General features: G+C 36.5%; 1 protein-coding gene, 1 long non-coding RNA gene and 2 pseudogenes across 14 annotated transcripts; 1 reads left to right on the top strand and 3 right to left on the bottom strand.

Annotated features, from left to right (window-relative positions):
* Positions 1–28732: 28732 nt before the first annotated feature.
* On the bottom strand, positions 28733–30591 carry LOC139356478 (tigger transposable element-derived protein 1-like; annotated as a pseudogene).
* Positions 30592–143185: 112594 nt separating this feature from the next.
* Positions 143186–1042765, top strand: LOC105473314 (neuron navigator 3). Of its 13 annotated transcripts, none has more exons than XM_071070568.1 (41): positions 143187–143470; positions 400402–400809; positions 689283–689344; positions 766335–766452; positions 767100–767152; positions 790462–790534; positions 792761–792944; positions 825923–825991; positions 829927–830066; positions 840868–841891; positions 855933–856048; positions 884072–884180; positions 884850–885233; positions 893709–893828; positions 946715–946844; positions 947985–948255; positions 949193–949901; positions 951901–952389; positions 957124–957165; positions 958679–958839; positions 967414–967602; positions 970524–970576; positions 976577–976600; positions 979028–979105; positions 989620–989703; positions 999402–999513; positions 1005906–1006027; positions 1007055–1007075; positions 1007756–1007928; positions 1010123–1010276; positions 1011457–1011631; positions 1016200–1016297; positions 1018807–1018902; positions 1019162–1019330; positions 1020917–1021152; positions 1028129–1028283; positions 1030150–1030221; positions 1030856–1031052; positions 1031989–1032107; positions 1036818–1037021; positions 1042303–1042765. In XM_071070568.1, the coding sequence occupies exons 5-41, from the start codon at positions 767150–767152 to the stop codon at positions 1042420–1042422; spliced, it is 6675 nt and encodes a 2224-aa protein (XP_070926669.1). In that variant the 5' UTR covers positions 143187–143470; positions 400402–400809; positions 689283–689344; positions 766335–766452; positions 767100–767149; the 3' UTR covers positions 1042423–1042765. The 13 variants fall into 13 exon arrangements, with proteins under 13 accessions (XP_011725370.2, XP_070926669.1, XP_070926666.1 ...); XM_071070565.1 differs by lacking the exons at positions 143187–143470; positions 689283–689344 and adding exons at positions 258405–259535; positions 260071–260146; XM_011727068.3 differs by lacking the exon at positions 689283–689344 and having other exon boundaries at positions 143186–143470.
* LOC139356471 (peroxiredoxin-like 2A pseudogene) lies at positions 960197–960870 on the bottom strand (annotated as a pseudogene).
* Positions 1042766–1059151: 16386 nt separating the features above from the next.
* Positions 1059152–1060130, bottom strand: LOC105473316 (uncharacterized). Its single transcript, XR_982164.2, has 3 exons — positions 1059831–1060130; positions 1059675–1059706; positions 1059152–1059592 (listed from the first exon to the last, which is right to left on the bottom strand). It is a non-coding gene; the product is annotated as an uncharacterized lncRNA (long non-coding RNA).
* Positions 1060131–1075488: the final 15358 nt, after the last annotated feature.

Below are 1075488 nucleotides of genomic sequence, written 5' to 3'. Positions count from 1 at the left end.
CTACAAGTAATTAGACAACAAAATCATTCCATTTAGGTTTTTCATGGAAGACAAAAACTGAATTCTCCACAAAAGTGACTTGTCTAATTTTGAAAAGAATTTTAGGTTAGCTTTTCTCCGTGATTTTTCAAGTGGACCTCTTTCTTTTGAAAGATAATGAAATGAAAATACTGTCCTGACATTTTAGTATCTGTGACATGTATATCAGTTATCTCTTGCTGTTTAAAAAAATCATTCCAAAATGTGTTCACCTAGGACAATAACCATTTATTCAGCCCATGGGTCTGAGAGTTGCCTGGGAGACTCTGCAGATAGGCTAGGCTCAGGTCTTCCCAGCAGGGCTGGCTGGTGGAACTGTGAGCAGTTGTCCCATTGACCATGGGCCAGCTGACCCAGGATGGCCTCAACTGGGGACAGCTCCTTCCTGCTCTATAAACTTTCTCATGGTTTCCAAGAGGGGTAGACTCATGCAAGGGTCTCTTGAGGCCTAGGTCAGAACTGTCACAGCATTATGTCTGACATGCTTTGCTGGTATGAGGAAGTCACAAGATCAGCCCAGATTCTAGGAGTGAAGAAATGTATGTCTTGACAAGAAAAGCTGAAAATTCAAATTGGAAAGAAGCATGGATACAGGGAAGGAGAAAACTGGTCATTTTTGCCATTTACCATAGCATGTTACACACTGGCAAGTGCTCTCATACACAGTATCCTTTATGATCCTCCCAAATAACCCGGTGAGATAAGTAGTACAGGTATTATCATTCCCTTTTTACATAGGTGCAAATTGAGATCAGTGATAAAGAGAGATTTTCAGTGGGTCACACATTCTGGAAGTGGCATGAGCTCAAATCCGTTTTGAAAAGCATACAAGTGAAGAGAGATATTAGTATCATCAAAGGGAGGTTAATTAATGGTTTTTAATGCTTTGCCCCATGCAGACTCATTGAGCTTTACTTAAATAACTTTTGGGAATTGAGGCAGTAGGCAATTGAATGTTGATTTTTTTTTTTCTAAATACTGTCTTTCAATACTGAAGTGAGAGTGTAAGTCCAAATAGAGGAGCTTCTTGAAGTCTAGTTAGTGTGGGGGATGTTGTGGAATTTCAAGGTCCTTTGGCCAATCCACTTTATTTCTAACTGTAATATTTTTACAATCTCCTCTCTTGAGCTGTGTGAAAAAAACACTTGAAATAAAACCACTCACTAGATTGTACCTAAGCTGTATCATTCTGCTAAAGATTGGTATGGAAGTTATAATGGAGTCAGAAGTCAAAAGTAAAGAAAACCTCCAGGTCTTTTTTTTTTTTTCTTAGAAGCAGCTAAATTCTACCTGTAGATACTTATTCTTTTCCATTTGCTTTCATATTTAGGAACGACACTCTCTGGACAACCATCAAGGACCAAATTCCATGTGATATGGTTTTACAAAAAATACAAGTTTTCAAGGAACTGAAACCTAAATTCTTGTTTGTAGGTTCTTGATATCTTAGTTATCAAGGGACACAGGAATGTCATAAAGTGGCCCAAGTTTCTGGACACATAAACTAAAGTGTTACCTATAGAAATTTATTCTTTTTTGAGTAATGAAATAATTTACATGAAACTCCTCAATATACTTCCTGATTCATGTAAAAACTTTTTAGTTATAAAGCAAATGACTCAGGGAAAGTTAATTTCTCAAAACATTTTTAACTTAAATTTTCTCATTGACTACCATATTTGAGGCATGATATTCAGATATCACATTTAATTTTCACAATGCCTTCCTGAGAGGTGTATTACCTTAGTTTTATGAAAGAATAAATTGGACTTGGAACCCCCTTGAGACACATTTTTGTCCCAAACTCAATTCCAAGCTTTGGGTCAAAGCGCTAGGAAAGAAAACCCAATCTGAGAAATTCAGAGGCAGATGGCAACAGAGGTTAAAAGGCACATCGCCGGTGAGCATGGACTCCTTATCATAAGCCAAAGGCTAAGGTGAAGCTGTGGAATTAAGTCCTCCTCCAACAAGGGAGAGAAAAGGATGTCTTGTGACACACCAGGATAACTGGTAGTTATGCTTGCTAGGATTTGCGTGCATGGTGTTTGGCTTTGGTTAACCCCCTTGTTCTTACTTTCTCAAAAGGAAACTTCCAAGTCATGGGCATTTTATTTATTCTCATCACCTGGCAGGATTTTCAGGATAATTGCTCAGAACTAGAATATTGATCCAGGATTTTATATTACCCATCCCTCTTGTTCTTTCTGAACTGCAGTCAGGTATTGCTGGTTGGTTTACAGGAACAAGCAGGGTTAGTCTAAAATGTAGGCAAAACTTAAAAAAGACTAGGGAGTCTGGAATTTAATGACAAATATATGATAAGCTTTGGAACATGATTTATCTCTCTCGAGTCTTCATGTTTGTTAAAAAACAAATTGTCATAGGACTGAGTGGTTTGCAAAATAGACTTTAGTCTTATACTTGGCCTGATTATTTACATAAAATGCAGCAGCAATAATTATTTCTACTTAGGCCTTTTGGATTGGCTTTGATGAAAGTGTGTTCCACAAGGAATCACAGATAAGACCTTTTAAAGCCCAGCCTAGCCATGGGTTTGCATCCTCAAATGCCTGTGAGTTGGGTGATTCTTTCCTCTTAAGGTCTCAATACAAACTTGGAGCTCCTGAACCTGTAAGAAAGTGACATTCTTTACTGACCACAGGTCAGGAACCTTGTACAGGGACTGCATAGACAAGGGAATGAGGCCAGTTTTTGCACTGGGCTTTTATTGGCTCTGCAAGTTGAGCTTGACTCCTTAAAGGGAAGCATACCCTTCCAGTCAAAGCCTTGGTAAAATACCCAGTTTTTCCAATTGCATCTTGTTGCAAAAGAAAAAATGGATTCTTATTGAACAGATGCAAACAGCTGTATTACCATAAGTTAAGAATACTCACGGATAGTTTCCAAATTCTAGAGGAACTAGGAAGAGAGAAACAAACATGCTCCAAACTTTGATCCCAGGAGTATACCCTACTTAATTATTAAAGGCCATAAATAGTTCAAAATAAGTTTCATTGACTCTGAAAAACGAAACAAGGATAAGCAATATTCCAAGCAAAAGTCAAAAGGTTCCTTCAGCTTTCTGAGTTCTGTCCATTTGGTTAACTCTGGTTTTGCTTGATATTTGTAAACATTTCAGCTCTTCATGAATCTTGTACATTTTCCTTTATTCTAATATTACCATCTCCAAAGTTATCAGAAGCCTGTATTTGGGAGTACCTGTTAAAGTTCTATAGCTTATTATAAACCATCTTTTGAAGAGAATTAAGACAACAATTTTCTGTGAATAACAAAATGTCCAGGGTGGGTACAGTTAGAAACACAATTGACATTTTCTTTATCCATTCATTTGTTGATGAACACTTAAGTTGCTTCTAAATCTTGTCTATTGTGAAGAGTGCTGCAATAAATGTGGGAGTGCAGATATCTCTTCAATATACTGATTTTCTTTCTTCAGGTTGTATACTAAGCATGGGATTACTGGATCATGTCGTAGTTCTGTTTTTAGTTTTTTGAGAAACCTCCGAACTGTTCTCCATACTGGTTGTACTAATTGGCAATCCTACCAACCATGTACAAGGGTTCCCCCTTCTCCACATCATCCTGGCCAGCATTTGTTATTGATTGTCTTTTTAATTTTAACTGGGGTGATATGTGTATTAGTCTGCTTTCATGCTGCTGATAAAGACATATCTGATACTGGACAATTTACAAAAGAAAGAGGTTTAATGGACTTACAGTTCCACGTGGCTGGGGAGGACTCACAATCATGGTGGAGGGTGAAAGGCATGTCTCACATGGCAGCAGACAAGAGAAGAGAGCTTGTACAGGGAAACTCCCTGTTATATAATCATCAGATCTCATGAGACTTACTCACTATCACGAGAACAGCACAGGAAAGACCCACCCCCATGATTCAATTGCCTCTCACTGGGTCCCTCCCACAACACATGAGAATTCACATAAGATTTGGGTGGTGACACAGTCAAACCATATCAGGGCTACTATGAAACAAACTGCTATGAACTTTCTTATACAAGTCTTTTTGTGGACATTGGGTATACATTTTTATTTCTCCTGGAAAAATACTTGGGCAAGGGAGTAGGTATATTTTTAACAGTTTAAGAAACTGCCAAACTACTTTCTGAAGGAGTTATACCATTTTATAACGTTACCAGCAATATACGAGCATTCCAGTTGCTCCACATCATCAGTAGCCTTTGGTGTTGTCAGTATTTTCTGTTTTAGAATTCTCATGTGTAGTATGTACCCATTTGACTTATTTTGCATTTGCCTAATGTCTAATGGTATTGAACAAAATTCTCTTTCTTATTGTCATTTTTATATCCTATTTGTGAGGTGTCTATTTAAGTCTTTTGATCATTTTTATTGGATTATTTGTGTCTTATTGAATTGTAGAAGTCTCTGATATGTTCTGGATACATATACTTCGTTATATGTAAGTATTGTGCATAGTTTTTCCTAGTCTGTGGCTTATTTATTCATTTACTTAAATGAGATCTTTTGATGAACAGTAGTTTTAAGTTTTGGTAAAGACCAATTTTCCAATTTTTAATTTCATGATTAATGCTTTGTAAAAAAATATTTGTTTGCCTTGATGTTGTGGAAATATTCTTCTATGTTTTCTTGTAGAAGCTTTATAATTTTAGCTGAAAAGTTCAAGCCTATTATTTATTCTAAATTATTATTTTTATATAATAATACAAATGATCATCTTGAACATAATGACCAAGATTCATCGTTTTTTTTCCTATGAATATACATTTATTTCAGCTCTATTTGTTGAAAATGCTTTTCTTTCTTCCATTGAATTGATTTTTGCCTTTGTCAGAAATCTTTTGAACATACATGGGTGAGTCCATTCTGGACTTTCATTCTGTCCCAATGCATTATTTTTCTATTCTTACACCAATAACATGCTGTCTTGAATATTGTAGCTTTGTAGAAAATCTTGTACTTAGTGTTAATACTCCAAATTTGTTATTTTTCTCATTGTTTGAGCTTTTTCAGTCCTTGGACTAGTCATATAAATATTAGAAATAGCTTGTCAATTGCCATAAAACAGTCAGACCTTTCTTAATCAGCAAATTTTTCCGTTTTCATTGCTTTGAATATTTATATTTTTTCTTTCTGGAATTTCCTATTAATCAGAGGTTGAAGTACCAGGATCTATCTCTGTCTCTCTTCTTTCTGTTCATAGTTTAAATTATTTAGGGCTTTCATGAGAATTCTGGGTGTCTTTCTCAAAATTATTTTTTAGTTTACTGATTTCATTTTCTGTATTTTTAATTGCTTCTATTGTGGCTTTAATTTGGTTTTTATTTTCAACTAATTCTTAATTTTAGATTTACCCCTCTTATTTATTTATATTTCTCAACTATAAATCAACTCAATGTTCCCTGGAATCTTTCTGACACACTGATTAGTTATTTTTAAAGATTATTTGATTCTGGTAACAAATAAAAAGAAGGAAGAAAGTCAGGGTTGCTTTATTTTCTCTTTTTAACCTAACACAGTGCCTGACACATGGTAGTTGCTCAAAAAGTTCCTGTTGAGTCACAGGATAAGTGTAATTTTTCTAAGTGCTTCCCTTTATTTATACTCCCCCAATTTTTAAGTGTATCATGATTTTTAAGTGTTCTTTTTCTTCCAGAAGGTTGCCTCTGCTTGCCAACCTTTGTAGGAGTTGAGTGGGTTCTGTTAGAAACTGGTATGCTTCTTGTTCTCCCTGAATGTTCCACAGAGGTCCTTCAGTCTAGACAGAGGGAAGCACAGAAGAGCAAACAACCAACTCAACAAAAATCTCACAGTGTGTCACCTATATAAGAGGATCAGGGAGGGAGCAGGTGCAGGTCATCGTGGCCGGGAGATATGTCACTGCACTACATTGTGGATTAATTTTCTCCCATATTCCCACTTCTTGCTTGCATTGGCTCTATCTGTGCTGGAAGAAAACCATGAAGCCTTCCAATGTTGGCTGCCAGGTCCTGTGCTGTCAGTCTGGAAAGACAGGAAAGCAGGAATCAACCCATGATCATGTTTCCTGCCTCTGGTTCTGGATGGTCCCTGTAGTGAATAAGGGTTGGTTGAAGTATCCTCTTACTTATTGCCTAATGTTTTGATTCCCACAGGACGTTTCCATCCTTTCCAACTTCTGGTATGGAGAGCTGGAGCATCCTTCTAGTGTCTGATGCTAAGGCAGTTTTCCATTTGAATATTCCACTGGTCACTTCAGTAGGAATTTGGGAAGAAAGCTAGACAAATATGCTCATGGTAGCTACCTTTTGTAGAAGTCACACAGACTCTAAATGCCCTACTGTAGTATAACATATCATTTAATAGCTTGAAATGAATGTCCAGTTTCAACTTCCTTTGTGTCCCCAGCTGTTCCAGAATAATTGAGAGGTTTCCTCTGTTCCAGACCTAAAAGTATTATTCTCCTAATGATAGGGCCTATGTTTTCAACCAAGTATTGTCTGAGCTCATAGTTTGAAATGTCCCCTACCAAATGTTTTTTTTTTTCTTCCACAAACTATTATTTTAAATCTGAAAACACAGATATAGATAAATCAGTGACCTCTGCCACAGACCTGTACATTTAGTGACATTTGTCTGATATACTGGGAAAAGAAATAGCATCATCCTTTGCTAGGTTTCTTCAGTCAAGAAAGATTGAATGTCAGTACGTTGGAGTTCTTGCTGGTTTTTTTTTTTTTTTTTTTTTTTTTTTTTACTTTTTGGCTCTCTTAGTACATCTGTGCTTAATGCAGTAGGAGTAGCAGCAAAAAAATAAAATGACTGTGCTTTGCAAAGAAGGAAAATGCCCTGTACAGCTTCATCATAGAGCACAATAGATGGGTTGCCTTGTAAATACTTTTAGCTAGAAAGGGTTCTGGCTCTGGGCTGCTACAGAACTGCTCTGCTCATGAGTTGTGTACCTGAAATGCACTTTATTATCAGTTTCTAGCACCAACAAATTTAAACAATTAGAACTTAAGCTTGGCAATTTAATTACTTGACAGCTAAAGAAGATTGCATATTGCAGAGAGAGCAATAGATATATTTTATGTGGCAAGTGGATGGTCTCACTCGCCATGATTCACTTACCTGCTGTTTTGTGTGAATAGTCTTTGTCAAAATGATGGGTGACACAAAATGCTGAGCTAACACCAAACAGATATGACTATTTTAACACAATATTCAGAGGCAATCTTTTTGCTTTGTATATACAAACTTTCATGCAGATAAAGATCAATTAACAAGTATTTATTGAACCTCCTAGGTTATGTTCGGTACCTTGCTAGATTCAGCAGAGGATAAAACTATGCATAAAATAGGTTGCTTATAGGAAAGTTAGAGACAAAATCATTCATAGAAGAAATCTGTATAGCGTTATCTGTTCTAACATATCTTAATAAGTTAAGTTCAAGTGTCGGTTAGAATTCCTTTTATGTAGGCCTTTTAAAAAACCCATAGTTAGGGTTGGGCATGATGGCTCACGCCCATAATCCCAGCATTTTGGGAGGCCAAAGCAGGGAGGATTGCTGCTTGAGCCCAGAGGTTGAAGACCAGCCTGAGCAACATAGTAAGACCCCATCTCTGCAAAAGAAAGAAAGAAAGAAATACAGAAAGAGAGAGAGAGAGAGAGAAAGAAAAGAAAGAAAGGAAAGAAGGAAGGAAGGAAGGAAGCACGGACGGAAGGAAGGAAGGAAGGAAGGAAGGAAGGAAGGAAGGAAGGAAAGAAGGAATAAAAGAATTAGCCGGGTGTTGTGGCACATGCCTATAGTCCCAGCCACTCTAAAGTCCCAGCTACTTGGGAGGCTGAGGTGAGACACTTGTTCGAGCCCAGGAAATAGAGGTGGCAGTGAGCCATGATGGCATCTCTGCACTCCAGCCTGGGTGACAGAGCAAGATCCCCATCTCTAAAAGGAAAAAGAAGCCAACAGTGTTTGAAAAAAATAGAGTTGGACTTTTGCATTGAATAAATAGAACTGATTTTACTCAGTTGTACTAGATAAGAAATCCCTACACTTCAGTGGATTCTATTTTAGTGAGTGAAACAAGTAAATGAATAATTGCAGTGTGGTTAGTAGTTTAAGAGAGGTCTGTATAGTTTTTAATGGGCATATTGCCTTATCTTAGTTTTGATTATTTGGAAAGATTCCTCAGAAGCAGGGATATTTGAGCTCTGTCTTCAAAGTTGAGAAAGCTATGCTCAGGATTCCATCATTTGCCACCCACTCATGAACCTCAAACATTTGAACAAACTCTAGTCTTTTCTATCTTAAGAGAAACCACCCAAGTCCTCCCAGGGTCCTCTAAGACCTTCCAGCTGTTGCCCAGCAGGCTCCTTCACTTCAAAGCCAGGCTTCCTCTGCTCCCACTGACTTCATTTCAGCACAATCTGCTTCCACCCATACCACTTCCCTGATTGGCTCTTGTCAAGACCACCAAGGATCTAAAGACTTCAAAGGACAATATTCAGTTCCCCCCTTACTTGAACTCTCTTTGTATGTTTTATCAGCTCTTCCTTCTTGATAAACATGCTTCTTCCTTGCCTTCCATGAAATTAACATTTTCTGATTTTTCTATCACTTTGGCTACTTTTCTTCATTTTCCAAAAGTGATTTCTCCTTTCTAATCTTTAGGTGCTGATGCTTCTTATGGCCACATCCTAGGACCCTCTTCTTTTGCCTCCCTGGGCAATTCCATTCCACCCCAAGGACCATACATATTATGTGTGTTTTAAAGACTCTATCCCAGACTTATCTCCTGAGAACCTCTCGTAAATGTAGAAGTACTCACTTTGCATCTCTATTTGGATGTCATACAGGCAACTCAGATTAAATTGTTCAAAACTGAATGCATGATCTTCCCCTTGAAATCTATTCTTCCTTCAGGTTTTTGCTTAAATCAGTTTCTCAAATATGAAACTTTGGATTAATTTTCAGTATCTCCTCCCTTACTCCACACAAACATCAAGTCTTAAGGACTTTGCATCTAAAACATATTTTGAATCCATCTTCTATTTTCTAGTTCTCTACCTTGAATTTAAGTTCTTTTTCCGCTTCCTATGTTGTCCTCATAAAGGAAGTATGATATTTTAAGAAGATCTCAAAAGAAGATCTTTTAAGAAGACAAATCAGATCATGCAACTTACTTGCACAAAGTGCTTCTATGGATTCTCATTGGGTATGGGTCTTGCATGATCTGGATTTGTTCCTGGTCCTGCTCTCTCTGTGGTGTCAAAAAATCTAGGTAACTATCTCAAAATATCATGAAAATATCTATCATCCAGATTTTAATATACATAACCAGCAAATAGTTAGATTGAGGTTTTGAGGAATATCCTCTGAATTTACATTTTGGCAATACTAAGGGGGTGCTCACCATGTGGTTTCATATTCCCATATATTTTATTACTATTTCCTCCGCCAGGAACCTCCCTCCTTTGCCTGGCATTTTCTCCCGGGGATTGTTCCTATAACATTCATATATGGCAAAATTTCTCACTTTTGTCTGTTCAAAAACTCTATGCAATTAAAAAAATCATCATAACTCACAGTTATTGAGTATTAACTCTATACCAGGGGTCATTCTAGGTGATTTAAATATATCTTCTTACTTAATCTTCACCACAGACCTGTTAGTCAAGTACAATTATCATTTCTATTTTACAGATGAAGAAAATGAGGAAGTTGGAATTTAAGTAACATGAAATTATGTGATGGAGTTAGAATTTGAACTCAGACTTTCAGACTTTTACTACCTACCTGTCTGCTAACCACTGTGCTTTTTATACAATCTTAGGGGTTGTAGTCACCACTAGACTGTAAGCTTGCAGACTTAAGGAACTCTCTTATACACTGCTGTATCCTTATCACCTACATGAATGTCTGGCATATAGAAAGTACTCTGTAAATAGTTTTTTAAACAAATTGAATCAATTGGCTGTCTTGATATTGTATAGACAGAATTTCATTTCTCTTCTTGGCTTAGAGCTCAGTGGGTATTTAGTGCTAATGGAATTCATAACCATTATGGAATGTATGTGGTAGAAAAAAACCCAGCATCCAAAGATCACGAGTTCTTTGTGAAATATTATCCATTTGGCTGTGGTTTGCTTAGTCGTGTTCAAAGGTCTGTGATTAGTCTCTTTGCTCATCTTTTAGGCCGCCTTAGGCTGATGTTACAAGGGCTTTAAAGCAATCATCTTTGGCAGCTGAGCTCTTAGCTGGTAATCATCATACTATTAAGAAACACTTGGCTTGATAAGTATCAGAACAGAGGGAAGAAGTTATCAGATCTCTTGGCTCTCTAATACATATGAGAGGAAATTGATATGGTTCAAGAAGATGACTCTATGATATGTCATATGTATGTCTTTTAAAAAAAAAAACAGTTTCGACTGTACTTAAAGTTCTCTAGTATTTGGGGTAGGTAAAGAAAATTAACAGTGATAGTAATTTTAGTGCTTATAATTACTGACTCATTCCCACTTCCTGGGAACAGTAAAGTTTTACATTTTTGCAACAATGCAGAAATAGGATTTGTTTTTCCTTAGCTATAGATCGTGAGCCACAGATGGGGAAAGATTTCAGGTTTTTCTTTTTACTCCAAAGAAAGCAGAGATTTTAGCACAGAGAACACACTTTATGAAGCACGTTGGGTTAAACGAAGGCTCCAACATACCCAGTAATTTATTGCAGGCAGCGTGTTTCATTCTATGTGAATGTGATTGCAGTCCCATAGCATCAATGGCGTAATGGTTTCTCTGCATACCAAAATGTTTAGCAAAACCACTTGTTTCCCTATCCTTTTATCTTATGCACATGGGATTGGTCAACTGTGAGCTGAGAAAAGAAAGACAGATTTTCATAACTAAATTGCATTTGACTTTGTTAACTTTAATTTATGAAATAGAGATTATGTTTAATTGGAAAAAGAGATCTAGTTTTGGAACATTTGTTCAGTGAGATTAATAAAGAAATAACCTCAACTGCACTTTTGTCAATTATAAAAGTGTGTCATAAGTCACAACACAGTTGTGTTCTTTCATTTATTCTTCTATTTAGTTAGGGTGGCATGAATTTCAGAATGAAAACCAGCATGATCATATTATTTAAGTACTGCTAAAAGGCCTCATACCACTTTTCAAGTAGTATATAAAACTAAGGCCTGACCTTTTCATGCTCATTTGAATTTGCTGTGTCTCTTCATGCAACACTGGGGCTTCCATTTCTGCCATTGTGGCCCAAATGGCCAAGCAATCCCCCTGTAGTTTTTTCTCACTTCTGTTACCACTGTGTAACTATTATATTTGGCTGGAAAAAATGACTGAATTTCAAAAAGCTCAAGGTGGGAGTCACATGAAGCAATGCTTCTTTTCTCATAAGAAAGCTTCAAGAGAATTCAACATTAAGGACGCCTGGCAAGTAGTTGTGTGACGTAGTCCAAAATGCTGATAGCCACATTAGAATGCAGGATTGCTCTGCAGTGAATTCCAACATAACAATGGCTTTCAAAAGATAGAAGTTCATTTAATTTACAAGAAATAGTCCAAGGGTAAGCAGACAGGGCTGAAGGCTACACTTCATCCAGGACCCAAATTCCTGCATTGTTGCTCTGCTATTCTCAACCTGTGGCTTCCATCTTATGGTCTAAAATAGTTGCCTCAGCTCCCTCCCTCATGTCTGCCTTCTAGCCAACAATAAGGGGCATAGGTGAAGTGGAGACAATGCTTTTTTCCATTAATATCATGACAAAGAAATTGCACCCATCATTTCACTCACATTCCATTAATTATATGAGCTAACCTAGCTGCCAGGAAATTTGGGAAATATAATCTTTGATTGAGTGGCCTAATTAAAATCAGGGGTTTTGCAATTCAAGGAAAAAGGGAAGAATGGATTTTGAAAAATAATTGATAATGCTATAATCACTGCCAGTAAAAAGAAGTCATAGAGAAATAATGTGGTGCAAGGGTAAGTAGATGATTATCCTTTAGTTCTGGCAACCTGTAGGTGTGTGAGATACAGATACCAATTACAGTTATTTAAAGTTGAAAACCTATGTACTAGATGGACATCAGGTAGATCATAGAATTGATGAAAACGTTGGAGAACTAACTAGGCATAGAACTAGGCTCAAGACAGACATCCAAATCACGGCATGGAATGGCCTGCTTATAACCAGTACTGCTGATGACTCCACCCCTAGATTCTTGACTTCTTGATTTAGTTGCAAACATGATCACTGGAAAGTAGCTACTGGCCATTGCCAAAGCTGGAACCAAATTATAAACTGTTTCTCCTTTGAATATTCATGCCAGACTCAAAATCCTAGATAGGACACCAGATTTGTTGAGTTTAGCACATGAGTCTGTATCCTAGCTGCCAGGGGCTAGGAACAAAAGTATTGGCAGTGACAGGTGAAATTCGGTCTCCCACAAAGACTGACCCATTCAATGGTGAACCCAAAGCATGGAAAGGGGTTCATTTTCTGAGAAGCCATTTTTTGAAATGCCAAAATGTACCTTATAGTGACCAAAGTACTTTTCAAATTGGGCAAAAATAATGTAAGTCCTTAAGTACATGGTTTTGGAATTAGAAAAAATCTGGGTTGTAATCATTGCTCTATAAAAAGGGGGTATTAACTACTCGGGAGGCTGAGGCAGGAGAATGGCGAGAACCCGGGAGGCGGGGCTTGCAGTGAGCTGAGATCCCGCTGCTGCACTCCAGCCTGGGTGACAGAACGAGACTCCGTCTCAAAAAAAAAAAAAAAGGGGGGGGGGTATTAATAATGCCTAGTTCCTAGAGTTTTGTGGATAATATAAAGTACATGCTTAATAAATTCAAGAAAAAGGGAAATATCTTAATCTTTAAAAATATCTTCAGATTTGTAAAATGCTTTCTTCCAGTCTAGATAGTCCTGATACTATAGTTTCATCCATATCATTAACTTAGTGCCATATTTCAATTCAGCTAACAAATATATGCTGATATTCTAAAATTAACTTGAGATCTGTAATAAACCAGATTATCAATTGGGCTGATTTGGTACTCATCCTAAACTTACCCAGATTTATAAGCTAGGTGTAGAAAACATTGTATACTACCATTTTATTTATTTATTTATTTATTTATTTATTTATTTATTTATTTTTGAGATAGGATCTTTCTCTGTCACTCAGGCTGGAGTGCAGTGACACAATCATAGCTCACTGTAACCTCAAACTCTTGGAGTCAAGTGATCCTCCCACCTCAACCTCCTGAGTAGCTAGCACTACAGGTACATGCCACCACTCTCAACTAATTTATTTATTTATTTATTTTTTAGAAACAGGGTCTCACTATGTTGCCCAGTCTGGTGTTGAACTCCTGGCCTCAAGTGATTCTCCTGTCTCAGCCTCCCAAAGTGCTGGGATTACAGGTATGAGCCTCTGTGTCCAATGTGTATGCTATATTTCACAGCTGAGTAAAGACAGCAAACTTGTGCCTAAAACTGAGAAGTACCAAGAATAACATCTCAAACTCATATTCCCATAATAGTTCTCCAAAGACATTCTTAAACGAATGACTGCTGTTTCCTTCTTTCAGAAGGGAATTCTCCTTGACAGTACGTTTGCCCTGATAATACAAGGCATTTGAAACTTTTTCCCACCAATTTCTTTAAACTTTTACCTCTAAAAACATTGTAAGCAGAATTAGGAAGAATGACAAAAGAAAACTTAAATACCTCTGCAGGTTGCCAAAAATACAGGTTGGCTGTTGTTCAGCACCTGGGAAATTCGTTGAGACCATATGGACTGTCAAAATTTCAGTGTACTAGAGAAGAAAGCTCCCTGCAGTGACAGTATTGAATTAGAAAAATTATTGTAAACAATGGCTCTAGGGGATTACTGTGGTCATTCAAAAAGCTGCACGTTCTGCTGTTAACAGAGAAATTATCAACTAAATTTTAAACTCAGTTGTGGAACAGGCAACCAGAGACAGAACTGGAAAGAGTTCTTTGGGCAAAGGAGATCAACATCCTTTTACTTTAACTCTAAGTGTCTTAGACTTACACATATATTTTGTCCTTGAATATAAAGGAGCAAAGTCAATGTAGTAAAAATTAAGCTCTTTTGGTTTGCTTTCTGTGATTGTTTAAAAGTAAGATTACTATCTGTTCAAAATGTCTATAGTAGTAAAATAGACACAAATTATGAATGACCTAAAGTTATGAAAATATTTCAAAGTATCTTGATAGCTTTTTAAAATTAGAATTTGCACACCACAATTTAAGATTTATCAACCAATTATAAGCTCTATGAGTATTAGTTTTATATATTCCTGAGGTAAAACTGATTTTGTTCATTTTCTTTAAACTCAGATGAAACTTGCAAATTGATGCAGGAAATCTACCCGCCAACCTATTTATCTTTCTTTCATCCCAGGTACTGTGTGATGTTATTAAAAGATTGGAAAATAAATCTGCTTTTGTTAAGTTTCAGAGATTATAAAAATATTGTAATAATATATATTGGCTAGGTGAATCTAGGATATTATTATATTTCTCTCCTATCAAAGAGGAAAAGTGATGAAAAATTTGTAAAATGAAAGACAAGAGGCGAAATGAAAGAGGTCACATATATAATGTGTTAAAGGAGGGTTTACAAAATACTTGACTGTTCCATCGAAAAAGAAATCCTAATTTTAGATTTAAAGAAGAAGCTATAGTGTAGGGTATGTGTGTGTGTGTTGTCATGTGTATTGTTAAAGAACTAGGTGCTCTATTTCTTTAAGTGAACTGACCAGCGTCATCTCTCTCTTTATTCTCACTACAAGGAGTAATAGAAATTTTACCAAATCCTAAATATTCTTAAAAGGATCCACAACAGGATGGTGCTACCTATAAAAAGCTTAGCCTCAAACAATGAAGAGTAAGAATATTTTTCTAATTAACTTTATTTTCCAAGTATAAAACTAATACCTTCTAATTATGGAAAAATTTGTAGAATACAAATAAATACATAAATGTGACAGCACATTTGCCACTCAGAATTAATCACTATTAACATTTTGTTTCACTTCATTCCAATCTCCCCACTGCCCAGTATACGTAAAATGAGCAGAGCCATTAAGATGGTGTCCATGAAAAATCTTGCAAGCCTTGGGAAATTGCTCAGAAAATAAAAAAAAATACATGATACAGAACTATGTGAACAAGTTCCAGAGTCTTTAATAGGTAGTGAACGTTAAACAGCAGCAGCTCTTGATTTACACGCAATCAGCAGGGTTGTTTTTCCTAGGCGTTCGTTCCCCTCTTATTTATTTGTTTGCACATCTAGACTGGATGATTCTCTATGGGTCCCAATGCCTGGATTTGGTTTTTAAAACAGTTTAAATTGGGGGGTAGAATATGCCATGTGGTTTGGGAAAAAAAGATTATCTCAAAGTTATTATATAAATAAAGGAAATTAACTGATAACGTGGTATTTCTATGCTTTAGAAGGCCTGAGATTTATATAGAGAGGTTCAAAATGTGTATAGAGTCGAAATGGCAGGTGTTGAAAAGTGAGTTTTGCATTCACGTCGCCTGTTTCGAGCAATAGCATTTCACCACAGGTTGCCTTATGAACTTTTATTTGATGACAGGAGTTGTTCCAAAACAAGTTCTAACTTCGCAGATGATAGAGATGTTAATACAAAATTTATCACAGTTCTAGGCATCCTTGTCTGCTCATGGGTGCCTCTGGGTAACATCTACAATGGCTAGTTATAATTCCTCAATTATTTGGCCTTAGGATTTAGGTATCATATAGGGCTGATCTTTTCTTTCAGAGTTCTTATTTAATCCTGATATTTATCTTAATAAAATTAGCCCTGCTGTTTCTCCATTTATATCAAGATTGGTTCTTTCCTGGTGATTCTCCATTCTGAACTGAAAATATTATAGGCCCAGTCTGGGGTTCTGTAAAATATGTATTTATGGTTTTTCAGATCTCTAGGTGAAAAATCATGACTTGAGGATCTTATTGTTATAGAATGGTGGATTTTCTACAGAGAGGTTTCATCACAACACAAAGTTGTGAACTTCATTGCTGGGAATACTTGGATGAGTTCAAAAGAGTAATTCAATATGAATGCCACTATCTGGTCAAGGTGTCCTGGAATGGCACGTCAGCTTAGGTTCCCCCTTGAGTGTGAATGTTAGTGATAATCAAAGCAAATTGCCTATAGCAGCTGTTGAGTTACTGCATTGCTTTCAGCTTTGCGATGGGAGGACTATATTACAGTCGTAGGATGGATACCTCTTGGTTTCAGGTGTCAAAGCCATCACTATGACCCATAAGGAAGACTGAGTCTACATTAAAATGTGGAATTAATTATATGTGAAATAGGAGCTCACCAAAATGAATATTCATTGTGAACCCAGGTATTTGAGGGAAGGCTTTATGGCTGAGGTAGAGACTGAACTAGGCCTGGAAGAAAGAGCAGATTTGGAAAAGGCAGAAAGAAGAGAAAAAGAAAATTTTACTAGACAGATGGGCAGGGCAGGGTGTGCTTGATTTTGGAGGATTTAATTCCCAAAGGAATTTGGATTTGGTATTGTAACTCTAGGATGTTAACTAGGTATCAATTTGCATGTCAACTCTGAGTGGTAGTGGTTGTTAGGTGATGGCTATGCTGAGAAAGATTCTAAGCCTGGTGAAAGGCTAAAGGACCTGGATCCTGAGATTAGTAATATCTGCCAAGGGGAAGGAGGGACAGGTTTGGCATAACTGCTGCATAATTTCCTAGGATGCAGTAGAAAATACAGCAGTGGATTTTTTAAATAGCCAAGTCACCTTGAAATATAAAACCTTCAGCAAACATTTTGTATTTCAACTGTAGAAAACGAAGATATGAACAATATTTGTCAGTAGAAATATTGTTTAACATGACACAATGAAGTTCAAATCACTATTTCTTCAGTTGATGTGGGGAACTTAGTTTTGAAACTTTTTTTTCTGGGGAATAATTTGTTGGACACTTCTAAAATAAATCGAATTCATCAGGCAGGAAGAAAGTATTTTTTTCCAAAATTTATTAATGTTAAGATTTTATTTTGCCTATAAATTTAAAATGCTAAGTATTAAATATTATTTCAGCCTCTTTAGTTGAGTGATCACTTGGGAGAAGATATTCTTCATTTTTCCAAATAATTTGTTTGTTGTAATTTCTAATTGTTCATTGTAGTATTTCAAAAGTTAGTTGATTTTTACATATTGAAATTGTATCCTGTGTCATTGCTAAGCTCACTCATGAGCTCTAGGTGCTTTTTTTTTCCTCTTTTTTTTGAATCTTGAATCCTTTGGGATTTTATACAAAGACAACCATGTTTTCTGCAAATAGAGAACTGAGACAGTTTTATTTCTTGTTTTCCAATCTGTATGACTTTTAGCTGTTTTTCTTGCCTAATTGCACTGCCTAGCACCTCCAATATGATGTTGAATAGACACAGCAGAAGTGGATATACTTGTGTTTTTTGTAATTGTAGAGGAAAAGCATTCCGTCTTTTCCCACTAAGTATGGTGTCAAATATATCTCTACTCATTTGTGTTTACTTGTTCTATTGATCACTGAGAAAGGATTGTTGAAATCTTTAACTATAATTATGGATTATCTATTTTTTTCTTGCATTTTTAACAGTTTTCTCTTGATGTGTTTTGAAGCATTGTTGTTAGGTATGTTTCCATTTTGGATAGTTATGATGTTTTGTGAATTGATCCCTTCATTATAAAACCCTTATCTTCATCTCTGGTAATATTATTGTTCTAAAATCTACTTTGTCTCGCCAGGCATGATGTTTCATGCCTGTAATCCCAGGACTTTGGGAGGCCAAGGTGGGTGGATCACTTGAGGTCAGGAGTTCAAGACCAAACTGGCCGATAGGGTGAAACCTCGTCTCTACTAAAAATACAAAAAACCTATCTATCTATCTATCTATCTATCTATCTATCTATCTATCTATCTATCTATCTATCTATCTACACACACACTATTTTTTTAACATAGATGTTGTTTAATATGAATATAGCCCTCTCCAGCTTTATTTTGAGTGTTTTCATGGTGTATAGCCATGTTTAGCCACCTTTTACTAAGTGTTTAGCCACCTTTTACTTTTTACTTTTTACTATCACTAAGTGTTTAGCCACCTTTTACTTTTAACTTAAGTGTGTATTCTTACTTAAAATGGATCTAGTAATAGGATCTTGCTTTCTTATCCACTCTATTTCTTTTTAATACCTGTATCTAGATAATTTATATTTAATTTTATAATTATTGATATGATTGGATAAAAATATCTATCATATTGCTAGATGTTTTCTTTTTGTTCTGTATTTTTTGTATCATTTCTATTTTCTGCCCCTTTAAAAATTATTTTTATAATTACATTTTATCTCCATTATTGGCTTGTGTTTTATACCACTTAAAAATTTGTATTGATTTCCTTAGGTTTTATAAAAATATATATCTTTAATCACAGCTTGCCTTCAAATAATATCATATTACTTCATGTAAAGTGTAAGAATCTTGTAGCAATGTACTCCCAATTCCTGCTGCTCCCAACATTTAGAGCTGTTATTGTCATGCATTTTACTTTTATGTCTGCAATAAACACATACAACACTGATTTTAGATGGTCTGTTATCTTTTAGAGTAAGTAAAAACTGGGGAAAAAAAGAACTATTTATTTTCCTGTATTTGTTTTCCATAGCACTGTACTTCTTTGTATAGATCCATGATTCTGCTGGGTATCATTCTTTTTTCTGCTTAAAATTTTTTTAAATTTTTTTTTCTGTAGGAAATAAATCCTCTCAGTTTTTGTTTGTCTCAGAAAATTTTTCTCCTTCCCTTTTGAAAATTATTTTAACTGGATATAGATTTTGGATTGGCAGTTAATTTGTAATTAGCACCTTAAAATTGTTATTCTATGTTTTTTTGACTTGCATAGCTTCTGATAAGAAGTCTGCTAAAATTCTTACTTTTATTTCTCTTGCTTTTGTTTTCTCTGACTGCCCTCAGGAGTTTCTCTTTATCTTTGGTTTTCAGTGATTTGAATATAATGTATCTAGGCATTTAAAAATATTTGTTTTGCTTGATGTCCTCTCAGCTTCTTATATCCATGCTTGATGTCTTTAATTGGGAAATTCTGGATCATAATTTCTTGTGTTATTTTTACTTACTACTCAAGGCTTGTTATCTTGCTTACTATTTCTTCTAGCATTTTTTTTTCTGTATCACTCTCTCTTCTTCTGAGACACCAATTACATAAATTTTAGACTTTTTAATATTGTACCACAACTCTTGGGTTCTCTATTTTGTTTTTGTTTGTTTTTACTTTTTTTTTTTTAATCTTTGTGCTTCTGTTTGAGTAATTTTTATTGACCTAGCTTCAAGTTCACTGATTTTTTTTTTTTTTTTTTTTTTTTTTTTTTTTTTTTTTACAGAGTCTTGCTCTATCACCCAGGCTGGAGTGCAGTGATGTGATCTCGACTCACAGCCACCTCTGCTTCCCAGGCTCAAGTGATTCTTGTGTCTCAACCTCCCAAGTGGTTGGGACTACAAGCATGCACCACCACATGTGGCTAACTTCTGTGTTTTTTAGTAGAGACGGGGTTTCACCATGTTGGCCAGCTGGTCTCTCACTGATTCTTTTCTCAGCTGCCTCAGTTATACTGATCAACTCCACAAGGGCATATTCATTTTGTTCCCGTATTTTTTTTTTTTTTTTTTTTGAGGCGGAGTCTCGCTCTGTCGCCCAGGCTGGAGTGCAGTGGCGCGATCTCGGCTCACTGCAAGCTCCGCCTCCCGGGTTCCCGCCATTCTCCTGCCTCAGCCTCCCGAGTAGCTGGGACTACAGGCGCCGCCACCACGCCCGGCTAATTTTTTTGTATTTTTAGTGGAGACGGGGTTTCATTGTGTTAGCCAGGATGGTCTCGATCTCCTGACCTCGTGATCCGCCCGTCTCGGCCTCCCAAAGTGCTGGGATTACAGGCTTGAGCCACCGCGCCCGGCCTGTATTTTTTATTTGTAATATATTTGATTCAGTTTCATAGCTGAAATTTCCCAATCGTTTATGGACATTGTCCACTTTTTTCACTGAAGTCTTTACCATGTTAATCATATTTTAGATTCTTTAATAATTGCAAGATCGAGGTTATATCTGAGTCTCATTCTGTTAATTGCTTTGTGTGTTATGTTTTCTTGCCTTATTGTATGTTGTGCATTTTGTCTGAAGGTTGGACATTTTATATAGAACAAGAGAGACTGAGAATAATATTATTTATGTTTGTAAATGTCCACCTTTTGCTAGGTTTTAGAATCAAGATGTGAGGGAAATTGAGTCAATCTAATCAGGAGTGGAGCTGGGTGTGGTTTTGTTGCAATTGTGAACCTCAGCATGCCACAGGCTTGAAATTACTTGTCCTTAGATTAGTGGCTGGTTTGTTGAAGAATTTTATCAATAACTGTTCCATCTTCAGCTTTAGGCTTTCCCTAAAGGTATGCCTGTGCCTCAGACTGGGTCTCTTTCCAAGCTTTTGGGCCTCTCCCAGCAACGGACTGCTATTACTTATTGCTCAGTGCTTGCTATCTTGCTTGTACTGTGTGGAGTGTGGGACATTTAGGCTTTGTTATACTAGTTCAGCCTCAGTTATAGGAATGTACTTATGTTCCTGAGGATGAGATATTTTCAGTGATTTTTTCACTCTCCCAGCTGTAGGAGAGCACTAATCATCCGAGTTTAGGATGACTTCTTGCCTTTCCTGGAAAAGCATAAGAATTTTTTCTATTCTCTTTCTCTAGCTGCAATAGATCTTGGCTTTTTGCCCAATAATAAGTGGGTTTGCTGAATCTTCCCTCAGAGGTGTAAGGCTTTTGTTGCTTAAGAAAGATGGAGAGAAGAATCTAGGTGGGGTTTTGTAATTTTGCTAAAGTGGATAATATTGTCCTCCCTCAGCTGCCTTTATAAGAAAGGCTTTCTTGCCTGTAGTCACAGCTCCTTGAGAAGCTGAGGTGGAAGAAATAACTGAACTCAGGAGGTCAAGACTGCAGTGACCGTGCCAACAACAACAACAAAAAAGTCTTCCTCCTAACTCTTTAGTTGCCCCACATCTCTCTCGTTAGTAAGTAAGGTCCTTAGAGGAGTTCCTGTGAGTGGGGGCACGTTGCCTTTGTGTTTGTGATCCCCAAGGTTTCTATTCTCTCAAATTAGGTAACACTTGGCTTTTAGCAATTCATTTAAAATTTTGGTTGTTTTCTTCTCATCATCTTATATACTGTCCAGTGTATTCTCTAGCTAAGTAAGGACTTGCACTCTTTATCTCCTGTCTTTCTTTAGATTTTGTGTTTGTTTGTTGCCCTGAGATTGTGAATGTCTGGTGAAAGCTATGAATTTGTAGATTATTTTACTTTTTTTGTAGAAAGAGTGAGGAGCACTCTTTCCAGATTTCTAAATTCAAAAGAGAAGTCTAAATTCAATTTATTTTGAAGTATTATTATTATACAAGACAAATCTCTTGTTGTCATTGATTTAATCATGATAACATATACAATTTGTTTATTTTCATATCATATGCAATATGCTACAATATCATATACAATAAATGATACAATATACAATAAATATACAATACATATAATTAGAGATACTTGACCATGCATTATAAATAATAAGTTTTACACCTAGTTTTGAATCTTAGGCCTGCCATATTCTTGCTATGTGACTTTGGAAATATGTTTTTTGTCTGAATATCCAGTTTTCTCATCTATAAAATGGAAAGAGAAGTAGCTATACAATACAGTGCTCTTTAGGATAGTATAGAACACGTAACAGTTGCCTATTAGATGTTTTCTTGGTCAAAGATTACTTGGTTACAAAAATAAAAACTAATTTCTTATTCAACATTGAATAAAGGCAGTTTATTGCAACAACTAAATGATTAGGCCTCTCCTAGAAGGGTGGGGAGCAGAGGTATTTCAGTTGTAATACATGAACTTTTACTTTTGTGCTCCGCCATTAATGCGATTTAACCACCAATTGGCTCAGTCACCATATTTCTTTAAATTTTAAGAGAGGACATCTGGTTTATTCAGTTTAACCTAGCACTGGTTTCTTTTGGATTGTTGATTATCTCTGGGCTCATAGCTGTGGCTAGGGGGAAGGAGGCAGGTGATGTGGTTCAAACAGGGCTCTGGAGACTTTGGGCAGAAGCAGCTTATTTGGAAGTAGCTATGAACAGCTAGACAATGACTACTGTCTCCAGTTCAAGGCTAATTATTTTTGTTCTTCCTTTTCAAATAACCTTTGCTTAGGGTGAAACAACAGATTATTTAACATCTATGAAAATTATTAAATTAATTTTATAATTCAGCCCGAACTTCCCAAATTAACATGGATCATTTTCTAGGAACATAATACCTACAGTTGACACAAATATGGCCACTTTCCCCTAAAACATTACATTTTTACTCCCAAAATACATCCTATAAAAATAGAAAGGAAGCCATCTTTGACTCAACGGACCAGGCTCACTCCTTGACTGTGTGAATGCCTCAGGTGGATGAGTAGACAGACTGTTGTGCTTGAATACCAGCTCAGCCATTGGCTAGCTATAAGATTGTAAGTCACTTATCTTCTCAGTTTCTTCTTTTCTAAACTGAGAATAATAACAATAATAATAATAATAATTGGGGGATTAAATCAGATGACACATATGAAGTACTTAACACATTGTTCAATAAGTTATAGGTACATAATCAATACATTTTTGTTCTTATGGTAGTGGCATGCCTCACCAGAGATTACATTTGAGTTTTCCCTCATGAGAGGGGACAGAATAGTGGAAAAACCAGAGACAGTTCATCTGCCACCCCTCAACCCGTAAGTGTGGGCATGGTATGTTTTGGGGAGCCTATTTAGGGAAGACTTCATTAGCGAGTAATCACATTTGAGTCACAGAAAGCAGCCCCCCTATGAAGTCTCCCTCATTGGAACAAGGTAGTGATCTGTCAGAATTATTGAGAAACCACATTTTCCAAAGAAAAGTGATGCAATCACATCTTTCATGTGTCATGAACTTGTGATTTTAAAAAATTGTCTAGACTGCTGCATGGATCTCCTGTAGGAAGCGAAAGTGGCAGTATTTAGGGTCTTGGAAGGGGTAACCATCTGATCCACACCCAATCAAGCACTGTAAATACTGGCTATTACTCTGTGAGATGGTAGGGAGTGACCCCTAATGAGCTGATAGGGCAAAACTGCAACCCTGGGCACCCAAGTGTAGGACATTCTTTGCCAACCTTAGCTCTGAAGAAGTAGGGTGGTTTGTCACTGAAGAACTGAGGTGTCCTGCATGTTAACAGCTGGTGGTATTTCATTGTAGAGTAGGTAGTTTCATCTGTCAGACTTTGGAGGACAAGTTTTCAACAATAACACCAAGTGGCAGATAGAAGCAGCATGTTAATAGCTGATATCTATTGTGCATTTACTACATACTGCACCATTCTAATCTGTTTACATGAATTGACTCATTTAATTCTCATTACATATTTTACAGATGAGGTAACTGAAGCCAAGAGAGGTAGTAAATTACCCAATTGAAAAAGTGACAGAACCAGAATTCAAACCCAGGCAGTCTCTCTGGAGACTCTATGACTAGCCACTAAATATGCTGTGGACATAAATGATCTTTCCAATAGGGAGGAGAAGGCATACAAATCTCCTGTTGCTCTGCATGTATCTGCAGGAATTTAGATGATTCAAAGGGAGAATGAGAACCCCATGAGAAAGATTTCTTGCTTTTGCATCAAATGTGACCATATTAATAATATTATTATTGTAGTCTCTAGGTAATTTTCTACATATGATTTTCTAATTACATGTTAACCTCCTTGAGGAAATAGACTGTTGCTAATTTGTTTTGTACACCATCTTTTCTTTATAATACTCTGAAGAGCATTCTCCTTGTAGGAGATTATTGGCAAGGTTTCTGTGATAGAAAGATAAGACTAGGTCTAAAAATTGGATTTAGGCAAACTGAACATGGAATAATACCTAAGAACTCATGATGTATTTAGGTTTCTGGTGATTGAAGCCTTCAGTTTCACTATTGATAGGAAATCATTTATAAAGGAAATTCTGAAACCATGGTTTTCAAGTTACCCTCCTGAGAAGCACCTTAAGTGAGTGGTTTGAGAGGCACACATTCAACCTCCTTTTGTGGGTAGAGGTGACCCAATGTGAGATGACAGTGACTATTTGTCAATACAAATCTATTCAAAATATAGGTCAACAGGTGAAAGAACATTAATTTCCACGTTCCCTGAGTTCTTCTGTCTCTTGGGAACATATCTGTTGATATGGAGCTTGACACCAATGCCACCTAAAATAGTTTCTGCTAAAATTATAGGGAAAAAAGCCTATTATCCTTGCTTTTTCTGTGTACTGAAAGGTAATTCTTTAACTATCAATGCATCCAGAGCACTGTAGTATTTTGTAAACAGTCTCAAAACAGTGACAGACCAAAAATCAAAGCATGATCATTTTCCTCAAGATATAACAGAAAAAAAAATGACACTTTTTTCCCCGGCGTTAAACTCTTTTAAAGAAAAAGTTATAAAAGAATGATGATATCTTACTATAGATTCTTAGAGAAAGCAGTAAATGTCACTATGCCATTAGAAAAAAAATTCATTGGTGCTTTTAATAGTACCTTATTATTTTCTCATTATAAAAATTATATTTTATTGTTTAAAAGTATAAATCGTTCATATTTGTATATAAGTGAAAAAATAAAACTACCTGTAACCTCACTATGCAACAATAACCACTGTAAATATATTATTTCAGCGTTTTCTTTATTCATCTAGATTGAGATGTAGATCTACATTAATATCTGCATACCCTTTCCCTCCTCACTCTCTCTATAGATCACAAAAGTGACATCACACTGGAGATATTTTGTTGTGTCTTTTCTTCTACATAGGCTAGAAATTGAGACATTCTCCATTGTGGCAGAAATGGCTGGTTGAGTTACAAAGATATGAGCTCCCTTCCACAGTGTGGAGCTGTTGCTGGGAAGCAGTTGTCCAGCCAGGAACTGCGTCTTCCAGCCCCTGTGCAGCTATGTTGGGGGAATGTTACTGCTTTTGGTAAAGTGTAATAGGAACTGAATCTGGGCCAAGGAGATTAAGTATGTGCTTAATTATGTGCTTCCCCCATACTTTCATTCATTTCATTCATTTCCAATTTAACTCGGAGGCCACTCTTGTACTTTTCCATTGCCATGAGAAAACATGACATCTGGATAACCTGCTGGTCCCAGAAGGGGAATAAAAGGCACATGGAGCAGAGCCACGCCAGCCTCCCCATAATGTGAAGCTGCACACTGAAGCAGAGCTACCCCAATTTGCCTGCAAACTTGTGATTAACATATAAATAATTATTGTTGTATTGCATTAAGTGTGCGAGCTGATGTACCCAAAGTACATGTAATTGAGTATGGAAACAGAGATGTGTCTCAGAAAGAATTTCTGCCTGCTTTCTTTCTCTTAGCATTATGTCTTCTAGAGATGTCCATATTGTCAAAAATGGCAGGAATTCCTTCTTTTTAAAGGCTGAATGATATTCCATTTTCTTTATCATTCATACATTGATGAACACCTCAATTGTTTTTATGTCTTGGCTATTGTGAATAACGCTATAATCAACAAGGAAGGGCAGATATCTTTACAAGGTGGTGATCTCATTTATTTTTTTGAGTGGGGTCGGTATTGATCCAGAATAGAAAGAAAAATACTCCATTATTTCACTTACATGTGGAATCCAAAGAGAAAGAAACTAAATACATAGAAACAGAGTAGAATGGTAGTTACCAGGGGCAGGGGGTGGAGGAAATGGGAAATTGTAGGTGCAAAGCTGCAATTATAAAGAATAAATATTTCTAGAAATCTAATATGTAGCATGAGGACTGTAGTTAATAATACTGTGCTATACATTGGAAATTTGTCAGAGGGTAGATTTTAGGTACTCTTAGCACCAGAAAAGACAAAAGTAACTATATGAGATGATGGATATGCTAATTTCCTTGACTATAGTAATCACTTTACTGTATATGTCAAAACATCATGTTGTACACTTTAAATATATACAGTAAAAATTGTGCATGTGGTTTTTTTGACAAAGAACCTTCATTATAATCAAACACATGGAAAGCCTCCAAAGTTTATGAGAAAATGGTATTGGCAAACAACCCCAGCCTAGACTAAAATAAATTGATACTTTATGAGATATAAAATAACCCTTTAAGATTCTGTAGGTAGAAAACAGGCTAAGAAAGCTATTCAGGATTCGAGAATGGTGAATTCTCTACTGCTGTTTTTGGAAGTGACCAAGGAAGAGAATGTAGATGGAAGGATCTTCACCTGTACCCACAGAGGGCTTTGTCAACACCTTTGGAAAACAATGCATTAGGCAAGAGACTCCCAGGGATCAGACTTTGGGTCAAATCAAAGAACATATTTTTCCCTCAGAATAAAATGGCAACACATTGACAATGGGCTTTCAGAATTGCTAAGGACCAGTGAGCAATTGCCATGTGCCTCTCATTCTTTCCTTTTTCAAGTGTGAGTGTTTACTGCAGGTATCTTGTCCCAGTTCCACTGTTGTATATTGAATGCGATGACGGATGGTAACTTATCTGTTTAGATCATGAGTCTCTGGATCACACAGGGAACACAACAGGATTTTATGTAGGCCATGAGATCTTGAACTCTGAACCAAAGGTTATCAATGGAGAAGACACTTTTGGAGACTTGAGATGGGGGTGAGTATATTTTGCACAAGAAAAGAATATGAATATTTATAAACAATATAGAGAACTGTGATATATTAGACAGTTGCTTAGAAATATTTACTTCCTTCCTTCACCCCGACCCTTCTCTTCATTTTACCCTGGCCACATGACTTGGCCCGGGCCATGTGACTTGCTTTGGTGAATGGTACATTGCCAGGCTTGGTTCAAGCAAATGGTTGAAATATGCTTGAGTTAAAGGTCTTACCTTTTTGTGCTTCTGTCTTTGTCATGAGATGTACAAACCCCTGGCAATCCACTGGTCTCAGGTGAAAGATAAGGGACACATAGAGAAAAACCACCCCAGTGACTGCCACCTGAAACAAAGCTACACAGATCATCCACAAAACTGTGAGCAAGAAATAAATCTTTTGTATTCACATGAGTTTGAAGTTGTTCTGTGACATACCTATGTGGCTTTGTCTCTCACCCATTTCATGTTTCTGCTAAAATGTCATTTTCTCAGTGACTGACTCATCCTATTTCAAATGACAATCTTCACTCAGGCCAACACATTCCATCCTTCTTCTCTGCTATATTTTTCTCCATAGCACTTACCACCTTCTAATATACTATATAGCTTATTCATCTTGGGGGTTTATGGTCTGTTCTCACCATCTAAAATATAAGTTCCATTTGGTTAGAAATTCACATCTGTTTTCTTTATTGCTGTATCTGCAACACCTAGCACATTGCCTGGCACATAGGAGGTGCTAAATTTTTGCTAAATGAATAGACTAATCAATGTAAACAAGAAAAAAAATACCAAAAAGAAGTATAGAAAATATCAGTGATGGATATTTCTAGTTTCTATGAATGTGGGTGATTTCTACTTTCTTTATATTTTCTGTAGTTCCTAAATAATTTACAATATATATGACTTGTTTTAATGAAAACAAAACAACTTTAAAAAATTATTTCAAGTAGGCATAGAAATGTCAGAGGGTATTTTCTGTTTATTTTAATATTATTGGGATTGTCCATTTCTTAGTAGGCAGAATTTGTGTCCTAGTATATCTTGTGGCATAGGATCTGTGGGCAGAGGAGGGTCAAAACAGAAGACAAGTGGGCCAAGGAGAGGAATTTGAGAAGCTGAGAGTTGAGAATGGAGACTAGGCATGGGAATCACATCCCAGAAATCAGTTCCATACGTCTCTGCACAAATCTGGGCAAATTTTATTTTTCATCCCGTCTCAAGCTAAAGTGGTGCCAAGGACTTCCATTACTCACTATTCTTGAGCTTTAAGATAAGTTCCACTTCTACTACTTCTTTAGACATTTTAATGAATTATTTTATTGTACCTATAGATTTATGATAAAACCACATTAAGGAATCTAATTAATAAGCCCCTCATTGAAAAAATGTTGCTGTCCTATTTCATAGGGTACTGGTCAGGATACTGAAACAGCAGCAGTAACAATTGTACCCAGAATAATACTAGTAGGACATCCGGTATTTGGCAAATTATTAAGCTCCAGTTAGAGGAGCTGGAGTCTTTTCAGAAGTTGCTTCTCCTAGACTGAATGATAGCTTTAAGTCTGAGATGACCATCACAAGTTGTAGCAGGACTATGGATGAAAGTAGCACAGGCATATCTCAGATAGATTGTGGGTTTGTTTCCAGACCACTGCAACAAAGAGAATATTGCAATAAAGTAAGTCACATGAAATGTTTTGTTTCCCATATAAAACTTATGTTTACTATGCTGTATTTTATTAAGTATTCAGTAGCATTATGTATTAAAAACAATGTACATGTATTCATGTAAAAATACTTTATTGCTATAAATGCTAATGATCATCTGGGCCTTCAGCAAGACACGATGTTTTTGCTGGTGGAAAGTCTTGCCTCAATTTTGATGGCTGCTGACTGATCAGGGTGATGATTGCTGAAGGGTGGGGTGGCTGTTGCAATTTCTTAAAATAAGACAATGAAGTTTGCTGCATTGATTGACTCTCACTTTCATGAAATATTTCTCTGCAGTATGAACTGCTGCTGTTTGACAGCATTTTGCTCACAGTAGAACTCCTTTCAAAATTGGAATGAATTCTCTCAAACCCTGCTGCTGCTTTATCAACTCTGTTTACGTAATATTATAAATCTTTTGTTGTCACTTGAACAACATTCACCATATCCTCACCAGGAGTAGATTCCATCTCAAGAAACCACTTTATTTGCTCATTCACAAAAGTCCACTCCTTATCTGTTCAAGTTTTATCATGAGATTGCAGCAATTCAGTCGCATCTTCAGGCTCCACTTCCAATTCAAGTTCTCTTGCTATTTATATCACATCTGCAATGTCTTCTTCCACAGAAGTCTTGAAGCCCTCAAAGTCATCAATGAGGGTTGGAATCAACTTCTTTCAGAATCTGGTAAATGTTGATATTTTGTCCCCCTCCTATGAATCATGAATTTTCTTAATGGCATCTAGACTTCTGATAAATTTTTTCCAGAAGGTTTTCAATTTACTTTTCTTAGATATATCAGGGAATCATTGTCTATGATAGCTATATCCTTATGAAATGTATTTCTTAAATAATAAGACTTGAAAGTCCAAGTTATTCCTTGACCCATGGGTTGAAGATGGATGCTGTGTTAGCAAGCATGGGAACAACGTTAATCTCCTTGTACATCTCTATCAGAGCTCTTGGGGGACCAGGTGCATTGTCAGTGAGCAGTAATATTTTGAAAGGAATGTTTTTTTCCTGAGCACTAGTCTCAACAATGGCTGTAATCTATTCAGTAAACCATGCTGTAAACATGTATGCTATTATCCAGACTTTGTTATTCCATTTATAGAGCATAGGCACAATAGATTTAGCATAATTCTTAAAGGCCCTGGGATTTTCAGAATGATCAATGGACATTGGCTTCAACTTAAAGTCACCATCTATATTTAGCCCTTAATGAGAAAGTCAGCTTGTCCTTTGAAGCTTTAAATCTAGACTTTGACTTCCTCTCTTTAACTATGAAAGTCCTAGATGACATCTTCTTCCAATATAAGGCTATTTTGTCTACAATGAAAACTTTGTGTTTAGTGTAGCCACCTTTATCAATTAACCTCAGTAGGTCTTGGGATAACTTGCTGTAGCTTCTCCATCAGCACATGCTGCCTCATCTTGCACTTTTATGTTACAGAGACAGCTTCTTTCCTTAAACCTCAGGAACCAACATCTGCTAGCTTCAAACTTTTTGTCTGCAGCTTCCTCACCTCTCTTAGGCTTCATAGAATTGAAGAGAGTTAGGGCCTTGCTCTGGATTAGGCTTTGGCTTAGGGGAATATTATGGCTGGTTTGATCTACCTAGACCACTGGAAGTTTCTCTATATCAGCAGTAAGGCTGTTTCATTTCCTTATCATTTGGATATTCACTGGAGTAGCACTTTTAATGTCATTGCAGAACTTTTTCCTTTGCATTCATCACTTGGCTAACTGTCTGGTATAAGCGGCCTGGATTTCAGCATATCTCAGCTTTTTACTTGCCTTCCTTACTAAGCTTAATCATTCCTAGCTTTTGATTTAAAGTGAGAGAAATGTGACCTTTCCTTTTACTGGAACGCTTACAGGCCACTGTAGAGATATTAATTGGCCTAATTTCAATATTGTTGAGTCCCAGGGAATAGGAAGACCCAAGCAGAGAAAAAGACATGAAGAGGAAGAGAGACTGGGGAATGGCTGGCTGGTGGAGCAGTCAAAATGCACACATTTCTCAATTAAGTTTGCCATCTGATATGGGTGCAGTCTGTGGAGCCCCAAAACAATTATAATAGCAATATCAAAGATCATTGATCACACATCACCATAACAGATATAATAACTGACATTTTTGAAATATTACAAGAATTACCAAAATGTGACACAGACACCATGTGAGCACATGCTGTTGGAAGAATGGCACCATTAGATTAGATATGCTCGATACAGAGTTGCTACAAACCTTCAATTTGTAAAAATATGCAATATCTGAGAAGTGCAATTAAACAAAGCACAATAAAACAAGATATGGCTGCATAGCATGGGGTTAAGGGCATGGGAATTTGGAGTATGATGGAATTTGATTTAAATTTCAGCTCAATCACTTACTAGCACTATTGTCTCAGCAAGTAACTAACTTTTCTGAACCTCACTATTATCACATGCAATTGGGAAAAATATAGTTGAAAAAAGATGCCATTTGTAAAGTGTTTGGTATTTAATCACCAGTAAGCACTTAATAAATTCTAGTTGCTATTACTCCTATTGCTACTCCTATGACTAATTTTCTTAATTAATACCTGCTTAGCTTGCTAGAAGGCAGGCTGGTAAGCTGGCCTTTCACAAAATGAAGAGAGGAAGAACTTGTAAGAAATCTTTAAAAACATTTTTAAACTTAAAATTTTTGGGGGTACATAGTACATACATTGATAAGGTACATGAGATATATTGATACAGGTATATGGTATGTAATAATCACATCAGGGTAAGTGAAAGATCCATCACCTCATTTTGTGTTACAAACATTTCAATTATACTCTTTTCACTATTTTAAAATTTACAATAAATTATTGTTAACTGTAGTTGCCTTGTTGTGCTATCAAAAACTTGATCTTATTCATTCTAACTACATTTTTGTACCCATTAACCATCCTCACTTTACCCCTCTTCCCCACTACCCTTCTCAGTCTCTGGTAACCATCATTCTATTCTCTTTCCATGAGTCCAATTTTTGCTTTAATTTTTAGCTCCATCAAATGAGTGAGAACATGCAAAGTTTGTCTTTTCATGTCTGGCTTATTTCACTTAACATAATGTCCTCTAGTTCCATCCATGTTGATGAAAACGACAGGATCTCATTCTTTTTCATGGCTGAATAGTACTCCATTGTGTATATGCACCACATTTTCTTTATCCATTCATTTGTTGTGAACACTTAGGCTGCTTCCAAATCTTGGCTATTGTGAATATTGCAGCAGTAAACATGAGAGTGCCGATATCTCTTTATTATATTGATGTCCTTTCTTTGGGATATATACCAAGTAGTGGGATTGCTGGATCATGTGGTGGTTCTGTTTTTAGTTTTTTTGAGAAACCTCCATACTGCTCTCTATAGTGGTTGTACTAATTGACATTTCTACCAACCATGTACAGGGGTTCCCCTTTCTCCACATCCATGCCAGCATTTGTTGTTGCTTGTCTTTTTTATAAAAGCCATTTTAATTGGGGTGATAGATCTCATTGTACTTTTGATTGGCATTTCTCTGATAATTAATGATCTTGGGCATCTTCTCACATACTTTTTTCCCAGTTGTATTTCCTCTTTTCAGAAATATCCATTCAGATCATTTGCCCATTTTTAAATCAGTTTTTTAGTTTGCCTATAGAATTATTTGAGCTCCTTATATATTCTGGTTATTAATCTTTTGTCAGATGAACAATTTACAAATATTTTCTCCCATTCTGTGGGTTGTTACTTTACTTTGTTGTTTCCTATGCTGTGCAGAAGCTCTTTAACTTGATGTGATCCCATTTGTCCATTTTTGGTTTGGTTGCCTGTGCTTGTGGGGCATTAGTCAAATCTTTGCCAAGATCAATGTCCTGGAGAGTTTCTCTAATGTTTTCTTTTAGTAGTTTCATAGGTTGAGATCTTAGATTTAAATCTTTAATTCATTTTGATTTGATTTTTATATATGGCAGGAGAGAGTGGGCTCATTTCATTCTTCTGCATATGGATATCCAGTTTCCTAGCACCATTTATTGAAGAGACTCTCCTTTCCTTGGTGTGTATTCTTTGTATCTTTGTCAAAAATGAGTTCACCATATATGTATGAATTTATTTTTGGGTTTTCTATTCGGTTTCATTGATCTGTGTGTCTGTGTTTATGCCAGTGTCATGCTGTTTTGATTACTATAGCTCTGTAGTATAATTTGAAGTCAGTAATGTGATTCCACCAGTTTTGTTATTTTGTTCACAATGGCTTTGGCTATTTTGGGTCTTTTGTGGTTCTATATAAATTTTATAATTTTTTTTCTATTTCTGTGAATAATGTCACTGGTATTTTGATAGGGGTTGCAATGAATCTGTTGATTGCTTTGGATAGTATGGAGATTTTAACAATACTAATTGTTCCAATTCATGAATATGGAATCCATTTCCATGTTATTGTGTCCTTTAACAATTTCTTGCATCAATGTTTTATAGTTTTCATTGTAAAGTTATTTTGCTTATTTAAGTTTACTTCAAAGCTATTTTATTTTATTTGTAGCCATTGTAAATGAGATTACTTTCTTGATTTCTTTTTTAAATTGTTTGCTGTTGGCATATAAAAATGCTACTGATTTTTGTATGTTAATTTCGTATCCTGGAGAAATACATTTAAAAAATACTCCTAAGATTCCCAACTTTGCAGTAAGTGGTGGCTGTTGATTGTATTATCTTTCTGAAATTTAACAGCAGGGCATTACTGTATAGCTTCCACAGTGTCATAAAATTTGGTACATTTCGATCTTAAGTGATGTTACACTGACACAAGCTGTTGTTCCTTGAGTGTTCTAGGAATCAATACCTATCCTGAATCACAGCTGTGTTGATCAAATCTATCTATCTATCTATCTATCTATCTATCTATCTATCTATCTACATATCTATCTCTTTTTAGAGACAGGGTCTCATTATGTAGCCCATGAACTCGTGGGCTCAAGTGATCCTCCTGTCTCAACCTTCCTAGGAGCTGGGACCATATTTTTTATGGGGAAGAAAAAAACTTAGATCAAATGTTGCATGTTCTCATTCATAAGTGGAAGGTAAAAAAGTGAATCTTGTGAAGATAGTAGAGAGGTGGTCATGAGAGGCTGGGAAGGGAGGAGAAAATGAATGAAAAAAGAGAATGTAAATATATTTATTACAACTGAACTGTACGCTTAAAAATGGTAAAGGTAAATTTTATATATATATTTTTTCCTCATCTTTTTTTAAAAGAGTCTAGAGCACCACCAGGATGGAGGATTGCAGCAATTTCTCCTGATAAATATGTAAGACATAAAATTCAGTGGATGGACAGCAGAGAGTTATGAAACACTCCCCTTGACTGTGAAAAACAGTACCGGGGAAAAGCTAATTCATTCACATTACACATTTGCTTTTTAATCAGGATTTCCTCAAATTAAACGTACATTGATGGGCAATGTAAACATCTCGTGTGATATTGAAACAGCTGTTAACATCCTTAAGGAATTAACCCCCCTCCCTCCATGGTGGGCCTTTGCTGCCCTGCTGGTCTTTTTTTTGTTTTTGAGTCTAGCCTCATTACATTAATAGCTCAAAATCTTCTCAGGCATGTTAAAAATAGATTGTAAGAGAATTGAATGCAGTGTTTCCCTGTTCCCTCCCACTTTTTTTCTCGACTGTAATATAATGGCACTCCTCAGAAACAGTCCACGGAAATCAAGATTTTCTGAGTGGCTTGTGTGGGAAGTGCAGACTATTGTGTGCAAGTGTTGCAGCCTACTGCTTGGCAGGAAGTCGTTTTTCGGAAAAGTTAACTGAACAAACACCTTCCATTGTCTACAGAGGTTGAAAGTCCAGTGAAATTTCCTTATTTCTATCTCTAAACCAATTTGGTGGCTGTGATTACATTTAACCCTTTGTTTCTAAAGTCTCGGTTTTATTGAAGGCTCTTCCCTTCAGTGATTCTTAACCTTTTCTGATTTTCAGACTCTTGAGAATTTGGTGGGACAATAAACTCATGTATTCTTTTTTAAGGGGAACCACAGTTCTTTCTCTCATCCTCTCTCCCGTGTCAAACTGTAGCAGGTCTAAGTAATTAATTATCAAGGGAAAAACCCTAAAGAAGAGAAGATGAGGATCCAATGCATTTCTCATTTCTTTTATTGCAAATTAAATTTTTTTAAAAAGACTGAGCTTTGCTGCGAACTATTTTAAAGGCTGTTAATCACTTTCATAGTTTCATTTATCAAAGTGATAATAATACATAGGCTTAGTTTTCCTGTGCTGTAGTGTAACTGAAAAATTAACATTATAAATGAATATATGAAAGAGTTAGACCAGGAGGGCAAAAATAAAAAATAGGCTACATTAAATTTACTGATGACTGCTTTCATACTCTAAGTATTTCACTTTGCTTCAAAAGAGAATTTGTGAAAAAGTCTTTAAAAAAAACAACAACACATCTTTTGGTTTAAGACTGTAAGATTTAGCTATTCCACAATGGAATTTGTTGACTCATAAGATAGTGAGTTTGCTGTCATTGGGAATATTCAGTAAAAGCATACTTACATTATGTGTCAGGGATATCAAAGAAGACCTTTCTATTCTGTGGCCAGATAACTTCTATCAGGCCTTTGCATCAGAAATTCTACAAGTATAAAGACAATTTAGTTGGTCTATAGGAGGAAAACTTTTGAGATGGTATTTCTTTTCATTTTCTTTTTTTCTATGCATATGACCAAGGCAATGGTTTTAATTAGTGCTGAGATGGAGTTCCAACTTTCCAGCATCATTTACTTTCTGTATGGTCTTGGACATCTATGATGCTATTACATGAAAATTACAACATTTCCCTATATGTCTAGAAAGTAACAAAGTGTCCTATTATTCACTGGGAATTGATTTGGGAAGAGGGAAACTATTGTGTTACCTTCAAGGAAAGAGTACATCTGAATGAACTCTTTTTATCAAGTACTTCAATTTTTGTCCCAAGTATTTTGATTAACTAAAATTTGAGAGTGTATATATAGAAGTTTCTTTTCTCATCTAATCTGTTGTTATTTATGTTGAATGTATGGGTTGTGAATTGCCAGGTCAAGTAAATGTGATGGCATTTAGCTTCTATGGCTATTTTCCAAATGGATTCCTCATAACAAAACCTTTGCACAATCTGAAATCCATTATCCTGAAGCTTTCCTTTAGCCCTAAATTTGGTATATGTTTTACTCAGCTCAGGCTGCCATAACAAAATTCCATAGACTGAGTGGCTTAAACAACAGAATTTATTTTCTCATGATTCTGGAGGCTGGAAGTTCCCTACAGGGTGCCAGCATGGTCCACTTTTAACAGGGGCTCTCTTCCTGGTTTGCTTCCTGCCTTCCTGCTATGTGCCCACATGTCCTATTCCTAGAGAAATCTCTCTCTCTCTCTCTCTCTCTCTCTTTCTTTTTATAAGACGAGCAATCCTATTAGATTAGGAACCCATCTTTATTATCTCACTTAACCTTAATTATCTCCTAAAAGCCCTATTTCTAAATACAATCACATTGGAGTTAGAACTTCAACATACGAATTTTGGGGAGGACACAATTCAGTTCCTAGCAATATCACATATGTTGATATGGTTTGGCTGTGTCCCCACCCAATTCTCATGGTGAATTATACTCCCATAATTCCTATGTGTTGTGGGAGGGACCTGGTGGGAGATAATTTGAATCAAGGGGGTGGTTTTCCCCATACTGTTCTTGTGGTAGTGAATAAGTCTCATGCGATCTGATGGTTTTATCAGGGGTTTCCACTTTTGCTTCTTCCTCATTTTCTCTTGCCGCTGCCATGTAAGAAGTGCCTTTTGCCTCCCACTATGATTCTGAGGCCTCCCCAGCTATGTGGGACTATAAGTCCAATTAAACCTCTTTGTCTTCCCAGTCTCAGGTATGTCTTTATCAGCAATGTGAAAACAGACTAATACAGTAAATTGGTACCAGTAGAGTGGGGCATTGCTGAAAAGATACCTGAAAATGTGGAAGCACATTCGGAACTGGGTAACAGGCAGAGGTTGGAACAGTTGGAGGGCTCAGAAGAAGACAGGAGAATGTGGGAAAGTTTGGAACTTCCTAGAGACTTGTTGAATGGCTTTGACCAAAAGCCTGATAGTGATATGGACAATAAGGTCCAGGCTGAGGTCGTCTCAGATGGAGATGAGGAACTTGTTGGAAACTGGAGCAAAGGTGACTCTTGTTATGTTTTAGCAACGAGACTGGTGGCATTTTGCCCCTGACCTAGAGAATTCTGGAACTTTGAACTTGAGAGAGATGATTTAGGGTATGTGGCAGAAGAAATTTCTAAGCAGCAAAGCATTCAAGATGTGACGTGGGTGCTGTTAGAGGCATTCAGTTTTATAAGGGAAGCAGAGCATAAAAGCTCAGAAAATTTGCAGCCTGATAATGTGATAGAAAAGAAAAACCAATTTTCTAAGGAGAAATCCAAGCCAGCTGCAGAAATTTGCATAAGTAATGAGAAGCCAAATGTTAATCCCCAAGACAATGGGGGAAATGTCTCAAGGGCATGTCAGAGACCATTGTGGCAGCCCCTCCCATCTCAGGACCTGAGGCCTAGGAGAAAATGGTTTGGTGGGCTGGGCCCAGGGTTCCCATGCTGTGTGCAGCCTAGAGACTTGGTGCCCTGCATCCCAGCCACTCCAGCTGTGGCTGAAAGGGGCCAATGTAGAGCTCAGGCCATGGCTTCAGAGGGTGCAAGCCTCAAGCCTTGGCAGCTTCCACATAGTGATGAGCCTGTGAGTACACAGAAGTCAAGAATTGGGGTTTGGGAAGTTCCGCTTAGATTTCAGAAGATGTATGGAAATGCCTGCATGCTCAGGCAGAAGTTTGCTGTGGGGATGGCGTGCTCATGAGGAACCTCTGCTAGGGCAGTACACAGGGAAATGTGGGCTCAGAACACCCACACAGAGTCCCTACTGGGACACCACCTAGTGAAGCTGTGAGAAGAGGGCTACTGTCCTCCAGACCCCAGAATGGTAGATTCACCAAAAGATTGCACCGTTCACCTGGAAAAGCCACAGATGCGCAATGTCAGCCCATGAAAGCAGCTGGGAGGGAGGCTGTACCCCGCAACACCACAGGGTCAGAGCTGCCCAAGACCATGGGATCCCACCTCTTGCATCAGTATGACCTGGATGTGAGACCTGGAGTCAAAGGAGATCATTTTGGAGCTTTAAAACTTGACTGCCCTGCTGGATTTCAGACTTGCATGGGCCCTGTAAACCTGTTGTTTTGGCCAATTTCTCCCATTTGGAATGGCTGTATTTACCCAATACCTGTACCCCCATTGTATCTATGAAGTAACTAGCTTGTTTTTGATTTTATAGGCTCATAGGTGGAAGGGACTTGCCTTGTCTCAGATCATACTTTGGACTATGGACTTTTGGGTTAATGCTGAAATGAGTTAAGACTTTGGGGGACTGTTGGGAAGGCGTGATTGGTTTTGAAATGTGAGAACATGAGATTTGGAGGGGCCAGGGGTGGAATGATATGGTTTGGCTGTGTCCCGACCCAAATCTCATCTTAAATTGTATTCTCATAATTCCCATGTTTGTGGGAGGGACCTTGTGGACGATAACTGAATCATGGGGGTGGTTTCCCCCATATTGTTCTCGTGGTAGTGAATAAATCTTTTGAGGTTTGATGGTTTTATCAGGGGTTTCTGCATCTTCCTCATTTTGTCTTGCCGCCTCCATGTAAGAAGCGCCTTTCACCTCCTGCCATGATTCTGAGGCCTCCCCAGCCATGTGGAACTGTAAGTCCAATTAAACCTCTTTTTCTTCCCAGTCTCGGGTATGTCTTTATCAGCAGTGTGAAAACGGACTAATACAAATGTCTATTCTAGACCTTCTTCAGAAAAGTTTTGGACACCCGTCAATGAAAGAATGGGAAAGGATTTCATTATAACATGATGTCACCTATATATGTTATATATACCATTATAACATGATATCACCTACAATATGTTCTTGTGACATGGGCTATGTATGAAGACATCAAATTTCCAATATAATTGAGACAATTAAATATGTGTAGATGATATATGACACACAGAATGAATTAAATCAACAAGTGATTTTAAACTAATTTAAGTAAGTAAAGTGAACAGCCAGATCTAATGAAAGATACATCTTTCTTCCTCTACAACAAACAAAAACCAAAAAGGTAATCACTCTGCCCTCAGGGGTTCTGAATTTATTTGGGGGAGATTAAAAACTATACAAACAAATTATACATTAGAAAGGGAAGCCCAGTTTGTGTTAAGCATTGAGTAATCAGATTAGACAAGAAGTATAGTGTTCAGAGTATCATGGTAGGGTAAGAAGGTCAGGGAAGATGCTGATCTTAGAGGGTGTAGGATGTAGAATAAGCTGGGTAGTGATGAACTTTGAGGATTTGAGGGAATCAGAGGGGGCTTCTTGGAAGGGGCCCTTGACTAAGCAGTGAGGGACAAGAGACTGGGATAAGGAAGCAGACAAAGCAAGCAGACACGTGTAGTGGCAGGAAAGAGTGCAAATAGTGTGTGGGGTAAACCATAGGCAGGGACTGTAGCTGGAGGGGGGAGGTCTCGCGTGGAGGGAGAGAGAAGAGGTAGAGTAGCTTGTCAGAGTTCATATCCCCGAGGGCCTTGTGGGCCACATTTTACCACGTAGACCATAAGACCTTTTCTTGAATGGAAAGCTTATGTGAAAGCTTAACATACATGCTCTATAAGGGCAAAGCTGCTCTAGTTAGGGCCAGAGGTGGGGTTAGAGTCTCGCCTCCTCCTCACCACCTCCATTTGTTGCCATCCCTGCAGCTACCCTGGTAGCTCAGACTGGCATTTCCTGTCATCTGGATTATAGCAACAGCTTCCTACTTCCAGCCTTGTCCCATTGCATCTACCCTCCACACTGTACGAGGGAGCTTTCTAAAAGGTGGTTCTGATTGTGTTGTTCCTCTATTTCAATCCTTGCGGTGGTTCCGAACTGCGTATGAGGACAAACCTAAAATTTCTAGACGCTACCTACTGCTTTTCTTTCCATTCTTGCATCACTTGCATCACACTTGCACTCATCTTTATGTTCCACCCATCCTGAAGGGTTTGAAATTTGTCTTGCTGAGCCCTTGGTTTTGTTGCTGTCACTGCCTGGCAAGGCTTCCATACCGACCTCCCTTTAAGCCTCTGCTCGGTCATCTTCTCCGGAAGGTCTTTCCTGACTTCCTTTGCCCCCCGCAAGTGGATCTGGCCATATTTTTCTGTTTTAACTGTATCCATGAGTACGGATCTTTTTTTTTTTTTTCTTCACATTTTAGCTAGTTTTTTTTTTTCTCTCTCTCTTTCAGCCTTTATTTTAGAATCAGAGAGTACACACACAGGTTTGTTACAAAGGTGTATTGCGTGATACTGAGGTTCGGAGTATGATGGAACCTGCCACCCAGGTAGTGAGCAGAGTACCCAACAGGCAGGTTTTCAGCCCTATGACTGTAACTCTGTGTGGGGACAGATATGAGAGATGTTAAGAAAGTCAAGCTGACAGGATTCTGTCAGGGAATGGAGATGGGTGAGGGAGGGATTTGGGGGCATCTGGAAAGACTCCCAGGCTTCTATCTGGATGGACATGCTGCGCTGTCAGAGAGAACACAGGAGCAGAAGAGTCTGGAGCGGGAGAAACAATGACTTTTGCTTTGGTATTGAGTTTGGTTTGTCTGTGGGTATCCAGGTTGAGCTGAGCAATAGATGGTCAGATATATGAGTTTGGAGCATAGAAAAAATATCCACACATTTGGCAATCAACAGGCAGGTGGTAGGTAAATTAATTGGTGTAAATGAAATGATTCCAGGTGAGACTTATGTGAGAAGGGAAGAAAGATGTGGATGAAGTGGTTAAAGAAGGTGGAGTGGAAGTAGATGTCAGAAATCATCCTGGTTTCATTTTCTCCATCATTTTGGTCTCTGGGGCCACAGAGATAACAGGGCAACTTGACAAAAGGCCTGCAAACAGAAAAGTTATATGTATTATTCAGGCCTGGGCTACTCCAAGGCTCAATGAGGTGGCCAATCTTATCAACGGCCAGATGATTTATCCTGACTACTGCAATGGGGAAATCTAATTTCATTATCTATTATTGCATATAATACCAGTATAATTATTCAATCTTTAGAAAATATAAAATATAGTAATATTAAAACTGGGCTTTGAGCTTTGGGAAATTTCTGATTATTACAAATTGATTCCTTAAGTAATTTAGACACTATTGAAGTAGTGTCTAAATTCTCTGAATGTCGGAATTCTCTAAATGTTGTTCCTAGGCATAGAAGTACATTTCCACTGGAAATTATTTGTTTTTCCAAAAAATTAACATATAAACAAATACATAATACATTTTACAGCAAGAGAAAAGTAAGTGTGGACACATTATCCCAAAGATTTTCTGTTTTCTTTACCAAGAAGAAAAAAAATTCTTCTTAGTCACAGGAAAAGAGAATAATAAATGTCTAATCACAATGTGTGGACCAAGTGACTTCATCTTGTGATAGACAAAGGTGACAGAGAATTTCCTTGATGCCAAATGCGTGTTAAGTTAAATCATTCAAGCTATCTGTGATGGCTGCTATGTTATTTAGTGTGGGCATTTCCTAGAGCTAACACTTTTTATTTATTCAAACACTGAAGAAGAACTTTTTAAAACCAGCATAAGGGGGCTTTTTAGTTTTCTGGAGTGCCATATTTCATTAAATACTAACCTGCAGAAATGGTACCAGTTTCTACATGTGGGTTTTGAAGGCTGGTCTCAGTTGTCCGGGGCACTGGACTCATTTTCTTTTTTGGGGGAAGTGCTCATTTTCTACAAGGTGTCAATGAATAGGCAGGATGGAAAAACAGAGCAGCTGCCTCTCAGCCAGAGCAGTTAAATCAACCTTGGCCCACTGGGTAACTTGTCTCAGCCAGGCTACTCTTATCTCTATGTGGTCAATTAGAGGACTATCTCATGAGAAACGAAGGCGAAGAAAAGAGAATGATGTAATTTCCCCTATACCATTCCTGGCAGGATTTCTATGAATATTCATTACTGCACATGGGACATACATATTTTATCAGATCTGGGCTTAAACATAGAGGTACCTTTGTGCAGAAAGAATAATTCAACATGGAGTCTGCATTTTTCTTAAGGAGGTATGAAGTATTCAGAGCTTGTATAAATTTGGGACATAGGCATATGCCAACTTGTTTCCAAATGTTTATTTTCTGCTATCTACCCATAATTGTCTAATTTGGGTAGTAACTATTTTTGTCTTAAAGTGAAAATATGCCTTCAAGTCAAAAATTATGTGCAATACATTGCAATTATTTTATAATAAGAAATATGTATTTTCATTAGGTAGTATACTTATTTTTCATAACTTTCTTTTTTTTAAAACTAGAATTGGATAAAGATGAAACATTTATGCTATCATTTTCATTGTACCATCTGTTTAATTGTTTATTTTCACAAAAACAAAGATTTCCCATGTCACCTTTTTAGATATCTTGGGGGAAGAAATTTCAAAAAGTATTTTAAAGCACTGGTAAATATGTAACAAGTTATATTTTACATATTTTAAAAACAACTAGCTGGGTGTGGTGGTGTGTGCCTGTAGTCCTAGTTACTTAGGAGGCTGAGGCAGAGGAAGGCTTAAACCCAATAGTTTAAGTCCAACATAAAGGCTTAAACCCAGTAGTTCAAGAACAACATAGCAAGACCTGGTCTTTATGAAAAATGTTTTTTAGAAATACATTTTAAAATAAATTATATCAGAGAAATTTAAATGATATTTCAGGGTCAAAAATAGAGTTAGGAAGAAAATTGAGGAAAACTTTTAGGTTCCCTTTAGCTGTGATTTCTCACCAGCCCCAGCCCTATATACAAGCTCCATTTAGATGTCTTTAAGCTCCAAGTAGAACTCATCCTTATTTCTACCAGACCTGTTTATTCATTATCTTCTGCATTTATGACAGTGGTATCATCAGTCATGCAATTGATTAACCCGAAAACTTGGGTTCATTTTTAATTCTACTTCTTTCATCCATCCATCCTGTGGCTAGTCCTGTTGGTTTGACCTCCAAATTACTTTTCACTATTCTGTTGCACCCAAACTAGTCTGAGACACCAGTACCTCTCACTGGGATCACTGCAATAACCTCCACAATGGCCCACTGGTATTACTTTTGCCCTTCTACCCTCGATTTTTTCTTATTGAAACAAACTCAGAACAAAACACCGCTCCATCTAAAAACGTCTGTAGTTAGAAGAAAACTCAACACTCTTAACCCGGCCTGTGTGGTCTGTCATTGCTTTTCCCCTCTGGCCCTATCTCCTCCTGTTCTCCCAATAGCCCAAGTACTTTCTGACTTGTTCATCAGTCTAGCCACAGCAGAGTGCCAAGCTCACGAGTAGGCACTCAATACATCTGTCAAATTTATGAGTAAATATTATACATATATTTTTCTGAGCCTAAAAAGAAGTTCTCTTTTGCCTCGTTGATAATCAGAACTCAAACTAAATCTTTAGGTGGATGTTCCTGTGAGATTGTGGGATCAATAATCAATGAATGAAAGTTTAGTGTAGTCAGAGCCTATTGTGTCACCTGTACTCTGGTCTTTCCCATAGGCTTAGTTAGCTACAGCCAATCTCGAGTTAAGATAAGAGTGATTCAAGGGCCTGAATTTGATCAGCAGGTGACTCAGCTTGATGTTTCCTTAATACCAGCCCAACCCTGATCTTGTACCCTTACACTTGAATTTCTGTCTCATTTCTGAACCCAAGTTCATCTCTTGAGCCTTGGTTTGGTCACTGAATTTCTGCATGTTTCCTTCTCCCTCAACAACTGCTCAGCAATTCCTTCCTTCCCAGTCCAGGACTCGCCTATATTCTCATGTCTGCTTCACTCAACCTCTATATCCAATGTCTTACTATATGCAACATTGCCACAGATCTCCTCTAAACCTGATCCTAGTTGGGGCCCGATAGTACTAGAGCTATCCATATGATGATGGATGAACAGCCATCATGTTGGAACTAAGCCTTTAGAAAACACCCAGAGCGATTTATGCGTAATTGTGTGAAATCTCTCAAAAGTAATTAAAAAACAATTACCCCATGGTGTGCGGTATTTGCATAGTCCCCAAATATTTCTAGCTTCTTTAAAGAAAGGAAAAACAGAAGTGAGGAAGTAATGTAGAGTAGCTTCTCATGTCCTGAAACATCAGTTCTAGTTATGGACCAAGTGGGCAATGCTTAAGGTAATGCCCTCATAAATTGCTTGTCAAATATTGGAGCTCACCATTGATTCTAGCAGAGAACCTGGATCCCACCATGACAGTTAGCAAATCTCTTTTTTTCTAGAAGGATGTTTATATATTTAGAGGCATTCTACTATTGGAGAAATAATTTATGCCTTTTAAAGAATATAAAATTATAAGGATAAAAATTGTAGGGTTATTATAAGGACACAGATTATAAGAATATAATTTATACCATTGCAGTTATCTCCTTGGGAGTTTCTGCTAAACTTTAATGAACAAACAAACCAAAATAATAATTCTATTAGTGTTTTTTAAAATTGAAATAATACTTTGGAGTATACATTTAAATGTATAACTTGGAAGGGAAAACACAAAAACAGTAAGTTTTGGTGCTATTATTGGGGATATATTTTATTGTTAAGGTGGAAATAGGAGAAACACAAATAAAAATAAATTTTATGAAAAATTTTCATTTAATCCAGTAAACTTCACATTCCACAATTGCTAATGTACCATCAGCTGAGAACCACTAGTCTAAGAATTATTAAGTTACTGTTGTGGGTTAACTTGTGTTTCCCTAAAAGATGTCAAAGTCCTGACCCCCAGTACCTGTGAACGTGACCTATTTGGAAACGTAGATGATCAAATTAAAGTGAGGTCATTGGGGTGGGCCCTAATCCAGTATGACTGGTGTTCCTACCAAAAGGGGAAATTTGGACACAGAGACTGGTACATTCAGAAGGGGAATGCCATCTGAAGTCTGGGATGATACAACTACAAGCCAAGGAACGCTAAAGGTGGCCACAGAGTACCAGAAGCTAGGAGAGAGACATGGAACAGATTCTCCCTCACAGTCCTCAGAAGGAACCAATCCTGCCAACACCTTGATCTTGGATTTCTATCCTCCAGAACTGTGAGTCAATGAATTTCTGTTGCTCAAAACACCCAGTGTGTAGTACTTTGTTATGGCAGCCCTAGCAAACCAATGCAGCAAGTTGGCTAGTTCTCTACATTATTGCACGTGCACTCTCTCTCATTTAAATACTACTGAGCAATAGTAGAATGATTTTTTCCCCAGATTTCTACCTGATGGCTGTGCTATCTTCCGTTTGCTCCTCCTGATCCTCTCCTTTCCTACCGCTCTATGCTCTAGGAAGCGTCTCTATGAACAAAATCAATGGACTCCCTCGCCCTCTGGATTTCACTTGGGTTCATCCAATGGGAGGCAGCAGCAAGTGATGCAGAGATGGAGGGAAAAGTGAGGTTGAGCTATTCTTTTCCCTGATTCCTCCTCTTTCTCTGGCTGAAGGTCACAGTTTCTGTCAGGTCTCACAGGTGTCCTCTCCATACAACATGACTGTCTGTGGCCACTCCCTCCATTGCTCCTACAGGCCCAGCATGCTGCCCTAATCCCTGTGGTTCCCCCCACCCTGTCACCACATATTAAACCTTCCTCAAATCATCCCACCTTCAGTGAGCCTTCTGTTTCCTGCTGGGAAGCTTGGGCTATCAAACTCATTACGTAAAAATATATGAATATGCTGATGATTGGTTTAAGGTAAGAGGTATGGTCTGGAGCCCAGTTTCTTAAACTTTTAAAACAAATGCCTTCGAGGCTCTGTAGTGGTTCTAGTGTTCTGGACTCTTGAAGCCTAGAAGAATAAATTAAAATGCCCCCAAGGACCAGCTGGGTAGCAAAAACAAGTGGAGTCGGGGCAGCGGGGCGGGACATTGTGAACTTGTGGAAGAAGCAGCAGTTGAAGGGGCTGCAGCTACCCAGCTTAAGCTGACTTTTTGCCACTTGGAAATGTGAACCCAGTGTTGCTAAGACTGATTTTTTTTAAAAATAGAAGCCAGAAATCATCACAATTTTTATGTGGATGGCCATGGTTATTCAATATTATCAACTAGTCAAAAAATATGAAAACACAGCAGGCTAAGAAAAATAGTGCTGCAATCTACATTTGGGTCACAGGCCACAAATCCATGACCTCTGCTTAGCTCAGTCATTGCATCCTCCTGGATGGCCAGGAACCATCTGGACCACATGACCCTAGACCCTCTGGAGGAATTACAGTATAACAATATGCCTAGGTTGTATTAAATTAAAAGTTGATGCGGAAGAAAACATCCCTACCATTTGTGTAATTCACTTTTGAAGACTTTTTTTTTTTTTACTAGATTGTCATTCTTTCCTTAAAGATATACAAAATAAATTTTTCCCAAGAATTTAGCTCCAGAAAAAAAGTCTATACTTTTCCTTAAACAGAAAAACATACACCTGGTTTTTCTGGTGAAGGAAACAAGTAATAGAGTGGTTCCTATGTCAGGCATCACGCTTGGTATTTTATTTCGAGCAAGCTGAGCTCTTGCTTGGTCATAGGCAACTCTGAAATCCCATTGACTAAACACCCAAAGTTAATCTCTCACTTACACAAAGTCCTCTATGGGTCAGGTAACTCTCTGCAGTCGCTATTTCCTTTGTGATCCAAGCTGCCTGGACGGGGTGGCACCACTGAATCAATATGTCTGCCTCATGGAGTGGAGTGGTGCGGGGCTTGTGTGGCCTCAGTCTGGAAGGAACACTGTGTTGCTTCTCTTCACAATTCATTGGCCCAAACTAGTCTCATACCCCTATGGAATTGTCAGGGGGCTGAGAAATGTAGTTTTCCACGCACTTGGGAAGGCGGGGAGATCAGAAGTGGTGAGCGCTAGCCATGTCCTCTACAGAGTCATCTTCAATCCATTATCTGAATGCTATGAAAGCTATTATAGTTCTCTTTTTTTTTTTTTGCTTTTAATGACAGAAGCTCAGAGCTACTAATTGTAGAATAGAGTTTTTCCTAAATATACTTCAGACATTTTTCCTTCTTCCTTCCCATATTAGGTATTCTTCCTTATTTTAATGTCCTTATTGTTTGTGTGTGTATATATATATTTGTAAACTGCTTCTGAGTCATTGTGGAAGAATAGTAAAGGAATTAATTAATGGAAATAAATAGGAAAAAGTGAAATATACAGATGTTTGCTTCACAGCTATCACCGATGCTTAACCAGGCTTCTTGAGTCTAACAAGAGGCATGGGTACTAACAATGGTGATGGTAGCAACAAAACTAGTCCTACACTCGGCAGGGCCTTTTCTCTACTGTTCGGTCAGTGTTCTCCAGAAAAAAACAACAACAACAAAAAAACCAGAATCAATGGGGTGTGTATATATAAAAATAGAGCTTTATTTTGCAAAAGTGGCTTATTCAATTATGGAGGTTGACAAGTCCAAAATCTGTAGTTCTAGTCTGCTAGCAGTCAGGAAGAGTCTGGGAACAGGCCTAGGGAAGAGCTGATTTTGCAATTCAACACAAAAGGCAGTCTGCTGGCAAAATTTCCTCTCGCTTCAGGGAGGTGGGGGTAAACAACTAATACCACAGGACAGCCTGCAAACAAACAGATATCTGTGAGATGTCCAAGAGTGTGTTCTTATTGCTATTACTCTATCAGGCCTTCAACTGATTAGGTGAGGCCCAACCACATGATGGAGAGAACTGTTTTACTCAGAGTCCACTGATCCAAATGTTAATGTCATCCGAAATGCCACAGAAACATTCAAAATAATGTTTGACCAAGTTTCTAAGCACCATGGCCCCACCAAGTTGACATAAAATGAACCTTCACACCTACCATGCCCTTCCCTGAGATGGCCCTTGTGAGCTCACCATAATCCTGCAGTCTTGCCTCCTCGTGGGTTCCGGTGTGCATTCAGAGCCATTGCTGCACCCCTGCCTGGTTCTGGCCTCACACTGGTACCTACTGTCTTCACCCAAGTCTCCCTTTTCATTGTAATTCTTTTCCCAGGTTCTCAAGGATGGTGGCCCTGTTCTGACAGTTTTCTTACAGTCCTTTGTTTACCAGAAGGATTTAAGATAAGCACCTCCAGAGGCTTTTAGACAGCCAGTGGTAAGCACCTTGGAGGATATTTCAGTAGCCTTATTTATTTATTTTGAAACAGAGTCTTGCTCTGTCACCCAGGCTAGAGTGCAGTGGCACGATCTCAGCTCACTGCAACGTCTGCCTCATAGGTTCAAGCGATTCTTGTGTCTCAGCCTTCTGAGTCAGTAGCCTTATTTATTATGGTCAGGAGTTTTCTTTCAGTTGCTACCACTTCTCAGAATCCCAAGCCTGTTCCAGCTCAGGGTGACTTATTGGACTACAGAGTGTTCTGGGGGCTTTGATTTCCTCTCATTTTGAGACCCTTGTCAGTCCTAATGAATTCTCTCTCACAGTGGACCATTAAGTTGGCATATAGCCTGGGTAACGTGGCAAAATCTCACCTCTAGAAAAAAAAAAAAAAGATACATGAAATTAACCAGGCATGGTGGTGGTGTGTGTGTGTGGTCCTATCTACCTGGGAGACTGAAGCAGGAGACTCACCTGAGCCCCGGAAGTCAAGGCTGCAGTGAGTCATGATCCTGCCTCTGTACTCCAGCCTGGATGACAGAGGAGACCCTGTCTCAAAAAAAAAAAAAAAAAGTTGGCAGAGATATGCAGCTGGAGGCAGGGTAGCTGCAACCAAGTGGTGAATGTTTCTGGCAGAAAAACATTAAACGTTTTATAAACGTTTTGTTCTAATGATCGAATGCATATTATGTGGCAGGAGCTCTTCATGTGTTATTTAATTTCTAACAACAACCTATGAGATTTATAGTATAACCCACTTTGCAGATGAACAACTGAGTCTCAGAGAGGATTCACTTACAGATAAGCAGCTAAGACAATAGCACAAGGGGGAAGGGAACGGTCATCTGAGAGACATTTAAGAGTGCTCTATTGGCCGGGCACGGTGGCTCACACCTGTAATCCCAGCACTTTGGGAGCCCGAGGTGGGTGGATCACCTGAGGTCAGGAGTTTGAGACCAGCCTGGCCAACTTGACCAAACCCTGTGTCCACTAAAAATACAAAAATTAGCCAGGCATGGTGGCTGTCACCTGTAATTCCAGCTACTCAGGAGGCGGAGGCAGAAGAATCCCTTGAATCCAGGAGGCGGAGGTTGCAGAGAGTCCAGATCGTGCCACTGCACTCCAGCCTGGGAGACAGAGCAGACTCCATCTCAAAAAAAAAATAGAGTGCTCTATTGCCTTTCTACTTCCCTGTCTCCCAGGTTGAGGAGTAGATGTACAAGATGAGCCTTCCTCTGAAACTCCAGCTAAATGGCAATTGTTTAGAAATGGATTTATTCCATATGCAATAATTAATAATATTCCATGATGGTCCATTTATTGGTAAGTTGTCAATGAATCAAATTCCTCAAGATCTCCACCTTAAGGGGATTAAAGAAAAACCAGCTCTAAGGCAGGCATATTAGTATAAAAAGCTGAGATAGGAAGCAAATGAACTTAACTCCAGAGATAATCTCTTTAAGCATGAAGGAAGCACCTACCTCGACTTCTTAGTTGCTTCTCTAGAGCTACTTTCCTGACTGAGATAGGAATGTAGGATATAGTGAGGTGTCCTCTTCCTGATGCTGCAGCTAAGATTTTCATATTGCTAGGGTCTGCAAAGCACTCTCAGGCTCAGCAGGAAAATATTGAAGTTAAGTTTTCCCTCCCCTCGTGAGGTTTATCAGATTTTCATGCTACAGAGAACAGTGAACATGCTGTAGAGGCAGCGATAAAGGAAAAGTCCCCATGGGTGAAGGGAAGGCGCGATCACCACTAGCACTCTACTTTTTCATTTCTGCTGAACAAAAAAGAAATGGTATAGCAATTTGTGGGTAACTATTGTGTCATAAGGAAAACATGCTGTTGGATTTGCACTTATTTCAAGGATAAATGAACTTCTTCTTAACACTCATTGACTTCATTATTCAACTTCATCATTTTAAGTTTTCATCCTTCTTTCTCTTGAGGAAAAGAAGAGAAACAGCAAGAAATAACATTTGGATGCTCTTTTACATGAAATAATTTGATGAGACCTTTTGATGACACCTGTGAATTGACAGACATCAAGATAGTTTTAGACATCTCCCTATTATTTGCAGGTACCAAGAAGCTAGTGAACAGTGCAAGAACAAAATTAATCCAAACTCAAAAAAATATTATGGATTTCAAATAAAGTGTTTATTTTTAAAGAATAGGATCTATGTCTTCAGAATGATATAAAATTGGGCCACTAAAATCTTTTTTATTTCCTTATCGTAGGGCATTTTAAAACCAAATTTACATGGACACATAATTGAACCGGTCAATTAATCCTGTAAGATGTATGAAGACCCCAGTTTCCTTCCTCAATTTAGGGGAAACTGGTTATGTTAACAGATTTTAACAAATGACGAAAGAAGCGAAGCTAATTAACTCCTGTTTTGTTTTCATCTTCTCTAACATAAACAATACTCTTAAAACAGGAAAACATTTATTAAGCAACATACAGGATAAACTATAGTTTAACATAGGTTAAGATGTAAAGAGAAAACAACCTACTTTGGATGAATTCAAATGTTCGTGCCTTAACAATTTATTTCTAAGGATGCTGAAGTAACTTTTTAGGTTCATTTTAGAACTCTGAAATTCCAAGCCATCACCTGGAGAATGAGAAAGTGTGTAAGAAAGGTAAATGCCCTATTTTTTTTTTTTTTTTTTTTAAATAACAGGAAATGTCTGGTTAAATTCCAAAGTGACTTGGCAAAAGAAAATTCAGAGCATTTAGAAGGAAATGGAGCGGTCACTAAAAGGCACTCTGATTTTCCAGTCTGGCTTCCCAGGATATCTAGTGTGCTGGGGGAGTACAGAGGGTGGCATCGCTGCCTTTCCCTTTCCTCCTCTCAGTAAGTTTGGGAACACATGCTACAACAATGTTATAGCTAGCTTTCAAAAACCATTTGAAAAAGCACGAGAATATCTTTGTGAATAATACGGAGAAAGTTAGGCTGAATGACAGTATGGCGCGGTGATGTTGTAGTTGTTTGAGCAGTGCTATCTCTTCCTTCTCCTCCCCACGTCAAAAGGTTACTATAGGGAAATGTCAAGCATCAGCAGAAGTGAGAGAATTACAGCTGTGGAAATTTCAGGCATCAGCGAGGCAATGGGGAGATGGTTTCTGCAAAGATCTTTTTGGCATCCCCTCAAATAATATCAAGCTGGCAATTTCTTGGTTGTAGTTCCTGACGATAATATCCCTTGAGTAAATATTTTTAAAGCCCAAAATGAGCTTTGCAAAGAATGAGAAAAGCAAAACAAAGGACTGTTTCATATTTAAGATTTAAATCTCTGTTCTTGGACCTGTGCCTAGTTCTATCAAAACAGTGATATCCATCCAACAAATCCCGTACAAACTATTCTGCAGTGAATATCTACAGAAATGCTGATTTTCCAAATGAACTATTGAAAAACTACGTTATTTTCTTTATATTTTTAAAAAGCTCTTTAAAAAGCTCAATGTGCCTAATAAGTGTCACTTCATGAAACTTCTTTTCACCATGAAGTAAATAGGAAGATGGTTTTATTATTTTTACAAATGACAAATAAAGCCCTGTATATACGATACATGAGTTGGACAAGATAACTGACTGAAAAAACGGGTGTCAGACCAGCATTTCTCATCTCCTTTCCTTGTGTAACCTGCATTAACTTTTTTTGAAATGAGGATTTTTATTAAATAAAATTTGTATCTGTATTTGTATTTGTATCTGAATTATTTTTATTTTTATTTTTGAGATGGAGTCTTGCTGTATCACCGAGGCTGCAGTGCATTGGGGCGATCCTGGCTCACTGCAACCTCTGCCTCCCCGGTTCAAGCAATTCTCCTACTTCAGCCTCCCGAGTAGCTACTAGCTCTGAGTAGTAGTAGCTGGCACACACCACCACACCTGGTTAATTTTCTGTATTTTAGTAGAGACGGGGTTTCATCATGTTGCCCAGGGTGGTCTCGAACTCCTGAGCTCAGGCACTCTGCCCACCTCCACCTCCCAAAGTGCTAGGATTATAGGTGTGAGCCCCTGCACCTGGCTGTATCTGAAAATTTGATACCGAGATAGAAAATGCTTCTTCACTGTGATATTTTGCTAGATTTATGGAAGTCTTGCATCTAAGCTCTGACAGTTTGAAAGGAGGAAAAAGGCAGCTTGGTTCACTGTTTAGGGTGCTACTTTGTTCAGTTGTACAGATTTAATAAATCCTGCCATGTTGTGGTTCAGCTTTATTTGGTTTTGTGCTCACCCAAACTCTTGAGAATAAACTAAATCACTTTCTCTCTCTAGTACTGTGTTAGCTCTGTTCCTTGAATGGAAATTAAATGCAAATTCTTTCATTGCACTATCCCCTTGTTAATTTATCATGTTTAAACACAGCAACATATTGGAAAACCTTGTTATTTCGTAATCTTCAGATTCTTTGCACAATGATATAAGAACAGAATAATGAGTAAAGATAAGCCAAAGGGAAGCACATGTCTACAGGGCAACTGGCAGCGGTCCCACAGCCATTAGTCTGTGGTATCTGGTGAAACTGCTGGAGTCAGCTTGCCCTCTGACTTCATGACAGAGCAAAAAAGAAGGAAGAAAAAAAAGTCCCCAGAATTAGAGGCAGTGAGTGAAACACCACGTTAGAGTCTTCATTATGGTCTCAAATCATTTATTCTCTCCTTCAAAAACATGTGTTTTGGTAATGCTCATGCTGTGTAGATTTTTAGTTAAAAGTTAATAACAAATACTAATAAAAAGCAATACGGAGTTTCAACTTCCAGGAAAGGATGAAGTGAAATAAGTGTTTTGCAGGGTATAGCATAAACTCTTACACCAGAGGGTACCCAATAAACATTTGTGGACTTGACTGATGGTTCATGAGTGGATTTAGAGGCTGTTCTGTTGTTGTCTTGACATACCAGGAGTAGAAGTGCTAATCACAGCCAGATGTTGGGGATCATCCAAGAGGCTAAGTTTGTGGGTGGGAATAGGCACTTTGGGATGATTATATACACATGAAGGGAGAGATAAAAGGTGTTGGAGCTTCTTCCTAGTTGGCTCTTCTTTCTTAGCACATCTTTTTAGCCAAAGTTGGAGCTCTGACTCATCAGATTTGGTTTCAAATCCTGCCTTAGGATAAACAAACATCACTCACCATGCATTGGACAACATTTTGCAAATGGTTGCAACCTAAACCTACTTTCCTTAACATATACCATTGTTCTGGACCTCATTCTCAAATATCAACAATCGTGTTTCAAAAATAGCTGGTATGGTTTTTCTGTAGAATTTTTTGACCTCAGGAGAATGTTGGTCAGCTTGATTGCACATTAAATCATATAAACATTTTACATGGCATTTGCTGACCATATCATCCAATTTGTTTTATAAATTTTGACCCTCTGTGATGCCTGTCTCCAATTCTTAAAATGTATTAATAGTTTAAAATTTGGATAAACAAATAAAACCTAGACAACCCCTGAGATAGTTTTTAAAAGTATTTTGTCCACCAAAATTCTATTTTAAAATGTTCATGTCTGTTTATATATTTCCCAGTATCATATTATCCTGTTAACCAGTTGTCTTCCCTAATTTTCGACCTCCCTTTCTCCCTTTTTTCCTTCCTTCCTTCCTTCTTTCCTTCCTTCCTTCCTTCCTTCCTTCCTTCCTTCCTTCCTTCCTTCCTTCCTTCCTTCCATTCTTTCTTTCCTTCCCTCCCTCCCTGATATTTGATAATGTACCTTACTTGACCCTTCCTTCCTTTCTTCCTTCTTCCTTTCCTTTCCTTTCTTTCCTTCCCTCCCTCCCTGATATTTGATAATGTACCTTACTTGACCCACCTTCCCTCCCTCCCTCCCTCCCTCCCTCCCTCCCTCCCTCCCTTCCTTCCTTCCTTCCTTCCTTCCTTCCTTCCTTCCTTCCTTCCTTCCTTCCTTCCTTCCTTCCTTCCTTCTTTCCTTCCTTCCTTCCTTCCTTCCCTCCCTCCCTCCCTGATATTTGATCATGTACCTTACTTGACTCAGCCTTGGAAAGCCCCCTTCCTTCCTTCCTTCTTTCCATCCATCCATCCACCCACCCATGAGGGATGGTGGAGCTATTTACTAAGATTGGCGAAACTGAGGGAAAGAGGGGGAATCAAGAGTTCAAGTGTACACATAAACATGTTATATTTGAAATGTTAGCAAATGTCCAAATGAGGATGTCAGGGTGCAGGGTATATGAGATAGGAGCCCAGAGGAGGGGGTTAAGCTATAGTTAGAAATTTGAAAATCAACAGTGAATTAACATGTTTATAGCCACAACATTCAATACAATCACTTAAAGAGTGAGTGCAGGTAAAGAAAATAAACGGACAAAGACAAAACTCAAGGCATTCTAACATTTCAAGTTCAGGTAGAGAAAGAGGTAAAATAATATTTAAATGTGTTAATGCAATTTTATTTTAAAGAGTCACTCATCCCTCTTGACCTGTTGTTTATTTTAGAGTTCACATAATGCATAATTATCTCTTGAGAACTTTAAAAAATTTACTGTTTTTAGTCTAGAATATCTGTTGGAAGTTGCTTGGCCCAGGACTGTGAAGGTGATCATATTAGTATTAGGAGTATTAGTTGCAAGGCCAGTTCTTAGATAATGGGGCTTTGCAAGGCTGAGTCAAGTAAGGTACGTTATCAAATATCAGAATTACAAAGGCGTCAGTGCCTGTCACGGGGAAAATGTAAAATGCAATTGGGGGATAAGATAGGAGTGTCTAGAACTGGGGATCTCAGAGAAGTGAAGGTAAAATTGGGAGGAAACAAGATAAACGAAGGTAAAATTAGTAGGTCAGAAATAAGGCTGTTTGAGATGAGGCTGGTAGTTTGAAGCCAGTTCAAGAACCAATCTCCTAAACACTTTGTGGCATATTCCTTTTCAGGCTGCGCCTGAAACAGCCAAACCACATCAGACACAACCTACCCTCCCTCCCCCACTTTTTTTGGCATTTCTAATTTTGAAATGCACAATTTCTCCCAAATGTTCTCCTCATTTTCAATTCTAATGGTTAGAATCATGCCCAATGCTTCCTTCTAAGAGTATCACTCAGATTTAATCAACATGACCGTGTGTCAGCTAGGCTCCAGACTGGTCAACTGCACAAACACTGGCATTTTTTTTAGGGATTAAATTGTCATCTCAAAAAAGGCAGAAGTTCATTTTAATAGCTTACGCTGCCATAGTTTAGAAGCCATGTGTAAATTTCCTAAATCCTCTTGTGTGCCATATTCACTTAATAGTTTGTCTCATCTGGAATACTGGAAAATTTAGTCCTGTATGATTTAAATATGGTATCAGGGGAAGTCTTCACAGTTAATTTTCTTCTCCCATGCAGAGAAGGACACATCTGACATAATATAATAAGTCACGTTGCCAGAGTAAGAATAAATAGCAAGCTATAAACCAACAAATAAGAAACCGAGTCATAAAATGAAAGTGCTTTAGAAATGTGGCCAAATACTGTTATTGTGGAGAAGCCTGAATCTGGCATGAAATTAGGCCAAGTGGACCTTTGGCTATGTTATCCAGGTAATTGTCTTTTCTGAGACCAGATTTTTTTTCCTGGTTTTTCTGGGTTCTTAAGACCCTCAAGTGAACCAATGGGATTAGAGAATCGTTTTCAAAATTTTAAGAACTTAAAGAACATTTTACACTTGCTCATCTGGGACAAAGCTATACCAGCTCAATAAAACTTTGTGTCTTTGCCCTTACCTTCATTTTCCAACTGTACCATCGTAACATTTCTGACAACCTTGTCAGACCCAGAAACTTCAATGTGTTCATCTAGTCTCAGTTGTGCATCCCCTTTCCAATGGGATGCTGGTTACTTTATCATGAACAGATTCTATTAATATATCTTCAAACCAACACACATGAATAAATTGATTACCCACTAAATGGTATGGACTCCCTGTCATGTTTTCCACTGTTCCTCTGGAGAGGCAGGATGGGCAGGAGAGCAGCCAAGCTTTCCCATCCCCAGATGTTAGGAGACTGAGTCTCTACTGTGTCTCATTCCAGGGTTCTCCCGGTCCCTTCCCATCAGGGACGCTGCTGTGTACATCAGATGGATCAGCGTCATAGGCAAGAGCATGATTTATTACTTGACTAGGACCAGCAGCAGAAAAAAAAACTCTTGAGGTGCACAAGCTTAACTCTTTTACTTATCTCATCTTCTTCCCCTTCATGACAATGCTCTTTGTCTTTGGTAGAAACTTCTCTCAGAAGAACCCCAAACCAGTAATTAAAAATATTAGATATCTATTAGAATCACTGAAAGAGTTTATAAAACTCAGTATTTTTTATTTTTTTTGAAACAGAGTCTCTCTGTCACCTAGCCTGGAGTGCAATGTCACGATCTCGGCTCATTGCAACCTCCGCCTCCTGGGTTTAAGTGATTCTCCTGCCTCAGCCTCTGGAGTAGCTGGGATTACAGGTGTATGCCACCACGCCTGGCTAATTTTTGTATTATCAGTAGAGACATGGTTTCACCATTTGGCCAGACTGGTCTTGAACTCTGGCCTCAAGTGATCCACCCTCCTCAGCCTCCCAAAGTACTGGGATTATAGGCATGAACCAGCTTGCCCAGTCAAAACTCAGCATTTTTTTTTAAAGCTCCCAGATAATTCCAATGTCCCTCTAAAGGTATCTACCCCTGATATAGGCCTTCTCCCAGGTTCCAGCTAACACGATCAAGAGTAATTCTGCCTCTTATTATCATCTCTTTGTTAATTTGCATTTTTTCCTAGCATAATGTCATTATGATCAGGTTGGGGCAGCCAGGAGTAGAATATGTACAACTGAGTTTGACTAAGACTTTTGCCTCTACTTGGTAAAACTCCGTGTTCTTGGCTGCTCCCACACTTGAGGTTAAAAGAATGCAAGCCACTTCACATTTCTGCCAGTCTGCTTTTGTTTTGTTCTCTCTCCACATGGTTTGGCTCTCTCTCTCTCTCTCTCGAAGTAGTTCTGGCTGATCTATGAAATTTCTTCAGAATTTGATATTTAATGCTTTGATGTCCTTCCCATCTTTTAAATACTTGATTTCCCCTCTCTGGTCAATATTTGCCTGTCAATAGTAGATCATATCTTATAAAACTGGGTCTTATGGTGAAAGAGAATAAAAGAGACTTTGGTGAAAGAGTTGGTGATTTAGAAAATGTCTGTGCTTGGGTCAATGATGGAGGTTTTAATCGCCACATGGTGAAAGTTGAAGGTATCTTGGGCATCTTGGGCTCACTGTTCAGGGTAGCAGAGACAGCTCCCTGGCCTGCAATTTCTGTTCAGGGTACGTAGCAATGCCTAACTGGGATCTTTACCAGAATCAACCTGCAAAACACAGACCAGGCTCCATCCCTGAAAGGAATTGGCTTGCTCTGACATTAGTGATTTTGAATTACGTCAAATATTACTGGCTTCACAAGGTCTCCAACTACAGCTGGGACCTCCGCTAGTATTTGTTCTGAAGTCACACCAGCATTCTTTTTGAAACATCAGAGTTAGCTCATCCTTTATGGGCCAGACATATTCATTCCTATGGCTATCTCTTCCTTGACATCATGAGCTGTGCCTCCCATCTGAAAGAAGACTGAAAATTCACTGGTCCCTGAACCAAACTTTATTCCACGATAAACCAGCTTCTCTGTATTCTCACTTTGTTTACAGAATGCTCTTGCTACTTCTTTACCAGAAGTAAAATATGACTTCCTCATGAATATATGTCATTTCCACTGGATCTCCTCAAATTCAGGGACCATAAAGTCAAAAGATGGTGTCAACCTTCTGTCTTCTCTACAAAATGTGATTTAATTATTCTTCCATCTTCATGAAAAAACATTCTGCCATTCTGAAAATTCTGCCATCTAGGATGATGTCCTCTGTCTCTCATCCCCAGTATCTACTTCCCTTGGTTAGTTCCTCATGTGAATTATAAATGTGGGCAACTGTTTCACTGTCAGCATGTCCAACACAAATGCTACCATTATTCTTGCTATATTAGCTATATTTTGTTTGTGAGTAGAGAAGGGTGAAAATTTATATACTATACTTCATCTGTGCAAAAAGTAGGAGCGGTTTAAAAAATAATTCATCCCATCTTGAACTTTAGTCTCCATTTTCCTCATAGTGGGAAAGATAACACCAAAAAATCCCCAAAACTAGAAAAACCCAAATCCTAAGCTTATCCTTTTGAAGTATGCAGTCTTTCTGAACTTTAAAACATATATTTGAGGTTGTTTCAGGTTCATCATTTGGATAAATGACCATTTACGTCAATGTTGCATTCTTTACCAGGGTAATTTATCCCCTTTCTTGAAAGGAGTTCTCTTTTATCCTCTTTCTCAAGAGAATCAAAGTACAGGAGATGCTAATAGACCTCCTAGCACTGAGGCAGAGTCTCCTGGTCTGAATCTCTCTGGACGATTGCTGGTTTTGAATGCAGTGGGCTAAGCTGATCTTACCCCTGGGCATTGGTGTTGGCTGGGATATAGCTAATCCTGCCCGATGCCTTGGGGAGTGTGTCCTGGTATTCACTTAAGTCAGAAGCACCTGCCACAAATTCCTTGCATTCTGTGGCCTTCTCATCCCTACCTAAAACCCACTTCTGGTTCACTGGTTGTCTTAGCACCTCTGTGTACCCACTGGGGGTTCAGAGACAGGGAACCCTCAGCCAGTCACTCTGCGCCATGCTGGAGTACGCGGTGCTCTGGGTAACTCTGTGCCATAATGGAGTGTGTGGTGCTCTGTGTGAACTACCCTTGACTCGAACAGCTAGTTACTTTCCTCAGACCCCTCTAATCCCTTGTCCACAAGGTCTCCACTCACATCTCCAACCAGAAAGTAAAACACAAGCCTTTTCTGTTTTTAACTTTCCCTTCAAATCCCCTAAGATTTCTGTGCAGCTTTCTGCCTTCTGCATCTTCCTTCCTTCTCATCTGTACTTCTCAAAACAGAGGCTGCTCCTCCCAGTGTGTTACTGAAACTGCTCCTCATAAGGCCACGAGGAATTCTTCTAACTGCTCAGGCTTTTCCGTATTTTCTTACTGTGCCTCTCTGCTTCATTCGACATCCTGGTCCCTTTATTTTTTAAATGCTGCACTTTCCTGGTTCCATTCAGAACCTTTTGCCTGTTTCCTATATTGTTTTCCTTTCAGTGCTGGTGTTTATGGAAACTCCGTCCTTGAATTGTTTCTATTCTTATTACAGCCAAATCCAGGAAGAGAGGATATTCTCCCTGAGTGACTGCTTTTATTGTCATGTTAAAACACTTTCTTTATATGACTGCTGGAAAAAAATATATGTATCTCCAGCTCAAAACTTTTCTCCAAGCTTTAGACTCAATATTGAACTACCTCCTGGATAGCTCCAGGCCTCCCAGACTCAACATATACAAACTGAGCTCAGCATTCTTCCCTGCTTTTAAAGATGTACTCTATATATATATACACTTTTTTTTTTTTTTTTTTTGAGACGGAGTCTCGCTCTGTCGCCCAGGCTGGAGTGCAGTGGCCGGATCTCAGCTCACTGCAAGCTCCGCCTCCCGGGTTTACGCCATTCTCCTGCCTCAGCCTCCCGAGTGGCTGGGACTACAGGCGCCCGCCACCTCGCCTGGCTAGTTTTTTGTATTTTTTAGTAGAGACGGGGTTTCACCGTGTTAGCCAGGCTGGTCTTGATCTCCTGACCTCGTGATCCGCCCGTCTCGGCCTCCCAAAGTGCTGGGATTACAGGCTTGAGCCACCGCACCTGGCCCAAAGATGTACTATATTTTAAATCTCAATCTAGCCGCCAAAGCTAGAGAGCCTCATCTTTGGTTCCTTTAACTTTTTTAAATCACATATTTATGAATCATTAAATCCCAACAAGTTTTTTCTTCTTCTTCTATATCTATCTGCCAATGACCTGTCAGCTAGCTAGCTAGCTAGCTAGCTAGCTAGCTATCTATCTATCTATCTATCTATCTATCTATCTATCAATCACCATCTATCATCTCTCTCTCTACTATCTATCTATCTATCTATCTATCTATCTATCTATCTATCTATCTATCTATCTATCATCTGTCCATCTGTCTTCCACCATTATTTGTCTACAAAGAAAATTCCCTAAAAGTTTACATACAGTAAGATGGTTAAATGTTAACACAAATAAAAATTTCAGAATAGGGTAAATATACATTTTCTAGAAGGGGGAAAAGAAATATGTAAATAATAAAGACCCAAATTTTTAGTATGTTGCCATAATTAAACCTTAAATTTGGCACCAAACTTTTGAGCAGCTAAAGTGAAAGTAAGACTAGGTCAGTTACCTAACTCTTCTTATTAGAGAAAACAAGGGAATCTTTGTAACCTAAGTTGAAACCTCTGATTAGCTGAAGCTTTGTGTTGAGAAACCTTTTCTTATCTTCTCCTTTTACTTAGAGGTCACCTGAAATTAGCCCTTTAGCCAATTCCCTGTGGTAAATGTGCTTTGCGTATTTAATGCTGTCAAACCTCTCTCTGAAAGAAAGATCTTTTTCCATTTTTCCCAGCCTGACTGTTTGAAGCTGAGGACCTGTATTCTCTGTAGTAGTTCTTAGTCCTTCTGTTTGACTTACAGTTGTTGTTTCTCTTTCTCAAAGTTCAGGTTTCTTTGCAACTCAGCATTTTCAAACCATCAAACTAGTTTTAAGCAGATTTACATGTTAGAGATTTTTAGTTTGGGTCTAAGCTGTGTTCTCTTTTGAACTCAGATATGCCTAGACAAGTCCATGGGCCCAGCGGGGCTGACTCACTTGCCAGGGCCATATTTCATCAAATGATAGGGGAGTCTTTGAAAATTGTGCCTGCATTAAAGCCATTAATGGGTAGTGAGAGTGCTACTTACAGTTATGATTCATGAACGAAGCAGCATCTTTACAATGGATGCTTGTTAGCCCATATCTAGACTGAGAAGAAGGATATAGTATATATATCTCCTGGCACTAGAGCAGGGAAGCCACACGCAATGTTCCTAGTATTTGTGCCATCCCTTCACTGGGAATAGAGGTGGTGGTGGTGCATTGTGACAGAGGCTTCTAAGTACAGTGCAGTGGTGAAGAGCTCAGGCTGAACTGGAATTCTGGATCTGCTTTCTCATGTAGTGGCCATGGGGAAACTTCCTTTGCCTCTCTGAACCTCAGTTGTTCAGAGGATTAAAAATAAGGCATGTGGGCCGGGCGCGGTGGCTCAAGCCTGTAATCCCAGCACTTTGGGAGGCCGAGACGGGCGGATCATGAGTTCAGGAGATCGAGACCATCCTGGCTAACACGGTGAAACCCCGTCTCTACTAAAATACAAAAAAAATTAGCCGGGCGAGGTGGCGGGCGCCTGTAGTCCCAGCTACTCGGGAGGCTGAGGCAGGAGAATGGCGTGAACCCGGGAGGCGGGGCTTGCAGTGAGCTGAGATCCGGCCACTGCACTCCAGCTTGGGCAACAGAGCTAGACTCCGTCTCAAAAAAAAAAAAAAAAAAAAAAAAAAAAATAAGGCATGTGAAGTAGTTGGCATACAGTAAGTACTCAATAAATATAAGTACTTTTTTTTTTTTTTTTTTTTTTGAGACAGAGTCTTGCTCTGTTGCCCAGACTGGAGTCCAGTGGTGCGATCTTGGCTCACTGCAGGCTCCACCTCCTGGGTTCACGTCATTCTCCTGCCTCAGTGTCCCAAGTAGCTGGGACTACAGGCACCCGCCACCACACCCGGCTAATTATGTTTTTGTATTTTTAGTACAGACGGGGTTTCACTGTGTTAGCGAGGATGTTCTCGATCTTCTGACCTCGTGATCCGCCTGCCTCGGCCTCCCAAAGTGCTGGGATTACAGACGTGAGCCACCGCGCCCTGCCAAATAGGAGTAATTCTTAATATTATCAGATATTCCCATAGAAATATGAGTGAAGGGAGGGGGAAAATGACGTGCCATCACAGATGAAGGACAGTTTTGGACAGCTCAGGCGAGACACTCTGTAGGGGCTTCATAAACCAATTGAGGAAAGGAGGTTTGAGGAGGGCTGGAATTCTTCAACTATATAATATATGGAGAGCTCAAAAGACCTGTGTGGTCTCATTTCCTGTTTGCAGAAATCGGGGCCTGACCCAGGGATATGGTCGTTTATAAGAATTAGGATTGGAAAGTCCTTTCATGAGCTTCTTTCCACCTCTGGATTTATTAAAGTCATATAATCTGGAGTTCTTTATATGAGGTTTAGAATGGCTTCTAAGCTTGAGCTTTATCCTATAAATAGTATACAGCTATATTTGACCTTTCTGTAATATTTTACAGAGTTGACAGCTCCCTTTTTCTTGAAGTCATCTTTTCCCTGGACTGCTATAAAACCAACTTCTCCTGGTTTTCCTGCTGCCATTCAGATATTTCCTTCTTGGTTTTCTTCTTGGAAACTAAGTTTATTTTCCCTTGGCATTTCTCTATCTTTAAACCTCTTAAGTATCCATATTTCCCAAGCTCATATTAGATATTTAGAAATCTAATGGTCTCTAGTATACCCCAAACCCATAGCATAACCCACCATTTACAGGCAGATGACTTCCAAGTCTGTTATTAGAGCTCAGATCCTTCTCTTGAGCTACTCCGTCTACATACCCAACCATGGCAGCATCAGCAAAGATGGCTTAAAAACAAAATTGTTGGGACTGAGATGCAGCCATTGAAGCCAATAGGGGGGTTTCCATTCACACAGGTGCTCACTTGGCCTCAACCATTTTCCAGCTCCAGGTCTAGGTGCAATCATCTCAGTGGGAAGAGTACAGACACTGGATCAGAGAGCTGAGTCAAATGATTTCTATTGCTTTTTAATTGCATGAACTTGAGAAAATGAACTCCAAGCAGACTTCATTTTCCCATCTTTAAGATAGAGATAGTGTATATTTTTAAGAATTTGTTATCTCATAGCCTAATGTATGATTCTGGGATGTACGTATGTTCTTGTTCTTTGTTAGATTTTATACATTTTCTTCTTGGAGTATTTTATTTTAAAGGGGAAAGGGCTCCATATATACAATTATGACAATGTTGAGTGGTATTTTTCCAATATTTTATTTTTAATTACGTCTTCCCTACTGGTTTGATCCAGCTTTGCTAGAACGTGTATTGTGCTGTTACCTTGGTAACCCAGCCTTCACTCCATTGGTTAGAATGTCCCAAGGTTGTCCATTATATTCCATCTCCTTTCTTACCCTCAAGAAAGCAAATGTCCACTATATTAGAATTAACCTTTGACTTTTAACAATCTGTTAGCCACATTAAAAAATTTGTTATGGGTTTTTTATTCCTAAATTGTTAAACAGACTTGTTTTGCATGGAAGCAGATTTTTTCCCGCCACAGTTTTGCTCTGAATGCAAGTGTTTGTGGTCTATAGTTTTATGATTGAGAAGTATATTTCCTGTTGATGAAAGAAAGAATCCAAAGTTGCTTCCTTCCTTTGAGAATGCTTGCTTTAACAATTTAAGATGGGTAGGGAGATTGTCCCTCTGGAGCTGCTGCTATGCTCAAGCAATAAACAGATTGAAAAAAGAGGGTTTTAACCTGCCCTCTCCAATTGATGGAAGCCAAGTTTTCCTTCTTCTTAATACTTTGCCTTCTGAGGGAGTCTGGATTACCTGACGTCAGTTAAGAAATGACGATAGCCTTTCAGACCCTCAATGTTAGGTTTCCTGATGTCATTACTAAATCTGTTTGTTTGCTCTTATCCTAAGCTCTACAAAGGTATGGTGATCTACTGGTGTACATGATCTCTATCCCATTGCTCTTGAGAAAATCACTTTCTTCACTCATAGTTATTGGCATAATGAAAAATGGACATTAAACAGAATAAAATACCAAGTTGAAAATAGCGTTCAACTGGGATATGCCTTTGAGTTATGTTAATATTATTAATACATCTATTTCTGTTTCCTTCTAAGTGTAGTCTACTCAGTGGTTTTTTCTAGTGATCTTTTCCTAAATGAGCATGTAAATTAAACTACATATATAACAGTCTCCAAATATGTGTGTGTGTGTATATATATATATGTGTGTGTGTATATATATGTGTGTGTGTGTGTGTATATATATATATAAAAAACCATTTGGTTACCTTAAATAGATATAAATTTGAAGAATAACATTGCTACTTGGTTGGATTAAGTAAATGTGGTATTTCTAATACTCTAAGCCAGATTTTCTGTTTTGAAAAATTAAGTAGTACATAAAGGAAGTATAAGGCGTATACATGGCTAAGTATAAAATTGCTTTTGAAGTTTTCTGTGTTATCATGTTCTGTCATCTAGAGAAGAGAGTCAGTGTGGAATCAGGGGAAGAGCATTGCTCTGTGAGTCAGCACATCTACAGTATCCCAGCTGGACCATGCACCAGCTATGTGACCCTGAGCCATTCCAGACACCTTCATAGGCCTCAGTGTCCTCACCAATAAAATGAGCATAGGCTGGCTGGACGTGGTGGTTCACACCTGTAATGCCAGCACTTTGGGAGGCTGAGGCAGGTGGATCACTTATGGTCAGGTGTTTGGAACCAGCCTGACCAACATGGTGAAACCCTGTCTCTACTAAAAATACAAAAATTAGCTGGGTGTAGTGGCACACACCTGTAATCCCAGCTACTTGGGAGGCTGAGGCAAGAGAATCGCTTGAACCCAGGAGGCAGAGGTTGCAGTGAGCTAAGATCTCACCACTGGACTCCAGCCTGGGAGACAGAGCGGACTCCATCTCAAAAATAAATAAATAAATAGATAAATAGATAAATAAAAAAAATAAAATAAAATGAGCATAGGCTAATAGCATATTTGTAGTTCACTGAAATAGTTATGAAAAATGAGTTAGAAAGAACAATATAAAAATACTTCAAAAAGAGTTTGGAAATTTTTAAGAATTTATTATAGAAACAATTCTTATTTCTAAGAATCTTTATTTCTATAAGGATGCATAAGCCAGATGATATAATGAAGAGTTTTACAAGTCCAGAGAAGAATTATTATATAACCCTTACCATGTAAGCTTTCTTCTTGTTCAAAGAGGAACTGAATATGTGTTGAAGCTAGCTTGTATGTCATTTGCTTTCAGCATCTCAACTCTTCTCAAGCTTTAAGGAGTTTTCTTATAAACTTGTGAAACACAAAGCTCTTGGCTACATTTGCTTTTCTACCATTGGTGGAGAAAAGGCCCTTTCTGCTAATTCTGTTTGTTGTCAGCATCAGCTGGAGAGAATTTCCTGTGTTTACTCTTTTCTTCTGTCTACACCTAGGCCTGTACTTGGAAGGCAGAATGATATAGTGAAATGAGCACTGGACTGGTTGACATAATGAAGCAGGTTCTAGACACAGTTCTATCAGTAACTAGCTCAGTAGCATTGGCACATCATTTATCTTTGCTTTATATTTGTAGAGTTGTAGAAGATCCAGGTTTGAAAAGATAAACATCAGCAATATAAGGTAGTTGATTTTACCTTTCCCTTAAAAAATAAAGACCTACTTAAATCTTTTAAATACCATCTCCAATGAAAGAAAGTATGATATGATAGATTTGGGAGTCAGAATTGAACTTAAATCCCATTTAGCTACTTACTATCTGCGTGACCTTGAGAAAATTATTTATATTCTCCATACCCCTGGTTCTTCCCTCTAAAATGTAAATAATATGCCACATAAGGTTGTGGTGAGGATTACATGAGATAATGCATGCAAAGCACTTAGTATGGGGCCTGACAAATGGCGAGAAATTCAGTAAATGATTGATGATGACAATGGTGATGACAATGATGATCATGATGATGAAAATAATAAAGATGATGATGTTCAGACTCAATTTGAGCACTGGTAGTGATGGACAACTATTACTGTCTAAGATAGCACACTCTAATTTGTGAGATTATAATGGTTAGAAGTGTTTTCTTCTAGCCAACCAAAATTACATCTTCTTATCTATAGATATTCTTTTGTCCAAGTTCTGCCTTCTAGGATCATAACTGTCTTTTGTACATTTGAAGATGGCTATCACATCCCCTACACTACTCTCCTGTCCTCATAACTCCTTTGATTGTTTTTCTTTGATTTTTTCCTTCTAAGTTCTTTCAATCAACTTCTATTTAACTCTAGAATTATTGTCATCAACCCAATGCCAACTCTTTTAATCAACATTGATATAGTAAGATGTAATAGTATTCATTTCTAAGACATTTAGTAATTCTTCAGGTTAATATTCCTTTTCTGCATCTGAAAGAAATCAGAGGTCACTCAGGGCATGGGCCAGCCTTTATGTGTACCACCAATTCCGCTCATTTTGATCCTGCATCTGGGAGAAAACTGTATTTTATTTATGATTACAGTGTACTTTACAGAGTTTATGGAGAATATAGGGTAGTACTCCCAATCCAATGACGATTTTTTAGTACAAAGAAAGGTATGGAAACACTCATAACATTTTTATGTACCCTAAAGGGTTAGATTGGCTAATCAAATTTCATTTTAATAACATCCCCCCTGAAAGTTGAGCCTTTTAAAATATTACACAACTCATCCACAGAATAAGCCTGTGAAACAGAGACATGGTAGTATTATTTTCTTCAACTTTACAGAGATATAAAACCAGAATTTTCTCAGGGACAATGACCAAATTGCTTCTAATTACAGGTAGTTCCCAGCCAACTGGCCAATGGATGGGTTTTTGTATATCATTGCAGACTGGCCAATTTTGAAAACACATTCTCTCCTTTTATACAGAATTATCCTTTATACAGTTGAAGGCAACTTTGTATCTCACTCATTTGCCTTGTATCATTGTGCTTGCCTCATCCACCGTATCAGAGCACAAGCTCTTGGAGGGCAGAGAATTTCTCTTATTCTCCTTGGTGTGTCTTGTTCTGCCTGACATAGCACCCTGCTCCAACTGTCACTCAATAAATCTTGTTGAATTGAATTGAAATAAGGACTGTAAAAGCTGAGTGAACAGGTGAGTTTAGTTCTGAAGGAGACAGAAGATATAAATAGCCATATGGTGACATTGTATATTCTGAAGTTGTAAGAAATTTGGATTCAAGTTTCCAATTTATAGTCTTCATTTTCTTTGGTTGCTTATAGATGGGTCAATTTTGGTCATAATTAGGGTCAAAATAATTCTCCAAATTATGTTATAATTAAACATTTATTACCATTAAAGATAATTCAAATGTAATAATTATAATTGCATTTTTCACTTTTGTTTTCTTCACCCATTGTTAAAGATGATTATAGCATTGCTTAGGAATCAAAGATGACTAGTGTTGATTCTTGTTGACAAAATTTCATTCAACCATTTGTTTCAACATTTATAGAAATACTTTTAGAAAAGCCAGTCCCCCAAATGGATGTTTTAAGTATATGAATAATTCTTCTCAGCTCTTCTGCACTAATTGTGCTATGATCTTTTTAAAAATCCCTGTGATATTGTAATAATCTGTAGTAAATCACACTCACACTCTTTTCTGTCTTAAGGCAGGTAATTAAAGTAGGATATGACAGAGTGAGACAGAGTGAGACAGAGAGAGAGAGAGAGAGACAGAGAGACAGAGACAGAGAAACAGAGAGAGACAGAGAAAGGGGGAAAGAGACACACACAGAGAGAGGGGAATTAGTCTCCAGTTTTTCCTTTAATCCACATTCTGCCCAACACCTTCCTGTCATCAGGGATCCATTTATCATCCCTTCAGACTGAGCTCCAGGCAGGATTGATTCTGAGAATTAATAATCGCTTGGATGATCTGGTTCAGGATCATTTTTCATCAGCACCTCTCAGAGGCTGGGTTATTCTGTTTCTTCAACATTCAACAGTATCTATTAAACACCTACCATGTATCAGACACTGTGCAACTTTAGGAAGCAGGAACCTTTCTGTAGTGTGCCTGTATAATTTTTGGCTGCCCAGTATCTCTTTTTAACTCTCAACAGCATTGTAATGTTTTGGGGGCACCATCTCTCCCTCATATGTGTAGCTTTGCAGGGCAGAAGATCTAGGTTGGCACCTCTTACCAGAGAGCTCAATGGGCCTAGAGACTCTGAAGAAAGTATACAACTTCTGTTCAACCAGTCACAAGGTCTTTACTGGTCTTTTGAATGTTCAGTAATTGAACCAAACACAGGAGTGACCTTTGCACTCACTCATTGCAGCAGTGGTAGGACGACATGAATGTCCATACTATGAAGCCACTGCTAAAGTTTCTCTTTCTCAGCCCTCCATACTCTCTTTCCTGTCCAGAACAGAGCCTATACCTCTGACTTTCTGTCAGTTCTATAAACATATTAATTCTGCTCCCGTATTCTTCTAGTACATTTCCTATGTCTAAGTTAGGCAGAATTTGCTTCGGCCAAGGGCACTCAGTGATGCACCTTGGCCCACAGCTAGTGACCATTCCAGCAACCCACAAGCTTCAAGGACCAGACATTGTTTAGATTAGCTCAAACCATTGAAGATCACCTGGTTTGTATTCGTATCTGAGCCCAGCCAAATTGTCCTAGACTCTGGGTGATGAGAGCTCAGAGCTTTACATGCTATTTCATTGACATCATATGAAAATTCAGGCCATGACTTATTTTCAGCAAGAAGATAAAAAGGAGCTCTGTGTCATAAACAACCACCAGCAGAGGGAAAGAGGGAGAGGTGAGGATATACCTTACAGGCCCGTGCCAAAGGAAAGAGCAGCAAAACCTAGCGCAGCTCCAGGATGAGAGAGTCCATCCTAGAACACAGATATCCCAACATTTTCCAGATGAGAAAGAGAGAAGAAGGGAAAATGTAATTCCCACAGCCTTGAGAGGGTTGTGTGGGAATGTAAAGGAGATAACTGCCAACATTCAGTGACATGCTCCAGGCCTTATCCCAGGGGAACCCATGAGACTAATCGTGCTTTCTCAGGAACATTCACGTCCAGAAATCTTGGCTCCACGCATCTGCCCACACACATGCTGGAAGGCCATCTTTGTCCCAGGCCAGATCCTAGAGGGTTTATAGGACAGGGTCATCCATGCCTGTGTGTGTGTGTGTGTGTGTGTGTGTGTTGAGTGTGTAAGAGAGAGACGCAAACACACACAACTAAGTTCTAACTTTGTCAGGGCATCTTCTTCTTAGAGAGAAACCCCTCTTTGGAGTGTCTTATTCAGTCTCCCTAAATCTCCTCTTCCCCTCGGCCCTTCCAATCATCTACATGTTTACTCTCCCTGCTCCTCCAAACCCAGCGTATTGGGTGCTTCTTTAGCTGTGCATTTTGATCCTGTCCCCAGACTTTTCCTTTACCCTTTTTTGGGGGGACTTAGAGATACACAATCCTTCTTATTTCTTCTGTAAACTAAATAATTATCCTAGTATTTTGTTCAGTAAGAAAGTTCAGGAAATCTAATTTTCCTTCCAAGAGTTGCATAACCAATTTGGGAGCTTCAGACATCCGTAATCCTCAGAAAATTTCAGGGATTTTTTTAAACCCCCAAACTCAGACATATACAATTTTAAAAATCATAAAGTTTGCAAAGGGAACGTCTTCTCATTCTAGGTATTTTTATCTCTCCAGTACAGTTTCGCAGGAGCGTTTCCTTACTGTTCTTTTCAAAGCACTTCTTGCAGTTACTGATTTTCAGGCTCAGTGTCTTTTCAAAGATGCTTTTCTGGGGACTGTTGATTTCAGGCCATTTCAACTGCATGAGTTATGCAAGTGTGATAACTTTTTTTCATTCTAAAAAAAGATGCTCCAGCCTATTTTTTTGTGCTCATAATAAAAGCAAAAGATAAAGACCAGCATTGGGGGTTGGTGTAGACTTTGCAGAGATAGGAAGAGCTAAGAAAATTTATATCCCAAATCAATAGCACAATCAAAACTAGGAATAGAGGATGGATGATAAAAACAAAGCTTCAAGTTAGGGAAATAATTACATCTTTATTGCATTTATAATTACATTTTTATTAACATTACCCTTTTATTTGCTTCTTCAGATATTTAGGGAAACACAAAAAGTTATTTTGAGTTTAGGAGTAAGAAGTTATGTAAGATCTAGCTAATGCAATGTGTCTGCTGTATGAAACGAGTATTTATTGAATTTTTAAAGTTCTCTTTTTGTCAAGTGATATTAGTTCCCTACTAAGTGTGTTGCACTGTGGACTCCTGCTGAGTTTGAGAAATTTAGAATCTAAGGGGAATTTAAAATGTAACTGCTATTTTTAAATACAATCTCTGTGTGTGTGTATATATATACATAAACACATATTTAAATAAAACCACAAACACATCTGAGGTTAAATACACATGAAGCAAAATTTGGTGAACTTCTATGCATCACTGAATTCCCTGGTGTCTCTTGGAAACAAAATGTCTGTTTCTAATAAACTTATTGATATGAATGCCAAATGAAACAAAATGTCATAGGCAAGACAAAGAACTGATTGAAGAGTTGGTTGACTGTTTACCAGTGGTTTTTTTCATCTCCAGTATTACTTCTATTAATGAAGAACATGTGTCCTCTCACACTTGATTGTGGGAAACTTTACTACCAGAAGTAGAAAGAGCGTGGAGATGTACCTTCGAGCATGGCTTCCTTCTTCTCTGCTGACCAGCAGAACTTGATCTCTTGGTTTGTCTCTTTTCCATGGTAGCACTGACAAAAGTGGGCTATAACTCTCGATAAATCATAGGATGATTGTAGTTTTACAATCAAAGTCTGTATCAGGTAAGACTCATCCAGCATCAAGTAATACAACTCTCAACTAACAGAGACTTCTAAAATAAAGATCTTTAATTTTAAAATTGAGGCCTTCTCACTTCTCAGAGTGAGAAATCTTAGAGTAGGTGGTTCTAGATTTCGTACAGAAACCCAAAGTTCATATCAAGGAACCAGCACTCTTCTATCTTTCTGCTCTGTCATCTTCAGTTTTTTTCTGTTTTAGTCTTCAAGTTACGAAGTGGCGCTGAGGAAACGTTACGGCCTCTGGCCACCATGTTTGATTCGGAGAATAGGCTGGAGGAAAAGCGCTTTTGTGTGTGTGTGTTAGGAAAGCAAGTCTTTCCCAGAAGATCATTATTAGACTTCCTTTTGTGGCTCATAGGCAAGAATTGGGTCACATGTTCCCCTACTCCCATAGCTGCCTGGAACACTGGCAAAAAATGATTAACTAGCAAAGGATAGGGCTGCGATGATTTGCTTAGGCAAACCAGGAGTCATCTTTACAGGCTGGGCACATCAACTCCTTTCCACACTACAACATTGGCAGGGAAAGGGGGAAAGGCTGTTGTGTAGGTAAGTTTTCCAGTTTCCCAGGCTGTGACTTCCGTGACATCTCCTTCAGTCTCTGTGACTCTGCAGTGGGCATCCTCAGAAGGTGACTCTTGCTTCATCTTGGGTGCTAGCCCTCCAAGCACAAAACCTCCCAATCATTGATTCATAGAGAAAGGTAGGTTGTTTCCTGTGACTAGGTCAAACTTACCATTCCAAGGCTTGCCACATACAATTCGCAGCTTCATATTTCTGTGCTTTTCCAGCTATTTTAAAATTTTAAACCTAAGAGGTTCCAGCTTAAAAATATGCCTTTATCGGGCCAAGTGCATGACTCACGCCTGTAATCCCAGCAGTTTGGGAGGCCGAGGCAGGTCGATCACCTGAGGTCAGGAGTTCGAGACCAGTCTGGCCAACATGGTGAAACCCTGTCTCTACTAAAAATACCAAAATTAGCCCGGTATGGTGGCAGACGTCTGTAGTCCCAGCTACTTGGGAGGTTGAGGTAGGAGAATGGCTTGAACCTGGAAGGTGGAGACTGCAGTGAGCCGAGATAGCACCATTGCACTCCAGCCTGGGCAACAGAGCGAGACTCAATCCCAAGAAAAAAAAAAAGAAAAAGGAAAAAGAAAAAAAAAATGCCTTTATCCTTTTTTCCCTCCACTATGGGTGCTTTTATCTGGGTATGAAATAAAGGGAGATATAAGTCTGTTGCTTATCTTCTCTAATTTCTGGACCCATAAGCCTCTACTAGAGGATAGCTTGTGATGTATGGCATCTATGTTCCCTTGTTTCTGCTATTAAATACTCTCCTGGCTGCTCCACCTCTCCCATAAATGTTTAATATGTATAATGGTTCTTTCAGAATGGGTTTTTCATTATGGAAGTTATTTTTCACCAAAGGTGTATCACTATTTCTAGAATAGTATTTTAGTATGTTCATAAAAAGCAGTTTTAAACTCAATTTTTGTACTAGCTTCTTCACAGAAGAAAGGGGGTAGTTTTTAGATATTTCACATAACGTATATGTTGGAAGGTATGAAACCATTCATTTAGACTTTATTTACATCTAACAACTGATTTGAAAACAATTGAAAATGCAGATAAACTGGTGTTATTCATGTTCATGTTTGAGCATACCAGCTGATGTTTACAAATCAGTAATTTACCCTCAAAATAATATTGTTGTTACAGATAATGAACAATATTGAATATTCCTGCAATCCAAGATGAAGAAAAATGAAGTCTAAATGAAATTAATGTCTCAGTTTTGAAACAGTTGCTTCTTTCAGTTATTTTTTAAATATTAGAGGTCTTTTTATTTGGATTTTAATTGTTCTTTCTTCTCCCATTATTTAGTCATCTTCAATTTAGCAATCATTACTAAATGAGTAATTGTCTGTCACAATAAATTGCCCCATTGTCTTGATCACCTAAAATCCAATACAGGTGTCGACTGGTTCTCAAATGGGAGGTTCAGAAAGTGGCTGGTGTTGAAGAGAAAAATAGGACTATAGAGGAAGAGCCCAAATTGCCCGCTATAAAAATTTAACTTAATATTTTTAAAAATTAAAGCTCTTGTAATACAGGAAGGGACCATCTATATCCCCTATTACTCCACAAAAGAAGCACCAAAAAATATCTCCAGAAAGGAAAGAAAGATGACAGTTATGCTTCCTTGGGCCTAAAGTCTTGTCTGGCGGATCTTTATAATGAAATGAAGGCGGAGATAACAAGTTTTTTTTTTTTGTTTTTTTTTTTTTACTTTACTTGGTTTTCTTAAAAGCCATATACCCCAAGATACCATAGAACTGAAGAAAATAGCTTAGATACTGATTGAAAAGGCAGACTCAGAGTCTAGAAATGCAAAATAACAGCCCATATGCCAAACCACATGCATTGTAAGGCTGGATACTTCTGAAAGAAGATTTTAAAGGCGACAGAGAATTCCAAATTTGGAGCCCACAGAGACATCTGGTATCTTAGAACTTTCCATTTTCCTTTGGCAGATATTTCAGTGAATTTTCCCACCTTGGTCAGAGTGTATAATTCTTTTTTAAGCTTATTCTAATTTTAACATATTCTATTTCACTGTTACTGTGAAATGGCCCTACTGTCAGGACCAACCATTTAATTTTAACACTTAGGTCATTTAGCAATTACTTAGAAGAGCCAAATAAGGGGGTAGAATTTAATTAACACAAGGGGTACACTATTGACTTTTTTTGGGATTTGTGGCATTTATGTGTATTTCCAACTTTTGGTCTTCAAACAGATGCATGTGAAATAAATAACAGATGAATCAAAACACAGAAATGGCATTGAATTCCAAATGGCAATGTTCATCATCAATGTGCATGAGGTAGTTCTACCAAAATGATCTTAAAAGGTATCATCATGATACCACTTGCTCCTTGCAAACCATTTGTTAATAGCTGGTCTGTGTCTACTTGAAGTATTCATTAGTTTGGATCCACATTTGCCCAATGTGGGTAGCAGGATGGGATGGGAACTTGGAGAGATTGATGAGGCTTTATTACTGTGAAGAAATATACTAACAAGTGCATACAAGGAATACTGAGTAGCAATGAGGGTTCAGTTGAAATTGCGTAGTATGAATATTTGGTAGTGTCAACCATATCTATTTAATGACACTTAAATAGTATTATAGAATTGTGTTCATTTTAGAGGGGAAAGGGACCATCTTATCCAACTCTCTCAATTGACAAGTGGGGAAACTGAGGCATAAATAAGCTAAATAAGTGGCCCAAGTCTACGTAGTAAATGACAGGGCAATTCTAATTTCTAGACCTAAATGTAAGACCTGAAACAATGAAACTCCTAAAAGAAAACATAAGGGGAACGGTTCAGGACATTGGTGTGGGAAACTATTTTATGAATAAGACCTCAAAAGCACAGGCGACAAAAGCAACAATAAACAAATGAGATTATATCAAGCTCAAAATCTCTGCACAGCAAAGGAAATAATCAACAGAGTGAAAAGACAACCTACAGAAGGGGAGAACATATTCGTAAACTTCTAAACTGACATAATTAGTATGTGGAGACTATACATGTCTACATATTAGATGTTTGAACTTTTTTTGGGATATGTGGCATTTATGTGTATTTCCAACTTTTGGTCTTCAAATGTTTGAACATCTAATATGTAGACATGTATAGTCTCCACATACTAATTTGCTGTTCATTTCAACAGCAAAAAAGCAAAGTGATTAAAAAATGGGTAAATGATCTGAAGAGACATTTCTCAAAAGAAGACATATAAATGGCTAACAAATATATGAACGAATGCTCAACATCACTAATCATCAGGGAAAGGCAAATCAAAACCACAACGAGGTATCATCTCATCCCAGTTAGGATAACTATTATCAAAAAGACAAAAAATAACAGATGCTGACAAGAATGTGGAGAAAAGGGAACTCTTATACACTGTTGTTGGGAATGTAAACCAGTACAGCCACTATGGAGAGCAGTATGGAAGTTGCACAAAAGATTAAAAATAGAACTAACCATAGGATCCAGTAATCCCACTACTGGAAATTCATCCAAAGGAAAAGAAATCATTATATTGAAGAGACATCTGCACCCTCATGTTGACTGCAGCACTATTCACAGTAGCCAAGATATGAACTCAACCTAGGTGCCCAACAGCAGATGAATAGATAAAGAAAATGTGGTACATATACATGATGGAATACTATTCAGCCATAAGAAAGAATGAAATCCTGTCATTTGTGGCAACATGGATAGAACTGGGGTACATTATGTTAGGTGAAGTAATCCAGGAACAGAAAGTTAAACACCACATGTTCTCACTCATCTGTGAAAGTTAAAGAAAGTTCATTACATAGAAGTAAAAAGTAGAACAGAGGATACTAGAGGCTGGTAAGAGTAGGGGGAAGGGAGGAGTAGGGAGATATTTCTTTGAAGGGCACAAAATTAAAGCTAGATAGGAGGAATAAGTTCTAGTGTTCTATAGTACTGTAGGATGAGTATAGTTAAAGATAATATATTCTATAGCTTCAAATGGGTAGAAGGAGGATATTGAATAGTCCCAGCACAAAGAAATTATAAATGTTTGAGATGATAGATATGCTAATTACCCTGATCCGATTGGTATACATTATATATATTGACACATCACTATGTACTCCATAAATATGTACAATTATTATTTGTCATTTAAAAAAATAAAAAATAATGAGTATTACATTAGAAAGACACAGTGGCCATAAAATATTCAAAGATGTTTGAAAAATCTAGGCTTGCAGAACTATAGATTTGTCCTGCTGAAACTTTCTCTATTAGTGAATTTCACTGACAGTATACTTACGCTTCTTATTCAAAAGGAAGCACAACATAAAGTCACTGGTATTCAGATTCTCTCATTTTATCATTAGTGAAGCAAAAGTAATAAATTGTTTCTTAGGCAAGGTAGGTTAAAGAATTATTAGTCTCTTTATTCTTTTGCATTTTTTATGGGGTAAATTCCCATTAGTAAGGATTATTAAAGTCTCAAATTGCCAATTTTGGAGCTGAAAACTGCTAGGAGCCCTGCTATATTTGCTTTGTTTTTTTGAACCTCCTGAAGTTGTAATACGACTTTATAATTTGGCAGGTGTAATGGCTGGTCAAAATACAAGCACTTAGTGCCTTTTACCTGACATCCGTCCGTCTTCATACTTTTATATCATCTGTTTGGCTTTGGTGGATACTTAGAGACAATTTAGTGTGACTGACCCTTTGATATTTTAAAACTTAGTTTATTTCCTAGAAGGAGATATCCTGTGGGCTAAATAAAGTGAAAACAATGATGGTAATCAATGCTACATTAAGACATAACTCAGAGGCTCCCTTGTAGTAGCACTGAACTTAGAAGGATGTTTTAAATGTGGAAAATATTTTACAACATAGATAGCCCAGGCAATGTCCCTTTAATTAAAACTTTAAAAGTTTATTCATCATTATTTCTGGATATTGTGATCATAAACCTTTTTATATATTTTATGTGTATATTTCAAAATGTCTACAAAAATCAGTCACATTTTAAGAAAAATACAAATATTCTTTTTACTAAAAGAATAGCCAAGTAACTGTAAAAATTAAAGCCTAAAAAAGAAGTCTCATTGTTCAATATAACAAGGTTAAAACATATTGTGGCTTAGAGGATTTGGATGTTTTTAAAAGGAGGATGGTGGTAGAAATAAACTTTTATACTTTCCTGATTGGTGTTATAGAGAGTAATAAGAATAGATAACCAGAAAATATATAAACAAAAAGTACAATAGAAATGATTTTAAGGATAATAAGCGGTCAAATGCTATTGTCATCTATAATGATAAGGTACCTCTTTTTTAAAGTGGCAACTGAGTTGATACTGAACTTTCAACACATAGGGAGTACAAATAACCTAACCATCAGATGGAAGAATTAAACAGAATAATAATACTTTACATTTATGAAGCATTCACTTGCCTTAATTTCCTCACATAGAGTAGTTTACACGGACTGTGTGTTTATAGGTCATAACGGATTTAATACTTACGGTGTTATAAGATAAGCACGGCAGTCATTTTTTATGCCCATTCAATACAGAAGAGGAAACATACTCCAAGAGGCAAAATGATTTGCTCAGGCTGAGATGGTGGGTTGGTGTCTTTTCATAGCTTGATGGTAAAATACCTGTTTGTCGAACTACGTCTTTGCAGATGGATTTAATTTTTGGCCTCTGTAATATCTTCTTGTCTACTGAAACATGACCCTCGCTCTTGATGTAGTTATGTTTCTAAATACTAATTTATTATTCAAACTCTTTGGATAAAAATAAAAGGTTATATTTAAAATATTTTAACAATCAGAATAACATGGGTAGCAACCAATCTGAATGTTGCTGGATCAGGCACTGATTCATCAGGATGTCCCACAAGTAAAGGGCATGGCCGTATGGGTGTGTATCAGCGGCAGATCGGCGCTGTGACAGAAAACCCAACTCACACTGTTTTAGGGAATTCAGGAGAATTTTTTGACATACATAACTGAGCTGTCCAGGTATGTCCTTATTTAGACACGACAGGAACAGGGGTGCAAATGACGTTACGTCTTTCTCCAGCTCTTAGTTCTTTTCTCTGCACTGACTCCATTTTCAGGAGGCCTCTCTCACCCTGTGCTACAAGGCGACTTACAGTGGTTCCGAACAAATTTACATCCTCTTCCCTTGGCAAAAGTGAGTGTCTCTCTATTGGTTGCCCTGGCCAATGTCTTGGACAAACTTTAAATTGGCCGTGTTTTTTGTAAGCACTGGGGATGGCAGTCATCTCCACCAAACTGTTAATCTAGAAGTGGAGGAGGAGAGCTCCTGAAGGAAAACCAGTGGCTGTAACCCAAAGAAGGGAGAAGAGTGACAGGCACCGACGATAAATGTCGACTCTACTGTCTCTTTCATCAGAATTTTCATACAACTTTATTACGTTAAATATTTTTCTAAATTATAAAATAAAGGTATTCTCATTTGGAAAGTGTTAAAGATGAAGTAAAATAGAAGAATAAAATCTATAAAGAAACATGTAAAAATAAGACATGCAATTGAGTTGCAATTAAGGGTTTATTTCTAATTCATTATGACACTGAGGCACAGCCTGTGGAGTAGAAGTTTTCCCAGGATCCTTTACTAGGTTCCTAACTGCGAGAGGCCCAAGACTCTACCTTCTGTTCTCAGAGAATCTCATGCAGGATTAAAGTGAAATCACAGCTCGTCTAGAGGAACAGCAGAAATCTTCAGGGCAATAGCAACTGGTTTTGGCGTCACTCTCCTTGTAGGGTTTCAACGTTCAATGAATTTTGAAGACCTGCAGATCCTTTGCTTTTGTGCTAGCGCGAGAATGTGCTCAAATATTTTCTTTATATCGTATCCAGCATTTCAGTTGTTTCAACCACTGGATCATTTAGTGTATGGAATCTGCCATAAAGTGATCTTTTGTGCCTTTGTCTTGTTTGCAGTTCTATCTTTTATTCCTTACCTATTTTAAACATAGTTATTTCATAGTTTATATCCAGTAATTCCAATATCTGAAATTCTCGGCAGTCTAATTCCGTGTGGTGCTGTTGTTTCTTTTGACCCTTGTCTGTATGAGTCTTGTTTTTTCATGTATTTTGCAAGTTTCGATTTTGAAGTCATGGTTACTGGGACTTTGTATGTGAGAATCTTGGGAGGAAGCCATCCTACATGGAAGATTAAGACATGCCTTTGTTAGGAAGCTGAGGCCTTTTATCATTCTGGGACCACTTTAAGTTAATGTGTTGGTTTGGGGTTTCTGGGACGATACATGTTGCATAAAATCAGACAGCCTTCCCAGGTCTGTGATGTGGTCCCAGCTGCAACTCCCGCCTTGCTGGGTCACAAGGCCTTTCGTGTTTCCTATCGCTGCAGTGGCCACTGACACCTGAACCTCTTGATTTTAAGATCAGGAAAGGCTCCAAGATCAGCCGTGGCTTTAGCGTCAGTTCACTTGCCACCCTCCTTTCCATCAATCTGGTCTGTTTAGCTTTCGATTTCCCTTCAATTTCTCTTTGTTTATTTCTTTTCCCTTTTAAATTTTATAATGAACAGATTTATCTGTTTAATTCCTTTCATCCGAGTATCAGCTCTTAGACTCCAATTTGTATTCCATTGTTCTGCTGTATTTTGAATAATTTATTTCTGCGTTTAGCTTTACTTTTTAAAAATTCTGTTTTCCACTGGTTTGTTTTACTGTTATCTTTGTTGTTATTCTTTGTTTTTCTTATTTATTTTCTTCAGGCTTTCATATGCAAGATTTCTGTGTCTTTCTCTTTTGTATGTCTTTTGTTAGCATGTATTAGACATTTTTAGTTAGCATGTATTATATATTTCTAAGTTAATTCAATAATAAATGTATGTTATAATAATAAAAGATGAAAACATAATAATAAAAGATAAAAAACAAGTGACAGTAAAAGAAAAAATAAAAGATAAAAAAGTGACAAATCATGACACCTACTCTCATTGAAGGAAGAAAAAAGATTCATTATCTACAAATAGTAGATATAATATTCAAGAAGTTTAAACTATTTGTATATATATATATCTGATATATTTCTTCCTGTTTGCCATTCTTTTTGTTGCCTTGTTATTTATTTTGTTTTCAGACTTTTGCTATGTAGTTTAACTATTTAGACTATATTTTGTGACTGACAAGAATACGAACATTTAAAAAAAAAATTCCCTTGACATTATAAAGATTTTTACATAGTTAACTCTATAACTATTTGTTTGAGCCAATTAATTGTATTACTTATTTTCTTTTTTAATATGTCAAAGGTAGAAAGAGGTGTATTAAGGAAACTCTCCCTCAACAACTGTATTTTTGTCTTTTTTTCTTGTATTTCAACCAGTTTTGTGTGTGTGTGTGTGTGTGTGTGTGTGTGTGTGTGTGTGTGTATGGGGCCATACTATGCAGTCTGTTAACATTCCTTATTTTCAAATCTTTGTGGAGTATTGTGCCTTTTAATCATCTAAATCTTGAATTACATAGTATGCTACCTAAACCAATTATTCAACTTCTATTTATAGACAATTATAAATGTTTGAAGTAAATCTTTTAATTTTTCCCTATGAAAAATGGGGACTTCAAACCACTTTTACTTACTTTCATTCATTTGATCAAAAAATATTTGTTGATACCTATCATATTTCTCTAGGCACTGTTAAAGTTGTAAAAAATAAAGATAAAAGTCCTTACCTTCTTGGAGCTTAATTCTAATGGGGGAAATAGGTAATAAAAAGAAGTAAATGGCTAACTTTCATGGATTTAAAGAAATATATTTTTTTGACCACAATTTATCATCTTTGAGATAAAGATGCCTCTTAATAGCTGATGATATATCATAGTTTAGTTGGGCATGTCTTCTTTGGTATAATATTTTTTAAATGGTAAGCCTTGTGATTAATGACATCTTAAATGAAATATTGTAGTATGTCAAATAAATGTTATGGGGAAGATTAGGCAGATAAGGGGGATGGGAATTTCTGGATAAGTTTTGCATTAAAAATACTTTGATCTATAATATTTGTACATATTTTGGGGGTACATGTGGTATTTTGATAACTGCATGCAATGTATAATGATTATATCAGGTTAACTGGGCTATTCATTACCTTGAACATTTATCATAAATATTTCATTTTTAACAGGATGGTCTAGTGATGTTTTCCTGAGAAGGTGACTTTGAACAAAGACCTGGAGATGAGAGACTGAGTAGGACCATAGTATTAGTCCTTTTTCATTGCTGCTGATAAAGACATACCCAAGACTGGGCAATTTACAGAAGAAAGAGGTTTAAGGGAATTACAGTTCCATATGGCTGGGGAAGACTCACAATCATGGTGGAAAGCAAGGAGGAGCACGTCAGGTCTTACATGGATGGCAGCAGGCAAAGAGAGAAAGCTTGTGCGGGGAAACTCCCTGTTATAAAACCACCAGATCTCGTGAGACTTATTCACTATCATGAGAACAGCATGGGAAAGATCCGCTGCCAAGATTCAATTACCTTCCACCAGGTGCCTCCCACGACATATGGCAATTCAAGATGAGATTTGGGTGGGGACACAGCCAAACCATATTATTCTGCCCCTGCGCCTCCCAAATCTTATGTCCTCACATTTCAAAACCAATCATGCCTTCTCATCAGTCCCCCAAAGTCTTAATTCATTTCAGAATTAACTTGAAAATCCACAGTCCAAAGTCTCATCTGAGACAAGGCAAGTTCCTTCCGCCTTTGAGCCTGTAAAATCAAAAGCAAGTGAGTTAGTTCCTAGATACAATGGGGATACAGGCATTGGGTAAATACAGCCATTCCAAATGGGAGAAATTGGCCACAAGAAAGGGGCTACAGGCCCCATGCAAGTCCAAAATCCAGTGAGGCAGTCAAATCTTAAAGCCCCAAAATGATATCCTTTGACTCTATGCCTCACATCCAGGTAACACTGATGCAAGAGTTGGGCTCCCAGGCCTTGGGCAGCTCTGCTTCTGTGGCTTTGTAGGGTATAGCCCCCCTCCTGGCTGCTGTCACAGGCTGGCATTGAGTGTCTGTGGCTTTTGTAGGCTGTCAGGGATCCACCATTCTGGGGTCTGGGTGATGGTGGCCCTTTTCTCACAGATCCACTAGGCAGTGCCTCAGTAGGGACTCTGTGGGGGCTCCCATCCCACATTTCCCTTCTGCACTGTCTTAGCAGAGGTTCTCCATGAGGACCCTGCCCCTACAGCAAACTTCTGCCTGGGCATCCAGGAGTTTCCATACATCTTATGAAATCTAGGCAGAGGTTCCCAAACCTCAATTCTTGACTTCTGTATACTTGCAGGCTCAACACCACATGGAAGCTGCCAAGGCTTGAGGCTTGCACCCTCTGAATCTGTGGCCTGAGCTCCATGTTGTTCCCTTTCAGCCACGCCTGTGACACAGGGCATCACGTCTCTAGGCTGCACACAGCATGGGCACCCTGGGCCTGGCCCACAAAACTACTTTTTCCTCCTACGCCTCTGGGCCTGTGATGGGAGGGGATGCCACAATAGTCTCTGACATGCCCTTGAGACAATTTCCCCATTGTCTTGGGGATTAACATTTGGCACCTCATTACTTATGCAAATTTCTGTAGCTGGTTTGGATTTCTCCTCAGAAAGTGGGTTTTTCTTTTCTATCACATTGTCAGGCTGCAAATTTTCCAAACTTTTATGCTTTGCTTTCCTTATAAAACTGAATGCCTTTAACAGCACCAAAGTCACGTCTTGAATGCTTTGCTGCTTAGAAATTTCTTCTGCCAGATACCGTAAATCATCTCTCTCAGGTTCAAAGTTCCACAAATCTCTAGGGCAGGGCCAAAATATCACCAGTCTCTTTGCTAAAACATAACAAGAGTCACCTTTTCTCCAGTTTCCAACAAGTTCCTCATCTCCTTCTGAGACCACCTCAGCCTGGACCTTATTGTTCGTATCACTGTCAGCATTTTTGGCAAAGGCATTCAACAAGTCTCTAGGAAGTTCCAAACTTTCCCACATTTTCCTGTCTTCTTCTGAGCCCTCCAAACTGTGCCAACCTCTGCCTGTTACCTAGTTCCAAAGTCACTTCCATATTTTTGGGTATCTTTTCAACAGTACCCACTCCTGGTACCAATTTACACTATTAGCTCATTTTCACACTGCTGATAAAGACATACCTGAGACTGGGCAATTTACAAAAGAAAGAGGTTTAATGAACTTACGGTTCCATGTGGCTGGGAAGACTCACAATTATGGTGAACGGCAAGGAGGAGCAAGTCACATCTTACATGGATGGCAGCAGGCAAAGGGAGAGAGCTTGTGCAAGGAAACTCTCCCTTATAAAATCATCAGATCTCATGAGACTTATTCAGTGTCATGAGAACAGCATGAGAAAGACCTGCCCCACAGTTCAATTATCTCTCTCTGGGTCCCTCTCACAACACATGGGAATTCAACATGAGATTTGGGTAGGGACACAGCCAAACCATATGAATCACCACATGCAATTGTGCAAGTCATACATACTCTGCTTAACTCTAAAGGCTGCCATTCGTGCAGATTATGTGAAGAGTCTCACAACTGCACTTAGTGGCTTTGGGACAGAGCAATGTAGATATCAAGAAAGGCGTTCTAGGCCAAAGTATATTATGTACAAGGATGTTGAGTCTGAAGTGCACCCTAGCATGTCCAAGCACAGAGTAAGTGTGAGGAAGAGTAGTAAATGAGGCTGGAGAAGTAAGTAGGGGTCAACTTTATAGAGTCTTATGACCACTGTAGGACTTTTGACTTCTACTCTGAGATGGGAAACAATTTTAAGATGTGAAAAAGGCAACTGACAACATCTGACTTACATTTTCAAAGGGGTGCTCAGAGTCTGGATAGATTTTGAAGGTGTGTAGGACCAACAGGGTTTGCTAATGAATTACATAGGGCGAGTAAGTGAAAAAAAACCAAGGATGTTTCCAAGGTTGGGGGCCTAAGCAATTGTTCTCACTCTTCTGTTTCTTTGTTTATATAGTCTATAGTTTAAAACCCAAATGGTCCTTATAAAAATTGTTGACAACATGTATTTTTAAAAGTATTATTATTGATATTTAGACTCAGTTTTGTAATCAAATCTATTATTATGTTTACATGTCACAGTTTAACTGGTTTAGTTCTCATCTGCTTTATTACAATTCTTGCATTCATGTTTTGAACTATCTTTTGATTCCCAGGATTATTGCCACATCTGACCTCTGCCCACAGCTTTCTACTCTATAGTTTGGTGTTTGAAATTTCCATTTTGATATGGGATATGATGTGTAGGCAATAAAAGCAAGAACAATGACTTCCCCCCCCCCCAATATCTACCCATATGATAAAGAATGGGTATAACAGGCCAGGCACGGTGGCTCACGCCTGTAATCCCAGCACTTTGGGAGGCCGAGACGGGCAGATCACGAGGTCAGGAGATTGAGACCATCCTGGCTAACACGGTGAAACCCCTTCTCTACTAAAAAATATAAAAAACTAGCCGGGCGAGGTGGCGGGCGCCTGTAGTGCCAGCTCCTCGGGAGGCTGAGGCAGGAGAATGGCGTGAACCCGGGAGGCGGAGCTTGCAGTGAGCCGAGATCGTGCCACTGCACTCCAGCCTGGGCGACAGAGCCAGACTCCGTCTCAAAAAAAAAAAAAGAAAGAAAGAAAGAAAGAATGGGGTATAACAGAAAGATGACGACTTAGTTTTCTGCATGCGGAAAAACTTTGTATTTCTGAACCAGGGGAAAGATAGAAGATGGAAAAGTATCATATACCTACTTACAGGAAAGCAGGTCTGCCCTTTTCTAGTGGTGCAACTTGGGTAGGCCACTGATTTGGTCTTTCAATCTGGTTCCATTGACTTTGTGGAAAATATATTTCCCTGATTCTGGAAGCAGAGTGATTATTTGGTTTTATTTTCAGTGTTTCTGTTTATTTTTCTCTTGCTCTAAACCTTCATATATTTTAATGGAGCAATCATGCAATGTATGTGTCAGGGATAATCTGTTAGGCATTATTTTAAGCAGCATACAGTGCCTTTAAATTTAACATTACTAAATTTAACAAGCTGCCTTAGTTGCAGAAGACATCAACTGAGAATAAGTTAACTTACAAAGGGAATGTATTTCCATTGGATCAGTAGGGTTCTGACTTTTAATAACATTTTAAAATGGCACCATTGCCCTCACATAGAATTATCACTTGGAGCATTTGTGAAAAATGATGTCTTATATGACATCATGTGACATCCCACTCCTTTCTCTCAGAGAGACATTCAATTTGTGTTTCTCTTGAGTAGAATTTTAAAGCAAAATCCCTCACATATATCCAAGACCACATTTTGAATCCTAATGGAAGAATGCTGTTTTCATCTGGACCAGAAAGTAAAGAAGCTTATCTAGAAATGTAGGATGCAACGTTCGAATGTGATAATGTGGTTTTGGGTAGCGCCTTGCTCTGCCTTGGTTGCTTTGTGTATTGTACGTTGAGGTATATTTGTGGAAACTGCCGGTATCTGTGTTCATGTGCACTTCAGTGGAACACCAAGATGTATTGCCTCTGTGAACTTCCTAGAATAGCAGCTATAAGAATGCAGCTTTTATAGTATATATAGGAATGGCCAATTCCTATATATTTTTGTATGTATTTTTTCTGTATTATATATAAAATATATAATATATGATATATTATTTATAGTAGTTATATAAAATATATAATATATGTGATATATTATATATAGTATTTTATATATATATTTTATATATATATGTTTCTGGTATAAGTCCTTACAGGCAAAATAATATTGTCTCTTTTTAAATGTTGGACAAGGCTAGTGCCACTCCACCAGGAAGGCCTAAAGCCTAGCCATCTGTTAACAGAAGGAAAGAAGTGCTACCAAATGGAGAGAAATGGCCTTGCACTGAAGGGAATTTTCCTTAGGATATTCTAGTCATCATTTGTGAGTTTTGCTTCATTGAACAATAAAAACAAAAGCTGTTTTATATGTTATGTCCTGCTTAATCATGGCTTCAGAATTCTACAATGAAGAATTTCTTTTATGGATGATGGTGGGTTGTCAATATTCTACTGAATGATATTTTAATATAATTTAAACTTAATAGGGTTGTGGAATTTGTAGATGTATACCTAGCCTTGTTATTCTGAGATAACTTTGATAAAACATCTTAATATCTTATGGAAAGAATAAACAGTCCACGGTAGAAATAGAGAAAGTGGTGAAGACAACTTACTGTTATTTCTTTGTTCTTCTCCAGGAAGGGACTTATGGGGTAACTTCTGGATGTTGCCATGGCATTTGTAAACAGTCGTGCTGGTGGGAGTGTCTTTTAGCATGCTAATGCATAGTAATTAGCATATACTGAGCAGTGAGGATGAACAGAGGTCACGTTCATTGCCTTCTTGGTTTTGGTGGGTTTGGCTGACTTCTTTACTGCATCTTGCTTTATTAGCAAGGTCTTTGTGACCTGCATCTTGTGCTGATCTCTGGTCTCATCTTGTGATTAAAAATACCTAACCTACTGGGAATGCAACCCAGCAGGTCTCAGCCTTATTTTACCCAGCCCCTATTCAAGATGGAGTCACTCTGGTTCAAATGCCTCATAGTGTGACATGCCTGTTCCTGCTTTGTCTTCTGCTATTAGTAAAAGCTCCCTGAGGTCTCACAGATGCTGAACAGATGTTGGCGTCATGCTCCCTGTACAGCCTGCAGAACCATGAGCCAAGTAAGTACCTTTCTTTATAGATTACTCAGCCTCAGGTATTCCTTTATAGCAATGCAAATGGACTAATAAAGGGCCTCTTCTGTGTACTGCAAGAAATTTAAAGAAAGAAACAAATTTTAATATAGTAGGGGAAATGACATGTTCTGTCCAAACCATGGTAGAAAACAATCAGAATCAATTTGTCTTGTCATTTCTGTCTAGTTGCTAAAGAGATTATTCTATTTCGTTGGTGGGGAAGGGGAGAGTTAATATTTTATAGTCTTTCTGTAGAATGTGATTAATTTTCTTCAAAAAACCCTGAACACTTAAGAGCTAGTGTTAAAAAATCTATAAATTACTTTTCTCTTTATTGTGTACTATAAGCAACTATGCATAATCTTCTACAACTGTCTTTTAACTTCTATAATGTTTAATATATTAAGAAGTTATTTAATTTCAATATTATATTTTAAATGTTTAAAACCTAATAAATAACTTGACTAAGAAAAAAGCACGTGCCATTGGATACAGTGTGGCTTATTCTATTGTCAGTATTAATTGGAAGGGTTGTGGGAAGGGGCAAATTAGACCAGATTTTTCAAAGTAACACAAACTATAAGAATACATTGTATTTACTTTTGGGAAGTACTGAAGTAAATGCTTAGAAAAACAAGGCCATTTATTTCTCTTATTCTTCATTCTGAGTCTCTGTTGGTGCTTTTCCTGGCTGTCATGGCCTAGTAACCTGCTGAGGTCTCAGGTGGAGAAGCCACAGTTGGCCAGCTGTTCTAAATAATCTGCAGCATTCATTATCTGTGAACAATGTTGAAGACTATAAGTATAGCCTTCTTTTAGAAAAACCTGGGCTACAAAGACTGAAACTCACAAGGCAATCTCACAGATCATTATTCACGCTATAGAGAACTTTTTTTTTTTTTTTTGGTTACAAAGGGAATTACCCTGAGATCCCTGCAAAAATCAATATCCCATGCGCACCAAAACACAAATTGACTACCACAATTTATTTTGACACAATTTTCAGGAAGACTCGTTGAGAAAGTAGTTAATTGAATTCTTTCTAAGGATTTTTAGGAGGGAGTTTTGATTGTAATTGAAGAAATCCTCAAAATTGTTATTTCTCATCATTTTTTTGCCATTCAGATTTTGGGCGGGAGTTTTAAGTCCAGATATTAAATATTAATATGTATTTCTCTGTTGAGTTGCTTCCATTACCAACAAAGGATGGATTTTTCTCCAGGAAAGTGATCGTTACAGCTTCTTAGTGGAATGCTTTACTGGTTTATAATATGAAAAGGAATCTTTGAATATTGGGTAGCTATTCTTATAAATGTTACTTAAGAAGACCAGGCATTTTCCTATCTAAAACTTTAATATTGATGTCAGTGGGGTACACACATGGGAACGTGAGCTATAGAATTGGGTCTTTTATTAGCAGTTACCTGATTGGAATGCTTTCTAAAGTCAGGTTTAAATCTCTTTTAAAGCAAAGGAAGATGATTGCCTTAAGAAGCTAAGTCAGTCAAGCTCAATGGGAGACTGTTTGCTGCACAAATAAATGCTAATGCTGTGGAATGTTATTTGTGTCAGTCTGCTCCTAAATACATTAACTTTCTCTTTTGTTATTCCAAATGCTCAATTAAATTCTTGAGTTTTTATTTTTCATATGGAGAATAAGTTGAATATAGAATTAGTTCCATCTGAAGTAAGACTATATTAACCTGTTATTTCTGGGCTGCATTTGTGTATTTTATATACTAGCTTTAAAATGATTCAATAATGAATTTTCAAATCATGACAAAGTAATTCTATTAATGCACTGAGATATGTGGTTAAATGAGTGCTGATTGTTAAGCCAGTATCATGTTATAATGGTTTCTAATTGAGATTTTCCTTACTATAAATTTTTACAGCACATTTTTTTCTGAATCTATTTTCATAGTTTATGCTACTACTGAGAAACCACACTAAATAGAAACAAAAATGGATTTCGAATAAGACCCAGGAGTAGGACTATGCAAATTAGAGATAGAAGAACACAGCACAAATGTCTATGTTTTCTTATAAAGCCAATGGCAAGGAATTCAAATTTTATTTTGCTTTTATTTTATAAATTAAAGGACATTATTTGGATAGTGCTTTGGAAAACATGACTTTATTTTGAAATGTTATTTTTTTCTACAAAATGTTAAGAGTTAGCAGGTTTATGTGGCAACAGAGAAACAGAAAAATAATGCAAAGAAGAACCAGCTATCTCCTTTTGAAAGCTTGTAGTAGAAAATATGAGGCAGCGATGTAAACATTTTCTATAAATACTAAATTTATTATAGAAATTATACATTATCATTTTTATGAAATTAAAAATCTAATCTTGAATTTGACGTCAAGGAGGGGAAGTTTGAATTGAGACACTATTTCCCATGCCCACTCTGTTTAGTAAGAACTTGATTCTTTAGCCTCTGATAAAGGAAATTCAGTGCTTTATAGAGGAATTTAATGCTCGATGCAACTATGAAATTCTTATATATAAACAAAGCAAAACTTCTCTTTATAGTTTAGCTATGAAACTTAAATTTATGACAGCAATGTATACAATTGTACATATTTTATTATTTAAAGCAAAAATATCTATTGGTTAAGATTTAAAGAGTCTTCAGAGACAAACGTGATATGTGGACTTTGTCTGGATCCTAACAACCACATCTAAAAGGGCATTTCTGAGATAACTAGGGAAGCTAAACGTGGATTACAATGTTGACAATATTAAAAAGATTTTTGAAAGTTTGTTGGGCATAATAATGTTGCAGGACTTTTCCTTAGTTAAGCTAAAGACGAGGTCCTTGTCTCTCCCACGGCCATGAAAATTTAGGCTTGCAGATGGTTTGAAGGCTGAGTAAGACAGGGTTTTATTGGGTGAAAAGGGGAAAAAAGGCGAAACAGAGATCCTCTGCAAGGCCAGAGACCCTGGTAGAATGCTTCCTGCCCACAGCTTGAATTCCGGATTTCACACAGGAAGAGGAGGGGCCAGGCTCCTCCCACTGCAAAGGTGTGAACTTCCCTAGGCTCCACTGCAGCGTGTGCATTCCCAAGGCACGGGCCAGCTGGAGTTTGTCCAGGGACCCCCTCCTACCTGGCTGTCTCAATAACAGAATTGTGTTTAGTTTTTCTTTAGTTTTTTTTTGTGTTAGAGGTAATTGACAGAGTATTTCTAGGAGAAATAATATGGATTTCAAATAATATAGAATTTTCTTTAAAATACTCCGGGAATAAACTTGAAGGGGGTTGGTAAAACAAGGACAGCAGAAAGTTGATGATTGTCAAAGCTGAACAAAATTGTATAAAATCTTTCATAATAAAAAGTTGAAAGAAGTAAAGCATTTGTATCAGAATATACTCATTCAAGGGAGTATTATCCTTAAGAGTAGTCATCTAGGAAGGGTTTATGCTTATTATGTACTATTCCAATAGTAACAGTGTTAAAATAGCTCTGAAACACATCTTTCGGAATTGTGCTTGTAACAGTGGAATTCTTAGGATTTGAGCCACATGGCTTATGTTGGTGTCTGGGTTTCAGAAGGAGCCTGGTAGTGTAGTATTTGTCAGTAAACACAGTGCATTCAAAGACGAGAAGATTTTAAATTCAGAGTTTATTTGGAAATTCAGGAGTTCCAGCATTGGGGAAATCATTGCTAACACCTGGTTCAAAGACTCAGCGGTAGAATCAAATGCTGGATTCAAGATCTGTGAGTCTGGAGTAGAATGAAGATAAGATGGAGTTGAGAAATACTGTTAAACAACCCGAAGGCAGAGGAGTATTACTAGAGAAGAGCTTTGAACACTGGTAGGTGTCCATTGCTCCCCTTGGTGGGCGGGTGGGTGGGTAAAAATTGTAGGCAAAAAGCCCACATGGGAAAATCAAGCACCTTATCTTAGAAGTGCACCTCATCATGAAGCCCAGATTTGATTACCCAGTTTGGTCATCTACTTTTAGTCATTGAACTCAACTCTGAATGACTTTTGTCTGTTTTTACAGATGAGATCTATCTTGAAGAAATGCCACTCTAGACAATATTCAAAAAAATATGGCACAGGTTCTGAAGGCCATTCCAAAGTAAGAATTTGCAAAAGACTAGCCAACAGAGTCATTGAAATAAGCATGTGGCTCACTTACTTAAAGAAGGCAAAACTTGTTTATATAATGTAAACATTCATTATGGTTGTTAAAAATTCAGCCATATTACTTTGTGGTTATAGCTCAAAACTGCTATTGTTTTGTACTTTCTAACTTAAAGATGACAAGATTTAGTAGTATAACTAAATTATAATAATTCAGAGAAAAGGGAAGGGCCTATATGTGTGTTTGTATATTTGTATGTGTGTGTGTGTAACAGAGAAAGTGATAGTGAGACACAGAGAAAATGAGAGAGAGACCTTTATTTCTACCTCTGAGCAGCCACCAGTTCTACCTTCCTACCTCCTACTTTAACGTAATCTATCTTGGCTCTTATAACAATTGACTCTGTCATTGATTCATGTGAGAAGCAGTACTGATTCCTCTAAAAGGTTGTCTATGCATTCATTAAATGTCACCCACCTTGCCATATACCATGGCATGAGAGCACCTTACCTGACCCTTGGGAACATTGAGATAAATGCAGTCACTTCCTTTCCTCCTGCATGGATCCCTCGCCACCTCACCAAACAAAAATGAGGATGTTGTTGATAAATGCAAAGTTGATGCTGACACACATTCCCACTCACACACAAAGCAGACAAACAAGGCCCCTCATGATTGCAATCTAGACAGAAATCATTGCAAAGGAGTCTTTGATGCTGCAGGATCCCTCTTCTGTCACCACCTATATGAACTGGAGATTGCTCTGCTAGTGACACTACCCCGGGGAGAAGAGGGAGGAAGACATTTGCAAACATTTCTTCTTTTCTTCTTTGTAGTTCTCACAGTCATACTGTATACCTGACATCTGACACATGAATGCATTATCAAATCATTAGTCCCCATCAAATATGTGGTGATTGAATCTTCTGTCAGTCAGTGCAAGTCAGTGCAATATAGATCCAGAAGAGAAGTAGTTAAGTGGTAATGGATTTGCTTTAGGCATTTCACAACCTATTGGTCCTAATTGGACTGAAAAAGGGTTGCTACAAAAGACTTGAAAATTTAAATAATGCATTTGATAGTTCTCATATATTTTTCCTAAACAAATCAGCATAAACTAGGAAAAAGAAAGATTTCTCAAAGCAGTATCTGGTTTGGTTTTTCAAAATATATAGCTGAGGTTTTATTTGTAATTGATGAAGTGGCTTAGCAAATTTTAAAATGGTATTCTAGGCATAGTGCATGCAAGAAGCTTATAGCATGTATTACCTAAATGATGTAGTTGCAAAAGAAATTTGAATTGGTCACTAGAAACACAAAATATAAATTGTAGAAAAGCACAGATTTCCCAAACAAGGAGCAGGATGTGATCTGAAATCAGCATGAGTCCTGTTGATGTTAAACTTGGAGAAAGAAGAGCAGAGAGGTCATTTATTACACAAGCTTTAAAGAGCTCTCTTGCAGCAGCAACGGTGGAGGTACTCTGAAATATCCAGAACCCTCAGATGCAACGTTTGGAGAGACATACAGACATTTGCAATAATCTATAGGAACAGTGGCAAAAGCATTCATTAAAGCTGCTGCAGTTTCCTGCAATCCAATGAGATTGAGATTTCAGCTAATTGTAGTACAGTAAATGGAGAAAAGAAACCAAAGCTGTTTGTCTCATATGCTGGCCAATTTTCCATGCACAATCAAATTTTACTTCTTATATTCTCTAACAGCTGCTGAAACCCATTGAGGGTTTGGAAGTCATGATACAATATTAGTAAGAAAATTAGAGTGGTGGCAAATCGTAAGTTGCTTTCTGAGCAACACAGTAGGAGGTCAGTTAATATTAAATATCCACAGCCTGTGTGCACAGTCACATTTCCTAGGAGAGGCTAAGCAAAATACAGCCTTCGGGGATACACACTTAGTAGTTTTTGCATAACAATAACTAAGATGCTGATGCCAGCTAATGAAATTCTAATACTGAAGAAGGGCCCCCAAGGCTTGGAACAAAGCTCTCTAGGAAAACAAGGATAGACTCCCTGTTTAGAAAGTAAACAGTCAGTCTCATGGATTTATTTATTCAACATAAATTTATTGAGGACCTTTCCTCTATCGATTTTGGATAGGCCCTGGAGATGTCCTAGTGAGAAAATACAGAGTCTATCCCTTAACCCATAGAGTTAAACGACTAGAGGGAAACAGATTTTAATGAAACAGCCACATAAATAAGTGTATATTTGCAAACTGTGAAAATTGCTTTGAAGTAACCATACCCAGTACTACAAAATCATGTAACAGAAGAAACTGACCTTAACTGGGGAGGGTAATCAGAGAATATGAGGAGTGACTAGGAATTCTAGAAGGAGAATACAAGATAACTCTTTTTAGTAGGAAATATGCAAAAGGTCTTGACCCAAAGAAGCATAGTGCTTTCGAAAACTGTTGAAGAGCATAGAGCAAGAAGTGTGATATGAAATGAGATAAAGATGGAGATGAATACACATAGGCAGACACCAAACCCATGGAGGCCACAAGAATTTTTTATCCCACAAACAATAGGAAACCACTGAAATTTAGGCAGAGGGGTGTCATAAGCCTATTGATGCCATTGCTCTGGGTAAAAGATTAGTATTAAAATATTATTAACAAAATATTGATATTAATATGAAGAATGGATCTGAAGAAGGCAAGAAGATTGATACAGCCAGTGGCCCAGGAAAAGAGGATGGTAGCTTGGACAAGGATGGTAATGCAATACTTGGAGAGCCATGAACAATTCATGGAGAGATATTTAGGAAGTAAAATACACAGATATTAATGCAGTTTTAGATATTGGGGAGAAAGTAAATGAGAAGGAGGTGTTGAGGATGACTCCTTGATTCTGACTTCCATAAGAAGATGGATAGAGAACCCTGGAAAAGTAACTGGTTTATTACAAGTTCATTTGGGGGCATACATTGAGTTTGGGCTACCTTCAGTGCACATAAAAGAAGGTTTTTGATTCCTGTTAGATCTAGATCTAAGCCAAGAAGTCTGGGATGAATATATAAATTTTTGTGTCATTAAAATCTGGTAACTGAAGCTATGGGTGTACATGAAATCATCAATGGAAAGAGTAGAAAGTGGAAAGAAAGGGCAGATAGGACAAAACCTGGAGGAACTATAACATTTAACACAGTGATTCTCAAAGTATAGTTCCCTATCCAGCAGCATGAGAATTCCCTGGGAATCTATTGGGATTGCAAATAGACCTACAGCATTAGAAACCCAGGGGTGAGACTGAGCAAACATGCTCGGCGACAGGCCTCCTGATGTTTCTAATGCCACTGGTATCAGAAGGATAAAGAACATGTTTGTGAAGATTACTGAGAGTGAGCCACCTGCTAGATGGTAAAGAGAAAACCAGAAATGCATGGGGTCATTAGGGTAAGGGAAGAGAATAGTTCAAGAAGGTCAAGGTCAGCAGGGTCAAATGGTGGTGGGAGATCAAGTGAAATTGAGACCAGTTTTGACTTTAGAGAAAGCTGTTTCGGTCAAGCCTTGGGGATGAAAACAAACTGGAGTGAGTGGGATAGGAAGAAAGGGAATAATGAATATAAACAATTCTTTGAAATTTGAATAGACTAGGAATCTGGAGGAGACAAGGGGATGCATTTTATGATATTAATGTCATGAGCATGTTTAAATGCTGATGGAAAAGAGATGTAAGAAGAGGAATATAGAGGAGACAGATGTAGTCCATTAGTAGCGAGAGTTCTTGGGAAAGTAAAGGGCATGGTCCAAACCCAGATAGAAAGACTGCATCTAGATTTATTTCTCTCTTGTAGCTTCAGGCATGAGTGAATAGAGGATACTGTTCCATATCATTTTCTCCTTGTTTATGCTCCAGCCACATAGACCTTTTTTTTTTCTTCTTCTTCTTCCTTTTTTGGCCTCCTTGAACCTGTAACAAATGTGTCCTTCTTTGGGACCTTGGTCCTCCTTTTCCCTCTTGATCTTCCCATGGCTAACTTTAGTCATCTGAGCCATAATTTAAATGCTAGCTTCTCAGGGGGGCTTTCCCTGAGCACTGTATCTTATGTCTCACTTCCCATAACCATCCCTAATCACTCCCTACTCTGTTATCCTATCTTGCATTCCTTACAGCACCTTTCCCTCTCTGAAATCATATTATCTGTTCACTGGTAGGTAACTTGAAGGGAGAGAGCTTTGTCCTGTTGATGGGTACAGCTCTAGTTTTTAGGATGGCCTCTGGAATATAGGGGGTAAGCAATCTATAAGCAAACATTTGTTGAAGGGAAGAATGAAAGAATGAGTTTAGATACATCTGTATATTTGATACAGGGAAGTAGAAGACATTTCTTTGGCTGGATTCTATTTTCTCTCCAAGGAATAAAAGGGAGATCATCTTCTGAGACCAAAGGTAGGGGAAATGGGGATGTTAGAAGTTTGTTGATGAGTGGAGAAGGTTTTAACTAGTTCAGAATGTGGTGGGGTAAGTAGACCACAGAAATCCAGAAAAAATCCCAGACACTATTAACAGTCAATTTGAGCATGATAAGCATGAAATTTGACTGGTACGAATTGCTCTGCGGAGTGACTTTCCCAGTGATATTCAGATAAGTGGAAGAAGACATGGGAAAAATGCCAATTGGATACGTTAGTGTTGGTATTTTTCTAGGTGGTGTAACAAAAACTCAGGAAGCCCAGGAGACTTTGGAATACTGGCAAGCCTGTTACTGGGGTCCTAGACTTCAGAGCCTGATGAGTTTAAAGGAATAGTTGAACAAAAAACATCAAAGCTGGGAAAGTTGTATTCGAAGAGTGAGATACCTGAATTGGAGATGTTATAAGAGTCACTACCATGATACCAAGGAGGAATGGGTGGCTGAGGTGGAGATGGAAGAAATCCATCTAGAAATGAAGATCGGTGAATTGGGTTTTTCACTCCTAAAGTGTTTTGAGGTCCTGAAATATTTCATAATCCAACCAGAAATTTCAAATCATAATACTTAACTAAAAATAAGAACAGATAATAATTAGCTTCCAAATCCCAAACCGTGAGTGTAAGTAGTAGGTGTAATCATAATGGTAGCATGTTGTTTTTGTGCAGGCCCTAGAGTTGCATCTCTGAATTACAAATGATACAATGAAAGTTTATTACTTCATTACACTAATTAAGAATTAGTGATAATTTGGTTACCAGCTAGACTGATACTTTGTTTCATTAGCAAAAGAGTTATAGAGTAAAAAGAAATGTATGTGTATATTGATTCTGTCACTTTTATCTATGTGTGTGACTTCAGGCTAGCTTATTTACTGAGTCTCTGTTTTTGCATTTGTAAAAAAGAGAGAAAGTTAAATGTCTTACAGCATTATTGCAAAGATTAAATGAGAACATGTAGGTGAAAGGGTTTGAAAACTATTAATCCTCATTCAAAACAAAGGCCTTATAATCTATAAAAATATATGTGTTAAGGAAATTCATATTATAATAATTTTTAATAAGCAGTCAATAAAATGCCTTTTTACAAGTAATTTTAAAAGTATTATTACAAATAATATATCAAATTACAATCATTCTTAATTACATATTAAAGTAGACCAAAAAGCACTGGCCTATTTGCCAACTGTATATAAAATTAATCAAAACACATTTATTGAAGTTAGTTTAGAATCTCGATTTTCCTGAAGACAAAGAGGCTGTGTTCCCAGAGCATACATTTGTTTTGTTATTTTTAAAGTATAGCAATTCTAGGACCATGACTCTGTGTGCATGTGTGTGTGTGTGTGTGTGTGTGTGTGTGTGTAGCATACCTGTAACTTCTTTTTTTTTTTTCTTTTTTTATTTTTTTTTTAAATTTATTTATTATTATTATACTTTAAGTTCTAGGGTACATGTGCATAACGTGCAGGTTTGTTACATATGTATACTTGTGCCATGTTGGTGTGCTGCACCCATCAACTCGTCAGCACCCATCAACTCGTCATTTACATCAGGTATAACTCCCAATGCAATCCCTCCCCCCTCCCCCCTCCCCATGATAGGCCCTGGTGTGTGATGTTCCCCTTCCTGAGTCCAAGTGATCTCATTGTTCAGTTCCCACCTATGAGTGAGAACGTGCAGTGTTTGGTTTTCTGTTCTTGTGATAGTTTGCTAAGAATGATGGTTTCCAGCTGCATCCATGTCCCTACAAAGGACACAAACTCATCCTTTTTGATGGCTGCATAGTATTCCATGGTGTATATGTGCCACATTTTCTTAATCCAATCTGTCACTGATGGACATTTGGGTTGATTCCAAGTCTTTGCTATTGTGAATAGTGCTGCAATAAACATACGTGTGCATGTGTCTTTATAGCAGCATAATTTATAATCCTTTGGGTATATACCCAGTAATGGGATGGCTGGGTCATATGGTACATCTAGTTCTAGATCCTTGAGGAATCGCCATACTGTTTTCCATAATGGTTGAACTAGTTTACAATCCCACCAACAGTGTAAAAGTGTTCCTATTTCTCCACATCCTCTCCAGCACCTGTTGTTTCCTGACTTTTTAATGATCGCCATTCTAACTGGTATGAGATGGTATCTCATTGTGGTTTTGATTTGCATTTCTCTGATGGCCAGTGATGATGAGCATTTTTTCATGTGTCTGTTGGCTGTATGAATGTCTTCTTTTGAGAAATGTCTGTTCATATCCTTTGCCCACTTTTTGATGGGGTTGTTTGTTTTTTTCTTGTAAATTTGTTTGAGTTCTTTGTAGGTTCTGGATATTAGCCCTTTGTCAGATGAGTAGATTGCAAAAATTTTCTCCCATTCTGTAGGGCATACCTGTAACTTCTATAACTTTTTTCTTCTTAGAGCAAAGTACACACCCATAATTATTATTTTCATCTGGATCTCAACTAGTTCAATTGTGGAATCATCAGTTTCCTATACCAATAATTAAATTGATCAGTATAATTTGTCTATTAAAATAACATACTGTATTTTATTATATTTTTGTGATATTTTTATTTGAGGAGACATGCAGTGGCTCAACCTAGTATTTGATGTTGTGAGCAGAAAGAGACAGATGAAAGAGGTAATTTATTATTTGTATCAAGAAATGGGGACAAACATCATTTTTACAATATGATCAATGAGGCCAGGTGTGGTGGCTTGTGCCTGTAATCCTCACACTTTGGGAGGCCAAAGTAGGTGGATTGCTTAAGCCCAGGAGTTGGAGACCAGTGTGGGAAATATGGCTGTATTAGTCTGTTCTCACATTGCTATAAAGAAATACCTGAGAGTAGGTAATTTATAAAGGAAAGAGGTGTAATTGGCTCACAGTTCTGCAGGCTGTACATGAAGCATGGCAGCGTCTGCTTTTGGGGAGGCTTTAGGGAGCCTTTATTGATGGTAGAAAGCAAAGTGGGAGCAGGTACCTTACAAGGCAGGAGCAGGACAGAGAGAGAAGAGGAGGTGCTACACACGTTTAAACAACCAGATCTGATGAGACCTCATTATCAAGAAAACAGCACCAAGAGGACTGTGAGAAACCATTTATAAGAACTCTGCCCCCGTGATCCAATCACCTCTCCCAGGCCTCATCTCTAATATTGGGGAATTACAATTTGATGTGAGATTTGGGCAGATCCAAACCATATCAATGGCAAAACCCTGTCTCTACAATTAAAAAAAATACAAAAATAGTGGTCATGGTGGTGCACACCTGTAGTCTCAGCCACTTGGGAGGCTGAAGTGGGAGGCTGGCTTCAACCTGAGAGTTGGAGGTGGTAGTGAGCTGTAATCACACCACTGCACTGCAGCCTGGGTGACAGAGCCAGATCCTCTCTCAAAAAAAAAACAACCAACCAACCAACCAACAAAAAACAAAACCCAATACGAACAATGACCGTATCTTCAAATCTTCCCCTTACTGGCTTGACGATACTTACAGTCAACCCCTCCCATGCTTTTTATCTGGTTGCTCAATGGGAATCTAACTACTTCTGTGGATGAAAAATTATGACTGTATTCTCTCTCCAGTATGTTATCTAGGCACTGACTAACGAAGACACCACTTGAAAATTCCATGAATATTTGTTTTGATTGCTTACATCTAGATTGTCTCAATTTTTTCTTTTTGAGACGGAGTCTCGCTCTGTCGCCCAGGCTGGAGTGCAGTGGCCGGATCTCAGCTCACTGCAAGCTCCGCCTCCCGGGTTTACGCCATTCTCCTGGCTCAGGCTCCCGAGTAGCTGGGACTACAGGCGCCCGCCACCTCGCCCGGCTAGTTTTTGTGTGTGTATTTTTTAGTAGAGACGGGGTTTCACCATGTTAGCCAGGATGGTCTCGATCTCCTGACCTCGTGATCCGCCCGTCTTGGCCTCCCAAAGTGCTGGGATTAAAGGCTTGAGCCACCGCGCCCGTCCTGTCTCAAACTATTAAGAAGGAAGCTATGTTCTTTATTTTCCCATCTCCACTCACTGAAGTCCAGGCTCACCTGTCTATCGAGTGAACATGGTATTTAATTGGTGGCTGCTGAGAAAGTTCAACAAAAAGTCACCAATACTATTTCCCATGCTGTGGATGGTTTCTGAATTTAATTTGCCGGGGCACCAGCAAATATACATCAATTTTCAGTAAATATTTTGTTATTTTACAATTCTTGGAAGGAAATTCTTAATTTATGTTTTTTCCTTCACTTGTTATGGAAAACATTACTCAGGAACAATACAAATCATTGTACCATAGGTAGGAGTAAGGGAAGTTGCATGTAATAAAGGGGAAACAGGTCAAATATAGTATTTGTAACAATGATGCAAGTTGTTTTCCCTTCAAGTTGGATACACAGTAAGAAATGTAATGAAGCAAACTAAGTTAGTTTCTGATTAATGTTACCTCCTGATTAAAAACAACAACAACAACACAATGATTTGAATTCTTTTATATTTTTCCATCTTCTGGAAGATCATAAAAGTCAAACCTGGGCCATGTGGCTCACAAAGAAAACATTCTACACACACTGTCTTTCAAGGAAAAAGTCAAAACTTAATTTTCACCAAGAAATGAGGAGAAACCTCTCATTTTTATGATATGATCAGTGATAACAAAATAACTCCAAATCCTCTATGTTTTTTCCTCCACTTGTTATGGTGCAGCCACCTGTTATGGCTGGGAAACTCATTTCCTGTCTACCCCTGAGTGGCACTGGCATGGGGGCCTGGGTGTGCCAACATATTCTTTAGTGTCAGTGACAGGTGGGGACTCCTGACCAGGCAATGAACAGGAATGGATGTTTCAGGGACTCACCAGTCAAAGGGACTGGTGACAAGGCAGGACAAAGGCCAAGAAACAGAAATCCCAAATAACGTCTGGCACTCTGCAGTCCTTGTCATGGCTTACCTCACTCACTACACCCTCCTCACACTTTGATTTTCAGCCACATGGAGCTTCTTTCATTTACTAGAACAGCAGTGTATCTAGAAGCAGAAAGAATGTGGTGGGACCAGGGGAGACACACTGTGCATGAACACATGCTTCAAAAGCAGTGCTGTTTCAGAATGAGAAGTGGGGAAGGAGGTTGAAGAGAGGCCCCATATCACCTGGGGGCAGACGCTGTCTATACTTATGATTCCAGAGGCTGCTTATATACTCATGCTCTCTCGCCCCAGTCTGTCTACATGCAGTTCCTTTCCCTGATCTTCTCTTTTCTCTTGGATAACTCTTACTCATACTCCAGCCCTCAACTTAGACATTACTTTCAATAGAAAGCTTTCCTCCATCTCCCCCAGTCTGGGCTAGGTGCTTCTTTCCTATGTCCATAGCCTCTTTGTGTAGCTCAGCATTCATCCCAGTTTTATAATAGCCTAGTGCCTGGATTCTTCTGTAATCCAGATGCTTTCTAAGGAAGGACACCCTAGATGTCCGGTATTTCCTGTGTCTGCCAGACCTCCTGGAACATAGTAGGGATGTGACAAATACTTGTTAAATGGATGAATGAATGATGAATGAACTGCAACAACATGTACCCCATCTCCAGTGGATTGGAAGTACAGTTCTGTTCTAATGTCACCATCACCTCTGTGTCAATGAAACATCAGCCCTGCAATGGCAGAGGGAAGTACATGTGTTTTGTTTTAGGTCTAGCCATTAATTAGGAGGCCTTAAAATAAGTCTTAAAAGATTGAGCTCAGTTAATTGATTAAAATATCAATATCTACGTAATGACTTTAGTATTTATAAAATAGTAGAATGTACATGCATGATGGTAAAAGTTAATGTTTATGCAGCTCCACAACTATTATTATGGCAGTGAGTATAAATTTGAAATGGTGAACATTTTTTTTAAAGTCTGAAATAAGTAGCATACCTACAAAGCCATTTGAGGATGGTATGGTAGCTGTCTTGCTGCTTTTGTGTGAGAGTAGGTGGGAAGACATATTCTAGAAGTGTCATCACTTAAGACAACACAAGGAAAATTTCTGCTGAGGGTCAGGTTTGAACTTAAATATGATGGGTGAAAATAAACTGTAGTAAAAGTCAAAAGAGGCTAATTATAATGAATTTGAGCTTTCCAGGGAAACTCCTAACAGAGATTTGACAGTATCAACTTTGAGTGGGGCAAAGGTTTTTATTTTAATAGTTTGTCATACACATAGAATTTGGGAGAAAGGACCATTTTCATATTCTACTATGTCCTCAGCACCTCTTTTGGGAGGAAATTTCTCAATTGTGTTAATTCCACTGTCTAAATAGCTCTTTAATACACACCCCACTTTGTTTCTTCCTACCTACTGCAACTAATTTGAATTGCTTTCCTCTATATTTTTAACCTATTAGGTTGGTGCAAAAGTAATTATGGTTTTGCAATTAAAAGTATTAAATAATCGCAAAAAACACAATTACTTTTGCACTAACCTAATATTGCTGGGCAGCCCTCTCGTGGGCTGTTACTTGATTCTAGTCTCTTCATTCTTAATAAAGTCACTGCATCCATTGAAGCAATCATCTAAAGCAGGGATTGGAAAATCTGTTTCTGTAAAGGGCAAAATACTAAATATTTTAGACTCACGATCCATGTGATCTATGTTGCAACTATTCAACTAGCTGTAGTATCGTACATGCAACTATAGACAATACATAAATGAATGAACATGGCTGTGTTCCAATAAAACCTTTTTATGGGCAGTGAATTTCACATAATGTTCACATGTCATAAATTCATAAATTCTTCTTCTTTTGATTTTTTTTCCAGCCATTTAAAGAAGTAAAAATCATCTTGCTCATGGGCTATACAGAAAGAAGAGGTGGACCAACTCTGGCTTATGAGCCATAGTCTTTTTTTTTTTTTTTTTTTTTTTTTTTTTTGAGATGGAGTCTCTCACTGTCACCCATGCTGGAGTGCAGTGGCACGATTTTGGCTCATTGCAACCTCTGCCTCCCGGGTTCAAGGGATTCTCCTGCCTCAGCCTCCCAAGTAGCTGAGATTACAGTCACCTGTCAGCATGCCCAGCTAATTTTTTGTATTTTTAGTAGAGACGGGGTTTCACCATGTTGGCCAGGCTGCTCTCGAACTCCTGACATCATGATTCTCCTGCTTCAGCCTCCCAAAGTCCTGGGATTACAGACATGAGCTACCACGCCCGGCCAGGCCATAGTCTTAAATGTGACTGTGACTTTCTCTTGACACACTTAGGATACTGATTCACCTGCTGTGACAGGTGGCCACTGTACATTGGCTTAAACTAGATGGCACTCACAATGGATGCCCTGTTCCAATGTCTTCAGTCCCTGTGGGTCTCCATTCAGTTTTAAACACCTTAGAAAGCAAGAGTGACTGGCCTAGTTTGAATTGAAGATCACCTTGTAGACAGGCTATGGTGGCATATTGTCAATGATACCTCCAACAAGGTAGCGTGAAGTGGGTGAGAGGCAGTTGCTCAAAGAAGGGGACACCTTTCCACACAAGAAAAATGAACAAACAAACAGACAAACAGATATCTGTTACAAAGGTTTGGGGAAGATAGGCTAGATAAAAGTTGATATTTATTTTTGCGTAACTGTCCAAGAGTAACTTACGTGTGGAACATGGAACTGGGGATCCAGGAATCTTCAATCTAGTTGGTCCCATCCTTAAGGCTCTGCACTCATTTGCATGATCCAAATTACCTCACCATCACTGTATTTACATTCCCAGTAGAAGAGGAAGAAGGCAAGGAGAGGGCAAGCACCTTCTCTTTAAGAGTACAGCCACAACTTGCACGTATTAATTTCGCTCACTTCCTAGTGGTCAGAATGTGGTCACATGGGCATATCTAGCTATTGAGAGACCCTGGGAAGTATATTCTTTATTGTGTGCATTGATATGTCCAACTTAAAATTGCAAATGCTAATACATAAAAGGAAAGAATATGGAGGCAGGGACATCTAGCAATATCTGTTCTGATCTCTCTTTAGCATTCTGAGATTAATCTGGCTTTACTAATCTAACATCTTTAACCATTCCTGTCCAATTTTCTATCACTTCTCAATTTGAATCTGGGTTCTAGTTTAACATGTCTAGTAGTTCCCAAAGGCAAGACGACTTCTTGCTTTTGCCAAAGTTCCTTTCTTTGTTTGGAGTACACTCCCTGCTTCTTTCTATCTGGTAAAATACCTGCGCTCTTTCCAAGAGAGTTCACATACACATGTTGCTTCTTGAAAATTCTTTCCCTAAATTTAAATTTGTATTGTATTATCTCATGCTGGGATAGAAGCTGCTAAGTGCAATAGTAAAATCTCAATCTGTGTTTGTTGAATGAATAAATGATAGGATGCCTTTACCCATCATTATCCAACTGGATTTGACTGCCTGTCAACTGTCCGTCAGCCTCAGAGAGGAGAAGGAGGCAGGCAGGGAGTGAAGGAGTAGAGAAGGGAAAGATTGGTTAGGGTCCTGTGATTTAAAGAAACGAAATTCAGTCTCAAAAATTTAAACGTAAGAGGGCTTATTAAACACATACTAGGGAGCTCCAAATTAAAGAAACACTCACAAAACAACTGGATCTGGGGATGGAAAGGAAGAAAGGAGCACAGGAGAGCTTGGCAAGCCCTTACAATGGATGCCCTGTTCCAGTGTCTTCAGTCCCTGTGGGTCTCCATTCAGTTTTAAACACTTTGAGGAGAGAGAGACTGCCCTAGTTTGAATTAAAGACCACCTTGTAGTTATGATATGGTGGAATATTGTCAGTGATACCTCCAACAAGGCAGCATGGAGTGGGTGAGAGGCAGTTCCCCAAAGAAAGGGATACCTTTCCCCACAAGAAAAAAACAGGTGTCTATTACAAGGGTTTGGGGCAGCCATAACATATTTGTGCTCCACCACTGCTCCTTAGGGTGTTTTCTTACTTTGCTGTGGAGGTAGCATGCTAGTCTTGGAACTCTACTCATGGCGTGGTGGCTTGCGGTGGTAGGGGCTTTTCCATTCTGTGGTCTGTCATGGGAGTCTTAGCTTACAGTGTTGACAGGCTCTATCTCTGTGAGTCTTTTCAGGAGTAGAAGAGGAGGACAAGGACATAGAAAAATTCCTGATGACATTCCAAGTGGAGAAGAGAGAAACAAGAAATGTAGACTTTTTTTGTTTTTCAAAGAAAGATGTTTTTCTTTTCCTGAATCTAGTTCAGAATCATTGACTCACCTTTTTGATTGGTTAATCTCCCCCACAAAAGGAATTAGAGATGAGATTGAAAAATTAGTTTGTTGTTATTATTACTCTCGTTCCAGAAGCCCAAAGCAGAGGGCTTTACTGTAAAATTTATATATACTCAAGAGAAAAGAAAATATTGCTTCATCAAAGTTACAGAAATTATATATCATTAAATATCTTGAACATAAATGTGGTATTAGGGTTGAGACAAAGTAGTATATATGGGAATATATAGCAAATAACATGAGAGACTAAACTGAAATTAAAAAGATTTGGAAGAGAAAGACCTTTGATGAATACATCCCTAGAATGTATTGGACAATGACGTAACATGGGTTGTAGAAGTTTTGGAGGGAAACAAATTATCCTGAGGGAAAATGTGAGCTGACTCTTAGGAAGTCATACCAGGTGTCTTTACCTATGAGGGCTTAGCTGAAACAGCCAGCGCAGACACAGGCAAAAGAACTATATGGAGAACAGTTAAGTACACCGAAAAATTACATAGATGTCATATGTTGCCTCAGGCGGGTTTAGTACAAGAAACAAAAATACTCCATGTCTTACAATTAGGCATCTAGTACATGGAATTTGATGCTTATAAATTATTACAGGGAAAGCAGTGGGTTCTAAGGTGGACCTCCAGGAAAGACTTCCAGAAGAGTACATAATTTATTTCAGGATCCTACCACCTGTCACATCATAAGGGGTGCTTTGAGTTCAAGCATACATCCCAATGATCTATAATAAAGCAAATCTGTAATAAAGCAGCTGAGGCAGAATGGATCCACAGCTGTGATCCAAAGATTAGAAAGTCAGAAGTAAGAAACCAATGCAATCATCTCTTAGCACCTAGACAGCTGACAAACAAATCCTGGATCACTGCCTATTATTGCTGATACCAGCTCCCACTTCCATGGCACTGTATGCTGACAAGGAAAAATGAAAAAGAAACAGGACAAATTTTTCACCTTAACGTTTTTCTCCCAAATTGTGTATAGGTGCATCCAATTGGCATAATCTAATTTGCATCAAGAATCTTAGATACAAGGGAATCTAAACGTTTAGTTTTAAGCTTTCTAGTCCCTCTAACTATAAGAAAGATAGAATGGAGCTTAAGAATGCTAACCTTACAGAGTACCTGGGGGAAGGGGCAGCTGTGTGTGCAGCTTCAGCAGATTTAAACGTTCCTATCTGCCAGCTCTGAAAAAAGCAGCAGATCTCCTAGCACAGAGCTCAAGCTCTGCTAAGGGACAGACTGCTTCCTCAAGTGGGTATCTGACTCCCGTGCCTCCTGACAGGGAGACACCTCCCAGCAGGGGTCCACAGACACCTCATATAGGAGAGCTCCAGATGGCATCTGGTGGGTGCCCCTCTGGGATGAAGCTTCCAGAGGAAGGAGCAGGCAGCAATTTTTGCTGTTTTGCAGACTCTGCTGGTGATAGGAAAATAGGGTCTGGAGTAGACCCCCAGCAAACTTTAGCAGACCTGCAGAAGAGGGGCCTGTTAGAAGGAAAACCAATAAACAGAAAGCAATAGCATCAATGTCAAAAAAAGGAAGACCACGCAAAAACTTCATCTGAAGGTCACCAACAGCAATGACTAAAGGTAGATAAATCCACAAAGATGAGGAAAAACTGGGCAAAAAGGCTGAAAATTCCAAAAACCAGAATGCCTCTTCTCCTCCAAAGGATCACAACTCCTCGCCAGCAAGGGAACAAAACTGGATGGAGAATGAGTTTGATGAACTGACAGAAGGTTTCAGAAGCTGGATAATAACAAATTCCTCTGAATTAAAGGAGCATGTTCTAACCCAATGCAAGGAAGCTAAGAAGCTTGAAAAAAGGTTAGATGAATAGATAAGTAGAATAACCAGTTTAGTAAAGAACATAAATTACCTGATGAAGTTGAAAAACACAGCACAAGAACTTCATGAAGCACACACAAGTATCAATAGTTGAATTGATCAAGCAGAAGAAAGGATATTAGAGATTGAAGATTAACTTAATGAAATAAATTGAGAAGACAAGATTAGAGAAAAAAGAATGAAAAGGAACGAGCAAAGCCTTCAAGAAATATGGGACTGTGTGAAAAGACCAAACCTATGGTTGATTGGTGTACCCGAAAGTGACGGGGAGAACGGAACCAAGTGGGAAAACACACTTCAGGATGTTGTCCAGGAGAACTTCCCCAACATAGCAAGACAAGCCAACATTCAAACTCAGAAAATACAGAGAATACCACTAAGATACTCCTCGAGAAGAGCAACCCCAAGACACATAATCGTAAGATTCACCAGTTGAAATGAAGGGAAAAATGTTAAGGGCAGCCAGAGAGAAAAGTCTGGTTACCCGCAAAGGGAAGCCTATCAGACTAACAGCAGATCTTTCTGCAGAAACCCTACAAGCCAGAAGAGAGTGGGGGACAATATTCAACATTCTTAAAGAAAACAATTTTCATAACAGAATTTCATACTTCATAAGTGAAGGAGAAATAAAATCCTTTATAGACAGGCAAATGCTGAGAGATTTTTGTCAGCACCAGGCCTGCCTACAAGAGCTCCTGAAGGAAACACTAAATATGGAAAGGAAAAACTGGTACCAGCCACTACAAAAAAAATCCAACATGTAAAGACCATCGACACTATGGAGGAAACTACATCAACTAAAGGGCAAAATAAATAGCTCACATCATAATGACAGGAGCAAAGTCACATGTAACACTATTAACCTTAAATGTAAATGGGCTAAATGCCCCAATTAAAAGGCACAGACTGGCAAATTGGATAAAGAGTCCAAGACCCATCAGTGTGCTGTATTCAGGAGACCCATCTCATGTGCAAAGACACACATAGACTTAAAATACAGGGATGGAGGAATATATACCAAACAAATGGAAAGCAAAACAACAACAACAACAAAACAGGGATTGCAATCCTAGTCTCTGAATAAATAGAATTTAAGCCAACAAAGATCAAAAAAGGACAAAGAAGGGCACTATATAGGCTCAAAGACACACATAGGCTCAAAATACAGGGATGGAGGAAGATTTACCAAACAAATGGAAAGCAAAACAACAACAAAAACAACAACAAAATAAACAAGGATTGCAATCCTAACCTCTGAATAAACAGACTTTAAGCCAACAAAGATTAAAAAAAAAAAAAAAAAAAAAAAAGACAAAGAAAGGCACTATATAGGCTCAAAGACACACATAGGCTCAAAATACAGGGATGGAGGAAGATTTACCAAACAAATGAAAAGCAAAACAAAAACAACAACAACAAAATAAACAGGGATTGCAATCCTAGCCTCTGAATAAACAGATTTAAGCCAACAAAGATCAAAAAAAGACAAAGAAGGGCATTACATAATGGTAAAGGGATTAATGCACTAAGAAGAGCTAATTATTTTAAATATATATGCAGCCAATACAGGAGCACCCAGATTCATAAAGCAAGTTTTTAGAGACCTACGAAGAGACTTAGATTCCCACACAATAATAGTGGGAGATCTTAGCACCCCACTGTCTATATTAGACACTGTCAATATTAGATGGATCAACAAGATGGAAAATTAGCAAGAACTTGAACTTAGCTCTAGACCAAGCAGACCTAATAGACATCTACAGAACTCTCTATGCCAAATCAACAGAATATACATTCTTCTGAGCACCACATAGCACTTATTCTAAAATCGACCACAAAATTGGAAGTAAAACACTCCTCAGCAAATTCAAAATAACAGAAATTGTAACAGACTCTCAGACCACAGTGCAATCAAATTAGAACTCAGGACTAAGAAACTCACTCAAAACCACACAATTACATGGAAACTGAACAACCTGCTCCTGAATGACTACTGGGTAAATAATGAAATTAGGGCAGAAATAGCAAAATTCTTTGAAACCAATGAGAACAAAGACACAACGTATCAGACTCTCTGGGACACAGCTGAGGCAGTGTTAAGAGGGAAATTTATAGCACTAAATGCCCACAGAAGAAAGCAGGAAAGGTCTAAAATCGACACCCTAACATCACAATTAAAAGAACTAGAGAAGCAGCTGGACACGGTAGCGCACGCCTGTAATCCCAGCACTTTGAGAGGCTGAGGCAGGCGGATCATGAGGTCAGGAGATCGAGACCATCCTGGCTAACACGGTGACACCCCTTCTCTACTAAAAATATAAAAAAATAGCTGGATGTGGTGGTGGATATCTGTAGTCCCAGCTACTCAGGAGGATGAGGCAAGAGAATGACTTGAACCTGGGAGGCAGAGCTTGCAGTGAGCCAAGATCACGCCACTGCACTCCAGCCTGGGGGATAGAACGAGACTCCATCTAAAACAAAAACAAAAACAAAACAAAAACAAACAAAATAAAACAAAAAAAACCCAAAAAAACAAAAACAAAAGCAAAAGAAATTCAAAAACTAGCAGAAGACAAGAAATAATGAAGATCAGAGCAGAACTGAAGGAGATACAGACATGAAAAACCCTTCAAAAAAATAAATGAATCCAGGAGCTGGTTTTTTGAAAAGATCTAACAAAATAGATAGACGACTAGCCAGACTAATAAAGAAGAAAAGAGAGAAGAATCAAAAACACACAATAAAAAATGATAAAGGAGATGTCACCACTGATCCCACAGAAATACAAACTACCATCAGAGAATACTATAAACACCTCTATGCAAATAAACTAGAAAATCTAGAAGAAGTGGATACATTCCTGGACACATACACCCTCCCAAGACTAAACCAAGATGAAGTTGAATCCCTGAAGAGACCAATAACAAATTCTGAAATTGAGGCAGTAATTAATAGCCTACCAACCACAAAAAGCCCAGGACCAGAAGGATTCAGAGCCAAATTCTACCAGAGGTACAAAGAGGGGTTGGTACCATTCATTCTGAAACTATTCCAAACAATAGAAAAAGAGGGACTTCTCCCTAACTCATTTTATGAGGCCAACATCATCCTGATGCCAAAACCCGGCAGAGACACAACAACAACAATAACAACAAAATTTCAACCCAATATCCCTGATGAACATCAATGTGAAAATCCTCAATAAAACACTGGCAAACTGAATCCAGCAGAACATTAAAAAGTTTATCCACCACGATCAAGTTGGTTTCATCCCTGGGATATAAGTCTGATTCAAAATACACAAATCAATAAATGTAATCCATCATATAAACAGAACCAATGACCAAAAACCGTGTGATTATCTCAATAGATGCAGAAAAGGCCTTCGATAAAATTCAACACCCCTTGATGCCAAAAACACTCAAACTAGGTATTGATGGAACATATCTCAAAATAATAAGAGCTATTTATGACAAACCCATAGCCAATATCATACTGAATGGGCAAAAGCTGAAAGCATTGCCTTTAAAAACTGGCAGAAGACAGGGATCCCCTTTCTCACCACTCCTATTCAACATAGTACTGGAAGTTCTGGTCAGGGCAATCAGGCCGTAGAAAGAAATAAAGGTATTCAAATAGGAAGAGAGGAAGTCAAATTATCTGTTTGCAGATGACATGATTGTGTATTTAGAAAACACCATCGTCTCAGCCCAAAAACTCCTTAAGCTGATAAGCAACTTCAGCAAAGCCTCAGGATACAAAATCAATGTGCAAAAATCACAAGCATTCCTATACACCAAAAATAGAGAGCCAAATCTTGAGCAAACTCCCTTTCACAATTGCTACAAAGAGAATAAAATACCATAGAATCCAACTTACAAGGGATGTGAAGGACCTCTTTAAGGAGAACTACAAACCACTGCTAAAGGCAATAAGAGAGGACACAAACAAATGGAACAACATTCCATGCTCATGGATAGGAAGAATCAATATAGTGAAAATGGCCATACTGCCCAAAGTAATTTACAGATTCAATGCTATACCCCTCAAGCTAGCATTGACTTTCTTCACAGAATTAGAAAAAAGTATTTAAATTTCATATGCAACCAAAAAGGAGCCTATATAGCCAAGACAATCCTAAGCAGAAAGAACAAAGCTGGAGGCATCATGCTACCTGACTTCAAACTATACTACAAGGCTACAGTAACCAAAACAGCATAGTACTGGTACCAAAACAGATATATAGACCAATGGAACAGAACAGGGCCTCAGAAATAACACCACACATCTACAACCATCTGATCTTTGACAAACCTGACAAAAATAAGAAATGGGGAAAGGATTCCCTATTTAATAAATGGTGTTGTGAAAACTGGCTAGCCATATGCAAAAAACTGACACTGGACCTCTTCCTTACACCTCATACAGAAATTAACTCAAGATGGATTAAAGATTTAAACATAAGACCTAAAACCATAAAAACCCTAGAAGAAAACCTAGGCATTACCATTCAGGACATAGGCACGGGCAAAGACTTTATGACTAAAACACCAAAATCAATTGCAACACAAGCCAAAGTTGAGAAATGGGATCTGATTAAACTAAAGCACTTCTGTAGAGTACAATAAACTACTATCAGAGTGAACAGGCAACCTACAGAATTGGAGAAATTTTTTGCAATCTATCCATCTGTCAAGGGGCTAATATCCAGAATCTACAAGGAACTTAAACAAATTTACAAGAAAAAAACAAAAAACCTCATCAAAAGGTGGGCAAAGGGGATGAACAGACATTTCTCAAAAGAAGACATTTATGCAGTCAACAGATACATTAAAAAAAAAGCTCATCATCTCTGGTCATTAGAGGAATGCAAATCAATACCATCTCACACCAGTTAGAATGGCGATCATTAAAAAGTCAGGAGACAACAGATGCTGGAGAGGATGTGGAAAAATAGGAACGCTTTTACACTGTTGGTGGGAGTGTAAATCAGTTCAACCATTGTGCAAGACAGTGTGGCGATTCCTCAGGGATCTAGAACCTGAAATACCATTTGACCCAGCAATCCCATTACTGGGTATATGCCCAACAGATTATAAATCATTCTACACATGCACACATAGGTTTATTGCAGCACTATCCACAATAGCAAAGACTTGGAACCAACCCAAATGCCCATCAATGTTAGACTGGATAAAGAAAATGTGACACATATACACCATGGAATACTATGCAGTCATAAAAATGAATGAGTTCATGTCCTGTACAGGGACATGAATGAAGCTGGAAACCATCATTCTCAACAAACTAACACAGGAACAGAAAATCAAACACTGCAAGTTCTCACTTGTAAGTGAAAGTTGAACAATGAGAACACATGGGCACAGGGAGGGAAACATCATACACTGGGACCTGTTGGGAGGTAGGGGGCAAGGGGAGGGATAGCATTAGGAGAAATACCTAATGAAGATGATGGGTTGATGGGTGCAGCAAACCACCATGGCACATGTATACCTATGTCATAAACCTGCATGGTCTACACATGTATTTCCCAGAACTTAAAGTATAAAAAAAGGGTTTTACTTCTTTCTTTCCAAAAAAAAAAAAAAAAAAAGAATGCTAATATCCAACATCCACTGTATATGTGTGGTGTTTATTTACATGTATTGACTTCTGGTGTTATTTACTTACTTAAGTTGACTTTCTGTGTAGCTTAATAATTAATGTAGTTATACATAAAATATACACATTTTTAAGAAAAATTTTCAAAAGTCAATAACCTCTATCTTCTATGATTCTTAGATTCCTTTATTTATAGGTTGTCTTTTGCACTTTCTTATTTTTCCCCTTACATCATAGAAACTCTAGCCTAATATAAAGTGCTTGATCCTTGCAAGTTACCAGCTTGCCCTTTAGTTGACTGTCTCCTTTATGCAGCAATATAAAGAGAACACAACCACAGTGAGCTAATTTTTACCTAATTTCCTTCTCCTGGGGAACAAGACAAGGGAATGTATTTTGACCTCAATAAAACAAAATGGATTTGTATTAATGGCATACTAGAGAAAATCCATTAAAGTCATTTCAGATGATAAAAAAAATTGTTGAGATTTTTCAGACCATAATAAGGTTTTTAATAGAAATAACTTTAATTTTCTTATCATTGAAATAAAATTAAAGTGCAATTCTTTTCTCATTTCTCGGGTTGGAAAAAAGTGAGTTAACTGATCTACTGAGCTGAATACACACAAATACAAGTGAAGCTTTTGAAGATGCTAGGGCAATTTATCCAAGATGCATATTCATGTGAGGCCATTCTGTATTAGTACTTTTTGAACCTAAGGAAGCAGTATATTGGGGAAGGAAGAGTCATACTTTAGGACTAAGGTTTCTTAGAGGTCCCAGATAAAAACAAGCAAACAAACATGTAAATATTTGTCATATTTTGTAAGATGAGGGGATAAGATCATTAGAAAGAAATACTTTGTGGTTGTTGCAACTGGGGGACAGTTTAATGGATTTTTCTATTCAATGGGAGATAAAGTTCATATTTAGCTCCCTTTCTGCTGCCTAAGAGAATGTTTGAAGCACCTTCCACTTACTACAGGGCAGGAAAGCACATGAGGCCGACTCACAGCAGAGGATGTCAGACTTAGAGAAAAGCCATTCCTGGTTAATAACTAATTCATGGCAGGCATTACAAAGCACATTGGTTAGAGAAAATATTCTTAGGAATAAAAAACAAATACATTAATTATAAGTTGAATCAACTTTCAGCAAGTCCACAAATAGAGATTGAAAATAATATCTTTGATGCAAAGAAATAACATCTCAGAACAGAGGAATGTGGGGCCAAGAGATATGGACACTATGGCCGAAACTGGCTAGCTGTTTCAATTTTTTTTTTTCCTTTTCTTTCTTTCTTTTTTTTTTTTTTTTGGTATTTTGCTTTTCTAAACTTCCTAACCCCCCTTGCATGTGACTGAGTTCTGGCCAATGGAATGTGGGAAAAGAGACACAGGCCACTTTCAGGCCTTGGCCCATACCTATCTCAAGAGAGTCTTTAGGGTGTACAAACAGGATATTTATTGGTCCTGAGCACAAAGGTGAGTCAGAGGAAAATGTGTTTTCATACACAGGTTTATAAATATTTTCCTTCAAGTCCAAATGTCGAAGCAACCTTTGTGCTACAGGCGTTTTTGAATGTGAGACTGAGCTTTTGTTGCTTGAAAGGAAGAATGAGTCATTTTAAACAAATGACCTAGCAAAACACCAGGGATCTTGATGTAGAATCATCAGATCAACTTGTACATGACTACTTTGCTCTCCAACAAAATTGCGTAATTTTTCTTCTTTAAAGCCAATATTAATTAGATTTCCCTTTGACTTCTATTAGTGTTCTCCTTCAATGTCTTTACTGGAAAGAAACATTTCTCTATATCTTGTAATTTTCCTTGCACAGGATTTTCCACACTGAAGTTTGTTCTTTATGTAGGTTAAAGGACATAAAAGCTTTACAGCTTTTAGTTTCTTGAATAAATATATGTATTGAAGACTATGTGACAGAAGATGTGCTAATGACCACAAAAACGTTACAGTTTTGCCATATGGAATGGGGAAGATGATATTCATCAAAGAATCACACAAATATAGTAAAATTACTACTTTGATCAGTATAGTTAAGGAGAAACAAATGACAAGATGAGACCTGGTAAGACCTGCTGTATTAGTCCGTTCTCATGTGGCTAATAAAGTCATACCTGAGACTGGGTAATTTATAAAGGAAGGAGGTTTAATAGACTCACAGTTCCATATGGCTGGGGAGGCCTCACAATCATGGCAGAGGATGAAGGAAGAGCAAAGTCACATCTTACATAGTGGCAGGTCAGAGAGCTTGTACAGGGCATCTCCCATTTATAAAACCATCAGATCTCATGGTGCTTATTCACTACCAGGGGAACAGTATGGGGAAAACGGCTTTCATGATTTAATTATCTCCACCTGGCCCTGCCCTTGACACATGGGGATTATTACAACAGAAGGTAAGATGTGGGTGGGGACACAGCCAAACCATATCACCTGGTAAGAGCTTTCCTGAGGAACATGATCATGGAGCTGGAATTTAATGGAAGAGTATCCTTAACCAATTAAAGAGTAGTGTACCACTCAGGGTAAGAAGTGGAGATAGATTTTCAGCATATTAGAAATACCTATGGTAGGTGGAAGCAAAGACTGTGGGAGAAATCAGAGGAAGGCAGGTATGGGGTATGGTGGATCACAGAGAATCGGGGAGGGAAGAGCAAGATGTCCTGGAAGGGGAGGAGATTGTGAGAGCATGTGGTACCAAGTGTAGAGGCACAGGTTTGCTTTTCCCCCCAGTAATAATGAAAAGCCATTGACATAATTAAGAAGGGATTTGAAGTTGGAAGGTCCATTTAGAATGATATAATTTGTCTTTGGCTTATTTTTTTTTTTTAGTTCAAGTTAATACTTATCAGAAAATTAATTATGGTATTTCCTGTCATTACATAACTATTAAACATATTAAAGCATCCAAATAGGAGCTGTGCAAGACATCAAAAATAGGGTCAATTTTACTCTCCACAGGAACAAGAGTATTCTCTTTTCAGAAACAATAGGATTCTGAATTGAAGAATGAACGCACAATTTGCACATAATGAAACCTTCTCCCAAACAGATAAATTAGCCTATTCTAAAGGTATTAATTGCTTACGTGAAGGACCTTTGAGGTCTTTTTATTATTATTTTGCATAAGATCATTCAGCTTGATGAGAGAGTGAGTGTTGTATCTAAACAACACTTTGAAGATGGTAATATTATATTCCCAGTGGATTTCAAGCTGCAGTTTCCATTAAATTATGTAAAATGACATATCAGAGAAGCCTACTGTTCAGAGTGATCTATACCTACGATTAAATTTTTAAAATCTATACATGTGCAGTAGAGAAAAGGGATTGAATCATTAATTGTTGATATTTCACACACAAGAAAATGCACTTTTAATTTATCAGTTGCCTAAATGTCTGGAATGAAAATGTAAGCAGGGATTGGAATCTCATGATTCATGATTTCTACTGAGGAAGAGAAAGTAGAGGGCTTCATTTCTTTGAGAGTTTCAGCCTTAGCAAAGGACTTTTGGTTGATATCAGGGACAATGACCTGGCAAAATGAATATCTTCAAATCTAATGCCTAAAACCATATGAAGCAGGTGGCAATGCTTGGGAACACCACAGCAATAAGATTAACAAAGAACCAAAAGGAAGAGCCTGACACTGTTAGGGACCATCTGGAATTATGTGCATAAACAAGAGGTGATTGATCTTCTTTTACTTATTTTTTGAGCATTCGTTTTTGTGTGTGGTGCATAGTTTGTTTTTTTCTCTTCTTATTCCCTAAACTAATTTATATGTCTACATTCTGTTTTTCCTCAAGTGCTGTTACCATATATGCAAATAAGGTGCTTATATTTTTCATGTAAATGATTTTTCAGAACGTCTATCCATTACCCCACAAAGAGTGAAAATCTGGTTTTCAGTCCTGTGCTATTTGAGAAGGGGAATGTGTTCAAAGTCACCTTTGGATTAGCTTTTAGTTTCTTGACAGACTTTATCCCAAGGGACCTTTTACTCATTAGTCACAGTAGGTTCTCTCCTGCATTCAAGGACTCAGAACTCTCTCTTTGGTAATACAAGGTGTTGTCAGAGAAAATTTCTATTCTTTTCCTTTAAAGGTTTGTATTGTGCATAGACCTATGGAATCAGCCTTTCTGAATTGAACAAAATCTTAGAGGTTATCTTGTCCAGTCTCCTGGTTTTTAAAAATGAGGAAAATGAGGTTTTAGTATACACTACCTAATGAAAAGACCTCTGATCTTGAAGCCAAAAGACTTGACTTGGATCCAGCCACCCATTCATTCATTCATTCATTGATTCACCATCCACCGTCTGCCTGGGTTTTACTCTGCAGGATGCTTGGCAGTGAGGGCATTAAAGCAAGACAGTAATCGTCTCTCTTTTCTAGAAGCCAAAAACTAAGGGATGAGAAAGACACACTAATCTGGGTGATCCTAGACAGATAAGGGAAACATGTCTTTTAATTGGCAGTAACAGTAATAGTAACAATAACAATCTCCTGGGGTCAAACTGAGGAGGTGGGAGAAAAAAAGGTTGACAGAAAGCTCCTTTTGGGTAGCCCAGATAGGTAACTAAGAAGCATGTGCTTAACACAGTCTTTTTTTCTTTTTTTTTTTTTTTCCCCCAAAACAAGGGGTGGAGCTGAAAAATATACTGGGGAAACGTCTCTAGGGAAAAGCTGGTGGTCTTTCACCCTCCCCTTCCAGAGTGAATAGAGAAGAGATTGTGAATTTCTGGGTTGTGAATCTCTCCTGTTTTTTGTCTCTTGCCAATGGTTAGAGCTGGGGTTACTTCAGTGCTTTGGAAGTTTCTGTAGAAGGAAGACCATTGGTTTTGCTGAAGAGGGAATGGAGCTGGGTTTGAATTCTGGTTGCACTTATCAGCTGGTTGACTTTGGGCGATATTTAGTATTTCCCGAAATCTGTTTGCTGTCAGTAGAATGGGGGTATTGGAGTATCTGCATGCTTTGGCTAGAAGAGAGAGAGATATGAATTATTTCTCTGAGCCCTGCCAGTAACTCTCTTTTGTTTAGCTGGGGTTGATTTGAGAGAAGGCCTAAAATATCATCTAATGCTTCTTAAAGTTCTGCCAGCTATGGAGTATAAAATGACACAAACATTGGGAAATTATTCTCTTATGAAATAAATACACACTCCCTTATGACCCAGATTGACCCCCCAAAATAAAAGTATGTTCACACAGAAACTTCACATGAATGTTCAGAGGAGCTTTATTCATGATATCCTTAAACTGGAAACAATCCAAATTCACCTGCCTATCAACAGGATAGAATGGATAAACAAATGGTATATCCATACAATGGTATACTATTAGACAATAAAAAGTAAAATACTGACTTCATTTGCAACAACATGGATGAATCTCAGAAATATGGTATTAAGTAAGAAAAATGGACCAAAAAAAGCACTGTATGATGCCATCTATATGAACTTCCAGAACAGGAAAAACTGATTTCTGCTGATGGAAATTGGAACAGTGGTTGTTTCTGGGAAGTTTAGAATTGACTGGAAGAGGGCATGAGGGAGCTTTTTGGGGTGGTTGTATGACTGGATATCATATTATCAAATTTCATACTTAAGATTTGTGCATTTTCTTATATGTCAAGTTCACTTCAATAAAAATATGTCCACCAATGAAAGACCCAGCTTGGCAAGTTAAAGCTTCTGGAAGAATAAGCAGGAAGCACAGAAATCATTCTCGTCTTTTGCGTGGATTAGCTTAACCAATTGCTGTCTTGACAAAGAGAAATCTATTTACAGCAACCTGAGAGTTGGAGAATCATGCTAAAACTTTAAAAACAAATATTTTCAATATATACATATACGGATCTAGAGATCAGCCTAAGACATATTTGGAGTAGTGGGTCTCATCTGAGAAGTGTGTGTGTTCACCAGGAGAATGAGCTTCTCGTATTGCCAGCTGCAGGGAGCATCATTGACTAAGGACCCCAAATGCTGGACTCTGAAATTCATCATCCAGTTTGTGCTGAGGCCATGTTTCCCACAGCATGCTCCTGCCATTGACTGGGCACAGCTGGGTTACTGAGGCAGGCCTGTCCAATCAGAGATGAGGGCTTCCTTTGGGAGGCAACTTTGGCTTGAGGACTCCTCCCCTTCCACTATCTCTATCCCCACTGCCTCACCAAACGTTCTTAAAATGTACTACACACTAAGAAACATCCTTTCAATCTTCCTCTCTCTCTCCTTCACTTGTGGTCACACCTGCATCAAGATCTGACTGTCCTCCCAGCTTCTGCCCCTTTTCTCTTGCAGGTAGATCCCTAGTACATGTGTTACACATATCATTCTGTTTTGGTATTTGCTTCTCGAAGGATCTGACTGAAAACATGTGTGTGCAATGTGCGTGGGTGGAGGGAGGGAATCAGAATCAGGCCACATTTTCTAACCACACCCAACCCTCTTGTCCATCTCTGCTGGACACTCATGGGTGTGCAGCAGCCGTAGCATTCAGGCACCTTGGAAAGATTACAAAACATTTGCTAGGCCTTCTCATGCTCCTTTTTATAACAAATCTGTAGCAAAAAGCACAAAGCAGCTGTAGCCCAGGAACAGTTCTAATATTCGAAACATTAATACTTACAATACTATTACATATCATGATACTATTAGAACTAAACCTTTACTGCTTTATATCTTGCCTAATTTCTTTCAGGCCCTGTGTTAGTTCCTAAAGTTATAATGTGCAGCTTTATTATGATCTACTATAAATCTGAATCTGACCTATGAATATCTTTAGTTTTTTTCTTTAATATGTAAGATCATTAACAAACTTTCCCTTAAAAATTAAAGTAATGGTAAGAGTTAAGTGATCTCTCAAAATATATCATAGAGAATGCTGGGACTATTTCATCTTTGAAGGAACAGGTTTGTCGTTTGGAATCTGATTTTAAGAAGATATATTATTTTGCTCTGAGAATAAAATTAAAAAGGCATTTACAAAGTTTGATTGAGCTGACTATGAAACACAGGACATTAAGAGCAAGATTTGCTGAATATTATTCATTAGCAATGTATTTTTAAAAATAGGCTTCTTTTACCAAGTAGTGAGGTGTTGTCTACTGGGTCTGAAAAATGGTAAAATCTACTCAGAAGATTTGGCATAGGTTAGGGTTAATCTTGCCAGAGACCATGGTCTAATACAAAAATGTGAGAACTCTATGATTAAGTAAGAATGATTTGTGCTTTGGTAAAAAGAGTTTTCTTTAAAAGGAGACTTCAGTATACATAAAATATTTCTGAAAAGATCCACTTAAAGTTATTAACACAGATCACTTCCCAGGACTGGGACAGAGACTTGGGTTTCGTAGGAAACTTATTGTTTGCATCCTATGCCCCTACATGCTGTTTAAACAAACTTTAAACCATGTGACTATGTTACCTTTTAATAAATAAAAAATGTTCAGATAAAATCTGGGACATGTGACAAAAGATATAATAAGGATATAATTTGGAGAATACAGCTTACAGTTGTAAATGAATATAAGAAAAATAAGCAAATGACTGGCCATCTTGATGTGAGCCTTTGGAAGGCAGAGTATGACTACTGCAAGAGAAATCAAGAAGGAGATTGTTCAGTTATGATATATTTAAAAAGGCTTTTTATACACATCATGGTTGTAATTCTATAACTGAGTCATTTGGTGTCTGCTGGTGATTCATAACTTACTGGATATTCTGGTTAAAATGTCAACATTGCTTAGAATGAAAATGCAGAGGTATCAAAAAAAATCAAATGTAATATTTTGGGGGAAATCAGCAGACCATTACTCTGTGACCAAGCTCTGTTAAGTGAGCATTATCTCATGGTGTTTTTGCAGAATCACTCTCAATATATGAGAGTGTGATTAATACTGTGCACTATGAAAGCTAATGCTCTATATTTCTGTTCATGACTCTATAACCACAGATTCTTTTTTAAATTAACATGCAACACATACAGGGAGGAATTTTAAAGGACACTTACACCATTGAGAAGCAACTTTATTATATGGCTTTATGGAGTTCTATGTTTGTTTTCTTTCACCAGGTTCCAGAAAATCTTGTTGATATTAGAAGCCTACAGCTGAGTTTAAAAAAAATCAACACAAGGATTTGAAAATCCAGCTATGTTCTCTTTTGCTTTACAATTTCCCACCAGAACTCACTGTAAATTTTATGGTTCACACAGCAGGGGGCAAGTCAGGTGGTTCTTTTCACCATTTCTGCGACAGACCCAATGGAGGAAGGTCCTGGACATAGACTCAAAGGTTATTTTAGTAATCTGTAACTCACTGACTTTAGCAATTTTGCCCTTAATCTCTGTGTCTCATACTCTTACTTGTGTCTTCCTATTTTCTAGAACATTTATGAACTTAATGAGATGACAGATTATCCAGAAAGTGTTTTGACTTCTTAAGAAAAACAGTATGATCTATGTAGTGAGTTGAATAGTGGCTCCCCAAAAAACACCTCTAACCGGACCACCACCTAGAAACTGTGATGAGACTTTCTTTGCAAGATGAGATCATGCTGAATTCTTTGGTGGGCCCTGTACTCAATGACAAGTATCCTTATAAGAGACAGAAGAGGCAGGGACACAGAAGAGAAGGCCATGTAAAAATGGAGGCAGAGATTAGAGTTATACAGCTGCAAGCCAAGGAACCCCAGGAGTCACCGGAAGCTGGGAGAGGCAAGGAAGGATTCTCCTCTAGGGCTTTTGGAGGGAATGTGGCCCTGCTGACACCTTGATTTCACTCTGTCCTCCAAAACTGTGAAGAAAAAAATCTCTGTTTTAAGCCACCAAGTTTGTGGTAATTTGTTACAGCAACCACAGAAAACGAATACTCTTTGATTTGAAGTACTCATTGTTATCTGACCTTAAATCATATGATCAAGCACAGGAAAAAAGTTATATAGGTACTAGTAGATATAGTATATAAAGGTGGGGTGAGCCGGGAGCGGTGGCTTACGCCTGTAATCTCACCACTTTGGGAGGCTGAGGTGGGAGGAATGCTTGAGACCAAGAGTTCATGACCAGTCTGGGTAACATGGCAAAACCCTGTCTCCATGAAAAATACAAAAATCGGCTGGGCATGGTGACATGCACTTGTAGTCCCAGCTACTCAGGAGGCTGCGGTGGGAGGATCACTTGAACCCAGGAAGTTGAGGCTGCAGTGAGCCATCATTGCACCACCGCACTCCAGTCTGGGTAACAGGAATGAGACCCTGTCTCAAAAAAAAAAAAAAAAAAAAAAAAAAAAAGTGCTGTGATTTATGACAGATTCAGCAATTTTGTCCCCGAAAAGACATTTGGCAATATCTAGAGGCATTTTTGTTGTCACAATGTAGTGGGATGTGCCACTGGCATTTGGTGGCTAAAGCCAGGGATGCTCTAAACATCCTACAATGCATAGGAAAGTTCCCCTAAAACAAAGAATTATCCTATCTATAATGTCAATAGTGCTGAGGCTGAGAAATCCTTGTGCACGAGAAAGCCTATAGCACTGTGCAATTAAAACCTTAGCTCTGCCATGAATTTGTGAGCAAGACAATTTATCCTGGGAAGTAAACCTTTGAAGCTTTAGTTTTCTCATCTGTAAAACACGTTGATACCTGCCAGACCTTTTTAAAGTTTCAAAAAGATAATGTCAGTCAAGGAATTTTGTACTTTAAGAATTCTTTAATAGTAACAATGATGCTTTCATTACGACTATTCCTATATGTCTTTAATGCAAACAAAAGCAAATCTTTGATTTTTAATTAACATCGTAGGAAGTCCACAATAGTGAAGTTCACACAGCCACAGGGGAGCCACTTTCATACTTTTATGGTTATTATCTCCAACAGAATAGTTCTCAGAAATTTCATATTATTGTTTAGTGATGTTTTTCAGTGGCAAGGATACTCTGGAGGTACTCATAAAGTTTCTCTGGGGAGCTTATAGTTTATGTCAGATAAATAACAAAATCGAAGCAAAACGGAGAGTTGGAATTTTAAAGTAACATGCATGGTAAAAGCAGGGCTAGCACTATGTAGCTTTTACAGTGATTTTGGTATTTTTTTTCCTAATGGTTATTATAACAACCCCATGAAGCTAGTTGACAAGTGCTGTCTTCATTTGACTTAGGGGCAAACTGAAGCTCAGAGCAGCAAATGTGCTTAGACAGCAAATGGCAGGGCTGTGATTAGAACTCAGATATTCTCCTTATTCCACTATGAAGTGTCTGCAAACACCAGCACATTGGAATAGGGTTTTAGTAGTCATCACTGGAGTATGTCAGGAAAAGTGAATATTTATTTGAAACTCAAAGACAAAATTCTTTGATAGGCATTTCTAGGAAGAAAATTTTAGTTATAATACAGAATGTGAGAACTAAACTTGTTTCAGAAGTAGGCTGGGAAAAGTCCTGTGATGCTCAATCAAAGGCCTTCATCTAAGAATTTTTATTGAACACCTAAAGTATAACAAGTGGTATCCTAAATGCTGTAGCAAGGGCAGAGGGGAGAAGAAGTAAACATGAAGTCTAACTCAGAAGGGTTGTATACTAAGAAAAAACCAAATCTTTTAAATCAATTTATGCCAAAAATGTAATGGCATATATTGATTATTCATTAGTGGCAAAGAAGGAATACCTTAAAGCAGGGGTCCCCAACTCTCAGGCAGCAGATCGGTACTAGTTTGTGGCCCGTTAGGAACTGGGCTGCTCAGCAGGAGGTGAGCAGCAAGTGAGAGAGAGAGAAGCTTCATCTGTCTTTGCAGTCGCTCCCCATCACTCACTTTACCACCTGAGCTCTGCCTCCTGTCAGATCAGTGGTGGGATTAGATCCTCGCAGGAGCACGAATCCTATTGTGAACTGCGCATATGAGGGATCTAGTTTGCATGCCGCTTATGAGAACCAAACTAATGCCTGATGATCTGAAGCAAAACAGTTTCACCCCAAAACAGCCCCTCTGCCACCACGCCCCACATGTCCATGGGAAAATAGTCTTCCATGAAACTGGTCCCTGGTGACAAAAAGGTTGGGGACTGCTGCATTAAAGAGACTGTTTACCAAAAATAAGATTCATTCAATACTAGTCCATTGAGATAGTTCTTTAAAAAGTGAGAGGTTCTTTTTTGGTTAAACAAGTATGGAGAAGACTATGTATCCACTGATTCTAAAATGGTGTGTGTGTGTGTGTGTGTGTGTGTGTGTGTGTGTGTAAGTAGCAGGTGTGACATAGCTGTACTTGCCTACATATCAATGAACACAGTTATTATTCTTGGAATAATGAAAACTTCTGGATGCTTCAGTCACTTTACAGACCATTTGAGTCCTTGCCTGATCTCTGGAAACTTCTTTGACATCTTCTAGTCAAGAAAGTGTCAATATCAAAACTTCCATAATAGATACAAGTAGCTTGAGATGATATTCTAGGGACCATAGTAAAACACTCTTAAATATTGTGTCAGCAGTGATCTTGATGACACCAAAAAATACTGTATAAAAAAATGACAGTGATTCTTACTTTGAAAAGTTATTCAGAGAGTCAGATTCTAAATGTGAAATTTTGTTAATACTATAATCAATTACATTTTCCTTTTTATATATGCATGTGGCTGATATACAATTAAACTCTACCTATAAGTTTGCAGGCACTGTTAGTATTTAAAAAATTATAAGTGACTAATAAAACATCATGTCATATTTGGCATTATTATTTCTTACTTAACAATACTCAAAATGATATATCTTAATAATATATGGCAATTTAAATTCAATGTATATATTTACCTCTTATAATACATGGAAGCATATATACCTCTACATATCAGCATAAGAAATGCTAATAATTATGATATTAGAGGCTCTAAGAAGTTTTACAGTAGAGAAGTAGATTAATTTTTATATACATTTTATGATAATCCCTCTATAACATTTATGTCTTATATGACTTAATTTTATATTTCTATTATCAATTCATAATATAACTTTGATAAAGACATGCAATATAGGCTTACATTAGACCTATGTTAACTTCTAAAACTGTGTTTCTGAGATAAATATTTACTTCTTTAAATAAGAATGATTATTTTAATTATTTTCAAAGGCAGGTACTCTAACCAACCAACATTATTTGCGTCTGTAACTTAGTATACGTCAGTTCATAATAAATTAGGCATTTGAAAGAAATCCTTTGAAATTATTTTAATTAGATCACTGCTTGGCTGAAATAAACAACATATGTGTTAGAGTAGCAATAGCACTTAGGATGGTTAGTTTTATGTGTCAACTTGACTGGGTCATAGGGTACCCAGATATTTGGTCAAACATTATTCTTGGTGTGTTTGTGAGGATGTTATTGAATTAGGTTAGCACTTGAGTTGGTAAACTGAGTAAAGCAGACTGTCCCCCCCCTAATGTGTGTGGCCCTCATCTAATCAGTTGAAGGCCTGAATCCAACAAAAAGGTGGAGGGAACTCCTCCCTGGCTGCTTGAGATGGAACATTGGCCTTTTCCTGCCTTGACCTTGAACTGAAACATACTCTGCTTGGGGCTCCAGCCTGCCAGCCTTTAGACCATCAGCTCTCCAAGGTTTCCAGTTTGCTGACTGCAGCTCTTGGAACTGCTCAGCTTCCATAATCATGTGAGCCATGCATATATAAATATACAACCTATGGTTCTCTGGAGAACTCTACACCCAACCTTGATAATTCTTTTCTTTTCTTTTTTATTTTGGAGACAGGGGCTCGCTCTGTCACCCCGGCTGCAGTGCAGTGGTGTGTTCACAGCTGACTGCAGCCTCAACCTTCTGGGCTCCAGTGATCCTCCCACCTCAGCCTCCCAAATAGCTGGGACTACAAGTGGGCACCACCATGCCTGGCTAATTTGTAAAATTATTGTTTGTAGAGATGGAGTCTCACTATGTTGCCCAGGCTGGTCTCAAACTCCTGGGCTCAAGTGATCCTCCTCCTTCAGCCTCCTAAAGTGCTGGGATTACAGGCCAACCTTGGTCATTCTTTTTAGCCTCTCACTACTCAAAGCGTGACCCTGGACCAGCAGCATTGACCTCACCTGAGAGCTATTAGACATGCAGAATCTCAGGCCCCACCCAAGACCTACTGAATCAGAATCTGCATTTTGACAAGATCCCCAGGTGACTTGTATGCACATTACATTTGAGAAGTACTTTTTAGACTATTTTGAAGTCTTTGCCTATAATTTGTGTTACTAGAGTACAAAAGAACCTTGTAATTATTTGACATTAATACTTGAAGGGAGGCACAATAGGGAGATTGTAACAAAGGTTTTTTGTTTTTTTTTAAATTTTTTTAGAATTTTGCATAACATTTGATGAATAATTTTGGAATGACAAGAGGAAAAAAATTACCTTTGAAATTTACATTCCTGGAAAATTTTAAGGTTTATCAATTTCCAAATAATGATATACTACAATTGACATCTGGTTATTCTGTGGCAATAACAAGCAGCTTTCTATAATTCACGTTACAAATAAACCTTGTAGATACCACTGTGAACATCTTCAAACATTTTAACGTTTATCAAGAGTGGATTGCACAACTGGTCTGTGATACACTGGGGCTAATAGTAACCACTATTTAACAGTAATATCTTGAATTTTCTCATGCAAAGAATAACATTAATATAGCACTTTAGAATTTTCAAATAAAGTTCACATACATCAGTAGCCTACAAGATTCTTTCAATAAGCTTCTGAGATAGCTATAGGACATTTCTTCCGAAATACTTTTATAATTATTACTTTTCTGGTATATTTACCTTTTTAAGTCAGAAAAGTCAGTTTAAATTTAAATTTAATAAATATTTTTTGAGAGTGGCTCAATTTTATTATTTTCAATGGTTATTAGTACCACTCCTATTGCTCAAGCAAGATTAGATTTTGTTGTTGTTGACTGAGTTTTCCTCTTATTTATATTTTTTTTGTGGCAAAGAAATCAAGCACTGTTGCTTCTTTCCTTGGCGGCCCACTTGCCTCCTTTCTGAGTGCAACAGGGAAATGGCCATGTGTGATTCATTGGACAGTCTCTGCTTTTTGTTTCTGAGGAAGTAACTCTACTTAGTTATCATCACCCAAAAGTGTCTTGCTGTTGGGCAGAGATGAAGTTGCTATTGTATCTGTATGTCTAGAGTAGGATTTAATTGTGAGAGAAAATGATATCCTATCACACTGAAATTTTATCTTGCCCAATGCCCAAGGGACATTTAGGCATGGGAGGTTAGCCAAGAGACATCACGAGAGCAGCTGACGCAGCCGAGGCTGGATCTCAGTCCTGGAGAATTGGGCTGCTGGTACTTAGAGGAGTGAAGAGGACTATACAGTACTTGTCTTTTGGTTTAAATAAGACAATATTTTACTCTGAATACAGGAAATAAACTTCCAGTTTAGAATATTGCATTATAATAACTTGGTATATTTGAAAGACAGTAATGTAAGAAATGAGAAAATTGCTTTCTGGTAATTATTCCACTTCATGGACACACTGATAGAATTTTTAGACAATGTGTTAGGAGGAAAGATAATTTGAGGGTATAGAAGTATCACTTCTATGAGATCAAACTTAAAATGGTTTTTACTATATTATGTGAACAACATCCAGTTGCTTTTTAAGATTTGAAATTCCCTGTTTGGGTTTTAAAAAAATAATTCATAAATGTAAGATTGGGTGAACAATTAGGCTGATTAGTCAAAATACATATTTCTTTCTAAAACTAACTAACTGTTCACAAGAATATAATATAATGAAAAAGACTTTGTTTCTAAGAATTCAAAGCCATAAAAGTAAAGGGCAAAGACACAAGGAGAGGTGATATAGAAAAATGGACTCATTCCATGCATAATTAAACAAAATTAACTCTTTCATGAAGATTCAATATTGCTAATTAATATAAAACTTCAACTTTTCAACATTTGCCATTGCAATTACTTAGCTTCTATCATACTCCCTCTAATCTCTCTCTCAGGAGGTTTCTTTCTCCCTGCCTTCAAACAAGCAGTTTGCTCTATCTTGACACAAGAGAACAAAACAAAAAAAATTTCTAGCTAGGTCTCACTATTCCAAGGCACCACTTTGAATTTATTGTTCATTCCTTTCCTGCCAAAATTCTCTTTCCAAAGTCACTGCCACACTCTTTGTTTTTAAAATATTTAATGTAAGGAAAAGCACCTAGCATATAGCTGGTACTCAAATATTTGTACCTTTTTTCCTTTGTATAAATTCCAAGGGTTTATTTTCAGAGTCTTTGGTTCCTTTGATCTCTCCATAATAGTTAATAGTCTTTACTTCCAGTTGAATTTCCTGCTTCAGGTTTTCCATGTTTTCTCTCTGTTCAGATTTCTGGGTTACACTGGCATTTGTCTCCATTTGTAAGACACATCACACTGTTCTCTCTTTGACCACACTTGCCTTGACTTCTTTGATGACTTATCTTTTTCTTCCCACTCTTTACCCTTGATGAGCTCATCCACAAGTCTACAACTCATGCTCTAAGAGGCGAAAGATTTCCAACTCTGTATTGTAACTTCTAATCTCCCTACCACGCTCCATTTAAATAAAAAAAAGTCAAATTGTTTGTTAGATATTTACTGCTCGGATGTCCTACTGTTAGCACAATACCAATATTTTTCAAATTTGATTAATTATATTTGATGCTAAACCAGCAGCATTAACTCCCACTTCCTCTTAGCATCAGTATTATTCTCATCACTTAAAGTCAAAACTCTTGTTTCACACTTGATTTTTTTCCTTTTTTTATTTTTTGGTTTATTAAGAAACCTAATCAGTCTCTAGATTCAGTAAGGCTTTTCTTAGAAAATGTCTCTAGTTGCTATTCCATCAGTTTCATAATTTCTATAGCTAACACAAATACTATAATCTTTTCCCATATTTTTATGGATCACAATGATACTCACTTGGCAAATAGGAGGCATTTCAATTTTATTAATCTGTGCATAGAAGAGTATCCCATTAGAGTTTACCTTTTTCAAAAAAAGTTTCTCTCAAGAGACATGCCAGTAACTTGCTTTGGAATCAAAAAAGGTATCCTCAACCTTCATCATCCCCCAAAGATATAGGGGTTCTTTCATTGTAGGGTAAAACCACCTTTGGTTGACAGAGGCCTACATTCCTCAGAAGAGTAACAACCTTGTGTTTGGAGAATTTAAAATGAAAAGCTCCCCAACACCCTGGGGAGGGAAAGGGAAAGTGGTCTCTGAGTGGCTGACACTGAACCAATCCAGACCCCAAAGAACTGAGAGCCAAGAGCTACAGCACTGGAAACTCAAGTAAGGGGTACGCTTGCCCTCGTGTTAGCACTGAGGGAACGGGCTCCTGCTTCCATGCTGAACCACGATAGCCTGGAGCTGGGTTATCAGGTCATTATTTCAGAAATGGATTGGCATTGACTTTTGAGCTTATAGGATCCAACTTCTGTAGTTCCAACCACACAGTAACAAGAACCAGAGTGCACTAGAGTCCAGTGTTCACCCTTATTGGGTGTGCAAATTAGACCTTGTGGATGCTAAAGGTTTTAGTTGATGAAAGGAGGGTTCTCAAGAAGAAAATATGCGACTGTCTACTAATAAAGATAGTAGGGACTCAAGGTATTACGGGGAAGGTGGATTTATTTATTATTTATTTTTATTATTATTTTGAGACCGAGTCTCACTCTGTTGCCCAGGCTGGAGTGCAGTGGCGTGATCTTGGTTCACTGCAACCTCCACCTCCTGGGTTCAAGCAATTTTCGTGCCTCAGCCTCCTGAGTATCTGGGACTACAAGCATGTGCCACCACACCTGGCAAATTTTTGTATTTTTAGTAGAGATGGGGTTTCACCATATTGCCCAGGCTGGTCTTGAACTCATGACCTCAGGTGATCCACCTGCCTCGGCCTCCCAAAGTGCTGAGATTACAGTCGTGAGGCACTACGCCTGGCCAAGGCATTTTATACTAATTTCATATGCAAGCATACTATAATTTATAGGATATCACAGGTTTACTCAGGATAATCTCAGTTTAAACCTGTTATCCTGGTGTAATTTTGAATAGTTTTCTCTTTATCTTCAATGGTGTCCTAGTTTGGATAATGTATTATGTGGTCTCCCTTCCTATAAATCCAAAATTCTGGGGTATTGGGTTGATGAGGGGTCTCTTACCTCCCATATGAATTAATATTGGGACTTTGGTCCTCAGACACACACAAAAACTATGCATTTTTTGAAATACTTGACCAACCAGCTTTCCCACAAAGACCACAAGGCTGCCTAGTATGTCCATTTTTATACAAACCCGAGAAGAGGGTTGTAGGCTTCCTCTACCCCTTCACCTTCCCCTCAGTGGGTAGGATGTGCAACGTCTGCTCTGCTGTGCATATTCCACAGAAACAAGAGGGACAGGATAATTCTTTAGTGAAGGAATAGAATTCATGCTCACTTGCAAGACAAAGCTCAGTGAATCTTAGACACTGATCAATTGGATTTGCTTCTCTCTTTTGGGTGCATGCAAGAATGTTGCTTTTAACTCTTTTTTTTTTTTTTTTAATAGAAGAGAAAACTCTTACATGGACAGCTCCCAAAATGAATGGTGTGACTTCTTCAGGCTATGGTTTTCTAATTGGTGTCTTTGTTCCCCACGTATCTCTTCTTTAGTACATTTTACACTTGATCACTGCAAAACACAAACATGAATTCAGATTGAACTTCCAAGGCCCATTACTATCTGGACTCTGACTCTGAATTTAACCTCATCTTTTCTGGTTCTTTCATGACCAGGTCAAGTATTAACTTCCTTCATTACAGAGCAATCTCAAATGTAATGGGCAATATGAATGATCCTGGGATCCACTGAAAATGAACATTCTGATTCATGGGTCTAGGTTGGGTCCAAGATTCTGCATTTCTAACCAGCTTCAGGGTGATGCATGTATTGCTGCTCCTCTGGGTCACATTTTTAGTATCAACACTCTGTAAGTCTAGTTAAAAGTCTCAAGCTCAGTTTAAATCTTTTTTTGCAGGATGTCCAAATTAAGAGTTGCAAAATTGTCTTTGGTTGTTCTTAATGACAGACTACTCATTTTGAAGCATATATTCTCTAGGAGTCCTATTTAAGTGTTTCATTATCATATGCTGTCCTCCCATGTACACAGAAACTCTTTTAGTGCAGGCATTATTTTCTGGAACTTTTGTAGTCTCCTGTAGTGGGGTTATACTGCCTTGCACGTGGTAGGTCAACAGTAAATATTCTGATTATTCTTGAGAGATGACTTCTAACTGTTCTATTACATGAGACCCCGAGACACACTTAAGTGTACAGTCTGGCAACAAGCAAATATTTTAAGCAAATTATAAAATATATTGAAGTTAGAAAATCTGACCCATCTGAAGAAAATACTTATTTAAATTATGAAGTTACAATGACAAAGCAAGAAGTAAAGGTCTTTGCATATTAAAGGTGTTATAAATCTCAACAGATTTCAAGAACTAGGTTAGGGGAGAATATGTATTTTTGGTTTGATTATACTTACTCTGGAAAATACACAAATCACAAAATTATTGGTTATCATCCTGAAAATTATTTCTAAACTCATTTATGTAAAATTGATGTATTGGCCACAAGTATAATAAACTGTTATGGGTAGAGTATATCCTCACAGTGAGTTCCTATTAGAGTTTTGAAGCATTTCAAAAGATAGACGGTCTACAGAAATAACATGCTGTAAACACTCTTCAGAACTTTAAAACAGAGTTGGAAACCTCCCACAGACATCAGGATGTAACAGCCTGTAGAAAGGCTGGTGGAAATTTTAGGAAAATAAAGGAATAAAATGGTCATAAATCTTGACTACAGACTTTGAATCTCAGTTTTCAAATGAATATATTGATTGAATCATCTCTTAAGATTCTCAGAGGAAGTCATATGTTCCTGAGTAAATTTTATGGATATAGATGTTTCAAAATACGTACTTTGCCAAGGGTTTGCACTTGCCTTCAGTGGAACAAATATATGTCTGCAATAACTTTAACCTTTTCCTCATGAAAATCTCATCACTTCTTTAGGATCTCATGGTCCAGGAAAGAAATTGAAAGGACCAAATATTTTCTTACCTCTACCTTATTTTCTATGGGATTTTTTATTCAATTTTGCTTCATTTTCAAATGAATGAAATATTATTTGGGCATTCCCCACTTATATTCTTTTTGGTAGCATTGTTAAGAAAGAAATGGTTCTTGTATAGATGTTCTTAAGATGCGTCTTACTCTGTTTTGTGTTGTTATAACAGAATACCACAAACTGGGCCATTTATAAAAAATAGAAATTAAATTCTCACAATTTTGGAGACTGGGAAGTCTAATATCAAGGTGGCAATATCTGGCAAGGGTCCTCTGGCTGCATCATCTCAGGCAGAAGGCTGAGGGGCAAGAGAACACATGCGTGAGAGAGGAAAGGGACCAAACTCATCCTTTTATCAGAAATCCACTCCGATGAGAACTAACATACTCCCTCAATAATGGTATTAGTTCATTGGTAAGGGCGGAGCCCTCTTGATCTAATCACCTCTTAAAGGTCCCACCTGTTCACGCTGTTGCACTGGGGATTAAATTTCCAACACATAAACATTGTGGGACATATTCAAATAATAGCATTCCATCCCTGGTCCCCAAAATTCATTTCCTTCTCACATGCAAAATACACTTATTCCACTTCAACAGCCCCCAAACCTTAACTCATTCCAGCACTATCTCAAAAGCCCGTAGTCCAGAGTCTCATCTGAGTCAGATATGCGTGAGACTAAATGCAAGATTCATCCTGAGGCAAATTTCTCTCCAGCTGTGAACCTGTGAAATTAACATTACATATGCTTCCAAAATACAATGATGAAGCAGACACAGGATAGACATTTACATTTCAAAAGGGAAAAATAGGTACAAAGAAAGGGGTAACTGGTCCCAAGTATACCCAAAACCTAATGGGGAAAATACCATTGTCTCAAAGATGGATAACAGTCTTCTTTGACCCCATGTCCTGCATCCTGGCACACTAGGGCAGGGTTTGTACCCCAAGACCTCAGGCAGTCCTGCCCCTGTGGCTTAGCTGGGCTCAGTTCAGGCAGCAGCCGTCATGGGCTGGAGTTTCATGCATGCAGCTCTCCCAGTCTGGAGTTGCAGATTGGTAGCTCTACAGTTCTGGGGTCTCTGAAGTGGCCTTTCTCCCACAACTCCACAAGGCCTTAACCTAGTGGGGGCTTTCTGCAGTGGCTTTACCTCTGTGGCAAGTTTCTGCCAAGACCCTCAGCCTGTCTAATATATCCTTTGAAACCTAGGTGGAGGTCACTTTGGTGCCACAGCCTGCATAGTTGGCATGTCTGCAGAGTTAGCACCAGGTGGACTGCCAAGGCTTATTGCTTGTGCCCTCTGGAGCTGCAGCTTGAACCACACCTGGCCTGCTTGGACCACAGCTGGGATAGCCAAAGGGAGTTGTGCCAGAACTCAGGGAGCAGAGGTCCGAAGCAGCATAGGATAGCAGATGCTGAGGTTCCAAGACACCTCTCTGGAAACCTTGCCCTCCTAACTTGTCTCGAAGATCTCTGAAATGCCTTCAGGGTCATTCTCCCATTGTCTTGATGAATAGAACCTAGGTTTCTTCTATTCATATTAATCTCTTTAACAAAAGGTGGCTTGGTCATGGTCTTAGCATTCCCTCCAAAACATTCTTTTTCATTGTTTACTTGGCCAGCCTGACAGTTTTCCAAATCTTTCTGTTCTGCTTCCATTTTAATTATAAATTCCATATTTCAATAGTTTCTTTCCTTATTTTACTGTGCGTGGCTACAAGAAGACATGCAGCACGTAGAACACTCTGCTGTTTAGACATTTCTTTGGCCAAATATCCTAGTTCATTGCTCTTAAGCTCTGCCTTCTACAAAGTCCTAGGACACAGACACAATTCTGCCAGATTCTTTACAACTATATTACAAGAATGGCCTTTCCTCCAGTTTCCAATATGTCATTCCTCATTTATTTCTAAGATCTCATCTGAATGGCTTTTGCTCCCTATGTTTCTACTGGCATTCTAGTTATGACCACTTAATTAATCTCTAATAAATTTCAGAATTTCCCTACAGCTCTCCTATTCTGATCCCTCACCAGAATTGCCATTAACACTCCATTTCCAGCAACCTGGGCCTTTTTCTAGCCTGCTCCTCCAAATTCTTTCAGTGTGTACCCATTACCCAGCTCCACATATTCAAATATTTATTATAGCAACAGCCTCACTTCTCAAGTACCAGTTTTCTGTCTTAGTTCATGTTGTGTTGCTATAACTAAATACCACAGACTGGGTGATTTATAAAAAACAGAAATTTATGTCAGTTATTGGAGGTTGAGAAGTCCACTATCAAGGTATCAGCATCGTGTGAGGGCCTTGTTGCTGTATCATCTCATAGCAGAAGGCAGAAGTGCAAGGGAGCACAAACGTGAGAGAGAGAAAAGGATCTAAATTGATTCTCTTATCAAGAGCCCACTCCTGTAATAACTAACCCACTCCCACAATAGTAGCTTTGCCTTCATGACTGAATCACCTCTTAAAGGTCTCGCCTTTCAACAATGTTGCATTAGAGATTAAGTTTCCAACAGAAGCACTTTGGGAGACATATTTAAACCATAGCAAGATATTAGTGCAATTTTCTTATAAAAGATATAATTATTTATCTTTACCAGCCCTAGTAGCTGACATTGTAACTGGATACTGGGTACAGTTAAGGGTGGGGACTTAAATAAGCTTTGATTCTTAGGTTGATTAATGATAATTAGTATTAACATAGGACAAACAGTTGTTTGACAGAAGTAGTAAGTACCTCCTTTTTAGGTAAGAGTCTTGATAAAGCTGATAATGAAACTGGCTTCGTTAGTTCTTACAACTTCAACAAGCTTATAAATTACCAGGAAAACTTCCTAGTCTGCAAAACATCAAGGAGACAGACATTAGCATTTCACATCTGCTCTTCTGTGACAGTTATTATAGGAGCTGAGATATGACTCTGCATTTCACATCGCATGATTCTGTTTCCATCCATTCTTGCAGTGTCTTGGATTGTGGATTGTGGCTTGAGTCAATGTTTATGCAGAAGAGTTATACAGTGAACAAAATGTCAGGGGGTCCAAAATGAAGTGCCACAATTTGTCACAAACAGAGTTGGGGTCCTAATTGAGCTAAATTATAGACTCTTTTTAATAAACAAAATAATTTTTGAGGGTAGAAAATCAAACTAAACCTCTGCACACACATACTGTCTCTCATACACACATATACATACTTTTGGTACTATTTAGGTGCCAATAAGGAAGCATTTAAATAATGGATTTTAATGAAACATACGCAGATCAGAAAGATGATAGCTCATTCTTATCAAACATGTAGAGTGAACCCTTACATGTACATTTTAATGTATTAGGAGCTCGCTGGTTTAAGTTTTTACTCAGTAACTCAGACTTAGAATATAGATTAAAATAGCTTTATATATGTATGTGTGTATATAATTGGATATATATAACACACATATATATTACATAAAACATAATATGTTTTGAGTATTTGCGGATTATATTAATTGACAAGCAGCTTTGGGTTAGATGAGGTTATAGAGAAAAGCTGTCTTCATGCTATTTTTAACGAGTTTATAATGAGTTACTTTTAGCACTTAGTACCTATTTGCCCATTATCCACATTATTTGTAATATGTTGACTTTGCTCTGTTTGAACTTCCAACATCTACAGAAAGGGGGCATTCTATGAGTGGAGTAAACAAATCAATAAACTGCTCTGTGCTAGGTTTTTAGTTCCTAAAGGTACCTTGCCAAAAGCATTAATGGATGACTATAACCAATAGTTGGAAGCTAATGAAATCTCTCCCCAGCTGGCCCTTGCCAATCCCTTAGTATGAGAAAAAGGTACACTCTTGTTACTATGCTTGATGGAATGAAAAGTGAAATTCTACTCTCTATCCACCACTAGTTACTACAAGAATTCAAGACTGTTCCTTCTCTCTTTTTATTCCGTGTAACTTCCAGTTTAAAACTAGGAACATTAAATGCATGGAAATAAACAGGATTTTCTTCAGAGGAGAAATTTTATGAAGAACTGTTGATTTGAGCCACAAAATTCTCATGTTTATGAACTTTTCACATATTCAATTAGCCTCCCTACAGGGCTGAATGAGGGGTGATACTAGCTTTCCATTTATAATATTTTATACTTATTGAGCAGCTCTGTATTCACTGATAAGGACAATTCAACAGATAATTCCTCTTCCTATATATTGAGCTACTCAAGTAGAAGTTCCCCTACCTAATTCTGGATTCCTGAAAGAAAGTGGAACAACATTCTTTTCTTGGTGTGTCTACCCAGCAGGTCCCTCTTGAATTTTTATTTGTACTGTCTCTGTGTGGCAAGAAATGCTTCCCTTTTTCTAACTTTATCTTTTCTCTGTATCATCAAGCCTGTGAAAAAAATTATTCTCAGTTCCATTTTATTTTTATGCTAATTCTCCTATTTTTGCTGGTTTTTCCCAAAAGATAAGAAATCTGTGTAAGGATTGACGAACCGCCAACTTTTTTTTGTCCCTACAACTAGAAAATCAGGATTGTCCTAACATAAACAAGGCAGTTAGTTTGAAGAAATTGAATATACTCAGCTTGTTTTGATTCTATATTTATTGGTTATTTATGGGAGTATATGTCTGCCAGGGAATTCTAAATCATAAAGCTTAAGGCAGGTGCCAACCTCCTCTTATTTCATTCCCTCAGTTTGATGTCAGAGGTAGGGATTGTTGTAGAATTTCTAGACCATAGCATGGATTACTGTGATCAGCATCCATATAAATTTAGTATAAGAAAGGGCTTTTGATAGATTAAAAAAATCATGACAATAGGTAAAACTAAAAAAGATAATAATCTGGATATATTGTGGTTTCAAACACTAGATATATTGTGTCTGTTTGTATTGTGTGCACTCTATATTTTGTAGAGGTTTGCAATTCTACTGTCATAGTTTACAATACAGAAAAGTATACAATCTGCTGCTGCTGGTGTTCATTCAATCGAGTACCTCTAAGGAGTCCACACAGCTGCTTATAGCTCTTAAACCTGTCCTTATTGAAGGTTCTTGGTGCTGCTGCTCTCTAGATCAACAATAAGCATTGTCATGAAGCCTTTGGGAGAGAAAGAAATGTAATTCTGAGCACTGATGAGAACAGAAATGCATGAATCACAGCTGGCCAGTCTCATTTTCTTCTGGGTTACCAAGGCTATAAACAAGGGAGAGTGGGAATGGCCTGGAAATCAATTTGCAGAATATTTAAAAGGTCACCGTGGTCCAGGGCAGTGTACTGCATTACTTGGAATGTATGATGTGCACAAACGTGTATGCCGTATCTCTAATGACAACAATTGTGATACAAGAGAGGAACACGGTGTCAATCTCCTGCTAATGGTTTTAGAACAGACCGAAACATATTTTCAGGACCCTAATTTAAGCTCATCTTATACCATGTTTTTGGGTAACTTATTTTGTAGCAATTTTATTTATTCTTCTTTTAACTTTTATTTTGTAAAAATTTTAAACCTGTGGGAAAGTTACAAGTCTAGTACAATTCACCTACATTTACCTATATACACCTGTCACTAACATTTAGTTACATTTGTATCCTGTCTCCTCATATATATTTACAAATGTATACATATTCACAGACATACATATGTAGACACACACATTCTTTTTTAAAAATATTTTTAATTTAACCGGGTGCGGTAGCTCACGCCTGTAATTCCAGAACTTTGGGAGGTCAAGGCAGGCAGATCATATGAGGCTAGGAGTCCGAGACCAGCCTGGCCAACATGGCAAAACCCATCTCTACTAAAAATACAAAAATTAGCTGGGTGTGGTGGCACATGCCTGTAATCTTAGCTACTTGGGAGGCTGATGCACAAGAATTGCTTGAAACCAGGAGGCGGAGGTTGCAGTGAGCAGAGATCATGCCACTCCACTCTAGCTTGGCTAACAGAGCAAGACTCTGTCTCAGAAAAAAATGATAAATAAATAAATAAATAAATTTAAAACTTTTAAAAACCTTCTTGTAGAGATGGAATCTCATTATGTTGCCCAGGCAGCTCTCAAACTCCTGGCCTCAAGCAATCAGTCTTTTAAAGCACTGGCATTACAGGTGTGACTCACTGGACCTGGCCTCTTATATAAAATTTTTTACCCATGTCAGTGTAAGTTTAGCTGAAACCTCCTAACAACAGGTATATTCTCTTATGTAACTTCACTGCTACTTTTTTTCAGTGGCACGATCTCGGCTCACTGCAACGTCTGCCTGCTGGGTTCAAGCAATTCTCCTGCCTCAGCCTCCCGAGCAGCTGGGACCACAGGCATGTGCCACCATGCCTGGCTAATTTTTTGTATTTTTAGTAGAGACAGGGTTTCACGAGGCCGGCCAGGCTGGTCTCGAGCTCCTGACCTTGTGATCTGCCCACTTTGGCCTTCCAAAGTGCTGGAATTACATGTGTGAGCCACCATGCCCGGGCCCTTTCAAAGACAGGTAGTAATCTAGTCTTAAGGTTTTTCTGGTTGGAAAATTTACCTTTTCATTATTTTTTTCCAAGGAGATCAACTCCATAATGAAACAGCCTCAGATGTTGGTCTATAATGGACACTTTCCAAGTAAAGGCCTCCTTGCCACTCACAGTAACTTCCTTTCCAATTACTCTTACATGCCCTTTCTTTTCATCATCTTTCTTTACTTTTTGTTCTCCTTACATTTTCCCTTCACAATTGATATTTTTAAAGGCCACTTACTGCTGTTCTCTGTTCACCTAAACAACTTAATTACATTTCTGGGAGTTGCTTGGCATTTTTAAGTATACATGCCTGAAAAAAAGCAATCTAGGTGACATTTTGTAGTTTGGTGATGACTATTATTTCCTCCAGCCTTGGTGGGAGATTTCAAACTTTAAGATCTTTCTAGAGTTAGTAGTTCAGTAGCTGATGTAGTTATTAACATTGCGGTTATCTGAAAAAGCACAGGCAAAACAAATACTGATAATTTACTCTTGGAAAGGCTTTTCTCTTGTCAGTAACTTAGCACCTGATGCTTTGGCTGGCAGCTCTGAACTCTTTAAGGATCTTCTCCCTGAAGCCCTCTTCTATTAAGTAGAGAAATTCCATTGATCCCAAGGAAGTCTCAGGGAAAATAAAATGCAATTTAGTAGTCTATTGCAGAACTTTTCAAAAGCAATTGCCAAGTAGAGGCAGGGTCTCATACTATAAAAAGAGCTTATCCCTGAAAGATCCTCCCTCAAGGGTCCAAGTTAGTAGCCTGAAATCAATTCAAGCAGCTGAAAGGATGAAAGGAGATTTCATGGTCTAGGGTGTCTTCTTTTGAGTGCTCTGGTTGGGGTTTTCTTTGGCCGCTTGACTAGAGGCAAAGATTAGTGACACGATGCTGGCTTTCAGTCATCTAGGCTTCTATGCCTGTGGAACGAAGCTGAGGCTGTGGAAACTAGGGGTCCTGTTAATGTCTAGGTTAGGATGGGCAGGACGTTCATAGTTACATTCACACCAAGTCATCAAGAAGAGCACTCGGCTTTTTAAGAATAACCAGGCTCTTCTTTCTTCTTAAAGCAGCGACAGGAAGAAGAACGGCCTCTTTGGAAGGCAAATTGGGCTCATTTGTGTAGCCAGGAAAAACAAAGTGTTGATTAATCTTTTCTTAGGCCGTGGATCTGGTGGTTTGGTTTGAGAAAAAAGGCAAACATCTTTCTCTCCCACCCTGAGATTTTCCTGCAATCTAATGTAGTAAAGGAACTCTTCACAACCATATTCATAACCAAGGTGCCCTTAGCTTTTAGTTCTGAATGGTACTTTCCTTTTTTCTGATCAAGTAGGAATAGGTAAAATAAATAAATAAATAAATAAAAATTTTAAAAAATAAAAACTACATGCGATTTTTCCATAATTTTTTAGGGAAAAGGATTTTCTAAACATTCAAGAATTTTCTAAGTTGTTTTCTTGATGGAGCCATACCACATTGGTATGTTGGAATAGGTTCCTTTTGAAAACAAAGTAACTCTCAAGATTCTTAATATTTCATTGCAGGGGCCTGGCACATAACAGGACAGTGGTCCTCAAACTGTGATCTCTGGGCCTGCAGCAGCACCATCTGGAAACTTGTTAGAAATAATTGTTAAAACTTCCATAGTAGGAGCCTGACAGATGTTTGCTGAAGATAATGTGTGGTTCTCAATTGTAAAGGAGAATAATATCACTAATACCACATGGCAAGGCAGTGACTCCTAAAGTTTCCCGTGCATCAGAATCATCAAAAAGACTTTTGCTGAACTATAGATTGCTGGACGCTACCCACAGTGTTTCTCATTCAGTAGATCTGGAGTGCATTTCTTTCTTTTATTTTTGAGACAGGATCTCAAGCTATTGTCCAGGTGTGATCTCGGCTCACTGTAACCTCCACCTCCTGGACTCAAGCAATCCTCCTCCCAAGTAGTTGGGACTAAGGTGTGTGCCACCATGCCCAGCGAATTTTTTTGTATTTTTAGTAGAGACAGGGTTTCGCCTAGGCTGGTGTCAGACTCCTGGGCTCAAGGGATCTGCCTGCCTTGGCCTCTTACAGTGCTGGGATTACAGGCCTGAGCCACTGCAGGGCCTCTGGAGTGCATTTCTAATGGATTCCCAGGTTATCTTAATGTTACAGTTCTGGGGCCTCCACTTTGAGGACCATTGTTCGATAACAGTGATTTTTCAACCTTACCTCAAATTAGAATCACCTGGGGTTGATTTTAAATGTAGTGAGGACTTGGCCCTACCCCAGACCAAATAAATCAGATTCCCTGTAGGTGGGTGTAGGCACGAGAACCTTTAAAATTTGTTCAGATGATTCTAATCAGCAGCCAGGTCTGAATTCCACTGATGTTCATCTCAAAAGACGTGGTCCTCAATCCTGGTTTCTCATTAGAACCACCAGGAAGGCTTTAAAAACCTTGTTGCCTAGATCTCAAATCCTAGAGATTCTGATATAATTGGTTTGAGGTGCAACTTGGACATTGAGATTTTTGAGAACTCACCGGGTGATTGTAACATGCAGCTAAAGTTAAGAACCCTTGCCCTAAATATACCTTCCAGCTATAAGAATTTCATGTTTTAGTGTAATCCTATGTAAAGGACACAACATTCAAAGAAAAACATTCCTATACTGATTTAATCTATAGACGTTATATAGGTTCTAAGTTTATCTTGAGCTGATTTCATTAGCTATAAAAGTTGGTATATTTATAGCAAATTAGCTAAGTTTTGAATTAAAGCCTTATCCTAAATGACCACAAAATCCATTTACTTTCCAACACACTCATTTTTTTTTCACAATATATTTTTTGTTTGGAAAGACATCTAAATGATTTCATCAATCATAGTTGAATTTAGTCACACATTTTCTTGCCAGTTAATGGTTATCTCTGTTACAGTAAGATGTACTAGAGCAGAAATATAGACAAGCAAAGGACTCTGGCCCCATCACCATAATGGATTACTATACTTGTCTGCTTTGGTTGAGTTTTTTTTTTTTTTTTTTTTTTTTTACAAATTTACACAGCACTAAGGATATGGTACACGGGTAGAGCAAGACTGCACAGAAATGACAGAGGTCAGAGGATCCCCTTACATCAGCCGAGGAGACTACACTTCAGTGGACTACTGAGTCAGGGAAGCCACAGTAAAGCTTTAGAGGTTCCTACCCGAGGCTGTGAGACAGACCCCTTCTGGGAGAGGGGTGGTGAGAGCTCAAGTAATATTAACCAAATAACAAAATACTCATGAATATTTACAGTACACATGAAACTTATTTATACTTGTGCAAAACTGCCTTTGTGCTGCTTATAGTAAAACAAACAAATCCTCCCTCCCTCCGTTCTGCAACAGCCACCAAACAGCTCTGTGATGTTGAGCAAGCTACTTCACTTTTCCAAGCCTTAGATTTCTCATATGTAATATAATAGTTGTCTTGCAAGGGTGTTTTGAGGAATAGACGAGATAACATGCAAAGCATTTAACCCAGTACCTGATACATACAGTACAAGGAGTTTCAAAAATATTAATTCTCCTTTCTATCTCTGTCCTTTCTAATACTATCATGAACTTTGTCTTTGATCATCATCACAATCATCACCAACCAAAAACGTTGTTTCTCTTCTCCCTCTCTCATTCTCTTTCTCTCCCCTACCTACCTCAACATTTATTGAGCTGCTACAAAGTCTCAGCCAATGTGCCAGACTCTTGGGAATACAGGGATAAATAAGTTGCCATCCTTTCCCCTAGTACATATAGTCTAGTGAGGAAGCAGACAAATAAATGTACAATTATTATACCTAATATGTGAATAGTGGGTATAGAGGCAGCACAGAGAAGTGGCATCTAAACTTTGTTGTAGGATCTGGGAGTGTTTGGGGAGGCATTCCAAAGGAGTTTAGTTTCAGGGATTGAGCAAGTGTTACCCAGATGTGGTGGTGCGGGATGTGGAGAAGAGTTGGGTTGGGAGCGTGAGAGAATTCCTGGTGGAGAATAGCATATGTACAGATGGGGTGAGAATAGCATATGTACAGGTAGGGGCGAGCTGGTGCTGTATGAGAAAGCATGGAATAAGTTTGACCTGCTTAGGAACTGTGGGGCAGGTGTGAGGGATGAAGCAGGAGTAGGTAGGGGCTAGATCACAAAAGATCTATGCCAGTGTTTCTCACCGTGTGATTCCCAGCGCAGTAGCATGATATCACTTTGGATCTTGTTAGAAGTACAAATTCTTATGTATCACCCTGGACTAGACCACCTGAATAAGAAAAGTTGGGCGTGAGGCCTACAAATTTTTAACGAAGTCGTACAGGTGATTGCAATGCATGCTACAGTTTGAGAAACGCTCTTTGCTATGGTTTGAATATTCGTGTCCTTCCAAAATTCATGTAGAAACAATCTCCAACGCAATAGTATTAAGAGGAGGGACCCTTGGGAGCCGATCAGATCATGAAGTCTCCTTTCTTATAAACGGGATTAAAAGCCTTACCAAAGAGGCTTCACACAGCATTTGGCCCTTGTGAGGACACAGTGTTGGAAACAGGGACTGGGTTCTCACCAGAAACAGAACCCGCCAGCATCTTGGTCTTGGACTTCTCAGCCTCCAGAATGGTGAGAAATAAGTTCTTGTTGTTTATAAGTTAACCAGTCTCAGGTATTGTGTAATGGCAGCCCAAAGGGCTAAGAAACTGTTCTATGCCATAACAAGAAATGTGGTCATTTTCCTGAAGGAAATGGGGATGTATAGAAAGATTTTAGATAAGACTCATAATATTGATTTGGAAGGCTTACTCTGCAAGCAAGGTGGAAGAGCAATGTGAAGGAAGCATGGTGGAGATGAGAGGACTGGAGGTTAAGTTGGTAGAGAGATACAGGAAAGAAGCTTAAGACATTTGAGTTAGAATGTAGCATCCTTCCTATGTGTAGGGCTCATAAAATGTATATAGTCTAAGATAGAACACAGAATACTCTATGAATCCTGCCCACAAGGTGTTGGTAATCTAGATTCACTTTTTTTCTGATAATGCCATCCATATCTATGGAGCCTCTACTATCGTATGCCAGAGTAACTCTGGAATCAGTTTGGTTGATCTAGACAAGACCGTAAGGAGAATCCCCTTCCTGCCTCTCCTCCAGGGGAGGGATTCGAGTTGAACTAGTACCTCAGAGACTGTTTAGTAATATGATGCATGAAAGGTGATGGTTAGGACAGAAAAATAAAGGGATTGCATCATAATTTCTCAGGTTCCCCAAATATGTGGTGGTCTCAAACCATGTGAATTGGTCAGCACATCCTGTTTGGGTTGCGTGTCAGCAGTTGAGATCTGAGCCTTATTTGTAACAGTGAAACACTGAGAGACCTGCCCACTGAAAGCTGTTTTTCAGCTAGGAATAGAAAAGAGGCAGGCTAGACTCTTCTTTCTGCTAGATCTTGCTTCTTCTCAGCAACAGAAGTAGACCTGCCTTCCTAGCTGTAGAGAAAAGGTGCCAGTAGGCGGGCAGGTGAGCCTGTGGATAACCCTGGAGTAAAGGTTAGAATAGACCTTCAAGTCTATCCTCCAGCATCGGAGTGGGGGTAGAGAAAAGGAGACGCTTCTTTGGCTGAGAGAGGAAGAAAAAAAAATCCCAGATATTTGACAGCTATATCTTCCCATCATCACCTTCCTCTAAACCCATGCCTCTCTGCTTAGTGAGACATAAAATGAAGAGTGACTCCCACCCCCAGTCCATTCCCCGTTTGTAGGTGTGCTTTCAATGAAAAGAAGTTGGTGCACAAGGACGGAAACTAGAGCAGCTGAAAATAGGTGCAAGACTTGTTGAGCATACAAATCATTTCCCCCTTAGTCTCCAAGGGAGGAAAAAAAAATCCCTCTTACTCTCTCCTTGCAGACTGTGTTCTGCACTCGGGAGAGGAAGCTGAGCCTGGTCCTCAGGCGCTCCTCCAGCCGTCTCCGCAGGAAACTTTTCTCGCAGGGCCCGCTCGGTCCATCCCGCGCGGTTCCGAGACGTCGGGCCTCCTGTGGGGCTCCTCTCCTGGGCAAGGGCCCAGATCCCGCGACGCGCCTGTCTCTTTAAATTCCAGCTGCGCGACTGGGAAACAGCGCCACTCGCCGCCCAGGCCGGCTGGAGGCTGCGAGCGAGCTCGCGCTTTCGCTCCCGGCTGCGCGCCGCGGAGAGCTCGGCTCTGCCCGCGGGCTGCTTGGTGGCGGCGGCGCGGGGCGGGGAGGCGCGGCCCGGCCGAGGAGGGAAGAAAGAGCGAGCCGGGCCGGGAGAGGCGCCGCGCCCGGTCCCGCGCCCGCTCTCAGCGGCCCAAGCAGTTTCTTTCTGGGTGACAAGGATGTGCCTCGGTTGGTTTTTCTTTTTTTTCTCCATCTCCTTAAGACGATTTCCATAGTAACCTGATCAAGTGGCTCAATATCGCAAACCTGAGGATTTCCGCGGCCCGCCGGCAAGACCTCGGCCAGGTAACGCTGCGATCTCCTCCTCTTCTATTGCAAACCGCTGCGCTCCTTGCAAAGTTCCTTTTGTGGAAAATCGCCCAACCCAACGGAGCCCGGGGTATTTGCAACAGCGTGTTCGTTTCCAGGTGCCTGTCACGGGTCTCCTCCCTGCTGCTTCTTCAGGACCCATAATCAGATTATTTTAAAAAATTGTTTTTGGTCGTCTCCCCCGCCCTCTCCCATTCTTTATTTTTTTTCTCTTCGCTGCGCTCTCGGCTTTCCCCCTGACACTACTGATGGGGGTGCGGGGGAACGTCGGGGGTGGGGGTGGCCAGCGCGGTCCTGGGAGTGGCGGGTTCGGATGGGCTGACTGCGGTGGGCCACTTTGGGCATCTCGGCGTGGCCTGCGCTGGGGTCACGGGGAGGGCTGTCAGCGCCTGGGCGGCGGAACCCGAGGTCTCCAGACGAGTGAGGGAGGGATGTAGGCTTGGGGGTGATGGAGCGCTCGGCTGGTGGCTGGTGAGCGTCCATACATCATAGCTCTCCTTCCCACTCCCCCGCCCCTCTTCGGGATTCTCTCTTTCTCTTTCCCCGTCCTCATTTCTTTCTTCCTTTACTCACCACTCGCTTCATTCTCTTCCTTCCATTTCCTCTTTTTTTCTCCCCTCATTTCCTTTTTTTCCTTTCCCCTTTAAAGAAAGGGGGATCGTTTGCAACCCTTTCGTTCTGCCAACATGAAATAGCTGTGAAACCTGCAGCGTGGCCACCTCAACCTGGTCGTTTTCAGACCGTCCTCATCCATCAACATATTTGTTTCCCGAGTGTATTGATCTCCCTGAATTATACAGAAATGCATTCTAAGCTAGGCGCCTGTATGTCAGAATCAGTTCTGCAGCTAGCTTCCGTGCTCCAAGTATGACATGTATTGTAAGGGCTGCATGTGTTTTAAACCCACATAAGCCATGGATATACATAAATGTAGCTTTGAAAAAAAAAAAAAAAACTAGCCTTATTCTAGATAAACTTCCCTCTTAAATTACTGATATACTCTTTCCCCTCTTTGACATTTAATTTTAGGAAAGTTGGGAGACAGGTTCTTGTCCTCCAGTTTTTAAGGAACAGGCAACTTCTATTATCTTAATTTTCTCCTCTTTGAACGTCACTCACGTTTGCACTACCCAATCAGTGGAACAAGTGGGTCATAATTAAGATTCAGATGCTAGCTTCCAACGTCCAAGCTGGCTGGAGTGGCAACCTCTGGTACACCGTGCTAAGAAAACGCGGAGACCTTGCCAAAGAATAAAGGCATAGCAACTCTTTTGTGAAATATCGAGGTTCAGACTTTAGTACTGAAAACATGAAAATGCAATGAAACCAGGCTTTTAGTTTATTTTTGGTTCTTAGCATGGGTACAACTAGGTAGGTATAAATTAGTACTTCTTACAAACGATCCACTCTAGGTTAGAACATATTCTGCCTTGTTTATGTTGAGACACTTCCTTACTATGGTTATATCTTTTTTTCTTTGAAATGTAAGATGTCTGTATCATGTGAAAACAAAGGCAAAAACAGGATGACTTTTTATTTGTCCACAAACATTTTATTTCTGGTTATTTGATTTTAAAAAATCTAATTGTTTTGCTTAAGTTTTCCTGAGGTCAAAATATTCCACGTGGAAAAATGATTCTAATCAATGATGTTCCTCCACTCTGTTTTAGAGGTGCATATAGTTCATAAAGAAAAAAAGTCTCAGTTTGAGAGAGCTCTATTTGCCGCTTTTCCTTTGTCTGCACGTTTGTCTTTTAAATTCAACTATTAATATAGGATAAAGGATCTTAGGGCAGAGAATAGATCAGGCAGAAGGGAAACTACTGATACAATAGAAAATATATATGTAAACCAAGAGAAGTAATTATTGGCATGCCACTCTATAGAGTTGTTGTCTTTGTTTTTAGCCATTTGAAAGGCTGTACACTGAAAATGCATTATTTTCTGAATTCTGCACCTAATGCTGTTCCTACTCAAGATCGTATTTATCCAGTTCAGGTGAATATTTACAAAAGACTTAAAATTCCCTTGCCACTAAAATCCAAAGAGCATGTTTTTCTTCTAATTTTTTTTTTTTTTCCTAGTGAACAGTGATAGTAGTAACGGTCCTGCATTATTGTTTTTATGTGACTTCCAATTTTGGTGTTCCCTGGGTGGGTGGGTTTTCCTGACACATTTACAAGATGCTTTTGGCAGGTTGGCTGGAATTTGAAGGCACGATTAATTGTAGGTGCAATAAAATATTCATTTTCTCTTGTTCTTGGTTTGAGATGTCATGCCCTTTTGGTCACTTATATTTTGGTGTGACTGTGTGTGTGTGTGTGTGTGTGTGTGTGTGTATGTGTGAAGGATTTAATGAAGTCTGTTCTAATTAAGTGTCATGTGATTTGAAATTAAAAGGTATATTAGTGACAAGCCATAAATTTCTCTTATTTATAGTACATTGATCCTGAAACCATTTTTTCCCTTGTGATTTCTTCTGTGCATGGATCATTTAACGAAAGGTTGGCAATGATGAGCTATTTTTTAATAATAGGAAAAAATTTCCTCAAGTTTACTTACAAAGTCATATTTTTATACAGAGGGATTAGCAAATATTTCTGATCTCATATTTTAATGGACTGAATTGCTGACCACTGCTAATGACCAAGAATATATTTTCTTAATCCTGAAATTGCTGTATCTTTCAAGTTGTCTGGAGGACTCCAAGCGACTCAACTTGTAACTCATGGCAACAGGAAGTGGTTGTTCTGGGTGCAAGTTGAAGTATGGACATGGACCCATACTTTGTTAGCACTCGGGGACTCCATATGAAAAGAATTAGTGTACTGGCTTTTCAGTATAGATGAATGTTAACTTTTTGACTTTAGTCAGAGCTACATCTCCCAAGCCTTGTTTTGCAGTGTCTGTCCTTTTGCTCTTCATTTATAGTAAGTCCTCACTTGACTTACTTCATAGGTTCTTGGAAACTGCAACTTTAAGCAAAATGAAGTATAATGAAACACTTTTATCACAGGCTAATTGGTAGAAACAAGATTTAAGTTCCCATGGTATATTTCTGGTCACAAAAACATCTCCAAACTTCTCAAAACAGTTTAATATTAAGCATTCAAATAAATGTAAGCTACATATACATGTAAGAAAGATTACTATAAACCAGATCAATATTTACCCAATTATTTCAGTTTAGGGTCATAAGTGGCTGGAACCTATCCCGGTAGCTCAGGGCACAAGGCAGGAACCAGCCCTAGACAGGACACCATCCTATTGCAGGGCACATTCACACATGCCCACATGCAGGCTGGCATCATTTACATGCGCCAATTCACCTACCATGCACATCTTTGAGATGTGGCAGGAAGCAAGAGTACCTGGAGAAAATCCACACAGACATGGGAGAAAGTGCAAACTCCATCCAAACAGGGGACCCAGCCAGGAATCAACATTTGGGCAACGTTATAATGAAATGACATTGAATGAAAAATGACGTTGTTTCACGACCTGCTGTACTTGGGGGTTGTTATAAAATTCTCAGGAAACAGAGGTTTAATGCTATCTTTTTAATAGAAAATAACTTATAGAGAGGTGTGCACATGTGACTTTGTGTGTAGCAGGAATCTTTAGGATGAGAATCAGACATATGAGGTGGTGCCAACATGAGGAACGTTGAGATTCAGGAAGCTGTGGATGGAAGTAGAAGGCAGGAGGCCAGGGTTAGGTTCCTACTTCTTACTGTCTCAGTTATTCTAGTGATGGCCTGTTTATTCACAGATGTCACCTAGCTTTGTTTTCTCAAGAAGAAAAATGAGCATAATCTTTCCTGTTATGAATTCTCAAACACACATGACATAACCACAGACACAGAGGTGCACACATGTAGCAGTAATGGATACTAAATGACACACTTGGAGGAAACAGAAAAGACTTCTCAACAGAGACCGGAGATATTTCCTTGGACCATTGATGAATGAGTAGTGATGTATTTTTTTCTTCCATTCAGAAGGCTAATATATTGCTCTCTATGTTCTATGGATAAAGACAGTAGATGCTCAAGGATGAATCACATAATATGCATAATAAATCCAGCAGGCATTACCCTTTTACTTATGTGACTGCAAGTAGGAATACATTTCCCCCACTTTAACCTTATAAAATTTCTTTCCCTTCTCCCATTTTGTAAGCAAAAGTAAGTTTCTGAAGGGTTAAATGGACCTCAGGATGGGAAAAATCCCCAGAGCTATCTTTCTGCACAGACTTCATTTTTTCTCCCAAGTCTGACTGTCAACTATAATATCTGATATGAGGCTCTGGTGCTGATGTTTCCATAGGTCATCATCCTTCGGTGTCCCAGATGAAGTCTCAGGTTGAACATTGCAATAGCACAGATTCTGAATTTAATGCATCATTAAAGTTGGTTATGTAACCCAATGGCCTTGTTAAACTCCAGATTTTTAAAATTATATATATTTACTATTCTCTTATTTTAGAATGATCTCACAATGTTCACAAGGAATAAGCCTGGTCCCTGCAAAGACTTTAAAAACTGCTTGTTCACATCATTAGATTGTACAATGCTTGTAGGATGACACTTTTTGCTAATCTATGCAACATTTTTGTAACAATTGTGCATATTTTAACTACTTCAGATAATCAGGACCTAGAGACTTCAAGATCTGGAAGCATTGCTGGTGACATAGTGCAAAAACTTTCTTGAGAACAGAAAGTAAGTGTTTTGACAAGAAGTGATTTATAACAGTTCAGATATAGCCAGGAAGGTTTGTTTCAAACCTTAAGTATTATTTCTTTCATCTCGATTTGTATATATTTATATTTGATCTATTTATTTATATTAATAGAATTTTGGGTCTTATAACCAGCTTTCATTTTTCTCTATTGGGAAAGATCTAAGTCCCCATCCTTCCTTGGTGGTTTTTGGTAGGTTTGTAGACATAGCATTGAAGATTCAGTGGTACCTTTTATACGCTAATACTGCCAATATGACCATAAAACCATATTTCTTGGGAATTTATTCCTCAAATCAAAAGAAGCATCTGTTATTGAATGCTACCTTATTAAGATGTATCAAATATCCTGATAGATCCAAAACACCTCGGTCCACTTTAAGGCAGTATTGCCCAGCAGTTAAAGATGTAGCTTCTGGAGGAGTCTTTCTGAGTTTGAATTCCTACTCTTCCACTTACTGTATAGGTGATCTTGGGTAAACTTCTTGAATCTCAGTATCCCTATCTGTAAAATAGTTGTAGAGAAGAATTTTTGTGATGATTAGATGAGAGAATATATTAATACAGTATTTAGGAGAGCAATCAGCATGTATCATATATTCATCATGTATCAATTGCTATCATTATTGATGTTCATACTGCTGATGTTGAAATGCACAGGAAGGCCACAGTTATTTTCTGTTTAGATTAATTTTTCTTTTAAAGTCTGAACATAAACTGTAATACTGTGCTTATTTATATAGGAACTGTGATCTCGTCTCCTCCTTTTCCCATCTCCCCCTCTCCACCTTAGATTTTCCTTATAGTCTCAAGTTGAGAACAATGACCAGGTGCCTAAGAGATAAGAATACTCTCTTTTTGAACTCGTGGCATTACCAGTGACCTGGATGAGATTGGAGGCTATTATTCTAAGTGAAGTAGCTCAGGAATGGAAAACCAAACATCATATGTTCTTACTTATAAGTGGGAGCTAAGCTATGAGGATACAAAGACATAAGAATGACACAACAGACTTTGGGGACTCGGGGAAAGGGTGGGAAGGGGGTGAGGGATAAAAGACTACAAATAGGGTGCAACGTAGACTGCTTGGGTGATGGGGGCAACAAAATCTCACAAATCACCACCAAAGAACTTAATCATGTAACCAAACACCCCCCGTTCCCCAGTAACCTATGGATATAAAATAATTAAAAAAAAGAAAACTCTTTTTTTTTTTTTTGCAGGGAGCCAGGTAAAAGGTAAGAGGAGACTCCATTTTTGAGTTTCTAGAAAAGCTTATCTCAACCTATTTTTTACATATATAGAATGAAAGTTATCCATGAATTTTTCTCAAAAGTTGAAATCAGGATTAGCTAAAGTCTAATATGTTATAAAAACAACAAAAATGTGACAAACATAAATTTCTGGCTTTGGTATTACAGAGCTGTTCACTTACAAGCTGTGACTGCCTACTAAAACCTGAATGTAATCCTAAAACTACAGGTTTGCAAAAGAAGGTTGTAGAGTAACTTTTTGTGAAGTCATTTGAAGTCTTATTTATGAGAAGATGTCATTTGGTAAAAGATGTAATATTTCATTCTTAATTTATTTTTCTTTGTGTGCTCCAATATTCTAGACTTCTTTGTGTAAGTAATTTTCTTTCATATTGAGATGGCCTTATCTGAAAAAATGAAATATTGACTTATTATATCTATTAAAAATTTGTATTATAGAAAGTTTTAAATGGACATGAAAGTAGAAATGATGACATGATGAATTTCAATGGATCCATCATTCAGTTTCAATAAATTAGGTAACCTCTTCAGATCCTTTCCTGTGATTCTCTGACTATAGAAATTTTAATTCACTCTGATTTTGAGGATCTAGAATATCTGGTTTTTAGATAATATTGATTTACTATTGATAATATTGATGCTAAAATGATATAGATATTAACACCAAACATTTAATGACCAGTCAGTAAACTAATATACACAAAATGATGAGTGAAAAAGATGTTAGAACTGAGAAAATATAAGAAGGGTTAGAAAACACAAGATTAATTTGATTCAACATTTAAGCATCTCCTTGAAAGAGCTCATAAGATGTCATGATTAATACCATATTATCATATGTAAGAATACTTTTCAGGAAATTGGACAATACATAGTTCTAAAAGTATGTTGAGCATTAATCTTTCAGTAGGAAGCTCATCTCAAGATTGTAACAGCCAGCCTCGGAGATGGTCCCCAGTGATCTTTGCCTATTGCTATTCATGCTCTCTGAAGTCCCCTCCGACATTATATATTCTGTGTGATCAATAGAAGATGACGGAAGTGATAGTGTATGACTTCTGAGGAAGTATGACTTCTAAGGCTGTCATAAAAGATATTGCCATTTCTACCTTTCTCTGTTGGATCACACACTCTGGAGGGAGCCAACTGCCATGTCTTGGGAACACTCAAGCAGTCCATGGAGATTCATGTGGCAAGAAAGTGAGGCCCTCTGCTAACAGCTCCAATTTACCAGTTGTATGAAGGAGCCACCTTGGTAGAGGGTCCTCCAGCCCTGGAACTCTTCAGATGACTGCAGTCCTGTGTAACATTTTACATCCTCTTGAGAGCCCCTGAGCCAGAACCAACTGGCCATTTCTGAAATCCTTACCCACAGAAGCTGTATGAATTATTAAATATTTGTTGTCGGAAACTGCTAAATTTTGGAGTAATTTGTTATGCAGCAGCAATAGATAACTAGTATTTATAATTACAACCCTGAGGCAGTTTAAGGTTTTTGTATTAGTTATCACAGTTTTATAGATAAGTAGAAGTGCCAGTTAATAGAGTTCTAGTTGACAGAATGCTATTTAAATCTGTATTTGCCACAGTGAATAGCTAACATTCTACCTTGTTTTATATTTTTAACTCCTGGGAATGAATCCTCTGTAGACATTACCTATAATGAGTGCAGAGGATACAGTATCTGTTCTTTCATTAGTTGCTAACCTGGATCTCAATCTTGATTCTTCCGTTTGGCAATATATCTGTTAAAAAATTCAACTCTTTTGGAACTTTGAAAGAAAGCAGTCCTGGAGGGTTGAGGACTGGGGCATATTTTAGCAGAAACCTGGGTAAACTTTTGAGATGGTATTATAGTTTACCTTCAGGTTATCCCCAAAATTACCCCTGTCCCCAACATACACACAAAAAGGCCTTTACAGCATGGGCTTTTATTGTCGTAGAAGCTTTTCTTCTGTTTTCTAGTGAACTATGTAAGATGAAAGTGCCCCAAATATTATATGACCCAAATAAGGCTCTGGTGAGATATAATATCATATCCATTCTTCAATTTGTACTTTGTTCTTTTGTGTGTATTGCCAGGTTTTCCTTCTTAAGCCTGGTTCTGGATGGTATTTATCAACCTGTTTCTCTCGTTGTTCTATTACCAGGCTAATAAACCTAAAAATTGGATATTACTGTGGGCTGAGACAGATTCTGTATACGTACAAAGTTCCGGTACATCTTTGCAAGTAAAATGATGTGGACCGGAGAACCAAAAAAAAGACAATGGCCTCACTTTTTACTTCATGGATCTTTTTAATTTTATATAAATAAATTATCCATCCCATGAAAATTTAAATGGTGGCTGAATCTTTATTATATATAAGCACCAGGAACCTTTGATAATAGAATTAAAGTTTTTTAGCCTTTAGATTGGTGAGATTACTAGGTCATTTTCATAAATGTGCCACCACATGTCTTTTGATTTAGAGCATAAAGTTTTTGTACATTTGCTGTTTAATTTGTTAGGTAGGGTAACTAACTGAAACCTTGCCTCCAAGAAGTTTTTCAGTTCCAAGGTTATCTTGGTATAAAACAGTGATGGTGTTCACTGATCTCTGCCAATCTCACGCTGTCTGGGAATTGAAATTGATTTTTTTGTTTTATGTTTTTGGTCCTTGGCATACACATTTATGTACCCTTTGAACAAGCATGATGTAAAAGGACTCAGGAAAACCAATAAGTAGTCATTTAGGAATTGGTTTTCAGGACATCACAAATTAATTGCATCACAAGCCTCAGGATAAAGCTAATGAAGTCACTAGTTCTTCCTGGTATTTTTATGTTTGAGCACACAGTGTGCAATAAGAACTGCCTTTAGAATTGAGAATAAACACATAGATCTGATTTTTCTGGTCCTCATGAAATATGTAGAAATTAAACCACTTCTAGTTGTTGGGGAAAAGGATAATGGCAGATGTACATAGAGCCTGGGAGTGTTTTCTTAGGTATCTTTTGATAAGCATGCTTTTGTTTGTTAGTTAGATAATGGATCCATCTTGTGTGCTTGTTTTATGTGCATCGCATAGGGGAGATTGCATTCATTTACTCCATGAAGTAAACATGATGTTTAAGCAAAAATGAAGTTTGTAGATATATAGTAATGATCATATATACTATCATGAAGGTAATAGGTATATAAGAATGAATAAAACAAGTTCGCCCTTCAGAAAGTTGGAATATACTTAATATTTAATTACAAAATTTAAAACTTATTTTTCAGAGTGTTTGTTATTTATAGCTAGACTTTACAATTTATTATAGCCAGGCTGTGCTCAACAAAAGATTGGGTTGGATCATGTAACCATAATCGAGCATTATCCTGAGTTCTACACTGTTAATGAATGCTGATGCTCTTTTGAAGGTCTCCTATTTATGGCCTCAATAACCACAAAGACTTTTCTGCGTATAGCAGATAAACTCTGAATAACGTCACAGGAAGTTGCATGAGAAATTATGTCAGTACCTATAGCTTTTCCCCTTTTTGCCAGCTAACTAAAAATGTTCATTTGGGATATTCCCATAGGGTAAATGTCTGTATCATACCTCAGAATTTTTTTTTTTTTTTTTTTGTCAGCATGGAAGAAGCATTTCATGCACTTTTGAGTGAGTTTCCTGATATTAGTGCTTATTAATTGTATATTAAGAAATGAGGTGGGGTTTTGATAGTAGTATGGTTAAAGTCTCAGAATTACCTGAACCTGCCCTGCCAATTACCTCTGTCCCTGTACAGAGTCCCCAGGGAAGATGCATGCAGGCAATAGCAGCCAAATGATCATCAGAATACCACTTTACTAATAGCTTGAGATGGTGCCGGTTACCCATGACGCAGGGCTCTTTGGTAAAAGGTCATCTGGAGCACATATTTTTGGCTTGTGTCTCTATATGTAGATTTTCGGTATGGATTCCCTCTAGCCTAGCTGCAGTTCAGGAAAGAAGTCAAAAAGAGAAAGAAATGGTCATGCCCCAAGAGGGGTTCTAATTTCAACTTATCAGGCATCTTCAACTAAGAAGTTAAAAGAAGGCAAGAGGGAGTAAGACTTTAGTTTTATGCTCTTCAATGTATAGTGACATTGTCTGCTAATATTTAAGGTCTAGTCAGTGTTTTTGGATCTGACATATAAAAAGAGCAACTGCTCCTTTGAAGACGACGGACAGAGGTTGACCTGGAGAGGACAGACAGGTCCGGTAGGGTGGATAAATCATGGTACAGGTCAACCTGAAACCCTAGGAGTAAGAAATGTTTCACAGTTTGGACTTCTTCATATTTTAGGAAAACAATAAGGTGTGTTTATGTTTTTATGTCTATATACAGTTATATGTATACATACACATACATATACACTGTACTTAATATATCAACCTCAGTGTGGGCTGAGGAAGAACTCCTTGATTAAAAATATTACTGTTTCCTTAAGAAAATACATGAAAATGCACAATAAGTGGCTGTAGTGGAATATTGCCCCTCTACCCCATGTCCACATCTCAATCCCCAGAACCTGTGAATATGTCACTTTTCATGGTGTATTAATCTGTTTTCACACTGCTAATAAAGACACACCCAATACTGGGTAATTTATAAAGGAAAGAGGTTTAATGGACTTACAGTTCCACACGGCTGGGGAGTCCTCACAATTATGGTGGAAAGTGAAGGGGAAGCAAGACACATCTTACATAGCAGCAAGTAAGAGAGAACATGTGCAGGGGAACTCCCATTTATAAAACCATTGGATCGCAGGAGACTTATTCATTACCATGAGAACAGTATGGGAAAGCCCCGTCCCCAGGATTCAGTTACCTCCCACCAGGTCCCTTCCACGACACAAGGGAATTAAGGGAGCTAGAATTCAAGATGAGATTTGTGTGGGGACACAGCCAAACCAGATCACATAGTACAAGGGAGTTTGCAGATGTGATTTAGGTTTAAGGCCTTGAAGATGGTGACATTATCCTGGATTATTTGAGTGGACCCACTCTGATTACATGGGTCCTTGAAAGCAGAGAATCTTTCCCAGCTGTGGTCAGAGGATATGATGATGGTAAAATGGTCAGAGAAATGTTACCTTCTTGACTTTGAAAATGGAAGAAGGGAGCTCTGGTAAAACAAATGCAGGTGGCCTCTAGCAGGTGAGAAAGATAAGGAGACATATTCTCACTGAGAGACTCCAGCACAGAAGGCAGTTTTTCTGGCACCTGGAATTTTAGCCCAGTGAGAACCCTGTTGAACTTCTGACCTCCAGGACTGTGAGATAACACATTCGTGTTTTAAGTCACTAAGTTTGAGGTAATTTATTACTGAAGCAATAGAAAACTAATAAAGTGGGATAAAGAGCTGTAATCTTATTTTATTTCAGGTCAGGTTATGAAAAACCTTTGGATTTTTAGAGCTTTGGGGTTATGAATTGCACTTAGGGATTGTAGACCTGTAGCAGGAATCGGGAATCTTGGTATTTTAACTGAATGATGTTATTGGGTTTGAATTTTTAATTGTAGGAGAAAGAGTTCCTTACAAAAATGTATTTTAGTTGTTACCTTCCCAATACTTCAGCCTTTGCTGATTTTTTTTTTTTAATTTGTATTAGCTTCCATTGCCTTTATGGATCTTATGCTGGATGATGATTGATCCGACCAGCTTGGCTGATCATGGGCCTTGGTTCACTGTAAATCAGATTAAGTAATGCATATGAAGGGCCTCACACTCTGAAGTACTGTGCAAATGTACAATGGTCCTTGTTGATTATTTTTACTATTGAGTACCTGCTTTCTGTCCCTCCTTCCTTCTAGGATGGTTGGGGGTTGGAGGGGAGGAAATACTGCAGGGTGATGTTGTGAGTGTGGCAGTGGTACCGCCCCTTTCTCTGTCTGCCAGAAATCCCTTCCTGTACTCAGTCTTTACAGTGTGTGTGGCTCCAGTGGAGGTGGCGACTGGAATGAATGCCTCACCACGGAAAGACTGGATACCCTTGGGCTCGCCCATGTTCTTCATTGTTAGTAACCTAATTGCACAAACATTTTAAGTGAGGAAGAGAGATTATCGACGTTCTGGTTCTTCTCTTGGCAGAATCCAGGGCAAAGTCCACATACTGAAACTTGCTGAGAAAATATCCCATAAAGTATAAAGCATATTTTACCATACAGGGCAGCTGTTCACATTACAAATGAAGTATTTGTTTTTCTTGTAATGCTGTGCCATTGTAGTATACTCCATTTTTATGAAATGACTGTGGCTGTCTGATTCATGCTTGAGGTTTATGTTTTCAGTGATATATTTCAGAATGATGATATTACCTTTGATTCAAATTAAACTGCCAACTCTTGTACCATCCTTAATCTGTAGCTGAATCTTCAGGAACATCAATTGTCCTATTGATCCTTTTGATGTCCAATCACTGGAGGAATGTCTTACTGTGCCTGAAAATTATGCGTGTGGTTTTATTATTGTTTTTCCTTCATTTTGTTTTAAGAAAACTGATAGGTTTTGAGCTATAGTTTATAATCAAATAAGTCCAAACTTTTTTCCTTGTTAAAGACATGTATCTTCTCTTTGCCTTAATATTCTCATTGTCTGTACCCCCAACACAATGCTTTGTCTTTCCAACATTTTTGGTATGATACATTTGAAATCTTTTCTTTGATTTTGATGAAAATGATTGCAATTCAAATACAACTTGACAACTTTCTCTAGACAAGTCATGTCTTTGTAATCAATAACAAGATAGTTGGCCAGGTGCAGGGGATCGTGCCTGTATGTTGGAAGGCTGAGGAAAAAGTATTGCCTGAGCCCAGGAGTTTGAGACCAGCTTGGAAAACGTAGTGAGACTCCACCTCTACAAAAAATAAAAATAAATTTGCTGGGTATGGTGGTACACAACTGTAGTCCCTGCTACTTGGGAGGCTGAGGTGAGAGGATTGCTTGAGGCCAGGAGGTCGAGGCTGCAGTGAGCTGTGATAGCACGCTTGTACTCCAGCCTGGGTGACAAAGTGAGACCCTGTTTTAAAACAACAACAAAAAACAAATATGGCTATTTATGTCAAAGTTTTAAATAACTTTATCTAGATCATGGGCTCAAGTAAAAATTTAGCATATTGGGAATGCTGTAGAGAAATTTTCTCACCTGAAATCTATCCTGGAATTGCTATAATACATAATTATGATTTTGTTTCAATGCTTATTGATTCCACTGAATTCTAGTTGAAATATTTATTTAAAATAGTTGCAGAACCTGGAGAGTGCCTTATTCTTCACACTGTAATGTATTAGGCTCAGGCTAGCTGCTGGGGGTGAGTTTGGAGGGAAAAAGGATGTAAACCTGAATGAGTTTATTTCTAGTATGTGAAGTAAGACTTGTGCAAAGGTGTAGTGCTGTAGAAAAGTATGAGTTTCTGTAGAGAGGAGCAGATAAAGGAGGAGAAATCTGGGTTGCAAATGCTGAACGCTTAATGGAAGAAGTGGCATATGAACTAGGAAGGGTGGCATTTGGACGTGCAGAGATAGAAGGAAAGATATTCTAACTGGGAAATGGGGTAGTGTAGTATTTAGGCAAAATTCCATTTACTCCATGGCAAATGGGCCTTTAGGAGTCGCTCTCACTCTGCCCTGCCTTGCATCCAGTTGTCGTCACCACACCTCCCGGCCGTGTTGAGCTATAGGGAGTGTCCTGCAGGTGTCAAACTCTTTCCACTTCGAAACTGTGTGAACAGATAGAATTTCTGTACAATGAGACTTTCACGTGGAGTTTTTAAGATAACTCATATTAAGGTGTGGAAATAGCTCTTTGTAAATGACTTCTTCATAGTTGTTCAGTCTGGCCAACCACAGAGTCTTAGCTTTCCAAGCTTGTCTTTAGGGGATGTGTATTGCCTGACTCCTCTAATGCCACTTGTACGAATGTTTCTCTGCTTATTTTCAAAGCAGTTCTATTCTGTTCAGTGCTCAAAAGACAAGGATGAGAGACAAAACAGTTGCTTTTGAGCTCACCGCTGATGAGATACTTTTTAAAAAATTTTTTTAATTAATTATTTTTTTTTATATTTTGAAAATATAAAACAATCATAGTTGTACTAAATGTATGAAGAAGGTGTGTGGAAACAGAGGTGGGTGTGACAATTCTGCCTGGTGGCTAGGCACTGGGGAAGAATGCCCAGAGAGGAGATGCTTGAGCTGAGTCACGAAACATGAGTGGGAACCTGCCAGATGGACATGATGGAGGGGGATGTTTCAGGATGTGACTGTAAGTGTACAAAGGCAAGGGAACATGAAAAGTTTGGGGACAGTTAGTCCTCAGGAATAGAACTGTGTGCATGGGACATGTGCAGCATGATGAAGTTGGAAGGGTAGGCAGCCCATGCAGTGTATACATTCTAGATCAAGGGGTTTATGCTTTATTCTGGAGGTAGCAGTGATCATTGAAGGATGTTAAACAGGGATGCTATATATATATTCCCTTTGAGAACAGGTGTCAGCATGATAACATCTTAATATAAAATTGTTCAATGCAGAAGCAAGACTAGGTGTTAGCTAAGAGCTGAGGCTTCACAATATAACATTTCTTATAGGCGATATGAATGGGGTCAAATTAACTTCTCCATATCTCAGTTTCTTTATCTGCAAAGTGGGGCTAATAATAGCAGCTGTCTCTGAATTGGTATGAGAATTAGATGAGCTATTGTTGCCAAAGAATCCAGCTATTACAGCAAGTGCAATAATCTTGTGCATTTACTATGCATTCTAATAATTTTATTAAGAATAGTGACTAAGTGTCCAACGAGAAGTTGGCAAAGTAAGAACTGAAAGGGTCCTTGAAAGTCAACTGGAGTCTGCATTTTAACTTCCTAATGAAGGCCAGAAGCTATAAGCTGAATTTTAAATATTTCTTAATCTGAGGTTGTTTTGTTTACTGGACGGAGCAAAGACAACTGGAAAATGAGAAACGGTAGAAATTAAAAATGTATTGCTAGTGTGGCAAACAAACAGCATCTGGGACCCTGACTGGTATTAGCCTGACCCAGGTGAGGTTATTGAAACTCCACTGCACAGTTAATATTATTGTGTCCCCATACCAGCAAAAGTAGAATCATCACAAGGAAATTTACAAAACTTAGGGAATGTTGAGGTTGGAAGACCTTTACCACCCTGACTCAATTGGCCCGGGTCAATGTGGGCTGAAGTCTGGGGCACCAAAATGGTGCAAAGGTTTCCCATGACTTCTGCTGGCTTTTTAGGGATGAATAATAATCAGTAAAATGTGGATAACCATAAAATTGTATGTTTGATTACTCACTTAAAAATCTCTCATATACTATACTTAGTAACTTAAACATACATTTAATGAAAAAATTCCAGAAAAGAATGAGGCACAGATTTAGTGCTTCAGCTGGCAAAAGCATATTAGTGTGTGCAAAGTATTTTACAAACTGCCATGCACATTCTAACTGTATGACAATACCTACATGTTAAATACATATATTTGTATTATATATAACACATATATATCTATATATCATAGGTCTTTCTGTTATTAAAAAGCATAGACTGATACTTCATAGCATATCTATGGTTTTGTTAATTATAAGTACATTTTCTTTGCTGTTTAAAAAGATGTTTTGATTCATCTCCCTAACACTTTAGCAAATTTTAAGGTAATAACCATTATAATTTTTGGCAAGAGGGTGATTTTATTTCACTGGATTTCCAGTTCATATTGAAACATTCTATTTTATTGGATAGATAAATCTAAACAGCAGGTCAGGACTTTTATTTTCATGTTTTGTTTTTTTGAGACGGAGTTTCGCTCTGTTGCCCAGGCTGGAGTGCAGTGGTGAGATCTTGGCTCACTGCAATCTCCGTCTCCTGGTTCAAGCAATTCTCCTGCCTCAGCCTGCTGAGTAGATGGGACTATGGGTGCGTGCCACCATGCCCAGTTAATTTTTGTATTTTTAGTAGAGATAGGGTTTTTCCATGTTGGCCAGACTGGTCTCAAACTCTTGACCTCAAGTGATCCACCTACCTTGGAGGACTTTTAAATGTTTGCAACTTCTCATCCAATTTCTCAAATGTTACACAAAGCAGCAGTCAGACCTTGGCCCTTTTTGCTGAGCATTTACTTAAATATTAAAAGATGAATAGTTGCTACTCTCTCAGTCACGTGAATCACTAGTACCAAAGGAAGGAACAGTGGAAGTTTTTAATGAGTTGTGCTGTTAATAAAAAAAGAAGTGGGTGGTAAATTATGTATCCAAGCCCTTGAAAATTAACCTCCAGCACGTTATTAGTTTCTTTCTTTCTTTTTTTTCTGCTTAGAGTTACAGTTTAATTTTTTGATAAAGCAGTTTATTGCCCTCTAAAAGATACTTAAATTAGAAAAGAATATTTTTGTGTGGCTTATCCCAAAGGATCAATTTATCAATGGCAACGTTGTGCTTGTTTTTTTCATTCGCATTGTGAGCCCCCTTTTAGGGTTCTTGTTAGAAACCTGTGTGGATTTATTTGCAGAGTTGCACACACTGAATTGGACTTAAGGATTAAATGAATTCCATGAACTAGAAGGATGACCTTGTAGACAAGAAAAGATTTCATTATATGTTTTGCCCGCTATCAGTGTAATAGAATTTGTGTTGTATGCCTGATGTTCAGGCCTTTCTTTTTTATTTTTGCATGAGTTATATTTAAAAAAAAAAGATGGAAATGTAGCATCCAGACAGCAGACAATAAATTGGCTGAGTTATAATTGTGAGGATTATAGCACTACATTTTATTTTCCCTCCTGTCATGCTCAGCAAATAAACATGCCCGTTTACGTTTCAGCCTCCAAAACATGCTTGCATCTTTGGGCATGATGGGAATATCACGTGGGCAGGTAGCTTGATGGTCAGAATCCTAGTTATGTGGATTTTTATTTCTTGTATGTAGCCAACTAGTGTAAAGTCTGGTATTTTGTGCAGGTATTAAAGCTTTGTTAGACTGAGAGAAGATAAAATAGAGGGGGGATGAAAGAATTTAACTGTCGGTTTCTGTTTCTGGTGGAAACCCAGCCCACTGCTGCTGTATGCTAGAGAGGGAGGCTTTGGAAGCCTCAAAATGATCAAGCCAAATGGTAAAGTTCTAACAGTTTACTGCCAATTGATGAGCTGTATGTATAAGGAGGTGCAATGATATGCTATTGCAGCCAACTCTTTTCTTTATAAAGTTTGTCTGACTTTTAAACCAGATCAATTCCCTGTCTGTTCAAAATATCCGCACCTACCCCCACCCGCCCCCGCCTCTGTACTAGGGCCTGATTCATTTGACCAAAGACCTAGGCCATGACAGCCAGCTGTGACAATAGGGGGTAAATTAAAATAGCCTATGGCCAGGGTCAGACCATCTCTGAGAGATAATAGAAGAGTCCCTAAGGCCTGGCGAATGAAAGTACTCAAATTCTATTTTGTACTCTGGTTAAAAACAATCTATACAAAGGTAGCATTTAAAGTACATGAGAAGCAATAAATCATTTCCTCTTTCTGTAAATTGGTTTAGAGAAAATCTCTAGGACTACAAAAGGATATTTTACTGCTTCTATGTTGGTTTAATATTAATAGGAAATACTTATTTGGTATATATTGTGTTGTTACATTTATATAATTCTTCTGATATTTTTTGGAAAGCCTTTAGCATATGATAGCTTCAATTTTGGAAGGTACATAGTACATGTATTTGTCACTAATTTGCATGTAACTAAACTGAGGCTTGTAGTAAAGTTCAGAAGTCTGAGTTCCCACAAATGATTAGTGGTAGAATGGAATTAGAAGCCAGCACTAATTTCTATACTTTTGAATTGACATCTATGATTCAGAAAGGCATGTAGTTGCTTAGGCAATGGGACAGGGATTGTATTACTCATTACTTCTGGGGCATTCTCAACTATGATAGGACTTTAGTCATACCTCTACAATGTTGGGAGGAGAGATACATATTTAAAAAGCAGTAACAGCAGTTGAAGGGAAAAAACGTAATCTACTTGTTTTCTTAGGGAGGCATGAATGGAAGGGACTATTTTACAGAAAACACATCTATCCCTCTTGTTTCGGGGATACTGTGTCTCATCTTCGAAATGGGCTTCAGCAAAGTCAATAGTGATGGTGAATTAGTAGTTCCATGATGCAGTGTTTTCTATAGATCATAAATGGGTCAAGTATGATGATTTTTGTTTCCATTCTTATTATCTATGATCATTGTGAATAATTTGCCCATTTTTCTCAAGAGTGTATGATTTAAAGTGTCATCATGTTTTTTCATTCTCAAAATGGACTAATAAAACCTACCTCTGGAATGAATAAATACCTTATTATAGATGTCGAAATTGTATAAATAGGAATGTTCATCCTCTCCTTGAGTAAAGATTTATTATTCCAAACACAAACATTCCCAATCGAAGGGTCTGAATGTGTCCTTCAATCAACTCAAGATCATTTTGTATAGCCAGGGTTCAATCAAATGCCACTTTTTAATCAGCTAATTACATGAAGCAGAACAGGTTTTCCTGCCAAATAAATGACTGGGGAGGAATAATTCTCTAAGTGCACATCCTTGAATATTTTTTTCCCCAACAAAATAGTCCTGTCAGGAAACCATGCTCACAAGGTTAAAGTGATGTACGCTTTGGCCAGTTTCTAGGTTTGCTCTTAAACTTCAGTTGGAATTACATCTTGTGGGCACAGGCTTGTTGGTTTTGTTTTAATTTTGTAATAGTTTGTCATTATTTTAGGAAGAATATGGGAACATTTGAGTGTGTTTGGGAAAGAAAATTAGTTCCTCATTACTTCCCCTGTCCCTGTCAATAAATTCATGAATCTTCATGTTTCTCTTTCTGCATTAACCTTTTCTCTCCATCATCCAGATAAACTGAGGCTCAGGAAGCCAAGAACAGTCTCCTGTTGGACATCATCAGTTTGTCATAGGGATAATTTCCTGGCCTTCTTAGATAAGAGTGTTCAACTTTCCTGTGGTCTTTCTCTAAAGCCATGTACTTGTATATGGCTTTAGATATTTCTAAAAGATTTTAACTTGTAATCCTGCAAAGTTAATAATACATGTGTTCATCTCATGGAGGCCCAGGGAGGCAAAAGATTTGCACAAGCAGGTTAGTGTTGGAGCAGAGACAGGAATGCAGGTCTTTTTTTTCCTGCCAGATCTTTTGATTTAAACTAGGAAATTCAAAAGTAATGCAGTTGCCAAGGTGAAATAATCTATTCATCTTCCTACTCATGGTGCAGTCTCAGTTACAATAGGAAGTCGTATCTCAGTTAGGCATCTATTACACTGAGCACACACAGTAAATATTTTTAAAGCTTCAAGAGTTGAGAAAATAACATACTGTTCCAATCCAGGTACTACTGGAAGATATGCTATAGCTTTTTTCCATCACTTTCCGTTGCTTATTGCCTACTTCTAATATTTAGTGTTTTTGTTTTGTTTTGTTTTGTTTTGTTTTCCCTAACACTAGTAGTTTTCATCTGAGCATTAGGAAAATAGCAGGGGTTGATAAGATTTTCTCATGTCAACAACCTAGCATATTGCTGCGAACCTGGGAACATGCAATATTGGGGCACATCATATATTGATAAGAGGCTTGGTATAATGCTTGTTCTTTTCTCTCTGCATCTGCATTTTGTAGGCAGGCCTCTGGATGTGGAGGCCACATGGCTATGCTGAAGTTAATGTGGCTGGGTCAGTATTTGTGGGATAGTCTCAGTCTTCAATGAGTTTCAATGCATAGTCTCATCTTCAGTGAGTTTCGGAAGTCTTTTTCCACTAGCTAGCAAGAAGCCTGTTTGGATGTTGATAGCCCAAATGGGGCTTGGCCCTAAGAGTTAGGGGAAAAGGCAGAGCTTGTTTCAAGGAGGCACAGACAAGATCTCGTTCTGGAAATCAATGATAGTGATTACCATGGCAGGTCAGGGATGTCAGCCACAAATCCTAAAGTGTTAACATGGAACACGACAGTAAAGCTTATCAACTTGCAGTGCTCCTAAAAATGGAATAGACTATAAATACATGCCCTAAGGTTCACATGGCAGTCTACAGACACAAGTAAGAAATTGCGCTGAAATCTCAGATTTCATACTAGAAATGAATGTAGATTCTGTACTCCATAATTTTTGCTATATTATCCAAACATAAATAAAACAAAACAAAAACATCTAGAAACCAGGACCTTATTTATACCGGGATATTATTCTTGTGTTCTTTGGTACACCTCCCTGGATCACTTCCACAGAGTTTTCACATCTCAGTTTTAGTCATGACTCTACTGAAGAAGAAAAAAAAACCTAAATCTAACTTTTCAAAAGGATCATACAAAACAAGCTCTACAGTGTTTGGTTCATATCCAAGGCAAAGAATCAGCGTGGTATAAAACAGGAAACATATCCAGTGACAATTTAAATTTTTTTCCAAGCCTGCTATTAGGTTCTAATGGAATTTTTCCCCTGCTGGTGAAACAAATAAAAACAAAAAGCAAATAAGAGAAACATTTTCTGTTGACAAGAGAAAAATACTGTGTAGTAGGAAGAATCTTAGGAGGCACGTTCTGGTACTGGCTGAACTTCATATGAATGTGGGACCCTAGGTTGACCTGTAATGTCTCTAGCTTGGTGACTCTGTAATTTATTGTCTCTTTGTGGAGGTGCTATTCTAACTTACCAGGGGTCATCCAGCATAAACCTGCAGTGCCCTGGTGTCCTGGTGTCCTGGGCAAATTGGGCACTCTGTCTTCCGTTCTTTTTATTTGTTGGAGAATGAGAAGTTTGTATTAGGTTAGATGCTTTTAAGCATTCTTTTGTCAGCAAACTCAAAATTAAAACAAAGTTCAGTGTGAAGCATGGACGGGGGCAGGATTCCAGTTCCCCACCCTCTCTTCCGTGCACACCCCACCCAAGGACTCTGAGGGATCCTTGGCACGCAGTTTGAAAATTATGACATTCCATGGTTTATTCCACCCATTATTAGCCTTCAGTTGGAATCACATGCCACATCTTTCTGTATAGATGATGTTTAGGTAAATGCAGTTCCTAACAGAAGAAAGAAGGATGCAATCTCATCTAAGATAACAGCATCTTTTTATCAGCTTTGCTTGTTTATGCCTTTCCTTTCTTAATACATATTTTGTTTATTTGGAGGATGAGTTTGAGTCAGACTTTATTTCTTCTATCCTTTTTAATGCCTTTTATTTGAAAGACTTGAAGAATATAATTTTAGGGGTGGGCCCATATAGAGAGAGCATTTCAAGACAAATATCACATCAGACATTCTTCTGGGTGCCCAAGAAAGTGACTGTGTTGTTACCTTACCCTCCATAATCACCAGGGTGACTATTCCAGGGCTGAGACCTTAAGCCATATGCAGTGTAAAAATAAGGCTATATTCAAGAAGGTATATGCAGGTCCTCAAGAAGCAGCCCTGACTGGCTTTTTCCCAGTGTGAATAATCAGTTGATTCTGCCATTTATTCTGTCCTCTTGTTTCTCTGCTGTATTCTTTTTACTTCCTAGTCTCTTTATTGCAAATATCTCATCCATCTTCCTGCACCTGATTTGGGAGTGTTGTTCCTAAAACCACTCTAACCACTGTGTCTGTATAGTACTCTCAATTAAGCTGCCTCTCCTCCACACGTATAACATACAGGCAGCGGGAAGCCAAGTCCCTTGCAGAAGGAGTGGAATGAACTTGCTGCCCCTTCCCGTGCCACTGATGTACTTGCAGACACGCTGCCAAGAGAGATTGTAATATTCCGTCCACACTGGACATCAGCTGGGATAGGAGGGAGGGGAAACAGCTTTTATGATCGCTCCTGTGCTTTTCCTCAATGTTGGCTGGTGCAGGCTCTTGAAATTTTGTGTCTCACACCTCACGGGATTATCTGGAGGCCCTTTATTATGGATGCTATCAAATTTGTAGGGTTGGTGGTCTTAGACCTGACCCAAGGCAAGTAGAAATGCTGCTGCTTTTTTTTTTTTTAAATAACATTTACTGGTTTATTATAAGGGATATTATGAAGGATATAGAAGAAATACACAGGACAAGGCCCTCCATGGCTGTGCCACCCTCCAGGAACCACCATGTGCTCAGCTATCTGGAAGCTCCCTGAACCCCATTCTCCTGGGTTTAACAGAAATTTCATGACCAGCATTCCTTCCTCTAGGGTCTGGAGTCAGACCCTCTATGACCCACAATCCGAGAGGTAAGGAAGATTAGAGCCCTGCCTTGGGACGGGTGAAAGGAAGGCAGGAGAAAGTCAGAGCGGCTCTGTTTGCTGAGGCTGCCCCTGAGGCTTAACACATCCTCCATTATAACAAAAGACTGTAACAAGGGCTATGGAAGTTATGTTCTCTGGCTTTCTTCTGTTTAGTTACAAGACAGCCGTAGGTCTAATGACATTCTGCACATCTTCAGAATTCAGCTGCTTCTTGGCTGATGGCACTTCCCCTTCTGGTTTATTTAGTTACCTGGACTATTTCAGGCACAATTATCTAAGAATGAGTGGTCAGAAGACAGTGTCTATCTCCAACTGTTTGATATGCAGTAGGAAGCATACAGATTGCAGCAGGTAACAAGCATTAGCTGCCATGGCATACTAGAGGGCTGCTGTATTAGTTCATTGTGGCACTGCTATAAAGAAATACCTGAGGCTGGGTAATTTAAGAAGAAAGAGATTTAATTGGCTCACGATTCTGCAGTCTGTGCAGAAAGCGTGATTCTGGCATCTGCTTGGCTTCTGGGGAGGTCTCAGGAAACTTACATCATGACGGAAGGCAAAGGGAGAGCCAGCACTTCACATGGCTGGAGCAGAAGGAAGTGAGGGGAGGCGGAGAGATGCTAGACACTTTCAGACAACCAGATCTTGTGAGAACTTGCTCACCATCATGCGAACAGCACCAAGGGGATGGTGCTAAATCATTCATGAAGGATCCACCTCCATGAACCAGTCACCTCCCACCAGGCCTCACCTCCAACACTAGGAATTACAATTCGACTTGAGATTTGGGCAGGGACACAGTTCCAAACCTTTGTCACCTATGGTTGCTTGGAGAGGCATGGAGTCTCCCTGAGTTACTGCCATCCCTCAAATATAGCTCACCAGCCATCATTTATTCAGTGCCTACTATCTGCCATGTGTTTTCCCCACACTTGCCTATTTTATATATTAATAAGGTAGTATGTTTGTATCCTATTGCTGCTGTAACAAATCCTACCAATGTAGTAGCTTAGAACAAGACACATTTATTATCTTATAGTTCTGGAGGTCAAAAGTTCTAAAGTCAAGGTGAGGTGTAAGCAGGGATGCATTCTTTCCAAAGGTCCCAGGTTCTAGAGGCTACCTTGTGCTCTTTGGCATGTGTCTTCTTCCATCTTTAAAAGCAGCAGTGTGTCATCTTCAGATCTCTCTGTCTGACCTCTACATTTGTCATTGCATCCTCTTCTCTTTCTTTACCCTATGAAGATCCTTGCAATTACATTGAGTCCATCTGGAATAATCCAGGATAATAATCCTATCTCAAGATACTTAATGACTTCTCCAAAGTCTCTTTTGACACATAGGGTAACAGTCATAGGTTCCAGAGATTATGATATGGACCTCTTTCGGGATGGGGGCCATTCTATCTACCATTGATGGCAATAATTGTCACCACCAGAATGATAGCAATAGCCAACATGTATTACATTCATATAATGCAGGCAAAGCATTATTGCTTTGTAATCTTATTGTAATATCTTATTGTAATCTTCACAACAACTGTAAGGAGTAGGTGGCAGTATCCTCATTTTACAGTTGAAGGCACTGAGAGGCAAGTAACTTGGGAGAGGTTAAGTAACTTGCCTAAAGTTATGCAGCTAGTCAGCTGCAGAAAAAGGATTCAAATCCAAGCTGTTTGATGCCAATGCTCACACTTGTCACCACTATGCAACCTTACAATTATTACTTCTGTACTACAGATAGGCTTAAGTGAAAAGAAGGCTCTTTCTCCAGGTCACACAGGCACTGAGGAAGGGAATTGATATTCAAGTTGAATCTCTTGAACTCTGAAGCCTCTCCCTTAAACACTGATCCACATGTGCTGAGGATATCAGAGGATTGTTCCACCTCTGATTTTGCTTTCAGCTGTGGTTTCTCTGACCTTTGTTTTGCATCTTTGTTTTGTTTCCCTTTGTGGATAGTGCTGGTCTGTCGGTGAAGTCAGCTGGAGTAGGTTGCAGCTTTGGTCATGATGTCATAGGGCTGAGGGTTAATGGGAGAATCCCTTTGGCTTGGAGCAGCTGAGCTTGCTGGTTTGTGGCTGCTGCTGTGCTCTGCACAAATGGAGTTCGTTCTTGGCGTGGTTTATTGTAGGTTGAGAGGACCACTAGCTGCCTCATTTGAACTAAAGACCTTGACTTGCATTGAATTTTAAACACGGGCCCTGGGATAGAAAAGCTAATGTTTTATGGAACCAGCTACAATTCAGTTACCATAACAACTTGGTAACCCTCTTTCTGTCTTGGCTTACTGCCTCTGAGTGTGATGTACAGCAGTCATTCTGGCCAGCTGAAATGGGCTCTCACCTTATTCTTGTCAGGCTTGTTGATAAATAGCTCGGTTTCATGACACACATTTCAAAGTCATCACCTTTTTTTATGCTACTGACCTTCCCTTACACTGCAGGTTGTATAAGGAGAAACTGCAGGAGTAATGCTGTGATTGTGCTGCTTTTCTGTTCCTGAGATATTTTATCATGAAATTGTATGCCTGTGTGTGTGTTGAGAGAAAGGGGTAGTGAGGAGGGAAATAGGTAGATGAATGAATTCATGTTCGTGGAGCAGAGTTTCATAGTAGTATATGTCTGTCATCTGCAAAAGAGAAAAAGACCTTTTGAAATAATAGCAATTTAATCTTGTTCAGTGAATTTGACATACTCTGAAAAGGTTGTGGGCAATACAGTTGAAGAGGGGATTTCTTTCGTTCATTCAAGCATTTTGTTATTCACTAAACTATTTAATTGTAGTAACTTCCTTGATACGTAACCTGAAGTAGAGTTTAAATTTTGTGTATGGGAAAATAGTGAGGGGGCTGGTGGGAATTTGAGGGAAAACCTAGATTAGCTCTTTTTTTTTTTATGTTTTTCAATATATTCTAGTAGGTAGAAGAGTATCCTGTTCTGTTTCAGGAAGGGTTAATAGGTATTTCAGTTGTGGGGAGGCAAAGGTAGGGTGTTGATGCCTTGTGTATTCCTCCTTGGGAGATGCAGATCTATATTTGTACTACATGGCTATGAAAAGGTCAGCAGTGGAGAAACTTATTTAACTGTTTCTTTCTGCATTTGGTCACAGAACCCCTTTTTCAGATAGGCATCTGTGAACATCTCATAGAATAATGTTTGGGAAACCGTGCTTTAGAGGTGTAATAATAAAGAGGAAACCAAAGTCAGGATTTCACCTTCTATTCCTAACCCTTTCTGTAGTGATTTGGCTATGGAACAGATTCAGTACTTTTATTCTTTATTAAGAACTGATACATTTTCTCTACTTCCCTCCCCAAATGTTAAAAAGGCCATGTCTTGTGGTTTGTGTTAGCCAAGACTCCATCTATGCCCTGATATGAGCAATTTGTATAACATTTTATTCTGCTTTTTCTCCTTATCTAAATATGAGAGTATATTGCTAAGAGATATTATAAAGTCACCTTTGGAGAATTCTAAAGGAAAACAGTGACAACCATTTTTATAGGATAGCTAGACTTCAGCCTTCCAGTGGATAAAAAGTGCATTCACTGAAATCTGTATTATTTTTATTCTAATTTGTTCATTTAAAAAGTAGAAGTCTAGTACGTAACAACAAACTCCAAGCTGTTTTTGTACACTCGATATAATTTAGGATAAGCTAGGTACACCTTTCTTTTTTTAACAATGAAAAAAGTCACATCTAAAGAAGTAAGAAACCAGTGTCACCAAGTGAGAAAACTGGATGTAGAATCTGAATCTCTGACTCCGCAAGAATGCATTTCCTTATTTTGTTATTGGTAATCTTAAGAAGCAGAATTAAGCAAAAATATTTAGAAAAGGAATATTAAACCCCTCTTGAGAGTATCCCTCCTTTAAGAGTTATAGCTCTCTAATACTTTGCCTGTTGTTTAAGATACAGAACTCTTTTTAAGGATGGAATTTTTAGGATTATTTTCTTCATATATTCCCATCCATGATGTGATCCAGTGTTAAATTATTTTCTTCCAATCCAAAAGAGCTGGAAGACAGCCTATTTGAGTAATGGGGTGGGCAGGAACCAGGTCATTGACTACTGTTTACTACATATATGTTCTGACATTCATTTCTGGCCCAGCTAGCTTGCTGGATGCCTAATCCTTTGTGTGCTGGTCGCCAGTATATTGTGTGTGATTTAGCTGAGTCAGTAGCTTTTCTAATTCTGAACAGCCTTTGTGTACTGTGGTGTCTGTCCGTGGTTAATATTATTCAAATAACAATGCCACTTGATGATTTTGAGGCAATTGTTAATCACTGTCTGAAGCTTCCTCAGGTCCCATTTGTTAGAATTTGGTGTCTTTCTCTTTTTCCTCTTCTCTTTAAAAAATTTTGGCTGGGCACAGTGGCTCACACCTGTAATCCCAGCACTTTGGGAGTCTGAGGCGATTGGATCACGAGGTCAGGAGATAGAAACCATTCTGGCCAACATGGTGAAACCCCATCTCTACCACAAATACAAAAATTAGCTGGGTGTGGTGGCGCGTGCCTGTAATCCCAGCTACTTGGGAGGCTGAGGCAGGAGAATTGCTTGAACCAGGGAGTCGGAGGTTGCACTGAGCCGAGATCTCTCCACTGCACTCCAGCCTGGCAACAGAGTGACACAATGTCTCAAAAAAAAAAAAAAAAATTCTACAAGAACATTGTATGAAATTTTGACATAACGGATTTTTGCATTTACGTTTGGATTAGAAAAATGTATGTCCTAAGCAAGGGAGTTTTATTCATCCAGCACTGTCTGTATTATTACCCAAAGGAATTGTATGCTAGGAAAACTTGACAATAGAGAACCCAAATGTATAGGTTCATTTAATATTTTCAAGCAATATTCTCTCCTGCTGATATAAAATTAGAGTTAGTGGCAATCAACAACAGATAATACCTCAAAGTGGTATAACATGTTTTAAAATATTTTGGTCTTATACACACCGCAGGCAAAAGAAATAGCTGCTCATGTGTATTACTGCTGAAATGCTGACTTTATGTTTATTTTCTGTAAACATAATAACTAGTTTCATGTGAGTACATAATTTCTAGGAAGAAATTAGAAAGAGTTGGAGTAAAGTGGAACGTACATAAGACATATTTACCTATTGCAAATATACTTCCTGGTACACACTCACTCAATTTTTATTTTTAGGAAGGAAATCAGATAAAGACAATGTGTTAAATCCTTCTTGGCTTCAGAAATGTTAGTAGTTTGCATATTTTCTTAGGTGCTGTTAGCACAGTTACTAATTTTCTGGCATGATGTGGTGAAAGCATGTCTTTATGAAGATTAAAATGAAAAGGAAAAGAGATATAAGGATTTGACTTTTTGAAAATCATCTCCCAAGGCAGGGTAGACAAAGAAAGAAGTGATCTATCTTGCCCCAATGAAGCTATAAAAATGAGGCATGCCTCAGGCATAAATAGGACCAGAACCTAATGAGAACCAGATATAATAAAGACAAAAAGAAATGTGTTGACACTGTCATTTCACATGCTTCTTTTTGCTGCCCCGATTAGCTGCTGAACTAAAGACTGTGTAAGTCATTTACTATTTGGTTAGTATGAGTTGGCTTCTCCATTCTGGTCAACTCTGTCACTGATGGAACTGAGCTACACTAGACTGTGGTGAAATTAACTGAGTTTAAAGCATGCCCTTGGGGTGGGTGTCCAGACTTTTTTGTTCAGTCCCCCACACTCTCACCAGTGGACTTCCACAGAATGAGCCTTGTACTTTGGAAGTGTGAAGAATACATGTCTACTTTTAGGCTGCCATCTCTTGACAGGTGGTGGTTGCTAGGAGGTGAGGGTTTGTGTCATGGAAATCTTCACAGAAGTGATGTTTGAGCTGAGTCTTGTAGGGTCTATAACAGTTTGCAGGAGGCATGGAGAGGTAAAGTGGCATGGCATGTGTCGGGTACTAAAAATATGATGAAAGTGCTGCCTGGCTGGAGCCTAGAACTAAAGGTTGGAAGGGGCAGTAAAGTCTTGAAGGGCAGCTAGGATCTATATTATGCAGAACTCACGTGCTCTGCTAAGGGTTTAGAACCAGTGGCACTAGAAAGAGTGATAGCTTACATTTATAAAGATAAGTCCACCAGCAATATGGGGGAAGAGCTGGAAGAGGGCTGAGACTTGAGAATAGGAGTTTAGTAAGGAAATGCATTCGTTGGTTTATATTAAAGGGGAGGAGGGACCAGTTTAGTGTAGTGGTAGTGGGGTTGGAGAGGTGAAGATGACTGGAGAGAAATTTAGGTGCTATAATTACCAAGAGTTGGTAACATTAGAAATGGGGAGTGAAGGAGGGTAATGAGAATTAAGTGAGACATTATATCTTAAGTGCTTAACACAGTATATGGCACCTGGCACATAGTAAGCACAAAAGAAATGGAACATGTAATTCTGTTGTTACCCATAATGGCAATAAGAAACATCTTGGAGATTCCTGTTTGTAATAAATGTAACTCAGGACTTCACCTCTGTGCAACCCCATCTCTAAATACACATGCTACCTTACAGATTTCATACTCTTGCATTTTTCTTTCTGTGGAGACTTTTCTTTATATGATGGCCTGACAATAACATTGAAGTACTTTATAGTGCTAATATCTTAATTTTTACATGCCCTTACCCAGTGACCTGCTACATTTTAAAAATGCACTCAGATGTGGACCACATCTGTTTATCTCTATGCTATCATTAAGAGAGAAAGTCCCAGCTCCAATTCAAATTTGATTATTTGCCTAGGGTATTATTCTGCAAGTATTTCCTTTCTCTTTGTGTCTTTAGAGCTGTATTTTAATCCTTGTTTCAGACACAGTTTTCTTCTAATTTAGTAAGTTATGAAATGAAGCTATTCATAACTCTCCAGTAATACCAGCAAACAGTTCTTTGATAGGATAGTAAAAGTGGGGCTGAGAAGTTTGAGAGTCTGTTGGTTTTATGCCCTGCCTTATGCTCTACTATTTATAGACCAGTCTTGGTTGTCTTATGCTGGTCATGTCTGTTGTTTCAGATATGTTGAAGAATCATTGCTGATTCATTAAAGAAGCACTGAGCTAGGATTCAGAAGTCAATAAGATAGTTTTTGCCCTTAAAAGCGTATAAAGCACAACTGTGGTTTCCAAACTGAAAGAAAAAACAAACACATGTACAGATTTTTGTGGGAATAATTGTCTCTTAGGGGATGGCAAAATTGGGGATGGTACAAAATAAGTGACTGAGTAAGGATGCTTTCCAAGAACACTTTCAAGGTCGGTATGGTACTTTATCTGCTGCTGAAATTGACATTGCATCATGGTATATTTCTGTCTGGTGATTGAGTTAATCTTCATTGGAAGCATAGATAATTTTCCTTCTGTATAGTCCTGTATTTATAGAAAGCTGTTAATTTAATTACTTTTGGTTAGTATCATTTCTCTTTGATGCTAATAAACAAATTTTTCCACATTTTAAAATCTCTCAAATCTTTACAATTAATAATGCATTGCCGGGCGTGGTGGCTCACGCCTGTAATCCCAGCACTTTGGGAGGCCAAGGCGGGTGGATCACGAGGTCAGGAGATCGAGACCACGGTGAAACCCCGTCTCTACTAAAAATACAAAAAAAATTAGCCGGGCGTGTTGGCGGGCACCTGTAGTCCCAGCTACTCGGGAGGCTGAGGCAGGAGAATGGCGTGAACCCGGGAGGCGGAGCTTGCAGTGAGCCGAGATCGCGCCACTGCACTCCAGTCTGGGCAACAGAGCGAGACTCCATCTCAAAAAAAAAAAAAAAAAAAAATGCATCTTGGTTGATTGGCACTCTTCTCTTTTCCTCCCTAGTATAGTATGTTATTCCTTTATCATTTTTTGTTTATTGTTTCCTATTTTCTTGTTATAACATGATAGTATATTTTACAATTGGTGGTGGTGAATAGTCAATACGGTACTGTATATTACACTCAAAATTCCTGACTTATGATAGTTTTTAAACGATATTATATTATGATTTCTATATTTATATGTGTCTAATTTTGGCTAGTATACTCTGAAATACTTGAAACATGGGACTATGTCTTTTATCTTTATATTCCACCATGGAACTTGCATATAGTAAGCACTTAAAGGTAGAATGAATGGTAGAATTTACAGCTATTAGACACCCAATGCTTGCTTGTTGATTACAGGCTCATAATAAATAGAAAATCACTTACAGGAAGTAGTTTTTGATCACATCATCTGTGCCTGATGATGGTCCATGCATCTAGGCATTGGAATAGTACTCTTCAGCTTTTGAATAGTTATTACATACCTTTTGGATCCATCTAGTGCTTAATCTATTAAGTTTTCGTAGAATTGTGCTGTCTCTGCAAATTCTTAGATCATATTTTACTATATGACTTATACATCAAGTATATATACATATATACATTATATAATCTTTATGAATGAATGTTTATAATAGCTTTGGTTTTTTATAGTTCAAGTATTTTAGAGCTGTTCAAATGTGTCACTATTTCTTTAGTTTATTGCCGTGGATTTCTTTAGTTTACTGCTGTATGCCTAGTTCCTAGAACAGTGTAGGTATTCAGGTATTGAATGAATTAGAAATTGTAACACACTCCGTCTTCCTGGGGAGAGGAAAAATATCAGTATTTCAAAAATCTTTAGATTTAGTATATTGTTTGCAGTTTGATTCAGCTTTGATTTCCAAGTTGCATAAGTTTATCAGCTCTTAGGTTTGAAAGAGAGCTTAAAGCTGTCTAGTCCAGCTTCCCTACAACAGAACAGCTAATGAATACGTATCGTATACACATCAGTAAGTAGAAACGAGCAGTCACATGGCTGTGAAACACCAGTGGAAAAACGCTGATTCCTTGAGCACTTCCCCCCACTTAGCCCACCACTTAAGGCATTGTTTATAAAGGAACTAGAGAAAATTATATTAAAGTGATTTGTGATGTCAGCTGAAAGGGCACAGAAGTGGCTTGTTGATTTGAGAGATCAAAACCAATTTTTCTATTGTGTTTATTCAGTCTGTTCTGTCTTCTCTGCCAGTGGAAAATGGCCTAGGGATTAGAAGGAAAGAAGAATAAAGTATTTGAGCTGTGTTGGTGCCATATTGAAGGTTTTGAGTATTTTCTCGGTTCATTTGCTTAGTCCTGTTTTGATTAAAACCATATTTTGAGAAAAAGGGAACAAATGTTAGTAACTTAAATTTTGGATGACCATTTGGCATTGGCAGCAAGCAACTCAGCTGCTAATTAGTCCTTAGAGTGTTTCCGAGTAGTGCATGTCATTATTCTATATGTGGTTAACATTTCCAGTGATCTCATATCATAGTCTATCTGGTCCAAAAGACCCTGAAGTATTATGGAGGCTTAAGTCAGACTCTAACCATCCTTCTAGGTATTCTTTTTAGACAATCCTTATACACTAATTTATGAAGCTCTTCCTATCTTTAAGTCATGGTAATTTTTCAAAATAAAACTTTTCATTTTAAGTTGATATCTATTTCCCTAAACCTCCTAACCATTGTTACTACTTTGATATCTGGTGCCATCAAGAGCATGTCTAATTCCCCTCACACATACCTATCTCTTCTTGAGTTGAGCTGACCTCCCTGGGCTAGATAATCACCTTCAATGGCTTTTCACATGCCATGGCCTTACCATCCTGATATCTTTAGATTAGCTATATCTCTTTTGTTACATGCTATTTTTAAAACTTCAAGAAGAATATAATATGATTATAATCTTGAATGTACTTATAGAGGCTTTTTTTTAAATAAGTGAAGTTTTATGCATTATGAAGTAAAATTTTTTTCTTAATAAATAAAGCCAACCACTTCTGTTCAATTTATAGTGTTTGAAAATGATCACTAGGTCTCTGTACCTAATATTATGATCTTTATAAAGACTCAATAATCATTGCTTCTCCCTCAACTATAAACATTTACAAACAAGACATAAACCTGTAATTGTATAGCTAAGACAACACTAGAAAGATTGTTTAATAATGTATTTAGCATATGTAAATGAGATTAAAAAGTGAGAAGCTATATCATGTGTATTTGTTCCAGTCCAATTCTTGTTCATTAAAATGAAAGACAGTGTATTCTGTCTTGGACCATTGCCATTATAAAAATAAATGTCAATATGTTTCATATTTTCACACTTGTCTACAAAATGCCAAAGGATGACTACACCAGTACTTCTGGGTGTGGGCAGTATATTCACAGTAGAATGACATCTATCGCAAAAATGTAAGATTGTGCTCTGTTTTAGGGGAGTTTCCCTGTTGCAATGGTTGATTACACCAAATGCCTTCTTGATCATTGTATTCTTTTTTGTTGTTGTTGTTAGATGGAGTCTTGCTCTGTCACCAGGCTAGAGTGCAGTGGTGCGATCTCGGCTCACTGCAACCTCTGCCTCCCAGGTTCAAGCGATTCTCCTGCCTCAGCCTCCCAAGTAGTTGGGACTGCAGGCACGTGCCACCACGCCCAGCTAATTTTTATATTTTTAGTAGAGACGGGGGTTTCACCACGTTGGTCAGGATGGTCTCCATCTCTTTGCCTCGTTATCCGCCCGCCTTGGCCTCCCAAAGTGCTGGGATTACATGCGCGAGCCACCGCGCCTGGCTCATCGTTGTATTCTGAGATGAAAAGTAGGGACAGTCCATATGTGGAAGTATTTGGTTTTTCTACCACTTACTCAGTTCTTATTCATTTTTCATTTCCGCTCTGGCTTTTCTAACTCTGTCTCTTCAATCATTTCCCCCGCTGCCTTGCTCTGAGCAGCGTGGGCATTACTTAGTCCCAGTGGCGGCATAGGGATTTAATAAGATTGGTGACCTCTGGGCCACAGCGACTCTTGCCTGCCTGACAGTTGTTAACTCCTAGTGGGCTACATGAGTAAGAAAAGTGAAGGGACAGGATTTGCAGGAGCTGCTGAAACAGAAGGTGTTGAAGACTGGAGACCTCTCCGTCAACATCTTTTTGTTGTTGTTGTTTTTTTCCTTTTCTAGCACTGGGTTTGGATGGGTGGGTGCTAGTTGGTTTACAATTAAATGACAGGAAGGAATTGGTAGATTTACACTCTATTTTCCTTTAAAATTTATTTATTTATTTATTTATTTTTTGAGATGGAGTCTTACTCTGTAACCCAGCCTGGAGTGAAGTGGCGCAATCTCGGCTCAGTGTAACCTCTGCCTCCCAGTCCCGGTTCAAGCAATTCTCCTGCCTCAGCCTGCCTCGCAGCTGGAATTACAGGCGTGCACCACCACGCCCAACTCATTTTTGTATTTTCAGCAGAGACAGAATTTCACCATGTTGGCCAGGCTGGTCTCGAACTCCTGACTTTGTGATCCGCCCGCCTCGGCCTCCCAAAGTGCTGGGATTAAAGGCATGAGCCACTGCGCCTGGCCCTAGAATTTATTCTTATACATTTATTTATTTATTTGTAGAGACAGAGTCTCACCCAGGTTGGTTTTGAACTCCTGGTTAGTTTTGAACTCCTGGGCTCAAGTGAGCCTCCTGCCTCAGCATCCCAAAGCTCTGGGATTACAAATGTCAGTCACCAGGCCTGGCCCCATTTTCCTTAAACAAAAATGAAACCAAACCTATAGATAGATAGATAGATAGATAGATAGATAGATAGATAGATAGATATGTTTTATTACAAAAACTCTTTATATACACACTTTATTTTTTTAGAGTAGTTTTTTAGAGTAGTTTTTGGAGTAATTTATATACATACTTTATTTTTTTAGAGTAGTTTTTTAGAGTAGTTTTTGGAGTAATTTATATACATACTTTATTTTTTTAGAGTAGTTTTAGGTTCGCAGCAAAATTGAGTGGAAGTTACAGAGATTTTTCATATACCCTCTGCCGTAACACATGCATAGCCTGCCTCATCATCAACATCCTCCACCAGAGTGGTACATTGGTTATAATAATTGAACTTACATCCACACATCACTTTTACCTAAAGTCCATTGTTGACATTGGGATTCACTTTTGGTGTCACACATTCTGTGGTTTTGGACAAATGTCTATTGATGTGTACCCAATATTGTGGTATCATGCAGAGTAGTTTCATCGCCCTAAACATTCTCTCTGTTCTGCCTATTCCCATCCCTTCCTCCCTGCTAACCCTGTCAAATCTCTTTACTGTCTCCATAGTTTCACCTTTTCCAAAATGTCAGAGTTGGAATTATATAGTATGTAGCCTGTGTAGTATGCAGATTGGTTTCTTTTGCTTAGTAATATACATTTCAGTTTCTTTCATTTCTTTTCATGACTTGATAGCTCATTACTTTTTAAGGACGAATAATATTTCATTGTCTGGATGTACCACAGTTTATCCATTCAGCTACTGCAGGACATCTTGGTTGCTTCCCAGTTCAGACAATTATGAGTAAAGCTGCTGTAACTATCTGTAGGCAGGTTTTTGTCTAGACATAAGATTTCAACTCCTTGGGGTAAATACCAAGGGGCTGCATCATGTGGTAAGAGTATGTTCAACGTTCCAAGAAACCGCTAAACTGTTTTCCAAAATGGCTGTACCATCTTGCATTCCTGCCAGCCATGAATGAGGGTTCCTGTTGTTGCACATCCTTGCCAGCATTTAGTGTTGTTGGTGTTCTGGATTTTGCCATTCTAATAGGTGTGTTGTGGTATTGAATTGGTGTTTTAATTTGCATTTTTCTGGTGGAGCATCTTTTCATATGCTTTTGCCCCATCTATACAGCCTCTTCAGTGAGGTGTCTGTTAAGGTATTCGGTCCATTTTTAAATCAGGTTGTTTTCTTATTGTGTTTTGGAGAGTTCCTTGTATAGTTTGGATAATGGGCCTGTAATCATTTGCAAATATTTTCTCCCAATCTATGGTTTGTCTTTTCATTCTCTGAATATCTTTCGGAGAGCAGAAAATTTTAATTATAATGGAGACAAATTTATCCGTTCTTTTTCATGGATTGTGCCTTCGGTATCATATCTAAAAAGTCATTGCTAAACCCTAGGTTATCTACATTTTCTCTTATGTTATCTTGTAGTAGTTTTATAGTTTTGTGTTTTACACTTAGGTCTATGATTCATTTTGACTAAATTTTTGTGAAAAGTGTATGGTCTGTGTCTACATTAATCTTTTTTTATTGCATGTGGATGTCCAGTTGTTTCAGCACTATTTGTTGAAAACACTATCTTTGTTCCATTATATTGTCTTTTTTCCTTTGTCAAAGATCAGCTGACTGTATTTATATGGATCTATTTCTAGGGTCTCTGTTCTGTTTTATTGATCTATTTGCCTTTTCTTTCATCAACCCACACTATCTTGATTACTGTAGATTTATGGTAAGTCTTGAACATGAGTAGTGTCACTCTTGCAACTTTGTTCTTCATTTTCAATATTGTGTTGGCTATCCTGGGTTTTGCCATTTTGGTTTTGATCACCTGTCTATACTATACTTGGTGGCTTAGTGGGGGTAGGGAGGAAATTGAATGGGATCAGAGAGCCTGTAAAAACCAGCGTTTTTCTTGTTCTGTTTACAAATTGTTCTAGTTGGAGGTGCAGATGTGAAGCCACTGTATTAGTGGTAAGGATTGGGACCTGTAAAGTAGGTTTGGAGTACCAGGTTCTGGGAATGTTAGGGCTGATGCTATAGCTTCAAGGACAGAATGAAATGGAGACCTATGTAAAAATGCTAGTTCACTGTTTGCACAATTAAGGCCAAGCCAGATTTGCAACTTATGTGTTTGCCTAATTTTGTTCCTGTGCCAGGTAGAAATGCTATGAGGTACATAAATTGTTTTTTAACTTTGGGACTTCTTAATACCAAATACATGGATATAGTTTTTAAACATAATAGTCTCTTATAGATGCTGATATCTTGTGACCTCTCAATACTTGATCTGATTGTCTGAATTCTCCTTCTTGTGTATCTGGTCTGAAATAAAAAGATATTAGTCCCATACTGGTCTCATGCTTGTATAGTACCAGTGAATTCCTAGTGAGAATTAGTGAGAACAGACAGGTCAGATTCAATTAAATAGCTTGCAATGCTTACTGATGTGTAACCATTTGTGATAAGGAGCTGGGAGGCATTATGGGTAGAGGAGGAGGTGAAGAGTTGTCTGTATTCTATCAGGTTTTCTTTTTCCAGTACAGAATCAAATAGCTAATTCAAAGCAGTCAATTTCTGCCTTCTCCCATCCCCCAAAATATGATTTGTAATTTGAAAGTAGTTCTGGAACTATTTGGCAAATATGTCTGTATTCCAGTTGTTTGAAAATGAGAGGTCTTTTGACTTATTTGACTTTTCCACTACCCCATTTACCAGTAAAACAAAATTTAAGAGTTAGTATCAAGTAAGTCTTTGGTTAAGTCAGCAATGATTTATGAAGAGCCCATTAACGTACTACATAGACAGAAATTGCACAGATTTGATGAATCAACAAAGCAGAAAATGGAATATATATTTCAACTTCTGGGTTTTGTGAGTCAGGAAGAGCACATCCCTGGCTATGGTTATGCTTTAGTATTCGCAAAAAAGAGAGTAAACTGGTCTTCATTTGTGCTGATCTGTGCTGTGAAAATACTGTCTGTGTTTTCTTCCTTCAAAAACATTTCTGCAAACAAAACTCTAAGAACTGCACATAAATGATTGTGGAGATTGTTTTATTTATCCTAAAAGCAATATCCTTCCTGTCAAGGCAAGGGAATTAGATGGCAGAATCAATAACTTGGTAGCCATGTGGGACTTGCTAATACACAAATTAGTGTACGGTGCTCATGAGCTTGATAAGCTTGCTAGGGAGTATTTTTTTGCCATGCAGTCAAATGAAAGAATAGAGAGAATCAAGGTAATGGTATCAAATGATATATGTCATCATCTTTCTAGGATGTTAATTCATACGTGCACTGGTGACTACTGGCATCTATGTGCTACCTAGTTGTGTGACAAACTTCTGTGACAATTATCTGGTGTTGTGTGTGGTGTTTCCTAAGGCAAAAATCAGATAAAACTGGGTAGTTTTTTTTTAATAAGAACTCATTTCCTTTGGCATGTAAGTAGGAAGCATTGGCAAATGGACACCCGACTGTGAGATTTATTTTCTGAAATGTTCTTTTCAGGTTTCTGTGTGGAAGCGTTAGCTGTGTCAATTAGTTGAGATGAAATGACATAATTTATTGACCGGTGGTGATAACTTTTCTAAATACATTGCACATTTGGCGCCATATAACTGAATGCCTCACTAATTGCTTAGACTCATGCCTGCTTTTGTAATCAATGTGCTACTTGGGCAAGCCTCAGCAGAATTCATTGCCTCATTTTCTGTTTCAGACTGCTTAAATATTCACTGGGTGGTATCCCTGAAAATGACAGTCCCCAAGGAAAAGAATCCCTGTGTCAGAGGCCAGAGGTCTCCGGTTTTCATGGCTTTGGAATTACTCTTTCATATTCTAAGAGGAAGGCAAAGCTGGCAATTTGCATTTAAAGCACTGCTCTCCAAGGTTACATTCTGTTGAGTACATCTTTTAGATAGTAGACATTTATCATAGTGTAGCTCTCAAATCTGAAATAGCTGCTGAAGGTATAGCCGAAGAGCCATCACAGTCCTGGGGAACAAGGTAATAAATCAGAAGCTGCCACATGATCACTATGGTAACCGTCAGACCCTGTCACACTGCAAGCATTATTGAAGGGTAGGTGCAATGTTCATCAAGTGTTTGTGATCATAAACCTGTTGACATTATAGATTTGATATGACCATTTTATTGCTTTTGTGAATTGAAAGGTAGTGCTATCAGACGCCATTGTAGGGGGAAACAGTACCGTATTTAAGGGACAGTTTCATTTTATTATTGTAGACTTGAACTTGTTGTCAGTGTCAATTAGCATAATACAATAGTGTGTTCTTTTTCTTTTTAAAGGTGAAACCTCATATTTCAGCATTGACACTGAACATCTTTTCTAGTGAGACATTTTATGTTGAGTAATACATGTAGACATATGTAATTAGGTACCCGTATTGATTTTAAAAATCTAAATTATATTTTAACTATTGTAACGCTTAATATTCAACACTTCTATTTGACACAATTTCATTATGCATAATTTTCAGAAATAGAAATATGGCATCTTGGGATAATGCTTTCTGCCTCCTCTGTTTTTAAGTGTACGTACATAATTGTGTTTTGAAAATTTTATGACTTGACATTTAGATTTAGATACAGGGAGTATCTTGGTAAAATTGTTGATGAATTTATTGTGAAGCAATTTTAAATATAATTAAATATAAGGCCAAGATTAGTAAAGGCAATATTTTCTGTTATAAGAACTAATTGTGTATTCTCAGATTTGTAATCACAACTTCAGATAAGTAAAAGCATGTATTTCCTAAGAGTGACATTCAGATATCCAGCACAATTTTATAAAAGTAATGAGCAATTTCAATTACATTTACTTATAATAAAAGGTAGTTTCTCAAAACTTTTAATAATACAATTGTTTAGTATTTTATTAAATCACATCTATTCAAAAGTAAGGGGAGGAAAACCCCATGTTTACTATAACGAACTTGTTAGTATTTTCCTAATCATTATTGAATTTTTGCCTCTTTCCTCCAACTGACTGAAAGGGCATTACAAAATGCTACTGGCAGTAACTATGGTAATCTCCTTGTGAGAGAAAGAAAAATTCATCAAGATCATAATAAGGCAGTCACTTCTACATATTCCTCATAAAGATCTGAAATTTTTTCCCTTCCTTTTCCTCTTTTTGAAAGAATGATCCAACATTAGTGTGCACATATTTGTCATTATATTCTTCAAAACATCATATCCAACTATAGGCAGGAATAATCCACTGTAAAAGTGTTGGAAGGCAGGAAAGGAGGCAGAAAAGAAGAGGGGACAGAGGGAAAGATGGATGAGTGTTTGAGCATTTCCTATCTCTTTGCCTGCACACTGCGTGAGTTCTGAATTAATGCATTTAGTGCCTGGAAGAGGAAAAGGCACAGCAATACTTAGCAGTTTATGAAAAAGACTTCTCCCTGCCATACTTCTTTTTATTTCAATGGCAGTCCTGCCACAGGGGCCTGCTGCTACTCAAATATAGTGGAAGTTGGTGATATGGCCAGCACAGCAGAGTCTGAACTGGGTTGTGAGTGCTATTTCATGTGGGATGCTAAGCAGCTGTCAGATAGGGAACTACTTTGCACCACTTATGGGTTAGAGTTAAAGCAGCAGGCTGGAGGTGAAAAACTTGGGCCAGCTAGCTAGCTTTGGAGGCTGCTTCTGAAAGGGTATTTATAAAGGCAGCAGTTATGTGTTACTTCTTATTTTCACTCAGTTCACCTTTCCTAATAATATTCTTATTAGATTAAATTCCTATTCAGAGGCACTTGCTCTAGCAGTCATATACTTTATAAAAATAAGTTTGGGGAAACGACATTATGAAGGAAGGGCAGTAATATTGCTCATTTTCCGTGTGCTAGGTATTCTGGTAGGTATTTGCGTACGTTCTTGCTTTAATACTGAGAGCAATGCCAGGAAGTGTTATAACTCCCATTTTACTGATTAGGAGGCTGAGCCTAAGAAACATTTAAATACCTTCAAAGTGGCAGAGATGGGTTTTCCACTCAACATCCCCTGACACCAAAGCCTACGCTGCTTCCATTTTTTTCTGTGTTGTTTGCATGAATGTTCAAGAAGGCGTAATTTCTTCCGGTTTCATTGGTGTATTTTTGGGTGTCTATTGTGTAGTTTGTCACTTCTTAGAATTGCACTCAGTTTAGTAAATTCTTTGGTGCTGGCTCTGTGCCAGACACTGCCTGGTGCTAGAAAAATCCATCAAAATTTAGGCCTTTGGAATTCTACTTGCTGTCACTATTAAGATAACTAAAGACAGGCAAGTGCCCTTTGCTCTAGTGGAGGCAGACTAGGGTAAGAAACACTCCGGCATCATACTTGGAGTTTGATTTCAGGTCCCAATCTGTGTTAACTCTTCAATTTTGAGTAAACAATTTTAACTCTTTGAACTAGTTCCCTCATTTGTAGAGGAGAGGTGATGACACCTGCTTCACAGTGTAGTAGTGAGGATTGAGTAAGGTAATGCATGCAACAGACCTGGTGTGGAGCGGGTACTGCTCGTCTTCATTCTTATTGCTGACAATTCTGGTTAGAAAAGAACTACAGGTTTAGGTTGGCGTATGCAAAAAAAATTTTAGGTCAGTATTCATCTTCATGTGACTCCACTGTATATATTCATTGATTATGTATGTGACATTCATACTAATAGTATTGTATTGATATCTTATTTCTCATTAGAGATTCATTTCCCTGAGTTTATACATTTGAAACTAAGCAATTATCTTGAACACTGAAGGCAAAAGTGGAAGAGCAAATGAGAAGTGCTATTCTCCCCAAACCTAAATCTGCAATTAAGCCCTAAGGGTCTTCCACCCTCCACGCTGGAGTCTGTGCAGAAGAGTCCTGTTGATGAATCAGGAAGGCACATGCCAATGTGTTAATCCCTAGCCTTTCTCCAGGAGTCAGGCCACACCTCCCTGTCTGTTACTGTTGATCTGCCTGCTTTTGTTTTCCTGTTCCTCTGACTTTTCAGCGCAGATTTGTACATTTCACCTGCCATTACAGTGCAGTGTAAACCTTGCCTCTCAAGGGTGGGCAATTGTTTCATTTCGCTGGGTTTGTTATTATGTTGGTTTTTAAATGGTAGGCTTCTGATTCTGCAGCCTCAACACCTGGGCAACTCCAGGTAGTGTGTAATAAAGGCTTAGCTCTCCACTGGTATGGAGAGAGGCAGGCGGCCTGCTGCCAAGGGCCACTACACTGAGGTGTTTCAGTTATGACTTATGTTATTGCCAGAGTGATTCACATTCTTTTGAAATGATGGTAATTATTTGATTAACTGAAAAATCTTTCTCATAATCAAGGGTTAGTTTAAAAAATATTAGAAATGTTTCAATTTTATAATAACTTTAATAAAAAGTTACGTCCAATGCTGTCAATTGGCTGTGATTGCCTGTGTTTTGGGGTTTTGGTGTGTGTGTGCGCTTTTAATTTCAAAGACTTATGGATGTGTGTAGAAAGCAGATAAAATTCTGTAGGTTTTATTATTTCAGGTAATGCCTAAACAGAATTGCCATGGTGAAGCATGTTTTGGTAGAAATTCTGATGACATTGACTTTTCCTTTATCATCCTTATTTAATTATGAACAACCAGCAGCGGCTTGAAATTCTTGTTTCTATTAGATGAAAACTCACCCTTGTGCTGAGATGTTTTACTTATCCTGGCTTTGTGTTTCCAATAGTAAACAAATAAGCATTACTGTTTTCAGAGCCAGACTAAGATTAAAGTGAGGCTTTATGTTTAGGAATCTTGATGTCTTAGTCCTATTAGCACATTATATTTTGCCTCACTGCCTTCTCAGAAGTTGAAATGAAAAAAAATACACTATTGATGAATTGGAGAATTATGCAATGAAGTGGTTGGGGTGTGTGTGTTTTCTAGTTTCATAAGGCAGAAGCTCATATTAATGATTTGTGACCTTTCTGTATAAGCATTTAATGGTATTAACTTTGCACACTTCTTTAGCTGAATCCCACAATGTTCTGTGTGGTAATTTCGTTTTGTTTTTATTTAGTTCAAAGTGTGTGCTAATTTTCCTTGAAGCTTCCCATTTGACCTGTGGATTATTTAGAAATGTGTTTAGTTTCCAAATATTTGGTTATTTTTCAGATATCTTTTTGTTAGTGATTTTTAGTTTACTTCTGTTATGGTAGGATAAAATACTTTGTAAAGTTTAATTTTTTTTTAATTTGTAAACATTTTTAAGTTTTAAAGTTTTATTTCTTTTAAGAGATGGGGTCTCACTCTGCTGTCCTGGCTGGAGTGCAGTGACTCAATCATAGCTCACTGCAACCTCAACTTCCTGGGATCAAGCGATCTTCCCAACTCAGGGTGCCAAGTAGTTGGGACTACAGGCACTTGAGACTGTGCCTGGTTTTTTTTTTTTTTTTTTTTGTACAGATGGGGGCCTCACAGTTTGTTGCCCAGGCTGGTGTAGGACTCCTGACTTCAAGCAATCCTCCTGCCTTGGCCTTCCAAAATGCTGGGATTACAGGCTGAGCTACCATGCTTGTTTGTTTTAAGGCCCAGGATATGGTATCTTTGTGAATATTCTCTCTTCACTTGATAAGAATACCCAGTCTACTGCTATTGGTATAGTGTACTATAAATGTCAGTTAGGCAAGGGTAATTGGTAGTATTGTTTAGTTTTTCTATATCTTTCTGATTTTACTTTTTTCTGTTAGTTTTTGAGAGGAGTGTTGATATTTTCAAATATAATCATAAACATATTTATATTTCTGTTCTATCAGAATTTGCTTTATGTATTTTGGTGTTCAGTTGTTAGATATATATGCAATTCGATTTTTGTCTCCTTGTTGAACTGATACTTTCGTCGTCATGAAATGATCCTTTGATTTTTTTTTTTTTTTTTTTTTGAGACAGAGTCTCTCTCTGTTGCCCAGGCTGGACTGCAGCAGGGCAATCTCGGCTCACTGCAAGCTCTGCCCTCTGGGTTCCCGCCATTCTCCTTCCTCAGCCTCCTGAGTATCTGGGACTACAGGCACCCGCCACCACACTGGCTAATTTTTTGTATTTTTAGTAGAGACGGCGTTTCACTGTGTTAGCCAGGATGGTCTCGATCTCCTGACCTCGTGATCCGCCCACCTCAGCCTCCCAAAGTGCTGGTATTACAGGCGTGAGCCACAGCGCCCAGCCAAAATGATCCTTTTTATCTTCAGTTTTGTTTGTTTTGATATCTATTTTGTCTAATAGTAGTATAGCTACTCCAGCTTTCTTTTGATTAGAGTTTGCATGATATATATTTTTCCTTCTTTTCACTTTTAAACCACTTACATAATTATATTGAATGGGTTTTTGTAGATAGCATATAGTTGGATCTTTTTTGTTGTTGTTCAGTCTCACACTGTATCTTTTACTTCATACGTTTAGACCATTTACATTTAGTATAATTACTGGTATGGTTGAATTTAGGTAGAACATTTTATTCCTGTTTGTGCCTTCTGTATTTTCCTTTCTCTGCTGGTCCTTCTTGCCTTCTTTTGTATTATTTGAATCTTTTACTATTTTATTTACCAATTGTCTTTTTGCTTTATCTCTTTACAGTCATACACTGCATAACAACATTTTAGTTAGTGATAAAAGCATATATGACAGTGGTCATAAGATAATTATATTTTTACTGTACTTTTTCATGTTTAGATACACAAATACTTACCATTGTATTACAGTTGCCTGCAGTGCTTAGTACAGTAACATGCGATATAGGTTTGTAACCTAGGAGTGGTTACACCATCTAGGTTTGTGTAAGTATGCTTTATGAAGTTCACGCAAAAATGAAATCACCTAACAATGCATTTCTCAGAATGTATCTCTGTCATTAAGCAATGCCTGACTGTATGGTTTTCTTTTTTTTATTACTGTATACACAGCTGACTTTGGCAATCAACTTAGAGCCCTTACAACCATATTGTTCTTTTTCCTTTCTACCTCTTTGCTTTCAAGTGTCATATATATATTTAAATCCTTTGAGGAAAAAAATCTATTCTACGATTTATTATTTCTTTGCTGTTCCTTCATTCCTTATTTTCCTTTAACATGAAGAACTTCTTGAAGCATTTTTCTTATCACAGGGCTGCTGGTGACAAATTCTATTTCCTTTCCTTTGTCTGAGAATGTTTTTGAGTTTATTCCTACAGTATATTTTCACTGAATATCATAATCCTGGTTTGAGAGTTCTTTTCCTTCAGTGCTTTACAAATGTTGTTTCATTTTCATCTGGCCTCCATGGTTTCTTATGAGAAATCTATAATAATTTGCATTCTCCTTAATCTGTAATATTCCTTTTTTTTTCCTGCTGCTTTCACCAATTTGATTGTAATATGTCTGTGTATGGTTTTCTATGAATTTATCTTGTTTAGGGTTCATTTGGCTTATTGAATCTATTAATCAATGTTTCAACAAATTTGCGATGCTTTCGGTCATTATTTGTTTTTAATCTTTAAATCTTTTTTTTTCTGCATCAATATCACTTTCATTCTGAGAACTGAATAACATAGTAGCTTGAACCTTAGATATTGTCCCACATATCTCTGAGATTCTATTCATGTTTTTAAACAGTCATTATTTTCTCTCTTCTTCAGACTAGATAATATCCATTGATTTATTTTAAAGTTCACTGGTGATTTCTTTTTCCATTTCAATTATTATATTAAGACAATTCATTAAATTCATAAATTTCAGATGTTAGATTTTGTTTGTTGTTTTTTTGCTCTTGAACCCAAATAAAGAGATAAGGAAGAAAACAAAACTTGTATACTTACTTATTTTGTATTTTTTATCATTGTTACAATCATTGCTCTAAAATCTTTAATTTTAACATCAGAATCATCTTGGGACTAACACCTATTGTTTGTTGATTTCCTTTTGAATTGGTTAGGTATTTTTAATTCTTTGTATGTTGAGTGAGTTTAGATTATATCCTTGACTTTTTGAATATTAGTTTATGAGACTCTGAGTCTTATTAAAATCCTCTTCAGAATGTTGATTTTTTTTCTTAAAAAATGCTTTTTTTAATACTTTAAGTTCTGGGGTACATGTGCAGAATGTGCAGTTTTCTTACATATACACATACCATGGTGATTTGCTGCACCCATCAACTCGTCACCTACATTAGGTATTTCTCCTAATGCTATCCCTCCTCTAGCCCCCAACTTAACGACAGTCCCCGGTGTGTGATGTTCCTCACTGTGTGTGATGCTAGGGCTAATGCCTCTCCTAATGCTACCCCTCCCCTAGTCCCCCTATCCCCCAAAAGGCCCAAGTGTGTGATGTTCCTACCTGTGTCCATGTGTCCTCATTGTTCACCTCTCACTTATGAGTGAGAACATGCGGTGTTTGGTTTTCTGTTCCTGTGTTAGTTTGCTGAGAATGATGGTTTCTAGCTTCATCCATGTCCCTGCAAAGGTCATGAACTCATCCCTTTTTATGGCTGCATAGTGTTCCATGGTGTATATGTGCCACATTTTCTTTATCCAGTCTATCACTGATGGACAATTGGGTTGGTTCCAAGTCTTTGCTATTGTGAATAGTGCCGCAATAAACATACATGTACATCTGAAACTGGACCCCTTCCTTACACCTTATACAGAAATTAACTCAAGATGGATTAAAGATTTAAACGTAAGACCTAAAACCATACAAACCCTAGAAGAAAACCTAGGCAATGCCATTCAGAACATAGGCATGGCCAAAGACTTCATGTCCAAAACACCAAAAACAATGGCAACAAAAGCCAAAATTGACAAATGGCATCTAAATAAACCAAAGAGCTTCTGCACAGCAAAAGAAACTATCATCATATGGGAGAATTTTTTTTTTTTTTTTCAAGCAAGCAATCAACTCAGGTTTCCCCACTTCCGTGCAGTTTGCCCATTGTCAGTTCTGTTTTTAAAGACTTTGCTGTGCTGTTTTGGGTCTACTTTATACATGCATCACTGTGGGATTTATGTGGCACTTAGATGGTAGCTTTTATTCTCATGGTGGCTCTGTTCTCAGTCTTTGCTGGGTTTCTTTGTGCAAGTGCAGGTTGACTGGAGTGAGCCTGGGACACCCAGACTTAGGTCTTCTAAGCATTAGAGGATTCCCTGCTCCAGCTCTTTCCTCGTTGGATTTTCCTCGGTACTTTCTGATTCGTAGGGGTCTGTTTCACTGTTTCTCTGTCTAAAAGAGTGAGTGTTTCTCTCAATTTAGCACCTTGTGCTATTGTAGAGTTCTGGTCATCTGGAACTGCCCTTGAGATGAAACAACCAGACAGAGAACAGGGTGGGGTGGGAAAGTGAAATGCTGATACCCTCACATTCTTAAGGTCATTTGGGTTCATTTTCCCAGTTCCTTTGGATTAGGAGATGGGTTTTCTCTCCAGATTTTCAATGCTGTATCGCAGTTGTGGCTGTAGTGTAACTTTGTGACTGCAGGTGGCTTCTGAGCAGGACTGGTAGAGAAAACAGAGGGTGGGGGGAGAGAGAGAGAGAGAGAGAGAGAGAGAGAGAGAGAGAGAGAGAGATCCCCTTTATACTGTCCTGTTTGCCGAAGTTCATTTTCCAAGTCTTCTGGGCAGCAAGAGAGGGGCTTTTGCTTGAAGTTTTTTGCCATATGTACACAAAATGCACTTCTGGGACTCAGGCACACCCGTCAGTGAGGAAATACAGAAAACCACCACTGTACTTGCTGTCCCCAAGTTTTGACTTGTCTTTATAAATCACCTGCTATTATTTTTGTCAGTTCGCAAGAAGTTTCGTTTTGTGTTTTTTCCAGAGTTTTGAGTTACCAGTGGGAAGAGGGAGAGGGTGTGGGCTTACTCCACTTTGGCCAGTATGAGAAAACCAAAATAATGTATTTAAAATTAACGATTATTTTGCCAATAACAAAATACATGTTATAGAAAATTTTGGAAACATAAAATTAGAAGAAGAAAACTGTCTGTATTCTTATACCTTAAGCTTAATACTCTTAGCCCTTTAATGTATATCTAGTTCACTTTTAAATGTACAAGTTACTTTTACAGAGGTGACCATATATATACAATTTTGTATATTGCTTTTTTACTGCAAAAATGGAAGCTTTTTTGCTGTTATTAAAATTATATGTAAAATGAGTTTATAATGAGTATGTAATAGTTCATTGCATAAATTCGTTATAGTTTATTCAATTATTTCTCTATTGTTGGATTAAAAAATATTTTCTACCATAAAATTACTGTGATTAACATCTTTGTGTATAAACATTTCCATACGTTTACTCTTGAGGACATTTTTATAGATGTATAGTTACTAAGCCAGAGGGTATGAATGTTATGGGATCTGTTGCATAATTCTAAATTATATAATACCACCATTTTACCAAAATACTATTCTACTAGCAATGTGTAAGAGTGCCTAATCCTGGTGATTGAGGTTGCTTCACCTGTCTTTCAGGAACCCATAGCTTAATCAGGGCTCTGCTGTTCATACCCAGAACCCCGTGGACTTAATCGGGATTCTGCTTATTACCCAGAACACTCATGTTGCTGCACCTCGTAAGCTACATGGTGTTCTCACTTTCTCTCTGAGATCAGGCTACTCGTTGACCTAGTGCAATAATGAGTTATGCAAGAGTTGTACTATTTGAGCCAGTTACCTGGCAAGCACAATTAGGATCACCTCACTTCCCTGTTTTATTAAAACCTCTTGTTAGCCCTCCATCGCCTATGGGAAAAAAGTCCAAGTGTCTTAACATGCCATGAAGATGCTTCACCATCAGCCTTATCCATTTGTGATATTCTCTTTCTTGCAAGTCTTGCCTCCACGAGTTGTGCTTTAGTCATACTAAACTGTTCATGTCATGCTGTTTCTCACCTTCATATCTTTACTATGCCCTTTTTCCCCATGTCCTCCCATCTCCTTCGTCCCCCCAACCCATGCCACATAATTTGCAACCCAGACAGAGGCATAGACACACACTTGCAAGCTCCTCGTTGTCATGCTTTCTTCGGGGTGTTCTTTTCCTGAACAAACCCTTTGTACTGCTCCTCTTACCACAGTAGTGTATATGTTTGTTTTAGTTGTATTCAAATAATCTGCCTATGGGTTCCACCCCCCTTCAATGGATTGTGAATCTGCAATCTAGAAATGTTTTATTTCTAGCCTCAGAGACCAAAACAATTCCTGGTCCATGCCAGAAATTTAAGATTGGTTAGTTGAATGAATGCATATATGCATAAATGAATGAATACCTCTGAAAGTCCTTGTTTCAGATAATTCTTAATGTGCGGTAGTGCCTTACAGGAACATTCTATTTTTTATTGTTTTCCCAACTGCGAATGTCTGTCACTGGTGATGGTGGTCAGATATGTATGGACAGTTTTCTCAGCACTGCTTTTTTATAAACCATAGCTCTTGATCTACAGGGTTAAAATGGATACAGATTCATGTGGCTTGAACAGTTATTTCTGGCTCTGGAATATGACAACAGAACATAAATCTTTGCATATTTTATGTTAACTGGTGTTCTATGCTGCAGAGTCAATGATTTTTGTCTTCCTCTTTATTCCACACTTACTAGTCTTCTATTAGTTGAAGTTTTACATTTTGTGCCTATGAAAACAGCAATATTTCTGATTGTGGTTATTTTATAATTGGCTATTTGAAAATTCTCGAAATGATTTGGCCTCACTCTTATAAAGCAAAAAACCGATTAAAAATGTAAAATACATGAGTGGCCATTTGGAAAAGGGCATTTGAGGCAATGTAATTGTTCAGCTATCAAAATGTTCCTTAGGTTTTTTTTTTCTCTAGCCCCAATCCACTAGGGGAAAAACAAGGCACATCCAAACTCAGTTAAATACATATTTTAATAATTTTCAAATAGGAATTCAGTTTAAGGTAAACAAGTCATGAAATAAAATGCAGACGAATACATAAAGGAGAAGTAAAGTGGGACAAAATCTCACTAGATTTTCCAGCTGCGTGTTTTCTCTCCGGATCTTAACTCATTAATGTGGAGTAAAAGGTATAAGTTAGCATTGTCATCTTCATTCTTTACCCATTTTTCTTCCAGCAATCTTTTCCAAAATCATCCTTCCAGAAGTACCATATCTTAGGGCAGACATCTACCTTTTTTCCTCCTAATTCTTAAAATAGTTGTAGTAGCTAAATTGTTTTTAGGTGGTCACAGGTTGCTAAGGATCTAATTCTAGCTCATGCTACTTTTGGATTTTGTAGTAGTCTGTTCTCACACTGCTATAAAGAACTACCTGAGCCTGGGTTGTTTATGAAGAAAAGAAGTTTAATTGATTCACAGTCCTGCAGGCTGTACAGAAAGCATGGCTGGGAGGCCTCAGAAAACTTGCAATCATGGAGGAAGGTGAAGGGGAAGCAAACATGTCTTACCATGGCAGAGCAGGAGCGAGAGAGTGAGTGAAAAGGGGGAAGTGCCCAAACTTTTTCTTTTTTTTTTTATTTTGAGACGGAGTCTGGCTCTGTTGCCCAGGCTGGAATGCAGTGGCACGATCTAGGCTCACTGCAAGCTCTGCCTCCTGGGTTCACGCCATTCTCCTGCCTCGGCCTCCAGAGTAGCTGGGACAATAGGCACCCGCCACCATGCCTGGCTAAATTTTTTTTTTTTTTTTTTTTTTTTTTTTTTTTTTTTTAGTAGAGATGGGGTTTCACTGTGTTAGCCAGGATGGTCTCGATCTCCTGACCTCGTGATCTGCCCACCTCGACCTCCCAAAGTGCTGGGATTTCAGGCGTGAGCCACCGCACCCGGCCGGAAGTACCCAACCTTTTAAACTATCAGATCTCGTGAGAACTCGCTCACTGTTACGAGAACAGCAAGGGGGAAATCCACCCGTATGATCCAGTCACCTCCCACCAGGCCCCCGCGCTGACGTGTGGGTATTACATCTCAGTTTGACATGAGATTTGGGTGGGGACACAGAACCAAACTGTATCAGATGTCAATGTAAGTTTGGGCTTAGCATCTGCTAGGTGATTTGGACTGTAGTATCCATCCAGAAATTATTCAGTGCCTATAATATGCCAGATATAGTACAGGCCTGGAAGATACAGGTGAGAAGACAGCATATGCTCTTTCAAAACTCACATGAGAAGCACCCCAGTGAGGACGTGACCAAGGCAACATGCAGGGGCAAATCATGCTATCATGTAAAGTGTACTATAAGGGTGAATGAAAGGTTTTTCGAGGGCACATAGAGAAAACTTAATGGATCAGGGATGATTTCAGTGGTGAGAACTTCCAGCTGTTGATGTTACTGACACATAATTTGGGATATTAAAAATCCTTCTATGCTTTTGGATATGGGTATTCAGCTCTCAGCACTGGGTTTCCAAGTATGTTCTTGCTACTGTATACCTTGCTAATCTAAAATCTGTCCTGTCTTTCTGGCACTGCATCTTCAACATTATAGAGCATCCAAATAACTCTTCTTGGAATCTTTGATGAAATGCGTAAGGCATATTTATGCAGGCCGGCTAGCTTGGTTCCCCTCCATCTCTGTATCCTCAGGCCAAGAGGGAACAGTATTGCTATCCGTGTTTGCTGAGAGCATTTGCCAGAAGGAGTATTATAGGAGTCATGTTATTAAGGTGCGGTTACATGCAGCCCAGCTAACTCTTTGGTATTGACAAATTGTAGTTTAAATTACTCAGGAGGGAAAGAGGGAACTTTGGCCAGCAGTTTTGAATAGGGGAAAAGTGTTGCCTCTAGATAAATTAGAATTTAAAGCATGCTGCTTTTCCATTTTAGAGCTGGTCCTTGTAGCTGTGTACATTTTATTTCTCTCCTAGCTGGGTGAGTGACACTCTGTAGCACTCCAGGAAATTGGGGTGAGTCTCTTGGATCCAGTCCCATGGTTATCACAGAATAACTGCAAATGCGGGGTTGGTTCCACATTCTCCCCTTGAACCACCCATCTGTAGTAGGAATCACATCTCAAATGTGAGTCTGGTTTTATGGATCACTTCTAAGATAGGTTCTTAAGATACAGGTTATTTTTTTTCTTTGTCATGGGGATACATTTAAGCCATATAACCTATTTATTCTTTGGTGTAGTCAGGGTTAGTGTAGACTTCAGGTTCAGAATGTTGGGTTACAATGCTGGCTCTGTGTAACCTTGTTAAGTAACTTAACTTCTCTGTGCTTCATTTTCTTGATGAAGTGGCAATAAAGTAATCACTTACTGTAAGAATTAAATAAGTTGACATTCGCAAAATACATAAAACAGTACCCGACATAAAAAAGTGCTCAAGGACTATTAGAAATCATCAAAAAGTAACTGAACTTGAATTACATGGCATCAAAGAGAGTAACAGACATAGGTGTGATTAGAGTTTTTTTTTTTTTTTTGATAAAAGTCTGCATAGCCATTGAGAATTGTTTGTTTGGAGACATTGTATATATAAAATTGAGGAAAACGTGATTCTGATTGCAATTTTTGCCTGTTTTCCTCCAGATTTTCATCTACACTGTCCCTGCTGCATTTCCAGGGGAACATTTCTTCCCCATCTGAAATCTGACATTCATTTATCACAGTGAATAATTATATAAGTCAGTTAAGATCACCTTTGAGATTTTGTACTCCAGTTGTTGTCTGTGGCAATTTTTTGAAAAAGTCTCATCTTAAACATGTTTTACAAATAAAACTTGCTTAGCAGAGTCTTGGTTTGTGTGTGCTTTATTTCTTTGGAGTGCCTTTTTCCTTTTGCTCAAAATTACCATTTTGTGAATTGAGGTTCTGCCTTTGTTTACGAACATTGCTTTGTGATGCTTTTTGTCCTTTTCTTTTTTTTCTGTTCCATGTCTTACCAATTGGAGGATAATTTTTCTTAATAATAAAACTAAAAACTTTAAGTGAGTTTAATTTGGTTTCTACATAGTCTTATCCTTGCATTTGCGTATGAGCAGAAAGTGAATCTTAGGTCTAAGGGCAATTGTTGCATTGCATACAGTGAGCAGCTTTAAGAGCATTATAAGGCTAATTTTCATCTGGTGAAATATGGCTGATTTTTACTTCTATAACAATTCTTTAAAGTCACTAGATTAGGTTCTTTTCTGAGTGCATTGTTATATATGTAGGTTCTGAATCTATGATAAAGCTTTTTGCGTCAGCCTGTCTCATTGTATAAACTGTTCAAACCAAAAGGAACTTTTTATTATGTCTAATTTTAGTGTCCATTCAGGAAAGCCCAGGAAATATGTCCTTTGATTCCCTTAAACACATCTCATGTCAGAGTTAATAAGCCATCCCTGTAATGCCCTTCCCACAACATATATGGTAAATCTCACTTAAAAGATCAAAGGATGCTTAGTAGGGAGACAACATTACATAGCAGTTATTCCAAAATTTTTGGCAAGGGGTCACTGTAGTTGCAGTACAATCTCATTCTTTATGCATATATGAAATTCAGTATTTATAATTGCATCTTCCCAATGTTTTTAGATACTTTCGACCTCAATTTAAATATATTATTCTGGGTCTTCTTTAATATGGACTTTTTCTATTGAGTCCCCTTAATTTTCCACCTCTTTTGCACCTGGCAGTTTTGAACACACTCAGCTTATTTTTGAATGATCCTTGGTTTCTCCCGTTTTTCTTTCCTTCCTGTAGAGTATATTGTTAGACAGATATTGTTGCTGAGTTGTTATTCTAAATGGGTTAAAGCTGACAGTGTTTTGTTTTGCTGTTTTGTTTACCTCGACATTTATTAAATGTTATTCTGTGCCATGATGAAAATGCACAAAAATATAAGATGGGTCCCTGCTTTTGAGATTCAGAACAGTGGTGGAGATATCTGTCAAGGTATCATTTCTGTGCATGGTGGTAAGTGTAATGCTGGAGGCATGAATGGAGTATGCTGTGAGAGCTCACAGCAAGGTCTCAAAGGTGGTCAGGCTAGCCAGTCAGGAAAACCTCTCGGAAGGAGTTAAGTCTTAAGGGAGAGCTGGAAGGTGAGGGGTGAGATGAGCCTAAGAGGCCTGTTGGAATGTTAGCCAGTGGGAACAGTATTACATGGTAAGATAAAAGAGTATGAATGGGTCACTACAGGATGTGGCTAGTTTTGCTATCACGTTCCTAAAAATCGCTATTGCAAAATTGTACAAGGTAAAGAACCCACGTGGCATATGGGGAAAAGGGGGTCAAGGGCAAAAACGTTAAAAAATTGGTCATTGACATGAGAAAACATAATAAACACGATAGCACAGTTATGTGCTTTTTTTTTTTTTAATTCCTACATGGTTTGCTTCTGCAGGCACAGTTTTCTTTGTTCACCTAGGTGTTTTCCAAAGATGAAATTGCATATGAGCAAGGGCGAAATTTGGTTATACTTAAATTGTTGCCTACTGCAACAATTGCATTGGAACAAATTCATGTTTTCAAAACAACTGCTATAGCAGAAGTGTCTGCATCTTGCATTGTTGCAAGGTAACAAGGGAGATAGGGAGTGACAGGAAATGAGTTAGGGCGGGGTTCCAGGCTAGGGCTTCCATTCATCTCCAACATCTTTTTAATACTTTGTCATTTAAAAAGGTCATTAGGGCCCGGCGCAGTGGCTCACGCCTGTAATCCCAGCACTTAGGGAAGCCGAGGCCGGCGTATCACGAGGTCAGGAGATCTAGACCATCCTGGCTAACAAGATGAAACTCCGTCTCTACTAAAAATATGAAAAAAAAATTGCCAGGCCTGGTGGCATGTGCCTGTAGTCCCAGCTGCTCTGGATGCTGAGGCAGAAGAATCGCTTGAACCTGGGAGACAAAGGTTGCAGTAAGTTGAGATTGCACCACTGCACTCCAGCCTGGGCAACAGAGTGAGACTCTGTCTCAAAAATAAATAAAATAAAATAAAAATGTCATTAGGATTGCTTTAAACCTCTAGCAAGTCCATTTGATCTTTCATGACCATACTGGTTTTCCTGTCAATTCTCTTCTCTTCAGCATTCTCACATGTACTGCAGTGGGAGTTTTTACCATGATCCTAATATCTGTTTCTGACCCTTGTTAGTCCTGAGCGTTGCCCTCTGTTGTCTGTAGCCTGGTCTTCCTTTGCTTTTTCATCATTTCTTGTCAGGTATTTTCTGCATTAACGCGGGGGCTGCTAAGAATTCAGTTCTGTGCTACAACTGCTACCGAAATCCTGATTTACCTTGAATGGTTACTTTGCTGTTGAATGGTTTCTAAGCAAATTCGTCACTCATACTTCATGTTGCTCCTGGTATGTTTAGATGGAAGAGGTCATACTTTTTGAAAATTTATCCTTCAGTACTCCCTGTTTGAATCTTGTTTAGCAAGTAAAATTAAGTGGACCTGAGAGGAAGTCGAAGTTCTTTTAGATCCACTTACCTATTTAGAAAAATATGACCTCGCATATCTCTTAGTTGATGATCATTTGATTGTAATAGATAGTTGTTAGTATTTACTGAACATGTAGCATAATGTCAGGTACAGTGTTACATACTTTACCTGGATTATCTCATTTCTTCCTCATAATGGCCTTAAGAAGTAGGTACTATTATCTTCATTTCACGTGAGGCAGCTGAGACTCAGAAAGTTAAGTGACTTGCTGAAGGTCGCACAGATATCTGTTCAAGGTTACATTCTGGAGCATTCGTAAGAACATGTATAGTTTGATCCAGAGAACCCAGGCTTTTACCTGTTGCTGCATAATTGAAATAGTGTGCTTCAGGCATTTTAGGCCCCTTGAGCTTGTATTGGGAAGTGGGCACACATCAATGTGAAGGGCCATGATGTTTGGATAGTTTTCAAATCAGATCTACTAGCAACTAAGTCTCTATAGTTAGCTACATAAATGTAGCATTCATCACATTATATGATTGAGCATTCACTGAGAATATTTCAATAGTACTTGAATTGCTATCAGCTAAATTTTCTATTCGCACTTATGCTAGGCATTTTTGTTAGCTAAATTCTCACTGGTAGTAGTAGCATAGATAGGGAGGGGAGAAACCTCCGTCCATATATCAGAGTATTAAGTCACACTACACCTGCTAGGGTGAGGATGGGGGGCATTTGTGCAATATAACTGTGAGAAACGTGCTGAAAAATGAAATGTGTCACTATAAATAAATAAGTTAGATATTTGATTCTGTGGCTAAGAAGCAAAATAATAAAGATGCAAACTGAAAAAGAGGAAGCTCCAGCGCCATCTCTTAGAGCGAACACAGGGATCAGGCTTTGCCCCTTCAGTGTCTGTGCTTCCGCTGGTAGCGCTTGGTAACCGGCATTATAACATGGATGGGGATGTTGTGATGTGCTGTCTACTAAGTACCTATATTTCTAACCAAAGGTTTGACCTCCAACAGCTAGACATGGGTGAAATTGGATACCAAGCTTAATGGGTAATCTTGACAGTTTACAATGCCTTTCCAGGTGTATTATTTTATTTATTGCGATTCTGTGCGATAGGCAGGGAAGTTATCATTCTCATTTAATAGGTGAAGAAATGGAGATTCTGAGAGGGTTAATTGACTTGCCAAGGGTCACAACCAGTAAGTGATAAAGCTGTGACTTTTGAAATACAATCTTTTATGTCCTAATCCAGGGGATTTTCTTGCTCTCCTATGTTCTTCATAATGTATGAGACAGTTTCATGTACAGGTGGCAGCTGTTTCATCAGACAACTGTTTCTGCAGCCTCTTTATTATTTTGTAGGATTTTGATGCCTCTCATCATTCTCTGTGTGACTGGAAGTCTGGGATATGAGGACTTTACATTTCCTGTCAAGGATGTCCTAAACCTATTTTCTCTGGAGCTGAATGGATAGAGAATGGCAAATTCTTATGCAGAATCTTTGTTTGGAATTTTCCATCAAATGATTTTTAGTGGGGAGAGAGCTCTCTGTCTGAAAGGGAGAGAGAGGTTTAATTTTGGCTTTTAACAGAGCAGAGGACTCAGCACATGATTAAACTATGTTTTGGGCCTAGTAAAAGAAACAAAATTACTTGAATAAATAAAAAGCTCCTATTTCTGCCTTTGTGGAATTTAGGGACTGATTGGAGTCTGATGGATTGTCATTCTGGAGATTCTCTATCCCCACTGGTTTGTTAGTTCTCTGTGACCAAGGCACCTGCCTGTTTTCTTCATTGTTGTGCCCTCAGCTCTTAGAAGGCACTCACGTAATTGAGGGATAAATAAAAGAATGTTGGCTTTATTTCTCTTGGATCAATACCCTGAATCATTAGGTTAGTATGGGAGGGTGCTTAAAGCAAGACTTTGGAGTCAGATGTAACTTGGCTCGGCTCCTGAATTTGGCTCTAATTATTATCTTACCTCTCTGAGTTTCAGTTTTCTTAACTGTAAAATTGATAGTTTACAGTGACCACATGATATTCTGAATGTAAAGAACTTACCGTAGTATATTCATCTGATCTCATGCTGCTAATAGACATACCTGAGGGCAGACATGGTGGCTCACACCTATAATCCCAGCACTTTGGGAGGATGAGGTGGGTAGATCACCTGAGGCAGGAGTTTGAGACAAACCTGGTCAATATGGTGAAACCCCATCTCTACTAAAAATACAAAAAAAAAAAAAAAAAAAAAAAAAGCTGGACATGGTAGCATACACCTGTAATCCCAGCTACCCAGGAAGCTGAGGTGGGAGAATCACTTGAACCCAGGAGGTGGAGGTTGCATTGAGCTGAGATGGCGCCACTGCAGTTCAGCCTGAGTTACACAGTGAGACTTCGTCTCAAAAAAAGAAAAAAAAAAGGTCATAAAGGACATATCCAAATATCTGAGATTGGGTAATTTATAAAGGAAAGAGGTTTAATAGACTCGCCATTCCATGTAGCTGGAGAGGCTTCACAATCATGGTGGAAGATAAAGGAAGAGCAAAGGAACATCTTTTTTTTTTTTTTTTTTCTGAGATAGAGTCTTGCTCTGTTGCCCAGGCTGGAGTGCAGTGGCGTGATCTCGGCTCACTGCAACCTCCGCCTCCCAGGTTCAAACAATTCTCCTGCCTCAGCCTCCTGAGTAGCTGGGATTACAGGCGCCTGCCACCACACCGACTAATTTTTGTATTTTTAGTAGGGATGGATTTCACCATGTTGGCCAGGCTGGTCTCAAACTCCTGACCTCGTGATCCACCTGTCTTGGTCTCCAAAGTGCTGGGATTACAGGTGTGAGCCACTGCGCCCAGCCCAAAGGGACTTACACGGACATCTTACATCTTACAAGATCTTGTAGGATTTATTCACTACCGTGAGAAAAATACGGGGGAAACTGCCCCCATGATTTAATTATGTCCACCTGGCTCTGCCCTTGACACGTGGAGATTATTACAATTCAAGGTGAGATTTGGGTGCGGACACAGCCAAACCATATCACGCGGTGTTTAGCACATAGGATGTTTTAAATCAGTGCTGGCTGCTATCTCCATTCTCAGGATTTACGTGGACCTCCACACTTTTCATAGGATGGGCTGATAATCCTAAGGTTATAATATCTACTTCTGTTTCATCTCTAAATCAGGATGTAATTCTTAAGATTTTATTACCTCTCTAACCCAGAACTCTTTATCTTATCATATCTCTTTGCACATTTGGGTGCCAATGCACTGGCTTTTCTCATATTCTTTGTTAGTTCAGGCCGAAGTCTTGGATATCATTTACCCACTTTCACATTAGTATCTACATTTGTCTTACCAAATTTTTGGAGAAAACATAGGTCTGATTCTGGGCTATGCAGATTAGAATAAGCAAAATGAGCTTTCAGGAAAACTTTTTTGTACCAGGGAAAAGACCGTTGCTTAATTGTTCCTACAACTATTTGTCGTCTTTTATGTAAGTCTAGGCCAGGGTTTCCCACCGTCAGCACTGCTGACATTCTGGGCTGGATAATGCCTTATTCTGGGAGGCTGTTCTATGCATTGTAGGATGTTTAGCACTATCACTGGTCCCATCCACTAGACATCAGAAGCATTCTCCTACTCCCAGCAACCAAAAACATCTCCAGATTTGCCAAATGATCCCTGGGGGACACAATTACTTCTGGTTGAGAACCACTGGTGTAAACCTTAGTCTTTTGTTTCTCTGATGGATACTGCCCCCTTTCAGGTAACAATGGATTTTCTCATTTATTTATTCTTTCTTACTACCATTCATTCTCTTGGCTCCCTCCTTTTCCCTCTTGTACTGAGAACAACCATTTGCTCAGGTTGAAGTAATTACTAAAGTGCTCTCCGTGAGTGCAAAGATCTAGAATAAAAGCTATTTTAGAAGTACTCAATGATTTTAAAAGTCTCAAGGGCCATAACAATCCTCAGAAAGTCAAAATAGTAAGTATTTTTGCTCTTCTTTAGTTTGTTGAGGGAATGATTAGATGTTGTCAAAAATTGTGAGGCAAGTGATACTTAAGACAAATGCCACCTTTACTTTTTCTTTACTTCCTCTTGTCTCGTGATGCCCCCTTTCTGAAACTTCAAATTTATCATTTATCCTCTGTATAAACATTTTTCTTTTAGTCCTCATCTCGTGAGTCCCACATATATTGGATCTTAACTCATTATTAGGAGAAACTGGTGATCAATCTAATTTATTTAAAATTGGAAATAATTCCTAGGATTTGCTATATTGCTTCTCTTTGCATTTGTGTTTTGTTAAGACAAAACTTTGTAATTTAAAGAAATGAGTCTCATGGACTGTACTGAAGTGAAACAAATTTTCAGCAGATGGGCAAGATAGTTTTAGACATGAGTCTTCCTGTACCTCTTAAGTCATGTCTCCCAGACAACTACTTTCTCTATATAGTGATGACCAACATACATTTCAAGATTTTTGAAATAGAGGTTGTCCTACCTTTTTATCATCTTTTCAGTTCTGTGGCATTGTCTCCTGTTGGATATAACCCTCTCTTCTAAGGAAACTAATTTTCTTGTTGATGTGGTTTTTCCGTATGAAATGGTCTGTGAGAGAATAAGGAAGTTAAGCAAAGTGACAAGTTGTGCATTGATGCAAGTTGCTTGGAGATTGAACTAAGTTTCAAAGTTATGTGTGTAATTTATGTGAGAGGCTTTGGAGAGGGTATTAGTATAATTCTGGTTGTGGAAGACAGTTTATTGTGAAGATTGAAATAACCTTATAAGAGAAAAGACAGCTAGGAAAACATTTGATGAGGGAGCGATGAGGACATTATAAAGAGAAAGATTTGGGGAAAGATTAGAGAGGCTGTAGGAAAACATTGGAAGCCTGTCATTTAAGAAGAAAGCTATGTAGATTGATTTATAATCTGTAAAATGAGACTGTTGGCTCATTCCCTTTCAAGCTTAATACTCTTAATATGTCATTCTTGAGAATACTTGTTTATATAACATCCAGAAAATAAAACCAAATTCTAAGATATTTGATCAATTATATGAAAATATTTTAAATGACAAATACACTTTTGAATCCAATTCAGATATTAGTAAGTCATAAATCTATGGACATAGAATATACTCAAGCATGAAAGAGGAGGAGATCATATGTCCATGTCTTTGTCTAAAGTAACTCTCATATTCTCTGTGGTTGTTTCTGTTACACAATGTTCACTGTAATGTGGTACAGAGAGAAGAGTCCTTCTATTCTTTTTAAATAGCACATGGTGCAACATTCTCAGCTTCTCAGGAGTTCAGGGGATCAATATTCCTTTCAATATTTTGAGAGTTTGTATGGGATCATCTTTAGGAACATGTCAACAGAGCCAATACAGATGCAGTCAAAACAGTGTATGGGGACTATAATCACAAATAGAATGTTACACACAAAAAATCCTTCTGCAATCCTTTATTAAGTGCCTACAATATGTGAGGCACCTTATTGTAGGCACTTAATAAAGGTTTGTTGACGAATTTTTTGTGTGTGTTACATTCTGCTTGTGATAATTCCTATACACTTGCTATGTGCTGGGGCTGTTAAGAAGGAAAAGAGGAAACAGACACCCGAGCGCAACAGCAGCCATTTCCAAATTATAGTTTTTCTCTGTTTGCAAAAGCATAGTGATTAGAATGGAGCCAATACACAATACTAGAGGCCCACAGGTTTGGAATACAAATGGCATGTGAGAGCCCTTTGCTATGGACATATCTCCACATGGGGTCAGCTGCAGAGGGAATTACTGGGTTTGGGCTAGTACTGGGAAGCAGACTTCCTCTAGCTTTAGAAATGGTACTTCCATATAGAGGAGTGACCCAGAAGGCCTCTGGATTCAGTTTTATTAGGAAAGATTTTTGGAATACTCTGCTCCATTTAAGTTTTTCTGGAAGATTGGCATTGGATTCTGGAAACATCTGGGGAGTGCAGAAAACCCCTCTGGGGGTGGTACAGTTCTTGGATCTTCTGTGTAGTTTGGGATTCCACACAAAACAGATTGAAATTCCAGGGCAGGCTCTGTTTTCATGGAGGGCTCTCCAACCTGCAACCTGCATGCTTTTGCTTTTGTGAGTTCTTCAGGTTGAACCTTATCCCCGTCAATCTTCTTTAGGGATGTTCTGGGGATTATAAATGGCTCAATGTTGGGAGACAGGTACAGGAAAGGAGGGCTGGGGTAGGCTGTTAAGGATGGTTTAATGAAATCCATTTTTATCCAGCTAAAATGCCTAGCTGATAAAGAGACTTAGTTCTACCTCTGGCTTGAATCTCCCTCTGTGACTTTGGGTGAGTCACATTTCCTGTCTGGGGCTCTGTTTCTCCATCCATAAATTGAGGGAATAGACTAGATAATTTCTAAAGTTCTAAGTCGATCAAAGTTGATCTAAGTTTCTAAGTTAATCAAAGCAGAAATGGTTCCTAATTGTATCTCTTCTTGCTATTTCTAAGTTCCTTTTAAAAAAAGAATAAAGCCATCTCATAAGACCCCAATTAACTGAATTTTGCTTATAAAATTATGTCTTTGCTTTGAAGAGGGTAGCCTTTCAAGGACGAAAATGAATACCCACAATCCTTCTTGCAAATGAGATACCCTAATTAGTCCTACTGCAAAGAACAAGATGGATTTTTTTTTTTCAGTTTACCTACAGCATTGTAGGAAAATGGCGATGATAAAATGGGAGAGAATGGATTGATTATTGCTGCTAGAGCCCACACAGAAATAGGGCCTTGGAGTTGCTGTATGCCATTGATTGCTATCTAATCATTCTTACAACAACTTTAGGTAAATGCAACCAAGAGGAGATATGCTCCCAAGTTAGAGTTATAATGGGTAACTTCCAGCAAATATTATTTCTGTGTAGAAATGAAAAAGTAAACATGAGGGATGATATCCATTTTCAGCAAATGCAAGACTGGTATAAAAGTAAAACATTATAATGTCCAGAAAGATGATTATGCATAAATGGCACAACCTGACTGAATTTGTCATTAGTCACAGTGTTCAATTCATACCTACCTCTTTTACAGGAAAAATAAAGGATAAGTACACATTGCTGCTAGCATCAAAGAAGCAATCTAACTCTAAAGACAGAGCTGAAATCTTTTTCTTTCATTACCTTCAAATCTGTCAGTGATGTAAATTATGATTGCAGAAGTTCTATTATTGTGGCAGTATTATAAGCAGGAAGAATATAGCAGTATTTTCAGATCCCAGGTGGAACATATATGGCTGGCATTTATATCCCAGCTTATGATTTATAAAGCAAGAACAAAATCATGAAGGGAATATAAGTGTGCCCCACCTAATCTGTCATTTTGTTGCGTTACATCCGATTTCGTAACTTCTTTCAGCAAACATTTTTTCCCCTTCTTTCTTATTTAGACAAATGAATGCAATGCTATCATTTTTAGAAAGACAAGACCAGAGTTTATTGTACTCAGAGATGGTCATGAATGGTCTATTTATATTAAGTATGAGAGCTTCCAGAACAGCAATTGAAAATGTTTTAAAATTCCAGATTAGAAATGTGGGATTTTCCTTTTGGGCTAAATGCTCTTTTAAAAGTTATAATTATACGACTCAAAGGAATGAATTAAAATTAGAAGATTTGCATTTATTCTCCTCTCTTCATGGCAGTATAAACTTTATGTGTTAGGGTTTTGATTCTTCTTTTCCTCTTCTTTACTTGCAATTAGAATTCTGCACATTTATTGGTATTTAAAATGGTAGTTATCCCTGACTTAATGTAGTTGATTCCATTCCTGAGAGACACATCTTTGATCCCCTGATCAAACTCCGTTTTACTTCTACCTCATTATACTACTCAAGTAAAATTAACCTTGGTGTGACTTCCACTTTCCTCAGACTGCTAACCTGGAAACAGGGATGTTTAAACCGGAATCTAGCACATGCTCATCACGAGGTAATCCTTCTCCAATATTCTTAACTGGAAACATCTGGAACATGATTAATAGTTTGGAAAATAGGTTATGTTAGTAAAAGGTAATGATAATTGAAAATTATTTTTTATGTAGATAAATGTGATTTTAAATACAAAATGTAAGTTCATGAGAAGCAGTTGGAAAAAGGGTAATTACATGTTACTCATTCTTTTGAATATTAAAGAAGATAATATATAATAGCAGGAGAAATTTGTGTTAGGAATAATGATCCAGGTTTGTAGACGTTGCCCAGAGAGAAGGTAAATTCTGTAGTACAAAAGAAAAAAGATAAATAGTTAAATGTCTATGAAGTGTCAGGATTTTCAGCCCTGGACAAAATTGTCCCCATGTTTGTTGCAAGCTTTTTTTTTTTTCACTGACCAATGAAGTGGTAAATATATATTTATATTCTTAATGTTTGTATTACTTGTATCCATTATTCTGCGAAGGTGTAATGAGCTACAGGTTTTCTTGGAAGCAAATTTGGGATACATAGAATTGGTTGTTTTAGAATGCAGATTCCAGTAATCAGGGACTATCCTGGGTTCTGAGTTTGTGGAAGTATTCTGGCAAGAAGCAAACTACAATAAGCTGTTTATAACTACAAGGAGTCACCAGCATCATGAGACATGAAAAAAATGTGATGAGGGAGGCATAATTTGATGTAGAAGAGTTGCAGGCAAAGAGATCCCATTTTAAAACATCTTATTGGAAAATGTGAATTGTTTGTCATCAGACTTCCAATGCTGAAAATACGGCCCAAATCAGGGGCTCAAATTAAAACATACGGAACAGGAGCAATATGTTGGATACAGTTTTCATATATTTTTGAAAAAGTATTAAGAAATAAAGTGAAGGTATTTCTTGATTCAGTGGTATTTTTCTGTTTGTTTCTTAGGACTATATTTTATGCTGCATTCTTTCACTTCATAAGTATCCCCTTTCTTCCTCTATGCTTTTGTCTGGGATTGAAATAAAATAAAACATTTAGGGCTATCCAAGGCTGTCAGGTCCATAATGAAATCTGGCTTTGTTTATGTGTGCTTAGAGGGTTCAGAGCAGTCGGAGCTGCTAACTGTGGTGTTAAACATTGGTTGACACGCTCCTCCCTTAAATCCTTTGAAAAGAGCTGATTTTTTATGTTGATGCAAAAGAGTCCTCAGAGGATAGTGAAGGTGGAATGTGGTCTGCTCATACATGAGATTATCTTATTATATAACCTGTGCAATTGTTAGAGGAAGAATCATTTGTGGGGTAAAGTAATATGGATCTGTTTCCTGTAGTGTGAAGAACAGGTGTTCTACGGCCTAGGGAACTCAGAGGAAACTTCAATCATGCCTATAGATTTCAGTAATAAAAATGTATGACCAGTGTTCAACATAAATGGGATCATAGTATGACAATCAGATCTGGATTGTGTATCTTAGTTTTTATATCTAACACACAGTATTTTAATTTAATATCCCAGGTATACATAATCATTAGGGTAAGTTTTTAAAATGGGGAATTATGACCTAAAATAATTTTTTTTTTTCATGGAGAATGGATGCCTTGGTATGAAGTAATCATAGCTTTATGTTTGCACCAGGATGTTATTGATAATTGTGAGGAAAGTAGTTTGGGTACCTTACCCTTAGCAAGAGCAATATTTACACTGGAAGAACAAGTGAAGTCTTAAAGGAATGTTAAGGTCCAGGAAACTATAGGGTCATTATAGAGATGTGGTATTCAAATTAGCAAGACCTTCAGCGTAGGCATCACCTAGGAGCTTGTTGGAAATGCGGAATCTGAGGCAGTGCCATGGACCTGCTGAATCTACAGTTTAGCCAGCTCATGAGGTTGTTGGTGTGCACGTTAACATTTGAGGAATGCTGGTCAAGAGTCTCAAATGGAATGGAGCCAGTAATTGAAATTGAAAAATAGAGTACAAAGAGTGAGGGATCATGAGCCTGGGGTGCTAAAATAAATCAAAGGGTTCAGGATCAAAGGAAGGTATGAGTTTTGGTTTGTTTTAATGATGGGAGGGTGGGGTAAGAAAATGGATGGCTGGTATCTTGAGTAATGGCCATAGTTAGAACCACCATTGATGCTTTGAGTTTTATGAAGTGTGCATGGGATTACCTCGTTTATGATTATGGGTGGAACAGACACTGGGTACTGTAGTATCTGGCAGCTATTAAACATTGAAATAGATCACAAACTTGGAAGCCTGGTAAGGTGGAAGACTTGAGCTGAGTCAAGTTTGGGGAAGTGATTGTTGTTGTCTGAAGGTGAATCAGTCTCCTGGGGGTGCAGAACCAATCAAACCTTTCCCTAAGATAAGAGGCATTGTATTGATGGGATAATTATAGAGGGCTTAGCTGTATTCATTTCTGAAGTCAGGTGAGTATTGCATGCGAGTGTTCTCTCCAGATGGCAGTGACAGATTATGTGGGCAGGCCCAAAGATGGAAACACTAGTAAAAAGAATGAGATTTTGCTAAGTTGAGATTTGAGGAGCAGTTAGACTCACGTTCCGTTGGAAATCACTGGGAAGCCCAACCATCTCACAACTGAAGAAATGTCAGTAATCATTTTTTAATTTCTAAAATTTAAATTAATTTTTTTACTAACACTAAATATTTTAACTTTAATTTTTATTGATTTTACTTATTTTCCTTTATAAAACGGAAATACATTCACAAAAAGTCAAAAGAATATAGAACAATGATTAAAATCAATCTACAGTATATAATATACACATGTTTAGTAGGTTGTAGTGTTTTATATATACCCTTTCCCCAACTTCATTCCCCTTTCCTCCCTATTGGTAACCGTACTTATGACTTAGCATGTTGTGTTCCATATCTTAGGAGGAAAAAATAATTTTTTTGTAATGATAACATCTGAAATTTTGGAAGAGAAGAAAATTTGTTTTAGTAACAACAAATCTTTTGAATAAAAATTGTATAGGGCTTTTAAAGACTATACTAAGGACCAAAAGACAAGATCTTTCTTTGAACTTACTAGCGCTGTAGGCAGGAAATGGGCTGCAATGTATTTTAGTCCCTGCCAATTATGTCAGTGAGATCAGAGGTATATATATAATATATTTTTAGTGGTTACCAGCACTTAAGCTGTGGCAATCCTCATCCTACACTCTTGTGGCTTAGCTTGGCAGGTCTGAGATGGGACATAAGCCACAAAGTGCTATGGGTCTTAGGACATAATGAAGTCATGCATTACGGTAAAGGGTGGGGAGGGGTAGGAAACCCCAACATTTTCCAATAGCCAAGCTCTTTGCACATGGATGCTGCACATACATTTTATTATTTCTGTATTTATAGCTACTTAAACTATGTAAATGTTGCCTTAATTTCTTTACCTGTAAACGTACAGGACTAAGTGACTTGCCTTTATTTATGCCACGGGGCTATTCAATGCCATCTAGAATACCCTTCAAAGCAAATATCCATGGCTCCTCTCCATACATAGTAGCTGTTAAATGATAGAACTCTTTGTTCTTGGGTATCTTGTTAGGCGCTATTGGGGCTCAGAAACAGATACTCTAAACTATGGTGCATTGACATGCTGAACTGAAGAAGCCTCAAGGGCTTTTTGATTCCCCATTCCCATCTCTCAATCTTCTGTTCCCCCTGCGCCCCGCCCCCAAAACAGGATGAAGTTGTTCCTTGAAGTTTCCTTATCTGCCTGAAGACTGGACCTGCCAAAAAGAAAACACTGCTGGTCCCTTCCCTAAGTTTTCAATAACTGAACTCACATGACAGGAGGAAACACTGAAGTCAATAAACACACCTGGATAGACTTGTCACAAACCATTGTCGGTTCTGTGGGCCCAAGAGACTTTGTCCCAGGCCTTTATATGTTCTTCAAGCCCATTGGCTTCCCCTAAAAATCATTTACTATGCTCCTAAAATCATCCAGACTTCCTCATCTCCCTTTTCCCCTAAGAAGGATATATAACCTGTACCCCAATGCATAGTGGAGTAATCACTCTGTTCCAATCTTCCCTCATGCACATCAATAAATTTATATGCTTTTTTCTTTTACTCTGCCTTTATGAGTTGATTTTTTTTTTTTTTTCCAGCAAACCTTCAGAGAGAGAAGGGAGGACTTCCTACAGTACCCATGGTCCTACAGTATCCCTGGTTAGAACTTCTTGACATTTTATCTTGGCTGCTGAATTCATTTGGTTAACTGGAGTGTGTTGAGCCTGGGGTGAGAGTTAGATGTGATGAAGTGAGGAGGCAGTGCGAGTAGACTCCAGCTAGACTTGGGAGGACAGCACCTATACCAGCCTTTTGTGACCAGTCAGGTGATGACTCCACTTCCCTGACCCTCACTCCTTGTGATGCCATCGTATGCAGGGCATGGGACATGACAGCAGGAGCTCCTGGTCTGTGAACAACCAGGATGAACTAGAAGTTCACACTTCAAATTGGAAATCACTACCAGAGTGTAACTATCCCTAGTAAAAGGGGGCTTTATTGAAATAAGTTAACTTTGCTTGTATTTTAATTACCTATAAGTGTTAGAATGAGGTCATATGTGATAATATAAAAATGAATGGAACAGTTCATTTTTTTGTTGCTTCCATTGTGTTTTCCATTCGGAACCAGAATCATGCCATATTAAAAAATCTTAATTTGAATTTTTAAGAAAAATGGCCGCTTTTGATCCTTTTTAAAATGTGAATGTACATTGGTCTTTCCCAAGGGATAGTTTGGTTGGTCTGGAAAAACATCTTTCCATTTGAGATATTTTCCTCTCATATGTTTCTTATTATTTTAGCTTCATTTGACCCAGTGATATGTACTCTGCAAATTTATGGATTATTCCTTTTGATTTGGGGCACGTACTCCTAGGCTTAAATCAATCTCAACTGTGCACATTTATTATGGGTTCAGGAAGGGGAGCTGGAAAACCATCTTCTGAATAATCAGAATTTTCTTTTCTCTTTTCTTTTTCTTTCTTTCTTTTAAAGCCACTAAAGCATTTCCTGAACGATCTCCACTAAGATCGAATTGTTTTTTCTCTGATGGTCATATATAATTGAAAAGTAATACAGTTAATATTTAAAGAGGCATTGTTAATATTCATCTGGAAATCTTTTTCTAGGAAAAACAAGCATTATGATTTGCTGTTTGAGTAGCTATCATAGGATTACACTGCACAGCAAATAATACATATATATAGATATATATAGTGTTAAAAATTCAGAATACATTTGTATGAATGCATAGTAGATGTCCAATTATTTCACATTAATACCTCTGGTCATTTTTGTTGTTCATGCCAAGTCACAATGTTTCAATCAGTTGCTCACAGAAAGGGACTTTTTATGAGAATGAGAGGTAGCCTTTTGTCTTTTGTAAGTGAATTCATGGAAGGCATTTTACAAATGGATTTTCTGCAGCAAGACTTTATCCCACACGTTGTTGAAACTTTTATTAGGCAGGTCTTATCAAATTTCCACTTAGCGTATTTCCTCCTCCATTTAAACACCAGGACATGAAGATAATTTGAATGGCCCGGGAAATTTACATATAGCTATTCATAGGATCAAAATACTTTCTTTTAAACTGTTAATTTGGATTCTAATAAAAATTATGTGGTAAAAGACAGTAATTGTTAGTACGACAATGCAGAGTAACGGTACTTATAAGAAGAACAATTTCAATGTGGATTTAGTTTTTAGGCGGAGTAGTATTTAAGGTTCTATTTTTTTTTAAAGGCCCTGACACTAGTTCTTAATTCATTTATGTTTGTGCCTAAAAGCTCTAGGTGTAATACACAGCAAGCGTTATGGAAAACTTCACCTTATGTAAATACAAAGAGCCTGTGTGCGCATGCGCACGCGCATATATTTTTAGGAGTGGGAGGATAGGATCTTTGCTCCTGAAGATACTCTGTAAATATATTTTGTTTTCATATGTTTCCCTTTCCCTTTGTCTGCAGCCAGTTGGATTCTCCTCTGCACCAGCACCCTAAGTGACAGCCCCTGGCAGTAATGAGGCTGCACACTCTGCTATAATTGAACCCTGTCAGCGCTGCCCATTAAGGCCGTGGTGTGTATGCCAGCTCATTAATCCAAAGCCCATTTCTTCTCCTCTCTCATTTCCCTTTTATACCATGGCACTGTTTCAAGTCCTGATCCCCTCATTGTGCTTATGGAGGTTCAGGAATAGAGAGTAATTGGTGGTGTTGCACCCGTCTTGAGGAATAACCCTTTTAATAAAGACATGTTCACATCTGCAAACTAAGGCCATTGTGTCATGATTGCGTATTGTTTGGACTTCTAGGAGAGTCTATTTGCAGTAGTCTAGATAGTCTATTTGCAGAATTTCTCTTTGTGCATTCAGACCCAGCATCTCAAACTCTCACAATTCCATGATGTAAAGGTACATATTTGTGATTAAAGACACACATGCATTTATACATATGTAATTTGCTTTTATAATAAAATTAATGATGTATTTTGACTCTCACTGTGAGTGAGAGTTAATTATCTCCCATGTACCAGCATAAAATACAGTGGGCTTCTGTATAATCATACTCTTGGTTAGTCAAAATTTCAGAGAAAAACTTTCCTACTTTCTTCAGCTATTTTAAAGTGTTATGATATTAACATAAAAATCATAGCATTTTTTAAAAAACAGACTCTTGCTTTGTCACAGAAGCTGGAGTGCAGTGGGGCAATCTCGGCTCACTACAACCTCCACCTCCCCGATTCAAGCGATTCTCCTGCCCCAGCTTCCCGAGTAGCTGGGATTACAAGCAAGTGCCACCATGCCTGGCTAATTTTTGTATTTTTAGTAGAGACAGGGTTTCTCTGTGTTGGCCAGGCTGGTCTCAAACTCCTGATCTCAGGTGATCCACTTGCCTCAGCCTCACAAAGTGTTGGGATTACAAGGGTGAGCCACCACGCGTGGCTAAAAATAATAGCTGATTAATACCAGCATGCCTTTATCTTGTCTATTTTTCTGTATGTAAATAATGAATTCAAATTTTATAATTGTTTTCATTGTCGTATTTTGCATATGCAGTCCTTTTGGATGTTCAAATTCTGTGACAGTAAAAGTAGAGATGACTTAATTATCACTTACATGCTAAAACCTTTCTAACACTATTATGTGTAACTTTGCTTAGAGCCTTTCTTTCATTTCATCTTGCTGGAGAAACCATTTTTTTACACTCAAAAAATGTAATTAAATGAAATCCCTCTTTGGATAATTTTGAATCTGTAATCTAATTGAAGCTTATCTTTTAATGTGCCTTCTAAGTAGGAGTCAAAGAAAATATACTTTGGGCCTTAGTAGAGAAGGCAATTCAAGGCAAGGTATCATTAAATTGAAATGCAGATGTGAGAAAATGGTCCAGCCTATAGATGGAGAATGTGGGAAGGAGTGTTAAAGGGATGGATAGGAGGAGGTATTGATAAAATTGATCAAAGATTCAGGTGAAACCTCTAGAAATTAACAGCTCTAAATTGAATCAAAGTTATTTAACATTATCACTGGTAAGTTGCAAATCTTGTATAGTTTTGAGGTAGGAACATGTAAAAAAAAAAGCACAAATGAATGGAAATTCTTGATATTTGGTACTTAAATTATTACTTAGTATGATATTATTGTTTTAGACAGTCTAACTAGGGTCTAGGAATCCTAGGATTCAGTTTCTATAACAGTAAATCACTATCTATAAAGTAAAATCAAGAAAAACAACAATAAAAATAAACAGAAAAAAACGAGTACTTTGTAACTTTTTGAGTGTGGATTGTGTTTTATTCATTGTTATATACTTGTTTGGTTCAATGTGGTGTTTAGTTGCAATCAACATATAGTAGTTTTCAAGCAACATTTAGTACAAAGAATGAACATCCTGTGTGAACAGAGATAACTTGTCACTTCTGGTCTGTACAGAACCTGTAGTTCTCAGACTAGTGCTTGGTACAGAGGAAGTGCTCAGTAAGTATTTATTGACTTCATTGATTCAGCTTGGAATGTGGAGGAAAAGATTGCTGTTAAAACAAGGGTTCTTAACCTAACTTCTTTATGCTATTTAGTATGGTGGAAAGCAAAAAGGAAACTGTAGTAGAATAACAAAATAAAATATGTTTTTATTATCAAGCAAAGTGCATCTAGGTTGAAGCTCAAACCTCCAAAGTAAGACTTTAAACTCTACTCAACAGATGGGAATTTAGTCTCTTTCCTTATAGTCACTGTCAGCATTTTGGATTTAAACTCTTTACATTTTTCTCATAAGAACTTGTTTCATTAAATGTCAGGGAAGATTTTTAAAAATTTCATAATGATGTAAGAGCCAAATCTCTATTAAAGGCAACACGACATATATTCGTTTCTTTTTAAAATTTTTTTTAGAAAAATAAAGTTAAGAAAAGACTCATTAAAGTTATACAATGAGTGTGAGCTGTATGGAATTTGGCACAGTTTTTATGACAAACATAACAATTTATATCTCACTTCCAGATTATGGGATCAGAGATAGTTAAGTTTTTTTTTTTTTTTTTTTTTTTTTTTTCCCATTTCTGTCTATGTTGGTGGTGGGGAACGAGAGGGGGATTTGAAGGAAAATGAAAACATGGATAGCTGTCCTAAATAAATCAGTCAAGGAACAAGAGTGCTTAAAGTATTTTTTGTTTGTTTAAACTCGAAAAATTGATTGAGGTAGGTATGGGTATCAAAGTGGGCCCTACCCTCTAATTTCATTGATTTTGTTGTTATTAGCAATTTGACTCTTGATTATGACCATGTGGCTGCGAATTTTTATTAAGATAGAGAAGCGATCCAACAGTTTTTTATGAAAGCCCAATTATAGTGAAAGGAAAATAAACATGTTACATGTTTTTAAAAATGCTTGAAGAATTTGTAATCATGGACGTTTTATACACCATTAAAATGAAAACTCAGTATTTGAATCTGGTGGTGATTTAAGTATTTATGTAAAAGAGGATGTTATCAGATTATTTTCCTGCCATTCTTATTCCTCTATAATTTTCCCAAAATTTTTGATATTGGCCACTTTTATACCTCCTGCAGATGTCAACAATACAAGGGTCCTCATGGAAGTGGGTATTTCAGAGATTGAGCCGCTGGAAACTCTTGGCAGTGTTCTCATGAGGGCTGATGCATTCTGTTATGGGTAGAGGCCATGGCTCTTACAGAAAAGATTATTAGGCTTAAAAAAAATCAACAAAAACAAAAAACCCTGCCAACTGCCCCCTTTTCCTGCCTTCATTTGGGCTCAAGCAGGATAATACCACCAACCTCTCGCTGAATGCCATTTCCTAAACTTACCACTTTTCTCTTAGACCCTTTAAGACCTTGGTGGTCTCCAAATCAGCTAACAGTGGTATCCTTAAGAAGTGTGGCCTGCGTTCTTGGGACTGTTAGAAAGATATGATAAATCAGAAGTAACTGTTTGCTAGTAGCTTAGTTGGGGTGGAAGTTGAGAGAGAAGCTAATGCTACTGTTGCTAGGAGACGACTTACATGAGGTATGGTAGAGACCACGGAACAAACATATGAATAGATGGAAATTTGTGTATCATGCTCTAGAGAGCTTCTTATCCATTGACATGAATTAGCTCAACATCTATTACATACATTTATGATTTAAAATTTTGATGATCCTTTTTCTCCTGAACTTTCTAGATGCTTGCATTCTTTTGTTTACAGTGTTAAGACTGAGGTTGCCCGTTAACTTCATATGACATGACTGTTTTAAAAATTTATCTGCATTCTAATTTTAAAATTTTCTTGAGAATATCTTCTAATATTCTGTGCTGAAAATATTACCCACATGTGGTCATGTGGACTCCCTCCATATCAGAAAATACTACCCTTTACTCCTAAGTACGTGACCTCTACTCCTTCAAACGTTATGTAGAACCAGACTCCATATGAGATAAATGCATAATGTTTCACTGTATTGCTACCTTAATACTCTCACTGGCACAACAAATTTTAAAACCCACATTTTACCCAATATAATCCTTTCCTCCACTCAAGTTTTTCACACTGTATGAGCTCTGGGATTTTCCACCTCCTTTGTGCTTAAGGGCACATCTTTGTTTTATAGTAGTCTTATATGTTGGTTTCCTGAAAGAAAGGTTAGGTTTTTAAGTCTTTTGTAGAGGTTGTCACAGCCATGTTGTTCTTTGATGGATGCCGTTTGTTGAGGTTGAGGTAGAAGGTGATAAAAGTGGAATTCTTGAGTCATAGTTGCTGAGTTTCAGTTATAGCTTTTTTTTGAAAAATAGTTTGGAAATTCATAACAAAGACTCTGAAATTTACATGGCCTTTCAGGAATATTACCTGAAACCAAACAACAAACAAAAAGGAAAAACAAAAAGTTATTAGGGATATGCACGAATATTTGACCAAAGGAGTATTTCTTTCCAGACAAAAGGAAATATAAGAGAGGAGAAGGAGTATATTACTTAAGTTTTTAATAGTAGAACATTTCTTAAATTTTATATGTTTGTAAGCGACTCTGTAGTCATTTATAATGAATCCGTGTATTTTTATTTATTACCCAGAACCTTACCAAAAATTCATTATGGAGTACGGTTTCATGTTTATTGAAAAAAAAAAAGTGTCTTTTATATGTAGCAAGGTACAAATGGATGTTAAAGGTAACCTGTGAGGATTATGAGTATTTTTGTTTTTGTCTTTGTATTTTGTGTCTTTTCTAATCTTTCTACAACAAATACATGCTCAATTCATATTAGAGTGTTGACGTTCATATAAGAGCCCTGCATATTTATCAAAACATGTCTTGTTGAAGACTTACTATCTGCCAAGTACTGTCCTAGGTCCTAAGCATGTACAGTATTGGTGAAATAACATCCTATGTTCTAGTAAACTTCATAACTATAGTGAACTTGCTGTAGCTATTATCAGTCATATCCTAAAGCACCAGGAAAAACAAACAAGACTGTTACTTTTATTGACCTAGCAAAATGAACATGAATATTTTAATATTAATTTAGCAACATTAACACAATTTATTTATTGGGCCAAAGATGTTCCTGCTGCCAGGAAATGCTATATACTGTTTTCTCTTGGATATACAAAGGCACATGATCATATTGAAGGCTCTGACAAGTACTACTGTAAATAAGCCAATTTAATTTTGTTTCATCTAGTGTTTTTAAAATGTTTACATCAGGAAGTTTTATATTTCCTGATATGACATACTCTGGTATTCTATGAACCCTCTTTGACTACGATTGTCTACACTCTAGAGCAGTGGTTCTGAAACTACTGTGGTCAAAGATTAAATTTTAAAATTCTAATCATAACAGGCCACTAGTGATGACTAATAGCAACTTGTACCACGTAAGTCTGACAACATTCACACTGGCCTGTATCCTGTTCAACATGTGTCTAGTGGTGATGTAGTTGGGTGTCGTAACAATGTTAACATACTCTAATCGTTTCTAAATGTTTACCCTGTTTCTTCCATTCTTACCTCTCTCCCTTTGGACCAGCACTGGCCGGTGTAGCTACTTTGAATAGGACAAGTCCAGAGTCTCACTTACTCACAGTGAGGTCTGCAGACCAGCTTCATCAGGATCACCTGAGAACTTATTAGAAATGAGGTACCTCAGGCCTTCCCGAGACATGTGGAATTACGAATCTTTATTTTAGCAAGATCCCATGTGACATCTGTGCACACAAAATTTTGGTAAACATGAATCCAGAACCATGCTGTCCAGTAGAAGTAGAATGCAAGCCACATATGTAATTTTAAATTTTCTTGTAGACATGTAAAAGTGGAACTAATTTTAAGGTATTTTGTTTAACTCTATATATAATTTCAACATATCAATATAAAATAATCATAAGACATTTTGCATTTTTTAAGATTGTGAAATTTAATGTTTTTATACTTACAACAGATCTCATTTCTCATTGGCTACATTTCAAGAATTTAGCAGCTGCATGTAGTCATTGGCCATTACATTGTGCCCCTCAGAACCTAGAATGTTATCTGGCACATAGCATGTGCTTAGCAAATATTTATAGAATTAAAGTAGTTGAGGAAGAGCATTTACTGACGGCAAGCTATGTATAAGCTACATTGCCTGTTTAAAACTTGAAGGTGTTTGTGTGGAAAAACATTTAAAACTAGGTCTCTGACTCCTTGGTCCATTTTCTTTTTACTTCTTTACTGCTATTTATTTTTTTATTTATTTTGTGAATCTCTTTAAGTGCATTCTCTTTAAAATCCAGTTTCCTAAATACTCATATATCTGCCTCAAATCCTTTCAGGAAAAAGTTCAACTGTAAGTAGATAAATAATCAAGACTGTGATTCTGTTTTTTTTTTTTTTTCTCATCTTCTCCTCTACTAATTTCCTGACCATTTTTCCCTTTTATTCATTTCATTATTTAAATCTACTTCTAGAAAATTGCTTAGATATGTATTAAGACATCCTAAAAATTCTTTTTTAATGAGAGAAGGATTAGAACATTGAAATTTGATTGAAATTTGATGAGAGAAGGACTAGAAGATTGAGAGCAATTGGTCAAAAACAAATTTCAAATTTTAGCATTTATCTATGTAATATGGGACCTTAAAATAACTATTGATTCCTGGTGTCCAGGAGATCTAGAACCTTGCAGTCCTTGGACAACAGAACAATCACAAGATGCTGAGGTAACTCTGACCTACCAGTTTCATTATCATAGGTTGGGGAGGGTAGGGGTTGAGGTCTCTTGGCACAGGAGTGCAAAGGGCAGGTGCTGAGGAGTCATTTGCCCCTAAGTATGGTGACTAGATTTTTTGAAAGAAGAAAACATAAAATTTTTTCTCGTACTGTTCTCCTAACTTTGTCTCCACTGTTTCTACTCCCATTTTTAAGGCTAACGAAATCAGAATATTGGTTCTAGGTACCTTATACATAGAAATACTTTTTTTTTTTTTTGAGTTGGAGTCTTGCTCAGTCCCCCAGGCTGGAGTGTAGTGGTGTGATCTTGGCTCACTGCAACCTCCACCTCCCAGGTTCAAGTGATTCTCATGCCTCAGTCTCCTGAGTAGCAGGGATTATAGGTGCTGCCTGGCTAATTTTCATATTTTTAGTAGAAAAGGGGTTTTACCATGTTGGCCAGGCTGGTCTCGAACTCCTGGCCTCAAGTAATTCACCTGCCTCAGCCTCCCAAAGTGCTGGTATTACAAGCATGAACCACCCCTTCCTGAACCTAAATAGAAATTCTGAAACTACTATTGTTTCTTAGTCATCTACTGCTTGACTCGTTCAGTGAAACCTCCCAACATAGCTGGTGGGGCAAGTTCCAGAATTTTAATTAAAACTCATTTAATTATGTTAACTCGCATGGGAACTAGTTAACTGAGAGGAACATGAATGTAGGAAGTGGACACCCCAGCTCTTAATCTTGTTTTTCCCTCAACTCAACTTTTCCAAACCTCAGTTTCTCATCTGTTAAAATGAGGATAACAGGAAAGTCCTAGGATTATATTGAGAGGAGTAAAGAAAACAATATGTTTTAAGATGTTTACATGGAGTTTGGGACCACAGATATTAGTTATCCACCCTTTTCCCTGAGTGATAAGGGTGTGGAGAAATAGGAATCTCACATGCCAGTGCTTGGTAGAAGCATTAATCAGAACAAGCTTTATGGAGGACAATTTGGCACAGCAGTACTACCATTTGTATACTTGTGCAGCCAAAGGATAAATTCCTAAGAAATAGGAACAAGGGTGCTCAGAGAAAATTATTTCATAAAATCCAAAACTGCAGACAACCTATATGCTCATAAATTAGGAGCTGATTGAATTATAGTAAATCCATATAATGAAATGTGTAGACATTACAAAGGATGACATAGATATTCTTGGGAAGATGTCCAAGACCCATTAAGTGGGGAAAAAATGCAGGATGCTCTTCTTTGTACAATGTATAAAAGAATATGCAATAAATTATTAAATGGATCAACCTGAGAAGTAGAAATGAGATCTGAGAGAACTTTCATTTTTTTCTCCTTCTCTGTAGTCTCAAATTTTTATTATGAGCAGATATTGCTTTTCCAAAGCATTTATGTCAATATTTATGATAGGGAATGTATTGCCTTGTGGCTCAGTTCTCTAATTCTGGGATACAAAAACCAATTTGGTGGAAAGGGCTCAATATCTTATAGTGTGGTAGTTTTGGAGTTTTGCCAGGCACATAGTATAAAGTCAATTTAAAAGCCTGTGTATTCTGAATTTGATTCAGTGTGTCACTTTGGTTTAGAATTGATTGTTCTGGCACTTTCATATTGCACAATCTAGTGTTCTATGTTAGGATTCATAACAAGTTAGTTTACTATTTTGCAAGGATTCAAATGGTTATAGTATATATGAAAAATGCAGCCTTAAAAAAGTCATATTGATTCAGTTTCTCCCCATCCCCCAATATAATATAAATTGTTATATTGTAGATTAAGTCTGACTTAATCTTCTTGAGGGAGGTCAGTCTGTTATTCATTTTTTTGCACTGCATAAAAGAACACGAAAGATAAAATAAATTCAAATTGATTTATTATAGGAGGGGCATATTCCGAATGAGCTTAGCTAAGTACATACTCAAACAAAAGTAGCTTATAAAAAATGTGATAATGTAAGGATTTTTTTCTAATCCTGATTAGATTTTAAATTGTCCCTTCAGTAGTTTGCATAATTATAAGGCACTGCTATAGAATGAGTAACAATAGAAAATAACTCATTAATGCCTGTTTCTCTTTGGCATGGTTCCAGGGCATGCAGCTTGATGTTTGCAGAGCAGACAGTCTAGCATTTCCCAGTCTGATATGGAACATCAAAGATTGCTTGGATTTGTCTGTATTCAGACATTCCTCATTTTGTCTGAAGTGGTAATATCCTGAAGAGCCAATAGTTGCACGGAATTTAAAGTATTTTGGCACTTCTTATTATTTTCAACTGTAGTTTATATTAGAGAAGTAGATTGAGATTTCTTGGCTTTTAAGCAAAATGAGTTATTACAAAATCTAGTTTTTGAGCCCAAGGTTATAAGATAATTGCAATGCTGGTGACTAAACTGGATTGCTTTTTTAGAACTAGGTTTTAAATACCTACCACTTATAAGCCATAGTGTTTGATTATCACTAGTGCATTTTTAGTGTGGTGCCTAGACATTAGATATGAATCCCTAATTAATGAATAATGAGATGTTGAATCTAGAGTACTGGAATTTTATTCTTCATTGTAATATTTTCCAAAACAAGTTGTGCTTAGCCATAGCGCATCAGAAATAGCTGTATATATACACAGTTGATGACTTCCAAATACAAAGTAAGCAGTTCCTATCTTTTTTTTTTTTTTTTTTTTTTGAGACAGAGTCTCGCTCTGTCAGCGAGGTTGGAGTGCTGTCGCAGGATCTCGGCTCACTGCAAGCTCCGCCTCCCGGGTTCACGCCATTCTCCTGCCTCAGCCTCCCGAGGAGCTGGGACTACAGGCGCCCGCCACCATACGCGGCTAATTTTTCATATTTTTAGTAGAGACGGGGTTTCACCGTGTTAGCCAGGATGGACCCAATCTCCTGACCTCGTGGTCCGCCCGCCTCAGCCTCCCAAAGTGCTGGGATCACAGGCGTGAGCCACCACGCCCAGCCAAGTAGTTCCTATCTTAATATGGTTAAAGTATTGATAGGACCTATGGGTTTACACTGATCAGACCCCTTGATCAAAGGAACTGTTTTGATATATAAACATGAATACAATGTGGAACCTAAAATACATATTCTTCTTGGAACAGACACTGTAGAACAAATCCACTCATCTCCTAGTCATTCAATGTGAAGATATGGAGTAAATACTAAAACAGTCTTAACCAGTTTGCCATGTAATAAATAATTCTTCACCGTTATTTCTTATGGATAAATGTTTAATAACTAGTTTATGTTAAAAATGGTTTATGTTAAAAAAATTTTTTCCTATCACATGAGGAATTTTGGGCAATCAACAAGGATTGCATGGTTTGATAATAGATTTTAATAAAATAAAATGATGTATCATGATGTGTACATACATAGTACCTTCACACAATATTATTAAAATTTATTTTGTTAATATGTCGGTATGGTATTAATATTAAATTGCTATATTAGAAATATACCAATATAATTTTCTATTAAGTATTATTAAATTAGTGTATTAGAAATTATAATTTAAAGATGCTAGGGCGTGAATATTAGTTGAAAATTTGTTTTATTGAATTACTGGAAGAAAAAAAATCTCTTTGGACAGTGAATAGTGAACTTAGATATTTGTACAATGTATCTTTGAGAAAAGAAGAAAACCGCCCTCTACATTTTTCACCCAGATGTGTGCTTGGCTTCTGACCCTTTCCTGGCTACCATGGTTTGAGCTCTGTTTATATAAATAGATATAAAGCATGTGCAGATGTACTGTTTGTGAATGTTTCCTAGGCCTGCCATAACAAAGCGCGTACAACTAGGTGACTTAAGACAACAGAAACCTATTGTATCACAGTCCTGGATTCTGGGTTCTAAGCCATAACTAGCAGAGCCCTTAGTTACTGGTGTCTTCCCTAAGATTGGAGATCACCATTTCTGAGGTATGACGAGTGATGCCTGTGTTGGCCATACACAAATACCTGGAAAGGTAACAAATTCAGGAAGTATTTTTCTTTATAAGCTTTTTTATTTCTGAATTTTAGACTCACCTTTTTTGCCTGGATGCATGGACTCATCATCTGTAGTACATATTGCTGGCTCCTGAATGGCTTTAGCCCTTAGTTCCTCCTGTGAGGAATTTCACTGTGTGCATTAAAGTGAAAGGAACACAATTGATATGAAGTCGTATCTCTGTAAAACACGTATGCACAGTTTTAGTTGCAAATATGTAATTGTATTACTTTCATGTCCATGTTCAGGTTGGCTTAACACAAGCTAATCTTGTCCTAGAACTTCAGAAAGAGACAATTCTACCAGCCTTCTACATGCCTATATTTTCTGAAATGTCCATTGCAATATGTAAAAAGAAAAATAATTATTGTACATAAATTTTCCCAATGAGAGTATCGGTATAGTATATTCAATTAAAGTGTCATGAGATCATCTCTGTAGAGATTTTTCATTTCAGAGTAATGCTCATTAGACGTGGATCTATTTTTCCTTTGATTATTATTTTGAGTCTAGATTTTATCTAAAGGATATGGATTTGCTGAATGAAACTCAAAATTTAACTTTTAAAACAATACATAGATGATTCCATTATGAAAGAGCCATTAAAGAAAATAACTTATTGGCTGGGTGCAGTGGCTCACACCTATAATCCCAACACTTTGGGAGGTTTAGGTAGGAGGATCACTTCAGGTCAGGAGTTGGAGATCAGCCTGGGCAGCATAGTGAGATCCCTTCTCTATAAAACATTTTAAAAAGTTAGTCAGATGTGGTGGCCTGCACTTGTAGTCCCAGCTACTTGGGTGGCTGAGGCAGGAGGATTGCTTAAGTCCAGGAGTTTGAGGCTGCAGTGAGCTTTAATTGTGCCACTGTACTACAGCCTGGGAGACAGAGCAAGACCTTGTTTCAGAAAAAAAATAACTTACTGCTAGCCCATTTCATTGTATTAAGCCAGCATATAAAAATAGATATAAAGCATGTGCAGATGTACTATTTGTAAATGTTTCCTAGACCTGCCATAACAAAGCACGTACAACTAGGCGGCTTAAGACAACAGAAACCTATTGTATCACAGTCCTGGAGGCTGGAAGTCTGAAATCTGGGTATTGGCAGAGTCATGTTCTCTCTGGCAGGTAAGAATCCTTCCTTGCCTTGTTTAGCTGCTGGTGTTTGCTGCAATTCTTGGTTCTTTAGTGTCAATCACATGACCATCTTTTCTCACTGTGTCTTTGCATCACTGTCCCTCTGTGTCTATCTGTGTCCAGATTTCCTATTTATAAGCAAATTAGAGTACACCCTAGTGACCTCATTTTAACGTTATTTACAAATAAAAAGTCACCTTTTGAGGTACTGGCACTTAGGATTCAACATATAATTTTGGGAGGATACCATTCAGCACACAATACTTCTGATGTTGGGAATATAGAAGATACTTACTCGTTAGTACACATTTACTGAACATCTCCTAGGTCTACAGAATGCACAATTGAGGAAGACATAGGCGGGGTGTGGTGGCTCATGCCTGTAATCCCAGCACTTTGGGAGGCCAAGGGGGGTGGATCACCTGAGGTCAGGAGTTCAAGACCAACCTGGCCAATATGGTGAAACCTCCTGTGTACTAAAAATACAAAAATTAGCTAGGCATGGTGGCGGGCGCCTATAGTCCCAGCTACTCAGAAGGCTGATGTGGGAGAATCACTTGAACCTGGGATGCAGAGTTGCAGTGAGCTGAGATCACGCCACTGCACTCTAGCCTGGTGACAGAGTGAGACTCCATCTCAAAAAAAAAAAAAAAAAAAAAGTGAGGAAGTTGTAATCCTCCCCCGCAAGGAGCTGGAATTCAAGCTGTGGGAGACAAATAAGCCAGCTAGTTACAAACAAACCTCTGAATAATCTCTATTATTATTCATAATCTATTCAGTTATTTAAATAATAGAGAGATCTCACAGATTAAAGCAGCAGCAGTTGGGGAAGTGTGTGTTTTAGGGACACCTAGGCTATAGGCTATAATCTTATGAGAGACATATTAGAAAAGGCTTCTGTGGCTACTAAATATGCAAAATGGTAGGTTAGATGGATAAACGGGGTTCTTTACTGAAAGTCTTCTCAGAGCCTTGAATATGCTATTGTGCTCTGTGAATATAGAGCTGGTGACTACAGTGTTTCCCACACATACTTGACCACATGATTCTTCTTAATGGATCATTTCAAGTAATTATGTTCCTAGGAAAACACTGGAAACTAGTGTTGAACCATGTGATCTTATTTCAAAAACCACCACAGAGCTAGCGTAATGTAATGGTTGCTAAGATAATTCATCACACTGAGGATGGGACCAAAGGTTTTCAGAAATTTATAGACCTCTTATGTAGATATAGCCAATCCTTCTCAAGACAGTGTGTTTCTTTCATAATGGTTGCAAGAAAATACTGATCAGTGGATTGAATTCTGTGTTTCATCCAGCAAATTTAGTGACTGACTTTGGAATCTGGTTAAAAGCAAGTGACCTGTTCTTAAAGCAAAGTAGCATGTTTGCTTCGCTTCTATGAATGCAATATTCATTGCCATGTTTGAGACAATAAGCATCGAATAGCCAATGTCAAACTCTGCCTGAAATGCCCTTGGGAAGTTTTATACCCCATCCTGCTGTGGTTAGAAAGTGTGATACACAGAATTTATTCTGGGCCTTGAAAGCATGTACATCCTGCACACTTTTGAGACGCTACCACATTAGTGATTATGTATCAACTTGAGGAAACTTGAAGCTGTGCATCAAATTCTCCTAGGAAAATCTTACAGTGAATAAATCACTTGTGTTAGTGATTTACAGTTTGAATGATATCTGAAAGCCTCTTCACTATGAGAATACTGGAAAATGCGGTGATGGAGTGGTGGTCCTAATAGCATTAGGAGCCACAGATAAGCCAAGAGATACCCATGTGAATAGCCCGGCCCCACCTGACTCTGATGGATTGACGGGACTGGGGAAGTTCCAGATCCTGCAAAGAAGAGTAGTTTATTTCTTGATTTTTGAGACAGTCTCACTGTGGTGTCCACGCTAGAGTGCAGTAGCACCATCATGACTCACTCTAACCTTGAGTTCCCGGGCTCAAGCAGTCATCCCACTTCAGCCTTCTGAGTAGCTAGGACTATAGGCATGTGCCGCTGCACCTGGCTAATTTTTTATTTTTTGTAAATGTCAGATCTTGCTGTGTTGCACAGACTGGTCTCAAATTCCTGGTCTCAAGCAACCCTCCTGCTTCGACCTACCAAAGTATTGGAATTATGGGCATGGGCCTAACCTACTGCATGCCCAGCCTAGGAGTAGTTTTATTATGGTTATTCGTTCTACCTTTTGGAAACCCATTTAGAGTAATGAAGTTATAGCTAATCTGAGGCCTTGTAGAAACTCTCAAATCTGTTTACTGTCTCAAAATAGGGGAATGAAAGTCAAATTTTTCTGCAGCGTTCCAGTGACAGACTGTTCTGAGAATCACTATATTTCCTTGCATATATGTTTTTAATTATTGGGCCCCTCTCCTAATTCCTTTACCTGTCGCGTTCCATACTCAACAACTAGAGCTCAGTGATGCCCCTCCACCTCAATGGTTCCATGAAAGAGGAGATGGCACATGTTCTCTCTAACCATGGGTCAAATCACCGTGCAAGACTAAACATTAGTTCTTTTCACTTCTAAGTCTCAGAATAATGTTTTTTCTAAGCTTCCAGACTCAAATATCTCATTAAATGTCTGTTTTGAGTTTGGGGAATATTATTGCTATAAAACAAGGAAGGGGATCCACTGTCATTGATATTTGCTTTGCAGTTGACACCATTAATACCCAATACATTCTGTGTGTCTGCCACAGTGCTTGCTGAATGAAAATGTTCCTAATGTATAGGCTCATAGGAAAAGCTAATGGGACTCTGTGGAGCCAGAAGACAGTTTGAAAAGTTACTAAGTTTTTCAGAAATTGAAAGCCACAGCTCTAGACAGTGGTTCTCAGTTGCCTTTTGGGGGCCTCCATTGAGTCATCCAGGCTGTGGTATGATTTGTTTGCAGAGTACATCTGTAGGGTTTGATGAGCTCCTCTGTTCTGCCTCAGTAATGGCTCAGTTTCAAAAATGAACATAGAGACTCCTGTATTTCTTAAAGGTTTTACATTCTTTTCAGATTAACAGCCATACAGAATAGCTGTTATTCCATTATTGTCATTGATTATAACCTTACTTGGGGTTACTCTCTGTTAAGAGAGAAAGCCCAGCACTTTCTATTCAAAAGCCTATTAGGAACAAGCAGTGTTGGGCAGTGGGTGGATTTCAGGGATGGATGCAAACTTGCCTCTGCAGTGGTGAGCCCATGTTCTCTTCCAATCCAGTAAGCTCAGCCAACAGATGTTCTTAATATTTGGCTGGTAAAAGGAAATGCAGTTTATCATTTAAAAACTGCACATCGTTGACCAGTGTTCAAGCAATAGTGTCTGGGCGGAACTTTTTTTTTTTTTTTTTTTTTTTTTTTTTTTTTTTTTTTACAGATTGCAGGCATTTCCTGATATTTTGAAAGTGAGAAAGAAGGCAGATTTGAGAGTATTTTAAGGAATATTATCATGGTATATGCTCAGTTTCTCGGAGGAACAACCTTGTAGTTAAGTCAGTCCCAAGCATGAATCCACAAGACACTGTTGTTTTTATTGAGATCACATGCAAAAGCTTTTGTTTACTTAAGTTATCCTTGTTTAATTGGAGCAGCTGTGAAACGTATTTGGTTCACTCATCCAAGCTGGGAGCAAACTTTTCATTAGAAAATTTCATTGAGGACTAGAATTGCTGCTTTTCTCTTGAATCAAGGCTTCCGATTTGAAATATAAATAATTAAATGGTGACTTTCAAAGCTGCAGATTTTGTTTTATAGATGTAACTTGTCACCCAAGGCAGTTGTCATCAGACAGCTGAATGTTTCTTTGGGCGACTAATTAAGGTGCTTATTGCAAACAACTTGGTGTGTCTTCGGCCCAAACCAGAATGTCTTAAAGCATTCCAAGATCACTTTCCTGGGGGGAGAGAGATATTCTAAGTCATACCAAATTGGGATGTAGCACTTTTGTTTGGTTGAGCTAAAATCATTTATATGTGTAGAAACTTTTACCAGAAAGAATGTGTCCTAATGTAACCTTTAAATGTATTCAGCAAAGAAAAAAGGGGGAGCTGATCATATTACATTTAAATGATTTGTTTTCACCTCTGGGTCATGAGTTCTTTGAGGACAGGGATGCCTGTTATCAGCCGGTAATGGCTCATGTAGTTCAGCTTGAATAGCATTCTCAGCAATTTTGAGTGGCTTTTTCAATAACCATGAAGTGAAGTTTTACATATGATTTATTACAACTTTAAAACTTTAGTTACAGATTTATGGGATATGAGTATAATTTGGCTGTATGCCTGTCACAATCTTGTGAAGAAGGAAAGACATGTTTTCCTGATTTTTTTTTCTTTTTATAAGAGGAAAGAAGCAGGAACAGAAAGAGTATATGATATTATCAAAGCTGCCACTAAGATTACTTATAAAAGGAGGAATCTAAGATTCTGACTGCCATCAGACACTTTGTCAAAAAGAATAAACTTAAATTGCCTTTAAGTCTTTGGAATTACCTGTGAATTATGGGAAGAAATGAATTCTGATAGGCTTGTCAATTTTAAACTTGCTAAAATTTAGATGAGTGGAATGATGCCAAATTAGAATTTTATAAATAATGTTCTAATTTTAATATATTGACTTTTAATTATATTTGAAGTTCATTATTTTGCTATTTCTGACTGCTTCTACTTATGAAATATTTGGATAACAATTCTACTTGCCTTGCAGAATTGGAGTAGATTAGGTATAATGCATGTGGAAACAGCTGGAGAAATATAAAACATGTCAACATTTCTTATTTCTGAGTAGTGGACACAGTGATGTCACATGTATTAGCCTCCGTATGTTGTTTGGATTTAAACATTTTCTTTTACAGCTGAAAAACAAAATGTATAGTAATATAAAGCATTATGATGTTAATTTTACTTGGGTATATTGTACGTGCATTAAAACTCACTCACTATGTGTATATAATGGAATGATTTTGAAAAAATGTGTAGAGTTGTGCCACAAACATTACAATTCAGTTTTGGAAAATTTCTACCAACCCCTGAATTTCTCCAGGCATTTTGGTAGTAAGCCTCAGTCTGAGCAATCACTGCTAGGCGGTCTTGCATATTCTGCATACTTCATATGAATGTAATCACATAACGTGTTGTCTTTTGTTTCTAGATTCTTTTACTTAACGTAATGTTTTTGAAGTTCATCCACACTGCGGCACCTGTCAATAGTCCATTCCATTTTATTGCTGTATATTCCATTGTGTGGACAAGCCACATTGAACTGTTTATGGACATTTGGATTCTTTCCATTGTTTGGCTATTATGAATAATACTGCTACGACTATTAGTATACAAGTCTTTTGTGAACATTTGTTATAATTTCTCTTAGATTTCTAGAAGTGGAATTGCTGGGTCTTACATCATGTTTATGTATAATTTTTAATACACTGCCAATTTGTTACCCAAGGTAGCTATGCCAATTTTCACCAGAAATGTATGTGATCTGGTTTCTCCACATCCTCACCAGCATTTGATATTATCTTTTTATTTTAATCATTTTAGTGAATGTGTAATGGTGTCTCCTTGTGGTTCTACTTCACATTCCCTAATGCAACATGATTTCAAGGGCTTATTGGTATTCTTACTGCTTCTTTGGTAAAATATCTATTAAATTATTTTCCATTTTTTAAATTTATTTTTCTACTTATTATTTAGTTGTAAGAGTTTTGTGTAGTCCAGATATAAGTCCTTCATCAGATATGATTTACAAAGTATTTTCTTGCTGTCTGTGGTTTGTCTTTTTATTTTCTAATTGGAATGTTTTGAATTGAAAAGTTTTTTAGCTTCAAGTCCAATTTATCAATTTTTAAATTTCATAATTTGTGAATTTTGGTGTCAAAGCATTATTAAGTGTTTTTATTACTATATTTGTTTAGTTCATTCCTACTAACTTCTGTTGTGACAACTGAAAAATGAAACTTAGTAAAGTGAGATATGAAAGATGTTCTGGAAGAAACTTTCTTTCTAGAAAATATTAAGAGAAAGAAGCCCAAACTGAGAGTTCAAGTGAGTGACTGTGAACTCTGCTATTGCCTGGGATCAGTGGGCACCTGGGAACATGGTGGTGCCTTAGCACCATGCTGATTTCTTATAATGACTAAGTCTTTGTATTTACATTGACTTACCTGAGAAAAATGATAAAAGTTTTGTGGGGGAAAGAAAGTCCACCACCTGAAGTCACTCGAGTTAACTCATTAACACTCTTATGTTCTATCTAATACATATGAGGTTACTTTTATACAAAGCAAAATACTGAGCTTACCACCTTGCATAGGTCATTTAGTTAGAATATATTGGCAAGAAGTCTGTGTTTTAAAAATCATCAAGCTTTGTATTGTTTGCATAGATATTAAAGAAGAAACATTAAAGATATTTGAAGCTTTTCTTTTCGAAAGTAAGGTATTCTGTGATTTGATTTAACTTCACCTCCTGCGTGTCTTACACAAGACTGTAGATTTTTTTTTTTCCTGTTAACAAGTACCCTGGTATTAATCTCAGCATTGACATGTCATGCTAGAGAGGTCAGGAAGGAGGGCACTACAGAGAAGAGAAAATATATCCTCTCATTGCATCTTCTCCCTTATCCTTTCTATGCCCAAGTCACAACTAGTCTGACTCCTTGGTCTTTGGGTGAGAGCTTTTAGCTAACTTTGATTTGATTTCTAGCTCTTCTAGTTACTAGCTGAATGACTTTGGACAGGCTATTCAGTCTTCTTAAGCCTGTAATTTTATTGTCGACAAAATGTGATAGTGATACCTATCAGCACTGGGTTGTTTCAGGAAGGAGAGAAAATATATATAAATTGCCTAACATCGTGCTTAGCATATGGTAGGTGTTTTATAGGGGATTTCTGCTGTTACTATTATTGTTAATGTTATTTTCTAGATTCTTTATGATCCGTAGAACTCTTACATATAGAAATATGAAAAGGAAGAATAATCACATTGTGGCTGGAACAAACAGGTTAAGCATGACAATGAAACTTTAATTTGCAAAAAGGTTTATTTTTTCCTAATGACAAGATAATTCATGCCTTTTCTTGTAATATATATTTTTCTTATCAGAATAGAAACTGAAAAGTTTAGTTGGAGACAAAAAGACCCTAGTATGAATGTGGCCTATAAATTGAGCAATTTGAATCTTCTGTAAAAGCTGTAAGGTATTCTGAGGTCTACAGAATTCCCATATTTGTGTCATTTTTTTTTTCTACTGAAGGACTCTCAAAACTTCCACAGTCAGAAGAAGCAAGACTCAGATGTTTGCTTTTTTGGAAATATCACTTCATTTCTGACATTGAACATGTCACATTTTAAAGCCTAAACATGAAATTTTATCTCTATTTATTATCAAAAGGCACTAAGATCTTGTAGCTTTAACATAAAATCTAGTTAAAATCATATTGTAAAGTCAAAGTTCAAACATCATTAGGTATCCTAGACATGAAGTGAAAACTGTCTCTTGATATCTATGTATCATTCATTATTAAAGCCAGTAATTTAATAACAGCTGCTTAAAGGATTGGTTTTTCTGTGTCTTTCAGATTAATTTTACTGTAAGTATAGAAAACTGTAAGATAAAATGACTGTGTGTTCTCATGCTTAAAATTCTTAATTTCTCTCCAACATCTATTTTCCCCTTATAATTACACATCTAAATTTCTGAGCTCAAGTACAGATTCATCCACGCTAATAGAAATAGGAATCTCCCCTCTAGTTGAACTGCTGCCTCATATTAAATATTATAAGGCATTTAATTAGTTCTTATGTCTGCCATTAAAAATGCTGCAAAGATGTCTTGACAACTAAGCCACTTTATGTGGTTAAAAATTCCCAATTTGTATGAATTTAATGCATAGGCAGTCTTAAAATTAGTTAATGCAACACGTGTTCCTCCCAAGCAGGAGCAGGCCTTGTACAGGTGCCACTCTACAGAAGGGTTGCAGGCATTGCTTACCTGGTCTGCACACTCGAGGCACAGAATCTGAATAGTGATTTCTACTCGGCTCCGTCTCCACTTGGCTCAGGTGGCTTTCCTTAAGGATACCTAAAAAAGTTACCTTAATATTGAAAAGAATGGGGCCAATATATATTGACTAGCCACAATACACAATGGATGGGAGAATTGTGATATTTTCTCTTATTGATAAAAATGACTAAAATTATTAAGCCTACATTTGGTATGGAATGGTAAAGAGGTATGCTAGATTGCTTAAATGTAAAAACATGCTTAGAACATTAAAATGAAAATATAATGGGATTTTGATTTATATTCAGATCCTTTGTCTAAGAAACAGGTGATCCTCAGCCTCACTTGGGTTCATCTAGTCTTGATGCTTTTCTTTCCTTATTCACCTGCCTTGTGTTTCTCCCTGGCTCTCTTCCCTGTACCATATGATGTTTCGTTCCAGGATGAGGTTTCCTAGATTTTCACTCTCTGATATGGTAGCCACTGGCCCTATGTGGCTACTTGAATTAGGTTAAAATTAAATAAAATAAAAAATTTAAATCCTCAGTTGCACTAGTCACATTTAAATTTCTCAACTGCCATGTGGAGCTAGTGTCTACCATATCAGACAGGGCAAAATACAGCCTTTTCATCATCATAAGAATTTCTACTGGGCAATGCCTCTGTAGGCCAATTGTGTCTTTATGTTAGAGCTAAGACACTAACTGCAGAATATTTTTAGATTTTTACTTCCTGAAATTGATCAAATTTTAGACACTGGTCTTCATTAACTGCTGTTTTATTGTCTTACTTGCTGCTCTGTGTATTTACCTCACTGCTCTGTGGAATGGTGGAAATTAAGGTTCTTCATTCTTCTCTATGCCCGATGTGCCATATAGCCTGGCCACGTCTCCCCGACTGGCCGGAAGAATCTAATCTTTGTTTATTCCCTGTGTCCTCAAAAAGATTATCTTTCTATTGAAGAACATTTCTGATCTTTGATTTTTAAAATTAATATTCTTAATGTGCAACACTTCAGATAAAAGACCTAGGTGTCATATTGTATGTTTTTGCTCGTAAATGAGACAAAGAAGGAGAGGAATGAAATTTGCTATTATAAGTGGATGATGGACAATTTTAAAAGCCTTCTCAGAAACAATTATAATAAATTACTTAATATACACAAAACATGAATTGTATAACATGTCTGTTTCAACACCACCTGGTGGATGTCAACAGATCACCAATGATCCATTAAACATATTTTAATAATCACTACTTCAGAATATCAAATACCTCAGAAATAGCCCGATTTTATTTAGATTAAAAATATTTTAACAAGGCCAGGCGCAGTGGCTCATGCCTGTAATCCTAGCACTTTGGGAGGCTGAGGTGAGTGGATCGCTTGAGCTCAGGAGTTCAAGACCAGCCTGGGAAACATAGTGAGACACTGTCTCTACAAAAAATTGAAAAGTTAGCCAGATATGGTGGTATGCACTGTGGCCTCAGCTACTCAGAAGGCTAGGCGGGAGGATGGCTGTAACCCAGGAGGCAGAAGTTGCAGTCAGCTGAGATTGCACCACTGCACTCCAGCCTGGGTGGTAGAGCCAGACCTTGTCTCAAAAAAAAAAAAAAAAAAAAAAAAAAAAAAAAAAATTCTCTCTCTGTAGATAAAGATATATATTCATATTCTAATGGGTTATATAACTTCCTGCCATATTTGCAAGTAGAATTAATTTCTGGGCTGCTCATAGGATTTATGAAGCCATTCATATTGCATGTTTAATGTTAACTTTTGCCTTTCTATTTATTTTTTTGATCTGAGCTAAAAAAACTTTCTAGTTTCTTCTCAACAATCCTATATATTTAATTTACTCCATTTGGTCAGTACTGTGTTGGTAAGCTTTCTTGACTCCTAAGAAAACACCAATGAGCTAAATATAACATGAAAATGAAACTGAGGACATCATACAATAAATAACATGGAAGACATAAAATGGCACCAGAAATAGCTGTGTTTTCTATTTGTTGCTGGGTAGTTGAGATTGAACTAGATCAATCTCAGTCTAGAATCACTGTTACTTTAACCATTAAGCTTTAATATGTGATGCTGCTATATGAAGTGTCCTTTCAGGAGGAGACGTTGTAGCAAGTTTTACACTATCAAGCAATTTACAGGCACATGGAAGAAAGAGATAACTTGATAATATTTGTAAGAGTAAGGTATTTTATTAAAAAGGCCGTTATGGAGCATACCATAATTCTATAAATTTGGATCTAAAAAAGATGATATGGAAGAGTTAAAATAATTTCCTATGTTAAATTATTTCTGGCAAAGTGAGTCAACATTTTAGACAGATGAGTACAACCTTTGTCCTGAAAATGAGTATTAAAGAATTAACAGAATTGCATAAAAATGAGGTTTGCGGTTTATTGAGCAGTTAATACTCCTGTCTTGCTTTGGAAGCAGAGCCGTAAATTGCTTAGAATTTGTCCAGTGTATTGAAATATATTCTTCAGCAATATTCCCTAAATTTCTTTGTCATTTTGGAGGAAAATGTCAGTGTTTTCCTGGAAAGAAAACACGACTTGCATAGGGATGGTGCTTATTAAAATCATGTTCACAAGGTTAAGTAGATAACCAGAAAGAAGAGAAGATTCCTCCAGCAAACTTTGTTCTCTGGGCTATGAACAGAAAGAATGTAAACGAAAGTCCCTTAAGCACCTAAAAGGTGTGCTTAAACCCAATTTATCGGCTTTTTCTTTCCCCAGATGTGGGTCTCCTAATAGTTCTAGATTTTTGCTATAAGCACTTTCAAGAAACCATGTCTTAAAACCCATTATACTTTTCCAAAAAAAAAAAAAATGCTTTTGAAATGCATTGCATTTCTAAACAAGAGCAGATAATTGTAACAAGCAGAAAGGTATAAATAACAATGAGGTTCAGCTAAAAGTCACTATCATCCTCTAAAAGAATATTCTTCTAAGCCTGTATACTGAATAAAAATATTGTATCTCTTAGTTATATAGAGAGTTTTAATACAACTTAAATATTCCATTCTAAAATTTGACATTCTTAAAATAAATATGGTAGGTATGTTATGATAAACATTTGATTATTAATACTTTCCTTGCCAGATGATTTAGAAGAATGTTTTCTTTAGGAATGATTTGAATTGCTCCTCTGAAATTTCTTTCAAAATCGATTATTCTCATGTACTTGTACATATTCACACTATTGGAATCTCAGAACAATGAAGTAAAGATGATTTAAGATTTAAGATGTTTTAGTCAACATATTTTTTATTGCGATTTATTTTTAAAAAGTCCTCTCAATCTAGCATAAGTAAAGAGATATTCGTTATAATGCAACCTCATAGACATTGAAGGCTCGAAAATGGAGTCTGTTTGTGCTGTGTGGTGCCTGGCCTTGTGGACTGGGAGCTGGTTGTCTGACAATATTTGGTATAAAGATTAACCATTCACTTGTACAAACATGGCAGCACTTGAGCAGGGAAGGTAAGAAAATAAATAACTGTGGATGGTACTGGCATCTCAAAATGTAGCTACTATAGAGCAGGACTAAAATGCACATGCAGGTCTTTTGATTCCAAACCAAGGCCTCTTTCCACTATATGTATGGTAAAATTTAAGCGATTACTTAATAATTTTAGATAGCTGGAATGAGTTCATCTTAGAATTTTAAGTTTTGATTATCCTTTTAAAGCAAATATAGGACCTCAACATTTGAAGACTTTCAAGATTTTAAGTGTAAAAGTTTGAAAGTGGTTTATTTCTTCTTTGACTTTTTTCCCATAAATAACATAAATAAAACTTAAGAAAGTGAAATTAAAAGGGCAGAGAAAAGAGTCAAGGAGTCATACTTCTTTGTCACAGTGATAGTGACTGTGGTTGCAGAGCATGTGTATAAGTTAGAGACAATGGCAGGGCTATGCAATGAATATATACTTATTAACCTCCTTTGATGGTAGTACTCCTATATCAGTTTGCATGGGCTAGAGTATGCTGCAAGAGCCACCCCAAAGTCTTAGCAACTTGCAAAAATAAAAGTTTATTTCTCATTACCAGAACATTACTATTGTGATTCAGCTGCAACTATATTCCACATTTTCTTCAATTGATTCTCAGGCTGATAGGTAGTAGAATATTGTTGCTTTTGTGGCAGAAAGAAAAGAGACGATGTGCAATGCATTGGTTCTTAAGACCAGAAATAGCCTACATCACTTCTGACCACATTTCATTGGCCAAATAAAATCACATAGCTATAGCTCAGTTAAACTAGGTGAGATGTAAAATATTCCTGCAGGAAAGGGGCACCATAGACGGTGCCGTAGAATATGGGTGAACAGAAATCTAACCCCTCACAACCTCCTTCTAACCTCTTCACTTGTTTCCCAGAATCACCAGAGGGAAGGTGACCTGTATTTTTCTCTCACATTAATTAGTCAAAATGTATCTGTCACAGACACACACACAGAATCAACCCTCTGTAACTGTGGGTTTTGCATCCATGGATTGAACTAATAAAGGATCAAGATTTTAAGAAAAATCTATATTGAACATGTACAAATTTGTTCTTGTCATTATTCCCTAAACAATGTGTAACAACTATTTATATAGCATTTACATTGTCTTAAGTATTACAAGCGACCTAGAGATGACTTAAAGTGTAAGAGAGGAGGATGTACATAGGTTGTATTCAAATACCATGCCATTATAAAGGATTTGAGCATCCTTAGACTTTGGTACCTGTGAAGAGCCCTGGAACAAATCCCCCATGGACACCAAGGGACAGCTGTGTGTATGTATATACATATATCATATGTACATATATATACACACACATTTCACAACTGTCTTTAATTGAATGGCAACTCTATATTAGTCATTATGCTAGATAGTTCATATATATTAGGCCTTGTAACAGACTGAGTTAGGTATTAGTAAACTCGTACAAGATGAGAAATTTAAGATCTAGAGCTTAGGCATGACTTCCAACCAAAGTTACATGGTACCAGCAGGAGGTACTATATCTACTAGGGAAGAACGCAGGCTCTAGAACCAGCGGTCTGTGTTTGAATCCAAGCCTTGCCACTTTCTAGCTATGTGGTCTTGGTGATGTAACTTTCTTTCACTTTTCCTCTCAGTATAATGTAGGTAATAATCATACCTATCTTATAGGGTTTTTGTAAGAGTTAATGCATATGAAGTGTTTAATCACTGGGCCTGGTGCATATTAATCGCTGAATATACAAGATGTTAGATATCAGTCAAACCCAAACATGTCAATTCTTTCCATCTGGTAGATCATACTGGTCTTGAGAAGTGAAATAGCAGTGACTTAGGCCTTAGTTGTACACATGGAGCTGTGAGAGTTGAGAGGAAAATCTGCCCATGTCACATCACAGGAGATGATACTTTCCTCCAAATGGAAGTGTAAAGTAATAAAAGTGGTATGTGATATAGTATAACACTTTGAAAACATATGTTGCCACAGTGAAATAATGAAGAGGGAACAGTGAAAACTGCAAATGGAGGATTAAAACTCAGGTCAACATAAGACACATCTGTCCAGATTGTGGTATAACTCTGATTAGCCCATTTATCATAAGAGAACCCTCATCTGCAAGCAATTACTGATTCTTAGTATGCTATTCCACCAAAGCACTTTGTTTCGTAATAAACTGACAAAGGGTATCTTTTTTTTTTTTTTTTTTTTTGAGACGGAGTCTCGCTCTGTCGCCCAGGCTGGAGTGCAGTGGCCGGATCTCGGCTCACTGCAAGCTCCGCCTCCCGGGTTCCCGCCATTCTCCTGCCTCAGCCTCCCGAGTAGCTGGGACTACAGGCGTTTGCCACCTCGCCTGGCTAATTTTTTGTATTTTTTAGTAGAGACGGGGTTTCACCGTGCCAGCCAGGATGGTCTCGATCTCCTGACCTCGTGATCCGCCCGTCTCGGCCTTCCAAAGTGCTGGGATTACAGGCTTGAGCCACTGCGCCCGGCTGACAAAGGGTATCTTAATCTAATCTTTTGTTTGGGAACTCTTTTTGAAATAAGACATAAACATAGTGGTTTTACCAGTGGTCAGCCTAGAGAACTTTGAGGAGTGTCTGTTCAAAATAGTAGTTGTAGTAGCTCACCTTTGTCGAGGACTTCATAGGTGCCGGGTTGATGAAGTGTTTGTTGACTCATTTCATCTTCCCACCAGTCTTACAAGGTAGATGCTACTAATACTGTCATTTCACATATAGAGAAACCACGATAATATGTCTGATATGTGACTGTAGCTGAAACAGATTCATACCAAGATTGTTCAGGCTCCAGAGTCCATGTTTAACCATTCTTTGAGTACATAAATTATTTTTAATCTTTCAAAAACCCTTATGGAAGTGAGATTCACCATTATCATCACTGCATAAACTATTTAAAATGTCCTTTTCTTTGGACTGAAATGACAACCAATTTTTTAAAAAATAAAGGTCTGAGAGGGAAATAACAAACTTGAGATCTTTGGTGGGGAACTGAGATAAAACTAATATTTAAAGCAGAACCTAGGAATTGAAACCCATATAGGCTGAATCCAGTTTATTGATGTGTTAGTTTACACCTAACATGGTTAAACAAAATAAAAACAAACAAACAAAAAGCCTTGAAGTTTGGATATCTTTGGTCAAGTTGTGCAGTTGCTAGCCCATTTCAGTTTCTGTCTACCTTACTTCCTCCTCATTGAGTGTGTGGCACCTGGCTTAAAGAGAAGCTCCAAATTAGTTTCCTGAAGTCTTTGTCACTGTTAGTATTTCATTCAAAATCTAGGGTTTCTTTTGTCCTATTTTCTGTTTACTGCATTTTCTTCCAACAATATAGCTTTAAATACTCTGTATGCTATATGGTTCTTGAGGTTAGGAAGTTATATTCACTATCTCTTCTGCATTCAGTGTGATGAACCAATTATTATCATGACCAACTAATCCATTCAATAGTAGTTGATCTTGGGTTCTGTAAAAAGTTAGCCTATAAAAGGGTGTAAGGAAGTTCTGGCTAGGGCAATCAGGCAAGAGAAAGAAATAAAGGGTATTCAGTTAGGAAAAGAAGAACTCAAATTGTCCCTGTTTGCAGATGACATGATTGTATATTTAGAAAACCCCATCATCTCAGCCCAAACTCTCCTTAAGCTGATAAGCAACTTCAGCAAAGGCTCAGGATACAAAATCAGTATGCAAAAATCACAAGCATTATTATACACCAGTAACAGACAGAGAGCCAAATCATCAATGAACTCCCATTCACAATAGCTTCAAAGAGAATAAAATACCCAGGAATCCCACTTACAAGGGATGTAAAGGACCTCTTCAAGGAGAATTACAAACCACTGCTCAGTGAAAGAAAAGAGGACACAAACAAATGGAAGAACATACCATGCTCATGGATAGGAAGAATCAATACTGTGAAAATGGCCATACTGCCCAAGGTTTATAAATTCAATGCCATCCCCATTAAGCTACCAGTGACTTTCTTCACAGAATTGGAAAAAACTGCTTTAAAGTTCATATGGAACCAAAAAAGACCCCGCATTGTCAAGACAATCCTAAGACAAAAGAACAAAGCTGGAGGTATCATGCTACCTGACTTCAAACTATACTACAAGTCTACAGTAACCAAAACAGCATGGGACTGGTACCAAAACAGAGATACAGACCAATGGAACAGAACAGAGCCCTCAGAAATAATACCACACATCTACAGCCATCTGATCTTTGACAAACCTGACAGAAACAAGAAATGGGGAAAGGATTCCCTATTTAATAAATGGTGCTGGGAAAATTGGCTAGCCATAAGTAGAAAGCTGAAACTGGATCCTTTCCTTATTCCTTATATGAAAATTAATTCAAGATGGATTAGAGACTTAAATGTTAGACCTAAAACCATAAAAACCCTAGAAGAAAACCTAGGTAATACCATTCAGGACATAGGCGTGGGCAAGGACTTCATGTCTAAAACACCAAAAGCAATGGCAACAAAAGCCAAAATTGACAAATGGGATCTAATTAAGCTAAAGAGTGTCTGCACAGCAAAAGAAACTACCATCAGAGTGAACAGGCAACCTACAGAATGGGAGAAAATTTTTGCAATCTACTCATCTGACAAAGGGCTAATATCCAAAACCTACAAAGAACTCAAACAAATTTACAAGAAAAAAACAAACAACCCCATCAAAAAGTGGGCAAAGGATATGAACAGACACTTCTCAAAAGAAGACATTCATACAGCCAACAGACACATGAGAAAATGCTCATCATCACTTGCCATCAGAGAAATGCAAATCAAAACCACAATGAGATACCATCTCACACCAGTTAGAATGGCAATCATTAAAAAATCAGGAAACAACAGGTGCTGGAGAGGCTGTGGAGAAATAGGAACACTTTTACACTGTTGGTGGGACTGTAAACAAGTTCAACCATTGTGGAAAACAGCGTGGCGATTCCTCAAGGATCTAGAACTAGAAATTGACCCAGCTATCCCATTACTGGGTATATAAAGGATTATAAATCATGCTGCTATAAAGACACATGCACATGTATGTTTATTGCAGCACTATTCACAATAGCAAAGACTTGGAATCAACCCAAATGTCCATCAATGACAGACTGGATTAAGAAAATGTGGCACATATACACCGTGGAATACTATGCAGCCATAAAAAGGATGACTTCGTATCCTTGGTAGGGACATGGATGCAGCTGGAAACCATCATTCTCAGCAAACTATCGCAAGAACAGAAAACCAAACACCGCATGAGGGGTAGCATTAGGAGATATATCTAATGTAAACGACGAGTTAATGGGTGCAGCACACCAACATGGCACAAATATACATATGTAACAAACCTGCACGTTGTGCATGTGTACCCTAGAACTTAAAGTATAAAAAAAAAATTCTAACAGTTGAAGCTGGATAATGAATTCTTACATTCTTTCAAGGAAATGCTCCTGCTGGGCCTTGTTCATCACCAAAGTGGTTTAGTAGAATGTAAATACAGTCTTAAAATTCACTAAAACAAATAAGATTTTTATGTAAATATCAGGAAAAATTTTTTCATCACCAAACATTTTGAATATCAGTGCCCATTAAATGTATTAATACAATGAGTAGGTAAAACTATAGATGTTAATATGAAACGTATGTTTCACTGCCATTAGTCTGATATATAAAGTAATTGTTGAAAAATTATTGATCATGCCATAAGATGATAGTTTCTTGTGGTACCATGTTTAAGCTTTGACTTTATTATAGAAATGTTACTAAACAGTTTTATAGAAGATGTGTTTTCAGGAAAGGTGTTGGTGTAAATACTTAATGATTGTAGTTATAAAGAAACTTTGACCTAGAGCATGTTCTCATGTGATTCTTCAATTTAGTACATTTAGTGGCATATGGATGGCATTTAGGGTGCTGTTGAGAGGCGTAGGTGTGGAATTAAGGGCACAGACTCTGGAGTCGTGTTGTCTGAGATTGACTCCTGGCTTGGCCACTACCTTGATGTTAATCTCAGTACCTCAGTTTCTTCAACTGCAAAATGGGGATAACAGCATCTCTCCACATGTAGTTGTGGCGAATTAAAATGACTTAATCTATGGAACATGCTTAGAGCAATGCCAGGCTCTAACATATTAAGCAGGTCTAAGTGTGGGTCTTTATCACTAACATGATTCTCATTGACAACATCCTTGATTCTTCAATACCAGAAGAAAAAAATTTCAACAAAGCAAGTAGCCATGCAACTGAACATAACTTTATTTATGGTTTTCTTGGAGACCGTCTTGCTCTGTCGCCCAGGTAGGAGTAAAGTGGTGCGATCTCGTTTCGCTGCAACCTCTGCCTCCTGGGTTCAAGCAATTCTCGTGCTTCAGCCTCCCAAGTAGCTGAGACTACAGGCGCATACCACTAGACCCGGCTAAGTTTTTGTATTTTTAGTAGAGATGGGGTTTTGCCAGATTACCCAGGATGGTCTCAAACTCCTGAGCCCAGGCAATCAGCCTGCCTCAGACTCCCAAAATACAAAGAAAGTATGGCTACAGGCTTGAGCTACCATACCGGCCAATACTTTCTTTTCAAACTTTTCATATTAAAGAGTCTTTAGGGAAACAACCTCTGTACAGTGGTTGAGAAGGAGCTTGCATTTAGCCAGCCCCAGTTATTGATGAAGTTTGAGCCTCTCCACATTGAGGTCAAGGTTTTTGACTGAGGGAGTGTTCCCATTCATCACATTCACACAGCGTTCAACTATTGAAGTACTCTGTATGCTGTGGAAATGAATTGACTCTTTTTACTTTTTTCTATCATAATTAGCTTCTTCAGAAGCAACATTTGATGGCAAAATACTCTCTGTTTGTTAAATGAATGAAGTATGAAGGCAAAGACTTTCACTGCAGGCATATCCTGGACGATGGTACGATAATTGTTCGACACTGACGCAGAGTTGGTGTCATTACTAAGAGCTGAGGGTAGGTCTCAAAAGAGTTAACCATTATAAAATTTTGCAAGTGGTCCCTTTGTAATTGGTAAGCATTACTTCAAGTTTATAACAGGCCTGTGATGAATCAATACAGCTGGAGTTGGTGATTGCATTTTATTACTAAACTTTAGATTTTAGACAAGAACACTCTACCTCCTGAAGACTGACAATTGTCATTACACATTTCTGCAAACTCCCCAGCTTCCTGTGTCACTGTAATTGACCTTGGCCACAGGAATGCATTGAAGCTCACTATGAGAGGGATCTCTAAGTCTGTTTTTCTTTGGGCCTTGGCTTGTGTATTAAATGGGAGAAGTAAAACATTTCAGGCCAAAGTCAATTTCTTTCTCTCTTGCTCTCTCTCTTTGTAGCAAAAATCTAAGAGGCCTGCATGGTAGAAAAAAATAGGAGCTCTATTTTTATCTCCAGCTCCTTGTAGGCTCCTTATAGAAACAAGGATACATGGAAAAGGAGCTCATTAAAATTATATGTATTATGCTTTTCACTCTCCATCTGCACCGTTAGGTAGAGGAGTTGAGGAAAGCCAGCAATGCCATGAAAATAAGCACTATTAGTTCAAATCTTGCATTAATATATATTTATAATAAACATAGAATGTTCACCTATTCATTCCTACAGTTGGATTGATGATAGGCTATGGATATTCTTTTCAAGAAAATTTTTTGATATCTTAATTGAGTTTGTGTGACACCTTGTAAATTGTGGGTAGGTCAGTGTAAACTATGACAACTTTGCAATGCCTGCCCAAAATGGAAGTTAGAATTTTTAGAATAGTTACTGTTTGTGCTGCATTTTTTTGCACATCATGACTTCTAAAGTTATTCCTTAGTGACTTGTTTCTGGTCTTGTTTTTTCTTGCATCCAGCAAGATATTTGGAAGAAACTTGTTAGTGTCCTGTAGGACAAATAACAAATAACCTTTGACTACGATTTCATTCCTTAAAACATATAGCAGTACTGGGAATTTAAAAGGCATTCAGTAAATACTTGCTGATTAATCAATTATACTTTCCTACTTTTTAAAAATAAGGGAATAGGGATAAGTGTTGCCTAAAATCATATCCCAAAGAACTGATTGTTTCCTTTTTTTAAAAAAAATTTACTTCAAGTTCTGGGATACATATGCTGAAAGTGCAGGTTTGTTACATAAGTATACAAGTGCCATGGAAGTTTGCTGTACCAGTCGACCTGTCATCTAGGTTTTAAGCCCTGCATGCATTAGGTATTTGTCCTAATGCTCTCCCTACCCTTTTTCCCCACCCCCCTGACAGGCCCTGGTGTGTGATGTTCCTGTCCTCGTGTCCACATGTTCTTATTGTCAACTCCCACTTGTGAGTGAGAACATGCGGTGTTTGGTTTTCTGTTCCTGTGTTAGCTTACTGAGGATGATGGTTTCCAGCTTCATCCATGTCCCTGCAAAGGACATGAACTCATTCTTTTTTATGGCTGCATAGTATTCCATGGTGTATATATGCCACATTTTCTTTAACCAGTCTATCATTGATAAGCATTTGGGTTGGTTCCAAGTCTTTGCTATTGTGAACAGTGCTGCAATAAACATACATGTGCATGTGTCTTTACAGTAGAATGATTTATAATCCTTTGGGTATATACCCAGTAATGGGATGGCTGGGTCAAATGGTATTTCTGGTTCTAGATTCTTGAGGAATTGCCACACTGTCTTGCACAATGCTTGAACTAATTTACATTCCCATCAATGGTGTAAAAGTGTTCCTATTTCTTCACATCTTCTCCAGCATCTGTTGATTCCTGACTTTTTTTTTTTAATTATTATAATTTAAGTTCTGGGATACATGTACAGAACAGGCAGGTTTGTTACATAGGTATACATGTGCTATGGTGGCTTGCTGCACCCATCAACCCGTCACCTACATTAGGTATTTCTCCTAACGCTATCCCTTCCCTAGCTCCCCATCTCCCGACAGGCCCTGATGTGTGATGTTCCGCTCCCTGTGTCCATGTGTCCTCATTGTTCAACTCCCACTTAAAAGTGAGAATATGTGGTGTTTTGTTTTCTGTTCTTGTGTTAGTTTGCTGAGAATGATGGTTTCCAGTTCCATCCATGTCCGTACAAAGGACATGAACTCATTCATTTTTATGGCTGCATAGTATTCCATGGTGTATATGTGCCACATTTTCTTTATCCAGTCTATCACTGATGGACATTTGGGTTGGTTCCAAGTCTTTGCTATTGTGAGTAGTGCTGCAATCAACATATGTGTGCACATGTCTTTAGAGTAGAATGATTTATAATCCTTTTGGTATATACCCAGTAATGGGATGGCTGGGTCAAATGGTATTTCTAGTTCTAGATCCTTGAAGAATCGCCACACTGTCTTCCACAATGGTTGAACTAGTTTACAGTCCCACCAACAGTGTAAAAGTGTTCCTATTTCTCCACATCCTCTCCAGCATCTGTTGTTTCCTGACTTTTTAATGACCACCATTCTAGCTGGTGTGAGATGGTATCTCATTGTGGTTTTGATTTGCATTTCTCTTATGACCAGGGATGATGAGCTTTTATTCACGTTTGCTGGCTGCATACATGTCTTCTTTTGAGCAGTTTCTGTTCATATCCTTTACCCACGTTTTGATGGGGCTGTTTGTTTTTTTCTTGTAAATTTGCTTAAGTTCTTTGTAGATTCTGGATATTAGCCCTTTGTCAGATGGATAGATTGCAAAAATTTTCTCCCATTCTGTAGGTTGCCTGTTCACTCTGATGATATTTTTGGCTATGCAGAAGTTCTTTAGTTTAATTGGATTCCATTTGTCAATTTTGGCTCCCTGGCTTCAGCCCATTTCCCGGGGAGTGTACCACTCTGTCTCGCTGGTATTCCAGGTGCCACTGGGGTATGGAAAAACAAAACAAAACAAAACAACAACAAAAAAAGCAAACTCCTGCAGCTAGTTTGGTGTCTTCCCGAATGGCCACCTAGTTTTGTGCTTGAAACCCAGGGCCCTGGTGGCGTATGCACAGGAGGGAACCTCCTCATCTGCGGGTTGCAGAAACAGTGGGAAAAGTGAAGTATCTGGGCCAGAGTGCATGGTTCCTCAGAGTCAGTCCCTCACGCCTTCTCTTGGGTTGGGGAGATAATTCCCTTACCCCTTGTGCTTCCCAGGTGAGGCGATGCCCCACCCTGGTTCGGCTCGCCGTCTGTGGGCTGCACCCACTGTCCAACCAGTCCCATTGAGATGAACCAGGTACCTCAGTTGGAAATGCATAAATCACTCTCCTGCTGCTTCGATTTTGCTGGGAGCTACAGATGGGAGCTGTTCCTATTTGGCCATCTTGCCAGCAATCCTTCTTGACTTTTTCATGATCGTCATCCTAACTGGCATGAGATGGTATCTCATTATGGTTTTGATTTGCATTTCTCTAATGACCAGTGATGATGAGCTTTTTTCAGTATGTTTGTTGGCTACATAAATGTCTTCTTTTGAGAAGTGTCTGTTCATATCCTTCACCTACTTTTTGATGGTGTTGTTTTTTTCTTGTAAATTTGTTTAAGTTCTTGTCAATTCTGGATATTAGACCTTTGTCAGATTGCAAAAATGTTCTCCCATTCTGTAGGTTGCCTGTTCACTCTAATGATAGTTTCTTTTGCTGTGCAGAAGTTCTTTAGTTTAATTAGGTCCCATTTGTCAAGTTTGGCTTTTGTTGCCATTGCATTTCATGTTTTAGTCATGAAGTCTTTGTCTATCCTGTGTCCTGAATGGTATTGCCTAGGTCTTCTTCTAGGGTTTTTATGGTTTTAGGCTTCATGTTTAAGTCTTTGTTCCATCTTGAGTTAATTTTTGTTTGAGGTGTAAGGAAGGGGGTCCAGTTTCTCTTTTCTGCTTATGGCTAGCCAGTTTTCCCAGCACCATTTATCAAATAGGGAATCCTATCCCATTGCTTTTTTATTTTTTGTCAAGTTTGTCGAAGATCAGATGATTGTAGATATGTGGCACTATTTCTGAGGCCTCTGTTTTGTTCCATTGGTCTATATGTCTGTTTTGGTACCAGTCCCATGCTGTTTTGGTTACTGTAGCCTTGTAGTATAGTTTGAAGTCAGGTAGCATGATGCCTCCAGCTTTGTTCTTTTTGCTTAGGATTGTCTTGGCTATACGGGCTCTTTTTCAGTTCCATGTGAAATTTAAAGTAGTTTTTTCTAGTTCTGTGAAGAAACTCAATAGTAGCTTGATAGGAATAGCATTGAATCTGTAAATTACTTTGGGCAGTATGACCACTTTCACGATATTGAGTCTTCCTATCCATGAGCAAGGAATGATTTTCCATTTGTGTCCTCTCTTATTTCCTTGAGCAGTGATTTGTAGATCTCCTTGAAGAGTTCCTTCACATTTCTTGTAAGTTGTATTCCTAGGTATTTTATTCTCTTGTTAGCAATTGTGAATGGGAGTTCACTCATGATTTGGCTCTCTGTCTATTATTGGTGTATAGGAATGCTTGTGATTTTTTCACATTAATTTTGTATCCTGAGACTTCACTGAAATTGCTTATCAGCTTAAGGAGATTTTGCACTGAGACGATGGGGTTTTCTAAATGTACAATAATGTCCTGTGCAAACAGAGACATTTTGACTTCCTGTCTTCCTATTTGAATACCCTTTAATTCTTTCTCTTCCCTGATTGCCCTAGGAAGAACTTCTAATACTATATTGAATAGGAGTGGTGAGAGAGGGCATCCTTGTCTTGTGCCGGTTTTCAAAGGGAATGCTTCCAGCTTTTGCCCATTCCTATCTGAACACCCTTTAATTCTTTCTCTTCCCTGATTGCCCTAGGAAGAACTTCTAATACTATATTGAATTGGAGTGGTGAGAGAGGGCATCCTTGTCTTGTGCCGGTTTTCAAAGGGAATGCTTCCAGCTTTCGCCCATTCAGTATGATACTGGCTATGGGTTTGTCATAGATAGCTCTTATTATTTTGAGATATGTTCCATCAATACCTAGTTTATTGAGTGTTTTTAGCATGAAGGAGTGTTAAATTTTATCAAAGGCCTTTTCTGCATCTATTGAGATAATCATGTGATTTTTGTCCTTGGTTCTGTTTATATGATGGATTACATTTATTGATTTGCATATGTTGAACCAGCCTTGCATCCCAGGGATGAAGCTGACTTGATCATGGTGGATAAGCTTTTTGATGTGCTGCTGGATTCGGTTTGCCACTATTTTTTGAGGATTTTTGCACTGACGTTCATCAGGGTATTTGCCTGGATTTTTTGTGTGTGTGTTTGTTTTGTGTCTCTGCCAGGTTTTGGAACCAGGATAAGGCTGGCCTCATAAAATGAGTTAGGGAGGAGCCCTTCTTTTTCTATTGTTTGGAACAGTTCCAGAAGGAATGGTACCAGTTCCTCTTTGTACCTCTGGTTGAATTTGGCTGTGAATCCATCTGGCCCTGGGCTTTTTTGGTTAGTAGGCTGTTAATTATTGTTGCAATTTCAGAACTTGTTACTGGTCTCTTCAGGGATTTGACTTCTTTCTCGTTTAGTCTTGCGAGGGTGTATGTGTCCAGGAATTTATCCATTTCTTCTAGATTTTCTAGTTTATTTGCATAGAGGTGTTTATAGTATTCTCTGATGGTAGTTTGTATTTCTGTGGGATCAGTGGTGATATTCCCTTTATCATTTTTTATTGTATCTATTTGATTCTTCTCTCTTTTCTTTATTAGTCTGGCAAGTGGTCTATAAATTTTGTTAATCTTTTAAAAAAAAAAAACAGCTCCTGGATTCATTGATTTTTTTGTAGGGTTTTTTGGGTCTCTGTCTCCTTCAGTTCTGCTCTGATTCTGGTTATTTCTTGTCTTCTGCTAGTTTGTGAATTTGCTTGCTCTTGCTTCTTTAGTTCTTTTAATTGTGATGTTAGGTGTCAGTTTTAGATCTTTCTCACTTTCTCCTGTGGGCAATTAGTGTTATAAATTTCCCTTTAAACACTGCTTTAGCTGTGTCCCAGATATTCTGGTACATTGTGTCTTTGGTCTCATTGGTTTCAAAGAACTTTGTTATTTCTGCCTTAATTTTGTTATTTACCCAGTAGCCATTCAGAAGCGGCTTGTTCAGTTTCCATGTAGTTGTACTGTTTTGAGTGAGTTTCTTAATCCTGAGTTCTAATTTGATTGCACCATGGTCTGACAGAATGTTTGTTATGATTTATGTTCTTTTGCAGTTGCTGAGGAGTGTTTTACTTCCAATTATGTGGTCGATTTTAGAAGAAGTGCTATGTGGTACTCAGAAGAATATATACTCTGTTGATTTGGCATAGAGAGTTCTGTAGATGTCTATTAGGTCCGCTTGGTCCAGAGCTGAGTTCAAGTCCTGAATATCTTTGTTAATTTTCTGTCTTGTTGATCTAATATTGACAGTGAGGTATTAAAGTCTCCCACTATTATTGTGTGGGAGTCTAAGTCTCTTTGTAGGTCTCTAAGAATTTGCTTTATGAATCTGGGTATTCCTGTATTGGGTGCATATATATTTCGTATAGTTAGCTCTTCTTGTTGCATTGATCCCTTTACCATTATGTAATGCCCTTCTTTATCTTTTCCGATCTTTGTTGGTTTAAAGTCTGTTATATCAGAAACTAGGATTGCAACCCCTGCTTTTGAACTGATTGTTTCCTAAGGTTTTCATGGCAAATGGATTTCACTTCTCCACCTGTTGTTGGGTATAAACCTTTGCTTGTGATTGCAGTCTTTTCTATTAGTAAATTACAAAGACCTTGGACCATGTTCTTTCATTACAATTATGTGGTTGGTAGTCTCAGCAGAGGCAGTATTCAGTAGTGGCTAAGAGCATGGGCTAATTCTGTTTCTGCCACTTACTAACTATGTAACCTTGGAGGTTGTAATATTACCTACCTGTTACTGGGAGAGTTAAAAAGATGTAAATAACTTAGAAAAGAGCCTAACACTTTATAAGGGCCCTGTTAGAGATAGCTTTTATTAATAGGTTTAAAAATGTGAGTTTGTGACAGTACTTTCAGAACTATCAAAATATATGGAATTTGACAAGCTATCTGGGGATACCACTGCTTATTTTATTTGGAGAATTTTGTAGCTGTTTGCACTGGGTTTATTTTCTTTGACCTTGGACTTCTTTCTTCATCATAAGCCTTTTTCCTTAGAGATTTTACTCAAAAAAGACAATCTTTATGTCTAGAGGAGACAGGCAAAATTACAGACAAAATATTGCTTATTTTAATCAGGTTTTGTCAGCACTATATTGAATATACGTAATGGGTGTATTAATGGGCCTAATCAGTGTCTAATGGGTTGATATGGCCCTTGATAATACTAATAGGTAACCAATAAGACTTTAAGGTTGTGTTTTTTAATGCCAAGGGAGTTTCAGGTATTTCTTTTTAGCTAAAACTATTTCATATATGAAGAACAGTAACTTGCTCTTTAAGTCCTTTTTTATTTCCCTATGTCTTGTTTTTATAGATTTAGGGGGAAAAGCCGTCTTGTTATGTGGATATATTGTGTAATGGTAAAGTCTGGACTTTTAGTGTAGCTATCACCTGAATAGGGAACATCGTACCCAGTAGGTAATTTCTCATCACTCACCCCCTCCCATCTTTCCAAGTCTCCAGTGTCTGTTATTTCACTCTCGATTCACATGTGTATACACATTATTTAGTTCCCAATGACAAGTAAGAATGTGTAGTATTTGACTTTGTTAAGTACTTTTAGACTCTTACATATCTTAATTTTTGATACTAAGGTATTATAAAAGAATTTTTCAGACTTTAGCAAATATAACATTCAAGCAAGCACTATGGAAAGATATTAAGCATTACATTTTAAGAGTCTATAAACCATTAGCTAAATATTAAAAATTTGATCTCATGAGTTAAAAAGGTAACTTTTTTCCCCATTGGGTCTACACAGATTTAAATAACTTGGTTCTCATACCCTGATGTTTTTTGACGTGTATTTATTCAAATCCATTATGAGGATGAGGGTTTGTAAGGCCTTTCTCTTTAATTCCAGGGAGACTGGCCTAACTTTACAACTCATCAACAATTCCAAGTTATCAATTAGCTGCCAAGTTTGGTGCTTTAGACATCAAATAGCCTCTAAAATCCAACTGTAAATCTCAGTAGATTTCCTTCTAACCACATCTGAATCATGGTCCACTGTTGTAAAGTGCTGAATTAAATCAACCAGATACTATTTCTGACTCTACTCCTCACTGTCAAAATGAAACTTCTAGTGGATCAATTAGGGAACATCGATTTTTTTAAAAAGCCTTTTATTCTAGATAGAACTTATTAAACCGCAAGAGTATCTCTGTACATTTATATACAGACTTGATCTGTAACTCAGATGGTCCCCCTCCCAACTTTTGCCAGTGTGATGTTGGAATACAATTTGCAGTGAACTGTAGTCTATTTTAAAAAATGGGCTTCCATGAGTATTGCTTAATGCAAGCAGAAAATACAAACACCGTATTTAGAGTGTGCATTTTGTTTTTAAAATATGCATTTCAACGTTGGAGACTGCAAAGTGTTTTAAATAAATTTGCTTTGCTTACTTACAATAATCTGTTGTTAATTATTGTCAGTTTTTTTGTTTTTGATTTTTGAGATAGGATCTCACTCTGTCACGTAGGCCAGAGGAGTGTAGTGGCTCTATCGCAGCTCATTGTAGCTTTGAACTCCTGGGTTCAAAGTCATCCTTCCATCTCAGTCTCCTGAGTAGCTAGAAACACAGGCATGTGACACCACACTTTGCTAACTTGGTTATACTGTATCTTGAATAAATAACCTCAATGAGAATTTTAGTTTCCACATAATCCAAATTAGAGAAAAACTCCTATGCTCTGTGATAGTATTTGCTTAAAAACTCCTTCAAAAGCATTAACAATCTAATCAGATTTGAAAGCATTTAAAATAGAATTTATCCAGGAACAAACTTATTACATAAAATGCAGAACACCATTGGCTTAATTCCGTATGTTCTATTTCCACTTCAAAAGTGGTGCTTTTTCCCAGGTGAGCTCTGGTTTTATGTAATGACAATTTTTATAATGAACTGTCAAAACTAAAATATACAAGTTAATATTGCTTTAAGATAATCACTACATTAGAGGTTACATACTTATTCAATGAATGTGGCTACTATTCCACACATTGTCCTGTTTTTCAACTGTATACAGATTTTGAGTCATACAAGTTAGCTTGGTAGAATTAAGTTTTTATTAAGTGCAGTATTCCCCAAATTCATTGCCAATCACATTCACCAACTACCTGAATGATTTGTTTATATCCCCAAATTAAATCCATCTCTAAATAATGAAATTAATTCATGAAACGGTGAGGCAGAGCCTACAGGTAGTTCTGCTTTGGAGCCATATTTATTGCTGACTTTGGAGGCTTTTGTAAATATAAACAGCTTTGCCACTGTCAGATAAGCAGACATCAAAAAGAAAGGCAGAAGTTTGCTGTTTGCTGGATGGGGTGGGAGAAGGAGAGATTGCATTGGTACTTATTCTCTTACCCCGGTCCTGATTGTTTTCACTTTCCTTCTTTCAAATATGTATTAATGCTATTTCCTAAATTCTTGGAATTGGTTTCAGGTTTCCTAATGAAATACCAGCTTTGGGGTGGCAATGAGGTAGTCAAAGTAAGCCTTTGTATCATATAGAACTCTTAGGTGTGAGGAATTGATGAGTGTAGGAAGAGATGGAGTATCAGGTTATTTTTTCTTGCGATGACTGTGTGATTAAACAGTTAAATGAAATAACTAACAAATATTAATGCCAAATTGTTCTGGTTCTTGTTGAAAACTCTCATAATCTGGGAATCTGTCTTCATATGATAAACCTGAAGATTTGATGGAGATGCAAACATATAAATCACAGTACAAGAGCTAAATAGCAATAACTATAACAGAAATATCAGAAGACATTTCATGATTTATTGATAATTTCTACATTTGTTTTGTATTCTACAACTGTTAAAGCGTGTCCATGTGCATCATCTTATTTGCCTTTCACAAAAACCAGGTACATGGACTAGATATTATTCTAATTAAACAATGAGAAACAGGCTACAGATTAGGAGACTCATTGGAAGTAGTAATTACTAAATGTAGTACCAGGGGCAAAATCAAGATCTTTCTTAAAAAAAAAAAAAACCCCTAGGATTAAAACTGACATTGTCCAGAAGAAAATTTTAGGTTTTGAAATAGAAGGTGGATCCTGAAGAAGATAGATACAGGTAGGATATTCTGGAAAAATATGAACATGAGAACCATCAGGCAATAGTCTAGACTATAACCGAGCAATTGATTTTCCCTGGATCAGAAGCTTTATGCGGGGGGGGGGGGGGGGGAATGTTGATAGAAGATTCCTGGACAGTTGTTTGGCAGTAGATCAGTGATTTTTCACCTGGGGGTGGTTTTGCCCTTCAGGCGACATTTGGCAATATCTGGAAGACGTTTCTGGTTGTCACAACTGGAAGGTGTGAAGTGCTGCTGCTGGCGTCTGATTTGTAGAAGCCACAACGTTCACAAACATTGTATGATACAAGGTCAGTCCTGCACAGCAAAGGATTATCTGGCCCAAAGTGTCAATAGTGCTGAGGTTGAGAAACCCTGGTCTAGGTTAAGGAGGGCCAAAAATGTAGATCCAAGGAATTAGAACTTTAATTCTATATGCATTAAGGAAGCCATTGAGGTTTTTTGTTTTGTTAAGGAGGGAGTGGCTGTGCACAGTAGAAGTAGGCCAGAGATGTCTATCTATAAAATAGATTTTATAAATTCCTTCACAAACATAAAACTCAAAAATGTTACCTTGTACATGTAGGAAACTACAAAATCAGTTTAAATTTTTCAGGAACATCTCAAAGAGAAGAGGTGAGGCACTTGGAAGATACTGAATGAAACCTTGTAGGCAAATCTGGCCGGGCACTGTGTCTCACGCGTGTAATTCCAGCACTTTGGAAGGCCAAGGTGGGTGGATCACTTGAGGTCAGGAGTTTGAGACCAGCCTGGCCAGCAAGGTGAAACCCCGTCTCTACTAAAAATATGAAAATTAGCTGAGCATAGTGGCACAAGCCTGTAGTCCCAGCTACTCAGAAGCCTGAGGCAGGAGAATCGCTTGAACCCAAGAGGCAGAGGTTGCAGTGAGCTGAGAACATGCCACTGCACTCCAGCCTAGGCAACAGAGCGAGATTCTCTCTCTCTCTCACACACACACACACACACACACACACACGCGCGCGCAAATCTTATAGGCAAATCCTTGCTAGGTATGTGAGATAATGAGAATTCAGCTGCCAGGAAGATGGAATTGAACAGCAAATGAAAGTTTCTTTCACCTAGATGACTTGGGAGGCCTCCTGTTATGTGCAGCAGAGCTGAAAGGGCACAGTCAGGCCGCCTAAGCCTATAAATCACCAAGATGGTTTACAGCAAGGGCAGTCTGTGCTGATGTGATCGATGCTCTCCAAAGCATCAATGGGACATTTATCACCGTGATGAGATGTGAATGCTGCCAGAGGTCATGAGAATCCTGGATTTATCAGACTATTTTCAATTCTGAATAGCTTCAACAAGTGAGTTTTCACACCCCCAGCCCCATTTTTAACCTTCAGATGCATGAGATTTCAAGTCTATGGGCTACACATGATGAAATTTAGAGGGGAACATCTGCTACTTTTGTAATGATCTCCTTCTAATTGCTTTGCCAGCCTTTTACTTTCACTTATGTAATGCTTGTTTCATTCTCTCATTGAGTTTCATGTAATAAAAAGCTGGTCTCTCTTCTTTGCTGTTTTGCGTATTTCTCTGTAAGACACTATCGTGAGAAAGATTACACATTAACAATGTAAGGTGTTTGTTGCTTTAATAGAGTATTGAGAAATGAAAGATAAATGTCAGAGTGTCATTTGATGGTATACTCTATACCAGGATTGATTAATGCATTACTGTGCTTATGCAATACCTATTTGGGTGTGCTGTCTGAGAAGAATATGACTAACATGATGCAAACTTCCCCCTGTCTAAAACCTGTAGGTTTTAAGTTATCTGGGACAGGCTACCATTTGGTCTAAGCAAAGACACACATTTGCTGTAACTGTAAACTGTCTTGAGGGCCAGGAAATATCAAACCTGATAGATTGTTTCAAACTAACTCAATCCTGGAAAAAGGTCAGTCTGCAAAAAAAAATTTATTTTTCAAAATCATATGGCAGAGACTATCTATGACCTGAGGCATATTCATATTAGCTCCAGGGCCAGGGGATCATCATCTTTTATTAATATTCTTGGTTTTCTGTGGTTTTCTTTCAAGCCTGGCCAGATTCATCTTGTGGATCAATGCCCATTTGCAACGGGGAGGGGGGCAGGGAGTATAAACTTATTTTTAGTTTGTTGCATGGACTCAAAGTCTTTAAGGGAAAAGAATGTGACTATTATTCAGGAAGCTATTTTAAACTTTTTTAGTTGAAGCATTACTCAAGAAAACCACAAATGCAGTTGGAAGATGACTTAGAAAAGCATGGAGTATGGTGGGTGACCTCATTTTATTGACTTGCTGCATCAACTCAGAAGAAATATGTTGTAAATACCAAACATTAAATATGAGATAATGCAGAGTTAAACCTAAACGTAGCTATTAGAATGAGAATGCTTCTGAATTTCAGTTACTTTCCTTTCTTATTGAACACATATCTGTGGTTACAAAACATCATTTAAATGTAAATGTACACGATTGGTTGGATGTTTTTCTTAATAGTATGGCCATGACATATCCCTCATATTCTGAACATATACATATCAATACACATACCTGGAATTTTATGGTTAGGTTTACATTTTATTTTGTTTGCTATTTTTACTTTCTAATTTTCTAGTTCAATAAATTTAAGTTAATGGTTTAGATAAAATCCAAATGTAACCAGTTAGAAACTTATAGGCCCATAATTACTTGGAAAACTTAAGATGGAAGTTATATACATTGCATAGCCAATTTTGAGAAGACTATTTCTACCCTGAATAGGATTGAAAAAGGCTACACCTTGATCTGGAAAATATAGGTTTGCTACGAGGAAATTTGTCACAAAACAAAAGTAATACTTGCCTAGGAGAATTCTTAAAAACTATTAAGAGACCTGGAGTAATTTTGGTATGTTTCAAAATATTGCTGAAGAGTTCTTTCTGAAGAGAAAAATAACAGAAGAACTTTATATAGCACTCAGGTCGTATTACATCATATTTAATGTGTTTGGTTACTGAAGTCCTTGGCTTCTATAAGCTTTGGAAACAGGTGCTACATAGCACTGAAAATGGTTAAATATAGTATTTATGGTAATTTCTATGAAAAGTGAGATATTTGAAACTTGAACTTGAATGCAGTTTCCAATTATCCAATAATCTTCATCTTGCCTAATTTATGATATAGGCCCTTCTTTAGAAAAGCAACTCGTCAAAAGAGTGTATACTATGTATTTTTTTATTGACTTTGGTTTTGGGTTCTAAAATCTGGAATCTTGTGAGAGATCAATATACTTAAACTATGTTGGTCTGTTTGGTTTAAACTATGATAAGATGATCTAAAGCTATTAGGTAACACTCCTGTCTACATAGACCTTTATGTGTCTTGTAAGAGTCATTAAATGAAAACAAAATTTTAGGCAATTTGTGCCAGTAGAAACATGATAACTTAGTTATACAATAAAGTCCAAATTGTCAGTATCTCATATTTAACATCCTATCTTTCATAAATAATAGACTTTCCTATCTAATCACTTGCTAAATCACATTTGAATGTTTGCTAAGGTATAAGTCAGTTTGAATGAAATGCTTTGCCCTTAGACTAGCTTGATTTATCTTTGACATGCACTCAGTGTTTTCCACTGGGAGAAGATACTATTTTCTTCCCGTGTATTTGGTTTTATAAACCAGTTTGTGTAAAATAGTTATAGGTTTAATTCCTATTGATGGTAACAACAGTCTGAGCTCATACCTGTAATGTCTTTCTCTATGGCCAGTCAACAACTGTAGTTGGCCAACATCACTTTTCACAGGGATGGCTATATTTGTTTTCTATTGATGACATAACAAATTATGACAAATTTGGTGACTTAAAACAGCACGCTTTAATTACCTCAAAGTTCTGCAGGTAGAGATCTAGAGCGGCTCAGCTGGGTTATTTGCTTAGAATCTCAAAAGGCTGAAATCAGGATGTCAGGTGGGCTATGTTCTTTTCTAGAGACTCGGGATGAGTCGTTTCCAAGCTCATTCTTGGCTGTTAGCTGAATTTAGTTCCTTGCTGTCTAAGGTTGCTCTTTCTTTGCTGGCTGTCAGTTTAGGCCAGTCATTCTGCTGGCGCCCGTCCACCTTCTTTCACAGGCTTTCCGTGTGTCTTCACCCTCTACCCTCAGCAACACTGGGGTAGGTCCCTCTCACATGCCAAATCTCTCCACCTGTGTGTGCGTGTGGTGGTGGTGGTGGTGGTGGTGGTGGTGGTGGTGGTGGTGGTGTGTTTGTTTGTTTGTTTTTTGCCACAACTCTCTGATTCCAGCCTGAGAAAGTTCTCTGCTTTCAAGGGCTTCTGTGAGTAGATTTGGTCCATTTAGGTAATCTGGAATTATGTCCCTACTTTAAGGGTTTTAACTTGAAAGTTCCCTTGGCCATGTAACATATTCATAGTTTCCAAGGATTTTGGCATATGCATCTCTCAATTGTCATTCCATCTCTTAGAATGGCAATAAAGACAAACTAAAATACTAGCATAAATTCTCTTTAGTCTCCTGCAATAGCCATTTATTTGTCACTGATCTTTATTTGCTCATCGGATATGTTGGACCATGAAAACCTACAAGTCTTCTGGATGTTTACACTATGAAAGCTTGAACCTATCTCTACTTTCTTTCCTTCTCTGTCTCTATCCTTTCATCTTCCCTTCCTTATATAATTTTATTTTTTCTCAACCCTTTTCATTTTCTATATCTACTCACTTTGCTTTGCTTTTGTTTTCTGCAGTGCTCACATTGCAGCTCAAGTGATTGTTGACTGGTAACAGAAATGTTTTTATATCTCATTTAGTTATAATACTAAACCCAAACTGACATGAGGTCATTTATAGTCCTTATTTCAGTTAATGAGTGTTGTGTGTTTCACTTGAGGAGTATGAAGTATCTAATTATAGCATGATGTGCTAACTCCTCAGATAGAGTTCTGTAATATGCGGTATTTGTACTCTACTGCCTTTTTAAGATTGAAAATTTTTAGGGTTTTGTTGTTGTTGTTGTTTTTAGACAGAGTCTCACTCTGTCACCCAGACTGGAGTGTAGTGGCATGATCTCAGCTCACTGCAACCTCTGTCCCCCAGGTTCAAGTGATTCTCCTGCTTCACCCTCCTGAGTAGCTGGAATTACAGGTACCCACCACCATGCCCAGCTAATTTTGTTGTATTTTTAGTAGAGATGAGGTTTTGCCATGTTGGCCAGGCTGGTTTCGAACTCCTGACCTTAAGGGATCCGCCTGCCTTGGCCAGCCAAAGTGTTGGGATTACAGGCATGAGCCATCAAACCCAGCCTAAAAAAGTTTTAATTCTGAAATGATCTGATTTCAGTTGTCTTGGATAATGATAGCTTCCCAAGTGCTAGCGTCCTATATTCCAAGATGTCATGTATGGTTTTATAATCTTCTTTCCCTCTTTAAGGTGCTAGGTGTCAAATAATTATTTGAAATTTAAATGAATCACATTTGACTGTATTTTGTTCAAAGTACTTGTGAAAATTGCCCACCCGTTATGCTAATAACACATAGCACTTCGAGAACCGAAGTCGCAGAGCCCAACCATAGAACTGCAAACTCTAAAATTTGTTGCCAAAACTATTGAGAAGCAAAACGTGCGTTAACTATGCAAGGGGGAGATATCTTTCAGGGATGTGCCTGGTTTTTAGTTAACAAAAAATTCTGGGCATTGTTCCAGAGTTTAAATTTAAATTTACATGGGCATTAGCAACACACAAATCTGAAAGTTGGAAGATTATGCTAATTGTGGTGGATTTCCATAAGATACACTGGACTTCTCCCATGTAGGACACAATTGTAATGGGAAAATTTATTGTGTATGTCTAGCAGCCTTGCTAATTTACTAATTTGTTTAATTTGGTAAGAGTAAAAATAATGCTTTTCTTTAACTTATTGTTTTATCTTGAGTTTAGCTGCTGTTAACCCTTCATTTGGTTAATTTCTTCATTTGGTTTTTAGAAGGATAACGAAAATACTTAAAAAATATACTTATAGTTGACTTAAAAGTGGTTAATTTGAACAGAAGTAACAGCATTTATTTTCTGGCAATATTATGCAATTAATATTTAAATCAAAAATCTCATACATTGGAGGAACTATGAGTGTATTGACATTGAGTTAACTATCTCCCAGAATAAGGGGCTGTTGAGAAAATTCCCTGCTCCCACTCTTTTCCCTTCTGGAGCTTTGTCAGATAAATTCCAGGTTAGTTATGTTAGCATAACATAATTCAGATACTTAAATTTCTATAAGAAGTTATTCAGATCTGGGCCCAGAGAATGTTGCTTTCCCACCCAGAGGTGTATGCTCAGGGGATGAAGATGAGCTGTGAACCTGCAGCTGTTCCTTATTTGTGGTTCACCATGATTATTATTAGGATTCTTCCTTTACTCCCTTAGGAGTAAAGGGGTGTTGGTAGTGGTGGTGCCATGGTGGTGTTATGTTTTTTATATATTCTCATTGATTGATTTCTGGTCTGAAATACTTTTATTTAGACACCAAGCACACATATGAATTAAGATACTCATACTGTGTTAAATGCTTCTTGCCTAAAATATGTCCAATTCAATGAGACCAGAATACCAAATCATTTGCAATTCAGTTGTAGAACTTCATGATTTTCCTTTTCTCGATTTTCTTCTTTCAGAGGCAGTAAATAGTAAAAGGAGATAAAAATTTCTTTCTACTTGTGCAGTACATCTTCACTTCTTTGGGAGGGGAAAACTTATGGGAATGGAAATTTCATTATATTCTTTAGCCATCATGATTTTATTACCTACTAATATTTAAAAGTTATTGGAATCAAAATATCTGCTTTAAAATGTTTATTTATTTACCTTGTTTTTTATGTTTATCACATGTTTTTGTCCAAAAAAGCTTATCTTTTAAGCTCCAAGATAATTGTGTTTGGGGTGGGTGAAAATTATGATTCTGGCATTCTATAATTTCATTAATCTTGAATTTACCAAATAATTTTAGCCTGTTTTCATGTAATAGTTTTTTACCTTTGATCAGATTCTTTCTCAGGTTTTGAGAACAAAGAATATTCCCTATATCAGCAGTTCTGACCATTTGGTCTAAGGATCCTTGGAGATCTCCACAATCTTTCTCAGGTCTGTAAAGTCTATGAATCTATGTGAGGCCAGATTATCTTTATTATTCTTCAATGGAAACAATACATTTCAGCCGAATCCAGCTGGCTTTTATGAAGCCAGACACTAAAGAAATTTACAAAGATGCAGAACAATGCCACTCTTCTCACTAATTATTTATGGTTTTAAAAATGTTTAAATGTTACATGTTAGAACATATGTACTTATGTTCTAAGATGTAATAGCTATGGTAATGTTATTTTAAATGAACTAACAAATATTTAAAAATGTGTCTGTCTTAAGTCTTAATAAGTGTTAATAGATATGACCCATATAGATCACTGTGGTCCTCAGCTTTTGAGGGTTCACAGGAATTCTAAGACCAAAACTTTGAGAAGACCTGCGTTATATCCTTTTTATAAGATCTCTTTAACTTTCATGTCAACTATTTTCTTTGAGCTATAGCACCTGGGTATTGGGGGTTTTATAAGGGTTTTGTATGTAGATTCCGATACTTATATGAGAAAACAGAGCATTGTGTCTGATTTATTTCCAGCAATATTTAACTGGCTTAAGGGGTGGCAGTTCCGATGGAGAGATTGATGGATCTGAAAGTACTGGAATCATCAATGGTAAACAACTACATACTTATCACCTAACTTTATCAAATCTCATTATTTTGTGATATTTGCTGCAAATTTTCTTCAAACCAGGATGCCCTTTTGTTCTCAGAAGTAATCATATGCTGAATTTGGTTTTTTCATTCTTATGCATGTATTATTTTCTTTCTGTATATAAATATATTATACAGACATGCAACATAAATAATTAGTATTTTTAATTCTAATTTAAAAGGTAAACTAAATGTTTTTGCTAAATGTTATGTTTTAGAGCTATATCCATTTATTACATGTAGCTCTACCCACTTTTCCTGTTGCAGACTGCTCTCTCTTACATGATCATATCTCAGTGTGCTTTTTCCTGATGATGGACATTTAGGTAGTTCCTAGTTTTATGCCTTTATAAAAATGCTGCACGAAGCATTTCTGAATAAGTTTTCTTGTGTATATGTGCAAGATTTTTCTCTAGACCCATATATCTAAGAATGAAATTTCTAGGTAAAGGGTAGTGTATTAGTTTTCTATTGCTGCTATAATAAATGACCACAAACTCAGTGGCTTAAAAGAACACAGATTTGCTGTCTTACAGTTTTGGAGGTCAGAAGTCTAAAATTGGTGTCACTGGGCTAAAATCAAGGTATGGGAAGGGCTGTGTTCCTTTTGAGTCTGTAAAGAATTGTTCCTTTGCCGCTTTCAGCTTCTAGGGCATTCCTTGGCTTGCAGTCCCTCCTCCATTTTCAAAGCCAACTGCATCATGTCTTGAATTTCTCTTTGACTGTGGCCTTCCTACCTCCTTACTCTAATGAGGACCCTTGTGATTATGGTGGGCCCACCTAGATATTCTTTTCATCTCAGATTCTTAAGCAAATCTGCAAAATCCCTTTTGCCAGTTAATGCAATTTACACATCAGTTTTAGGAACCAGGACATGGACAGCTTTGAGAGGCAATTATTCTGCCTACTATGGGTCTAAATAACTTTAGCTTCACTGGATGTTAACATGTTGTTCTCCAGAGTTGTTTACCAAGATTTTCCTCCACTTGCAGTGCAAGAATTGGTCAACTTCCTTGTCAACATTTGGTATTTGAAGACTTTAATCTTTCTACTCTTTTTAGATGTGAAAGGTTTTCTGTTTTTCTTATTGTTAGTAATGTTGAGCATCTTTTCATTGGTATCTTGCTCTTTTGCATAGTATTTTTCTTCTTACATTCTAAGTTACTATCATACAAATATAGTTTGGATTATTTCAGCTAAGAATATTTGCTCATATTTGTGCCCATTCACATAGCTTTGTGTGATCTTTGTACAGTTTCTTTCTGAGCTTGATATTATACTAGCCAGAAATACCTGGTATCATCTACAAACTGAAAGACATTTATTAAAAAGTAAAATAAAACCAATCTTAGACTTAATACTAATTGAAGTTAATTCAGAGATTTATCAGCAAACTACCTATGTATGTAATGCTATTCTTACGTGTATCCTTGATTGGTTATTAAAATGCATACATATTCTTAGGTCCATTATGGTTATCCATAATTATAGCAAGGATATTGTTGCCCATTGGGTTTACCCAGTAGGGACTCTTTTGTTGAGCTTCTCAATTTGATGGAAGTCCTGTTTGCATCATTTTTATGGCACTTCTCATAGTCTCTTACCTGATTTTCTTTTCTTCAGTGTCAGGTACTGTCTGCCTAATCCATATACAGTCCAGGAGACAGACTCATCTCTTCCAAGCATCCCTTGAGGGAAATTCCTCTATACGTGCTCCCAACAGATTTCATAACCTTTCTTCATTCATGAACCTTTTTAAGAATTTACAGATGTTTATAAAAATCCTTTCCCCGTATGTATTACCCTGCACACACATGCAATGTAATCATAGTCTCAGAATGTTTGTATTCCACATATGTGGTCTATGTTTTCCAAATTTCAACATCTGACTTGCTGGATAATAATGAAACAGATTAGCCTACACATCAAATCACCGTGCCCTTTATGCTCTGACTCCTATGTACCTGCCTCTCCAGATTAATTTCCCACTACTATATTCTGCATAAACATTCCACTACTTGAAATTCTTCGAACATACTATGCTCTTCTAAGTTGAAGTTAACTCTGAGATTCTGACGACAGGATTCTGTCATCTATTTCTTGATGTCTGATAAGCATATTAGTAGGCAGAATATTGTTTATGTCTTTGCAAATGCTTTAGTTAGCTTTCGGTGATTTTAGTTTCTTTCTCTTTGCTCTTAGTAGTTATTTACGAGTATGAGCTTTGAAGCACTTTCATGCCAACAACTCTGGATAAGGGAAGACTATTTCTTCTGTAACATGTAAAAACTTTTGGACAGTTATTTGCCAGTATTTAGAAATCCTATTTCTTGATTAAGTGTTTCACAAATTATAGCTTTTTAGCTTTTTAAACATCTAAAAGTGTTAGGGGTTATGAAGTACAGTACAGTATAGTATAGTACAGTATAATATAGTATAAAGGGTTATGATGATGGGTTCTAAAGTTAGATGGACTATATTAATCAGCAACCTGACAGTTGCAAGGTTCAGAAGATACACTACTAGTTGGCTTACTTAAGGATATTTTTTAAATTATGTGACCAAAAGTCCAGCTGTATGTTCCCTTTAGGTGTGGTTTCATCTGGGTTCCAGCACTTTTTTTTTTTTTTTTTTTGAGACTGAGTTTCACTCTTGCTGCCCAGGCTGTAGTGCAATGGCATGATCTTGGCTCACTGCAACCTCTGCCTCCTGGGTTCAAGTGATTCTCCTGCCTCAGCCTCCCAAGTAGCTGGGATTACAGGTGTGTGCCACCACAGCTGGCTAATTTTAGTATTTTTAGTAGAGATGAGGTTTTATCATGTTGGCCAGGCTGGTCTCAAACTCCTGACCTGAGGAGATCTACCCGCCTCAGCCTCCCAAAATGCTGGGATTACAGGAATGAGCCACCACGCCTGGCTCAATTATCTTTAAGGAACAATAAGTATAGCACATTTAAAGATCACTTTCTGGACAAGAGTATTTAAGATCAAGCCAGGGGCGTAGATTCTCCATACATCATTCATACCTGGACTCCTAACATTTAGACATAGTTTGATTGACCAAAAAAGTAAATGAATAATTTGATACCATACTTTATGTGACAAAGGCTCAGTTTCTTCATCTGAAAAGTAGACATTGTAATATCTACCCTAGAGAGTTATGAATGCCAAGAGATGCGACAAGTCTGATATTTTACCCTACTTGCAAGCTAGCCAGTTAGCCTATCACGTATTTGGCAAAAGACAGGCTTCTGATTCAGATGCAAATGATTTTTTTTCACTCAAAACAATAGCAGTAGCAGTTTACCATCCTCACTAGTTTTCTGAACCCCTATTCCCACACATAATGCAAAGCAGGCCAAATGATACCTGTGCATACAGTGACTAGCATTATAGAAAACGAGCCTTGGCCAAATTAAGGAAAGGGAATCTTTTATGATGTACTCTAAGCAAACCTGCCTGACCTTTGCCTTGGACAGAAACATTATCTTTATTATACTGGACAGTAAACAAATCTGCCCTTTGCTTCAGAGACAGGGAGTACTCTTTCTATCTTCCAAGGCTATTTTCTATCAAACATTCTTGAAAAGATGATCCAGAACAAAGGCTGTTAGTGCCTCTCCTTGTAAGACAGGCATACATGTGAAGGACCAGTGGAAAATTGCCTCCCAATGATATCCACCCCTTGTTTCTACACTAGGTTTTTGAATTTTCACATGAATATGCCATTCCCTTGGCCATTCTATTTAATCTGGCTGGCAGAAGCTGGCCCAAATCTGTGTAATTTGTCTCATACAGTATTTAAGGTGAATATCAATAGGATTTCAAGTGGTATGATGAGGCCAACCTCATACCCCAGGGTTCCCACCACGTCCTCCAGGACCCCAGGCCTACCTAACCAAACAAATTCCACAAAACATCAGGGTCTATCTTAGAAAACCTAATGGCTTTCTTCTTGAGTTTCTGCATTAACCTTTCCATTTGATTTAAGGCATTAATTCAGCCACATCAGAATGCATTAATACTGAAATGAGTAAATCTGGGACACTGCTATCATCCATAGCAGCCTTGGACAGTGAGCTGAGGCAGACCTGAATACTTTCCAGGACATATCTAGGTTGTGTCATTGATGGCTTCAACTCCAGTTAGGAACAAATTTCATACCACCTTCCTCATTCGATGGCTCTTGTAGAGAAAACTGCCCACAGATTGTGCATAAATAACAAGTCAGTTATGCTTCTGGGAAGATCCCCCAAGTAATAATGGTAACCTCATTTCAGGTAGATTTCTGTAGTTATTTGAGGGTCACAGGATCTTATTGGTGGTATTTCTTTCTTTTTTTTTTTTTTTAATTATACTTTAAGTTCTAGGGTACATGTGCATAACGTGCAGGTTTGTTACATATGTATACTTGTGCCATGTTGGTGTGCTGCACCCATCAACTCATCAGCATCCATCAACTCGTCATTTACATCAGGTATAACTCCCAATGCAATCCCTCCCCCATCCCCCATCCCCCCTCCCCATAATAGGCCCTGGTGTGTGATGTTCCCCTTCCTGAGTCCAAATGATCTCATTGTTCAGTTCCCATCTATGAGTGAGAACATGCGGTGTTTGGTTTTCTGTTCTTGCGATAGTTTGCTGAGAATAATGGTTTCCAGCTGCATCCGTGTCCCTACAAAGGACACAAACTCATCCTTTTTTATGGCTGCATAGTATTCCATGGTGTATATGTGCCTCATTTTCTTAATCCAGTCTGTCACTGATGGACATTTGGGTTGTTTCTGTAATTACTGGTCTCAAAACTCCCTGTGACTTCAACAGAACTATGAAAATAGATGATCTGTCCTTTGCTCGTCTTTCCGGCTTTATATTGACCCAGGCGTTCCCTTACTATTTATGTTCTTTAAATCCCTTATGTTTACAATGCTCCATCTAGCCACATAGCCCTTGCACAAGCTGGGCCCCTGAGGGGCCAAATGCTTTTCCCTACCAATGCTTTTCCTTTCCCTACCAATCTCTGCCTAAGTAACATCCACTCACCCTTTTTCATTTCTGTCCTATCCTTACTATCCTATTATACCATATATCTTGTGCTTTTCAGGTGTCTTGTACTGCTTCATAGCACTTTCCACAATTTTGGTTTACATCTATTAGAGTTAATTGATTAGTGCCTGTCTAGTGCTAAACTGTATGCTTTATGGTGGCTGGGAGTGCATTTGTTTTTGCTCCCCATTATATTCCTGCAGCTGTCTAGCACAATGCCTGGGAAGTAGTCAGCGTTCAGTAAATATTTATTAAAGGAATTAATTTTTTGGTTTATTTAATACTGTTTGAACAGGATATTAGTGTCAAGCCCTTGGGCAGTTATCCTTCATGCATCAAAGGTGGCTCACCAAAATTGGCTGTGGCTTGATTGACTAGGAAAGAAGATTCAGTAGCAAGGCACTAAGTAAAAATACAGGATGGTGTGCTTAGCAAAAGAAGCAGTAAATGAGGTAGGAGAGAAAAACCCAGAGGCACTAGGAAAAACACAGCTAGAGGCTAACAAGGATAGAATTTACTTACCTGAAATCAGCAGCAGTCTACTCAAGGAGCAGGCATCAATCAGTCACGAAGTGACTTACCTAAAATAGTCAAAGTTATAAGGACAAGGTGTAATGGTGGTGGTCTATGGAAAAGGGAAAATAGGGAATTATTGTTTAATGAATTCTGAGTTTCAATTTGGGAAGATGAAAAAGTTCTGGAGCTGGATGGTGGTGATGCTTGCCTAATAATGTGAATGTATTAATATTTAAGGCCACTGAAATGTACACTTAAAAATGGTTAGGATGGTAAATTTTATATTATGTATGTTTTGCTTCAACAAAAATTTTAGAAAATATTTTCAGACTAAGCAACTATTTTAAGATAAAGCTAAGTTTGTATGTACTGCTTACTAAGCTATATGACCTTCGGAAGTCATTTAACCTCCTTGTCTCTCAATGTTTTGTCTCCTCATCTGGAAAGCCAGATAATAATAATACCTGTCTTATGGGATTATTATAAGGATTAAATGAAAGAATATCTATAAAAAGATTGGAACTTTGGAACATAAGTGCTTAAGAAATGTTAATTACTATTGTCGAACCCGGGAGGCGGAGCTTGCAGTGAGCCGAGATTGCGCCACTGCACTCCAGCCTGGGCGACAGAGCAAGACTCTGTCTCAAAAAAAAAAAAAAAAAAAAAAAAAAAAAAAAAAAAAAAAATTACTATTGTCATTTTTATTATATGTTGTAAAGTAGACAAATAAATTACAGAATCCTACGTTTTTCTTAAAAAAAATAGTGATTTAACGTATAACTAAACTCCAGGCTGCTTAGAAGGTTTAATAGTCCTTCATGGAGCCACAGTATGGGAAATGGTGCTGGAGGATTCAATTTTTCAGTTCCTCAAGGGTTTCAGGTTGGGGAAGGTCTCAGGATGATGCCTGTGAGTTGGTTCCATTCAGTCAATTGAAGAATAGTGACAGTGTCCCCATGAAGTACCAGATTTGCCTAGAAGTTCTTTTTATTCCACTTGTATTATGTTTTAGTTTTTCATTAGGGTAGTTCATTGAGTCCTTGAAATATCAATCATTTCCCCACTTGGCTATAAGTTACTCAAAGTCAGACACTCTGTTTATTCTCTGGATCCAAATTGGCTAGCATAGTTCCTGGGATGTACCAAACAGGAATCCCATGCACTGTTGTCATGTGAGCTCTGTAGAGAAACTGCTAAGTTTCAGTCAAGCTCTGCCTCTTCTTGCTGTATAACCTTGGAACTTTATTGGATTTCTCCTAGCTTCAGCTTCCTCATAGAGATTATAAAGCTCAAGGTCTTATGAGAAACGTATGAGATAATGTTTAGGAGCACTTAGGAAGTGCCTGGCATATATTTAGTGCTCAATGAATGTTAAATTTTACCCTTAGGGGCGTAATAGCACATTCTATCCTCATTTTGGTTAGAGACTGAGAATTGTAAAAAACTGTTGTAACATTAATAGCTACACGTAATAGAAAGTCAGAAGACTCACCTGGATGTTTTCCCTTCTAGTGGTGACTCAGGAATCCAGAATCCTATCTTGTGGTTCCATGTCCCAGAGCCTCCTTGGAATTCTTAATTGTATCCTAGGGGTCAAGTATAGGAGTAATATAATTCCTGTATAATTCCCAGCTCCCCATGTTCTATTAGACAACATTCAGTCACATGACCCCATATAGAAACAGGTACAAGAATACTAAAAAACTAGTTTTCTTATGTGCACAGAATATAGTATGAGGAATTATTTCTATTATAATAGGTTTCATCAATAATTACTAAATATCATCTAAGATTCACTTATAATAATAACATGTTCACTGCACTTAATACAGTTTTATTAATAATGTTATTTTTGTTACCTTTGTTTCACAAATTGACTGGTATGGATATATCCTGCCTATGTGTAGATTCAATCTGACAGTTGAAGAACAGTGGGAAAGATGACAAAAACTAAAGACCTGCTTCCAAACACACACCGTGAGATTGTTGAAGCTGTTTTTGTCTTGGAAACCATAAGAACTGCGGATATATTTCATTATGAACTCTATTGATTTTCTTTAAACTCTCCTTTGATTTAGTTGTAGGGTTAAATAGATCCCATTTTAGGCATTAATAAGTTTCAGAAGCTTCATATTTGGCTTTGAGATTCCAGTTAACCTAAAGCTTTTTCTAGTAAGAACATATATAACACATCTTATTTGTTAGCTAAATGATAAGCTTTTAGCAGTTATTTCTCAAGAGACTCCTGCTCCACAGGTCAGAATTTATCTATTTTCCACCAAGTAGAGGTACTTAATTCTTACAGTAAGGCAGTTGACTGTGTTGGTTTGACATCCGCTACTTCTTTGACATTATTTTTAGTCATTCTTTATTCTTTATATTCTTAATTCATTTGATGAACAGGGTTCTGGATGCCCTCAGCTAAGGGGAAAAAAGTGCCCAAGTGTCCTCCTTATTGCTTTTAAACCTCTGGGATTATCAGATGCTTTGCAACTCTGTTAAGCTCAAGGCAATTTAATAACTTGCACACTCCAAATTATAAGAACATATAAAACAACTAGGACAGTGACAGCTTAAGTAGGACATTTCCTTTCTAAATACTCAAAAGTAGCCACATTAGACTGAGGTAAAATAGAACTAAGACTCTACTCTATGTCTTACCCTTGTAATTGCTTAAGACTCCGTGAAACTATTTGTAGTGATTGGCTCATTTACCTTTGAGTCTTATCAAGTGTTTTCTGGCATATCATCAAAAGTATATATGATATGTGTGTATTGGAGGAGGGGAGGCAGAACAAGATGACCAGATAGAAGCCACCACTGATCATCTTCCCTGCAGGAACACCAGACTTAACAACTGTCTACACAAAAAAGCATGAGAACCAAGAATCAGGTGAGGGATCAGAGTACCTGGTTTTAACTTCATATTACTGAAAGAGACACTGAAGAGGGTAGAAAAGACAGTATTGAATTGTTGACACCACCCCCTCCTCATCCCCTAGCAGTGGCTGCATGGCACGGAGAAACTGCACTTGAGGGAGGGAGAACAAAGCAATTGCAGGACTTTGCGTTGGAACTTAGTGCTGTCACAATGAAAAGCAGCACTAAGCAGAACTCAGCCAGAGCCCATGGATGAGCATTTTATACTAGCCCTAGCTAGTGGGGCAACATTTCTCTCAGCGATTAGAACCTGAGTTCCAACAAGCCCTACCACTGTGGGCTAAAGGGCTCTGGGGTCCAAAACAAACTTGAAAAGCAGTCTAGGCCACAAAGACTGCAATTCCTGAGCAAGTCCTCTAGCTGTGCTGGGGTTGGAACCTGTGGATTTGGGGGCCATGTGACCTAATGAGGCACCAGCCAGGGTGGCTTGCATCACCTGTTCCCCAACCTCAGGCAGCACAACTCACAGCTCCAGGAGAGAATCCTTCCTTCTGTTTGAAGAGAAGAGAGGGAGAAGTAAAGAGAACTTTGACTTGCAACTTGTATACCTGCTTAGCCACAGTATATAGGGTATCAGGCAGAGTCCTTGGGCCCCTATTCCAAGCCCTAGCTCCTAAACATCTCTAGACATACCCTGGGCTAGAAGGGAAGCTGCTGCCTGGAAGAAAAGAACCCAGTCCTAGCAGGATTCATCACCTGCTGACTAAAGAGCCCTTGGGCCCTGAATAATCAGCAGTGGTATCCAGGCTGCGTTCATTATGAGCCTTGAATGAGACTCTGAGATGTGTTAGCTTCAAGTGTGACTAAGCATATTTCTAGCTGTGGTGGCTATGGGGAGGGAATCCTTCCGCTTGAAAAAAAGGAGAGGGAAGAGTAAAGGGAACTTTGTCTTGCAGCTTAAGTACCAGCTTGGCCACAGTGGGGTAGACCATTAAATGGGCTCTTGGATGGCATTTCTGGACCTGCCCTGGGCCAGAGGGGAACCCACTGCCCTGAAGGGAGTATTCCAGGCCTGACAACATTCATCACAAGCTGACTGAGGAGCTCTTGGGCATTGAATGAACATCAGTGATAGCCAAGAAGTGCTCACTGCGGGCCTGGGGTGGTGGTGGCCATGGGAAGACACTTCTCTGCTTGTGAAAAAGAGAGAGAAGAGTGGGAAGTACTTTGTCTTGTGGCTTGGGTGTGAGCTCAGCTGCAGTAGAATACAGCACTAGGTAGATTCCTAAAGTTTCCGACTCTAGGCCTGGGCTCACAGGTGAAATTGTTGCCCTGAAGGGAAGAAGGCAAGTCAGACTGGCTTCACCACCTGTAGAGCCCAAGGGTGCTGAGTGAACAAAGGTGGTATCTAGACAGTGGTTACCATGGGCCTGAATAAGACCCAGTGCTGTGCTGACTTCAGGTATGACCCAGTACAGTTCCAGCGGTGGTGACCACAGGGGTGCTGTGTCACCCCCTCCCCCCCAGCTCCAGGCAGCTCAGCACAGAGAGGGTGAAACTCTATTTGTTTGGGAGAAAGTAAGGGAATAGAGTAAGAGTTTGGTAATTCAGATAATTTTTCCAGATTTTATCCAAGCCCACCAAGGCAGTACTTCTGTGAGTCTGCAAGAACCACAGTGTTACTGGGCTTGGGGTGACAGCTCATGCAAATGTGGCAGCAGTGATCAAAAACTTACATCAAATACCCAAGTCCCTTTGAATACCCAGAAAGCCTTCCTAAGAAGGACAGGTGCAAATAAGTCCAAACTGCAAAGACTATAATAAATACCTAACTCTTCAGTGTCTAGACACTAACAAATATCCTCAAGTATGAAAGCCATCCAGGAAAACATGACCTCACCAGTTGAGGCACCAGCGACCAGTCCTAGAGAGACAGAGATATGTGATCTTTCAGATAGAGAATTCAAAATATCTGTTTTGAGGAAGGAAACCAATAAAATTCAAGGTAATACAGAGAAGAAATTCAGAATCCTATCAGGTAAATTTAACAAAGAGATTGAAATGACTAAAAAAGAATCAGGTATACATTCTGGAGTTGAAAAATGCAATTGACATGCTGAAGAATGCACCAGAATCTCATAATAGGAGAGTTGACCCAGCAGAAGAAAGAATTAGTAAGCTTAAAAACAGGTTTTTTGAAAAGACAGTCAGAGGTAACAAAATAAAAAAAATGAAAAAGAATGAAGCATGCTTGAAAGATCTAGAAAACACCTCAAAAAGGCGAATATAAGAATCATTGGCCTTAAAGGGGAGGTAGTGAGAGAGCAGGGGTAGAAAGTTTATTTAAAGTGATAGCAACAGAGAATCTCTCAAACCTAGAACAACATATCAGTATTCAAGTATAAGGAGGTCATAGAACACCAAGCAGATTTAACCCAAATAAAACTACCTCAAGACATTTAATTATCCTTGATCTTTTGGAGTTTGATTACGAAAACGTTCTAAAAGCGACAAGAGAAAAGAAATAATATAAATTGGAGTTCCATTATGTCTAGCAGCAGACTTCTCAGTGGAAACTTTACAGGCCAGGAAAGGGTGGCACGATATATTTAAATTGCTGAAGGCAAAACACTTTTCTCCCAGAATGGTATATTCCATGAAAATATCCTTCAAAAACAAAGAAGAAATAAAGACTTTTGCAGACAAACAAAAGCTGAGGGATTTCAACACCAGACCTGTCCCACAAGAAATGCTAAAGGGAGTCCTTCAATCCGAAAGTAAAGAATGTTAGTAAGCAATAAATCATCTGGAGGCACAAAACTCACTGGTAATGTAAATACACAGAAAAGCACACAATATTATAACACCATAATTGTGGTTGTAAACTACTCATATCTTGAGTAGAAAGATGAACCAATGAACTGAACAAAAATAATAACTTTTCAGGACATAGCCAGTACTATATGATATAAATAGAAACAATAAAAAATTAAAAAGTGAGGGAGGGATGATATTAAAGTGCAGAGTTTTTATTAGTTTTCTCTTTGCTTTTTTGTTTATACAATCCGTGTTAAGGTGTCATCAGTTTAAAATAATGGATTATAAGATACTACTTGCAAGCCTTACGGTAACCTCAAATTTTAAAAAATGTACCATAGACACACAAGAAAGAAATTAAAGCATACTATCAGAGAAAATCACCTTTCTTAAAAGGAAGACAAGAAGAAAGGGAAGAAGAAGAAGAAAACCACAAAATCACCTTTACTAAACAAAAGACAAGAAGAAAGAAGAGGAACAGAAAACAACAAAATGGCAAGGATTTATTATTATTAAGTTCTTATTATTGATAAGGACTTGTTAACTTCTCACTTATCAATAATAACATTGAATGTAAATGTACCAGACTCTCCAATCAAAGGACAGAGAGTGGATAAATGGATTCAAAACACAAGACCCAACAATCTGTTGCTCACAGGAATCACACTTAACCTATAAAGACACATACAGACTGAAAATAAAGGGATGGAAAGAGATATTTCATGCAAATGGAAAGTAAGAAAAGCAGGAATAGCTCTACTTATGTCACATAAAATAAATTTCAAGACAAAAACTATAAAATGAGACAAAGAAGGTCTTTATAGAATGGTAAAGGGGTCAAGTCAGCAAGAGGATGTAATGATTTTAAATATATATGTACCCAACACTGGAGCACCTAGATATATAAAGCAAATATTACTGGATCTAAAGAGAGACACCCCAGTACAATAATAGCTGGAGACTTCAACACCCCACCTTCAGCACTGGACAGATCATATAGACAGAAAATCAATAAGAAACATTGGACTTAATTTGCACTATAGACCAAGTGGTCCTAATAGATATTTATAGAACATGTTACCCAACAGCTGCAGAATACACCTTCTCTTCAGCACATGCATCATTCTCAAGGATAGGCCATATGTTAGGGCACAAAACATATCTTAAAAAAAAAAAAGCCTGAATTGATTCCACGTCTCTGCTATTGTGAATAGTGCTTAAAATAAAAGTTATAAAATGGAATAATATCAAGTATCTTCTCTGACCACAATGGAATAAAACTAGACATCAATAGTAAGAGGAATTTTGGAAACTATTTAAACACATGGAAATTAAACAATATGCTCTTGAATGACCAGTGAGTCCATGGAGAATTAAGAAGGAAATTTAAAAATTTCTTGAAAGAAATGACAATGGAAACAAAATATACTAAACCCTATGGGATACAGCAAAAGCAGTACTAAGAGGAAAGTTTATTGCTATAAGTTCCTACATCAAAAAAGCAGAAAAACTTCAAATAAACAACCTAGTGATGCATCTTAAAGAACTGGAAAAGCAAGAGCACACCAAATGTAAAATTAGTAGAAGAAAAAAAAATATTAAAGATCAGAGCAGAAAAAAGTAAAATTGAAACAAGAAAACAATACAAAAGATCAACAATATAAAAAGTTGGTTTTTTGAAAAGATAAAACCAAAAAACCTTTACCAGACTAAAAGGTAAAAGAGAAATCCCAAATAAATCAAGAGATGAAAAAGGAGATGTTACAACTGAAATTAAAAGAGGCTACTATGAGCAGCTATATGCCAATAAATTGGAAAACCTAGAATAAATGGATTAATTAATTCCTAGACACATACAACCTACCAAAGATAAACCATGAAGAAATCCACAACTTGGACAAACCAATAATTAACGAGAGTGAAGCCATAAGAAAAAGTCTCCCAGCAAAGAAAATCTCAGGACCCAAAGATTTTGCTGAATTTTACCAAACTTTAAAGAACTAATACCAAATCCTGTTCACACTATTCACACTATTCTGAAACACAGGGGAAGAGGGAATACATTCGAGCACATTCTTTGAAGCCAATATTACCTTGATACCAAAACCAGTCAAAGACACATCCAAACAAACACACACACACACACCCCAAAACAACTACACGCCAATATTCCTGATGAACACTGATGTAAAAATCCTCAACAAAATACTAGCAAACCAAATTCAGCTACACATTATGAAGATCATTCACCATGACCAAGTGGGATTTATTCCAGAGATGCAAAATCAATATGAAAATCAATTGATGTGATATATCATATGAAGAGAATGAGAGGCAATAACCATATACAATTATTTCAATTGTGCTGAAAAAGCATTTGATAAAATTCAACGTCAATTCATGATAAAACTCCTCAAAAACAGGATAGAAGGAACGTAACACAATAAAAGCCATGTATAACAGACCCACAGCTAGTATCAAACTGAATGGGGACCTCCAAGCCTTTCCTTTAAGATCTGCACCATGACAAGGAAGTCCACTTTCAACACTTTTATTCAACATAGTACTGGAAGTTCTAGGTAGATCAGTCAGACAAGAGGAAGAAATACAGGGCATCCAAATTTGAATGAAAGAAGTCAAATTATCTTTGTTTGCAGATAATATGATCTTATATTTGTAAAAACCTAAAGACTCCAGAAAAAAACTATTAGAACTGATAAACAAATTTAGTATAGTTGCAGAATATAAAATCAGCATACAGAGATCAATAACATTATTATATCCCATCAGTGAACAATCTTAGAAATCAAGAAAGTAATCCCATCTACAATAGCTACATAAAATTAAATATATAGTAATTAACCAAATAAATGAAATATCTCTACAATAAAAACAATAAAACATTGAAAGAAGTTCAAGAAGACACACACAAAAAAGCAAAAATATTCCATGTTCATGAATTGGAAGAATCAATATTGTTAAAATGGCCATATTAACCAAAGCAATCTACAGATTCAATGCAATCTTCATCAAAATACCAATTACATTCTTCACAGAAATAGAAAAACAATTTTAAAATGTATATGGAACCAGAAAAGACCCAGAATATCCAAAACTGTCCTGAGAAAAAGGAACAAAACTGGAGGAATCACATTATCTGACTTCAAATTATACTATAGATGCACAGTAAACAAAACATAAAAGCATACACATAGACCAGTGGAACAAAAGAGAGCACATGTGGCATAAAAGCACACACATAGACCAATGGAACAAAATAGAGAACCCAGAAACAAATCCATACATCTACAGTGAGCTCGTTTTCAACAAAGGTACTAAAGAACATACAATGGAGAAAAGACAGTCTCTTCAATTAATGGTATGGGGAGAACTGGATATCCATATGCAGGAGAATGAAACTAGATTGCTCTCTTCTGCCACATACAAGAATCAAATGAAAACGGATTAAAGACTTGAATCTAAAACCTCAAACTAAGAAACTGTTAAAAGAAAACATTGTAGAAACTCTCCAGGACATTGAACTTGGTAAAGATTTCTTGAGTCATACTTCTTAAGCATAGGCAACCAAAGCAAAAATGGACAAGTGGCATCAGATCAAGTTAAAAAGTTTCTGCACAGCAAAGGAAACAATCAACACAGTAAAGAGACAACCCACAGAATAGGAGAAAATATTTGCAAACTATCCATCTGAGAAGGGTCTAATAATCAGAACATACAAGGAGCTTAAACAACTCTCTATGAAAAAGTCTAATAATATGATCAAATAATGAACAGACATTTCTCAAAAGAAGACATACAAATGGCAAACAGGCATATGAAAAGGTGTGCTAAATCAGAGAAATGCAAGTAAAAACTACAATTAGATCCTATCTCATCTAAGTTAAAATGGCTTTTATCCAAAAGACAGGCAATAAAACAAATGCTAGAAAGGATGTAGAGATAAGGGAACCCTTGTACACTGCTGGTGGGAATGTAAATTAGTACAACCACTATGAAGAACAGTTTGGAGGTTCCTCAAAAAATCTAAAAATAGAGGTACCATATGATCCAGCAGTCCCACTGCTAGGTATATACCCAAAAGAAAGGAAATGAGTGTATCTAAGAGATACCGGACACTACTGTGTTTATTGCAGCTATTCATAATAGCCAAGATATGGAAGAAACCTAAGTGTCCATCAGCAGACAAATGGATAAAGAGAATGTGCTACTTATACACAATAGAGTACTATGCATCCACAAAAAGGAATAAGACCTTGTCATTTGCAACAACATGGATAGGACTGGAGTTCAATTATGTTATGTGAAATAAGCCAGACATAGAGAAATTCTGCATGCTGTCACTTATTTGTAGGGGCTAAAAATGAAGACAGTTGAGCTCATGGAGATAGAGAGTACAGTGATGGTTAACAGAGGCTGGGAAGGGTAATGAAAAGGTGGGGGATGGGAGGATGGTTAATGGCAATGGCCCCCAACCTTTTTGGCACCAGGGACCAGTTTTATGGAAGGCAAATTTTCTACTGATGGGGGAAGGGTGATGAGAGCGGATGGTTTGGGGATGAAACTGTTCCACTTCAGATACCTCATATCATCAGGTATTAGATTCTCATAAGGAATGCACAACCTAGATCCCTCACATGTGCAGTTCACAATAGGGTTTGCCATCCTATGAGAATCTAATGCCGCTGCTGATCTGCCAGGAGGCAGTGCTCAGCCTGTAATGCTCATTGACCCGCCGCTCAGTTTCTGCTTTGTAGCCCAGTTTCTAACAGGCCACAGACCAGTACCGGTTCCTGGCCTCTAGGGGTTGGGAAGAAGATATAGAATGATAGATAAAATATAGAATGAATAAGATCCAGTATTTGATAGGACAATAGAGAGATTTTGGTCAATAATAATGTAATTATACATTTTAAAATAACTGAAAGTGTATTATTGGATTGTTTGTAACATAAAGGATAAAAGGTCTAGTTGATGAATATCTTATTTCACAAGATGTGATTATTATTCATTGTGTACGTATATATATATATCAAATATCTTATATACTCCATAAATATATATACCTACATGTACTCACAATTTTTTTAAGTATATGTGATGCATGGATAGTTAGAGTTATATGTGGGAGAATTAGATCTGATTTATAAGGTTATGTTAATATATTCCTCTCTTAGGGGCATACATATTTGTTAATACTAACTCCTGGTTGAGGAACTTCTGCTCTGGGATCAAGTGGCACAGGAGTTTGGTGTAAGACTTAAATTTTAATCTCCTTGATTTTTGTGAGCTCAAAATTTATATGATAAAATTGCAATATGCCTGGTGGGTGTTCTTGTGTTAAGGTTTGTGAAATTAGGATTAAAGACTCACATTATTGTATATATTTCTCTCTAAGCCATATTCTTATTATTTGTCCCAAGAACTCTCTTTCTTTGACTTACATCTACCCCATGCCCTTGGTAACTACTGTGTGTTAATGCAGCATTTTGCTTTCTATATCTGGCGTATTTCACTTAATATAATATCCTATAGGTTCATCCATGTTCTGGCAAATGCAGAATTTCCTTTTTTAAGGCTGAATAATATTTTAGTGTGTGCATGTTTGTGTGACTATATCTCAAAATTTCCTTATTCATTCAGCTGTTGATGGATACTTTGGTTGTTTCCATATCTTGGTTATTGAGAACAGTGTTTCAATGAACATGGGAGTACAGATATCTTCACATGATAATTTTCACTTCCTTTGAGTATATATCCGGAAGAGGAATTACTGAGTCTTACGGTAGTTCTAGCTTTAATTTCTTTAGGAGCTTCCATACTGCTTTCCATAATGACTTTACCAATCTACATTCTCCCCAATAATGTACAAGGTCCTCCTTTTCTCCACATTTGTGCCAATACTTTTTACCTCTTGTCTTTTTGATAATGGCTATCCTTACTGGTGTGAGATGTTGTTTCACTGCAGTTTTGACTTGCATTTCCCTGATGTTTAGTGATGTTGAGTATCTTTGCATATAACTGTTGGCTATGTTTATATCTTCTTTAGAGAGATGTCTATTCAGATCCTTAGGGTTATTTGGTTTTTTGCTCTTGAGCAATATGAACTCATTATGTATTTTGGATATTAACACTTTATCAGATATATGATTTGCAAATATTTTCTCCCAATCAATAGGCTGTCTTTTCATTTTGTTAAGTGTTTCCTTTGCTGCACAGAAGCTTTTTAGTTTGATGGAGTCCCATTTATTGATTTTTGCTTTCGTAGCCTGAGCTTTTGGTGTGCTCTTCAAAATATCATTGCCTACACCAATGTCAAGAGGCTTCTCTCCTGTTTTTCTTCAAGGATCATGGTTTCAGGTCTTAAAGTTAGGTCTTGTATCCATTTTGGGTTGATTTTTGTGTAATATATAAGAGCAAGAATTCCTGAAAAGGGGCTGAAGTAGAAGTTCAAGTTTTCTAAGTTTTCTACTCACGGTTGCCAAGTATCTATTTAACTGTATTTAGTGACTACATCTAGGAGTTACAACATGTAAATAAGATAATATTAGAGGAGGTTGTTTATCAGCAGGAAATTTACCATCCAGTAAGATGTCATGGGCATATTTTTGTCTATAGGAACTTCCTGAACTGTGGCTAGAACCCGAGGGTTCAGAAAGAATGGCAGTGGTTTTTTTTTTGTTTATTTATCTTTTTCTCAACATGTTGTATTTTTGTGTTTTATGTGTGCTTAGCAGCTCTGTGTGCAGTTTTATTGACTTCTAAACTAAGCAAATAGAACGAACTCTGGGATAAAGTGCTAAGGGAGTGCACCACAGGGAGCACATTATACTGAGGCGCTTCACTCCATGGGCTCTGGCTGCCAATTTGCTTACAAGTGCAATTCAGGAAGCTGGTTATGGTCTATCAAGCCCTAAATAATCTGGGCCTTGTTCACCCCAATAATTAGCTCTTTCTTTTTATACCATCACCACAATTAATCATGGCCCATCATTCTCATGCAGTATATGGGAATGTTCTGCAGTACCTCATTCGATGAGCTCTTTCTACAACAATGCTCCACTTGTTTGTAATGAGAGGCAGTGCAGAGTTGTGAGACTGGGGTTCCAAGTACAGTTTCAACTATCATGTGGTAACAGTTGTGGGATGTTGGTCAACTTACTACAATTATTGCTACTGTTAACTATAATAGCAAACACATACACTACTATGTGTCAGATACTGTTCTACCTTTTAACAAACATTAATTTTTTCAGTTATTACTCCTAACCCTATCTCGCAGCTATTATTATTACTATCTCCATTTTATAGGTGATAAAACCAAGAAAAATTACTGAAACTCTGATTCTCAGATTCTTTAACTGGGAAGTGATAATAACAACAGTACTAATACTAACTTAATAATAATGTGATAACAGGAACAGAAAACTAAACACCTCATGTTCTCACTCATAAGTGGGAGTTGAACAATGGGAACACATGGACACAGGGAAGGGAACATTACACACCGGGGTCTTTTGAGGGGTGGGGACAAGGGGAGGGAGAACATGAGGACAAATACCTAATGCATGTGGGACTTAAAACTTAGACGACAGGTTGATAGATGTAGTAAACCACCATGGCACATGTATACCTATGTAATAAACCTGCACGTTCTGCACTTCCCAGAACTTAAAGTAAATAATAACTATGTGATAAGGATTAAATGAGATTTTAAAACTATGCTGCATTTTATTAAACATGTACTCAATATTAGCTATTAATGTTACAGTGTATCTGGTGTAAATATTATGGTAAATATATATTTTCCCACTAAATATGTATGTATAAATATATATCATATATAATTTTTATATATTATAAAAGCTTTTAAATCTTCTTGGAAAAGTGACCACATCTGATTTATTTTGAATTGATATTTTGGGTGTTCTAGTATCACCTGAGACAATATAAAAGTATGTGTATGGATGTATGTTTTGTATCTTGTTTTTAATCTAAAACCATCCATTTCATCCATGTGGACAAGGACATTACTTTTTTTTTGCTTATTTGAGGGGAGAGTCATTGTTAACTCCCAGATTCATGGGAATTTTGGTATCTGTGAGGGTTTTTGAGCAGTGATTCTGTTTTGCTCTAGATATGACAATCATCAGATGAGGATGTCCATTGCATGAGTGTTTGTTCTAAGACTGAGACCTATTAGAGCACTTTTTGTGCAAAGTATATTTAATATTTGGAAGATGAAACACATGCGTTTAATAATCTACTGTACTTCAATTCTTCGATTTTAGTTGTTTAAAAAAGGAGAGGAAAAATACTTGCTATTTTGAAAACTCTTCATGTTTTACAATATCCTTGTCATTATAATATTGTCCAGTTATTTCACGTTTTGGGAATGGACCAGAGAAACAGTCATTTAACTGGCTTTGTGTACAAACATTCAGCAACTTTAATGAAATCAATATTTTATCTGGTTTTCTAAGATCACATGATATCTTCGTATGCAGTTGAAGTACTTAGAAGGAAAACACCACTTAATCAAAAGAAATCTGATAATCATTTCCCATATCTGAATTTTCTGCCTCAACTTGTTTGCAAAAATTAAAGCACCCAAACATTCCTTTTAACTTTGTTTGGTTCATTGTTTAGTTGCATATTTTCAATGCTAAAGCTGCTCTTTACCTTAACCTCTTATGTGATAATTATTAATTATTTTCCCCAAGTTGTTTGTGGACCCACAGGTCCATGATGATAATTAGATTGTTGATAATAACAGAAAAATCAGAAGGAACAATAAAATATTGAAAATCTGACTCCCTATAACATATTGACCCACTTTACTGAGAATAACAATACACTGTAGAGTGAAAAAATGGGGAGGTCACTATCATAAACTGCAGTGGCCAGGATAGAAAAAATATAAAGAGAAGATGGTTGAATAGGAACAGCTCCAATCTATAGCTCCCAGCATGAGCGATGGAGAACGGTGATTTCTGCATTTCCAACTGAGGTACTGGGTTCATCTCACTGGGGTTTGTTGGACAGTGGGTGCAGCCCACGGAGTGTGAGCCGAAGCAGGGCAGGGTATCGCCTCATCAGGGAAGCGCAAGGGGTCAGGGGTCAGGAAATTCCCTTTCCTAGCCAAGGGAAGCCATGACAGACGATACCAGGAAAATTGGGACACTGCCACCCTAATACTGAGCTTTTTCAACGGTCTTAGCAAATGGCACACCAGGAGATTATATCCTGTCCCTGGCTTGGAGGGTTCATTCCCATAGAGCCTCACTCACTGCTAGCATAGCAGTCTGAGATCGAACTTCAAGGTGGCGGCGAGTGTCAGGGAGGGGCGTCCACCATTGCTGAGGCTTGAGTAGGTAAACAAAGTGCCCGGGAAGCTCGAACTGGGTGGAGCCCACTGCAGCTCAAGGAGGCCTGCCTGCCTTGGTAGAGTCCACCTCTGTGGGCAGGGCATAGCTGAACAAAAGGCAGCAGAAACTTCTGCAGGCTTAAACGTTCCTGTCTGACAGCTTTGAAGAGAGTAGGTTCTCCCAGCACGGAGTTTGAAATCTGAAAACAGACAGATTGCCTCCTCAAGTGGGTCCCTGACACACAAGGAGCCTAACTGGGAGGCACCTCCCAGTAGGGGACGACTAACACCTCATACAGCTGGGTGCCCCCCTGATATGAAGTTTCCAGAGGAAGGATCAGTCAGCAACATTTGTCATTCTGCAATATTTGCTCTTCTGCAGCCTCTGCTGGTGATACCCAGGCAAACAGGGTCTGGAGTGGACCTCCAGCAAACTCTAACAGACCTGCAGCTAAGGGTCTTGACTGTTAGAATGAAAACTAACAAACAGGAAGGACATCCACATCAAAACCCCATTTGTACATCACCATCATCAAAGACCAAAGGTAGACAAAACCACAAAGAGAGGGAGAAACCGAGCAGAAAAGCTGAAAATTCTAAAAATCAGAGCACCTCTTCTCCTCCAAAGGAACACAGCTCCTTGCCAGCAATGGAACAAAGCTGGACAGAGAATGACTTTGATGAGTTGATAGAAGAAGGCTTCAGGTGATTGGTAATAACAAACTTCTCTGAGCTAAAGGAGTATGTTCAAACCCATGGCAAAGAAGCTAAAAACCTTGAAAAAAGATTAGAAAAATGGCTAACTAGAATAAACAGTGTAGAGAAGACCTTACATGACCTGACGGAGCTGAAAACCATGGCATGAGAACTATGTGATGCATGCACAAGCTTCAGTAGCTGATTTCATCAAGTGGAAGAAAGGGTATCTATGATTGAAGATCAAATGAATGAAATGAAGCAAGAAGAGAAATTTAGAGAAAAAAGAGTAAAAAGAAACAAACAAAGCCTCCAAGAAATATAAGACTATGTGAAAAGACCAAATCTACGTCTGATTGGGGTGCCTGAAAGTGAGGGGGAAAATGGAACCAAGTTGGAAAACACTCTTCAGGATATCATCCAGGAGAACTTCCCCAACCTAGCAAGGCAGGCCAACATTCAAATTCAGGAAATAAAGAGAAAGCCACAAAGATACTCCTCGAGAAGAGCAATTCCAAGACACATAATTGTCAGATTCACCAAAGTTGAAATGAAGGAAAGTAAGTTAAGGGCAGCCAGAGAGAAAGGTCGGGTTACCCACAAAGGGAAGCCCATCAGACTTACAGCAGATCTCTCGGCAGAAACTCTACAAGCCAGAAGAGAGTGGGGGCCAATATTCAACATTCTTAAAGAAAGGACGTTTCAATCCAGAATTTCATATCCAGCCAAACTAAGCTTCATAACTGAAGGAGAAATAAAATCCTTTACAGACAAGCAAATGCTGAGAGATTTTGTCACCACCAGGACTGCCTTACAAGAGCTCCTGAAGGAAGCACTAAACATGGAAAGGAACAACTGGTACCAGCCACTGCAAAAACATGCCAAATTGTAAAAACCATCAATGATATGAAGAAACTGCATCAATTAACGGGGAAAATAACTAGCTAACATCATAATGACAGGATCAAATTCACACATAACAATATTAACCTTAAATGTAAATGGGCTAAATGCTCCAATTAAAAGACACAGAATGGCAAATTGGATAAAGAGTCAAGACCCATCAATGTGCTGTATTCAGGAGACCCATCTCACATGCAGAGACACACATAGGCTCAAAATAAGGGGATGCAGGAAGATCTACCAAGCAAATGGAAAAAAGCAGGGGTTGCAATCCTAGCCTCTGACAAAACAGACTTTAAACCATCAAAGATCAAAAGAGACAAAGAAGGCCATTACATAATGGTAAAGGGATCAATTCAGCAAGAAGAGCTAACTGTCTTAAATATACATACACCCAATACAGGAGCACCCAGATTCATAAAGCAAGTCCTTAGAGCCTACAAAGAGACTTAGACTCCCACACAATAATAATGGGATACTTTAACACCCCACTGTCAACATCAGACAGATCAACAAGACAGAAAGTTAACAAGGATATCCAGGAATTGAATTCAGCTCTGCAACAAGAGGACCTAATAGACATTTACAGAACTCTTCACCCCAACTCAACAGAGTATACATTTTTCTCAGCACCACATCAAACTTATTCCAAAATTGACCACATAGTTGGAAGTAAAGCACTCCTCAGCAAATGTAAAAGAACAGAAATTATAACAAACTGTCTCTCAGACCACAGTGTAATCTTAGAACTCAGGATTAAGAAACTCACTCAAAACCACTCAACTACATGGAAACTGAACAACTTGCTCCTAAGTGACTACTGGGTACATAACGATATGAAGGCAGAAATAAAGATGTTCTTTGAAACCACTGAGAACAAAGACACAACATACCAGAATCCCTGGAACACATTTAAAGCAGTGTGTAGAGGGAAATTTATAGCACTAAATGCCCACAAGAGAAAGCAGGAAAGATCTAAAATTGACGCCCTAACATCACAATTAAAATAACTAGAGAAGCAAGAGCAAACATATTCAAAAGCTAGCAGAAGGCAAGAAATAACTAAGATCAGAGCAGAACTGCAGGAGATAGAGACACAAAAGACCCTTCAAAAAAATCAATGAATCCAGGAGCTGGTTTTTTGAAAAGATCAACAAAATTGACAGACCTCTAGCAAGGCTAATAAAGAAGAAAAGAGAGAAGAATCAAATAGACATAATAAAAAATAATAAAGGGGTTATCACCACTGATTCCACAGAAATACAAACTACCGTCAGAGAATACTATAAACACCAATATTCAAATAAATTAGAAAATCTAGAAGAAATGGATAAATTCCTGGACACATACACCTTCCCAAGACTAAACCAGGAAGAAGCTGAATCCCTGACTAGACCAATAACAGGCTCTGAAATTGAGGCAATAATTAATAGCCTACCAACCAAAAAATGTCCAGGACCAGAGGGATTCACAGCCAAATTCTACCAGACATATAAAGAGGAGCTGGTACCATTCCTTCTGAAACTATTCCAGTCAATAGAAAAAGAGAGAATCCTCCCTAACTCATTTTTTGAGGCCAGCATCATTCTGATACCAAAGGCTGGCAGAGACACAACAAAAAAAGAGAATTTTAGATCAATATCTCTGATGAACATCGATGCAAAAATCCTCAATAAAATACTGGCAAACCAAATCCAGCAGCACATCAAAAAGCTTATCCACCACAATCAAGTTGGCTTCACTCCTGGGATGCAAGGCTGGTTCAACATACACAAATCAATAAATGCAATCCATCATATAAACAGAACCAAAGACAAAAACCACATGATTATCTGAATAGATGCAGAAAAGGCCTTTGACAAAATTCAACAGCCCTTCATGCTAAAAACTCTCAATAAACTAGACATTGATGGGGCGTATCTCAAAATAATAAGAGCTATTTATGACAAACCCACAGCCAATATTATACTGAATAGGCAAAAACTGGAAGCATTCCCTTTGAAAACTGGCACAAGACAGGGATGTCCTCTCTGACCACTCCTATTCAACATAGTGTTGGAAATTCTGGCCAGGGCAATCAGGCAGGAGAAAGACATAAAGGATATTCATTTAGGAAAAGAGGAAGTCAAATTGTCCGTGTTTGCAGATTACATGATTATATATTTAGAAAACCCCATTGTCTCAGCCCAAAATCTCTTTAAGCTGATAAGCAACTTCAGCAAAGTCTCAGAATACAAAATCAATGTGTAAAAATCACAAGCATTCTTATACACCAGTAACAGACAAGCACAGAGCCAAATCATGAGTGAACTCCCATTCACAATTGCTTCAAAGAGAATAAAATACCTAGGAATCCACCTTACAAGGGATATGAAGGAACTCTTCAAGGAGAACCACAAACCACTGCTCAATGAAAGAAAAGAGGACACAAACAAATGGAAGAACATTCCATGCTCATGGACAGGAAGAATCAATGTCGTGAAAATGGCCAAACTGCCCAGGGTAATTTGAAGATTCAATGCCATCCCCATCAAGCTACCAATGACTTTCTTCACAGAATTGGAAAAACCTACTTTAAATTTCACGTGGAACTGAAAAAGAGCCCGCATAGCCAAGACAATCCTAAGCAAAAAGAACAAAGCTGGAGGCATCACGCTATCTGACTTCAAACTATACTACAAGGCTACAGTGACCAAAACAGCATGGGACTGGTACCAAAACAGATATAGACCAATGGAACAGAACAGAGCCCTCAGAAATAATACCACACACCTATAACCTTCTGATCTTTGACCTGACAAAAATAAGAAATGGGGAAAGGATTCCCTATTTAATAAATGGTGCTGGGTAAACTGGGTAGCCATATGTACAAAGCTGAAACTGGATCCCTTCCTTATACCTTATACAAAAGTTAATTCAAGATGGATTAAAGACTTAAATGTTAGACCTAAAGCCATAAAAACCCTAGAAGAAAACCTAAGCAATACCATTAAGGACATAGGCATGGGCAAGGACTTCATGACTAAGACACCAAAAACAATGACACCAAAAGCCAAAATTGACAAATGGGATCTAATTAAACTAAAGAGCTTCTGCACAGCAAAAGAAACTACCATCAGAGTGAACAGGCAGCCTACAGAATGAGAAAAAATTTTTACAATTGACTCATCTGACAAAGGGCTAATATCCAGAATCTACAAAGAACTTAAATAAATTTACAAGAAATAATCAAACAACCCCATCAAAAAGTGGGTGAAGGATATAAACAGACATTTCTTAAAATAAGACACTTACGCAGCCAACAGACATAAAAAATGCTCATCATCACTGGTCATCAGAGAAATGCAAATCAAAACCACAGTGAGATACCATCTCACACCAGTTAGAATGATGATCATTAAAAAGTCAGGAAACAACAGGTGCTGGAGAGGATGTGGAGAAATAGGAATGCTTTTACACTGTTGGTGGGACTGTAAACTAGTTCAACCATTGTGGAAGACAGTGTGGCAATTCTTCAAGGATCTAGAACTAGAAATACCATTTGACCTAGCCATCCCATTACTGGGTATATATCCAAAGGATTATAAATCATACTGGTATAAAGACAGATGCACACGTATGTTTATTATGGCACTATTCACAATAGCAAAGACTTGGATCCAACCCAAAAGTCCATCAGTGATAGAATGGATTAAGAAAATGTGGCACATATGCACCATGGAATACTATGCAGCCATAAAAAAGCATGAGTTAATGTCCTTTGTAGGGACATGGATGAGGCTTGAAACCATTCTGAGCATACTATCACAAGGACAGAAAACCAAACACCGCATGTTCTCACTCATAGGTGGGAATTGAACAGTGAGAACACTTGGACACAGGAAGGGAAACATCACACACCGTGGCCCGTCATGGGGTAGGGGGAAGGGGGAAGGATAGTATTAGGAGATATACCTAATGTAAATGATGAGTTAATGGGTGCAACACACCAACATGGCACATGTATACATATGTAACAAACCTGTACATTGTGCACATGTACCCTAGACCTTAACGTATAATAATAATAATAAAAAGAAAAAATATAAAGAGAAAGAAGAAAAAAGAACAAAAACCTTACAAAATGAAAACAAAAGGCCAGTAATTCAGGAATTCTCTCAGTTCCCATTTTATGTCAAATGAACCAGACTAACTGTCCTTAAATGTTTCCATAAGTAATTACAGGAAGTGAAAACGACAAAAAGACACTGACACTAAATAAAAATTCTCTCTCAAATATATAATGCCTAATTTCTTTCTCTCAGAAGCAATATGGCGCCCTTCTGTGACTTTCTCTATGTTGATGTAATTCATGTGTCAGGAATCCCAGTTGCTTTCACTTTGTAGTTGGCCAAAAGAATATTGAGTTTTTCTTTTGAGACTGTGGTGAGATGCAGATTTAAAGACACAATGCTTGATGAGCCTTGAGGTGATGCATCTAATAGTTCTACTCCTTGGCAGTCACTCTGGAAGGAATGTTTTTAGAATCCATCACCGGCTCACTGTGGTCCTTAATCATGTGGACCCTCTGACATTCAAGTTCATAGTCCTGAGTAAAGACTAATCTAAGGGTTGAAACCAAGCAAAGGGTAGATAGAGCAGGATCCATTTTTATTAGTCATGCTTTTTAAAAAATGTCTGGATAGAGAATTACCCCGCAAATTATTGAACAAGGTTGACTTCTGCTGCTGACCTCAGAAGGCTTCTTGACAACCATCTCTAACAATGAACTTTGGGAAAACCCTAATAGTCTCTTCCCCATTATGTGTTTATTTGGATAAAGTCCCAGTGCACCAGTTTCCTAAACTCAGATGTGGTAGGTGTATGTCCATGATGAGAAAAAACAGTTTATGACTGTTGGTGAGGTGAGATTGCTATAGAGGTTTGAGACAGCATAAACACATCGACCCATTTTCTACACTCCACTATAATAGAGAATGATTATGCTAATTGATGTAGGTTCTTGATCAAGGCTTTGGGCTCTACATATAGCTATAAGAAGCAGAAACCTCCCTGAAGATCCATGTTGCATATTAGCAAAGCAGTTTCTATTGGTGCCTGCTCTCCTGTTATGAGAGTTTTGACAGAGAAACTATTCTGGAGGCCCCCAAGGCTCCTTTCTACCTTAAGGCCTCTGAATTGAATATTCTCTTCCCCAGAAGCTCTTGACCCAGATCTTGTCTAGACAGGAGCCTTTCCATTGTTTGGAGACCTGCCAAAATGTCTGTTTTTTCAGAGGCTCCTCCTGTTCTGATATCAAAATAAAGCAGCACTCCTGTCACTGTCACCTCAGCTGTTTTGGATAACACTGTCACTCTGTTGATTTGTTTGTGTACCTGTTGTCTGTCTATCTTGCCACTAGAATGAAAGATGCATGGAGAAGGAGAGATCTTGCCTTTCTGTTTGGTGCTATGTTCCCTACGTAGATCATAGGTGCTTAAAAAAATAAGTATTGAATACATCTGTTGGCATGCGGATAACAGCCAAGTTGAGGTTTTCATTTATAGCTATTTATAAGTAATAATAGTAATAATAACAACATTCTAAAATATTTTGAGGGTTCTGTGCCAGCACTGCACCTCAGCGTAGTGCTTTACCTACATTTTCTCAGGTGAACTTCAAAATAATCTTAAAATCTACCTGCTCTCATTATCCCCATTCTGTAGATACAGAAAGTGAGGCTCAGAAAGGTTCCTACCTCTTGGCAAAGCTTTCATAGCTGGTAAGTGGCAAAGCTGGGATTAAAATGCAGACAGCCTGATTATAAAGCCTTTGCAGCTAAGTACTCCAGGCCCTGAGGCATTTTTCTCCGGAACATGACGCAGTTTCTGAGCATTTCTTTCAGAACTTTCTTTCATGTGAATAATTAAGAATATCTGATGGTTGACAGTGTGATCTGCTACAATAGTTTAGGAATTCCACTTACATTGAATGACAAAATCTCTAAAGGTGGCTCTTTTTCCCATACAGGCTACATTCCATATTCTTAACATTTGGCAGACTGTACAAATGGTAATTTTTATTATTCAAGTCATACGAAACGTTTCCTGTGTTCTATTGTCTATTGGCAAAAGCTTACCTATATTAATTATTTATACAAGATGCTTCTTTACTTTTTGATACATGTGGTAGTGTTGTTTCCTTGGCTAGCAGTTTCTTTTTAGTTGTTGTAACTGTCAAATTTGGTTCAGTCAAGGGCTTTCAAAAGTGCTTACCTGTGATCTCCACATATAACCAAATCAAAGGTAACATTTTCTTAGAAGTCTCTCAGTTCTCAGTGTTGAGCCATTTGCCATGTTGTGTCATATATACACAGTAGTGCCCTAGAGTGGTGACTCCATTTGAATGACAATGTGAAATAAAAAGTACCTTCAGCTGGGCGCCGTGGCTCACGCCTGTAGTCCCAGCATTTTGAGAGGTCGAGGCAGGCGGATCACGAGGTCAGGAGATCCAGACCATCCTGGCTAACACGGTGAAACCCCGTCTCTACTAAAAATACAAAAAATAATTAACTGGGCGTGGTGGCGGGCGCCCGTAGTCCCAGCTACTCGGGAGGCTGAGGCAGCAGAACGGCGTGAACCGGGAAGGCGGAGCTTTCAGTGAGCCGAGATCGCGCCACTGCACTCCAGCCTGGGCGACAGTGAGACTCCGTCTCAAAAAAAAAAAAAAAAAAATACACACACACACACACACACACACACACACACACACACACACACACACACCCCTTTAGTTGACCCACAAAATGATGCCTCAACTTTCTGTGAGGGGTCTTCACATGGCAAGTAGTTGATTTTGACAGGCCCCTAGAAAAATATCAAACCAGGTAGCTGGTCTGAATCACAGTCTATTCACTTAAGTGTACTGAAAATACTGCATTTCTTCATATTTTGTTGGTAACTGAATTCCAATATGCAGATCTCAGTGGTACAGTGGGAAATTCAAGCTCGTTTACAAATGTTGTGTGCTCTCTTTCCTTCAGAGCTGTGCCAAGGTCCCAGGCTTATCCATACCCAGAAACACAACGGTGCGTCCTCACCTCTTTGTGCATCAGTGTGTGGTGGTGACCACTGAGGGATGCCACCATTTTCAAGCCAAATGTTTTCTTTGGGTTCTAATTCCATCAATTCCGTGCCATAATTTGGGCTCAGGAATCTTAAGCAAAGTTGAGAATCCAGGAACCTCAGTAGCTAGGATCTTCTCTACTTTTGTGTCTCTCGAAGCAGTCCCCCTGCTAGGCTCTGACCACCTCCCTAGTGAAGAGCAGGTGCCAGTCCCTAGATCTCTGTCCTCTTCCTAAACAGGCATTCTTCCTTCCCCCACCTCAGGGATTCTCAAAATTACTTTCGAGGAGTCAGTCCAAATCTCCAAAATAAGAAATTGCAAGGGAAAACAATATTTCAACAAATTTTTGTCACAGGAAAGAGTGCCATTTAGAAAACAAATTTTAGGAAACAGCATGACTTATGTCCATTCATCTTATGTAACTAAATGGCCATTTTGAAGGCCTATTCTAAGATGATGTCATCATCTAAAGTGACATGTAGGTTGGACTCTATCCAAAGTTGTTTGGAGCAGGTTTCAGGAGATTCTCTTGAAAAATGCTGTTGTCATCAGAGTCTGATTCTCATCATGAGAAAAATGATTAGTTGGGTAGCACTAAAAAGCAAATAAATGAAATAAGCACAGATCTTTCACCTGGTGTGTGTGGGGGTGGGTGGCAGGCACTTATGGCTCCCATACTATTTTGGCCTATCCTCATTTCTGCAAAATAGCAGACAATTAAGGAATTCAAAGTGGCTAACATTCCTCACTGATACTGAATCATAGCACTCATGGACACATATCAGAGCAGCAGGGTTGGTGAGGTGGGAGGAGAGCTTCCCAATGTACCTTCAGGCCTCCTCAGAAATAGCATTCCTTAGAGGAGCAATTTTCTTCATTTGGATAGTAAAAAGGAAAGGCTTGCATATATCTGACCATTATAGTACCACAAACACCAGCTGGCCATAGACAAATATAAAATAGACCTAGAAAGAGAGCTTTCTACTTGTGTTCATGTATAATTTGTTAGAAAAGTATCTCTTTTTTTCACCTTTTTTTTTGTTACTATGATTGTGGATATGCTTAGATATTTGGCATTTGGATAAGAATAAGTGTCATTCGCGTTGTTCACTTGTGGCAATTCTCTTGACTTGCTGCACCTGTTATTGAAGCCTTATTTCCAATTTCACTTTGAAAAGCACGTAATAATGGCATTAATTTTGCTTTGATCTAAGGCTTTCTCTGATGACTGAATACTATAATTTACCCAGTGCACTGACTTCGATATGTTTTTCTTGATTAAGCTTACGTAGGTATTGCATGTCACAACTGGTGGGGCTATAATAATTTTATAGTTGACTGAATGTCAAATTAAAAATGCATATGAGATAGTTAAGGATCCTATCCCGGTTAATTATTCTCATGGGATTCCTAAAATTTTGTGTTAATGAGCTGAAACATTCTGAAGACCAAATGCCTGGAATGTTTTAAAAGGGAGAATGAGAGAACCTACAAACTAGAAAATTCACATAAAGAATAACAGAATAGGCCGGGCGTGGTGGCTCACGCCTGTAATCCCAGCACTTTGGGAGGCCAAGGCTGATGTATCATGAGGCCAGGAGTTTGAGACCAGCCTGGCCAAGATGGTAAAACCCTATCTCTACTAAAAGTACAAAAATTAGCCAGGCGTGGTGGCAGGCGCACGTAATCCCAGCTACTCGGGAGGCTGAGGCAGAGAATTGCTTGAACATGGGAGGCAGAGGCTGCAGTGAACCAAGGTTATGCCACTGCACTCCAGCCTGGGCAACAGAGCCAGACTCCGTCTCAAAAAATAAATAAATAAATAAAAAATAACAGCTCACTTTTAGGGGTAAAGAAAAAAAAGAATAACAGCTCACTTTTAGGGGTAAAGAACACTCTTGCTATTAATCAGTATCATTTGTGTGTGTGGCTCAAGTCATGTGCATTGATACAGCTCTTCAGCGAAAACAGACCTAGCATGTGCTCAATGGAATTCAGTGCATAGTAATTGGTAGATGAATGAATGAATGAGCCAGTAAGTTATTGTTTTGTTCTGTGGCTCTGATTCACTCTTTGACTGATTGAAACCTGTGATTCTAGGGAAGATCATGAGTAGTGATGTCAGAAATCTCAAAATCTCTTGTTCAAAACTAGGGCAAGTCATTTACTTCTCTGAATCACTATTTTCTCATTTATAAAATAAGGAAAATTATTCTTACCTCTTAGTAGTTGTTTGGGGTTCAAATAGGTTGATTTTATATCTACATGGGTATCTATGTATCTATCTATCTATCATCTATCTATCTATCTATCTATCTATCTATCTATCTATCTATCTATCTATCTGCTGTATACATTCTAAAGTGTTCCACAGTATTGGGATTCTATCTTTCCATTTGGGACTGCTGCAATTTCCCAGCAGTCCGCAGCCATTCTAATTCAACTGAAGGAGTTTTATAGAGATTTTGTTCTGTGTGTTTGATTACTTCTCAAGGTCATTGAAGGACAGTCTGATAATTGCTTCTTCCATTTTGATATTGGAATAGCTTATTGTGAAGAGTAGCTTTAATAACCTATTTCTGGAGCAAAAAAAAAAAAAATAGGCTGAAAAAAGAGTATATCATAAGAATCCTAAAGACATTATGGAAAGTTTGAGCTCAGTTGTCATGGTGATAGGATTTTGCTCTAAGCAGCCAGGTGGTCCCATATGGCAGAGGACCACACTAAATGAAAGCTTTATTTTTTGAAATTGCAAAGAATCTTTATTTTAATCTTTCATTCATTTTATCATATGAGTCCCCACAAGCATTACTCAAAAATTTGTAGATGCCTATGCTTGGCTAGATTTCTAAATTATGTAGAATTAAAATATTTAGCTTCATTCTGGTAATAAATATGGCAAATGGGTTATATGATATAAGCCTGTTTTTACAGTTTCAGGAGCACTGAAGGTTTTATAAAAATTCATTTTTATGAACTCTGAAAATTAAGTAAAAGCAAAAGGATAATAGAAAAGTTAGAGGGGCTAGAGGTATTTAGGGGGAACATGGGGAAAAGGCTGATAACATCTTTTATGTCTCTGGTTTAATGTCTCATTTAAGTAAATCACTTGGCATCAAAATAGAAAGGAAAAAGTGAAATTGTCTCTGTTTTTTGATAATCTGATCTTTATATGTCAACAACCCTAAAAACTTCACTGGAAAAAAAAAACCAATCAGAACTAATAAACAATTTCAGTAAGGTTGCAAGATACAAAAGCAACACACAAAAATCAGTGTTACTTTAACAACCAACTAGGTGAAAAAGAAATTAAGAAATCAATCCTATTCACAATAGTATCAAAAACAATACTTAGGAATAAAATTTAACCAAGGAGGTAAAAAAATTATATACTGAAAAGTATAAAACATTGATAATAAATAGCAGACAATAAAAATAAGTGGAAAAGTATTCATGTGCATGAATTAGAAAAATTAATATTATTAAAATGTCCATACAGCCCAAGGTGATCTACAGATTCAGTGCAATCCCTATCAAAATATCAATGTTATTTTTCGCAGATATAGAGAACAATTCTAAGATTTGTACGGAACCACGAAAGACTGCATATAGTCAAAGCCATCTTGAGCAAAAAGAACAAAGCTAGAGGCATAGCACCACCCAACTTCAAAATTTATTACACAACTAAAGTAATCAAAATGGTACTAGCATGAAAACACACATTGACCCATGGAACAGAATAGCCTAGAAATGAACCCATGCATTTATAGTCAATTGATTTTTGACAAAGGTGCTAGGAACACACCATACAGAAAGGACAGCCTCTTGAATAAATGGTGTTGGGAAAACAGGATATCTGCATATAGAAGAATAAAATTAGTCCCTTATCTCATACCATATATGAAAATCAAAAATGGATTAGATTTAAACATAAGACCTGAAACTATAAAACTGCTATCAGAAAACATAGGGGAAATGCTCCGTGACCTTGGTCTGGGCAAAGATTTTTTGTATATGACCCCCCCCCAAATACAGGCAACAAAAGCAAAAATAAACAAATGGGATTGCACCAAACTTAAAAGCTCCTGCACAGCAAAGACAACAATAAAGGGAAGAGATAACCTTTGGATTGGGAGAAAATATTTGCTAACCATACATCTGATAAAGAGTTAATATCCAAAGTGTGTAAGCAACTTAGTGAAAACACAAGGAACCTAGTTAAATGGGCAAAGGACCTAAATATATATTGTTCAAAATAAAACACATACAAATGGCCAATGGATACATGGAAAAAATGTTCAACGTAACTGATTACCAGGGATATACAAATAAAATGCATGATGAAATATTGCACACCTGTTAGAAAGACTGTTATCAAAATGACAAAAGGTAAATGGCAAGTATGTGAAGAAAAAGGGAATCTTTGTGTACTATTGGTGAGAATGTAAATTAATACAGTCACTGTGGAAAACAGTATGAAGGTTCCTCAGAAAGCCAAAATCAGAATGACCATGTGATCCAGCAATTCCACTTCTGGGTATATATCCAGAGAAATTGAAATTAGTATATCAAAAAGAGAATCTGCACTCCTGTATTCATTGCAGCATCAATCACAGTAGCCAACATATGGAAGCAACGTAGATGCCCATTATCAAATGAATGGATAAAGAAAATGCTGTATGTGTATAGACACAGTGGAATATTATTCAGCTTTTTAAAAGGTGGAAATTCTGTCGTTTGTAATCACATGGATAAACCTGGAATAAATTATGCTGAGTGAAATAAACCAGGAACAGAAAGCCAGATAGCACATGAACTCACTTGTGTGGAATCTCAAAGTCAAACCCATAGAAGTAGAGAGTATATTGGTGGTTACCAAAGGTTGGGGGAAGAGGGGTGGCTGAGGGAGGGAAGATGTTGATCAAATTATATACAGTTTTAGTTAGACAGGAAGAATATGCTTTAGTGATCTATTGCATAGAATGGTGACTATAATAAAAATGCATTATATATTTCAAAGTTACTAAAATAGTAGATTTTAAATGTTTTCACTCACCAAAATAATAAGTATGTGAGCTGACCGATTTGTTAATTAGCTTCACTTATTTATTCCATAATGTAAATTTACATCAAAATATCACATTATATCAAATAAATATATAATATGTACAATTATTTGTCAGTAGTTAAAATCAAAAATTAAAAAATGACTTGAAGATGTTTTTTGTATAGTCTGAGTTATCTGAAAAGAGGATCCTAGAACTTGTTGAGTTTTTTGTGCTTAGAATATCCAGTAGGAAGTCCAGTCTGCAGATGTTCTGCAGGGACTATTTTTCAATGACATTAAGCTACATCGTTACCTCGGTTCTTGACTCTGTGGCATCATCACTCCCTTTTAATTCATGCTGCATTTTATGTTGCTTGGTACTTTATGTGAACCTTCATTTTAATCCTGAATATGCCTATGGATACCATGAAATCTTCCAACTCTTTTTAATTTGTCTGAGAAAGTTTTCCCATTTATATTTTCCACTGAAATCTTGCACCCGTTTGGAGATGGAATTCTATGAAGCTATTGAAGCTTAAAATTCAGGGCTCCTCATTGCACAGATCCTTTCCTAGGCCTTCATGGGGCGTATTGGATTTTGCATTCATAGTTTCATTTTGTAAATGGGGACTCCAAAATTGGTTGATTTTTAGATCCCACAAAACTTGGACCTGCCCTAACTTCTGTTGCTGTAGACTACTGAAATGTCAAAATTATCAGCTGTATAAGTTTGTAAGTTCTGCCTAATTGGAATTCCTTGTATGAACACTATTTGTTAATCTCTTTTCCATGAAAATCTCTTTTCTTTGGTTGCTGTTTTTCCCCCGTTTTTGTGTTTTCTTAAAAGTTTCTTCTCATCTCCACTGTAAGCTGTTTTTCTGTCATTTCTACTGGCATTATCCAAGGGCCTATTCTTAGTCCCCTCCCTTCTTCTACTTGAACTTTCTGTGTAATACATCCCTACTTAAGCCTTCAAACTATTCTCAAGTCTGCACTGTGTAATTCTGTAGCCAGTAGCCATATATGGATACTTAGCACTTGAAATGTGGCTAGTGCCATGTGCTAGAAAGAAACTTTATAAACGTTGGGTAAAATCAAATATAACTCTTTTTGTTCCTTTTTACTTTTTAAAATGTTACTGTTAGAAAATATAGAATTTCTTACATGATTGGCATTATATTTGTGTTTGACAGCACTAAAAGCTGCTGATAGCTGCAGATCTCTGTCTCCAGTCCAGATGCCTCACTGGGATTTCAAGCATGAAAATCCCACCTGGGCATCTCATGAGGTCTTGGACTGAACCCATCACTTCCTTAGTGAATTGTTTTTCCTGCTTATCTTGGTTGGAGGAATCCACTATCTTTCAGTTCACCAAAACTAGAAACTGGCATGTGATGTTTGCTTGATTCCACCCTTTTGCTCATACACATATCTAAGCAATCACAAATCTTAATCAATTTGATCTCATAATTATATTTTAGGTACATTCTTTTCATCCTCACTGCATTTAACCTGGTTTGGGCTCTCCTAATTTCTTGCTTGAACTACTGCAAGAAACTTCCAAGTTTTTTTCCCCCATTCAATACCCCTAAAACATATTTTCTGTTGCTGATGGTTTATATATGACAGAAAATGTAAGCAGACTTCTAGAAAAAAAAAAACACCCAAAACAGGTGGCTTCTTTGGAGAGGTTGCTGTAACTTTAGGAGGGGAGAAGTGCACTATTTTAGGCATACAGCAAACACCTTATATATATGGAGTCGATTGCTATATCACATTATCAGTCCCTACTCCCAAACTGCCAACTCTGTCAGAAGATATGCAGGATTCTCAATTTTCACTGCCTAGTAAAGTGACTCTGAATTCTCTAAGAATGTGGGTGAAGTCAATGATCTTACAGTTTTTTTAAGTTTTTCCCTTTACTATTCTCTTTAATAAGCTCACAGTAAATAGGCAGCTGCTTGTGTGTAGGACAACCTCATGCCTTAACATCCCTTTGCTGCTTACTCTTCTATGTCTGCTTTGGTGACTATTTTAGATTGCCAATCCTCAGAGTGTAGAAAGTGATTTCGCTTAAACAACCTGGTGCATGTTGGAAATTAATAAATTTATTTTTAATTACATGATTATGTTCCCATATTAATATTTATGAAGGTAAGTTCTAAGGAAAGTGGATATTAATCTTCCAATAGCAGCAGAAGGTTAGTGGTGAAACAAATTAAATAACAAATTAACCAAATGTTTTCTTTTAATTGTTAATTCTGCTACATTAAAATTCCTGTCTTCTTTGTCAATGCAGAAGTTCATCAACACCTTTACTAATTTTTCTCTTTAGGGTTTGTACATGTTATTATATAAAATTAGTATCTGGCATTTAGTGATTCAAACTTTGAGGCAGACACACTAGAGATACTATACCATTTAGCTAATTTAAAGAAGGATTTTTTTCATAGAAAATGCCCAGCATAGCATAAAACATTACAGAGAAAAAGGAGCTGTCATCTTCAAATGTAGAAATAAATGGTCTTGCTTGTATCATGAATACAGTGATACATGGCTGGAATCATGTTTTGTCTTTCAAAGGTATAAAGGATCTCTGTTCTCTATTGATGGCTCTCTACTTTGGTGTGATTCATTTCAATTTAAATTTTATATCAAATATGCATTCCATTATTTAGATTTCAATACAATTTAATAAGTATTCTTATTAAAGTTCTCTATTGCAAACCCTTCAATTTTACTTGTGATGCCGAACAAGGCTTGTCGGGATGATTACATTAATAATACATTGCTATCCAAAATTAAAGTGCAGAGTAGAGAACATGCTAATAGGTTTCATTGATTTCAACTTGGAAATGGGTGCAGGCAATCAGAAAGCAGGTGCAAACCTGACTAGCAATGATCTACTGTGAGAATATTGAGCCAGGATCAGTGGCAAGATTCATAGCCGTGATCTGAGTTAGAAAAATGTTAAATATAATGAAGCTGGAGCAATTAAAGCCTTTTGGGGGAAATGTGAATGCTTCATTATGCTTTTCAGATGGTGGTTTCATGTGATGAGTTCTAAACTCTGAGGGATCTTACTGGTTGTCTTCTATTTTCCTGGATGTTAGCTACACGTAGAATTAATTCTCATTTTAGCTTTCTAAAAAATGATTCAAATTAGAAGTTAAGGACACAGCTCCAAATATTCAAAAGGCATTCTACCCATGCATTATTTGTTTAAATTGATTTGGATTAAATTTAAACATTTGTAAAACTGCTCTGTAATTAAGATGACTACACTATAGTTGAATATACTGCTTTATTTCTGGCCTTAAATACCTGAAAGAAACGATGATGTTTTACAAAAAAAAATGCTTGGAGCTATTTGGAGGGAAGGGGCCTCTTAAAATACAAGGCAAACAGTAGTAATATTTGTAATTTCCCCTTTGTATTTCTCAATCCTGTTTTCCCTTCTTTTTGAAGTATGCCCCTTCTGCTTGATTTCCACACTTACAGATACTGTACTTCTTGATGGCCCTATACGAGAAATAATTCAAGTGATGATCATCAGTAACCTTCAATAACACACAGAAATTGGACTCACTGGAAATCAAGAGGTTCCTGTGGTTTCTTCAGACAGCTTATAATGCATGGTGGAAGGAAGTAGCCAATATTAAGGATTAGGCCTCTGTGTTCTACACCTGAAAACATCACATATGGCTGAGGGGCTGCCATATGGTCATGTCTTTGGAATTTGTAGCCCATGGTTAGATTCCAGGTTGCCTGGGTTTTAATTCCTGCTCCAACCACTTGCTTGCTATTTCACCTTGCGTCTTGGTTTTCTCATTTAAGAAATGGACTAATATTTTTACCTATCCCTAGAGTCGTTGCGAGAATTATTTGAGTTAACTTATTTAAATCTCTTGGAGCAAGACCTGGCACATAGTATGTATCCCATAAATGTTAACATTCATTGTTGTTACTATTGCAAAATCGTGGTACCCACTTTCTCAAGAGTGTCCTTTTAAAGCAGGTTGTTGCCCCATACTGACATAGCCTCCATTGTCATTCATTCTAGCTGAATCTCTTTCCTTTCTTTTGCATTCCTGCTGCAACACCATGCCATGCTGCAACTAGTTTCTTTTCATTCCTTCCTGGGAAATTTGATTTTGGAGCCACTATCCACCAAATTCTTTTTTGTTGTTTTAAGTTTTGATTTTTGTGGGTACATAGTAGGTGTGTATATTTATGAGGTACATGAGATGTTTTGATACAGGCATGCAATGTGTAATAATTACATCATGGAAGATCAGATATCCATCCCCTCAAGCATTTATCCTTTGTGTTAAGAACAATCCAGTAACACTCTTAGTTATTTTAAAGTGAACAATTAAATTATTACTGACCCTATTGTGCTATCAAATACTAGACCATATTTGTTCATTCTAACTATTTTTTGTACCTATTAACTATCTCCCCGACCCCACCCCACTGCCTACTACCCTTCCAGCCTCTGGTAACCATCCTTCTACTATCTCCATGGTTTTAATTATTTTGATTTTTAGATCCCACAAATAAGTAAGAACATGCAATGCTTGTCTTTTCATGCCGTGCTTTTTTGCTTAACCTAATGACCTCCAGTTCCATCTATGTTGTTGCAAATGACTGAATCTTATTCTTTTCTATGGCTGAATAGTACTCCATTGTGTACATGTGCCACATTTTCTTTATCCATTCATCTGTTGATGGACATTTAGGTTGCTTCCAAATTTCGGCTGTTGTGAACAGACACACAATATGGGAGTGCAGATGTTTCTTCAGTATGTTGATTTTCTTTGTGGTATATACCCAGCAGTGGATTGCTGGATTGTATGGTAGCTCAATTTTTAGTTTTTCAAGGAACCTCCAAACTTCTCCATAGTGGTTGTACTAATTTAAATTGTACTAATTTATACCAACATTGAAGTTGGGTTCCCTTTTCTCCATATTCTCGCCAGCGTTTGTTACTGCTTATCTTTTGTCTATCCACACATTTAAGAGGAGGTGTGGGTAATGTCAGAGCATGCATTTTATTCACTTTATTGAATGGGAAGACTGCTCTTACTTGAGCAAGGACCACATCTACCTCTATAGCCGATTCTTATACTGGAAATGTTGGAAGTATGCAGAAAGGACAAAAGAGACTCTCACCACTGAGGCTGCCTTCCTAGGTCATCTCAACTATTATTTTATTGGTAGAATTTTAGCTTTTGATGGTCTTTGAAGTTTCAAAAGAATAAGAGGGCTCTTGGATTGCCCATGACCCTTACAAGTTGTGTGATTTTAATCAAGTTACTTAACCTCTAAGGCTGTTTTTAAATCTATAAAATAAAGATAAAAAGGGTATCTACCATATAAAATTACTAAAATTTTTAAATTCAGTGAATTTAATGTGCCCAGTTTATTATATGATCTTAATAACTTATTATATGATCCTAATTAGTTGTTACTCTTAACCGAGAAATATTCTTTATGGTAGATATTTGGCAAGGTTCTAACACGTTCTTCAGGCTAGAGCTCTACTTATGACTGTAGCGCCTGGTGAAGTGGCATTAGAGTCACATGTGGGAAATGTACCAAGGCTAGCCCCAGACTGAAGTGGGAGCAGTGCCCATTCCCTAAGCCACACCATCAGCAGCTGCCTCCTTCTAGCCTATCACCTCACAGGGCTAAGAACTGTCCTGACTTCTGCTTTCTTTATACGTGATGATGAAAATTAATTTGTTAATCCGTACAACTTTGTCGCCTGCGTAAGCATTGCTTTTGGTGAGCCAACCTTTGGCTCACCTTTGATTTCTTCAGAAAAGGACATATTTTATATAAATTAACTCGAGAAAGAAAAATGTGAAGAGCAATTATAAATGAAGTTGTAAAAGGCAATCATGTTATCTGGTTGCCAGTAATCTTACTTGTTCCATAACCAAGAGCAGAAGAGCAGATGCTCTCCGATCCCTGCTATTGACTAATATCTAATTAAATGGTAGAGCCATCATGGTGAAAACATTCTCAGTGTTCTGCTGTCCATTGTACCTGCTGATGACTAAATAGCAGTGAATAATTTGAGGCCTTTTTTTCTGTGTACAATTTTCGCAAGAGTGAGTGCAGAACCAGAAATTCAGCCATTAATTCACTATAATCAAATTATTCCTGTGTAAATGTTGTTTTCTATACTGGAAAGTGTTTAATGCCATTATTGAACATCTTATGAAACCCTGTATCACTGTTATTTGATTTATTTGATGGTAGTGTCCATTAGAGAGTTCGTGAGATATTGATAAAATGTGAAATTATCTGGTATTAAGCTGTCAATACATAATAATGAGCTTTCAATTATATAATAAACTTTCTAATTGTTCATTTTAATTTTCTAAAGCATGGGTCACAAGAACGTTTTCCCTGAATGAATAAGCACTAGAGAAATTATTTGAGTCCATAATAAACAGCAATGGCCCTTTAATTTTCTTTTACTAGTTTAGAGAATCTAAGACGTTTTGGGAAATAACTTTGATGTTTGTTATGGATATTTGAAGAAAAAAATCTTGCAAAGGACTGTCACATATTTCATTAGCTATGTTTTGGAAAGAAACTAAACTTGGTGAATTATGGATACATAAACTCTTCAGAAATATTGTTCTTATCAATTAGATATTTGTAGATGTATTCTTAATTTTGTAATACCTGTGCATGAAATGAAATTATGGAGAATACCTCAGTAAGCCATACTCACTATTAGGAAAAATATTTATTACGTGACTATACACATATTTATTTCCAATTTTACCTTTCCTGTTTAAGAGAGGGAGGGAGAGAGAGTACACTTGTGTGTGTGTGTGTGTGAGAGAGAGAGAGAGAGAGTGTGTTATGGTTTGGATCTGTGTCTCACCAAATCTGATGTAGAATTGTAATCCCCAGTGTTGCAGGTAGGTCCTGGTGGGAGGTGATTGGATCATGGGGGTGGAGTTCTTATGAGTGGTTTAGCACTATCCCCTCAGTTCTGTTCTTGTGATAGTGAATGAGTGTGTTATGAAATCTGGTTGTTTTAAAAGTATGTAGCACCTCCACCACTTCTTGCTCCTCATCTGGCCATTTAAGACATAGTTGCTTCCCCTTCAGGCCTTCTGCCATGGTTGTGAGTTTCCTGAGGTCTCCCCAGAAGCAGAAGCCACTGTGCTTCCTGTACAGCCTGTACAACCATGAGCCAATCAAACCTCTTTTCTTTGTAAATTACCCCGTCTCAGGTATTTCTTTAGAACAGTGTGAGAACAGACTAATACCATGTGTGTGTGTGTATGTGTACGTGTGTATATTTGAGTTATCTTCATCATCTTAGATTCTTCTCCTCAACAACAATTCAATTGAGGTAAATTTATGTATCTCTGTTTCCTATTGATATTTGACTCTATGCTTCACATTTTTGCGATCCTCATTAGTGTTTGCAGTGGTATGGCTAGAAGGTGTCATATGCAAAATTTGGTTTTTTTCCTAATCATTAAATTTGAAATATAAACAACAGACCTAAAGCTGATTTGCTGGTGAGGCAATCATTGCTACAGGGAACAGATATTATAAAATTGACTTGATGAATCATTCATTCTTCTAGCCTCCACCCCTCTTCATACCCATTGATCTTCAATTAAGAGTATGTCTTGAAAAATTTCTGTACCACATTGTCTAAAGTGAAAGGAATATTGAGAATCTACATTGTGCCTGAATAGCATAATGGATTAGTAGTTTTTACTATGAAGTGGTTGAAGAAAAATCCAGGATTCTGTACTTTGATATTTATTCATTCATTCAACAAACAATTATTGAGTACCTGTGTGTCCAATCTGCATGTAGGTAAAATCATATTTATAAAGTATGGCTACTTAACAATTTGCTTGAAAATCATTTCAGTGTGTCCATTGTAGATTTAATTTACATAAAACACATGCATTCAAGTATATTCTAATATAGAAAAAATATAGAAGTTCTAATACAGAAAATGGAAACATAGAACATAGAAAAGTGCCGACTTCATGTGTACAGTAACAAGTAATGTACGCTTACATTTTCTTGTTAAATTTTTTAATATGTACTTAAAGGATATTGTTACGATTGATATAAAATTGTCACATTTATAGATTCTAAAAACTGGAAATAATTTATCTTTAACTATTTTTTTCCCTGATATGTTTTTATTTATTTATCTTATAGTGTTTGTAGTTTGTTGCTTTTATTGGAATTCCTTTTATATGAGTATCTATATCTTGACAACTACTGTTATATTCCCGAGTTCATGGATATAGATTCTATGCAGACTCTTGCAGATACTTCAAAATGAAAATAGTGAAAATAGAGATGATGTGTGAAATGCTGCAGCAGTATTGATTGCCCTGCCACATGAACAGAAACAAACCAAATTACTGCTGTTATCCAGGTCTTTTAATTATTATGGGCAAAGGCCAAGGTTAAGCTGGAAGGTGAATTGCATTCAGAATGTTATATGACATGGATTTTCCAGAAAGGATGAAGATTTAAGACCTGGGGACATGGTGAGCTTTGCTCTGCTGCATGGCACACATTTGTTTGACCAAGTTAAAAAATCTTTTGTATAAGGCAGACATGCCTCCTTGTTAATGCTATCTTTTGAATTGTAAACAAGGTGGTTGAAAAATCATTGCTTAAGAAAGTAAGTCACATAGGCGTTGATTAATACACATCATTGACAGAAGTTTGTGAAGCTACACTAGTTGACTGATTTTGAGATATACCATACCAAACACATATTTATTACGTGACTATACACATATTTATTTCCAATTTTACCTTTCCTGTTTAAGAGAGGGAGGGAGAGAGAGTACACTTGTGTGTGTGTGTGTGTGAGAGAGAGAGAGAGAGAATAATATTTCATCCACTTAGATCAGTAGCAGTTGAAACTCTGGCTTCTATGCTTTTAAATGTTTCTGGTTTCCTGCTTTGAAGTTTCCTCAGAATTATTTTCTTACAGTTCTCAAGGACTTGAATTTTTTCTTTTTTGAAACAGAGTCTCGCTCTGTCACCCAGACTGGAGTGCAGTGGCGTGATCTCGGCTCACTGCAAGCTCTGCCTCCCGGGTTCATACCATTCTCCTGCCTCAGCCTCCCAAGTAGCTGGGACTACAGGCGCCCGCCACCACACCTGGCTAATTTTTTTTTTTTTTTTTTTTTTTTTTTTTTAGTAGAGACGAGGTTTCACCATGTTAGCCAGGATGGTCTCAATCTCCTGACCTCGTGATCCACCTGCCTCGGCCTCCCAAAGTGCTGGGATTATAGGCATGAGCCACTGCGCCTGGCCAAGGACTTGAATTTTTGATATGTAAATGTTCCAATTGTTTGCAAGCAATTAAAAAAGTTGAACTTGTGTATGAGTATATAACATCTGAGATAATATCCAAGCCATTGCTTATAGTCATCAAAATGTTGAACTTAAATTTATATTTCTGTTTTCTTATAAATCAACATTTCCCCAATTGACTGAAATTGACATTTCAGTCAATTACTTTGGCGCTGTGTAGATATAACCTTGTTGACTCTGTTCCTATTGGTGACATTTAAGAGAGAAAACTTGTTAGGCAGTAATTTATGCTTTAAATTTTTAAAGAAGCTGTAGTTATTTATAATCCTCCCCACACAGTTCATCACTCAATTGCATTTTCCTTTTAATTCTGTCATTTTATGTTTGAATGTCTTGACTAATACATGAACATAAACTTCTTCAAGGAAGGGAGTATTAACAAATAGCCAGAATTATCTTCTTTTCTGAGGCCAAAGCTCCATAATACAAACCAGGCCATTGTGAGAAAAAAAAAATAAGAAAGAAAATGAAACAATATTAAGTCCAACAGTGGTAGGAGGCCATGTGGCTTGATATGAAGTGATCTTGTGGGGAAGGAATCTTCTAGTCTTCTGGTACTGGACAGTCATGGCAGTGACTGATGGGAAACAAGGCCAGGAGCAGATAGTGATGGAAGATGCAAAGTTGACAGAGAAGAAGGCAGACGGGTCAGTGATAGTGGAAGTAATGGAGGAAGAAGGAGACAAGGCAAGGAGCAATTGCAGTTATTTTAGGTCTTTAGATCAGAAATGTCGGCAGGAGGTGGTGGTGCGTGCCTGTAGTCCCAGCTATCTGGAGGCTGAGGTGGGAGGATCACTTGAGCACAGGAGTTCGAGGCAAGCTTGGGCAACATAGTGAGAGGCTGTCCCCCAGCCCCCCAAGAAAAAAACATAGATGAGAAATGTGTTATAAGTCTGGTATGTGATTATTCCCTGTATGTAGAAGATTTTCACGTCCCACTACAGGATTATGTACATAGTGAATAACTATTGATTTATGTTTTTCTAGACCAGCACTTTTCAATAGAAACATATTACAAGCCACGTGGGCAATTTTAAATATTTCAGTAGCTACATCTGAAACATAGAAACAGGAAACTAATTTGTCATATAATTAATTTCATACATTATTTCCAAAATGTTATTTCAACTTATAATCAAATGAAAATTATTAATGAGATACTCTATAATGTTTAGAACTAAGATTTAGAAATCTGGTTAATTAACACTTAATGCATATCTCAATTTAGAGGAGTGACATTACAAAGCGCCCACTATCTCCATGTAGCTAGTGATGACTGTATTGGACAGTAAAGGTTTGGATTTTTTAACTGTATTCTTGTCTATCTCTTAACAATGGAAGTACATAAAGTTTCTGAGCATTTCTCACATTTGTCTGTTGCCATTTATCATTTTAGAAAAGACTCTTAATGTCTAGTGTAAAAGGGCATTTAGAAATTTTAACAAAATAATCCAAGGGTTATTAAGGCTACACTGCGGTCCTTGGGATCTTACCCCAGCCATGAACAATTAGCTCTGGGAAATATCTAAAATCGCAGGTAAAATTCTGTGCTTGTGTGATGTATGGTGTGTACTTGCATAAGTTCTCATTTGATTTTCTGGGGAGAGAGTTAAATCTTTTATCCAATTCTTAAAGAGGTCATGCCCCACCCCCAAAAAAGTTAAGCTCTTTTTAGTGCTTTTATTTATGTAAAGGGTCCAAATATTAAAACAACATTGGTGAAATGAAAATCAGGACTGTCATTAAAAATTGACTGGAAAGCCTGCTGTGATGACTTAAATATATGTTATAGCAAATACATAATTAGGAATCTGTGTTTCTGAGTCACAAAATGAACTAAATGATCAGATTCTACAATATTGTATTAATTACAAAAATGTGACAGGTAACTGTTTAATCCCTTACAATTTTAAATGAGATATTTCCATAACTTACAAATGACACATACACTATTATAACTTCTCTGAATGTTCCATGGTTTTGTTCTTTGATAACATATTTCTGGCCAAGCCTACCTAATCAAAAAGTATAATGAAAATAACTTCAGTTAATCTAGGATGTTTCGTGTCTGGTTTAGCTTGTGCTATATGATTTTTGCTTTAACATTTTTGGGGAAGAGGGAAAAAAAGCAATTTTCTAGTTCTATGATTTATTCTCTAAAATCCATTGTTTGGTTTTCAAGGAAATATTTTATTTGTTTAAAGAGATTGGAACTACACAATAGTCCCACCTTGAAGTATTCTGGGGTGACAAGAACCTGTATTCCATTATTTGTGTGTAAGAAGGATTAGGTGATGAAGCCTTATTTTCCTTTTCTTTTCTAAATAAGTCTCTGAATTTGAATTGCAGAGACTAGGAACACATTTTTTTTAAACAATCTGTGATTGCTAATTGATTATCTTTAGATGATGCAAACTCCCTAGAGACTTGGCTGGAGACAACCGTAATAACTCCCAGCATTAACATAAATTAATCATGAGGGAAAATATGAGATGTGTGAAGAGCTGAAAATAAGATTACAGGTGACATTTCCTCTAGAAAATACAACATGAGAACAAAGGTTTTAGAGAGAATACAAGTAGATAATATCACAGGCAAAGAAAGATGAATAGTAAAGTGGAGAGGATTTGTAATGTGCCTGAGAAGAGTGAGTGGAAGGAGAAGAGAGGGCCAGGTTGTATGAACAGGCCACAAAGCTGATAGGGGAAAGTGAAAACCCAATTATTGGATCAAAGGGTGAGAAGTCAAGTCTAATACAAAGCCATTTGGAAAGGATTAGAATGCAGCAAAGATAACTGTAATACAGAAGAAAGAAAATTAACAGAATAAAAGAAGAGAACATTCAGGACATCAGAGCTAAGAAGCACAGCCTGGCCAGGCTGGCTGTGCTAAAGCAGGGCTTTGTCACAAGGGAGGGGGCTCTTCAAGTGGCCTGTGTCTTCCAGCTCTCTATGAAAGACAGAGGCTGAAGTCACAGCTGTGATGACAAGTGGTTTTACAGTAATGTTTGCTATTTTTTTCCTCCTGTAATTCTACTCGAGGGGTTAACTTTGAAAATCATGTTGAAAACAGGGACACAAACATCCTTACGTGCACAAGTGCTGAGATTCTCTGGGGTTGAATGGGTTTGAAAGGCACACCCCTCAGCCATGCTGTCATGCCTGAATCTGATGGACGTTGACTGAGTCCAAGAGCCAATGTGGCAGGGCCTGTCCTGGAACGCATGCAAATTGATTCATGGAACATGGGTTATGGATAGAAATTTAGCTATAAGGTGGTTAGAATTATTTAGAGATATGGGCTTGCTTGATAATTTAGATATTGTTAACACCCTCACAGTTTCTCTTCTGCTGACTATTCCTGTGTGGTTGTGTAAATAATGGCTTGGAAAGAAGAATGAGTAGCTACCTGTGAAATAAAACATCAGTTAGATAGATGGACAGTTTGTGTACTGATTTATTCGGAGGGGTTTAGTAGGCCAGGCACTAATATTTTTTATAGCAAATATTGATGTATTAGAATTACAGCCGGAGAAGTCTGAATTCAGGTAGTTCCTGCAGGAGCAGTCAGAACTGGTGCTCTTGCTTCAAGGCAGAGAGAAGGGAGGTCTGTAGTAATAGCTCTAATAACATTGCGGTAACATTGTCTTTACTTCTCAAATGCTGGGTTTGCTTCATGTTGATATGAGAATCCAACAGGAACCTGAATAGATTCTTTTGCAGTGCCATGCTAGAGGTTCTCAGCAAAACCTTGGTTAACTCTCCCACGATGAGCACAAGATTTGTCTGAAGCTCATGGCACCTTTAAGACTCCAACAACAAGGTCCTGAGAGACAGGATATGTGAATAATCTGTTACAACTCTCTTAAGCATTAATTGACCCAGCTGCTGTATATCCAGAAGTTTCCAGAGGTAGTTATATGCACTGAATTTGATAACAGGATGTCAGTAAATTTTGGATAACATCTTTGGTCGTTTGTTTTCATATTTCTTCTAACTGCAAATTTTTTGAGATATAGATTCTTAGCATTTTCTGGAAGGTAAAGGCTTGTTAAATTGCCTAATATATGAATATGTCAATAATCCTCTGCATTATTTATATATTTGGTTAAATATATCCATGGATGAGTAGTGAAATAGTGTTTTATTTTTACCTACTATGTAGTATTTCAAGAAAGAAAACAGGCAGATGAAGTCTATACATTTTAATAACACTATAACAAAGTAGGCTTCTGTTAATAACAAAACTAAACAAGTTCAGATTTTCTGGTACACAGAAATAGACTGACCTCTGACAGAGCAACAGAAAAGCTATTTTGTTTTTCCTGTGGTCATGAAAACTGATGTGACCAGGTAATGTGGGTAATCTTTAAATAATGGTTTAACCCATAAAATGCAAAGCCTGTCCATACAATTTTTAATGTCGAAGATACTGAGTTACTCAAGGGAATAGGAATTTATTTCCTTCCTTTTTACTTGGTAAATAGAACCTGAGAAGAATATAAAGTAGTCTTAATAAATAAATAAGATCAGTGAAAGTTAGTAATCAGGGCATCCTGCTCTAGATTATAAAGTTTACCAATTGAAAATTTTCTTTCCAGTAACCTTGTCAAAATAGTATTTATTAGTCTTCCTCATGCCCACGGTTATGTGCCATGGGAAAATATTTTCTGCTCAATACTGCAATAGATTACATGTTTTTCTGCTCAGCATGTGGTAGATTTTAAGAGAATATTGCTTTTGCAGTTTTAAAATATCATATGTCTATAAACAATATAATCTTTCAACTTGAGCCAAAATATTTGCATTTGAGAAATAGCCCATTTGTTTTATTTATTGTCTCCTATTTCTTCCTGACTGTGTCTGGTTACAAGCTTGGGGAAAAAAAAAAAGTAATGGTGCTAAAGTCTTGGATGCAGTGTATTCAAGCTGGTTAGATTTGTGGCTATTTGCAGTTCTTTAGACATATTTTTCTTTTGCATGTCCAATTGTAGAGAAAGGAATGAAAAGAATTTTTTTCTGTGGCGGGGGAAGAACAGGGTCTTACTTTTCACTCTGTCATCCAGACTGGAGTGCAGTGGCATGATCCTGGCTAACTGTAGCCTCACCTCCTGGGTTCAAGCAATCCTCCCACCTCTCAAGCTTACCAAGTCACTGGGACTACAGGCGCATACCACATTGCCTGGCTAATTTTTGTGGTTTTCTTTTCTTTTTCTTTTTCTTTCTTTCTTTTTGTAGCGATGAGGTTTTGCCATGTTGCCCAGGCTGGTCTCAAACTCCTGTGCTCAAGTGATCAGCCTGCCTCAGCCTCCCAAAGTGCTGGGATTACAGGCATGAGCCACTGCATCTAGCTGAATTTTAAATTTGGATAGTATAATTTTCCTTCTGATACAAAAAGTGTGATCACTCACACAATTTTTCTTTCACTGAACAAGGAAAGACATTGAATGTACTCGAGGTCTGAACAATTTTTCATCAGAAAAAAAAGCAATATAAGTTCACATTTCCCTTTGTGTTTCCAGATTTTTTGGGACATTGTATAGTATATTGGCAATTGTACTCACTGTTTTAAACTTAGAAATACTTTACCCAAAATGGTTTCTAATGGAAGTAAAATGCATTAAGCAAGTTATGTTTTAAGTGTAACTAACAAAATATTTAAAAGTAAGTTTTTCCTGTGTTTTCTGGCTTTTCAGACACCCCATTCATAAATACAACTATGTTGCTTGATGCTGCAAAGTTGAAACATAGGAATAAGTTCTACTTAGATAGCATGTAAATGGTAACTATAAATTTGAAAAATTAGCTCCAAAGATGTTCTGGGCTGGCAGACAGAATGTGGCATAGAAGTGAATTAAGGTTTAGACAAAAATTTTGTAAGATTGGGATAGAATCTAGTGGAATGTTTCTTCTGCATCCAACTGCTCATAGAGTTACATCTGTGTTTCCTACATGCTCTACTCAGCACTATGCAACTCCTCATAATAGGATGTTTCCAGATTCCCCCAGCTGTGCTTACTAATGAAACTCTAGTTCAGATATTTACATAAAACACCTGACAGCAAGATATCCAGCCAGGCAGCTTTTGTGGAGCCAGAGAGAATTCAGAAAAAGAATATACCCAGAAATTCAAGAAATAAGATAAGTGAATTTAAATTCAAGGGCTAGGGTCATTTTGTCCCAAATCTTCAAGTTCACTAGGAGTCAGTGAAGCAAAGTTACAGACAATGGCAAACTATGCAAATTGCAGTTCTGGCCACAAGGCAAGAGGCCACACTCAGATGTGTTTCTTGTGGATGCATCTGTTGGTAATACAAGAGATTCTTGGACTTCACTACACTATTGCAAGCAATAGCATCATTTCCGACAGATCATAATTTAGAATTTGGAATCAAAGTTTTCTCCCCCGTGTATTTTCCATCTATTGTCATTTTTAGATAATATAGATATTTACTTGGGTAGAATAAAAAATATTTTCTTGTATTGTTAATTATCCCACTGGGACCCTGCTCAAATAGAGTTTAATATTAAAATCGGCAGCCTGGAAATCATCTGGAACTTTGTAAAGTGATATGAAAAGAGTTAGTTCAATGAGAACATTTGAAAAAGTGAAGTAAAACTTTACATCTTACCAACCTCCTATATAGGTCAGTGTATTTCTGGTAGCCAGATAGATACTGAATGATGCTGCTGCTACGTTAAATAAAGGACTGTCTCATATGGAATGAAGTCCAGGGAGCATCTTTTATTATTTCTTTCTGAAGAAAAATTAGGCCAAATCTTTCATATTGATGTTTAGTTGAAGATGTATAGGATGCTACCCTTTGGGATCATACTTGGTGTAAAGCGGGATTTGTGAACTCGAGGCCGAGAGTTCCAGTTTGTCTCAGGGAGATGTTTAGAAAAAATTAAGTTCATATTTTTAAATGGGAGGTTTTAGCTTAAGAACTTGTATTTCTGACTTCCTAGAAGACTTGGAAGATCAACTATGATGAATGTGTATTCTGATGTGGCAATACTTTTTAAGGCTCAGTGTCACTGTCACCTTTAAAGGGAACAGGTTTTCCCTGATTTGCTACACCTCATCATGTTCTGAGGCCATATGCAGTTGTGTGCTGGTTGATATTTATGATGACCTGCCTCCCCAGAAAATAAAAACCCTGAGGTGTAGCATTTGATGATTTTTCACCATGGCTAATTGAAAATTAACATAAAGGAGTATGGAGGACACTCATACAATCTAGTATGAGCTGGATCTAGCACACCACTGGCAGCTTTCATTGATTATCACACATACTGCTTTTTATGCTGAGTATTTCACCTTTCTTTGCTCCATCAAAATTGGAAGTATGAAGGACAAATCAAATGACCACATGTTTCAAGAAAAAGGGGAAGTTGCTCTGTTGTGGTCTAATATATAAATAATTGGCACAATTCACAATTTACTAGTTTGTGATACTGGTCTAGGCCCATTTAGATATTTGTGTGCTACCTGTGGCTTAAAGCAGGGGTCCCCAACCCTCAGGGCGTGGACTGGTGCTGGTCCGTGGGCCTGTTAGAAACTGGGCCACACAGCAGGAGTTGAATGGCAGGAGAACCAGCATTACCACCTGAGCTCCACTCCTGTCAGACTGGTGGCAGCATTAGATTCTCGTAGGAACACGAACCCTACTATGAACTGTGCATGAGAGGGATCTAGGTTGCATGCTTCTTAAGAGAATCTAATGCCTGATGATCTGAGGTCAAACAGTTTCATCTCAAAACCACCCACCATTCCAGTCCATGGAAAAATTGTTTTCCATGGAACTGGTCCCTGGTGCCAAAAAGGTTGGGGACTGCTGTCTTAAAGGACTGTGGATACATTAGAATTTGAGGGAAGTCTTAAGGAAGCTGTTTTGTAGTGAAAAGAATACCAAACTAATTCTCCAGAGTTTTGAGTGTCAGTCCTCTGCTGCTAACTTGCTGTCTGATCTTAAATAGGTCATCAACCCCACTTGGATTCTTTAAATCATAGGCTGTTAGAATTAGAAGGATCATAAGGATCTCTAACCAATATTCTGGATCCAGCATTGTGCCTGCCTGGGTCTTGGTAACTTGACTAATAAGAGGCTTTGCCACCATTGCCATCACTTTGCTTCATAACACATCATTTGCTGGGGTGAGGGTTGGCCACAGTGGCTCAACACCCAGGTTTAAACTCTAGGTCCAAATTGACAAGACCCACAGAGGACCCTCTTACTGCTCCCAGGCTTAGAAAGAATGCTGCTTGCACATGGCACAGGGTCTGACTTCTGTCCCAGCAGATATGCAGAAAATAGGGGAATGCAAACAGTAAATATTAGAGGGTTGCCCTGTCATGGGGCAGACTCTGACCAATGACTAGGAGGTGACTGAAAGAAGGGTGTAGATTTCCCTCCTGACTGATCCTTCCAAGATGGTTTCACATGGCCTATCTGGAGACCATCCTACGTGTCTGAGCAACTGACTTCCTTGTGAAGCTCCACAATATCCCTGTCTCATACTTTTTCTCCTTTCCTTGTTCTCACCCTTTTATTCCTCATTCTTGCCGCCTTGGAAATTGCACCTGCTATTGATGACTTAGCATGTACGATTTGCCTCAGACTTGGATTTTTTAAGGAATCAAGATTAAGATACCAGTCTCACATCAAAACAGGAATTCTAGTAGAAGGTCAGGTGACTTCCACTTGAGTAAATATTTACTGTATTTAAAACACAGTTATTAAGTCAGGCTCTCAAAAGGTAAACAAAATAAGTGTAATTCCTATTTCACATGCATTTAAAGATGGAGGCAGTATTGTAAAACTGGTGGGGACTCTTGGAATCAGAGAGACCTCAGATTAAATCCTCTTTTCAAACTTGCTAGGTGTGAGATCATGGGCAAATGTGCAAAATCTCTCCCAGCATCAGTTTTCTTAAATTATAGGCCTATAACTATTTGACTCTGCATCCCTGGTTCTTGACTGAATATTGCCATGGCCTCCAGGAATGGAGGGTGTTAATGAAAGTAGAGAAAAAGGGGCTGGGAGTGAGAGGTGAACTTGTGGTCCAGTTTGGTGACTGCACTCAAAGAGTTCAAGTAAGGAGAATGACAACAGAATCTGTACTGAGGACTGGATGTTAAAAGAAAATTGCAATCAAAACTCGCAACTGCATTGGACTCTTTAGCTTGTGAGCTGGAAAACAAATGAGGTTAGTAAACTGCATCCAGGAATGTAAGCCAAGATTAGATGTGACAACTTTGCCAGCAAGGCTTCTTGGGGCTGTGGATAAAGTAGAAGCAGAAAAACACATTTTAGTTTCTCTCCTGCTCTGTTAGACATAGCCTAGGGAAAGCCTCTATGTTGGAAACATCACTTCCAATACTGTTTGGTTTCTTCCAGGCAATTTACTAGTAGCTACTTTTCATTTTGAAATATTAACTATTTTATTTCAAAATATCCAAAAACTCTAAGAGGAGAAAAGGTAAGAAAGAAAAAATACTTCAATATAAATTTATTTTTATTGCCACTTGAGGTTAGTTAAAAAAAAAAAAAACATTTTGTTTGTGAAAAATGAACTCCATTATTTTATAAGGTTATTGTGGTTTATGAATTGGAGCCTTGTGATATAACGAAATACATTTGTGGTTAAAGATATCTATCAGAAGAATCAATACATGTATGTGTGTTAATCTATAATATATAACAAATTTTTTGAACCACTGTCATTATGTAATATTAGCATTTGCAAAGAAGGAAATTGAGGTTCTAATGATACTTACTGGTTGCGATATTAGAATGTGGTTATTATTAGACAGAGTTCTGAGGTACTACCATTCTGGCAGAAAGGAATTTATTATAGGATATTAGGTGGCCCATAGAACATTTGAGCAGCTGGAGACAGAACTCAAGGGTGAACTTTCTGGAACACTGACCAAGGTCAGGTTGCTTCACTGGCCTGTTGAGGAAGCTGCTATACCAAGCAATACATGCCAGAAACGTGACCTCGTTGCACTGATGCCTCTTGGATATCAGGAGCTTGACCTTGTAATCACTGGAGCCTCAGGAAACTGGGTAACTGCCATTCCCAAAGGCAGCAAAATGGAAGCTGCCCATAGGGCCTGTTTCCACACATTGCTTACTTTAGAACTGATGGCTCAGTGGGTGAATCTGATGAGTGAGGCACAGGTCACATGTATCTGGCTGCAGTTTGAGTTTGACTTCATCACTGGGGCCATGGAACTGATTACATGGGAGTTCCTCCAAATGTGGAAAAGTTATTCAGAGGAAGGTGGATGATCACGAACATGCCAAGTATTTAATGCAGTTGGGGAACTATAATTCTAACCTATGTATCTAATTCAAAGCTTTTACCATTAACCGGGATGCTGTGCATCCTCAATACTGACTCTGCTTTAAGCCAGTGCTTCTGAAAGTGTAGTTCCTGGACCAGCAGCATCAGCACCACTTGAAAAGTTACAGAAATGCAAATTCTTGGCCACTATCCCAGATCTACTGAATTAGAAAGTCTGAGGGTGAAATCCAACAATCTTTAACAAGTCTTCTAGGTGATCTTGAAGCCTTTGGAAATTTAGAAGTTTGAGTCCCGCTGCCCTTTGCAATACTCTATTTTACCATAGCTTCCTCTTGAGGGACTTCTGACTGTTTTGGAAGCGCAGGGAAAAAAAAGATAATAATAAATAAACAAGCAGTAGAAAGCCAACATAGTTAGAAGCCATGAACAACCATTAGTGTACTTTTGCATGGTTCCTTTGTGATACTTATGTGAATATGATTTTGTCATTTATAAAACTTTATAAAAGCCTAGTAACTTACCTTAGTTGAAATATACCAAATGGATGGGAGATGTGTTTACCTGAGCTTTTAAATGAAGATAATGGAGTGCCAGAGACTTTTAAAATTTTTCATGTTGCAGTCTATAATTTCCCTCTTTAATTAAAGCTTAGCTGACACATCTTTTAGTTTTCATAAAACATTGGGAGGAGTCCTGTGCTGGCTACTCTCTGGTCTTACAAAACAAAGAGGGGGGGCGGATGAATAAGGGTTGGAGTTAAGCATGTCTCTTACATTGGCCAGCCTGTGTGCTCTGGTCTTTCTGAATTTGAAAGTGCTGGTTTACTATATTCTTAGCCATATCTACAATGAAGGGGAGAGGAGATATTAAAGCAGATTGAAAATTCTTCAGTGATTTATCCATTTATCTGTCAAATACTGATCAAGCAACCAGTATTTGGAAAGCATAGTGCTAGTGGTAACCTTTGGGCTAGTATTGCAAAACTGAATTATCCCCATATATATCACACATGATTTACCTATGTCAAAAGAGTAAGAATCAAGTAAAATACTTAACTTTAAAAACAAATGCTAAGAGCTTAGCCCAGCCTTACTTGGTAAAAGAAGAAATGGAAGGTATTATTTGAGGGGCACTAATAGTTATTGAGGGTCTACTTTGGGCTGAGATCTTTACTTAGTTAATTTTTTTAGACACTGTTGAATGTGCAGACCGTGGGAGGTAAGTGTGCTGTATGATGAACACTGGTGGAACAAAGATGATGACCAAGCCACTGCCCTGGTCCTCGAAGAATTTACAACTGTAGTGGGGAGTGGACAAGGAAAATTATAACATGATCTAAATCCCACAAGAATATTAGTCCATGCTTTCTTAGTCTATTCAGGCTGCTATAACAAAATACCATAAACTTGGTAGATTTTGAACAACAAATTTTACAGCTGTGGAGGCTGGAAAGTCCAAGATCAAGGCACTGGCAGAGTTGGTGTCTGGTGAGGACCCATTTCATGGTTCATAGATGGTGCTTTCTCCCTGTGTCCTCACATGGTAAAAGGGACAGAGAAGTTCTGGGGGGTCTCTTTTATAAGGGCACTAATTCCATTAATGAGGGCTCTACTCTCTTGATCTAATCACCTCCCAAAGTCCCCACCCTCCTAATACCACCACCTTAGTGATTAGGTTTTCAACATAAGAATTTTGTTGGGATACACATGTTCAGACCATAGCACATACCTATAGATATATGAAGTGAATGTCACATTCATAACACACCTGGCTCTCAATCAGGCTTAGTCTGGCACAATCTATTTCAACAGAATAGATGTGTATGGGACTGAATAACTTGTGCAAAATTGGTGTCTCAAGGGATATTCTGCTATTTGGATTCTGGACAATGAGAAACTGGTGGGAACAAGTGCAGGTTCATTATTTGACATCTACAGAAGGTCCAACGATGTGGTCTGGGTCAGCCAGGTGGGTGCCCAGTAGATGTGGAACAATGACAAATTTGGGACACATTCCCAATGCAGTGGGAGTCAGGGTTGCAATGGATTATCTACCTGTCAGGTGATTTTGGATTCAAAACTGATAGACACCCCTCTGACACAGAGATAAAGTGACTTGCCAGGGATTACACAACCAGTAAGGGACAGAACCACTGTGATGTAATTAACCATTCTATTAAACCGTCCATTTAGTCACCAGAGAAATCCTGGACCCATTTTACAGAAAATGACTTTCAGAGATATTAAGTAACTTGCTCAGGGCGGTTCAGTTCTGAAGTGTTAGAGTCAGCTGGGCTTAATTCTATATTGATTTTGCTCCAACACCATACCTTACTTTGGCTAATTATTGTCAGGGAAAATGCTTGTCGTTTCAATTACGCCAAATGCAGGTTATTATTTCTGGCATAAATTGTCCACATTTCACATGTACAGGATTAAATAATTCTTTTCAACAGTGCAGCTGGGAAAACAACTTGAGTGTAGCTTTTAGGGTTAATTTATTCTGGCAGGCTCTTCAAGAGGTGGTTTTGCATGCTAGAGGAGTGATAATAAAGGATATTAACATTTTACAGCCAACAAAATGTTTTCTTGTGTTCTCTAATAGACAGCTATGCCGTCTTGGGGTTAAGTACTAGTCCTATCACTGGGGTGATTCAAACTTTTATTTCCTTAGAAAAATTTTGGCCTTTTCTCCCAAGGTATCTCTGCTACCTTTTAAAGGCTGAAATAACCTTCTATCTGGTTATGGAACCTTCCACTGGAGGGTGGATCAAGCCTCACAGTTTTGTTGTGAAACATCTATTTGCCACTTCCTTCTCTCATTTCTGAAGTCTTCTACTCTCCTGTCAATGGACAGTATCATGCTTGTACTTTAGGCACTCACTCTAAATGAAACCCTGAATTGACTGCTGGATAAGTTCCTATGGAATAAATATGAAGTCCACAGGACATTAGGCAGGATTGAATATATTATTTGCAGGGCCCAGTGCAAAATGAAGACACTGAGCGTTTTGTTAAAAATGTATTAACCATTCAAGATGATGACCACAGCGTGTTAAACCCCAAGCGAGAGGCCTTCTGAGTGCAGGGCCCTGCAAGACTGCACAGGTCACTCAGCCATGAATCTGATGCTGACTTTAGCAAAATTGTCAAAGGTGGCAATTTTCGAATAGCTGTGTTTTAGTGCTATTCTGTGGCAAATCTTTCATCGTTTATGGCAAATAGGGAAAAAATGTAATGCTCTCACATATGTTTCATTAAACATACTAAAGAACTAACGCTTTAAGTTAATGTGCTATTTCCACCTTTTTTTTTTTTTTTTAAGATGGAGTTTTGCTCTTGTTGCCCAGGGTGAAGTGCAATGGTGTGATCTTGGCACTCTGCCACCTCCACCTCCTGGGTTCAAGCGATTCTCTTGCCTCAGACTCCCAAGTAGCTGGGATAACAGGCATGTGCCACCATGCCTGGCTAATTTTATATTTTTAGTAGAGATGGGTTTTCACCGTGTTGGTCAGGCTGGTCTCAAACTCCTGACCTCAAGTGATAACATCCGCCTCGGCCTCCCAAAGTGCTGGGATTACAGACATGAGCCACCGCTCCTGGCCTATTTCCACCTTTTTTTCTTTTTTTTTTTTTTTTACTATTCAAGATAGTCTTTCCTTTTGAAGGGATCATGATGATAGGTGTTAAAAATAGCCTTATTTGACAAAAGTGACACTTGGAAACCCCTTGTCCTTGTGTTGTCTTCTCTCTCCTACCTTCAGTTTTACTCATTAGAAATTCTTGATGTATTGGAACCACAGGTCTAAGATACATGATAAGAATCTGCTTCATTGATTTCTTTCTCAAGTCATATCTTCAGGGAGTGTTTAAGCGTCATGAAATTATTTATTGGGTCCTTTGTGTTTATCAAAGACTGTTATAAGAAATGGTCATACAAAGATACTTTTGCTCTTTCATATTGAAAAGATACTTTTCATCCCATTTTCAACATTCTTCTTACATAAAAGGACCTACAAGATACATTATTCGTAGGATTTAATGCCAGCAAAATCTGCCTCTCAAATGAGCTTGCTTGCAGACAAAGAGAACTGTAAAATACATCACAAAATGTAGCTGAGTGCTAAATTTGATCTTCAATTGCAGAAATGTTTTACACCATTTTCCTAGGATCTCTCTTCCCTTTCTCTAAATGGCTTCTGATCTTTCTTGGAAAATTTGTATTTTAACTGCTTTTACTATTTTAAATGTTCTTATTGTAAAACTTTTCAAATCTATTCTTTTTTTTTAAGTAGTAGGCTGACTACATTTTGTAAATAATCAAAAATACTAGATACTGAGTGACAAGATCTGTATGTGTAGAGAAACATTTTGATGAGCTTGTAGAGTTTTATCACCTGAAAGTGGTAATACTCAAATCAAAGTTATGCACTTTTTCCCCTTGATACCTTGTATATCTGCCTCATTTGTATTTTTCTCATATGATCATGCAAATTGGTAGTAATAGAACCAACATGAGGATGACTTAATTTCTTGATGTACATGCCAATTCTAGGTTCTGTGACTTTGACAATGATGCTGTCATTTTTTTTCCCCCTCAGATTTGTAGTCAGTGAGAAGTATGGAGTACTATTTCTTTTCTCTGGAATATAAGCTGCTTCTCAAAATTGTAATTTCAAACATGAAAAGTTATCCTGAGTGCAGCCTGGAGATGTGTGGGCAAAAATTGATATGTCTTTGGAATACTACAGAAGACAGTCACCAGTTAGCTTGTGTTACCTCACCTACCTGCATCTTAAACACAGCTTTACAAATGCTTTCTTTAATTTACTGAATGATTTATAGTTAAATAGATCAAAATTCTGGAATCAGTGCTATATATTTTGAAGAGAAGCTGATGCATGTTTTTTATTGTCATGATGGATTGCCATGTGATATCCATCAGGAAATGCTGTGGAATGGTAGTTACACACACCAAAAAGGGGTGAACAAATTTTATTGAGTAGCCTACTACGTGTCAATAACTACCCACACATCATATTATTTTATTTCAATAATAGCTTTGTGAAACAATATTTTCCCCCATTTTAAAGAATATATCAGGAAAATGAGACTTAGAGAAGTAAATTCCTCAGTAGGACACTAGTAATGTACAGAATCAGGATGTGACTATAGCTCTGTCTGATTCTAAAGGTTGTGCCTCTTTGCTTCACCATCTTGAATTGAATACCAGAGGTCTTTGGGGAGCTTACCAGAAAGGCACTTTGAAGATCATAATGTTGACTATTGTATTATCAATCTGTTATCACTAAGCTATACCTTGCTGTATAAAAATTTCCCTACCAGAGTCATCTTTTTAGCATGTTCAAAGTTCATTGGCAACCACAGTTGTCATCTTTGACAAAAACAAAGTTTGGATGCCTCAGATTTGAGAGAAGGCCCTTTTCTGTATCCATTGGCCTATAGCTGTGACATCTCATTTATTCATTCATTTGACCAAAAAAAAAAAAAAAAAAAAAAAAAAATCTTACTATGTGTAGAGTACTGTGTCATCCTAGGGATACTGTACTATAATAAAGAAGAAGCACACAGTCTCATTTTTCATGGATTTCACTGTTTACTGTATAGTTAGCTAATCACACAAATAATTTGATCATTAAAATTCTATTACATACTTCACTGAAGAAGTACAGAGTAGTATGAGTGTTTGAAAAAGGAGAACTAACTAGTCTGAGGCTGAGGAGTGGTCAGCTAAATGAAGGGGATGGGATGCACTAAATATTCCAGACAGGGAGTCCGGATAGGTTGTAGAATAATCACGTGGAAGTAAGCAACACATAGGTTGGGTACAGGAGAAGAGAGTAAAGGGATGATGATTAACTGGGGCCATCAGACAATTTCAGTCAATACCGTGGTAACTCTGAATCCCATCTTTACCTAAAGCAGTTTTGTAACACGTAGCACAAAGTTAGCACAGTATATATATATATGTATGTATGTATGTGTGTGTGTGTGTGTGTGTGTGTGTGTGTATATATATATAACCCCATGTGTTTCTCTTGAATCTTCAGGTTATCTTTTGCTGTGTAACAAACTATCCCCATTGTTACTGACAAATCATCAACTTGTTATTTCTTGTGGTTCTATGAGTTGACTGGGATCAGCTGTTTGGGTCCAAGAGGCCAAATAGAAGCAAGGATTTTTATAATCTAGTCTTGTAAACCTGAGAATTTCACTTCTGCCATATTCTATTTGTAAAAAAAAATATTGAAGTCAGCCCAGATACAAGAGGAAGAGAATTAGACTTCATCTTTGGCAAACACCTCTGCTATACTGAATAAAGGAATTGGATGTTAGTCAGGATTGAGATACACTCAGGAAGACTAGTTCATCTTCCTTATGTCTCAAGCTTCTGATTTGGTTCATATTTTAAGAGCTGCCAAGATTAGTATGTCTTCCTTCTCTTAATCAGACCTTACTCTTATTCATTTAATTTCTATGAGATAGCATTACATAATACATCATTGCCAAGTAGTTTTGGTCATCTTATCTTATTTCTCTAAGCCTCAGTTAAAAAAAAATCTGCTAAAAATATAGACTGTAAAAGCTGCCTTATCTGCTACATTAGGTTGGTGTAAGATTGCCAATGAATAATTCATTTATGCAACAAACAACAACAACAGTAATGACAGTAACGCTTAGGGTATTTAGCATGTACCTAAAACCATTCCACTATTTTAAAGGACTGTATGTTAAATCTTCATAACAGAACAAGGGCCAGCTTTTTGCCAGACGGCATGCTATATAATATGTTCTGGGGATATAAATACTAATAGAAAAAGATGTACAGTGTTATCCTCAGGCATTTCTAGTATAAAGGAGGGATTAGCCATTATCAAATAATCACACAAATATGAAATTATACTTTAGACACAAAACACGTAATGGGGAGAACAACATCTTAGTTGAACAAAGATAGACAAGTACCTACTTTGTGCCAGGCATGGGGTGATTTAAATCTGTAGACAATAGCTCCCACTATGGGTGATGTGTAAATATCATTACTTATGTGCATGATTTGGGAGTTTTGGAGTGACCTGTAATTGTAAGCATTTGTCTAAGTAAAAAGAAGCTGAAATACAGATTTGATGATGATGAAGTTTCTTCAAGTGGTTTTGAAGTTTGCTCCTCATGGTTTTAATTTGAATGGACAGATGTAATAGAAGAAAAATAGTAATGCTTAGAAAATTCTGACCTTTTTCTGACAAAACAGCCTACTTTCTCCTCCTAGAGAATAAAATAAACATGAAGTTGTCCTTCTGGTTCCATAAGTTAGAGAGGAATGCTCTCATCCCATAAAAGAAACAAGAAAAGACACTTATTTAGTCTTTTTGCTAAAAATACTTAGAATATTCCTCAAAAGTCACTTTGGTGCAGTTTAGAAAACCAAAACCTTTATATTTGGAGTAAGATCTGACTTAGAATTTCATTTCTACCCTTTACTAACCAATCATCCTTGATTGAGTTATTTGTACTTCTAAGCCTTAACTTCTACATCTGTAAAGTTAGGGAAGTGATCTATTCTTGATACATTAACTGTAAGACACTACAGAAAGCATTATAATATTGCCTTGCAATTATAATTTAATAGTATTTGGCATGAATTAGGATTGTAGAATCTTATGCTTCCAGCTTAGACAAAAGCCTTTGTTTCTCATATGTATCCACTTTAGATCAATACTTGATTTCAAAATAATATTGGTCCTTGTGATCAGTTTTTTATTTGAGCTAGTGGCTATTTTGTATATGTATCTTTTATGTGGTACTTTGAGTAATTTACTAATTTGATCATTTATGATTTTAATGACTAACCAGGTTATTCTGCTCCATGATAACAATTTTAGAATAATATTAATACATAGAGAATCCTTGTTACCCACTTATAATGTTGTGTAGGGAGCAAAAATTGTTATAACATGGAGCTATTACTAATATTTACCTGAGACAGTAGTCTCCACTCAAATATTTCTTATGCTTAATGGTGTTATCTTCTCCTAGATATGGTGTTAGTGTCCACAATGGGCATTTGCTTGCTAAAATAGAATACAAATACAGTGTAAACCATTGGAAAATGAAATGATCTCATTTTTAGTGAATCAGAAGTGAAATGAAAAATACCTTACAGTATTTTCATGAAATTTTGTCAGAAAAATAATGCCTCAAATTTATATTTGACCCCTTTTTAAGTCCATTTAAAAATGATGACAAAATAACATTTTTCTTTATTTGTAGTTTTTGTTTTCAAGGAATGCTATTAATCCAATTTTTCTCAATCATTTATTATGAGATTACAGTTTCATTTTATGTATTTATTTTTTATGCAAAATAGGAAATGCATTAACCTACATAAATTAGAAGTCCAAGATCAGAATGGGCACTGGGCATGCTGAATGTTGAGGCTTAAGCCAGATTTCAAGGACTCAGTCCTGACCTTTCCATAGCTCAGCTGTGTTTTCTTTTGTGATTGCCACATTTCCAGGCAAAATCTCTTCTTTTATTGGAATAATAATTGCCAGCAATTCCAGGATTACATTGTTTTCTCTCGGCAACCTCAGCAGAAGGAGAGATTCCTTCTACAGTCCCATTTTAATTGGCTGCTTTTTGGTATCAGCTATCCTATAGCACACTGTACCCACTGTGCATTAAATTAGAGGCTGAGATGAGTTTAGCAGAAAATGTGCTGAAGAAATGATAGAGATGAAGAAAATAAATTTTGAAATCTAAGTTTATTTTTAGGAATTAAAAATAGATTTCTATTTTTACTTGTTTAAATATGTATCCTTAAAAAGGATAGTTTCTTAAAGATAGCTACTAGCTTAATATAAATGATTGTTCATTAATTTAGATTGTTATTCAGTAATCTGTGTTTTTTGATCACGACTTGGAATTAAAAGAAGTAATGATAATTTGAAGATCCAGGGAGGAGTGGATAAAATATAACCTTTAGGTTTTTTTCTAATTAATTCTACTTTCTCATATCTTTTTCTGGTCTCAAACCTTGTAGTTAAAATTGCACCTTCATTTCTGTTCACTCTTGTTAATGGTTCACAAAAGAATTTTATAAGGTTTAGAATCACCTAGAGTACTTTGTAAAAGTACTGATACTCAGGCTCAATCCTAGTTCAATTAAATCAGCATCTCTGCAGTAGAGGGCTCAGGCCTGCCTAGGTTTAAAGCATGCCAAATGACTCTAACATATGGCCAAGGTTGAAAAGCACCGGCTCAGATCCTCACATAGCAGCCACTCAAAGGTGGACATGGGATGGCAATTCGCATTCCTTCATCTCCTGAAACCCATTGATTCAAATATGTAGGCAGCGGTATTCTCTCCTCCACTCTTAGCTTTTCTTCCCATTATGCCCACATAGGAGATATAAATATCCTTATTTAGAGCACAACTGGCCCCAGGATGCAGTTTTAGCAAGATTCCAGCTTGGCTGCCACTGTCGACTGGAATTGTTTTCTACAGAGCCAAGCCGTTTTTCTCTCAAACAACTTTGAACTTAATATCATCAAAGACTGGCAAGGGTGAACCCAGCTGTCTGATTTTCTCTATGCCCTTAAACTCTGGTGAAAGTTTTAGCTATTTTATATATAGCCCTTGAAATGGACCAATACGAGGTCATGTTGGGAATTTTGCTGATTTCACATCAAGGAGCCTCCCAGACAGGCTGTGAAGTAAAGAGACCCAGCTGCTGAGAATGATAAGGCTGCCAGGAACAGCTTTGGTGCTGAAGCATGGAACCTTGTCTGCCGTGTTCACTGCTGGATCCCTGGCTCCTGGAATCGTATCAACCACAGAGTAGGCACATGATGAAAACTTGTTGAATGAAGGCATAAAGCATGAAAAACGTAAGTGCTGAATGGCTTGGAAAAAGCTTTTAAATACCAGTGTGCTCTCTTTCCTCACACAACTGAATGATTATAAGAGTTTATAGAGTGCTTACTTATGTGTCAGACATTGCACTAAGATTGCATACACACAGTCACATATACATGCACATGCACACATAAACACAAACATGTTCTTCTCTGTTTAAAATATAACAGTTTTATTAAGCAAGTACTACTATCCTCATGTTACAATTGCAGAAACTGAGGCTTAGAGAGGTGAAGTAACATTTCCAAAGTAGCACAACCAAATAATAGCAGGATTGGCATAAAAGATTAGGTCTTCCGATTCCAAGCCTTCATGATAAAACCGTTATATGATATTAATACCTCTTTCTATGTCTCCGGCTTCAAGTTCCTTAAACATGCTAGTGATGACTAGCGGTTATCATTTTGAGAAGTTATGTTATTCCTGAATTTTTTACTTTCCTGCCTCTCTCTATTAGAATATAAATTCCACGAGATGAGGGGCATTCGTTTTGTTCACATTGTTTACATTTGTTCACGTTTTGTTCTCTAACGTTAGCACTTAGAGAATGGTTAGGAACATGGTAATTGTTAGATGAATGAATAAATGAGCCCACTGTTATGGGTTGATTTATTCATTCAAGGTGCCCACTCTTACGGGCTCATTTATTCATTCACGGTTAGTCCTTGTTTGAATGATTAGCTCACTATCCAATTGCTCAATTCAGATATTCGACATTATCTTTGATTCATGGTTTAACCTCACTCACCACCCATAATTGATCATGTTATATTTACCTCTCCAATATCACTCAGATCCATTTTTTCTTCTATTCCCTGGGCTCCTGCATTAGTTCAGGTGTTGTTAACTTCACTTTTTTACAGTAGCATTCTAATCCATCTCCTTGCTTTGAGTTCTACCCTCCTCTGATTCACAAAACTTCTAGTGCAGTGGTTTTCAATTGGGAGAAATTTTGTCTGCCAGGTGAAATTTACCAGTGTCTGAAGGAGACATTTTTGATTAGCACAGGTGAGCATTACTACTGGCATCTTGTTGGGGGAAGCTAGGGATACTGTTAAACATCCAAAATGCATAGGGTGACCCCCAACAACAAAGAATTACCTGGTCAAAATGTCAATAGTGCTGATGTTGAAAAACACTGTTCTAGAGAAAGCTTCCTATAATCTCATTCAAATTTACATGTAGTCAAACCCTCCCAAGACTGCCTCTGCCAATAGCGTAAAATACAAAGGCCGTAGTATAACATGTGGAATACATGATAACTTGCCTCCTTCTTACCGTTTTAGCTGAATCTCCTCCTCCTTTCAAGTGTTTATGAAATTTCAGGCATTTTGAGCAATTTGCATATACTCAAAAGTCTTGTTATGTCCCATTGTTCACTTGTTTAAACTCTTTTTTTTTTTTTTTTTTTTTTTTTGAGACGGAGTCTCGCTCTGTTGCCCAGGCTGGAGTGCAGTGGCCGGATCTCAGCTCACTGCAAGCTCCGCCTCCCGGGTTTACGCCATTCTCCTGCCTCACCCTCCCGAGTAGCTGGGACTACAGGCGCCCGCCACCTCGCCCGGCTAGTTTTTTTTTGTATTTTTTAGTAAAGACGGGGTTTCACGGTGTTGGCCAGGATGATCTCGACCTCCTGACCTTGTGATCCGCCCGTCTCAGCCTCCCAAAGTGCTGGGATTACAGTCTCGAGCTACCGCGCCTGGCCCACTTGTTTAAACTCGTATGCAATCTTCTGAGATGTCCTCTTTAGATGGAGTCATTCAATAAATACTTACTGAGCCCGTTTTATTTTTGCGTGCTGTGTTAGGTCCTGAGGATACAGCAGGAAATAAAATAAACACGGTCCTTCCTTTCTTGGAGCTTCTCATCTTCATGTACTGTAGTTAGATCTTCCCCCTTTAGAATATGTGGAGCTGTCACTTTGTCATTATTAGGCCACCAAATACATAATCACAATGCAATTATCACTTCAAAGAAAATGAGGAATACTTACGGTCATATTCATATTCAAATTCACATTTACTTGATTTTCTAAAAAATTGAAATACCTGTTCTAAACAGTTGGTTTCTTCAAATCAGCTTCCAAACAAGATCCATTCCTAGTATTTAGTTATCTCTTGCCTCTTGGGTTCTTTTTAATCTAAGAGCCACCTCCTTCCTTCCCTCCTTCCCTCCCTCCTTTCTCCTGCAACATTCCTCTATCCCTTCTTCACTTCCCCCGTTCGTCTTTTTTTCTTCCACCCCTTCTTCCTGTCTCTCATTCCATTGACTTGTAGAAACAATAGGTAATTGTCCTGTAGATAATCCCATATTTAAGAGTTTAGAGTTTTCTGATCGCTCCTTTGAGGTATTTAATTCTCCCATTTCCCCATTTAGACTAGAAGTTAGATAGAAAATCTTAATTAGATGTATGCATTTTTTTTTGCAAGACTAATTCCCGAGTGATGTTATATATTTCACATTTCACAACATTGATGGTAAACGATATCTTTCACTTAGAATTGCTGAGATGAAGTTCAGATGGCGAGAGGTGACAGCCTGGTCTCTTAATTGTAAACTTTTCTAACAACTTTGCACATAGTGGTTTTGCCACTCATTGATGACTGCTTGAATTAGTTACTTTATTAGATGTTGGAAAATAGTAGCGGTCTAATTCTTTCATTCTGTCTCTATTTACTAGATGAATTCTTCTATATAGGACTCGTCTCATGGTTGCTGTGAAATACAGTTCAAATTGGAACAGAAACATAAATCTCATTTTCTTCTCTTTAATAATCAATTTTCAGTAAAATAAATTGGTGCTTTAACACTCTCCAATGTTCATACCAGTCTCCAATGGTATTCAATTAGTTTTACCTTTTTTCCTTCATCCTTCTTTTTTTAGCTCCCCTTTTCCCTGTATTATTATAAACCAATGACCCTTTTATGCCTACTCACTCTTTTAAATGCAAGAGGCTGTAGTATTTAGTATGGACCTTTTTATACAGGCAATAAATGTTTGTAGTTTAGTTTCTAATTATTAAAACAGATCTTTGTTTTGGAATTTGGGGAAAATTCTATTACAGAATGCAGTGGAGTAGGTGTATGAGACTATAGGTCTTATTGTACCTGTTTTCCTGCCGCCCTCCAACAGACACTTGTTGAGCACCTATTTGTGTGTCAGGTACCAGGCTAGACAGTATCTTTCTCACAGACTTCCTTTTGCTCATAATATCTATGAGTTATCTAGAATCAGATACCACTGGAGCGTGGAACTTACTAGTTAACTCAGACATGTCTCAGAAACCTCACCTTTTACAGGACACCTGGGTAGAATCATGGGTCACCAAGAAGTCTCTCTAATGTGTAGACAGGCCCTTGTGTGAACAAGTGTTAAAAGTTCTTGGACAGAGGCATTTTCTAGACAAGCCAATTAGAAAGGACTTAAGCAAGTTACAACAGGACTGTGAACTTGAAGTATTAACAGTTATTTCAACTTTTTGTTTTGCAATTAATTTCTTAGACTTTCTTGATGAGATTTTTCAACCCCCCTCATTTTCCCAATTGCTCCACATTTAACAAATAATGTGTATGCCAGTCAGCTTATCTTTTCCAAGGTATGGTGTAGGTTAATGCGTGTCATACAGAATGCAAAAGTTAAAACTGAATCTTCAGTATCCTCTTCCTGTGTATGTCTTGCTCCCTTATAATTTAACCTGGCTGATGCACACTTAGAGATTTCCTGTGCTGTCAGTGGATGCCTATGTAGTTTATTACAGCTTAAATTATCATTTACTATTGGAAATTGGATCGCAAGGAAAAATGTAGCCTTTTTACTTATCACATGGGAATTTTAAAAATTATTATGAAGACAGTAGTTACATGAACTGGCAGTAATGATGGAATTTCTGAATGGTGCTTGTCTTTGTCTAATCACTTATCCCAGCAAAATTCTCTTTTGTATCTTTTAATTTCTTCTTGATTGTGATTAACTATATATTTGGGTTAACTGTGTGAGAACATTTTTACAATGTATAAAATCATTTTAATACTATAACACTTTCATGTATTGATTACTTGCTATGTTCTGGGTTCTAGGACACTACTAAGTTCTTTAATATCTTATTTGATTTTTGAAACATCCTACTGGGCATCAAGAAGAAAATTGGGTTTTATAGAAGTTGAATAATTAGCCTGGTGTATATCATGAGAAGTAAAGTTGGGACTAACTGAACTCTGCCTGACTCCAAAGATTATGCTCTTAACTATAAACTACAGTTAATCTCTTAAAAACACATGCACACACACACACACACACAAATTCTTTTTCCATAAGGAGCTATTAAGTAATCTTTTCCAATCATGATAAATGTTTATTTATATAAGTGAGCATATATTTGTAAATATGCACATATGTGCTTTTAATAACCTAGAAACCCATTAGTGTGAATCAGAGGAGTATGCAAGAAGCAAATTTTATACGCCCAAATAATTAAAAATATATTCTATTATTAACTTAGTCTGATCATCAACAGACATTGAAAGAACTTAAATATGTACCTCACAATCACCGTTTATTAAACTTTCCTTTTAATTCACAGCTCTTTTTTTCAAATTCATTCCCTTAATTCCTTTTTCACAATTTGCCTTTTAAAAATATAACTTTCTCCCTTTTTCAGTTCCTTAAATTTAGGAAAGAATTCTTCCCATTTAGGAAGGAAGTAAAGGAAAATCAAGTTTGTAGTTTTAGTACGGCTTTCAAACTTCCTTGAACCATCACTTATAGAAAGAAACACATTACACTTCTCAATTCAAAAAAATATACATACAAGTGAAAAGGGATGAAAAAAATATTGCAGTGGACTGTAACATTTCCACTATATCCTGTTGTACTTAAAAAAATTTTGGTTATGACTCATCCAATTGATTTTATTATCCATTAATGGGTCATGAGTAGCAATAAGAAACTGAATTACACAACTTTCTATGATGGGTTGGAAAAAGAGGGAAGTCTGTTGGAAAAAGAGGGAAGTCTGTTAATATGGCTAGATTAATAATTTTATTGTCATCTCATATGTCCCATTAATTTCCAGTAATTACTTTAGTGGAGATTATATTATAAATAGTCATATTAAAGTAATAGTAAGGAAAGAAAAGGTGGTAATTAGGTCAGAGGGGAATGAATAAAACACTTTGAAAATAATAGATTAAAATGGGTTATGGATTTAGTACAATGTAGGCTGTATAGCTTTTAGTATACTTTGTCTTATTTGCAGAGTAACTTGACAACATAAGAATTTCACTTGGAAAGGGGAAGAAAACACATGGTCTCTCTCTCTCTCTCTCTCTCTCTCTCTCTCTCTCTCTTTCTGCATCTCTGTCTCTCATTCTCCTAAATCTCTTAAAAGAAGAGGCAATATTTACTTCTTCTGTTTCCATCTGCCGTTTCCCCTTAATCAGTTTTACTCTGGCTTCTGTCATTGTCTCTCTACTGAAACTGTTTATGTCAGCAGTGAACTCTAATTTTCAAATCAAATGTACTCTTTCTCCTATTGGAGTTTGGCAGTAGCTAATACACAATATACCTTTAATAAATATTAGTTATTTAATGTTGACAGAACTCTGAATACTCAGTTAACTATTAGATATATATAAACACCTTTCACAGTACAGAACTTTCTTAATTTGTTTCATTTGTTGTAACTAATGATGTTTTCCTTTCTGTACTACCTACTCACTCATCTGAATGGAGCAGGAATGTCTGGTATTGTTACACAATGGAATAGCTTTTTCAATGCATATCTGACTACTGTCTGATTTTAGTTAGTTCTACATTATTAATTTTAGTGACTAGCTTGTAGCCTGTTTGTTTAGGCTGTGACCCTCTTTTCTTCAACCACAGTGCCTCTTTCCACTGTACCCTCTGGGTCCCCAAAAGCAAATTTGTACCTGGTCTGGGCAATAGATAATTGGATGAAGAGGCATTGTCTACTTGTCCTCTTTCCTGAGAAAGATCAGCTGGGCTCCAGAACTTAAAAACGAGGGAGTAGTGCTACTCACTGGTCATCTAATGAAGGTAAAGAAAGGTCACAAAGTCAGAAAAAGTAACCAGCTATAATGGTTGAAGGTTTTGAAGCAATATAAATCTCTTGCTGGTCAACCTTTAACTTGGGAAATCTTCTCCCAGCCCTGAATTGAGACCCACACAGAAGACTTCTGCGTCTTTATATCAAGCTAAGGTGATTTTCCAAATGGAGTTCAAGCCATGTTTGTGGGTTCCAGAGGGTCTGCTCAGTGGGTATCCTCCTTTCTTCTCTCCTAATTATATCTTCACTTAAACTCACGTTATTTCTGGGCACATTGTAGACAGCAGTGGTATAGTATGTCCCTCAATGGAGAGAGGCACCTAGCTCTCAGCTCAGTATTGTCATCATTTGGCTGTGCCCAAAATAATATTATTAGTATTACTAATATTAATTAATAGTAACAGTGTCAGAATCAGTGACCATTTTTTGAGCCCTTCCCATGCGCTTATGAAGCCATGAAGGCATTTTGCAAACCTTTCTAAGTCAGGAGCCATGTTTCTCTTATTCACTGCTGTATCCCCTGCCCTTGGCAGAGTCACTGCCACATGGAAGGCAGTTAAGAAGTGTTTATTAAATGAATGTGTTGTTCTGATCTTCAGAACAATCCTAAACAGATCAATTATTATTTCTCTTCTATTGAAATTGATGTTTACAATTAACTAATTAGTACAAGGTCATTCAATTGGTACTTGTTAGAGTCAAATTTGAGTTGAGTTGTATGTTCAAATTTGAGCTTCACTATAGACTCAAGCCTTTAGGCTTGACAGGCAGAAATGTTCCCACTGTATCATGATGGTGAGTAGGTAGATGGGTAAATTAATAAAAGAGTGAGTGGATGAATTCAATTGCTCTAGCCCTGTCTGCTTGTGTTTATTGCCAGCCATTTCTAGTCTACTTTGGTTATGACATTGTTCCTTGAGATAGAAGAATAGGATTGCACTTGCCACTGGAAAAATTAGGATTCTGATGGTTTGGAATTCTGTTGTCCTCTTCTCAAGATGCAAAGCATCTGTGAAGGTCATGAAAATCCCATGATACCTTTGGATTCTAGGTTCCCAGATATTTTCACACTGTGGGGGCCAGCCTGCTTGGGTAGCTGCAGGTCACCAAGCTTTCCTCTTTGTGAGGCGTGAGAGCTTGTTCAAAGGTGCTTAGGTGTATTTTGTCACCAAGGACAGGGGAACATAACGAATGATCATTCTGTCAGGTGGTCACCTCAGTCTTTGGACCTCGTGGATGAGTTCAGATTCTAAATACGTTGTATTCATTTAATTCTGCTCTGTGCTTCATCTGACCCAGAAATCTGGTTAGCTATTCAAACTTGGGAAGCTCAAAAATCAAAACAATTTCCAAGAAGAGTGGCCCATCTAAATTCAATTCCAGGAAGGTGCTGAAATCAGAGGGAGGTCCGTCATAGGGCAACTCAGAGCAAAAAACTGAGATGGGCAGGTACAAGGGGGAAGGCATTTCAGGCAAAGAAAATAGTAAGTTTATTACCACACTTGGCTGGCTTCAGTTTTTGACCCTTGTACTTTCCCTTTCTACTTTTCTCCTAGAAATTGCTAAAGAAATTGACCAGAAAGTATGGAGAGGGGAAAATGCCATAAATGTTCTAAATTTAATTATTCATATTGGAGTTTGAAAATTTTCTTGAGATATTGGAGAGATGGATTACAATATGGAAACAAACTAAAGGACCCAACAAAACCCTCAGAGTGCTTTTGAGTTATTTAGCAAAAAGCAGACTTTTGTATTTTCCGGAGTATAGCAGATTTCCAGTCAAAGAGAATTCTGGTGCTAACAAGGTGTATTACTATCTGTTTTTTAGAGAGTTGTCATTGTTTAGCTGGAAATATAGTACTTTAGTTGCCAGGCAAAAGATGTCTATCATAAGCAATAATTCTTTTACATAAATTTGTCTGAGATTTTGAGAAATTCAGCTGATCCTCATTTACATCTATAATGCTTTCCTTTTGACTATGCTGATTCTAAAACATTGGTTATGACTGTGTTATATTGTTAATTTATACAGTAGCACACTTGTTTATACACCATTGGCTCAGCTGCTATGTGGAGCAGTATGAAGACAACCATACTGCTACACTTTCTATAAATTATTGTTTGAAACAGTAAAATACTTTTGAGATTGCTGAGGTAGTAGGACTTTTTAAAGATGATTTAATATACCTTATTTTGTGTTAAATCATTGGTGTTTTGTTTTGTTTTTGAGACAGAGTCTTACTCCGTCCCTCAGGCTGGAGTGCAGTGGCGTGATCTCGGCTCACTGCCTCCCAGGTTCAACCTCCACCTCCCGGGTTCAAGTGATTCTCCTGCCTCAGCCTCCCAAGTAGCTGGGATTATAGGCATGCACCACCATGCCCAGCTAACTTTTGTATTTTTAGTAGAGATGAGGTTTTACCATGTTGCCCAGGCTGATCTCAAACTCCTGACCTCAAGTGATCCACCCACCTCAGCTTCCCAAAGTGCTGGGATTACAGGCGTGAGCCACTGCACCCGGCCTCATTGGTGTTTTTATGTCTTTCTTCATATACAATAACACTTAAGTAAAAAGCATTTTCCAGAATTTTGTTTTACATCACTTTATGTCTATTCAGCTTAACTTCACATAAATGAAATAAAGCTATTTTATGGGCACAGTTAATACTTCATTAATAGTGTTTTGGCAGTAGTTAAATGTGGGTTCTGAAGATTGACTTCTGGGATTCTTATCTGACCTTTGCCATTTACTAGCTGTATAATTTTAAACAACTTGTAAACTGTTTTGTGCCTTACATTTTCAACTTTAAATGGAGGTAGTACCTACCTGCTAGCCTTGTTCCAAAGATTAAATTACATCCCTCTGAAGAAGTTCTTAGTTAAAACAATATCTGGGACATAGTACACTTGATTTTTATTATAATTTCTGTCCTTGACGTTTGATAATTTCTGTATAGTTTTGATTGGTAAGTATGTCTCTAGTAATAAGAGTATTTGAATTAGTCTAATTCTTGATGAAGCAGATTTCCATTTACTGTGTTTACTTTGGGCTCTCATTAGCAATTTGTTAAGAATATGGTTTCTAAAGGTATTGTACATATGAATCGTGTGTGTGTGTGTGTGTGTGTTAGCACTTAGCATTTTTGTATTTGAAATGTTGGAATGTTTCAACCTATTTCCTATTTGGAGGATTGTCAGTCAAAGTGCTCTACTATTTTGGAAAATTGTGTTAAAATTGTATGCTGTTCTATTTTCTTATATTCCTTGTTTATCTAAGTCATGCTTTCAATAGGTGGACACTTCACAATTATAAAATCACTGAATCAGAACAATGAATGTTTCATTATGGTAATTTGTGTTTTCATATTTATGTCTAGTATTTAGGATAATGTTCCAAACTTTATAGGGCCTATTTTTTTGTTTTGTTCTAACAAGACGTGGAGCACAAAACTCAGAGATATGGTAATACCTTGATTTTTCTGACATGTTGTCAGGAAATGATGCATTCCAATAAACACAATTTTTAGGTGATTTTTTCCTGTAGTCTGCCTCTCCCATCTTTGTGTTCTGAAGAAGTGCATAGTAAATATAATATAAACTCTTTGTGATACAGGGCCACCATTAGAGATATGTATTCATTTACTGCCCAGTGAGTGACACAATGCTGTCCTCAAAGTATATTAGAATATGTAACCCCACTCTACTATGTACTAAATGGATCCAGACAGCTGTCTTTTTTTGAATTCTTATTTCTTTGAATTCCTTACTGCTGGCAATGTGCCTACTTCCAGAAAGCCAGTCTTTATTTACTGATTCTGATGGTAAGCCATGCTTGCCAGAATTGTGTCTAAATAACACTAGGATAGTGCTTGAGTGAGGACTTGACATTTTTCCAAGTGCAGTTCATGAGATGAGGGAGGTGTTATTGAATATAGTTGGGCTACTGGCTGTAGGAACTATTTTTGAATTTTGATACACTACTTTAATATACCGTCAAAGGGTTTATATATTTAATATTTTTAATGTATGCCTAAATGAAGGACTTGAGTGCAGATGTAAACAATACACAGATATTACTGGGTAGATCTGCTAAATCCTTAAAAAGGAAGAATAGTATTCTGAATTTATAAATTAGGCATCTTAAATATAACAGTGATTATCATAGGAACAGAACGTAAAGCAGGTCATGGCAGAGTCCCTCTCCCTGGAGATATTTCACAACAAAACTGGAAAAATGACTGTCAATGTTTTGGTAGTGAAGATTTCATGGGCCAGGTGACCATTTGAAAACTCTCTGGAATCTGCTTCTGTTCTCTACTTCAGATATAAACATTGATAGACTGATTCATTCAGCAATTATTTGTGAATTTATCTACTAAGTCAGAGGCACTGTGGGAGGTTCTGGAGAGGTGAATAAAATAGACATTGGCCTTGGTCCCCTGGAAAGACAGGAATAAAATAATCACACACATAAATATGTATTCATCAATTATGATATCTTATGAAAGAAAAGTACTGGGTGCTGTGAGCAGTTATTAACAAGAGGAGGTGATTTAAAATGATAATTCAGAGAGGAATTGATAGTCAAGTTGAGGTCTAAAGAATGAACATGGCCGGGCACGGTGGCTCAAGCCTGTAATCCCAGCACTTTGGGAGGCCGAGACGGGCGGATCACGAGGTCAGGAGATCGAGACCATCCTGGCTAACATGGTGAAACCCCGTCTCTACTAAAAAATACAAAAAAAAAAAAAAAAAACACTAGCCGGGCGAGGTGGCGGGCGCCTGTAGTCCCAGCTACTCGGGAGGCTGAGGCAGGAGAATGGCGGGAACCCGGGAGGCGGAGCTTGCAGTGAGCCGAGATCTGGTCACTGCGCTCCAGCCTGGGCGACAGAACAAGACTCCGTCTCAAAAAAAAAAAAAAAAAAAGATAAGCTAGAAAAAAAGAATCCTCTCTAACAGAGTAAACAGTCTAGGAAAATATTTGGGGAAAGGGAAAAGCTTGGCATGTTGCCAAAAACCATAAGACGACCAGGGTAACTGGATTGCACTGAGCAAGGTAGAGTGTGTTGTAAGATAAAAATGAAGAGAGATGAAAGTGCTGGGTCATGAAGGACCTTGGAAGCCATTGTGAGGATTTGGGGTATTTTTTTTCCAGTGTAAAAACATTCAGAGGTTTAAGTAGGAGATGGGCATAATCACAGTTGAGATTGTAAAAACATTATTTTCTCTGCTATTTGTTGACTAACGAAAGGATTGAGATGGAATTGTAGAGATGGGCTATGAGGCTATCGAAGAAATACAGCTAAGGGTGACTAGCAGGCAATGGATAGAAGTGGACAGATTCAAGACGTCTTGGCCAATCCCTCAGTTTCATTATCTGTAAAATGGGGATCATTGCTGTGTTTGATACAGGGTTGATATCAGTAAATGTTATCTATGATTCTTTATGTTACCTAATGAAATTTGTACTAGTTGGTTGGTTAATTGAAAGAGCTTGTTAAAGAAGGGAAATACTGAATCATGTATACTTATCTTAAATATTTCATTTTAACTTAATGCATATAAATATTTATTGTCAATCTTTTGAGGCAGAGTTGGGACGATTTGTTGAACGTGAATATATGAGTTGAAGTTCTGAACTGATTTTGTTTGGTTTCATTTTGCATGAACCATACCCATAGTTATATCCTCTATGATTTTTAGTTTTAATTCTGTTGAAGAGAAGCAAGAATTTAAAAGACATCTATAAAGGTTTTTATGACACAAGGATGAGGATGAGAGCCCAGAAATTTCTATTTATTTATTTTTTCCAATTTTGCACATATATGATTTAAAAATAATTCATTTAGCAACTTTTCTTTATGGTTTTCCAAAATATTCTACCTCGTTTTTCTATAACCAAACTTTTTAAAGTGTAAATTACACTAGTTTATGTAATGGTTCATGGAAATATATAATTTCAATAATAAGTACAACTGGTATATGCAGGTTTGGAAACAAATACAACTGACTTCTGATAAGGATATCGTTTGACTGGGAGAAGTGAAAATGTAGGTAAGATAATACTAGAAATTAACTTCATATTAGCTGCAAGCACTCAGAGTGCCATGGTTCTGAGTCAATGTGCTCTTCTAGGGGAAATGGAGAGTATTGGTTAATGTAGTAGCTAGGTAACTGGAGAATGCTTTTACTAGTTTTTGGAGGTAGGACTGACAGAGCTTGATGTGGGGTGAAGAAAGGGAGAATCTCAAGGATAAGCAACTATGAGAAGAAGGAATCATTGATCAAGATGGGTGGGAAGATGGGGATGGGATCCAAATGTAATTGTAAGTTTAAGATGCCTGGAAGACATTCAAGTGGCAATGTTAAGTGGGCCGTTGACCGCGTAGCCCTAAAACTTGGAGTGGTCTTAACTAGGCTTTGCCTGACAAGCTGGAATGTGATGACGGCTTGAACCAAGAGGAGAGTGGTCCAGGTGCCCAGCTGGAGTTTGTAGAACATGGAGTCCTGGAGATTGAAGGCCATGTGGTGAGAGGGAAGGTCTGAGTTACACTTGAGGAAGGAAGTAGAGTGATGTAGCTGGAGAAATGGTGCTGATTGTCAGAGGCAAGTGTCAAGGTGGAGCTCTTAGTGCAAAATTAGAAAATCACAAGTGTACAGAAGTAGGAGATTGTAAAGTATGGCAAAATTAAGGTAAATACTTCAGCAGTAAGACTGAAGAATACCAGGGTGTTAGAATACCATTTATATGCAGTGCTGACTGAATAGTCTGTGGGCCAACATGAGAGCTACTGATACAGTTGCCCGGGTATAAACACTAATTTGATTTTCTAGAAATGTCAATGGACTTTTCATAATACAGCCTTGGTGCAAGGACGTCTTCATAATCAGTGATACACATTTATGGATGTATTGGCCTCTGTTAGGCTGAAGAAAGCAATTTTACCTTCCCTAGAAAGGAACTAAGCTCTTGATCTTGGCCTTATTAATGATTTTTCTGTAATAAAATAAGCTAACTCTGATCCTACCAATTTATCAACTGCATGGGCAAAAATACAGATGTTTGATATGACCAGTGCCCTAGACTTGTATTAATATGTGAATTATCCAATTGTGATGGAATTCATAATGAAAACACAACATGTTCAGACACTGTTGGATATTGTAATTAGATCTGAAAATATTTTGTCAATCAAAATGAATATTGTGTTCTTTCATTCAGCTAAGTGGGAAATTGTGGCAAGGAAGGAAGTGTTTATTTTTGGTTGATGAGTATAGCAAATCTGGCCTCTCAATATAGGTATGTTATATTGTGATATGAGGGATAATTTGGCTGGCTGGCCATGTGTTGGCTTGCTAAGTAATTTCAAACACATGAGACTGAATATTCCCATTGATATCCATTTCCTTAAAGACTAAAGAGCTGAGTTTTTTCTTTTGAAGAGGTAGTCTCTTAAAGGATTGGTTCTTCCTTCTGATGGGAGTATTTATATATTGAATATAAAAGCTAGAAATAGCAACCATTGATTATTTTTGGCCTTACTGCTTTCCCACAAGGTGAACTTCTTAATGCTTTCATCTTTAATGTACAAATATGCTTGATTTTTATTAAGGTTTTTCTTTAAGTACCTATTTTTGAAAACATCCCTGAAGAGATATTCTCATATGAGAAATTAGTTTCTCATGCTTATAATATAATTTTTAAAAATTTTATATTTATAGGAAGCCAAAGATTTTATTGTGATTTACCATATTCTCTCACTAGCTGGTCTTTTTGGTTCTCTTTGACAAAGGCTGATGCCATCATTCAATCACTTGCCCAAGAGTGAAACTGGGCTTCCTTTTTGATATCCACTGTTTCTTACTGTTTAATGTGTTCTAAAATCTGCTTAGTACTCTTCATCTCTATAGCCACTGCTAAGCCCACTAACTCTCTGCCCTAGATTGTTCTAATAATGGTTTTCTGCTTTGTCTCTACTACCTCTTAACCCATTCCTCCTACTTTGGTCAATGTAATATTGCTAAGCTTAACATATAATGCTACCTCCCTGCTTAAAACATCATGATCTTGCCCCTAGGATAAAAAACAAATTACTTGGTGTGTTATATAAATTGTTTCAAGTCCTGATTTCTTATTTATTTAGGAATCTAAAGATTTAGGAATCTTCCTTTCTTCACATTCTAGGCTCCAGGCATATAGAAACTTAATTTATGTTCTCAAATATTACACGAATGTGTGACCGCCAAGCCTTCCTACATGACCTTCCTTTGGTTTAGAACATCCTCTCCCTTCCTGGTAGCCTTCAACTGAGATCTTATTGTTCAGAGGAAAATGTCTCTCAGCACCGCAGATGAGGTTAGATGCTCCTACCCAGTGTGGCCACTTCAACCACATTGTGGCTTTTAAAATTATTTATTGCTATTGCATATTTACTCATCTATACCTCCCTATAAACTGTAAATTTCATTAGGCACGAGACCACATCTCTTCTGATAACCTATTGCTATGTATTTTAGGGTTGTTATGGCAACACCCCACTATCAGAAACCAAAGTCTGTTCCAATTCCTGTTTTTTTTTTTTAAAAAAAAAAACCTCAAAACTTAGTGGTATAAAACTACCATTATTTTCTATGCTCATGAATTACATATGTTAGAAATCTGGACAGGGCATTGTCCAAATGTAGGCATGCATTGCCTCTGTTCCATGGTATCTAAGGCATTACCCAGAAAACCTAGAAGGGCAGAGGGCTATTTTAATAGCTACGGGATGAAATCCTCTGAAGGCTTCTTTATGCACACGTCTAATGCCTAGGCTGGGATAACTTGAAGACTTAGCTGCGGCTTCCAACCAGAGTGCCTACACATGGCCTCTCTCTGGGGTCTGCAGTTATCCAGAGTGTGGTAGAATTGGAATGTTTGGATTTTTTACTTGGCTATCTCAGGACTCCAAGAGCAAGTCAGAAGAAAGTAGAAGCTAAACAGCTTTTTATGGCCCAGTGTAGGAAGTCACCAGCATCACTTCTACTGTACTCTATTTGTTAAAGTAGTTGCGTTAGTTTTCTATCATTGCCATTACAAATTAGCAGAAACTTAGTGGCTTAACACAACGCAAATTTATTTTCTTACAGTTCTGGAGTCCAGATCCAAATAGGTCTCAAGGAGCTCAAATCAAGATATAAGCAAGGCTGTGTTCCTTTTTGAGGGTCTAGCAGATAATTGTTTTCCTTGTCTTTTCTAGATTCTAAAGATCACCTGTATTCCTTGGCTCATGGCCCCTTCTTCCATCTTCAAAGCCAGCATCATAGCATCTCCAAATCTGACTTCCCTAGCTTTCTGCTTCACTTTAGGGACCCTTGTGATTACATGACCCACAGAGTTAATCCAGGATAATGCACCTATCTCAAGATCAGTTGATTAACAACCTTAACCACCTACACCCTTAATTCCCTCTTGCCATGTAACAAAACATATTCACAGGTTTCAGTGATTAGAACTTGGACATCTTTGGGGGCCATTGAGAGCAGTCTCATCCAGATTGAAGGTGACTCTTAGGAACAGGGATTAGATTCTGAGACTTGGTATTGCACAGAAGGCCCTCACATGCAAGGACACAAACTCCTTGCTCACACAGAGAAAAATTACCAACACGAAGAGACCAGAGCTCCAGACTGGATCCTTTCTCCGCTGAACAAGGCAAGGGGATATAGACCCTACTTCTTGATGGGAAGAGGGTCACATAATTTACAAACGTATATTAAAACTACCTTATATATTTTGCTCACATTACTGTACATTTCTGGCACATTGACAAATAGACAATTCATGAATTTAATGCACTTAACATCTGTGTAATGATAGAATTGAATAATGCTAAATATTCTGGAGGAAAACCAGAAAAAATAATGTGAAAACTAACAGTATAGGAGATGCTAAAATGAAGTGTGTACATCTTAAGAATTCTAGATTTTTTTTTGGTTGCTAGCTCTCTATTTAAACAAGTATGCTCAGTGATTACTAATGAGAAGCAGTGATGTGTCAATGTTAGTATTGTGAACACCCTAGGGAGGCATACTTATGTATATGTTGTGATATCCCTGGGCTATAAAAAGCTGAAGAAAATAAGAAGTAGAAGGGAATGTGTAATGAATATAACAAATATAAGATTATGAAGAAGATGAAAAGAGGGAGGAACCAGAGTGACAATAAACACAATGAAGGTTTCAAAATAAGTATACATTATGGAGCGAATTGTGTCCCCGAAACACATATATTGAAGCTATAACTTCTCGATGTGACTATATTTGGAGTTAATGCTTGTAGGAACACAATTAAGGTTAAATGAGGCCTTAAGGGTGGGACCCTAATCAGATTGCACTGACATCTTTATGACAAGAAAAAGATACACCAGAGATGGATTTCTAAGTGTGCACAGAGTAAACGCCATGTGAGGACACAGTGAGAAGGCAGTCATCTACAGGCCAACAAGAATGGCCTCATCAGAAACCAGCCCTGATGCCGTCTTGGACATCAATGCCTAGCCTCCAGTACTATTAGAAAGCAAATTTCTATTGTTTAAGCTGCCCCATCTGTGATATTTTGTTATGGCACCCTGAGCAGACTAATACAGTGTGCTTAAGCAGTAGATGAATGGTTTGAGTTAAACTTTCCATAGTGTCAGTCAGTGTTGAGGACTTCATTAACTGATGGTCATACACACAGTTTCCTACATGGCAGTGCTTGTTTCTTCTTCTTGGGAGTACAAGGGAAATATGGCCCTGAGAAGTGAGGAACTTTGCATCATGAATGCCACTGGGCCTTTAGTCACCCAGCAACAGGTCACTTCATCCAGTTAATGTGGTAGTTCCCATATGTTTGGGCAGGAAAGAAAAATCTCATAACCCATTGCTTTTCTTACTTTTGAATTAAAATCTCATGTGAAAATCCAGTTCTTTTTCTGGTTTTGGCATCTTCTACTAATTAATATTAACTTGAAAAGTGCTTGGAAAACAGCTTGGCTAACTTCAGTCAAAAGCATGTAAGGAATGTATTCATGGACAGAGATCTATGGAAATAGTGGAGTGGTGTTTTCCAGGCAAGAAGACAAGTTATGATAATATTAATGATGTTAAAATCCACCTGCTTAAACAAGCCCATTAAATCAAGCAAATCTGTGATTTGTATTGCTCCAACTATTTAACAGACTGAAAAAACTGTTTATTTTTCTTTTTTTTTTTTTTTTTTTTTTTTGAGACGGAGTCTCACTCTGTCACCCAGGCTGGAGTGCAGTGGCGCGATCTCGGCTCACTGCAAGCTCCGCCTCCCGGGTTCACGCCATTCTCCCGCCTCAGCCTCCGAGTAGCTGGGACTACAGGCGCCCGCCACCGCGCCCGGCTAGTTTTTTCTATTTTTAGTAGAGACAGGGTTTCACCATGTTAGCCAGGATGGTCTCGATCTCCTGACCTCGTGATCCACCCGCCTCGGCCTCCCAAAGTGCTGGGATTACAGGCTTGAGCCACCGCGCCCGGCCAAAAACTGTTTATTTTTCATTCAAGGAGAAATCATACTAGGAAACAAGAACAAAATCTTTAGTAATATCTTTGGAATTGATGATATAAGTGAGAATTTTTTTTCAAGCATGAAATACTGTGGTTACTTTAAGCAAATATATGAATTTGAAGTGTACGTTGTAGTTCCCAGGATGAAAGGAATTCTATAAACCAAGCTTCCAATAGACAGGAACCAGGAATATCTATATCGCTCTTGGGAGTAAAATCATTTTAATCATCTATTTCCTGGCAACTTTATGGGGATAAGTGAGCTCAAATGGTTTATTCTGCCCTTGCATCACCCTGCTTGAATTTCTAAGAGCCAATATTTCAAGTTGCCCCAGCATGCTACCTGTATATGAATGGCAAGAGAAAAGAACCTAGAAGAAACCTTCAGGAACGCCTTGGGTATCCATAGTGGGAGGGTAGAGTATCTTGATTTACTGTTCCCCCAAGATATCACATAGGCAGGGAAAGTGATTTCCTAAAATGAAACTGCATGTTATTAGCAAATCAAATGCCTATCAGGCAGCTCCAAGGCAAGACCTATCTACTATACTCATTGTTTTATCTTCATGAATTTAAGGGCTTAAAAGCAGTCTAATTTTGCTTAATTAGTCCCGCTATTGCTCACAGATTATCTTCCAATGAGTGAACAACCATAAGTAAAGCTTGCAACAAAATGAATGTGTGCATTAAAACTGCCTTCATAGCATTGTGATATGCTTAGCAAAATACCTAGCAAATAAAGATTAGATCTTAAAAAATCATTATCTTTGAAATGAAAATCATTTTGGAATTGGTACCAGTTTAACAGAATTTGGGGTGAGAACCACAATAAACTCTTATAAAGATGAACTACATTAAAAAATATCTAATAATAGAAAAATTAGAAAATTCAGTTGCAATCTCAACAATAATATGTTTGCCTTTAAGAAGACACAGTGTTCAAAAAGGATACTAAGCTTATTCAGTGGTGAAAAAATACTATTGTGGGGCTGGGACAACTAGATACTCAAATGTAAGAGAATGAATTTAGAACCTACTTCATGCAGAAATTTTGAAATATACAGAAGTTAGCTCAAAATAGATTATAGATCTAAATGTAAAAGTTAAAACTACTAAACGCTTAGAAGTAAACAGGAGTAGATTTTCACAGTCTTGGATTAGACAATGGTCTCTTAGGTATGATACCACAAGCACAAACAACAAAAGGAGAAAGAGATAAATTGAACTTTTTCAAAATTAAAAACTCTGGTTTTTAATTTTCCAAAGGATACCATCCAAAAGGATGTGGTGTTCCAAAGGATACCGTCAAGAAAGTGAATCAACAAACCACAGAATGAGAGAAAATATTTGCGGTTTGTGCATCTCATAAGGGACTTGTACAGACTATATAAAGAACTCTTATAACTTAATGAAAGGATAAGTAACACAATTAAAGAACAGGAATGAGGCTGGCAAGATGGCCGAATAGGAACAGCTGCAGTCTGCAGCTCCCATTGAGATCGACGCGGAAAATGGGTGATTTCTGCATTTCCAAATAAGGTCCAGGTTCATATCAATGGGACTGGTTGGACAGTGGATGCAGCCCATGGAGGGCAAGCCGAAGCAGGGTGGGGCCTTGCCTCACACGGTATGCCCTTGGGATCGGGGAACTTATTCCACTACCCAAGGGAGGCCATGACATGACTGAGCCTGAAGAACTCTGGCACAGATACTGAGCTTGTCCCATGTTTTTCGCAACCTGCAAACCAGGAGATTCCCTCTAGTGCCTACCCCACCCGGGCCCTGGGTTTCAAGCACAAAACTGGGTGGCCATCTGGGCAGACACCGAACTAGCTGCAGGAGTTCTTTTTTTCCATACCCCAGTGGCACTTGGAACACCAGGAAGACAGAACCATTCACTCTCCCAGAAAGGGGTGCTGAAGCCAGAAAGCCAAGTTGTCTGGACAGATCCCACCCCCATGGAGCCCAGCAAGCTAAGATCCACTGGCTTGAAATTCACGCTGCAAGCACAGCAGCAGTCTGAGATTAACTTGGGACTCTCAAGCTTGGTGTGGGGAGGGGCGTCCGCCATTGCTGAAGCTTGAATAGGTGGTTTTACACTCACAGTGTAAGCAAAGCTGCTGGAAACTTCTAAGTGGGCAGAGCCCACTGCAGCTCAGCAAGGCTGCTGTGGCCAGATTGCCAGATTTCCCTTCTCTGGGTGGGGCATCTCTGAAAAAAAGGCAGCAACCCCGGTCAGGAACATGTAGATAAAACTGCTATTTCCCTGGGACAGAGCACCTGGGGAAAGGGGCGACTGTGGGCACAGCTTCAGCAAATTTAAACGTCCCTGCCTGATGGCTCTGAAGAGAGCAGTGAACCTCCCAGCACAGCGTTCAAGTTCTGCTTAGGGTCAGACTGCCTCCTCAAGTGGGTCCCTGACCCTGGTGTATCTTGACTGGGAGACACCTCCCAGTAGGGGCTGACAGACACCTCATCCAGGAGAGCTCTGGCTGGCATCTGGCAGGTGCCCCTCTGGGACAAAGCTTCCAGAGGAAAGATCAGGCAGCAATCCTTGCTATTCTGCAGCCTCCACTGGTGATACCCAGGCAAACAGGGTTATGAGTGGACCTTCAGCAAACTCCAGCAGATTGGCAGCATAGGGGCCTGACTGTCAGAAGGAAAACTAACAAATGGGAATAGCACGTCCACTCAAAGACGCTATTAGCAGGTCACCAACATCAAAGACCAAAGGTAGATAAATCCACAAAGACGAGGAGAAGTCAGCACCAAAAGGCTGAAAATTCCAAAAACCAGAATGTCTTCTTCTCCAAAGGATCACAACTCCTCGCCAGCAAGGGAAAAAACACTGGACGGAGAATGAGTTTCACGAATTGACAGAAGTAGGTTTCAGAAAATAGGTAATAGCAAATTCCTCCAAGCTAAAGGAGCATGTTCTAGCCCAATGGAAGGAAGCTAAGCACTTTAAAAAAAGGTTAAACAAATTGTTAACTAGAATAACCAGTGCAGAGAAGAACATAAATGACCTGATAGAGTTGAAAAACACAACACAAGAACTTTGTGAAGCATACACAAGTTCCAATAGCTGAACTGATCAAGCGGAAGAAAGGATATCAGTGATAGAAGATCAACTTGATGAAATAAAGAGAGAAGATGAGATTAGAGAAAAAAGAGTAAAAAGGAATGAACAAAGCCTCCAAGAATATGGGACTATGTGAAAAGACCAAATCTACATGTGACTGGTGTACCTGAAAGTGACAGGGAGAGTGGAACAAGTTGGAAAACACTCTTCAGGATATTATCCAGGAGAACTTCCCCAACCTAGCAAGACAGGCCAACATTCAAATTCAGGAAATACAGAGAACACCACAAAGATACTCCTCAAAAAAAGCAACCCCAAGACACATAATCGTCAGATTCACCAAGGTTAAAATGAAAGAAAAAATGTCAAGGGCAGCCAGAGAGAAAGGCTTGGTTACCCACAAAGGGAAGCCCATCAGCCTAACAGCATATCTCTCTGCAGACACCCTACAAGCCAGAAGAGAGTGGGGGCCAATATTCAATATTCTTAACAGAATTTTCAACCCAGAATTTCATATCCAGCCAAACTAAGCTTCATAAGCAAAGGAGAAATAAAATCCTTTACAGACAAGCAAATGCTGAGGGATTTTGTCACCACCAGGCCTGCCGCGCAAGAGCTCCTGAAGGAAGCACTAAACATGGAAAGGAACAATCGGTACCAGCCACTGCAAAAACATACCAAATTGTAAAGAACATTGACACTATTAAGAAGCTGCATCAACTAACGGCAACATAACCAGCTAGCAACATAATGACAGGATCAAATTTACACATAACAATATTAACCTTAAATGTAAATGGGCTAAATGACCCAAGTAAAAGACACAGACTGGCAAATTGGATAAAGGGTCAAGACCCATCAGTTGCTGTATTCATTCAGGAGACTCATCTCACGTGCAAAGACACACATTGGCTAAAATCAAGGGATGGTAGAATATTTACCAGGCAAATGGAAAGCAAAGAATAATAAAAAAAAAGCAGAAGTTGCAATCCTAGTGTCTGATAAAACAGACTTTAAACCAGCAAAGATCAAAAGAGACAAAGAAGGGAATTATATAATGGTAAAGGGATCAATGCAGTAAGAAGAGCTAACTATTCTAAATATATATGCACCCAATACAGGAACACCCAGATTCATAAGCAAGTTCTTAGAGACCTACAAAGAGGCTTAGACTACCACACAATAATAGTGGGAAACTTTAACACCCCACTGTCAATATTTGACAGATCAACGAGACAGAAAATTAACAAGGATATTTAGGACTTGAACTCAGCTCTGGACCAAGCTGATCTAATAGACATCTACAGAACTCTCCACCCCAAATCAACAGAATATACGTTTTTTTCAGCAGCTCATCACACTTATTCTAAAATTAACCACATGATTGGAAGTAAAACACACCTCAGCAAATGCAAAAGAATGGAAATTATTATAACAAACAGTCTCTCAGACCACAGTGCAATCAAACTAGAACTCGGGATTAAGAGACTCACTCAAAACGCCACAACTACATGGAAACAGAACAACCTGCTCCTAAATGACTACTGGGTAAATAATGAAGTGAAGGCAGAAATAAAGATGTTCTTTGAAACCAGTGAGAATGAAGACACAACATACCAGAATCTCTGGGACACATTTAAAGCAGTGTGTAGAGGGAAATTTATAGCACTTAGTACCCACAAGAGAAAGGAGAAAATAATCTAAAATTGATGCCCTAACATCAAAATTAAAAGAACTAGAGAAGCAAGAGCAAACACATTCAAAAGCTGGCAGAAGACAAGAGTAACTAAGATGAGAGCGGAACTGAAGGAGATAGAGACACAAAAAACCCTTCAGAAAATCAGTGAATGCAGGAGCTGGTTTTTTGAAAAGATCAACAAAATCAACTTCTAGCAAGACTAATAAAGAAGAAAAGAGAGAAGAATCAAATAGACACAATCAAAAAATGTTATAGGGGATATCACCACTGATCCCGTAGAAATACAATCTACCATCAGAGAATACTATATATACCTATATGCAAATAAACTAGAAAATCTAGAAGAATTGAATAAATTCCTGGACACATGCACCCTCCCAAGTCTAAACCAGGAAGAAATCAAATCCCTGAATAAACCAATAACAAGTTCTGAAATTGAGGCAGTAATTAATAGCCTACCCACCAAAAAGTCAGGGCCACCTGGATTCACAGATGAACTCTACCAGAGATACAAAGAGGAGCTGGTACCATTCCTTCTGAAACTATTCTAAACAATAGAAAAAGAGGGAATCCTCCCTTACTCATTTTATGAGACGAGCATCATCCTGATACCAAAACCTGGCAAAGACACAACAAAAGAGAGAATTTTAGAACAATGTCCCTGATGAACATCGATGCAAAAATCCTCAATGAAATACTTGCAAACCGAATACAGCAGCACATCAAGAAGCTTATGTACCACGATCAAGTCAGCTTCATCCCTGGGATGCAAGACTGATTCAACCTATGCAAATCAATAAACATAATTCATCACATAAACAGAACCAATGACAAAAACCACATGATTGTCTCAGTAGATGCAGAAAAGGCCTTTGACAAAATCCAACACCCCCTCAGGCCAAAAACTCTCAATAAGCTGGGTATCGATTGAATGTATCTCAAAATAATAAGAGCTATTTATAACAAACCCACAGGCAGTATCATACTGAATGGGCAAAAACTGGAAGCATTCTCTTTGAAAACCAGCACAAGACAAGGATGCCCCCTCACCACTCCTATTCAACATAATATTGGAAGTTCTGGCCAGGGCAATCAGGCAAGAGAAAGAAATAAAGAGTATTCAGTTAGGAAGAGAGGAAGTCAAATTGTTCCTGTTTGCAGATGACATGATTGTATATTTAGAAAACCCCATCGTCTCAGCCCTCCTTAAGCTGATAAGCAACTTCAGCAAAGTCTCAGGATACAAAATCTATGTGCAAAAATCACAAGCATTCCTGTACACCAGTAACAGACAAAAAGACAGCCAAATCATGAGTGAACTCCCATTCATACTAAGAGAATAAAATCCAACTTACAAAGGATGTGAAGGACCTCTTCAAGGAGAACTCACTGCTCAAGGCAATAAGAGAGGACACAAACAAATGGAAAAACATTCCATGCTCATATATAAGAAGAATCAATATCATGAAAATGGCCATTCTGCCCAAAGTAATCTATAGATCCAATGCTATCCCCATCAAGCTACCACTGACTTTCTTCACAGAATTGGAAAAAACTACTTTAAACTTCATATAGAACCAGAAAAGAGCCTCATAGCCCAGACAATCCTGGGCAAGAAGAACAAAGCTGGAGGCGTCTGCTACCTGACTTCAAACCATACTATAAGGCTACAGTAACCAAAATAGCATGGTACTGGTACCAAAACAGATATGTAGACCAATGGAACAGAACAGAGGTCTCAGAAATAACACCACACATCTACAACCTTCTGATCTTCAACAAACCTAACACAAATAAGCAATGGGGAAAAGATTCCCTATTTAACAAATGTTGTTGGGAAAACTGGCTAGCCATATGCAGAAAACTGAAACTGGACCCCTTCCTTACACCCTATACAAAAATCAACTCAAGATGGATCAAAGACTTAAACATAAGACCTAGGACCATAAAAATCCTAGAAGAAAACCTGGGCAATACCATTCAGGACATAGGCATGGGCAAAGACTTTGTGTCTAAAACACCAAAAGCAATGACAACAAAAGCCAAAATAGACAAATGGGATCCAATTAAACTAAAGAGTTTCTACACAGCAAAAGAAACTATCATTCAGAGTGAACAGGCAACCTACAGAATGGGAGACAATTTTTGCAATCTATCCATCTGACAAGGGGCTAATATCCAGAATCTACAAATAACTTAAACAAACTTACAAGAAAAAAAACAAGCCCATCAAAAAGTGGGCAAAGGATATGAACAGACATTTCTTAAAATAAGACACTTATGCAGCCAAGAGACATAAAAAATGCTCATCACTGGTCATCAGAGAAATGCAAATCTTATCCAAAATGAGATACCATCTCACGCCAGTTAGAATGGCAATCATTAAAAAGTCAGAGAACAACAGATGCTGGAGAGGATGTAGAGAAATAGCAATGGTTTTACACTATAGGTGGGCATGTAAATTAGTTCGACCATTGTGGAAGACAGTGTGGTGACTGATTCCTCAAGGATCTAGCACTAGAAATACCATTTGACCCAGCAATCCTATTACTGGGTATATACCCAAAGATTATAAATCATTCTACTATAAAGACACATGCACACTTATGTTTATTGCAGCACTATTCGCAAGAGCAAAGACTTGGAACCAACCCAAATATATATCAATAATAGACTGGATAAAGAAAATGTGACACATGTACACCATGGAATACTATGCAGCCATAGAAAAGGATGAGTTCATGTCCTTTACAGGGACATGGATGAAACTGGAAACCATCATTCTCAGCAAACTATCACAAGAACAGAAAACCAAACACTGCATGTTCTCATTCATAAGTGGGAGTTGAACAGTGAGAAAACATGGACATATGGAGGGGAACATCACACATGGGGGCCTGTTGGAGGGTGTGGGGCCAGGGGAGGGAATAACATTAGGAGAAATACCTAATGTAGATGACAGTTTCATGAATGCAGCAAACTACCATGGCATGTGTATACCTATGTAACAAAACTGCACATTCTGTACAGGTACCCCAGAACTTAAAATATAGTAAAAGTATGTGTGTGTATGTATATATACACACACACACACATATATATATAAAAAATTTTAAAAATAGGCACAATATTTCAATAGATGTTTCTGTAAAGAAGGTATACAAATTTTCAGTAACCACTTGAGAGCAACATTAGTAATTAGAGAAAAGCAAATCACAGCAATAATGAGATACCACTGCACGTCTCCTAGGATGGCTAAAATAAGGACAATAACAAGTGTTGTGAGGAGGTAGAAATGTTGGAACACTCATACATCACTGGTGGGATTGTGGAATGGTACAGTCATTTTTGGGAAACAGGTTGGTAGTTTTTTCAAAATGTTAAACATAGACTTACTGTATGACTCAAAAATTCCATTCCTAAGATAAATGCCCAAGAGAAATGAAAACCTATGTCAACACAAAAATCTGTACGTGCATGTTTATAGTAGTTTTATTCAAGTACCTAGAGTGTTTTCTGCCTTGTGCTGGCTCTGGCTGCTGTGCATGGAGGATCTAGGCCTTCATTCTCATTCTAGAGTCATGACAAAAGGTAGTACAAACTATTATGTCATAGGTATCTGCTATGGTGGCAGGTGTCTGTAATCCTAGCTACTCAGGAGGCTGAGGGAGCAGGCAGGAGAATCACTTGAACCTGGGGGGCAGAGGTTGCAGTGAGCCAAGATCGGACCACTGCACTGCAGCCTAGGTTACAGAGTGAGACTCAGTCTCAAAACAACAACAACAACAAAAAACAAACAACAAAACAAAAACAAAAACAAAAAAACTGCCATGCTTCAAGTCAACAGCATTTATTGAGTTCCTAGTGTGATGGCTTGTGTGCTAGACAAAAATACAAAGATGGATGTGAGTCGTGTTCATTATTCAGAAAACTCATTTGCTTATAATCTTAGTTATCACCTCTGCTGACACAATTGCCAAAGGATAGCGAACAGGAGGGATTCTCTCTATTCTGAATTTTGAATATAGATACTATAGTTTATCAAAAATAATGGGAAGCTATTAATTTCTGTATTAAGAATAACTTTAGCCTGGGTGTTGGCTCATGCCTGTAATCCCAGCACTTTTGGATGCCGAGGTGGGAGGATTACTTGAGGACAAGAGTTTGACGAGTCTGGGCAACATAGTGAGACCTCATTTCTTCAAAAAACAATTTAAAAAATTAGCTAGGCACTGTGCTGCTCACCTTTAGTCCCAGCTATTTGGGAGGCTGGGAGGATCGTTTGAGGCAGGGGGTGGAGGTTCCAGTGAGCTCTTATCATGCCACTACACTCCAGCCTGGGTGACAGAATGAGATCTTGTTGCTGTTTCTAAAAAACAAAAATAATACAAGGACTGTTATTCACTTAATTTGATTATTTAAGGCTATAGTTTTTAATTCTCTGATAGCTAATTTGCTGTTTAGAGAAATGTGACTGACACCAATAAATGAGCATTTTTGGCCTATAGTATTTTGTATATTATATTTACTAATAGTAGAAATAATCTACTTCTAGATATCAAAATGTTAAAAGTTATGATCTGTTTTCAACAGGTATGCTCAAAATATTTCAAAAGTAATTCTGCATTTGCAATAAAATAACATTCTGTGATATTTTACTTTGGAGTAATTAACATCATCATGCATTGTAAATTAATTCAGCTAAAGGCAGAAAATCTATTTCGTGTGGATGGTTGCTTCCTATTGTCATATTTCCCTTTTGGGAAAAAAAATGTATGCACTGTTCTTAATATAACAAGATATTATACCTAATGTAAATGACAAATTAATGGGTGCAGCACACCAACATGGCACATGTATACATATGTAAGAAACGTGCGCATTGTACACATGTACCCTAGAACTTAAAAGTATAATAAAAAAGAAAAAAAACCAAGATATTAAAAGAATGAGATAAGAGGAGTTTATTTCAACACATGTATTCAGTATATAAAATATGGTTTTTAAGGAAGGTTTCAAGGAAGAGAGTAAAAGCAAGCAGTGTAAATGAGTTCAGGACAGATAGCAAGAGCGAGTTAAGATAAATGAAAAGAGCAGATTTTGGGGGCCCTTTGATATATTTCCATGTCCTTGGTTCATTTCAGTCACTATTTCTGCTAATGAAATTTTATAACTTTGAATTGTATGGATCTGTGCTACTCAATAATGTTTCTGGTAAAGGTTAAAAAATGAAATATATTCTCTTTAATGTGTTTTCATGAAAGCTACTGTGTATGTATATACATATTACTCTTGTCATAGATAGTTTTATTTAAAAATATATGAAAACCCCAGAATAATTCCATTATTTAGTATAACCACATGTCTAATTCTATTGGCAAAAAGAGAAAAGTTGATCACTTATTACAGATAAATGATTCTTCCAGGTGGCTAGACTCTGTTTTATTTATCATAATAATTTGATTGACTAAAATTATAAGCATGCCCAAAAATGCCAAATTTACTTCTTTTCTATGGTTATCCTAATCTGGCTTATATTAATATAACAATGAATTACATTTTCATCTTTATTATGAGGCATAAGATCCCTTAGAAGTTATTTGTCAACAGTAAAAGGAAGACCTCAGTATTATTTCACCACCCATGTGATGTGATTTTTAAAAATACGTTGAGTGTCTACAACTCCATAATTTAAAGCAAATGTTATGAAACACCTATATAACAGATTCCCAGTTCTAGATAATTTGGCAATTATCACATATTTATTACATAGGCAAAAACATTCTTGAAAATTTTGTTTTGTTTTTTATATTGTGGCATTTCCTTGGCACACTTCCTAATGATGAAAAGTGAATTTAACCAGTGATAGAGTCCCCAAGCTTAAAAATCTATTCAAGGATGGTTTAAAGGCAGATATATGTGAACATTTTGAGAAGGATGCAAATGTCATTCTATATTTTAAATTGATGTGTTACATAATTTCTTGGATTCTGATCATGGCAATGAAATAACACAAAATATTTTATAGAAAATAGGATCAGAAGTATATTTCATGTTTTTTCAACATTACTGTACATGCATATGATTTGAAGGGAAGAAGAGGCAGAGACAGAGAAGGAGAGGGAGAAAGAGAAAAGAGGAGGAGAGAGATTTTACTACTCTGCGTTTTAGAGTTGAATAAATGGTTATTCAACCTGAGGCTATAACATTTGATGTATCTTAAAAAACATTGTTTTTTATATAATGGTTAGTATAAGCCCTGCAAAATTTAATCTAACCAGCTATATTCTGCAATATATATGTCCAGTGATACTATGTTGGGGTCCACGTGTTTCCTAAACAAAGGAATGAACACACAAGACAACACAAGACAAGACAAACATGGCGGCCGCCCCGAATGGCGCACTCCGCTTTATTTTATACAGTCGTTTGTGGAATGTTGCCAAGTCACAAGACACATTGTTGTTTTTCTGACCTTTCCCTGACTTTCTGGATTTTCAAGATGTTTACATATAAACAGGCCCCCAACGCCCTGCTTCATTTGCAAGAGCAGGACTTATTGGGAACGCCCTGCTTCGTTTGCAAGAGCAGGACTTGTCGGGAACGCCCTGCTTCGTTTGCGAGAGCAGGACTTATGGGGAACACCGTGTTTGTGAGCACGTAGTCCTCTACATTTCCCCTTTCCTTATTTACAAGTTTGAATTTCTTTTAAAACCATCATTACATGTTGGGCTCGCTGGGATTCGGTGTTTGCCCTTTGGCACCATCTCCAGCAGACTGTGAAAAATGACAAAGGCAAGAACAACAATCAATACATTACTAGAAACAGAGGTCAGCAAAGTTTTTACAGGACTCATAGGGTTCAAAGACGTCAAACTTTGTGCAATACCAGTCATCAAATCTGCACCAGTCAGCAACGGTAACTGATTGCGAAATGTTTCAGAAATGTTCTGTGTTAATTCTTGTATTTCTAGGGAAAGATTATTATAACCAATTAAAAGTCTCTTTATCTCAGTCCAATTATGTACAGTGCCGTTAAAAGGAACAGGAGTAATACAAAATTGGGTAGTGTTCCAATCACATTTCAACAAAGCCTGGGTATTCAACACTGTTAGCTGATCTCCCAACCAAGAAACCACTTGTTCCAGATTATCTACTCGTTCAGTCAAATGAGCATCTATGTCTCGTTGCTGCTGCCACAACAAATGTGATTGTTCATGCCATTGTTGCACAAATTCTGCATTTTGTATATTCTGGTGTAGAGCTAATTCAGCAACAGTGGCGGTGGAAGCAATTGCTATAAGTCCTATCACTGCGGTCACGACGATTTCAACCATCCTCTGACTGCGGTGGACAAGATCTTGCATTATCTTGTAAATTTGAGTAACCCCAGCAGATTCACTCCAAGTACGTGTTAAGTTTACAGGTAGCCAGGTTTCTTTTCTGGCTCTTAGTATATATAAATCGGAATGAGACTCATTCCAATTATTATTCCACGAAGTAGTATTTATACAACTTAAGAATGTACAATTATTTGTACAGTTAACTACCCCTGTATTATTATCCCATTTAAAAATTCCTGTCAACAACAAGTAAGGCTTTCTTACACATGCAATAACATATCTAGAACTATTTCGATGCAAAGATATATGGAAAGGGTTAACAATATTAGTAAGATTTAAGGACATGTTTCCCGTGAAAGTGAACATTGGTTTACCAGCAGCTAGCAACTTCCAAATATGACCTTGTATTTGTGAGGTATTAGCCAAATGTGGCAAGGGGGTGATAGACCACCATCATGCCAAATAATAGTTTCATTGCCATCTGCAGAAATGCTGTGATTACCTTATGCCAACGCAGGTTGACATGGCTGAATTTAGTCTGAAAATCTCCATGTACACTCCAATCTGTAACAAAGTATTTACGACTCTTCCCTTTTACTTCTAACAACAATCGTGGCCCACTACTTCTACATCTAGTCCACTCTAGTTGGGAAACACCTCCGGACACATCAGGGATAGGGCATAAAGATAATGTACTTGGCAGAGTTTCATTAAGTACTGCAGTATGATTATACTTGAAACTTTGAGCCACAACAATCATAGTAAAGGCAGAGATATGACTATGGTTATAGCAAACAGCCCAAGCCTTATGAGAAAGATGCAGACAATGCGGACTACCCCCAAGACATATAGGTAACCCTTCAACCCCAAATTGATATGAACTATTTACTGTGCCAGTGTCTAATTCAGGATCCTGGTTTAAAAAAGGCGATGGCATACAAGCAGTATCATTAGTAAATACTGGGACTTCTCTGTCTCCCCAGGCCACACCTTGATATAAGGGTGGAAAAGGAATATAAGCCTAGTATGTAAATTCTCCAGCTGTTACCTGGCAATTTACTATGGCCAGCATAGCCAGGAATAAAGTCAGTGGGGTTTTGGGCTGCCCAGCTTGTTGAACAACACCTTTAGCTTCTTAACTGTTTCAGTTGTCCCCATGTCGGGGGCTCTGCACGAGTTCCAAAGGTGAATGTTCTCTGAGCGCCCAGATTTAGCTCCTGGAATTCCTTCAGGAACTGTTTGGATAGGCTCCTCTTCGCCATGGCACTGTTTCAACCATCGAGATGGAAACCACTCATTTCCGGCACCTGTACGGACAAGAGCATAGCCTCGGCCCCATTGTAAAACTTTTCCTTTTAAATATTTCCCTTGTAATGAAGGATAATACACCCACAGATTACTGTTTTGCAGCTTTTCTAAAGGCTGTTGAAAATGTTTCACCGCTGCAGACTGCTGTAATTGGCGCCAATGGTTGAGAAAATTTAAAGTAAAAAGGGCTTTCAGAATTTGATGTTTTGGGGAATCTCACCCATCTCCCCCTATTTGCTTTAAAAGTTGTAATTTTAAGGTAGCATTGGCTCTTCCAATAATTGCTTGACCTTGACTGTTAAATGGAATACCAGTGGAATGATGAATATGGTATAAAGAGAGGAAGGCAGCCAATTTGTGAGAGCAATAAGCAGGGGCATTATCAATTTTTAATTCAGCAGGGACTCCCATAACTGCAAAGCAAGTAAGTAAATGAGTAATAACAGAGTCAGCCTTTTCAGAGGGTAATGGCGTAGCCCACTGGAAATGTGACCACGTATCAATAGTATGATGAACATATTTTAAACGACCAAAGGAAGGAACATAAGTTACATCTATTTGCCAAATGTGATTTTGTTGAATGCCTCGAGGATTAATACCTGGACTTTAAAAAGGTGCAATAATAGGAGCACAAGGTGGGCAGGCTCTGATAATAGCTCGGACTTGTCGGCGTGTTATAGAAAATCGCCGTTGTAATCTTAAACTATTAGTATGATGTAGTTGGTGCTCACCCTGAGCCCGTTGGGCACTGCCAATAAGTAAAGAATCAATCTGACTATTGTCAAAAGATAAAGGTCCTGGCAAAGCTGAATGAGAACGAAAAAAGGTGGGACCTTTAACTGGAGTGTAAGAGATAGGATTATATGGCAGTAAAGAATATTGTTGCAGAAAAGCAAACAATTTATTACTAGGATAATGCTGAGAAAAAGAACCAGTATACTCAGCGCAAGCCACTTGCCAACCCTCATGAGTTTCCAGCAGAGATTCAATGTATTGATTAGATAATCGCGTAATAATTTTTACAGGGTCAGCACCGAGCAACTGACGAGCTCGATGTCGTCCTTTAATAATTAATTCAGCCAGGCCAGGCGCGGTGGCTCAAGCCTGTAATCCCAGCACTTTGGGAGGCTGAGACGGGCGGATCACGAGGTCAGGAGATCAAGACCATCCTGGCTAACACGGTGAAACCCCGTCTCTACTAAAAAATACAAAAAATTAGCCGGGCGAGGTGGCGGGCGCCTGTAGTCCCAGCTACTCGGGAGGCTGAGGCAGGAGAATGGCGGGAACCCGGGAGGCGGAGCTTGCAGTGAGCTGAGATCCGGCCACTGCACTCCAGCCTGGGGACAGAGCAAGACTCGTCTCAAAAAAAAAAAAAAAAAAAATTAATTCAGCCAATTTATCAATATATGGGTGAATTTTCTTAATGGCTTTATTAGCCAAAAACAGCCACTCCAGAATATTATTATCTTGGTGTAAAACGGCCCTTGGTGAATGGGGAGTATGAAAAACACACAACGAAAGTGGAAGATTGGGTACAATATAATCAAGGTGAGCTTCATTAATTCTATTTTCTACAAATGACAATTCTTCTTCTGCTACAGGGGATAAAGTCCCCATAGGATGAATACAAGTATTTACAGCTCTAAGATCAGTTAATAAGTGCCATTTTCCCTTTTTTTTTTTTTTTGACAAGACAAACACAGGGGAATTCCATGCAGAAGTACTTGGTTCAATATGCCCCTCGGCCAATTGTTCCTTAACTAAATTCTTTAAAGCCTTAAGTCTTTCTTAAGATAATGGCCACTGTTCCACCCTAACAGGAGTTGTAGTTTTCCACTTCAATTGTAAAGCTGAGGCTTGTGGACAATGGCTAAGAGTTTAAAGGATTGTAGCCCATTTTGAACAACATATTTTTGGCAGCTGAAGAAATATGAGGAATGCTTAAAAAGGCACAAAATTGTTGTAAAAGATCACGGCCCCAAAGGTTAATATTAATGGGAACAATATAAAAGAACACTTTTCCTTGTTGTCCTTCAGGTCCTACACAGCTCAGGGGCTCGACAGTTTGGTAGACTATAGAAGCAGTACCTAGGCTGGATAGAGTAACCGATACTTGTTTCTTTTTCCAATGATCAGGCCATTGAGCCAAACATTATTATATACATTCGCTCCTGTGTCGACTAAGCCCTCAAAAAGTATCCCATTAATTTGCAATGAACATAAAGATTTTTGATCAGAAACTAAAGTTTCCCAGAAAACAGTTTTCCCAGTACTACCGAAACCTCCTTGACGAGACACATCTCCAGATAAGAAAGGAAAAAAAGGCAATAAAAGCAATTATGCAATACATTCCCCTGCCTCTAGGCGCATAAGTTGTGAGACTTGTACCATAATAAGGATTTCATCAGTAAAATCAGGATCAATAATTCCTGGGACCACCATTAACCCCTGCATAGCGTTGCTGCTTTAGTAAAAGTCCTACATGTCCCTTTGGCAAAGGACCACACACTCCGGTAGCCAACTTATATATTCCTCTATTAGGAGATAAAGTATAAGGTTGGACAATAGCTAGGTCAGCAGCGGCACTCTGCTTAGTGGCAGCATAAAGCTGAGAAACTGGGGTAGGGTAAGATGTCTTTAAGGAGGACTCGAGGTCATTCCTTGATGTTGTAAGCCACTGCTCACTGGGTACTGGGGTAGGCCTGCATTGTAGTTGTTGGGGTCCAAAGCCTGCGAGCCCCGGCTTCCGTTTCCCGAGAAGGGTGACAGTACATTCCCACTTTTATCAGTTTTTGAACGTCATTCATTGGTCCAATGTCGACCGTTGCCACATCGTTTACACATATTAGATGGTAACCTTTTTTCTTTTAGAGCAGAAGAGCCTAATTTTTTCCGGCATTCCTTTTTAAAATGACCGGGTTGGCCGGGCGTGGTGGCTCAAGCCTGTAATCCCAGCACTTTGGGAGGCCGAGACGGGCGGATCACGAGGTCAGGAGATCAAGACCATCCTGGCTAACACGGTGAAACCCCGTCTCTACTAAAAAATACAAAAAAAAAAAAAAAAACTAGCCGAGCGTGGTGGCGGGTGCCTGTAGTCCCAACTACTCAGGAGGCTGAGGCAGGAGAATGGCATGAACCCGGGAGGCGGAGCTTGCAGTGAGCTGAGATCCGGCCACTGCACTCCAGCCTGGGCGGTCTCAAAAAATAAAATAAAATAAAATAAAATAAAATAACCGGGTTTCCCACATTGATAGCATATACCTTGTTTAGAATTGCCTTTTAAAGCCTTAGAAAGTGCCCCAGCAAACAATTGAGCATTGTAAATAGCTCCTCCAACACTGCACAAGCCCGAATGTATTCAGCTAAATTAGCTCCACTAGCTTTTATAAACAAGGCTTTAATCCGAGTGAGAGCAATATCATCTAGGCCTGCCTGAGCATTAAGAGTGGCGTATTGTAATCATCATATGTTCTGAAGAGAAGGAATCGAGAAGGCCAAGGACAAACGGTGATTGAGGTCCATAATTAGAAATCGCAGCTTTCATTTCTTTCAAAAATTTAAAATGTAGGGCTGTAAAAGTTACATTCTGGCCACCGTTTGGGAACTGAGCATTGGGGCCGAAAGCAGCCCGTGTTATTGGGAATAAATCTAATTCCTCGAAGTCACCCTTTTCCTTCTATTCCTTCTTTTCTCCTACAGGAGGAAGAGGCACAGAGAAAACCTGACCTGACATAGGCAAAGAGGTTGGAGGTGGAGGCAAAGGGAAATCCTTTTAGCAGAAGGGAAGGTAACAGGGAAGGCTCATGGCAGAGAGATAGGAGAAACAGGAGCAGCAGTATCTTGCAATTTTAACAACTGTTGTAACATCTCTAAAATGTGCTGCAAATCAGAATTTCCTTCAGATGAAGGAGGCATTAGCTCTTTTTCCAATTCCTTGTCCTCAACAACCGGGGCATAAACATGTTCCTCTCTAAGATCATTCCTCTCTAAAGCTTCAGATGCCTCACCTCCTGTGGCAGTATCGCCATGCTCTGAGTCAGTTTCAAGTAACTCTAATGCCTGAGTAATGGAACTACACACAAAGTCCACAAAGTCAGAGGCATCATTTGCCCTCGCTGATGAGCTCGACGCAGTACTTTAACCACTTGTAACCATTCCTTTCGATTTAACTGCACTTTGGTTTGATATCGAAACCAATAACAATGTTGTTCAACATGGGCAAACAATCACTTCAAAGTCTTATGTTCCTTAACTAACTTCTACTCCTATAGACATCAACAGTCCCTGGAGTAACCGCAAATATTCAGAGGCCAGAGAGGTGGAATTCCCCATAATTTTCCCGTGGGTCCCCCTTTCTTTATTTACCTGCCCGGGGTGTTCCCCCTCCGGTTCCTTGCTCTCGTGGAGCCACCGACCCTGCTCGCTGCGCCAGATGTTGGGGTCCGCGTGTTTCCTAAACAAAGGAATGAACACACAAGACAACACAAGACAAGACAAACATGGCGGCCGCCCCGAATGGCGCACTCCGCTTTATTTTATACAGTCGTTTGTGGAATGTTGCCAAGTCACAAGACACATTGTTGTTTTTCTGACCTTTCCCTGACTTTCTGGATTTTCAAGATGTTTACATATAAACAGGCCCCCAACGCCCTGCTTCGTTTGCAAGAGCAGGACTTATTGGGAACCCCCTGCTTCGTTTGCAAGAGCAGGACTTGTCGGGAACGCCCTGCTTCGTTTGCGAGAGCAGGACTTATGGGGAACACCCTGTTTGTGAGCACGTAGTCCTCTACAATACTATTTTTTAAAAATGAGGATGTTAGTACTGTCTTATTTTTACTTTATTAATAAATTGGGAGATTATTGATAGAGAAAGGAAGGCACAATGTAACCTGTTTTACTGCATGATATAAAGAAAAATCTTATTGTACTGTTACTCAATATATGTCTCGGCCACAAACTTGCATGATAATTTCAGTTTGAAACATCAGTATTTTAAAATTTCTGACCACTCAACAGTATATTACTAAATTGCCACTTATACACTCAAGATGTATTAAATATGCAAAAGAATTGGAAACAGAATTTTGAGATGTTTGTTCACCAATGTTTGGTGCAGCATTATCCACAATAGGCGAGATACCGAAGTAACCTAAATGTCCATCAACAGATAAAGAAAAGGTGGTATATACGTACAACTGAATATTATTCAGCACTAAAAAGAAAGTCTTGTCACATGGTGAAATAAGTGAAATAAACCAGTCATAAAAAAAACTTCTTCATGATGCTGGATGATTCTACTTATATATCTGGAGTAGTAAAGTCAAAGAAACAGAAAACAATGTGGTTGCCAGGGCTAGGGAATTGTCACTATGTATAGAGTTTTAGTCTTGAAAGATAAAAAATTTCTAGAGATCTGTTGTATGATAATATGTGTATAGTTAACAATAATGTACTATACACTTAAAAATGGCTAAGATTGTAAATTTTGTTACATGCTTTTATCACAAACTCCTCCCACCCCAGCACTCCAAATATATGTACACAAATCCACACACATGCTTAGGGCAGACAGAAGTAGTGTGACATAGTATTTAGATCCAGCCATTATCCTAGAGATGGATAGAGGTGGATGCTAGAGGAATTTTCTTCAGAAACTTTGGTAAAATTGGGCATTTTAGATGTCAGCAGTAAAAACAATGTGTGAATCAAACTTTATTATAACAATTTAGTACTGCAAATTTAGAACTGGAAAATTTTTACTTGACCAAAAAGCAAAAGTTGTTATGCAGTTTTATTTCTCCAGGAAAATTTTCTATGATCAAAATCTGATGAATAAATAATATCTTTATTAAAAAATTATCAGATATTGACAGATAGGAAGAATTCCCTGACCTCATCTTGCATAACACAGGGAGTGGAAGACAGATGTCTAAATGAATCCTGTTGATTGCAGCTACTGCAGGGAGAGCTTAGCTAGAGATGTACTGCTGGAGCTCAGGGGAAGGAGTGACTGACTCAGCCCAAGGCTTGTGAAGGAGACTTTATGGAGGAGCAAGGATTTAAAGGATGAGCAGTTGCTTCCAAAGTGGAGAAGAATAAATGCTTCTAGGATAAAAAAAATAAAAGTGCAAATAGAGTCCTAGACTTGTGAACGTGGAGCATACCTTGAGGATGATGAAAGGCATAGCATGTCTGGAGTTTGGGGTGCATAGGTGAGCATATTAGGAGCCAAATTATGGTTCCCTCCGATGGGAAATCTTATGCATTTTGGACCTTATTTTTAAGGTGTTGAGCAGTTGTACTAACAGTGATATAATAATGGCAACCACTTATTGGGGACTAACCATGAGGAAATAATTGCTTATTTGCATTATTATCTGATTCTCATTTGGTAAACATGAAAACTGAGGCTAACAGAGGTTAAATATAATAACTTAACTAAGGTCACATAGCAAATGACTTGAGCTAGGTTTGGAACCACACACTATCAGATTCCAAAGCTTTTGCTGTTAAACAATATAGTACTTTGTTGGCCTTTATGGCATTTTTTTAAAGAGGGAAAATATAAATGGATGTGAGATGTGTTTTACGAAGGTATGATAGTGATAAGGTTGAAGAAGATCCTGGACAAAAGGTAGATTATGGCAATAATGCAGGTGGAAAATCATGAGTCTGGGTAAAAAGCATTGGTGGGAAGTTGTTGAATCTGAAACTGTATGGATCTAAGATATCAGTCTTCTTGGAAACTAACAAGCCACAGTCATGTGTATATATACACTACTAGAAGCACAGTACTTCTGGATCAGAGAACAGAACATTTATTCACAGAGCATCTTTGCAGCACTGGTTCCCTATGTTCCATTCCCCATGAGACAGTGCACTGAGGGACAGATATGTTTATGCATACTGGGGTTACACCAAAGGAGAGGGCCTCCAAAATTATGAAACTGAGAGCCTATGTAGGGCAGCATGGCTGTCTACATGTCCTCCCAACCATGACAGACAAATCCTGTTTGAGGAAAGGAAGGGAAGGTCCCTAGATTTTTATTACTCTTATAATGTAAGCAAATACTTCTGAATAAGAGTTTAAATATCTGAAAAATTCCTTATTTCTAACTTTGAAAGTTTGATTATTCCTCAATCATCCTCTGACCCAAGCTTGTCCAACCCATGGTCTGTGGGCCACATGCAGCCTAGGACAGCTTTGAAAGTGGCCCAACACAAATTTGTAAACTTTATTTTTAGCCCATCAGCTATCGTTGGTGCTAGTGTAGTTTATATGCGGCCCAAAGCAATTCTTCTTCCAGTGTGACCCAGGGAAGCCAAAAAATTGTGCACCCCTGCTCTAACTCCAGTTACCAGTAACTTTTGCCAAAAATTCCTGACTGTAGAAATACGAAAATATTATGGAATGTTGTTTCCTAACAGTGGTATGAACAACTGATTGAAAGTGAATAGAATTGTCATACCTTTTAAAAGATGTTGAAGTCAGCCTATCACAAGCTTAGAATGCCTACATATGTAAATTGAATTGGATTGTTGTTGAGGTCAAATTACCTGTAAAAATCCATTTTCAATGATAGTCTTTAGATCCTCTGGATTACATAAGTGATCATCTTAGTATATATGGTCTTAGTTTGAATGCCAATAAATTTGGTTTGAAAAAATGCTGGTTTCTTCTGTATTTTGAGAGATTCTAAGAAGTACTGATTAGTGATCAATAGAGGGTCAAGGAATCCTGCTTGTATTCAGAAACCCAGGTAATTATCACAAATTTTGAAATACAGCAGCATAATTTCAGAATAAATTCCATAGAATAAAAATTGCATTGGGTATGAGATTTTAAAAACAATTTTAAAATTTTAGCTGATAATGTATAAGTTTATCCCCAAAACATATAATGGTACTCAGTCCTGTTTTCCTAAAAGAAAAAGACAAAAGTGAGAACAAATTCTTTTTGTGTGTTTCACAGAGATTGTCTAGGCACATACCAAAAAGAAGGAATCTAATAACAGCTTTAACTCAAGAGCACATTGAACCTAGCTGAATCTGACATTTTGAGAGTTAAAAAAATGGTTACCAGTTTCCAGAATAATAAAATGTCATTTATTTCCAACACTTTTTCTTTTGTTGGTATGTGGATGTTGGTTGAGGGATGATACAGGGGACACAGGGAGAACAGGAAATAAGGAGGAACCGTCCAAGGATCTTCCAATGCTGGCATTTGACATTGAGTAAATATTTTCAGCATGTAACATACAAAATGAAGCTGTTAGAACTTTGTCACTACATTTCTCCCTGCTTCTCTCATTCTCAGAGATATTAGCCTTGATTCTATCCATTACATGCTGGAGAGAAGAATGATATCAAGATCAATCATCAAGAAGTGCAACTAGAATATATATACTTCAATATATAGTTCTTTTTACTTTTTACATTTTTAATTGAAATGCGATATCAATAGAAAGTTGTTTTAAAAGGTTTCATTGTTCTGCCACCATAACACAGCAATTTGCTTCTTTATATTACCTTCTATCTCACACTCACATATACATAGAAACATTTTTTTTGCAAAGCTCTGGTACATATCAAGTACTTAATACATCTTTCCTATTAGCATTATATTTGTTTATTTACTCAACTAGTGGAAAAGAACAAACCAAAAGACTAAAAATGAGTCAGGTGCAGTGAATCTGTAAGCTCGCCGGAACCACCCTAGGCTGACATTAGTCCTGCTAGTGACAAGACTGAAGGACTAAGATGATCTCTTCTCATAGCTGTTAAGCAAGACAAAAGTGCTAATTTCACGTATTTATGTTGATTGCTTCATATCAGTAATTTCACAAGGCCCTTTTTTAAGCTTGATTGTTGCCTCATCAGAATTACTCCGTTTACAATTTAACACGTCAATTATTATTGAATGTATATTCCTACATCCTTAATAATCATTTTAAATAAAACAATTTTTGCTGCATAAGTCAAAAGGTCTTAGAACTGTTGAGAGCACTCATATATCAGTATGTATTAAGTGAAGTCTCAAATTCTATTGTATACCTGAAGATGCTGCTTCAAATGGAGGTTCTTACTCATCCCTGAAGAGTCTGGTTTAGTAGTCTGGATGTGAGTCTGTTAAATTTTTATTTTTACCATGCCTCAAAATGTGCATTACAAATCCCTGCTGATTCAATCTCCTGAATTCCTCTTCAATCTGACTTCTTTATAGTTCTGCTACTTTCAGCCTATCTTCAGGCTTCCTTCATTCCTAACTTGAATCACCAAGAACTTTTCTTTCTTTCTTTTTTTTTTTTCTTTTTATTTATTTATTTATTTATTTATTATTATTATACTTTGAGTTCTAGGGTACATGTGCATAATGTGCAGGTTTGTTACATATGTATACTTGTGCCATGTTGGTGTGCTGCAACCATCAACTCGTCAGCACCCATCAACTCATCATTTACATCAGGTATAACTCCCAATGCAATCCCTCCCGGTTTTACCTTCCCTGTTTTACGTTTCTACAATATACTATTTACAGAGAAGAGTCACCCTTTGAAAATATAGATTCCATAATGGCACTTCCCTCCTTAAAGAGCACTCATTGGCTCCCTATTTTGGTGCATATGGTTGTTGGACCACATTAGAAATTAGTCTGGTTCAAGCACTTATTTAATAGATGAGTGAACTGTGGACCAGGCAAAGGAAATGACTATCAGGGAGGGGGCAGCTAACAAAAATACAGCTCATACTGTGTGGGATAATGAATTTTACTGACTCATGCAGGAGAAAATCCAGTGGCAAGGTGGGCTACAGGTGTGATTCAGTTTGGGCCCAGCTCTAAGTCTTTGGTCACTGGGCTTTTTCTTTCTCTTTGTGTGACATGTCACATGATTGCTTCTCATGTAGTAGCAAAATGGTTGCAATGGATATTGGAATTGCCTGCTCCTCATTCATATTCAGCAGCCACTTCCTATGACTCTCTTAACCCTTCCTGAAGCTTCTCAACTCACTGGCCAGAGTTGAGTCACAGATGCATCTCTAAAGTAATTACTGGCAGAGAAAACAGAATGGCCATGATTGATAGGGACTAATTCTTTCTTATTCTTGGAACTGAGGTTAAATCTATGATTTGCCTTGCTACTGAAGGTGGAATAAATGTGGAATTTGAAAGCTACAATGCCTCATTTTAAAAAAGGAAGAATTGTGTTGAATTAAGTTTTTGAATGAAAGTATGCAAATAGAAGTTGTCTCTTCTGCAAACCCTTTTTGGTATCATTTTTCATTCCTTTTCCAAACATTATGCTTAGTAACCTTATTCTAAAATAACACTGTACGTTCTAGACTTAAAAGCATGTTCAATACATAAGAAAGCACAAACAAGGAAGCTTTAATATTATTTACTGAAGTTTCTATTGGGACATTTAATTAACTGTGTCACATTCATGGCACACTCAACTTGCTATTTTCAGCAAGGTTCATTATTGATTATACACTGCTTATGTCAGAGACCATATCAGTGCTAAGAAAATGGTATTGAACCCACATAGACAAGTCCCCGTGCCTGTGAAGTATTTCCAGTTGTGGATTTTGACATGTATGCTGATAATTACAATATTGCTTTCGTCAGTTTGGGCTGCTGTGAGAGGCTGGAAGTCCAAGATTAGCGTACCAGCATAGTAGAGTTCTTAATGATGGCTTTCTTCCTGGTTATGTCCTCACATGGCCAGCCCATGCATGCAAGCAGAAAGAGATCTTGGGTCTTGTCCTTTTTTTTTTTTTTTTTTTTTTTGTAAAGACATTAATCCCATCACGGCACTCTATCTTTATGACCTTATCTAAACCTAATTACTCCCCAAAGCTTATCCTTCAAATACTATCACATTATGGGTTAGAGTTTAACATGAATCAGGGAGTGGGACTCATAAACATACACTCCGTAGCAAATATAGTGTAGTCAGTGCTGTGATAGGAATGCCAGAAAGATACAGTGGAAACTGGGTTAGAAGGAATACCTAAGCAAGAGTGGGAGGACAGTGTGAAGAACCTGGAGGAAGTAATATTTAAGCTGAGGCCTGAACTTGGAGCAGAAATTAGGTTAAAAGGATGGAAAAGAAAGTCTCCAAAAAAATGAAGTGGTAACATTACCTTTATTAAACCCTCAGGAGTGCCTTACTCTGTGTTGCTTGATTTGGGAACTTGGCACTCAGCATTTCAGTGGGCTTGGAGCACATGTGGTAGGTGGATGCTTGGTTCAGACTCTTAAGGGACTTTGTAAATTATACTAAAGAGTTGGGACTTCCTCTTAGGGCAAATAGGGAGCCAATGAGTGCTCTTTAAGGAGGAAAGTGCCATTATGGAATCTATATTTTCAAAGGGTGACTCTCCTCTGTAAATAGTATATTGTAGAAACGTAAGGCAGGAAAGGTAAAAATCGTTTGAAAAGTTCTTGGTGATCCAAGTTAGGAGTGAAGGCAGCCTGAAGTTAGGCTGAAGGTAGCAGAACTATAAAGAAGTCAGATTGAAGAGGAATTTAGGAGATTGAACCAGCAGGGATTTGTAATTAAGTGAATGTGGTAGGTTAGCAAGAGGGAGACCTTTAGGGTTAATGCATAAGTTTCTGACTTGAGAAACTGACCATTTGGTGGTGCCAGCCACTGGGATGGCCATAAATTGAATGATGCCTGTGAACCCTTCTCAATCAAATAACACCTCTGCGACATCAAGATAAACATACGTGAGTCTGACAAAATGATACATTTTACATTGTCAACTCTTTTACTCGTAAGTTTTATGTTTTGTCAATACTGCTAATGTATTTAAACATTTTTAAAAAGTGTTCAAACGTATTTGTCAACTTTTTCTTGAAGCCCACCTGATTCCATTCCTATTTAAATTACTATCAGTTTGACACTTAACAGTTACATCATTTTTGAATTACATAGGGGTTTTGCTTATATTTTCATGTGTCTTTGGTTTTTGTTTTTCTTTATTACCATGATTATAAACACATGAGAATGCCTTACCATCTATCACTTCTGTATTTATTAATATATCTGATTTAATATAATTTGATTGATTAAAATATATGTAATATAATCAAAAGATGACTCACTAGGTGCAGCTGAGATGCGCCTCTTCTATGGAGAGGAACCAAAATGTCAAGTAAATCTTTACACTTTAAACAGATATTTCAAGAGAAAACAGTGAAATTTGATAGAAAGTGGCAAACAAACAAACAAACAAACAAACACACCATAATTAAAGAGGGAGGAAGTGGGGCTGTCTGCTCAGTGTCACTGGGTGCCGGGACGGGTTCCCAAACGATCCAAAGATATGATGAGTGAAGGAACCCCAGTGTGTCACATTCCCACCATAGACCTCTGAGATCACAGCTACAGGAGTTCCCACAACCCTCACAGACCTTTAGGCTGGCAGGGGGAGCTGCCTGGAGAACACATGGAGACACTGCTTAAACCTATGTGGAGCCCAAAAAGCTTCAGTGTGCTGGGCAGCTGCAGAAAAACACCACTCTGGGTGCCCACTCCCCAAAGCTCTGTGTCCTGCATCTAGCAGCTGCAGCTCCAGTGATTTGCCCAGCCAGAAGAGAACGACACCTGGGCATGGTCATGTAACCAAGTCAGGCATCCTCATCATTGGCTGTGGGTTTGAATTACATCTGAGCCATGCACCCTCACACCTGCTAGTCCCTCCCAAGACTGCATGACTGGCCATTTCCAAAGTAGGGGGTCCACAGCACAGCTTTTATTGCCCGTCCTAAATGTTTTGTTGATGACCTGGGAGCAGTTCACTCCCATGTCATAGGGGGTACTTTGCCCTGAGGGACCAGAGGACAAATCTACTGGTCTAGTCCCAGTTCCTCAGGACTTGAGCACACTGCTCAGGGCTATGAAGATGAGATTTGTGGCTTCATTTCAAGAAAGGGAGGGGCTGTTTTTCTCAGAACAGACATGAGTGGGGTATAAGTTTGCATGGTGGTGCAGGAGCTGGGTACCTCTCTCTTCATGAGACTAGACCAGGAAGGGTATGGTCTGGTAGCCATGGTTTCTGCCTCAGGCAGACTTGTGGTCCAGAACACCTGGACTGGTTTGGTGATCTGGTTGGTTGGGCCTGTTGCCAGGCCAGACACTTGAAGGAGACTTGCCCAGTCGGGACTATGGGAGCTGGATGGGCCCCATGGCAGCTTGCTGGGCTGAAAACCCTGGCTTGCCCCTCTTCCCTTGAGTGGCTTTTGTGGTAAAGGAGAGACACCTCCACCCCTACCTGGGTAGTTGTCCCTGCAGTCTGAGAGCTGCCTCTAGACTTTCCACTAACGTCAATACTTGCGCCAGCTTCAGAGAGCCTGGTCATGAGCTTGCCTGACCCAGCCCTGACCAACGTTTTATCTTCTGGCTACTTTGGTGGCAGAGTACTGGAGGGAAACCCTGGGAGCCCCATACCCATTGCCAGGGGAACCCTGGTACTTCTACTGATCAAGGAAGGCCAAGTAAAAATTCCACTCCCATCACAAGTGCCTCTGGCCTGCTAGTGCTCCCTACTGACTGGGAGGACAACCTGCACAGCTCATCACAACTTCTGCTGATGTAATTGTACAGTGCTTAGCTGGCTCTTATCCACAAGTGCTACCTACTGACCTGTAGAGTGCTGCACAACCCAATATAATTTCTGTAGACAGAAGTGCACAGTGCTGGGGAATGAGATAAGCTTGTCAAGACCTCCACCTCCACGTCTCTGTAGGAAACAGCGAGCCTGACCACATGCACAGCACACTGCTACTACAACCTACAAACAACTAGCATTTGAGAAAACTATTACACTAAGACTATCTGTAACCAACGAATTCATACAGAGCTGTGCCCCACTAAAAGTACATAGAAATAAAGGCAAAGTACTCCACCCATCATACACAACAGTAACACTGTCAAGAGGGGGTAAAAATCCACTCAAATGAAAGTAAATTAGAAAGTAAGAAGTGACGGCTTCTACAGATGAGAAGGAAACAGCACAAGAACTCAAACACTATGAAGAAACAGAATGTTGAGATACACCCAGAGGACAACCACTAGCTCCCTAGCAGTGGGTGATAACCAAATTGAAAACTTAGAAGTGACAGATAAAGAATTCAAAACATGGATTGTAAAGAAGCTCAATGAGATCCAAGGGAAAGTTTAAAAGCAACACAAAGAAATCAGAAAAACAATTCAGGTGATGAAAGATAAGGTAGATACATTTTTAAAGAGAAACAAACAGAATTCCTGGAAATGAAAAATTGACTGAAGAAACTTCAAAACACACTTGAAAGATTTAACAATAGACTAGAACAAGCAGAAGAATGCATTTCATAATTGACCCTGTCTGAGAAAGAAAGAATTAAGAAAAATGAACAAAGCCTTTGAGAAATATGGGACTATGCAGAGAGATGAAACCTAGGCATTCCTGAGGGAGAAGAAAAAGTAAGTTTGTAAAAGATATTTGAGGGAAGAATTCAGGAAAATTTCCCTGATCTTACTAGAGACATTTACATTGAGATACAGGAAATTCAGAGAACACCCAGAAGATACTTTATAAGATGACCATCATCACCAAGGCGTATAGTCAAAAGACCATCCAAGGTCAGTGTGAAAGAAAAAAATCTTAAAAGCAGCTAGAGAGAATTGTTTAATAACCTATACAGGAAATCCCATCAGACTAACAGTGGATTTCTCAGCAGAAACCTTACAAGCCAGAAGAGATTGGGGGCCTATTTTTTAGTTTCCTTAAAGAAAAAACAAAGACAGCCAAGAATTTCATATCCTGCTAAACTAAGCTTCATAAATGAAGAAATAATCTTTCCCAGACTAACAAACACTAAGGAAACTCATCACTATTACATTATTCCTACAAGAAATGCTCAAAGGAGTTCTAAATATGGAAACAAAAAGCCAATACTCACCATCACAAAAGCACATGTAAGTGAAAAACTGACAGATTCTACAAAGCAGTTACACAATTGAGACTCCAAGGTGACTAGCTAACAACACTGTGATGAGACCAAACCTCACACAGCAATATTAACCTTGAATGTAAAGGGTCTAAATGCTCCACCTAAAATATATGATCTGGTAAGTTGAATAAGAAAAGACCCAACCATCTGCTGCCCACAGGAGACCCACGTAATGACTAAAGACAACTACAGACCCAAAAGAGTGGAAAAAGAGATATCACACAGATGAAAAACAAAAGCAAACAAAGTAGTGATTTTCACAACAATTAAAACAGACTTTAAACCAGCAACAGTAAAAAAGAAAGGCATTATATAATGATAAAGAGTTCAACACAATAAGAAAATTTAACTATCCTAAATATATGTATATCCAACACCAAAGAACCCAGATTAATAAAACAAATACTGTTAGATAAAGAAAAGAGATTGACAGCAATTCAAGAATGGTGGGGGAATTAAACACTCCACTGAAAACATTAGGCATATCATCAAGGCAGAAAGTCAATAAAAAGAACTGTGAACGTAAACTGGGCTCAACACCAAATGGAACTAATAGACATTTGCAGAACGTTCTACCCAACAACCACAGAAGGTACATTTTCCTTATCTGTGCACAGAACATTCTCAAAAATTGACCATATGCTTGTTCATAAAGCAAACTTTGACAAATTCAAAAAAAATGAAATCCTATCAAGTATATTTTCAGACCACAATGGAATAAAATCAGAAATCAATACCAAAAGGAACTCTCAAAACTATACAAGTACATGGAAACTAAACAACTTGCTCCTGAATGACTTTTGGGTAAACAATGAAGTTACACCAAAAATTAAAAAATAAAAATTGAAACAAATAAAAATAGAGATACAATATACCAAAACCTCTGGTATGCAGCAAAAGCAGTGCTAAGAGGAAAGTTTATAGTGTTAAATGCCTATATCAAAAAGATAGACATCTCTCAAAATAACAACCTGATGTTAGACATCAAGGAACTAAAAAAACAAACAAACAAAAAACAAAGACAAATCAAACAGAAACCTATCAGAACAGAAGAAATAACAAAGATCAGAGCAGAACTAAATGAGATTGAGACAAAAAAAGGACCAATGAAACAAAAAAGTTAGTTCTTTGAAAAGATAAACAAATTTGACAGACTGCTACCTAATTTAACCATAAAAAAATTCAAATAAGCACAATCAGAAATGATAAAGTGACAGACAGCTGATGTCGCAGAAATACAAAAGATCATTAGAGATTACCATAAATATATGTGCCCAAACTAGACAACGTAGTGGAAATAATAAATTACTAGAAACATACAACTTCCCAAGATTGAACCAGGAGGATACAGAAGTTCTGGACAGAACAACAACGAGTAATAAAATTGAATCAGTAATTTAAAAAATCTTCCAACAATAACAAAAAGCCAAGGACCAGAAGGATTCACAACTGAATTTTACCAGATGTACAAAGTAGATCTGGTAACAGTCTTACTGAAACTGTTCCAAAAAATAGAGGAGGAGAGATTCCTCTCTAACTAATTCTATGAAACCAGTATCACCCTGATACAAAAATCAGGCAAGGACACACAACAAAAGAAAATACTACAGGTCAATATCCCTGATGAACATAGATGCAAAAATCTACCATCTAATACTGGCAAATTGAATCAAAGAGCACATAAAAAATAATTCACCATGATCAAGTGGGTTTTATTCCAAAGTGCAAAGATGGTTCAATGTTTGCAAATCATTAAATGTGATTCATCACATACCCAAAAACATATGATCATCTCAATAGGTGCAGAAAAAAATCCAATAAAATTCTATATCCCTTCATGATAAAAACCCTCAACAAACTAGGTATCTAAAAAACATACCTCAAAATATTGAGTCATCTATGACAAACCCACAGCCAACATAATACTGAATGGGGAAATGTTGAAAGCATTCCCTCTAAGAACTGGTAAAAGATGAGGATGCCCACTCTCACAACTTCTATTCAATATAGTACTTGAAGTTGTAGCCAGAGAAATCAGGCAAGAGAAAGAAAGAAAAGGCATTCACACTGGAAAAGAGGAAGTCAAATTGTCTCTGTTCACTGATGACAGGATCTTACACCTGGAAAACCCTGAAGACTTCTCCAAAAGACTCCTTGACTTGATAAATAACTTCAGTAAAGTTTCACAATATAAAATCAATGTAAAAATTAGTAGAATTTCTGTACAATAACATTCAAGTTGAGAATCAAATTAAACACTCAATCTCATTTACAACAGCCACAAAAATAAACAAACTACCTCCAAATACATTTAACCAAGGAGGTGAAATATTTCTACAAGGAGAACTACAAAATGCTAATGAAAAAAATCATAGTGACACAAACAAATGGAAAGACATTCCGTGCTCATGGATTGGAGGACTCAGTATGATTAAAATGGCCTTACTATCCAAAGAAATCTACAGAGTCAACATAATTCCTATCAAATTACCAATGTAATTTTTTTACAGAATTAGAGAAAAACAATCCTAACATTCATATGGAACCGAAAAAGGCCCAAATAGTGAAAGCAATCCTAAGCGGGAAAAAAAAAAAAAAAAAAAAGCCAGAGGCATAACAATACTTGACTTCAATATGACTGCAAGGCTACAGTAATGAAAACAGCATGCATGGTACTGGTACAAAAATAGAAACATAGTTTAATAAAACAGAATAGGGAACTCAGAAATAAAGCCACATACCTATGACCAACTAATCTTTGACAAGCTGACAAAAATGAACGATGAGGATAGGACACTATTCAATAAATGGTGTTGGGGAAATTGGCTAGCCATATGCAAAAGTATGAAACTGGAACCGTATCTCTTGCCGTATTCAAAAATCAACTCAAGGTAGATTAAAGACTTAAATGTAAGACCTGAAACTATAAAAGTCCTAGAAGAAAACCTAGGAAAACCTCTTCTGGACATTGGCCTAGGCAAAGAATTTAAGACTAAGGCCCCAAAGCAAATGCAACAAAGACAAAAATAGACAAATGAGACTTAATTAAATGAAAAAGCTTCAGAACAGCAAAAGAAACTATCAACAGAGTAAATACATAATCTACAGAATGGGAGAAAATATTTGCAAATTATGCCTCCAACAGAGAACTAATTTCCAGAATCTATGAGGAACTCAAAAAATTCAAAAAGGAAAAAACAACCCCCATTAAAAAATGGACAAAGGACATGGATGAACAGTTTTTATAAAAAGACACACAAGCGACCAACAAACATATGAAAAATTATTCAACATCACTAATCATCTGAGAAATGCAAATTAAAACTACAATGAGATACTATCTTACACCAGTCAGAACAACTATTACTATAAAGTCAAAAACAGCAGATGTTGGCATGGATCTGGAGAAATGGAAATTGTTACACACTGTTGGTGGGAATGTAAATTAGTACCTCTATGAAAAACAGTATGGAGGTTTCTCAGGGGACTAAAAATAGAAATACTATTCAACACAAAATCCCACTCCTGGGCATCTACCCAAGGGAAGTCATTATGTAAGAAAGAAACCTGCACTTATATGTTTATGCAGCGCTATTCAAAACAGTGACTATATGGAGTCAACCTAAGTGTCCATCAGTGATCAAGTGGATAAAGAAAACGTGGAATATATACACCATGGAATAGTATGTGGTTATGAAAAAGGATAATACATCCTTTGCAGCAGCATGGATGGAACTGGAGGCCGTTATCCTAAGTGAAATAAATCAGAAACAAAATAAATATGGTCTGTTCTCACATGTAAGTGGGAGATCAGTGATGGGTATGCATGGACATAAAGATGCAAATAATAGGTACTGGGGGCTGCTTGAGAGGGGAGGATAGTGGGGGTGAGGATTAAAAGTTGCCTATTGGGTACAATGTTCACTATTTGGGTAATAGGTACGCTATAAGCCCTAACCTCACCGTTACACAATATATCCATGTAATAAACCTGTACATGTACCCCCGAATCTAAAATTTAATATATATATATGTGTAACATAAAATGTAAATGTGAATGATAGCAGGGATGAACATTATGTAAAGTTAAAACAGCAAATACATAGTCCAGGCCTAGAAGGTTAAATATGCTGGAAGCTATGTCTATTCTCATTAATTTGTAAAGAAGTAATCATGAAATTACTATAGTTGTAATTTTTGTTATATGTCAACTATATGCAGAGGACCAATACGTGAAGAGAGTATTTGTTGATAAAAAGCTTTTGCATGGTAATTATTTTCTCATTACAGCAACAGATAGAACTTTCTGAAATAAAACATAATCAAGTCTCTTTCAATAAATCCATACCAATCAGATTCCTCTCACTCCACTGGTTCCTAATTCTGATGGTGAGCTTGAAATTTCTTGCCAGCTGCACAAATATTTTGCTGTAGCATGAAGAGAACCATATTAAAATGCAATGGATGATAATTTCTTCAGTTTTCTTAGTTGGGCATAAATGTTGACAGAGCTGACAGTCTCATATACACAAACTCTTACATGCAAACATGTCTGATTTCGTAGTCAAACGCTCGGCTAGTTTTATGCTCTCAAGTTTTACAATCACTTTTCCTTAAAGGGTCTCTTTTTCATGTGTTTATAGAGTATCTGGGATTCCACTTTAATTTATAGTCTAAGGTATTTTATAAAATTAATAGGAAAGATTTCTTGCTTTCCTATACATTCAATTGATATTTAATTCTTAGAAAAACTTGCTTTATGTATACAGACTGGCTCAGTATTTAACATTTTGAACTATAAGATAATACTTAACATCCTATTTATTTCTTATATTTTATAATGTATTAGTTTAAAATAAATGTCTATGTCCTGACTTTCTTTTTGTTTTTGTCTTTTTTTTTTTTTTTTTTTTTTTTTTGCCTGTATTCTTACTGGGATTCTTTAACCCTATTCAGCCCAATTACAATCTTTCTATTAATTTTGACTTGTATGTGCTGAGTCTTTTCATGTAGGTCATTATTTAACTCTGATTTTTAAATATATGAAGTCATATTTGTTTGTCTTAGTCTCATCAAAGAAATACTTCTCATTAATATTGAAAAATCTATAATTTCTAATTTTTATCATCAACTCTTATTCTAGTCAACTTTATATTTTTCCTTTCTATTTTTGGAAAGCCCATCAAAGTTGATCTATAATTTCCACTTTGAATTTTACACCTATTATTTACCATCTCTAATATTTTAAATTTCACCATACCTTTATAAATGATCTGTCATTCTTTTATATAGCCCCTTGGTATGTTATTTTGACACAGCAGCACTTGTGCTAATCAGAACAGAGTAGCCTATGCTGCAGGAATAAACAATTGTGCAGGAAAAATAAATTGTTCATTTTTTCTCTGATACTCACAATACTTCTGACAGCAGGTGTATGGGGAATTCCCCTATATCAACCAATTCTTTAATCCTTTGCAGACATCAGCTAGGTGTCCTGCAATTCTGTTCAGTTCTGATAATACCTACCTGGTGTTTGCACAGACCCCACAGGCTAAGGGATCTGTCTCCCAAGACTGGCCCCACTTCCAGTGCCAATTGCAACTAGTGCGTGCCCAGATTACCTACAACTCCTGTCTGACCTAGTGACAAATTGGCTATTTCCACAACACTGTTCTGAGTTAAGATCATTTGCTAGAATGGCTCACAGAACTCAGGAAAATACATATACCCATTTATTATAAATGATGTTACAAAGGATGCAGATGAACAGCCAGACGGAGAGGTACATAGGGTGAGGTTCACCAGGTCCCAAGCACAGAAGCTTCTGTTCCCATGGAGTTGGGGTGTACTATCCTCTGAGCATGTGGATGTGTTCACCAGTCCAGAAGCTCTCTGATTCCCCATACTCAAGGATTTCTATGGTGGCTTCACAAAGTAAGCTTGATAGATTACTAACTTAATTTCCAGTCCCTCTCTTTCCTGGAGGATGGGGGAGGGGCTGAAAGTCCCACGCTTCTAATTATGGCTTGGTCTTTCTGGTAACCACCAGCCCCCATCCTAAAGCTATCCAGGAGCCCGCCAGGAACTGCCTCATCAGAAAAAAAAGACACTTCTGTCTCCCAAGAAATTACAAGGGTTTTAGCAGCTCTGGACCAGGGACTGGGAGCAGAAACCAAACATACAGTTTGTATCATGTCACAACTACTAACCCTGAAATCTTTAGCTCAATGAAACAGAAATGTATTTATTTTGATGACACATATTCAACTTGAGCTGATAGAGTACACTGCTCCACATAGCCACTTGGTGATCCAGGCTAATGGAACCCCACACTCTTTTAACCACATCGTCTGTGATATGTCATGTATTTAGTCATAGCATTGCGACTTAATACTTCTGCTGATTGGCTACAAGTATTCACTTTGCCCACCAAATGTATGTGCCTGAAAGCAGAGGAGAACCAGATATGGGTAAGCACTAGAAATTCCTACCAGAGTGTTTATGAAGTCAATAGCTATGTTTTAAAATGATTTTGAGTGTATAAAGAAGATACTTTCTACAGTGGCAAAACTTTTTTAGAGGTATGATTGTTCACTTTCCTTGCAGAATCTAGAATTCAGAACATCAAGATATTATGCTTTAATTGTAATCAATGTATTATACTAAAATAAGATTTATATCATACAGAATATTTACTGACATCTTAAATTGTTTTCCCCAGATTGAATATTAACCAGTTGCCTCTGTATCACTTATTGAATATGTCTCATAACTTATTTGAATTTTCATCTTTGTATACTAACTTCTGGTGTCTTTTAGGAAGCTGGTAGAACAAATTACTACCTTTTTTCTGAATTTTTCTTATTATTCATATATATATTTAGCCTTCAAGTAAATTTTAGAATCATTTTATTGGTCTAAATTAAGATTCGTGAAAAGATGTATAAAGTGGCTTCACCTTATCAGTATTTTGCATATTAATAGAAACTCTTAGAATTATTCTTCGTGAAGGCAAATTCCTAGCTTCCAGTTTCAACTTTGCTGCTTAATAGTGGTGTGACCTTAGGATACTACTAGGCTGTCAATTGTGTCTCAATTCCCTCATCCATAAAATGAGTATAGTAATGGCAGCTACTTTCTAAGGTTGTTATGAACATTTGTAACGCTCTGGGTACAATGCCTGATATGTACTAAGTTTTGTATTCATGTTTTTAAAATAGAAAATAAATTAAAAATAGAATGCCAGAACACAATAGAAATGTGAGGTTCTTGAGAATACTATAAAAAAATCAGTGGTTCACATCGGAAAAATACATCATATGTGAATGTAAGTAGAATCATTTTTTCTAGTGGTGGCCTTCAGGGTAGATGACCCGTCAGTGTACCTGATGTGATGTGTGAGGTCATCTAAGATGAAAACTTTTGGTATTCTTGAAGAAACATTAAAATTCTTGTCAGGGAACCAGTATCCAACTCCCATCAGGAAAGACCACCTACTCTGTCCTCAAAGCATTGTTCTTCATAGAAAGGCTCAACTCTAATACAAAGACTCATCTTTAGCAAAAATAAACTTGGAGGTTGTGAACGTTTTTAGCCAAACATAGAATTTATTAAAAACAAATCAGTGTGTGGAAGCAGTCACACATACTATTCTGAATGTTCTGTATTTATGACTGTTAGAATATGCTAGAAATTTTATGTTACTGTAATGCTGTTTGAATGTAGTTTTTAAATAATTAGACTCAATATTTGAAGAGTAATGAGATCGGCAAAGGAATAGCAAGATCTGACTAATTTCCATTATAAATAATATGAAGACATGAAAATGTATGAACTGAAATGTGAGCATTCTATTTACATTGCTAACTGCAGCATCACATGAATCATCTTCATTTTAAAGTGTTAGGAATCCCTTGCCTTTCACTGAAATAGCAAGTATAGGAGATGAACTATTATTGCAGTGCTAGCATAGAGTGATGCACCTTTTTTATTACAGAATCAGGGAATAATCCTCTGAGATTCTTATTTGAAATAGAATGGAGTGAGTTTTTATTGATTTGTTATTTCACTTGAGACATGATTTTGCCCTCTTGCTCTCTTGTAGTATGAATGTTCAATAAATAATACATTCTCTCTTCTACATGTTGCCACATAAGAAATTGTTTGGCTCAAAAATAAGCCAGGTGCTTCCACAGCACACTGTCTGGCTTCTCTGTTGTTTTGCATAACAGCTGTAAGGATTGGTCTTCCTAATTGTTTTATGTGATGTGAATTCAGGTTGTAATATCAACAGTGGTTTGTGGTTACCAGCTGATTGCCTGTTACCCTGTTGCCATGGTATAGACATCTGTACCTCATTTTTTCCCTAGTTGATGATGGTGTCTGACCTCTGCCTTTATTGTGTGCTTGGTAACTAATTGATCAAATCGTGAATGATGATCAGTAGTCAGCCTGGTGAGGCTGACAACAGCCAAATGCAATAGCAACACTGCAAGTTAGATACTCAGTTCACAGACAGATTCAGCAGGGAGTATGGTTGTGACACAATCCTTATTTTCATAATCAGGAAGACAAATGACAAGAAAAAAGTCTTTCCAGGGAGGGTTTATTTATAGCTTTCATCAGTGGTTCTTTTGGTTTTAATTAGAAATACTAGCAACATCACTTTTAGATTGTTCTAGTGGGCCTAATAAGGCAGTGTGTACAATTTTAAAATGGCACATAATAGGATTTCTGTGGGTATTTAATTAAACTCAGGATTAAATCAGAAAGCATCTTTGCTTATTTCCTGAAGCTCATTCCTCTCTGAAACTGCAGTCCTCTATAGTGGAACTGCCTAGATGGAAATAAATTGAAATGAGAAGTGTCACTACTTTCTCCTGTTGGCTCTCACAATCCCCCCATATCAAGCCTGCCTTCAGGTAGAGTGTTGATTATGGAGAAGAGGATGTGATTGGCATTGCACTGACTGCATCAAACTATAGATTATATTTTTGCTGTCAGCTAACAACATTTTGGAGAGAATATATTCATTTATATTCTTTGTATCACACTTGGTCTTTCCTTACCAAGAATACCATTTACTATACTCTGTACTTGATCCCTAACACACACTGGCCCAAGCCAGAAGAATGTGATTGTGTGTGAATGTAAGTGAATGGTATATGAATGAAAGTGAACATATATTCTTTTAATGACACATTTTGTAATGATGGGCCTTTCTGATAGTCTACTTGTCACAGATTACCCTTTGTTTCCCAACAGGTAGCCACAGTTGGATTCAGGTAGTAGCTTTAGATAAAAGCTCATTTTATTCTATATTTAATGTCTCAAAATTAACATGAGGCTTAATTATATCTTTTGAAAACATATTTATTTCAACCCCCAAATAGCACTTTTGAACAGAACATATATTTTGAAACTACATAGTGAATAATTGCAGATAATTCTCAGTAGGTTTTAAATAAACAAACACCTTATATCATGACTGCCTCAACATTTGAATTATTTTTTGGATTGCACAAAGGAGGTATAAACAGATCCTAAAACACGAAGACACTGCTAAAGTGGAGAGGGCAGAAAGAAAATATACATCCATGTATAACGGAAGAAGTATTTCATAAGTATCTGTATTTCATATGTTCTTTAGCACAATTCAGAGCTCTGAACATCTTTCCAAATTGTGAACATATAAAGAGGTAAAAAGATAATCAAAATAGAAAATTTTAATAAAAAGTCTCCAATGCCAAGGTAATAAGCATTATAATAATGAGCCATGTTCTTTATTAATTTATAATTTATATTTAGCCTTTAATAGTCTCTTTGTCCTGACTTGGATTTCATAATTTTGTTTGATAGCATTCATATTTTTTCTAATGTAAAGTAAGCATTCATATGGAAAACATTGGAAAATATGTAAAGTAAAAAATTAAGGAAATGCATTTGTAATGAAATATGATAGGATTTGATTCAAAATAGTTTCTAGTGGGAGAGGAGGTGGGGTCTAGATGAAACTATATTGACCATGATAAGGATTGAAACTAGGTGAAGAACAGAGGTTCATTATGCTGTTCTCTTTACTTCTATATACTTTTGAAATTTTCTGTTAGAAAAAGGAAAAAAAAAAAAAACACTTGTCATACTTCTCAGAGACAACTAATTCTTCTCTACATATACATATGCAGAGAAATACACTTACACAAACCTACACTTTTTAATTTAAAGACAGTTGAGCTACCCCACAGTTGTTAAATAGAGACCTAAGTTGCTCTTCTAAAATATCCTGGGTAGGCCCGTGTACAGAGCGTCCACTGGAGATTGTTGACTCTTTATTGGATGTTTAGGTTTGGTGATAAATAAAGCTACTGTGTACTCAATTACTGGGTTTCAAAGCACAACTCCGCTGTATACTGATACTAAACTATGAGAAAAATTTAGTATACACTTGCTTTTTGTGCTGTGTTTAGACAGAGCTTGAGTATCTTCTATAGGAAGAGATGTGGGGAAAACTAGAAAAGATATAAGAAGCTATCTCATTCTCATACTTATTTGGTACTATTTGTTCTCTCTTCCTTTTTTCTCCCTTCCTTATTTTCCCTGACAGTAGAAATGGAGAGAAAACTGAGCAGAACTTCAGAGTGGTTTTATTCAGAGAATGAGGAATTAAAGAATTGGACTGCCTTTTGCTTCTCTTTTCCCTAGCCTCCTCCATGTACTGTCACCAACCCAAGCTCAAGCATATGTCAATTTCATATGTACATGTTTCTTTCCATTTCCCAGGCTGATAACAAAATATTTTTTTCTAAAAATAAAACTTCCAGGACAGATCCTTTGGTGAGATGGTTTAAGGGATCCTCCAGGGGCTAATCAACTTTCTAAAAGATAATTCCTATACAGACATTTAATTACAAATATCTAAAGTTCTTTTAACTTAGGTCCTTGACAGATATACATGATTCCAACTTTGTGGAAATGAGTTTATTTCCTACAAGTGTGTGAGAAGCATTCTTGGTCAATTGGCTGTTATCAATTCTACACTAACCTTGAGAAAACTAGAGGAAGATACAGGTTTAGGCATGGAAAACAACAATCACATTGATTATGGGAAATACGGCTAGATTTATGAATCAATTGCCTGTATAATTTTAAAGTATTTTTCTCAGTATAATCCATGTCCCTGAGTGTTGAATTCCTTTGCACAGTCATTCTTGATTAGTTCTTCCAGGACAATAGAGAGATACAAAGTTCTGAACACTCACAGTATACTTTTCCACATAACTGCATTCTCTTAATGCCTGTTTATTTTAAACATTTATTCCCTGTTAACATTTGAGTGTTCTTTTATTTTTCCTACCCTGTGATAATAATAAAACTTGATACAGTACCCGTAAAGCAATTCTGAGCAAGACACACAAAAGAAGGGAATTATGATACTAAGCAAAAACATTTTACTCTGCAAAGTGTCAGTGAGTTCTGTTGTAGAAGCTTGGAGCAACCACATTTGTGCATGTTCTTAAACTCCGTGACCTATGTTGGTTCACTGATATAGTGGCAGCAACTTAGAATATCTTAAGTAATAGAATATTTTAAAGTCTAATCTGGGTTTTAGAAATCCTGACATTTTAAAATTTAGGTTTATCACAAATTATACTACCAGGTTAGTTGCCAGTTTGGTTTTGTTTGGATAGAAATATTAAATGATATCACTGGGCAAACATAATATGTGACTAAAGATTTTTTTCATTAATACCTCCTTTAAAACTTGCACTTGGTTGTCTACAACTAAGCAGTGTTTAGTTCATAGTATTTTTATATTGTGTCATATTCTATAGTGACTTTTGCTATAATTCCAGAAACATTTTTTCAATAGGATATATCTCAACATTTATTAAAAATCTTAATGTTTCCCCCAATTGTTTGATGTTATCAGTGCTTTGTCAAATTGCATTTTAATTCTCCACCTTAAACTCTGTAAGAAATTAGTAAACAATCATGCACTTTAAGTTTTTATTTGCTGTATAATAAGTAAATTTCTGTTGAAAAATTTTACTGATTACTGGACTCATTTCTAAACTATTAATAATTTAAAAAATGCTGCCAAACCAAAGTAAAACACTCAATAGCTACCTCCTATTGGGTCAACAGACCTGGACTACTCTCAACATAAGTTGGTAACTTTCTAAAAATAAATGTTTGCTTGAAATTCTCATTGGAAAATAGGAATTCCTATTATTTCGAAGGAGTGGATTTTTAATCAAAGTCAGATTCTAAAACCCCTTTGGAGAATTCTGTACTTCATTTCCATAGGTTAGATTTCTCAGACCCAGTTCCCTTAAAAATATTTCTCCTTTCTGAATTTGATTTTTCTTTACCAAAAAAAAACCACATTTCTTTCTAGCATTAGAGGTTACAATGGAAACCAGAATGATAAAGGAATAAATATTTCTACTCCTCCAACATGGTCAAGAAAATGCTTTTATTTTCCGATCTTTGGGTCAATAAGGTATTTTGTTGCTTTCATAGGAAGTGGAACAATCTCACTTACTGAGGAATCACTTCTTTTTAACTTTCTCAGGCGAGGTACTGGTAAGAGATCTTTTCTGGGATGCACAAGGCATGCCATTTGTTTCTTAGAATTGCTTTCAGTTTCCTTGGAAATGGAGGAATTTGTGAAGTATTTTAGTTATTCCCCTCTCTGACTGTGGCAATAGAGGGGCAGGCCCATGTAAGTATTTATCTGCCCTCTTAACATATATTCGAGTTATATTTGTTTTGTAGGCTTCCAATCTATGAAGAGCCTTGACTGAGAGTTCTCATCTCTCCTTCTCTACCCTGTCCTCCCCGCCATCAGCCTCTCTCCCCTGGTCTCTCCAAATCCTTGCTCTGTTTTCTCATTTCACTTTTCTTTCTCTCTCTCCTCTCTCTGGCCATCTTGCATTTCCTCCGTCTCCTTCCGCTCTACCTCTTTCTTTCCCCTCTGTACTAGAAAGTGCAATACCATGACAACAATGACTAGCAAAGTCAAAGCAAAACTGTAGGTCATTAAATGCCATGGCCACTTAAAGTTACTGCAAAGAGCTGACAAATGCTGAAACTACAGACATGAAAATGAAACTGCCAAGAGTATACCTTACTTCTCTTACTGTAGCAATTTTCTTTTGTGGTTGTAATGTATTTACATATGCATTAGGGAAAGAGGTTCAGTGGAAAAAGGACTAGGGAAAATGTGAGATCATAAGTCCTAGAAAAATGAGGCAAACTTCTTTTTTGAGGAAGACTGTGAGAGCATCACAGCCATATTCAAGCTGGGACATTGCTGAGACCAAGTATACATCCAGCCAGCATGACCCAAGAGGGATTGAGGATAGTGAGACAGAATGTGAGGCCAAATCAGGATTCCAAACTGAGGCATGAAAACAATTTTTTCCAAGAAAAACTTGGAAAGAGAAATGTGGTTAAACTTTCTGTAAGTGGGAGGTAGTGGGAGTAGAATGAACCCCAATCCAAAATAAGACAGGACAGTTACTGGAATACTCTTAGGGTGATGTTACATGGAGTAAGGATGAATATCAGTTAAGGTACAGTCCAAGTTGCTGTTATAAGTAATCTTGCCCACCTCCCAAAGAGAAAAGTGTTTTGGTTTGTGTGTTTCATTCTTACGTTGTAGTCCAAAGACAGTCCAGGGCTGGTAGTGTATTACCACTCACATAGCCACCCAGGGACTCAGACTCACTCAATCTCATTGATATGTCCTTCTTAACATGCAGCTTTCATGTCATGGTCCACGATGGCTGCTCTAGTTCCTCCTGTACCATTTATAATCTAGCTAGTGGGAAGGGAAAGGTCAGGTGAGCATATATCTGTTTCATCTACAAGTGGTGGCATGAATGAATTCTGCCTATATCTCACTAATGAAAAATGTGTCATATGGTCATCCTTAGTTGCAAGGGAGACTGGGAAGAGCCTCTAGCTAGACAGTTCTTTGTCTTTTTAACTTGCATCTTTTAATTTGGGGTATCCACAACCAAAGGAAGAAGCGGATGATGGATGGTGTATATTCATGAAAAACCAGTGGTGTCTGTCAGAGATATCAGGTACACTAACCCAAAAAATGAATTGGATGAGCCCAAGCTTCTGGTTCTCATACTTACTAGGCCTGAGTAATATTATTTACCACATGCTAAAATGTGGTCTTTCCATATGCACAGGAGGAAAAAATGATGTGCAGAATATGCAGCATAGTCTCTTCTAAAACTGTTAAAAGTAAAATATAAAAATACTCTGCTATATCAAGAAGAAAAGATACACAAGGCAGGATTTGTGTGGGACATAAAATACTACTGACTGTTTTCTAAAGGCCTTCTCCCCTCCCCATCCTTTTACAAATTGTATTACATGAGGGAATGACTCTACTAAGGGCTGCTTTCTCTTTGATCTCCCTCTCCAGAATATACCATTGGTTTCTCTAGTAGAAAATTTCTACAGTTTTATCTGCTGGCTAGCCTTTTTATTCTCTACTTAATTTGGAATTTTTGATACTGGATAAATAGCATCTGCTTCTTTATTGGTGTTGGACTAGTGCCCAAAGGTTGGATATAATAGGAACTAAAATGTAGATGACTGGGTTACAAATGGCAGCAAATCATGGCTTATGATTATCTGAACTCAAGGAAGGATGAGAACATCTCTTAACAAGGGGAGTGTGCTTCTCCTCAGAGTATCTGTAGGTTGCAGTGCACTAATCAAGATAATGAAAGGCTTTGGCTAAGAAAGTGGCAGAAATTAGGAAGCAATGTATAAAATCTTAGAATATTAAAACTGTAAGGATTCTTAAAAGTGTATAACCCTTTTATTGGAAAATTAATAAACTGAATTGAAACCATGATGAGTAACACATAGAAGTTTTTAAAATGTCTATTTCAAAATTTATGAAGTCCAAATTGTTTCTTTTGATATGTCATCAGATCTTTTTTCAGTATATTTTAGGTTTGCTTCAATAATGTTACCTAACCTGACTCGATCACCTATTTTGTTGCTATTGCAATAAGAAACAGCCATGTGTTTGGGGGAAAGAGAGAAAATTGTAATTTCCTTTTGAAATTATGTCATCTGAAAGTGGCATGTGCATTCTATTGGCTACAGCATCATCAAATGGCCAGATCTTGCAAAGAGGGAAACTGGGAACGTGGTCTCCCATTTTGAGGCCCTATGTGCAGCTGGAACCTTGAGGATAAATGGAGAATGGATATTGGGTGAAAATTAGTAGTCTCTTCTATCAGGAGAGTTTAAACAGATGATATAGAGGATGGGGTCCTGAGCATGGGTAGGAAAGGTGAGAAAGGCTCCCTTCTCCCAAGAGAGAACTATGTATTATTGATAGCACTTGAGCAAGGAGACTAGAAATCAATTTTTTTTTAATTTAATTTTTAAAAACTTTACTTAGCGTATTTACTTTTGTGACTACCTAGATAAAATGATTATCTATTTAATGTTACAATAAGAAACAGCCATGTGTTTCAAATCTTGCTTATGAGAGCCTATGTTCTCTAAATAACCAAGCTCATATACAAGACTAAATGTAAGAACCTGATCAAAAAATAGGTTTGATTAAAATTGCATAATAAGGCAATGCATGTTTGTAGGCATACATCATAGTATTAGCCACATAATGTTTGCCATATCACCTGGGTTGTGACCTGAGTTATTGGAAATATTGTGTGTGTGTGTGTGTTTCCCTCTCTTCTGAGCATAGAAACTCCATTTAAGAACTATTACTGAAGATTGAATTGATGTCAATCAGGAAACTGTAATTTCCTGTCACTTGGCCTTGAATTACTACATTGACTTTTCAGGAAATAAACAAATTTAGCTGAAAGATGCAAGCTTTTTTCTACTTATCATTAGTACCTAAGAATATAGATGTATTATACTGTTCAATCCCCATTACACATACAATTATTGTCTCAAAATGATACTCAACCTTCCTTACGTCCTTTTATCTTGAAGTAATCAAGTCCAAACTTCCTGCTGAAAACCAGTGTATGTTCTTTTAAATGTGGCTGCAGAGCCAATTTATCTGATAAGGGCAAATAGCCTATCATTTGCAGGCTACAGAAATGAGGCAGAACAGCCATGTTGCAAGGAACATAATGTTTTCCCCTGCTGTTTTTATTTCTCCTGTGTATCACAAGTGGGAAAGATGACATTTTGCAATAACTTAGTTTATAAAGCATGATGCAAGGCAGTTTTAAAAAATACCTTTTATGAATACATAGTATACAAGAGAAAAGCTTGTTTTGTCTTATATTACAGTTTTCTGAAAACTCACCCACAAAATTGTATTGCATTAGTGTTTACTTTCTGGTTGTCCGATTCTTCATTATACCAAAAAAGGAATACATTTGTGTGGAGGGGCATTTATAGGGCAATCAATGGCACTGAGACTTTGTTTGATTGTTTGCATCTGAATCAGGTGGCAATAAAGATTTCCTAGGGTTGACTTGATTGAGCCCAACACTTTAGCTGAGAGGGTGAGGTAGGAATTCAGCTTACGGGGTAGGTATTGGGGCAGAGCCTTATGCATCTTTCTCTTCCTGCCTGATCCTAGAACAACCTCTGACGCACAGGATGCTCTGGGGGAAATAATGTTATTAAGGAAAGGATCCCGAGAAATAAGCCATCTTCTCATGGTAAGGGGCTTGAGATAAGACTGTGGTCAAGTTAAGTACTTCTGAGACAGATTGGTATGGTGGCTGTGTCTGTTGATAGGTGATCTGTGGGCAATTTTTATTGGTACTGGATTGTACCAATGCATGGCAAGACATTTATCATCTCCCTCCCCTGGTAAATGCCAGCAGTACTCTCCAGTACAATGAAAAAGAGAGTCCTCCAGCACAATGCCAAATGCCACATGAAGAGATCTTATCCCTGTTGAAAACCCCATGTTATAGTCTAATGGTAGGTTGTTTGATTGACTTATCTATTAAAAATAATTTTGCATTCTATAACTTTTTTTAACATTTCTTATGGGGGAACTATTTTAGGTGTTAAGGAAAACAGAGTGAATAATAATGATTAAGAAAAACAGAGTGAATAATAATGATTAACTTTCATGTACTCAACATCTAGCTTTGCCATATTTTAACATTTTGCTTCAGAATTTTTTTTAAAGATATAAAATATTGGAATTCCCAAATGGAATACTGGAATTACTAAATGCTCCTGTTGTAACTCTTTTTATTTCCATGTCCTCATTCCAGAAAACAACTGCAATCCCGATTTAGGATTTGTCATTTCTAACACATTTTTAATGCTTTTACGATATCTGTATTTGTATCCAAATGGTATTTATTACTGTTTTACATGTTTCTAAATTTGTAAGTGACATCATTCTCTATTCTTGTGCAACTTGTTTGATGCATGATTGTATTAAGATTTGTTTGTGTGAGTAGCTCAAAGTTTAATACATAAATTTTAAATATTATAAAACATGCCATTATACAGATACATGTCATAATTTACTGATCTAGATACCTGATAATGAATATTTAGAATATTTCAAATGTTTTACCAATGCCAAAGAGGCTACAATGAACATTCTCATTCATGTATTTTAGTGTATGTATTTCTCCCAAGAAATTCAATGGATGCATGATAAGGTCTGTTGACATTAAATTTTATTGGATTTTGCCAGATAACTCACTAAAAGTATTTGCACCAGTTACATACTCACTGGCAGTTTACGGAAGTTTTAGTATTAGCCCATGTTTGCCAACAGTTGATATTGGTAACATTTAAACTTTTTAATTACTCTTTTAGATGGGACTCTGCTACTATCTTTTTTTTAAAAAAAAGATGTGTAATTTGTCAGTTACTGCTTTTCATGTGCTTGTTGGCCATCTGTATTAATCCGTTCTCAAACTGTTATAAAGAAATACCTGAGACTGGGTAATTTATGAAGAAAAGAGGTTTAATTGACTCACAGTTCTGTAGGCTTAACAGGAAGCATGGCTTGGGAGGCCTCAGGAACCTTACAATTACGGCAGAAGGGGAAGGGGAAGCAAGTGCATTTTCACATTGTGGAGCAGGAGAGAGAGAGAAGTGCCACATACTTGTAAACTATCAGGTCTTGTGATAACTTATCCACTATCAGAACAGGGAAGGGGAAATGTGCCCCCATGATCCAATCACCTTCCACCAGGCCACTACTCCGACATGTGGGGATTACGATTCTAGATAAAATGTGGGTGGGGACACACAGCCAAACTATATCACCATCCATGTTTGTTCTTGTGTGAATTGCTTCATCATATATGTATATATACTCGGCTTCTTTTTCTGCTGGGTCACTTGTCTTCTTTGTTTTTAGTTACTTTGTAAGAATTCTATTTTTAGTACGTATACACGTATATATGATGGCAGTGGCAGCCCATCTAGAACGGCCACTGTGAAGACTCGGGCTGTAGCCGGGAAGGCGTGTCTGGGGCTGCGTGCTTGTGCTCCATGTGGGGGTGATGGGGGGCAAGAGGGAGAGATTTGCCCCCTTCTAAGTCGGTGGGTCAGGATCCCTCTGCTCACCAGGCACAGCTGCAACTGCCCTGTTGCAATTCCAGACCCAGACATCCCTGCACTCTCGGGCCAGGAAGCCCCTCTGCCTGCTCCCGTGGCCTGGCCTCTCCTCGCTCCCAGTGCCTGCTCTGATTTTGGAGCACAGTTGAGGCTGAGCCCAGGCACTGTCACAACTTGGCTGGGTGTATGCTTGCTCAGGGTAGTACTGACACATTAGGTCCCTGCCTCCTCAGCCCCCTCCAGACTTTGGGCACTGAGGAGCATGGGAGCGGGGGCACAGGGTGGATTGAGGGTGGTTTGACATGCCCTCTGCTTGAACAGCCTGGGTGGGTGGGTGCTGTGGCTGACATGATTGAGAGCAGCAGGAAGCAGACAGGCTCCTGGGCAGAAAGGGGTGAGTGAAGCCCCATCTTCAAGCCGGGGATGGCCTGAAGCATGGAGCCCAGGCTGTCAGTTGCAGGTGGAATCTGTGCCAGGAGTGAAAACTTATGGTGCTTTTCAGCGCCCACCCATGGCCACCCATAGACCAATCAGCATGCACTTCCTCCCTTCTGAAGCCCACAAAAAGCCCTGGACTCAGCCAGACTCACAGAGACATTGGGACTACCAGCTGTGAGAAGCAGCTACCCACTTCAAGTCTTCTCAACTCACCTGGATGACCTGCCTGTGGAAAGGAGCTACCCACTCCGGGTCTCCTCTCTGCTGAGAACTGGACTCTTGTCCGGATGACCTACCTGCAGAAAGGAGCTAGCCACTTTGGGTATCCTGAGAGCTGTTCTGTGTCTCAGTGAAGCTCCTCTCTGCCTCGTTTCTACTCCAGTTGTCTGCATGCTTCCTTCTTCCTTGAAATGGGACAAGAATTTGGGACCTGCCGGGTGGCAGAACTGAAAGAGCTATAACACATACAGGGTTGAAACATGCACCCCTGCTCATCATGTTGCAGGCGAGGAGAAGGAGAGAAGAGCTGCATCCCTCTGGGGATCCCAGAACTAGGGGCTCCCCAGGCCGGGCTGTGACACCCTCTTTGGGGTTCTGCAGTTCCTGGCAGGTCCAAGCTTCCAGGTACCACTGTGTTCCCTGGTCCCCGCAGTGGAAGCAGCTTTCTGAATGCCCGGTTCACCTGCAGCCTTGCATGAGCCAAGCATCTGTGTGGGTGCCTGGAGCTGCTTGCCCTGCCACAGCCAGCAATCCTGGCTGTGTGCACTGTGACCAGACCTTGTGCTCATTCACACACTCCTCACTGCTGCACTTCTGGCTCCGCCCTTGGCGGACGTGTCATCTGGCTGGTAGCACTAGCTGATGCCAGCCTGCTGGACCGAGTGAGCGGATAGAGCCCACAGGCCCAGGCAAAACCCAGGGAAAGGCGCCACGAACAACAGAAGTTTCCGCCTGGAAAAGCGACACCCTAAGGATCCTGAGACACATATACTATATTTTTCCAGTCTCTGGGTTTTCTATTTTATATGCTGACACTTTGTTGTACACATGGATATAGTCAGTTTTATCAGTCTTTTTCATTAGGGTTTGTATTTTTTTATGTCTCATTTAAGAATTATTTTTTATTAGTTTTATTTTCCCATATGTTTAGCCAATTGTCTCAGAAACATTTTTTAATTGTCAATTTTTTTCCTCATTGGACTGCATATTAATAATCTGTGTAGTATGTTTCTGTTTCTGAGCAATATAGTCTATTCTAATAATTTATTTGCCTTTTCCTTTGGCCAATTTCTCCCCAGTTTTAAATATCACTATTTTTCATAAATCTTGGTATCTTGAAAATCTCGAAAGCATGCATTTTTCAAAATGGTCTTGCCTATTCGTTTTCCTTTGCTCTTACATATAAATTTCATAATCAGCTTTTTAAGTTACATTAAAAAGTTACATATGGAGATTTGGATTGGAATTGAACTTAGGGAATTATAAAAGACAACTGGCACCTTTATTATATTGAATCCTCCTATTCATAAACATGTTATATCTCTCCATTTATATAAATACTCTTCATATCTTTCAATGAAAACAAAAAAATATTTCTTGTAAAGGTCATATATTGTTCTAGTCTTAGCTCTAAGGACGTTATAATTTTTGTTTCTCTTACTAGTAGAATTTGTTTTAAAATTGCATTTTATTACTGTTTTTATTGTTGATGATACAAATGTACAATTTGTTGGTGTATCATAAAAGATAACCTTGATTATTCTAAATAATTTGTTTATAAATTTTCCTGTACTGTCTCTGGTCAATAATATATACATTTTTTTCTACCTTTTCTATTCTTATATTTTGTATTGATTTCTCTTTGTCTTGACATGGTGATAAGGACCTATAACATAATGGTTTATGTAAATGGTAGTGTTAAGCATCTTTATTTTTGACTTTTAAAGAATTTATCATTGCATACATGTTTTTCTACTTTTACTATATTTGTTTGTATTTACACACAATATTTAGTAATGATTTTTAAACTTTATATAAATGGTATCATACTCTACATATTCTTTTGACAGTTCATTAGTGAGTACAATATTTTCTGCTGTAGCTATTTGACTTTCTTTTATTCCTGTTTCTATTTTTTTTTGCTTTTTAAAATATTTAAATCACAAATAGATGTTGATGTTTAAATAACCTTTTAAAATAATCCCTTTAAAATATTTTTAAATATTTTTTAAAAAATATATTTTGAACAGTCATATTATTCTGTTAGGCTTCTAATATTTTTACTGTGGGTAGAATACTTTGTTATGTGTAACAATGAGTCTTGGATCTGGGGCACGGTGGGATACCAAGTGGAACTTCTGACCCAAGGCCATGGGTCTGCTAGAACAGCTTAACCCTTCCCATTTGGGCTTGGATCCTTTCTTTGCCCTTTAGACATGCTGATTTAGCCACATAAAGATGAAGCAACAACACAATATGAGAATTTAAAGAGTATATAATGACCATATCACCTCTGACTAATAGTTAAAATTCCTAAATAAATTTTCAGTCATTTTTTTAAACAGTTTCTGGATTTGAGATTTGTTACTCTGTTAATAGTCTGGTCACAGGAACTTCTTGTATTCTCTTGACTTGAATAGAAGTCACAAAGCCTGGGAAAAAAATAGGTGAAGTAAAATGAACTTCTTTATTTTCTTCATGTGTAAACATGAAGAGTCCAGAAAGCCTGAATTAGGATACAGAATTCAGGATGATTAAAAATTCTAGTTTAATTAAGCATTATTTTGGTCAATTACATGAATTGGGACATATGAGCACAACCTTCCACTTCGTAAAGGAATAAAAAAGAATGAGCTACTGCTACTTGTAACAACACAGACACAATTTCCAGATTTAATGTTGAGAAAAGAAAAGAGGAGAAACAAATGAGTACATACTGTAGGCACTGTAGTATTCGTTATATTGAAGTTTCAGGAACAGGGAAACTATGCTGATAAAACTCAGAGTAGTGGACACCGTTAGGGCTATTATGTGAAAGGATAAATAAGGGAGTCTTCTGAAATTTGGGAAATGTTCTGTATCTTGATATGCATGGTTAACTCAGTAGATGCATGTGTCATAGACTGTGTACTAAAGATTTTTGTACTTTGTTGTATGCATGTACTATCTCAAAGAGAATATGGCTAAAATAATAAGTTCAGAAGAGGCCTATGGCCTTTCTTTCTTTTTTTTTCTTTTTCTTTTTCTATTTTTTTTTTTTAATTGAGATGGAGTCACACTCTGTTATCCAGGCTGGACTGCAGTGGTACGACGTTGGCTCACTGCAACCTCTGCCTCCTGGGTTCAAGCAATTCTGCTTCAGCCTCCCAAGTAGCTGGGACTACAGGTGTGTACCACCATGCCCAGCTAATTTTTTGTAATTTTAGAAGAGACAGCGTTTCACTGTGTTAGCCAGGATGGTCTTGATCTCCTGACCTAGTGATCTGCCCCCCCTCAGCTTCCCAAAGTGCTGAGATTACAGGCGTGAGCCACCGCACCTGACTTATGGCCTTTCTAAACTATAAATTTATTTCTACTAGAATAAGACAATTTTGGCATAACCTTTTCAGCCTTATAGGCAATGATTGGTGTGTGTGAGTGTGTGTGTGTGTGTGTGTGTGTGTGTGTATGCTTGTAGAACATGTCTGGGTGAGTGGGGTTACAATGCAAAGCTTTCAGAGAGGAAATGAGTTGAGGAAACTTTTTAAACATGAAGTAGGAACTTTCCAAGTGGATCGTGTGGCATACATGGATCTATAAATGTCCAAGGTGTGAGATGACAAGTTATATTGAGGTATTATAACTTGTTTTGTACAGCTACAATAAAATAGGAGCTGGGAAGTTAAAAAAACAGAATGGGTAGAGTGTTGAATATCATGCTGAGAAATTTTGATTTTTGTTTTCTTTTGGGCTCCAGGTATTAGAGAACCATTGATGAATTTTAATTAAGTGGTATGATTAAGTTTGCTAAGTGGATGGGATTAAGAGCTAATTTTGAAAATAGTACCTAAGGCAATTTGAATCTTTTCAAGAGGCCTGTCTTTGATACTTTTCTCAACCCATGTAACTTCTATGCATGATCTCCTTTTGAGATTGATGACTCACAAATCTAAATCTCTATTCCAAACTTCTTTCTTGTTTCTTTAAACTTCTTCATAGAATTAATTGCTTCTCTATCTATGGATGTAAATTTGGATCATATAATTGTGCTTCATTCACTTTTGCATACTGTAAGATTTATGATTGGCTGGGTGTGGTGGCTCACACCTGTAATCCCAGCACTTTGGGAGGCTGAGGTGGGCAGATCACAAGGTCAAGAGATCGAGACCATCTGGCTAACATGATGAAACCCCGTCTCTACTAAAAATACAAAAAATTAGCCTGGCATGGTGGTGGGCGCCTGTAGTCCCAGCTACTCGGGAGGCTGAGGCAGGAGAATGGCGTGAACCCGGGAGGTGGAGCTTGCAGTGAGCCGAAATTGCACTACTGCACTCCAGGCTGGGAGACAGAGCAAGACTCCATCTAAAAAAAAAAAAAAAAAAAAAAAAAAAAAAAAGAGTTATGATCACTGTCTCACTGTTGGTCACAAAACAGGTTTCAATTCAGAATTTGAATTTTTTTTTAATATATCTGTAAACACATCTTTATTCAAAAGCTTCTTCCTCTTTACCCAAACCAAGACCAGAGACTACTGCCCTTTGCTACCATACCTCTGCTATTTGGAAAGTTCTTTCTCCTTTCACCTCCTCCGCACTTACTAGGGTGTTTGCAGGGTACGTGAGGAAAAGAGGAGAGGTAAGAAAATCTTAATATTGTAAGATGGCTCATTGACTGTATGCCAGGGGGATGTTTAAAACTGACTTTCCTGGTTATTTGTCTAAGAATTTTGAAAACCGTACTGCTAGACCTCCCTCACCTCATCTCCCTTGAACTGGATAGTAGCCTCTCTTTGAGCCAGATATTCCGGATGTCTCCTCAGCTCCTCCTTCCAGCTATAGTTCCTACAGCTTCCTCCTTCAGGAGTTCCCTTACCCTGGCTAATTACCCTTTTGAGCAGGATCGGTTTTACTAAATGAATTCAGGGAAACATTTTTACACACATTCTTTATCAGGTCTGTAAGATGTGTACATTTTGATTCACAATCAGAGAAGACTGCAAATTACTTCTCAGATGTGTCATTGCCCTGCGGTCACAGGCCGCTTCACCTTGCCCAGGTACTAGGTTTCTGTGTCCCCTCAACTGCTGAAAATATCCATCAATCTCTCTGAGTGGTCCCTGTAATATCCCTGTCACAGACTGAGGTAGGAGTAGCACATACTCCAATCACTCTCTAAAGTAATCTTCACAAATCCTTTCAAAATCTCACTGAAAACATTTATCCTTTATCTGATGAGAGACTCCTGGGTGAATCTGAGCAGTATGGAAACATTCTTTTAAGCTATAAAAACATGAAACTATTTATATTTATACATAAAGGCATTGGATTTCACTACCAAACCCAACCACTGTATTATATTGAATAAAAGTGGTAGAGAATTTATATTACATATTGACAATTACCTTCGTATGAGGGAACAACTTTTCAATATCTTCATGTACATTCCAGCAGCTTTGTAATTTTATCATAAATCATTTTTATTGTGCAAAAGTAAGGATAAGTCTTCTTAAATTATTAATTTAAAATGAACTGAAATCATAAATTAATTTTTATGTGCATAATTGTCCATAATTCTGTCCACATGAAATTGCCTTTTAGCATTGGTGTAAACTCATTGGTATTCTAAGGTTTTGATATTTGACAAGAATATGCTGGTGCTCCTTTGTTTTCTTACATCCGACTCTCTGATGGACTGTAAACTGTATAAAGACAAGTATGAGCATTTAAAATCTGATGATTTGGGGCCTGCACTATGCTGTGCACACATTAGGCACACAGTGCTTTGTGTCTTCCATATGTTTTTTCCTACTACGAGGAAGGTATTAGGTAATGTAGATAAATTTGAATAATTTAGAACTTCAGCAATGCTTTTGGAAAAATTATTTCATGCTAATATAAAATAATGTGTATGGAAAATATGGTTGACAGACTGTAATGCCTTACTACTCTAAAGAGAGGGGGAGATACTTTGAAAGTTAGGAGATAAATACATTTTCTGACATTTGATAAACCATGCTATTGATGAGCTTGACATTGTGCTTAGGCAAAATTCTATGCCATAGTGAAGCAGCTGGTCTATAACGTTAAAAAATAAGAATGACACCTAATAATAACAAGTTTAATCAGTCTAACATTTTTTTTTTATTGTTGCTTATTGGAGAGACCATTTATGGGAACACTAAACACATAGATGTATCTGAGGTTTTTCTTAGCTGTTTTTCTGATCGTGAAGCATAATTTACAAAGAGAAAACTATACAAAATTTTAATTTACAGCTCAGTGAATTATTACAAAGCTTATATTAATGTACTGCCCACCCAAGTCAAAAAAATGAATATGGATAACACTGTAATCAAATTGCTATTAAAACATCATTCCCTCTCACTCACCGAAGGTAACCAGTATCCTGACTTCTAACACCAAGGGTTAGTTTTACCAGTTTTTGCAACTTCGTATAAATGGAATCGTGTAGTATATGTATTTCTTTTGCTTTGGTTTTGGCTTCCTTAATATTTTCAAGATTCATATATATTGATAAGAGTGTCCATAGTTTGTTAATATTAATTAATGTACAATTGTCTGCTGCATAAGCATACCATACGTTATTTATCTATTCTAATGTTGAACTTTGTTTCCAGATTGTTTTGAGTTTTTTTTATGGTTATGTTGAAGGTACTTTCCTGTTGTGACTCTTAATGAACATATGCATGTATTTCTGAAGAGTACATACCTAGGAATATTATTGCTGGGTTATTAAGTATGTGTATCTTTAAACTTAGTAGATAATACTAAACATTTTCCCAAAATAATTATACTAATTTACATTTTGACCAGCAGTGTTCCATTTGTTTTATGTCTTTGCTAACAGTTGATAGTGTCATTCCTTTTATTAACTTAGGTAGACGAGAAGTTATATCTCATGTAGTTTTGCTTAGCATTGTGCTGATTACTAGTAAGAGTATTCATTTTTACATGTATCTATGGGCCATTTGTCCATCCTTTTTAACTTTTCATGTTTAAATTATTTAAATCATTTTAGAGTCACAGGAAGTGTCAAGATAAGCAAAAAAAGGACAGGGAAGTATTGTGTACCCATTAATTAGTTTACTATGGTGTTAACATCTTGCATAACTATAGTATAAGATAAAAACTAGGAAGTTGGCATTGGTACAGTCCACAGAGTAAGCAGATTCATATTTCACCAGTTTTATAGACACTGAATTGTATATGTGTATTGTCTATGCAACTTAATCACATACGTAGATTCATGTAACCACCCTTACAATCAAGATACAATGCTGTTAACACCGTACCACAGGGCTCCTATTTCCTGCCTCTTTTGGACTCATCTCAACCTCATCCCTAAGCCACGGCAATGACTAATCTGTTCTTCATCTATATTACTATTTTTTAGAAGCATCTATTCAGATATTTTTGTCTATTGTATTTTTATTACTGACTTTTTAGATATTTTTACATGTAATTATGTATATAACAAGTAACTTTTCCTAGTCCATGAGTTGAATTTATATTTTCTTATTGGCGTATTATGATTAATACAAGTTTTTGATATTATAGTTATTTTTCTTCATGTTCAGTGCTTTTGAGCTCTTGAGAAATTTTCCCCTACCCTCAGATAATGAAGGCATTTTCCCAGAAGCTTTATTTTTTGTCAGATTTATATCAGCAGTCCACCTGAAATTGTTAGTGTGAAGTAGAAGTCAGGTTTAACTTTTTTCTATCCAACTGACCTGGCATTCTTTTTTGAAAAGACTTTTTCTCCATGGTTTTGCAATTCAACCTTTTATCAAATAAAGTGGCCATATCTGTTAAAGTCTGGTTCGGGGATTTCTATGTTCCATTGGTTGAGTTTTCTACCCTTGTTATTATCATTTTTTTACTGTTGATTTAAAATATGCCTTAACATCCAGTAGAGCAAATAGTTTTAACTTGTTCTTCTTCATCAGTGTCTTGGATTTTCTTGATTGTTTGCATTTCCATATACCTTTTAGAAGCATCTTCTAAAGTTATAAAGAGAAAAGTGGGGATTTTGATAGGTATTGCATTTAATGTAATAAATATTTTAGGTATGAGTTATTTCTACATTATTGAGTCTTATAATTTCTGAATATGGCACAGCCCTCTATTTATTTAAATCTCTATTTTCTTTTGATGTTGTTTTATTGCTTTATCATAAAGTTTTTACACTCTCTTGTGAGATTTGTTCCAGGGCATTTGATATTTTTAATGCTATTGTAAATAGTATATTTTCAAAGTTTCATTTTCTAAATATTTGTTGATATTATAAAGAAATATAAAGGATTTTTATATATTGACTTTGTATCCAGAAACTTACCAAACTCACTTATTGATCCTAGTAATTTATCTCTTGATTCTTTAATATTTTCTGTATATATTACCATAACATTTTCAAATAACAGTTTTATTTCTTTCTTTCCAGTGTTTATACTGCTTGTTTGCTCTCCCCATCTCCCTCCCCTTCCTCCCTCATCTCATATTTTCTTGTCTTACTGCATGGTTAGACTTTAAGTACAGTCATATTAGTAGCCACTTGTGTGTTGTTCTTGATCATATGAAAAGTTTTTAACTTTTCACCAATATGTTTAATGTTTGCAGTAGTTTTTTTTTTTTTTTTTTTTTGGTGAATACACTTTATCAGATACAGGAAGATTATGAAAGTCCCCTTCTATTCCTCATTTGCCAAGATAAATTTTAGGTCATGAATCAATGTTTAATTTATCAAATTATATGTCTACACCCATAGAGATGAGCATATAATTTTTCTTGTTTTGTAAATATGGTGAGTTACACTGATTTATTTTTAAATCTTAAACTAACCTTTATTCCTGGGATAGTATCAATTTGGAATTGATGCATGATTCATTTTATACATTCCTGGATTCAGTTTGCTAATGTTTGTTTAGGATTTTTGCATCTATGAACATCAGTGAGATTAGCTTATAATTTCCTGGATTTTAGCAGGTATCTTTTGTTTTACCATGCCTTTCTTCTTCTCTTGTTCAAAGTGTGTCTCTCATGAGTTTGCTGTATTAGGTAATGTTCCTGCACCCTTAATCCACACACTCACACTCATGTTCAGTCAATTACCAATTCTGTCAACTCTGCCTCTTACGTGACGTATCACTCAGTTTGGTCATTCTTTCCGCCTGGTCAGCTCCTACACTAGTTCGGGATGCTATTGTATATTTCTCGGATTGCTCTAACAATGCCTGTAAGATTTTTCTGGTACAAGTTTGGCTCCCTCCTATTTTCTGTATGGCAGTTCAGGTGAACTGTTAAAATCACAAACCCTATTATAGTGCATGCCTTCTTAAAATTTAGCAGTGGCTCCTCACTGGATTTCTTTCAGCTCCTCAAATTGATCATATTTTCTTATCATATTTTCTTATTCCTTGTCTACATTGTTTACTATGCTGGAAACTTTCACAGTAGTGCACAAACTAAAATATCTGCATGGCAGAGCAGAGGTGCTGAAGATAGAACAGGGATTGGGAAAATGATGCCAGATAAGAAAAAAAAAAAAATGTATAGAGAAGTGCAAAGGGCAATTTAGAAGCTGATTTTTCATACGTATTAACATTTAATTTACTGTTGACTTAAAGTATGTTTATCAGTTGTTTTATGCTTGTCATGGCTTGTGTTGAGGGATCTGGAGGTGAATTCTTAAAGGGAGCAAGTTGTGCTTGACCCCTGTGCTCAGTGCTGGACAGCACTGTTTATGGGCCTTTTGCAAAGTGCAACCTGTTCTGAAGGAAGTAGCCATGGTGCTAAGGAATTTTTGCAGGTGCTAGGTATGGTTAACCTGGCTAAGGTGATACCTGAAGAACTGTCATATAAAACAAATTAAACATATTTTGTGCACATTGATGACTATGAAGATTATGAATAATTACAAATGGACAGAAACCTCCTGAGATGATAGGTTTCTTCAGGAAGTAATTGGTCAATTACAAAGGGAATTTATATTTTTAACTTTTTTAAACACAGTATGTGCCAAAACACAGTATGTGGGGCTTCCAGTAGTTTTGGAAGCCTCCTATGTGAGTCTAATATGCAGACAAGTTGAGGAAGCCCTGCATTAAGGAGAGGTTTCAAGAGTGGTTTTTCTATATCACAAGTATCTAAAAGAGATGAAAAGAATACAGGTGTCCAAGCACTTCTCTGTAGCTTCTAAATTAGCAGAGTTAAGAGTGTACCTCAGAAATCTGTATGTTTATGATTATTCTCAGGTGATTCTATTGTCTAGCTGGCCTTGGAAACCACTGGATTATATGATCCCTTTAAGAAGAAGTACTGTGCATAGTGTATCTATAACCCAGTAAGGCACTTGACAAATTTGTTTATGTTATCCCTGTGGGACAAAATGTGTCATATGAGTCAAGAAGAGTACACATAGGAGAAATAATGGTTTTTTGATGTCAGAGTAATCTGAATTCTAATTATAGTTCTGTTACTTACTAGACTTATAAAAATTTACCCTCTTAATCTTAATTATGTCATCTTAAAATGGAATGATAATAACCGTGTTACAGATCCTTTTCAAAGTCTAAATAAAATTGTCTATGAAAGTTATCAAACTACAACATAATATCTGGCCATATTGGTCTGTCTTCTAAAATTCTGTGGTTCTATACATGCAGAAATTCGAGTGGAACAGTAAATCATATATACATGTTTGATGAGTAGTTGTGTCTTCTTTGTTACTTTTTAGCTTGGTATTTTAAAGGTCATAAGGGTGAAGAATAATGCCATTATTTTTAAGTCAAATATTGCTTATGCCTAAACTATTTTGAAATTTTGAAATAATCATTTATTTTACTAATTGTAACAAAAATGGTGAAAGAGAATTAACTGCGCATTTATTTCTTTAAATCATAGGTTTACAGGAAATCTGTCATTTTTTATTAAAATGGAAAACCGTGAAGAAAGAAAAAGATAGCAGTTGAAGTTAAAATTCTCGGATGACTATTTTGCTTTTGAGGAGTCAGCATTTAAAAACGATATGCTGATTTGGAAGGTCCTGGGAGTAAACTGCAAACCTTATTTTTTCCATTCAATCAATGGATTTTTTAATCATTCCTTGGAGTCGATGAAGTTCGGAAACAGTGTGTGATGGGGAACGTGGCGGGCCAGTGTGTTCCTAGAATTTGCATCTTGGATTAGTTTGCTGCTTTTTTGAACAGATTCCATTTTGAAGGGCAAGAACCTAATGTGATGGATTTATCTTCAGAAATGAACAGACATGGGAAGAATCCAGTGAGTCACAAGCTAGAAGATCAGAAGAAGGTAAAAAATATTTCTCTTTGCTTAGTCCTTTTTGTTTATGCTTAAAGAGAACTTTTGAAATTGCAAATGAATGCACCTTATGAAATAAAATAACATACTCTTTCACGGAAATCAACCCTGCTGTATAGCAATGTGTTTCTGTGGGTCTGGATTTCATTACCCGTTGGTGATTTTGTTTCTAAAGTCCTCTGAATTTATCCATCCAGTGGGCTGGCAAGGATTCTACTGTGTTCTCTCACCCTTGACTTCATACTAGGGACCTATTGAACTGACCTTGTAGGAACAGTTCTCTGAGACCCAGGGTGAGGCATGAGTCTCAGGCACCTCTGGAGTAATGGAGCAGGCTAGAGCTCTCCTTAAAGAGAACACCTGCCCTACTGCCATTGGAAAGCATAAGTAGCATTTTAAATTCTCCAATTTCATATCCTTGGGACACATCAACTTAGGCCTTCTGAATTATACAGCTGGCCTGGAAAGAAAATTGTGAGGCAACTGCAAGCTTTGTTTTGATTCTACATGATGTCAAAAGAACTGATAGGAAAAAGAACCGTGCTAACTTTATTTTAAAAGAAAGGGTTTAGCGAGCTTTTTAGTAAGAAGTGGGGATTGAATACTAAGGGATGCACTTCGACTTTATTTTTCTAGCTTTTTAGAAACTCTTACCTGCTGAATTGCTCCATTGGAGTGAGAAGCACCTAAAGAATGCTTATCAGAAGGGTCAGAGATGGCAGAGAGCCCCACTCATACTGAAATGTATCATCTTTTGCAGTGCTCTTATGGACTCTGTTAGTACAGGATAGGTGTGTGGGGACCCAGTAGCAATGACGCTCGCAAGAAATGAGATAAAAGGAAGGAAATTTTTAGTAAGATGTGGATCTAAGGGCCATAACTAAGCTTTGTTTTTACATCTGTCTTAGAAATTTTGTATACTGTTCACTTCTCACATCCTGAAAAACAACTAGCTAGGTCTTTCACAGTGGTGGAGGTAAGTTTAGAAGAGGCTGTGCTGAGTCAATGGCTTATTAATTTTGTTTCGCCAGTATGATTAATGCAACTAGCATGGGGCTACAGTAATCCTTTTGTCATTAATAGAGGCAGAAATGCATAGATTGTTTATTCCCAGTTTGGTTCATTTTTTGTGCAGTATATCTCAGAAAATACTAAATACTATAAAATTCAAGGTGCCTGAAATCAATTTTCGCTTTAATGTGGATATAAATTTCTACACAAATACTTGTGTTACGAATAAGTTTGTTGGTGTTACCAAATGTTCAGCCTGCCTTTTTTCCTGCTGGCACTGGGGTGTTTACCCAGAGGAGATGGCACAGTAAATTTCAATCTAAAGCATTCTCTGCAATTTAACTACTAAGAAGCCATTTAATCATCTTTTTCTATCTACATGTTTTTAATGTCCTTAACTCTGATGGCAATTTGGGTACTATATTGGGTGGGTAAAGAGGGAGGGAGGTAATAGGTAAGTGATTAATTACAGGGTTATAATTTCTGATGGAGATGCTGCTTTCATGACAAAAAAGATGAGTACCTCTACCAGTGCTATCTTTTCATTCCCTGTCTAAGACAGATTTTCTGCAAACACAAAAGGGATTAAAGCTGAAGAATGGAATGAATTCTTAAAGTCATTCTCTGAGTTCTTTGGGTGGAACTTTAAACAGTGTTTTGTAATGACACTTGGTTTACTAGGCCAACTCACACAAAACTGCTCAGCTCATACACAATGTACTAATGGTAATAGAATTTAGACAAATCTTGGAGAACCATAATTCTGTAAGAAATGTAAAAATACTATCTTGGTGATGTGGCACAGGAAGACCCCCATCTCACTATAGCCTCGCCTTCTCCTCTGTAAGGGAATGGAAGAGGAATGAACGTTTTCAATCAGCAGTATCAAGAGTGGTAAATGGAGTTCTAATGACCTCTTGGCTCCCTCATTGGTGTGGGCACCTAAAAAGTAGCCTTGATGTGTGAGATCTGCAAATAAACCAGAAACTTGATATGTATAGATAAAGATTTAAGATTCAAAATTTTTGAATCTGAAATGTCAGCAGGAACACCTAGTCTCAATGACACAATGAGTCACAATGAGTTTAAATGAAAGAAAAATTGAAATGTAACATCATAAATCTTTGTAGATGAAGCTCTGGCCATGTCCCTGCCACCATGTAATCGCTAGTAGAGATTAGAAGGTCATTTATTTAATTACTTCAAGTGTTTATAGTCCTTCCTGATGAATTAATTTAGCAGGCATAGTGTTCCACATTGGTGAAACAGAACGCATTTAGCCTGACTCCTGCTTCATTGAGTGGTGAAGCATCTTTTTAATATTACTGAAAAAGTGTCAACTTTTCATGGTGTTTGGCATATTGTACATTCAAAGCAAAGTACATTGAAATGGACTGAATAAGCACCTATTCTAAGCACTACACAACTGATCTCTTATTCAGCCTACAATAAATCACTAGCTTTTGTTAATTTAAGATGTGTAGATTTGTACTTATTATGTTCTACTTCTAAGTAGAAACTCTTAGGATACTGCTTGTATGAGTTTGTGAGTATGTGTTCTACTGAATGAGTAGGTGAATGTCAGGGACGAGGTTGGTCATTTATAGGGTGCTCATCATATGTCAGGAACATGCATGGCCCCTTTTGGTTTATTAAGATAGTATCTTCCTACAACGATAAAAGCTGCTTTTATCTCCTTAAGAGTTTGGGTCTTGTAAAAATAATTATCTATTCCTTAAATGTATATAAATAAAATATGTATTTAATATATATATACTATTATTCAAAATCAAAGCATTCAAAAGTGTTTGACTTTATTGGTTTCTTTTAAATAATGCCTTATCACCTTACTAAATCTGAACAGAGGAGCACATACTTGAAAGTTACAAGGTATCATATCCACAAATTGTATCTGAAGTGCTCTTCATTACAGATCAACTATAGATGTGGATCATATAGGACTTAAAGAGAATACTTCTAATAATCTTATAGAAGTTGAAGAAGATACTTTTAAGGATCTCAAATCAGCTTGGATTAGTGTAGGACTAGGTGAAATTTAATGGCTTTTTTCTTATTCTTTGATTTTTTTTTTCATTAGAACTTTCAGTTAGTATTGGGCCATAACCTGGCTCTTGGCATTCAGGTTCTGGAATGTCCCAGATAGGAAAATTATCATGGTATCTCAAACTACCTGAATGCCAATAATGAAGTATTTTATTTTTGATAATATGACTTTTTGACTTTTGTTTGCACAATCAAAGCCAATGAGGTTTGTATATTGCTGTCCACTAATTTTATTGCTTTGTCGGATTATTTCTGCAAAACAAACCCAGAACAGTGAAAGCTCGATAGGTACAAATGATACTGCTATGTAATGAATCATGACCTTGAAATGAAAAGCAGAGCGTAGTAGATTTTACTGTCAGTCTAATTGCAGCATTTTGCAATTCAGACCACCCTAAAACACTGTTTTATTGCTCCATGAATATTTTGTGTATTAAACCAAAGCATTTGTCATAGTCAATATTTTACGATGTAGTGATAAAAAGGTAGCAGGATACACACTTCAGAATAATGGCAAAAAAAGTGCAATAAGTATTTGGTGATCTGTTGGATGTATTTTGTTGCTCTATTCTCTAAACCAGAAAGAGATGAGCAATATTATTGTGTATATGTAGAGGTGTTTTGCTTTTATGGAAATGTTTTAAGATTAGTACAATCTCAGTTTTTCACTTCCCCAAATCACATATTTTACATATTCAGTTTGCCAGAGTTATTTTCACATTGCCATGAAAAAGTTCATGATAAATTCCAACACATCACATCTGTCCTATGAGACTTCAGATTACTTCAGAAGTGACATATTCTGGGTATAGTGTTTGAGATGTGAAGAATTATGTAAAATGAGAGAAATTATTGTATTAATTGATAGAAAGGAATAATACTGATATTGAAAAAGACTATTATTTTAAGGGCTGCTCCTGTGATTTTTTTTTTTGGACTTAAAATCAGGTTTAAGCGGAGGGTTAGAGAAAGCATCATCTTCAAGTAGCAATGAGTGCTTCATCAATGTCAATTCACATAGACCTGTTTTGTTCTTTCTCTTTCAACTGACATCAAACAGAAGTGTGGTCCGGGCATGGATGTCTGCATGTGACTATGTTAGGTTACTTTAATAATTTTCCTGGAAACATCACCCACTTATGATTGCCAGAGCTCTACAGAGTAGAAGTACTTTATCAATTTAAAGCTAGCCTGGTTCTTGTTGCTATTTATTTCGTTTAGTGTGCTGATTCTTTTCACTTTATTTTTGCATTTTCTTGCAGTGATGATAAAATAACATTATATAAAAGTCAAAAAGTGTTCTTCAGATTATTCTTGCAGATGTAGACGACTTAAGATTGTTTATGTTGGAAACTAAACAAAACTCTGTTTTCTTTTTTTTTATTATAGTTTATATTCTGGGGTACATGTGCACAACGTGCAGGTTTGCTACATATGTATACATGTGCCATGTCGGTGTGCTGCACCCATTAACTCATCATTTACATTAGGTATATGTCCTAATGCTATCCCTCCCCCATCCCCCACCCTACAACAGGCCCCGATGTGTGATGTTCCCCTTCCTGTGTCCAAGTGTTCTCACTGTTCAATTTCCACCTATGAGTGAGAACATGCGGTGTTTGGTTTTCTGTCCTTGCGATAGTTTGCTGAGAATGATGGTTTCCAGCTGCATCCATGTCCCTACAAAGGACATGGACTCATCCTTTTTTATGACTGCATATTATTCCATGGTGTATATGTGCCACATTTTCTTAATCCAGTCTGTCATTGATGGACATCTGGGTTGGTTCCCAGTCTTTGCTATTGTGAATAGTGCCACAATAAACATACATGTGCATGTGTCTTTATAGCAGCATGATTTATAATCCTTTGGGTATATAGCCAGCAATGGGATGGTTGGGTCAAATGGTATTTCTAGTTCTAGGTCCTTGAGGAATCGCCACACTGCCTTCCACAAAGGTTGAACTAGTTTACAGTTCCACCAACAGTGTAAAAGGGTTCCTGTTTCTCCACATCCTCTCCAGCATGTGTTGTTTCCTGACTTTTTAATGATCACCATTCTAACAGGTGTGAGATGGTGTCTCATTGTGGTTTTGATTTGCATTTCTCTGATGGCTAGTGATGAGCATTTTTTCATGTGTCTGTTGGCTGCATAAATGTCTTCTTTTGAGAAGTGTCTGTTCATATCCTTTGCCCACTTTTTGATGGGGTTGTTTTGTTCTTGTAAATTTGTTTGAGTTCTTTGTAGGTTCTGGATATTAGCCCTTTGTCAGATGAGTAGATTGCAAAAATTTTCTCTCATTATGTAGGTTGCCTGTTCACTCTGATGGTAGTTTCTTTTGCTGTGCAGAAGCTCTTTAGTTTAATTAGATCCCATTTGTCAATTTTGGCTTTTGTTGCCGTTGCTTTTGGTGTTTTAGACATGAAGTCCTTGCCCATGCCTATGTCCTGAAAGGTTTTCTTCTAGGGTTTTTATGGTTTTAGGTCTAACATTTAAGTCTCTAAACCATCTTGAATTAATTTTCATATAAGGAGTAAGGAAAGGATCCATTTTCAGCTTTCTACTTATGACTAGCCAGTTTTCCCAGCACCATTTATTAAATAGGGAATCCTTTCCCCATTTCTTGTTTTTGTCAGCTTTTTGTCAAAGATCAGATGGTTGTAGATGTGTGGTATTATTTCTGAGGGCTCTGTTGTATTCCATTGGTCTATATCTCTGTTTTGGTACCAGTACCATGCTGTTTTGTTTACTGTAGCCTTGTAGTGTAGTTTGAAGTCAGGTAGCATGACGCCTCCAGCTTTTCTTTTTTGGCTTAGGATTGTCTTGGCAATGCGGGCTCTTTTTTGCTTCCATATGAACTTTAAAGTAGTTTTTTTCCAATTCTGTGAAGAAAGTCATTGGTACTTAATAGGAATGGCATTGAATCTATAAATTACCTTGGGCAGTACGGCCATTTTCACGACACTGATCTTCCTGTCCATGAGCATGGAATGTTCTTCCATTTGTTTGTGTTCTCTTTTATTTCATTGAGCAGTGGTTTGTGGTTCTCCTTGAAAAGGTCCTTCACATCCCTTGCATGTTGGATTCCTAGGTATTTTATTCTCTTTGAAGCTATTGTGAATGGGAGTTCACTCATGATTTGGCTCTCTGTTTGTCTGTTATTGGTGTATAAGAATGCTTGTGATTTTTTCACATTGATTTTGTATCCTGAGACTTTGCTGAAGTTGCTTATCAGCTTAAGGAGATTTTGGGCTGAGATGATGGGGTTTTCTAAATACAAAATCATGTCATCTGCAAACAGGGACAATTTGACTTCCTCTTTTCCTAATTGAATACCCTTTATTTCTTTCTCCTGCCTGATTGTCCTGGCCAGAACTTCCAACACTCTGTTGAATAGGAGTGGTGAGAGAGGGCATCCCTGTCTTGTGCCAGTTTTCAGGGAGAATGCTTCCAGTTTTTGCCCATTCAGTGTGATATTGGCTGTGGGTCTGTCATACATAGCTCTTATTATTTTGAGATATGTTCCATCAATACTGAATTTATTGAGAGTTTTTTAGCATGAAGGGCTGTTGAATTTTTTCAAAGGCTTTTCTTTAAAGAAAATATGATTGTAAGTCCATAAAAAAAGAAAGTTTAGTGAGGATAGATCTAGCCCTAATATTTGTTGATTTTCTTTAAAAAATGGCCTCATTAAATAAGGCCATTTAATTATTTTTGTAAATCTACCTCACTTCCTTATTTAGTGTATATTACAATAAGTTATAGGGACCATGAAGGATGATGAGGTTTCTTTTTTTTTTTTTTTTTTTTTTTGAGACGGAGTCTTGCTCTGTAGCCCGGGCTGGAGTGCAGTGGCCGGATCTCAGCTCACTGCAAGCTCCGCCTCCCGGGTTTACGCCATTCTCCTGCCTCAGCCTCCCGAGTAGCTGGGACTACAGGCGCCCGCCACCTCGCCCGGCTAGTTTTTTGTATTTTTAGTAGAGACGGGGTTTCACGGTGTTAGCCAGGATGGTCTCGATCTCCTGACCTCGTGATCCGCCCGTCTCGGCCTCCCAAAGTGCTGGGATTACAGGCTTCAGCCACCGCGCCTGGCCGGATGATGAGGTTTCTAAAACCACATCATATCATTTATTATCAGCCAGTCCTGAAGCACAGCTCTAGTGAGAATGAATTGTAGTGTCAGTTTCAACAAAAGTGGTTACTCATTCGATTGTTGATTATCTAAACTTTTCATTTTGGAAACATAGTCATTTTATAATGTTATTATATAAATCTGGAATTAATGTGCAGACATAAATATGAACATCAAATTCCCAAAGAAACTCGTGCTGTAATCGTAGCATACTCAGATGCAGATTAAGACTATTCCTAATTTCTACCTCTGCTTCATTCTTCTATAAGATGATTCCACAAACAGCTGTCTCCCGGATACTTCACCTGGCATCCTCTACGGATGAATTAGATAAAGCGACTCTTTTTCCACTCAGAAGTGATTCTAGAAACTTCTTTCTCAGATTTGAACTTGGATAGAACCTCTTTTCATTTTTTTCTCCACCATGTCATACAAATCTAGAAATTCATGTGGTGGCCTTTTGGACCTGGCAGCACACATTTTTGAAGTATATGGACTTGGTATAACAGAAAAAAAAAACTGGAAATGGATAGAAGTGAATGGGACAGATGCATACTTTATGGTTTCACCATTTTGTTCTAGACTAGACTATGCGCTTTCTTCTGATTGGTTGATTTAAGATGTCAATAAATCTAGTGAGCCTATATCTTCATAAAAATGAATAGATAAAATATACAGTCCCAAGATACATAACACTCAATATATTTTGAACATTTTGAAGGCAGAATTGTATGAAAATCTCTGAGTATTAGTTGCCATTAATTATGACTGTAATTATAATTATACTAATTATTATGAACATTTAAAGTTTTCTCAGTTTTAATTCTGATTTCTCTTAAGTCCATTCCTCTGTCTTGATACTAACATGTGAGTTCTGGCTTTTATCATTTCATAAAGGAATGAATATACTAAGACTAACATTTTTCTTCTAAAATATGTCCCATTTGTTTCTCTGGATAGCAGACTGCCTGCTGGTGAGCCGGGCCATCTGATTTAATAGCAATAAGACAGGGTGGACAAAAATTTTTGTGGTTTTATTACACAGGGACTGACTAATTGTCTCCAAGATTGATTCTATTTCAGGAATATGCAATGCCTGGGATAAGAATTAAATGAAACAAAGCCAATTTAATGATATGTTACAAAAGTGATAGACATAAGAAATTCTGCCTATTTTTACATATAATTTTTTACAGTATGACTGAAAAGTTAAAAAAAATCAATATATTTGATTTTCCAAGTATATTCTGAGGACCAACAGCATCACTGTCACCTGGGAGCTTATAAGAAATACAAAGTCTCAGGTCCTACGTTAAACCTATTGAATGGGAATGTGCATTTTAAGATCCCCAGGTGACTCTAATGCACAGCAATATTTGAGAACCCTTGCCCTACTGACTGTTTCTGAGAGCACCCCAGGAGGATTAAGTTTTAGTTACTCACCATTGTGATGTGTTCAATGAGGTGGCCTTTATTTTCTATCTTCTGGTTTCTGTCTCCCTAACTCCCTTCCCAGTATTTCCTGGAATCATCAGCCAAATAAATTACTTGCACTTGGATCATTGTTTCGGGGTCTGCTCTCAGGAAACCTAAACTATGGCATTCTATATCTAGAGTTTCTGGTATTCAGATTTGTTTCAGTCAGCTAATGTTGGACTCTGTTAGCACAGCTGTTTGGAATTTAAGCTTTTCAAGAATTCTTTCATCCTTATTATTCATTTCTATTTTATTCTTGGATATCCTAAGTGTATACCCAGACTAATGATAATATCAACACTTGTTCAGTATGGTCGGTCATTTTTAAAAATAAACAGGCAATTTATGGGTGACCCACACAAAGAACAGCTGCTGCCATCACTCACGCCCTCTCAATTGTTGATGTCCTTTGCAACTGACATTGTCACAAGCAAGCAGCTGCTGACAGAGCTGCCAGTCCCTCTTTCCACATCCTACCTTTATTCTATTCATTAAAAAACAAACAAGACACAATTAGGAGACATTTATTGAATCAGATATTTGGTGCTTGGAATCTGGGGTGGGTTTTCAGGCAAAATTTTTCTATTCATTCCTCTCTCCTTCTTGGAGCTCCCTATGAGGAAGCTATATATCCATGAAACAGTAACTAAATGGGAAAAAATGACTGGCATTATAAAAAGAGGATGTGTAGGAATGTCTCTAATTCTCCTAAAAGTGGATCATTTCGAAAAAGCTTTAGGACTTTAGGTCCAAAAGCCAAATCTGGGTTTTCGCATCCCTCAAAGCTGGAATCCCCACTTCACTGAGCAAACCAAACACTAACCAAATTAGTTGTGTGGATGAAGAGGGACAGAGCTTGCCTAAAGATGGGGACCCTGTTAGTTGAGCTTATCACCAATGAGCAATACATTGAAAAGAAGTGGTGGTGCCCATGACCCTACCTTACTTTGTTTTGTGCTGCAGGAACAGACTGTGTCATCTATAAGAAATAGAAATTCCTTTGCTCACAGTTCTGGATGCTGGCAAGTCCAGTGCTGAGGTGCTGGCACCTGGTGAGGGCCTCTTGCCGCATCATCACAGAAGAGGCAGGAGAGAGCTAGAAAAGAGCAAATGGTGGCTGAAATCACTCTTTTACAACAGCACCAACCCAACCGTGAGGATGGAGCCCTCAGCACATAATTACCTCTTAAAAGTCCCACCTCTTAATACTGTAATAATGACAATTAAATTTCAACATGAGGCCGGGCGCGGTGGCTCAAGCCTGTAATCCCAGCACTCTGGGAGGCCGAGACAGGCGGATCACGAGGTCAGGAGATCGAGACCATCCTGGCTAACCCGGTGAAACCCCGTCTCTACTAAAAAAATACAAAAAAACTAGCCGGGCGAGGTGGCAGGTGCCTGTAGTCCCAGCTACTCGGGAGGCTGAGGCAGGAGAATGGCGTAAACCCGGGAGGCGGAGCTTGCAGTGAGCTGAGATCCGGCCACTGCACTCCAGCCTGGGCGACAGAGGGAGACTCCGTCTCAAAAAAAAAAAAAAAATTTCAGCATGAGTTTTGGAGGAGATTAACATACAAACCATAGTACTACCTTTGGCAGAAACAACCACTGCCTCCTAATACAACGTGGCTTACTATTTCACTCAATACCTAATGAAACTAGCAATGCCTTTGGGAAGATCCAGTAAAACAGTATAGCAAAGAGTTAAAAGCACAGAATCTACAATAAGACCACGTGAGTTTGGTTCTTGAATCTGACACTGTCAAATTACTGAACTTCTGTCTTCCTCTAGTTTTCTCATTTGTGTTACTTCTTAAAGTGATAGTTACAGCAGTTGAAACAGTGCTTCACATGTGAAAAACAATAACTGGTAGCTATTGGAGGTGGACTAAGGAGTTGGTTGTGTTTTCTCTTCTGGGGGCAGAATCATTACTCTTTTCTCATCACTGACTTCCTATGGGGCTCCAGCAGTGCTAGTGTTGAATGGCTTCTTAGTTTGCTCAAATCATAGCACCCCATTTTGAATTTCCCTCTCCAAACTGCATATAACAAATGATTTAAGCACTTTTAATACCAGGCTCCCCTAAAAGTGAAGGCTTTCTTTATTTGGGTGTGGGGTGGGGTGGGAACACACACACACACACACAGATTGAAGTGTAACTAATAAATCAATCCTTGATTTTCCACCCTAGCCCCAGGATAGAATTTTCCTGTGGGTCTGGTCATTCTTCCTGGCTTCCATTGAGCTGCATCTTAGTGGTTCATTTCAGGCCATGATGCCGTCTGCTGGGTCCCTGGAGAGAGTCAGAGGAGAATTAATGCTCATGATATTTCATCCTGATATATGGATACAACATCAATCACCTGTAACTAGTACTCAACCCTACAGCTAGTCAGAAGAGAAGTCTGTGTTCAAAGACTTTATTTCCCTTAGGATGACACATTTAATAAACCAAAATATTTTATGGACATGGCATATTGACAAGAGCAAGGTTACCCTTAATTCATGGTACATTTAAATAGTGTTTACTCTCTAAAGCCTAAATATTAGAGTTTTGTTTCTATTTTCAAGAGGAGAAAAAGAACATTGAACATGGGAGAAATTCTCAATACATGAATTGACTCATGCTTTATCTTTACCATTTTCAAAGTGAGATAAAGAATGTAAAAACTATGTGATAAAGCAAACATAATAAAATGTTAATTATAGACTCTAGTGGCAGTCATAGAGATGTTCACTGTAAAATTCTTTCAACTTTTCTGTATATTTGAAAATATTTATAAATCCACATGGGGAATATGTTAGTAAGATGTAATGCTTGTTTTCAAGGTATTTAGTAGCATAGCTATAGTTCCCCTGCCCTACTTCTCCAAACTTGATTCTCCCTAACAGTGTAACCTGGGGATCAAGAGGGCTTAGAGGATTTTTGAGAAGTTAAGGGAGGCTGGCCCAGGAAAGCTATTACTTGCCTTTTAGCTGTAGTATGCAGTCTTTTCAGTTGTACTGGAATGCTAACCAGCGTTTGTTGCATGATCTATATGGAAAATTTACTAAGAATTTTCAATAACTTAGAAACAAATTTTAAGACTCCATCCCACACCTACTGATTTTTTTTCTTGACTTAAATATTTTATGTATTCAATCATTTGTACATTCCATAGAATACTTTTATTGTGCTCTGATTTAAATCTGGGAATGTCAGTTCCAAGCATTAAACAAATAAAAATAAATGACTTTCTATAGTTAGTAATTCTTCATGATCAATTTTTCATCTTTCATGGGATAAACTATCCTTTATAAATGTTTCTTGCCACTTATTACACTGAATAATGTAGTTGGTTAAAAATCAATTCAAAATGTGATGTTATATTGCTTGTTTAGAATCAATTTCTTATGTGTATTTTTGTATAATGGTAAAGTAGTTCTTTAGTACACAGTAGGTATAGCTCTTTGCTAAGAATGTTCTCCAGTATATTCAGACATTTCTACATATTGTTTGCTAGTTTCCAGTAAACTCGCCAGGTTTTGTTAAGTAATTGTTTCAGAACATGAGATAGTTTTGATCCACTCAGATTTTTAATTCTGCTCTTATAATGTGTTTTATATATTGGATTTTAACATAGTATTTTGTTTGAAAAAGGAAATCAAATTGCACACAGATTTAAATGATACAATATTCTAGCTGAACTCAATGTGTTTTGTGCATTTATGGGGTACCTACTTATGCTCTGTGGTAGGTAATAGTAAAACTACTATGTTAACTGCATTACTAATGGGTTTATTCATTCATACTCATCACCTCTCCTTTGCATAACAGTGTGGGTTAGGCTTCTAGGTAATATGTGAATAGCAACATACACTTACAAAGCACTTTTTCTTGCATTTTCTTCCATTCTTACACTTTACAGTTCTGTAAAGCTGTAGGTCAGGTATTCTTTACATCCATATGAGGGACAGAGACTTTCCCAAGATCATGCAACTCACCAGGTTGCATCTTTTTATTTTACTTAGTGGTTTCTTTAAATCCACTTGTATTTAGCACACTTTCTATGTGCATAGAAATTACATATCAAATTATTTCTTCCTTAATAACATCTAATTTACTAATGTGTTGTTAAAAGCATGTTTAAAGGACATTAATCTACAAAGCCTTTCTAGTTTTTCTATTCAACTTTCATGCCACATGAGTTGGCATATGGTATACTTTCTTTGTGCAAATGTTTTTCAAGAGCTACTCCCCAAATGACTTTGAAAGGGTGTGAAAAATAGTCCAGATTTGGGAAACCACTGTTCTTTGTTGACATAAAACTGGTTTGATCATATTATACTTGTGATACCTGAGAATTTAGATTTAAGTTTCTCCTTCTATCTTATTAGAGGTGACAGATTTTGGAAAATTACTTTAGGAAGTTTTATTAATTGTTAGGAAAATGTGTTGTAGAAACACAGGTTACATTTAAATTCGATAAGCTACACAAAGAAAATTCATCAACAGTCCACACAGGAAGGACCATGAGTTTTTGCCAGCCCATCAGCCACCAGATAACCCACAAGGCTTGGCTCCCTGGTCTCTTAGTGGTGCCAGTGACACATGTGAGTACATGCATGTATGTGAGCCACCTTGCTCTCCTGTAGTGAAGCAGGATGTTCTATTGGACCACGTTCACATTTGGTATTTGTTCACCATGGTGGAAATGAATGGGAACTGGGGCCTGTCACAGAGGTGAGACTGCTAGCCACTTCAAGGCATATCCACATCATTTTCGAGGAAATATTAAATAAAATACATATGTGACCATTTAAGTGCCTAATTTACAGTATGCTTGATTTGTCTGACACACAATGAAGGTAAGAATAGTGTTTATATAAGTGGCTCCTTTGTTTTTCCACTTTGATAAATATTCTTAAAAAGACTTCATTTGCAAGCATTACACTTTGCTAACGTTTGTGGTTTTGCAAATGCTTACCTTAGTTGTAGAGTACTCCCCAAAGGGTATACATTCAGTTCCAAGATCAGGATGTCTCTTAAGAATGTCACCAAACCACATCAATACTTCTGCCTGCTTTTCAAATTTTGCGCTGGTAATTAATTCCTACTTAATATTTTTCATTAAAATTAGATGTTCTTGTTTAAAGTCTTACCAACTGCTTGATTAGACAATATTGTCAGGTACGATGTGGCAGTTTTACCTCATACTATCTCAGTAAGTAAGACCTCCATCTTTTAACAGTTGCTGATATTGGCACATTGTAATGTTTGTAAATAACAGATAAATAACACCTTGTATGTACATGTTATTTTCTAATTAACACTGGAAAATGATCTAGGGTTATACTTTAAAAACAATGTGAACTTCATAATTAATGTGTTAATCTGCTTTGCTCTGTAAAATATTTTTAGGTAATTATGAACTAATGTAGTGTACCATGTTGTTTTGGGGAAAAACTACAAAATGAGGATAAATGAAGATGTACTCAGACATTTCCGAAACACTTACCATTTTAGGAATTTCTTCCATACCCATCATCAGGTTCTAAATTAGTGGTTTGACTAAATATATGATACTAAGAGTGTATGTGGAAATAGCAATGACCTTTTAAATGCCTGGCACATCCAGATTTATCACTCACCTTCCTACAACTCTGATGACTTTTTAGCACACTCTGAACTCTTTAACTTGGCCCATGGGACCCTGCATAATCTCATCCCATTCCCCCTCCAACCTCATCTCCTGCCACTCTTTCTTCAATTCATTCTCTTCCAGACATATTGACAACCCATCTCTAAGTTCCTTGAACAATGCAAGTTCAGTACTACCTACCGTCTTAGCTTAAGGCCTTTGTACTGACTGCCCCTTCTGCCTGGAATACTCGTTGCTCTATTTTTTGCATGGGTGACTGCTGCTTCATCATTCATGTATCCAGTATTACTGTAATTTCCTCAAGAAAATGCTTTCCCACCACTCCATCATTATATTCTATAATAGCACCCTGTTGGCTGCCTTCTTAAGAATGATTCAGTTTGTATTTTTACTCATGTATTGTTTGTTTGCAGTCAGCCTCTACCGGGTCAGGGGCATTGCTTGTCTCATTCATCCTTGTATCGATGCTTTGTATATGATATGTACTCAGGAACTGTTGCTATGGCACAAAGAAGAAAAGCCTATATAGGTACATAAAATACCATTTATTCAGCAAATGTCTCATGAGCACTTATCACATTGGATTGTAATTTTTTAATAAAAGGTAAACAAAACAGATAAGCTAAACAATGAGCTTGCTCCAAAGCAGCTCTCACAGTATAGTATACCAAAAAAATTTTTTTAAATGAAAATCTTAAAGCAGAGTCTCTTTGGTTAGATTAAATGCTTATGGCCATGCTGTCTCTACATACCAGTGTACCTTTATTTCTTCCTATGAGGGAAGGGCAGAACTTTCAAAGCAAGGCAATCAAAGCAGCCTCCTGCATTTTCCATTGACTCTCCATATCCTTCCAACTCTTACAAGTGAGAAAAATGACAGTTTTAAATGTTTTACAATTTCCATTACAAATTACCTAGCTGTTTAATTATGAATTCATCCATGATATTTTATAGGCAGAAGTGATAGCATACTTAGGATTTAGAATTTTGAATATGGACAGTATGTGCGACTTGGACTCTCAATCTATATATGGGTTGCATAAAAAATTAAAAACTAAAGTTATTTAACATTTAATCTTTGATTCCCCCCCCCCCAAAAAAAATGTAGGGTAAAAGGATGGTCAAATTTTGTTCAGGTTTTGTAATAATTATGCATGCCTCCAGCTACCATGTTAGCCCAGAGTCTAGTATCTAATTTTTGGGTGACATTCAAGAACCCTGAGGTATGATACAACTGAAAGTAGGGAGGGGCAGCCTCAGTCCTGCTACACATCCAAGACAAGATAAACCCCCTTCTCACATGTCTATGCCGTTGTTTTTTGCTGGCAGATGGTGCTGGCAGGTGTTTCTGCATTGCCTGACTGGTGATGCTTGTCTATTGCTGGTCCAGGATGGTCTCAGAGAGAAGATGATCCTGCTTCCTAGGGCTAAGCTGGATGGTACTTCAGCAACTGTAGCTGCAGTGCTCAGCATTCATCCTCTTCAGGTCACATAACCACCTCCAGGGTATCAGCTGGCACCAGAGACACTGCATCAGACCTGTTTCCAGGGTCTTCACTCCTAAATGTCAGCCATCGTTTTTCTTTTCTACTCTCAAACACAGTGTGTTTGATTCTATTTCTTTTACCTGGGTAGTGGGCTTCTAGGAACATTTCCTCGGACCCTAGCAGAGTTGGTTTCAATGGCTCCAAGATAAATTCCCTGAAAATCTCTTGTTAAGAAAGGAAAAAGACAAAAATGAAAACACATTATTCTCTGATAGGATGGAGGGGTATGGATGGTTTGGGGATGAAACTGTTTTACCTCAGATCATCAGACATTAGATTCTCATAAGGAGCGTGCAACCTAGATCCCTCGTGTGTGTAGTTCACAGTAGGGTTTGTACTCACTCCTACGAGAATCTAGTGCCTCGGCTGATCCTACAGGAGGTGCTCAGACAGTAATGCTCCTTGCCTGCCACTCACCTCCTGCCGTGCAGCCCGGTTCCTAACAGGCCACAAGCCGGTACTGGTCCAGCCTGGGAGTTGGGCACCCTTGATATAGAGTATATGATGTCAATAGGCTTTTTTATCCCTTTACCTCTGAAATATTATAAATGTCTATTCTCAAAAATTTTCTGTAAGGTTATAATTTACACTGATAACTGGCTCCTGGTACTCTATTCTGTATCTTCTTACAATACCAATTGGCCAAGAGTATTAAGATTTTTCCCTGGAAGAGAAACTATTTTTGATGCTTGGGAAAGTGCTTTCCAAGATAAGAAAATGAATATTATAATCAGCTTTTTATATGCCTGTTTTACATGGTAAGATTCTTTCCAAAATTCAGAAAGACTAGGGTTTCATTAGCACACACTGTTGTTTTATTTTTACTCAAAGATAATGGGCTTTTCATACACTTGTTTACAAACATAATAAAAAATGGGCTTTTGTAGAGAGGAATTCAATTCTAATAGAATGTTGATTAACTGAAGTGTTATTTGATTTTTTCTTAAAGTCTTAGAGAGCATCTACTAGAAGTTTAGGATTTTTTTCCTAAGAGAAAGTAAATCTAGAGCAACTAACTATTGCAAAATAGGAACAGGAGCTTGGCAAAGATTTGAAAGGTCTTTTTATGCGGACTGATACAGTATCCACTCACCACATGTGGCTATTTAGATTTAAATTAATCAAAATTTAATTAAAAATTCAGTTCTTCAGTCACACTAGCTGTTTCAAGTGCTCAATCATCATATGTGACTAGTGGCTGTTATGTTGGACAGCACACATACAGAACATTTTCATCCGTGCAGAAAGTTCTATAGGACAGTGCTGCTGAATGTTCTGGTGAGAATACAACGTAGGATGGGAAGTTAGGATAATCAGAATCAGAGTTTGATCAATGAAAGTCAGAGGAACAAGAGCAGTTATGGAGTGTTTGAAAGGATTTTAGAGATGAGTTAGACGCATTACTAAATTAGTAAATGAATTATTTATATTGCTTATTTTTGCTTAGAAGTAACCAGAAGCTCCCAACCTTAAGAAGTATATACACAAGCAATGAATGAGATAATCAGTTTTGCATCATCTATGTAAAAAATTGTATTATCATAAATTATTATCTATAATAAATTATTTGATAATAAATTTTCACTGTTGAACCAATGTGCAGACTTTCCAAAAATGCATTCCATGATCTCATGGGGGATGAAATGCTGTTTCAAATTTTCGAATACAATAAGATCAGCCAACAAATTAGTATCAGGGCAAAAGCATTAAGGTAAAAAGAAACCATAAAATACTTAGAAAAATACATGCATAATATTTTCCATCATTTTAACAAATGATTTAAAATTGTGATTATATCCATTTATATGATAGTGCAATTCATCTGTCACATACACTTATTGTCTTCTTGCCAAATGATAAGATCAACAGAGCCATATGTTTCGTAAGCTCTTTTTGGACAGAAATTTTGCTAAAGCTAGAACAAGTAAAATGTTAATCAGCAAAGGAATCAGTTAAATTCATATTCCCAGCAGTGTTGTTCAAAAATATATATTATAGAAGTTCATTTTCATTGAGTTAGACAACTTTAGTTACAAAATGTAAAATTAAAGGAGTCACAGAAAAGCTTGGTGAAACTATTGCATTCGTTAAGAATGAAAGATCAGCATGCAGTTTAATGATACAAATAAGATGCATGAATAGTTAATTTGCCAGGAATGTTAAGATTTGGTAGACTGAAGTAGAAGTGTTCCATGTAATAGTTACAGAATTTTAAAGCCAATGAAAACCTTAGAGATTACATAGATCACTCTGAAAATGAGGAATCTGAGGCCCAGAGTGGCTATGTAACTTTCCCGAGGTTAACTGTTAGAGTTGTGACCAAAGATACATATATAATAGTTTCCAGTCCATCAGGTAGATTCTGTTATTTTTAAATCAGGCTAATATAATGTTTAACATCTTATAATTTCCATATATATTTTAAACATTAATTTGTGCATATCAATCATTCCTAAATTTAATGTACCTAGAAAAGCAAGCCATAATGTTATGGGTCAGTAAATATAACTATTTTGTTGAGATGAGGTCTCATTCTGTCACCTAGGCTGAAGTGCAGTGGTGTGATCACAGTTCACTGCAGCCTTGACTTCATGAGCTCAAGTAATCTGCCTCAGCCTCCTGAGTAGCTGGGACTACAGGTGCACACCACCATATGCAGCTAATTTTTTTTTTTTTTTTTTTTTGGTAGAGAAAGGGTCCCACTACGTTGCCCGGGCTGGTCTTGAACTCCTGAGCTCAAGCGATCATCTTGCCTTGGCCTCCTAAAGTGCTGGGATTACAGGTGTGAGCAACCACACCCAACCAATAAGTATTTACTGTTATATTTGACCAGAAATAGGGTAGGAGGATCCCCATGGGACACTTAAATTGAGCTTCTTTTGCCTTCTCTTTGGTGCTTTCTCATACTGGTGTTCACACCACACCTGATGTTGCATTTTTCATGGATACCTTTTGTTTCTAATCACAAGGTTTCAGGCACCTTAAGGCCCAGGCCCTAAGCATCCCTGTATCCCCAGTATCTAGCCTAGGGCCTAGTGCAGACTATCCACTATGTGTGGTGAATGAATGAATGATTATAATCTATTTTACAATAGGGACCTTAATTTGGCAAGTACTTACAAAGAAAATAATTCACATGAAAAGTACAGGTATGAATTGTGAAAATACATTTTAAGGAAAAAATTATAATTTTAATAAAATATTTTTATTTGAGAAGAAGAAAATGCTATAACTTTGATTCTGTTTGTAAAATGTTAAATCCCTTTTGGACTAGAGTTTTAGTGGGCTCTCTGCATACTGAGCACTAGGGAATGAAGGCAGTGGTCTGTATGTTAGGACTGGACACATCAAAGCTATCCCTGAGAATGAGTACCAAGAGTCCTAAACCCTGGACTGAGCTTTTAAAGTGTTATAGAAGCTTCAATCTCCATCAAAGCCAAAGCAGCCTGGATTCACAGAGGATACAGATAAAGGATCTGGGTACTAAGACAACAATTACTCCAGGAAGAAAACACTTTATAGTTTTTCTCCAGTAGGAAGACCTTGGCAGCATGAAATAATAGGAAAAACACTTTGGGAAGAGGAAGACAATAGTTCAAATCCCAGCTCCACCACTTAATAGCTCTGTGAAATTTGTTCAGTGAGTTAATAACATTGAACCTTAACTTCAGACCTCCTGTCTTCTTCCGAGCCCTCCAAACTGTTCCATCCTCTGTCTGTTACTCAGTTCCAAAGTTACTTCCAGATTTTCATGTATCTTTATGGTAGCACCCCCTTCTCTGTGGGTACCAATTTACTGCATTAGTAGTCTGTTCTCCCTCTGCTATGAGGACATACCTGAGACTGGACAATTTATGCAGGAAAGAGGTTTAATTTGACCCGCAATTCAACAGGACTGGGGAGGCCTCAGGAAACTTATGATCATGGCAGAAGGGGAAGTAAACACATCCTTCTTCACATGGAGGCAGGAAGGAGAAGAATGAGAGCTGAGTGAAGAGGGAAGCCCCTTATAAAACCATCCGATCTCATGAGAATTTACTCACTATTGTGAGAATAGCATGGGGGAAACCGCCCCCATGATTCAATCACCCTCCCCCAGGTCCCTCCCACCACATGTGGGAGTTATGGGAACTACAATTCAAGATGAGATCTGTGTGGGGACACAGCCAAACCGTATCAGACATCTTAAATTGACTCTGAATTTGATCGTCCACCAAGTATCTTTTCCAAAGAGTAGAGGTGAAGAGCACAGGCTTTGGGGTTAGCCTGGATTTGGACACCATTTCTGCTCTTCCGTAGCTGTATCACCTTGATCAATTTGCTTAATCACATTTCTCTGTAAAATTGAGACAATAACAGTCTTTTCTCGTAGGGTTTTTTGAGACTATTGAGAGAACTTATGTAAGCTTGGAACAGAGTAAGCCTCCATCAAAGATTAGTTGTATTGACTACTATAACTCCTGCATGGTACAACTAAAACACAATCTTAAACCTCTAACAGGAAGCAAAAGTTGTCTATGTATAGATTAGAATCATCTTTCCATATCATAAATGGCAAAGGACCAGTAGAGGCTGTCTTTTGAAGGCACTTAAATTTGCATTCAGCACTTTTGGTCAGGATTTAGGATGGCGGAACTTGGATGGGTGGGGGACAGATCTATGGATGATTCATCAATGATGGACTAAGCTCCTGGCCTGCCTTTTGCTTCAACAAAAGCCCGATAAAATGAGACAGCTCAATAGCAAATTCTCCAGCAGAAGGAATGAAGTTAAGACCCCCACACCAAAGTTGGAGGCCATTACCCTTAGCAAACTAACACAGGAACATAAAACCAGATACCAAATGTTCTCACTTGTAAGTGGAGCTAAATGATGAGAACATTTGAACACACAGAGGGGAACAACATACCCTGGGGTTACCAAAGGGTGGGCAGTAGGAGGAGACAGAGGATGGGGAAAAATTAACTAATGGGTACTAGACTTAATACCTGAGTGATGAAATAATCTGTACAACAAATCCCCATGACACAAGTTTACCTGTGTAACAAACCTACACTTGTACCTCTGAACTTAAAAGTTAAAGACCCCCACACTTGTGGTGGCTATTATTCACATAAATATGCTCATTCATAGAGATTATAGTCAAGAGTTTATACATAAAAGCTTTAAAATAATTTGTGTATAGACACAGGTTTTTATAGTTATTAAGAAAGCAGGTTGTAGCGTCCTATAGATCTGGGTGTGAGTGCAAAGATTACTCCTTTTTCTTGTGGTTGTAGTTCTTTTAGTTTCAGTTTATTCATTTGAAAGATGGGAATAATAATAATACTCGACATCATTAGGTGGTTGTGATAACAAAGGTGATAAACCATGTGAAGACCTTTGTATAGTACCTGCTGTGGAAGAATGGCTCAGGAAATAGAGAAGGTGGAAATACAGTTTTCAGACAGACAACCTGTCTTCTCACCAAATTGGTTTTCCTGAATGCTGCTAATAGTCATTCAACTGGAAAATGTTGGGAGAAAACAAAGTATATGAGATAAAAACTGTTTCCTTTTGTGTATTTTGCATAAGTTGACTGCTCACTAAAATTTGTCTTCTTAATAAATTCCATCAATGAATCATTTTCCATTTGAAAACTTACTGCTTAAAAAAAAGTAGTGATTTGTTGGAAAAATCTGTTACTTCTATCTTTCTCAAATATGGTAACATATTCATCTGTTTTATTTACTTCTGTGGTTGATAGGATGAATTTTAACTGCCATAGTTCCTTTTGAGGTTTTTAGGATTATTCCCTATGGGGAAATATATAGTATGAGAAATGTTTGTGATGTTCATTATTTAATTGTTTTACACAAACTCCAAAGTTGAAGATATTTCTAGAAAGTGTATAAAGTATACAGTTCATAGTCTTACCTCTACACAGAAGGAAAACGCTTATAGCGTTGGAGAATAAGTGATTTCTTGAGTCTATAGAACCAACCAATACAGATAAATTGAGGAACCTGGAAACATTATCCATAACAATTTGATCAGCCATATTCAAGTGTGTCAATTGATTTCAAAACCATTTAAACCTATAACACGTTATTCTACATGTGCATGTTTAAAAACGTGTGTATCCAAGGGGTAATCCCATATAAATATAAAGATGTATGCACATGTATTTATATTAAGCTTGAATTTATATATGTGTATGTTTGTGTACCTATATATGTGTATATATCTACAGCCTAATGTATACATATATGTTTAAGTCCATATGTCATATTTTCTTTACTATTGATTAGAAAGTCTACCTGATTTTTGGCAAAATTAAATGTCATAAATTTCTGTAATGATTTGTAAATTGTAAACTATATTTTTCATTCTGATGAAGCAAGGCATCTTAAGTAGAATTCAATAGTAGGATGCATCATTGTTGTTAGAAACTAGAAATTCTGGGTCACTTGATGGGCAGGCACCACAGGAGCTTCGTACAGTGTCTGTCTCCAAAACCAGCTTTGGATTCTGCCTAGCTCATTCGGCTTCCCTCCCAGGTTTCCAGATCAGAGAATTGAAGGCCAGCTGCTGCCTGTCATTAGGAAGCTTAGTGAAAGTCAACATGGGGCTGGAGACTGGCTGGCAGGGGCTGATGGTGCACTGTCTGCACTCTGGCTAAACAGCCACCTAGAGAGGGCTTTGCTAAGGCTGCCTAGGACTAGGTACATATGTTCCTGATCTAAAGCAGAGAAGAAATACCAGTTTCAGGATGTTAAATATTTTTTGATACATGTCATAGCTGGGGACATTTGGAACAAAGTTCAGAATAGGAGAATGGTCATTCTTTGGTTTCACCTAAGCCTTTTTATGGCTGAAGCGAGGGGCTTTTTTTGTGTCACTCTGAAACTATAATCAAAATAGCTCCCTGCCCTTTACTTTTCCTACAGAGGTCCAATCGTGCTCACACAATCCTTTTTATAATATTGTAAAGCCTCAAGGGGTGATTTATTTTTTTAGCCTCCCTTAATGGAGATAATCATATTATGTCCTGCAGCCTAGCAGTTGTTACTAGTCATTTGGTGTGATATCTTGGTCAGTGTTCCTGCATGTGTTGTACTTGTTCACATGCGCTAAGTTGCTAAATTCTCCTAAATTCCTCTAATTTTTTTGGCTGGATGATTTCTTCTGGCAGTCGATTACCCAGGTTGTCTGTGTATTGGGTATTCTGAATGTGTCCTACATTTATCAGATCATTTCATACAGTGGCATATTTTTGTTTAGCAAAGCCTATTGCATGAAAAGAAAACGCTGACATTTAAATGGAAAGGCCAGAGGCCTTAGAAAATACCAGAGGAATTCTACAAATATCTTTTCTCAGTGGCCTAGACAATTGGGATCTAATTCTTCTCGTGCAGCAGATGGAGGTGGTGAAAACTGAGCTTCTAAATGGCATGAGTCTCTAAGTTAAAGGGCTTGGTGCTGTGCCACGCAAACAGCCCTGCTTTTTTCCAGCCTGTAACGAGCATACAAGCCAGCTTTCAGGGAAGCGTGGGCCTCTCAGAGAAGAGAAACCCAAATCGGCCCATGGGTGTCTAGAAATGATTGCAGTTTAAAAAATAATGAATCTGCTTAAAAGGAATGCTACTGGTACACCAAGACTATTAACACATTAATTCTATGGTGTGAATTTACATGAGTGTGTGTGTGTGTGTGTGTGTGTGTGTGTGTGTATCCCTTAGGACTGAAACAATATAAGGCTGATTACAACTTATTTTTAACACATCTGCCTCTTCTCTCTCCCCTTGTTCTCTCCCTGTCTTTCTCTCTCCCAAATAGCCAAAGTGTTCTCCCTTGTTTTATTATTATTATTATTATTATTATTTTTTTTTTTTATGTTTTAGACAGAGGCTCACTCTGTCGCCAGGCTAGAGTGCAGTGGCGCGATCTCAGCCCGCTGCAATCTCCACCTCCCGGGTTCAAGCGATTCTCCTGCCTCAGCCTCCCCAGTAGCTGGGATTACAGGTGTGTGCCACCATGCCCAGCTAATTTTTGTGTTTTTAGTAGAGACAGGGTTTCACCATGTTGGCCAGGATGGTCTAGATCTCCTGACCTCGTGATCTGCCTGCCTTGGCCTCCCAAAGTGCTGGAATTAGAGGTGTGAGCCACCACGCCCGGCCTCTCCTTTGTGATTTGTAGAGGCGAAGAGATTTTAGATGAAAGGAAGAGAAATTAACTGTAGAGCTTACTAGTTTGTTAAATGTCTTAATGTTCATTTCTCAATATTTTTCTCTAAAGTAACATGATTCTTCTACCTTTGCAATCCTGAACATGTAAAACTTAAGTATATACTGGCCCAGCTGCTGTCATATGGTGTTTACTACTAATTTTTTTTTTTTTTTTTTTGAGACGGAGTCTCACGCTGTTGCCCAGGCTGGAGTGCAGTGGCGCGATCTCGGCTCACTGCAAGCTCCGCCTCCCGGGTTCCCGCCATTCTCCTGCCTCAGCCTCCTGAGTAGCTGGGACTACAGGCGCCCGCCACCGCGCCCGGCTAATTTTTTGTATTTTTAGTAGAGACGGGGTTTCACTGTGGTCTCGATCTCCTGACCTTGTGATCCGCCCGCCTCAGCCTCCCAAAGTGCTGGGATTACAGGCGTGAGCCACCGCGCCCGGCCTACTACTAATTTTTGAACAAATATTTTACATAATATATATTTGTTCTCATTTTCACAGTTCTACTTAACGCCAATAACTAAAAAATTTATAAAATGAAAATCTAAGTCCTCACGCTTCTCGTAACAACGACAAAAAACCCTAATAAATTTCACATCTTTTAGCAGAGGAATTATGGATATTATCTCACATATTTACAATCGTAGGCACTTTATTTAATCATTCCTATTACCCATGGGGGATGTGGAGGTGGGGAGGAAGTCTCTAGTCTTCCGTATTGAAAGTATTATCACAGAGAAAAGAAGATCCACGCCAATTTTCATAGTTTTCTATCCGTGCTAGGAAAAAAAAGAAAAAAAAATCAGTTTAGCCCTTCTTCCAGGGCTTAAGTAAATGTGCCCAATTATTTCAACCAGTTTCCATTGACCTCTCAAAAATCCTTGTGTATAACAATGGTCTGCCAGCAGCAAGACTGGACAGAAATACTGTACAGTAATTGATTTTGTTAGTTGAACAACTGGCAGAACAGCCTGGATATTTACTTGGAAGGAATGTTCCCCAACTGGACTAAGTTTGCTATTGGGTTTTAGGACATTAACATGCCAGATTATGGTTCTCTGGGAATAAAACACATAGATGACAACAGGTGAGTGAGTCATAAAAGAAAATGAAAAAGAGATGAGACTCTTTTCACATATGCACCAAAGTTAGAAGACCTTTTTTTTTTTTTTTTCCCCAGGATCTCCTTACTGGTTTCAAAATGGAAACCCAGCAACATACAGTAGAATAATCATTTTACTTCATATAATTTATAAACAGCCATTCTTTTTCTTAAATGGAGTTTTACTTTAATAAATTCCAGTAAGTAAATCTCCATTATGAGAAGAAAATAACTCATTACCAATAACTATAATACTTATAAATTGCTTCTGTGGTAGAAGATCCTGTCGATTGGAATGCAGTACTGAGAAAAGGGATAATGTTCTTACATTGTTGGTGAGCATATAAATTGCTGGCCATTATGGAAAACAAGTATGGAGGTTTCTCAAAAAATTAAAAATAGAGTTATCATATGATCTAGCAATCCCGCTTCTAGGTATATACCTAAAGAAAATGAAGTCACTACCTCAAAGAGATATCTGCATCTCATGTTGATTACAGAATTATTCACAATAGCCAGGATATGGAAATAACCCAAGTGTTCATTGATGGGTTAATGGATAAAGATATTGTATTATGTGTATATTATGGAATATTGTTCAGCTTTAAAACAAAAGATCTTGCCATTTGGGACAACCTGGATGAACATTATGCTAAGTGCAATAAGCCAAACAGAGAAAGACAAATACTGCATGATCTCACATACATGTGGAATCTTAAAAAATAAAATACACAGAGGCAGACAGCAGAAAATTGATTACCATGGTTGGGAAGGTGGGAGAAATGGGGAGATGTTGATAAGAGGCTACGAAGTTGCAGTTATCTAGAATGGGTAAGCCTAGAGACCTAATGTAAGCATAATGACTATAAATAATAATATTGTATTGCATACTCAAGATTTGCCAAGACAGTAGATTTCAGTTCTCATCACACGTATAAAAAAATAACTGGGAAAAGATGGATATATTAATTAGCTTAACTGTAGTAATCATTTTACTATGTATATGAATATCAAAACATATGTCATAAGCCTAAATATATACAATTTCCATTACAAAAAAGAACATATCTTACCAATTTTTCTCTTCTAGTCTAGTTACTTAAATATAGTAGATTTTAAATGACTATTGAGCAAATACCTTCATAATTTATACTTATTTTGCCACATAGTTTATAGTATCATAAAAAAGTTTATAAATAAATAAACCAGAATACAAAAATATGAAGTATATTTGCTTTGCCATGTATATGTTTAACTTGAATATTTGTTATGTTCACATTGTTCTAATTAACTCTATGACATTTGCCTAGACATAAATATTATGAAAGAAGAATTTTAAATTGTATGTGTTAAGTAGGAAGATGATTACCTTAAATTAAGAACATCGTGGATTCACTGGACTTATACTTTTCATTCAGTTGTCTGGTCCATTCTAGCAATCTGTGAGCAATGTGTCATTTCAGTCAGATAACTAGTAGTGACAATGAGGTTGGGCTCTGGGACCAAGCAAATCTGGGCCCATATCACAGCTCTGGCACTTTCCTGGCTGTTTGACCTTGCATAAGAGGCTTGATCTCCCTGGGTCTCTTGTATTCAATGAGGATGACAATTATAACAGTTGCTGGGAAGATAAATGAGGCAATGTATTACATTTTTTGTAAGAACTCAAAAATAGTAGTTTTTTATTATTTGAGATCACATTAACTGCTTTTATTCTTTATAGACATCTATTTAATCAAAGTTTAGCCTTTTATCGAATCCATCTTAATATTTATTGTTTGATATATTAGAACATAAATATTTTGCTCATTAACAGTGACACAAATACTTAAGATATATAAGTCATGGTTCAGATTTCTAAAATATCGAGTAAAATTGCATAAAATTTTATTCTCAGATTTATTTTTGATAATCACATGTTTGAAACAGTTTTATACAGGGTATATCAGAATATTTTAGCATATATTTTTATTTTAAAATTAAAGCTTATCACAAATCCATTCATGAAATAATAATGACACTTTCTCAGCTTGCAAGCCACTCAAAGAACAAGAGAGAAAAACATTTTAATAGTTTTAATACAGAGTAATCAATTACATGAAGGAAGTTTCTATAATGTACAGAGATAACATAGAGGAAGTAGTCATTAACTATCGAAGGAGTGCGCTTGGGTGACTTTTTGCGGGAAAAAAGTCATGGTTGTGTTTAAAGATGCAGAAACCTGAACTGGGTTGGCATTTTGGGGAATCCATGTGCAGTTTGGCTTTGTCAGAAAGTAAAGTAAATTGGTGGGGTGGAAAGGGGTACAATAAAAGTTGTTGGTAATAGTGAAAACATGAAAAGTCTTATAGTCAAGGCTTGAGTACTTCTATGTGTATCCATTGAATCTATCCTCTGCCAAGTCAAGAGAATGGAATAATGATCACTTTCTTTAACTCAAAGAGCAATATTCTGATAGAGATCCAAGTACATTATTACTCAAAATTGATGCACATTTGCTGGGTTTTAGGTATATAGTGATGTCTGACATGCAATGTTGAAGACCTCATTTGAGGTGAGAGTCCTGAACTAAAGTAACAGTCCCTTTCTTCAGCCTGTTTTCTCTTTGTTGCTATAAGCTTGGCATCACCAACAAGATACTGTATGTTGTCGCTCACTTCTCTGTATTCCAGTATCACATTGCAGTGGCCTCTAATCAGTATTACTCATATGATGTGAAATGACTTGCTTCTAGGCCTGTCTCTTCCAGTAAGCCATAGAGTCTTGATATCCCTAATGCAGAGGGCAGGTGCTCAATAAATATTCAAACTCTTTATCTTCTAGGGCGTAGACGAGGCTTAGTAATTTTCAGTGACACTAAGAAAAATGTCACTATTTTATCAATTGAATAAGATTTTGGCTACCATATTAAGTATGTAGGTGCTTATAATTCAGAGAATCTTGAGTTACTGTATTTTCAAGGAGGAATTTTAATAGAATTTTATTCAAAATTCATTGATCAAATATTGGGTGTTGGGCATTTTCCTGGGTGCAGGAGATATAACCATGAAAATGCATGCCTTCTGATATTAAATAGCTTCTAGGTTTTTCTCTCTAATATATGCAAACAATTGAAATGGAATAAGAAAACAGAAGGATGTACAAAGTGCAATAAGATAAAGCAGCTCCCAAGTCACCCTGAGATGATTAAAAAACCGACAGAGGAAGTAACATTTTACCTGTAGAAAGATACTAATTTTCAGTTAAGCATACAGTTTTATGGTGGAGACAGTCTTATAAAGGAGAAAGCAAGCCTCCCTATATCTCTGACCAGGTGGAAGAAGTAAAAAGGGGAATGGAAGAAACAAGACAGGGTCAGATGGAATACATTTGTGAAAAAGGCTCTGAGCACTGAAAAAAATACATCCATAGTAATCACTCTACTTCAATTGTATAACAATTTATGCCACTATCCTATGAATAGTTTAAAATTTTAAAAATAAATACCCATATACATTTATTTTAGCTAGAACATTGTTTTGAGAATGTTATCTTTGAATAAATTTATATGTAAATTTTCCGAAAACTTGTGATCCTAAGTGCTATTTTGTCACTAGAAATTCTCATTTCATGAGAAAGTATCCATATTTAAAATAAATATTAGTTTACAAGATCATTTGAAATGGCTGAGTAATCTTTGTATGGATGTATCCCAATCTATTGACCATTTCATTATTGTTGAGAATTAAATTGTTTCTATTTTTATTTGGTCCAGTAATGTGTCATTCCATTGACAATCTTAATAACTCAACAGTTGCCAAATCCTTCTATATATACTTAATTTTTTAGGATACATTTGCAGAAGTAGAATTGTTAGATGACAGTACACTCATACATTTGAAGCTTTTTGTAGCAGGGTCTGATTGTCCTTCAGAAATCCGGTAACAATTTTAGCTTGAGTGACTTTATTTATTTTCACCTAGCTTTACTGAAGTATAATTGATATGCAAAAATCTGCACATCTTTAATGTGTATAATTTGGAGAATTTGGTCATATGGATATACCCAGGAAACCGTTACCACAATCAAGGTAATAAAAGTACACATTTTGTCTGGTGTACATACCTGTAAAGTGACTTACAACTGTAGTGCTCATTTTGATTTTATTTATAAAAATATAATTTGCATACCATATAATTGTCCATCACCTCTAAAAGTTTACCCATACCCCTTTGGGTTTTTGTTTATTTTTGTGATAAGAATATTTAACATAAGATATACCTTCTTAACAATTGTTTAAAATTGCACAATATGGTATTGTTAAGTATAAGTACTACATTGTACAACAGATCTCTAGAACATATTCACCTTGCATAACTGAATGTTTGTATCCATTGATTAGCAGCTCTCCATGCCATCTCTCCACGTCCCCATATCCCACCTACCCCTACTAAGCCCCTGGCAACCAATGTTCTACTGTCTGCTTCTATGAGTATAATTTAGATACCTCATGTGAGTGGAATCAGGTAATATCTGTCCTTCTGTAACTGGCTTGTTTCCCTCAGCATTACATCCACCAGCTTTATCCATGTCATCACGTGTGGCAGAATTTTCTTCATTTTTAATGCTGAACAATATTCCATTGACACTATCTATATCACATTTAGTATGTATGTGATTATAATTCAGATGATCTTGAATTACTCAATTGTATCTTCAAGGAGGAATTTTAGTAGACTTTTATTCAAAATTCATTGAACAAATATTGGGTGTTGGGCATTGTCCTGGGTGCAGGGAATATAACCATAAAAATGTATGCTTTTCAAAAGTATCACTTTTGAATATTGTACTTTGTGACCTTTTATCTGGCATACTTACCAGTACAGTCACTTCTGAGAGTAATGCTGATTCTGTTTGTTAAAATATAATTTTAATACCCATGATCTCACTGGTTTAAGATAAAACAAAATTTTGTAGGCTGAAAACCATTCCAAGACAGATTTTTAAATTTGGGGTTAGTAGAGATATATATGTGTGATATATATGTGTTCAAGTATTTTCAAACAGTTGTTTTTATCATCAGTTATCATAGCCTCCTTAATGATAAGTTATAAGGTTTCAATAATTTCCTTACGTTTTCTTATTTTTTTTAATGTATTACTATTATTAAAATCAGGTTTCTTCTATAATAAAATGCTGTGAGATATATTTGAGACACTGTAAATGTTTAATCCAGCTTAGTTTTCAGTTTATAGGAAGTCAAACACAAACAAATACTAAGAAATATGGTACAGGAAGGCCCATTAATGATTATCCAGTTTTTAGTCCAATCCTCTCACACTGTGAATAGAAAGTCAATTTGCAGAAATATTTTGCCATTAGGCCAGTATAGCAGCTTTTTAATTATTAAAGATGCCTGTCAGATCTTTGAAGAACTGCACAACATCACAGATTTTCTTCTCCTTTGTAGCTGTGCTTGCTGTCAGAATATATTTAGAAACATTGATGCTTAAGCAAATGTGTAAAACATGTGGTCAAAGTAATGCAGCATAAATTTAAGTTTACCTCAGGGAATGCAAAACTAGAGTTTTGATGTTTATGCTTAAATATTTAGTACCTGGGCCAGCTCTAGGCAGAATTGGTACGCATATCTTTGGCATTCTCATCTTATTTTAGCTCCTTTCTATATAGAATCACTGATGTGCGAGGCTTAGGTCTGTGATCTTATACTGACTACTGACTGGCCCAGGATATCTCAGCTGTCTCTCTCTTACTAAAGTTTCTAACCCAGGCCCTTTTGTCTTCCTTGACTGTGTCTTCTCTCCAACCCATCATTTGTCACCTTCAAGTCTCCCCCAAGCTTCAGTTCTTCTGATGCAGGAAGTAGGTAAGACAACTTCATATTGGCTGTTCTCACCATGGGGAAAAGCCACATTGTATATACGGTCTTGAGATCAGACAAGGAGAGAGGAGAACTTAGTAGAAACACAATTGGCAAGTGCATTATTTCAGAAGGGGAAGAGTGCATGTCATAAATCGGGGAGTAAGTTTGTCTCACAGGGATCTAAAGGAAAAGCATTCGTTTTGGATGGCAGAGCTAGAGAAAAGAGAACAGAAACATTGTCAGAGAGGGTACATCAGATTCATCCCAGGACAAAGATAATGGATGACCTTTAGATAGGGATGAAGGGTCCAATTCAAGGCCAATCTAGCAGACATTGGGCTCTGGCTCCTACTATCTTTTCAGGTAACTTTATGGGTATTTTTACACATTCTGAGCCTTAAAGTGGCAGGCTTCTGCTTAAAACCTAGTATATAATCTACATAATAATTAGTTAGTTTTAGAAATATACCTCTATTAGATGATGAGGAAAGAAGATACAAATTATCAGCTATCTCTACTGGTCACTCAACTCTTCCAGGACCCTCCTGAGCCTTTCTTGTACCATTTCCTTACTGAAACTAATAATAGCTAATGCTTATTTAGTGCTTAGTGTGGCAATGCTTGATTTAAGTGCTTTATATGTATTAACTCATTTTATCCTCACAAATACCCTCTGATGTAGGAATGTAGGGATAATTATTATCTGCATTTCAGGTGAGATAACTGAAGCTTAGACAGGGGAAGTGACATGCCCAGGGTCATCAGCTGATGAGTGGCAGAGTTAGGATTTGAAACTAGGTACTGTGGTTTCAAAGCTCATGTACTTTACAATTGCTAAGCTACAGTCTGAACTAATGCTTCTCCTTTTTATAACCAGAAGAAAGTATATATGATGGGGGAAATCCAGACTGAATATAAGGGAAGGTTATAACCATTTTATATTTTCACACTAGCAGGATGCTTTCTTACATGCATTAAAACAAACATTGTAGGCCTCCTTGAACTTTTGTAGAGTCCATTCAGTCATTCAACAAATATTCACTCTTATCTAATACATGTCAGGATGACAGAGACACAAAGATGAATTAGAAATGATTTCTATTCTTCGGAAATCTAGAGTGAGTTAGACATGCAAACAGATAAAATGTAATTTATTACTGTTATGAAATTATGAGCAAAGTACTATAATCAAGACAGATAAACAACAATAATCTCTACTATAAGATTTCTAAGAGACCTCACTGGGGATATGATGCTTGTAGTGGGACTTAAAGGTTAAGTAGATATTTCCCTGACCAAGAAGAGGAAAAAGGGTAGTTCATCTGAAGAGACTCTGTGAACAAAGGCATCATATCATAATGGCTGAGATTGTTTCAGAATTAATGAGACTTCTTCGTAGTAGGAGCATGTGGTACATAGTAAGGAGTGGTAAGAAGTAAGAAGGATTTCAAACATGTACCTATGTCAAGCTGAGGGATTTGTATTGTACTTGGTAGATAGTAGGAAACTTTCAGAAGGTTTGATGAAGAGGAGTCAAAAGACATGCTTTATAGAAAGATTATACCTTAGGCTGCTGAAGAATAGACTGTGTTTTGAGGGCCATTGCTTATGTGACTTAGAAAATTCTAAGCCAGGGATTTTGAGAGCTAAAGCCCAAGCAGTATCCATGAAATTGGACAAAAGAAATGGATTTGAGAGCTTTTTCTCAGGTAGAATTGACAAGATTTGATAAGTGATTGAATGTAGGTGATGAAGTTTTGTGAGGAACAAAGCCTTTGAAATTCTGGCTTGTTTAGCTGCCATACCAAAGATCCAATTTGACAGTCATATTTTAAATAGTCTAGTTTAAACAAGGCAGAAGTTTATTTCTCTGTCAGCCAAACACTCCAAGCTTAGCAAACTGTGGATAATAGGGAGTTTGGCAGTGTTACAGAGACACTTATATTTTTCTTTTTGCTCTACCTTCCATTAAGGTGATATTCTCATGCATCTGGTTGCATGAGGTTTTATCCCCAAGACTGTCAGTTCCATAGTCAATCAAGGAGGAAGAAGCAAATGTGAGAAGAAACATGATCTGGTAGTTTTTGCTCACATTCTATTGGCTGTAATTTAGTCACATAGCCATTTCTAGCAGTAAGAAAGTCTGGGAATTATAGTCTCTGGTCTGGATGCCAATGTACCCAGCTAAAACTGGGAAATTGAATTATTAAAGAAAGAGAGGGCTAGTGAATATCAAGGTAGCAGTTCAGCTACAGAATGTCTGATTACCACACTAACAGAGACCTGAGATGGAGGAGGTAGAACAGATTTAGAGCGACATGGTGATATAATAAGTTCCATTTTAGATATATTGAGTTTGAAGTTTTTGTCAGACCATTCGATAGCTATGTCCAACAGGTTGTTTGAAAAAGGATTTTGGTTGTGATAGAGAAATAGATTTGACAGCCATCAGCAATTTGAAGCTATGTCCAATGAACTAAAGAGGGGATTAAAAGTGGAGATCCAAAGGATAACATTGGGAAGAATGGTAGGAAATAGGCACAGAAAGCAAATCAGACATGTTGTAAAGAGACCAGATGGGGAGATGGGTAGACAGATAGGGAAGAATGTGTTAGGATTCTCCTTCTAAGTTTTGGACCCCATTTCACTACTCCCATAATAGCAGTCTATAACTTCATGGCATAAATTACCATGCCCATAAAAGTGAGTGCACTCTCAGCCTCTTACCTATCAGAAAACAACTTCCCAATTCTCCAAGGGCCTAATCACAAAAACCCTCAAATATATCTTTGATCTACAGCTCATTTTACTCATGGGAATCAAAGACCCATGCAACAGGGAATTCCAAGAAATTGTGAAGCTCTTGCCCTCAATTCAGAGAACTGAATGATAGACTCTCCCTCAGTTTCTTGCAGTAATTCACCACTTAGCATCTGTAAACAGAGCCAACCCTGGCAGGGAGTATAAGCATGCTATCTTGATATTACCTTTTGTTATTCTTCTTTCTAGTTGTTCTTATGAAGGGAATGGTAAAAACAATGTTGTGTGCACCCTGAACCTTCTCATGATGTCCATGTTGGCTTTCAAGGATGGAGACTTTAGAACTGACTGAAAGGTGTGCCCTTAGGTTTACCCATAAGCACAACAATTCATGCTCTTTCGTATGTGGAAACTAAGAAGTGAGTGTTCAGAAGTACTATGTAATAAAGAGAGAGCAAGTAAGGTAATAACTAAGATTAGGGCCTGCAGTATGACATGAATTAACTCTTTGGTGATCCCATCAAAAGACATTTTAGTACACTGGTATAAGTAGAAGCCAGAGGATCATAACTTTTGGAATAATGCACCTTGATCTATTGATTAATAAAAATTGTCAGAAAATATAGATCTGCTTTCAGATACTTTGATGAGCAGAAGCTGGATGGATCGTCATGATGAAGGGAGAGGCAGGATTGAACCTTGAATTATGGGTGGATCTATAATGAATTACATTCTTTCTCCCTCTCTCATTCTTCCTTCTCTCCTCGCTCCTTTCCTTCCTTTAAATGTGCTTATAGGCTGAGGAAAAGAAGCCAGTACAAAGGGAGATGCTTAAGTTATAGGTGGGAGATATTTAATGTATTGATGAAGTCCCTCATACAAAAGCTAGAAGCAAAGGGAATAATTAAAGATTCCCTACTGGATAAATTTAGAGATGGAGTTTGCGGAGACAGGTTTTGAGAGTTCTTGGTTGATATTTTATTTTTTCTTCTGAATCAGAAAGCTAATTTATCAGCTGAGAATAATGTGACCAGTGGAGTGAAGGACTGAGGAGTGATAGGTTGCAGAGAGATATATGAAAAGAAACTCACTAAGGATAAACATGATGAGGGCAGAGCAGTGCCAAGGCCCAGATGGAGTCAGAAACCATCAATCATACAGCCAATCTGCATAGACAATTTTCTTCAACATTTGCAGTTTCAAGCATTCAGGACAGACTGGATACTTTTTTGTCTAGGGTGAAAGGATCAATGAGTATAGCAGAAAGACAAAAGAAAATTGAATCAAGAATGCTGGAAGAATTGATCTAGGAAAGTAAGTGCAGTTGTAATGAAAATGAAAAAGTAATAGGAACAAAGGATTAACATTCTCAGAAAGATGAAGAATGTTTAAAATCATACATAGAGATACCTTAATAAAACTATGATACAGAACCTAGACCAGGGCCTGGCACAGTGTAGCCACAAAGAAGTATTTTATATATAAGTATTATTTTCCTTCTAGGAACCATAAATTAAATCTTATGTAGTTTTTTTTAGGTGGGGGTGCATTTGGGAAAAATAGTTCTTTAGAATGCAGTTGAGATGCAAATTGGGCATTGGATTGTAGGTTTCTTTTTTGTGATAACTTTCCTTCCTTTGAGTGTCTAGAAGGCTGTTTATATCAGATGGTGCTAGTATAATCCTCAGCTCACTTCTGTTTCTTGTGCCCTTATTTAGATAGCCAGGTTTAAATGGTGCTTCTTGGTAAGTTCCAATTAGCTTGGGGATATTTAGGTAGCTTATTAAGATTTAATCACGGTCTGCACAGAACTGTACTCTTGTGTTAACACTCATTGTTTGAAAAAACTAAACTTTCTTCCTTTAAACTCTAAACAAAAACAAATGGAACACTGCGAAATGGTTGGCTTTAGACTTCATGTTGCCATTCTTCATTCAACACTTATCGAGAGTCTAGTATTCAAATCAAGCTTAAATTATGAAGGATGGACTGAGGATTCAATAGCAAGGGGACAGGAGAGAAGGGGTTATATCTTGACTAATGATGAGTCATTCCAAAAGCACTTGAATTGTCTATGCTGTAGAAATGTCCCTTAGCTACAGCAATTTTAAATAATATAAGATAAAATGAAATCATGCCTTGCAAAATACTCTGCAATCATTCATTCAGCCATCTCAATAAAGCTTCTATACTCTCAGTTTACTCTTCTGTGAAATGGAAAAATCATCCCCACAAGGTATTATAGGTATTATAATTATGAGAATCAATAGCACTTGCCTGATCATAATCTCCTCTAACTACCTATAAATATAAAGTCCTTTGCCCACTTTTCTTTATATAAGAAGGTTCAAGCAATTGGTTATCATAATATTTTTTTTCTCAGTGACTAAAAGGGAACAAAGCTCCAGGCCATTTAGTTGTATTTGTTCAAACCCAAGTAAGAAGAAAGATAACAGTTCTTTATTTCAACACATTAATGTGTATTGGAACTTCTTTAACCTGTTATTTTGCTCAATAAGATTAAAGATAACTTGTATTGAGATTTCTTTAATGTGTTCATTTTGTCCTGTAAGATTAAAGACATAATCTTTTCTTAGAGGGAAGTGCACAAAATAATCATACTTCTTGGATCTCTGATTGTAGTAAAAGAATACATCCTATGTGGCAGCACGAATACATCCTATGTGGCAGCGCATGCCTGTAATCCCAGCTACTCGAGAGGCTGGGGCAGGAGAATCGCTTGAACCCAGAGGCAGAGGTTGCAGTGAGCTGAGATTGGGGCATTGCACTCCAGCCTGGGCAACAAGAGGGAAACTCTTGTCTCAAAAACAAAAAACAAAAAACAAAAACAAAAACAAACAAACAAAAAAAAACGTACACCCTAGAAGAATGGCATTAACTGGCATTTGTCTTAAGTTCTTTATAATCTTTGCCTTTCTTTCATATTCTTTATTGCATGTGATTCCACAGGGAACATTCTGCACATACAGGAATAAATTTTAACATACAATCACTATTTTACTGCTTTGGTTTTTTAAGACAGTAGTTAATTTTTCCCTCCCAGAATTTGTTGAGTTTCAGGTCTCTAGAGATACCTTCTGAAAAGCCTCATAGGTAAAAATAAGTACTTGGTAATGGCTTAAGAGTTAATATTTTGTATTTTGTCTACTGGGAAGTCTTTATCATGACACACAAGAAATGATGATTTGTTTCAAGAATAAGTTGGCTGTTTCAATCAAGGGGCTCAATGTTGGATGAGAATATTAGTATTTGCCATTTAAACCACAGTCATTGTATCCTGAATGTGAAGGAACAAACCATGCTATTAACTGGCCAATGGTTATACATAAAATAATGGTGTAACTTAGCCTGACTTTGTATTGTCTTTTAAACTTGTTTTTGTTGTGCTGATTTAGGTGCCACTATTTCATCATGTCTCATTATCCTCTGTTTATCCTTCTTAGTTAATTATCACACTATATTGATTTAGTCTGTTAGCTTTTCTAACTTTTCTGCTGGAATGTGAGTAACTTCAGGACAGAAATTATGTCTCACTCTGCTGCAGTCCTGGAACCTTGCACATAGTATGAGCTCAATAAATATTTACTGAGTTCATTTGTTATATGTATATGTATGTTAGCTTCAGGTAGAGGAAAACCCCATGAAAAATGTCTTCAACAATAAAGGAATTTGATGCAATAATTTAGGCTTGCTTTGATGAAGACTCCCATCATATTTTCTACAGTGCATTTAGTTCTTTACATCACATGTCAAAACTTCACTCTTATGCTGGCATCCCTTAAGGGAACAAAATGTCCGTAATCCGTTAGAGCAGAGAAACAATATATGTCCCAAACTACTAGGAACAGTCTTGAAACCCACTTCGATTGCATTCCTTTAGGTCATAAGCCTTTCTTGAACTAATAACTGTGGTCAGGTATAGAATATGTTGATTGAGTTTGCTGAGATTATGTGTTCTGTTCCTGAAAACTGATTGGATTCAGGAGACAAATAAATGTGAGGAAGCAATGAAAAACATTTACTATAATTAATAAATGGAATTCTAAGCCCCTAGTACATAATAAAGTGTATGTATAGAAATGAGACATTTTTTCTAAGTTTTCTTAAAGACATCTGAAAAATACTGCCCTTTAATAATTCAAAAATATTTTTACACATTTATGTAAGAATTTTCAAATCTGTTGGTAATAACACTGGCTGTACAATTAGCTGAAGTTCAAGAGTTACCTAAGGAAAAGTTATAGTGAGCAGTTTTCTCTACGCTATAATTTAGGAAGAATCTTCTACTACCCCAGAACTTACCGGGCTATCCCCTTAACTCAATGAGGAATTTTAGTCTCAACAAGGGATGCACTTTCTTTTGATAATAAGAAGACAACTGAACAACTGGATAAGGAAAAGCAAACATGGAAAAGACAAAATAAAGGGAATCAAAATTTTCAGATCCATGATTTTTGCCTAGAGCTATCCCTGATGTTTTTGACATCTTTAAAACTTGATTTTTTTGTGTGTGCATTTACATTTTGAAAGGAGATGGACATTTCTTAAATTGCCTAAGAGAGGGGATTGTAGCCAGGTAGTCAAAACCAGTATGGTGGGGGTGGTGTTGATTGTGTGTAAAACTCAAGTTATCTTCTTTTAGAATGTCTAATTATCAAGCATTCAACTGCAATTGCAGCCTTATTTTCTTCTGTCTGAACCCCATACCATTTCTATTGTCTGATCCATTCTCCTCTTAATCCCTGACTGCCTTGCAAAATTATTTAACTGTTTTCATTTGCATGTCTTGTCTCCTTACACAGAATGTAAACATTTTGAGAGCAAGAACTGTGTCTTACCCTCCTTTGGAATTAGCCCCAGCATTTTGTAAAGTAAATAATTGGTGCTGAATAAATGCTTATGGGGATTAAATCAAATGATCTATTATTTCACAGTGGTTTGTACAAAGGTGGTTGAATTATAATGATGTGAAAGTGTAACTTCTTTTTGCTAAGAAACATATTAAAACCTGAATATTGACAGGCAAAGTAAAAGATCCAATAAGAAATGAGACTGTTGAAAGACTTTCAAAAGGAATAGAACCATTTGAAATGTTTTCGTTGCTTTTCTAATGCCAGATTTCTAATGATTTCCAAATAGAAAATAAGGAAGAAACTTTATGGGCATGTCACTGCAGTTATATTACTTCTATAAAATCCATAAAATTGTCAAGATATGGACATATTGTAATGTTATTTGAACATTCTTCTTCTTAAACAGATCCAGGAAAATGAGGAAAGATGTGCAATCTCATTATTGTTCCCATATTTGTTGTTGTAAACAATGAAGTCCTTGTGTTTTGTGAACTGACAGCTTAGAATGTTCTGCCAAAAACCTTCTAAAGGAAGTCCTTAGTAGAATTAATCACAAGTGTCAATTGAGACAGTATTATCCTTTCCATGTAATTTAGGCAGACTGTTATATCCTGTGTGCAAAATATTTGCTTTGTTTTAGATATGGACTTGGGCCATAACAAGATGCTAATAAGAGAATGAGAATCTTCTGGTCTTGCTGAGACTCAAAATGCTAAGCAGCTGAGGTTACACCTTCTTATATGAGGCAAAAATATTTTCTAGGTCTACAGCCTAATTTGTCCAAGCTGGTAGCAATATTTCCTCAGTTGCATCGATCCAAGAATTCTAGAATGAACTGGGAGTTCTCTATTTTAGTCTCTTCATCTGGTCATTTGTCAAGTTCCATCAATCCTCCCTTTGAAAATCTTGGCTATATTTTTTTCTGGCATGCAGTGTGACATAGTAGAACTACCCCTAGACTGGGAGTCAGAGAGTCTGGCTTTAGTTTAGCTTTTTCTCTAGGCATTTGTATGACCTCCATCAAGTCACCTAACATTTATTGGCCTCAGTTTCCCCATTTTCAAGGTCCTTCCAGATCAAAGGTCCTTCTGTGATTTTCCTGAAAACAAGCTATCTTTTTAATATACATACATAGAAGTGGTAATCACATTTTTATTTGGTGTCTCTACCTGATTCTCTGCCTCCTAATACAGGACCTCTGACCACTGGCATATAAATATTTTGGAAACATTGCTTTATCTGCTTCCAAATCTTGCAATACTATTTATGTTCTGATAATCCTTTGAGTTTCACACAGATGATTTGTGCACAATTCTATGCATGGGTGTCATATTTCAATTTGAGAGTCAAAACCAAAACCGAAAAACCAAAACTGAAAAACACTTAAATGCTTTCAGTGGCTTCCTGCTGAAATCTGATTCATCAAACTTGCATTTAAGGTCCCCCCTCAACAACCTGGCATCATTTTTAAATTCCTATTTAAGCTCCTGCAATTCCAGTAGTTCCAGAGTCTGGCTATAAAGCAATATTACCTGGAGAATTTTTTCCTATGGATTAAGAGACATCAAATGTGGAACTGAAAGTTTCTTTTATTCCTTATAGTTGATTCTGATGCTGCTGATCCACTGTTAAATGTTTGAAAAGCATTGTATTTACCTCAGTATGTCTTTATGACAGTGATGCTTAAACTTCAGTCCACATCATAATGACCCGGAAGGATTATTAAAAGTTAGCTTACAGGGCCCAATCCCTGAGTTGCTGATTTAATACGTTAGAGATGGGGCCTGAGAATTTGCATTTTAAACAACTTCCCAGGTGATATTGATGCTGTTGGTCTGTAGAACACACTTTGGGAACCACTGGTTTATGCTAGTACCTTTCCCTGAGTGACATGTTGTAATCATCTTTACCTACCAACATGTGAACCATCATTCCGATACTGCCTTCACAGGGCAATCCTCACGGTCTCAGAAGCTCTCTGTCAGGATGCTGCTGGACACTTTATTTAGGCCTTTCTTATCATATAATCACATACTTTAAACAAAGTTAGATTTGTAAGCTCCTTGAGCCCTTACTTCATTTCCCATACAATATCATATCTCCACTTCTGTGGGTCAACGATTAGTACAAGACGGGGAAGTTCAATATACGTTTTTGAATGAATGTCAACCACATGAAAATTTATTCTCTCCTAGTCTTTTTGATATTTTACTTGTGGCCTCACATTTCCGTTTTCAATGTATTTTTGTTTAATCTCACAAGGTGTTCTTGAATAGTCATCGTTTAAAATTTTAGAAGGCTGCCGAATACTATTTTCAGGAGGATAAACGATGCTATTGAACTACTGATTTCTGAGATATGCTAATACTTGCCTACAGTCTTTGAAAAATGTTATTTGCTTAGTCATTCTTAATTAACCTCAAGTGCTGTCACGTAGAAAACATTTGTCCGAAGTTATCTTCCTGCCATGTCTCTCATATATACACATTTAAGTACACCTTTTACTTAATCTCGATGTCCTCCTTGTCAGGTATCTGTGTGGATAAGTGCGTTTGGTATTATATGGCATTTTGTTCAATTTATTTGCTAATGGGCAAATAAATAGCAAGTAGCTACTCTGGTTCACTCAGAACCCGAACTGTAATGTTGAAAGAGATGTGTCAGTTTGTGGAATTCATCCAATTTCTCATTTATAGATCAATAGACAAGTCATGTACGATCAGACTTGCGCTGGCTGCACACAGATAGAAGTGGTCACAGAGCCATAATTCTGTGGTTAAGATCTCATCCTAGAGACCTGGAATCAGTTGGACTCCATGTATTGACACTCAGAATTTCAAAGAACATTTCATATGTGACTGACTATGAGGCTTTCTGTGTCCCCACTGCACTGAAAGAGGCAAAGTTCTGCTGAGTAGGCTGCCAGCGAAAGTGAGCCTGGTCTCCATGTACAGAGAGAAGCAAAGCAGCTCCTTTTTCCCTTTTTTATTTGCAAAGTGAGATATTTTAAGTGTGTGTATATTTGATGAAGATGTGTATGATCTATAAACTTTGAGAAATAAAATAGACAAGAAAATAGAGTAAGAGAGAAGTGAAAACTAAACCTTTGAGAATACAGGATGTCCAGTCTTCAGATAATATCGAAATCCTCCATTAGAATAAAAAAGCCTATTAGAAAAAAAAAAAACTGTTTAGCTCTGCTTAAGAGTTACATTTATGTTTGCTAATTTTGAGTGTTTAATAATATGTATTTTCTTTATTTGAAATGCCAGTGTGAAAAAAGAAGAGTTTAGTTTTATATCTAATAAGCCACATCGGAGAGTAAAAACAAAATTTTTTTTTTTTTTTTTTTTTGAGACGGAGTCTTGCTCTGTTGCCCAGGCTGGACTGCAGTGGCCGGATCTCAGCTCACTGCAAGCTCCGCCTCCCGGATTTACGCCATTCTCCTGCCTCAGCCTCCCGAGCAGCTGGGACTACAGGCGCCCGCCACCTCGCCCGGCTAGATTTTTGTATTTTTTAGTAGAGACGGGGTTTCACTGTGTTAGCCAGGATGGTCTCGATCTCCTGACCTCGTGATCCGCCCGTCTCGGCCTCCCAAAGTGCTGGGATTACAGGCTTGAGCCACCGCGCCCGGCCAAAACAAAATTACTTTAACTAGGGCGCTTTGTAAGTCAGTGCTTCCAAGCAAAATCTCCATCCTGACAAGCAATTTTGTTTTCTAATTTTCTGTTTATATTCCTGGACCATTTTGTTTATCTTTTCTTCTTGTCAGAAAGCTTTTCCTTGAGTTGGAAAAAATTAGTTGCCAGGCCTAGATTTTTATGCCTTCACTTTCTGGAAAAAAAGAAATTATAATTTCAAGTGAGTTTGGTGAGGACAGGCAAAATATTGAAACATTAAATGTAAATAGTAGCTATTTTTTCTCCTATAAAATATTTTCTTAAAACATTTTAAAACAAGTTTTTATTTTAAAAGAAATATGTGCCCATAGTAGAAAATTCAAATGCATAAAAAATATAAAATGAAGTCTTTCAGAAATTTCTTCTCAATCACCAGTTCTACTCCCTAGAAGCAACTATAGTTAACAGGCCTGTGTGTATCCTTAAATAATTATAATCTATTTACATATATCAGAAATGGAATCATGCTATATATATATAGCACAGTCTTAATTTTTCCTGGAGTATTTTAAAAGTGCATATTTTACAATGATGAGCAAAAAGTGCTTTAATAAAAATAAATAAATGAGCATAGGTTATTAAGTATAATTTTTTTTACTTAAACAAATTAACAGTGTTCTGCCCATTGGGAGAAAAAGGACCAAGCTTCTCTTCGTGCTTTAATATATTGATTGAATAAGCTAGTATTCATTTATTCAAAGATGTTTGCTACTATTCATTGCTTTTTGTTGTCCCGTAAAATGTTGAGCTCAACAGATAATGATCCTGGAAATATTGTGCCACATATCTTAGGAAATATTTATTCATATGATTTCACTGTACAAGTCTAGTTTTATTGCTTAATGAACTGTTAGAAAAAAATGCTTTTAGCTTATTTTTTTAGAAAAGACTAGACTGCATGAGTTCATAATCCTAGAGTAAAAAGTGTGAACAGACTTTTTAAAGTATGGCATAATTGTTGGATAAATTATATTATATTATTATTTTAAATTCACTGTACTATGTGACTTGCATGGAAACACAGCCATTATTTGACCCTACTTCTGGAAGAATCAGTTCTCATAGATGTCTCCAATCATTATGTGCACTTGTAGATAATACACAATTTTGAATTTTTATAAAGTGGAGATTAGATATTTGATCTATTGCTGGATAAATGTATAATTTCCAGGCAGAGGTACTTACGTGAAGGCAAGTGATGTGTTCTCACAGAGAGAGGCTTTGCACTTTTCAGTCTCTCGTCCTCAGAATTAGTGTTTCCTTACACACCCTAGAGGTGAGAGGCAACAGGAGAGACCAGGTGTCCCTTTGGTAGTATCTGCATTGCTTTCCCTGTATAATTTGGCTTAATGGGTGTGTGCCTTTATCGAAACTTAACATTACTCCTTGTAGATTTATAAGGCATCACAACAGATTTTAGAACAAGAAGATACTTTCCCTAACATGGTTTTATTTTATAGAATTAAGGTTTTCCAGAAATATTCTCATAGCCTGTTATTTCTTCTCAATTTTAAAGTGCCAACCCCTTCAGTATGAAAAGTGATATGATTTAGCTGTGTCCCCACCCAAATCTCATCTTGAATGGTAGTTACCATAATCCTCATGTGTTGTGGAAGGGACTTGGTGGGAGGTAATTGAATCATGGAGACTGTTCCCCCATGCTGTTCTCATGATAGTGAGTGAGTTCTTATGAGATCTGATTGTTTTATAAGGGGCTTTTCCCCCTTTTGCTCAGCACTTCCTCTTGCTGCCTCCATGTGAAGAAGGACGTGTTTACTTCCCCTTCTGCCATGATTGTAAGTTTCCTGAGCCTCCCCAGCCATGCTGAACTGTGAGTCAATTAAATCTCTTTCCTTTATAAATTACCCAGTCTAAGGTATGTCTTTATTAGCAGCATGAGAATGAAACAAAACAAAAATAGTCTGCCTTATCAGCAATTATCAATCTCATTAACCTATAGACACATTTTGCCATGGAAACAAAATACGCTAGATTGTACTTATTGGTTTATTGGATAGTTGTTGGCAGAGTTTGCTCAGAATAGAATTATAAACAGTACAATGAGAGCATTTTATGCATAGATGATTCTTCTACATTCTTCAAATGTGTTCTTTTTTTTTAAAAAAAGAACTCAACAACTTTCATTTCACTTGACCAGCATTGCTGGTTTCTAAATCAGTCGAACACAGTGGTGCATAATTTTAGGGCATTGGGAGCAATGCAGTCAAGAAAGAGGTATGGGAAATAAAGAGTTAGCAGCAGGGCCAGTGACAGTGAGGGGTAAACAACATTTTTACATGAAAATCATGTTTCAAAGACTCAGGGTATCCCCTGTCCTTGAAGTCTGCCTTCTTGTTTCCTATTATTCTTTCTTGTCATTATTTGATGTTTGCTTTACAGAGTACAGCGAAGGGAAATTCTTGGTATTCAAGGCAGCCAGTATTCTTCCAGCACTCCTGCCTGTAAGTTAGAAAAGTGTATTGTTCTCAGTGTCTGTGGGTGAGGCTGGAAGAGCAGTATGTGAAGAAAAATGGCCTTTTCACAGTACAAACCCCCACACACTTCCATTTGTTTTTGTGTCCTTTGGAAATTTACCGAAGATTTGTAACTTTCCTTTGGTGTTACCGTTTTGTCCATTAGGAACTTCCAAGTTTTTCTCTGAAACGCCATTTATTTAACCACAAACCAAGTTTACCTGATGGCCCTTGTTTGATTTGATCCATGTGATGATGCACCCGTGATTCTAGTTATCTCTTCCACCCGCTGGACTTCCCCATGTAACTAAAACATAACATGAAGTGTATATTACGTAAAAGTGGGAATTGTTTTTCAACACATATGGATGTGCGCCTTGCTACTGGACTTGTGATTCTAGCAACGCCTCTTTGTCTTTGCCTTTCTTTTCCTGCTTTCTTTTCTTTCTCTCTCTTTTTTTTAAATACAGGGTCTCGCTCCTTCACCCAGGCTGGGGTGCAGTGGCGCTATTCAATGCATTATGTGGGGAACGTAATCTTAGCAGCATCCCTGGCCACTACCCATCAGATGTCAGTAGCACAACCTTCCCAGTAGTGACAACCAAAAATGGACCCAGACATTGCCAAATGTCCTCTGGGGGGTGAAATTGTCCTTGGTTGAGAATCACTGCTCTTTAAGGAAAGGAAGCCTGGGCACAGATCACCTCTTATACATACAGTTTTTTGTAATGAAAGTGTCACCCTTTCAATGTGGATGTTAGTAGCCCTGTATCTTCTAGGCCCCTTTTGTCCTCAGCCTGACTATCCTTGCAAAAAGACATTAAATTTTTTTTTTAAATATTTATCACTATTATGTAATGTAATATATTTTAAATCATTTATTCTTTGAAAAATGGAATTGAGTTCTGTGTTGAGCAGGCACTGTCCTATGCAATCAGCATTCATAAACAAATCATATGAGGCAGTATTCACTGAACATTTAAGACCACGAATTGTAGAGTCAGACTGCCTAAGTTGAAAGCCTGGTTCTGGGCCTTCTGGCTGTGTGACCTTCCACAATGAGTGCCTCAGTTTTAACCTATGTAAATGGTAGTAGTAAAACTACGAGCTTTCACACACTTGTTAGGATTGAACACAATCATAGATATAAAGTACTTAGCCCAGTGCTTGGTGCATAGTAAGTACTCAAAGAATGTTCACTGCGTTATAGTAGATGTCATCATTATCTTTATCAATAGTGTTCTCATCAAGGATGTGCTCCTTCAGGAGAGCAGCTACTAATCCTGAATGGAGAGGTGGTAGCAACATCTGGAGACTTATTGGAAAATATAAGCTCTAAGCTGAGCCCTGGATGAGAAGGTCAGCCAAAAGATAGCTAGGTGATGAAGTAGAGCAAGGACATCACATGCAAATGTTGTTTTTTCTTTGTATGTATAATTTGAGATATAGAAACAAGTAAATATTTCTTGGGTTTTTTGAAATATTTTAAAATGCAGTCAATTTTCCTCAACTTGTATTTCTGAAACCACAACTCTATAATTTATAAACGTTTATTTTGTAATTAGAAAAATTTCGTGAAGGACTATTTATACCATTTTAATGAAGTATTTTATTTATTTATTTTTTCGAGTTTGGGAGTACATGTACAGGTTTGTTACATGGGTGAACTGTGTGTCACTAAAGTTTGGTGTAAAAATGACCTCATTACCAAGATAGTGATCATGATAGTACCTGATTTATGGATCAGTGTTTACACTGTCTGTTGTTCCCATCTTTGTGTCCCTGCATATTCAGCGTTTAGCTCCCACTTTCAAGTGTGAGCGTGCAGCGTTTGTTTTTCTGTTCCTGGGTTAGTTTGCATAGGAAAATGATCTCCAGCTGCATCCTTACTCCTGTAGAGGGCATGATTTCATTCTTTTTATGGTTGCATAGCATCCCATTGTGTATATGTACCACATTCTCCTGATAAAGTCCACCGCTGATGGGCATCTTTATTGATTCCATTATTTGCTATTGTGAATGCTGCTGCAATGAACATATGAATTCATGTGTCTTTTAGTAGAACAATTTATTTTCCTTTGGGTATATACTAATTAAACCAACTGAGATATTTATAGTGTGGAATCTTGTTTTTGCTGTTAATTGTCAGTCTTCTTCAATTAGGGCACAGACAAATTTAATTTTTTCTTCTCCAATTGGTATAGTTTCCTCTCTCCGCTGCTGTGGCATTTCATTTCAATATCATCTCTTCCCTTCTTTAAATGAGTTATCCATTTGTACACTAACTTATTTGCAGGGCAGAGGGGGACATTGTCCTCATAAACTTTGTATAAAGCACCAGTGATTTCACTAGTCTTCACCCAAGCTTCACCATAAATTTCATATTAGTTCTTCCATTTTAGCAGAATTCATGTTGGAGTATTTTTTCTAACTGATGTTTTATCCTTCTTAGTGCCTCAAACTATATAGTATTCAGACATAAGAAGTTAGTATGAGGCTGGGCACTGAGGCTCACTCCTATAATCCCAGCATTTTGGGAGGCCAAGGTGGGTAGATTACCTGAGGTCAGGAGTTTGAGACTAGACTGGCCAATGTGGTGATACCCCGTCTCTACTAAAAATACAAAACTTAGCCAGGCATGGTGGCAGGCACCTGTAATCCCAGCTACTCAGGAGGCTGAGACAGAAGAATCACTTGAATAGGGAGGCAGAGGTTGCAGTGAGCCGAAATCACACCACTGTACTCTAGCCTGGGCAATAAAAGAAGTTAGTATGGGTATTTTGGTGCAAAAATTTTAAATCCCTGCATAGTTTTTTCATAATATGCATTTTTCTTGAACTTTTTGAAGACCCTTTGTATATATGATGTGGTACAATCACCAACATATGCATAGGCTTCTGTGACTCACAGAATAACCAATGGGGTAGGGGGGACCAGTTTACAGGTGAGGAAATTGGGCTCAGAAATGCTAAGTTACTTGCCTAAGTTGACTCAGTAAATATCAGAACTGAGCTGGGAGACTAGATCTTCCTCCCTCCAAAGCCTGCTATTTGTACTACATGCACCTACAAAACCTGCTATTTGTAGTACACACAGACACACAGACACACACAGACACACACAATTATGTATTAAAATATGCTCCATGCAGTTAGTCACCTCCTCCTTAAAAAACCTCTTGCTAGCTGTGTAGGTGGAATGATATTCTGCAGAAAATCTCAACATCTTTTCTACATTTCTTTTATATTTTATAATCCTAAGAGACTGCTCGTAGACTTGAATTACTGTTTGTTTTAACTTGTCACTGGTTTCATAATTTTTTGCAGCTCCAAAAGAACATAATAGAATTTGCTATAGCATTTACATGATACTAAATAGTCATTTATCTTTTCTATTCTTGTAAGCTTCCCAAGCACATCTTCTGTGACTTTAATACATTTCACAGTTTTTCTCATTGAGTTTCACATGTATTGGAAACTCTTTGGACAGCTGAATATTGTTTTGCTAGGGTATACTGGACAATTCTTAAATTTTGAAATTTTGGTAAATTATTGAAATGTGAATTTTGATATTTTAAAAATTTTGATAACTGTAGTAGCCAGTCCCCAGATGTTCCCCAGTGATCCCCACCATCTGGTGTTCATGCTTTTGACATGCCTTCCTAAACGGAGTACAGCTGACTTGTGTAATGAATAGGCAGTTGCCAGAAAGATGGAATGTGACTTCAGGTATAGATTGTAAAACTCATTGAGGCCCCTGTCTTGTTCCTTTGGATCACTTGTCCTAGGGAGATTCTGGCTGCCATCTTATGAGGTGACTTAAACAGCACTATGGAGAGATGCATATGATAAAAAACTGAGACTTCCTTGTATAGAACCACCAGGTTTGTATGCCTACTATGCAGTAACATACCAATACACTGAGACAACAGGGTTTGCAGCAGAGAAGCAGTCTAATGATTTCAGGGCAGTAAGCAAGGAGACAGGAGGGATCCTTAAATCCACCTCCCTGAGAAATTCTGGGCTGGAGCTTTTAAGGGTATCATGGAGAGTGAGGGGCTGGAAAATTGGATCTATTGATTGGTCTCAGTAAGATGGATGAAAATAACAGATATGAAAACTGCATTATTTGTTCAGCTCCTAGTGGGTTCCTTCAGACCAGCTGGTGTCAGTGATCTTACCTCAGTAGTTTCACCAGTATGCAAGACCTGAAATAGTATCTCAAATGGAAAACTTAAATTTTATAATTTTCAAGTCATTATCTACAGAGCAGTTAAGGGAAACAATAATCTTGTGACAGTGTCTATGTGAGTCTGAGGCAATAGTCAGCAAACAACTATGAGAAAGCAGGCCAGAGAGCAAGCTGACCTAATGATTAATGCTGAGTGTGCTAAAAGTTTGGTTTGGTTTTGTCTCTTCCATTCTTCCCTGATTAATTGTATAGAATTTTTAGAGATGGCTTCACTCCTATCTAGACCAGGTGAGTAAACCATCTAGGCAATGGATTCCCCAGCCCCAGTTGAGCCTTCAGATGACTGTAACCTCAGCTGACATCTCAACTGCAGCCTCATTAGAGATGCTAAGACAGAATCATTTAGCTAAGCTACTAACAAATTCATAGCCCATAGAAACTACAAAATAATAAATGTTTACTACTTTCAGCCATTAAGTTTTGGAATAATTAGTTACCCTGAGCAATAGTCAACTATACAATACTTCTTTGGAATGATTTTAAATTTCTAGATAGGCACTACTAAAATACAAGCAAAATATTAATTACTCTTCATATGTTTTGTCTACTAGAAATGGCTTACACTTTTTGTTCATAGACACTCAATATTGGATTGAATAATAATTATATTAGTTGATACTATTGTTAGTATTTTAAGTTTAAAATAAATGAGATATGTGGAAAGTATCAAATTAAAGTGTTATACAACTAAATACTATCTAATTAAATTTATCTCTAAAATTTTGCAGTGTGTTTAACATGTATATGTATAATTTCTCATATCAACAAAATAGCTTGAATAGATTCTACTGTAATAAAAATGGCAGTAATCCTTGAATATTACTTTCATGTCAGTATTTTGTAGAATATATTCATTGATTTTGTAATGCTCCAGAGAAACAGAGAAAGAAGGAAGAAGATAGCAAGGAAGACAAGGCTGTAAATATTACTAGCACTCACCATCTACAAATCAAGAATTAAAAGCACACAAAATCGGCCGGGTACGGTGGCTCAAGCCTGTAATCCCAGCACTTTGGGAGGCCGAGACGGGTGGATCACGAGGTCAGGAGATCGAGACCATCCTGGCTAACATGGTGAAACCCCCTCTCTAATAAAAAATACGAAAAACTAGCCAGGCAAGGTGGTGGGCGCCTGTAGTCCCAGCTACTCGGGAGGCTGAGGCAGGAGAATGGCGTAAACCCGGGAGGCGGAGCTTGCTGTGAGCTGAGATCCCGCCACTGCACTCCAGCCTGGGTGACAGAGCGAGACTCCGTCTCAAAAAAAAAAAAAAAAAAAAAAAAAAAAGCACACAAAATCTAAATAAACAGATTGTCAGTATCCTACTTGAGGTTTCTTCTAGTATCCAAGGGGCTTATGTTTCTTTCAGTTTCATTGTCAGGATAAGCTTTGTGTTATGCAACCAGAAAATACAGCTTTGAAATCTAAAGGACATAAGAATTGCCTTAGGAGATTTGCTCCCAAAATAAGAATCTTCTTGTCATAATCATTGAAAAGAATATACTTTTATAACCCGGGTTAGTACTATATTGGACACTTACCATAATAAAAGCGTTTATTGGCCGGGCGCGGTGGCTCAAGCCTGTAATCCCAGCACTTTGGGAGGCCGAGGCGGGCGGATCACAAGGTCAGGAGATCGAGACCACAGTGAAACCCCGTCTCTACTAAAAATACAAAAAATTAGCCGGGCGCGGTGGCGGGCGCCTGTAGTCCCAGCTACTCAGGAGGCTGAGGCAGGAGAATGGCGGGAACCCGGGAGGCGGAGCTTGCAGTGAGCCGAGATCGCGCCACTGCACTCCAGCCTGGGCAACAGCGTGAGACTCCGTCTCAAAATAATAATTAAAAAAAAAAAAAAAAAAAAAAAAAAAAAAAAGCGTTTATTATACTTTGTCATATTTTGGAAAGTGGCTTCTTACATTGGCATATGATCACTGCCAACCATGATTCTTTGTGCTTCTTCAGAAAATAGAGCTGTCTCATCAACCCCCCTTAGGTTTATTAATGCTGTAGGAAGCCATGAAGCTTCCTGAAATATTTAAAAAAGAATTTATGTCCATCAATAGTATTTTTTAGATTCCTTTAGCTTCTGCTGATTAAGGCCATGAATGACGTCAGGCAGATTCAGAAATCAGACTAAATCTTTTCTACTGGCCCTTTGTTCTGACCAGAAAAATTGCATTTCATTTTTCCATTTACTCTGACAATATTCTCTATTGGTAAAGTAAATAAAACATATGTGTTAAAAATCTAGCTGTGACTCTCAGCACACTTCCTTGTCTTTGAGCTTTGATTGCAGGTGTGCTTGGCCTTCTAAGCAGGCATTGCATGGGTGCTGCAGATGGTGTGTCCTGTCAGTCTGATTCACACATGATGTATGGCATTAATTGTTTTTGGAGTATTAAAGGGATAAATGCCTTTGCTATCACAGGGGACACATGGGGAAGAAAAATAAATAAGTAGAGTTGTCATGGTGCAAATTACTTTCTGTAAATCACCATTGATCTTCACGTGTCTCTTTCTCTTTTTTTTTTAAGCAACATGAGATATTCCATTCTCAAAATGACTTTGGAGTGAAAGTAATTATTTTAGGGAGAGGGAAATTGCACGTTAATGTGACAAAAAGTCTCTCTCTCTCTCTCTCACACACACACACTCTCTCTCTCTCTCTCTCTCTCTCTCTCTCTCTCTCTCTCTCTCTGTCTCCCAGGCTGGACTGCAGTGGCACAATCTCGGCTCACTGCAAGCTCCGCCTCCTGGGTTCACGCCATTCTCCTGCCTTAGCCTCCCAGTAGCTGGGACTACAGGCGCCCGACACCACGCCTAGCTAAGTTTTTGTATTTTTAGTAGAGGCGGGGTTTCACCGTGTTAGCCAGGATGGTCTCGATCTCCTGACCTTGTGATCTGCCCACCAAAGACAGCCTCCCAAAGTGCTGGGATTACAGGCCTGAGCCACTGCACCCGGCCCCCAAGCTGTCTGTTTTTCTACAATACCACATTAATCAAGGTACATAGTGCTCTGCAGCTATGTTCCTTGATGAACTATGTTCATCCATATGGATTTTTTTTTTTTTTTCCTGGAAGTTGGAGGATAATGATTATATAATTATCCAGAAGACAGGAGACTTGTTAGTTGTACTTGTTCCAAAATATGTAGAAAAGCAATAAAATCCTCATATCTTAATTCCTGGTTTTGCCACATTATATTAATCACTGTGAACTACTGTGACCTCTGAGTAAAATTGTGTTACATTTATTAATTTTGATATAGAAAATTTATGAAACATAAAGCTGGATGACATATATAAATGTATATCTGTAACTTATATAGTTTAAAAACTTTCTAGTAAAGACGCTATCTGGTGTCTAAAACACTATTGAGATTAGACACAGAGGTAGCAATTCTATTTTCATCTAGATAGGTGCATAAAATGCATATTTGTATGTGTTCAGAGAAGGTTGTTTTCACAGTGACTTTCAGTCAGTAATATCTGTAATACAATTTTTTCTTAGACAATGTCACATTAGAAAGTGATGGTTACCAAACCATGTTGACAGAAGTGTGACTCGCTAAACATCGAGTGATAGAAGTGACTCATCAGTGTCTGTTTTGGATGTCTTCGTATAGGATGGACTTTGAGACTTGAACACATTTGTAAGAGCACGAATATGTCCTTTGCAAATTAAAATATAGTATCTTTCTGTAACTGAAAAAAGATTGATTTTTATATTAAAATTAGATAAGATCAAAATTAAAATAACAAAATTAGTTCAAAAATAAGAAAGGCCTGTGTTTACCCAGTGTTTCTTAAGGCACCAGAGAGCCATGGCAGCATCTTGATTAGAGATTTACCTCTGATTTTGAGTTGGTACCTCTGGTTTTGAATTGTTTTTGAACTTGTAGAATACCTCTGGTTTTGAATTGTTTTTGAACTTGTAGAATACCTCTGGTTTTGAATTGTTTTTGAACTTGTAGAATACCTCTGGTTTTGAATTGTTTTTGAACTTGTAGAATACCTCTGGTTTTGAATTGGTAGAAGTCTGAAGCATTCTGCACTGTGACAGATCTCCTGTATGACAGAGAATTTCCTATCCAAAGTGCCTGCACAGCTCTTGCACAAATTGTGTAACAAAGTCAGTAATAGTTTAGATGAATATTATCTAAGAGGTAGCATAATTAGAGATAAAAAAGTATTCATGGAAATCTATTTTATCCCTGCTCACCATTATTTGGGTCTAGCCTGTTCTCTGAGAGAAAGATATCTTTATACACTTGTTGTCTCAAAGAATACTAAAATGACAGGATTTTCCTTGAGTTTTCTCTTGAAAACAATGAGGGACATAATCCTTATCAGTATCATAAAGACAAACATTTCAACCTTTAAATTAAATTGATAGCATTTCCCCAGGGAGAATTATAGATGGAAGTGTCTATAAAAAACTTCAGAGCATGAATTTAAGAATCAATATCCTTAAAGAAAATAAGATTACAAGGAACTAGATTCATTTCTTACCACACTAGTAAAATGATTATAGGAAGTAATTCTGTATCTAAACTCATCCATTCTTTCAACAAATGCTTTTTAAGCATCCATTGTGTGTCATTCACTGCTCTAGGAATCAGGCATACAATAATGTCAAGGGAACCTACATAATAAAAGGAAGACAGAAAAAAAAATGTCAGATAGCTCAGTAAGCACCAGAAAAGCAGGGTAAGTCAGTTGAAAATGACAGAGTATGTTATTTTAGATGGGCTAGCCAGGAAAGGATTGTCTGAAGAGGTGACGATTTGAAAAGTAGAAATGAAACAAAGGGCAGATACAAGCATGTGAATATCTGGGAGGAAATCAGTTCAGTAGAGCAATCACTCAGTGCATAAGCTGTAAGCATAGTCGTTCATGTGAGGAACAGTAGGGGACGAGAGAACTAGAGGAAAGTTGCAAGAAACAAAGGTGGAGAGGTAGCCCAAGTGCCAAACACGTGGGAACTCTGTGGTAGCCCATAGAAGCAGCTTTTACTCAGAGTCACCTCAGAAGCCACTGGAAGATCCTAAGTATAAAAAGGATCCAGTTTGTCAAATGTTTCAAAAGGAACACTCTGCACTCTATATTAAAAAGCCTGTGGTCTGGGAAGAGTGAAAGCAGGTAGGCTAGTACCATAGTCTATGAACGATGAGGTTGGACTTGGACCAAGTGGTGGACATGCAGAAGGTATGAAGTGGCTATTGAAGGTGAAGTTTACAGGATATGCTGCTGGATGAAATGGAGGCTGAGAGGGAAGAATGACTCCAAGTTTTATACATTTTCTTCAATTTATGGGACGTTCATTTGAGAAGGTAACATTTATCCCAAAATTAAAATTGACATTAACCATTAGCTTTAACCTCTTCAAGCCCTTTCAAATACTGTAGTGTAATTCAAGGCAGCCATCCCTAATTCTTAGTATTTCAGTGGCTTATTTTAGATTGTATGTTTTTCCAACCTTTGATTTTGCCTTCCATGGGTTTATAGTAAAAAAGTCAACAGATACAGTGAGGTTTAAAAATATATATTTAATTAATAGATACTGGGCTTAATACCTGGGTGATAAAATAATCTGTGCAGCAAACAACCATGGCAGACATTTACCTATGTAACAAAGCACACATCATGCACATGTACCCAGAACTTAAAATTTGGAAAAAAATTTTTTTAACAAATTTAAAACTTTTAAAATGGTAAAAATATTTGCATTAATATCTTCAATAAAAGTAAGTACTTAAAGTCTTCAACAAAACTAATATATATGTATGTATAAAATAAATGAGGTTCAGTATCTCTTCATATGTTCACTTTCATTTCCTCTTCAGAGAATAACATGTTATATTTGTTATTCTACTGAGTTTTTAATTATTTTTACTCATTTCTAGGAGTACTTTATGAACCTGAATATGAACCATATGTATTTAATAACTCATTGTTTTTAGTTTTAAAAATATGTATGAAAATACTTTGTGAAAGAAAGAATTATAGTTGAAAGTATCTGTGAAAAACCTCAGGGTGTGAATTTAAAGCTCAATCTCCTTAAAGAAAAGAAGATTATGAAAAACTAGACTTGTTTCTCATTATACTTGTGAAATGATTATAGAAAGAAATTTTGCATCTTAACTCATCCACATCCGGCCCACTGCCATTACCACTAATGCCCAAGGAATGACCCACCTCATTTCCCAGTACCCAGCAGAGCCTCGTCACAGCCTTCACTAACTACTGCAGCTTAAGCCACTGAGAAACAGACACTACTGGTGCTGATTACAGCAGAAGAAATCACATGGAGAATACACTATTGCACCCATCCCTAATCAAAGCCAAAGTATCCTACTCAACCAACACTATAGATAAATCTGTAGGAAAAAGTTTTTCCCTGTGAAATCCAATCCTTAAAATTGAAAGATGCAACTGTTACAGCAAGTGCTTATATATCAACATAAGGACACAAGAAACATGAAAAAGCAATGAAACATGAGACCTCCAAAGGAACACAATTATTTTCCAATAATGGGTAAACACACACAGAAAAATCTATAAAATGCCTGAAAAATAATTCAAAATAATGAAAATAAATTAACTCATGAGATACAGGAGAACACAGATAAATAATGCAAAGAAATCAGAAAAACAACTCATGGTCTAAGTGAGAAATCAACAAAGAGATAGGTATAAAAAGAAGCAAAGAGAAATCCTAGAACTGAAGAATTCAATGGTAAAAGTAGCAGATACAATTGAGAGCTATAGGAAAGATGAGATTAAGTATAAGAGAAAAATTTCTGAACTTGAAGATAGGTGTTTTGAAATAATCAAGTCAGACCAGAAAAAAAAAAGATAAAAGAGTATGAAAAAACAGGGCATGGTATATGACATATGGGCCTATGGGACATGATAAAGTGGCCAATCATATGAATTTTGGGAATTCCAGAAAGAAAAGAGAAGGGTGTAGAAAACCTATTCACAAAATAATAGCTGACAAATCTTTAAGTTTTGCAAGAGTTATAAACATCCAAATACAGGAAGTTCAAAGATTTCCAAATAATCTCAATCCAAAAAAGTCTTCATAGCAAAATATAGTCAAACTGTCAAAAGTCAGAGAGAATTCTAAAAACAGCAAGAAAGAAAGCATTCAGTCACATATAAGGGCATCCCCATCAGACCAACAATGGATTTTTCAACGGAAACCATACAGGCCAGGAGTGAATAGTATGATGTATTCAAAGTGCTGCATAAAGAAGAAAAAAACCTGCTAGCCAATAATACTATTCCCAGCAATGCTATCCTTCCAAAATGAAAACTATATAAATAAATAAAGTCTTCCCCAGACAAGCAAAAACAGGGAACTCATCTCTACTAGACCAGTCCTAATATAAATGCTTAAGGGAGTCCTACTTCTGGACATAAAAACATGGTATCTAATATAATGAAAACACACAAAAGTATAAAACTCACTAGTAGAACTGATACACAAATGAAAAAGAGAAGGGAGTTACAAGATATCACTACATCCAAATTGTAAAGCTAAACAATAAAAGAAAAAGGGACAAAGGATATACAAAACAAAACAATTAGCAAAATGACAGAAGTAGTCCTCACCTATCAGTAACATCCTAGAATGTAAATGGTTGAAATTTCTCAACTAAAAGATACGGACTGGCTGAATAGATTTACAAAAACAAAACAAAACAAAAAAAACTATATGCTGCCCATAAGAAATACACTTCCCCTGCAAAGATACACATAGACTGAAAGTGAAGGGATGAAATAAAAAGTTTCACACAAACGGAAAACAGAAGTGTGCAGGAACAACTATAGTTACATTAGACAAAATAAACTTTAAGTAAAAAATATATAAACACATATGTTCCACTATATGAAACAGTGACTAAAAATCAATACAATCATTAAACAAAATACTTTTTGTGAAGATGAAACTGATAAACTACTAGCTAGACTAACCATGAAAAAGAAGACTCAAAGTAGAAAATGTAAAAGGACATATTACAACTGATAGTACAGAAATACAAAGATCACTAGAGACTATTACAGGCAACTATACCCTAAAAAGTTGGAAAAAGAGCAAATGGATACATTGCTGGACACATACAACCTTTCAAGACTGAACCAGGAAGAAACAGAAAAGTAAACAGACCAACTAAGTAATGAGGATAAGTTAGTAGTAAAAAGACTTCCAACAAAGAAAAGCTCAGGACTGGATGGTTTTCTATTGAACATATAAAGAAGAACTAACACCAATTCTTCCCAAAGTATCTTCCATAAGGAGAAGGCAATTCTTCCATAATCCCAGCATTTCCCTATTACCAAAATTAGGCAAATATACAACAACAGAAAAGAAAATTACAGGCCAGTATCACCATGAGCACAGATGCAAAAATCCTCAACAAAATATCAGTAAATCAAATCCAATAAATCCATCAGAAAGATAACACATGGTGATCAGGTGGTATTAATTTGAGGGATGCAAGGATAGTTCAACATATGCAAATCAATAAATGTGATATATCACATCAACAAAATAAAAGACAAAAAACTAGATCATCTTCATAGATCCAGAAAAAGCATTTGATAATATTCAACATCTCTTAATGATAAAAACTCTCAACAATTCAGACATCAAAGAAAGATACCTTAACATTGCAAAGGTCATATATGGCAAACCACAGCTAACATGGCACTGAATGAAAGCAGCAACATGGTTGAAATTGAAGGTTATTATGTTAAGTGAAATAAGTCAAGAACAGAAATGAAAATATCACATGTTCTCAATCATATGAAGGAGCTTAGGAAGTTGATGTCATGGAGGTAGAAAGTGGAATAATGGCTACCAGAGGCTGGGAAAGGTAGGAGGTGGTGAAGAGTGATTAGTTAGTGGGTACAAACAAACAGGAGTAAGTTCTAGTGTTTGATAACACAGTAGGGTGACTATAGTTAATAGTATTTTGTTATATATTTCAAAATAGCTAGAAGACTTACAATGTTCCCAACACAAATAAATGATACATGTTTGAGTTGATGGATATCTTAAATCCTCTGATGTGATTATTACACATTGTATGCAGTTATTAAAATATCACAAGTACTCCATAAATATGTACAACTATTATGTATCAATAAAAATATTTTAACACCCCAAAATATGAGAAAAGAGATGGTTTCAGAAGCAAGAGGCTTCAATAACCCATGAACTAAAGAAGCCAAAATGAGTAACTGGAAATAGACTATACTTAAAATTAATGATTAAAAAGTTAAAAATAGATTATTCTTGCTTAACATGATTTAGATTTGTAACCTAAGAGAAGAAACACAATTATCAGTAAAATACATGAATTTTTCAATAGTAATTTGTATAATTAAACTATTCATTATGTTATCTATTTTCTTTTTTTTTCCTATTTGCAAATTGCTTTTCAAGAATCCAAAATCTGTCCAGGTGTGGTGGTTCATGCCTGTAATCCCAGCACTTTGAGAGGTCAAGGCAGGCGAATTGTTTGAGCCCAGGAGTTGGAGATCGGCCTGGGCAACGTGGTGAAACCCTATCTCTACTAAAAAAATACAAAAAATTAGCCGGGCACAGTGGAGAATGCTTGTGGTCCCAGCTACTGGGGAGGCTGAGATGGGAGAATCACCTGTGCCCAGGAAGTCAAGGCAGCAGTAAGCCATGATCTCATCACCACTGCAGTCCAGCCTGGGAAATAGGAGTGAGACCCTGTCTCAAAAAAAAAAAAAAATCCAAAATCAAAATGTATCCTCTGCGTTTTACAGAATTACAAATTTCTTAATGCATTCTCAAATCCATTGGAGATACTAAATTTAATGTACTTAGTAGGCAAACCTTAATTGCTCATACAATTAAAATAATTTTATGTTGCAAATGTTAAGAATGTCTAGAACAGTTTTTCAAATGTTGTCTAATATCTATAATACTTCAGAACAATTTATCCTGGCATGAAAGCAATAAAGTTGTAAAAAATGAGAGTTGATTTATTTTTAAGCCCATAAATATTGTCTTTCTTTACAGTGTAGCAACAAGATCCCAACTGGCTTGGACATAAGTATTCAATAAATATTTGCAGCATGATTTATCTCTAATTATAAATTTTATGTGCTAAATGAAGTGAAATAGAAATTTTGAGAATGCTGTATTAATTATACAAATAGAGCAGAAAATAATGTGGCTTTTAAAGTGTAATTGTGGTAAGTGGCCTTTCATTTGACATTTTTAAGCTGACCTGGCAATGCTGAGATCATCCACAAATATTTATTCAGTGCCCATTATTTAATGTGCATTGTGATTGGAGCTTAAAATTTTCACTTGTAAAGTTTTGGGTAATAGAGCTCTTTTCTATCTGGTTCTCTTTATCTCTTGCTTAGACTAGACTATTGCAATACCTTTTCACTCTAATTTTTCCCTAAAATAAAGTCCAAAACAATTAAATGTTCTCTGCAATGTGGCACCAACCTTCCTGTCTAAGAATGTTTTATGTAGTAATATCCTATATTACTCTCATGATGTACTATTTCTTAAAAATATGCCATGTAAACTTTTGTACATTAGTTAAAAACTCTCCCCTCTGCTTAAAATGACATTCTGCTCGCTACTTCTGCGTTTTGGATAAGCTCTGAGTGCCTACCACGTTGAAAATAGGAACAAAGCAGGCTTGGGAGAAGATAGGTCGGACGAATCCATAAAAAGATGAGTCCTTGATAGGGTACTGCAAACAAATATTACTACCAACACCAGCATCCTCAAAATTTCTATTATGGCATAACCAAGGTCTTTTCAAAGGAGTCTGTGTCAGGGTCAATGAATGGCCACAATGGTTACAGAAGTAGTTTTTGAAAGCAGTCCCATGGATTTAACTTAAGAGGCTAATGAAAGCAACATGACAGATGAACGGTCAGGATCTGGACAATGGACTCCAGGAGTCAACTGACTAGGGTTAAAGTAAGATAGGGAAGCTAGAGCTAGATTGTCTTCCAGAAATTCTGAGGAGTAGGCGTGTGAACAGCAGGCCACATCATTTTCAAATTCCTCTCATTGGTGGTGAGGAGCCTCTTAATTCAGTGTCTATACCGTCTTGCTGGTTGAGTTCAGGGAGAGACTGCCTGTAGATTAGCAACTTTTTACTGACTATTCCTATAGATTAGCAAATTATTACTTCTACCCATTATGAGCACATGTCTGTCTGGAGTTGCACCATCCTTCAAGGATTTCAACTGAAAACTATTTCCTTTAGTTTCCTGGGTTTAATCTGCTTATCTTCTGTACTCTCCGTAGAATGTATTGCTGTAACTCTTTTATGTCACCTGATATGGTTAGCTTTGTAACAGAATAAATCATGTGCCTTCAGACCAGCTTCTCCTCCTCCCCAGTACCTTGCCCTTACTATGCCATACATGTCTTTTAAGTATAACTGGCTGTGTGAAATATATTAAAGACGTGAAGGAAGAATAGGGTAGTTTTCTTTTCTTCTGGCGGTATTTTTCTATTACCTTAATGGTTTATATTTAAGGCTTTAGGCTCCAGTAAGTCTTCCATTCTTGCTAAGATAGATGGGAGAAAGACAAGTCTTTTATTGCTTTATTTCAATAAAATTTGCAGATTCACACCTGAGGATTTACTCTTCTATTTTTAGGCTGCTTTCACCCTCTGCATGCTGGGTGAACAACTTGCTGCTCATTAAACAGATTGTACATTAAAAACTATAGAGTACAAAAGCAGAAATATCATACGTTTGGTGATAATTAGTAGTGTTCATTTCCTCACTAAGTACTAGGGCATACCACACTGTTTCCATAGCAACTTCTATTCTGTTCAATTAACTGCCTAATATGAATATATGAATAAGTTTCTGTGTTTAAGGAGAAACCCCCAAACAACAGGGTGATTTAAGAGTTTGCAGTTACAGATGTAAGCATATCAAGTTTACCTTATTTTCTACTTTACTTTTGGAAATACATTTTTGATGTTTTTAGGTTCTGGACATAACTATTAGTGAAGCTGAATACATTTTAATGAATTTCTAAATGGCCTACTGAACCAGATTCTCCCAGTCCCTCAGCTACTCCCTGGTTGTAAATTATGCAAATATACAAGCTGCCTTAACTCTTTCAGGACACCAGGGTACCATTTGGCAAGCAGCTACTCCAGGGAACAAATCCATCACGGAAAAAGAAAAAAAAGAAAGAAAAGAAACAAAGGCCATTTTATAGCGATTAAATCAGTGTTGCTTTAATTTGTAAAGTGTCCCTGGAAAGCAAAATTGGCTTTATGTTAATCTTTTGGAAAAAAAAGAAAAAAAGCTTAGATCTCATTAGCAGAGTCTCAGAAACTGTGGCTGACAACATGCTATAGAGGAGACAGCAAGGCCTTTGGAGTCACAGATCCAAGTTCAAATGGAAGCCACTCCACAAAGAAGCTGAGACTGAAAACACCAGTTTCCCCTTCTGTGGGGATGATAATAATATTGACATTGACATTGACATTCTTACTCTGTGCCACCCTTTCACATGGATTATGTCAGAGGCAAAAACCTTATTTAATTACCAGCATTCAACCATTTTTAACCTTAAAAATACTCATTTCGTATAATTCAGCTTCATAAAAGGGAGAGACACTGAGGCACAGAGAGGTCAAGCAAGAGATCTAATGTCACAGGATCCAGCTGTGGTATACTAGGGCCTATTCCATTTTCCTAAACCACCAAAATGTACTGTTTGCCTAAATAACCCATGTTGCCTGGCACATTGCAGGCACCCGGAAATCATGAGTACCTTTTCCTTTTCCAGTTATCAACTGGGTAGTGGTAGAATATACTGGGGAACAGAATTATGGGCAGCTGGCCTGGTATTGCTTTCTCAATTCAGAGCTTCATGGAAGGATTGAGTTAAGGTAGGAAATAAAGAAAATTGTTGTATATCCTACTCATTCCATTGAGAGACATAACCTGGATGCTTAATCATGCTATTCTGCTTATCTAGCTTCAATCAGAATGGTGACATTTGCGTGTTTTTCCCAAGGGGTTGTGAGAAAAAATGAAGTATGCTTTTGATGTTCTTTGTAAAAAAGGTTAATATTAATATATATGTTATATATATAATATATAATTATATAATATATAATATAATATACAGAATTATATATAATATATAATTAATATATATAATAATATTAATATATATGTCTATATTAGTCTGTTTTCACGCTGGTGGTAAACACATACCCAAGACTGGGAAGAAAAAGAAGTTTAATGGACTCACAGTTCCACATGGCTGGGCAGGCCTCACAATCATGGCGAATAGGAAGGAGGAACAAGTGACATCATACGTGGATGGCGGCAGGCAAAGATAGGTAGCTCGCGCAGGGGAACTCCCCTTTATAAAACCATCACTTTATAAAACCAGACTTATCACTATCACAAGAACATCAAGGCAAAGACCCACCCCCATGATTCATTTACCTCCACTGTGTCCCTCCCACGACACGTGGGAATTGTGGGAGCTACAATTCAAGATGAGATTTGAGAAGGGACACAGCCAAACCATATCACTGTCAAATGTTTATTATTGCTGCTATCTTTACTGGGTAAGTCAAGGAAACAGTTCTGAAATCTGTCTCTTACACTACTGTAATAGTAATGAGCCTTTTAAAAGCAATATACCAATTTTTGTCTTTTTTCTTATTCTATAAATTTATATGTATATTGATTTTTAAATAAGGTAGGTATAAGTGTTTTCTGATAACTAGTGGATTTAGGAAATACAGAGATATCTCATAATTTAAAATCTTTACTAATGTTTAGCCTTGTGCCTGATAGGTACCTAGAAATGTTAACTATTTTTGCAACTGGTCTTCTCTTTCATATAACACTAATTTGAACAAAATTATTTTTCAAGATATTTGCAATTTTGATTTAGGGGTTCATATTCAGAGATAAATGAAAAAATGTTTCTATTAGAATAAACTCAGTTATTAGGTGAATTTTAATGATTTTTAGATAATATGATAGACAGCACATTGAATACTTTACAAGTATTATCTAATTGTATTCTCACAATATTCCTAACAATTGTATGTTTTATTATCTCCATTTAGTAACTTAAGTTAGATTGCAACTATAATACTCCTATAAATCTGTGAATATTTGACTATATTTTTCACTTAAGCAGAATAGAGTTCCAAAGATTAATCATCATTACCATAGTTAGACTCTTAAACACTTAGTGTTTTCATAATACTCATTGTTAAAGCAAATATATACCTAATGTAAAATAACATTTTTCTGAAGCTAATCTACAATTGTATATCAAGTGTTATTCTTGATGGAGACGTTAAATGAATAACTAAAACGGGCATTTTTCCCTTAAAATGAACATTCCGATGAGATTCATAAAGTTATTCATTAAAGAACTGTATATTATATTGAAACTTATGCCAGAAATACGATCTAAAAGATCTCAGGCAGTTTCAAAATATTAAATAGTTCACTTAAAATATTTAAAGGAGAAACAAAACCCATTTAAATCCAAAAACATAATATTTTATGTTAGCATTGAAGTTGGTAACAGTAAATAATTGTTAGCAATGAAGTTATTTTTAAAGTATTAGATAATTCTTCTTGTAAATATGAAGTTCAAAGTTGAGACATTTCAACTATACACTATAATATTACTGACTGAGTAGTTCGCGAGATCACTTTTTTATTTACCACTTCTTTTGGAAAGAGTGTTAAAATATACTCGCTTTATTTGGAAAATAAATTAGTATTATTAGATACTAATAAATAGTATTAATAAATAAATAAACTAATAAATAAATACTAATAAAAAGTATTATTAGAATGCTAATTAAAACTGCATCAACTTCATGTATTTATTTTGGACAATGTAACATTTTCATGTTAAATTTTCCCATATTAGAATATAAAATGTGTTTCTAATTGTTCAGATCTTATTTTATATTCTTCAAAGATAGTTTGGTGTTTTATTTCTTGAATCCTACCTTCTCTTGTTAAATTGATTGGTAGATGTCTAATAAATTTATTGCTAACGTAAATGGAATATTTCTATTTCCATTTTTTATATTTTTGTGTGTATTTTAATCTTGTTTCCAACCACCTTGGCAAATCTCTCATTTTTTTTTTTTTTTTTTTTTTTTTTAACCGGAGTTATTTGGGATTTTGTGAACATTAAAATGCAGACATTGTTAAATAGCTTAACTGGTCCCTGACACAAAGCAGGTGCTCAGTAAACTGTGGGTCTTTTAATAACTTCTGATTGTACTTTCAGACTGCATTGTCCTTATCTATGGATCATCCTCACCAGCATTCATTGCAGGCTTTGCTATTTTATGATTTAAGCAGTTCGTCTTAATTTTTCTGCAATTATGTTCGTTAATTTTTACATAGAAGGTAATTTTTGATAATATTTGGAGTAGCCTATGCAATAATTTCTTTGTTTTAAATGGTGTCATATCATAAACATTACTACAAGGGACCAACTGAAGATTAATCTTAGTTTGGGACTGCAGTCAGTTGTAAGCAAGATGGTTATAAAAAATGTTGAAAAAGAGACATTCTTCCTTTTGTAGCATCTTGCAAGAACATTTGTATTTTAATATGTAAAACATGAAACTTTATAGTGTAAAATTTTAGAACAGGTGTCACCTATTTCCATTTTGAAATTTCCTTAAAAATATTATCTATGCATATTAATCATGGGATTTCTATGTTCTAGTCTTATGTATTAAACAATTTTAGTGGTAATTTTTTAAATTCTCATTTTTAACAGTAATTTTTAAAAAATGTATTATCTATATGACTGATAAATTTAATAAGATGAAAGTCTAAAAGGAAAACAATGAGAAAATATGTCATTTATATTTAAGGATTTATGAATAGTGAGCTTCACATGGTAACTCTAGCAAGTATTATTTATTTATTTTTTTAAGAAATGAGGTCTTGTGGCCAGGCATGGTGGCTCATGTCTGTAATCCTGCACTTTGGGGGGCCGAGGCAGGCAGATCACCTGAGGTCAGGAGTTCGAGACCAGCATGGCCAACATGGTGAAACCCTGTCTCTACTAAGAACACAAAAATTAGCCAGGCATAGTGGTGTGTGTCTGTAGAACCAGCTACCTGGAAGGCTGAGGCAGGAGAATCACTGGAACCTGGGAGGCAGAGGCTGCAGTGAACCAAGATCGTACCACTGCACTCCAACCTGGGTGACAGAGCAAGATTCTGTCTCAAAAAAAAATAAAAAGAAAGAAAGAGAAATGGGGTCTTGCTATGTTGCCCAGGCTGGCCTCATACTCCTGAGCTCAAGCAATCTCCCTATCTCAGTCTCTTGAGTAGCTGGGACTACAAACATGTGCCACAGTACCCAGCTTCTAGCAAATATTGTTTTAAGGACAAATTTGCCTTCTAAAAGAAGGGAATGCTTTATGTAGGATGAGAAATGTAATTTAAGTTGGGTAAATATATGTAGACAAAATTTTCTCCTGAAATCTTTATGTGTTTTTAAAGGTATATTCTGTTTTGTGTCAATAGCAATATTTGATAAAAATATAAAATACAGTGGATGTTTTCAGATGTCCTAAGTCTTCATAACAATAAGCTTTACTTGGAATTTCCTGATACATTGGGACTGATTAATTTATCTGGCTTACTGAAGAGGCACCCTAAAAATTAATTAAAGAACATTTTACTGTAAAAACTAAAAATAGCTAACATTTATTGAGCACTTACTATGGTCTAGACTCTGCTATAAATATTATCCTTAAATTGCTGCATTTATTCTTCTAAAAAACAGCCACTGTGAGGTAGAAACAATTAGAATTCCTATTTTGAAGATGAGAAAATTAAAGCTCTGTGAAACAAAATAAACTTCCCAAAGTAACAGAGTTAATGTAAAGCTAGTACAATACTTGAATCTTAGTTGAATTCCAAAGTCAGCCGCTTACTCTCCATAGTCTGTTTTATTATAACAAAAACAGTAATGTAATTAATTTTTCTTTAAAAATATTCAACCAGTTTATAAGCATACAGGGATGACTTAATTGCTTTAATATATGAAATAAATCCAAAAGATGACATTTATGCAGGCAACAAACATATTAAAAAAAAAAAAACTCATCATCACTGGTCATTAGAGAAATGCAAATCAAAACCGCAATGAGATAGCATCTCACGCCAGTTAGAATGGCGATCATTAAAAAGTTAGGAAACAACAGATACTGAAGAGGATGTGGAGAAATAGGAATGCTTTTACACTGTTGGTGGGAGTGTAAATTAGTTCAACCATTGTGGAAGACAGTGTGGCAATTCCTCAAGGATCTAGAACTAGAAATACAATTTGACCCAGCCATCCCTTTACTGGGTATATACCCAAAGGATTATAAACCATTCTACTATAAAGACACATGCACATGTATGTTTACTGAGGCACTATTCACAATAGCAAAGACTTGGAACCAACCCAAATGTCCATCAATGATAGACTGGATAAAGAAAATGTGGCACATACACACCATGGAATACTATACAGCCATAAAAAAGAATGAGTTAATGTCCTTTGCAGGGACATGGATGAGGCTAAAAACCATCATTCTCAGCAGACTAACACAGGAACAGAAAACCAAACACCACATGTGCTCACTGATAAGTGGGAGTCGAACCTTGAGAACATATGGGCACAGGGAGGGGAACATCACACACCGGGGCCTGTTGGGGGATGGGGACTTAGGAGAGGGATAGCATTGGGAGAAATACCTCATAGAGATGACGGGTTGATGGGGGCAGCAAACCACCATGGCCCATGTATACCTATGTTACAAACCTGTATGTTCTATACCTGTATCCCAGAACTTAAAGTACGATTAAAAAAAAAAAGGAAAAATAAATAAACAAATTTAATAAATGTTTGACTTTGGGAGATTTTTAATGCTTGTGACAAAAAAAAAATGACCATAGCAATTTGCTATGGTCCATAGCAAAAAATTGACCATAGCATTTGCAAACCATCACTGAGGTGTAAAAATTATTTATGAAACTTTACTTGCAATTTTAAAGATTCAGTATTTATTATAGTATTAGGGGAAACATATCACCATGATCAGGAAAATTGCAGAAATTTTACACTTTTTTGTCTTCAGGGCCAAACTGAACATAATTTCTAATATTGAAACAAAATAGAAATGTTTCAAAGATACATATTTTTAAAGTTATTTTTATCATATAGGTATATAAGCAACTGCTATGTACAAGTAACTGTCCTAAACACTTTATAAATATTAACTTATTTAATCCTCATATACAGCCCATGGAGTAGGCATTATTATTATCCCCATTTTACGGAAGTGGAAATGAGGTATAAAAATAGGCTACTCTTTAAATAGCTAGCAAGTACAGCTTTTGAATTTACATCTAAGCTAATTCCAGAGTCTATGCTAAATGCTGCCTCTCACAAATATCTTCTAAATGCCTAATTTAATAGTTCAGTCAGTATTCTTATTTTAAATGTATTACATTATGTTTCACAATGTTATGTGTTCTATTAAGAAACTGATGTATGCTAGCCATAATTCCAAAGAAGGTAATTACTTTTTAAATGGTACTGTGATATGGCAGTCATGCTTTTAAGTAGTGTTTCCTTATTTGACTAGTGTCATAGAAAATTTCTCAATTAATTGACATTTTAATTAACAAGTCAAAGGTTCTCAACAGACAATATTTGATGCATCATAAAGCAACCTTTGTGGTGTGCTTTGATGGCATTTGCCATCTTATTTGTGCACTAGAGCATAGAACATAATGTTTCTTGTCTATAGGGATTTCTTTAGCAATTGATCATTAATTGAGAAACATAGTGTAGCTAAGTCTTATGAGGAAAATTAATGTCATGTTCCAATTAGATGCATTAATTAAAAACTAGAATCTTTGAATAATTTTTTGAATTGTCAAACTTCACTTCATAACGCAGTCTCATTCTGGGAATTATGAGGGAATGGTCCCCCCTGCTTTGTTTGAAAACAAAGGACAAAATATTGGGATTTCTCTTCATAGATCTTACCACCCTCAAGAAAGATAGGCTTTGCTTTACTTCATCATTGTTTTTGTTGAAGACTAGAAATTCATGCAGTGTGCTTATTGTCAGTTTACTACTTTCTCATACCTCTTCTATTCTTTGCATCTCATCTCCTTTACTGCCCCATCCAGCGAAGCAGTGCTGCATCTGCTTTCTATGAGAAGTCAGAGTCTCATGTATGTAGTAAGTATGCATAGTCTTTCAGAAAAACCTCCAGACTTACTGCACGAAGTGCAATTCTCTCATCTACTAAGCACCTAATCTGAATATTGGGGTGATTGGAGAATGGAGCAACTTGAGAGGATTCATATACTGTTTTTGAATTTGTGACAGTTTATATAATAATTGTTTTGTCATTGTACTTGAATAGATTACAATTCTCTAAACAATAAAATCAGGAATATTTATAGTGTCACCATCATAGTGATACTGCATTGTCTGCAATGGCCAGGTCATAGATATCATATGAATTTGTTAATTCTTTACATCAAGTCACTATTAGAGTATAACTATTTGCCTTAAATGTGCTTTCTAATGCACTTAAGAGACAATGTTTAAACATTTTCTAGGAAGAATGCAGTATTTATTTGGAACCATGGTATGTTTTTTGTTTTTTTTTTTTTACCTCCACTCTATTCCACAGAGCATGGTCAAGGTTCTATTTAAAGAACATAGGGGTAACAGTATGTATATATGGGCAAAATATTTTACACATTGACAATTAGAGATGGGCACAGAACATACTCATTTTGAACTACAGAGTTAGATGCAGGCAAAATGCCTGTTGAGATTATGTTTCAGGTAGCCGGACTATCTCCATTTGGATTTGGATTCCCAATAAATCTAGAATCTGTAAACAGATTTTTAAAATTTTTTTATCCTCATCTTATGTGTTTAAAGGACTACATGAATGTCCTTCATTCATTAACTTAGCCAACAATTTAGTCAGGTGTACTTGTCTAGGTCCTGCTGATTCAGAAATGACCAAAATAGACACACTCTTTGCTCTTATGTAATTCATAATCTATAGTGGAACAATGAAGCAGAAACTTCATTAATTTATTCAGCACATTTTATTTTTCTCTATGGCACTCATTATGATCTGAGACATTATATATTCACTGGTTTATTTATCAGCCATCTCCTCTAACCAGAATGTAAATTGTATGAGAGCACAGATTTTTCTACTTTGTTCATTAAAATTGATGTCACTCACATGTTAGAACAGTGGTTGGCTCTTGCTGCAAAGTTGATGTGAAGGAGAATAATTAAGGTACACACATGTATTATTTGTCTTTTAAGTATGAGGGTGCTCAGTGTTGGCTATAGAAAGACAAAGGAACCACAGGTAAAAGGGAAGCTGGTATATGAACATACAGTCTACTGAGAGGTGGTTACAAGCAATGGAAGAGACAGACATTAGGTGCCTGGCAAAGCACAAAGGAAAAATAATAACCTTGTGCTTCAAATGTAAGGAATAAATTTGCTTACACAGAAATGTGTCACATGCACAGTTGCTCTGATGGCACAGAAGAAGCAGAGACTCAAATCTGACTGGAGGCCTAAAAAGATTTTGACAAGGAGAAACTCAGCCTGAGCTGTCAAAAGGGGGGCACTAGTTTTGGAGAAGAGTTTAGGGCAATCTCCATGGCGTAGGGAATGACTCCAGACAAAGAGACTTGTATGTCTTTCAGACTATCAGGCACATTCTAAGATCCAGATCTTAGAGATTAAGGCTTGTTGATGATTCTTACATCAGACATCTCCTCTGTCATACAGATGTAGTTTCTTTGTTCCCTTTAACAAAATTATGATGTTAAACTTCTAGAAAAGTAGAAGATTGTAATTGCCAAGTGTACTGTAAAAAAGAAATGATGCATTTAGAAATCTAATCACAGAGACATACAGCAGAGAGAGAGAGGGAGAGAGAGTGTGTGTGTCAGTTGTGGTGCAACGCACAGGAGGAAGCAATTTCTTGGTGAATTGAGGAAGAGTAATCATTTTGCAGAGAAGAATTGAATAAAGCAAAACTTTATTTAAATATTCATCTAGATAAAATATAAATTGATATCTTTTCACCTACTTCTCTCCATTTCCATCCCTTCCCCACCCCTGGTAACCATCATGCTACTCTCTCTTCCTATTTATTTGACATTTTTAAAGGATTATGCATATAAGTGGTATCATACAGTATTTTTCTCCCTGTGTTTTTGCTTATTTAGCATAATATCTGCCAGTTTAATCCATGTTGTCCCAAATGGCAGTTCAATAAAACGAATAAGTCTAGAATCTCAAGTACAGCATGAATACTAAAGTTAATAATATGGTATACTGAAAATTTGCTGAGAAAGTAGATTTTATGTGCTGTTATCCCACACACAAAATGTAGCTATGAAAGGTGATAGATATGTTAATTTATTTAAATGCCTCAACCTAAAGGAAGAAGCTGAGACACCAAATATAATTTAAAAGAGTTTACTGGAGCCGAAATGAGGGCAGCTACTCTTAAGACTCGTACCCAAGTAACCTTGGATATGAACTCCATTCAACTTTTGTTATAAGCAGGTTTTTAAAGGCAAAGAGAAGTATGAGGAGTGGGCTGATACAAAGTTATTTGTCAGAAATTCTCATTGGTTTGCGGAAATGACATTGACTAGTAATTGGCTATATAGGAGTTTACATAGCAAGCAGCTTCTAGAGAGGATTACTTATTTCAAGGGGGGAAGTAGGAAGGATGTGATTGCTGTCTCATTCTTATGCCTGTCTGGGCCTGATAATTTAGAGGAAGTTTACATTCCTCAGATCAAAAGTTTTCTTCTTTCTCATTTCCCCTTTTTGATCAAAATCTTTTTTCTCAAAAGCATTGATGAGCAAAATCTGAGTGTCAAGTTGCCTTCATCTCTGGGAAGGCTCATTCTTGGATGGTCTTGTCCTATAGGCGTTGGTGGGGAGGAGGAGACATCTCAGTGAGAAATTTTAACAGTGCCCCAAAGCTGAGTTGGGATGACATCACAGAGTGGCAGAAATGAGACCTCAGCCAAGACTTTAATTGACAAGTCTGCTGTTACTTGTTGAATCATCTCTAGTCTTCAGAATGCTGTGATTTTAGTTTTCGCAGAAGAAGGAAAACAATGAGAGATACACAGTTTTAATAATTGAAATAGTAGAAATAAAATGCATAAAACATTATAATAAAAAGGAATTTGTATGCTAGAACAAAAAATAACCTATTCCATTAGGGAGCCAACTAAAAACATCATGAAAAAAGTTATATCCCAGTTCTTGTCTAGAGGCTTGTAACAAAGTGGCTTCTTTTCTCATTTTTCCTAGATTAGTTTCTACTTCATGGGAAGTATTTATGTATACATGACAAGAGGTATTTGCCGTTACACATACACCTCCTTCTTCAACTCAAATATCATCTATAGCAATGCAATTGTCTAGTACAACCTTAACCAGGGAATCCATAGCTATTTGTTGAGCTGCAATTGAGGCAAGCTGTTTCATTAGCAATATATCCTACATTTATAGGAATATTTCCACGTATATGCTCGGGGAAAGCAACACTTCACCAAGGCAAAAGCATTCTCCCAATGAAATGTATCGAGCTATCTTGTTAGGCAGAATTAAGGGCGGGGAGATACTTAGCAGGTTTCCCCCAAATAGAATCTCAGTCTTAAATAGACGAGCAGCCAGGCCTCAAGAAAAGTTTGAGGGAAATAGTTTAGTGTTGGATTTCTTCAGAGCTATGTATAGATAGAGGAATGACCAAATATTCTAAGAGACGCTGCCGTTCAGTTTAGTGTCACAAAGATTGGTCAACAGTACCTGATATGGCCCTTTCCAATGGGGTTGGAAGGAATCTTTTATTTGATGGCGTTTCCAATAAACAAAATATCCAGGTTGGAGGCCATGATCTTTGATGTCTTTGTCTCCCAAGAGTTCAGTGTTTTAAAAATCTTTAATTATTATTGTTTTTTTAACAGCTTGATATGGCCTTGGCAATAATGAAGAACATTACCTTTTAAGAGAGTTGGTTTGTAGGCTCCTTCAATCAGCCACATGGGCTTTCCTATTATTATTTTAAAGGGAGAATGTGGATGTTTCCCAAATGGGATAGAAGGTAAATTACACAATTCTAGTGGAAGAAACAGCCAGGGAAGGTTACAACTTTCAGTAAGCTTTGTTAATTGATTTTTCATTACCCCTTTTGTGTGTTCCCACAGTCTGGAAGACTGAGGGTAGTACGCACAATGGGAATGCTTAAAAATCAGTCATATATTACAAATAGATTGAATTGCATGACCTGGAAATGGGTTCCTTGGTTACTGTGTGTGCAGCTTAGAAGGAACTCCTCTAGAAGGAATAGCACAAGACATAAAATGGCAATGATGAAAGATGCTGTTGACAAAGAAATTTGGTCATTTCCTTTTTCTTTCTTTTTTTTTTTTTTGAGACGAAGTCTTGCTCTGTCGCCCAGGCTGGAGTGCAGTGGCCGGATCTCAGCTCACTGTAAGCTCCGCCTCCTGGCCTTACGCCATTCTCCTGCCTCAGCCTCCCGAGTAGCTGGGACTACAGGCGCCCGCCACCTCGCCCGGCTAGTTTTTTGTACTTTTTAGTAGAGACGGGGTTTCACCGGGTTAGCCAGGATGGTCTTGATCTCCTGACCTCGTGATCCGCCCGTCTCGGCCTCCCAAAGTGCTGGGATTACAGGCTTGAGCCACCACACCCGGCCGTCCTTTTTCTTTTGTAGTTTACTCAAAAGGTGAAAAAAAGTCTTTGGTTATCTCTTATCAATACTTCATCAAAATCTTGCTTCAAAGAGAAAACCAAGTTTTACTCTTATAATAGTATATTATTAACCTGAAAGCTAATTTTAGTAAAACTTCATAAACGTATTCATCTAATCACAATCCACTTTGACCCAACAGGATAGGATTTTCATAAATCTTTTATAACTTCTTGCAATTTTTCCTATTATCTTTCTTTTCCCAACTTTCTATGTCTGTTAAGTTTTATGCCACTTTTTTCTCTTTCATTTGTTCTGGACAATCTTCAAATAATCTGTAATCTAGACAAAATCACTCTTTTTTTCAACAAAAACATATTCTCATACTCTATAAACTCCTTGATGAAACATGTCTTAAATTCCTCGTATGTTCTATATACAGAATTGTTTTACTTCCTATGTCTAGCTTTAGTTTCATATAGTAGTTAGCATTGTAACTTTTAATAACCTAAATTCATATAGAAAACCTAAGAAGCAAGCAGTTTTTAACTCTTAGTCACATACTTTATGAGTTTATAAATACATATTTTTTAAATTTTAGAAATAAAAGCTTTCTAGTGGAACAGTTTTTCAATGTGGAGCAGGACATATTTACTAACAGATCTAAATATCTTTTGTTTACCTGGAATAAAAAACTAAAACTATATAAACTTAAACTCATATTTAGTAATTACTGTCTTAGCATCATATCTTATTTGGAAATGATTTAGATGTTCAATGAATATCATTCATTTAAATTAGTTTAGCAAAATTCTAATGATATAGTTACCGAAAAGATTCAGGAAACCTTATTTGCCAAAAAAAGATTTGAGAAATCTTTAAAGTAGATGTATTATAAAATATAATAACTATTAAAAGTTCATTTATAAATTTTTATCCTATTTACATTTACTGAATTTATTCATTCTTAACAATTATATCTGGAAAATTTCATGAGGCATTAGACAAACCTAATCACTATCTCAAGTTACATTTCCTATTAATCATTTTTATGTTACTGTGTTAGGCAAGTATCATAAAAGCAAGAACCTTAAAGTTAAATACGTGTGTATTTTGCTAATAACTCAGAAACATAGTAGTTTTTTATTAAATCAACAATATTAAACTAGTCTTCTTTGCCAGAAGATCTATTCAAGTCACATGAACTTGAAAAATATTTGAGCTTACTTATTACTTTTATGAGCACTAATTTATCTTTAAGTTAATTTGGTACCATGTAGACAATATATAAACACACGTATGGACATATGCACACATGCAGTGACAACATATACACATGTATGCATGTATTCATCTAAAAGCTGAAGAGATCAAGGGGTTCAATGTAAAAGAAAGTAGAACTTTATACCTGAGAGGCACCTGTCCACCCACAATTCTCGGGGCTCCATGAGGTCAAACAGACGTCCCCCCAAAAAGAGGAAAGTCTGTTCACCTTTTCTGTTGTCTTTAAGAGGTCCCCGGGATGTTAGAAGATTTCTTTAGGTCCCCTCATGTGGTATCTAAGGTGGCAAGAGGAAGGAGGGACAGCTAGAAGGAAATGAAACAAGTCTTGGAGAAGCCTGTTTGAGATTTTGTCTTCTGAAAAACCAATGATGTTTTACATTATTCTTGGCAAAAATCACATCAAGAGGAGAAACAGAAGGAGTGCACAGAATTATCAGGGGCTTAAGAAGAAAGCAATTCAATGGACTGAGAAGCTTCCATAGAACAGAGGCCTCAAAAATATATGTGTACATATATAGCCTAAATGTCAGCTTTTAAGTTGACTTTTGACAATAAAGCTCTTAAAAAATATTTTTATCAGGTTTTAGCTGGGCAAATAACAAGCATTACTGTGTCTTGGCTTTTCCTTTCTGAAATTTACACTAAGAAGGAATTTTTGACGTGGGGCATGTTTGTTTATTAGAGGTCTAGGGTAATCATTGTTTAAAGCCATTTGTCTCTAAAATTTTTCTTTAAATAAACTGGGTCCTTTCTTTCTGAGTATACGGATTTATTTAGCTTAGAAGAGTAGGCGAAACAAACACAGCAACAAAAAAGTTTCTATTACATTCTAAATATAAACCAAAATTTTAAGTCAAAGGCATACCTGAATAAATGACTAAAAACCAACACAAATAAGCATATATAATACCAAAACGATTTTGTTATGGCTTTACCCAAGGTCTCTAAAAAAGGGGCAAAAATGTGTAGCCCTTCCAAGATCCTGACCCCTCCCAAGAACAGCTTTAAAAAAAGGAAAGTTTTGTTCACTACAAGTTGGGTGAAACCCACATCTGTTACGCCATGTTTTCTAGGATCTCAGCTTCTCAGCTGGCCATCTACCCACAAAGGCCAGATGGGAGATTAAAAGAGACAGTGAAACAGAAAATAAAATCTGCCGATGGGGGTAGAAAGGAATTACAAAAGGTTGAGAGTCACACAAATAATTCAAAATGAATAATTTAAATCTTACGATTCTTTTTCTTCTGAGCTAAAAGGTGTCCGTTGAGAAATAAAATTTTGTGGTAGGTCCAAAGAACTTTAACTGTTTCAAATTATACCTCAGCTGGAATTCTGCTTACTTAATTCCCTGGATGTTAATACTTCAAAGACAGGGTAAGAGGGTGAGATTTACATCTCTAAGGGACTGAAAAAGACTTGGAGAAGGCTAGAGTGTCTTTCCATCAAGTAGGCAGTTTGAGTATTTAAGGGCTTTCTTGGGGAATTCATGGAGAGCTCTCCCTAAAAATAAAATACTTTCAAATCTCTTATTTTCAGATATTAGCCAGGACAAACAGAAAGTGGTCCTCCCATCCCATTGTGTTCTAAAACCTGCTTTTCCTATTTGTGTGTGCAAATATATTAATTTTGGAATTTCAAAAGACCCTTATTCTTAGATATTGCATTTCATGGTCATATGAAGTAATGTTTCATTTACCTAGGTTATTTGCAAGATGGGAGCTCCATAGGTGTTATACATAAAACCAGCTAGTGTTTCCAAGAGGGGGTTGTACCTTAAGGGAAAGATCAGTTTTGAGGAAGAGTTTCTCATAAATTTTAGAATTTCCTTTTCAAAAAGTGACCAAGGCCAGAACACTGTATCAGGCAAAGTGATGCTTTTTGGGCATCTTGGAGTAACATTTTAGGAATGGAATTGAGGGGTGACCTTAGGATTACTGAATTTTATCAAGCTAATCTCCAAAATGGTTATACCCTATATATATTTAAATTTATTTTGTATTTATTTAAGGTATACAACATGATGTTTTGATATGAGCATCACGGACAAACGTCATGGCATTTCTGGATATTCTCCAGTCACTTAGAACATCTGACTGGGCCAGAGAGAGCAAATGTCTCTCAATTTCAGAACGAGAGAACTCACTTTCATGCATCTTTCTGTTTGACACTAACAAGAATTGGTCACTGATTAAAAGGCAAGTCCAAATTAAAAGCAATAAGAAGCAGCTGCAGTTTTTAAAGCACGCTATATAATTTTAGGTGAAAAGGAGTGAAACCTGTGGTGCTTTACTGTCAGCACTGTAACCCAGCCTTCCTGCTGTGAGACAAAGGCAGAGAAAGCAGACATTTTCTGTTGAGCCCTTTGTGTGACTGTGACCCAAACCTCGTGTCCTGAAGCAGAGGTGAAGAAGGCATTCTTCTCTTTCTCTTTCTTTCCCTTAAACCCAAATCTCCTGCAGATAGAGACAGACACCTCTGTTCTATAAAAGGAGGATTGGAAAGAACTAAGCTTGGGCAAAGTCTAGGCCTCACCAAAAAGTAAAAAGGTCCAAATTCAGGTAGACTCGCCCCGTACACTCATCAATACTCTCAGAGGTGGAAGGACACCAAGGGTTTGGTTGTCCAGGTGCGAGTCTGGGAGGAGCTCATATGTTGGGGTTGGGGTGTGCAGGGTAGGAGGGTCACTTTGAAGCCTGCTCAACTGTAGTAATCATTTCACTATGTATGTCAAAAGATCATGCTGTATACCTTAAATAAATACAATAAAAAGAAATTTTAAATGTGTATGTAAATGGCAAAATCATTTTGGAGATTAATTTGGGAAAGTCCAGTAGTCTCGAAGTGGCCCATCGATTCCACTTCTAAGTACTAGTTTGGACCATCTGAGCTTGCTGATGCTTGACTTTTGCCGTTTTGGTTTTTGACCTATACAAATGGCAGTTTCATATGTTTTAAAATGTATATACCTGGACATACACACACATATATTCATGGTGTATGTGCGAACATATATATATACACACGCACACACACACATGCATGCATATGTGCCTTAGAGAGATTTGTCCATGTGTACAAAAAGTACGACTGTAGCAGCAAAACTTTGGAAATAATCTAAGTGCCATTAATAAGAGAATGGAAAAATAAGTTATGACATACATATGCAATGAAAATAGTTAAAAAACTAAGCATGTAACTTATTTACAGTTAGAAAAAAATAAAGGAGTAACATTTCTTGGTAAAAGGAGAGCAATTCCCTATGTGTTAGAAAGGTTTTAAACGCCTTAGCGGGTACACCAAATTACATTTTATCTTGTTTCTGCATCAGCTAAAATCCCAATCATCTCAAGTAATTCATCTTCTGAAACAGCTCTGTGCTACAACCAGCTGCAGATTTGTAGCATGCTTTTTTTTTTTTGTTTTTGTTTCTTTTGCCCAAACTAGATGATTTTTTTTTTTAATCTCAGAAATTTGAGATTAGGACTTGAGATATTATGTCTATTTTACCCTCCTTGTATCATTCCTTAGACACTTGAAAAGACCAGTGAACAAAATCAAGTCACTATTTAGTGCTGTTTTTTTTTTTATCATATTCTACTTCATATAAAATAAAGTGATTTATTAACATTTTACAGTTAGCACTATTGTTACGCTATCTCAACTCTCTCTAACGTATGGAACGATGTATTGTAGATGTACCATTTTTTCCCACTGATACTACTCCTATATTATGTTTTACTGTGTTACCTCAGAAAAATAAAGCCTGCCACTCAGGAAATTACTTGATTTTAAAGCACAGATCTACCATTTCTATAACATATAAAATAAAAATGTGGTTTTCTGTACTTTAATTTGCAGTGTATATCTCAACTTCTCCTAACAGATGGGAAAATGCAATAATATTAAATTTTGGGCCCTTCAGACCAAGGAAGAACCTGGCAACAGTTCAAAAACAATGACACAACAAAGAGAAGAAAACAGGTTCTGGTATTTCCCTGATGTTGAACTCTCTGTCAATGGCTAAACAGATTTTGGTTGATTTGAAAAATCATGCCTATTTGGAAAGTCATGCAGAATAAAATAGAATATTTCAACTTTGTCCAGTAAAAGTAAAGGCTTAGTTTCAAAGAAATTTCTTTACGGGAGTATAAAGGCCAAGAACCTGCTAGAATTTATTATCAAACAGAGTCTGATCCTGAATTATGCTTTAGTTCTGCTATAGTTAGAGGCCTGATCTTTATTATCTTTTCAGAAGCACACATACTCATACACACACACATAGACACCCCTAATTTTGCTTAACTAATTGGGCTGTTGGTTGGAGACTTTAAGTCATATATGGTGTTTTATGTCAAAAATATCAAAGGTAGTGAACATTGCACACAAGTAGTTTAATAGCAGTATTTATATTATTTATATCTCTCAAATTACAGAGTCTTAGAATAAATTACTGACTGGTTATTAAGTGATACTAGTTGAATTAGGGCCAAACTGATTATTCAAGTATATCTGCTTCCTGCTTATGAGCCCAGCATTCAGTGGAAGAGCTATCCTGAACTCCATATTGCTCATTCAGTTGTGAAGTAAACTATGAAGATGTCTGTAACCAATGGGGCCCCGAATATCTGCCATTGTAAAAATGTTGGTGACAATTTATTTTATTTGCTTGCAATAGCTATCTCACTTTTGCCTCGTGAGAAAGAGTAGACCTGATGAGGACTTTTAAGATTGTTTTTAACAGTAATTTCTATGATTCCAGCATCCTGAATTTTCTACTTCTGCCGCATTTCACTGGTCAGGGTGCCTATTGAGTAAATATGGGATTTCTTCTGGAGCTGATTAGAAATGCTCTGATTGTCACATACATTGTTTCTGACATAATTCATTCTTCTAGCAAGTCATAGAGTCAGTCACTGGGAAATAGGACAGTATGAGGAACATGGTCCAGATAGAATCAGGCTCAGGGGATCTGCTGTAATCACAGATTATTCCCAGTAACCGGGCTTCTTCAGTGGCCTATTTTCAATTTCCTAAATAAAATGTTATAATATAGTTAGAATATAAACTATATTCTTGGACTTTGTTTAAGTCAACAGCTTTACAGAGAGACCACTGCTCATAGATGGATCCCGATTAGAAAAGAAATGTTCGTTCACTTGTTCAACCAATGAATATTTCTTGAGTTTCTACTATATGGTAGACATACCACTAAGCATTGAGGATAATATACTGAGTAATACATAGATGGTCATTTGACCTGTGGCTGTTGACAGTCTTATAGTATTTGTGTATTTCTATTTCTGTATAGATTTTTAGTAAAAAGAGAGATAATTAGTTAAATGTAAACCCAGTATAGTAATACATCACACACTATGTTATTTTTCATTCCATTGGTTCCATTGGTATTTCAAGTCTTAATTTATCTTGTTTAATTAAAAGGCATAAATTAGCACATCATGCTGTTTGCATCTAATTATACAGCTGAGTACTTGGATTATCTTTGATTCACAAAATACAACTCAACATACTAATAAGAAGAGTAAATCTGAAATAGAAAGATAGACTTTGACTTTTAAGATAAAAGAATGAAATTCATGTTTACTGTAACAATATATTATTGTGACCCTCATATTTTAATCTTATTTAAAAATGATTTTGTAGGCCGGGTGCGGTGGTTCAAGCCTGTAATCCCAGCACTTTGGGAGGCCGAGGTGGGTGGATCACGAGGTCAGGAGATCGAGACCATCCTGGCTAACACAGTGAAACCTCATCTCTACTAAAAAATACAAAAATATTAGCCGGGCGTGGTGGCGGGCGCCTGTAGTCCCAGCTACTCGGGAGGCTGAGGCAGGAGAATGGCGTGAACTTGGGAGGCGGAGCTTGCAGTGAGCCGAGATCGCACCACTGCACTCCAGCCTGGTCTACAGAGCGAGACTCCGTCTCAAAAAAAAAAAAAAAAAAGGTTTTGTAATAATAGACTAAATTTGAGCAGTTAATCTTCTGTACTGTGACAAATATAAGATCATTTTGCCTGTATCACTTCCTTTCTGCTATATTTTTTATGACCAAAGATTTTGACATATGCCTTTGAAAGTAAATGATTTAGTATATTTTTTAAAGTGACAGTCTCTACTTTTGTTTAGCCTTTGCAATAGTTTTATTTTCTTTACCAAGAAGACCTTGGGTTGCTGTTTTATTTTGGTTAGGGTTCCTTCATGAATCATTTAGCCAGAATAAGCTGAAACAGCAATCTTTTTGTTCACATACAGTGAGATACGTTGTCTCATTTCAGTAGTATGGCCCCGGTCTCTTTTCTCCCTGTGTTCTTTTTGTCTTCTAAGTTTGCCTTCTCTAGATTTGACCCATGTCATACCTTCTATTGTTCCCTCCTGTTTTAGATTTGTATTTCCTAAGTGCTTCCCAAGTGTCAGGCTTTGTGCTGGCTTCTTCAGATGTAGCCATAAAGCAGTCAATTGGATCCCCATGAAACTTGTAATAAAAATGTTCCTTACGCAAATAATCACACACAGGGTAGTTTAATTTCTTGTTTTAATATCTTTAAAGAAGAAGTATGGGATGTTTTGAGAGGTGCAGTAGAGGAAGTTAACCCTCTACTGTGGAGGAGGGGATGGATCAAGAAAGTCTTCTGTGAAGATCAGTATTTAAGCTGAATCTTGATAAATACTTGGAGAGACCAACAAACAACCTGAGAACAATCTCTGATTGCCACTTCTCTGCTGTCATGAGGTAGTTTCATATGATGTTGAGTTTCAAGGAGATACAGTTGGAAGCCTTGATATTAAATGTGTTTAATTAACCCAATGCAGAATTTTAAAAGATTTAAATTTAAAAATCTGATGGAGAAAAGAACGTTTTACATGTATCGTGAACCATTATACTATTTCTGTATGTGCTTGACTTTAGTTATTTAGTGTGATTTATTACTTCAATTTAAAAACTATGTATATTATAATTCACTTTTGTAAATAGATTTTTGTTTCAGGTTCTTGGAGCCTGATGTCAGTTGTACATAAACATTAGTTAATGACTTAAATTTCCTTTTTACGGTATTATTTAATAACAGACTTATGAAGATCATAGAGAAAGTCTTACTCATATCTATTATTAGTTCAGTGACAGAGTTAATAAAAATGAAGATACAACTATATCGCACATTGCTGGTGCATCATCATGAAAAATGTCTGAGACTATACATTCCCTTTGACTCAAGTTAATTATAAAAAAAAATTTCTACTTTTCAGTCTGGCTGCTTGCATAATTACTTTTTTGGCAAACATTACTTTATCAATTCCTTAGAAAATTTTGGCCTTTAAAACCCAAGAGAACATCCTACCATATTTATACTGACTTTAAAATGATTGAAGTAACATTTCAAATGCTTTTTCTCTGTGAGCCCTTAATCCTTTCAGACTTATTCTGACTGATCCATTCTTGTGTTTCATCCATTTTGTTGGTGATTTAGCTTGTTACTCCCCAAATATTTTCCCATGCCTTTTTTTTCTTCAGCAGCTCTTACTTCTTATATGAATGAAGATTGGAATAGATCATTTAATAGCCACAGGGATTTTGAAATACTTTAAGTCAAAACAAAACAAAACCTCTGAAACCTTGTTCGTTATTTGTACAGCGTTTGCCTCTGTGCTTAACTTCCTGAGACCATGTTTGTGAGACTGCTTCATCAGAAAGCCAATGATCTTTCCAGATTTTAAGGTTTCACGGGCTAGAATTGGAATGTTAGCCAAGCTGGTGGTTATTACGTTTTAGTCTACGTCAGTTGTATACAGCAGAGTAAAATGTGACCATTCATGGAAAAATTAAATCTACTAACTCATGTCATTAAATTGGTAACTCATGTAATAGAAGAACAGCTGAAGATCCAGGCTTTAGAAAAGAAAGAGTCAGAGGTGCTGGGCTGTGTGTAGGAACAACTGGTGTCCTGGGCTTGGGAATCTAATTTCAGAGAAAATCTGGTCACCTTTTGTGTGGTCAATTTTCCAGCTGTGTACAGGGAAAGGAAGGGTACCAGTGGGAAAAGTGGAGCTTTCAAAGTAGTGGTGGGGGTGTGATGACCAGAAAAAACTAGAAAAATGCAGAGAAGGCAAAAAATAGTACCTTTTTACTATGCTTTTTGGGATTTAACATCTCTCTAGGGTCCTTACCTATAAAAGTGTAATACTACTACCACCTATTTCATAGGTTGCTAACACCAGTGAAACTAGAAGTACTCAGAACAGTATTTAACAAATAGCAAATTCCCAATATCATTATTACCTCCATTTTACAGATGAGAAACTGTGGTTCTGAGAGGTTTAAATACCCCGCCCAAAGTCACGCTGATAGGGATTGGTTAAGCTGGCACTCAGACACTCTCATTATAGATTCATGCTAAAACACTATGCCGTGTTGCTTCAAGAGTCCATAAAGCCTACTCCCTAAAGTTCACCTTTCTCTTTATTGTAATACTTCTGTCTCCCTAGTACCTAATAGCTGTCATTTTAAAGAAACATTTTAATTCCACTCCTTCACTTTTTACAATCTCGAATATTCTCTTTTCAAAGCAATAAAGATGTAAACAACTGACAGGAACAATCGAAAGCCAAACTAGAATACTAAAAAGATGTAGGCCTGTAATACCAAGAAAAAAACATACATTTATCAAAATGTACCCAAATTCATATGTCCAGATGCATTGCCATTAAACACTTAACTAAATACCTGAGACAAAAGTATCATAATCTTTGATTTTGGAAAAGGACAAAGGATAGACCTAAGGTATAGTAAAAAATAAATAGATCCATCTTTAATAAAAGAATAAGTTTTAAAATTATAGATTGTTCAAGATAACTCCCATACTTCAGCAATGGCTGGAAAAATAGTAGAGCCCATTATCAAGCAATCAGTGTTTGTCAGTTTACAAATACTGTAATCAGCATGTGTCTGTGAAAGGAAAGAAATGCTAGATATGTCTGTTTTTCTTTTATGAAAGAGTTATTGATTTTATACAGGGAATTTACAAAGCTTTTAGTGTTTTTCAAAGTGTGTTCAATGGATGTTAATAGGGTTATGTGGCTGAAAAAAATTACCTAGTCAAATAAATTTAAGAAACTGGAATACAGAAGATAAAACAGATTTATTTACTATAGAACGGGTCAGAGCCTTTAATATTGCTGATTTTCAAGAAGAGTTATAGAATGCAACATAGCAAAAGCGGATTCTATGATGAATCTTGAGAATCTTATGTTCTAAACTGGCAAAATACTCAGATAGACTTACGTAAGCACCTGCTTTGGCTGCTCAAGAGCAGAACCTGTCCCTGTTCCCCTTTCTATCACTGGTACCTAGCAGAGTGCCTGATACTGACAGATGCTAATTGAGTATTTGTTGACTGACTGAATGAATAAATAAATATTCAGTAGAACCCTAAAGAAAATGATAGACTGATATCTTGATTATATGATCATACATGTGTTTGAAAAGAGGAGGCTGTCTCAAATCTGACTTAAAATTACTTACATATTTTAGTTCTTTTTGATTTGAGAAAGGGAAGTTCATGGTTCTAATTGGATTTGAAAATCAAATTTAAATTAACTGAAAATTAATAAATTCCTTGATATTATCCTGTGTTGGAAAACTTTTACAGAACACATTTTTTTATAGCCATATAACACTACTGATATGTGCAAAACAAAGTATTGGATCATTTTCTTGAGTTTCTTCTTGACATGGGCTGTTGCTGGGAGGAGTTTCCAGAAGGTGCTATATTGTCAGTGTGTAGTGTGGTACTTTTGGGTGAATACAAAATAATGCTCTATCTTTATATTTATACATCAATGGAAATATATTCTTATATATAAACATGTGTAATATACACAAACGCATTACAGTCCTGTACACATACATACATATTTGTTTTTAAGTTTGAACATTTACATATGTATATATGTGGGACAAGTAATGAAAAAAATTCTAGTTTTCTTAACCAAGAAAAAGCATGCAGATATCCCCTGAAGTAAAGAATATGAGATAATCATCTTATTTTATGGTAATTACATATATAAAATTAATGTATCAGAAATTACTTATAGTGGGTGGGGAAAAGTTTAACTGAAGTTCTTTAATTCAGCTACTACCATCAGTTTAAAGATATGCTTTGTTAAATAGAACAGAAACATTTTACCGAGCAGATCTTATTCCCATTTTCCCATTTTGAATCAAATTTGTTTTATCTCAGAATTTAAGTCAAATATTGTAGTATCATAAACTAAATTATTAGAGCTGGGAATTTGGAAAACAAATCAGAGAGATTCACTTTTATGAACCAATTTTGTGTCTTCCAATGGATTAGACATACTTCTTCATTTTTATACTCCAAGGGTTTCCACACAAATTCTCTAAACGTATCCATTTTATTTTAAAGAGTTTTATTAAAGTATAGTTTATAAACCACAAAATTCACTATTAGTTTACAAGTTGATAATTTTGAGGAAACAGATATGATTGTATGCATATATGTGTCTATTATATACGTGCATATATACATACGTGTTTATGTATAAGTATGTATATATGTATACCATTACTTCGGTCTAATTTTAGAATGTATCCAACTTCACCAAACGTTTCTCTGTGACTGTTTGAGAGTCACTTATTGATTCCATCCCAACCAACCATGGAACTAGTTTTTGTCTCTATAGTTTTGCCTTTCCTATAAATATTGTAAAATGAAATCATACAATATGGTTTTTTGCATGACTTCTTAGATTCAGTGTGATATTATAAAGGCTCATCCATATTGTTGGATGAACCATAGTTCATTTCTTTTTATTGCCGAAGAGTATTCCATTGTCTGGATATACCATTTTGTTTATCCATTCGCCAGTTGATGGCCATTTGAAATGTTTCCAATTTAAAGCTATTATGAATAATGCTGCCATAAATACTCACCTTTAAGTCTTTAAATGTGTTTAAAATATATGTTTTAATTTTTTCTGGAGAGAGATTGTTGACTAGTATGCTAAGTTTATATTTAACTTTTTGAATAACTGGATAACTGCTTTTCAATGTGGACATACCATTTTACATTCCCGCGAGCCATGTCTGAGAGTTCTAATTTTGCATACCCTCAACAACTTCAGTTTGTCAGTCTCTTTATTTTAGTCATTCTAGTGTGAGTAGTGGTATCTTAATTTTCATTTTAATTTATATTTCATAATGACTAATAATGTTGAAAATGTTTTTTGCACTAATCATTTATATATTGTCTTCAATAAGATACATGCTCAGATATTTTGCCATTTTGAATTGAGTTGAATTATTGATATATTGTAGGCAGAAGTGCTTTATTAGATATATGAGTTGCCAATGTTTTCTCTCATTCTGTGGCTTGTCTTTTCACTTTCTTAATGGCATTTTTTGGAGACATAGGTTTATAATTTTTCTGAAGCTCAGTTTAACCGTTTGTTTCTTTGATGGTTCATGCCCTTTGTATAATATCTAAGAAATCTTTGCTTAATGCCAGGTCCCCCAAATTTTCTCCTATTTCTACTGGATGTTTATAATCTTAGCTTGTACCTTTAAAAATATAATCCATTTTGAAGTTCTTTTTTGGTACATGGTGTGAGACTACATTCTAAGTGCTTTTTTTTCATATAGATATCCAATCATCCCAATATTATTTATTGAAAAGACATTCCTTGTTCTCATTGAGTAACCTTTATAAAAAAAATTGATATAATGTGAGTATATTTCTAGATTTTGTATTTTGTGGTGCACATGCATACATGTGTCTGTCTTTATAAAAATAGCACAATGTTACTTGATTACTGTAGCTTTATATTAAATTTTAAAATCCTCCACCTTTGACTTTCTTTTTCAAAATTTAACTATTCCAGATTTTTTGTCATTCCATATAAAATTTAGAATTAGGTTGTTAATTTTTACAATAATGTTTGCTGGGATTTTGACAGAGATTCTGTTGAACTTGTAGATCAGCCTGAGGAGAATGACATCTTAACGATATTGAGTCTTGTATCCATTAAAATCCATGAAAATGGCATATCTCACCTTATTATATAACTTCATATATATATTTTTTATATATATATATCACCTTATTTTAGATCTTTAATTTCTCTCGGCAGTGCTTTATAATTTTCAGTTTATGGGTCTTATACTTCTGTTAGATTTATTCTGAAATGTTTTATCCTTTTAAATTATAAGTTGTTTCTTAATTACATTTTCAGATTGTTCAAAGTATATACGAATACAATTGATTTTTTTATATTGATTTTGTAAACTTGCTGTATTTAGTAGTAACTTTTTTGTAAAGCCCTTAGGACTAGAAAAAAGTCTAATTCTGAAATTCTCCCAGAAACAGATTATGCCACTGGGAAACAGATACCTGTGCCTACTACTTGTTTAATAAACGCTTGTTGGGTGAGAGAATGGATTTTTGCATAAATTTCTCCAGAGTATTATGCTTTTCCTAACTATGATTAATATGTATTTTAACTTTATAAAAATGAGACTTTACACATAGGTTTGATGATTATATATTTACATTTCCTAAGGACTAAAATTGTAAATGTTTCAAGCTTTAAATACCATTCCTAGGCTACTTAGACAATGTGCAGAAAAAAAAGAAAACAGAAATTGACAATTAAATATTAATAATTTTGTTTTATCCAAGAGCATGTTGATGATAAAATTCACCTTTTCCTTTTTTTTCCCCAGAGGATAAGTATTTAAGTGAATATGTGATCAATGCTAAGTGCATTAAGGAAGCATTTCTTACTGTCAGGCTTTGATTTCATTAAAGAAAAATGCTTATACCTTATCATGTTTATTGCATAATTTGCAATTTACAACAATAATACATCTATTTAATTTTCACTTAAATGTTGTAAATTACAGTCTTTAAGAATACATTAAGCACAAATCTTTCTTATGAAGTTTTTTGTTAAAACTAACAATCAGAGTCATTTTAGACATCTCACACTTAACTAGGAGAATATTTTTTCTTAAATAATTTTTGAATAAAGATTTTTAACTATATAAATTACAAACACCTGTTTTCCTCCCAGTCATAACTGATATAATGATAACATACATCATATTCTGACTACTATGTGAGGTATATGAAAACATCCCTCATTTTTCAAGTCAAAAACAGGTTTATGGAGTTTTCAATTTGTCGGTTTTGACACTGAGTGCATCAGTTGGAAACTAAGGGCACAAAGAAAAAAGTATTCACAAAACACACATACAAACAAAAAGATGCAACCTGCAAAGCTAACTTTTTCGACTATGAGTGAGGATTATACTACATATAAAGCAGTATTTCTTTCTCTTTTTTTGGAGACAGAGTTTCACTCTTGTTGCCCAGACTGGAGTGCAATGGCATGATCTAGGCTCACTGCAGCTTTGGCCTCTCAAGTTCAAGCGATTCCCCTGCCTCAGCCCCCTGAGTAGCTGGGATTACAGGCATGCACCACCACGCCCAGCTAATTTTGTATTTTTAGTAGAGACGAGGTTTCTTCATGTTGGTCAGGCTGGTCTTGAACTCCTGACCTCAGGTAATTCGCCCACCTTGGTCTTTCAAAGTGCTGGGATTGCAGGCGTGAGCCACCGCTCGTGGCTAGCAGTATTTCTTTTAAGTGAGCATGAGTAAGCTGATATATGTGTCTATATATCCACGTATATAGGTATATGTAGATATATATGTGTACATGTTGTTTTGAACAATAGTGCCTGGTATATAATAAGCAATCAATATATTTTTGCCATTATTATTAAACCTGATTGAAAAGTCCTGGTGTAGTCTTTGTTACACTGACGTCATGTAAAATGGATCTAAATTATTTTAGCAATACAATAAGAACTGAAAATAATTCCTTTAAATATCAATGAAAATCATCATACTTATATATCAGAACAGTTTGCTAGTCCTGCACCAAATAATTGTGATAGTCAATGAAGAATGAGGTACTGCTTAATGTATTATTAATTTTATTTCCTGGAAGAGTTGGCTAAATATTCAATAGATCTGTATCCAGTGCTGCCCCACAATGCTTGAGGATATTTAAATACTTTTTCTTTTTGACACTTTTAATGTGCACTTATAATTATGTTAAAGTAGTTGATAATTTGACAGTATCATTAATAATGACAAACATGTTCTAGGGAAAATATATTATTTTAATAGTACTCTGCTAAAGTCACAGATGATAAGGTTTACACTTACAGTTCTATTACAACTCCTAAGTCATGAATTTTTGTTGAACTTCAAAAGTTAAGTGCTGAATTAATCAATAAATCTTTGTTCAAACTTGTCGGTTAAGATGTAGTATCTTAACTCCCCTTTGACTTATTTATATTGGTTCAGATTAAAAAATGAAAAAAGGAAGAAAACCTGACCATCAATTTATTTATATTTGTTCAGATTAAAAAACAAAAAGGAGAAAACACTCTAAAATCTTAATCTGCATATAATAGATTCTTCTGTGACAACACATTATTTTTGTACAGCAAACACAGATTTTTATTTTACTTATTTATTTATTTTCTAAGAGACAAGGTCTTGTGATGTTGTCCAGGCTGGAGTTGCAGTAGCTATTCCTGCCTCAGCCTCCCAAGTAGCTGGGACAACAGGTGCACACCACCTGACCTGCCTAAAAATAAATATTGATGAAAGTTGTGTAAACAAGTTTGCGCTACTTCATTGTTCTTCACCAAAGAGTTTTAATTTATTTCAACACTTTTGAAGTTGGGATACTTGACCTTTTGTAGTTTATAAACCCCTGGAACTTTTCATCTGAAAAAAGCATGTAGGTGCATATGCAAATAAAATTGTGTTTACAGTTTGACTGAATTACTTGATCCCCTAAGCTCAGTCAAGGACATATCTATATTATTAAACTCACTTCTTTAGGAAACCCAATTCTAATACTTCCATGTAAACCAAGGAAAATTATCAAAACTCCATAATTATATTTAGTCAGCATCACAGAATTCTTATTTACTTTTCTCTTTCACATGAGGGCCTTATGGTTTTATTTCATATTAATTTTTGTATGAGAATTAATACTTTTTTAAGAGTTATGCTTTCTGAAACATATTTTTATATGAAGATGATAATATTTATTCTTTTTTGTTAGGAAGTTGTGAGAAAGTCTCTTTTATTGGTAAAAATTCCCATATCTTGGGAAGATAAAGACTGAAGAGATCTCATAATATCTTCAAAATTTGATGTGCTTTCTTTGAATTATACATATAAACTGTTAAACATTTACTTTATACCAGGCTTAAAGCATCATTTCATTCATTCTCATAAAAACACTAGAAGTATACATGATTGTTTCTAATTCCTATTTACAGTTGAAGCAACTGAGGCTCAGTCAGTAATTACTCAAAGAGGGCACACTGTGATCCCTGTCAATCTCTCTGGCTTTATACCTCTGATCCTAACCATTCCACTTCAAGTTAATGTAGTTTGCCTGGAATCACAAAATAAATGTTATTTTGATAATTTTTCAAATTAGGAAAAAGTACACATCGTATGACATCTCAAAATCTTTACACATTTCACTTGAATTCATTTACTCAAAATTATTTATCTAGTGCCTAGGATAAACTCTTTTTATTTGACAGATTGCAAAAATGAGAAACTTGTGTAATTATGACTTTAATTAGTTTATTATCTGTTAATCATAATTTATATGTAAAATTTCTTCTAATCTCTTCTGTTTTGTAAAATTCCATCTTCCACTCTTTCAGGTATACTCATGTAAACACACCTTAGATGCTTCCAATAGCAACATGTTTACAGTTTTTTTTTTTTTTTTTTAAATCTAGTCAGGGGTCCCTTTACTGAGTCTTTCAAATCACTCATTAACAATATCTCTTCTAATTATTGGCCAAACAGTAGATCTTGGTTTCATTAACTTGTATTTCAGTAACTTCTCATTTTGAAACCAAATGCCTTGTACATAGTAAACATGCAACAAATATTTGTAGAATTAATTAATGTATTTATAATGGCTAGACTACAAACAAAAATCAGATGACTCCAATTATATGAAGAGAGACACTATTTAATCTAATAGTGTGTTAAATAAAAAGCCAAATGTTGCAAAGTATCTATTAGAAAAAAGAGAATATTCCACAAGAAAATGGCAGATTTAATTTAATGCATTCTGAGAATAAATTCAAAGATGGTAAAGCAATTGGCTTGTGCTAAGTAAGTCTAAATATTCTGCTCAAGGTATTAAATTGAATTAGGATTTAAATCCTCTTATTTAAATGGATGTATTGTTCTTCTTTGAGGTTTACGCTATCCAGATTACCATTTTATTTAATATAGCATTTTACTTTGGTATTCACATCAGATAGGAGGATAAAATTTGTTTCAAAGATATTCTTGTAAGGTTGATTTGATTAATCATACTTCTATTGAGTATTTTCTATCTGCTGCTTATGTTGGGTAACAATGGATTTCTTTTGGAAGTAGATTTTATAGATGTTTCATATTTAACTTCATATATAAGTCAAAACATTTAATGGCCACCTTAATATAAGGTTATCTTATAAATGAAACTTTTGTTACAAATTGTATGAACTAAAATGGAATGTGTGTATGTGTATACTTTGCTTTAGATTTATCAGTCCCATGTCCAAATCCTAAGAAGACATTTCTAATTGTACATTCCTAATTGTGCAGAATGTAAAGTCTGAATGCAAAAATTTTTGCGGGAGATGGTGATGTGGAGATTAAGATGGTGAGTAGGAGGCAGGACTAGCTTGCAGCTCCTGCTCAGACAGACAGAGCAGCATGTGAAGACTCACATCATGAACTTTTGCTTCAAGAACTACCACAGGAACATAACAGGAAAGGCAAGAGAATCCACAGACCCTTTGAAGGAACTGAATTGCTGCTGCAGGCTCCCTGATATGCCAAAAAACTGAGTCAGCTTGCTTTCATAGGTGGTGGTCTGAGGCAAGTTCTCAGCCCTGGTCACTGGCTGCCTGGAAATAGACTCCGTGCTGTTGGTGGGGCATGGTGGGAGTTAGACCGGCCTTTAGGACTGCTGGCTGAATGGAAGTGGGGTGAGGCCGGTGACTGCTGGCTTTCCCCAACTTCCCTGGGGACCTGTATGACTCAGCAGAGGCAGCCATAATACCACTGGTAATGTAAGTCCATTGACTTGGGAACCACAGCCCCATCCCCCACAGCAGTCACATAGCAAGCGTCAGCTAGGGAGACTCTGAGCTCAGACATACCCAATCCTGCCCCAACCTGATAGTCTTTCTCTACCCACTCTGGTAGCTGATGACAAAGGGCATAATCTCTTGGGAGCTCTATGGTCCTGTTCACCACTTGAGAAACCTGAATACTAAACCAGGCATCCCTAAGGCAAATTTGCATCCTCCCTGTAGGACCACAGCTGATGTGCTCTTGAAAGCACCACCTTCTGTCTGGAGGCCAACCAATACAAAACTAGTGCACTAAACAAAAATACAACCAAGACTCACAGAATCTTCTTCACTCCCCTGCTACCTCCACTGGAGCAGGTGCTGGTATCCATGGCTGAAAGACCTGAAGACAGATCACATCACAGGGCTCTTTGCAGACACTCCCCAGTACCACCTGGTAGCTCCACTGGGTGGCTAGACCCAGAAGAGCAAAAATAGTCACCGCAGTTTGGCTCTCAGGAAGCTCTATTCCTAGGGGAAAGGGGAGACCACCGCATCAAGGGAGCATCCCATGGGACAAAAGAATCTGAACAGCAGCCCTTGAGTTCTGCATCTGACCTAGTCTACCCAAATGAGAAGGAATCAGAAGAACATACTAGTAATATGACAAAACAAGGTTCTTGATTACCCCCAAAAGGTCACACCAGCTTATCAGCAGTGGATCCAAACCATTACAAAATCTCTGAATTGCCAGAAAAAGAATTCAGGAGGTCGATTATTAAGCTAATTAAGAAGGCACCAGAGAAAGGTGAAGCCCAACTTAAAAAAATGAAAAACATAATACAGGGTATGAAAGGAAAAATCTTCAGTGAAATAGTTAGCATAAATAAAAAATTTTCTCAACTTCTAGAAATCAAGGACACACTTAGATAAATGCAAAATGCACTGAAGAATCTCAGCAATAGAATTGAACAACAAGAAGAAAGAATTTCAGAGCTCAAAGACAAGGCTTTTGAATTAACCCAATCCATCAGAGACAAAGAAAAAAGAATAAAGAATAATAATAAAAAAAATGAACAAAGCCTCCAAGAAGTATGGATCTGTGTTAATGTCCAAACCTAAGAATAATTGGTGTTCTTGAAGAAAAAGAGAAATCTAAAAAGTTTGGAAAACATATTTTAGAGAACAATGGAGGAAAACTTACCTGGCCTTGCTAGAGATCTAGATGTCCAGTACAAGAAGCTCAAAGAACCACCTGGAAATTCATCACAAAAAGATCATTGCCTAGACACATAGTCATCAGGTTATCTAAAGTCAAGATGAAGAAAAGAATCTTAAGAGATGTGAGGCAAAAGTATCAGGTAACCTATAAAGGAAAACTATGAGATTAACAGCAGATTTCTCAGCAGAAACCCTACAAGCTAGAAGGGATTGGGGTCCTATTTTTATTCTCCTTAAATAAAACAATTATCAGCCGAGAATTTTGTGTCTAGCAAAACTAAGTTTCATAAATTAAGGAAAGATATGGTCTACAGTCTTTTCCAGACAAACAAATGTTGAAAGATTTTGCTACTACCAAGCCAACACTACAAGAACTGCTCAAAGGAGCTCTAAATCTTGAAATGAATCCTCAAAATACACCAAAATAGGACCTCCTTAAAGCATAAATCTCACAGGGTCTAACTAACAACACAATGAAGAAAAAAACAAGGTATTCAGGCAGCAAATAGTACGGTGAGTACAGTAGTACCTCACATCTCAATACTAACATTGAATGTAAGTGGCTTAAATGGTCCACTTAAAAAATACAGAATGACAGAATGGATAAGAATTCACCAACCAAGTTTCTGCTGTCTTCAGGAGACTCACCTGACACATAAGGACTCATACAAACTTAAGGTAAAGGGGCAGAAAAAGATATTCCATGCAAATGGACACCAAAAGCAAGCAGGAGTAGCTATTCTTACATCAGACAAAACAAATTTTAAAGCAACAGCAGTTAAAAAAGACAAAGAGGGATGTTTTATAATGATAAAAGATAAGTACAACAGGAAAATATCACAATCCTAAATATATATGCACCTGACACTGGAGCTCTCAAATTTATAAAACAATTACTACTAGACCTAAGAAATAAGATAAGTGGCAACCTAATAATAGTAAAGGATTTAATACTCTATTGACAGCACTACATGGGTCATCCAGACAGAAAGTCTACAAAGAAACAGTAGACTTAAACTAGACCCTACAACAAATGGACTTAACAGATATTTACTGAACATTCTACCCAACAACTGCAGAATATAGATTTTATTCAAGAACAATCGAAACCCAAACCCAGCAGAAGAACGAAGATCAGCGCAGAACTAAATGAAATTGAAACAAACAAACAAAATACAAAAGATAAATGAAGCAAAAATCTTGTTCTTTCAAAAGATAAATAAAACTGATAGACCTTTCTTGATGTTAACCAGGAAAAGAAGAAGGATATCCAAATAAGCTCAATTGGAAATGAAATGGGAGATATTACAATTGATACCACAGAATTACAAAAGATTATTGAAGGCTACTGTGAACACCTTTACATGCATAAACTAGAAAACCTAGAGGAGATGAATAAATTCAGGGATATACCACCTTCCAAGGTTAAATCAGGAAGAGATAGAGAAACTCTGAACAGACCAATAACAAGCACCAAGATTGAAATGGTAATTAAAAAATTATCAACCAAAAAAGTGCAGGACCAGATGGATTTATAGCTGAATTCTGTCAGACATTCAAGGAAGAACTGGTTCCAATCCTATTGACACTATTCCACAAGATAAAGAGGGAGTCCTCCCTACATCCTTCTATGAAGTCAGTATCACTCTAGTACCAAAACTAGGGAGAGACATAACAAGAAAAGAAAACTACATACCAATATTCCCTATGAACATAGATGCAAAAATCCTCAACAAAATACAAGCAAACCAAATCCAACAGCATATCAAAAAGGTAATCCACCATGATCAACTGGGTTTCATACTAGGGATGCAGGGATAGTTTAACATACATAAGTCAATAAATGTGATACACCACATAAGCAGAATTAAAAACAAAATCACACAATCTTCTCAATAGATGCAGAAAAAGCATTTGACAAAATCCAGCATCCCATTATGATTAAAACCATCAGCAAAATTGGCATAGAAGAGGCAAATCTTAGGGTAATAAATGCCATCTGTGACAAACCCATAGACAACATTATACTGAATGGGAAAAAGTTGAAAGCATTCTCCCTAAGAAGTGGAACAAGACAAGGATTGGTACTTTCACCACTTATATTCAACACAGTACTGAAAGTCCTAGCTAGAGCAATCAGATAAGAGAAAGAAATAAAGGACATCCAGATCAGTAAAGAGGAAGTCGAACTGTTGCCACTTGCTGGTGATATGGTCATATACCTAGAAAACTCTAAAGACTCATCCAAAAAGCTCCTAGAACTGGTAAATGAAATCAGCAAAGTTTTAGGATAAAAAATTCATGTATACAAATCATAGCTCTGCTATACACCAACAGTGACCAAGCTGAGAATCAAATAAAGAACTCAACCCCTTTTACAAGAACTGCAAACAAACAAACAAGAAACAAAACCAAAAACAATACTTAGGACTATACCTAACCAAGGAGGTGAAAGACCTCTACAAGGAAAACTACAAATCCCTGCTGGAAGAAATCATAGATGACACAAACAGTGAAAATGGCCACATTGCCAAAAGCAATCTACAAATTCAGTGCAATTCCCCTCAAAATACCACCATGATTCTTCAAGAAACTAGAAAAAATGATCCTAAAATTCGTATGGAACAAAAAAGGAACTTGCATAGCCAAAGCAAGACTAAGCAAAAATAATAAATCTGGAGGCATCATATTACCTGACTTCAAACAATACTATAAGGCCGTGATCACCAAAACAGCATGGTACTGGTTTAACAATAGGCATCTAGACTAATGGAACAGAATAGAGATTCCAGAAATAAAACCAAATAGTTACAGCCAACTGATCTTTGATAAAGCAAACAAAAACACAGAGTGGGGAAAGGACACCCTATTCAACAAATGATGGTCGGATAATTGGCAAGTCACATGTAGAAGAATGAAACTGGATTTTCATCTCTCAGCTTATACAAAAATTGACTCAAGATGGATCATACTTAAATCTAAGACATGAAATCATAAAAATTCTAGAAGATAACATCAGGAAAACCCTTCTAGATACTGGCTTAGGCAAAGACTTAATGACTGGGAACCCAAAAGCAAATGCAACAAAAACAAAGATAAATAGATAGCACTTAATTAAAATAAAAAGCTTCTGCACAGCAAAATAAATAATCAGTAGAGTTAACAGACAACCCCCAGAGTGGGAGAAAATTTTCACAATCTATGCATCCGACAAAGGACCAATATCCAGAAGCTATAAAGAACTCAAACAAATCAGCAAGAAACAAACAAGCAATCCCATGAAAAAATGGGCTAAGGACATGAATAGACAATTCTTAAAAGAAGATATACAAATGGCCAACAAACATGAAAAATGCTCAACATCACTAATGATCAGGGAAATTCAAATCAAAACCACAATGCGTCCTGCAAGAATGGTCATAACCAAAAATAATTTAAAAAAATAGATGTTTGCATGGATGTGGTGAAAAGAGAACACTTTTACACTCTTGGTGGGAATGTAAACTAGTGAAAGCATTATGGAAAATAGTGTGGAGATTCCTTAAATAACTGAAAGTAGATCTACCATTTGATCCAACAATCCCACTACTAGGTATCTACCCAGAGGAAAATTAGTCACTATATGAAAAGGATACTTGCACACGCATGCTTACAGCAGCACAACTTGAAATTACAAAAATGTGAAACCAACCCAAATGCCCATTAATCAATGAGTGGATAAAGAAAAGGTGATAAGTATGTGTGTGTGTGTGTGTGTGTGTGTGTGTGTGTGTGTATGACTGAGTAGTCCATGGTGCATACACACATACATATGTATGTATATGAATAAACTATGAGGACACAAAAGCATAAGAATGATACATTGGACTTTGCAGACTCAGAGGAAAGGGTGGGTATGGGGTCAGGGATAAATGACTACACATTGGGTATAGTGTACACTGCTCAGGTGACAGGTGCACCAAAATCTCAGAAATCACAACTAAAGAACCTGCTCCCTGAAAACCTATTGAAATAAAAAATAAAATTTAAAAAAGTAAAAAATTGTGGGAAAGGAGCTACTAGTTTTAGTTAGTGTAAAACTGATTTTAAAACTGTATGACTATTTTGAAGGATAGTAAGAGATAAGGAAAATAGCAACTAAGGGCTTCCAAAGAAAATGTTTGCCTTTTGTTCTTTTTGTTCTTTTTGTTATTTTTCTCCACTTTTTTCTTGATATGTATTTTTACATTCACAGTTCTTAGTGTTGTAGAAATTAGTAGTTATTACTTGTATGTCTCTACATATTTAGAAGTAATCAAGTGTATTTTGCTATATACATTTTTACTTTTTAAAAATGTTCACACATAAACATTACACCAGGGATATAAACTTGTGGAAATATCAGCCTTTCTTGCTCATCTTTTTTTGTTGAGTATTTCTCTCAAAACTCCATTAACAATGAATTTGGTTTTACTATTCATACATATATTACATTTAAAATTTCCTCTTTTATGATCAGATTGCATTGCAAGAGACTCATACTCAGGGTCTCATATGAATGATTCAACAGAGCTTAATGAACTTAATAGTAATTTTTATTATAGTACATATAGTAATTTTTTATTATTCACTGAAAGGAGAAACATTAATAAACACTAGTAATAACCGTTAAGATTTTCTTTTAATATTATACCTAAGGTATAACTCACATTTTCAACTTCCTACATTTATTGTGAAGCAACAAATCTTACTTGAGCCATTGAAGACATTTATTTTGATAAATATGAAAGATGCAATAATTGTTTGAACACTCATCCAAGTAATCTGATGCACAATGACATCAAGTTCATTTGAAAGCAAACAACTATTCCTGAACTTTTGTATGGTGTTTAATATCAACCTTTCCTAGGATTTACCCATTTAAAAAAGAAATAGGTGAGGAGGAAGTTACATATCCTTCTCTTATGGGAAGAGTTTTCTATAGAAAATATTTCATTTTATAAACTGTGACATACCTATAATAATTATGAGTTCTATTGCATATCTATTTTTCTTTTACTATGTTGTGATTAACACATAATGAACTTTTGCTTTTTAAAGTGGTAATTAATATTTAGATTCAACTTTTTTTTTAAACCAAATGAACAAGAATTTGGTTAGCCTTCAGAGTCTTAATACACTGCATATGTTTTTGTTAAAAATATTAACTCCCTGAATTCTCATTCCCTAATTTTAACTTTCAAATTAATATCCCAGGGCATGAAATGAATCATCATTTCCAAAGGGGTCTTAAAATACTATTAAGAATATTATAAAATGTTGTGCCATTTTGCTCTCTTACAGAGCCATAAAATCAATGTTTCTATATAAATGTAAAAATAGCAAATCGTTTTATTAGGTTTTCTTCATACAACACTGGCTTTGGCTTTGGGCTATCTTTAGCTCATGTGGTTTGGGTCATCTTAACTAAAAGAAGTTTGTAATATTCAGTGGGCTGACTACATAGACAAATCTAAATGACATTTGGATTTCTTGCCCCTTAATTACACATTCTGAACTCTACCCATGTGTTCTTTGGAAGATATAGCTCAAGTTCAACTAACACCAAATGGAGATATTTTCAAATTATACTTTTTTTTTTTTTTTTTTTTTGAGATAGAGTCTCACTGTGTTGCCCTTGAAGTACATTGGCATGATCACGGCTCACTGTAGCCTCAACCTCCCAGGCTCAGGTGATCCTCCCACCTTAGCCTCCTAAGTAGCAAGTAGCTGGCACTAATTTTTATATTTTTTGTAGAGATGGAGTTTCACCATGTTGCCCCAGATGACCTCAAACTCCTGAGCCCATGCAATCCACCCACTTCAGCCTCCCAGAGTGGTGAATTATAGACATTAGCCACCACGCCCAGTCTATACTCCAATTTTAAACTCAGTGGTTTTTGTTAAATTGCACATCCATTTATATCCATGCGTTCATTCAATTATTATTCATTGAGTACTCACTATATGTTCTAGGCTTGATAATGAAGATATATTGGTGACCAAATCAGACCTGACTTCTGTCTTCATAGAGCTGAAACTCTGGAGGAAAAGAAAGTTGAGTGGCAAACAAATATTCTGTATTTGTATTTGAACTGTGTAAGTGCCACAAGAGAGAACAAATGTCGTGTCTCTAACAACAGGATCTGAATTGACAGATGGGTGGTCAAAGAAGGTATTCTCAAGGAAGTAGATTTTTAGGTGAGAACTGGAAGGATAGAGCATACAGTAAGTGAATTTCAGGCAAAGACAGGGACCATGAATGATGTCCTTGAGGTACACAGGGCTTATTTACACATATTAAATAACTCATGCAACAAATCAGAAGTAAAGAAAAATGTAGCATTTTATATTGTTCATTATTAATTCAGTCTTCTTTGTGGATATTCAGTTGTAGCAGTCAGGTTTCAGCCAGAGAAACAGAACTGTTAGGGGATATATATTAAGAGATTTATTGCAAGGAATTGGCTTACATGATTGTGGGGACAGGCTAGGCAAGTTGACAGTTCTTAGAGTAGATTTTCAAGGATGGGCTGGAACTCTCCAGCAGGAGCTGAAGGTGCTATTCAAAAGGCAGAATTTCCTTCAGCTTCTGCTTTTAAGACCTTTCAACTAAAAGGCCCACCTGGGATATCGAGGATAGTCTCTCTTACTTAAAGCCTACTGATTATGGATTTTAATCATATTCATAAAATACCTTCACAGCAACACCTAGATTCCCATTTGTTTGAATAACTGGAAACTGTACCTAGAAAGATTGTCATGTAAAATTGACCATCACTCCAATGCAATTTAAATTTTCCAATTTGAACATTTAGGCAATCCTTTTAGGTAAACATCAGCCTCTCATTTACATAAAAATACGCTCCTCAGACCACCTTCCTCTCAACCACCTTCCGCTCAACCACCTTCCCCTGCTATGATGGTGTCCAGTTGTCAGTGGGTGAGTGTTCTGGGAAGGTTGTGCCTTGTGAGATCTGAAGTCCTGGGAGGGCCTCAGGCTTCCTCCTGTGCTGGTCCTTGTGTGTTTGTGGACTATAGGTTTCTGTCCCTGATCTACCTGCTTGACACATGGCCTTCTGTCATGGACTTTGATCCTGGCCAGTACTGCCAGTCTCCCCTCAATGGTCAATGACGTTGAGCTCTGGACTTCTGCTCTCCGCTGCGCTTGGCCCTGCCTGGGAATTTCCACAGTTCCTCACCCACCAGAAGGGCTGTCGTCACATCATCTACTTCACATGGGAAGCAAGCAGCTTAGGAGTGCTAGCATTTTGTTTGTTTGTTTGTTTGTTTGTTTTACTTTAAGTTCTGGGATACATGTGCAGAACGTGCAGGTTTGTTACATAGGTATGCATGTGCCACAGTGGTTTGCTGCACTTATCAACCTGTCATCTAGGTTTTAAGCTCCACATGCATTGGGTATTTGTCCTAATGCTCTCCCTTCCCTTGCCCCCCGCCCCACGACAGGCCCCAGTGTGCTAGCTTTAAGGATACTCTCTCTTCCTGAAAGGAGTGCTTCACCTTGATATTGCTGCTCCCTAGATCCAGAGGGGGCTTGGAAGGTGGCGTCCTCCCATGGCCTGTTCCAGGCAGATGATGGGCTGTCCTTAACACCCCTGGCATAGCTGACAAGCACATCTTATATTCGTTTTTCTCTTTAATTTTCCTTCCACCAATCTCCCAGGGTTAGAAAGGAGTGGGCTTTCTTTTCTTTTTGCAGAACTAGTCCTGTGTGGCTGGCAAGACTACCCCTTTAAAGTCTCTCTTTTTTTTTAACTTAAAAAAAATAAGTTCTGGATACATGTGCAGAACATGCAGGCTTGTTACATAGGTATGCATGTGCCATGGTGGTTTGCTGCCCCCATCAACTGTCATCTAGGCCAGGGGCATTAGGACAAATACCTAACACATGCAGGTCTGAAAATCTTTCAAGTCTTTTGAAAAGCACATTTTAAGTATCAATCATGTTGTCCTTCACCAGGCATGGATTGAGGAGAAAAGGCCCCCTTCCCTCCAAAAAAACCCTATTTATGAGGGAAAGTTAAGGACCTAGGGTTAGGGTTAGGGTGAGGTGTATGAGGAGGAAGGGGAAGTGAGCACAGCATCCTTTAAGCTTTGCTTAGATCCCCAGAATTTAAATGTTGACTCTAGATAGACATGACATGATAATTAGATTTTAAAATGGTTCTCACAGTCATTAAAAACTCCTAAACCAGCACAAAGGAACATGAAGTGTATCTACCAGTGGTGGGGATTGATTCCTCATGACCCATTGATCTCTTTTTAACCCATCCCCACATTTAACCAGAGGTATTTTCAACATGAAATATTAAAGAGAGAGTTTCAGTTTGAGGCTAAGAAGTAATTCACTTATTCGACAAATATTTATTCAGTATATCTAGGCACAGCATATAATATGAAATACTGAATGAATGCATGAATAATGTGAAATAGTCTCAGTTTATAATTGACTATGCATTACAAAAACTGATTCTTTTACAAAGATAATTTAGATAGATAAAAAATGAGATGCCAAGCATTCTGTGCCCTGATGGTAGGGTTGGCTCCATGGATATGCTTAGAAGGGTCCTGCACTGATTTAATACCCTGCTGTTGCCATCTTAAAATTCTTAATTTTTAAACAAGGGTCGCCACACATACTCATTCTGTGCTAGCACAGCAAATTATATATCTTGTCCTCAACAGAATAATTTGACTTCTAATGCTGACTTCACTTACTAGCTCTTAAGCAAGTTACTTAACTACTCTAAATTTCATTGTCTTATCTGTAAAATGGGCATGTACCAGTGCCTGCAAGGGATGGCTGAGAAGATAAAATGAGATGTGTGAATGGAGTAATCAGTGCATTGCTTCACTATTAGCAAGCATGCAGTAAATGTTGGCAGCTGCTGCTGCTGTTACTACTACATAAATATATGTGTTTTGGAACCGAACTATTTTTTAGGTCTAAACAAACTACTAATGTAACAAATGCATTTCACTGTTCAAAAATAAAAACTACATAAAGTCATTTTTAAAAATTCAAGATATTGCCGAGACAGCCAGCTTTATTTTACTAGTCACTGGTTAGTTTTCTTATAGTAAACAGATTCTTTTTCAAAAATTTATTAAATTTGAAATAATTTTTTTTTCTTACAACTTTAAGATTCTTAAACGGTATGATTTTCTAAAGGACAGATAGCAGGCTCTGATTTTATGCCTTGTTAGCACTGATTTGCTGTTAGGAGTTTGACAATTTAGCTTCTATTTTAAGGCATTAATATTTAATATAGATTTATAAATAAATGAAGTACACACAAATTCCACTAAGTAAAACAAGAGGAAGCACATGGACAAATGGAAGTGGTAAGTTAGGAGGAAGCAACAGATATAATACAGTAATGTATTATTTAAAAAATGTATAACCAATCTTATTTGAGAAAGGATTGGAGCAGAATATTTCACTTATTCAGCATCACCAGAGGAATGGATTGACTTTTTTTTTAATATCTAAAGCTTAAGCACTTAAACTTTTAATGTTTACTAACATATTTTAGTGGAAATTATTGTTTCTATGGAAATCTTAGATATTGCAGGCATCTGATTACAAAAATAGAATATATTAAGAATTGTTTTTTATTAATGACTCAAGGTCATCATTCTATCATATCTTTATAGTGCTTTATCTTTGGGGACTTGAAAGGATCATAGGAATTCCCTACTTCCTTTATAGGAATTTCCTCAACTTTCTGCGGAATGCTAGCTGGTGCTTATTTGTTCCATTTGCTGGTATAGCATCAAATTTCTAATGACCAGCTCAATTGTAGGTAGGCTGTTTCTGCTGTTTACCCCTTTCTCAGGATTTTAAAAATATATTTGAGTTTTGTCAGTCTCTTTATGTGGTTAGAATTAATAGATCTGTAAAAACTCAGGAGCATTATCTCAGCCATCTTATACCATATGGTACCCTAAGAAGCAGAGAAATCTAATCCCAGAGTGATCAGAAGGAGACAGAAGGACAGAGAGGAAAAAGAGGAGAAATTAAGGGAGTGTGCCTAGTTCCTGAAAGCCTTCTGGCTTCTGTTTGTCTAGAACCTTTATGATTCTTTAAGTATCTCATTATCCTTTGAGAGTCTTTAATATCCCATTATCTTTTAAGTAACTCCAAAACTTTCAAAAATGTAGTTTGAATTCGTGTTATTTCACTTGTGAACAAAAGCATCTTAAGTACGACTATGTCTACTTTAGGCATAATCTACATTAGTTACTATTCAATGTTAACTCATTTTGAATTTGCAGGTTACTAACTCTCGATTTTTTTAAAACCCCAATTCAGGACTTTATATTAAGCTCTGTTAAGTTGCAATATAACTGGGATAATACAATATACATTTGAATATCATAATAGTCCAAGAGTCACTGAAGGCCTCTACTAGGGCACTAACAGGTTATGGGGGAAACAATACAAAGGATAGGAAGATTTTATGAGAAGGTTTAAAAGGATGTGGTGTTGACTGGATGGAGGGAGATGGATGAGAGATTGAATCCTTAGGATGACTTACAAATGAATAGTTAGAGTTTGATGCCATTCACGGCAATGGAACACATAGAAAGGGATGAAAGAGAAGATGAGTTGTTCCCTTCTCATCATGTTGAGTTTGCTTCACTTGTAGCGGGGGTACATACGTAAGTCTGGATCTCAAAAGAGAGGCCCAGAGGACAGTTAAAAAATCAATTAGTTACTTATTAAGTGATAGTTTACTCCAGGGTGCTGGAAGAGCCAACTCAGCAAGGATGCAGAGTATGAAAAGGGAAGGCTGGAGATGGGACTGGGGAGCACCAACTAGTGGAAGAAGAGAATGAACTCTGAGAAAATTGAGAAACAGCAGCCTGGAAGGCAAGAAGTAGTGGGAAAAGACAGTGTCAGAAAAGACAAGATGCATTTGAGAAGGAAGAGCGATCAACAGTGTCAAGTGACCCAGAAAAATCAAGTTGGATTAGGAGTGCTGTATGCTCAGAATCTTGGATGACTCAGAGGCAATTGCTGACTTTAGATAGGTATTGTCAGTGGATCAGTGGGTAGGAAGAAGGCCAGCTTACCATCGAACCAGAAGTAATGGGCATTGTGGAGGTATGCATCATGTCCTTGCCTTTCATAAGCTAAACTGAGTGAGAATGAAGAGAGAAGATTTATAGAAATAAGAGAATGCACAAGTGAAAGGGAAACTTTTGAACAATAGAGATTTTATAGTGTTATACTGAGGGAGGAAGAAAGTTAGAAGGTACAGGGGAAGGGGGTATTGACTGATAGAAGGACAGACAGAAGAATAGGATCCAGAGTTCCAGTGTCTGAATTCGCTTGTGATAAAATTTCAGAACAGATACTTTTATGTCAGTGGGGAGTGATGTAAGCATGGGCAGGAGAGTAAGGGACTGGGAATTGAGGTGTACTTCTTTCCCAACCCAATGCTGATTTTTTTCCTTCCTTGAAGAAAGAATATCTATTAGGGTAACGCTATTTGCATCTTTCCACCTCACCCACACTTCCCCTAGGGGAAGAGGGAGGCATTATATACTGAACTGGATTCATGGCCTACCTTTTCTCTTTCCTTCCTATCAGGAATTCTCTATTTCTCTGTTAGGTTAGTAAGACTGCCTAGCTTTCATTTTCTATATTAGGAAACATATTCAGCTTTCACACTTAAGCCACAGTTACCAATGTTAGCATTAACAATAAGAAAGATGGTATTTTGTACTTCATTGCCAAAGTCTTTTATCCTGTTTCTCTGTTGGCCCAGAAATCAAGCAAGGAAGAAGAATGTTATCTTCTTTGTGCCTTTCATTGATTTTCAGGAAACTTTTCTTCCATGGTATGTGCAAAGTAGGTGACAATATAAGAAAAATATCTCTATACACATGAGAATAGAAAGTTAAGAGAGTCTTGGTTTCATATAGGGGACAACAACCAATGCCAGAAGGAGTCGAAAGTGGAGTAGAGGCTGAAGAAAGAGTCAAATATGGACACCCAGAAAGAGTACTGAATAGCATTTTTTATCCAGTCGAGATGAGACTCTATTAAAATAGTTTTCCCTTTTATTCCTCAATAGTAGTGAGGTGATACTTCACTGTGGTTTGGATTTGCAGTTTCCTAATCATTAGTGATACTGAGTATTTTTTCAAATGTCTGTTGGCCGTTTGTATGTCTTATTTGGAAAACTGTTTACTCAGGTCCTTCACACATTTTTTTAAATTGGATTATTTGTTTTCTTGCTGTTGCGGTGCTTAAGTTGCTATTAATAATATATTTTGGATATTAATCCTTTATCAAATGTATGATCTGCCAATATATTCTTCCATTCTGTAGCTTGTCTCTTTACTTTGCTGATTGTTTCATTTGCTGTACTGCGGCTTTTAGTTTGATGTAATCCCATTTGTGTAATTCTGCTTTCGTTGCCTGTGCTTTTGGGGTGATATCCAAAAAAGTATTGTCAAAACCAATGTCATGGAGCTTTTCTCCTATGTTTTCTTCCAATAATTTTATAGTTTCAGATCTTATATTTGAGTTCTTTAATCCATTTTGAGTTGTTTTTATATGGTATAAGATGAGGGTCTAATTTCATTCTTTTGCATGTAGCTGTCTAGTTTTCCAAGCACCATTTATTAAAGATACTGTCTTTGCCCATTGGGTATTCTTGGCATCTTTGTCAAAAATTAATTGATCATAAATGCTTAGTTTTATCTCTGGATACTGTATTTTTTTCCATTGGTCTTTGTATCTGTTTTTATGCCAGTACCATGCTGTTTTGATTACTTGAACTCTGCAGTAGATTTTGAAAACTGGTAGTCAGGTAGTATGATGCCTCCAGCTTTGTTCTTTTTGCTCAGGATTGCTTCTGCTATTTGGGATCTTTTGTGATTCCACATGAATTTTAGGATTGGTTTTTATATTTCTGTGAAAAATGTCATTGGAATTTTGATAGAGATTGTACTGAATCTGTAGATTGCTTTGGGTAATATGGGCATTTTAACAATATTATTTTAAACAATATTTTAAATTATTATTTGTTCTTAAACATTGTAACAATCAGTTAGACAGTCGGTGTATTTTTATGTTTGGCTTTGTCTGCTAAGCATAATGTTTTTGAGATTCTTTTATTTACTGTGCATCAGAAATTAATTTCTTTTTATTTCTTGAGTATTGTTCCATTGTATGAATATGTTACAGTTGTATATCCCCCTCCTACTGATGGACATTTGAGTTTTTTTCAGTTTTAGATTATTATGAATAGGGTTACTCTAAACATTTGTGTATAATATTTTGGGGGACATATATTTTATGATTTCTTTTCGGTAAATATGTAGGAGTAGAATTGCTGGGTCATAAGGTAAGTATAATTTTAAAAGAAACTGCTTAATGATTTTCTACAGATGTTGAACAATTTTACACTCTCAGCAGCAATATCTGAGTGATCCCAGTGATCTGCATTCAGACCTACATTCGGCATTATCACTGTTTAATTTCAGCTGTTCTAATGAGTGTGAAGTGATAATCTTGTTGTGGATTTAATTTGCATTTTCCTGATGACTATGTTGAGCATGTTTTTATGTGCTCATTGGCTTTCACATATACTCTTCTGAAGGGTTTGCTCAAGTCTCTTGCCCATTTTTAACTATTATTATTATTATTTATTGTTGTTATTTAGATAATATGGATACAAGTATGATTTATGTATTATAAATATTTTCTTATTTTGTGGGGCTTGACTCTTTCTTCATTTCTCTCTCTCTCTCTGTCTTTCTTTTTCTTGTTTTTTGACAGTGTTTTACTCTCTTGTCCAGGCTAGAGTACAGTGGTAAGCAGTGTCCAAATCCTGGGCTCAAGTGAACCTCCTATCTCTTTTTTTTTTTTTTTTTTTGTAGAGACAGGGTCTTTCTATGTTGCCTAGGCTGTTCTTGAACTCCTGGCCTCAAGAAATTCTCATGCCTCAGCCCCCCAAATTATCTAGGATTACAGGCATAAGCCACCATGCCCAGTTGACTTTTAATTTTCTTAATGGTGTGTTTTAATGAGCAGAATTACTGCATTTGAAAAAGTCAGATTTATTATAATTTTTTTCTGATGGTTCCTTTTTTTGTTGTTCTAAAAATCTTATATAACTAATTGCCAAGATACTCTTTTTATGTTTTCTTTACTGAACTTTATATTTTGACCAAGGTCTGTAATTTACCCACAGTTGAATGTTTGCAAATGGCCTGAGGTATAAATCATGGTTCTGTTTTTTTCCATACAGATATACATTTAACCCAGCAAAATATTTTGAAAAAATTTTCCTTTCACCATTGAATTCCCTGTTGCTGACACCTTTGTCAGAATCATTACAGACTCTGTAACCTGTTCCATTGATCTATTCATGTATCCTAATACCAACGTCACACTGTCGTGATTATTTGGTGTTTATGGGGAATGTCAGATAATATTGCTCCTCTAATTTCATTCTTCCTTTTTAAGATTCTGAAGCTGAAATTTTTAATGAGTTGCTTTGAGTACTTATATGAAACCTACTATTGTTACTGTGTTCTCATAGAAAAGTATTTTTATGAATGGGTTATTGGAAAAATCAAACAGATAAATATGCATAAATCTTTTAACCATGCTTCCTATAGGCAGTGTGTAACATGCCACGAAATTTGCTAAGCGCCTTAGAGCAATTCTTTTGTGCAGTGAAACAAGTTTCCTGACATGTGCGCCATCTGCCGGTCGACATTTCCAATGGCATCATATCATGGTGAAGAACTCTTAACTTCATTTCTCTCTTTGTTCATTCACTGTCTTCAACGACAGATTCTCCAGCCCATATCTTTAAGATACACACACACACACACACACACACACACACACACACACAATTGTTTTTATATTCCATTTATATCTTTTTGCTTCCTATCCACTTTTATCCTTCATACCTAATTACCAATTTTCCCATTTTCCCATTTTCAAGAGCTTTTTGAAATGAATAGCCCGGACGATTCGCATCTCCACCCAGCAAGCCTCAGAGAACTGTAAGAATGGCTGTTTGTCAGGTCATTGCCAACCCATTTCAAACCTCATTAAAAATAATTAGTTTTAGTGTTTATTAAACTACCCTGTGTAGTGTCTAAGCCTAATGGGGTCCATTAACAGCTTTCAAAGTTGTGTTTACATACGATAATTTATAAATAGAAAAATTTAAACACAATGAATACATTTTGCCTCACTATGCTGTTGCCATTTAGAGTGTTTAGAAATCTTGACAAAGCATTGAATATATATGCTGTAGGCGCAGAGCTATTCTTAGCCAGTATAGTAGTATCTCTTTAACATTGTCAACAGAAGTGTCTAGTTTTTGAAAGCTGACGTTTTATTGTAATGAAATGGATGGATTTGACTCTCTAGATGTGGAATTCCTCCTCCCCCATCATGCCTGATTTTAACTGTCCTGATATATCCAGAGCCTAGATATAGTGATTATTAAGGGATTTATTTATTTATTTATTTATTTTGCAATCTGAGCTCACTGCAGCAACTGCCTCCTGGATTTAAGCGATTCTCCTGCTTCAGCCTCTCAAGTAGCTGGGATTACGGGCATGTGCCACCACACCTGGCTAGTTTTCGTATTTTTAGTAGAGACGGGGTTTCACCATGTTGGCCAGGCTGGTCTTGAACTCCTGACCTCAGGTGATCTGCTTGCATCAGCCTCCCAAAGTGCTAGGATTACAGATGTGAGCCACCATGCCCCACTGGATTTTTTTTTTTGTTTCAATCAGAGGCTTTGTTCTAAAGTTGGTTTTGTAGTTTGGCTCTGTTTAAAAAAAATTTTTATACTTTTCCTATATATGTAATATTTGACTTATCAGACTTTGATTTGTCAGGATATTTTAAGCCTCAGTCGATGATGCATCCATGACACACAGCATCCATAGGTGCTTAGTACTTTTCATGTATTATTTCATTTCGTTATTATGCCCATTTATAGATGAGGACACTGAGCGCAGATGGCTGAAGTAACTTATTCAGATCATAAGCATATGGTGAGTGAAGCCACGAGTTTACCTAGGTTCATCTGACTTTATAGTACGAGGTCTTAATACACACCACTGCCTGTTTCTCTATTTTACTGCCTTTCCAAATAAAAGCTCTGAGGAAGCTTTCAATTAATAGTTTTTTTTTTTTTTCTAATTAAGATTTGTGTTGTAATATGCAAACAGAGTTGTAGAAGAATTTTTTTAAAAAAACAAAACAAACCTAAACATGTGTGCATGTCCATGACTCAATGCTGCCTCTTGGTGGGGTCTTTTTTCCATAACAGTCTTTACATCTTCACTATCCCATTAGCTTCTGGGCAAGTCATATTAACTAAATCTGTAATTTCCTACAAGTATTACCATATGCGTATTCCTCCCTGTTTACAAGGTTTGATTTTTCTTACTAACATTTTCTAATGTCTTATCCCTGGTCTAGGGGAGAAGTTTACTACTTCTTTTATACTATCAGGCTGGAAAACTGTGAGTGGCTGATGTGGAGCATTCTCTCCTTTTGTATGACAGATAACCGTTTATAAAACAGAAAGTAGCCTGGCACATTTTATTGCCTTAGATCTGATACCTTCTTTTTATTAGGGGTATTATTGCATTATTTGGACACACTATGTGTTCATGTGTACGAATGCTTGTGGTGGGGTGGTAGGGGGCATAAGAAAGCCGTGCTAGAGCCCGTATTCATCAGTGAGTCCATAAGTATACACTTGATTTTTCTTCCTCTGGGTGCATCCCAAACTCATTTCTGAGAATCCAAGATCTAAAATGCCTGAATCTGTGGACAATCCAGAGTTTGGCAATGAACCCAAGAAATGCCTGGAGATAATGCAAGAAACTTAATTAATCAAGATTATATCTGCCAGAGTTTTAAACGGACTATTGAGTTGCTCAATAACAGATCAAATTTGAGCAAAAAGAACAGCATATGGAAGCATTCTAGCCTAATAAAAAGAGAAACTCATGAGAAAAAACTGGACTATTAGACTAAGTTCACAAGTAGTATAAACTTAGATCAGTTCCATAAGCCTCTCTGTACCAAAGAAATGGTAATGCCTCTCTTGAATTTAAGCCATTTGAGGATCAGGATAGAATGTTACACATTGTCTTATGGCTTAATAGCAAATTTTAAATCAGTATATCATATAGGGATTTCAACATTTTTGATAGAATAGTCCTTCAAAATACTTTTATAAACAACTTAATCCATGTCTTGTTTTCAAAGTGTATCATAAAGATAAAATTGTCAGCATTTTGTATATATTAGTTGTATGTAAAAACATTATATCACACTCTTTCCTGTATCCAATAGAATATAAATATCATAGCCAATTAAGACCCACAGATTTCCTTTTAAATAGTGTAAGTACAAGCTCAATTTTAACACATGGATATGTTAAATTATTCTGTTTGCTTTTTGAATCTTTCATTTCAGTTCATTACCCCCCATTAATATTAGTATCCAAAGGTTAAAAAAAAAAGAATGTATTTAAAAGTTGTATCATTGCTAAAAATTTATCTGGAACATACTTCTTAATGAGATAAAGAGATGGCTCAAATGGTGTTTGATAAGGGGGACACAGACACTTCAAAAAGACATCCGTGACCCCCTAGATTAGGTTAGACATGCTTACTATATGTACACATTCTACCCTATGCCACTTCTTTCTTAATATTTTGATTACTTTTTTATTGTCTACTTTCCTCACTAGGCTGTAAGTACCATGAGGATGAGGATAAGGATAAGGACCTTGTTATCTTGTTTCATTTCCAAGGGCTAGTCTAGGGACAAAATAATAGTAGGTGCACAATGAATATTTGTTCAACTGATTTTGATTGAGGAATCAGTAAGTGAAGGAGACAGAGTATGAGGTGACAGAAATACGACTAAGAGGGTGGAATAGTTCAAATACCAGTGGTCAAAGTACAGTTATTAGAAATAATGTATTGCAGTTGCATTGGTGATGGGCAGGTTATTTATGACTTTGGAGAATAAAGTTTTAGTAGAAGAGTGTTAATGAGAGTTAGATTGTAGAGTATCTTAAAGACTGAGAGATAATGAAGGAGAGGCTGTAAAAAAAATGAGAAATTCAATGGATTGGAGATATACAGTGTAGGGAAAAGAAGGTTATGTCTGAGTTCTCTGAACAGTGTGCCGCATGATTAATAAGGGGTAAATAAAAGGATTACTAAGAAGTGATAAGCCAACTGAAGTTGGAAAACCTGTATTTTCAGGTGGCCAAATTTACATAGTTTCATAACTTTCTCTGAAACAAATCAGCTGAAACCAGGATAATAGGAAGTGGGTAATGGAGGCAGTCCAGGATTTAGGACGGCATAAGCAGAAGGGTTAAGGAAGTGATGGGGTTGAGAGCGCTATTAAACACCTTACCAATAGGACCAAATATGAAAGATCTCAACACACTCAGCAGATATTTCCAAGCATTAACAAGTCTAAAAACGATAACATTTCCTGCTGAAATTGCTTCTTTTCCAAAGCAAAATATGTTATTCTCATGTCTTGAACATCTGCTGCCAGGGGAAAGAAAAGTCTCAGAAAGCTCAACATGATATGCCAGTGTTCAAGTCAAAGTAGCACTAAAATCACTGAATGAATCAAGATGAGCTCATCCAAGATTCCATTTTAGAACATATCTAGTCTTCTACCGATGGTTGAAGTGCAATGAAAATTGTAACTAAAAATATCAGCCTCTTTTGATGCCATATACTACCATCCAGTCTGAGATGTAAAACCAATACAAGAGAACCCACATTTCTCTAGGCAGTGGCTTTTATGTTGGATGTTTCAGGAAGGTGTGTTAAGATGTCTGTGAACTCAAAACTTTTAAAGGAGTAGCAGATGGTGGTTACCTTAGCAACTGTTGCAGTGCACTATACTTAGATGTTTTTCTCTGAAAGCTGATTGTAGAAATACTATTCTAGTGTTCAGATGTAGTGAAAAGAAAAAATTAGAAGGAACCTAAACTGAGGTAAAGGTTTATCATAAAGGTGACATCATCAAATCACCATTACTAAATTGAAGTTTCACTTTTAGGCATTTTTATTTAAGGCAATAATTAAAATGAGAAACATTTTACATAATGCATATATTTCATACTACTAGAATTTCATAAAATTGAATATTTTAATATTTCTAGAAATCATACTAGCACTAATTATTGCAAAGTCAGCAATTAATGATAGCATGTTAAATATTTGTTACCATACCCATCTCTAAAAATAATGATCATATGATAAATAAATATAATCACAAGTAGTCTTTTCTATTTCTCATTCTGGAATGAAATGGAATAATTACCAACATTAAGCTATTTTTTCCCTCTCATAGGTAAGTGGTTCTTGTGCTTTAGTGTATAATAACATTCAGCTTTAACAGGTTCATCAGGTCATCTGTATCAGAGTAATTTACTGTGCCTGATAAAATGCAGGTTTTCAGTTCATGTTCTCAAACATCCTGATTCGTTGGGGCTGAATATTTTCAGTTTTACAAGTTGTTCTGATGCATATGGTTCCTACAAAACACTGAAGAAACGAACTGTCTCAGCTTGATACACCAGGGAAGTCTCGGGTCACTTTGACAAATGAGAGACTCCAAAGGATATAGATAAATTTAGCAGTGATTGTGTGAGTTTGGAACATTAAAAGGCTACTAACATTTTCTAGAAAACTCATTGTTTAGAAAGGATAATGTAATTATTAACAAAGTAATTAAAATGGTATTAATCATTTAAAATGTTTTGAGGCTTTGTAAGCATCATTAAAATATATTTTAAATTTCTAAAACTTAATATTTTTATTTCTTCTTACTGTCAAAGGCATTTTTATCTCATCTCTGCTGTAAATGGGGCAATATAATGAAAAGAATTAGGTTTTTGCAGCTAGAAATCTGTGCATTCCAAGCTCAACTCTGTCATATAATATCATAGGCAAGTTATTAATAATTTTCTAGGGCCTCAGTTTTCTCCTCCATTAAAGTGGGAATTATTTTAAGCTACAACCATGGATGATTGTAAATGATTATATATATTTATATATAAAATATATATTATATATTATATATACATTCTAGACACTATATATATATATAGTGTCTAGAATAATATTCACTCAAAAACTGCCTCTTTTCCCTCTCTTCCTAATATAAAAAGGAGCACTTATTCAGTGTTAACAATTTTCTGAGTTTCTGATTCATTAGTTTTTATTGCTAAAGTTAAAACTAAAGTCTTCAAAATACCTCAAGATTAGCAATAAATTGTGCTCCTAATTTTTCTTCTATGTATTTTTATGGCATCTTTCATTTCTGCTTGATTTATTTGAAACTCTGTCTTCAACAGTTTAGGTGTCAAATAGCGGTTCTGATGACAGGATGTGACATCACTGTACGGAAGGTTGAATATTGCTGTTTCACAAGAGGAAGTAACTACGAAAATTATAAGATGGGATGTTGTTTCACAAAAAACTAAGTAATTCTATCTCATAAATATAGTTGAAAAATCGTGTAAGTCTATGGTTTGGATTTTTTTACATACAGTTCTGAGAATTTTTTGTTATCAAATTCTTATAATGAATTAATGATCTAGAAAAGTTGTGGTAGAGGAATATACATAGTCATATATCTGTGTATGTATATATATATGTGTGTGTGTATATATATATCCATTCTTGTACTTTTTCTGCTCAAACATAAATTTTATTTTTTAACCAGAAATTATTATTTACTAAGTGTTAAATCTCAGTGTTCTGGCCAATCTTCTCTATCATAAAAGATGACTTTTTTCCTTGCCATTTCTTGCAAGTAATCCTTATTATAGTTATTCAATATTATGCTTCATCTCCATAATGAAAGAATGACATGAATTTCATAGTATAGACAGATTAAAAAATACTTGATATGAACGACCAGACATTAATGACAATGAGCCTTTATAACAACTATGTTTTTTCTTTCTTGAATTTTCACAAATGGTGTACCTTTATTAAGGTGTATCTTACTGTTTTCATTTTTGAGTTATTGCTTTGTATTAGATACACTTTAAAGTTGATTTCCTCATATCATAATTTATATGTGATGGTATACTATTCACATATTGAGGCTCAGAAATTAACTTGTCCAACGTTGTACAGCTGGTAAATAGAGGATTTGAGATTTGAACTCAGATCTGTCAGAAATCAAAGCACCTAGGTTGTTACCCACATCACTTTCCTATGTTATATAGGAATTATATATATATATATATATATATATATATATATTCCTCCTTATTAAAAGGAGAGAATATTTAAAGGTAGAGACTATACTTTTAACCCTATGGTATCACCATTAGCAATGACATTATATGTTTATCCATGGATGCCAGATGATACCCTGTATTTGTATAAAGGTTTCTCTAGTGATTCTAGTGTACAGCCAAGCTGGGAAATCGCTTATAATCGTTGCTCAATAAACATTGATATATATAAATGGGAGACAAAAATAAGAAGTACTGGGAGTACTAAGCATGAAATATATCTGTTTATACAGTGACTATATTATTTTTATAGGAATACCATGATTATATTGTAATGTTCCATGAGAAATCCATAATAAAATATTTTGCATTTATGGTTTTACTATATAAGAATGTATTTTATAATACCATTTTGAAGAGGAAATAGACCAGGACCCAAACACCTTGGGTCAAAGGCACTGTTCTACCATTTAATAGCTTTATTCCATTAAGGAAATCGTTTCCTTTCTAGCCCTCAGTTTGTCAATCTGTAAGATGGCAATGATGTCACCAATAGGCTGTACTAATGACTAATTTAATTTGTCAAAGTGCTTTACTGAGCATGGGGTATGATACACTAAACCTTGCACTATGTACTAATCATGATGAATATAAAATCTCCTTGTCTTTACCATCTAGCACCATTACTTAATAAAGGTGCTGAGCTGCTGCCAATGCCTAAAGAAGCATGTTTAGCTATTTATATAAAGGTATAGTAATTATGTTTCGTTGTTCAGTCATTTATTTTTTGTTATTGAGTGCCATTATTTTACAAAAGAAATAATATTGTGCAAAAATACATTTTAAAAAAAGATAATGTGTCTCTGTGCTTATAAAGCTTAATTGTCCATTGAGAGAAAAATATACACACCAAAGATGCACAGAAATTTTAACTATGATAAAGCTGTGGGATACAATAATATAATACTAGAAACATAACATCAGGGAGACCTGACCCAATGTGAGAGATCAGTGAAAGCTTCCCTAAACAAGTTGTGTCTGAGTTAAAATCTGAAGAATAGGAGCTAACCAAGCAAATGTGGTGGATAAAGATGGGAACATTCCTATTAGGGAAGCAGCGTGTATAAAAGCCCTCCAAAAGATAGAAAGAAAGCCAAAGTGTCCAGAGCACAAAGAAAGGAGAGAAAAGGGGTAGTTAGTGCCACTCCATGCAGAATCCTGACTTCTGCATGAGTATCTAAGTAAAGAAGCATGTATAGCTATTTAAATAAAGTTATAGTAATTATGTTTCAACGTTCATTCACTTATTTTTTGTTCTTGAGTGCTGTTATTTTATAAAAGAAATAATAGTGTGCAACTTCTAGATACCTGTAGTCCATGACCAAATACCACCATGTCAATATCTTAACCCAGTAACCCAACACTAGGCCATGATACAACCTCATAGTCCTTGCTATGTACAATATTCTGCACTTTATAATCCCGTCTGTAATCTAGAAATCATTTGCTCCAACATCCCTATCTAGCATCAGTTGAATGACTACTTTGTGAAGTTCCATTCATGCCAACCATGCAATTGCTCCTAGATTGAGGTTTATTTTATTGACAACTTGTTACCCATTATAGCTTCTTGTTACTTGCACGGGACTCTGAGAACTTTATTACAGTTAGACTTTCACATTGTTTTGGTGAAATCTTGGGGCTGAACAAATTATTCCGCCAGTTCTTCTGACATGAGGCAACACCTGTTACCATTTGTTATGCCCGATTAGCCTTGAGGGTGCCAAGTTCACAACCTGCTAGTGCTGGTAGTTAATGCTTACAAAAGACCCCCTTTTTCCTCTGCTCTGGACTTTCTCTCTTCTCTCAAGTCATCATGCCGCATAACTTTCCGGACCACCACCATCAGTTTATTTTATTTTTTCTGTGTGCCATTTTTAATGTTCTTCATATACAAAGACATCTGCCTGTGTTTACAATCTTTAATCCCAACTGACACGATGATCTGATTGTATATACAATAAATACTTATGATCTTATGTCCCTTATTAATAGAATAACTGGGACACCTTGCATATTCCTGAGGGTTTTGCTACAGTAATGCAATCCCCTATTCCATCCTTAATATCACTCTTCATGATACCTGTGATCTCTATTCCTATATATCTCTCTTTTCTCTTCTATAATCCTAGAGTTCATGATGATTGTATATCATCATGGCCAATAATTTATATCCTAGGATGATTATAAAAGCAATCTCTTCAGCTGGGCGTGGTGGTGCCATGCCTGTAATCCCAGCACTTTGGGAGGCCGAGGCAGGTGGATCACGAGGTCAGGAAATCAAAACCATCCTGGCTAACACAGTGAAATTTTTAGTAGAAGTCTCTACTAAAAATACAAAAAATTAGATGTGTGTGGTGCCAGGCGCCTGTAGTCCCAGCTACTCGGGAGGCTGAGGCAGGAGAATGGCCTGAACCAAAGAGGCAGAGCTTGCAGTGGGTCAAGATTGCACTACTGGCACTCCAGCCTGGGCGACAGAGCGAGACTCCTTCTCAAAAAAAAAAAAAAAAAAAAAAAAAAGGTGCTACTTAGATTGAAACCTCAGCTATGTATCTCTCCTACAAACTAAAAGCTAATACTTAGCTGTCTCAGAATGTACTGATGTCACAACCCAGAGAAACAGGTCAGAGATGGAGCTATTTATTTGTTCTTTTGTTCCAGAATATGTTTGCATGTCGATTTTGTTTTTCTCATAGTTGCAATAATTTATTGTAATTATGGCTTCTTATTGGTGAGACAAAATTATTAAATTATATGACCAAAATTATTAAATGATAAGGACCGGGTGCAGTGGCTAATGCCTGTAATCCCACCAGTTTGGGAGGCTGAGGCGGGCGGAACAATTGAGGTCAGGATTTCAACACCAGCCTGGCTAACATGGTGAAACCCTGTCTCTACCAAAAATACAAAAATTAGCCAGGTCTGGCAGGGTGTGCCTACAGTCTCAGCTACTCAGGAGGCTGAGGCAGGAGAATTGCTTGAACCTGGGAGGCGGAGGTTGCAGTGAACTGGGATCACGCCACTGCACTCCAGCCTGGGCAACAAAGTAAGACTCCGTCTCAATAAACAAACAAACAAAAAAAAAGGCAGTCTCTTCTTCCTTTGAAGCTGTAACATTTAATGCACACAAACCTTAACAACCAAGTTCAGTGTCCAGACAATGAGTAACAGATGATAGCCTACTACCAATCTACACTTAACACAACTAGTATCTCCTTGAGTTATCTCCAGTCTTTGTGGCCCTTTTAGATACTTAATATTGTTTAAAAAAAGTATTCTGACATTCATTAACATAGTAAGGAAGGCTTTGTTCAGACCTATTGTGATCGATGTCAAGACTGTCACAATAGAGAAGAGAGATGGGGTCACTTGTGGACACAACAAGGAAACCAGGCCAATCTACCTTTCTGGGCTTTGTCCATAATTATGCCAAGATATTTTGGAGATGTTTTGAGTGTCAAATCCATGAGATAACATGTTGCCTTCACATGGAAAGAGACTAAGATATAGGAACTCAGGGACACAGCAAGGTTCTTTCCAATGGAAGTTGTATTACCCCACTGGGTGGAGGATAATCCTTCCACTGACAACAATGGCTGGCATTCACTGAGTACGTAAGTGCCGAAGCTGCCCTAAGAACTTCATAAACCATGCTAAAACATTCTCAAAAAATCCTTTGTTAATCCCATTCTGTGGGTTTTCTTTTCACCTTTTTGATTATATCCTTTGCTGTGCAGAAGCTTTTCAACTAATATGATCCCATTTGTCCATTTTTCTTTGGTTGTGCTTGTGGGGTATGGCTCAAGCAATGTTTTTCCCAGACCAATGTCATGGAGATTTCCCCAATGTTTTCTGTAGTAGTTGCATGGTTTGGGGTCTTAGATTTAAATCTTTAATCAATTTTGATTTGACTTTTGTATATGACAAGAGACAGTGGTCAAGTTTCATTGTTCTGCATAGGAATATCCAGTTTTTCTGCACCATTTATTGAAGAAACTGTCTTTTCCCCAGTGAATGTTCTTGGCACCTTTGTCAAAAATGATTTCACTGTAGGTGTGTGAATTTGTTTCTGGATTTTCCATTCTGTTCCATGAGTCTGTGTGTCTGCTTATGCCAGTACCATGCTGTTTTGGTTACTGTAGCTCTTTAGGCCAGGACTTGTTGAAAACTTGGCTGGATGACTATTCTTTGTTCACCTGTATGGTACAAAATATGATGAATAATTACTGAGTATGGTTCCTAATTTATCATGCACAAAACTCTAAATGTCCCTCTCCTCCACTCCCCATCCCATATATATTGCAAGATGTTGAAGGGAAGTATAAAGCTGTGTAAAGGTTTTATTAGACTTTCTCTCTGACCAGAAATTATACACCTTCTCCCTTTTAGTATATTAAAGGGCGAACTTTTAAAAAATCCTACCCTCAGTGCCTCAAATAAAGAAAGGTGAGAATTTTGTGATCAGATGTCGTCATGGCCTATATTTTCTACCCCAGAGGAGATTATGAAAGTACTTTCTCCTTACTTTGAAGCTATAATTTGTCATGTCCTTGGTTCTAGGTATGCAAAAATCCTTTTGTGTCCATCCTTATCTTTAAAGGTAGGAATAACACTATGTCAGTCCAAGAAGAGAGAATAAAAAGTACAGTAGAAAGATTATCTACTAAATCTTACCTAATTCAATCACACTGAGATGCACCAAACTACATGTGGCAAGCAGTCTCTAAAAGGATCCCAATAATTTTTCCTCTTAGTACCTATGCCCACATGTAATCTCCTTTCCTTGAGTGTATGCTGTCCTAGTGACTTGCTTATAACCAATAGAATATGGCAAAGGGGACAGGATGCTATTTCTATGATTAGGTTACATAAGACTGCGACTTCCATCTTGCTAGTAGAGACTCTTCCTCATTGGCTTTGATGAAACTAGCTGCTATGTTGGAGAGATTCATGTGGTGAGAAACTAAAAGAGGCCTCTGGACAACAGCCAGGAAGGAACAAGGCCCTCAGTCTAACAACCTACAAAGAACTGAATTCTGCCAATAACCATGTGCATTCAGAAGCAGATTTCTCCCTAGTTAATTCCTCAGATAAGACCAAAGCCCTGTCTAGCACCTTGGAGAGACACTGAAGCAGAGGATGAGGTTCATTTGGGCCTAGTCTCTTGTTCCACAGGAATTATGAGATAATAAACATGGGTTACTCTAAGTTACTAAGCTTATGGCAATTTGTTAAGCTGCCACATATAATTAATATACCAGACTAGCCCTTGGGAAAATTGGGAGGTTAAATACATAGAACAGAGTTGCATTTGCTGAACAAGTCAATAATGACAAGACTTCCTACATGCATAGGCTTCCTACACTCATTGTTCACCTGTTTATAATCTAATGCTTGAATATAAACATACTAGAAGTGATTGCGCTTCTTCAATAACTTCTAGTTGGTTAAAGAGTTTGACTCATGTACATTTACTAATTATTTCCATCTACTGCCAGTTCAAAATCTTATGCTTCTATAGCAGTACTTATTTAGTTCACTAGCTTCATTTTTGGTGATATAGTTGAAACCTTCTCTTGCTGGCATGTTTCCTCTGGCAGCTGGATGCTTCACCTTATTATAGAGCTGTGTTTTTCTGTTTCTGACCCAGTTTCCTTCTCCCAGAGAAGTCAGCACATCTTGGTATCCTGTGTAAATTCTGCTGGCCTGGAGGAGCCTGGGATGTCTAATTCACTCCTTCAGCCCTGTTACCTTCCAGTCACCTTTCTCTTCAGGCTTCCCTGAGTCCATTTCTCTCCCAGCCCTACCTGGGCCTGTAGATGCACTATCACCATGTAATAGTCCAGCCCCTCTTCCTTCTCTCTACCACTATCCTCAGGCTTGTCGTGAGGCATCTGCCAACAGTGATGGGCAGGTCAAAATGGCTTCAACTCACTGACTAATCACAGTGGCTGAAAGCACAGAGGTTAGAGTAAGACAGTCCTAGATGTAATTCCTGATTCCTTATGAGCTATAACCATAAGCAAGTTGCTTAATCTCTCTTTCTCAATTTTTAAATCTATAAAATGAGTATGTTAATGCTTTGTGTGAGCTTTTTTGCCCCAATCTTTATTTCTCATATTAAACTTCCAGAAATATCTTTTTCATTTTACATTTTCATGATTTCAGAATTGTATAGACTCATGGTTTTGAATTTTACTCTGGCTCATTTTATTAATCACTCATGCATTAAGATTTTAGTAAGTGGTTATATATAGCAGATTGTATAACAAACACCCTGAATTAAAAGAATAATGAAATTTCATTCCTGACCTCAAAGTTCTTATAGCCTAGAATGGAAGGAATACAATTATAAACAACGCCATTAGTTAAGAAATAAAATATGTGCCAAGAGCTTGAGAAAATAGATGTGTGAACAATTAGCTTGGAATCCAGGGATTCCCAGAAGAAGTGACAATTGAACTGGAACTTGAAATGTGAGTAGGAATTTATAAGTTAAAAAGCAGTGGAGATGATAATGTAGTTAGAGAAAACAGAATCTTTAAAAGGCATAGCAATATGCAAGAACATGGCAAGGTTATAATGTTAGGTAAAGAATTGAGAAGAGAATTTTTTTTCATCCAGGGAGGGGATAAAGGGATGAGAAAAGAAGCTGTCATCAGATTGAGAATGATCCAGGATGTGGTATCTAAAGGTGACAGAGAAGTGGAGGATGACTAAAGTTTTTAGCTTAAACAACTGGCAGCTGGTTTCTTGATTTACCTGCCTGTCATTGAGCTGCCTATTACTCCCTCTCATCCTGTTCCATTCTATGAGATCCACCACAGCGTTAACATCTTGGGTAGCTTTTTTGGCTTTGGGAGGCCTAGTTGAGTATATCTTTCTGTCAGCTGGCTTGCCTGCAAGTCATTTCTCCACTTATTTTTCTAGGGCTCAACTCTTATTCCAATTATATCACCTGTCACTGGAAGAAGAATGACTGATAGTGTCAATGCAAATAGAGCATACAGGTGGAACAGATTGTGGGCCGAGAAAGAGTGTAGATAGAAAACAAGCTATGATTATGTTGAATTTGGGTATAGGGATCCAGTGGATCTCTAACCAAATGTGTCAACCAAGCAACTAGAGATCAAAGCCAAGAGTTGATGAGAAATGCCTGAGATGATTTGTAGATTAAGTAGATTCAAAGTGGGAATGTTGTTAGTTGAAGCTGTGACAATGGAATGGGTGTGGCCACCTAGAATATGTAGAAAGTGAGACCATAGAAGGATTAGAGACATGACCCTCAAGATAATTAATATTTAAGGGGTGAGAATACAGTTGAGGTATCCTCCTGAAGGCTGGTAAAACTCTCTACATGAATGGCATGGCTATTGATATTCAAGCCCTAACAGCTAGAATTTACATTTGCTAGCAAATAATTTTAAAATGATTCACCTATCCATCAGCCCTATCAGATGAGGCTGGAATAGCAGGGGTTTGGTTTTTTATTGTTTACTGTTTGTCCTAGAATACTTGTGCACAATTTCTTCCAAGTGCTTCATATTAGAATGTTTCATCTCCACATAGTCAGAATATTCTAACTTAAATCGTAAACCTAAATATGTAGCATTAATATATACTCTAGATTCAGGATACCCTGTTAGTTCTTAGAGGATATGTATTTGATTTAGTGTTGTATCCACTTTTATTTGATATATTTCACTGGCATGGAACATAGAATTATTTATTCCATGCCTAAGAATCTTGCAGGACAAGATTAGGGAGATAACTAACAGGGTTGTCTGGCCTTGAACTCATATTCTATCCTGGATCTTTTTTGCCTGAATGAGGAGCAGATGTTTGTGCATTATTCTCAATGTTCTGGTTCTCACAAGTGCCTATTCCTACGGTAGCTTTCTAATATGATTCCCCAATGAAATCTTGTAGTTGTCAAATATTCTAATATCAATTGCTGCAAAACAAATCACCTGAAATGTAACAGAGTAAAACAATAACTATCTTATTATATCCTTGGATTCTGTAATCAGGAATTTGGACTCAGCATGGTAGGGATATCTTGTCTCTATGATGTCTGAGGCCTAAGCTGAAAAGACTTGAAAGACAGGAGTGTACTTGAATGACTGGGGGATGGAATAATCTAGAGCTTCTTTTTTTCTAAGTCTGGTTCAGGTCTGGTATGACTTTCAGGCTGGGCTCATCTGGAACTCAACCAGAGCACTTACATGTGGCTTCTATATGTGACCTGGGCTTTATCACAGCTAAGTGGCTTCAGGGTAGTTGAACTTCCCTGGTGGCTCAAGGCACCAAGAGTGAATGCCCCAGTGAGCAAGGCCATGTCTTCATGGCCTTTTGTTTTAGTGAACAAGCCTCTGAAATCAGTCACCTCTACAGCACTCCATAGATTGAAGGTGTCTATCCAAATTCAGGGACGAGGGGTATAGAATCCACTTGTAGATGGAACAAATGTTGAAGAATTTGCAGCTATGTTTTAAAATCAGATGGTATGAGAGCTCATGAAATTCTGACCCAGCCAGTTTTGATTTGGCACAGGCCTACAGTCTAATGTGTGGAGGTAAACTGCCACATTATTTGGATACCTCATTATTTTCTTTCTGAAATTCTGGGACTTGATTTCTGTGCTTCAATACGAACCTAATGAGATCAAGACCTTAACTCTTGTGTTATATTTAATTTGTATTGAAATGATTAACACTCACAGTCATCTTTGAAGAAAGAGTGAGAGGTGGGCAAACTCTGGCTTTTAGATAGTGTAGGATTAACATACAAAAATCTCATCCTTGAAATGACCTTGGAGTTGGAAGGGATCTGCCCCATGTGCTATAGTCACAATATAGAGAATATCAATGCTAAGCAGAAATGAGAGCATGAAGGAGAGTTTGTGAGCATTTGGAAGAGACAAATAAGCAATTTGATAGGGAGAAAATAAATTAAAATTAGTTCTACAGTTGTGTATGTGTTTCGCCCTAAAATTTTCCATGAAAACAATCACATTGTTTGAGAATACAGACAGTTTAAATTTTTTCTGTCTAGTCTTCATGATTTTAAACTTTATTTTTCCTGCATCACTGCACTGGTGAAGATATCTATTACAATGTTGAATAGAAATAGTGAGGGCAGATGTTCTTGTCATATTTGTGATATTAGGGAAAAACACTTAGTCTTTTACTACTGAGGATGATTTGTACTCTTTTACTATTGAGTATGACTTGTACCTATCACTTAGTCTTTTACTACTGAGGATGATTTGTACTCTTTTACTATTGAGTATGACTTGTACCTATAGGGTTTTAATGAATGTCCTTTATCGGATTGAGGAAATTCCTTTCTGTTCTCATTCATTGAGAGTTTTTATTATTTGTTATGAATGGGTATTTAATTTTATCACATGCCTTCGTATGTCTATGGAAATGATCATATGACTTTTCTTTTTATTCTATTAATACAGTTAATTGCATTGATTGGTTTTCAAATACAACCTTGTATTCCTGTAATAAACCTAATTTAGTCATTATATATTATGAACTCTTTTATATTATATATTATAAACTTTTATATTTAACTTTCTAATATTTCATTAAACAATTTTATATTAATAATGAGAAGGTTTATTGTCCAAAATATTTTCTTGTAATTATTTTTTGCCTGTGAGATTTGGTATCAGGATTATATTGGCCTGTTAAATGAGTTGGAAGTATTTCCTACTTCTCTATTTCTGAAAGTTTGTGTAGGACTGATATTGTTTCTTTCTATATCTTGATGGAATTCACCACAGAAAACATTTGGAAATGGAGTTTTCTTTGTAGAATGTTTGAGTACAAGTTTAATTTGTTTAATGATGCAAAGCTATTTAGATTTTCTCTTTGTATCATTCTTATAGTTGTATTTTCAGGGAATTTGACGACGTAATCAAAGTTGTCAAATTTATTAGCAGAATGTTAGCCATACTACTTTCTGTAGGCTTCCATGAAGATATTTGGCAATGTTGCTTCTTTCATTCCTGATACTTGTGATATGTATTTTCTCTTTTTTTCTTGATCAGTCTTGCTAGAGGTTTATCAGTTATATTAATGTTTTCAAGGAAACAACTTTTGACTGTTGTTTTCATTTTTTTATTTTTTCATGCTCTTCACTTTAAATTGCTCATTCTTTTAGATTCTTAGGTTAGAAACTTAAGTGAGAATTATCTTAGTTAATTTTTCTAATATAAGTATTTGAATGTATAAATTTTCCTTAAGCATTATTTGTACTGCACCTCACTAATTTTGATATGTTGTGTTTTCACTATACTTGAATTCAAAATATTTTTCAGTATCCATTGTAATTTTGTCTCTGACTCATAGGTCATTTTAGTAGTGTGTTCATTCCAAATCTGGGTGGCTTTGCTATATATTTTGTTTATTTCTAAAATTTCATTATTTTAGTGGTCAGAGAACATGTTTTGTAAGAGTTAAATATTTTGAAATTTAGTAAGACCTATTTTATGGCCCAGCCCATGGTTTACCTTAATAAATGCATCATGTGTACCAGGAGCAAAATATGTACTCTATTGTTATTGGGTATAGTGTTCTAAGCATCTGTTGTGAAATTGGTTAATAATTTTGTTCATTCTTTCTTATAGCTTTATTGATTATTGATTATTCTAGTTGTGTTATAAATTACCAAGAGAAAGATATTAATATCTCCAATGATAACTATGAAGTTATTCATTTTCCCTTTATTTATGAGATTTTGATTTGTGCAATATGAAATTCTGTCATTAAGTGCACACACCCTTGGAATTTTTCTGTCTTCCTGATGAATTGACTCTATCATTAGTACAAAATGTTTTTCTTTATCTCTTATAGTACTTTCTGTCTTGAAGTTTACTTTGACATCAATATAGCCACACCTGCATTCTTATGCTTGCTGACACCATGGTATGGTATAGCTTGTTAACTTTTTATTCTCTACCTTTCTGTCCTTTTCTATTTAAAGTCTATCTCTTGCAGAGGATATAGTTGAGTGTTGTTCTTTATTGTACCTGACAATTTCTGCCTTTTTATTTGGAGTATTTATTAAAATATGTACATTGTATTTATTCTTACTCTGGAAACAAGTTTACCATCTTGCTATTAGTTTTGTATTTGTCTTGTGTATTTTTGTGCCTCTTTCCTTTTCCTGCTTTCTTTCATAATAAACAGATTTGAATTTTTTTTATTCCTTTAAGTTTGCTTTTTGTTTTTTGCTCTAGGTATTACAATATCCATCCTAAGCTCTCACACTCTATTTATGGTTAATATTATATCATTTCACATGAAATGTAAGAAACAAATAAAAGTATATTTCTACTTACCCCGTTCTTTGTGCTACTGTTATATTTTAGTTTTATAGATATTAGAAATTCCATTATACAATATTATCAATACTTTAAATAGACAAGGGCCTTTCAAGTAAGTTAATAGAAAGAAAAATGGATAGTATTTTATACTTGCCTCTATATGAAATATTTTCATTTCTCTCTATTCCTTTCTATAAATCTGATTTTTCATCTGGTATCAATTCCCTTTAGTCTGAAGAACTACTTTTATTATTTCTTGTAGTGTGATGGTCTGCTGCTGACCAACTGCTTCCATTTTTCTTTATTTGGATAATGTCTTTATTTTTCTTTTTAAAATAATTTTTAATGCCAGGTTTATTGAGGCTTAAGATACATTCATAAAAGTCAGTCATTTTATCATGTAGTTTGATAAGTTGTATAGATCTGTTCAGTCCTGCTCCACTACAACAATCTGGAAATAGAACATTTCTTTATCTCACAGTTTTCTCATGCATCTTCGAAGCCAGACCCCTTCTCCCTTTCTACTCCTGGCAAAAGCTGATCTGTTTTCTATCCCTAAAGTTTATCTTATTCCACAATTTTATGTAAACAGGATTATATCGTACATGATTGTGTGTCTGTCTCCTTTCACATAGCATAATACTTGTGAGATTCATCTGTGTTATTACATGTATTCGCAGTTCATTTATTATATTGTTTGAGTAGTATTCCATTGTATAGATTAATCACAATTCATTTATCCATTCTTCAGCTGGGAGGCATTCAAGTTGTTCCTGGTTTTTGGCTACTCTGAATAAAGCTGTTTGAACATTTGCATGCAGATTATTTTGTTGATAGATGTTTCCATTATCATGATAAATATCTAGGAATACGGTTACTGAGTAATATGGCAAGTTATTGTAACCTTCTAAGAAACTGCCAAAATTTTACAAAATAGTTATAACATTTTCCATTTTCACAAGCAAAATATGAGGATTCAAATTCCCTCCCAAGAGAACCAGTCCAATTGGCCTGGCCGTATGTGCACACCTTGGTCAGGAGAGAATAAAACTTCTTTTTGACAATTTCACAAAATTAAATTCCATGAGAAGGTAGTCATTTTCAATGTGAAAATAAGATCCTGTCAGTAGAAGAATGACCGTGGAACAGATAAAAACAGACGTATCTTTTGCAACATAAGTTACTTAAAATGCTATACAAGTGAGAAGACTGTTGGACCACTGACTGTGTTTTTAATACGACTCCTGGCTTGCCAATAATCATTTCATGACCATCTATACCGCATTTGACTTCTCAGTGTAACACTGTTCTCACTTGTAATGCTAGAGTAAGGGAATGGATGATCTTGTTGAGGTCACTGCCATCTTGAGCTTCTGTGATTAATCTGAGCCATAGAATATTAATTAAACATATTGAGTAAACACATTTAAAAGGCTGCAGAGCCTAAGGTCTTTTCTATTCTATCTTAATGAGTTTTGTTTACTGCCATTTCTAAATTAGATAAAAAGCTTTCTACTCTATGAGTTTTAATAATATTTACAGTTATTAAAATGCTTTAGGATTACAAATATGCTTTTGTGTGTATATGAGTGTGTGAGGGCGTGCCTGTGTGTGTGGCATTTATAAATAATTGGCAAGTGATTTACATAGATCACATTTGTAGCAGTAGTGCCAATCTGAAACTTTTAAGATATTATTAACAGAGATTACATTTTGAAGAACAAATGAAGACGCCGTATCCCAAATGCTACTCCATCAAGCAGCCCTGATTCCTACTTGCTTGATATCCAAAATAGTATCATGTACATATGGTCTAGAAATCTTATGACAATCCAGCAATTGTTGCAGTTAAATCCTTTAACAATTTTATGCTATTCTATCAAAATTACCTCATATAAAGCAAAACACATAATCTTTTTTTCTGATGAAAATGTTCCTCTTAGTGAGTCTTCAGATTTTCCATAGTCCTTAATTGCTAAGGGAAATAATAATTTAAAAAGCCAGCATTCAATCGTTGCTAAAGTGGAGTGAAATGGACTCCACTTTAAGAGACTGAGCATTAGTAAATTAGAGTGGTTAAAAGGTATATTACAAAATATAATATAAGTAGACCAGAGAAGGTATATAAATGGTTTACTTCTCACATGTTGAAGATATATTCATATTTCTGCTCTCTCTGTCTTGTCCAATTGTTTCAAAGGTGTGCTAACTTCCTACTTCACTGTGGATTTTCCCTAGGATATTGGAATTTCAAACCTAGTTTATATTTGTGAAATGAAATATTTTATGATACTATTTTAGGAACTTTGTATTACAGGAAATAGTAAGTCATTTTTTAAGGTGCAAGAGACAGAGAGAAGCAGGATGGAGTAGTCGTCTCCTTTTTGCTCTGAGATAATGTGTCTTTGTAACATTCGTGTATTGTATTAATCAAGACTCTTTTTTAAGAGGAAAAAAAAAAGCTATCTCAGGTTGGGCACAGTCGCTTCTGCCTGTAATCCCAGCATTTTGGAGGCCAAGGTAGGTGTATCAACTTAGGTCAGGAGTTCGAGACCAGAATGGTCAACATAGTGAAACCCTGTCTCTACTAAAAATACAAAAAAAATTAACTGGGTGTGTTAGTGGGTGCTTGTAATTCTAACTATTCAGGAAGCTGAGGCACAAGAATCGCTTGAACCCAGGAGGCAGAGATTGCACCACTACACTCCAGCCTGGGTGACAGAACGAGACTCTGTCTCAAAAAACAAACAAACAAAACTATCTCAGACTACCCTGAAATTAAAAGGGGATTTTATGGGCTAAAAAAATAGGAGAACTTAAAATTATGAAATGACTTTCGACCCAGACCCCAAAATTATACTCTTAGGATGCTGTATCTCCATTTTTTGTCATTGCCTTCCAGTGCATGGCTACATCAGGCACACTTTCTAGAAAAGGACAAGACAAATATGACCATCAACAGCTCTAGCCAGATGTGGCATATTAGTTGATTTCACCTGGATTGTTTATTCCCCCGGGGGTCAAAGATGAATTCAGCCCCTCCAAAGTCACATGTGCTATTCTAAGAGCTGGTAATTATGTAGTATAAGTTTATACCATCAAGGGCGTTTTGTCCTGACCACAGATTGAGGTATCACTCTCTGTTTTATTCATGAAAATTTATTATAGCTGGATTACAGGTGATTTTTTTCTTTGTCTTATGTTTTCAGATATTTTGTAATAAGTATCTTATTTCTGATTGCAAACTGCATTTTTTTAAATGTGTTTCTTTCTTAAATTAGAATAAACATTTGATGTGTTCATCCATTGTAGTTGTTTTTTTTCCTTCAAAGCTATTGTAATAGATGGTGATCTTATAGTCCATGATCTCTAACATTGAGGAAATACGGTGCTTTTATAAAAAGAGGAAAGTTATTATTAAACCAACTCTAACTTTTATGACACATACTTCAAATTAAAAAAAGATTTTCGGTAGCTAGGAGATATGAATTAATAAAAAGTTAATGAAATTCAGGTATACTTATCACCATGCAAACTACTCCAAAGAGCCTAGTTAATCATTTGGGGAAACTAAATTAACATTAATAGATCTCCCTTATGAATGCTGAAAAAATAATGCTATAACTTTAGTAAGTAAATTAAACTTCTAGGAGTACATACTACATTTCTCAATAGTTATTCAAAGACTATGAGATACTTGTCTCTCTTCCACATAAAACGACTTTCTTCAAATTGGGGGTCGATTCAATACATTGATCTATGCCTTCAATCCACTGTTGAGACCTACTTTGAAACTCCGCTTTTCATGTGTATACTCTAATGCCTGCCAGTTGGTAAGTTATGATTATCTTGGCTGATCCTGATCAATCATCCCACAGTGAAATTCAAAAGATATGAGAGATCCATAATTAAAATATCTGGGAAAGGCCAGGCGCGGTGGCTCACGCCTGTAATCACAACACTTTGGGATACCGAGGCGGACAGATCACGAGGTCAGGAGATCAAGACCATCCTGGCTAACACGGTGAAACCCCGTCTCTATTAAAAATACGAAAAACTAGCCGGGCGTGGTGGCGGGTACCTGTAGTCCCAGCTACTCGGGAGGGAGGCTGAGACAGGAGAATGGCGTAAACCCGGGAGGCTGAGCTTGCAGTGAGCTGAGATGGCGCCACTTGCACTCCAGTCTGGGCGATAGAGGAAGACTTCGTCTCAAAAAATAAAAAATAAAAATAAAAGAAAAAGAAAAACAAAAAAGCATGCCCTCTTGACATACTGATTAAAACAAGTCCGTGCATATTTCACCTGCCTGGGGTGAAATATGTCTACCTACGAAACTCCTACTTCCTCTTCAGGACCCAGCTTCAATTGCTACCTTCTTTAACAGACTTGTAGTAGAGTAAAAGGGAAACATTATGTAAATAAATTTAATAAACTATTATGGGTGCCATGAAGATACTTTCTAGATATAGGAAGGGATCATATCAAACAATGTTTTAAATTGTAAAAAGTCCCTAAGTATAAAATCTTTGCTTACAAAATGATGAGTTAAGTATATTCCCATTTGACAACTTAAAAACTAAATTACATAACATGCCCATCATCATAGTCTGGCAAACAGCTTTTGGACACAAGCACTCCCTATTTGCTGTCGTCCGTCTCCCTCGTTAAATTGCAACCTTTGCAATATTGATTTGTATTTCCAGCAATTAACATTGTGCCTGGCATAGAGTAGACACTTAATTAAAAGGTTTGTTTTCCCTTCCATATGCATTTTCAAACTCTCTTTTAAGCTATCTCTGTGCCGTCCGCCAGCATTGAAGACTGAGCCAAACCCTGCAGACCCAGTTATACAACATGGACCCAAATGAGCTATTATGGAATCATAAACTCTTCTAATGTGGGTCTAATATGAGCATCAGCACAGAAAAATGTCAGCTTGCATTAGTTTTAAAAGTATAGTAATCTGTGTCTTAGAAATCCACATTTTGAAAGCCAGTATTTAATAGATTCTAATAAAAAAAAGCCAATGACTATTCTTAATAGGGCGTGCACTTTTTTCTTTTAAATATCCAAGTGTATTCCAAACATAACAAACTTCAAATCATTAAAAGTTTCTGCTCTTTCCAGATCACGGAAAAGTATTTCAGAAACAAAAGGCTTTTGCATGGATTTTCTCATTTGTGAAGCAAAATTACGAATCCTAACGTAGGCTTAGCTTGTGCATCTAAAACTGTTGAGCTTTCCTGGACTTGACTCTGGGCAGCTGTTACCTGTGTGGAGCTCTTCTAGATAACTATCATTTTAGATGCACAGATTGCTGACTCCATGGATTAAAATAAAAATTAAAAACTGAGTTCAAATTTGAATCTGCCAACGTTCTTGTGATGTTGAAACTCACTTGTATTTTTTATACCAGTTTTTTCATGGGGAAAATTAATGTTAATTTGATTTTTGTACCTTCTCCCCAAAGATGCCAGTAGAAATTACTTAAAAGTGCTTAGAAATATAATATATGGCATAATCATTACTTAATTAGTATATCAATAGAAATGTTACGATGTGACTTTTTGAGAACGAAGTCATGGAAGAGTATCTCAGACATGCACACAGACACGGACTTGAGTACTTTGTTTCTGCTGTCTTGAATTTTTATATAATTCTGACATAATAGAAAAATGGCACTTTATATTATTTTTATTTCTAGAAAAAAAATTAAGTCCTGTTTTTGTTCTCGTTCTTGGCAATAGATTAAACGAACTAATCTATTTGGCAAAATTTATTTGAGCTTTCTTTGACAGCTACATTTAAACATAATTTTAAAAAATTATTCTACAAATTTTAAAGTTATTTAATTTTTGTTGGTCAGAACTTTTGTACCATGATATGTCTTGATCTCATCCCAAATCAATGACCTTATAAAACAAGCTGAATTAAAACACTCTTTAAGTATTATGTCACTTTGCACTTCTCAAAAAAATGAATTAACTGGAAATTATGTATTTTGGAAATAATTGCCAATTGAATCGACTCAGTACGCAACAAAATTATTTGAGTGCTTTGAATTTTGTGAAATATCAGACCCACTTAGATTTTCCCAGTGAGCTGTAGTCTTTTTCTTACTTTGCATCAGAATTACCATGGTGAGCCTCAGAGACCCATGTGGTCTTCAGTCTTGTTAATGTGGCCTAACCCCACACTTGTGGATTGAAGTGGAGGCTTTTTCTGCTTATGGCCTCTGCTCTGCCTTTTGCTGTCTGTGCATCTCTAGTCCCATAGGAAATTCCCAGTCTTTGTTATTCCTGTTATGATGTCCTTTCCCTGACTTCAGCGGAATTGGTCAAAGCTGAGAGAATGTTGTGCTAATTTTTTTTTAAATCTCTTTACTGCTGAAAATGGGAGAAGGGTCAAGAACTTTAAACTGATCTCAAAATTATCACTTACAAACTGGAAGAAATTACAAACAGGATCTGGTCCTTTTTTGGCCATGGTATGGCATGTGGTGTCAGGAGCAACTAAAGGGCAGGTACCTTGGTGTCCTGTCAGCCCTACTCAGCTGCCCTGAACGAGATTAGGCAGGGTGTCTGTGGAACAGGGGATCTCTGAGGTAGGTGGGCACCCACATACTGGAAGATTTTGACTGGAAGCGTTTACTGCTATCCCACTAGGCACTAAGCAGCCATTAAGTCTGCTTTTAGGAAATTTTCTGATTTGTGTTTGGCTACCAAGCCCCCGTCATATACAGTTGAGGTTCTTTCCCATTTGTCTTGATCTTCCTGCATCCTATTTGTGTCTCCTGTATTTGGTTTTATCATTTCTCTGGTGGGCTGTTTCTATAGCCCTCCACTTCTAATGAACTCACTCTGTGTTCTCTCTTCTTTTTCTTAAAACCCACAACTTCATTTAAAAACTTGGCTCTTTTGAATTAAGTCTGTGTGTGTCTGTCCTTTAACCCCCAGGTCATTTAAGCCACCTGCAACTTGAGCATGTTAAAAGCAAACAGGAGTTTTAACTGTTTTGTATTATTTTTCATTATTGCATATTATCATATCTAACTTTGGTCCACCCCTTAAGCCACAATCTCCCTTTCAGAGCGAAAGGGATATATTTTTTTGAACATCATCAACAGAAACTAAGGGGAAGCAGAGAGAGAGAGAGGAAAACAAAATCACTGGACCAATGAAAGATTCTGCCATTTACATAGAGGGAGGATATAATTCCATATTTATCATATATTATTTTTCCTTCATAAATTTATTCTTCTTGTAAGAATGTACACTGTTTCCAGAAAGCACCAGTTTAATGCACATGGGATCCCTCTATGGTGAAATCTATTGGAGACCCTATCCTTAAATCAAAGCTTGTGAAACAAAAAGAAGCAGTCTTTAATGAATTAGGGACCAACATATTTTAAAAATACAAAAAAAAAAAAAAAAAAAAAATTAGCCAGGCGTGGTGGTGGGCGCCTGTAGTCCCAGCTATTCGGGAGGCTGAGGCAGGAGAATGGTGTGAACCCGGTAGGTGGAGCTTGTAGTGATCCGAAATCATGCCACTGCATTCCAGTCTGGGCGACAGAGGGAGACTCCATCTCAAAAAAAAAAAAAAAGGGAAAAAAGAAAAGGAATCATTATCATTAGAAATGAGACTTCAGTAAGATAAATGTTAGCCTGATATCCTAACCAGAACATGTTTATAGTGATCCAATGGTGCTATAGTCTCTGTTTTGCCTGTTGGAGTCTTAGTAACTGATAACTGTAGTAAGTCCCCAACTATTGATTTTTCTTTACAAATGGGGTTTATTTTAATGAATATAAAATGTCAACCAATTCACTTCTCTCAGAGATAGCAATCATTGCCTCAGAATTCTGTAAACTAGATTTTGTGTAGAAACAAAAGAAATTCATACAAACAAATGACTCATATTGACATACAGGCAAGCAAGTTAGTGGAAATCACTTAAGATTACATATGCTTACGTTTTACAGATCATACTCCAAGGCTAATAGCTGGTTTTCTCAGCAAGGTGAGCAAGTGACTCAGTTCTTTGTGGGTGTATGTGATGGCTGCAGCACTCACAGTCACTGTCTGATGTTGACCCCCTCTGATACTAGGGTCACCACAAAAGCCAGCTGAGGCCCAGACCTCTGCAGCTAGCATAACTCAATGTCTACCAACTGAGAAATTGCCAGGCCCAAGAAATGGCTTTTTCAATTGATCACACTTCACTTAATGGTCACACCTATGCATGCCTGGTCTGTGCGTTTGCACATTTATTTAGGTGTGAAAAATATCAACAAGTAATTTATCTTATTATAGACAGAGGTTGATGTGTATGTGTACCGGCTTCTGATTTTTTAAGTATTTGTGTTTCTCTCCATTTATAAAATACCATTTTCTTCAGTGGCTAAAGTATGGTGTAAGCAGAAATTATCTGACTATGCTATACAACTGTACCTACATATTGCCTTATTAATAGAGTTTTCAGATTTGGTTTTATACTGTATATTCAGTTTTACATACTGTTTGTGACTTACATAGTGAATACTTTTCTTATAATGAAATGATTTTGATAATGTATCCATTATTAATTATACATTTAAGTGAAAGTGAATGAATTCAAAAGTAGAAATGGTGTTTAGTGAAATCTGTAGAATATATGAAGCTTGTTAAATGTTGAGCAGAAGTACTACTGCTTATTCTGTTTATGTTTTCAAGCTTCCTTTTACGATCTTCCTTAAACCTTTTCTGTATGACCTTTGATGTCTTTATTTCCCCTGTTGCACTCTTGCATTTTATCTGTCTCCAGTCTAAGATCAGTTATAAAAATGTACCAGCAAGAATTGAAAACAAAACAATCGTGTATAATATCTTGTAGTAACTAAGATCATAGATACTGTGGATCTGAATCCTACCTCTATACTTACCAGTTTCTTGGTTATTGTGGACTAGGTAATTAATCATTTAGAATAATTTTTCTCATTTCTAAAATTAGGAAGATAGTATTTCCTAGCAAAATTATGTGCCCAATAAACATCAGTTGCTAATATTATTGTCATCATTACTTTGTATAATATTACATTGAAGATACATTTTCTGCATGGTAGAAAATATACTTTTTTTTGAAGTCTATATATTTTCTTAGCTGCTTCTGGGAATATAGAAGAATATTACATCTAGAGGGCATGACTTGTGACTGGCATTTTGGAGAAATTGTAAATAAATTAATGTTATAGGCTCTGTTTCTCAAAATCTTCCTGAGAGGTTGGGGATATAAGGCACAGAGATGTCAGATCTCAGTAACTTAGAAATTTGGGAAGTGAAACTGTGAAGAAATATCCAAAATATTTCATGAATGGATAAGGAAGAGAGTTCAAAGCAACTCTATCCTATACTAAAATTAACCCTACAAAATTCCTCAGTTCAGGCTATTTTGTTGTTGTTGTTGCTAACTTGCTAATTATGTGCAGAACTCTGCTGAGTCCTGTACAGAATCATAGATTAATAGATCTGGTTCCTGATCTGTCTGACTTTATCCAACTTTGTGTCCTACAGCCCATCAAATCTTTTTAGAATTGAAGGTACAGCCTTGCTTGATGTTTGGTTTCATTCTTGTCTTACTCTGCTAGTAATTAATTCCTTTAGAGATTTCTGTAATAGGACCTCTTATAAAAGGCATGTGCCCATTAAATATTGAAAAATTGTTAAAATGTATTAGACTTCATATGATTTACCTACAGTTTTGCTTATAATTAAATGTCTACTAAACATCTATGAAATTCATTTTTAATTTTGGGATTAAAAGGTTTTGTTTCTAATCTTACGTCTTTCAAAGACATTTAATCTATTCCTTTTACGTAGTATCTCTAACAATTTGGAAATCTTTGCCATTTCAAATAGATTATAGAAAAAAGCACATAAGTATTATTAAAAGTCACACTTGGCATAAAGAGTTAAACATTTAAAAATACATAACATAATTTTTAGATTCACAAAGTACCTTTACTTAAAAATATGGTATTTACTTTTCCTGATTTATTTAACTGACAAATATTTAATTTAGTGTAAAGTTAGGGTATTAGGTACCCTGTAAGTGTAGATAAATGGTAGGTTACATTTGGTATTGATTTGGTTCTGCCATTGAAGTTGTAAAAGCAAGAACTATAAAAACATTAGTTATAATACTTTGTGTCCATATATTTGTCTTGGTAATCCTGAAATTGTGATATTAAATCCATAGAGCTAAGAAGAAATATTTAATAGAAAGCATGATTTAACAATGAAATTTGAATAAAATGGACCCAATCTTTAGTGTAACATTGAAAATGACACCTTTAGTTGGTTAGTATATTGTTGGTATATAGTGGAATCGAATCTTCAGTAAAATTATACACATTTTAGGTATTAAAATTATCTTTAAAACTATGCTTTCTATGTCTTTTTTGTATTATATTTCTATCTTATTTGTATTGCTTTTTGAGCATGAATGTCTATTATTTTTAAACATGTCTAAAACAAATATGTATATGTACCTATGCATTTACATACATTATAAATTATTACAATATAATTTTCAAAATTCACAGTGGATAAAATATTGTTTTTACCAAAAAATAAATAGGGTTATTAAATTACTATGATAAAGACATTATCAGTGAAATGAAATATATAATTACTGAGGATGCTATTTTTAGATATGTTAAACTAAACCATTTATAATTTTTGAGGCAGAGTTATTTTATCAATGTATTTTGTAGCTGCACCACAGGGTGTCTCATTACTAAATAGGCACATAGAGGCTGAGTATAAAACCACTGCTGATTTGGTCATTTTTTTTACTTCATGTTGTGTATTTTTCTGCACACTGTGCTATTTTGCTGAGAGTAAAAAAAAGTTATTGTAGCTTTCAATCATTGATGCAGAATGCCATTTATGTACATAATGAGAGCATGGGGTCTTTATAAAATTATACCTCAGGTACATTACTGGTACTGTTTCATACCTAGAACAAAATTTTCAGAGCTATATAGAGTTGGGGCCATTATCAAGATTTAAAGGCAAAAGGAAAGTCTTTTACTTCTCTTGTAACATATATCTATGTGTTATATTTACAGTTGTGCAAGATCTATAATTGTAACTTTGAATCTCTTGCAATTTGTCATACTCCTAAGATGAAATTTGAACAGTCTCAGTTTCAAGTTTCTTTCCTATCTATGTAAATCTTGAAGTCATAAATATTTTTTTCTATATAAGACTTTAAATTAAACGTCATAATATCTAAGTGTTTATGTTTTATAAGTTTTGGACTTCAAGAAATCTAATTACGTTTCCAGAAAAGTAATAGCAAGTTTTTTTTTCCTTTGGTATTTTTGGAAATTATTTGTTACACTGTACTTGTGCTAGATATAAAAGAATGAATAAGGAATGTACCATGTTCTCAAGAAACTCACAGAGTTGCAAGAGAAAAATTATTAAAAATAAATGATACAAGTGGCATAATATTGTTCAGAGTATATCGTGCAAAAATCAAAATCAGTAATTTCGTGTTTTTATAATTTTTCTACAGGATTAATTAATTGTAATAAACGTATTTTTTATATTCTTATCCTTATATAACTCCTTGACTTTATATTTTTTACTTACATTTTAGTATAAATATAGAAGTATAAATGAAGTTATTTTCTTGCCCAGGATCTCCTAGTAATGACTCAGATTACAAATAATCAAAATTGCCAATTATTCTCTTGGATTAAAATTCCAGATAGTGTTCTAGATGTTAGAGTTTGACATATCTAATTTCAGCCTAAATCATACAACTTATTCTCTTTTAATATTTTTATGCCTAATTTTCTTACCTATAAAAAGGGTCCTGCAACTACCACCATAGTAGGCTATCATGAATATTAAATGTGATATTCATGAAGCAAACGCTGTCTGGGAAGCAAATTAGGCAACTTCTGTTGAGAGCAGAAATCCGATGGGACAAAGCTTTCAGGAAATTTCCTGTAACGTTTTTTATAGAGCATCATGGTAAAAAAAAAAAAAAAAAAAAAAAGTAAACCAATCATGCTTTGCAGCTTGCTAAAAATTAAACATATGTCTGTGCCTGGGCTTGTGAGTGTGTGAGTAGGTGTATGTGGTGAATTATCAAGCATCTCTGACTTTTTATACTTCTTTTTCTATTGGGGTAAAAACCACATGACATAAAATCTACCTTGTTGACAAATGTTTAAGTATATGATGCAGTACCATTAACTATATGCATATTATTGTACTGCAGAGCTCTAGAACTTTTTCATCTTGCATGACCAAAACTCTATACCCATTGAACAGCAACTCCCCATTTTCCCCTCTCCTCAGCTGCTAGAAATCTGTATGCTACTTTCTCCTTCTATGAGTTTGACTACTTTAAATACCTTATATAAGTGGAATCATGCAGTATTTGTCCTTCAGCATCTGGCTTATTTCACTTAGCATGATGTCCTCAAGTTTCATTCATGTTGTAGTGTATTATAGGATTTCCTTCTTTATTAAAGTTCGATAATATTCCATTGTGTGCATGTACTACATTTTCTTTACTCATTTATCAATGGACATTTATGTTGTTTACATATCTTAGCTAGTATGACTAATGTTGCAATGCTGCAAAATATTCGTAATTATTTTGAATAAATATCCAGCAGTGGGATTGCTGGATCATATGGTAGTTTTATTTTTATTTTTAAAGGACCTTTCTTTCTTTCTTTTTTTTTTTTTTTTTTTTTAGGCAGAGTTTCGCTCTGTTGCCCAGGCTAGAGTGCAGTGGCGCAATCTCAGCTCACTGCAAGCTCCGCCTTTTGGGTTCACGCTGTTCATACTGTTTTCCATATTGGCTGCATTATTTTACATTCCCACCAAGAGCACACAAGAATCTCAATTTTCTACATCCTTACCAACACGTGTTATCTTTTAACTTTTCAATAACACCTACCCAAACGAGTGTGAGGCAGTGTCTCAGTTGGTTTTGATTTGCATGTCCTTGATTACTAGTGATGTTGAATAACTTTTATATACCTGTTGACCCTTTTGTCTATTGAAACCTTTTGCCCATTTTTAAATTGAATTAACAGGTATTTTGTCACTGAGTTGTAGGAGTTCCTTATATATGTTGGATATTAACCCTGTATCAGATGTGTGAATTGCAAACATTCTCTCCCATTCCATAGTTTGCCTTTTTATTCTCTTGATTGTTTTCTTTGCTATACAAAAGCTTATTGATTTGATATCATGATAGTTGTTTCTTTTGCTTTTGTATCTTGTACTTTTTGTGTCATAATCCATGAAATCACTACCAAGACCAAATTTAGGAAGATTTCCTCCATTTTCTTCTAGAGATTTTATAGTTTCAGTTCTATGTTCATGTCTTTAATCCATTTTGAGTTAATTTTTTGTATGGTGTACAATAAGCCTCAAATTTTATTTTTTTTGCATGTGGATTTTCCACTTTTCCCATCACCATTTGTTTAAGAGACTGTTGTTTCACCATTATGTAGCCTTGACACCCTTGTCAAACATCATTTGACCAATTTATTCATGGATTTATTTCTGGCTTCTCTATTCTGCTCCATTGGTTTATATGCCTTTCCTTATGCCAGTGCCACATCATTTTGATTACTGTAACTTTGTAATATGTTTGGAGGTTAGGCAGTGTGAGGCCTTTAGCTTTGTTCTTATTGCTCTATATTGTTTTGGCTATTTGGGGTCCTTTATGTTCCATAAAGATTATTTCTATCTCTACAAAAATGCCATTTGGATTTTGATAGAGATTTATTTGAATATCCAATTCATGTATATAGGATGTCTTTTTTTTTTTTTTCTTTCTTTCTTTTTTTTTTTGAGACAGAGTTTTGCCTTTGTTGCCCAGGCTGAAGTGCAATGGCACCATCTCGGCTCACCACAACATCTGCCTCCCAGGTTCAAGCGATTCTCCTGCCTCAGCTTCCCAAGTAGCTGGGATTACAGGCATGCACCACCATGCCTGAACATTTTGTATTTTTTGTAGAGACAGGATTTCTCCATGTTGGTCAGGTGGTCTCAAACTCCCAACCTCAGGTGATCTGCCCACCTCAGCCTCCCAGAGTACTGGGATTACAAGCATTAGCCACTGCACCTGGTCAGGATATCTTTCCACTTATTTATTCCTTCACTGATTTCTTTCAGTAATCTTTTGTACTTTTCATGTACAAGTCTTTGCCTCCTTAGTTAAGTTTATTCCTAAGTATTTTATTCTTTTTGGTACTATTGTAAATGGTGTTGCTTTCTTATTTTCCATTTTGGATTGTTCATTGTTAGTGTATGGAAATGCAACTAATTTTTGCATGCTGACTTTGTAGTTTGCAACTTTACTAAATTTGTTTTTTTCTAACTTTTTTGAAATCTTTAGGGTTTTCTACATTTATGATTATATCATCTGCAAAAACAGATAGTTTTACTTTTCCTTTATGACTTGGATGCCTTTTCTCTCCTTCTTGCCTAATTGCCTTTGTGAAAACTTCCTGTACTATGTTGAATAGAAATTGTGAGAGTGGGAATCTTTGCCCCTTTTCTAAGGCAAATCTTTCAGAGTTTTTTTAAACGGTTGAGTATGATTTTAGCCATGGGTTTTTATATGCGCTCTTTATTATTTTGAGGTAATTATCTTATACACCTAGTACACTGAGTGTTTTTATGAAAGGGTGTTGAATTTTGTCAGATGATTTTTCTGCCCCTGTTGACATAATCATGTGACTTTTATTTTTTGTTCTGTTAAATAACATTGACTGAGTTGCATATGTTGAACCCCCCTTGTATCCCAGAGGTAAATTTCCCTTGGCCATGGTGTATGATCCTTTTAATATGTTGTTAAATTCAGTTTGCTAGCATTTTGTTGAGGATTTTGGGATTGATACTATTCAGTGATAATGACCTGTAGTATTCTTGTCTTGTAATGTCTTTGTCTAGCCTTGGTATCAGGGTAATACTAGCTTCCTAAAATGAGTCTGGAAGTATTTCCTCCTTTTAAAGTTTTTGAAAGAATTTGGGAAGAATTTGCATTTTTTTTTTTTTTAAATGTTTGGTAGAATTCTTCAGTGAAGCCATCTTGTTCTTGGCTTTTCTTTGCTGAGATTTTAAAATTATTATTATTTTTATTACTGATTCAATGTCTTAACTAGTTACAGATGTTCGGATTTTCTATTTCTTTCTGGTTCAGTATTCATAGGTTGTGTGTTTCTATGAGTTCATCCATTTCTCCTACGTTATCCAACTTATTGGCACATAATTGTTCATGGGAGCCTCTTGTTATCTTTTGTATTTCTGGCATCAGTTTCTTATTTTACTTGAGTTTTTCTCTCTCTCTCTCTCTTTCTCTCTCTTTAACATGGCTAATGGTTTATAATTTTTTTCTTTGGTTGAGTTATGTTTTCCTGTTTTTTAAATGAGCCTTGTAACTTTCTATTACGATCTACACATTTGAAAAAACTGTCACTTTTCCCAGGCTCTTCACAGAGGAAGGCCTTTACCAATCAGCTGGCTAGAGATTCTGGGGGCCACTCAAGCCTTTTCTGTAGGTGTCTTCTCAGGAAATGTGCACATAAATTTCCAATTAGAAGGATTTACTGACTTCTTTTTGCAGGAAACTGTACTCTGTTTCTTCCTCTTGTGTCTGTTTGAAGTACTACAGGTTCTCTGCAGCTGCCATATGCTGCTCAGCTCTCCATTCTTTTCAGCAGCTCCCTGGCTTCTAGAGTATGCCAGTCCCATCAGCACTCCAAAATAGAATAACTAGAATCTTGGGCAGCATCCTCAAACACCAGAATGTTAGCTGCAAGCTGTAATTCTTTCCCTCTCTAGGAAGAAGCTGAGAGTTTTCCCCACTTGTTCCATGTGGAGCCAGTAAGCAGCTACGGCCAGGGAGTGCAACACATTTTTCTGCCCTTTTCGATGCCGTGGTTTCATGCTCACTGAGGTGTAGGAGCCTCTTAACTGGTTTCTAGATTTCTCGCAAAGCGAGTTTGTCCATGTACTATTGTGCAGTCATTGTCTCCATGGAGGGAAGGAGGGTCTGGGACTTTCTCTTTTATCATCTTGCTAACATCACATCTGTCTATGATTTCTTAAAATGTTAATTAACAGAAATATTTTGCACATCAGTTTTAATTCTTCAGGGCCATAGATATAAGCTCAGCAAGTGTGGTCTGAGTCTGCTCTAGAATGGTTTGTGTTTTTGATTTGTTTGCTTATATTTTTGTTTCTGGTAATGGGAGGAGCATGTGCTATTGAGTGAGAGGACTATAGTCCACATCTGGACCCAGTGGTCCCACTGTAAGCTGTGAAGCTAGGACTATTCATTTAATAGCTCTGAAACTCTATTCTTTCATTTAGAAAGTGTGAATATTGTCAAATATTCATTAGGACCTTTGTAAATTTGTAAAACAACAAATTAATATATATAATATTTATTTATTGTATATAATAACTACAGGATAGATCCAAAAGATGTATATGTTGTTTTTTACCAACCTAATTCATACAGCTGGTTCATTTTGACTGGTTGCTACTTTTTCCTAAGTATAACGAGCACAGCAAAACAAAAAAACAACAAAAAAAGTGTATTGAAAAATCTGGGTAATTAACCTTTTTGTTTTATCTCTTCTTTGTATTTTGCTTAATTCCCTTATATATCTGAATGTATTTATAGCCATTTAAGATATGCTAAGAACCTGAAAATTCAATTACTTATATAAATGTTTTACACTTAAATTAATTCTTAATTCCCTTATATATCTGAATGTATTTATAGCCATTTAAGATATGCTAAGAACCTGAAAATTCAATTACTTATATAAATGTTTTACACTTAAATTAATTCTAGATATTTGGAAGGAACATGGGTATAAAAACATGAAATATAATCAAAGGTGAACAGAATAGCCTTAGTTATTTATCTTATAAACTAGTGATTTTCATAATTTATCTTTTATGTTGAGATAACTAAGCCAGTCATTCAAGGTCCATAATGCTGAGAGTCATATAAGCTAACCAGCCATTTTTGGAAAGTGCTCTATGGGAACGTAGCAATTTACATGGCACATTTTCCCAAGGAATTCAGAGCAGTTCATGACCCTTATGTAATTTGTGGGGGGTAATATACATTTGTCATTATTTGAAATCCCAAAGTCTATGAATTGAATCACGAAGTCTCTTTATAGACTTTTCTGATTCAGGACAGCCAACCCTAACCAGATCTGGAACGCACAATACTACTAATGGTTTTTGTCAGCAGGAAATTCAAAGACAGCACACCTAGAAGAATTGTCATTTCACAGTGAGCCAATTGTCATAAACTGTGTGCTCCGTGGGTTTCAACGGAACTGAAAACCCCAGCTCAACTTTCTGCTGCACAAATGTTTAAACTGAAAAAAGTAACGCAGCGCACAAACAACCCTTTTACATGATGTACCTTTTTGTTTATCCTCTTGTTGGGTTGTAAGAATGGGAATTCTATATAGAAGGAAAGATATAAAAATGAGTTCAATCGTGTTTGGTAGTATTTTCTACACTGTGTAGTGGGCTGTGTCTAATATACTTTATTTGATAGGAATTATAATCATCCTTTGTTCAGGAAAAGACTAATTCAGGACTTTCTATAATTGGTCTACTTGTACTCTTTCAGGAAAACTACATGCCGTGTATTTATACGTTAAAGCAACAGGTACTATAAAATTTTGTTGATATTGTGTGTGGTAGTAGTTCTCAGCTTTTTGATACTTCAGCCTTTGCTTCTACAAAGCATTATGCTGGTCTAGCTGTTTAGCAATAACTTTTGGTTATTATGGGCCTAGTTGTGGTAATTTTTAAAAATGGGCAGTATTCAGATTGCATATGCATTGCAGTCATAGAAAAAAATAAAAAATATTCTGCTATAGTCTGGGAGAAATTTTGTTAAATCATGTTATTATATGGGTTGTTAAGTTCTTTGGAGTCTTTTGAAGAGTGTCCAGGCTGTTTCCATGCTTTGTTTATATAGGGAAATGATTGGAATAAAAGCATGAACTGAACTATTCTTGAATTAATCCAAATGTTTATATTATGGCATTGATAGAAATTTTGTCTTGTTACTTGGATATCATGCAGTGTTTATGAGGATAGAAATTTTCTAGCCAAAATCTCACTCATGAAGTTCAGCTCTCCAACTTTAGAAATGATTGTTCTTTTTCTTCATGCATACATACTTGGCACAAACCTCAGTAAAGTTAGGCTCAGGTAAATGTATACAGATTATCATTCTGAATATGATTTTTTGAGGGGCATGATTGTAGCTTTTGTGTGATCAGCTACAGTAATTTTTACAAGATTTTTTTTTTTTTGCCTTTTGGGTTTTTACTAAATGTTTTTCTACTATGTTATTAATTTTCTGTAAAATATATTTATAGTGTCTCTATTCAGAAAGACAGAGCCAGAGAGAGAGAGAGAGAAAGCACGTGCTCTCCCCATGTAGAAGTGACAGTGGTACTGGGATGGTGTGATATACCAAACATTTCCTCTCAGTCCTCTTTCCTTTACTAAGCCCTACATTTTACAGAAGTGACTGTCAATAAAGTAAACCAAGGAGTAGATCTCTATATGCCTTAACAACATTTCAGTTTTGCAAAACCATAATAATTAATTCTTACACTAAATGTTATTGAAAAGTTTTTTTTTTTTTTTTAATTGATTTATGGAGGGATTATGATGAGCCTCCTTACAGAGGCTGGCATGCTACTTAGACTGCACGGAGTCACTGAGCAGATACTTAGTCATGCTATGTGCCCAGCACTCTGCTGGCTATTAAGAAGCCAATGATAAACAAAATAGACATGATCTCTGCCCAGTTATACAAATAAATTTCAACTTATGATGGATGCTGTGAAGGGCTTGAATCTTCTGGTTCACACACCTTCTCCCTGCCAGAAATCCGGGTGCAGAGGCAACCTTGTTTGCTTACTGGTCATGAAAATAAAGGAGGATCAATTGGAAGACCCTGATCCATAGTCAGTTGATGCCCTTTCTGAGTCTCCACACAGATTTAGAGGCGTATCTTCTTAGCAATCTTGACATTTTTTACATATATCTCTATTATAATAGGTCCCATGAGTTAGAATTTTTCTATTTCAATCTTCTGCAACTTAAACAGTAAGTCCTTGCAGTATAATGAAAAGCCTTTTTCATGTTGAATTGCTTCATATATATGAGATTTAAAGTGATGAATACGCGTGTTCATTCATTTATTCTTGAAAATATGGAAGTACATTTGAGTTTTTGTATATTTCTGTTCATTAATTTTAAATGCCAAATAAATTATTACTTTTCTACATCCATTAAATGGTGATAATAACCCTTATCTCAATACTTTATTGTGTAACTAAATGGGATAAAGTATATAACACATTTTAACATTATTCTAGATACACATGTAAAGTCTCAAGACATGTTAGATATTACCAATACTAAATAATACCACATTCTCTGTCTAATTAGGGAAAATATTACAAATTTCTCTTAAAATTGCTTTTTTCACATAAAATTTTGGCTGTGACCACATATATGGGCACTTATGTATTTACAGATCTCTCAGTTGATTCTAGTTTTTCTGTATTTTTTTTCAGAGAATAGAAATTTTTAAAAAACTTTCATTCAGTAGCTGCAAATAAATTAACTCAAAGGGGTTCAATTCTAGAAGGAAACTTACAAATTATCTTGCCTGATATGCTCATATTATGAATATATAACTGTAGGAACAAAAAAAAATTTAAAAATGTATTTAGGCCACTTTGGTGGTAATCAGTTTATTAAATAATATCTCAAGTGCTAAATAATATTTGCTATATCCTTCTTTTCAGTGCTAGAGGATTCAGCAATACACTGTGTTTGCCACCAGAAGGTGCTAAAGGGAAATAAAACCAGCCTGTTTGAATGCTTTGTACTAGTATTTTACCATTTGCTCTTGGTGATGTCCTCTCTAGATAATTTCCTCCATTCAGTGATAGATTTTCATATGGTATCGATATCCTATCTATGAAAGTGTAAGGAGCTGACCATGGGGAAAAAAAGCAGGAAATAGAGAAGTCTTTAGAAATAACATTATATGAAATATTTGAGAACATAATATTCATGTAATTGAAGATACTGTATAAATTTTAAGTTTTACAATTTCCCTTAAAGTCAACTTGATAAAGAAAGTTTATGTTCTATGCTAATTCAGATGTCAAATCTTTCAAAAGTGAATTTACACTCCCTTTAAAATATGGTAGAACTGAGAATGTTGTGGAATGCATAATTCTAGAGTGAGTACGTTTTATAATCTTGTCAGTAAATTCACTAACCTTAAAAGGTTTATTGTCGTTAAGCTTTCCTAAGTATAAAATATTACCAGGTGTCTGTGTGTATTTTCTTCACACAGTTTATTTCAAGATAGTTTAAGCATCTAGGAGATACTGGTATTAAACGTTTTTTTTCCATCAAGGTATTCCCTTTTCTTTTCCATTTGGGAAATACAACATGCTTCCCAGATTCCAAATTTCACTGCTTAATTTTATGACTACTATAAAAGGATAAGAAGAGAATAAAATAGTAAAAGGGTAATAATATTATCCTGGGAGCTATTTCTGTATCTCCGTGCTAAAAGCCATCAAACTCTATAGACATTTTTAAAAGTTCTTTTGTAATATTAATATAACTGACGAAAATGTGTTCATTTATCATTTCAGCAGGAAAAAGTATAAAATTTCTCTGGATATTCTTCTGGACATTTGCCATCTACATTTTCCTTTAACATGCCTTTGCAAGTTAGATGGTTTCCCCATTTTTTTTTTTCTTTTAATTTCATGTGTTCAGTAAAAACGTGGCAGTCTTACGCCCAATGCTGCAAACTATACTGGTAAAGTAGGGTGGAAGTCAGAGAAAGTGGTAGTTGTAGAAAGCTTGCCTGCAAAACTGTGTCCGGAATTGGTGGGTTCTCGGTCTTGCTGACTTCAAGAATGAAGCCGGGGACCCTGGCGGTGAGTGTTACAGTTCTTAAAGATGGTGTATCCGCAGTTTATTCTTTCTGGTGGGTTCCTGGTCTGGCTGACTTCAAGAGTGAAGCTGCAGACCTTCGCGGTGAGTGTTACAGCTCATAAAGGCAGCGTGGACCCAAAGAGTGAGCAGCAGCAAGATTTATTGCAAAGAGGGAAAAAACAAAGCCTCATGGGGAGGGAGCTAAGGCCCAGCGAGAATTCGACCACAGCGCCGGTGGGCCGTCACTGCTAGGGAACCTGGCGCACCCTCTGCACCTGCTGGCCCGGGTGCTAAGCCCCTCACTGCTTGGGGCCTGTGGTGCTGGCTGGCCCGCTGCTCCAGTGCAGGGCCAGCCCAGCCCACACCCACCCTGAACTTGCGCTGGCCCACCAGCGCTGTGTGCAGCCTGGTTCCCGCCCGCGCCTGTCCCTCCACACCTCCCCTCAAGCAGAGGGACCGGCTTCGGCCTCAGCCTCGGACTGCCCAGAAAGGGGCTCCCACAGTGCCATGGTGGGCTGAAGGGCTCCTAAAGGACCGCCAGAGTGGACACATGAGGCCGCGGAGGCCTCAAGAGCGAGGGCTGCTAGCATGTTGTCACCTCTCAAAACCATGCAAAATTTGGAAAGAAAAAGTAAGTGAACTCATCTATGCTCATGTAAACTATTGTATTAGTTTCCTGTTGTTGCTATAACAAAATACCACAAACTTGATGGCTTAAGACCACAAAAATATTTATCTTACTGTTCTGGAATTCAGAAGTCCAAAATGGGCCTCACTGGGTTAAATTTAGGTGTCTACAGGGCTGCATTCCTTCTGGAAGATCTGTGGGAGAATCCATTTCATTGCTGTTTCTAGCCCTAAAGGCTGTCCTGTCTCTTGGCTGTGTTTCCCTTCCATCTTCAAAGCCTCCAATGGCTGACTGAATCTTTTTCATGCTGCATCACTCTGAATCTGACCCTTGTGGCTCATCCTCCACACCGAAAGAACACTTTTAATTACATACGGCCTAACCAGATACTCCAAGACAGACTGCTTACTTTGAGGTCAACTGATTAGCAATCTTAATTTTCCCTTTCCATCTAATATATTCACAGGTTTGAAGGATTAGAATGTGGACATCTTTGGAGAGAGGATCATTCTTCTCCCTTCCACATCTACCTTCTATGCGTTTTTCCAGAGTTGAAATACTATGTATGTAATTTGTTTAGCATTGTCCACCTACACTTGTGGTTTGAATTTTCTCATGTTAGTGCTTTTCAGTGAATATTTTTTCACAGTCACAGAACACTATATGGAAAGAATTTACCATCGTTTTCCTACCCATTCACCTAACATTGGCCACTTAACTTATTTAAAAATATGTATTGTATATGAGTTGTGTGACAGGTGCCCTGCAAATAAATGGAATTTTAGTCATTGATAAGACAAAGTCTCTGCCTTTGGGGGAACTAATGGGAAAGAGAGGAAGAAAGAAAGTAAGGGATTAGTCAGAGTATAAATTTATTAAAATTCTGATGTGGGCATGACAGTGGAGAACAGGTTACCATAAAAATGGAAAGAATATTTCTTAAATGGAGAGTCAGGCATGGTTTCCCTAATAAAGTGACATGTTTGCAGGGGCTAGAGGGTGAAGAGATTTATCCACTTTAGAAGCCAGGGAAAGAGTGTTTGAGGCAAAACAACAAAAAGCAACAATAACAACAAAAAGAACAAGAGTAAAACAACAATAACAACAAGCAGAACACGAGTAAAGACCCAACGTCAGGAAGCTGCTTGGCTCAGTGGATGAGTATGAAGTGAGACAAACTGGCAGGTGTTTGGTAAGAAAAATGGCTCAGGATGAAGACAGAGAGGTGAGAAAAAGCCATCTCCTATAAGACTTCGTATGCCAAGGTAATAATAGTGGATTTCATGTTAAAAACAAGGAAAGCTATAGAAGAATTTTAATCAAAGGAGAAACACAATATGATTGTATTCAAAATGATCCCTCTGGCTATAGCACTTCCTCTCAAACCCTTCTAAACTATATACAGCAGAAGGAGAGATGAGGAGGTGGGGACCATATTGAGAAATATTCACAGATTTGTAGATAGAGGAGATGGTCAGGATGGTGGGAGCCACTGAAAGGTTGGTGATGCCATGATTCCATTTACTAGGACTAGTATAGACTGAAAGAAAGCTGTTATAGTAGGAGGACTGAGTACAATTTTGGACGCATTATATTTCAGAGGTTTCTGGGTCATAAACATGGAGGTTCCAATGAGAAGTTTATTAGTATAGTCAAGGCCTGATGTTTCCTGTGGACTGGAGCTTTATCTGTGGAAGCTTTGTAGACAGCAACCATAGGCATGGAGAAAACTAAAAAGGAAAAAGGGAAAAGGTTGCTTCTTATTTCAGCTCTTAAGAGGAACAATTTTTTAAAATTGCATGAATCATTGACCCCTTTTTGTATCATTTAGAACATTACCAAGTCGAGGGTATAAATATTTTAATGTTGAAATGAAGCTTAAATGACAAACAGGCAGACAGATTTAAGGAAGGATATTCCAGGGAGACAGAATAACATGGGCAATGGCCAAGAAACATGGAGACGCACATTGTTCAGCAGAGTTTAGAAGTGTGATATGACAAGGCCCAGGTTCTAAAAATTCTGTTCTAAAAATTTTACACTTATTAAATCAACGAGTCTGTGAGGTAATTACTATAATTACCTCATTTTATAGATGAGACAACTGAGGCACTAAGAAGATAAGTAGCTTTTGCCAGTTATATTGTTAGGAAATTGTGCTAGAATTCAAGCCCAGGCAGGCTGTATTACATAATGGACAACTGCTATTGCCAAGTACTCTTCTAATTACTCTCATTTAGTGGTGACTGTTTCCCTTTTCATCCTAATGAAGTCTGCCAATATTATCCATCCCCACTGCTATGGGAGTGGGCAAAACACCCAAGCTGGCCTTATCAGTATTTTTTTTAGAGGTTTTAAAGTTGGAAAAAAAGAACAAAATATTTCTGCTCCTCTGATAGCAAAGCTAGTGAAATGTGCAAATGGCTATGGTTCCAACCTAGTAGACATAGCCATGGTGAATTTGTAAACCTAACCTACTGAGAGAAGCAGAGATGAGATCCAGTGAGCCTCCTGGTGGTACTTAAATCCCCAACTCACTCCAGTCCTGTTGGGGCAAGACTTCCTTTTCAGCAATTTGGTCATGTGAATCACAAAATGCCTAAGCCTGTCTGAGTTGGTTACGATGATTTGTGGTCAAAAGTGTTTTGACTAATATATGGCTGATTTATTGCAGTTAAAACAGCAATTGGCATGGGTAGACTTGTGTTTAAGAAAGGTAACACTTGCAAGAGTGTGAAAAGTGCAAGACTGGAGACAGAAAGAATAATTGGACTATTTCTATAACTCCAGTGAATAGTGAAGAAGTGGGCTAAAGCATCAGCACTGAGGATGCTTTAGTTTACTTCTTCAATATTTAGTCCACTTCTTCATGTTCTCCACTGAGGAAGTGAAGAAAATGATATAAAACACGTCAGTATGGTAATACTGATTGAATTTTGTTACTGGATGGAAAGGGTCAGAGTGAGGGAGGAAATGCACAGGTTTACAGCTGGAGAAGTATGGTAGATAGAGTATCATTTAGGCAGTAATAGTTTGAAGGTGGTAGAGGAAATGATGAATCCAATTTTACTTATCCAATGGTAAAATTGGATGATATCCAATTTTACATATAAGTGATGTCCAGAACACACTTATATACAGTTGACCCTGGAATAGCATGGGTTTGAACTACACAGGTCCACTTATATATGGATCTTTTTTCAACAAAAGTTATACCAAGTATACCTGCCTCTTCTCCTGCCTCCCCTTCTACCTGCTTCACTTCTGCCTCTGCTACCCCTGAGACCCCAAGACCAACCCCTACTCATCCTCCTCCTCAGCCTACTCAGCGTGAAGGCAATGGGGATGAAGACCTTTATGATAATCTGCTTCCACTTAATCAATAGTAAATATATTTTTCTATTTCTTGTGACTTTCTTGACATTTTATTTTTGTTGTAAGAATACAGTTTATAATACATCTAACATGCAGAATATATGTTAATTGGCTATGTTATCAGTAAGGCTTCCAGTCAATGCTCAGTTATTAGTTGATAAGTTCTTGGGGGAGTCAAAACTTATATGTGGATTTTTGACTGTGTAGGGGATCGGCACCCCAGTCCTTGTGTTGTTCCAGGATCAAGTGTATATCGATGTGAAGAGAGACGTATGCTTGGTATATATTGGTTTGGCAATCATCAGTGTGTTGGTCTTAGAATGTGGAACGCCATTATTGATCCTTCCTAAAGTAGTTTTAATGGCAAGGAAGGCACAGAAGCCTGATTTCGTACTTGAAGAGTGAAGGGAAATCTTCTACTTAGACATAGAAGACTGAGTTCATATATGTGTGTTTACTTCCTCTCAAACCCTTCTAAACTATTAGCAAAGAATTAAAACCTACAAGAAAAAGTGATGGGGAAAGGAGGGGAAAAGTAAGGTCTATGACATTTGGGAAGTGAAATGTAAGAGAAACATGGTGATCAGAGCATAGGAAGCTTGTAACTAACTGAAGAAGGAAGGTCCTGCAAGAAATAAACGTTTTACCTCTGGGCCCTGGAATTGGAGGCAACAAGAATCACTGAAACAAGGAAGAGGAAAGAAGGTTGAAATTCTGCAGCAGCAATTCGTCTTTCAGATTTCCTCCACAGCCAAGTGACAACTCCTCCTAAATCCTAATATAAAGCAGGAGGCTTACCTACTGGTAAAATTAAATCAGAAATATTCTAGACTTCAGGATATCAGACACAGTAGAGGGCCTGAAAACAAGGTAATTGATGAAAAATCTAGGTACCAAATAGAAAAGCCATCAACTCCTTCTTTACCCAGGATGCTATATCCAAGCTTTTAGTTCTCCAGACAGGAGCATAATAGATTCCTATTTAAAGGAAGACATGTGTATATGGGAATGAGGGGTATAGAATTAATTTCTAAATAGTGACATTTGAAGCTTGTTGAAAACATTCAGGTCCTACCCAATTATTCTAAGACCTGTGATCAAGTAAACTCTACCTAGTCACACAAACCTCACTCTCTACTCTTTAAGCCTCACTTTAACATACAAATTGCTAAGTATTCCAGGGAATTTGAGAAATTCCTTTAATGCAAGACAAAGGAAAATGGGAAAATCAGGAATAATCACTCAGAAAAACTGAAACATTCACAATACAGTTAGCAAAAGAAAAACTTTAAAAAGCAATAACTGATATGCTCAGAGGAAAAATAAAAGACACAGGAAAGATGAATAGGATGAAATTTAGAAAGAACATTTAGTGAACAAAAAGATTTTTAGATATGAAAACACGTGATTCTGGAAATTTAAAAAAAATGTAGGGATTAGAAATTGAAAGTGAGAAAAACATAGAAACAGCTAATAGGAAAACAAAGGAGAATCATAATAGGCAAGAAAATTGAGAAAAGTAAACCAAGTAGTCTAGAATTCTAATTTATACAATAAATGTTTATTGAGCATTGTTATGTGTCTTGCATTGTTCTAGGTACTGAGGATATCACAGCAGAATAAAATAAAATCCTATGCTCAGGAGTTCCGATGAGACAGAATTGAGAAAATGTAAGTGAAATAATGAGGTGTGAAATAATGCCAAAAGATAAAACAAGCCTCTCTGAATTACTGTTTCCAGATGAAAAGTGCCCATTGAATGGGATGGTATAGTGCTCCCCCCCCCCACCCAGAAAAAAGAAAACAAAAAGGCACAAAATCATGACATTTTAAAATACTTGGGATAAAGAGAAAATCTTAATAGCTCACAAGTAAAGGGCACATTTGAAGGTGAATATTCTTAATAGAAGTACCAGAAACTAGAATAAAAACATAACAATGACTCAAATACTCAAAAGGAAAATGATTGCCAACCTAGAATTTGTATTCAGCTAATTTCTGAATGACATAAGGATTACAAAACAAAGAAAAATAAAAGTATTTCAGAAAACACACGGCCTCAAAATTCTTCCACTCATATCATTTGTGGTTCATCAAACTAAGAATAAATCAAGAATGAAGATAGCATGAGATTCAGAAATTGGAGGATTCAATGCAGAAAGGAAACAAAGGTAATCCCAGAACAATGAAGTTGAAGAAAAGGATAACACCTGAATACCAGTCCCACACAGCAGCCAGTCCTAAGTTTTGGAGGAGGAGGGAGGGTTCCAGGGGAAGGTCTTTCAGAGAAAAAAGTTACAATAATGGATTATCCTATATGTTCTATTGTAGAGAGTTATAGAAGAATTAATGACAAGAACATAGAAAATTGTACAGTTTTCTTGAAGAGGTACTCAGTTATACAAAAAAAAAAGTTGCACAAGAAAGTAAATGATTTTATGATACAATATGTAACCCAGCAGGAAACATATTTACCTAGTTAGTATAACATAAACACTGAATGTTAATTACTACCAAAATTGTGATTGGCAAATTCTAGCCAGGGTGTAAAACTAAGACTAAGAGAGAGAGAGGGGAATCTTCATCTTCCATGTAGAAATTCAAGAGATTGTTGAACTTTTAATGGGAAACAGCATGGATATCATTTATCAACTTGAGAAAAATTCAAGAAGACACAGATAAAAGACTTAAAATGGTTGCCGTTCAGGAATGAAACCTGCTGGTGACACGGAGTAGTGCAGTTCTTATTAAAAATCTTTACAAAATTATTCAACCTTTAAAATGTTTATGTGTAAAATTTTCAATATAAAATTATATTTTAATTAAAAAATAGTGGGTAGGTGCTAAAGAAATGGAGATTGCAAATGTAGTACAATTGCAGCAAGACTTGAGTTACCAGGGGCAGAGGAAAGAGAATTGAGGAACTGTTACTACATTTAGCATTGAGGGGAAGGACAGTTTTTGTATAGGAGGAGCTTGGAGCTTGAATAGGTTTATAGGCTACAGAGAACGAGTCAGTAGAAAGGAACAGTTTGAAAACAAGGAAAAAAAAACACCTTACAAGATAAAGCATGGATTGATTGGAATCACTGGAAAAGGCTGAGGTTGCTCCTAATTTATGTTCTTTTTCTTCATAAAGGATTCCTAGTGCCTTTTCCTCCTCAAATTTAATGGCCTCCTCAGTAGCCCATGTGCAGAAGTTATGAAGTGGGGCTGTTTATCTGTTGGTGAGAGTTTTCAGAGAAAGATCATGGTGTTGGGTTGCTGACTTGTGATGAATAAGAACAGACGAGGAGGGACTTAAGAAGGGCAGTAGACATTACTGAACTTAGAAGAATTTGATACACACAGGGAAAATTCCTATAGAGAGGGAGATTTGAAGAGAGGCTCTTCTCACTGCTTTATAACGTGCTTCCGTGGGTGGGTGATTCAAGCTACAGGACCTCAGCAGTGCATATGAGCTGCTTAATTTTTTTGTGAAACACTCCCCAAAACAGATAAAATTAAATACTTCCTGTATACATTTATTATATGTAGGTTTGGTAATCATTGCTAACATTTACTGAGAGGTTGTTGCTGACCCTAATTTAATTGCTAAATATGGATTATCTCATCTGAGCCTCACTACAACCCTGTGGGGCACAAATTGTTTTCATTCCCATTTTGCAAATGATAAAAATGAGGCACATATAGTTTAGTTGGCAAAGGTCACTGAGCAAGTGAGCAGTGAAGCTGATATTTGCACCTAAGTAGCCTGACTACTAAGCCTGTGTAGATTATTCATTATCCTATGTCTGCAGTAACTGCACTGTAGATGAAGGAATAGCTAATGCACATGGCATTTGTTGAAAAAGCAGAGGAATTGAGAGTAGCTAAGTAGGGCTGGAGCATAGATGTATGATGCACATTTAAAGAGTACATGTGGGGAACTGGTGGAGGAAGAGTGTGAAGATAAGAGAAACTGGTTCATGAAAAGCCTTGTCATAGTGAAGACCTCTGGGTTTTAGCCTGATAGCTAAAAGAAGCCATTGAAGGATTTTAACTGGGAAAATAATATGATTGATTTTTTTTTCAGAAAGCACCTTCTTGCAATATTATAGAAAATTAATTGGAAATATCAGAGGAGGGGATATAGCAATGAGAACATTTATGAGACTGGCATTGGTTGAGGCAAAGTGTGCCAGTGGGCACAGAGAGGAGGGAACAAATCTGAGAGGCAATAAGGAGGTACATTTAATAAGATTTAGTGAAAGATTGGAATAGGGCATGAAGAGTATTTGTGGCTTGGGTAATTAGATGAAAAACCATTTATCAATATGAGAAAAACAGGAAGAAGAGCATTTGGGAGATAAGAAAAATACGAATATACTTTGAGGTAGATTTTATTTGTGTGATCTGGAGAAATAAAAATATTCACTAGGTACTTGGTTTAACGTCAGAGAAAGAGAGAGAGAGAATGTGTATGACCTTTATTGATCTGGCTTTGGGTTTCACCATATAAATCACCTGTATAAATTGGACATGGTTGCAACCATCTCAGAGAGATAAAGCAATGTTCCAGAACATCGTCTGTGATCACTTGACAAATGTAAGCTAAATGTTGAAGCAGAATGTGGTTATGATTTCAGGGAAAAAGTTACACTTAAATGGTGGCTAGAAACAAAGACCACAGAGAAGATTGAAGAGGGGCCAGATTTCTGAGGGAAACCAACAAAGCATGGCTTCATGAAAGCAAAGGATACTGTGAGTAGTTTCAAGGAGAAAGTGATCAAATTTCACTAATAGACCACTCAACTGTTTGATAATTAGCAAGCCCTAATTGACTTGGTTTAGATTTTTTTTTTTTTTTTTTGAAGAGGTTGATTTAAAAGCTTGTTTTCAGTTTTCTAAATAAATGAGAGGTAAGGGAGTAAACTCAATTTGTGGAGAAACTAGATATTTAAGATGTTAGGAGACAAAATCAGGAAAGGTAAGTCAAGATTTTTGTTTGTTTGTTTCAGGATCAGAGAGACTTAAGGGAAGTAATTAGAAAAGAGAGACAAAAAGAGAAGACCCTGAATAAAAAAGAAATAGGGGAGGAACATTTCAATAGGATAGCATCCAGAGTACAGACTGAGCCATTTGAAGTGAGAATATCATTGTTCACTTATGCTATGAGGATAAAAGTACAGGTTGGTGCCAAAAATCCAGCAATCCATCAACTTTATGAACTCTACTTCTGTTATATTCTATTTTCGATGAACCAGTCATTTCTTTTTTTTCTCTCAATTCTTGTTTTATTCATGGTCTTTTTCATGTGCACACTTTTAAATCTTTATGACAACTGTGAAGTTGAAATCACAGGCCTTGCCTGTTTGTCTTTCTAATTTCCAGTTTCTGTGTGTATGTTAGCCACATGAAAATCTTTGAAGAAAATTCTGCAGATAGCTCAAACTATGCATCATTAATACCTGGTCTAGAATGAAACTAAATTTTGAAGCATTGGCTGATGACCCTTATAGAAGTCAGACAAATCAAAACAACTGAGTTTAAGGTTTTAAATGTGCATATTGTGTTGTAATTTTACAGCCTGAGCAGATGATCTACAACCTGGCCTCAAAGATCTGCATGCAATAAATTGCGAGATGGACCTTATTTATTTATTTATTTTTTTAAACTTCCAAATGTGGAAGGGATGAGTCAGCCTATCTGAGATTTTAAACTGCCAGTTCCAGGGACACTGCACAACTCCAAGCCATTGCTTCCAGCAAATTACTATTAAAAATATTTTCTGCTAGGCAGGACTGCCTAATGTGTTAACCTTGACCAGTTTCTTTTAAGTGAAAGTAAATATTAGAAAGCAAAAACAACAGAATTACTACTGAAGGGCAGGAGCAAGGTTATTTCCTTCATTTGGTTTTGAAAATCTGTTTGTTTTAATAGCCTTGATGTTTTACAAGAAGAGTCAGATATAATTCATTTTACCAAGGACAAGATGAAGTTGAATCAATTTTCTCTCTAAAAAACCTAATAATATGCAAATTGATATATAAATGTCAGTGAATATACTGTGGATAGGCACCTACAAGGTATTATGTTTGTACAGATATCAAGGACATGATATTGTTCACATAATTGCAAGTATTTATGTACAGTAGAATGAAAAGGATATTTAAAAATATAGGAAAGTATGAAAATTTTGACATGATATTTTAAAGTCTTCTAAGATACATGTTGAAAATGAGTGCACTGATCATTTATTTATATGTCATTTTAGTAATGAGAGTACTAGAAAATATTTGCCTCTGAGCATAAACATTTGGTTTAATGATTCTTAATTATAATTTGAACTGCAATACAAATGACTATGTGTAAAGAATATCATTAATGAATTAGTTAACATAAAGAGAAGTGTAGGTCACTGCTCACAGTAGGAGCTCAGAAATTGTTAGCTGGATTTGAACAACTTAAAAATAAGAAGAAAAAAGTTTTAAGCCCTCCTATAAACAAAAGATACTCCCTGACAGGAGCCCATTCTTTTTTAGTTTGATTAAAAGATCTTCCTAGGCTTTGGGGTAGTTGTTTTTCCTCCTTTAAATTTGTCAGTATTCCTTCAGTTTTCTCCATTATTAGATGTTATTTTATCACTATGATCAGAAAAAATGATTTTGGAAAGACATATTGTAAAATTTCACTTCCTTACATGGGATTTTACTTTAAAATTGGATTTTTCATGGAGCATAGAAATACCCATTGCTTGAATCTATCTACTGTTATGTCTCCAAACACTTCCCTTGATAGAATGAATGGAATGCGATATACAATACATAAATGCACAACATACCATGAGCTTAAAAATAAAACATATTTAGAAAGAACTACTAAAATTACAATATAATATTTTTAATGCTACCATTCATGGGCTTAGTCTACCTGCATCTTTCTGATGTCTGCATTTCCCCTCTGCTATCTGAAAACAGATTTAAACTGCATTTACCAAACTCATTCACACTTCAGCTAACTTATATTGTCTTTCAGTGTATCTTTACTACACTTTGTAAAAACTTGTAAAAATATCTGTAATTGTTGACCACCATTACACACTTTGTGAGATATAGCCAAGTAAACATATTTTAGGCTATATGCATGAGAAGTTATTTCTTTAAAAACAACCTTATTTGTTCTGTCTTATCAAATACTCAGTCAAGTTCTATTAAACCAATTTTATTCTAGTGAAGGTCAGTGTATACACACACCTATATGGGGAATAGACACAAAAACCCTTCCAGAGCTAGAAGCAAACTGTTTCAGTTTTCTATTATTTCTTAACAAATACCTCAATACAGCATTTTCAAAACACAATCGTTTTATTTGCTCATGATTCTGCAACTTTGGCTGGGCTCAGCTGAATGGTTCTTATGTCGGTCTTGCTGGTGGTAACTTATGTGATTGTACCAGTTGAAAGATTAACTAGGGATCTGGGATCAACTGGCCCTTGAGACAACAGGGCTTCTCTTTTTGCCCTGCCATGTTATTCCAAAGCCACTTCTTTCCATGTGGCCACTCCAAAGCGGGATAGATATATTTCTTACATGGTAATTTAGGGCTCATGGGAATGTAAAAATTTAGACTTGGAACTGGTTATGGTTAAAGTGAAGTGCAGATTCATGGGGAAAGAACTACACAAGGCCGTGAATACTGGAAGCTGTGGTTCACTGGAGGATGCCTCCAGTGACACTAAGTTCAAGATAGAGTGTGTATTCTCACTGCCCTTATGGGGCACTACATGTCACCACAGGAATGTTGGTTATGCCCAACAAGGTGGATGAACCCATTGCATGAATTTAGATAAGTGAGTGAAATGGTCAGGTAGGTCTCTTGGGTAGCACTTGGAGAATGGATTTCAGAACAAGACTAGAGTCAATGAGACCAATTCAACAGTAGTGCCATAATTGAGATGAGAAATGATTTGAGCCTACATCTAGGTTACTATTTTCCCCATAAACTTTCCTTTGGCCTCCTAACTTGAAGAGGGTAAAGAAATAAGTATATAGGGGAAAAGAAAAATTTTGCGTAATTCTGTGGCTAGTAACACTATTCACTCAGATGAGGGAGGCAGAGGAAACACTTTTTAAAAAATATCTATTAAAATTGATGTTTCTATTGGTGTTCAGGTATAACTATGTAGGAGTCATATGGTTGTGTGGATTTGGATCAAGAGAAGGATCTAGGACACAGATGAAGACTCAAGGGTCATTAGTCTTTCAGGCTTTTGGAAATGCTGTACTCACCAAAAAAAATGCATAGAACAGTGTTTCTTAAAAAGGAAGGTGGCATGTATCAGGGTCCAGTAGGGAAAATTGCCAACTCTATGTTCTAATACTCTTCCAGGCCCCAGCGTTGCAAGGGTAGGGTAGGAGGCAAGTATACTAGGAACAGGCTCCTAGGTGCTGCTTTACCTTTTTCTTCCAGGGGATATAGGTATTGACACAATTTTAAAAGCTCCCCAGGAGATTCTGCTGTACATCGAGGATTAAGAATCACTAAAGGAAAGTGAGGAGGGAGTAAGGGTGAACATTTCATCCAGAGCAACAAAAGTCAAAAGAGCAAGGCCAAACCCGATATTGTAATATTTAGATGGCAACTACAACTATTTTAAAAAAAAATCTGTCACAGATTAAAGGACAAATTTTGTATACATAATTTCTGTTAAGGTCCCATAGCCATTCATTGGGTTTTTCAACAATTGGTCTACCTTCCACCATGTAAGAATTCAACAGCCACTGTTTTTCTAGAGACGTGTGTTTTCAGTTTTTCACATTGGTCTAGTGATGGAATATGATCATATCCTGGAGTGGTTCAAATATACTTTTTTGTGCTTCTCTAGTTTCCTTTTTGGTGACAATTTTACCTTTTTTCAATCATGCAGCATTTCCTGTGCTTGCTCTTTTCTCTTTTCCTCCCTTGACATCCTACCCCATCCTTCTGAATTTGTGCATCCTTCAAGAATATTTCCTGTCTTCAAGTCATTTTCCTCCTCAGGTTTCTAGATGTCTACTTTAACTTTAGCTTCTTTCTGTTTGTTTAATAGCGAATCACTTACCATATACATCCAATTCAGGTCTAACTGGATTCTGTATGGCAAGTTAAATTTAAAAGGATAATGGCAGAATTCTTTATTGGGTTTTTAAGATTGCTCCTAATATCCATCCATCTAGTCATCTCTTTTTACTTCACAAATTTAATCAATCAGTTAGTGGAGTGAAAACGCCGAATCCTATGGATTTCTCCTCAACCTCTGTGTGCTTCAGTTCTTCATCTGTAAAATGGAGACAATTTCAGCATCTTCTTCATAGGGTTATAGGAGACACTAGATGTAAAGCTCATACAACAATAGCAGCCAGTTAGTGAGTGTTCAATAAATATTAGTTATTATCATGACTTCTTAATTATAACTCACCTTCTTCTAAAGTTTAAGTCACTTTTCTAAAGAAATTGACCAGTGTATAATTAACAGAAGGAAGTATGCAAGCCCATACACTCATACACACACACACACACACACACACACACACGTTGATTTGAGTGATGATTACACAGGCATATACATTTTGTATACTCACAATTTATGTATTTTCTATATGGAAATAATACTTCAATAAATTACTTGGGAAAAAATGTAATTAGAGGCAGAATAAGAGAGTCGTTAAGACTACAGGTTCTGGAACTAGACTTCTGTTCAATACTGGCTCTGGCACTAACTAGTTGTGTGATTTGAGGCAGGAATTAGCCTTCGTTATCCCAATTTCCACAGTAGTTAAACCTGGATAAAAGTATGTATCTCAAAGAGTTGTTGTGAGGATTAAAAGATATAATTTAAAATACTGCCTACTACATCTTATATAGTATATAAATGTCAGCTGTTGTTTTATCATTCTGTATCCTGATAAACTGCACTATTAGTTTGACGAATGTATCAATGCTTTAAAAAAGATAGTATATATTTTCTTAAAATAAAGACATTATACATTTCTAGGCTATGTATCCTTTTCTGTGTATATCCCATATCTATACTTAGTATGTTTCTTCATGAACAGAATAAGATTTATAGCTTTTTGTTACTTCTGTGTATCTCTAGCATTTAATCTGATGCCACTTTTTTTTTTTTTTGGGAAAGAGTCTCGCTCTGTCGCCCAGGCTGGAGTGCAGTGGCCGGATCTCAGCTCACTGCAAGCTCCGCCTCCCGGGTTCACGCCATTCTCCTGCCTCAGCCTCCCGAGTAGCTGATGCCACTTTTAATAAGAGCAAAGTTAGCATTCATTGACTCTGACTGAACATTAAGGTCATATCAGATAACAAGAAAACACTTTTTATTAGAAAAACTAATTAAATTGAATATTCACAACTACTAGTGAAAATTGTGTGTTACTGATTTAAATCACATTGACCCAAAGCATAACGATTCCTTTAGCAGCAAATTTTAAAATTTTATGAAAATAAATTTGTGAGAAGTAAACAGATTTTATTGTAACCTCAACTATTCTACTCAACTCTTCAGATCCCAGAAAATTATAGTAATACTAAATTGGAATAATGTCAGATGAAGGAAAATTCAGATCCACATGGATAATTGTCTCATAAGTAGAGAGTGGCTATGATTCTGGAGCTTTAAACATTCAAATCTAAAAGACAAATGTCCCAGGGTTTTATAATGACTCACGCAGTAACTTTTTCACTATAAATTTACATTATTTAAATTGAATTTTAATACAAAGTGCGAAATACGATTTAACAGTTATTTATGTGAATTAGAATAATTTCTTCAGTGCTTTAAAAGAAAATGTACAAGCTTTGATATTCTTCAATTAAGTTATCAAATAACAATGTTGGCAATTCTTTCCTTTTTAATATTAGCTGTAAAATAAAGGGTAAAAGAATGCCACTTTACTTCCGGTTTTGGAACTGAGAACTGAACATGACCATTATACCCTTACCATTTATTATATGCCATTACTATTTCTTATGCATACCAACTACTTTTCAGTTCCTATACATGGAATGTGTGGAAATTTTCTTCTTTAATTTGACATTTCTATTGTGGGGTAAACTGGTGTGGAGTATTAAAATACTATAGAAACAGCCATCTAGAAAGTGATAAGATGATATGCAACAGAGATAAGGGCAATTTTAGACATCAAAAAGCTTTTTCTTGGCTATTGATTGAAGGAAACCTGATTTTGAAAAAAAAAAATATCCATAGGAAAAAATGTGTGATGTTTGTGTGGTGGTGGTGAGCCAGTTACTCCAGTACAAGTTATTTTTGAGACAGTATTGTAAACATTATTGGTCACAAAAAGAATAACAATGGAATTAGGGCTCATCAAACACTAATAAAGGTATGTTTCCTAGTAAAGGATGTATTTCACCCATGGTAGTGTAATGATAAATCCCATTTTCAGGTTAAGACTACATCTGGAGTGTTGAAACTTGGAGCCACTTTCTAAGAGGATAAATGGGAGGATAAGAAGTCTTTAACCATTTCTATTGAGGATAGGCTGCTGTAATTACCTTAGAAAACAGGAGGCTTACCAGGTGGCTATGAGAAGGCAGAAGTTGAACATTGGTTCTACCTGAGTGATGAATTAGAAGTAGAAAAAAATGAGAGGCAAAGACAGCTCCTAGAAGTGAAACCTCTTACACCGAGTATGGTGTAAGTTGCCCGCAAAGATGTGAGTTCCCAAACTCTGTGAGTACTTTATCAGAGGTTGGGTGGCTCCACACCAGGGACTAAGGATTCCTGCTTGGGAGAAAAGAGTAGAAGACTCTTGAGCAACTCTCTGATGGATAGTTTGTGGGGAAAGTATTCCTTGATATATTCTTTCTAACTAGGTATAAAGAATTGGAGCCACTATTTGTTGATTTTAGAAATACCAAAAAAAAAAAAAGAACAGAAAAAAAAAAAAAAGAAAATCCAATTCGCAAAGATAGAGGAGGAAGTGGGCAGAAGGATAAACAGAGAAAAAAGAGAATCCTTATAAAGTGTTAATCCCCTCACACATTTTTAAAAAAACTTATTCTCATCAGTTTATCCACTACATTTTATTATTATAAATATGATAGTCTGAGGATTGGTATTTAGATTGTTACTAAGTTATTAATTTTACATACATTTTACATAAACACACACACATGTCCTGGTCACACATACATTCATTTTGTGTGTGTGTGTGTTGTTTTCAGTGTTCTGTTTTTGTATTTGACTATATTGACAACAGTTAAACCAGTTCATTTAACTAGTTTTTAGTCTCACTGCCAGGATTCATTACTCAACCACATGGAGTGTATTTTCCAATAGTTTGTTTGATAAATAGAAAATTTACGTTATTGAAGATGTCTTTTCCTTGCCTTCATATTTGAATAAAAATGTGGCACAATATAAACAATTATTGTTTGTCCAATTATTTTTCCCTTAAAATTGTAGACACTGCTCAATATTTTCTTAGGAATGTAGTTTTACAAATGAGTGTGGTGACAAATTCATGTTGTTTTATCACTGATCACTAATTCCTTTTCCTGTCTTAATGTTTTTTGACACTAATTGATGCTTATACAAAAGAAAATCTAAGATGTCTATGGGTATATCATCTCATTTAATGAGAATCTTATTTAATTAGAATTGTATTTATTTAATTTATATTCCTTTAACATGACCACAATCTCTTTTGACCTTCATATACAGCTTCACGAAGTTTTCTTTGATTATTAGCATTTTCTTTAATTATTACTATTTACTCAATTAATATTCATAATATCATATTGCTTATTTTTATGGTTTCTTCACTAGTATACCAAAAAATATTTGATTAGTGATCCATTCTTCATCCTCTGTATGAGTTGTCTTATTGCATAATTCTTAGGTCTTTGCATTTTTTTCTGTTGACTTTGGGAGAGTTTTTCAAGTTTGATGTATATGTTAGGGTTTTATCCACAGGGTAAGTTATGCTCCTTTTTCATCTGGTACAATTTCAGTTTCGTTGCAATCCTTCCTCACTGAATTTATCTCAGCATATTGTCTTTGCTGGTGGCAATGTAAAATGGTGCAACATCTTTAGAGTTGATCCTTGAACAACACAGCTTTGAACTGTGCAGGTCCACTTATACACAGATTGTTTTGATAAATACATTGGAAATTTTTTGGAGATTTGTGACAATTTGAAAAAATTGCAGATGAACCACATAGATTAGAAATATCAAAAAATAAAGAAAGAGTTAGGGATGTCTTAAATATATAAAATATATGTAGATACTAGTCTATTTTATCATTTACTACCATAAAATACAAACAAATCTATTATAAACAGTTAAAATGTATCAAAACTTGTACATATAAACACAAATTGTACGTGGCACTATTAGGAATCCAGAGAAAAATAAACAAGTATAAACATGGAGTATTAAATTAAAGCTGCATAAAATTAACTGTAGTACATACTGTACTTCTGTAATAATTTTGTAGTTACCTGCTGTTGCTATTGGGATTAGCTCAAATGTTACAAATATTTGCTTAAAACGTCATGTGACCCTGAGTCATTCATCTCTCCAGTAAATTACAAATAAAAAAAGGTAAAAAGTGATCTCTCATGGTTCTCATGTATTTATCATCATGTTTAGTGCAATACTGTAAACCTGAATAATACCATGGGACCCAAAGTGCCACTAGTGGTGTTGGAATGCTCCCAAGAAGCAGAGAAAAGTTATATAAGAAAAAGTTTACAATCCCACCAACAGTGTAAAAGTGTTCCTATTTCTCCACATCCTCTCCAGCACCTGTTGTTTCCTGACTTTTTAATGATTGCCATTCTAACTGGTGTGAGATGGTATCTCATTGTGGTTTTGATTTGCATTTCTTTGATGGCCAGTGATGATGAGCATTTTTTCATGTGTCTGTTGGCTGTATGAATGTCTTCTTTTGAGAAATGTCTGTTCATATCCTTTGCCCACTTTTTGATGGGGTTGTTTGTTTTTTTCTTGTAAATTTGTTTGAGTTCTTTGTAGGTTCTGGATATTAGCCCTTTGTCAGATGAGTAGATTGCAAAAATTTTCTCCCATTTTGTTTTTTTCTTGTAAATTTGTTTGAGTTCTTTGTAGGTTCTGGATATTAGCCCTTTGTCAGATGAGTAGATTGCAAAAATTTGGCGATTCCTCAAGGATCTAGAACTAGATGTACCATATGACCCAGCCATCCCATTACTGGGTATATACCCAAAGGATTATAAATTATGCTGCTATAAAGACACATGCACACGTATGTTTATTGCAGCACTATTCACAATAGCAAAGACTTGGAATCAACCCAAATGTCCATCAGTGACAGATTGGATTAAGAAAATGTGGCACATATACACCATGGAATACTATGCAGCCATAAAAAAGGATGAGTTTGTGTCCTTTGTAGGGACATGGATGCAGCTGGAAACCATCATTCTTAGCAAACTATCACAAGAACAGAAAACCAAACACCGCATGTTCTCACTCATAGGTGGGAACTGAACAATGAGATCACTTGGACTCAGGAAGGGGAACACCACACACCGGGGCCTATCATGGGGAGGGGGGAGTGGGGAGGGATTGCACTGGGAGTTATACCTGATGTAAATGACGAGTTGATGGGTGCAGCACACCAACATGGCACAAGTATACATATGTAACAATCCTGCACGTTATGCACATGTACCCTACAACTTAAAGTATAATAATAATAAATAAATTAAAAAAAATAAATAAATAAAATAAAATAAAAAAAAAAAAAAAAAAAAAAGAAAAAGTTGAATTACTTACTACTTACCATAGATTGAGATTTTTGCAGTTCGGGTGGCTTGCCATTTCAGATGGATGATTCATCTTGTAAACAGATGATATAAACTTACAGTATCAGTAAGTATAGTACTGTAAATGTCTTTTCCCTTCCTTGTGATTTATAATATTTTCTTTTCTGTAGCCATATGTAATGCATATAACATATGAAATATGTGTTAAATGACAGTTTATATCATTGGTAAGTTTCTAGTCAACAGTAGGCTATTCTTAGTTAATTTTTTGAGAAGTCAACAGTTACATGAGGATTTTCGACTGGGGGTTGGTATCCCTAAACTCCATGTTGTTCAAGAGTCAACTGCATAAGTTAAACATATACCTACATATGACACAGCAATTTACTCCTTGGTATTCACCCAAGGAGATATAAAACCATATGTCCACACAAAGAGTTGTACTCAAATATTCATAGATACATCATTCAGAATCTTCAGAAACTAGAAAGAGCATAAATGAATGTTCATTCATAAGTGAGTGGATGAACAATTTGTGATGTAGTCATAAAATGAAATACTATTCATAAATAAAAAGGAAAAAACTGCTGATATCCATAGCAAAATAGATCTGAGAAATATACTGAATGAAAGAAACAAGACACCAAAGAACACATCTGTATGATTCCGTATTTATGATATGAAAGCTTATTAATAAGCTTATTAATTTCTTATTTATAAGATATGAAAATTTAATAAGAAGCTTATTAATAACATATGCTTATTAATAACATAAGCTTATTAATAAGACATTACAGGTATCTACATGATGGAAAACAGTTGTCTAGTTCTAGTTTTTCAAGGCTTTGATTTTCTGAACACGAAGTAGAGGGGTAAACTAGAAAATTCACGTTTTACAAACTTCTTTCAAGGAAATGACTTCCGTTTAATCAGTGGATGCATACATAGAACACTGAATGATTTTGCAACCAAATTTTAAGGAGCTTATAGAGTATCAAACCTCCTATAATGTTTTAGATAGGGTCTTTGCCATAGTTTTTATTGTGGTTTGAGTTTTTAAATTTTCATTGATTTAAATGATATGTTAATAAAAAGCTGTGGTAAGATGTGTCAGAAAACTAATAACAATAATGTTAAGTGTATGTATGTGTTTTATTTTAAAATCAGAAGTCGTAGTGAGCTTTTTTTGAAGATGAGCTTTTTAAAAAGAGTACAGTGGTCCTAAAATACATCATAACAATGTCATCTGATACTAGATAACTCTACCTTTCTATGTAATATTTGCATTTCAAAGGGTAAGCCATCACCTTATCTGTGTGTCTCATTTTGGACAGTGAGGTGCTGCTACATAGTGTGATAAGGAACACTAATGTAGCCTCATGTTATCTTAAAAATTAACAATCTAGAATGTAAGTGTTGTCTTTTGGTTTAAACCTAAGGGTTGCAGTACTTTTTGCTGGTTTTAATATCTGAGTATCAAATTAGTCATTAGTGAATTAGGAACACTAATGTTGCCTCATGTTATCTTAAAACTTAACAATCTAGAATGTAAGAGTTGTCTTTTGGTTTAAACCTGAGGGTTGCAGTAATTTTTGCTGGGTTTAATAGCTGAGTATCAAATTAGTCATTAAAACCAATACTTTGTTAATGGTAAGTATTGTATCATTCATTCTGCATGCAACTGAGGTTTTCTCTTGTCATCTTATACATAGCAGTTTGGACCACTTAGCCAGGTGGCACTCATTGGTTCTTGTAAAAACTGGGAATATTTGAGTCAGTTTGGTGACTGAAAGAGACAATGATGAAGGAGCAAAGACCAATTGATAGGACAGATTGCCTAGGGGAAGACTGGGGGTAAGCCCATGAACACAGATAAAACATATTGCCTTAGAAAATGTGGTTGCGTGTAAGGATGCATGGATATGAAGATAACCAGATATTCAGGTGGAGAGAAAGGAGATGGTAAGATGTCATGCCTGGGACGATAATCTCTGGAAATTAAGAAGCAGGACCATCTGCTTCCTAAATACTTCTTGATGAGTTGAAGTCATCTTGGGAGGGAAGGAAAACTGAGGACAGTTTATGACAGTAAGAGAGCTTGCGGTCAATTGTGGTGAAGAATGCAATAAGGAGTCAATTAGGGCTGAATCAAAGGCTTGTGAGCAATGGTGAGGTCTCAGTGAGGTTACATGTGTATTGTGAATCAATCAGCATGACTTTGTAACCCTTCTGGTAATCCTTGACAGAGAAGGACAAAGAACAATACACTTCCAAAATAAATGGAATAACAGTGAACTCTCAAGTGCATAGGAGACCAGGGATTTCTCTGGGTAAATGGCACAGGGGTCAAGAAGGCTCAGCTATAAAAACTTAGACTAGAAATCCAGGCAGACCCACAAAATTGGTTAAAGACTTAAGGTAAAAAAATAGGAACATGTCTATCCTATAATCCAGTAGTAAATGATGGTAACCTGATGCGCAGTCAGCAAGCTGATAATAATAACTGTATTAAAAGACCAGTCAAAAGAAAAAAAAAAGTCTCTAGTCTCTAATGGTTTCTACCATTGGCTGTTGGCTACTCTGAGCTGTGTACTTTACCTACATCAGGAGTTGGCAAACATTTTCTCACAGGGATAGATAGTAAATATGTTTGGCTTAGCAAACCATATGTTCTCTGTCACAATTATTCAACTGTACTCTGTGAAAACAGCCTTAGACAATACACAAATGTATTAACATGAAAACCACAGGTGGTTTCCTAGAAACACTAGTGGGAAATCCCCATCAGAAGTCAACACAGACAAGCTGCACCTGTTTGGTATAAGCAGTGATGAGGGCATCATAAAAATGGGTTTCCTGGCCTACGGGGATGTTAAGGAACTGTTTTCAATCTATCTACAAGTACATCTATATGTGTGTATATATGTATGTGTATATATATTACGTCACCAACACTGTGTTGAGCCCTATGAGAATTACGTAGAAATTAAATAATCTCTGTCTTTTGAGAAATGTCATTCTATTTGGAGGAAGAGATGGAGAAAGGAGGATTGAGGGAATGGAAGTAATTATAAAATTCTATATATTTGAACAGTGGATTTACTGATAAAAAGTGACACAATGACTTTGAATATAGAAGGGTAGTACATTAGGAAGGAATATTTCTCTGCCTTTGAAGTTGAGGTGATTCAAGGAAGTAGCCAACTGGGAACTCTTTTCTTACATACATCATTTCAGCCACTCTCTTTCTTTGGAGAGATGAAACAATGACTTATTTTTCCTGTATTACTATTTCTACTTCTTAGTTCTGCTGAATGTCATATAGTCTGAATAGTTATTAAAGTGGAAAAAAATGAAAAATTAGAGGGATACTTGTCAAATTCAATTGCACTTGGACAGGTATGATTTTGGTCTCCTAAAATGTTTGAGGCTTTGAAAATAGTATCTTGCTGCATTTGATATGGACTCTTTTTCTTAATTTTAAGTAAACATTTTATTGAATTATAACATACATTTACATGACAGTAGATTCTTGGGTCTGTTGTTTATGTTTTGTGAAATTTATCTAAAAAATAGTGTAGTAGATAAATTTTACTGTTTTCCATATTAAAACATTGATTTTAAGTTTTAAAAATTATATTTCAAAAGTAACCAGAAAGTAGCATGTGAATGTAACAGTGGTATAAATACGCTTCATTTTGATATCATAGAAAAGTATTCTGGAAGGGTCCAGTGCTGATCTCCTGCTACTGGCAATTTTATAATAAAATACAGTCTGTGATTTGAGATGGAAAATTGTATCAGTCATTCAGTGTCATGGCGGTTCCTCTATAAAGCTGCTTGAGCAAATTGGTTGCCACATTCATTATGCATGTTCCATTTGTGGGATGATTTACTTGCTGTCAAATCCAAGATTTATATTACTTTACATGACAAAAATAAATGTATACATCAAGCTTTCAAGATTGTGGATAAGATTTAAATTGCCCTTTTAAATTAAGATAAATGTTGGCAATACGTGAAAACACCCTCAGTGTCTGTTGATGGATGAATGAATAAGGAAAATGTGGTGGACACATATACAGTGGAATATTATTCAGCCGTGAAGCAGAAAATCCTGATATTTGTGACAGCATAAATGAAACTGAGGGCATGATGCTAAGTGAAATAAATCAGGTAGAAAAAGACAAACACTGAATAATCTCACTTAAATGTGGAGTCTACAAGAGTCCAACTTAAAGAGTAGGATGGTGGTTGCCAGGGCCTAGGACTTGGGAGTGATTGGGAGATGTTGGTCAAAGGGTACACACTTTCAGTTATAAATAAGTTCTAGAGATCTACTGTACAGCATAGTGACTCTTGTCAATGATATTGTATTGTGTGTTTGAAACTAGCTGAGAGACTAGAGCTTAAATGTTCTCACCACAAAATAAAAATAAAATTGATAATTAGATGAGGTGATGTCTTATCTAACTGTATAATCATTTCACTATATATGTGAATTAAATCCTTACATTATACATGTTAAATGTATACAATTTTGTCAATTATACCTCAGTAAAGCGGGAGGAAAAATGGTAAGTGTGATGTACAAACTCATACTAGAAACCATCCACGTTGTTAGAAATAAGCTATCCATGCCACCAAGTGAAGTAAGAAAGATTCTCCCAACTTAGTTTTACCCAGAACTACTGGAAAGATGTGTTATTGTTCAACAATGACAGACATGATAAAGGACTACTTCATATGAACTACATTTCTAAGGAGAACAGAGTCCAATGAACAGAAACAGAAATATCATTATATATGGAAGGGCAATGTCACATTTCTAACAATTCTATTATGTTGAGAGACATTCAGGGATCAAACCTAGAAGGGTCCAACCCTGTAATGGGGCTTAACATTTAGAACAATTTAAAAATATTAAAACTTAGATGAAGTTATAAAAGATGTTACAGGTGAGAAAAAGATGAGAGTGAGTATTCGTATGATGGATGGGAAAGGCCGTACACAAAGTTAATTTGCTGAGTTGATGGGTTGCATCAAAATTACGGGACTGAATTTAAATGTAAATATTTTTAAAAATCTATTTACACAATTTAAGATAGTGAAGACATAGCTTGATAACAAATATTTTTTGAAAAGGTTCAGCTGGGCTTTTTTTTTTTAAGTCTATAAGTTTAATATGAGCCAGAAATATGAAGTGCCTGCTAAAAATAAAAATAAAAACCTTAGGCATAATAGCAATATAGTAAAGACCAAAAGAAGTCATGCACTTTTTGCATTCTGTGATATTTAGACCACATCCAGCAGGTTGTGCTGCTGTCTTTGGGCCATATTTTAAGAGAGTGCTCTCTCTACATATCAGAGTGGGTCCAAAAGAGACTGACCAGGTGTTTTTTCAAATATTTGAATTACCAATGGAACAGAATGCTAGAGGTCTTTTCTTTCAAGTTACAGCTTTGGAAGTAGACTTGAGTCCCCTGGGAAGTCATGGGCAGCTGCTGCTAGAGAGATATATTTCAGGTGATTCTTCAGTTCAATAAAGTCAAAGATGCCAATTTATTTTAATATAGTATAAATGAAAATTATGGGAAGGCATAAAGATAACCTCTGTTGGCCACTCACGGTGGCTCACACCTGTAATCCCAGCACTTTGGGAGGCCGAGGCAGGCGGATCATGAGGTCAGGAGATCAAGACCATCCTGGCTAACATGGTGAAACCCTATCTCTACTAAAAGTACAAAAAATTAGCCAGGCATAGTAGCACGTGCCTGTAGTCCCAGCTACTCAGGAGGCTGATGCAGGAGAATACTTTGAACCCGGGAAGCAGAGGTTTCAGTGAGCTGAGATCATGCCACTGCACTCCAGCCTGGGTGACAAAGCAAGACTCCATCTCAAAGAAAAAAAAAAAAAAGATAACCTCTGTTGGCTTGCACCTGTAGTCCCAGCTGCTTGGAAGGCTGAGGTAGGAGGATTGTTTGAGATCAGGAGTTTGAGTCTGCAGTACGCTCTGATCACACCTGCGAATAGCCATTGCGCTCCAACCTGGGCAATACAGTGAGACCCTGTCTCTAAAAAAAAAAGGTAAAAAGAAAGAAATATGAAAGATAACCTTGGGTAAGTACAGAGGTGGGAGGGATATAGGACATGACTGTCTTGTTTGGCTTTCTGGGTCTTGTAAAGCAAATTGGGTGGATCTCGGGGCTCCATTTAAAGTCTGAAGTGGATTTTAATAATTGTGACATACAGTGACAAGTGGTACAATAGCATATGGCAAGGCATGCTGTTATCATTAAAAAGATAAATACTTTCGTATTGATTTTATTCCAAATCTGGCACAAAAAAAAATTTAAGAAAGGCAGAACATAGCACTCACAAGAAGCCATAATCAATTTTCAAAGTTTTTAGGAACTAACAGAATGGCAGTTTTTTTTTTTTTATTATACTTTAAGTTCTAGGGTACATGTGTACAACGTGCAGGTTTGTTACATATGTATACTTGTGCCATGTTGGTGTGCTGCACCCATCAACTTGTCAGCACCCATCAACTCGTCATTTACATCAGGTATAACTCCCAATGCCATCCCTCCCCCTTCCCCCCTCCCCATAATAGGCCCTAGTGTGTGATGTTCCCCTTCCTGTGTCCAAGTGATCTCATTGTTCAGTTCCCATCTATGAGTGAGAACATGTGGCGTTTAGTTTTCTGTTCTTGCGATAGTTTGCTGAGAATGATGGTTTCCAGCTGCATCCATGTCCCTACAAAGGACACGAACTCATCCTTTTTTATGGCTGCATAGTATTCCATGGTGTTTATGTGCCACATTTTTCTTAATCCAGTCTGTCACTGATGGACATTTGGGTTGATTCCAAGTCTTTGCTATTGTGAATAGTCCCGCAATAAACATATGTGTGCATGTGTCTTTATAGCAGCATGATTTATAATGATTTATAATCCTTTGGGTATATACCCAGTAATGGGATGGCTGGGTCATATGGTATTTCTAGTTCTAGATCCTTGAGGAATCGCCATACTGTTTTCCATACTGGTTGAACCAGTTTACAATCCCACCAACAGTGTAAAAGTGTTCCTATTTTTCCACATCCTCTCCAGCACTTGTTGTTTCCTGACTGTTGAATGATTGCCATTCTAACTGGTGTGAGATGGTATCTCATTGTGGTTTTGATTTGCATTTCGCTGATGGCCAGTGATGATGAGCATTTTGTCATGTGTCTGTTGGCTGCATACATTTCTTCTTTTGAGAAGTGTCTGTTCATATCCTTTGCCCACTTTTTGATGGGGTTGTTTGTTTTTTTCTTGTAAATTTGTTTGAGTTCTTTGTAGGTTCTGGATATTAGCCCTTTGTCAGATGAGTAGATTGCAAAAATTTTCTCCCATTCTGTAGGTTGCCTGTTCACTCTGATGGTAGTTTCTTTTGCTGTGCAGAAGCTCTTTAGTTTAATTAGATCCCATTTGTCAATTATGGCTTTTGTTGCCATTGCTTTTGGTGTTTTTGACATGAAGTCCTTGCCCATGCCTATGTCCTTAATGGTATTACCTAGGTTTTCTTCTAGGGTTTTTATGGGTTTAGGTCTAACATTTAAGTCTCTAATCCATCTTGAATTTAATTTTCATATAAGGAGTAAGGAAAGGATCCAGTTTCAGCTTTCTACTTATGGCTAGCCAATTTTCCCAGCACCATTTATTAAATAGGGAATCCTTTCCCCATTTCTTGTTTTTCTCGGTTTGTCAAAGATCAGATGGCTGTAGATGCATGGTATTATTTCTGAGGTCTCTGTTCTGTTCCATTGGTCTATATCTCTGTTTTGGTACCAGTACCATGCTGTTTTGGTTACTGTAGCCTTGTAGTATAGTTTGAAGTCAGATAGCATGATGCCTCCAGCTTTGTTCTTTTGGCTTAAGGTTGTCTTGGCAATGCGGGGTCTTTTTTGGTTCCATATGAACTTTAAAGCAGTTTTTCCAATTCTGTGAAGAAAGTCATTGGTAGCTTGATGGGGATGGCATTGAATCTATAGATTACCTTGGGTAATATGGCCATTTTCACGATATTGTTCTTCCTATCCATGAGCATGGAATGTTCTTCCATTTGTTTGTGTCCTCTTATTTCACTGAGCAGTGGAATTGAAAATGAGGGTGCCTCTGGCTACATGACTTATTCTTATTTGCTATAGATTCCTGCAGTCTCACAACTAACTGTGAGAATTTTCTTTTTCTCTTTTTGTTTTATTTATTAATGGAGTTGGGCTAAAGGGTTTTGTTATATATAGTTTCACAAACATATAGATCTTAGATTGAATGAACTGGTCCTATTTCTTTAGAATCCTTTAGGCATATGAAAGTTGAGTTTGGTGTTGGTCACGACAGGGTAAACGTAAGTGCACTGGCTAACAAAAGGCACAAAATTTGACTAATGGGTTATACTCTTATGAGCTTTTCTACTTTAAAAATACTAGGCTTGCATAGAGCTATCTTTGAAAGGACTTCTTTTTCTCCTGAAATCCAATATCCACCCTTGCCTAGTCATATCTACCTATACACATTGATATGGTTTGGCTGTGTCTCCACCCAAATCTCATTTGAACTGTAGTTCCCATAACTACATTTGGGAGAGATCTGGTGGGAGGTAATTGAATCGTGGGGGCAGTTACCCTCATGCTGTTCTCATGATAGTGAATTCTCGCAAGATCTGATGGTTTTATAAGGGGCTTTTCCCCCTTTTACTCACTCCTCTTCCTCCCACCATGTGAAGAAGGATGTGTTTGCTTCCCTTTCCACCGTGACAGTAAATTTCCTGAGGCCCCCCCAGCCATGCCAAACTGTGAGTCAATTAAACCTCTTTCCTTTATAAACTAACCAGTCTTAGGTGTGTCTTTATTAGCAGTGTGAGAATGGACTAATACATACATTGTTCCTTTATAATCTAGAAGCATTATATCAAAGCGAGCATACATTTTGTATTCTTAAATTACACAATGCAATTTACACATTGTTCAATTGAAGTTATTTTCTTTCATAACTGAGCTTATACTCAGTTGTTCTGTGACATTAACACATTGAAGTTATTCTTGGTTTGTTATTTAAGAAAATATTAGAAATATTAGATATCTTCAGGGAGATATTTTTAAAAACATATTACCAGATGGGTGAATATTTCTCCTTTCCAAGAATATAAAATTGGTGACTCATTTTTATCTTTGGTTTTCCACTGTAAAGAATGGGTGTCAGCTTCCTATGTAATTTTGATTTGTTTATCCAGCAGTTTTGTTTGTCTGTGCACTTTTCTGTGTGCCAACTGTGGTCAATATTTGGTTTCCATAAAAGGTATGAGTTTTCTTTGAGGCTGTCTTTTCTTGCCATTGCCAAACCCACAACTGATGCACCATTACTTTGACTTTTGTTCTTAATTTAAACTTGGCACAGATCCTGTCTTTGGTGTAAAACAAAACATACTCCATTTTGGCATGGAAGCTGGGAAGGAAACTATTTGTTTGACATTTTCTGAAGGAATCTATAGACAGGATGTTTGTGTCACTTTTATAGGGACACAACTACTACCTGAATATACTAGTGCCCCCAAGTTCAGGGTTGGCATGGCTATTAACAAAAAAAAAGTAGCCAAGAATCAGTTTTTCTTAGTTTATAGGTAAAAACAGATAAAGACACATAAAAATCACTCAGTTTAATGGAATGCTGGAATGCAGAGCAATCAGGACAGATACTAGTCTCAAGTCCAATGGCTTTTCACTGCTGCAATTCTACAGAACTGACTCCTTACTGTATAGGATTTACATCCAGACCACGTGAGTCTGAATCCTGGCCTTACCACTTATATATCTAGGCAGGTTATTGAGCCTCACTAATCCTTTTTTCCCTCAACTGTAAAATGAGATATTAATTGTCTACTTTATAGAGCTCTTACAATAATTAAATAAGGCAAGCGACTTAGTACAGTGACTGACAGAGCATCATACTCCTCTTCCTCCTCCTCATCTCTCAAAATTGAATGCACAAAACATACAACTATGTGCCAGTAAAATTGAATGCACAAGTTCCATCCCTTTTTGGTGAGACTGTCAGGTTAGGATCCCTTAAAGATCAGGCTTTGGGCATTCTGGGTCCATTACCATATAGTTCTAACTCACTAAGCCAAAGATACAGTCTTAGACTTTTTATCAGTCAAACTGAACAGGAACTCTATGACCTGAAAGTGCTACTAAACCTCTAAGCTGTGAACCTTCAGTCATATTTCATGAATAATTTAGGTTTTGTAAGCTCAGTTCATCCAAATTTTGGAAGTTTTTCAGACCATCTTCTGTAAAAATTGTGCAGCAAGAAACTGACAACATATAGAAAGTATAAAAGAATTCCTCCAAACCTTGACCTGCCAAATCAATCCATGTATTCATATTTATTGAGTGTCTAGAATCTAAGCAGTGAAGAAAACTACTGACCATTCTCATGAGCGCCCTGTCTTGCACATTGTAGGCACCTAATAAATTTTTTTTTCAATTGAAATTTATGACAATGTTTTTCACAGTAAATGTTCCTTTTAAAATATTCTCTAAATCACTTCTTTTAAAGTAGATAACCAGTCAAAAGGGGCAGTAGCAACTGTTGAACTTAGCAGTAGCCAAAAGCAAACTTCATCCCGAAATCTAATGACAGCTTCTTGGATGCAGCACATGTGTGTTCCATCTCCATCTCTCTTTTTAAAGGCAATCCCTAGGTCTACATCTACTGCTGATTTTGCAGTTTTTACTGGTTAGGTCATATTGAAAATGATGATAGCATTAAAAATGAGGTGTTGTATATTCTCTCTTATCCCTTGCCACAGTCAGTACAAAAAGGAGGGGGAAGTAAGGAAGCCCGTCGCTATTGTTCTACAGCACTGAAACCATTGCTTTTTAAGAAATGGCACAGAAGTGGTACCATTTATCATGTGGTACTATTTATGTCTCTGTAAGAAAAATTCCGTCTAATGCAAAATTGTTTTACAGATGAAGATTATTGGTACTTATTGAGGAAATAATACGTTGAAATAGATTCAAAAATATTGAATGAAAGATGTTTTGTCATTCTACTCATGGTTTACTAAGAAAGATTTAAATTTCTTCACATTAATCAGACTGCCACCTTTAGTGCAATTAAATGTCACATAATTGTTATTTTGAGTCTTGTCATATAGAAAACAGTAGGCTAGGTATGCCCAAGTTTGTTTCAGAAACACTTAATACTTTTAAATTATTAATTAGGCATATCACTGATGTTATTTTATACATATTTCTGAATAGCCTCTCCAAAGAAATCGCAAACATCGCATCATTTCATGTAATAATGAGCAAACCTTTCTTCCAGCTTCATCCATTTAGAGCTCCGATTTTGGCTATTTACTCTCGGGTGCTCCACTCTCCTCAAGCTGATATTGGCATGAGATTAGGGAATACCAACGCCCCAGTCACAAGGAGCCAGTGTTGAAGAGACTAATTGGATTACTCATTGGCTTAATTCCCCTTGTATGCTAACATGGGAAAGGGATAACAATATATGTGAAAGTTCAAAGTCCTCTTCAAGCTACACTCCAATACAAGCTATGGCTATAACCATTTTCCCACACTGGCTTATTGTGGTGACTGTCATTGCTCCTGAAGGACTACTTTACTTAGTCTTCCCTTTTCATGTTATCAATTCATAGCATAGAATTATCGTTCTCTATTTCTATATAGCCCAGAATTTAGGTTTAGTTGAATTTCTCATTCTTACCCATTAAAACCTGGACAGCTACAGAAAACATGTTTCTTAATACAATTTTGTGTTTCCTGCTGCTACTAAAGCAGGAAGAATGGCAGCCCCATTGATTAGTATTAGTAAGTCTTTGTGAAAATCTTACAAAGATGTTAATGTTCCTTTTGGCTGTGCTTCCAATGGCTTAGCTATTTATGCGATACTTTGCCTGGATTTCTTACGAGACCAGTGATTCTATCAGGTTTTGTTTTCCTCTGCCTTGGGATAGAAGTGTTGCTAGAGTCATATTCCTTATAATACTGTTATTTTGCTCCTGGTTTTATACTAAAGCCAAGGACATAGTCAGGTAATGATTGGTGAAAGAAGAAAATAAACTTATAATCGCTGGCAAGAATATAAAATCTTTTATCAAAATATTTAAATGTGATATTCTGAATAATTTTTTATCAATATCGGGGAGAGTATTTTTGCTGAATTAAAAAAAATCCAAAAGCCAAATAATTTAATTTTCCTTCTTTTTTCAGTTAGCTATGAATCTCACCATCTTCATATTTCTAGTCTTTTCCTTTGTTCCTGAAACCACTTATGCTTACTGTTTTTTAATGTCAAAAAAGATTATTTCTGAAATTTATACAGATCACAGATTTCTTAAATCATAATTAATAATTTCTAGTTTATAGCTTTCTAATATGGCTCTTGTAAGATATGAATGAAATACATGACTTTAATTTAATAGAGGCCATATATATTTTGACCTCTTTGCTCATTCATACCTACTCTGTACCTACTGTGTGCTGGGGATACCAGGGGGCACAAAGCCCTCTGCTTACAGTTGATAAGATCTCCTTTCCTTTCCTTTCCTTTCCTTTCCTTTCCTTTCCTTTTCCTTCCTTCCTCCCTTCCTCCTTTCCTTCCTTCCTGTCTCTCCCCTTCCTTCCTTCCTTCCTTCCTTCCTTCCTTCCTTCCTTCCTTCCTCTCTCTTTCTCTCTTTCTTCCTTTATTTTCTTTCCTTTTTCTTTATTTTCTTTCTCTCTTTCTTTCTTTTCTTTTTTCTTTTCTTCATCAGGGTCTTGCCTTGTCACCCAGGCTGGAGTGCAGTGGCATGAACACAGCTCACTGCAGCCTCGACCTGCCAGGCTCAAGCGATCCTACCACCTCAGCCTTCCAAGTACCTGGGACTATGGTTAAAATAATGTCAAATTCAAAATAATTTTAAGAAATATTTGAACATAAGATGTCACTTTAAATATCTGAATATCCCGCAGGAAAGCATAGAAAAAGTTCTAAAATACTAACTTAGCATGGTCTTTGAAATAGATCAACTTTTGAATCCTCACACTTTGCTTATTAGGCACAAATTACACTTATCTTTTTGTACTCAATTTGTTCTCTTTAAAAAATAAAGATAATAAGAGTATCATCCTCCTAGAGGTGAGTGAGGACTATATGATGTAATATATACAAAGACCACTACCAGGTAGTTTCTTAATGCCTGTGTCTTTTATTAAGTATCATTATTAATGTTATTATTATTATTGTTATTAAAAGCAAGCGCTTATAGAAACAGGAGTTATAAAATTTGAAAATCATAGGCACAAATAAACTTTAGCCTATGGCTCAGATGGCTTTCGCAGTTTATGAATATCATGCTGATTTAACTAATAAATTTTTCTTTTAAAAAATTTTTAATTCCTTCTCCTATTTTCAATGAGATGTATTTTTATTTTTCTACCCAGTTTGTTGTCCTATTCATTATTCTGAATATAGGAATCAAGGGGTGCTTGGAAATGTCTAGATTATATCGGCCATTCTTTTGTTATATTCAGTGATGTCAGTAAGACGTGCTCCTTCAGGAACTGTGTTGTTTATGAGCCTGCAATGTCATATACAAAAGAAATATTCCTAACTCTATATTTTGTGGCTAAGGGTTATATAAAGATTATTAGTTGGCTTTCTTTTGAGATTGAGCATTTTAGTCATGGTTTGAAAATGAGATTCTAAATTATTTTTAATTTTCTTATTTGAAAGTAAATAGTTTTTAATAACTAAAATATGAATGTACTTTGTAAGTCAGAGATACACAATATCCGTATCCACCTATATTTAGTTGGTATATTTCAGCTGGGTTATTTATTGAAATGTTCCTTGCTATTAAAAATTATATATAGTAGATTTTATCTTTATGCTAAACAGACCCTTCTTAGTCATTCAACTTGCTAGAATCCCCTAATCTCACCCACAGCATAAGATTTTAGTTACTACTTCCATAAGAAGAAAACTTTCCCATTTTCAATTTATTCAGTTTTCACCTTTTACCTCTATTAGGTGGCATTTGCTAGGAATAACACTAACAACCTCATCAAAACAAAGTTTTATTTCTTGCTCATGTTAAATATTATTTGAGGATCCTCTGATTGTCTTTTTCATCCTGAGACTCAAATTGAGGAATAATCCTTAACTGGGGCTTGCCAAGATAATGGCAGATGGAAAGAGAGAAGTTGTGAGACTGCACATTGGTTCTTACACCTTCTTCTCAGGGGAGGCACATGTTTCATGTCTCTCCTACTCACATTTCGTTAGCCAAAGTTAGTCACATAGTAAAGCTGGAAGATAACTTTCTGGGAAAGTATAATTTTCCTGTAGCAATGGGCCTGTGGGAGGGGTGGTACTACAATATTTCGACAAAACTAGTTTACCACACTACCTTCATATTTCTGTCTTTGCACGTTGAAATGTGCCTTCTTCTCTCTAATTCTACAATATCACCTGTTCATTCCTTAAAGATATATTGAGTATCTGTTACAGGTGCCACAAAATTAGTAATTGTGCAAACTCTAATGTCAAGCGTTGTAAACGGAAAGAAATATCTACTGACATTCTTAATTCTTCTCCTGGTATGTCTATGCATACTGAATAATTTTTATAATGTTTTCCCTGAAAGTTTCACCTTGCTCACCTTTTATGATGCCAAATTTCAGAGATGATTTGGACTTTTTAAGTAAGAAAAATATGATTGGAATTCTAACTCTGGGATGTATTGGCTATGTGATCTTGGTAAAATTATTGATTTTCTTGGATGTTTAGTTTCCTCAACAGGAAGGTGGAACTATTATAACCTCAGACATTAAATTGCATAGAATATGTGAATCACGAGGGGGCGGAGCAAGATGGCCGAATAGGAGCAGCTCCAGTCTCCAACTCCCAGCGCGAGCGACACAGAAGACCGGTGATTTCTGCATTTTCAACTGAGGTACTGGGTTCATCTCACTGGGGAGTGCCGGACGATCGGTGCTGGTCAGCTGCTGCAGCCCGACCAGCGAGAGCTGAAGCAGGGCGAGGCATTGCCTCACCTGGGAAGCGCAAGGGGGAAGGGAGTCCCTTTTCCTAGCCAGGGGAACTGAGACACACAACACCTGGAAAATCGGGTAACTCCCACCCCAATACTGCGCTTTAAGCAAACAGGCACACCAGGAGATCATATCCCACACCTGGCCGGGAGGGTCCCACACCCACGGAGCCTCCCTCATTGCTAGCGCAGCAATCTGTGATCTACCGGCAAGGCAGCAGCGAGGCTGGGGGAGGGGCGCCCGCCATTGCTGAGGCTTAAGTAGGTAAACAAAGCTGCTGGGAAGCTCGAACTGGGTGGAGCTCACAGCAGCTCAAGGAAACCTGCCTGTCTCTGTAGACTCCACCTCTGGGGACAGGGCACAGTAAACTAAACAAACGCAGCAGACACCTCTGCAGACGCAAACGACTCTGTCTGACAGCTTTGAAGAGAGCAGTGGATCTCCCAACACGGAGGTTGAGATCTGAGAAGGGACAGACTCCCTGCTCAAGTGGGTCCCTGACCCCTGAGTAGCCTAACTGGGAGACATCCCCCACTAGGGGCAGTCTGTCACCCCACACCTCACAGGGTGGAGTACACCCCTGAGAGGAAGCTTCCAAAGCAAGAATCAGACAGGTACACTCGCTGTTCAGAAATATTCTATCTTCTGCAGCCTCTGCTGCTGATACCCAGGCAAACAGGGTCTGGAGTGGACCTCAAGCAATCTCCAACAGACCTACAGCTGAGGGTCCTGACTGTTAGAAGGAAAACTATCAAACAGGAAGGACACCTACACCAAAACCCCATCAGTACATCACCATCATCAAAGACCAGAGGCAGATAAAACCACAAAGATGGGGAAAAAGCAGGGTAGAAAAGCTGGAAATTCAAAAAATAAGAGCGCATCTCCCCCGGCAAAGGAGTGCAGCTCATCGCCAGCAACGGATCAAAGCTGGACGGAGAATGACTTTGACGAGATGAGAGAAGAAGGCTTCAGTCCATCAAATTTCTCAGAGCTAAAGGAGGAATTACGTACCCAGCGCAAAGAAACTAAAAATCTTGAAAAAAAAGTGGAAGAATTGATGGCTAGAGTAATTAATGCAGAGAAGGTCATAAACAAAATGAAAGAGATGAAAACCATGACACGAGATATACGTGACAAATGCACAAGCTTCAGTAACCGACTCGATCAACTGGAAGAAAGAGTATCAGCGATTGAGGATCAAATGAATGAAATGAAGCGAGAAGAGAAACCAAAAGAAAAAAGAAGAAAAAGAAATGAACAAAGCCTGCAAGAAGTATGGGATTATGTAAAAAGACCAAATCTACGTCTGATTGGGGTGCCTGAAAGTGAGGGGGAAAATGGAACCAAGTTGGAAAACACTCTTCAGGATATCATCCAGGAGAACTTCCCCAACCTAGTAGGGCAGGCCAACATTCAAATCCAGGAAATACAGAGAACACCACAAAGATACTCCTCGAGAAGAGCAACTCCAAGACACATAATTGCCAGATTCACCAAAGTTGAAATGAAGGAAAAAATCTTAAGGGCAGCCAGAGAGAAAGGTCAGGTTACCCACAAAGGGAAGCCCATCAGACTAACAGCAGATCTCTCAGCAGAAACTCTCCAAGCCAGAAGAGAGTGGGGGCCAATATTCAACATTCTTAAAGAAAAGAATTTTAAACCCAGAATTTCATATCCAGCCAAACTAAGTTTCATAAGTGAAGGAGAAATAAAATCCTTTACAGATAAGCAAATGCTTAGAGATTTTGTCACCACTAAGCCTGCCTTACAAGAGACCCTGAAGGAAGCACTAAACATGGAAAGGAACAACCGGTACCAGCCATTGCAAAAACATGCCAAAATGTAAAGACCATCGAGGCTAGGAAGAAACTGCATCAACTAACGAGCAAAATAACCAGTTAATATCATAATGGCAGGATCAAGTTCACACATAACAATCTTAACCTTAAATGTAAATGGACTAAATGCTCCAATTAAAAGACACAGACAGGCAAACTAGATAGTCAAGACCCATCAGTCTGCTGTATTCAGGAGACCCATCTCACATGCAGAGACATACATAGGCTCAAAATAAAGGGATGGAGGAAGATTTACCAAGCAAATGGAGAACAAAAAAAAGCAGGGGTTGCAATACTAGTCTCTGATAAAACAGACTTTAAACCATCAAAGATCAAAAGAGACAAAGAAGGCCATTACGTAATGGTAAAGGGATCAATTCAACAGGAAGAGCTAACTATCCTAAATATATATGCACCCAATACAGGAGCGCCCAGATTCATAAAGCAAGTCCTTAGAGACTTACAAAGAGACTTAGACTCCCATACAATAATAATGGGAGACTTCAACACTCCACTGTCAACATTAGACAGATCAACGAGACAGAAAGTTAACAAGGATATCCAGGAATTGAACTCATCTCTGCAGCAAGCAGACCTAATAGACATCTATAGAACTATCCACCCCAAATCAACAGAATATACATTCTTCTCAGCACCACATCATACTTACTCCAAAATTGACCACGTAATTGGAAGTAAAGCACTCCTCAGCAAATGTACAAGAACAGAAATTATAACAAACTGTCTCTCAGACCACAGTGCAATCAAACTAGAACTCAGGACTAAGAAACTCAATCAAAACCGCTCAACTACATGGAAACTGAACAACCTGCTCCTGAATGACTACTGGGTACATAACGAAATGAAGGCAGAAATAAAGATGTTCTTTGAAACCAATGAGAACAAAGATACAACATACCAGAATCTCTGGGACACATTTAAAGCAGTGTGTAGAGGGAAATTTATAGCACTAAATGCCCACAAGAGAAAGCAGGAAAGATCTAAAATTGACACTCTAACATCGCAATTAAAAGAACTAGAGAAGCAAGAGCAAACACATTCGAAAGCTAGCAGAAGGCAAGAAATAACTAAGATAAGAGCAGAACTGAAGGAGATAGAGACACAAAAAACTCTCCAAAAAATCAATGAATCCAGGAGTTGGTTTTTTGAAAAGATCAACAAAATTGACAGACCACTAGCCAGACTAATAAAGAAGAAAAGAGAGAAGAATCAAATCGACGCAATTAAAAATGATAAAGGGGATATCACCACCGACCCCACAGAAATACAAACTACCATCAGAGAATACTATAAACACCTCTACGCAAATAAACTGGAAAATCTAGAAGAAATGGATAATTTCCTGGACACTTACACTCTTCCAAGACTAAACCAGGAAGAAGTTGAATCCCTGAATAGACCAATAGCAGGCTCTGAAATTGAGGCAACAATTAATAGCCTACCAACCAAAAAGAGTCCAGGACCAGATGGATTCACAGCTGAATTCTACCAGAGGTACAAGGAGGAGTTGGTACCATTCCTTCTGAAACTATTCCAATCAATAGAAAAAGAGGGAATCCTCCCTAACTCATTTTATGAGGCCAACATCATCCTGATACCAAAGCCTGGCAGAGACACAACAAAAAAAGAGAATTTTAGACCAATATCCCTGATGAACATCGATGCAAAAATCCTCAATAAAATACTGGCAAACCGGATTCAGCAACACATCAAAAAGCTTATCCACCATGATCAAGTGGGCTTCATCCCTGGGATGCAAGGCTGGTTCAACATTCGCAAATCAATAAACATAATCCAGCATATAAACAGAACCAAAGACAAGAACCACATGATTATCTCAATAGATGCAGAAAAGGCTTTTGACAAAATTCAACAGCCCTTCATGCTAAAAACGCTCAATAAATTCGGTATTGATGGAACGTACCTCAAAATAATAAGAGCTATTTATGACAAACCCACAGCCAATATCATACTGACAAACCCACAGCCAATATCATACTGAATGGGCAAAAACTGGAAAAATTCCCTTTGAAAACTGGCACAAGACAGGGATGCCCTCTCTCACCACTCCTATTCAACATAGTGTTGGAAGTTCTGGCTAGGGCAATCAGGCAAGAGAAAGAAATCAAGGGTATTCAGTTAGGAAAAGAAGAAGTCAAATAGTCCCTGTTTGCAGATGACATGATTGTATATTTAGAAAACCCCATTGTCTCAGCCCAAAATCTCCTTAAGCTGATAAGCAACTTCAGCAAAGTCTCAGATACAAAATTAATGCGCAAAAATCACAAGCATTCTTATACACCAGTAACAGACAAACAGAGAGCCAAATCAGGAATGAACTTCCATTCACAATTGCTTCAAAGAGAATCAAATACCTAGGAATCCAACTTACAAGGGATGTAAAGGACCTCTTCAAGGAGAACTACAAACCACTGCTCAGTGAAATAAAAGAGGACACAAACAAATGGAAAAACATACCATGCTCATGGATAGGAAGAATCAATATCGTGAAAATGGCCATACCGCCCAAGGTAATTTATAGATTCAATGCCATCCCCATCAAGCTACCAATGAGTTTCTTCACAGAATTGGAAAAAACTGCTTTAAAGTTCATATGGAACCAAAAAAGAGCCCGCATCTCCAAGACAATCCTAAGTCAAAAGAACAAAGCTGGAGGCATCACGCTACCTGACTTCAAACTATACTACAAGGCTACAGTAACCAAAACAGCATGGTACTGGTACCAAAACAGAGATATAGACCAATGGAACAGAACAGAGTCCTCAGAAATAATACCACACATCTACAGCCATTTGATCTTTGACAAACCTGAGAGAAACAAGAAATGGGGAAAGGATTCCCTGTTTAATAAATGGTGCTGGGAAAATTGGCTAGCCATAAGTAGAAAGCTGAAACTGGATCCTTTCCTTACTCCTTATACGAAAATTAATTCAAGATGGATTAGAGACTTAAATGTTAGACCTAATACCATAAAAATCCTAGAGGAAAACCTAGGTAGTACCATTCAGGACATAGGCATGGGCAAGGACTTCATGTCTAAAACACCAAAAGCAACGGCAGCAAAAGCCAAAATTGACAAATGGGATCTCATTAAACTAAAGAGCTTCTGCACAGCAAAAGACACTACCATCAGAGTGAACAGGCAACCTACAGAATGGGAGAAAACTTTTGCAATCTACTCATCTGACAAAGGGCTAATATCCAGAACCTACAAAGAACTCAAACAAATTTACAAGAAAAAAACAAACAACCCCATCAAAAAGTGGGCAAAGGATATGAACAGACATTTCTCAAAAGAAGACATTCATACAGCCAACAGACACATGAAAAAATGCTCATCACCACTGGCCATCAGAGAAATGCAAATCAAAACCACAATGAGATACCATCTCACACCAGTTAGAATGGCAATCATTAAAAAGTCAGGAAACAACAGGTTCTGGAGAGGATGTGGAGAAATAGGAACACTTTTACACAGTTGGTGGGATTGTAAACTAGTTCAACCATTATGGAAAACAGTATGGCGATTCCTCAAGGATCTAGAACTTGATGTACCATATGACCCAGCCATCCCATTACTGGGTATATACCCAAAGGATTATAAATTATCCTGCTATAAAGACACATGCACACGTATGTTTATTGCAGCACTATTCACAATAGCAAAGACTTGGAATCAACCCAAATGTCCATCAGTGACAGATTGGATTAAGAAAATGTGGCACATATACACCATGGAATACTATGCAGCCATAAAAAAGGATGAGTTTGAGTCCTTTGTAGGGACTTGGATGCAGCTGGAATCCATCATTCTTAGCAAACTATCACAAGAACAGAAAACCAAACACCGCATGTTCTCACTCATAGGTGGGAACTGAACAATGAGATCACTCGGACTCAGGAAGGGGAACATCACACACCGGGGCCTATCATGGGGAGGGGGGAGGGGGGAGGGATTGCATTGGAAGTTATACCTGATGTAAATGACAAGTTGATGGGTGCAGCACAGCAACATGGCACAAGTATACATATGTAACAAACCTGCACGTTATGCACATGTACCCTACAACTTAAAGTATAATAATAATAAATAAATTAAAAAAAAATAGAAAAAAAAAAAGAATATGTGAATCACCTGGTGTAATGCTTGATGCATTATAAAGCCTTATGCAAGTCATATCTTGTCTCACTTTCATCAAAACCCTCTAAGATGCCATTTCACTCAGAATTAAGTAGAAGTTCTCTTTGTATCCTACAAACTTCAAAATGATCTGACCCCATGACTCTTTTCCTTGCTTACTTTGCTCCAACTATCTTGGACTTCTTGAGAATCCAAAATGCACAAAGCATACTCCAGGCTTGGTGTCTTTGCCACTGCTGTTCCCAGTAGAGTATATTTTTCTTAAGTACCTATTAGTCTTGCTTTATCATTTTATTCTGCATAAATGGCATTTCGTCAGAGAGGCCTGTGACCATTCTACTTAAGATATCAATCTTTTCATTACTCTCTATCCTTTTACCTGGACATATTTTTTTCTGTTTTGATTTCTTATCACCTGACATGCATATTTGTTTACTGGTTTATGCATTGTCTGCCCTCTGGAATTTAAACTCCAAAAAAACAGAGACTATTTTGTTCATTGTACAGTCTAGTACCTCCAATGTTAGCCCGTAAGTGGGTGGTTAATAAATTATGAGTAAATAAATGAAATATATAATCTGTCACTCAAGAAAATCAACAACATGTTTGGCCAAAAAAAACAAGCACAGGGACCCCATATCTTCTTTTTATCACTGCATACACCAAACTTGTCATAGGAATGACAATAGTTGTTAATACATAATTAACATTAGTTGTGTGTATTAAACAAATTTGCTTAATACATAATTTTTGTATGCACACATTTATTACCCAAGTAACTAACCAGTTATATGCAGCCTAAATAGCTAGAAATTGCTGATAACACAAAGAGCTATAGAAAATATGTGTTATTATAATAGTTTTTCAAAAAAGTCTTTGAAATGTTCTTTGTTATAGGCAGAAATTGGTCTATTTAAAATATAAAATACACTTAGGCAAATGAGCTAGAGATGGGGGGAAAATTGCTTCATTTTTTGGAAATAAATGAGAGAAAAAAATCAAACTTTGAAATAAGAACAATGAATCCAATAGCAAAAAAGTAAAATAATTTTGCAATATTTGAAAAGTTTGAGAATTTAAGGTTTTTTATTTAAGAGGCTAGGATTTTTCATTTAAGACAAAGCTTCATTTCAATATGTTCTTAATCTCAAAATTGTTAATGAAATCATTTTCATTTTTTCATAATTATTTTTCCAAAGATGACATGTATTTACACCTATCTCATGTCTCAATGGGCTGGCCTCCATTCCAAGTGCCCAGTTGCCACTTGTGGCTAGTAGCTGCCACATTGGACAGCGCAGTCCCACTGCATCCTGACACGCCAGTCTATGAGAATGCTTCCTCATAACATCTTTAATCCCTATATTGATTATTAATTTCTTTCTAAGTTTAATAGACAGAACAATGTTTCCATGTTTTTACTTTACATTTTTGATTATTAAAAAGATTTTTCGTAACTGTTATTTATTGAGAGTTACCTGTGTGTTAGAACTATAGTAGTTGCTTTACCAATATTATTTAGCTCTTTACAAAAAGCAAAAAGATGTAAAAGGGAAAATGGGGTACAGAAGTGTTACAAAACTTGCCTAAATTCACATGGCTAAAAGTGGAGCTGGTATTCAATCTCAGGTCTTTTTGACTGATTTAGGAATATATGTAGGGCCAGTAGGCCTGAGATTCCAGGAAACTATAAATTGAACTTTATCTGATAATGAAACGATGTTAATTGAAATACATGTAAAGCTTCAAATATTGTCCTCCGATGCCTAGATAACTTATCAAATAATTGTCACCACCAAAGGTAGCTGAAGTTAACCTGAGAAGTGTGCACTAAATGGATTAAATGTCATTAATATAGCTACCTGTTATGTTTGTTCGGTGGAACAAATATTGACCACCATGGTGTGAGTATTCAGCACTCTAGTAACAAATGTGAAAGTGTAAAAAAAAGTTGCTCATTGGTGAAGACAGTCTGATTTATTTATTTTTTTTAACATTTCTGGATCATACCCCAGTTTGATTCCAAAAGAACTAATGACTTTTTCTTAGTAAAGTAGTTGATCTGCCCCTTATTGCTGGTTTCTGTATTCTGAAGATCTGTATCATAACTTTTGGTTAAAGTTGTGATTCAATATGCACTGAGTTTCTGCTTGCAGCAGATACCCAAAGAGTGGAATTTAAGTATTCTCTTTGTATATTAATACATATGTGTTTTCTTTCTAGGATCAGTTATAAATCTGAGGGAATTGGAATCTTTTCAATGGTGATTTGACTATTTGAGACTGTTGAACATTGTGAGCACCAGAATGTCTCTGGTGTAGAATATGCTTGATATTTTAAATCTCATTTTGAACCAATATTAAATCCAGATATGGCAGGAAATATCCATGTGTGTAAAGCAAATAGTGTTTTCACAGTCACTGAGTAGCCATGTAAAAACTTCCAAATAATTTTTCAATTGTCAGGATTTTAGTTTCACATCCAGGTGGAGATCATTTTTATGCTGAGGCAATATCTTGGCCTTGGTACCACTGTCCTAAGTGGTGTAGGAATGGGAAGATTGAGTTCTGGAGAACCACAGAGCAGCATGCAAGTTTGCTTTGGAGACAGAGTTTCTTGCCATACATGTGAATTTCAAAGTAGAATGCTCAGCTGCATTAGCATCTCTAAGCCTTCACTGTTGATTTTGGCTATTGTTTAGTGTCACTTGTACTAGTAGCAGTTGAAGAGTTTGAAAAGGCATCTGTAGCCTTGTTTTTAATATTAGTCTAGCTGTCAGTAAGTAGAACGTCAAAGCCATCATTGTGAAGAAGTTGCATTGAAAATGAACTCCATTTTAGAGGAAATTCTTGGTATAAATTAAAAAAAATTATCAGTCATATGAGGCTTCGTATGTGACTTTTTTCAGTGTTGACTTACGGGGTAGGCTTTAGTGTTTGTCTGGGACAACACAAAGCATACAAAGAAGGGGAAGAAGGTAGAAAATCAAAGCTTTGGGCCACAATGTTTCAAAACTATTATCAAGCTCAAGTGTGAGTCAGGCAATTATGCATACTAGAAAGCAGGACCATCGTAAGTTTTGAATGATAGCATTTTGCACAGAGAACTGAATTTCTAGAAAATAAAATTAATGTGAAGTCATTCCTGACCACTTGAAAGCAAAAGAAACCCCACCCTATTTCTGCTGTCCCTCCACTTCGGAAATTCCATTGTCTCTCACTGAAAGAAGAGAGACCTAAAACCATTCAGCAGCATCTTATTTTATTTTATTAATTGAATTTATTACTTTTTATTTTTTGAGATGGAGTCTCACTCTGTCACCCAGGCTGGAGTGTAGCGGTGCTATCTCAGCTCACTGCAACCTCTGCCTCCTGGGTTCAAGCGATTCTCCTGCCTCAGCCTCCTGAGTAGCTGGGATTCCAGGTGCCCACCACCAAGTCTGGCTAATTTTTAGAATATTTTTAGCAGAGATGGTGTTTCACCATGTTGGCCAGGCTGGTGACCTCAAGTGATCTGCCCACTTCAGCCTCCTAAAGTGCTTGGAGTACAGGCGCGAGCCATCATGCCCAGCCAGTAGTATTTTAAAGATCATCTATTTCAAACTGCTACACAGTTCAGCTGTTATCTCCCAACACTGTTTATATTTAATCAGCATTGCTTAAATTCTGTTATCATGGAAAATGTTTAAAACCTGACTATTCCGAGTGAACAGGCAACCTACAGAATGGGAGAAAATTTTTGCAATCTATCCATCTGACAAAGGGTAATATCCAGAACCTACAAGGAACTTAAACAAATTTACAAGAAAAAAACAAACAACCCCCTCACAAAGTGAGTGAAGGATATGAACAGACACTTCTCAAAAGAAGACATTTATGTGGCCAACAAATGTATGAAAAAAAACTCATCATCACTAGTCATTAAAGAAATGCAAATCACAACCACAATGAGATACCATCTTACACCAATTAGAATGGCAATCATTAAAAAGTCAGAAAACAACAGATGCTGGAGAGGATGTGAGGAAATAGGAATGCTTTTACACTGTTGGTGGGAGTGTAAATTAGTTTAACCATTGTGGAAGACAGTGTGGCAATCCATCAATGGTCTAGAACCAGAAATACCATTTGACCCAGCAATCCCATTACTGGGTATTTACTCAAAGGATTACAAATCATTCTATAGAGACACATACACACGTATATTTATTGCAGCACTATTCACAATAGCAAAGACTTGGAACCTACCCAAATGTCCATCAGTGATAAAATGGATAAAGAAAATGTGGCCCATATACACACCATGGCAGACTATGCAGCCATAAAAAAGGATGAGTCCATGTCCTTCGCAGGGATATTGATGAAGCTGGAAACCATCATTCTCAACAAACTAACACAGGAAAAGAAAATGAAACACCACATGTTCTCACTCAGAAGTATAAATTGAACAATGAGAACACATGGACACAGTGAGGGGAACTTCACACATTGGGGCCTGTCGGTGGGTGGAGGGTTAGGGGAGGGATAGCATTAGGAGAAATACCTAATATAGATGACAAGTGGATGGGTGCAGCAAATAATTATGGCACATGTGTACCTATGTAACAAACCTGCACATTCTGCACATGTATCCCAGAACTTAAAGTATAATAATAAAAAAAAAAATTAGCCAGGCATGGTGGTGCATGCATGTAGTCCCAGATATTCGAGAGGCTGAGGCAAGGGAATCGCTTGAACCTGGGAGGCAGAGGTTGTAGTGAGCCGAGATTGTGCCATTTCTCTCCAGCCTAGCAACAGAGCGAGACTCCACCTCCAAAAAAAAAAAAAAAAAAAAAAAAAAATTAAAAAGATGACTATTCCACTTTCAAACAGGGATCGTTGTTATAAAGTTGTATTTAGTCCATTGAACTCCTTCTCAAATTTCCATCCAGGCTTCATAGTTTTTGTTGTTGTTGTTATTAAGTGTGTAGTTTCTGGCTGTTTTCCATTGTGAGAAAAAGGTAGTAATGTTGTTACTACTCTTGATACTACTACTCTTCAGAGCCTATTTATATTGAAGCATTATGGACTTTGCCTCTCCAGTAAAGGCTTCCAGTGGCTCTCTGAGAGGTTGTTCCTGCACACAGTTATAATCACACATGGATAAGTTATTCAGAGTATGGAGGGAAATGTGAACCTTAATTTGTTTCTAGTCATGTTACATTTCCCATTCAGAATTTTAGAGCATGAACATAGAATAACACATTTTGCAATCATATCTTGAACTTTTTTGGGCTATGATATCTGCCTTCATGGAATGATGTCTGTATGTATAGACTGTACCCTGCCTTCTACATACTGCCTTCAGGAGAGAAGAGGTGACTGGCCCTTAGGTGGAGAGAGAAGAGTGGTCTCTTTTATGCAAGGAATATTGGTCCCTTTACCATACAGATTATAGAAGGTAGGAGAGGACATTGATCAAAAGGGCCATTAGCATTAAAGAAAAAATGATTTTTAAAGGCCTCTGAGGAGTAAGTAAATATGGTCATCACCAGAGAACTTCCTCACTATTAGCACAGAACCTGCAAAACAGGAGAAGTTTCAGCTTTGGTTTTCATGGGTCAGGGACTCACAGGATAAAGAACGCCTGCTGCAACCCTTGCCACCCTCAACCTCTGTAGACTAGCATCCTCTGTAGACTAGAACATGGGCAGGTGAGAGCTGAGGTGTGAACTCACAAGGCTCAAACCCAAATACCAGTACTGAACCATTGGTGTGCAGAGGTCTGAACTCATCCTCTGTCCAACCTGAATGGACATCAGTCAAAATTAATTATGTATGCTCCATTTTTGCAGCCTAATATTGTGTAGTTCTCTGAGTGAAATATTACACTGCCCTGTGGGAGGGACCCCTTGCCAGGATGCTCTCTTGGAACTAGGACAAGGTCACCAAATCCTGAGATAAGTGTGTCATTAAGCTCCTTGGAGCATCTGGTTGACCTCATACTTGGGATAAAGTGTCGGAGAGGGCTCCAGACATGATTAGGAATGGGTCCCACGCAGTTCCAGTCTGAGTTTGAAGCACCCCACCCAGATAGAACTGCAGATCTTGGCTGGTCCAGCTATCAGAGAGGGACAGTGAATATATCAAGTAAAGCACTCAAAGCGTGGAATACCCTGAGGCCTGGGATCCAGGAGAGGGGCCTCACTTTCCTGGTTGTGAAGGGGACACTCCTGCTACAGATGTTCAGTTATGTGGAAATAGTTTTCTTCTCTGCCCTAAGTCATCTTTTCTTTTCACTAAATTTGTCCTTCTCCACTTCTTTATTCTCACAAGTGGATAAATGCCTTCTGAAGTACGGCAACATTTTTAGATGCATTTCTCTTATATGTGTGACCATCTGTGCACAGCCAGTGTCTTTTCTAATTATATTGTACATTGTATCACCTGCATTGTTTATGTGTTTATTTGGTATTCATATACTGAGTAATAGAATCTGTTCAAAATCAATTAAATCACCCTGCTTGCCACTTGTCAAGTGCAAGTGTTACCACATAGACAATCACAGTAATTTTGTTGCATGTTTTAAGGTTCATGCATAGGACCCCGGCCATCTTGTAATTGGTACCAGTCATTGGTGATTTTGAAAGGAATATGAAAATAAACTAGGTTTGAACAATTTTGATTTAGGGATTTAAAGACAAATTTAATTTAGAAACCTTTCAAGATCACTTTAATCAAGTTCCAAAATAGAATTCAACTACATTTAAATTGATACATCATTGATTTGAACAGGAAATTAATTTTCTATATTACTTCACAGGATTTTTCAAAAGAGAGCCTTGTTTATTTTATTGGTTTTACAGTGTTTTTAAAGCCAATAGAATGTTCCATTATTGTTAGCTTCACTGAATTGTATTATTCCTTAACTATTTTACTCTCTTGTAGGAGATGTATGTTTGTGAATTAGCTAAGAGATCTGGAGTAGCTAATTACATAAATTCTTATGTATATTCATGTCAGTGTATAGGTGACATTTACGACAGCAAGTCTAGGTCATTGTTTTGGAAACTATCCTAGTTAGTATAACATATATCCATCCCATTCAGGAAGCATCTGGGTATGTAGCTGCATGGAAGCCCTCTCCATGCCCTCTTGTAAAAATCCTTTAATGGTGTGTTATCAGTTGTGTTATAGAAACCTGCTTAAAAGGTTTCATGAATCATAAAACATTATGAAGGCTATTAAATTTTTAAAATAGTATTTCGAAAGGGGAATTCCCCAGAAATCCTGATATTTTCTACTTCCTTCTCTGCTAAAATCTTTTTGAAAGAACATAATGTTGTCATAACCTGGGCTGAAGGGGACTTCTGACTTCAGTTTTGCTACCAAATCTGAATTCTTCATGCTCCAAAGTTCTCTGATCTCTTTGAGACCCTTTGCCAACCACTTTGGCCTCAGTTCTGTTCTCTATTGCCTCTCAAAATACCACTGTCTGCTGTTTGCTCTATAACTCCAAATTTGTTCACTGATCAAAATTGTGAAAGGATCCCCTGAAATCTAGGTACCATGCCAGTTAACATGTGCTATGAAGATGAATGATCAGTTTCAAGGAGGTGCCTGTGAAGCACACACGCTACTGGAAGAGAAATCCATTACAAAATAATATGGTAAGTGATGCAGAGACTCACAAGAGCACAAAAGCAGCAGTAGATGACTATCTGAGCCACTCAGTTAAAGTGATTTTAAGCTATTTATCAGGAAGCCAAAAATGAAAGGGGCCATCCAAATGAAAGAAAGAACATGAACAGCGACATGCAGTCCTGAAGGAACAGGAGGTATTGGAGAACAACTATGGCTAGAGCCTAGAGTTCACATGGGGGATGGTGAGAACTGAGAATGGAAAAGTAGAGAAGGCAAAAAGTTGAAGAAAAGGAAATGAAAGATCATTGAAGTTAGGCATGCAGACTGGGTGTAGAAGTTAGAAAAAGAAGCCTTGAAGAATCCAACTAGATATGAAAAGAATACTGAGAACAAAAATTAGAGAATAGGGACAAGCAAGATAAAATTATAACACAGAAACAAAAAAATATATATATATAATAAAAGAGGGGGGTCAGTGGTGAAATTTGCAAGAGGGACATGAAACCAAGTAAGAAATGTGAAATTATTGTTGAATTTCAGAGCAAGATCTGTCTCAGCTGATGGGGATGGGGGAGAGGCAGAAATTGGCATTGGTTAAGAAATTTAAGGCATATGAGCAAGAGGAGATATTGAATGTTCAAATTTCTTGACAGAGAAGAGAGAAAGGAAGTGGCAAAAAAAAAAAAAAAAAAAAAAAAACAACAAAAAAAAAACAACAACTTAGCTCACGTGTATCACATTAGGGAAAAGAAGGAGCTGGAGGAAAAGGAAGACCATGAAGAGACAGGAAATAGAAGAGATTATAATTACTTTAAAAGAAGGTGTGAAAAATCTTTCTGTTCCTTTCACACATGAACACTACCTTTTTCTCTCTCTTCATTTCCTCTCCAAGCAAAACTTAACTCCCACTTTGGTACAACTCTAAGTCACCAACAAAGCTATTCTTTTTATCTTAGTCTCAGAACTTGTCTCACACTTTCTCTAGTGGCTGGCCGATTTTATTTCCCAATTATCTTGGCCTAAATACACATTCATCAACTTGCTGTCTAATGGGGATGATGGCCAATGGAGTGTTTTTAATATTAGAATAAGATAATTTTAGCATTTAAAATGTATTGATAGGTTTGTATTGAAGAAAAATAAAAGGATAGTTACAGGGAATCTGACAAGTCACTTAAATTCTCAACTTCAGTCTCTTTCAATTTTTTAAAATGGTGATCTTGACCAGATCACATCTAGGGTTTATTCCAACTTAAAAATTCTAGGATTCTAAAAAATAGGCAATCAATTTTTTTTAGTTTTTATTTATCTTTGTTTTATTTTATTTTATTTTTTGAGATGGAGTCTGACTCTTTCGCCCAGGCTGGAGTATAGTGGTGTGATCTTGGCTCATGGAAACCTCCACCTCCTGGGTTCCAGCAATTCCTCCTGCCTCACTCTCCTGAGTAGCTGGGATTACAGGCACCTATCACCACACCCAGCTAATTTTTATATTTTTAGTAGAGACAGGATTTCGCAGTGTCGGCCAGGCTAGTCTAGAACTCCTGACCTCAGGTGATCAGCCTGCCTTGGCCTCCCAGTGCTGAGATTACGGGCATGAGCCACTGCACCCGGCCAGTAATTTTTTTACAAGGGAAAATTGGCTATTAAGAAGTGCGATGGAAAGTCAGAGAGTCAGAGAGGTAGGCCCAAACCTTGTCTACTTGTATGATAGTTTTGTATCCTTATCTAAGTTACTTGAACTCACTAAGTCTCAACTTTGATCTTTCATAATGGATAGACTTAGGATTTCCTAAAGGATTGTTGTGAAAATCATGTGAGATAATACTTGTAAAACAGGCAGTTCAAATGTGATGTGTGATGGATTCCTAATGATGTTATAGGATCCTTAGGGTATCACTTTTCCAGCTGGAAACCTCTGTGGCCAGTGGCGCCTTAGCCTGAGTTTTGCTAGGGCCCACAGGGCTTGTTCTACCCACTTGGCCTGATAGTCTGCATTTGGCTAGCACTACAAGCCCAGTTCCCATGCCTCTGAAGACACTGGAGCCAAGGGTGGAGTGGCAAGGAATGTGTGAGTAGGTGAGTGTGAGGTCCGGACACTGCACACTGCCAAGCACACTAGTCACTGAGGTGGGGTGGGCAGCTCCAGGCGCCAGCACAGACACTGGCTCCGTGTGAGCATGCAGCTAAATCAGATGCATGGCAAGCAGCTTCAACTGTGGGCACCTGTCTCTAGACGAGGGGAACACAGTGGCACCCAGGAGCTTGGAGACACCAGAAACTGCAGAGTGCCAAAGAGGGGTCATAGCCCTGGCTCAGGGAGCACCTAGGCCTGAGATCCCCAAAGGGCTGCAGCTCTTTTTTCCTTCTCATCGCCTGCAATGTGGTGAGCAAAGGAGGTGTGTGTCAGCCCTGTTTGTGTTACACCTCTTTCAGTTGCACCATTTGGCAGGTCCCAAGTTCTTGCCCCACATCCAGGAAGAACAAGGTATGCAGAAAACTGGAGAGTGAGCAAGGTGAAGAAGTGCTTTATTGAGCGACAGTACCGATCTCAAGAGACCTGAAATAGGTAGCTCCTTTTGACAGGCAGGTTGTTCCGACAAGTGTGCAGCCCTCAGTGGAGAGGAGTCCAGTAGCACCTATCCACAGATAGGTCATCCCATCATCTGCTTGAGTCTGGCTGAGTCTGGGGGTTTTATGGACTTCAGAGGGACGGAAGTACATGCTGATTGGTTCCTGGGTGGCCATGGGCAGCCTGGAAAAAGCACCATAAATTCTCACTGCAGGTCATGGACTCCATCTGGAACTGACAGTCAAGCTATGAGGCTTCCGACAGTCCCTGGCTTGAAGGTGGGGTTTTACCAGGCACCTGACCCTTTCTGCCCAGGAGCCTGTCTGCCTCCTGCTGCCATTTAACATGTCATCCAGGGTGCCCAGGCTGTTTGTGTCAGAGGATGCCTTCAGGCCTTTACCAAGCTGCCATTAGTGCCCTCTCGGCATCCCTCTTGTGCTTAGCATCACCCAAAGACTGGAGGGGGCTGAGGCAGCAGGGGGCTGATGTGTCAGCAGCTCCCTAAGCATGCGCACTCGCAGCTGGGGCGAACACAACAGCACCTGGGCTTGGCCTCAACTTTGCTCTGAAATCAGAGCAGGTGCTGGGAGTGGGGAGCTGCCAGACAGAGGGAACAGGCACTTCTGAGTCTGTGGGGGCAGGGGGGCTTCTGGGCCAGGAGAGCAGATGCTCAGATCCACAGCTGCAGCTGAAGAGCTGCAGCTACACCTGGGAGGGTGGGGCTCCTGCCCTGCAAACTCAGAATGAGGCAGGCAGGGCTCCTACCTGTTCCTGGTTCCTGCCAGGTCCGTATAGTGTGCAACCCTGGCAGCACCTCCCCTACTGCAGCCAGTGTCTGGCTCCAGATGGGCCACCACAGCCATCAAGGACTATTTATTACTCTCTTCTTCCTTAAATTAATTTTACTTATCAACATTGCCCTTCCTCAAAAAATAATAGTCAGGACTTAGTGAATCTTTACTGTGAGTCATACATTAATCCTTTACATGAATTGATATATATTTAATCCTTGTAAAAATCAAGGAGGCAGGTGTTTTTTCATTGCCATTTTATAATTGGGAAAACTGAGGCATGGAAAGGTTCAGTAATTTGCTCAAGATAACTTATATGGTATATAGCTGACTCCAAATTTAAATCAAGGCAGGTCATTTCCAGGGTGTGTTTTTAACTACTACAATATAGTTGCTACATGTTTATGAAATAATTCTTAGCCAAGACTGTGTTTGATGTAAATTACATTTGATATAAAACTCAGCCAAATATGACTTCCAACCTTTCAAATATAATTTCTAATATAACCTTAGACATATGTAAAATGTCCATTTTATCAGTAATAGCTAACAGAACAGTACAGCTCCCAGAGTGGTCATGCAATCTGTCAGAAGCATTTTCTGATAGCACAGTAGTGACTGTACTTGAAAAGAGGAATGTTGATCTGTGTTGTAAAGTTGGCCCAATAAATACTTAGACATTGTAAGCTTTCTCTATACATTTTCTTATCCTAAAAGAGTAAATAGTATCAAACAAAGTCACAGGAATGTTTGAAGATACAGTTCTGTATAACACACGTTGTTACAGACTTATAAATTAGTAAATTTATAGTTAGTAAACTTGAATCATTAAAATAATTCAATAATTATCTCAAGTGGATTACTTTTGTAATTTAATTAATGTCTTTGATGCCAAGGTATGAAATAAACCGGCATTATGGAAAGTCAGATTTGTCAACAAGGAAGTGAACAGTTACGGTTTTTATTATTAGACAGTAATTGAGCAGATCCTGTATTGATATCTTTTAGTTAACTAGGCAGTGAATATCATTAATTTTAAAAATTCATCTCTTTCTATTATGAGAAAGTGATTTATTATCAATAAGTATGTTTAGTGAAATGAATGTTTGACCAGGTAACTAGGATTTTTTTTTTTCTTTTTCAGATACACAAAAAGTATGTTAAATATATAGGGCAGACATTTCTGTTTACAGAGTTAGAGAAATAAGTAAGATGAAAGGAATGTCTTTTTAGACAAAATGGTGGCTTTGTATTTGGATATGTTGTATTTGAGATACCAGTAGGCATATGAAAAGGTAAGGCTAGAGCTCAACAGAGTGCTTGGGGCTACAGATCCAATTTTGTTTTATTTTATTGTTTTTTCCCCAGTGGTGTTGAAAACCTAGGGGGAGTGGTTCTTTACTTTATGAGAAGGAATAATGACACTGAGGAGAATATTCATAGGAGTGATGGATGAAATCCCAAATGAGGAAGCTAAGGTACCTGTGGCAGGAGAGTAGATTATGAGCTTGCAATCTTAGAGGTATAGCACTTCTGGATGAAGAGATGGCTGAGTTAGAGATATCCCAGAGGTTTGCTGCTGAAGTAGCCTTGGAGATGGATGTCGTTGAGTTTGGGCATGTCATGGAACCAGGCCAATCAAAAAGTTGGCCTTCCAAGCAGCCAGAAGAATATTGTGCAGTGGGATTTTTGCCTTAAGAGCTCTTTAGAGCTCTTAAGAAATAGACCCAGAAAGCTGAACTTGCCTTAGAGGCATCTTGCCCCAGTGGTTGCCAAGAACATCAACTCTGAATAGTTTATGATAGACTAGCAACCACACACCTACACCACAGCTTTTAGAGCTTACCCAGCTGTTCCCTGCTTTTATATGAAGTCTAAAATGTAACCATTTGGATTTAGGTTGTTTCAAAATATGACCAAGTATGAAAAATTAATAATATTTGATATTGGTATCTACCAATCTAATATTTATCATCCTTTTATAATGTACTAAACATGGTGCAAAGGATTTCAGTTAGACCTTATATCAACTCCAAATTTGATAACATTATTAACTTCATTTATAGATGAGGGCACTAGAGCTTAGAAGGGTTGTGTAGCTTGGTCCAGGTAACAGTGCTAATGAGTAACAAAGCTAGTATTCAAACTTAGACCTGTCTGATTTCTATGTCACACTGATTCTGTCAAGGCATATCAAGAACTTTGTGTGCTTTGTATGCTCTGAGCAACAGATTATAAAAGTGAAGAATATTTCAAGTAAAAAAATAAGATAAAATTAATTTTGAAATATTTTAGTTAATTAGGAAAAAGCAATGACTTGCCATCAAATTAAATATTTTATTAATAAACTTTTGACTTCAACTCTACTTGTCACTTTTTTATGAATATCTATCTTTTTATAAGGATAAAAAATTCATGCTCAGAATTAAATTCATGCTAAAACTTATGATAAATAGTGCTACCACTGACACTGCCTTCACTGAGCAAAACTAGTAAGGAGATGCTAGTTAGCAGTTAAGGATTTTTATATTGTTTTGAAGCCAAACTTAATTTTTGGTTTGGTTATACCTTAAATTTCAAATTCTCCTTGGTTGGTTTGAGAGGCTCTATTTCTATGGGTAAACTCATGGTCACATGAGAACCTGTTTTAAAAAGAAATTCCTTGATGGCTCAAACAGTTGGAATCTGTGTTGAATTTTTACTGTGGTTTAGGATAACCATCAATGGCCAAAATGTGCTTTTGGGACATGTATGTTACATGATATCACTCAGACCTCACTTAACGCACTAAACAGATTGCTAGTCTTTCCTACCAGCTGGTTCTCTCTCCTTTCATTGTTGGCATTATGACTTCTTATGAACAACAGATGAATCTGGACATTTCAATAGCATATATATTATGCGAATAAATTGTCATATTGAAAAAAATAGCTTAGGTTCTGAGATTCTGTCATCCCAATTTTTTAATCATCCTAAGTGACAGAAACAGATGGGTACTCTCACTGACTACAAGGACATCCAGTAACATATACATGACATCATTCTGTGAGATGTATTTGGTCGACATGCCCTTCAGTAATAAACAATCAGACATTTTGTTTTTCACCAAAAGTGTTGATCATTACTGAATCATCTTTTCAGAACTCCCTTCACTAAAAGCATCAGTTTTTTTGTTGGTTGGTCTAGTGATAATTGCCACAGGTAAAAAATGTATTGAAATGATTGTAGACAAAAGCAAAAGGGCTAGGACTGTTGGTACAAAAATCTCAAAAGGCACAAGTGCACATATGTAACAAACCTGCACGTTATGCACATGTACCCTAGAACTTAAAGTATAATAATAATAATAAATTAATTAATTTAAAAAAAAAAGAAAAGCAATATCAACAATAACATCTTCCATTGGAAAAACTCTAATGTCCCTATTATTTGTAACTGTTATACATTTTAAGGAAAATCAACTGTAAATGATTTGCAGATATTTACTGAGTACTTACTAAGTGGTAGGAACATTTATACATGCTGGAGATATACAATCTCTGGCTCAACACAGAAGGAAAAGAATTCTTGTCCTGATGGAATTTAAAATTTAGTGATGGACTCAGTAAAAATAAGAGAAATAAGTAAAATACATAGTATATTAGATAATGATAGGACCTATGAGTAAATAGAGAACAGGAAAGGCAAAAAAAGAATGCTATTGAGGAGTATGGGGATTACAATTTTAATAATGTACATCTCATTGAATAACCCTAAAATATGTATTTTGACAACTTTAAATGCAATTTTCCCAGTATACATAATATATAGTTTTGATGTATGCAGCCACTTAATTGTGTAATTACACTATTTCCTACTTTTTCATGTCAGTTAATCCCTGTATTTATTCAATGGATAAAAAAGCAGTAGGATTTGGTGCATTCATAGGCTACTCTTCTGTATCAGGAGCTGCTGGACATTAGTATGATTATTTTAGTATTAATCACTATTATGCTTTTTATTACAAAATTCTTTTTATTATAAAATTCTATTTTTGTACTTACTTTGCCTGATGAACTCATAATCAGAAATTACACATGAGCTACAAAAGATTGTGTTTACATAATATTTTAACATTAATACTACTGGGATAATATGAATGAAATGGTTTCCTTTGAGGATTAAGTATCAGTTTATAGTTGTTATTTTTATGCCCATATAAACAGCATATGTAAGTTGCCCAGCTGTTGAGACTAGAAAGAATAAACATGCCATCTTCAGACACTCAACTGGTTATATTCTCCCAAATTAGGAAAGGCCCAATAGGAAGTAAAGTGCCTTCCATTATCCAATCCTTGCCTTCCTTTGATCTACTTCCATGAAGCAGTAGGATGGACTATTTTAGCCTTCACAAGTTGATGCTGATCATATCCCTGCCTACTTTTCTGTATAATCACTACTCAACAGCAATATACAATAGCTACATTCAAGGCACTTCTCAGAGGACATTATTTTGAAGTCACTTCTCCAAAATGTTCACAGAAAGAGCTGAAATGAGACAGGGTATTTGTGGAGGATTCCTTGAAAGAGAGGCAGGATACACACCCCTCTAGATTGGGGATTATAATCTTTAAGGACTAGAGAGGCCAAGAACATAACAAAATTGAATTAAGGCAATTATGTGACCTGTGGCATGCTGGAGAGCAAGTACTTATCTAGGGGACTGTCATCCCTCAGCTCTGCAAAATACTCCTGCAGGTCAATTCCTGAAAGCAGATGAGCACTTTGCAACCCTGCATTTAAATACACTATAATCTCCCTCTGATTAACATGGGCTTGTAAAAGTCTATATACCCAAACCGTGTTATTCTAATCTCTCTTAAAATACATTTTTGAAATTGTAATTGTACTGTGAATTCAACAGTCTGTGTAGAAGAAATTAGGAGACAAAGACTTATGAAGCCAAGGGTTCCATTTAGTATATTTCTGTATCATAGTGTCATCCCATGAGGACCCATTGGATAAATTTCTGTCTGGTCATAGTATGAGGAAGTTGTGCTTCCACTGGAAACAAATGGCTGACTTTGTATTAAGGATAAAATAAGTAGACATAGACGTTACCATTTTATATCAGGAGCTAGTGGCTTTAGACATGGATATTCCACTTAAAAGTGTGTCATTTTGACTGGGCTTGGTGGCTCGTACCTGCAATCCCAGCACTTTGGGAGGCCAAAGTGGGCAGATCACCTGAGTTTGGGAGTTTGAGACCAGTCTGACCTACATGGAGAAACCCCATCTCCACTAAAAATACAAAAATTAGCCAGGCGTGCTGGTGCATGTCTGTATTTCCAGCTATTCAGGAGGCTGAGGCACGAGAATTGCTTGAACCTGGAGGCAGAGGTTGCAGTGAGCCAAGATCGGGCCCTTGTACTCCAGTCTGGGTGACAGGAGAAAAACTCCATCTCGGGGGCGAAAAAAAAGTGTGTCATTTTTTGATTCTTTAAGCTGTATCTTGCAAAACTTAATCTCACTTTATGACCAAGATCTAGCCAATGGAGCTCATCTTACAATATATAGTTTGTCTTCAATTTCATTTCTGATGTTATCTCATCCTTTCCTCATTCATTTAAAATCTTATAGTAGCCCGTTAGTTTATCTTGTTTTATTATATATAAGTATGTATACCACGTTAGAACTTTTGGAACAGGTGAGATTAAAAATAAATAGAAAAACAACTTCCAAAATCTGTAGTGATCAAAATTTTTCTTCTCACAATGACGTTGCACGTTAGTGTACTATGAGGTAAGTCAGAAATGACAATCTTTTTTGTCACTAAATATAATAAAGCACAATTCTTATAATGAGATCATAAATGGGACCATTGCTCACGTTCTTGAGTGTGATAAAGGTAAATTGACATCTGGAGCTGGGAGTGGCATGTAAACAGAAGTTTATCCTTTGTGCACACGCATGATTGGCATGAGCCTTGTCTTGTATTATTGTGCAGTGGCACAATGTCAGCTCATTGCAACCTCCACCTCCCAGGTTCAAGCGATTCTCCTATGTCAGCCTCCCAAGTAGCTGGGATTACAGGTATGCGCCACCATGACCGGCTAATTTTTTGTATTTTAGTAGAGATGGGGTTTCACTATATTGTTCAGGCTGGTCTCGAACTCCCAACCTTAGGTGATCTACCCACCTTGGCCTCCCAAAGAAATGTTAGTAATTTTCTTTGGCAAAATTATATCTTTTCATGAATTAAAAAAGAACATTTTATCTTTCCAAGGGATATAATCCAAGGTCAGTGTTCATGCCTTTGTCCTCAGAGCATGGCAAGGATTGTAGCCCCTATTTCCCTGAGGCCAAGAATTACTAAGTATTGGGGAAGGCACAACCTCCTGGACCATTCATAGAAGCCCAATTAATGTGTTACTTATAAAATTCATCTGTCTCATGTGCCTGACCAAGAAAAACAACAGTGAGAGCCAATGGGTTAAATTCTAGGTGTTTATTTACCTGATTTTACATTTGAAAAATGTAAAACATTTTAAAAACAGGTAAATAAAGGAATCAGCTTTAATTTCACATAAAAGGAAGATAAGACAATATAAGATAGATATATCGCACATGAAAACTTGTTAAACTTTTTGGATACATGTTGAAGTCTTTCTGTATTTAATAGCTCCATACATTTTGATTGATCACAGACCAATTGAGAACGTAACGAAGGCTGCGGTCCCTCTATAGGAAAACACACAAAGGCATAAGCAAACCTTTTTTTATAGAGTTTCTGCCAAGTTATCCAATTTTAGGTAACAAATTCCAGCTATTAACTGTAGAGAGCTTATTTATTCATTCAACTTTTTGTTCAGTACAAGGGTGATCTTCTTATGAAGATCTGCATCTCTCTTGCCCTGTACCTCAAAACACACTACTATCTAGGCTCACTAAAAGCATGATCTGTTACTGTACCACTGACAAACATGGTTTCTGACCAAATCTAAACAAATTAGAGAGTTTTATACTACTCAAACCATGATTAATACGAACGAATATGCAGCGAGGCCGAGGCAGGCAGATCACCTGTGGTTGGGAGTTCGAGACCAGCCTGACCAACATGGAGAAAACCCTGCCTCTACTGAAAATACAAAAATTAGCCAGGCCTGGTGGCTCATGCCTGTAATCCCAGCTGCTTGGGAGGCTGCAACATCTTTTCCTTATCTATCCAGCCCAGTAGTTGAGATTTTGCTTAGTATATTCTGATGCTTAAGCATATGTTTAATAGGAAAGCAAGAATTAAGTAAACCATTATACATTTATTCAGTGAAATATTGTATAGTAACTTAAAATGATGTTTGAAAAGAATTAGTAATCACCTAGAAAAAAATGCTTGCTTATCAACTAGTCTCCCTTTATCTGTGGGGGTCTTGTTCTAAGACCGCAAGTGGAAATCTAAAATTGTAGATAGCCCCAAACCCTATATATTTGTTTTCTTTTTTTTTCCCATACACATACATACCTATGATAAAGTTTAATTTATAACATAGGCACACTAGGGAATTAACAATAATAACAAAATAGAACAATCATAACAATATACTGTAATAAAAGTTATGTGAATTCTATCATTCTCTGTCAAAATATCTTCTTATACTATGCTCACCCTTCCTTGTGATGATGTGAAATAGAATGCCTACATCATGAGATGAAGCGAATGGAGTAGGCATTGTGACATGTTCGGCTGCTATTGACCTATCAGGTGTGTAGCATCTGCAGTGTGGATACACTGGACAAAAGGATGATTCACATCTTGAGTGGGACACAGCAGGATGGGCCAAGACTTTATTATGCTACTCAGAATGGAGTACAATTTAAAACTAATGAATTGTTTATTTTTGTAATATCTGTTTAAGATTTTTGGGCTGAGATTGACCATGGATAACTGTACCACAGGAACGGAAACAGTGGATAAGTGGTACTATTGTATTTTTAAGATAATTAAGTAGACTGCAAAATAGTTCCATCAGTATAACCACAACTTCTTCAACAAATACTACACAGAGAGGGGAGAAAAGACTAGAAGGCACCTCACCAAAAATGTTAGTAATTTTCTTTTCTTTTTTTTTTTTGAGATGGAGTCTTGCTCTATTGCCAGGCTGGAGTGCAGTAGCACGCTGTCAGCTCATTGCAACCTCCACCTCCCAGGTTCAAGCGATTCACCTGTGTCAGCCTCCCAAGTAGCTGGGACTACAGGTACGCACCACCATGACAGGCTAATTTTTTGTATTTTAGTAGTGACGGGGTTTCCCCATATTGGTCAGGCTGGTCTCGAACTCCCAGCCTTAGGTGATCCACCCACCTCAGCCTCTCAAAGAAATGTTAATTTTCTTTGGGAAAATTATAAGTTTCCTCCCTCCTTTCCTTCTTTCCTCCCTCGCTCCCTTCCTTCCTTCCCTCCCTTCCTCCCTCCCTCCCGTCCTTGCTTCCTTTCCTCTTTCTCTCCTTTCCCCTGTTTTGTTTTCCAAATTTCATAATGAAAATGCATTTATAGGCCGGGCGCGATGGCTCACACCTGTAATCCCAGCACTTTAGGAGGCCGAGGCAGGCAGATCATGAGGTCAGGAGATCGAGACCATCCTGGCTAACACGGTGAAACCCCATTTCTACTAAAAAAAAAAAAAATATACAAAAAGAATAGCCAGGCATGGTGGCGGGTGCCTGTAGTCCCAGCTAATCGGGAGGCTGAGGCAGCAGAATGGCCTGAACCCAGGAGGTGGAGCTTGCAGTGAGTCCATATCGAGCCACTGTACTCCAGACTGGGTAACAGAGCGAGACTCCATCTAAAAAAAAAAGCATTTATATTAACAATGGGAAAGAGACTTTTTTTTTTTTTTTTTTTTTTTTTTTAAATACAGAAAGAGCTTTGCTGGAGAAAAAGTTGTATCTATTAGTCAAATGGGAAATTGTCTTTAAGGGAAGAGTTGTCAATCCTCACTAATAAATGTCACTAATAAATGTTCACTTAATTGTAAAACATCAAGTATTCTCTTTGGTAAAAGGCAGAATATTTATGCAATTTGAAAAATCAGAGGATAAGTATTGTCTTTGGGACAAAAAGAAACTGAATCCGTTCGTTTAGTGATTTTTGAGATTGAATGTCTCAAATGACCAAGTTGTGGTATGTAATGTGTGTGTTGGAATTTGTAATTTTCTCAAGTTATTAAGGAAAACACATTAATGGAATTTGAAAATATAAATTTAAAAAAAAGTCTTACTTGCAAGCCTTGTGCCAATCTGTAAATGTGAAAATAAATTATTGGCATCCATACTTAAATTTTGTTTTGTAATGACACTTTTGTGGCAATCTGTCATATTTCTTGTTTCCGCTACAAATATTGGTTTGGGATAGATATTATGAAACCACTGAGATTTGTGGTTTGGGTTTGAAATTTTGTCACAACACTGAAAAATCTCACCCAAAGGGTATAAATTAAATTTTTGGCTTCTGCACATCAGTTGGGTGAAGCTAACACTAAAATAACATCTCAAATGGTATAAAACCAACCATCCCAGTAAAATGGACATATTCCAAAACTGAATTCTATATAGCTTATATATATTCAGGTCATCTAGGACTGCTGAAGAAGAGAAATTGCAACTTCTTTAAACTGTTAGTAAGAACTAACAGGTAGGCCACCATGTTGTACAACTCCATGAAGTTCAATGTGAATGAAGTATGAATGGTTCCCTCATGGAACTGAGCAAACACATGTGGTAATGCATCATCGTTTTCCTTTTTCTTTTTTTCAGGTTTTAAAACTTATTTCTATAATTTAAAAATTGTACATTCCAATAATTGAAATAATTTAAACACTAAAAAAAAATGGCACTCTGATTAAACTGTATATTTATATCCTTCAGGACACCTTGGGCCAGCTTGGTTATAATTCTAGATTTTACTGTCATCCCACCCAGCTTCTTCCTTCATCAACAAGCAAGTTCTTTTCTTTCTCTGTCAGCCAAATAAGCAGATAGGAGAAGCAGGGGAGGCCTGCGTTGTCAGTGGTTTTCAATTATTTGATATGAAAGGGGCAGCATGTTCGTTTAAACTTGTTCCAGCCTCTTTGCATCTTAAAAGGTTGAATAGCTACAAGAAGCAATGCCTGTGGAAGGCACAGTGCATATTATTGGTACATGTCCCATTATGACATGCCCGCTTGCTTCTCCTGTTTGATAGTTTCTTTGGAATGCAGTGTTTTGATTTTGTATTTTGTGTAGTTTTTTTTTCCTTTTATTGTTTCTATCTTATTTCAGTTTCTACTTACTGAATTTCTAGATTTCAGCCATGTGGGGTTTGTCAGACAAAGTTGCAGAGGAAGTGGAGCAAGGCACACAAGTGAGCAGAGTATGTTTGTGCAGTAGACAATACCTAGTCATTGAGATTTTCTGTGGCACTCTCCCTGGTCTTAAAGCCAGTAATCCCGAGGACAAGTGGAGCATTTTTGTACCCCTTTATCCAGAGCCCTCACATGTTAGGCAAGAGCCATTTTATTTCCCCCTATTGAACCCTCTTTTTAAGAACCTCAATATGTTAAAATCTTATAAATCAACTCCTCATTATTTTGATTATTTCAAATGTCAAAATACTCAACAAGCAAGATAGATTTTATTCAAAATGATTGCAATAAGGGTCAAGACTTATTGCAATAAAGGTCAAGTTTATACAGAATAGATTGTTTCAACCCCACTGAAACAAAAGGCAGGAGAGGTTTTAAGCTCAGGCGAGCTAGTGGAAAAGTCCTGCAGCAAGTTGGTGAGAAGGTTGGTCAGTGTATTTGCTACGAGGCAAGTTATTGAAGTTAGGCTCCTGGGTCCCCAACCCCCCAACAGGGACTGTGATAGGGGCCTTATCTTTCCTGATAATTGCCTTACAAAGGGATGGTTCCCAGGCCCTTCACAAAGGTTCCTGGCTTGTAAAACTGGCAAGTGATCAGGAAAAGCTTTACACTGCAAAGGAAGTTTTCTTAAGTAAATTCTCTAAGAAAAGGGAGGTCAGAGGCCTATAGGGGAAGAAACTTGACTAAAATTTAGCCAAGCTGAGGGAAGGTTTAAGGCTGTTTTGGTTACAATTCTTTTCCTGGGAGGCAGCATGGAAATTGAGAATTGTATCCATGAGGAGCGGTTGCATCCTTGGCTCTGGCTGAAGTATACTTCCTAGGTGTTGGTTCCCTGTTATTAGTTGTCTGTGCGGCATAACAATGACCACACATTTATTGGCTTAAAACAACACAGGTTTATTTGTTTCATGGTTTCTGTGGGTTAGAAGTCTGCTAAGGATCTCACAAGGCTGCAATTAAGGTGTTGACCAGGACCACGTTTGCATCTTGTAAACCCAAAAAATAAGATTCTGAAGCCTCCCGACCATCTGAATGGACCTCTTATCTCAGCCAAGGGCATTCCAAAGTTAGCCTGAAAAAAGTAATTCAGGCTGTGATAAGAATAGGGGATGGAACATGCCTCTTTATACCCTCCTCCCTTTTGGAATTCTGGATAAAACGCTCTTTAAGTCTGACAAGAAACATTTACAATATATTCTCCCTGAAGCCTGCTACCTGGATGCATCATCTGCTTGGTTAAGTCTTGGTATCTATAACCCTTTATCAGAACCCAGACATTCCTTTCTATGGACAATAACTCTTTCAACCAATTGCCAAGCAGAAAGTCTTTAAATCTACCTATGACCTGGAACCTCCCCACCCCGTGCTTTGAGTTGTCCTGCCTTTCCAGACAGAACCAATATACACTTACATGTATTGACAAATGTCTCATGTCTCCCTAAAATGTATAAAACCAAGATGTGCCCGACCACCTCGGGCACATGTCATCAGGACCTCCTGAGGCTGTGTCATGGGCATGTCCTTAACCTTAGCAAAATACATGTCTTAAATTGATTGAGGCCTGTCCCACACACTTCTGGTTTATAATCTGGAAGTGCAATTAGGGAAGCAACTTTGTGTCCACAAGCATGGTTCTTGGCAATATTTAGTGAATTCATGGCATCTGCTTCTTCAAAGAGAGAAAGAGAAGAGACAGTGACTAGGGCAAGTGTTTGGCTAGCAAGAACAAGTTTTCTGGAATATAAAATAATCATGGGAGTAACACTGCATCACTTTTGCTATAGTCTATTGATTAGAAACAAGTCCCATGTCCCATGCACACTGAATGGGGAGCATTTACATGAGGATATAAATAGCAGGAGGAGAAGATCACTTGAAGCCACTCTAAAGATATATGTGCCACATTCTTCATTTGCCAAACTAAAGCAATATTATTAGTAATAATTTTCTTAGATTCCTAAGAGTCTCCTGACAAGAGTCACGTCTGGAGCAGTTTGTTGATAGAGGTAGGCATTCTCGTGTTACAGAGCTCTGGGTCCCTATCTCAACTTCAACCAAAGCAGCACATTGAGATTCCTCATGAAATTCCTCCCCTCTCCTCCCCCCACCCCTCCCTCACCTCCTCTCCCCTCTCCTCCCCTCCCCTTCCCTTCCTTTTCCTTCCCTTCCTTCTTTTCTTCTTCCCTCCCTCCCTCTATTTCTTCCTTCCTTTTTTTCTTTTGATGTAGGTCTTCCATTTCTTTTAAAAAATTGAAAATGGATTAGACCACATAATAATCATGATCACGTTAGCTAGGAAAGCTTATGATTCAAATAAAAATTTAAAATTAAAAACTTGCTTCATGAATTAATGCTTAACTTCATGAATTTGACCAGTTATGGTCATGATGTGACTTGTCTTAGGAAGAACTTGGATTCCCTGTTTGAGCAAACAGCCTGTAAGCTGGTAGTTTACTTTGCACAGAGGCACATAGGCAACAGTTCAAATCTTTTTACACAGTTTTTATCCTCTGCATACCCTGAGTCTTTCATAGCTATATCTTTTCCAAAGGGATCATCTCACTTTTAATGGGAAAGTCTAAGAAAATCCTAGTGAGCTTGAAGTAGTATCCATATGCAATGGATGGTGGTGGTGGTGGTGGGGAACATGTTGCTATTATACTAGAATATTTACTACTTATTTGAGATTTCCACATTTGAAAGAATACTTTATTTTTTTTTCTCTTTTCCTTTGCAAAGTTATCTTTCCCTTCCTCTTAGTGTGAAAATTGAACATATGCTGATGCAATGTCGCAGGCTGTGTTTACAGGCTCTCTGGGGTGTGAGGTGAAGTTGGGAGGGAGCATGGGAAGAAACAGTTCCTTAGCAATTGTTTTTCTCATTACGTTGTTTGGCATCTCATCACAAGCATCTTGAAACATATTTTTAAAATTCATTTGTACCATCAACTCTATATATTATTGCTTTTTCTTTTTACAATTTGTAGTATTAAGAATGCCATTTAAAAGGTGCTGATTAACACCAGTACTGGCTATAGATTCCAGTTTGCTGTTTGATGTTTTGCTTATTAGAACTGTGAGTACTCTCCTTTGTATTTGTAAAATGTAAGCATATGACCTTCCCAGATCCAACAGGGAGCCTCCCAGATGGAGTACGTGGAGACTGCGACTGTGAAAGATGAGGAGCAAGTGCAGATTTGGTGGCCTCTGATTGCCAGTATCTGGCAGCCACATTCTCTTCCCACAAGATGTGCTGGAAATATGACCAGGCAGAAGTTCACTTAAGTGAATCCAACAGTTAAACCTACCATGGAAGGGTGTGGTACACAGAGGGCATGTGGAGAAGAGAAGACCACAGTGGGAACCTCCAAGGAACTAACATTTAGCTGGAGATGAGGGGGGATTTGGCTATGTAGAGAGTAAATAAAGTGATATGAGAATTAAAGTAAAGGGGGTCAGTTATTTCCAAATGGGGAAATGGGGCAGGCTTCATGGAAAAGGTAATATTTAATCTGGGTCACATGGAATGAATAGGACTGGAAATGGAGTTTATAACAGTGAGAATATTTTACTTAGAGGAAACTACATTTAAAGAAAGGATGGCCGTGTAAGTGTATTGCTTCTTTGCAGATACATACAATTCAATATGCCTGGAGTGCAGATTCTATGTGACTGAAGTGAGTGGGGACACAGGGAGAGATGACTCAGAAAGGCAGATAGAGGGAAATCATGCAGGGCTTACTTACTAGCATAAAAGTTGGTGACTTTTTCATGGGCGTGTGTGTCAGGGAAGAGGGTAAAATTATAGTGGGTAAAAGCACAGACTTTGGGATCAAAGTAATAGATTTCCATCATGACTCTGCCTCCCCCTAGTGATAACAACTTGTGTGAATATGTAATGACTCTGACCTTCAGGTTTTTCATCAATAAATGATAAGCAATAATGCTAATTTAATAGAGACTCTCTGAGGAACAAATAAGACTATGTACCCAAAGGGCTTAGGTTAGGACCTGCCACTCAGTAACAGCACTCAGTAGCTGTGATCGTGCTAAAGAGGACAGCAGTTCCACTAATCCCAACACAGGCACTCTCTTTAGCTGCAGATATGATGTCCCCTCTCCCCTAGATAAGGCAAACTGATCCTGCTGGACCTAGCTGGTTGCCAGATGGATTAGAACACTGGACTCAGAACAGACTTCAATGATATCTTTAAGAAAAACTCACATCAAAGTCATGTACAATAGAATTGTACAATAGAATTATCAATAGAATTATCAATGTACAATAGAATTATCAATGAAAAGAGGGAGAATCTGGAAAGAAGGCAACCAAAAGTCAAAGGGAAACTAAAGGAGATTGAAAGTCTGTGAAAATCAGCCTAGAATAAGTTCATTGAAGAGGCAAATCTGGCAGAGAGATTTTAAAAGTCTGTTGCTTTGGGTAGGGCAGGGAAAAGTCTATTAGGGCACTTCACTGGCTTGGAGAGAGGGGCAGGATAGTTCTTTACCTCTCCTGTCAATCTGTGATTGTCATTCTGAATAACAGCACATCATGATTGGAGGATTAGATTAGACCCTCATTAAAGCCAGGATCTGAAAATATGGTCGCTGATCAGATATAAGTATTAGAAAATAAGGCCATTCAGGGAACTCAAAACCAGGACAATACATCTAAAGTAAGGACAATGTAACTAATATTTTGTCATAGAAAGCAGGTAGTTATCTGCTAAGGGCATGACAAGGATATGGGTATAGGTAAGAGTCAGCAGTGGAACTCAGTCCACACCAGATTCAGCCCTTTGGTCACTGAAGCAGTTCTGTGAATTAGAATTTTGTGTTTTCTAAGGTTCCTGTGCGGCTGCATAAGCAATAAATTGGAAGGATGAATTTGGGTACAGTTGACATTGGGGAAAGTATCAGTCAGGGATCTGAGCATTAAATAACAGAAGCTGACTCACAAAAGCAAAATGAGAATTAATCAGAATAATGCAGGTCAGTGAATCCATGGAAAGCTGGAGGTTCAGACTTGGAAAATAGACAGGAGCCGCAGGCACACAACAGGGCAACTACAGCGAACATCTTGTAGTCCTCATGCCTCCATGCTGTGCTCCAAATATTAAGCATGATATCACTTGTTCAGTATTTGAAAAGACTCTCAGAGAGCCTCAGATTGACCTGGACTTTGCCCATGTGTTGCCTCTGTCTGTCCTGAACAGGGTAATAAAGATATTACTCCTTTGGCTTCCTTCCTGGGAGACACTGTTTCCCATGACAATGTACAGTGCTAAGAAGTCTCCTAAACAAAGACTGGAATCCTAATTGTAAAAGGGCTTGGATGTTAGGCAGACAGATGTCTTCCTAGGAGGCATTAAGGTGAAGAAGTAGGAGAAGGGAGGGGACAAAAGAAGGTAAAGGGACAAAAAAGTAAGCTTCCAGGAGATTAATTCCAGTACTGATAACAAATTGCCGTATTAAGGATAGGTTCAAGGAGAAGGCAGAAACTGAACTGGTTTTCAAGGGTCAAGAGAGAACAAACAAGAGAACATTGCAGATATCAGGACAAGTATGAGTAGAAGCACAAAGTCACATGACAATTGCTACCTTGTTTGTAAGCATTAATATTCTCGGAGTGGTGGTAGGTGTCGACCGCCTGCTTCATGATCTTTCTCATGAAAGGAATAGTGTGGGCTACCGTATTAATTTCAAGAAGGCTTTTATGAGAAACAATTTGCAAATGACATACTTTGGAAACCCTAGAAACCTGTGGTCATCCCTCCTCCAATTTTACTTCTTGTTACAAATTTCTTAGTAACAGAGCCTATGTATGTGAGATGAGATGTTTGTTATATTCAACCTTAAACAAGTTATGGCTTAGCAGGAGCTGAGTGATCTTATTTGATGAGTGTAGATTTATAAGAATTTTGGCTTGGGGTTTGGGATCAAATTCTCTCACCTAAGCTGTGGGGAGCCGATGAAGTCTTTCCAGTAAAAATCACTGCAGTTAAGACTTTTGCCAAATAATGCCTCTTTAAAAAATCCCTATTTAAGTCATTTCTTCAGAGTAATTGAAAGTGTCTATTTATTATGCCCCTAACTGCTATGTGGTACTATTTATTTCTTTTAGAGAAGTATGGTAAAGAATAAGATAATTCGGATTACAGTGAAATAAGAGAACACGGATATTATTTTGTTTTTTTTTCTTAGTTAAAGCTTGATGTTTTTGAATTGTTCATCATACACCCCTTCGTTTGCTATCATTTCCAAATGGTGACTGTTACACATGTATTTTAATATTCTTCATATGTCATTTTAATATTGTTCATATGTTAAAACTGAAGTGACTTTTCTTTTTTTTTGTCTTTGTAACACTAGGATAATTTAAAGGGAATGTTTTTGAAACATCATTCTATTTCATGGTAAAGTGAGCCAAATAAAATATTTTTGTTCATCTGGGCAGCATGTCAACAGCCATATAACTCAAGCAATAAGCATAATTTCTTTTAATATTTTGAAGCAGTTCAGATGGAGGTAGCATATGAGGTGGACACTTGAAAAAGGTATTCTTAAAATTGATGTTGAGAGTGGGAGTGACAGATGGAAGGATTATATGGAAGGAATCCCTGAATTTTTAAATTGCCCTCTTTTCTACTCCTGTATCCAGGTAGTCATGAGCTTTTCTCATTTCTGACTACTCGGGTTCTCTCTTTCCCAGTCCCACCACCATCAGAGTTAAGGCCTTGAAGCCCACATTGTTCTTCAACAGGATGTCCTGACTTTTAGTCTTGCTGCACCTCATCTCCTGTACTGTCATGCCATTCCTCTGCTCGGATTCCACCCATTGTTCCCCATTACTTAACATTATCCAAGAAAAATAGCCCTTGTTGTTTGATAATTATTAATTACTATAAGTTGGTTGAAAAGTACTCCCTTTAACGCCCTATCTACTTGAACCTCTGATCTGATATCCTGAGGTCGAAGAGAGGATAAATGCCATGACAGCTGGGAAGAAGCAGAGAAGTTCTTATGTGGCTCACCTGTCCCACTTGTCCTTTAAGACCAGCAGCTATTGCTTAGATGTCTGGAGAGTCATTTATGTAAAAACACTGATGTGACCAACATATTTTACTGGCATTGCATAGTTCATGATATATTCATTTTCGAATGGATCTGATTTCATAAGCTTCCACCTACTAACAATTCCTTGAGCTAAGATAAATAGTTTTTAAAAGCAGCCTTCTTTATTATTTAGAAATTGTGGGGTAATTTATAAAGGAAAGAGGTTTAATTGACTCTCAGATCAGCATGGCTGGGGAGGCCTCAGGAAACTTACAATCATGGTGGAAAGAGAAGCAAACACATCCTTCTTCACATGGTGGCAGGAAGAGAAGTGAGTGCTGAACAAAAGGGAAAGCCCCTTAGAAAACCATCAGATTTCATGAGAACTCACTCACTATCATGAGAACGGCAGCAAGGCAGAAGCTGCGCCCGTTATTCAGTTATCTCCACTTGGTCTTTCCCATGCCACTAGGATTATGGGAACTACAATTCAAGATGAGATTTGGGTGGGGACACAGCCAAACTGTATCATGGGGAAAACTGTTTATTTTACGTAAATGTGACTTACCTAGTTTGCTTTGCAGATCATCATAAAGTTAACATGGGTATACAGTCTGATAAATCTATAAATATGTACACTTCAAAATTATTCACAGACTTATGACAATTATTAGGTCTAGATTTAAATGGCAGCATATTTAAGAATGTTTTCACTATTATTACAATGTTTGATTAGCCCTGTTATTTGGAAACAAACAAAAAAGGTGATTAAGAGACAGTGTAGTACAGTGGTAAAAAATACAGTCTCTGGTGCTGGATTACCAGTGTTTGGGTCGTGACTCCACAAGTTATTAGTTCTGTCACCACAAGTAAGACATTTATCATCTCTGTGCCTTGGTGTCTTCGTCTGTAAAATATAAATCATCATCATGGAATTGTAGTGAATATCAATAGACCCAAATAACATCTTTATGATGGACTTGATTGAAGTATATAACATGTATACCTAAATTTTTCTTTCCTGTGTGAGAGATTATTCAGAATGATGTTGAGATGTTTATAGTAAAATTAGAGATCCTGAATGCAGTGCTGCAGGTTTAAATGCGGCGTTTAGTTCTCATCTGTGGCAGTGTTTGCCTTAAGTCAGTGCTGAGTGTGGCCAGTAGATGCAGCAGCAAAGCCCACTGGGGCAGCAATCCTGTGATGGGCTCCCTTGTGTGATCTTGGCCAAGTTTCTTAACCTCTCTGCACTCCTGTGGCCTCATCCATAAAAATGCTAACTTGGATTACATGATCTCTAAGGTGTCTTTCAGCTCTGAAAGTCTGTGAATCTGTCAGTATACTTTGACTTAATGAGTTTTGCACATGGAATACTCTTAAAAGCATTTGGTGCTTTTTTTTTTTTTCTAAAAAAAGAGTTTTTCAGGTGTTTCCTCTCCTCCTTCCCACCCCCCCTTTTCTTCCTTCTTCCTTCTATTATGTAGAATTTGTAGAGATTCCAGGCATGAGTACTGCTGTCATGTTGGATAAATAATAGGATTTCCATTTCTAAGACACAGTAATTGAGATTCCAAAAGATTAAGTTCTTGTACTAGGTTGAAACAAAACAAAATAAAAACAGAAAGGAAGTTTAATTCTGCCTGCTAACTGAACTCACTATCTTTTCCATTCGCTAGCTCCCCAAACTTATTTCTTCATGACCAGTTTCTCCTCTCGACTATCTCCCCTAGCAAGAGCTCTGAAAACCAACAGAGATGCTTTCCCCTTATCTCCTACCCTACTCATAGTAATTAATTAACAAAGTCAGCCTACTTAGTTAACAAAGACTCTTCTACTTACCTAACGTACCTAATCCTTCATCCTCTACTTTCCATTTGATCGCCACTGCCTTAGTTCAGGCTTTAATCATTATTTTGCTTGGATTATTCTAACTAAACAGTTTCCCTTATCCAGATCCAAAATCCCTCCAACAAATTCCCTGTTTCTTTGCCAGAGTGAGATTTCCTTGAATGTATGTCTGATTGTTTTGTCCAAGTTCTTACCAAACTTTTAATAGCTGCCTCCTGCCCGCATCACTTGGTTTATTAATCTTTAGCCCTTCCTTCCCCTTACCAATGACACTCCAGCTACTGCTGAACTTCTTTCTTTTCCCCAGAACTCCTTGCTATTACCTGCTGCCTGGATTTATCCTCCTGTTGCCACTGTCTAGAACAGGGGTGTCCAATTTTTTTACTTTCCTGGCCACATTGGCAGAATAATTGTATAAAATACACTAACACTAATGATCACTAATGAGCTAAAAATAAATAAATAAATAGAGTCAGCTGGGCGCAGTAGCTCATGCCCGTAATCCCAGCAACTTTGGGAGGCAGGGGCAGGTGGAGCACCTGAGGTCAGGAGTTCAAGACCAGCCTGGCCAACATGATGAAGCCCCATCTCTACTAAAAATACAAAAAAAAAAAAAAATTAGCCGGGTGTGTTGGTGGGTGCCTGTCATCTCAGCTACTTGGGAGGCTGAGGCAGGAGAATCACTTGAACCTGGGAGGCAGAGGTTGCAGTGAGCTGAGATCGTGCTATTGCACTGCAGCCTGGGCAACAAGAGCAAAACTTCATCTCAAAAAAAAAGAAAAAAGAAAAAAGAGAAAAGAAGAAAAAAGTCACAAAAAAAACTCATAGTTTTAAGAGAACTGACAAATTTGTGTCATGCCACATTCAAAGCTGTCCTGGGCCGAATGTGGGATGCAGGTTGGTAAAGCCTGGTCTAGAATATACTTTCCTCATCTACCTAGTGACTACCTGGTGAGTACCCAGTAACCTTTTGAGACATCCATGTCTGTTTAGCAGATTCCACCCCTGTGAAACTTCTCTTACCACCACAGTAGCTTACACTACCAGTGATAAGCCTCTCAGTGAGAGCGCCCCTACTGTTATTTCTAATACAAATAACAATTTTAAAAAGCAACACATTTATTCATACTACAACTGAGATGCACAGTGGGCATATGCCATATTAAACTGAACTGGTTTTCTTCACAAAACATCACATCTTTTGACTCACCGGAAAAAAATAGTTCTGATATATTCCACTGGCCCTTTAGGTGGTACTCAGCATGTCTAAGAGAAAACATTCAGTCTCTGATTTTGAAGTCATCTGCCCACAGTTTAGGCTTCTTTCCTAGATGGTTCTGGGTATAAGTTGTCATGGAATGAGTAATTTTCATAATCTTGTCATGAAATAATTGGTTTTGGATACAGAGCACTTGTTTCCTCTGATCTCTGGGATAATGATCCTTGTCCAGCTTGTTGCTGATCTTTGCAGGTGAGAGCAATGGCTTGTGTAATTTGCAGTCTGGCTTCATGGTTTGATCAGGGACCACCTTTGTACTTCTCTTAGGTTTACTAGGACTTCTCTTAGCTCTTGCTTATGTTGGAGGCTTGCTAGACTTTCAGACTCTGCAACATCTCTCTGGCTCTGAGAACCTGGCCATTTACCTAAACCTATGGAATTCATCATCCAGAGGGCACTTCAGTAGGCCCAGTGACTCTCAACTCAGTGTCTAGGTAATATAAGAACACTCAGGAGTGCAAACCAGAGCGTCTCCTCTCTCACCTGACCACTTCATTCAGGGCGACCTGTGTTGACTGAGGTCTATGTACCTTCATGCTTTCCTCTACGGATGGTTTTAAGGGCATCCCTCTTACTACTCTTCCCTCCCTACTCTGCATATACCCTTTTAGTGTTTTCCCTCAAAGGAGAAGGAAAAGGAAACAACAACAACAAAGCAGGAAGCTTGATCTCAACTTGGTGCTTTCTTTGTTCCTGCAGGACAATAAAAATATTTTCCATTTGGCCGGGCATGGTGGCTCATGCCTGTAATCCCAGCACTTTGGGAGGCCAAGGTGAATGGATCACGAGGTTAGGAATTCTAGACCAGCCTGGCCAATGTGGTGAAACCTTGTCTCTACTAAAAATACAAAAATTAGCCAGGCATGGTAATGGATGCCTGTAGTCCCAGCTACTTAGGAGGCTTAGGTAGGAGAGTCGCTTGAACCCGGGAGGTGGAGGTTGCAGTGAGCCGAGATCGCACCATTGCACTGCAGCCTAGGTGACAAGAGCGAAACTCCGTCTCAAAAAAAAAAAAATTCCTTTTTATTTTGTTATTATTTTCTTCTTCACTCAATCTTATGGATAGGCCCTAATGATAAAATAGGGTATTTTCCTGGCTTTATTAAACAAAACCTGTGATAAGATCCAACAGGCTTAGTCTTAGAAATGTATATTGATGGTTTGAACGTATTGTCTCATTTAAGCCATATAACTCCCCTGTGGCATAGGTGCTATCTTTTTTCCTGTTTTACAGAAGAGGAACCGAGGCTCCCAAAGGGTAATAACTGTCCCGTTGTTGACTTCAGGCACATGGCAGGGCCTAACACTCCTTACATCTGTGTATATAGCGAGCCCTCCATATCCAAGGAGTCCTCATTCATAGATTCAACCAATCATGGATAAAAAATAGAGTTAGGCCTATGATGGCTGCATCTGTACTGCACATTCACAGATAATTTCTTGTTCATTCCCTAAACAATAAAATATAGCAACTATTTGCATAGCACTCACATTCTGTGACTTATAATAAGTAATCTAGAGATTATTTAAAGTATGTCTATAAGGATATGCGTAGGTTATATGTAGATATAACATCATTTTATAACAGAGACTTGAGCATCCATGGATTTGGTATTTGGGGGGGTTTCAGAACCAATCCCCTGTGGATATTGAGTGACAACTGGACTACTATTCTAAAGGCCTGCTAAATACAAGGCATCTTAAAGTCTTTCATCATTATCTGTGACTATTCCCTTCCTCACTCTGTATGCTGTAACTGGACTTATTTTCTTCCAATTCCTCCAAATTATCTTTTTAAAAAAACTCTCTGGATTTTTAAAAAAGCATTTCACTCTGTTTGGAATGCTGTATCCTCCTACATGTAGCAAGTATAAAGCTCAGTTCACAAACTCAGGTGGGCAAGAAATAAAACAACCTTTGCTTTTTAAGTAATTTTATTTTCTGTTTTAACCAACATTCTGTCGGGCTGGTGGAAAATTAATCTTAAGGCTTTTAAAAGGTTCCTTTATATGCCCACCTACCATGCTGCCCCAATATCATGTAGTTCTAAGACATTGGATGTCAGTCATGGTGGCCGTGAATAGGTGTCACTCAGACCACAAGCTACAGGGAGCATCACCCAAGGACCCTGCTGCCCTGTTTTGAAATCCATTGCCACATTTACACATGCTTTCCAGGGGCTGCTCCCAGCCATATCAAGCATGGCTAAGGGATACTACGGCAAGTCTGTTTCTGGAAGACACAGGATTCCTTTGATGGGCAACTTCCGTTCAAGTACTCCCTGAAAATTTTGCAGAACTTTCCTTAGATTACACAGTAGCCTGAGACACATTCATTTCAGCCTTCTTTCCTGCTCTGTTCCTTTGGGATCAGACTTGTATTACAATCTGAAGACACTCTCCATATTTTCTCCTATAGGTGTTTCCCTTAAAATCTTTGTACACTTAATCTTATCTTGATGTCTGTCTCTAAGAAGCCCACACTAATAGACGGGAGATTTGGCCAGCAAATAATCTGATCCCACAATTACTACTGAAAAGCATGTCTCTCAGTGGACATGTTTCTATGGCCCTTCAAGTGTGCTGGGTCTTGGCTACTTCATTCCATGATTTCAGTGTGGGATCTTCTGAGAGGCTTCTCATGGTCCCATGTGCTTAGTTATCCCAGGAAGCTAAAAGCTTTCTTACGCCTTGTAAATACCAAACTTCTCCCACCCACACAGCACATAAAAATGCCCTCACTGAGCATGCACTGTAGTTGAAAAATATGAACAATAATGGCATGAGTGAATGAGTAAATAAAAAAATATGATAGCTAGTAATCTTAGAAGAAAAAAAGCAGTATAGTTATAAAAAATTGGGTAATGTTACATTGAGATCAGGAAGATTTCATTGAAAAGGTGGTATTTTGCTTAAGATTTGAAAAAGAAATGGTAAGTATTTCTCTATTTTTATTTTTTTTATTTTACTTTATGTTTTGGGTACATGTGCAGAACTTGCAGGTTTGTTACATAGGTAACCAATACATGTGCCATGGTGGTTTGCTGCACCCATCAACCTGTCATGTAGGTTTTAAGCCCCACGTGCATTAGGTATTTGTCCTAATGCTCTGTTTCCACTTTGCCCCCTACACCCTGACAGGCACCGGTGTGTGATCTTCCCCTCCCTGTGTCCATGTGTTCTCATTGTTCAGCTCCCACTTATGAGTGAGATCATGCGGTGTTTGGTTTTCTGTTCCTGTATTAGTTTGCTGAGAATGATGGTTTCCAGCTTCATCCATGTCCCTGCAAAGGATATGTACTCATTCTTTTTTATGGCTGCATAGTATTCCATGGTGTATATGGGCCACATTTTCTTTATCCAGTCTATCATTGTTGGGCATTTGGGTTGGGTCCAAATATTTGCTATTATATTAAATAGTGCTGCAATAAACATACATGTACATGTGTCTTTATAGTAGAATGATTTATAATCCTTGGGGTATATACCCAGTAATGGGATTGCTGGGTCAAATGGTATTTCTGGTTCTAGATCTTTGAGGAATCGCCACACTGTCTTCCATAATGGTTGAACTGATTTACACTCCCACCAACAGTGTAAAGCATTCCTTTTTCCCCACATCCTCACCAGCATCTGTTGTTTCCTGTCTTCTTAATGATCACCTTTCCAACTGGCATGAGATGGATCTCATTGTGGTTTTGATTTGCATTTCTCCAATGACCAGTGATGATGAGCTTTTTTTCATATGTTTCTTGACCATGTAAATGTCTTCTTTTGAGAAGTGTCTGTTCATATCCTTCGCCCTCTTTTTGATGAGGTTGTTTCTTTTCTTACAAATTTTTTAAGTTCCTTGTAGATTATATCATCTATTTAAGGTATAGATATGTTATAGTTTCCAATGTGTTATAGTAGGGAAGAAAAACACTGAATTTGAGGTCAGAAATCTGTTCATGGCCGGGCGCGGTGACTCAAGCTTGTAATCCCAGCACTTTGGGAGGCCGAGACGGGCGGATCACGAGGTCAGGAGATCGAGACCATCCTGGCTAACATGGTGAAACCCCATCTCTACTAAAAAATACAAAAAACTAGCCGGGCGAGGTGGCGGGCGCCTGTAGTCCCAGCTACTCGGGAGGCTGAGGCAGGAGAATGGCGTAAACCCGGGAGGCGGAGCTTGCAGTGAGCTGAGATCCGGCCACTGCACTCCAGCCTGGGCGACGGAGCCAGACTCCATCTCAAAAAAAAAAAAAAAAAAAAAAGAAATCTGTTCATAGCCATCTTGTTTTCTAGTTGTCAGTAACATTTTGATCAAATAAGTACACTTTTTAGGGTCTTCATTTGCTTGTTGCACTTATACTAAGTCATTTTCAAGATCCTTACACCCTTAACAGTCTCTGGTCAAGATCCCAGTCAACTGGTGGTTGATCTAGAAGATTAGTCTAGCCAGCTACGTATCTAAATTCATGTTATTTTAACACCAGCCTTAATATTTTTCAAAGCTCAATGCAGCAGAGCCAGAGATACAGGCATACTTCATTGTATTGTGCTTTGCTTTATTGTGCTTCACAAACATTGCATTTAAAAAAAGCAAATTGGAGGTTTGTGGCAACCCTGCATCCAGCAAATCTATGGGTGCCAGTTTTCAACAGCATGTGCTCACTTTTGTCTCTGCATCAGATGTTGGTGATTCTTACGATATTTCCAGCTTTCTTATTATTATTGTATCTGGTATGGTGATCTGTGATCAGTATCTTTTGATGTTATATTATAATTGTTTTGGGGCAGCATAAATCATGCTCATAAAAAATGGCAAACTTAATTGATAGACGCTGCGTGTTTCTTACCGTTCCACCAATCGACCATTTCCCCATCTCTGTCCCTCTCCTTGGGTCTTACTATTCTCTAAGACACAACCATATTGAAATTAGGCCAATTAATAACTTTACAGTGGCTTGTAAGTGTTCAAGTTAAAGGGCAAGTCACATGCCTCTCACTTGAAATCAAAAGCTGGAAAAGATTAAGCTTATTGAAGAAGGCACATTGAAAGCCAAGATAGACTGAAAGCTAGGCTTATTGAGCCAGTTAGCCAAGTTGCAAATGCAAAGGAAAAGTACAGAAGGCAATTAAAAGTGCTATTCCATGAATATATGCATGATAAGAAAGCAAAACTGCCTTATTACTGATTTGAAGAAAACTTTACTGGTCTAGATAGATCAACCAGCCATAACATTCCCTTAACCCAAAGCCTAATCCAAAGCAAAGCCCTAACTGTCTTCCATTGTAACAAGGCTGAGAAAGGTGAGGAAGCTGTCGATGAATTTTGAAGCTAGCAGAGACTGGTTCGTGAGGTGTAAGGAATGAAGCAAACTCCACAACCTAAAAGTTCAAGTTGAAGCAGCAAGCGATGATGTGCAATCTGCAGCAAGTTATCCAGAAGATCTGACGAAGATGGCTACACTAAACAACAGACTTTCAATGTACAGTAAATGAAATAGTCTTATATGGAAGAATATGTCATCTAAGACTTTCATAACAGAAAAAGTCAATGCTTGGCTTCAAATCTTCAAAGGGTGGACTGACTCTAACGTTAAGGGCTAATGTAGCTGATGACTTTAAGTTGAAGTCAGTGCTCATTGACCATTCTGAAGATCCTAACTCCCTTAAGAATTATGCTAAATCTCCTCTGCCTGTGCTCTATAAATAGAACAACAAAGCCTGGATGGCAGCACTGCTGTTTATAGCATAGTTTACTGAATATTTTAAGCCTACTTTGGGGACCTACTGCTCAGAAAGAAAAGAACTTTTTCAAAATATTACGACTCATTGACAATCCACTCAGTAATTCCACAGTTCTGATAGAGATGTACAAGAAAATTCATGTTGTTTCCATGCATGCTAACACAGAATCCTGTCAAGATCAAGTAGTAGTTTTGACTTTCAAGTCTTCTTATTTAAGAAATACATTTCATAAGGCTATAGCTGCTCTAGATAGAGATTCCTCTGATGGATCTAAGCAAAGTAAATCAAAAACCTTCTGGAAAAAAATTGCCATTCTAGATGTCATTGAGAACTTTTATGATTCATGGGAGGATGTTAAAATATCAACATTAATGAAAGTTCGAAAAATGTTTATTTCAATGCGTATAGATGACTTTGGGTGTTTCAAGACTTCAGCAGAGTAAATAACTGCAGATGTGGAAAAAGCACAAGAACTAGAATTATAAGTAGAGCCTGAAGGTGTGACTGAATTGCTGCAATCTGATGATAAAACATGAACAGATAAGGAGTTGCTACTTACAGATGAGCAAAGAAAGTTGTTTCCTGAAACACAGTCTACTCTGGGTGAAGATGTTGTGAACATTCTTGAAATGACAATAAAGGATTCAGAATATTACAAAAACTTAGATGATAAGTTAGTGGCTGGGTTCAAGAGGACTGAGTCCAATTTTGAAAGTTCTACTGTGGGTAAAATGCCATCAATTAGCATTGCATGCTACAGAGAAATTTTCATGAAAGGAAGAGTTAATCAATGCAGCAAACTTTATTGATATCTTATATTAAGAGATTACCACAGCCACCCCAACCTTAGCAATCACCACCTTTGCTGATCAGTCAGTGGCAGTCAATACTGAGGCAGGACTTTACACCAGCAAAAAGATTAGAACTTGCTGAAGGCTCATATGACTGTTAAGACTTTTAGCAACGAAATATTTTTAATTAAGGTATGTATTTCTTTTTTAGATATAATGCTATTGAACACTTAATAGACTACAATGTAAAAATGACTTTTACATGTACTGGGAAACCAACAAGTTGGTATGACTCACTTTATCATAATATTTACTTTATTGTGGTAGACTTGAAATGAATTCTCCAAATCTCTGAGTATGCCTATGTCTGGATTTGAGCAGTGTCTTGCTTTTGTCCAAGATGTGTAGACTTGGTAAAACTTATAGTCCACTTTCATGCTATTTGTGAGAATGGAGATAATGGGTGTATAATGCCTACCACAAAGGAACTAAATGGTAGATAAACAATATATCTTATTGCTTTTTATTCATTTGCTCCTCACAAAATTGTCACTGAATCTGCATTATTGTCTCCATTTTACTAATTAGTAAACTGAAGCAGAGAGCTCAAATTGCCCAGCTACCCAGTAGCAGAAATAGTAAGAATATTACTCAAGTTCTTAGGCTCTCGTTTGTTTTTCCTATAATTTGCTTTCTACATATGGTTTTATATAAAAGAGCCCATTTGTGCCTTTCAGTATATTCATGTATGTAATATTAAACTTAATAAAAGTTTATTATAGATTTTATTATATATTTTGGGCAAATAAATTGGTAAACACATTAGTTTCCTTATTTACTCCTCTTCACCTAAGTCTTAAACATAGAATCTTTAAAAAGATTTTTTTTTTTTAAATAGCTTAGGTTGGGTGCGGTGGCTCATGCCTGTAATCCCAGCACTTTGGGAGGCCGGGGTGGGTGAATCACAAGGTCAGCAGTTTGAGACTAGCCTGCCCAATATGGTGAAAGCCCGTCTCTACTAAAAATACAACAATTAGCCAGGCATGGTGGCGCATGTCTGTAATCCCAGCCACTCAGGAGGCTGAGGCAGGAGAATCGCTTGAACGGGAGGCAGAGGTTGCAGTGAGCAAAGATAGTGCCACTGCACTCTAGTCTGGGTGACAAAGAGAGGCTCTGTCTCAAAAAAAAAAGAAAAAAAAAAAAAGAAAAAAAAATATGGCTTAAAGATCATTTATTCAAATAGCTTTGTTTTAGCCGGAACAATAGCTCATGCCTGTAATCCCAGTACTTTGGGAGGCCAAGGTGAGCGGATCCCTTGAGGCTAGGAGTTTGAGACCAGCCTGGGTAACATGGTGAAACCCTGTCTGTACTAAAATTACAAAAAGTAGTGGTGACACATGCCTGTAATCCCAGCTACTAGGGAGGCTGAGGCAGGAGACTTGCTTGAACCAGGGATGTGGAGATTGTAGCTCACTGAGATTATGCCACTGCACACCCTCCTGGGTCCCAGAGTGAGACTGTGTCTCAAAAACGAACAAACAGCAGCAGCAGCAACAACAACAACAACAGCAAAAACAACAAAAACAACAAAAAACAAATGACTTTGTTTGATGAGTGAGAAAGAAACTTGATTCAGAGTAGGTAACACAAACTGGATATTTAACTGAATTTATTTGAGTAAGGGCAAGCTGAAATTAAGCATTTCTACTAATATTTTTTGAAACTTATTAAGATATATAAATAAATTTACTAAGTATAATTTAATAAAATTTTATACTTATAAACTTACTGGAATGCATAAATATAAAAATATAAAGTTGTAAAACTGTTTATAGCAATTATGAAGAATATTTGATTTAATAGCTGTATAATGTTAGACAAATTATTTAATTCTTGAACCTCAGTTTCCTCACGTGAGGAATGAGAATAAGAGTAAAACTTCTTTTATGGGCTGTTGTGAGGACTAAATGAAATAATTATGGTGCCTTAATATATAAATTAGTTTTTAAATTATTTTTATTTAAATTATAACAAATGCTATAATTATTGTTGGAGGAAACTTCCTATTGTCTGACCTCGTGTTACTGTGAGGAGGTTCTTGAGGCCAAAATTCACATAGGATTAGGCTTTGTTCGTTACTGTGTTTATTGCCACTGTTGATGTGACATAAATATGTACCAATGAAGGCATTAATAAAATGGAACTACTGTTTCAGCCAGATGAGTAATTTAGAAATTACCTATTTGGAGGAGAAATACTGTGTTAGCTTTGCTGCAGAACAAAACACCCCAAACCATTTATTAGGAAATAGTTCTGTGGCTTGGCTGGGATGGATTTTCTCTGCTCCATGTATTTTGATGGCACTTATGCATTTGCAGTCAGCCGCTGGTCTCTGATAACCTTGCTCACATGTCTGGCAGTTGGTACTAGCTCTTAATTGGGCCACATGTCTATAGCAGCCTATCCTGAACCTGAGCAGCAAGAGAGAGGGAACACCCCAAAGTTCAAGCACCACGAAGGCTTCTCTTTGTATAGTATTTGCTGATTTTCCATTGGCCAAAGCAAGAGTGGAAGAAGTCACTGCGAGAAGAGACAACACAGGGATGTAGATAGTAGGAAAAATTACTTATTAGGGTTCCTTCTTGTAATAATCTAACACAAATATAACTTTTAAGCCTCCCTTGCTTTAGTGGATTTTTAATTTATGTGAAATGCTTTCATTAATATTCACACTCATGAAATGGGCATACGATGGAACCTAATTTTAAACCTTTTAATCAACATACTTTCTTATTTAGAATTATTGTCCAATTCTAACTTTTGTGTCAGAATGTGACTGAGGCAAATATTAGTAGCTATGATTGGTGATAAATACTAAGAAGGCTTATTCCTCCCCTGATGATGATGAGGATGCTAATGATGGTGATTACACCTAACATTAAAGGAGCTCTCAATGTGTGTCACACGCTCTGCTGAATTCTTTACATACTATCTTATTTTGTTCCCACCATAGCCTTTTTATTGTTTTAGATTCAAACAGGAAAATGAAATACCGAGAGGCTATGAACTTCCCTGGGTCATGTACTAGCAGATGGTGGTGATACTTGATAGCAATTGTTCTGATGCCAGAATACATACTTTTGACCACTATACTGCACCGTATCACAAATGTTACCTATGTGGATGTGAATGTATATATCTTTACACATGTGTGTGTGTATATATATATATAATACTAAAGATATGTAATTATAATCTTTTATGTGATCTTATTAGTTATAATGCTACTGTAGTTTTTGATTCCCTAGAATCTCAACAGTAATTTCAGCAAATACTGGGAGTTGATGTCACAAAAACTTACACAATTAGATGAATGTCCGAAAATGTATCATTTTCACCATAGCATCTACTTGCTTTCATAAAGATATAACTTAGTGAAAACATTCAAATTATCAGTGAATAATATTTTAATAATAATAGTCTCGTCCTGTCATGGAACATCAGTGGTAGTATTATGAAATGGCTCTTGAACCTTGAACTTGGCAGCCACTTTTAAGCTTCCATTTGGCTTGCTAAGCATAGTAAAGGCCAAAAGGGAGAAGGCAAGAGCAGGAAGGGACTTTGTATTTATGGGTGGGCTTTAGAAATGGAAGTGTTCCTAATGCAGAAACGGAACATAAAACTCAATTTCCAAAGCTAAAGATCTGAGGGTTTTTAAATCAAATCACACCAACTTCAGTCAGGCTGTCATTGTAGGAAAGTGTTTTTTCCTATAGTGTAAACGTTAATGGATCCTAGTGATTGTACAATGGTTCAATGTTCCTGGTGCTCACATTCTTCCTAGGGAATGTGGATTTTTTGATAGCTACTAAATATATATATATGTGTGTGTATATATATATGTGTATATATGTGTGTGTGTGTGTATATATGTGTGTGTGTGTGTGTGTGTGTCTATATATATATATATATATATATTTTTTTTTTTTTTTTTTTTTTTTTTTGATACGGGGTCTCACTCTGTCGCCCAGGCTGGACTGCAGTGGCCGGATCTCAGCTCACTGCAAGCTCCGCCTCCCGGGTTTACGCCATTCTCCTGCCTCAGCCTCCCGAGTAGCTGGGACTACAGGTACCCGCCACCGCGCCCGGCTAGTTTTTTGTATTTTTTAGTAGAGACGGGGTTTCGCCGTGTTAGCCAGGATGGTCTCGATCTCCTGACCTCGTGATCCACCCGTCTCGGCCTCCCAAAGTGCTGGGATTACAGGCTTGAGCCACCGCGCCCGGCTGATAGTTATTAAATATTTATAACTTCGTTTTTGTCTTAGTTTTTAATATTTATAAACAAAAGAAAGAAAATAGACATTTTATTCTTATGGATTTTAAGTACAATAGAAGCTGCTATAGTTTACAAGTTTACTGTTTAAAAGTTTACTGTTCTACTTAGGATTGCTTGTGTAACTGGATCTTGTGTAACACACTGGCATCTGTAGAATTGGCCCATACATATGAGCTTATACCGGAATGAGTTGTGATGATTTAATTGGGGAAATATTTTTAAGATCTGCTTTTTAGGAGATACAGTTTTGTAAGATAAAACACACAAATAGAAAACTCCTCATTTCTTTCTGTGCTCTTTTTGAAAGATAGATGCTAGCAGTTATTAGATTTTTCTTTACTTTCAAATCCTTTATTCATCTAGGACACTCTTCATCAGTTTTTGGAACATTAGAACTATTCAGAGAAGATTCTAAGATTTTATTAAAGAAGTAATTAGGGAAAAATATCACAACCATCTTTTCTCACTAGAACTGATAACTGTTTCTTTGGTTTGCGTACCTGAGAGTGAGAATCTAAAAAATTATTTTCTAATTCAGATTCTAATCCAGATAGACCTCAGGTACAATACTTAATCTCACAGTTCCCACAATGAAAACCTTATATGATAATTATAAGCTATCTCCAAGTGTGGTGGCGAAGGTTCAATGAACTAAATATATGATAGCAACCTGGCAGAGTGGCTGTCTCATAGAAATTGCTCAATTGATATTAGTTTCTTTTTCTATTTACATTATTCCACAGCATATATTAAATATACTGTCTTTTACAGCAAAATTAAACTTTAACTGGCAGTAGTTTTAGGTATACACTGGGTGTTAAAAAATAATTATTACCTGAACTCTGATTTCCTCTTCTATTTTTAAAATTCACATTTTGAACATTTATTTGCATCTCTCTCTCACACTATACGTGCTGAGAAAGAGAGGAGTTTGTTTTGTTCCATTATTTCAGAATTTCTGGAAATTTCTGTTTAGATAGTATGTTATTACAGTACATATTTTCAGAGATGTGCAAAGCAATAATATGTTTTTTCATTCTTTCTCTGGTGAATAAAAATGGAACTTGGGATATATTTTATTACACTATGCCCCTAAAGAAGTAGTGTACCCTATCCAAATTGGAAAGCTTGGTATATAAAACTTAAAATACTTTTCTTGAGTTTTGTTCCAATACAGAACCCTGAATTTTTTTCTGTAACTCGACCTGCAATGCCCAGTTTATTGCCTGGAGAAATTAAGATCTATTCCTGATGTCCTAGCTACCCCATTCCGTAACTCTCTGCCTGTAATTGACTTGGTACATCAGAGACATTCATCTTTATTTTTTAATGATTTCTAAACAAAATGGTTCTTGTCTTAGCCTCCCTTTCAGTTACTAAGCTGATGAGTGAGAAGCACCATGTATTACATCTCTCTACTCTTCATAGCATTTTTGCTTATAGTCGCTGCTGACTAAATATTTGATGAATGAACGAATAAATGAATGATCATGTAGTCTCTGAGCGACCCTATTTTGAACATCTTTGGATTATACATGTAGATACAAAAACGTATTAAATCATGATTTAAAAGAAGCTCTCTTCTAGAAGGAGCCTTTGATCTAAAGTATTTACATAAATGTAGGAATATAAGAAATAATAGTAGCCCGGAAAATTTGGTGTATATTTCGGTTTATATTTTGGTATATATTTTATGTATCACCTTTTTCTGCCATTCTCTCCTTTTACAACTTAGCCTAGATGTTCAGGTATTACTGGATAGGAACTGGCAAAAGAGACACAAATAATTTTCTAAAGCAATACAGTTTGTCTTTCAACTATAATTGATTCTAGGAGACACAAGCATGAAGTTATTTGAGAACTTAGATGTATCATGGATTTCATATTAGGTTAATTGTGTGTTTTACATTTGTAGCTTAATCAAGGTCATCTGTGACTTTTAAGAAGCAAAAACACACAATGAAGAAATGTGTTTACTGTTACTTCTAAATAGTTAAGAAAAACAGAAGTCCTTCCAGAGAGATTTGAGTAATTATTCTCTAGCAATAAATTCTAGAGTAATGTAAGTGTGTTTCAAGTAAACGATACAAATGAAGCAAAAAACAACTTTAAAAAGAACACTACTCTTTTGCACCTAGTATTTTGAAGGCACCTTAAGATAGTTTAAAAGGGAGCATCTATTATATGACACTCTATATTCAATGACATTTCAATAACAAAAAACACATCGCACAGCTTTCCCCTTTGTAGTACTTTTAACATTTTTTATTATACTTTATGTATATATATTTATGTAATATATATTTGTTATTTTATTATACTTTATGTATATATATTTATGTAACATATATTTGTTACATAGGTATTCACATGCCATGGTGGTTTGCTGCACACATCAACCCGTCATCTACATTAGGTATTTCTCCTACACCCATCAACCCATCATCTACATTAGGTATTTCTCCTAATGCTACCCCTTCCCTAGCCCCCCACACCCCCGACAGGCCCCAGTGTTTGATGTTCCCCTCCCTGTGTCCATGTATTTTCATTGTTCAACTCCCATGTGTGAGTGAGAACATGTAGTATTTGGTTTTCCGTTCCTGTATTAGCTTGCTGAGAATAATGGTTTCCAGCTTCATCCATGTCCCTGCATGGGACATGAACTCATCCTTTTTTATGGCTGCATAGTATTCTGTGGTGTATATAGGCCACATTTTCTTTATCCAGTCTGTCATTGACAGGTATTTGGGTTGGTTCCAAGTCTTCGCTACTGTGCATAGTGCTACAATAAACATACATGTGCCTGTGTCTTTGTAGTAGAATGATTTAAAATCCTTTGGATATACGCCCAGTAATGGGATTGCTGGGTCAAATGGTATTTCTGGTTCTAGACACTTAAGGAATAACCACTCTGTCTTCCAAAATGATTGTACTAATTTACACTCCCACCAACAGTGTAAAAGTGTTTCTATTTCTAGACATCCTCTCCAGCATCTGTTGTTTCCTGACTTTTTAATGATCACCATTCTAACTGGCGTGAGATGGTATCTCATTGTGGTTTTGATTTGCATTTCTCTAATGACCAGTGATGATGAACTTCTTTTCATATGTTTGTTGACCACATAAATGTCTTCTTTGGAGAAGTGTCTGTTCATATCCTTTGCCCATGTTTTGATGGAGTTGTTTGTTTTTCTTATAAATTTGTTTAGGTTCCTTGTAGATTCTGGATATTAGCCCTTTGTCAGATGGATAGATTGCAAAAATTTTCTCCCATTCTGTAGGTTGCCTGTTTACTTTGATGATAGTTTTTTTTTTTTTTTTTTTTTTTTTTTTTTTCTGTGCAGAAGCTCTGTAATTTGGTCCTGTTTGTCAATTTTTGCATTTGTTGCCATTGGTTTTGGTGTTTTAGTCATGAAGTCTTTGTCCATGCCTATGTTCTGAATGGTATTTCCTAGGTTTTCTTCTAGGGTTTTTATGGTTTTAGGTCTTATGTTTAAGTCTTTAATCCATCTTGAGTTAATTTTTGTGTAAGGTGTAAGGAAGGGGTAAAGTTTCAGTTTTCTGCATATGGCTAGCCAGTTTTCCCAAAACCATTTATTAAATAAGGATCATTTCCTCATTGCTTGTTTTTGTCAGGTTTATCAAAGATCAGACAGTTGTAGATGTGTTGCATTATTTCTGAGACCTCTGTTCTATTCTATTGGTCTATATATCTGTTTTGGTACCAGTACCATGCAGTTTTGGTTACTATAGCCTTGTAGTATAGTTTGAAGTCATGTAGTATGATGCCTCCAGCTTTGTTCTTTTTCCTTAAGATTGTCTTGGTTATACGGGTACTTTTTTGGTTCCATATGAAATTTCAAGTGTTTTTTTTCCTAATTCTGTGAAGAAAGTCAATGGTAGCTGGATGGGGATAGCATTTAATCTCTAAATTACTTTGGGCAGTATGGCCATTTTCATGATACTGATTCTTCCTATCCATGAGCATGGAATGTTCTTCCATTTGTTTGTGTTCTCTCTTATTTCCTTGAACAATGGTTTGTAGTTCTCCTTGAAGAGGTCCCTCACATCCCTTATAAGTTGTATTCCTAGGTATTTTATTCTTTTTGTGGCAATTATGAATGGGAGTTCACTCATGATTTGGCTCTCTGTTTTTCTATTATTGGTGCATAGAAATGCTTGTAATTTTTGCATGTTGGTTATGTATCTTGAGACTTTGCTGAAGTTGCTTATTAGCTTAAGGAGATTTTGGGCTGAGACAATGGGGTTTTCTAAATATACAATCATGTCATCTGTAAACAGAGACAACTTGACTTCCTCTCTTCCTATTTGAATACCCTTTATTTCTTTCTCTTGCCCGATTGTCCTGGCCAGAACTTCCAATACTATGTTGAATAGGAGTGGTGAGAGAGGACATCCTTTCCTTGTGCCGGTTTTCAAAGAAAATGCTTCCAGCTTTTGCCCATTTAGTATGATGTTGGCTGTGGGTTTGTCATAAATAGCTTTTATTCATTTGAGAGATGTTCCATCAATACCTAGTTTATTGAGAGTTTTTAGCATGAAGGAGTGTTGAATTTTATCAAATGCCTTTTCTGCATCTATTGAGATAATCATGTGGTTTTTGTCATTGGTTCTGTTGATCTGATGGATTACATTTATTGATTTGCATATGTTGAACCAGCCTTGCATCCCAGGGGTGAAACTGACTTGATGGTGGTGAATAAGCTTTTTGATGTGCTGCTGGATTTAGTTTGCCAGTATTTTATTGAGGATTTTTGCATCAATGTACTTCAGGGATATTGGGCTGAAATTTTCTTTTTTTGTTGTGTCTCTGCCGGGTTTTGGTATCAGGATGATGCTGGCCTCATAAGATGAGTTAGGGAGGAGTCTGTCTTTTTCTATTGATTGGAATAGTTTCAGAAGGAATGGTACCAGCTCCTCTTTGTACCTCTGGTAGAATTTGGCTGTGAATCCTTCTGGTCCTGGGTTTTTTTTTTTTGGTTGGTAGGCTATTAATTACTGCCTGAATTTCAGAACTTGTTATTTTTCTATTCAGGGATTTGACTTCTTCCTGGTTTAGTTTTGACAGGGTGAATGTATCCAGGAATTTATCCATTTCTTCTAGATTTTCTAGTTTATTTGCTTACAGGTGTTTATAGTATTCTCTGACAGTAGTTTATATTTCTGTGGGATCAGTGGTGATATCCCCTTTATCATGTTTTATTGTGTCTATATGATTCCTCTATCTTTTCTTCTTTATTAGTCTGGTTAGCTGTCTGTCTATTTTGTTGATCTTTTCAGAAAACCAGCTCCTGGGTTCATTGATGTTTTGAAGGGTTTTTGTGTCCTATCTCCTTCAGTTCTGCTCTGATCTTAGTTATTTCTTGTCTTCTGCTAGCTTTTGAATTTGTTTGCTCTTGCTTCTCTAGTTCTTTTAATTGTGATGTTAGGGTGTTGATTTTAGATATTTCCTGCTTTCCCCTGGGTGCATTTAGTGCTATAAATTTCCCTCTAAACACTAGTTTAGCTGTGTCCCAGAGATTCTGGTACATTGTGTCTTTGTTCTCATTGGTTTCAAAGAACTTATTTATTTCTGCCTTCATTTCATTATTTACCCACTAGTCATTCAGGAGCAGATTGTTCAGTTTCCATGTAGTTGTGCGGTTTTGAGTGAGTTTCTTAATCCTGAGTTCTAATTTGATTGCACTGTGGTCTGAGAGACTGTTTGTTTTGATTTCCATTAGTTTGCATTTGCTGAGGAGTGTTTTACTTTCCATTATGTGGTCATTTTAGAATAATTGCTATGTGGTGCTGAGAAGAATGTATAGTCTGTTGATTGGGGATGGAGAGTTCTGTAGGTGTCTATTAGGTCTGCTTGGTCCAGGGCTGAGTTCAAGTCCTGCATATCCTTGTTAATTTTCTGTCTTGTTGATTGGTCTAATATTGACAGCGGGGTGTTAAATTCTCCCACTATTATTGTGTGGGAGTCTAAGTCTCTTTGTCTGTCTCTAAGAACTTACTTTATGAATCTGGGTGCTCCTGTATTGGGTGTATATATATTTAGGATAGTTAGCTCTTCTTGTTTTGTTGATCCCTTTACCAGTATGTAACGCCTTTCTTTGTCTTTTTTGATCTTTGTTGGTCTCTGATAAAAAGACTGTTTTATCAGAGACTAGGATTGCAACCCCTGCTATTTTTTTTGCTTTTCATTGCTTGGTAAATATTCCTCCATCCCTTTGTTTTGAGCCTATGTGTGTCTTTGCACATGAGATGGATCTCCTGAATACAGCACACCGATGGGTCTTGACTCTTTATCCAATTTGCCAGTCTATGTATGTTAATTGGGACATTTAACCCATTTACATTTAAGGTTAATATTGTCATGTGTGAATTTGATCATGTCATGATGCTAACTGGTTATTTTGACCATTAATTGATTGATGCAGTTTCTTCATAGTGTCAATTGTCTTTACAATTTGGTATGTTTTTGCAGTGACTGGTACTGGTTTTTCCTTTCCATATTTAGTGCTTCCTTCAGGAGCTATTGTAAGACAGGCCTGGTGGTGAAAAAATCTTTCAGCATTTGCTTTTCTGTAAAGGATTTCATTTCTCCTTTGCTTATGAAGCTTAGTTTAGCTCGATATGAAATAGTGTGTTGAAAATTCTTTTCTATGAGAATATTGAATATTGGCCCCTACTGTCTTCTGGCTTAAAGGGTTTCTGCTGAGAGATCCACTGTTAGTCTGATGGGCTTCCCTTTGTGAGTAACCCGACCTTTCTCTCTGGCTGCCTGTAGCATTTTTTTCCTTCATTTCAACCTTGGTGAATCTGACGATTACGTGTCTTGGGGTTGCTCTTCTTGAGGAGTATCTTTGTGATGTTCTCTGTATTTCCTGAATCTGGATGTTGTCCTGTCTTGCTAGGTTGGGGAAGTTCTCCTGGATAACATCCTGAAGAATTTGCAACTTGGTTCCATTTTCCCCATTACTTTCAGGTACACCAATCAAACATAGGTTTGGTCTTTTCACATAGTCCCGTATTTCTTGGAGGTTTTGTTTGTTCCTTTTTATTCTTTTTTCTCTAATCTTGTCTTCATGCTTTATTTTATTAAGTTGATCTTCAATCTCTGATATCCTTTCTTCTGCTTGATCGATTCGGCTATTGATATTTGTGTATGCTTCAGTAAGTTCTCATGCTGTGTTTGTCAGTTCCGTCAGGTCATTTATGTTCTTCTCTAAACTGGTTATTCTAGTTAGCAATTCCTCTAACCTTTTTTCAAGGTTCTTAGTTTCCTTGCATTGGGCTAGAACATGCCCCTTTAGCTTGGAGGAGTTTGTTATTACCCACCTTCCGAGCCTACTTTTGTCAATTTGTCAAACTCATTCTCTGTCCAGTTTTGTTCCCTTGCTGGTGAGGAGTTGTGATCCTTTGGAGAAGAGGCATTCTGGTTTTTGGAATTTTCTGCCTTTCTGGTTTTTGGAATTTTCTGCCTTTTTGTGCTGATTTTTCCTGATTTTCCTGGATTTATCTACCTCTTCTCTTTGATGTTGGTGACCTTTGGATGGGGTTTTTGTGTGGACATCGTTTTTGTTGGTTTTGTTCCTATTCCTTTCTGTTTGTTAGTTTTCCTGCTAACAGGCCCCTCTGCTGCCAGTCTGCTAGTTTGCTGGAGGTCCGCTGCAGACCCTGTTTGCCTGGGTATCACCAGCAGAGGATGCAGAGCAGCAAAGATTTCTGCCTGTTCCTTCCTCTGGAAGCTTCATCCCAGAGGTGCACCCGCCAGATGCCAGCCAGAGCTCTCCTGTATGAGGTGTCTATTGAACCCTGCTGGGAGGTGTCTCCCAGTCAGGAGGCACAGGGATCAGGGACCCCACTTGAGGAGGCCGTCTGTTCCTTAGCAGACCTCGAGCACTGTGCTGGGAGCTCTGCTGCTCTCTTCAGAGAGGGCAAACAGGAACGTTTAAGTCTGCTGAAGTTGCACCCATAGCCCCCCTTTCCCCAGGTACTCTGTCCCAGGGAGTTGGGAGTTTTATCTATAAGCCCCTGATTGGGGCTGCTGCCTTTCTTTCAGAAATGTCCTCCCAGAGAGGAGCAATCTAGAGAGGCAGTCTGGCTATGGTGGCTTTGCGGAGCTGCGGTGGATTCTGCCCAGTTCCAATTTCCCAGTGGCTTTTTCTACACTGTGAGGGGAAAAACACCTACTCAGGTCTCAGTAATGGCAAACCTCCCTCCCACAAAGATCAAGGGTCCCAGGTCAACTTCAGAATGCTGTGCTGGCAGGAACAATTTCCAGCCAGTGGATCTTATCTTGCTGGAATCTGTGTGGGGTGGGATCTGCTGAGTTAGACCACTTTGCTCCCTGGCTTTAGCCCCCTTTCCAGGTGATTGAATTGTTCTGTCTCTCTGGCTTTTCAGGTGCCACTGGGTTATGGGAAAAAAAAAAATCAGCTAGCTGGGTGTCTGCCCAAGCAGTGTGTGGGTTGTGTGTGGGTTGCAAAGACCATGGAAAAATCATCATATCTGGGCCAGAATGTACCGTTCCTCACAGTACAGTCCCTCACAGCTTCTCTTGGATAGGGGAGAGAGTTCCCCAACCACTTGTGCTTCCCAGGTGAGGCAACGCCCCACCCTGCTTTGGCTCGCCCTCCATGAACTGTACCCACTGTCCGTCCAGTCCCCATGAGATGAGTTGGGCACCTCAGTTTTAAATACAGAAATCACCAGCCTTCTGTGTTGATCTCGCTAGGAGCTGCAAACCGGAGCTGTTCCTATTTGGCCATCTTGCTTGCCAGCTACCTGATCTATATTTTTAACGTTTTACCCAGTGAACCTGAGGATGAGTTACTATCTTTTTTGTTTTCTCACTTATGGAAATAATTCAAAATAAAACATACTTCACTGTATGTTATTTAATTCTTATATTTGAATTCTGCCCTTTAAATGGAGTTAAATTACTAATTTCCATTTTATAGCAAAACCACTGTTATATGGCTTTTTTCATGGCAAATTACAAATCAGTTTGACCTTAGTGTTTGTAAGATATATACTTGGTTAATGTATCAAATCTGCCTTTGGTTGGGTTTGTATATTTTCCAGTACAGGAAAAAAAAATTGAATTGTAACATATTTTTAGTGGTTTGTCACCTTTGATGTTGTAAAAATAATAAATTAAGTATCTATTGCAACCTGATTCTTGAATACCTGACTATTCAAATTATTTTCCCCAGGATTGATCTAGGTTTTGCCTTTTGTTTTCAGTTTAATTTCAAATTCTATTGGTAAATTTCTAATCTTCTAAGTAAGTTTAGAATTTACTTGGTTTACACATTTTTTTGTACATGACCTATTATATGTTTTTATATCAATAATCTGATCTTTTATTACTTAGTGAATAGTTGAATGGTTTAAATTGGCACATGATTCCATTTGTAGACTAATAACTTTTAGAATCAAATAATATTTTAAAACTCAGTGACTTTGCAGACCAAGGATTGAACAGAATTTTCTTTCTAGGATTAGGTATTAGGTAGTTTTCAAAAATGCTAACTAAAATAGAACTAAGATACTTTAGTTAAAATGCTAGCAAATATATTCCTTATTAAGCCTCTTCATTCAATACTTTTTTTTCAATTTTTAACAAATATTGCTGCCTAGCAACGTTAGAAATATACAAATTAATTTGGTTTCTTAAGTTACCACTTAAAAGTTCCCTTTTTGTCAAATCAGCTTTATTGTTTTCTTATTTAAATTCAAAAATATTTGCTTATTTCAAAACTTGTAGGGTAATGAAAACAAAACAAGAAGCCGTGTAAACAGATCCCCCTGATGTGACTATTGGTAACAAATACACAAGGCAATTCGATTTCTGAAATAAAGAAATTTAACTTTTAAAATTTAAAACATTTCCTTAAACAATGACAAAATAAACACACAGAAGAATTGTTAAAACTCTAATAATATAAGTTAATACTAAAATACAAATTCTAAAACTTAGTTGTATTATAGTTATAGGTAGTAGTGCCACTTTCTCTATATTCAATTCTTCACCATCTACTCCTATTGTATATGAATATCTACTCATTATTCATCCGTACTTTTATTGTTTCAGTATCACTTAAGAGCATGATGATTTACATATTTTCTGACAAGGTTTTGTAGCATACAAAAGCCCCTCCTCTCTAGAACCCTAAAATCTAGTTGTAATGACTAATTATAGGACTTAATAGTTAAGAGAGCATATTGTAAAGCATGTATTAAGGGAAGCTTTTCCTCACCTCCACCACCATCAAGTCTCTGTCAACTTATTTGGTTGTACATTTTCAAGGAATGTTTCTTTTTATCAAAGCACTTTTTTAAGTTTGATACTAGGCCTTCATTAGTTTGATGATATACCTAAATTATTTAAACTTCCACATTTGTCAGAAGGGGCTCACCTAGGCTTTCCCAGCACCTAACATAGTGCCCAACACATAGAGGGTGTTTAATAACCACTTGTTGACTGAATGACTGAATGAATACAAAATACAACATAAGCATTCAAAGAAGTTAGCTTGGTTTGTAGTTCTCCTTGAAGAGGTCCTTCACATCCCTTGTAAGTTGGATTCCTAGAAATTTTATTCTCTTTGAAGCAATTGTGAATGGGAGTTCACTCATGATTTGGCTGTTTGTCTTTTATTGGTGTATAAGAATGCTTGTGATTTTTGCACATTGATTTTGTATCCTGAGACTTTGCTGAAGTTGCTTATCAGCTTAAGGAGATTTTGGGCTGATATGATGGGGTTTTCTAAATATACAATCATGTCATCTACAAACAGGGACAATTTGACTTCTTCTTTTCCTACTGAATACCCTTTATTTCTTTCTCCTGCCTGACTGCCCTGGCCAGAACTTCCAACACTATGTTGAATAGGAGTGGTGAGAGAGGGCATCCCTGTCTTGTGCCAGTTTTCAAAGGGAATTTTTCCAGTTTTTGCCCATTCAGTATGATATTGGCTGTGGGTTTGTCATAAATAGCTCTTATTATTTTGAGATACATTCCATCAATACTGAATTTATTGAGAGTTTTTAGCATGAAGGGCTGTTGAATTTTGTCAAAGGCCTTTTCTGCATCTATTGAGATAATCATGTGGTTTTTGTCTTTGGTTCTGTTTATATGCTGGATTATGTTTATTGATTTGTGTATGTTGAACCAGCCTTGCATCCCAGGGATGAAGCCCACTTGATCATGGTGGATAAGCTTTTTGATGTGCTGCTGGATTTGGTTTGCCAGTATTTTTTGAGGATTTTTGCACCGATGTTCATCAGGTATATTGGTCTAAAATTCTCTTTTTTTGTTGTCTCACTGCCAGGCTTTGGTATCAGGATGATGTTGGCCTCCTAAAATGAGTTAGGGAGGATTCTCTCTTTTTCTATTGATTGAAATAGTTTCAGAAGGAATGGTTCCAGCTCCTCCTTGTACCTCTGGTAGAATTCGGCTGTGAAGATGTCTGGTCCTGGACTTTTTTTGGTTTGTAGGCTATTAATTATTGCCTCAATTTCAGAGCCTGTTATTGGTCTATTCAGGGATTCAACTTCTTCCTGATTTAGTCTTGGGAGGGTGTATGTGCCCAGGAATTTATCCATTTCTTCTAGGTTTTCTAGTTTATTTGCATAGAAGTGAACATTCCATGCTCATGGATAGGAAGAATCAATATTGTGAAAATGGCCATACTGCCCAAGGTAATTTATAGATTCGATGCCATCCCCATTAAGGTACCAATGTCTTTCTTCACAGAATTGGAAAAAAACTACTTTAAAGTTCATATAGAACCAAAAAAGAGCCCGCATTGCCAAGACAATCCTAAGCCAAAAGAACAAAGCTGGAGGCATCATGCTACCTGACTTCAAACTATACTACAAGGCTACAGTAACCAAAACAGCATGGTACTGTTACCAAAACACAGATATAGACCAATGGAACACAACAAAGCCCTCAGAAATAATACCACACATCTACAACCATCTGATCTTTGACAAACCTGACAAAAACAAGAAATGGGGAAAGGATTCCCTATTTAATAAATGGTGCTGTGAACACTGGCTAGCTGTATGTAGAAAGCTGAAATTGGATCCCTTCCTTACACTTTATACAAAAATTAATTCAAGATGGATTAGAAACTTAAATGTTAGACCTAAAGCCATAAAAACCCTAGAAGAAAACCTAGGTAATACCATTCAGGACATAGGCATGGGCAAGGACTTCATGTCTAAAACACCAAAGCAATGGCAATAAAAGCCAAAATTTGCAAATAGGATCTCATTAAACTAAAGAGCTTCTGCACAGCAAAAGAAACTACCATCAGAGTGAACAGGCAACCTACAGAATGGGAGAAAAATTTTGCAATCTACTCATCTGACAAAGGGCTACTATCCAGAACCTACAAATAACTCAAACAAATTTACAAGAAGAAAACAAACAACCCATCAAAAAGTGGGCGAAGGATATGAACAGACACTTCTCAAAAGAAGAAATGTATGCAGCCAACAGACACATGACAAAATGCTCATCATCACTGGCCATCAGAGAAATGCAAATCAAAACCACAATGAGATACTATCTCACACCAATTAGAATGGTAATCATTGAAAAGTCAGGAAACAACAAGTGCTGGAGAGGATGTGGAGAAATAGGAACACTTTTACACTGTTCGTGGGACTGTAAACTAGTTCAACCATTGTGGAAGACAGTGTGGCGATTCCTCAAGGATCTAGAACTAGAAATACCATATGACCCAGCCATCCCCTTATGTGGTATATACCCAAAGGATTATAAATCATGCTGCTATAAAGACACATGTGCACGTATGTTTATTGCGGCACTATTCACAATAGCAAAGACTTGGAACCAACCCAAATGTCCATCAATGACAGACTGGATTAAGAAAATGTGGCACATAGAGTTCATGTCCTTTGTAGGGACATGGATGCAGCTGGAAACCATCATTCTCAGCAAACTATCTCAAGAACAGAAAACCAAATACCGCATGTTCTCACTCATAGGTGGGAATTGAAAAATGAGATCACTTGGACACAGGAAGGGGAACATCACACAACGGGTCCTATTGTGGGGAGGGGGAAGGGGGGAGAGATAGCATTAGGAGATATGCCTAATGTAAATGACGAGTTAATGGGTGCAGCACACCAACATGGCACATGTATACATATGTAACAAACCTGCACATTGTGCACATGTACCCTAGAACTTAAAGTATAGTAAAAAAAAAAAAAAAAAAAAAAAAAAAAAAAAAAAAGAAAAGAAAATGTGGCACATATACGCTATGGAATACTATGCAGTCATAATAAAGGATGAGTTCATGTCCCTTGTAGGGACATGGATGCAGCTGGAAACCATCATTCTCAGCAAGCTATCGCAAGAACAGAAAACCAAACACCACATGTTCTCACTCATAGTTGGGAATTGAACAATGAGAACACTTGGACACAGGAAGGGGGACATCATACACTGTGGCCTGTCATGGGGTGGGGGGAGGGTAGAGGGATAGCATTAGGAGATATACCTAATGTAAATGACAAGTAAATGGGTGCAACACACCAACATAGCACATGTATACATATGTAACAAACCTGCACGTAGTGCACATGTACCCTAGAACTTAACATATAATAAAAAAAAAAATAAAGAAAAAAAAAGAAGTTAACTTGGGGTTGGAATTGTCAGGGAAGGTCTTAAGAGAATGACACTAAATTGACACCAAAGAAAGGGAAAGAAGTGATAGGTGGAAAGAAGGAAGAGAAGCATTTGCTGAGAGTCGGGTAAAATAAGACAGCATAACACAAAACTAAGCATTTTAAAGTGAACAATTCAGTGACATTAATACATTCGCAATATTGTGAATTCGCCAACTCAAACTAGTTCCCATTTTTATCACCTAAAAAGGTAACCTGCTGTTGCCAGCCCTGATTCCATCATCACTATATTTTTATTTACCTTCACCGTTGACACTTCTTCATCATATTCAGCAAATGAATAAATATAATCATAGATAATTTTATTCTGCTCTTCTTGGATTTCTTTCCTCAGTGGATATGCTCTATTTTTCACTGTGTTTCTTTACTAGCCTCTACTTTGAAATGACAGCCCATATCCTATTGCTAAACTCCATGCTGTTCAAATTATTTAATTGAGACAAACTTTAGCTTCTGTTCCTTCAACTTACCTTATGCCCTCCTGGGACTGAAAGCATCTAGAAAACCCCCTCTAATGGAAACCCAATTAATGAGTGAAACAAATAAATAACTTAAAAAATAGTGTTTATTCAGTGACTTTCATTTCCGTCCTCTAAATTTTCATGATCATTTCAGAGATCAAAGATTTAGTCCCAATGAAAAACTGAGGAATTTCATTTCTTTCTTTTTTTTTAACTTTTTTTTTTTTGAGACAGTCTCACTCTGTCGCCCAGGCTGGAGTGCAGTGGCACTATGTCGGGGCTCACTGCAGCCTCCACCTCCTGGGTTCAAGCGATTCCCCTGTCTCAGCCTTCCAAGTAGCTGGGATTACAGGCACCTGCCACTATGCCCGGCTGATTTTTGTATCGTTAGTAGAGATGAGGTTTCACCATGTTGGCCAGGTTGGTGTTGAACTCCTGACCTCAAGTGATCTGCTCACCTAAGGTGCTCCCGCCTGGCCTCCCAAAGTGCTAGGAATACAAGCGAGAGCCACCGTGCCCGGTCAGGAAATCCATTTCTAATGTGATAACAGTCACACTTCATCATTGAGCAAATCTCAGGGATTGACACAGATATTCTTTGTAAATAGAAAGTTGCCAAATTAATTAATTAATTAATTTAGAGACAGAGTCTCACTCTGTCGCCCAGGCTGGAGTGCAGTGGCATGATCTCGGCTCACTGCAACCTCTGCCTCCCGGGTTCAAATGATTCTCATGCCTCAGTCTCCCAAGTAACTGGGATTACAGGCATGCACTATCATGCCTGACTAATTTTTATGCTTTTAGTAGACAAGGGGTTTTACCATGTAGACCAGACTGGTCTTGAACTCCTGGCCTCAAGTGATCCATCTGCCTCAGCCTCCCAAAGTGCTGAGATTACAGGTGTAAGCCATCATGCCTGGCCTGAAAGACACCAAATTCTTTTAGGTAATAGCATTACTCTTAGCCCATCAGTGCCTGGTTAGAGTTTACATACAAGCCAGGAGCCTATGTGCAGGGGACACGATGTGATTTTCTCAGCCCAACATTGATTACTCATTCATTTGCTGATTGTATACTCATTTTACTTTGGAGAACCAGCCATTCTTCAATTGATTACTGTCTTGGTGGAGCTATATATCAAGGTTCTCTGCCTTTCCAGGTTGTTGGGTAGGGATGTGAACCAAGTTTCATGAGTCAAATTGCTTTTCTAGGAATGTTAAGTTTGAGAAGAGTAGCAAATCTGGTATTGATCTTAGAAGACCCTGCAGAAATTGCCCATTAGTTCTTGTCATTCAGATCACCAGATATTATTGATTTAACTTATCCTGAAGTTCTCTGTGCAATTCTGCATCACCTCCCAGTAGCTATATTTACACTTGGAGGGACTGTCCCAAATCCTAAAGCTATCTCACTGATAATAACCTGAGAGAAAGAAAAACCCATCAAAATAAAAGGGCTTAGGTCAAACAGAATAAATGTGTATCTAAGAAAAAGTTGTTCATAAGGAAGCAAAAGGATAGGACGGGTCAGAAACCAACCAGTCGGCATTAGATTGCTTCATATGACTAAGCAAGTACTCAAATGATTAGAGCCTGTCACTGATCCAAAATATTTCAGTGAAGAGTGGCACACTCTAATACTTCAATGCCCTCATTTATTTCAGTATTTTTTTCTTGCATCTAATGTAAATACATCTCAATAATTTTTAAAAGTAAACCTTTTTCTTACTCTTGTCCTTGTAGCTCATTACAAAACTGATACGCAGAGTAGTGTCTCCATTTCATCATTAGTAGCAGCATTTAGGAACTTGTTAGAAAAGCAGATTCTCAGGCTGCACCCCACATCTGCTGTTTCAGAGGCTCTGGCATGTGGAGCCCAGCATCTGTGTTTTGCAAGCCCTCCAGGTGATTCTGAGATTCACTAAGAGTAAAGGACCACTGATCGAATATTCTGCCAGAGGTCCTCAGGCACTCGCAAGTCTAATCTCCTAAAGGAGGAAATGTATCACTGCCCAAGAAGACTCATGTCCCTTCGTATGTTGAGAAAAAAACTGATGCTGATACAACATCCCAACATCTCCTAACATTTTCTGCCCTATGACAAATTTCACAAGAATCATTCAAGAAGATGTGACCTCCAAATCACATATTCTGCTTTTCTGCCATGGTTTGACATTGAACTCTACTTCTACCAAACTCTATACCATGCAAATTAAAAGAGAAATAAATAAAGCAATGGAGATCTTTATTTGAAATGTTACACCAAGAAAACAACAATAAGGAGAGGAGGTTGAATTCAAAGGGAATGGCTGGGTTACAGCCAATTAAAACAGCTGATGTGTGGTAAGCAGAGGCAGTTAAAGAAGGACAAAATAAACATCCCTTGGGAGGGACAGTGGCGAAGCAGTTTGTAAACTGAGAAAGTGACTCCTTAATAGCACAGGCCTACTTTCGTTCTTAATTAGACTGAAATTGCCCATCTGTGGCACTCACCTGTGATTAAAAACCAGCAACAGGCAAAAAGTAAAATACTGGATGTGCCAACTTTAAACCAAGTTCATACTGTATCTAAGCTTTTCACCTCGTCCATGGTTTTAAGACACTAATTAGTATGCTGCTGTTAATCAGTGAGGTTGGGGACTTCACTATCTTCTTGAGTGTGCAGCCCCAGTTTCAGGAGAGGAAGAGAGTTTTTTTTCTTTTTCCTAAGAGTGGAAATACATGCAGCCAGACATGCTGACTGTACCATCATTTACATTGGCACTGTTCATGGAGGAGTCCTGGAAAACTGTCAGGAAATGAACCTATCTTGATCATCAGAGTAAAGAAGTATGATAGACAGCGAGTGAGCCCCAGTGGCAGAAGGGTTACACAGTCCTTGAATTTTAGTTCTGGCTCTATTCACTACCAGTCAGACATTCTTCATTATTCCCAAGTAAATTTTTTAGGCTGAATAAATAGGTAAAGCAAAAAGCAAATAACTTGCAGATAGTAATTTTAGTCATGACAAACTCTTTAACTTAGTATAGTCTTAATGATGGGATTACAGTCACTTATATTGTTTATATTGAAGCAAATGAGGGTCTGTCTTGATCAGGAGGATCCTGGAGTGCGCAGTGATGCAATTACTTTAGAAATCCTCTTGGTGAAATTTGAATATCTTGCCCTGTGAAGATACTGTTATGGTATTATGCTACTATTTTCTCTCATTACTAGAATTACAGCATGTAGATTTTCAGGAGCACAGAGTAAATATTGACTTTTTTTCTAAAGATTTGTGCAGGCTAAGTGTCTCTACTATGATTAAACAAGTTAAATATAATGCATTTAAAAATCCTGATATAGCTTCTGATGAATGCCTTTCCAAATTATCATGTGTATCATCTCCAATAAGTTGAAGCTTTTAAAATTACATCATTGTCTCATATAATGACCACTTTATATTAGACTATCATAGTTGTAATATAAAATGTGGTCATGGCTTACTGAGATGTCATAATTCATCAAATCTGTTTTTTTCCCCAACATCGCATCTCCACATCCTTTCTGAACTGTACACTGTAATTTTTAGATTGCCAAGTATGATCTATCAAAATGAAAACTTGGGTGTGGTACTTAGCAACTTTTAGATATACCAATAAAACAACAACCTAATGCCTAAAGAAAACTGGGTAATTTTATATTAATATTTTATGGTATTTTTGGAACCTCATATGAGTATGCACCAGAGGAGGGTTAGAAGTTGAAATGCATTATTATATGTCAAGCTGGTATCATATATCAAATGATTTTAGAGGACAGGGAGTTAAGGGCAGGAGTACTGGGAAATACAAGATAGAATTTCAAAGGCAGGAAGAAGTCCGATGGGAAAAAAATTAAGAATGAATTGGTGGAAATTCATGGATAATTGCAAGGAACGCTAAGGGAAGATAAACTTTATATTCATTGGAAGGGGTTAAGAATGAAGACTATTACAAATACTAGACACAGAAGGTCTGGAAACATAGACCATGATTTTATGATGGATTAATCCATAGTTTCAGACTTGTTCAACACCCTGCATATATGATCAATGCGTAAATTAGTGTTTTAACCCGGTAACAGCAAAAGGTGCATTTTTAGAGAGAGGAACACTTGACAGCCTCCAGTAAAGTGAAAATGGGAAGTTGCTGCTTTCAATTTGAATAGGATTGATATTGGGACAGTAGTTTCAGATAGTCTCTGAGATGATAGCGTTTGACTCTCTTTCCTTTGAGTTAATTATTAAGGATTATCCAGAAGTTATGTATCCAATGCAAGCACAAATTACTAGACAAAGCACAGGTAAAGCCACCAGGTAGCTTCTGAAAAGCACTGTTATCTGCAGCTTTCTTGCATGGTGCTTGGTTGTGAACTCCACATGGGCTCGGCTATCATCTGCCGCCACCTCTCTGCAGCTAACAGGCTTTGAACATCATTTATGGACACAAGGTCTTGTGCCATTTACCTCCATGTTTACTCTGTTTTATCATCTCTCACTCCTTTACCTCTGCTTCCCTAAACCAGAGAGAAAACGAAATCATTGATCAATATGCAGAAATGCAAAAAATTACTTGAAATAAATAATGTGGGTTTAGGACTTTATGTTTTAGCTCAATTCTAAACAGCCTTATGATTCCTAAACTATGGCAGGATAAGCTTTCCAGGGAACATTTAAAGCTCACAGTTCAGAGAGAGCAGTAAAGTGCCATGTATATGTTAACTCTAAGAATTCTTCCTCATTGACAAATTGAATTGGGCAAAGATGTGGCAGCACGGCTGGTATTTTATCTGCAACTATCAAACTCTAGTGGTTCTTTCCCATTTTGACTTTTTATTCTCTTTTCCAATCTATTATCCTCTTTCTATCTTCTGGTGGATATCTGTTGACCTTTAATCCTTACTTACTGCATACACTTTGGCGATGACTTTATGGAAGGATCCTTGCTGGGGCTCAGATGCTGAGGAAGAAATGGCATGAATAAAATATAAATGGGAAAGAGAAAATGAGAGCATGTAAGCTTTAAGGCTTATCTAAATGGAGCAGACAATTTTAGGTTTGGAATTGCTGCACCCTCTGCAAGATTCTCTTGTAATTTTATACTTCTATTGAATATTCTGCAGTAGAATAATAAGCCCTGCTCTTTGCAAGAGATGCTTTGTTTAAATCAAATCCTCTGGAGAAAATCTCAAAACGAATAGCTGCTGAGTTTACTTAATATAAAGGGTTTTTTTTTTTTTAATTTAAAGTTTCCTTAACAGAGTTGCTTGTTGATTAAAATGCTCTGCCAAGTTCTTCTAGTGATTCTGTGAAGACCAAACTATGGTTTTTTTTTTTTTTTAAACTGCAGAAGCAAATATTAACTTCACCTGAGGTTTCTCTAGCAAAGCATTTTCTTCTTTTCAGAAGCTTTTAACATTGCCATATGTATAATTAAATGGTCATTTCACCTTTATTATATTTTTGTGGCATTTTAAAAATTATTTTTCTTGTTTATGTACACTGTAGCAGTTATGGTCACCATATGCTTGTTATGTAACATAGCCCTTAACACCCAGCTGATAGATGCAAGCTGTTGGGGAAAAATCAACACTGGTCTCCTATTTATCTAATTTTAACCCTCAAAGATAAATTCAGCTGGATAAATGTGTTCCTAAGCATCTTTCACCTGTCAGAAAATATTTTTATATAGTTCTTCTCACAACAGGAAGGAAAAGGCCTGCCTCTCTAGAACTTGATTTTGCCACTAGTAACATTGTGCTATTGAGATAGTACTTTTGAGATAAAAGACACAACAAGCCAGTAAAGTAGAAGCTACAGTGTGATGATATAAATATATGTATAAACTAGCTTTTCGGAGGGATAGGTGGGATAGGTGGAAGAGAGGAAGGTAAGGATTTCTTCCTGATGAATATAAACAAAAACAATTTAAGGCAAATGCAAGTTTAATAATTTAACCAATACTTAGTGAGCCATGCAATTGAACTTATTTTTCCTAAAGTTATTCTATAAATCACAAATATTTTGTTTCATAAGAATCTGAAGTCTCTACCATAAAGAGTGCAAATATACCATTTTATTACAGAAAGAGTTGCAGGAATAAAACTCCTAGAATGTACATGCATTAAGTCATGATTTCTAAAACTGTCCTATGAAAATGATATAGTCTCTAATGAGCAATTTTAGTGTTTAGTAGGAAACAGGGAAATTGTTTTTATGTGAGAAGAATCCATTCCATCACATTAGAATTACAAAACTTTCCATTTATGTTTGTTCAAAGTTTTTTGTTTTGTTTGGTTTGGTTTGGTTTGCCTGTTTTTGACAGAAAGTGTGGAAAGTTGGCAGTGTCTTTGCAGGGATGAGGAGTATGTGATTGCTAACACACTTTGCTTTCAATGACCTCATGTGAATGTTAGGAAAGTCTGGAGGAAATCAATTCATTTACAAGAATCCAGGTTAGTATCTGATGGTCCCCATTAGAAAAGTGTTTAGAGGGAAGGAAACGAATAACACATTACCATTCACCATTCACATTTAATATTGCATCGGTTCTGCATTTGAGGAAAGCAGTTTTTGTTCTTTCTATTCCAGAAATGTGAGAGATTTTATTTTACATATGATAAAGAATATGAAAATAAATGTATTAATTAGTATTCCATGTTTAATTAATGACCAAGTCAGATTATTTTAAAAGTAAACAAATAGCTCATTTCCCAGGTTGTATGTATGACACATTTTTGTGTAATATTAATTATACCAGCTACTGATAGATTTCAGCCCATCCCATTTTCAGCAAATCTGATGAACTTCATTCCTTTTAATTTTGGCTATGCAAACTTCTTTCTTTAATATTATCAAAATGCATTGCAGGCATTTCCAATGCCTAAAAATATATCTATCAGTGAAAAGGAAACTGTTGGATTTAAAATCTTCTCATAGCTATTGTAGAAATTAGGAAAAAGTGGACTCATGAGTGCAATAGGTTTTACTGGGAACGTTTTATGGGAAAAATAGGAGCCTTAGAAGATTTTTCGTGTTTACCCCTCACTCATTTCCTTTTTCTTCACTTCTCAACTGAATATTAACATAACTAAAATATAATTATGCTACTAATTCTGAAAGTATAAGTATTGACTAATAATGAGGATTTTAAGCTGAGGTCCCTCAGGGTCAAACTTCTTTAGGTGAAAATCCAGTTTGTCACTTGCTACTTAAAGGTTATCTGCAAATTTTTCTTTATTCTCATCTCTTTGAAGTTTGCGAAACCTCCTCAATTCACTAAAATGTAGCTAGTGAACAAAGTAAAATAAGAGTTAAGTTTTAGATGCCAAACTTAGTTGTCCATTTTTTCTACTCTCATCCTTGCTCTGTACTCTAAATCTAACAAATACATTGGGAAAGCATTGAAGAGGGGATTAAAAATGAAATGTTTTATGAAAATATTTAGCAAGACAATATGGACACAGGAAAAATGAAGAAGTTCCTCATATATATCTTATGTTGCTAATGATACAAAATTTTATATGAAAAATAATATTTACAGAAATCTGTTCTGCTTTTTCAATGTTATGTGTTTTCACTCACCAGTTCTCATGGTCCATACACTTAAAACAGGAAAGAGAAAGATATTTTAGGGCAACATATGTGTGGTTCATAAAACCAATAAGCAGGGTATATGCAAGAAAGAGCTCGGCAACTACTTCTGTTGCTGTCAGAAATCATTGTGGAATTTCATGAAAAGGAACTCTTGAGTCACTGATAATATGGAAGTAAAGGGCAATGTCTACATGGAAATTAACATTTTTGTAAGAAAAATGATTGACTAAAGAAAATGGATGATGAGGTCAGTAGAGAATAAAATGTCAATAAAATAAATATGTGTGTGTGTGTGTGTGTGTGTGTATGTGTGTGTCTGTGTGTGTGTGGGGGGGGCTATTCTGGTAAGAAGCAGATAAAAAAGGAAAGGAAAACTTTGAAGGGTTTACTTAAACTATTTGATCACTTTGCATCTTTTATAGTAGGTTTCTATATATTTCTGAATCTAATGTATTAGATGCCTGTCTTAGTCCATTAGTGCTGTTATAACAGAATACCACAGACTGGTAATTTCTGTAAGAACAGGAATTTACATCTCATAGTTCTGGAGGCTAGGAAATCCTAGATCAAGGCACTGACATCTGGTCCTCACCAGATGTCTTCTGGCTGCATCTTCACATGTTAGAAGGTGCAAGGGCAGGAGAGGGGCGACCTCCCTCCATCAAGTCTTTTTATAAAGGCACCTAATCCCATTCATGAGGGCAGAGCCCTGACGATTCCATCACTTTCCAAAGCCCACAACCGCCAATACTGTTGCATTGAAGATTAAGTTTCAGCGTGCGATTTGAAGGGGACAAAAACATTGAAACCACTGCAATGTCTGACAGAGAGATGTGGTTTCCCAGTTAATGGTCTCATTTGATTTTTGGGCTATTAAGAACATGACCATTGCATACAGCTGGGAAGATCGCACACTCTACCACTGTGTGAGTGAAAGGCATTACAACCTCAAGTAGTTGTTGACCTTGAGTCATTGCTTTTGTTCAATGGAATAAGGAGATATTAATGATGTATATGTAATTTCATGTTGCTGCCTTTTTAAATGGTGCCATAAGATTTCCTTAAAGTGACTTATCTATATTTTATTTATACTTGCTAAATATAGACCCAGTACTGAATAAAATACTCAAAATAATAGAAAAGTCATAATCAGATCTTACATTTTCATTATTGTACTTTCTAATTTCCTTTTCTTCTTTTATGACTTCAGATAGATCGAATAAGAGGTATCTAGCTGAACCTCTCAGTATTCCTCTCTCTCTTTCTTATTATCTGTATCTGTCTCTACCTGTCACACATACACACACACCTACACACACACATGTTCGCACAAACATATAAACACACACACAGCTGTTTTGAAATATCCTCAGAGTTCCTAGTAAAAATGCTACATGATCTGATAAAGACAAACTTTTGAAGCTATTGATGGGATAGCTTTTCTGGGTGGTTCCTAGAAAGGATCTGGATGTTAGTTAGATCTGAAGTTTAGAACCTGTACTGGAACTGGGAACTGGAACTGATTACAGGCAGCGATTACTTTAACTCATTACTTAAAATCATAGGCTAATTATAGTGGTACCCTGTGTTAAAACATAAGAATAAAGTTTAAATGTTTAAGAAAAGATTTACTCTCAATCCCTGAATGAAACCTAATGCACCCTCAGAATATCTGCAATAAAGCTGGAGATGGTTAACATGTGGATTCTGAAGGGGCAAGAGCAATAGTTACATGTTGAGTCCATGGTGCTTGGGATGTGAAAATGCACACTATTCCAAGTGGTCCTATAAATCTTTCACAATTACAAGTTACAACCATTGCAAATGACATTTTTATGATACCTTTTGAATGGCTTGGCTTTGGTGTGCCACTCTTTTATGTTTTAGCCAATTTTATTTGTATATAACTTTCAAAAACATATGAAAATAAGAAAATTGGCAAGGAAGCAGTAGTGAAAATGATACCTTTATAAAACAATGTTATTATACATTGTTACATCTAAAAATTTTTGGCTGCATTTCGCAGGACCAAACTGTTACAACTTGTTTGAGATGTCTTCCTTTATCTTTTTATAGCACATTATATTTGTGTTCTCATATTCCAACAAGAATGGTTCTTTTAAGCATAATTATTTTTTAGGTTGCATTTTTTAGCATTCATTTGTATATTTAAGGGTCTACTGTCTTACTGGAACACTGAAATTTATCTGGCAAGAATATCCAATGATTTTGTTTTAATGGAATAGTTGTCCTTTTTCCAGATATGTATTTTTTTTTTTTTTCACTCAGGGAGCTGATATCCTTGAAGCGAGGGTATTAACATGCAATGCCATTCCAAAGCTGACTACATTTGCTTTGCATTATACTTTATGGTTAAGAGACCCTCTGATTTTGATAAATTTTATTTGCTCAACTAACTCTACCAGTAGCATATTGTAAGGAAGCCTGGAGGGCAGTAAATGCATGCTATAGAGCATATATAAACAACTTCCACCTCTCCTGAGAAGTTCCTCATTTTAATTGAACATTGTGTGCATTCTTTAAAAATGCGTTAGCTGTCTTATTATTTAATCCCTTGTACTCATCACCTGCTTTTATGTTTTAGCCAGCTAGTTTACCTTTCTTTTGCCTGATTCAATACCACAATAGAGGCACATCTTGGCTCATTGCCCCTTGCCCCCACAAATACACTGTATGAGCAGAGTATACCTAATACTTCTCTATGCATCAATTTTTTTCTGAGATATCTGAAAAAATGATTTCAGTGGGAATACTGGTAAGAAAAATTCTAAAACAGATCTTAGTGTCTTAAGTATTAGAAGCCAGATCTGGAGAATAATTTTAACTTCATGCTCAGTATATCGTATCTTTATCATATCTTATTTTTTCTTATTTAAATTTCCTCATTAGTTCTGAAGACAATCTGTTCAAATTATTCAAACATTTTGCAACTTGTTGGTACAAGTCATTTATTCCCTGGGGTTTAAGGGAAGTTCTTACCTGGATGAAGGATAATTTTTAAAAATGAAGATTCTTAAGGTTGAATGTGAAAGTGATAATGTACAATACAATTTCAGAATGGATTGGAAAAAAAAAAAAGAACAGTTAATAATTTGACTCTTTACTTGTGCTTCTATTATAGACTAACAGGGATCATATTTACTTCCCCCCACCTTAAGTATAAACTGAACAAAAGTGTATAAAACAATATTATTCAGCCATTGGACAACGGGCAATACAGGACAGTGGTTCCAGAAAGAAGGGGCATCAAAGGGGAAGGCTTACTGTTGTGCTAGTTGACTTCCTGGAGGCAATATCCAGACCACAGAGTAGAAACGGAGAACCCAAATAGAGTACAGAAGTTTTGCTGAGTCTTGGAAATAGAGATCAAAGTTTAGGAAAGGCTCGAGGGCTAAAATTTTGGAGCCAAAGTACCAGAAAGGAAGGAACTGCAGAGAGAGAGAGGAGAGAGAGACAAAGATAAAATGAGACAGATAAACAGACACAGAGAAACAGAGAGAGAGAGATACAAAGAAATGTGAGAGAATGAGGATGAACACTAGAGACTTACAGAGGTGTTTCTTCTAATCTTTGGCAGAGGATTTATCCATACATGTATTAGAGGAAACAAGCAAATGCCAAAGAAAGGACCAGCAGAAAGAAGTATGAGAAATAATTGCTAGCACTCATACAAGGTTGGGAATAATTGACATTTTCCCCAGTCAGAGTGAAAAGACCATGAGGTGTGTGTTAGATTCACAAAATTGTATTTCTTTACAAGTGGTGCAAAATTAGCTCTAGGCAATCTGATCTGTACCTTCTTTAACAATGTATTTAAAATGCTCAAAACCTACTTAACTGTGTGCCATTACAAAGTCAAATACTACTTGAAATCCAGTATTCAAGTGTACAACTCAAAATGTCTCCCATCCAGTAAAATATTACCAGGCATGTTAAAAAGCAGTATGACATGACTCATATCCAGGAGGGAAAAAAATCCATTAATGGAAACATACTTAAGAAATGGCAGAGATGATGGAATTAGCAGACAAATTGTTGTTAAAACAACTATTATAAATATGCTCCATACGTTCAAGAAGGTAGAAAAACATAAATTTTTTTTTATGAGACATGGAAGAAAGAAAAGACACCCAAATGGAACTCCTAGAGATAAAAAAGTGTAGTGTGCAAATTAAAAATACACGAGATAGGATTACAACAGATTAAATCATATAGAAGTAAAGATTAATGAACTTGGAAACAGTAATAGAAGTTACGTGAATGCAAAGTGAAATGAAGCACAGAGAGTTTTTTTTTTTTTTTTTTTTGTTTGTTTGTTTGTTTGTTTTGATAGGGAGTCTCACTCTGTCACCAGGCTGGTGTGTTGTGGCACAATCTTGGCTGACTGCAACCTCCACCTCCCGGGTTCAAGCGATTCTCCTGCCTCAGCCTCCTGAGTAGCTGGGACTGCAGGCGCATGCCACTACACCCAACTAATTTTTTTTTTTTTTAATGTAATTTTAGTAGAGACAAGGTTTCACCATGTTGCCCAGGCTGGTCTCAAACTCCTGAGCTCAGGCAATCCATCCGCCTTGGCCTCCCAAAGTGCTGGGATTACAGGTATGAGCCACTGTGCCCAGCTGAGGGTAAGATTTTTAAAGCCTTAAAAAATTAATTGCATTAGTAACCGTGCATGAAAGCAGGTGGTCTAGCATACATAATTGGAGCCCTAGAAGGAAGAGGGAGGCAGAAAATAAGTTTAGAAAGAACTCAAAAGTTTCCAAAATTTGATATAAACTATAAAAAAGGCCAATTAACATAACACAACCTGAATAAAACGTTAAAAAAATCAAATTGCTGACCAGGCACAGTGGCTCACACCTGTAATCCCAGCACTTTGGGAGGCCGAGGAAGGTGGATTACCTGAAGTCAGGAGTTTGAGACTAGCCTGGCCAATATGGTAAAACCGTGTATCTACTAAACATACAAAAATTAGCCGGGTGTGGTGGTGTGTGCCTGTAATCCAAGCTACTTGGGAGACCGAGGCAGCAGAATGGCTTGAACCCAGGAGACAGGGATTCCAGTGAGCCAAGATAGCGCCACTGTATTCCAGCCTGGTGAGAGAGCGAGACTCCGTCTCAAATAATAATAATAATAATAATAATAATAATAATAATAATAACAACTTGCTAAAAGTGAGTGATAACAAATGCTTCTCAGATTTCTTATCAGAAGTTGGATAATACAGTCAGGATACATAGAAAGGAACAAAGATCGGACATAGGATGGACTTCTCCTTAGAAACTATGCAAGTGAAAATACAATGGTGTGGCATCTTTACTGAAGAAGAAAAATTGTTAACTTAGAATTTTGTACCCAGAAAAAAATTCTTTCATAAATGGAGGCAAAGCAAACTCTTTTTTAGCCAAACAAAAGCTGAGACAGTTAATCACCAGCAATCTGCAATTTGAAAAATGTTATAAAAGGTTGCTTATAAAAGGAAAATGATACCAGATAAAAATTTGCATCTATGCAAACGAAAGAAGAGCACCAGAAATGGAAATTATGTGGATAAAAATAAAGATTATTCGGTTTTTAATTTTTAAAACAGAATTGATAATATAACAAAATAATGTGCTCTGTTAATATATGCAGAAGAAAATGTATGCTAACATTAGCACAAGAATGTGTACAGGAATGTAAAATTAAATACTGTGAGGTTAGTAAATTATATCTAAAGTGGCATAATAAAATTTGAAGGCATATTCTAGTAAGTTAATGGTTTATATAGTAAATCCTACAGGAAACAGAAGAATAAAATGAAATATGTGTCACCCACTAAGAATCCCACTTTATAAAGATACAGATAAAGTTGAAAGAATGGAAAGATGACACTAAACACTAATCAAAATCCTTTAAAAGGTAGTTTAGCACAAAGGGATATTTAGGATCCCCACTCACAAGCCTGCAGAAGTTTGAGAGATATATGGAGAATCATCCTCTAACAAAAAGCAAGCTGAAGACTAGGACAAAATCTATTCAAATATATATCTAAGATAGGACCTATACCGAAATATATAAAGAATTGTTGAGAAAACTCGGTAATAATGAGACAAACAAAAAGTAGGCAAGAGTTTTTGACAGATATTTCACCAAAGATGATATATGAATGACAAGCACACACATGAAAAGATAGTCAACATCAATAAATTATTAGAAAATTTCACATTAAAACTGCAGTGATACACCCCTACCCCTGAATAGAATGGCTAAAATGAAAGACTGAAGATACGAAGTCGAGGTATGTGGAGCAACTGGGCCTCTCATACATTGCTATTGGGAGTTCAGAATGGTATGTTTTGGAAAATAGTGTGGTACTTGCTTACACAATTAAATATATAGTTATCAGATGACTCCGAAATTCCCTTCGAGTTATTTATCCATGAGAAAATAAAATAAATATCAACATAAGACATATATAAATACTTATAGGGCCAGGTATTGTAGCTTAAGTCTGTAATCCCAGCACGTTGGGAGGCTGAGGCAGGTGGATCACTTGAGGTCAGGAGTTGGAGACCAGCCTGGCCAACATGGTAAAACCCTGTCTCTACTAAAAATACAGATGGTGCACATCTGTAGTCCAAGCTACTCAGGAGGCTGGGACACAAGAATTGCTAGAACCCCGCAGGCAGAAGTTGTAGTGAGCCAAGATCACGCCACTGCACTCCAGCCTGGGTGACAGAGCATGGCTCTGTCCCCCTCCCCCTGCAAAAATTATAGAACTTTCCCAAACTGGAAACAAATCAAGGGTCCTTTACCAGATAAATGCATAAATGAATTGTGCCATATTCACACCATGTTATGCATTTCAACCATACAAAAGAAAGAACTAATGATACATACAACACATGGATAAATCTCAAAAACATTATGCTAAGTGAAAACAGCCAAAAACGAAAATACTGAATGATTTCATTTCCGTGAAATTTTAGAAAAGGCAAAACTAGCATTAGAAGTCACTTCAGACATTGCCTGTGTTGAGACTGGGACATGGGCATGTGAGAACATTTTGAATGAAGGGAATATTCTACATCTTGATAGTGGTACTGGCCATATTGAATTATTTCCTTGTATTTGTTGAATTTTACTTATGTGTAAATTCCACTTCAATCAAGCTGTTAAAAATAGGAATGTGAGGCCAGGTACGGTGGTTCACGCTTGTAATCCCAGCACCTTGGGAGGCCAAGGCAGGCAAATCACCTGAGATCAGGAGTTCGAGACCAGTCAGGCCAACACAGCGAAACCCCGGCAAAAACTTGTCTCTACTAAAAATACAAAAATTAGCCAGCATAGTGGCAGGTGCCTGTAATCCCAGCTATTTGGGAGGCTGAAGCATTGAACTCGGGAGGCAGAGGTTGCAGTGAGCTGAGATCGTGAAGTATAGTTACTCCAGCCTGGGGGATAGAGCAAGACTATGTCTTAAAAAAAAAAAAAAAAGTAATGTGGCTTTTCTATATTTTTAGCAAATATCAGAGTTGACTATCCAATCATATTTTTCCTTTCAGCGAGCATGCTTTTGTGTTGACAGTTGAATATTTTTTCTCCTACTCTTTCTTAAAAATCGTGGTTTGCAAGTTGCCATTTTATGAGATTTTATTACTTGTTTTTTAAATTACTGATATTCAAATTTAGCCAGGTTGGAATTCTCTTATTGTCTAAAACTCCAGCTTAGCTTCAGAAGCTATTTCAAGGCTCATTGCCACTTTTCTTGTTAGATTTGATAGGAATGCAATGACAACCAATTTATTTCACTTTAATTTTCAGGATTTTTTCCTGAGTTCTGTTCGATTAACCCTTATGATCATGGCCGTATTAGGCTTCATGACTTTATCTCTCTAATTCTCATAACTATATTTCCTGTAACATTTAAAGCTAACATTTACTGAACACTTACTATGTGGAAAACTGTCCTAACGACATCATACATTTACTTCCTTTAATTCTCACAGCACCCCTGTGAAGGAAGTATAATTATTTTTTACTCCATTTTATAGAGGATGAAACGGAGACACAGCAACTTCCAAATTCGTATAACTAGTAAGTAAGGAAGCCGAGATTTGCTTATAAGCACTCCCACTTTACAGCCCATTGCCTGAACTATCAAATTACAAATCCTATAATTTACAGATCTTAAATTCTAGTGTTTAGGAGAATCAATTCGCTTAAATACGACTCTCAGACCTTTCCCTCTCCCTTGTGATGGTTTCAACATGAGTTTTGTGTCCCCTCCAAAAACTCATGTTGAAATTTAGTTGGCATTGTAAATGGTACTAAGAGATGGAGACATTAAAAGGTAATTAGGCCATGAGAACAGTAACTTCACACATGGATTAATGTTATTGTGGTAGTGGGATTATCATGAGAGTAGGCTGTTAGAAAAGCGACTTTGGCCCTCTCTGTCTCTCTTATATGAGTGCTCTCTTGCTCTTCCGCTTCCACCATGGGTAGATGCAGCAAGAAGACCCTCACTACATGTGCGCCCCTCAGTATTATACTTCCCAGCCTCCAGAACTGTAAAAGGCAAATATCTTGTTATTTATAAATTATCCAGTTTTAGATATTCTGTTATGGTAGCACAAATGGACTGACACAGTGGGTTCGGGATGAATACAATCATCTGTATTTTTAGCAAGCACTCAGTTCACCATCCCATCTGCTTTGTTGAACTCAGTTTGTAAAACCTCATTTTGAACTTCATCTACAAAGTATCAGTGACCGTAAGCTAATTTTTTACTTTCTTAGTGCCTTTGTCTCCTAGGTCTCAGAATAATGGGGTTCTTTTAAGATAAATTGAGATGACAACTCCTGGCACAAAGCACATTTTTTATAGTTAAGTTAGTTTGGTTTTGTTGCTTTTGGTGGTAGATATTATTGCAAAAAATTAGTTGACAGTGGCTACTAATACCAATCTTATATTTCAGTGAGAGTGAAAGATATTGCCTACTATGCAAAAGGTATTTCAAAGTGAAAAGACATCTTATTGAATGTGAACCCTTTTTTTTTTCAATCTAATTGTTCCAGGAATTACAATACATTCTCCTCCAACATATGTTTCTAAAACACCAATTAGCTCATTTGTAACTGGCAAATAGGAATATTATACTAGTATAATGTAGAAGTTGTATAGCTTTATATACAATTTATTCTAGGCAAAGGGAGGCAGAATAGTCAGAGTAGAATTATTACCTTGGGTGGGCAAAGAAGTCCTCAGTCTGAATGTTGTATAGTCAGCAGGGGCCCTTTTGGCTCAGTTTTAAGAAAACTAAAAACAAAAACAAAAATGAATGCCTGCATCTGGGGCTTCCTCTTCAAAGGGGCATGCCCCTGGCCTTGTGCAGCTCTTGAATATTTGCAGTTGCCCTGACCCTGTACCAATTTCAATGTCAAGCCTACTTGCTTGGAAAGTTTGCCTTCCAACCGGATTTCTTCCACCAATTCTAGTTAAAGTGTTGCCAGCATTTTACCCAATTTTTTCTTTTATGTAATTCTGGGTCACTTCCTTGGGTGGTCCAAATTACTTTCGGAGGTGCCGATATTATTTTTGCTAGCAATATATTCCCAAAGTTGCATATGTTTTGAGTGGTCTTCCTAGAATCAGTTTTTCCCACAAGTTCTATTATTTAGGTGCTGTTTTGTTTTGCATTGTGAGGATTACAAGTTGCATATGTCTTCTTATGAACTAAGCCTCATTTTACGAACATGAACCTCTCCAGCTCTGTATTATCTTATAGTTTCTGAAAGTTATAATGTGTTGAATGGTTTGCAAATTGCAAAATAACTTACTTCCTCAGAGAGATTATTTCATTTCTTTGATACCTAGTATCAAAGAAATGAAATAATCTAGTATTGTATTTGTTTTGTATTATCCCATTGTGTAAAGCCCACTTGGGTTACTTTTTTTTTTAAAAGTGGCAAGACTTCTAACTTGCATTTCCTGTCTTCTATGCTGCATCAGCAGAACACATACATTTTATTTTACTTATTGGCTCTTTCATCTATAAATTACTGCCTCTTAGATAAAAGTACGTAGTGATTTAAAGACCTGGAAACAGTAGGCCAAAGATGACCATTTCTTCACTAAAGAAAGACATTTTCTATAAAAATGGTTATGATTTAATAATTTCCATAATTCATTGTATCTATCTATACTAAGTGTCCACCACTCATTTTTTCTAAGATCTTTGGTTACATTATTACTAATTTTTACAACATTTGGTGAATGTAATTACTCTCTATATCCATTATCTGAGTGGAATCACTTTCAGAACAATAATGCATAGTACCTTAGATGTTTTCTTAAAAGTTTACCCATTGTTTATTTAAAGTTCCTGACATGCTTTAACCAGAAATAGAACATGGTATGATTATAATAAAATAGTTCTATGGATAGAAGCATCATCATTCATTCTCACTGAGTATCTGTTTGGATACTTTTTAGAAGCTTGGAATTTTAAGTTGGACTTAATAAGCTTGAATAACAGTGTTATTTTCAACCGTTTTAAAAGATGGGTTTATAAACTAAAATCATACATTCTTTCCCCATTTCTAGCTTCATCATTTTAGTCAAAATTTTCAGTGTCTCCAAGTCATAGCTATTCTTTCTATAAAGTGAAGAAAATAAATATGCCTATACTTTGAGTCATTCCAATGATTAAATGTGATAATGCATAAAATGTTTAGCTCAGTAACTGCTTTGTAATATATTCCACATAAGTATTAGCTTTGAATGTTTTTATAATCATGACTTATTCATTTTGGGAACAATGATTACTATATATTTAGTGCCCTGCTCCCTGTGTTTACTCTATTTTCATAACCTAGGCAGCTATGGTCCGATGAATGATTTCACTGCTTTAGCTAGTTGCACTATTGCATGATTTTAGCCTGATTTCATGGGATGCAACAGAATGAACATCGTGGCTCATGGCTGTCAGTAGTGAAAAATAGCTGGAAATCAGACAAACAAGTTTATTGCTGAGATTGTTTCCGGGCTAAAAGTTCTTCCAACAGCTGTTTGTTTTGGCCATTAACATGTCCATTCTTTTTATTTTTTTCTGAGCTGAGGGAAATACAATTTTCTTTAAAAAGAGAATGCAGGCTGGCTATTTCTGAAATCAGGAAGAACCCCTGTCCTTCCACTGTTGTGGTCTTTTGGCTGCTCTGACAGTTGGACTGAAGGGCTTCTCCTTTTGTTTTTTTCCTCTTTTTCACTCTCAAAGTTCAGACTCAGACTGCTTTAGTGAGAAGAAAAAAGCAAAACTAAGAGCTGTCTAATCCTAAGAAGGAGCTTTGTAGCAGTTACCTTGAAGAAAAGTTTACTCCCCAAAGGAGTATTTAGTATTACTTAGACACTGAGTCACTGAACAGAGAGAGAGAGAGAGAGAGAGAGAAAGAGAGAGAGAGAGAAATGAGAATGAATATGAATCCCAGCCAGCAAGAAAGAAAGATACTTAACTAAAGATGCAGAGAAGTTTTGCCTCTTCCTGAAAATTATATTATTAGTTTTTAAAAAATCAGGATGACTGCTAGTTTTGTTTAAAGTATTTGTTCTGGAAATACTAAAGTTGGAGTCTACCAGACTGAGGTTAGAAGCATTTTCTCTGGCAGCAAGAAGATAATTTTATAGAAGCCATGCCTGTTTTTGGGGTTGCCTCAAAACTGAGGCAGCCAGCTGTGGGGTCAAAGCCTGTGCATACTGCTCTTCCGATACCAAATCTTGGCACTACTGGGTCACAGCACTGTTCTTCAAGACCTTTGGAACTTGCTGAAACAGAGAGCTCCATGCTTTCTTGTCAGCTTGCATTGAAATCAACCTGTGAATTTGGAGAGAAGAAACCCCTCCAAGGAAAAGCCAAGGAGAAAGAAGACAGCAAGGTTAGTTGCTGAAGTTGCCTGCAGACTTATGTAGCTAAAATGCGCATTTCTTTTTAAGTGCACTATAAAACGTGTTATGAAATCGGGAGTAGATGAGGAATACCAGTGTAAGGATGTAAGCAGTTACAATGGCTGAAAAGCTGAATATTTAGCTTATGTAAAAACTGTATTCTTAGTTTAGAGTTGTAAAAGTCATGATCAAAATTTTCTGAATATGCATCTATTGTAAGCATTTAGTACTACTTATTGATGAATGCCTAGTTAGTTCTAGATATTGCTCTATTACTAGTAACCATAATCAATCACAAATGTGATAAAAAGAGAGCCTATTGTCATACTTACTGCGATGTCTGAAAATAGACACTTTCCAAAAGACATTTACTTGTAATAATACATATAGACACCATCGCTTTTCTCTAAATGTCATTTGCATTTCAAAGAATTTCTGTTTGAAAATTTGTATCCTAGGCTGCTTAATTCATTGCAATATGAAGGAAAATGAAATGCTGTTTTCCATGATACTGCACATTTATCTGAATTCTCCCTTGTAAACTGAAACCATACTCTTTTACTTATTACCGATATCCTTTTCAGTCATTTAATTTATGGTATTTTGTGAGTCGTTGCTCTTAGCCCTTGGTTTCTAAAGCATACTGTGACTGTTTCCTCCAGTCACGAATGCTAGCATGGCCCTGAAGCTGCTGAACTTCATGGGGATTCGTTTGTACCTTGATAAGCGTCATTTTTGTTTTGTGTATTTTTACTTCTATAGGTACATATTAGGTGTATATATTTATGGGTACATATTAGGTGTATATATTTATGGGTACATATTAGGTGTATATATTTATGTGGTTCATGAGATATTCTGATACAGGCATACAATGTGTAACAATCATATCAAGGTAAATGGGGTATCTGTCGCCTTAAACATTTATCATGTCTTTGTATTGCAAACATTCTAATTAATATTCTTTCAGTTATTTTAAAATATAGAATGTTATTGTTGATAGTAATCATCCTGTTGTGCTATCAAATACTAGATCTAATTCATTCTATCTAAATGTATTTTTGTACCCATTAACCACCCACACTACCCCCACCCCTCGCCACTACCCTTTCCAGCCTCTGGTAACCATCATTCTACTAAGCATCACTTTTTAATGCGGCATTAACTATGATGTCAAGCTTTCCAAAGTCACAGCCTCATCTCTGGCTTCTTAGGAAATATTTTGGTTTTACTCTGCTATCCAAATGTTAGTTTAAAATAATTTAAGGAAAAGAACCTTTATATAAAAATCAACTCTAGAAGTGAAAAAGAAAGCCACTCCTTTTTCTACAATGCCCATTCCACCTTCACCTGTTCATATCCTTTAAGCTTCATCCCAGATGCAACTTTGTTCATAAAGTCTTTGCTAGCTATCTCTTCCCCACCATTCCTCTTTCCAAATTCTTTGTCTGTAGAAATGCTTGTGTATTTTAATTGTCTGGATAATTTCTTTTAATTATCTGGATAATTTATTTGTATCTCCACTAAGTTGAAAACGTATAGAAGGCGGGTCTTGTATCTTATCCTGTGTTCCAGCTGTCTCCCTGTACAATGCTTTATGCATGATAAGAATTAAACAGTAGTTGGACGAGTGAATACAGGGATTAATGAATCAATGAATGAACAAACAGTTATTTTGAGAAAGATTCAGTTAGGTTTGTTCATCTTTTGGGATCATTTTGAAACGGGAAATGTTTCCTTCTCTCCCTCACAGGTCATGTGACAGCAGGAGTGGCTTGCTTCTTCAATGCCCTGCTGCTCAAACCCCTAGGGGGACCATGCAGATGGGCAGGTTGAGAAGCTTCGACCCCACAGCAGCATCTAGGGTTGAGTATTTACAGCTCCTGAAGCTCCAGTGGGCGTGTGTTACAGTGTGTCCTTTTAGTTTTGCAGTCTGAAGGTGGCTTGTGTTAATCAGCTCAATTAGACCCTCTGCCTTATTGCAAGGACAGAGGGCTTTCTGTATCCTGGGTTCTGGCCTTAGTGTACCGGAAAAATTGAGTCATATGTGGGCTTGGAGGATGAGTGCAAGGTTCTATTGAATGTTGGAAGTACCTCTCAGCAGATGGATGGGGAACCAGAAGGAGGATGAAGTGGAAAGGTGATTTTCCCCTGGAATTGGGCCGCTCAGCAGCCAGACTCTCCTCTGACCTCCCCGGCTAGATTCCCCTCAGGTCCACGTCGTTCTGTGGTCAATGGTCTGCCGGTGTCTGCAGGTGGCTGTCGGTGTGCTCTTCTGCTGGTGTGTTCCTCTCGACGTCCAGCCGCTTGTGTGTTCTTCCACCGGTGTGTTCCTCTCGATGTCCAGCCACTTGTGTCTCTGCCTGCTAGGATCTTGGGGTTTTTATAGGCACAGAATGCGGACATGGTGCGCCAGGGTGGTCTTAGATAATGCAACATTTGGGCATGAAAACAGAAATGCCTGTCCTTACTAGGTCCATGGGCACAGAGCCAGGGGTGGAGCCCTAGCCAGGGACCCCATCTTTCTGTACCCAGCACTTCCCTGCCCGCTTCCCATATCAATTTTATCTATAAAACAAGGGGTTTGGAATGGATATTTGTGGAGTTCTATGTCTAACAAAGCATTGTCCATGCGAGAAAAATCAGTTAAAATAAAATATTTTTTATGAGTTTATAGTTCTCAGTTCAGTGTGAACAATTCAGAGTAAAAAGCAGGGAAAGGTAAATTATCCACAAAAGACTAAAAGTATTTAACTTTTTGCAAATAATTAAAAGAAATGCCATAAAATTCTTTTCTAATGTTCTGTGTATCCACAAGTCTGTATGGATTCAATGGAAAGAATAGAGAGACACATTGTCCCTGCTGACCATGGCTATCTTTTCTGGAGGTTTAGTGAAACTTCCACTTTGCTAAATGACCTTGGCCTAGGATTTGAGCACTATAAGCACTGTTTTCAATATAATTTTGGTTGATCTCTTTGGTTAGCAAACATATTAATCAAACATCTGATATCCCAATAAGCCTCTGTGGTAAGCAACGTTGTATTTATAGGGATGTTTTCACCATGCCACTTATCAGATTAAAAATGTTTTCAAACAAATGTAAAGAACGCCTGGTCAGCAGTTCAGAATATTTCTAAATGTTAAAAAGAAGTATATGTAGATTTATTTTAGCTTTTGAAAGATAAAAACCAGAACTGAAGTAAATAGCAAAATCGAACAAGGTAGTTATATTAGAATTAGACTTGGCCGCAAAAGCAGAAAAGTCAACATAACAATAGCGTAAAGAAGATAGAAGTTTAATTCATTTTCATATAAAGGAAATCTGGAGTTGAGCAGTCCATGTATGGCTGGTAGGGAGACTTCAGGAAGTTGTCAGGGAACCAGGCTCTATTTTGGTTGCCATCATCCATTTGTGGCTCACACCTCACAGTCTTGAGTAGATAATTGCGGTCCACTTAATTAAAAAGATGCACCCTGTTTTATTAAATTTTCTTCCACATTGGCCTAGTTATAGTTCCAAGGCCTTACCTTGCTGCAATGGAGACTGGAAAATGTAGTGTTTGTTCTAGGCAGCCATGTGCTCAGCTAAAAATTATGGGTTCAATTTCTAGAAAAAGATATCATTGATAGTACCCACAATAGATGACTGTCATTAAGAAACATTTATGTGGGGTACTCTGCCAGTTCTTGTACCAAACAGTTTTATGATCTGGTTTGAGAGAACAAATTTACATATGACAGTGTCAGAAATGTGTGTTCAGTTGTCACTCCCTTCACCTGTTGTTTCAATTAATGCAAACGCCATCATTCCAGTCATCTCATCCCGAATTCCTAGACTAATACCTGGTAAAGTACATCACCATTTCACATCCCGTAACTTGCCAGAAATTGAGAATTTTGTTTCGGTATTATAGCTTGGGTTTATCTTCTTCTGCACTTGCCCATCCTTTGATGGCCTTTTAAAGTTTTCTATCAATTATTTCAGTGATTCCAAATTGGTATCCTCTCCTCCTGTGTCTCTCTACCCTCATCCATGCAACACATTCACCATCCTGCTTAAGAAGAAAACTTTATTGGCTTCTCATATCTTATAATATCTTCATTCAGGCATTCTTGTCTCCCACTTGTCACTTTCTCTATTTCTATCATAGCTCCATCTAGCTACTACATCCCAGATGTCTTCTTCCTGGGTGTCCCAGTTTCTTCAGAATGTTTAGTCCCACTGTCCTTTAACAAATAAATAATACTAGTTCCAGACTCTATGTCATATGCAGTTGGAAAATCCTCCACAATATTTCAAGGGCTTATGTTTTCCTTAGCTATATCTTGTTCTGATTTCTTTCTTATCTCAAATTTTCTAATCTCTCTCATATGGATTTGTTTTTCCATTCTTCCTGGGCATACACCCAAATGAAGAACAGAGTCACTTTGCCTTGGAACCTTTACTTAACATTCTGGAGGTTAAGGTTAAGAAAGAGTGTTCTATTTTGTCACAGCTCAGCAAACAACATCCAATTAAGCACTAGACATCCCTGTTCATGAAAGTTTCTTGGCCATACTTACTGTGGAGCACTCCCTGGCTTTTACTTCTCAATCCCCAGTCTCCTTCCAACTTGGTCTGCCACCTTTCTTTTACTCCTATTTTCATTTCCAACTCTTTCCAGTCTTGGGCTCGCTCATTCCTTCCCTCTCAGATTACTTGTGCAAACTCAAGATTCTGTTTTACATTATTATAGAAAGCAATTTTTTTTTGAGGACAAGTCTTGTATCTTATAGAAAAATTTTTACTTTATTCTTAAGACATTTCAAATTAAGTATTATAATCTATATTTACAGAGAAATAAACAGAGAGAGTAGGAGTCATACATAGAATCACACAGTTAACTAGTAACCAAATCCAAAATTTGAATTCAAATCTGTTCATAGGAAGACTTTTTTTCTATGTTATTTTATTTATGCTTTCTCTTAATGATGTAACAGCAATATTTTTTCTAGGTTTACCCTATCATCCAAATCTTACCCACTATTTAAGATTATTTCAAAAGTCAAAAGTATAGACAAATTGCTGTGGATGCTATCAAGAAGGAGAGATTACATCCACTTGGGGCAATCCAAAGAAATTTATTGGAAGAGTAGAGGCATTTATGTCCATGGTAGAAGGTATGATTATTTAATTCCTATTAACTCTGCCAGTTACGGCCACCAGGGTAGGAATTATTTCCTTGCTATTGTGTTCGCACAGGGCTGGCACTAATGCTTTGAAAACAGAAGACACACAAAAACATTAGTTAAAATGAATATTTAAAATAAACATAACTGATGATATTGTCATACAAATATATTGTATAAATAGTGTTGCTAATGTGGACAATTCTTTTTGCAGAATGTTAGGACTGAGAGAAATCCTATATGAATGGAGCATTCAGAAAAGACTGAATTTTTGAAATTTAATGAGCAGATAGGACTCAGATACATAGAGTAAAAACATTCTTTTGAGGAAAAGTTATGTAAACTTTTACAGTTTAAAAGTTTACATAACTTTTCCTCAAAAGGGAAGTAAACCACTGTTAATGAAGCATAATATTTATGGAAAACACCAGGTAGACAATAGAGAAAGATCTTATGTAAGAATGAGACCAAATGACACTGGTAATGATATTTACGAGAAATTGTTGCAGAGAGGGTTTAATATTAACTAATGTTTAGAGACCGGCTGTATGTCAGGTACTGGGCCAAACTCTTCATAGAGTATTCCATTCAGTCCTCACAATAGCCTTATGGCATAGGAGTTATTATTCTTCCCATTTTACAGATGGAGAAAGTGCAGCTTAGAGAGGTTAAATTACTTGCCAATATCTCAATGCTAGAATGTAGTAGAATAGAGATTCAAACTAAGGCTGTATGGTTACAGAAGATATTATTCTTAACCAATAAACTACACTGCAACAATAAATACTTCTCTCGGGGTTAGGGAAAGGGAAGGAGGACTACTGATTGACTTAATTAATAGTAGGGTTTGTTTTAGGTGTTAAACTAACATTGTTTGTGAATTGTAAATCAATCAGTGGTTGTGTGAAGTGCCTAGAATTATCAGGAGAAGACAATTAAGTTGACACATGGTCTCTACTGAATTGTTTGAGTAACAGAAATAAATAAAAGGAACCCCATGATAGAAATATAGCAGCAGATGTCAATAGAGTAGATCACTGGCTCTGGTCTCCAGCTGTTTCCTTCTTGGAGAAGCTGCCTGATTGCTGAGGACTGTCAATGCTCCTGTTGGCTTGCTCATATGGTAGCATTTCCAGAGCTGGCCAGGCCTACAGCTGCATAGGTCAGCTCTTGGGTCCCCAGATGATTCTGCTTTCCTTGCCTGTTTCTGCTGTGCTTGCACATTTAGTTATTTGTATTTAAAGAAACATGATTATTTCTTTTTCTAGTTATAACTCTGCAGGTTTCACAGTTAAACTGTATGGTCATTTTAATTGTTTTTGCTTTTGTGGTAGCAATGGTCAGAGAATGTTGAAATAATGCTGGAATTTTAACATTTTCTCTACTGGCAGAAGGCTCAGCTTTTCATTATTGTACATTTATTGCTCTTAAGTAACAATTGGTAGAAACGTGGCCATCAATATTATTGTCTATTATTTTACTTCATGCTTTAGTGTCTTTAAAGGGTTATATTTCATGCCTTGAACTAGAAATTATTAAAATTGTTGATGTTAATTACAGGATTAAATGTTACTGAAAATTTCATACAATCCTTTTTAATTTTTTTGAAAGTTTCAATATTTTGTGTATATTTGATGCCGATTTGCCAAACATATTCTTCTTAGTTTCTTTTTCTTGTATCATAGACATCTTTCTTTCATTTAATAAAAACTAAGGATCTAAATATGTTGTTTATAGAAACACAAAATCAATAGATATGTCATTAATTTCCAGGCAAAATAATTGCTACATGTTTGGTATTTATGCTATCAAATCACCAACAATTATCCATATCCAATTTTGAACTTGAAAAATTAAGTGGTATAATTAAAAGAACATTATATTAGGAGCTCAAATTTTGAATTAAGCTTCTGCTAGATGCTAAAAGTGTAAATCATTTAAACTCTCTGGACTTCAATCTCTGTACTTGTAAAAAATGAAATGAGGATAATAGTCCCCTATAAAACTTTTCTAAGAGTAACATTTTTGTCTCCTCCCTTTCTCTTTCTTCCTGATTTTGTTCCATCAGTTAGCCCATTTCTCATATTGTCAATGTCTTCAGCCCCAGTGCATCATTGGACCAGGATGTTTCAGCCGTGGCACCAGTGACATTTAGAACTGATAACTCTGTAGTAGGCATAGGGATGGAGTCTGTTATGAGCAGTGTAGGATATTTGGCAGCATGCCTTCCTCTATCCACCATGTACCCTCCAGGTTTCACAGTTAAGCTGTTAAGTACCAGTGGCATCCTTCAGTCTGGGAGAAAGGCAAAATCAAACACAGCTGAGAAATGCTGCTTTAGAATCAGCTTCCAATAATTCTTTTTTCTTTACTAACTTAAATCATAGTAATAACAACAATAATCATTTTCTTCACCATATATCAATCACTCTATATTTCCTATTTCACAGAAACATTTCTTGAAAGCATAGTTTATATTCATGGTCACTGTGTCAAGCTTTGCATTTGCTTTACTTTTCTTGATCTCTGACTTCTGGAAAACTCTCACTTTTGTAATACTCCAATATTTACTAGCAAAATGACTTTGGCAAGGCAGTTAATACTTAAGTCTCAATTTCTTCATCTTTAAAATGTGGATAATAATGTAAATGAGCACACAGAATTTTTGTGAAGATTAAAGAGATATTGCACATAAACTATATGTCAGCAGAAGGACTAATACATAGTTGGTGGTCAGCATATATTGCCTACTAGTATTATAATATTATAAAAGTATCTGATACTTTCATATAAAAATGGATAAAATTAAGAATTGGTAGTGGAATAGAGGAAGCAGTGATTAATTCTCTACAGATGGGAAAAGTAACATTTCAACCAGGTCTTGAAGGCCAGGCATGGTGGCTCACACCTGTAATCCCAACACTTCGAGAGGTCGAGGCAGGCAGATCACCTGAGGTCAGGAGTTCATTGAGACCAGCCTGGCCAACGTGGTGAAAACCCATCTCCACTAAAAATATAAAAATTAGCCAGGCATGGTGGCAAGTGCCTGTCATCGCAGCTACTTGGGAGGCTGAGTGAGGCATGAGAATCACTTGACCCCAGGAGGTGGAGGTTGCAGTGAGCAGAGATCAAGCCACTGTACTCCAACCTGGGGGATAGACCAAGAATCTGTCTCAAAAAAAAAAAAAAAAAAAAAAAAAAAAAAAGAATGAATTTGATTTAGTCAAGTAAATATGGGAAAAAAAGAGCATTTTATATGGAATAGCATTTACCAGGCTATAAAATAGTGTGTCATGTTTATAAACCTGCAGATTACTCACCAATCTTAGGATGTAGGATGCAACCAAGAGAGATGAGGGTGATTCAAGGCAGTGGGAAAATGGGCATTAAATGCCACTGTAAAGAGTTTGGAATTACTCTGTACAGAATGGAAGAAGTATGCTAAATATCAAAGTGACATGATTAAGTTCATATTTTGAAAGCTGACAACAAAATAAAATATATAAAGAGCCAGTAAATGGGTGGGGAACATTTCCAAAATACAGATGAGGAGAGTGTGATGGAGCCAGGTTTTGACTAAAGCACCAAGAGCAATGGAAGAGGGATGAGTCTAGTAAAAGAGGCTATGGATGTTTGGATTAAGCTATTAATCATCAGCAATCCAAAAATTCTATGTCTTGGAGGATAAATACATTTTCTTCACTCAGAAATGTAGTTTAGTTGGAAGTGATAATTTGTGTGAACCGGGTAGCAAGTAGTAGTTAAAACTAAGGATTATTACTAACACTTTTTGAGTGCCTACCACATGTTGGAAGCCTATACCCAAGCCATAATTCCAATCAAACAGCTGATCTCAGAGAGCAACTGATCTCAGAGAGATGCTAGGGCGGAGCTGGAAGGCCAACCTAGGTCTGTTTGACTTCCCTCTCTGATGTTTCCTTACAACAATGTATAGACAACCAGCAGTCAAAATCAATGTTATTCTTTACTGTCTTTGTGGATACTGAGTCACGTAATAGGAAAACAAAGAAAATAATAAATTCTTACCAGAAGCACTGAATTAATCTTTGACAAATTTCACTTTGAACTCTTCCTTCTCTACAAATCTCACTGTTACTTCATTTTTCTGTAAGAAGTGTTTTACTTTGGATTACTAGTTACTGGGACTGATAGAAAAATTTGATATCTGTGGTAGAGTTCATTAATTGGTTACATGACAGGACCTCCCCACTGCAAATCACAGAATTATTTGTTAAAATGTGTTGCAATTCTGCCCGGAAAAAAGTCACCAGATGAAAGAGTCATGTAAAAAATGTAACATTTTCCCAGTGTAACAACATGATGCCACCTCCATAAACGAAAAGCAAAAACAAATAAATAGAAACTAGGGACTATCTCTTCTTTTTGCTGTATTTTGATATTGTAAAGAACTTTTTTGTAAAACTGAAAAACCTGGGGTGGACAGGTTCAAAATTTTTCGTAATGAAATGTGACCAAGCAAATTTTATATGCAATCAAAATGGCATTGCACTCGTTAAGGTAATGCTAACTTCTATAACAGATACAACCTAGGTCTCAGTGGCTTAACACAATAGAAATTTATCGTCCACTTTTTTAATGGTCTTGTATAGTTAGGGGTTAACAAACTATGGTCCATGGGCCAAATCTGGCCTGGTGCCCATTTTCCTAAAGTCAAATCTTGTTGGAACACAGCCCTGACGCTGGTTTATGCATTTCCTGTGGCTGCTTTTATCCTATAATGGCAGAGATGAGTAGTCACAATAGAGACTATGTGGCTTGCAAAGATTAAAATATGTACTAACTGGCCATTTATAGAAAATGGTTGCTGACGCACATATATGGTAACAAAGAAACCAGGTTCCCTCCAGCATATAGTTTCATCATCTCACCTCTAGCCAGCTATCGGTGAAAGAGAGATAATCGAGATTGCATAAGAGGCTGGGAATTCCACATATCACTGCCGCTCTATTTCATTGGTCAGAACTCTATCAGATGACAATACTCAATTTCAAGAGAGACTAGGAAATATCATGTATCTGTGTACCCAGAAATTAAGAGAAATAGTTTGGTAAACTATTAGACAGCATATAGTTAGCTAGAAACTGGCTATTTAGTCAGATGTTCAAGATTAAGCAAAAATTCACCATATAAAAAAATAGGCTAAGGTGCTCAGATTGTCAATAAGTTGTCCAGAATTAAAAAGATATATCTTTAAAAGCAAAACACTGAATAAGAGAAGAACCATAATGACATTCAAGTCACTAAATAAAGATCTTGCTGTTAACCCAGCTTTTAAAAGTAGACCAGGTCCACATATATACAAATATCATATAAAAAGCTCACTGTGGTCTGTTTCCCACCTTAGGATCTTTCTAGCTAATTTTGATTTCTTCTGTTCCAACCTGCTCATCCAATCTCACATCCTGAAAGCAGGTCTCTCTCTTGGTCCTGCACCCTTGCTTCTACTTGCTTCAGTACCCTGTTGTTAGCATTATTTTCTTGCTGGACCTGGGATCTCTCCGTCAGAGCTGGGAACCAGAAAGGCCAATGCCGTGTATGATCTGAATTCTAGAAGAGAAGTTTAACAAATCATGTGAAGTCAAGTGTCCAGCAAGAAGGAGGCATTTGCAGGATTCTAGATGATGCCAAACAGGTGACTGCATAGTTGTGTAAGGAAGGGTCCTCTCTCTTGGCTTGGAGGTATTGTGAAACTTCTGTCAGCTCATTGCAAATTGGTTCCGAGGGGCACTAAGTGGGAATATGTGAATGGATCATTGGAAAACCCAGCATCAAAAGAAGAAACTCATATTACAATCCTTTCAGACTGTGATAAGCACATATAAAGAATATTACACAGAACAACCTCTTTTTAAATGCAAGGTGAATTTCTGAGGTAATTTGTCTGTAGATTTAGTTGTGGTATAAGACTATCTGTATCCAGGTTTCTCCTTCTCTTGAAGAGTGTTCACTGTTTAGCTTCATCTTGTATTAAGTTAAATTTCTCACTTTTTAGACTTAAAAATGTGCAGATTATATATTTCTCTTTATTGTCCCTGAATGCTTACATCTTTCATATAAACTTGCTGTGCCTTTTTTTCAGACAATTTATTGAATTTCTACAGGGTGATATTTTTGCCAGAACTTTTTATGTTATTATTTTGACCCATATATTCTTTGGATTCTATTTCACATTTCTTTTCTCTTCAAAGCATCTGCTTTTTGTAGCTGTTTCTTCCTTTCTTTGGCTGGCTTTTTGATATCCACACTTGTGTGTTGCGTTCCTCCATTGAATACAAGGTTTACTATTATCTCCAGCAATATGTTCTCTCAGCTATTGTCTTCTGATTCCAGCTAGACCTATTGTATTACAAAAAAAGACTGCTATTTCAGTAAATGTAAACCCTTTCAGTTACCACTTCAGGTCTGCACTGTGGACCTTAGGTAACTTTCCTCGTCTTTGTTAATCATTGTGTGTGTGTGTGTGTGTGTGTGTGTGTATCTTATAGGCATTATGGAAAATATACTTAGAAAAACAGATTGAATATAGATTCCTAAAAAGAACCCAGGAATCTATATTCATTTTTTCAATATTAAATTCCTATTTTTCTTTTTAGGAATCTATATTCATTTTCGGAATCTTTTTAGGTTCTTTTTAGTATTCATTTTTTCAATATTTAATTCCTATTTAATATTACCTAGAAGCCACAGAAATGATTATAATGCAGATTTTAAACAATAATAGCTTTTATTATAGATTTGGATGTAATTGTTTAATTTAGAACAGGTTGCCCTCTCTAATTGTGATGATCAAAAATATACCCAGACAAGGCCAATGCCAAACATCTCATAAAGGGCGGGGGGCATTGCCCCAGTTTACAGCAAATTTAGACCCTGTCTTGTTTGGAAAAAAAAAAGATTTAGTAGAATTAAAAACATACAAAATATATAAAATTTCAAAACATATGCAAATAAAATGGGATTATAAGAAGAAAAGAACACTAGAAAAGGAGAAAACTAGAGGAAAGGCCAATACATACAATTTTGGCTGTGCAGTTCTGTACAGTGGCGAGGGGTTGCCTACACATTTGGATCTGAGCTGCTGAGCTGCTGATACATTAAGATTAAGTGAATGATGTTGCTTTAATCAGTGCATTTGTGCTGCTACAACAAAATACTACAGACTGGGTAATTTATGAACAACAGAAATTTATTTCTTACAGTTCTGGAGGCTGGGATGTCTAAGATCAAGGTGATGGCAGGTTTGGTGTCTGGTAAGGGCTCACTCTGCTTCCAAAATGGCACATTGTTTCTGCATCGTCCACAGGGGAGGAATGCCATGTCTTCACACGGCAGAAGGCCAAAAGAGGGTGAAACCACTCTTTCAAGCCCTTTTATAGGGGCCTTATTCCCACCTATGAGGGCTCCATCCTCATGACTTAATCATTACTTAAAGGCCCAACCTCTAAAGCTATCACATTGGTGATTAAGTTTCAACATATGTATTTGAAGGTCACATTCAGATCACAGCAATGCCCAAAGCATGAGCTAATATTTGGTCAAGAGATTCACAACTTTACTTGCTTCTAGGTGTGCAATAAATTTTTTGAGGTGCATTTATAGGGATGATATGATGTAGTTTAAATAAAAATTCTCTCACTAACATTTTTATTCCAGATTTTAGCTATTGTTTTCTCCCCTCATCCCTCCATTCTATATAGACTTAATTTAAATTTATATTTTAATAGTTCTATTAAATATTTTTTCATTGAGCTGAAAGAATATAGTCATATACATATACCTACATATGATACATGCGCATGCTTAGTCATTCTGTAATCTAAATATGTAGAGTATATGTTGCATACAGCATTACAGCAGCAGTAGTTAATATGAAATCACTAAACTTCTAGTCAGGTGGCCTGAATTGGAGTCCTTTACTCCAACTGTATAATCTTGCATGTTTTTACTCAATTTTCTTGACTTTGGAATTAGGACAAGAATAGCAACATCACCTAATTGTAGTCAGAAATAAAAGCATACTGTTATAGCATCATAATAACGTTAAGAAATTACCTGTCTTTTTTGGAAGCAGATGATACCTACAAACACATAATTTTTAGCACGGGCTATTCCTGTTTTAGTATATCGATAAGCATAGAACTAAGGAGAAAAATTTACACATAGTTTTGTATAAATAAGTATATGTGTGTATTATATCTATGATATTCAATAGCTTCTGGCTCCATCTATTTTAATAAAGTGAATCTTGTGGAATACAAATACACTTCCCAAATTCAGGCAGTCTTATTTTGAAGAACAATAATCTTAGTAGTGATTTGCGGGATCTATCCCGCAAATGTGTCTGTGGTTGGATTGGGGCTCAGTGCAGTCTGGCACTGTCTTTAGAAGAGAGGACCACGTGCTCTTGGACTTTGACTAAGAGCCTATAACATCCTAATATTGAATGACTTTATTTCAGATTTTTGCTACAACACTTAAAAGAACTCAAGTACTTTATTTCTTTTATTGCTGAAAGAAGCGTATCTACAAATCATCACGCTTTACTTCACCATTGTTGAATGTTTTTTCCTCCTATGTTTAAGTCAATTATAAAAACACTGTGGAATAGATAGAAATTTTCTCATCCATTGAAGTTTTGGATATCAGTGATATCTTTTAGAGATTTTCTATTTTTTCATGTTTTCATTAAGTTTGATTAGGCTAATACTTTTTTTTTTTTTTTTTTTTTTTTTTTTTTTTTTTTTGAGATGGAGTTTCACTCTTGTTGCCCAGGCTGGAGTGCAATGGCACGATCTCAGCTCACTGCAACCTCCACCTCCTGGGTTCAAGTGATTCTCCTGCCTCAGCCTCCCGAGTAGCTGGGATTACAGGCATGAGCCACTGCGCCTGGCCAATTAGTTTAATTCTTTAAACATTAAGTGTACCAAAATACGAGCTTTAAAATGCAGTGCACTCCAAAAAGCACATAAAGATTGCTGGTTTCTGAGCCAGATCTCCAATTCTGGTTGAATGAAGATTGGAGAGGAAAGGGATAGGCTTATGTAGCTGAGAAATTAATTCACTCAAGAGGTGATAAGCACCAAAAACACATCCGATACTAAATGATAGAGTTTCTGTAATGTCAGATCCTCCTCCATTAAAATCTATTAATAGAGATTCAGATTTTGTGTTTACTGCTTTAGGTATGAACTCTCTGATAATCCACTGTCAGGAGTTTATTCCCTAAAAGTTAATTCATTTTGTTCTTGCATAATGAATGCATATTTAGAAATAGTGAGGACGATATATACAGGAAGTTAATTCCAATAGAAAAATCTCTTGACGGATAAATAAGAAAATGTTGGAAGAAGAAATGAGTTATCACATAGGCTGACCAACTGTACTGGTTATCTTCAGACTGTCCTGATTTTAGTGCTCAAACTCTTGTTTTGGAGATTCTTCAGTCCCAGGCAAACTGGGATGGTTGGTTACTCGAGTTATGAGTCAGATTTCCTTGATTTTCTCCTTAATTTCATTCTAGTTTTCTATAATAGTCTAATTATTCTATAGTTCTAATTATAAAATAGTTCTAATTTTATAGTAGTTGGAGATTTTATGTTTATCAATTTTTAAATATATTATTGCCTTGTTTAATTAAGGATTCATTGTTAGATGCTGACAATTATCTATTTCAGATTTAATGGGAAATGTCCTTTCTTTAACAGGAATTTTTCAAATTAGAAGTAGCTTTTTCGGAGGTTTTAGTTATTCAAAGGAGAATGATTTTTTTCAATGAGGTTCAAATATAAACATTTGCTCTTCATTTCTTTTTCTTACCATTTTTAACCAGTGTTGGCAATGAAAATAATACACTTTCCTTTTATGAAAAAGGCTTTGATTTTTCAATAAAACAAACATGTCTTAGTTCCATGAGTTCATCATCAGACAATTTCCAACCTAAATCTTATGGCCCCTCAGTTGAATATAATGATATCTTGAGGTAGTGCAGTGAATTTGTTTTTTCTATACCTTCAGAGACTACACACAGAGATCAAAACTTTCATTTCACTTCAACAGTATGCTTCTCCGCTGTAAGACAGACAGGATGTGGTCTAGGAGAAAGTCCACACTTTAACAATAGGCCATTGACAGAATGTTTGGGGAGTACAAAGAGGAAGAGAGCATCTGTCTACACCCAAAATTATCAGAGGCATTTCTGTGTGTGAGAATCTTCGATTTCAAAAATATGTTTTTTAAGGTCACCAATTTTCCTTCTCTGTTTTTATTGGATGAAGAAAATTGCCTTCAAGATAACAAAACATTTTAAATTCAGGGGAGGAATTGCATCACAGTTTGTCTAGTTATCTCAGGCAGAAAATGAATTCCCTCAGGCACTAAACACATTTTCTTTAGCTCTTATGTATGATCTATGTGAATCAAGCTGAGAAAATGAAAAGGATGGGAAGTTGAAATCCAACTGAAAGCAACAGTGCAGAGGATCCAACAGGCAAGAAGTCCTTCTAGGAAGAATAAATGGAGAGTGCCCCAGGTGCTGACTTCATCTACAATTAATTCTGTGTAATATTTTCTCATTCATTCTGCATGCACGAAGATGCTACACAGAGTGTAGGTATTACAAACACCACTATTTTTATTTCTCTTCTGTAGCCTTGATCAAATGGTAGTTAAATTTTAATTAAATTTCATATTTCAAGGACTTGCAAGAAAATCCCTGATGTCTTAGCCTTGTGTTTGTTCTCTGCATCTGTAGCTTGTTTTCGCTTTCAGAGGAAAGTTCTCATATATAGCACTCTATCACAATGTTGACCTGTATGAACATCAGCTAGTGCAGCTGCCATGAAGCTGAAAGGAGAGTTAGAATGAGTTCCCATGTCTGTCTTGTCTGTTACTTTCTTCTTTTGAATGCTGTTGCGTAAACCTTTTGTTCAAATGTCTTGCCACCTGGATTCTCTTGTGGATGTGTTGCTACTCTCTCCAAAAGACTTGGCAGAGGGTGCTTCCTGTTGTACAGCAGACTTATTTACAGAACACCTATAAAACCACAACAAGAATAGTCAGAATATAAAAGATGACCTTCTAATGAACGTAGTAAAACTTCAGAGCACATTCTTTAGCTAGGAGAAAGTGCTGCAAAGATGTGATTTAGGATGAGTAAGACCTAAGTCAAGGTGTGGGTCTTTCAGTTTCCACTAGAAAACAACACTTAGATTTCCTGGCAGTGTATTTTTGTAATGACTGTGGTTTCTTTTTGTAAACTGTGTCTCAGACAGGGAGGAAGAATGAACCAACTGGATTGTGTAACTTTATAAATAGAAACAGCCATGTTAAAATAACAAGACTGCTCTGGGTTAAGGCAATGAATTTTGCTACTAGCTGTAAAGCTAGGCCACTGAATGAATATAAGATCCATCCTGCAGAGTAACTTCTAAGGCTTGCCCAAAAATGCTTAATGGGAAAAATCCATGAGAAGTCCTCGCTCCCTTCTATTGTATTCCAAGTGTTTTACTCCAAATAAATCAAAACCTTTTCTCTGCTGGATATAGTCAAGTTGGAGACACACAGGAACTTTGTCCTCCACTACAAATATTGAATAATGTGTTCATATCATTTTTAATACAGCACATAGTTTACTGAACTTTGGAACAGTTTATCCATCCTGGTAGTGGCATACAGGATAAAGAGGTAACTGCCTTATTATCTGTCGAGCAAGATATATGCTATGTTTGCCGTAGGATCTGGAACGCTAAACGATTTAAATTTCATGATTGCGCTTTATTTTTGGAGGAAGAAACCCAGGTGAAAGCAGAGAAATCTCCTTAATAAGGATCAGAAAAATCAATATTTTCAATATGATTCTATGCAATTTCATATATACTTGAAAAGAGATATTGCTGTGTTTACCAGGCAGTCAAAATTTATAGATCATAGCTTTTGAGTCTTTTGGGAACTATTGCATATTAGTGATGATTTATTTTATTTTGGTGGCTAATCCTTCATAGACATTGTTGGCAAACTAATCTTCCTGAGCATAGCCATAATCTTGGCAATCATTCAAGTTTCCCCCAATGTAATTAAAGTTGAATTTATTTAAACTCTTTAATTAAATTTCTTTAAACTTTCTTTAATGAGAAGTCAATTTGATTCGTGTTTATATCTCTTGAGCTTCCCAAACACAATGTCTTGCATGTAATAGTGATTTAAACATATGTGTTGAATAAAATATAATTATTTTTATGATTATATTACTTTGACTCACGATTTACCTCATGTCTACATTGCAAAAAGAGCCATCCTAGAGCCTATTCATGATTTATTGGATAGAAATGCCAGCTATGCTATTTTTATACCAGTCAAGTATTTATAATCCAAAAATTCAAAATCTGAAATTCTTCAAAATCTGAAACTTTTTGGGTGTCAACATGACACCACACATGAAAAATTCCATACCTGATTTCAGGTGATGAGTTGTAGTCAAAACACAGTCAAAACTTTGTTTCATGCACAAAATTATTTATTGTAGAAATTACCTTTAGGCTAAATGTACAGAGTGTATATGAAACATAAACTCCTTATTTAGACTTAGTTTCCATCCCAAAGATACCTCATTATGTATATGCAAAGAATCTAAAATCTGAAAAGAAAATTCAAAATTAGAAGCACTTCTGGTCTCAAGAATTTTAGATAAGAAATACTCAACCTATATATCAGTAATCCAAAGTCCAAACCTTAATAATTTTGGCCTTAGTAGAGTATACTAAGCCTACCTTGAGCGATGCTACCCCAATCCAGTGGTGGCCACATGTGTCTCCAAACCTATCTCATCAAATCTTCTAATTCTGAACATGGAAGAAAGAGGGGAGGATCTTCTAACACAAGTGTCTCCTTTTTGTACATGATTAAAATTAAGACTCAGCAAATTGAAGTGCGTTATCTCAAAGCCATGGCATTTTAAAAATTGGATATAAAATTCTATGCCCATGTCCTAAGTGTCCCATTTGTTGATAACTATTAGTTAGGTTACTCTAACAAACCTGCTTAGAAAAATAAATATGACTTTAACATAAAATTCAAGACTCATAATCTTATGGAAAGCCAGCCATAGCCTTGTGCTAGAGAATCAGTAAGGAGGTGGAACATGTTTGAGTCATCCTCCAACACTTACAAGTGTTTTTGGCATTCTTTGATTTCCTTGTCAGAACATAACTGGTGAAATTCCTCTGTTCAATAACAATATACATACTCTATTGCCAGGGTAGGTTTATGGATGTTAATAGAGTTTTCCTTGTCAAGGGTGATGTATGATATGGATCTTCCTCTAAGTAATCATAAGTCCGTTATAGTATAGTAAATCAGTCAAGTGCATTGTAATTTATATGTTTTACTTACAGGGATTTCAGACAGGATACTTCTCAAATGTAATAGAAAATGTAACTCAGTATTTTCTGTAATATATCTCTTCTTGCTTTCAAATCTTTCCTGCTGGTGGTGGTTGCAAAGGAGGTTGGTGATGATTGGGGAATCCTAAATTAAGCTATTTTCTTTTGGTTCAAGAAACCCTTAGAGTAAAAGATTAGTAAATTTCAAAGTCAAATTTCTTTTCAGCACCATTTTTCCCTTTTCTATGAAGTTTCTCTCTTTCTTTCTCATTTTTAAAATGGCTTATTCAGATGGATGGATACCGTGTGTGTAGGGAAGTTTTTGTGTCCTCAGGGTTATGTCAGATGGAGGGAGAAAAAGTCTCTGGTTTTCTTGCTACCCTTTGGGTCCTTGCTGGTCTCTGCCAAGTTGGCCCCATCCAGCCTGGTCGCTGGACATGTGCTGTGAGACTTGGGCCTTGAGTACTATGTGGACACCCTCTGTTGGCAACTATTGCTCATATTCTGCCTCTGTCCTGATGCCAGCTCTCTTGGCATACTAGTCCTCAGAGCATTCCTGCATACCACCACTGGGGCACATAGGAACTTCTGGATTCATACACATCAGATGTGCTGTCTCAAGCCATATCTACCTAACTGTGTCTTATCATTTTCCTCTACTGTGGCTATTTCATATTGACAAGGAGCACCCCTGCATTCGGATCCTCCCAGCTATCAAATGGGAAGTGGGGCACAAATTCTTTCAGCTTTCACCCTGCTCTTTGACCTATCTCGAATATTTGTTATGTAACTGTTAATCTTGTGCCTAGTCCCAAGGGTGTGGAGGCACCAGATTCTTTCTCAGGGATTCAAACTGTATCTTATCTTTAGATATATCCCTTCTGAATCCCCTTGTGTCCTTCCTGCTATTTGAACCTTTATTTACCTCACTGTCACAGGTTCTCTGAAATATATCTTGCACCCTATGCATTGCAGTTAATAGTGTCACAAATATGCTGTGGTAAGCGAGATTTTGTATTTGATAGATAAAGAAAAGTTTTTGAATTTGGAAAACACTTTTGTGCTCAATGAAACCTAATTTTTGAGACTATGTTGTCACAATGAACTTAAAAATATTTTCAATAATATTAAGCAATCAATTATATCTTATAGACTGAATTCTGTCTTCTTGTAATAATGATTGTCATTATTTTAATGATTTAACGATTAGGGAAACTTTAGATCAACTAAGAAACAGGAACAAAAAAATGCTATGCTATTATCTGTAAAATGGATACTCCCTCCTACTTAAGAATAACAAATTTATATATTATGATATGGTAAAATTCACAACTAATTGTATTTTTTTCCTAGAATGTTTAAAGCATTCTCTAATACCAGCTTCAATGTCTATATTACTATAACTTCATGAAAGATCACTAACAATACTGGCTCTCATTTATTAATATTAGGTAGTACTTGCCAGACACTGTTAGAGGTGCTTTAAATGCATTCTCATTTAGTCTTCATGTGTACTACCATTATCTTCACTTTTTAGATAAGGAAACTAAAGTATAACTAGAGCTAAGAAACACGAGAAAGACGACCTAGCTACTGCCTGTTTTGTAATTCCCATTGACTAAGCTAGGCGGAGTAAGACCTGTTACTATAATAGCTGAAATGGAACAACAGCTTCATTTAGGAAATCAGAGCAAAAGTATAAATAAAATGATGACCCTTACGAAATAAAAAAGCAGTTTTTGAGAGTAGGGATAGATGTGGCCTGCTCATTATAAAGTTCATGTATAGTAATGGATAACTGGTTTTCAAAATAACAATTTAAACTGAAAATTCTGTTATACTGACTGGTTGCGGTGGCTCATACCTGTAATCCCAATACTTTGGGAGGCTAAGGCAGGTGGATCACCTGAGGTCAGGAATTTGAGACCAGTCTGGCCAACATGGTGAAACCCCATCTCTACTTAAAATACAAAACTTAACCAAGCGTAGTGGCACATGGCTGTAATCCCAGCTACTCGGGAGGGAGGCTGAGGTGGGAGAATTGCTTGAACCCAGGAGGTGGAAGTCGTAGCGAGCTGAGATCGCACCACTGCGAATTTACTATTTATATAGGTTATAGAGTATTATTATCTTCACTTCAATATAATTTTTAAGAAACCTACTTTATTGTACATATGTTATGGAGTGAAAATGAGCACGATATAACTGGTAATTCTTTTTACCAGTGGATATATATGAGAGCTTTCATTCCCTGCTTTTGTTCTCTTTCAGGAGAAGTAGGACTTGCAGTTCTTGGCTGTCTAGGAAGTAGAATATTATTATTATTTATTCTTGTGACATGTAGCTATCTAAGTCTTAGAATAAATAATGCTTTATGAAATGATAATGACAAGGTGAAAATTAGGAGGAAATACTGGTAACTTGCTCACAAATTGTGCACATTGGCTGTTGGGCCCCAAGGGGTGTTTTCTTATACAGGAAGTCCACCCAATATTTGTTTCCTATGTTCTAATGTGTAAAAACATACATGAGAAATATGTATTTATTTGAATAAGACTATATTTGGTTTAACTCAATCTTTGAATTTAAAATCTTACCTCCAAAAATAATTTTAAAATATTATATTTTAGAAAATTTTCCAATGGAAACAATGCCACAGAGTTTTGAAATGATGTAATTAAAACATAAAATAATAAAATAGCATTCTTAATATTAAATTATTTTACAATGGTTGTGAATGCATAACATTAAAATGCTAACTTGAGAAGAGGAAAAACACAGTTAATTATCCACATTTCTAAACAATGTTTGAGTATTGTGAAATGGCTTTTTAAAAACATTTTACCCAGACATTTAGAATTATGCACTTTAAAATTTGAATGGTTTCAATTCAAAATAAGCAGTTATACTCTCTGAAAATAACCTTTCCAGATATCAAGTGGATCTAAATTTTTAGCCTTACTTTGGAGGGAAGGCTAGGAATGATAAAATGCTAATTTTTTAGACTTCATTTAGCAGTATCAAATATCTAAAACTATTCTATGGCTTTGCATTGAATAAATCTGTTACTCTTAACATCAAATGCATTTATTTGGCTGATCTGAAAAATGAGACGCCAGTCAAGGGAAATTCAAACCCACATATTTGTGATAAATTTGGAGGAGAATTCAAGCATGAGAGTTGGAATCCAACTGTTTTACATGCAAATTCTAGCCCTCTCTTTTAATGAGGGAGTACACTTGAATATGTTACTTAATCTCTCTGAGCTCCAGCTTCTTTGTCTCTAAAATGAAGATCATAATATGAAATTCCTAGAGTTTTTGTAAGAGTTAGACATGGCTGTTCAGTGCCTGGAATAGCGTGCATCTTTAATAAATGATAGCTATCATATATTCCAAGATTTTGGTTTTCATTTTTTTGAAATTATATAATAATTGTAATTTTTCTTTGGTGTTTAGTGTTGATGGTTGCATGGAATAAGAAGTTGAATCTTTTAAATTATTAAAAAATCTCATTAACTTAGGAAAAGTAGGGCTTTTCCTAACTAAAATAAAAGTGTAATGAATTCTGTTTCTTTCAAGCATTCAGCAATATTTATATTGATAAATATTAAAATATTATCATTTTGGTTCCTAACAGTTCCTTTCATCTAAATTTTAAACGATTATCTGTAATTATACATATGACGTTTCTTTAATGTGAAAAAAAGATTTTAGAAAAAGTCTGCGTTGGGTAATCTTTTCCTCAAAAGAATTAATGATATTTTAGTATTCTTGTAAAAAACTAATTAAATATCCATATCTAAAATAATGTCTGAAAACTAGGGATAATAAAAATATACATTATATAGATGGAAATGGGTGAAAACTGAACCCCCCCATACATGTTTATATTTACAATGCCATGGAATTTGTTATGTTTATATGACACAAAGTTGATGAGTTTTATTATTGTTTTGTTTGCATATTTGTTACTGGTATGTTTGTAAGGGCACACATTACACGGATAAGAAGGAAATTCGTTTCGAGTGCCAAATGCTATCCATGCAATTTGCCAAGAAAAAAATATACTTTTTGCATTTGAGACAAAATACAATCCATATTTATTTCATGAGCTTAGGAATTTTAAGGGGTCACTTCTATAGGAGAGTTCCAAGGGAGTTAGGAATCTGGCCTGTGATTTTTACTTTTGGCAGTGGCTTCTGAAATAAAACACAATCGCTTATAATATTTCAAAAAGTTATCCATCATCCACAGTGTAAAGTACAATGTTTAAAGCTCTGGAGTATGCCTTGAAAAATTCAGTATTCATGGGAGGTGGAAAACATGAAAAGAACATGAAAATGGGAAACAGGGGGTTTAAGGGGAATTGGGTTCCATGTGGATAAGGAATTTGACTCAAAATACAAATGTTCCAGGAAATGTTTGGTGAGGACTGTGTAGTTAATTAAGATTTCCAGAAGTTCAACAATGCCTCAGGTTCTCAGGAGGCAGAATGCACATGACCAGTAACTTAAAGTTAATATCTAAGACCAGCTATTTACATACAGTAGTTTAATAGAGATTTACCAGAAGAATTGGTGAGAAAACAGTTTGGTTGGAGATAGATTGGGAACTCATAGCCATATTTTATTACACTATCTCATTGTGGTTTTTCACACTGTGGGAATTCGACTTCCAGGACTAGGGGAGCCTCTCCACTTTCATTTTAGTCTGACCACTTTTCTTCAGGGAAGGCAAAGGTTCACAAATCAAGTTTGCTCATGTTAAACCCCAGGAAGAGATTTAAAAAGAAAATCTTGCTACATAAGCATGCTTATCCATGTAACAATAACTGTTCTACCAAAAGCCCAAGCCAAACAAAATCTAACAAAGTCTCATTAAGTATTCACCTGACTGTGCAGTGCTTAGCAGAGAAGTTGCCTTAAATAATTCTGCTATGATATCCTACTGAGGGAGATGCAAGGTTCTTTATTCTGACTTCAGTTCATAAACCTTTTGTGTTGATTGACTGGCATTGCGGGTTGGCAGGTTATTTCTTCTAATTTACTTCCACTGCAGTTATAAAAAGTGTAGATCCTCACTCTTATTTTTAAATGAACAAGAGTATGTCATTCACAATAAAATAATTTCAGTCAGCCCACCAAAGAATGAGAAGTCAGTTTCACAAGTAATTGAGATCTCTTTTCAGTCTTTTAGAGAGGGGAGAATAAAATTTCAGTGCAGTTGTAATTTCCTTTAATTCATGCAAATCTTAGCATATCTTATCATATTCATAAACTTTCTTTGGGATTCAGTTAATTCCTAAGTTGCCACCTTAAATACTATATTGTAAGGCCCTGGAAACTACTATTGCAAGCATGTTTCAGAAACAATCTAACACATGACTCCTACTTTAAAATCATTCAGTTTTGTCTAAGAGAAATATATAGTTCTTTGAGATATGGCTTTTGGTCTCCAGGGCAAAGGTTTTATGACAGTAATTTTTCAGGCTTAAGGAAATCAAATGTGGCTGTCTTAGAACAACAGTTTTTTTGGGTGACAAAAGACTAAATTGATAATCTTTTTGCTATATCTTTCTAATTTTCAAGAAATTATTTAAAATGATAATTTAGCCTTGACATGCCTCATAATTCTTATTTTTTTTTATTTTCTCCTTATCACACCATCACAATTTTGATTAGCTTTCGTACTTAGTTCCATCACAAGTTGCATCAGCTTCTGGTAGTAAGTAAAGCACAATTAAAATATTTCCCTGTATATTAAAAAGAATGTGGCAGCTATATATGAACTGATAATAAATTAGCCTCAAGATTTATTAAGTGGAAAAAGCAAAGGGCAGAACATTGTAAGTAGCGTGCTTCTACTTTTGTAGCCAAACACATAAAATATATATGTGTATGTATGTGTGCACATATGCACTTATTTAAACATAAATCATCTTTGGTAGGATACATAAGAAAGTGGTAACAGTGATTGTCTCCAGGAAAGAAAGGACAACTAAGAAACTTAAGGATCAAGGGTAGAGATGGACTTCCTTTACTTTTATATATAATATATACATATATATACATTTTATGTTTATATTTTATTTATAATTTTATGTGCTAGATGCACATATATACATTTTTTTTTTTTTTTTTTTTTTTTTTTTTTTTTTTTTTTGAGACGGAGTCTCACTCTGTCGCCCAGGCTGGAGTGCAGTGGCGCAATCTCGGCTCACTGCAAGCTCCGCCTCCCGGGTTCACGCCATTCTCCTGCCTCAGCCTCCCGAGTAGCTGGGACTACAGGCGCCCGCCCCTGCGCCCGGCTAATTTTTTCTATTTTTAGTAGAGACGGTGTTTCACCATGGTCTCGATCTCCTGACCTTGTGATCCGCCCACCTCGGCCTCCCAAAGTGCTGGGATTACAGGCGTGAGCCACCACGCCCTGCCACATATACATTATGTATATAAAGGTGAAATATATAAAAATATACAACACATATATGTTCACTTTGTATTGTTTTATATTGTTTAGGCTTTTTATCATGTATTATTAAAAATTAGCAAACCTCTATTAAAATGGTGCACAGGTTCAAATAATAACTGTTACACGCTTTTCATATTTGATTTAGAAATAGCCATCTCTAAAGTAGTGCTACACCAAAGCAGATAGTCATAAGTATCCAAACAATTAATGCTTATATTTATTTTTTTATTTTTGCTAAACAAGATTGCTAGATAATATTTCTTTTTTGTTTAATGTTTTCTGGGTATAGATGCAGATGTGAATGCCGAAAGTTAGGTTTAAAATTTTAAATAGAGCTCTACATGATTTTAAAACCAAATGGGCCGGGTTGCTGGCAGTTTCTCATATGATTTTCAGTGCCAATGAACTTAGCATTCCAGTAATTCTTATTGAAGCTCTTTTAATTGTCCTAAAAGGGAAATAAAGGACTTGAGGATCAAAACTATCCTTTATAGAGAGGGCACACTTTATCAGTTTAGTCTGAATTACTTGGCTTTACTCTACAGTATTCATTTGGTGTATGTCTGTCTGCGAAACCATGCAGAAGAGTCACTTAAAAGCATAACATTGGAAAATTCCATTAATTCATTTATCACAGAGACATTTGTCCCAAGCATTCATTTGCTTCAGCTGAGAGTTCAGCTTGAAGCCATAACCATGATTGTCTCCCATGTAGTAGAGATAAAATTAGCAAGTGGTTGCAAAATCATATAACTCTGTGGTATTTACATGGTCGTAATTGATTAAAATCTTTCCCATATTAAAAAGAGGAACTGTGTCTTTCTTCTTTTTTTTTTCTGTTTCAACAGATGATTATATGCACCCGTCTACATGACCCTCTCTTCCTTAGCCAAACTTGACCAGAAGTTTTGTGAGTTTTTGTCTATTCTTCTCTATTATCACATGGCGTCTGTCATGAAGACACTATTTAATGAGTTAAATTAATGCCATTTATATTCTGGTCAAATGCTAAGAAATCTGGAATGGTTGAACTAATAAAAACAGCTTATACATCTCTCCTAAGAGCACATTATTTAAGCAATGTTTCAACATTGCAAGTAGAGTGTCATGTTGTGTTGTGAAAAAAATGAAGCAGAGACAGTTAAATAACACATGAAATTTGACCTCTGCTGAATTCCCCGGACATTTACAATCTGCTACATAAGCAATAGGATGCATAATTTAGAGTTGCTATTACCTTCTGTCCAGATATTCATGAAAGCCTATTTGGTTTTAAATTGTTGGGGCTGGGAAGGGGGTAGATTATTGAAAAAACAGAAATCTTAGAGGAAGCTATAAAGAAACTTCCTGAAATCTTAAGTAATTTTCATGAAGGTTTACTGTTCTATATTTTATCATTTTCTATGTATATAGTCCACGATTGTAAAAATTAAGTTATTCTTTTGAGCAACTAGAAGAATATTCCCTACTCCCCAAGGCTAAAATCAATGTGAATACATATTAGGTAGGATTTCAACCATTTTTGTCAATTGATTTTTTTTTGTCTGAAATACCTTTAAAATAAATACGATCAAAAGTCCAGAAGGTATTTCACACACATACAAATATACTTTTCTACTCTCCCATTTCTGTCATGTTTTCTAATTTTTCCAATAGATAATATTGTGATAGTTACTTTAAATCACAGGCAAATGCAGTTCTGAGATTTCTACAGATGTAGGACACACATTAAAATGAATTTTTTTTGGTCATGGGTCTTTTGAAGAGTACTGAATAATGTAACAGTCCTCTAATTTCATTTTCTATATCATTAAAATAATGGTTTTTAGTGCTTTTAAGTTAAACGTATAGAAAAGAGCAGTTAATCAGCTAATTCAAGGAAAAATTGGTGTGACATTTTAATTATCTAAAGTTTAATGACAAAGATGATGAGCTATCCTGCCTTTCTTGAATCAGTTCTGCTTGTCAACAAGATGAATTTGTTTTGAGTTTTGTAATGCCAGAGGAGTTTTGGGGGAGGTGAAGGGAAAGTTGGAGGATCATCTATAACTGATGCTGAATCCACTGCGGCCAGGCTGCAGAATCAGTTGAATAATTTGAGAGTGTTTACTTTGGCTTGATGTTTTGTTCTGAGATGGAATGAAAGGAGAAAACGTTTATTAAGTTAATCATCCTTTCTGTAATCCTTCCCAGCAAGGTCTAATGGGTGTGCCAAGCAAATGATAACAAAAAATTATAGAAAACGGAGCATCATTGTTCTCTTTCATTTGAATTTATCAATAAATGAAAGCCCGAAAGGAAAGTATCATTTCATCAGTGGTGATATGTGACCTTCTTCTGAAAACATTATTTTGATTAAACAATAGCTTATCTAATGTTTCCATATTAATCAGGCAGAAGTTTCTTGGATGAAGCAACTGTTTATTTTAGGACCTGAATAGGGAAAGGATGAAGGAGGATACTGTCATATTCAATTTTAGAAGGTCATGTAAGCTTCATCTTCTTTTTTCCCTCATCTTGAAAAAAAAAAACAAAACAGGAATAAAGTATTCCATTTCATTATTTCTGTACTATTAAACACTGCAAGTTACATTCTGAGTTCCCATTCTTCTTGGTTAATAAAAACTTTTTGTCCATGACTTAATGAACTGTATGCATATATTTAAGGAATTTTGATGGCTTAAAAATCCTTGTTAAATTATTTGCAGCTGCTAAGACCAATCCAACAGGTTTACATTTAAAATGAAAGGGCTGGGGATGCCAACTGTCCAAATACTACGGAAAGGAAATGCAAAGTGTAAACAAACAACAATTCTGCCATAGATATGCAGATCAGAATACATATTTGTATGAAAAGGTTAATTTTTAACTTTTCTAAGAATTGTTACAATAAACCATCTATATTTGAAATTGTAGAAGTTCAAGTCTCTTCAGCAGATGTTAGGAGAATATTTTCTGACTACTAGTTAAACTTTTATAGACCATCAGGTGTTGTTGATCACTTAGTATTTCCTTCTTTATAGTCACTATTTGATGGATAACTTTTTGAAGTCTTCATAATTATTTCAACTATTATTTCATATAAATAAATAAATAAAAATCTCCCATATTTTCTTGTACCATAAGTAATTCCACAGGACAGTTTTGCAAGATAATTTTAAAATCTGTTGGACTGGGTCTTAACACATCTAATGGCAATTTTCTCTTTGCTATGATTTCTTGATTCATTGACAGAAATGTTTATGGAATTCATCCAGTTAGCAATATTTCTGTCATCTTTAAGTCCTTTTAAGTGAAGAAGTTTGAATGTCTTACAATGAAAAAGAAAAAAGAAATCTATATAACCACAAAGACGCATGTGTTTTTTTTTTTTTGTTTTGTTTTTTTTTTTTTTGAGACGGAGTCTCGCTCTGTCGCCCAGGCTGGAGTGCAGTGGCGCGATCTCGGCTCACTGCAAGCTCCGCCTCCTGGGTTTACGCCATTCTCCTGCCTCAGCCTCCTGAGTAGCTGGGACTACAGGCGCCTGCCACCGCGCCCGGCTAATTTTTTGTATTTTTAGTAGAGACGGGGTTTCACCGTGGTCTCGATCTCCTGACCTTGTGATCCGCCCGCCTTGGCCTCCCAAAGTGCTGGGATTACAGGCGTGAGCCACCGCGCCCGGCCAAAGACGCATGTTTTAAGGCTACTCTGAGGATAAGACAATCCTTTGAAAGGTAGGGAAATCTAGAATTAAGATGAAAATAGCTACTTAAAGACAGTTTACTCAAATTACTTTCATTCTTTGTTTTTTATAATAGAGTTATAAAATCAGAAAATGAAAGTTATTTGAGAGAGTCATACAGGACAATCAAGTTAATAGTCAGAGATCTCCAATTTCTCAAACACTATAATTTATCTGAGCTGCAACTGTAAAAATACAACTTTTATGGCAGAGATTACAATATAAATGGGGAAAGACTGGTGCACATTTTTGGTACATCACAAAAAAAATACCTAAACTTGAAGATTCATTTAAATCCTGTGATCAGGGCACCCCCAATTTGGTTTGTACTTTCACCATTCTATAGCTTCTTCTGTCACCCCTTAATTATATTTTTTTTCTTTTTCTTTCCATGTTCAGCCCTTTCCTGCATTCTGCCAACTGATATTTTTCCTAACCTGTAAGTCCCTGACCTTCTCAGCTGTAGGGCCTAGTGATTCACAAATGCATTTAACTGTGATAGTAAAATTTGTTAAAACATACCTTGTTATGATATGGCTTTGGGTACATTTAATGTCAAATAATTCTGATTTAAACCAACTTTAAACCCCCTTTAAAAGATGTTCTAAGATACACTTGCAATAATTTCCCTCGTGTAATAAGGGCCTTGCCATGCAAATGTCACCCTACGTAGTAAATAAATATTAATGGAGCTTTGACGCAAGGAGGCATAGTTTCTGAGATGGCTGAGAAGCAAAGATTATGTAAATTCTTGAGGCTAACTTGACTAGAAATAGACCTCTTTCAGGAATATATTCCAATAATGTCTCTGCTCACTTTTTAAGCAACATTTTTTCCTATTTGAAGTCCCCTCTGCCCATCTACCACGCATCATATTGCCCAGTTAAATTTTCTTTATTGTGTGTACATCGATCTGTAATTCTCCTATTAATTTATTTGTTGTTTTTGTTGTTCTTGTTGTTCTTTTTTTAAGAATGTATGCTTGATGAGGGAAGAAGTCTTACTGGCCTTGTTCTTTTTAATTCTTGGTGCTAAGATGATTGCAGTAGTGTCTTGCACAAAGTTAATGGTCAGTAAATATCTATTCAAATAATGAATGAATGAGTGAGCTAACCCAGAAGTATCTCCACAAAGGTACAGAGCATTTACTCTTCTCTAGGATTAGCCTCCTGGAATTGGGCATATTTTATGTTTTATTCTAATCACTTATGGGCACTAAATGTAACACTGTAAGATCTATGAGAAAAGCGCTTGTATTGGCAATAAATGAGGAATTTAGGTAAAATATATATAGTGGGTGAGGGACTCTAAGATATGTTTATTACATTAACTTCATCTGTAAAAATAGATGATTTTACTAAAATTTATTCATTCTACTTTCAGAACTCTTGTAGTTTATGTAGATGTGTCTTATATTATTATACTTTCATTTTACTTTAAAGAGAGAGACAAAACTGATATGTGAAAGGTTTCTATTGAATGAGAAAGAAAAATAGATGCTTTCCTTTACCTCATAATGTCTATAAGATACCACGTGTTTCAAGCCCTTTTCTTTTCTTTGTTTAAATTATACTTTAAGTTCTAGGGTACATGTGTACAATGTTCAGGTCCCTTTTCTAACACACATAATGGAACTTGTTTTATTGTCTTCTCATCTGTTATTACAAATATACTTTCAAAGGGGGAACTTGAGATTATTTTAAACTATAGCTGTCTTCGAAATATAAGAAAATGTCCTCATTAATTAATGTTTGACCCCTTTGAAATCGATGTGGTTACTGCTGTTTGCAGTGATTAAAAAATTAATTTTGTTTGAGTTTTCTACTTATTATAATTTAAGGCAATGTTGTTAAGAATAATATTGAGGGCCTTTAGATGTTCTAAGATAATGTATTTAACAAAAAACAAATGAACAAAGTTTCTATATAACTCCCTATAATATAAAACAATTGGTTGCTTCTCTCTCTCTCTCTACATATATATGTGTGTGTGTGTGTGTATGTGTGCACATGTGTATATACATATATATATTATATATATATAGTCATTCTAATTTTTTTAGTGGCTACTGTGAAACAAACTTTGCCACTTCCTGCTTTTTCTAAGATTGTGATTCTTTACTTTGAATATAGTGGGTAATCAACATATTTTTTTAAAATGCATGAAAAGACAGCCTGCTGCTCTTATAATATTACCCATTGACCTCACATTATAAGATTTTTTTTCAAGCAGCCACCAAAACAATATGTGATGGCATTGTTTTCGATATTAGTTTACCAAATATACTTTGCAAAGAGTAATTAATACAATTTCTAAGCACATAGTTCAAAAGCAGAAAATACTTTAACTTTACAAAAAGCAAAAATCCAAATCTACAACAGAAAAGTAATTCCTGAATGCATTTATACCATTTTAAAATGATTATTCCAAATAGATAAAACATAAATAGTGGTAGAGGAATTGAGTGGGTGCTAGAATATTTTCTTTATACATTCTATTGAAGAATTGAAATTGAATATATTAGCCTTAAGGTTTAATTTGAATGGTTTTGAAAGTTCATACAATGTTAGTGGATACAAGAATGCAATTTTTAGAAAGAACTTACTACAGCACGAATGTGTTAACTTAAGTGGCTGCTGGCTCATGTAGACTCCGCAGGCCCCCTGGTCTATGCAGCCACAGAGGTAACTTTGATTTGAATCAGAAAACTCACATGATCCAGCAACCACTGAAGGCTAAACCAAACATTTCCTCCTATCCAACATCAAGACTAATAAATAAGATGTTATAGTTTAATTACAATCACACATGAATTTTAAGAAGTGACTTGTAACAAATTTACTCTGCTAATGTTACAAGAAGTGTATCCTTTGATTAGGACTTAAAACCTCATATGTTTGAAGCTTGAATGGTATATCGTAACTGTATATTGTTCTTGTATAAGTTCATGAATAACTTGAATGACATTCAAATGTAAATAAATCCTCTTATCATGCAATCAAAGCTTAGATCTATAGTCAAATTCTTCCATGAAATAACATGAAACATCCAACCCTAATGAAAATAAATTTTTGAAAACCTCTCACATATATTTACTTTCATCTTTAATGTAATTAGGTTCAGGCTTGTAGAATATTCTAGAGTATTAGAATGAACTGTGAAAGGCTCCAAGCATGAAAAAGAGGCCATCTCTAGAGTTGTGACACTAAACATTTTAGTAGACCTGATGGTGAATAAAAGCTAAAACACTAAAGTAACTAGTTTGAGTTACTGCAGTTGATATGTTTGGCTGTGTCCTCACCCAAATCTCATCTTGAATTGTAGCTCCCATAATTCCCATGTGTTGTGGGAGGGACCTGGTGAGAGGTAATTGAAACATGGGGGCAGGTTCCACCACACTGTTCTCGTGGTTGTGAATAAGTCTCATGAGATCTGATGGCTTTATAAGGGGGTTTCCTTTTCGCTTGCTCTCATGATCTCTTTCCGGTCACCATCTAAGACATGCCTTTCACCTTCTGCCGTGATTGTGAGACCTCCCCAGCCATGTGGAACTGTGAGTCCATTAAACCTCCTTTTCTTTACAAATTACCCAGTCTCAGGTATATCTTTATCAGCAGCGTGAGAACAGACTAATACAGTATTATAGCAAAAAATTACTTTCATTGTGTCAGAGTAGACAGAGAGTAATAATGTGACCCTATGCCTCAGGCTCCAGACATTTTACAAAGTAAGAAACCTGCAGTTCTGGACTGCACTGACCTAGTAGATTGTGGGATGAGGGCCCCTCAAGTATGGACAAAGCTAAGTAAATCACTAGGGAGGATTAGAAAGGGAAGTGGACTCATACCAGATACTGTCCCACATCTCAGGCACATGCCCTCAATTGTAGATTTGGTGGTTCTATTATAAACAAAAGTGGAAGTGATCTTAGCCAAGTTTGAGTCATTTTCTTGCAGTCAAACCTTGCAGTTGGTTCTAACTCAGCTATTAAAATTAGGAAGAATTTGAGAATACAGGAGCAGCTTACTAGGATTTCAGTGTGAAGAGAAATAATCAGGGCATATGTTCCTGTACACTAAAAATGGGCCCTCCTAAAACAACAACAACAACAGAAAACCCTTGCCTGAAACCTGGTTACATAATTATATGAGTGCCTTAAGTGTCACTTAATATATGTTAATATTGTTAATATGATAATGTATGTTATTCTTCTATTTTTATCTTATTTTGTTTTACTTTGAACTAAGAGGAAAAAACTGATATGTGAAAAGTTTCTCTTGAATAAGAAAGAAAAAGAGATGATTCCCTTTAATAAATATGAAAACTGTCATTGCAGATCAGTGCAAGCCATATGTATTATGGTTCATGCCTGTAATCCCAGCACTTTAGGAGGTTGAGGCAGGTGGATCACCTGAGGTCAGGAGTTGCAGACCAGCCTGGCCAACATGGTGAAACCCCATCTCTACTGAAAGTGCAAAAATTAGCAGGGCATAGTGGCATACACCTGTAGTCCCAGCTCCTCAGGAGGCTGAGGTGGGAGGATCACTTGAAATTGGGAAATGGAGGTTGCAGTGAGCTGAGATGGGGCCACTGCACTCCAGCCTGGGTGACAGAGTAAGACTCCATCTCAAAAAAAAAAAAAAAGTTAGAGGCTGGGCGTGGTGGCATGGTGGCTCATACCTGTAATCCTAGCACTTTGGGAGGCCAAGGCAGGTGGATTGCCTGAGCTCAGAAGTTCGTGACCAGGCTGGGCAACATGGTGAAACCCCGTCTCTACTAAAAATACAAAAAAATTAGCTGGGCATGGCAGCATGCACCTGTAGTCCCAGCTACTTGGGAGGCTGAGACAGAAGAATCACTTGAACTTAGGAGGCAGAGGTTGCAGTGAGCCAAGATCGAGCCACTGCACTCCAGTCTGGGCAACAGAGACTCTATCTCCAAAGAAAAAAAAAAAAAAGAATTTAGAATGCTCTGTTCTGCTCTACTAGCTGAGGATGCAAGAGTAAATATGGGGGAAACAAGGTCAAGTGGAAATAAAGCTGGGCTACAGGCAGGGCTGATTCAATTCTTAGATTTACCTCTTAGCCCTGTGGCCTCAGGTGAATTGCCTAACCTTTCTAAGCCTTGATTCCCCAACTATTATGAGGGTTCAATCAAATAATGTAAAGTTCTCGAGAGGTAGTACATATTCTATTGGGGGCAAGGTTTTTGAATCATTAATAAATATTAAGTAAAAACAGTTTTGAATTGAAAAGTGTTTTATGGTAGTAATAATTTTTACAAAACTAGACGTTCAATGCAATCATATATTATGCCCATTATAATTGGGCATAATATATCATTGAGTAAATGAAAATTTGTCTGAACGCATGTGACCCCCTACTCATGTCAGCCATTTTGAATATGACATGTCTGTCCTGTTCTCAAGAGTTTTTGGAAATCCCATTTCTGGAGTTTCCTTCCAATGCTCTTAACCTCGCAAGTCTTACTCACTTTCAGACTTCAGTTTAAGCTTTACTTTCTCAGGGCCAGCTTCCATGACTCCCTGTCCCCACCCCCCAAGTCTAGATCAGTTTCTTTTGCTTTATGCTCACTTATAATATCATGTTCTTTTCATTCAGAGGCCTTATTCAATTTTTAATAATATATTTATTGTTTTAATTATCTGTTGAATATCTTTCTTGTCCTTTAGGCTCTATGCTTTATGCAGAGAAAACCTGGTTTGATCCACTAGTGTATTTCTAATATGTAACACATACTAGGCATGCAATAACTATGTCATGAATGAATGAATGAATGCATGATGCATATGTTCAATTCTATTTTACCTATCATTTTTGCATTGGATTAGGAGATAAAACATATGCTCTTTTGTTAGTACTCAACTCAAGTTGTATGTCTACAAAATTTACCAAGGAATTATCTAAATATTTCTGCAATATAAAAATGCAAAAGTAGTTGTATAAAAGTTTCTAAAAAACCAGGCGCGGTGGCTAATGCCTGTAATCCCAGCACTTAGGGAGGCTGAGTCTGGTGGATCACAAGGTCAAGAGATCGAGACCATCCTGGGCAACATGGTGAAACCCCGTCTCAACTAAAAATACAAAAATTAGCTGGGCATGTTGGTGCACGCCTGTAGTCCCAGCTACTTGGGAGGCTGAGGCAGGAGAATTGCTTGAAACCAGGAGGCAGAGGTTGCAGTGAGCTGTGATTTCACCACTGCACTCCAGCTTGGTGACAGAGCGAGACTCCTTCTAAAAAAAAAAAAAAAAAAAAAAAGTTTCTAATAATTGCTACATCTCTAAAATTTCAAGCAAGAATATATAGGGGACAAACTGGTATGCTTTAACAGATTGAAGTCTCCAGAATAAAGCCTAGAAAATTAGAACATTTTGCTTTTTATTAGTGAGACATTTAGGAATCGGGATAAAAGAGAAATATTGGGGTTAAAATGAGATTTTAACAACTCAGAAAATCAATTAGTCTTGCTGCTTCTGTTACAGATGCTGGAGAATGTGTGGATGAGAATCTACCACACGCTGGGGAAAGAAAAGGAAGTGAGCAGAGTGGGAAAAAGAGACATGTTTAAGGAGAATTGGGAAGAGGAAGAAAGACAGTGGGAGATCTGACAAGAAGAATCTAATCCATGAGGATCTTATAAACTGAGAAAGGGGGTGGGTTTCAATTGAATTGTGAAAAGCACAGGTTATTTTCACAAAATTCAAGAGCAGTCGTCATGCATAACTTAGAAGCAAAGTGAAAGCCTAAGTAAACATTTGTTCATTTTAACACCAAGGATTTGTTCTATCCTTAAAGTTTTCGTGGATACAACAGGGAGACAAAGAGATAAAAAATGCACACATGCATGCACAAGCATGTACACACCCACACACAAGACAGAGATATATGAAGAACGAAATAAGCACATGAAAGTAACTGGCCCACAATAGGAGACCCATTTATTTCAGCTCTTGAATCTAAGCATTTACAAGGGAACCTGTCTGTGCTTAACTTTACTCCCTAGTGGCTTATAGTTAATTTAAGAAAGCAAAATTTACATGAAATACATTCCAATACAGATCTTAAAGGATAAATTTCACGTGAGAAATAACTTATCTAAGTCAAATATAAGAAGAAAAAATTTAGTTAAAGATTGCTTTTGAAATTTTCTATTTTTAAAATTTTGTTTATTATACTTTAAGTTCTGGGATACATGTGCAGAATATGCAGGTTTGTTACATTCCTAGACATGTGCCACAATTGTTTGCTGCACCCATCAATCTGTCATCTACATTAGGTATTTCTCCTAATGTCATCCCTCCCCTAACCCCCATCCCCCAACAGGCCCGGGTGTGTAATGTGCTCTCACTGTTCAACTCCCACTTATGAGTGAGAACATGCAGCGTTTGGTTTTCTGTTCCTGTGTTAGTTTGCTGAGAATGATAGTTTCTAGCTTTATCCATGTCCCTGCAAAGGACATAAACTCATCCTTTTTTATGGCTGCATGGTATTCCATGGCATATATGTGCCACATTTTCTTTATCCAGTCTATCACTGATGGGCATTTGGGTTGGTTCCAAGCCTTTGCTATTGTGAACACTGCCACAATAAACATATGTGTGCATGCGTCTTTATAGTAGATTGATTTGTAATCCATTGGATACATGCCCAGTAATGGGATTGCTGGGTCAAATGGTATTTCTGGTTCTAGATCCTTGAGGAATTGCCACACCGTCTTCCACAATGGTTGAACTAGTTTACAGTCCCATCAACGGTGTAAAAGTGTTCCTATTTCTCCACAGCCTCTCCAGCACCTGTTGTTTTCTGGCTTTTTAATGATTGCCATTCTAACTGGTGTGAGATGGTATCTTATTGTGGTTTTGATTTGCATTTCTCTAACGACTAGTGATGATGAGAGTTTTTTCATATGTTTATTGGCTGCATAAATGTCTTCTTTTGAGAAGTATCTGTTCATATACTTCACCCACTTTTTGGTGGGGTCGTGTTTTTTTTTTTTTCTTGTAAATTTGTTTAAGTTCTTTGTAACAAATTTACTTGACATTTTCTTAAATTAAGAATCACACACATGATATTCTTGTATACTATATTAACTTGCAACTTATCGGTCAAGTTTCTTCTCTAGCATGAGAACAGGTTGCCATTTCTTTAACTGAACATTGAAATAAAGTAGGTTTGTATGTAAGACTAGCTAATATGGAAAAAGACATTAATGTCATCTAACTCCACTTGAAGTGCTATGCTTCTGAAAAATAAAAGCATTCAGAGAAAGAAGAGGCCGATGTAGGTAGTAGTTGGTGGAAATACAAGAGTTAGAACTAAAAGTGAGCCTTGAAGGGTTGATGTTTTGGGAAGGCCATGGTCTTGGGCAGGAGACCTTATGTTTGGGGAAGTTCTGGTTGGAGAGTCCAGGATCCAAGGTCTAGGTTTAGGACAGAACCACTAGTTCACGACAGTCCCAGGGAATCAAAGAAATGTCTAAGAGAGGCACAAGTACTGAGAAAAATGGATTAAGGCTTTTGGCCTCTCATTATTTTATTTAAATCATGTTTACCAAGATTTTAATATAACGCGTTTGTGAACTTTTACATTTCAGTACTCTGTATGACTGTTGTTTTGCTTTCAACCAATGAGGAGCTGTTTATTTACGTCATTTTTTCATATTCCACTGTGTTGAATTAATGCAATGTATGCTCTTTAGAGAATTTGAAAAATATAGAAAAAAGTTTTTGCAAACCTTTATCCCTGATATGGTTTGGCTGTGTCCCCACCCAAATCTCATCTTGATTGTAGCTCCCATAATCCCCACATGTCATGAGAGGAACCTAGGAGGAAGTAATTGATCATGGGGTGGGGCTTTTCCCATGCTATTCTTATGATAGTGAATAAGTCTCCCAAAATCTGATGGTTTTATAAAGAGCAATTCCCCACACACATGCTCTTGGCTGCCACCATTATAAGACATGCTTTTATTCCTTCTTCACCTTCCACGATGATTGTGAGACCTCTCCAACCGTGTGGAACTGTAAGTCCCTTAAACGTCTTTGTCTTCATAAATTACCCAGTCTCAGGTATTTCTTCATAGCAGTATGAAAATGGATTAATACAATACCCATTTCTCAGATTTACTTTTTGGTATATTAGTATATGTATGTCCAGTTTTAATATATGTGAAGATACACAATTGATACAGATCTTATTGTTACTTTGTAACAAATGATGTAACAAATGTGACAAATTGTTACTTTGTAACAAAATATTTTTCTATGTCCACATATATTTTGATAAACTTCATTTTTAATGATTGAAATTATAAATCATGATTTGACTATTTCAATACATTTCTAATATTTGGCATTTCTGTTTTATGTAACTTTTTTGCAGTTTTTATAATGTCTTAGTAAAGGACTTTACTATTTCTTTTCCTTAGGGGAAATATTTAGATAAGCAAATCATACACACACACACACACACACACACACACACAACAGCATATGTATTATGTGAAATTTCTCTCCAGATATATTGTGTCAATTCGTTTTTTCAAGAATAACATGTAAGAAAGTCCATTTCTCCATAACCTAGCCCAGGGGTCCACAACCCCTGGGCCATGGACTGGTACCGGTCTGTGGTCTCTTTAGGAAACAGGTTGCACAGCAGGAGGTGAGCAGCAGGCTAGTGAGTTCTAGCTCCTGTCAGATCAGCAGTGGCATTAGATTGTCACAGGAGAATGAATCCCATTGTGAACTGCGATGTGAGGGATCTAGGTTGTGCACTCCTTATGAGAATCTAAGGCAGAACAGTTTCTTCTCAAACCCCCACCCACCCTAGTCCGTGAAAAACTTGTCTTCAATGAATCTGGTTCCTGGTGCCAAAAAGGTTGGGGACTGCTGACCTAGCCAACACTAGGTGTTGGTATTCTTTTTATTTATTTTTATTTATTTGTTTATTTTGAGATGAGGTCTCATGGTGTTGCCCAGGTTGGAGTGCAGTGCTGCAATCACGGATGACTATAGCCTCAACCTTGCAGGCTCAAGCAATCCTCTAGCCTCAGCCTCCCAAGTAGCCAGGACTATAGGCACACACCACCATCCTCAGCTAATTTTTTAAAAATGTTTTGTAAAGATGGTGTCTCACTGTGTTGCCCAGGCTAGTCTTGAACTTCTGGGCTCAAGCAGTCCTTCCTGTCTCAGCCTCTCAAAGTACTGGGATTACAGGCATGAGTTAGTGTGCACAGCCAGCATTCTTTTTAATCTTTGCAAATGAGATTCATAGATTTTTAAAAATATATGAACTTATTTGCATTGCTTTATTAATAGTAAACAATTTCTTGTGGATCGTAAAAAAATCTAATTTCACTCTGTATTGTCTTATTAGTGAATGTGTGTAAAGTGTAAGAACAGCTCATAATGTGTTCATATATTATAATTACCAATAGAGAGTTTTTGTGGACCAAATTTCACAGGTCTGTGATGCACTAGATTACCATATTTCAAATGAGATTAATAATACCATCCTTACTGTGTTATTACAATGAATCAATGAATTAAGCATTAGAGACACCTGGATCAATAAAATATTATTTTATTCTGTTTTTCTTATAGATTTGTTACTCTGAAGTTTATATCTTTCATGAAACGTGTGCAGAAGTATACATTAGAGGAAATGAAATAAAGTGGCACAACTAATCTATATTTCATTATAGGAAGAATGCATTTATTTGAACTTATGAGTACAAGCCAATTAACAAGATTAAAGTTTTGTGTGGCAGGACATCAGCTGCTATGAGCAGAAACCAAATTGAGGCCTTTCTGAACATTTATTTGCTTTTATGCATAAGAAAATATTTAAAACATATTTTTATTAGAAAATATTTTTGAGAAAGTCCTTTACCTTCACACTTCCAGCAGGCTATAAATGTTTAAATTGTTATTCTTGAATACCCCATATGTGGTGGCCTCAGGGCCTTTGCACCTACTGTTTTTCTGCCTAACATTCCTTATTCCTAAGTATCCAGAAGGGTCATCCTTGTATATTATATTGCTTTCTGTCAAATGACAACTCTTCAAAAAGGTCTTCTCTTACCACCCTTCTCAAAAGAGCACCTCGTCACTCCTTATTCATTATCTTGCTTCAATGTTCTTTATTGTATTTAATGTTTTATAATTATCAATTAGAATATTAGTTCTGTGAGAACAAGGACTTCTTTTCCTTCACTACTGTGTTTTTGGTTCCCAAAATACTGCCTAGCATATAGAACACAAACAATAAATATTTGTTAAATTAATGAATTTATGAATTAATGAATACATTGAGTCAATGAGGAAAACAATTATAATTTGATTATCTAAATAGACAGCATTTTTATTATATTCCTCCTCATCTGATTTATATATTTAGTTGACTGTATTTAGCCTATATATAAACAGAAGGCTAGGTTATACGTTTCAAATATATTAGCAATAATTAGTCTGTAATGTACTTTTATGTTTCTACTTGTTTTCTCATCTAAATACGTTATTATTAAGTAGTCTATACTTTCTATTCATGTGTTCATCTATCAGTAGGCAATACTTAAGAGGATCCATGATCATTTCCTCCTTGCTCTTGTAGTCTTCTGAGGAAAATACAGCATTTACAGGGAGTAACTTAGTGGCTCAGGTCCTCAGCCCTTTTCCAAGGCATAGGATAGAGAGAATGACACTGAAATTTGTTATTGTCCTTATTTCCATGTAAATACCAAAATAAGTAACGTAAATATGAAAATAAAGTTGAAAATATAATTAATTTATGCTTCCATCAGTATTTCGTAGCCATGATTTTGTGTATTGTATCATTATATTGTATCACACATGATTTTATAGTCAATTGTTTTGGATATGAAATTTACACCTGAGCACCAAAGTTGAAATAAACATTCCCTTTATATTTTATGATTACATGAACTGGGCGTTCATTGTCCTCCCACTTCTCCAACACTGAAAACAAGAGAGAAAGCTAATGTGCAATAAGACTTCTATATAGCTCTAACTTTTAACAGAGTTTAGTGCACTCAAGGCACTTGAGCAGGAATATGGGAAGCAGGAGGAACAAGGATAATAATTTGAGATTGTTCATTAAATAAATGAAGAGGCTGTTTCTTCATGAATCAGGTCTTTTTGCTAGTTTCCTAACTGGTTTAAAAATAGTTTAACATGGTAGGCAACACTGCATACACATGTGCATTTAATTTAGTTGACAGGACTCTGTCACTAAGTATGATGAATTGCATTTGTAACACCATTTAGATGTAAAGAGGAAGGTGCTTTTGCAATTAGTGGGATCTATAGACAGTAGAAAAACCAAAGCACTATATTTTGAAACAAATGCTTCATTCATATTTCCTGTGATAAAGTGTAAGAAATATGGATGATGTACAAGCCACTTTTTGAGTCTTTCAGTTTACTGTGAAAGTTAACTTTGCTAATCAAGTTCAGTCAAGGCTTTTTCTTAGGATTTAGGATTAAAATTTGGCTTACGTTTGGGCTGCCTACTTAAATTTTTTTCTGCTTTTTATGTTTCTAATGAAAAGTTATATTTCCTCCCTCAGCTGTCTGTCAAAAACGAGAGTGAATTCTCAGTATATATTTGAAAGTTATGAGACTGGACACCTTTGTGATGTTAATTATAGTACTTACGAGTTGTCTTAATTTTAAGTGTAAGAATCACACCACAAAACATTTTATATGTTCCTTAAACATTTATATCCATTAAAGCTTTTCAGAAAATTCACTAACAATTTTTAGGTAATATTTTAAAGTTACTTATTGTAAAAATCTTGATTTGCTGCATTTTAAGTTTTACAAGAAATGTCAAAATACATTAGGCTATAAAAAGTTAAAAAATTGCATAAAAACAAAAACAAGAGAACATTTCTCTTTTGTATCTTCCCTACCTTGCTGATTCCATCTCTACATCAATATAATTTGAGATTTTAGTCCCAGTTATTTTATTATTAAAATAATAAAAGTTTTAAATTAATAATTTCAATAGCCTTTGCTCACCAGGATTTCTTTTAATTATTTTTATAGATTTATTTTTAAAATCTAAGATCAATTCTTTACAAATTATTTCTAGTATGCTTTTCTGTCAGTATATTTTGAAACCTTTCATGTCTAAAATTCATTTTATATTGCATTTATAGGTAACAAATAACTTGACTGGATATAAAAGAGTAGGTTTATAGATATTTTTCTCAGAGCTTTGTTGGCAGTATTTCTGGAGCAAAAAGTGTGGACTATCTAAATAGAAGCAAGAAACTAGCTGGTATCAGGTTTCACATTAGGAAATAAATAAATGGGGATAATAGACCAATCCCCCATGCATAAGAATTCCAAATAAGTGATGAAAATTCTCCACCTGAAGGAGTGGAGCATAACTCCTTACTCCTTAAGTGTGGACTATACATAGTGACTGTCTTCCGAAGTGTACAGTGTCATATTGGAAGTGACCGTGGTGTGGGGGTGGGGAGGAGGAGGGAGAGGCAACAAATAACTTCATAGTGGAGAAACCAGACAAACAGTGTGTCAGCCAGGTTAGCAAGATCAGTATCATCATTTGGATAGTTTTTACCTCTGATATGATGTGAGGAAAGGCACTTTATCTCTGGTCTTTTTCCCAAAAGCTTATAACCCCAGTAAAATCATGAGGAAAGTATGAGGCAAATTCCAATAAATGAGCATTCTACAGAGTACCTAACCAGTGCTCCCCAAAGCTGTCAAGGTCACCAAAAATAAGGGGAGTCAAAGAAACTGATAGGAAAAAGAGCCAGAGGGGATATGCCAACTAAAAGTAATGTGGTACCTGAATGAGAACATGGGAAGAGAAACGACATTAGGTAAAATCTCATGAAATCTGAATGAGATACAGAATTAGTTGGTAAGTTTTGTTTTGTTTTGTTTTGTTTTTTGAGATGGTGTCTTGCTCTGTTGCCCAGGCTGGAGTGCACTAGCGAGATCTCAGTTCACTGCAACCTCCACTTCCCTGGTTCAAGCAATTCTACAGCCTCAGCCTCCCAAGTGGCTAGGATTACAGGCATGTGCCACCATGCCTGGCTAATTTGGGGAGTATTTTTAGTAGAAACAGGGTTTCACCATGTTGGCCAGGCTTGTTTCAAACTCCTGACCTCCACTGTCTGCCCACCTCGGCCTCCCAAAATGCTGGGGTTACAGGTGTGAACCACCACACCCAGCTAGTAATGTATTAACATCAGTATTAACTATAATATACACACCATAGTTATATAAGATAGATATGTAATTATAGAAGGCACTGGGTACTGAGCATATGGAAACTGTATTATCTCCTCAATCTTCTGTAATGCTTAAACTTCTAAAAAAACAAGGTCTATTTTTTTAAAGTTAATGTGATCTGATTGTGAAGTCTCTAGTGCCACGTAAGCTTAGATATGTTGATTACATTTGCTCTGTTTTAATTCTATCATGTTTTTTAGCATTCTCATTGTATTTACTCTTTCCTCTTGAAATAGTCTTTGGCTGTCAAATTTGGACTTGAATTATTTTCTCAGAATAGCTGAAATAAACTAACCTTCGTACCAACCTCATTACATTCCAGTAAGATGTTTATAGGAAGTAGAACCAAATTTGCAAAATTTTATTTCCCAGTTGAGCATATTTGTGTCTGCTACCTATACACACTTTGTCCCAGACAGTCATTTCTTTATTTTCACTGACCCTTGCAGAAGAGAAGCAGATCTAAATATAGGGAACCCACAGTGGAGGTTTGTAGCCCTAAGTCACCAAATATAGCTGCTGCTGCAAGAACTATTTATGAGTAAGGGAGAGTTGCGAACCCGCTTGGATAGCTACCCTGCAAATTCCCCAGGCTCAAAAATGTCTCCTCTACATCTGTACAGAACCATGCAATTTTAGAGCAGCAAGTTGTTTAGTAGATATATAAATAAACTCTTTACACACTACAAGATTTATGTCCACAGAATTTATATTAAATTGGAATTAAAATAATATTTGATCAACAGGGCTATATAGGCTGAATGATATCATGCATATGAAAATTATTTCCGGCCGGGTGCAGGGGCTCATGCCTGTAATCCTAACATTTTGGGAGGCTGAGGCAGGTGGATCACCTGAGCTCAGGAGTTTGAGACCAGCCTGGCACATGGCCAACATGGAGAAACGCTGTCTCAACTAAAAATACAAAAATTAGCCAGGTGTGGTGATGGACACCTATAATCCCAGCTACTCAGGAGGCTGATGCAGGAGAATTGCTTGAACCTGGTGGGTTGAGGTTGCAGTGAGCCAAGATCAAGCCACTTCACTACTGCCTGGGCGAAACAGCGAAGTGAAACTCCATCTCAAAAATAAAGAACATTATTTACAGCTATAAAACTCTCTGCAAGTATTATTTGTAGTTATTAGAGTTCACTATCACCAAATTAATCTATTTTAATGTTGGATAGCTATAACTTTTCAAAAAGTGCTTTCTCATGTTAAGCCAAAGTCATATTTTCTACAATTTTGTAGTAGACAGTAGGTGATAACGAAGTCCTACAGATGTGAGTTCAAATGCTCATGCTTCTGATACATTGGATAAATGACTTAAATTCTCTACTTTCATTTTCCTTATTCATGCATAATGGTGATAATCCCTGCCTTACAGGAATGTTGTTAGTGTGATTATATTTGTAAAAATGTACATGGCTTAAGTGTTTAATAATTAGCAGTAGTTATGATGAATAAGTTTACCTTTTATGCTTCAACAATAGGTGACAATGAATAGGAGCCCAGGCCTTCCCAGCTTCCAAATGGCATGTCATAAAAATATATCTGAACCTCCATTTTCAAGTGATAAAGAAGTCATGAATGGCACAATTCTGTTTCTTTTATTTGATTTCTCATTTGGGGAAGATATCAGCAGGAAGCCTAAGGAAGAAAACCTGTCCTTGGCAAATAGCTGTCTTTTCGTGAAATCACATCATATAAAATGTGATTTTCAGGAAAATGGACAATTTTGTTAGCGTACAGTAACTTCATAGAGGCTCTATATGGGGTAGAAGATGGATAAAACCTGCAAGTAAACAGAAATATTTTAACTACTCCATCCAGAGCCTCAATGTTGTATTGCTCAGACTAATCACTGGACGCCATCAGGAGATAATGAAAAGTGAGTGACGCCTTCTGGAGTTATGTGGTTCATTGATGCTGTTTCCACCTACTCTGCCAATTATGACCAGAGATATTATAATTGCAGTAAGGTACTACACAATGATATTTCCATCAAAGATATGCCGCATATATGATTGTGGTACCATAAGATTATAATACTGTACTTTATTTTTATTCTGTCTTTTCTATGTTCAGATATGTTTGGATACACAAAACTTCCCGTGTATAACAATTGCTCATGATATTTAGTATAGTCACATGCTGTACAGGTTTCTAGCATAAGAACAATAGCACAGGCCACAAAGCCTCAGTGTTTAGTGGGCCGTTCCATCTAGGTTTGTGTAACTACACTCTATGATGTTCACAAAATGATGAAATCACCTAAGAAGGCATTTCGTAGAACATAGCCCCATCATGAAGTGACATATTACTTTATCTTTATTTTATTTCATTTATTTATTTATGTTTGAATTGAGGTCTTGCTATTGCTATGTTGCCCAGGCTAGAAGGCACAGCTATTCACAAGAACCATCATAGTGCATTATAGCCTCAAACTCCTCAGCCTCCTTAGTAGCTAGCCCAGCATGACTGTGTCTGTAAGGCAGAATGCCTACATATGTGTAGTTTCTTCATTCCTGTCATCTTTCCTTTACTCAGTGGACCTCAAACTCAAGTGTGCATAATATAAGAATTTATTATGGATATAACACTTTTTAATGGAATTTTTACCGTAGGGATTTTGACCTTAGGAACTGTTTTAAGATTGGTCTCTCTCTCTCTCTAGCCCAGTCTAATACTTGACTTTCTGTATTTAGAGATGAAATCCTCAGTCACTATAGTGTTTGCAAATGGCTGGTAGCTCAGCTGAACTTTTTATTGAACTGTATATCAGAATCAGATTTGATAATCTCTCAGCATTCCTAGAAAATAACAGTCAACCTTTTACAGCTTTCCCACTGTGTCACCAAAATTATTTTAAATTATACTTGGTTAAAAAACTGTTCTTCTTGAAAACTGGAACAAGACAAGGATGCCCACTCTTGCCACTCCTATTCAACATATTATTGGAAGTCCTAGTCAGAGCAATTAGTGAACAGAAAGAAACAACAGGCATTCAAATAGGAAAATAAGTCAAACTATCTTTCTTCCCTGACAATAAGATTTTCTACCTAGAAAACCCTAAGACTCCTAGAACTGGTAAGTGACTTTAGTAAGGTTTCGGGATAGAAAGTCAATGTACAAAAATCAGTAACATTTCTATATACCAATAACATCCATGCTGAGAGTCAAATCAAGCACACAATGCCACTTACAATAGCCACAAAGAAATGAAATACCTAAGAATACAGCTAACCAAGGAGGTGAACGACTTCTGCAAGGATAACTACAAAACACTGCTGAAAGAAAACAGAGAGGACACAAATAATTGGGAAAAGATTCATGCTCATGAATTGGAAGAATCAATAATGTTAAGCTGGTCATACTGCCCAAAGCAATTTAAAGGTGCAATGCTATTCCTATCAAACTACAAATGGCATTTTTCATAGAATTAGAAAACAAACTATTCCAAAATTCACATGGAACAGAAAAGAGTCCAGACAGGCATAGTGATCTCACACGGAAAGAACAAAGCAGAAGGCATAGCACTACATGACTTCAAACTACACTCTATGGATACAGTAACCAAAACAGCATGGTACTGGTAGAATACCAGTTGACACATAGAGCAATACAACATGACAGAAAACTCAGAAATAAAACTGCATACCTACAACCATCTGTTCATCCACAAGGCTGACAAAAACAAGCAGTGGGGAAGGACTCTCTATTTCATTAAATGGTGCTGGGATAACTGGCTAGCCATATGCAGAAGAATGAAACTGGACCTTTACTGTTCACCATATACAAAAAGTAACTCAAACTGGATTAATGACTTAAATGTAAGGCCTTAAACTATACAAAGCCTACAAGAAAACCTAGGAAATACCCTTCTTGACATCGGGCTTTATAAAGAATTTCTGGCTAAGTCCCCAAAAGCAATCGCAACAAAAACAAAAATTGACAAGTTGTACCTAATTAAACTAATGACCTTCTGCACATTAAAAGAAACTATCAACAGACAACCTTAGAGCATAGGAGAAAATATTCATAAACTGTGCATCTAATGAAGGTCTAATATTTAGAATCTATAAGGAATTTAAACAATTCAACAAACAAAAACAAGTAACTCCCTTAAAAATCAGCAAAGGATGTGAACAGATAGTTCTCAAAAGAAGACATACACGCGACCAACGAACACAGGAAAAAACACTCATCATCACTGATCATCAGAGAAATGCAAATTAAAAACCCTATGAGATACCCTTTCACATCAGTCAGAATGGCTATTACTAAAAAGTCAAAAAACCACGGGTGCTAGGCTAGTGAGGCAGCAGAGAAAAGGAAATGCTTATACACTCTTGGTAGGAATATAAATTAGGTCAGCCTCTGTGGAAAGCAGTTTGGAGATTTCTCAAAGAACTTAAACCAGAGCAACCATTTCGACCCAGCAATTCTATTGCTGGTTATACACTCAAAGGAAAATAAATTATTCTACCAAAAAGACACATGCACTCATAGGTTCATCCCGATGCTGTTCACAATAACAAAGGACATGGAATGAACCTAAGAACACAGAAAGTCCATCAACAGTGGATTGGTTAAAGAAAGTACACATATACACTGTGGAATACTATGCTGCTATAAAAAGAACAAAGTCACGTCCTTTGCAGCAACATGTATGCAACTGAAGGCCAGTATCCCAAGCAAATAACACAGGAATGGAAAACCAAATACTGTATGTTCTCACTAACTGGGAGCTAAACCTTGAGGGCACATGGACATAACTGTGGGAACAATAGGCCCTGCTAGACTACTAGATAGGTTAGACAAAGAGGAAGGCAAGGGCTGAAAAACCACATATTGAGTCCTATGCTCACTACATAGGTGACGGGTCCATACGCAAACCCTAGCATTATGCAATATACCCATGTAACAAACCTGTACATATACTCTCTGTATCTAAAATAAAAGTTGAAATTTTTGAAAAATAAAAGCTATTTTCTTCTAACATATTTACTAAATGAGAGAGAGAAAGTGTGTATGAGAGAGAGTCAGGTAAGAACATGCATACTAACTAGTTATTTCATGATAAAGGGAGTTCTTTCCTCTTTTCTTTATCTTGAAGATGGTCTTGTTCCATTGGGTTTTTGCTATCACCAGTTGTTACTCTATTGGTTTTTCTGTTTCTCTTTTATCTTTCAGTTTACCACAGGGAAATTGGAAGTCAGGTGTCCAGATGGAAATCTTTCCTAGAAAAAATGTGACTGTGTTTTCCTGATATTATTTTATAAACAAGGCATGAAATGAACTGTATTTGGCCACATGAAATATTTGTTCATATTATCCTGTTATAATTTAAAGTAAAGCCAACGATAACCTCTTTGGGAGGTACAGCACCCAACTACAGCTTTGATATGTGTTTCATTCATTCAAGTAAAGGAAGAAAACCTGGCTCCTAAGTCCTGTTGATTTATTTGATAACTGGATGATCTTTAGAACGGTGCCTAGAAGCAGTGTCAATTCTTGGAAAATGGTCGTGTTTTAGTCAGGATTCTCCAAAAAGATAGAACCAGTAGAACTGATGGATGGATGGAGGGAGGAAGGGAGGGAGGGATGGATGGATGGTTGTATGAATGGACAGATTAGATGATGATGCCAGATAGATAGATAGATAGATAGATAGATAGATAGATAGATAGATAGATAGATAGATGAAGAGGTGATATATCCTCAGAATTCTCTCATGCAAATTATGGAGTCTAAATCCCACAATAGGATGTCTACTAGCTGGAGGCTCATAGATGCTGGTAGTGTGGCTCAGTACAAGTCCAAAGGATCCAGAACCAGGGAAGCCAATGGTATGACTTTAGTCTGAAGCTAAAGGCCTGAGAATCTGGTGTGTCCTGTTGTAATTCCCTGGAGTCCAAATGCTGGAGAACCTGGAGTTCTGGTGCCCAATAGCAGAAAAAGGGTGTACCAGCTACAGGACAGAAAGAGCAAATTTACCTTTCCTTTGCCTTTTGTGTTCTCTCATCCAAACAGGATCTCAGTTGTTTGGATGATGTCCACTTACATTGATGGTAGATCTTCCTTATTCAGTCTCTTAATTCAAAAACCAGTCTCTCCAGAAACATCTTCTCAGACATACCCGGAAAGAATGCTTTTACTAGTCATCTAGGTATTCCTTAATCCACTCAACTTGACAACTAAAATTCCATCCCAGGTACTCCTGATTATTTCATTGTTTCAGCAATTCTGATGTTCACCGTTAATTTAGTAAAACTTACGAGGAAGGAAAAGAAAGATTGACAATTCCAAATTTTTAATGAATTTCCCCAACTTTCAGAAATATTATGAAAATATGTCTTAAAGTAATTTTTGTTAATGATATTAATGATGGATGGAGCATTTCTGGAATCTCATCTTTATTTTTGGAAGAGTCTACATTCATGGAACACAACATGTATCAGGGCTACTATATAATGTCAAACTTTGTGTCATTTTCTTTAAGGTTAATGAGTCTCATCATTTTCTTATCATTTTTGTTGAAAGTGAGGTTATACCTATATGGGTTAAACAATTAAAATGTTAAGCTTTTTAGGAGTTAATAAGTGTTTTATTACACTGAAGTGTGATCGAGTGTCTCTATTTACGTCGTAGAGTCACAGAGCTGGAAACACTCTTAAAATGTAATGGTCTAATTATATCAATTGTTAATCTGAAGTCTAAGGAAACTAAGTAGCTTGCCAAAGGTTGCACTGCTACTTTTTTTTCTGCTACTAGTTTTGTATATATGTCTCTTATTTTCAGAAAAAGATAACCCTAGCAGTTTCCGATCGTACCTTATGCAGAATAAGTACTCAATAAGTGCATGTTGATTTGTTGTACAATAGACACCCACGTAAAAATAAATGTTGTATTGGCCATATATGGAGTTTCCTTGCTTTTTACAAGTTGTATCTGCCCTAGAGGAGTGTTTTTGTGAATCAAAAATTTTAAGAAAATGTTCTGATCTTAAATGGGAAGTGACTTCCAGTATGCTTCTAAATTTCTTTACCTATGCCCATTTCCTTCTCTTAGTTTCTCTGTTGAGTAATGATCTGTTAACATGCACTTGAACACATCAGAGTGTCCACGTTCTTAAAAGAACATTGCTAAAGCATAAAAACCCATTTGAAATTTGAATTATTCTCTAACTGTCTTCTTGCTTAAGATGAGTTTAAGTCCAACTGGAGACATACCTTTAGTACTACCATCCTTCTCACCTTTCTTGACAATAATAGTAACTAAATCTTTCTAATAAGAATAATTTAACTTAAATAAATACAACCTTTTTAGGCTATTCCTCCTCTCTGTTAAAAGAAACATCATTTATCTATCTATCTGAGCCAAACATCAAATCTTCAATTCCCCCCTTGTCTATCTCTATCACCACTGCCCTAGTTTCAATTATCAACATCTCTCTCTGAAGACACCTTGTTGGTAGTCATTAGTCTCAATTCAGTCTTATTGCCTCCTAACCAATCTTTCAACTGCTGCCTGAGAAATGTAAATCTGACCATTCTGCACCCATATGAATGCTCTCTATCGCCACAGGGTGAAGTGCTGTGTGGCATACAAGACTGCCATGACCTGGTCCTGCATTCAATTACAGCCTCATTTCTCCGCTCTAGTAACATTGAATGGCTTCTCCTCATACAGCCTGCTGTTTAGTGGTTAAATTATTTCCCTCCAGCTCCTTTGAACTCCCATACATTCCCCACTGTCACCACAATGTATGTGTTAGTCTGTATGCTAAACTTAACATGCTAAACACAACATACATATTGGTCTAACATGTTGGAATATAAATCCCTCAAGGATAGGGGCTATCTTATCTTCATATATGTTCAATGATTATAGATTATTTCAATTTAAAATTATAGCAAATTGATCTTGAATGTCACTTAAGCATTTTATTGTTTCTACCCGTGGACAACTCATTGCTGAACTCATCTTTCTCAAGGATACAGATAGAGCCCTCATTTCTGTTTTCTGATATTCTTGCATTTAACTACCATAGCTTACTGAATAAACGCAGCTGAATTTGATCCATGTTTAATGCCATTTTCTTAATCTTTCTGGACTTGGATATGCTTTTTAGAAAAATTCTTTTTTTCTTACATAAATATCTAGAACAGTGCCTATCAATAAATAATTATCGGGCTGAAATAAGCTATAATATTGTGGTTCCAGTCAGATGTTGGTTTCTACCCCTTGATTTTAATCATCATAGTCAACTTAAAATGCCTTTGTATGAGATTTTTCAGTTGTTTTCATTTAATGCAGTATGGATTCCAAGCTCTATGAGAATGGAACATTCTTTTCTAGGTGAATGGGACTTTGGCAACAGTTTTTCATGTTCACTAAACAAACATGAATTAGGTTCCAGGTATAATGTTAGTAGCTAATGATACAAGTATTGGCCTTGCATTAGAGAAGAACCCATTCTGGAGAAACAGAGGAACCTCTCACACGGTTTTTCAGCATAGGTGTATTTAATTAGGAAATTCAGTGATAGGAGCTGATAAGAGGGGAGAGAGTGAGGGTAGACTTAAAGAGAAAGTAATGTGAATGCTATGAAACATTTCTGCCCACCATTCCGTTTAGTTTTGCTGTTTGGTAATCATGAGATGGAAGACTTGGATCCCTTAGTTGGCTTCAATTTCTACACAACTATATAGGGTTCAATCCTTACAACTATGTGTTTTCTGCTTCAATGGGAACTTAGAATTTTCAAGGGAAAATTTAAGTATGAGTACTTTTTGCCTTATGTGGTAACTTCAAAACCAGTATCCAGTGAAAGATCATGACAATATGATTAGGACTGAGGTTAAGTCTTATTGAAATTCATATTTATTTTTGTGATTATGTGACACTTGTTTTTCTCCACTAGATTATAAACTACATGATAACAAAGGCAATATGTACTATGTTTATTCTTATATGGTTAGCATTTTGCAAAAGCCCCAAGATTTAATAGAAAATAAATATTTGTTGGAAGGATGAGTGGAGTTATTCTGTGTTAATCTCCTTTTTCCACTTTGAGAGACTTATTTAAAGAGTGCTAATACTTTTGTGAAACATTTTAGAGTTTTAAATTCATTCAATATGTAAAAATTAACTTAAAAATCAGTAGCAAACTTTAAAATAAATAAACCTCATTTCATCCACAAAATTCAGTGAAGCTTATAACAAGGTTTTTTTAAGATATGAAACATTATCCAACAAAGCAATAAAATTTATGTTATCAGAAATTTTTAAATCATAAGTTATTATAATTATGCATTTAATTATTTCAGTTTTTAGATATCTAAGAGGGAAAAAGAGATAATGGGAATACATTGAATGTTATAGTTTTTATTATCTAATAAGGCAAACAATAAAGCATATCGAAAGACACAAAAGTTGTTGAGTTGTTTTTTACTGGAAATGAATTCCTTAAGTGCTTTCTGGTCATGGTTCCTTAAATGAGGAATATGGGGTAAAATATGATGATTTTTAACCATGGCTTTGCAAAAGATTTAGGAAGGTTATTTAAATGTACATTTTAAACTCATTCTCCAAGTAAACTGTTTATAATTGTATACAATTATCCAATAGGCCAAACATGGTGGCTCATGCCTGTAATCTCAAGGAGGTGGAGGCAGGGGGAATGCTTGGGACCAGGAGTTTGGGACTCACCTGAGACCGCTATATCTACAAAGAAATAAATAAAATTTAGCCTGGCATAGTAGCATGTGTCTGTAGTCCCAGCTACTGGGGAGGTTGAAGCAGGAGGATTGTTTGGGACTAGGAGATCAAGACTGCAGTGAGCCATGATCATGCCATTGCCCTCCAACCTGGACAACACAGCAAAACCCTGTTTTAAAAATTAATCAGTTAAATAATTAAATACATTTCTGCAGGGAGCTCAATGGCTGATTTTGTTTTTGAAATACTTTCTCTTAATACAGTAAGATAAAGTAATGAAGAGAAGCATAAGTTAATAGTGTCATTAAGTTTGGCCCTCAAATATTATGTCCCAACCCTTTGGGTTGGAGTCAATTCCTGGTTCAATTATCTAACACGTATCTGAAGATGCTATAGATATGTTAAGAATGACCTGTATGTATTAAGCATTGTATATGCGGGATGTATAATTGGCATGAGTCACTGAATGTTCTAAGCCTTCACATGTTTTATCTTTGTTTTCTCAGAGAGGTGAGTCATATGCGTGTGACTGTGGATAGGGCCAATGTTCTTCTGCTTAAGAACATAAATACTCAGGGGGAACTCCATCTTGTTCTGTGTAATATGGACAAGTGATTTCTTCAAAAACATTTTAGGGCAAATTTGGCCAGTTGAGTGTTTTAACCTGAGAATAACCTCAATGCCCTCCAAACCTGCATCTGCTGGGCCCAGTATGATGGTTAACATCCACCTTTTGTGTGGTGCAAAGGTGTATTTTATGTGTCAACTTGACTGGACCATGGAGTGCCAAGACTTTTGGTCAAACATTATTTTGGGTGTTTATATGAAGGTGTGTGGATGAGATTAACATTTAAATCAGTAGACTGAATAAAGCAGATTGCCCTCCCTATTATTGGTGGGCCTCATCCAATCAATTGACGATCCAAGAAAAACAAAAATGTTTAATAAGAGAGAACTTTACCTGCCCGACTACTTGAGCTGTGACATCAGTCTTCTGATTTGGGACTGCAACTTGCACCATCAGCTCTCCTGCTTCTCATGCTCTCAGGCTTGCACTGGAATTACACCACCATCCTTCCTCATCTCTAGCTTGCTGGCTACAGATCTTGGGCCTTTTCAGCCTTCATAATTAGTTCTGTTTCTCTCAAAAAACTGTGAGTAATATAGGTAGACATATCTATGGCTGAAATACTGGACAATTAATGGAAATGTGACTATCTTAACTACTCTAAGTTAGTTCAATTATAACTCAGTAAATACTCTTTTACTCTGCAATGATTCATGTTATATTGAACTCTGTAAGTTGTTATTTTGAACATAAAATAAAGTACTTTATCATTCATATTCATGACCATTAGTTTCAGTTTAGGATTAATGGCAATTAAATAGTTGAAGCACAGTTGTTATTAGAGATATAAATTAATTAATAACTGTAGATTTTTCTCAATATCACTCTGAAGTACAATTTACATGTATAGCATGAAAGAAGATACTAGTCTTCACATTAGCATAAGAAAATATGTCCAATGGTTATGATCTTATGCATCTGGTATATTTTTCAGATCAGCCATTATAAGTTTGAACTCTGTATAAGTACATGCAGTAGTTATCATTCTTGGCCTATAGCTGTCTGAAGTCCAATTTGAATAACCAGTCAAAACTGACACCAAAACCAGTAGGTGAGGGAAATAACACAAAAACCAGTAGGCAAGGGAAACCTAAGAAGCTGAACTGAATTCTCGAATTATATCTTATGTTTGTCTCATAAAGCTTTATTTTATAAATTATTCTTCTAAACAAATTATAATTCAAATTCAATCAAATCTTAGTTCTCAGTTGATCACTGCAACCTCTGCTCCCCAGCTCAAGCACTCTTTCTACCTCAGCCTCCCAAGTAGCTGAGACCACAGGTGCCTGCCTGTCACTATGGCCAGCTTTTTTATTTTATTTTTATTTTTTGTATTTTTAGTAGTGATGGGGTTTCACCATGTTGCCCAGGCTGGTCTCAAACTCCTTAACTCAAGCAATCCCCTCACTTCTGCCTCCCAAAGTGCTGGGATTACAGGCATGAGTCACAGCACCAGCCTCAGTTGAATTTTTTGATGAATGCATTTCCTGAGAACTCTACTATTAGCAACATATTTTCATTTCTTCAGTTGTAAAGAAATTATGAAATAAATATGATAAATACAATATTTATATGTTAGCTTGTATTTGCTTCCTATATGGTTATCAATAGTTGTTTCCATGTATATTTTTTATCTTTCTTTAAAAATGTAGTGAGAACATCTGTTTTTACTTTGATATTTTTAGGATACTTCACAGAGTAAATGCCTGCTCTATATTGACTCAGAAAAAATCCAGAAATTGCAATATAACAACTATAAAATTAGAATTTAAAGTATGTAGATGGCTTCTTACACAAAGTAGGTACTTCACAATAAGTATTCATTGAATATATCTAAACATCTCACACAGCTATCTGTAAAGTCTGCGGGAAAGCTGCACAAGTTCTCCTGAAAGTAAATTCAAGTTATAGCAACATCTGAAATGCCTATAATGTTGCAGAAACTAGTTCAAAGAGGGGAATCATGCACAATATTCTAGTATGATAAATGATTTAATAATTAAGACACAAGGTAATTCTCCAAAGCAGCCTGTGATTCGTCAAATATTTTCCATCCTTTTTTAAAGTAAGATTATTCCATTTCATAAGTAGGACTCCCTGTTAATTTAGCATTCATGATGAAATATTAGAACTTTTTCTTGTTATTCCTGTCTTAAATATTGACAAATGAAACAAACTCAAATAGCAAAATAATTTATATTAAATATATTTTCCCCAGTAATTTAGATGGGGCCTTTTGTATCTATGCTGTAATTTAACAAAATTATTACCAAAGATTACTTCGATACTAACTCAGTAAATGTTTCTGTGGTAGGCATCTTTTTCATATTATGTTGAACCCAAAATATCCTCAAAAGTGCCTTGTCTTTATATCTCTTTCTTTATGTATCTTTGGCAGATAAATATATATAGTCTTTATGGACAAGTGGCCATTTCCCTTCTCTTATTCTCAAATCCAGATTTTTTTCAGTACTTTTAAATAGCTTTCCAGTCCTATTATTTATGACTTGATACATCTTTTTGAACAGCAACAACCTAAGTTAAAGTGGCTTAAAAAAATGCACTAGGTCATAGAAATCAAAAACAGGGCTAATAATTTAACAAACACTTGTTTAGTGAAACTGAAGCTTAGAGAGTTTGAGGACTTGTGCATGACCCCAAAGCCAACAGCTGTAGACATGGCATTGAAGTCTTACTTTCCAGTGTAATGCTTTTCTGTGTTACACTCTGTTGCCTTCCAGAGAAGAACCATTCATCTTAAGTGCTGGCTCCTTTGTCCATTTATTTTATTCTACCTTGAAGGTGTCATTGAACCCTTCATTCTCTCCCCTCTTTTCTCCAGGACGAACAGCCTTGCAGGTGTGGTTCCTCATCCACTGGCCTAGCAGAAGCCTCTGGGGAGGGAAGTCATTTCTGTATTCTATGTCAGTTTCATGGGTTTAGAAAAATTGACCTACACAGAAATTTTTCAAACTTATTTGACATGGAACACTTTTTATAATTATTTTTGTCAGATTCTCATATTGAAAAGATACAGATAATCTGGGGAAATAATTCAAACTGACATTAAAATAGAAGGCAAATGCTTTCATAAATTAATTAATTGCTGAAATAAATGATCAAAGATTGACTTATGTTTATTGTGCAATAAAGATGTTGAAGTTGTAAGACAGGATCCATGATATAGTTGTAATTGTTGAGTAGAAACATTCAATGCAAAAGTGAATTGGCAAATGTTGTCTATATTTTCTTGCTGATGGAAAATTATTTATTTGTGCACTAGGTTACCAAAGGTTTCCTGAAATTTGTAGAGGGGGTAAGCCCTAAAATTAGACTATTTGATTTTTTTTTTCTTTTTTTGAGATAGAGTCTTGCTCTGTCATCCAGACTGGAGTGCAGTGGCACGATCAGGGCCCACTGCAACATCTGCCTCTTGGGTTCAAGTAATTCTCTTGCTTCAGCCTCCTGAGTAGCTGGGACTACAGGTGCATGACACCACACCTGGCTAATTTTTTGTATTTTTAGTCGAGATGGGGTTTCACCATGTTAGCCAGGATGGTCTCAATCTTCTGACCTCATGATCTGCCCACCTTGGCCTCCCAAAGTGCTGGGATTAGAGGCTTGAGCCACTGCGCCCGGCCCAACTATCCGAATTTTATTTCAGCATTTCCACTTACTGGCTGTAGATTTTGAGAAAATTATTTAAACCTATTAAACCTCATTTTGTTGATCTCAAAATTATAATGATGATGATGATAAAATATATGCAAAGTGCTTAGTATGGTACCTGGTAAAAAGTGATAAATTTATGTTGCTATGAAAAGGGAAAAGAAAATAGCAGTCATGTTAGTAGTTAATTAACTTTGATATTAGTTAAGTGAAGTAGTATGACTATAAATTATGAGTTGTATGAGATTCCTTCTGTGCCACTGAGTGACACCTATTAACATCTCACTGGATGTTAGGTTTCTGAAGATCATGGGTTTGGATGCACTGAATTAGTTATAAGAATTTTGTCTATCTCTACTTGTAGGATTCTTACTTGCATAGTGTGTAAAGGATCTTTATAAATGTAAAATAGGATGCAAAGAAACAAAAAGGGACCAAAGAAGGAAAACTGGGATTTTTAAGAAATTCAGGAATGAGGTAGATAACCAACTACAGTTACATTATGCTGTAAATTTTCTAATCAGAAAGTTTATAGAGGGCACATTCTGTCAAAGTAAACCTTTACTTTGGAGTTTACTGGTGAGTAGGTAACAGTAACTGACCAATATGCTATGCTGACTAACATGAAGTTTTTGCTCAAGAATAAAACTGAGAGAAGGGATTGAGATTGTTAAATAAAAAGGACACAGTTGAAGCTTATAATACTAATGTATTGATATTAGAGTTGAAATGCATAGAATACTTACAGTGACATTGTCATGTGTATATTAATACATGGTATCTCATTAAAAATGAATTGATTAAAAAGAAAGTTTATTAATGAAAAAACTCAGATACCCAAATAAAAAAAAGGTGGGGGAATTGTAATGGTACGCAAACTTATTCTGACTTTCAAGGGTGAGTTTTACTCAAAGACAAAAATCAAGAATAACAAGCAGAGTTATTTAGCAAGAATAATACCTTGCTCAAACGAGGTTTTTGAACCGCGACTACAGCAACTTCCATGTAGAAATTTTGCAGTGGTTGTTAAATCAAAGCAAGTCAAGAGCCAGAGAAATATCTTCAAGTTGCTCTAAGAATTTTTGTTTAATTGTTGATGTTAAAACTACAAGTGTATTGCTTATATATTGATCTCCTCTATCGAGTTACATTAATGTATTCCGAGAAAACTAAAGACCAAAATCTATTCATTTTCAGCAGAAAATACCAAGGATCACACAGGACAAGTTATTTTTGCCTATCAGTGAGGCTACCTTCCTCTAATTTACTCCTTGACCCTTACCTGGTTTCCTCTTTCAAAGGCATGATTTGATCTACTGAATTCCCAAACTTCAGCTTCGTCCTTGCCTCCTGACTTCCAGAAACTACAGCAGATGAACTTTGGTTTGTTGATGTTGAAACTTTGCCTAGCACTTTCCCAGATCTTTTTCCAATTGACTAACGAGATGGTGGTGTTGTCACCACCTCCCACCCCAGCATGACAATTTTGAACATAGCCTAGAGAGATTTCTATCCCCAAAAGATTAGAAATAAAGTTTATAACCCAAGATAAAGATTAGAGAAAAGGTACATCTGTTATTATAGTCTTTAAATCTTGGTCAAAGTGATATTTCTTGTTAATATAAAAATTTTAATAATTTAGATTTACAACAATAAGCTACACATAATAACAATATGAAAGAGAAACTTGATTAGTAGAAAGAACCAAATCATTGAGATTTGATTACTTTAACCAGCCCTCACTAGCTACCACCAGCAAATTTAGAACTAGCCAGTAGCTACCACAGAAGTTGCAAACTCAAATAAATGTCTATGGAGATAAGACAAGATCCCTATCTTGAAGAAGAGTAAATGAGTCAAAAGCACTGAGTAGAAGCAACAGAATGTGGTGAGGAGAGTTGGGTAACTGAAGAGTATAGGCTCTGTATGAAAGGGACAGCTCCTGCTCATTGCTGACATGCAAGAATGTGGACTCAGTGTAGACAGATCTTCTCATTTCTCAAAATAAGCCAGAAACCTGGAATTTTATGTAAAATGTTTTGAGTTTAAAAAAATGGCTAAAATCTTTTTGAAACACTGTGCTTGCCAAACACAGCATCTTTGGAAAGCTTCATCCAGTTCACTACCACGCTCCATGCTCTAGCAGATATTCCTCCCATATCCCTGTTTTATTGACTCCAAATGCCCCCATCTGCAGAGGAGTAACTCATTAAAATATTAGTAACTTAAAGCACATTGAAAAGAAATGTGTGATGATGAGATCTGAGAGAAGAAAGAGAGATAGAAAAAGGACAGGAATGTTTGTTGAAAAAAGCATACTCTCACAGATTCATCTAATATAAACTTTGCATTCCTATGACCCTACTGACAGAAATGCAGATATTCAATATGAATAGAGTAATCAACAAAGGAAGATAGAAAGTCAACAGAAAATTGATTGCTGGTTGGTCTAAGGACATTTCAATTTTAAAATAGGTTTAGAACGACATGGGGTGTGTGTGTGTGTGTGTGTGTGTTTATTTTGTGGGGAGGAGGGAGGTGAGGAATAGTAGATTGTGGGTGATATAATTTGTAAAACTTGCTGGTCAGCCATCTCATGGTATATAAGAAAGGAAACATTATTTGAGTTTTGGGCATGCAGCAAGATATAAAACTTAGAATCTACTCTCCAAATAAAAGCTAAGTATGATGATTAGAACCTGCCTTTCTATTATGTTTGCTTTGATTTTGTGTTAATATTCTCAATAGTTCTCTTCTCATTGGAAACTTTTACTCCTGAGCTATGTATAAAACATGCTAAGTTTTGTATTTTCTTAAATATTTAAAAGTGTCTGCATTAAATAGTTATCATGACTCTGTTTCAAATCTGTTTTCCTTCCATGCTACCCCATCCTCTACTACCACATATATGTACCCTCTTTTTTTTTTTTTTTCTGATCCTGTCTGGAAACATTTACCCCAATGTTCTTTTTTAAACAAAATACTCAGATCTGATAAAAGGAGTCATGTTTCCCACTCCTTTTCAAAGAACTCATATGAAAGTATAAATTATAATTTATAACCACTGAAATGGGGATCTAATTATATTCTTGGCTTTTATGGCCATTTAGACTGCCTTTTGATCTCAATTTCCAGTAAAAATAAAAAAAGGAAGAACTCTTTTATGCTATTTTTAAGAGAGTGAAAATATTTTATGAAAATGAGAAAATGCCAATGTTAGAAAATTAATGAATTAAACAATATAGTAAAGATGTATTTTTAATTTTATCATTTCTAATACCACTAACCACAGTCATTTTCAAGAGGCAGATCGCTACTACCTTATCCTCTGGTTTAATTGCCAGGCCACAAAATTAATCTAAAAATTAACAGTGAACTCTGAGGTTTACTGTAAGCAGATGTAGTAAGATAGTTCATGGGTCTGCCTGAATATCATCACCAGCTTCATAGTGAAAATAATAATGTAACAAAACAGGATACCACAAAAGGATCCCAAACACGGGCTCTTAATTCTGAGTCTCTGTTTTCCTTAGATGTGTTTTACATTAGAGATTCAAATTCACAGCACTATATCTCAGACTTTGTCTCAGGTACTGGAAATTGAACGTGGATAAGATCAGGTGTTACAAAGTCAAAAATTTAAAGAGGATTAACAGGTAAATATAAATAATTGATGTGGAAAAAGTATAGAATATGGCCCAATTTGTTCTATGTTTGTTTCTTCTTAATTTTGACAAACACATGGGGGAATGTGGAAAAATATTTCTCTACTAAATAAATGAACATAACAATTGCATGATGAATAGCAAATGGTCTCTCAGAGATTTATTTAGTAGTGAAGGTGGCTATGGAGAAGTGGAGGGAACATGCTTCCTCTAAAGGGGTAACTCTCACTCAGCTCCAGTTGATGGTTGCCAGGTAAAACTTCAAGCTGCTCAATGCCAGCTGTCCTAAGTATCTTAAGAGAGCCAGGAAACCCAATCTTGATGTGGAACCCTTGCTTTTTCCATGTAGAATTTAAACTGTCTGGGCCAAACAGAGCAAACCTTTAGGTCATGGCCTGTGGGAGGAAAATGAATAGCCACAAAAGATCTACATCAGACTCTTCAATCCCTCACCCTTCTGTACCTCCCTGATCAAAGTGTGGTCTGTTGACCAGAGGCATGGGCATCACCTGAGAGCTTGTTAAAAATATCGAATCTCAGATCCTGCTCCAGACCTGGTGAAACACAATCTGCATTTGAACAAGCCCACACATGATTTGTAGTCTCATAATATATTTGACAAGCACCAGTCTAGGAAGGCAACTAGAAGAAGAAATTGATTTTTCTCCAAAGACCATGACTTTTAAATCTTCCCTGGTGATTTTCTCTTGTGATTTCCCATGTCCACTGTTGACTATATCGTGGATACTTGGTTTGTTTTAGAAATCAGCAAATCTTAATTTTCATGGAAGTAAATCTTTGGTACCTGCTACCAGCAGTTCCAGTAAATGATTAGTGCACACTAGCACACATCACATGCCTCCTTTCATTGTGATAGCTTTGAATATTGACTGGCATTTTCTATGTAATCCTAGAACTCTGACCCCATTCTCTTTTGCCCTTTCACCTCATCTCTGCTTTTTGATATTTCCTATATCCATGAACAAAGTCTTTTCCTTGCCAGGCCTTGGTTATACTTCTGTTGGCTTCAGTTTCAAGTTATTTCATCACAACAATTTGAATTGCAAGCTGGTAGGCTGTCCTAGGCTTCATACTACTCTGGCTCCTATGGCTCCCTCTTTGACTTGGCCAATCCTAGGTTCCTATTTTGTCTTTTTTTGTTTTTTTTTGTTTTTTTTCTTTTAGGGGTGGGGATTGTTGGCAGATGTCTGTGGGGATATATATCTGTAATATGTCTTTATTCATTGGCATGCTTGCTACACAAAGTGTTGTGAGAATTTCTACCACGCTAAAGAAGGCTCAAGAGAATATATCTTTGTATTTACCAACGATTCTAGCCTTGTTAAATGCAACTTCCAATCTCATATTCTTTTGTTTCTTCAGAGTTCTGCCTCCGAGTGGTTGGCCTCCCAGCTAAACTCACACTGGATGGCTTTAGGTCATCAGGAGTTTTCTTTCTAAGCACCTATATTTGTTTGGTGATTTGCTGCTTTTTTATTTTCACTTCATTTGTTTCTTATAACCATTACAGTTTGGGCATTTGTCTTCACATTTTATAGAAGAAAATGAGATGATTATGGAAATTAACTACCTAGACTAATATCACACACACTTGAAAAAACACTAGATTTTTGGCATTTGTCATTTTTTATATTATATCATGATTTCTGTCCCAAGCATGAGAAAGCCTCTAATAATGCATTTGCATTTCATTTCATTTTAAGTATCATCAAACTTGTCAAACATTATAAATTTTTATCACAGACTTAAGTATACTTAAAACATATTTCAAATTGGCAAAAATGTAGTATATAATACATGGTCCTGCTATATTTACAACAAGAGAAAATGAATAAATTTTGGAGCAAATATATAGATGCAAACACATTGAAATAAGGTATTTATTATTTTTCAAAAACATTAACTTGATGAAGATGTAGGTCACTTTAATTTAAGTAAATAATTGAAAGAATTAAAAAGTGTACTTACTCATTCAGCAACTATTGATTGTCTCCCTTCAGTATTATTCACTGTCTTAGGCACACTGTGATCAGTGGAAGATGACAAACATAGGCCTCCTGACATCATGGGTTGAGGAACACAGACAAAATCAACTTAATTTCCTGTCAAAATGGTTGTCCATTCTAAAAGTAAAAATCACTTTAATTTTCTAAAACATGAACAAATATAGATGAGCTTGCTATAGCTTTGAAGACTTTCAACTCTTACTTTCTAAGAAATACATTTCGTAAGGCTAGAGCTGCCATAGTGATTCCTCTGATGGATCTGAGCTGAGTAAATTGAAAACCTTCTGGAAAGGATTCACCATTACAGATGTCAAAGGGCATTCGTGATTCATGGAAGGAGGTTAAAATGTTAATATTAACAGGAGTTTGGAAGACGTTGTTTCCAACTCTTTTGGATGATTTGGAGGGGCTCACAACTCACCATGGGAAGTAACTGCAGATGTGGTAGGAATAGCAAAAGAGCAAGAGAACTGAAATCAGAAGTGGAGCCTGAAGATGTGACTGACCTGCTGCAACCTCATGACAAAACTTGAACAAATGAGGAGTTGCTTCTTATAGAGGAGCAAAGGAAGTGGTTTCTATTCTTGAGATAGAATCTACCCTTGGTAAAGATGCTGTAAACATTGTTGGAATGACAAAAAGGATTTACAATATTACATAACTTAGTTGATAAAGGAAAAACAGAGTTTGAAAGGATTGGGTCTAATTTTCAAAGAAGTTCTATTGTGGATAAAATGCTATCAAATAGCATTGTATGCTACAGAGAACTCTTTCATGAAAGTCAATCGATGCAGCAAATTTCACTGTCATCTTACTTAAATTGCCACAGTCACCCCAATTTCAGCAACCACCACCCTGATCAATCGGCAACTGTTGACCTTGAGAAGAGACTTTCAATCAGCAAGAAGATTACAACTCCCTGAAGCCTCAGATGATTGTTAGCACTTTTTAGCAATAAGGTATTTGTAATTAAGGTATGCACATTACATTTTAGATGTAATGCTCATGCACACTTAATAGACTACAGTATAATACAAACACAACTTTTACATGCGGTGGAAAAACTAAAAATTGTGTGACTTGCTTTATTGCACTATTTGGTTTAATGTAGTGCTCTGGAATGGAACGTGCAATATCTCCAAGGTGTGCCTGTATCTAAATCACAAAATGAGGCATATTTTACCTGTCAAGAATTTAAAAGTTTGTATACCTTTTTAAAAAAGTAAACCATTAATTCACTAGCTATGAGAAACCCATCATTCAACCAACTTAATATCTATTAGTAATACATATTTCTTTTTTCCTTAATGTGCTAGCACTTTATTTATTACTTGTTTTAATTTTAAATTTAGGAGGTACATGTACACGCTTGTTACATGGGTATATTGTGTGAGGCTGAGGTGTGGGGCACCAATGATCCTGTCACCCAGATAGTGAGAATAGTATCCAACAGGAAATTTTTCAGTTCTTGCCCCTGTCCCTCTCTTCTTAGTGGTCCTCAGTGTCACTGTTATCATTGTGTTTTTTGTTTTCTGTTTGTTTTTTTTGTTTTTTTGTTTTTGAGATGGAGTCTCACTCCATCGCCCAGGCTGGAGTGCAGTGGCGCGATCTCGGCTCACTGCAACCTCTTCTTTCCAGGTTTACGCCATTCTCTTTTCTCAGCCTCCCAAGTAGCTGGGACTACAGGCGACCGCCACTGGGCCTGGCTTTTTTTTTTTTTTTTTTTTTGTATTTTTAGTAGAGACCAGGTTTCACCATGTTAGTCAGGATGGTCTCAATCTCCTGACCTCGTGATCCACCCGCCTCGGCCTCCCAAAGTGCTGGGATTACAGGCGTGAGCTACCATGCTTGGCCTGTTCTCATCTTTATATCCATGTGTACTCAGTGCCTTGCTCCCACTTGTGAGGACATGCAGTCTTTTTCTGTTCCTGCATTAATTCACTTAGGCTAATGGCCTCCAGATACATCCGTGTTACAACTAAGTACATGATTTTGTTATTTTTTATGTCTGCGTAGTATTCCATGGTGTGTGTGTGTGTGTGTGTGTGTGTGTGTGTGTGTGTGTATCACATTTTCTTTATCCAGTCTACCATTTATGGTCTTCTAAGTTGATTCCATGTCTGTTATTGTGAATAGTGCTGCGATTAACATACAAGAGCATATGTCTTTTGGTTGAAATGTTTATGTTCCTTTGGTTGAATTGTTTATGTTCCTTTGGTTATATAACCAGTAATGAGATTGCTGAGTTAAATGGTAGTTCTGTTTTAAGTTCTTTGAGAAATCTCCAAACTGCTTTCCACAGTGGCACCCACCAAGAGTATATAAGCATTTATAATCTCACCAAGAGCGTGTAAGCATTCTCTTTTCTCTGCAGCCTGCTAGCATCTGTTGTTTGTTGATGTTTTCATAGTAGCCATTCTCACTGGTTTGAGATGGTATCTTATAGTGGCCTTGATTTGCATTTCTCTGATGATTAGTGATGTGGAACATTTTTTCATGTTTGTTGGCCCCTTGAAGGTCCTCTTTTGCAAAGTATCTGTTCATGTCCTTTGCCTACTTTTTAATGAGGTTGTTTGTTGTTTGCTTTGATTAAGTTCCTTATAGATTCTGGATATTAGACCTTTGTTGTATGCACAGTTTGAGAATATTTTCTTCCATTTTATAGATTGCCTATTTACTCTATTGATAGTTTCTTTTGCTTCTTTTGCAGAAGCTCTTTAGTTTAAATGGATCCCACTTGTCAATTTTTGTTTTTGTTGCAATTGCTTTTGAGTATGTAGTCATAAATAATTTCCCAAGGCCAATATCAAAAATTGTATTTCCTAAATTTTCTTCTAGGATTATTATAGTTTGAGTTCTTACATGTGTATCTTTAATCCACCTTGAGTTGATTTTTGTATATGCTGAAAGGTAGGGTTCCAGGCCAGGCACAGTGGCTCACGCCTGGAATCCCAGCAATTTGAGAGGCTGAGGCTGGTGGATCACCTGAGGTTAGGAGTTTGAGACCAGCCTGGCCAACATGGTGAAACCCCATCGCTACTAAAAATACAAAAATTAGCCAGGCGTGGTGTCAGGTGCCTGTAATCCCAGACACTTGGGTGGCTTAGGCACGAGAATCACTTGAACCCAGGAGGCAGAGATTGCAGTGAACTGAGATCGCACCACCACCAGCCTGGACAATAGGGTTAGACTCTGTCTCAAAAAAGAAAAAAAGAAAAGAAAGGTAAGGGTTCAGTTTCATTCTTCTTCACAAGGTCTATGGCTGCCTGTTGATACCAGTCTCAGCTGAGCTACTTTGGCTCCTCAAAGAGGAGGCATCTCTTCCTCATTACTTTCTGTTTGGAGTCCCCAAGTTTGCTTGGATTTGCAGCTCTGAGATGCCCCAGTATTGTTTTTCTGGGTAACATGTTAGGGGTGTCCTTTGGATGTAACAATAGTTGTCAACCATGTGTATATGCTTAATAGTACTTGGGGACGAAGATATAGGAATTTAATAAATGATTTCCTCAAAATTGTCTCTACATTTACCTCTGAAACCAGTGAGATATATATATTTTATATATATATACACACACACATACATACACACATATATATAAAATTTTCATATCTGACATTAAATTTTAATCGTAATATGTTGTTTTCAAAAATTATCTCCTGAAACTTTAGTTGTCAAGTTATTTTATTGGTGGTGGAACATTTCTTAATCATCTCTCTAACTTAATCATCTATAATCAGGATGCTACTTTGCCTGAAATTGGTTTCTAGACTCATTGTTTTCACTCTGTGAATTGTTCAGTTCCATCAAAGCAGGGGTTTGAGTGGGTGACAAGCCATTTCATAGAAAGAACTATTTTGTTTTTTTAATGTTGTATAGACAGACCACGATTTTGAAACTGAGCCTATGAAAAATGCGGTAAAGATTATTCCAAAAGGTAGGTGGTCATGAAAACCAAGCTAACAGGGAACAGAAAGGCACAGCAGTATTTATTAAATTTACTTCAGAACTACTGCCAGATTCACTTTAATTCTATCCTATCTTATTTTGGACTTAAGACCAAAAGTTGTTTTCATGACTTTTTCATTACACTTATGTCTACTCTAATTTTTCTTCTATACTTTATCTGTGTAAGAGTTGGTGTTTGTTTTCTGCAGTGCTGGTCGTGCCATATGGTTGCTTTAATTTGAGCAAATACCTTATTTTAAAAAAATAAGAAAGCAATCTGAAATGAGTATGTATTCAATGCAGAAATCAGTTATTCTCATATTTACTGCTTTGTGATAAAGAAGTCAGTATATTTTCCCGTGGTCTCCAAATGCCTTTGAATATATCTCAAATTATTTCGTTGAAAGTTCACCTTTTGGCATACAAAAATGGTAAGGATGTCTTCAGGGATCTGGGGCTTTTCTAATACCAAAATCTTGGATTTTGAGATTCAAGATGAATAGATGTATTACAATTTATAGAATTGCTTTGGGGAAAACACAAAATATATTGCCTCTGCATTTATTACTAGCAGTATTTAAGTGGGAAAAATGTTTTTTCTTTCCTATGCATTCTTTATAACATCAGTGATTCATTTTGTTTGAAAGGAATTCTCTTTAGATTTTAGATCATTACCCTAACTACTCTTTATAGGGAAAAAATTGCTATAAAATTTTAAAAGTAGAGAAGACCTTCAAAATACATGAGTCCAGTGACCCTCACTTACAGGACTATTGAGAACCTAGAGACTTAGTGTGATTTGTCCAAGAGCATGGATAGTTGGTGCCATAACTTCCTGTATTATTTTTCCTTTTTCACATTTACTTTCAAATATAATTCGTTTATATTTTCTTTCTACATATGGAGTAATATATTTATATCCACTATATTTTATGTCCAAATTTAATGCATTTCTCACTCTTGGAAGTTTTCGGAATAAATGACAATACAACCCAGAATCCAGGAATGGTATATTTAGCTTTCATAATAGTAATTGTCTTATTGTTTAGTAAAACCTATATTAAATACAGCTGCCCAGACCCATAATAATATGAGCACAAAAATTACTACATTAATTTACTTTTTTACGTTGAGTACGGTGGAAACATTTTGAGCTAACTAGAACATTTAGACTGCTGTTAACTACTGGACATGACTTGGTGGCCTGCCAGCTCCCATCACTTCCGTGAGTACTGTTCCCACGATCTGCTGCGTAGTTAACTGTCACTAGACCTTGCTCCCTCTGGTCACTTCTGATTAGACAGAGGGTGAACTTCTGATCCAAGCTACACCAATTCCATTTCTTTTCTCTGAAAATTGTGGAGCATGCAGGAAAAGTAGAGAGCTACAGGCGCTGAATTGGTTAACTCAGATATATAGGAGCTGAATTTGCCACAAATTTGCAAAGAAAACCAATTTACATACAATGAGAGAATAATAAAGCAGGGAAAAGCAGGCACAAAATACATTAGAGATAAACACAGACAGACACACACACACACACACACATACAGAGAAAGGTAGAGAGAGACAGAGAGACAAAGAAAAATGAGAGAAAGCAAGCAAGCTTTTGTTCCCCAATGCTTTCTAATTAATTTCCAATTAACTGCTTATTGGAAAGAGCCAGCAGATCACCCTTAGGAAAGACAAACCTCTGAATACTTATAATAAATTCCATTTCACCTAAATTTTCTTTGCATGAGTTTATGTTCATTGCAATCAGTATGAAAAAACACACTGCATTTTAAATTTGAATGATACATTGATTGAGACAATCATTAATACTGCCAGTGGGGGCGGGGGGAAATTGGTGGGACTGGACTAGGTTTGAGGGATTAGGAAATAATCTCCAGGTATTTTAGCAGACTATTAAAACTCCGACTGAGCCACACAGTCTGAGTTCAGATCTCAGTGGCACCAGACACTAGCTATGTGATTTGGACATGTTTCTTGATCTCTCTTCCTTAGTAAAATGGAAGTAATAATAGTATTCACCTTACAGGGATGTTGTGATAATTTAATGATTTAATTCATATAAGGGTTCAGATGAATGTCTGGCACATAGTAAATCTGTATAAGTGTTAACTATTGAACTGCTAACATTTTTATTGACTAGGAGTAAAACTGCTAGCCCTATATAATTTTGAAGACAATAAATATTTTACCTATATGAAATATTTCAGTTGCCAACTTCTGTCATTACTTAATAGTTACATCTTTTTTTTTTTTTCACTTACTTGCCACCATCCTGGTCTATCTATATGGCTTCAGTGCCCTTCAAGCAGCCCTCCCAGACTCCATTATCTCTACTTTCTAAGAAGCTATCCTGATTGTCACTCATCCATCAAACACTCTAAAATCTGATTTCAAATCTGACATCCTCTGTCCAGCTTGAGTTTCCTGTGTGACACGCTCATGCTAGCTACTCGGTAAACAAAGGTAAATCGCAGTCTCTTACATAATGGAGTTCCAGGGTGGTGGCAAAAGCCAGGTGTAAAGGAACAGTGTGCACAAAGGTCTGGCATCAGGAGAGATGATAGCTCATTCAGGTAACATGTATGTATTCCAAAGTCTGTGTCTTTGCCAATTTTATTCATCTATGTGGAAAGCCATTCCTCGTTGTCTTTCTACAGGTTGAACTTTGGTTGAAGTCGTTTCTAGTTGCCTCCAAGGTGAGAGATTTTGGTAACCTTCTCATGTCTCAAAATCGAGCTCAATTTCTTCTCTACTATAAAACTTACCCATTTCATACTTCCTGATTGTTTCCTTGTAATAATTAGTAACAGGAGTCACTAGCTATCTCTATCATATGAATGGAAGAATGCATGAATAACCTTTAGGGCAGTGATGTGCCATTTCAACCAAACATTAACTTCAGAATAACTAAGTAGCAATGTGTTTGTGGAAGGAGAAAATACTTTTATACAATCGTCAATGTTTTATTTATCTGTTTTATATGTAGGAGTCCTCATAACAGCCCTGTATAAGAGGAATCATTACACCCGATTTTTAATTAAGAAAGCTAAGACTCCAGTACCATTTCCTAAGACTAAACACCTAAGAGCAAGCTAATTTGTCAATATCTTCCACACATGTATGATACTGAGCCTGTTCACTGGCTCAGTAAATGTTAACTCACTACACTATTTCTGGTCTACATAACATCACATGTGTATCACATACTTATAAGGATGTGTGGATGTTTATGAACTTTGCTTTCTCAGTGTAAATGGCTGAATAAAATTGGTGGCATGCATATTAAACACAAAGTGATTGCCACAGAATTTTCTTCCATAATATTTTTGAAAGCTGAAACTAAACCACTCCCATGTAGAAACTATAGAGCTGTGGTTTACAGTGGTTTTTAGAATATTTATATATTTTATTATTTTAAAACATAATGAGCTGTTGCATGTAAGTAGCAATCACAAATTATATGTTTATTTGTCAGCATGATGTTCCAAAACAACTTATATTCAAAATTGCTTATTTTCATATGGACTAATTACACATTGGAAAATAAACATAAATATTAAACTCACTGTATTGTAAATATAATATGAAGCCAAAAACATATGCTTCAAGAAAGTATTGGACCTGACATATGCTTTATAACTTCTTATGGGCTAAGTATATTGTGTTTCACTGAAAAGCTTGGAAATCTTTTATTCACTTATTTAAGGAATATAAAATTGTTTCCAAATGGGCATCACTTACCAAAATGCACATAAATGTGCTTCCTAGAAGGAGAAAAAACAATGATACAGATATTTTTAAGATAAGATAAAGCAATTTTAAAAGAATATATCCCTTACTCTTTAGCTTCCAGTGTCTAGTCTTTTATGATTGTATTGATTTTATTTTGCAGTAATATTTGAATTTTGTACTTTTTTCCCCAAAATATTACTCATCTGAAAAGCACATTGCTTTCTTTGATAGCTGGCTTAGAGATCATTAAGATATCTGATTAATGAGTAGATTTTTTCACTGCTTTACTCTTTTCAATATGTCAGAGAAGCATTCAACCCTTCTAAGAAATTTTTCTGCTTTGCATAATTTGTAGATCAGATTGTTCCTTATCTATAATAATGGCATTTAACTTTTGCCTATGAAAATAGATCGTATAGTTTGTAAAGAATTTAAAAGTTTCAGTAGTGTAATTAAAATCAAGCTATACATTTCATAGTTCAGTAAAAATTACATAGATGTGGAAATGGGCTGACTGGATCCAAATCATGACCCTTTCATTTGTCGTTTCACCCTGGTCATGCTACTTAATTTCTCTCAGCCTCAATTTCTTCATCTGTACAATGGGGATAATAATGTTTGCTGATAGTTTTATGGAAGGATTAAAATAAAAACTGAATATAAATCCCCTTATATATGTCCTAGATGTTATAAGTACTCAAAATGTGGCTACTGTTATTGCTAGATTTACATTTTCGGGTATAGGACTTTATAATAGTTTGAGAATTAAAGATGATAATTTTTTAAACAGGAAATAAAAGTCACTATCTGATTATTAACATATGCAGTAGAGAACTTTTCAGGAAGATTTTTCTTCTCTGATCTTACCAAAACATCAGTTCAATTTGGGGAGAGCTTTTTCTATCTGGGTAACAACTGTTCCACCCTGATCAAGGGTGATCATAGTGAATGCTGACAGGAAGAAGCAGCATAAGAAATACCAACTTAAAATCTTTAATTCAAAAAAAAAAAAAAGGGAAGAAAGAAAAGAGAAGAGACTATATGTTATTAGGCAATTGTGGCACTGCATGCTGGTGCCACATGGAAAAAAAGGCAGATTAGCTTGTTATTTATATTTCAGGTAGAACAAGTTCTTTACTAAAATATTAGCTGATGCAACATACTTTTGTCTTTTAAAATAAGCTACTGGCTGAAGTTCAGCCACCTTTCAAATACATTGCCCATTATCTTCTAAGACCCAATGGAAATGGAGAATTTGTTTTATGACTTTCTTGTACAAGTGCTTCTTCATGGATGCTTTATATAAAGTATATTAATATCAATTTTATGACTATTAAAGATTTTATTGAAATAATTAGACTAGCTTCAGAGTCTATAGTTAGAACATAAAATCTTAATGGTATCACAATTTACTTTAGACTCACAAAATGAATGTCTAAAAATGGGTTTCATATAAATTTTTCATGGATACCTTTAGGGAACTAAGATATAATACATCATTATATATATATATATACACGTATATATATAATTATATATAAATATATATAAAATTATATATACATATGTGTGTATATATACATATATAATTATATATATACATATATGTGTGTGTGTATATATATGTGCAATCACTTAAATACCTTTGTTGTCATGTTTGAGACATCTTTACAATGTTCCTAATATTTTGATGTTAAGGTTCTTAACAGAATAGCACTATTTTACTCTCAAGGCATACTTAAAATATGTCTCATAGGGAGTTTAATTAGACAGGAAATTGGGGTATTCTTATATCTGTTATTTCATTTTACATTGTTATAAAGGATTACTTGAGGCTGGGTAATTTATAAAGAAAAGAGGTTTATTTTGGCTCATAGTTCTGTAGACTGTACAGGAAGCACAGTGCCAGCATCTGCTTCTGGTGAAGGCCTCAGGAAGCTTCCAATCATGGTGGAGGTGAAGGGGGAGCAGGCAGGTCACATGATGGAAGGGGGAGCAGGACAGAGAGGGGAGGAGGTGTCAAACTGTCTAAACAACCAATTCTTCCTTGAACTACCAGAGTTAGAATTCACTGATTACCATAGGGAGGGCACCAAGCCATTCACTAGGGATATGCCCCTGTGACCCAAACACTTCCCATTAGGCCCTACTTCCAGTATTGGAGATTACATTTCAACATGAGATTTGGAGGGGGCAAACACTTATGTTTAATAGATTGCTGAAAAGGTATTATTACTTAAAAATGATCTATGTCTAAGGTTAAGTTTGACCTGAACTTTAGCAATTGACTAGTGTCTGGCCACCAGAAGCATTCCTTATCTCTGAGGAGCTGCAGTTCCAACAACTCACTCTGTACCTAAGATTGGTGTCAAGGAAAAAGCCCAGGCATCCAAACAAGTCAGTCTTTGTGGAAAAATAGGGCTGAAAGCACACAGGCTGCACCTTATATTCTATGTTCAGGAGATTCTCCTAAAGACAGAGTAATAATGTACCCCCTAATAGGTTGGTGGTGTGCCGCCAAAGTCATTTTGCTTGAAAGCTGAAGCATGAAAGAAAAGAGGTGAAACAATAACCTAAAGCATGAAGATAGTGTAAGATACTGAAGTAATATAGACAATAATCAGTAGAGACAAACAACAATGGACGTGCAGAGGGAAAATTTTTAAAACTTTTGTATTTGAGAGAGAAGTGAATGACCATCTTTTTATACCTCAACCAGTTCAGGATGGTACTGTACCTAGGAAGTACTACGTGTACTATAGAGATCGTTTATGAATGGAAGAATGAATACCCTTAGAGCAGTGCTTGTGCCGTTTCAACCCAACATTAGCTTTAGAATAACTAAGTTGCAGTGTGTTTGGGAAGGGAGTAAAGAGCCAACTCTAGCTAATAAGTTATCAAATGCTTTTGGACTTTTTGACAAAAGGAGGCCAGAAACAGATGATCCGTCCTAGTCTTTGGAAATTCCAGAATTCCCTTAAAGAACTGAATTAGACACTGTCATTAACAGTCTTTTGAAACAGAAAAAATGTATTTGAAGCATCAATTATTTATAGTACCCTATGTGAATTTTACATTTTATGACCAAATGTGTTTATTTTAGTATAAAATTAATGGTTTAAATCATTGTCATTAAAGTAATTTTCAAGCAAGTTGAACCATGCTAATTAGAAAGATTCTTATACCACTGATCACATGTTTTTTAACTCCAGGGTGTTCAGAACCTAATTTCAGAAACACAGTCTTTATTATCAAAGAGTTCTATGTTTAAATCAAGCCTTTGCCTCACATTTACTGTGGTCATTCTGGAAAAGTCGCTTAACCTTAGCAAGATTTGTTTTTCACCAAGTTAAAAAAGAATGATACCTACTCCATTGAGTTTATGGCAAGCATTCCTTAAGGCAAGGTAATGTAAATTTCCTAGAATATAATACTGTTTGGGGTGGAATTGTGCCTACCAAAAAAGATACGTTGAAGTTCTAACCCCATCACCACCCGCGAATGTGACCTTATTTGGAAATGGGTCTTTGCAGGTGTATTTAAAGATCACACACAATTAGAATGTACTATAATCCAATGACTAGTGTCCTCATGAGAAGAGAGAATTTAGACATATGCACACAAGGAAAATGACATGTAATTATCAAGGCAGAGAATGAAGCCATGTGTCTACAAGCCAAGAAAGGCCTAATAATCTGACAACAAAATATGGTGTTCCTTTCAGTTGACTTGTTCCCAGTGAACAAGGTCTGACTGCTAAAATTATCTTTTAATTTGAAAATGCTCACAGATGAATTACTCAGTAATTTATACTAGACTAGTTCCATAAATTAACATCAAGATAGTGATCTACATAAACATATTTGTCCCAGTTTTAAAAATTGTAACAATCTCTACTTTTAAAACATAATATTATTACAGTAGTATTATTATATTTGTAGTTTTGTGGGGGTTTTTTGTTTGTTTTCGTTTTTTGAGACAGAGTTTCACTCTTATGGCCCAGGCTGGAGTGTAATGGCACGATCTCAGCTGACTGCAAATTCTGCCTCCCGGTTTCAAGCATTTCTCCTGCCTCAGCCTCCCAAGTAGCTGGGATTAAAAAATTAGTTTTGTATTTTTACTAGAGATGGGGTTTCACCATATTGGTCAGGCTGGTCTCGACTCTTGACCTCAAGTGATCCGCCTGCCTCAGCCTCCCAAAATGCTGGAATTACAGGTGTGAGCCACCTCGCCCTGCCATTTTACATGCATTTTTCAAGAACTGAGAAATAAATAATATGTACATTTAAGTGTTTTCATAATTCTTTTTATTGTCTTTTATCTTCAGTTATTTCATTGACCCTTAATACTTTTCAGTTTATATTTGAGACACAGTTTTGTTTAAGTAGCTTCCAAAGTCAATTTGTGACATGAAAAAAAAATGCATGGTGGAAAATTCTTAACATAGCATACTTGGCCCCAAAACATGGTCTATATGGTTTTGTGTTACATCTATGCATACTTTTATTCCATATCTCATGTACACAGCAATTTTTTTGCTCATGTACACTTAGCTAGTCTAAAAGAAGGAATAATGCCTAGTACATGGTTAAATATTAGATAAACGTTACCTATGGTCATATAATACCTTTATTCTTATTTAAAAATACATTAAACTTGTAGTTTATGAAAAAGAGTAAATGTTATGAACTGTTTAGAATTTTCTACTCCATAATCCAATCATCATAGCTAACATTTATCTAATATTTAACCATATAAATTAGGCATTATTCTTTTTTTATTTGACAGAGTCTCACTCTGTTACCCAAGCTGGAGTGCAGTGGCGCGATCTCGACTCACTGCAACCTCCCGTACCAGGCATTACTCTAAGAGTTGTATTACATACTATATTAACATAGTTTGATTTTTAAAACTCATTCAGAAAATTTTGACTTGTAGAAGTTATGGTTTCTTGGAAGATTGGACCCAGAATTCAGGAAGTGTGCGGGTGAATGATAAAAACTCTGCTGTAATACTAGCCTTGGTTGAGAGGCTGGAAGCAAAATAGGAGTTGAGTGTTTTTACAGTCTGTCACTTAAGCTCTATCTTCACAATGTAACTAATTAAAAGTTTACATAATTCTTAGCTTGTGCTAAGCTTCAGATAGAGAATTTTAAAAGTATGTTTCCTTAGTTATGTTTCCCTTCTTTCTGATTATTGTACTTCATACTTTTTCATTCTGATCTGGATTTAGAATTTGTCATGTACGTTTTTAAAAGCACTGTGATGAGTGTAAAATATAGATTCATTGAATGTTGATTGTCCTTTTTTTTTCTTTATTCTTTGGGGATCTTAATCATATCCACAACAGAAGTCCCCCTTCACTTCTGAGCCATGACATTTTAAGGAAGCCAAGTGGAGGTTTTATGAGACGCTCTGCTTTTAATTGAATGAAAATTTCAGCAGATGTTTAGCTGGTTAATGCTTCCCATAAATTTATATTTTGTACCAGTGCCAAGTTTTAAACTGCCTTAAGAGAGAATCATCTCACAATCTCTTTTGCAGACTAATACTATTGGTCTTACTGGCACATAAAGTGATCATGCCTTTGATTCACTGTCAAAGGCTTCATTCATTTATTCACACATCAAGCAGTCCATCAGTCAATCATTCGAGAATGTGCAAGATGTTTTTTGGAGGTACCCAGGTGATTTATACTGCTTGTGCTTCAGCTGTCCTCTGAGTTTAGCAGTTACTTTGATATCTTAGTGAGGGATGCTCTCTAGTGTTTTCCTACAGATGTTTCCATGCCATGAAATAGCAAGATAAATGATTTTGCTTTTATCTAAAGATCACATTTGAAGGGCAACATTTTGTTTTGGGGATTCCATTAAAATAAATTATGGTCAGAGGCATGGACTAAATTCCCTCAAAGGGTTTGCTAGTGCTCTTTGGGATAACCTATATTTCTTGCTTTCCCTCCGCCCCTTGCATGATTATGGAGTGACAATACATGTGGTTTTGTCTAGTCTATTGGTTTTGTCTAGTCTATTGTGAAGTAAAGTTAATATTGAATAGCTTGTAAAAATCAATTTTTGGATTTCTGTTTTGATTCATTCAGTAAACAGATATCTTAAGCTCAAAATAATAAACACAAACCTTTTACCAGGTTAAGAAATGCAGAGATTCTTTGTCTTTTTTTTTTTTTTTTTTTTTAATGATCTGATGCTTTCAGCTTTATGCCTAATGCCTGTGTTTCGGTATGCATATTACTTACAAAATTAGTCATTTAAATGGCTTTAAAAAAATCCAAGCCAAATGCAGCTCCATTAATTTCTGAAGATCTTTTTGTTTAGTTACAAAATATATATTTAAGCGATATGTTGCATCTTTTGGATTCTAGTTGTCAGATTCTTGAAAACACACTAAGAAAATCTGTATGTCTTCCTTCATGCCTTAGGATCTTCTCTTCCTTCTCTGAAAAAATTTCTCCACCCTGGATTTACTTCCTGACCAGCTGCACATTTTCTTTGGCTTTTGCCTCCTCCTAGATTCAAATGGCTTAATTTTAGTGTGTAATTAATTCTTATTTTTTTAGTACAATAGTGGACAAATCACAAATTTCACTTCACATGCTATGCAAGAAATGCATAAGTAGTCATTGTGTGAATGATTAAATTAAACCTAACATTTATATAATGATAAAAATTCCTCCTGGCATTGCAAAGAGCTATGGAGTTTGTTTAGGGTTTCTCTGAAATTTCTACTTGTATGGCCCTCCAGAGATCTGTCAAATAAATAACAGATGTAGAGATTATCAATTGTTGTTGAATGTTTGACAAAAACAGACAGGCAAGCCAGGGATTTCCCACTGGATCTCTTCATCTTAAAAGAAAAAAAAAATAGATCTTGTAGCCAGAATCAAGTAATTCATCTAGCTAGTATATTATTTGCATCTTTTTAATGTAATTTTGCTATGTTATACCTGCAAAATTCTGTCAGGATGAGGCGAGTACATTTTCTATATCCCTGAAGATAGTTATTTTATCTCTATGAAATAATTAAATTCCCTGCATTATTATGGTCTCTAGTAGAGTTGTAAAGACAAAAAAGTTGCAAAATTGGAAAGATCTTTGATATGTGTATTCTGTGGCTTCATGAATTCCTCATTCATTCATTTAGTCCCATCAATGTTTATTGATCGTTTCTTGTGACCTAGATACTGTCCCCACCACTGGCCATAGAGCAGTGAGCAAGACAGGGTGCTGAATAACATGAAGCTTACCTTCCAATGAGACAAGTGAAAGTAATCAGGAGACAAAGTTATGGTGTATCAGGTGATGATAAGCATTTGAAGAAAATAAAGCAATGTAATGGGTTAGGCAGTGATGGAACTGCAGTGGGAAGAGGCTGTTTTATCAAGAAATTTAAGACAGGCCACTCTGAGATGGTGATATTTGATCAGAGACATGACTTAAATGAGTAAGTAAGCTACTTGGATATTGGTGAAAGAGTGTTATGAGTAAAGGGAACGGAGAAAGCAAAGCTCTGAAGTTGGACTGGAGTTATACAGGATTTAGATTGCACCAGAATGTTTTAAATAACAAAACAAAAGGAACTATTTATTATTTGAAAGACTTTGGAAAATATGGACAACTGCTCCAATATTTATTTCAGAGAAGAGGAAAGAACAAATCCAGAGACCGTTTTGAAAGGAAAGACTAAACATAAGTCTCTTTTTGGTTGTACTTTGTGTAGTCCATACCCTTCAACTAAAAGGAACAGAAACAAAGAGGAAGGAATGATTAATCCTACCAAGAGAGGAAAAGATGTAAAGAGACAGAGGAAAGGCTACTAGGCATGTGTTGCAATGTGGGGGGCGGGGGGGGGCATGTTTTTCATAGATTTTACTGTACATTTTCAACAAAGCTCTAAAGCACAAGATCCAACTAATGTCTGCTTTTTTTTTCCTGTGGTAAAAGGTATTTTAACCTATGAATGGCATTCTGCATACAATACTCAAAGACAAGGCATTTTCAATGACACGTTTGATTAAATGCACATTTTTCGTCAGACTTTAGAGTTGACTCAGAAGAGGTGCTGATTTTCATTATGATCAGACAATAGAAATTACTGAAAATCAAAATACAAATGTTGATCTCATTTCAATGCTCAGAACACCACTGTTTTATGATTACAATTAGTGTTAAAAATATAATCTTTTCAGACTGATGAAATTTTTAATGTGAAATATTAAATACCAAATACACAGAAGATAGAATTCAATATCAGGAGACATAAAAAAAACAGAATTCAGTCTCTTCTCTGGAAATATCACATCAATAGGATATTTACTGTTAATTTAGTGTAAAATTAACTAGTCTTATAAACTAGTCTTATAAACATAGCATTATTATATAAAAATCATACTGAAAAATAAAAGTAGCAATTTAAAAATCTGACAGATTATAAAGCTTATGTAACTTGTATTTCTGTACACAAAAGCTAAAAATATAACTAAAATCTATTGTTGGTCTATTCCAAACCAGACGCTGTGGAACAGATTTGCCTGCATTAGTACTCTAAACTTCATTATAACTAAATGACACACATAGTATTATTATCTGGGACTTAATTATCGAATTTACCCAAGATTGTAAAGGTATGAATTACCAGAACCAGAATTGCAGCCTAGGTAAGCTGTCTCCAGAGCCCATTCTCTTCATCATTATTTTAAATATTAATTTTAAACTACTATTGATAACCTTTTCAGAAGGTTTAAAAAACACCATATATAAAAGCAAGAAATGGATGAACTACACATCTTTTATATCATCAGTTTTGTTCAATTATTTACGTATCGAGGGATATTTCTCTACTTAAGATTATATAGCAATATGTCTAATGTTTTGCATGTGTAACAGTCCTATTTTCTACTATTGTCTTACTTGAAGTGCCTGGGTACTGCCTGTTTGCCCTCCTTGCATTCCCCGACCTTCTCGAAAGCTACATTTTAATTTGCCAGTGTATGCAGCTATGCATGGAACTAATGGAAGGTTAAAGGGCAGGAAGCAGAGAAAGGCCAGGCTGTTTCTTTTTCAGGTGATGGTGGCTTCTTGTTCTTACTAAAATCTGGATTATTTAAACATTAACTGTTTGTTTGAAGACAAACGTTTCAGCCCATAGCCCCAAATTAAATACTTTCTATTTAAAATACCTGGAAAGGTTTCTATATTCTTGACTAGGCCCTGACTCATACAGTGACTTTTTACATCCAAAGGCAGTGACCAAAAGGATCCTTATAATTGATAACTTCTATTCTTAAAGGTAGCAAACTGGAATGGCATTTTAAAAAACTTGAATTCACCTGCAGACAGTCAGCAGCATTGTTTTCCAGCAGGAGTGTCAACAAACTAAATAAAGTCCAAATTGAATTAATCAAAATAAATTATTAAGACTTGAGTTTATACCTAAAGAACAATATTTTGGCATCTCTCCCTCCATATGGAATGGTTAACTGTGATACTACACTCTTCCCTCTGGATGCTAAGGATTCTTCTGGCTGTCATGACTAAAGCTCTTCCTAAATAAAATACATGAAACACTGCTTTGTGACACTCCCTTTGGACAAGTTTCCATGCTGAGGGCTATTTTGTTTTAGAAACTGTATTAGCTTGCATAATTGCAAATACATTCTGTTAGATCCATAAAGAAAAACCACTTGGCTGAGTATCATTATAGCTAATATTAGAGGGACCTTTTTAAGTCAGCCAGTCTAGAACTGTTAGCTACTGATTTTCTTAGCACATCCACACCTAGTAGAGTTATTGGAAAATGTATCAGGTAGCTTTTGCTAGAATACGAACCCAAAACTCCATGTCTTAAGACAACAACCATTTATTCACATTTTTGTGGGTTATCTGTTTGGGCTTAGTTCATCAGAGAAGTTCATCGCTACTCTATGGGCTCACTCAAGTTTGTGGTCGGCTGCCCATCAGCTAGGTGATAGTTTCTGGGGGGTCATATGGCTCTCAGCAAGCTGGTTTATGATAGTCTCATTTGGTACAGCTGGAATGACTGGAGCTTCCCTCCATATGGTCATTATCCAGTAGGATATCTCAGGTTTGTTCATATGTCAGCTCAGCGTTCCAAGAGCAGCAAGTAAGCCAGAGCCATCATACAAGGGATTTTCCAGGGTCAGCTTGTATTACGTTTGCTAAGGTTACATTGGGCAAAGCCAGCCAAATGACCAACCCAAATTCAAGATTGGAGAAATAGACTCCATATCATATGGGAAGAAACAGTCTATAACATTATAGGAAGAGTAGACCTTGGGACCATTATTATAATCCACAGAGAATATAAACAATGAGCAAGGTATTTCATTCAAACTAGGGGAAAGAATGAACCAGAGAGTTGATTTGAAGGGACCATATGAAAAAAAAAATACTTTCAAAGAAAACAAGATAGAGGAAGAATTAGAAACTTTATCTTAGGCTTGGAGTGGGTATGGATATCACAGAAAGTGAACCAACAACTAATATTTTATGTCTATGGGCAGAGAAATGGATGCTTTGAGAGCAGGCACTCAATCATTAATTAATCTAAAGTGAAGGTCAAAGTGTGGTCAGGTATTTCTTTGCTTTGTTAAATCTTGACATGGTATCCACAAAAATTTCCACATTAGCCCAACGAATGAAGGAAACCTGTGTGAACTGATGTATTTAGAACTTCCTTACCAGAAAGCTTAATTGTATGTTACTACATTCTTATATTGGAATGTAAGAGTTGGGTATACAGCTTAACTTCTGAAAATGCTCACACAGTAACCATTGCAACTCCATATCTGTGGACATGGGGCTAGAAAGGAAGATACCATGTCACATTAAGCTGTTTTCTTTGGTATTTATCTACTTTTTAATCCCCCATTTTACTAAAATACATAAGTAAGGAAAGTATGCCAAAGTCTGTAAATTAGCTTATTTCTTAACCTCAAATATGTTACCTAGCAACCATTGAAGGACATCTTTATATCTTTCAAGGCAAAATACTTCATATTAATTTAGCAAACATCTGTTTTCTTATGAGGCTAGGCATGCTTTCATTGAGACAGTCTTCATGTACACTGCTCTCAGTGGCAATTATACTCCCTTTGCTTAATAGTTGATCAGATTAACAGAAATCTAGCTCTTAAAGGGACACTATTTATTTACCCTATTGCAAATTTGATCAAGCTTGGATTCTTTGGTGACCTTTTGTCATTGTGGGAGCTGTGAGATTGGAATTTGAAGTGAACAACCCATGATTTCTCCAGAAGACTGAATTATCACTTATCTTTTAGTTTTGAAAATGATGCTGTAATTTGGCAGGTTTATTACTTACCACTAATTGAAGCAATATTTATCAACTGCATGTGAAATATAGCATGGTGTTATGAACTCTAGAGGTTGTTAGGTTTGGTTAATAATCCAGGTTCTGGCACTCTTTACTGTGTGACATTTAGCAAATTGCTTAGTATCTTTAAATCGTAGTTTCTTCATCTGTAAAATAAGAGTAACAATAAAACTTGGTTTAATGTGTTGTTTTGAGAGTTGCATTAGTGTTCTAAACACCATAATTAACATTAGTGCTCTAAATCCCATAATTAATATTTGAATAAAGAATACTATGCTATATATTGTACTTAGCTTTCTCAGTTGCTTTATCAAAATCAACCAGTTTTATTTTGTTTGGAAAAATGAATTTTGTTTTAACAGGGGCTTAAAATTGGACATGAAAAAAATGGAAAAGTCAGATTTAAAAAACATACAACGAAAAGCCCCAAAACTGTAAGATGAATTAAGTCCTATCTGACCTTTTTACTTACAAATTTTATAGTACCAAAAAAACCCTTCATGACAATTTTCTGGAAACACAATTAACTTGCTGTTGTGAAAAATTAAAATACATTTTTAGGTAAATATATACTGTGAAAATTAGAATTATCAGAAAAACAGGTACAACAAGCCTTTGAATTTGCTTTTAGGTACAATACTCAAACACTTTCTGGTTCATATAAGCAAATATTTGTCATCTCTTTCCACTTGATTCACATGTGTGAGTCCAAATGTTAACCAGCAATGTTTGTTACAAAAAAGGAAGTCATCCAAAAAAAATTACTCTGGAGATGCCTCTTGTCTTGAGAAAGAGAATATTATCAGAAAATAATGTCAGATGGATGACTGAATCGTCTTGTGACTGTGGATAGAGTAGACCTTCAAAGGTCACCATTTGGATTCATATGAGTTATTTGTTCATATCCTTGTCATAAAAGGGAATAGAATGGCTGTGGGTACTTTCAAGTAGAGAATTTTGAACCTGTGTTGGAAGATTTGGATTTCTAAAATCTCATCATAAGAAAATGAAAAGGATACCTATCCTTAAGGCTTATCTGCCAGTGGAGAAGCTGAAATTTAAGTCTAGTGGTATGTGAAATATTCAACAGACTTCGTCAAAGGCTTAGCTTTAAAGCTAGGGTAAGTATTTTGAGGAAAAAATGAGAAACATTTTTTGGTCATCATAAATCTAGTGCCTGAGGATATGAATATTCAAGATATGGAATTCTAAAAATGTTAATATTTACTTAAATTTTAACTTGGAATTTTTGAGACTAATAAATGTTCTTCAGTTAAGGCAATACCAACTGCGAAATAGTTCATGAAGTCATGGAGATGCAGTTCAAAATTCTATTTTCATTATTGATAGAAATGTTCAAGAACAAGGATTAGCCATGTAGGAACCATTCACCTAAGAATTCTGAAACCCAGAAGTAGCCATACTTACATAAACATTGGCAGCCTGGACTAACCAACAAATTGTGACTATCATTAAATGAATATGTTAGAGCAGGAAAATAATGCAGTTGTTAAGAACTGCAGTTTGGAACTGACCTGGGAAAGACTGTCTTATGACAAGTTTTCTCGTAGCTAAATTCCTTTTCCTTGGAATTAAAATGACAGTTACAATTTCTAACGTGAAAGATGAAAAATCTACTAGAAATAATAGGGTTAAAATGATATATTTTTATGGGGATACAGGGCAGTACTTTGCCAAACACCTTGAAAAATTTTAGTGTTTCTCTTTTTATTGTTTATACCAACAAAAAAGGTAGTATGGTGCCACTGAAAAGGTATGGGTATTGTAGAGAGAGAGAGAAGCAATTTTAAACTTAGCTCTGTGACGTGCTACTTAATGACTTGGGGCAAATTAGTCAATGAATCTGATCCTCAATTGTTTCATGTGTAATATAACTATAACAATGCCCATCTCATAAGGTCCTTTGGAGGATAAATGAAATAAGGTCTGTAAAGTGCTCAGCACATGGGCAGAGAATGCTGTACAGGGTGACCTTTATGACTTAGTAGAAACAGTGGCAATTACATCAAAGCTCTGTCTCTGAATCTTTGTGTCAATGAACTTGAAGTGCAAGACCTGGTCATATGCATAGCAGAAGCTACCTCCTTGGTCAGCCCTGAAAACACTTCCATTTAGCCACCAGTTCCAATTAAAACTATTAGCCCAGAAGATGACAGAATAGCTACCTTGATATGGTTCCCTGCCTCTGGTTTTAAAATCTTTGAGCTGTGTGCTATAAAAAGAAGCCAGTGCTTCTTTTCCATCTCCTAACAGATTTTCTGGTCATTCGGGCTCTTGTGAATGTTTGGTTTTTGACTGATCCATTTATTTTTTAGTTATTCTCTGACCTCCACTACTCTACTTTTGGGAAAATCCCTCATCAGCGTTTATTCAGACTTTTGCAATTCCTGTGAGCCCTACTCCATTGTTATCCTACGGAGGTGTTGCTTAGACGTTCTGGACCTGAACAGGCCACTCCAAAGTGCCTTGCCCTTTCAGACCACTGTTCCAGCTTAGGATCCTACCTTTGTCCAGCATTGACTTTACTTTTGCCCCCTCGGCCTGTGTTCCTCAACCAGAAACCTCTTCTTGTTACTTGTGGTTCTCTCTTTGAGAATAATAATGAGTGTTTTTATCATTGACTTGAATCCTAAGTCTCACTGTACCTTTGTTTTTCTAGAAGACCAAAAAATACTCTTAAACTGTTCTCATTAACTTCCTTAGAATACCAATGAGGTAATGCTTTGAAATCAATTTTAATTTTATAAGGAATATATTAATCCAGAGCATTTTTAATTATAAAGAACAATATCTGAAATCAGATCACCCCTATTGTAAATACTATTACACCCTGAATTTGCTTCTAGTATTTTTATAGGTACACCTCAAGATGGCTTTCTATTCTACTATTCTACTTTTTTTGCATCATATTTTCATTTTACTATACAAGTATCATGATTTTTGTTTTTGATGGCTACTTAACATTTTGCAGAGTGAATAAATCATAATTTGATAATAACAATTTCCCTATCAGTAGGTGTTTTAGTTCTAATTTATAAATATTATAATTAATATAAATTACATTTTTGGAATATCAGTTCACATAAAAAGAGAATAAAGGAATGTCATAATGGTATATGGTAAGTCTAAAGTCAATTTAAGAAATATAAAGCACATTTTCTATTGCTCCAGTATTCTACCAGCTTGATTATGATAGTGAAGAATTTTGAATTAAAAGTCATTGCTTATGTTTTTAAATACATTTTAAGCTATTGAATTTAATTTCACACACATACACACACCCCCCACACCCACACACGCACACCAGAGCTAAAATAGGAGAGAGAGAGAGAGAGAGAGATTTAGAAAGTGATAATCTTACAAATGTTTTAAAAATATATTTTACTGAAATTTGGAAACATCATTAATGTAGAAATAATGTAATAAATGATGGTTAGTTTTCTTGAACTGCCCACCTAAATCTGTATCACCTTTTCTGTAGATTTGTAAAGTAGGACTGTAACACCTACTGTATATACCTTAAATGAGTATAACAAACAAAATGACCTACTTGTAAATTGTAAAGCAAAATTAGAATATTAGATACATTCAGTACCTAGTTCTATTTTAATAGTAAAAAAAAAAAAAAAAAAAAAAAAAAAGGTTATATGAAATTCCAAGGACCCCAGCAGTGGAAACTTGACCAACAAATACTCACACTACCAGCCCAGAATCAACAGTAAAAAATGAATGGAACTGCTGGGAAATCAAGCTCAGAGCTTCAAAAGGAAGAGAGAGCAGTTACTAGTGATGAAGAGTTCATAATGTGTACTCAGAAGATGCTATTAAATTAGTTAATAAAAAGATAACCAGAAAACTGTAGGTATAATACAACGATCTCTGCAAGGGAAGTAGGGATTTGGGGAATGGATTTTTAGCTCTCTATAGGAGTCGTAATTGAATTCTTGTACATAAAGGAGTTGTTCTCCTAAGGGTCTGGCTGCAAGGAGAATCTCTGTCATTTAAATTAAAACCAGCTGCTCTAAAAAACTCCTGAATTTCAATGGCTCTGTACACAGTAGACTTTCAACAGTCCACAGTATTTCCTGGGGGTTGGGTAAGGAGTTGAGCTGCTTTGTTATGTACAGTCACTCAAGAACTCAGACTAATGAAAACACACATTTTCATTATGTGGCCTCATTGTTTTATCTGGATATATCTGGATATATACTCCCAGGTGGCCTATGGGCAAAACAAATGAAGAATAGGTTAGAGTATATTTTTATGGGCTAGAGTAGGAAGAGGTGCATAATACTTAGTTCTTATTTCATTGGTGATATCTAGTCCATATTTATCCACCTAAATACAAGGAGAGGAGAGCTGGAAATGAAGTTCTTAGTGAGAAGCTACTTTCTTTGTTTTTTGTTTGTTGTTGTTGTTGTTGTTTTTTTGTTTTTGTTTTTTTTTTTTTTTGAGGCGGAGTCTCTCTCTGTCGTCCAGGCCGGAGTGCAGTGGCCGGATCTCAGCTCACTGCAAGCTCCGCCTCCCGGGTTCACGCCCTTCTCCTGCCTCGGCCTCCCGAGTAGCTGGGACTACAGGCGCCCGACACCGCGCCCGGCTAGTTTTTTTGTATTTCTTTTAGTAGAGACAGGGTTTCACCGTGTTAGCCAGGATCGTCTCGATCTCCTGACCTCGTGATCCGCCCGTCTCGGTCTCCCAAAGTGCTGGGATTACAGGCTTGAACCACCGCGCCCGGCCGAGAAGCTACTTCTAGAGAATATTTTATGCTGTGGAAGGTGGAGCACAAATTTTGGTGAACAGTGAAAATGTGATAGGTTCTCTGATGAAGGGTGGCAGTCGGGGGACTTCCAGGCATGAGGCAGCTGGAAGTGTATCCCCGCTTGGGTCAACTCTTCATAAAAAGTAGTTTTTGCACAGTCATTAATTTTCAATGTAGATATCTAAAGTATAATGTTCCTTGTAATATATCAGGTAATACGTCAGATATGGACAAAGAAGAAATTCAAGATAAGGATATTCTATGAAAGTAAATTAGTTTCTGTGTTTCAATGTGATTAAAAGAAAGTAGTCAATCTAAACATTGACATGCGCAACAGTTATTTGCAATTACTACACATTTGTTTCTGGGAATATGTTTTTAAATGTAAATCATGAGTAAGCATATTCCATTGATTATAATAATGATGCCTTATATTGTATAGCTCATTTTGCTTTTGCACATGTTTTCTATTACAGTTAATCCTCACAATAATCCTATGAGATAGGCAGAGTAGATAAGGATATGATCCTAGCATAAAAGAGAAAACTCAAGATCCAGTAGTTAGTGGTGGAACCTGGAAGAAAGCCCAGAATTTCTGACTCCAGACTCCATACTTTCCACTTCTGAAACCCTTCACAAATTTAACTTTACTTTTTTGAAGGGTGGGGGGAATGATGGGGAGGGTGAAAGGTTGGAAAAAACAAAACATTGACTTGTGTCTGCTTCTGTAACTAGCGAGAATTTTTATTTCTTGTATCTTACACGTTGAATGAATGTTTTAGACCATATTTCACATATCTTTTGAAGGTCAACTTTAATCATACGAATAGATTTACAAGAAAGAAAATTCTCTAAAATTTGATTTAGAGGCTTGAACTTGAAATTTGGGGCTTATTTAAAATCTTTGACTTTTATTCATTATCTTATATTTGTATAGAAACAGTACAAGGTCATATAGTGAGCAATCTGTATGTTTTCTGTTTTTATTTTTATTTTCCTTTAGTTAATATATTCCAATAATTTGTAAGAGATTCAAATGGAATCCTTAGCATTTTAACAATTGTGCATTCCAGCAATTGCACTGCATTACAAATGAAAGAATTTTAGGATGAAATGGGGGGTTTTTAGAGTGGCTGTTAATGCGTAACTTCAAAGTCTCCATGCTCTCTTAGTGGTCCTGTGGTTGGCTCGTTATTTGAGCAGTATCGCTTTGCGGTTTGACAAGGCTGCGCAGCAGCAGCCACTGTGAGCTGATGGTCTTGCAGGTATGTGGATCTAGCTCCTACCCGTGGTGATGTGGAGCTACAGCATGTCACAGGAGAGAAACCAACAGCAGAAAGCTGATACGTAATCGTGTATGATTGGAATACAAAATGAAACCATCAAAGTGTCCTTAGCAAATAGCAAACTAGATGACAGATCTCACCAATGTTTTACTAAAATTTATTGTAGTTTTAAAATTTTCAGGTATTTATGAAAATAGGATGTCCTCTAGTGGGGATCAACAGAATCTTCAAAGTAGGCTAATATTTGCTTAGAGTTGATGTAAGAAGGAAAGAAAGTCGTTGAAAAAACAAATATATTTTTAAAGTTGCTTACTTTTTCCTGGAAATTTCTCTACTGCTCCCTGTCAACTGATGGCTGGATTAGTACTCTCTATGCACTGCATTTTTATTTCCATTACTTTTCACAGAGGCTTTTAAACACAGCAGGCAGTGTGTTCTCTCTCAGCTTCCAAGTTCTATGTTTTTAGCCTAAGTGAAAGTAAACCATCCCTTTGCCACTTTTTTCTAAATTATTAATTAATTATATCCTATCTTGAAACAACTTTGAGGTAGATATCTATCTTCGTCACTAACAATTTAAAGTATTTAAAACATGAGAATGAATGCTTTGCAAGGAGCATGGTTGTAGGCAATGCTTACCTTACATTATGCCTCTTACCTTCCTTTACCTCCCAAGCCTCTCTTTCTACAAAGCATTTCTTCCTAGCAAGAGAGGCTTGGGAGGTAAGGGAAGATACAGATAGATAGATACATACATAGATAGATAGATACATAGATAGATACATAGATAGATATAGATATAGATATGCCATGGCTGTTTTATTACTTCTCATTTACAGTAAAATACCATATTCTTTACATTGAAAGACAGTTTAAGGTATTATAATTAAATCTCTTGTAATTTGTGAACAGCATTCCATCCATGCCAGAGGTTCTCAAACATTAGCACAGATCAGAATCACCTGGCAGACTTTTTAAAACTCATTTGTTGGGCCCCATTACCAGCCTTGGATTCAGTAGATCTAGGATGGGGCCTGGTAAATTGCATTTGTAACAAGTTCCTAGATGATTCTGATGTGTGGGTCAAGAAACTGCATTTTGAGAACTATGGTCTGTGCTAAACCAATCTTTCCATCAGTCAATTTTCCTCTGCTAATTGTTGGAAAGTGAGGAGAAATACTCAGGTCAGAAGCCTGGAAACTCTGAACTGCTAAGGCTTAAACAGATGTATTCTCTTTTAACTTTGTGTTTCATTAACAGTATTTTCTTATGCATATTTATAGCATGTTACTTGGTCTTTGGAGGATGGTAGCTGATTTTACTTTGAATGTACTTGCACAATTTACATCAATTTATCAGACTGATACAAGAAGAAGGTAAAAGAATCTCAAGTATTCTCACTTGTTTTCTTAGAAAAGGGTAGAAATGGAAAGCTTTCATAACTGTTTTTTAAAACATACTCTGTGGTATTAATATTTAGATTTTAGCTCATATTGTCGCCTGCATTATTAGACTTTACAAACTGTTAAAATGAATTCCCCATGGAGCTCTCTGTTAGTGCTAGATGTTGCAGCAGTCAAATAAAGGAGACTTTTCTCCATATTTTGAGATGGACATAAGATGTAACAGAAATAATGTAGAAGGCTGGAGTTAAGAAAGGCTCATAAATAAAGCATTTCCTTTTGTATGAGCTGAGAATATAAATATTGAAACAGAAAGTATGTGTTCTATGTAGTACTTACTGTTGCCACCTTGGGAAAATACTTCACCTCTCTGTTTTAAAATCTTCATCTTTAAAAATGGAATAGTGGTACCTTCATTTTAGGGAGCTTTAAGGATGGAATGAGTTAAACTATTTAAAGTATTTAAAATAATGCTTACTCTCAACACTGTTATTAGTAGACACTACATCTTGGAGAAAGACTGTTATGTAGCCCTTTCTTGTCATACTGCCGGTAGCAGTGGAAATGCAATTAAAGTGAAATAAAATTTAAGTTACCACCAAATTGTACCTTATAATTATAATAGTCAACTCCTTTTTCAAAAATTTATATAATGTCATTTTTTTTTTTTGTAGAAGAAGAGATCATTAGTCAGGCTCCATGCATTTAAGACCAAGTAGTTGGTTTCTTCATTATATATTTTATTTCTGCCAGAGTGTTTGATTGACTGTCTATATTGGCCATTAGGTTGCCCAGTATGACTGCATCACCAAAGGTCAGAGAAGGAAAATGCTGGACGGGCATGCTGGCTCATAACTGTAATTCCAGCACTTTGGGAGGCTGAGGCAAGCGTATTGCCTGAGGTCAGGAGTTCGAAACCAGTCTGGCCAACATGGTGAAACCCTGTCTCTACTAAAAAAAACAAAAAAATTAGCCAGACGTGGTGGTGTGTGCCTGTAATCCCAGCTACTCGAGAGACTGAGGCAAGGGAATTGCTTGAATCAGGGAGGTAAAGTTTGCAGTAAGCCAAGACTGTGCCACTGTACTCCAGCCTGGGCTACAGGGCTAGGCTCCGCCTCAAAAAAAAAAAAAAAAAAAAAAAAAAAAAAAAAAAAAAAAAAAAAAAAGGGAGAGAGAAGGAAAATGCTGACTCAGTTTCCAAAGTATTCAGTACATTTGGAACAGCAAGAAAGATTAGAGAACAACACATATGACTTCAAATGAATGCTGAGGGTTCTCACAATGATGATCTGGACATGAACTAGGTAGCTAGAATGCCAAAGGATAACGGAGATGGAGGAAAAATGAAGCAGTCATCATTGCAGAGAACCCCCACTGGGATTTCAAAATTGTCTGACCTGTTCCCGACCCCCTCCTTCCCTTCCTCATTAAGGAAAACCTATGTGCCTTTTCCTTGTTGGTATTGCCCACGGTGCCAAGCACAGTACTTCTCAGTAAATGTTGGCAGGTTTGATTTGACTATGAATGACATGGTTTGTGTTACGGCCTCAACTTTTTTCTCTATTAAAAAACTGCATGTAAAGAAAAATCAGAACATACTGTAGTTAGCATAGTAAATCCTACCCTTTCTTTTCCTATCAGCTTACCTGTATTTCTGTTCATCTAAAAATTTCCTGTTTCCAATCTAATAATAGAGACATGTACATAGATTCTAAGCTAATGAATTGTGGCTATAATTTTAAACAGATAAATGCAGTTGCAAATGAAAATATTGATGTAATTTCAGCTCTGATAAAATCCGAAACTGAGTGAAATGCTGCGCTTGATGTCTGCATAACAGAGTGTCACTGGGATGGGTAGGGGTGGGTGCTGGAGAGTTCCGGAGGTCGATGTTTATTATTTGTCCCATCTGGCTTTACAGTCAAAAGAAGTACAGTAGCCTTCTGTGGTGAATTCTCTGTTCGGGTAGGAAATAACTCTCAGCGTACTTGAAAAGTTAAATGCAGTAATAATGAAAAGTGATATTTATGCATATCAATGTAGTTTATTCATTTTGTCTGAAAACAGCTAATCTTTTCATAGGAAATATATTATTAGTAATATGTTAGATATACCAGGATTTTAATATATTGATTAAGGATCTGGACTCTTTGCAACTAAAATCAAACCTTTTAAAAAAATAATTAGGAGATATGTATATTTTCTTCAAACCTAAAAATAAATTTTTAGAGTTCGATTTTTAGAGTTCCATTTCATTAGCCTATCAAAGCCACCACATTGCATAGCTCTGGCTGCATCATGGACAGGGACATGTCATTGACCCTATAAGCTATAAGCTAGGATTTATTGAGTGACTGCTAAGTGGGAGACACCAGTATCTAGCTAATCCAAACCAGAAATTTGAATTTATCCATCTTGAGTCAAATCTGTTTCATTTTCAAGTCTTGCTGATTCTACTCCATAAATATGGCTCTTCTATATCCCCACACCTTTGGTTTTCTGTATCCCTACCTCATCATCTTTTGCTCAGACTCTTTTTATAACCCGATTTTTATTTTTGTTTATTTATTTTCTTATCTATTTTTATTTTCTTTTAAGATGGAGTCTTATGCTTTTGCTCAGGCTGGGGTGCAGTGGTGTGATCTCAGCTCACTGCAACCTCTGCTTCCCTGGTTCAAGCAATTCTCCTGCTGCAGGCTCCCAAGTAGCTGAGATTACAGGTACCCATCACCATGGCCAGCTAATTTTTTTTTTTTTTTTTTGTATTTTTAGTAGCAATGGGTTTTCACCATTTTGGCCAGGCTGGTCTTGAACTCCTGATCTCAAATTATCTGCCTGCCTCGGCCTCCCAAAGTGCTGGGATTATAGGCGTGAGCCACCATGCCTGGTCTATAACCTTTATTTTTAAATGAATGATTTTCATTGTTATCAGAATATTAAAATGAAATAACATCTAAAGTTCTACAAGTAAACAAACAAGAGCAGTCCTATGTTTTCCCTATTCCTAGCTCCTCTCCAACAAACAGAATGAATTTCTACCCATTTAGCAGTTTCTTATGGTGATTATTTTTGTATTTCCAAGTAATATACTTTAATATCCTACTTTATGAATTTTAGAGACTATTGACTTTTTAGGATGATTTATAAGAACTTAACTTCTTTATAACCCCTTTCTTCTCTGCCCTGCCCCCAATATACTTACATTATAATTTTGAGTGAAATCCATATTGTTTTCCTTATTCCCATGTAAATATTATTCACTATCAGATCAAATACTATCCCATGATCAAAGTCTCTTTCTTAAACAGAGTTTGTTGTTTTTTCCGTAGAACTAATAATTGCCTCACTTTTTTATTTGTATAGTTTATATTGACTTTATGGCTACATTTACCTTTTTTTTTTTTTAACAGTTACCAACAGATCTGTAAAATCCATCCCTATGCAATTTTCCTTATTATCTAATTCTGATACAGTATATCAGTTTTATTATTTCCCTAGTGTTAACAATCCTAGAATCATTTCTCTTTGTTCCATGTAAAATGATTGCTCTCTCGATCTGTTACATAGCAGTTAGTCTGAACTTCCCTTATCGTCACCTGTTTGTTGGATTCCATTATTTTCACTTCTGATAGCCTCCCTACAAGGGATGTACGAAAGTAATTTTTTTCTTTTAGAATGTTTTTGTATGTTATCTCCTTGTTTTATTATCCTACTTGTTGGAAAGTTTGTCTAGGCATAGAATTTGAGATTGAAAATCAATTTCCTCCAGAATTTCATAGGAATTTCTGTATATCTTCTGGTTGCAATGTCGCTGTAAAGACTTGTGATGTCATAATTTCTGATCCTTTGACAGTAACCTGAACTTTTAAAATTTGTTTCTTTGTGCCATACCCTGCTGAAGCTTTTAGAATATTCTTTTTATCCCTGATATTGTTACCAACTTTTATCTTCTTAATTGTGATGAACACTTTGAAAATTCTTTGGTATAATTTTTTCTTATCTTATTTTTTGGAACAAACTTTTTTTTGATATTGGACTTACTGAATCCTCTAATATGACTATATTTTTCTATTATTGCTCATCTTTTTCAATTTTGATCTCCATTCCAATAAACTTTCTCAATTTATCCTTCCAGCCTTTTAACTTTAAAAAGTCAATCATATTTTTAATTTACAAAACTTCTACTTAATCCCTAGATCTTCAAATATATATGTGTGTATTTGTGTGTGGGTGTAAGTGTGCATGCATGCATGTGTGTGTTTGTATCATTCATTTTCTTCTGCATCCTGTGATGAATGCAACCTCTCATTTCTAGCCCAGGGTATTAATTTTAATTTCCTTTAAGTTCTCTTATACTTCAGCTTTGTCTGTATTTTATTCTGGCTTCTTTTTATCTGTCTATTTTGGTATCTACATTTTATTTCAGAGAATTTTACCAAATCCCTGGTAAACCTCAATTCTCTGTATCAAACATGAGACAATAAAAATCTACTTGCAAGCAGCGGGGTGTGGTGGCTCACACCTGTAATCCCAGCACTTTGCAGGGCCGAGGCGGGCGGATCACAAGGTGAGGAGATGGAGACCATCATGGCTAACACGGTGAAACCCCTTCTCTATTAAAAATACAGAAAAATTATTTGTGTATTTTTTTTGCCGCGTGGTGGCCCAGGGTGCCGGTAGTTCCAGCTCCTTAAGAGGCTGAGGCAGGAGAATGGCCTGAACCCGGGAGGCGGAGCTTGCGGTGAGCCGAGATCGGGCCACTGCACTCCAGCCTGGGCTACAGAGCGACACTCCATCTCAAATAATAATAATCTACTTGGAAGCTGTGTGTGTGTGCGTGTGTGTGTGTGCGCATGTGCGTGCGTATGTTTGCATGCACGTAATTGTTAATATCTTTTGTGATTCGTTACAGGCCATGCTATAATGATGACCAGCTACTTGATTCACTGGGTACCATCAGTGTCACTCTCTGTTTATCTTAGGGATGATCATTGTTGTCAAAGACAGATTTTTAAATCTGTCTGGAGTGAGGATGGAGGACATGAAATCCTATATTCCTGAAGGAGAGGGTGCCTGAGAAGCGAAGTCAGTTGCTGGGGTCTCGACATAAGTGTACATAATTTTATTTAATCCTTTTGTTTTCATTTCCATGCCTTTACCTTTTGTCTTCCTGATAACCGTAAGTCCAGATTTTCCCTAAAATATGTCCTGGCTTTTAATGGGATGATAGGTAGGCCGGCAGTAATATAACTCTTGAATTTGGTTCCTCTTACCTTCCATTTGATCTGATGCTCACACTTTCTGAGCCATTCTGGGGTTCTGTGGGAAACTGTTTGCATTACTCTGTCTCCCTCTGCAGGCTTCTGTGGGTCCATCTTCCTTTACTACTCTGCTACGTGTGTATCATCCTTTCATCTGCCTTCCATACTCGTATATTGTGGTCATGAAAGATAGAATCTGAGTTAAGATTTTTTGTTTTTGCTGTCCTGTGGGCAATTTCTTAGTAAATATAGGGCAGAAAACTATTTTACCATCTAGAATACAGAAGTCTTGTAAGTAATCTCTCTTTACTTTCTTGACTCTAAACTTGACTCTAAACTCCATAGCTGCACTCAAGTTCAAGTTTAGTAACAGAAGCATGGCTGTCATTTTCATGTTCCCTACATGAAAATAAACTTTCACCTAAAAATCTTAATAAAGCCTTCGTAGCTTTAGATATTATTGCTTTTTGCCCCACCCTTACCTGATTCCTGATCTCTTTCTTCTAGTGTTTCCATGTGCCCCTTCTCCATGCTCTGGCCAAATAGAATTATTCAAAATTCTCTGAAATCATGAGGCTATTTCATAGCTCTGTTCCTTTGTAGATTTAATTATTTCTGCATATTCTGCATGGACTATGCTTTCCCCTTCTTTCTGGTTGCCGAAGCTCATCCTTTTATGTGTCATTTCTCAATCATCATTCTTCTGTCACCTTCATAGTTTTACTCTTTTTGCCATTTTTATTTAAACTAATTTTCTCTTAAAAATAAAATAAATTGACTTCATAAGGGACCTTTTGTCTGAAGTTAAGTGGGAACTATTTTGTGATTTTTAGTACGACTTTAAATTACTTGATCAGATTTGCATTTTAAAGCAATCACTATCTATAGTGTATAGAATAGTTTAATGCTTAGCCTGCCTGCACTCAGAAACTGTTTCTAGGACTGTTAGAGCAATTGGGTGAGAGACGATGAGAAGTGACCCAGGGCAATGATAGTAGCAATGGATGAGTGGAAGGGTCAAGAGATGTTAAGGAGATAAAATTTAACAGCACTGTGTCAGAGACTGAACGAGAATTAAAGAGAAAAAGTAAAAGGAAATTATCAGACTTCACTTTATGTTTACTTTATAATTTACTTGCCTTCATAGACTATCCACTGATCTTATGGGGTAGTCAACTCATTAATATTCACTTTTAAATCAAACTCCAAAGTTGAGATTTTTGAAAAACTTCATACAGTGTCAGCTTTAACCTTGATGTGAAAATTGAGGTGAACTAGCTATATAAACTGAGGTGAACTAGCTGTTGGTGAATGTATTACATATATTGTGATGATATTGATGTTACCAAAACTTTTAATGGATTCAGTTCATAATTATACCACATGAGCTATTGAGATTTCTAGAAGATCTTCAAGAGTCATGAGATGGCACTCATTCACAGATCTTTTGTCATATCACTTCTGTAACAACAACTGCAGATCGAGTCTGTGATAAACTTTTCAAAACATCTAAAAATAGTATGTATTGTGTCTTAATCCCACACTGTCATTTTGCAACCTTCTTTGTCCAATGTTGCCTACCATTTTTGAATTTTTGAGTCTTAAAACTGTGGTATACAAAATTTTATCTTTGAAAAAATATTTAACTTTACCTTTTAAGGCCCTTTCTCTGTACCTTAGGGGAAAATATATTTCTCTCAATTCAAAGTAACATAATCACTTCTGGTTTAAAACTCAGTGTTTGAGGACCAGGCTCATTCAGTTCCAGATTCTTCCTTTTCTTTCTGCAGTGATAGGCTGGGGGGGAAGGGGGAGTTGTTGATTGTGGTTACCTATTATCATGGCACCAGGGGTGACATAGCTTGCTCATTGCCATTGCTACCCACCAAGGCTGCTGTCTGATGAGTGCCCAAAGGTAGGATGCCTATCATACATAACTTGAGTTATTTTAACCTATCCTCACATCTTCTGTGTCATTTTTGCTTTTCTGTACCAGCTCTATGCATCCTTCCTGTCCTGATTTCAAGTGCTCTCTAGGATCACTTCTTTCTTCTGGAAAATTCCATATGTCTCTTGGGGAATTAGAAAAAAAAAATGTATGCTTTCCTATACTGTTGTGGTCAATGTTGTCCTTTGTGATTCCATTCGCAGGTCCAAGTGCTACTTTCAAACCCAGCCCAGAGAGGTAACCTCTTCAGTGTGTTCTAGGGTTCCTTTTCCTTCCAATTCTCTTCCCTATACTAGTTTTTCTTTTTATGGGAAAAACACTTAACCTCACTGATCACTCTTCCCTAAGATATGATTTCTAGTTGCACTTTATATGTTTAGTCTTTTGCTATTTTTTAAGATGTAGAAGTCCAGTTATTGTCATAGAAATCCTTGATCTTCAACACAATTTCTGTTATGGCTTAGAAGAACCTATTTAACTTTACAAAGCCAGTAATTTGAATATACCGGGGAGCAGTGCTTATAGAAATATAATGCTACTGCTTGAATGTTGAAGGAAAACAGTCATGTTTTAAATAAGTACAGGGTTAAAATTAGCTCAGCTAGTATTTTAAAATCATCTAATTATATCATAATATTTTCTAATCAGGTTACAGATTAGTGTATTTTTATTCAAACAGACTTTTAACTTCATAGAAGAGGCAGTCTTTCCCCTATTATTTCTCCCTGTTTCTTTGATTATTTATGATTCCTTAAAAATAAGTTACTTTATCCCATTGAAACACATATACCTCTATGTAGTACATGGAATAACAAAAATAGTCATAATCATTTTTATACAACTGAGTGGTAGGTTACTTACAAAACGTTAACCAAACGCTAAAATAAATAATGTTTAAAAATGTAGGAGCTTGCTGTGACAGACAAAGATAGTATGTAATACTGTCAGTACTAAAAAAAAGTCATCACAAATGTTTAGGACTTCATGGAAAATCAGAGTAGATCTTCTTCTGATGTTTCTTCATAGCAGGTTCACTGCACAAAAGAAATATGTTATCATATACGTTGCCTTCTATTTCATCCTCATATTTATAGTGAGAAATAAGTACTGTGAGAGAAATATCATAGAGGCAAATGATGAAGCTACAAGGTCATTATAACTTCCTGCAATTTTCCTTAATTAGTTAGGTAAACTATATTTGGATGAATATCTATGATTTAAGAATTTAACAATAATAATGGTTTACAATATCAATAAACTTCTCATGGTTAATGGAAATATATTTCATATTAAAGCAGTGAGTTACTAATAACAATATGTATCATGTAGCAAATATATATTTTAAGTGAAAGTCCATATTCCAAAGTATAAATTCATTAAATCCTCACAATAATTCCATTGGTTGAGGTATTAGTCTGTTTTCACACTGCTATAAAGACATACCCGAGACTGGGTAATTTATAAGGAGAAGAGATTTAATTGACTCACGGTTCTGCAGGATCCATAGGTAGCATGTCTGGGGAGGCCTCAGGAAACTTACAGTCACGGTGGCAGGTGAAGGAGAAGCAAGCTCATCTTACGTGGTGGGAGCCAGAGGAAGAGAGAGAGCCAACAGGGATGTGCTACCCACTTAAAAACAAAACAAAACAAAACAAAACAAAAAAACAGATCTCATGAGAACTCTATCAGAACAGCAACGGGGGAAGTCTGCCCCCATGATTCAGTCACCTCCCACCAGGCCTCTCCTCCAATACTGGGAATTACAATTCAACGTGAGATTTGGGTGGGGACACAGAGCTAAACCATATCAGTAGGGTATAATATTATTGCCATTTTACAGATGAGAATACTGTGGAACTTAGAGAAAATCAATGTTCAATCAAAGTCTGCATGAATATTAAGTAGCAGAGCAGACATCCCATCAATGTGAATTGTTCCTCAAAGAATATATGCTATTGCATGATAGACCCTAAAATTCATACTGATAAATGTAAAATATACCATGATAACTTTGATTTTTATCACTTTTAATTATGGTAAATGAATGATTATGCATACAATTGTACTAGAATTTCTAAGCAGCCCTCTTGTAAATGCAATCTCACTAATTCTTCTGAATTTCTTGAGATAAAATTATTAGATGGGATGATATTTATATTAATCACATTGAAGTTCATCAAAACAGTTGAAGAAGACTGGCTTCAGATATCTAGAGATAAACCGTATTGGAAGCTTTAGCCAGAACATTCATGATTAAAATCCTCAATGACCCTTTTACAAAAATTACCAAACACTGAATTATGATTAGTTTGATATTGTTCCCAATTATACCAATTTATTCACTGAAAAAACTATAATTAATTCATAGCATAATCCTGCAAGACACATTACTGCACATTTTATAACTCATTCAGCTGAAGCTAAGAGGTTAAATACTGTGATTATTATTTTTATGATAATGAACCAGGGGCAATTTTGGAGTTCAAATCCAATTTCAGGACCTGATTTCACCATCCTGTTGTATTTATTTAAAGATCACATTCTAATCACAGTTGACAAGGTTGTTTGTATTCTCTCTCCTCAGAGCATTACAGTAAATTTATTGATGAGTTTTAAATACGTTTATATACCATGTGTCCTTTGCTTGAAGTCTCCTTAAAGACACAACTCATTTTTCCACCTTTTTATTCAGCTTACACATATACAATTTTGAAAGACAGAAATATGTTTGTATAGAATATCTTAAAATATGTTTACATGTTACTTTGTAATTTTTGAAATATTTCACCATCTAGATTATAATATCCTTCTGGAAGGCACTGGTTTTCCCCCTCTGGTCATTTCCTTGGAGGGTCTCAAGTATCTTTTACTTATGGAAGACACAGCTGTTTATTAGAAGGAGTAAATAAAGTGTGCAGCAATTATTTTTAAATTTGCTTTAAATTTCTTTATATAGTCATTGCTCTCACTGATTGCAGCTGAAGTTAGAACTATGGCCTGAGCAAAATTTCAGGTATTAGAGATGCTGGACATATCAAAGCCCTTAAGGTTGAGCTTTCTCTGGAAGAAATCCTGGATCAAACAAAAAATGATTGGTGAGCTAAAACACAGGTGTTAACAACAAGGTATCTTGAAGCCAACTAGCTGGCCTCCCATTTGTTTTCACACCTAAGTCCCAGGATGAATTAGGGTAAAGGCTAAGGAACTGTTGACATGCATTTGGGGAATGAAAGCATTCTTATTTTCACTTTTAGTACATATCAGTTTGTTTTTTATTTAAACACATACTTGTGTATAATTAATGTCATCATAAAACAAAACCAATGCAATACAGTTTGATGGAAGTGGTGTCACAATAGAGACATTACAGGCCTGGATGAGAATATGACAGCCTCAATCTTTTACTTAGATTTCCCTGAGTTCAGATGCAGACAGATTCATGACACCTGTGAATTGGAAGGCAGGAAGAGTTAGTGATAGAAGTAGTGTCAGAAGCAATTAGTACAATTTCTTTAGTCTTCTGATGCCTGCCCTCTCAATTTTTTTTAACCTTTGTGAAATTATAACTTTAATAAGTATTTGTTGGAAAGCTATCACAGCAAAATAAAACTAGATGCCATGTGATGATAATAATAGCAAGCATGTTTTTTCATGACTAGCTTTGCGACAGATGCTTTACAAGTGCTATCTTATTTAGTCCTGGCACAATCCTATAATGTAAGTATTATCATTCTCCTTGTTTCACTTTTTTTTTTTTTTTTTTAAACAAGAAGAATCTGAAGGTTAAGTTACTTGTCCAGGGTCCCACTGGAAGTAAGTGGTCTCAGGTCAGATCTGTCTGACTCCAGAACTCATTCTTGTCACCCTTGTGAATCCTTTTTCAACCCATGACCCCACTCTTTGCCTATGGAGAGATCAACACAACTCACGGACTCAACCTGAAGTTTCCACTAGAAGGCCAAAACAATTCTATCATTAAAAGGATGTGTAAAGAAGGAGAATATGCTCAATGTTTTAAATTCTGAACAGTACAAAATCCGTACAAAAAATGTATGATCATACAAATATAATCAAATCTGTTTTTTTTTTTTTTTTGAGACAGAGTCTCGCACTGTGGCCCAGGATGGAGTGTAGTGTCGCTGTCTCGGCTCACTGCAAGCTCTGCCTGCTGGGTTCATGTCATTCTGCTGCCTCCGCCTCCCGAGTAGTTGGGACTACAGGCGCCCGCCACCACGCCTGGCTAATTTTTTTTGTATTTTTAGTAGAGACGGGGTCTCACCGTGTTAGCCAGGATGGTTTCGATCTCCTGACCTTGTGATCTGCCCACCTCGGCCTCCCAAAGTGCTGGGATTAAAGGCGTGAGTCACTGCGCCCGGCCAATCAAATCTTAATTGAGTAAAATTATTACCAAATAAAAGCATCTACCTAAAAATCACGTATTTGTGTGCTAATTCAGGAGACAGTTATGCAACTAATTTTTCTTACCCTTCAATATCTTCAACATAGATATCATGGATATTAATAAAAGGAGATGCAATTTTGCTCTCACGTTTATTTTTCTTATGCAACGGGATGCTTCTAGTTGTTTACATCTTTCAGGAAACTTAATCACCACCAGATATGTATTAGTCTTCTGATGACAGTAGGACTACTTTGTATTTTCTAATAGAAATGAACACTTTTTCTTCTGTGTTGTAATCTTGTAATATTTGGACCCAAGATTCATTCAAAACGCTTCGCAGCCCCATTTCTAGGTTTTTGCCATATAACAATACTGGCATATGAGTTCAGAAAGATACATATATCAGGCTGTCTCTTGCAACTTTAGATGTAATAGAAACATATTTAAACAAGTTAAGTATCTATCAACTGGGGGATTGATATAATATATAATGTAATATTAACAATAGATGAATATACATGAAATGGCTCTTACAGAAGCTGTTAAAATATTGTTACATATAAATTTGAAACTGTAAAATAATATTTAAAATTTGAGCCAGATTTGGTTAAAAATGTCATCTAGTGTGTGTATGGGTATATATGTGTGTGTGTGTGTGTGTGTGTGTGTGTTCTGTGGTATAGTGTGAAGTGGGGTGTAGACACATCAATTCTAGAACTCTTCATACCAAATTATTCAAAAATAGACAGGGTTGAAAGTTGTGGGGAGACTTTGACCTTTTAGTTTCTATACTTCTGATTTATTATTATTACTTTTTAAATGTGAATTTGCTTTGTGAGAAATGTTTAAAATGTTTTTAATATGCTTGGCATTTAGTGTTCATGACTATAAAATGCAACTTACCTTTTCAGCCTAATTTTCCCTAATTTTAGACATTCTGCCTCAATTACAGATTTTACAGCTGTGTCCTAGATTTCTTTGCCTGTCGGCTTTTCTATATGTCATACCCTCTGCAAGGAAGGTCCTTCTCCCCGCTTCTCATGCTCAGGTTCTATTTTATTTCCAGTTCTAATTCCAGTGCTTCTAATAATACTTTTTACAAGCATATATCTTATTTTCTTTCTTCTATTCTCATTTCAAGTATTTCATTTTTCTGCTACATCACATCATTGTCTGCCTTGTAATAAATCCACTAACATATGCATATGTACCACCCATGAAGCTGAAATCTTCATGTTTATTTTTTCCCTTAAAATTAGTAAGTATTCTATTTAATTGAAAAGATTAACAATGTTTTATTTTTGTAAAATTTTTGTATATCATGATCTGCTGTTGAAGAGACACCTCTATTCTATGTCAAATTCTCAATTTTGTGCCTTACAATTCACTTCTGAATTCTGCATTGTAATTTCTATGTAATAACTCCATTTGCTGCCTCTATTCTCTCATATAAACACATTTCAAGAGGCTTAAATGGAAGATGACAATCCAAATAAAATATCTTAGACAGGAAGGTATTTGTAATTATTTCATAAAATGATGCCAAAATCTTGTCACACATACAGTATCTCACATGACAAATTCAATAGTCTTCTCAGAGAAGCACAATTTTTTATAGTAATGTTTCTATGTCAATCAGTCCAGGTGGCTTTCTTTTACATGAACAGGCAGGATTGTTTTCAAAATGATAGAAACAATAAAGAGAGAGAAAACCCAAACTGATTTGCAGTGGGAGTTTCCTCAGTAGTCATCCCGGAGGGAAGTTTTGCTTTGTCACAAGTGACTAGCCCTTAATTTTGAGAGTGAATCATCCCCTTTGAAACGAGAGATAAGTTGGGGAAAGAGCTGTTTAAAAATTACTTTACAACTATTTCCTTTAGAGCTATGACTTCTTAAACTGGAATGTGATCCAGAATAGCTTCCCTTTGAATCCAACATTTGTCTTCAGCATTTTATTGTCTCTCTTTTCCCTCACCCCATCTCACTTTTTCCTTCTCTCTGTTCAACAGATTTACACTGACTGGGCCAACCACTACCTAGCAAAATCGGGCCACAAGCGACTGATCAAGGACTTGCAACAAGACATTGCAGATGGAGTACTCCTAGCAGAAATCATCCAGATTATTGGTAAGACCTTCCTTCTGAAAGAAAGCATAAAAGTCTCTGCTGCCATCTCTTTGGTAAAGCACAACTTAAGTTGAGCGCCTTACTGAACTGGTCCATGTGTCTCTGAGATTCATGGAGCTCTCCCCTGATTTAATTAAAATGTTTATGTGAGGATGTTTGAAAAAGGCAGTTTGGCCATACTTTTAAATAACTGGAACTGTATCTTTGTATACATAAACTTGCTAACCTTTATTGAATCATTTGAATTGAACTGTCAGAAATGAATGCTTCATTAAACCATATGTCTCCCATGTGTGTATTTCGTTAGCTGGAGCAACTCATACACTCTGAGATGCCTTGAAACTGTATCCTGATCCAACAGGGACAATTGTGAAAGGCTTCATGTCAGCAGTCATTTGGCACAGGCTAAAGAATTAGCAGCAACTTCCTTCTCACTCATTTTTTTTTTTTTTTTTGCCTGATTTGTGCATATAGAATTGGCGGCTGTTAACAAGTGTGTCTTCTTGTGTACTGCTTGGAAGACAGAATATATGTAGCAGGAGCATTTTTGCTTGGTATTTTTTTCCTGTTTTCATGTGTGTGTTTCACTTCATTGCTTAAGCATGTCGTTCTTTTTTTCTCTCTTTTATTTTATCTCTTGGCTTTAGCAAATGAAAAAGTTGAAGATATCAATGGATGTCCTAGAAGTCAGTCTCAGATGGTAAGAATCATATTTATTCTCAATATATAATGCTGATCTTCACTTCCAGAGTTAATTGCATTTGTAAATGGATATTATTTTTTTTCTGCATGTCTTCCTGCTTAAGAAACCATTTGATCCCATTCTCTCATATGTATTTGTGTGGGTTCAGTTTAGGCACATCAATATCATTAAGTGACTCCTATATACACATGACATATTTCCAGATGTCTTATTAGATCCTTGCCTTTTTTTTTGTTCTGCTGTTCTGTATAATTTAATTTAACACTGGTCTTAATGGTAGTAAATTTCATTTCTACTTTTAAGTGGATTATTTTTGTCTGAACAACTGGCTTAAAGAACAGGCCTTGCCATGTGCATTTTAAAGTATATAAATAGTATTTTCTTTGTTCATAACAAAGTCCAGTGTAAACACATGGACTCTTCAACACTTCTGGAAATAGTTCTCAAGGCATGTTGCTGTAAGTTTGGTGAGCAGTGACTGATTTTGAGATATGATTCATAGTCTCTTCCAGAAAGCTTTCAGCCTGGATATCTGCGTCTTTCCCAGCTATCTCTTATCTTTATCAACTAATAAAAATGTACAGTTTTATAATAAAGTCAAAGAGTAATAAACTACAGAGATAAAAATCTATTTCTTAATTAAAAAGTCACGACGTAGTTTTATAGGAAAACCTGAAATATAAAATGCCTTAACTAAAGTTACATCAAGCAGATACAATCAGGAATGACAGCCAAAATCCACAAGAGGAAGCTTTCTCCAAAACTCTTCAGCACAGAATAGGCATTTTAAATGAATTTAATGAGTTCTTAGTTGTCAGAAACTTGGAAGAATAAAAAAAATCTATCAACTTTTAAAATCTGCTGACCTGCTTTACTTAATGTCAGAAAACTGAAATCCAGAATCATAAACATAATTTATTTTTAAAAGTGATTAACTATCATGTCTATTTTTAAAATAATTGGCCAGGTGTGGTGGCTCACACCTGTAATTCCAGCACTTTGGGATGCCAAGGCGGGTGGATCACCTGAAGTCAGGAGTTCGAGACCAGCCTGACCAACATGGAGAAACCCCGTCTCTACTAAAACTACAAAATTAGCTGGGCATGGTGGCGCATGCCTGTAATCCCAGCTACTCGGGAGGCTGAGGCAGGAAAATCACTTGAACCAGGGAGGCAGAGGTTGTGGTGAGCCGAGATCGCGCCATTGCACTCTAGCCTGGGCAATAAGAGCAAAACTCTGTCTCAAAATAAATAAATAAATAAATAAAAATAATAAAATAAAATAAAATAATAAAATAAATTTAAAAATAAAAAATAATTACTCCCAGGACCTATTATAATGTCATGAACTCTGTGTATGGGGTTGTGAAATAAATCACTGTAAAAGAAAGGATTTCTATACAATCCTTCAGTTTTAAGAAAACTTCCTGATCTAATTACTTTGGGCACAAAATGACTCTGTGGGAATTAATTACAGTTGTTTTCTGAGGCTTTACTGTGAACAAGCCAAATCAGAATACATTTAGACCTTGATACAGTAATAAGCTGTGTGATGTTGAGAAAAATATGTAACTTCTTTGAGCCTCATTTTCTCATCTGTAAAATGAACCTTAATTAGAATGTGACAATGAAGTATGTATGTGAACATTCTTTATTAACAAAACTAAAATGCAATGCAGAATAGTATTGCTACAAACTTTGTACAGGACACATGTATAGATCAATACCTGTTAAAAGATTTTTAAGGCTTTCAGTTAAAAAGCTCAACAGTCCCCCGAAACCATAATTATGTTTCTTAAACCCAACATGGTTGCTTTTGCTTTCATTATTTTTACCATGAGGAGGCGTTGAATAATATAAAACATTTTAAGTCTAGAAATTCTCACCTACTTGGCTATCATTCCAATTTGATTCTGGGATTACAGAGAATTCAATAAACAGGCAAGCTTATACTCAGTGATGGAAAAAAAATTGCAAAGCTCATAACAATGGTTAATAGAGATGCTGTTTTTACCTATTTATCTGAAACAGCTATTTCTAGAGATTCTACAAGTCTGTGAAAAGATTCTCTTGAGTTTCAGAGTCTGTTATTTTTTATTACTTCTTATTCCTGTTAACTGCAAAATATCATGTTACAGATATTTTGCAAGTTATGTTGATATTTCCACTTCTGATTAAAACAAAATAGAAAGACTAAACTCTGAGAAATGCAAATGCTATAAAAAAGGTAGTTTATCCAGCCAAAAAGCATTAGTTGGAATCATATTGAATATTGACTAAGGATGACTTAGATCCTCATTTCTTTATGATGTAGTTGAATTTTGAATCTGAATTTGGCATGCCTTCAATATCTTGATTCGGAAAAAATACATATGAAATAAATGTAACTTTTTTGATTGAATTATTTTTGCCTCTGTTCTTAAGAATTTGTGTAAGCAGTATTAGTGAATATAAATTCCAGACTTTAATTGAGACAAGAACAAACAGGAAAGATAATTATGATAGCAAGACTAGGCTTAAGAATTTCATGTATCTACTCCAAACAGGATGTTGCCTGCTCCTTGATTGCATAACACTGGCAGGTGCTACATTAGTAAGAGTGAGTGGTATACTTACTCATAGCACTACTTTGGCCACCTCTTTCTTATACCTGGTCTTTTGTGGCCTTTGGTTGCTGTTGGAGGTTAATAACAAAAGATAAAGTAAAATTAGGTCTGCTACTATTTTTAATCACAAATTGTTTTTATTTAAATGTTAAACTTGCTAACCTTTATTGAATCATTTTAAGCCTTTAAGGATAGAAAAATCCCTTTTGTCGTATGAATCTACAATGTATTGATAAATTTCCATAGTAGCCAGATAATTCACATGTAATCAATATTTACTGAGCACTGAGTACAAGGTATAACGACATTTGAATGAACTACACTTGAGAACTGGAGGAGCAAATGTTTAGATAAATAACAGCAACAGTTACATATGCAAGAACAAAAAGACTGAGAGTGGAATAAGTTTGGCGCATTCCACAAACAGATAGAAGAGAACCGTGGATTAGGCACAAGGAGAGTTGTTTGAAGGGAACAAGGAAGCCTGATAGTGTGGGGCCAAAGTAAGGAGTTGCTATGGTATTCTAACTCAGTCACAGAGCCTTTGGAAGATTTTTAAAGCTGGGATGTGGTATGATCTAATATAAATATTTTAAAAGATCACCCTAGATGCTTCATGGGGATTATAAAGTAAGTAAATGTTGGTGTCCAGTTGAATGTGGGTGATGGAGAGTACAGGGAGCTTAAAATGGCCCCAATTTTTTAGCTTGAATGGGTAAGTAATTACCATAAACAAGATGATTATTATAGAAGCAGAAAAAATGTCTTAAAAAGGTGGAGGGGGGGAAGGTAGTGAATTCATTTTTCAACATGTGGACTTGATGTATCTATTAAAACATCAATTTGGAGGTAACTTTAGGCTATTAGACATGTGTTTCTGAAGGTCAGAAAAGGGTATTGGTTAGAATATACTGAAAGAATAGGTAATAGTTAAAGCCATGGACAAGAATGGAATCTTACAGGAGGTCTGCATAAAGTCACAGGAGAAGAAACTTGAGGTTTTTCACTCTAGGAAATATAAATATTCATGTGATAGAGGTATAGGAGTCAGGAAAGGGAAAGAATGTTGAGAGAGTGAGACTATCATTGAGGAACACAATCACAGATGTGGACTGCTAATCCTTAGGGAAGATGCTGTAGTTGAAGCTCTAATACTTGGACTACCCCAGCAAGTTAGGGTGAAGTAAGATGAGCAGAATGTGTAACATGCTGTCAAATATTATGCAGCTAAATAGCTGGTGTACTGGAATGAGGTATTTATTTTTGGTAATTGGATAGGCATTGATTACATATATGTGAACATCTTCTGTAGAGTGATAATGTGTTAAGAAGTAACTGAGAAGTGCCTATATACATTGAGTCATGAATAATTTTTCTAAGAGTGTCCTGTTAAGACACTGTTAGAGAAGAAAAAATAAATAAATAGTTTGAGAAGAAGACAGAGTTGAGGGGAGGTTTTGCAAGGCGGGAAGTAAGCAGAGAAGGAGGAAGCAGTAGAGGGAGAGGAAAGGGTCCAGGGAAATGAAGTGGTAAGTGACTATATGACGTCCTAAAGGAAGTAGAAGAGGAGGAAATTTTGGTCTGTGTGGAAAATTTGATGCTGGAAAACAATGGGGATACATTTGCTTCTGTATCATGTCATAAAAGGTTATGACGGGGTGAAGATACTGATACTTGAAAAAGTATGTATGTAACATATTTGTATAAACACAAATCTCTCCATAGTAGCTACCACTGAAAGGATTATGGCTGGGACAGGGAAGAAACACATAAGTAGAGGCAAGTTATTTGAAGGACTTTAGTTCTGTGGGGTATAATGCACTCTATTATTCTGCTTTTACAACTTACATAAGTGTTACATGTATTATTTTGTGTACATCAAATATAGTAAGTAATTTCAAAGTAGAAAAGAAAGTATATTAAATAGAAACTAGAGGAATTTAAATTAATATAACAACTTCAGAATTTTAGATAATATGAATGTACTTTCTTTTCATGTGATTTTCTAATGGTTTAATGGTTACTTTATTTATTTATTATTATTATTTTTTGAGATGGAGTCTTGCTCTGTCACCCAAGCTGGAGTACAATGGTGTGATCTCGGCTTATTGCGACTTCCGCCTCCTGGGTTCAAGCGATTCTCCTTGCCTCAGCCTCCTGAGTAACTGGGATTACAGGCGCCCACCACCATGCCTGGCTAATTTTTTTTTTTTTTTTTGTATTTTTAATAGGGACAGGGTTTCACCATGTTGGCCAGGGTGGTTTCGAACTCCTGACCTCAGGTGAGCCACCTGTCTCGGCCTCCCAAAGTACTGGTATTACAGGCATGAGCCACCACAGCTGGCCATGGTTACCTTATAATAAAGAAAAATTCACCACGTATGTGTGTGTGTATGTGTGTGTGTGTGTGTGCGCGCGTGCGCAACTTAGGGAGAAAATTTAACTCTCTCTATATAATATGTGTGTGTGTGTGTGTGGAGATATATATATATATAATGCATGTATATATAATCCCTACAATAATTCTTTTGAATAGCATAGTCTAAAGAGCACATATTTTAAAAAGTATGAATGTGTCCTTTTAGCAGTTTATTAGTATAATTACTGAGATAATGTGGTTCATATTTATCTTAAGTTTCGAAGTCATGGTTATTTTCCTTTGATGAGCTTGAGACTAAACTGGTCCTGGAAAACAGAACTTAGTTTGTTGGAGCTTACTCAACACTAAATTTAACCTCATCCAAAGATAAGTTACTAATGCGGATGGCACCTGTTGAGTAATTCCTAGGTGGGCGGTATCAAGATTCAAAATATATATTGCACATCCCAACTTTGGTGAGCTTACATGAGGAAATAAATTAGTAAACTATAAATACCAGGAATGTCCCAAATGCCCAGCAAATTAAAAATAGCAAAAATATGCCCAACATTTACTTAGAATGCAGAGACACAAGTGCAAGTTTCTTAGACAAAAATGTTAGACATGTAGGGTAAAAGTTGTTTCAAAGACATTTTTAAAAACAATTTTAAATAGACCATTATATTTAAGGATCTTCACAAATGCACAGAAGAATGAGGACATCTGATTATGTGAAATAATTGCAAACCAAGTAAGACAGCTAAGGATCTGGCAAGTGTAGTTCACAGCTTGTCCTTCCTCTTTCTTGGCTCTATTTTACCATAATAGCTCAATTGTTTTCCAGTCACAAACTTCAACCTAAGTTTTTAGTATAACATATATATTGTTTACAATTTGCTGATATGAATATTTTTGGCTCCTTATTCCTTTTTAACTCCTAGTAGCTGGAAAATTAGATTTAAGTATTTCCTGCCTATCGGATTCCACGTCTCATAGGGTTATGGCTCCCAGAATCATTACTGTTATGGAATTCACATCTTTAAGCCCATTTGGGATAGAGATTTCTTGATCCTATTTCTAATGTTTATATTTATCTGGAAAGTGAAACTATTCTGAATAGTAAAAAAAGCCCAGGCTTTTATCAGTAGCCTGTCCTTTAAAGTTTTATTTTTTTTCAGCTACTGCTTGTAATCACTCTTCTTTTAAAGGATTTTTTGTTTGTTTGTTTTTTAGGTAAGATAAGAAGATGAGGTTCTTAACCAAATAGGGAAGAGATAAAATACTGGAATGCTCTTAAAGGTTTAATAAAATCTTATATATGGCACACTGCAAAATTGTAGCACTATGACTCAGAGGAGTGGAATATTGCTAAGTTAGTCCAGTCACATGATCCCTTGACTTTGAAAATATTCATCTTCTGGAATGGCTAGAAAAAGATAGCTTAATGAAGACAAATGCTTTACTACAAATAGAACTCTGATCTGTAAAGAAATACTAACTGAAAATCTTTACTTTGTATTTTTCTTAATGATTTCATTATTTTTATACAGATTCAAACTTTGCAAAATAGTGTATAAACTACTAGTATTAGGGAATTTATATTTCAGTTATTAGAATATTGCCTCAATGATTTTTAAATCTGCTTGTCTCTAGAGGTTGCTCCACACATTAGTCAAGTTCAAATGAAGTAATTGACATAACATAAAGGCATTAAGAGGCAGTGTGTTTTGTTAAAAGGACAAAGGTCACTGGAATTCTAATTTTGTATATGTGACCCAGGAAAAGGCATTCAGTAAATGCTCAGGGCCTCTGCTCATTTCTGCAATGAGGAAATTGGACAGATAACTCTAAAGTCAATTGGAACTCTGATTTGCTACCTTGATTTTAAAAAAAAAAATGCCAAAGAGGATGATTTCTCTTCGGTTTTAGTAAGTCTAATTTACAAAGAAAAACAGCAACGTGAAATCATTTTGTTGCGGGAATTCTTTGATCTGCCATTTAGAAATTAAATAGAAGTTAAAAATACAAGAACACCTTGTTGTATTAACTTTATATTATAGAATAAATAGCTTAAATGTTGTTCTCATTGTTGTCAATATTTATACTTGTTTGTGTAATTAATATGATAAATAGAAATTGGAATAAAGTAACTTGGTTTGAATTACAGAGTTTTTCTTTGTTTTTGAAGAGAAGATATAATTTTTAAGGACATTAAAATTTATATATGCATATATAACCATTGCAAAATGTAGTTGGTGTTTCTGCTATATCTTTGAATACTGACCACTTTAATAAATAACTGGCATATTCTTTATCCTGATTTTTTTGTACTTAAAATTCTACAAATTGTTTTTTATTGGCAGCCCAGTATTACTGTAAACACAAAATACAATCATTGTATTTGAAGATATATATAAGAATCCTTTTATAATTTTAACTTTTTACATTTAATAGTTGGTATTTTTAAGAAACTTATTGGTCCATCTTTCTCAATTGCCCCCACCCCCACTGCCAAACTTAATAAAATTATCACTTACAATAATCAGTGGAAAAATATTTAACAGTAGGACAATTTTAACAATCTTATTTTAGGAAGCAAAATATTAAGATATGCAGCTATTTTCAGTATGAATTGTAATACTCCTATCTGAAAAAATCTGTGATAGTTTATATATTTACTATTATTTCAATAATAAGAAAAAGGAGTAAATAAAATAGGGAAAATCTTGTTCATTTAACCTCAGTGCAATTGTATGCAAAATTTATCTTTGATTAGATAAGTATTTTGAAATTTAGTAGAAGTGCCAAAGCTAGTTGTTTCATGAAGTTATATTTAAATTATTTTAATACGATTTCAGTTAAACTGAATTGTGTGGATAGACATAGAAAAAATATTGACATTCCTTGTTATACTTTGAAAAATCATATTTCCCACCTGACTTGTATTAGCCATATTTCAAACAAGAAATACTGGGAAATCATTACATAGAAACATACAACTTCAGAGAAAGATCTGATAGTTCAACGATGTTATTATCACTTATTTATTGAACATCAGTGGTATATACCTAGTGCTGTGCTAGATGTTTTGCTTATACTTTTCATTTAGCCATCACAGTAAATCTATAATACAACTGTGTCTCATTGAGGCAATCTGTGTCCTTTATTTAGTAAGTAGAAGAATTATGGTTTGGACTCTATTTAGTCTGTTTAGTCTAGGCCAGATTGTCTTTCGACTTGCTAACAAATAAATTTAACAAAATAAGGTCTGGAATTCGGGTCTTTGGATCTTCAGCTCTTTCTTTTTTTCCTTCTCCTCCTCCTCCACTTCCTCCTCCTCTTCATTTTTTTAAAAACTACTTTTTTAGAGCAAATTTAAGTTCACAGCAAAATTAAGAGAAAAGTACAGATTTCCCATCTACCCCTTTCCCTCACACATGCATAGCCCCCCCATATCATCATCACCCAACAGAGTAGTGTATTTATTATAATTAATAAACATATATTGAAACATTGGTATCTCTCAGAATCCATGATTCACATTAAAGTTTACTCTTGGTATTGTACATTAGACAAATGTATAATGACATATGTCTACCATTATAGTGTCATACAGAGTAGTTTTACTGCCCTACACATCCTCTGTGCTCCAACCCCTGGGAGCCAGTGATTGTTTTACTGTCCCTATGGTTTTGCCTATTCTATAGAGGCTGTTACATTATTGGAGTCATACAGAATGTAGTCTTTTCAGGTTGGCTTCTTTCACTTAGTAATGTGGATTTAAGGTTCCTTCATGTCTTTTCATGGCTTGATAGCTCGTTTCTTTTAAGTGCTGAATAGTATTCCATTGTCTGAATGTACCACAGTTTATCCATTCTGCTACTGAAGAACATCTTAGTTGATTCCAAGTTTTGGCAATTATGAAGAAAACTACTATACATTTCCATGGGTAGATTCTTGTGTGAACTTAAGTTTTCAACTCCTTTGGGTAAATACTAATAAGTGTGATTGATGGATCATATGACATTTGTTTAGTTTTGTAAGAAACCACCAAACTGTCTTCCAAAGTGTTTTATTTTGCATTCCCACCAGCAATGAGTGAGAATTCCTGCTGCTCCACATCCTCTAGCATTTGGTATTGTCAGTGTTCTGGATTTTGGCCATCCTAATAGATTTGTAATAGCATCTCATTGTAACTTTAATTTGAATTCCCCTGATGACATATGTTGTGGAAATATGCATCTTTTCATATGCTTATACGTCTCACTATATCTGTTTTGGTGAGGTATCTGTTAAGGTCTTTGACTCTAGTTTTAAAAACCAGGTTGGGTTGTTTGTTTTCTTGTTGAGTTTTAAGAGTTCTTTGTAAACTTTGGGTGATGACTGTGTCTTCTGTAAATATTTCTGCTAATCTGTGGTTTGTCTTCTCATTCTTTTGACACTGTGCTTTACAGGGCAGAAGTTTTTAATTTTTATGAAGTCCAGCTTATCAATTATTTATATTATACATCATGTCTTTAGTGTTGTGTCTATTTTTCTTCATATATTTGTTGCATGTAGATGTCCAGCTCATCTAGCACTCTTTGTTGAAAAGGTGATCTTTGCTTCATTGTATTGCCTTTGCTGCTTCTTCAGATATCAATTGACTATGTTAATCTGGGTCTACTTCTGGGCTCTCTATTCTGTTCCACTCATTATTTTCCCATTTTTTCACCAACCCCATACTGTCTTGATTACTCTCTTGATTACATGACTTACTTCATGTAGGTTGTAAAGTTGTGTTGTGTCAGTCCTCCAATTTTGTACTTCTTCAATATTCTATTGGCAATTTAGGTCTTTTGACTCTTCATATAAAGTTTAAAATTAGTTTGTTGATATCCACAAAATAACTTCCTGGATTTTGATTGAGATTGCTCTTTCTAAAAAAAATTATTTGGCTCCCCTCCTTCTCCTTCTCCTATGCCCAAACTTGCAATATAAATAAGAATTATTCTTCAATATTACACTTGTTTCTTCTATCTGTGGCAGGGATATAAACTCTCAGGAAACTGGGAGAGGGAGTGGTCTTGTGAGACAAATAATGATTTATAAATTTTATGGTAAAATTATGAATTTGGCAAATAATAAGTTGTTTTATGTAACTTTAGCTCTTTATATACATACATATTTTAGGTTTAGAAGAGTTTAATAACTTTATAATAAAACAATAAATTCACTTGTTTGGTTTTGTTTTCTGGAACAAACTTAAAAGCAGAAATTTATTAAAAAACAAAAGAATGTATCTCAGGTCAATGAATACTGATGTAATTTTTAATAAGTTATATTTATAACACTATTGCCAATTGTAGTTTATAATGAGGATTTAATATCACCTATAACTGATACAAAATATTAAATGATGTTCATAATTCTCCAATTATCAAGTAAGTTAAATAAGAATAGTAGGGTTTTGAACCTACTAATTGAAAAAGATTTTATCTGATTATATCCTCAGGAACTTTCCATATCTATGTCTATACAGCTAGTCACATACACACACAATTCTGTTCTAGTATACATGAGTTTATAGAGCTTAGCTCCATATTAGGAAGAGTACCTATACATATAAATAATTGAATATACCCTTCTCCATTTCTAGTGTGGATATATGTGTGTGTATACACTCACACCCACACATACCTAGTATGGAGCCAAGCTATTTATAAGCATCTTTAATCCTCACATGATATGTTGATGTGGGAACTTGAATTCTTTTCATGCTCATGTCACAGATGAGGAAACTGAAGCTTTGAGAGAGTAAAAACTTCTCAGTTTCTTACAATGTGAAAATTGTAATACCATGATGCAAATCTAGTTTTATTTAACTGCAAAATTTTTAATTACACTATAGGACCTAATTAATAAACGTACTCCTTGTATCTAATCACGGATCAACTAAGCAAATAAACAAACAGAAATCAAAGAGCAAAACCCAATTAATATCCCTTATTCCTCTCCCTATTCTGCAACACAGACACATTTGAGATGGGAAAGGAAAGCCTGCAAGGCATTGCTTTGCAACGACACAGGGGTAACTAAACTGCACCTCTCATCTTCACTGTCCCTAGCAATTTTGTCCCTTAACAAATCACATTTCCAGAGGACAAGGCCTGGAATTATGCATGCTCACAATGATCCCTGCTCATCTTTGGGCTTGCCAAAGTTTTGATTTCTACTGCTTTACTGAGTAGATCCTTGTATTAGTTTCCTGTGGCTTCTGTAACAAATTACCACCAATTTGGTGCCTTAAAACAATAGAAATTTAACTTCTCACAGTACTGGAGGGCAGAAATCCGTATCACTGGACTGGAATCAAGGTGTCAACAGTACTGTATGTTTTCCAGAGGCTGTAGGGGATATCCATTCCTTTCCTTTTCTAACTTATGGTGGATGCCAGTATTCTTTTACTTGAAGCCACATCAACCATTCTGTATGTTAATCTACCAACATATAAAATGCATTGGATATTTGAGAATATACAAGTAGTTCAACTTGTGAACTTATGAAATATGTGGAACAAGTGGATTTTTGCATACCCATTTCCGACTTTACCTTTACACTACACAGTGTTCATTCTTACATTCAACCAAATATTTTTTGATCCCCTACTTTCTTTGTACCTGGCACTATTTCCTAGCCATCTTCCAACTGTGTAGTAAGCCTGAGTCAGAGGCTGGGAATAGCTTAGTGAGAATGTTTAAATTATAGTGGTAGTAAGTATAATGAGGCAGAAGAGCAAGCTCATTGCAGAAAGACAGGTTTAAGTTTTAGTTCTGGCTCTGCTCCTCATAACTGCGTAAGCTTATGTAAGCTATGCTATCTTTCTGAGCCTCTAGTGAACAAACAAAATAATATCGACTTTACTAAAACGTACAGTGAAGATGAAAGGGTTTTGTATATGGAGTAAATAGCATACTTGCTTACGACTCTGTATAAACTTCCTTCTTGTATTTGGTTGTTGAATGGTTGAGGAGAACATAGAGCAGCTCCAAATCATTTTCCCTGCATGATAGGATTTTTAAAACTGCAAATTTCTCACATAGTATCTTTTGAGTTAGTGTGTTACAACTTAATTTAAAAATGAAATATACTAAAATAGGATTTTTTAAAAATTAGAGAGTATTTCAGATATGAGTAAAAATTGATTTGTGAAATGTTTATTACTATCTGTTAATAAATTTATGTATGTACTGTGTGGTCATTTAAATGGATGTATTCATTGCAATACTGATCATTTCCCTTTTTTGATTAAAACACACGTTTGGATCTCTGATCTTTAAGATCAAGCCTGACCCTTAGCAAGGCATGGAGGATGTTCCTCATTGAGCCCCTACTTATTTCTGTGGCCTTATCTCCCGCCACTGTCTTTCTCTAGATTTCAGGATTCGTGCTCTGGAGTCCCTTCTGCCTGACGCATTCTACCCATGTTCTTCAAACTGATTTGAAGGCTGCTAACCTTTTGAGCAGTTTCACAATAGTACACAATGGGAAGTTGTGGAGAAAGACTTAAATGAGAGTCAATTAAATATTCCTGGCTATTCTGATCTCTTAAAAGATCCCTCAACCTATGCTCTTTCTCAACCGTGACCAGTTCACATATAGCTCCTTCCCGCGTTCACCTCATACCACATCTCCTTCAGCAAACCCTTCCTAACCTCTCAGGGACTAACTCAGGCTTCCCTTAAAGCAGCAAAATGTAGGAGTTAGGAACATGGGCTTGCAGTGACCTTGGGCATATCAATTCAGTTCTCTGATCAACACTTTTATCATTGTATATTGGTATAGTAATGACAACTTCAAAATAATATATCTTTGTTACTATGTTAGGTAGGTCTTAGTTACTAATAACTTTCTCCTTTCCTAGTCTTTTTGACCTCTGATCAGAAATAGACCTTCTGGCTAGCCGCAGTGACTCACGCCTGTAATCCCAGCACTTTGAGAGTCCGAGAATGGTGGATCACTTGAGGTCAGGAGTCCAAGACCAGCCTGGCCAATAGGGTGAAACCACATCTCTACTAAAAATACAAAAATTAACTGGGCATGGTGGTGCACACCTGTAGTCCTAGTTAGCCAGGAGGCTGAGGCAGGAGGATCGTTTGAGCCCAGGGGGTGGAGGCTGTAGTGGGCTGAGACTGTGCTACTGCATGCCAGCCTGGGCAATGGGAGTAAAACCCTGTCTCAAAAAAAAAAAAAAAAAAAAAAAAAAAAAAAAAAAAAAGACCCTTCTGCATTCTTTTCTAGGAGTGTATGTCTCTGTGATAATAGTATTTATTGCATTAAATTGGAATTATCTCCCTTCCCTATAAAACTATATATTTTTTAGGGCTTGGAAGTATCTCAAGGAACCAATAATTTTTAAATGAACGAAGGAAAACAAACATCCTGCAAATTTTAACCAAAGCAAAAATATTACTGTATTTTACTTTAACTCTCCAGAAAAAAAATTATTTCTAGTTAAAATCTTAGGATAAATTCTATGTAATTACTTGTATTCAATGTTAGGATTGGCATTTGCTCAAACTAAACCATCTTATCTATTTATTGATTGAAATTTTATTTAATTTATGTAATGACACTAGTATTACATGTTTAATGTGAAAAATGAGAAGTATAGTTCACAAAAATAGCACAAGTCACAAAAGAATCTACCTTCCTGAAATATCCAAAGTTAGGATTGGTTTATGTTTTTCCAGACATTCTCTATGTATGATTGGCAACAGCAATATCTAGCACTTTAGCCATGTTCTAACTTGGATGCATTTCTTATGGAGAGAGAAATAAATCTTTGAGGCATTATACCTGCTATATGGTTTATGATTATTTAGCTTTTTACATTGTAGCAGGGTTTGAGTCCAATGGGAAACTCAGTGTTTTAAATCCCAGGTCAAAGTCAACCCTATAAGCATAATTGCAGAAGTTAAGGACTGGAGCGATCAATTTTCAAGCATCCTTGTGAACAGTTTTCCTTATAGTTACTGTGGTTAATATGCCCCATTCCTCCTTCTGATGCTTGTCTAACCTTATATAAAATCCAACTTACGTTTTTATTAATTAATTTTTTTGAGACAGAGTCTCACTCTGTCACTCAGGCTGGAGTGCAGTTGCGTGATCTGGGCTCACTGCAACCTCCTCCTCCCAGGTTCAAGCCGAATCTCCTGCCTCAGCCTCCAGAGTAGCTGGGATTACAGACACATGCCACCATACCTGGCTGATTTTTGTATTTTTAGTAGAGACGGGGTTTCACCATGTTGGCCAGGCTGGTCTCAAACTCCTCACCTCAGTTGATCCACCCACTTCGGCCTGAATTACAGGCGTGAGCCAGCACACCCAGGCCTAACTTAGCTTTTTAAGTCTAAATGACACTTCTGTGAAGCTTTCTCCATATCTGTAGTGGAAATTGATAACTCCATTCTCCTCGCTGCTCTACAGAGTCGTTTATAATTCTCTGAAATTTATCGTGTTATGCCTTGCGTTATGACAATTTATGAATCTTTTCTGTCTCCTCAGCTATTTTACAAGCTCACAAAGGCAAAGATCTTATCATGCATTTTTATATCCCTTCACCATTGAGCAGAGCTCTTTGACCATAATAAACAGTTGATAGTTGCTGAATGAATTAATTACTCGGTGTTAAGTGTTGTGCCATGGTTTAGATTTAATCACAAACTATAGGAGATTATTAATCATATCTTGATATTTAGTACCAAACTGTAATGTTCATTAACTATCCATAAGTAAGTGTAAAAATATGTGAATAGACAAGATATTACTTTGTTAATATTGTGATAGATACTTCTAATTACATGTCCTGAAACAGGTTATATTTGCAGTAAAAAATGCTAAAAGGCTGGCTGTAATAAAACACATAGCTTAAAATGTATGAGTTCAATGAAGAGCTGTGCTGATTAAAAGCACTACATATTTAGAATAGTTTATTCATCCCTGAAATTAATAAATATCAGTGTTTTTTTTTTTTTTTTTTTTTGAGACAGAGTCTCACTCTGTCCCCCTGGCTGGAGCACAGTGGGATGATCTCGGCTCACTGTAACCTCTGTCTTGCAGGTTCAAGTGATTCTCATGCCTTAGCCTCCTCAGAGTAGCCAGGATTACAGATGACTGCCACCATGCCCAGCTAATTTTTGTATTTTTAGTAGGGATGGACTTTGCCATGTTGGCCAGGTTGGTTTCAAACTCCTTACCTCAGGTTGTCTGCCTGCCTTGGCCTCCCCAAATGCTGGGATTACAGGCGTGAGCCACCACACCCTGCCAATATCAGTATTTCTAATACACACTCTATGGTTTATATGTTGAGAACGCATGTTAACTCTCAGGTTTAAAATAATAAGTGTAGTTAAAAATATACTTGTAAGTGTCTTGGGTTTTCATATGTGAAGATGATGAAACTCTTCCTTTTCTCATTTGAAACCCAATTTGTAATTTAGCAATCAGACATGCTCATATTTAGCAAATATGTAAGGGTCAGTATAAACACACAACTATGAAAATAGACAATCAGAAAAATTCTGCCTTGAAAAATTTCTGTCCCATTTTTTTATGTGAGTAGTTGAAATAATTCAGTGCTCTTTAGAATACATGAAAATCGTGGCTGTGTTTTGAAATTGATGTCTGTAGCACAGAGCACATTTTCAGGCATAAAATAAGTTTAATAAATGTGTGACGAATGAATAAATAAATGGTTTGCTTGACAGAACATGAAAAACCAGTAGTGTTACAGGATGCTAATATTAATTATGTATGTAGAAACTACTCAATTCTAAAAATATGGACCAATTTCTATTACATTTGTTTAGTTTCTGTAATAAAGAAAATAACAGTGTATTTGAAGAATTACTCTAACAAAACTGTTTTTCTTTAGGGCATTATGATAAGATTAACTATTTTGATGAAATCCCAAAACCTCAAGGCTCAATGTATCTGTGCATTTGGATACTTCTGAAAATAATGACTGGCTCTAGCTCTCAGAAACTTTTCATTTTATTTTCATCACACAGCCAACATTTTTATAGTTATCAAGCCATGCTTAAAATTTAACATGAAAAAGGAAGGGAAAGTAGGTGTTCCATGCCAATAAAAGATAAACCAGAAGTAGAAAAAAAGGGCCCAAGAAATTGTGCTTGACATGAAATTGTGCCTAACATAATAATTAGGCAAGTAAACGTCCTGAGAGTGACTGTCCGTAAGCTACAGATGTGTGACTATTTCTTGAGCCAATTGATTAACATGGTGTCTGTTGAAATAATAATGAATTTCTTTGTATTACTGCTACAAAGGAATATATTTTAATATCACAGGAATAACACATGAATTATATAGTATTATGGTCCAAATAAAAAAATTATAATGTATTACTCTAGTGTGAGCAGTGCAATTCCTGCAACCACATGGTAGTAAACTGAAATTATCTGCAGTTACTTTCTTTGAAGAATATATTTGGAAGTTGTAATTTACAAGTTTTGCTACAAATTGGAATCACCTGGGGATTTGTAATGTATACTGAAAAACTGGCTCCTATCTGCTGACATTCTGATTAAACTTATGAGGGTATAAATTGGGCATCTATGGTTTTAAAAGATCCTCAGTTAATTCTTAAGTGTAGTAGAGTTTAAGAAATACTAGATTAAAAATTTGGGAACTGAGTTTACTGGGATACGGATAATTCTTAGGAAACTCTGTGTAATACCAAAAGTGAAAGAGGCTATGATGTGAAATGGCATCATTTATACCATTATAGCATCATTACCCTCCATTCATATTAAACACTTTTATAATAACAGTAGGCATTTTTTGTTGTTTTGAGTTATTGAATCCCTACTATGTACATTGTATTGTGCTAAGTGTTTTACATGTAAAATTTAAATGACTCTTCTAAGTAATTATTCATATTATCTGCTTTTAATTTTTATTTCTTAAATTGAAAAAAATCAGCTAAAATGATTATTATGGGCCCCACCATCATGGAATTTTTTGAAATCATTTATTTCTATTAATCCCAAAATATAATGGTAACAAGTTTTCCCCACACATCATTTCTATTTTTATGAACTATTGATTTTTCTAAATGTGAATTGAAAACACAAAACTTGACTAATCCCTTGGCATTTCCATTTCTCACTAATTTGCCGGTTATGATCGGGTTTTGGTTTTCTACTCTCATCAACATCTTTTCTACTCCAGAGTAGTATTTTCCTCCCTATCCCGACAAAAAAAAAAAAGACCAAAAACTAAATTTTGAACATATAGCAGGCCAAATGCTATTACAGCTTATAAATGATGCTATGTCTAAATTTATTAATTCATTCAGATAGTCAACAATAATGCATTAAGCATTGATTGCGCCTGGCCATGGTGTGAGGTTCTGGGGGTAAGAGGGTAAATGTGAGAAGAGAGGCGTCAGCTCCCACCAGCAGAGACGAGTTCAAGTATTTCAGAGGAGAGGCTTAAGGATGTCATACAAGTAAGTCAGCTCATCAGGGTCAATGTTCAGGAGACATAATGAAGTTGACTACTAATATTATTTCCAGTTAGGGTTTAATTATTTCTCTTTTTTATTTGACTGCTTCAAGCATGAAAACACTATATTATCCTTGCTGTAGTTCATTTATTTCCTCAGAAATTATTTGTAGATCACCTAAGTCATACATTTAGACTGGGGAGAGAGCAGTAGACAAAATTAAAAAGAATCAATAGACAGTATACATTCTGGCTAGTCATATATATAGATACACGCATATAAATAAATATATATACATATATAACACATTAAATATATATCATGATGTATACTTTAATATATATGTAATACATATCATGATATATACTTTAATAACATACAATATATATTACCTGTAATATATATGTAATGTATGTAATATACTATTATATATACTTTAATAATGTATATTACATATCATCAATACATACATGATTATATTATTACATATATAGTAATATATAATCAAAGTATATGTTATGTCACACATACTATACATCTATGTGTCATGTATGTAATATATGCATATGTATGATATATACACATATATAATGCATATATGTAATAAAAATGCATATGTGTATGTGATATGCACGTATGTATATATTGCACATTTACATATATGTAATGTATTAATATTGATATTTAATATAAATATATATTTAATATACATATGTTGCATGTATACATGCATATACATGTCTGACATATATGTAATACATTAAATATATAATATATACTTTAATAATATATATTACTATGTTCATGTTCATATTACATGTATAAGACGTGTAATATATTAAATACATAATATATACTTTAATAACATTACTATGTATGTAATATATTATTAAAGTATTAAAGTATATGCTATATATTACATATCTGTATGATATATGCAATATACACATATGTATATATTATACATATGCATGTATGTAATATATTAAATATACTAATATTTAATATAAATATATATTTAATATAAATATGTTTAATATGTGCATACATAATATATATCTTATGTATGTAATATATGTGTATATGACATATGTATATATTACATGTATAAGACATGTATGTAATATGTTAACTATAATATATACTTTCATAACTTACTATATGTAATGTATATCATTAAAGTGTAGATTATATATTACATATCTGTAATATATATCTTTATATTACTATATATGTAATATATTACATAACATGTAATAGATTATTAAATTATATATAATATATTGCATGCATGTAATGTCATATATGTTATATAAGTAACGCATATTACATATATGTTACATATATATGATTTAAATAGACTGGGAAGAGCATATAGACAGAATAAAAAAGAACCATCATGAAGCTTATATTCTGGCTGGTCATCTATGTATACATTACACACATACAAACACACATGTAATATGTAACATATCCTTTAATATTTAATTTGTGTACGATGTTATAAGATATACTTTAATATTTAATTTAGATATTTGGGCATTTACTATTTGATAAGCACTATTATGAGCAACTTTCATTAATTAATTTACTTAATTCTAAATCTAATAGTCAACTCTTAGCTCTTGTCTTACATGACTTGTTAGCACCTTTTGATAGAGCTCATCTTTCCCTTGTCCTTAAAATACTTTCTTCAAGTGGTTTTCTGTACCCCATCCTCTCCTGATTTTCTTCATACTTTCCGGTGGCTTTGTTCACTCTTCTCTGTTGGTTCCTCCTCTTCTTTCCAATGATAATCTCCTAAGGCTCACTGTTTGTTCCTCTTCTTTTATGTCTATACACTTTTGTTGATAATCACCCTCAAGATTTCATTCACATCACCAAAAAATTTGAATTTAGATCTTCACTCCAACCTCTCAGTTGAACTCCAGATTGTGTGTCCTACTGCCTACTAACCATCTCCTTTTGAATGTTTGATGGACCAGTCAACATGTCAAAAAAGAAACTTCCTACTTCCATTCACGATCTTTTCCATCTCAGTGGATAGAGACTTCATCCTTCTTGTGATTAAAGCCCAAATCCTTGGAGTTATTCTTGACTCTTCTCTTTCTCTCAAATGCCATATCTTCCCATAAATTTATCTCAGAAAACATCCAGAATCTGACCATTTCTCATGACCTTCACTGTCCCTTCACTACTCTTGTTGCTACCCTTGAATATGCCCCCTACTGCATACCACCTGCTACAAACCCCACCAGAAAAGAGTCATTGTAGGCATGGCAATGCCCTGGTCTTCTTAGGGCAGTGTTTTCAATATAGTGGATTACCCTCCATGAATGGACCCTGAAATCCACCTAGTAGATTTTAAGCAACGTCTAAATAGACTAAACAGAAGACAGTACAGTGCACTAGGAAGCATCGCAGTAACCTGTATTTAGTAAGCTAAAGTATTATTCCATGAAACTTTGACTCCATTATAATTATGTATAAGCATATTGGGTTGTGCTATTCAATTTATTTCTTGCTGTGGGTTACAGTCAATATTCTAGAAAATATTAAGGTACATGAAGTTATTCTAATTAAAATTTCACCCAAATTTTTGGTGTTAAAATATGATTTGAATTTTGATAGTTTGTTTGATATCCGATTCAAACAATAAAGAAGGAAAATAAAACAGATTACAATTACTTGGCTCAATTTGATGGTAAAATAACTTTTATTTATTTGTAAGTTACCAAAAAGTTTTAGAGGTTTTTAGTTTATAGAAAAATTGACATTTAATATGGAAAAAAGCAATTAAAACGGTGTTTGTACTAGGTCTATTTATAATAACTGAGAGATGTTCAGGGGAAATCTATATTAAAAACAGGAATGATAAAATCTTTAGAATTTATTGAAATACAATTATTAACCAGAGAATGTTATTTTATCATTAAAAAATCCACTCAAAAGTATGACTCTGGTGAGAAAGCGACCATATAAATGACATTTAACAAGTTAAAACCACTTATTTTTACTATAAAACATATAGCCTAGTATGTACTAACAAATGTGATTGAATTTATAGAAAGACTAGAATTAAGTGGGGAAAAGGTATTATTTTCTTGAAAGTCATGTTTATTATGCTGATACACTGTGAGAAAATAAATTTTGGTAAATTGTTAATTTTAACAATAAATGTTGAATAAATAAATGAGCTTTAATGAACTAGCCTTTAATAGTCATATTGGAAACTATATTCAAGTACTTATTCTGTCGCTATTACCTAGCTACTCAGGCAATAATGGGGAACATAACTATCATAAATTGCCAGTCCTCATAATGAATGACTATGAGAGAATAGTAAAAATGATTGAATGCTCCTGATAAATAGATTTGAAAATAAGAAAGAATGTATTATCGATCGTTTGTTTTTGTTCTCCTCCTTCCTTCCTTCCTTCCTTCCTTCCTTCCTTCCTTCCTTCCTTCCTTCCTTCCTTCCTTCCTTCCTTCTCTTCCTCCTTCCTTCTCTTTCCTTCTCCTTCCTTCTTCTCCTCCTTCTCCTCCTCCTCCTTCCTCCTCTTGCTTCCTCCTTCCTCCTCTTGCTTCCTCCTTCCTCCTTCTCCTTCCCCCCCACTTCCTCTTCCTCCCTCCTCTTCCCCCCTGCTCCTCCTTCTTCTCCTCCTTCTTTCTTTCCTTCTCCTTCTCCTTCTCCTTCTTCTCTTTTACATTCCCCTTCTGATTGTGGTGCAAGATGAAAGAAAGAGTTGTGTCTAACACCCAATTTAGGAATCAGTTTATTTTATATGCTGGTTAAATGGTAGACAAAAAATTATCTTACAAACTTAGCTACAGACTCGATGAACCTTTTCTGGATTTTCAATGAGCTAACCTGTTCATGTATAATATGAGTAACTAAATTTTAGGTAATAATATCCTATTAACATTTTGTAGCAAATCGCATTTGGGTCAGAAATCTTCCTTCTTTCTATAAAAGGCATATAATTGCATTGAAATCAAGAACTTTAGGACTGCTCTTGCAAACATTTAAAAATATTACATCACATTATCCTTCTTAATATTAGGCCACAATAATTATTTGGCATCTTTGTTTTACTAATTTTTAGTGGGTCTGAAAGAAATACATTTAAAAGAACACTGTGGATGGATAGAGAACATCCAATTTGCCTCATTCCTTGTTATTGTTCCTCCTCCTTTACTTCCTTATATAATCTTATAGATAGTAGCAGAATGAAATATGAAGAAAGGAAAGAATTAATATATGTTTCAGCACTATCACCTCATTGGATATTCAGATGCTGATCGGCAGAACAATAAGATTTATTATATTATGTTATATTCAGCATGTTTAACTCTATTATTTATTCAGTAGAATAAATTCAGTAAAACTTACTTTGAAGTTAATTAATATAAGACTTTTTTTCCTCAAAATAAATGAGTATATCTTGTCTGTGGTCATTTTTAAGGAAAAAGCATATCATTGTATATTATCATTTTTTGTACAAAATTGCTATTTTAAAGGAACAGAAATAGTTTCTCTGTTTTATAAGGATAGATTCTTGAATCTATTTTTTTCGTTTTATTTTCTTTAAGAGACATTTTGACCTTACTATGAAGCTAAGCTAGGGAGGACATTGGCAGAACTCTGTGTGTGTGTCCTCATGCATAGCTTTTGATGAGAATTTAGTAAGACAGACAATAGTTCCTTGCCAAGTTGTTAATTTTAAATCTCATCTTTACTGTAGAATGTAAATATTTATAGAATACTCCCAAATCCAGGGAGACGGATCACAAAGAATTGGAAGTTTTTAGCTTTCTATACTCTTACGAATCTTAGCTGTGTCACTGCTATATAATGCCATGATCAATTTTTTTTTTCTTCTCACCCCAAATGATTGTAAACTGGTAATCATATTGAAACCAACAATTTAAAAGTCATGGGGCCTGGCATAGTGGCTCACGCCTGTAATCCTAAAACTTTGAGAGGCTGAGGTGGGTGGATCACTCGAGGTCAGTAGCTCGATACCAGTCTGGCCAACATGGCAAAACCCCTCCTATAAAAATATAAAAAATTAGCCGGGCATGGTGGTGTGCACCTGTAGTCCCAGCTACTTGGGAGGGTGAGGCTGGAGAATCGCTTGAACCCGGGAGGGAGAGGTTGCAGTGAACCAAGATCGCACCACTGCACTCCAGCCTGTGTGACAGAGCAACATTCTGTCTCAAAATCAAAAACAAAAACAAAAACAAACCAACAAAAATGCGCTACGGGAATCATCCTTTTAAAATAGCAAAGACAACACCTATATTTAATCAGCAGATTATTCACCTCTAGAAATACAAATATAATTTTTAAAATAAATATTTGCTAGGTTTAGAATGAAAATATCTTCATTTTCATATTGTATCAATCCTTTCTCCATCTATCTTTTGACGTACTTAACAAATGCTGCTGGTTGAGTTTAAATTACCCACATCCTAACATTCTAAGACACACATGCAACAATCTCAGTCTGTATGGATGCTTTCACTGGGACTTATTTGCAAAGCACAAGATCCAGTTTTATGTTAAGTAGGTGGGTTGTTAATCTGCAAGAATGCCATTCTTGATCAGGCCTTTATGAATTGTTTGTAAGTACCAGCTGGACAATGAAAGCTTTATATTCATTCTGCAATTAGCCAAAATAATTCTAGTTAAAGTCTGGTTAAGACTTCTAGTATGAAATGAATGTAAACTATTCATTCTTTATCGTTCTTTCTGGTTTCATTTTGGCACATGCATTTATTAAAATACAATCCCCTAAGTTGCTTTTTCACTGCTTTTCATGTTGCAGATTGAAAATGTTGATGTCTGCCTTAGTTTTCTTGCAGCCAGAGGGGTAAATGTTCAAGGTCTATCTGCTGAAGGTAAGAAAAAGAATGACTGAATTGTCACAAATGGCATCAATGTATTTAAATTATTTTTTATAATGTAAGAAATGTAACATTGGAGTATACGGCTCCTTAATGTGATAAAAGAAATTGGTGAAGTCTTCAAGACAACTGAAACATAAACATAATGGTTATTACTATGTGCTTTAAATATTTAAATGTTTTCCATATTTTGCCAGAGCTATTCTTTTCATAACCAACTATATGGGAGAAGAGTGAACCAACAAAACATCTTTATGTTATTACTAGTTTATAGTATAATTAGATTTCTTGAGTAGATTAATAGATAATCACATAAATGTTGGATGACATAAATACAGGTAAAATATTTTAATTAAGTCTTAATATTATTTTATTAATACCATTTCTATAATCTATTCAAGTTGGTAGAAATAGTCAAAATAGTTGGTTAGTTTAAATAAGTCACTATGAAGTATTAAATAATTAGAACTGACAGCATTAATCACTGTTACATATAAATGTTTTAAATCATTAAAGATTCAAAAGATCATCATTAAAATTGAAAGATAGCAAAATGGGGAAAACTTGAACAAGTTTTGATGTTTATCTTTTCCTGAGTTTATTTTACTTTCACATATAAAAGTGGCAAAAGTTGGCAAACGCTTGCCACACATAAGATAAAATTTGCCATACTTGAGAACCCTGATATTTACATTTCTTTTATATTTACATGTTATAATATATAATTAAATTACACATTCAATGGCCAAGAAGCTCAGGTTCAAACCTAACTGGTAGTTCTGTAACTTAGAATAACATTTGAATAAAATTCCCCAGGATAATATGTTGCTAAGTAGTTAAAGGCAGGCTAGAATTGCTGCCATTTATTCATTTTGTGTGTCTCTTCCTTATAAAAACCTTTATTAATATAAGCTTATTGATTTTCATTCATCTTTTAAAAATATATGAATGCTCAAAATTTACTCTCTAAATTAATTAAACATGCAAAATAATAAGACAATATTTTTTTAAAAACTCTTTAAACAAAATCTTTCAGGTTTATAGGAGAATATTAACACTCTCTCAATGTAGCCTCAGATTGATAAGCCAACTCTTCAATATGACGGAAACTATGAGAAATGTTTGGGGAGGAAATAGAACAACTCAGAGGGTCATTTTATATTAATTATTTTACTGCATAGTTTGAGTTATATGATAAACCATCAGAGATCAAGAAATCCAAAGAGTTGGTTAATTTTCCTAAACTCCAAAAGGGGACATAAAGCCTTGATCTCAGAGGAGGATGTATTTTATTGCCAACAGCAAGTTTTATTTAAAATATGATTACAGGTTGTGTAGCTTACTTTCAAGCTTCACTTCCTTCTCTTTTCCTATTTTTTAGGTTGTAACTACAGGAGAAAAATATAGGCTTATGTGTAGCCTACATTGTGAATTTAATTTTTTTATTCAATATTTGAAAATCTTACACAGGAACTTCATCTGTTAGAACAAGGATTTCTACTTATTCAATTATGTTATCTAACATAAGCTAATCTTCATTATTTATTAATATATAGCATAAATTAAAAATAAAAGAATTGGAACATTAATAATTGATATTATGTCTGTTTTTTGGAAATATACATACACACATAAATATTTTGATATATATGGATATATATTTGGAAGATATATACATACATAAATATGTATAAATGAGTTGGTAAGTGGGTGATTTAGAAAGAAAGTTGATTGCAACGAATCCAGTTGGTATTACGAGGTGCACCCACGTCATCAATATTTATAAATGCAGGACAACCAACATTTCAGTGGCTTTCTTTCTGCAGTTCGTAGCCACTGCTATGCTGGCAACAGCTGTGTATATTTGTGAGGAAAACAACGTGCTACATCAAATGGTTAGCACAAGAGAGAGCTCATTTATTTCTAAGCAGCAGCTAACTCGAGAAAAATTGTAGTTCAAGGTCAGCAAAGAATATCACTTCTGAGCATGCTTTGTTCTTTTCACCCTCTATCCTTTGATTCTCTCCCTGAAATTCCAAGGTATTTGGAAATGTTAACATGTTTCAGAAATTCAGGTTTATTTGTGACTCAACTGTGACTGAGAGAATTAAGTTGTATCTCTACCTTCACAGATTTAGTTCAAGAGGATTGCATCTAGAGTTTGTTAAAAAGGACACTGAATACATACGATGCTTCTTTTGTATTTTTCATTTCATACAGAAATAAGAAATGGAAACTTAAAAGCCATTCTAGGGCTGTTTTTCAGTTTGTCTCGCTACAAGCAGCAACAACACCATCAACAACAGTACTACCAGTCCTTGGTGGAACTTCAGCAGCGAGTTACTCACGCTTCCCCTCCATCGGAAGCTGGCCAGGCCAAAACCCAACAAGATATGCAGTCCAGGTAAGGAAAGGAAGTAGGGAATGTGTTTCCAATTAGTTTGTGTAGATACAACTTGTTTTTAACAAATTATTGTCCACGAGTTTGAAAAACGTACTCATGTACTTGTATCAGTGTGATGGGATTATTTGACTTGTGTAATGGAAATTAAAACCACTCTTCTTTTGCTTGGACAAGCAACGTCTATCATGTTTTGGGTGACATTTTTTTTTTTTGCTTTCTAAAGATTGTTGTTCTGTATCACAGTGTGAAATGTCTTTGGTGTAAGTAATGTGGCATGGCTACTTTCTTCTACAAATGACTTCAGTATTTAGAATGTGCTACTGAGTCCTAGTCTCCTGTCGTGTAGTTATCTTTCATTGATACTTTTGATTAATTAAGTCTCAAAAATTTCAGGTCTGTTAAACATAGGAGTTTGAGTTTGGGAACATAGTGTTTTTGATATGTGTGTGTGTGTGTGTGTGTGTGTGTATGCACATACATGTATTATTTGTCTGGCTTGAGTCTTTTGGCATATGTAGACACAGCCTGGGTAGAGTGTCCCAAATCATGGCAACTTCCTTTTCTCTTCCATTATTAGTTTTGTGTGTGTGTGTTTTTTTTTTTCCAATTTAGAATTGCATCAGTCAGTGTTCAGCTAGAGGAGTCGAGCAAGTAAACGATATATAACAAGAGACTTATTGTGAAGAATTGGTTTAGTATGATTGTGCATTCTGGTTAGGCAAGTATGAAATCTGAAGGGCAGCCCAGCTGGGAGGGCAGGCTAAAACTCTTGTCATGAACTGAAATTGCAGTACACAGGTAGAATTTCTCCTCTCAAGGAAGCCTCAGTTCTGCTTTTGAAAAGCAAAACTGTCGGCTGGGCACAATGGCTCGCTTATGCCTGTATTCCCAGCACTTTGGGAGACCGAGGTGGATGTATCACGAGGTCAGGAGTTCAAGACCAGCCTGGCCAAGATGGTGAAAGCCTGTCTCTATGAAAAATACAAAAAGTAGCCAGGTGTGGTGACAGGCTCCTGTATTTCCAGCACTCTGGAGGCTGAGGCAGAGAATTGCTTGAACCCGGGAGGCACAGGTTGCAGTGAGCCAAGATCCAGCCTGGGTGACAGAGTGAGACTCCGTCTAAAAAAAACAACAACAACAAAAAAACCCTTTCTTTCAACTAGTTGAATCAAGATCACTCAGATTATCTAAAATAAACTTTACTGAAAGTCAATTGATTATAGAATTTTATGACTTCCTCAAAGTATCTACATAGCAACAACTAGATTAGTATTTGATGGAATAACTTAGACTATAGTCTAACATAGTTTACATGTCAAAATAAATGATCACAGAATGAAGTTTCACTTAACAACTTTCATGCAAACTACTATATTTGTTCCTGAACAATGACTGGGGTATTGGTTAGTTAGCTCTATTACATAAATAGTTATGATTATTTTTCTTAAGGAGAGAGGATATGAAAATCCCTTTCATCGTCTTTGAAAATATAAACACTTGTCAACAAATGTAAATATTTAACTTTGTCCACCTTAGAAGTCAAGTTTGAAACCTACTAACATTCAGCTAACCTTGAGTTTGGTAATTAGAAATGACTCAAACAATTAAAATGATGTTCCAAAATACATTTATGAACCACCTCCCACTTACTGTCAGTTGTTCAATTGTTCAGAAATCACCTCTCTTTCATCTATTACCCAACTCTCATATGGATCTTGTTTGTTACTTCATAATAAACAATATTTATTTCTCTATATAACCATGTAAATTATATTCCCTTTGGAAGATTTTCACTCATCAGTGAATTTTTAAATGAATTTTAAAAAAGCTATAGTTTTACTGAAAACAGCATATAATATAAAGTTTATGAAGTGATGGGGATATGTTTTATTATAAAATAATGCAGCTATTTGACTGCTCTTTAAGCTCATCTTGGCTTTTGTTTATATCAGGTGAGATTGTACAAGACTCATAGTGAAAAATAAATATAGGATAAGTTTCTTGGATTTTCGTAAGCATAGAGAAGAAGAAAGTGTATGACATCATGTTTTATGTATTATTATTATTATTTTTTTTGCGTGGATGGTTGGAACAAAGAGATGGATTCTGAAAAGTGCCAGAAATAACATTACTAGAGTTTGGTTTAAGCAGTTTAAATAAAAAAGACACAAGAAGAGTAGCTAAAAAAATAAAGGAAACAAAATTATTTTGTGTAAAGCATGTTGACTCTGGAATGATACAGAATATCATTTGACATTGCTTTACCTCACTCTTTTTCTGTATCTTCCATGTGAAATTTATTGTGAAGAATTTCTTGCCCAGAATTTCTTGGTAGTTATGACCCTTTTAGGAAATTGTTTCTTTTCCTATTCTTCTTGCTGGATATACATACTGTTGTGAAACCTTGGGGTAATTTAAAATATAAAACCATGTAAAATACTCACGGTTTTTATACTGTTTTGTGGAAGGATGTCTCAATTTTTCATTGCAAGTTTATGAAAAGTATTCTTTTCAACAGTGTCCTTTAAGGCTGAGGGAGACTTTTAGCAAAATTTTCTTCTGGATTTGATTACTTTTTGAATTGATATATAATTTAGTAAATGTTTTTAGAGTAACAGCTTTACTAAAAGTAGTATTCAGGACCCTAATATAGAAGAGTTCAAGTCTTACTTTCAATAGTTTTACTTGTAATTGAATTTGTTACATGTTTTAAAGGATATGATATTTAAGACATTAATACTTATTTTTATTCATATAGATTTGGTGTATCACATTAATATATGAATTAGAATTTATGTGGACTTACCTGTAGCAATCAATATTTTTAAAGCATTTTTCAAAAGGCCATAATGATAATATACATAGGAATGTAATATATAGTATCTATGTGTTAGAACCAAGATAATTAATGCAGAAAAATTCCTTTTTTAAAAAAAATTTATTTATTATTATTATCCTTTAAGTTGTAGGGTACATGTGCATAACGTGCAGGTTTGTTACATATGTATACTTGTGCCATGTTGGTGTGCTGCACCCATCAACTCGTCATTTACATCAGGTATAACTCCCAATGCAATCCCTCCCCCCTCCCCTCTCCCTCCTCCCCATGATAGGCCCCGGTGTGTGATGTTCCCCTTCCTGAGTCCAAGTGATCTCATTGTTCAGTTCCCACCTATGAGTGAGAACATGTGGTGTTTGGTTTTCTGTTCTTGTGATAGTTTGCTAAGAATGATGGTTTCCAGCTGCATCCATGTCCCTACAAAGGACACAAACTCATCCTTTTTGATGGCTGCATAGTATTCCATGGTGTATATGTGCCACATTTTCTTAATCCAATCTGTCACTGATGGACATTTGGGTTGATTCCAAGTCTTTGCTATTGTGAATAGTGCTGCAATAAACATACGTGTGCATGTGTCTTTATAGCAGCATAATTTATAATCCTTTGGGTATATACCCACTAATGGGATGGCTGGGTCATATGGTACATCTAGTTCTAGATCCTTGAGGAATCACCATACTGTTTTCCATAATGGTTGAACTAGTTTACAATCCCACCAACAGTGTAAAAGTGTTCCTATTTCTCCACATCCTCTCCAGCACCTGTTGTTTCCTGACTTTTTAATGATCACCATTCTAACTGGTGTGAGATGGTATCTCATTGTGGTTTTGATTTGCATTTCTCTGATGGCCAGTGATGATGAGCATTTTTTCATGTGTCTGTTGGCTGTATGAATGTCTTCTTTTGAGAAATGTCTGTTCATATCCTTTGCCCACTTTTTGATGGGGTTGTTTGTTTTTTTCTTGTAAATTTGTTTGAGTTCTTTGTAGGTTCTGGATATTAGCCCTTTGTCAGATGAGTAGACTGCAAAAATTTTCTCCCATTCTGTAAGTTGCCTGTTCACTCTGATGGTAGTTTCTTTTGCTGTGCAGAAGCTCTTTAGTTTAATGAGATCCCATTTGTCAATTTTGGCTTTTGTTGCCGTTGCTTTTGGTGTTTTAGACATGAAGTCTTTGCCCATGCCTATGTCCTGAATGGTACTACCTAGGTTTTCCTCTAGGATTTTTATGGTATTAGGTCTAACATTTAAGTCTCTAATCCATCTTGAATTAATTTTCGTATAAGGAGTAAGGAAAGGATCCAGTTTCAGCTTTCTACTTATGGCTAGCCAAATTTCCCAGCACCATTTATTAAATAGGGAATCCTTTCCCCATTTCTTGTTCCTCTCAGGTTTGTCAAAGATCAGATGGCTGTAGATGTGTGGTATTATTTCTGAGGACTCTGTTCTGTTCCATTGGTCTATATCTCTGTTTTGGTACCAGTACCATGCTGTTTTGGTTACTGTAGCCTTGTAGTATAGTTTGAAGTCAGGTAGCGTGATGCCTCCAGCTTTGTTCTTTTGACTTAGGATTGTCTTGGAGATGTGGGCTCTTTTTTGGTTCCATATGAACTTTAAAGCAGTTTTTTCCAATTCTGTGAAGAAACTCATTGGTAGCTTGATGGGGATGGCATTGAATCTATAAATTACCTTGGGCAGTATGGCCATTTTCACGATATTGATTCTTCCTATCCATGAGCATGGTATGTTCTTCCATTTGTTTGTGTCCTCTTTGATTTCACTGAGCAGTGGTTTGTAGTTCTCCTTGAAGAGGTCCTTTACATCCCTTGTCAGTTGGATTCCTAGGTATTTGATTCTCTTTGAAGCAATTGTGAATGGAAGTTCATTCCTGATTTGGCTCTCTGTTTGTCTGTTACTGGTGTATAAGAATGCTTGTGATTTTTGCACATTAATTTTGTATCCTGAGACTTTGCTGAAGTTGCTTATCAGCTTAAGGAGATTTTGGGCTGAGACAATGGGGTTTTCTAAATATACAATCATGTCATCTGCAAAGAGGGACAATTTGACTTCTTCTTTTCCTAACTGAATACCCTTGATTTATTTCTCTTGCCTAATTGCCCTAGCCAGAACTTCCAACACTATGTTGAATAGGAGTGGTGAGAGAGGGCATCCCTGTCTTGTGCCAGTTTTCAAAGGGAATTTTTCCAGTTTTTGCCCAGTCAGTATGATATTGGCTGTGGGTTTGTCATAAATAGCTCTTATTATTTTGAGGTACGTTCCATCAATACCGAATTTATTGAGCGTTTTTAGCATGAAGGGCTGTTGAATTTTGTCAAAAGCCTTTTCTGCATCTATTGAGATAATCATGTGGTTCTTGTCTTTGGTTCTGTTTATATGCTGGATTATGTTTATTGATTTGCGAATGTTGAACCAGCCTTGCATCCCAGGGATGAAGCCCACTTGATCATGGTGGATAAGCTTTTTGATGTGTTGCTGAATCCGGTTTGCCAGTATTTTATTGAGGATTTTTGCATCGATGTTCATCAGGGATATTGGTCTAAAATTCTCTTTTTTTGTTGTGTCTCTGCCAGGCTTTGGTATCAGGATGATGTTGGCCTCATAAAATGAGTTAGGGAGGATTCCCTCTTTTTCTATTGATTGGAATAGTTTCAGAAGGAATGGTACCAACTCCTCCTTGTACCTCTGGTAGAATTCAGCTGTGAATCCATCTGGTCCTGGACTTTTTTTGGTTGGTAGGCTATTAATTGTTGCCTCAATTTCAGAGCCTGCTATTGCTCTATTCAGGGATTCAACTTCTTCCTGGTTTAGTCTTGGAAGAGTGTAAGTGTCCAGGAAATTATCCATTTCTTCTAGATTTTCCAGTTTATTTGCGTAGAGGTGTTTATAGTATTCTCTGATGGTAGTTTGTATTTCTGTGGGGTCGGTGGTGATATCCCCTTTATCATTTTTAATTGCGTCGATTTGATTCTTCTCTCTTTTCTTCTTTATTAGTCTTGCTAGTGGTCTGTCAATTTTGTTGATCTTTTCAAAAAACCAACTCCTGGATTCATTGATTTTTTGGAGAGTTTTTTGTGTCTCTATCTCCTTCAGTTCTGCTCTGATCTTAGTTATTTCTTGCCTTCTGCCAGGTTTCGATTGTGTTTGCTCTTGCTTCTCTAGTTCTTTTAATTGCAATGTTAGAGTGTCAATTTTAGATCTTTCCTGCTTTCTCTTGTGGGCATTTAGTGCTATAAATTTCCCTCTACACACTGCTTTAAATGTGTCCCAGAGATTCTGGTATGTTGTATCTTTGTTCTCATTGGTTTCCAAGAATATCTTTATTTCTGCCTTCATTTCGTTATGTACCCAGTAGTCATTCAGGAGCAGGTTGTTCAGTTTCCATGTAGTTGAGCGGTTTTGATTGAGTTTCTTAGTCCTGAGTTCTAGTTTGATTGCACTGTGGTCTGAGAGACAGTTTGTTATAATTTCTGTTCTTGTACATTTGCTGAGGAGTGCTTTACTTCCAATTACGTGGTCGATTTTGGAGTAAGTACGATGTGGTGCTGAGAAGAATGTATATTCTGTTGATTTGGGGTGGAGAGTTCTATAGATGTCTATTAGGTCTGCTTGCTGCAGAGATGAGTTCAATTCCTGGATATCCTTGTTAACTTTCTGTCTCGTTGATCTGTCTAATGTTGACAGTGGAGTGTTGAAGTCTCCCATTATTATTGTATGGGAGTCTAAGTCTCTTTGTAAGTCTCTAAGGACTTGCTTTATGAATCTGGGTGCTCCTGTATTGGGTGCATATATATTTAGGATAGTTAGCTCTTCCTGTTGAATTGATCCCTTTACCATTATGTAATGGCCTTCTTTGTCTCTTTTGATCTTTGATGGTTTAAAGTCTGTTTTATCAGAGACTAGTATTGCAACCCCCGCTTTTTTTTGTTCTCCATTTGCTTGGTAAATCTTCCTCCATCCCTTTATTTTGAGCCTGTGTATGTCTCTGCGTGTGAGATGGGTCTCCTGAATACAGCAGACTGATGGGTCTTGACTCTTTATCCAGTTTGCCAGTCTGTGTCTTTTAATTGGAGCATTTAGTCCATTTACATTTAAGGTTAATATTGTTATGTGTGAACTTGATCCTGCCATTATGATATTAACTGGTTATTTTGCTCGTTAGTTGATGCAGTTTCTTCCTAGCCTCGATGGTCTTTACATTTTGGCATGTTTTTGCACTGGCTGGTACCGGTTTTTCTTTTCCATGTTTAGTGCTTCCTTCAGGGTCTCTTGTAAGGCAGGCTTAGTGGTGACAAAATCTCTAAGCATTTGCTTATCTGTAAAGGATTTTATTTCTCCTTCACTTATGAAACTTAGTTTGGCTGGATATGAAATTCTGGGTTTAAAATTCTTTTCTTTAAGAATGTTGAATATTGGCCCCCACTCTCTTCTGGCTTGTAGAGTTTCTGCTGAGAGATCTGCTGTTAGTCTGATGGGCTTCCCTTTGTGGGTAACCCGACCTTTCTCTCTGGCTGCCCTTAAGATATTTTCCTTCATTTCAACTTTGGTGAATCTGGCAATTATGTGTCTTGGAGTTGCTCTTCTCGAGGAGTATCTTTGTGGCGTTCTCTGTATTTCCTGGATTTGAATGTTGGCCTGCCCTACTAGGTTGGGGAAGTTCTCCTGGATGATATCCTGAAGAGTGTTTTCCAACTTGGTTCCATTTTCCCCCTCACTTTCAGGCACCCCAATCAGACGTAGATTTGGTCTTTTTACATAATCCCATACTTCTTGCAGGCTTTGTTCATTTCTTTTTCTTCTTTTTTCTTTTGGTTTCTCTTCTCGCTTCATTTCATTCATTTGATCCTCAATCGCAGATACTCTTTCTTCCAGTTGATCGAGTCGGTTACTGAAGCTTGTGCATTTGTCACGTATTTCTCGTGTCATGGTTTTCATCTCTTTCATTTCATTTATGACCTTCTCTGCATTAAACTCTAGCCATCAATTCTTCCACTTTTTTTTCAAGATTTTTAGTTTCTTTGCGCTGGGTACGTAATTCCTCCTTTAGCTCTGAGAAATTTGATGGACTGAAGCCTTCTTCTCTCATCTCATCAAAGTCATTCTCTGTCCAGCTTTGATCCGTTGCTGGCGATGAGCTGTGCTCCTTTGCCAGGGTAGATGCGCTCTTATTTTTTGAATTTCCAGCTTTTCTGCCCTGCTTTTTCCCCATCTTTGTGGTTTTATCTGCCTCTGGTCTTTGATGATGGTGATGTACTGATGGGGTTTTGGTGTAGGTGTCCTTCCTGTTTGATAGTTTTCCTTCTAACAGTCAGGACCCTCAGCTGTAGGTCTGTTGGAGATTGCTTGAGGTCCACTCCAGACCCTGTTTGCCTGGGTATCAGCAGCAGAGGCTGCAGAAGATAGAATATTTCTGAACAGCGAGTGTACCTGTCTGATTCTTGGTTGGGAAGCTTCCTCTCAGGGGTGTACTCCACCCTGTGAGGTGTGGGGTGTCAGACTGCCCCTAGTGGGGGATGTCTCCCAGTTAGGCTACTCAGGGGTCAGGGACCCACTTGAGCAGGGAGTCTGTCCCTTCTCAGATCTCAACCTCCGTGTTGGGAGATCCACTGCTCTCTTCAAAGCTGTCAGACAGAGTCGTTTGTGTCTGCAGAGGTTTCGGCTGTGTTTGTTATTGTTTACTGTGCCCTGTCCCCAGAGGTGGAGTCTACAGAGACAGGCAGGTTTCCTTGAGCTGCTGTGAGCTCCACCCAGTTGGAGCTTCCCAGCAGCTTTGTTTACCTACTTAAGCCTCAGCAATGGCGGGTGCCCCTCCCCCAGCCTCGCTGCTGCCTTGCTGGTAGATCACAGACTGCTGTGCTAGCAATGAGGGAGGCTCCGTGGGTGTGGGACCCTCCCGGCCAGGTGTGGGATATGATCTCCTGGTGTGCCTGTTTGCTTAAAGCACAGTATTGGGGTGGGAGTTACCCGATTTTCCAGGTGTTGTGTGTCTCAGTTCCCCTGGCTAGGAAAAGGGATTCCCTTCCCCCTTGCGCTTCCCAGGTGAGGCAATGCCTCGCCCTGCTTCAGCTCTCGCTGGTCGGGCTGCAGCAGCTGACCAGCACCGATCGTCCGGCACTCCCCAGTGAGATGAACCCAGTACTTCAGTTGAAAATGCAGAAATCACCGGTCTTCTGTGTCGCTCGCGCTGGGAGTTGGAGACTGGAGCTGTTCCTATTAGGCCATCTTGCTCCGCCCCCCAAAAAATTCCTAATGACAAATTTATCTTCATTTGCTAGAGGTGTGAATCATAAATCATGATTTATGATGCCTTTCTATTGATTTCAAAGTTCTTTCCGAGTAAACAGTTTAAATGTCAACTTGCTATACTTTTCTGGATATTTGGCCAGAAAATGTTCTTATATTTTTCTCTGTAGACTAACGAACATTTCTTTGGGCACATTGGTTCAGTTCAGTAAAAGTGTTTCTGTTTTATTCTCTTTGTTTAAAGTAAATTGGCATAATTCTACATACTTCTACAACATTTATTTTATCCATTAATAATTTTTAATTTGATTTTACTATTTTGAAAATAACTCCAGATGTTTTTACTCAATTTGAATAGCTTTCATTTAAACAGAAATTTGGATTTAAAGGTTAACAAGTGAAATACACAGGAGAAAAAATAAAACATGAACCAAGAGGAAAGAATAGAGTAACAGACTCTGCTCTCCTACTCTCTCAGTTGCCTCTCCACCTTTGAGTGTATGTATCTATAGGGACATGGGTCGCGTGCTGTATGTGAGCTTGAGTGGGTGTGTGCACAAGTGTGCATGCATGTGGGTCCTGCTCAACTGGCACCAGGAGCTCTAATTATTAAGAGTTTACCTCTGGAATCAGACTGCCAGGACTTGGATCTGGATTAAAGTAAAGGTGGGATTCAGATTTTAAGTTTCTTAAATTCATTACAAGGAATTATTTGGCTTATTTGGAGTGATAAAGACTTGATTAACCAGGTAATCAATTCTTTACAATTTAGATATATTTAATATAAAACTGATATTTTATCTATGTCACTATTTTTTGATGAACTTTGTGTGGGTAAATATTCAACATCTTGCTATATTCCAAAATATTAAGCATCTTATTTGCATTTATTTAATATGATAAATAAAACTAGTTCATTTTATATTTCCTAATTTTCTTTTTATTTTGAAAAAGGTAGATAAAAATTCTTCTCTCCAACCAAAAGGGGAAATATGAGAAGTGTTTCAATATAAAATGCTAAAAAAATCTTATATAAAGGTTGGTATCATAGTTATTTTTCACAGGTATTAATTGGGAGAAGAAGGAAATCCCTTTGCTTATTCTAGGAAACAATTTAAAAATAAATCCTATAATTTTAAAATTCATAAAATTCATTTTCATCCTAGGCTATTTCTGTGAACCTTACTTTTTCATATGTTGCATTTTGACAATTAGAGTTCTAGTTGACAGGAAAGCCAAAAGAAAATCCTATTTCAACCCTATGCAGTACCTGGCACATACCAGCCAATAATACTCAGTAAATGAATGCATCATTTTCCTAAGAATATCTGGTAAAAACATTACAGTGAAAAAAATATAAAATGAAATTTGTTTTTTCTTATGTACTGACCTGGTTATACACAAGGTGTTAGGATGATAGTACATGTAAAAGATAATTTTTTTATTTGCTAAAAGCTTTTTTAAAAGACGTGATTTTTCTTAAAATACATGCTTTTATCTTAATTTTTGACCAGATTATTAAATGATTTTCCTTCCTGTTATCAAATAGTTAATGAATTTTACCAACTCACAGATAGTGGTTATTAAATCACATGAATAGTTTATGTAGTATACAATTGAAACATGTAAAAAGACGAAAATTGAATGTGAAAGTAGAGGTCAGCGATTACATAGATAGATGATAGAGGTGGCAAAGCCAGTGTTGATACATCTTTCTGAATTTAAAAAAATTATTTTGGGAACTTGAAAGATTATGATCTCTGCAGATGATCATACGTCCTTCTGCTTTTGATTTTGTAGGAGCAAATCAATAATGTGTCCATTTTCAGTTAAGATGAACGTGCTCTTACAGGACTCACAAGTTAAACTGTGAAATCCCCGGGTATATGTTTTCTGAATGGCTTGTCTGTTCCCTTGCAGTCCTTTTCCAAGGTTCCTGTGACCCCTACCACACACGTTGCTTTTGGAACCCTCTTACCATAGAGGACATTTGCTTTCCAGGGTATCTTTTCCAGGAAACATTATTTCCTTCTGGGAGATTCACTCTGAAATTGGGATGGTTTACAGCTTTTTGGCCAAAGGTTATAAATCTTGAGAAGTATATAAGGCAGTTTAATTTAAGATGACAGGAAGGCTCTAGTAATTTAAGCCCTTGTGAACCTGGCTTCAATTAGCTGCCTAACGCAGTTCTGTGTTGTGGCCTATAGTGTGCTCTTTAAGAAAGTCAGTTAATCAATTAAACTTTAAACAAAACAAAAACATAAAAGAAGAGGGATATTTATAAATCATTATTTAAAGCAGGATTTTTTTTATCTCTAGAGGGAAATAATTGAAGAGAAAGAAATTATTCTTAATTGACTGCATTTGGAAACCGAGAGTATGTAATACTAAGAGAGAAAGTTTGTGTGTGCACGTGCACATACTTTTGTTATGTTCTAACACTGGTGTTTCAGTTGTTATAGATGAAGATTATATTATAGTAAAGGTGGGACTCAGATTTTAAGTTTCTTAACTTCATTATAAGAAAATATTTCACTATATTTGGAGTGATAATGACTTGATTAGCCAAGTAATCAATTTTTAAAAATTTAAATATATTTAGCATAAAAATTAGATATTATCTCAGTATTTTTGTTGTTTTGTTTTGTTTTGTTTTGAGACAGAGTCTCGCTGTGTCATCCAGGCTGGAGTGCAGTGGCACAATCTCAGCTCACTGCAACCTCTGCCTCCCGAGTTCAAGCCATTCTCCTGCCTCAGCCTCCCTAGTAGCTGGGATTACAGGTGCCCACCACCATGGCCAGCTTTTTTTTTTTTTTTTTTTTGCATTTTTTTGTGGAGATATGGTTTCACCATGTTGGCCATGGTGGTCTCGAACTCCTAGCCTCAGATGATCTGCCTGCCTCAGCCTCCCAAGTGCTAGGATTATAGGCATGAGCCATCATTCCCAGCCGCTATGTCAGTATTCTTGGATGCATTTTATGTGGGTAAAGATTAAACATCTTCTGTATTGGTTATTTCAGAGTCAGGCAAGTATGAGTTGGAATCCTGCTTGCCAATTCCCAGTGGAGTGGCGTGGCCAAGTGATTTTAACTTGCTCAAATCCTAGTGTTCTTCCGCTAATATTGGAATAGTGGCAACTTTCTCATAAGGGTGTTGAGGAAACCAGATGAAATGGTTTATGTATAAAATGCTTACTTAGCATAACACAGCATATAATAGACATTCAAACCAGCTATTTCCATCTTCCCTTCTCTCACTTGAAGATCATATCACATGTGTAATAAAATACATTGACCCACATTAAAAACCTTAAGTCAACCTCATTACTGTTCTCCCTTTTCATTCTCTAATCAAGTCTGCCCATTCCACTTCTAAGTTTAATTAAATATATGAAAATAATTTAAAGTAACAATATTTCCACTAAAATAGCTTAATAATGCTCAGTCCTTTGTATGCCCAGTCTAAATAAGCAGAATAACCCCTTTAATTACTTTAGGTATTTTTTTTAGTAGTTACTTCCATGTAGCTAAATAAAATGCTTCTACCACTAGTTTCTGTTCATCAATTTGATCATTGTCATTTGATCCACACTTCTCTATTTCTCCCCACCCTCATTAATTGATTCTACAAGTTTTTATTAAGTACGTGGTATGTTCTAGATAATCTTCTAGTCATGGGAGATAGGCAGAAGACAAAAGAGACTTTAAAAAAATTTGCTGTCTTGAAGCTTTCATTCTAGTGATTGGAGATAACACAAAATTAATTAAAATATTTACCAGTAATTTGACAGCTGATGATGGAGAAAAACAAATCAGAAAAGGGCAAATCAGATGTGTGAGAGCCATGTTTTTGCTAATTAAAATTTAATGAGGACCGAGGAAAGTCCTCATTCAGATGATGACACTAAGCAAAGAAAATGAGAGAATGTTGTCGGTGAATATTTCAGGGCAGAGCGTTTCAGGCTGAGAGAAGAAATGCTCTTAGACTTTGAATTAAGAGCCTGTCTGGTTTTCTTCAATAAGAGAGAACATCTATCCCAGTTGGACTGGATCAGACGGAAAGAGGCAGAAGAAGAGTAGGTTATAATTCGAAGAAACATAAGAATTAGTATGGCCCTGTTGCCATTGTGCAGACTTTGGCTTTTATTCCTGGAGAGAATGGAAGATAGTATGTGCCATGAGGAACATAAACGGGCATATAAATAAAGTGGTCACATTGTCTGCTGTATTGAAAATAGAGTGTAGTAGGGAAAAGGTGGTAGCAAGAAGTCGTGGAAAGAGCTTGTCTATCGCGTTGAAGGTGCAGAGAGGAAGTTAAATGCCAAATGCGTTTTGAAGGTAATGTCAGTAGAAGAAACTGATAGACTTGTAATGAAATTGGTAAACAAAAAGGGGACTGTAGCATGGATAAAAAGGAGGCTAAAATGGGAGACTGTGTGTTATCAATGTATTATTAGCTGTTGGAAAGATGGTGTTTCCATTTGCTGAAATGAAGGAAAAAAAATGTGAGGAAAGGTTTGGTAGGGAGAAGGTCAGATATTCACTTATTGTCATGTGAGCTTTGAAACATCTGTGACATATATCTGAAATACTGAGGAGGCCATTGGAATTGCAAGACTGGGGTTTAAGGGATAGATGGAGCCTATAGATAAAAATCATGAAAAAATAAGCATATAGCAACAATAAAAAGCTATGAGGCTAGACTTGATTAAGTCACCAAAATCTGTACATAGATGAAGAAGAGAACTGAGGCCCTGGATCAGGAGCTTACCAATGTTTAGAGAACAAGGAGATGGCAAGACCTGACAGAGGAGACCAAAAAGAGTTAGCCTGTTAAGTAGGAAGAAAAGTAGAACTTGATGTCCTGGGAAGCATAAATACTGCATAAAGTGTTCAATGGAGAGACAGATCAATAGTCATAACTTATATGGAGTCCCTTCTGAACCATTCTAAATAGTTTATACATACATTTACCATCTCAATCCTCACGACAATCCTATGATGTACGTACTGTTTTCTTTCTTCCTTCCTTCCTTCCTTCCTTCCTTCCTTCCTTCCTTCCTTCCTTCCTTCCTTCCCTTCCTTCCCTTCCTTCCCTTCCTTCCCTTCCTTCCCTTCCTTCCCTTCCTTTCCTTCTTTTCTTTTCTTTTCTTTTCTTTTCTTTTCTTTTCTTTTCTTTTCTTTTCTTTTCTTTTCTTTTCTTTCTTTTTTGAGATGGAGTCTCACTCTGTCACCAGGCTGGAGTGCAGAGGCACGATCTCGGCTCACTACAACCTCTGCCTCCTGGGTTCAAGAGATTCTCCTGCCTCAGCCTCCCAAGTAGCTGGGACTACAGGCACACGCCACCACACCCAACTAATTTTGTATTTTTAGTAGAGATGCGGTTTCACCGTGTTGGCCAGGATGGTCTCAATCTTGACTTCATGATCTGCCTGCCTCAGCCTTCCAAAGTGCTGGGATTACAGGTGTGAGTCACCGCACCCGGCCTGTACTGTATTCTTAATATTAATTTTGACATAAGGAAAATGGAAAGATCAATTAAATTGCACAGTTTCACAGAGACTAGGCTGTATATTGGATCAAGGCAATCTAGTACAGAGTTTGTGTTTCTAACCATTATTTACGGAATGTCAACTACATGAAATGTTGCATGTAAGTAGGATGAGAACTGAGAAGTGACCTATGGCTTCTGCACTGGATGAGAGCTCTTTCAGTGAGGTAGTTGCTATGATAACTTGATTGAAATCTGTGCAAAAGAGAATGAGAAGGAGGAATTACAGATAGAGATACACAATTTAATGTGTCAATTAAAAAAAGAGATAGCAAATATAGGCAAGTCTTTCTAGGAGTGTTACTAACATAGTTATACTCCACTATCTTTAGTTCTTTTGTTGGTTAACTTTGTACCTTTATGTAATGGAATAACATCTTATTTCTTTTTCAATCACCTGTAGAATATCTTTTGGTATTTGATTTTGTAAAACCTGGATATTAAAACTACGGTGTGGTTCTCCTCTATCCACTGACAATTTCCAATCTCTGTTATTGGCACTTTTATTTTTTGTTACCAACGTTCATATGATTAATCTATTTTGTACACGTACCTGATTGTTCCAATCTTTTAGTATAGGTTGATTCTAAAAGTTGTATGTGTGTGTGTGTGTGTGTATATATATATATACACATGTATATATATACATATTCTTCAGAATCAAGTAATATACTCTGATTCTTCCCTAGTTAAGGCCTATCTGAAAGTTGATATTTGTTTGAATTGATGCGTAAAATGGTAGATAATTTGAATAAGGGCCAGAGCTCATTTTATGATAGTTTGGGGAGATGAGTCCAAGTAAACCAAGGGATCACTGTATACTGGTGTCTTTTTTCTGGGATTATTCAGTTATTATAGTTTAAACTGCTTTTTATGTTCAGATAGTTGGTTTTGGTTTAGTTTTGTTTGTAAAAAAATTATTCTTAGTTTTACTTTTCTTAACTAAGTCAGAATCAATTAAACTTAATTTTCTAGGTATAAAATAAAAACATCATAATTGTATTTTATCTTTCCAAAAGAATTGTGAGAATATAAATACATTTGAAAGTATGAGACTAACTCTTAATTTAAGAACTTAAGAAATACTTTTTGCTATAAATATGTCGATAAAAACAATGGTGAGCCATTATTTGTCCTATCAAATCTTTTTTAAGATGTGAAATGTTATTATAATAGAGCTGTGACTCATGATAACTAATTTGTGATTTATTTATTTAAAATTTTATCACAGGACATTTTGATGGCCTAGTTAGATATTTTCTACCAAACACTAGAAATCTGATTCCAACCAGAGGTACTATGTATTTGGCATATATGAGCCACTTCCTTCTCAAATAGAGCACTGATAATATATGTAATTATTTCATTTACAATTTTATACTATACGAAATTATTTATTAATCTTTTCTACTAAAGACTAACATCAAAAAGTTAAAATTTATTAAAAACTTTCAAAAATTTTTGAAACTTATTAAAGTCAATAGCTATTGAATTTGTTAATCTGTTTTCTACTAAAGACTAACCTCATCTCAACTTTTAAGGTTAGTCTTTATAAAAAACAGATTAATAAAGTCAATATATATAATTTTGAATAAATTTCTAAAATTATAATTAATAAAGTCAATAACTATTAACTTTTCATAATCCCTTTTCTATGCTTCTACTTCTGACCATCCCAAATGCCTTTCTCTTTCTGATTGATTTCTCAGTCTCATAAGATGTTAAAAGAAAATAACTTGATTTTATTAATTACAATTTTCAATATGGAGTAAAATTACATCTCAATACATTCAGAACTTCAGCCTCAAAAAGTTGAGGTTAGTCGTCAGTAGAAAACATATTAATAATTATGGACCTTTTTTCCATCATAAGTCAATAACTTTTCAAATTACTGACATAATAAAAACTGCAGCTATCTCAAAAATCATAATTGTCTGGGCATGATAGCTCATGTCTGTAATCTCAGAACTTTGGGAGGCCAAGTCAGGAGGTCACCTGAGGTCAGGAGTTCCAGACCAGCCTGGTCAACACTGTGAGACTTGCTCTCTTCAAAAGAATACAATACAGAAAAAAAAAAAAAAAAGCCAGAAGTAGTAGTGTGTGCCTGCTGTCCTGATTACTTGGGAGGCTGAGGTGGGAGGATGGCTCAAAACTAAGAGGTTAAAACTGCAGTAAGCCATAATTGCACCACTGCTTTCTAGCCTGGGCACAGAGATTCCTCCATATATATATATGCTATAATAATTATGTCAGTATGATCATTAGATTGTTTTTCTGTAGCCAAGTCTACATGGAAAATCAGGAGATAACTTGGTGAGCATGGAATTAGATTTAGGGGATTTGCATGTTTCAGCAACTTAGTCTTGCTTGTGAGACTTTAACCATTAGTCAAGGGCACACTTTCAACATACACCTCTTTATATTCCCTTTTCTATGCTTCTAGTTCTGACCATCACAAGTTCCTCCCTCTTTCTGATTGAGTTCTCAGTCTCATAAGATGTGAAAAGAAAAAAAAAAAGAAAAAAAAGAAAAGCCTTCTCTTTCTGCTGTGTGGCAGACTCTAGACCGATGCTCACCCATCAGAGATGTTTTGTGACCCCAGTCACTGCTTACTAACATTATTACGAAATGCCAGAGATTTGGTCTAGGTCCTGCTGTGCACTACAGAGAAAGCCAGTTACTGAGAGAATGAGTATTGCCAGAGAAGAAGGCTTTAACTGGGTGCTGCAGCTGAGGAGAAGCAAGACCAGTCTCAAATCCAACTAAAATTAGGGGTTTATATGGCAAGGAAGAAATGTAGCTATGTGTGGGAAAACAGGAACGAGGGAGGGATAAGGAAGAGGAGTTGGTCAACAGGAAGCAGGTGGTCAGTTAAGCAATCGTGACAGATGAGGGGCCTGGCATCTTATTGTCCATATATAATTATCTGATAAATTTCAGTTCCTTGACACTATTTGGGATACCTGGTGGTTGGTTTCCCAAGAAAAAAACTCAGATAAGACAACCGTAAGTTTCTCAAGTTTTAAGACTGGAGGGGTCAATTTCTATGTTTATTCAAAAGAAACCATAAACATCAGTTCTATGGGACAATTGGGCTGGTTTGATTATGATTGTATTGATGATTATATTTGCTTTGCAGTAAATGGAGAGCAGCCCAATTATAAGGACTTGAAAGAATAGATTTTCTCACAAATCTTCATATACTTTATAGATATTCATCTTTTAAATGTAATAAAAGCCATTTTTCTGAGCATATGTATTAAGAAATAATTTAACATATTTTGTGATGACTACAATGCTTTTTAAGTATTTAGAAGTATTAAATAATCTGATTTTTCACTGATCTGTGTGGTCTTTGCCTAAGTTAGTTTAAATTTTTAGTTTGACAAAATAACTTTTTCTACCAGTATTCAAGGTCTGATTTTTTAAAGGTGGTTGCATTCAAATGAATTTTTGAAATGAAGCTCTGAATGTATTGAGATGTAATTTTACTCCATACTAAAAATTGAAAATAGGAAAACATCCACAGAACAGCATCGTAGAGTAGTACTTTGAGCTATGTGTAACAGCATTTTGGAAAATCTAATTTATGGTGAAATTGAAAAAGAAATATGAGCCTCATTTCCTGAATTCTCCTTTATCTTGAAGTTTGACATTCCTAAAAGAGCAAGAGACTTTGATGCTGTAATATCTTACACAGGCCTCTGCCTCTTTAGTTACTGTTTTGAGATCTCACAAAAGCAGACCATGCAGGTGGCCTTATTAACTATCTGTGGAAATTTAAGATAAGACAGAGGTTATAACATATTTTCATACCGTATTTCACTAATAGGATAAGTTATCACAGTAACCTGTCCCAAATGCAATTCAGATGATATTTCAGCTACCCGGTTACTAAAAAGAAACACATGTGGATAAAAGCTGTTTCTGACTTATTTATGGATTAGGCAATAACTATTTTCAGTGAACTCTTAGCAAAAGGGGACCATATTTTATGATATACTCTGCAGTGAGGACAGTTTTTGCAAAATGCCTTAAATATTTTTTAAGGACCACATATAGTTTTGAGGTACCAAAGATATATTTGCAGAAGTGGCTAAATAACTCTTTCTTAGTGCTAATAGCATGTTAGTTATCATTTTATAGCAGTTCACAAGGATCCTGCAGAAGTCTTTATATTAAAGGAAGAATTTAGTTTAAGGAGCTCTTTAAATCTTAATTCTGAGTATATGGTTTCATTTCTATCCCAAGCAATCATAGGACATATAAAGAAATTTATTTCCATCTATCTCCGTCTTAAAAACCCTTAGTGAATGTATTTAACTGTCCTTAAAGTTTATTCTTTTGTCTAAAATTCCTTAGCATAAAACTTTAAAAAATACATTTAATTATAGTGTATTTTGGATACTTTATTCCAAATTTTTCTCTCAAGCCATTTTCAGTGAATTTGAAAGGAAATAATTTCTGTCTTTTTAACATAATACTGTATTATAGAAGAGAAAATTGGGAGGTAAAAATTGCCCACTAAAACTCAAACCCAAGAAATCCCTTATTTTATACTCTGAGATTTGTTTCTTTATATTCCTCTATGTTTTCTTGTGAATGATGCTTTTAGAAAAAATGAATGTGATATCATAGTTAAGCATGCTTTTCTCTTTCTTTGGGAATCAAGAGTACTATGTGTCTCACTATATAGGGATTCTGAATAGGGATTTCTTCTCTTGTGATGTGTTTATTTGACTCCAAGACTGAGGGTAAATAGATAGGGCCAGAAACAAGGATGATTCTAAAATGATTTTCTATAAAATTTCTTAATATAGATAAGAGTTATAAATACATATATATTTATATATGAGTTATAAATATATGAGTTATGAAAACCTATGTAATATGAAAGATTCCCTTACATTCTATTTTGCTCTGATAAATATAGTTTATTCAACTACTTTTTTTTTTAAGTACATCCATTTAAAAATTACTGTTTTCTACCTGGCTTTTAGGTTTTGATGAACCAGCTACTGTCTACTTGGGCAGAGTCAATGCATAACATATGACTTAATGAAAGACGATTTGTTGCTATTGATCCTTTATATGTTACATTAGAGCCTTGTGTTCTTTTCCACTGGTGATTTGAAAGTTCAAATGTGACTTTTCCACAAATAAATTGGCCCTCACCATGAGCCAAGAGACATGTTAGATATGTAGCTAAGATAAAGTGATGATCCTTTTCAAATCACCCACAATCTTATAGAGTACCTAGATATTTAAGCAGATAACTTAATAGACATGTTAAGTAATTGAACAAAGCACAAGTTGCTCAGTGATCAAAGTTAGAGGAAAGGGCACATGTGAAGGGACTGACAAAGGAAATGCCATTTCACATTCAGGAAACGATAGTTATTTGGCTGAGGAGAAAGTTAAAGTAGAAATGGGTTCTAGGTATCTATTGCTGCTTTACAAAAGCATCCCACAATCTGACGGCACAAAACAATAACCATTTTACGATGCTCATGGATTTTGTAAGCCAAGGAATCAGACGAGGCATAAAGAGGATGGCTTGTCCTTGCTCCACTATGTCCAGGACATGCAATGGAGAAGGATGGAATGGCAGGGATGTCACAAACTGGTGAGAGACAGAATATCTGTGGTTAGAGAATCCACTTCCAAGATGATTTCTTGACTCACAGGTCTAGCAGCTTAACTGAAATTCACATGGCCACTCCAGCATGACACCTTTAGTGGTATCATACTTCGCACATGGTAGTTCTAGCGGTTACAGTAGCCTCAAGCCCAGACTCTAAGAGATGGGTGGATAGCACAAAGATCTCACCTCTCAATGGAAGGATGATCAATGAATTTATTGTATTCCTGTGTTAAAATTGTGATAGCATATAATGAGGGAGAAGACTGGAGAAACAGGCAGAGGTCAGTTTGTTGAAGTTGTGAACTCTACGCCTAGAAGCTGGGACTTATTTCTAAATGTAAAGTAAAATTGCTTTGAGAAATTTTTACCAGAGGAAAAATAAGACTATTCATAACTTAGAAATATTGCCCTGGTGACAGGGTAGAGAAAAGATGTGCTTTGGGCAGGGGAATAGGGATGGACCCTGCTCTGGTGGCAAGAGAATAAGCATTTTAATATTTGCAGATGTGAAAGTCAGACTGGAACAATGAATTCGGTACCTGATTGGAAGTAAGGGTAAAAGACAATCATCATGCCTCTACTTTCATTGATGAATTGAAATATCATGTATTTCAGTAAGACAGAAAATATAATACTATAGTGGAAACAGATGAGAGGAGGGGGTCAGAGAGAGAAAAATTTAGCTTTGGCCTTCCTAGGTTTAAGATTTTAATGGAACTTTGGTGACTAGTATGTGGCTCCGGAGCCTAGGAGAGAAGCTAGAGCCAGAGTTACAGATCTGGGAACATTAGCTTAGCTATGTTTTATTGATTGAAACAATAGAAATGGAAGAAATAGCTCAGGAAAAGAGAATAAAGGTAGGGGAAAGAAAGGAGAGCTCGACACAAAACTCTGGGGACCATAAACAGTTACAGGTGAAGTGAGCAAACAAGGAGAATGAGAGAATGTTCTTTTTGTTTTGCAGTGTAGTGAGTTATGGTATCTTTTTGCTAAATTCGTAAGTGTAAATTGTTTTTCTATTGAGAAGTACTTCGTCTTCTGAGACATTTTGTTCCTGTCTTTCAAATTATTCCTGAAATTTAGATACAAATGAAATACAGAATTCTGGTTGAAATATTAAATAAACTATATTGAACATATATTCATCTAATCACTGCATCACGCAACAAAACACTAAGTCCTGAATTTAAGACACTTTTGGATTCTGTGCAGTGTTGAGATTTATGTTTTGAAAGGCTCACCCTGTGTGTGCTGTTTTGGGAATGCTGGTTCTTTGGTGTCTTATTGGGACAGTTTCTAATGATTTCTTACTGGGCTAAGTCCTGTGGGACTTACGTTGTTGACTTTGGGAAGCGAGAATAATGAATAATATCCATAAAATTTTGAAGGAGAATGAGACTTAATTGTATTTGATTTCAAGAAATCACAATCCCAAAGTAATTTCAAACTGGGAGATCAAGAGCCATAGTTAAAAGCTCAGCCATTGTCCTGAAAGAGCAATGCTTATGTGCTTTCAAGTAAGAATAACGTAACATCAACAGTGGTAAGTGAGAACCAAGGGATGTGGTATTAGAAAGACTTCCAAGTGCAGGTGTGCAGGGTAATAGTGGCTAAAATTCACACAGGATTCATTAGAATAGTTACAGAGGCTCCAGAGACTGTCAAGTATGCATTTTTAAAACCTGTTATAGCACTTATCTTTATCAGACACCCTTCTAAGTGATCTATGATTTGGTCCTCATAAAAACCTTCAGGGGCTGGGCACGGTGGCTCACGCCTGTGATCCCAGCACTTTGGGAGGCTGAGGCGGGTGGATCACGAGGTCAGGAGATCAAGACCATCCTGGCTAACACAGTGAAACCCTGTCTCTACTAAAAAAAAATACAAAAAAGTTAGCTGGGCATGGTGGCGGGTGCCTGTAGTCCCAGCTCCTTGGGAGGCTGAGGCAGGAGAATGGCATGAACCCCGGAGGCAGAGCTTGCAGTGAGCCAAGATAGCTCCACTGCACTCCAGCCTAGGCGACACACTGAGACTCTGTCTCAAACAAACAAACAAACAAACAAACAAACAACACCACACACACACAAAATCCTTTAAGTAGCTGTCATCCTCATTTAACAGATGAGAAACTAGGCACAAAGCAGCTGAGCTGAGATCTGGGTAGGGCAGCTGGCTGTAGTTTCTTTGCTATTAACCAATGTATTAGATGTTTACTACTGGCATTTCAACATATTAATTCACAGAAGATAAATAATGTCATCTATCATTTCTTCACATCTGCAAAATGCTTTTGTTTCTCTTTCCAAACTTGACTTTGATTTCCATTAAATATATAATTACACTTTTTTTTTTTTTTGGAGACGGAGTCTCACTCTCTCACCCATGCTGGAGTGCAGTGGTGTGATCTCAGCTCCCTGCAACCTCTACCTCCTGGGTTCAAGCGATTCTCCTGCTTCAACCTCCAAAGTAGCTGGGATTACAGGTGCATGCCACCATGCCTGGCTAATTTTTTGTATTTTTGGTAGAGACAGGGTTTCACGGTGTTAGCCAGGATGGTCTCAATCTCCTGACCTCGTGATCCAGCCACCTAGGCCTCCCAAAGTGCTGGGATTACAGGTGTGAGCCACCACGCCCAGCCTATACTTTTTATGAATAATATTAGTTAGTATACATGGCTTTAGGGGTTATAATTCTCCAAATGAAACAGTAACCTCTGTACGCTTTAACCTTCCAAATTTTTGTAACACAGTGCCAGTACATCGGAGGTGGTCAATAAAAGTCTTTTCAATGATTCATTAATGGGACAATCGCATAAATGAATCTTCATGTTTATCAGAAAAAGAGGAACATTGAACTAAGTTTGGTTTCTCAATAGCTATGTCTATGTGCCACTTTGGAAACCTTAGGACTGTGAAGCTGCTTTCTTATTTATTCATTAATTCAATGTCCACAAGTATTTATATACTTTGTAAGTGAATCGTTAGAATAAGATCAGAGAGGCCTCTTCACTCTGTCAGCACTCTAACGGTGGGATTATCACACCTGAATATCCATTTTCCCAGTGTTTTCTATTTCTTTCTCCACTATTTTTTTTGTATTTAGACATAACATTGAGTTGGAATTTTCTTTTCATACACTATACAAGGGATGTTCAGCCTCATTTTCCCACACTCTTTTTTTTTTTTTTTTTTTTTTTTTTTTTTTTTTGAGACGGAGTGTCACTCTGTCGCCCAGGCTGGAGTGCAGCAGTGTGATCTCGGCTCACTGTAAGCTCTGCCTCCTGGGTTCATGTCATTCTCCTGCCTCAGCCTCCCGAGTAGTTGGGACTACAGGTGCCCACCACCACACCCGGCTAATTTTTTATATTTTTAGTAGAGACAGGGTTTCATCGTGTTAGCCAGGATGGTCTCGATCTCTTGACCTCATGATCCGCCTGCCTCGGCCCCCCAAAGTGCTGAGATTACAGGCGTGAGCCACCGCGCCCGGCCTCCCACACTCTTTTCTATATAACTTTATTGTACACAGAACAACTCAAGTCAGAGGCCCAGGATTTGTCTTAGATTCTTCCCTTTCTTTCAATTCCTGCGTCCACTATTTTAACTTATTTTAATCATTTACTTCTATTTACTGTGCCTCTGACTTCATTCAGGCCTATATAAAATCCTGCCTGAATTTTAGCCATGATTTCCTATTTTATCTGTTTTCAGCCTTGTTAACATCTCCCAACCTCATTTCTTCCTCACTCTTACATATCTAAAGGAAGGGATCTATCTAATCTGAGAATTTAGTATTTCTTCTGCAATTAAATTTTTTTGGTAGTTTCCCACTGCAATCATAAGAAAGACCAAATTCCTTAGCAAATTGATAGGGCTCTCTAGGTTCTTACTTGGAAAAAAACTAGGTGTTAAAATATTATTTGTAGGGCTGGTGTGGTGGCTCATGCCTGTAATCCCAGCAATTTAGGAGGCCAAGGCAGGTGGATCACTTGACTTCAGGAGTTTGAGACCAGTCTGGCCAACATGGTAAAACCCCGTCTCTACTAAAAATACAAAAGTCATCCGGGTATGGTGGCAGGCGCCTGTAATCCAAGCTACTTGAGAGGCTGAGGCAGGAGAATTGCTTGAACCTGGGAGGTGGAGGTTGTAGTGAGCTGAGATCGTGCCACTGCACTCCAGCCTGGGCGACAGAGCAAAACTCCATCTCTAATAATAATAATAATAATAATAATAATAATAGTAATAATATTTGTAGAATGAATGAGAAAATTAAAAATATTTATAATTACCACAATAAATAAGCATAAGTTGAAACAATTCAAATATCAACTTCCTCAGCTGAGATTTTTTGCAAGAAGCTTGATATTATCCAAAGAGATAAAATTCATACATTATATGAGGTTAAGGTATTATGTTTTGGTGATTTATAGAATTCTGTATGTGCATTATGTTGAAGCAAATTTGATTCTTGAGGTTGAAAACTAAACTAAGGAATGAGGTCATATATACATATATATGACCACATTCTGCATGGGAGTCTGCTATTAAAATAACTACAACATAAATAGAATAGTCTACAAAAATCTTACATGAAATTATTAACATTTTCTTAACTGTATTGATGAAGGCATGGAGAAGAGATACAAATACATTTTAACTCTCATTCTAATTCTTGTTGAAAAATAAGGGCTGTTTGTATCCTTTGCAAGGATTATGAGGCTACCATAGAAATTAGTAGGAAAAACAGTTCCATGATTGATTAGTGATGTCTGTAATGGATGTGGGAGTGGCCAATTATAAATTATGTTCCATATTTATTAGCCCTGAATAAAACATTGCTAAAAGTTTTAAGTAACATTTGCTTGTAAGACTATGAGAATAGTTGCTTAAATACTATAATTATTTTAACCTTTAAAGTTGTTTTATTCACTCTTGATTTCTATGTAAAGTGGATTGAAGTTGTTTAATATTATTTCTCTGAATGTGAAATGGTATATTTTGAAATTAGATTTGTTTGATACTTTCAGAGATGATATTCTGTACATAGATTCTACAATATCTTGGAAATCTTCACAAATCTATGGAGCAATAAAAACACTTCGACTGATAATTTATACAGACAATATGGTACAAGAGAACAGAGTACAGCTTATGGAATGTTAACAAATTTAAGTTCAAATTTCAGCACTTTAATTTACAAAATGTGTAAAATGCACGAGTTAACATCTAAAGACTTAATTTTTCATATTTGTCAGTTGGTTGTATAGTATAACCTTTGCAGGACTGCTGTGAGGATTGAATAAGATAAACATTAATTGCTGCCAGTTAATAAGGATGTAATAATGACTAGTGTCTGTCTGTTCCCTCCTTTAACACACTTCTGATAATTCCATTCTTGGAACAAGTTCCCTTGCTTAGAAGGTGGGGATATAACATGCCATCGTTTGAAAATGCCGCCCAGCAAATGTCAATCAATTATTTCGTTATTGAACATATACCAGCCCCATGATAGAGAATAAGAATGCAAAAATGAACATAATTCCTACCCTGGAGAACAACACAGTCTGTTTAGGAGACGGATACTTAACCTGGTTAGTTACTGCACCATCAAGATACAATATTCAAGACATGTCAAGGAGATATTCAGAAAGGGGATTCTGAAGTTTAGGATTGAGATTGGGGTTTGAAATACACAATTACTATAAAAGAAGGAAGGAGTCTATTATATCTGGGATTATAATTTTTAGAATATTTATGGTAACAGCATGAAATTTTGTGGGTGGTGACAGTGAGTGAACCTGCATTTGGGAAGCAGAAGTAATAGCTGGAGATATGGCTGTTGTGTCAGGAATGCTAAAATGATGAAGTCTGTAAGAAGGGGACTGCTGACATCTGGAGAAGAGGCATGGCTTGAGATTTTGGAATATGCTGTTTGACTTTAGAAACTGTGAGTGTTCTCCTTCCAAGGAGACATCTATGGATATTCTGTAGTGCACAGTATCTCCAATTTTATTATGCATAAGAATCACCTGCGGATTCTGTTTAAATGAAGATTCAAATCAGTAAGTCTGAGATGGGATCTGAGGTTTTATATTTCTAACAAGCCCCAGGTATTGTTGGTCTACAGACCACATTTTGAGTAGTGAGGCTCTAGCGGTTAGTAAAAATGGGCAACCACAGATTCAGCCCTGTTTACCTTAAGAAGCTTTTTTCCCTTATAATAAATGGATTTCATAATTCCACATGAGGATTTACACTGAAGCTGAAATAGGAAGCTCTGGCAGTTTGGATCCTGCTATGTTTTAATCACTAGATGAATTCCATACTTTAAAAATAGTTGACTGTGTATAGTTTTCTCTTCTTCCCTTCCATGTTTGGGAAAAATAAAAAACAGCTCCTTGATATTCCAGTTTACTAGAAAGATGATCACATACTTCCTTTAGTAGGATCCACAGGGAGCCTCAAAATATTTACTTCTTTTGTGCTTCTGTTTCTGACATCTTTTGCCCACCCATAAAGCTAGTAGGAGTCTAATCATACAGGATTTCAGAAAAAAATGCACTCTTCAATTCAGACGTCTAAAAGCCCATAGTTTACTGCTTTTCTGACTCAGTTTATTTTCCTCCATTGCCTGAGAGCTGTGTCTACATGTCACCCGTGTCTCTTTTACTAGGACTCGGCAAGTTGGCTGTGCTTACTCACCTGGTTTGTTACTAGTATGTTATAAACTTGAAACCTGGGAAATGGCATTACAATAGCACTGTGGAGAATAAAATGTTTTTCTGCTGTCCAGGGAGGCATAGACAATAATGTTAAGAAAAATAAAGGAGCTATTGAGAAAGATTTTGAGTTAGATCAAACAAGTAATGAGAGAAATGGAGAGAGGTTGATTATGTGAAAATTTGAAAGAAAAATAATGAGAGAAAAGTAGAGGCATATTGAAACAGAAGATTTGATATTTCTGTCCACCCTAGATTACCAGTGATTTTTAAGGTTACAGTAATAGCTTATTTTTTTAGACAACATTGCAAACGTTCAACTAAGTCTCCCTTACTCTCTTTTTGATTTCTTTTCAGATGAAAAGACAAAAACAGGGAGAGGCAACAGACATTTAAGTGTAGTTACTAAGGACATAAAAACAGGATGGCAGTAAAACTATAATTAGAACCAGCAATTAACAAATGTCTCACTAGCTTACACATAAATACAAGTGTGTACGGTGCCTTTACCTTTACACGATATTTCATAAACATTAGGTATTAGGCCAAACCAAACACTTTGCCCATTGGGCTTCCTGTGGAAGCTAAAGAGCTAGCTAAAACCAACCAACCAACCAACCAAACAAACAAACAAAAATAAATTGTTCTTCCAAGGAGTCCAAGGAGTCCATGCTTCTTGATCTATAAACATCTGAGAGTGGCAGACACTTATGTAGCAACAGGCCAGTGACTTTTGACTAGGTGCCCCTTAGAAATGCAGTTGGTACAATGTAGTCTGTTAGTAGCTGAGATCATGAAAAATAAAGGACAAAAATCATGAAATTGATAAGACCAATGGGTTAATTGGTGAAATAATATTTATTCTCTATACTGGAAAATAGATCCACGGAATAGTGAAGTTGCCTTATAAATAAATCAAACATAAACAATTTTTATATACTAAGCATTTGTGGCAGTTATACTTGGCAGATAAATTACTTTCAGGAGGATAATAAGAATAGTTCTTATTCTGCTTTTTAAAAACATACTGAATTCCATTTAAATTTCTCATGGATCTGTCAATCTGACTTAACCATTATCACCTCACAATTTACCTTTTTTAAAATTCATATCCAACCATTCCAAGCCCCCAATTCCAAGCCCCCAATTGACTATTTCAAATCAGCTATTCACCTCATTTTGTTAAAAAAATTAAATACATATCTGTGAAAGATAGAGTTTATTTTTTAATATACTTACAATATTATTCAAACACCAGGGGTTTAGTCTAGGTCCTGCTCTCTGTTGCACAGTAAGCCAATCACTAAAATAACAAGAATTTCCAAGGGAGAAGACTTTACTCAGTTGCTGCAGCTGACAAGAATGGGAGATCAGTCTCAAATTCACCTCTCCAATCAACTAAAACGGGGGGTTTATGTAGTGGGGAAGGAACTGGCTACATGTGGAAAAGCAGGAATTAGGGAAAGGTAAGGAAGAAAAGTTGGTCAACAGGAAATAGGTCATCTGTTAGGAAAACAGGAATTAGCAATGAGTAAGAAAGTAATCATGACAAATGAGGGCCCTGGCATCTCATTGTCTAGATGTGGTGATCTGGTAAGTTTCAGTTTCTTGATCCTATCTGAGAGCCCTAATGGTCAGTTTCCTGAGAAAAGGAACTCAGATAAAACAAATGTAAGTTGCTCAAATTTTAAAACTGTGAGGATCAATTTCTATGTTTATTCAAAAGAAATTATAACATCAATTTTATGGGACATTTAGGCCAGTTTCAACAATTCAACATAATTATCACACTTAAAAAATTAATATTAATTACTTAGTTTCATTTAACATCCTAGTGTTAAAATTTTCTCAATTTTCTCATAAAGTTGAACAGTTGTTTATTTGAGTCAGAATTCAAATAAGCTTCTGTACATTACAATTGGTTTTAAGTTCTTATAAGACTCTATAAGTTTTCTCTTCATAATTTTTCTTGCAATTTATTTGTTAAAGAAATTGGGTCATTTGTCCTATTGAGTGCTCCACTGTCTGTGTTTTTATTATTGTATTTCTGTAATATAGATCTTTGAAAATTTGTCTCTATTAATTGTGTTAATAATAGACTTCCTGTTACAACACTTACGGTGCTGGTTTGGTGACATATGACATACTATGTTTTCAAAATGTATTAGTTTTATTATTTCTTCATTTAATTTTTTATTTTTTCCGAGCAGAGTCTCACTCTGTCGCCCAGGCTGGAGTGCAATGGTGCTATCTAGGCTCACTGCAACCTCCGCCTCCTGGATTCAAGCAATTCTCCTGCCTCAGCCTCCAAAGCAGCTGGGATTACAGGCTCCACCAGGCCCAGCTAATTTTTGTATTTTTAGTAGAGATGGGGTTTCACCATGTTGGCCAGGCTGGTCTGAAACTCCTGACCTTGTGATCCACCTGCCTCAGACTACCAAAGTGCCGGGATTACCAATGTGAGCCACTGTGCCCGGCCTAGTTTTATTTTTTAAGAGACAAGAGTAGGCAAATTTCCAATATCTATGATAGTACTGGTACATTTGATGAAGAGATTGCCTTGAAGAAATCACATTATGTTTATAAATTTAAATAACTAAAGTTAAATTAAATTTTTGCATTACATAAAAGGGTACAAAGCATAGTTATGAAAGCTTAGAGATTTAATATGTGTCTAGAAGGCGATAAAATGTTGCATAGACTTGGTGTAATTTAAGGTGATACTTGAAAAATGGTTAGAATTTGGTATAATAGACACAGGTAGGGAGTATTCCCATAGGAGTTATAGCATAAGTAAAGGCACAGAAAAATAGAAAAGTACCAGTGAGATAAAAACCCCTCTTGTCTTTTATCCTGTGACAAAGATAGTAGAACATAAACATAGAAACATAAGAATATTTTATAAGGCTGGGTGCAGTGTCTCACACCTGTAATCCCAGGACTTTGGGAGGCCGAGGTGAGCAGATCAAGAGGTCAGGAGTTTGAGACCATCTTGGCCAACATGGCGAAACACTGCCTCTATTAAAAATGCAAAAAGTAGCCAGGCGTGGTGGTGGGTGCCGGTAATCCCAGCTACTTGGGAGGCTGAGGCAAGAGAATTGCTTGAACCCAGGAGGTGGAGGTTGCAGTGAGCCGAGATTATGCCACTGCACTCCAGCCTGGGTGACAGAGCAAGACTCCGTCTCAAAAAAAGAAATGAAGATTTTTTTAGAGGATCTTGAATATCAAAATTTACTTTGAATCTTCACTAATTAGCTGCATGTTTTAGAAAATTTATTGTATGGCTTTGACCTTTGCTTCCTTCACCTATAATTTCACTTCTCTATTTGAGACAAGCAGTAATATCAAGACACAAGCCTACATACATTCATTTCAATTCAAATATTTGATTCTGAGGTATGAATTAGATTAGCAATACAACATTTGAATTTCTCTAGGTCAGAGGTATCGTGGGACGTATTCAAGGCTTGAGTTAGAGTAATAAACATCGGAATTGATGGAAAACACAGGTACAGATGGAATTGTAGATATTGAATTAGTATGACTAGGTATTGATTTCTCCTCTGTAATAATTGAAGGGGAAATGGAAAGAGTCAGCTGTTGAGGTTTTCAGCCTATATTATTAAGAAAATTGTGGTCCTGTGGATAGAAATAAAGAAATTTTAGGAAGGAGCTTATTGAGAGCTGGGGAATAAAAGAAGGAGAATGGAGAGTTGATGTGGTGAGTTTGAAGCACACGTAAATGGACAGGTCTTTCAGTTGGTACTGATGGATGGGAATATGAACAGAGGTTAATTTTAGGGTAGAATTTTAGTTTAAATCTTAGTATAAAGTGAATTACTAAGTAAACAATGCATACAAATATTTGAGGAAAGAGGACATACTCTTGAAGGAAAAATAACATGCCTTTAAGAGGTGGGGAAGCAAGGACCCCAAAAAGGAAAGAGACAGTGGGACAAAAATGATGGTGAATTAATTGGGTCAGCTTCCTGGAATGCCAGTCTATGAATAGGAGAGGCTCAGAAAGGAGCAGGGACCAACATGGTTAAATACAAAGACTTTAGAACACAGTGAACTTTGAAGAAAACACTTCAAGATAACAGCTTCACCAGTGCAAGAAAGCAGGACAGAAGCTACCTTTTAAGGGATTACAGTGAGGGTTTCGTGTGAGAATTCAGGTTCAAAGTAGAGTATTCTTATATAATAAATCAGAAAACACACATGGACCATAAAATGAAATTGATTTTGGCCAAATCATTAAAACTTTATGGACTTTGTTGTTGTTTTTCCAGTTCTATGCTAAGATATATTATGGCACTTCTTTAAAATCATGAGGTGGGGGGACCAATAAGGTGGCTTCAGTTCACTAAAAGAAAATATATTGTTTCATTGTCATCTATTTTGCTAATAGGTGTGTTCAATTTAGAGAAAGTAGGGTAGACATAGCGGTAAACAGATAGTTCTCTTACTCTTGAATTGAGAAGTAGACTGAGAAGTTCACAAAAGGTTTTTCCTCACTTTGCATGTTTTTATTCTTTAGTTTTCAAAATGCTATTTCACTGAATTGAGACAGTTTGGTTTTTATTTCTGAATTACTTTCTGATAGTATTATTACTGAAGTAGTTTAGCCAGTTGTGGCCAGTTGTTTTGGTGCTCAGTGTAGTTAGAATACATATTGCGTTATACACAAATAACAATTTATCACATGCCGAATGTACTCTGTGAATCTGAAAGCTCCCTCTATATGAGGATGTATTTCCCTCAAGCCAGGCAATTTTAAGGACCTGCAAGCTCCCACCACAGCCTAGCTCGGTGTAGTAAAAGTTATCTTAGTAAACACATCATCATCCTAAGTAATCCTTTCCTTGACTAAAATACCCCCTGCTTGGCAGAGAAGCAATTGGATCAACTGCAGCAGGGCTCCAAGTGACCCCACCCTGATTCCAGCACCCCCATGTTGTTCTTGTTTCCTTGGAGGCCTTGAAAACTGTGCATGCACAGCAACTGGGTTCATGTAGAGCCATCCCAATTCATCTGAGAAGTGATTCTCCACTTGGGCATCAACCCATGACCATCACAGGCTATGTGAACATGTCCTGGGTTTATCGGGTCTAACTATATCTTTCAGAACACTGATTCCAGAACTCTTAGGTAACTCAGAGATCAGTTGAAGTTAATGTGTAAATGTGCATTTTATTTATAAAGTATTGCTCTTCAAAATATGGCTTAAATCATGCTTTCTTGTGTGCCTTTGAACAAATATTTTAATTTAAAAAATCATTGAGACATGTAATTACAAAATGCCCAGAAGTTGTCATGAGTATTTGTTAAGTTTGTTTATGAAGAACTTAAGCCCACTTTAATTTCTGTTTGTATATCGATCTTCCCTGAGACAAAACATCTTTTACTGTTTACTCCCTTGAAAATAATCTAGTCCTAGAGGCCAGCAATAACTTATTAGACAGAAACCAGATTATTTAATCACTTGACTTTCAAAATAATATTTAGATTGAAAAAAGCAAATTAGAAGAGTTTACAAAAGGAACTAATGATTGTCATCCCACACTCTTCTTTTTCGTTTTAAACTTTTTAAGAAAGTGATCTTTCATCATGTCAGTGAAACTTTAGTTTCCCTGAATTTCACAGTCATTTACAAGGTTGAATTTTTTATATGATGAAATAATACTATTTTTAAAATATTAATAATATTACACGGCCATAACTGCAAAGTCAGTGATAACACATTTTATGACAAGGTGTGTGCTGCATTATTTCATAGTACATTCATAATCCAAGGTCATGTCGGACATATAACATTACCATAATTTTCTAATTAATTTGTTCTTTATACATGTTTATACGTGTTCCAATTGCATTTCATTAATTCATCGTTTTCTTGTAAGTTTGTGCTTTCCTTCCATGTTCAAAGAATCTCTTTAATTCAATTTCTCTGTTTCTCCTCATACAGTCTGGCAGCCAGATATGCAACTCAGTCTAATCACAGTGGAATTGCAACCAGTCAAAAAAAGCCTACTAGGTCAGTTAATATTCTCTAATTTATTGCTTCTTAGTGATATTCAAGTAAATACCCAGTGATATTTTGTCCTATCTTTTTTTTTTTTTTTTAAATGATGCACTTCTGAATGAGAAGTTTAGAGCACTAAAGTTTTCCAGGAAGATTTTCATACACAGTCTCAGGGATGAGTGTGTTTCTGTTAGATAATTACCTGGGTTTTGGCATTTTTTTTAGTTTAGTTATATGTAGTGCTATAACTGGGCTGAACTCTAGGTTCTAGGTTTAGAATCAATCAAGAAAACCATTACTTTGAATGCCCAATTCTTTCCAAGTCACATAATCTGGAAGTCATACAACAAAATTGTAATTGCTTTTTGAGATGGGCATGCATTCATTATTGCACATTTTAATGGAGAACTGAAAAGCATTGGTAGATTTTAGTGGGGAAGTTAGTACCAGGTCAGTCTGGACTGTTCTTCTATCTATAATAGTTTAATTTTTTTGCTTCTTTATGACATAGGTATAATAAAGACAGCCTGTTATAATAAATGACAGTACCTTATGTACTGTTTGGAAAATAATGACCTATAAAAATGTTTTGAAAGAGTTTGATTTTTAAAAAATGTTAAGTTGCTGAAGGCATGATGGTAGCATGGAACAGCTGAATACAGCCGCAGCAAGAGTTTTGCACCTCTGATTAGTATGTGATCCTTTGTGTCATCTTACTCACTGGGGAAGTATCCAGCAGTGGTTTATTAGCTATTGTTCCATTGATAAATCGTATTATGCAATGTTTGACCACAAGGAATGCGTCTGATGCTTTGACTGGAGGTAGGTGTCTTTCCCTTTGCCTTGGCTTTCTAAGTTATATTCATTTCCAGAGTAGCCAACATGATTCTGGAAAGACAAATTTAAAAGGTATTTAATTAAAAACTAGAATAAATGATATAAATTATGATGGGTAAGGAACAGTGACCTGCTATGCACAATGAGCATTTTTTTGTTTGTTTGTTTGTTTATTTTTGTTTTTGTTTTTGTTTTGAGACGGAGTCTCGCTCTGTCGCCCAGGCTGGAGTGCAGTGGCCGGATCTCAGCTCACTGCAAGCTCCGCCTCCCGGGTTCATGCCATTCTCCTGCCTCAGCCTCCCAAGTAGCTGGGACTACAGGCGCCCGCCACCTCACCTGGCTAGTTTTTGTATTTTTAGTAGAGACGGGGTTTCACTGTGGTAGCCAGGATGGTCTCGATCTCCTGACCTCATGATCCACCCACCTCGACCTCCCAAAGTGCTGGGATTACAGGTGTGAGGCATTGCGCCCGGCCAGCATATAAAATATTTTTAAGTACTGTATTTTGATAGATCTCTCTCTCTCTCTTTCTCTCTCTTTCTCTCTTTCTCTCTCTCTCTCTCTCTCTCTCTCTCTCTTCCCCTCTCTCTCCCCCTCTCCCCCTCTCCCCGTCTCTCCGTCTCTCCCTTTCTCCCTCTCTCCCTCTCTCCCTCTCTCCCTTTCCCTCTCTCCCTCCTCTCTGCTTCATCTCATTTCCCTTTTTATTACTTTGATGAATAATCTGAAGGCCTGCCCTGGCCACCTGTCAAATTAGGGTAATGAGAAGAGCAAATGTATTTTTAAATTTGTTTTAATTTGTTCTTCTAAGGACTGAAGATCATTTGACTTCATGGATTGCAGTAAAGATTAAAATGTATTTTAATTATTTTCTGGAAACAGGTCAATTCACATTACAAGCAGCAAGTTTTGTGACAAAATTTGTTTATATGTGCGAGTTTGGAATGAACTTTCTAAGCCTATGCCTATGTCTACAAAAATAGTTCTCAGATTTATTATGATTAGGACACTTGGCCAAATTCATTAGTTGGTTTCCTTCAACAGAGTGCAATCAGTGGTTCTGTAAATTCCTAGCATCTCTGGTTATTGTGCTATACCTAACAAATCCTTGTAGATTCACTTGAACAAAAGTTAAATGCTGGAATCATTTGGAAAATATTCTAATCTTTTATATGACACAATGTCCAATTAGCAAAATAGTTAAAGGGATTATTTTCAGCCATATGTATTTAAACACTAAAATATAATTCACATTTTGAAGCTATTAACCATTCTAAGAAATCAACGGTTTTGTTTTTAAGTTGGTATTTGTTTTTTTTATTCTCTGATGTTCATTCTATTTTATAATGACCGTTACTATTATAAAAGCACTTATATTTTCTGAAGGTGGTTTGATGTTCTAATATTCTATGAAAATGATATAATCAAGTAGTAGTATAAAGGTGAGTAAAATGTTGAGCATGTAACAGCTGGATTGTGAAATTTTGGTATATCGGATACCAATATGAGAGACATTAATAATCTTTGCTTTAAAAAATTTATAAAAGATGATTATAAAAAATAGTGCTATATTTGTAGATTTTGAATTTCTGTTTTCCTTTCAAATAAAAATTTTCAGAGTAGTACACAGTGACATTCATATGGTGGCAGCAAATACTGAACAAAACTTTCAATATCATATTTTCTAAATAGATCTTAGAATGTCATTATTAGTTCTCGGCCAGATGCGGTGGCTCACGCCTGTAATCCCAACACTTTGGGAGGCCGAGGCGGCATCACTTGAGGTCAGGAGATTGAGACTAGCCTAGCCAACATGGGGAAACCCCGTCTCTACCAAAATACAAAGATGAGCCGAGCATGATAGCCAAATGCCTATAATCCTAACTACTCAGAGACTGAGGCAGGAGAATCGCTTCAACCCTGGAGACAAAGGTTGCAGTGAGCTGAGATCATGCCACTGTACTCCAGTCTGGGCAACAGAGTGAGACCCTGTCTCAAGAAAACAAAAACAAAAACAAAAAAGAACGTCAATATTAGTTCTTCATTTCTAATTTTTAATTTATAGATTAAATATACCTATAGAATATATATTAGTAGTATAAAATCAAAATCTAGTAATTGCATATTTTTAGGCACAATTCATTACATAATTGGTCACTGAAATTTTAATTTGGAAATTGCTTAAGAGTGAAATGAATGATCCAAACTGATATTTTAGTTCAAATAAAGCAACAGTAAGTTATAACCTCCAGTCAAACCACCTCTAATTATAAGATAGTCTGTTAATATTTCTTCATATCCTATCATTCATACACAAAGAGTAGCTAAAGCTATTGTCACTACATGTAAGCATATTTTAAATTGTCATCCAGCTAACAGTGATTTTCTTCTGAGATCTGCATCTTTTCTTGTTATATCTCCTCTGTGATCAGTTGGCCAAACTTGTGAGATAAGCAGCTAAGTCTGGATGCTTATTTTTGTCAAGAAAATGAAAGAGGTTTTTTTGTGTGGCAGACCAGTGAAATATACTTTAACTCATGACCTGGGTCTTGGTACCATGTTTTCATTAGTGTAGCTAAGTAACTTAGATATTCAGTGAGCATTAGCTATTCCCTCTTGTTCAGTAGCTTTCTTGTGATTAATATCCAAGCAAACTTACTATATAACTACCTACAATAAAAACAAATGCCTTATACACTGAAAAGAACAACTTAATAACTGAAATAGCTGATGAATATGCTCAGAATATAAAGTTAAGTGTTACTGTTTCCTTTACTTTTCATGTAATTGTTATAGTACTTTTAAGGCAAAGTTTTATTCATCAGGGATGGGGTGAGTATGACTGTTTTTAGTTAAGGTTTGTTTTAATTATTCTATATTGTTATAATTATGGAGGGACATGTTTATTGAAAAGTGAAACAAGATTTTTCTGAAGATCTCGAACATCGGGCTTAGCTATTTATTTGTCACTTCTATCACCATTTTCTGCTAAATATATTTTAGAACATCCTATGTTGTAAATTTCTGACTTTTATGTCCCTACTCAGCACCTCCTGCTCCTTACCTTTTTTGTAATGTACAATAATGATGTAATTTTTCTCCTACTATTTCAGGCTTCCAGGGCCCTCTAGGGTGCCTGCTGCAGGCAGCAGCAGCAAGGTCCAGGGAGCCTCTAATTTAAATAGGAGAAGTCAGAGCTTTAACAGCATTGACAAAAACAAGCCTCCAAATTATGCAAATGGAAACGAAAAAGGTAAGTGTTTGTTACATCATTATGACACAAGTCTAACATGAGTCTTGTGAATTCCATGCTAAATCTAATATTTGAGCAGCCTAACAGCTTTGGGCCTAGAGATGTTATCAGTGGAGTTTCTTTATGTTTCCTAACTGTCCCCTCCTGACTGCCAGTTTTCTGATCTGAAAAACACTTTAAACAAATAAACTCATTTATTTTAAGTTGTTAGTTATATATGCAAGTATAAATACTGTTTTTTAAAAACAGGTCCTTCCAAATGCTTGTAAATCACATTTTCTTATGTCTTTTTATGTTTTTGAAAATGTATCCTGAAATCATAAAGCCATACTGAATTTATTTGAATTCTTAGCTTCAGTTAAGAGTCATAAGTGTTTCTGGCAGTTAAGTTGAAACATAATTACAGTAGGTTTTTATCTTTGCAAGCAGCAGATCCCAGAGATATAATGACCTCAGTTTTCCCCAAAAGACAAATTATTCACATTTGTTTTGTTTTCTTGAAATAGTGCATAACATAAATATCATATCACAAAATCAAGGACATTAAGTGAGAGTGTCTGTTAAAGGCATATTATAAATGAGTCGTATGCTGCACAGTTCTCTGTGATGTACAAAGTGGGTATTTAAAGAGGTGCTGATTTGATGCTTGTCACCGAGTAGCAGGGAGGACGGGGACAAGTATGTGTAGTTTACACCTCAATCATGAGGAAATGAAGAACTTGTGCTGTTTTAAGTAGTATGGCTGTGTGAGGAACTAGGGTGTTCTACTGGATTTTGAGGAAGTATTTTCAAATCAATAGAACTTCAAACTTTTCTTCAGAGTGTTAGGCTCTACATGGAAAAACACATGAAATTAAAAAGTGGCACAAATGTTTAGTTAGTAGAACATTTGGCAAATTGTGATCGAATAATTCAACCATGTGCAAACGTTTTTGCTCAAAATAGATAATTGTGAATTGTTTCATATAGGCAAATGATTAGACAACTTCCTCTTACTCAAATGTGAACGGATAGATGTGATCTAGAAGCAAGACACTCTTGTGTGAATATTCCCTTTTGCCTAAAGCAAAAGTGGACAGACTTTAAACCCTTGAGAGTAGAGCAGTGTGTGTTAAGATTGTAATATCCTAAGCTCTTGAGTTAAATGGAAAATGAAAAAATAAAAGTGTGTATTTGGAAGTTAGGAATGTTTTCTTTAAAATGTAAAATAAAATTTTAGATTTAAGATCACAAGAAATACTACCAAAGACTTATAGTCTTCCTGGGGCTGAGGGAGATGACATTTCCTCACCAGAAAAAATAATGCCCTCATTTCCTGACTTTTCTTAAAAATATTATACAAGTTCAGGCTAAAACTTCCTTTACATGTGGGAAATTTCTAGGGGAAGCTAACAGGCTCAGAAATAAAGATGTGTTAATTAGGCTGCCAAAGTGTCCAATTAAGCAACATGATACCACCGTTATTAATATTCTTGCAAGAAATTACTACTAATGTTTGTAAATAGACTTAGAAATTCATTCGATGAATTAACACTTTTATATCTTAATTTATCTGAATTTTTCTGTAATGTGAAAATATTTTCTTTAACTTATTTCTGGCATCTAAAAGTAAAATTCCGATGATAGACAAGCATTAATATTTTTCCATGGCCACTCAATTCATATATACCTTCCCTACCTATGCTTAGAAAGTAGTGCAAAATTAGAAAGTAGCAATGTTGATAATAACCACAAGGTGGAGACAGATGTCATGTAATATGCAGTCTGCTCATATAAAGCACGTTTCCTTAGACAAGAGTTTTCGTATGATATAATAAAGACATCTGGAATTTGTCTTCTATGCAATATGAAATTTGCTATTAAACGTGGAGTTAAAACTTTATGTCAATAGATGCAATGACAATGTTTATAAATTAATTATTTCATGCTATATTTCCAAAATATTATATTAAATTATAAGAGCAAACTAGATAATAATATATTACATATAAAACAGTTTATAAAAATACAAAAAAATTAGCCAGGCGTGGTGGCGGGCACCTATACTCCTAGCTACTCAGGAGGCTGAGGTAGGAGAGTGGCGTGAACCTGGGAGGCGGAGCTTGCAGTGAACCGTGATCGAGCCACTGCACTGCAGCCTGGGCGACAGAGCGAGACTCCGCCTCAAAAAAAAAAAAAGTTACAATCTATTCTGTGTTCAAATGGTACATCTTTTAATAAATATGTTTGTTTTAACTTTTTTAAATATGAAGATTTATAGTTCTAGAATAATGTTTATAAAAATATACAAATCTATCTGGTGATGACTTGACCTCTATCACAAACTAGTTTGCATATATACCTTGGGTGTGACCAACCAAGGTGAAAAATCAAGAACTTTTAAAAGTTATAGTATTATACTGATAGAACTCAGAAAGTCCTAACTTGAATATTCTTGTTCTAATTCCTTTTCCTTTTTAGTTATTAAAAATAAGAATATTTAAATTAATAAGATATTTTATTGGCAGGATTAACAAAATTATCTGTAATGTGTTCCTTGAATGTTTTTAAGTGGAAATATACTTTATACATTCTTTAACAAGTCTGAGGGGATGAGTTACATAAATCAGTTCAGGAATCTATACAAGCTGTAATACATAGTAAAGGTTTATTCACAATTAAAACAGCTTCACTTCTATATTAAAAAAAACAAACTGTTGAAAGCACAGTGGCTTTTCATATGTATGATTGTAAAACAAATTAGCTTTTTTAAAGTGATGTGATGCTTAATGAGAAGAAGTCAGTATAGAATTACAAACTGCACTTCAAAAAATACATCTAATGTCATTTTAAAAATGAACTTTGAAAAAAGAGTGTGCTCATTTTACAGTCTCATTAAATGAATTAAAATATCAGCGAACATTGTAGTAGATTATCATTGGCAGAGAAGGCTGAAATAGAAACCTTAAAACGGGATTCACTGCCATCTGAACATTATGTTGAAGTGGAACGTGGAAACAAATTTCTCAGAACAAGTGGTGAAATGAAAGCAGCATCATTTGTAAAGCATTTCTTTTGAGAGTCCTTCAGTTTCTTCTCCTGATGACCTGCCATTCAGAAACTGACAATGAATAATACACTCTGACACAAGCATTTGTCAATTTGCCCAGCACCGTATGAGAGTACTCTAGACAGATATATGTTCTGAGAAAAACCAAATACCTGTTAACTGTAAATCAAATATTGTAGAAACTATGCCATGGTTCATTTGGACATATACTTTGCATGCCCGAAGCAAGTTACCTTAAGAAATCATTCTTGTTTTACAAAATTTGTATTAAAAAATCTGAAAATGCAAAAAAGCTTATTATTAGGAATTTATCCATAGCTTTATTTGGAATCTAGTTTCTTTATTATGATCTATAAACATGCATCATTTGATGGAGTTCCTTAATGGAGAGGTGTTTTTCCATGATGTTGCTAAGAAACATGCCCCGGCACCAGAGGGGATACTACCTGCCATCTTTTTGCCATTTCTCTCCTGTGATTCTTACATTGTACCTGTTTACTCACTGAACCGGGCTTCTTTCTCTTTGTCTAGATTCTAATCAGGTATCTTCTGGTGTGGAAGCTTTTGCTTTTATTTACACACAACACAGAATTAATAAGATGGATGCCGAGGATTTAGCAACATTTTAATTCAACATTATACAGCTATCAGAGTTCATGAGAATTATGCATTAGTCATTAAATTCGGGCAGCTTATTCAGCTAAAATATAGATGTCTAGCTCTTAAACACTTTGTTTTTTTTAAATTACTCTGAAATTACAATAAAGTCAAAGAACTGAACTGTTTTCAAGCCAAGGCAAATGTGCTTTAGTTATTATATTACTTTACTGGTGATTTAATTATGTATTTTACTGCTTTATTACTTGATACTTATATAAGCCTAAAATACACTATTAATGTCATAATTTCAGGAATTTTAGAATTCTTTCCACGAGTTACCATAACTAGGTGCATATATAAAAATATATGTATATATCTATATATATTCATATCTATGTATATATCAATTGGTAAGACTAAATAGACTTGGGCATATGTGTTGTTGGTTTATGCATACATGCACAAATACTGAGGTGTCCACAAAGTATATATACCTGTACATAAATTACATACTGGCTGGTGGGTGAATGGAAGCTTCTCTAAATTGCACAACTCTCCACAGAGGGGCACTGTGATATTGCAAATGGTACAGTATAATCATGTGCAGAATGAACAGCTCTTCCAGGATCACTATAAAACACCGTCCCGTGTTTCTGTTGAGTCACTATAAAATTGATGCCTGAGGCAATACACAAGCAATTATTTATACAAAGCAGTGTGGGGAGGTGCACGAGGAGCCACTTAATACCAAGACATATTTAGATTTGAATGCCACTTTTCTTCAGCTTAGGTTTTGTTAAAGCATTTGGTATGTTGTTGTGAAATTAAAGTCCTAATTATTTATCAAAATAAGTGGCATAGCCACATTGTTTAATCATTTTCCTCTTTCCACCATGATCTGTGATGCTTAAAGTATCCTATATTCAGCAGGCACCATCTACATCACTGAGCACAATGCCTGCCATGCAGGAAATACTTCAGAATTGAATGGTGCTTTTGTCATCATTTTTGTTGTCACTTCTTATATTTCAGAGTTGAAACCTAGTTTGCTTTTATCAAAGCAACACACTATTCGGTGAGGAAAAAGAGATAAGCAGATTAAGATGATCATCTCTATGTCCTTTCTCAGACTGATACCACTCTTGGTAACGTGATGCTAACTCTACAGCTAACTGAGGTTCCAGAGAGAAATGAAACCTCTACATAAACTTCCCATATGCCTGATGTGACTGCCACATTTACATCAATGTATTAATTTTAGAACTAGGTTGGCGTCGTTCCCAATTCATCAATATTGTTTATTTCCAAGATGAGATAACTAGACGTTAGTTCTGTGAATTTAGATGTTTTTGCAAGTATGAAGTAATATCTATTCTCACATCAAGTTAGAGGAACGGGTGCAAGTAAGATGCTAAAGAAGAGGGTATATAGTACCTGAATAAAGTGACTTGTGTGAGGTTCTCCCCATTTATATCCTGCTCACCAAAGAAGAAGGAAAACAAGGAGTTACCCGATTAACTTGACTGTGCGATAAATGTGGCTTGCTGGAGAGCCATTTCAGCAGAATTTCTGGCATGTAGTAAACATGTGGAAAGAAGAGACAGTGAAAATCTTCCAAATGTTTGAGTCAGACAAAAATGAGTTCCCATTTAGATTTTGTTTTTTCTAAATTTTTCCATATGTATGATTGAAAACAAATTACTTTATCTTTCTAAGTTTTCATTTTCTCATTTTTAACAAGAGAGATCATAAGTATATTGTAGATTATTATGGGTTTAAATGAGATACTGTGTATGAAGTACTTATTAAGTACTTGGAATAAAGTAAGCAGTAGATGAATAATAATATTTGGTTATGGTGGAGTTGGCAATGGTGAATGTAGATGAGGTATAAGAAGAGAAAGCAGAAGAGACAGAGTGGAAGCAAATTGCTATTTGGGGACCATAGACAAGAGGTAAGGCTGTAAGCAGAGATAACCTATAAAAATGCAAGATACAAATCCATTTTGGGAATGCCTTTAAATATGTGCATTAGAAATCTGTTATTTTCCCCATACTGAGATTCATTCATAGTCAGAAGTTGAGTAATCAACATTCAGAAATATGTCATTGAGACCAGGCTACTTATTACTGAATATATAAATGGCCACGATTATAATTTGTGACGACATTCATTCTGTAGAAACTACAGGTGCTGCCATTTCAGCTGCTGTTGTGCAATCTTTACTGTGAGGAGTCCAGAGAGACTCGTTATTCCAGTGCCTTCCTGATGCACAACAACCTATGATTTGCCCTCTTAATGAAATCTGAAGCACCTCATTACCTCTGTATAGAGACAGGCTGTGGACAGATTTAGAGCGGAGCTTCGGGAAGTGTCTTATATGTGTGTACTCGCCTGAGAATGATTTTACAGCTGCTGTTATGACCATTACTGTGGGTTGGATGTGAATGTCATAATTCATAGTCCCTCTTGTTTCATTTTTGGGTGCAGTGATGTTGAAATTCCTCTTCTGTACTTGAACTTCTGTAGCAGTCTTTCTAGCTAATGTCTTCAACTTGTTTCTCTTTTCTAAGGAAAGAGCACCTTCTCTTAATTCCCTTGTTCATCAGCCACTTAAAAAAGCATCCTGACTGGTTCTTTTGTACCCTCTCCGCTCAACCCCACCAAAGCTCCCAGGCACACTCTTACTTCTTAACCTAGTTGTAGATGCACAGAAGATACATACCGAGTATGTGGCCAAAGAGATGAGGAAAAATGACATTAGGAAAACCCAAAGAGTTTGTTTTGGTTTTACAGATTATTTGAAGCAAACTGCTAAACATCCAAGTAAACTCAGAGCTAGCCAAGGTTCTGAAAGTTCAGTGAAAAATGTTAATATTGCATAGCTATGAAGCATGTAATGAACTTAGCAATTTGGGGGACTGTCTTAGGAAACAGCCCTTTAAAACTGAAAAGGCCAGCAGTTTTCAGAATTTGTGAGTCTCCTCAACCCTTGCTACTCAAAGTATGATTTGTGTGTGAGCAGCACCGGCATCATCCAGAAGATTGTTCGCAATGCAGAACCTCAGGGCCCACTGCAGATCTGCTGAATCACAGTGTGCATTTAACAGGATCCCCAGGTGTCATTTGTGCACGTTTAAGTTTTGAGAACAACTGTGTTAAACACTTAGAATGTTTGACATTCTAAGAAAATTACAGAGCTCGGACTGTAGAGTGACAAAATGTGGGGTCAAAGCCTAGCTCCACCATACATTCCTCATTAGGTATCTAAATCATTGAATGAAGCTTACCAAGCTCTGGTTTCTACAAATGTGAATTAGGAATGTGAGCCCTTCCCCCCTCACTGGGCTGTCGTGAAATAATGCAGTTAAAGAACCTTCAATAAAATGTCAGTTAGCATAATTACATTTGTAATAATTATTAATATATTCATTATAGAATATGAAATATCTCAAATAACTTTTTTTTTTTGAGACAGAGTCTTGCTCCGTCACCAAGGCTGGAGGGCAGCAGTGAGATCTCAGCTCACTGCAACCTCTGCTTCCTGAGTTCAAGCAATTCTCATGCCTCAGCCTCCGGAGTAGCTAGGATTACAGGTGTGCGCCACCATGCCTAGCTAATTTTTGTATTTTTAGTAGAGATAGGGTATCGTCATGTTGGCCAGGATTGTCTCAAACTCCTGGCCTCAAATGATCCACCAGACTTGGCCTCCCAAAGTGCTAGGATTATAGGCAGGAGCTACTGTGCCGAGCCACAAATGACTTTAAGATCAGTGTGAGTAAGGATGATTTCAATAGGATGTCATCATGTTCTGCTTAACAATATGTCCAGCAGAATAGGCTTTGATTTTGGGGACTGTGTTTATCTCCAACTCTGTGTCTATATATATATATATAAAATTTTAAAATGTTAAAAAATAGAATAATTTTTTATATAGCTCCCCAAAAATATGTGTAAATGTTTCTTCTGGCTAAAAAACCTATACATCTCCCTTATACCACCTGTTTTGATCTTATTCTGCAGCTCTCTATGAGTCCTCACAACTCTGATCTTCTCTACCATTTTCTTTCCCACATGACACTCACCTGACATTTAATATATACAGTGGCATTTATCTTTTATGACTCTATTTATTTCCCTCCTACAAGACTATAATGTGTCTTGGAATGTCTTATATAGAGTAGTCACTCTAAATATTAACTGATGATGTGCCTAGATTCATGTTCTATAAAAAGTAAGAACTGAATAACATTAATTTTCCTGGAAAGAGTAGAAAAATATCCCTGTATGTTCAACAAAAATCAGCAAAACATTATGTTCACTGTAGGAAATGCACAGGCATGTACACAGTTCATTGAACCTGAGAAAATTCATTTTGTTTGGAGGAAAAATTCTTAGTTTCTAATTGAATCTGGGTACCTGAGAAACAAAGTTCACTTAATATAATTCTATTCAGGGTATTAATTGGATAGTTACTATTTTCTGTGTTTGTATATTCAAGGGAATGTTGTAATTGATAAACCATTGAACTTACCCATCTGCATTTGAGGAATAGTATAATATAGTGGTTGACAGGATTAACTTATAACTCAAGCAAAGTTCAGTGCTCAATTGTATAACCTTGGCCAGATTACTTAACCTCTTTGTGCCTCCTTTTTTTCACACATAAAATAGGAGAAATAATGGAAAGTTCATGCTGTTGTTGGGAGGATTAATTGAGATAATACGCGTTAAGCACTTACTTCAGTGTCTGCCATGTAGTGGGTGCTATATATATGGCATAAAACAATAATACAGGCATGGTCTGCTTTCATGGAATGCACAGTATTGTGGAGGCAATAGGCAGTTACAGTAGAGTGATAATGACTATAATAGAAGGAATGGTAAGCTATGGGAGAAAGTAGAAGAGCCACCTAATTCAGACTCGATGCTATGGGGGTCAGAGGTGGGTGTGGGAGTAATTTTTTCCCCCTGAGGAAGTAAGGTCACAGCTGACACCTGATGAATAAGGTGCTTCTACCTGTCGGTAGTCAGTGGACTCCATCTGCTACTAAGAGTCATTTAAATTATGAGGAAATGTTATTAGTCTTTGAAAGGGATCTGTTGGTGAAATAATCTTGAAACTATTTGTACTTATAACATAGATAATAAGCAAAATATTGGAATCCCTTCACAGAAAGATAATGTATTTGAGTAATTGAATCTTCTGAAGCTTGTAGGATTGGTCTTGAATCAGTCAGTATATCCACTGTTTTTTAGAACACCTTAGTGTTTGTGTATGAATCTAATGAATTTTCATAAATATTCCAAAGATAAGCACAAGTAGACTTTACATGAATATTTATAAAAGATCAATTTCTCATTATATGCTTTAAAATTTATACCATATAAGCATTTTGACTTTTCAGTGAATGGCAAGATTGAAATATAGAATATATAGGCATGGTCTTATACTATTAGTATTAGTCTTTGCTAATTGAAATGAGGAATTGCAGAGGGGTAGTAAGAATTAGAAGTCATTGTTAGTCTACCAATTTGTTTAAGAAAATGTAATATAAATATATTTGTGTACAATATGTTACTGTTAATATCAGTTTCAAATATCAACTATGTTATTTTAGGCACACTTAGTTTTTTAGAAAATAAAACCTGTCTATCTCACACAAAAATTCCTGTAACCATTTGACTTCTTTTCCGTCTCTAACTTCTTTATTTCCTTCTGTTGTATGTCAATTTCTTTTTCTGAAAAATGAGTTAAGACTAGTATTCTGTATCAATTGGCTTGATTACATATGGTTTATCATGTGTTCTGACTTTTTTTTTTAAGTCAGGCATTTTTTTTGAAGAAGAAGACATTTAAAAATAAAAGCATTGTGGTTTTATATTTATAGGCATTTAATAAAATGGAGTGAGCTCCAATTCCTGAATAGTATTAAAATAATATCTTTATATAACATTTCATTAAGCATTTCATCAAAAACAGATTTGTGTTTATTTTTCAATATCTCTATGTTTACAGTACCACTTAAGTGTCTAATTCAATCATCCCCTCATCCCCAAAAACAGAGGGTGAAAGAGGAAGGCATTCATGGTTGATTAAACTTAAGATAAATGACTTGACCAGAATTACAGTTTACAAATGTTAACTCTTGGATGGAGGTCTTTTAACTCTAAGCTCAGTTCTTTTTCTTGATTCTATACCATATTGTAAAATCCTTCCTTTAATTTAGTTTTGTCTTCTTAAAAATAAGACTGTAATCAAGCATTAATTTTACTAGAAAAGTCATGTAAAGATTCACATCATAATGTGACTTCCAAGTGGAATGTCTAGTGCATATGAAATACTTCTATGACAAATAGATTTATTTTCCTATAACTCTTAAAAAGTAGCTTGATTTATTCTGACCAGCTGTAGGTGTGCTGGTTAAGAGCAGAGTCTCTGAAATCAGTTCAAATACAGGCTATCTGACCATGAACAAGTTATTCTCTCCTTGCCTTAGTTGCTTTAGCTGTAAAATGGGGATGATAATATTAATACGAACCTTGTAGGATTATTATAAAGATAAATATAGATAGGTTGGTTAGTAGATTATCTGATCTATAGAAGCATAAATTTCAATAATATACAAATTAAAATAAAATTAACAAAAAGCTAAATTATAAGTTATACCCATATTAATCAGATTAAAAATTAACGAAACGATTAGCTAAACTCCCAGTAGCTTAAGCCAATTTTCAACATTCATTATACAACATATTTTTATAGGGCAAGGTGGAATATCCATTTACTAGTATGGGCTACAGTGGTGGTTGAAAAAGAACACAGAGAATTGCTTAGAGGAGGGATAGTGTTTTACTCATCTTTGAATATCGGTGACTAGCAAATTTATTTGGGTAAGACTAATTTCAGAGGGGAAAATAAAGCATAGTCTCCCCCAACCTCGTACCCCAGAATCAATGCCTCTCAAACACTCTGCATTTTTGAAATATGTTTAAAAAATCACATCAGAGAAGTGATTGATGCCACATGTCTCTTTTCAGTTCAGTGGAGAGAGACTTCTATCCATCAATAGTTTGGAAGTTCTCAATTATGTAATATAAATGATCAAGATTAATTGCCTTTTTTTTATTTTTCTTCTAAACAATGTCCAGATTCCTCCAAAGGACCTCAATCGTCTTCAGGTGTAAATGGTAACATGCAGCCTCCCAGTACTGCTGGGCAGCCTCCTGCCTCTGCCATCCCTTCTCCAAGTGCCAGCAAACCCTGGCGCAGCAAGTCCATGAATGTCAAACACAGCGCCACCTCCACCATGTTGACTGTAAAGCAGTCAAGTCCAGCCACCTCACCCACACCACCGTCAGACAGACTGAAGCCACCTGTCTCAGAAGGGGTCAAAACTGCTCCCTCAGGACAGAAATCCATGCTTGAGAAATTCAAGCTAGTCAATGCCCGGACTGCTTTACGCCCCCCGCAGCCTCCCAGTTCAGGACCTAGTGATGGTGGGAAGGATGATGATGCCTTTTCTGAATCTGGTGAAATGGAAGGTTTTAACAGTGGTCTGAATAGTGGTGGCTCAACAAATAGCAGTCCCAAAGTGTCACCTAAGTTGGCCCCTCCAAAAGCTGGAAGCAAAAATCTCAGCAATAAAAAGTCTTTGCTACAGCCAAAGGAAAAAGAAGAAAAGAACAGGGACAAAAATAAAGTTTGCACTGAAAAACCAGTCAAGGAAGAGAAGGATCAGGTGACCGAGATGGCTCCAAAAAAGACCTCCAAAATTGCCAGCTTGATCCCCAAGGGCAGCAAGACAACAGCAGCCAAGAAGGAAAGCTTAATTCCATCTTCCAGTGGGATTCCAAAACCAGGCTCTAAAGTTCCAACAGCAAAGCAAACCATTTCACCTGGCAGCACAGCAAACAAAGAGTCTGAGAAATTCAGGACTACCAAGGGGAGCCCTTCCCAGTCCTTACCTAAGCCTATAACCATGGAGAAAGCAAGTGCATCTAGCTGTCCTGGCCCTTTGGAAGGAAGGGAAGCTGGTCAAGCCTCTTCTGCTTCCTGTACCATGACAGTGGCACAAAGCAGTGGGCAGAGCACAGGAAATGGTGCTGTCCAACTCCCTCAACAGCAGCAACACAGCCACCCGAATACTGCGACAGTGGCACCATTCATTTACAGGTAAGTTGGCCTCTGCTTATCCACAGTTGTAAATATATTTACAGGCCTACATACTCAAAGAGTGTAACAGGGAAGGCTGATAAAGTAGTGCTTTATGTTGTCATTTTGGAATGTTTCATGCTAAAGACAGAGGCCTAGAATTTAGTGCGGAATCTTAGTCTGGAAAAAAGCTTCCAACAGGATCCAGTTTTATTCCTTCTCTCATTCCCTCTCAGAAATCGAGACCTTCCAAAATTAAACTACTTGTTATCAAAAGCCAGCTAGAAACCAGATGCCACAAAGTTCTCTTGTGTTTATCGCATTATTGCTACTACCGTACTGCTTCTATTACTAGTAGCAGACTTTTAAAATAATTCTCACTTTTACAGAGTTTATGGTTTTTTTGTTGTCATCTTTGGGAGAAAGTATACCATAATGGTTAAAGAGGCAGCCTCTGAAATGATAAAGTTGTGGATTTCATTCCTAGTTCTGCCACTTTTCAGCTATAAGACATTGGACAAGTTACTTAATACTCTTTAGTCTCATTTTCTTCAGCTGTGGAATAGGAACCATGCACTACTTTGTAGAGTTGAGACTATTAACAGAGGTCATGCATATATCATGTTTACTATATATCCTGATGTGTTGCAAATGTTCTTCAAAAGAACTACTTTCTCCATGTAAGGCACTACTTTCTCCATGTAAATTTTATATTAATTTCCCCCAGCAAGGCATAGGTTTCTAGGTAAAAGGGGTTACATATATAATTTGTATTACTTATTTGGGTTGTATTATTGATTTGTTTTTTTCTTACCTTTTATTTATTTATTATTTATTTTACTTTGCTTTTTTGTTTTGTAGGCATGAAATACACAGTATAAAAATTTAAAATACATTATTATGCATTTTAAAATATGTATCCTGCCACCCAATTGGTAAAGACAGAACACTTTGCCTGTTGTTCTGTGATTTGCTTTAATCGATTAGAGATGTGTCAGTAACTGCTGCGCACCCAGTTTTTTCACTGCTTGGTTAGTAAGGAGATGGCCCGAGGATCAATAATGTCTGCTTTGTCCCTCCTTCTGGCAGGTTGGCAATTTAACTACAGAAAGAAAATTTTACAAATAGGATACAAGACCCACTATAATTAAGAAAGGATCAAAACTGTATAGTTTAAAAATTTATTAATTTTTTGAATATAAAACTTTTTAAAGTAAAGCAGTTTATACTGATTTATTTTTTTCTCAATGAAGAACCTAAGTGCTTTTTTTCTGAAGTTTTTATGCACTCAGCAAAACAAAATTATTATAATTATTTCATTTACTCTCTTGGGACATTACAATTGAATGCTGCTTTTCTGACTTCAGTAGTACTAATTCATTTAAAATATTTGTATTTGGATCAGATGGGAGTCTGCAGCTCCTTCTGACTCCAGGGTCCCTATTTAACAAAGCGGAATTTAAGATGTCAAAATCATGATCCACATTTCAAAAATGTGAGAAAAAAAACATGAAGTTTTAAATATGTCATACTCAACACCCTTGTGGATTACAAATATATTCTGTAAAAACATCAATCCTTTCAAAAAATCACAAGTGAATTTCATAGGGAAGTGTAAATCTAGAACTGCTAATTTAGTAGGCTTCTTTCTATAAGTAGCAACAAGCTTTTAAAAAAATTGTTTGCAATAAATTATCCAGTGGATACAAATTTAGTGGTTTCCATTTGAAAATGTAACTTTTAAGTATCAAAAACAGGAAGGAGCACAGCAGCACAGCTTAGAAGTTACAGTGCGGATCCCCTGCGTGACCCTGATGAGTTCTCCACTCTCTTGGAGTTTCCGTTTGACCTCTTTAACAACAAGACTATAAAAGTGAGGCAATGTAGCCAAGTAGCTAAGAAAAGAGGCAACAGAAAGACTGAGGCAGGAGGAGAATCCTTTGAACCTGGGAGGCAGAGGTTGCAGGGAGCCGAGATTGTGCCATTACACCACAGCCTGGGCAACAAGAGGGAAACTCAAAAAAAAAAAAAAAAAAACACACAAAAACGGTGATAGAATATGTCTTACTCTACCATTGTTCAGAAACAGCATCTTGTGGTGGTTGCCTGAGTGGGAATATCAATGCCACCACTGATTAGTTGTGTTACTTTGGGTCATATATGTAAAGATTCTGAACCACAATTTCCTAATCAGTGAAATAGGTGTAATGGTAGAAGCTATCACATTACGCTATTTTGAAGATTGAGTTGATATTTATCTGTAGAACAGTATCTGCCACATAGTAAACAGCTTTTCCTAAACTTCACTTTCTAATCCTACAAAGTATGATTGATAAAGGATGCCTACCTTGATCGATTGTATTAAAGATTAAAGAAAATAATCCCATGTAAAATTTTTAGCACACAGCCAGATTTTGAGTAAATTACATTAATATCAGTAATTATTTTTATTATTATCAACAATATACGATAGCTAAAAATAAATAAAATCATGGCTGGCATGGTGGTTCATGCCTGTAATCCCAGCACTTTGGGAGGCCAAGATGGGAGGATGGCTTGAGGCCAGGACTTTGAGACCAGCCTGTACACCAGAGTAAGACCCTGTTTCTACAATAAATAAAGAAATTGAAACTGTCTCATAACATTTCACATTGAAGTCTATATACAAAGTAATATTCATGCAAAGTGTTTAAATCAATGCAGAACAGTTTTACAAATAGTAATGTAAATCCTCAAAAGGCAGAGTGGTTACTATTCATTCTTTTCAGCTTTCAATGGAAGGTGCTTGTTTATAGTCATGACATTTGGATTATGTAACCTTTTATGTTCTTTCTGACTTTCACTGTTCTATCCCCATGTAAGAATCCCTCCTATGAAATCCCTGACAATTATTTTTGGAGTTGCTAATCATTTGATGACATAACACTAATAATTTACTATTTTATGTTGGTATTATCATTTGTTGAGTGTTTACTTAGTGAAAGTCTTTGTGTCACAAAATATATGTGAATTTTCTCATTTAAACTTCATCATAAACTGATGAGAAAGAATGTTATCCCCCATTTTCCAGAAATGAAGAAGCAGAGATATTAAGTCAGAATAGTAATAATCTCTTGAGATCATAAAGCTAGTAGAAATTTGCTTTGCTTATCAGTTCTAGCTACATGACAGAAATAAGAGGTATTGTTACCGGGAAAATTCTGGTTAGGAAAATGCCGATAGTACACTTGCAAAATTCTCAGTCAGAACTCTTTTATAATTGAAAATGGTAATTGCTGTTAATTAGTATAAATTATATAAATGTATACAGATACATATATATGATATATAAAGATAGTTAAATAACTTTTATATAATGGGAAGATTGATGGCTGATGGTGACTTTTTTCTCAGCTCAATTCTAGGTTAATACTTATTCCTTCTGAGACTCTAATATATGCTTCATAATACTCTTTGTCAGAAACTGGAGGTTCAGAGTTCTATAAATATAATGTGGATTCTGGAAGTTAATAGATTTCCTATTAGCCTAACTTCCTATCTAATATAAATTATTCTGTACATAGTTTCAGTAAGTCAATTATCTCTACAGAGTGATAAAGTAGTTTCAAATTTGCTGTTATTCTTATTCATTTATCAAATAGATATAACTAAGACAAAATATCGAGAATTAAAGAAAATATTTTATTTTGGTTTAAGAAGTTCCCGATAACTAGAGCTACCTGAAATTGGAATAGGCTGCTTTTTATAGTGTTAAGATGACCATCTGAAGTACTTAAAAAGTGGTAAAGTGACCAGTTACTACAGTTTAGACAAAGGGAAATTGCTGCATACTTTTTCATTTATGTACTCATCCCTCATTCTACAAATACCATGTAACAGAAGACACAATTTTTTTTTTTTAAAAAAAAAGATCTCTGCCTTCTGGGAGCTCAGCCTACTAAGGGTAGTAAGAATAATATAATCAAAAATATTAAAGCATTACTGTTATGGAAGTATGTGCAACATACAGAATTAATGTAGAAAAAAGAGGGTTTTTTACAAATCTGACAAAATGGAGTCAACTAATGCATCACCAAGAAGTTAAGATAAGGGTAAGAAATAAAAGATGAGTTAGAGTTTATCACAAGGAAGGAAGAATGTTGTGCTATCATCCAAATTTGATATTCTACAATTTTATAATGCAGGCATGATGGGAAAAATAATAGGTAAATTGTGAGCTGCTATGCAAATACTAGTAACTGGAACTGCTACAGATACTAATGGTTAGGATTTGTAATTATATGAATGAGAGGCTGCATTAATCCATTTTCACACTGCTATCAAGAAATATCCTGAGACTGGATAATATGTAAAGAAAAGCGGTTTAATTGACTCACAGTTCCGCATAGCTGGGGAGGCCTCAGGAAACTAACAATTAAGATGGAAGGCGAAGGGAAAGCAAGGCACGTCTTACGTGGCAGCAGGCGAGAAAGAGAGGACAGGGGAAACTGCCACACACTTTTAAAGCATCAGATCTCTTGAGAACTCACTCACTATCAGGAGAACAGTATGGGGGAAACTGCCCCCATGATCCCATCACCTCCCACCAGGTCCCTCCCTCTATATGTGGTGATTACAATTCAGATTACAATTTGAGATAAGATTCGTGTGGAGACACAGAGCCAAACCATATCAAAGACTAAAGAAGAAAAGAAACGGAAATAATTTGAATTTTGTTTTTCTCTTTCAATGACCCCTTCTCCATACATCAAATTTTCAGCTAGTCCTCCTAACCCATCTTCTAAAACATACCCTCAATCAGACTTTCTTTCCATTTCCAGCTCTTGTCTCCTGGTTCAAGCCACCTCACCACCAATTCTCATCTAGTTTCCAATGAGTCTCCTAGCTTCCACTCGGCTCTTTGCAGTAACATCCTTCACACAGCTGGCATTCTCACCTTCTAAAGGCATAAATCGTATATCTTATTCTAATTAATGAAATCATCTATTAGATTTCTATTACATTAAAAAAATAAAACTCAAAAATTGCACCATGACCTTCCAGGTTCTAAGTAATCTAGTACCCTGTTCACAATTGATCCCCACAACCACATGCAGTCCCCGCTTCCCCCAACACATTGTATCTCAGCCTTTATCCTCTTTCTCAACAAACCAGTCTATCTTGCTTTAGAACATGTCTTTGATATATATGTTCATTTATGCCTGTAACAAATTTCTTCTAGATCACTGCAGGTCTGTCTTGTTTTTAGAGCTCTGCTAATCTCCAACCACCTCCAACCACCTACTCAAGGGGAATATATATTATGCCCCTTCTCAGAATTCTATTTCATCATCATCTTGTATTTTCTTTATACAGTTTATTACCATCTGTTTTTTTCTTGTTTACTTATTAAGTAGTGTGATTTCAGCCACCTCCTAATGTAATGTAAGCTCATTGAAATTAAGAGTCTTGTCTTTCTTATTTAGTAGCATAATTGCCCAGTACACAGCCTACAAACAGTGAAACCAAATAAAAATTGTTAAATGAAACACTGTCATCCTGTGTTAGAATCACTTGCTATAGAAGAATTTTCAAACCTGCCAAAAATGTACACTGGAACAAAAAATATTCTGAAGTCTCTCACTTCCTATAAATGGGAGGGTTTAACCAAAATACAAACAGCTTTAAAATATTTAAAGAATTAAACCATACCTTCTCTTCAGCACATTCATTCACTTATTTTTTATCTTCTTTCAACAACTACCTACTAAATATTTCTTATGCATGAGACCTCAAGGATTGAGTGAAAAATCATACATCCTATGTCATTTTCTTTTTATCATCCACAATGTAGTAGACAAGAGGCAAGCTCAAAGAGAACTACAAAATGCAGCTGGAAGGGTAAAGCTCCCCAGGATTGAACTAGATTTGTTATACTGAGGCTTCAAAAAAGTGGAAAATTACTTTTAGCTGTTGGAATCAGGGAAAGTAGCACCTGAACTGAGTCCAGAAAGATAAGTAGGATTTGGTAATGCAGAGATGAGGGGGACAGGGAGGGAAACATAAGGCTGAAGGAACCACATAAACAATTTCAATACAAGATACATACGGTGGTCGGCAAGTCAGTCAGTTTCTCTGGACATTGAAGATTGATTGAAGCCTGGTTGTAGTAGAAATTCTTCAAGGTCAGAAATTTGAACTTTATGTATGTATATATGTGTCTATATACATGTGTGCTTGCATGCACATGAGCATGTGTGTGGAAAGCATGATCAGAAAAGTTACTCTTTCTTCAGAATGTATAATGGATTGTTTGTAGGAGATGTCAGAGTAGGATGAACCATGTTAAATGTATAGATGAAGGAGCAACTTACTGAATTTCTTAGGTAGGTTTGTTAAGTCTCAAACGAGGTTCCAGTTATTGGAAGAAAAGAAGAAAAAGGAGAACAGCATAGTTTTTCCATTCTGTTTTTTTAAAACTCCTTTTTTTTATTGTTCCTCTTCTTTCTTGGTGTCTACCCTGAGCTATATTATTTGAACCTGTTTTTCTTGCCTGGAGTTCAAAAATTGTTACCTTACATCCTTCAGACTTTCAAAAAATACCTCCCCTTTTCCCATATGTCATTTTCCTTCCATTGTTTTTGTGTTCATTACATCACAACTATATTCTACATGCTTTCAAGGACATGTGAAATAAAATAATACAGTAATTGGTTAATTATGGAGAAAAGAGAGACCTGTGTGTTTTCCTTAAACCTGTCTCTTTAGAAGCCTCCAACAAAGTTTTAAAATGACACTTACCCAGATTTATAACATGCTGTTTTGAAGTCTACATTCTTTCTTTTCTGACCATTTGTAGTAAATGCCAAGGAAACAATGCAGTGGACATAAAGCAAACGTGTAGAGGCAAAGAGAGCAGAATCAGGGTTTTGAGCAGTTCTCAGAAAAGAAAAATACCTAACCCTAGATAAGGCAAGGCACTATCCATAAGGAGAAACGTATCATGCTTCTTAAGCCCGTTAATTAAATGTAAACAGAGACCCTCTATAAACAACTTGATTTGTAAACTTTGGTCAAGAAAATCTGAATTTAGAGTGTTTCCTTCTTTTGATATAATATGCTGTACTTTACACAACCACACCATGAATTCGCAGAGCAGATTTTTATTATAAAATATTTCTGTGGGATTATAGATTTGCCTAACCAAGCCATTGTTTCTTCTCTTCATGTTTTATTTTATGATTTTGGAAACAATTTTAATCTTACAGAAAATTTGCAGGAATTGTACAAATGACTCTCATGTACACTTCTCCCAGAGCACTCAGAGAACTTATTCAGGTTTCACCAAGTTTCACCAAATATGATCCCTTTTAGTAATTCAGGATAAATATTGCATCTAGTAGTTGTCATGTCTTCCTAATATCCCTCAATCTGGAACAATTGTTTAGCCTTTCCCTGACTTTCATGATATAGGTATATTGATGGCCAGGCATTTTATATAATGTTTCTAATTTGGGTTTGTCATGTAGTTCATCATTATTAGATACACATTAAATGTATTTTTTGTCTGGAATGTCATCGAAATGATACTGTGTTTTTCCCGTTGCATTTTATTGGGTGTTTCATGATATGAATATCAATATCTTCTATTTTGGTTGTGTTGAATTTGATTGCTTGATTAAGGTAATATCTGCCACAGTTTTATATTCTAAGTGAATATATTGTCTCCAGTTGTATGTAATACGTATTTTTGTGGGAAGATATTTTGAGACTGTGTGTAAAAATTCAATTTTTTATCTACTTTCACCCACAAGTTTTAGCATCCATTGAGCTTTGTTGCCTGAATTAATAATGTGCTGTTATATGTGACAACTGGTTTTCTAATTCCATCCTGTCTTCTGTGTTTTCTCTCTGGCATTCTACTTTAAGAAAGAGTTATTTCCTCCTCATGATCTATCTATCTATTTAAATTATATGGACAAACAGATTTCTACTGTATTTGTTATAATTCGTTGCTGTCACAACTTACTTTGGTGCTTAATTTTCCAAGATGTGGCCACTGGGAGTCCCTTCAAGCAGGTTGTGTCTCCTTTCCAAATGCCCTATCACTCTGAGAATTTTCTTTCTTTATGGCTCAAGGTGTTCTAGGCTCATCTTGCACATTCCCTAATTTGGCTTTAGATCCTATTCTTTTCTTTAAGGAACTCGTATGTCTTTTTGTATAGAGTGCTATTAGAAACCAAGATCTCATTGTTCCTAGGTTTTCTTGGTGGTCAAAACCAAGAAATATATGTGTATATATACACACATACATACACACATATTTAATCATTATTTTAATATTGTATATTATTTATTATAATTCAATGTGATTATTCATGTATACATACATTCATAATACCTCCAATTCCAGCTCAACACCAAGGAGTTTATTTTTCTTTCCATACTTGTGCCTCCTTTTGTCAACCATGAGAAACCTGGCTCGCATTATTCTCAATGTTTTCTTATTTGCTCAGCTCCCCTGAATCGAGCAAATCTTCTATCTACACTAGACTTCTGTTCACCCCAACAGTTTCCTGGCCTTGGCCCTGGCTGTCACCTGTCTGCCTTTCCAGAATGAAGGAAATAGGAAAGCAAGCACATTACTGGTTTTTGAAATATATGTGCTTTTCTTTCTTTTTCATTGGAGTTACAAACAGGAATTACAATACCATTAGTTAATGTTTCTGACTCAAATCAGTTCTACTTGTGTCTACATTTGTGACCATATCTATATCAAGGTGAATCCACAGGGGGAAATATTTCTTGAATATAAATCAATATGCAAACACTTATATTAATGACATTAAAGATTAGAGGTTTGATAATGTCTAGGATTTAATACTGATTTTCTTTTAATGATTAGTACATAAAAAATAACATTTAGGGGCCAGGCGCGGTGGCTCACACCTGTAATCCTAGCACTTTGGGAGGCCGAGGCAGGCGGATCAAGAGGTCACGACATGGACACCATCCTGGCTAACACGGTGAAACCCCGTCTCTGCTAAAAATACAAAAAAATTAGCCGGGCGCGGTGGCGGGCGCCTGTAGTCCCAGCTATTCGAGGAGGCTGAGGCGGGAGAATGGAGTGAACCCGGGAGGTGGAGCTTGCAGTGAGCCAAGATCGTGCCACTGCACTCCAACCTGGGTGACAGAGCGAGACTCTGTCTCAAAAAAAGATAAAAAAATAAAAAAATATATAACATTTAGGTTAGACCAGTGGATATGTCACATTCGAAGACTGAGTGACTGAGCTGTCTGTTAGCTAAGGGAACCTCAAATGCAATAAAATACTTAGTTCAGAGGCATTTTGATGGAATTAAACTGTAGGGGAGTAGTTAATAGATCAACATTTACAGGCAGCCAGGTTCAAGTACTGGTTAAGCATCTACCAGATTGTTACCTAGGACCAGTTATTTGACCTCTAGATGTCTTAATTTCTTAACTGCAGCCCCTACATTACAAGATTGTTGTGAATTTTGAGTGATATGCCCCAGGAAAATACTAAACACCACACTTGGCACATAGTAAGTGTGCAGAAACAGGTAATAGCTCTCATGGTAATCACTGGTATCATGACTTTTAATTACTACAACTCCCAGTAACAGATGAAGGACCTGGCTTATTAGAATTCTAAATAAATTACACTCTGGAGGCTGAGGTGAGAACATGGCTTGAGCCAGGAAGGGTGAAGCTGAAGTGAGCTATGGTTGCTCTAGTGCGCTGCTGCAGGGGTGATAGAGTGAGACCCTATCTCAAAAAGTAAATAAATAAAAGAAATCTAAATAAACTGTTTTTGCAATGCTGTGTCTTGATGGTTTCAATACTTACTCATAACATGATGACCGTGTTGTAAATGCACAGTGAGGTTGTCTACATAGGACCATGTTGCTGAATACTTTGAAGGAATATTATGATACGTATTTTTTCTTTTTCCAGTTAATAGGAAGATAATGCATTATCAGTTTATGGGGAAACAGTGAATGATCCACTGCAATTTTCACCATATCTGTCAAAATGTACTTTCTGATTAGAGAACACACTTGATTCTAAAGTCTTTGTAAATTATTTCATGAATCAACTCAAATATTTTTATTTAACTGGTACAAAGCATGCATAAAAATAGAGGGTAAGTTGTGAGTCTTCAGAGATTTAACTGGACTTCTTTGATCATTTGTATAAAAGGTACATCTTTACCAGTTGGCATTGATTGGTCCTCTATAGACTGGAATTAAAATCTAATTTTGCTGTAACAAATTGTGAGGTGGAAATACTAGAGAAATGATGACTTGTAACATCACTAGACATTTCTGGTCTCATTTAGATGTGAATATAAACCAAGCATGACTTCTAAGTCCTTTTTACGGTGATCTGAAGTTTACCTTCACCAAGTTCCATTCTTTCATTGATCAATCTGTTTCCTTATTAATGCTAATGTAGATCACTTATGTAGGGAATTTGATGAGAAATACACTGGAGAACTTAAGGTAAATAAGACTCTCTTGTGACTTAAACTAAAAGACATAAAAGAGTGAGTCTGCCAAAAATATGCACTGACACATTAACACAAATTTTAAAACGGCTTCCAAGACAAGACTGAGCTGTCACAAGTAGGAATACACTTTTTTAAAAGCATGTCTCAGACAGGGGGAGTGGGAACTTAACCAATGGAACTAAGTCTTTCATATTGAGGAAGATAGCCGCAAGTCAGCTTCTGAAGAATTCTTTTTAAGAGCTGCTTGCTTTTAGCAGAGCAAAAACTATAGTGCTAAAATACATTCCGAGTTTTCTTTTACTCCAGATTTTCTTAGATGGAGATAGAATCTTTGTAACTAACATGGCCACAAACATTCTGGCTCCTGTGACAGCTGTTGGTCTTGTTCTCATAGGAACCAGTTAGCCGTGGGCTTTAGACAAATATTTCAGTGAAATGCTTAATGTGACTCAGCTCGTAAAAGATGAATCTGTGAATACAAAATCTGCAGGACTAGAGGTCAACCCTGGCTCCCAGCCAGTTCAACAAAGTGCTGTGCCTCTGTGACACTTCTTGGCAGGCAGCCAGTCAGCTTTCCCTGGGGTCCACAATTTCACTACATACTCTCCATTTAAACTTCTTCAGCAACTAATAAAAATCCTTAGAACACTTCAGAGGATTGTTTCTCCCTTCGCTCAGAGACAATAGGCTAAGGAAGAGATCAGTGGGGAGTAGAGTGGCCCACAATAAATGAAGCCAGGTGGAAGAACAGACTTTAGAAATGAATGGGGAGGGACTGTCAGTAGATGGAGATATGTGAGGAATTGGGGGCCAGGAGAGAAAGAAACAGGCTACACAGAGAGCAGATATATTTGCCCTTTTAATATTGACCAGAATTTCACAAGGGAGGATGTATTTTCAGTCCTTTTGTAATAACAGTTGATTTCACAACTATTTTGCAAGGCAGGCATTTTTTCTTATTTTTACAGATGAACAAACAAGTTCAGAGAGGTGAAGTAACTTGCCAACATCACATGACTTGATAACTGATTAGTGATGGAGTCAAGTTTTACATCCAAACCCAGTATATGTACACATATGCTACTCTTTCTTGCATATGCTTTACCCACCAATAATTTTGTTTTACTCTTATGGCTAACATTATTTATCGATATATTTATAAAAGATTTGTTGACTGAAACTTATATTCTGATACAAGACTAGACACTGGGGATACAATGGTGACTTCAAACATGGAGAATAGGGCCTAGTCTGGGAGTTAAACGTTAATCAATTAATTACATTAATCTCATATCACAAGAGTATGAAGTGCTGAAAACATAGGTCCAGGGAGTACTAAGTACTAAGTGCTTATAATTGGAGACTGCCTGATCAGTGAAATTAGGGAGGATTTTTAAAGAAATAGTCACTTGAGCTAAGACTTGGAGGGAAGGAATCAACTGGATGAAGTGGGGAGGAAAATAATCAAGTGTAAAGACCCTGGTTGGGCAGGAAGCTATGGAAAGTGAGTAGAAGACTCTTGTGGCCACAGTAGAGAGAGGAGAGAGGAGTCTTGTGTGAGATGATGCTGGAGACCATCATCCCATGGGTTGCATGGGACCCAACCATGCAAGACCTTGTAAGTTCCATCAAGGTTTCACCTGAGGGCTCCATGAATCAGGACCAGGTTTGTTAATAAAATATTATGACTTCAGTTCTATAAATGATGGGTTTGACATATTTTTGTGACAACCAAGAAGAAATGTCAATTAGACAGTCTTTATATACATCGGGAATTCAGCGTAAAGTGCTGGGTTATAGTTAGAATTTTAGAATTCAGGTGTAAATAAATAATAGCCAATACAATGAATATGATTCAGATCATCTAGAGAAACTATAGACAAAAACTGGAAGAAGTATAGAATATTCCTTTGCTGAACTCCCAGGTTTCTGCTGTCTGTATCCCCACTTCTTTTTCTACTACCCAGAACCACAACATTTAATGATTACATAAAGGAAAACAATAGAATAAAGTAGAATCCAGAGAAAATGGGAAACACACTAGAGAATTTTTGCCATAAAAGCCAAGGTAGGACAGTTTGATAAAGGAAGGAATGAGCTGCTGTTCTAAATGCTACCAAGATATCAAATGAGTGGAAGACTAAAATATCTTTTAAATTTAGCTACTTTGAGGTTTCTTTCTGGCCTTAATGGTATATATCCTATCACTTAAATTGTGTATTTTCTTTCTTAATTTGTTTATGCTCTTTATATTCAGTTTTAAGCTAGAATAAAATAGGAATGGTCTGTCAGAAATTATTGGAGGCCAAAGCACAACCAACTTTGTATTGGAAAGTTTCTTTCTTGCATAGTTCTTTTTTTCATATGCTAATTCACATATATAACACATATATCAATACAGACAACATGTAGTTTTCCATAGTTTCTTAAAACCTAAGTGAACTTTTCAGTTTCTTGGCCTGTCAGTTAAATTTTGACTTTCTCTGATATCAATGATTATACTTTTTCTCTTGAAACTCAAATTTAGATTAAAAGCAAAATATTAATTAAACATTGATTCAAAAATGTAATACATTCTTCATTCACACATGAACATTATTTGTAAATATTCTTGAAGTAGTAAATATTGAAAGATCACTTGTCATGGCCCACACCTACTACCAGAAATAAAAGGGTAGATGTAAGGCAAATGAGATGTCTCAAAAGAACACAGTCCAGTATGCAATCCTATATTAGCTTGCCTCCTTCTGTGTCTTAGTAGTTCATGCTCTGAACATTTAAAGTGTGTTAGTTTGTGTCAAATATGCATCGAATATGAAGCTGCATTAAATAAAAAGCATATCTTAAAACATTTGCCTGTGCATAAAGGAAAGAAACAATGCATGAAGTGTGATTAGAATATCGAAAGTATTCAGGACCTTTGTTGAGTGCTTTTCATTTAATTAGACATACTCTTTACAAGCTAATCACACGCACAAATACATACCCATGTACACACATAGACAAATGTGAAACAGATGATATGAAGGTAATTGTAAGAATGATAATTTGTTTCTGGTTGACTTTAATTGCTCTGAAATCTTTGGTAATTAAGTCATCATAATGATGTATATAGCATAGAACGAAATTATTTTTTTATTTTTACACATATTTTAAAATATTTTTATAGAATTTTTGTTTAAAAAAAATAATTTTAGGTGTGATTTCAATACTTTCAGTATTCTCGCAAAAAAAAAATACTTTGGCCATATTTCCTCTAAAATATCAAAAGAAGTTGGATCTTTTTAAATATTTTGCCCCCGAATTATAATCAACTATTGATAGTTATAAGCTTTGAAATTTAGACAAGTCCACTCCCACTTAGGTTGCATATGAAAAATAACAAAATTCTCCTATACATAGACAACTCTGGAACATTCTAGTCATAAAGAAATACTTATCTTGATGGAAAATTTGTAATTAATATTTCTTGTACTGTAGAACTTCCACTTTGATGAGTGACTGGTGATTATAATTGCTATTTCTTTCTATTTTCCTGGATAATTTCAGGGCACATTCAGAAAATGAAGGTACCTCTTTACCATCAGCTGACTCCTGTACCAGTCCTACAAAGATGGACTTATCATATAGTAAGACTGCTAAGCAGTGCCTGGAGGAGATATCTGGTAAGTGACCTCATCAATGCATAGGTCAAACCTAGGAATTTCTGTATTCTCCCCATAACACTTTTTATTAAATCATATTTGTGGTATACTGTTTTTTATGCAAAAATGGATTGTATATATCTCATGCTTCAAAGATCATTAGCTATTTGGCTATTCTGCTTAGGATGATCTCTTTGTTACTAAAAAAGGAATGGTAGTCCTTTCAGAAGTGAAGACTTTAAGTCATTTTGCTCTCAGTCAAATTGAATAAAATCAGAGAAAACCTGTATAATATATTTGGAGATTGAAAATAAACTAATGATTGGCCATGTAGATTCTCCATCGCTAATGCAGCCTGCTCTGTCATCAATTCTATACTATTTAAAACATTTCTACAGGGTGATTTCAAATGACCATTTTAAAAAAACTCTGAATAGGAAAATATTTTATTATATATGGATGATGTAAGAAAAAAATAATAATACATACCCCAGACACAGTTATCAGGTTTTTGTTGTGTATAAAATGGGATGCTGAGCTTGAGCGCAGTGTTTTCTCTAGGGTCCGGTAAGCCTAAGCATATATGGAAGACATTTGGTTTAATTTCATTACATATAGATCTGTATTCGTAAGGAACCAAGAAACCTCCTAGCAAAATATATTGCCCCTGAAGGGCGAGAGATGAAAGAGTACTTTATCTGTTCCTAAGTATAATAATGCATGAAAGTAGGGTTATGTCTGTTGTTCCAGGAAGTCTCTGGCCCAAGCCTTGTGTATTCACAGCTAAGTTCAAATGAAGAAAACTAAATAAATTATTTAATTTTAAAAAATTACTGTGTACTCCGAAGACCCAAAGTGTAAGTATCGCTATGAAGCTCATGAAAATGACTCTATCACAAATTTGGGGGTTAAGAAACTTCCTCACTTTGGCAGACCTGAAAAGCATTTGGCAAGCATTAGACATGACTACAGCATCCTGCCGTGGATATTGACAACAATTACAGAACAACATCCCAAGGGTACATTTTGGAATCAGCATTAGTTGATAACATTAGGTATCAGAGGTTTTATACGGAGATTACAACAAAGGCCCAGTACTAGGTAGGGGTAGAAATGGTAATGCCAAGACATAAATATAGGGATAGTAATTGTAGATTTTTCAAACACACGGGGGATGTGTTGACTTTCCATTAACTCTGTGTAGTACCATGGTCAAAATGATGCTATGCGTTTATTATGACCAGATGTTTTATAAAATTAGCATGACATGAAGATGCTTCATATATTTCTTTATACATAAATGTCTTCAATATGCATGCTAAGCACTAGAGCTAAAATCTGTAGGGGAGATGAATTTAGTAGAGTTTGAATTGCAATTTTATGTGAATTTCACAAAGGAACACTGTTTCCAGAAACTAATATATCACAGTATATCTGATTGAATAAATAGTCTGTATTTGATGTTTTCTCCACTTTCTTATTGTCTACCATTTGATCACTTTTTCATTTTTCCAGTTGATATTTCCTTTTAACATTCGGATTTTTAATAGAATACCTGAAAGTGAATATAAACTAGCAATTAATATAATAATTTAATGGGTTTATCAGAAAGCATAATATCATTTTGCAGCAACAATCAATTATTTACATAAAATCATAGTTTTCAGTCTAGGATTTTGATATGAATTCAATAAAAGAAAGAAAACAGAAAAATGGTGCAGTGAGACTTACCTACTTGTGTCAATCTTACTATCATCTCTTTAAATGCAGCCTATAGTGGGATAGTGAAAATGTTTCTCGATACTAACTTGAGATTTCCTAGAAGAATTGTGATATTTTTTGCAGTTAGTAAGTTATAAATTGAGTACTATAATTGAAGAAAGGTAGATGAGGAAATATGAGCAGGCCAGTCACAGAGATGATTGTCACAGAGAAATTAGATTACGTATCTTCATCATTTTAAGATTTTGGTTTGTGAATAACTATCTCTTACCATTTCTGCCCTAATTTTTAGTGATTTTAGTATCTACATAGGTGTTCTTTCTAACACCTTGGCCTCTCCACCCATGATTTTTGTCTTGCAGTCCCTCCTGAGCTACTTAGTCTCATCATCATACCCTAGATCTAGGCATCATCAGAAACTACTACTTTATGTGACCTCACTGTCATGCACTGCGCTCTCACTGATTGCACACTCCTATCATTTCAGTATTCTTCCTTTTGTTCCCTGACTCCAGCAATGATTCCACTAGGGTTTCCAATTCATTGATCCTACCACTTTTTACTGTTCCTCACCAACCTCTGCATATTTTTTCTTCTCTCCTTAGTCAGCTAATTTCCTGTAATAAGTGAATGTATTTTTATTTTTATATACCCTAACTCAATTGCCTCTCTCTCATTTGATGAAATCGTGACCTGGTTACATTTAAATCTCCATCTATTCTATACCAACAATGAATGAACCAGGAGAAAACACATCGCATGTCAATGCAACTCACTTTACGTTCAGGACCTCCAACCTCAAGTGAATATGTAATGCTCATGGCAGTCAGTCTATATTTTTTATACCTTTTTTTCTCAAATGTCCGACATTATCAGTTCTATTCTTTCTCTTAACTGATGACCTTGATGTGTAACTTCACTTACAAAAGTGAAGCACAAAGAAAAGTTCACGAACCCCTGTCATCACATCTACCCAAGTATAACATTTTTTTTTTTTTTTTTTTTTTTTGAGACGGAGTCTCGCTCTGTCGCCGGGGCTGGAGCACAGTGGTCGGATCTCAGCTCACTGCAAGCTCTGCCTCCCGGGTTTACGCCATTCTCCTGCCTCAGCCTCCTGTGTAGCTGGGACTACAGGCGCCCGCCACCTCGCCCGGCTAGTTTTTTTTATTTTTTTAGTAGAGACGGGGTTTCACCGTGTTCGCCAGGATGGTCTCGATCTCCTGACCTCGTGATCCGCCCGTCTCGGCCTCCCAAAGTGCTGGGATTACAGGCTTGAGCCACCGCGCCCGGCCCCAAGTATAACATTTATATCCACTTAATACCTATTTACTCTGCTTTTACTTGGATTACTCTCTCTTCTCTTTAATAGCTCCCTCCCAACCAAGTCACTTATTTTAGGCCATGGCATACTATCATTTCTCCAACCTTAATTTAAAAAAATAACTTCCCTTGACCCCAAATTTGTCCTCAAGTACTGTTGTCATTTATCTCCTTCTCTTATGGCATACTGTAAAAAGAGTAGGGTTCAATCACAGTCTCTTAGGCTTTTAACCCCACTTCTCCGCTGGAACTGCTCTTATAGAAGTCACCACTAATGTCAACATGGCCAATCCAAGGATCAAGTCTCAGGCCTCATCTTATTTCACCTCGCAGCAGCTATTTGTCCTCTTCTAAGAAGGTTTCTTCCTTGGTGCTATAGTTTAGATACAGTTTGTTTGGCCTCACCAAGTCTCATGCTGAAATTTGATCCCCCTGGCCAGGCGCAGTGGCTTGTGCTTGTAATCCCAGCACTTTGGGAGGCCAAGTGGGGCAGATCACGAGGTCAGGAGTTCAAAACCAGACTGGCCAACACAGTGAAACCTCGTCTTTACTAAAATTACAAAAATTAGCCGGGTGTGGTGGTGGACACCTGTAGTCCCAGCTACTCGGAAGGCTGAGGCAGGAGAATCGCTTAAACCTGGGAGGAGGAGGTTGCAGTGGAGATCACACCACTGCACTCCAGTCTGGGCGACAGAGCTAGACTCCATCTCAAAAGAAAAAAAAGAAAGAAAAAAGAAGTTTGATCCCCAGTGTTGGAGGTGGGGCCTCATGGGAAGTGTTTGGATCCCAGGAGCAGACCCCTCATGAATGGCGCGGTGCCATTCTCCAGGGAGTGGGTGCATTTTCACTGCTAGGTCCCACATGAACTGATTGTTGAAAGTCACCTGGCACTTCCACTTTCTCTTGTTTATGCTCTCACCATATGATCTCTGCACAACAGCTCCCCTTTGCCTTTCACTGTGAGTGGAAGCAGTCTGAAGTCCTCACCAGAAGCAGTTGCTAGGAGCAGCTTCTTGTACAGCCTAAAGACCAGTGAGCCAAATAAACCTCTTTTCTTCATAAATTACCCACCTTCAGATAATCCTTTACAGCATCACAAATGGACTAAGATACTTGATTTTCAGGGTCATATATCCCCTTAGTTTTCCTCAAACCTTACTTTTCCTTCTTGGTCTCTTTTTCTAGTTACACTTTTTTCTTGATGATTTCTTATGGTTTAAATGATCCAGGTCTCTGCTTCTAGGTTTCTCTAGCTATAAATGCTCCCTTGGTGATTTAATATCAATATTATCTCATGGCTTTAAGTTTCATCTATATTCTGGTGGCTTACAAATGTCTCTGTCTGCTCTAGTTCTCTCCCCGAACTCTGGACTCAAATATCCAAATGCCAACACAATCTTTCCACTTGAATATCTCATAGACACTTCAAACATAGTGTAACCCAAACTGAACCTCTGATATTAACCTATAAAATTGTTCCCCTGAAAAACTCTTTACCCAAGTCTTCTCCATTTTCATTAATAAGAATTTCATCCTTCCAGTTGCTCAAGCCTGAAACCTTAGACTTATTCATGACTCCTTTTTAATGCCTCACACCTGATGCCCTGATAGTCTATTCATTATAATATCTTGTTGGCTCCAGAAGTATTGTTTTCTATTTGTACTCAGAGACAAATGGTGTTTATAAATCAACTTTTTGGGATATTTCTCAGTATATGAACTCTTGTTACTTTTCTCAGAAATCCAGAAACTGAAAAAATTTAGATGATACAATATCTAACTAACTATGAGAAATAAGGTACTAAGATAGCTTAGAATAATTGCATTTTTAAAATATATCCAGAATTTGCCAATTCTCCTTTTTTCCACTTTTGTCTATTAAGTGGCATCACCAATGGATGGTTAGTACATAGGTAGCACTCAATAAATGCATGTAAAATGAAATTAATATAATGGATATAGCATTAAAATGAGAACTACACTAAAAAAGGAACATAATAATTTTCAGATGAAAACAATAAACAGAAAAGATAGGAATTATCTCTTTGGCTTTGGAAGGCACTCAGGAAATAATCACAGTGAACTTATGATCAATTATACTATACAGAAGGAGTTGATATAAATGGAAAATAAAATTTTACTTTTGATTATGCCATCACTGAATAATCAAAGAATATAAGGAAGAAAATGTTTAGTCATTCTACACAAGTAATGTTACAGTTCAGAAGCCCTCCCTGTTGATCTGGGATTTTAAAACAGCACATTATAAAATGGAAGAAGGCCAGGGATGGTGTCTCATACCTGGAAGAGTAGCATTTTAGGAGACCAAGGCAGGACGACTGCTTGAAGCCAGGAGTTCAAGACCAGCCTGGACAACATAGTGAGACCCTGCCTCTACAAAAAAAAAAAAAAAAATCAAATTATCCAGCCATAGTGGTGTATAGCATGTGTCTAGTTCAATCTACTCAGGAGGCTGAGGAGAGAAGTTTGCTTAAGCTCAGGAGTTCCACGCTGCAGGAGCCACGATCATGCCACTGCACTCAAGCCTGGGTGACAGAGCAATACCTTGTCTCAAAAAAAAAAAAAAAAAAAAAAAGTAGGGGCATGGAGAAAAGAAGGATAAATTTGTAACACAGGTTGAACATCCATAATTTAAAAATCCAAAATTCAAAAGATCCCAAATTCATAAATTTTTGTGTGCTGACATAATGCCACGAGTGGAAAATTCCAAACCTGATCTCCTGTGACAAATTGCGGTCAAAATGCAGGTGCACAACACAGTTTATTCAGCATTCTCAGGGGAAAACAGAGTCTCCCAGCCCCCTTTAGCCACTATGTATCTTTTCCATGCACACCTAGATTCCCGCATGCAAGCATACCCACAAAGGATAATACGATGGCATGTGTGCAGAGTGGACATGCCAATGGCAGGTTCCCCACAGTGTCCCACATTGGGCCAAGACCTATACGCATTACACTGTGGTTTTTCTTTTGTTTTTGTTTTTTTGCTTATTTTTCATTCTATGGCATAAAGATACTGTTGAAAATGTCAAAAAGGCCTGAAGATACCCCTATGGGTAACAGTGATAAGAATAAAAGGAAGCGTTTATGTTTGTTTATAGCACAGAAAGTCAAGCTGTTGGAGAAACTAGACTGTGGTGTAAGTGGGAAGCATCTTACAGAAGAGTATGGTGTTGGAATGACCACCATATATGACCTGAAGACACCAAAGGATAAATTGTTAAAGGTCTCCATTGAAAGTGATGAACAGAAGTTAATGAAAAATAGAAAAATACTGCATAAAGCTAAAAATGAAGATCTCAATTGTGTATTGAAAGAGTGGATCCATCAGTGTGACGGTGTACACATGCCACTTAATGGTATGCTGAAGGTTAAATAAGCAAAGATCTTTCACAGTGAACTGGCGATCGAAGGGAACTAAATATTCAATAGGCTTGTTGTAGAAATTTAAGAAAAGATATGGCATTAAATTTTTTAAGATTTGTGGTAATAAATAGTGAAGACATACATTGACTAGTTGGCCAAGATCATTGCTGATGGAAATCTGACTCTGGAACAAATCTTTGATGCCGAAACAACACACATTTTGATGCCTCAGAAAGATACTGACACAGAAGACAAGACAGCCCCTACAGGAAGTAAGGATGCCAAGGACAGAATAACTGAGATTGGATGTACTTATACAGCGGGAACCCATACGTGAAAACTTGTGATAACCAAAAGCTTGCGTCCTTGCTGTTTTCAGGGAGTGAATTTCTTACCAGTTTATTATTATGCTAACAAAAAGGCTTGGATCACCAATGACATATTTTCTGATTGGTTTTATAAACATTTTGTGACAGCAATTCTTGCTCACTTTCAGGAAGCTGGACTGAATGACTGCAAGAATTTATTTGATTATATTTATTCTACTCATTGTCTAGCTGAAATTATTATCAAAAACAATGCTTATGCCATGTACTTTCCCCAAAATGTGACTTGTTAATCTAGCCAAGTGACCAGGTTATCCTTCAATTGATAAAGAATAAATATAAAAACACTTCCTTAAATAGCATGCCAGCAGTAGTGAACAGAGGTATATGTGTGGGTGATTTTCAAAAGGAGTTTAGCATGAAGGATGTCATATATGCTGTTGTCAATCCTTGGAATTCAGTGACTAAATACATGGTTGTACCTGCCTGACACAACCTCTAGTCTGCATCTTTGTTCAGTGATGATCATGAACCAGGTGGTGACTTTGAAGGATTCCATATGTCAAATGAGAAAAACAATGATGTCTGACCCTACCTATTCCAAAAAAAAAAAAAAAAATACTTTCAGAGTCTATTAGTGGGCTGGAAAAAGTGGATATCAAAGAAATTTTTAACATTGACAATGAGGCTCCAGTTGTTCATTCACTGAACTTTGATGACATAGCCAAAATGGTACTGAATTCAGGTGACTGTGATAATAGTAATGACGAAGATAACAATGTTAACACTGAAGAAAAAGTGCCAGAGACATGATGGAAATGCATGATGATCTTAGTGAAGAACTAGAGCAGTGTACATTCATTACAGAACAATAAATTATGCCAGTTGATAAAAATCAGAGAGCTTTCTAAGACAAAAACTGTTGTTAATGAGGCAGATGACTCTGGGAGAAACATTTTAAAAAGCTACCCAGCAGAATGCCGCCTCACCCCTAGGGGGCCCACTTCCCAGTCCCTCAACTGCTTCTGATGTTTCTTCTCACCTAAAAAAAAAAAAATACAGTGTACAGTAACCTCTTAATCCAAACACAGCATTGAATGTAGAGATGGAAAGCCTGTGGTTGTTTGTGGTTGCTGTTGTTTCATAGCTGATACAGGTATTCTGGCAATGCTACTGTGCTTCTTAGTGACTTTGAACACATTATGTTTTCACTGCATTCAAACTATGTCATATTTTTTACTGGTAATTACTTACGTATAAATAATTGCAATAAAATAATTGCTTATTAGTAGCATATAAATTCAGTCAGGAATGATGGTGATGCCACAAACCACAGATTGTCCACTTAGATGACTGAGATAGAGACACCTTTGATTTCTGATGGTTCAATGCACACAAACTTTGTTTCACGCAAAATATTTTTTTAAAAATGTATTGAATTACCTTCAGGCTATGTGTATATGATGTATATGAAACATATGTGACTCGGGTCCCATCCCCAAGATATCTCATTATGTATAGGCAAATATTCCAAAATCTGAAAAAATTCAACATGCAAAACACTTGTTGTTCCAATCATTTCTGATAAGAGATATTAAACCTGTAATAGAATAGCCCTATAAAAGAATGAACCTATCAGAATTCTAAAGCTCATGAGATGTTTTCTATATTGATGACAACTCTCTTTCTCAGAATCTCCATCCCTTTCTCATAGTTCTATAGTTCTATAGAACTGTAGAGGAGTTCTATAGTCTCCTCTTTCTGAGTTCTGGATGCTAGTGAAACCACAAAGCACATAAGCACCTGAATTTATTGCCAGGTTCTAGCTCAGACTGGCCCGCAGAATACACTTCCAAGATTGTTTGAAATGTGGAAAGAGAAATGTTCTAGGAATTGGAAAAAATATATTTTGGCCTTGGCACTGTGATTATTTAGCAATTATTTGGCCTCTGCCCTGCAAATTGCTCCTTGGTTCCCTTTTCTGTGTGATGACTATGATGATGCTTAATAAACTCAGAAGATTGTTGTGAGATATGGTATTATTCTTCCATCAGTCTTTTCAGTAATTATCACCTAGTATGTTACACATGCCAGGCATCTCAAAATTTGGGAAAACAAATGTGACTAACGAGTGAGCTCTTCTTTGAAAAAGTAAGAAACAAATAGATAAAATTTAACACCACAAGTAAATGAATAAATAGGCACATGGAAACAACTATCTTAGCTGTAAAGAGTCATGCAGAGCTTAAAAGAAGATCAGACATGTATATTGTTGAATTCTAATGAATAATGAAATTGCAGAATAACGTTCCAGGAAGAAACAACTTCATGAAAATAATTTGAAAGAAATTCTTCTTAACTTGTTCTTTTTATTAGTTTCTTTTTGTAAAATTGGGCATTTCTCCTAAACTCACTGAGGTTCTGTAGTTCTCTGATTTTCTGTAATCCTAAGCTTCAACACTATTGTTATTGTTGAACTTTTATTGCTCGTGGTTGCTGTAGGGGCCTCAGTGAGGAGTAATTCTGCTCCCCAAGTGAAGTGGCCTTCGTGATATAAAATTCTGATGAAGTTAGTCTTGGCAGGGTAAGATGCAGGCTTTATAAATTTATGAAGTCTGTATAATGTTCAGAGGCCTGAAAATAATACAGAAAATAAAATGTACAGAGTCTAGAAAGAGGCTTAGGTGAGTTAGGAGTTCTATAGTTTCAGCTCTGTTGGCTCTATATTAAGCCTACCAGGAAGTCCTGGTGTAGTTTTGTGTGTCCGGTATCCGTTGCCCCATCTTCTGATAACAGCGTCTTGATTTTCTTTGGGGATCATTCTCTGCTCTTGTGATCTAACTGAAATTGAAGTAAGTGGAGCCAATGAGAACAGTCTATTCATTGACTGCAGTGACTGTTTGAGGACTGGATGTGTGACCCAATCCAGTTTGATCAGAACAAATAAGACTCAATCTCAGGACTTTTCCTGAGGTTGTTATAAAAGAGGTGGTCTCTTTTTCCACTACACCTAAAACTAATAAAAGAAAAGCTTAGACCTGCTTACAGTGACCTCCACCCTCAAATGATCAAACATAGAGGAAACAGAACCTAAATCAGGAGAGACCAAATTCAAGGTCATTGTTGGAAATGACTGAGCCCCTGAAAAATCCACGTCTGAAACTATTTCTCCTCTGCTTTTGATTTATGTAACCCAGAAAAAAAATCTTTTTGTGCTTACACAAATGTGAAAATCATCCCTATTGCATGACCCACAAGATGTATGACATGTAAAGATTTGCCATACTATTAAGGAGCAAACTTGAATGGTTCACACTGCAATGCAGATGTGTTAGAGGGATTTGCTAAGTTAGTTGGAGAGCTTAGCTGTTTAAATTTTCACCAATGCAGTAACTCAATTGACATTACAAAAACATTGTCTTCATCATTAAATGGCAATGAAAGTTTAAAAAGGTAATAAATTATGGTTTGAAGATAAGCATCAGAAATGCGTGACACTCAATAAGTAGAATACTGGATAAATGACTTTTTGAATTTGAATATTCTTCATAAGACTTCAGTGTATCTCTGCAAAATTTTTAAGTACATCACTTAAATTTGCTTTTGCTTATGATATTCTTTGTGAGGAAACCTAGTTATATTTACCCAATCTGATGATAGTAGCTCCAATAATTACTATAGTCAGGCGAAATGTATTATATAATTTGTGCCATTGAAGAAGTAGCTTATTGCTTCCTGCCTTTCCTCTAAGATTCAAATCATGACCTCAGTATTACAATGCTGCCTGAATTAATGGTGCAGATTTTACTGCTTTGGCTTGCGTTTTATTCTCACATTCATTGACAGAAAGAATTTGTCTTCAGAGGCCATCCCTTTCATCATCTGCCAAGAGATTGTGCCAAATGTAAAGCTAGCCCAAATTTTCATCCCACTGGTACTCAAGAAAGTTTTTCAATTTTTTTTTTCTGTAGATTCACATTTGCCCTTTTTTTGCATAAGACTATCCACCAACATGTATAACATTTGTTTAATTCACTTCTTAACCTTTATCTGGAATTTATATTCAACTAAAAAATGTTCATAGATGCTGGACTGGCTCAATATCAATAAAGCTGGCATGTCATTTGTAAAAAAGTAATATTAAAATTATTGAATGAATTCAGGAAACCATTTTAGAAATAGAAGAATGTAGGTTAAACAGAAGGATAAGCGAATGGTTACACATGCTTTTACTGACTACCAGACTTTGCATTAAAAATGGGAAATATCTGACATTTGCAGTCTCTGTAAATGATCACTGAAATTGCTTTTGTGTGTGTGTGTGTGTATTTATAAAGATCAAGAAGATCAAGCTCAGATAATTCAAATCAGTTTAGGTATTTTACTTAAATAGCCACATTATAATTATGTTTACTAAAGAGCTGAAAAGCACTCCTTTCTAGCACATGATAATGGCTATAACTTATTTTAGGTCTTGGCGTAATTAGAATGATTCACATTTTTCCTACTGACTGGGCGTATTTGTCTCCTTTGCACTGTGACTTCCTCCTCCTCCTTGTATAACATACATTTATATGTGTGAATACAAACAAATATAAAAACATCCATGTATGAATGTACACCCAAGGCAAGCAGGATGGCTGTCTCCAGAGAAGGAATAAGTGGGTTCCCCACTGTTGCTCAGGGTAAATGTGGACTGATGTAGTTCTGGGACAAACCTGCTATAACCACAAGTTAATAACAATGTCTTTAAACAAAGAAACAGACAGAAACCCCCTTTGGATAAGCCCTCTCTACAATCCCCTCCTTGCTGGCTCCATTGGACTGAGCCCATCCTTTCCAGGGTTTACACCTCCAGAAGGATTAAATTTCCTGTCTCATTGAATCAGGAAGAACCATGTGATTTAATTTGACAAATGAAGTACAAGTGGAAAAATGACATGGGCTGTTCCTGAGCAGCAACTTGAGAGCCATTGCTTGGATCTCTCACCTCTCTTTTCCTTTGGTCATAAAATCAACACGTCCCAGGCTAGGACTGCTCTTTCAGCATGGTTATAGAATAAAGGACACCTGAGAGAGAGTTGTAACAAACACAGAGTGGACATTAATGTCAGCAAAAGTACATCTTTGTTTTAAATGCCACTAAAGTTTCTAAACCATTTGTAAATGCAATATAACAATCTAAGGCAGGATTTCTCAACTTTGGCATTATTGACATTATAAAATGCATAATTCTTTTTTTGCTTGGGGCTGTTTTGTCATTGTAGGATGTTTAGCAGCATCATTGGCCACTTCCCCTTAGATATCACCACCACACCCACAGTTGTGATAAAGAAAAATGTTTCCGGATATTTCCAAACGTCCCTTGGGGGAAAACCATTGCCAGCTGAAAACCACTAATCTCAGCATAGTAGTTCTCAAAGGGGATTTTCAGAGCAAGCAGTATCTGGAAATATGTTAGATACACAAAGTCCCAGGACCCTCCCAGTCCCAATGAATGAGCAGTTATGTGGCTAGGGCACAGCAAACTGTGTTTTAATAAACTCTCCAAGTGGTTCTGAACATATGAAGCTTGAGAACCACAGTTTTAAACTGATTTGTGTATATATGAGCAGTCTTGAATAAGGAAAGGGCATAAATATTGCTTTCATTTACAGATGAATAAGGTTAGCTCTTTTGATACGTAAAGCATTAGAATTGTATTTTTTGTGAATCTGTAAGGCTTTATGGTATATTAGCATGTATACTAGTGTAATAAATGTTAAATACATTGAAATTTCATAATTTGAACAAATTTCACTATGGTCTCAGGACTTGGAAATTCACTGAGTCACAATAACTCAAAATGAAGGAAAACAAATTTCTGCTTAGGAATTCTAAGGGGAGTGTCATTTTGGTTTTCTAAAAAATACTTTACAAAATTGTTTTTGGAAGCATAACTGTCAGTTTCAATTATCTGACATTTGTACTCTCATTTTATTTGGCACATTTTATATAAACACAATTAGTATTTTAAAAGTATAGAACTGAGAATGAGTATCAATAATGCTCAGATTTCTTTATTGCAAAATTCTGTCACAAATAATTGCTCTTCTTTCCACCTAATTTCCTTTTGCATATCTATAAAAGGGATCTAAGTCTGATCTACCTTGAAAGGTGGGGCATAAGGAATAATTAACTTTTGCAAAGTCAGTAGTTATTATGTGTAAAGTTATAGGCAATGCATATTATAATGCTAATATATATATAGATAAGAGATTGGGTATTTCCTCTAGTTGAGATTGGCAATAGGAGGTAGAAAATCACAATTAATTTTGCCACATTAGCTCTGAAAATGATGAAGATAATATTTCTGCATATTTCTCCACTTTCCCTCATTTGATAAAGGAGAAATCCCTATTTTTCTTGTTGTGAGCAGAAAATCTTCAGAAGTTAAATCCTAAAAAGTTAATAGTCTTCTTCTTAACTGTCTATGGTACCCATGATTTCTGCTATACTATATATTTGTTTTTTAAAGTTGTCCTAAAATCAGAATTTTGTGATGGTGTAGTGTACATATCAGTACAAGGTAAATACAAGAAAATTATCTTCAGGCTTTCTGTTTTTATGAAAACATTAAAAAATAAGAGCTGATTATGCTGTGATAGTCTTATGAAATAGACCTGGAAAAATGCAATATCAAAAGACATAATGTGCATTTTGTGTTATCTGTGACGTTATTATGTTCCACACACTTGACCATAAACTTTCAATTTTATTCTTTGAGTCAAAATATCAAGGGAAAACCCTTCTGAGTTTTTTTTTTTCTTTTTCTTTCCTTTTTGTTTTTACCAAAAGGCTGAAGGAATCTTTATTTTTATCATCACATTAGGATTTTAGGATTCAAAATAAAAAGCCTTTGACTTTGTTCTTTTAAAGATAAGGGAAGTCTTTCCCTTTAAAGCATTATCTCCTGGCGGGTGGAGAGTGTCATGCTTCATTTTTTAGGTCCTTTACACTCTTGAATTTGATTTGTGCTTTAACAGCACAAATCCCAACATTCAGAAGGGAGATCTGCCTGCTTCAGCTGCCTGCAGCTACAGAGAATTAGTCTGTCATTCTCGGCATCAGGGAGTGTATGTTGTGTATGTGAGAGTGTGAGTGTGTGTTCGTGTTTGAGATTAGGTGGCTGAGAGTCATTTAAATGTGCATAAGGTTAATACTGGAAGATCTCATACAGGCTTGGCTCTGAAACCTGTGGCATTCTAGGCTGGACAGCCGTTCCCGTGCCTCTATTTTAATTTAGCAGGATGTTTGCTGCCATGGCAGCCAGCAGCATCCACTGCAGCAGCAAGGAAGAGCCATAGATCTGAGAATGCAGGTGGAATACTAAAATGTGAGAGGCTCGTGCAGGGCTGGGCTTCAGTGCTTAATGCCTGCTCTTCCCGGGCTCCTATGGGGAGGCTGTACTTGCTGCACTGTGTCAGCTCATTAGAGTAAAGGGTTACAGACCTAGGTCAGTTAAGGGCTGGTGAAAGGCAGGGGGAAAAAAAAAGCAAAAAGCAAGAGACCTCAGCTCGTGCTTCACCTCCTGGCGTTTCGGAACACAGAAGCAATAGAGGGAAATGTGGACCCATCCTCCGGTTGAGACATGTGATTGGATGAAGACTGGCAAACGTAGTTGGCTTCCTGGACTACTTTTCAGCTGGAGGAGAGTCTTTGGTGAACTCTTTTCTGCTTCAGATATATTCGAGCAAAATATTTGTAAGTACTGCTGATTTAGTAAAATGATGTATCAAGCTAAATTGTAGGCAAATAATTATATATACCGTATCTCTAGAATCTGTGAATGTGTGAGCTTGAGCTTTTTTTAAGTGCATGTGATAATTAAAATCAAATGGATCAGTTACAATCACAGTGTAAAAAGACAATATGAAGTCCAATTGAAAGGAAGGAGCCACTGGAAGAATCATGCAGCGGCCTGCTCAACTCTCTGTGTTCCGGAGCAAAGAAGTAAGAAGAAAGGGAGCTTGCCTTCAGAAACAAAAGTCTCTGACCAATCTTTCCCTCACCAGTGATGGGGAGAGGAGACCCACGGTGCGCATTTCCAACTGGTTTGGAAACGCTGCCAAGGCCAGTCAGAGAGAAGCCAACTATGCAGAGAGGCGCTCACTGTCCAGGTTTCTCTCGCGGTCTGTGCAGTCCCTGTATCACACCAGCGGCTCAGCCTGGAACCTCCTGCCTGCTGGGGGCAGCCAGTCAGACAGTGAAGACTTAGAGGAATTGTCTACAAGAAGAGGCTTAGAAGGTGAGAGTGATGAAGATAGTAGGTCCGAAGATGAAAACGTGTCCTCCAAGCCAAGCAGCATCAGCAGAAGCTGGGCTGAAGAGGAGGGAGAAAGCTGTTTGCGGGAAGGGACGGCTCATCTGGATGAGGACGTCATCCTTACCATGCTGGGTGATCTGGAACAGGCACTTTACACTGACTTATTAGGTAAGTCCAGTTTGCTCCTAAAAGTGTGTATGGGATTTTAAGAAATTTCATAGTCTCTTATGAAATTATTTGCATTTGCCAAATAGCTTTCATTTTTTAGAATGATTTTTAAAAATATTTAGTTACACTTTTAATTCCTGTTTCTTGAAATGATTTTTTTTTTTAATTTTTATTTTGGTAAAACTGAGCTATGAGCACCACTGGTAAGGTTCATTTGGAGAAAGTAAATTCCAGAAATCTGCCATGGGCATTATTAGCCTTGCTTAGTGTCCAGTACCTTCTAGGCATCCATAAATAAGTTAACATTTTAAAACTCCAAACATGTTGTTCACCTAATCATTAAAGGGGCCTGTTTGTTCAACTTCCCTCAAGGTGACCTCATCACAGATAAGGGATGAATAATGAAGGGCCTCCTGGGTAAATTTTCTGTAGAGTTAAGTTTCTTCTGCTGCCTTCGTGCTACGTGAATAGAAGGCTTCTTCTATACCTCAGTGACAGGCCCTGTTTATTGCAGTGACACTTTCAGAAATGCAGGGGCCTCTGCTACCTTCTACCTTTTTTCTTTTCTTTTTTGTTTCAGTGTTTGACAAAAACTAGTTCTGCATGTGCACATTATAAGTATTCAAGCTACTCTATGGATGACTATGAACTGTTTTCATACTTTAGAAACTAGGCCTTTTTGATAACATGAGTTTCAGTAGTAACTTCTGGCATATTCTTTAATTAACTAAAGAAGAAGAGGTCAAGTAATTCTATAGTTTGTGACTAAACTTTAAATGTCAACTGTGAACGTTTTAATTGTTATTTCTAAATCCACTGTTCTACCGAAATATATTTGCATCATGCAGTCCCTTCTTCCATAAGTATTAAATTACTGGCCATATCATATTTTATGTCAATGTGTATTTCCACAAAGGACTTCATATTGGGCTCCTTAAATGGAAAGGAATTAAACCTGGACAGTGATCTCTTTGTTTCTGATTCATGAAACTAATGCTAAATGCAGGCTTGTTTTTATTCTTACTGTAGACCCTCCTGTTACAAGATGTTTTATGAGGTTTGCTGGATTCTTTTAGTAAACCAGCTTTAGAAGAAGAAAGCTTAGAGAGACAGCAGAGGCAAATATTGTTCAATTTTTCATGTCAGTTTGGTTTTAAAAGAGTAGTCTTTCCACAGTGGTCAGAATAGTGATTTCTGAATCTGAATACACCAGGTGCTGCAACACGAAGATTTACTTTTGCACCATTGTCTGGTTTCTATAATGAATTGCTTCTCATAAAGGGCTATGTGCAGCACAAAGGCAAGAGAAAGTCTAATGTTTATGAAGCCTTTTCTTTTTGGGATCCTTTGGAACTCTAGAATCAGATAATATTCCTCTTTTGCTTTTGAAGTGGTATTATTTATCTTGTTCTCGGTATCTCATAAGTATTTACAAAGATATGAACAGAGTGCAGTCCCCTGACAGCATTTGATGCTTACTCAGTTAAATTATAGCATGCTGTGGGTGGGTGTATATATGACACGTGCCTTTTTGTGCATAAATAACTTGGAGTATTTTTGTCAGAGGGTAACCTCTCAAAAGAAGCCGGTATGCCTTGGTTTTTCAAGAGCATCTGCTTATTGTATTTATGTGATTATTCTGTTTCAGTATTTTTTTTCCTACTTATGCCAGTATTCAAAAATGCAAGTGAAAAAGTAAGGGGAAGTTTATTCAAATAGCTGTGATATGAATAATCATATCTCCAGATAATGAAGCATTCTGATGCAATTCCCTAAATAATGATACATGTTAAGTTGTTGAATATATCTACGCCCACAGCACACAGGAATTTCAGAATTTCTGCCACGTGCTTCAATAGGTTCTGCTTACGACTCAAAATGGCCTCTTCCAAGTTAGTTTTTACGTGGGGTTCCTTGAGTTTAACTCTTTACTCTTAGATATCCTCCTAAATTAGACAGATGAAGATTTGTCCTATAACTGTATAGGAGCGTATTTTATAAGTAACTATAAAGCTTTTAGCCACATTTTGTTATTTTTCCCCAAAGTGTCAAGATTAACCAGAGGAGTTTAAAAATTTTCATCCAAATCACTACTAGGGCCATCCACAAAACTAGAGTTACTTCATACAATAAATCAGGAAGCTGTACTCTATATAACATCTGTAATATGGATGGGGTAGATGGCTAAATTCTGTGAGAATAAGGTTTATTCATATAGATTTGATTTCCTATTAAAAGATGGCAATGCTGACAGTGTTAATTACAATGTGTATAATTAAAGCCTAAAAATTAAGAACAGGATCACAGATTAAATGGTCTTTCTGCCACCAAATAGTAATGTAGAAGTACCAAATGGATGCTGTTATTTTTTTTCTCTACTCAAAGAACACCTTATGAGCAGTGAGAAAGCACTTTGCACCAATGTTAAAACCTCAAGTTGATTTCAGAATATACCATTCTGGAAAATGTGTGGAAGCCGTTCCATTGTGTTTGACACATAGGAAGCCTCTTTCAGGAATAATGGTTGACTTTGCGATTATGCAAGTAGGAGTCCCCCCAACATTACTGTGATTAAATACATTTCTCATGTGCATTTTTCTGGTAACTTTTATTGTTACTAAGCATTTAATTTTATTTTTGCTTTTATATTTGGACTTTGCAATTGTGTTTTTCCCCCAAAGCCTCTGGACCTCACTCAGATACAAATTTACAGGATAATTAAGGCTGTGCAATCAGTCCTTAGGGGTTTGTGAGTACATTTAGTTTTATCTTGCCTTATGTGGGTCATTGAAAACATTTACTGCAATAAATTCTGCTTTTGTTATTATCTTTCGTGACATGAATAAGCCAGCAGTTATGTTTAGCTCAATAAGTGTTGGGAAGAAAAGGTCCATTTGTCTGTCATGAGGAGGGCAATGTCATAAGTGAATGTCATAATAAAAAAAACCTAAGGGGCCGGGCGCGGTGGCTCAAGCCTGTAATCCCAGCACTTTGGGAGGCCGAGACGGGCGGATCACGAGGTCAGGAGATCGAGACCATCCTGGCTAACACAGTGAAACCCCGTCTCTACTAAAAATACAAAAAAAAAACTAGCCGGGCGTGGTGGCGGGTGCCTGTAGTCCCAGCTACTCGGGAGGCTGAGGCCGGAGAATGGCGTAAACCCGGGAGGCGGAGCTTGCAGTGAGCTGAGATCCGGCCACTGCACTCCAGCCTGGGCGGCAGAGCGAGACTCCGTCTCAAAAAAAAAAAAAACAAAAAAAAAAACAAACAAAAAAAAACCTAAGGAATGAGGGAGGCTGTGGTTCTAAAACATGAAAGAAACCAGATAAACAATGAATTCAGTTAGAAGAATCCAAGGATCTAAGATACCTATTGGATTGGAAAAAAGAAATTGAAAAGGAGATGAAGTAGTTGTGAAAATATATTTAGTGAAATGACGTGTCTAAAAATACAACATTCTTAAAATTAATATAAAAAGATGGAATATAATTGAGATATTAATTTTAATATTCCAGTTGGCAAGTGATTGAGATGCAGCTGGATTACAACTTAAAAGTTTTCCTAGGGGAAGGAGGAAGGGATAGGAACATGTAATGATGCGTTCTAGGAATCTGTGTGAGGTCAATTACTTGTACCTCCCCCCACGAAAATAAAAAAAGGTCATCTCAACATACTCCTTTCATGACTTTTTGTCTTTCACCTACAATCTATGATGTCAATAACTGTATGAAATCTTTCATATTGAATCTTGGGTTTAGTGCTTCTCCAGTTTTGTCCCCTTCACTTATTTTGACCAGGTTTGCATTAATTTCTTCTTTGCATGTCTCTTCCTTGACTGTAATAATTTTATTTGCAGTCTGTAAGATTTTCTCTACAAAACTCTTCTTTTTCTTCATAGTTCTATCAGATTATTTGGAAGTGAAAGGTAGACTTCTTTATAGCCATTTCTGAAATACCCTGTATTATATGTATGAGGAGAAATATGGGAAGAATTTCCAGGAAGAATATGATCAGTCTCAAGGGTTATTAACAATTCTGAGTGCTAAAAGAATAGTGTTAAGCTATAGGATTAGTGATTGTGTTAATTTAATTAGTGTAGAGAAAGTTTGTCATGTGCATGAGATCCCAACATGTGTTTTATTATTCTTTAAAAAGATTTGCTTCAGCAAAGTTTCTCAGTACTTTATGTTTGAAATAATGATGTTCTTATTAAGTATACTTTAATTGTTCAAATGATTTATAAATTCAAGGAAAGAAATTTACAGGCTGGCAGCACAATGGTGGCTGTTTTGGCAACCACCCAAAGTGAGGAATAATGAACAAAGTAGTAATGTTTGCCTGAAAAATCTAGTAAAGGAATTAGCAGTTGTCCTGCAATATTTGAGTGGCTGCCTTGGTAAAGATATTGTAAATTTGTTCATTTGGTTTCAGATCCACTGGAACCACTGGGTGAAAGTTTAAGGGAGACAAATTATTGCTTATCCCCCATAAATGTTTTACATTTTGACTGCTACTGGAAGGAACCATCTCTTACTGGTGAGGTGGAGGCCGCCTTTCCAATGTTGGAGTTTTCAGGCAGAGGCAGATGACCTTGTCCCACGTGAGACAGATGAATGCTATGGCCAAGAGCTAAGGCAAGACAATCTCGGAAATCCCCACCAACTGTATGATTGTGATGATAAGTGTTAAAGGGGCACATTTGTTATAGATTTTTAAAAATCTGGCCTGAATGTTAAGGAAGTAAATTAACAGGTTAAATAGTTAGCTATATTCCTAAAACAGATTATAAATATGCATCTTGACTTCTCTATGTGACAATTTTCATAGTGTAATTTAATACATACTATTTTTTGCTTTTCTTTTCCTTCCCTTTCTTTTTCTTCCAACCTCTTTCCATTCCATTCCCTTCCCAGCCATCCCGTCTACTTCCTTTTTCTCTGTCTCCTCTCCTTCCCTGTCCTTCTCTTAACGTATCCATTCCAATTCCCTCCTTCCTTTCTGTTTTCACTTTTATCGAAAGTGCCCATCACTAGATACCCTCTTTGGTCCAAATTGAACACAACAAAAATTGTGCTTAGACTACCCTCTTTTCATGCTCTTCCTATTACCTCGACTCACTGGCTTTAGAAGTCTACTAGCTTGGGAAGTATTGGATGACTATAAACAAAATGACTTAAGGACACTTCTGCCCCTAGTTGATAGGTGGTGACTGTATCAGGCCAGCATTAGTCATACTTGCAGAGCTATTTGTTTCATGCTCATTAGATACAAACATTTTGGGTTTAGATGCCTAGGAATTTACTTGAGCTCTGGTATCATTGGTAGAACTGTAGAAACTGGAGAAGTAATTAAAAATAAAACCATTCAATGTTGTCAGTCTTTGTCCATAAGTCTAATGAAAGACTTCAAAAGCTCTTGCTTCCATAAGAAAAGACCTTGGCCGGGCATGGTGGCTCACACCTGAAATCCCAGCACTTTGGGATGCCAAGGCAGGCAGATCATTTGAGGTCAGGAGTTCAAGAGCAGCGTGACCAACTTGGTGAAACCGCAACTCTACTAAATACAAAAATTAACCGGGCATAGAGGCGAGGGCCTGATATCAACTACTTGGGAGGCTGAAGCAGGGGGATCGCTTGAACCCTAGAGGTGGAGGTTGCAGTGATCGAAGATGGCGCCACTGCACTCCAGCCTGGGCAACAGAGTGAGACTCTATCTGAAAATAAAAATAAAAAAATAAAAGACTTCTACTTTATTCCCCAGATTCCAAATGTGTACTTTCTACATAGGACAAATTTACCTCAAGTATTCTGAGTACACCTAGAAACACCTTGAAATAATTAGGATCCTAATGATCATAGTTTTTTTTTTATTCTGGGGTACATGTGCAGAACGTGCAGGTATGTTACATAGATAGATACATGCCATGGTGGTTTGCTGCACCCATCAACCCATCATCTACATTAGGTGTTTCTCCTAATGCTATCCCTCCCCTTGGCCCCCCACTCACCAACAGGCTTTCTAGCTTCATCCATGTCCCTGCAAAGGACATGAACTCATCCATTTTTATGGCTGCATAGTATTCCATGGTGTATATGTGCCACATTTTCTTTATGCAGTCTATCTTTGATGGGCATTTCGGTTAGTTCCAAGTCTTTGCTATTGTGAACAGTGCTGCAATAAACATACGTGTGCATGTGTCTTTATAGTAGAATGATTTGTAATCCTTTGGTTATATACTCATTAATGGGATTGCTGGATCAAATGGTATTTCTGGTTCTAGATCCTTGAGGAATTGCCACACTGTCTTCCACAGTGACTGAACTAATATATACTCCCACCAACAGTGTAAAGGCATTCCTATTTCTCCACATCCTCTCTGGCATCTGTTGTTTCTTGACTCTTTAATGATCACCATTATAACCAGCGTGAGAATGGTATCTCATTGTGGTTTTGATTTGCATTTCTCTAATGACAAGTAATGATGAGCTTTCTTTCATATGTTTGTTGGCTGCATAAATGTCTTCTTTTGAGAAGTGTCTGTTCATATACTTCACCCACTTTTTGATGGGGTTGTTTTTTTCTTGTAATTTTGTTTAAATTCCTTGTAGATTCTGGATATTAGCTCTGTCAGATGGATAGATTGCAAAAATTGTCTCCTATTCTGTAGGTTGCCTGTTCACTCTGATGATAGTTTCTTTTGCTGTGCAGAAGCTCCTTAGTTTAATTAGGTCCCATATGTCAATTTTGTTTTTTGTTGCCATTGCTTTTGGTGTTTTAGTCGTGAAGTCTTTGCCCATGAGTATGTCCTGAATGGTATTGCCTAGGTTTTCTTCTAGGGTTTTCATGGTTTTAGGTCTTAGGTTTAAGTCCTTAATCCATCTTGAGTTAATTTTTGTATAAAGTGTAAGGAAGCGATCCAGTTTCAGTTATTTGCACATGGCTAACCAGTTTTCCCAGCACCATTTATTGAATAGGGAATCCTTTCCCCATTGCTTGTGTGTGTCAGGTTTGTCAAAGACTAGATGGTTGTAGATGTGTGGTGTTATTTCTGAGGCCTCTGTTCTGTTTCATTGGTCTATATATCTGTTTTTGTACCAGTACCATGCTGTTTTGGTTACTGTGGCCTTGGAGTATAGTTTGAAGTCAGGTAGCATGATGCTTCCAGCTTTCTTCTTTTCCTTTAGGATTATCTTGGCTATACAGGCTCTTTTTTGGTTCCAAATGAAATTTAAAGTAGTTTTTTCTAACTCTATGAAGAAAGTTACTGGTAGCTTGACGGGGATAGCATTGAATCTCTAAATTACTTTGGGCAGTATGGCCATTTTTGTGATATTGATTCTTCCTATCCATGAGCATGGAATGTCTTTCCATTTGTTTGTGTCCTCTCTTATTTCCTTGAGCTGTGTTTTGTAGTTCTTTCTGAAGAGGTCCTTCACATACCTTTTGTATTTCTAGGTATTTTATTATCTTTGTAGCAGTTGTGAATGGGAATTCACTCATTTGTCTGTTTGTTTGTCTATTATTCGTGTATAGGAATGCTTGTGATTTTTGCACATTGATTTTGTATCCTGAGACTTTGCTGAGTTTGCTTATCAGCTTAAGGAGTTTTTGGCTGAGAAGATGGGGTTTTGTAAATATAAAATCATGTCATCTGCAAACAGAGACAATATGACTTCCTGTCTTCCTATTTGAATACCCTTTATTTCTTTCTCTTGCCTGATTACCCTTGCCAGAACTTCCAATACTATGTTGAATAGGAATAGTGAGGGAGGGCATCCTTGTCTTGTGCAGGTTTTCAAAGGGAATGCTTCCAGCTTTTGTCCATTCAGTATGATATTGGCTGTGGGTCTGTCATAAATATCCCTTGTTATTTTGAGATACGTTCCATCAATACCTAGTAATTGAGAGTTCTTAGCATGAAGGGGTGTTGAATTTTATCAAAGGCCTTTTCTACATCTATTGAGATAATCATGTGGTTTTTGCAATTGGTTCTGTTTATGTGATGCATTATGTTTATTGATTTGCACACGCTGAACCAGCCTTGCATCCCAGCGATGAAGCCAAGTTGATCATAGTGGATAAGCTTTTTTTTCTTTTTTTTCTTTTTTTTTTTTTGAGATGGAGTCTTGCTCCATCACACAGGCATGATCTTGGCTCACTGCAACCTCCGCTTCCTAGGTACAAGCAATTCTTCTGCCTCAGCCTCCCGAGTAGCTGGGACTGCAGGTGCATGCCACTGTACCCAGCTAATTTTGTATTTTTAGTAGAGACGGGGTTTCTCCATGTTGGCCAGGATTGTCTTGAACTCCCGACCTCGTGATCTGCCCCACTCGGCCTCCCAAAGTGCTGGGATTACAGGCGTGAGTTACCGCACTGGCCAGTGGATAAGCTTTTTGATGTGTTACTGGATTCAGTTTGCCAGTATTTCATTGAGGATTTTTGCATCGATATTCATCAGGGATATTGGCCTGAATTTTTCTTTTTGTGTATGTGTGTGTCTCTGCCAGGTTTTGGTATCAGGATGATGCTGGCCTCATAAAATGAGTTAGGGAGGTGTCCCTCTTTTTCTATTGATTGGACTAGTTTTAGAAGGAATGGTACCAGCTCCTCTTTGTAGCTCTGGTAGAATTCAGCTGTGAATCCGTCTGGTCCTGGGCTTTTTTTGGTTGGTAGGCTATTAATTACTGTCTCAATTTCAGAACTTGTTATTGGTCTGTTCAGGGATTTGACTTCTTCCTGGTTTAGTCTTGGGAGGGTGTATGTGTCCAGGAATTTATCCATTTCTTCTAGATTTTCTAGTTTGTGTGCATAGTAGTGTTTATAGTATTCTTTGATGGTAGTTTGCGTTTCTGTGGGATCAGTGGTGATATCTCCTTTATCATCTTTTATTACATCTATTTCATTCTTCTCTATTTTCTTCTTTATTAGTCTGGCTAGCAGTCTATCTATTTTGTTAATCTTTTCAAAAACCAGCTCTGGATTCACTGATTTTTTTGAAGGGTTTTTGTGTCTCTCTCCTTCAGTTCTGCTCTGATCTTAGTTATTTCTTGTTTTCTGCTAGCTTTTGAATGTGTTTGCTTTTGCTTCTCTAGTTCTTTTAATTGTGATGTTAGGGTGCTGATTTTTGGATATTTCCTGCTTTCTCCTGTGGGCAGTTAGTGCTACAAATTTCCCTCTACACACAGCTTTAGCTATGTCCCAGACATTCTGGTATTTGTTTCTTTATTCTCATTGGTTTCAAAGAACTTACTGCTTTCTGCCTTAATTTCTTCATTTACCCGGTGGTCATTCAGGAGCAGGTTGTTCAGTTTCTATGTAGTTGTACAGTTTCAAGTGAGTTTCTTAACCTTGAGTTCTAATTTGATTGCACTGTGGTCTGAGAGAGTATTTGCTAGGATTTCCGTTCTTTTGCATTTGCCGAGGAGTGTTTTACTTCCAATTCTGTGATCAGTTTTAGAATAAGTGTGATGTGATGCTGAGAAGAATGTATATTCTGTTTATTTGGGGTGGAGAGTTCTGTGGATGTCTATTAGGTCCACTTGGTCCAGAGCTGAGTTTAAGTCCTGAATATCTTTGTTAATTTTCTGTCTCGTTGATCTGTCTCATATTGACAATGGAGTGTTAAAGTCTCCCACTATTATTGTGTGGGAGTCTAAGTCTCTGTAGGTCTCTAAGAGCTTGCTTTATTAATCTGGGTGCTTCTGTTTTGGGTGCATATACATTTAGGATAGTTAGCTCTTCTTGTTGCGTTGATCCCTTTACCATTATGCAATGACCTTCTTTGTCTTTTTTTGTATTTAAAACAGATAAAAAGTCTGTTTTATCAGAGTCTAGAATTGCAATCCCTGCTTTTATTTGCTTCCCATTTGCTTGGTAAATATTCCTCCATCCCTTTATTTTGAGCCTATGTGAGTCTTTGCACGTGAATCTTATGAAGCTTAGTTTGGCTGGATATGAAATTCTGGGTTGAAAATTCTTTTCTTTAAGAATGTTGAGGCCGGGTGTGGTGGCTCACGCCTGTAATCCCAGCACTTTGGGAGGCCGAGGCCGGTGGATCACAAGGTCAGGAGATCAAGGCCATCCTGGCCAACACGGTGAAACCCCGTCTGTACTAAAAATACAAAAAATTAGCCGGGCCTGGGGGTTGTCACCTGTAGTCCCAGCTACTCAGAAGGCTGAGGCAGGAGAATGGTGTGAACCCAGGAGGTGGAGCTTGCAGTGAACCGAGATTGTGCCACTGCACTCCAGCTTGGGTGACAGAGCGAGACTCTGTCTCAAAAAAAAAAAAAAAAAAAAAGAAGAAGAACGTTGAATATTGGCCCCCACTCTCTCTGGCTTGTTGGGTTTCTGCAGAGAGATCCACTGTTAGTCTGATGGGCTTCCCTTTGTGGGTAACTAACCTTTCTCTCTGGCTGCCCTTAATGTTGTTTCTTTCATTTCAACTTTGGTGAATCTGACAATTATGTGTCTTGGGATTGCTCTTCTCAAAGAGTATCTTTGTGGTGTTCCTTGTATTTCCTGAATTTGAATGTTGGCCTGTCTTGCTAGACTGGGCAAGTTCTCCTGGATAATATCCTGAAGAGTGTTTTCCAGCTTAGTTCCATTCTTTCCATCACTTTCAGGTACACCTATCAAACCTAGGTTTGGTCTTTTCACATAGTCCCATGTTTCTTGGAGGCTTTGTTTGTTCCTTTTCATTCTTTTTTCTCTAATCTTGTCTTCATGCTGTATTTCATTAAGTTGATCTTCAATCTCAGATATCCTTTCTTCCTCTTGATCTATTCAGCTATTTCTACTTGTGTATGCTTCATGAAGTTCTCGTGCTGTGTTTTTCAACTCCATCAGGTCATTTGTGTTCTTGTGTACTAAACTGGTTATTCTAGTTAATAATTCCTCTAACCTTTTTTCAAAGTTCTTAGCTTCCTTTCATTGGGTTATAACATTCTCCTTTAGCTTGGAGGAGTTTGTTCTCCTCCAAGGAGGAGAAGGCCTTGGAGGAGACCTTCTAAAGTCTACTTCTGTACATTCATCAAACTCATACTCTGTCCAGTTTTGTTCCCTTGCTGGTGAAGAGTTGTGATCTTTGGAGGAGAAGAGGCATTCTGGTTTTTGGAATTTTCAGCCTTTTTGAGCTGTTTTTTTCTTTTTTTTCTTATCTTTGTGGATTTATCTACCTTTGGCCTCTGATGTCTGTGACCTTCGAATGGGGTTTTATGTGGACATCTTTTTTGTTGACATTGATGCTATTCCTTTCTGTTTGTTAGTTTTCCTTCTAACAGTCAGGCCCCTCTGCTGCAGGTCTTTTGGAGTTTGCTGGAGGTCCACTCCAGATCCTGTTTGCCTGGGTGTCACCAGCAGAGGCTGCAGAACAGCAAAGATGGCTGCCTGTTCCTTCCTCTGGAAGCTTGGTCCCAGAGGGACACCCGCCAGATGCCAGCTGGAGCTCTCCTGTATGAGGAGTCTGTCAACACCTGCTGGGAGGTGTCTCCTTGTCAGGAGGCATGGGGGTCAGGGGCCCACTTGAGGAGGCCGTCTGTCCCTTAGCGGAGCTAGAGCACTGTGCTGGGAGATCCGCTGCTTTCTTCAGAGCCAGTGGGCAAGAATGTTTTAGTCTGCTGAAGCTGCACCCACAGCTGCTCCTTCCCCCAGGTGCTCTGTCCCAGGGAGATGAGAGTTTTATTTGTAAGCCCCTGACTGGGGCTGCTGCCTTTCTTTCAGATATGCCCTGCCCAGAGAGGAGGAATCTAGAGAGGCAGTCTGGCTACAGCAGCTTTGCCAAGCTGCAGTGGGCTCTGCCCAGTCCAAAATTCCCAGCAGGTTTGTTTACATTGTGAGGGGAAAAGTGCCTACTCAAGCCTCAGTTATGACAGTCGCCCCTCCCCCAGCCAAGCTCCAGGGTCCCAGGTGTACTTCGGACTGCTGTGCTGGCAGCAAGAATTTCAAGCCAGTGGATCTTAGCTTGCTGGGCTCCATGGCGGGGGGATCTACTGAGCTAGACCACTTAGCTCCCTGGCTTCAGGCCCCTTTTCAGGGGAGTGGATGGTTCTGTCTCACTGGCATTCCAGGTGCCACTGGGGTACCAAAAAAAAAGCTCCTGCAGCCAGCTCAGTGTCTGCCCAAATGGCTGCCCAGTTTTGTGCTTGAAACCCAGGCCCTTGGTCATGTAGGCACCCAATGGAATCTCCTGGTGTGCAGTTTGTGAAGACTCTGGGAAAAGCATAGTATCTGGACCGGATAGTTCTGTCCCTCAAGGCACAGTCCCTCATAGCTTGCCTTGGCTTGGGGAAGGAGTTCCCCAACCCTTTGCACTTCCCAGGTCAGGCAACACCCCACCCTGCTTCTGCTCACCCTCTGTGGGCTGCACCCACTGTCTGACCAGTCCCATTGAGATGAGCCTGTTACCTCAGTTGGAAATGCAGAAATCACCTGCCTTGTGTGTTGATCTCATTGGGAGCTGCAGACCGGAGCTGTTCCTATTCAGCCATCTTTCTCAGGTCATAATCATAGATTTTTAATTAATCCCAGCAACATGGATTGGTAAACAGCATATTTCCAAGTGATTTTTTTTTTATTTTAAGGTCAAACCTACAAAGTGTTATTGTGTTATCACCACTTACAATTATTACTTGTGATACTACATTTGTATCTATTCACATTTTATTTGTAGAAAGAATTATAATTTGTAGATAATAGTTATTTGAAGTGTATTACATATCCTTTTACTTTTAAGAAGTGGTGACTGACTTATCTATGTATACAATTATTTTGAGGACAATAAATGTCATGAATAGTCAATTTATCATGTTGCTTTCCTAGGTGAAGACCCTGAAACAAGAAGAATGAGAACCGTTAAAAACATAGCAGATTTGAGGCAGAATTTAGAAGAGACTATGTCCAGTCTTCGTGGGACTCAGATAAGCCACAGGTTTTTTCAATTCTGCATATATTTGAGCCAATAAAGAAAAAATAATTACAAACAAACATTTAACTTTTCTTATAATGACAGAGATGGGATTTCAGTTTCCCCTTACTATTTCCTCTCTTGTTTTATATAAAAATTGATTCATAATTATCCTTAAACTGAAAATTCACACATATACCTATTTATCTTTTATCTCTATCTGCTATCTATGTCTTTTTCAGTATAACCTCCAGTTCAAGGGAATTAGTTACTGCAACTACTGCCATCACCGTTAAGTGGATTTGTAATACCTGTCCTAGAAAATAGTGGCACAAGTTGCACTTGAAGTGCATCTAGGCAGGGTGGTAGGGAGACATTCAAACATAATTGTAGTTAACTTTCAGAATAGGTCTGGGAAGATTACAATGAGTTAAGGATTTGTTGAAAATGTAAAGCAATATGTTGTTTCACCCAAGGTGTACTGATGGCCTTTCTTTTGAAAACAACCAAAATCTATAAAATGTATGCCCCTTTCCACAGTTTGACCTCAAAATGAACATATAGTTTAGCTTTCAGGAAGATGACATGTTTATAAGAGATGACCGTCAACTCTAGCCTTTTCTGTCATCATGCATTCTAGGTTGTGGCCCTAAGTGAACCAGAGTTTAGTTATTTCTCCATTTTATTTGACAGCACCTTGGAGACAACATTTGACAGCACTGTGACAACAGAAGTGAATGGAAGGAGCATACCCAACTTGACAAGTCGACCCACCCCCATGACATGGAGGTTGGGCCAGGCATGTCCGCGACTTCAGGCAGGAGATGCTCCCTCCCTGGGTGCTGGCTATCCTCGCAGTGGTACCAGTCGATTCATCCACACAGACCCCTCGAGGTTCATGTATACCACGCCTCTCCGTCGAGCTGCTGTGTCTCGGCTGGGAAACATGTCACAGATTGACATGAATGAGAAAGCAAGCAGTGACCTGGACATGTCTTCTGAAGTCGATGTGGGTGGATATATGAGTGATGGTGATATCCTTGGGAAAAGTCTCAGGACTGATGACATCAACAGTGGGTAAGTGGCCCTGTTCTCCATCAGCATTGTGTGAAGAGGGGAGGTGGTCTACTAGAATGCATTCACTATAAACAAATGTGTAAGTTTTCCCAGAAAGTCATGAGAAAATATGAGATATCTGAGGTTATTCAGTGTTGAAGGGCCTTTCCTCTGCTCGTTCATGGAGACTAAAGAATCCAGGATTCCTATAAATTCATTATAAGCCACCAGGTTTTTCTGTTGTTGAGAGAAACACATGTGGCTTCTGTTTTTCAGAGTGATTTTCACATGCTTCTTAAGTAACAGATTTTGTAGTGAAGGACGTGGGAAGGAGACAGGAGGAGTTTTGCTGATTTGCTTGATTTTTCTTCTTTTTTAGCTTGTCAGAAGCTGCCTGTAACTGCTTTGAGGACAAATATTTTCTTACTGTCTTCAATTATGCACCCCCAATTTAACTTGAGGGAAAAATAACTTTGGAGTTGAAAGTTTCACTCTGTTCATTTTCTTTTGATGGTATCAGATTTCAATACATCTCAGACCCTGTTTTTCTTGTGTCCTATTACATCCCAAAACATGTTGTGATTGTAAAACTCTTAGAGTATATTAACAATTTGGGATATTTGGCTTAATCAGAGAATAGGCCCAAAGGGAGGCAATAGGATATTCTATTAATAATTGTAATTGCCATTTTGAGCATTTCCTGTTACGTACTATGCTCTTGTTAAATGCTTTGAAGATACTATTTTACTTTACCTTCCCACCACCAGTAATGCTTACGAGGTGAATGTTTTTATACATGTTCTATAGATAAGGAAACTGAGTCTAATTGGCCCTGGCTGGGGCCTAACGCTAGTGAAACAGCAGACCTGCATTAGAACTCAGTTATGTCTGACTTCAAACACAGGCTCAGTAATGTGCGGAAAAGCTTCCCAATTGACTTTGTCTATAAACTTTGTGTGAGTCTGGATTTTGACCTACTCTTTGTCATTATGCATCTGAGAGGACCCATGTAGGAAATAATTCTTCTATATAAGTGACCCTTCCTGACTTCATTCATGAAAAGTTTATGTTTGAATGGTGACACGACCTAAAAAAAGAGTACAAAATAGCTTTTGATTAGATTTATAGCTTTGCTCTGATATCCTGATACCTACTAGTCCATTCCTGGTATCCACCCTACCTGACTTTCTAAAAATTTAGAATTATAGAGGCTAATTATGATTAATTGAGATAGATTGTTGTTCATTTGCCACTGGATTCAGAGTGCCTTGTTTGAATCTCTCCCGTTCGCTATCTGTGGACCCCTTGGGAACCTAATGTATCCAAATGAGTTTTTGTCATCTAAAATAAGGATAAAATTGTACCATCTTCATGAAGTTGTTAGGATCATTCCCAAGTTTAGTTTGCACAATGCTTGGCATGATACAAGCATTCAGTAAATTTATCATCCTCCTCTTTATCATCACTATTACATTTATTATCATTAATAACCATACCAATTTTTGGTTGTTGTTAGTTATAATTATCATTTTTGTGTGTATTTAACATAGCTTAGGAGGCAATGCCCAGTTCAGAAAACATAATGGCAAAGCAAGAGTGTCTAAGGCACACTCTTTCTCCCATCTCTCTCTTCTTTCTTCTCCATTCTTTCCACTCTATCCCCCTTCTCTTTTTTTCTCAATCTCCTTAAATGTGGACATATGTGTGAATTCAGTTTTATATTCACTATTCAAATATATTTGTATGGCTAATTATATATATAAATATACCCATATATTATATATAAAGATATATATACAAAGGCTGGGCACAGTGATTCATGCCTGTAATCCCAACACTTTGGGAGGCCAAGGCAGGTGGATCACCCGTGGTCAGGAGTTCAAGACCAGCCTGTCCAACATGGCAAAACCCCATCTCCACTAAAAAAGTTAGCCAGGCATGGTGGCATGTGCCTGTATTCCCAGCTACTTGGGAGACTGAGGCCGGAGAACCACCTGAACCCGGGAGGCAGAAGTTGCAGTGAGCTGAGATTGCACCACTGCACCACTCCAGCCTGGGTGACGGAGTGAGACTCCATCTAATATATGTATGTATGTATACGTGTGTGTATGTATGTATGTGTGTGTGTATGTGTGTGTGTGTGTATGTATATATACCTGTGTGCACTCAATATCATTATTCATGGTGCTTATGTTCTATGGAGTCACCACAAACACTGCATTAGTGAATACTGAACTGTGGTCCCTAGTAGAGATATAGGTTTTGGTTCCTGTATTTGGCCACAATATTTTTGTCAACTGATCAATACATAACCTTGCTTTACGTGTGTCTCTCTTTAAAGACACCTTATTTAATACATACTACTGATTCATCTCCATAACTGAGGCCTGAAAGGAGCTTATCTAGTGCATAGTTTCTCTGTGAGACACATTGAAGACTTCTTGCAATTAGGAACATAATATGACACTTCAGCACCAAGTTTGGGGGCCATTTTAAACAGCACAATTCTCAGCATAAAAACACAAAAAGAAGGCGTGGTGCGGTGGCTCACACCTGTAATCCCAGCACTTCGGGAGGCCGAAGCAGGCAGATCACGAGGTCAGGAGATGGAGACCATTCTGGCTAACATGGTGAAACCCCATCTCTACTAAAAAATACAAAAAAAAAAAAAAAAAAAAAAAAAAATTAGCTGAGCGTGGTGGCGGGTACCTGTAGTCCCAGATACTTGGGAGGCAGAGGCAGGAGAATGGCATGAACCTGGGAGGCGTAGCTTGCAGTGATCCAAGACCGCATCACTGCGCTCCAGCCTGGGCCACAGAGCGAGATTCCGTCTCAAAAAAATAAAAGTAAACACACGCACACACACACAGACAAATGTGGAAAATGTGGCACTAAATAGGGCATAGAAGAACATTTGTTGTGATATTAGAGCTGATATAAGAAAGCAGAGTATCACTTTATTTAGCTTTAGCTGGAAACATCTGAGACTCATTTTTTTCACTGTTCTGTTCATATCCATGAGTGACTGTGAAAGTACTATGAGTTTAGATTTTGTGGTTACATATAAATTTTAGCAAGTAGGCAACTTCACAAATATAGAATTTGTGAATAATGATGATTGACTGTATATACTCACACTCATGTAGAATGTTTATCTGGAGTGTGACAGCATATCTTGGGAGCAGTTTGAATAAGAAATCAAGGGACATCTACAATGCAGTATGTTGGGAATTTCAAAAGGTTTATAGGGATAAAAATTGAGCTAAGAGTTCAGAATGAGGAGAAAGTACAAAACCCTCACATGAAATAGAAAGGAGTGAATAAGAAAAAGAAACATTTTAGTTCTATTTTCTGATTTAAAAGCTATAGACAAAGGAAAAATATTTAAAATACATATATAAGAAAAGTACAAACTTAGAAAGTATAAATTATTCAGAAAGCTTGCATAAAATGTAATTTTCAGAATCAGAGGGACAGTGGATTAGATTATATTGATGACTTTTCTCTTAACTGAGAGTCATGGAATGTGAATATTTAAAGATAATATTTTAGAGATAGACACTATTTTGACAGACCTTAACATCATTATGCTAAGAAGTTTAAACTACATTGTAAGCTATGTAAAATACTATATCCTAGAGATTACTAAATAGTCATAGAACATGGCATGAGGATGGTGATGGCTTTTGAAAGGTCACTTTATGGGAAATAGGCAAAGCAAATTTAGGGGAGAAACTCTGGGGTTCGATTTCAGGAACTATTGCAAGAGCTCTGGCTCGCAGCTTATAAGATTAGAAATATGGCAGTGGCGGCCGGGCGCGGTGGCTCAAGCCTGTAATCCCAGCACTTTGGGAGGCCGAGATGGGTGGATCACACAGTCAGGAGATTGAGACCATCCTGGCTAACACGGTGAAACCCCGTCTCTACTAAAAATACAAAAAACTAGCCGGGCGAGGTGGCAGCACCTGTAGTCCCAGCTACTCGGGAGGCTGAGGCAGGAGAATGGCGGGAACCCGGGAGGTGGAGCTTGCAGTGAGCTGAGATCCGGCCACTGCACTCCAGCCTGGGTGACAAAGCGAGACTCCGTCTCAAAAAAAAAAAAAAAAAACAACCAAAAAAAAAAAAAAAAAAGAAAGAAAGAAATATGGCAGTGGCATTTGTAGGGATAAAATTAGGAAAATAATGGATATGGGAAGCCCTGCAAAGGAAAAGTTTATAGAGCCAGAGATAGACTACCCATGAGGGCATAAGGCAGGCAAGAATTAAGATACCTACATCATAAGCACAGGAGATGGAAAATTATACCGTTAGAGAAAATTAGCAGAGAAAGATAGCGAGCAAGAGAGAGAGAATTTTTTAATGAGAAAGCAGAGTGAGGAGATGATGAATCTGGAGTTAGAGATGTGGAGTGGGAGACGGTGGGATATGAAGATTGTTTCTCCAGGATAGAGATCTATTGTATCTCATCTCAATAAAAGAGAGTGGGAATTGTGGGAGGCATTAGGGCTCCTGGGAAAAGAATACAGAAAGAACAGGGATCATAAGCTGATCATAATCATAAGCTGAATTATGTATACATGTATATGTCTATTAAAAATATTTATCGAGTTCATCCTATGTGTCAAGCAGCATACCAGGCACTGTGCATTCAGTAGTGAATAATACAGACACAGTACATGCCCACATGTGACTCACAGGATGATGTTTTCATATTTTTGTAGCCGTCCAGTTATTCAGTAAATTAATTATAATATGCACAATATACACACACACACACACACACAGAAATATTAAATAAGTAGTTGTTTTAAATGTTTTTTAACAACTGAGTTCTACATATAATATGTTACAGGCATATTGTACTCACGAGCATTTTGTATTTTGCAAGAATACATGCAATATATGCAAGAATACAAGAATAATGTGTTAACTATATTAGTTAACATTAATTTCTAAAACAGAGAAATCTCAAAATCTCAGTAACTTAACACAAAGAAGCTAATTTGTTCTTCACATAAAGCCCTCGCTGATGTTTCTGATCTTCACTTGGGGAATGCACTCCACGTAGTCATTCAGAGAATAAGACGGATGGTAATTCTGTTGTTCCCCAACCAGATTTCCAGTGTCACCCTAGGCATTGATATTCAACAGGCAAATGGCAAAAGAGGGGGAAGAACCAGGGTGTGAGAACATTTTGTATGTATCAGGCCTGGAAGTCATGCATATGAGTTCTGCCTACATTCATTTGTCTAGAACAGCTGCGTGACCACACCTGACTGTAAAAGAAACTAGGTTATATGGTTCAGCTGTGTGCCCAGGAGGAGAGGGAAATTGGTTTGATGACATCTAACTAGTCTCTGCTTAACTCACTAATTTTAAAAAAAATACTGTTATAGCTTTCGTCCTTCCTTTTTGATTCTGCTTCATTTAAAACATGATTCAGACTTCTTGTTTCCTCTATTTTTGTTCCCTAACATCTTTCAAAAAAGTCTTGGATAGTCTCACAAATGAGTCCATTTAAATATGCATCGATGGTCTACATGTCTTATGTTAATAAGTAAAAATACCCCAAATCCTACATGAAAACTTCCCCTGGTATTGTTTGCCTGTTTACTCACATACAGTTGTTCTTTCATATGTTAGAGTACAGGACACTGAAATTTAAGTCATGACTCAGTTCTCTGACCTGTGCGGAATCTGGTAAGATCTGGTCAGCAGGTGATGGGGCTGGTCTCAACTCAAGGTTGATTGTGCGAGGATATCCAGGATGTGTTGGGCTTTCTATTGCTCATCAGCCTATGCAGTGTGCCCTTGTTGGCTGACGTAGGAGGCAGCCCCAGTATCTCAGCCTAGAATTAAAATGTGAGAAGATAAGAGGGCTGGAGATATCCCAGGAAAAGTTTAATTTGATGGTGTGTTCTTTAAGTAAAGGGGGCTTAGAAGTGTTTATGCTGGCCAGGTGTGGCGGCTCATACCTGTAATCGCAGCACTTCAGGAGGCTGAGACAGATGGACCACCAGAGGTCAGGAGTTCGAGACCAGCCCGGCCAACATGGTGAAACTCCATCTCTACTAAAAATACAAAAAATTAGCTGGACATGGTGGTGCACACCAGTAATCCCAGCTACTCGGGAGGCTGAAGCAGGAGAATTGCTTGAACCCGGAAAGCGGAGGTTGCAGTGAGCCAAGATCTCACCACTTTACCCCAACCTGGGTAACAGAGTGAGACTCCGTCTCAAAAAAAAGAAAAAAAAAAGAAATATTTATACTATGAGTCCTGAAAAAGTTGAATCATAAAGTGAACTCTTTTGAAAATGTTTAAAAATATGTTTTACAGATTAAAGTTACCAAAGGCTCAATAAAATAGTAATGAATGAAGATGTTTAATTTAGGATTTCCTCATGTAACCACAAAGAATGTCTTGAAGTCATTTAAATGGGAATAAAGTTTCATTTTTTCCATGTACTCTAGGTGTAACTGAGAAAGTTAGTTAATCAGCATTCTGAGAATTCAGAATTTCTTGAAGCATGCAAAGGCTTATCTCTTTCTCCTCTTTTTGAAATTACTTTAAACACTGGGGGATATGAATCTGTCAGTAATTAGGAATTAGTCAGAGAAAGGCCTCTTACTCATAATGAACCTCTTTGAAAAGTCTCTGTTTATAAAGTAGAAAACACCCTGGAAAATTGGGATAAAAGTTGCATATTTTAATTTGGTGGAAATTGAAGTTATCTTCAGGTGTCACGGTATAAATAGTTGAGCCAAGAATATAACCTAAAATTCTACTTTAAGTCACATGACCAAATACAAACTAATCTAAGAATTCTGTGGAGTAAAAATTAAAATTAAGGCACAGGAGTGAGGGGTAGATATACTTTAATCCTGCTTCTGCCTTGATCCTCCCTCATTTCTCATTCAGTAAACTTTATGATGACTGAAGTATGCATAACAGTATGCGAAAGGTCATAGTTACTTGAGCTGTGTTAAAAAGATCCATCTTTTGCACCAGAGATTCCTAATCTTAATGCTTCCTCTACTTTCATATTCAAGATATGAGCTATTTTAGTGACTCTAGAAACTCTAATGCATAAAATAGCTAGTATTTTTAAAGATAGTCAGTATTTATATAGTACTTATAACGTGCTAGACAATGCTCTATGCATGTTATATATACATTAACTCATTGGTAGCTCAACATCACTGCAAGAAGTGAGCATATCATTACGGTCTCTGTTTTACAGATGAAGCAATTTAAATATAGCTTGTTTAGGTGACTTACCTGAGCACACACAGCTAGTAAGTAGCAGCACTATAGTTGAACCTAAGCGGTCTGGCTCTGGTCTACATTCAACCATCCTTACACACTGACCTTAGGAAACTGTCTGCGTGTCTACATGTAAAGGTTTCTCTCCTAGGTACCTGATTTTTTTCCAAACAACCATTAAAAAAGGTTCACAACAGTCATTCGTTATCAGCATGGATTTTTTACCTAGCACATTTAATCTGAGGGGCATCTTTTAATGTTATCTATGCTTCTGTAAAGGAAGATGCTGAACTGGAGTTTCTTTAAGGGAGTGGTGAGGATCACTTTAGATTCTCTGTGTACCCCTGCAATTACAAATTAGCTAATTGTGACAGACAGCAGCTGATAAGAGATATTAAATACAAAAACATAGAATTCTAGGAAGATAGCTGTATTAGTGTGTTCTCACTCTGCTAATAAAGACATACTTGAGACTGGGTGATTTATAAAGGAAAGAGGTCTAATTGACTCACAGTTTCACATGGCTGGGGAGGCCTCACAATCATAGCGGAAAAGCAAGGGACATATTACATGGCGCACCGCAGGCAAGAGAGCTTGTGCAAGGGAACTCCCATTTATAAAACCATGAGATCTCGTGAGACTTATTCACTACCACGAGAACAGTATGGGGAAAACCACCCCCATTATTCGGTTGTCTCTACCTGGCCCCACCCTTGACACTTGACACATGGGGATTTTTACAGTTCAGGGTAAGATTTGGGTGGGGACACAGCTGATTTTGACAGTGCTGTGACAGCAGCTGATATAAGATATTAAATATAATTTAAATATAAAAACAGAATTCTAGGAAGATGGCAGATATGGTGGAAGTTTAGGCTTTGATCCTTTACTCCTATGACCTCTTTAAAAACAGTATTTCAAAAATGAAATTTCCTTCCTTTTAATTTTCTAAGAGTTATATTATCTGCAAGTGTGTTCATAATATTAATAACAAAAGAGAAAAATAGGTTCTATGATAGGCTAGTTACTTGTTGTAGTCAGGAATATTGATTTCCTAGTAAACTTGAAAAAATATTTTAATTATCCCTGGTGAGTAGAATGTTTATACAGAAAAAAAAGATAGTAGAATATATTTGAGTAATTATTGAAAATTGTGGACACCGTTTGTTTAAGTTAAATTGTACAGTTGAGTTGATTTTATTTTCTGTGGATTAATTAGACATTTCTTTTCAGGTACATGACAGATGGAGGACTTAACCTATACACTAGAAGTCTGAACCGAATACCAGACACAGCAAGCTCCCGGGACGTCATCCAGAGAGGGGTTCACGATGTGACAGTGGATGCAGACAGGTAATGCTATCAGCATATATGATGGTGAAGTGTGTATGAAGCAATTTTATAAGAAGAAAATAAGAGAAACTCCTATTAAATAGTGTAAATCAAAGGACTTGTTACTTTGATAAATATTTTATTTTGATAAATAATTATTTAGGGTTTTTTTTTTTTTTTTTCTGTGAGACAGAGCCTCCCTCTGTCACCAGGCTGGAGTGCAATGCCACAATCTCAGCTTGCTGCAACCTCAGCCTCCCGGATTCAAGTGATTCTCCTGCCTCAGTCTCCTGAGTAGCTGGGACTACAGGCACGCGCCACCATGCCCAGCTAATCTGTATTTTTAGTAGAGGTGGGGTTTTACCATGTTGGTCAGGCTGGTCTCCATCTCTTGACCTTGTGATCCATCCGCCTTGGCCTCCCAAAGTGCTGGGATTGCAGGTGTGATCCACTGCGTCTAGCCTATTTTGGGATATTTTTAAAACTAGGATGATTTTCTTTACAAGGCCATTTTACATTTTAGCTCTGTAATACCGAAAATAAATGTGTGGCTAGGGAGATTTTTTTTTTTTTAATTTCAGGTAACATAGTAGAATATGTTAATATCTGTAAAAGCAAAATTACAAACATATACTTATTTTCCTTATTAGAAAGAAACTCTGGTTAATAAATTTCATTCAGTTCATATATCCTCAGATTTACCTAGAAGCTAATGATATAAAGATTAAAACATGTTTCAAATCATCTAGCATAATAAGCTTGTTGCTTTTCTTGAAGGTGTTGTAAACATAGAAAAACTCTTACTTTAGGCTTATTTTTGCTTCTTTATTGCCTCAAATTTCTTAAAGATGTGTGTGTGTGTGTGTGTGATGAACTAATTATTTTGCTGGAAATTGCTCTGCTGATTTATCAGAATCATCACTGTTTAAGAACATTGATTTGGTAAGATAATGTTGTAATATACATTTCTGGCCTGATTTTGCTCCCTCTTCACTCAAAATTTTGACTTTGTTGTACAGGAAGGAATTGCATATTTTCAGAATTATTATATCTAAATACCTAGAGTAGTTGTTTAATTCAGCATTTATGAGAAAGACAAAAGGTTAAGGTGCAAAGTACTCACATTCTGAAATAGGAACTGTATACAATTCATTGTGCATTTTTGTACGGTCAACTCCAAAAGCTAGATACCCAGGGAATTCTAATATTAGTCTTCAGTTTCTCCTTACCCACAGGCTGTTGATATCCTAACTCATAATGGTTAGAACAGTCTCAGCTCCTACCCTGTCTGTATCCTACTCTCCTAGCCTATATACTCGCGTGTGTGTGTGTGTATGTGGGTGTGAAGCATGTGTGTGTGTGAAGCATCTCCCCACCTGTAATGTAAGTCCACGAGTGCAGAATTTTTGTCATATTATTTATGTGTTGAGTTTTAACAAATGTTTGTGGAGTTAATTAACAAATTAATGAATATAGGCTATTTATTAATTAGGCTATATAGTCATATAGACTGGCAATCGCATCTAATTAAATAGAGTGGCAAATGAGCTCCGGAAAGAACCAAGGTACTATAAGGATGTTATGAAAGAGAAAAATGGGTTATGTGAAAAATAGACAGTGATAAGAGGGAAAGAATCCCAAAGTGTGGGCCACATTTTGAAACTAATGACCTATTATTCTATTATTGTTAGCTGAAAGTAGAAAACATTGTGGGAGGGAAGATCGGCTAGTTTTTGGTAAAGGAGGTTGTGATGGCAGAACCAAGAAACGAACACAAGGTGACTTTGGTTTGGGGACACTGGGATAATCAACTCTCCTTGCTTTATCAGGGCCCCAGATTGGGCTCTGGTGGAGGAACTCAGAACAACATAAAGACCTAGATAGGTATCTAGTAAGTGGGGACCTGTGAAAGCAGTGCCTCTTAAAGTGTGTAACCTGGACCAGCAGCAGCAGCAGCAGCCATTGAAACTTCATAGAAAGACAGATTGTCAGCTTCGTCCAAGACTTACTGAATTAGACTATCTCAAGGTAAGACCTGGTAATCTGAGCTTTAGCCCTCAAGGTGGTTCTTAAGTTCAAGCATCACTATATTAAGTTGAACAAATAGATGCCAGGCCTACAAACACATGAATGCCTAGCATAAATATTTAAACATTAAAAATGACATTTCAGAGTTCTTATTTACCCTATTAGCGGTGTTCTGTCAAGAGAATGAGAATATTGATATGTTAGAATACACTGATGACGCTAATTTTTAAATTAAATCCAATAATGACTTATTATACCTGAAATAAATTGGTTCAGCTTGGTAGATGCAGTTTTTGAAGATTATATAAATGGTTTTTAAAAAAATAATTTTAACTTGAGCTGCTTGTATAAATTAAATTGCAATAAGGTCATAGTATAAATCCTCCTATTAGCAGAGATAGAAGGTTTTTAAAAAAATTACAGATAAGTCTGAAGGTCTTTTAAAATCTTATATTAGGGAAGTAACTTGGGATGTATATCATTTTAAAATACATGGACTTAAATGTTGTAGTTGTATGACTCAGTTAATTTAAAATACTTTCTTCTATGAAAAATTGTTTCAAAACATTTTCTAAATTCTGTTACTCATTTCAAGTAGGATAGGCAAGAACAGATATAAGATACTACTTTTTGTTCAGGTTTCCTAAAAAAAATTACTGTAATAGAGATCATATAAAAACATGTTTCCTGTCTATTTGTCTTAACCTTTTAATCTTGGCACCTTAAATTTGACTTGGTAGGAATTAGAAGACAATTGCAGAAAATGTCAACTGGGGAAATTTTATTCTACTAAAAACTATATCCATACAACATAGCAAATCACATTTTAAAGGCCAAAAAGTCTTTCACAGGAATTTTTCTGATTATTTTCAAAACATATCTTCTCTCTGCTCCTGCAGCATGCTGTTGATTTTTCTGTTATGCAGTCACGTAAGTAATTACATGTTCACGTGTCTGCTTCACTCATAGAACATGAAACACTTAAATGTAGAATAATATCTAATCCATCTTTGTATCACCAGTAGCTAGCATACTGTAGGAACTCAATAAATATATCAGATAAATTGCGGAAATAACCATATCAGCTTATAACACATAGAAATGTGAGTTTTAAAAGAAAACAATTATACATATCAAAAAAACTTTATACCATTTTTTAAAGACCTTTCAGATGTCATATAGTTTGGACTTTTCCAGTGTTTCTGGTATCATAAGACAATAGTAGATATTCTAAGTCAAAAATCAGTTTTCTGGGGTTATATACATTTGAAAAAACTGAGTATCATATCTGTTCTTAGAGAGTAATGCTGGATATTAACATATCAAAGGTACAGAGAAGTCTCGAGGTTCAAAATAAAATCTACTTAATTTTATTGAATTCAGTGTTCCATGAACTTTTTCACTGATTCCTTCACTTTTTTCTCTTATAATAGTTAACTTGTTCCTGTAGCATTTTATGAAATGTTGATTTAGTTGAATGCCTTCGCTTGACCAATATAATAATAGAAACTCAGAAATATTTATTTACCCAGGAGCATGCAGCTAATAGCACAAGGATTCAGGTCTTTTACTTCCTATTTTGTGGTTCCCAACTACTTTTGTCAAAGGTCTTTTAAATAATATGAAACGTATTAGTGATTGATTCATTATAGTTAATGCATAAATGATAAGGCTTGCAACAATTCACTGGCAAGAAAGCTTAAAAGCCAAAAGAAAAAAAAAAATCCACAGCATTTTTTTTCTTATTCTTTCTAAAAGCTGTGTAAGTGCAAAAGCACAGAGCCATAGCACAATGGCAGCCAGCCAGCTAGCTAGGATAGCAATGGACTTGAATTGTTTGTATTGTTGTAGTGAAGGCTGTAGCTTCCCCTTTGATCAACTTCTGGTTAAAATGTGATGGACAATAGAGAACTGAATTCCTCTTACCAGCACATTAAAAAGGCCCCAAAGGAAAAAGGAGGACTTTCAGCAGCCATCTGTAGTGTATTTTAAATATTTTATTGCTTAAAGATATTGCAGTTCATTTACTTTCCATATCAATCCAACACCAACCCCATTTCTGTATTTATTTGACAAAAAAAAAATTACAGAATGGATATAATCCTTGTAGATATGTTGGAGACTCTCCAGCAACTTCACAGATACATTTATAGCAGGCAGTTAAATACGTAGGTTTTATACATTGTGTTGGGCTACATTTAAAAGGTACATTTTGGGGGACTGCAGGATGTTTGTGGTTTTGACCTTTATTAACTCCTATTATTGTTCTTACTCTAGCTTCTATGCTAACAATCACAAATATTTGATAAACAAATATATGATTACTTCCTAAGTGCCTGTTATCATAATAGCACCTTGGGAAAAAATAAAACAATACAATATGGGTGAAAGTTCCTCAGTTTAATGGTAAGAGAGAGTAATGTAAACAAAGGCCACTCATAATAGATGTCTATACAATGTGCCTTAGAAGCACCAAAGAGAAACAGTTACTCCTTCCTGGGAGTATAAAGGAAAGACTTCAAAACGCAGTAGCATTTAAGCAGGGTCTTAAAGAAAGCATACAACTTTTTGACATCCAGCCTGGGAGAAATCAGAAGGAATGTGGGGAGTGAGAACATAAAGGCATAGAAGAGTTTGGTGTGAGGAACCAATAATGGGATTCTGAAGCGCACTGGGAATGTGGTCAAGAAGACAAGGAACAAAGGACGCGGGGGCCATACTAGGGTATTTGGACCTATAGGTGATAAGGAGCTATTTTACTAAGTTTAATTAGTTTTATTTCACTTCAAGGCAAGAGCACATGCTATGATCATTGTATTTTAAAAGGAACTCTCACAGCAATGTAAGAATATTGAAGAGGGATGAGATAAAGACAGGTAGAGTGCTTAGATAGTGACTAAAATAAATTAGATGAGCACCTAACTAAAGAATGGCAGTGGGAAAGGGGACTGGGGACACCATCTATTTCTAGAGGAACTTGGGTTTTGTCTGTGTGTATGATACTCCTTGGTTTTCATAACTAAATACCACAGATTGGGTGGCTTAAACAATAGACATTTAGTTTTTCACAGTTCTGGAGGCTAGAAGTTTATGATCAAGGCGTCTGCAAATTTGTTTTTTTATGAGAACTCTTCCTGACTTCCAGAGAGTGGGTTTCATGCTATATCCTCACATGGCCTTTCCTCTGTGCTCCTGAAGAGATCCATCTATCTATCTATCTATCTATCTATCTATCTATCTATCTATCTATCTATCTATCTATCTATTTGTCGTATGCTTGCCTGCCTGTCCGCCTACCTGTATAGAGAGAGGTATTTGGTGTCCCTCTCTCTTCTTATAAAGGCACCAGTGCTATTAGATTAGGTTTCCACCCTTATGTATTAATTTAACCTGAATTACCTCTGTAAAAGTCCTGTTTCCAAATACAGTCACATTGCAGGTTAATACTTCATGTAAATTAGGGGGTGGAGACACAATTCAATTCATAACCCTGTGTAACTCCCAGGTGGTTATATCCTTGGGGATATAAGGTCAGTCACTATGTATGTGCTGGATTAAAGTATTAGTATGTATTATAATCATATATATAATCTAGAGCTTATATACGATTGTATACAAAATTAGCTTGTATATGAGCTCTAGATTGTATATATGCATATTTATATTGTAAATTGCTGCCTTTGGAAATGCATAAATGTGGAAAAGAGAGCCAAGGATTACTAAAGTATTTGATTTTTTTTTCCAAATGAAGCCAAGAGTCTGGACTCTTATGAGAAGTTTCCCAATTTTTTTTTTTTTTTTTTTTTTTTTTTTTTTTTTTTTTTTTTTTTTTTTTTTGAGACGGAGTCCCGCTCTGTCGCCCAGGCTGGAGTGCAGTGGCCAGATCTCAGCTCACTGCAAGCTCCGCCTCCTGGGTTCACGCCCGTTCTCCTGCCTCAGCCTCCCGAGTAGCTGGGACTACAGGGGCCCGCCATCTCGCCCGGCTAGTTTTTTGTATTTTTTTAGTAGAGACGGGGTTTCACCGTGTTAGCCAGGATGGTCTCGATCTCCTGACCTCGTGATCCACCCGCCTCAGCCTGCTCGATCTGCTGACCTCATGATCCGCCCGTCTCGGCCTCCCAAAGTGCTGGGATTACAGGCTTGAGCCACCGCGCCCGGCCAAGTTTCCCAATTTTTAAGTGTTAGAACTCTCCTAACAGATACATAAGATCAATAGACACAGTTAAAGACAAAAAACTTACTTCAGTGGCCAAAAACTCTAGAAATTCACAGATACAGTTAAAGACAAAAAACTTTCTTCAGTGGCAGAAAACTCTAGAAATTCACAGACATAGTTATATAAAGCAGGAGAGAGTGAAGATTGCACTTATGGTCCTGTAACTGTCCTAGTTTCTTGAAGTTTCTCACAGAGATAGAGCTGGTGATGATACCACCTGTGCAGAGTGAAAATGCCACCAGTCATGAGAAGCCTGCCCAGCAGGTGAGGTAACTGTGGCAAAACTATCTGAGCTCTTTTTGGAGATTTTAATGCAAGACAGCGCGAATCTGAGGTCAGCTTCCCAGCCATAGCATCACTCAGTGGAGCTGGCCTCCTGCCTGCCTGAGGCCTATTATGACAGTAATGAATTAAATTTTGTTTAAACCAGTCTGTGACTCTGCACTGTGCAAGCTAGAAACATTTGTATCTCAGATGTGCAGTAAGAAAACAAGCCCTGAGAATGAATTCCTAGCATTGAAAGAGTGAATAAAAGAAGAACCACCTTTGGAGAGACAGAGAAATCTGCTTTAACACAGAGATCAAAGGACAACTAGGGTTAACTGATGTTTTTTGAAATGGAGAGAAGAGGAAATATGCAATACTGTCCAACTCCGTGGATAAGTGATGTTTGGCAACTAGTTTCTTATCAGTGGCTTTATCAAAGTTGGTTTCAATGAAGTACTGAAGGAGCATGCTAGGTTATGAAAAGGTGAAGAAGTTAGGAGGTTGAAACAATGAAGGGAGATCTTCAGGGAAGTTGCAGTGAAGGTAAGGAGAGAGATCAGATAGAAGTCAACAAAAGGGACAGGATAAAGATTATTGCTGATTTGCTCTGTTTTATTTTGGGGAGAAAGGAATTTGATCTGGTACAGAGAGTGAATTCCTAGACAAAATAAGGTGGTAAGTCTTAAGGAAGATAGAAGAATCGGGAAAAAGATTATAGGACTGCAATAGACTTAATGTTTATCTCCTTCCAAAATTCCTATATTAAAACCCAGTCCCCCTTGTGATGATATTTGGAGGTAAGGTCTTTGGGAAGTGATTGGGTCACAAGAGGGGAGGTCTCATGAATGCTATTAGTGCCCTTAGAAAAGAACCCACTATCGAGTGTCCCTTGGCCTCTGCTGCCATGTGAGGTTACAGCAAAATGTCAGCTGCCTATGAACCAGAAATCAGGCCCTCTTCAGACACACACCTGCTGGCACTTTGATAAAGCCTTCTGAAAACATTACTTTGAAGCCCCTGAGCATGTTTAATGAAAGGAAGGGGATCAAAGAGGTTGATTAGAAGGTTTTTTACCAAAAATTAAAATAAAATAATAATAAATTTCACATTTGAGAGGTAGAGATTTACTGAGGGGTTGAACAAATTGCAAGCTATAACCTGGGTTACTGAAGTAGAATGGTAATAGAAGTCAAAATTAGGTTATGTGGATGATTCATCCAGGTAGCTGTTCAGTCAACATGATGGCAAAATGAATCTCAAAGGAGAGAAAGGCAAAGCTCCAGATACTATACATTATACTGAATATGAACAAAATTCCAGAACTTGTGGTAATGAAGATACCTTTTCCAGTTATATTTTGGGTTGTCTGTCACATTGTTATCTAAACTATATTCCTAAATATAGTAATTGCTAAATTTAATTATAAACTAATCAATATAACTTCATATGTATACTGATTTTCCTATATAATCATGCTTTTATTGAAAGTATAAAAGCATAGTACATCATAGAAATTATTTTTGTATTGTGCTACCTGATGGATTGTTTTGATTTGTGAAACTGTAATCCACATGCTGAAATCACAGAGTTTCCAAAAGGCATTAAAGATTGTCATGATTTTGTATGAGTCTGAGGTTGCCATTGTAACTCATCATATATTGAAGCAAGCCTAAGTTCAAATCTAAATATATAGTTAATACTAAATATCTAAGTCTGCAGTTGTTAGCAATGTGCAGAAAATTACATTGCCATGACAAAGGGCATCATGCCAGTTCTCATAAAATCATGGGGTCAACCGTTATAAGGGTGGGAGACCTTTATGATTTCCAAGTGTTTTCCAACTAGGAAAAGTAAAGGCAACAGAGATTTCTCCTAAGCCACCAAGCAAATATCTCAAGGATCAGATTCATGATGCTTGTCACTAGTGTGTGTAAACTAATAATTCATTTTATCCATGTTGATTTGTTCCAGTACAATCACAGAATTAGTATATTCCTGTGTCTTAACTATTTCCTTCATTAGCTTACTGGCTCTCCATTGTAATTAAAAGCAAACACAATAAAGATTAACAGACTGAGATGGAAAGAGACAAAGTAAATATAATTACTTCATTTTATAATCAGATGGCCTGCCTTTTCTGCCCACATTTCTTTACTCTATGTGGGGAGAGACCAATGCAAAACATTAGGGATGTGAAAAAACCGTTATTGATGCCCTCTCAAATTCATTTTGCCATTCTGCTCATGATTGCAAGAATTTGAACTGGTTCTGGACTTCTCTTCAAATCTTAAAATTAACTGTGCCCATTGTAAGTAACCTCAGAGGCTTCCAGTACTTTCTTATAATGCCCGTTAGGGAATTAATTCATACCAAACCCACATGTTGAGAACCTACTCTCTGCCAATCACTGTGCTCAATCCTAGGCTTTTTACTCAAGAGTCTTGTATTAGAAGAGCATTCGAGTAGGGAGTGTTAAACCTCAATTGCCACTGAAATTCAAAAGATGTTTCGACGCTACAACTAGCCCAAGCTGTAGATTGTAACTCCAAATGCTATTTTTTTAAATAAGACTCACCTTGACATTAAACTTGATCAGATTTTAACTTTACCATTCTAGAATGATTCTCCCAATACAAGAGATGGTTCCAAGGACTCTTATTTATGTATAATTTTTATCTTACCTGCTTATAATAGAATTTACTAATGAATCTTATGAGGATGGTAAAGATATTGAGAAGAAGAAAAGATAAAGAAGAAGAGGAGGAATAGGAGGAAAGAAGGAGAAAAGAGGAGGAACAAGAGGAGGAACAGGAGGAGGAAAGGAGGAGAAAAGAGGAGGAAGAAGAGGAAGAATAGGAGGAGGAAAAGGAGGAGAAGAAAGAGGAGGAAGAGTAGTCAAATTTGTTATAATAAAAATAGCTATAATAGATATAAGTATTGAGGACCTACTGTGTATAACTAACATACCATATTACTTAAATACATTATTTTACTTTATCTTTACAATAGCCCTATAAAGTAGGTTTTATTAGTTCCATTGAGGCAAATAATGCTTATGTCAAGTAGCTTACCCATAGATACTTTGTTAATAAATAATAAATGTAGAATTTAAATTTAGATCTTGTGTTTTAAGCATTATTCATAAAATTATTAATTTTATAAAGGTTTTTATCATGCCTGGATGAAATGTTTTGACTTCATAAATTATTTAATTTTTCCATTTTGACCTAAACATATCTACACTATAAACAGTTTTTTTTAATCTAGGTTCAAAAAGTTGGTAAATTAATTTAATGTGTAATGATACTTACTTTTATTGCACTGTCAATAGACCTGAAAACACAGATGACAGAGCAATCATTTCACATGTGTGACAGCTTCTTGCTAATATCAATAAAGCAATTTACCAATGTTTTGTTCTTTTATACATATAATATATAAAACAAATATAATTATATATACATATATAATTACATATATATTTATAATACAGATAATTATATGTAATACATATATTTTATAGATAATATATGTAATATAAATTTGTCATTGTTTTGAAATATAATTCTTATTGAAATATTTATTTCTAACAGGCTCAGGAAAGAGAAAAATGGAAGAGGGAGAAATATGTTTGGCTTATAAAATGAAAAATACTAAAAGAGCGCTTATATGAGGGAAAAAGGAATTTTGGTCCTTTTGTATTACATGATATTACTTTTCATGATGAGAGATATCCTAGCTAATTAAATGCTTAGCTTGATGAAAGAAGTTACATCTATACATGAAACACTTGGTTATTTCCCCTTCAAGAACTAGGCATGAATTCTTTTTTTTTTGATAGGCTAACTAATGGGTTCAGATTTTCAACTTGGGATCATTAAATTGAGGGCATTTGGCTGGCAGCTGATAAATTCTGCATCTTCCTCACTCCGGCTGCATAGAGTGGCTGGCATGGACTTATTTATCAGCGGCATATGGGTTCCATGTGTATTTTTTTCTTGCTTGACTTAATTTGCATTTGAAATAGTTAAAGTTATTTGCAATACCCTTGGTTTTTTTTAAAGCCTTACCAGAACTCCCATATTTTTTTAGGATAATTTGTAAATGACAGTGTTTTCACTATAAATGAGTGCTTATTTTCTAAACTCAATTGTTTTTTATTATAAAACTTTTCTATGCTTATTAATGAAAATTCATAAAATATACAAAAGTATGAAGAAGAATCTAAAAAGAATCTATAATCCTCTCATCCCAAAGACAACTAAGAATATTGCATTAAGATATTTCCTCCTAGGCTTCTTTACCCTTTCTATTTACATAGTTTGGGTTACATCATATATAGAGTATATATATACTGCTTTCTTCACTGTATTTATATAATAAATAATACTGCATAGTATTAGATATTATTTTTGAATATGATTTTTAATGATCGCGTGTCCTTCTATTATGTGGAATAAATTACATATCTAAAGAGCTAGTGCAATCAACCATTAAATTTAAGACATTCATCACATTTCTGATTTATCTGCATAACAATTAGCAGAGTCTTATCTGATCTGGTTGTATGACTATATTCATGAATTTATTTTCTAAAAAGATCAAATTTTGAACTTACTAGAAGGAGATGCCTCACATATCTGTGCGTGCATGTTTGTGTGGGTATATGTGTATGTATACATATACATGTACATTTGGTATTTACATTTTCTATATAATTCTCATTTGATGAGATAAAGATTTATAATTTAATTTTAGATTTTTAATTTCAAGTGTGTATTTGTAAACTATCAGGAATTACAGTTTGTTGTAATTTTGAAATATTTTGTCAGTTAGGTTTTCCTGCTGACAAGATAGATGATAAAACCTTGTTACTGAACCTATGCTTCTTCATGAAGCTTAATTAAATATCTACGAGTTCCTTATATTTTTTATAGAACAAAACTCTATCATTTGTTTCTCTAAGAGTATATTTTACTCTGATGTCAGACAGCTTGGACTAGCCACATCTACCTGAGTGTTCAAATATTTGCTAGGTAAAAATAAAATTATTTATAATAATAGTTTCCATATTGAATGGTTGGTGCCACACATATTGCTAATTTAATTCCCATAACAACCTTCTGAGTTTGATACTATAATCATTGCCTTTTTGAAAATAAGGCATGCAATGCACAAGAGACTGAAAAACTTTCTTAAGGTTAAACCACTAGTAAACGCCAGATGCTGGGATTTATACCCAGGTGAAGATTTTTTTTTTAAGTGCATAAAAATAATGACGTCAATAATATTTTAATTATTTTGAAACTGTTTCCAGCTTCACTCTTGATCACAAGCTAGTGACTAGAACAGGTTAATCATAGTGAAAACTAATAGATATGCTGTTCAAATTTCAATTCAATACTAAATTTGTGGAATATGTTGAGCAGTTGACGATTTTATAGCAGAGATATATTCATACTCAAATATTATACTAGCTTCACTGCTTCTGAAACTGTACAAATATATTATTGAAAAAATGTCTTAAATGTAGAAATCTGTATAGTCCAGAATACAAAAGGAAATAATAGCAATAATGCTATGAAAGTGGTAACAGTGAAGAAGAATCGTAACTGATTTAGCAGGCCCACAAAAGCACTGAGAACACTGTGGGAAAAGTCAAGAAGGAGGCAATTTATACTACAGGAACCCCAAAAAGGCTTGGGAATTTTAGGATCAAATAGTAGAACACAGTGCCTATTCTTGGATATTTTATAGGCTTCTGGAAAAGACAGACACAGAGTCTTCAAAAATAATATCACAGATTATTAGATTGACATACAACTAGGGCGTAGAGGAGGGTCCCTGAGCCTGTGAAGTTTTGAGGAGAGTTTACAGAAAAGACAACACCTGAAGTGAGTCTTGGAGGATAAGTAAAAGACATGATATAGCTGGGCGCGGTGGCTCATGCCTGTAATCGCAGCACTTTGGGAGGCCAAAGTGGGCGGATCACCTGAGGGTCAGGAGTTCGAGACCAGCTGGCGAAGATGGTGAAACCCCCATCTCTACTAAAAATACAAAAATTAGCCAGGTGTGGTGGTTCGCGCCTGTAATCTCAGCTACTCGGGAGGCTGGGGCAGGAGAATCACTTGAGTCTGGGAGGTGGAGGTTGCAGTGAGCAGAGATCGCGTCATTATACTCCAGCCTGGGCAACAAGAGCAAAACTCTGTCTCAAAACAAACAAACAAACGAAGATATGACGGAAGACAGAATGAGTATTCCAATGCCAATTGGCATTTGGTATTCTACTAATTCTGATTTGAGATGTAGGGATGAATATGAAGAAAAAACAGGAGGAATTTGATCAGAAGCTTTTTAAGAAGTGGTCAGACCTCCAGGTCCCCTACCCAACTCTTGAAATAGTAGATATCTGTCTTTTTTCTATTTTAGCAAAAGACTGGAGAGTTTCCTCTGGGAAAAGAAAAAAAGAAAGGTAATCTGGACGGGACACACTGTACACTTGAGGGCTGAAACAGGTTAATTAAATATTGAGAACTTTTTTCCCTTGTTGAATCCTGTAATCCTGGCAACCTGGTGTCAGTCTACCTGATCAGGACTATCACTGATCCTTTACTTTCCCTGTGTATTTGTCACGTGCTTACTGACTGCAAGTCCGTACATCATTGTAAGCAGTACACATGTGAAGAAAACATAGTGTTGTGAGAAGTAATCTAACATAATTAATCACAGAAAGGTGATTTAGATTTTAGATTCCTGGTTTATGATCCCATCTAAGCCATTGGTTGTTTGTGTGAGTCTGGAAAGTGAGCTCTCCTGGCCTCATTTTTATATTTATAAGATGAATGAAACTAACAGTTACAAGAATAGTACTCTTTAGATTGTGACAGAAAATCATATTAAAAACAACTTAAGAAAAAAAAGTATGTATTGTTTGCATAAGTGAGAAGCCCATAGTTACTATGAAATTGGATGTGGCTGAATAGAACGGTATTTGATTAACTTTATCTCTTGGCCTGGCTGTGGTATTTTTCCTGGATAGGATTTGGGGGCTATAGAGTCTTACATCCAGTGCAAAGATGGACTAGCACAAGAATTCTAAAGGGTTTTTTTTTTTTTAAGTGAAAAGAAAAGGGTTTTTTTTTTTTTTAAGTGAAAAAATCTTTATATGAGATTTTTAGATATAAAGACTTAGATTTATAGCTTAATTACCTGAAACCGTTTTGGGGAAAACTAGTCCACAGTCATCAATTTTTAAAGAAATGTGCTTTAAGACAAAGCTTAAAATGTGCTTTAAGACAAATTATTGCCTATCTCCAAAGTTTTATTAACCTGCCATTGATCTATTCATTATTTTCATGACTACTAACATGAAATATGAGGCCCTCCTTTGATTACAACAATGCACTCTCAGTCCTACATAATTCAAGGTTCAAATCCAGTAGGAGAGAAAGAAGCTTCTGCAAAGTTCCCAAGAGTCAAGTAGATTGAACAGGTTAGGACATCCTGAAACAATCCCAGATGCCAAAGAAGCATTGTCACAGCCTAAGCCTTTACTTACCTCTTAATAAGCTTACTCTATGGAATTCCCAATGCCCTTTTTCTCTACTCTCTCCCTTCTTGTTTTCCCAATCTGAGCATCCTGGCATCTGGCACACAGGCTTGCTTTATCTCTTGGTTTGCCCAGTGTCACAGGTTACAGTATGAAAATGTGTAACTATTTGTTGATATCCACCACCATCCTGAAACCTGCTATTCCATGGCATTCCTTATGCCTGAAATCCCATACTCAACCTGGAATACCAATTCTGGCTTCCTTCATATCTCTTGTTTATCCTCCAAGACTCACTTCAGGCGTTGTCTTCTCTGTGAACTCTCCTCAAAACCTCATAGACTCAGTGCTCCTTCTCTGTGCAGTAGTTGTGCGTCAATCTTATAATTTGCCATATTATATTGAGGACTCTGTGTCTGTCTTTTCCAGAAACCTATGAAATACTCAAAGATAGGGACTCCCAGAATCAAATGCAGTTCTCATCACAAAATATACATGTGATGTCCTGAAACCCTATGCCATCATGTGCATCTTAATGTTTCCCATATTATTTTGAAAGTATTTATTTCATGTCTTTTCTGACTTTATAGTCTCTGCATCTAGCACAGGGCCTGATTCACTATTAGTACTCAATAAATGTTTTTGTAAATGAATGAATGAATGGCATGCTTTCTTTTGAGAGCTTTTTTAAAAAACACAGGTGTAAAAAGCATGTAGCTAGGGTATTAACATTTGAAATCATTATGGAGGAGAATTTATTAAGTATGAAAGTCTATAAAAGTCATATAATCCAAAATATTACTACCTGTTTTTGCTTGCTTAAGAAATTCAAGGCTTTCTAGCTTGTGGTAATTTTAAAATATTTTGACCAAGATATTAATAAATTTAAATAGCAAAGTATAATGCTAGGATATCTGATGGCAATTTACTGTGGAAATTCTGCTTAAAGTATCTTTGGATTGTGTCTAAAACATCGAAGAATTCATCTCTGATTTTAGAAAATGTGTTGAGTGAATGATAGACTTCTAATATTTGCTGTATATGTAATTTATACAAATATTTTCTGAAAAAATACAATTATATGTATGGACGTTTCCATATTTCTTAAGTTTTTTCATATTCTTCATTTTTTGTTTTACTCCTTGATACTAATTCTGTAAAATAAGGAACATCATTAGAAAGCTCTGTTCCACAAATAAAAATATGAAAGCTCAATAAAGTTAACCCAAATTTCAATAATTAAATTAAGTTGGATTTCAACTCAGCTTGATTCTTATCTGGGCCAGAGTTTACAAACTTTTTTCGTAAAGGACCCAGACAATAAATATTTTAAGGTTTATGGGCCAAGAGGTAAAATCGAGATATTGTGTATCTGTTTACACAATGAGAGAAAACAGATTGTCCTCAATTTTTCTAACTATTTAGAAATGTAAAAAACATTCTTAAGTAACAGTGTACACTGTGGATTTGTTCCATGGCCATAGTTTGCTGACTCCCATGGTGCTGAAACAAATCCAAATCGTAACTGTTAGACTCTTAAATTTAACATTGATTGTCTGTATTAGTTTGCTAGGACTTTATAACAAAGTACTACAGATTGGGTGACTTAAACAACACAAACATATTGGCCAGGTGTGGTGACTCATGCCTATAATCCCAGTACTTTGGGAGGCTGAGGCAGGTGGATCACCTGAGGTCAGGAGTTTGAGACCAGCCTGACCAACATGGTGAAACCCCATCTCTACTAAAAATACAAAAATTAGCTGGGCATGGTAGTGGTCACCTGTAATCCCAGCTACTTGCAGGGCTGAGGCAGGAGAATCGCTTGAACCTAGAAGGCAGAGGTTGCAGTGAGCCATGATCGTGCCATTGCACTCCTAGCCTGAGCAACACGAGCAAAACTCTGTCTCAAAAACAAAAAACAGAAACATATTGTCTCGCCCTTCTGGAGGCTAGACATTAGAAATCCATGCTTTGGTAGGCTTCTTTTCTCTTGAGGGCCATGAGGGAGGGATTATGTCTCCTTGTCTTGTAGTTGGCTGACTTCTCTGTGTCTTCACATTGTCTCCCCTGTGTGTGTCTGTGTCCAAATTTCTCCTTTCAGTAAGAACGTCAGTCATGTTAGATTAGGTCCCACTCCAGTGAGCTCACTTTAACTTGATTACCTCTGCAAAGACCCTATCTCCAAGTAAGGTCATATTCTGAGGTTTTAGGGTTAGGATTTCAACAACCAAATTTTGGAAGGTACACAGTTCAAACAGTGACATTCTCATTCTCTTTGCTCTACATCAAACCTAATTTCTAGGAGGTCAAGTAACAAGTATGAGAGTTGCATTTCACTCTTTCCACTCTTAAATTTAAAGCCATAGATTCTCTCTCAATAACCTCACAGCACAATAATAGACAACTAGAACTGCATGGAGACAGTTCTCCATGGAAAGATGACTCTGAGATTTGCTTTCCCCTCCCTTCAAAACACCCAGAAGATAATGTGGCATAGTGAAATCATCTGAATACTTAACCACTTTAGCAAGAGAGAAGCAGTGTTTAGAAAAATCAAATTATAAAGAAAAATATTATTTTGATCATATTTCTAGCAAATATTTTGCTGGTTTATAACCACTTAACTTTGTGATTCCTTAAATAGATCAAAAGGCTTATACACAAATAACATCCTCCTATGCCCTAGCAGCACTCAGAATTGACTCCATAATAAAACTGTTATTTGAAAACTCCAGCTGTGAATGTACCTTGGTGTTAGGAAGTGTCACACCTTTTGTAGCTAGAACTGTCACAGCATGAAGAACTGATGTGCCATTGAGTCCTACATCCAGCGCAAGGATGAGCTAGCACAAGAATTCTAAAGATGTCTTTTTTTATTTTTAAATGAAAAGACAGTATGAGATTTTTAGATATAAAGACTTAGATTTATAGCTTAGCTAGCTGGAAATGCCTTGGAAAAAAAATAGGCTAGAATCATAAATTTTGAAAGAAATGTGCTTTAAAACAAAGCATGATTATTTCTTATCTCTGAAGTTTTATTAGCCTGCCATTGATGCATTCATTATTTTCATGACTGATAACATTTTTATCAGCAAAAGGAGGCAGTATTTTTTGATATTTTTTATTTGGTATTTGATAACTGTTTCACAATCCCAAACCTACTTTAAAAGGATGATTATAAAGAATACATAAGATAGCACACCATAAGTATATTATACAGTGTCAGTCACAAATCGTTTTCTTCTCTTCATAGAAAAAATTATTAGCAGATGTCAGAAATCAGTTAATTTTTGAAAACTCACTTATTTACAAATAAGACAACAAACAGAAGGCTTCTTTATTTAGAGAATGGCTAGATACCCCAGTGCCCTGGTCTTATATCTGGAATGGAACCATATCCAAGGAGAACACTGTACAACTGATTAGGCCTACCCACTAAATGAAGTTTCTACCGATTCCATGCATGATAAATAATGGCTACTCTCTTGCCTACATAGGACAGTAAAGAAAGTGAAGGTCACTTATATGTGTTTAAGTAATCGTATGACAGATACTGTGTTAAGTTCCTTGTGTTCATAATCGTAGATATTGTATCCTGCATTGTGTAAATGAGGCCACTGAAGCATGGAGAGTTAATATATAAATATAAAAATGTATTTGTCTATATTTTAGTATGTTGTGAACTTGTCACCCTCTTCCCCACCCATTCTGTTGACAATAAAATCTTAAATTATAGCCATCTAGACATTCTTAAACCTGGCATTTTAGACAAAAATAATTTGGGGATAGGGTATAGTTTACACTGTTTCTAACTTAAAAGTTTTATCTCTTGCATAGTAGGTACTCATGTGGTCTGACTGACACACAAAGTATAAAAGTACAAAGTATAAAAGTACAAAGGGCTAGTAGAAAGTGGAAAATGAAAGTATCATGTCCCCTTAGCAAGAGAAGAGAAAGACTAGGTCAAGCATTCTCTCATTTTCCAAAGATCATTAAAAACCCCTTTGTGAGCCTTAAATTAACTTTTACAAGTTTTCTATCTTGAAATATACTTTTAAAATAAATTTTCACCTGCATAAATGTTCTCTTTGGATTAAAGACTTAATCACCACAATTTCGAGAGATACTTTTCCTACCCTTTTGATTCCATTGTTATTGTAATGACAGAAACTCATTAACACAGTGGGTATCAGTATTGATTATGACTTTTAGACTTTACTTTTTCCCATTATAGTTTAATTTCTATCTGAAATAGATCAGAACTCTTGATCTGCTGCTGTTTTGGAGTTTTTCTAAGATATTGGACCATTTACTCATGGTGAGATAATAGTGTTCAAATTGACACTGGTAGTCATGAGGTACCCTGGACTCTTTATTCTTATTTGATGCTCTGTGTTGTGAAATACAATAGTATGTGTAGCCTTCAATGCAGAATTAATCATGAAAGTGAAGTACATACTGCAGGTACAATCAACACCATCTAATTACCTCAAACTTGCTTGTCTTATGACTTTATTTAGCTGAGCACATGCATTTGATAATGACAAGTAGGCTAATTCAAAATCCTGTCAACCACAGGCAATTTAGTCATCATAAATGAAGTCCAGTGTGTTTTAGAGATTGTATCCATTTGACAAGCTAGCAGGTATGAACAGAAAAGGCATAAGACAGGAAATAGAGAAGTCAGAATTTGATTTATTAATTTTTTAGGAGAAAAACCTATCAGGCTATAAAAGTCTTTTGAGTCTTTCTTTAATGTATATATTCAATATTCAGTTAGGTCTGTTGTTATAACAACTCTAGCATCTTATGAACTACAGCGTGATAATACGTTAAGAGATAGAGAGGTTGATTATTCTGACTACCAGGAATATTCTTTTCTTGAAAGAATCTCTATTGGTCAGAGTCAATAGGCACTCTTAGGCCTTTTATGATTCTCCATGTGTAGGTACAACTAATGAACCTGGTAGTTCAGTACTGTAAAGCTCATGGAGAGCCCAGTGAAGGCTGAGTATAGATGAAGGTCTTGGTGCTCAGCATGGCTTGAGGGCCCCGGATTGCAACACTTTACAGCACGTGAATGTCAACAGATGAGTCGGGGAGGTGTGCTGTGCTGTGGATGCTCCTCCCAGCTTGAGTCAGCTGTCCATCTCGCTGGCAGTCTCTTGCAGGCTGTCACCATTTCCTCTCTCTTTCTTTCTTGCTGCTTTTTTCCCTAAAATTCTGGCCTAGATCTATTTACCCATATAAGTAGGCAGGGGCAAATCTGGAAGTGGGAGAGAGGCTCATCTGAGGTGTTATGCTGTTCTTTCTCTGTGGAAATGAAGTTTCTCCCTTTTCAAAGTTAAGGGTCTAAGGCTTTGATCTTCCCTGGAGTTAGGGATCCTCAGTGCTGAGCCTTCCACACTCAACTGTCCCTTTCCCTTTGCAGCTCACACTGTGTATTTCTGAATCTACTCACACCACAAAGATAAACTTTCAATATGAAATGCCAAACATTCCCAAAACAAGACTTTTAAGTAGATCTTTTCCTGGGTGTTCTTTCATTGATCTCATTCCCTGGCTAATATGGTTTAGCTGTCTCCCCACCCAAATCTCATCTTGTAGTTCCCATAATTCCCACTTGTCATGGGAGGGACCCAGTGGGAGATAATTGAATCACACAGACGGGTCTTTCCCATGCTGTTCTTGTGTTAGTGAATAAGTCTCATGAGATCTCATGGTTTTATAAAGGGGAGTTCCCCTACAAAAGCCCTCTTGCCTGCCACCATGTAAGACGTGGCTTTGCTCCTCCTTGCCTTCTGCCATGATTGTGAGGCCTCCCCAGCCATGTGGAACTGTGAGTCAATTAAATGGTTTTCCTTTATAACTTACCCGGTCTCAGGTATGTCTTTATTAGCAGCATGAAAACAGACTAATATATGGCTTGAGGGCATATATTAATATACAGGCATATGCATTATATTTTCAAATATAAATATATGGGCTGAGGAATTATTTTGTTATTTTGTCAATTTATGACCCGTTTTGAAAATATCTGTGCACATGTTTTTGGAACATCTTGTTGTTTCAGATCAGTGAAAAACTGATTTTTCTCAGAAGTTTTCACTTGAAGGTAGTCAGCATTGAATATTTTGGTATTTGGTTTTAGGCACGCTATGTATGACTTCTGTTAGTCTATTGTTAAACAAAATCACTGTGTGATACAGCTCTCCTACCATTAGCATTTCAATAGGACATAGTTAATTGAAAAGGTATGTTTTGACATATATCAACTTTTTAGGAGAAAAGATTATTCCCGATACCCGTACCCCCACAAACTTATAGCCCTCTGAATTCTCTACTTTTAAATCACGTTTTTCATTTCTTCCCAATAGCTGAAACCCTTTCAATATGCTGCTTAGAATTCATAATCCACTGTTGGCTGAAGTGCCTCTGTTAGTAATTTCTTCTTGAAATTAGCCCTTCCCTTTGTTCTTTTCACTGAAACTTGCCTCTCCCCTGAAGATTCCCTGTATTCCTTGTCGACATTCTTTTCCTCCTGGACCTGGGGGTGGGTTAAATGTCCACTTTCATCATCACCTCCCCTCTGAAGAAATGCCTATGTTGAAGCCTGTCTTAGTCTATTTCCTGTGACTTGTAAGAGAATATTTGAAACTGAATAATTTATAAAGAAAAGAAATTCACTTCTTAGAGTTATGGAGGCTGAGAAATTCAAGGTTGAGCACTGCATCTGAAGAGCCTTCTTGCTACACTGCTACTCTACAGTGGGGATGCTCTGTAGAGTCCCAAGGCAGTGCAGGGCATCACATGCTGAGGGGCAGCTGAGAGAGACCCAAACTGGCTTTGATAACAGACCTACTCACACACTAACCCATTAGTCTATTAACCCACTAATCCATGAATGGGTTAATACATTCATGAGGGCAGAGCCCTCATGACCCAGTGACCTCATAGAGGTTTCACCTCTTAATACAGCTGCACTGGGGGTTAAATTTTAATGTGAGTTTGGAGGGAGCAAACATTCAAACCATAACAAATTTCCTATCATCAGTATAGACCACCTGCTATCCCTCCTTGTTATCATTTCAAGAAACTTAAGTTACTGTCCCTGGGTTATTCAAGATTTTAACTCTAATATTTTGTGACTTTCTAACACTACTCTTACTGTAATTGATTGTGATATCCACATCCACTGACCCATAGCCTCGCTTCTCAGAACCTTGACACCTTATCCTTTAATGATCTTGCCTTCCATTCTACTCATACTTTAGTCACACACTCCCACTGTCACACCCTGGAACTTGTCCTTAGTGAAAACTTCACCTTCTCCATTCAAGCAGGGTTGAGTATCATGCTGTCTAACAACTACCCCTATTTTTCCAGTTCACTCCCTTTCTTATTCTGGCTCCAAGAATAATATAATCTGACCAGTACCTGCAATTCATTGATACTTAACTCATCAGAATCCTAAATACTTGCTGAGTTGTGATATATTTCTTTTTACAAGTTAGGTTCCATGATCTATCAAAAATAACCAGCCAAACAAAAAACCTTTCTTGGATATTTTTTCTACTCCACTACCCCTTTCTCTTTTGCTTATTTGACTAGAAAAATCTCAACTTCAGTTAAAACCAACATTTCATCTACTGTGCTCCTGCCCAGCTGAATGTGATTGTAGAAAACTATAAATATCATGCAGACTGATTTCATAGTACGTTCATGACTAGTAATCTCAAGTGGACTGGTGGTGTGCACAGAAATCCTACATTTCCCTGCTGCACTCTGTCATTCTTTTAACGAGTAATTCACAACTATTCTTTCTCCTCAAATTTCCAGTCTTTCTTTCCCCTTCTCAGTTAGCATGTTTGCAGTTTCCCTGAGAAAATGGAAGAAATCCAAATACCAGTCTCATCATCCCAGCTACCTCCCTACTGATAGTTTACACTTATATCAGTCTTACCTCCTGTTACTGTGTATGAACTGTCTCAGTTAAATATAAAAGGCTAAACTCTCCAGTTAGGCACTGGAACCCATTCCCTCTCTGTGATCAAACTTATAGCTCCAGTTATTTCTAAACTGTCCTGTATCACCCAACTTTTTTTTTTTTTTTTTTTTTTTTGGTCTTTACTATGTCATTCCCATCAGCACACCAACATTTTGAAGTTTCTCTTTCACCATAAACAAAGTAGACAAACCCCAAACACCCCCCCATTCCATATTGCCCTTGAGCCACCACCCTCTCTCTCTCTTTCTCTCTCTCTCTCTGCTCTCCTTTGCAATAAATCCCTTGAAATATTTTTTAAAGTTACCTTGCTATCATCAATTTCTCTCTGTTGTCTGTTGAATCCAATCCATTCTGTGTTTTACCCCATCACTCTTCTAAAACTGTTTTTACTAAACTAATCAATGACTTTCTTATTAAGATTGGCAATGGCTTTCATTGATAGAAAATCGATGTTACTAAATTCATTGTTTAATTTTCATTTCTCTCCTGACTTGACCTATCAGCACTCTTTGATATTATTGATTACTTAGTCTTCTGTGAGATCTTTTCTTTCCTCTTGGAAAATTATTTACGATGTTTGAATAGAAGAGTAAAATGATAAAATTTTACTTCAGAAAGAATCATCTTGTTAGAATAAAAAAAGAGAAAAAGAAATATAAAAAGAATTGCCATCATCAAAGGGATGGGTAAAAATCAACATAATTAGTTTGTGTTCCTATAAAAATATAGAAGATATATTTTAAATATAGAACTAATGCAAAATGCAGCTGATTTGATATTAAAGTGAGAGTAAAAAAAAACCTGTATTTGCAGTAACAAGTAACCCTCTAATGTCAGTGGCTTACAGTAATAAGCATTTATTCCTTATTCACAATACATGGCACAGCTGTGAATTACCTGCTGTGACTTGACTTGATTTGTTTTCTTAAAACTAGACCCAGACTGAAGAAGCAACCCCTGTTTGGGATGTCTTTTCTGAAGACAGAGGGGAAGGGCAAAAGAGGCAGCAGAAACTTACACTGACCCTTAAAGGTTCTGGCATATCCCGTGTATGTTCATATTCCATTGGCCAAAACACATCACATGGCCAAGGCCAAAAGTCATGAGATAGATATGTATAATTCACAAAAAGGGAAAGTAGATAGAATATTTGTAAATAATCATACAGCTTACTATAGTGGCAATTCACACTAGTTTCTTTCCCTCTAAAGTGATTGTGAAAATGATGAGCAGAAATAGAAGATGTAGTAGAAGGGATGGATTTGGGAAGGGAGAAGATGAATTCAGTAAGAAACATATTGTGTGTGGGCTGAACATTCAGGAGGAGATGTCAGGCAGGCAGTTTGAAATGGAAAACTGGCACTTAGGAAAAAGGACAGGCTAAAAATTTTGAGTAGAGCCAAGAACAGATTATTTGGGAACACAAGATTTTGGCAAAGGAGGATGAGGAGATATAACTACAAGAAAGAGACTAGCTGGTTCGCAACTCAAATGTTGACTAAAATGCATCTTGATAATAATGCCAATTGGTGATCTACAACTAAGTCATCCAGACTCATTCAGCAGTGGGTTTTGAGTTCTGTAAATTTGTCAGCGACAATGTGGCATAGAAATTAAAAGTACAAGCTTAGGAATGCAAAAGCTGGGTTTCCCTGCCTGCTCAGCCATTTTGTAAATCTTAGCCGAGATTCGGTAAGTTACTTCACTTCTCCAAGCTTGTATCCTTTTCTGCAAAATAATTAACAACGATGTTTACCCTTGCAGGATTATTGAGAGGATTAAATTAGATTATGCCTATAAAATGTTCAGATAGTTCCTGGCTCATTTTAACTAATGAATTGGTATAAGTAATATTGCTAACAAAATTGCATAAAAGAAAACACTGACTCTGGCTTTGTTTACATTTGTGTTAATAGGAGTCTCTTCTTGAAGCATATGTTCTCTATTTACTAGTGTTGAAAATTTTATTGACAACTTTACAAGAATGTCTGGGATGTGTATTATTAGGCAATTATGTGAAAAATGCAAATAAAATTCATTTCATTTATAAAACATATGCAGCATTTTAAATAATAACATATTTATTATTTGATTCTTTACGCCCAAATGCTCAGGTCTTGTTCCTTCCAAGAGTATGGCTGCACAGCACACATACTTATTGCTACCAGTATTTTTATCACAGTGAATTTGTGACAGTCTGGTTGGACAATGTGGATACTATTTACCTGCAACCTCTTAAATTTGTATGCCTAATGAGAAGTCATACAGTAGTAAACATTATTTAAGGGGATTAATCATTACTGAGGGATCTTTTCATTTAACCAGCCTTGGAAGTTGGCTAGAATTAAAGACTTGGAAAGATATATATATTCTACTGCCGGCATTTCTGCATCCCCTCTGTGGTACAGATTCACTTTGCATTTTATTCTTTCCTCTATTATCACTTCTTTCCATCGTTACATGTCCTTATCTATGTGTTGGGATCCCAGTGGTTTCACTGGGTTTCTTTCATCGTAGTAAAAACTAATCTTTCATGAAGAAGACACCCTATGTGACACCAACACTTTTTCCTATTTTTGAATTACCTGCCTATGAAGTCTTTAAAACTGTCAATGAAACAATAGATTTTCTGGAGCCTGTAGCCCATATTGCTCTTTTATGTTATTTTTGTGGTTTTCCTGTCAAATAGTTTTTGGTGTTTATTTTCTTTAAGCATCACTAGCCATTTGTTAGGCTGCAGGGCTGATTAAAATCCAGACTTCTATATGAGATTTACAGATGTTGTAGAATTAGAGAAAATTAGCCTCAGGTCTGGCAGTGATTTTCTAAAAATGGTTCCATTGATCTCACTGAAATCAAGGATTTCTTTGCTGAGCTGCCAAGATACATAAATTTTCTATGAGAACTGATTTTGTAACAGACCTTGACATGTATGGTCTAATTCTAGAAAACAAACTTCTAGCTGAAAATCAACAGCCTAAAAGAGGATTAAAGATTATGTTGGTATCCGCATGTATATTTTGTCCTGTATAGCACAGAGGAGTAGGGAAAGTCACTGGACACATTCAGAAGGAACCCCAAAGAGTCTAGATGTTACCAAAGTAACCACCCTGGAAATTGCAATGTACAGCAAGAAATGAGTATTTCAGAGATGGGGTTGTAACCTGAGTGGGAATTAATGCTTGGTTTTATGTCATTTGACTTAAAAAAAAATGACAGCAATGTTAGTGAGTCGTAATCTAGCAGTGGTCAAGGAGACAATTATAAAATGTCAGCTCTAACCTTCTTGTCTTTCTCTAGAAATAGTGGTTCATAAAATATAAGTTATGAAGTTAATTTTCTTCTTTTGATTTTTTTTTCTGTACATATTCCTTCAGTGTTTTAGAAATAACATGGCCAGCTAATTATTTTTATGGGTCTGTATATATTTTAGATTCAATTAGGGATCTATTTATTTGTCCTAGTTTCACAGATAAATTATAATAATAGCAAATTATAGCAGATTAATTTGAATCTTCACTTACAGATCAACATAATTAATATGAACTATTTTGTTTATTGCAAAAGGAGTATCAGAGAACAGTATCACAGAAAGCTTTTGCTAAATTAAAAGCAACACACCTCTCTTCCAAGCGTAATTGATGCTACCATTTTCTTTTCCTTTCTAGTGTTTCTTCATATATATATGATATATATGTGATATATCATATATATTATGAATGAACTCATATAACTTATGAGGGTCATTCAATTTTATATGCTTCTTATTCACTTAACATAATGGTTTTTATAATTTTTGTTAGCAAGACTTTATTGTTTTAACTATACAATTCAAATAATATATATATAATACATTAAAATCAATTAGCTGTTCTGAAATGCATGGAAGAAAAATAAGTGTATAAATGACATATACAAAATATAACAGTCTAAAATATAAAATTCATTCAATTATTGTCTTTTCCTTCCAAATGTCTTTCCAACAAAGAATAAAACACTATTATTATAGAATGTGTGAATAGATTATCACTGCAAACAGTATTATCTCAGCTGAGTGGACAGAGGGAAGACCCAGTGATCACATTGGTCTTGCGATTTTTCCTTTCACTTTCACCTTCCCTTAGTTTGTTGACATGCACTATTGTATAAAATCACAGATGCTGCTAATAGTGTCCTCATTCGAAAGGAAAAATTAAAAAAAAAACTTCATTCTACTTTTTTCTTCTCTCTTTGTCCTCTTAAGAGAGAAGATCAGGAAACAACTAAAATAAGCAAACCTCTAATCTGGAACTCTATTTAAATCCTACTATTCTTTTGACCACAGCAGCTCTCTATGTCTTGCCTACCTTAGGCAGCAAATACATACTTTTACAGGGTCCCCAGAGAATTTGAAGATGGGCTGCCTACCCAGAATTGGAGAGTGTGAGCTGGAAAATCACTGTGTGTCCCACGTCACTGTATAATGGGACCAAAAGTAGACATACCGTACTAGCAAAGACAGGATCCAAGAAAACACTGACACATGCAAACATTTATTAAAGCCCCAAACATCTTCTCTTATCAGCATTTGGATTAGTAATTTTAGCTTTGGACCTTTCACTAGGAACTGTACAGTTTATTGCTAATAGGTGTCATTGATCTCTTAGTGTTTGGGATTATGAAAGGATTCTATTCTCCATGTGTGAAATCAACATAATAGGAATGTTTGTGCCTTGCACTGTCTTTGCAAATATGGCAGGTCAGGTAATTTATATTTGGTATTTAGTCAATCACTTTACCATTTTTTTCCATACCACCATTCTCTTCCCCTTTTCCCAAAAAAGTAAATTTATGGGCTTCAACCAATTTGGAAGTTCAGATTTCTTTCTTCTGAGGTTTTAATTCAAGTAGAGAAAATAAGTGAATACAGGTGGGACATACAAGGAAAACAATACATGCTAGACCATAAAGTAATGTTATAATTATTATGAAAGCATTCAGATGGCCATTTTAACATATTTTTAAAGCCACCATTTTAGCATATTAAGAGAACCACAGCTCTTTGCTTTGTTTAAACAGGCATGCTGGTATTTCTGATTTATCAAAAACGAATCTATAAAGCCTCTGAATATGTAGGCTTGTCAAAAATATACTGTATTTAACTCTGTAGAGGTTTCTTTTCCTTATTTTTAAGATGAAATAAACTTCACTGCAGTTATTTTTATTAGTTTGGATGCTGATTTTTAAGTTTACTATTATGAATGATTTTTGTAATGTTCATTCAGTTTGAAGGTACCAGTTAGTTACAGGATCAAGAATGGAAATTACAACTCAAGGTTTGATGAGATACTAGTTGGTTCCCCTCTGCCTCCTCACCATGTGTAAGTTGACACCTGTGATAGGCAGTATACATCCATCCTGTTGACAGTACTTCCTTAGACACCGCATCTAACTCATAAAGAATAATTTGTCATCTGAGGGATTCAGTGTATCTGTCCAACTTCATCTTCCATTCCTCTTTAACTTAAACCTTGATCACCAGATGGGCTAATATCCTAAAGCTCTAAGCTTTTGGTCTGCCTTCAGAATCTACTCAGAATTACCTACCTCTCATACTTGGATTTAAGCTCTTTCTCTTCTACACTGGACTGCCTGACTTTTATATGATCTTGTTTGCATATTTTATTAATTTACCTCTATCGCCTTGTTGCAAAATTAGAATCATTTTCTAGGTTTATCTATCTCTCTTATCTCCAGTATGCCCTGAATCAAGCAATTGCTACTATACTTTGTATATGACTTCCTCCCCCTACCCAAATACATATATATATAAAGTTGAATTATACATATATATAGAGAGAGTTGAATTAAATTGAAAGTGTTCCTATACACATACTTCTTTGATTTTAGTACTACAAATGATTGTGGATGGTATAATACTAAGCAATAAAAAATTCAAAAGTGTTCAGCAGTTTATCCAAATTCTAATTTAAGCTTGTTTGAATTTAAAACCTTTTCTACTAACATTAACCATATTGCCTGAAGATGCCTGATGTCACCACAGAAATTTTGTCTTAAATGATTCCAAGTTGTTAGATTAATGTAAAGTATATGATAAGCTTTTTGGAACATTTTCTCAGTGATCATGGTGCCATCAGTGCTAAATAGAACTTTGTTGCCGGTATATCGTGAACCTCATTACAGAGTAACCCTGAGCACTTCTTTTGTAGGTTCTGGTTAAAATTGATACCATATATATTTTTAAAAATATTTTGAGTTTTTCAGGCACAAAAACTGCTATAGTTGACACATCATACCACTGTCTTTATGACCTATCTTTAAAGTGATACAAAGAGCTACTATAATAGTTGCTTTCATGTTTCTTAAATTCATTGACTTCAAAGATAAAAGTCAAAAAGATGTGAAAATTCCATTACAGTCTTTTCATGGGATCTATCTTTTCACTTTCAAACTCTAACAATAAAAGTGAAAGATGAATGGTGTTTTGCAAGGTGTCAGAAGTACTTCTGTGCTGTGCTGTATTCTGTGTGTGTGTGTGTGTGTGTGAATATGTGCAAACAGACATAAATTTTAGCTTTTTACTCAAATATGATATTGGGAAATGATACAATATAATTCCAAAGTATATAGTTTACATTTAAAATGCATTTTTGAAATAGACTTGATTGCTAACATAGCTAATTAATGCAGACTTTACTTATAGTATGTGCTTAAAGGGTTCAAGATCATAGAAATAATATCTGTAATTTCTATTGCTGTTTTGGGATGGAAAAGCTCAGTCGAATATAGTAATAGTAGTAACCTTACTTTGGCCCTTAATGTTGACTTCAGAATAGAGTTATATTGGATTCCTTGAAGGTACATTATTAGCCCTATCTTGCTAAAATGCATAACTCTTTGATTAATGTTGATAATTTTAATTTGTAAAGCACTGAAAGTTCAGCAATTGATTCTGTGATAAATATTCACTACTCAGCATGCTCAATTGACCAGTAATTTAATTCAAAACAAATGTTAACTGAAAACAGTATATTAATCAGAGTCCATAAAATTCACCTGTTAATAGGCTACATTTCTTGTGCAATTTTTCCTTTTCTTATTTTCTTTTTTAAACATAGACAGAATATACAGAATCACTATCCTGCAGAGTACCTTCCCCATAAAGCACTCACTCACTCTAAATTAAAGAGTTGTCATAATGGAAAGAAAGAAAATGATAATTTTGCGAATATTTCTTACCCCGGAATTCATTCATTATTCATTCACCAAATATCCACACCTACAGTATATAGCACTGGGGACACAGTAGTGCACAAGATAAACCAGGACACAGATTTCATATAACCTAGAATTTTGCAAAATTTCTTGAATTCTAGAAAGTTGACGTTCAAATTCAGGGTTACTGTAACATTGCAAACAGGTACCTGTACAAATTGGGAGAAATGCATGCAAAGAAAAATAAATCTATAAATGATGTATTAAAAACAAAGTATAACAGGTTTAAATACAAACTCATTCAATTACTGTCTTTTCTTATCAAACAGAAAGGACGTTGGAGGGGTGGGAAGAGGCCTGCATCATGTAAGATAGTTTGTTGATATTGAGGGAGGGCCGTAGTGTATAAAATAATAGATCTTTAAACATTTGCTCACATTTAGTATGGTAATATTTTTCTAACACCAGAAAGAAACTCATTTCACCCTTTGAAAGTGTTAATTATTTTCTAAAGTGTTTCATCCATATTCACTTGGGCCTTCAGCCAAATTTTAAGGCTATTTTAGGTTAGGAAATACAGACCTTGTTTCTCCCTGCTGCAAAGTACAGGACAATGTATGTACTTGGCTTTCATATATTAGGTATTAGCTGGTTGGTTGGTTAAATCCCCTGGGGAAACATGCCAAACCATGTCTACTTCCTGCAGTAATTTTCATTTGGTCGAATCCTGGTGGACAGATGTTGTTCTGTTCATCTTTACAAGCCTGGTAAGCACCTAGCAAATTCCTGAAGTATGAATGAATAAATAAAAGAAGAATGAGTTAACAATATACAATGAATATGAATCATTAACATTTTCAAGTTTCTGTGGCAAAATTTGTGACAGTCTTTACTGTGAACAAGCAAATTCAGGTGTAGGTTTTACATAATGCACTTTTATTTGTTATTTAACAATTAAAATGGGCTAAAATTAAGAATCTCAGTTACAGATAATTACTCATCTATCTTTTTATACATTTCATATGCTCACAGAGGACAAAAGCTAATTTTTACTTGCCTTTCTATAATCAGCAATTAGTACAGAGCCAGAAATATAGCAATTTAGAAAACATATTGATCCCAAAGGACTGTTGTTTACAGAAGCAAGACTTAAAAATAATAATTTTAGTTATTTATTTTTCTTTTTTAGAGATAGGACCTCACTTTGCCATCCAGGCTGGAGTACTGGAGTACAGACTGCTTGGGCTCAAGCAGTCTTCCCCAGCATCTGGGACTATAGGCACACACCATCACGCCTGGCTAAAGTTTTAATTTTTTTTTAGAGATGGAGTCTCGCCATGTGGCCCAGGCTGGTCTCAAACTTCTGGTCTCAAGCAATCATCCCACTTTTGCTTCCCAAAGTGCTGGGATTACAGGCATGCACCACCATATCTGACTTAGTTTGTTTTTTAAGGTGAATTTCTAACATATCAATTTTGAATACAATCTGAGGATTAGATATTTATGCTATGTGTCTATTAATTTAAGAGTTTATCTGAAAGCACTGTAACAAAAATGGTTTGTGAAATCTTGAGCCAGTTGAAATCAGCTTGTCTTTTACACCAAAATACGCATAGAAAATATTTATTTCAAATGCCTGAGATTTAATCTATGTCCAGGTTGTTAAATAATGGACTTTTTTTTTTAACTGAAATAAGTCAATGGATATAATGGTGCAACATTTTAATGAGAAGAAAGTAATTTCCCAAGCCAAAAAAAATGCACTTTGTAAAATGCAAGAAATTACTAAGATGATTGCAAACTGCATATTTAAACTTTGAAGATATTAACACTGTCATATCAATCAAGAATATCCTAAGGCATTTAGCCTAATTATAAGACTTTGTAAATATACAATTATAAATATGTAGTATTTTATTTACTTGAGTTATTCTTTAAAATACTAAGGAATATGACGAACATTGAGGAAACAGTAAAGATGTTTTTAATTACCAGGTTATAAATCTGAAGCAAATAATATCTAACATAGTTCCTTGTACGTCAAAAATATTAAAGATATTTCTTGGCTTGGCCAGGTGTGGTGGCTCACACCTGTAATCCCAGCACTTTGGGAGGCTGAGACAGGCAGATCACGAGGTCATGAAATTGAAACCATCCTGGCCAACAAGGTGAAACCCCGTCTCTACTAAAAATACAAAACTTAGCTAGGTGTGGTGGCATGTGCCTGTAGTCCCAGCTACTTGGGATACTGAGGTAGGAGAATTGCTTGAACCCAGGAGGTGAAGGTTGCAGTGAGCCGAGATCCTACCACTGCACTCTAGCCTGGTGACAGAGTAAGGCTCCATTTCAAATATATATTTATAAATATGTAAATATATATATATTTATCGACTTGATAGCATATTTGATATGTTTCATGTAATGCATTTCCTTTGTCAGTATACTACCATAGCATAGTGCATGAAACCTCTGTACCAGAATATCTTGCAAGTTATTTAGGCATGATAATAAGATATTCTAATTTCTGAAATTGACTTCTATAAATGTCCTCAATCACTTCAAATTCAACTCTTGAAGAGACAACGAGAGAGAAAAAGAGAAAGAATATGAATGTAAGCACAAAGTGCAAACATATTTGTACATGTTTAACAAGAAAGAGAACACTTGAAGAAGTACAGAGTAGCTCAGTGTGACTACATGTAGGTAAACAACGGGAGAGGAGGCTAAACCTTAGGCAAAGATCAGACTTTGAAGAGTGTTTGTACCATGCTAAAGTTTACAGAATTTATTCCTGCTCTTTGAGGGTGCATTGCAAATCCAGGCTAGAGGGAGAGATACCAGTTAGGAGAGTACAGCAACAATCTACTGGGAAATGGTGAGGTGTTTCGTGAAGACAATGGCAACACAGATCAAGACATGCAGATGGAGGAAATAAAGATCCAGTTGAGTTTGGTGACCAGTTGGATATAGGTTGAGATAATGCATGGTGGAGCAATCTAGGTTTTTGTCTTGGGTAGATGCTTCCATGATAGTACTCAGAATGAATCATATAGTTGTGTAGGTTGAATCCCACCCATATTTGCACAATAGAGAGGCTGTCTAGCTGAAATCCAGATGACACTCTGCATGCTAAGCTATGCTTCATGGAACTGTACAAAGGCAGTTGCTACATAGGCTAGTGGCAGATCTGGAAGTAACCTATATGGAATATAGGAGATGAGGTGGCTTTGGTATAAACCCTACTGATAAATTTTATTTCCTGATCCTATTATTTTGACTCATATTAGCCAAAGAAGAGTATTCAGTATTTCATATCCCTGAAGGTAAGACAGAGTAGTATTAGACTAACTATTTGGCAAATAAAAGGGATCAAGTCTAAGATCAAGCCCATGAATCAACACCTCATAGGATATGTCCCAACCAATTATATGGCTTCCCCTATAAATAAAATCTAGTTCTTTTCTCTGGAGAGGAACAGGGAATAACATCATAACCTGTGCTACAAACTGCTTCAACAGGAGCTACTTCTCTCCAAGGCTTTATATTATTCTTTCTGGCAGGCCCCTCTGTTTGTCCTCACCAAATCCTGGGAAATTTATTTCTGCTCTAGTGATGTAAAAGCTCTCTCTTTGAGATGAAGGGCTGCCCAATTTACCAGATCTGTATTAGTCTGTTCTCGGTGCTAATAAAGACATACCTGAGACTGAGTAATTTATAAAGGAAAGAGGTTTAATTGACTCACAGTTCCACATGACTGGGAAGGCCTCAGAATCATGGCAAAAGATTAAAAAGGAGCAAAGTCACATCTTACATGGCTGCAGACAAGAGAGCCTGTGCAGGGGAACTGCTCTCCATAAAACCATCAGATCGTGTGAGACTTATTCAGTATTACAAGAGCAACACACAGGAAAAACCCGCCCCATCAGTTCAATTACTTCCCACTGGGACCCTCCCACAACACATGGGGATATGGGAGCTACAATTCAAGATGAGGTTTGAGTAGGGACACAACCAAACCATATCAAGTTCTTTCTTTGTTACTCGGTATCATATCCATTCTGTTGAGGTTCTGAGCCTTTCCAGTTACTGTAACTCCTCTATCTCCTGTCTGTGCTAAGACTCAGTGACCTCTCTCTGGCTTGCTTCTGCTTTCTCCTGACCTTTTCTGTGCATGTGCTCACTCTAGTTTGCCCACCTGAGGTGAGAGATGGTCGAGGTTAGCAACAACAATCTGTGGACTGAAATCCTCTTTAGGGAAGAAGCAAAATTCAAATGGAAGTTACTAAACCAAGCTCAGAAACAGAGACCAGGGTGTGGGAAGTAAGGCAGTAGCCTGAGAGCAGCTGCCAGTGTTTTAGACCTGGTGATATGTTAGGTCATCAGCAATGAGGAGACTGCCTGGAAAATCCTAGAAAATTAAGACATCTGGTCAGGCAAAGTCATATCACCAGCACACTTCCCTTTTCAAGTTGCATCCCTTTCCTCTGTTAAGAGGATTCAAGTGTCATTCTTGCATTTTATCTTCTCTTCTATATCCATGCTTGCAATATAAGGAGACAGCAGTTGGCTGTTTGTGCTAGAAAATATAAATGGCCATTTTGAAACCATGCCAGACAGGATCTGCAGCAAGTTTTCAATGTTACTGCTGCCATCTGTTGTTCTTCGGTGCTGGGATGTGAATCTCTTGGCAAACATCTCTCTAATTCTGAACTATCTTTCACCCCCGTCTAGAGATACTCACTGAAGTGCCTTTTTAAAGCAATGTTCCTTACCAAGGCAATGTTCTGAATGTTTTAAAATGGAAGAATCTGGAATGTTTTTTATTATAATACATTTTGTATATCTCAAAGCAAAAATCCATTTCTTCATACTTAATCATGATAATATTTCCCTTTTAAATATAAGAAATATTTTATTGAATTAATACTTTAACGTAGCTATTTCAAGTAAGATAAAACATAATGGATTCTGTTTTCAACCTTGTTCACAGTTACCTCTGTAACTAAGTTGTTGAGCTTTATCTAAGATTTTTTATTTTTATATAATGTTTCCCTTTTCACTTAACCTTGAAATTATAGTAATTTGGGAACTTCTGTTCCTCCGAAAGAGAAAGCTGATGCCAAAGATATTTCAAGGGAGAAAGAAGGTTTTTAAAAGGAGAGACAATTTAGCTCAGACTTAATAGCTGTAATTGCTATTTACTAAGCAGAATGCCTATAACTAAATTCTCAGATATACAAAAAATAGCCTGTACATTCTCAAAAGTGAAGATCACACATTTTCTAAGTTAAGGTAAAAGTTGTGTCTCTGTAGCATCTTACTGATTCTGTATTCTCATTCTGCCATAAGAATGTCACTAAATAAACGTTTGATGCACTAATAAATGAATAAAACTATTCATGGTAATGATTCTTTAGAAAAACAGCTAAGTTTTGTAATTTTGTTTTTTTTAATTAAAAATATAAATATAAAAACATTTTCAAAAGGCTTGAATTTCTAGTTAAATGTACACATTTTAAGTTGTTGTCTGTCTTTAAAAATAACTTTTCCACACACTATAATATTTAAAACATCATGATATTACTATAAAACATCAACAAATAGGCCAGTGGAAAACATTTGGTAATCACTAAAAATGTTAAGACTTGATAAGTAAATCACAGTAATAAATAGAAAGGAAATAGTTGTATAAAAAAGGATTCTCACATTTCTCACCTTATTATAAAAATGGAATATAAAAGAAGGAAGAGGAGGATAAATCAAATTATATCATAAAATTTTCTGGGAGAAAATATTACAGGAGAAAATATGAAATATTTATAGAGTTGACTGAAACAATTTTGAAACCTATACATAAAAATATCATTAATTAAAAGGAAAAACAAAGAAACAGATTTGGGAAATATTTGAAACTGTTTTTTAACATTTAAAAATGTAATACAAATGGATTATTTAAACTCAGTTGCAAAAATACACAAAGGACATTGACAATGTCTGGAAATAAAATTAGCTAAGTAAGTTATAGAAAAACTCAGTCTCACAATTTGACAAATGTAACTTAAAACAATTAATATAATTAGTAACTATTTTTACATGTCAAAACTTTTGAATTACTAAAGGAAACCACAATACCTGAAAGTATCCAGGGTTTTTTTCTTTATAATATTGGCACTGTCATATGGGTGGCAGGAATTGAAGTGATATTGTTTCTTCAGTTATTAAGTTGCACCTGCAGTGTTTCAAATGTCCAAATCCTGTGAATCAGTAATTCTCTTTTTGTATATTTATCCTAAGACAGTAATTCTAAACATAATCTTAATATATATGTACAAAGTTATTCATTGCAGTGTTATTTATAATGGTTAGAAAATTGTAAAATGCTTTATGCATCATAAAATACAAATTGTTAAATCTATAATAGTCCATATGATATAATTATATCATTATTATAAATAATGAGTTAGAAAATAATTTAAGAGCATTAAAATAATTATAAGGCAATATAAAGTGAATGAATAATGTACAGATACTATAATCAGCAGAGTGTTAACTAGATAAATTTTCATGTGTGTGTATAATACTTCGTAAAAATGACTAGACAGAAATCATCAAAATGCTAATGGTGGTTACTTCTGGGTGGGATTACAGATCATTTACTTTGTTCCTTTTATGTATTTCTGCACTGCCCAGTCTTCCATAGTGAGCATATATTGGTTTTTAAATTTATATAAGATGGAAACAGATACCAAATGGTCTTCAATGAATCCTGGAGTTAACTTTCATGTGTGTCATATGTTATATTCTAAAGTTACCACAAATAGAGGACTTTTAAATCAACTTGTAACTATTTCAACTATATAACAGCATCTTTAAAATGAGCATTGAGTTAAACTACCAAAACCATCGTGAGAATTATTCAAGTAATGTGTTTAAACAAAAGAAATTTTAATAAAATTACTTTATCACCTTTGTGGTTTCAGCCCATTTAAAAAAATAAATGTTTCTACTCTCCTTCAGATATCATTAAAACATAAACTTCTGCCTGACTGCATAAATCCCTTTTAAACTAATATTACTTATTACGTTTAACTTAGTCTACCTAGGACTTCCTTTTATAAAGAAAAGAGCTTTCCATTTTTTGTCACCTAGCCCTTTCTAATGCCACAATAGAATAGCTGTAAATCTTCATTATTTATATTCTAGAGAAAGTAAAAGGAAATAAAAAGGTCAGTGTATAAAGTTTATTGGTTGTTCTCTTTACTCAAAACCCATATGGTATTAATGTTAGTCTCTATGAATATTTTATGGATAAAATCAGAACATTAAGCACATACTAAAAATAATAAGAATGGAAAGACTTTAACCTTATGTTTATATGAATTTCTAGTTTATCAAGAAGTTTGTAGGCTATAGATTATCAAGTCTTAGGCTACAATATAGTAACCTCATATAGACTTCCCTTGATATATGAAAATAATGGTACTAAGTACAAACAGAAGATGAGATTGAAATGATGCTTTGAGTCCTCTCAATTGTTTCTTTTTCCCTACACTTTCCCCAAAATTGTTTTATGCCTATATTGTAGGAAAGCATACAAGAGACCTAGAGTCTTTTTTTTTCTTTCATCACTTTCCAATCAACTGCAAATCCTATCATTGTTTTACTGCAAAATAGATCTTGAAACTCCCTTCTTTTGATTTACTTGTAACTCCCCATCAAAAACTGAAGAACGTCACAATAATTCATTAAGCTCCCCTCTTGCATTCTACCTTTAATATATTTATAGCACTCAAATGTTTTTAAAACATATCTGCTTATGTCATTTTACTACTCAATACTATTGCACTTCTAAGATATTCTAATTTCTTAGCACTGTATATAAAATCCTTTAAGGGCTGCCCTGCTCACCTTTTCAGCCTCAGAACTATTTATTTTCTTTTGCTTGCTGTACTTGAACCACTGGTTCTTAATTTTTGTTACTTCCAGGTTTTTACACTTATTTTTACAATAAATGTGAAATACACTTTTTGACAATATTTACAAATATTTCTTATTTTTCTTTATTGCTCTTTCCCCTAATGTTAATCTTCATTTGCCTGCTTAATGACTATCTAAAGTTATCTCCTCAAAGAAGCAGTTCTTTATTCACCCAAATCTTCTAGTCCCTGTCTGGAGTTTTCTTGTCACTTAATCCCCTTGGTTTTTGCCACAATTTGTAAGAATTTGCAATTTGGAGTGTTAGAATGAGGGAATGAATCACAGGTAATGACTACGGTTTGTGACTATGTAAGCCTGGATTCATTATTGATTTATTCCATAAACATGGAGTCACTACATTTAGTCAAATGCCAATCTTAGGCAGTGAGACTCTCTCTGAAAGAGAATCTGCTTCCCCCACCATAAACCACAAAGCGAAACAACTCAGAATGTACATAAATTACAGAGTGGAAGCACACTAGAAGTAAACACAGATGTGGAAGAGGTAAAGTGTCCTTGAAAATCATGGAAAGATTCATAAAGGGAATAACATTTTAACTGGATTCTAGACCAGTTATTTAAGCTCCACCAGGTTGCACAGTTAATGAGCAGTGACAGGATGACATACCTTAGAAGGTGAAAGGAATCTTTTTTAAACTGCTGTAAAAGTCATGTACATAACATTTTATAGGTCAAGAGGAATGTATTTAACATAAAATCATTTTAGTTTATCAGTGTTTATATAGACTTAGGTTTTTCTGATTCAAAACCTCTTTTAATGACTTGTGCTTTTCTTCATGGTAATAAAACATTTTCCGAGGAAGTGCTGAATAAATCTTCCTTAAAATACATTTTATTGCTTTCTATCAATGACCCTGAAGTAATACAGAATTTACACTTCAGTGGTTGCAGTGCTCAAACTTGACAGGCAGTGCACTGTGTTTGCTGATATAAGAGGTCTGATGTAGAGCTAAGTGGTTTTGTGGTCATTTAGTTTTCAGGAGACAATAATTGACTTAGCATTTTGATTCTAAAACCCGAAGCCTAACAGTTAATTCTTGGTGTTTCAAATTATTATTGCAAAGATTATTGTGCCTAATAATATGAAAATATTTTATATAATATTTAAAAAGTATATCTCTTTCTTTGTATTATTTAAATTACCCTAAAAATGGGGGGGAAGTTATACTGAAATGCAATAGGATGTTTTAAAAGTGGTCCCTTGATTTTGTTAAGTGTTTCCTAGTTTTCCTCTGTAAACAAGAAGTGTACCCAGAAGTTTTCACGAAATGGTCTCATGAATATCTAAGGTTACAGTCCGTAGTCTCATCTGAGACAAGGAAAGTCCCTTCCACCTATGAGCCTGTAAAATCAAAAGCAAGCTAATTACTTCCTAGATACAATGGGAGTGCAGGTATTGGGTAAACGCAGCTGTTCCAAATGGGAGAAATTGGCCAAAATAAATGGGTTACAGGGCATGCAAGTCCGAAATCCAGCTGGGCAGTTAAATTTTAAAGCTCCAAAATGATCTCTTTTGACTCCATGTCTTACAACCAGGACATGCTGATGCAAGAGATAGGTTCCCATGATCTTTGGCAGCTCTGCCCCGTGACTTTGCAGGGTGTAGCACCCCTCCCAGCTGCTTTCACAGGGTGGCATTGAGTGTCTGTGTCTTTTCAGGAACAAGGTGCAGGCTGTTGGTGGACCTACCATTCTGGGGTTTGGAGGATGATGGCCCTCTTCTCACAGCTCCACTAAGCCGTGCCCCAGCAGGGACTCTGTGGGGGCTCTGACCCCAAATTTCCCTTCTGCACTGCCCTGGCAGAGATTCTTCATGAGGGCCCCACCCCTGCAGCACACTTTTTCCTGGGCATCCAGGCATTTCCATACATCTTCTGAAATCTAGGTGGAGGTTCCCAAAGCTCGATTATTGACTTCTGTGCACCTGCAGGCTCTACACCACGTGGAAGCTGCCAAGGTTTGGGGCTTGCACCATCAGAAACCATGGGCTGAGCTGAACCTTGGCCCCTTTTAGCAATGGCTGGAGTGGCTGGGACACAGGGCACCAAGTCCCTAGGCTGCACACAGCATAGCCACCCTGGGCCTGGCCCACAAAATCATTTTTTTCTCCTAGGCTTCTGGGTCGGTGAAGGGCAGGGCTGCCATGAAGACCTGTGACATGCCCTGGAGACATTTTCCCCATTGTCTTGGGGATTAACATTGGTTCCTTGTTACTTATGCAGATTTCTGCAGCCCACTTGAATTTCTCCTCAAAAAAATGGGTTTTTCTTTTCTACTGCATCATCAGGCTGTAAATTTTTTGAACTTTTATGCTGTTTCCCTTTTAAAATGCAATGCTCTAACAATACCCAAGTCACCTCTTGAATGCTTTGCTGCTTAGAAATTTCTTCTGCCAGATACCCTAAATCATCTCTCTCAAGTTCAGAGATTCCACAAATCTCTAGGGCGGGGGCAAAATGCCACCAGTCTCTTTGCTAAAACATAACAAGAGTCGCCTTTGCTCCAGTTCCCAGTAAGTTCCTCATCTCCGAGACCATCTCAGCCCGGACTTTATTGTTTATATCGCTGTAAAAATTTTTGTCAAAGCCATTCAACAAGTCTCTACTCCAAACTTTCCCACATTTTCCTGTCTTGTTCTGAGCCCTCCAAATTGTTCCAACCTCTGCATGAAACCCAGTCCCAAAGTCACTTCCACATTTTTGGATATCTTTTCAGCAATGCCCTACTCTACTGGCACCAACTTACTTTGTTAGTCTGTTTTCACACTGTTGATAAAGACATATCCAAGACTGGAAAGAACAAAAGGTTTAATTGGACTTACAGTTCCACATGGCTAGGGAGGCTTCACAATCATGGCAGGAGATAAAAGGCATTTCTTACATGGTGGCAGCAAGAGAAAATGAAGAAGATACAAAAGCAGAAACCCCTGATAAAACCATCAGATCTTGTGGGACTTATTCACTACCACTAGGACATGGGTGTCCTATGGGTGATACCGCTCCCATGATTCAAATGATCTCCAACCAGGTCCCTCCCACAACACGTGGGAATTATGGGAATACAATTCAAGATGAGATTTGGGTAGGGACACAGAGCCAGACTATATCCATGGATTTCTTATATTTTTGCTTTTAATAACACAAACAAAAAAATACATCCTTAAAAGGTTAGAGGTGAGAAGGTGTTTTTATGGAAATCAAAAATAATATAACCTTGGTAAACAGTATTCTTAAGATTGTAGTTGAATTAGAAAGCAGAGTACATCTAGAAGATTCAGTAGTAAGCGTGTTTCTTCGATTAATGGAAAATTTGAATAGCCTAGCTGATTCAGCCTAGCTGATTGAGATTGAGGTTACTATTAAATGCCTGAAGTATAAGAATTGGTTGTTTATGTAAACAAAATATCTGTTTTACATGTACTTGTACATGTATAAGTAGGACAGTTGAGCCCCAGTAACATGAAATATCAAAGAGCATGACTTGAATACCTGCGATAAGAAGTGCTATTACATCAAAAAAGAGGTGTGTGCTGAAAAATTACGTACAAATGGCATTTTCCTCAAATCAATTTTAAATCTTCAGAATTTCATTTTAATAATTGTTCAGTTAATATTTCAGAATCCCTCATCATAAAAAGCAGACAAAAGACCTTGAATCTATAACACATTTGTTTTCAAACAAGCCTGCCTCTAACTGTGAATCCAGGAGTGAATCCAGAACTATAAGTTAACTAAGATTGGCCCCATTGAGTTACTGAATATTAAAAATCTAAATACTAAAAGGCATGCCTCAACAATTATTTTCTTCTTGGAATCATTAATTAACCTATGTGTATCCAAACAATAATCTTCCAACAGTTTCGCTAGCTACATTTTTAATTACTTAATAGCATGTAAAATTTGTGTTTTATTATTGTTCAGTTCTGAATTTTGACATATGCATCAAGCCATGCAGCTACTACCACAAGTCTTCCTGATCACTGATCTGTCCTAAATCTCTATACGGTTTTTTCTTTTCTTAAATTTTGCATAAATAAAACCATACATTATGTGGCCTTTTGAATCTGGCATCTTTAACTTAACATGCTTGAAATTCATCTGTGTCATTTCATGTATCAATGGCTCAAGCATTTTAATTGTTAAGAAAATATGTATGCTGGGATCAATATCTTTCTAAATGAGTTTTTGTTCACAATGCTGAGCGTTTATTTAGGATAGATTCCTAGAAATGGTATCACTAGGTCAAACATTCAAATAATTTAAAAATATTTCATATGGCCAAAAATCTCAAAATTTTTTTACCAGTATACATTTATGACAGTATGGAATAAATGTGTCTTTCTTATACCAATTGACAACATTAATGATAATACATAAAATATTCTTTGCTAATTTCATGAGACAAAAGTGGTATATCATTATTAGCATTTTATTACTGTGGTTAAATGACTCTACTATACAACCAGAAATATTTGGTTCAAAATCCATCTTCATTACTACAAATGACAACTTAGGTGAGCTATTTAATCTCTTGGTGCCTCAGTCTCCTAATCTATAAAGTGAGGATGATTGTACCAATCATACAGGGTTGCTGTGAGAATTCACTGAATTACTATAGAAAATGCTTAGAACGGTATCTAGTCACTAGTAAGGACACTCTCTATATTACTTCTTTATTATCTAACACCTTTAATTATTAATGAAGCTCAGTTTCCTTATATGCTTTTGGGATATTTGAATGTTTTATTGGTGAATTTTCTAATAAAATTATTTGTCTACTTTTCTATGGACAGGTTAGTATTGTTCTTACTGGTTTGTTTGAGGTTCAGTTAGTAAGAATTTTAAGGAGTTTGTATCACCTTATCACATTTAGCAAACTTTCTGCATTTTATGTTTTTTCTTTCAGATAATGTTTGCAAAATGTAAAAAAAAAAAAAAGGTTTCTTCATCAAGTTGGTGTCTTTATCTTTTTTATTGCTTTGTGATTTGAAAATTCTTGTCCTAAGAACCAAAATATATATTTAATGAAATAGTTCTCTTCTTTTATTCATTCTGAAGTCCTTGGAATTGAATTTGGAATATGATATAAATCCTAATTTTATATTTTATGATATTCAAAATTTCTAACAAATATTTAGTTAATCATCTAATCTAGGTTTCTATTGTTTCTTCTGTTTCCTTTATAATACATTTTCTGAAGTTATTTTTCCTAGACTTAAATATTAGTCCCATATTATCACAGCGGAAAAAATATCTGTTAGCTATGAATAAAAGACTTTAATCTTATTGATGCATTAATATATTTAAATGTATTGTAGAGAACATACAGATTAGAAAAGAAAAAGTATAATTGCCTTTTTCCATAGTTGACATGAATGTGTATAAAGAAAAGCTAAAAAAATCAATAAAACAACTAGAACTAATTAGTGAATTTAGCAAGATCATACCATACAAAGCCAAGATTCAAAATTCAATTCTATTTACCTACTAACAAAAAATATTTGAAATATGAAAATTTATACCATTTACAATAACATCAGAATATTGAACCATGAAGTATTTAGGAATTTATAAAATGAAATCTCCTATACCAGGAATTACAGACCATTGCTGAAATGAATTAAAGAAGACCAATATCTTTAATTTGTGAAGGGATACTTATTTGTGGATTGAGAGACAGTATTGTTAAAATATCAGTATTTCCCAAATTAATCAATAGATTCAATATAATGCTGATCAAAACACCAGAAGATGTTCTGTAGAAGTTGACAAGCTATTTCTATAATTCAAATGGAAATGCAAAAAGCAGTCACTGCCAACACCAGCGTGGACTGTTTGGGTTCCAGTAGGTTACTTCACTGCTGCCTCTTCTGTCAACCACATCATGACAGCTACCCAGAAGCCAGAGAAACTTGTCACACCTGACCCACTGCTGCAGCTACCAGCATCCAGGCAAGCCACCTGGAGGCCCAAGAATCAGCCCACTGGTAACTGCCAATAGAGGTACCATTGTACACTATGCTGGGGAACAAAGATAGGCGTGTAGTCAGCCCACCTCTGCTACCACTGAGGCCTGAAGACTGGCCCACCTGACATTCCAGTCCTCAGCACAACTTCATCACCTCCATTAATAACCACACCCTAACCTACCAAGGAAATCACAAATGTCACTGACACTGTTTGTAGCCCAATAAATCATAGAGAGACTACATTACTGCACACACCCACAATCAAAGTCACATCACCCTATCCAAACAATATCACAGGTATATCTGAAGGAAAAAATTTTCCCTTATGAAAGTGAATTCAAATATAAGAAGTGACTGTTAAAAAAGATATGCAGATATCAACATAAGAACACAGGAAACATGAAAAAATGAGGAAATATGACACTTTTGAAGGAACACAATAATTTTCCAACAAGAGATTTTATCAAAAGGAAATTTTTGAAATTGCAGATTAAGAATTCAGAATATTGATTTTAAAGGAGCTCATTGAGATACCGGAAAATTCCAAAAAAATACAAAGAAATCAGAAAAACAATTTAGAATGTGAATGAGAAATTCACAAAACAGATTTAAAAAAACTAATAAAAATAGAACTGAAAAAACTAATGGAACTGAAGGATTTATTGAAGAAAACGCAAAATACACTTGAAAACTTCAACAATATCTTCCATCAACCAGAAGAATCTCAGAAGGTAAAGACAGATCTTCTGAAATAAATCTAGTCAGACAAAATTAAAAGAGAATAATCAAATCCTTCATCACATTTGGGATAACATTGAAGTGACCAAATATATGAATTATGGATATCCCCAAGAGTGAAAAGACAAAGAAAAGAGTAGAAAACCCACTTAATTAAATAATATATGAAAACTTCCAAAGTCTGGCAAGAGTTTTAGATATTTGGGATGCAGGAAGCTCAATGGTCCCCAGGCAGATAAAATGCAAAAAGGTCTTGTACACAGCACATTATAGTCAGACTGTTTAAAGTCAAAGATAAGGAATAAATTCTAAAAACAGCAAGAGAAAAGTGTATGATAACCTATAAAGTAAAAGTGACAGCAGATTTCTGGCAGACACTTTACAGGCCAGAAAGAATAGGATGATATATTCCAAGTGCTTAAAGAAATAAAAACAAAAAAAAACTGTCAGCCTAAAATACTACAGCTCACAAACTTATCCTTCATAAATGAAGGAGAAATAAAATCTTTCTCAGACAAGAAAATGGTGAGGTAATTTGTTACTACTAGACTGGACCTACAATAAATGCTCAAGGGAGGTCTGGAACCTGGTAGTGAAAGGATGACATTTATCATCATGAAAATGCATGAAAGTATAAAACTCCCTTGTAAGCAACTAAAGAAAGATATCAAATGTCACCACCAGAGAAATCTAACCACAATGACAAACAGTAAGGGAAAAAGAAAGGAACAAAAATATATAAGACAACCAATAAACAACAATATAACAGCAAGCCTCACATATTAATAATCACTTTGAGTGTAAATGAATTAAATTCTCAACATAAATGTTATGAAATACCTGAATGGATAAAACTGTAATGATCCACCTATATACAAGAAACTTACCTTACCAGTCAAGGCATACATAGACTGAAAGTAAAAGAATAGTAAAAGATATTCCTTGCAAGTGGAAATCAGTAGTGAGCAGGAGTAGCTATACTTACATTAGATCAAACAGACTTTAAGTCAAAAAGAGTAAAATAAAAAAGACAAAGGATGTTATTATATAATGATGAGATTAACCCAGCGATAGGACATAACAACTCTAAATGTATATGCATTCAACACTAGAGAACTCAGATCCACAACGCAAGTATCAGACCTAAAGAGAGAAACAGACTGCAATACAATAATAGTGGAGAACTTTAACACTCCTCTCTCAGTATTAGACAGATAATCTAGACCAAAAATCAACCAATAAATTTTGTATTTAAACTAGATTTTAGACTGAATGGACCTAACAGACATTTACAAAACATTCCATCCAACCACTGCAACACGAAATTTTTGTCATTAGTACATGAAACACTCTCCAAGATAGACCACCATATATGAGGCCACAAATCAGGTCTCAACAGTTTTTTAAAAGTTGAAATCACATCACATATCTTCTCAGACCACTGTGGAATAAATTAAGCTGAAAATCAAAACATTCTTGCAACAAATAAAAATTGAAACACAACATATCAAAACCAGTGGGATACAGCAAAGGCAGTGCTAAGAGGAAAGTTTATAGCAATAAATGTTTACATTGAAAAAGTAGAAATATTGAAAACTTAGCAACGTAACAATGAGCCTGAAGAAACTAGAAAACCGAGAACAAATCACACCCAAAATCAGCAGAAGAAAAGCAATAATAAAGATCAGAAAATAACTAAATCAAATAGAGACTAAAACAATACAAAGGATGAACAAAACCAAAATTTGGTTTTTCAAAAAGATAAATAAGATTGATAAACCACTGGATAGACTAAGCAAGGAAACAGAATATCCAAATAAACAAAATCAAAAACGATAAAGGAGGCGTTACAACTGATAGCACAGAAATAAAAATAATCATCAGAGACTATTATGAACAACTATATTCTGAAAAATGGAAAATATAGAGAAATAGATAAATTCCTAGAAACATACAACCTACCAAGGTGTTGAATCGGGAAGAAATAGAAAACCTGAACATATCAATAATGAGTAGCAAAATTGAATCAGTAATAAAAACGTCTCCCAACTTTTTTAAAGCCTCGGACCGGATAAAATCACAGCCTAATTCTACCAATCATGCAAAGAAGAATACCAGTCCTCTTGACACTATTCCAAAAACTCAGAGGAAGGAATTCTCTCTGGCTCATTCTACATGACCAGTGTCACCTTGAAACCAAAACCTGACAAGGACACCACAAAAAGAAAACTACAGGCCAATATCCATGATGAACACAGATGCAAAAATCATCAACAAAATACTAGCAAACTGAATCCAACAGCACATCAAAAAGATAATATACCACAATCCAGTGGGGTTTGTATCAAGGATACAAGTATAACTCAACATAAACAAATCAATAAACATGATAAGCATTTTCACAGAGTATAAGACAAATGAATATATGATCATCTCAATAGATGCAGAAAAAAATTTTGATAAAATTCAGCATCTCTTCATGATAAAAACTCTAAACTTGGCATAGAAGAAACATACCTCAACATAATAAAGGCCATATGTGACAAACTCAGAGCTAATATCATACGGAATGGGAAAAAGTTTAAGTCTTTCCTCTAAGCACCGGAACAAGACAAGGATGCAAACTATCACCACTCGTATCCACATAGTACTAGAAGTCCTAGCCAAAACAATCAGACAAGCAAAAGAAATAAAAAGCATCTGAATTGGAAAGAAATCCTCTTTGCTGATGATATGGTTTTGTGTCTAGAAAATACTAAAAACTCCAGCAAAAGCCTCTTAGATTTGATTAATTAATTCAGTAAAGTTTCAGGATACAAAATCAAAATACAAAAGTCAGTAGCATTTCTATGCCCCAATAATAAAATATCTAAGAAAGAAATCAAGAAAGTGATCCCATTTAAATTAGTTACAAAAAATTAAAATACCTGGGAATAAATCAAGGAAGTGAAAGTTCTCTACATGAAAAACTACAAAATACTGATGAAAGAAATTAAAGATTAAACAAACAAACTGAAAAACATCCCATGTTTATGGATCAAAAGAATTAATATCATTAAAATGACCATACTTCCCAAAACAATTTCCACATTCAATGCAATTTCTACAAATTACCAATGTCATATTTCATAGAATTAGATAATCCTAAAATTTCTATGGAATGAAAATAGAGCCCAAATAGCCAAAGCAATTCTGAACATAAAGAACAAATCTGGTCCTGACTTAACCACTGTGCAATTATGCATGTAACAAAATTGCACATGGATTTTATCAATTTGTACAAATAAAAAAAATAAAAAAAGAACAAAGCTGGAAGCTATAGTAACCAAAACACCACAGCATTTGTAGACAAATGGAATAGAATAGAAGGCTCAGAAATAAAGCCATATATATATATACACACACACATATGTGTATATACACACACGTGTATATACACACATGTGTATATACACACACGTGTATATACACACATATATATAATGTTTTCTACATGTTCTAATATTTATATTCCATTATACATATTCCATTTCTGTATATAGGTTACATAGAATTGGAAGACTATCTGCCATTAAAAAGAATGAAATCCTGTCATTTGCAGCAGCATGGTTGAAACTGGAGTTCATTATCTTAAGTGAAATAATCTAAGCACAAATAGATAAATATCACATGTTCTCACTTAGATGTGGGAGCTAAATAACTTGATTACATGGAGGTGGAGAATGGAAAGGTAGGTAGGAAACAGAGACTGGAAAGAATGAATGGAGGGTAGGAGGGAAGATGAAGAAAAGAGAGTTAAAAGGTATAAACATACAGTTAAAAGAAATAAATTTAATGCTTGATAACAGAGTACAGTGACTACAGTTAACAAAATCTATTATACTCAGGTGATGAACACCTTAATACTTGATTACTATGCAATTATATACATGTAACAAAATCACTATACACTATATACATGTAACATTTAAATTTGTACAAATAAAAATAATAAAATACTAATCCAGTATCATTCACTGACAATGTTAACTCAGGTGGATAGGCATTAAGTCAATACTACTATAAGAACCACTTCTTGTTTATGTTAATGCCATGTAGAATGAAATAAAATTCACTAAAATCCAAAAAATTAGAAAAATTATTATAATATTAAGACAACTCAATAAATATGTGGGCTAAGGATTTGAAAGTACATGTCACCAAAAATATATACAAATTTCTAATAAATACATGTGACAATGTTCAACATCATTAGTCATCAGAGAAATGCAAAATAAAATGGTAAGGAGATATTACTAGATAGGCTTTTACAGAGACTGACAATACCAAGTATTGACAAGGATATGGAGCAACTGAAATTCTCATTCTTTGTGATAAGAATGTACAATTATATAAACACATTGAAAAAACAAGTTTTCAGTTGCTTTATTCACCCAAAATATATGTCTTTTGGGGGAAAAAAATTCCAGTTTGTGGGTTGTCTTCTCATTCTCTTGATATATGTCTTTTCAAAGAGTCTGAGCTTTACTTTAGACAATGGTCATCAAAGTGTGTATATTTGTGTTTTTATAATTTATATGCATATATTCCTGTGAAAAGATACTGTATGTGTTGTTCAACATACAGTATCTTTGTTCAACATATACAAATACAATATAATATGAAAGAAAGAGGTTTAATTTACTCACGGTTCAACATGACTGGGGAGGCCTCAGGAAAGTTATAGTCATGGGGGAAGGGGAAGCACACATGTCCTTCACATGGTAGCAGGAAAGATAATGAGTAAAAGGGGGGAAAGCCCCTTATAAAAGTATCAAATCCCATGAGAACTCACTCTCACGAGAACACAATTAGAGTAACTGCCCCCATTATTCAATTACCTCCCACCAGGCCCCTCCCACAACACATGGGGATTATGGGAACTACAGTTCAAGATGAGATTTGGGTGGGAACACAGCCACACTATTTAATTCTACCTCTGACCCCTCCCAAATCTCATGTTCTCACAATTCAAAACACAATCATGCCCTTCCAACAGTCCCCCACAAAGTCTTAACACATTTCAGTATTAACACAAAAGTCCAAGTCCAAAGTCTCATCCAAGACAAGGCAAGTCCCTTCTGCCTATGAGCCTGTAAATTCGAAAGCAAGTTAGCTACTTCCTAGATACAAAGGGGGTACAGTCATTGGGTAAATATACACATTCCAAATGAGAGAAATTGGCCAAAACCAAGGGGCTACAGGCCTCACGGAAGTCCAAAATCCAATAGGGCAGTCATTAAACCTTAAAGTTTCAAAATTATCTCCTTTGATTTCATATCTCACACCTAGGTCATGATGATGCAAGAGGTGGGCTCCCACAGCTTTGGGCAGCTCCACCTCTGTGGCTTTGCAGGGTACAGAACCCCCTCTAGGCTGCTTTTACAAGCTAGTGTTGAGTGCCTTCAGCTTTTCCAGGGACATGGGTGCAAGCTGTAGGTGGATCTACCATTCTGTGGCCTGGAGGATGGTGGCCTTCATTTCACAGCTCCACTAGGCAGTACCCCAGTGGGAACTCTGTGTGGGGGCTCTGATCCCACAATTTCCCTTCCACATTGCCCTAGCAGAGGTTCACCATGAGGGCTCCACCCCTACAGCAAACTTCTGCCTGAACATCCGAGCATTTACTTATATCTTCTGGAATGTAGGTGGAGGTTTCCAGACCTCAAATGTTGACGGTGCAAATGTAGGCTCAACATCCTGTGGAAGCTGGCAGAGCTTGGGGCTTTCCCCTTCTGAAGCCATGGCCTTAGCTGTACCTTGGCCCCTGTTAGTCAAAGCTGGAGCAACTGGGTTGTAGGGCACCAAGTCCCTATGCTGCATATGGCAGGGGGGCCCTGGACCCAGCCCACGAAACAATTTTTCCCTCAGCCTGCAGTGAGTAGGGTTGCCACTAAAGTCTCTGACATGCCCTGGAGACATTTTCCCTATTGTCTTTTAATATTGGGCTCATTGTTACTTATGTAAATTTCTGCAGCAGGCTTGAATTTCTTCTAACAAAATGAGTTTTTCTTTTCTATTGCATCATCAGGTTGCAAATTTTTAAAACTTTTATGCTCTGCTTCCCCTTTAAAAATAAGTTCCAGTTCCAAACCATATCTTTGTGGAAACATAAAACTGAATGCTTTTAACAGCACCCAAATCATATCTTGAACACTTTGCTGCTCAGAAATGTCTTCCACCAGATACCCTAAATTATCTCTCTCAAGTTCAAAGTACCACAGATCTCTAGGGTGGGGGCAAAATGCCACCAGTCTCTTTGCTAAAGCATAACAAGAGTCACCTTTGCTCCAGTTCCCAACAAGCTCTTCATTTCCATCTGAGACCACCTGAGCCTGGATTTCATTGTCCATATCATTATCAGCATATTGGTCAAAGCCATTCAACAAGTCTCTAGGAAGTTTCAAACTTTCCCACATCTTCCTGTCTTTTTCTGAGACCTCCAAGTTGTTCCAACTTCTGCCTGTTACCCAGTTGCAAAATTACTTCCACATTTTTGAGTATCTTTACAGCAATGCCGCACTCCTGGTACCAATTTACTATATTAGTTTATTCTCATGCTGATAATAAAGACATACCCAAAGCTAGGTAATTTATAAAGAAAAGAGGTTTAATTGACTCACAGTTCAGCATGGCTGGGGAGTCCTCAGGAAACATAATCATGGTGGAAGGTGAAACAAGCACATCCTTCTTTACATGGTGGCAGGGAGGAGAAGAATGAGCAGAAGGGGGGAAGAAACCCTTATAAATCATCAGATCTCATGAGAACTCACATGAAGATTATGGGAACTACAGTTCAAGAAGAGATTTGGGTGTGAAAACAGCCAAACCATGTCAGTCATGAATGAGAGTTTATCAAATTAAGATGTGGGGAAGATTTTTAAAAGATTTGAGCAACCACAGATGATAGATATTTGCTATAGTAGTGCAAGATACCATTTTGCTCTTATTAAAAATATAATTGTTATTGATAGTCTGAGTTATGTCATTGGTAATTATGATGCATTATGCTCTCAGCAGCTAAAACTTCAAGCAAAATATACACCTAGGGAGGAATCAGTCTTAACAATAATTCTATAAATTTAATTTTCTCTTTTTTCTGATAATTACATTTTAGTTGACTTCATATGTGATCTAAATACATTACCATTATTTTGGACTTATGATGTAACTCTTAAAGTACATACAGAAGACTAGATAAAGTATCAGTTTACCATTTCTTTGTAGTTTGTGCTTTCATGATGAATATTCTCTTCAATGTACAGATTATTTACAGGCGCCTTTTTAATCCATGTGTCCATTTTATGAGACTTAGCTTTTGTCTGTATATAATGTGTTTATTCAGTGTGCATGGATTAATTTGAGAGAGCATAGGTAAGGGTATCTTTACAGCAGTGCCCCACTCCTGGTACCAATTTACTGTATTAGTTTATTCTCATGCTACTAATAAAGACTATACATCACAATAAGCTGAGAACCAGCCAGTAAGTGAGAGAACTGGGGTCCACCTTTTCATTGTGGAGTTCTCATTTTCCTTCAGCTTATGCTGCTTATTCAACATTATTTCTGCATAATCTAATGCATTCACTAAATGAAGGTGCCTATGTTATCCTCCATGTGATATTAATACAGCCTATTTAATTTATCCTTCTTTAGATTAAAAATAAATATGTAGTCATGTGCCATAGAATGACACTTCAGTTATTTGGTCATTGAAGGACCACATATATTACTGTGGTCCCATAAGATTATAATAACATATTTTTCCTGTACCTTTTCTTTGTTCAGACATGTTTTGATACACAAATGCTTACCATTGTGTTAGAGTTGCCTGCAGTATTCAGTACAGTAACATGCTGTACACATTTCTAGCCTAGGAGCAACAGGCTATACCACATAGCCTAGGTGTGTAGTTAAGTTATACCATCTAGGTTTGTATAAGTACACTCTATGACATTCTCACCGTGAACAAAATCACCTAATGATGCATTTCTCAAAACATGTCCCTGTTGTTAATACAGTATGTAACAATACAGTTAGTTAGTACAATATGTAATACATGACTATATTCAGAATTTCAACTATTTCTCTTATATTTCAGATCGATTTGCTTGTGCACTGTGTGGCACAGGGGCATTTCATTTTAGTAACCACTGTTTGGGAAAGGAGAAATCTTTGAAGGATATTGAGCAAGGTTGTGACATGGCCAGATGTGAATTTTTGATCAGTGACTCCATGTTAGCAGAAAAAGTTTTATTGGGAAAGATGAAAAGCATGAAGGCCAGATAAGAGGATACTGTATGTTATCACGGATGGAAATGTGAGGGATAGCAGGAGAGATGCTATAATTGAATGAATCTCAATATTCTTGGTGATCAAAGAATAATGAGACTCATCCAATAAGACTCTGTGAATGATTGAAAGTAGTTCCTAAGCTAGGAGGAATAATGATTAATGATTTTCTGGTTCTGACTACAGCACAGGTCTTTGATTTTTAGAACAAAGAATAAATTTGTACATGCTTTATGATTCCTGGTTCAATTTTTAGAGATAAAAAAGTCAGCTGTAATATTATTCTTTCATGATATCATGCAGTACTTGTATCAGTGATTTCATTCATTCCATACACATTCTTCTGGAATGTGGATGCTGTTCTAGACACTGATTCTTTCTAAATATCAGATAAGGTTATTCTCAGGTAGACCCTCTGTTCATATACATATGATTTTCCCAAAATGGGAAGTAAATGACTTTTCATAAGATTAAAAAAAAAAACAGATTGTCTTAATAATACATTGTGAAGGTTGTATGGAAATGTAGGTGACTTGCATTGTGCATCCTGTGTTTGATTCACTGCTCTTTCATGTCTTGCCTTTAGCTGGGATGACAGCAGTTCAGTGAGCAGTGGTCTCAGTGACACGCTTGATAACATCAGCACTGATGACCTGAACACATCCTCTGTCAGCTCTTACTCCAACATCACCGTCCCCTCCAGGAAAAACACTCAGGTGAGAATTACCGCCTTTCTTTTTCCAGTGTTTCTGCCAGTTTCTTCCCCCAAATTACTTAATATTAGATTAAGGTATAGCACAAGCTCTTAGTCCAAAATCATTACAGACATTGGAAAATGCAGAGATAATAGGGACTCCCTTTGCCACTCCTGAACCCTGAAGTGTCTTTAATCTTAGTCTTTCCTAAAGCCACAACCCTTAGGAGGAACAACAATGTGCACTTCAGCCAATTTTGAATAAACAGAAGCAGCTTACATATATATATATGTGTGTGTTATATATATATGTAATATATATATTATATATATGTAATATAGGTACCATATAGCCTGTTGGTATAGTTATCTGTACATATATATTTATTGTTAACATATTATATATCGTATATAAGTATATATTTATATATACTTAATATATTTTATATCTGTATATATTATATTATTTATATTACATATTATATAAATACAAATATAAAACATAAACAATATATAAATAGATATATTTTATATATTGTATAAATATATTTTATATATTTAATATATTAATAATGAATTACTATGTTTGTATAGATAACACCACCAAGTTATATGGTATGTATATATTAATATATATAATCCTATATTAATATAATAGTAACATATCAATACTTAATATAATATATATTCAATTGATTACAATCTAATTCAGAAAGATTTATGTTGCCATATCTCTCCTTATAATATTGATATATTTGTTTAAAAATCCAACAAGTATTTTCATAGTCTAATTTTAGATAGTTCTTGATTAATTTTCTATGATCGCTGAAATACATCACTGGATCTCGTGTGAATGATAAATCAAAAATGGACATTACATCATTAAGTTCTAGCTCGTCTTACTACTTCTTACTACATTTGATATAGAAAATTTCTACCTTTCTGTAGCGTTTAATTGGTGTTTTCTGTACATACTTATTCTGACATTCTCTAACATCTGCAAGTGGGAATTATGTGGCTAAAATTAATAAAATTTAAGTGAAGATAGATCAAAATAGAATCTCTGGATTTATCCAATTATCTGAAAATACATTTCATTGCCTTAATTCACACTTTATAAATTTTTCTACATGAAGTTTTTCTGTAATATTTGTCTTTATAGCTGAAGACAGATTCAGAGAAACGCTCCACCGCAGACGAGACCTGGGATAGTCCTGAGGAACTGAAAAAACCAGAAGAAGATTTTGACAGCCATGGGGATGCTGGTGGCAAGTGGAAGACTGTGTCCTCTGGACTTCCTGAAGACCCCGAGAAGGCAGGGCAGAAAGCTTCCCTATCTGTTTCACAGACAGGTTCCTGGAGAAGAGGCATGTCTGCCCAAGGAGGGGCACAATCTAGGCAGAAAGCTGGAACAAGTGTGCTCAAAACTCCTGGTAGGCTTGTCGTTTGGCAGCTGTTATGCAAAAGTGCTTTACTTTATTGTTTCCATTCAGTCTTTGTTTTCTCTAACAATAGCATTTCTAAAATATCAAATGCTTATCCATATTAAACATGGAGTTGAATAGTTAAATAGATTTTTTATCTACATTTCACAAACTCGTCATAGAAGCCCAAGTAGGGCCTATATCTAGGCATTCTCTGGAGAGCCCCCTCACAAACTAAGGGTGCTGGATGCCTTACTTTGCCAGAGTTATTTCTGGTCATAGGAAAATAAGATTAGGTTGCTAAAGCAACAATAAAGTTCTGTCATTGTTGTTCTGAGTTCTTAATGAAAGTTTGGAATTTTTACCCTAAATATGCCACTGAATTTCACTGCAGACTCTGAGAGGAAAAAGCAATGACACTAATCAGTTGGAATGCTGGAGATTTGAAACATTGTCTGTGTATTAGACTTCAGGAAAGAAGAGAATAAAATAATTCTTCAAAATTGTACCATACTTTTTAAAAAAGACTCTCCCCCTATTTTTAGAATAGTGCCTAATTAGAAATAGTGCCACCTGAAGCACTAATTAACAGGGTTCTCCAAATGTGATCATCTCACAGATATTCAAATGAATTCTTTTTCTAGTAATTAGCTTGATAGGCTTAAGTGCTGTCCTTTTAAAGAGAGTTGCAAAATAAAAGACATTAACAAATAGCAAAACATATGTTTTCATTTTATCTCTTCTGTCTCTCATAATGTTTCTTCTAACAGCCAAATTTTTGTAGCGATGCACTCAGTCCTCTCAATATGTTAGAATATTGATCTAAGGCAATACATTTAGGAAGGGAAGAAATGTAAAGAAGCATTCACATTTTACACATTGTTTTCATGAAGTGTGGTGATATCAAACTGTACAGGCACACATATTTGTATTTCTCATTAATTAGGGAAAACCGATGATGCCAAAGCGTCTGAGAAAGGAAAAGCTCCCCTAAAAGGATCATCTCTACAAAGGTCTCCTTCAGATGCAGGAAAAAGCAGTGGAGATGAAGGGAAAAAGCCCCCCTCAGGCATTGGAAGATCGACTGCCACCAGCTCCTTTGGCTTTAAGAAACCAAGTGGAGTAGGGTCATCTGCCATGATCACTAGCAGTGGAGCAACCATAACAAGTGGCTCTGCAACACTGGGTAAAATTCCAAAATCTGCTGCCATTGGCGGGAAGTCAAATGCAGGGAGAAAAACCAGTTTGGACGGTTCACAGAATCAGGATGATGTTGTGCTACATGTTAGCTCAAAGACTACCCTACAATATCGCAGCTTGCCCCGCCCTTCAAAGTCCAGCACCAGTGGCATTCCTGGCCGAGGTGGCCACAGATCCAGTACCAGCAGTATTGATTCCAACGTCAGCAGCAAGTCTGCTGGGGCCACCACCTCAAAACTGAGAGAACCAACTAAAATTGGGTCAGGGCGCTCAAGTCCTGTCACCGTCAACCAAACAGACAAGGAAAAGGAAAAAGTAGCAGTCTCAGATTCAGAAAGTGTTTCTTTGTCAGGTTCCCCCAAATCCAGCCCCACTTCTGCCAGCGCCTGTGGTGCACAAGGTCTCAGGCAGCCAGGATCCAAGTATCCAGATATTGCCTCACCCACATTTCGAAGGTAAGGATGTATAAAATGATGCTGAAAAATATAAAGGATAAGGATGTGTTAGACAAATATATTACATATAAATTGTGTGTGTGTATATATATATATTCTAAATACATATAAGGTACATATATATCTTAGAATTATTTAAAGTACACAGTGAGTTCTATGAAGCTTATATAAACAGTTAACAAAAAAACAGTTCTCATTGTGAGAAACAGTCAAACTTCAAAATTTCACTGTCATTGTAATATTAGCAACACAAACAACATCTAAGAGACTTAAAAACTGATGGTAATATCTCTAAATGTAGTGATAAGGCAAAGTAGTAGCTTGTAAAATTTCTATAGATTTCCATTCCTCCTTTTCACATTAAAAATTACAACCAAATAGGTTTTTATGACTATTGGCATTCATTTCCAGTGTCATTTTCTTGCTGGCTCTTAATGAGTTGGTGATCATAAATGTAGATGAAGTTGTTTTCCTTGTAATGGATTACATTGGACAGACTTATACAGTATCATAGCTTGACACATTAAAGACAATCAAGATATGACAGAATTGGAAACGATTCCAATATTTGGTACAGTATCACCACTGAAGAGTGGGCTAAGCTTTCTAACTCTTCATCTGCTTTCTTTGACATGACTCTGGTAAGGATCATGACTTGGTTTCTGTTCCTGGATTGTTTTTGGTTTTAAATATGTGAAGTTCTGCTCTAAGATATCACTGTTTTTAAATACCCATGTGTTTTTAAGTGGTAGGAAAATAAATGCAGTTAAAAATTGGGGGCAAATATCTAAACCTCTCTGGGTCTGTTTTCTCATCTGCAAAATGGTAGAGTGTGGCTTATAGTTAATTATGGGTTCAATATTTTTAATGTTTGTTTTTATTCTGTTGACTCAACCCAGAACTTTGATATCTTGGAAATGAAGGATTTTGAAACATTTATTTTTACGATAAAGCAATTTCAGATACCTGATTGTTTGAAAAACCTAAAGGTTTTATTCATCAGTAGAAATATTAATGCTGCAGAACTGTCTTTTCAAAAAACTGATTCTCATTGGGAAGAATGAATTATGGCTTATGGGGAGAATAAATATTTCTGTTTCTTAAGTAAAAGCAAATAGTGCCCTCCTGTGGCCCATTACCTATGAAACAATTTCTCATATTCGTCATAAAATATTTTGCTCTAGGAAATATGGATTTCATTGCAACTTAATTAGTAATCATTATGCCATTACTTCATATCATTGTATTTCCATATTTACATAAATTTGATTCTACCATCTGCTTCATTTACAAAACTAAAATGTTTTCTAAACTGAACTCCAAAATCTAACAGCACCAGCTCTGTTTCAAATCACTATTTTAAAAAAAAGTATTTGAATAGCTCTGGCAACTGACATAAAACCCTTTGGCCTCTGCTGGGGAAAATACAGACAAACTGACTTGTTGCCGACAATGTCAATATTGTTTCCAACCACCTGCTCCCTGACAGTCACTCAGGCCACCAGGTACTCAACACAACTCCTAAACTTGCCTTAAGCGTTCCTTCTAGATTTTGAATAAACTGTTTAAAAAATTAAAAATAAAAAAACAAGAGAAGAAGTCATTTAAGTGTTGTCTATCGAATGCGTAGAAGTTGTTTCATTATAATGGTTCTGTAAATAGGTAACAGCAAGTATGGTCAAACTACTGAATTTGAGTGAAAGTCTCATGATCACTTAAATTATGAAAACCAGGGGTTTTCATGTTTGACTTACTTTTGTTCCACCCACTTCCCCTCTTTCCCTAGTAGCAGCCCAGTACTGACCTACCCTTATATGAGAGATTTTCCGCACTTGATAAGGAAGTCCAAGCTTATAAAAGTTCATTAACATAGAGACAGGAAGTGCTTTGTAGTTCAGTACACCAAAGCACACTTGGCTCTGTGTACTGTAACCCTAAATATTAAATGTGGATATTAGCTTCTTGGAACAACTGAAGTTGTTATTTGTTTTTCTTTTAGGTTGTTTGGTGCCAAGGCAGGTGGCAAATCTGCCTCTGCACCTAATACTGAGGGTGTGAAATCTTCCTCAGTAATGCCCAGCCCTAGTACCACATTAGCGCGGCAAGGCAGTCTGGAGTCACCGTCGTCCGGTACGGGCAGCATGGGCAGTGCTGGTGGGCTAAGCGGCAGCAGCAGCCCTCTCTTCAATAAACCCTCAGACTTAACTACAGATGTTATAAGCTTAAGTCACTCGTTGGCCTCCAGCCCAGCATCGGTTCACTCTTTCACATCAGGTGGTCTCGTGTGGGCTGCCAATATGAGCAGTTCCTCTGCAGGCAGCAAGGACACTCCGAGCTACCAGTCCATGACTAGCCTCCACACGAGCTCTGAGTCCATTGACCTCCCCCTCAGCCATCATGGCTCCTTGTCTGGACTGACCACAGGCACTCACGAGGTCCAGAGCCTGCTCATGAGAACGGGTAGTGTGAGATCTACTCTCTCAGAAAGGTGAGCTTTCCTGGAGGCATTGATAACATCCTCCCCCTCTTCCCTGCACTATGCCTACCCCCCACCCCATTAAATTCCCTTGATTTCACTGTGAGTGCCCCTGTGCAAAAGGATGTAAGACTGATGCAACTGGGCCTTTCATTTGCTCTTATTACCAAATTTACAGAGGAATAAAATCATTAAAGGTAGAGTGAGTGGATAATTTTGTTAATGTGAATGCATACATTTATACCCAGTAGGCAATGTGAATAAAATTCAAGGCATGTATATAGATATTGAATGAGGTCTCCTGAAGACATTTTAATGATTTGGCTTAAGCTTCAGAACAACACTAGCTCCTTATGATGACTTAAGCATTTTCAAAGACCAAATTGAAATTATTCTACAGTTATGCTCAGAGCAATATGTTAAATTTGTTCCATTTGTACTTCTATGAAAAAATAGCAGATGGATTGCTGGGAAATCCTAGTTGACCTGGTTAAAAAAAAAATCAATTGTCAGACATGAGTTATTAGAGAAAATTATAGTGCCAGTGCCATTTTTAATAGACCACTTAAAAAGTAATCATATTACAAAGTGTTTCTCATTGGAGATATATATATATATATATATACACTTAAAGTGGAGGATATAACAAGGCGTTTCTTACCTAATATGCTTATCGTGAAGCATCCCTTTTGAGCAAATCACTCTAAATTTTTTCCTCAAAGTGATCCTTTCTTGGTTATACTGATACTGACTCTTACCACCAGGAAGATGTCTTAAAACCACTTCTTTTTCCCTGATAAATGCAATGCTATTTGTTTCTTGACACAAGTAAAGCTTTAAACACGGTCTTGGCCACATGTGGAAAGAAATACTGGTCAACAGAAAATACCTGATATATCTTTCTATATCTTCCCCTGTTTTATTTTTATTTTTTTTATTTTTATTTTTTAACTCTGATATTGACATTGGCATTTGTTTTCTAGACCTTCAGCCTTACTCCCAGAATGATATTTTGAAACATCAATTAAAGCCCTTAACTAGACACTCTCTGCATTACACTAGTTTCCCCTTAATCTAGGATGTCCCAATTTGAAATTCCCCATTTTCTCTTGACTTTGTAAAATACAAAACCCAGAGCAAAACATTGCTCCTATCCCTCTTCCTACGTGCCTAATAATGAGACAGGGACAGCCATGCAAATGGGGCTTTCCAATGATAACATAATTTTAGCACTAACTAAAATATTCGTGCTTGCTATGGTGGGCTGCTGATTACAAAATACATTTTTCCTCATAAAGAAAAAAAACTGAGCCAAGACAAACAGCTGAGTGACAGCAACTAAAATGTAACCATTTCCCTATGGTTTTGCTGTTATATGCTGTTATAGACAGCATACGTAAAAACCAGTAAGGGTTCATTTTTCCACCTAAAAAGTCAGGCTTCCTATAAAATCTTTGATTCTAGTTTCAGCACTTCTAAGGTAAATGGGCATCTTCACATGTCATTTATAAAGCTTCTAATGAATAAATTATATTAAAATACATTAACAACCTATAGTTGTAATGAATGTATCCTAGATTGTATGCTCATATGTAAGGATTCTAAATATCAAGTTGATAACCAAACCAAGCATACTGCAAATAGGTTATCATTTATTGACCACAACTACCTTCCACAATACTGGTTATTTTTTAATTATAAAGATAATCTGCAACAAGTTGGCCATTTAGCCATCAACCTATTTCTTCAGCATTTAGACATTAATCCCAGATTCAGAAATACAGTCAAGTAACTATTTATAACCAAGTAACTCTCAAATCAAAACTAGATGGTAAGATTGGTTAGTTACATAGCTATAACCAAAATGCAGTTTTCATGTTTTACTCTAATCTATATTTTAACTGAAGTCAATAAGATTTTCACTATAGAAATACACTAGAAAATATGTAATTTCTTATTCTTTTTAAGCAGATTTATTTATTGTACATGTTCAATCTTTGAAATAGGCCAATTTGATTTATGCTATGTTATGTTATGTTATTTATTTATTTTGAAATGGAGCCTTGCTCTGTCGCCCAGGCTGGAGGGCAATGGTGCCATCTCGGCTCACTGCATTCTCTGTTTCCCGAGTTCAAGCAATTCTCATGCCTCAGCTGCCTGAGTAGCTGGGATTATAGGAGCGGACCACCATGCTGGGCTAATTTTTGTATTTTTTGTAGAGATGAGGTTTCACCATGTTGGCCAGGCTGGTCTCGAACTCATGACTTCAAGTGATGTACCCGACTTGGCCTCCCAAAGTGCTGGGATTACAGGTGTGAGCTACGGTACCCAGCCCAAAATAGGCCAATTTTTAAAATGGGAATATTCTAACATTAAAACAACCAAATAAACACTTTTTCTGAAATAAACTTTAATTTTGGATAAATATGTTTGGCCTTTGAGCCTTAATAAAATGCATTCATGAATATTAAGCTGTAAAAAAATACATGTTAACTACATAGCTATAGTATATAATATTAATATTAATTAGCACCTTACAGTAAATTACTAGATTAAAATAAATTTTGATATAAGACACTGGGCTTTTTGTTTTATTGACAACAGAACTGTAAGCAATAGCAAATTGCTCTAATCCTTTCAAGTATATTTAAGAAAGTTTATGACCTATTGAAGAGAAAAGTAGATCTAGGGGGTGATACTGGCTTCATTATGATTAATTAATCAGTAGAATGTCAGAAATGCTAAGAAAACCAAAGAGCTACACCCGAGAGAAAATGTATTAATGTAAATATTTTAAGGCAAGTTAATTAGCGATCTATAATAAAGATGTATATAAGTTCATGATTTACCTGTTTGTCTCAAATTTTAGATGATTTCTTTGATACTCATATTTAAATCGGTAGCTTTTCCTATAGATTTTCATTTTTGTTTAAATTCTTCTTCATTAAATTAAATAAAATAATAAAATACACTTTTTAACAGTTTTCTCTCTGCAGCTGCTCTAGGTCATTGGTGGCCATTGAGCCATAACTGGTCTATATTTGTTTTGGGCTTTGTTTCGTGTGTCTGACTCAACTAAATTTTTAACGTAATTTGTAGTAACCAACTTTGCAAATTCTGGGTTTGTCTTTAAATGTCAGATCTGGCAACACTGCCTTGACATTTCTGCCCAGAAACTATTGGCTCTAGGCAGACAGTGACTGTCTGCTTCAGACTGTTGACTAAAATCCCCACCACATTCATTTTCGTGCCCTATCTGGCCCTTGCTGGCATATGAGTTTGCAACCTTTGGGGGTTTGCAGAAATTGTCTATGTTATAAAATCATTACTATCTAGATTCAAACATACTTCTAAATAAAGATTTAAATTATTTTGGTAACTTTAAATGTATTTGTTCTAATTTTTTTTCATTAAATTGCTCTTCATCATATAAATATATAATTTTTATACAACTGGATGAGTTTGTCAGAAGAATACCAACTTTCAATATTCTTTGTGGCATTAAACTTTAACTTGTCCACATGGAAAGAGGTAATCCTTAAAATGACTTATGACCACATAAATGTCTTAGCACATGTGGTTCATATTTGGAGATTTCTCATATTTGTTCAATATGATTTCTTTTGTTTGTTTATCCACAATACTAAGAAAACTTCTGTAGTCAACATGTATACTGTAACTGGCCTCTACATAATATTAGAAATTACCTTACATGGACATTACCAGTAAAGTAAAGTTGTATAAAGCCTTTGGATGCTTTTGTTTGCAGTGCTAAATAATGGAGTACACATAGAAGAAAACATTTTAGCTTTGGTTTGAGTGATTAAATTTCAAGTCAGTCTTTTTACATTCATGTTATATCATCCCCATTATGCATACCCTGTGTATTTAATCTTGATCATTCGAGGTCCTAAAGGAAGAAAGCTATAATTCTGCATTTTAAATTAATTTTACACTTTGCTTATCTACATGCCAGAGATTATAAAAGAAATCCCTAGACTTGTCCCACTTAGTTGTTGATATCCTCTTCCTGTATTTTTAGAGAGGCCATTTCTCATTTTCTCTAGACATACCTTTTCATTCCTTCTTGTTACCAATTGTGAATTCCTTAAAATAGAGATGATAAAATGTACAGCCTTTTAAATACCTAATTTATGATTTCTAAAAGATGGTATTGCTTAATTTCATTAAAATATTTAAATAAATGATACTAGAGACAATTAAGTTTTAAGCAAAGACTCATATATCTTTCTTCACATGTGTAAATGGGAAATAAACATGCCTTTTTATTAAAAATAATTTGAAGACAAAATATAAGTATTAAATGATGTTTTATACCATCTCTGTCCATTGGAAGTTGTCACTCTAACTTAGCCAGAGCAGGTCTATCTTATTTTGCATGTGATATCATAGCAAAAATCTAGTCAGCTGCATAGCGAAGGAAAAACTAAGATAGTATTTAATCAATAGAATTCAGAGGAAAATTATGCTAACATGATTTAATCTATTTTCTAGTAATCCTATCAGTAAACTATCATTGACTGGTACTGCCTTAGAAAGGAACTCAATATGTGTAATGGGAATGGACATCTTGTCACCTTTAGTTGGCCTTTTTCAATTAGTTAAGCATTATATGTGTGTTACCAAAAAATTATTTTTTGTAGTTCAGAGAACCATTTTTGTTGGATGTGTAATTTGGAAGTTTTGTTTACATTATGTCCTTAGGGATTTTCTTTGTTTTAACAGCATGCAGCTTGACAGAAATACACTACCCAAAAAGGGACTAAGGTATATATTTCTCTCAGCACAATTGCTGCCTCTCTCTGTTGTTATGTAAACTTTGTGTGCTGTCTCTCTTCCTTCTTTGTTTGTTTGCAGTGTAGCAATGACATTGAGGATGAAATCACTTTTAATTTTGATGGTTTCTCTGGCCCAAACAGTTGTTGAGATAGCCCCTTAGGTAGAGATACTAGTAGAGGTTGAGGCTGTCACTCAAATTAAATAAATTCCAATGTGAATATCACTATTTTGAAGAAATAATGCTAAAAAATAAAATAATAAAATAAAATAAAATAATATAAAATAAAAAAACTTGTCCCAGGCGTTGCTTTTTTGGGGCAGCAACTTTTGGTAGAATGCAGAACTCACTTCAACAAATTAAAATAAAATTAACTCTTCCAACTTTTGCCTGTTGGAGGCATATGCTTGCAAATCCTCAAAACCCGTACAGTCTACAGATGTGGGTAGTTAATGTTTAAAGGTTGAAAGATGCTACAATCTGAATCAAAGAAAACATATTTTCATCATCACAGGACAAACACTGTAATTAAAGCATGATTTTTATAAAATCCGTTTGATAAAATCTCAAAATTGTTTTAATTTCTATTTTTCAGGGGTGCTGCTCTGAGATCAACTTAAATATGAATCAATCTAATATCATTTAATAATCTCAAAATAATTATTCCATCCATAATAAAAAGTAAAATAAAAATTTAACTTATGACCATCTTTTACTGTGTACTTTTATCTGAGGAAGGAATATAGAATGAACTACTATTAGAGGTATAACACTGTATGCATATGAAAAGTTGGCTACTTTGGTGCTAAGAATTTACTTACAAAAAGAAAATATACTTAGTTTGGTGAAACAGTGAATAATGGCGAAACTAGGTCTTTCTCCATTATTATTTTTTCTCTCCAATTATTCAGCAATAGCAAATAGCTGGCAATTATTCCATTTTAATATTTTGTTCCAGAAATTTATTATCCAGTAAAGCAAGCACATCTCCCTCCCTATTTTTGTAATCTAGGCATGATGTCAAGTGGCATTTTAACAAAAGAACTGTTTTTCCTTAAACAAAAACAAAACAACAACAAAAAAGCTGACAATATGTATTCCATTTCCCTATGCCTTCTGTGACCATCACTTCATTTCTCTTGGCCCTGGCCCACCAGTGTCCTCCATTTGTAGTCCATGTTTTCACCCTCTTTACATCCTTTCTAGCCCTGTGCTTTTGAGTTCTCAATTAACTTGGCTGTCTGCTCATTGCTTATGATTTCCAACCGCATATCTGATAGAAGCATAATTTTCTCCTCAAATCCCTTTATTTTATTTTTCTCCTATGTGATTCAAACAGATGGTATAAGATCATCTGGAAGAACTGAGCAATTATAATTAGATTCAATCTGTTTGAAATTGTTGTTCATTCTGAATAGTAACCTCCTCTCAATTGTTTTCCTGTCTTGGCATTGCCTTGCCCTTGTAGATGTGCTTAAGTGTCATAGCTGTGCTGTTTTGCAGATATACCCCATCATCTCGGCAGGCCAACCAAGAAGAGGGCAAAGAGTGGTTGCGTTCTCATTCTACTGGAGGGCTTCAGGACACTGGCAACCAGTCACCTCTGGTTTCGCCTTCTGCCATGTCATCTTCTGCAGCTGGAAAATACCACTTTTCTAACTTGGGTAAAATATTCTAAAATATTGATTTTGTTTTCTTTCTTTCACCACCCACTCTCACGGAAACCCTGGAATCTCTCCCTAATACAACACGTTTTCCTTTAAAGGGAGGGATAAAGGCACTTTAACAGTACCTTTCATTTGTGTCATTGTTTACTTTTCACAGAATAATCTCCAAACATTATACTGTTTATTGCTCATGACAAATGCTTAACATAGGTTAATACTGTGGTTGTTTTCTAGTCTAGGCTCAGGGCTCAGAAAGGTCACTTGACTTGAAAAAGTCTTACCATTACTAAGGGTTCAAGGTAGTAATCAGTTCCAGAACATCTGACTTTAAGCCCAGGGACCTTTCCATTCCGTTTTAGAATCCTCTTAAAAAACAGGAAAGCATCTCCTTATTTATTTGCTTGAAATATTAAAACATCCTTAAAACGAATTAGTAGTCTTTTGTAGAAAATAGAAACAATTAGGAAGAAAAAGATAGGTAATTCCATGACTCCAAGCTAACTTCTTTTAACATTGTTAAAATTAAAACTCCTTAAAATGCATAGGAGAATTTCTGTTAAGACAATACTCTGAATGTTTTCAGATAGATACAATGAAAAACAAATTACCAACATAGTCATTGGGTTACTTTGTATTTAGCATCATTTGTATGAAGTATAAAATAATATGCATAAAATATCATCAAAAACACTCTGAGTAACAAAATAATTAAAGAAAGCTCAATATGCCAGATACCATTTAATAGATTCAATGATTTTAAAAATCGGTTTATCTTCTATAAAGTCACATATAAAGTGTTCTCATTATTTTTATGGTAAATATTTTTATAATTAGTTTATCAGAAAAACTTGTACATAAAGATGAGTTTTGATCTTTATAATTTACCTTTGTCAAACTATCCCAGAGTACATCAATTCCATCATGAAAGTACTACTTTGACATTATATTAAAAATTAGTAATAGAAAACACACAAGCCAAAACCTTATATTCTCTAACCTTCAAGTCAATCATCAAGTTTTATTAGATTTTTGAAGACCTGAAAATGAACATAATTTCAAATAACAGAACTCAAACACCATACACATTTGTAATGAGGCACAACAGTCAATTTTGAGCCTTGTATTTTTCAGGTTTCAGCTGAATAACCTTCACTGCTTTCTTAGCTTTTTGCCAGTCTTGTTTTGGGACTATTTTGCCTCACTGGGCCTAAACAGAGTATAATATTAAAATATGTTAATAAGTCATACTGAGAATAAGATAAATGCAGATTTCTAACTCCTTAGGGACACAAATGGGGACAACACATTCCATGAATACAGGTGAATGAATGTCCATAGTTTCTCTGAGTTGGGCAGTTTCATGCAATCATTTTTTTCTCTGAGGCCAAAGTCTCTGGTTTAATCTTCCTAGCAGCTTCCAGAACAGAAAGTGAAATTACTTTGTCTCCATGTTCTTTTTATCCATGCGCGGGAATTCCCTGCTTTCCTGATCCCACCACAAAAACTCCCTTGAGGATGAAGCCTTGGGTTTCCAGGTTTCCAGGGAAGCCTCAATTCCAGGCTGGAAGCCACATTCCCAGAGGGCTAAATCCCATAAACATCATCTTTTCTGTCTTTGTAGACCATAGAACTTTTTATTATCATCCAGGAGGATTTCTCTTTTGAAACAAGTTTGGAAAAACTTTATGTCAGTCCTGATCTGCTCATTAACAACTGCATAGAGGGGGACACCCAGATCATCCAACTTGGGTTGAGGGATGACAGGTCTGCAGCCCCCTCTTGCCAGAGAAAACAGTCTGGCACAGCCACAATCACAACTCCATTCTTCCCTGCCATAACTCCTTTGCTTTGAAAGTCATTGGTTACTTCTCTAGTGTTTTCAGGTCTATATTCTCCAGGTACTCCAGCACCTCTTTCCAGGGCTTAGACAAAAATACATCTCTCTTGGCCAGCAGCAGTGCCAAGGCAGCAGCCTCCAAGGGCTCCTGCACCCATGGACCACATCCGCACAGAGAAGCACCTTGGGTCCTCAAGTGTCTCCTCCTTCTTGCCTTCTCCCAAGTCTGAAGCCCAGACACTACGGGCCCAAACCCTCCTGGCACCCGAGGGTTCCAAGGGCCTTGTTACTTTTTCTCTTTTCACTGGAAAAAAAATTCTAATCATGTACCTATAGAAGATTCACATTTTTCAATGAGTTGGACTTTCCAGCTTTCAACCAGGACAAGACTCAAGGCTTTGTTTTTTCTATTGCAACCCTTCCCACTGTACTGAGTAGGGCTTTTAGCAATTGAAAACAATTATTTTGGTCATGGTTTCATATAAGCTAATGATTTCATATCAAACACCAAGCTTTTGTTTCCTAACAATATAATAGTGATAAGAGTCTTTGCCTATAATGCCAAAGAATGTATAGATTTTATTTACTTTAAGTTGCAGCTGATTTTTTTAAAAAGTAAAAAGCCTGGCCGGGCGCGGTGGCTCAAGCCTGTAATCCCAGCACTTTGGGAGGCCGAGATGGGCGGATCACGAGGTCAGGAGTTCGAGACCATCCTGGCTAACACGGTGAAACCCCGTCTCTACTAAAAAATACAAAAAACTAGCCGGGCGAGGTGGCGGGCGCCTGTAGTCCCAGCTACTCGGGAGGCTGAGGCAGGAGAATGGCGGGAACCCGGGAGGCGGAGCTTGCAGTGAGCTGAGATCCGGCCACTGCACTCCAGCCTGGGCTACAGAGCGAGACTCTGTCTCAAAAAAAAAAAAAAAAAAAAAAAAAGTAAAAAGCCTAACGCCTTAACTTCAAAAAATGAATTTAAAACGTTTGTGTAGGTCATAGGAATATGAGACAAAATAGTTTCCTACAACATCTAAAACACACCCAAATCACCTAAAATGCTATAAGCTTGCTAAGTACTTCATGTCTCCTATCAATTCTTTTCATTAATTCACATTAATTTGATTAGTTGACTCCTTATTCTATTTTTCCTCACCATTATTATTCTGATTAGATCCACCTTCATTATTCTTTAGGAACAAAAAGACTCACCACTTACTATGTCTGACATTGGTGAAGTCATTTAAACTAATTTTGTTATCTCTTGAATGGATACAAAATACGGAGGTCATATTGTAAAGAATGATGGATATAGTGTATATAAAGATGGAGACGTGTGTAAGACTTGATAGATTCTGCCAAATCATTAGTTTTATTGGAAAGCATGTTTCACACTATCATAGAGTAGCATTCATCAGATATGCCTGAGTTTTGTCTACATTTAATTGAGTAGTAATTCACACAAGACAGTAACCACAGGATTTTGTGAAAGACATTCACAGATTGTATTTTTAAAAGACTAGCACAAAACTATGAGATTTCTATCAAGGACTAATTTACCACAAATGTCAAATATTTGTGCAAAGATAAGTTTATTCTAAGATTTGCATAAATTAAAGTTAACATGGCAACTGAAGCCAACATGTCCATGATCACAATGTGTTAAAAAATGAATGATTCTATAGCACACTTGGGAATGTATTTTATTACATAGTTTTCACAGTTAAAACACAATTAATAAATGAAATGTGAATTATACTTTTACTGATAACAAAGCTCTCTGTAGAGCTTTAATGTTCTGATGAATTAGAAAACCACTGATCAAATACATCCCTTACATTTCATTGCTATAGAAACCCAGTCTGAAAGGTCAAGTTTACCTTTCTAGGTTGTGGGTTTCCCCCCTTAATCTATTGTGGTTTATATCAGAGATATCTCAACTGTATCAGACAGGCCATGACTTAAGTGACACTGCCCTCTTGATTCTCTTCATACTTTTCCAACTACAATTCTTTCTCCTGGGGTTGCTTATCTTAACAAAGCTGTATCATTTGTTGTAGACACAAGGTCACTTTTGAGAGTGAATGGGACTATATTAATAATTGTTCCAGGTATTAGGTGCAAACCTTGGGCAATGCAATTCATCTTTTCTCTTTTCCTGATATTTATGTGTTTACCAAGTTGTTCTTCCTTTAGACTTTTTTTTTATCCTAAATCTTTTTTCTATGTTCTCATTCACAACTTTAATTCTGATCTCTCAAATCAACATTTCACTTTCTGTCTGAGACCTTTTTCAGTTCTAAAACTAAAAGCCCATCAATGTGCTAGACCATATAGCCACCTCATATCAAAGTCTTTTCTTGACTTCTTTTCTTCTATTTGTCTTATAATTTCACGTATCATCCTTCTCTCTACTCTAGTGCAAAATCTGTGTAATCAATAGTCTTACTTGAAACTGTGCTCTTCATATTGTACATTTTCAGTAGACAGGATACTGTGATTTTATATTCAGAATATCTCCTACATCTGTCTCTCATTTTCAGGGACATTGTCCTTACTGAAGCTTTTTTAACTGTAGACAATTGCAGATTTGAAATTGATCTTACTCTGTTGGCTCCCTTATGTCTCAACATTTTCACCCATTGGGAGGTATAAAAGAAGATATTCCTATCCATGTCAACACACTCTCATGTACCTCCCCAGATCTTAGAAGCACATATGACTTCAAATGAGGCATTTTGAGACCTTTATGCTGTATTGTTTCAGAGTGGAAAAAATGACTAATTTCAAAAATGTAATATTTAAAGAGTTTTTACTGTATTTACAGTTCACGTGAACCTCTTTATTGGGCAAGAAAATGAGTATTCTTAAAATGCAATCATAAATTAAAGTTACTTTATTATTAAATTATATATATATATGTAATTACCTTGAATATGTCCTCTTGCTGTCTTTTAACATCACGCATTTTTCATTTGACCATTATCTTTTCTGAATAATCAGTAAGATACAGGATTATTATTAATGTTCAAAAGTTGCAGTATTCATGTTTTCTTTATTCTTTCTACCAATTAAAATGTGTTAATATATAAAAATTTTTTAAATATTACTGTAAAAAATCACAACATATAGTAGAAAATTAAGATCACTACAATATGTCATATTTAGTAGACTACTGTGAGCTACTGCCACAGTAAACTATCATTTGTGTGTCATTCCCAGTGTGCTAGCCCTAGTAGAAGCCATTCCCATTCAAGAAAGAATAACAAAATATAACTTATATAAATCAAAAAGTCTTTGGATGAAACTTCATTTGGTCAAATAACCCAACCACTACCCTTCAGTTTTTTTATGAATAAAAAATGAAAGACTAAAAGGCCTCTAAGATCCATTCAAAGCCAGGAGACACACAAGAATTTCTAAATAGAAGAGAAACAGAAGAGGTCATAGTTCTCGTGAGCCATCTCATAACCTGGTGAGACTCATTGTCATGCCTCCATGAGTGATAACAATTTCTCAGATTCATTTTTCACCTTGCCACAAGGGTTACATGCAGGAACATTAATGTCAAACTGTCACTTCTAATATCCATCTAATATTCTCTAAATTAGATGGATCCTTTTGCATACAGTGATTGTTAAACACCTTTGCATAGGAATAGTTTCTATGCTTTGGTACTCAAATCTTCCTCTACCTTGAATCCTTTCCCATCTTCATGCTCACCCTTCAACCTTCTCAGAATAAACTCCTGTCTTCTATTCTTTTGGAAGCATAGAATCTCACAGTCAGAAGAGACCACATCTGGTTCAACCCTTCATCTCTTATGTAAAATTTTATGACATCTCTAGCTTCTTCTTTAAACCCACCAATGACAGAAACTACTAAAATCTAGAAATAACACTTTTGGAATTCTTTCTTTAAGAGATCAAAGAAAATTTTCCTGAATCTTCACCTATTGTTACTAGTTATATATATCCAGATTCTACAAAATAAGTCAAAGTTAGATTGCATAAGACAGCTCTTCATGTCTAAAACAGTATAATAAACTCACTAGTTAATGTCTAGCTGTAGATGCAAAGGTAGAGAGTAACTTGGGGTTATTTAAAAACCCAGTCCAGCCAGACACATTGGATCATGCCTGTAATACCAGCAGCACTCAGGACACTGGAGCAAGAGGATCCCGTGTCCAGGAGTTAGAGGCTACAGTGAGCTATGATCGTGGCACTGCATATTGCAGCCTGGGAGACAGAGTGAGACCCTGTCTCAAAATAATAGTATTTAATAATATCATAAAAACCCAGTCCACATTGATATCAGATGCTGTTTTCCTCAAGTTACTACAAATAAATATATAATCTTAACAAAAGATTAGTGGCTTGGCTATGCAAATGCAATTTAAGACAAAGTTGGTAGCCCTCTTTTTCCTGATACATTGCCACATCTGTTTCTCTTCTATTTAGAAATTCTTGTGTGCCTCTTGGCTTTGAATGGATCTTACAGGCTTTTTATTCTTCCATTTTTTATTCATAAAATAATTGAAGGGTAGTGATTGGGTTATTTGCCCAAAGCAGATGGAAAGCAAAACTACCACTAGAAGATCTTTACCAATTTGTTTCCATTCAAAAAGTTATCTTTGTCTGTGTTACATTTGTTTTCTATTGTATAGTTTCTCTTGTTCTATTTTACATATTGACTTTTCTCCTTCTTCAGACATCTGCCCTACTGGCTACTCTTGAAATCAGAGACTGTGCCATATTTTTCCTTCTATTCATCTACAACATCTAAAACCAGATCTGTCATAGTTATGAACTTAATTGAACACTCTTAAGCAGTTGGGTGTAATTTCTGATGGAGAACCTATCAAAAGTGTTCATAAATGCAAACTATTCCCTTTAAAATCTATCCTAATCCTCATTAATGTTTCATCTTGATAGAGCTAAGTATTATGTATTGAAATTGTAGAAGTACACTTCACTTGGACATCTCTGCAATCATTTAGGTAAGAATTATACAAAGCCAAAAAGCAAATAAAATATACTTCTAACCCTATAGATATGTATACTAAAATGATGCTCTTGCAAATTTGTTTAATACTTCATTAATTTAAACAAGAGTACATTCATACTGTGAGCCAAGAATAGGGTGACTTACCACACTCTGCCACCTTAAACATAAACATTTGAAGTCTTGAATGTCCTACAGTGTACCTACTGGCTGTTGTCACTAATCAGACCGAAATGGTACTAATGGTCACTGCAGGCTGAAGGAATGTTCTTGAAAAATAGGCAGATCCTCTCCCTCTCCCTTTTTTACTTTTTTCTTCTTTCCATCCTTTCTTCTTTTTTTTCCAATAGATTGTGCACTTTGCAGATTCGTATTTTTTTCCTTTTCCATTACATTTTAAATATGTGATTCTTAGTCCTATGCTTCCTTTTACTCCAGTCAATAACTGGCTCTATCAGAGGGTTGTTCTGTGTGTTAATTCAGTTAATATCAGAATTATCAAGCACAGTGCCTTCCAAATATGAGATACTTATCTCCAGTAACCTCTGGGTATACTTTTCCTGTTTTACATTGTTTAGAGAGCCAGTACTTGTATGAAGAAGTTTAGTGCCTATGTCAAAGAAAAAAACTTAGTAAATTTTGAAGTGATGTCAGAACAACTCTAAGCCACAGACAGATTCCCCAAAGTTTTGGAAATACTCAGTAGTTCCCTTTATATCTTAAGAGGCTCCTGCCTGCTTTCTCATATACCAGTAACAAACTTGCTTTTCTTAAATATAAACATTTAGAATGTCTTTCTCAATGTTTCTGCTTTGCTTTTATTCCAAATTTTACAACGGTATTGTTTTCCAATGCAGTTATACATACAATCAACCAAATATTTCCTTAAATTGATGACTACCAGATGAGGACTATTTGGCAATAAGCAATAAGAAAATAAATTCTTGGCCGGGCTCGGTGGCTCACGCCTGTAATCCCAGCACTTTGGGAGGCCAAGGTGGGCAGATCATGAGGTCAGGAGATCGAGACCATCTTGGCTAACACGGTGAAACCCCATCTCTACTAAAGATACAAAAAACTAGCCTGGCGCAGTGGCCAGTGCCTGTAGTCCCAGCTACTTCGGAGGCTGAGGCAGGAGAATGGCGTGAACCCGGGAGGCAGAGCTTGCGGTGAGCGAGATTGCGCCACTGCGCTCCAGCCTGGGCGACAGAGCGAGACTCTGTCTCAAAAAAAATAAAAATAAAAAAATAAATTCTTATTAAAAATTTCAGACTTAAGATACTTCTTTGTAAATATAACATGTTTGTGACTTTTGACCATCTCATCGTGATATGCTCATCTTAAACAGAGTAGAAAATCATTTCATATAATTAACCTTATGGTGAGCTACAGATACCATGTATGTTACATTGTGTTTAGTTATAAAAATGTTTATTACATGCTATCTCCTTATAACCTAACTTTGATAATAATGATGATCCTAATCATGAGACTTGTTGGTTTTGTGTACTATTGCTTTAGAAATTGACATAAGGCTTGCCATGAAAGTGCCAGAGGAAAAGAGGGACTCAGTGGGATCTGTTATTGGATATTTCAGAAGCAGACTCTGACCTTAAGTAGGGATTCACTATACATGCATGTTTTCATGAGAATTGGGATCATGTTCTTACTTTCTATCAACCTGCTATTTTCATCTTTCAAGCTTCAGAGTAATAGGCTCTGTGTGCTTTGTTTTTCAGTGAGCCCAACAAATTTGTCTCAATTTAACCTTCCTGGGCCCAGCATGATGCGCTCAAACAGCATCCCAGCCCAAGACTCTTCCTTCGATCTCTATGATGACTCCCAGCTTTGTGGGAGTGCCACTTCTCTGGAGGAAAGACCTCGTGCCATCAGTCATTCAGGCTCATTCAGAGACAGCATGGAAGAAGGTAAGTGTTGGGGGGAATAAAGATGAAGTCACTTTATTTAAACCCTGAGAGGGAAACCATTGCATCACTCACATCACAAAGATTTCTGAAGAGGAAAATAAATTAGTGTAATTATCATTTGGGAAACTAGAAGCTTGAAGAAGTTTTATTCTGTATTATCTTCTATTGCTTTATGCATTTGGAAATATGGCAGAATTTGTTTAGATTAATACTTGGCTGTAGAAGAGTTTAGACTAAATCTACTTTTCCAATACAGAAATATACATAGAAACTATTTTCCCAGGTGCGTCAAATATCAAAGCAAATGTTTTGTTTGACATTTCGGTTAAAGAGCCATAAAGACATGCAAACCAGAAACATTATTTTATGAAAATACCACATGTTGATGATTTACATTCCCAGAAATTCCCTCTGGTGCTAATTTTTTGTTATATCATTTTAGAATTCATATTGTACCTACTTTTTTGCTTATAAGTCATTATTTCTTCATCCAATGGCAATAAAATTGTCACCTAACCTGTTAAATATCTTTATAGTTATATAGTTCTATGTAAATACTCTAAATAAATCAGCTTGAAAACCTCAGGAAGCTGAGTTGATGCTCAAATATAAATATTTTTCTAAACTTTAGAAGCTCAAATGTCAAATTTAACAATAATTTGAGAGACTTTTCTCTTTGATTTAGTGAATTTTTTTTTAGTATTCATAAAGAAAACTTACAGCATACATATTATAAAGCATTTCAGCTAAGGATAAAATAAAACGACGTAAAATTCAAATTGATTAGAATGAAATTATTAACCTTAATAATTATGTTTAAAAGAAAGGTCTCCAAATCTTGAGATATACCAGAGTTTAATCCTTTTGCCATCCATTTATTTGTGGTGTAAACTTAGGCAAGTTTCTTAACTTTCTTAGCCCTAAGTTCTGCATCTGTAACTTCATAGGTTTGTCACAAGGATGAAATATGAGAATAAAGAACAATTCTATTCCATTATCTTTTCCCTTCCTACATTCTTATTTAAAATATCTTCTGACTGAGGGGTTAGGCAGCAGTGAAAATTGGCTCATATTTTTCAGGTCACCACTATGGATTTAATATACTGGCACTAAATCAGTAGAGAAGAGTTGTCATTGCCTTTTGCAATATTAACCAAACCACTAAGTTCACTATGACAGACAGTGAATTATGTCCAATGACTCCACTGATTGTCGCCATGTAAACAGACAACACATAACTGTTCTCAAATGTAAGGACACTGCTTTCTGAAATGGTTCTGTTGCTCTCGTCACAGATAGGCTGCTCATAATACTTTTAAAATAATTTGGTAAGCACACAGATGGCTTTCTAGAGTGCAGCATTTACAAATAAAGTGATTTTTATATACTGGGAAATTCTGGCCTTCAATATATGAGGATTAAATAATCTGAATTTCTGAAAGCTAGCCTAAGTGGGCAAGATGGCTTTTTTTGTGCTCATACATTGAATACTGACCTATTCTAGTTCTTAAATGGTGATCTAGATTCAAGACTTATTGAACTAGATTGAAGGGACTTTATTGATATCCTACCTAATGCTCATACTGACAGATGAAGAGACTGAGCCACATGTTCTAAGATCATAAACAAAAAGAATGAGAATGAGATCACCTGATTAATTGTTCAGCTTTTTTCTGGTACATCAGGGTAACACTTTAGTTTATGAGGGTATTATTAGAGATTGAAAGAATTTTTTTTTTTTAATAATTGACTCAAATACCAACATTTTGCACATCACATAGAGTAGTAGCTTTGCCCAAGTTAGAAAACTGGGGGTTGCTCTTTATTCCTCTTTTGACCACATCTATATACTCAGTTTTAAAAAGGTTCTTCCTGGTATCCTCCAATTCCATCCCCTTGTTTTCATCCATGTTGCCACAAACCTAGTGCAGCTATTCCAGTCCTCTCCTGATCAGGTCTTAAGCACCTCCCATATGTCCTTGTGGTACCCACCATATTGATCTCAGTAGCATTCGTAGTACTCTATTGTAAATATCTTTTACACTATATCTTCTTTTTGAGCTTTTGGGATTTTATCTTATTTATTTTTGTAGTTCTAGGATCTAGCAACAGCTTGTCACATTGTTCATGCTTAACTAATGTTTGTTTAATACACAATGAGCAGAAATAACCATGCTACTCCATAGTAAAAAGAGGATAAACTTTTCTGCAAATATTATTCAGCACCATTTTATCCACCTTTTGGGTTTAGTACATTGGAAGTACAGAAGTATAAAGCAGAATGTCCAATGTTTATAATGATATTTGAAATAGATAAAAGCCAGTGTGACATTTCCGTTCTCAATTTCTCTGAGACACCACCTTGAAAAAAAAAGTATTTTTCTCTTACTAAAATTAGTAAAGGAACAGTAATTCCACATTTATAAGAGTATAATTAATGCATCACAGATAATGTTGTAATAACACATTAGATAAAAGTACTTATTTCCCTGAAATTATATGGGGAAAAAAATCTGAAAATGGACCTTTGTTGGAAACAAATGAAATAAATAAAGTACATATGCTTTTTAAAGTTTAAAAGTTTATGGCAACTTTAGTTTGGATTTCCATGCTATTCTATTTATTATACGGGAATTTACCGTAGCTTTCAATATGTAAGAAACAGGCTGGTAGGGCTCATGCTTGTAGACTTCTGTCTAATAACTTGGCAACTGAGATACTTTAGGGAGTATGAATGGGGCTCTTCCATGTCTCAATGTCCTGATTGCCAAAAATTTATAGCAGGCTGGTTCTCAGAATCTTATAGCCAGTTGTTATTACTTAATTTCCCTAACCACCCGTTCTTTACTTTTTCTGTAAAGGCTGGGGTTTTTGAGTAGACCTCATTATTTTAACTCTATTGTTCTCTTTGTTTTCTCCAGTTCATGGCTCTTCATTATCACTGGTGTCCAGCACATCTTCTCTTTACTCTACAGTAAGTAATGGCTGTTAAGAAAAAGCTTGTGCTTTTGCCATGCACACAAAGGATGAAATAGATCATGTTACTGTGAATAGATGACATTCATCTATGACTTGTACACAGGAGTTGTGTAGTGAAATAAGGGCATACTCTAAGCTGCTCAATACCCAAGAATGTGCCAGGTGCTCCACCAGCCATTTTTTGGTCACTTACATGTGCTTTCACTGGGCTTTTTTGCACTCATTATAATCAATGAGTGGATGTAGAATTCAATTTCATAAAACTTATTGAGGTATGACTTGGAGTCTGTGAAACCATGTAGTCTGCTATACTGTCATTTTAGTAATGACAAGTTGTCCATGTTTTGTTCTCTGAGCCATGACTGTTAATTGTTCTATAGTATTTTCTCCTCATTTTTTATTTTTAACTTTATTGTTGAGAGGATTATTGAAGGGTAAAAGCATTAAGGATAAAGGGTAAAAGCATAAAAGAACCAGAGATGTTTTCTTAAATACGATTTTTGAAAGAGTGTGATTTTTTAAACTTTTATTTTTATTTATTTATTTATTTATTTATTTATTTATTTATTTTTGGAGTTGAGGTCTTGCTTTGTCATCCAGGCTGGAGTACAATGACACAATCATAGCTCAATGCAGCCTTGAACTCCTGGATTCAAGTAGTCCTTCTGCCTCAGCCTATCAAGTAGCTAGGATTACAGGCACGCACCACCATGCCCAGCTAATTTTTAAATTGTTGTAGAGACAAGGTCATTGCTATGTTGCCCGGGCTGATCAATACCCATGACCTCAAGCAATTCCTCCCGCTTTGGCCTCCCCAAGTGCTGGGATTGCAGGTGTAAGCCAGCACACTTGGGCAGAAACTTTATTTATTAAGAAAAAAAACCAGTGTTTCAAGTTCTTTTGCAAATGTGTGAAATTGTAGAGAGTTTTTCTGTTTGTTAAATACAATTCTATCCTTTTTAAAAAGTAGCCTACAGGAAGTTATGTTTTATGAGTGAGTCATTTTAGAGCTAGGTTAACAGTGAGGTATATTTAAAAGCAGCCTACTGAATCTCAATGAGACTTGAGTACTATGAATAAGCCTTAATCCTGTATTGTAAGGTTCATGCAAAGTTCATAGCCTCTGCTGTCACTGATTAACGGAGCATCATGGGCAATAATTTTTTCACTCATTTTCATTAAGTTCAAATGTTTGTTTGAACCTTCTGTTTATAGGTTAATCTCATATATTTACTGCCTTACATAGTCATTCAAAATCAGACTGTTATTGGCAGAGGTAATATTTTTCTTATTTCTCCGTTCAATGATTAAAATTGCCCGTAGCTTCCAGAAATTAAGACAGCACTATTAGTGTTTAGGTAAATGTACTTTTTATGCAAATGGATAAAGTGAGGAATGTATAAATATGCATGAAAAAAACACATAAAAGAAATATATTAAGATTTAGTGTTCCTCCTGTTGGGCCAGCACCGCCGTTTGTTGGGGAATTGTATTCTGATTTAAACCATTGCCATTTAAATCTATGTGTAACATCAAAAGATGTAGCATCATTATCATTTTAGTCTAAATATGTACAATAGTTAATATTTGAATAAAACTACCTTTATGAAACCTAAGAAAAACTAAAAAAAAAAAAAAAAAAAAGAAAGAAAAATACCATTAGAAGAAATAAGGTCTAGTGCTTGGTAGCACAATAGAGTGACTATAGTTAACAATAATTTATTGTATATTTCAAAATAGCCAGAAAAGAAGATTTGGAATGTTCCTAACAGGAAGAAATGATATTCTTCTTAAATGAAGAATGGGATATTCCACTTACCCAGATTTGATCATTATACATTGTATATTTGTGTAATACCACATGCACCCCATAAATATATACAAGTATCGTATATCCCAATATTGAAGTTGTTTTATGAAAAATGTATTCTTCAAGAAAAGGTTCATAAGTTTAAGGAAAAACAGATTACTAGTCTACCAGTGTCCAGTAGACCTTTCTGTATTAATAAAAGTGTTCTATATCTACACTATCTAATATAGTAACTATTAGCCATATGTTGCTATTGATTATTTGAAGTGTATCTGGCATACAGATGAATTCACTTTCTTATTTTAATTAATTTAAGTTTAAATAGCCACATGTGCCTAACAGCTACTAGATTGGATAGTGCAAGTTTATAGAGAACCCAAGGGGTACATTTGTAGATAGGAGTGGGATGTCAAAATAATGAGGATAATTAGAAAGCATATATGAGAAATACTGTATTAAGAGTAGAATATGAAATGGGAACAGAGATTAAAATAGAATATGTATATATGTATATATATACACACACTCACATATTTATAGGTATATCTATACCTATAAATGTGTGAGTGTGTGTATATATGTATATGTTTATAGGCCAATATATGGAGGTAAGATAGATAGTGTTAAGTGAGTAAAGAATGGATGAGGTGATCGAGCCACATGAGAAGGTGATATTATTAGAAAATTAAAAGAGTTGTATTTGAGATGATGAAAATGATATATTTGAATTGACAAGTAAACTGTAGTAAAATAATTCAAATAAATGCATATCTGGGGAACTACTAAAGAGAAACATCATAAAAGATGAGGAGTCATTCTTTCCCCGGTCCTCTGTGATCAGGAACTAGGATTTAATTGGCAATGAGAAAATACCTATGAAAATGCTTTTTAAACTATCAAATGAAAAAGCAACTTCTTATTATTTTTCATGCCTTCTTAATAACTCTGGATAGAGATTTAGTTGCTTTGCATTCTTGCCTGGTTCAGTCAGGTAATTATTGGATGACATCAGGGAAGTTGCCAAATTTCTTTGGACTATACCTATAAAATAAAATTTGAAAATATTAGCTAGATCTGTCCCATTTGTCTCAGGATGTCTGCAAACTGGTTGGAAATCACAAGCCTAACCTGATCTGCAGAGGTGTTACCTTTGGCAAACTTATGGTTTGTGTCTTTGTTTTGAAATCTAAGACCAGGCGCGGTGGCTCACGCCTGTAATCTCAACACTTTGGGAGGCTGAGGTGGGTGAATCGCTTGAGGTCAGGAGTTTGAGACCAGCCTGGCCAACATGGCAAACCCCCCTCTCTACTAAAAATACAGAAATTAGCCCGGCATGGTGGCATACGTCTGTAATCCCAGCTGCTTGGGAGGCTGAGGCAGGAGAATTTCCTGAACCTGGGAGGCTAAGGCTGCTGCAGTGAGGGCCACTGCACTCTAGCCTGGGCTACAGAGCCAAATGCCGTCTGGGGGAAAAAAAAAAGGGAACGGGGAAAGGTGGGAGAGCAGGGAGAGGGAATCAAAGCCAACACTGTGAAGTATTGTGAAATATGGAGCTTTTACCTAAAAATTCAAAATTTTAAATTCCTTTTTAAAATAATTGGAATATCTATGGAATATCTAGCAATACTAAGATGAAATTCCTCTGGGTTTTCAGTCACCTGTAATTGACCCCTTTAGATGTTGGTGTGGGCTCTCAGGAAGCCACAGCCTCCACCAATGCTTTTCTTCCTGACACTGAAGCTAAATATGGGTGGCTAGGTTTCACTGTGCTATTGCTTTCCTCATGAGAAAGAAATACCCCTTGCTGTCTATATCGTTGTCAAATGGGAAAATGAAAGACAGCCAAGGAAAGGTCATGTCACTTTTTAAAAACTTCAAGTCCATTTATTCTTTATAAGCCTTGTCCTGTTAGGCATTTAAAGTTTTGATCCCTGCAATAGATGTTTTTTTGATTAACTGTGTATTAAAAACTTTGTTTAACCTGTTTTGAATTTGAATTCTGATTTGTATTTTTTCATGAGAGTAAATGTCATTTTTGATTCATTGTGGATTCTTTAATATGTTGCCTAACAAATAGCTAGTACTAAAGTCATAACTTTTTAATTAATAAATTTGAATGGATAAATGGTCACTTATTGGCTTACAGAATAAAGAATTCATGGATAAGCTTTTATTCAGTCAAGTGTTTCATATTTTGTATCATCTCCAGGACACTGGGCTTGCTCAAAACCATTGTAAAAAAACTGGCAAATAATCCAATTCCATTATGACATCATTAATCCCACACCTAAGCTACTGAAAAAAATATACTAATATTCTGGCTCATTGCTTTATTTTTATGGTAACACCTACCTGGTATTAATAACCATAGAGTATGAAAGAAGGCAAAGGTTAAAGCAAATAATAGTTTTGAAAGATTGGTAGCAAGAAAAGTCATGCTATACGGTATGCATAGAATTGATATTTAATGATTATGCTTGCTACTAGTATATGTGACAGAACTATTACAGATTTTTTTAATGTGATGCATATATTTCTTGATTATTTTTTAAAATAATAAATTAGTATTAAAAAATACAGGAATGATTTATTGACTCTTGAAACTTTACCGGCTTTCTATAATTCTAGGAAGCCTAGAAGCAGGATTGGGCAGAATAAACTGGCAAAAAATATAAAAAGTAGGCCGGGCATAGTGGACTGCAGTGAGTCGTGAATGTGCCAGTGCACCTAAGTGATAGATCAAGATCCTGTCTCAAAAAAGAAAAGAAAAAGAAAAACAACAACAACAACAACAAAAACAAAGTACTAGGAAAAACTAATAGACATAGTTACATAGTTAATTATGCCATATGTTTTAAGGCAATGAAACTTTTAATATTCCTTGCTTACTTTTTATTCAAAAACCAAACTGTGTATAAAACCTTAAAATTATTAGGATCTATAAAATGAAATATTTCCTTAAAAATCTAAAATTGAAATGTAAATTATTCAAGATTGCTTTTTAAAGCAGTTTTCTTATAAAAGTTATTAGGATTCTACCACTTAGCCACTTTATTATTTAGCCACTATATTACTAAGTTTACACATTTTTAAAGGTACAGAAAATATAGGGAAGACAAAGCTCAGGTTAAAAGAGTTGCTGGCAAATAAAATATATCCTGGTGGTTAAACTACTTTGCTTTATGTTTTCTGAAAGAAAAGCAATAAAAAATAGTACAAGTAGTTTTATATCAATTAATCTAGAACTATCCCAAAAGTAGACATAGAAGATAAGAGATTGTTTTTCAGCTTTGGATCTGCTTATGGCAATAAGCAGACTTGTACTATTCAACAAGATTATGCATTCTTCAGCTTTTCCCAGAATAAGGGAGCTTCCCAAATGTAACGGTGCACATAACTCATTTTCTGGCATTTTGCAGGCAGGCATGAAGAAGAAAAACAGAGCTAGGAGTTTTCTGGAAGTCAAGTCAAAAACACCCTGCAAAGTCCTATGGCAGTCCTCCTTTCTATATGCTGCATAGCCAAAAATGTTTGCCAGACACTTTTATCACTGGATGTTTCCGTGTTTTCAGTGTTTAAGCGTTTTGCTGACTTGTGATAATTAAAATTATTAATAATCACTAAAGAAAGAAAAAATAGAAGTAAATAATGTTAATTATCTGTGGTTATCAGTAGAGGCCTGTATGTTACCCCAGCTTTATCTGACATTGTTTGTGATACGTAAATCACAGAATAGAATTCTGACATCTAAACCTTGGCTGGAGATCTTTATAATTTTATGAAGTCTGTTTCCTACAATCTGTATGAAAGATACATAATATTTTAAGTTTTCATGCACCCATATTTTTTAGAGTATAATTTTGTAATTATTTGGTTTATGTTGCTTATGATTTACATCTTAGAGTCTTTCAATTCTATCTTTTGCTTAAAGGAATATTATATATCTATGGATCAAATGACCTATATTTTAAAAATACCTTATGGTTTATATATTAAGAAACATTTATATTAAATTCTAAAGTAACTTGTTTGTACTATTTCAATTGAATAACTTTATGTACTTCATTCCATTCTTCTCATAGTAGATAATAAAAAAAAAGTCATGATTATTTTATTCATTTACACCTGCAGAATTAATTGAAAATAGTTTTTGTAGTTAAAGTCTTTCTTTTTATTGTTTTACAGGCTGAAGAAAAGGCTCATTCAGAGGTAAAAAAAACTTTCAATATTTCAATATTTACTATTTTAGTTTGCATTCATGATGAAATTAGTGTTGTGACCACTAGAGGGCTCTGTGATACAATAGCAGAACTCCATAGGACTGCTGAAGTAAGGCAACTAGTTGATAAATGGTCTTTGATATTGCCTCTTTAAAATAAAATGAAAGGAAATTTGTATAGCAAGCTCTCCTCTCACATTCTAGATTGAGTCTTAGCTCAACACCTAATAGTTGTCTATAATGGTAAGCACTCATTAAATCATTGATAAATGAAGGCCTATGGTCTTCCTATTTTATTAGTCTTTTCCCCACTCCCTATGAGACCATCTTGGGCACCAAGCCTTCACAATACAGGATACCAGCGTCTCAGACTATCTGTTTTGTGTCATTATCTTGTTGCCTCTAATTACTATTTTATGTCTGCTGTGGCAGCTATTGTTCTAATCACATATTTCACAAATACATATTTGGTTACACTCATGAGCAAATCAAACTTCATTCAGGAGAGAATACTATTTTAATTTCCCTCGGCAAAACATTTGTCCTGACCAAGGAGAGCAGGAGGACTTTAATTATGACTTTATTCAAGGTGAGGCAATGACTGTTTGATTGGTTTACACTGAGGCAATCAGACAACAGAGGAAAAAAATTGCCTTAGCAACAGCTTTTGCAAAAGTATTCCTTTCCTTTGAAGTCTTATTTTATTAACCTTTAAAAGTAAAATTTGTGCTATGTTTAAAAATATTTGAAAAGTATTGATTAAACCAATTTGTCTTTATAATCTCTGAACTAAAGAGTGGATATGATTTTTAAAAATCAAAGTGGTTTATTTACATCACATGGACATGACAAAGCTTCTAACATTGATCATAGTATAGCTACTGACGCATGGAAATGCTCCATCTATTTGCCATAGTAGTAGTTATTCAACTCCCCTTTTATCATTGATGCTCTATCATGGATTATGGTTTAAAAAAAACAATTTCAATCACTTTACAGTTTCCTGGATTATATTTTAAAGATACTGGAATCATGTCATATAGACTATTTAATTTGAGAAATGTTTTTGAGTTTGGATTCATTTATGAATAAAATAGATGCTACATTTTCTGAAATCATTCATAGTCATTATCTTATAAATGTAAAGCAAATGTTATTTTAGACTGGGGTGTTCTGTTTTGAAAAAAAAAAAAAGGAATGAAATAGAATCACATTTGGTGAAATTATATAAATGTCTACTGTCTCTGTTTCCAGCTTAGAGTTCTCTACTTTGTTAGAGTGTTTCAGTTGACCACCATTTGTTTTCAACAAAATCTAATGCCCAGGGGCAAAAACTATACAGTTAATAAACTATGTCAAGAATGCTCCTTCAAACTGAGACAGCATTCTAAAAGTTCAGCTACAACTATAGAAGACTTGTTTTTGAAGAAATGAGAAGCATCAAAAGTAGAATGTTTAACATCCAAGTAACTGAAATCCCTTGAGACTAGATATATACTTATAGAACCAAGTGTCAAATTGTTGTAAATGTTCTATCCTATTAGTCACAACATGAGACATGCAGATTAAACTGCAGAAAGTGTTTGAATTAAAACTTTAAACATGATATAATATATCTTTACCCTTTTCTGTTTCAGTTTTATTGGAGTATGAACTTAACTGAAAAGAAAGACACTTTAGAATTTTCATTATATTGGTTTATCTAATTAGTTGCACCTATCATTGCTTTTTTCCCCTGATTTTTAAGATGTGGATAAGCTATAAAGCATCTCTGAGCTAATAATAACTCACTAAATAAAGGTCATGATAATACAGATTTGGGAAGCCTTCTCTGCAGTCATTAAATCTCCAGCCAATAACATTTCGAATGTGAACTGATTAAATGTTGAATTAAGCCCAAGTTTTAGTGACTGCAGGATATTCCATAGCTTTTGAGAAGTTTTCAAACTATGAGAAATTAAAATGTACACAGGAAAAAGGAAACTAAGATTTTCTGAAAAAGAACATGGAGTATCTTTCACTAAAAAAATTTAAAAAGTGTGTGTGTGTGTGTGTGTACAGTTTTTACATAGAAAATATTTTTCTACAGTTTTATTACCACAGTTTTTCTAGAAGGAGAAGAATCAATACAGTGGATAAACTGCTCTTGAGTCATTTGCCATTTGAGGGATGGCAAATGGAGCAAGTAAGCGTACTTTGATTTGTAGATTTGAGTTTCACACATAACCCTTTCCTTTTGAATGACGTTTGCTTGTTACTCTGGAGTCAGTGTTCATATCCTTTCTTTTCAGGAGTTGGTGCTGATATAGTGGGGTTAGAATGAGCTAAATACAGTTATTTGCTTTCTTGTTTTGAATTATTGGTTTTAAGTAAAAATTACTTGCATATTCCATTGATTTTTTTTTAATTGCATTCAGCAAATCCATAAACTGCGGAGAGAGCTGGTTGCATCACAAGAAAAAGTTGCTACCCTCACATCTCAGCTTTCAGCAAATGTAAGTCACTTAATTTTAAAAATATATTACAAAATTTTTTTACAGTAGAATGGAATCATTTTGGTAACAAACTTACAAACTTTCAGTGCCTGATACAGACTTAAATTACCAACCAGCAGGACTCATAAAAAGTTAACATTTTCTGCCTACTCAGTAATAAAATGTAAATCTGAACTGATGAGGGGCAGCTATGTGGTTCAAATGGCTTGTTGTTCCTAATAAGATTGGAAGCAATAGTAACAGCCATATGGGTTGCTTCTTTTCTTGTTTACTATTTTTATTACTCCTCATGCATAAGATTATCTGACAATGTAAGAGGGGTTGTTAGTGTTTGACTTTGGAAGATAAAATATTCATGTGCCCAGCCTCCTTCTTCTCAATGTATTGAACAATTAGTTAAGCATCCAGTCGATTCTAAAAGATGAACTTAGGTCTAAATAGGGATAGCTTAACTACACTGTGGATGAGATATGGTTTGCTCAAAAAACCTTGGCAGCCTTCTCGTAGCAGTTTGAAAAGGTACACTTTCACTGGCACCAAAGCAGCACAGGATGGCAGAAATGATGACAATGAAGACGGCCAATTAAATTAACATTTACTGAATATTTTCCACTGTGTCAGGGAGCACTCAGAGTAGATGCAGAATGATAAAGGAGAAATGTGGCACTGTTCCCAGTCCTGAGGAGCAATGGTGTTAGGAACAGCAGTGAGGGGTAAGGAAATGCCTGCTATTTTGCCATATGTCTTGCCTCTCTCACTCAACAGTCCTTTGCTCAGTTCTGCTGCATAGCTTTGGGCCTGCTCTGTGCCTCCCCTCCCCTCCCTCTGCTCCTCTACTGAGTTTTTCTGTCTCCTAGACAAAGCATGATTATGTGAAGAGTGAGCAGGTACAGACCCACAGTATAAGACTTGAATAAGAGGCATTTTACATTTTTTTTGAAGTTATCATTGTGCAATATAAATTCTAAGTATATGTATCATTTCATTCACAATGTATTCATTTTAGCACTGTATTTGAATGGATTTTATTTTTTGAAATTTGGGAGAATTAAATTAATTTTGGATTTATTCTATTTATTTTTTATAGATGTTGTTAGGAGATTCCTGAAAATAATAGCAAGTTTTAGATAATTGTTTAAGCAATATGAGAAAATAACAATTTTCTCATTTGGATTAAACAATTATCTAAAACTTGCATAATTTCTCAAAAATTAAATAATAATTTAACCTTATTGTGTTTTTTAAAGAGATAGTCCAGAGGCAACTGTAAATTTTATAATATAGGCTAAATGTATAGAAGTAGGAAATATTGTTGTCTAGGTTCCTGAATTTGTACCTAGAGGAAGTAGAACAATGTAAATGCCAGAACCTCCTGGGTTTGTTGATCTGCAGTGAGGAAGGCTCAATGGCAGACCTTATTTATTAGATTGTCAAGATACTTGCAGATGTCTTGAATGATTACTCAGGGTTTCATTTTACTTTTAATGTCTCTTGGTTGATCTCATCATATAATTCAGATACTGGAATAATAAATGGCTGTTAGACATAATGGAAGATGGGCTGATACTTTCCATTTAAAATATAATGATGCTTATTGTATTCAAAAGAAAAAACTAAAATGGTGTTTCACGGTTTTTTGTTTTTTTGTTTTGCTCTGAGAATCTCATTCTTACTCATTATTGGTTTCTTGTGTATCATTTCAACATTTTCCTGTTATATGTTCATGTGTATGTATAGTTAATACACACGTGCAAAAGCTTCCTTACACACACACACACACACACACACACACACACACACACACACAGGGAACCAAATTCTAACATAGGGGAATAATCTTGGGGGTCAACTCTGTGCTGCTGTTTGAAAATGGAGCAATAATTTGAGAAGGGTTCCAGCAGTTGGCTACCCACCTGCTCTAATTATGCATGTCACACTATTTTCACTGATGTGTTTTCATGACTTTAGGACATGAATTCTCAGCTGGGTGTTAATATGACCAACAAAGGGCGAAAACTGGTTCTTGTGTGTGTGGGTGGTTTTTTTAAGTACTCTTTTTATGTGAAAAGCACAGATATACAGATAATACATAACTGAACATCCAGAATGTCTGTGGCTTTAAAATATCATGAGGAAAGAGCACAATTAGGAAAAAAAAAATCTATAATGTTTCCCTAGGGGAACAATAATTTTAAAAAAATAAAAATAAGGAACACAGACTTAGAAGCAGCAGTGCCAAATAGATAATTCATGGTAGTCTTTGTGTTAATTTAAAAAGTGTCAGTCTTGGAGACAAATGCCCAAATTGCTCTAGGTTCCACTCAGCTGCATGTATTACCATTAGTATTAGTTTTTGCACACTGATGGGAGACTGGTATATATCCTATTTTATGTTCTTTTAAACAATTTATAATTTAATTTGGAGAACTTCTCAAATCACATCAGATCCACACAAAAACCTGTACGTAGCAGCTTTATTTTTTAATAGCCAAAAAAGGAAACAATAAAAAATATCCCTTAATAGGCCAGTTAATAAACAATTTCTGTTACATCTATATCATGGACTACTACTCAGCAATACAAAGAAATGACTATTGATACATGCATCGACTTGGATGGATCCCAAGGGCATTATGAGGAGTGAAAAATGACAGTTATAGAAGGTCAAATTTTGCATAATTCCATTTATATAACATTCCAGAAATGGCAAAATTAAAGAAACAGAGAGCAGATTAGTGATTGCTAAGGGTTAAGGATGGAGGAGAGAGAGAGGTAGTGTGACTATAGTAAGGGGGAGATCTTTAGTTTTGTATTTTGAATGAGATGGCCATTACATGAATCCGTATATGTGAATCTATTAATGTAAATCAATAATTCCTGGCTTTGATATATAATATAATTTTATAAGATATATAATCATTGGGGGAAACTGGATGAAGGATACAAGGGACCTCTCTGTACTGTCTTTGCAACTTCTTGTGAATATAATTATAAAATATATAATGTATTAACATGTATAATTTTTAAATATCAGATATTGGGGTCGGGCGCGGTGGCTCAAGCCTGTAATCCCAGCACTTTGGGAGGCCGAGACGGGCGGATCACGAGGTCAGGAGATCGAGACCATCCTGGCTAATACGGTGAAACCCATCTCTACTAAAAATTACAAAAAACTAGCCGGGCGAGGTGGCGGGCGCCTGTAGTCCCAGCTACTCGGGAGGCTGAGGCAGGAGAATGTCATAAGCCCGGGAGGCAGAGCTTGCAGTGAGCTGAGATCCAGCCACTGCACTCCAGCCTGGGCGACAGAGCGAGACTCCGTCTCAAAAAAAATAAATAAATAAAAATAAATAAATATCAGATATTGATCTTTACTTAGTATATGAAATGTTCTATCATAATGTAACATGCTTTTCCTTTATTTGGGGTATTTTAGTTTCAAACTAAAATATAAATCACCTAAAGATCTACCACAGTTCTTTTGAAAAAATATCTTGTTTTTAATTTCCCAGGAGTTTCAACCTTAATCCACTCTTTAGTGTTTCTTTATTTGGTAGTGATAGGGACTGTCAAAGCTTCTTACCATCAAATACATTTACTGACTAAAAATAGCAAAATGTTTTACATTGTAAAAATGTACAAATTGAATGAGAGTCAAAAGGTACAGGTAATGAAGATATGCATTATCATCTACTTTTTTAAAAAGTTTATTAAAATTCTCTTTAGACTAAATAGTGCAGTATCTGGGAATTTACATAAATGGATATGTATATAAATGATTATTAAACAATTTTAATGTAAGTTATATTTTAAACATTTTAATAATATTGTTAGAACTATAAGGGGTAAAATTTTGTATATATCTGGCCATTTGTGTTCTTAAGGAAATAATATTTTTTACACATTCAGGAATTTGAATTACTCACAAGTCACCTATTAACTACAAGTCATTTTGAACTCGTTCATTTTCTTTATGTTTGGTTTATAATGTCATTTTAGATTTCATACATCATAATGAGCCATCAAATAATTTAGTTAATACTTGATTTTTCCTCAGTTGTAAGAAGTGCTGTGTTTAAATTTCATTGAGTGTTTCATTTCATCTGAGTTAATGTCTGTTAATGTATGTAATATACACATATATTTTTAACATGCATGTACTTAAATCAATTATAGGGACTTGATAAAATTACTTATTTATAGGATATTTTAAATATAATCAAGGATTTTTTAAATGTACATTTCCCATTTGAAAGTAAATGTAAGTCTTTGTTTACTAGTTTGTTCACAGTACAAGTAAACTTTCTACCTTTTGGTTAAATGTGAGTGCAGCCTCCAAGATGAGAAATTGTTATATTAGAAATCTAATAGCTATAATTTATAGAGATGAATTTCAATGAGTTTGGTTCTAAGAAATAATGAGTTGTTTTTAACAACAATTTTAAGTATCAGATATTCATCTTTACTCAGTATATGAAATGTTCTATCATAGCTTACATGCTTTTCCTTTATTTGGGCTTTTTTATATATATTAATTAGTATATCACATATTTGAACTTGGCATAATTACATTTATGTGGACTCCAAACAATAATCTGTATTTTAATTTTTAAATTTGAAACGCATCTGTGTCTCTGTTAAAATGCATTTCTTTCCCTTTGTCCAAAAGGGGTGTGGTAAGTCAAAAGAGTATCTAGTTAGCTCACCTCTCATTTGACTGGCAGAGTAAAGCCCCTGTTCAGTAGAATGTATATTAAGCCTTCCCTCCCTTTTGTAAAGTTGTTCTGAACAGAGCTTCATAAAACCATAGGTAAAGTGTTAAGCGGATTCTACTAGCATGTCCTTAGAAAGGAGAGCGGGTATATTGGCAGGTGCTATTGTCTGGTCTTTCTGATCAATAACCCACCAACAAACAAAAAGAAAGCAGGAGCCATACAAGGAAAGGCAACTAAAGATGCTTGGTCATAGCATACAATAAACCAGGTAGCCTCTGGCCTCTAGCCCACACCTTCAGGCAGCTGGGTCAGGCAGGATGCTTTTGTTTGTCTTTTAACGTATTTTCTTTACAAATCTCAACCCTTACATAATTTGGAAATGAACACCAAGGCTAGTTATTGCTAACATTTTTAAAGACATTACTGAATGAATGTGTAAGAAAACAAAAGGTACTTTTTTGCCTTTCAGCAGATAAGTCTTTTAACCAAAAATCTCTTGGGTATTTTGAGATTGTGTTCTACTTCTTTGCTTTTTTAATATTTTCATATAATTTGCTAGTTACTCTTGCTTTTTTGCATCTCTTCTAAGAGAAAACTATTTTGTACATATTATTAATGACAAACATTTCAGTGTTTGGACAATTTTTTATAGTGTAAAAGAAATGTGAAACTTTATGTTGCAGAATCATTCTTGATTCAATTAACTACTAATTTTAAAATATAAAGTCTCATATATATCAAGTTTATTATGGGTAAATATATATTACATATATGTTTTATATGTATACATAATATACTATATATTTTCCCAAATAAATAATAAAATGCTCTAGGCATATATATGTGTGTACATATATATATGCCTTCATAATATACATATATAAAATACTATATAATATATACACTCTAGGAATACATATATGCCTATATATGCACCTATATATTTATGTATTACCATATAATCTATAGCATATATATTACTATATAATATATATAAATATATGCCTAGAGTGTTTTTAGTTTGTCAGTGGGCTGTCTCTGAATTCTATATGAAAAAATAAAATGTAGACATTATGTATAATGATATTTCATCTTATTGTTTAGCATCATAGTAATTATCTTCACATATTTATTCAGATTACTTTTGCACCAACCTAATACATTGTATGATTCCAAAACCAAAGACAATATAGATTGAAATGATATTCCATCTTGTCTACCTTTATAGACTTCACCTAACACAAGTCAGGGGATATTGATCATCATATTAATACAATTTTACTCTGACCTAAAAATTATGCAACTGCTAAAGGAAAAATCAGAACCAAGTAAAACTGTCATTAACAACCCCCCTGAAAATCCATATTTTTTAAAAGTCATTTTATAAAGTCTCTCAGACAAGATGTGTTACCCTGTAAGTTTAATCAGTTTTACTTTCCATTTTCTCTTCATTAAGGTGATAAAGATCATTATTAGTAGAACAATTTTCCCTTATTTGCCTCCTTTTCCATTTACCCTATTTAGTGAGAAATTTAGCCTCTCATAACTTCTGAAGTAACAATGTTAATCTGATAAACTAAACCAAGGTGACGTAAGTTTAAGACAATATTTTTTTTCTTCAACTTTTAAGTTCTGGCGTACATGGGCAGGATATGCAAGTTTGTTACATGGGTCAATATATGCTATAGTGGTTTGCTGCACAGATCAACTCATTGCCTAGATATTAAGCCTACCATCCATTAGCTGTTCTTCCTGATGCTCTCCCTCCCCTAACTCCCACTGACAGGCCTTAGTGTGTGTTATTCCCCACCATGTGCCCATGTGTTCTCGTTGTTTGACTCTCACTTTTAAGTGAGAAGAAGTGGTGTTTGGTTTTCTCTTCCTGTGTTAGTTTGCTGAGGATAATGGCTTCCAGGTGCATCCATGTCCCTCCAAATGACATGACCTCATTCCGTTTTATGGCTGCCTAGTGTTCCATGGTGTATATGTACCACATTTTCTTTACCCAGTTTATCGTTGATGGGCATTTTGGTTGATTTCATGCCTTTGCCATTTTGAATAGTGCTGCAGTGAACATAATGCATGCAGGTATCTCTATAATAGAATTATTTATATTCCTTTGGGTATATACCCAGTAATGGGATTGCTGGGTCAATTTCTGCTTCCAGAGCTTTGAGGAATCACCACACTGTCTTCCACATTGGTTGAACTAATTTACACTCCCACCAACAGTGTAAAAGCGTTCCTTTTTCTCTGAAACCTCTGCAGCACCTGTTATTTCTTGACATTAGTAATCACCATTCTGACTGCTGTGAGATGGTATCTCATTGTGGTTTGCTGTTACGCTTTTTTTGTATGTTTGTTGGCTGCATGACTGTCTTTTTTTAAGTGTCTATTCATGTCCTGTCTATTCATGTCTTTGCCCACTTTTTCACGGGGTAGTTTGTTTTTTACTTGTGAATTTGTTTAAGTTCCTTGTAGACTCTGGATGTTATACCTTTTTCAAATGGGTAGATTCCACAAGTGTTCTCCCATTCTGCAGATTGTCTGTTCTCTCTGATGATAGTTTCTTTCGCTGTGCAAAAGGTCTTTAGTTTCATTAGATCCTATTTGTCAATTTTTGCTTTTGTCACAATTGCTTTTGGAGTTTTTATCATAAAATCTTTGCCCTTACCTATGTCTTGAATAATATTGCCTAGATTTTGTTCTAGGGTTTTTATAGTTTTTGGATTTTACATGTAAGTCTTTAATCCATCTTGAGTTAATTTTTGTATAAGGTATAAGGAAGTGGTCCAGTTTCAATTTTCTATATATGGCTAGTCAATTCTACCAGCACCATTTATTAATTGTTTTTTCAGGTTTCCCCATTGCTTGTTTTTTTCAGGTTTGTCACGATCAGATGGTTGTAGGTGTTTTTCACTAACGTAATCGTAACATACTTTTCATTGAAAACAACATGACTCAAAATGTTCTTAGTAACCAGTTATAAGTGTTTTGTGCATACTTACAAACTGTCATTCTAATCATAAATATTTTGTGGTTGCTTATAGCTACAAAATGTAGGTAATATAGTTTATACAGCATATTCTTTATAATCCCGATTTCTTTCTCATATTTTAATTAATACGAAACTGATAAAGTATGCACAAAGGGTAAAGGAGAGTAATTTTCTTCAAGTTTACACATTTAAGGACTCATAGTACAATGATTAAACATTAAATTTCTCCACTATAGGAGAATTAAAACTGAAATATTGAGTAACATCTTACATTTCATTTAGTAAGTGCTAATAAAGTGTTTCTGTCATAATTTTCCTTATTTTAAAAGAAAAGACACGATTTTAGTTTTAGGTTCTAGTAAACAATTTTATGGACATAGTGGGATTATTTCTAACAGGTTAAACTGAAATGACCATCATGGGCATATATATTATAAATTCACATGTGAATGCTATATGATAAAAGCTAGCTTATGCTAAATACCACATGGATGAATCTCAAAACCCATGTAAAGCAAAAGAAAACCACAAAAGAATCTTGCCATTTGATTACACTTGGGTAGTTTTTAAAATAGGCATATCTAAACACGGTGTTTGAAAATGCAAGCTTGGGTAGTAAAAACTATAAACAAAAGCAAGAAAATAATTACCACGGAAGTTATGTAGAGGTTATCTTTGGGGAAGGAAGATGGAATAATGATAAGACAGGGGCAAAGAAGGGCTTTTTGGTTCTTGAAATGTCCTATTTCTTGACTTGGCTGGTGAATGCATGAATGTTCACTATGTGATAAGTCAGTGGCTGTTTTCATTTTGTTCACTTTTATATATGTGTGGATTTTTCCACAGTTGAAAAGGTAAAGTTCAGGTGTGGTGGCTCACACCTATAATCCCAGCCAGTACTTTGCAAAGCCAAAGTGGGAAGAATCACTTGAGGCGAGGAGTTGGAGAGTAGCCCAGGCAACAGAGTGAGGCACTATCTCTACAGGAAATGAAAAAAAAAAAAAAAAAGGTAGCTGGGCATGTTAGTACATGCCTATAATTCTTGCTACGTGGGAGGCTGAGGCAAGAGGATCACTTTAGCCCAGGAGTTTAAGCCCGCAGTGAGCTAGGGTTGTGGCACTGCGCTTCAGCCTGGGTGGCAGCAAGACACTGAGTAAAAGAATAAAATAAATAATTAAAAGTTAAAATATAGGAAAAAATGAGCATAGCCGTATACTAATTTTTCAGTTACTAGGTCCGATATCATCACATTCCTTTTTTCTCATTGAAAATTGTTAAAACTATAAGATACTGGGTTTTTTTTAGTGGTATTTTTCCAATTAAATCTGCTAACAAACTTTGGTGTATAATTCTCAAGGGTAAGGGTGTGTGCAGAGAGAGAGAGAGAATGTGTGTGCATGTGTGTGAGAGAGAGAGAGACGCCAGGGAGGAGAAAAAGAAGGAAGGGGGTATGAGTGGAAAAAGATAATAAAGAGTTGTTCTGATAGATTAAACTTTAGTAGATGTATTCCCTACTAATTGTTTTTCTCCATATTGCAGTGTCAGGTAAAGAAAGGCATCCCAGGATGAATTCAGAGCTAGGAACATGCACCTTTGTATCATAATGCTGATGGAAGGAACATGTACATTGTAACTGTTATCAATAATGGAATATATTTCCATTGTTAAGTAATGAGCCTCAATTCTTTGGATTTTTGTGCTCCATTTGATAGTAGAAGCCTCAGCATTTCAATTCTGCTATAAGTACATGGAGATATATTTTATTTAAGTCATCTTATTCATGTCTTTCAAAAAGAAATTAATTTTTGACCAAGGATTTCCAAACTTTGCCTCGCATGTAGGTATAATTTATTATAGACTTAGGTTGCAAAATATTAAATCCTTATATCCTTTAGGGACACAGTACAATTTTATCAGTTTGAGATAATGTACCTCAAGCCATGGTGAGAGACTGAAGTGCCCCTTCATTTTAATATTTTGGGCTCAAGTTGTTACATAAGGGCATGCAAATGGAAGCTGGCCTATTTTTGAGCTTTAATAAGATTGTCAAATACTTCTTAATCATAAGAGTTATAGTTATGTACTACAATATGTATAATTCTCTGCAATTTAAAATAAAACCCAAAAGCCACAAAAGCTTACTGTGAAATAAAATATGATGGAATATTATTTCTAACTGGCTTATCTGTATTTCATTCATTGAAGGGAATATGAAGTAGAAAAGCCCTTTTATTGAAAAGAGTTTGGAAAGTAAAGACAACTCTTTTTGATTCAATTCTTTGTAAGTAGAAAAGAGTAAAGATAAGGTTCTAGCTGTCAGCAGATGTCTGACACTTGAAGGAGTGTATCATTACAATAGAGCAGCTAACAATATCTGCAAAGGTCATCATGAAAATATAAAAATGAGGAACATTTGTCCGTTGACCATTTCAGTTACCTCTTTTTGGGCTTTAAGTCTAAAAAACTTGGCAGATCAGAACTTTATATTTGGCATTTTGAGTGTCAAATCTCTACATGATGTGCAAGTCAGAAGGAGTTATTACTTGCAAAATACCATCTTCTTTCAGAAGTTAAACTCACATTAAATGTCAGGAGACTGAAACACTGATTTTAGGAAGACAAAGTTTAGAAAAGATGAATGAAAATGTGTGTTAAAGAAGAGTCACCAGTCAGAGCTAACTATGATAGTCATAGTGTTTAAAGAGTTGGAACACATGAAATTAAGCGTTTTGTAAAATGAAGGCTTTTCTTCCATCCACAAAGATTCTGACATTTAAACTATGTTTCTTCCATTCTGTTCACAGGCACACCTTGTAGCAGCTTTTGAAAAGAGCTTAGGGAATATGACTGGCCGATTGCAAAGTCTAACCATGACAGCGGAACAAAAGGTATGTTCAGAAATTGCCACTGGAGATTGAAAGAAGACAACAAATTGCATAGGATTCTTAAATAATACCTGAAGCTCCTTAAAAATAATACTCCAGGCTGGGTGCAGAGGCTCATGCCTGTAATCCCAGCACTTTGGGAGACCAAGGTGGGTGGATCACTTAAGGTCAGGAGTTCAAGACCAGCCTGGCCAATATGGCAAAATCCCATCTCTACTATATATATATATAAAAATTAGCTGCACGTGGTGGCAGTTGCCTGTAATCCCAGCTACTCAGGAGGCTGAGGCAGGAGAATCGCTTGAACCCAGGAGGCGGAGGTTGCAGTGAGCCAAGATCATACCACTGCACTCCAGCCTGGGAGACAAAAAAAAAGAAGAATAAAATAATATTCAATTCTATACTAAATTACAACAATGATAATACCTTTCTTTTCAGATTTTAATTTAAAGATTTAATCAGTTTATTCCACATTGAAACACACAAAGGCATACGAAATTCTTTCTAGGCAGTCTTCTGGATGGAACTAGTGAAAGAATACTGAGTGTTAAGAAAGAGAAACAGTCACATAAGAGAATATTCTGGGAGCAAATTGTTACGCAGTTGACAAGAATCACACTTTGATAAGAACATTCACAAGTACTGGTCACTAAATCCAGCTGTAGGGCACGGCTGTAGGCTAAGACACACAGGAAGGATGCCTGGGACAGATGTTAGGACTCTGCCAAGTAAGGGACTTCAGGTTACAGCAGCTGTGAAACAAAGGCCAATGCTGTGTAATTTTGAAATAACAAGAACTAGTTGCCCTCTAGGGATGTTGCTTTTGAAGAAAAGTCATTTGTTATATCAAAATGTTTAAAATGAACCTAAAGGATTTTATGGTATGAAAGAAGGAATACCAAAAAGAAAGGAAGGGAGGATTTAGTTCAAAAGACAAATGTATTAAAAAGGTCCATACTGCGTAGCAAGCCTGGTCACCTTTGCTGTGATGACCAGTTAACTTACTTCTCTGCTGTTAGTCCAGCAGTCTTAACTTCCTTGGATGGGTATCAGAGATAGGTGAAGCCTCTGGAATTGTATGGATTGTGTGTGTGTGTGTGTGTGTGTGTGTGTGTGTGTAAAAACTGTACATGTGCATAAATGATCAGGTGTCCAGAGCTTTCATCTAATTCTCAAAGAGACCCATTATATAAAAAGCTTTGGGTATTTTCAGGAATGTGTTTATCTATCCATAGGAATGGCTTCAGTTTTGTCTTTAGATTCTGTAAGGTATGTAATTAGCTTTATAAAACTAGTATATATTATCAAATTTTGTCAGTTTACAAAAGTTTATTTTTTTAAACACAGAATGAACAGTTCAATGAAATCAAAGGAGAAAATCGAATATTCTTATAATTGCCTGGTGTTACTAGCACATTGTATTCTCTCTCATATTCTCTATATACCCTGCCTGTGAGAGAGAATATTATCCATTACTGGAAACCCTGTTCTAGCACAGCTAAAAAACTCCTTTTGAGATATACATTGTCCTTTCTTTCTTCCTTCCTTGCTTCCTTCCTTCCTTCCTTCCTTTTTTTCTTCCTTTTTCCTTTTCTTTTTCCTGCATCTTTTCCACCCTTCCTTTCTCCTCCCTTCTACCCTTCCTTCCTTCTTTTCTCTCTCTGTTTCTCTCTCTCTCCCTCTCTTTCTTTTTTCTTTTTCTTTTTTGCTACAGCTTGTCACTTCACTATGTAATATAAGAACCCAGCAAATAGAATTACAAGGCTTTTTAGAGCAGCGATGGGAAAGAATCAAAACACTGGGCCTCAGTATTCTTGAATGAGAATCCTGGCTATGTCTGTTAAAAGCTGGGTAATCTACAGCAAGTTTATCTAACCTTTCTTGAACCTCAAAATCACCTTTTTGTAAGTGGGGATGATAATAACTACCTTGTAGGATCACTATGAGGAGTAAATCAGATACTGTTATCATGTCACATGCTAGGGGCTGTCAAAAAATATTACCTTCCTTTACATTTATCTTTTTCCCTTGAAAATTATAAGATAACACCAAATTCCTCAATGGGCACATACCAAACATATTACTGGAAGCCAGTGTTAGAATTTAAGTCTCAATATCTTCAAGAAGTCAAAATTAATAGAATTTTTGCCCTCCACTGGATATTTTCTTGAACTCTATTATATCTGTAAGTGAATTTTCTCATAGAAACGGAAAAAAAATGCAGAGGTATATTAACTTATGATGCCTATGATTAATGCCCAAATATTTAAAAATAATTTCTATGACATAAGAAATAACGTGTCTGCATTATCCTTAAAATCACATTGCCAAAATTATAAAATTTTCTCAGAAGATACCAGAATGTCTCATATTGGCCTTATCACTTTTTTAACTGAAAATAAAATAACTTCTTTTTGAATTGCAAACTATATACACACAACAGTCTTGGTTAACTGGTTATTAATTTGAGGTTATAACTTGCCTATTCTCAAAGTGATATTTAAAAGCCTATAAAATTATTTGCAATATGAAATTGTATAATTCAAGGACAGAATCTAATTAAAACCAGTAGAGTAATGTATATAACAATATACCTCAGCCTCGATAATTACTACTGCAAGGAACTGAACTGAATTGAATTTCAAGGAAGCTAAGGTACAAAGGGAGATTGCTAGGTATGTTTTATTCTCATTTTCTGGCCAGAAGAACATAATTTAGACTGAAGAGACAAACTCTTTGGCACTAAATTCGAGGACGAATTTATTGCCAAGGTTTTTAAATTGGGGTCATGGAATAACAAAAGACAAAATCACTGTTCAAATAGACATTTCTCTAAAAGCTAAGGGCATAACATTTAATCATATTTCACTAAAGGCATTTCTTCAGGGAGCTGAGATAAAAGGGTATATTGCTCTCTGGTGATTCAGCAATCCTGAGAAAAGGCTTGTGAAGCATAGAGCAGAGATTCTTAAACTCCCTTCCCCAAGTTATAAGGTTCATTTGTCTATTTAGTCATTCATCAAGTTTATATTGAATTTGTGATCTTCTAATGACAAAACAGTACAGACAATATAGATATAGAATGATAGATATAGGTCTATATCTATAAACATAGATATCTACCAGAACTCTAAAAGCATATTATACACATATATAATATTCCTCATGGAGTTTATATTTCTCATACATATCTCATATATATGTATCTCTTTATCATTGAAGTTATAATTTAGGAGGGCAACAGATGATAATAAAAATATAATTAAAACAGGCCAGGTGTGGTGACTCATGCGTGTAATCCCAGCACTTTGAGAGGCTGAGGCAGGCAGATTCCCTGAGATCAGGAGTACAAGAGCAGCCTGGCCAACATAGTGAAACTCTATCTGTACTATAAACAAAAATTAGCTGGGCGTGGTGGTGGGCACCTGTAGTTCCAACTATTCAGAAGGTTGAGGCAGAAGAATCACTTAAACCTGGGAGGTGGAGGTTGCAGTGAGCCGAGATCATGCCACTGCACTCCAGCCTGGGCGACAGAGCAAGACTCTGTCTCAAATTTTAAAAACATAAATAAATAAAAATTATATATATATATATAACCTATAACTAAAACATATAGAATTTCAGGTAATGATAAGCACTAGCGAAAAAAGTAAAGCTGAGAATGAGGATATTGAGGGTTGGAAGCTAAAACATGAAGTAACAAAGGCCAAGGTTGTTTCATGTTCTTGATTACATACTTTAAAAATGGATAAACTAAATTAAGACTCAGATTCTAGTATTTAGGCTTCACAGTGTGATTGTCAGCAATCACATGGCGTTAATAGCCTGAAGCTACATCAAAATTTTTGTTTGATTTATAGACCAAAATAACTGCCTTGAATAAAGAGGGATTCACTCCTAATACTTTTCCTATTTCCTGATGCCAAATAACACTGAATCTCTTGCCAAATTTGTGTACCAGAACACTGGTTTTATACACTTATAGCCTGGTAAGAAAGAAAAGACATGTATGAATAACTCAGAAGGCAGAAAATTATCATGCTATTAGACTCAGTACAATGTCATGTGCATTCTGAAAGGAAACATCTGCAGAGGCAGGAGACTCGCTTGAAACCCAGAGGTGGAGGTTGCACTGAGCCAAGATCATGCCACTGCACTCCAGCCTGAGTGACAGAGAGAGACTCCGTCTCAAAAAAATCAAAATCACAAAAAAAGAAAAAAAATAGTGATCAATCTGGCAGCATTTTCTGAAAGTTAAACAGTATTCCCAATAGCTGCTAAAAGAAGACATGCTATATGATAGTAAGTCTGTAAGTAGGTAAAAATCAAGAGAATTGTTAATATGCTTGCTGAGAGTGAAATTATCTCTAGACATTACCCTATCCCTAACCCAGGGCTCGTAGACTATGACATTGATGTAGTTTGATCAAGAATTTTATCCTGGTTTCAGATCCTTGTCTCTTCACCAGCACTTCTTCGCCAGGAATATATGAAAAAAAAATAAACCTGATGCCCTGAGGCATCCACTATATGTGCTGAAATAACTTCTTTTCTCACTATCTAGAATGGTACTAGCTATGTACCACTCTTGTCAGAATCAAGGATATTGCTACTAAATCATTGTGCAGGGCTTAATTTTCTCACAGAATGCCAGTTGAGAAGGGCTCAACTTCTAGGAATCCAGCAAACTATATTTTTATAAGTAACATTCTTACAGAACTACTTCTAAATCCTTGTGTTCAAATTTACTTAAGCTATATTCTCAGCTCAATATTTCAGAATTTAAAATTTAAAAGACTTTCAAATTAGTTCCCTGTAGCTGTCATGCCAAGGCAGTTAGAACATATGTTAAGGGTATGAGAGGTTTTACTTGTTAGAAGGTCAGAACAGGCAGAGGAATATCCCCTTGTATGAGTGATGAAGCTCAGATATTGACTACTATCCTAACAATAAAGCCTAGAATTTTGCTCATTTGTTACCTCTCTGAAACTCTGGGTGACTACAAAACAGGAATTGAAACCTTCAAAATAAGGGAATTTGAAACCAAATCTTTGAAAATAGATAATGCTGCAACTAAAAATTTTGTTGAATAGGATTTTTACATTAACTCTCCCCAATTTACATTATGATAGTTGCCATCTAGAAGTGTTTTTAAAAATATATATTGCTAGAGTCAGATGATGCATCCATTAATCTTTAGGGCATAGAATAATGTGAATCTAAAATTTTCAAATTACTTACCCTACTGGTATTTGGTGAATGTAATTTATTTGAAACTAGATGCAATAGGGATGGTCAGGTTCTTTCAGTAGAACGATTAGCAAGACTTCAGAAGCAAGGTGGAGTGGGAAGGGAGGACCTGTTTGAGGAGACTAGAGCTGGGTAGTGTGAGATTAACAGTGCCAACATGAGGACGTAAAGGACAGATGTGGTGGAAAATTTAAACAGCCTTGCCTAGAAGGTCAAGTTAGTTGATGACATTTGTTGATGAGATTGTCCCAAGCTTGTGGGATTCTCAACAAAGTCTTTATTACTGAGAAATTTGGAAAGAGATCAAGTATAGTTAAGAAATTGGATTGGAAAGACCACCAGGAAAGGCTAGTATTCTGACACAAAATTTGATCATTTTATTTTGAAGCATTTCAAGCCTGACCTGAATGAATTGTTTAGTCTCAGACACATGCATAAAACTGTGAAAAGAGACATTGACTTCATTCAGCTTCTTTAACATGAGAAACTTTCATGGAAAACTAGAACTTTACAAGGTCAGCAGGTGTTGGAGGTATCATTATCTTGAATAGCTCATTGGAGGAAAATGAAATCTTAGTTTGGTTCTCAGGTTTTAAAATATCTATCATTTTTGAAAAATGTGAAGTAACAAAATATGATCTGATTATCTTATTCCTAAAATCTTTTGCAGAATTATCCCAGCCTCAATGTTCTCTTTAGTATTTAATGAGAATAAGAAACTGAAAATGACTGAATTGGAAGAGTAGACTTTAAATCCATATCTTGGCCGGGCGCGGTGGCTCAAGCCTGTAATCCCAGCACTTTGGGAGGCCGAGACGGGCGGATCATGAGGTCAGGAGATCGAGACCATCCTGGCTAACACGGTGAAACCCCGTCTCTACTAAAAAATACAAAAAACTAGCCGGGCGAGGTGGCGGGCGCCTGTAGTCCCAGCTACTCGGGAGGCTGAGGCAGGAGAATGGCGGGAACCCGGGAGGCGGAGCTTGCAGTGAGCTGAGATCCGGCCACAGCACTCCAGCCTGGGCGACAGAGCGAGACTCTGTCTCAAAAAAAAATAAATAAATAAATTAAAATAAATAAATAAATAAATCCATATCTTGATGGCACATACATTTTTTTCAGTTTTTTTCTGAATGATTAATAAGGATTCTCAAAACTTGAGTATCTTCTATTTTTCCCTTCAGCATAAAGAAATTATATGAAAATATTTTAGAATATCTAATGATGTTATAGTTAGCTATCTCAGGAATTCATTTCTAATCATATACCTCATCCAAACTCCCCACTATGGACAAAAATAAAATAAAATAAAAATTCTTTGTTGCGTCTGGAGGCCACATTACAATTTCTATGCACTATAGAAGCCTGAAAAAATACAGCTTAAAAAATAAATGTGAACAGTAACCATAATTATGAAGAAGAAAAATGAAGACTAGAAATAAACTATTGAAAAATTTCTATGTCTCAGTTAAGTTTTTATTTTAAAATTCTTTATGCTTATCTCTAATATTATTGGGAAAGAGAGAAAGGAAAACCTGACTTTGTTCTCATCCAAAGGAGGTGATTCCACTGATTCAGCCAAAATAAGACTTCCTGGTTATAATAACTAATAAAGTTGTTGACATTTTTTATACGGTACCCCACTCACTAGGTGATCAGACACCCTCTTGCAAAAAAAAAAAAAAAAAAAAAAAAATACGTATGCAATACAGTTGAAGTTTTATGTTATTCTTTCAAGGGAGAAACATCTGTTTAATGCAGATGAGAACATTTCAACAAAATCATCCTAATATTTATGGAGATCATAAATCAGGTGAAAAAGTATATTCATCAACAACTAAAGAAGCTACATTAAATAGTCTCGAAGCACATTTTCATTTTTTTTTCTGACAGGAAAACAGGTTTCACAAGGGTGGAGACATTTTACCATGGCTTTTAACAGTGAGGTAGGATATTTAAATAAAAAGAAAGTTTTATGGAAAGCTCAGAGAAAAGAGATGGGTGCGACTTGAGTGACAAGGTGAGAGCAGATCTCATTAACTGAAATGAGAGAGAAGGAAGGAATTTTGCAAATATGGAAAGATAACTAGTGCAGGTTTGAACAGATTATGTCAATCAATGTAGAATTTGGCTATCTTTTTAATCAAAGACTATGGAATATTTTGTAGGTGTTTACTTATACTCATAAAGTTCTAAAGAAAAAGCAGTATGAATTTGGTTGAACTAATTTTTTTCATAGATATGATTCTCTCAAGTTATATAGCAGATATATTTCTTAACTAGTTATTCTTCCTTTTACATATATTGTGCCACATTGAGTAACAACTAACCTGTTCATATCTATTGCTTTTTAAAAGATAATTAATATTAGAAAGTGATCATTTTTCTATTTCATATTAAATATGATATTCTGAAAAAGCAACATTGCCTGAATGTTCTACATTTTATCTTTTTGAAAACAGGTTTTATAAGAGATTTCTCGTGAAAAGCTGAATGTTTTGACACTGAAATAAGTCAGCTAACTCAAAGCTAAGCTTAATTTTTTGGCATTGTTGGCATACCACTTTTTCCCTTTAAAGCTACAGGCAAATGTTTTAACAGATTTTAATCCATAGTACAGGCATAATTGATCTTAAATTTAAGGGAAAAAATCTGATTTTAATTAGAATTTAATTTGCATTCTAGTATTTATGTTGTAAAATTAATATTTACATTATAGGATTCCACTCTGTACCATTTATTTCTTTTTGAAAATTTTTCCAGTAAGAGCAGAATAAATTTTCAGTAAATATTTTATTTCCTGGGGGATATTTTTAAATGGAAAATATATTAAGTTTTGGTAAAATCTGTTGCTAATTTGGCAATGGACAGAATATAAAAATTGGAGAGACTGAGTCATTATGATGAATTGGGTCTGACTTTTGTTATGACAATGGAAATTTCCCACAAATATTATATTCTTCTTTGATAATATAGTCGAAGTGATTGCAGTCAAGTATTTGAAGACCCATCTATAAATTTAGGAGGTTACTATTGATTTTTCATTATGAGAGATGCTTCCACTCATAAGCTACTGAAAGTCCATAAGAAGGTTTGGTTGTTTGTTTTAAATTTAAGTGTTCTTTATCAGGAAAATGTCAGGTATGCAATGAAAATAGATACATGAGGTGCCAGGTATCTATTCCAAACTTGGATATCACTTCAATTAGCATCATCTATCTTTTTTTTTTAAGTGTCTAAGTTTAAAATAGTCAACAGATATTCCCATGTATGAAGCAATTTTCCGCAAAGGCCGCTGCTGATGATCTTTTTAAAATGTATGTTCTGGGAGACATTGATTAACGATAAATTATTTACCAGAGAATGAAGAACCCAAGCCCGATTCTTTGGCTTTCTGCCAAAGATGCTAAAGGAAATGATGAATGATGAATGACAAATACATTACCAAGGAATTCCCCCTCTAAGAGACTGACAAAGATCTGATTTTTAGGATTATATTACCACCATGAAAGATACTTGTTACTGAGCTTCTAATGGAAATTTGGTCTATACTGAAGCAACACTCAGTTCTTTTTCTTTCTATCTTTTTCTGAGTTATTTTATCTTCCAAAAATGAGTTATTTCTGTGAAAATAATTCACTTAAATAACTATGAAAGTTCAAATGTGTGCAAGTATTTTATTGGGACATATCTTATAATTACTTTAAATTCAAAAAGAAAATATATGCTTTATTAAAATTTGATCTGTAAGCTGCTTTGTTTGTAATTTAACTATTATTTAAAAATTGTATAATACATATATTTCTATTTACTTTATTCCTGTGTTGCTTTGGCTTGGTGAGACTAGGTCTCCATCTTAGGAGTTTTATTGAATGAAAAAGTATCAGAATGTAACATGACCTTGATATGGCATCAGAATTTAATAAGATGACATTTAATAGGAATTAGGGGTAAGTTCCAGGTTTTACACTTAAATAGAAAGAATCAATTTTGCAGGCACAAAATACTTCAAACAAAATCTGAAATCATTGGTTTGACAAAACTTCAGGTTTGTAGTTGACAATAAATACAATGCAATGCAACAGTGCAATAGTGATATCTAAATATCTAATGTAATCATAGGTAATATTAGTAAGTATGTGATCTGAAATGAGTGGTGTGATATCCTGTTTTACTTTGTACTGGGGAGTTCCGGGTCCCACCCTTTGAAAAGAATAAAGACTATTCATCTCTCTTTTATAAGACAATAACTAAGAAAAACAAACAAACACCTCCTTTACTTTAGCTAAGAAAGAAGTTATTAGGTACAACTTGACAAGTTCAGCTAAGCATCCAAATCTTCCAGGAGGTTGTTACTACATAAAATCAAACCTTTTAAATTCAACTATGAGCAAGGAGATTTTACTTTTCTTTCTAGGTATTAAAGCTTCCAAACTCTGTTTGTTTCACAGGAGTCTGAACTTATAGAACTAAGAGAAACCATTGAAATGCTGAAGGCTCAGAATTCTGCTGCCCAGGCGGCTATTCAGGGAGCGCTGAATGGTCCAGACCATCCTCCCAAAGGTATATTTAGAAATCGTTTCATTTCCACCCAATATAATAGGCATCTATTTTATTTACTAATTAGAGTAAAACTGCATTTACTCAGCGTCATTGCCTTTTATAATGAATAAGTTGGTATTAATGTGGTCAGAATCCTAGAATTTTAGGATAGTGACTTTCATTATCAAATAATTTTTAAATTGGTCTTACGAAATTTGGTTCTATAGTTGTATACACATCTCTCCACTTGATTCAATGGAGATGGAGATGGAGTGGTTGGTTAATACATGCATATCTGACTTCAGGCAAAACAAACCCATTAATGAGTATGATAATCTAGATCTGTATATAAAAATGAAATAGTCAATATGATGATATAGCAAGCAATGGGCATTGGGAACAACTTTTCCTGGATGGAGCCTACAAAAAGGTACATTTCCTGTAGATAATTTTAAAACAATAAAAACAACAGGCGAAAGGTAGGTATATTTTATATTATTCCTATGCTTAAGCAATTCTAAACAATAAAAATACTTCTGCCACTGCCCCTACCCCTGAGTTCACCACTGAAGAAATGCTCATTATTAATATCGTGTCATTTTTTCCCTTTACATTGGTTCTATTTACTCATTTCCTGACACTTTTCAAAGGCATTCAACATGCTCAACTCTTTCCCAGCTTCAAAAATCCTGACCTAAAACATGAATGCCTTATTATCTCTCTTTTCATTTCCAGAAGAATTCTGAGAAAAATTTTACGAACTCTTTCAATGTCTTCAGCCACCAACCATCTTTAGACCACTGGAGTGTAGCTCCTTTTCCCTCCACTCCACCAAAATAATGCTCTCCAGGATCGGTAGATACTTATATGACACTAAATTCAGTAAAACATTTAAAATTCTGATTGTATTAGACAGACATGGAAACAGTATTTGATGCTGATATTCATTCCTTCCTATGTGAAACATTCAGTTTTTCTAATGTTCATGACATCACACATTTTTGGTTTTTCTTCTGCTCCTTTGAAATGTTTTTTCAATATTTCTTTTATAAATTCACTCTTTTGTATCCATTTGTTAATTGTTGATATCCTAAGCTGTCTTCCATTATGATTCTGTACATTATGATTCTATGCATCCTATTTAAAAATATATAGAAAATCATCTCATACTCTAGCTGTAATTTTTATTAATGTGTTAATAGCTAATAACTGTCAAATCTAGGTTTGCAGGCCAGGCTCTGTATATAGAGCTACCGAGAACTCCATGTGGATATCTTTGAATGTCTGTTTTGCATCTTAAAACCAATGTCTCCAAACTTTAACTTGTCTTCTGTCTCAGACCTGCTGCTCCTTCAGTGCTTTTTGCCTCAGTGGATAGCACCACCATCCTTCCATTTAGCCAGAGATCTAAGTATTCTTCATAACTCCTCCTCTTCTCGTTGAATAAATTACCAAGATCTATTGATCCCACTCCTTAAGTATCTCTTGGATCTGTTCACTTTTCTCTGGTTTTACTCTCACCATCCATCACCTCTCTCCTGAACCATGACCACAAACCCCTCAATAGCCTTCCTCTTCTTAATCTTATCTGCTTTACACCAATCTTCACAGTGAAGCCAGAACAGTCATTAAGAAACACATCTACAGGTATCCCATTGCCTTTAGAATGGAATACAGACTCCTCAACTTGCCATAATCTCTCTTCACCAGCTTCATTTATTCAACAAATATTTATTCATCACCAACTATGTGCCCGATGAAGCACATATAGACTTTACTTCTTCTTCTGTTGTTGCATTGTATATTCCATATTTCAGCTATCCTGAATTTTTTTCAATTCTTCATAAGTTCTTTATGAATTGCATTCATTCCGTTTAGAATATTCTACCTTGTTTGATCAGCATAAAAACTTTTTGAGACACTGCAGCAGGTAACCCAAATATGCTTTCTTGATTCCTACACTGAATGAAGTCCCCTGTGATATGTTTCTGGAAGTAGCAATACTTCCCTTCTTAAAATTACATTATACTTTGGGGCTTTTAAGATATGTCTTTCCTGATTTACAATAGTAGAGCTTGTTTTTTCACTCTTTTGAAAGACATCAGGATGCCCATGATGATGTCTTGCACATAAAAGGGGTTTATTTGAATTTTTAAAAGAAGAGAAAAGTAATTTTTAAATGAATTTCAATTTAAATTTTAGGAAAACAATTACATAAAGTGAGATATGCTTAAATTGAAGGACAAAGTAGTTCTATAGGGGCTACTTCTCTCAAGAATTTAGCAACTTTCCATGTGGGGGAGTGATTTATGTGATGCATGGAAAATTACTGCATATTTAAAGCTTATCTTAGAGCTATAATAAAGCAGCTTATGTTCTAAATCTTCATGTCGTAAATAGGTCCAGAAGGGATTTAAAAAGGCTTAATCCTTACTTTAACACAGCACAAGTCACTGAAGTGAAACTTGCTGAAAGGATTCCTTTTATCTTAAGCAACAGGTAGCTGAATATGACTACTGAAATTGAAAAATTGGAATGCCTTTGCTCAGAAATGTGGGAGGGGTGATGCTTAAGGTGAAAAATACCAGTTAATATTTACATCGACCAATAAATATTAAAAAATAATTTGCTAGGTTTTAAAAGTAACAAAAACCACTGGTTATAAAGGATTGAATGTATACAAGATAGTTAGATTGTATTTCTGTAATATTAAAACTCAGTATTAAATGTAATGAACATAGAGTGATTCTTATCACATTGACCATTGACATTACATGGAAAAAATAGTCAGTTAAACTAATTATGTGTCTTTCCATGGGTTATTAAGGTAATTGTATGGCATATAAATTTATATTTGGAAATCACATTGAAATTTACTTTTAGAGACCCTTAAAATGTGAATGTTATGTATATTTTTACATATGATTTTAGAAGATATATTTGGAATGAGGCAACAGTCTTATAGACAGGCCAGACTATCACAAAATCACACACCAATTTGTGAATGTGTTTTCTATTTTCTCTAAATTAGTGCATCACATTCATTAATGAAGTCTGATAAATAATTACAGTCTATAATAAAATTTTGTTTTGTTTAGAAACATATGTAAACACCTGCTATTAAGTACTAGGCATTATCAGATCTTAAAATACAAAGATTTTAAAAATTACCTTTGTTCATGGAGCTCATAATCCACTGCAAATATAGTATTTGTGATAAGAAATTTGAAAGTTGAAGGTACTAGAAAATTTTACCTTTTTTTTCAAAATGTGTTATTGCTTTCTAAGTCACTACTTCTGTGTATAGAATTGTTTTTCCTTAAGATACGCCAAATACAGTGGGATAACACATGTATTAAAGTTCTGTCAGCACTAAATATTTTTTAGAAATAATGATAGGCAAACGTAGTTATAGTGAATGAAAAATCAGAATCGATTTATTTAACACTATGTATTGATTGATACCACATGCCATATGCTATATAAGGTTCGGAATATATAATGGTAAACAAAATAGATATGGTCTTTGACCCCATAGAACTTTTAGTCTAGTGGGAGAGCAGAAGGTAAATGAATGTATGTGATCATTGGTGAAGCTGAACATGTATACCAAAACAGTTATAAGTTCTAAGATGGAAAATAACAGGTACCATAGGGAAGGAGGGTACCAAGGAACCTACTGGAGGTTACATAGTCACGGAAGATTACTCTAAGGTAGTAATATTCAAGTGACTATCCAAGGAATAATTGTCAATCACATTATAAGTCGTGAGGGAGGAGCATTTCAAAAGAGCTTTGAGGCAGAAAATAAATTAGTTCCCTTATGGAACTAATGTAAGGAAAATACTAAGCAAATGTGTAAGAAGAAGAACACGATTGATGAGTTAAGGACTGACAAGATTACTGAGGAATTGTAGGCCATATTTAGAAGATGGATTTTTATCTATTCTTATTACAGTGAGAAGTTATTGAAAGGTCTTAAGTGGGGGAGTGATGATGAAGTTTTCCTTTTAAAAAGATTTTTCTAGCTATTGTTTATAGAATGGTTTGAAGATGAGTAAGTTCAGTAGCAATGCTTGCTGTAAAGGTTATGTTGATAGCTTGAACTGGGGCAGTGGTGACGCAGAGGATGGGAGGTAGAAAATGACAAGTGAACAAACACGTACCTGAAAATTTCACTTTAAAAATAGGCTTCTCCATTCATTCGGATTGCTGATATTCATTTGGTTAGCTATTCTTTACTGAACTTTATGATGCCCCATGTACTGAATTAAATACTTAGAAGTATTAAAAAAGAAATTGTTAGGGAACGGTAAAATGCATTTGCTTCATTTCACAATATTATTAATATTATGGCTTTGCTAATCTTTACTGTTGAATGCAGTCGTAAAAAGGTAACTGATACCTCCAAGGACTACTTTTGACCTATGATTATAATAATTTACTTATCTTTTAAAAATTTTAGTATTAAAGAAGTCAGACACAGTTTATTAATTTGGGATATAATACAAATTCTGAAGTACTGTAATACTTTGTGCTTTTCTATTTGTGAAGGTTAATTATTAGGAACGAGCTAGCAAATGGGAAATCTTTTTCAAAAAGCTAATGGCTGATCTCAGCAAAAATTTAAAACCCCAAGAAATACCTACACATATTCTTCTACTGTCTATTTATATGAGTTCCATAATAGTTGATTAAAGGATACCAGATTCCTTTATTGTTGAATTGAAACCTCCTACATGAATACCTTGATTTAGGTTTAGGAGTTGGTAATGTTTTAGCATGCAAAACCAGTTAATGTTCTCATCACTACTTTTTAAAATAATTTTAAGGGACGAATTCTAGGGATTCTAAACAAAAAACTCTATGTGTTTTCTTCCTATAAAATTTTTCAGCATGATTGCCTTAGTAGAAAAATTAAGGGACTAATTGATATATATGTATATGATGATGAGGATATACATATACACACACATACATATATATGTAAATACATATATTACATGTCTATTAATACATACATATTTGTTATATGTTTTGAAAGCAACCAATTATAGTTTTGTTGCCATGGATCATTTTTACTGTTCAGTAAATCAGTCAATTGAAAAGACTTGATTTTCTGGTACTAGTTTTATGAAAACTTTGTCAGCTTTAGAATAAATTTTGACATCTTACAACTTCTACTGAGATTTTTTTGCTTGCCTAATCTGCCTTGATGACAATTAGTATATTAATGGAAATTGACTAAAAGCAAGTGTGACCTTAAGCACAATTTTGTAAATTTTCTTAGTGTCTCAGTAATACCTATACTAGTGCATTTTAGGTAGGAAAAAATTCAGTTTGTTTTATTTTTAATAACTATAAATCTATAAGCTGCTTGTATAAAAGAAATAGATACCTTTAAACATGATTAAATATCAAATGCTATTCTCTTCAAAATATCTTAACTAAAGAAGCACTGCTTGCTTTTAGAAGTTAAGCAAGGCCATACCACATGCTGCATACATGGCAGTTAACACAATGGATATTAGAATCAGCCTACGGCTGAGCCTGGCTCCACTATTTTTCAGCTATGTGACCATGTGAAAATTACATTTAGTAATTAAACTCATTTCAGTGGTTTGCTTTAATAATAAAATTAGATACTCCGGGGCATATCAAGCATATTATAAAACCTAGTTTTATTATTATTTGTTATTGATATTACTTTTACTATTCTATAATAAGTCATGGGCAGGGAGTAGGGGAACATTGGAAGAATTGCACTGTTTTAAATATGTCCTCTGTTTAATTCACAAACTCAGTCTACCTAGGCTTTCTTTGGAGGATCTGCTTTCATTGGCTGTTTGACTTTGGCCAAGTTACTTAACTTCTTTTCACTTCAGTTTCCTCATCTGTGAGATTATGTGCTTACATGACTTCAAGGTTTGTTTTGGCTCTAATATGGTATGATTCTATGAAATGGAAAGTTAATACATTTTGCTCTAGTAACTGTATTTGAAGCACAAATATTAAAAAGGCACAATTAATTCTCATTCTATTATGAGTTTCCATTTACTCCTTGAAAGTAATCATTCAGAACAAATCATTTTGGAAGAGCTGTTTGATCCAGGCATTCAGTAAAAATCACTAGCATAGCATTTAATTTTAGACAAAACTCAGAACTCATTAAACTGCCAGGGCTGCAGACTTATATGAGATTCCCATTAAATCTTAATGTAGATAACTCAGTTAATTAAAACAAATATGGTTGTACTAAACTTCTAAAACCAAAACTGCATTGAAATTATCTGTACAAATCCTTGTTGACCTTTATTAGAGAACTTCCTCTCAAAAGACCTAAAAGACTTATTTGTTCAGATCGAGACTCTTCATGAGCCAATGTGATTCTCTCTCTCTCTCTCTATTGCTAGATCTTCGCATCAGAAGACAGCATTCCTCTGAAAGTGTTTCTAGTATCAACAGTGCCACAAGCCATTCCAGTATTGGCAGTGGTAATGATGCTGATTCTAAGAAGAAGAAAAAGAAGAACTGGGTAAGCCACCGTCCTTCATCTAATTCAGAAGCTTATTAATGCATCATGTGTTAGGCCTTTTTCTTTGAGGCTTCAGTGATCTGCAGCAGTTTACAAAGTGCCCCATTCAAGCTACTGACACCTCAGATGCTGCACTCACCACCGAAACTGGTGTGGCATGTACTGAAAAGCATACATTTCAATGTTGGGACTAAACTTGGGTTTGAATCACCACTAGATCTAGACCTTTTGAGGGGCCTGAATTTTCTTATCTATAAAAGGATAGTTAATAGCAACTATATTTATTTGTGAATACCATTTATTCACAGATGTTATCTTGTTTTTCTATAGTATAACTATAGAAAGTCAATAGTATAGCTATAGAGTTATACTAAAGAAAAATAAGATAACATCTGTGAATAAATGGCTTAAAATAGGGGTTTATTGTGGGGGTAGAGATGAAGGAAAAGTGAAAAAATGATGATGATGATGATATGATGATGATGATGTTGATAGTGGTGTTGGAGGAAAAGGAGGAGAATGGGAGTCAATAAAGGGAAAGAAGAAACCATGAAACTCTCCTTCTGCCTTTGGAATCAACAGGGCTTACCGTGTGAATAGTTTCACCCTAAAAGAAATCAACCACATTAGTGTCTTCTTGATGTTTTTAACCAAGAGAATATAGCAGAAATATAGAAATGCACTTTAACAGAACTGTACCTTAAGTTTGCTAGAGACATAATTTATTATATTGATCAATAGCTAAATAGCCGAAGGGAAGATACTGTTACTGCAAAAAACTTAAAAACAATGGAGTTAATGATTTCTTTTAATACCAAAAAAAAAAACAAAGGTAGATTTTGAGTAAATACAACTCTTTATGAAATCCAGACATAATTATCAGAGGATTTTACTGGAGTGCTTTCTACAAATAATGAAAGAAATATCTTTTTGTCTTAAAAAATGTTTATACAGGTAATATTTTAAAATACTGATCAGCCTTCATTCCCTTGATTTGTAATTCCACACTCTTTCATGTTTCTGCAAGGTGAACTCTAGAGGAAGTGAGGTGAATATAAACCGTGGACAATTTGGCATGCATCTATAAAAAAACTCTACCTTGGCATGAATGCTATTCATTTTGGCAGTAGGCTTTTATACCTTTTAAAACAGATTACCTTGTATGTCTTTTCTTTGTGTCTTTTCATTTTAATCTCAAATTTTAAAGAGATGTAAAACCACTTTCTGAATAGAACTGTAGGGGATACCAATTCTGGTTTTGAGTAGTCTGGGATTGGAAAATTTGAATAGAAAATCACAATTAATGAAGTGTTAGGTGAATTTGGTTTCATTTTGCTTTTTAAGTTTGTACTGTCAGCAGGACATGACTTGATTGTAGCGCTAAAGTGGCCATTTAAAACAAATTGCCTTGAAGAGAGAAGCATTGGGAATGGAGATCCCTTCAAGGTACTTAGTTTTAAATGAGTGCTCTGACAGCCATGCCCTTGACCTTGCACTATTTAAAAGCCTTCCATGTTTGCGCTGCGCTGGATTAATACAAGAATAAAATGAACACACAAAACACGGTATCATTTTTTTTTTAGAGATACTGTGCTGCAATTGTTAATACTCTGCTTGTACATACTGACCCCAGGCAGTGGCTAGGATGGCATCTGCAAACTAACGCCCCAAAGCAAAAGCTCTCCAAGTGCAAATCGACAAGAAGGGTAATTTCTGTCCTTCTTTCAGCTGAGAAGTTCTTTCAAACAAGCCTTTGGGAAGAAAAAGTCCACCAAGCCTCCTTCATCACATTCCGACATTGAAGAGCTTACTGATTCATCCCTTCCAGCATCCCCCAAGTTGCCCCATAACGCTGGTGACTGTAGCTCAGCATCCATGAAGCCCTCACAATCTGCTTCTGCGTAAGTTGCTCCTTCTGCAAAATGCAGAAATATTTTTAAAAAACAATTTTAGATGAAGGCCATATTTATGTTCTAACCATATCTGTACCAATTATTTTCTGATTTTCCTGAGAATGATGGACAGCATTAGTTTCTCTTTTCGTATTTCTCCTTCATTGGTTTCTTTCATTTTCATTTTTCTTTTTCATTTTCGTATGTTACAATTTAAGTGTCTCTTGATCTCATTCTCCAGTTTTCTGAATCATGATTCTCACTTCTTTTCATGGGCATTTGTCCATGTATCTGTCTAACTGTATGTACATACAGGTCACCCCTTGTCTGGCCACCAAAGAAACGACAAAATGGCCCTGTGATCTACAAGCATAGATCTCGGTAAAGTGGAGTGTGATGCATGAAAACTGCAAAGACCCAGGTTCTAACCTAAGTAGTGTTTGCTTTTGCTTTTTCTAAAATCACTCACATGCATTTCAACAATAAATACCTTCTCTTTCTGTTTTTTCAACTAAAATTTGGTTTCCTAAAATCAACCTGCAATCCAGTTGTCTTTGATTCTACTAGTTAATCTAACCTAGCATTTTTATGATAGCCCACTTTTTGGTAGTACAGTAGCCCCCCCCTTATCCACCAGGGATACTTTCCAAGACCCCCAGTGGATGCCTGAAACCATAGATAGTACCGAGCCCTATGTATACTATGTTTTTTTTTTCTATAAATGCATACCTACATATGATAAAATTTAATTTAAAAATTAGGCACAATAAGTGATTAACAGCAATAATATAACAATTACAACAATATTTTGTGATAATAGTTATATTAATGTGGTCTCTATCTTCCTCAAAATAGTGTAATTTTTTTTTGAAACAAAGTCTCACTCTGTCACCCAAGCTGGAATGCAATGTCAAGATCTCGGCTCACTGTAACCTCTGCCTCCCGGGTTCAAGCGATTCTCCTGTCTCAACCTCCTGAGTAGCTGGGATTACAGGTGTGCACCACCACACCTGGCTAATTTTTTGTATTTTTAGTAGAGACAGGGTTTCACCATGTTGGCCAGGCTGGTCTCGAACCCCTGACCTCAAGTGATTCATCTGCCTCGGCCTCCCAAAGTGCTGGGATTACAGGTGCGAGCCACCGCACCCAGCCCAAACTACTGTAATATTTTTGGACCATATTTGACTATAGGTAACTTAAACCACAGAAACTAAAATTGTGGATAAACTCTAATTGTGGGGGACTACTGTACAAGAACGAACACATTTCAAATATAGAAAAGTGTTCTGGTGAGATAATCTGTGTTGTTTACTATTTAAATCTAATATCCTTGTATGCCCATGACAACAACTAGCATAGAACTCATATAGAACAGGGCCACTGTGCTTTGCCTACATAATTGTATCATTTATGCAGAAAGGAAGAACATATCACTGTCATTTTGTGGCCAGTAAACTAGTTCTCAGATTTTAAATGGAAAATATGTTAGTTAATATAAAACAATTTTTTTGGCAAATTTCCTGCAAAGCTGTCCACAAAACAATAAAACAACACAACAAGGATACAATGTGTTTCCTTCAAACAACCCTCAGCTAGCCTGCTAGTAGGGGTTGAAACCTGTGATTTAGCTGTGATCTCCTAAATCAGCTGAGCCTAATAGGAAGGTTATATAACTCACCTATTATTTAAATGTCCAAAAATAATCTCTCTAATTTATTTTCTACAATATTTATATTGGATTTTTATGCTAACTTAAAGACAGTATTGTTTCAAAACTTTTCGGACAATTTTACAAAAGAAATCAACATTTTAAGAATGTAATAACTGCTTTTATAAAAGTATAGTCACATGTTGCAGAGGTTTAAGTCCCTTGAAAATGTTGAAATGAAATGTAGTAATCTATGACTTTTCTGCCTATAAATATCACCAATAAAAGCATTTTTAGGATCACTTTATACCTGGTAAGACTTTTAAACTTTAAAAAATAGAAAAAAAACGATTAAAAGAAAAAGCTATTTGTGTTTTGAACCTGTGAATGCATAACTGTTTGTAAAACTCTTTCTCCTTTTCTCTAGGTTTTGCCAGCAGCACACCATATCTGTACCTGCTGGATAATATTGCAGTTCAGCCTTTAAAAGAGGCAGTGCTTTACTTAATCATCTGGCTTCCCCAGACCACTGATTTTGTTTGTTTCCTTCTTCAGGATCTGTGAATGCACAGAAGCTGAGGCAGAGATAATTCTGCAGCTGAAGAGCGAGCTCAGAGAAAAGGAATTAAAATTAACAGATATTCGGCTGGAGGCCCTCAGCTCTGCTCATCATCTTGATCAGATCCGGGAAGCCATGAACCGGATGCAGGTTGGTACTGAAGCACTTTCAAGGAATAAAATGGAGAAACAAACAAATTAAAAAAATGCTGCTTATTCTGTTCTTTTGGTTAACACAGAACAAATTCCGCTTGGAAACCCACCTTAGAAGTGTACTCTGTTTATTAAATCTTTGCAACTCATTTCTTAGTACTGAATTGAGAATTTTGTCAAATCCAAGTTTGGAAGTGGGAGTGAAAACTGGCAAGTTGTAGTCAAGAACCATTCAGGATACTGTACTAGTGATTGGATTCAGGTTGAGAGCTAAGTTTTTAGAGAAGCTACTGCAATTCTTGCTTCTTCACTTTTCCATCGTTTACTTTTATTTTGACTTTTTTGCCTGTTCTTTTGAAATCTGATTTTCACATACTTTCTCGCCAGTTTTCTATTAAAATACAAAATTAATGAGGAAACTGTAGAAATTCAACACAAGCTCTCTGAATATGGAAGTCAAAGTGATTTGGAATGCCATCTGTAAAAGTAAAGCTTTTGTATTTTTTTAAAAAAAACATCTAAAGGCTAAATTCAGAACCAGTCTGTGCTCAGACTCAGTTTTCATTGTATTATTGTATACCAGTAATCACTTGGTACCACAGGTGACTAAAATAAAAGCTCATTGCTGAGCAGATTCATCTGCCACTGTATATGTTCATCTAAAGGCTTTTGTTGTTTTTTATGAGCTTAGTGTCCCGATTGGAAGGAAAAAAAAAAAAAACGTTTTCAGATGTTAGATATGATTCTGGAGTGATTTTAAATCACCTTATTTACATTATTTTTGTTTTGCTCTGTTTTTCAACTGTCCACGGATTTATAATAATATTACAAATGGCATAATATGCTTATAAATTTTAACATCACCTTTAAAATGAGAAGTGTTACGAACGATTCCATCATATTTTTCTTAATTCAAATGAGACCAAGTCCTGGAAAAATTCTCAAACACATGCTTTAGTCAAAAAAATAATGATAAAAATGTCAAATGGTTGGATTGACAGAGAAAAGGGGTAAATTTCCTTCTTGGGAAGGAAATCCTATTTCATATATTTGTTTATTTAATATATTACCACATGTTTTGTTTAACAAACAAGTTAATTAACTATGATAAAAGACTCAGGGCTATTTTCTCAATCAAACCAACTCAATTTTTTTCATGTTTTCCATCTTCATGACAGAATGAAATTGAAATACTGAAGGCTGAAAATGACCGGTTGAAGGCAGAAACTGGTAACACAGCTAAGCCTACTCGGCCACCATCAGAATCCTCAAGCAGCACCTCCTCTTCATCTTCCAGGCAGTCATTAGGACTTTCTCTAAATAATTTGAACATCACGGAGGCTGTTACCTCAGGTAATTTAGTGCACACGCTTGCTGAATCACAGCATGCCCATAAGTTAACGGGTGGGAAGCCTGGAATTTGGAGAACTTTACATACTCTTAAATTAAAATGTTATACTCTAATTCTCAGAAATAGTCCTATTTTGATCTTATAAATCTAGTCCACTTAGTTATAATTTTAAAAGCACATTCTCTATCCAAAAGTCAATCTTAGAGATATGGTCTTCATAATATTTTTAAGAAATCACTTTTCCTTAGGAAGTACTTTCTCCATGATTTCGATGATGAAGAAATAATACTCTCAGTGATGATAATTAGTACTTATGGATATAATAATAATAACCCCATACAATTTTATTGTTTTAAGTGTGCAAAACCCATTTATAAGTGTAGCAGTCTTTATTTTCTAAATTTGACTCGATGACCCTGCATGATACTGCCCTGACAGAACATAATGCTACTCTGTCACCCAGTCTGCAGCTCTATTAAATTTCCAACAAACAAAAAGAACACAGTATTAGTGATGGAACAAGGGTACAGTTTTGATTCGATTGCAAATAGAAGCATATGACTAATGTCATCTTAATATCTGATGAACCATTCAAGCATAAAGTGTAGCTGTTTCTGTGGAACAGTTCATTGAGGAGAATCACTTCAAGGATAGAGAATTTAGTCTAGGGAGTATTTACATGAGGATCCGTGGTAATTGTAAAGCATGGCCACCAGATGACGCTTGGAAACCAATAATATGTATGTTCCTAGCCAACATTAGATTCCATTATAGAATGGAGACAGTACACTGCTTGCCTTAAATCATATTAAAATACAGAAGGAGGAGAAGGGAAATGACATGGCATGCTGATATTGATTACATTTCCGATGAATCACACCTCTTCTAAAAAGGCAGAATGTTAAAAATTCTGCTATTATGGCTGCTCTTCGTAATATAAAATAATGACCTTCATCTTATATGTAAAAGACAAGTGGGCACTCCCTGTACTTTAAGAAAACAAATTTTATAAACTTCTGGTGGGGATCAGAGGAAGAAAATAAATTCTGAGAATAAGCATCAAGTATGTCAGAAGTCAAGTATAAAGCAAGAAATTTCAGAATTAAATGAACTTATAGATCATTAGGTAAAATAAGACTATGGAAGTGGATGGTAATTTGAGTGTGTAAATTGTACATAAAGTATTATTATCCACACTCAATAAAATATCCTACAAAAGAAAGAACCCAAATGTTTAAATGTATAGAATCTGACAGTTCTGAACAACATCCTCTATGTTGGCTTGTTGCTGATGGACCTGACAGAGAAGTGAAGTAAGATCTACATCTCATAGTAACCAATGCATTTCTGGATTCCTAGGCTTGGCTCCTAGCAAAAGACAAGGGCCAGTACCTTAGAGGTCAGACTAATGGTAGGATTTCACTGCCTTTTATATAATTCTGTTTTATTTTATGAAAATATGGTAAGATTTGAAGGAGGCAAGTTTAATACTGAAGGTGGTTTAGAAAAAAGACATATATAAAAAAAACTTAATGTCTAGGAGAAATAGAACTCATAAAGATAAATATAAAATCAAAGAGTTTACATTTACAATTTCTATGTTTATTGGGCTTAACACATTGATGGCCATGATTAAGAATTTAAGGCAATTTTTTGGGAGAAGCCAAGTTTTACTTTTTTTAATACCTTTTTTTTTACCCATTCCCTAAGTTATTTTTAATATATCTTATTTCCTTAATTATTTTTCAGTAGTGATACTTATGTCTGAACTAAAAAAAAAAATTAAATCACACAACTAGAATATTGTTTTCATTACTTTCACTCTTGTGTAGTGGGTTCAACACTTGGGAATCAAAACTGCCTTTATGCTGGGGCTTTTTAACAGAGAGACTTTCTGGGTTTCATGATTAATCTTAAGCAAAAGAAAGTAGGCAGGAGAGAGGATAGTTGGCAAATATCTAGTTCCTGAAATATTAATTGCATGTTCCATGCATCCAGTAAAGACAGACGTTTGAGAAGTCTTCAGTTTTGGGCCAGAATTTTACTTAATTATAGCCAGAATGGCAGACCTCCTTAATTCTTTCTTCAAAATATAGACAGAGGACCATGACTTATTTTCTAGTAAAAAAAACAAAACAAAAACAAACAAACAAAACTACAGAAGCCTCTCACATTAAATTTGCAGTTTTTCCTGGAGTTGTTTCATCAGGTGACCATCCTGTCAATATATTCTGAACTGGGGAGATTCAGAGTCATGATGTGGCCTGCCCACAGTCAATAGAAGGAGTTAGAATAAACAGAAATAATGGTTAGAAAAGCAAAACTTAGTAAACACTGAGGATGAAGTGCTTTAAAAGCATTATCTTTTATGTTCTCAGTAACTCTACCAGGAAGGTGCTGTTTAAGCCCTGTTCTACAGCTGAGGAAACCAAGACTTAGGAAAGTGACTATAACAATTTGTTCAAGATCATGAAACTAGTAAGCAGCAGAACTAATAATCAAACCCTGGCTTGGATGAATTCAGGACCTGGACTTTTCACTATTATGTTAATTTTGCTTTAAATAGCCACATAATAAAAGCAAAGAATAGTTATTCACTCATCTTTGGTAAATATTTATCCTACTATTGTGTGGAGAAATTTCATATTGTAAGTGTAGTTTTTAGAAGCAAATATGACATGAAATGAATAACATATTACAAAGCAAATTTAAGCAGCTTATGTGGATCAACAATCAGGCCAACCTCCTTTGCCATGGACTACTTAGCCATGTGTGATTTGGTCCTTACTTATTTCCATCCACATCATTTCATATCACTCCTCACCCTCCCCTTGTCTCTACAGTCCTGCTACCCCAAACATCTTTCTGTTCCTTTAACATACCCAGCTCACACATCTCAGGGTTTTGCACTTGTTTTTGTTGACTGAATCTTTTTCCCTGGTTCTTCACTTGTCTAGCATTCCTCAGCCTTCTGGTCTTACCTCCAAATACCACTTCTTCAAGGAAGCCTTCCAGGATGACCTATCTATGTAGAACAGGCTCCCTTCAATTAGTTTCTATTTCATTGTCCAGTTTATATTAGCAGAGTGCATAACCTATTCTGAAATACATACTCCAGAAAAAACAATGAATTCTCTTTCTTTCTCATCTTGGTATTCATTCCCAATACACAGCAAAATTTCTGATACCATTTATGCTTAATAAATATTAGTCAAATATTTTTGAGCATTTATAAGTAATTAAGACAAGTACTAAAGTAATTTGATCATGAACTACCAGAAGTCTAGATGTGAACAGCCAATGGTAAACCACTCTAAACTTCTAAAAAAGGAGCAAGGTAATTAAAATGACACTTAAGGAAGAGTTTTATTTTTGAGTGGAGTAGGTGAAAAGGTGAAAGACTATTAAGATGTGAACTTGGGAAAATAATTAAGCTCCAGTGCTGGAGATTATCTTTGATGATTTAAAAATTTATTGCAAAGCTCTAAAATTCTGAACGTTCTCAAGCTCTGAAAGTTGCTTTTAATTGTTATGATCTTAGAGTATTTTTTATTGCTTACTTTCAAAATTACATATGCTTAATTATTAAGATAATAGAAACGATTCTATTTTTGGAAGCCATCTTATTACAGTGTTGATTTCTATGATGCTATAGTCATAACATTTTTTTTCTATAAATGTATTGTCAGAGCAGTTGAGTCCTCTTTTCACCAGGAACATGTGCTCTTTAGCGTATAAGGGAGTTTCATTTATCCACAGAACAGTGTCTTAATATTAAGCATGATTCTATGATAGTATTGTTATTAAAGGAAAACAGATATTTGTGATAGTTTACCTTAATAATTCTCCAAATTGGAAATTAATCTGGTATAATGTATTTTGAAAGTTAATCTTTAATTACCATTTAAAGGCTGATATTTTAAAGGTTAGCTAGCTTTATCATGGTTCTGTAACTCTTAGCTGATTAATCGAAATACTATTTTGGTTTTGAAACTATTAGCATAAAGGATTCAGGAGAGCAATCATAATGCCAGTATAATGCCATGGTTGAAAGTCAATAACAGTACCTAATAATTATAAAGATAAGGTGAGTAGTTATATAGCTGGCTATGTCAAATGCTTGAAAATAATTTCAGTTGACAGTCAATTTCAGCACCTTTGCATTTATAAATTACATGGATATTGAGCTTGGATATTTTAGATTGGATAGAAAAATCAGATGGCTTGTCAGTTTGTCATGGTTATAATGGTGACTAAATATTACTCAGGTATTACTCAGACCTGTGTGTAATAGAAAAAAGAAACCTCTTATTTCCTCATCTAAATGCAGTGAGTGGCCCAACACTTGAGTGAAGATCTTTGCAAGCAGAAATAAATTCTTAGATTGAAACTTTAGCCCAACCACAGTAATTCATCTTCTTGAAAGCTGAGGTTTTTCAAACCAGTTAGGCTAGAATGGGGAGCAAATCCCATTGAAAGATAAAAAACTATGAGGGAGAAAAGAATGACAGTAAACAAATCTGAGCTAATGTTACTCTTTTGTGTATGTCTTTCTTTTAAAATTTGATAGATATTTTGCTAGATGATGCTGGTGATGCAACTGGACATAAAGATGGCCGCAGTGTGAAAATTATAGTCTCCATAAGCAAGGGCTATGGTCGAGCAAAGGTACTTCTTTAATCTTAAACTCTTTAATACTAATAAGGAGAATTGCTCTGAGTCAAATGTATTTTATATGTGAATATTTGATCTGGTAAATATCCTACAACAATTATGGATTGGCATTAGCTTAATATATCATGTAAACATGAAAGGGACAATAAAGAGATGACATCATCATAGAGGTAGAAATGTGTGGTAGTTGTACCTCACATTCATTCACTGAAAACAAAATTAACAGCCCTTCATTTCTAAAACTTAAAAAAAAAATAGTTATTTCTTTGACAAACATCTTGTCTGACGTATTCTGTTGGTTTCACTTATTGGTTATAGGTAATGTTTATTATGTATGGTAACATGTCTCTAGAGCTGTCAATATGGTATTTATACAAAGGGAAGACTGTAAGCTAAGTTAATATTCTAGAAATTAGAAAGACATATATTCTACTGAACTCAGTAGGACAAATTCCATTCATGTTACTTGTCTATTTAAGCAAGGTCCAACATTTGCATTAAAATGTTGCCTTCAATTTGGCAATGTCATTCTGACTCTAACCGTTTCTTAAAACAACAACACAAACAAATTTTAAGTTAAAATTTTAGTTGAGTGGCCAAAAATACAAATTTCTAAGTATCCAATTTTTTTTACATCAAGCAAATAAAAATTCTTTAGAATTTCAAAATGAAGTACTTAAGTTTGAAAAATAAGATAGCACTTGTGAATTCTTACCTTGAGTCAATGTTCCAAGATTCCAATGCCGTCAGCTTTCTGCTTCAGCTGCAGATGTATACCTACTTTTCCCAAGTGGGTCTTTCTGTGAGAGACAGTAATACTCTTAGTGAAACATAAACGAACTTCAATTTAAAAGCAGCTTTTTATAAGGTATTGCATAAGCAGTAATTTTAACTGGGTTATAAACACACTGAAAAGTAAGATTTCCTGTTCACAGTAATTCTAACAGACAGTGCCTTTGAGCATTTTTTTTCTAAAAATGCTTCCATGAAAGTAGTTGTCTTATTCTACCTAGACTTCCATAATAAAATAACAGAGTAGGTGGCCTAAACAACAGCAATTTATTTTCTCACAGTTTTGGAGGCTAGCAAGTCCAAGATCAAGGGGCTAGCTGATTTGGTTCCTGGTGAGGGCTCTCTTTTTGCACTGCAGGTGGTGGAATTCCTCTCACCTCAGTGTCTGTAGGTAGGAAGAGAGAAAGGCTACAAATCCCAAATTGTTTACTTTACCCAGTAATCCCATCATGAAAGTCCCACCATTATGATCTCATTTAATCCCAATTACCTCCCAAAGACCTCATCTCCTAATACCATCACTTTGGAAGTCAGGGCTTCGATGTATGGATTTTGAGGAGACACAAATATCATTTCATAACAATAGTAACAAAAATCACAACTGTCAGCTGTGGATGTCTCAACTTATTCTGCAAAAGGTATTAGATTCTAACTCAGATTATACCTGAATAATGGTGATAACCATTTACCCTTATGGTGCTAAATATTACAGATTAAGAAATTGAGGGTCTGAGCCAGTTAAGTGATTTACCTAAGGTCACATTTCTTAATTAGGTGGTAGGTATTATGTGTTATAGAATCCATATCTTCTAACCCATGACTCAGTGATTATTCTACCACCCCTTAATGATAACATACTTGGTGACTAGAACCAGGATTATATGTCAAATATCTAATTGTATCTACTGGAATCATAATCACTATTTCATTAACCATTTCTGGTCATCATAATAGAGGCTCTAGACAGACTAAAAATTCAGAATTATTTACCTTTCTAATATATGTAGAAACTTCTCAAAATCCCATCCTATAAAAAAGATAGATTTGGAACCATTATTTTTATTATAAAATAATTACTTACCTGATAAAACGAATCCTGTAGGTTTCTCTGGCAAGGTCTTTTAAACAGAGAACTTCTAACAAAATCAAAATGGAACCTGTTTTGTAGGTATACTTATATTATCATAGGTAACACATTTTAAAGTGAGAATTGGATTCTATATTAAAATTAATAAAACAACTGAGTTTTGGACTTACCAAAGATAAGATCACAAAATAGTAAGGTAAAGTTCTAGAATTCATATAATATGGTTCTGTTCTGTCTCTATCACCATTTCCCTCCTACCAAGCTTCTTCTCTTTACGAAGGTATCCACCTCTTTATAATGCAAGAATATTCTTTCAGATTCCTTCACCTTTGCCTTCTATAGAACAGGTCATGAATCAGTTTTCCTTGACATGCTGCTTTATCTCATCTCTTTCTTTCTTGTTGCTGTTGCTATTGCTGTTACTTTATTTGGTTGGTTGGTTAGTTGGCTGAAATATGTTTTATTTTATATAATCCACCATGTATGTCTATTACTATAGAAGCCATAGGCTTAATAAATAGTTTAGTCTTAACAACAACTACATTAACTAATTTTAGTAGAAAACATAGTAATAAAAAAGATACACGGTTGGATTTTATCTTACTTTATTTTGTTCTTATTTAGGATCAGAAGTCGCAGGCATATTTGATAGGATCCATTGGTGTTAGTGGAAAAACCAAGTGGGATGTCTTAGATGGTGTAATAAGACGTCTCTTTAAGGTATGTTGTGCAAGACACTCTAATATTAATTTTCAAATATGTTTCATTGTTTCCCTTAACTTCGATAGCATAGACACATCTTGTTTTCTTCTCCTCAAATAAGGAAAGCTTTCTCTTTGTGCTATTTGATATTAACAGTTCTTATATTACACATTTCTAATATTCTTGACAACTAGCTCTATATCCCTGTGAGTTATGTATTTGTTGTAGATGAGTTGAACCTCTGTTTTGACTTTATTTTTTGTGTGTACCATTGTAGGAATATGTATTCCGAATTGATACATCCACTAGCCTTGGTCTGAGCTCTGACTGCATTGCTAGCTACTGTATAGGAGACTTAATTAGATCCCATAACCTAGAAGTGCCTGAATTGCTGCCTTGTGGATACCTTGTTGGAGATAATAACGTCATCACTGTGAACCTCAAAGGTAAAAATGAAAATGAAAAGAAAGGCAGAAATATAATTTTTAGCAACACTTTATTCTCCCCCCTGCCGCTTTTTGGCCAGTTTCCCTTTAAATTTTTCTATTTGAAAATTCTGTAGTATTTTAAAAATCAATATGACTCATTTCATACCAAAACTATTAAATACTACAGTCCTACTAAAAACACTAGAATCTAAGGAAATTAAGTTCTTTGGGTTCTGGGATTTGAAGATTCAAGACTCACAAAAAGGAATGTGATTTAGGAATTTCAAATTTCTGGATTTTCTTCATTATCATCTTTCATTACAGAAGGAAACATTTAGTGTATATTCCAAAGTAATATATTCATTGATATATCTCTGATTTTAAAATATGTGTACCTAATAAATACCCCCCAGGAATAGGGAATAGAAGTTAAGAATCAAGGATGGAAAGTTCTAAGAATTTTCTTTGCTTTAGATGATGTGATTAATTATAGGCTAATGTAATATCTGAAGCATCTTTGTCTTCATAATTCCTTGTTTATTTATGTTAAAGAATCAGGATACATCTGTATAAACTGTGAATTAATAGAGGAATTTGTCAATATTTGATTTTATGATGAAGGCAATTGGGTTCGTAAAAGGAGATACTGTTACTCCTTTCTTTTTTTTTTTTTTTTTTTTTTTTTTTGGGACGGAGTCTCGCTCTGTAGCCCAGGCTAGAGTGCAGTGGCCGGATCTCAGCTCACTGCAAGCTCCGCCTCCCGGGTTCACGCCATTCTCCGGCCTCAGCCTCCCGAGTAGCTGGGACTACAGGTGCCCGCCACCTCGCCCGGCTATTTTTTGTATTTCTTAGTAGAGACGGGGTTTCACCGTGTTAGCCAGGATGGTCTCGATCTCCTGACCTCGTGATCCGCCCATCTCGGCCTCCCAAAGTGCTGGGATTACAGGCTTGAGCCACCGCGCCCGGCCTGTTACTCCTTTCTTAATTCCTTGCCAAACATAACAATTTGTATTCTTCAAAAGCTTAAGTGGTTGCACAACTAGGATGCATAATGAGAGATAGAAGAGAATAAGGAGATGGGGAGAAGAGAAAGTAAAAGAAAGAACACACACACACACATATATATGGCATATATATATTTTTTTTCAGTAACATTCAGTTATCAGGTACTACACAAGGCATTGGAATATATATATATATATATATATATATATATATATATATATATATGGGTGTGTGTATGTATAATCTTCACATTTATTCTTAACAAAGATAATCATCTTCAATAAAAGATGTGATGATAGCATTTATAATGCTTCCATTTCTCTCTGGAAACGTAAGTGAAAACAAGAAGTAGACAGTGGAGTGAAGTCTGAAGAAAAAGAAACAGCTTGCTTTTGTTTAGATGTTCACTCTCCCATATTACTGATACATTTTCTTCCTTGAAATGGCAACACATATTTGTGGGATAGAAATACCTGGAAATTATTTTGCAAGGACTCTATTCCTGTGACTAACAATGCTGTTGCTGTTTAGCATGATATTTTAAATTCTAGCTTATGTAGAACAATAAGTCATGCTCTTTCTTTTGTTTCTTCTTTCAGGGGTAGAAGAAAATAGTTTGGACAGTTTTGTTTTTGATACACTGATTCCTAAACCAATTACCCAAAGGTACTTTAACTTGTTGATGGAGCATCACAGAATTATACTCTCAGGACCGAGTGGTACCGGAAAGACCTATTTGGCAAACAAACTTGCTGAATATGTAATAACCAAATCTGGGAGGAAGAAAACAGAGGATGCAATTGCCACTTTTAATGTGGACCACAAGTCAAGTAAGGTATGTTACAGAATTCTAAGAGAACAGCTGCAATTTATCCATAAGTGTTTTAAGCAATCAAATTACAAGATTTTGAGAGACTTCCATGTTTTACATGGAAAAGAATATCCATCTTTTTTTTTTTTTTTTTTTTTACCAGAATTATAACCTGGTGAGTGACCAAACTCTGTTTCATGAATTTGAACAAGACTGCTATTTTCAGTAACATTCAGTTATCAGGTACTCCACAAGGCATTGGGAATATACAGAATAATATGACAGGGCCCCTATTTCATGGTTTCTCTTAGACATCCACCTAGTAAGTGTTACAGTAGAAAGAAGTCTGTGCATGAGCAACAAAGAAGAATAACTTTGCTTGGAGGAATCAGAGCTTTATAAAGGGTAATAGTTTGTTGGGTATTAATAGATAAGTAGGAAATAACATGGGTTTTGCAGCAGCGGAGATTTGGCAATAATTAGAATATTCCAAGCAGAAATTCTGGGAGCAGCAATTTGCTTATGTCACATCTCCCTAAAATCTTTGTTTAGGAACCTTAGGAAACTTAACAACATTCAATTTCACCACCAACTAAGGTCTAATGTGCCATAGTAATCAGCCTGAACACTCAGATATTAGAAAGGTATGAGGGCCTATACAACGTAGCCAGTACTTTCTTATTTTCTGAGTAAAATAAAAAATCCTAAAAAGGAAATAGTTGATGGCTAACATATTTTTAACACTAACCTAGTTTTACCTGTAATTATTTATTAAAGTCTGAATCAATGAAACTTAAAAGTTTATCTTGGGGAACTGCAACTATTATAAGCAATACCTTGAGGGAATCCCAATTATACTAGGTCGCATTACTCTTTCAAGGATAACCTGGTTCAATGATCTAAACTGTCCCAGTTTCTCAGAAACCTTAAGTCTGCAAATTTTCAGAAATAAACGTGACTCCCAAGAGCAGCCCAAACCCATTAGATTGTTGAAATAAGCCAGGCATATAGCTTAATGAACCAGAAGTATTAATTTTCTCACCTGTAAAATGAGGACAATAGTAGGGCTATTCTAAAGACTAAATAAATGTGTGTGTGCTTGTGTGTGTCTGTGTGTGTATGAGACAGAGAGAACAGCACAAGTAGCAAGCATAGGGGTTGCTTGGAATTTTTAATTATAACCCTTGGCTCCAGGTGAAGATTTCTCTCACAAACACACACATATGCACAGTGTGCATGTGTGGGCACACACACACACACATCTTTGTTCAAAACTGTCTTATATGTATCCTTCAAGAACAACAATGTACATAAAACACAATGAGATCTCTTAAAGTTAAATAAATGCAATACGTAAATTCTGAATATTTCCTTGGAACTCAAACCTATTCAAATTGTGGTTGAACCACCATCTAAAGAAAGACATAGAACCTGAGGTAGAATATTTGACTCTGCTCTGAGCAAACGTAGGAAGAGCACAATTGTCTGTTTGCTTCAGCTGACATGTTTAATGCTTCCAGTGAATTCTGTCTTCTCATATCTTTATATAAAAGCCTTTTAGCACAGTGTTAAATATTTTCTGTCAAAAAATATGAAAGGTTTGAAAGGCCTGTTAGTCATCCTCAGTGTTTGTTTTTTCCTCGATGTTGGTATGAGAAAACTCTTTACAAGGTACTTCTTTTATGGAACAAAAAAGTGTTTAGAAAATAAGAGGAAAATAGTTTTATTGGAGGAGACCATGACATTTTGATAAAGTTGAGGATCATTTAAAATCAAGTTTTGAATTAAATAGATGAAGCTTCATTAGAATGTAGTTGACATGCCAAAACAAAATAGGTAAATTCCATTAATTTTAAAACATAGCTTTCCCTAAAAAATATCTATCTATCTATCTATCTCTCTATCTATCTATCTATCTATCTCAGCTTAGGAAGAAAAGTTTATTGCTTAGAGATGTTCTGTTAAGAACATGTTAGTGTCCTATTAACTTTTTTGATGAAATATTTCCAACACTCTTATTTTTTGCTTTTCCAGAGGACAATCATTTGTGCCATTATTAGGTCAGTTCAGTACTTTGTTGCAAAGTAATGGGCAGGGGAAACCATTGCCAAGCATTGGCAGAGCTAATGATGCTAGGAAACAGTCATAGGAAGAAACTCTTCTTTTATTTTTTTATTTTTTTATTTTATTAATTTTGTTTTGTTTTGTTTTGTTTTGAGACGGAGTCTCGCTCTGTTGCCCAAGCTGGAGTGCAGTGGCACGATCTCAGCTCACTGCAACCTCCCCTTCTTGGGTTCAAGCAATTCTTCTGCCTCAGCCTCCCGAGTAGCTGGGACTACAGGTGCCCACCACCATGCCCAGCTAATTTTTTTATTTTCATTTTTAGTAGAGACAGGGTTTCACCATGTTAGCAGGATGGTCTCAATCCCCTGACCTCGTGACCCACCCGCCTCAGTTTTCCAAACTGCTGGGATTACCGGCATGAGCCGCTGCGCCCAGCCCAGGAAGAAACTCTTGAACAAATCACAGTAGCATTCATTCCCAAGAAAGCACAAAGTATAACTAAAAAAATATATCTTTTTATGTTATTCTTTATGGTTTGAAGATATGAGCAAGCTATCAGTAATGCTGAATACAAACTCATTGCCAGGAAATTTGGACAAGTTTTGCCAAATTGACAGAGAATACCCACTATTTTCTTGGGAGTCGGGGGTGAGGGTAAGTGAGGATAAATATAAAAAAAGAGGGGATGACAAGTTGAGATTGTGTTAGGGATACCAACAGCGTAGATTTACTGAAGTCAAATGCTAATGAGGCCTGAAATAAGAAATCCTGTTCCTGAAAACGAGCTGTGTAAATGCTGACGCATTTTATGCTGTGCCATAGATAGCACTGAAGAGACAAATCCAAAAAGCACTTACTGATTCAAAAAAAAAGAAGAAACTCGAACAACAAATCATCAAATGAAAAACATCTTTTCATGTTTTTGGTACCTCTGCACTTTACATTCAGTTCCTCTTCCCACACTTCAAGCCCTCCCTCAAGCTGCCAGCTGGAATATTTTGATTGAGAGCAGTACACATAAACAATTACACTTTGTGACATTCAGTATAGTAGGCCCAGAAGGCTAGAGATGGATTTAGTAGAGAATACACAGCCAGCTGAAGCCATTTGTAATGTTAGGTTGGAAAAGATCAGAAACCTGGACTTGATAGATTCCTTTTTATTGTGTCTGGAGTCAGCATCTGAGAAAGCAGTGATCTACTGCTTTTATGTAACTGTGGTGTTCCACCTGTAGTTTCAGAGTTGCCAACTCCCATCTGGTAGATATGCCTGTTTGCTTCTACCTGACTAGATCTGGAAAAAAGACTTTTAATGCCAGTACATCAGTGTCTCAATCTAATACTTCATTTTCATCAAGCTAGAGTGGGTATCATGAAGTTATTTCCAGGGAATCTGTGAAAAACTCCTAAGCTGTATGAAAAAAGTGTATTTGTGTTTGCCTGTTTCTACATCCATTGGTTCATACCTACCATCAGATTCCCAAGGGATCTACTACCCTCTCGAGATGAAAGAAAGCCACATTAGAATTAGAATCTAAAGGCTCTGATTGTCCAAAAATGATCCAGTGACCTGCTAAGTATGAAATTTAATTCCTTTGTGCCTCCTCACTGTCTATCTCTCTTTCTGACATTCATGATGATCATTTTCTCCTTGTTTCCTACTCCCTGGTAAATTCCTTTTCAGTTTTTTCCCCCTCTCTGCTCTTCCTTCTCTTCCCAGTAAATGTAATTGTTTTTCTCTATAGTGAACTATTCTGTTCTCTCTCACTGTTATTCTCCTTTGGATGACTCTCATGGCTTCAACTTAAGTTGACTTGTGTGATTGACTTCAATTAAACACTATCAGCCATGCCCACTATCCCAAATTTATAAGCTTTCTATCATCCTACACATATGTTTCTATTCACCTACTAAATATACAAGTTGAGAATTGGCAATTGCAGCCCCAAACATGTATTATAAGTTTATCCTCTTCCATTCCTTTCCAACACAACCACCCTCCAGATTAACATCCTCCTCTATTTCTTGGATTTCTATAATTATTTTGTAACTGCTTGATACACAATTTCCTTTAAATTTCCCTTCTCTCTTTTTTTGGGATATATTCATTCACCTTATGGAACGTAGAATATCTTTTCATAATTAAAATCGGATCAAATTAAAATTTTTCAATTTTTTTTATTGATTTCTGTACTAGATCAAAAACGTCACACTGTTCCTTGTTCAGTCCCTTAGTATCTCTAGGCTTCAATAATTTCAGTATTCTCTTGTCTGGTCTCGCTTCTTCCTTTCAATATGCTCGCCACATGTTAAATCACAATTGTGATGACTTAGTCAGGTCAGCAGAAGAATGTTTCTTCACTGCCAACAGGAAATGTCCAGTGATCTTACTAATCATTTAAGGTTGCAAAGTTTTCTTTACAATTTCATTACAACCATTTCCTTTCACAAAACACATATTCTTAGCTTTTTTCCTACATGAGTATCATATTTTCATGTTTCTGACTGATTATTATTCTGTATTTGGAAAGCTCTTCTCTCATGTTTAAGCATCAAGATATTACCCAATCTTAAAAATAAGGGAATAATAGCAAATAATAGTGCTCCCACAATGCCTTTTCCAGACACTACAAGCAATCTTTACATACTACAAACAAAGTCTTTGATCTATACATTTTTGAAGTAATGTATTATTTTGACTGTGAATTATAGTTATATATGTATATGCCTGACCTTCTATTCCAGGAAGGTAATAAGCTTCTTAAATGCTATTTCCATTTCTAATTAATTCTTCTATCTTTCACATTTCTGTTTCCTTGGATAAATAAATTGCTTTCCTCTACTGAAAACAAAGAAGCAAAGAAACATATCAATGTTTCACACTGGTTTGTATAATAAAATTCAACTTCTTCTGCATGGATTCAAAGTGTTTTTTTCTTTTTTATTGCCATCACCACTAGCATGTACTATATTTTTCTGTAACAACAGAACACTTATTTCCCAAAACACATCATACACTTATACTTTTCAGGTTTCACTTTTTATTCTTTAGACTTCAATCATTTTTCCCCCGCTTTTAACCACTGTACTCTGTTTTTCTGTGAACCTTAAGTCTGGATTAAGTCTACCTATAATGTTTTGTGCATTTCACTTAGCACACTGTATTGTGAATGACTTGCTGACCTGCTTCTCTGCTTATCAACTCTAAGTTCCTGAAAGACAGAAATTGTGTTTTATCTCTAAATCCTTGGTGCCAGCAGGATGCTCCAGTTGGAATTAATCTCTTTCCCTCCTATAGGCCACATGCCTCCTTTATCTTCTCTCATGGAATGTTTTACCTTGCATTTTGTAAATTATCATTTACCTATGTGCCTACCACCCCACTCAGGCTCCAGTGTTACCTCCTCCAGAAAACCATTCTTGACACCCAGCAGCTAGGCTAAATCTCTTCCCTTGAGTTCTCCTATCTCCTAATATATTTATGATATTATATTGAAATCATTTAAATTCAAGTCCCTAATGTGACAACTCTTAGAGCTTACAGGGAAAACAGCCTGATTACCCTTTGTAGTCCCCATGTCCAGAAAAGTACTTGATGCAGTTCATAATAAATGTTAAACCAACTTACAGTCCATCGATAGCAGGAATCAGACTTCACTATTTTTGTATACCCAGGGCTTGGTCTAAGGCTATGAATGCAGCAGATAGACAGTGAATATTTTATAAACGAAGGAGTGACTTAATGTAGCTAAATTACTGACATAAATTTTATTTTTTCTTTTAAAGTAAATAGAATTCTCCAGAATATTCAACAGTTTTAAACATATTTTTCTGCATTCTCTGTCTTAGGCAAGATTTATTTTATGTGACTAGCTCAATAGAAAACAAATAGTACTTTATTTCTTTAATACATTTTTATATTTCAACATAAATAAAACTTACTAAATGCCTCAAAATCCTGGCCTGTGTTTTATCTCCTACTTTTATTTCAGCAGTGGTGTTACAGACAGAGAGAGGTTGCATCTAGAGTGAGCAATTCACATATTTACCTGGCTGCCAGAAACCAGAATCATGGAATTGTTTTATAACCCTGAGCACGATTTGCAAATTGGAAATGTCATTGTAAATATGCAAATATTATGGAAATGTTCTTACTGATTAGGATAATTTTAAGAAACCTAATTATGTTCCTGGCCTACCCATCTGTGAGAGCAGTCAATCAGCAAACTGGTTATCATATTTAGATTAAAAGCTATTAGACAGGAATAATACCTGTAAAAGAACCAAGAAACTCAAGAGATGCTAAATGCTAATGTTATATTTCACCAGGTGAAATATAACTAATTTTGTCTTTGTTTAAAATTACAACAATTGCATGCAGATTATAAATAAATAATAAGTGTACTTTTATGAAGGTCCTATGGCTGTATTTTTAGATATACCCCATCTACATGAATTGGAATTAACATACTACAAATATTAGTGGAACCTCAGAAGTGCCATTTTGAATTTAGTTCATACTTGAAATATTAAGGTTGCTAAAATTTACTTTTATCATTGAATACCAAAACTCAGAATAAAATCTCAATATGTATGGTTTATCATAAGAGTTCATATTAAGAACTCATTTTGGCTTTTCTTTCAGGGAGAAAACCACTGAGAAATATGCCTTCTTGTTTATAATTTTATATTTGCTGCAGGTGTTTGGTACTGGATCTTCTCTTGCTTTCCTTTTTCTCACTTTTATTTAAAAAACTATTCTGTCAGCAATATATGGTTTTTGATTTGTAGAGAAAGATTTTACCTCAGTTGAATAATCTATGACTTTAATGAAAGAAACTGAATAGAGGACAAAGCATGCTATTTCTAAAATATTAACAGCTTGCCATTAGTATAAATTTATCATTGACATATCTGTTTTCTTCATTTTTTAAAAGGAATTGCAACAATATCTAGCTAACCTGGCTGAACAGTGCAGTGCTGATAATAATGGAGTGGAGCTCCCAGTTGTAATAATTCTTGATAATCTTCATCATGTGGGCTCTCTGAGTGATATCTTCAATGGTTTTCTCAATTGTAAATACAACAAATGGTATGCTTATCAAATATTTTGAATAATGAAATAGGAAATAATTATCATCAAACGTACTTTCTTGTGCCTGTATGCATTTTGTTTTTTAATTTTTTAAATTTCCTTAATATTTAATTTTTATTTTTTATTTTTTATTTTTTTTTTTTTTTTTATTTTTTTTTTTTTTTTTTGAGACGGAGTCTCACGCTGTTGCCCAGGCTGGAGTGCAGTGGCGCGATCTCGGCTCACTGCAAGCTCCGCCTCCTGGGTTCACGCCATTCTCCTGCCTCAGCCTCCTGAGTAGCTAGGACTACAGGCGCCCGCCACCGCGCCCGGCTAATTTTTTGTATTTTTAGTAGAGACGGGGTTTCACTGTGGTCTCGATCTCCTGACCTTGTGATCCGCCCGTCTCGGCCTCCCAAAGTGCTGGGATTACAGGCTTGAGCCACCGCGCCCGGCCTTAATTTTTATTTTTTAAATTGACAGATAAAACTGTGCATATTGATTGTGTAAACCATGATGTTCTGAAGTAGATGTGCACTGTAGAATGATTAACTCCAGCTAATTAACATATGAACTACCTGAGTAGCTATTATTTTTAGACTTACAATGGCTGCCATTAATTTGAGAAACCCTCTTTAATAATATACCATAGTTTTAAAGACTCCATATGCATTCCTTAGAATATCTATGTATTCATTCAACAACCATATCCCAGGCACTTTTATGGAAACAGTACTTCCTTGATGATGTTAGCTTCTGCAGACATGATGAACATTTGGGAAACCACTATCAATGATGGAATAGTTTTTTTTTTTTTTTTTTTTTTTGAGACGGAGTCTCGCTCTGTCACCCAGGCTGGAGTGCTGTGGCTGGATCTCAGCTCACTGCAAGCTCCGCCTCCCAGGTTCACGCCATTCTCCTGCCTCAGCCTCCCGAGTAGCTGGGACTACAGGCGCCCGTCACCTCGCCCGGCTAGTTTTTTGTATTTTTTAGTAGAGACGGGGTTTCACCGTGTTAGCCAGGATGGTCTCGATCTCCTGACCTCGTGGTCCGCCCGTCTCGGCCTCCCAAAGTGCTGGGATTACAGGCTTGAGCCACCGCGCCCGGCCTCAATGATGGAATAGTTTTAATCATAGAAATTAAAAACTAAAGGGAGCCTTTAGAGCTCTGGTTTCATTCTCAGTTCATATCAAAGTTTAAATTCAACCTTTCTATAGAGATAAACTTAATACATTCAGATATAGCTCCCTCTATTAATGAGTATGATTTTAACTATTTACAATAAAAGGAAAGGTTAAAGTAAGGTATTAAAAAATCTTAAAACACACTAAAGATTCACTGTGGCATGGCCTCTAAAGAAAGGACATATAAGAATATCAGCATAAAATAATTAGTTTTAATAGTGGCAAATATTCCAATTATCTCTGCTAGAGATTTTTTTGAAGTTACAAACAGATCAGCATAAAATAAGGATTGAAAGAATACAAATTTTCTCACAGTATTAATAATCTTTAACATAACTGAAATATTAAAATAGTAAAAATGAATGAACTTTATCATAAGCATTATAAGATGTTAGACTGGGACAAAACCCCTATGATTATACTAACTAAACTCTTTACTCAAATAATGTAAATTACAAATATACTCAGGCTCAGAGAGAGAAAATGCCTTGCCTTGATGCCAGAGCTGGAATTAGAAACTCAAGTGTTAATTTCTAATCCAGTAATCTTTGTCATTTTCCATTACAGAATTACCCTTTAAAAGACAAATATTGAAATGGAATAATCCATATCTATCCTAGTAGTTTTCTAAGATAACTTTAACGAATTAATCACTTTTACCTCCAGTAAATGAAAATTTTCTTTTTATTTTTTTTTCTAGTCCATATATTATTGGAACAATGAATCAGGGAGTTTCTTCATCACCAAATCTAGAGCTGCATCACAATTTCAGGTAAAGTTAAGTGGAAGGTTTTGTTTTGTTTTTTTTTTTTTGGTGTGTGGGCAGGGGAGGGGGTTGGCATTGTTTCTTTCTGTTTGTTTTTGGGGGTTGTTTTTCCACTTGTACTTTTACAAATCTTGCCAGAGATGACCTGCGGTGTGAAAATAATTCTCATTTCTGACACTCTTTCTCGAGCGAACATTTCATGATCTTCAACCTGTAATCAGATGTGTTTCTTTAAACGAAACAAAACAAAAGGAAAGAAAAGTAAATGTTTTTTCTGTTCACTGTGTCCCTGGTTAAAGTAGAGCATATTCCTTCTAAGTGTGAGAAATGTGAAGAGAGTTGCTATTTCAGGATTTGTGATTCTCCTACAGAAGAGTGTTCAGCATGTAGACTCCCCCTCACTTCTGACGCACACGAGCTTCTTTTTAGCTCAAAAAGTAGAGTTAGCTACATTATAGTTCTCATGCTAGTAGACCTCCTAACACCTTTGATCATTAAAATATAGCCACCAATTGAAATGGGAACATTATTACTTTCTATTGGAAAGTAATTATGAATAAATAAATAATAATGATAAAGAATCACTGTGAATGTAAAATTTAATTTATATAAAAAATTCTGATTTTTTTTCTTTTTGTAGGTGGGTATTATGTGCAAATCATACAGAACCAGTGAAAGGCTTTTTAGGCAGATATCTTCGAAGAAAACTCATAGAGATAGAAATTGAAAGGAACATTCGCAATAATGACCTAGTCAAAATTATAGATTGGATTCCTAAGACGTGGCATCATCTCAACAGTTTTTTGGAAACACACAGTTCTTCTGACGTTACCATTGGTGAGTTCCAAAATTATAATATATCATTTTCCAGGAACTAACAGTGCTTGGTAAAGTTGGCCAGATTGGATGGTAGAAAATAACAAGCAAATCTAATGTTTTTTCAAGCTTCCAAAGATTTATTTTTTTCCCTTCTGAAAGTTTACTTTCTTCTTCTTTGTATCTCCAATTAAATCCACTTTGTCTGACAGTTATGTTTTACTAAAATATTACCGAGATCAAATAAGTTCACTATGGACAAATATCTAAAAATCAGATAACCACTGGAAATGAAGAGTATCAATTTAGGATACGTTTTATGCTAAAAAACAAATTTGGCTAAATAGCTCATGTCAAATAAAGTTGTGAGGAAAGATTTTAGTTAGAGATAATTTAGATGTTTTGTAGATAATTTAGGTGTTTTGTGTTTTTCATGAAGACACAACTGAGTTATTTCTCTTTTAGTTTGCATAAAGATATTTACATTTGGATTCCTCCTTTAATTACATGTACAGAAGTCTCTTTCACATTGTTATGCGTCATAAAAATGTACTCACTGTAAACACAGTTTAGATTAGGAAGAAGAATTCTACACTGGGACCAGAACACTCATGCCAGTTCCCAATGCTGCAAATAATGACATGTTTTATATTTGGCAATTCATTCCAGCACAGCTTTCTTGCTTGTAAAATGAAACAGGATAACTGGATTATGATTTTTATGACTTCTCCTAACTCTAGTATATTGTGTCCTAGATTAATATTTATTGTAAAAAGATAGAAGAGGCTAGGATATTGGGTCTTCAGTAAACATGCTTTAATAATAAGCAAGCTGGCCAATAATATAATTTTCTAGGAATTTTGCAAGAAATATATTATATTCCAAAATGGTGTCTCGATATATGTTTAGATTATTAAATATAATTCTTAAAATATTTTGTTATTTGTTTCTTCTCAGGTCCCCGACTTTTCCTTCCTTGCCCCATGGATGTAGAAGGTTCTAGAGTGTGGTTCATGGATCTCTGGAACTATTCTTTAGTACCTTATATTCTGGAGGCAGTGAGAGAGGGTCTTCAGGTATAGTACTCAATTTTCATTACTATTTTTAAAAAAAAGCAAAAAAATTATTTTAAAAGCAAAAGAAAATCTGGGTATTTATGCAGAAAGCTAAAGGCATGAACTATATAAATAGAGCAATAAAGTTTTCAAGAGCAAATAGTTTGTAATATTTTGCCTGTTCTGGGAACAAATTTGTAAGAGAAAGAAAAGGCACAGTTATTACAACAACTACACATTTAAGTCCAAATGGTTGTCATGGATGTTTACTGATTGTTTTTATTAGATAGCTAATTAATTGCACAGTTCTACATCTTATGACACAGCCATGTTTACATGAGCCTTGACCATTTATACTCTTAATCACATAATTTCCTTTATCTTTTCCTTCCTTCCTTCCTTCTTTCGTTGCTTCCTTCCTTCCTTCCTTCCTTCCTCCCTCCCTCCCTCTCCCCCTCCCCCATCTCTCTCTCTCTCTCTCTCTTTTTCTCTTTCTTCTTCTTTTTTTTTGAGACAGGGTCTCACTCTGTCACTCAGGTCAGTGTGCAGTGGTACAACCATGGCTGACTGCAGTCTCAAACTTTTAGGCTCAAGTGATGAGGCTTTCCAAGTAGATGGGAGTATAGGCACACACCACCACTCTCAGTTATTTTTATTGTTATTATTATTATTTTAGAGACATGGTCTCACCAGGTTGCTCAGGCTGGAATTGTTTTTTCCTTTTATTCACACACTTTTTAACAAGTAGCTTTTGCTTATAAGTTTCCTGTTTTTAGTATGCTTCATTGTTGGAAGCCCTTTAATATCACTTGCAGGGTCCTTTACTATTTTGGAGGGAGTACTCTAAATTCTAAGAGAGTCAGTTGGTCTTTTGATCTATGACATATTGGTTTCACAGCTTCTTTGCTCTTGCTCTCATGTGCCTTATATCTTGAGGCCTTGCAACCAAGGCCCTTCTGTTTTTTCCTAACTAAAAAATGAAAATGTATCACTAAAAGAAATCCCTGTTTCTCCAACAAAATACATGTCATTTTCCCATAAGTATTGCTATTTCCTTAAGTTTGATTTGAAATTGTAGAATTATAAAACTCTTTAAAATTTATTTACATAATCACTCGATTGAGGAAGAATTTCATCTCCTTTTCAATAACTCAGCCAAGACATCTCTATTTCTGGTTTTTACAACTACTACTAGAATTAAGATATAGTTTATGTTTTCTACATTCTATCATCTATAATACTGTGTTGTCTTTATTTTACTATCTAAAAAATTGTCCATCTATTTTGCCTCTTTTACTCCCTTTTACTGTCATGCTCTCTTCATCTAGTAGAATGGCATGGCAGTATTCAGAACTAAAATGATAGCTCTGGTGAACATGATGAATTTTATGAGGATACTCTGAAGCCTCAGAGACAAAGCTAAGATCCTAAATAATGCTATTGATTGGTTCTACTCTAGATTTAAATAATCAAATCTAACACTTTCAAGGGTATGAGCCAGTCTATCCCAAGCAAGTGCCTCAAACAAAATAAAAGCTTATACAAATGTTTTTATTTTTCAAGTATAATATATTGTGTTTCAGAATTCTTCTAAAACTATTATACTACCTAGGATGTAAGTTGACTCTTTCAAAGTTGATTATTTGTACAAAAAAAAATCATTTTATGAAAATTTTAGAACTCATAATTTTAAAGTTAATATTTAGATACATTATTTGTTCTCTAGCTATGGTTTTGGTTTTAATAAACCATTATCTAAGTATTTATAAATAAATGTCTCCCCATTTAATATTTGCTTACTAATAGATAGAAAGCAAAGGAATCTTTGTAAAAACCCTGAAATGATAATATCTAAAATGCTTAGCATTCTTAGATCTTATTTCAAAAGGCGCATGGGTTCTTTTTTTCATATTTAAATAAATATTATTTATAGAACATTATTTGGAGAATTATAATTCTATAAAGTTTCCATTTGGGCAAAAGTATAATCACTGAAGGATTAGTTTCTCAAACTAAAACTGAGAGATATTTCAAAATTATTTTTGAAGAGAGATAAAAATGTCTCATTTCTTGCTAAGGTTCAGGATGTTTAGTAGTAGGTTAGTGTGAAAGATGAATCAACCGTGATATAGGGCTTATTGAAGGAGGGGAATCCAGCACATGGGAAGGGAAAAATTGGAAAATCCTTTGGTGGGTAGACAGTTTTCATTGCTATTGAAGACTGTGCTAGGCCAGAAAAGTCTATCAGCTGAAAATATTTCTAGGGGAGCAAGAAGCAAAGGAATCATATCTGTCATGATCCATTCCCATGGATGTACTGGCAACAAAGAATCTTGGATTGGAGAGAGAAGTGGAGAAACAAAGCCTGGTAGCAAAAATGACACTCAAAGTTTAGAAAATCTCTTCAGATGAAGGCTGATTATTTTTGGTGAAAAATCTTATGGGGAATGCACTCTGCCAGATGTTCTAGTTGGAAAAGATGTTGGTGACACAGTGGATTTTGATTTTTATTCTGGTGATTCTTTCTTAAAAAGCTATCAATTCTGGCCGGGCGCGGTGGCTCAAGCCTGTAATCCCAGCACTTTGGGAGGCCGAGACGAGCGGATCACGAGGTCAGGAGATCGAGTCCATCCTGGCTAACACAGTGAAACCCCGTCTCTACTAAAAAAAATACAAAAAACTAGCCGGGCGTGGTGGCGGACGCCTGTAGTCCTAGCTACTCGGTAGGCTGAGGCAGGAGAATGGCGTGAACCCGGGAGGCGGAGCTTGCAGTGAGCTGAGATCCGGCCATTGCACTCCAGCCTGGGTGACAGAGCAAGACTCCATCTCAAAAAAAAAAAAAAAAAAAAAAAAAGCTATCAATTCATCTCATTCTGAATATTTAGATTTCTCTTTATTCAATTATTTTTCTACAATATGTATTTCACTCGGAAATACAGTGTTTGGCCCATTTAGCTTTTCATTGGTCTCTTCCAATTTTGCTGTCCTGGCTGGTTCTTTGAAAACCTAGAATTGATTGATTCTAGACTGACATTAAAACAAACAAATAAACATAATTAAGCTTTCCAAGAATTATACACGTTTTTCTTCAATTGGTTTAAGTTGTGTAGCATGCTATACGTTACATCTATAAAGTAAGTTTATAACTGAGAGGAAATTTTTGCTCTAAAACAAGATAACTATTAAAAAAAAAAGAAAGAAAGAAAGAAAGAAAAAAGTGGCCGGGCACCGTGGCTTCCACCTTTAGTCCCAGTACTTTGGGAAGCCGAGGCAGGCGGATCACGAGGTCAGGAGATCGAGACCATTCTGGCTGACACGGTGAAACCCCGTCTCTACTAAAAATACAAAAAATTAGCTGGGCATGGTGTGGGCACCTGTAATTCCAGCTACTCGGGAGGCTGAGGCAGGAGAATGGCGTGAACCTGGGAGGCGGAGCTTGCAGTGAGCCGAAATCATGCCACTGGACTCCAGCCTGGGTGACAGAGAAAGACTCGGTCTCAAAAAAAAAAAAAAAAAAAAAAAAAAGTATAAAGGTATAATGATTGTTACCTATGTTATCATCTCCTAAGGAAATGCACAGATATCAGTACCTAGACTCCCTTTTATTTTGGGTAAGTCCAACTTCTCCAGAAGAAACTCAAAAGAAAACTCCAAGGCGGTCCATGAAGTTTTTATGATGTTAATGTCCACCATTTTCCCTTTTGTCTTTACTGAACCAAAACAAACTATACAAAACAACCATCTAACAACAAACCAAAGTATGTCACCTGAGACCAAATATGCACCTGCTAACCAGGATTGTCCAGCAAGTCAAATGGGGAGGGAAAGTAATTTAAGAACAAGTGTCCCTATGTTACTGCCCCCTTCTCTTAATTTTCACTTTTTTCTGTGCCCTGGTAATATACTTTTTTTAAAAAAAACAATGTCTCATTTCTTCTCTTCAGGGTGCCCTTTCTAGTTTGGATTCAGCTTTGCTTCCAGCTTAAAAATGTTTAACATCCCTTGGATTTATCTAATTCTTCTGTTCCACTGCCAGTACTTTACCCAGGCTATATCAGCTCTTCCTTATTGGGCAAATTGCACAATAAGGGTTCTTGCAAACCTGATAACTCAGTTTCCTATTTTTTATCCTCTTGTACTAGTAGCCTGAAACACAAACATCTAAAAAGAGTTTTTACAGAAAGCAATGGGATTAAAGAGCAAGTTGATCATGGGAAAATTGTTATCAGAGAAAGTATTTTTACTCTAAAAGAAAGTTTGAGTAGAGTGAATTAGGCAGAAAAAAATAAGTTCCTTTTCTTTTATTTCCATCTTTCCAAGGTACACTTTAGTAGACACCTCTACTTAATGTCAAGCATATTTTTAAAAATCTTCCATAATTGAAGCTTTTATTTTTCAACCTTTAGTTTTCTCTTGGTTTGTCAAATTACTAGTAAAAGTAAATGTGGGCAGTCATTTCTATGTTTATTTATAATAAACCTCCCGTATATTCTTTCCCAAAAGCTGACATCTATTCCAAATATTCAGTTTTGTTTTGTCTAGCCTTCAAGTTAAAGTGAGCTGTGTAGACAGTTACATGTTTTAAATCTGGAAAATTGTATGCAAATACTTAATTCTCTTGAAAGTCCCTTAAGAACTCAATATGTCAAAAAATCACATCCAACTAGTAGTCCCCTTTTTTACTGAATAGAGATGTGTTTTATATATGCTAAACACGTGGTCAACTTTTAGATGTATGGGAAACGCACACCATGGGAAGATCCTTCAAAGTGGGTGCTTGACACATATCCATGGAGCTCAGCATCTCTGCCTCAGGAGAGCCCAGCCTTACTTCAGCTGCGACCAGAAGACGTTGGATATGAAGGCTGCACATCCACTAAGGAAGCCACAACCTCAAAGCACATTCCTCAAACTGACACAGAAGGAGATCCCCTGGTAAGAATCAGATGTTCGTTTTTTCCTATGTAATCTTGACTGCGGTGTATAGTCATTAATACTTAGTCATTTCTAGCAAAGACATTTGTTATCCTAGGCAATATTTGGAACAGTTTTAACCCTGTTATCTTTGGTCTGCTTTCCATGGATGAAAATCTTAAAGTGAAAACCAAGCTTGTATGCTTAAAAAAGAAACAAGAAACATTATAACCAGAATGAACTCCTAGACTATAATTTTTCTCTTATTATCCATTAAATTGTGTATATAATTTTTTAATTTAATATATATTTATTTAAATATAATTTTCTATATTATGACTCAATTCAATAGGCATTTAAGAGAAAACTCAATTTTGTTCTTATAGAAAAACAAAAAACTATGGTATAATGTACTTATGGAGAACTAAAAAATATTTTGCTATATCAACTAACCTGACTGATTTTATAGAGTGGGTCTTCTGTTGCCTACTGTAGCGAAGGATAAACCAACTTGGAAGTCAAATGGAAGTTATGTTTTATTTACTTTTTAAAATAGTGGAATAATTGAAGTAAAAGTCTGTAAAACTCCAAAGTATGAATATTCTGAAAATATTAAGTATGTAGTATTGTTAGGAAAAAATGCTTTTTATGTATCTATTTTTTATTTTTACAGATTACTTTCAATATATTGGTATCAAACGTGAAGTGTTCTCACCATTCTATGACTAAACAGCTTATTGGACTTTTACAACTAATACAGAAAGAAAAGATACTGAAATAAAATTCATTATGTTTCTTAACTCAAACAAGCACAAAACATAAATAATCAAAAATCATAACCTATGACTATACCTGAGGACATAAAATTACTTGATATTTTAGGGAATACTCTTACACCAACAACCCTGACACACAGACATCATCATCATCATCTCAGCTGAACATTTTGGGAGTTTCTTGTTGAAAATCTGATAAACTTTCAAGATCCTCTCCCCAGCAAAATGCATACACACTGAAAATGTGGCATACAATTTTAAGAGTTTCATAAAATCACTGAAGTATATACATAGACCTACTTAGATTCCAGGAATTTCCTGCTGATTTCTGATCTAGGTGATATATTCCTTAAGAGCCCAGACTTGTATTTTTATTACATGGTACCTGACCTTTTAGATGATTCGTAGTTAGGAATCAACAGTGGTGATGAAATTGGTTTGGATCCAGCATAATTGTGAGCATACACTAAATCATTGCTGATAGAATGATTAATAGAGTAAACATAAGCTTTAGAATATGAGTATGGATTATTTAATCTGAATTCCTCAAAAATTCCAGTCCTACCTCTGCAGTTTTTATATAACGTGTCTGTTTTATAAGGGGAGGTGTTTGTAAGATTTGTTCTCAGTTTTAGTCTGTAGAGTATGAAACCCTTAGGAAATGCCCTCAACTTTCCCAGTTCTAATAGTCCAGGTCAGCTCACCCCATAAAGCACTTTTTTTCCTGGCTCTGAATGCACTTGTCTTCTAGGACAGGAAACAAATTCAGGGTTTCCCATTCTGGCATGAGAATTGGGGTAAAAAAATTCCTCATTCCTAACCTGCTGCTCTATTAAACATCTTAAGAAACAGGGAGTTGTGAGGTCTTGCATGCTAAATGGTAAAAGACATCATCTAAAACTAAATATTTGGCAGGCTTTCTCTGGTTTTAAAAAATAAATATTTCAATCTATTTTTCTTGATTGCTTTCTTGCTTGCTTCCTTGCTTTTTTTTTTTTTTTTTTTTTTTTTTTTTTTTTGGACACGGAGTTTCATTCTCATTGCCCAGGCTGGAGGACAATGACACGATCTCGGCACACCGCAACCTCCACCTCCCGGGTTCAAGCAATTCTCCTGCCTCAGCCTCCAGAGTAGCTGGGATTACAGGCATGCACCACCATGCCTGACTGATTTTGTATTTTTAATAGAGACGGGGTTTCTCTATGTCTCTATGTTGGTCAGGCTGGTGATGATCTATCTGTTTTTATTTCTATATATTTCTGTAATTACTAGCATGAAGCCAACATATATTTTCAGTCCATTCTAAATCAGAAATCCTAGAAAACATCCACTATTTAGTGTCAGAAATCCCCATAGCAATGAGTATAGCAAAGAAACTGAAGAAGATAGGAGAGAGACTTTTTGAATCTGAACAAGGATGCAAGTTTTTGGTATATCTCACATTATTTAAAAAATACAGTGTGTATTCACCATTAACGACAAAGTGAATGTTAATAAGTATTTAATGCTAAGACCTTGTGATCAGGAGATAACTACAGTATCATTTCTGATCTCAAGAAGCTTAAAATCAGGTAGCGAAGAGACACTGCTAACTATATAAACTGCAGTAACATAATAGAGGCACATATTAGGTAAAATTGTGAGTTCATAGAGGAAGCAGTTAGAATAAAGCTTTACAGAGGAGATGCTTGAGCTGTATCTTGAATGATTAATAGGAGTTCACCATATGGTTGGAGGAAAACAACCAAAATTAAAGAAATAGAATGTGAAACATTAGATGACAGTATAATAGAAATGATGAGTTTAGGGAACTACACACCAGTTGGCAGTAGGAATTAAAACTATAGAAGTATACAGTTGCTAGATCATGCTAAGCCTTGTTTATCATTGCAGGAAGTTAAAACTTTATCACAGAGACAGTGGAGAACCATCAAAGGTGTCTGAGCCATGATTTACCTAGTTAGATCTGCAGTTTCTAAAGATCACTTTAGTAAGAGTAGAGAGAGGGCAGATTGAAGGAGATAGGATGGAATCTGGAAGCTTAGCAGATTTGTAAGTAACAGTGATGATAAGGACTTGATCAAGGTGTTAGAAATGATAAACACTAAATTTATGACTATAGATGTCCTATTCCATTTAGTGTTGCTATAACAGACTATTTGAGGCTGGGCAATTTGTAAAGAAAAGAGATTCATTTGGCTCATCGTTCTGGTGGCTGGAAAGTCTAGGATTGGGCAGCTGCATCTGGTGAGGGCCTCATGCTTCATGAACTTATGGTGGGAAGTGGAAGAGGAGTGGGAGTGTGCAGAGAGGCCACATGGTGAGAGAAGAAGCCAGACTCTTTAATAACCTGCTCTCGCACAGGAACTAATCCATTCCCTCCAGAGTGAGAACACACTGACCCCTAACCAGAATGCCATTAATCTGTTCATGAGGAATCCATCCCCGTGATTCAACACCTCCTACTAGGACTCACATCCCAACACTGCCACCACGGGGATAAAATTTCCACAAGAGTTTTGGAAGGGTCATATCACATGCAAACCATCGCAGTGAGTGTGGGGAAGAAGTGGGGAAGAAGAGAGGAAAAATATTAATACTTTTTGGAGAATTGTGATGTATCACAATAACGACTAAATCATACATAATCTTCTCTTGTAATCTCCCTTGATTTGAATGCACAAAATAATACTAGGCAAAGGCAAAGTAAATCCCACTGTATACATTTATTATGAATCTGAGATGTGGAATGTATTATAATGGAACATATTTACTATATGGCACCATTTTAAAAATTAAGACTTTAATGACAATACTATTACACAATGAAACTTTTACAACATCCAGCATTCAAGTGATTTCAAACTTTTGTGCCTAAGATACAATTGTATCTTTTAAAAAAGATATCATTTATCATTTCTACTCTTACTAAATTACTAGAGTGCTCAAAATTCAGTTTTATTTTACGGATCAGTTTCACCCAAATGCTTGAACATACAGGCAGCTGCTAATGAGTGACAGATTGATAAAATAAATGGGAGAAGGAATATGAATGGACATGAAGGTAGGAAGGTGGGAGTGTGGGTGAGAGAGAGAGAGAGAGGAGAGTAGGAGAGAAACTATGCTGAAGGAGACCTTTGACTTTTTGGCTTACTGGGTTTAAAAAGTTATCGCCAACTACTTTTATTTCATAACCTTATGTAGCTTATTTAATAAATTAAGAGAGTTAGATTGAAAATTATGTTAAAACATATTGTCCTGAGGACTATTAAAATGACTTCAAACTATGCTATAACTGTAGTCTCTTTGTCAGAAAGGAATTATTGCTGAAATTGGTGATTACCAGTTTATCATTTATTTCACAAGCATTTATCAAGCACACATTTTATGATGAGCACACAAACATGCATAGCTTAACGTGTGACCAAGGAATCGTTTTTTAGATTTCTCCTTTCTATTTCTGTAAGTTGGAAAAAAAAAAAAAAACCCTTTTGATTATAGAATAATAAAATTAGTATGCATTAGGTAATATAAAAATTGTTACAATTTATCAAAACCCTTGATAAGAAAACAAGTCCATTACCGTCATAAAGACATGTGCCAATTTTTCTGTGCTTTCTAAAATCATTGAACCATTTATTCACAATTTGCCTTTAAACAGTCTTTTTTCAAAAAAAAAAAAAAAAAAGTCCATGTCTAACAGTGGCGCTCCAGATCTATCAAAATTCAAGCAAGGTGACTGCTCTTTATTTTATAATAGATGGAAATGCTAGCTGTCTTTCTCCCCAGGTGCTTTCATGCATATGTCCCTTTTACTAGAACAAACATTACCATTCTCCTATAAGGCTGGGAAACTTGAGACAGCCGCTGTTGTTCCAGATGATGGTTTTTGTTTTCAGTGATATATCAATCATATTTTAGCCAGAAATTCAACAACACAAACTTGACAGTAATTCTTTCCTTCTCCCTGTTCAAACACTCATGGTCCGCTTCATTCAGTCACCTCCTCCCGAGGTCAGCTCCTAAACAGCAGATGGTGTGCTTGTGTGCAGCAGCTGGCTTCATTCCTCTCCATCCCCTCCTTCTCTCAAGGGATGGTGCGTGTGTGCCTCTGTGTGCGTCTGTGTGTGTATGAACATTCACGACTTTCAGTTGCCATTCAATGCTTTCTGCTTCTCCCAGCCAAAAAACTGGGAAGCTTGGCGTACTTTCCAGCAACGAACCCAGATGTCCAGCTGTGATACAGTTTCCTTTCCAGTTTCCCTGCTGGAGCAGTATTCATTCACAACCCCAAATAAAAGAGTTATCTAGAGGCCCTATTTTGTCCTTATGGTTTGGTGTTGTAGTCATGTTTGGGAGAAACAGCGTAGGAGCCAGGGGCAATGAGTAAAAAATCTAAAATTATTTTCCTGTGTCACTTGGATGGCATAAGACAGCTCTTCGGTGTGGCTCAGGGCCTTGTTTTTTATGGGCTGGCTTACTCAATGCATCATTGCCTATATCGATGTCTTTTTTTCTTTCTTCAGATGAATATGCTAATGAAACTCCAAGAAGCAGCCAATTACTCGAGCACACAAAGCTGCGACAGCGAAAGCACCAGCCACCACGAAGACATTTTGGATTCGTCTCTTGAATCTACTCTCTAGAGGGTGAAAAAAGTTAGGGGAAAAGACTCTGCTTTTAAAAAAATGTTTCAAAAGAAAGGTATTTTCACTAAACCACTGCCAGTATAAAAGCACCCTGTCAAGGTCCCTGACCCAGAGTCGTGGTCTCCAAGGAGGCAGCAGAACTAAGTCTGAACCGCCAAGATGCTAAATTGCAATGGAAGCTTAACTTTAGTTTATTTCTAAGCATTTTTTATATCTTTGGAGTAATAGAAGGCTCCATTCCTCAACTGGAAAGGACCCTAATGACAGGGCAACTGAATAGATTGCACATGGGATAGCCAAACTGGACTTTCTTTGTTTCCTCTTTAAAAGTTTACAATGCAGACCATTTTTTGTCCCTTCCTTTTGTTTCCTCTGAGGGGCTGTTCTCCCCAGGCAGGGTCCATCTTTCTGATCCGTCCAACCTCCTTTGTGCCACACGGTGCTGGTCACAGGGCTTCAGTAGTGTTTGTGTTGTGCGCTCACCCCATTCCAGAACAAATCCAAGAGGCCAGTCCTCCATAAGCACAAATGGAATTGTGCAACCACCAGAAAAACACTACTGTGGCAAACTGGAGAAGTGCCAATTTAATTCTAACTGCCACGTTCTCATGATGTGCTCCACCAACTTTTTAGTAATGAGTCACTGGTTTTATAAGGTTGTTTTTACCACAGTGGTCTTTTTAAACCACCTTCCCACTCCCTTAACAAGAGTTTTATACCAATTATTAGTCAACACTGATAAAAGGCTTTTTTAGGGCTTTATTTGTTTGAGCCTTTTCAGTGAAAGAAGGAAAATTTCCTATGGTGCTGTCTCACTGCCTTAAAACAGATTTCTATGACAGTTTAACAGTTGGTTTAAATCCTAAACCATTAGTAATTTCCACTGTCTTTTCATTTACAACCAAGCAACACCAGTTAACACAGTAGCCTCATCTCTATATATCTTTCTCTCTCTCTTTTTTTTTTTTTTGAAGAAATGGATAGGAGAAAGATCAGTATTTTTAGCCTTGTGAATAGATCGCTTTGCCTATCCTCCAAAATATTAAAATAACCCAGAAATGCTCTTTGACCGTCACTTAAAACCTAAGACATGTGGCGAAATTCCATCCAGTTCTAAGTGAAAGAGTTTCAGAAGGCAGGAGATTTTGAACTATTATCCAGCAGGGCTGGAAGCACTAGATGCAGCATGAGCACAACTATTCGGCTTTCCTTCCCTATTGTTCTTGTTTTTTTTAATTAGTTCTGACGCATGTTGTTTTGATTGCTATTGTTGTACATGAGAAATTCAGCATTAAAGAACGCTGAAGCGGTAAGGTCACTGTGGAAGAGGAAGCATTTATACTGTAAAAGAAGGTTAGATTTGCACAGTCTACTGGGTAGGTATTGTAAATAATAATTTTTAAAACTTGCACAAATCGAAACAAACACAAACAAAATTGTATTTTATCCTGTTGGTGTTAAGAGGTGTTTCACTTGCTGAGATTTCCTGTACATTGCAAACAAATACAGAATGCAAACCCTCAAAGCTGTATTATCTGGTGTGTTTGTCCTGTATTTACAGTTGTTATGACTATGCAGGAGCTATCAGTGCTAGAGTGAGCATGCTTCAAAACTGTACATGAAGCCAATATATTTTTGGATAAGTAAAACTGTCTGAAAGTACATCTATCATGGCAGGCTTTAAAGAGAGTGCATGAAAACTGATCAGTCATTGGAGAAGTTACCACCACACACAAAGGACAGGTTTTAAGTTTATGAAACCCAAGGGCTAGGCCATGGTATAGACTTCTTCTATGAGTGTGTGAAAATGTGTTACTTTTAGGATGTGTAATTGGTGCTACTCTCTGTGACCACCAATGGGTCAGTTGCTATAGAACACCACCACCACCACAAAACGTCTGTGCAGTTTTCAGAGTGTCACAAAGTCAACAGGTCCTTACACGGTGCTATTGCCCTAAGGGAAATCCGAACTGAATTTATGCACATAGAATTGTCACCCTGACTTTGAAGCCTCAAACATGGATCAAATCTGTTGTGAAACATCAATATATGTAGCTGGATGAGTGACTAGTTGCCCTTGTATAATATGTGATCTAAGAAAATTGCTAATCTTTCCCTGCCATTCTGAGAAACACAGTCCAAACATGAGCATAAACAGAATTTCCTGCAATACATCCCAGTAGGTCCACCTAGTTTACAACTTAAACTAGTTTGTGAAACATTTGTCTGTATACATTTTATATTTTGTACATTTTGATGTAACATATCATGTAAATAGGCAGAAACAGTGAAATAAATCATCTGAAAAGTTTTGTAGTCTTTGTAAAGCCCCAACAATAAGTACTTGGTGTCAATGGACTTAACTGGATGATGCATTTTCTATTGGTTTATTGTTCCTCTAGCTTGTAAACCAGCTTGCATATATTTTTTTGCAAATGTGCACCCTGTATCTGTCTAAATTATTACTTTGCCATTAAAGTGGAATTATTTATTGACAACATGGTGTGGTTTCTATGTATGGAAAAAAATGAATAATTTTGCATCAAGAAGTGTCAAGCTTTAAAATGTTGCTTGCACTATTAATATGCCGTCAATAGGACCATATGCAAATTTCCATTGTATAAACATAAAAAGGGCTTCAGCTTTCAAGTAAATAAAGGTAATCAGTTTATCTTTTTCGATGATAGTTATTCAGTGAATATTTTAGAAAACTCTGAATAGTTTTCCTAAATACCCGATGACAAAATAACAATATAAAATAAAATGTTGAGATTCACTGAGTTAAATTAACTCAATAAATGTTTCTTTGTTTTTATTCCATTAAATCCTCTTTTGAACTTTTAGCTCTAAAGATTATTTTAAAGCAAACTAATTATTTGGGTGTTAGTTTGTTTATTTTAATAGAGAAGATTATAGAAAGAAAACGTTTTAAAATTGTAATTTCTTTTTAAGTATCTTGGAAATCACTTTAACCTCAGTAATTGGAATGTATATTTGTGATGGTATAAGTAGGATTTTAATTCTAAAAGCAGGAAAACTTCTGAATTAGAATAGTTATAGAGCAAAAAAGAAAGGTATTAGTTAAAATAGACCAATCATCCATAATGGATTATAATCAGTGCATTTGTTCCTTCACTCACTTGGGAGATAAGGAAATTTCCACAATTCATCTTACTCAGACAAACATTGAATTTAGCCAAAACTTCAATGCAGTTCTGCTAAATGCAATTTCAGGCTGCCTAAGTATAAATCCCAACATTGTCATTCTTTGCGTGACCTTGACCAATTTACTCAAACTCTGTGCGCCTCATTTTCCTCACCCATAAAGTGATGATAATAATAGTATCCACCTCTCACAGATTACTCTGAAGATCAAATGGGTTATTACATGCAAATTCCTTGAATGGTGCCTAGCCCTCCATAAATTATAACTGCTTTAACAACAATTAAGTAACAAAATAATAATAAATATTTATTATTTTATTTTCAAACATTCTTGAGAATAAGGTGTAAATAAATATATTTTAAGGTTTTGAAAGAATATATATTTTAACTTAATTTCCTGATTTATAAAATGGGCATAGAAATAGTACTTATTCATAGGGCTGTGGAGAGGACTGAGTTTAGATCTGTAATCATAATAATAGCTATCACTCAAGAAACTTTCAATAAATGTTAGCTTCTATATTAACACTGCCATTAAAATAAATGAATAATATCAGTAATATAATATTCTCAGGATTCAATTTACTCATCCATAAAATGAGATTATTATAGTATCTACTCATAAGATTGTTTTGAATAATGAATATTTTAAAATATGTAAAATACTCAGAAAAGATTCTGTCCTGGCTTACATGTTACATAAGTGTTAACTGTTATTATACCTAATATGTGCCAGGCAACTTTCTTAGGAATCAGAGCCATTGAGACACAGGCTATGGTCCTAAAGGATTTAACAATTGAATAAAATTGGCCGGGTGCAGTGGCTCATGTCTGTAATCCCAACACTTTGGGAGACCGAGGCGAGTGGATCACAAGGTCAGGAGTTCAAGACCAGCCTGGCCAACATGGTGAAACCCCATCTGTATTAAAAATACAAAAATTAGCCAGGCGTGGTGGCGCATGCCTGTAATCCCAGCTACTTGGGAGGCTGAGGCAGGAGAATTGTTTGAACCTAGGAGGCAGAGGGGTTGCAGTGAGCCAAGACCATGCACTGTACTCCAACCTGGCAACAGAGAGAGACTCTGTCTCAAAAAAAAAAAAAAAAGTAAAATTGAGTCTTTATTCCCCTCACTTCTTCCTTTGATGAATACCTAAGTTCTCTACTATGAAGTTAACTGTAAAAAGCCCAGTGAATAGTCCACTGAATAGTTGTACAGGATATATTTTCAGATGCTGATAGAATCAATGATACCAGTGAATTTTGTTTACATTTGGAGAAATTCAAGTACTATATTTCAGGCTTTGGATTTTCACATTAAAAAAAGAAAAATGTTATTTTTATAAACAATAGGCCACTTAAAAAATATCTAGTTCTATGTCTTTCATCAGTGATGTTTAAAAGCAAGCTTCAGGCTGGGTGCGGTGGCTCACATCTGTAATCTCAGTACTTTGGGAGACCAAGGTGAGTGGATCATGAGGTCAGGAGTTCGAGACCATCCTGACCAACATGGTGAAACCTATCTCTACTAAAAGTACAAAAATTAGCAATTAGCCGGGCGTGGTGGCATGCGCCTGTAATCCCAGCTACTCGGGAGGCTGAGGCAGGAGAATCACTCGAACCTGGGAGGTGGAGCTTGCAGTGAGCCGAGATCACGCCACTGCACTCCAGCCTAGGCGACAGAGCGAGACTCCGTCTCAAACAAACAAAAAAAGTTTCAATTATGTTTTTATTTTGTTTTCTGTTTTTGGGATGGACACCAATTCATAGGTAAAATATTGCATTAGTGAATTCACTATTATTTTTAATTCAGTGAATATGATTTGGATAAGTAATCATTAAGAAGATCTCTTCTCTACATAAAGTATACAATGTCTCTCAGTTACCCAGGAACTCATCAATAAGAAAACATACTCATAGAAATTAAACAGAGCACATTCTAAACTAGAATCTTATTTAGGGAAAAAAAGTCCTCAAGTTCTTTATTTTTTCCATGAAATTGTAAAACAAAAAAAATTACTAATATTAAATAAACCTTTCCCCATCATTTAAATTTTTAACACTTGTCCTTTATATTCCAGAATGGTATGGTAGAGTTGAAGTTGATAACAGAGTGAATACTTTTTACACTGACTACATGTAAGAATAGTAATATTTCCAATATATTAGGCTATATTAACTATAATATTAAAATTAATTCATCTGATTCTTTTTATTTTTTATTTTTATTTTTATTTTTTGAGACACAGCCTCACTCTGTAACCCAGGCTGGAGTACAGTGTCATGATTACTGCTCACTGCATCCTCAACCTCCCAGTCTCAAGCAATCCTCCCACCTCAGCCCCTCTAAGTAGCTGGGACGACAGGCACATACCACTACAGTTGGCTAATTTTTAAAAAAATTATTTTTAGAGACAAGGTCTCACTATGTTGCCCAGGCTGGTCTTGAACTCCTGGGCTCAACAGATGCTCCCACCTTGGCTCCCTAAAGGTACCAGGATTACAGGCATGAGCCATTGCACCTGGCCTGGTTTTTACTTTTTTAATGTGGCTACTACTGACAATTTAAAAATTAAATATGTTGCTCATATTTGTGGCTTGCTTGATATTTCTATTGATGGTGATATAGAAAGACTGATCTTTACAAAATATAAATGTGATCATCTCTCTCATCTCTTTTGTATTTTGCTTTTAAAAATAAGACTCAAATACCAAAGGACAACAATTTCGTACTTAAACTGAATCTTGCTTATCCCTGGGCTTCTTTTATCACCATGTCCACCACCCCCATTTTGATACATTAGCCTAATTGTAGAACCTAGAAGTAATTGTTGAAACAATAACAACAATAACTTTATAACTTTCCAGACGGTGTAGCTATGATCATATGTCAAAGTTTTGTTATAATCTTGTAGCATGGTAAAATGTCTCTAGGAGGCCAATTTAAAAGTTTCTTTTAAAATAGAGACATCTATGGAAAAGGGAAATTAGACAAAATAGAAAGGAAAATTTAAACATCCACCAACGCTTAACTGCCAGGTAGGTGAGTGTGTGACTAGTTCCTTGTGACAAATATCATCTCATAATTAAACAATTATTTAAGATTGCCAAAGGTTTTATCACAATTCACATTTATTCAGTGAAGGAGATTACAAACTACGTCAAGAGATAAATAATGTTTTGTTCCAGACCAGGTTTCGTACAATATTTCTTTTACAGTCATTTCCTTTCTCTTGCCCCAAGACGTTTGTACAGTCTCAAATGTCATTTCCTTAGACAAACCTTTCTGATCCCTCAGACGAGGTCAAAAATCTATGTTAATTGCTTTTCCAGAAAAAAAAATATGTGTGTGTGTATATATATGTGGTGTATATACACACATATATAGGTATATATGTGTATATATGTGTGTATATGTGTATATGTGTATATATGTGTGTGTATATATACACATACATATGTATATATAAAAAATTATATCTGTATTATATCAATATAAATTTATACCTATATTATATCTATATAAATTTATATCTATACACACATATATATGGAATTATATTCCAGATATGTAGATATATATTCCAGATATATAGATATATTTAATTATTAATATTTGTAATTATTTCATATAATATTGTGGAATAAAAGTATTTCTGAACATGGAGACAGCAACTGAACTTTAGCATATGTTAAGAAATGCATTCGTTTTGAGAAGAACGACTTTTACAGGTGTAGAGCTTCCTGGGAAGCCAGATTAGTAATTTGAATGCTGATTGGTGACCAGGGAAGAAGCAGATAACTTGAGGACTAGTGTTATTTAAAGCACTGCCTCATGCTTGGGATTTTTTTTTCCCCCTTTAGATATAATGTGCTCCATACTTTCTATTAAGTTTTCTTTTTCTTTCAGCTTTTCAAGTTTTTTTTTTTTTAAAGATGCCTTAGTTATATATGGTGCAATTTAAATATGTGGGATTCTCTGGGGGAACAAAGAAAATACACCAAGCAGTAGAAATGTAATGCTAGAGCCTAGAGGACAGGTGGAGGCTGGAAAAATCAAAATAGGAATCTTTGGCACAGAAATGAGAAGTGAGGATGTGAATTTCACCTTGGGATGATCCCCCACAAGAGAGACCTTGACCAAGTAAAGACTGAGAATAGAACTTGAAGAATATGGTGAAAATCTTCATAGTTCTTTTAGCCTTTATTTTTCAATTTGCCTAATATATTTGTGCACATTTAACACAACATTTATAAAGGAATATAATATAAGGGGAAAACCATTGAATTAAGAGTCAGAAAAATCTGTATCCTAGTTAAGTTTTGTGATTTCTCCCAGAAAAAAATCACCTGATCCACTATTTGTGTTCTTGTAGATTGTATACCCTAAGATGATGACAGATACTAAAATTCACCCAATGTCACTGGAGTGGTTCTATACATTGTTTGTGATACAAGTAATGTGTATCTATCAGATATTCCGGGAGAGAGTAAAAACTCTAGGTATCTGGTAATAACCCAACCTAAAACACTTGAGTACAGTTGTGTTCAGTCTAGTTGGATGTAACTAGATATGCTGTGCAGAGGCAGCTGAGTATATAAGTGGGTTTTGCAGGGTGATGTTCAAGGTGTAGAAGCTGGATCAATCTCCCCTATAGACTCTTTGACTGTAGCAGAGTGGCCATTCTGCCTAACGTTAGCAACTATTTGAGGAGGCGGGGATCCCTACTTCCCAGGCAAAAATCTTTCCTGGTAAGCTGCTTACATTTCTGGTTCAGCCCTTCCTCGGGTTGCTGCAGAATGTAGGCCTAGGGATTCTCGTCAACCTTTTACTGGTGGGGCTAGGGACTCAGTGATGAAGCAATGCTACACATAAACCGGGTTTTGGTGGAAATTTTGAGGCTGAAAGCTAGCACTATGAAGAGCTAGAGTCAGGTGCATGGAGGTTGGAGATAAAGTCTCCAATTTGGCTACCACATAAAAGCTAGAGAAGAGTCTTCTCCAATATTAGTGGTTTCTCACGAGGGAAATTCATCTGAACTATATCCCAATCGTGAGGCTTTATGATTTTAGACTAGAGCAGCACTTTCAGTAGAAATATGAGTGCCACATATGCAACTCATTTTATTTTTTAAAGCCGGGGTCTCACTCTGTTGTGCAGGCTGGAGTGCAGTGGTTCAGTCAGAGTTCACTGTAATCTCAAACTCCTGGGCTCAAGCAAGCCTCTTACTGAGTAGGAGTACCTGAGTCTAAAGGCATGCATCAGCATGCGTGGCTGAAATGCAATTTTAAATTTTCCAGTAGCCACATTGATAAAAGTAAAAAGAAGGATGTAAAATTAATTATAATAATATATTTTATTACTTAAATATATTTTAAAAATTAGCATTTTAACATAAAATCAAGCTAAAATACTTTTAAATAAGATCCTTTAAATATTTTACATACTGCTCTCTTTTTCTTTTTTCGTGCTAAAACTTCAAAATGTAGCATGTACTTTACACTTATACCTAATGTGAATTCATAGGCTAAATTTTCATCAGAACAATTTGATCTGTATTTGGAATTGAAAATATTTACAGTTGATAGATTGGCATGCTTCAGTTGTTCCAAATACACTTAAAATAAATTATTAGTTTTAAATGTAAACTTAGGTAATTACTATGAAATAAGGCTGAAGATTGTATTCCTAAATTGATATACTCATCAAATGCTAATTATCCACATATGCCCAGTGATTGCTGCTAAATAGCATAGCTCTAGCCACACTTGGTAAGCAGCTTTCTTGATCACTTGTAGAGCATCTTCCCAGCTGGAAGTGCTAACCTGAGGCTTTGAGTTGGAACTTTTTCAACTTACCAAATACAGACACATTTCCCTTCCTACCCAGCGCTGGCTTCCAGTAGTTCATTGTAACTATTGCAGGGATTCTGTTACCCTTCTTTATTTTCAAGCTTTGGTAAAGATCACCTTGGTATGTCTTTTGTAACAGTTGTGCTTAACTTCAATTATTAGGTAAAAACACATGGACTCCATAATAAATATGTCCACCCCTTCTCCAGAAAAGCTCAAACTTTTATATATGTAATCTTCTTGCTCTGTAATCCCAGGACTAATCCTACTGTCTTAGTCTACTTGGGTTGCTGGAACAGAATAACATAAACCGTGGGGTTATAAACAACAGAAATGTATGTCTCTCAGTTTTGGAGGCTGGAAGCCCATGACCAAGGCTCTGGCAGATTTAGTGTCTGTTGAGGGCCCGTTTCCTCATGGAGAGCTGTCTTCTAGCTGCACTCTCACATGAGTGAAGGGATAAGAGAGCTCTCTGGGATCTCTCTTGTAAAGGCACCTGTCCCCTCCATTAGGACTCTGCCCTCAACACCTGATCACCTACCAAAGGCCCCACCTATTTAGTATCATCATAGTGTGGGGTTAAGATTTCAACACATAAATTTTGTGGGGACACAAAACGTTGGTCCATAGCACCTACCCATTCTACATTTGGATCACGAAGACCCTTCTCAAATATTCTTTTTTATAATAGAAAATGATTCTCTTCGCTAGATTAAAAAATGAAAGGAACAGTATAAAGCACAACTACCCAAAGAAATTTGAAATACAATAATGACTCCCAGAACAAGATCAGATCACCACTGCAGACTTAGTAAAGATAAAAAGACAATGTTTCAAAAAGCAGACTAAGAGAGAAAAATCTACAGACACGCTCAAAATGGACATGCAGACTAAATATGACAAATAAGAGACAGATTAAAGGAGTACTTCTCCTCATCCGGATAAAATATCACACAGGGCTATCGGCTGCTTTTGTCCCCATCCCCTGTTCACCAAACAACATTCTAATTGCTAATATGATTTCTTAAGAACCCCCAGAACCTGTAAAGATACTTCTAAAATGTAATGCTTTTTCTTATATATTAAAATTATTTTCCTTATGTATTAAAATTTAGGGGCTATTTATTTCCAAAATCAAAACCACCATTTTCCACAACAATATACATTTTCTTTAATATCTGAAACTAGAAATTCTGCTCATCTGCAGAAGCCATAGGGCTGACGATAGAGAATACGCTGTAAGTAATCCCTCTGTGAATGCAATACAGCAATTAGCCTTTTTTTCTTATGGTGTGCCCTTTAGCTGTTTGCTTTTTTTTTTTTTTTTTTTTTTTTTTTCCAGCATCAACTGAGAGTTTTAGGAACTAGCTTGAGAAAGCAATGTCTCTTATACTAGGGGCACACTTGGAAATTTGAAATTATTAATATCCCCAATACACAATTGCATTAGGATTTAAGTAAAATAATTATCCCATCAAATAACATTATAATTGGTACTAAGGCTATCTATATTGCCAACTGGAAAATAAAATGTTTATATGCCATTAGCATAGAATAATAGTGGAGAAAAATTTCTGGGTGACCAGCTGGTGTACTAACTACATGAGGGCAGACTCCCACATTACTCCTGCAGGACACCATGGATTTGCAGTCTGCTCTGGAAATTTCCCTCTCTCACAACGAATTGCAAAAGATATGCAAGACCTCAAGAGAACTAGAAAATAGATCATGTGCAAACAGATGAAAACATTTCTCCAGCCAAGCAAATATTGATACTGTTAGAATCAGACCTACAGTTACTGTGTGACTATTAATTTCAAAGAAAGGTCAAGTTGCAGATCTCAACAACATCAGTAAGGCAAGAATGGAAGAGAAGTTTGACAATAATCATAGGAAAATGCCACAGGTAATTTCCCTTTTTGGGAAATTGGTCCAAGTGTTAATTTTACAAACTAAAACAGGAAAGACTGTGGTTACACAATTGTAACCTCTAGCGTGTGACAATGTTAATAAGACCATAGAGCTATAGCTACTAAATATTGTAACCAATTTCCAGAAAATACACAAAAGTATCTGTTCAATAACCTTATATTATTCTTCAAATAGAACATGCCATGTAAAGTGAAGAAAAGTTGTCTGGAATCCCAGCGTAAATACACTGTGCAATCAAAGTTAAATGCATGCATTATTTAGTATATAGGAAGTTAATTGAAAAATTCCAAAAAATAAAACAGGGTTAGTTATATTTTGACATAGCTTTGGGATTTCCAGATTTTAATAATCATCTGTAGCCTCTAAAGATAAGGTCTTTGTTTGATTTACTGAACATACAATATTTTAAATTTCATTGAATAAATAGTTGATTTTTAAAGACCAAATAAGTACTCATGAAAGAGAAACATTTTGGCTCTGGGCCATAGAAAATAGAAATTTCTCCAGGAAAGAACCATGGAGGGATTGTCTATCCCTCTCTAGCGCCAAAGCAAGGGGATTGTACAAATAACAGGGCCTGGGATTCTGGAAAGGAGGGGTGAATATGTAGGGGCCCAGGGCCCAAACATGTTGCATTTGTAAAAATTGCATGTGAAGTACATTAACCATATTTTCCCCAGATTTTCTCTAGGGCCCTAGTCTGCTCTTGAAGCCCTACTCCTTACTTCAAACTCTCCCAGAGCAGGAGGAATGACTTATATGAATGATAAGGCATGCAAGTGCTCACATGTATCTGCCATGGAGGGCAGAATGGTAATCCAGCTTACCAGTTTTTATGTAGTCAGCATCCCTGGGCAGGTTTCTCCAGCCATGGAGGAGATGGAAAACTTGCCAACCCTCAGCTTCACCTGCAACTGAATGGGTTCAACTGCCTTCTTCGAATTGGTGTTTGTATGTGTGGTTGGTGGAAAGGGAAGGGTGGCTAGGAAATCTCAGCAGCATCTTTAATAAAGCCAATACATATCCACTTCTTAACTATAATGGACAAGTTTTAAAAGAGAAGGAGATAGTAATCTATTTAAAGCTAAATAGCCATCCTATCTATTTGGCCGTCTTTGTTCTTAGCATTCTCTTTATAACACAGTGACCTCAACATAATAGATGTTCAATTAATGATGTTGAATATATGAAGAGAGTCTTGTGAGAGCTGCAAGAGACGGTACTTACTGATTAATTGTTTTGATATTTAAGAACCACTTTGGTTGAAGAATATTATTTGGGCAAGGAAATGAGAATAAATTTATTCCCTAGAAATAATCTTTCAAAGTTTGTTTACTAAAAGAGAAAGAGAAAGAATATCTTACGGAATTTCTGAACTTGTACTATTTTCTCTACATGCGATTTAAGCTAGGGGAACTTTGGGAATGCGAATATTTGCCATATATTTTAAAGAAACATCCTCAAGATTAAATGAAGCAGATTTATGGAGGCATACAAAGAGTTTTAAAGGAACAACTATACTGGAAATATTTTTAGGAAAAAATGATAGAAAAATTTCCTTTTACTTGATTTACCTAGATTACCTCAAGTTACCAAATACAAAAAATATTCACAAAGCAAATAAATTGTCTCTCTCAATGCTCTTACACATTTCATCATTTTATGTTCTCACCCATCATTGCTTTGTGGACTTTATTTTCATCTAATCAAAGGAATTCAATCAAAATTTATTTCAGACTGACTTTAAATGATGATCACGAGACACACATGGCACAGTTGCTTACATTAGAAGATGAAAAAATGCTCAGAATCCCTTTCATCTGAACTCTTACCTTACCTTGATTGTACCAAAGATTATAAACTGATCCTTCATTGACTGGTATGTGTTGTTATTCCTACTAAAGATTTTTAAATAATTTTCAATGCTTAATGCATTATATGGTTTGGCTCTGTGTCCCCACCCAAATGTCACCTTGAATTTTAATTATCTCCATGTGTCAAAAGTCGGACCAGGTGGAGATAATTTAATCATGGGCGTGTTTTTCCCAATGCTGTTCTCGTGGTAAGGAGTGAGTCTCATGAGATCTGATGGTTTTATAAATGTCTGGCATTTACCCTGCTTGCGCTCATTCTTTCTCCTGCTGCCCTGTGAAGAGGTGTTTTATGCCGTGATTTTAAGTTTCCAGAGGCCTTCCCAGACAAGTGGAACTGTGAGTCAATTACACCTCTTTTCCTTTATAAATTACCCAGTCTCAGGTATTTCTTCATTGCAGTCTAATACATTGCATTACTTTTCTATTGCTAAATAACAAATAACCATATACTTATCAATGTAAAACAACACCCATTTATTAGTTAACAAATCTGTAAGTCATTATGTTGAGCTCCATTGGATTCTCTGATCGGAATCTCACCAGATCGAAAAGAAAATGTTGGCTGGGATGAACACTTATTTGAAGGCTTTCGGGAAGAATTCACTTCCAAGCTCATTCTGGTTATTGGCAGAATTCTGTGCCTTGTGGATGTGAGACTGAGGTCCTCATTTTCTGGCTAGATTACCAGCCCCAGACTGTGCTCAGCTCCTAGAGGCTAAAGATATAGCCCACTGTATCTTCAAAGCCAGCAAAGATCTGTGGTATCCTGCTTGTGCTTTCCTCCTTCTGATTCCATGGTTAGATTGAGTCCACCTAGATAATCACCCTTTTGGCACATAACAGTCACAGGAGTACTCTGTCATTATATTGACAGATTTCACTCACGTTCAAAGGGAAGGGGTTACACAAGGAAGACAGCCAAGAGAAGTCATTTTTAGAATTCTGTCCACCATACTTACCACCATTTAAACATTAGGGTATTTTATATAGTTATCCAAACATTTTGTTTTTCTTAAAAATGAGGATATCTGTGAATGTTGGGCTACATTCCACCATTGCAACAATTGGCTAGACCTGATAAGTGACAGTCCCTTTTTTCTGAGGAGCATTCTCAAACAGAGTTTGCAATTTGCTGTTAACACACACTCACCCAGTTCACTCTATATGTACTTCAGTTTTCGGCAACAGCCTTACAGCATAAACAATACTGCAACACAACATTTCTAACAGAGCACATATTCGCACCTCTTCAAATCTAAATTTATCCAGGAAACTAATCATCTCAATGATATCTGCACTTTGAAGATAATGAGAAAATCTCAGGCTAAGCACTGATGTTCCTTTTGCCTCTCAAGACGGATTCTTGTAATAACATTTCAATAAACTTAGTAATGCCGAGCATGTACTTAGTCTTTTGGTCTAATAAGTGAATAATATTGCACAAATTAAATCCTACCACTGAGTTAGCCCATGCAAAAGACACAAACGTACTCTCAGTGGACAAATGTCTTCCCGTGTAATCATGCCAGCAGCAGAAAATGGAATCTGTCATAAAAAATAAATTATCCAAGAGTCTGACCATGTCCACACAGCTTGGCACTAAATTTCATTTTTCTTGTTCTTCAGCTGAGAACCTAAATAAACACTTACAAAGCAGTCGGAAAGATTACGTTGTTTTTCAGAGTTGGATTCTACAGCCTCAGTCTTCAGATGGATGAGACCGTAGCAGTCGGAAGGCCTGCTGCTTTTTATGTGTCTGTTTCCTGTGATCGCACCTTTATTTAGTCAGGTTTTCCAGTTTCAGGATACATAAAGGTGCAGAGAGAGGCAGTACAAAGCCTGCAGGCTGCATGTTTTAGGGAACTATGAGAGGAGAGGCTGGGGTTTATAAAAATTGAAGTAATGGAATTTGATAAAGGTTGTTGTGGGCTAGACTGTGGGAGACTTCCATGTCAGGGTAAGACATTTGGAAATTATCTCATAGTGAGGAGGGAACCGTTTCATTTAGTGCGGCAGAAGAATACAACAGTTAGAAGCACAGGCCGGGCGCGGTGGCTCACGCCTGTAATCCCAGCACTTTGGGAGGCCGAGGCAGGCGGATCACAAGGTCAGGAGATCGAGACCACGGTGAAACCCCGTCTCTACTAAAAATACAAAAAATTAGCCGGGCGCGGTTGTGGGCGCCTGTAGTCCCAGCTACTCGGGAGGCTGAGGCAGGAGAATGGCGTGAACCCGGGAGGCGGAGCTTGCAGTGAGCCGAGATCGCGCCACTGCCCTCCAGCCTGGGCGACAGAGCCAGACTCCGTCTCAAAAAAAAAAAAAAAAAAAAAAAAAAAAGAAGCACAGCCTTTGGAGCCAGACTATGCGGTTTCAAACCTTACCTGCAATGGTATGCATGTTCGTGTTCCTCCAAAATTTATGTCGAATCTTAATCTCCAATGCAGTAGTATTAAGAGGTGGAGCCTTTGGAGCTAGTTAAGTCATGAGAGTGGAGCTCTCATGAAAGGGATTAGTGAATTTATAAATTTGTCTGGAGAGGACTAGTGTTCATTTCCTTTTGCCCTTCTGGACACAGCCTCCATCCCCTTTGGAAGGTACAGCAACCAGGCGCCATCTTGAAAGCAGAGACCAGGTCCTTACCAGACACCAAACCTGCTGGCACCTTGATCTTTAACTTCCCATGTTCCAGAACTATGAGAAATATATTTCTATTTTTCATAAATTTTTTCTTTAACCCCACTTTACTTTGTGGACCTAGACAAAGTTGATAAATCTACCAGCAACTTTTCAATTAAAAGGACGATATTAGTGGCTATGAACTGAAAGTTTGTGTCTTCTGCGAATTTATTCGCTAAATCCCTGAACCTCAATATAACTGGATCTGGAAGTAGGGCCTTTATGGAGGTAATTAAGCATAAATTAAGTAGTAAGTATGGGGTCCTGATCCAATAGCATTAGTGTTTCTGTAAGAAAAGAGACCAGAGCTCACTCTCTCTCTGCACTTGCCAGAATGTTGATCTTGTCATGCCTCCAGAACTGTGAGAAATAAATTTCTGTTCTTTCAGCCAAAAAATAAAATAAAATTACCCAGTTTATGGTATTTTGTCATAGCAGCACAAATGGACAAAGATACTGCCTCTGGCACTCACTAGCTGTATGACAGGAAGCCAGTTAGTTTGATACTGTGTCTTTATATCTTCATATAAAGTGAGAAATGTAACAGAGACATGCTAATTCACCACTAAGAACAGTGCTGATACCTAGTAACCATCCAAGAAATGTTAGCTATCACTATTACTGTAGCAACCAGGTTAGGGCTGACACTGAGGTAAATAAATATATAAATAAATTATAAACCCTAAATAAAGTTGTTGAAAGATAGAAAACACAATTTTATCCTTTTTAGTAGGTACATATGATCCCTCCTTTGCGAGGAAGAGTCACACTTGAGTTGTCTCAGTTAATTAGACTTAGTTTTAAACCTGGTTTTCTTCCTTGTCACTCAGGGCTAATCACACAAGGCTTACTGCCTTATAGGCCTTCATCTCTAGGCTTCTGCTCTCTCATTTATTTCCTTACCGTTTCACAGTTAAATTTCCTAGGAAAAAAAAAAAAAGAGTGCAAGGGGTTTTCTCAGTCATCATTAACTGTGGATCCCTTAGCCTGGACTGTGTTTCTACCAAGCCACTTCTCAGATTCCTGCTCATCCTGCAGGTGGCTGCCTTTATGTCAGACACCAGTGGTCCAGTCACCTATGTCTGCAGTAGCAGAGAAAATAATCATATATGTAGATCCCCCTTCTCCCTGACAGTCATGAAAGGTTGTGGATTAGTAGATTATTTTGTTATTTCTTCTGCTCTTATGGTCATTGGTGCTTTGGGCTGTGGTGACGAAGTCTGTGCGTGAAGAAGCAGAAAGGACAACAGTTCCATTGCCAAATTCTTCAGCAAGAGTGGGGAGGAAAGCATAGCTAATATACTTCTGAGCAGTTCACAGGCCCAAAGAAAGATGTGTGAAAGCACACATGGTGGGCGGAGTGGGAGAGGCGGAGAAAGTGGGGCATGTAATGGTGGAGATAATGCAAAGCATTCTTTCCTCAGAATGATGAGAGGCTCTGGGACATTCCTTGGTATTTGGAATTTTAGTAAGAATTTATATCAACTATGTACTTGAATCACCTTTAGTATTTTTTGAGAGATCAGGTAAAGATTGTAAACATCATTCAAACTGTGCTTCCCTGATTGTACCACTTCCCTGAGCATAACTACGTGGGGCACATCTTAAACAGGAATATAGAAGAGACTGTCAAAGAGGAGTTTGGGCATGGCTGTCACTCTGACGTTTCCTTAAAAAAAAAAAAAAAGTTGTTTAATTGGAATTTCCAGAAATAGGTACTGGAATTCCAAACAACTGGCTGGTTGCTTTACCTTCTTTCTGAGCTTCATATCTACCCAATTTCCTAGGAAAGAGGAAAAGTTTCACATGATGAGACTATAATGTCAAATTGCACTTGGGAACTTATAAATAGATTTTTGAAATGCTACATCTTTTTAAAATCAAGAAAATTTAAAGTAGATACTTACATTTAGATTGCATTTGGTTTCTAAATGTGCTCTCAAGAGATAATGCATTCGAATATATAGTTTTCCTAGGCACTAGAGAGCTGCAATTAAAACACTGGTTCCAGACTAAGACTGAAAAAGGTTCATATGAAGGCTTCTCCACTTATTAGTTCCATTGCTTTAGATAAGTTAACATGTCTATGGTGGATTTAAATTATGCACACAAATTCTCTAATATTCCTGCCTTCAAGAGATGGAGCCTAATTCCTCTCCTCTTGAGAGTAGGTTGGATGTAGTGACATGCTTCTAGTAAAGAAAGCGACAGGATGTGAATTTAGAGACGATATCATAAAAAGCACTTTGACTTCCTTTCTTGGATGGCACACTCTGGAGGAAGCTTGGATTACATGCTCTAGGGGAAGCTAGCTGCCATATTGTGAGGTCACACTGAACAGCCTCATAGAGAAATCCACCTGGCAAGGAAATGAGGCCTCCTACAACAGCCAGCAATGAACTGAGGTCTTCTGCCAACAATCCTGTGAGTGAGCCATTTTAGAGTAAATCCTTCAGCCATAGTCAATCCTTCAGATTACTGTTAGCCCACACAAACATCTTGGTTGCCGCATCATGAGAGACCCTGGGTCAGACCCACCCAGCTAAGCTGCTACCAAATTCATGACCTATGGAAACTGTGTGAGTTAATAAATGCTTGTTGTTCTAAGTTACTAACTTGTGTTAGTTTCTGTTATACCATGTTGTTTTTTGTTTGTTTGTTTGTTTTTGTTTTTGTTTTTGAGACGGAGTCTTGCTTTGTCGCCCGGGCTGGAGTGCAGTGGCCGGATCTCAGCTCACTGCAAGCTCCGTCTCCTGGGTTTATGCCATTCTCCTGCCTCAGCCTCCCATGTAGCTGGGACTACAGGCGCCCGCCACCTTGCCCAGCTAGTTTTTTTGTATTTTTTAGTAGAGACAGGGTTTCACTGTGTTCGCCAGGATGGTCTCGATCTCCTGACCTTGTGATCCGCCCGTCTCGGCCTCCCAAAGTGCTGGGATTACAGGCTTGAGCCACCGCGCCCGGCCTACCATGTTGTTTTAGTAATATTTTGGAAAGCTAGGATTTAATGAGGGTCTAATAAAAAATACAGTAGTGCCGACCATTCCAGTAGCCACTAGCCCTATGTAGCTATTTAAATTTAGTCAAAATTAAATAAAATTTAATATTCAATTTGCCAGTTGCATTAGCTACATTTAAAGGAACTCTGTAGCCACATGTGGTTAGTGGCTACTGTATTGGATAGTGCAGATATAGAACATTTTCATTAGTGCAGAAAGTTTTTCTTTTCTTTCTTTATTTTTATTTATCTATTTTTAGAGACAGGGAGAGCTCTGTCATCCAGCCTGGAGTGGCACAACATAGCTCACTACAGCCTTGAACTTCTGGGCTCAAGCAATCCTCCCTCCTATGTCCCCCCAAGTAATTGACACACTTGCCACCATATCTGGCTAATTTAAAAAAATATTTTTTTTAGAGACAGTATTTTACTATGTTGCTCAGGCTGGTCTAGACCTCATGAACTCATGAACTCAACCTTCCTAATACCTGTAATTACAGGTATAAGCCACTGTACCTGGCTGATTGCAGGAAGTTCTATTAGACAACCTTGCTCTGTAGCAATGTAGTTTAAATTGGAGCCTGCAAATGCAAATACTAAACATGATTATATTTTTGAATGTTGTCAATTTTTGAATTTAAGTATTTAAGATTTTTTTAAAAAATAAACATGCTCTGGATCATTTGGACAATCATCTTAAAACCAAGTTTTGCTCATTGATTTCTGTGCTCGATTTTAGACCTTGAATTTTTATGTTTATAACGGAGTTCCAGTCAGACTGTGCTACTCTTAAGTGTTGAGGGCTATTGTTAAAAGAACAGAGTCAAAATCGTTGCATAAACGATAGGTGCTTAAAATGTGTGTGATGCATTCAGTCCACAGTGTCAAGCATGCTGTCTGAGTGAAAATTCAGTAGTGGAAAAATTCATTCATCACATGACTCATTAAGCATTCAACGATTCACTTTAAGCAAAACAATATTCTCTTTATGTTAAATTTAAACTCTTCATTTAACTATTCTCAATTTTATAATTTTACTGGTATTTGTAATTGCCTTTGATCTTATAGATTTTGTGTTTACAAATACATTTTTAAGGTTATACATGCTTCAATATATAATAATTCTATACATAATTCACTCGTGCCACCTTATATGAATTGGGAAACTACAAAGAAGAAACCTGGGGAGAATACCCCAAATTTGCCATCTGCAGTGAAATTAACCATTACAGATAAGGATCAGGCCTACAAAGAAAGTCGAGTTTTCCTTTCAGTTAACAGACTTGTATTTTAAACTGGGTCTTCAAAGAAAAGAATGCCTAAATCTGAAAGATCCTGCTGGAGGAAATTTCTTTCACATTGACACACCGGTGAATGAGGTATTTTAAAATGAAGGAGCTTCTTGCACTTCACAGCATACCCAGTAGGTGGCCTCACCCACACTTTTGCTAATGCATGTGAATATAAGTGCTTCTTTGATGATGCATTTCATTATCTCTGTGAGACACCTAACTATTGCGAAGAACAGGCTTCTAAACAGAGAAAGGCTTTTGATGAATGCAGTAGAATTATATTAAGTAATCGGCACATCTTTTGTTATGTTGATTGTATCCTGGTTTTTATTTGAATTGGGTGAAAAGTAAAAAGGTCTGAATTTCTCCCTCAGCTATGCACATGTTAATTCTTTCCAACAGCACATAGAGCTAAGTCAACCCTTTCTGAGTGAAACAGCTTGGCCTTGAGACCTGCTGTTTTCTTGAGCTTCCTCTTTTCCTGTGTCATGGAGTGGCCTTGAGAAATGCCTCTCCCTGTTATTGATGGGAACAACCGAACAGCCTTTAGTAACTGCCAATCTTGCTTACTCTTTTCCTTCTTTTCTCCCTCAGGTCCATTTCCTTTCACTCTGTCTTGTCACCTCCCCACATTCTGAATTCTTTATCCTTGCTTCATTTCTTTCTTTCTTTAATTACACTAAGCTGTAAATATTTTTTAGCTTTCTGAGGCTCTCTTCACGTTTTTCATCTTGAAAGGGCTGCAATTAGCTGTTTTACTGAGTGCTACTGACTTCCTATTGATGGCATTTATTTATTTTTATTTTTTATTATTATTGTTTTGAGATGGAGTCTCACTCTGTCACCCAGGCTGGAGTGCAATGGTGCAATCTTGGCTCACTGCAACCTCTGCCTCTCTGGTTCAAGCGATTCTCCAGTCTCAGCCTCCTGAGTAGCTGGGATTACAGGCAAGCATCACCATGCTCGGCTAATTTTTGTATTTTTAGTAGAGACGGGGTTTCATGATGTTGGTCAGGCAGGTCTCGAACTCCTGACCTCGTGATCCACCCGCCTCAGCCTCCCAAAGTGCTGGGATGACAGGTGTGAGCCACCACGCCCAGCAATGGTATTTATTTAAGTGGTAGTGTTATCTTTGTGACATATGCATTCAAAGAAGAAACAGGGCTTGCCTTCATATGTCTGAATAAAGGAAGTACCTGTTTTCTCACTATTTTCTGAAAATCAGAATAAATTAGATCTCAGCAAAACATAACATTTCTCAAAGGAACAATTTTATGACCGGGGAAGTCACATAATCTGACAATGAACATTAGTTAGGTATAACAAATTTGTATCACATCCCTGGTCAAGTGCTTACCTACCTTGTAAGAGTTAGAGCAAATACACCTGATTCTTTGGGGACACCCAAGAAGAAATTAATTTTACTGTACTTTATATACTATCTCATTCTAGTTCTTTTAAAATATTATTTTGTATGTGTGTCTTGACACAATTGCAATAGAAACACTCAAGAGTGTTTCTAGATTAATCAAGTAGCACAGTGACTTCTACCTTGATTGTAATTTAAAATAGTAGAGTTAGGTGTCAGTGCTCTGAATGGCCACAATTGCATCATACTTGTTTCTGTACAAAGTCTTTCCTATTTCTTAAAATGTTAAAAAAATAAAACCCTACCCATTTGTATAGAATTGGGTCATTAAGTAATGAACGACCTATTGAAATCTCATATGTTAGCTAAAATAAACATCAATTTAGAATTATCAGACTGGTCTCAAACTCCTGACCTCAGGAGACCAGCCTGACCAACATGGTGAGACCCTGTCTCTACTAAATACAAAAAACTAGGTGGGCGTGGTGGCACATGCCTGTAATCCCAGCTACTTGGGAGGCTGAGGCAAGACAATCCCTTGAACCTGGGAGGTGGAAGTTGCAGTGAGCTGAGATTGCACCATTCACTCCAGCCTGGGTACCAAGAGTTAAACTTTGTCTTAAAAAAAATAAAAAATAAAATTATAAAATTATCAGATTATGTTTTCCTTGATATTTAAAATATGGAAAGTTTATTTTAAAAGGGTTTATCTTTTTGTTGTCAATTTCTTTTTAAAGAAGTATCCAAGGAAGTTCATATAGATAATTTCCTCATAACCAATATTCAAAATCCTTTTATGGATCCTTTAGTGACATTCACATCTGTTCTCAAGCCATTGGAAATAATTCCTGAAAGACTGGATAGATTATTATTTTAATAGTTAATGTAAGTATTTTAATGCCTTTTAGCAATGAACATGCTTACGTTTTGCAGTTAAATTGATATTCAATTTATTAGAGTTACAAATTCAATAACCATGTTTGCCTTAGGTTTTCAAGCTATTTTTTATAAATTTTATGTCATTCAAAAATCTAAATAAATTTTATTTGAAAAAGAACAGTCACTTCTACTCTTTTACTTACTCTTTATGAGGCAGGAAAATAGGGTGAGGCAGGGAAAATAGGGTGAGGAAGCAGGAAAATAGGGTAAGGAGCAAAGGTGGATTAACACTTCAGCTTGAACAGGAAATATCCTCTCCATAGGGCGTAGGCTGTAAATGACTTTGTAACTTTACTTCATTCTCTCCATTTACATAGGGCATACCCCAACTAACCAATGGAATCCTCTTGAGGGTATTTAAACTCCCAAAAATTCTGTAACGGGGCCCTTGAGCCCCTGTGCTCGGGCCTGCTCCCGCACTGTGGAGTGTACTATCATTTTCAATTGGTCCCTTCATTCCTTCCTTGCTTTGTTTGTGAGTTTTGTCCAATTCTTTGTTCAAGATGCCAAGAATCTGGACACCTTCTACCGTTAACATTTAAGTAACATTTGATCAGCTCAAGTTTAATGGTTTAAACTCTCAAACAATTAATTCCTTGAATAAATTAGTTAATTAAATCCCCTTAAATATTTTAAGCTGAATTTCTAAACTTAATGTTTTAAGTACTTCAATTTTTTTCAAGTACTGGCCTGACAAACTGTTAGCATTTGATAACCTCAAAAATGATCTCCATGCTTCTTGCCTGAATTCGAAATGTAGTTATTTATTTCATAATTAATTGATGTAACAGTTTTACAGTGTTTACTCTGTCTCAGACTGCCCCACTGAGCTGGCCACACAGCCAGACAGATCTATTGTTCCCAATATTACGAAGTAGCTAATTCACTCCTCCCCTGAAGAGGAGGGAATGGAACAGTTATCTACAGGAACCTCTGCATGTGCAAAGATAAAACCAAAGAAAAGATGTGTCTAATTTGCCCAGCCAATGCATCTGCATGTGTGTGCATACACACATTCAGGCAAACACACACAAACACCCTCTAGTTTTGTGTTCTTGTTACCCTTGGGGCCTAATTATTAAAACGATGGCCCAAATAGGGCTGTGACTATCTCCATCAGTGGAGAATATCAGTCTGTGACTTGTCAAAGAAAAATTGCACTGGATGCAGTTAAACAGGCAGAGAAGACTTCATCAAGTCTTCTTCTGTTGCAACAGTAGTCAAGACTGTTGGAATAAGGAGAGAGAATGAATTTAATTCCACTGTAACAAAAGGCAGAAGAGTTGTTAAACACTGGAGTGAGCTATTGGGAAAACACCTGAAGACCTAGGTTGGGGCATTGGGCAATATGATTAGGCCATCTGTGTTTGCTAATTGTCATTTTCTCCCAGGTTAGGCTCTCACACTCTCACAAAGACTTGGAGACTGGGTCTCTGTTTTTCTTGATGTTTCTATTTCCCAAGTCTTAGAGAAAGCCACCTCTGGGTTGTAGAACATTTACATTTCAAAGGGATAGAGTAAAAATTAACAATTGCAAGTTTCCTAAAGTGAATAAGAAAAGGGAGGTCAAAGGCCTATAGTCAGGGATTAACCTGTCTAAAGCTGAGAGAAACATTAGCGTCTTCTTGGTCTGACCTCAGTTGGTTGGTGTCAGTTTTGCACCCAGAAGACTCAGATATAGATAAAAACATTAATCTGAGGAATCAAAACTGAGCTACTCTGAACCCAAGAGAGAAAAAATGAGGAAAAGGCAGTCATTCTCTCGTCTAGGCTAATATTTGGGGTTGTCTAACAGCTATTTGTGTAATAGATCAGACTTAGATCTATTCTAATCTTTTCTTTAATGTGCTTAAAGGTATAATTACATCCTTCTGCTTCTTTCTCCCATCTCTCGAATTGTACCTCCTTTAGGAGGTATTTAAAGGACATAATAAGCACAGAAATGTGTATTGATACTTGTTATTCTAATATATTGAACGAGCATTATAAAGGGTAGAATTTTGCTTTCTGATTGTAATGTAGTTAGTATTACAGATCACCTTACACAGTTCCTTTCCAAAAAAGAGGATGAACAATCCATATAAAAAAACTCATGCTTGGAGAGTTTTATTTTGTTGAAAAATATAGATTTACTTAGTAGTCTTTTTCATGATGATCTGAGCTTTTGTACCAACTCACAATTTAATTTTTCAATTCTTTCTAAGGCTCAGCATCTAAACCTAAGGGGAAGTTTACTAGCTTTGATTTAATGGAAGCGGTGAGTGTTATGTAGAAGGTAAGACAAGATGGACTCCATTATAAGGGAGGAAATTAAATTTTCACATTTTGATTGATTCTGGAAATCCATATTTTTGGTGATAAATTGATAAGGTATTTTACGTGATGAAAAAATGAATTTTGAAAAGGGCAAATGTAAGTATGCTAATTGAAAAAAGTTGGAGAACGTTAGAAAATCATTTCATTTTGTAAGTACACTGATAAAAAAAAAGGTGCTGCAAGGGGATTTATGTAAATGTAGTGAATTAAAACATTTATCTTGCAAACTTGATAAACAGCAGTAGGTACTTTAGAGGGTGAAAATAATTAGTTCCTCAGCTCCCACGTGTACCTGAATCATTGTTACAATTATATTTGTTTATTGCTTCAGAATGACTTTATTTCAGTGAAACACAGAAACCTATAATGGGATGATCTTTTTTCTACTAACTTTTGTTTTCATTTACTGTAGGGGATAGATTCTCATCTTTAATAACATTGTTATCCTTTTTCTCTCTCTCCTTAAGACACAGTAACCCTGAGAGTTATCTTATTGTAGGCAAGATATTCCTCTTCCCAGCCCCTCTCTAATATATTATCTAAATTGCAGTCTCTGATTAGATTTTAGAGTGAAAATATGACCTTGTCACTCTTTTTCTTAAAATCTTTCAATATCTTCCCATTATCTAGTATAAAGTTCCCATGAGGCGTTTTCTAATCAACTCCTGCAGACTAATCTAAATTCATTCTACACTAATTGCCTCCACATTGAACTTCACATTTTCAGTCAAGTTGAACTCTTATTGTCCCCTTAACATGTTATGTGTTTTAGGCCAAGGTTCTGTTTTTGTTATTTCCTCTGCCTTGAATAATCCCTAACGAACTTACATTGCTGATATCCCAAACTCTAAAACTTCCTTTAATTCTGATTAAATTCCATAAGCTACTTCCATCATTAAACCAGTATTGTTGAGTACCTACCAGAGGCCAAGCAGTATTCTGAGTCCTAGGATACAGTGATAAACACCCTCTCTTCTCCAGTACACACACACATATACAGGTTTTACCTACAGAGCTCATATTCTACTGGGAGAAAGACAATACTTAAGTAGGTAAGTTACACAGAGTTAGAAAAGAAATAAAGCAGGGAATGGGAAGTGAAGTATGCATTGTGACAGATGACAGATAGAGCCAGGGAAGATTGAACTGTGTGGGGACTTTTGAATTAAGACCAGGGAAGTCGCTGGGTCAGTCATGTGGATACACAAGGCTAAAATCTTCCTGGCAGAGAGAAGAGCAAGGGCAAAGGCCCTAAGGCTTGGCAGCATGCCTAGAGGATGCAAAAGTAGAAGGAGGGAAACCTAGTAGGAGGTGATTGCAATAATCCAGAAGAAAGATGGTGATAAATCAGACCAGAGCGGTAAGTGGAGTGGTTGGAGTGGAGTGGGAGAGTGATTGGATTTTGGGTCAAGGAAAGTCAACGATCAATCCTGGAATAGTTAATTTTATGTCAACTTGGCAAGACTATGGTGACCAGATATTTTGTCAACACTAGTCCAGATGTTACTTTACAGGTATTTGTTAAAAAGTGATTAATGTTTACAATCAGTTGACTTGAAGGAAATTACCCTCCATAATCTGGGTGGTCTTCATCTAATCAGTTGAATATCTTAAGAGCAAAGACTGAGGAACTCTGACTACAGACTGGAATAAAAAAATTCTGTCTGGCCAGGCACGGTGGCTCACGCCCATAATCCCAGCACCTTGGGAGGCCAAGACAGGTGGATCACGAGGTCACGAGATCGAGATCATTCTGGCTAACATGGAGACAACCTGTCTCTACTAAAAATACGAAACATTAACTGGGCGTGGTGGTGGGAGCCTGTAGTCTCAGCTACTAGGGAGGCTGAGGCAGGAGAATGATGTGAACCCAGGAGGCTGAGCTTGTAGTGAGCCGAGATTGTGCCACTGCACACCAGCCTGGGCAACAGAGAGAGACTCCGTCTCAAAAAAAAAAAAAAAAAAAAGAAAAAAAAATTCTGTCTGAATTTCCAGCTTTCAGACTCAAGAGTAAAATATCAACGCCTACCTGAATCTCTAGCCTCTGCTAACTTGTCTATAGAATCCAGACTCACCAGCTGCCACAACTGCTGCTGAGATAAGCCCTTAAAATCTCCACCTCTCTCTTTTCCTTTGTATTTACGCACACACACACACCCCACACACACACACAGTGTCTCCCTCTGTCTCTCTCTGTGTGCCTTCTCTGGAGAATCCTGACTCCTGACTAATACAACTCCAAAGGTTTCAGCCATGTAAAGATGAAATGTGAAATGATGACACTACAGCTAAGCAGTTGACTGGTGGGTACTATTAGGAGTGTAAGTTTGACATATTAATTTTGAGATGCTTACTTGACATTGAAGTGGAGATGTGGAGGTTACATGTATGAGTCTGAAGTTCTGGAGAGTGGTCTCATCTGGAGATTATGAAATGAGGCCCCTTCATTCAACAGAGTTTCCTATAACCAGTTTTACACATTAAAACAATCACACATAACAGAAAGATCCTCTGTTTTAATCACTTGGTCCTCTTGATCATTTAAGTAATGTTCAATCTCATATCCTTTTTTTATCTGAAAAAATATTGTGCTTTCCCCCATATTTTCAGTTGTATGTTTGACTACTTTTCCAACTAATGCTTTCTTTCAAATAGCCTCTTTAAAATTTATCTGTGAGTTCAAGGCCCTGCCTCTTTTGTGAGTCATAAAGCAATCCTGGGTGCATTTGTGTGTGGGAAGTAGCTAGGTAGTGAGAGATCTTGTGCATCAAAAAAAGCATAAAATTTTTGTGTGAGATAGATACCAGCTTCTATATAACACAACATTTAAGATTTAGATCAAAATGTGGGAGTTTTCACAGGGTAGATGGTGTGTGAAGCCATGCCACTGGATGAGCTCATATAAAGAATGAGTGAGATAGAAAAGAGATGGAGTCCAAGGACAAAGCCCTGGGGGACTCCAAGATTTAGAGTTCAGAATAGGCAAAATATATTTAATAAGGGAATATAAAAAGGTATAAAGAATACCAGGTAGATTCCAAGAAATTATTAGAAATTATTCTAAGAAAAATGTGATGAATAGTATTAAATGCTATTGACAGTTTCTCTTCCATATTTCAGTGGTAACTCAACTTCATGATTAACCTTCCTAAGTCTCATGCATTTCTCCCATTTCCATATCTCTGTGAAAGAAGCCTCCAGCAATATAGTTGCTCAAGATAGTAATGTGGGATTCATTTTTCATTCCTACTTCTTTCTGTATCCCAGTCTTGTCCATTAGTGAGGCCTGCCAATTTTATCTTTTAGATTTCTCTGGAATTCACCCACTTCTCTCGATGGCCACTCAGACTACTAGAATAACATCTGCTCTATCAGTGGCCACTTTACAAATTGATTCTCCAAGTTGATCCTTTGGAAATATAAATCTAATTCCCATTATACCCTCAATTAGCCATCAATAGCTTTTACTACACTTTTAAGATTAGGACAAGACTAACATGTACTACCTCTACCTCCAGCCTCATCTTATAGCACTCCATTATGAGTGTCACTGAGTAAAAAATGAATGAATGAATGAATGAATGAATAACCACCCTTGTTCCTCTGTGGTTTACCACAGAATGACATGTTATCAGAGGAAACAGGACATTTAACATAAAAACTCAATATTTCTCTTTGATTAAATCCCTCAAAACCAACTGTATTAGTCCATTCTCATGTTGCTAATAAAGACATACCTGAGACTGGACAATTTATAAAGGAAAGAGGTTTAATTGATTCACAGTTCAGCATTGCTGGAGAGGCCTCAGGAAACTTGCCATCATGGTGGAAGAGGAAGCAAACATGTCCTCCTTCACATGGTGGCAACAAGAAGTGCAGAGAGAAGGGGGAAAATCCCCTTATAAAACTATCAAATCTCATGAGAATTCACTCAGTATCACAAGAACAGCATGGAGGTAACCACCCGTATGATTAGGTTACTTCTCACTGGGTCTCTACCACAACATGTGGAGATTATGGGAACTATAATTCAAGATGAGATTTGGGTAGGGATGCAGCCAAACCATATCACCAACCGAAATGATTTTGCCAAATAAGGTTTTTTATTGATTTTGGAATTTTTGTTGGCAATCAAAACTAGGTGGCGTGTGTGTATGTGTATACACATATATATGTATATCCTTGTATCTCTAGTATTTATATATACCTGATATTTATATATAAGTATATATATTTATATATGTATATATAAATACTAGAGACATAAGGATATATACATATATACAGGGATATAGATATCTATCTCTAGTATTTTTATATATATACTTGATATTTATATATACATATATAAGCACTAGAGATACAAGGATATATATACACACACTATATATATACACAACTATATATGTATATAAATATATATATAATAGCCTTCACTCTCAAAATACCACTGATATTTATGTATACATATATAAATACCAGAGATACAAGGATATATACACACACACAAATATATATACACACAAATATATATATATATATATATATATAAATATATATATATAAAATAGCCTTCACTCTCAAAATACCACTAAAATACAAAAGGGAACAGTTATTTGAAGATAAAGTTTGGACAAAGCACTGCTATACTTAGCACAAGAGAGGTAAAAAATTAGTGTTATGGGAAGAGATCAATTGCTTGCAACTGGATTCATTAAGGGTTTAAACTAATGGTTGTTGGGTCTATACAATCATATCTGTTGTTGCTGATGTTTTTAAAGTAAATCTCATATTTTATTCGGATTACTGTGACTTTTGTTATTTAAATCAAAGAAGGTTCATGCAAACATCATAGCCCTTATATAATACTGTATTTGTTTGTGTGCCTGTCTTTCCGTCAAAGTATGAGATCCTACTGACTGTATTCACATTTTCCTACCCATGTTTTTACAATTGTATTATTTTTAAATTATTTGTTATTATTTTTAAGTGAATAAGTAAATGATTGTCTTTTGGGGAAAAGAAAACCGGGCAGGAGGGTAAGAAACTTGGACAAATTTTGGTCTTCACAATTTTTCCTAGTTCCTAAGCTAGTCCTATCACCAAACATGTTTGCATTCTAACACTGGCCCGTATTGAATCAGGGAATGTTTGTTGGAAGCTCATTTAAGGTGAAGGTACTTTGGCTTTGTTTTCTTTCTTTCTTTTTTTAAATTAATACTGTTAAATCCCTGGTGAAGATAGAAACGTGCAAGGGGCCACAATAGATGACAAAAGCTGCAGAGAAAGGCATGAAGAGAGAAATGAATTAGAAAGTTGGTGCTGAAGATTCAAAATGAGAAAATAGATACATGCTGGTGAGTAAACTCTTCCCACTCTCTTTGATGTCATTCCGAGATTCACAGAGAGTAGTGTAAAAGGGACTTCCAGGCAGAGTGAGACAAGAAGTTGAGTCATAGCACATTAAAATTGAGAGCAGTAACAATTATTACCAAATAGGAATGTTTTCTTCTATTTCTTCTGTCTACATCTTTGTATTTTTAATTAAAAATTTCCCAAAATTGCCAGACGCGGTGGCTCACGCCTATAATCCCGGCACTTTGGGAGGCTGAGGTGGGTGGATCACGAGGTCAGGAGTTCGAGACCAGCCTGACCAACATAGAGAAACCTCGTCTCTACTAAAAATACAAAATTAGCCGGGCATGGTGGCGCATGCCTGTAATCCCAGCTACTAGGGAGGCTGAGGCAGGAGAATCGCTTGAACCTGGGAAGCGGAGGTTGCAGTGAGCCGAGATCATCGTGCCATTGCACTCCAGCCTGGACAACAAGAGTGAAACTCCGTCTCAAAAAAAAAAAAAAAAAAAAAAAACCCTAAATTTCAAAGCATATCTTAATTCTTAAGACAATAAGATGTCACCATTTTGTATTAAAAGAAAGAAAAAAGATCACATTGAACCCATTCTAAATTTTTTTTCAATAAATTTTCCACTCGAACATGGAAACATTAAACCTTGAAATAGAATTGAAAAGGCTGTCCTTTAAGCTAGCCAGTGTCAATTATGTTTCTTTGATTACATTCAAATAGAAATTCACTTCATTTGTCTTGGGAAAAAAAAAAAAAGATGCATTGGATAACTATGGGATGGCTGTACACACACTCAAAGAAAAAGCTGAATAACTGGACCTTCTAAAGGGTGGGTCATAGTGTAGTTCCAAAAGTAGATCATAGTGTAGTTTTGAAATTTTGGGTGGCAAGAAGAAACAATTAGATTCTGTAGGGCATTACTGTTGAGAAAAATCAGACTTCACCCCTTTTAAAAAAGGTTTTTAAATTTGAAATAATTTTAGACCTACAGAAAATTTACAAAAATAGCACAGAGAATTGTCATACAGCCCTTATTTATAACCCTTAACTGTGTTGCAACTATCAAAATCTGGAAATTAACATTGGGGAAATACTATTAATAGATGCACGTGAGTTGTCTTTTATCCCTTTCTTACGTGAAGGTGGAATACTGTAGATACTTGGTTTTTTTTAATTTAGTAGTATATCCTAAAAATCCTTATCAGTTTATAGAGATTGTCTTCATTCTTTTACTATAGCTGCACAGTACTCCATTGAGTGGAAATGCTAGTTTATTCAACCACTTTCCTATTTGTAAATACTTAGCTGGTTTCAATATTTTGAAAATTTGCAAGTAATGTATCAATGAATGATGCATATTTGCATATGTATTTCTGCATCATTGGATGTGTCTTCAGGATGAATTCCAAAAACTGATTGTTGGGTTGAAAGGTAATTGCTTACGTAGTTTGCTAGGTGTTGCTAAATATCCCTCTAGAAGGGCTGTACCACTTTGCATTTCTACCAGTAATGCATGAGAGTAATTTTTTCCCCCAGAGCCCCAATGACAGAATGTTCTGTTGTGTTTCTAATTTTTTTCCAGTCTGATCGGTGAAAAATGGTACCTTAGTATTGTCTTATTTGCAATTCTCTAATTACAAGTGACTGAACAGTTTTTCCTGTTTGAAAACATTTTTTGTATCATTTTTATGAGAATGGTTAGTTCAAATATTTTTGACATTTTCCTTTGTTTTTTATTTTTCTCCCTCAATTTTAAGGGTTTTATATATGCTAGAGATTTTAGTCATTTGTGGATATGTTTTGATAAATTCTTCCAGTTTGTTAAATTCCTTAAGACTTAGTGGGTTTTTATGTGTATGCAAACTAAAATAAAAATTATATATTGTCATATTCACCAATCTTGGGTTTTACTTCTAACTCTTCCATTTATTTATTGTTAACTTTGTTATTTGAACTCTCTAAAATTATTAGAACCAATTACCCAACATCCTCCAGTTTTTGTAACTCATAGTCTCACCGTTAGTCAGTGGGCAGAGTTTTATAAATCATGTGTAGAGTTAGATATCTATCGTAGGCTATGTTCCTTGAAAAAGTCAACCCTAAGATAAGAACTTGAATCTAAGTAGTTTATTTGGGGCAGGGGATGCTCTTAAGAAGCAATGATAGGGAAGTAGAGAAACGAAACAGGGAAGAGCAAGAAGTCGACACAAAATGCATTTAGGAGCAAGTTAACTCTGAACTAACATGCATATTTTGCACATGAGGACATTGAGATACCATGCATTGAATAGACTTGCTTAAAGGGAAGTTTAAGAATAGATTCTGTAATTGTTCAATCTAAGCAAAAAATGTTCTCTGCACACCAAGCTGCCGTCCTCCACGTTAGTGAGGAAGAGAAGGATCTGCAGAGTACATGGTCCATAAACACTAGAATGAGAGTTCTCAACTTAGAAAAGAGGCTAGCACCATAAGAGGTGCTGAAAAATGTTGAATTAGTATTGAGTGATTCATGTACACATGAAAACTACAAAACACTTGATCTTCAGGGCACCAAAAACAGGTGGAAATTGCAGGCCGGTAGCTCATATGCTGATTGATATCTGTACCACCTGGGCAAACCACTTCTAAAGCTTCCTATTCTCCCTATACCTAGATTTTTTTCACTTCTGTTTAATGCCCTCCCTTTTGCCCCAAAAGACAAATCTCTTGCTGTCAAATGGTAACAAAAGCTTTGTTGGAGACATGGGGTTAAGCTAAGATTACTAATCAGATAAGTGGTTTAGGATTTGCTCAACTGGTTGTTTTGAATATTTATTAGACCAAGGAAACTCTCTTAAAAAGATCCTGAGGATTAGGCCCTGCAGCAAAATTCATCTACACTTCTTTGTTGATTCTTCTATACCTCCAAAGAGCATGTAATGGGGCAGGAAACATGGTTGTGGACAAGGGGGCAGAAGTAACCAAATAATTGTGAAATTTAAGCTACAGATTTTTTACTCCCTCCTGAGGTTTTAATGGCCACCTTAAGTACACAAACCTATGTAGCAACTCTCCAGTCATTAAAATTGCCTCTTCTCACTTGTTTGGGCACCTTACTTGTCCACTGCTTACTGGGAAATGAGTGCAACTAGAAATGCAGACGCTCTGTGCAGCGAGATAATACATTGAAATACTGAACCCACACTTCCTCGTGTATGATCCTTTCCCCAGGTAGTCAGAAGCATGCACATTGCCTGGAGAATTAAACTGTTGTGGCAGGAATGCAGAGAGAAAGAGACAAGGTTTAGTT

The sequence above is a fragment of the Macaca nemestrina genome, chromosome 10, assembly GCF_043159975.1.
Source record: "Macaca nemestrina isolate mMacNem1 chromosome 10, mMacNem.hap1, whole genome shotgun sequence".
In the NCBI taxonomy this organism is placed as follows: Eukaryota; Metazoa; Chordata; class Mammalia; order Primates; family Cercopithecidae; genus Macaca; species Macaca nemestrina.
Note: the sequence above shows the minus strand (reverse complement) of the source record. Positions and strands in the feature narration are given on the sequence as shown.

What these genes read in the sequence shown, in the direction of transcription:
- LOC105473314 (XM_011727063.3), top strand. Translation starts at nt 663,122, where the DNA reads ATGCCTGTTTTTGGGGTTGCCTCAAAACTGAGGCAGCCAGCTGTGGGG. An exon ending in CTAGAAGTCAGTCTCAGATG is followed by an intron (nt 767,153 to 790,461) that starts GTAAGAATCATA and finishes TTCATGTTGCAG; the next exon opens with ATTGAAAATGTTGATGTCTG. An exon ending in GTGCCTGGAGGAGATATCTG is followed by an intron (nt 856,049 to 884,071) that starts GTAAGTGACCTC and finishes TTGCTTTCCTAG; the next exon opens with GTGAAGACCCTGAAACAAGA.